The sequence below is a fragment of the Hyperoodon ampullatus genome, assembly GCF_949752795.1.
Source record: "Hyperoodon ampullatus genome assembly, chromosome: 7".
Lineage (NCBI taxonomy): Eukaryota > Metazoa > Chordata > Mammalia > Artiodactyla > Ziphiidae > Hyperoodon > Hyperoodon ampullatus.
Genome location: NC_136920.1, coordinates 73,580,729 through 74,578,422, shown reverse-complemented (window position 1 = coordinate 74,578,422; position 997,694 = coordinate 73,580,729). Strand labels below are relative to the sequence as shown.

At 46.1% G+C, this 997,694-nt stretch overlaps 4 protein-coding genes and 1 pseudogene across 7 annotated transcripts; 3 read left to right on the top strand and 2 right to left on the bottom strand.

Moving 5' to 3' along the window:
- Positions 1–22,821: 22,821 nt before the first annotated feature.
- Positions 22,822–791,457, bottom strand: NAV2 (neuron navigator 2; the record flags this gene model as incomplete). 3 transcript variants are annotated; one of them, XM_079709583.1, is made up of 39 exons in its annotated part: positions 22,822–23,565; positions 25,231–25,434; positions 32,037–32,155; positions 33,055–33,251; positions 34,898–34,969; positions 35,170–35,324; positions 37,603–37,838; positions 41,705–41,873; positions 43,553–43,648; positions 46,019–46,119; positions 46,861–47,023; positions 48,030–48,183; positions 55,329–55,501; positions 58,474–58,619; positions 60,147–60,258; positions 60,650–60,733; positions 65,323–65,397; positions 65,565–65,588; positions 70,662–70,714; positions 77,270–77,458; positions 79,561–79,721; positions 82,179–82,223; positions 83,552–83,617; positions 84,287–84,754; positions 87,491–88,193; positions 88,939–89,230; positions 97,007–97,145; positions 147,016–147,138; positions 180,094–180,483; positions 182,734–182,842; positions 188,749–188,861; positions 194,031–195,126; positions 237,509–237,675; positions 245,687–245,755; positions 250,335–250,590; positions 261,991–262,063; positions 289,238–289,290; positions 298,825–298,942; positions 427,026–427,283. In XM_079709583.1, 39 exons carry the CDS (start codon positions 427,281–427,283, stop codon positions 23,440–23,442), a joined length of 7,347 nt encoding a protein of 2,448 aa, XP_079565709.1. In that variant the 3' UTR covers positions 22,822–23,439. The 3 variants fall into 3 exon arrangements, with proteins under 3 accessions (XP_079565709.1, XP_079565711.1, XP_079565710.1); XM_079709585.1 differs by lacking the exons at positions 245,687–245,755; positions 427,026–427,283 and adding an exon at positions 791,383–791,457; XM_079709584.1 differs by lacking the exon at positions 245,687–245,755.
- LOC307056720 (26S proteasome non-ATPase regulatory subunit 9-like) lies at positions 257,080–257,751 on the top strand (annotated as a pseudogene). Its single transcript has one exon. The product of its transcript is annotated as a 26S proteasome non-ATPase regulatory subunit 9-like (transcript).
- Positions 791,458–884,277: 92,820 nt separating the features above from the next.
- E2F8 (E2F transcription factor 8) lies at positions 884,278–899,523 on the top strand (the record flags this gene model as incomplete). Its single annotated transcript, XM_079709522.1, has 12 exons — positions 884,278–884,399; positions 886,573–886,851; positions 887,198–887,354; positions 889,074–889,388; positions 889,608–889,769; positions 891,430–891,567; positions 893,081–893,284; positions 893,589–893,676; positions 894,164–894,695; positions 898,328–898,460; positions 898,578–898,972; positions 899,341–899,523. The coding sequence occupies exons 1-12, from the start codon at positions 884,385–884,387 to the stop codon at positions 899,521–899,523; spliced, it is 2,601 nt and encodes an 866-aa protein (XP_079565648.1). The 5' UTR covers positions 884,278–884,384.
- Positions 899,524–925,959: 26,436 nt separating this feature from the next.
- CSRP3 (cysteine and glycine rich protein 3) lies at positions 925,960–939,880 on the top strand (the record flags this gene model as incomplete). The annotated part of the gene is made up of 7 exons (XM_079709520.1): positions 925,960–926,000; positions 927,126–927,185; positions 929,364–929,503; positions 933,989–934,157; positions 935,879–936,011; positions 938,128–938,221; positions 939,804–939,880. Exons 3-7 carry the CDS (start codon positions 929,392–929,394, stop codon positions 939,878–939,880), a joined length of 585 nt encoding a protein of 194 aa, XP_079565646.1. The 5' UTR covers positions 925,960–926,000; positions 927,126–927,185; positions 929,364–929,391.
- A 9,152-nt stretch (positions 939,881–949,032) lies between these two features.
- ZDHHC13 (zDHHC palmitoyltransferase 13) lies at positions 949,033–976,145 on the bottom strand (the record flags this gene model as incomplete). Its single annotated transcript, XM_079707884.1, has 13 exons — positions 949,033–949,645; positions 951,951–952,048; positions 954,324–954,481; positions 958,267–958,350; positions 959,992–960,085; positions 960,787–960,849; positions 961,554–961,672; positions 966,668–966,780; positions 969,888–970,021; positions 972,610–972,735; positions 972,981–973,143; positions 974,545–974,609; positions 976,017–976,145. The coding sequence occupies 13 exons, from the start codon at positions 976,143–976,145 to the stop codon at positions 949,507–949,509; spliced, it is 1,485 nt and encodes a 494-aa protein (XP_079564010.1). The 3' UTR covers positions 949,033–949,506.
- Positions 976,146–997,694: the final 21,549 nt, after the last annotated feature.

Here is a 997,694-nt window from a genome sequence, read left to right as displayed (position 1 = left end):
GAGTGGCATTGCTTTACATTTCTGCAAAACTCTTTAATGATTGGCTTCATAGGAGATAGCTGAATTCTCTTATCTGCAGAAAACTCGGCTTCATAAAATATGCAAATGGAAATGAGCAGTATTTGATTAACCTTAGATGACTGTGGCTCTTTGGTTCAACAGCAAAACTTGATGAGTGGTAGTTTTTTAAAGGTGAGTAGCAATTTGAAATCTAAATTCTTATCAATGAACTTTTCAACTATGTTACATTAAAGTCCATTGGTCTCTCTTGCAGTTTGAATGGGTATTTTACCCATATTTGATTTTGTAATATCATGCATTGGTCATTTGGAAAACATTGGTTCACTGGGTAATGTCAATATTCTAAACATTGACACTTTCCATATATTATCAAACATCACATTTGTTAATATCACACATCTCATCATAGAAGTTTTAAGAGTTGAGGAGCTGTCAAGCTCATGGTGACAGATACAAGTTTTCCAAAATTTAAGTTTTTATTTGAAAACTCTAGTTTTATTATGGGGACAAATGTTATAATTTTTTCTTCAAGTGAATGGCTCACTTCATTCATTTTTGAGAAAATGTCTGCAAGATACCCAAGTCTGAAACCATAGTTTTTCTATCCATCATCCTTTCAAGTAAAAATGGAGTTCCATGAAAAATGTGGCTAGTTGAATCGCAAAGTGCTTTTCCTTGAAATAACCATCACATTTCACGATGCAGAAGCGCTTTATGCACACTTCTCATGTCATCATACATAGTATTAAAAGGATTACATATTATATACTTAAGCACTGAAATTTGATAACATTAATAATTTTTCCTGCCCCACCAACCACATTCTTAAGTGAAACTGGCTGTCTGTGGGTAGGAGGCAGCAGAGAATGCAATGACCACTGGTGTAGTTTAGCACCCCTGCCTTGATTTGTGCCAAGGTGCCAGTAGTTGTACCAACAACCGATTTTGCACTAAAAATGCCCTAAAAATGTCAACACAGTAGTTAAATAAAACATAAGATTCAAAAAGGTATTCAATACTTTATAAATACTTCAGCAACACTTGTGTTTGCTCTCAAGCATTTACAGATCTTCTTTGATGATTAGCTGTTGTGAATACTAAACAAATACAAACAGAATAGAATGTCCGGGCACTTTTGCAGATTTGTCCATTTCCAAAGCAAAATTACAGTTTTGCAGACGATTTATTAACTCTGTTTTTGATTAGTTACTCTATTATTGGAAAGTGGCACCATCATGACTTCTTTTACTGACTGTTCATCCAGCAGGTGTTCAGCATTGTCAGCTGTTTTAATTAGTCTCTCAGCTGCTGAGTGTACTTCCTTAGCTAATGCAAGATGCTAACTTACTCTGTGAGATGCTTTAGCGGACTTTCCATCTCTAGTCTGAAAATCTGTAACAATTTTTAATTTTTAAAGAGTGCCTCACACCTTTGTTTTAAAATTGCAATTCAGTTCCTTTCTTTAAACTCTGAATGATTGGTCTCAGAATGATAGTACAATTTAATTGGAACCATAATACTATCCCCGAATGGTCTGTTGTGTAAGAAAATAAAGGTAAATTATTACATCAATTAACTTTTAACATATTTTCCTTCTTTTTTTGCAGTTTCATCCAGCTTTTGTTTTTGTTTATTGGGGGGGAGAGGGGCAGTATATTTCCTGCCTTCCATGAACTCTGATATGTCACTTTTATCTGTTTTAGCATCTTTAGAAATAGACAGTGCAGCTATGTGTTGAGAAAGTGACTCTTCTAGTCTCCCTTTCAAAAGCCAACAATTCACCCTTAATATAAGAAAAACGTATGGCACATTTTCTTTTATTTTTAAATAAAATATAAAATTCTAAAATAATAGAAGTTTTTGGCAAAATCTTACAGTGTAGAACATTTTCAAAAAATTTAAAAATATTATGCTAAACAAGACAAACGTGCATTTCTTGTGTTTCTGCACAGGTGCAAGGAAAATTTGGGAATTTCAAAATAGCAATTTACTGGGTGATAATGAGGTTACAGATGTCATAGCAGGTATAAGTGAAGAGAGCTCTAAAAGCACAGCAGAAGTACTGAGAAAAAAAAAACTAAGTTAATCACTAAAATGAACATAAATCTAAATTCACCACCTTAGAAAATTCTAAGAAACACAAGACTATACAAGTACATATTCCATTAGCCGTCAGAGGGAGACACCATTGCACATGCAACCCCTACTGTACAGAAAACACCACTGTACAGTTATGGAAGGGTCTTGGGGACTTCCAGGGTCCCCAGATCACACTTTGAGAGCTCATCATTTAAACATACGAAGTGCCTAACTAGGGGAGAGATGGGAGGAAACTATTTGGCCAAGTTAGTACCACTCCACTTAAAAATTTAGCTGCAACCACACCTGTGCCTTCCACAGGTCCTCAGTTCCCTCCCTCCTCTGTCAACTCTTCCCTTCCCTCCAGGAATCCCTTCTCTATCCATCTTCAGCCCACCTTTCTCAGTAGTACCTCAGTAGCACCCACCTTTCTCAGTAGCACCTCAGTAGTATCAGTATTGACACACGATCAACTTTATCCCTTCCTCCAAACGTACCCTAGAAAATCTCCTCTTCTGTTCCCTCTAGCTACTGCCGGACGTCTTTCAGCCCCTCGAGCTGGCAAAGGCTCATTCTTTGGCTCATTACCCGTAACTCAGATGTTTCTCTTTATCCTTAGCCCCTGCTGCTGCTTTCTCCACGAGCTACCCTGGTGATCTCCTCTCTGACTCCAGCTAACATCTGTTTGATGGTGAACCCCAACCTGGTACTTGAACATCTCTTTCTTCAGCTCTAGACCCAGATAAGCAGCAGTCCTTGGATATCTGCCCTTGGATGTCCCAAGAACTTGTTAAATTCCACATGCCCAGGACCAAGGGCAAGTCTTCTAGTTGCAACACTCCATTCAAACAAAGCAGAAACAAAAACAAAAACACCCCAAAAAACAACAATAACCACCCCCCACCCAAGTCTTCCCCTAACTCCATGAATGCCTTCATCTCTCTTGCTCAAAAATTAGAGACAAGTGCCATTCCTGACCTCTCCCTCTCTCATCCGTTCCATACAAGGGATCACCCTCTAAGGCCTGTCCTGGTATGTAAGTCCTTAGTAGATTTTCTGCTTTTCTTTCCATTCTCACTGCCACTATCTCAAAGAAAAGCTATTATTAATTATTATTATTTCAGACCATACTACATGCTAGATGTTGGGATTAGCATTTTATATACATTACTTCCTTTAATCACCATGACAAATGATCTTCCTGGTTATCCCCTTTTCCCAGCATTTAGTGGGTTTTGTGGAGAAATTTGCCCCAAGTCTTGAAGGGTGGTATTATATTTATGGGGTAGGAAGAGGAAACCATATACTGTTTTGTTTCCAGAAAGACATACCACGAAGAGCAGAGGGAGCAACGTTTCTGAGTGTGCTTGTGGACAGTGATGTTATAGGATGTTTTTATTCAGTGGCAATAAATTGAAACAAGCAGCCACTAAGTAAACATTTCCAAAATGCCTCGTTCCCTTTCTTTAAACATAAAAGAATAACAGTAATGCCTACGGAGTCCTAGTGTGCTGGGCATATTGCTAAAGCTTCCATTTAGTTTGCATCTAACCTTTACTACAGCTCTCCGTGGAAACATCAATACCTGCATGTGACAGAATGGGAAACTGAGGCTGAGTAACTTTCACCTAATTACCCAGATGGCAGAGACTCCAGCACATTCTTTTTCCACTAAGGGCAAAGGCACCATAGAAGCCAAGTCTCCTCCCCTTCTCCCCAGCCCACTACCAACTGCAGCTTCTACATGGGGTCCTTTGGGTAGATATTCATGCTTTCCTATAAAGAGTGTCTTTAGCTGGAGTCCCACAATCTGAATTTGGAAAGACAATATTAAATAATTATAGAAATGGTTTTCCTGGGAAAGACCTGTAAGTCTGCAACTTTACACTCTCCAAAAAGAAGAAGGTTTCCTTGATTTTAAGTTTATGGTTTTACTTTAAAATTTTTAAAAATGACTTTTGATGCTGATGCAAAAACAATCCCAATCAGGGGGTAGGTAGGGGGAAGGGATAAATTGGGAGTTTGGGATTGACATGTACCCACTGCTATATTTAAAATAGATAACCAACAAGGACCTACTGTATAGCACAGGGAACTCAATATTGTCTAATAACCTAAGTGGGAAAAGAATTTGAAAAAGGATAGATATATGTTTATGTATAACTAAATCGCTTAGCTATACACCTGAAACTAACACAACATTGTAAATCAACCATACTCCAATATAAAATAAAAATTTTAGAAAAATTCAAACAAATCAAAACGAACAAAAAAACAATCCCAATCAAATGAGATCCTGGGGCAGAAAAAGGACATTAGGTAAAAACTAAGGCAATCTGAATAGAGCACTGACTTTAGTTGATTACAATCATGTACCAATATTGGTTTTTTTTGTTTTTTTTTTTGCGGTACGCAGGCCTCTGACCGTTGCGGCCTCTCCCGTCGCAGAGCACAGGCTCCGGACTCGCAGGCTCAGCAGCCATGGCTCACGGGCCCAGCCGCTCCGCGGCATGCGGGATCCTTCCGGACCGGGGCACGAACCTGTGTCCCCTGCATCGGCAGGCGGACTCTCAACCACTGCGCCACCAGGGAAGCCCCCAATATTGGTTTTTTAACAGTGACAAATGTACTGTGGTAAGGTAAGGTGTTAACACTAGGGAAGATAAGTGATTATACGGGAACTCTCTGTACTATCCTTGCAGCTTTTGTAGAAATCTAAAATGATTCCCAAATAAAAGATTGTTTTAAAAATCCAATGTGTTTGTATAGATGTGTTGCAAGGGAGAAAACAGGACCACATTCTTTATAGTTTAAATGGCAAAAGTACTATTAGAGTAAGGTGATTATTAAAAGGAAGAGTGAAGTTTCAATTCATTCTTTGGTAATCCACACAACAAAAGTGTGCACCCCACCCCCTGCCCAAGCCCAGTGGGGCTGATGATTCTATTATTTAAGCCACTCATCCCTACTCCCCCCTCCAAACCCCCCACCATCAGGGTAATGCCTCCTGGAATTCTTTTTGGCACAAACATCTTGTTTTAGGACCATGTTTAGACTGTGATTAAAAGAGGATTATTTACACCACGTAGGCATCCAATGCGAAAGGACAGGCCACCTCCTGCACTTTTCTAAACTTTTCTGTAAATACCACACCCCAGCAATCACCAACAAACTAAGCAAAGCAGATCAAGGGGCGAGAGAGCTGAGGTTTTATTGTTCTTAGCAAAAAACTGTCAACTAGCAGCTGCCACTAAACTCCTCATTCTTAATTCAAAAGGACTCATTTACTGGGATTGATGGCGTAAGTAGTGCTAAAGTTTGTATTCCAAGAAAACCTTCCTTTTCAAGCTGTATAATGGGAGGAAATGACCAGGAATGTACAGTTATTAATTATTAACAAGGCCTCGGACAGACTGGTTTGCAGAGGCCTATTTTACATACAGGTATTTGAGAAAGTAGGTCCTCATTCTAAGTTCTCACATAAGTTTTCCTCACCTCAACATCAAATCAACCCCTCACATTTGTTCAGAGTTTAAAATTTTTACCTTACCTCATCCCATTTGATTTTCACATCAACCCCATGAGATAATCAGGGCAGGCTTCATTTTCCCCATGTTCCACATAGGCTCTGAAAGTTGACTGATTTCCCCAAGGTGGCACGGCCTGTAAGCAGTAAAGATGGTACTTGAACCAAGGTTTCTTAACTCTAAGTCAGGGTTCTTTCATTTAACAAGTATTTACTGAGTGCCTTCTATGTGTCTGGATCTCTGGTTGTTCCTGAGGATGGAGTGATACTTGAAACAAACAGGGTCCTTGGTCTTGGAAGCTTACAGTCCAGCAGGAGAGGCAGAGACAAGTCAATGAACAGATGCACATAAAATTACAAATTGTGATGAGGGCTATAAGGGAAATAGAGTGCAAAGCTAGCCAGGGAAAGCCTCTTTAAGGAGGTGACATTTTAGCAGGCATCAGGCACCAGTGGGGCACATATTGTGGAAAGGATGCTCCAGATGACTTAGGAGTCTGCAAAGGGCATAACAATGGAGAAAGGAACCAAGAGACACGATGTGGTTAAAAAGAAATGGGAGTCAGAGGATGGGCAGAGCGAATCTCTCCCAGCTTCGTAGCCCTGTTAAAGGGCTTCAATTTCATTCTACATGGGACAGGAAGTACAGAAGGGTGTTTAATATGGCTTGACATGACTTGACTTGTGTTTTTTAGAAAATCATCCTGAACACAAGGTGAAGAATGGATTGAAGAATAAACTGGTTTTACCTATGGGCAAGAGTGGAAGCAGAATGATCAGTTAGCAACAGTTAGAAATTATGGTGGGGGAATTCCCTGGCAGTCCAGTGGTGAGGACTCGGTGCTTTCACTGCCACTGTTGAGGGCGCAGGTTCGATCCTGGGTCGGGGAACGAAGATCTCGCAAGCCTCTCAGCCAACAACAACAACAAAGACCCAGCCCTGTTAAAAAAAAAAGGAACGGAAGAAATTATGGTGGCTTGGACTAGGGGAGTGGTAGTGAGGGCACAGAGGGGGCGAGGGATAAAAGGATCCACAGGTTGTAGGAATGAATTAAATGTGGGAGGTGAGGAGGATGGAGGAGCGTACTGTATTGTTCAGTAAAAGAGCCAGCCACAGGGCTTCCCTTCCTAAGATCCCACATGCCGCGGAGCGGCTGGGCCCGTGAGCCATGGCCGCTGAGCCTGCGCGTCCGGAGCCTGTGCTCCGCAACGAAAAAAAAAAAAAAAAAAGCCAGCCACAGACCCATACATGAATTCATTCATGGAAAAGAAAAGATATATTTATTAATAAAGATCCTAAAGGATATTTAGCTTGAGCTAGGTCAACTTTGGGTGTGAGAGAAAATCCCAAATAACAAAGGTTTACAACAATACTCACATTCCTCTCCTGTATACAAGGATGGGTTTGGAACAGCATCTCTGGGTCTTCCTGTCTCCCTCAATAGGCAGCTCCCACTTTGGGGTCTGTGATATTGTCATTTATAATAAGAAATATGTATTTGGTCTTTGTCCCCCTTTCTGGCACAGAGCTCCTAAAACCCTCAGAATTTCCTAAGTGATAAGACAGGTAAAGGTGTCTTGTTATCCATAACAAACATCTTTCAACAACACCTGAGTTTATGTTAATGAGGTGACTTCCAGAAAGCACTTAAGAATGGGGGCCAGGGACTTCCCTGGTGGTGTGGTGGTTAAGACTCCGCCTGCCAATGCAGGGGACACAGATTTGATCCCTGGTCCTGGAAGATCCCACATGCCGCGGAGCAACTAAGCCTGTGTGCCACAACTGCTGAGCCTACACGCCACAACTACTGAAGCCCACGCACCTAGAGCCCATGCTCCATAACAAGCTACCACAATTAGAAGCCCGTGCACCGCAACGAAGAGTAGCCCCCACTCGCCGCAACTAGAGAAACCTGGCGCGCAGCAATGAAGACCCAATGCAGCCAAAAAAAAAAAAAAATGGGGGCTGGGGGCAAGTGGAACCTACCACATGATTAAACAGTTGGAGCTTTCAGTTCCATCCACACCTTTGGGGAGGGGAAAGGGGCTAGAGATTGAATTCAATCACCAATGGCCAATGATTTAATCAGCCATACCTACGTAATGAAGCCTTCCTAAAAGCCCAGGAGGACGGGGTTTAGAAGGCTTCTGGGTTGGTAAACCCATGGAGATGCTGGGAGAGTGACTGAGAGCCTGGGAGATCCGTGCCGCTTCCTACATAACTTGTTCTGTGCAACTCTTCCATCTGGTTGTTCCTGAGTTCCATTCTTTCATGATAAATCGATAATCTAGTTAAGTAAACTGGTTTCCTGAGTTCTGTGAGCCGCTCTAGCAAATTAATGGAAACTGACGAGGGTGTTGTAGGAACCTCCGATTCACAGCCTCTTGGTCAGAAGCACAGGTGAGAAGCTGCACTTGGAATTGGCATCTAAAGTCTGGTGGGGCTGAGCCTTGACTCCTGGCAGCTGACTCCATCTCCACGCCAATAGTGTCAGCACTGAGTTGAATTGAAGAACTCCCAGCTGGTGATGCAAAGTTGCTTGGTGTGGGAAAAAAAATCCCACGTATTGGAGGGTCCCAGGGGGCTGCTCTGGCTCTGGCAACCAAACAGTAGAAAGGAGCAAAGATGAGGAGAAGGGCATGTCTTTTTCTCTGAGGGAACATCCCTGCAGTTGCACACACAAATTGAACTTCTCCACCGTGAGCCAGAACTCAGTCACAGAGCTGCACACAGCTGTGTGGGAGGGAAACCTTGTTACCCAGCAAGGGCTTGCTGCCCAGCATGCATTGAAGCCAATACCATGGCACTGGCTTGTGATAAAAGAAAGCTTGATTGCAAGGTCAACTGGCAAGGGGACAGGAAGCAGGGCTCAAAGCTATCTCCCCTATCCAGAGTCGAGGGTGAAATTTAACCGGTTAGGGGAATTTCAAACTTGGAAGCTGATTGGCTAGTCTAGAATCAGTCCATCTATGGTAATCAAGTTACTCGTGCTGCTGGAAGCTGACTTTTCTTTATTGAAGGACTTCTTGCTTCGTAAAGGGCTCCGGTGGCAACATTTCTATTCTTTGAGTTCCGTAGACTAAAGATTCTTGGTTCCAGGCTCATCCTGGAGATGTGGGTTCCCATCTTGCACATGCAGTGCTGTCTCTAAAATAACTCCAGGTCTGATTAATCAACAACCCTACTTAAAGGAAGCAAAACCAGTTTAAACTGGGCAATGCTTTACATTTCAGTGTAATCTGACTTCTGGGTGGTTCGATTACAGAAGATAAAGGGGAGAGTGGGTAGTGGGCAGCTCACATCCTCAGCCCCCCCACACCCAACAGTCCACATGCCTCTGTGGGGACGCAGGTGATGAGTTATAAAAAAGGGATATTTTATGTTCCTCTTATGGATCTGCCTTGCTTCATTTCTCTACTTTGGAAACAACGTATTTGTGTATCATTTGTGTACTTTTTTTTAAGCCAAAGAAGGGTTGGAGAAGGAGGAGGAGCTTGTGCTGGGACTGGATAGAGTAGAAGGCACCTGTGAAGGAGATGGAAAGGAAGCAGCACTCATGGTAGGAGGAAAGCCAGCAGAAGTAGGTTGTCATAGAGGCCAAGAAGTAGAGGGATGCCAGTTCTCCCGAAACTTTAAAAAGGCAGTCAAGGGGCTTCCTTGGTGGCAAAGTGGTTGGGAATCCGCCTGCCAATGCAGGGGACACGGGTTCAAGCCCTGGTCCGGGAAGATCCCACATGCCGCGGAACAACTAAGCCCGTGTGCCACGACTACTGAGCCTGTGCTCTGGAGCCCGCGAGCCACAACTACTGAGGCCCATGTGCCCAGAGCCTGTGCTCCACAAGAAGAGAAGCCACCGCAATGAGAAACCCACACACCACAACTAAGAGTGGCACCCATTGCCACAACTAGAGAAGGCCTGCGCGCAGCAATGAAGACACAACACAGCCAAAAATAAAAAAAAATTAAAAAATAAATAACGTAAAAAAAAAAAAGGCAGTCAAGATGAGAATACAAACTATCTGGCTAGATAGAAATCATCAGGGACCCTGAGAAGACCAGTTTTATTTGAGACATGGGTGTAGGCCAAATGGAAGGGAATTAAAGAATAAATGCCCCAGAAACAAAACCAATACACAAAACCTTGCTGTTTGCTCATTCAGTGGAGAGAAAGCATGCACTTCGATAAAGAATGTTGGGACAACTGTCTCTCCAAAATTATGTATACTTCTGATCCTGAGTTCACATCATGTGCAAAAATTCACATGAATTAAAAACCCAAAACAAATGTGAAATACAAAATTTTCAAATACTTAGAAAAATACATCTTGTTGTAGATGCACATAGATTTAGTAGGAGTTTAAGAACACAGACAAGATAAAAACCCAATTCCTGCCTCCAAAGAGGAAGAAAGGGAAATGGGAGGTGGGACTGTAGGGGACATGTTTTAAAATCTGATGGACATATGACAGTGTTAACATTTGTAAATTCTAAGTGGTAACAACAAAGTTTATTAAACTGTCCTTTGAACTTTAATATATTTAAACATTTCTCAATGTCAAAAAGTTAATAGGAGAAAGGAAGTGGAGCAACAGTTTAGGCCAGTGTCTTAGTCTGTTCAGGCTGTTACAAGAAAAATGCCATTAACTGGGTGGCTTATAAACAACAGAAATTTATTTCTCACAGTTCTGGAGGCTGGACTTCTGAGATCAAGGTGCTGGCAGAGTCAGTGTCTGGTGAGGGGCCACCTCCTGGTATACAGTTGTCTTCTAAAATGGAGAAGATGCCTTCCACACCCCGAGGAAGAAGTGAGGGAGCTCTCTCAAGCTTCTGCTATGAAGACACTAATCCCATTCCCGAGAGCTCCACCCTCATGACCTAATCACCTCCCAAAGTCCCCACCTCCAAATATCATCACATTGGGGATTAGGTCTCAACATAGGAATTTGGTGGCAGCACGTAGTGTGGGGGGACACATTCAGTCTATAGAAGCCAGTTTTTTGTTTTTTTTTTAATGAAATGGCATAACATAGCATTGAATGGAATAGAAAATCTCAGTGTATGTTCCATGAGTAATGTTTTCTGAAATGTTTGTTTCTATTTCATATGTGTGTTTATGTGTGACTGTGTGTATGCCAGTGCATGTGTGTGAGTGTGGGTGCTTGTGTGAGAGTGTGTGTGCTTACACACTGAGTGTGTGTGCCCTGGGCTGCTTCGTAAAATGCATTTCTTACTGTGGGTCATGGTCAAAAAGTCTGAGAGTCACCGGAGACAAGAATAGTCAAGTTTTTCAATCAGGTTGGCTATAGACAAAAGCAGAGCAATGGAACAGGAGTAGGAAAGGGATGTGTTGTTAAGGGAGGTTCTTGGTTTGCTTTTCCTTTTTTTTTTTTTTTTTAAAGTCTGCTGATTCTGGAGCATGTCTGTGGGCTGATGAAAGATACATCCAGAGAGAAGGAGGGACTTCCCTGGTGGTCCAGTGGTTAGGACTCCACGCTTCCACTGCAGGGGGCCCGGCTTCGATCCCTGGTCAGGGAACTAAGATTCTGCAAGCCATGCAGCACAGCCAAAAAAAAAAAAAAAAAAAGAAAGAGAGAGACAGAGAAGGAGAGTTTGGTGATTAGGACTAGAGTGGGAGTGGAATAACTTAGGCAATAAATGTATTATTTGTAGACTAGTACCACCCCTCTAGGTGGTCACAAAGCTCCAAGCTGATCTCCCTGTGCTATGCGGCTGCTTCCCACTAGCTATCTGTTTTACATTTGGTAGTATATATATGTCCATGCCACTCTCTCACTTTGTCCCAGCTTACCCTTCCCCCTCCCTGTATCCTCAAGTCCCTTCTCTAGTAGGTCTGTGTCTTTATTCCCGTCTTACCCCTAGGTTCTTCATGACATTTTTTTTTCTTAGATTCCATGTATATGTGTTAGCATATGGTATTTGTCTTTCTCTTTCTGACTTACTTCACTCTGTAGGACAGACTCTAGGTCCATCCAGCTCACTACAAATAACTCAATTTTGTTTCTTTTTATGGCTGAGTAATATTCCATTGTATATATGCGCCACATCTTCTTTATCTATTCATCCGATGATGGACACTTAGGTTGCTTCCATGTCCTGGCTATTGTAAATAGAGCTGCAATGAATATTTTGGTACATGACTCTTTTTGAATTATGGTTTTCTCAGGGTATATGCCCAGTAGTGGGATTGCTGGGTCATACGGTAGTTCTATTTGTAGTTTTTAAAGGAACCTCCATATGTTCTCCATAGTGGCTGTACCAATTCACATTCCCACCAGCAGTGCAAGAGTGTTCCCTTTTCTCCACACTCTCTCCAGCATTTATTGTTTCTAGATTTTTTGATGATGGCCATTCTGACCGGTGTGAGATGATATCTCATTGTAGTTTTGATGTGCATTTCTCTAATGATTAATGATGTTGAGCATCCTTTCATGTGTTTGTTGGCAGTCTGTATATCTTCTTTGGAGAAATGTCTATTTAAGTCTTCTGCCCATTTTTGGATTGGGTTGTTTGTTTTTTTGTTATTGAGCTGCATGAGCTGCTTGTAAATTTTGGAGATTAATCCTTTGTCAGTTGCTTCATTTGCAAATATTTTCTCCCATCCTGAGGGTTGTCTTTTGGTCTTGTTTACGGTTTCCTTTGCTGTGCAAAAGCTTTGAAGTTTCATTAGGTCCCATTTGTTTATTTTTGTTTTTACTTCCATTTCTCTAGGAGGTGGGTCCAAAAGGATCTTGCTGTGATTTATGTCATAGAGTGTTCTGCCTATGTTTTCCTCTAAGAGTTTGATAGTTTCTGGCCTAAGAAAGAGAAATTTGATGGCCCAAATTCTTTAGTGAAGTCCACGAAGAGTCCCTGCAAATCGTCTTCACAAGTGGGAGTTTACCTCTTCATTCTCTCAATTGTCCTGTTAGTAAATGTTGAATCAAATACTCTCCCTCACACACACACACACACACACACATATACACACACACACACATACACACACACGTCCCTGACTCTTAATGCAGACACTAATTCTCAGAGGTGCAGTTTTAACTAGTGGTCATAAATGCAGATGCTTTAAGGGATCAGGCAGGTGACACATACTGAAGGGGGCCAGGACTGTCAGGGACTCTGGAGCCCCCCCAAAAGACTGCTGCTCCCTCCAGCTGTTTGTTACCACGTGGGAAGTGGTCAGATTGCCTGGGGGAAGCGGGAAATCTGGAATTTAAGTGCAATTTCCCATTTAAAAAAAATGTTTCATGCCTCCTCTCTCACCATGAAGTCTCTACTTCATAATATTATGTATGCAGAACTGTTCCTCGCCTTTGTCTCCCCAGCTTCTTTCAAACTACCCCTTTATGCCTGCTTGACAAAAGAGGGAGGCCTGAGGCTGAGCGGTACACCTCTGAGTGGCACCCTTAACCTTTTGTTATCCCCATAGACCCACGGATGTTTGGTTTATTCAATTATGTTATGATGCATCACCACCATTATTCTTTTGGATGCTCAGTGATCTCAGACTCAGCTAATGGGAGTCCCTCAGATATGTCTCCAGTAGCTCTTAAGCGCCTCCATGCTTTCTGGGACAACCAGAGTTTCCAGGCTCACCTTGTAATTTTTCTGCCCCATTCGTGGAATCAGCCACTTCTCTAAGAAGCTCAGGTTTATTTTTTAATGGGGAATGGTATTTAGATATCAAGATCTGGTGGCTAAGTGTGTTGATTTGTACTGTAATATCATTGCTTCCATGCCCTTAGAGGAGAGAGAGACAGAAAGAGACAGAGAGACAGAGAGATCATGCTGATCATCTACAGCAGCACAGGGTTCTTCTTTTTTTCCCCATTCCATATTTTCATCTCCCTTCTCTCACATTATGTGAGAATTATTGTTACCCCATACAATATATTTGCTTTAACCTACATACATCACTCACAAAACAGTACTGGAATGACTACACCAGCACCACCATCAGCATGCCTACAAGTAAATATAAGATTATATTCCTTGGGGGCTTCCCTGGTGGCGCAGTTGTTGAGAGTCCGCCTGCCGACGCAGGGGACACGGGTTCGTGCCCCGGTCCGGGAAGATCCCACATTGCCGCGGAGCGGCTGGGCCCGTGAGCCATGGACGCTGAGCCTGCGCGTCCGGAGCCTGTGCTCCGCAACGGGAGAGGCCACAACAGTGAGAGGCCCGCGTACCGCAAAAAAAAAAAAAAAGATTATATTCCACTAAATTGTACAAAGTTCTGTCATCAATCTGATGCACAGTTAGGTCTGTTCGTTTCCGCTGGTCTTCATTTGTAAGCATTTTTCCATCCTTGCTGATGTAACTTTATTTCATGTGCACACCTAGGGTGTTTACCTTCTGAACTTCCTCGAACTTGGCTTCCTTCTACCTCACTTTCTCCCCATCGAGTCCTTTCTTTTTTTTGGCCACACCATGCGGCTTGTGGGATTTCAGTTCCTAACCACTGGACTGCCAGGGAATTCCCATGTTGAGCCCTTTAAATGTCTGCATTTCCTTCTGTCTTTCTTTATTCTCTGTCCTTATCACCTTTACTGATAGGAGCCAAGTTCTGTGCCAGGTGCTAGAACCCCACGGTGGAATCAGCATGCCTCCAGCTCACCACGTGTGGAGGAGACACAGGTAACAGCCCGTTGCAGCGGAGCGATGGGGACCATGAAGGGGAGGCACAGGGCTGCCGGGAACACGGGCTTGGGGGCACTTCTCAATGCACTGTGCCCATCGAGAGAGCGTGGGTGGCACTCCTTAGCTGGTTGTCCCATTACAGGTGGAAGAGACGATGTCTCTTATTAACATTAAGTTAATAATACTTACTATTGACTTAATAATTATTAACTTAATACTTATTATTAGCAATAGGTTAATAATACTCACGGCATAGGGTCACTGTGAGGATGAAACGAGATAGTGCATATAACATGCTTAGCACAGTGCCTGGCACGGGAAAGGGTTGAGTCAGTGGCTGGATGACAGGATCCAGTTCCATCTCTGCTCTCCTCCTCGCTGCTTCATCCTCAGGCTGGTCTCGAGATGATGGCACCAGGTTGGAGGTCACCTTTCAGACATGATGATAGTCAGAGGAAGAGGAAGCGTTTCTCCCCTGAGGATCTCTCTTAAGAGATAAACTCTCCCAGAAGTCACCCCTTCCCCAAAGACTTTCCCACAAACCTCATCATAGGTCTATTCCTGACCCATCCCCTAGGAAATAGACTGGGTTTTACATCAGACCATTGACTCCACCCTGGACCTGGGGATGGGGGTCAGCCTCCTTGAATCACACGACCTTGTGGGGAGGGGGTAGATGCCTGCACACCATCAGGGTTTAGTGAGGAAGAGAGGATGATGGATGCTGAGAAGGACACAGCATCTACTACAGGTGGGTATTTCATGTTCATTTTACAGATGAGCAAACTGAGGCTCAGGGAGTAACAGCTTTCTCAGGGTCACAGCATATGCATGGGGGAGCTGGGATTTAAACCCATTCTGTAGGACTCCAGAGCCTGTGTGCCTAGCTGCTTCCCTAGTTGCCCAGGAAAGGAAGCCAGGACACCTGGGTTCTTGTTCTTGTGGCACTATTAGCTCAGGTGTGTTTGGGGACAATTTCCTTCCCCTCTCTGATCTGCATCCTCCTGTGAATGCAACTATGCCTTCTTGGGCCTAACCTGCAGGGCCAAGGTGGACCATCAATAAGGTTATGGATGTAAGCATTTCAGCAACTGCAGGTGGAGGGCACCATGTGGTATAGGAGAGACTCCAGGCTTTGGAATCTGACTGGGCCCTGGGTTCAGATCCTTACTCTATCCCTAATTAGTGAGACCTTGTACAAGTCCCTTAACAGTCTATAGAGTGGGGATGATGATACCCACTCACACAATTGTTATGCAGGTCACGTGAATCCATGAAGGCAAATTCCTTGGCTTAACAAGATGCCTGACACACGTCAATTCCTTTCCATATTCCATTTATTAGAGACTGCAGCTTCATCCTCCAAGCATGGGGTAGAAGGGAAAATACTACACTCAGTGGTCTGAGGATCATATCCAATTCTTTTTTGGTAATATGGTGGTGGGGGGGAGGGGAGCGGGGAGGAAGGCGGGGGGGAGAGAGAGAGGAAATTTTGCCAAGAAAGGCACGTCCATCCCAATGGAGGATTGGCATTGCTTGGGCTTTCCTGCCCCCTCGTGGCCACTGTGAGTAGAAAGGGCTGCCCGTAATTGCACCCTGGAATGGAAGGAGCTGGGAGAAGCCTGCAGTCCCCAGCTCCTTCTGATTCTCCGGGGCTAAAGGGAGGCCGTAGTCTGTTTCTAACGTGCTTCCTGGGCTCGGGGTGGTCAGCCACATTAGGGAACCACTGAGTTAGTCCAATCCTTTCATTAAACAGATGGGAAAACTATGGCCTTGAGAGTATGGGGGGACTTGTCTGAAGGAGGCAGCCAGGATAGGAGCCAGTAACTCAGGTCTCTAGACCCCAGGGCTCTTTCCATTATGCCCTGTCTGAAGCGATCCTGCCAGGCAAGCAGAGCTCCAAAGACCACTGGAACTCACCTGCCAACCGGGGCTGGGATCCCTCTGCTGCTGCTGTCAGGTGGTCCTCCATTCTGTGCTTGGACTCCCATGGTGACAGGGAGCTTACTAGCAGCCTATTCCCTACTTGTGAACTTCAGGACATTTCTCCTTGTCTGGGGTCCAGACTCACCTCTCCGCATCCTCCCCTATGGGACCCAATTCCCCCATCTGAGGCTGAGCAGCTCTGTCCTCTGACACACTGGAAAGACTGCACAGCCAGAGGAGCCAGAGCTGGGAGGATGAGGGAGATGGAGTGAGTGCTTCACGGCATCAGGAACCCTCTGGACGCATCGCCTCCCTGAATCCTGCAAGACACAGGTGGTTTAGCCTCATTTTACTTCAGAGGGGGTTGAGGCATAGGGAACTGGCATTAACCCATCCAAGCTCACGCATCAGTTAGTGTCGAGGTGGATGCAAACGGTGTCCTTGGTTTATGGACTTGGGAAGCTCAGTCTGCTCTCAGGCAGGAGCGTTCTCGGCTGCCCTGCAGCACTCATTGGGTGTGGTGGCCAGGTGGGCAGCCTGGGGTAGCATCTACTTTGTAAAAACCTTATTTTGAAGTATAACACGCACAGACAAAAGTGCACAAAGATATACAGCTTAGTGATCTACGACAAAGCAGCTGCTCATGAAATCACCACCCAAGTCACAAAATAGGACACCACCAGCAACCCAGAGCCTCTTACCCTTCCTGACCACTGCCCCTGTCCTGCTTGCTTTTCCTTTTAGTTTTATGACCCACACACGTGCCCACACCTAACGGCAGTGTGAACTTTATGTAAATGGAATCACACATTTGGCATCAGTCTGGGTCTGGCTGCTTTCACTCAGCATTCACTCAACATCCACCCACAAATATTTTCACTGCTGGAGGACACTGACATCACAGTTTTGTCAGTGGACCTGTGGACTGTTTCCAGGTTTTGTTATACTGAACGTGATAACTGCTGTGAACATTTGTGTACATATTTCTTGGTGCATACATGTATACATTCGGTATGTAACTGTATGCGTTTCCTAGAGCTGCCATAACTCAGTGTCATAAACTGGCAGGTTTAAAACTGCAGAAAGTTATTCTCTCACAGTTCTGGAGGCTAGATATCTGAAACTAAGGTGTCAGCAGGGCAGTGCTCTCTCTGAGACTCTGGGTAGAATCCTCTCTTGCCTCTCCCCAGCTTCTGGTGGAAGCAAGGAGCATCCATCCTTGGGGTGTTTGCAGCTGCACAGCTCCCATCTCCGCCTCCACCTTCGCGTGGCCCTCTTCCCTTATATCCTTAGGTTATCTTCCTATAAGGACACTAGGCATAGTGCGTAAAGAGTCACCCTACTCCAATAGAACTTCTTCTCCATTAATTACATCTGCAAAGACCCTATTTCGTTTTTTTTAATACTCTTTAAAAATTTTTATTTTATTTATTTATTATTTTTGGCTACGTTGGGTCTTCGTTGCTGTGCACAGACTTTCTCTAGTTGCGGCGAGTGGGGGCTACTCTTCGTTGTGGTGCATAGGCTACTCATTGCAGTGGCTTCCCTTGTTGCGGAGCTCAGGCTCTAGGCGCGCGGGCTTCAGGAATTGTGGCTCGCAGGCTCTAGAGTGCAGGCTCAGTAGTTGGCTATACGTCACCTTTTGCGTTTCACTATACATTGTAAAACCATCTTGTCAATTCCATAAAAATTATGTCAGCCTTTTGAGTGGGCTTGCATCAACTCTCTAGACCGTTTTGGAGGAACTGACATCTTCACATTGAGTCATCTAATCCATACACATCACATATTCCTTCATATCTTGGGGTCTTTCACTTCTCCCCATGGTTTATAGATTTCTACGTAGAGGTCTTGCCCATCTTTTTTTTTTTTGGCCGTGCCGCATGGCTTACAGGATCTTAGTTCCCTGACCAGGGATCAAACCTGTGCCCCCTGCAGTGGAAGCATGGAGTCCTAACCACTGGACCGCCAGGGAATTCCGAGGTCTTGCCCCTCTTACATTGAATTTATTCTTAGGTATTTGATATTTTTGATGCTCTGAAATTGGTATTTTTAAATTTAAAAAAATTTAGGTGCATATAGATGTTCAATAGATTTACATGTACTTTGTATCCAGCAAAAATTTTCAACTTATTATTTCTAATCATTTATCTGTGAATTCTTTTGGATGACCTAAGTACATAATGCTATCTGTAAGAAAAGACAGTCCAATTTCTTCCTTTCCAATCTTCAGGATTTACTTCTCTTGCTTCTCTGTGCTGACTGGGGTTCTCTACTATGATGTTACCTGATGAAAGGAGGCATCTTTATCTGTCTCCTAATCTGAAAGGGAACACATTCAACATTTTACCATTAAATACATTACATATGATGCTTTCTATAGTTCTTGCATTTTTATGTTTTTTTTTTACATAAATTCTTTTTATGGTCAAGGGAGAGAATGTCTTAAGAAAATGGATTGAGAAGAAGAATATTCTTTTGTTTTTTAACATCTTTATTGGAGTATAATTGCTTTACATTGCTGTGTTTGTGCTGTACAGCAAAGTGAATCAGCTATACGTATACATGTACCCCCTCTTTCTTAGATTTCCTTCCCATTTGGTCACCACAGAGCACTGAGTAGAGTTCCCTGTGCTATACAGCAGGTTCTCGTTAGTTATCTATTTTATACATAGTAGTGTATATATGTCAATCCCAACCTCCCAATTCACCCCACCCCCCTTCCCCCTTTGGTATCTATAAGTTTGTTCTCTACATCTGTGTCTCTATTTCTGCTTTTCAGATAAGTTCATCTGCACCATTCTTCTAGATTCCACATATAAGAAATATTATATGATATTTGCTTTTCTCTTACTTCACTCTGTATGACAGTTTCTAGGTCTATCCATGTCTCTGCAAATGGCACTACTTTGCTCCTTTTTATGGCCGAGTAATATTTCACTGTATAAATGTAGGGGTGGAATATTTGATGTGGGAAACCTTGGAAATTCAGGATATCTAGTTGCCACACCATTGTACCAGCTCCCTTTCATTTTTTCTTGACAGGCATTAAAAACTGCCTATTCTCAACGTCTGGATTCTTTACCTGCCCCCTGGCTGGGCCACTGCTGTGTGCTACATTGAGTTGGACATTTCACATCACCAGCAGTTGAGCCAGCTGGGTCGGATCAATTTCACAGTGACCCCACAGGCCTCACTTCAAACCAAGCCTTTACAGTTTTTGTCGTTCTGGTAAAAGTGAAGGTTAAGATGGGATGTCATCTCCCGCTGCCTCTGCTCTGCAGTGGATATCAGCTGCAGTGCGGAACGGGGCCCCTGAGATGAGAGGCAGGATTTGGGGTTGGAATATGGGGCTGAAACTCCAATTCTCTCACCTCTTAGCTTGCAGGATCCTTGGCAAGTTTTCTCTGAGCCTGATTTTCGGTCTTTGTTTTTCCTCTCACTTGTAAAACGGGAGTAAGAATATTTACCTCCTCTGGGTCATTTTGTAGATTATATTGGAGCACTTGGGAAAGCATCTGGCAATTAGTAGGTACTCAATACATAAAAAAAAAAAATCTTTCCTGTGCCAAGGGGTCGACTGGGGGGTGAGGGGTGGCTGGATACTGATAGATAGAGCTTGCCTCGAAGTATGGTCTAGGACCTAGAGCGTTGGCCTCACCCAGGAGCTTCTTAGAAATTGAGAATCGCAGGTCCCACCCTGGACCTGCTGAATCAGAATCTGCAATTTCACAAGATCCCCAGTGACTCAAAGTTTGGGAGGAGCACAAAGTCCACACAGGCAATAACTGAGGCAAGGAACTGGGAAGAGGTAGGATGTCGATGACGCAGCAGCAAAGATGGGTTTGCAGATTTTGGGGGGCTCTCGCTGTGTTTCCTGTGTCCAAATAAGAATGACTTCCTCCTGGCATGAAACTGAACTCTGATTAGTACGTTCTCTAGTACAGAAAAGCCAAACCACCCATCTGAATAAATAAGCATCAATTTTATTGAACCATGAATAATTTAAGACTGGTACAATCATCAGCTTTATTCTCTATGATGTGGGGCATGATCTCCGGCAGATCATTGGCAAATCCAAAAACCTCATGACGAGTGAAAATTAAATAGGGAGGGACGGCGGACGGGGAGGGAGGACGGAAACATACCGTACACAAAATACTCAATTCCTAGTTTTCTCTTTAAAAATGGCTAGAAAAAATTCATCAAAATGCAGCACTTTAATCAATTATTTACAATTTCTATGTTACAGTGAAAAAATGTACATCTTATAGAACATATTTCATAAACTGCTCCACTGGAAATAACTAGATCAAAACAGCAAACCTTCCACTTTGTATCCACAAAGTTGGATTATTTTTTCCTTTTGAAGTAGATTCGGCATTATCAAATTTGAATACACAGAAGTTTGAAATTTAAGCGTCCACAATAAAATATGTCCCCAAGATACAACAAAGGTCTGGGCAAGTCTCGTTCCATGTCCCCCCACTGCCCACCCACCACCTTAAACTAAAGGGAATTCCCACCTCACTTATGGCCTGTAAAGTTCTTGGCAGTTTGGAAAGAAAACTTTTGGCTTCCATTGGTAACTCAACACAAATGTTGCATAGAATTTCATACATTTTCAAAATTAGCCTAACTGTAGAAAAAGGCAAAATGGAAGCATTTCGGACAGAACCCTAAATGAGCACAAAGTCACTTTGTCAAAGGTGAGTGACACAAAAGCAAAACAGGACCAAAGGAAGAAATGTGCATATCAGACAACCCTGCTTCCGGAAACTGTAGGAAAGACCCCGAGTTGTGACTCGTACAAGGCTACACTCCTTGAAACCACCGTTCACTTGTCAGGCAGCACCAGGGACAGAGGTCTCAGCGCTGAGCCTGGACCCGGTGGGAGGGAAGTCTGTGGGACGGGGGAGAAAAGAAAGAGAAAAGAGGGTGCTATAAAAAAAAAAAAGAAGTGTCAAAGCATATTGGCAGGTGTCTACTCACAAGGTCACCGGGAAAACTGCCCATGAGGAGAAGTCCATTGCACCTCCTCCCAAATTCACAGTATGAGTGTGTAAGGTCATCGCTGGGAGATAAATTGAGAAGGACCGTTCTTCAGGTTTACCAGAAGGCTCAGGGTGTGACTGACCCCTGAGGTCACAGGCTAAATACATGCTTTAAACATTTTATGAAAAACAAAACAGAACAAGACACACTCACACACCCAGATGACTAAGGAAGGCTTAGCAGAATAGAGTCTGAGTTTACTGAGATTAAAGAAAAGAGCACGCTGAGAGGTTTCCCATTCACCTGTTAGAGGGACACATTCCCCTTTTCCTTTCAAAGAGGAAGCAAATGGTGTCATCCAATGTAATGTGACTGGTTTCAGGTCAAGCTCTTGTGGTAAGAAAATAAAGGATGTTGAGAGAGGGACCTTTGGAAATAGAAATGTAAAAAAAATGGAGTAAAAACCCTGATCATTAACAGAGACTCCCCCTATGGGGGTCCGATAAAAATAAAACAGAAACAAATGACTCAAAGATTGACCACACTCTGTAGAGAAAATACCGGTATGTTGAAGACACATACGAGCAGAGCATGGCTCAACAATGTCATGTAACATGGTAGGAACTTTTGCCTTTTCCTGAACAAGACAGATCATTGTCTAGTCAGGGCGTTAGCTGGAGACTGATAAGAATCTAAAAAAAAAAAAAAAAAAAAGATTTTTTTTTTTCTCCTTTTTCTTTTCCCCACAGTCACACATCCACACGAATGAGTCTTTTGGATGAGAAAAGTCACATTAGCTTGAGTTCTTCTAGTGAGCAGATGACTTGTTAGCCCTGTTTGCTCTGATGGGGAAAACAGAAAAACAGACCCCAGGCAGGCACGACACTCATCAATGAACACGGTGAGTACAAAACCAGTTAAGGCATCGCTTTGGGAAGGTCAGCACCGAAGAGGTCAGGCAAGGCTCGTCCGCTGGAGGCCAGAGCTTCTGGAAGCGAGCAGCTGCCTCCACCTGTTGACTTGTGTGACGTCACGTTGGTTCCGGGGAAAGTGCAAGTGTTTTGCGAGGTGACCTCACACCCCACCTGAGGTCGGGGCTGGCATGCTGGAGGTGTCGACGTGTGTCCTGCAGCCTCGAGGACGAGGAGGAAAGGCAAGGTCCCGCTCACCCACACGCTGAGGACGGGGTCCTGGTCCACTGTCAAGGGCACAGCGACCCCGGCCCCAGCAGGAGGCAGCGAGTGTGCAGAACTGAGAATGGACAACTGAAAACCAAAACTCAGCAGGACCAAACCAAAAGCCAACTCCTGCGGTTCTCACGTTCACCAAAGGATGGATTCTGATCATGAGGGGAAGGAGAGGGGAAAGAAGTCTTCAAAATCAAAAGAGTCAGAAAGGGAGAAACTCAACCTCATTCTCAAAGGGGTGATCGGTTCGCCAAGGTAGACCAATTCCCACTGTACACAGTGTTAGCAGGAATAAGACCTGATTCATTTCTGTACGAGAAGGAGACAGACACATGCAGCTCTGCGTTGACAGCCACATCCGCTCGGCCTCGCTCTCACTTATGGAAGAAGCAGAGGCTGATGGGTCTGAAAGGCGGTGGAGGAACTGGAACAGGCAAAATACCTCTCGGGTAAGGAGAGCACCATTTAAAAAACAAACCAAAGAGAAAGCACGATTTGTTTTTCCTAAGTTTTTCCTGCGATGCGGCTCTGCAGTTTGTTGAGTGTGACCAAAGCAAGGGCCCCGGCTGGCATCGGATCTCTGTGTGGCCGGTGTGGTGGAAAGGCGGCGGCGGGGTTGGAGCTGCAGGGTCTGTGCGCGGAGGAAGCCCTGCGGTCTCCGCTTTCAGCTCTGCTCTAATCTCTTCTGTCTCTGGGCCGCTGAGGGCAGGATGCTGTTTGGTTTCAGAGCTTCAAGTGGGTTGGCTTTTTTTTTTTTTTAAACCCTTTCCATTTCAGCGGTGATGGTCCTTTCCCGAGAAGTATCTTTCAGTGTCTTAGGAAGGTCACAGCAACAAGGCAAGACAATAATTGACACAGAAGATGGTGCAGTTCTCCCTGTGAAGGAAGCGGTCCCGAGGCGGCTGGCCCGGGGTGCCTGCACCCAGGTCAAGGCTGGAGGACGAGGAGGGTCCGGGTCTTCGCGCGGCACTCACGCCGAGGCCGGGGGCTGGCTCAGGGTGGTGCAGAGGAGGGGGGTGGAGGGCAGGAGGGCAGGCTCCGTGGCCCGGCCGTCACAGAGTAGACTCCAGGGACGAGTCCAGGATATCGTCGTGATGGCTGTTGCTGTTGGAATCGCTGTCATAGCTCTGGGGGCTGGAGTAGTTGGCTGCTTCCTGCAGCCTCATCAGCATGTTCATCTGGGGAAAGAGCGGAGACTGCGACATGGCTTCCGGTCCGGTCAGCCGGCCACGCCTGGCCTCTCCAAAGCTCACGCCACCTCCTCTAGACTCACCCTGGGGACTGTGGTCCGCAGTGGACGAGAGCATGGGCCCTCGGCCAGGCTTCCAGGGTTCAAGTCTCGGCTCCACCACTTACTAGCTGCATGACCTTGGGCCAGTGACTTAACTGCTACACCTCAGTTTCTTCACTGGTCACATGTGAATAATTATACCTGCCCTATAACGTTACGGTGTGGATTAATACACGCAGATCACTGAAAATACAAAATCCTCTAAAAGATAATGTGTATATATTTTTTACTTGGGAGGGGCACCTTACTCAAATATAGCCCTCAGCCTGGGTGAGATGCCAGCCAAGCGCCCCAGCGCCGCTGACCTTGAGGCACAGGGTTCCCCCTTCGATGAGCATCGAGCCCATCTGTAGTCCTGGCTCTAGCCAGAGGGCAGCCTGGAGTCACCTGGGCTCCAGCTCCTGTCAAGGCCTCCACGGGGAGGCAGAGGACAGCATCAGTAAAGCAGAGCCTCGGAGCACAGGGAGGCCTGGATTCCAATTCAGAAACTTTTGGGCAATTATTATTTTTTTATTTTTTTATGGTACGAGGGCCTCTCACTGTTGTGGCCTCTCCCGTTGCGCAGAACAGGCTCCAGACGCGCAGGCTCAGCGGTCATGGCTCACGGGCCCAGCCGCTCCGCGGCATGTGGGATCTTCCCGGACCGGGGCACGAACCCGTGTCCCCTGCATCGGCAGGTGGACTCTCAACCACTGCGCCACGAGGGAAGCCCAATATTATTATTTTTTATCTAGCAAATCAGTTAGTCACTAGGGATAGAACAGCAAGTCAACTGTCTTTTAATCCTGCCGCATCTCTTATGAATGTGTTCTTTCATTAGGTAATGCAAGCAATATTCTTTGCAGTGTTTTTCCTTTTGCCTGAGTTGCCAAGAGAGCTCAGTGTTAAATTTATAGCATGATAATGGTCATTTAACCGTGGGAGGTTCCGGTATATGTGTTTCAACCTTCTTTTAACAGGGCTTTTGATTTATTAGGTCTAATTTCGCAGTATGCCTACGTATGGGTCTTACATTGGCAGAGAGTTCTAGAATTGTAGTGGTATGATCTCTGACCCAGGTTTTTCTTAAAGGGCCTTTATTGCTTTAGCATCAGTGCAGTAAAGGTGCTCAGGCAGCGTTAAAGGCTTAACTCACGTCACTGGCCAGGGGACCCGCATTCAGGCCCGCTTGCCCTCTCCTCCATGAGTCCCTCCCGCCCTCAAACCTCTCCCTGCCTAAGCTCCTGACCATTTGGCTTGGGCTACTGGGCAAGACATGATAAAGCTGGCACTCAAACCAGAGGGTGAAGAGTGGTGTAGGGACATTTAGGGAGAAAAGTCAAATTCTTGAACTTTTATCTGAAAAATTTCAGAGGGGTTAAAGACACGAATGAAAAACTAAAAACAAGGAAGAAAATATTGGCAAAAATGTCCCGAATCTTGGGATAGGTCTAGCCTTCCAAAGCAAGGCTGGGGCTCAGTCACTTCCAAATTTCCGGTGTGCCTGGCATGAGGCCCAATACACTGTAAGTGCTCAGTGAATGCGGAGCTGCTCTGGAAGCCAAGAACTCACCAGCGGGTCTCCGTCAGCGTCGCTGGGGGGCATCTGCTTGCTGGTTGACCCCTCCCGAGGCATGGAGTAGCCGTCGAAGCCGACATCCTCGGGCCGGAGCTGCAGGAGCGGAGGCCACTCGTGCTGCTGAGGGCTGGCTGCCCAAGGATAGGTGTCCATCACCCACTTGGCGGGGTCCTCCCAGGGGGCCCGCCTTCCATACAGCTGGAAACAGACAAAGAAGGAACAGTTAGGAAGTGGGCCGAGACCTCTTCTGCAGGCCTTGTTTTGCAACTTTCTGAAAAACTCTCCAAGCCCAGCATTATGCTTCCCTTGATGGAGTAATTCCACTTCCAGAGGAAATCCTAAGGAAATCATCCAAGGCACGGACACCTTGACGTGCTAAGACCAAAGGCAGCATGACCTAGGGAGTAAAAGCACTGGCTTTGGAGTCAGCCTGACCTGGGTTCACACCTCAGCTCTGCCACTGACTCACTGTGTCGCCCTAAACTCTAAGCCTCGCTGATCTAACTTGAAAAACAACTCTCTGATTTGAAGTGCTTGCCAATTTCCATGATATGAATACTCCCACCGTGGCCAATCAATTACCAACATGATGTCACTGAATGTGGAGCTGGAAAGAGGGGCTGTCATCCCACTGAGTAGCCCCCCCTCCACGCCACACAGATGGGGTGCTGGGTATCAGCAGCCCAGGAAGAGGTCACCAATGGCTCTGGCTCGATAAAACCCCATTTCTTAAAGTGAGTCTGACTCTCAAAGAGCCCCCGTGTAGAGGCAAATTGTTAAAGGGGTTCCATGTGGGAACTGGAATTGTAACTGCTTCTCCTCCCTCACGTATTTCTCAAAATTGCCCAGAACAACTAATTTGCTCTTAAAGCGGAATTATCACATACCATGCCTCCAAGCTCCTTTCCTTAAGCCTGAAATACCAAATAATACGATGATTTTAGTGACTTCTTCTGGCAATTTCAAGAAATACATACACTCTTCAAAGAGCAAAAACCTAGGCTGCACCACTTCCCCAGGCGAGGCTCTGCATCTCACGTGGCTGGGTGCCTTCTCTGTATCTTTCCCCTTTAACACCACCCCTGCCGCCACACCTTACAGCTCCCTGCGTGCCAGGGATTACGAGAAGCACTTGACAAATATCTTGTTTAACCACCATGCGATTCCAAGAGGAAGCATCACTACCCAAGTTTCCCAGACAAGGAGCCAGGCCCAGGGACGAGAGAAGGCAGAACTGGAATCCAAGTCTGCCCGGGTCCGTGGACCACGGGACCTGGCCCAGGTCCGTGGACCACTTAAGTCTGAGCAGATGTGGCAGGACTGGCTCACAGCCAGGACAAGATGTGCCCACCCAGGAGAGTGCCACCTGTGGCTCTGGAAGGGCACCCCCTCTGTAGGGCACCACAGGGGTACAAAGACCAAAGCCCCCTGAACCACAATGGCTGCAGAGGGGGGACTCTAGAGTGGAATTACGTCTGGACCGCAGCCTGTCTGTCCGTCTGCCTGTTCCCTCTGTCCTCCCAGAACTCTTACAGTTGAGAGGGGAGGGAGGGGGATGTGGGGAGAGAAGGCTGACAGTACGGGAGAGCTGAGCTCTGACTGATAAAATCACGTCTTTCCCAGGTCACAGGCTGCCTCAGCTGGAAGGAACTGGGGTCCCAGCGGCCTCATCTACCGGATGGAGAACTTACAGCTTAAAGAGAAGAGCCAGTTGTGAAAGGTTTCGGAGCAGCGCTGGATTCGAACCCAGGACCCTGGCATCCTTGTCTGGGCCTTTCCCTTCTCCACCCCTGCTGACAGACTCCACTCTGAACCACTCGGTATCGGCAAGAGCCACATGACTCAGCCAAAAGCGGAGCAGGGAGATGCAGGCCAGGCTGTCCACCCGACGAGGACACGTCACCTGGGCTGGGCTTGCTGTCCCTCCGCTGTCTCACGATTGCCTAAGCCCCCTTCGACTGTCTCAGGGAAGTGCCTGCCCTGCCCACACTGCAGACAGGCCCGCCACCTCCCTTCATCCATGGCCTCCTCCTCCACTTAAGATACATAGCCTTCTACGAACTCAGCACTTTCAGACACCAGCGCCCTTCCTGTCTAGTGCTGCAGCCCTGTGTACTGCGAAACCTTCCTTAACCTGGGGCAGCAGTGACTCCTAGGCCTGAGAGCTCAGTCTGGCATTGGAAAGGCGACTCACAGTCCGAGCAGCAAGGGATCGTGTGAAGGTTCATGTTCGCATGGGTACGAGTCAGGGAGGAAGGGAACACAAAGCGCTTAGGGTTAGTTAGAACTGAAAAAGCCTGTTGCACGTGAGAAACATTCTTGCAACTTGTAGAAGCTTCTTCCTCCAAGGGCTTTCCCTACAGCACTCAGCTGACTTTCCCAAGCCAGATTTCACATGTGTGAGCTGAACCAAACGTCGTTTCTGGCAGCTACTGCTTCTGTCTCCATCCTCCAGCCTGGAAGAGAAGATGCTCAGGGCTGCAGAACAACAGAGTCTAGAATTCCGAGCTCATCAAGTTCCTAGAGGGTCTGGCCCCGTGGCTTTTAAATTTCTGCTCTGTTCCCCTGACCCTACTATGAGTGGTCTGAGGAACTTCGGGGCTCCACAGAGCCAGCCTGAAAAAACTCTTCTAGTCCACACTTTTCAGATTACAGATGGGAAACCCGAGGCTTAGCAGTGGGAGGTTTGCCCAGAGTCTCAGAGCAGGTTGGTTCATGTGATCAGTGGCTCCCCACTCTCCCCTTTCCACCAGGGGGACAGGGGTCTTTTGAGTGACTCTGCAGGCTTTAGACACTTTGGCAAGTGTTTACAATGAAAACTCCAAAGGGGAACAGGGCTGAGGACTAAGTCGTACGACAACTGCACACCTGGGCACACCTAACGTCGTCTGCAAGAACAGAGAATATTTTTACAAGCCTCCCCACTTGCCGCTGGACATGTCTAAGTCCAGGTGATGAATGGCTGGGTAAGTACCGTGGCAAGCAAAGGATGTGTCGTAATGCTCCTTGGTCCCCCTGCAGAGCCCTAAGGCAGCTCTGGGAAACAGCAGACAGTTGTACAGACAGGACATTCACTTTCCCCAAGGCAGGAAGAGGGAGCCAAGACACTGGAAACTGAAAACTTCGCCACTGGGCACCGTCTCACTCTGTGGGATGCACATGTTTATCACACATGAAGGCATCAAGGTACACATTCTGGAAGAGCCTACAAGCAGTTGTGCGTGCGCGCGCACACACACACTCTCTACTGGGAAAAGACTCAGGAGCCAAAACTTGCAATGATACCTGGTATCCACTAGGGGGCGATGCCACATCTCCTCCAGGCAAGGCTGTGCCTGTTGGAGGGGCTGACTGGAAGCCCCTGGTGAGACCTGACAGCAGCAGGGTCTCTGTGCTGCCAACCACCACCGGCAGCCCTGCCAGAGCCCAATCTGGGGCTCCACCTCTTCTTAGCTTATGACCTTGGCCAAGGGCTTACCTGCTTTGAACCACAGTGCGCTCACCTCATGGCCACACCACTCCTCGCAGGGTTAGGGCGGAGTAAATGGCCTGCACAGCGCCCAGCGCCCAGTGAGCACGGGACTCAAGGTAACACGAAGGAGAGTGAGGAATTTTAAACTTTTTTTTTAATAGAAGAGTCTTTTTGTCAAATGAAATCTTATGTAGAAAGTCACGCTATGAAACACAATACTTGGTTCCCTGAGCCACCTGAGGGGTCTGGGTGGAGTAACAGGGGTCTCAGGACAGCCTGAAAAATCACGGAAGTAACCGAGGAGTCAGCTATGGGCTACGACGCTGGCTCAATCCACACCCCACCTAGTGAACTGGGGAAGGGTCAAAACCTGTGAGCCTTGGTCTCCTCGTCTATAAGGTGCATATTGGGCGCTGAGAACTAGACGGAATCATGCCTGTCAGGCCCCTGGCACAGTGCCTGGCAGGTAGCAGCCTCTCAATAAATGTCATCAAACTTTCCTTCAAAACTAGAGACATGAAGAACACTCCAGGGTACCTCATGAATCTGCAGATTCCATGGGGTCTCCCAGGCTGCAGAATGGGATGAAGTCACAGGTTTGGGGCAGGAGGGCTCACTTTTGAGCAACTTGGTACAATGCTAACTCTGGCTGCCTCCCCTGGTTGTTTCCATGTTCTTTTTTTTTTTTTTTTTTTTTAAATTATTATTCACTTTATTATTTATTTTTGGCTGTGTTGGGTCTTCATTTCTGTGCGAGGGCTTTCTCTAGTTGCGGCGAGCGGGGGCCACTCTTCATTGCGGTGCGCGGGCCTCTCACTGTCGCGGCCTCTCTTGTTGTGGAGCACAGGCTTCAGACGCGCAGGCTCAGTAGTTGTGGCTCACGGGCCCAAGTTTCTTCGCGGCACGTGGGATCTTCCCAGACCAGGGCTCGAACCCGTGTCCCCTGCATTGGCAGGCAGATTCTCAACCACTGCGCCACCAGGGAAGCCCCTTCCATGTTCTTGAAAGACTGTCCTTCAAAAGACCCCACAGCACAGGGAAGGGATGACTGTTCTCGCCTCACAGTGAACTGGTGAGTCTCCTGAGACGGTGACATGTGTTCCTTGTCCTAAATGGGCTGTTCCACAGCCACCCCCAAGTCCTTTCACCTATAGCCTCCTTGCTCTTGGTGGGAAAGAGGCCCTTGAAGATCAAGTCCATCAGCAACCTCTCCAGGACTTTCATAGCCATGCCCACAAGGTCTTCTTTCAAGCTGAGGTCCAAGGAGCAGGGCCTTAGCACTGTCCATCCTTAGCGAGGACCAATGAGGGGCCTCTGATGTGTAGCTGGAGGCTGGAGCAAAGTCTACCCCTCCTGGTTGGTGCCTCCTTGGGCACCCACGTGCTTTATTCAACAGCACCCACGACTTTTTCCAAGCACACTCTAGGTCACTCCTGTCCTGCACCAGGAGACATATTTGGGCAAAGGAGCAAAGGGGAGAAGTGAGAGGCGAGGCAGAAATAGAAGGAAACAGTGCCCCTTTCACCCCTGCAATTCCTGTGGCTTCTATCGAGCAGCGCGGGTTTCTACTGCAGGCCCCGGAAGCCCCTGATGGGAAGAGAGAGAGGCTTCTGGAACGAAACAGACTCCAAGAACCCAGTAGGCGGGGCATCCCAAGAAAACAGGAGTGACTGGGTGGCTAACGGTCTGAACAAATCCACTTGAGTAAAGACTAAATTATGGCTACTTTACCCAGCGAATTTTTCTACCTAAAGAGAGTCCACTGACAGATCTGAAATCTTTCATATTTTCTTTCAAAAGCCACATTTGACAAAACAGAAATGCTGCCATACATGGGAGAAATAGCTGAAGGGCATTAAGAGGTACAAACTTCCAGCTGTGAAATAAATAAGTCATGGGGATGTAATGTACAGCATAGGGAATATAGTCAATAATATAGTAATAACTCTGTATGGTGACAGATGGTAACTAGACTTACCAGAGTGTAATTTCATAATGTACAAAAATATCAGATCACTATGTTGTATGCCTGAAACTAATATACTGTATGTCAATTATAATTTTTTTAAAATGCTGCCATCAATTAATGATCTTCAGACACTGGAAACTAAGGCCGGTCAAGGGATTGCCGAATTTCTTGCTACTCTCTGTCTTCACAATCACTTATATTTGAACACGGTGGCTTGAATACGCAGCCTACATGCTCCAGTTCAATGAAATACCAGTGACCAGAGGCGCAGCACCTTCCTTTTCAAGCCCTGGTTGTCCTGAATGTCTCCGAAGACCCTCAGTGCTGCTGCATGTTACAGATACAAAGCAGCTGAACATTCGCCAGGCTCAGCTAAACGTACACAAATGACAAACCCTGATGGAAGCCATTAAGGTGTGCCGTCACACATGTGTATGTGGGTGTGCACACACCCCCGCCCCGGGTCCTCCACCGGCATGGTGTGTCTCCCACTGTCCGGTACTGAGGAAACACAGCCCTCAGAAACCCGGGTGTTAAGCTGGCTCCTGGACTATTCGGCTGTGCGTGATGCCTGCTAATTACTCAGAGTGGTCCTGAAAGCTGACAACCTTCTCAGGCCACCTCCAGACTCAACAATAAAACTGTTACAATCTCCAACTTACTGCTAAGCTCCTAGCATTAGCCCCTGGGTTGAGTGAGAAGTGAAGGAAGGATCTGGGCTTTCCAGCTGCAGCAGGGCAGGAGGGATGGGCGGCCACGTGGGCCCAGGGTCACCTGTGAGGGGTCCTGGCGTCAGGCAGCCATGGGGCTTAGGGCCAAGAACCTGAGGCCTGGATGCAAATCCCAGATTCTTCAAGTTTCACTTCCTCACCTTGGACAAGTCACTTATTCACTCTGAGCCATAATTTTCTCTTAAAAAATGGGGATAAAACCAAAAAATTTCTGCCTAACCCCAGGACAAATGCACAGCTTGAACCAAACAGCAGATGCTTTGCAAACTGTGAAGTGCCATATTCCAGTCCTTGTGCACTCACTATGCTGAGCACTCGATGGCCATGATGTCACTGAACCCTGGCAATAACTCTTTGTGGCACGGTACTATCGTTCTCTCTTCCATCGATGAGGGCACTATGGCAGAGAGAGGCTGGATGACTTGCTTAGGGTCACACAGCTAACAGTGGCAGAGCCAGGATTCGCAGCCCAGTGTCTCTTACACTGCGCTGGATGGATGGCTTCACAGGTGAGGGGTTGTCACCCCACGTCAGTCAGATTTCTGAAGAGGGAGATAAAGACAACCCTTCTCGTCACTAGAACAGTCCCTCGAACTTTGAGGAGGTCAGTGGGCAGTGTGCTTCTTACCTGGAGTCCTTCTCTGACGGCTTCCAGGAGATAGGGGATGATTGAGTAGTTCCACAGGTCGGTGAACCACACCCTGGAACCATCCACGTCGATGGGGCACGACAGGAAGAGCCGGGGGCCTGGGGACCACAGGGAACATCAGTCAGACTGAAACGGGGGGGCAGGAGAAGCCAGCCCGGGCCCCCCTCAAAGGAGGGACCCTGCATTTTCTGAGTGAGAGCAGAAATACCAACTGCCACGTGGTGGGCACAGAGCAGGACGCTTGGGCTCCCTAACCCCACCCTGGGACCGTGCTCCTCTCGGGAATCACCCCAAAGGGAGGCAAGGCTTTATGCAGAAAGATGTTCGTTGAGATGTTATTAGTCCTAACCTTTGCAAATGGAAGCACAGTCGATGTCCGAGAGAACAGAAACAGTTAAGGAAGTGACGGTGCACCCACATTTGATTATTTTGCAGAGTAATTATTTTGCAGAGCAATACAGAATGCTCATGAGACAATGTGAAGTGAAAATAAAGAGAACATACTGTATGTACACTATGACTGCAACTACATAAAACATGTATGGACAAGGACAGAAAAAATAAGCTCGAATTACAATGATTACATCAGGATGGTGGGATGACCAGTGATCTTTTTTTTTTCTCTGAAGCTTAAGCTTTAGGAATGTCGATAGCATTACTTTATTTATAAAGCAAAGCCAATCCCACAGGGTGGTTTCCACCTGGGGGAGCCTCGGGGTGGGGGCCCCTCTCTGAGCCCGTAGTTTCTGCACCAGCCTGGGGCTGGACACTTCTCTCTGCTGCTCATCAGCCCCAGAGCTCTGGGCAGGAGAGAAGGGCACAGACAGCCCCGGGGTCTGTCCAGGCTGTGCCTGTCCTTCTGTCCCCTTCTCTATCCATGTGGCCAGTGCAGCATCCAGCCCAGGGACAGCCACCTGAGGAGGCCAGGGCCCCGGGAGCAGCACTTCCCTCCCCTGCCAGCCCACCTGTCAGCACCCACCCGGCCTCCCCTCCCCACCTATGGTGACGTCCGAGGAGCTGTGAGCCTCCAGGAAGCGGTTGAGGTGATGCCAGACCTTGGGAATCCAGTCGATGACTTTCACCAGCTCCACGTTCCGTACCCGCCCACCGATCTCCGTCTCCATGAGCTTCCGCCTCAGGAACCGGCCCAGGAAACCCTTCACGGGCTCCGTGTGGTTGGCACACAGCACCCACCTGGAAGAAGTCAGGAACACTTTTCCATGACAAGGACTATGGCCAACCTCACGAATCAAAGCTCACTAGAGCTGGAAGGTGCATATGTTAATACTCGAACCGGACTCTTCTGGACACTGAACATATATCAATTCACAACACCTCACAGCAACCCTGTGTCATGGATATGATTGCCACCCATTTTACAGGTAGAAATTCTGAGGCACAGACAGGTTATGCAACTCGTTCAAGATCAAACAGCTAGTCAACAGAAGAGCTAAGAATAGAACCAAGACAGTCCAACTCCAGAGGCTGAGCTCTGACCACTGAGCTAACTGCCCCCTGTGCTTGTGACGGGTTCCGTGCTGGGCTGTGGGGCTGTAACAATGACTCAGACACAGTCCCTGTTCCCCAGGAGCTCACAGTCTAGTGGAGGAGGCAGATAAGAGGAACGAGAGATGATGAAACCTGGGGAATCAAGGAAGGCTCCTCAGAAGAGGGGACATCTGAGCTGAGACCAAAGGAGATGAATGGAGCAGCCACACGAGGCAAGGCAGGAGCAGGGGTTGGGGCGGCGGTGGGGTGCAGAGCATGCTGCAGCATCTGCAAAGGCATGAGCAGCAGTGTGGGGTGTTCGGGGAAACTGCCAGAGATTCAGTGTAACCAGAGTTTGGACTTGACCTGCCAACCTAAGGGGCCTGGATTTCATTCTGGAGGCAATGGGGAGTCATCGAAGGACTCCTTGCATGAGGATTTACAGTCAGATTTGAATTCTAGAATGTTCACTCCGGTTGCCACTGGCACAGAGGATGGCCTGCAGGGGGGCCAAGGGGCAGGCAGGCATACTGGTTAGAAAATGACTGCAACAGTGTGCTGGGAGATGATGTGGCGGTGACGAGGGAAGCAGGCGCAGAAAGGTCTTGAGGGACATTCAAGAGAAAGTGTGCATAAGACTGGGACAGCCTGGATGCAGAGGTGACCCATGATCTCAGTGACCTGGCGGGGCTGGCATTTCTCTGATAACTGCAATTCTACTTTCAACAGGGATGCCAGCAGAATGGCCATGAAAATGAGCCCGGCGGGGGGTGGGGGGTGGTCTCACCCCAGGAGACGGCTGTTCATCCTTACCTAAGGCCCCAGGCAGGGGAGCAGTATATGGAGTGAGCTGAGTGTCAGCACTGGGCAAAGGGCATTTTGCAACGGCAAGGCGAGAGGTCACACAACCTAGCATGGCAGAAGTCCCACAGCCCAGCAGTGGGGTAGCTCGGTACGGGGCTGGGGCACAGGGTTCACAGCAGCTGGAGCTCGAAGGCCACAGACTCTGCTCCATGAAGATATTCATAAGCAGGGGCTTTCACTGCTCACGCCCACTTGGGACAGACAGACGTGCCATTGGTGACATGCAGGGCTGCATGGACAGTCCCTGCCCAGGGCTGCCCCCGGGGCACTGCTGTCCCAGGACTTAGCATCAAAGAGATCTGGGTGCAAGTCAGCCCTGCCATCGACTGGCTGTGTGACCTCACACAAACCACTTAATTCTCCCCATTTGTAAACTGCGAATGATAAATTTAACGACTTGAGGCTTTTGTGAGAATCAAATGAGTGAAGCTGGGAAAAATGCTCACAGTTCCCGGCATACAGCAGGTACTCAAAAAGTGACTCCTTACCTGAAGTTATGATGAAGCTGCAGGTTGGGTGTAGAAGAGGTAGCCTGGTTCATTGTGCCAATTATATAAGGGCTGCGGGGGAAATGAAGGGTAAGAGAGCTGGAGAAGGTGTCGCAGCGTCCCGGGGCATCTAAGGGCCTAGGTAGATGGCTGCTGGCTGCTGTCCCTCCCCCCATGCGGCCCCAGCCCCTCCCTGCCACGTGCGTGCAGCGCTCCTACCCCCTGTAGCACACATCTCTCCCAGGGGCCACGAGGTCCAGAGCTGCCTTTACCATTTGTGGTCCTTGCAGTTGAGCAGCCCGTTGAAGATCTCGCCCAGGGAGCTGACGTGATGCAGGTTGTCCAGGATGATGACCAGAGGCATGTCCACAGCGTTGTTCTCGCTGGCGCACTGGTCGGCGAGGTTGGACAGGTACTGGCGCAATTCCTGCGGAGGCCAGGCAGGAATGAGTGGGTGAATGCCCCCAGGAAGACGCACGTACTCAAGGCCTTCCCCTGCCCCGGGCCGGCACCGGCAGAGGGGCCCTTCCTGAGGCCTCACGGTAACCGCTGCTGAGTGCCTGTCCGCTACAGGGCGTCTGCCTGGGCGCAGGGGGTGCAGGCGGGGGAGTGGTGAGGAAGGCCTGGGCCCCGGCTTCTGGAATTCACTAGGCAACAGAAAACCTGGGCAAGAGCAGGCACCATGGGGGTGCCCAGGCGTGGTGCTGTACCTGCTCCAGCACCCTCTAGAAGCGCTACTATTTCTTACTCTGCCAACCTCCCAGGAAGCTCCTGAGGGCAAGTGCCTCACACATCTCTCTAACCCACAGCACTGCCCGAGGGCCATCTACACAGAAGCCCTTGATGCGTCAGCACAGCAAAGGACGCCCTTGTCCCCAAACGCACATATGTCCTGCTGATTAGTGCTGGGGCCGACAGACAGTGAATGGTGCGGGCGGGGGTGGTCTCCACGCATGGGGGCCTTGGAAGGTCTGGGTGAAAGGGGAACCTCTGGCCTTAACTGTGAGGAATGGGCAGGGCACTGTTTGGAGCTGGCACTAGAACACAGCTCAGCACGGCTGGGGCAAGGGGCGCGTCAGAAAAGGAAGAGAAAGAAGAATGTGCGATGGAGGAGGGGCCAAAACGGTGAGCTAAGGGCCAGCGAACCCAGAACAACTTCCTGAGGATGGAGTGAGCTTGCGGCAGGCACGGCTCTGGGACCTCACACGTATGAACTCCTGTGCCCCTCTGGGGTGGGCGCTATGACTCTCCATGTTACAGATGAGGAAGCTGAGGCATCCCTCAGTCAGGTGAGCAGCCTGGGATGGCACAGAGGGTCGGCAGCAGGGCTGGATCTGGACTCGGCGTGGGCGCCTCCCCAGGCCACTGTCCTGCACGCTGGCTTGGATGCTCGGGGGGGTCATCTCTCCTCTGCTTCCTACACACACACACACGCCTCCCTTTTAAGTCAAAATGTGGCTTTTAGTGATAGAAGCAGCCCAATGTTTAAAGTTACTAGTTATCTTCCCTTTTAGTTCCTCTCCACTATGGGTTCTTGGCCTCTGGCACCTGACAAGGCCACGGATCCTGAGGCTCGGAGCCCTCTCTTCCTCATGCAGGCTTGCAGGGTATAGTTGGGGAGCTGTGCTCTGTACAAGGGTGCCTGGCCAAGGGGAGTGAGTGGGGGCTGAATTCAAGCCTGGCTCGACCTCCAGCCACGTGCCTAGGATCCTTCTCTCGCTGGTCCCGGGAGAGGGCGCCTTCCCTGAGCTTATTCACAGAGGATCTTGGTACAGGGGCTCTGACCACTTCCCGTAGTCCTGCCCCTGTGTCCACGTCACCTGGAGAACTTGTGGTGCAAATTCCCAGCCCCACACAATCTCCTGAAACAGATCATCTAGGAATGAGGTCGGGGAGCTGCATCTTCAAGGATGCCAGGTGATTCTTAAGGTGAAAGAATCACTTCCAATTCACCTTTGACTTCCCGGCCCCTTTGGCCAGTCAGAGTGAATCAACCATCAACAACCACTGCATGGATAATGAACAAGTTTGAGAAAACACCTCCTAACCCTAGGCTGGGACTAGGTCAGGCTGTCCGAACGTTTCCACTGCTCCCTGTGAGGCAGGATCAAGCCTATTTGCTGGCTTTGGGGTCTAAGACACTGACTTGAGCTCCAGTCTACTGCTCAGTACTATCTGAGTGGCTTTAGGTACATGGTCATCTGCCTCGAGCCTCAGTTTCCTCATCTATAAAATGGGATTGTGACAACTACTTCCTTAAAGGTCCTGCTGTGGGGCGTTCAGTTTGCTGCTCCCAGGGTAAGCAGTCTGCAAATGCAAGCTGTTGTTGTTCTTATTATTGTTGTTCCACAAAAGAAGGTTTTGTTCTGGAAAAACAAGAGAACCTAGTAGGCACGTGATGAATTTTTGGTAAACTGAAGTGGAAGCATCTGGGTTGACCTTAAAGAACTACCAGCACTGAGCATCGTGCCCAACTCACAGCGGGGAAGTAAGAAATGAACTACATTGACTTACACATGGAACTTCTTGCTGGGAAGTTTTGGATCTAAGTCTTCCTTTCTGCTAGTTCCATTCTGACCTCTTTCCCCAGGCTTTTATAACCATCAAAGGTGAGCATTGTAGGAAATGCTGCTTTGCCATCACGGGGGTGGTGGCATCACTAGTTCTCAAAGGGCTAAGCAGCAGCCTCTGAACGACCTCCTCACCTTGCTGGACTTGTGGTCCACATTGAAGGTGGCAATGACCCCATCTGTCAGCTCCCGTCCCTCCCGGAGCACCAGGTACTCTGACAGCCGGTTGGCCAGGTAGGTCTTCCCAGTGCCGCTGGGCCCAGAGAGGATGATCCGCCGGTGCTCCACCAGCAGGGAGACATAGCGCTGCAGGATGGGCTTGGGGATCAGGGACTCGAACACCAGCGAGTCCAGGCTGTTTTCCGCGAGCCCTGTGTTTGAGAGAGGAAGTGTTCGCAGCCCTGCAGAGAGGGTGGCTCTCTGTGCCTGCCCACCTGGAACTGCCAAAACGCAAGGCTATCCCTTTCCTGGGCAGCCCCGCCCACCCAGGGACACCACAGGCTCCCTTCACCAGCACGATGTGCTCCGGCTCCTGGCTTGGCTGACTGCCCCCCACACAGATTCACCTTTAACATGTGGCCCCTCAGTCCTCATCCATCCTCTGCAGAATTCATGAGACTTTGAGCCCTACTTGTCTTTCTGAATTTACCATTACCGGTGGTGTTGGCTCAAACCAAACGTGAATCCCCCGTGTCCACCCAGACCCTGGGGCTGCCTCTTCACCCTGTTTTTTTTTTTTTTTTTTTTTTTTTTGCGGTACACAGGCCTCTCACTGTTGTGGCCTCTCCCGTTGCGGAGCACAGGGTCCGGATGCGCAGGCTCAGCGGCCACGGCTCAGGGGCCTAGCCACTCCGCGGCATGTGGGATCTTCCTGGACCGGGGCACGAACCTGTGTCCCCTGCATCGGCAGGCGGACTCTCAACCACTGCACCACCAGGGAAGGCTTTCACCCTGTTTTTTCCTGCACGCCAGGTGCCGCTGCTTTCCACACTCAGATACACCATGAAGGTATCAACACTTTATAGTTAAAATGAGGAAAAACGCAAGGTGGGACCATTTGATTTGGGGATGTGAATACTGGCAGACCTAGGCTAAGCCTCTCCAACAACAAGAGGAAACATCTTTCCCCCTCCCCGCCTGGGACAACTTCATTACTCAGGGCTGTTGGCTTTACAAGAACTGTTTTCTTCATATCATTCCCAAGAGAGGATCCAGCCAAGGTTACTTATCCAGAACCTAAGGCAATTCTATTAAAAAAGCACCTCAAGAAACCACTCTATGTAGGAAAAAATAAACTGAAAAGCACTTATTCTGTTTTATAGTAGCATCTTCCATCCACATAATTAATTCACTGCAAACAGACCCCCCTAACGCATCTATACATTTGTTTCCAATCTTCCCCAACCAAAGATAGCACAGTGACTGTTCTAGAATCATCCTGATGAAGGATCCCAAATGAGATCTTCTGGGTACGGGCCTAAGACTTTCCTAGAACTGGTCTCAATAGAGCCTACATGGGCTCAAAGTTTGGTGCAAAATATGGAGGATAGGGTCTCCTGTCTAAACTTAATAACAAACACGGGGCAGTGATTAAAACACACTGAAACCCCTCTCTTTGCATCTACGTTGCTGTCTCAGTCTCTTGTTAAAAACCCCCTGGCAGTGACTACTTTTCAGATGAACTCACTTCAGAGCACACAAAGCCACAGCCCCTGCCCCCGGTACCACTGAAGTGAATCATCTGCAGCTCACGGATCTCTTTTAGCTCAAATCCTTGAGTGGTTTTCAGTGCCTTGAAGGCATAAGTGTCAAGCACCACAGGAAAACAGAAGAGTCAGGTATCGCTTAAAAGTACACCCGAGCTGGGCTTCCCTGGTGGCGCAGTGGTTGAGAATCCGCCTGCCGATGCAAGGGACACGGGTTCGTGCCCTGGTCTGGGAAGATCCCACATGCCGCGGAGCGGCTGGGCCCGTGAGCCATGGCCGCTGAGCCTGCGCATCCGGAGCCTGTGCTCCACAACGGGAGAGGCCACAACAGTGAGAGGCCCGCGTACCGCAAAAAAAAAAAAAAAAAAAAAAAGTACACCCGAGCTGATCTCTAGAGATGCTAAAACAACTTGATGTGCTGAGAGCAGCAACAGCTTAGGCTCCGTGGTGAGGTGGCCTGTTCGGGAAGCAGATAATCCTGTCGCTGTTTCTACAGAGGTTTGGTCTGGTCTCAGCAACGGGTCACTCCTTTTACCCTTCAGGGCTTGCAGTGCTCACCTGCTCGCCAGCGTGGCTGAAACGCAGTTTAAAGTCATGGTGTATCAGGCTTTCCCTAAAGGGTTCTTGGAGTGGACAGTTGTTGTTAAAGTGTGCCTGGCAGCCCTCCCTCCTTCCCCTTGTAGTGGGACTCTTCTTTCTTTCTTTCTTTTTTTTTTTTTTTGCGGTACGCGGGCCTCTCACTGTTGTGGCCTCTCCCGTTGCGGAGCACAGGCTCCTGACGCACAGGCTCAGCGGCCACGGCTCACGGGCCCAGCCGCTCCATGGCATGTGGGATCCTCCCGGACCAGGGCACGAACCCGCACCCCCTGCATCGGCAGGCGGACTCTCAACCACTGCGCCACCAGGGAAGCCCGGGACTCTTCTTTCTTGCAAGTAGTTCATTCCAGCTGGTCCAAGAAGGGCTGACCCAGCACCTTCACCCACCAAAGGGGTGGGCTTGTGACCAGGCTGGGCCAAAACCTCTCCCCGGTCGCAACGACTGATTTGGTGATAAGCATTTGACCCATAGTGGGCCAGAATCACCCTTAAGAATTTCCTGTCACACTTGTCCAGAAAGACATTCTCTTTCTTCTAGGTTCCTAAGCTAGAAGGATAAATCTGTGCCATTCACCGGCTATGTGCAGAAAGCTCAAAAAATAAGCAAAGCCGAGGTAGGCCTGATCCTGATGGCATTGCTGGAGCACCTGGATCCAGCTGCATCTGAAGCCTATACCTGGATCTTCCAGGTACCTGAGTCTGTATGTTTCCTTCCGGCTAAGGCTAGTTTTGAGTAGGTTTCTGCCACTTGCAGCCCAAGGCCACAATTATGGAATGCCGACAAGATAAGGCTATGTGTGAGACCCAAACAGGAACATGTTACTGGTCACCAGGGGAGCAAGACCTTCATTCCTGCTGATGAGGAATGTTGGGGTGCTCTTAGAAAACCTCCCAGTTAGGAAACAAAGCTTGCATCAAACAACCCCAAAACTACAGTCAAGGTTAATGCCTTACAGGGAAGAAATAAGATACCATGAAGGCTGAGCTTAGGACAGTGTTTAGCAATCTCTTCTTTAAGTGGTTCATAAAATATAGGAAAAAGGGGTTTCGCAGTCAAATGCATTTGTGTCAGACTGGATCACACAGTTTTTTTGTGTGTGTGTGTGGTACGCGGGCCTCTCACTGCTGTGGCCTCTCCCGTTGTGGAGCATAGGGTCCGGACGCACAGACTCAGCAGCCATGGCTCACGGGCCCAGTCGCTCTGTGGCATGTGGGATCTTCCCGGACCGGGGCACGAACCCGTGTCCCCTGCATCGGCAGGCGGACTCTCAACCACTGCGCCACCAGGGAAGCCCCACACAGCTTTTTTAATGGCAAGAGTCAGGACATTAAAGGACAGAGGCTTTAGAGAACCTGTATGGGAATAACGATGCTGGACTTATTTGGCCATGAAACTTTTTTGTTCCCCGAAAAATACTTTGTGAGTCTAAAGTTCCACAGAACTTTAGCCTCGGGCGTAGCCTCTCTACGTGATGAGGCAGTTGGGAGCTCGAACAGCATCGTGCGTGGGCAGGAGCTTCATTGCTTCCGCAGGGTGCTCTGAGCAACTCCTCTCTGGCCCACAGAGCATCGTGGTTTCCCATCTGTAGAATGGGACTGCATCCAAGGCTCACAGGCAAGAGTAAACTCACTGGTATCAGTGGAGCCCCGTTTCAACAGGGTTATTAAGATTCCCTTATCTCAGAGTCATAAGGCTAATGGCACCTTTTGTTATGTAATTTCAGCAATAAACTAAAATTATTTGTTTCCCACGGTCGCTGAAAAAGCTGAAGACTGTTCAACTTGCTTAGGTAAGAGTAACTCTGGTGGAGGGGGAAAAAATACAACCCACATATACACGCACAAACAAAATCATGGCCACAGGTTCCCGTGCCAAGTCACAGAACAAAACCTACCATTCTGGAAGCTCCCACCCCTGCAATGGGCTGGATTACCTTTGACGGCCACAGAGATGGTTGTGTTCTCTCCAACCAGGTAGCCACAGGGAAGAAGCTCAGGGGTCTCGGAGGTGTTGCTGCGCTTGATGTCCCCAATGCTGTAGCCGAGGACACTATCAGAGTTCAGCCCCAGCTGACTCACGGGGTCGACGTGAATGATGTACTCCTGGAAAAAATAAAATAAAGACCCCATCAAAGATGTGGTGAAAAATCTGCCCAAGACTCACGTCTTCACTGGGTGATTTACGATCTTCTCCTCCTTCCCAGCTGATGCCTGAGTTGAAATCGAGCTGTGGAATGAGAGGCAGAAGAGCTGACTTTCTCTGGGGAGGAAGCCCTCATATCACAGGCCCCTTAAGGTACAGATTTATTCAGTTAGTGATGGGAGGGTGGGAAACCCTAACAAGATGGTGAACATTTAGTCTGGATGAACCAAGCATTGAAAAGTTAAGCTGCTTTTCCTATAAGTTCAGCTGAAGTCTTAAAGACATTGGGACCTGTGAATGGTGCTGGAAAATGCATGGAAAAGTAATTCGGACAAGAAATCTCTCCACCAGCCCTTTCTTTTGGTTCAAGTCAAAGGCCATATAATGACAAAGGGAACAAAACCCCGGGCTGCTAGAAAAAAGCAGCATAGAGTTTTAAACAAACAAACGTGTGTTTAATTTGGAAAGTGTTCCATCTCAGATGAGTGACCAGAAGGTTTTAGGTCAGTGAACTTGGAACGAAGTCCATGGGCTCTGTGGTAGCCACACGACTGAGGTGGAATCCTGATAACAAGTCTCTACCTTTAATGGTCTCACTTCCTCACGTGTGATGCCTCACAGGCTCTTTTCAGCCCCAACTGTGGTCTTTCTAATCCAGGGATGTCCCAACTGCCCATCAGCAGAAATAAGGTTTCGGCTGGGGCGGCAGGCTTGGTCTGCTCTAAGCCATTCCTGTCTCTCACCCCGTCTCATTTCTACAGACTGGCCTGTCAAGATGGGAAGTGAGCTTGGGTCAAAGAACAGAATTTTCTCTCTGTGAAGCCACCTGAGTCTAGATGCCAGGAGACTAGAGTATACTAGTTAAAAGTCAGGTTTTGATATCAGATGAACTCAACTAGACCAATGTGGTCTCTGGCACAAAAAATGTGGGCTATTATTAATACTCAGAGGATGTGATTAAAGAACACTTCTGGTTATTGACCTACTTCAGGTCAATAGAAAAAAAATGTACCAAAAGCTTCTTTCAAATCACCCAGTACGTCAGGGTTCACCTAGATGCTCATTAGTAATTTCTCCTGTGGCAAACACCCACTCCAGTGATGTGATTAGAATGAAGAGAAAAATAACTGTGCCAACAGCCTTGACACCAGCCATGGATCAGAAGTCAATGTCACGCACAGCACAAATCACAGAGTCTGAAGTGTTGGCATGGGACGCAGGGTAAGTTGGATCAAATCCCCCTACCAAAATGAGGGGTGGAAACATGATGTCGTTTCCCCAGAACACATGCTGCAAAACATACTCAACAGGACACAATTCTAAGGTGAAGAGAATGTAGACATTAGCAGTTCACTGTGAGAGGCTCATATAATCGCTCGAGACCAGGGAAATGCCTCTCCCTGGCTGGCCAACCACTGTCAAGGGCAGATGAGAATAGTTGGTCCTGTTACCAGCCCATACTTACCATCCTCCTTCTGTTCCCTTGAGGGCCAGGGGACAAGTCCCAGCAACATAAGGATGTGGGAGAGGGGACAGGCCTGATGAATGACCAGGTTCGGGCCACAAACCGCCCTTTCCCTCCCGAGGCCCAGGCCCCCGCTCGGGCACACTGCCGTAGCTGTCTTCACGAAGCACTCACTTTGAACAGCCGTCTAACTACCCCGTCGAGCACGTCCCACTTCGTCTTGCCACTAACTCCAATGCAGCCGATGAGAAAGAGGTGTGGTCTGGAATCCTAAGGGCAAGGAAATGTCCGCAGGTGAAAAACAGGTGGCTCCTTTCTGACTCAGGTTAGCAGAAAACTCAGATTGTCTTAGAACTCCGCCAATGGTTTGAGAGGGGAATAAAAGTCCTATTTGTTTTAACACCAGATGTAACTTGGACTGAATGTAATGGTCTTAAACACTTTCCTCCCCTATTGCTAAAACAGCAACCCGTGGGTTAGGAAGAGAGGATCTCCTCTCTGGAATCTAGAACCTTCTACCGACTGTGCACCTCATATGGTGTGTAGATCACACATCCTTTGCAGGGAATGCTCTCCCCTCTCCTTTCTGCCATCTCTCCCTTTCCAAACCTTGCTTACCAACTCACCTCTTCCAGGAAGCCTTCAAAGATCAACCCACCAGGCTCAGAGCTCACACTGCTTCAACAGTTCTGTACACAACTTATATGATGATATATTCTGCACTTTTTATTTTTAGGTATTTGTCTTATTTGTCTATCAAGTTTGCCTCCTTGCTTGATCTTAAATTCCTTCAGGATGTTTTTATTTTTTCTTTTCTTCTTTTCTGTTTTTTAATAGTACTGATTTCTTTTCTTCTAATTAAAAGTTAAAACATGTCCAATTCAGAAAACTAGTAAAACTCCAGGAAATTCACAAAAAATAATCTCTGTTCTCCTTTTTTTGCCTCTCTGCCCACAGGGCTCTGCATAGTGGGGGCTAACTGATCACACTGATTAAAGGAAACTAATAGAACATTCCATTTTGTTTGGTTTTAAAATATCTGACATGCTGATAAGAATATAGAATTAAGAGAGTGGAGGGAGGTGGGGAGAGGAGGGGGTGTGGTTGGCGGTTAAGCAAAATCAGCAGAGAAAAGAGCAAGTCTTGAAGTGAGATGATCTGGCCCCGTCACTTGCCTTACAGCCTTAGGTAAGTGATGCCTGGGTCCTGGGCTTCTCAACTGTAAAATGGAGATGATAAAATCTGGGCAGCCAACCTCATCTGGATGCTGTGGTGATCCAGAACAAGATAAGTTTGGAAAGTGACGGACTTCCGTAAAGTGTAAGATCTATCTGTTTGTGTTGATGATCATTAGAATAAAATGCCTTCACAGATACCACTTGCGTTTATTAACAGAATGTTACAAGAATGGACTTCCCCCTTGACAGTCTATCACTCTACCAGCTAAGCTCTGAAAATGGAACTATTTTTTGGATCTTTCTCAACTAGATCACGCTCAGACCCCTGGCAGCTCAAAATCCTGGGGCTACCCTCGTCAGTGAGACTAGACAGCCAGCCACAAAGTAGAATCCCCTGGCAGAGAAGTCTGGCTGCAGACGCTTTGTTTTGATGGGCACTGCAGGCGCCCAAGCTTTCAGAGCCTATGATAGCGTGTTGGCTAAAATACTCAGAACTAACAAGCATACAAAAAAACCTCAAGGGACTTACATGAGGGGCTCAGGAAGTCTTTTCCCACTTATCTGAGAGATGGTCATTCTCAGCATCCTTTATTTTATTTTATTTTTTTTTTGTGGTACGCGGGCCTCCCACCGCTATGGCCTCTCCCGCTGCGGAGCACAGGCTCCAGACGCGCAGGCCCAGCGGCCATGGCCCATGGGCCCAGCCGCTCCGCGGCACGTGGGATCCTCCCGGACCGGGGCACGAACCCGTGTCCCCTGCATCGGCAGGCGGACCCCCAACCACTGCGCCACCAGGGAAGCCCCGTCAGCATCCTTTAGATTTAATTGACAACTAAAAATCAACTTTGACTGTCAACCCTTGCCCTCAGTCTCTGACGTATGGGCATATGACCTCTAGACGCCGGAAGAGAACAGAAACTACTCAGAAAACTCAGATTCCCCAGCCTCGGTGAGTCAGGGTGCCCCACCATCTTCACTGCTAGCCACCTGCGTGCTCCTGGGCTTGACCACCTCTACCTCCCAGTTTCTACTTGGTCAGCAGCCTCTGACGACTGGATTAAAACAGGTGCTCTTGGTCGGATGAATTTGGGTGGCTTACTTCTGAACCTTCTGTGCTAAATGTGCTTAGCTGCCTTTGAAGTGCCTTGGGAATATACTAAATTCAAAAAAGCCATTTCTGACTGATGTTAGTGTTTAGTTAGATACTTGAAAGTGGTGCAGTGTAGACCATTTTTAGAACTCTTTACACGCTTTTCAAACACGAGAGACAGGGAGGGGCCGTTGGCTCACTTTCACGGTGTCAAAATGCTGCTGGGGAGTAGGGTTAGTTAGGGAAAGCGTTAGAACTATTTCCAGATCACCTCAGGCTCAGGAGGGGATGGGGCGTGATGATGGAATCACTATGCTAGGTAGTTCTACCTGGGGAAGGGACAGGCCAAGCGGGGTAAGGGATCCAACTAACCTCCTTCCACTTCATTTCCTCCTGAAAGCTGACAACTATCTTAACATGCCTGCCTCCTTCCTTCCGAGCCGGGCATTCACCAGTGTCATCCAGCAACATGTCTGCGAATGGAAAACATCAACAGCCTTAGGCACATGGGGACAGCAAAGCCGGCTTCCTGACACCCCCGCTGCTTGTCGGCACAGCAGCGGGACAAACCAGGTGTCGTGGTGCAGGGGAAGTGGGATGGGGGTTGGCGGGGGGAGAGGGCAGAATGCAGAACGCAACCACAGAAACCGACAGTGGACCAACCAAGGAGCCAGCGGGCTGACGATGTACCTTTGCCAAATGGAAGTGCGAGGGAGACTCAACCAAAACGACAGCAGGAGCAGCGCCACGGATAATCAATCAAAGCATCAGCCTCGAAATGCTTACACACAGATCTGTGTGATCTGCCTAGATCACATTCGCTACTTATCGAGCCAGCCTGAATCCAGCCCCAAGGCAGGAAGGTCATAAACCAAGCCAGCGTCCCAATTGGCTACCAAGGGCAGGTGGGGCAGGGGGTGGGTGGTATGCAGCATACAGCTTGCGGGTCAGCCTCTTAAAATGGACCAAACAGAACTCAGCACGGTAGGCGAGAGGATCCAGGCTCATGGCTTGGAGAAGTTGGGGCGCTGGAGCAAAGCATGACAGCGGTCTAATGGCTGGGCTCATGTCGGTAGCAGACGCACACCCACACGCACGTACACCCGAAGCACACACACGCCTGCTGCCTCTCCATGGGATCTGCTCATCTGCTCATCTTGGGGCTCTTGCTTCGAGACCAGAGTGCCAGCTGCAGGCCCTGTGACGCCACTCACCCAGGCTGCTGGACTCAGCGAGGTTCAGGCTGTGCTGGGAGAGCCCCATGGACTGCCTTGGGGAGGTGGAGAGGGACGCCTGGGAGGGCGCCCGGTTGCAGCCACTGCCTTGAGACTCCGACTTCAGCCGGTCGTTCTCAGCTTTCAGCTTCTCTATTTCACTCTGCGAAGGGTAAGGGAGAAGTTCACTTACTAGGCAGCTACAATGCGAACAAGCCTTTCCTGGAGGAGGGAACTGAAAGTTGCCTGCAGGGATCAAGTGCATATCCCAGCCATGGAGGCAGAATAAGTTAGACCATCAGAGAGATTCAACAGTGGTCACTGCCTTTGCTGCATACACAAGACCTCTTTCTTTTGGGTTTTTTTTTTGGCTCTGAGGCATGTGGGATCTTAGCGCCCCCGACCAGGGATCGAACCCGCACTGCCTGCATTGGAAGGTGAAGTCTTAACCACTGGACCACCAGGGAAGTCCCCCCACAAGACCTCTCTGGCACAGGAGGGTCCGAGAGCTGGCCTTTGACAAGACCTCAGAAATGTTTCCCAGAATCTGGGTAGTAAGTGGAAAAAGTCTTATCTAAGAAGTTTGAAAACTCTGGGCTTCTCAACCCAGACCTTTACTGCAGGACTTCTCAGAGCCTTTAATAAGTCAGTATGCAATGTGAATCTGAGAGGGGCACATAGTGTGCAACATTTCCCAAACATTTTTGATCAAAGAGCCTTCTTTTCACAGAGTTTCTTATGGAATGAGCGTTTCACGGAAACTCCTCTGGGAAACGCTGCTCTCCAGTGAAAGCCGATTTAATAGAATCCAGAGTGGTCTTTCATTCCATGAATACTTATAAAGAACCTACTATGTGTTAATAAGCACTGGTCCTACATCCAGAGAAAAGGATGCAAAACAGAACAGCTCAGAGACTCAAATGCCTTCAATCCGTGTCAAAAGGCGAGAGGGGCCTTAGGAACAAATCTATAGGGATTCAGATGACGGCACTACACTAATTCTTCCAGCTGCAGGACTTGGAAAGGCTTGGCAGAGGAAGAAGCATCAGGCTGAGCCTTGAGGGAAGCTTCCAATCTAGATGTGCAGAAAGCTATCCCAGCAGAGGGAGCGTGGCAGGAGCAGCTCCTCCCCGGGCAGCCTGGGGCTCAGCCACACTCCTGGATCTCACCTGCATCCTGTTCATGGCCTCCCGCAGCTGGTCCAGCTGGTGTGCAGAGCTGAGGGCTTCCAGGCGGATGTCAGTCAGCTTCATCTCCTTGTCTCTCAGCTCATTTCGGAGCTGCATGACCGTCTCGGCTTCACTATCCATGCACTCCGAGATGCTAGGGAAAGACGAGTGCTACTGACCAAGGCGGCTCTGAGTTCAGCTCCTTTTAGCCCTCCACTGACCACCACTTCATCATCAGGTTTGCTAAAGAGTAACTCCGTATAACCAGCTGCCCGGTGCTTCCCGGAAGTGACAATATCAAAAGCACCTGAAATTCACAGACTTTATTACTTCTCTACACTGTTTCTTTGCAGAGCTCCGGCAATCTGGATGGCTCCGGTATGCCTTTCAGCCAAATTCCAGTGATCTAGGGATAAACAGGAGCCAGCAAAAGGGAATGGTAACCTTGGGGGTTTGAAACCCTCCGTGATGTGTACACAGCTGGGCCCCTATAAAGATACAACATGGCTCTTGATAGCTAAACCCACTCAGAGAAATGAGGTCAACTGTCTGTTGTAAAGGCAGACAGGGTCAGACAGCTGAGGGTGATTTTTATTTGCCAAAAAGGGGAAGAAACCAAAAGATACGGGTGGAAGATGCTAGTCTGTTTCTGGTCACATTCTAAAGCCCACTCCCCTAAAGGTGTCTAGAGAGAGAAACATTCTTTCATTCCCCCACCCCCCATACTGCTTAATAAGCACATGGCAAGGAAGAGAAACATCTCAGGTAGTTAGCAGAGAGTGATGCGACATGAAAGCCAAAATTTTATCTGAAAACATGCAATAGTGTGGTGAGCTGTCCTCCTTCCGCAGCTGGACACCAGATCAGGAGACTGTGGGACCCTGAGAGTCCCTCTGTTTTAAGAGGTGGACCTTCCAGGCTGGGTTCCTTATTCGATTACTTAGGTTTGCCCTTCAGATACTGGCAAGTCAGCACAAACTGGAAGATCATAAAAGTCATGATGAATTGCAATGTTAGGAAAGATAGCTGCTATTAAAAAAAAAAAAAAAGTTCGGTTGATTTCAAAGATTATAGGAGCTGAGGTGTGGGGTGATCCAGAAGAGAAAGCTTTGACATTTCTTGGAACTAAAACAGAAAAAAGAAAGGAAAAAAAGCCCAAGTTCATGAAGTTACAAAGCTGAAGCTGATTATCTCTGAACGACATGGTGAGCACGTGGTCTCTGCAGAAATAATCACTCGAGCCCTCTCTCCAGGACCCAAGTACTGGATTTGAGGCCAAACCAAACCTGACCTGTGAAACTGGGAGAGGGAGTGGAAATGTTAATTGCCAAAGGAGAACCATGATAATTGTTAAAAGAGATGTATTTCAGGGGCAGAAAGGACTAGAAGAAAAATTTAACGCCTGAACAGCCAAATCTTGTTGTGGCTATTTTCTTGACCTGCACCCTGAACTGTTTTGAGAGATACAAAATCATCTCCTATTTTAAAAAGTTGTCAGTATCCAAGAAAACTTCTCCACTTCATAATCTGAAACCTCCAACAGACCCTTGAAAAATCTTGTAATTATTCCCATTTCATACCTATGGGAAACTAAGGCCAACAGATTTGGGACTAAAAGGGCTACAGAGACAGTAATGTCTTTAGAAATCAGATCATCCTCTGTCCCGGCCAACCCCCCAGCTCTCTGTGCTTTGGATAGCCTGTGGTTTGTAGGGTTTAACTATACAGTCATACTTTCTTTGGTTTGGGAGGTTTTCGAGGGGAGCTTGCAAAAACTGGTTCTTTCTTGGGAAAGGACTATGGTTTCTGGGTTTAAATGGAGTGTAAAGTCTGAACAAAATTCCACTGTGACATTCTGGTCTTAGCCAAACCATGTCCTGCATAGATCTCGAAAATTCCAGTTCACTGCAGAGAACAATCAGCTTTAGTCCACCCTGTCTGTCTGTCTGTCTGTCACACGGCAAGGCGCTTTGCTCCAGTCTCCTTCAGGTGGCCTGTGCTTTTCCCCCAGAAAGCTTTCTCAGCAAGAGAGACAACATCTCCTCCGCACCCACTTCGTGGAATTTATCACATGGGTTACTTTGTGAAGCTTGGCCAAACAATGACTTTACAAAGGGAAGCAAACTAAAAGGAAGAAAGTCTGCCAGGAGTCCAAGGCCCTCCCGTGTTCCCCACAGATCGGCCAGTTCTCAGAAGCACAGCCCAGCGAGGCTGCACAGGAGGGGTGTCCTACAACAGAGGTGATGTTGAAAACAAGCCCCAGTTAAGAGTTAGTCCCCCTGTGCCTACTGCCCAGGACAGAGCCTTCTCCCCTGGTCCTGCCGAGTCGCTGATAATCACTCCCTGCATGGCCCCTGGCTCCCGTAGGACCAGGGTTCTACTCTGCCTCATTTGTAGTATCTGATCACACTGATTGGCCCATAATGTTTACTGAATACATAGACCACTGTCAGGCATCTGCAGCGTATGATTCAATGCACTACGTACACTACTAACTTTCGGGAAGAGACACTACAATTATCTCCATTTTAAAAATGGGGAGGCTGAGACAGAAAGAAATTGACATGCCCACTAAAAATGTGAGAATCAGAAACAAGTCTGATGGGTCTGCTTAACTCCAGGGCGCAAGCTCCTGAACTGCATCCAGTAGGCATGGATGAACACACACTGGTCCCCTCTATGGACCACTTACTGAAGCAACCTGATGTTATTTTTTCCTACTCAGCCCCTAACACTTAATTCCAGCATATTCGTGCCGTCATGCCCAGGAGGCAGGGCTGGGGGCATACCTAACTTCACACACCCTAGTGCGGGAAACAGTGCCTTCCCACACGGCCATTCCTTCCGCCCACGGGGTAGGAACTTTTCTGAGCCCCGACTCCTCTGCCTTTGGTTTCTTCTTTGAACGCCCTCTCGCGTCTAGATCTGCACATTCTTACAAACCCTTCAAGGCTGGAAAGAAGCATTTGCTCTCTGCCCACGCTTTGGAAAACCAGACCCAAAGCAAACATCTCCAGCGTGCATGGATGCTGTGGAATGTCAGGAAAGGGCTGCCGAGCCAAAGGGTGGGCCCGCCTGCCCCCCCAGTCCCTATGGGGAAAGTGGTTTGGGGGAGTGCTCCTGCTACAGGCTCCAGGAGCCCCATAGGCTGAATGCATCGCTGCTTGGCCGTCCGGCAGCTTCTGGCCCAGTGACCACTCTCGCCTCCAAACAGTTTCTTCTCTCTGCTTCTGGGTTTCCACCCACCTCGCTGGCTGCTCTACCTCCTCGTCCTAAACCTCAGATACGAGAGAGCCCCAGAGCCCAGTCCTTGCCCCTGTGCCTCTTTGCCATCTCCATTCAACCCCCTGGAGAATCCCTCCAGCTTCCCAGATTTCGAAACCACCACTGAGGCCACGTCTCCTGAACCTCCACCTCCAGGAACTCCAGGCTGGCTGGCATCTCCACAGGGATGTCTCCTGGGCATCTCAGACTTCGCACGGTCAAACCAGAGCCGCTGCTCCCTACCTGGCCCCGTGTGTGTCTCTCACTCATGCCAGAAACAACGCCGCCACACACCCAAGTCCTCAAGTGGCAAGTCTAGGAATATTCAAGGACTCTTCTCCTTCCCTCACAATCCACATCACCACGTGCCCTCAACTTTCCTTCCGGAATATATCCTAAGTCCATCCGGGACTCATCATTAGCATCAATCCCTCATTCCACCTAACATCTGAATGCCCGTGAAACAGACCACCTACCTCCCTGGAGCTTCAGCTGTAGACTCGGGGGCGGGGGCAAAGAAAAAATAACCAAGGAAAAGCTCCACGGCAGGTGGCGATATTTGCAGTGGTGAAAAATAAAACGGGAAGGGGGCTGCTGGGAGTGCTGGCTGGTGGTGGGGTGTTTTAGGCAAGGTGCCTCGGCCAGGCCTTACTGATAGGGTAGTAACACTGAGCAGAGGGCCGGAGGAAGTGAATCTCTGGGGAGGAGTACACCAGGCAGAGGGCACAGAAAGGGCAAAAGGCCCGGGGAGGTGGGGGTGTGAGTGGCCAGTTCAAAGACCAGGAAACGGGCCAGAGCAGCTGGTGGGGAGAGTGGCCGTCAGCCTCTTCCATGGTCTCCCTCCTCCACTCCTGCCCCACTATGTCCCTGACCCCCTGAACGGAGACTCCCACCTTTGTGAAGCTAATTCAGATGATCTCACGCTCCTGCTGAAAACTCTCCAAGGCCTACTTATCACACAGGAAATCAGCTGCAAATTCACCTTGGCTTCAAAGCCTCACAGGTCCTGGGCCCCGCCTCTGCATGGCCGGCCTTCCTTCCCACCACTTTCTCACATGCCCACGACGCAGCAGCCAGGCTGGCTAGCCCCCCCTTTCTCAGACACACCGGCCTGCTTCTGGGTTCTGTCGGGAGGGCTGCCCTGCTTGCTGGCTGGCAGAGTCGGCCACGGGTTTACGACGGCCCACCTCCTTCCCCTCCCGGGCACACTCATGTCACGTCTTCCCATCAAGGTCTGAAGCCCTGCTCAGTGGACGGTGGGAAGAGGCCTGGTCCACGACACACGCCTGCAGGGCCTCCATACTCTCTCCCCTCCCCGCCTGCTGGCTGGACACTCAGCAGAGGACACGGGCCCGCGGGACAGAGGGAGCCTCGGTGCCGGCATCACCACACGGCAGGCCGCCTGCCGATGAGGGGTATCTGTGTTGGGTCTGGAAGGAAACAGAGATCAACAGTCGCAGGTAAAGGCGCTGACCTTTGCGACTCAGTTTGTCACAGCAGCTAGTGTTACCGACGAGAACTAACCAGGGGTTCTTCCTGGCACACAGATCTCGGCTGAAACGTCATCTCCTCAGAGGGGCCTTTCTGGACTACCCCGGCTGCAGTTGCTGCCAAGGTACTCTGTATCCCAACACACTGTTTCAGTTCCCAGCATGAACCCTTGGCACTATCTGATTCTTCTAGTTTATCCAGGTTTATGTGCTTAAGGCCCATCTCTCCCCTGACATATAGGGTCCACACCGGAGTTGGGACTTGATCGTCTCGTACACTGTTGTCACCGGAGCCAAGAACAGCACCTGGCACGGAGCAGACGCCAGGAGTGCAATCAGCTCTACCGTGTCACGTCCCCGTAGTCCCTAATCCCCAGGGGTGGTTAATATTCTCTTTGGTCTCTCCAGAACCATCTTGGGTAGTGTCCTGCTCACACAGGCTGGCATATGAGAAGTTTATACCAACACATAAAGAACAGATGAGGAGTTCCTTTTTCTCTTGGCCAGGAAACAAACAACTGGATTGAGATGCTCTGGGATGATGGCAGGTGAGTCACGGGCAGCTTGTCCTGTATTTACCTCTTGGGCACTCTTCAGGTCAAACGGGACTCACACTCCTGAGCACTGGTCTAACCCTCACGCCAGCACACAGGGCCTCAGGCGGGCACTGCACTCCAGCGCTCAGCACTCCTCTCCACCCCCCTGCTCGGGGTTTCACCCTCGCCCAGAATGGAAGTGCCCATCCGCACGGCCTCCCTCTTACCAAGGTGCTCCCCGAGAGAAGAGGAGTTGCTGACCTAAGTAAAGCAGGCACCCTGGCAAGGCCATGCTTCATAAAAAAGTCAGGGCTCTACGCTCTGTCTCCTTGCTTCCACTGCCTGTCTCGTGTGCAGTCCGGGCAGGCGACGTGCTACAAAGGCCTGGCCCACTCTCTCACCCGCGTTCCCTGCACCCATCTGGTGAGCTGGCTTTGGGGACGCTGGTGCAGGCCACTGTCTTCTGTGGGCGAGCGGGCTGGCTGAATGGACCTGGGGATGGCACCAGACCTGACCTCCGGAGATCGGAAGGAGGTCGCCCTGCATGCACGGGATCTGACCCGGCCCTCACGAGAACCCAGTGATGCAGATCCCATTTTCACCAGTGAAGAAACTGAGGTGTCTACCACTACCCCACCCACCCCCCGTCCAACCCTAGCTCGCTGGCTGTTCTGACCCCAGCCACAGCGGTCCTCTTCCCCCAGGCACTGTCTTATCTCGCGCAAACTGCCTTTGCAGACCACTTGAGCTCTGGTTCCTCTTTCACTTCTCGCCTGGTTATGCCAAGGGTTCTGATGGAACTCAGCCCTAGCTCTGATTGTCCTATTGCAGGGGCAATCCTTTTCACCGCTGCAGGGAGTCAGCTGTGCCACGTTCTGAGCAGACACCTGGGTCCCCGCCTGTCTGTCCCAAGCCATTCCTGACCTCTTCTTGCCTCTAGATTCTCAGCCTCATGTTTTGAGATGGGGCACAGGACAGTCTCCCCGCGCCCTGATGGAACAATGCTCAATGGGTGCTCGGTGGAAAGCACGGGAGGTTGGCTGGGCAAGAGGAGATGACTCTTCCCTTCTATGTACCTCTCTGCCAAGGGCAACAGCACCTAAGCCAAGGCCAAGGGAGCAATTGCCTGTCTCACTCAACCAGCTGTGCTCCCAAAGGGCTCTGTACAAACTGACTCATTTACAATTGACTGGGAGAGTTCATGGTGATGAATCACTCGACGAAATATAGAGCCCTTTGGTATAGAGAATCATCACTGAATCGCTCTGTTTTTTTAAACGTCGTATTTCTGAGTGCTGACCTCAGAGAAAGAGTCAACACTAAATGTTGATCAAAGAAGAAAAGTATAATCTCTCTAAGCCCTGTCACCCAAGTGAACCAGAATTTCAGCCCAAACTGCCAACACTTATACCATCATCTCCCTGTCAGAGCACAACTGGCTGTTGTGCTCTTCACATCCACTTATCTTGTTCAATCCTTAGGATAGGATAAGGAAGACAACCATTATCCCAATTTGACAAAGAAATGGAAACAGGGCTTCCCTGATGGCGCAGTGGTTGAACGTCCGCCTGCCGATGCAGGGGACACGGGTTCGTGCCCCGGTCCGGGAAGATCCCACATGCCGCGGAGCGGCTTGGCCCGTGAGTCATGGCCGCTGGGCTTGCGCGGCCGGAGCCTGTGTTCCGCAACGGGAGAGGCCCCAACAGTGAGAGGCCCGCATACCGCAAAAAAAAAAAAAAAAAAGAAATGGAAACAAAGAGAGGTTAAGTCGTTTGCCCAAGATCAGCCAGCTAATTATGCACACCGATGCCAGCAGCACAGAAACTCGTTTCCTTTCTCTTTAAACGCTCTGGTCCTAAAACACTGAAAGAATATATGCACGGTCTTATGAATGCAAGACACAAAGGACCCCAAGGAACATAGCAGGACTCCTAGCCATTCCTATTGGAGAGGGTTCCCAGGGGCCAAAGATGCCGTCTGACCCGAGTAACCCCGGCAGACAGACTTACAGAGAATTGGAGTGAGAGTTCCTCAGCAGGGAAGTGGAGCCCATGGAACCGTTGTGTGGTAACTTTGGTGAGGAAGGCAGAGAAGAATCCGTCATCTCCTCAATGTCTGAATGAGAGGATGCCGACTTGGGGGACTTCTTCTTCCCGAAGGCTTGCTTGAAGGAGCTGCGTAACTGAATACACAAGACCGTCAGCCTGACAGGAGCTGAGACCACCCCTTAGACCTCGGCAAAACGGAGACATGCAGAGTGAACAGCAAATTACTTCTCCCACGCTTTCCCCCCAGCAATGAAAAAGGTTCCCGACAGCTCTCTCAAATCAGTGCATTAAGGGAAGAAGAGTTATCTGGTGTTGACAGCTCAGGGGACTGGACCTGTGGATAACATTCCATGCCTACTCTTGGCTCAAGACTAGATGCCAACAGCAAGACAGAGCCTGGCTCAGCAGATGGATGTCGAGAGGAGGAGGTGACACAGCAACAAAGCGGGGTGCTCAGACACGGTGATGGATGCGGATGAGGTTAGTCATATCAATGGATGGGTTAGCTTGGTATCTGATATTCACGTTGGTCTTGCTTACCTCATTGACCTGCCAGAGAAAACGCAAGCAAAAATGGGGAAGGGGAAGGAAAAAAGACAATTTTTAACAGAGAAAGCCAGTGACAGGGAAAGCTTCGGACTTTTCAGACATGACATGGCTAATAATAAACACCATACAGAGAGGAGGTTTCCGGTAGGGTCAAGAATCTTTCAAAGCATTGAGGGCATCTTCCTCTATTATGGAAGGAGAGGAAGAGCGAGTCTGGAGGCCCCTACAATCCGAGCTCTGCAAGCTTCTCCGTCTGGTTGAAATGACTGTCCCACCTTCCTATACTCCTCACTCTTTTCTGGCCTTTTATCAGTCATCTCTAAGCCTTATTATTATTTTTTGGCATGTCTTCTTTTCTTAGCAAGGGTAGCTTCTTTGCTGCACTGGTCCCAACATGGCTGCATAGCTCTCTGATATATATACTTAGGAGCTGCTGCTGTCCTTCTATACATGTAATATAATAAAAGCAGAAAATTAGCTGTCTCCTTCTTGCTCAAAAAAATGATATTTTAAAGAAATGTATTAACCATATTGGGAAAAAGGAACTGGTATATCACAGATGCCCCAAACCATGAGATGGATCTGAAAATTCTAGTGCGAACATGAAGAATTTAAAGTGCGAGGTCTGCTCTGAAAGCTATGATGAGCATGTATTTTTCTAGGCCAAAAAATAAAGTTTCATCTTGAAAAATGTCTTTTAAAAAGTAATTTCCTTTTTCTAAAGTCTTTTTTTTCCTACTGAAAACGTATTCTGGGCATTTTCTTAGCCATTGTGAAATTCATAAAATGGGCCATCCTGAAATAATGGGAATTGTCTCTCATCAAAGTTTCACCCATAACAAACTGCATGTCCAGCTTGTGGGCGAGTCTGGATCCCATTTCTCTCCCATTTCCTACTTATGGCCCTATTTCCAGAGAGTAGTCATAGAAAGAGAAGGATTTGGTATACATCAACCTAAATCCTGGCCTCAGCCTCTGGTAAAATGCCAGGCAGTAGAGCAGATGATAAAGATTAGACAAAATTAAGCTTTGGGATTCTCTGAGGATGCCAATTATCCATCCTCCCCAATTGCACTGGTAACCAAGAGTTGTCTTAAAATAAACAAGTTTTATTTCCTGAATTAAAGAAAATGGATAATCACGATTTTTCATAGAAAATAATTCTCATCACTTTGATAATTAAATCAGACCGTATTTATCAACAGCACATTAGAAACAGAAACATGAGTTAATTCTGTTTGTTTAAGTCATAGCAAATGAGTTGACTAAAAGCCATTAGTAACATAAGGAAAATTTTAATCGGAACAACGAGAGGACCACACTGAACTGGCCTTTCGGCTTGCCTCCGATGCGAGTCATCAATAAGCAAAATGACTAAATCCTTGACTCCTCCATCACGAGACCTCGCCACCCATCCAAGATAACACAGAATGAGGGGGAAGTGTATGGAATGAATGAGGACAATGAAGCTACTGTGAAAACACGATGCTGTCGGCATTGACAAACGGGGCCCTGTGCGTCCTGGCCAACTTCAGATAACCTGGGGTGTCCCTGCACTGAAGTCGGGGAGCAGCCAACGTCTGTCAGAATTGACTGTCACAGCCCTGACAGCACAACTAAAAATTGGGTGGGGAGAGGTGAGTGGCATTTCCCAAGAAGAATGGGAAAAACTGTTCAAGAGGTCACTGTACAGAAGGCCAAGTAGCTCGATGGGATTATGGAAACACGGAGAAACACTGCACTGGACACTGGTTCTATTATATTTGCTATTTTTTTTTTTTTTTTTTTTTTTGTGGTATGCGGGCCTCTCACTGCTGTGGCCTCTCCCGTTGCGGAGCACAGGCTCCGGATGCGCAGGCTCAGCAGCCATGGCTCACGGGCCCAGCCGCTCCGCGGCATATGGGATCCTCCCAGACCGGGGCACGAACCCGTATCCCCTGCATCGGCAGGCGGACTCTCAACCACTGCGCCACCAGGGAGGCCCTATATTTGCTATTTTGAGGTATGATCCCCGCCCCCCACCCCAATTTAGAACCACTCACTAACTGCTAACAGCTATATTATGAAGCTTTTAGTTACAGCAAATGGTCAAAAAATGTTCAAAGACAAGGGTGGGTGACTTAATGCTATCACAGGCAATTATGTAAATAAATAGATAAGGACCACGGTTAACGATGGGATAACTAGTGATACATATTCCCAAAAATACTTTGGAACTAAGGAAAAAACCACTTAAGAGTAACTTTGCTCTAATACCTGGAACTCTGTGGCCAGCATATGATGAGGAAGAAATGACACATATGAAATGAAAGATGAGTGCTTCACGTAGTCTCATGAAACAGAAAAACTACAAAGAGGTAGTTATTTCATAAATCCTAGGGTTTGACTGAGCACCACACTGATTTTAGTAGAAACCTGTCCACAAGCCGCTTCTCTGCATTGACTCCCAAAGGTCTATGTTGTGAAGTTAAGAGCTAGCCTGGGCTTTCTCTGGGGCACACCGTTTCCGAGCCTGACTCTGCTAGTGGCCCACGACAGTCTCTGGATGCACACTCACCCAATTCTTTCTCTTCTTCTTCTTTGAATCACTCTCTATGTTGCTGCCCACGCTGGAGTGACTGGTGGCACTGTTGATGCTGGAGACGCTGTCGGAGGAGTGCTGTCTGCGGATACGGAGGTCTGCGGACTGGGAGGTACCATTTCCTGGAGACCCAAGGCAGGACATCAGGAGCTGCTGACTTGAGCCCCTTCCTTTGCCCCAGGATTTACACCTAAATCCACACACCCAAGGACTAGGAGCTATTTCCCATTAGACATCACCTTCTGTTCCGCGATGCTGTTTTTTTTTTTTTTTTTGCGGTACGCGGGCCTCTCACTGTTGTGGCCTCTCCCATTGCAGAGCACAGGCTCTGGACGCACAGGCTCAGTGGCCATGGCTCACGGGCCCAGCCGCTCTGCGGCATGTGGGATCCTCCTGGACCAGAGTACGAACCCATATCCCCTGCATCGGCAGGCAGACTCTCAACCACTGCGCCACCAGGGAAGCCCCCCGCAATGCTGGTTGTAAGGTCCCTGGGTAGGTGAATGCTACATCCCCTTTGGTCAATTAAAGGAGGGCTCTCTCCACTTTACAAAACAGAAGTCAGGGGAGGCTTAGAGATCCCCCCACACTCACTCTTTTGAGCTAAAATGCGTCTGTGAGTTGTGGCAATAGTCATCTGTGTCGTGAGTGCCCCTCCTTTGCTCTCCCTGCTCCTCCCGCACCAGCCTCCTTTCATGCCCTCGGACGTGCCAAGCCCATGTCCTCTCACCACCTTACAGGTGCCATTCTCTCTTCCTGGGATGCTCTTCTCCCTCTGCTCTGCCTGGCCAGCTCTTGCCAATCCTTCCCACGTCACCTCTAGCCTCGCTTTCCCAGGAGGTCTGATGTTTGAGATAACAGTGGTACCAGAAATAACACTGCCCAGAACGGTAGTGAGACCAAAATAAAGTTTGCAGACAGTGTTCCTCACAATCACAGAACGACCCTGACAGCCCAGTCTTTAAGAGCACTGGTTTCACGGGCAGACTTGGGCTCTCGTCCTATTTCTGTTTCTCACACTCTGTGGCCTCAGGATGAGACTCTCGCCTCTAAAATTCAGTATTCCCCTCAGTACAATGCGGAGGACCAGCACTGCACTCGTAAGCATGTTGTGGAGAGAAAATGGAATAATGAAATAATGTAAACACTGAGCATAGTGCTTAGAACACAGTGAATGTTCCATAAATGTTAACTCTCACTATTACTTTTCTATCGGTTCTCTTAATATCATTTTCTGGACGTAACTCCTTTTCATGCCCATATCTCCCCCCACCACCCAAGTAAGATACACAAGGACAAAGCAATCCTTCCAGAATATTTTCTGGGACAAATGAGAGATGAACCCATTTCAGGCTGTCCCAGGTCAATATGTAAATATCAAAGCATTAGTGAAGTTAAGGCTATGAAATACTTTGACATTTTGCCAACAGAGGTATATTTTCTTCCATTTTGAGATACATCAGAGAAGACGATGAGCTGGAATAGCTGTTTTCCTAGAGGCTGGAAGTAACTGGATTAAGTGCCTTCTAGGACCTGTCCAACTGACATGGACACCCACCCTCTGGCAGAGAGGCTGCATCATATATTGTCAAGGGAGGGTTCCTAAGGGCAGGCAGGTCACTGGTCTGAGGCTGTTTCTCTCCCTTTACCTTTGCAGTTGAGCTCTGGGGTGTTAATTACCCCATTAATGGCCGCCTGGGCAGCTGCGTTCTGTTTCTTCAGCAGCTCAATGGTTTTTCTTAACTCATTCAGTTCTGAATCCTGAGGAATAGAAAAAAACAGTGGTCATCCCCAAATCATTTTGTACCGAGTTCAGCTGAAGTACAACTTAGCGTCAGCTTAGAGGAGGGTAGAGAATGAAGGAGTTACAGGAAACCTTTATCTCAAACATTAGGTCGAATCAGTTTTTAATAGGCATATGTGAGTACATCAACGCAGACGGAATAGGACTAAGAGCTGTTGCCGATGTAGTTAACTGCCACTCCATCTAGGTCGTATTTTCACTCAGCAGACCTATGCTTTCAGATTCAATTCCAACAGTCTTAACAAGCACACTAAAATCTATACAACTCTCTGGAATAAAAGAGAATAATGTTTTTAGGTTTGTTGTTAATTCCAAGCAAGGAGGGAAGAAGCATTCTTTCTGCTTTACCTTCTGCTCAGCCGTCATGGTTAAGCTCTGGAGCCTGATTGTCATGTTTCCAAGACTCTGTTCAAAGGCCGCCACAAGGTGAGCCTGGAGGGGAAAGACACATTTCCCTTCAGTTACATTATCTTGCAAGGTAGGAGTGCCTAAAGGGTGCCAGGTCTCAAAGACGGAAATCCAAATAGAGCCACGTGGGTTAGCCCGTCGACTTCTTCAGCCTCTTGAGCTCCACCCCTCACCACTCTCTGGGATCCAGTTACTCTAGACTTTCACGTCCTTCACGCCCCATGCTTCTTCTCACCTTAGGGCCTTTTTGCACGCTTTCCCCGCTGCCTGGAATGCTCTTCTCCCAACTGCCTCCCTAACTGATTTTTACCTATCCTTCTCAACAGACCTCAGCGCATGCCTTCAAGACACCCCCAGATTGGGTTGGTTCCCTCTTATTCACTCTCACAAGCACACTGGACTGCTGATGTATGCATTGTGGTATCACAGTCAAAAACACACACACTCTTGTGATTGCTGATTTACGCCAGTCTCCACTACACTGCAGGATGACCTTTCGTTCCCCAAGCACCAAGCTCATAGTAGAGCCTCACGCTGAGCGTGTTTGTAGGATAAATGAACAAAGTGGTTGGCAGATGTTGCTTGTTATAATCCTGGTTAATAAAAAGCCACCGAAAGGCCCATCTGCTACCTCCTTAGAGAACCTGCCCACTGTTTTCCCTGGAGTTATGACTTTTCCTGGGGCTCCCCTGCACTTTTGTGTCCCTGTTAGAAGACAGCATCAGACACACCATTATTTTACATTTTACAAAGACAATTTTAAAAATGACGCCAATTATAGTTGAAATATGCATCCAATTTTCAGAGATGTGAAAAACATGAAAAAAATATATATCATAGAATTGAGAAATGTGATGCTTCCCTATCTGCCCCTTTCTCTGAAACCCTCTTCAAGGGCAAGATGCAACTCTGTGTCCCAACACTAAGCCTTTTTCCTTCTTCCACAGAGCAGTAGGTGAAATATTAGTTAGTTGACCTAGGATCCTGATAATATTGTTAAAACCAAGAATAAAGAATGGACAACTCATCTAATCCTACTGGCCTCAGTTTCTTCATCTATAAAATGGAAGCAATATCTATGTTCCTCCCAGGGTGATTGTGAGCACTGAATGAAACAATATAGTTGAAAATGACCTATAAACTGTCAAGGAATTGCAAAACACAGGAATGACTAGAGACTGCAGGGAAAGGAAGGGGTTTGGGACTGAGAAAGTGACAAAAGATACTATGGGAACACAGGTGTGGAGACATCAAGAAAGGGTTCTAGGAGCGGGGTGGGTAGATTCACAAAAGGTCACAGGAGGAATCAGAAGGACCAGCAAGATACTTGAGTCTTGGGAGAAGTGAGATCTGATGGTTCTGGAAACTTCTAGAGGAAAAGGTGACTGACGCACAGAGTGAAGAAGACAAGGGTGGGAGAGGAGCCGTCACTCTGTGCTGTGAGGAGGGTCAGGGTCAGTGGACATTTCAGTTTGAGGAGGAGAGACTTGACGGGTGAGTGAGAGGCCTCGGTTACTGGACTTCATCAAACAGGATAAGGATAAGACATCTCTAGGATCAACTGCTGAGTCTCTTTTCCATTGGCCGTAGGAACTGGCAGGGAGCAAGGGCACTTGAGATAGAAATGTTAAGTGGACTGGCCAGCTTCTTTCTGATTGCACGCTCTCTCTTTATTAAAAATTGAGAAAATGCCTTTGCATTTTAAAATAAAGAGATATGCTTTAGTTTGCCAGGGACAATGTGGCAGAACAAAAGCCAACCAATTCAAGACATTCACAAAGTGAATGAAGCCAGGATGTGGATGTGAAAAAGAATGACTGCTACCCTTGCATTTCAAAGGAATGACAAGGTCAAATTTAAATGACAGAATTTCCATTTATTTCAATTCTCGTTTGATTGCCCCAAGATTCTATTTGTGGGCATTCAAAATTTCTCTTCAGTTAAAAACAAAAGCAAAAACCTGACCCCATGAAGACTGCTATCAAGAGAGTGTTTTTGCAACTCAAGAAGGAACCACGTTTGCTCTGAAGAACCAGAGGATCGCATTTTGCTGGTGAGCAAAAGGACTGACTTTGTGTCATGATCTCGATTATGAAAATATGGGCCAGGAGGCTGGTTTAGAGCTGCACAACAGCCTTCTCAGCAAGCAGCAATCTCGTATCCCCAGGAAAACAAACACAAGTGGTATAAAAACACTCAGAGAAGGTGGCTTTGAGTAGTTTGTCCTAGAAAAACAAACACAGCTTGGTCTGCGAGAAATATGGCAGACAGTAAAACACGTTAGCACTGCTGGCGGTGTGTGGCAAGACTAAATATTTACTTTAAAACAATACTTGGACTTCCCTGGTGGCTCAGTGGTTAAGAATCCACCTGCCAATGCAGGGGACACAGGTTCGAGCCGTGGTCCGGGAAGATCCCACATGCCACGGAGCAACTAAGCCCGTGTGCCACAACTACTGAGCCTGTGAGCCACAACTACTGAGCCCACGTGCCACAACTACTGAAGCCCATGCGCCTAGAGCCCGTGCTCTGCAACAAGAGAAGCCACAGCAATGAGAAGCCTGCGCACCACAACAAAGAGTAGCCCCCGCTCACTGCAACTAGAGAAAGCCTGTGTGCAGCAACGAAGATGCAACACAGCCAAAAATAAATTAATTAATTTAAAAAAGGAAAAGAATACTGGACTCAATGGCTTTTGTGAAGAGCAAAACGTACTTTTGAAATAATAATAATATGTGAGAGATCTCACTCTTCTCGATCAGAGAGGACAGTTCCAAATGGCCCAATGTAAGGTCCCTTGGGGAAGCATGAGGTCACTGGAGGAATTAATCCAAGTTCATTGATAAGTAAATTACTTACTATTTTTTCATTAGTAAGGGGCAGCCATTGGCAGCTGTAATTCTTTACTAGGGGAGTAGCTCCAAATCACTTGCTGTCAAACCTCACATGTTTCGAGGAGACCCCTGGCTCACCGGGTCTGGGGTAGGTGCTGGATTCGAATGCACGCATCTGGTTACTGAGATGAAGACTACCCACAAAAGAATACCTCTGCCATCTTAACTAGGCTCTAAGCCTCAAATTTCAGATCTAACATCAATTGCTGATCTTCCTTGGACAGAGTTACTGATGGAGGAAGAAGTCAAGAAAATAAAGGATTATAAAACACACAGTAGCCTAGTATATTAGGGTTTTGAAAAAACCCCAAAGATTTCCAGAAATGTAAGAGAGCTCGGGAGAATGAATAGTTATGGGTAGTTATCAATTATTGAGCCTATAATCAAGGTCAAGCACTGTGTTAGGTACTTCATATGCAGACTTTAAAGTGAAATGGAAAGTTTCCTTGAGTAGACTCAGGCTCAAGCCAGGAATTATGTGGGCAAAAGCTGCAGATAAATATTAATTACCTTCCCGGTCCAAAGAAGACAAGCTTTTGAAGTTGCTTTTCATTTTAACAGCATGCTGGGAGTCACGCAAGTGGCTTTCTGACAGGCTCACACACACGGATATGTGATCTCAAGCTGGGTTGTGCGCTCCCAAGCAGGAAGCCCTGCCTCTGAGGCATCTCAGCACCTTCCAAAACCTCAGGCTCTGTCTTCTGAGCCTCAGCCCTCGCCAACTCACGGCTCTGCGGTAGGGCTCCTTTATAGACTGATCTAATGGGGTAGGAGATCTCTGCCTCTACTCTGACCCCTCACATCCTATAACCACACCACAGTTAGAAAGCTGACTTAACCACCTAATAGCTGAGAGCCTCCATGATGTGGCCTGACCCTTGCCTTTCTTTGATGCCTCCCTCCTTTCCACTTCCTTCTCCCCTCCACCCCAGCCTCTTTCCCACATCCAAGCCATAGATTCTAATTACACTGAGCTATTTATAGTTTCCAAATGCACCGTGGGCTTTTGCACGAATTACTCTTTGGTTAGAATGCTGCCCTTCCCATGCATCCTCCCCTATACAGCATTCATCAGATGTCACCTCCTCCAGGAAGCCTTTCCTGACTTCTTCCAGCCCCACCAAGACTGATCTAGGTGCTCCTCCTATATATTCCTGCAACCTTCATCCTTTATTGCTATCACAACAGCTGTCATGTTATAGCAAAACTGTTTTGTCTCTCTGCTGTACCAGAGAAAGAACACTAAGATGACAGTGATTGTGCCTGCTTTGCTGTTGAACCCACAGTACCCGGGGCATAGTTGGCACTCAAACAGTTGCTGAATTGAATGCCAGTTGGCAGTGCCTCCTGAACACGTACTTGTGTATATTATAATTACAGAGCAGTCAGCTATTTACTGTGGAGCCTTAGATTTTTTTTTTTTTTCTCTTAAGATGAAAATTTTCAGAAAGAGAAAGGGAAATGAACATTTCTGAGCACTTAATCTGTTTCAGGTACTGATCATGTGACACCCCCGAGAGCTAAACATTATTATTCCCCAACACACAGATGAGCAAAGGCAGGCTCAGAAGTTAAAGAATTGCCCAAAGCACAATGCCGGTAAGTGTCAGAGCTGACACTCACACCCACGATGCTAAAGCCTATGTCCTTTTTATTATACCACACTGCTTCTATAATGCTCAGAGGTAGCAATGGCTACCGCCCTGGGTCTGTACTCACATTTGCCGTCAGCTGGGTGGTCAAAGCGGAAACCTTCTCCTGGGAGGCATCCAGCTCCCGCCGTAGTTTTCGAATCTAAAGATAACAAGGGACAGAGTTACCTGCTTTGGAAGTCTACTTACAGGATGAGCTGGGAGAAATAACTGATAATAGCGAAAGACGAAATCCAACTAGCCAACTCTTCCTTACCTCTTTTTTTTTTTTAATTTTTAAAAATTTTTAATTTATTTTTACTTCCTTACCTCTGACTGGCATTTTTCTTCTGGCTGTAAAGAAAAACATAGAAGAAATTAGACCAGTTGGGGAACTAAGAACAGTATAACCCTGCCTACAGGGAGGACCATATCTGGACACTTAACAGCAGTCTTAAAGATTTATCAGTTTCTTTCCTGATGGACTTTTCTGGATAAAGTGGTTCAATTAATATGACCAATCAGAAAGGCCAAATAGGAACAGCACATTATTTTAAGAAACGAGAAAGAATTAGGAAATACGCTCCTGTTTTGGTTGTGAGGAGCCCCCTGTCCCCACGTGGAGGTGATGACAGGGAGAAGCTATGATGAGAAGGGGATAAGCTAGGGCAGAGTTGCCAGATTCAGCAAATAAAAAAACAGAACACCCAGTTAAGTTTGAATTTTTTTTAGTTTAAGTATGCCCCATGCAATACTGGGGACATACTTATACTAAAACATTATACGTTGTTTACCTGAATTTCACATTTAACTGGGCATTCTGTATGTAATCTGGCAATCCTACCTGGGAGGCAGGGAGGACGGCTCATAGATTAATTCTGCCCCGTTTTCTCCCTCCCTCCCATCTCCCTAGGGCACTGAAGCAGCAGGTCAGGAAGATTCCCGAAGTGAGGGGGGCTGGGAACCCCTGTCAGCCAGCCTGGTGACTCCCCAGGTTGTAAGGACGAAGGTGGCCTGTCCCTTCCTGCTGCTCCATCTCTAGTCCCCCAGTTACCTGTGACCCTGGGGAGTAAAGACGAAGCCTGTGGGCCCTCTCACTGGCAAAGCCTTCCATACTGAGCCCTGGGTCTGTGGTGACACCGCAGTCGGCCAGCCAGAGACTACGAGCTACTTACCTCTTGCCATAGGGGGAGCCCACATGGGTTGGGGGGACCTGCAGCAGGGGGAACTATTCCTTCTCTCTTCTGGGGTTCCCGGGGCAGGGGTGTCCATAAATGAAGAAACCCCTAACCCTCCCCAACTGCCCCTGCAAACACACCCTTTCTTGGAAATACTGGAAGTGTTCCTGCCTTTCCCTCCACACCCCACCATTTGCACTTCACTGGGGTGGAACAGTGACTTGGGAGCCAGGTAGGTGAGTGAAAATCAGGAAGGACCCTATTTTGTCCTTGAGTCCTCTATGTGTGTCCTAATCCAATTTCACTAGTGATAAACCCATTCTTTTAAAAAGTCAGCATCTGGTTTCTGGTTTCTACTTCTCTATTAGTTCAGGATGCAGAGGGGTATGATTCATTAGGCCCCGTAGTCCCTATACCTAACAGCTGGGACAGGTGGGTAGCCTACCTAACAGCCGGGACAGGTGGGTGGCCCTTTCCTGTCTGACCACCCTTCACATCCTGCTCCCACTGCCCTCACCCCTGATCCTGCCCCAGAAGGCCCTCCCTCCAGGCTGGCTTCTAACAACAGTAACTAATTGTTAGGTACACTGGGGCCAAATCAGTTAATCCTTGCAGTAACTCCACAAAGTCGGTTTATATTCCATCTGAGGATCAGAGAGGTTAGATATCTTGCCTAAAGTCACACAGCTGGACAATCTCCTCATCTAAGAAACACTTTCAGGAGAAGGTTTGGAGAAGTCCTCACGGCTTACTCTTCCCTCTCTGATGATATTCAGCCATCTCTCTTTGTCTGTCCATCTGCCTGTCCATCAATTCATCCCCACCACCATCAGATATTTATTGATTTCTAACTATGTGTCAAGCACTGTTTTAAGAACCTGGGATACAGCTGTGAACATGACCAAGTCCCTCACATCTTATGTTGCTTACGTTCTGGCAATAATAAGTAGCATTTTATTGAACACTTACTATATGCCAGAGACGGTTCCAAGCACTTGACATTCATTATTCATTTAATCCTCATAACAACCCTTTCAGAAGGTACTGATATAATTTGCTCATGGCGACAGCTGATAAGTGATAGAACTGGGATTGGATCCAAGGTAGTCTGGCTCCAGAGCCTATGATCTTAACCAGCACTTTCTCCTGCTCTGACTGTAGCGACATTCTCCTGGAGGCCTTCCAGAAATAAGGCCCTGGCTTCTGAGTCTGATCCAAAGCAGAAAAGTTAATGGTGATAACGTCACAGCTATCTAACATTTGGGAGGCGAATGGAGGTCTCTTAGCAGGCTGAACCATCCACGGAGGACCAGCCCTACTTCTAAACACTTCTATCAACAGCCTTCCTTGGGCGGCTGCCACTGTCTGTCTCGGTGCCCACCTGTCTCTGGGGTTGGAATGCTGTTCTCAACAGCAGCCTGGAGAAATCATGTGTTTTGTATCTTGCCCCAGCTGCTGCTGCTCTTCTGTACATCTGGGAACTCCGAGAGAAGCTCCGGGCCTCTCTCCACTAGGCAGTTCCCCTGGAAACTCAACTGTTGCTTCCTACCAGCCAAGAAAGCAAATGTGATGCCAGATGTGGCCTCTTCAATTTTTTTCTACTCCAAGGGCCGGCCATGACCTCTTCATGGCATTTGTTTAGCATCAGGCTGTCTTTTTTTCCTTTGTAATTAAAATTACAGGCAAATTTCAGACAGAATGAACATTCTTGAATATCTAAGAATTACAGGGATTTCAGGGGGGAGAAAACCTATTATCATCCAATAAGAGCCTTTAAAACACTCTGGTCTTTTTTTTTTTTGTGATATGCGGGCCTCTCACTGTTGTGGCCTCTCCCGTTGCGGAGCACAGGCTCCAGACGCGCAGGCTCAGCGGCCATGGCTCACGGGCCCAGCCGCTCCGCAGCATGTGGGATCCTCTCGGACCGGGGCAAGAACCCGTGTCCCCTGCATCGGCAGGCGGACTCTCAACCCCTGCGCCACCAGGGAAGCCCAACACTCTGGTTTTAAACAGACTCTTTGGTCTGGGTTGGTGGCAACTTAAGAGACTCCAAAGATCTCTTTTTAGACAACAAATACGAACTTATTTACCTTTTCATTTACAAAGGCGCCTGGGCATTTGTTTCTGAATTTCATCATCACCAAGGAGCTGATAATAGATAAGGGACCACACACCACTGCTTGGTGGTAGCAGAGCCTAGCCAGACTTGCAGTTTTCCTTGGAATTAGCATACCACTCCATCATGAAAATATTCAAAGGTTAGAGTATTTTGTAAAAAGTCTGCAAAAGCAACTTACATTCTCAGAGAAGGCACATATAAAGAACAGTACATGGGAACCTTTGACTCACTGACTAGTGGAATGTCAGAGGCTGTAGGGACCTAGGAGACCAATTGGCCTAGCTCCCTGAGGCCAAGGGCAAAACGGAGACCCCCAGAATAAGGAGGTAATTTGTCCAAAGTCATACAGTAAGGGAAGAACTATGAATAGGCCTCGGGTCTCCTGCTACCCAGATAAACATGGAATTAAAAATTATTATTATTAGGTCTTTGGTAATTTGTGAATTTATATCAACTCAGAAAGGACAATTTCAAATTTCATGAAAACACGAACTTCAGGTCCACACACCTAGAACAAGAGCTACTGAAAGAGAGGCCTGTAGCTGTAAGAACTCCCGGTGGTTGGTGTGAAGGGAAAGCAGCCAGGAACTGCAAGTGATGGTTTCCTGCATCTGAATTCTCACAGGTGGAGGAGCTCGTGCTCTTTCCCTCCCAGGCTGGCTGACGCAGGCCAGCCCCCATTTTTCACTTTTCTGAATGAAAAGTGTGTTGACAGGAAAGCCTGGGAACTCCCTGGGAAAACATGGGGTTTGGGCACTGAAATGTCTGGTATGGCTGCACTGCACCAACCCTGTGAAACTAGAGTTCCACACCCCCCGCCCCCCACCGTGCCCTCTGTGCCTCTGGCTTCCTCTTTCGGAAGCAGGCCCCTCTCTCCACCTAAACCACGCCCTTAGGGCTCAGCCCAGAGCCTGGCATATATCAATACTTGGTGCCAGTAAATACTGTGGAAGAAGTCAATCTAGGCTGAAAAGTACCACCTCTGGTCCGGTACCCAGGTCACAGAGTTTCATTCTAGACGGAAGGACCCAGTAGATGCAATAGCTGATAGTTAGAAGGCCATCCCTATGCTTTCTTGGATAACGGCTTAACTAACCCCTTCCCAAGGTTACCATATATAAAGTCTTTAAAATGAAAGTCAGGACTTTGATAAAACTTCAGACAAGTTGACTAGCAGAGGAAAGAGGTACTGTGGAATTGGAGGGGCAAGGCGGGTAGGAGCAGAAGAGAACGTTTCTAGATCCTTCAAATCAGACTGTGTCAGCAACCACTGAAGTCTGTTTGCTCACTATAGGGCTAAGAAAGAACAGTCAGGCCCTGGGCTCTTTGACTTGATTCTGGGATGGTCTTTAACTTACAGAGGGCTATCTACAGTCTGTCCCACTATAGAGCCGAGATACCTGGCATTACCAAAAACTGAATTATTAAAACATCTGTCCTCCATGGAATTAAGGGCTAAAGAATTCCCAATTCCTAATTAATCAAATGGTTTTTTTCCTACAGGAATTCCCGAGTTAAAGTTTTTAAGATAGTTATGCACAGAGCTATAAAAAGTAAGCATACTGAATAAATCCAGTACTATATTTGATTGTTTGGCTTTTGTTCAGTAGACCTCTCACTGATGACAGCTATCATTTACGAGAGCTTCCTCTGTGCTGCATACACTCTATTCATTGCTTTACGTGCATTTTCTTATTTCATGCAAACCTATTTTTTGAACACCTACTATATGCTAGGCCCGGTTCTATGCACTAGGAATAAAACCAGAAAAAAATCCTTGTCCTCAAGGAATTTATATTGCAGTGAACAGTAATATTCATAACTTTAATTCTCATTACAACGCCACAAGGTAGGGGCTGCTGTTCTTTCTACTTTACAGACAAAGAAACTGAGGCAGACACAAAGTTGAAAAAGGCATCTCATACATTCTAACTAGTTACCACTCGAAGCACAATGCCACCTCAACAAAAGTCAGCTCCTGATTTATTGGTTGGTACATCAGTAACTGTTTGTGAATTTCAAACCTTGTTCCCTAATTAATTGATTGCCTTATAATGGAAATACTCTCTCTAGGAGACATGTTATTTTATTTTTGACACACATAGCCACACAGCATTGATTTATACTCACTGTAGAATAAATTGATGACGTGCTGGAAACCAAGGAGAGTGAGGATCCATGAACTGTTTAAAAAAAAGAAAAGAAAGGAGAGGTGAATTGCACAGTTGGCCACTATTGAGCCAAAAAGGGGAAGGGAAGGAGAAACTCAGCATTAGAGGACACTACCAGGCTTGGAGCAATTTAACCTCATCTTGACCCAACCTTTCCTGGTTTGGTGACAGGTCAGTTTTAAGTAAGGAATAATTTCCTATGGGAGTCATTTCTCTATCACCACATTTTTTTTCTTACACCATTCTATATACTACCCCTGCTCCAACTATCAACATAACACATAATTACTAAGTTAAATGTTTCAAGTACAGAGAAATGTTAAGAAGCATTTTCACTGCCATAACCTGTGTGATTCATAATTCTATTACCCAGAGGCAACTTTTACCTGCTCTGTTCCAGCATACTTTATTCCTTTCTTTTTTCTAATGTATTCCCTTAGGGTTAAGATTGGGTTGCATATATATTTTATATCCTGCTAGCATCTGCCATTTGTATAAGCAAAAAGATGAGCTGATTATTTTGAGCATAGGAGGCTGGCTGTTGGCCATGGTAAATTCATTCTAGATGACCATGTGGTAGAACATTGTATAGAAAACATATCCACAGAAACATAGATTCTTCATTTGATTTCTATCATATCTACAAAGTGGCCGCTTTTCTGTTTGTGACTGGTATTTTGGGTACCATCCTTGTACCCTCCTCACCCTCTCCTGCCCCCAGCCAATGGAGACATTTTATTTTCTGTTTTCATGTAATTTAAACCATGGTCTTTTCCAGGACTAGGTATTCTGGCTGACTTTTCTTGGAAACCAGATTCTTTTTTATTTTTTTATTTTTTTTTGCGGTACGCGGGCCTCTCACTGTTATGGCCTCTCCCGTTGCGGAGCACAGGCTCCGGACGTGCAGGCTCAGCGGCCATGGCTCACGGGCCCAGCCGCTCCACGGCATGTGGGATCTTCCCGGACCGGGGCACGAACCCGAGTCCCCTGCATCAGCAGGCGGATTCTCAACCACTGCGCCACCAGGGAAGCCCGGAAACCAGATTCTTTAATGACATTTTCTTAGTAATCTCCCAACAACTGTTTGAAAGACAGAAATATGCCTGTTGAGACATCACAGACCTTCTAATGGGGCATAGCTTCCCTGACCAGGAGTGGAATGCCTCTACCCCACACTGTGCTCTCACCTGTGGTCTGAGAGTGGGAGGCTGGGGAGGAACTTTCCATGTGTACTAGACGGCTTTCACCTACCACCCAAGGAGTGAACTCAACTTGGATCAGCGGTTGGCAGAAGCTACCTGCCCACAGATATCCCAGCAACGGCTCAGCCGACCACTCTGGTGCCTCCACACCGTCTCCCCAATAAAGCTTCCAACCTCCCATCCTTCACTTAGGTGCTCCTATCGCACTCTGAATCCTGCATGGCTCTCTCAAGCATGGCCTGCGTGGTATTTTGCCGTCTCAGTCTCTGCCCATTCAGTTCCTTTGGTTTAGGAAGTTTCCCATTCCTGCCCATCCAAATCACCAGGATCAGCTCCAACAGCATCTTCTCCTGGAGCCCTGTCTCATTTCCCCGACAGCCACCATGATGGGCTTCCTCCCTCCTCTAACCCACACAGCTCTTGGCTTGCGCTTCTGGTCCTCTTCTCTCTTAGACGGTGCCAGTTGCTCTGAGGCTATCCCTGCACCGTCACTCAGATCCACCCTCTTCAGCAGTGCCCGAGGTTCTAGATCTTTTCCTCCTTTCTTTCTCCATCCATGACTCAACTGGCCCATGCCCCTAAAAAATCAGTTTAAGGTGTTAACGGCCAATAATGAATTTCAGTGTTAATATGTCCACACATTAACAGAGGCCTCTCATGCCCCAACCTATTGGCCTAACGGTCCAAAGGGGTAAGTTACTTTAGCCCCATGACACAGACTAGGGGGGAAATAATGCTGGAGGCCAAGCTGAGGGAAGAGAGGTGACTAGCGTGGAGCCATCCTTCAATCACACTGTCCTGCCAGACGCCCATTCCGGAGGCCTGCACAGGGCTGCTGCATGGACTTGGGCTGCTGAAAAATGGAGGTTTGTCTCTTATATTTCTCTACCTCATACACATGGATTCACTGATACTGCCTTCAGCAATACCTCAAGACAAGCTTGGGGCCGCAGGCAGAGAGGAGCACATCTGTCAGGCTTTGGGTAGAGGTAATTTTTTTTTTTTTTTTTTGTGGTATGCAGGCCTCTCACTGCTGTGGCCTCTCCCGTTACGGAGCACAGGCTCTGGACGCGCAGGCTCAGCAGCCATGGCTCACGGGCCCAGCCGCTCCGCGGCATGTGGGATCCTCCCGCACCGGGGCACGAACCCGTGTCCCCTGCATCCGCAGGCAGACTCTCAACCACTGCGCCACCAGGGAAGCCCGGAGGTAATTATTTTTCTCCGTAATTAATTCCTCTCACTTGTAAACAGCAACAGCAAGGCTGTGGTCCAAAGGAAGAGTCCTTGCTTTCCAGATCAACCCAAAGCTGAATATGGCTGCCTGAACCACTGCAGTTGGCCTTCCTTCAAGAAACCTGAGCCAAGGCAGAGCCTGGGTTATGTGGCTGGGATACTTTTGGACAACAGAATGCTTATGAGACTTACAAAGCCAGAGCAGCAAAAGCATGCTCTGCGGCTTCCTCCCTACACCTGTACCTCCAAAAATGTGAAGATACAAGGAACCACAGAGAATATCTAGGCCTTCTCTGCCACTGACTAATCTGAAACCCAGAGAGGTTAAACAACCTGCCTAAGGTCCTACAGCATTCAGGAACAGGATCTGCAGACCAGAAATCTGGAGATGGCTTTGCCCCTGAGTGACCTTGTTTACTGGTATCTGAGGTTTTTTTGTTTTTGGTAAAGCTTTTTGGTATATTTAGAATGGTTTCCTAAACCCCTCATTCAATCTACACAGGCACAATCTGGGACCAAACAAGCAAAAAGTGCATGTTTGAGAAGAACTAGAAGGCACAGGTAGGGGTGAAATCACAGGATGGAATGAGACAACTGGGCATATTCCAGCCAATAAAGCAAACAAATGCCTCTGCTGTCACACTTGGGCACCATATATATATCTACATCTATAGATATAGACGTAGATATATGTATATATTCAGCTTCATACTAATCAAGCACTTCCTCATACTACTGTTTGAAGTGATCCTCATCATCATAGAGAATTTGTAGGTAATATTCCCAGACAGGGCAGGAATTTCTATCCCTAATGAACACAGGAGTAAATTTAGGTCCAGAGAGGCTAAGCCATGTGGTCAAGCACACACAGCTGGCCAGGAGCAGAGAGAGAAAGTGAGTCTGGGTATTGCACTCTAGTCCTCGCTCCGCCACTGGGGGCTGTGGAAGGAAGGAGTCGGTGAGAATGAGATGCAGTTCTGATGGCTAATGGGCTGCCCTCTCAACCAGCGAAAGAAGCATAACTGAAAACGGCGACCACACTGATGAAGGTTCAGGGTTTGCTTCAGACACGTAAGAAAGCCCAGCTGTGGCCCAGGAAGAGACAAGTGTAAGGCAGGATTGAGTAGAAACACAGAGGGCTGAGAATCAGGAGTTTAGGACATAGTTTTGGCTGCAAAAAGTCCCCAAGTCACTTCCTCTCTTCAACTCTGCCATAAACAAAATGGGGTTGAAATGGCCCATGGGGAGAAGGATAAAACAAAACATGACAACTATAACAATAGCTACCATTGACTGAGTACTTACTATAAACCTCTTTCAAAGTCATTCTGCTAAATGCCTTGCAGGATTTATCTCACCTAATCTTCACTTCAATCCTCTGAAGTAGGTACAGTTATACTTATTTTCCATATTCTAGTGAACAGGAAATAGGCTGAACAGGGTCAAGTCCCTTACTCAAAGTCACCTTGCTAACAGTGGAGGTGCCAGGACTTGAATCCAAGTGTAACTCGGGGGCTAGAAAACACAGGAGAGCTGCAACACAAGATTTATTTACTAATAAGCTGCTCCATTTCTTTGGGTTCCATATGAACGGATTTAGACTGCACCAGTTCTTAGAGATGACTGGTAAAGCCCCTGGATTTTTTTTTCTCCAAAGACATTCATTTGAAAAGTGCCTCAAGCATCTCCCTAAAGTGCACTATTAAAGTTGACTTGAAGATTGCATAATGCATCTGATGGAAATTAATTTACCTGAAATAACCTTGAAAGGTTGCACCTGGGCCATGCCTGTACCTCATCTACATATTTATGACTTCCATTTCCTTCAAAATGGAAAGTGCTAATTAAATCCCACAAAAACCTCACTCAAGTACTTGTGCTAATTCTTCCTAAATTTTCTTTCTGCCTTCTGGCATATGATATATCTAACTGCCTCTTATCAATATAAGGAGGTTCTATTCGGTCCAAACATGAGATGTGAATTTTTTCCCAACTGTTTCTGCAGTACCAGGAGTTTATACATTCAAGAGGGGGGAAAAAAAAAGTCATCCCCCAATGGAACTAAAAACACCTAATTGCACAAGCCCTATTTTGTTTTTGTAATGTAATAACCTTGGAAGAAATAAAATCAATCTGATGCCAAATTTCCCAAAAGATGAAGATGTTACATGTTTCTTAGTATATCGACAGCAGTCTCTACCCCTTCTCCCCAAATTTGATTTTACCTCTGTGCTTCCGTTCCACATCACCGTGAATCATCAGGGCTTACAAAAGTCTAGACACTGCTTGTGGGCAAGCTCTTTTTATCAATGTCACTTTGACATCCCAGATATTCCACAGTTGTGCTGCCTGACGGCTTGATTCCAGATGGAATTAAAAAACCCATCTGATGATGATACTGTAATGGACCTTTATGAGGTCAAGTGTGCTTGTTTGGACAAGTTGCAGCACTGAACATGGTTCACTCAGGTACACACGGGACAGAGCAGATGAGTAGGGCACAGGGCACTCTCCACTCACGAGTCATTATCAGGAGGGCTGGGAAATGCTTTGTGGCCATGCTTGGTTCGCCCACTGATCAGAAAAATGTTAAAGACAAACTGCCTACTCCTTCGCCTTACGGTCAACGTGCCCTCCACGATTACTACTGATTTCTAGCTCTTAACTCCAGAAAAACGCTCTCAGTAACTCAGGCTCTGCCCCTCCTTAATCCTCCGTCCCAGTGGGTTCCCACAGATGGATTTACAGACTGAGTCTCTGCTCACTGGACTCAAATGATACATAAATCAGAGTGGACAGAATTAAGGAAGATTAACCAGGGGGCAACTGCTCTGTAACTAAACTCTTTACAACTTTCGTTAAAAAGAACACTGGGCAGGGCAGAAGCTGACGTCTTGCATCTCTCTCCCTCTTGACTTGTTTAGGGGTTTCCTCGACAGTCACAAGTTTATTTGTTCTTTCCTACCAGGAGGACACTGGCCATATTTCCCCATTCTCACAGGGACCTGGGAGCAGAGGGAAGTGCCTGTGACTCCCCTCCCCACCCCCATTCTGTTCTGTCACTGGCAGAAAAGGCACAACTAGGGCTATGGCCCTCAGCCTCGGCTCCATTTGCTCCAAGAGTCCCCCCTCCTCTTGCTGGGACTTCCAGCTGCCAGGACATCAATGCTGAAGCTCAGTTTTTAGGCTGTAACAGGTACTAACATTACTGGATGAACATTTATATATATTATCTCATTTAATTCTCATGATTCCATGAGCCTGGTACTCCTACTTCATCAGTGAAAATACAAAGGCACAGAGAGGTGAAGTTAACTTGCCCAAGATCATATACCTAAGAAGTAGTGGAGCTGGAATTCAAACCCTGGTATTATTATCCCATATTCTTAACCATTCGTCACGGGTACTGACACCAATGTCTTATCATCCCCATCTGTGGGAAGCTTTTGGGAGTGTGGGTGATGTGCCTTTCCAACATTTTGACTGCTTGCTCCCCTAACTCACACTTTGACTGAAGTAGGAAAGAGAAATGAACTGAGTTAGGAAGATGGCTGATGAAGATACCCACTGTAGTTTCCTCCCCAAATTCTGATTCAAATGAACAAAACAGAAAAATCCAACACCAGATATTCCCAGTTAGCAAGCAAAGAAGGGAAAGGGCAAAACTGAAAGCAACAAACTTAAAAAAACTGGTGCTTGAGAAAAGAAATAGAAAATTCTGGAGCAAAGGGGAGAGGCGTGGCTGCCGACAGCCCCCCAAAGCCATACGGGCGTGTTGGCACAGGGAAACGAACCCTCCAGTGACTGGCATTGCCAAGATGTTGTGCCAGCGGCTGAGTCTCACAGTGGAGGTGCATGCCAAGTAGCTAGGGTCCAAGTCCAAGGGAGAGAAGCCTGGAGCGGAACTCGGTCAACCCCAGGGTTCACCCGTGTTTTGTCTTCCCTACAGTCCTGCGAGCTTAATTAAGAGTCAGACCCTACTATTCAGAGTTCCCCAGCCCCGCGCCCCAGAGTAAGTGGCGAGTTGGAAACTGGTACAGGTGGATTCTTAGGTCAATGAAGTGAACTCAGTATAGAGGACTGTTAACCGCTCTGCACAACGTGAGAGAGGGTCAACCTCCTTGCTTCTTACCTTCTTCAAACCCATCCCGGAATGAGCCTGAGCGGCTCATGGTTCTGCTCTTCTCGTCCAGGGACATGGAGCTGTTCCGGAAGCGGCTGTCCGTGTACGGGTCGTACTGCCCGTCGGCATTGGAGAGGCTGTGGGTCCTCAGCATGGTCGGGTTGGACAAGCTCATCTGGGTGACAGTGGTGGGACTCGCTGGAAGGAAAGGAGTCAGTCAAAGCGTTGGAGATTCATGTCCTGGTTCAAATCCCGAAGGGGGACGAAGAGGAGGCTGCTTATGATCAGCCATCCCCGTCCCTGTCAACTTCTCTCCCTTGTCTATTTTCTCAAAGGTGGTCACACCAGCATCTGAGTAACACACTTACAGCTAAAAATAAGGGAAGAAAGGTGGGTCAGTTCCAAAGCGAGGCTCTGGGCCTCAGCTTTCCAACTTGGCACATTCAGACAAGCTAGTGTCACCTTCCAGGCATGAGCTAATTACTTTCTGGGCTCATCTGGAACAATTCTCCCTAAAGCCAAAAGCCCAAAATAGTCCAGCCGGGCTTTTGATCAGATGGGAAGCATTTGTGCACGACAAGAAACTCCTGCCTCAAAGAGTTACAGCCAGGAAAGAACAATATGAACACAGGTCTCACTGTCTCAGATGGGGAAGATTTCATAATGGTGCCTGCAGAGCTTCAGTGCAAAGGGGGTGCATTTACCTTAGCTGAAACTGGCTTTCTTATTAAAATCCTGTCCATTTCAGTAACGTAAAATAGTTCAGAAGTATGCATTCGGTTCATTAACAATGAAGAGTTAACCCTTACTTGATTAGAAGCCCTTAAAGACTGAGTTTATTGTTCACAATAATCAGAAAAGGCTGCCTCTCTAAAGAACGAGATGAGACTGGAAAAAATATTTCCCTCTCTTTCCATCTTGGAAGGCTCAGCTCTCACCCTGCCACCTTCCTGTAACCTTTCCCAGTCATTTCAGCCAGGACTGTTCTTTCCTTTTTCTAACTGTGTATACTTGCTATCAGATCATATGCAGTTTTTACATGGATTCATATAAAGCTTTGGACTGTTCTCTTTTACCTATCTATGAGTCTGTGTGGGTGTTTGTCTTTCTAAAAAAAGCATCCAGGGCTTCCCTGGTGGCGCAGTGGTTGAGAGTCCGCCTGCCGATGCAGGGGACACGGGTTCGTGCCCCCGTCCGGGAAGATCCCACATGCCGTGGAGCGGCTGGGCCCGTGAGCCATGGCTGCTGAGCCTGCACGTCCAGAGCCTGTGCTCCGCAACGGGAGAGGCCACAGCAGTGAGAGGCCCGTGTACCGCAAAAAAAAAAAAAATTTGTTTTTGCTTGAATTTTTTATTGCCTGAAGAATATAGCATATGAAAATCACAAGAATGTCAAAATGAAAAGTCACTAGGATTCAAACGTATAATACATTATCAGATGCAGTAAAATATTAATTAACCTGAACTCTGCATCAAAAAAAAAAGTATGGAAAAATATCTAAGTTGTTTACATAAGAAACATATACTTAAAATAGAAAGTATAAGGATGTTACAGTACAAGTTAGAAAAGCCAACACTTATTAACTTATTATTTCTTAAACTAGACTACCTTTGGTACTTAAACTTTTAAAAAAACAATCCCTTCTATTTTGTCCAAATGCACTTCATGGATTCAATACCAACTTCAACTCAAAACATTAAGCAAGATTCACTTAGTTGTGGCATGGAAGATGTGTATTTAATAAATGTATGACAATATTTCACTTTTTCTAAAACTGCAAAATATGATCATGATATGATTAAGATCACCATATGATTAAGAAATCTAATACTTGTAAACTTTATATCCGTTGACATGTCAGCAGGGACTGTGTTACATATTCTTTTCCTTTCCTCACTGTGACAGTCAAAGCATGATGTCACCGGTAGGCATTTCCAAGAATATCTGCTCAGTCAAAACCTGATCTTTATTTCTGGTTTAATAAAGCAATGAGGATGACCAAACATGGGATACGCTATAAAACCTACATCTTCAGAGGTCTTAGAATACATTCTTCTCATTCCATGGATGGTTTGCTCTTTGCTATAACCCCACCTATATCAACCATGTAGAGAAAATGACTGATAGAGAACCAAAACACATTTTTCTTTTCTTTTGCTATCAATTGCCTATAATCAAACTACACTGCTGAGGGCTGATCAGATACTGAGAGTGATGTGACCACTTGTCTCTTTCAAAATGCAAGATAACCTCTGCCCTAAGGCGCTGATCAACACAGTTAATGCCAAGTAGCTACTCACCAAGCTGAGAAAAGTTGAATCTTGTTCCAGAGGGAGAAGTTACACTGGAGCCAGAGGAGAAAGGAGAGTTGGCGGCAGTGTCCTGCAGGCCTCCTGCAGAGTGGGACCGTAACCATTCTTTTGCGTCTTCTTGTGTGCGAAGCTGGGAGGTGGGGGTGTACCTGGACAGGCAGAGATCAGGCTGGGATTAACTACGAACAGCGCTTATGAAAATGAGCTCTCTGGAGCTGACGATAAACATGTAAAAAGAAAATATACATCCAAAGATGACGTTTGAAAAATCAGATCGCTACACATCCCGAAACTCACAAAGTTTCTCAAAACCTTTTTTGCCACTTGGCTGTCTTTGGGGGAAAACTGCAATTCCTTTCAGTTTTGAGGGAACTACATAAAGGGAACAAGATGGGTAAATGCTCAAAAGAGCCGTCCCTGGGCGTATCTGTAACATGTTGATTCATGACGGTGTCATTTCAAAGCCTCCACCTTGACAGGACTGAAGCAACAAAACAAGCTGCTGTCAGAGCTCTGAGGAAGTTTTAATTGGATAGCTCATGGCATCTGCATTCTGGAGCGCAAGTAAGTGGCCATGAATCACAGAGTATCAGAAACCAGACACGTAAAGGAAGGTATGAGGAGACCAACGCTGACAGTAGTTACTAGAATCTGGCAGAAACCAGTCTTCACAAAAGGAACCCCAAATCATTGGGTCTCACACAGGGGAGGGTCTTCAGAAGTCACGTGGTCCACCTCATCATTAATTCTGAAACGTATTTGGTAATGATTTATTGAATGTCTCCAACGTGCCAGGTGCCTTCACAGACGTTATCTTACTGAAGCCTCGGATTCTCCCAGCAACACAGATGCTATTATTCCTGTTTTACATTCAGGGAAGGTGATGGCCTGCCTTGAATCACGTGCCGAGATTTCAATCCATATTTGTCTGATTCCCAAATCCATTATGGATGCTGCCCGTGGGCTCTTCTCATTATGCCCACAGGCAGCATCTTGAATGTCTAAAGTGCCCCAGTGGCCAGAGTACTTTGGACTTATAAATAGATTACCGTGGGGTTACTACTGATTACGTAAATAGAGTGGTCCTCTTGACTTAGGACAAGGTGTTGTCAGCGTGTTTGTATTGGATGTGTGTGTGTACGGAGTGGGTGAGCTAGAAAGGGAGTCACAGTGAGAGGGAACATAAACACGATTCTTCCTTAATGTTTTTACTATAGTTGGACTTTCTAGGTCCCATCAATTGCCTGAGGATACCCTGTCACTTACCTCTATTCTGAATTCTTTTAAAATCTGATTTTTTAAAAGCCAGAGCTACATAATTTTCACAGAATAGATCTGCTCCAGAAATATACACATTAGCATTACGAAATGCTGATATTCAAAGATGTGAGCTTCCTCTGGGAGCGACGCTGGGGCATCAAGGTCAAACTCACGTGAAGAGTGGATATGATTTAAGCATTAGCCTGAGTGCCGACAAGCATGACGAAAACTGTTAAGTACTAAAGGCCTTGCCAACTCCCCCCTCGAAGGCCACCGTGCTGAACTTCCTCCGTCCGGAGGTCAGCTGGGGGCTTTTTCAATACTTTTATTCTTAGATTTTTAGATTTGGCTTTACTCGGAACTCCTGTTGAAAGGAAGCATTGATACCTACCTCCCATTACTGGTCAAAACGCTCTCAGCCTTAAGAACTGCTGGTTATTAACTACAGACATACATGACAGCAACGAAACATTTCATTCCAAGTTCCATGTTTTGCGAAAGCACTTACTGCTTGGTGCAGGGTGAAGCCGATGCTACAAAGAACGAGGTGTTTAGAGAGCGGGAGAAATGACAGCTGTAACCATGTGACATTAAGATCACGGGGCAGGCGTTAGGACTGAAGTTCCTCTGGGTGGCAAAGTGAGGTGGATGGCGTGAGCAGTGGTGACTTATAGCATCTTGTTTCACCAGGACCAGCGCCACAAACGAGCCATCACTTACAGTGAATGAAAGGACATTCGCTCTTGGAAAGGAAGTACTTACTTTCTTTACATCAAAAAAATGAACACACCCATGTCTTGCTGGGCGTTGAAAATTGACCCGATTTTCGATTAGAATATTCAGACAAGTGCAAAGCACCTGTCCTTAGCAACTGTCTATGGGCCAGAAAGTTAAAAATCTTCAAATTGGCAGGGGGGTGGGGGTGGGGATATTTCTCTCCTTTGCTCTGTGTCCTGGCTGACCAATCAACATGCTACAAGTCATATCCTTTCTCTTGGAAGACAGCCCGTGAATGGAATGGTCATGGCGAAATGATCAGCGATTAAACCCACTGGCCCCAGAAGAAGCGGTAACCGCTCTCCGGGCTTGCTCAGGGATAGCTGTCATGAGATGGTTTGACCACAGTAAGCCTGAAAGAGCACAGCCTCTGCTCAAGCAAAGAAGCCGACACATGGAGAGATGAGAACGAGAGGGTTGCGAGGGGAGCCGTCATCCAAAGGGTCCTGCTGCGGTGGCCAAAGCGGGGACCCCAGCCCAGCCCGAGCCCCACCAGCCATGAGAGAGCCACACAGCCAAGCCCCAGAGCCACACCAGATGGCATGGATGCAAGGAGAAAACACAGATACCTGAGTCCTTTTTTAGGCAAAGTGTTCCTATCAAGGTGCGGGTCACTGTAGGAAAGTTAAAACAAACATAAGAACCTCAGAGAAGCACAGGGAAAGCAGGCCATGTGAGGGGGGAAAGGCTAAGGACAAGCCAAGAGATCTGGAGGAAGAGACTCACTTCACCAGGGAGTGGTCCTCTGCATGCAACACATCCACAGCCACGGGAACAAAGGAAACCCAGGCCTGCGCTCACACCCAGGCATCCTCCACCCCCGTCCCCAGGAGGCCTGAGCCACTCAGCCCCAACTGCTCCTTCGTTTCCACGGGTTCAATGCCAAACTCAGGAGCTGCCCCCATCTGGAAGCAGAGCCCGTGCCTTCCGCGGCAGAGAGAGACGCCAGGCTCCCCGCACCCCTAACCACTCTGGCCCACCACCAAATGCCACTGGCGATGACTTCAAGTGAGAGAAGGGACTTGCTGGAGAGTTTCAAGAGGCCAGCAGTCTGCATATTTGGAATTCATCTGTAAAAAGTGAATTCCAGGTCCCTCTCAGTTTTCGAGGCTCTCATTGGGCGTAGCTAGGAGCTGAGCCCTGGGCAGAGTTGGGGCATGTTACGACCTGCTGGCTGATAAAGTCACAGCATTTGGATTTCCAAAGAGCTAGGTTTAAAGGCTTGGTCTATGAGTCTGACAAAAGCAAAGTTTTCGCTGTTAATGGGGTGAAGAGGGTTTTCATTATTTTTTTTCCTCCTAGCATGAAACAACATCTGCTCATTATGTTTGGCCAAGCCATGGCTTCCCCACAAACTCAAGGTCAAGATCCATGTCTGGGGCCCACCCTCAGGGCATCTGGGGGCCAACAACACTCCACATATTCTTCTTACAGAAAACGGGCACACAGAACACAACAGCCTGCGAGACACAGAGCCAAACTGCAGCAAAGGCCTTTGAGAGGGCAAAGGGCCAGCTGCGTGGGGAGCAGGGGTGTGGGAGACAAAGGTGAGGGCCGCAGAGCCGCGTGGTGCGCGGTAGGTCACTTCTGGGCTTGGAGGGGGAGGGGGGAGAGGAGAAAGGGCAGGAAGCTGGGAAGCAGGAGCATGCCACGGGGAGGCTGAGATGCCAGTGAGAGCTTCTGCCGCCCCTCGCCAGGTGGCAGGTTTGAGGTTCCTTCCCAAGCTGGGAGAGGAGGGGCCAGCCCCGCTCCACCTCTTTCTGAGCTTTGCGGGCAGCGGAACAGACCCTCACAGGCATGTCTGGGGGTCACAGAGCACACCGGGGCCACGAACACAAGCGGAAGCCGCAGGCCAACAGCCTCATACAAGACATCTGGCTTGACACAGGGGGGCAGAGGAAGCTAGAGGCTCGGTGGCGTCCCCGGCCTACGACGTCATTACCTGTCCTGTTTCCTGGGCAGAGTACTTCTGCAGAACTTAGGGCTAGCGGCAGGGGAAGAGAGAGGGCTAGAAGGCCAGGCAGGTGGAAAACAAGAGAAGGAGCATTAGATTGGAAGGAGGGGGTGGGGTTGTTATACACAACGACTAGCACATTTTGCTCATTTCCAGTGCTGATACTGGCTTTCTTCCCCATGTGGAGAAAATGGACACGGATCACTACTGCAGTGAGATTCAGAGCTTTGAGGACAATTCTCGTTTCTTGATTTCCTATCGCTCTGGCCCGCAGCCCTTCAGTAGGAGGGTGTCTGCCCCGAGGACCAGCATGTGGACTCAGCTGCTTAAGGAACATCCTACCACACGCTCCGCGGCTGCAGCCGCCACCTGCTTGGACAACACAATTACAAGGGGCAGGGAGAGAGGCAGTTGATGAACGAAATATAAAATGGAAGGAGTTCGAAAGCGGAATGCCCTTTCAAAAGGCAGCATGGAATCTGCCCCCGAGAGACTTCCAGCAGCTCCATGCACTGAGAAAAACCACAGTGAAAAAGATAACAGGAAGCAGAGCCAGGCTTAATTCATCCCAAACTGGCTTCCCTCTGGAAAGACGGCAGTGATCAGAAAGAGAGACATCTCCCAGCAAAGGTGACCTAACACTTGGGCTTCCTGACATAATCTTTGGACTCTTGGAAGGGCGTCTTTCGGGGAGATAAAGGCAGCCAAATGCACAGCACCAACCTTTCCGACAGTGTGGTCTTCACACTGTTGGTTCTGACAAAGGGGGTCAGGGCGTCATCCTTAGAGGCGGCAATGAGGCCGGTGGAGGAGTTGTGACTCAGCGCCCCTCCGCTGCCCAGGGAGATGTCAATGGACTCGCAACTGGTGTGGAGGCTGCTGACCGACTGGAAGCCCAGGCCGTCCTTGCTAACGGCTGAGGAGCTGCTGGCGTTGGTGCCCCACGTGAGGCTGTTGGAGGGGCCCGAGTGGGCGGAGCTGGGGCTGGAGGCCAGGGGGGACTGGGTGCTGTCTGCGTTCTTACTGTAGAGAGGGCTGCTGCTGCCGCTGCTCAGGACACCGCTGCCCGAGGGGGACTCTAAGTTACCTTGCTGGCTCAGGGTGGCATGAGGGTTGGAGATGACCACCGAGTTTTTCATGTTTTCGGCTGTGGCGATGGGCACTTGCTTGGTAGGCTTCCCACCAAAGAGTCTGCGAAGAGACAAAGGGTTGCACGGGTTGAACACCCAAAGCCCAGGGATGCCGGCCGTCAGAGGAGGGCGGGGCGCAGGAGCTAGTGAGAGTCCCTGGGGAGGGAGGCGCGGTCCTTTCTAGGCTCAAGGCGCTCCCCCGGGAAAGGCTGCCACACAGCGGGCCAGGGCACTGGTGGAGCAAAGGCTCCACCTTCAAGTTCTAGGCTGCTGCTGGGACCCTGGATCTACCTGAGTCAAAGGGAGACGGGGAGTAGTTTTCTACAGGCCTATCCCTCACTGGTCCAACATCTTGCTTTCCTTTCTTTCCATAAACAGAGTAACTAGAAAACTGCCCTTGCCCAGGAAACATCTCAAGAGAAAAGAGCTGTCTTGATCACCTTTGTATCCATGACCCCAGCGCAAAGCAGGCACTCCGTTTATGACACTTCAGCTCCAAAGGATTTGGTTTCTTTGATCTCTAAGCAAACATGTAGAATCAAGAATAGGAGGCTAGATCTGGAGGCGGCCTGGGCAATGTATACTCTCAGATGTATTCTCACATGAAAGCCCAGCCTGAAAGATGTGTCTTTTAGGGCCAGAGAGCTAGTACTGTCCAGTGATACACTCAAACCTTGTGGGGTTCACAAGATGTCCGAACAGACATGCTGGGTGTGAACTGTGTCTCTGTGATAGACACACAGAAATGCCATTGCATGTCATCTCCCCCACTGCTCGTGACCACAAATGTGCTGTCAGAACACAGGGAATGGCACAGACACTTCCCTCTTCCATTGGCAGAGGGTTCTCTGGTAGGATGGAGAAACTGTCTTAAAATCAAAGGACAGTACATACTCTAGAAATGTAACGGCTTTATTCTATCCACTAAAACTGTCATGGAACAGGTATCTCCGTAAAGAGACGATACTACTACATACTATGATAGGCAGGTTGCCTTTCACCCAGCTAGTCAAAGTGGTGTGAGTTTGACCTCCGACCTCTCCAAACAGTTGTTACAAATCCCAATTGTTGTAAAAATAAATAAACACATAATCAACCCTCATTACAATGTCTGGTGACAGAAGAGGAACACTTTTTGCCTGGTGACAGAGAAAGAACTATCCTGTTGCAGAACCTTGGCTTTAGAGTGCTTACATACCGCCAGTGTCAGGGACCTCACTACTTTATACTCCAAAGGCTAACTGGCTCCATTGCCAAGCATTTCTAATTGTTACAAAACCAAAATCGAACCCACCTTCTTCCAACTTTTATGTCTTGCTTCTAATCCTGCTATGTGTAACTACACAGAAAAAGCCCAATCTTTTGTCTGTTAGTCCTTCAAACCATTTGAAGAGAGCTATCACACTTCACCTAAGATTCCTCTTCTTCATACTAATGCACAACGAGAGAATTCAGAACACCTTAACAATTGAGGAAAAATGTAATTGCTAGGAATGGGCTGAAAGGTGCTCAATTCACAGCCTAAGAAGCTGCATGCATTTTCAAGTATTCTATTACACTAGCCTAAGGGTCTAGTAAAATGCCTTTGTAGTTACTAAAGGAAATCTATAATACCAAAGAGCGAATATTACATATAATACTTGAGGCAAGAAGCAGAGAAAATTTTCATTTACAAGGCAACCTGTTAAAACAACAAAGAGCAGCCCAATAGGACTTTCCCCTGAAAAAATAATCATTACTGAAATTCTAATAATCAAGTCTAGACAAAGAATGGTGAACTGCTCCATTATACCTTTCATGTGGAATGCTTCTTCTGAAGGCTTTGCAAACATTCCCATTCATCCCCAAATATGTACATGTGCACATAATTTTTATTTTTTCACTGCTAAATTTTCTATCCTTGGACTTACTCTTTCTTATGACAAGAAATTTCCTGAAAAGGTAGGATGAACTCTGCTCTATGCAGCTGCAGTTTTCAAGTGGTCCAGTGGATATTATAATGAGATGCTATGGAGAGGCAAAAGTTGTAGAAACTGAAAGGAAACTGTTTTCAAAAAGCTAATAATCAATTTTAATGTACAAATTTCCACCCGTTGTGGAAATGCAGGAAAATGCCTTTTTCAGGCCATAGGAAATCAAATTCTCTTTTTCGAAAACGCTTCTGCTTTGAGTTGTTTCTTCTTTCTTTTTTTTTAAAGGAAGCTAAAATTTCAGGCACTAATTTGGAGTTATGCATGCAGTATAAAAAAGTATGTGGGGGCTATTGGACTATTTGGGGAAAAGATCTGGCCATTATGCCACTGTCTGGCATAATGATGAGGAATCTGAGCCACAGATTAAAAACAAAACTGTTTCCCTTGAGCTCTCCATCCAGATCTAAGGGAGTATTAGGATCTCATCTTCGATGGTAGCTAACTTTTATTGAGTACTTACTATGGGCCAGGTGTAGCTACATAGATTAATGGACACAAGAACCTGTAGGTAGGTATCATCATCCCCATTTTACAGATGAGGAAACGGAAGCAGAAGTATTAAGAGAGGTTACATGGTGGTTAATTAGGGTGGACCTAGGATTCAAACCCAGGATGATTGATTCCAGAGGCTTATGTTTTTCATGCCAACACGGGAAAATAATCAGCTGACTGCAGAACTGCTGGCAGCATCCGACCAAACAGCTTTACCCAAGGACTGAAGTGGAGAAAACCAGAGGTGGCTTCAGCTAAGAAAACAGGAAGTTATTAATCCAGGATGCCACTCCACGTATTCCAGTTCCGCTCGGTGCCATTTACCCACTTACCTGCGGAGAGTGGGAGAGGCCACATCAGGGTACTTGGCCCCTGGCTGGAGAGTGGCCTGAGCCGCACTAGACACAGGCTGGGCTGCCGGGTTCACCTTCACTGAGTTACAGGAAGCCACGCTCTCGTTGTCGGATGAGATGCCTTTCTCCTTATCGGTCTGGTTGACCAGACCTGGCAGAGAGCTGCCCAGGGCTGTCTTGGAAGGCTCCCTCAGCTTGGGCACCGGCAGGCCTGCTGACTTGCTACTGATGTTGGAATCTATGCTGCTGGTACTAGACCTGTTCCCAGCCCCATTCCGGCTGGTGGATTTACTGGGCCTTGGCAGACTCCGGTACTGTAAATTTGTCCGGGAGCTGAGAGACAGATACCCATCATCCTGATTCTGAGCCCCATCCATGCTTGTCTTCCGACCGGTGGACCGACCGACAAGTGCGGACGACTTTGGGATTTTGCCCAGTGTGGCTGACCTGCTGGTGACAGTGGCCCCACTGGCTGTGATCATGGCCAAACCAGCGACAGAGCCACTCTGCTTCTTGAACCCAAAGCTGTTGGCATTGGCAGTAGGCGTCCTGGAGCTGCCGGGGAGGGGTTTCTTGGATTCATCACCACTGCTGCGGCCAGCATCTGACGGGGAGCGCTTCACCTGGGAGGCTTTGGGAGACAACCTTCCTTTCTCAGACACCTTTGCATCATCTGTTTTTCCTGAGAGAGAGATCAGAAAGGTTAGCCTGCAAACCAAGAAGTCAGCTCCGCCAGCTGACTGTTTAAAATTCTCCCCTCCTCCAAAGAACTAGCTCGCTTTCTCCTGGGGGAAAGCAGTCCCCTTGGGAGACAGAGGAAAGAGCTTTTTATAAAGATAATCGCATCTACAACTGTCACCATGAGCCTTTTAGGAGATGTCAATGGTTTTCCTCATTCGCAAAGCAGTCTAAATTTACCCAGAAGAAAGCAAAGCCAGCCAATCACTGATATGTCTGGGAAAGAGATCTTGGGTTTTATTGGCCATTCTCCCTCTGTCCATTGAAAAGCTGTCCCTATCATTTTCAAGGGGTACCCCACCTTCCTGCAAAAACCCTGCCCTCGTTTACATACATCCTTAAATCATGGACAACATCAATTCAACACACCAACAGCTCCTAACCACGTGCTCTTGAATAGCCTTCACTGGGTATGTTAGCTCTGACACAGCACATACTTAAACCAATTCAACATGGCTCGGCAGTTGAACCATCTTCAGAATTTAAGAGGCTCTCATGCTTACATACTTCCACTTGGAGAAAGGTAAGGACGTGAACCTTTCTGAAAGCTGGCTATGAGCAGAGTCTAAACCCTAAGAAGAAATACCTGTGCATTTTATAGGGATTTAAAAATATCATCAAGCCCTCGCTAGAGTGACTGCGGTTCAGGTTTTGAAAATGACAAGTGCCCATGCACGCCTTTGACTCACCAGTTCCTGGGGTCTTGAGCATGCCTGCCGGGGCAGCCGGCTTCGTCCTTGGCATGGTGATGCCCACCTGAGCTGTCATGCCTCGCCGCCACGAGCCTGTCTGAGAGATGACAGGGTTCTTCTTGCCCGACGTGCTTTTGTCGGACTCGTCAGACACATCAGAAGGATTCCGCCTCCACTTCGACCCCGGCTCCATCTTTATGCCACTGTCTGACCCTCCGTCTGACTTCTTGACATCATCGCCGGACCACAGGGAATTCCTCTCCACCTGTGAGTGCTTCTCAGCGTCGGTCTGCGAAGGAGACCCTCTGAATTAGTCTTTCTCAAACCCCAGGCTAGAGAGCCCCTCACCCCAGAGCAAAAATGCCCATGCACTGCACAAGTTAAGGGAAAAACAACAGATGACTACTTTAAAATGCCTGGGCCTTTGCACTCTGGTTATCTTGTTAGGAAGCCTGATCTGTTGGGTCCAAGGAAAGGAAAGAATATGAATATGTCCTAAAAGGGAATGAGGGAGGAGAGTAAAAAGAGCCAGAGGAAAAAGAGGGACAAGAGCCCCATGGAGGAGAACCAGTGGACGGAGCTGTGACAAAAATTCAGCCGCCAGCTCTGCCACTTGGCGACCAGCCTCCTCTAGCTCCGGCAGCCTGAGCTCTATCCAGCTCACGGCCTCCCAGCCCATTTCCCTTTGATCACTCCACCGGCAGCCAGATCTCTGGATCTAGCACAGCGCCGCAGTCTAACGCACCGAGAGTGAGCGAGAGAGGGCGGCTGCTAGCTCCCCTCGAATCAGGGAGAGGGAGGGGCTGAGAGGAAGCAAAGCCTCAAAAGCCACTTCCTCCCCACGACACCATGTGCTCCCACCCAGCTCCATTCATATGCCGCTGCCTGCTCCTCTTGTGGGATTTTGTGCAGACGAGGGATATAATTAGCCAGCTTTCTTTGGAAGAGGCCTGACCTGCTGGCCACGGAGCCCAGGAGGGGAAGTGTGATGGTTAATCATTTGCTGCAGTTAAAAGCCATAACTCGCTAACCAGAAAGCTCTGGGGGCCTCCCTAGGGGTTGGGGCCAGTCTGAGCAGATTTCAGCAGGGAGGAGCAGTGCAGTGAATGGGGAAGCAACACTTTAGGACGGCTCCCCTGCGATACAGGTCCCATATTTGCTGTACTTAACTACCAAGCGTGGGCAACATCAGCAAGGTAGCAAATCAAAATGACCCGCTGGCAAGAATCTGGCCTGATGCTTGTCACTCGAGATTAGTACCGATGGCTTCCTGCATGGAATACGCTGGCTGAGCGGGAGCAAAGATATGAACGGACAAGCAGCCCAAGTTCAATCGTCTCTCTATCGCCACCACAGCCTCCCCCCCTCCCTCAGCCACCTCATGGGTGCCTTCAGTTGTTTGGTCATTCCTCAAACATTTCCACGAGGTACTAGGGATAGAGAGAGGAGGAGAACAGAAACACTCCTGGGCTGCGAGAAGCTCATCGTTCAGCGGCGGCAAAGGACAGAGACAGAGGCGTCCCCACAGCAGGCACGCAATCAGGCTTGGTGAGGAAATGAGAAAATCGGTCGGCGAACACATGCTTCTCGAGCTACAGCACACTTGACCAAAACAACCTCATCCGATTCCGACCGCTATCTGGTCAAGGAGGGTAAGCAGGTAAGTAGAACTGTCTTCCTCTCAGTTTTACAGATAAGTGGAAACTCATGGTACTTGCTCCATGTCCCAACTACACCAGCCCGTGTACCTTCCTCTAAACATTCCAGTGTATTCATTCAACCAGAATTTCCTCCATGCCCGTGGTTTGCCGGGCACTAGGGTGGGTATGAGGATCTGTGAGTGAGATTGGTTCCCATCCCTTCTGAAGTTTATGATCCAGTGAAAGAAGCAGGGATTGGAAATATAAGACAAATAAATGGAAAACGACAAGGAGTCTGAGAGAGAATTACAGGCAGTGATGTAATTTAGATTATGATGATGGGGGTAAGGTACAGTGGTCTGGTAGGGCCTTTTTGAAGAAGTGTCCTAAAGAATGAGCAGAAACTGACCAAGAGAAGAGTTTAGGGAAGAGCATGCCAGGTAGAGGGAAGAGTATGTGCAAAGGCCCTGAGGCAGAAAATATCTTGGCTTTGGAAACATTCACTCAACAAATATTTACCGGTACCGCTGTGTGCCAAGAAAGCTTTTGGGTACTGGGGATACTACAATGAATGAGAACAAAGTATCAATACAAATCATTAACCTCCTGGAGCTTATGTTCAAGTACATTCTAACACATTCTTTTACACTCTAAGAGGTACTGAAAACTTAGGAGATACCACACCCTGGGGTACTGCATTAATTATTCCTTTAATGCTCCTATACCTTATTTTCCCTGATCAAATTATAGTGATGCTAATAGTAGGAGCAGTAACAATTAAAATTTACTAAGCATTTACTATGTGCTAGGCACTGGGCTAAAGTGCTTTACATGTACCATTTAATTTAATCTTCACCAGGAACCTATGAGGAAGTTATAGTTCGTAGTCTCAATTTTACATGAGAACACTGAGGCACAGAGTGGAAATGAAAATTACCCAGGATCACACAGTACAAGTGTTCCAGGGAGCCTAAGTGCAGAGCCCATATTTTAGCCATCATGCTGTGCTGCCTTCCTGGAGGACAAGTCCAAGGACTTGAGGATGTTGCATGTCCAGGGGCACCTAACATAGCACCTACACCCAGTAGATTCTCCTTCCACCCTGGCTGGCCGGTGGTTCCCCAGCTCCAATTCTGGAGCAGTTCCAGCCTAGCCTCTGGGTGGGACCTCCAGAACTGATTCCACCCCAGTGGCAGAGAGAGTGCACACATCCCTGGTCTGGGAATACAGTTGAATCCCCCTCTGGAAAGAACAATCATCCAACCCTCACAGCCCCACAATGTATGTGGTCCAGGGTGGTAGGCTTCCCAGCTGCTCTCAGCACGGTGGCCTCTGCCCTGGGACATTATACAGGCTGTGAGTTCACATCTCCTTAGCAAACCCCTGCTGAGCTGTGTGCCAGATCATGTGGTGGCACCAGGAGGGATTAAAAGATGAAGAAGGGCCAGCCTCTCTGCTCCCAGAGCTTACGACAGGAGGGCCAGCAGGATGGCCACATGGGAGGTACAAAGAGCTGCACCCTCCCCTTTGCCAGCTGTTCCCATCTCAAGTGGTACCTCCTTTCTGTAGATTTTCCTACTGCCCCTACCTGTAAGCCCACCTATTCATTCAGCATCCAAGAGGGAAGGCAGGGAAATAGCCACACTCAAGGAGGAAGAGGGCCTGGAAGATGGGAGAATTCTCCCCTGAGGGCCCAGGTTCCCCAGAGACTGAAGAGGGGAGGCCAGTCTTCTGAGAGTGAGAGGATGGAACCAAGGCGCTGAGGAACGAGGTGCAGCCGTGGGGTGGGAGGTGGAGGGAAGAGCATGGGCTTGGGGTCGGACAGACTTGAGGTCAAGTACTAGGTGCTGCATCTCCCTCCTGTGCTGTGTGTGACCCTGAAGGAAGCGGCTGAGCTTCTTTGAGATTGTTACCTTGTGCGTGAAACAGGGGTGGTAACAGAGAGCTGACGGTGGGCACAATGAGCTCAACGTGCAGGGACTCAATTTTAACAGTGGCTCTTTTGCAACCAACTGTCCCCGCTCTGAAAATCTCCGGCACTTTAGCATTTAATCTATTTCTGCCTTGCATTAAGGTGAACGGGGTACTTGTCTTTTGTGCTCTTAGGCCACAAGCCTCTAAGAAGCCAGAGACACTGCCCTCTTCAAGCCCACACCATCCCCTGCAGATTGAGATGCTACACTGGCTAAAGTTTGAGTCCCAGTAATAACAGAAATTAGGATCAGCGTCAGCATCATCACCGGCTGCCTTTCTTACTGGGCACTGGGTGCCTCTGCACACATTATTAGCTCATCTAATCCTCTAAACTTGCACTTTTATCTGTATTTGACAGACAAGGAAAGCACAGGTGTGAAGAGGAAAGGTAACTTGCCTCAAGTCAGGAGCAGCAGGACCCAGCAGGTGGCACAAGGGGTGCCCCACCCACACCCCAGCCAAACCCTATCCTTACGTCCAGACCATCATCCAGAGAGCTCCAGGATTACTCAAGGTCACACAGGACAGGAATCCTTGCCACAGAATTCAGAATTTTGTTTCCTTCAATAGCAAAAAGTAAACTCACATGGAATTCCCATTTTTTCCCCTTGTATATTTTATTAAAATTTCAAAGGCAGTGAAAATGAGAGGAATCTTGACATATGCCTTTTTTGTACCTAGGCACCTGGAATGGAACCTTCCACAGACTGAGAAAATGCCGAGTCACAAGGACAGGAAGAGATAGATGAAAGGGATGTGGGGAAGTGATGTTCACGTGTGAAAAGTCTTCTGCCACCAACACACTGTCTTAAAAACAAAATGCTGCAAAACATAAGACGAAGTGCTCTGACACTACAAAGAAAGGCCATGAGTAACAGTCAACTTTTGGTTCCTGACATGAATGGAGGAGAGAAGCAGAGGGATAGGTAATATGGAAGGAAGGAAGGAAAGGGAAAAAGGAAAAGGAAAAGGAAATGGAAAGGAAAGGAAAGAAACGAAATGAACCGTCTGAGCAACTATTGAGAATTAGGCTCTGAGGGAATTCCCTGGATGTCCAGTGGTTAGGACTCAGCGCTTTCAACTGCAGAGGGCCGGGGTTCAACCCCTGGTCGGGGAACTAAGATCCCGTAAGCAGAGTGGCACAGCCAGGAAAAAAAAAAAAAAGAAAAAAGAAAAAATGAATTAGGCTCATTTATCTGAAAGCATGTTCAGATAAAGAATGTCCATATCGCTCTCACACTCACCCTTCAAGATAAGCCTAGTTACCGTGATTTTATGTAATCACGGGGAGGCAGACGCTTGGAGACGTTGAGCTTATCCAAGGATGCCACAGAGCTAGGAGCTCAACCCTGACTTCAAAGGCCATACCTTTTCCCTGACACTGCAGCCAGACTCACCAGCTCTCCTGGAGAAAGTTGGTCAAGAGGCTGTCAGTCCCCAGGCAGGGAGATGCTTTGCCCAGCACAGAGAAGCAGTGAGCAGAGGCCGATGCTGGGTATCTGGGCACGGGTGTCCCATCGAAGACCCTCCCCGTGCTCCTCGACATCGTTGAGGAGACAGTCACTCACAGACAAAGGGGACTTCCATCCCCCAAGGACCGCTCCTCTGTTACTGGCTGCCGCCTCTCAATCAGCTAACTGAGTCTGTTCCTTAGGCTTCCAGACGATAGCTCCCCTGTTCCTTAGATGTACTTCCTTCTGGCTGGTCTTCAGAGGCTTTTCAAATATGAAAACTCAGGCAGGCAACCTGTCCTCAACCTGCTTTCCCAGTGGACACACTGGGCTACTTCTTCCTGCCTTTCCATGCCTCGCCTGGGATGCTTTGTGCTGCCCATTTGTCCAGGGAAACCCATATGTGATGGGAACCTGAATGAGCCCTGGGGAGGATGCTAGTGCACACCTTCCCGCTGCCTGACGCTGCTCCGAGAGGAGGGATGGCCCTTAGCCTTCCTCAGAGTGGTACAGGGGAGGAAGGGAGAAGGCTGCAATTTATGTGGATTCAGATATTTGGAGATGCTCCCTGGACAGGAACAAAGGGATGCCAAAGAAACCATCTCAGCAGGAATCTTTGTAACTATGGGTGCAAGTCTACATTTATTTTATTCCAAGACCTACCTGCTTAAGTTTTATTTAAATATTTTAAACTCGGGTAGTTGTAGAGCAAAAAACAACCCAGTAAATAGTAAACTCTTTACAACCCTTGACGTTATCTTTCTGATCTTGGTCAAAAGACATGCACTTGTGTAATATTCTTGAAGCTTTTCTGATGTGACATTTGCTAGATGAAAGCCAAGAGCTGGTCAAGGAGGAGGGGGGCCTTGACATTAACCAAATTCAAATGTATCATTTGTAAATCCCAGATGTTTACTCTGTATCAATGTGGAAAACAGATTCTAACTCCAGGTTTGTGGGAAGGGAACAAAGACAAGGAGACTGTTCCAACAGTGTTTTGCTGGCTCAGTGAGCATTTCAGGAGCAAGCTTCTTCCTACCTTGCAAGTAAACAAGAGAGAAACCTACTGATTTACAGATCTCTCTCTCCTCTCTGTCTCTGTCTCTCCTTCTCTCTTAGTTCCCCAGCTCCGTATCTAAGAACTGTCTAGAAGCTTGGTTATTGTTACCTTGAAATTAAAATGAGTCTCGGAAAAAAAAAAAAATTAGTGTCCACAAGGAAAGGAAAACGGTGGATATCTTTTCTTTTTGGCTGTGCCCCACGACATGTAGGATCTTAGTTCCCCGACCAGGGAATGAACCTGGGCCACGGCAGTGAAAGCACCGAGTCCTAACCACTGGACTGCCAGGGATGTCCCGGAAACTGTGGATATTATAACATTTGGCAAGTGGTAGGGACACAGTCTGGCTGGGTGTTTCTAACTTGTGTCTAATAACTAATTAAACAGTGATCAGTTGGTGGTGTGGCTTAGGTATTTTTAATTAACTTTTTAAAAATTGAGGTATAACATTCATATACTGAATGTACAATCTTAAGTATATAATTGGAAGAAATTTTCTGAAATTAACGTACATAACTACCCCTCAGATCAAGATATGGCACATTATCAGTACCCCCCAAATCTCTGGGCTCCCTTCATTTGGGTAGTTTTTTTCCCTTAACCGCCACAACCCACCCTTGTTTGCCAATGATAATTAGAAATTCAGGCTAAAAATGAAAACTCAAGAAGTCATAGGCAATCCCAGAGGCAACACCTAGTAGATTTCATCAGGCAGTCTGTGTTTACATTTCTGTGGTACAGAATTAATCCCACACTCTGACACATCCTTCATTTAGCCCTGTCCTCAAAGAGAAAGATACCTTTGAAAGCAAAGAGATTCCCAAAGCAGCTCCTATCCCCAGAGTGAGAAAGAGCGGAGAAAGGAAGCGGATGTGAAAGGAAGGGAGTGAAAGAAGGGGCTGTGTCAGCTCTGCCCTCAAAAGGTCCCTCTGGGAGACTCCGTCCCCATCAGACCTTCACATGGGTTCACCCGAGGCAGCGGGCCCCACGGGTGGGATGGACTCATCACGAAAAGGATTCCAGTCCATATATGCCAGTGCCACTGTGGGGACTGGTGGTGAGGATGGCACCTCGCTTGTCCACTAGTAAAATGGGCTTATTAGAACCAAACCCTCTGACCACTAAGGGATGCTATGAGGGGAAGCAAACACACCTGCACAAAACTGCTTTGGAAGCACTGCATCTGAAACACTAAATCAGAGAGTTTAAAGCAGGGGTTGGAAACTCAAGTGCCTCAGGACAGGCAGGTATTTGAAGGGTGTAGCTGGTTGGCACACAGCGGCATGGGCGCCCTGTCCAAAGGCGGAGACACCTGGACATCTGCTGGTTGTGGAGAATATAGACTCAGGAAGGCAGTATCTTCTGATTTTTCAAGAGAAACCAGAAGCTCACTATCATGTGAAGTGATGAACTTTAAAAAACTTGACATGCCACCTCATTTAAAAGAAGAGTGATACTGTGGGCCAAATACAATACACTGGCAGGAGGATATGACCCACAGATCTGCTGGGACGTACTGGTCTTCCAGCCCAGGCTTCTTAACTTTGTTCCCACCCCAGCGCTCTTGAGGAATCAGACGAATGCCATGGACACGCACTCCAGACTAAGAACGGCCAGTTGAGTCCAACATCCTTTTTCTTTCTTTCTTTTTTTTTCCAAATAGAAGATGAAACTGAGGTCCAGGAAGGAAACAGGATTTGCCAAGGCCACCACAGTGAGAGCGGTGAGTCTCCCCACTCCTGTTTAGCGTACCCCGATACTGGACCCCCCTCTCCCTGCAGGTAGAGGACAGAGTCAAGACATAAGAGCACAGGCATCAGGCAGGAGGTCGGGCCTCATCTCACGGACCTGGAGGTTCTGCACACCCCAAACAGCCCCCTTGGCCCACAAGCCCAGGGCTCTCTGCTGGCAGGGGCCTTGGGAGGGACCCTGTTCCTTACCTGGACATCCAGGCTCTTACGCGAGGAGGCAGGCGTGTTGGCATAGGAGCCGATGGAGGAGCTGGTGTTGATGTCATCCGTGCTGAGGTTGTCTATGGTGTCGCTGATCCCGCTGCTGACGGAGCTGCTGTCATCCCAGCTGCCAAGACAAACACAGCCTGAGCACCGAGACCTCACACTGCGTCAGCTCAGCAGCGTCTGATGATACAGACAAGTGTGTACCATCCCCGAAGGCTCCGGTGTCACAAAGCCCCAGACAGAGTTCCTTTGCCTCTGATGTGACTCATCTTCAAGGGTGCCATCCATCCGTTTCGTCTGGCAGCTGGGTGAAGTGGCTGATGTGTACCTTCCCTTGAAGGGTGGGCACCTCCCTGAGCAGACGTGGCTAGACACCTACACCCTGCCTACCCCATCCTCAGCTTCATCTCGGGAACTTCAGAAAGGCCAGGGGCTACCTGCCAGGCCTAGAGCCAGCGGAGGAGCAGTGGGTTTGGGGGTTGGAGCTGACAGCGGGGCAGAGAAAGAGACAGCAGTGGCACCCTCCCTGGGGCTCAGAGCAGGAGAAAGAACTGCTATGTGAATTCTCTGGACTCCACTCCTGGAGCAAAAAAGCCAAGGGAGGGCTTCCCTGGTGGCGCAGTGGTTGAGAGTCCACTTGCCGATGCAGGGGACGCGGGTTCGTGCCCCGGTCCGGGAGGGTCCCACATGCCGCGGAGCGGTTGGTCCCGTGAGTCATGGCCGCTGAGCCTGTGCATCCGGAGCCTGTGCTCCGCAACGGGAGAGGCCACAACAGTGAGAGGCCCGCGTACCGCAAAAAAAAAAAAAAAAAAAAAGCCAAGGGAAGGAAATTGCAAAAGTCAGCAAAACCCACCCACTCCATTGGCAGTTCTAACTCTAATAATATCCCCGGATGCATCGAAAAGAGAGTCCATTTCTCAACCCTCAACTCCATCGAGACCATCGTCCCCCACCATTCAAGTCAAATCTCCAAGCAATAATTCTTCTGTTTTCTTCTGCCTTGTCTCCTGCTTCCCAACACCAAGACATTCAGTCCACCCCCAGGTCCGCCCGCCTCTGCTTGCAGAATCTCTCCCAGTGTGCACGGCCCTCCCCGCCCCTGCGCCCTGCGGTTCCAGCTGCTTAGCTCTGCCTAGGTGACTGCCAACAGGCGGGCTGCGCTCCGTGCTCCTCGTCTGCTCCCAGACCATCTATTCTCCCCACAGCAGCCAGAAAGATCTTTGTGAAACACAAATCAGATCTATTGCTCCACTGCTTCAAACCCTCCAGTGGCTTCTCAGGGACCCAAGCTCTGTACTCTGGCCCTCAAGACCCTGTGATCCAGCCTCCCCGTCCAGTCCTGTCTTGGGCCGCCCTCCATCGCTCACTGGTTCTGGGTTTTCGTGTTCAAGGCTTTGCATTTACTGTACCTCTTCTTGGTCACCTGTCCCTTCTTCCTTCTCACTTGAAGAGTCACCTCCCCAGAAAGGCCTTCCCTGGTCCCTCTATCTGCAGTGCCACCTCTACCCCCCACCCGGCCAGCATCAAGCCGGTTGCATTTTTTCATTTGTTTGGTTGCAGGGTGGCAGATACACAGCAGGTGCTCAATAAATACTTGCTGATTTAGACACATGGGAGTGGGAAGTTGAGAAGGCTATAAAGTAAGCTTCCAGCACCAATGTAACACTGCTCTACTTGATCGAGTGACAAAAGGTATTATTGTTTTTCTGTTGTACAGGTGGAGAAACTGAGGCTTAGAAAGGTAAGGCGCCTTGCACAAGGTCAGACTGTAAGAGGTGGAGCAGGACCTGGATCCAGCTGCCCCAGCTTCAGAGCCACCCTCTTTTTTTTTTTTTTTAATATATTTATTTATTTATTTTTGGCTGCTTTGGGTCTTCGTTGATGCATGCGGGCTTTCTCTAAATGGGTGAGCGGGGGCTGCTCTTCACTGCCGTGTGCGGGCTTCTCATCACGGTGGCTTCTCTTGTTGCAGAGCATGGGCTCTAGGCGTGTGGGCTTCAGTAGTTGTGGCACGTGGGCTCTAGAGCACAGGCTCAGTAGTTGTGGCTCATGGGCTCTAGAGTGCAGGCTCTGTAGTAGTGGTGCACGGGCTTAGGTGCTCCGTGGCATGTGGGATCTTCCTGGACCAGGGATCATACCCGTGTCCCCTGCATTGGCAGGTAAATTCTTAACCACTGCGCCACCAGGGAAGTCCCAGAGCCACCCTCTTTACTGTGATGCCAGATGGCTCTCTATTACATCAATTTTCAGTGCACATGGGCATACGACACGGCCCACTTCCCCAGGAGGAAGCCCAGGTTCGGGAGGCTAGCATATCCCAGAGCAGGAGTGGCAGGGTCAGTATCTACACCCGGGGCTGTGTGATGATGATGCACTGACCTAACCACATTACTCCACCACTCAGCCCTGCACAGTGAGCTGTGCCTCACTGAAAGGCCTGCACAGCGGCAGCCTGATGCCTCAGAAACGCCAGTGTCAGAACAATTCCACTCCTGGGTATACATCCGAAAAAACAAAAACACTAATTCGAAAAGATACATGCATCCCAATGTCCACAGCAGCATTATTTATAATTGTCAAGATAAGGAAGCAACCTAAGTGTCCATCAGCAGATGAATGGATAAAGATGTGGTATGTACATACAATGGAATATTACTCAGTCATAAAAAAGAATGAAATTTTGCAATTTGCAACAACATGGATGGACTTAGAGGGCATTATGCTTAGTAAAATAAGTCAGACAGAAAAAGAGATATACTATATGATAGCTCCTACATGTAGAATCTAAAAAAATACAACAACAACAACAACAAAAAACTAGGGAATATAACAGAACAGGAACAGACTCACAGAACAAATGAGTGGTCACCAGGGTAGGGGGATTAGAAGGTACAAACTACTATGTACAAAATATATAAGCTGCAAGGATATATTGTGTAGCACAGGGAGTACAGCCAATATTTTATAATAACTATAAATGGAGTATAACCTTTAAAAATTGTGAATCACAGGCTTCCCTGGTGGCACAGTGGTTGAGAATCTGCCTGCCAATGCAGGGGACACGGGTTCGAGCCTTGGTCTGGGAAGATCCCACATGCTGCGGAGCAACTAGGCCCGCGAGCCACAACTACTGAGCCTGCGCGTCTGGAGCTTGTGCTCCACAACAAGAGAGGCCGCGACAGTGAGAGGCCCGCGCACCACGATGAAGAGTGGCCCCCGCTCGCCGCAACTAGAGAAAGCCCTCGCACAGAAACGAAGACCCAACACAACCAAAAATAAAAAAATAAAAACAAATTGTGAATCACTATGCTGCACATCTGAAACAAATAATATTGTACATCAACGATATCTCAAAAAAACAAACCAAAGAAACCAAACAACAAAAAAGAAATGCCAATATCTGAGATTTAGAAAGCCAGGAGCTCCCCATACTCCCCCAAGTAATCAAGAGGAAGTTTCAGTTTGTTCCACCAGCTTGTAGGATGCCTGTCTGAGCTCTGCTGATCAGGCAGGAAGACGAGGCTTAGTGGAAACCTGTTTTCATCACCTTTCCCTTCAGCCCACCAATTTGGCTTCCTAAAGCCCACCTGGAGGGTCCCACACAAGTGCAGGGGAAACATGCGAAGGCGGTTCTCAAGTAGGGAGGATAAAGGCAGGAAGTGTGAGGGCTCTCAGCAGGGGACTTAGGATGAATTCACAGGCACTGCAGCAGCCCGCAGCTCCGGGTCTTAGCCGGCTTCCCTCCTGTGATGCCACTGCTTTGGCCTGGGCTCCATCCGGTTCCGAATCCTCCTTTAAGGACCTCTCCAAATACTGTGGCCCACCCTCACAACCCCCTCCTCTGAATTCCCCCAGTCTTCCGCATTTGGGTTCATCCTATGCGCTCCTGCAGTTTTCTGGTTGTTCTCCGTATGACGGTCTGTCCTACTTTCCAAGTATATGCAGGGGTCTGCTTAGTGATAGCAACAAATGCATCCAAGGTGTCAGGCATCATGCCAGGTGCTTCCGATACATCACTTATTTCTCCACTCTTCCTATCACACCTGTAAGGGACCTATTATCCTCCCCAGTTGACAAATGAAGAGATCAAGGCTGAAAGAACAAGTATTTTGCCCAGTGCCGTTCAGTCCACTTTGGAATTGGGCTTGAGACGCTGAATCGTCTAATTGCAGAACATGTGCTCCCTCTGGCCCGCATCATCCGATTTTTCACAACAGCCGTTGGCTGAGCACTTGCCAACATGCCAACTCTTCAATATCTGCACGTATTCTCAGCAACGTTCCTACTCCCTCACAGGTGGCCTTGCTTCCTAATGAGGAAACTGAGGCTGTGAGAGCTGCCGTCCAGGGCTCTCTGCAGATGCATGGCAGAGCTGGCAGTGAAGCCCTCCCTGACCCTGAAGCCCACCTCCAGAGCAGTGCTGCCACAGCAATGCCAGCCTCACATCAACTCCATCTCCAGGCACACAGTATGTGTTTATTAAACACCTCCTGACTGAACTCACGTACAGGAGAGACAGGCAGGGCAAGTTCTGACGCAAACGCAGCCCCAGCAGTGGATTCTGAGCCCGGCTCCCTCCCACTTCAGCCTCTGACAAGTCACAGCTTCCTTGCCTCAGTTGCCTTATGGGTGACACATGGACGACACGACCTAGGCTGGCCACTGTGGAAGGCTCTGCTGGGAAAAGGGTGACATAACAGATGGGAAAGGACTCTAATCCACTCTCACGATGAAAAGAAAATCCCATGAGTCTTTAAATTGCATCTGCTCTCTGGGGTTAGCAATTTAACGTATCTAAAATTTCCTATAATCCAACGAAGAAGAAAGAGGACGGCCAGGAGACAAGTGGGGCTGGAGGGGAGGAAGCAGGGAACTTAGTAACAGATGCCCATGAATCCAAGCCCCAGATTTTTTTGCTTTGAAATTGTACCCGCTCTTCCTTTGTGGCCTTTCAACACTGAGATGCTGTTGCAGAGGGGCATGTGGCACTTATCACACACACGATTATTCCCACGTCGGTGCCCAGAGCATCATGCGGCTATGATGAGATTACAGGAAGTGCTTGAAACTGAGCTGGCCCAGAAGGGGCGAACCAGTGATCTACCCCGCAGAAGAGTGGAGAGGGGAAATTAAGGAGGAGGATGAAGGAGCAGTGACACAAGGGAAGTCCATGCTGAACAAGAGCGGCCTTGGTGTCCCCCCCCGCCCCAGGGCTGTCTGTGTGCCAGAAACCAGAGCTGTCCCCACACTCGGAAAACCAGCCATGTCTCCCTCACTTCTGGATCTTTGGGGACATTGACGGATCTACCTAGATATAAAATCACTTAGCTCCAACTTGTCCTTTCCCTAAAATTCCGGGTATTATAAATGGTCATGGGGCTTCCCTGGTGGCGCAGTGGTCGAGAGTCCGCCTGCCGATGCAGGGGACACGGGTTCGTGCCCCGGTCCGGGAAGATCCCACATGCCGCGTAGCGGCTGGGCCCGTGAGCCATGGCCGCTGAGCCTGCGCGTCCGGAGCCTGTGCTCCGCAACGGGAGAGGCCACAACAGTGAGAGACCCGCGTACCGCAAAAAAATAAAATAAAATAAAAAATGGTCATGAGCCACCAAGATCAAGGTCAGTGAGTTCCAAGAAGCATCCTAAGGAAAAGTAGGTCCATAAGATGCTCTGTGATAACAATGTGGTCCCAGCAAGAGGATGTGAAGTATGCTAGCCCCCTCTTAGAGATTCACGTTGTCTGTGAACTTCTTCACAGTTACAAAGCGCTGGCACAAGCTCTTTAACTTTGCCTAAAATAGCACTCCCCCCACAGGAGATGCTGAGAATGACACACAGCTCTGGAAGACATGCAAAGGAAACCTAGAGCTGCCTCTGACCCACTGGCCCCTTCATCCTTACCTGCCTTAGAAGGCAGTTAGCACAGAGGCAGGGAAGCAGAGGCAAGAGGAATGACATCACATGAGCCCCTGCAACCAGTCAGGCCAGAAGCCACTTCTGGGAGACCAAACAGTGAGAACTAATAAAATTCTTTTCTTTTGCTTAAAACTAGTTTGCTTAGGTTTTTGTCCCTCGGTATACTTGTGCTAACTAATGGGGAATTGCAATTTGTTTCTAAAACGACTCCAGACATGTGGTTGAGAGTCAGACAGGAAAAATGTGGAAAGCATGCAGAATTCATTCAGGCAGTAAGAACATTAGTTGAATCCAATCAAGTGGCAAAGGAAATTAGGTACAACCTGGGATGGGGTACAAGTCTACTGACCCAAGTCAGGCGATAAATGTTGAAAGAGGTTACAAAACATGATTATGACTCAAACTTGAAAGAAACCCAGAGGATTTGTGTTTGCAGTGCGGTGAAACAAAATTCCAGGCAAGAGGCTTGAGGGACCCAGATGACACGGCAGAAAGAACTACAGTGTACTCAGCCACAGCTCCAGAACAATCATTCTGGAATATGATTTGACCATTCCTACATCCTGCTCTGGAATCTGATTGAGAAAAACCACACGATGGTTCTGAGCCCACCTGAGAGGATCAACTTCCTCCCCTCGGTTGGGAGTAAGTGACTTTAAACCCTGGGAAAGTTTCAAAAAGATGAAGGGAGATAATGAAATAAATCCTAATATTAATACTTAAGTTTAGGGTGAAAGCTTTGTGATCACTGGGGTAATCTGTCTATATTTATAATATTTTAAAAAATATATGGCATATTAGAGAATCTAAAAAGAATAGTCTTGTGATTCGAACCTAAATGAGTACTGATTTTTGATTTGAGATTTTTAAGATGAAAGATTTAAGAATTGGATTCAGACTGTAAAAAGAATTGAAGTGTTTTGGACAAACTGAAGTTATAAATGTCATAAATTATTTGATTTGCAAGGGTTGTTTAAGTGCTTAGAAAGATTTTGCTTGTTAGGCTGCTAAAGTCTACCCTATCCAACATTTCGAGAGCATGAGGAAACCAGGTATGTTAAGTTTACGAATGCAATCTGAAATATTTAAGGAGGGAAATCCCTGGTGGTCCAGTAGGTAGGACCTGGCGTTCTCACTGCTGGGGACCTGGGTTCAATCCCTGGTCGGGGAACTAAGATCCCACAAACCTCGTGGTGCAGCAAAAAATAAATAAAATAAAATATTTAAGGAAACGTAATTATCCAAGTTTGCAAAGAGTACTAATTAAATTCAAGTCTGAATTAATAAAGTACTAATCAAATAACAAGTGGAAACGTTCTTAATGTATACAAAAATACTTGACTTACAGATAAGATTTGTAAGAAAACATAGGTTTCGAAATTAAAGATTCAACAGTTGAATAGTAAAACCTAATTAATTCTAAGACATTCTTTTTGGGTACAAAAGCGTTCCTCAGACATTTAGAAAAATATTAAAGCAGAGTTCATTTTGTGAGTGAATGAATGATTTTTATATGAACGACCAGAAGAATAAATGAACACAAGACAGCATCTACTCTCTTCACCAGTTCTTCCCGTTCCACTTCACCTTCACTCTATATTGTAAGACTGCCAAGACTACTCCAAAAGTCTTAGTGGAAACAGCATTGTGTTCAATAGCTTTGGGAAACAAGCAGAAGAACTCTGGGGGCCTCCTCCTGCCCCGGGTTCTATCATAGGAAACTAAAAGGGAAGTGGGGTCCACAGCTTGGCTGGTCCCCGTCTTTTTTTTTTTTTTTTTTAAATTTCAAAACAGCATATGATGTTTATGCCCTATAAATTCTTTGGCTGGGACATCTAGAGAAATGGCAAGAAGATGCTTCCATTGACTCCTCAGAACCATCAACACAAAAAGATCATTTCCCCTCCAGATCACAGCCATGTCCCTTTTTTTCTCCTCAATGAAAACTCCTCCACTGGTGGTCATATCAGAGCACAACTGCAGTTACAAGTGATCAGATTGGAAGATGACCTTCACCTATTTTTGCCAGTGGGTGGGCGGAAAGAATTCCACCAAACATTTGCTGTTTTTCTTCAAGACTCCTAAACTCAATGTTTTTGAGTCCCGAGCCAGGGGGACTTGAATTCATTTTGTTCATCTCACCCCATCAGCCAGCACCCTCTATGTGCCAGGCACCACGTGAGGTTCTGGGGGGTACAGTGATGACTCAGTTGTCCCCACCCTTGACCACAAAGCCAGTAGATGTGACAGACAAGAACACATAGCTCAGACACAAAGGAAAATGTAAAATGGGAAGGTCAGTAAAGGAAACTGCACTGGTTTCAGACATTTCTACAGCCTTCAATAGCCCCTCAAACCACCAGCCAAGTGCCAGCACAAGGCAATAGATGGCAGCATGCCCAAGCCCAGGCCCACCGACGCTCTTTGCTATGCTGCTCTCTCCTTCAAGGCTTGGAAGTGGCAAAGCCAAGGAGCCAGGAGAGCCAGGCCCTGGCCCCAGCCCTCCCCAGACCTGCTTCCTATTAGAGTTAGGACATGTCACTTACTCTGAGTTCCCAGTCTCTCATGAGGGAGGTGGATGCAGCCATCCCAGAGGTGCTTTCTAACTGCCATCCTGGGAGTTTAAGCTCAGAAAAAAGCTAATAGAGGCAAAGGGGCACTGAAGGTCCCCACTGGTCAGAGCATCTCCTCTCATTCAGTAAAAGCTGCCAAAGAAGTAACTGCACTTCCTAGTTTCTGGGCTTCTTCGTTGCTGATTTCACCCCTTAAATGATTATCTTTAAAGCCCACACTGAGTCTTTTAAATATTTGGAATAGGTGCCAATATCTTATACATAGGAGATGATTACTTAGCCCTGAGTTGTAACTGCTCTCTTTAGACAGACATGTGCTTTCCCATTTGATTCAACCCCGCATCTGAGCCTTTGCACTCACATATGCTACCTGACTGACCCGGCAATCTGAGTTTGAGACCCTCCTATAGAGGCATTACAACCCAATCCACAAGAGGTTCTCTATGAGACCACCGTTTATCCGCAAAGGAATAAGATGCAATCTTACCTAATACTTAGAGCCACCATTGGCGGTGTTTACCAAATGCCAGGCACTGTACTAGGCATGGTACATGGATTATTTCACCTCCCATTTTCCACTGGATGAACCGAGGCTCAGAGCCCAGAGCTCATCAGGATAGGACTCAACCAGGGTCTTAATGCCTCTCGTCAGAAAGAGAGTACATGTAGGTCAGCTTCAAAGTCTCTGTCTGCTAACCAGCAGAATCTCAAAAGAACCTCGACTGGCTGACAGCAACCAAATGTAATATCAATGAGACCCCATGTTGGCCAAGACACAGCATTTTAACCAGAGCCAAGGCTCTCCAAAGTGACCGGAAAATCCATTAAAAAATGGAAAGGCCCATAAGACAAGGAGATCCAGTTTCAGAGTCTTACAAGAGATTCTGACATCACTGTGTCAGGAATTCAAATGCCACTCAGAGGGCTTAAAGCACAATTTTAACTGCCCAAACACAAGCTATCTGCTATGAAAAACGCAGGTGAAAGAATCATAAATTATTCCAGCCTCTCACACTCCCTGTTTTCCTCACTGCTGTAGGGAGTTAGCATTCCATACAACCAGGGAAGAGTAACCTGCTTTCACCAGACCCTCCCGAGAAATCACCTCTAATTTGGACAAATTTTTAATATTGAGCTCTTCTGGGGAGTATCTTGATATATCAGCAATCTGTAATGGTTCTGAATCAATGTGATACTATATTACAACCTCATCTTCCATGAAATAAAAAGGCAAAACCGAATCCCAAGGTTAGAGGGATGATTAAACAGATTTTTCCACTAGGATTTACACGCCCAGGCATGAGGAATCCTGGCTTTCAGCAAAAGACTCTGAGAAGTTACTGAAGGCTCTGGAGGGTCATTACACTTTCCAAATGGACTCCCTGTGAGATAATGTTGTTTATGCAAGGGAAAGACATGCCTAAATGATGTTGTGAAAAAAATCAGATTGCAGATAAATATTAGTTCTCTGCTCACTAATAAACCACAGCAGGTTAGCAGAGATGAAGTACTGTAACTCTGGTTCTCAAAAGCAGCCTTCACAAAGCAATGGATCCTAATCCCTCTCCCCCAAAACCCCAAAGGCTGGGTCTACTTCCAGAAGGCCCTCACCATTCTCAGAAACAGTCTGGACGGCCCCTGCCCCCGTCTCTGCCCCTCTCCTGGTGACTAAGCCCGCACTGTAGAGCCACCCAGGGCTGTGTCCCGGCCTTACCTGCTCACTTTTCCAGTTCTGCTCCAGAATCACAGCAGAGCTCATTTCCAGGGCCCTGTGGCCCCCACCAGACAGCTGTATTCACTTGCAAAAGCCCAGACTGGTGGAACTTGTTTTCTGGCTATTGTTCAAGGCAATTGTTCCTGTGAAACCCCAGGGCCCAGCGGAATGAGATCCTTTGGTGTGGATGAGTGAGCAAGCCCAACCAGGGCTTAGCAGCAACCCCTGGGGAAGGGAAAAGGTTTGGCTACCTCCATTTCCCACCAGACAGGTATGTTAACTATTTCCTCCCCAGGAGATTTTCTCAGGAGCATCACCTCCTCCGAGCACTGCCCCGCCGGAGCCTATTAAGAAAATCGACCTTCAAAGAATGCAGCAGGATTCCTGCAGAAACCTACCTTTCGCTGCCTATCTGAGAATGATAAGGGCCAACTTTAATTGAAGTTTAAAGCCGTGCCAGACTCCATGCTAATTATATTACTTGCATTCTTTCATTTAATCCGCCCAACTCTTTGATAAAAATAATAACTATTATTGACAGCTTACTTAGATTTTCTCCTGGGTACTGTGAGATAGAGACTAATTCTATACCCATTCTAGAGATGAGACAACTAACTCTTGGAAAGAAAGGCCCAAAGGTCATACAACTAGGAACTGTTGAAGCTGGGATTCACACACAGATGCAAGAGCGTTCAACCACCTCATTTATTTATTCATTTGACACATTTTCATGAACACCTACATGTGTATTAAAAGGACTTTAAAGTTTTCCACATGAAAAAAAAAGATAGCTACTTGAAAACAGTGATGAGCAAGCAAGCCACCCTTCCTGCTTTCACCCCTGGGATCAGCCTACAGGGTTTTGCTGTTGCAAAATGACCCAGAACCTGAGCTCAAATTAAAGAAAGGGCAGAGTTAGATACTAATCCCAGTAAATTTAGTCTCATCTAGCAGTGGGCTAGGGTACCATAAACCCCCAAGGCTCTGCATGGAGGCAGCATATGCTCTGGAGGAAAAAGCAAAACAGATCTAGGTTTGAACCCTGGCCCTGCCATTTGCTTTGTCAGAGCATCTTCACCTCCAGGAGACCCAGGTTTCCTTCTGTGTGATCTGGTGCTAATTAACACCCAGTCCTCATAAGCCTTTTGTGGGACCACATCAGACCTCCAGGCACAGAGGAGACAACCAGCTGCTGTCAGCTGCAGCCCTGGATCCAGGGACTTTGCAAGGACCGCAGGAAGGAGACACAGGCCCACAATATGAAATAGATGACAAAGTTCTAGCGCAAGAGCTTGCTGCCACAAACGGGCAGTGTCCCAGGGGAGAAGCAGCTTCTACAGACAGTGCCAGGTGCAAGGCCAATCATTTGAGGTGGAGAGAGGGAAACAGGAACCCCATAAAGAAGGCTCCAAGGGGATTTAGTAGCACTCAGAATGCCTGGGGTTGAGTTTCACCCCACGGCACCTTTGTCCCATTTTGGTAACTCATTCCTTCAACAAGTAGGTGGTCCCCTGAGTAAGCGTGAAATTCCTCCTTTGGCTCCAGGGGCTGGTTGGGCTACAAACCCCAGAGCTCTGGTCCAGATGCCTTATACCCTCATTGTTAGAATAGGCACCAGCGTGTCTGCTGGCCTCAGCTACACAAAGGCCTCTCTCCTCCAAGGCTCCACCAGAGAAGGCTGCTGACACTTGGTCCACAGCCGCCTGGCTTTTGCCAAAGATCTCAACAAACTCGTCCTGTTGTTCTGTTTACCGGAAGACATGAGTACCCTATACATCAACAGAATTCAGCAATAGCTAATGAAAGCAGCAGCAAACACTCACGCAAGCTGAAAAGTTTTAATAGTGGGCTCCAGGCACTTTGCTAAAGCACTTTGCATATGTTATCCCACACACTCCTATTACACTATAAGGCACAAACTATTAACGGTCCCTTTTTACAGATGTGGAAACTGAGACTTACAGGGGCTATGGTGACCTGCCTACGGTGCCAGAGCTAATAAATGGAGCTGGATTTGAACCTAGATCTGCTTGGTTCTAAAACTCAAGCTCTTCTTAACCACATTCATTCAACCTAAGAGCAGAGGCAAAGAGGCTTTTAAGCAGATCACAGTCATATAAGAACTCTGAACCCTCACTTGTTCTCCAAAAACCCCAGGACACCTTTTAAGGCAGTCAACTTATTTCAAAAGCATCTCCAAGTAGTTAAAGAGAAGCTGGGGCGGGGATCCCAGACAGGGCACTGACTGGCTGCCTTAGGTCTAGAGTAGGTGGGGGGATGTGAGGGTCCCAACATTTCCATTAACACGGCCCACCCACACATACTCACACTCACTTCCCCATACATCTTAGGAGTCCGGGAACCTGTATGCCTAAAACAGAACTACAATTGCCTCCGGGCTGCCGGTCAGGGGTCTGCCCTTAAGCTACGTCTTCTGGGGCAATGGGATGGGGAGGGAAGGGAACTCAGGTCAAGAAACAGACACTCAAAATCAGCTCTGGGACCCAAGAGCAGCTCAGCCCTAGCTAATTAGCCACCCCCGTCACACATGTGAACGGCTAGTGCCAAGCCTGGGTCAGCATTAACATTCTGGGTGTACAACCTCTCCCTCCGGGACTCCATAAATCCAACTTCTTGGGAGGCCGCCGGAGAGTTCCAGGGCACAGTTCCAGCAGCCCAAGGCCAACTCCAAGGCCACTGACCTTCCCAGATTTGACTTTCACTTGGGCTTCTGCCCCCCTGAACCAGGTACAAAGCCAACCAGCACAAATCCAGTCACAGATTCATCCATGAGTCCGAAAGCCTCAAAGAGATGAGCAAACTCCCAGGTAGGTCCTGCTGCCAAAGCAGTTACTTTTTAATACCACCCCGCTCCAGAAACAAGCCGAATCTGAGAGGCCCAGGCAGGCCGTGCTTGCAAGTTATCCTGTGCACTTGGGTGAGTCCTCCACAATAAAAACTGCCCTCATCCAGCTGAATCCACATTTAAACTTACAGATAAAACCATCCTGAGCCATCTGCCAAGCCCAACAAGGAAGGCAGAGTGGTGGCCAGTCCCAGCTTTGCCCAGTATCTGTGTGACCTTAAGCATGTTCCTTAACCTCTCCTGGCTCCCACTGCCTCACCTCAAAATTTAAAATAATATTGCTGGCTTTGCAAGAAAAGTTAAATGAGACAATGTCTGTTAGGTGCTTGGCAAGTAGTAGGTGGCAATGAACATTGTTTTCTCTTCCCCTTGTTTGGCTTAAAAATAAAAATGCTCCTCTTTGGGAAGCTTTAGAGCAGCCATAACAAACAAGAAAAGTACTCCTACTTAAATCTATGCCATCTCTCCCAGAGCCTAGTTTCCACAAAAAAACCCACCTGGTAATTTGCAGCATTAGTAAACACAACCACAAGTTCCCCCGGCTTCTTAGACTCCAAACAAAACCTCCAACTGCAAGTCATTTCAATCAGGGCCCTCTGAACCACCAGCAGCCTTCGCTCTCGTGCGGGGCCCATGTTGCCTCTCTCTAGTTCCCCCAATCCCCCAGGCTCAAAAGTCTCCTCCAAAAAGCCTGAAATAAGGACCTAACATAGCTAGTGATCAACACCCAGTTTTTTGGTCTCAGCAGCCTAATTTGATAAGATGGTCTGGAAAATATTGACATTACCCAAATGTCCAGGTGGACCAAGGACATTTGGGTAGTGCTCTGTCAGGCTGCCTTTAAGACTATCAAGGTTAAAATGAAAAGGGCTAGGGGTGGGAAGGAAAAGGATGCTGAATTTCCTGACCAGTGACTCCCCCGCTACTTAGCTCACTGGGATTTTGGCAGCTGCACCACTGGCTTCTCTGCCTGGCTTTCCGATACCATCCAAGGTAGTACAGGCACCACACCCTGCCCCAGGCCCTAGAAATTTTAGAATATCGTCCTACCTTGTAAGGTTCCTAGGCCAGAGCATTTCACTACATTGTGGTCCTTAGAGAAAGCAGACAAAGAAGCTGAATGAATCTCACGAAGGCAATTCCGTCAGCCAGCCAGCCAGCCCACGCGGGGCCTGGGAATTCCAGGCACCCAGCAACTCTGCTACTGAAGTACCAGCTAGAAGGGGATCTCCATTCCCCTGCCCACGAAAGAAACCGGATCCACCAACAAAATTAACCCCTAAAGTGCTGAAGGAGCGAGAGGTCAGGCCTGAGTGCTAGTACCAAGTCAGCTGTGAAAAGTTTCAGCAAAGCAAAAGCTAACACTAAACTCGGAAACTGTTACCGTAAAGCACCTAGTGGAAGGGCCCTCTTATGGTCCCAAGGGAGTCGTAACAGTTGGTCAAGCTGACTAAAATCTAGACTTGAAAGAACATTCTAAAAACCCATGGACTGTGCTAAAGTGTTGGAAAAAGTCGCTCAGCTAAAACTGCTACTATTAATAATGACACAGAAATCACTGATGGTAACATTACTTAACTAATTCCATCAACAATTGAATGCAAAGAATTTAACTGAAATGATTAGGCTACAGAGATAACTTCTGAACCTGAGAGGGAAAAGATACCTATTTGCATAGCTAACAATGACGTACTTTATTTCCGGTGATGTCAATTTTGATGCAGTGCCAACAAAAATATGCATTAATTCCTCATGGTTTTTGTTTTTGTTTTTTTTTTAAAGACGCTCGGTCTATGCATGGCTACTTTAAACATTACAGTACAGAGGCTGGGAGGGGAGGTGGGATGGGAGAGAGTCCCAGTTCTGGGATGGGAAGGGGTTGCACCATCTAATCCCTATTAAAACTTGTAATCAAGGAATTCAGAAGGAGCTATGTAAACAGATGCTGTGAACAATGAACAACTGTTTTATTAGTGAGAATTCAAAGGCAAAATAATGTCATAGCCACAAGCTTTTATTTTAAAAGGAAGGAGGATTAAGATGCTCTCCAAAACCCTTATGCCCTTTCCAAAAATCCTACCAGCTGGCTCCCAGCAGCTTTCAAAGACTTTCCTTGAGAAAGGCTCTCTCCCTGGCCTGGGCTGCCTCTCCAATCAGTTGGGGGAATAGGGGGTTATGTGTGTGTGTGTTTGGAAAGGGGGGAGGGTAGGCGAGGAAGCAATAACTGGCCCCAAGCAAGGTCTTGGTGTGGTCAATGTTTGCTCAGCAAACAGAAGCCTTTCAAAGGGGGAATGAAGAGCCATTCCTCCTCGACCCAAAAGGGGGGGGAATAAAAGGTCAGCTCAGAGAGGAAGCGAGGGTCTAGTGGGCTTCCCAGGTGAACGAAAAAGCAAATGTGTCCAGGAGCAGAGATTGTAATCTTGAAGGAGTCTCAACCAAAGTTAATCATTCACATCTCATCCCTTAGGGCCCTCCCCCAGGTGAAAAATTGAGGCCAGCCTCTGCAGTGGGAAGTGGAAGGCAGAGGCTGGGTGAGGGAGGGTGAGTTCAGGGGAGGCCAGAGTAGCCCAGATTTACTGAGACAAAGTCAGGATGGACCCAAACTCTGTCTGACAAAGATGCTTTAAACCATTCCTCTTACCTTCTATACTGTCTCTGGAACTGAATTATCTTTACAACATGACTTGTTTGAGAATCTCGCTGACTTCTGGGTTAATTTAGGTGGAACGACTATGTATATGGAGACATACATACATAAACACACACACACACACATATATGCATATATACAAACACACACATAAAAAATTTCCACTGTTTCCTGCAGTTGTTCCTTGTTCTAAGCAAATATGATATGTAAAAATGCAAATTAACTGCCAAGATAACTAAGGGATCCATTCAATCATTTATTTATTCATTCAACTAACCAATATTTACTGAGCACCTGCTATACAAGAGTCAACAACATAGACAAAAAATTCCTTACTCTAATGGGAACTTACTGTTTAGTGACAGAACTATACAATAAATGAGACAAAATGTAAATGATAGAGTATGTTATAGTGATACGTGCAGAGGAGAAAAAGTAATGTAGGGAAGAGGCTGTGATTTGTCAAGGAGGGGTGTCTGAAATTTTACATAGGGTGGCTAGGGAAGGCCTGCTGAAGGGATGATTACGACAGATCTGAAAGAAGTGGGGGAGTTGGTTAGGTGAATATTCTGGAGGTAAGAGCCTTCTAATAGAGGGAAAGGTCAGTGCAAAGGTCCTGAGACAGGATACAACTTGCACATTCATTCCAAAGACCCGGATCCCAGTGTGGCTGGAGCAGAGTGGGCAGTGAGGCAAAGGGAGCCGAGGAGGTCAGGTCAGAGGGGTGAAGGGAGGGTCCCTGAGGAAAGCCTGGCAAGTCACTGTAAGCATCTCGGCTTTCATGCTGGGAGAGACACGCTGGAGGGTGAATAATGGAGTTTTCTCCTTATATAAAAGTTCGTGTAAATCTTCAACACTAAATATACAATTGTGCACAATAGTTTTCAAGGGCAACTTTATTACACAAGACAGTATAGTTTAAAAGGGTCTCAGTCCTCTCCCTGTGGTTAAAAGTAAAGATCACATCTTTAATATGAAACGCTCTGAATTCTTTGCAGCGATGGGTTCAGATTTAGCTAGGGCTTTTCCACGCTCTGCAAGGCAACACTCAATATGGCTAAGAGACCCAGCAATCAGAGGAGATAAGAAAAGGAAGGGAGGTCAATCAACTCTATGAAAGCAGATGCCCTTTGGCTCTTCGCAAAGAGCCAACCTTACCCTGACATTTCTGACCCTGGTTTCCAAATAGGCCAAATTCCAAAGACCTTCTAGAACTCACAACATTTTTCTCCACAGCAACAATGTTATCAGTGATGTCAAGGTTCTCAGGTTAACTCACAGAGCCATTTTTTAAACCAAAAAGCAGCTGATCAACTCTACCCAGGTATCAAAGAGTAGAATAAAACTTTATTCTTAGAATACAGTAGGTAATTAGAGAAAACAGAAAACCACTGAAATGAATCTAAAAAGATGTTCACTTATTTCTAATGAATACTTTTATTAAAATAATACTAATGATACTATTTTATTAAAATAATACTAATACTTCACTCCTTCTCCAACATCATCGGTTTCTCTCTTTTTACTGGCTCTTTCCCACTGGCCAAGAAATATATCACCTATTTCATTAAATAAAACAAACTTTTCTTTAACCCCACGTCCACATCCTCCTCCAAGACCACGTTACAGCAGAACACCTCAAAGGAGCTGCCTATACTCCGGCTCCTATGGCCCATTGTCTCTTCAACCCACCAGGGAGACTTGCGTCCCCCTCGCTCCACTGAAACTGTTCTGTTTCTCCCAAGAACGTCAATGGCTTAATTCTTGCCAAAGCCAATGGCCCTTCTGCTACCCACGTGGCAGCATGTAGCTAGGTTGGCAGCTTCCTGCTTCCCGAATGGGTCTCTGCCAAGGTTTCCATGCCATCATCTGCACCTGGTTTCATCCTCTCTCACTGGCTGTGTCTCTCTGTCCCTTAGCTCAACCTCCTCCTCTCCACACCTCTAGGGTTCGGTCTCTTGTCCCCTACTCTTTTCTACCTAGTCTTTTCCTAGGTGATCTCATCTGGGGTTTCAAATACTAGACGTAGACAACTCTGAAGTTTCCTTCTCTGGCCTGGCCCCCTTTGTGTACTCAACACATCTCAAATCTAATTCACCTTAGACAAAACTATTGTTTCCAACTTCCAATTTGTGTGCATCCCACTCCCAAAGTCGTCCCCTTCCCAGTCAATGTACCACTATCCACCAGTCATCTATCGGGCTCTTTCCTTCATGCCTCCTCTACAATCCACTAACAACTCCTTTTGGCTATAACTCTCCAGAGCACTTTGAACCTGATCACTATTCAGCATCTACAGTAAGATCACCTTGGCCCAAGCCACCATCATCTCTCTCCTCCGTCATACACCTCCCTGATCGCCCAGCCTTCCTTCTTGCCCTGCTAGGGTCCATCAGCCACCCTGCAGTGACAGTGACCTTTCAAGTATATATCAGATCAAGTTGCCTTTCTGCCTAAAACCCTCCAAGAGCTTCCCAGGGAACTTAGGATAAAATCCAAATTCATTAGAATAAAATCCAAATTCGTTCCCTTGGCCTAAAAGAGATCTGACTCCTGCCCACTCCCTCTGCCATTCTGCCTCTCTCCTTCACTATGTTCAAGTGCAGGCCCCACTTGGGCCCTGGAACATCCTAGGTCTCTTCCCATTTCATAGGCCCTGTGCTGAGTTCCATTTGCCTGGAATGTTCTCCCCCCACATCTCCCCATGGCTGCCTCCTTCTCATGGTTCACGTCTTGGTTGGAATGTCACCTCCTCAGGGATTCCCTCTAGACTCTGGCCCAGTTACTTTCCAATCCATAATACTTCATGGTACTTACCAGGCAGCACATTATTCGTTTATTTTGTGTGTGTGTGTGTGTGTGTGTGTGTGTGTGTGTGTCTGGGGGAGGGGGTGTTATTGTCTGTATTTTCCCCCAAAAAATCACCAGTAAGCTCCTTGAGGACAGGAGTGCTGTCTGCTTTTGTTTTGGGAGATCTCCTCCCAGTGCATAGGGCACCGATGATGTGGTCCTGGACCAACTGGGTACAGGAGGACAAAACAGTGAACTGAACTCTCTGTGCAGTCTTCTGGCAACTTCTGGTACTGCCAAGGACTTTGATAGAAACCCAGGTCTGTTTCTCTGTAAACAAAAATGTATGCTGACATTTTGTGCACCATTTCAGGGATGCGCTGATCGCCTGAAGCCTGTCCATAAGCCCCAGGTTAAGGGCAGCTGCTTCTGAGGTGTATGGCAGTGGCTTTACACAAGGTCTAGTTTCACATTCATTCTATCACCTTTTGTTTCCTCAATTCAGGAGCCAGCCTGATGCTCATTTGGGTTGCTTTCTTCTGGTTTGCTAGTAACAGAACAAAAAGAGAAAAGAAGGAAGGAAGGCTCTCCTGGATGGATGAACAAGAGTGGGAAGATATGGGGCTAAAAGAACACCTGTGAAAATGAGAAGCATCGCATTGCTCACCACTGAATTTTACTGACTGCGATCTGCAGTAGACAGTGGGAAGGGGAGAAATACTCCAGAGGTCTTCAGCAAAGCCTTCCCAGTATAGGAGTTAACATTAGGGAATTTGTGATTTTTCTTTTCTTTTCTTTTTTTTTTTTTTGCGGTACGCGGGCCTGTCGTGGCCTCTCCCATTGCGGAGCACAGGCTCCGGACGTGCAAGCTCAGCAGCCATGGCTCACGGGCCCAGCCGCTCCGCGGTATGTGGGATCCTCCCAGACCGGGGCACAAACCCGTGTCCCCTGCATCGGCAGGCGGACTCTCAACCACTGCGCCACCAGGGAAGCCCGGAATTTGTGATTTTTAACAGAAATTATAAGACACGAGGTAGCTCTGGGGTAGAAAATGAACAACATTCAACCAACAGCCATTTAGTGCCTAACCTGACTCCAGACTGGACACTGGGGATTTAAGGGCGAGTGGAAGAAAATACCCCAGCCCTGATGGAGCCATTTACTCAGAGGAGACAAACAAGGAAAGTCATTCTGGATGTCATGGGAAACGCGAAGAAGGAAAACAAACAGGGTGCATGGGAAGAGAGTCACAGGAGGCACTTCCTTTAAGTACAGTGGTCAGGAAAGGCATCTCTGGAAGTGATATTTAAGCTAAGATGCGAAAGATGAGAGGGAGTCAGCCATCAAAAGGAGGGAAGCCTGGCCTTCCAGGCAGAGGGCACGTCTTGTGCAAAGGCCAGAGGGAGGGAAGAGCTGTGTGTCTGGGGAGCTGAAGTGGGGCTACCATGCTTCTAGGTGGTGGGGGTGGTGGCAGGTGGTACTAGAAAAGAAAGTCCACCCTCTGGAGAACTCCAGACCCATCAGTAACAGATGATCCTGGTGGGGTACCAAAGAAAGAGCTTTGGAGATACTGTCCGTGTGCCTCTGTACCTCCATTTCCCCAGTTCTTTCCTGGGTCTCAGGACCTATTGGATAAATGAGAAATCCCCCTTTCCTGTTGAGGTGCTCATGCAGAATCCCTGCTTCCACTTGGTCCTCGCCTGGCTTATTCTTTGCATTTACAGATTGTGGGTCCTGCCCTCCTTTTCCAGTGAGGAGGTGATACCGTCCTCCAATTTTACTATAAAGACAGAAGAGTCACATTTCAGTGTCAGATGTTTTATCTTGAGGGGTTGCAGTTTCTGTTACCTTCAACTGATTAATTCCTGGGATTGTCTGGAGACCACGCTTGTGGGTCCTCACACGTAAAAGTGCACGCATACTCCTCTGTCTCTAAACAAAAGACTTCATTTCATCAGGAAGAGTATCCACTCTGTTATTCGTGTTTACTCTCCTCCCGTTCCGAATCTGAAACCAGAGGCTTGTTGACAAAGCCTTGGATAGAGGAGGCTGGAGAACAGGACCCTGGGTGTCGGCATCTTTAGCCTAAGATCACACAACCAGACCTTCTGTCCTCAATCCAACATCAGAGATGCCTTTTCTTTCTTTTTTATTTTTTATTTTTTTTATTTTTTATTTTTTGCGTTACGCGGGCCTCTCACTGTTGTGGCCTCTCCCCCTGCGGAGCGCAGGCTCCGGACGCGCAGGCTCAGCGGCCATGGCTCACGGGCCCAGTGGCTCCGCGGCATGTGGGATCCTCCCGGACCGGGGCACGAACCCGTGTCCCCTGCATCGGCAGGCGGACTCTCAACCACTGCGCCACCAGGGAAGCCCTCTTTCTTTTTTAAAAAAATTTATTTATTTTGGGACTTCCCTGGTGGCGCAGTGGTTAAGAATCCACCTGTCAAGGCAGGCGACACAGGTTTGAGCCCTGGTCCGGGAAGATCCCACATGCCGCGGAGCAACTAAGCCCATGTGCCACAACTACTGAGCCTGCACTCTAGAGCCAGCGAGCCACAACTACTGAGCCCGTGTGCCACAACTACTGAAGCCCACGCACCTAGAGACCGTGCTCTGCAACAAGAGAAGCCACTGCAATGAGAAGCACATGCACCGCAATGAAGAGTAGCCCCTGCTTGCCACAACTAGAGAAAGCCCACACGCAGCAGCGAAGACCCAACGCAGCCAAATATAAATAAGTAAATAAATTTATAAAAAACAAACAAAAAATATAGATTATTAAAAAAAATTATTTTATTTATTTTTTTGGCTGCGTTGGGTCTTTGTTGCTACATGCAAGCTTTCTCTAGTTGCGGTGAGCGGGGGCTACTCTTAGTTGCGGTGCGCGGGCTTCTCATTGTGGTGGCTTCTCTTGTTGCAGAGCACAGGCTCTAGGCACGCGGGCTTCAGTAGCTGTGGCACTTGGGCTCAGTAGTTGTGACTCGCGGGCTCTAGAGCGCAGGCCCAGTAGTTGTGGTGCACGGGCTTAGTTGTTCCACGGCATGTGGGATCTTCCCGGACCAGGGCTCGAACCCATGTCCCCCGCAATGGCAGGTGGATTCTTAACCACTGCGCCACCAGGGAAGTGCCAGAGATGCCTCTTCTAACAGGGTGCCAACTAACTACAAACCAACTCCCAAAAGGCAGCATTTTCAACAAAGGATACGTGAGGCCAAAGTTATTTTCAATGACAACGATAATTCAGATTTACATACTTTACTGCCTATAAATCTCATTTAATTCTCCCAACTGTGCCAACAAGTATTATTATCCTTACGTTACAGAAAAACAAACTGGAACTCAGATAACCTAGACGACTTGCTCATAGTCATACAAGTACTAAGGGACAGATTGAAGCCCGTGCCTTCAGATGGCAAATCCTGTTCAGTTTCCATAACTCCACGTGCTCAGAGTAGCAAACATTTCCAGGTCACTGTGCCAACAGATGTCACTAACAGGTTATCCTTTAGCTGCTTCTAATACTTTGGACTTGGTCCTATTTAGATCTACCCTTCCACCAAATTCTATGATATCATGTCTTCTACTATATTCCCAGTGACTGTTCTCTTTAAAATATTGGCTGGGTGCTGACTTTTATGTGCCAGGCATTGTGCTGGGTAAACAGTGGTATGCAAAAGAGCAAAGGTCTCACTCTCCCCCTCATGGAGCTTATAGTGTGGTGTTTGTGGGGATGTCAGGCAATCAAATAGAAAACAAATACATTTAATTGCAAACCATGATACATGCCATGAAAGTAAGCTGTGGGAGCACATCAGAGGGGAGGAGAGGAGACTACTGCTTATAAAGTCAGAAAAACCTGTGCCTAGGCTGCCTGTACAGGAATGCTGTGCAATGCTAAAAGTTGACAGTTTGGTGAAAAATTTTAATTTTGTGCCTATTTATATATAGCTTTCCACATAATAAAATGAGATTATCCCATAAACCCCATCCCAAACACCCTTGGCTAATATACAACGGCCACAAAGATTCCTGTCATTGTCCCCACGGCCAATAAGGAGTAACAGCAGATAAGAAAGTTAGTTCATCTGGTGTTTAGGGATCAATTTAGAGTTAGGGCTTCCTGCAACTCTGGTCATGGTAATAAACCTGGTTATTTGGAAGAAAATATTTAAAACAAAAACAAAAAACCAAAGAAGCAAATCCACATGGCAATTTGGTCTTTCGAAAAACAAACAAACAAAAAAAAATAAAGGAAATTTAAAACAATACCATTGGCCATAAAGGGTTGTATTTTGATGATGCTGTTATGGGTGCATAGGGAGAATCCCAAGAGTTCAAATATTTATTTTTGCAGCTGGACTATTATCTATCTCTATGAAGATGGATGGGTAATGAATAAAATATTTCAAAGCCACTCTTTGGCTTTTTTTCACGTGGCTCCAGCTGCAAGGACATCCTTGAGTGTGTCCAGTGCAGGGTGGTGAGATAATGAGCGGCGGTGGGGGCGGCGGGGGGTGGGGGAGAGGCTGGAATAGGTGCTAATCAGGGACAGCCGTGAGCTGGCTGGGATCGAAGCCAGCGGTCGGCAGACTCTAGTCTCACGTTACTCACTCGTTACTCCATGCACCCAAGGTGCTCCCTCTGGCCCTGGGTCACTCAGCTCTCACGCTGGAAGTGCCCTGCAAAGCAGTGGAGAAAACACTGACCAGGGCCGGGTTCAGCCAAATCACTGCCTGACGATGGCTCAGATTGCTTGCCTGTTCGGCGAGCCGACTGCCACCCCAGAGGTTCTCGAAGACCCTTCCAAGCATGAACGTTTTTATAAGGCTACACCCTTAGATCTCCCGCTGAAATCCCGTTTCGAAAGAAAATTCATTTGTCTGGCGAATTTGACTCATGCTCCCTCTGAGTCCTCAGCCCCTGAATTTCCTGCAGACTTTCTAGGTGTCAGGTGTTGTCTCTAATGCTGTAAATACCTCATCCCATGCAACCCTTCCTACAACCCTGAGTCCCTTATAAGAAAAGCTGTCCTGGGACTTCCCTGGTGGTGCAGTGGTTAAGAATCCGCCTGCCAATGCAGGGGACATGGGTTCAACCTCTGGTCCGGGAAGATCCCACATGCCACGGAGCAACTAAGCCCGTGAGCCAGAAAGCCCCCTGAGTCACAACTACTGAAGCCTACACGCCTAGAGCCCGTGCTCCGTAACAAGAGAAGCCACCGCAATGAGAAGCCCGCGCACCACAACGAAGAGTAGCTCCCACTCGCCGCAACTAGAGAAAGCCCGCGCGCAGCAATGGGGACCCAACACAAGAAAAATAAAATAAATTAATGAATTTATTAAACAAACAAAAAAAGCTGTCCTGTCCCTTAGCTTGGTATTTCATTGTTTCCCTCCTGAGTTTATAGGGACTATAAAATAGATTCACAATCTCTAAACCACAATCTTGTCTGAGTCAAAGGGAAAAAAAAAGTTTGGCAAAGAGCCCAACTTATTCTAGGTATTTGCCTAGTGGGGTGACTAGCTGAAAAGTTACAGATTGGTTAAGAATTAAACTCCTTCCATCTGACCATCAGTCTCTAAGAGAAAAACTGTTTTGAATGAGGGAAGAGAAATAAAACAGAGTGATTAGCACATAGTAAGTGCTTACAAATTTTGCTATGGGTACTGAAAACCAGCTGTGTGCCAGGGATGTACACTTTTGATATCAAAACTCAAAATACTCTAGTAAGATAGATTTTATTGTCCCCGACTCACACATGATCTATACCTCTGAAAGGTGAGCTACGTTGCTGAAGGACAGATAGCTAATAAGTGCTAAAGAACAAGTCTGCCTGACTCATAAGTCAGGGTTCTTTCGAGGATTTTTTTTTTAAGCTCTCATTTTTATTGAAGTCTTATCATGGCAGTTATTGCGCTAAATTCTCTGGTCTTATTTTATCCTTCTGACATTCCCTATATAGTAGGTATAAGCCCCTATGTACTAGGGATTGTTATCCCTAATATATATGAGGATGTTGAGAAGCAGTGGGTTAAGTAACTTACCCAAGGCCACACTGCTGGTAAAGGCCCTACTAAGCAGAGCTCCAGTTGAAACCACCCTCATCACCTCTGAATTTTGGCCTTGAGCCTGGTACTTGGCCCGTTGGGGACAATTTTCTTCACCTCACCAATAGCCACTTCACTGCTCGAGTATTAAGTACACTGACAACAACCTATACCCACGGGCCCTTTATTTTCTTCCCTTCTTCTCTCCCTTTCTACAGGAGTAGTTGACTCCAAGGGTGGGTGACATCATGGTAGATCCCACTTCTGTATTTTCATTTGAGTTCAGAGAGAAAGATGAACACTCTCATTCAATTCAGAGCACAGTGCACACTGACACTAAATTTGTAGGTTCAGCTGCAGGCAGCTGGCTGGGCCCAGACAGAAACTCCATTCTTCAGCCAACCTTCTCCCAGACATGGTACCAGAAACAATGGAGTGTGGAGACAAAAAGTGTGTGAATGGTTCAGGGTAGCCCCATCCCCAGTAGCCGGAACATACTCAAGACTACGTTCTTCTAACAGGGCCCCAAGGGCATCATCTGCACGCACAAATGTCAGAATTATAAGGAAAATATAGAATACAGTCTTTATTTGCAGCTCACACTAGCACGCATACATTTAGCTCCAAGAATGGTCTTTGCATTGTTGCTTGTAATGACAAAAGGAGTGGGACACCCTGAAAAACCTTTAGTGGGGAAAGAGTTCATCGAACTGTGGCTCCACTATAGAATGGAAAACTGTGTGGCCATCAAAAGTGATGCTGATGGATCCTGATCTAAAAAAAAGATGCTCATGCAGTAGTGTCAAACTACAAAAGTAGACGATAAAACCCTTTCCATTTTTAGAGGTTATAGAGCATAGCAGTTAAAATTAAAGACTACAGAGTCACAAGTGGCCTGTTTCTGCCACTTCCAGCTGCCTGACTTTGGACATGTTGCTTAAGCAACATATGATGGGTCCCCACTCTAGAGTTACTGTAAAAATTACATGAGTCAATATATGTAAAGAGCATAGAACAATGTCTGGCTCGTAGCAAGTGCTCAAGAAATTTTTGATTTTTTTCAAACATGAAATGTGTAAGTGGTTACATGCATAGAAAAAAGTCTGGGAGTCACCAGGGTGCTAAGAGTGAATCTCACTGGGTCATATGTTATGATGACATTTTGCTTTTTTCCCTACTGTTTGCTTATCTGTATTTTCTGTTTTTCCAAAATAAAATGTTTGGTTTTTTCTTTAATAAGGAAGGAAGAAAATCACCTTTAATTTTCTATTTAAATCCTAAGCTTTAATGAGAAACGGAAACCTCACCCAAACTTGTTTTTTAAAAAATGCTGTGGGTCAGGCCAGGTAATTACAAAACCTGGAGTCTGGAAAAATGGCATGGTGTTTCCTGGTCTTTTCTAGTTCAGTGCCTTAATAACAAGAAAGAATTTGCACCCCAGTGCCTCAGTTCTGAAGATGCACAAGCAGAGCTGGGGAGAGGAAGAGAGACGGGAAAGTCTGGTTTCATTCTTAGCAATCCACTTGGTTTAAAAAGTCAGGAAGTTTAGTAGATTAAAGGTATTACAGCCACTATTCATAAAGGTGTTTTGTTAGAACTTCCAAATAGCAATCTGGTGAAATAAGCCTTGCACAGCCTTAAAGGAAAGCCTCTGTTACAGTACTTAAAGATTCCTAGAGAAGGAAAAAGACACCAGGTATTAATTTACCTAAAGAGCAGCTGCCTGGAAGATACCGTAATGTATCCTATGTAGCCAATGCTATAAAACAGGTTACCAGTCACGGAACGAAGTTTGAGTCCACATCACCCAGTGTAGAACTGCTATTAGCAGTAATGAGAGGCATGTCTGTGTTCTGATAAGAGCCACGGCTGGACACAAATTACAGACTTGGGTCCCTTTCTTCAAAGTCCAAGGACATTTAAAGCTTTTGGAATCCAAGAGGCAGAAGGCATGTTTGAATTTCTAAACTCACACACACACTCATACACACACACACACACACACACACACACACACACACACACACACAACCAACCAAAAAAATGCCTGATGTACTTATCTCACAAATGAGTCTGGGACGGGAAGATTGTGGCAAACTCTGGGGGGGAAGCAACCTCACTGTTATTGAGCCCCCATGAGCACAGCAGGCCCTGCGCTGTTTAAGTCAATTGACAGAAGTTTTCTCATGTCTGGTCTTATACACGGGGCAGAGTCTTGTGAGGCTCTAAATCAATGTCTGAGACACAAATGCCATCTTTCCCCACTATTTGTTTCTTATGAGATCATAGAAGATGTCTCGAGAGAGGAGGATTGTCATAGTTAGGGGAAGATGGGGTCAAGGTGAGAAGTCTTAGAGTGGAAAAGAGGTAGGATTTGGAGACAGGTAGCCTTGGGAGTGAATTCCGGCTCCAAGTACAAGCTGAGCTGTGTGAGCTGGAGCTCATCTACCTGTCTGGGCAGTCTCTCATTTGGCCTGGGAAATGAGGATACGATGGTGGTAAGACAGGCCCTTGTCCTCAAGATGCTTTGTGCATAAATGAGGTGACAGGAGAGTAGCTGACATTTATAATATTATGTGTTTGGTGCTCTGATAAGGAACAGTTCTAGGATACTATGGAAGCAAATAGGAAGGTCAGCTAATCTGGTCTTGGGAGTTGGTGTGGTCAGGGAAGGCTTCCTGGAGGAGGTGACACTTAATGTGAGCCTTTAAGGATAAGAACCAAGCTGTGGGTGGGACGGAGGGGAGCGTTGTAGGTCAAGAGTACAGGCTCTGCAAAGGCTATGAAACAAGAGAGAGGATAGTTTTGGGGGAACGGTTTGGATATCAGTGTGGATGCAGAGAGGGGAAGAAGGGTCAGCAAATAATGGGGCCAGAGCTCACAGTAAGCCTAGTAACAGAGTGTGAACTTTATCCTGAGACACATTCATTGCTTCTGGAAAAGCTATGGGAAGCAGGGATGCAGATATAACAAAGGGAAGTTACCCAGCTATATTTCACAGTTTAGAAATCTCCCGCCGTTGCTTGCATCTTGTGTGATTTCTTTGACAAACCCAGCATTTTAAAAATTATTATGTCTAGTCCATGGAAGCTCCAAGTCACACCATGATCTCACAGCTCATCTGTTGCAAGTTCTGGAGATGCTGTTCAGACTTCACTGAGTTCAACGAGCAGCTACCTCCATGCAATTCATTTGCAATTACCTAACCCCGAATCTTATACAGGGTTGTCTTATCTGATGAACTGAGGTCACCCTAGAAGTTTGGATCTGAAAAGAAACTTAGGTGCTATGTGGCTGAATTCCCTTATTTTATGGGTGAGCTCAGGCGGAGAGGAAGTAACTTGCATGAGAACACAGAGTTTAGGGACAGATCCAAGGTGGGACCTCAGATCTCCAGCCCCCAACCCATGTTTTGCTTTACTACCCCCCACCCCCTGTCTCTCTTCTTACAGACAAAGGGTTCCAAATTCCCATCCCACAGTTAGGGAGGTCTCACAGACACCTGTGCAGCCATGCAGGGCCATGAAATCTCATTTGCCAGCAAATGCTGCAGGAAGGAACAGAAAAGATGGTTGAACAGGATGGAAGTGATAAGAAGGGAAGCTAGTTAGAGTGCTCTTATCCATTTAAAAAAAAAGCAGTAACATCACAGCAGTCGAGGAAAAGAATCAATTCTATTTACGCAAAGCACTTTAAGGTAATGTAAAGTGCTTCCAGCATTACCCTATTTCAAAACATTTATCGGATGCCAGGGAAATTAAGCATGTGCAGGCACACATACTGTTCTGTGCAAATGGTTTATCTAGAAAATAACCAGGGGAAAAAAGATCTGAGGAACTTCAATTTTCAACTGCCAAGTAGATCAAAGACACAAGCAGCAGAAAAAGAAATACACAAGTCTAAATTTAGTCCTCTCCCACACTGGCGAACTTCTCTTCCAGAGTGTGTTGGCTGCCACGTGGACACGGCGTGGTGTGAATGATTTTCTTCTCTGCCTCTATCTTTGCCTGAGCAGAGTCCTAAGGGTAGTGCTGAAGGTGCTGATTTGTAAGCATGCTCTGCTTGTGTCCCTGAAATCTTTGTTGGCTGTCAGGGGGCAGGGAAAGCTCTGGAAGGTTGTGAACCTCAGGAAGTAGCTGAGGAAAGGACAATAAAGGTGAGAGAGAAAAGACACAGATACAAATGAAGACAGACACACCCACTTTAGTGAAAATGAAAATTCACTATGAGAGAAAATTGAACATTTCAATACACATTTAAATAAGGAGGCCTACCTAGTAATGGCAAAGCAGACTAACTGATTTAAGCTTAAAATACACAGACTGAGATTTCTGGAACATCCGGGCTCTGCTTCCTCGCCGCCACAAAACAGCCCCCCCCAACTGACTCATCTCCTAAGACTAGCGCAAGAAGTAAAGCATAATGATGATGTTTGCTCATTTTGTGGACATAAAACACTTTGACAAATTCTCACCAGCACCATAAAGCAAATGATCCAAAGCGTGCGGGTGGGCATAGTAGGCGGTTACTCTAATGCTGGCTGATCTGGGCAGACGACCACAGCAGAAGCCCTGGCGAGGAGGCGGCTGTACCTCCTGGTTCCCACCCCTCGTTGCTCCTGCTGCAGCCCCTGATCCACGGCTCACACAGCAGGCTCAGTGGAGATAAATACTGAATCTGACTTACCTTCCAAGGGAGAACTGATTTCTTCAAGGACTGGCTTCTGTCCTCCAGCCAACCTGTCAAACCTATCTTTTCCTGGTGACCATGAATACGTTCTGCTGGCTAAATTTAGACTCTCACAGCCTTTTCCAACCTGTCATTTCACTCTGGAGAAGGGCAGACCAGTTTCTTCAGTGACAAGAATACTGCCAACCCTGTCAGGATTGGAGAGATGTGGCTAGGTCCCAGGGGGGCTCACGGGTTCCCACACCCTTGCCCTACACCTCCAGGAAAATTCCTTTCCCACACCCTGGGCATATGGACAGTGAGTCTCATTTTAAAGACCTCTAGGAAAGGAAGGGCCACCATTTTACTTAATAATCTAATTCTTCTGTATTCTACGAAATCCTTCCTAACGCTTTCTGGGAGACAAAAAAAAAATGGTCTGTGGAGACCAGGGTTCCAGTCTCAGCTCCACCTCCAACTATGTGCAGGTTATTTAACCTCTTTGTACCTCAGTCTCCTCATCTGTAAAATGAGCATAACTCACTGGATTCCCATGAGGATTAAGTGAGTAAATTTCAGTAAAGTGCCTGGCTCATAGTAAGTACTACATAAATGTTAGCTGCTGCTGCTACTACTACTATTACTGCTGCTGCTACTACTATTACTGCTACTATTACTTCTACTACTATTACTGCTGCTGCTGCTACTATTACTGCTGCTGTTACTTCTACTATTACTGCTGCTACTACTACTATTACTGCTGCTGCTGCTACTATTACCGCTGCTATTACTTCTACTACTATTACTGTGGTTACTACTACTATTACTGCTACTACTACTATTACTGCTGCTATTACTTCTACTACTATTACTGCTGCTATTACTTCTACTACTATTACTGCTGTTACTACTACTATTACTGCTACTGCTGCTACTACTACTATTACTGCTGCTACTATTATTAACCCAGCTTCTCCAGCTGTCTGACCTCAGGTAAGTTCACCTCTCTGCACCTCATTTTAGTTTCCTGACACAAAAAATAAAGCTCACACTGACTTTGCAGGAAGGAGTTTGGCAGGATGAAACGAGGTGAGATACTGGAGCCCTCAGCCCACTGCCAGGCACACAGAAGTGCTCAGAAATGTCAGTTCCCTTTGCTGTGTTCCTCTCTGAATTGAACAGCTCTCAACCCACACGGGGCTCATTTCCCCTTGTTCTGCTTTTAAAGAATGATTAAAAATAACCAGAACCACTTGGCATTGAAAATTTTCACAAAAATTTATGGGGCTTCTAGCACAGGGGCTTCCAGGCCCCGGCTGTTAAAGTGTTAAGACGGACAGAGAGGGTATCCACTGGCAGAGGCTCACCGTCCAGCAGGGATGCATCAGAAGACACTTTCGTTTCTGCCCTACCTTGGAGCCAAATCTTCCTTCTGAATAAATGCTCTCGTTTACTGGGATTCTCACTGGTGGGTCTCATGTCGACAACACCAAGAAGGGCCTCTAATTATCTGCATTAAGTTACTCTAAGTCATTTGGGTAGTAAGTGGCTGAGCTGGGATTTGGGCTATCCCAGCCAAATTATTTGGGTGACAGGCTATTCCTCGGCTCTTAACCACTGCATTTTGCCTCAGGTTTGAGGTCTTGAATCCAAAGAAGCATGAAAAGGAAAAGAAAGGCAGATGAGAAACGCTGACTTCTCAAAGCCCATTTGGTGGCATCTGGAACAAGAGAGAGGCCAGTGCAGGCCGGCCTGGGGGCTAAAGCTTGTAGCCTGGAGAGCAACCCAGTGGATTTAGATGCTATCTTCTTTCAGAACCACCTTAAGTTACAAGGAGGCCCTGGGGCAGGGAAAGGGAATTTCTGAGACTAGTATGTGTGCCTCCCAGGGAAGGAGGTTCTGAAAGAATTAACTGTAACCTGATCAGAGCATCAAAACTGCCCTTGGAGCACATCATTTTATGTTCCATTAGCACCGGGTGGTCATTTCCTCATTGGGAGCAGGGAGAACGTGGGCTGCTGAGGCCAGAGCCACACCTGTCCTAGGGGTGCAGCGAGCTGCACGGGAGAGGAGAAACCAGGACTTCACACGCCCATTTCACAGAAGGGAAACCAGAGCGCAAAGAAGGTGTGGATTACCCTAGAAACGTGTGTCCCCGAAACTCAAGGTTCCTCTGAAGGACATTTAAGCCTGCCAGGCAAGAGGGCTTCATTCTCCTCCCTGGCTCTCAAGAGGCTTCACGCCCATAGCCGTGGTCTGCCCCTTCTAAAGCACTAGGAAGAGTGTGTGCAGGCAGTTGGGGGTGAACCCCTTACCTTTCCCACCAATAGGGCCCAGTGGCCTCCTTCCTGGAGAAGCAATAGGCAGAAGCAGGTGTGATTCTTTTACCTGTTGGACTCAAGTGGAGCTAACTCAGAGATTGTGGTGAGTGGGTACCGATAGGAGAGGCAATGTCCCACACCTGGCCCTTTGAGTCCCTTGACCCTTGGGAGTGGCTGGGGGCAGTGTGTGGTCATGTGAGATAATGGAGAGGGCTTGTGCACCCAGGTCAGATGACCTGGGTTCTAGTCCTGCTTGCTGTGTGACTCCAGACAAATGACCTAGCCTCTCTGAGTCAGTTGCATCATCTAACTTGAAGGTGGTGGTGATAGTTTTCCCTTCATAGATGGGTATGCAGATGAAATGGAACATCATGTGAATCTAGCCCCATCAGTTACTAGCTCTATTTCCCCATCTGTAACACCGAACTCACCAGCCAGGCTGTGATGCACACTAATGCACAGCTTAATGCACCTAGCACAAGAGAGGGGAGGGAGGTGCTTGTTATCTTCCACTCTCAGTGACCTCCGAACCCCACCGCTCCCCTCCCCCACCTCCTTCCCTGTTGCAGTGAAGTTCTGGGTCTGTTCTCTGGGTGCATGTCAGAGGGCTCGTTGCTTAGGGCAGAAAGCATTTCTCCAGCCTCCTTCCCTCCAGTTGGTGGGACAGCTGCTGCATCCCCTGGTTTACAACCCATTTATGGCAGGACGCCCCGGTCACTGGGTGTTTGTGTAGTGTTTAATTATTAGGAGGTGGCCAGTTCTAATACGGTAAGCCCCAGGGCATCTACAGATAAGTCAGCTATTGCGTCTATCAGGGTCTGTTTTCCGGAAGGCTCCTCTCGAAGGGCACAGGGATGACCTCTGACACAGCCTGGAGATGGGGGAGGTGACTTCTGAAGGTCACAGTGGGACATGGCTACTAGAGATGAAGCTTTAGGTATCCAAGTAAAGCACCAGCCAGCCTGGAAAACACAGCCTGCAGAGATGGAACTTCCTTTCCCTCCATCCCATTTCCCTCCCTGCCCAACCTGGACTGTCCTTTATCCTCCTCACCACTCAGATATCCCACTTGTTTTCCAAGATCCACCTAAAAGTTCCCTCTCCTCCAGGAATCCTGCTCTAGCGCTCTCGTTCTGACCTCTGAATCAGAAAGCATCGACAGTCCCCTGCCCTTTCCCTCAGTTGCTCATGACCTGGTCTTTGCGATAACGGAGAAGCCTTTGGTTTTTTTTAAAGAAGGCGCCACTCCAGACCCCTGTGTACCCACAGGGTCAGCTCAGCACACTACACGTGCTAAGTCCTGGTGAGCGCTCCACTGGATGGAAGGGACAGTCACACTACAGTCATTTCAGTCAAGCTGGCACCTGATCCTTCACTGAAGACCTACTCTGTGCCACCCACCCAGCTAAGGGCTGAACCAGTGCTGGGAGCGAGAAAAACAACCATGTTCACAGTGAAAAGGCAAAGCCTCAAGCTGGGGAAACATAACTCATCTGGCTAAAACAGGAGTTCAGTTTAACAAGCGCTGACTGAGCACCTACTGTGTGCCAAACACTGTATTATCAGGTCCTGGAAACCCAGTGATAACTAAGATAATCCTTGTCTTCAGGCTTAATACAGAGATAATAGAAAAAAATAACAGTTAAGATTTTGTTAGAAGTTAAAGGATTGCATGGGGCCCTTTGGGAGCTCCCAGGAAAGAAACTTACTTTGTCTGCGATGCCTAGTAAGGAAACATTGGAACCGAAGGCTGAAAGAAGTGTATGTGTCAGTTAGCCTCGCAAAGCAGGGACAGGAGAGGGCATTCTGAGCAGAGGGCCTTCCGTGGGCAAAGGCACAGAGATGTAGAACATCGTGGAGTGTGCTAGAAACTGTGAAAGGTTTGGTGCTGCAGATTATGAAGTGGGAAGTGAGGCTGGTGTGGCAGTCGGGGCCGAGGTTGGGTGGACAACTCTAGATGCTTCTAAGCAGGTGAGTGATGCACTGATACGTGCGGTCAGATCGGCACTTGGGGAGGGTCACTGCGGCTACGCGCGGGCTAACGTGTGGAGTAACAGGACAGTGGCCATGAGAGCAGGGGGACTGTGCCAGGAAACACAGCACATGAGAACACGCCATGAAGCGGTCGGAAGAGCGATGCTGAGAAGGAGGCCCAGCTCTCTGGCCCCAGTGGAGCTCAGATCAGAAGTCTGGGAGCTGACCTTGGTGGCACCAGCACTGGCATGGTGGCTGGGTCATTAGCATGACAAGTGCTGCTTATGGACAGAGGCCCTCCGCTCCAGACTTCCTGCAGGGCCATTCAAGGCCAGAGCCTGCATTAGCTCTACCAGCTTGCTGGCTTTGCCCTCTAGCCCTTTATCCCAGATCATTAAGAGCACAGCCCTCTGGGAGGCTACCTCGGGGCCCTTGTTTAAAGTGAGAAGCAAGGACATTTAATTGCCTCAGCTAGACACCCTGCTTTACTCCCCGTTCCCCTCCCCTCCATACCCCCTGCCGGGTTAGCACCCCAGGCCCTCCCATAGCACAGCCCACAGCTTGTGTCTTGAAACATAATCGGTGTGTGCTCTAAGGCCCTCCTCAAATTATGGCTCTGATCTTTACTTCCAAACGAAGAGCTGGAATTATAGCCTGGCTCCGAGAGACATTTAAATCCACAGGGTCATAAACCCTTTCAAGTTCTGTTTCAAGACCTTTGTTGGGGATTTTAACAGGTTTGCACCTCTGATGTTGTTATGCTGTGGTCAGCCTGCTGGTTTCAAGAGTGGGGCCTCTTGCCAGGATGTGGAGTGTGCTGACTACTACAGCTTTTGGCAATGACTCATGGGGGGCTCTGGCCTTAAATGATACCTTCTGCTTTTTCTTCAGCCAGAGTTCCCCAAGGATAGGAGAAGCAGGGGCACAGGAGCCGAGTGAGACTGTCCCCCAGAGCAGAATCACGAAGAGAAGGGTATGCTGTGGCACAGAGGTGATGCAGGCAAGTGGCCACAGTGCTGGACCTGGGGTTGGCAGGACCTATACTTCCATCCTGGACCCCCAACTTAGGCACTTCAACCTTCCTGTGTCTCTCTTTCCTCATCTGTGCAACTGGTATTCTAATCCTTTACAAAACAAAACTGACTGCTGTTTATGGAGGGTGTTTAACTGGGCTCTGCCTCTGTGCTGACATTACCCCTGCACTACTCTAATTTACTCTGCACAGCAACTCTAGGAAGTGGAAGTGGGCTATCTATCTATCTATCTATCTATTTATTTATTTATTTATGTTTTTGCGCTACGTGGGCCTCTCACTGTTGTGGCCTCTCCCGTTGCGGAGCACAGGCTCCGGACATGCAGGCTCAGCGGCCATGGCTCACGGGCCCAGCCGCTCCGCGGCATGTGGGATCTTGCCAGACCGGGGCACGAACCTGCATCCCCTGCCATCGGCAGGCGGATTCCCAACCACTGCGCCACCAGGGAAGCCCTATTATTTATTTTATCGACAAGGACATGGGGGCTCAGGATGGTTAAGTTAACTGATCTCTGTCATGTAGCTGGGAGGCAGCAAAGCTGGAGTCTAAACATGTCAGGGGGTTGCAGGTTTGAAATCCTTTTTCCGGGAAAGATAGTGGGTTGGGTCGAACCATTCAGTCTCACACAGGAGAAGCTCCTAGATACCAACAAACCCATTTTTTGAATGCAGGTTGGGGCCATGGTTAACTTAACTTGAGGACTGGATGAGGACGGAGTGGGATGGATCACTATAAGCCCCAGCACCAGAATTGATTTGTGTTGGCAGTAAGGGTTGTTTACCACCACTGATGCCTCATTCTGATTGGTCAGTGCCTGTTCTGGTTGGCCAGTGCCCTATTCTGATTGGTCAGTGCCTGTTCTGGTTTGCCACTGCCTTGTTGCCCTTGTTCTGACTGGTGAGTGCCCTGTTCTGGTTGGTTGGTGCCTGCACCTCACTGGCTTTAAGTATTTTGCATATGGTCCCTGCATCACAGAGCCAGACAGTCATTCAAGAACATGTGTAATGAGCACTCTTCTGAGCCAGGCACTGTGCTAGGAAGGAGAGTCACCTGAAAACAGAACTGACCTAGTTTATGTTTCACTGATACTTACAGTCTAGTGGAAAGACATAACAGACAAATAAATAAAAATGAACGCAAATGCAAATAGGGATGTGAAAAAATCAGACTGGATGCTCCAGAAGACACTAACAGCTGAGACCGTTACAGAGAGTGGTCAGGGACCTTCCCTGAGAAATGGGTGAGATGTTTGAGTAGATTCCTGAAGGATGAGAATGAGTCAGCCTTATAAAAAGAAAGGGGGAAGTGGGAGAAGCACATTCCAGGCACAAGGAATAGCACATGCAAAGGCTCTGAAGGGAGACATTTGGCAAGTTCAAGGGCCTAGAGGAAGGCATGAGTTGGGGAGGGGAAAGTGGAATGAGGTGAGGCCAGAGAGACAGGCAGGGACTAGAACATGCCCTACCCTGGAGACCATGGTAAGAAGTGTGGATTCTATTCTCTGTGCAGTGGAAATCCACTGAGGTAAAGTTATAGGCAGGGGGCAGAGGAGATCTGATGTGTGTGTTAAGAAGATCACAACGGCTGCTGGGTGGAGAATGCACCACACGAAGGCCATGGAGGAAACAGTGAGCCCAGTCAGGAGGCCACAGTGGGAGCTCAATGAGAGGTGATGGCAGCCTGGACCCCTGTGATGGCAGATGAGAGACAGTGAGAAGCAGAGAGATCTGAGAGATCACTTGCAGGGACTATGCCCAAGATTTGCCAATAGACTGGATGGAAAAGGAGAGGAAACCTAAATATTCAGCAAGTCTTATTAATCATTCATAGGATACTGTAAATTAATTATACAGCAAACATCTACTACTGTATATGCCAGGCCCGTGCAGAGTCCAGGAATGCTGAGTAGAGTAAGATACCATTCCGGTTCCTCCCTTTAGTTTAGCGGGGGAGACCACACCTGGAAGCAGGCAATTCCAAAGTCATGTTACATGCTACCAGGGAGCAAAACATGGGTTACCAGGAGACCCTGGATGGATGAGAGGCCCGCGGGGTACCCTGTCTGGGGTTAGGGGAGGAGAGGAGAGGGCAAAGAGGCTTCCTAGGAAAGGCAGGGCTGGAGCCAGTCCTGGAGCATGAGTGCGGGTTACAGAGGTAAGGGAAGCCAGGAGGTTATTCCTGATTATTCCAGGAGAGAGCTGGATCCATGGACTACTCATCACTGGCACACCCTCCTCTTTGAGAGACGGGCAGCACAGTACCCCAGGGAGAACATGTTTTTGGAGTCCGACAGACCAGGTTGGAATCTGAGCTCTGCTGCTCACTGCCCACGTGCCCCTGGGCAAGTCCCTTAGACCCGCTGACCCAGGACTTCTCAACTGTGAAACGGGGATAACTCCTCACTGGGTCCCCCGGGAGGTTAGAGCAAATATGCAAAGCATTTAGGACAATACCTAGAAGAGTAGCTGTTGCTGACAATGAGGCTCAGAGGCCGGGACCACAGATTGCAAACTGCCGAGAGTCCTATGGAGGAGTTTAGACGGCCTCCCAAGGGACCTCCATCCCTGGTGTACCCAGAGCTCTCACAGGCTGCTCCCACACTGACAATGGAAAAATGATACCTTCTCCCTGCAAGAGCTCCTACAGAACCAGGCAGAGGGTACCTGGAGATCTACCCGCATCTGCCTGCATGGTACTCGGCTTCTGGCTGATGGTAGGACACCCAGTGTGGCCCCTGCACTCACCCTCTGCAGCCACCTGTGTACCCTGTACAAGACAACACAGGAGAGTCCTGCCCAGCCAAGATGCCCTGCGATTCTGCTGCACGTCTCCTCTAGGGTTTCAACTACTGCACCCTCGTGGGTTACCCACGGGTCCATGTCCCGGAAGCCCAAAGAGGCAGCCAGGGAGGCTTGTTTTTTTTTTTAAGCCTCATTTTGCCACCAGAGGGGTTGTGAGTGCCTCTCCCCAAATCTCAGGGTAAGTAAGCTAAGGAGAGAGGAGACGACAGAAATCCTTGAGTCAGGGGCTTCGAGCCCACCGAGGCATGCAGCCACCTCATTTCCTTCAGTCCCCATTTAATCTCCTCCACACAATCCAGCAACATCCCTCAAAATGTCCGAGTCGCTCCTCAGATCTCATTTCAGGCAATTTTACAGAACTCAGCACCACGGATTAATGAGGGGGATAAATCAAAGTGTGCAGCAGACAAGGGAAAACAACAGGGCTGCAGCTGGAGCGCACGAAGCTGGCCTCCTTTTCCTTAAGTCCCAAGACACAAAAGCCATAGGGGTCTATGGCAGAGGCCACTCCTGGAGAAGACAGACCCTGAAGGTCACCAGGTGGGACCAGTAGGACAAAGGCAACTCTGAAGCCTCTGCTGGAGGTTCTGGCACTGGAGAAGTTAAATGTTCCTACAGAGGAAAATATGACTCCCACAGCTTGAAGCATCCCCAAATTCTTCTTAAGGAACAGCTAGAGTTGCCTCCGCAGCAGCAGAGCCTGGCCCGAGCCGCAGTCTCTGGCATTCCCATGACCCAGCCTCCAGATGGGAAAAACGAGAGCTGGGAAGAGGACTGTCTCAAAGGTCAGCGGTCCCCAGGCTGTCACCTTTGCAAGCACCTCAGCTGGTGCAAAGCACTAAGGAGATGCTCGCCTATCACTCATGTAGCTCCCAGTGAGGGTCACCTTCTGGAAGGATGTCACTGAGCCTCTGAACAAAGAGGAAGCGAGCACGATGATGGAAAGCAAAGGTTTTGTGCCCAGAGAGACCTGAATTCAAATCCTAACTTTGCCCCTTACGGCACCGTGGCTTTGGGAAGGAATGTCACCTTTCAGAGTCTGCTCCCTTATCCGTAAAGCTCATGGTCTTGTGTAAACCCATTCCCAGTTTTGCCCTCTCGGACTCTGGTGTACCACACAAAGCCTGCCAACTGCATGAAAAATCACAGTGCAGGGAAGTCCCTCCAAGCCCCCAACACTGCTCATTCCCAAAGCCGCCCGCTCCCCTTTGGACAGGCAGAGGCCGCTACTAGTGGTGATTTAGGGAACAATGTCCTCCCAAGTCTAATTAAATCCTGAGTCAAAACACCCACCAAAATAAATACAATTCACTGCTTATCAGTCACTTGGAATTTTATCTCAGTGAAAATAAGACTACAATCCCATGAGCTTCAACTTCTAATATAACTTTGGTGAGGCTCCAAGTTAGAGCAAAATCCATTATCACGTGTAATAGATTTTCTCCAAAGCGTCAGCAAGGTACATACCCCCACCACTCCCGGTCACAGCTCTGTCTGCCCTGCCTTCCCCTTTTACAAGATTTCATTCTCTCCTTCAGCCCTGGGCATTCATCTGTGCCTGCCGTCCGCGACACTGCTACCTGCCTCTATCTCCCTAAGTGCCTTGTGGCTTAGCTTTGAAGCGCAGTAAGGATGGACTTGGAGGCTTTCTCTCCTCTGGAAGAAGAGGGGCCCCTCAGCCTGCTGGGTCTGCACACACCAGGGGCCCTGGACGAGCACTGCGCTCCTAATAGAAATGCCATCGCACGACGACACCTGTCATCGAGATCATCAGAGCCGAAAGGTTCGTGGGGTCCCTGCCCTGTGTGGATGAGTCACAGTCCCGAGTCATTCTGTAACTCTGTCCTTCAAATGACAAACAAGAACACCGAGTCCCAGGAACTCAAGGACCTTAAATGTCGGCAGATCTGACTGCACGGATGAAGGAACGAGGGGTTCAGGGAGGGAAAGCCTCTTGCCCAAGATGTTTAACGGTGGCAGAACCAGGTCTAGGACAAGGACTCTTGATTCCTAGGGTGCTCCCTCCCTTACTGCATGGACTGCATTCATCCTTACCAAAGAGATAATGTGCGCTTTCATCAGTTACTCAAGAGTTCATACTCTCCAAACTCACGCCGAGATGACTTTGCTCCCCAAAGCCTGGAGGACGGAGCAGTCACTGGACCACACACCATCTCCCCAGACCTGGATTTCCTCACTGGCAAAGTGAGAGAGGGCTGCAGCTGGGGACTGTGAAGGGCGCTCTCTCACCCAGCCTTGCATGGTAAGCTTCTCTTTGGAGAGGCAGCCTTGGGAAAATACATTTACATGCAAGGTAACCTTGAACAGAAACTCGGCTGGCACAGCTGTCCAGCATGACCAGCCTAAAGGCTACACTTAACCAGGAATACTTCTCCACAGCCAGTGTAAGGGCTCCTTCTACACCAGGCTTATTTCATCAGCTCCTGCATTTCAGTCACAGAAATCACAGCTAGGCTGCTCTTCAAACAGGACAAAGGATATTAAAGGAAACAAAAGGAAAATCCCAAGCGGATAATGAAACAGGCAGGCCTATTTTGACACCTGGGTAATATTTTTAAAGGATCTCTCAAATCATCACTGACAGGAAAAGAAACTTCCTGCATTTCGTTACAGTAACGACAAGTTCCCAATGTAGGATGACATTTAGCCCTCAGGGATACCCCTGGTCCTTCCAGTTCCCACAAATCTCTTTGGCACTTGGCACACGGTCTTATGAGTGCTTATTAAGGCTCCACTCCCCTCAATTTGACTGCAAGCTTCCTGAGGGCAGGGGGCAGGGACGATGTCCTGACTCACCTTTGGATCCCCAGGGCCTGGTGCATGGGAGATGCTCTGTCAATATTAAATAGTCATCAGCATTTTCTATAAGCTGTCACATATCAAGATACAGGCCAAATACTTTGTTGAAATGCAACTGACCCATAGCATTGTCTAAAATTCCTCAGCCAGTTCAGTCAGTGGGTTCCTCATCTATGGGCTCACCCTCCCCGACTGAGGCCATCAGTCAGACTAGGTGCCATGGTGCCCAGCATCTGATAGGTATGTAGTGAATATGTGATGAAATGCATGATTCAGAGTTGGTTACATAATGTGATGGGGTGGGGGCAGTATTAGGCTCAGGCTGCCAGTTGTATGTAATAAAGCAATGATAGTCACTAAGGAGTTCTCCACATGTTTTGTTCTCACAGGCACCTGGCAAAAATGTACTTCTCTTCACCTTTGAATTTAAGTGGACCCCTGACTTCCTTCGGCCAATGACAAACGAGTGGAAGTTACAGGGGCCATTCCTGGACAGAAGCTTTAAGAGGCAGTGTGTCTTCTCTTTGCCATGGACATTGTCAATGCTCTAAATAGTCGCCTCTCTGGCACCCTGGGTCCTAGGGTGAGAATGATGTACAACGTAGCTTCCCACTGATCTGCAATGGCCAGATACTGAGGGTGGGTTTTGGGAGGTGTTTGTTATGCAGCACAACCTAGCCTATCGTAACTGATGCAAAGACTGGCCCAGGTACTCGGATTAAAACACATGATGTTATTTTCTGTTGCAGGGCACAGGCGTAGTCAGATTCTGAGTTTGGGATGGGGGCCTATGCTTCAAGTTTCTGGGGGAGGAAGCACAGAAAAAGGTGCCTCATTTGGTCTTTTTCTTTTTTTTTTTTTTTGGCCACGCCACATGGCATATGGGATCTTAGCTCCCCGACCAGGGATCGAACCCATGCCCTCTGCAGTGGAAGCGTGGAGTCTTAACCACTGGACCGCCAGGGAAGTACCTGGTTGTTTCTCTTTGACCTGTCACTCTTGCTTTTGTATTGCTAGATGTCTTCTCATCCATATTTTGGATAACTATCAAGTCTCCAAATTACCTTTAAGCAACTATTGAAAAGTCACCACTTCTGGAAAATGTGCTTTGGGGGAGTGATTGTCCCCCCTGTCCCCTAACACACACACACTCTGCTGTGCTTCTCCTATGGCATACCCTGGAACAAAGCTATGAAGTCGGGCAACATAAGCGAGTGGAGGGTTCTCGTGCAGCCACTATTCTGCCTTTTTTTGTTTGTTTTTTAAGTGAAAACACTGCATGGATGAGAAATGATACTCCACAGACCATTCTTTCTCTTCTTGTTACAACCCCCTGGGAGAATTCCTTTGTGGCTTAAGGTGCAGATGGTTTGCTTCCTGTCAGCACTGCTCCCCATTCAGCACAGGTGGCCTCTGCCCACCCATTCCACAAGCAGCCGCTCTTACTTAAAGAGGAAGCCAGTGGTACCAGCAGAAAAGAGGCCCTTGGGAAAGGCCAATGCAGTAATTATTGTCCTGTTACCACGGAAATAGAGGTTTGCCTCTAAGGCTCCTTTGATGAGCTTTAAAATGAAAGTGACTTTCACTCTCTCCTACTTTGTGTTCTCTTGCTACACCCCGGCAGGAGAAGAAAGGGGGGAAGGGATGGAAAAGAAACACAATGAAGATCATTGATGCTGGGCACTGTGCTAGAGGCATCTTCTTATCTGAAGAAAATGAGTATAACCCTGGAATGCAGGACTAGGAAAATGCTTGGGGGCACTAGTGGGTATAATAGGCAGTTATGAGGCAGTGAGAAAGAGGCCAGGAGTATGAGAGAGGAAGAGAGGGGAGGGCTGGGGGTGACAGAGGGATGGGGGGGAGGGGAGAGAGAGGGAGGGAGAGAGAGAGAGAGGGAGAGAGAGAGAGAGAGAGAGAGAGAGAGAGAGAGAGAGAGAGAGAGAGAGAGATCAACGGGTTGAGCCAAGCAAGTCAAGATGAAGACAAAATATTACCGGAACGGTCAGGAAGGCAAAGTTCACTTTCACTTAGTCCAGTAGGAATCTCAATGCCGAAATACCATGCAAATACGCAACCATGTAGGACCTTATCTGTATTCTCAATTTTCTCCCTTTTCTACACGTCGTATTCTAACTTACATTTCCTTCTGTCCTAATGTTTCATTCTTTTAATTTACAATTGTTCTTTTACTATACATAGTTACTCTAAGCTGTAACGGCTTAACTATTAGTTAATTAAATATAAAGGTAAGAGAGCTGCAGAGGGCTAGAGGCCGGATTGCCCTGAACGGCTTGCAGGCTGAAGAATAATCAGTGTATTTATCTCTGTCCCGTACTTTATAAAGCCCTTTCCCTACCGTCACCTTGGGCCCTCCTCACGACAGTCCTGTGAGGCACGTGTGAATACTGTCCTCATTTTAGAGACAAAACCCTGAAACTCAGGAGTTTTGACTAGACCTAGGGTCCCTCTACAGCAAACCCCGTGTCTCCTCTTTACTCCACAGCTGCCTTTTGAAATAGAAATGAGCTGGTCTATATCAGCGCTGCCCAAAAGAACTCGCTGCAGTGATGAAATGTTCTCTATCTACTGAAGAGTGTCCGCATTCTCCAATAGGGTGGCCCCAAACCACGTGGGACCTGGAAGCACTTGAATGTGGCTCACGTGACTAAAAAGCCAACTTTTAATTTGGTTTCTTTTACACTGCCATGGCCACATCCCACCGGGGGTCCTTACACTGGCGGTACAGATCTTTAGTCCCCCACGTCCACCACATGAATGCAGGGGAAACAGGGCTCAAATACTGGCAGCCAGAGATGGCATGAAGTGCGATTAGTGATAAAAGAAGGGCAAACCCCGCCCCCTTGGCTTCCTCAGTGATGGCGGGAATGTCAGGAAATGACAGTGCTCAAAAGACACAGAGAGGAGACAGCGAGGGGGAGGGAGGGAACATTTTAGGGGAGCCCTCCTTTGACCATGGCTCAGCCAAGTAGGCCTGCAGACCCCCAAACTCTGGGTAGAGAAACTCCAGCAATGCTTTGGGGACTAGAGTGGTAAGCCGGCAGCAGGGGGAATTCTTCAAATGACTGCAGAATCTCAGCAGATTCTGTGGGCCCTGGATTTCTGGGATCATTAAAAGTAAGGATCAGCCCTGGCCTGGGATCTTAAAATCATGGACCCCTCCTCCAGCAAGCCACCCAAGTTGGCAGCAGGTCAGAATCCACAAACAGGCATCCCTCCTCCAAACCTGCAAGGAGGCTAAGGGGTAAACTGGCCCAGCACTGTGTAAGAAAGACCCTTCTTTTGAGGCCAGAAATCACAATGGGATAAGGGATGAGGGTCAGCCCGTCTGCAGTGTCCCTGTGAGAAAAGTGTGGGATGGAGGGAGAGGAATCAAGAAATATTCCCTCTTCCCTCTTAATGCAAACTGTTTTGCATTGTCCCTTAAGGATGGAGTTCGCCTTTCCAGGCATCTGGGCATTGTTTACCTTTTCAGTGAGTAGGGTCTCATTTAACGAGATGACACCAAGATAAGGGCTGGAACTAGGGAAGAATCCCTGCACAGAGGGCTCCCTGAGCGGGCAGTATGGCAGGTGGTTAGAGCCTCTGGGGGGTCTGGTGGGCCTGGGTTTCAATTCCAGCTTGGACACTATAGACAGTTAGCTGTGTATGCAACCTAACCCTCTCACAGCCTATGAAACTAGGATAATACCTCCTCTCAAAGGGTCAGGGTTAGGAATTAATGACACAAAGTTTGTAAGGTGCTTGGCACAGTTCCTGGCATATAGCGATCCATCAGGAAATAGCGACTACGATTGTTTTTGTTATTTTCTTTTTTTAAAATTAATTTTTACTGGAGTATGGTTGCTTTACAATGTTGTGTTAGCCTCCACTGCACAACAAAATGAATCAGCCATACACATACAGATATCCCCTCCCTTTTGGACTTCCCTCCCATTAGGTTACCACAGTGCATTAGGTAGAGTTCCCTGTGCTATACAGTATGTTCCCATCCGTTGTGTATTTTATACATAGTATCAATAACATATATGTGTCGATCCCAGTCTTCCAATCCCTCCCACCCCACCCCTTTCCTCCTTGTCTTTTATTATTTTCTGGTAAAGATGTGTATTAGTTTTCTATTGCTGCTGTAACAAATTATAATAAACTTGGTGGGTGAAAACAATAAGTAGGTACTGTCTTACAGTTCTTCGAGGCAGAAGTCTGAATTGGGTCTCATGGACTGAAATCACAGTGTCGGCAGGGCTACATTCATTTATGGAGGCTGTAGGGGAGCAGAATCTGTTGTTCCTTTGCCCTTTCCTTTTTTCTTTTTTTTTTTGCGGTACGCGGGCCTCTCACTGTTGTGGCCTCTCCCGTTGAGGAGCACAGGCTCCGGACGCGCAGGCTCAGCAGCCATGGCTCACGGGTCCAGCCGCTCCACGGCATGTGGGATCCTCCCGGACCGGGGCACGAACCCGCGTCCCCTGCATCGGCAGGCGGACTCTCAACCACTGCGCCACCAGGGAAGCCCTGCCCTTTCCTTTTTACACAGGCCACCCACATGCCTTGGCTGTGGCTCCTTCCTCCATCCTCAAAGCCAGCCAGAGCGGGTGGTGCCTCTCACACCTCATCACTCTGCCCCCCTCTCCTGCCTCTTCCACTTTTAAGGACCTTGTGATTACATTGGGCCCACCTGGGTAATCCAAGGCACTCTATCTAAACGTCAGCTGATAAACAACCTTAATTCCCCTGGCCATGTAGCATAACATATTCACAGGTGCTGGGGCTATGGTCGGGGACATCTTTGTGGGGCCATTGTTCTCCTTACCCCAGGCTTGGAAGGGAGGACGAGGGGAGAAGTCATTCCCATCTGTGCTCCCTCTAGCCTGCATATCCCAGCAGGGGCGATGCCTAAGAAACAGCTGGGCTGGGGACCTACCACATGGTGAGGGCTCCTACCAATTGCATCTGCTGGCTGGGGTGCTCTGGCCTGGATTCAACTCCTTCCTCCAGGTCGGGCCTGCGTCTGTGAATGCACTGCTTGGTGCCAGGAGGCCGTGTTGTTCCACACAAATCACAAAGCCAAGCAGTGCCCTGGGCTCGTGGAGATCTTGTGACACTCTCACCGAAGAAGGAGGGCCTGGCTTGGCAGGCTGGTCAAATACCAGGTTGCATAGTTACATCCTCACACTGTGGGACTCCCTGTTCAAGCTGAAGCTGGGACGGCTCCGAGCACCAAGGCCTGGGCCCCAAATGCAGATAGTCCAGTTTATACAATGACTGAAGCCCAAATGAAATGCCATCTCAATACCTAAAATGTGCAGAATTTGCAGGGCAATGAAAATCTTGTAACAAGGGAAAAACAAAACAAAACAAAATAGTTTCTCCTTCCTGTTTGGTGATGTCAGAGGGCAATTTTCATTTTGTTCAAGTCTCAGGCTGACGTTTTAATACGCGGCATTAGTTTTCCCGCTATTTTTATTACTACCTAAATGAATAAAAGCAACTGGTGTTCAATAAGCGTTTTAATGGTTGAGAAGAAAGTTACCAAGTAATGCAAAGTCCTCCTCAGCAGCTATGTGCACAGAAGCCTGGCTTCTGTCCTCCACGTGCTCTCAATGACACGTACATGACCATCGGGGGAGCATCTAACTGTCTTAGTCCACTGCTCTCTAAAGCAGGATGCCAGAAAGGGCCACAGCGATGCTTTGGGGGGACACAGAAAGGGACCTGAGAGTGGAAACTTTCCCACAGCTGACCTTTATGCTTTTTTTTTTTTTTTCTGTACAAATCAAGCATTTTATTGATATAGCAAGGAAGCACTTATTTATTCTCCATTTAAATACCATACGTGAGATTTTAAATCACATTTGGCAGTGTACTTCAGGATGCTAAGTAAGACTTCAGCCATATTGCTTTGGATTTCTTGACTTCTTGTTGTTTTCCATCACCCATTGGAACAATTAGCTCAGCTTCCACCTGGATCAAACTGGCGGGTTATCAGGATGCGGTTGGCCTTTAAGCTTTGAAAACACTCAACTCACTGGAGCTCAAGAACTTCTGATGGGTTCCGAGGAGACAGCAGTGCGTGCAACCAGCTGGAGATCCACAAACCATGCGACTGTGGGCCCAGCCCCTGGGCCCTCCTTGTTGTTTTCCTTCCTTCTCCCAGGCTGCCAGTCCACAGACCTCCATGCCAAAGCTCTCTTTAGTTATCTGTTATCTGGGGCCAACAGCTTGTAATAAGCCACCTCTGTTTGTCCCTTTTGATCCTCCCTTCTCAGACAGCTGGCTCTAGTTTGCTGAAAGTTCCTCCTGATGACTATCAGGTAAAAACTAGAGCCCACGGGTGGCAACCCTAAAGAGTGACAGGAGATCAAGGACAGACTTGGCATCTTGAATTTACGATCGTCATTTATTATTTCTCAGAAGCTGGCTGGTGACATAATGAGACTCACAAACAGATATGGTCTCTGTTTCCCAGACTCTGAAGGTACACATTCCTATCAGTTACTTTTAATAACCCTGAAGATACCCCAGCTACATCCCGTCGCCGACAGCCACGGCCTGCCTGGTGGGTCGGCGTCCTTTAGGGCCTTCCCCCCGGAGAGCTGTCCTTCGGGGCTGCACTGCCAAGGTCAATGATGTTCCTGTTTGCTCTGTGAGGTGATCCGCCCTTCTTGTGCTTGCCTTCCCTTTGCTGAGGGCTCATCAGAAATCATCTCTCAGTACTTTTCCTATTTCCTTGTAGAACTCATGTAGTTTACTGCTTGTGTGTGAATGCTTAAGGACTGGGCTGTCTTTTTATAAAAAAACTTCACGGAAATACCTTAGCTCTTTTTTTTCAGGTTAAAAGGGAAGAATTCTGGAAAGGTGCTGGGTTCTCTGCATATTTTTTTCACTTGTCTAAATTATTTAAACAACATATTTCCAATTCAAGGATAAGAACAGGATTACCTAGCCAGCAGCCATTTGCATACTACTTTTTATTTTTTGATATATCTGCACACCATCTGTGATATTCTTCCTTGATATTTCACGTTAAATCATCCCAAGCTTACACTATCCTTACCCTAAGCAATATTTGTAAAATCATGGGTTTGAGATGCTAGTTGTAAGGTTTTTATTTTTTTTTTAATTACAATTAAAATGTAATTGTTAAAAAGAAGTATTTCCCTGTCTACCATCTAAAATTATTTCCTGTACTATTAATGTTAGCCTCTCACTTTGGGACACCCTCATCTAGAATATAGTTTTGGGAAGAGATTTACATGAGGAACTTGAAAGAAACAAATCTACTGCTATTTCAACTTAGCCAAAGATAAAGAATTCTTATGGTCTGTTTACACTAACTTTGGAGAGTAAAGAAATTTAACATATTCAAGAATAATGCAGAATATCTCACTGCCTACAGGTCAAAACTTTTATATAAAATAGAAAATTTGTAAGCATTATTAAATCCTTTTTTTAAAGCCACCTGAATTATTTCTTTACAAGTTGGTCAGGGGACTCCCCTGGTGGCCCAGTGGTTAAGAATCCGCCTGCCAACGTGGGGGACACGGGTTCGAGCCCTGGTCTGGGAAGATCCCACATGCCACGGAGCAACTAAGCCTGTGCGCCCCAACTACTGAGCCTGCACTCTAGAGTCTGCGAGCCACAACTACTGAGCCCTCCGTGCCACAGCTACTGAAGCCCACGCGCCTAGAGCCCGTGCTCCACAACAAGAGAAGCCACCGCAATGAGAAGCCCGCGCACCGCAATGAAGAGTAGCCCCTGCTGGACACAACTAGAGAAAGCCCGTGTGCAGCAACGAAGACCCAATGCAGCCGAAAATAAATAAATAAATAAATTCATTAAAAAAAAAAAAAAGTTGGTCAGTTATCCATTCAGTCTTAAATGATCACATCTGAGCAATTCCAGCTTGGAGAGAACCAGGAGACACTGTTGTCTACTTGGTCCCACCATAGGGGCTGAGCTGGAACAACAGAACAAATGCCTCCCATCTTTCCAGTCCCCACCCAAATCCTCCACCTCCAAAAGCAGGAACAAGCTCAGCTGTGATCTATGATCATTCCATTAACCTTGCAATGAAGCATTAAATTAAATTGCCTACTGCAGACTCTGCTTTCGCTACAAGGGGAAAAAGGCCTTCACTTTATGCTAATAGATTTACTAAGCAACTCCGTGTTTACAAGAGAATGCAAATAAGCAAAATAATTTAGCAAATTGTGAAATCTCCAGTGGGGGTGTTACAACAACTGATTTTTCTTTTGCTGATATTCACTCTAAAGATTTTAGTTATAGAGAGTTTTAGCCTTAGAAAGAGCAGTTCTCAAATGGTTCATCTTTCTATAGGATTTTCAAACCAATACTTTAAATAAAATTACAGGAAAAAAGCTGACTTGAGCTGGACAAGTCTTTTGTCCTCTCTGGTATCAATCACCACCTTGGATGCTGGGGAGACTCAGAGAAGGACATAGTCGAGTTGGTGGCAGAGCCTGGGCCTTGGGCAGATGCCAACTTCCCGACAACGAATTCAGCACTCTCCATACCAGCCCAAGCTTCCAAGTCTTCCCCAGAGAAGGTGAGGATTCCTCTTCAGCAAATTCCATTCCTGGTGGTAACTTCAAAATAATGCTGCCCTATTTCTCTGAAGCCAGAGTACTACAGAAGTCATATCACTCTCTGTAAAAAAGTATGTCCTGCTAAAAGAATAGTAAGAAGCTGGGCTTGTGATACAAATATTTGGCACAGTGATTTCAAACCACTCATATCAAAATTCCATGTTATGGGGACTTCCCTGGTGGCGCAGCAGTTAAGAATCTGCCTGCCAATGCAGGGGACACAGGTTCGAGCCCTGGCCCGGGAGGATCCCACATGCCGCAGAGCAACTAAGCCCCTGTGCCACAACTGCTGAGCAGCCCCCGCTCGCCACAACTAGAGAAAGCCCGCACACAGCAACGAAGACCCAATGCAGCCAAAAATAAATAAATAAAAATAAATTTAAAATTCCATGTTATGTCTCATGAACCCAGATGTGGAAAGAGGTCAAATATGCCAGAAAAATCCTTCAACAGTCAGATCATGAAAGGGTATTGAAATCTAGAAATATAGCACATCAGAGCTGGAAGGGATCTTGGAAATCATACAGTCCAAGCCCCTTCTTTAATAAATTGCTCATGGTCATAGAATTGGTTTGTGTCAGAGTAAAGACTAGAAACTTGGAGGCCAAATATTCTTCTTTATTATACTGTTTTCTGAAGCTCTTTTTGTCTCTGAAGCAATGAAGACTGGTCAAGTCCTATCATGTCAACTACTCAGCATGCAGTGTATAAAGCTACATGGTTAAGCCTTGCCTCCTATCACCAGGCAACCGGAGAATTATGGGGAAGCCTGCTCAGCCATGGCCAGGAGAGCTCCCTTCTACACACAGACCTTCTGTGCATCACCAGGGACTCTGTTCCTTCCAAGGTGCAATACCTAGAAAGCTGGCTAACAGAGGAAGAAAAGCAGATCCCCAGGGCCTGCTGAACTGATAAAGATGCAGTAGCAACAGTCAAAACAACAACAAAAACTGCCCAGCCTGAGTCGCTGGGTTCATGCTGTCAGAAGCACCATCCTACCCAGAAGCAGGATGCAAGAGCTGGTCAGCAGCCCTCTCCCTCCTGCTGTGCCAGCTCCTAATCAGAGGCCCAGCTTCAAGGCCTCCCAACCTCTGGTGGGTTAAAGTAGCACCCATCCGCTCTATCACTGCCCTCATTTCTCAGGCCCCTCTGGAATGACCTCCACACCTGGGCAACCCCAAGTGGAGCAGGCTTACCTGTCAGCATCTCCGAGGCCCAGGGAGGTGTTTCTTTGCAGGGTCTCCCGCACCACAGCCATCCCATCAGGGAGCCGGTTCAGGCGGCGGGTGTAGAGGCCAAGTCCACCATCGGTCATGTACCTTTGAAAGGAGAAGAGGATGACGCAAATGTATGGTTAAGAGCAAGTCCTGTGCCGTCCTGCGGTTCATATCCAGAAGCCCTGCATGGCCATCCCGTGCTCTAAGGGGGAAGGAAGTGAGGCTTTCCCAAGGTTCTGTCACTGATCACAGCCCAGGGATAACTCAGCTGACTCAACCCAAAGGATCGCCAGCTTGCTAGCAAAAATAAGTTGGCTTAATTAACCCAAACTCACAGGAATCTATGAAGCAGAAGGGAACTAGTAAATAAAATGAACTGTCAGATGCATTCATGACATTCTTTTTAATGTCAGCAATTATACAAGCAGGTGTTTTACCTAAGTACTGTGAATGGAACTGATAAGTCATCGGCAAATCATAGGGAAAAATGTTACAGAACAGTGCAGTGGAAAAAGTAGGCCAGCTTTTTAGAGGAAAAGAAAGAAAAGACGGAGGATACAAGAGCCAGCTTTGCCGTCGTGGGCAAGTCACTTCTCTGAGTCCTGTGTTTTTCATCTAAACTGTGTGAATATCACAGCCTTCCTGCATCACAAGGTGGACATGAGAATTAGTGAGATAAGGAATATCACAGCGCTCTATAATTTGTATACGATCGTATAAACAGAAGACGTTATTAGGATAGTCATCATATTGAAGTAGCTACAAGGGTAAATTTCACCTCTGATACTGATGTCTTAAGGGGGGTGTCCCAAACTCTCTGAATAGCAGTAATGCTCCTTTACTTTTCTAGATCTCTCGGTGATGCCACAAAGCTATCTTCTGATGAAATCAGTGTTGTCAGGGGGAAGGGGAGACCCCTGAAACTTTCTGTATAGATGGCTGACTATCTACCAATCAGACCAGTTCCTGAAAGATTAGCTACCAGGAGGAGGTAGTTCAGGTCCAAAGCAGCTTTACTTCATGTACCTTGGCTCCTCCACAACACCCCACAAAGGATACTGCTTGTGCCATCACCCCCATCTCCAGAGGAGAACAAGAATTCAAAGCAAAATTTGAGCAGAGTCAGTATCCAAACTCAGATCCCTTAAATTCCCACATGGGCCCTATCAGATAGACCTGCAATGCATCTGAAACTGCAAGTGATTTGCATTTCAAGTCTAATAATAGGAAGTAAGAAGACCAATGAACAAGTGGTTGTTTTGCTGCAACAGTCAGCTGAGCTACATCATGGAATGTTTCACTGCATTTGGTATCTTGGCTTTAGAATATATGGCGTAGATCCTGAGGGTTCTCAATCCTTGAGATTCTTCCACCTCTAGTTTAGGAACTTCTTAGGATATATGCTTAGAAAAATGGACTTACAGGATGCTGTGGAGGTTTCCCAGAACCAGTAGGGTCAAGTTAGGGTCAGAGAAGAAAGTTCTCACAGAAGCCATCTTGGGTGAGAAGGAGCTTCTGTTTTGGGTCAAAAGAACTCTCCCTTAGGGCAGCTTCCAGGATACCATGTCTGAATCGACTTCTCTGATGGCCCCATTCACCCCCCATTTATGACATTAATGATCACAATGCCAGCATAATGGAAAATCTGCTGAAGTCAGTCAAACCGATTGTTTGTGCACCAGCAAAACAACACAACAGACTGGTTTTTTTCACTCAACTGTACGATAAAAACCACCCTGTGAATATACTAAAACCCAACAAACTGTACACTTTAAAATGGTGAATTTTATGGTATTTGACTTATTCCTCAAGCAAAAGGAAAAAAGAAAAACCAAAAACCCCAGCGACTGCAGCTATAGTTAAATAATTATTTGTGTAATGACTTTTGGATGCTTGGTTCCCACACTGGATAGTGAACTCCTTGATCGCAGGGGCGATTTTATTTTGTTCAAATCTATATCCCATGTGCCTAACACATACTAAGTGCTTAATAAATATTGCTTTTGTTGAATGAAGCCCAAAGATACAGGCATAGGGTGAAGTTTAGCAAAAAACATTTTGGGAGGAAACCAATTACAGGTTCTTCTTCCTCTTAAATGTCAGCAAATTTGACATCTAAGACATATGGCAATTAAACTGTCTACCTGTCAGTCAACCCATCTGCCCATCCATCCACCCATCTACCCACCCACCCATTCAGCCAACAGATGTAGTGACCCTGGGTCCAGTGGTGGACTCCATGTGTGCATCCTACAATTAACATAAGGAGAAAAAAAAAAAAAAAACACCTACAGAAAAATGCAGTAACTCTGCCAGAGGCTAGACTTTCTAGAGTAAATGCCGTTTCAAGGAGATTTCATTGGAAGCTCTTCAAAACACAATCTGCTGCACCATTAAACAAGGCAGTTAATTTCGATTTTAGCAAAGTCTGCTCAGCCATATAGATAAACAAAAATTTTTCAACTGGGGAGATCTTGTCAAAGGACAAACTAATTTTAGCATTCATTTCCCTGCTGGATTTTTATTGCTGGTGAAACAACACATACGGTTGGGCAATTACACTTACCCGGGCATGTAGACAGAGGCCCACACATACACAGCCCTGGCTTTCTGTGAAGGCCAAGAGCAGAGGCTGGTGAGCATTCCAGAGACTGAATGCTGAGATGTGCTGCAGCCGCCAGCCCACTAACACTGGGTGCAAGATGGTGGTGTCAAAAACTGACCACCGGGGCTTCCCTGGTGGCGCAGTGGTTGAGAGTCCGCCTGCTGATGCAGGGGACACGGGTTTGTGTCCCGGTCCGGGAAGATCCCACATGCCGCGGAGCGGCTGGGCCCGTAAGCCATGGCCGCTGAGCCTGCGCGTCCGGAGCCTGTGCTCCGCAACGGGAGAGGCCACAACAGTGAGAGGCCCGCGTACCGCAAAAAAAAAAAAAAAAAAACTGACCACCGATGAAGGTGGGGGGCCTTGGAGAGATGGGACTGGATGTGCTAACTTAGCTTATCAACTGCTGCTGGGAACTCTGATTTTGTTTAGGCAGAGAGGAGGGGAAAGTCAAGGATAAATCAGGATCCTCTGCCTTCTCAAATGCGCCAAAGACTGAAAGCCAGAATCAAATGTAACCAATGTGACAACGATCCAGTTTCTTTACAAATCTATTTCATTCATTTTGTGTGTGTGTCTGTGTGTGTGTGTGTGTGTGAGAGAGAGAGAGAGAGAGAGAGAGACAGAGAGAGACAGAGACAGAGACAGAGACAGAGGGAGAGAGAGAGAGAAAGAAAGAGAGGGAAGGAGGGAGGGAGGAGTCAGAAGTGGTTAAGGAAAAGAGGGAATTTACCTCTTCTCCCAGAGATTTGTAAAAACGTATTCAACCATATTTTTTTAAATATTCAAAATAAATTCTATGTCCTCTCACTGCAAGACAGCACAGCACTGGAGATAGCTGTCACTTGAACCAGCCTCACACTCAAGAACTTAAAGTATTTATTTCTAAAATTATCCACCAAATACAGTAGTCTGATTTATAAAAAGCTCTGTATATATTTTTAATAACTCTTCTGGTCTCAATGAAAAATATACATTTTTTGGTTCAACTCAAATTTCTACAGGAATTGGCTACTGAATGCATTAATATAGACTGCTGTCAGTTCATCCCTTTAGGAAGCATAATTTTAGAGATGAAGCCGTCACTGGTGTGCTGATCTAAAAGACCAGCCCTCGCCCTGGAAGGTGTAAAGGTTTATGTTCCTGACGGCTCAGGAGGCTGGGAGGGATGGCTGCATCCCATCTCTGGGATGCAGCTTTATCAGAGACTCCCATTGGGTGGAGATGCAGTGACTTGCCTGAGGTCAGAAGGAAAGGAACCAGCTGATCTAGGGACTGAACCCCTGAGCACCAGGGCCACACTTTCCTTCTCCGTGGAGAAATAAATAATTAGTGCTGGAGGCTAATGAGGTGCTGGTAATATCCTAATGCTGGCTTGCTGGGGTCCTAAGCCACCAGGCAACTGAACAATTTCCACACTGTCCTCCCGAGTTCCGCAGTGATGGGTGGAGGTTCCGCTGCTTCCCCAGAGGCTCCTGGATGGAGAGTGGGAGCCTCTGCTAAAGAGACACGGTGTCCGTGGGGTGTTTTTCTTGCTTCTCAAGGCTGGGGCACCCTGGGGTGGCCCACGAGCATCAGAGTTAGGAGCATGGCTCTAACTTGCCAGCGAGTCCTGGGTTTAAAGTCTCCGCTGCCCCTTGCTAGCTGAGGGCCCTTGTGTGCATCATTGTTAGCAAATACTAACGGTTACTGATGCTTGCTGGGTGCTGTGCTAAGTGCCTCACATAAGTCATGACATCTTCAAAAGAGTCTTATCAAGTGTTATTTTTATCTAGATTTTTTAGATGAAGACAATGAAACTGAGGTCAAGATCAAGTACAGGTAGGTGGGTTCTAATCCCAGCTTTGTCACTTTTGGAGGGTAATTTCTCCAAGTTTCGGTTTCCTCATCTGCAAGATGAGTGAAACTACAGATTAACCTCACAGGGCCATGGTGGGTAGACTGAGACAGTGTGTATAATGCCCAGAGCCTGCTACATCAGGAGCCCTTAAAATGGATTAGCTGCTGTTACTATCAGCAGCAGCAATGGCTCGTATCTCTGAGTAGTGACTCTGCAGTCCCTCCTCCCCTTTCAATTCCACAAATATTACATGCTCTGTGCCAGGCTGGGGTTACAGAGACAGAGAGGTCTCATTCCTGTCCTGCTTAGTGAAGCTCAAAGTCAACAAGGGTCTCAGATATGTAAATCGGTAACTCTCCTACTGCAGGACGAGCCGTATTCCAGATGGATGTATGACAGGCTCTGTGCATAAAGGGGAAGGAGTCACAGCTGGCCTTTGAAGGGTGCATAGGAGTTTGCCAGACAAAGGAGGAGGATCCATCTAGGCACATAGATAACATGTACAAAAGCAGAGAGGAGGGTAAGAGGATGGGAAGTAGTTCACTGTTGCCAGAGCAGCAGGAACAAAGACAGGAGCTGGGCTGCAAGGGGACTGGGGCACAGTCAGGAAGGGCTGGGAGGCCAGGCAGGGCTGAGACCTTTGCCCGGAAGCCAGGGAAGCTATGAAGGTAATAAGCTAGTGAGTAACAGGTTTTCGAAACCTCCACCATTCAACACTCCATTTTTGGCAAGCACTGTCTCACTGATATCTCCTGTAGATTTTTCAGAACACGCCACTTGTCTGGATCCTGTCTGAGTCACCCCAGACCTTCGGGGAATGACCAGACTTGCAGGGTAGACCTCACCATCCCTCCAGCTAAAAGAGACCTGTGAAGGCAACAAGCCTATGACAAGGAACTTTCTCAACAAAATAGGTGCATCCTGCGTAACGGATAGGAGCTATGAAAAAGCTTTGGAATCTCATAGGACCTGTCAGAACAAATACGCTAAATTCTGAGTCCAGCGTCGTCAACAGATCTCTCCTTCTTTCAATGTACATAGTGAGGCAACAATGTAGAACGAGTGAAACTGGCTCTGTGAGTCACCTTCAGAAGGAGGGACAGAGGACCCCTCCTTCCCAAAGTTCCCAACCTGGCACATAAGGAACACAAACCGGCTCGCGCGCTAATCGCAAAGGAAATCACCTTCTGTCAAGAACTGGGAGAGGTGAGAGGGGATGGGAAGGGAGAAAAATATGTACACTGATGTGCTTCAGTGTATTCCTAATAGAGCACAGCATAAAAAAATTTAAAACTCTCAGAGGCAAGAAATGAAAGCAATACCGACAGAAAAAAAAAACCGAGCCTCAGTGATTACTTTTCTTCAAAGAAATGTCAGCTTGTCTGTATTTCTGGGACACACATTTGGTTTAAATGTGAACATAGCAAAGAAAAATGGAATAAAAGAACTGCATATTTAAAAACTATTCCTTGCCAACATGAATATAAATATATGAACATATACATCAACACATACTTCGTTGTATAAGGTTAAAGAAAATGACGTGGGCGGACGAAAAGACCTTGCATTCAGTTTCACCAACACCCAAGTCCCCAAACAACCAATGCTTTCACAGTGCTTTTCTACTCCATTACAATAGGCCTGACATTTATATTCTAAGTTTATTAGGATGTAAATTGAGTTTCTGGACCAACCTGTAAAAGGATCCCTTTAGTTTACGGCCTCTTAGAAGTCAGAGGAATAAATTTCACTCTGGGTCATGGAAGGACAAACTGACAAGCAAGTCTAACAAAGCTGCCTGAATCCTTTTGAAGAAAGTTGATCTTAGTGACAAAAAAGAATCTGCTACAGTTGACTTAAGGGGAGAAGATGCATTTGAAATGCAAAAACATGGTCGGAAAAAACCAGATTTTTAAACTTTTCAGTGCTCTTTTCGGGCGGATGTGAGAGTTCAGTTTTCCTCTCCAGCAAAAATAATAATCATAATAGTAAGACCGCAACACGAAAATTTAGGTGAACACTTAACATTTTACTAACGAAGCACCTGGAAACTGCTTTGCCCTCAGGTTTTAGGCACAAAATCTGAGGCAACTATGGCATATTTCATTTACCAATCCACCCCCCTGCTGCCCTCACCTCCAATGACAAGTACGGAAACGTATCACAGAGCGATTCTAAGACCCTACCCACTGCATAGCCTTAATATCTAAAAATCAAATAAAGGTGAGTCCTAATCCAAGAACAGGTTGCTGCTGCTTCTCTATCATGGACCACCCCAAACTGACACACAATGAAATGAAACTTACAGCAGCCTTCAGAGAGAAAGTCTAAAGTTTGAATGTCTTTCTTCATTAGGTTTCCCTGCAATAATAGGACTTCAGGTATAAATAATCCAGACTAGACAACACAAATAATCAAGAAACATTTCTTTGGCGTTCATGTCTTTTAGGGAACTCCTCCAATAACTCTGCTGGCAGAGGGAGAGGCGGATGTGCCCCTACAGGACCAGTTTCCTACCTTCCTGCTCGGAGCAGGGTTGGGGCAGCGATCAGCACCGCTTCCCACTGTGCTCTAGGACAGCTGGCTCTTCAGGACATCCCCGAGCTGGTATCTTGCTCTTTTTAGGAGGATATGAGAGTTCAATTTTCCTTTCCAGCAAAATCTGCCCTTATTTCGCTGAATCCTGGAGCAGCCACCCGAGGCCAGAGCACAGAACAGGGCTATGGCAAACAGATGTCACTTTCACTGCAGGGAAGTTCCTTCAGTGGCCAGGAAGCCACCAACCGGGAGCATCCACAGCTCAAGGGGCACCAGCTCCGTCCGTGGCTCATCTGCATCTCACTTCAGTCTCATCGAGTCAGTCCTGGCTGTGAAGTGAGTCAGACGATTGGGGAAACCGTGGCTCAATTCTCTGAGCCTCGTGTAGCAGGAAGGCAAGCCTGCAGAAGTGAGCCAGGCTCAGCAGGTCTGGAGCCTACTCTGGCTACCTAGTCACCGGAGCACGCCTCTCTGGGGAGCACTGTAAAGACGTTGCTAAGTGAGTCAGGCAAGAGCTCAGCTCCAGCAGGCCACGGAGACAGAGGTAACAGCAGGAAAAAGCAGGCCTGAGTAAAGGAGGAGTCAAAAGGTCCCAGGGGGCCCCATTAAGCCTCACTGGGTGAAAGTGGTGCCACAGACTTTATTTCTGAAAGCTAGGTGCTGCAAAGCTGCTTGAAGAGAACAGAAGGCACACTGCAGGGGTCCTGCCACAAAACTCAACACCTGCCTCATCTACCTGCCGCTGAACCAGCAGCTTCAGCATCAGCTGGCAACTTATTGGAACTGCGGCATCCCAGACCTCCTGAATCAGACCCTGCAGTTCAACAAAGTCCCCACATCGTTCTAATGTGCATTAAAGAATGGAAAGCAGTGACCTCAGGCAGTGGTCTCCGTAGTGGAGAGCATAAGATGACCCACAGGGGTAAAAACTAAAATGCTTCTGTTTATATTTATTTCTTATCACATCCCTTGTAAATCCTGTGTGTATGCAGGTATTATAGTATGCACAGTGTTTCAGTCACAAAGCATATGTATGTTTAAAAAACAAATACAGTGTCTAATGGAGGAACAAGCTCTTTCTGACGCAACCAAAAGCAGTTTAGAGACCACCATCTAAAGCAGAAATTCCTAAATCTTCTTAAGTTGTGGACCCGTCAGAGAAACCCCTGAAAGCCATGGAGCCTGTCTCTCGTATGAATAAAACATGTATCCAGTTCAAGTCAGGTCACAGACCCCCCCCAACCCAGGCCCCACGTTAGTGGCCCCTCTGCGGAGTTAGGGCAGAAGTGGATCCTGGCTGAGTGGGTCCCTTCAACATATACAGTTTCCACAGAGCAAGGTGTTTGCTTGTCTTTGCTGTAAACGGACTTCGCACTGGCACATGGCATCGCTGTAACTCACAAGTCACCCTGGCTTCTAGCACACAGACTCAATCTCACCACTGCTGTGGGTTTGGGTTTGCCTCCACCAAACTCCTAGCAGAGGAGAGACTGATCTAGCAGGAAAATTCCTGCATGGTGATGAAACATGCTGCTACGGTTCTTGCATCTTTTGAAAATTGTAATGGGGGTTTTTACAAGTCTAACAAAATTCCATCTAGCATTGATTACCAGAGCATTTCGGTTTAGCTTGCCTACGGATCTATACATATATCAATGCTATACATATATTTTTAAAAATCCGTAACTGTACTGATAAAATACACAGTCACACAGAGAGCCAGGGATTATAACAATTTATCCCTATTTATGACCCCTATTTAAATAAATACACACATATAAATTTTTCATTACAACCCATAACTATGCTTGTTTAAAATGGGTGTTGGCAGGGTACCCTCCTGAAGAAAGGCTGCACGCTTTGGAAATTTGACAGTCCCCATGTCTGGAATTTGGTCTGGCCTGAATTCTCTTTATTGTGGTTCAACTGTCAGTGTGGGATTGCAGCAAGTATTTCTAGCACGAGCAGGAAGCTTTTTGTCCACCTACTGAAAGATGAAACACATTCTAGCACACAGGAGACGGTTCTCTAGACAAAGCCTCTTTAAGCTCTTTCTTGGAATGAAACAGATGGTGAAAGGAGACTGACTGATGTCCAGGAATTCTCAAACCTCAGAATATACCCGAATCATCTGGGGAACCCGAGAAAAATGCAGACTCCAAGGCCCCAGCTTCACAGATGCAGAATGCCATTAGTGGGGCCCAAACCTGCATTTTTAAATAGACCTTTTTTTAAAAAAGCATTTTGAGGTTTACAGAGAAACTGCATGGAGGAAAGTAGAGTTCCATTAAACTCCTTTTCCCCTTCCACCAGTTTCCCCAATTAACATCTTGCATCAGTGTGATACGTTTGTTAAAACTGATAAACTAATATTGATACATTATTATTTGATACTAATAATTATTTGATACTAATAACTAACATTATTATCAAGAATATTGATACACTATTAACCAAAGTCCATAGCTTACGTTACAGTTCACTGTGCTGTATAGCTCTATGGGTTTTGACAAATGCATAATGATATGTATCCACTGTCACAGTATCACACAGCTAACGTTTTATTGCCCTAAAAACATCCTGTCCTCCCCTGTTCATCCCTTCCCTCAAATCTATATTTTTAACAGACATGTAATTTTCTTTTTCTTTCTTTCCTTTTTTTTTTGGTTAAATAATTTTCTTGCAGTCAGGATCAAGCTGTCAGAAATGCTGGTTTAAGTCTTGAGAGCTGGATGGAGGAACTGTGAGCTAGACTGACCTCAGTTTCCCTAAGAGTTAGTTAAAAAGTCACCATAATGTGACTATAGTGTAACAGTAACTTAACTTTCAAATCTTTATAATAACTAGTCTTGGCCCTGTATATTAAGGAGGCAACATGCATGTTAAGAATACCCGATCCCTGATTCCTAATGGCCCCTCCATCTCAGATCACAGCCTGATTAGAGTTGTTAGAACTCTAAGTTTCTTCTAAAATATCAGTTAACTCCTGCGCGTGGACTTTCAGGCCCACAGGCCCCAGAACAGCCCAACTGTGGAAGCCCAAACTGGGAAGGGACATAAGTGAGCAGTGCGAGGTATGCTGAATACATACAGAGTACTGGGGGTCATCTGTGGGGGGTTCAGCGGGGGTGTCATAATTAGATGCCCTTACCCTGAAATAACCTTGTTTCAAAAGAATCCGTCCTCCCAGGCACTTCTCATGCACTGGGACACGTTTGCCAATCTTCTGGTTGCTGCTACACCTTATCATTCCCATGATTTCTGACATGACTCCCCGACCCCTAAAGTTCTCTACAACACAAGTTCACTTTTCACCTTGAGTCGGTGGAATTTGTCCTGGTGTTCAGGATTGTGTGTTTCCTTTCCAAGATGACTAGAGCTCCCAGCAGTGGGAATCAGACACCCAGAGTCTCTTTCCCTTTTGGTTCCATGTAGATACCCCTAGGTAATAACCAGAGTCACTTCCAAACTGGGGAGAAGCCAGCTGGCACTTGAGTTTAGGTTTATGTAAGTTTCACTTTGTCTTATCTACACTGTGGCTCAAAGAAATGCCCAGGGGTACTGAGAACAGGTGGAGGACGAAGGTGACTAACGTAACTGGGGGGCAACCCCTTCTGAGACATAAAGCAGGCCTTGGGACATCACCCAACCTCAGCAAAGATTTCTGGAAGCAGCTGGGAGGCTACAGGAAGCACCGCGCTACAGCCCTATGCAGGCTGCTGCCCTAGAGATGGTCTCCATTTTGAGGTGGTGTCATTTGTTCAGTAAATATTTATGCAGCCCCTGCTGTCAGGCAGGCACTGGCCTGGGTGCTGGGGATACAAGAATCAGATCTAGTCCTTGACCTTGAGGGGCTTAGTGTCTAGGTGAGGGGAACAGACATGTCAGTGTTTGCCTGGGGCTCAGCAAGGGCCAGAGCAGGGAGAAGGGCCAGAAAAGGCTTCTTAGAGGAAGAAACCCTCAAGCGGCATCTTGAAGGATGAGAAGGTGTTTGCCAGGCAGCCTTGGGTTGGGGCAAGGAAATTAGACAGTTCACACAGACACACGTGTACCAATACAAAGGATCTAAAATGTACAGTGGATTCACTGTGTGGTCTTAGATGCTAAATTTCTACTAGGTAACATTTTCATTAAGAAAATCATTATTCTGGGCACTCATTCTAAATGGAATTCGATAAATGTTATTTCCAACACAAAGAAATACGTATATAGGCCTCTGGCTTTCAAGCACAGGGATTAAGCCAAAATTGGGTGACCCCAAGGATACTCGAATTACCTGCCACTAAATCCAGCAAGCCCAGTAGACACAACAGCTGACAACATAGGATGCCTGACCCCGTGTGCTTTTCCATTTGTCCATGAGCACTGGGTCACCTTCAGAAACAGCACCCAAGCAGCCAGAACACCAGTTCTCCATGGCAGTGGGCCCATCGCTGGGGTGGGGCAGGAGTTTGGAAAAGCATATTTGATGTTATAAATTTACCACTTTAAACAAACAACTAAAAAGGCCCAATGTTTTTTATAAGGTATTCTATAAAGTTTGACAGAATTTTGGTTTGCGTGGAACTACTAAAGAGATGGTAATTCTCTAAAGACACACTTATTCTTACTCTCACATTCCCCCTCCCCGCAATTCAGAGTGTGATGTCTTCACATTAAGGGATATGAGAGTTTTCTTTTTTTTTTTTAAGTCTGAAAAACACTGAGTTAAAGTTCTGTGAGAATGGGAACCAGCCATTTTCCTCCTGGAGAGCTCAGATTTTGAACTACGTAAGCACCAGGCCTCCATATTAAGTGAGGCCATCTAAACATGTGTCGTACAGTCACAGAAGTGTCTCAGGATATATTCACATGGAAGGAACAAGACTGTGGCTGAGAGTGGGGACGGGGCCCCTCCCTGCCCTGAGCCACGACAGGCAGATCTCACAGCTGCCTCTTTGGGGTCTCACCCCTTCCCCCAAAAAAGCTGCACTGCATAATCCTGGTAAAATAGGGCATGCTGAAATTCTTAAAATCTTAAAAACAAAACAAAATTCTAAATTGAAAAGGCTTCCTGCACAAACCAAGGGCCACCGGAAAAAAGAAAAATCAGCCTAGCCTCCATCTTGGCATTCCCCAGATAATGCCTGGGTCCCTCCCATGTGAGCCACAGAAAAATGACCTTTTGTACTAAGGCTGGTAAACGTCTGTCCTACTCCAAGAAGTGCCTGTGGGGTCCAACATGGTACAAACTCCAAAAAACAAATGATGTGCTCCTCAATGATTAAAACACCGTGCTTGAGTTGCCATAGGGTCCAGCAATCCCACTCCTGGGCATCTATCTGGAGAAAACCATAATTCGAAAAGATACATGCACCCCTATGTTCACAGCAGCACTGTTTACCATAGCCAAGACATGGAAGCATCCTAAATGTCCATTGACAGATGAATGGGTGAAGAAGATGTGGTACATATATACAATGGAATACTACTCAGCCATAAAAAGAAACGAAATAATGCCACTTGCAGCAACACAGATGGACCTAGAGATTATCATACTGAGTGAAGTAAGTTGGAAAGAGAAAGACAAATACCATATGATATCATCTGTGGGTGGAATCTAAAATATGACACAAATAAAGTTATCTACAAAACAGAAACAGATTCACAGGCATAGAGAACAGACTTGTGGTTGCCAAGGAGAAGCGGGGGTGGGGGAGGAATGGCTTGGTAGTTTGGGCTTAGCAGATGCAAACTATTATATATAGGATGGATAAACAACAGGGTCCTACTGTATAGCACAGGGAACTATATTCAATATCCTGTGATAAACCATCATGGAAAAGAATTTAAAAAACCCCACCTTGCTCATCTGCACACTGACGTGCGGTGGCCTCACTCACCATACTCTGCCTCCTCTAGCATCTTAGTGCTGAGATACTGGATGTCTTTTAAGATCATCTCCCCTATCTCCCACTGAGGACACCAGCCTGAAAAGGTTGTGCCTCTAAAACCTCACCTTAAATGCAACCAGGCATTAAGAAAAACACCAACAGGGACTTCCCTGGTGGCGCAGTGGTTAAGAATCCGCCTGCCAATTCAGGGGACACGGGTTCGAGCCCCGGTCTGGGAAGATCCCACATGCCGTGGAGCAACTAAGCCTGTGCGCCACAACTACTGAGCCTGTGCTCTAGAGCCCGTGAGCCACAACTACTGAGCCCGCGAGCCAGAACTACTGAGCCTACGAGCCACAACTACTGAGCCTGTGAGCCACAACTACTGAAGCCTGTGCTCCCAGAGCCCATGCTCCGCAACAAGAGAAGCCACGGCAATGAGAAGCCCACGCACCGCAATGAAGAGTAGCCCCCGATCGCCACAACTAGAGAAAGCCCGCGCACAGCAACGAAGACCCAACACAGCCAAAACTAAAATAAATAAATAAATAAATTTATTTTTAAAAAAAAGTTAACCCTTTAAGAAAAACACCAATAATACACAGTCTTACGGAACTACAGAATATTAGATCAGGGGGTTGGGGGAGGTTCCGAAGATTACTTGGTCTGATGATTTCTCAGATGCAGAACTGACACTCAGAGAATTTAAGTGATTTACCCAAGGAAACTAGAAAGTAGCCACTGATGTGTTTTCATTTTAATATATTTTACGATAAAATTAAAGTTTAGTTCCTTTTTTTCCATTTTATTTTAACTGTTTACCTATTTATCTCCTTGTCTTCCAGCCTCTCACCCAACGACTTCAACAAATGTATGACCAGTGTTATTATAATTATGATTATTATAATTATTATATAATTATAATTATTATAATTATTATTTTCGAGCTTGTATTTTTGCTTCATTACCCCTAGTCCCTAGATTCTGCCTAGAATTCTTGAGATAGGTACCTAACAAATGTTCTTGGTAGACCAAATGAAAGAATAATAACCTAGAATTAAGTTGCTTTAATGTATGATATATGTGTTAAACATTGGGGAATACAAAGAAGTGAGGCATCCTTGCATCTACTTAGAGAAAAGTCAAATACTTTAATAGAGGCTATGTTAGCTAAAGGATTCAAGGAAGACTTCTAGGAAGATGGGGGTCCCCCAGGCAGGGGTAGCTAGTGAGAAAAGGCTTAGAGGGAGGGGTCATAGGTCCCATTCAAGGGACAGCATGGCATGAGCAGAGTACTCAGTGTAGGGAACAAGGTCAATACCACCCTCAGTGGCTCATGAACCTGAGCTGAAGGCAGGCATGTTGCCGCCTGGCTGAATTCCCCATTGTCCGTGATGTTCTAAAAAGGAGTAAAAAGTGAAACCAGTAGAGCAGGGAGTTCAGTTGGAAAGGCAAAAACTGTTTCCCTGTAGAATTTCAACAGGTATGGGCCTGGACAGTGCCACAGGCATGTTTGCAGGAAGGACAGGTGTGTCTCCCCACAGCAAGGCGGCTGCTGGAGCTCGTTAGGTAACTTGGGCAGGAGACACCCAGCAGCCAAGAATCCAGGCAAACCAGCCAGCCTGGGGACAGACAGAGCGGCCCGGGCAGTGAACGTCGGGAGGGCACCCCCGCGGCAGCTGGAGCACTGGCGGGAGGGGCAGGCTGGGAGGGAGCCTCCCAGGCTGGGAGGGCGGTGACCTCCAGAGCAGGAATCAAGCAAAAGCTGGTTGTCTACAGGATACTCAAGTTACCTGCTATCAGGGCAGGAGGAGCTGCAGTCACAACAGGTGGCTGGTGCTGTACAAAGGAACAGGGTCCCTGAATTTCTCATGCTTCCACTGGTTCAAACGTTTCCACTCTCACAAGAATGGGAGACACATCAGCTGAAGAAGTCATTCAAACAGGGCAGGGGCAAAGCCACATCCCCTCGACCCTGCGTAGTGAGAGTGAGCTCATTCAATGTTGTAACATTTTACACTCAAAAAAATCCAAAAATCCCATTCCTGGGCATATATCCAGAGAAAACTCTAATTTGAAAAGACACATGCACCCCAGTGTTCATAGCAGGACTATTTACAATAGCCAAGACATGGAAATAACCTGAATGTCCATCAACAGATGAATGGATAAAGAAGATGTGGCACATATATACAATAGAATATTACTCAGTCATAAAAAAGAACGAAATAATGCCATTTGCAGTGCCATGGATGGACCTAGAGATTATCATAATAAGTGAAATAAGCCATACAGAGAAGGACAAATGTTATATGATGATATTGCTTATATATAGAATCTAAAAAAAAAAAAGATACAAATGAACTTATTTACAAAACAGAAATAGACCCACAGATATAGGAAGCAAATTTACAGTCACCAAAAGGGAAGGGGGGGATAAATTAGGTGTTTGGGATTTATACTACTGTATATAAAATAGATATATTCAGTTATACATATAACCAAATCACTGTGCTGTATACCTGAAACTAACACAACATTGTAAATCAACTATCTTTCAATTTTTTTTTTTTTTTTTTTTTTTTTTTTTTGCAGTACACGGGCCTCTCACTGCTGTGGCCTCTCCCGTTGCGGAGCACAGGCTCCAGACGCGCAGGCTCAGCGGCCATGGCTTACGGGCCCAGCTGCTCCGCGGCACGTGGGATCCTCCTGGACCAGGGCACGAACCCGTGTCCCCTGCATCGGCAGGCGGATTCTCAACCACTGCGCCACCAGGGAAGCCCTCAATTTTAAAAAATCTATCATTTTCACTATACAACCTAACAAGTGTAACTTTCAGTAACATCTCGGCAGGTGTGCAGCCCCTGAGCTGACAGTGATTCTCAACAGATACTCTGACGTCTGCCAGACCAGAACCTGCAGCAAGGGAAAGAAGTGGGTCTGATTTTTGTGTTTATCTCAAGGGGGCATGGGTGAGAACATTTTTCGAAGGAACAGCTTTGGTGTCCTGCTACCACCCGCAGGCTGGCATGACCTGTGGAAACCAGTCTTGTCAAAGAGACCTTCTCCTGAACACGACGCCCAGCTCTGCTTCATCCTTATCAGGATCTCAGTCATTCCTATGGGAACTGGACCCCCTGAATCTTACACTTTTACTGGTCCTCTCTCTCAGCTTCTCACCTCATACAGGAATCCCTTCTACAACATGTGGACACAGGTTTCTAGATTCTGCTTGATTACTCCCAGGAATAGGAGGCTTATGCCCTTAAAAAAGAGCCCAGCCCCCTTTGACTAGGTCTGATTTTTAGCCTGTTTTCCATTACACTGATTAACAGTAACCTTGGTGTTTAGGAAATGAAAAATGAAAGTCTAACTGCCACCCACGATTTGAGTTTGGTCCTCTGGAACCTACTGCTTTTCTAAGTATTATCCATGCCAAGCAGATCTAGTTTCTACAAATATTTCTATTACATTTTGAACCCTTTTTCCTTCCTCGTCACACTTCCCTAAACAAACCTTTGCCTAATTCTGAACCTCTTCAAACCTGGCACCAAGAACAGAACAGACGTTGTCTAACCAGCAGATACTCTTTCACCTCCCACATTATTATCCTCCTCATCATTATAGAGCTCTCTAAAACCAAGAAACACCTTTGGGTCTCAGAACCTACAACCCAGCAGGTGGCAGCACCAAACGGGAAGATGCTTGGATCTCAATTGCTGAGTCCTCAAGCTTCCTGAAACTGGCTGCACCCCTTAGTAGCTGGATGACCTTGGACAAGTGGCCTCTTTTATCCCGTTTCCACATCTATAAAATGGGGATAATAACAGTGTTATAGGCCTCCTAGGATTTCCCTAAGAATTCAATGATACAATACTTGAAAAGTGCCTGCCACGTTAAAAGTACTCCACAATCACTGGCTGCCGTTATTACCAGCAACAGCAGTAGCATCAGCGGCAGTGGTACCACTATTATGATTACCTCTTTCCCTCTCCCTTCATTCCAAACACGTCACTAAACCCATACAGCAGGTCTGGTAGAAGATGTTAGACATGCAGGCATAAAAAGACACAATCCCTCTGCTCAAGGATATCCTAGTCTAGGGGATAGACAGTTATACAAACAGACAAAGCAAAAGGAACTGAGATGAGCCATCTGGGAGGTATTACCAGGTGTTTGGGACACAAAGGAGGAAGGTGACGTCTGCTGGCATTGCCAGGGAAGGCTTCCCAGCTTCAGCCGATTCTTAAAGGACTGTGGCAGGTGGATGGGAATGGAGGGGGGAGGGATTTAGGGACAGAGAGAGTGGCCACGTGCAAAAGGCACAGAGGTCTAAGAGTGTGGTATGTACATCAAGGAAAATGTCAGTGGTCCAGAGTGGCGGGACCAGGGTGCGTGGGGGAGGGCTCGGCAGTGAGGGGATGGTGGAGATGACAAGAAACGAGGCTGGGCAAGCAGGTCACTCATTAGCTCCCCAATGAAAAGCAGGGCCTCTTCTGTGCCATGCACTGTGGGGCACAGGAGATTCATGGTCAGTAAGGAAGACGCACTGTGTCTCCATGAAACTTACTCTCCAATGTGGGACCATGGAGGGCCTTGTGTGTCATCATGCTGGACAATGCAGGGCATAGGATGTGGCAGACTGTAACTTTCCGAAGATGACTCAGCAACGTCTCCATCCCACGTGGTCTTCTTCAAGGTGACCTGCCCACTGAGAGGTGGGATCTATGCTCCCTCTTTGAATCTGCTTTGGCCAATGTGGTCCAGGGAAAGTGACACTCTGTGACTTCCAAGGTAGATGAGAAAAGGAAAATTTTGCTTTGCTCACTGTATCCCTTGCCCTTGGGGCTCTGAGACCTCCATGTCGTGAGGAAGCCAAGCCACATGGAGAGGTGTGGGCATCCTAACCTTCAAGTCATCCCAGGCCAAGTGTTAGACGTGTGAGTGAACAAGCTGTGGAGTGATGTGTACCCCTGCTATCAAACCAGCTCCAGCCCTGGGGGCCTCCCTGCTGAGGCTCCAGACTTGGTAGAGCAGAGACAGCCATCTCCACTGTACCTTGTCCCAATTCCTGAGGCAGAGACCTGTGAGCAACACCAAATGCTGGTTTCAAGCAGCCAGATTTTCAAGTCTTTTGTTATACAGCCACAGAAACTCAAACACAGAGTTTACCCAGCAGGCAAGGTGGAGCCACTGAGGAATTATAAGCAAGTGATAATGTAATCAGATGTATACTCTAGAAAGAGTTTTCTCACCCAAGTGGAGGATAGATTTGTTGGATGGATGAGATCAGAGGCAAAGAAAGCAAGCAAGGGACGAATGCAAATCATCTGGAGGAGAAACATGAGCAGTAACACTAGAGGGAACCATGGCAGGAGAAAGTGAAGAGACGGAATCCATCAGCCTTGGCGACTGGCCTTCCAGGAACAAGGGCACAGAAGAGTCTGAGATTCTTTCTGGGCTGTGGATGAGAAATGGTTGTGGAAATACAGGAGAAGAAATAGATTTGAAGGCGAGAAGAGGAGTTAGATTTTTAACATGTTTACACAACTTACAGGGTTTTCAGTAAAAACCCAACACAGTGGTTGCACTTCTGCTTTGCAGTCAGGTATCTGCATTTGAGTCCCGGCTCCCTAACTCACGAGGCTCTGCGACCTCGGGCAAGATACTGATGCCCTCCAAGCCCCCGCATCCTTGTCAGGAGAATGAGCAGACGACCACACAGATTACAGCAAGGCTGACAAGAAATAAGGTATATAAAGTGCTGCACACAGTGCCAGGCATTTAATATTGCTCAGTAAACAATAACGGGTAGTTGTTATTATTACCACCATGATCCTTATTATTAACTGTTATGCATACTTGGTCAGAGGCTGGCAGGTTCTTTGTATGCAGGAGGCCTGGCTGCAGGGCATTGAATGAAAGCTGTTCCCAGGAAACCTTGCACACACCTCTGGAGCATGGTTTATTCAAGCATAAAGTCTGTGTCCACATCTACAATAGCTACGCCAGCCTGCAAAGGCGGAAGGGAAACCAGTGTGTTAGCTGTCCTCAATTTCTGTCTCCCTCCCTCTCTCCCAACTTAATGGGTGAGTGGTTTTAATTAACAACTCCCCCAGCATAAGGCAAAAGTCACTCGCTTAATAAAGCTCTAACTTGCCAAGCGTGGTTCTGGGGTCTCTAGGTGGCGCTGAGCTTGTAATTGTGTGTTTTGTTTGGGTTTGCAGTGGGTGGGAGGCGACACGACTAGAATTTCCTTGGAGAAATTCAGTATCACATCCACAAAGGCTGGAAACCGCCGGTGATGGAAATGTCCACTTTCATGAGACTTTACAACAAGAAGCTAGGCTGCGGTGAGGTGCTTCAAGAAATCACCTTGCAAGGGGGGCTCCAGCTCTGAACCTTCCTGACTCTGACCATCTCACTGGTTTTTGTTTCCAAGACACACAGAATCAGTTTTGCCTCGGCTCACTTCTTGCGCACCAGCACGTGGAGAATGTTGATGCAAGTGTTTCTAAAGCTACAGCCAAGACCTGTGATATTTAATTGAAATGAAACATGAAATAATGCTTTTGAGGCAAATAAAAGTATCTGCTTTTGCCCCCTCCCCAGCCAGCCTCCTTGGTCCTCGCACAAGCATTGGCCAAGTATTTCTCAAAGTTCCTATGCAACTCAGCCCTCCAAGCATTACCCTTCGAACACCGCCCTCCATCTCTCTTTATAGTCCTAATGCTGCCTAATATGGCATAGGGGAGACCCAGGGTTTCCAATATCCACAGATGCCCACTCCTCCCTTTTGGTCGTGCCTTCCATATAATCAGAGCTAAAGGGAGAAGCCATACTACAGAGTTCTTGGAGCACAGGCTCTGATTCCAGCCCAATTAAACACTTGGTTCCAGCTGTTACTGTAAGAGGGAAGAACAAATCAGACTCCATATTGGATCTGTTTCTTTTACTTTGTGTTCTACTGTTTTTGCTACAAGTTAAGAATGTTGCCAATTGCCTGAAGTATACAGGAGAGTTCTCAAGGCTCTGACCTTTAAAGGTATAACACTTTTCCATTCAGATAGAGATAAGAAGTTGCAGAACAGAGCATAACATTTGTCTTATTGGAGGTTTACAGGAACATCGTGATCTGACCTACATGGGCAGCTGCAAGAACAAAGGATTCTGACACCAAGAAGTTTGCAAGGACCAACCACACTCCCTCCCTTTTAGTATAAACGAAGTCTGAATTCTAATCTGGGTGCAATGGTTCTTTGGGACACTAGTCCGCCGTCTTTTCCATCTGCTGGCTTTCCAAACAGAGTCACTATTCCTTGCCCCAACAACTTGTCTCTCAATTTATTGGCCTGTCATGTCATGAACAGTACAAGCCTGGACTCGGTAACATTACCACCTGTGTGACCCATTCAAGTAACTTAACCTCTCTGAGCTTGGTCTCCTCAATCATAAAAAAAGGACGAAAAGCAGCCTTTATCTCAAAGAACTGATGTAAACACTCAGTGAGACAATGCATGTCATGAGCTCAACAGAGTGCCCGGCACATGACAGAGACCCCAAAGCAACTTAGCTGTTGTGAATTACAGCACCGCTACTGCAGGACAGGCAAAAAGACACGCGCTAGCAGGCACCATTGGTCGACTTCTCTGTGGTCTTTTCCCATCTCAGCAGAGCCAAGACCACATTTATTCTGTCCCATGTTTCTAACAACTTGAGCTGACTTCACCCTTTAAACTTCACTGCTCAAGTATGTGAGATTTCTCATTTCAAAACAGATGACCGGGTGATTACAAGCACAAAGCTCTGGGAACTGGGACATGGACTCCAACGATGCAGCAGAGAGAACCACAGACCCCCATCTCCCTCTTGTCCCAAGATCAAGAGGTGAATGTGGGCTTGATTTATAGCTGGAAGATCCTGGAGGCAGTCATGGGCCTCTCCTTAGACTCTGACTCTTATTTCACTTTGGGGTCTCAAAAATCATCAGCACTCCAGAGGTATCCATGTCAGGGTATCTGTTTAACTCTGTAGTTATTTCAAGATTAAGAGGAAAGGTTAAAACCTCCATTTCTCGGGAGATTTCTTATTAGGACCTGGGGATTCTGGAAGGGATGTGATGATTTTCCAAGGCATGCACAGACTCATGATTTGTTGTCATATCAGGGGTGGTTGCGCTAGCCTTGAGCCCTCACAGATGTTTCTACAAGCTGTGTTGTTCTTTGTCTCTAGACCACAGGTAAGCTGCCTCCTGGCCCAGATGACTCATTTCTACTGATCATACAACAAGGTCTGCTGGCAGACTAATGGTTAATTAATTAATTTATTTATTTATTTATTTTTGCGGTATGCGGGACTCTCACTGTTGTGGCCTCTCCTGTTGCGGAGCACAGGCTCTGGACGCGCAGCCTCAGCGGCCGTGGCTCACGCGCCTAGCCGCTCCGCGGCATGTGGGATCTTCCCGGTCCGGGGCACGAACCCGTGTCCCCTGCATCGGCAGGCGGACTCTCAACCACTGTGCCACCAGGGAAGCCCCCTAATGGTTAATTTTATGTGTCAACTTGGCTAGGCTGTGAGACCTAGACACTTGGGCAAACACTAGCCTAGATACTGCTGTGAAGGTACTTTTTAGAGGTGACTGACATTTAAATCAGTAAACTTTGAGTAAAGCAGATTACTCCCCAGAATATGGGTGGGCCGCATCTAATCAGTTGAAGGCCAAAAGAGAAAAAAGATAGATGTTCCCAGGGAAGAGGAAATTCTGCCTCCAGGCTGTATTTGGACTTGAGATGCAACATGAAATCTTCCTCTGGAGAACCCTAATACACAGATGGACTCTGACCCAGTTAGCAGATATCCAGCTATTGTGCTCAAGAATAAGAAACAGCATTACATCATCATAATAATGTTCTAAGTAGGATAAAAGAGTACGAAGGCAAATAGATGCATAATTCCAAAAAGCCCAAAAGGAACAACCATTCTGTATGTGCCAAACACTTTAGAAGCACTATCTCCTTTCTTTCTCACTAAACACCTAAGAGGCAGGCTACCACTGAACAGGTGGGAAACAAGCTCAGAAAAGGAAGCAAATTTGCCAAAGTCACACAGCTGGCAAGCAAGGAATATGAAGTCAGGTCTTCTGACCACGAGTCTAAAGTTTCCTCCATCATACCACATCTCCAGAGCAGCATAACGAGAGGATCATGAGTTGCCAAAAAAACTTAAATTTCTTATCTTGATCTGAGTACAGGCACATATGGTCTATTACTTTTATTATTATTATTATTATTTTGAGTCTTTCAACATGGGCTTACTGTCTCAGGGCCAAAATACTCCCAACCTCATCCAAATGTTTCTTTTCATCTTCACCCCAACTCGAACTTGGTATCCTCCAACCTCGCTATCATAAATCTGTTGAGCCACTCTGTAGCTGCTGGCCCTTGAAAAAGAGCTGGAAAGGGTGTTTTCAGTGATCTATATGCTTAAGATAAAGATAAATATGACTGGGTTTTCTAGCTGAGAGCTATGCAAAGGCTTAATAGGAAAAATAGAGGACCTTCAGGTCTACCTGTGACATAGTTCTCTCCATTCAAGGTACATTTGCAAAGCACTGAGTAGTGAAAAAGGAGCCTGCAGACTCTATGAGAGAGGGTGTCCGGAGGGAAGCAGAAAATACCCAGCTAGAGCAAAGCAACAAAGGCACCAAGATCACACTGAAATTCCTACACACAAAGGGAAAGACATAGCAGAACAGCAGCCATCTTTTTTCTCTCCTCCATGGGCTTAAAAAACAATGAAGTAAACAATTACCCTCTTGGGTCTTCATTTTTCTTATCAGTAAAATGAAAATATCCTATAAAGTTTAAGGGCTCTGTAAGGTACCTGGCACACAGAAGGTGTGTGATACATGTTAGCCCCTATTCCCTGTCATCCATCGAGAGCCACAGAGTTGGAATATGTCTTTCCTGGATATGTAGGCACCCTTTGGTAAATGTGAGCTCACGGTCCCTCCTGATGAGGACCTATAATGATCAAAAGTGAGATCCCAAAAGAAGGGGTACCACATGGTCAGCCTGAGAACAAATCTTGTCAGTCAGATACGCCAGAGCAAAGCCTGGGATGGAGAAGACACTTGTTAAATATTTGTTGATTTTCAGTAATTAAAATGCAGAGTCTCTCTGCAGCGTGGATTAATGGACCCAAGGCAGAATTTCCCTTGGTTGAACACCTGGGGCTGACCTGAGGAAGGCCAAAGTGGCTGTGTGTTCTGTTGATGATGCTTAGCAATGAAGAGCCCTGTGAAGGGCAGGAAGTCTGTTCCAACAAGACAGCAGATGGTCCAGATGGTGCGGAGCAGAGGAAGGAGAGCCTTGCTAAACATGATTCATTGCGGCAGGTTTCTCTACCCCAGCGCAGTGGATGCAGGTTGCAGCGTTTAGGGGGGACTCTTATTTCCCACATGAATGTCAGTTACAGCCTCATTTCAAAGCCCACTCACTATAAGGAGATGTCTCACTAGGGTTCGGCAGGTTTCTCTACCCCAGCGCAGTGGATGCAGGCTGCAGCGTTTAGGGGGACTCTTATTTCCCACATGAATGTCAGTTACAGCCTCATTTCAAAGCCCACTCACTATAAGGAGATGTCTCACTAGGGTTCGGCAGGTTTCTCTACCCCAGCGCAGTGGATGCAGGTTGCAGCGTTTAGGGGGACTCTTATTTCCCACATGAATGTCAGTTACAGCCTCATTTCAAAGCCCACTCACTGTAAGGAGATGTCTCACTAGGGTTTGGGAACGAGCAAGGGTAGAAGGGAATGACATATAGTGAGAACTTTTACCCGGCACCAGGCTCTGAACTAGGCATTATATGTACATCATATCCCATTTAATCCTGGCAGCAGCAGCATTATTATGAGGAGTGTTTGGAAGGGTCCAGCAGCACTGTGCATGTCACCTCATTCAATCAGTCACTGCAACTCCAGGCTTTATTATTCTCATTTGCAGATGAGGGAAGCCTGCTTCCCAGAAGAAGAAAGTGAGAACAGAAAAAGCTCCCTCAGGGGTCTGCGTTATGGTCAGACCGACACCCCCAGCCCACATTTTGCCTCTCAATGGGAACGTTTATCACCACCTGCCTTGCGTTAGAATTAGGTATTGAGCACAGGGCAGCCTCCCCTACTGGGCCCGGTGCTTCTCCAGGGCAAGAATCGGGAGGCTGTGGGACTGGGGTTTTCCTAAAGCCCTGGGGATTACACTCCAGAGGTTGCCACGTACTCGGCTGGAATAGCCAGCCAGCCCTGGTCCGGGCGTGGCCCGGAGGCCTGAGACAATCTAAGGGCAGTGGGTGGTGCCAAGAGGGTGCTGAGGACAGACGTCAACTATTCCCAGCCAGTATTGGCTCAGGCCGGAGCCTGGGAGTCGGCCTTGACTCTCCGGTGCCTCCATGCCCCTTGTCCAATGGGCCTCAGGTCAGGTGGAGTTTAATGTAAAGAGTCTCTCTAACTCCGTGTGCCCATTCCCAGGGCCTCGGCTTCACCCGGAGCTGTGTCACCCCTCCCTGGACTCTGAAAGCTTCTGGCCTGAGCTCCCCCCGTCCCATCTTGAATCTCCATCCAAGCCAGCCCAGGCACCATTCTTATAAAACTATATGCCGCACACCCATATGTCTTCATGCCCTTGCTCTTGACCTAGGCCTCTTGTTTATCCTTCAAGGCCCAGCTCACAGGTCCTGAAGATGCTGTAGCTGCTGCTGGTGGTGGATGCTATGGTAGTGCTGAGGGCTCTGTCCATGCAGCCAGGCTCTGGGCCAAGTTCACAGGCGTGAGCTCACGGAAGCCACACAGCAGCTCTGAGATGGGCACAGGGAACGTGCTCCAGGATACACAGACCAGAGCAGGGCAGCCAGATTGGACTTCCCATGCCCCCACCTCACAGTAGGCCCTTTATCTCCCCCTCATCGTCCCCACAGAAGGCACTGCTTCCTACTGTCTCTGGAGCTCCCTGCTCTTACGCTGACCTATTACCTCCCCGTTCTGTGAGCGTCCTCGTGCTGTCAGGACCTCGAGCTCTTGGGGCCTGTTAATTTCCTTTGGTCTTACTGTCTTGAGCACAGTCTCCAGTACACAACAAACTCAGTAAACACTTTTTTTTTTTTTTTGCTGTACGTGGGCCTCTCACTGCTGTGGCCTCTCCCGTTGCGGAGCACAGGCTCCGGATGCGCAGGCTCAGTGGCCATGGCTCACGGGCCCAGCCGCTCCGCGGCATGTGGGATCTTCCCGGACCGGGGCATGAACTCGTGTCCCCTGCATCGGCAGGCGGATTCTCAACCACTGCGCCACCAGGGAAGCCCAGTAAACACTTTTTAAATGGAATTTTACTGCCTTTTGCCTGGAGCCTCCTGAGAAGGCAGGCCAAAGGCAGGGTTTCCAGTCTTCCGCTCCAGGAGAGCCTGTGTGTTGGAGGATGTCACTGAGGATGGGCGAGCAGGCAGTGAGCAGCCCCTTCAGGGCCACTTCAGAAGGGCCTGAGGTATGGTCTTCTTCTCCCAAAGCACTCACTTTAGTTCCCTTCTGCCCTTCTTTCCCTGAAGGTGCTGTGGGTGGGGTGGAGTTGGAAGAGATTCAAATCTCGAAGCAAGCTCGGAAAACTCCCAAGAAGTCAGGGCCTAAGCCCCGTTTCCTGAGAAGACAAGACGCCCCCTTTTTTTCTCTCTTCCCCACAAATTACTAAGCCAACATTTGCTATTACGAGTAACGGTCTGGGCTGCCCATGTCAAAGCTGGACCACACTTCATTTCTCCGTGGGGCTGTTCTCCAGGAAACCTTTTCGGAATCCTGCTCTCTGCCTGCTCAGGCTAACTCACCAACAGTGAGTGGCGCGAGCAGGCTGGGGAAGGCTGGAGAGTTTCTCTGCTTTCAGCATGCCGTTAGCTCAACTGTTCTTTCTCCTCTGATAAAACCGCCTGCCCAGCTGCCGATAAGGGCTGAGCGATTTCCCACACTCAGTAAATCAAGGGAGTCTGCGATGCGGGGAAGAAGATGGGAAGAAGACATGTACAAGTGATGCTGTCCCAGCCACTGGGGACAACTGATACTGGTAATCAGAGCCATCAATCAGCTGGACTGCCCGTGTCAGATGACATCACAGCCGTGTGGGGGGAAGCTGGCACTTGTTCAGCGACGCTTGGGGAAATGGATCCTGCCCCCTGCCCGACCCCCTGTGCTCGCTCACTCCACCCAGAGAGCTGCTGAGGGAAACGGAGGTCATGGGGTTTGCCTGCGATATTTAACACCAAGGAAAATATGAGACAGGGTGAAGTATTTCTAGTTTCTGTGAATTCATACCCCGTTAAGATATGTATGAATCACCAGGGGAAGCGAGGAAACAACAAGGGAAGCAGAGAGGAATGGAAAGGCTGATAAACTGGAACCTGGTCCAGCCCCACCACAAAACTACTGGGTTACCCTGGACCTGTGGCTTCATGCTGGAGCACCACTGTATTTTTTAAAGTGTGTGTGTGTGTGTGTGTGTGTGTGTGTGTGTGTGTGTGTGTGTGTAAGAGGAACGCAGTGCATTAGGGGCAAGTGGTTTGCCCAAGGCCCTAAAGATCTGTCTGCCTAGAGAGCTGAGTCTCTACCTTTCCATGATGGTTCCACCTTCCAAACATCACTGAGACCTGCCCAGTGGCTGACGGGAAACCGGGAATTCCCAAGCCTTCCAAGAGCCTCACAAGCCAAGATCATTTCAGGGGGATCAACCTGGAGAAACAAGCGCCCATCTTTTTCAAATCCCAGAGGTGCCCGCCACACCCGGCTGAACCCTGCCATGACTCTGTGCCTTTCAGGACAGCCTTGCCTAAAATCATTTACCTTGGCTCCGGCCTGCATTTTGGCCAAAAGGAGTATTTTGGCTTCCTCTCCTATCAGTTTGCCAGGAACAACAGCCTGTCAAGGTTATTTCAGGTCTGGCCTGGAAAGACCATGAGAAACATTCACCAGATAAGAAAGAGCCTTTCGTGCTATCACTACCGCCTTGTGGACTCACGGTGCTGCCTGCGGTGTTCTGCGCTGACTTGAGAAACGCTTCCCTCATTTGTCCCATGATGGTCACTGGAGGAGAGAAGGGAGAAACAGGGCACCTCTACCTCCACCCACCACTCCCACGGCGTGTGGCCCTGGTCCTCTGTCTCTTTTACATGCACTGTCAATGTCCAGCTCACTGGGCTAGAGGGAGTCACAGGTCTGGAATAATTGGTGTACAGGACAGGGCTGAGGAAAGGAAGATCACATAGGCGGGGCATCAAGCTCAAGGGGCCTCAGTTAGAGGCGCATCTTCATTCAGAGGCACGTGACTGGTCTTGCTTCGCTGAAAGTCAGCTTCAGCATTCAGTCAACGAATATTTATTGGCCACTTACTATGGAACAGGCACTGTGCTAGCCGATGAAGATAGGGGAGCATCTAAGACAGACTGGACTTTGACCTTTAAGAGCTGGTAACAGGTATGGGCTCTCTCCCCTCATAAATAATGCACTGAAACAATCTATAAAAACACTGTGTATGGACGCTTTGTTTGCTTTTATACACACATATATATTTGTAATAACTCCGATGCAGTGCTATCGGTGCTATTACAAATACATCAAGTACCATGAGAGCCCAGAAGAAAGACTCACTGCCTCTGTTTGGATAGGATCAGGGAAGGCTTACTCAAGGAGGTGACCTGGCAGGCAATGATGGGAAAGGCAACACAGGGTGCTGTACATGCAAATGATACACGGAAGCCTGAAACACTCTGTTATGGTTAAATGTTTGTGCTTCTCTCACCCCTGCCAATTCCTATGGTGAAACCCCCAGCCACCGATGTGATGGTATTAGGAGGTGGGGCCTCTGGGAGGTAACTGGGTTTGATGAGTCACAGGGTGGGGCCCCATAATGGGATTAGTTCCCTTAGAAGAAGAGGAAGACACTCCAGACCTGCTTCTCTCTGCATTGGGAGGACACAGCAAGCCAGCAAGGGGGCTCTCACCAGAACCCAACCATGCTGGTACCTTGATCATGGACTTTCTGCCTCCAAAACCATGAGAAATAAATGTCTGTTGCTTAAGCCACCCAGTCTGTGGTATTTTGTTATAGCAGCCTGAGCTAAGACATGCCATGACATACTTATGGAGCTACAAGTAATTCAGCAGGGATGGGTTCCTCAACTTCTGAGGGATGAAGTCTCCCAGCAGGCACATGTGGTACCTGTTGAATAATCCCTGACACCTAACAGGGAAGGATTTAGCCATCAAAAAGCCAACTCTGAAGACCAGCTGGCTCACAACCCCACGTTCTCTCTTGAACTAGACTTCTGGTCAGGCCACATTTGAAAGATGATCCAACTGCTACAATCTCCATTCTCTCAGCCTTCAATAATACCAGCCCTGAGTCTTAAACTAATATAAGACTTTGACTCTGAGTCAGAAGCAATCAAAACCACAGCATCACAACCCATATTTGCCACTAGAAGGAGCTATGCATCACACCAAAAAAAAGACCAGAGGCTAAATTGATTTTCTCCAAGTGTTCTGTAAATAGAATCACTGACTTTCACAGCTGGTGGCAGCAAGTTATACAAGCCCAGGGTCCTGTGAGGGTTGGCATGAAGGATAGGCCATTCACAAAATATTTATTAAATTCCTACTTGTGCTAGTCTCAGTTTAGACAAATAATGGGCACTATCTGCCTTCTGGGAGCTCCGTGTTTGGTGGAGGAAAGGCACACACACACACACACACGCACACGCACACGCACACATTGTGCATGATGTTTCTTGTGCATCCCAGACTCTGCTGGGTGTTTTTCAAGTTCTATCTCTAATTCCCAAATGTTAAAAACTTGCTCCGGTTCATCTGGCAGAGCCGAGATTAAATATCAAATCCGCTTGCCTCTTAAGACCGTATTCTTTCCTCAGTACCGTCCAGCTCCCTCTCAAACACTTCCCATGCAAAGCGAAAGGTTCACATATAAGGTTGGGTGTGAACCAAGACCACCAGAAACACACCAGACAGAGCTAACTGACTGGGGGTGTCCAGGAAGGCATCACAGAGGTGTTTTTTTGTTTGCTTGTTTGGTTTTTTTTTTTTGAATCAGTCAGATAAGCTTGAGGGGAAAGAAATTCCAGGGAGAAAGAGGCAGGTCCTGTGGCACAAAGCTTTGCAAATGCAGGAAACAGCCTTTGGTAGCAAATGGCATGTAGCCTAGGGCACTGGGGAGCTGGGGTGTGTGAGGAGGGATGTGGACAGGGTGGAGGCGGGAGGGCAGCTGAGGGAAAGACCATAAACAGCCTCCCTTGTTCAGTTAAGAAGTTGAGATCTATTCCCACAGGCAATGGGAAGCCATCAAAGGCTCTCGGAGAAACTTCTAATGTTAAATTTGAACGGTCATTTTTTTTTTCCAGGAAGGGAGGTATATTCATACTTTGGAACATTATACAACTTAGTGACTCCTTTGAAAAGAAAAAAAAAAAATCTTTCCGAACATATGGACACTAAGTCTGTCCCTTTAATTTCACTCTATACCATATGGCACGCTGAATTTTTAGATGAGTAGATGGATTGGCTTCACAGATCAAAACTTGGTAAGAGACATCTTCGTCTGTTTCTTTAATTCCTTTTCCACTAACCACAGCCGAAGCCAATTTATCAATCTAATAAAATGAAGTGGTGAGGTCAGACGATTTCTTGCACAGTAAGTAGACATGCCTGGCACATACTAAGTGCAATAGAAGGGTTTAATAAATACACACACACACACAGACCAAAGGCGTGTGTCATTAGTTCCTTAGCTAAACTCCAAGGAAATCAAGTAACTTAAGCCCTACCTCAGGAAGAACTGAATGATACACACAGGTGCACGTGCAATCATATCCAAAGTAGACAATGAGCTGGAGACATAAAAAAAACAGCTGTTCTACCAAGCTGAGGTCCGGAGTCATTTTAAAAACAAAGGCCATACGTTTTCAGAAACTAGAATTTACTTCCACCTCAGTCTTGCTAACTAAACTTGCTGTAAACTTTTACGAGAACTTTCCTCAAAGAGCCTCAGTACTGATTTATATATTACTCATACATCGAGGCTGTTTCCACTAAGCCAAACAAACATCTGGATAAAAACTGTAATCATTTCATTGTTTCCAAGTGCCGGGACCTTTGAGGTTGATAAGACATCTAAACCCTGTCTGAAAACTGTGTGTCTTTATCAGATACTTGCCATTAATTAGATACAACCTCAAAGAGAAATCTAATTGTAGAAGGTTAAAAACCAAATTAACTGTAGTGCTTTGAGGCTTTGGGAAGTTAGATGACGAGCTTAAAGTTAGAGTTTGCGAGTGGCAGAGCGGGATTCAAGCTTGTCTGGTATCTGTCTGTTTTCTTTCCACTACACCAACTGCCTCAGCAATATGACTTATTGGGCAGATTCTGAAGTACAGACTAAATGACCAGTCATTCAATATCTACAACGTTGTCATGTTTATAAAAGGGAAAAGAATTGAGTACAAAGGACATTAAATGGCGTGCCCTGAACTCTGCACATACAGGCAAACCTATAACTTGGCCTCAAAGCAGAAACTCGCGTGCATTTCCAGTGTGGAGTCATGCTTAACTAGCACTCTAGAATGTCACAACTAGAAGGAGTGCTCAATGCCATCTGGGCTGCCTCTCCTCATTGTGTAGGTAAATTTCTACATTAAAAGGAATTGGTGGGCTGAGGGGGGGTTGGAAACAGACCAGGGTTCTCCAATTTCAGTAATTGGGTGTTTGCTTACATTTCCGCACTTTTATCTACACTTGCTCTAAGCACTATCTCACTTGCTAAAAATGTAAGCTTCCCAAAGCAGGAAGTGAAATGTAAACATCTGTGCCTTTTAGCAGGGGTAAAGGCTTTGGTTTGAATAGCTAAAGAAACTAGGAATGTCTCACTGTAACATCACTAAGGTTCAGTTTACGGTGTTTCAATGTCTCCACCTTGTGGAAACTGTCAGTAGTACATAAAAATAAATACATCTTCATTTATTAAAAGACTGACCTGACAAGAGAATAAACTTTCTTAAAAAATATGAAGATCTCAAAATAATCCCGAAGTATTTTGGTAGTATATCACAGTGGGAAGTGATAATGATAACCTTGAGGCCATGCTGAATATCAACGGTCTTCTAAAGAATAATAAAAGGGCTTCCCTGGTGGCGCAGTGGTTGAGAGTCCGCCTGCCGATGCAGGGGACACGGGTTCGTGCCCCGGTCTGGGAAGATCCCACATGCCGTGGAGCGGCTGGGCCCGTGAGCCATGGTCACTGAGCCTGCGCATCCAGAGCCTGTGCTCCGCAACGGGAGAGGCCACAACAGTGAGAGGCCTGCGTACCGCAAAAAAAAAAAAAAAAAAAAAAAAAGAATAATAAAAGATTAAATTACATGTAACTTTAGTAACAGGTATATGTTACTGTTTTCATGTTCATGTAAAACTAGAGACACAAAATGATGCTCTAAGCTAACTGGATCATTTGATTTATCAGGCCATTAACTTTCCCAGCCATTTGGATAATAGCAGAAACGTGTTACATACACCATAAGGGTTTGGTGGCTCCTGTCTTTGAAGATTTCACTATGGGGTGGTTCTAAAAGTAACAGGCAAAAAGCCAAAGCAGCTCTATCTCTAAGCTTCTAATTAAATGAAAGAACACTTCTAGTAAGACAGGTAGAACTAAGCAAAAGTAAATCAATTTTGAAATAAACTCAAGTAGCTGTGCTATTTCAACACAGCAATAAAATGCTGGCCAAGATGGGGCAGTATAGTGGTTAAGGAACTAGCCCTGGGCTCTGCTTCTTAACTACTTGGGCAAGTTATTTAACCTTCCTGAGCCTCAGTTTACTCCTCCAGAAGATGGGGATTATGATATCACCTATCTCAGAGGACTGCTGTGAGGATAGAAGAAGATAACATATATATAAAGCACCTAGCACAGTGCTTGGCACATAGTAGGATAATGAGCTATTGTTAAAATTATGAAAACACTGACTCACCCATGGGGTTCTTGATCATTACATTCAGGAAAATGAGTGGCATGATCATCATACCTAATTTTTATTATCTGTAATTTTATCTATTAGAATGTTAGAGGGGGAGAAGGTCCTGAAGGACTTCTGGGCAAGCCGGGTTAAGAGATGAAGAACTCACAGAAAGTGGAGCAAACGGATGCTCGTTCAGCTTCCACAGTGATCTGGAAGTGTGGCAAAAACAAGAAGCCAAGGCTTGGGCCACACATGGTCACGGCCCGGCTCAGACATCATCTCATCACTCGCCTCAACTTCGCATGTTACAGGGAGGCTGGATCTGCTCCTTCATCCATCGAGCCGCGTGCTCACCAATTCAGCAACGTTTATAAGCTCCTACATGTACAGGGCATTGGGGATTCAGTGGTGAGCAAGCCAGACAAGTCCCTGCATGATGGCGCTTGTTGTTGTAAGCAGGAACGGGCGGGGAAATGATAAAATATAAACCCATCCTCAGGATAATTTTAAACAGAGATAAGCTTCCAAATGAGCATAAGACACGGTGACTGTGATGGAAACTAGGCCTGGGGCAGGTCACATAAAGGACTTCAAGTTGAAGGGTCAATGAGGGCCCCTCCAAAGAGATGCCAGCTGAGCAGCCAGAAGGAACCAGGGGAATTGATCTGGGCAATAGAACCAAGGCAGAGAAACAGTGCAAAGGCCCTGAGGCAGGAAAGAGCTTGATGAGACTGAGAGATAGAATTACCAGCTGCAGCAGCAGAAGCAAGGGGGAGTACAGGACAATGAGTTCTAAGAGGCAGGTAAGGGTCAGATCCTGTAGGCCAGGTAGGCCAGGCTCAGGAGCCTGGATTCTATCCTAAGCGTAAGGTTTGGTTTAAAGGACTGACACAATATGGTTTGTTGTCAAGTGTCACTCTGGCTGCCGGTGGAGCCTGGCTGGAATTGCCCAGCGAGTTACTGTCAAGCCCGGACTGCGGCCCAAGTCTTGCGTCTCTTGGCCCAGAAGGCTCCCCTCCAGGGCACACAGCCTTCAAAATGAACAGGACGTGAGGAAGGCAGTGTGCTCTCCCCCAGAGAACTTCAATAAGCCCCGCAGAAGAGAAGGCAGGGGCCACGCCTCCCTTGCTCCGTGAAAAGAGACGCGGCCCAGGTACTCACCCGCTCGTGATGTCGTCCGCCCGCACGTTCTTGCTCAGAACGTCCCCGTCGCTCATGTAGCCGGGGGCGTCCATGCTGATGCTCTCCAAGTCCATCTCATCTCCTGCCTTGTCCGAGACGTCCCCGTGGCAGACGGTGCTGCCCCTGGAGGCCAGCTGCCTCCGCAGGGGGGCAGAGTACATGTAGCGGCCCGACTCGGTGTTGATGAAGCGGCTGGCGTTGGCTCGGGGCGGGTACCCGTTGCCCATCGAGGGGGCGTCTCCTGCCTGCAGCCGAGGGCTGGACTGGCCGAGCCTCCAGGACAGGGGAGTGGGCCTGCCCGTCAAGCTGAGGATACTGCGCCCGCTGATCTCCGTGGTGACATTGGTGTCAAACGTGGTTTCCAATGTGCTAAAAACATAAAACCGGCCTTGGGTTAGACCCCAATATGCCTAGTAGTCTTTGCAGTTTACATTCTCTTTCATTTTTTTTTAGAATTATGAAATATTCCCCATATACAAAAGAGGATCAAAAAATAAGGTACTGGGCTTCCCTGGCGGCGCAGTGGTTAAGAATCCATCTGCCAATGCAGGGGACAGGCGTTCAAGCCCTGGTCCGGGAAGATCCCACATGCCGCGGAGCAACTAAGCCCGTGCGCCACAACTACTGAGCCTGCGCTCTAGAGCCCGCGAGCCACAACTCCTGAAGCCCACGCGCTTAGAGCCCGTGCTCTGCAACAAGAGAAGCCACCGCAATGAGAAGCCCGTGCACCGCAACAAAGAGTAGCCCCCGCTCACTGCAACTAGAGAAGGCCCGCGCACAGCAACAAAGACCCAATGCAGCCAAAAAAGAAAATAAATAAGTTAAAAAAAAAAAAAGGTACCAACATACCACCCAGTGTAGCTCTGTTGTTAAAAATGAAGATGAAGCTGCACATCTACGTGACATTCTGAAAAGCCCAGCACAGATTTTTCCCCTAAAACATGGTACAAGATACCCCCTAACAATTACTTTAAATAAACAATCTTAACTTCTGGAATCTTCTTTCCAACCCAGGAAAGGAAGTAGAAAACTCTAGACTGATAACAATGGGGCATAAATGTAGCTGTGTGCCTATTCACCCTAGGATGTTGCATCTCAGCTCACTTTTCCTAAAGGCAGGATGCACCCATCCACTCCCAAGGTCCTAAGATCCCATTTTCACATCCTCAGCTCTCTCCAGACTGAGCAGGTGGGGAGGGCCCTGATTTTCTAACTTTGTAATATCTATCCCCCCCTGCCCCCGCTACACACACGCACTTTTGCTTCTCCCACCTTTTGTCCAAAATGACAAACTTTGGGGGCAAAAGGCCAGAAAAGAGTGGTAAATGCCTGGGCTTGAGACCCATGAAACTAGCTGAGTCTGAAACTGCCAGGGGATGGAGCTCGTCCCTGGCCCTCCGAAGACTCTTTTGCAGTCAGTCCACTGTCTTTCTGGCCCTGCAGGTCTCGCCACACCATCAAGATGCAGAGACACGCTGGGGTCTCTTTACTAAGCAGAGAGAGTGAGTCTTTCCTGCAGAAGAAAGCATGGAAGATTTCCCTCCTGTCATGATCACCATCCTAGCCCAAGCCAAGAAATCCACGAAACTGCTGTAACCTACATTAAATCAGTTTCAAATGGTGGAAAGAGGGATGTTTCTTAGCTAATCAAGAGTCGCAGGGTCCAGCACCTGGCTCCATGCCATCACCAGCCACCCCCAGTGGACTCTTCTCTGGGAGAATCAATTTGGTGCCTCATCTGTTTTCGTGTCCCTCTGATCCTGGAAGCAGCCTGCCTGACTTTCCTTATACTGGGAACTCCTAAGGTTTGGGCCCTGGTCTTCTTTAAGAAACCACAGTGCTTAACCCCCATCTGCCGAAGCTGCTGGCTGTGGTGGAGCCCAGCAGTCTCCTTGCCGTATTCATTTATCAAAGAGACTGAAATTGGAGAAGCAGGGGAGACCCCCCAGACCCAGGAGCTCACAGGGGTAACCGGGACTTTACCTTGATCATCAAGGCCAAACACAAACCATAAAAGTTGGTTCTGCCCAAATCACAAAGGATGTCCCAGGGCTGCACCCTTTTCCCCTTCTTGCTCAACAATGAAAAGAAACTGATAAATGTTTCCAGTGTAATCCTAGAGTTCATCTAACGAAATTATGGTTTAAACATGATCCTACATTTTTATAAATATTTCTGTACGTGTTTTATACACGTGCATGACTAACAACGTTACAGAGTGCTTGGGGATCAGAAGACCGGGTAGGAATTCGAGTTATTCGCTTTATCACACAGGTCAAATACAGTTCACCTGCTCGTTTCAACAGCATAATATCATATCGTTTTGGAAAATGCAAGCAAAGGGAAATTTAAATACAGCTGGTCTGCCACATCCTCTGTGGAATGGATTCGGCAACCTTCTGCTTTGGGGAGGAATCTGTCTCCACGGATTTTTGTCCCTGACACTTCCGCATGCCGTATGGCATTCTCGGTGAATTCCAGCACATTTGGCGATCAAGGTTATTTATTCCGTAATTAACCAGATCACTTGGCTAGTGGCGGAAACACACGGTGGCAGAAGCAGCCATGTGAAAATCAAGTTACTAGCTGGTTCAGGAAAGTGATTCACGCTCCAGATACCTGTGTGTAACCTGAGTTCCCCGTAAACTGGACATGGTCTCCTCCAAATTCTGCCGCAGATCAGCGATGTTCTTCACCGTCCGCAGTCGCCGAGCCTCGGGATCTTCCCCTGGAGAGACAAAGGTTAAAGCTATTTTAGTTCTCAGATAGATGGGGAGATTCTTGGGAACAGCAACTGTGCCTGTGACCAAAACCACGTTTCCTGCTCAGGGCCTGGTTCACCACGGGTGCTCGAGAAGGATTGGAGAATGAATGCATGAATGAATAAATGCACAGGTGCCCAAAGGAAGGTGCTAAATCTAAAGAGAGAGAGAGAGGTCTTTCTTCTCCCTGCAGGTCCCTCCAGCAACAGGTGAAGTCTAGCCCGTGGGAAAAGCGAAGTGCCGAGTCTGAGACAAACACATTTTCACACTGTCTCCAATAAAGCCTCGAACACATGAGGTCTGACCCCTGCCCAGGAAGGACCTTTGGTTTTCTCACCCATGGGTGATAGGTGCTGCTGTCTATTGGCCCGACATTACAGATGGTTAATTTGTAGTGGCTAAAAGATCTGCACTTATTAATCATGAATATTCCTCCAGAGAGGTTTGCCTTTTTCATTGTTCGACTTGTTATGTCATCTCGAATGCTGGCTCCTTTAACTCCCTGTCTGAGTGGTCACGGGGTAAGTGCTGACCCTCTCTCTCCATCCTTCAGATTCCACGGTCCTAGACGAAGACGGTGACAGTGCTGACCTCAAAGGACTGTTATAGGGACTAAATGGAGATCCCTGAGCGCAGCACCCACCAAAAGCACTCGACTCGCGCCAGCTGGTGCTGCAGAGCGGGCAGCATTCGGGAAGATTCAGACTTCTCTCTGGGGGATAAGGGACTTCCATTCCCTGGGCAACATTTCCCACTAAATACCTGGCCCGGAGAGGTCAAGTTGGCACAAACATCCCAGGAGAAACAGGCTACACCCAAGCTAGGAAGCCACGTCCCCTCTCAGAGAAGCCTCGCTTTGGGTTGTCTGGTTATTCTGTTTAGTTTGGGCTGCTTATGGGGGGAGAGGAAAAGCCAAATAACTAAAATAGTGATTAAAGGAATCACATATCATTCCCTCAGAGTAATTTCAGGAGGGCTGAGAAGACCACAATCAAGGGCCTTTAAAAGCTGATGACTATTTCAAGTGCTCAGCAATATTTCTAAAGAAATCTCTATACAGAACATAGTACACGTGGGCAGCAGCAAGTGGGATATAGAGCAGACACCAAGTAGAACTTCCAGCAATTGTCATTAATAGTGCAACAGGCATTTCTTATAGACATTTCTATAAGAAATGTCATAGAATTAACTTTCCTTCTGAGACACATGATCTTAGATTATTCTCAGCATGGTGGTGCCTGGAGGGTGGGGAATGGATTAAATGATTGATTATATGGAGATAATCTGCTATGGCAAACTCTCTACCCTTGAAAATGCCAGTGTTTTCAATTTCCTTCCCACCTCTAACCAAGAGAAATTTGGAAGGCATTTTTCTCTTATCTAAAAAGTGGTCAAACCTGCATTTCCCATCCAATTCTTTAAAATACATATATATATATATATATATATATATATATATATATATATATATATGTATGTGTTTTTAAACAAAAGCAGTGATGAATATCTATTTTACCTTCCCCTAATGGCTGTGGAGGAATGTAATTGCATCTATCTCCTGGGCCATCAATTAAATATCTTTTACTGCCAGTTTGACCATATCTTATCTGTGTAAAGGCTGCCAAAAAGGTACTGATCCTTTGGATAGCTCCAGGCCCTGCAGGGAACATTTATTATGAAGCTAAGTCTAGGCACCAGTTTTCAAATTACCTTCATTAATTAACTTAATCACACACAACAGTATAATAACTATATTTATAGGCATACCTTGTTTTATCGTGCTTCGCGGGCATTGAAGGTTTGTGGCAACCCTGCGTCAAGCAAGCCTATCAGTGCCATTTTTCCAACAGCATTTGCTCAGTTTGTGTCTCTGTGTCACATTTTGGTAATCCTCCCAATATTTCAAACCCTCCACCAGCAAAAAAATTATGACTCACTGAAGGCTCAGATGATGGTTAGCATTTTTTAGCAATAAAGTATTTTTCAATTAAGGTATGCATATTGTTGTCTTTTTTCTTTTCTCTTTTTAATTAATTTATTTGTGGCTGCGTTGGGTCTTCGTTGCTGCACGCGGGCTTTCTCTAGTTGTGGCGAGCGGGGCTACTCTTTGTTGCCGTGCATGGGCTTCTCAGTGCAGTGGCTTCTCTTGTTATGGAGCACAGGCTCTAGAAGCGTGGGGTTCAGTAGTTGTGGCTCACAGGCTCTAGAGCGCAGGCTCAGTAGTTGTGGTGCACGGGCTTAGTTGCTCCACGGCATGTGGGATCTTCCCGGACCAGGGCTCGAACCCATGTCCCCTGCATTGGCAGGCAGATTCTTAACCACTGCGCCACCAGGGAAGTCCTGTACATTGTTTTCTTTAGACATAATGCTACTGCACACTTAACAGGCTGCAGTGTAGTGTAAACAGAGCTTTTATATGCACTGGGAAGCCAGAAACTCTGTGTGTCTTGCATTACTGCAATATTTGCTTTACTGCAGTGGTCTGGAACCAAACCTGCAATATCTCCAAGGTATACCTGTATTTATCCATGTCTCTATGAATGACACATTTGCCTGTTAACTCTCCTTTAGAAATTCAAAGATCTTTGATATGGAGTGGTATCTCACCTTTATTTTTGATAACCCCACACTAATCTATAGATGCTCAAGAAATATTTATTGTCCACAAGATGTTTGGTCAACGTAGGGCTGAAGAAAAAGGATAGCTTTTGCATTCCAACAGGTAAAGGTTTACTGCCACTTACTAGCCACTTGACCTCAGGCAAGTCACTTATTCTCTCTAAATGTCATATGTCAAATGGGGATAAAACCCCTTCCCTCAAGGTTAGGAGGATCAGATGAGATGACACATGATATGCCTGGCATAAAATGAGGGCTCGTTGAATCTGAGTGTCCTTTGTCCCTCTGAGGGGTCCCACTAGGAAATATCTGCTCCTCTCAGAGCTCTACATACACAGATTCCAAGAGCAACGTAGAAACACAAACCAGTAATCCACCTGCCTTGCTCAGGTGATCACATTCTGAACTGCCAATTCTACCTGCTTGGAAGATGGCCTTAATGTAAGATCTCCCTACCAACCCATAGCCTGAACAAAATAAACACACAGCTGTGCCCTGGTGGAAATGGCTGGGCCCTTAAAGCCCGTATACACAGAAGTTAAAAACTGAATGAACTATTCCATGTCGACCTGTGGCTCTCCTGCATCTACCAAGGGCAGTCCTCCCTCAAGCCACTGGCCATGATGGAGAGAACATCATATTCTGACCAAATAGAGCAGAGGTGAGGAGGTCAGGGTGTTACATGAGGAACACGGATGGAACCGGGGATTTTTACTTGGAAGAGGGAGGCTAAGGGACATGCTGCTACATGGAAAAGGATGGAAATTGTCTGTGAGGCTGGATTATATCTAGTGATTTAGAAAGGTAAGGATAAAAGACTCTATCACTACTTAACGCCAATAAAATATGGAAGGGCTGCCTCATGAAGGAATAGACTTTCCATCACAAGAAGTATTCCACGGCTTCCCTGGTGGCGCAGTGGTTGAGAGTCCACCTGCCGATGCAGGGGACACGGGTTTGTGCCCTGGTCTGGGAGGATCCCACATGCCGCGGAGCGGCTGGGCCCGTGAGCCATGGCCGCTGAGCCTGCACGTCCGGAGCCTGTGCTCCACAATGGGAGAGGCCACAACAGTGAGAGGCCCGCGTACCACAAAAAAAAAAAAAAAAAAAAAAAGAAGTATTCCAGCAGAGACTGAAACACTATTCATCAGTGAATGATCGGAGGGATTCATGGACTGGATAATAAGCGGATGTTATTCCTTCTAACGTTACAATCTGAGATGCAGGACTCACGTGTAACGCTATGGAAATGACAGAGCACCATGGGAAAATCCACCTACTTGCATAAGTAAGGGGGAGGAACTTAGCAATTGATCAAAGAGTCTCATAAATGTCCATTCCTAAATACACCCGTTTGTTGTCATTTCAAGGGATCGGCTGTACATAAGCTGAATTCAACCTCATACATACAAGCTACTATGTAGTGTCTCCATAAAATTATTAACTGTACAGCCGCATGTGTTACAGCCGCCCAGGTGAGTTCCACTACTTGAATGTAAAGACAAGTCACCCTAATTCAGATATTTTCCTTAGCAACTAACATCGTTTGACTTTACACCAAAGGGTGCTTGATCAGGCATGACTGGCTGCACAGTCCTGGTCCCCAAACCGACAGCATCTCAGGCTTTCTGAGCTCTCACTTGGTTTACTGTCCTGATGCACAGGAGACATGGGGAGAAAAAGATAAAGGAGTGAAAAGATCACAGGCTGCCATCTGTCCCTGTGAAATTTAACTGTTATGTGGAATGTTTTCCGGCTGCCGCTTTTGCTTTTCAGATGTGAATTTCACTGAGCCCCAATGTCTGCCACGACTCCACACTCCTCCACGAGTCACACATCTGATCCATGCCTGCCTCTGAATCACCGGCCTGGCTCTTTTGATGCGTGCACATACGAACACAATCTGGAATGTGTGTGGAGACCTGAGTAGTAATTAAACTCTACACCCTTCTCCTGAACTATCCATGTCCTCATATGCAGGGGAGCTAAAACCTGGGAGAGAAGGAAACATAAAATCAATCCCAAACCACTAAATGGGGCCCTAAACCACTGTAAGATGGATCACTTACAAATGGCCTGAAACCTCTCTGCCCCAACACTGTGCCCAGGCAGCAGAACCAGAAGAAAAGAGAGAAATCACTCAGATCCTCTGAAATTAATACTCAGAGCTAATGGTCAAACGGGTATAAGAGTCGATCACGTGGGCTGCAGACCAACTCCACAGCTGTAATGTGGCTATTAATATGGTGGGGTCATGGATATTTAGTCTAATAAATGGATTTTAAACATGGATTCAATTTTTAACCCAACTCTGGAAGTGGTAAGATATGTGAAGAATAACTCAGCCACTGCTAAATATGTGGTTTACCACTCCCTTCCCTGGTTAGAAGTTGCTGGAACCCAGGGCACAGAGCTGGGAACGGGGGACAAGGGACAGAGAAGGTGGTAGCTCGGAATACACTGCAGTAGGAACTCTAATTCTGATACTACCTTTTTTTCTTTAAATTAAGAATGTGACAGTATAACACTAATCAATATTTGTGGAATTAACTATATGACAATTGCAGATTTTATGTTTTTATGTGATATAATATCCCTTTAATCATCCTTGTCTGGGTTATATTTAAATAAAATTTAGATTTGTTTTTGTTTCTGGTAAAAGAAGCATGCTGAAATCTTCTTTCCAACTGTTCTGAGGGTGCTCAGAACAATTTTCAATCGGTGCTTCTTAAAGGAAATTTGAAAAAGTCAATACATTTTAGAGTTCCAAGTCTTTTTTTTTTTTTTGCGGTACGCGGGTCTCTCACTGTTGTGGCCTCTCCTGTTGCGGAGCACAGGCTCCGGATGCGCAGGCTCAGCAGCCATGGCTCACGGACCCACCAGGGAAGCCCTCCAAGTCTTTTTGTAAGGCAACTCTATCTGAAGAGTGAACAAGGAGATTCAAAGTGAAGTATCCGAGCAGCCCGGAGCCCCTACGTGACTGAAGAGGAGCATACCTTAAAACAGAATGGCCAACAGGTGAAAGACTTATTTACAATTCTGGGGAGGAGGGAGTAGATCATGAGAGAAGGAGAAGAAAGAGAAGGAAGAAAGAGAAGGAAGGTAGTAAGACAGACAATCAGTTCGTTTGGCTCATCAATCAAGGCAACAGTGAAGCGACTTCACATCAAGCTGGGCTCGGGACCTTCCAGCAGATGGTTGCACGGGAGGCCTCACCACCAAGAGACACGGAATTTCCAGGCGCCAAACTCACCAGTGAGTTCCTCCAGGACAGGCTGTCCACTCTTGGTGTAGTGGCTCGGCTCCACGGTCACACCCCCTGAGCTGGACTCGGCAGTAACATTCCCTTCGGTGTCTGTCTGGGACCTTCACACACAAACCAGAGCAGACACACTTGTCACAAGGGGTAACTAGCACATCCGGACCACTGTGCCCCGACCACAGCCCCGACTATCCCCTCCTTCGGCAAGAAGCTTTAGAACAGGGCAGACCAGCAGACGGACGCTAAATAATTCACTGGTGCACGTGGAGCAAGGTCCTAGAAACAGAGAGAGCCACCGAACTGTAAAGGATGAAACATTCATCACCCAAATGGAGGGTCTGCAATCCTTCACGGGAGAACGCTTCTCTGCATCCCCTTCGGGGAGCTAGGTCTAGCCAGAAAAATGCTGGCGAGTACTGGATGGTTTGGATCGTTTAACATGTGCTGAAGAGCCACTTCTAAGTAACCAGCGATGCCAGCAAGCCAGGCATGAAGATGACTCCATGACTCCACTGACAGCCCCTGGCCCCCCCTCCAGATCCTCCTGACACGGCCGTCTCTGGAAAGATGACCGTACAACCAGGCAGGTGTGTTTGTCCTCTAGGTCTGATTCAGAGCTCAGAGCTTCTGAGATGAAAGGTCTCATTGATGAGTATTTCAACACCTGACTGAAATCTGTACTTCCCCAAACCTTCTCCATGTCCTTTTTTGTCAAGCAAATCGAGGCAACTGCTTCATGCCATGTGCTCTTGCCACAATTACCTCTGCTTATTTTGGTGTGCCATGCAAACATATAATTATACTCAGACACATAACCATGGGAGTAACATTACTAATTCATTAGCATCCTGAGCTGATTCAACCAGATTTCACTCCCTGTGAAGAAAGTGGTGCCAGCAATGTGAACTGTCTAAAACAGACTGTGGTGGATGTGTACTGATAACCCCACGTCATCCATCCATGCTCCCCGCTTTGCCCTCCTACCGATGCCATCGGTTCCCCATTCCTGCCATCTCGACCTTTAAAGGATTTTCATGCTCTCGGTGTTCCTCTACTTCCCTTGACCAGAATCCAAGCTCTCGCCATCTCTGCCCAGGCCCTAGAAGCACTTTGTGAACAGGTACGCTGTCTCCGGACTAGAGGTTGCCAGCGACAGCCATGTACAGAAAGCAGCCCACAGACAGATTCTTATTGGTCTCCACAGTATTTTTTTTTTTTGCGGTACGCAGGCCTCTCCCTGCTGTGGCCTCTCCCACTGCAGAGCACAGGCTCCGGACGCGCAGGCTCAGCGGCCATGGCTCACGGGCCCAGCCGCTCCGTGGCATGTGGGATCTTCCCGGACCGAGGCACGAACCCGTGTCCCCTGCATCAGCAGGCAAGCTCTCAACCACTGAGCCACCAGGGAAGCCCCACAGTATTTTTTTTTAAAGCTTCTGAATTAATTTCCACATTTGAAAGTCGGAAGATTTCACAAAAATTCTGGATTTCTGCCTTCTCCCAGTAAAAACAAGTCTGGAAGGACTGAGCTCACGTTCTTGCAGGGCGCCGCCTGCTGGTGACAAGTGGTGGCGGCCCCCTCTAGAGAGGCGTGGGGTTCCCTCTACCAGAGTCCCACTCAGCCTGAACCACTCATTTGTATTTCCTTTGTGGAGTCAAGCAGGCACGTGAACCGTGACTTCTGTTCTAGACTGTTCCTAGGTCTGGTCCACTCCCCATTCTGTCCTGCACTGATCTCGGTGATGCCGATGTGATCCTGTCACCTTCTGATTAAAGGGCTCCGATGGTTTCCCGCTGCCCACAGAATAAGGTCTAAAGTCCTAATTGTGATAGAAGGTGCCCTACAGCATGGGATTCTTCCTTCCTTCCTTTCCAGCCCTGTCTCCTGCCACTCCTGCCCTTTACACACAGCCCTGCCCTGTGCTCCACCCACACGTGGCTTCTCTCCATTCCCAGATCATACCCTGTCCTTAAGTTTTGTCTTTGTAGTCATTGTGCCCTCTGCCTAAAGGCTCTTTTCCTCTTTCTTCCTTAGTTTGCTCCTAATCTACCTTTCAGGCACAGTCCCCATGCCATCTTGGCCCGGAAGCCTTCCCCAGTCCTTGGCCAGCAGATGGCTCCACCTCCTGTGCGTCTCTATTCTCCTGATGCCTACTTATTACAATATGATCTAATGGATAAATCTTTCCTACACTAGATTAAGAGCTCTCTGAAGGCTAAGACTGGCTCTTTTGATGCGTGCACATGAGAACACGATCTGTTCCAACTCACATGCCAAGCAGGCACTCAGGCAGGGTATGCTGAGCGGATAAATGAGAAGTTTTTAAGTCTAGAACGATGCCAGGTGCTAGAAGGAACAATAGACTTGGAGTCTGAACACTGAGCTGGCTGCAGTGTGGAGTCTGTAACTTGATAGCCATGCACATCTCAGTAAGTCACTGCACCTCCCTGAGCGTCTGGCCCTCAAGCGGGGATTATGACAGTGACCTCCCCTGGCTGCTACAAAAATCACAGGTGAGACAACATAAAAGCAGTAAAGTGTAAAGCAATAGAGGTGTCCAGTGTGCCTTCTGAATCGGTAACCATGATTCATTCAGAGTTATTTTTCAAAAGTGATTTATCTTCCTTTTCTTCCCTTGGTACCATCACTAACGTGGAGAGGTTCTGGGGGAAGCGCTGTAAGGCATCTACAGTGAGCTATAAACTTGAGAGAGAGCATCTCAGAGCACAAAGGGAGCCTAAACCATTTCCTAAAATCCTCTAATCTAGCCCCATCTCCTCACTTTACAGATGAGGCTCAAAGCGAGGCAGTGATTTAGAGTCACAACGGTTTCGTGGTTAAGCACTTGGCCCCTCTTAAAGGGACAGACTTGGCTTTAGACGCTAGCTTTCTGGCTCTCAGCTCTTTGACCTAGAGCAACTTACTTAAATCCTCTAGGCCTCAGTTTGCTCACCTTCAGAACAGGGATAAAAAGGGTAGCCAGCTCATGGAGTTGTGAGAATGATTAAATGAGCTGGGTCTCTGCACTCGCATGGTGCATACTCAACAGCTATGCCTGCAGCCAGGTCCCAAGGCCACCCAGGGACTCGCGAGCGAATAAAAGGCAGAGTCCAGGCATCCTGACTCCTATCCCAGTGCTCTTCTTTCCCTCCTCCTGCTTGGCTCACCTAGAGGAAAGGCACCTCAGAGGAGCCAGAAGGATATCACACAGGGTGAGCGTAAACACTAAAACGCAGCTTGACAGACACGTGATGTTCTCTCCTTCCTCCTATATGTCAGACATTTGCTCTTTATCATTAAGAGTTTTTCCTCTCATTGAAAAATCTTGAAATATTTTTTGAAAAGGTTAAACGTTTTAGAATCGTTCAAATAATTACAGCCAAAAAAAAAAGGAGCAGGGGTGAGATTGATGGTGATCAGACAGTCACGTATTTTAATTCTGAAAATGCAGATCAAGAATCGGGGAACAGTCGCTTGAATATGCATCACCTCAAGACTATTCATGTGAGTGCCATGATAAAAATTTCACGGCAAGCAATTCAGTTGCCTCCATGGTTCAGAGAACAGTTGTATAAAAAGCTGAGCATGGAGGCAAGTGCTGAGTCATTATCTAAGCCTTGGCACCCTTCTCAGGACTGTTAGCTGAGCTGATGACTTGATTGAATACGAAGATGACCGCCTCCCATTAAAAAGGTCTGGCATGTCCCTCACTGAAAGGGTGGGTAAGCAACGAAAAGAAAAGAGTTTCTCCTCAGAAGCCTGACATTCCCTCACAGGCGGGGTGCTGTGGGCTTAACTCTGAAATCAATCACTTGAACCAGACTTTCTATCAGCTCTTGGCAGGAATGGTGACAGAACCCACTAGAACTCACCTCAGGTAGAAATAGAGGAAATATCTAATTCTTTGGGGAACCATGTAAACAGAGGAAGCTGAAAGCATGGGCCTGAGTCTGTGCATATGAACAGGTATGTAAATACACGTGTGAATACGTGTATTTACATTTTATGTATGAATGTGTACTTGTGTCCTTACTTACGTGTGACTGTCCCTGATGTGCATCCACACTATAGGTGGATGAGTGTGTGTGTACAGGTGTGATTGTGTATATACTTAGGGTAGAAACTGTAAAGTAAGTGCCCAGACTGTGGCATTCAACCATAGGTCCCCTTGTGCTGTGGAGAGGTATTAGTTATCACTCAGCTGTGCAGTGTAGCCCACTGCCCTGCACATCTCGAGCACAGGATCAAGTCGAGCACTGTGAACAAGGTTCTGGGAACCCCCAAGAGCAGGGCTGAGAGGCTCGCATCTGCCCGGAGAGGACTCATCCCATGCATCCAGCATCACCCACATCCAGTGTCCTCCATCCTGTACAGGTGTGTGGTGCAACCAGAGGCTCTCGTAGGCCAGAACCACCCAGAGCAACAGCACCTGGCTCCACGTGGTCTCCCGTGGTGCTATGGATGTGTCATCAGAGACAGACAGACCGAGGGACCGATAACGGACAGATGCAAACACCCAGGCTTGTCTCCCCAAATACAACCCGGGTTCCTTTGGTTCCTCTACAACCAATCCCTCCTTACGGCTACGCTTCTTCCTCATGCTGTTCTCCCCTCGAGAAATCCCAGCACACAGCAGGGACCGAAAAAATATTGAAGGAATTCCCTAGTGGCCTAGTGGTTAGGATTCTGGGCTTTCACTGCCATGGCCCAGGTTCAATCCCTGGCTGGGAACCTGCAAGCCACACCGCACAGCCAAAAAAATATTATTTTTTATTTTAAATAAAAAAGAAAAGAAAAAATATTTAATACATGTGATGGCGTAAGAAGCCATGAGGATCTGGAATTTTAAGATAAGCACCTCTGTGAGAAGTCTCCGTTACTCAGCAAGGTGGTTTTGTGGTTTTCATTGTTTAAAGTACGTTCAGGATGCTTTAGGACTGGTGTTGGAGCCTGTTGAGTGATAGCAAACCACCCTCCTAGCTTCTGATCATGCTGCTGCCGCCTCTGCAAAGCCCCTGGGTCCCCATGTGCCTGGGCCACTCCTCCTCATCCCAGGATCAGCTCACATTTTACTTCCCCTCTTTAGCTTCCTGGCCTCCCCCCAGCGCTGCTGAATTAACCGTCCCTCAAGCACACTGATCACGCGGCACCTGAGCTGTCTGCCTCAATGTTCCCGGGTAACAGTCCCGACCCCCTACCCTCAGAGACCCAGAATCCACCAGCAAGGCTCCTTTGCCCACGGGCCCTGGCAGGGCAGGGGGGCAGCCGCTCCTACCTGTACAGGAAAGGCGCCACTGTGGCAGTGTTGGGGTGGCTGTATTGCTGGGGCTGAGGTAGCTGGACGCTGACAGTATTGCTTCCCGTGGTCTGGGCGGTCCCAACGGACCCACTGACAGTCTGGCTGCTGATGCTGTGATTCAGGGTGGTCCCTCCTGGGGCTTTGCCTTCCGAGGACGCCAGGCTGGAGGAGGAACTGGAGTGTCTGCCGTCCAGCTGGGGCTTCTGCTGGGGGAGCCCCGAGCTCGGCTTCCCACCCCGGCTCCGCTCCCCATCCTTGGAAGGCACGGGGGCACTTGGGGACTTCCCGGGCATGCTCTTCATTCCTGGTTTTGGTATCCCACTGTGGGAAGGGGCCGGAGCCTCCTTCTTGGCACTGTTGAGCTTCCCCCCTTTGGGGATTAAGCTGGCGATCTTGGAGGACTTTTTTGGCATCTCGGTCACCGCCACCCCGCTGAGGTCTTCTCTTGGCCCCTCCTTGAGGTCCGGCCTCTCTGTCACCGAGGCTCTCTTGGAGAGGTCCTTGCTTTTCTCCTTCTCCTTCTCCCGCTGCTGTTTCTCCTTTTCCTTCTCGCTGCCTTTCGGGGAACTCTTCTTGTTGGTCAGCGCCCGGCTGAAAGTTCTCTGGGCAATGCCCTTGAGCGCGATCTTGGGGCTGTTGGAGGTGGGGCCCGCCGCGGACGGCGGGCGACCACCGGCCTCCATCTCTTCGCTCTCTTCGAAGCTGGGCAGGATCTCCAGCCGCTCGCAGCTTGTGTCCCGTGACCCCGGGCCCTCACCCACCTTGGAAGCCCCCTTGCTGTTGAAAAGTTTCAGTTTTTCCAGCATGGACCTCTGATTGTTGGGGGCTGGCTTCAGGGCTTCGGGGGTGGGCCTGGGGGCCTCGGGTGCAGGAGGCTTGACCGTGAGCGTGGCAGCCGTGGCGCTGTGCTTCACACTGACCGACTTGCTGCGCCAGGGCTTGGAGGCCGTGCCGGGCTGGGGGATGGCAGAGGAGGCGCCGCAATTAGCAGGGGTGCAGCCGCCACCCTCCAAAGCAGCAGGTGCATCTTCGCTCATTCCGGGGTGGGAGGGGGCCGGACTCGCCAAAGGCTCTGCAGAGACAGGGAAGAGAAGGAGACCTGAATCACACCCATGGATCTGCACTGATCATGAGGGGGCATCGGCCACGGCTACACGGCCAGTCGCTCTAACCCAGATGCCGCGCAGCTCCATTACCTGCTTCATGCGTTACCTATGGTTGAATTTAAACTCTACCTTGACTTTCTCCTATTCACACGCTATTCACATGCCCCCCTTGTCACCTTTTGGTGTCTGCTGTGCGAACGCATGCTGATCTTAACGTCAACACGCACAAGGCAATATTAAGCACATATGTTTACGGGAAAACAAAAATCCGCATCACCACTATGATGGTGTAGGAACGATGTAGGAAACATCTCCTGTTTTGAATGACTCGACCCACAACCCCGTTTCCTAGTTAAGCCAAACAATTGAGAATTATCCAACTTTAAGAAAACAATGTAGCAGAGACATTCAAACGGAACAGACCAAAAAAAAAAAAAAAAAAATCCAGAAAAAGAGAAAGCAAGTATAATCTTTACAGAAGAAGAATTACCCACAAAAGTTGCTAAATCCCATCAAAGCAAAGTTGTGTTACGAACACAACGCAAGTTAGAGTTAAAATAAAAAAGGCTTTTGAGCTTAAGAGTATGAACTGGGCACAAGCCTTCCCCGTAAGCAGGAAAACACGCAGGTTATCTGAAAGTCAAGGTTTCCCCCTTGGCAGTCAGGGAGTAGTTCCCCGGCCAGACTCTTTTCTCAGAAAAGCTTCAAAATATTTCCAAACTAGAACTGGAATTATTCTGAGAAGGGCGGGTTCCAAACTGGTGCTCCGCTAGGCACCGAGGTGGCCCAGACTGCAGACATGAACCCTGCAGCACCCTTCCTCAGGCAGCACTCGGAGCCACGCAGCTCCGTCCCCGACGTCAGGGCAGCTGTCAGAGGGAAGGTGGCAGGGACATGGCCGAGCCCAGCACCCGCACCCACCCACAGCCACACCCGCCCAGTGCAGACAGGATGCAGTGCCTCGGCCCCCAAAGAGCATGTCTGTGCCTGCAGAGTCACGATGACACGACTTACCCAGCGGCAGCCACTTTCTTCCGCAACGATTCCCTAGGAAAACTTCTCCAACCCGAAAGGCTGTCCTTCCAATTGTCACAAGTGTTTTCGGTTAAACTGCTCATGTTTCTAATTAACTTTTGTCATCCGCAACTGCTCCAGTGCCCAGAAGCCTGGCGGGATTAACGGCTGCTTCTTCTGCTCTTTTTTTTTTTTTTTTTTCTCCCTTTTTAAATACCTATGTTCTGCCGCCTTCTAGCAACAGAGTAAACTGTATACAGAGCGGCTTTTTATGATTTAAAAGTCAACGGCCGCCAAAGCTGAGTGAAGGCAGCCCCTTGTGGGACACGAGCCGGGAGAGCTCCCGGCAGAGGAACTGCTTCGCTTCAGTCTCAGCTGCTCCGGGAAGCCACGGCTCCAGGGTGATCCAACGCAGACCTCCCAATGTTTTAAAACACATACATCTTCCTGACTTACTGGGGATTTGGGTTTGGAGCAGGGGCTGCTGCATGATCCTCCCTAACAAACCTCAAGGGGCGTTGCTGGATCTTTTCCTGGGGAGAGCCGGGGACTGCCTGGGAAACAGGCTCACAGAACCCACCCACACTACTGGCCCCTCAGAGGGTCTCCTCGGGTGCGACGCTGCTCATGGAGGGCTTCCTGGGTGTCACAGGGTGCAGTGCTAGGCACGTTGTGAAGGGGGCTACCGCCCCTGTTTGACAAGACTAAGGCTCAGAGAGGGCAAATGACTACTCCTCAGTCACCTCGCTGGAAATGGACAAATCTGGGCTTTGGACCCAGGTCTCCTGACACAGTGTTCTTTGGGACTGCCTCACAGCTACCTCCTGTGATAAAGAATACATCTAAACAACAGCCACTTAAATGACTAGAGTACTTTTGGGGCATGCCTTTTCTATTGCTTGGGTATATTCACGATATCCACTGTGGGGGACAAACCAGCCCAGCCACTGGAAAGGAGGCAGCCTATGCCACAGAGGCCAGCGCCCTGGAGGAAATACTGGTGACCCTCCAGTCCCGAGTTCCACTCTCTCAGGACAACTGTCCTTCCCTTTACTTGGGCTCGGATCTGGGACAGAAGTAGTCATTCATTCGTTCATTCAATATACTCATTCATATCAATATTCAGTGAGTGCCTGGTATATGCCACACATTCTCTAGGCACTTGGGATGCCTCAGTGACAGTTGTCACAGATGCCCCAAGACCCCTGCCTTCACGGAGGTTACGCTCTGGCAGCGAGGAACAGATTATAACTAATGTAATTAATAAATACATCTTATCATTTGGTAGCAAAGAAGCCCTAAAGAAAAAGGGGCTTTGGGGGCAATGTGCTTACAGGAGCTGCAACAAATCACGACCAGAGGTACGGCCCTCGTTCCTAAAGAAGTTTCAGGCACACTCCCTACTGAGCAGACATACATGGATCAGTGTCACTTCTCTGCTCCCACACATTCCTTGGAACTCTTATAAAGCTCGCCTGAAATCGTCTGGACAAGAAATGCCCCTGCTTAGCGTTTCTGTGTGTTTTTAAACCTTAACACACACAGCTAGAAATCAGTTGTTACTAACTAGCTAAGGGCAGATCCAGAGCTAAACAGATGGCTGGCTCGTCTAAGAGAAATGGGCAGACCAACCAAAGATGTGTGTCTCCTTTAGGGAAGGTGCCAGGTGCAGGGAAGGGGCCCACGCAGTGTAGCCATGGCGGACACACAGGCGCTCCTCAGGCCATTCCCCAAACAGCTCCCAGAAACTCCTCCCTGTCTTGCAAACCCCAGCTCAAATGCCTTCCTCCTCTGTCAAGCTACCTGAGACCCTCGAGCTGAATGATGCAAACCCTCTGGTTTGCATCACACCACCTGGTATTTCTCCCTACTCTGTTTTCCCAGGACACTGTCCATACCTCCCTTTTTATAAAAGCATTGGGAGGGCCACCTACTTACACCAGGCACTGGGAATATGGAGTTGAGTAAGATAGGACCCCTGCCCTCTAGGAACTCACTGCCCAAAGGGGCAGCGGACCTCAAAACAGAGCACAGAAACAATGTCAAGGCTTTAGAGGGCTGTACATGGTCCCAGGAGACCCAAGCATTGGGATCTCTTAATTCTCCCCAGGGAGTCTGGGAAAGCTTCATTGTTATTCCACTGGTTTATAAATTCCTCCAGGGCAGAGATGACCCCCACCCCCATTCACCCTTGTGTCCCAAAGCCTGCCAGAGCATAGAAAATAGTAAATGGTTTCTGAATTGTTGTTGGTAGTTTTGACCTTTGCAAGTCACATTTAAGGTAAGAGAGACTCAAAATTTGTGATTAGTCATTAGGGTTTTATTAAAACTTTTCAGTCCAAACTCAGGATCAGGACTCAGAGCTTCAGAATTTCTACTTGGCATTTTGCCTGGGCTCCCCTGGTTACAGGATCATGGGGACACTTCAAGGCTACTCATTACAGCTGTAAGGGTAGTCCTGGTGGATGATTCTGAATTTGGTTTCTAGAACAGAAGTTCCCTGAGTAGGGCTACAGGGCACCTGAGAATCAGATCATCAGTACTTTGACATTATGTCATAGCCAGAAACCCCCTTAACAGTGAAGGGGCTCCAGGTCATGAGTGGTCTTGTCCAGGTGAACTTGACATGTTTCTCTCATCCCTAGGGTATCACATCAGTGATCTCAGACGTTGGTTGAAGTGGAAGGCAGCCATTTCTAATACAAGGCTTCTGTGATTCCCAGCATGAGACTTTCCTTACCAGGCTTCTGAGAGAGTGAGATAAATGCAGGAGGGATGTGGGGAGGCAGGCCAAGCCTCATGTTTTACACCAGCTGAAGGTGTGACCCCAGGTATACCACTTTGCCCCTCTGGGCCTCCATCGCCCCATTTGTTAGAAAGAGGATAAGCTTTTTCTCTAGAATCCTTTCAGCTCTGTTTCCATTCAAATCTCAGCGAGTCTCCAAGAGACCCTATGAGGCTGGGCCCCAAGAACGCAACTAGGTTCACTCGCTAAACAAGTGAGTTTCCCTGCGCTGTGACATACAGGTGTTTCTTTAATGTCAATCATTCCCCCTCCATGGTTCTCTTAAGATTCTTACCAATAAATGCAGAAAACTGGCTGGGTCAAGGAATACTCAACCTTGAACGAGCTGCTAGTGAATTCAAAAATGCTAGTATTCTATGAAAGTAAATGTGTGGGAGGGAGGGTAGGGGGAGTTCTTTAAAATTAAGAACACTTCTCTCTCTAATAACTAACAGCTCTAGTTTCTTTTCTCAGGTATAGGAACCTTTGTTGGAACAAAGGAATCTGAGAGAGCAAAAGGAGGAAAGCACAAAAGAAATGTTCTGGGCTTCCCTGGTGGCGCAGTGGTTGAGAGTCTGCCTGCCGATGCAGGGGACACGGGTTCATGCCCTGGTCTGGGAAGATCCCACATGCCGCGGAGCGGCTGGGCCCGTGAGCCATGGCCGCTGAGCCTGCGTGTCCGGAGCCTGTGCTCCGCAACGGGAGAGGCCACAACAGTGAGAGGCCCGCGTATCGCTTAAAAAAAAAAAAAAAAAAAAAAAGTTCCGACTACCAGTGTTCTCCCAATAATGGTATGTGGGGTAAAGAGGTGAGATGAACATTTTTAATGGCACGTGGATAAACATTTTTATATTTTAAAAGTTACGTATTTATTTTATTGCATATCAGAAAAGTAGCCCATATATAAATCAACAGTTTCACAGATAGTAGATGTAGATTTAATTTGAGTTGATTTAAGGAAAATATGAAACAAATAAAAACACAAGCAGTTCACCGATGTGGCAAAAATCACGCCGAAAGTTTGTGAAAGACTAAAGTCGGGGAAACACTGTTCCATTAAATCAGAAATACTTATTTTATATGTAAAATACATAAGTATTTTAATAATACTTGTTTTATACTCAATTTATTCTTTTGGAAAATGCAATCAATCAAAGAGAAATTAAATCAGAAGGCCCAGGGGCTTCCCTGGTGGCGCAGTGGTTGGGGGTCTGCCTGCTGATGCAGGGGACATGGGTTCGTGCCCCAGTCTGGGAAGATCCCACATGCTGTGGAGCGGCTGGGCCCGTGAGCCATGGCCGCTGAGCCTGCACGTCCGGAGCCTGTGCTCCGCAACGGGAGAGGCCACAACAGTGAGAGGCCCGCGTACCGCAGAAAAAAAAGAAAAAGAAAAAAGAAAAAAAAATCAGAAGGCCCAAATAAGGACTAGGTTCAAAAACTAATCTGAAATGGCTACTTTTATAGCTTTATTTATTTATATGTATTTGTTTAGCACGACATTTTGCTGAGAATTGGCCAGATCTGGGAACATGACCAGGCCTTTGTTTAGCCAAAGGTAATTTTAAGAATAACAGTCTTAAGTTTCGGACTACTAAACACAGTAAGAATAACACGTTACATCATGCCCAATAAACATCCCAAATATCCATATGTAAAATTAAAAATATCAAGACTTACTGTATGTAATAGACACTGGTATATTTTGTCTTAGTCCATTTTTTAAAATGTTGATCACAGGGGCCCTGAACAGATTTTACGACCCACCAGTGGGCCACACCCTGCAGCCTGAACATCTCAGCTTTAAAAGGCCAGCTCGCCAGGTTCACCCACCACCAACTGACAAACCATTGCAAAAAGGAAAAGTCTCATTTGAAATACTGCAGAAACAGGAGGCCTTTGAAGAAGAGAAAAGGCTTTTTTTTTTTTTTTTTTTTTTTAAAGAGTTTAGGGAGAGCATTAATCCTCCTGTGGGGAGGGGAAAAGTTTGGTTTTTCTGGCAACCAGCCTCAACCTTCCCTGACAGTAACCAAAATACCTTCTAAATGGAAATACTGTCCAAGGCAGATAAATAAGCATTTCTTCCTCTCTACTTTCCAACACTGGTCCCCAGCCCCTTCTGTCCCCAGCTTCCTACTTAGGGAGACATTGGTGGTCTGGTCCGGATGGCAGCAGGCACCCAGGCAGTGAGGCCAGCTGATCTCAGCTCCAGTCACCCTACTGTGATTTTAGACCTGCCCTGGGGATGGTTCTTGCCTAAATCCTCTCCATCACCTTCAGGAAAAGGCCTGATAATTGGGCCTAGGAAAATGTTCACCATTTCCTATAATTTGTCAAGGTATCAATCTTGAGCATTCCAATTTGTTCGGACAATTGAAACCAGTTTTTTGGGTTTTTTTGTAAGTGCATGGACTCTAGCCATACGGGCTGGAGATTGTTTCCAGAGTTACTCAGGTCAGTTTCTTTACAACCATGTTAGCCACCGGACCACAGAGGGGCACATAAATGAACCTCGCTCAATCCACTTAGTGGTTCTTTAGGATTCCTGGAGCCTGGCCTGAGGCGTCTTCTCAACACTGCTGTGATCAATGTCTAAAATTAAGGGCATGGGCTTAAACATAGTTTCTCTCCAACTCCTTCTTTGAGAGGATCCTTGGAGGTACAGAAAGATGGAGAGGCGGGGGTCAGGAGAAGTACCAAGAAAAGTGTACAGAAAGGGAAAGGGCATGGTGTAGAGGGAGCTGGGCTTTGGGTTCATATTCTCTAAGGATCATTTTGTGTCTACAACTCCATAGGCTCCTAAAACATCCAAGTCAGAATAAGAATGATGATTTATATAAACAAATATTTTCTTTAAAGTTGTTCTGTTAAGTCAGTCCCTATCAAAATCCCAATGATGTTTTTGTTGAAATAGAAAAATCCATATAAAAATTTAGATGGAATCTCAAGGGACTCTGAATAGCCAAAACAATCTTGAAAAAGAACAAGTTTGGAGGTCTCATACTTCCTGATTCAAAACTTACTACAAAGCTACGGTAATCAAATCATTGTGATGCTGGCAAAGACAGTCATATATATCAATGAACGAGAGAGGCCAGATATAAACCTTTGCATATATGGTCAAATAATTTTCAAGAATATTCAGTGGGGGAAAGACAGTCTTTTCAACAAATGTGCTGAGAAAACTGGATATCCATGTGCAAAAAAATGAAGTTGGATTCTTACATTATACCATATAATAATTAACCTAAGATGGATCAAAGACCTAAATGTAAGAGTTAAAACTATAAAACTCTTACAAGAAAACACAGGGCAAAAACTTCATGACACTGGGTTTGGAAATGATATCTTGGATATGACACAAAAAGCATGAGCAAAAAAAAAAAAAAAAAAAGGTAAGCTGGACTTCATCAAAGTTAAAAACTTGTACATCAAAGGACATAATCAACAGAATGAAAAAACAACCTATGGAAGATAATACTTGCAAATCATACATCTGATAAGGACTTGATATCCAGAACGTATAAAGAACTCATATAACTCAACAACAACCTGATTGAAAAATGGGTAAAGGATTTGAATAGACATTTCTCCAAAGAAGATATACAAATGACCAATACACACAGAGAAAGACGTTCAACGTCTCTACTCACCAGGGAACGCAAATCAAAAACCACAATGAGATACCACTTCATACAAATTAGGACGGATATTATTAAAAACAAAACAAAACAGAAAATAACAAGTGTGTGTGAGGATGTGGAGAAACTGGAACCTTTGTGTACTACTGTGGAAATAGAAGATTGTGCAGCCATTGTGGAAAACAGAATGGCAATTCCTCAAAAAATTAAACATAGAATATGATCTATCAATTCCACTCCTGGGTATATACCCGAAAGAAGTGAAAGCAGGGACCTGAACAGATATTTGTACACCCACGTTCATAGCAACATTATTCACAATAGCCAAAAGGTGGAAGCAACCCAAGTGTCCATCAATGGTTAAACAATAGATATTGTTCAGATAAATGAATGAATAAGCCAAGTGTGGTGTATATGTATGAACACACACACACAAACACATACACACGCATGCACACACACACAATGGAGTATTAATTCCGCCTTCAAAAGAAAGGAAATTCTGACACTTGCTACAATATGGATGAGCCTTGAAGACATTATGTTAACTGAAACAAGCCAGTCATGAAAAGCAAATATTGTTTGATTCCACTCATAAGAGGTCCCTTGAGTAATTAAATTCATAGAGACAGAAGGTAGAAGGGTGGTTGCCATGGGCTGGGGGAAGGGAGGAATGTTCACAATGAAAAAAAAAAAAAGAAAAAGACTGTATTTGGCTGCAAGTAACCGAATTCTGACCACCACAGCCTAAACGGGTGAGGGGTTTACTACTTTATTTCCAGTGCTTAGCACAGGGTCTGGCATACAATAAGGGCTCAATAAATGTTTGTTAAATTAAGTTTATCTTTGATGTTAATGAATCACATGAAATTGCATAGTTTCGAATATTAATTTATTAGTATTATTTTATTCTAGCTTGAAAAAAATGTCTGCTTCAAAGGAATAGTGATCCTTTTTAAGAAACTCAAGCAGGGAAGCAAATTACACCAGTAGACTTTTTCTTCCTTAAATTGGCCATCACTGACTCTATGGTCAAGCTGTTTCTTCCGACTGGATGCTTCCTTGCCCCGCTCGTTGCCTCACATCCCTACCTGACTTTCACCCCCCCAGCCTGCGTTTCATGCTGTTTCTTCTAGGAAACCTCCCGAACCCCCAAACCAGAGCCATTTCTTTTCATCTAAGGAGACAGAAGCTTCTGCCAGGCCTTCTCTGGGGTCCTGATATTTGCTGCCCTGCGTTGTAGTTAGTGGTCACACTTAGCTTACTCACAAGAATGGCTGATGCACTAGGTCCCAGAAATGCTTGTTGGAAATCCGTGCCTTTGTCCTTTCAAGACTGGCTCATCTCCCTTAGTGAAAGTGATGCACTGACAGGTGCCCAGAAATCAATAAACAAATAACAACTATTACCTACACTGGATCCCTCCATATGGCTCAAAATTAAAATCAGGTATGCCTGGCTTATCCCTCTTGGCTAATCGAGCCAGTTGTTCTCTTTACAACTAAGTGAACTCAGAAGACTAGAATCCTTGGCGATGCTTTTAATGCGTTTCCTGCTATGAATGGTGAGAATTTTGCTATACTGGGTCATCAGAAAGATTATGTATAAACACACCAGTACCTTATGAGGGCGTGACCAAAAATGAATGTGCGGAATGTAACTTCAAGGTAATTCTTTCTCTTCTGTGGCTTATTTTGGATAAAACCAAGTGAAACTATGGGTAATGAGGTCACTTGTTGCTCTAAATGGAGCTAAAAGGCAGTAAAAGAAGAGAGTACCATTTTCCTACATAGTTGTCACTACATTTTCTCCAGCTTTACAAGGTACGTTTTCCAATCCTACTTAATGCCATAAAGAACTGGGGAAACTAAACAAAGGTAAACTTGCCTGAAATATTAGTATACAGCTGGGCTTATGGTTGACCTGGTAATAACACCTTAGAAAGAGAATTCTTAAAGTCTTTCCCTCCCTCCCTCCCATACACCCTTTACATCAAAAAGTGTCCTATACATATTGGTAAATGCTCCCACTCTGTTGGGTAAGGAGACAAATCATTTGACTGCTGACACCTGAAGGAAGATACCTTTAACAACAAAAAGCGGTCCCATTCTTCATCTTTCATTTCTTGAAGGCTTATCACCGTCAAAACAACTCTTTCCTCTCTCTTGAACTCACTTGTTCAAAATCCCAAGCAATACGTTTGAAGAGAAAGCTTTTGTTTTAACTGGTCAAGCCATTTCTCTATCTTGTACCATATATGGCTATAAGTACAAAACTGGCTGTAGAAAACTTTCTCCCTTGCTTCAAGGGTGTATGAAATTTCACAGAGGTGATAAACACTTTAAAGGGGGGCAAATCTCATTCTCGCAGGAGGTCACTGTCCACAGCTAACAGCTCTTTGGCACAGTGCAATGGTTGTACACTATTATAAATACATCCCCCTAAGATGGAGCTGGTTAAGGAATGCTATAGACTCTCTTCGCCTAAGATACCAGCCCAGTCTTCTTGTTTTCTCTTTGGGCAAGGGATAGGCACTCCAAAATAGGAGCTTCCAAATGAGTGTTAAAAAAGAATGCCTTCTACTAGACAATACAAACAGGCAGTAACAGAGAGAAGGGGTTCCAGGCTCAGGTAAGTTTAGAAAACAGAGGGCTAAAGAGTAGTCAGTTTTCTTGCCTGCAGGACTTCTCAGAGCCTTTAACATGCTCACTTGCACTGGGAATATCCAAAATGATAATGGGATAGTATGAATCCCAAACCTATTTTTTGCCATAGAATTGATTTTATGGGATAACTTAAGGAAACAGCCTATCATACGATGCATACTGGTAAACTGTCCTAATGGAGGGGGGCAGAAAATGGGAATGAAACCCAAAGCAGATAAGACTGCTGTCTAACAGGTAATAGTCACTAATCAGGAGAGCTACACAAAGGAGAAGGAACAAGATGCACCTTTTTTTCCCCTGGGAAGTTGTAGGTTGTGGAATGCTTTCATGATATGCATTTTGAACACTAAATATCCTTAATATGTACCTGTTCCCTTTCATTTCAGAAGGATTAGGATAAGGCTCTGTACCAAAGCCAAAAAGCTATATGAAAACAGGAAGCAGCAGTCATGGCTGTGCAGGGGGATGTCTATAAAAAGATTTCTATCAACAGGCTCACTGTGACTCAGTCTTGACACATGGCAGCCATGAAAACTGATGTGATCTTGGACTGTATGAACACAGGAATGACATTTAGAAGAAGGGAGGTAAGGATCTTGCCCTGTTGCACACAGCTCAGACCAGAGCTAGAATGGTGAAATCTTTAGAATTTTGGACCTGGAAAGGTTTCTTAGAGATCTTCTACTTTAAGTCACTCATTTGCTCAAAAGGGAACAGATCCTTGGGCAGGTAATGACTTCTCCAAGGTCTCCCAATCAGTAAACGGCACAGTTGTTACTGAACTTAGGACACTGGGGCTTGTTAAATAAAGTAGCTTTGCTGGCCCTACCCCCAAACCTCCCAGTTCAGAATCTCTGGGGATGGAGCCAGGCAGCTGGAGGTCTGACTAGCTCCCCAGGTGACTGTCATCCAGGTATTAAAGAATTCATGTCTTACTACAACACGCTGAGAACATCTCACGCTGAGAACATCTATCTATCTATCTATCTATCTATCTACCTACCTACCTATCTACCTATCTATTTACTTATTTATTTATGGCTGCGTTGGGTCTTCACTGCTGCAAGCCGGCTTTCTCTAGTTGTGGCGAGCAGGGGTTACTCTTCATTGCGGTGCGCAGGCTTATTGCGATGGCTTCTCTTGTTGCGGAGCACGGGCTCTAGGCACGCGGGCTTCAGTAGTTGTGGCACGTGGGCTCAGTAGTTGTGGCTCGCCGGCTCTAGAGCACAGGCTCAGTAGCTGTGGCACATGGGCTTAGTTGCTCCGCGGCATGTGGGATCTTCCCGGACCAGGGCTCGAACCCGTGTCCCCTGCATTGGCAGGTGAATTATTAACCACTGCGCTACCAGGGAAGTCCTGCTGAGAAATCTTTAACTTGCCCAGGATAAGGACTAGAATCTCAGGATGACCGTAAACTATTCTCAGCAAGGAGTGGCTGAAATGAAGGAGACATTCAGCTTGGAGAAGAGAGGATCTGGGAAAAGGTGAAAGTGGAAGAAACCTTCTTACTGAGGTGTCTGCCTTTCCCTTTGATTTTTTTCAACCACTGACAGTGAACCATTAAAAAGGATTAAAGCAACACCTGTCAGGGCTGGCCCATGACTCAGATCTGCTCTGTGGACAGTGAGAGGTCAAGGGCCCACGACAGCACTGGAAGGTGGGAGCTCCCCGGGCTCCACCTCCACGGCCAAGGAGGCGGGTTGAGGTGGGAAAGGGAGTGTTCGCAGCAATTGTGGAAAAGGGGAGTTGACCCAACCTGCTTTTATATGTTCTCTGCTCCACTTCTACCAGAGCAGCTCTCTTTACAAGTAAGATTTTATTTGACAAAAGGTTTCCATGGAAAAAAAAAACCCTGTAACAACGTTAATAATCCTATATTAATAAGAATAACAGCCAACACTGACAGAGCCTGCACTTTGTGCAGACACTGTGCTAGAAAGCACTTTCATTGTATTGACTTTTTTCTTTTGCATTAAAAATCCAATGAGATAGGTATGAGGAAACTGAGGCATGAGGCTTTAGGTGCCTCAAGATCAAACAGGTTAGTGCCAGGCAACTTTATTTCAAAGTCTACACATTTCAGCTACACTCCCAGTCTACCCGCCTGAAGACGAGACCCTAAACTGGACTCTCAAAGTACATGCTCCTCTTTTGGTACAAGATAGCGGTATTTTCATCAAGTCTTCCATCAACAGCTTTCAGAGATGCTACAGTGAAATTCTCTGACCTTTAACTCCTTCCAGGAGGAAAAAGAGAATTTTTCTCTCCAGGAGACTCTTCTTAAAAAAATGGGGATGTCAAACAGCCGGGCAATAACTTAAGTATGGTTTTTGCTCTTCAGAATTTAGGATGCTGGCAAAATGCAATCTTTCTGCTGTTATTTTTTCTACCAATCAAAATCAGCAGCCAACCAAAGAACTAACTTATTGTATTTCTCCAGGGGAATCAATGCAGAAACTGAGAGCTGAATTGGACTATTATTCACTATCTATGATTGTATTATGCCAAAAGTGCAGGAACAGGAGGGAAAAAAAGCAGTCATTTATCCTGATTCTGCCAAGTATGCAGACACGTGGTAACAGATAGATCAAATAGTTCTGGGGCTTCGTGACCGTCACTGATCTACACCCAGCTCTACCAGACTTCTGAGCCTTTTCACCTGACAGTTGTCTCCTTAATGGAAAAACAGAATTTTTCTTCTGGAAAAAAAAAAAAAAAGACATACGCCGAGGTAGAAAATGTCCCTGAAGGCTGCTCATCAGCTTTATTCATCCAAATCGGGAAGCAATTTCCTTCAGGTGTCTGTTTTGTTTTATACAACAGGCCTGGCTGTGACAAGTTGGGGGTACACTGAGTTTTTGTAAACGAAGCACTCATTTAGAGGAATCTAGTAACTCTGCTGTAACGCTAAGACATCTTTTAAAAACCAGAGAATCATGATGAGGTGGAGAGAACGGCAAGGTAATTGTTTTACTCTGCTCTGTGCAACTCACACCAACCTAAGAATCATGCAAACACAGGACTCTGTGGATGGGGGCAAGTCCAACTTAATAGCCTGGTAACCTTGACCTAGTCATTTAGTTTAGTTGAACTCCAGTGTATTCATAAGTAAAACTAAAACTAACATCCCTAACTACCATTTACTGAGTGCTAACCAAGTGCCAGGTACTGTGCAAAGTGCACTAAATAATTTCATTTACGGAATTCATTTAATTAATGATTTTATTAATTCACACATAAGCATCTCATGAAGTGGGTTTACTGCAGCTCAGAGATGTTAGCAACTTGCCCAAGGTCATGGCTAGGAAGCAACAGAGCAAGAATCTGAACACTGAAGTCCATGATCTTAACCAATGCACTTCACTAAACAGAGATGGTGACCGAAGCTCCCTTCCTTCGCTATGAGGAGCAAAGGAGCAATGATGGCGGAGCATTTTGCAAAAAGTATCTGCATACAGATTCACTTTCATTCCCCCACTAATATTGGGCTTTCTTAAAGCAAGGGATAGCTGTACCCAGTCCTGGTGGAATTGTCCCATAAGCAGAATGGGGCCAGGGGGTACCCTAAACGCTCTCCCTGACCCGATTTTATAGAGGGAGAAAAAGCTGCGCTTCTTGGGGCCCTGTGCGTTCCAAAGTACCCACGGATTGTAAGACGCTTCCCACGGCCCCATCCAGGCTGACTGCAGATCGCTGGCAAGCTCCCTCTGCTCCTCTGTGAACCAGGGCCCCGTGCAAGGCAGGCTTTGGCCTGTGTGCCTTGTCCACCTCACCAGGCTCACTGGAGGCAGCCCAGATAATACACAGCTCTCACTGTCGGCCGTGATGACTCAGACACTCCTGGCAACATCTGCTCTGTTTCTGTAAGACTCAAAGGGCTCTTTACATGAATGACGGTGAAAAGCAGTCAAGAAGCTTCTCACCCGTGTGCAGGGCTATGAGATATAATGTGGAAACCAGGCATGCTCACGAACCAGCTTGGAGGTTTTAGCACACACTTACACATGCCAAAGCTTATTAAATGTTGTTCCAGGGGATCTTTGTCATCTTGAATAATGAATTCTGGAGGTACAGTAACCAGGAATATGATTGAGGCTCAAAGTTATTTGGTGATGTTTCTCCTTGGAATCCTAAAACCACCACAACATGTAGTGTCTGTTCCTCTATCCATCAGATCCCATCCCATCCCTCCAACGTTTCTGACTCTTCTGAGTCCTTTCCCAGGTGCTGGAGATACAGTAATAGATATGAAATCTATGCCTTTAAGGGGTCCTAAGTCTTATGGGTGAGACAGACCATAGAGCAGAAGTAACAACAAAGTGTGAAAACACTGTGATAGGAGAATGCTTATGGAACTCTGGATGGCAAAGTGGGTTACATCACTCAGTCGGAGCAAGAGGCAGTCCCAGAAGTCATTCAAGCCATGTTTTGTCACCCTTGCATAGAACTTTTAGAACTTAATTCTTTATAAAGGATTAAAAGGAAATAAAGTGTCCAGGCACCCAAACCACATGATTAAAATAAAAATATATAGATTCTCCACTTGATCAGGGTAAAATCTGGTCAGCCAAACGCACTCATGATACTAATCACGACCAGGAGTTCCGAGGGCACAGCCATTGCCTCCAGGCATAATGAAAAATGGGACACATAACTCAATCAGAATGTTATTCTTCCCTGCTCACCCAGCATGCATATACTCCCTTCATTCAGCGCACGTACTGAATTTATTTCCGCAATGAAGGATCCTTCAAGTCACCTCCCAGTCCGGGCTGGCAAAAACAGACATGCAGACACCACACTCATTCTTTCCCAAATTTGGCTGATAAGCCAAAACAAAGTGGATGGTCTCGACTGTTATCAAACCAACTACCGTTCAAGTCCCTCCCAGCTATCAATCCAGAAGCCACAAGTTCAAGGCAAATGGCTAAACTTCCTCTATCAAGAGACACGTAGCACAATAACAAAGATATAAATGAGTGAAAGAAACCCAGATGCAAGTTTATACACCCAATTTGGGACTTAAAGGAGGAAATGAAGGCAGGAAAAGACAACTAGCATTAGCCCCAAAATAACTAGGACGGAGCTTGGCAAGCAGGTTCTTTTCCTGAATTTTCACAACCACCCAACGAGGAGAGCGGTGTCAAGTCTATTTCACAGAACAATAAATCAGGCTCAGGGAGACTGAGTCACTGGCCTGAAAACACATAGCAGGTGAATGCAAAGGTGAGATTCAAGCCAAGGTCTGTCCAACATGGAGGCTACAGAGGGCTGCCCCACCCTCACTTCCCTTTGAGAAAGTAACAGAGCCGGGACCAAAGCTATGCAGTTGGGGGTGGGAGGTGGTTTGTGGGCTGAGCAGTGAGTAGTAGCATATTTTGGGGAAGCCACCACCTGTTAGGGTAATGGGAACACCAGGATTTCTGTTACGATGGGAGAGTTGTTTCTGGTGGGAGAATTCCTTAATAAGCTACTTGGGCCAGAGACTGAAGTCCTAGGAGAACCTGTATGTCTTGCAGAAGATAAAGGAAATAATTGCTTGGTCCCATCAAAAAGAGAAAAAGAGGGAAAAGAAGTGGGCAGGACAAGCAAGGTAGGGGACACGTAATGTGCAACACATGCCTCCCGGTGACATCACCATAAACTGCCACAAAAGCTACTAAAAAATTGGAAATGCTTGCTGTGAGTGGGTTTCTCTTGGAAGCCATCAAGGAAATAGGTTTCCGTGTTCAGGGGGAGGGTGGAATGGAGACAACCTACCAAGAGAGCAGTTGGGGGAAGCAGTCCATAGGAACTGGCAGAAATTTTGAGGTGGGATCCAGGCTGTTCAATCAGATCTCCCAAGAGCGGAAGGTCTTTGCCAGTATGTGGGCTGTTTAGTGCAGGTCTGGGACAACTGATCCCTAGTTATACCAGCCATCGCCTGCTTCGGCATCAAGCCATGCCTCTCTTCCTCCTGGCCTTGATTTGCCCTCCTTTACCTCACCCAGCACAGCACTCCCACCTCCCTAACCCATTTCTCCTGTGAGGGTCACAGCCCATCTCATCCTCTTCTCATCTCCCCATCCTCTGTCCTTCACAGGCCTTAGCCCTTGGTGCTCACCCTGCCTGGTCCAGACTTAGCTCAATCTAAGTACCTATGTCCTCTAGGACAGAGGTCAGCAAACCAGGGCCTGACGGCCAAATCTTTTTTTTTTTTAATTGAAGTATAGTTAATTTACAATGTTGTATTAGTTTCAGGTGTATAGCAAAGTGATTCATATATATATATATATATATATATTCTTTTTCAGATTCTTTTCCATTTTAGGTTATTATAAGATATTGAATACAATTCCCTGTGCTATAACAGTAGGTCCTTGTTGTTTATGCCTGCAACCTTGTAAATAAAGCTTTATTGGAACACAGCCATGCTCATCCTTTTGCATATTGTCTATAGCTGCTTTCTTACTACAATGACAGAACTGAGTACTTGCAACAGAGATCCTATGCCCCGTAAAGCCCTAAGTATTTACTATCTGGACACTTAAGAGAACATTTGCTGACCTTGCTCCAGAATATTAATTCCTCGAGGCCAGGGGCTCTGTTTCACTCATCTTTTTTTCTCCAGTACCTGATACAGGGTAAATGTTTGATTAAGTGGTTGAATGCATGCACGAGGATTAGATAAACATCATTAGGTCAGTTACTGCAAAGACACAAATTAGAAATGCTTTTAATAACTGAAAAGAGATGATTCTAGCTAACTGTATTTTCTAGTTAAGCCAGTTAGCAGCAACAACAGAGACTTTATGTTTCAATACATATTGATTTGGTTTTTTCTCAAAAGCATGTTATCCCATTTCTCTTCCTTAGTACTTGTGTCTAACTGAAAGCACCACGTGATGCTTCAAGCTGCATATCTCAACATCAGTATTCATTACTGAAGAATCACAGACATAGCTTTCGATGTTATTTGGAAAGAGGATCATTTGCCTTCAGTTAAATGGTCAAAATTATTGCTTTTTGGTACATATACCAAAAATACCAGTTTATGTCCCTATCATTTACTCTTCATGATTTTGACAATTAAAAACAGCTCAATAACTTATTGAGCATATATTGTATAAAAGGCACTATTCTGAGCAATTTACTTGCATTGCCTAATTTACCCCTCACAATAACCCTAAGTAGTAGATCCTGCTACATCCTCATTTTACAGATGAGAAAACGGAGGCTTGGAAAGATTATGTAGCTTGTCCAATGTCAAATGCCAGGTACACATCTACTGGCTCCAGTGTCTGAGCTGTAAATCATGATTCTACAGCTCATTCATTCATTTACTCCACCAACAAATATTTACCTAAAGTCTCTAGATACCAAGTTCTGTGATGGCAATGGACAGAAAAGAGAAGAAGGCTCAGTCCCCACCTGCAAATGAAGGATGGACAAGATAACCACAGAGCGTGATGAGGACAACCAGAGAATAAGGGCAGGGTGCTGTGGGAACACAGAGGAGGGTTTCAAACTGAGCCCAGGAAAAGCTTTCTAGAGGAAACAAACTCTGAGCTGAAACCTAAAAGGTGAAGTAGAAACTTGGTGGGAAAAAAGAGTGAGGAACGAGGAGGGCAGAAAGCATTTCAGAGACAGACCAGCACCGACAAAGGCAGCACACTTGAGAGAATAAAGGCCCCTGCATGAAACTACTAACTATTCCATAAGGCAGAAGCTTCAAGTGAGACAGCAGACCAGCTCCCTCTAAACGGTCAAACGCAGAGTAGAAATGGTAATTCAGTATTCCAAGGTTCACTTGACAAGTTCCCCCTTCTCAACAAAAGTCATTTTCTTCTTTATGAAAATCAGATAACTTCTGGGCTTCCAAGGTGGCGCTGTGGGTAAGAATCCGCTTGCCAATGCTGGGTACACGGGTTCGAGCCCTGGTCCCGGAAGATCCCACATGCGGTGAAGTAAGTAAGCCCGTGCACCAAAACTACTGAGCCTGCACTCTAGAGCTCACGAGCCACAACTACGGAGCCCGTGTGCCACAACTACTGAAGCCCGCAAGCCTAGAGCCCGTGCTCCGCAACAAGAGAAGCCACCGCAATGAGAAGACTGCATAATAAAAAAAAAAAAAAGGAAATCAGATAACTTCTGATTGCAGACTCCCTCCCACCAAAAACTAAGGCCCTGATGGACTCAGTGAAACCATAAAGGCTGGTAGAAAGTCAACACTCAATAAATACGCACCAAATGAATGCACTGAATTGGCACAGTAAAGCTGTGCACCAGCTTTGAATTAAAATGAATTATTTTTATTTTTTTTTAAAGGTAAGAAGTGGAGTTATTTAGAAAGATACACATTCCACAGACAGAGTGTAGGCCATCTCAGAAGGTGAGAGGCCAAAATGAATTGTTAACTGGAGATAGTCAGTTACCAAGTTTTGGAGACGGAGGATTCTGAAAAAACAGTATGATTTTAATAGCTGGTACCAGAGCTCCTCTTAGAAGCTTTGTTTAAGAAATACCTTGGATATGGGCCATCATATCCAAGGAGGTGTGTAAGATGAGGCTCTGGGGCATGGTCTGCAAGGAGACAAGAAAACAGAGAACAACTGCTTGGCATACGAAAGGGAGAGGGAGAAGAGAACTGAACACAGTAGGAAGCTGGAGTCTTAAAAACAAAACAACGTGTGGTCACTGAGAAATTCTCAGTGGCAGGGAAGCTGAAGGACTTTTAAGAACAGGAATATCCAATATTCAATTTGAAGGTGCTCGTACTGCAACACTGTAACCCCTTTATGGCCTTAAACTTTCAGGAAAAATCTACGCTCAAAGCCTTATGTCACTCTTTTGAGGACAGAAGGAGGTGGGGCAGTTCCAGTGCCAAGAGAGGGATACTGCACATAGGATGGGAAGCTCCGTGATCTACAGGCTCAAGTATTTCAACAAAACAGGAACTGGGAACAAATACTACTGACCAACAGTCATGTAACCCCACCTTCACCCCAACAAAACAAAATTAGTAAAACATAACACTTCCAGAAAGACTCTGGGTCTTCTTCCACCTGTGAGTTGGCAGATCAATTTCATGTGAATCTCTGTGGTAGGCTAGTGAATATCGAACAACCCTGAAGAAGACTAAAAAAGTTCTGATTTACAGTGTGTGCCGATTTCTGTGGTGTAAATACTCCCGCCATGGCAGCTATCAAGCTATTGACGTGACATCAACAGTCTTCTGAGAGTCCTAAAAATTTTTAAGTTGGCTCTCATGAACTGGTACAAGCTGGCTCATCATGTCCACAGCTGGCCTCTAGGTTAATGGCAGTTCCCATGGATGCAGTCCTTGTTTGGGCTTTGATGAGAGAAAGTGCTATCCAGAGCATTATTATTAGCTTCTGGAGACCAGGCAATACCTATAGGAGGGTAAGGAAGGCCAAGGGACAAGAAAGGCACAGAGGCAGGCACCATGAGTCAGGGAGCCATCATGTGATCAACGTACATTAGAGCTGAGAAAAGGACTCATTTAGCTGGTATGATGCCCCTTTTTAAAGAGGAGGAACCCAGGGCCCAGAGAGCATGATTAACTGCTCAAGGTCACTCTTTGAATTAGTAGCCAACCTGGAACTGGAGCTGGGGCTGCCTACCTCCCTCTCCTCTGTGCCTCAAAGTCCTCCTTTCAGGGAAAGGAAGGTCTGAACTTGGCTTGCAGCTGGGCAGGGGCACACACGGGCAGCTCTGGCTAAGTTTTTACATTTTACTAGCTTACCATTTGGAGAACTTCTGACTCTCTCTGTATGAAGAGGAGGAGCTCTGTCAGGGATTTGGGTGAGCTTAAGAAAGCCCGCCAGAGATCCAGCTGACAAGAAGGAAAGACCCAACTGGGGTGGCCAGCAGCAAAAGAATGAGCAGACAGTTCTCTCCAAGAATGTCCAAGGATGTGGGTGGAAGCAGAGGGCGGATGGGATCTTCCCAACTGTAAAAGGATCCCCCATTCCCATGCTGATCAGCAGGAAATAGGAGAGGCAGAAGAGGAGGTCCTTTTATGTTCTTAATACATCTCCAAACACAAAAACCTACAATGTACCAGGCGATGTCACCCTCTCATTGAAAAGAAGATCAAATTAGGCATCGTAAATGTTTTTCAAATGATTTCTGGCAGGTTATGTTACAGAAAACAGGGCAGGGTGATTCAAACCTGCTGTCAATACAGAGTGAAGGAGAGAAAAATGCCAGCTATTCCGCAGCTGTCCGGCTGGAATCCTGGAGGAGCTGCTTTCATGACAACTCTGATGCACAACTTCCAGAGCAGGAGTTAAACCAAATAAACCTGAAGGATATCAATTTAGGAGGAGAGTCTTAAAATAGCAGCCAGGAATGCATGGGTTCCCTTCCACAACTCAGATTACATGCCCTGTCCCTGTCTTAAATAAAACTATGCACTCAAAGTGTCTGTTTCATCTAGTTTCCCTCTGAGATGCCAATGAATTTTCAGCTCATGGAAGCCAGTCTGGAGGCAAACATGCTGGGTGAGCAAATGTACAAAGTGATACTCCTTGGAAAAGCAGGCAGGGTATGGAGAAAAGTAAGACACAGTCTGGGTCCCTAGGAAACTATCCTAGGATTAGGGAGAGACACACCCACAGGGTCATGTTCCCAAGGGTGAAGATTTCCAGCTAAACTAATGGGATGGTCTTCATGAAGATGGGCATTTAAAATGGACTCTCCAGAAAGGGAACCCTCCTACCTACACTGTTCATGGGAATGTAAACTGATGCAGCCACTATGGAAAACAGTATGGAGGTTCCTTAGAAAACTAAAAATAGAGCTACGATATGATGCAGCAATCCCACTCCTGGCCATATATCTGGGAAAAATGAAAATTCTAATTCCAAAAGATACATGCACCCCAATATTCATAGCAGCACTATTTACAATAACCAAGACATGGATGCAAAGTGTCCATTGACAGATGAATGGATAAAGAAGATGTGGCGTGTGTGTGTGTGTATGTGTGTGTATATATACACACACATACACACACATACATACAATGGAATATTACTCAGTCATAAAACAGAATGAAATATTGCCATTGGCAGCAACATAGATAGACCTAGAGAATACCACACTAAGTGAAGTAAGTCATATAGTGAAAAACAAATATTATATGATGTCACTTATATGTGGAATCTAAACACTAATACAAATAAATTTATTTACAAAGCAGAAACCAACTCACGGACATAGAAAACCAACTTCTGGTTACCAAGGGGGAAGGGGGGGACGAACTAGGAGTGTGGGATTCACAGATACACTTCACTGTACAGAACAGAAACAACAAGGCCCTACTGTGTAGCGCAGGGAACTACAGTCAGTATCTTGTAATAACCGATACCGGAAAAGAATCTGAAAAAAATATACATATTTATACATCTGAATCACTTTGTCATACACCTGAAAAGCAACACAATATTGTAAATCAACTATACGTCAATAAAAAAAGATAAATAACTGCAGGAGGCAGTAATTTCTTTAATAAATATCTCTTCTGTGCTAGGTCAAAGGAACACACAGATCAACAGTGACCAATTTCATGGGGTGGATAAGGAGTCGGGCATACCAAAACTACTACATTTTGTTGTTGTTGTGGCGGTACGCGGGCCTCTCACTGCTGTGGCCTCTCCCGTTGTGGAGCACAGGCTCCGGACGCACAGGCTCAGCAGCCACGGCTCACGGGCCCAGCCGCTCCGCGGCATGTGGGATCTTCCCGAACCGGGGCACGAACCCGTGTCCCCTGCATCGGCAGGCGGACTCTCAACCACTGCGCCACCAGGGAAGCCCAAAACTACTACATTTAAACATATTTTTTCTGCTTCACTTAACATCTTGGTAGCCAGCAGTATAGACATTAAAGTCCAGTTGTGTTTAAATAGAATGTAAACATCTGTCCCATGCTGTGGGTGTTTGAAAGCACAACAGCCTTTTTCAAGAGATACAGAAATGCACGAGAATCACTTTTTTGCAAAGAGGCCAAAATGTCCTCGAGTCCAAAAATAAATTCTGCTCCTACTTTCTCTATCTCAAAAACATTGGCCTTAGCTCATCTTGCCTTTGACAGTTCCCTAATCTTTATTTAATGAGATAAAGTTAAAGAACTACTACCAAACAGACATTTTGCTTAGAAATTAGAATGTAAGCACCAAAAGAAGTTACTCGGCTGAGATCTAACTGAGCAGAAATTCACTGATGAAATCCCTGCAACCCATCATCGCACCCATCAGGATCGCCACAGCGGCTGCACAAGTCATCACGTGTGTTCACAGACACTGAAACTCGCTGGGATTTGGCCGGCCCAGGACTTCATCACCACCCAGCTCCATCAGGTCCCTGTGTCCACAAATAAAACTATCACTGGACCACGATGTGCCTTCTTTTTTACTGAAAACCCATCAGGTTAGCGAAGCTCCTTGGGCAGCTCTGCCCCCAGGCTGGGATTGCTCAAGCCACGATGTTCCAATAATTGATTTCTGCCCTGACCGGCCCATGGAGGTACAGTAGGTCATTAAAAGGATTCTAGTACTAATTCCAGTGTGTGTGCATGCGTGCGTGTGTGTGTGTGTGTGTGTGTGTGTGTGTGTGTGTGTGTGTGTGTGTGTGTGTTGGGGGGATTCCCCACACCTCCCAGCAATTCTGACACCAGCTGGGTGTCCTCCAATCCAACTTAATTCTAACACTATTTACCTGGAGTTAGTGTTAGGTTCCACAGGTTAAGGGTTTAATCCCACAAGACTGCTTCCCACCCCCAACCCTCTACCAACGCTCAAACATCAGTCACAAGCCTGCACTTCCGATTGACCAGATAGATTGAAGGTACCCACAACGTCCTCCTTGGATTCGACTAACTTGCTACAGCAGCTCACAGAACTCTTAAGAGAAATATCTTACCAGATCACTGGTTTATTATAAAAGGACGTAACTCAGGAACAGCCAGATGGAAGAGATGCCTAGGACAAGGTACCAGGAAAGGACCAGGAGCTCCCATGACCTCCATCCTCCCCACATCCCCATATGGTTACCAACACGGAAGCTCTCCAAACCCTGTCCTGTTGGGTTTTTATGGAGGCTTCATTACAGAGCATGGCTGATTAAATCCTTGGCCATTGGTGCTTGACATCAATCTCTGCCCCTCTCCTCTCCCCGGAGGTCAAGGAGTGGGACTGAAAGTTACAACCCTCTAATCACATGGTTGGCTCCACTGGCCACCAGCCCCCATGCTTCGGTGTGGTCCAAAGTCACCTCACTAACAGAATAAAAGACACCTTTACCACTCCCATAGCTTAGAAACTTCCAAGAATTTTAGGAGCTCTGTGCCAAAAATGGGGATGAAAACCAAATAAATATTTCTTATCACAAATTACAATATCACAGTCGCCCCCTGTCCAAGGCCAATTTGGAATTGTCCAAGAGATCTCAGAGGAAGAAGATTGCCCAGAACACTAACCAGATTCAGGAAACCTGGGTTCTGATCCTGTTTCGGCCACCCTCTGTTCTTTCAACAAAGATTTATCGAACATGAGGCATGTTCCCTGCCTACATAGAACTTAAGAGTCTAGCACTGATTTGCTGGGTAGACTTGAGAAGGTCACTTTGCCTGCTTCAGACAGACACGTGCAAGAAAGCTCTCAACTTCTGTTCCCTTGATCCTGCCATGCTCTCCCTCACCGTCCCGCCCCCCCCCCCGCTTCTTCCACAAGCTGTTCCCTCAGGTTAGAATACTCTCTCCTTCTATGTAGTTAATTCATCACTCATCCGGCATTTGCTGGTTTTGGTCATAGCTGCATCTCCAGTAATTTGCATAGAACCTGACACAAAAAAAGGGGCTTAATGATTGGTGAGTTTAGTCAAAGTGAGCTTGTATGACAGCATGATGGTGAAAAGCAAAACACCAGCTTTGAAATCATGCAGATCCTAGTTCAAATCTCCACTCTGGCCCTTGCTGGCGGTGTGATGTAGGCAACTTATTTCACCACTCTGAGCCTCAGTGTCTGTATCTGTGAAATGGATCAGATACTACTGACATTCCCTGGTAGTGGTGTGAGGGACTGAACAAGGCTATGCATGCAAAGTACCTAAAACACCTCTAGGCAGGTAAGAAAACCTGAATAACTAGCAGCTCACCATGACCGTTATCTTCATTACTATTGTTACGAGGTCCTTTTCTGTTCACAGTCCACCACCTCATCTACACTAAAAGCAGGCCCTGAAGTTACTTATAAGGCAGGCTTTTGTAACAGCTGCTTGCTGGCACACATGTAAGGCTTTCTGACAGCAATGAAGAGGAGGAGGAGGAGGATGACCATTACTTCCTCTCATGTCACTGATTTTGGACCCTTTGACAGGTTTGTTTTACAAAAGCCCACATGAGAAGTGGGAGAATAAAAAGACCAGCTCAAGCCTGCTCCTGAAGAAATGGACTTCCCAGAAACTCCTCAGGATCCCCTAACCACAAACCACGGAAAGCTGCACAACATTTTACAACCAGGAATCTCTCCTTTGCCTGCCAGGAATCTATGCTCGCCAAGGGTATGGAAACCTGTTTCTGTGCATTAGATCAAATGACAACTCAAAGTTACAATCTGCTTTTATCTGGATCAAAGGCAAAAAGATAAATATCTCAGCCATTACTTAAAATTCCTAGTCCAGCACCAAAGGCTTTCTACACTGTGGTTCCAGAGAGAATGGACAGTGCAGGGCACTCTGTTACCTGCCTCAAAGCTCTGCTTACTGCCTGGGACTCTCCTGGAACTGGGGGAGCTTCTGGAATTGGGTCGCTAGAAAAAGGGGGCTCATTCTCTATCCCAGGGATCAGCCCATCTGAACTGGATTAAAGTTAAATAGATACAGGGGAAGGAGGACTGGGAATTCTTTTCTGCATTACCCTTGTGGCAAAGGCAATGCCCTTATTTTATTGAGGGTAAACTGAGGCCCAGGAAGGGGGAGGCACGTAACCACAAGCACCACTGAGCAGGGGCAAAACTGCGGTCAGAACATCTACTCAAATACAGCAGGAAAGGAAGCCATTTTTTTAAAACCACTTCATAGAGATATAATTCATGATCATAATATTCACCCATTCAAAGTGTATAATTCACTGGTTTTTAGTATACTTATGAAGTTGTGCAACTATCGTCACAACCTAATTAAAACATTTTATTACAGCAAAAAAACCTCCGAAGCTATTAGCAGTCACTCTCCATGCCCCTCTGTATGCCTTCACCCTGACCCTTAGCCCTGGCAGCCACAAATCTACTTTGTGTTGCTATAGATTTGCCTACTCTGGACATTTCATATAAATGGAATCATACAATGGTCTTCTGTGACCAGGAAGCCATTTTTTCATGATGGACTTTAGCAGCAGACCCTCTGGTTGCTCCCTGAACTACTATCCAGAGATGTGCTGTCCCATACTATAGCCACTCACCACATGTGGCCATTTAAATTATTAACATTGAATATACTAAAACTTCAGTTCCTCATTGCCATCAGCCACATTTCAAGTGCTTGACAGCCCCATGTAGCTAGTGGTTATCACATTAGACAGCACAGATGTGAAATACCACCATCACTGCAGAAAGTTCTATTGGACAGCACTGACCCGGAGGATACAGAGGCATTTGCTCCTTAACTACAAACCCACTCTCTCTAAAATGGCTGCTCTTCCTGGTGTTGAAAAGTTACCTTTGCAGATGAAGAGTGAAGGTGAGAAAGAGCTAAGGGGGGGAGGGGGAGGGGAGGGGGGAAGAGGAGGAGGAGGAAGACGAGGGGGAGAGGGAGGGGGAGGTGGAGAGGGAGGAGGAGAGGGAAGGAGGAGGGGGAGGGGAGGAGGAGGGGGAGGAGGGGGAGGAGAGGGAGGAGAGGGAGGAGGAGAGGGAAGGGGAGGGGGAGGGGAGGAGGAGGGGGAGGAGAGGGAGGAGGAGAGGGAAGGGGAGGGGGAGGGGAGGAGGAGGGGGAGGAGAGGGAGGAGGAGAGGGAAGGGGAGGGGGAGGGAGGGGGAGGGAGGGGGAGGAGGGGGAGGGAGAGGGGAAGTGGAGGGAGGGGTGAGCCAGGAAGAGCCAATCTCCTCCTCCCACCCTTCCCGCCCCCAGCTCAGTGTTATGCTGGGTGCCCAGGGAGCTCCCCTGGCCAGGACCCAGACCTGAAAAGCTCTCTAGTGAAGTTCATCCAAAAGGCAGATATGCCAAAGCCTTTGGAAGCACTTCAAGGAATCCGGCCTCTACGTCAGCCGTTTGATGATTTCTGAAGCGTTTCAGGCCAAAAGGTGATCTGAGGGACTCCTTAATGCAAGTGAACAGTCCTGATAAGTTTCCGGCCAGCAGTGGCTACTTTGGTTGCCAAGACATGACCACTGAGGCTGATGGACACCCCAAGGCCAGAGCCATGGCATCTTGGCGTGCCCGGACAGAAGGGAGCCCAGGCTCTGCATTCCACCCCTTTCCTTGGGCTGTTCACTAGTTCAGCTACAATGTCTTTCTTCTTATTGTCGAAAGATGCTTCAGTCACTGGCTCCCAGGAGCGGGGCAGCAGGTTATTTCAAATTGCGGTTTTGGATGCATTAAGATGATCAGAGAGCCCAGACTGAAGGATGATGGACAAACAAAAGGAAATACAGAATCACATTTAGAAAAAAATCCTATACTAATCCAAGGGTGCTTTGTTCCCAAACACTGCAAAAATCACCCATCATGACCTTTTTATTTTTATTTTTATTTTTTTTGTGGTACGCGGGCCTCTCACTGTTGTGGCCTCTCCCGTTGCGGAGCACAGGCTCCGGATGCGCAGGCTCAGCGGCCATGGCTCACGGGCCCAGCCGCTCCGCGGCATGTGGGATCTTCCCAGACCGGGGCACGAACCCGTGTCCCCTGCATCGGCAGGCGGACTCTCAACCACTGCACCACCAGGGAAGCCCCATCATGACCTTTTAAAGTTGTTTTAGAGGAGCATTGTTAAGTTGGCTAATGTCCTCTGTTTAAAACTCTGCTGGAAGATATATCTTCTTTCTTCTTCTTTAGCAGCCAACTTATTAAAGAAAAAAAAAAAAAGACAACCTAATGAACGCTTCATTCAGTGTGCCTGCTTGTCTAAATCAATACTTTTGTCTTGAATTTCCCCTCCCTCAATGAGTGGCAGTGGAGGCATTTCAAGAATCAATAGGTTACATTTCTAAGACACCAGGAGCAAAAGAGAACCAGGTGGATATTCACCAAGCTATGACAAGAGTTCATTTGCTAATAAGTTGTTCTTTCAGGGAAGGGCACCCTGTGTTTCTTGGTCCCTTGGTTTTCAAAAACATCCTGCACCATGGAGATGTAGCTAAGCAGGAAGAGGCAGTTCCACGGGTGCTTTAGACTTTTGATCCTAAGCAACAGACCAGGCGCAGAGAACTAGCTCTCTGGGGTTCTGTGTCCTGCTGCTGTGGTTATTCTGCCCCTTGCAGTCATTTCTGACTTCGTACATTCATGAATTCACACATTCAATAAACTTCACATCCATAATTCAGGGTATTTTTTCCCCTATGTTTCATCTCATGTAATCCTCCCAATAACTTGCGGTTGGAGCCATTCTCAATTCCATTTTAGAGTTGAGGAACTGGAAGTTAGAGTTGTTAAAGAAGTCATCAAAGTCACACAGCCATCAGGTGGAGTTGCTAGGTCAGACTCCTGATGTCCTGCAATCACAGGCTGGCATTCAGGCCATCTTCATTACATGACAACTTGTGCCAGTTGGTATGGAAAAGAGAAAGCAGTGGAGCAAGGGGATCGGAAGACCAAGGATCCCAGAGGCCCAAGAACAGGCTTAGGCAGAGCCAGACCTGTTTTGCAGGCTGCTGTTTTCATGGGTAGTTCCTACCTTGGCCAAAGGGGGTCTCATAAAGCAAGCGGGGCTTGTGCCCTGCAATGAATGGCTTGTGTCTGCTGGTCAGAGAGAACTTCTGTGGGACTGAATAACCAAGGATGCTTCAGCCACTCTCTCCACTGAGAGTTCTCAGAGCTACACGCCCCCAGCTCACCTTTAATGAACTCAGAGGATTCTCATTTTCATGTGATTGCAGTGCAAATACACTATTACCTCAACAAGTGAAATCAATCCATATATATAATATATATATATATGTACATATATACTGGATCTAACTTACACTGTGTGGAGATGGATTGCAAAAACAGTCTTAGGTCTCCACCCCCCTCTGGATCCTGCAGGCTTTGCAGTGTGACTTCACAACACCTCCCTCCTTCATGCATCTGGGCAGGCCGTGTGACTTGCTTTGGCCAACACAATGAGGCAGAAGAGAACTGATGTCACTTTTCAGAGCTTAGGTGTTAAAGGGCCTTGCACACGTCAACCCTGTCTCGAACTTGTCCATCACCATAAGAACAGCATGGACTAGCCTGCTGGAGGACGAAAGACCAGGTTGAAAAAGCTGGTTTGGCTCAGCCAAGGCCAGTGTAGACCAGCCGGCATCCTACACACCACCCAGACGGCCTCAGATGTGTGAGCCAGCCCCACCGGGATTACTGGAGCCTGGCACGCCTCAGCAGAGCTGTCCTGTCCACCTGTAGGCTTGTGAGAAATAATAAATGGCTATTATCTGAAACCAGAACTTTTAGGGCCTGAGGAGACAGGAGTCTCCTTCGGTCAGAACCTGCTTCACCAAACTTATCAAGGCTGAAGTCCAGAAAAAGTCTTGCTCCCACAAGTTCTACTATTATTTACTATTACCTAAGCAGTAGGTAACAGGTTTGAAGATGCTCCGGGAGAAATCATCACTATGTCTGATGGAGGGTTTGAGACCAAAATGGCTCAGAACTTGGCTCAAAGAGTGGTGAAAGCTTGGAGTCAGGTGATCTGCGTTAGCCTCCTCGCCCTAGCACATGAGTCCTGTTGTGGAAAAGTCACTCTGCCCCCCACAGGTACTCACTGGTATTAACTGGACACCAGGTGAATTTAATATCAGGCAAAGTAATCCTGGCTCGCTAAGGAGGTTTATTACCGAAAGACCAGAGCCTCATTCCTACATGAACAATAGGACAGACTGAGTCTCAGGTGTGCAGAAACCTTTATGGACAGGGCCCAGAGATTCTTTCCTAGAAGGCAGACTCCCTCTCCCTGGTTTTCCCTAATGAATGCTGCCCCCTACAGCACATATGTGAAATAGACTTAAAAACATAATTCTGTATGGACACCTGCCTGAAGATACTCGTATCTGGCTCTTCTCAGGAGAGGGGAAGAAAATGAGTCCAATGTTAAAATGGTTGAAAGCAAGCACGAGTAACTTCTCACTCAGTGGCCATGGCTATGTCCGTGCGACAGGAGTCCTCGCCTGTGGCCTCTCTGATGGCCTCAGAGCATGAGTTTGGCAAGTTCCAGACGACTTATCTGAAGTTAAGGGAGAAATCTTCCCCGAGTATGTGAATGGAGTAAAGGAAGTCATTGCAAACTGCACACAGGCCATTTTCTGCATGAAATGCAACTTTCGTTCAGTAATGAACCCTAGAGGGTAAGCAGCATGAAAAATAAAGCACATTGTTGGAATGAAGACCTTCAAAGGAACCAATCCAAAGGTGGGGCTTTGGGAACTGCCACAAACTGCGGGGAAGCATGTGTCATGACCAGGCCTTTCCAGGACCTACTAAAATCACACCAACTTTACCCTTTGCCTGGGATAATCAAATCCTATATTTGCAAGGGATCTTACAGAATTTCTGTTCCAATCTACCTACCGATGCAAGAAAACTCCCCTCTAGTAACCTCAGTGAGTGATGATCTAGCCTTTGTATCTGTTCCTCTGGAGTCAGGTAACTCCCTACACCCAAGACAGCCTATTCAACTGTGAGAAGACAAACGTGAAAGAGTTCTTTTTCCTTTTTTTAAATGAAGCCAAAGTTTGCATCCTTTTAATTTTTTAGTTCTGCCCTCTACGGCTAGAGGGAGAAAAAAAGCTGGCCCAGGATACAGACTTTCATTTCTAAAAGGAAACTGGTCTCTCTCCATAAAACTGTTTCCTAAAACATCTTTTGTGTCTAACCATTGCATGGGAGAATGGATGTTCTGAGCAAAGCAGACCTCTGCAAACTTCTCTCTGGGTCTCACACCCTGAGGAGCTTCTACCTAATCCAGAGAATTCGGTTCATCCCTCCTTTATTCTCATTCACAGCACCTAATCTTCTCAAGAGCAGGTATCACACAATGTAATGAGATTACTTGTGTTGTGTGTAATAGCTGTCTCTTCCACTAGACTGTAAGTTCTCTGAGGGCAGGGATCATTACCTGCTTTTTCACTTTTGAATTTTCAGTGACTACCATGATGCCTGAGACGGACGAGTCTCCCGATGGTGTGTGAATAGATGAAAGATTGAGTTCCAAGTATGTGAATATGCAGCCGAATGAGAAGAGAGAGACCTACCTACTCCACACTGTACAGTCTGGTTAGAATTACCTGCCTTTTAAAAATGGAGTCAAATCTAGCATAACTTTTCTTGCGGCAAAAATCCACTAGTGCCTTCAGAGATCCTTATGCTTAGGGCTAATCCTGATTCTTGAATCTACCAGCTAGTGGCCTGCTGAAGGGAGAGAGTGGACAGCCTTGTGAAGACCGATTTCAGCTCAGGCCTGCTGTCAATTCCTCGCCACTGGAGAGTGCGCTTCTCCACCTCCCCACATGAACAGGGTCACACCGACAGTGTGGGTTTTATTCAGTCCTCATACATTCTCCTAAGTTGTGGAAACAAATGTGGGAAAGCTCTGTCTGGAAGAAAACGCTGGGACAGTCTGGAGTCATTATCCTCCCAGTGTGCCCTGAGGATGCCAGCCTGCAAACCAAGGCTCTACTCGGATACGATAGATACAAAACCTGGGCAGTAGGGGGAAGCAGAGACTCACCGTCCTGGACTGTTCCAAGCCAAAGCACGTTTTTTTTTTTTTTTTTTCTTTCTATCTTTGCTTTACCCAAGGTGAGTTATTACAGGTCACTGATTCCCTACTCCTTTCCACGTTTCATAAAAATGCTCTGATTCTCCCATCTTGAAACAGGCAGAGGGAGCATCAGGTGTGGAGAGGCCTTCTTTACCTTTGCTCTTATGAAGGAAGTAGTCCAGGCCGCTGATTTCCGTCAGCAGCTAATAACTGTCCAATCTCCACAAAGTTTGGGGAACCTTGCCAATCACATGAATCAACACAACGGTCACTAAGAAATCATGGCAGGAGCTCCCAGGACACTAAGAATGTAAATTGTGCCCACAATGCCTTGGCATAAACCACTGTGCACCATGACCATTTATCTTCATGGTGTGACACCTACCAAAGGCCCATGCGGCAGTCTCACCACAATGAAGATGGATTATGACCATTATCTTGGACACAAATATTCTCAATGTGACCCCTCATCTGACACCCTCAACAGAAGATGGCTCCCCGACACATGGGATATGTGTTGGTTATCCTAATGAAATGCACAGACTCAGAAGCTTGCAGAAGGCAAGCTGTAGCTGAGAAACAGGCATTTTATGTGTTAGGTTCATTTATGGCCAAGGATGCCATGTCCTTAGCACAGAGGCAGCCACACACATGTTCACAAGAAACTCCTCATCGAGTTGGTGAGCTACACGGAGCTCTCAAGTTTTATTGTTCGGGAACTCTCCCTGTTCTGACCAGCATTCTCTTCTTGTACTTTTCATTGTGAATAGGGGCCACATGTGCTCATAGAAATCTCATTTATCCCACACATACTGTATTTATCTTCTCATGCTAATACACACTGTCAAATACCTAACTTGGAGAAGGAGAATATTTTTTTTTCAAAAAAGAACATCTAAATGAACAACTAAACTAAGACCTGACTGCAGATGACACCTGGATAAAAATGACTAGGGGAGCCCCCAGAAACATAAATACTTTCCCCTACCAATGATCCTTGAAATTAAATTGAATTTGTGTACGTGTGACGCTTTGCACATAGAAGATGGAAGCAAAAGAAACGCTGAGATTTATCACCTGAAAATCAGATGAACATCAACTGGTCATTTTCGGTTCCTGACACAGACTAATGATCAAACAGATATTTCATCTTCCTAAATGATTTCTTTTCATTCTTTTTCTTGACTCTTTCACCCTTTTACAAAAAGCCAAGTTGAGTGTATTTTCGAGAAAGGATATACAGCAGAACCATGAGGTCACGCATGGCTTTGAAACACATCCCTCTTTAGAGAAAAGCAAACATGGTTATATCTCTCTTACTCTTCTCCCTGAAAAAGGGCAGCTTTAGCCTTAAAGGTTGTTAGTTTCACACATTACAGGGAGTGATGCGTCTCCTCCTCTGAAGGCTCTTCTGAATTACACAGTAGATCAAAAAAATGGCTCCCAAAGGTAGCCAGAGAGAGCTCTTTCACCTTCACATTTGACTTTAGTTTAATGCTAGAGGTTAAGGACAAAGGCTACGCCAGAGCATGGGAAGGAAGGATCATCACACAGGCTCCTCTCTAGGTAGCTCTGCTAGGGCTCACCCTTCCTCGGAACAGGAGATGGCTCTTACACTCATAAAGTAACACCAAGCTCTCCAAGTGCAGGTAGAGAAAGAGCCAGAAGATGATTCTTCAAACAGGGAAAGGGCAAGCTGCCTTCCCCCTCAGACCACCTCCTTGCAATGTATTCCCTCTGCTACCCTATCTAGATCCCACAGGGACAACTCTCTTTTTTATATTTCCAACCTAAGTGTGGGATCCAAATCCATTTCCTTATCTTCTATTAGCTCAACTGAAACAAGGCAGCATTGAGTCATTTTTTTAAAATTAAGAACGTCACTAGAGATTAATGAGGCAATAGCAAGAAACCAAAAGATACAAAGACCTATGCAAGCAGCTATGTCTACCCAGTATAAGTTGCTGACTCTGAGAATAAGTGTAAATATGTGTACAACAAAATGCGTGTAACATGCCAGTGTAAACGGTTTCCCATGCGTTGAGCTCCTGCTATATGCCAGGCATTAGTTTGGGCATCTTGACATGTTTATCTCCATTCCCCATAACAACAGGCTACAAAGTAGTTGCTGAGAGTTGAAGGGCAATTAGAAGGGAGCATGCCCTTTCAAAGGGGAGCAAGAAGTACTCCTAGGAGAGGGGTTCTCAAACTTCAGTGTTGTAAGAACAGTAAGGGTGTAGAATGTAGACTTTCAGGCTCTAACTCAGAAATCTGAATTAGGAGGACGTTTGTAAAGCTTCGGGATTTCTGTTTTTAGCAATTACCTCAAAGGATGCTGGTGTAGGTGGCCCATTCATCATACCTTGAGAAACGACAGTCTAGAGTCTTGAATTCACCGTGCCACCAGACCACGGGACGTGAGCTGTGTGCTTCACAGCTAACAGAGAGCTACCATGTGGGACCTGTTCTCTCTTCCAACACACAGGGGCAATTTACAGATGCTATGTCGGAGTGGAAAAATGTTACTGCGGAGGCACTATTTTGGAGAGAGATGCCATGTGTTTTTAGGACTTTTCATCTCTTCAATTAGACATCAGTAATTTGTTTACAACAAGAGGGAACCAGGGTGTAAAATGCAAACGAGAAAAATGAAACCTGCCTTTACTGCAGCAGCCACAACCCCCAGCCCCCAACCTGTAAAAGGGCACCACTAACAGACAGCAAACAACCGACTACACAAGATTTAGAAAGGTCAGAAGTAGCAACTGTTTGAAGCTGTGCAAATGACACCCACGTTGTCAATCAACGGTCAGCTACTACGAAACAAGTCATACCCTTCACAGAAATGTCTTCAACCAACAGAGGTGACAACGGCCAGAAAATCTGAATTGAGCTCTACAAAAAATGAGAAAAAACACTTCACATCTGACTTTCTCCCATCACTAGGGCTAGAGCGGCCTGTTGCTGCTTCATAGATAACTGAATCTCTGAGAGGTGAGGCGACTGGCTGTTGGAAAAGGATTAACAAAACCTTTTCCCCTTCTGCATGAGAATCTGACCTTGGGTTAACCTTCTATCTCTGTTCCCCTGGAAACTTGATAAAGATAGAATGTCAGCTATGTTATCAAGCAACACTGCTCATGATAACATTGACCCTGGATAGTTATACCACATCTGGAGGGACAAGAGCTATAAATGAGGGTCTGTTGAGGGCCACCATCATTTTGGGCTCATTTGAGTGCTGTGACGCTTACCGATCGGGCCCAAGACGATAGGTGGGAACCATAGAAGTTTTGCATGCGGAGCTGGTACAAGAGATACTGGCTCTTGTGGGTCACGTGGCTTTTAAGCTAGAGAGACTCCTACACCTGCCCCCTGTGGGTCTTGTTCCCTCACACCTGAGCTGTCACCTGAGGTGGCAGAGGGGAGTGATAGCCCCTGGATGCTGCGTGGACTGCTGTCTATACTGCTGTGAGGACCCCTCCTACGGAACAGAAACGTCCGCACTGCCCTGCCAACAACCTGTGATTCCCCTCTGTCCCCTGAGGAGTGGAATGGTGCCAGGTGTGGCGTGAGATGGTCTGAGTGTGATTCTGAACACATGCTGCAGTGAGCAGTGCACTTGCCCAAAGCCACACTCTTGGGAGGTGGCAGGGCCAGAATTCAAACTCAGTTGGCTGTCTTCAAGGTAAACATTTTCTTTTTAATTGCAGGGCCCAAACCTTTTCTCCTGAGACAACTGTATTCTGGCCCAAGAGACTGGTGCAACTGGTGGAAACACTTGCCAGACATTCTTTTCGCCTTCAGTGCCACATGAGGTCCCTAGGTTTGGAAGCATCTATTTCATCCTGCCTGCCCACCTCAACAGCGGGGTCAGCTGAGTCATTTCTAGATGATTCTCCCAGTGTAGGCAGCTCTTTGCAGGAAACTGCCCTCAGCAGGAAGCCCTTTTTTTCTTGTCACTTTAGCAAAGCTACATTGTAACTAACTTTTAAACCAGGCACCCCCCCCCCCCATGCTCTACTCATCTCCAGCCCAAACACACCTTTCAAATCTTTTGATTACACAATACCTTGCCTAACTTGTCAGTTCTTTCCCTAGATCAAAGAAGTAGAAATGAAGAATAAGTAATTAACAGACGATGAGATCTCTTCAGTAGCTTCCCCTTCAGTAATCTCCAGAACAAACTGTGTGACCAAACTGTGTGAACAAGATAACATCTAGAGGAAGATCCCGAGGAGTTGACAAGGCTGCCCACAAGCCTGCACACGGGGGGATGGCAACGACCTGACCCCCTATCTCAATGATTAACTGAGGTTACTTCCCTGTTTCCCTTTAAAAGTTTTCATGGCCGAGCAGAATCTTTAGAGGTAGTTTTGGGGGACACTGAGTCCACCACCTCCCCAGATTGCCAGCATTCTGGTTAAAGGCACCTTTCCGTTCCATCAACATCTGTGAGAATTGATTTTGTAAGCAGCAAGCAGTGGGACCTATTCATTTCATTTGATAACACCAGAGACTTCTCTAAATGCAATGGTACCCTGGTTCAAATCTCTAGATGACTTTTTTTTTTTTGCGTTACGCGGGCCTCTCACTGTTGTGGCCTCTCCCGTTGCGGAGCACAGGCTCCGGACGCGCAGGCTTAGAGGCCATGGCTCACGGGCCCAGCCGCTCCGCGGCATGTGGGATCTTCCCGGACCAGGGCACGAACCCGTGTCCCCTGCATCGGCAGGCAGACTCTCAACCACTGCGCCACCAGGGAAGCCCCCTCTAGATGACTTTTTAAGCCCTCAGACAATCATGGCTTCAGGCTGGAGGGTCATGGTGATGTCACACCTGATTCCCAAACCAAGGTGACTGTCACCCATGAGCACAGACGGGTACCCAAGCTCTCCCCTTGCCTGGGGTGACAGCTCTGGAATGGCAGAGGTCCCCTGATGACCAAGGGAGGTCCTATGCTACCACTGAAATGATCTTACGGAAGTTTCCCTCTACAGACCCTCCACGGGACGTGAGGTTATTAATACAGTGAACACGACACAGGTCCTCCCAGATTAACACCTGACCAGAAGAGTGGATGCATCATTCCTTCCCAGCCTCCCCTTCCTCTGCTCTCAGCAAAAATCTTCAGATGGAAATCAGGGCAAATGATATAACCTCTCTGAGGTCCTCCCCAGCCTTCTGGCTAAGTGGATCTTCTTCCTCACCACTTTGAGCATAGCCCTATCACAGGACAAGTGAGCACCGCCCCTCCCCCAAGGCTATCCAGCTCCCAGTTCTCACTGTCTCTACAAACAGCCCGAAGCTGGGCACAAATGGTGACAAAACGAATAAAGGCAAGAAACAACATGAAACAGGTGCACGCACCCCAACCATATTCTCTTCTGTGTGACCTGGACCACTGAATCAATTCCATCCAGTCTAAACTGTAATTTTAGGTCAGCATCTTGATTAACGGCAGAACATGGGCAACTTCTTCATGCTTCCCTCTCCCGACCACTAAGTCTGATAAAGAACTTGCTTTGGGCTTCCCTGGTGGCGCAGTGGTTGAGAGTCCGCCTGCCGATGCAGGGCACACGGGTTCGTGCCCCGGTCCGGGAAGATCCCACATGCCGTGGAGCGGCTGGGCCCGTGAGCCATGGCCACTGAGCCTGCGCGTCCGGAGCCTGTGCTCTGCAACGGGAGAGGCCACAGCAGTGACAGGCCCGCATACCGCAAAAAAAAAAAAAAAAAAAGAACTTGCTTTGCCAACCACTAAGTGACAAGTTTATAGAGATTCTAAATCAATGTTACTCAGACGTGACATCGTGCTGAAAGCTGTAAAACCCCGTCTCCAGTCATGTCTGGCTCTCCTCTTCTGCCACGACAGGTAGGAGTGAACAAAGAGGAAGAAAGTGACCCAGAGAATGAACACCCGAGGAAGGAACCCACCAGAAAGCGCTGACGGGGCTCACATTAGGCAAGGCCAAACAGCCAGTGAAAACTTCGCAGTGGCTTAGTGCCAGAGAACTTTAGACTCACTTTACAGAAGGGGAAACTGAGGCTTGGAGAAGTGTCTTGAAGGAGGTCATGCCAGGTGGTAGTGAGCTTGATCTCAAACCGAAGTGCTTTTGTACTATGCCACACTCACTAGTTGTGACTCTTGGCAAAGTGTCAATAAAAACAGTCAGTTTTTAGCAAATGATCTTGTTATTTCAGCTTCTTAAAATAATTTGCTTCATTTCTAAGACAAGGTATTTTTTGCCCAAGAGAATGAAAATAAAAGTGTCAAGTGTGCAGAGAAACTAGCCTTCTCACACATTGTTGCTGGGAATTATAAACAGGGATAAACTTTGGGGAGCAAAATTTGGCACTGTTAAAACAACTGTAAAATGTGCATAATTCTTCAATGCAGTAATTCCACTGAAATGGTTGTATACATGCAAAAAAGACCTACCAGGATGTTAATCTCAGTACTATTTATAATATCAAAAAATTAGAAGCAACCTAAATGAAAGTGATTAAAAATATTAAGGTAAATTCATACTATGAAGTACTATGCAACTATTTTATGAAGAGAGAATGACCTATAAAAAGGGCTGTCCACGATTTGTTGATTTTATTTATAAGACTTAAAATGTCATATACGTGTGTGTGAGACTGTGTATATGTAGAAGGCTCCTGTAAAAATTAAATATTACTAATAAAGCACTTCAAATAGTTCCTGCCAAACAGTAAACATTAGGAAAAAGTTATCAAAATGTTATAGTATATAAATCAACTATACTTTGATTTAAAAAAAGGAAATATTAAAAGCACTTTAAAAAAACAAACAAAAAATGTGACAGTATATGCATGAAAATAATATAAAAGAATATAAACTAAGTGGCTAACAGTGGCTGTGTCTGAGAGGTGGGATTCTATAGGGTTCTTTTTCTTTTAATAAATTTGTGTCGTTCAAATACTTTCATATAATTCTTTTTGTATTGAAAATATAGTAAAGATATGCTTTCTACAAAACGAAGAAAACCTTATTATTCAGAAAAGAACATCCTCCACATGCACAGAATTCAGTCTAGGAATACTAAACATTCCAAATTTGTATGATGGACTAAATACTTTAGACCTGTATTAGATTTCTGGCAGTGTTAACCTGTTCAGAGGATGTAAGTGAGGGAATGGAAGGAAGAGAAAACAGATCATGTCACAAATGTTGAAAAAGAACAGCTATTTCCTCTCCCCTGAAAATCTGTGATTCTGGCCTGGAGCCCTAGAGCCACTCGGAGCCAACAGAGGAAGTGGAGGGCCGCCGCGCGTCCTGGCCATTCCTTAACAGATGTTTCGCAGCCGATCCTGCTGACACATCCTGCAGGCCAGGCAGGGCCCTGCACGGTTGTTGCCTGCAGGATTGCGAATCCAAATGCAGACCTAAACCATGGCAGCGATAATAATACAACAAACAACTAGCAGGTTTTCCTAAAGGCTAAGGCTCTGCAGACTTTCCTCCAAACCTACAAAGTCTGAAATCTGAATTTCTAGGAAAACTAACGGGTCATGTTGCTGTACAGAACATTTCTTTCTGGGTTTTGTGTATCACCTATGTACTTGGTCACTTTATGGAACAACGTAATGAATTGTGTGAGTCCTGAGGTTTTTTTCTAGCTCTGAAGTACTACCTGTTAGTTTTCTTCTGCTTTACATCTCAGTTGATTGCCCAGTATAATCAGAACTAAATTCAGTGATGATGACAAAAGGGGACTTGTTTCTTTGGGTGTGATTTTAAGAGGAATGCTTTAGTGTTTCCCCACAAAGTATAAAGTGCTTTGGGGTTTTTGAAAAGTTGCCTCTTACAATCTCCTTTTATTCCTCTTAATCCTTTTAAAAAATTGGGCCTACGTGTTGAAATATTTTTGTCATTTATTGACAGAATAATGAATTTCTCATTGAACTTACTGATGTGATTAGATCAATTCCTAGGACTGGAATTCTAGGGTCAATGGATCACATAGAAAAGCCTATGAATTGGTTCACCTGAGAATGAAATGCCAGAGCACAATGCAGTCTGAGTCTGACTGACTCACAAGAAAGCTTCGGGGGAGGACAGGTAATGAGATTCTATCACGGACTTGACCTCATGGGAAAGCAGTCCACACCTCAACTATAGCACCAACCACACTGAATTGCAATTCATCTGCTCAAAGAGTTTCTCTCTCCAAGACTTCTCCAGGTAAAGGATGATATCTTATGCACCCAAGTACCTGTTGTGTCTTTTACATGGCCAGGTGGCTGAGTTATTTCTGTTCCGTCCCCATAAACTATATTTTGCATGCAAGCTGCCTACCTCAGTCTGCAATCGAGGTCAGATTCAAGGGAGAACACAGGGAACATGAAGAAAGGAGGAGGAAATAACCAGTCTCTGAAGGGAAAATCACATGACCCCGTTACTTCAGGATGGTGGAAAAGTATTAGTAAAAAATACCAGAGGCCTGGGAATTCCCTGGCGGTCCCGTGGTTAGGAGCCAGCGCTTTCACTGCCAGGGCCCGGGTTCCATCCCTGATCGGGCAACTAAGATCCCACAAGCCACGTGGCTCTGCCAAAATAAATAAATAAATAAAATCTAGGTCTGCCCCAACCTTGCTTTACCTCAGCTCCCCAGGATAGGAGAGGGATAATAAACGCACCTCCCATGCACCTGAACCTCCATCAGTAATTTTTATCACTGTAAATCCTTGCAGGATTTTGAGCGCATCATAGCTCACACAACATTCTTATACATATCCCCTCACTTGACACTCCTCACAGACATCCCAGGGGACAGGACAGAACCAGAGTTCAAAGCTGGGAGTCGGGGCTTCCCTGGTGGCGCAGTGGTTGAGAGTCCGCCTGCCGATGCAGGGGACACGGGTTCGTGCCCCGGTCTGGGAAGATCCCACATGCCGCGGAGCGGCTGGGCCCGTGAGCCGTGGCCGCTGGGCCTGCACGTCCGGAGCCTGTGCTCCGCAACGGGAGAGGCCACAACAGTGAGAGGCCCGTGTACCGCAAAAAAAAAAAAAAAGCTGGGAGTCGGACCTGGATATGAATTCTAGCACTCAACTAACAGGGAGGGCAAGTTACTAAATCTCATTTAGCCTCATCTTCTTTACCTGTAAAACTGGGGTAATATTGACCTCATGGAATGCTTCTGAAGATCAAGTATAACATAGTGAAAATCAAAGTCCCTAGCAGATGTTACATGCTCAACAAGTAAGTATGATTTCCTTTCCTTCTGACACTGGAGTTTTTCCCTGGGACAATGCCTCTATTAGCATTCACAGCCACCGTCCTTCAGGAGGCCTCCCGGCTGTCTGCTTGAGGCACAAGGGGCAACCCCTGCCCAGGATAGAGGCAGATTGGTGGCTGCCCCAGTGCCAGTGGGGAGCCCCTGGCTGGGCTGCCTGAGTGGCCCTATGTCTGTGTGGGCTCTGGGACACAGGTCCAGCCACCAACCCTGCACCCTCCCACATATGTTCCCTCCACGGGGAACCTTTTATTTTCTCAATTTTTTAGGCATTGACCTCATACCCGTCCTTCAGACTGTTTTACGTCTATTCTCCCCAAAGGACTATGGGACAAGGGCAGGCTTCTCAAACACCTTCTCCTCTCTCCCTGCTCCCTCAACCTGCACATCTCTAACCAGCTCTCAGTGGCAGGGTTTCAAGCATTTCTTTTCCACTTCCAGGAAAAGCACAGTATTAATTGTGGTTCTGGAACCAAAGTGCCTCGGTTCAGTTCCAACTCCATTTCTCACTGTTTCTGGTGTGACCTCGGCAACTACTTAACCTCTCTTAACCTTTGTTTCATCCTTTATAAATGGGGGTAACAACACACTTTGGGCGAATTCAATGAGGCACACAGTAGGTACTCAACAAAATTTAGCTCTTTTCTATATCATGTATATATCCATAAACGTATCTGGAAGGATATGCATAGAATGGTTTATAGTGGTATGCTTCAGGGAGCATATAGAGGAGAACTTTTATTTGACAGAAACTTACACCATTTTACAAGCATTCATTATTTTTGTAATTTAAACACACCTTTTTAACAAGAATACACGGGTACGGTAAAGAAAAGGAAAGGAGGAGAGAGGAGGGAGGTGGAAAAAGAAAAGAAGAAGAAAAATGGTCTGCTTGAGGCAGACGCCAAAGGCTGGATCAGAGTCATGACCGGTTGAGACATTCTGGTTATAGCTGTAGTGCTAGGTGCAGAGTTCCCCATGCCTTGTCAGAGAAAACTTCTGCCATATATATGTCAGCCTTACACAGATTTCCTTCATATTTCCTCCAGTGTTCCAGGTGGGAGTGGGTGTGGGGGAAGCCCAGCTCCATTGGATTAAGTTATCCTGGGATGGAGGGGTGCGGGCAGGGAGGTTCTGATCTCGCTCACGGTGGGAGAGCTGCCCAGTCCCCTGGAGCACTTGGCGGGGGGTGGGCGGGGGTGTCTCCTGGGTCCCAGGGGAGGAGGGGGCACTTCCAGGACAAGCCCTAGGAAGCTTCCACACTACCAGGCAGGAAATGCTTCCAAGGGACCTGGGCATGCTCCTCTAAGAAGTCTAGACCACTTTGCCTGGGAGGAATAAGGGAGGGCTCTGTCTATTATTGAAGAATCTTCTGAGCGGTTTCAACTTCCCTATTTCTCCATTGTCTCATGAGATACAGACTGCAGCAAGCAAAGGTTTGTTTTACTACCTTCTGTGCAAGAGTCCCCACAGGGCTACTTACATTTCCCCCCCAACCTAAAAGCTCAGTACTATGCATAGTAAAAAATCATATCCTTTTTTGGTAAGAGCTACATTATCAGAACACCAAGAGGAATGCTGCCTACTCTTTATGTGTAGCCAAGATATTCATTTAGCCAACCCACAATTCGGACATTTTCAAAGGGTGAAAACCCTCCTTGTTTCTAACTTCCCTCACATCACTTCTGATGGGTAAAAACCTTATCGGCTCACAAAATGCATGCCCCAAACAGCTTGCATTTCTAGAAAACCACCTCCTATATAGAGAATGTTCTATGAACGTTTTCAAATTGCAAATGCTATATTGCTTCTATGTGTCTTCTGGGCTCCACCCAGACAAACACAGCTATTCCTGCTGGCAACTGTGAATATGTAATATTTTCCCCACCTTATTAATACCTCTTCTAACAAAGTTCCTGCCAGCCAAGCACATCCTTGTGACCCGTTCCCATCACTGTTTGCCACCCCACACTCACCCAATAGAACTGGATCTGCTATAAAGGAAGATGCCAGAAAGGACCCCCAAGAAGGTGGCTTACCTTTCTCATGGCTGCTTGCTGGTGGGGGTGGGAGTGGGGAGGTGACCGGTTTGGACTTGTCATAGTTGTTAAAGCTCTGGCTCCGTCGGTTGTTAGCAGTGGCTGACCCTCCGCGTGTTTTGGCCTCGCTGCCTGCAGCGGATACCCTCGCGGTAGGACCTGGAAGTCTAAAATGCAAAAGCAACAGAGTAATGGCTTCAGTCTCAGGAGAACAGCAGTGCCTCAGAAGGTACTGCAGTCATGCAGGAGGTAAAAGAAACCATTCAAGACATCAGGTCGGTGGCAGTTTGCCAGTCCAAGGACTTACTGGAACCACCACAAACATCTAGGCTAGTAATGACCCCAGTAAAGTCCAAAAGCCAAGTGTGAGTAGTTTTCCTTTGAACACAGAGAGAAATATATGAATATGTCTGCTGATTAGAAATACAAAGCTGGGGAGTTCCCTGGTGTAATAGTGGTTAGGATCCTGGGCTTTCACCGCTGTGGCCCAGGTTCAATCCCTAGTCAGAGAACTGAGATCCCACAAGCCACACAGCATGGCCAAAAAAATTACAAAGCTCATCTTACTTTTTCTCTTGGATGAGTAATTTTACTTTTCAATAGGGCCAAACCATGTCATCTCTAATTCTATCTAGGGTAGAACATAAAGGCCTGTTAAGACTCTAAACTGTTAAACTTGTGTGTGCATCTCTTTTGACAGATACTGAAAATGGTTTTTGCCATAATCTAGGGATGTAAGTATCAAGAAAAAGATATAATTTATGATGGTCAGAAAGGAAACTGCTACCTCAGAACCCAACTCATCTGCAATGAAAAATTATGGACTGGATGGAAACATTTGTTCAGACATACATTTTCCTTCAACATCTGACAACCTGTCTCCATAGACATTACTCTGAGTCTGAAGCTCAGCTTCTCTGCACAGTAGATGGATAAAATCGTACATTCTTTCTGTAAAATGAGCAGGAATCTGTTAGCCTAAAGACAAACACACACTTTCCCTTTAAATAAAACACTTCATTTTTGGGTGGTTTGGGAAATAAAGTCAGCAGACTAATCTTTGGTAATGTGTCTAAAGATATTGTGGCCCACTCCCCAAAGAGTTAAGGCTATGACTCCGCAAATCCGAATTTTGGTTCAGGGACTACTAAGCAGACTCTTTCCAATCATTAAAGTTGAAAGATGAATAAATGATGAAATATTTAGTTATATCTTTCAGCTAAAACCCACTTAGCAGTGTTGAAAAGCCACTGGAACCTCAGCTGACCAGCATTAGATCTAGCGATAAGTCTGAATTTTCAACTCATAAAGCTTTCAGCCTTCTCTTCCCACACAAATCTCTAAGCACCAAAGAAGTCTGCAGTCTGGAAGCATTTTAGATAGAAGCAGGCATATGCTTCAAACTTTTTCTTGTTGGCTGAGCAAGAAAAAAATGGCGGTAGAGTATACAGAGAACATGAGCTGGTGTGAGAGGACTGTAAGATTTATAGAGTTAAGAAGAAGCTGGCCCAGTTCCTTAACTGGGAGCTAGAAGAGAAGGAAGGGGGTGAGTTCTTCCTCCCAAAAGTGGCAGAGGGAAGGCCTCACTTCCCACTGCATTAGGAGGATTTGCCCCTCTGTTAATGTACCCCATCTTGTTTAGTGAAGATATTCACCCCATGAAGACAGGCACAGAGTGGGGTGCAAAACCAGCAGTGCCAGTGCCTGTGTTTGCGGACCAGAGGTGGCCAGGTCAACTGATCAAGGAGGTCCAGCAATGGGATCTTGGTACCTCCCAGTTCTGCTTCCAATGCAAACAGCACCCTGAAAGCCCTCCAAGATGGACAGTGTTATCCGAGGGCTCCCGGCCAATGGCAGAGCTGCTGCAAGTGCAGGCGTGGGGCTCCTCAGGGCTGGACTCTGCAGGAGTCTGTATGCCCGCAGATAGGCCTGCAAAAGGATTATGGACATGTTCCAAGATGATGTCACAGCAACAGTTTTAAGTGGTGCAGGGTAACACAGGTGACAGTATTCTACTCCCGTGGCAAAGAACAGGGAAGCAAAAAGCAACGAGGGAAAAGATGCTTGGGAGGCCCCACTGCCCTCACCTGGGACTGGACCACAGATTTTTCAGAGCAGCACAGGGCCTTTATAGAGGCAAGAAATCAAAGTATTGGATGGAATGGCCACAACCTTGAATGAGGTAGGCAATTTGGTCCTCTGTGAGGCAGTGTGGTACAATGGGTAAAATATGAGCTTTTTCCATACAAATATGGACATGACATTGGGCCAGTCTTATGATCTGAGATTCACATTCCGTATGTGTCACTTTGGAATAACAGTAAAGTACCCAATGGGATAGCTGTAAACTTGGAATGGGACTTAAGGTCCAGCCTGTTGTAAGTACTCAATGCATGCTCGTTCCCCTTATCATTCTCTCTGCTGAGCACAGATTCATAAAGGAATTGGACATTGTCATATAGAAAACATGCTATGGTAGAAAAAAGAACCAGACAAATAAGGAAGGAATCAGGCAGATCTAGGTTAAAGCAGCAATAGAGAGCTGGACAAAAATCAACACACAAGAGCTGGAGATCAACATTTCCAAAGAGGCAAGACAGGTTTTGGCAGACAGGATTCATCATCTCCCTAAGGAACATTCGAGGAGAGAAACTGCTTCATCTAAACATCTGTGACGAAGAAACTGCTTCATCCAAGCATCTGTGATGAAGACCTTACACTTGGGGTACCTCTGAGCCATCTGTGGGGCCCAGACTGAAACATCCCCAGTCTTGGATTAACTGAGATGGCTCTGGTTTCCCAGGGGTGGTCACCATCAGATCCTCTTCCTTGAGTCAGAACCTAGAGGTGCCACTTTGATGGGAGTGACCCATCCTTCAAATGGCTACAGGTTGTACCAAGTTTTCTGAGACATGGAAGAGGTCTCGAAGGCCTTGAGGGCAGCTGACATGACAATAAGGGATGGTTGGCACATGCCGAGCCATCAAAAGCCACCATAAAGCTCAAGCCAACTCATGTCACCCTCTACCTCATCACCATTACACCCTAGTGAGGACAGCTCCCTTAACTTGACCAAATGGGAAAACTGGACGGAGACCAAGTAACTTCTTCCACGTGTCAGAAGGAATCTATGTGAATACTGTGCTTTAAAACTTGGGTTCTGTGGTAGATGGGGTTGGACAGTTGCTTGCTCCAAAGCAAGCTTCCTCCATCCCTCTGAAATTTTCAGCAGTCTGCCTCACAAACAAAGGCCATGAATGAATGTGTGATGGATGGGAAGTAAGGTAAAAAAGCTTCGTTTGGATCCACCCAGGAGGGAACCAGAACATCCCTTGGGATGATGAGTCAATCCACAAACTGAATTAATTCAGACTGAATTGTGAATACAGGATTTCAAAGCCAAAGGTGACCACAAGATCCTAAGATACCTGAGCAATCCAGCTGAGGGCACTGGACTTCACAAACTGAAGCAGGGATGTGCTATGTCTGTGTTTCTGAGTCCTTCCTTACCCCAATTCATATGTTGAGATTGTAATGCCCAATGTGATGTTATTAGGAGGTGGGGCCTTTGAGAGGTGATTAGGTCATTAGATAGAGCCCTCATGAGTGAGATTAGTGCCCTTATAAACGAGGATCCAGAAGGCAAGCTTGCCTCTTCCACCACGTGAGGACACAGCGAGAAGTCAGCAGTCCACAACCTGGAAGAGGGCCCTCACCAGAATCCGACCAGGCTGGCACCTTGATCTTGGACTTCCAGCCTCCAGAACTGTGAGCAATAAATTTCTGTTGCTTGTAAGTCACCCAGCCTGTGGTGTTTTATCATGGTGGCCCAAAAAGATTATCACAGGGTTCTAGTTCAATCTTATCTAGACCTTAAGGGGCTGACTGACCCTAGCTGACATCTCAATTACATACGCATTGATACAAGAATATGAAAGGTCAGAAGTAATTCAAAGAAGAGAAATAATGACCTCGGAAGTTGTTGGAGTGGTCAGGGAAGGTTCCAAACAAAAGCAACCCCAGAGCAAGATGTGGCATGTGGAATGAGAATATGAGTGGAGGGCAAGAAGGTAGGGGGCAGAGGTGTCATGCAGAGGGAAGTCGTAAAAAAAAAAAAAAAAAAAGCACTGAAGAAAGAAAGGGCCAGTGTGTGCTGGGGCTTGGGGACAGCGTGGGAGGAAATGAGGCTGGAAAACCAGGCGGGGGCAGCCCTCAGTGTCACACTATGAACCTTGGACTTGGTCCTGTCCTCCAGCAAGGAGGCATTCATTAGGGAAGCTGAGAACAGAGCTAGAGTTGAAAAGCAGAGTAGCTTCCAGTTCACAGTCACACAGGCCCCTGGCTAACATTCTGAAGTTCATTATTATTAACATCCTTGGGCATCAGGAGAACTTCTCTCAAGCCCCAGCCTGCAAGTAGCTGCTGTCTGTCCATCAGCTTCATTCTGCTGCAGAGCTGGGTCGTGCTCATATGGAACAGCTGCAGATACCACAACAGCTGCTGCCCAGCGATGCCTGCCTCATCAAGAAAAAGCAGGGAGAGGAGAGGGCAGCAAGTCAACCTCGAATCACCTACACCCTGCATCATCCAGAGCGCCAGAAGGTTTCAATGGCCCCTTTGCAAGAGGGACTCTACTTCCCAGGATCATCCCATGTCCAAACAACAGTTACAAAATGAGAGGACACAGATGTGTTCTCCGAAACACACACACGTTGCTTTCCTAACAAATGAAGTTTAAGGGAAGAGGTGTAACAAAGAGGCAGAAGGAAAATCCTGCTGCTACGGGAGCTATGGTCAATTTCCCTAACATGTGCACAGCCGAGCAGGCAGGATGGTAAGACTGTCGTTCCTGGCACATAACCTGTGCGTGCATCCCGGCTCCACGCGTTGTACGTGCTGATGGGAAGAAAGCCGTTCTTCTCCCCCAAACCACTTCAAAGGCTGGGAGCAGAAGATGGCCCTCCCAGGAAAGATGGCAGCTTGTGTGCACATGCTCAGGACCTTGGGGGTGGGGGGCTGGAGGTCATAATTGGAGATGCTTTTGCTAGACAAGATGATTAAATGCTAAACCTCTCATCTCCACGGCATCTGCTTTTCAGCAGCTGGGCAGAGACGGCTGAACTACTAGCCACGCTGATTCTTCTCCACGAGATGGTTGCATAGAGATCGACTCTGTGAGACTCGCTAGAGCTGGCGCAGATCAACCCAAACCACCAACATCGCCCTATCAGCTAGTTATGGTGCACTGATTACATGCCAGGTTGCAAAGGACTGGAAATGACTTTATTGAGTCCACATAGCACTGTGAGTGAGGCAGGACTACCCCATTTTACCAATAAGGAAACACAGGCTCATGGAGATTAAATAATTGGCCCAGGTAACATAGTAAGTGGTGAAAATGGGCTTTGTTAGGTTTGACTGCAAAGCTGCACTCTTTGTCACCATGCTTCAATGCCTCCCACAGGTAGAATAAGCTTAAATACCTGAGGCTCACCAGGGATGCCAAGAGGCAATACAGTGGTCAAAGGTGGAAATTCATGGAAATCCTTCAGCCCTGTACCAGTTCCCTCCATAAGCCCCTTCCCCGTAGATTCAAGATGAGGCTTCCCACCCTGCTCAACACCCTTGGTGCCTATCTAGGTGTTTGGCTCTGGCCGGTGTTCGATCAATGTTTGCACCTGAACAAGAGACCTATTTCCAAAGCTCTGGGAGAGGTATCCTACTCAGCCAGAGGGGCAGGAAGCGCTGTTTCTTTTGGCAACCAGACTTTACTACTTACCCCTGGTGGTGCCTGATCAGCTAAAATGTGTATCAAGATTGTGCTCAAGTCTAGGGGCGGGGAAGTGGGGGGAGCAGAAGGCAAGGCGTGTTAGACGAATAATAAAATGAAGACCATCCTTTGTCAGGCTCGTCAGAAACAAAATGCATCCAAAAGAAACTCTAGGTGAGGGATAGGACCCTGATGGAAAGCCAGACCTTGGCTTCGGTCAACTTGGAAGCCCTGTGCCCAGCACCAGACACGCCCTCATTCTTCAGTTCTTCCTCTCTTCCTCCCCCACAACCCCACTCCACCTCCTTCCATCATTTGGGACTGATAATAATAGATCATTCACGGGATGGGCATGTGCTTCCAATTAGATTCTTTCCCAGCTAGTTCCTGTTTTCTCTCTCTTCCAGAAGTAAGCACATCGGGGGAACAAACACTAGATTTCAGGTTTCCTCCAAGCTCCCCACCCGCTTCCTTTCCTGTGTATGGACTTTGCATGACACTCAAAAAAAAAAAAAAAAAAAAAAAAAATGGGATCCCAGGTTACCAGTGCAGTGGTAGGGGGAGGCTGTCTATCTGACTTGGGCCTCGTGCTGTTGGGGAAGCAGTCACTCTCTAGCAGGGTGCTATGGACTCATGTTTGTGTCCCCTGCTCCCCCAATACATATGTTGTCATCCCAGTGTGATGGTATCTGGAGATGGGGTCTCTGGGAGGTAATGAGGTCATGAAAGTGGAGCCCTTGTGATGGGGTTAGTGCCTTGGAAGAAGAGACAGAGACGGGAGAGCTTGCTTTCTCTCTGCTCTCTACCATGTGAGGACACAGGAAGAACACAGCCATGTGGAAAATGGGAAGAGGGCTCTCACCAGAACACGACCATGTTGGCACCCTGACCTTGGACTTCCCAGCCTCCAGAACTGTGAGAAATAAATCTCCATTAAGTCACTCAGTCTATGGTGATGTGTAGTAGCAGCCTGAGCAGACTAAGACACATGCCTATGAGATGCAGTGATGAATGTAGGTGCCCCAGAACCAAGTGTGGGTAACATGCTGACTTGTTCTACAGAAAAGCAGCTGCCCTGTGGCTTCTCCCTGCAGCCAGACGGATCCTGAGTTGGGCCTCCCCATGCGTAAGCTTTTCAGAAAAGTTAACTGATTAGAAAAGGCACCCACCTGGAGCCTAAGAGCGCTGGGCAGCAAGCAGACGTTCTGTACCTATTTGTTGCATGAATACAGAGAGAAATGCAGTCTGGGCAGCCCTTTACCTTTCCATGAGAATTCAATGAAAAAGAAATACCAGCCATAATGAGGAGGAGACTCTGTTTCGCTCAGGATGCTACAAGGGCAACATGAGGCAGAGGCCAGGAGGAACGGCTGAAACGTAAGATTTTAAAAAGCAGCCTCAACAACCACATAAGTACCAGAATTCAAGGAGGAGGAGGGGGGTGGGGAGAGATGTAACATAGTGGTTAAAGTGAGGGTTCTGGGGTTAGATTACCTGGGCTCAAATCCTGGTCTTTCCACTTTCTGTGTGACTTTGATAACTTACCGAGAACTTCCTAAATTTTAGTTTCCTCATCTGTAAAATGGAGATAATAACATGACCTACCGCAAGAATACTGACGTGAAGATTAAAAAAGATAATGTATTCAAATTGGCACATAATAAGCATTCAATAAAAGTTAGCTCTTGATACCTTTAAAACAGAGTAGATACAGGGATATAACTGGCGTTTGCCATACCCTGAAACAGGTCCTGACAGGATGCGGTAGATGCCAAACTGAGTCAAGAGAGTTAGTTAGTGAGCAGCCCTAATTTTTATTTTCAGGGAACTGAGGTGATCTGTCCATGGTACACATGGTACACAAGAGCACCCAGAAACAAAAATGACACATTGCCTTATTGCCTTGTCTCCTCTGAACAACTGGATTCATGCTTCAGGTCTTTAAAACTCAAGAGAAAACCAATCCCACATTAGTAATTTTAATGACAGCACCAATCACGAAAAGCATAACACACATAAATGAGATGCAGGTGAGGTGGGATCAGGACAGAGCAGGGAGCCAAACTCATCATAAAACTACTATGGAAAACCACCTACAAACTCACCTCTCTAAATCAGAATGGACTTTGATGTCCAAGCAATCAAAGATGAAAAAAAATCCATGAAATGCAGAAACAATACGTACAACTCAACCTCACTTACAGATCACACACACACACACCCCCCCTTCAGCAACCCCATGGCCACTCTCAACTCTCCAACACTGGGTCATCAGCCAAAGCATGTTTGGTTTTTCCCAAACTGCAAACATGACATGGGGAGGGGGACCAAAAGGAAACGCAGCCACAACAAAAGGAACGAGAGGCTGGGTTGAAACCATGCTTTGCGGGACGTGGAGAAAGTCTAACCTAGAGATCTTTTTCTGACCCAGAGTGAAGCGGATGATTTTGCTTTGTGATGAGTCCTTGGAAGATGCACTGCATGATAGGAAAGAAAAAAGTGGAAGAGATGAGTGAGGGGAGAGAAGATGCATTAGACACACAAATACATAACAGGAGTCCTGTGATAATGCGAATGCCCCTGGGTTTCCCTCTGTCTGCTTTTTCTACAATATGCAGCCTTCTTTCTAGGTCTGATTTGATAAATTTCCAACATGAAGAAATCGCTATCGAGATTATCTAAGAACTTTTGTGGTTTTCTTTTTATTTTTCTTAACTCCAAATCTCTTTTCTGGTATCAGTCACTATAAGGCCTTCTTCCACAATGACACTGAAGCCAGGGGTCTCGGACAAGTAAACTTTGTAACTTTCTAAAGTATTCAGTTGTTTCTATTTCACATGCTTGTTCTACCAGGGTGGTTTTTCGATGAGTGTCCTCAATAGCCCATAAAGTTGACCCTAAACAAGGGTGGATGTGGAGATGTTTTCAAATTTTGCTAGTCTTGGGAATTTTTGCTCTCCATGGTATAAGCAATGATCATTTCAAGTCTTCCGAACTTGCTACATTCTGGGCTTTGAACCATAAATTTATGAATATGAAGAATCATGGTTGGACTTAATAAAAGGTTAAACTTATTTACTGCCTTATGAAAGACAGAAATATTTATCTTTCTTGCATCCATACATCTTATGCCACATTCATAAAAGGATATGAGGTGAGAAATACAATGTTAGTGTCATTAAACTTAGGAAGTGAAGGAAGAGACAGAAGTGAATGAATTAAAAAAAGTAATTGTTTGGATTTTTTCTAGAAAGCTAAATATTGATAATATGTAAGATAGACACAGATGGAGAGGAATTTCATGAGGTAAAATGTGGATCAAGTTCTCAGCCATCTCGTAAATTAATGAGAAGAGCTGCAGGGTAAAAGTGAGTCTCCATTCGGCGGCCATCACAGAGGAGTTGCTCTGATTCCTTCATGCCAATATCTCAAATTTCCTTGCTCAGCTTCCACAACTCTCTTATTAACAAACGCTACGGAAAAGCTGTCAAGTTTTAGTATTTGCTATCCTGAGAGGTACTGTATTTAGGCATGTTTGTATCTGGCAGAGTTCTAATGAAGGATCAACACAAACCTGGTATTTGGGGGTTGCATCAACATCTGACGTTAATGATCAAGGGTCTGAACCATTATCCTTGGGACTTTGGTTATCGAAGTCAGAATTTGGGGATAGAAATACAATGAAACAAAGCCAGGGAAGTGATTTTACTACTCTAAGTTTACAGCCAGAGCATGAGCACGGGGTATCACATCTCTAGACCTTGAGAACAAGATTATCCTCTGGAAGTAAAATTAGAAACTATCAGTATATAATGGATAAAACAAATCATCTGCGAAAGTAACCCAATATGGGCCAAATAAGGGATGAATGAGGACATACAGCAACTCCAGAGCCCAGTTTGTGTCACCACATTGCAGGGTCAGGGGGCCATGATGGCAGGAACTACTCTGGAAAAAAATGGATATAAAAACCTGGCTTAAGTGAGTTTGGCTCGTCTTTAGGTAAAGCATTTATTTTTTATTTTTAAAAATTTCTGGCTCCCTCGCATGGCATGCAGGGTCCTAGCTTCCCATCCAGGATGGAACCCCTGCCCCCTGCAGTAGAAGAGCAGAGTCAGTCTCAACCACTGGACTGCCAGGGAAGTCCCCCTAGGTGAAGCGTTTATTAATAGTAGGATGTTTTTTCTTACTTGGAGATGGGTGTCCTGACTGGAACATCTGGTTCTTTTGAGAAGACAAAGGCTTACTATGGAAATGGATGCCTCAAGCTAGCATAGCTCAGTGACAAAAGCCCAGTGTTTCTCAACACGTGTTCCTTGGAACCCTATGCAATGAGATGCTCTATAAAATAAGAAGAGTTCTGGGCTTCCCTGGTGGCACAGTGGTTGAGAGTCTGCCTGCCGATGCAGGGGATACGGGTTCGTGCCCTGGTCCGGGAAGATCCCACATGCCGCGGAGCGGCTGGGCCCGTGAGCCATGGCCGCTGAGCCTGCGCATCCGGAGCCTGTCCTCCACAACAGGAGAGGGCACAACAGTGAGAGGCCCGCGTACCGCAAAAAAAAAAAAAAAAGAAGAAGAGTTCTCTGGCTCAGTTTGAGAATGCTTTCTATGCCGCCTTCTGAAGATTCCCAGTACACATGTGTTCCTCCCCCCACCCCAACCCCCCAGCTTCCTTATCGCAAGAAATGCCACCATTTTCCTAACCACTCAAGCCAGAAATCTAGGCTTCATCTGTGATTCCTCTCTCCCTCACTCTAGTTAGTCAATCTACCTGTAGTTCTGTTGGCTCATCCTCCAAAATATCCTGAACTGGTTCATCTCCATATTTGCTCTACCACCTTGATAGAAGCCGCTGTCATCTAGAGGACCACGGAAGCCTCTTAGCTAGGGTCTTTCCTTCTATTCTTGACCCTCCCACAGTCTTATTCTCCAGAGAGGAACAAAAGTGACTAAAAAAACAAACAGAAAAACTGTAAATCAAATCAAGTCTCTCTCCTGCTCAAGACTCTCCAATGGCTTGATACCTTTAGAATGAAATATCAACTCTTTAGCCTGTAGAGCCATCACTGTGACCTCACTTCAAGGGCCATGGGACTACAGAACTCTAGGGGCCACCGGTCAGCCCTCTTTGCTTATAGGCTGCCTTTCACCTCACACCCCCTTCACCCACTGAACTCCAGCCACACCAGCCTTCTTTCTGCTCCTCCAAGCTGCCAAGCTTACCCCTACCACAGGGCCTTTGCACCGGCTGCTCCCACTACCTGATCTATTCTACACCCACATCGACAGCTCCCTGGCATTCATATTTCCATTTTGGTGTCATGTCCTCAGAGAAAGCCTCCCATCAACCGAACCTAAATTATCAACCCGGTCCCTCTGATCCCATTATCTTACTGTACTACCGCCATCGGATATTTCTCTTCCCCTTTTGTTTGCCTGCCCTCCTCCAGTAGAAAGTAGAGAGCAGGCACCTTGGCTATCTCATTCACCCTTGATCCCCCAGTGCCTAGGACAGTGCCGGGCACATAGAAGGCATTCAAACACTAACTGGATAAATGAATGCATATTGGCTGATTCAAGGATCTGAGTAGACCCTGCAGTAACAGCTATACAACTTAACCTAGAGGATTTCCCAATTTTTCCCCCATAGAACCCTTCCCCTGCATGTTACCATCCAGGGAATAAGCACTCTGCAAAATGCAGTGTGGGAAATGATGTCCTGATCATTTAATCATCCAGGTCCATCGGGGATCTCCGATCAGAGAATGGTCCCACCCAGGTGGTTCTTCAAGGCAAAGGTGCAGAGGCTGGCTGCCTGGCTGTCTATTCCTCATTGCCAGTCCAGGCATTCCTACTAGTCCACAAACTTCCATAATGGGAACTGGATATAATTAGATAATCAACTAGGGGCTCTGAGTTACATCACATCTCTCAGTGCTGTTTTTAACACCATCACAATTGGGAAAAAGCGCTTCTCCTGGGGAAAAAAAGCTGTAACCATCTAGAAGGCAGCTGCTTTGTTTGAACCACTTCGTGCTTTGCCTAACTACAATGGCCTACTAAGGGTATGACGGTGTGTGAGAAAACCTACGATTATTAATGCTGGTGCTTCGGGGAACTGGAAAGAAAAAGCCATTACTCTTTAGCATATGTTCAATGAAATCAAGCAATCAATTCGATCAGTGGCATTTAGGTTTGATAGCTCAAGGTTTATGGCTTAAAAAAAAAAAAAAAACAATTACGGTGGACTTTTCTCCAGAACTTTACTATGAGTCAAAAACTTTCTAGTTCCTAATCCCCTCCTTCTTTTGTCATTAAAACAAATGTTTTACGAGGTGATCTTCTGCAGAGTTGTTTAGGAATGCATCTATACACTGTAACAGAGTAGATGGTAACTGCCCCGGCGTTCTGCTAGCGTTATCATTCTATGGCGAGTCCCTCTGGAAACAACAAACAAATCTAGGTCCTAATCCAAAAAGCAGAGGGCCACAGCTGACACTGCTACCCGGTCTCTAAGGTCAACAAACGTCAGTCACATTTAAAGGTAACTGCTCCCCATCAGGGGATGCTGGCCCTCTCAGGGAAGGGGGAATGCCTCTCTCCCTGCTAAAAACCACTGGCCGTCTTTCTTCTGTGTTCTCAGTATTTCTCTAATGGCAAAGCAGAGGCATCTGCTGGAGAACTTTTGCCTCCACTAAGGGAAATTACTTGCACATATAACACTGAACACCCAGCTTGTAGGCAGACACGCAAAAGAAATTTGAAGTCTATTTTAGGGGCTGTTGATTGCCTACGAACGTGTGTGTGTGACAGGCCAGAGTTCAGGCAGGAGCAGCTAATTAGCTCTGGCTGCTGGCGATACTGATCTATAAAAGTCCACATCTCCGCCAGGCACATCCATTTCAAGGTCACGCTAATTCTCCACTAACTACCGGCAGTTCTCAGCACCGAAGAAGCGCAAATGACACACACACTCCGGCACAGGCTAGAATGTGGTCAGTGGGGCAGAAGACCCCTGAGAAAAAGCAGAAGTATCACTTGGCGAGGAGAGCCCACCTGGACTGCATCTCGGCTTGTGCTTTTGATGGCTGGTGTGGCGCTGGCTGGTGAGGCTGGCACGGGGCTTGGGGAGCGGCGGGCACCTGTTGCTGAGGAGCGCCAGCCTGGCACTGGGAGGGGGCCCCGGCCGCCAGGGACACGGCAGGTAGCAGTGGCGAGGCGAGGTGCGGCTTCTGGGGCTGCTGCTGCTGCTTGTACCGGGAGAGGCTGAAGAAGAGGCCTAGAATGGCCTTGAGGTTTCCATTCCTGATTTCTGCAAGACAGTGAAGAGGTTCTGGTTAGAGGAGGAAGCCTTTCTGGGGAGCCCCGTCTCGCACCCTTTCAAGAGGCCGCTTCAGCCCTCGCAGGAGTTTTTTTTTTTTTTTTTTTTTTTTTAATATACATTATTTATTTATTTATTTATTTATGGCTGTGTTGGGTCTTCGTTTCTGTGTGTGGGCTTTCTCTAGTTGTGGCAAGCGGGGGGCACTCTTCATCGCGGTGCGCGGGCCTCTCACTATCACAGCCTCTCTTGTTGAGGAGCACAGGCTCCAGATGCGCAGGCTCAGTAATTGTGGCTCACGGGCCCAGTTGCTCCGTGGCATGTGGGATCTTCCCAGACCAGGGCTCGAACCCGTGTCCCCTGCATTAGCAGGCAGATTCTCAACCACTGTGCCACCAGGGAAGCCCACGCAGGAGTTTTAATTCCTCTAGGATATGACAGATTTCCTGAACACTTAATTGGTGTCCCAGTCAATTAAAATCAGGCCTAAACCACAAAGAAATTAGTTGATTCTCTCCACTGGGATTAGAGTGGATACCCGAGGCAAGCAGCAACTGGGATGTCTGGTGAGTGCCAGGGGGAAATTCTCAGGAAGGACACAACCGAAAAAGACCGAGTCCCGAGCAAGACTGTGCTTGTTCAGGACACAGAGCAAGCCGTCCAGGGACAGAAGCGCCGAGGGAAACTCACCGGTCTCCACGCGGCCCTGCCCAATCCGTGCTCTGCGCTTCAAGCCACCCGGAGTGAGCCAGTGGCTGCCGACCCACTACAAAATCCTCACCCTGCTTCGCCCAATCATCCTGCCCTCAGATGGCTCTGTGTCTCTCTTGCCCGTTGAATAAAGAACTTGAACTTGGGGTGGGCGTGGGAATAGGAGATAGGGGTTGTTTCCATAAAGAACGCACACAAAAATTCTCCTATAGTAGAAGAAGTTTGTGCAGAGTGGGGCTAAGAAAATTTTTTATTCCAGACATAATTTTTCCGATGTTAAAAAACGCATTTGCAGTGGTTGAGAGTCCGCCTGCCGATGCAGGGGACACGGGTTCGTGCCCCGGTCCGGGAAGACCCCACATGCCGCGGAGCGGCTGGGCCCGTGAGCCATGGCCGCTGAGCCTGCGCGTCCGGAGCCTGTGCTCCGCAACGGGAGAGGCCACAGCAGTGAGAGGCCCGCGTGGAGGCGGGGGCACGCATTTGCCTCGAGGCATGCATTAAGTGCTGCAGAGACGGAATAAAATATTTATTCACAGGCAGAGACTGTGGATGCAAGGGTGTTTCCCCTTGGGCAATCCCTCCTTTTCTGCAGTTCTTTTAACACCAGATGCTGATGGCCAGGGTCTAAACTGACCCTGAGGGTAAAGTAATAGGGCCACCCAGCATGGGGGACTGAGAAGAAGGAACCTAGGGGCTCCCTCTGCTTTGCTTCCACCCTTAGGCAGAATTTCTTTTTCTGAACTGGCAAGGGGGTTCGAGGGAGTGGGGTTGGAGGAAGGGAAGCCCCCCTCCCCTGTGTGGGTAACACACACCTCCAGGTTAGCCCCAGGCTGGGCAAGAGGATGCTGACAAAGGAACCAGAGTTTCCTCCAAGGACCCGTTGAGGGGCAGAAGGCATGAATGGGGTTCTTTCAGAAACAAGCCCCATTAATCTGCAAGCCTGTCAGTGCCCTGGGGTGTGATCCTGCTGATTAGGTCAGGCTGAATTACTTCCTGTTGGAGAGTTCCTCTTTCCAGCCTCTGAAGAAACTGACAATACAAACTACTAAAATCCAACTTTCACCCTCTGCTTTGGGAGCTAGCATGTGCTGATTGTGGGACAAAAGTGTCAGGAGCCCAGCTTTCAGAAAACCAAAGCCATGAGTTGCAGTCTGTACTCTACCACTTACTAGCTGTGCAACCCTGGACAAGTCACTTAATCTCTCTGGGCCTCAAATGACAATATTGACACAGCTTGCCCCATCACACAGGGTTGTTTTGCAGATCAAACCAGAGCAGAGCTGTGAAAGCACAACTGTAAACAGTCACGTCCTTCACTGGTCTTGGTTACTGTATGACCACAGCAGCCTCAGAATCCTGTAGGAGATTCCCATGCAGCTCCGGTTTCATGCCTTAAAAGTTATGGTTTTTACCATGTGACCTTATAATTTATCACGAAAATTACATCATTTTTGAGAGTGGGAGGGAGAAGTTCTTGATTATATTAGGAAAACAGGTGTAAGCCTGGGCTGACTTGGACAAGTCAAGATGCTCGTAAACCACTGTGTACAATGCAGGGAGCACAGAAAGTTTCCCCAGATGTGGGAAAGTCCCCCAGTTTCTTTGGGTAGCTCAGCTTTAACCCTTCAGCTCTGCTTCCTTCTCCATCCTAAGGAAACCAAAGGAGAACACACTTGTGGCCTGTTCCGCTTCTGCTTCTAAATGTTCTGACAAGGACACCAGTGTCACAGAGTGTGAGGCTTGGCTGGGATGATTCAGTTTATAGATTGAGTTTTTGTAAGATTCAACCTCTGAGTCTCAGTGTTCTTCTTTAAAATGGGCATTTTCCTCATGGGCAGATGGAGGGTAAAGGGACACACCCCTGGGCCCTTAGCTGGACAGTGACAGGAGGCAGGACAGAATCAAGAGCTGGCGTGCAGGTGACGACCTGTTAAGGAACTCGGGAAAACAATTTCCCCTCAAAATTGAATTCCCTGAAGGATGAAAACAGAGCTATCATCATGACAGATGAAATCTATGTAAGATTTTAGTGCCTTTTATAGAGCTATTACTAATTAGTATATATCAAGAGAGGCTTTTTACATACATGATCCCGTTTAATCCCTACAACCTGGAAAATGAGGCCTATTATCTCCCTTTTACTTAAGGGGAAACAGGCTCAGAAAGGTTTGAAACCTCTCCAAGGTAATAAATCCTGGAGCTGGGATCTGAATGGAGGTTTTCCAGCTCAAAGCCCAGGCTCCCAACATGGTGTAACCAGGCTTACTTACATACCCATCATGGGTCGTGTATTGAAAAGCACACCAGATAATGTTTTATTTAAGTTAGTTCATGGCCATATAAATATTCTTTATTCTCCTTCTAGAAGTATTGTTGTATTATGGGATGTGTCAAATATCCCATAATACATTTTTTTAAAACCATGCAAGAAAAACAAAGAAGGGAAGAACTAGCAATTCAGCATATCCAAGGGCTCAGGGGTTGCCCCCTGCAAAAAGCAGGCATATCCACATCGGGACCCCCTTAATCTACCTGCCCAGCCCAGGGCAGATGAATAGAGCTGGCTCTGTCATATTCTCTTCCTGCAGTGGATGTTCAGTCATTTATTGTTCATAACTGTTCTATTATTCCTGAAAGCATCTTTTTATTTGTGACGGAGCGCAGTGCTCTCATAAATACACTTTTTCTTAGGAGGAAGCATTTTTATTATAAAGATCACTGATTGTTAGAGCCACAAAGCCTTGGGTTTGAATCTCTCTAGTCCAGCATTTATGGACTTCAAAGCTTTTCCACGAGTCAACCTCTCTGAGCCGCAGTTTTCTTCTTTAAAATTGGCATATGTGTGCCACACCTTCCCCACAGGGATGCTATGAGAATTAACAGAGGATTAATGAGAAAATAAGGGCAACTCACCTAGGACATGGCCTGACTCTGTATTTCCCTTTTGGGTTCAGAAAATACCGTCATTGTACCTGCAGCCCCCTCAGAACTCAGCACAGAGCTCTTCAACTACGAGAAGACTAAGAAGCCCTTCTTCCTGCACGTCCCCTCCAGGCCACAGTCACAGGCGTCAAAAAGAAAATCAACCATGATAATCTCATTTTACAGAAAACTCAATGGTCATCTTTTTAAAACAAACAAACACACAAACCAGCTCTACTGAGATATAGTTTATATCCATAAAGTCAAGTGTGTGATGATTTTTAGTAAGTTTAGTAAATTCTAGTTTTAGAATATTTCCATCACCCTAAAAAGTGCTCATCTGCAGTCAATTCCCAAACCCATTCCCCCAGGCAACCTCTGATCTGTTGTTTCTATTGATTTGCCTATTCTGGGCATTTCCCCATAAATGACAATCATGTGATGTGCAGTCTTTTGCATCTGGCTTCTTCCACGGAGCATAATGTTTTTAAGGTTCATCCAGGTGAGAGTGTTATCACTAGTTTGTTTCTTTATATTGCTGGGGTATTATCCCATTATATGGATAGACCACATTTTATCCATTCACTAGTTGGCGGACGTTTGGACTGTTGTAATTTTCAGAACACAGGACTCAAGCGTGGTGAATGCTCTGTTTGGGAACGAGACACACAGTTTATGCCATGGGTGGTCCAAAATAGCTAGAATTGTGTTCTCTTCCTATTTCCAAATGGCATTTCTCTGTGTGCCACGAGGCCTGGTAAGCTGGCTCCACAGGCTGTCTAAAAACAAAATCCACCAGCCCACAAAAATGTTCCCCTCATGACATTTCCCGAGGCTTTGGAAAAAGAACATCATTCTGTTTCTGATCAACTATCCTCACCCTCCTGATCTGTAGAGAAGGAAATAACTGTAGACCTAGAGAGATATGACTTGTTTAAGGAGACATGAGCTAGGCTGGTATCTAAACCAGCGTGGGAACCCTGTTCTTCTTTCTCTCCTATGGCTGCACCCACGTAAACTGAAGAATAAACTACACAGGCCATAGTCCAATTTCCACTAGAATTCAGTATGGCGTTGATTCTGAACTTCCTTGGGTTCTGACTGATCTCCATACCCACTGGCTGGCGCTAATCTGCATGGATGCTTTAGGGGAATGTTGGGCAAGAAGGGAGGATAATAGAGTTATTCTCTTTCCATATTGTTTAAAAGAAACCTCAGGCCTGCTTTAATAAGGCATAATCATTGGAATAATCTAATACAAAGAAACCTGCTTTGTAGGAAAGGGATTGGGAGCCAAAGGGAGGGCTGCCTCAGACCGCAGTCTCAGAATTCCTGTTCAATCCCCTTAAGCCATGGTGTAAGGTCACCCGGCTGATTCGGGAGTGTGGATTCTGTGGCGTTACTCCTCCAGCTGGGCCGTCTACATCACCCCCATTCAGCATGTAACTTTCCACCCCACTCTGGCAGCCCTTCTGTGTACTGCTCAGCAAAGCCCCTCAGTGACTCTGCCAACAGGGGAAGTGGATGAAGGGGTGGGAACAGAGCCTACAGGGCCCCCTGCCGGTGAAGGACAGAAATGGCCCCGCTCACCGCCAAACTCAGGTGACATGGGTAGGGAGAGATGGAGACAATCTACGTGCTGCTTATACCCTAACGGTCCAGAAAAACCTCCTGCTTTCTGGCTCAGGATGAAAGGAGGAGAAAGCTCAGCATCAGGTTTCTGGCTATCAGGGCAACAAACCCAGGTCTGAACTAATCAAGTCAGCAACCGATTTCACTCCTAAAGCATATACGCCCTGTTAGAGTCACCTGGAAGCATCTTCCTGCCTTGTTTCTCCAACCTGGAAGACGGATAAAAAGCTAGTCCTTTGTTCCCATCATATTACCTATGCCCCAACGTCTATCTAAATTTCCCTTCACCTTCCTTTTCCAATTGGTGAAAGCCTATTCAACTAGTAAAACCCAGGAGAAACATCACCATCTCTGAGAAGCCCCTGCCTGCCCCAGGCAGAGCTGATCGTAGCCTTCTTTGGGCACCACTGGATCCTGTACATACCACCAGCACAGCTCTCTCATTAATTGGAATTTAAAGCTAGTTTTGTATGACTGACGTGACTCTCCGTGTACCCCGGTGCCTAGCACTGTGCCTGGCATATAGGATGTGCCCGGCAAATGCGTGCTTAACTAAATAGGATATGTCTTCACCTCCAGACCTCCGCTTCCCCATTACAGGAGGATGGGCTCAAGGCCAGGTAGCGCAGACCCCAGGTGTTCTCAAAACTCCCAGGGATAAAGGCCATTCCTCCTCACAGGAACAGGTTTACAGATGGTTGTGACAGGTGGAGTGAGGGGTTGAAGTGATCTAGAAAATCACCCCGGGCAGGCTGAGGCCCAAGCTCACAGGACTCTGGCAAGTCTCCAGCAGCAAGCGGATGGGTCCGATCTTGAGGAACACGCAGGAAAAGCCCCGAACCAGCAGAATCTCCACGGGGCTCACCTGGGCCTGCAGCCCCTGCTCGCAGGCATCAGCTGTCTGTGCCCTGGAACAAAGGCTCCCTGTGGCTCTCTCGCAGGCAGGCCAGGACAGGGCCTGAGCTGCTGAGATGCTTCAAGGACAGTTGCACACACCCTCCCGGGTTCCAAACCTGGCTTTACTCACTGGGAAAGGGTGGGGATGTGCCTATGAGGCTTTCCAACTGCTGATTTTTTTTTTTTAAATCAGAGGAGGAGCCTCAGGGCAATCAATCATCTTCAAAAGGAAAACAAAGAGCATTAAAATTACATGATTTCTCTCGGGCGTCCGTGGTCGGGAAACCGGCCGTCCGGGCTCCCAGGCCGAGGTTCACGATGTCGGAGAAGGAAACGAGGCAGAGCGGAGGCTCCCTGGAGGCCAGCGGGGTGACTGTCAGGGACATACAGGAACTTATACGGCGCGAGGAGGAGATCGAGGCGCAAATCAAAGCCAATTATGACGTGCTGGAGAGCCAAAAAGGCATCGGGATGAACGAGCCACTGGTGGACTGCGAGGGCTACCCCCGGGCAGACGTGGACCTGTACCAAGTCCGAACCACAAGGCACAACATCGTCTGCTTGCAGAACGATCACAAGGCAGTGATGAAGCAGGTGGAGGAGGCCCTGCACCAGCTGCATGCTCGCGACAAGGAGAAGCAGGCCCGGGACCTGGCCGAGGCCCGCAGGGAGGCCATGAGCCATGGCCTGGGCCAGAGCCAGGACCTCAGCCCTGCTCAGGCCTTCGCCATAGTGAACAGCATCAGCCCTGGCTCCCCTGCCAGCATCGCAGGTCTGCAAGGTGGATGACGAGATAGTGGAGTTTGACCCTGTGAACACCCAAAACTTCCAGTCGCTGCAGAACATTGGCAGTGTGGTCCAGCACAGTGAGGGGAAGCCCTGAATGTGACAGTGAACCGCAGAGGGGAGAAATACCAGCTTAGACTCGTGCCAACACGCTGGGCGGGAAAAGGACTGCTGGGCTGCAACATTATGCCTTTGCAAAGATGATTGTCCCTGGGGAACAGAAACAGGAAAGCATATTCCCTTGCCCCAGACTTGGGTCTAGTGGGCATTTCCTCCTTCTCTTCTCTTCCTGAAGCTCAAGGTTCTGGAAGAGGCTGGGAGCCTGAACTTCTAGGTGGTGGAAATGCTGTGGTCTCCCAGTGTGATCTCTTGGGATTAACGCATTGTTAAAAACTTGATTTGTGTTTAGCATCTTTTGCAAATTAGGCCATGGCCCTAAATGGGAATCCTCTGGATTGTGAGCAAGTGGGCAGGAATTATTCTGGTAGGTGCTGATGTGACTTTATTCTTCTAGAAATTTTGTTTTTTCCCCCCAAATAAACAGTTTTACAGTGTTAAAAAAATTACATGATTTCTTTAAACACTATAATGATTTTCTAGTAGTTATGGGAGTGGTTAGAAGCATAGATAGTGGTGAGTAGTATAAAATACCAGGACTTGAATCAGCAGATGTGAGTAGCTTGACCACTGCTGACTCTGTGGGCCTCCCTTTTGCCACATGGAACAATGTCTTTGGGCCGTAGTCTCCTCATCTGTAAGATGGGGTAATACGAATAGTGATCTCGGAAGGTTGCTGTGCGGGATTAAATAGGATATAAACTAAAATGTGTACAACACTTAGCCCAGTGACTGTACATGGTGGGTCCTCAATACATGATTTCCACTCCTATAACTTAACAGTATGTCAAATGGAGGTACTTCCTGTAGCCCTGAAATTGTGAATAAGGCCCGTTTGAGGAAAACAGGCTCCAAGCACCCTTGCTTTGTAAGTTCAAGGCCCTGACAGAAGTTGGGACCAGTCACCCTCCCACAAGACTGCACTAGTCCAGAATCAGTCTTACAACCAAAGTCCATCATCACCAGCCTCTACCCACCGCGCCCAAAATCAATATAAGAAGATCCAGATGAGAGAATGTCATTGAGGGTGGCCGTGGGTGGTCATGATTGATGATCACAGAGACAGGATATCTCCTCCCCTCACCAAGGAGCAAGACAGTGGGGTCCTTGCACTCCTGGGAGTCAAGGGAGTAGAGGCTTCAAGAGAATCACTCCAGGTGGTGGTGCTGGTGTCCTAGTGCCCAGCTGGGACACCTGCTTAGCAGGGACCTGGCAGATCTGCCTGTTTGCCACCTAAGCTGGGGGAAAGAGCTGGAGAGAGACTGTATGGCGGGGACTTCCAGATGACAGGAGGCCTGTTCCATCACTACAAGTGGAAGACAGAGCCCACACATCCCTGCTGCTCTATGGTGGGTAACGCAGGGACTGTGAGACTGAGGCCTACGGCCTTACCAGGACCCCCTTAGTGTGGGGACGAAGAGGGGCCTGAATCAGGGGGATGGAATGTGACTGCTACCAGCTGGGGGTGAGCTAGAAGAGTGGTCAAATCTCACAAGAGAATACCGAGGCCCTGGGAGCAGCATGGGAGTGAGTGCCGGTCAGCAGGGCATGCAGAGACCCCCAGTGGGGACAGTGGCAATGATGGCCCACCAAGAGGAGGGCAGCAACTTCACCACCAGCAGAACTCTGCTGCCTCTGCTGCCGCCCCAATCCTGGAGGCTCAGGCACAGGAACGAGGGAAGGGAAAGGAAGTCAAGTCATCACCCCCCCCGGCCCCCCTCAACCTTCCAAAGCCACCTGCACTGGGGGGCACTGGGGAAAAGAGCTTTGAGTCTGAGACTGAAGCTTAAAAATGAATAAGACTGGGTTTCCCTGGTAGCACAGTGATTGAGAGTCCGCCTGCCGATGCAGGGGACACGGGTTCGTGCCCCGGTCCAGGAAGATCCCACATGCCGCGGAGCGGCTGGGCCCGTGAGCCATGGCCGCTGAGCCTGCGCGTCTGGAGCCTGTGTTCCGCAATGGGAGAGGCCACGACAGTGAGAGGCCCGCATACACAAAAAAGAAAAAAAGAAAAGAAAGAAAAGAACAAGACTGAGTCTTAAGTACTGACATAAATCTGTTCTAATAACTGCACAAGACCGAAGAGAATGGGTTCTGGCCCAGGTATCATTAAATGAGTCTCAACCAAGCAGGAAAGATGGGGGTCAACATAGCACAGGTGGGGGCAGTTACTGAAAAACTTACTTCATGGTTATGCCCCAGTGACTGATTCCTCAACACACTGGTTCCAGTCTGCTCTTCTCTGCTCAGACTCACAAGGGCCACATCCCACCACCGACCAGGGGGGCTGGGGCTGAGTTTGTCTGCACGATATGCCTTCATGGGCTGCCCAGCATCTTCCGAGACAGTGTTCCAGCCAACAAAGGTTCTAGATCTTTTTTGATTTCTTTCACCCGTACATAGCACGCCCACATTTTATCCATCTGCCTTCCCCAAAGACACCATGAACAGGAGCTCCGAAATCACAGACCTGGGTTCCAATCCTGGCCCTGCCACTCACTCACTGCGGGCTGCATAACTTCTTTCAGGAAAAATTTCCTCATCTGTAAACTCAGCAAATTATAAATTCCAACGTCAGTTGAGAGAGCTGGAGCTGATGCAGATAAAAGCCTTAAAAGCACAGTTGGTACTTATTCATTCAACAAATATTTGTTGAGTAGATTCTCTATGCCTTAAGGTATAGAGAAGATGGGGCGGGGGGAGACAGGACAGGCAGAATGCAGGACAATGGGTAGACAGATGGCGGGGTGGCCAGGGTCACCTCCAGGCCACATGAGATGAAGCTGGCCTACAGAGTCTGCATCCCCTGGAGCCCTTTCTGCTACGTGTGACTTGTAGAAGAGAAGCCCCTGCTGATGCTCTGCTGCGGGTGGGGTGCACAGGCCCGGGATCCAATCATGCCCAGGACCTAGGAGGAATGTGTGCCTGCCACCTCCACCAGCACGAGAACTCTCTACCAGGAGGAAGCAATGTGTTCCTTGGAATAGAAATTTGCATCTCCCTTCCTCTCCATGGAAACACCAACACCAACCCCTCATGCCCCAGCGATGGGCACGCCACATGCCATTCAGCCTAGATCTCATCCCCCGAGGAGGAGGGCCCATAGCCCAGAGCAAAGGAATCCTCCATGGACCCTTCTCTCAGAGCTGAGATTAAGGCTGACCACCGAAAGCTGCCTCCGAGACCTCTGGAAGCAGTGTGACCGTGTCTGACCCGGGGCAGCCCCAGCCTGTTAGAGGTCCCACTTGGGGAATTCCGTGCAGAGACACGAGACACCAATAGCAGCCACCCACCCGCAACACTGGAAGAGACTACAGTCCAGAAACACAGCCAGGAAAACCAAGCTTTCACCACACAGCAGAGCAAAGGCAAGGAACAGGCCCCAAAAGGATCATGCTTGCAAACTTACGCTCCACTGGGCTGTGTCCTTCCGCACCGCTCCCCGCCTCCCCACCCCTAACTACCAGGGTCAATGCTAACCAGCAACTCTGCAAAACGCGACCAGGATAGGGAAAGGTGGTGTCATCTGAGGCCCACGCTGCTCTACCTGTTCTGGGAAAACTGGAGGAGGTGGAGCCTAATGAGTTTGGGAGGATGCTGGGGCCTATGGCGCTCTGGAGCTAGCAGCTGCTTGTATTTACAAACAGGAGAGAGACACAGCAAGTTTCCAGAGTGAGCTGTTGCCCGAGGAGGCTGAGAATTCAGACCTGCCATCTCCAGACCAACACCTAATGAACAGCGAACCACCAGCCAATGCTAACGTGCTAATTAGCCACCAAATTGGAGTTAATGAAAAACTAATCACAATGTCAAAATGGAGCACCTCATTAATAAATCACATGCTTTTCTGGAGCGGGGGGAGCTAGGAAAAGTGCTGCTTCTTCTAATAAAATTAAGAGATAAGGATTAGGCATTTTTCCCTGGGAACTTGCACAGTTTAAATATGCTCTGTGGTTAAGTGTTCTCTCTCCCACAGATAAGGCTTGGCTTGATAATTAACTAAATTGCCGGTCGCGTGAATCAGATCGGTGTTGTTTGATGAAGCCCTTCTCAAAGAGAAGCAGCTCCGTCTGTACTGCTCCCTCCGTGTCTTGCCGACAAGGCTGGCACAGTTGGATTGGCGCTCTCAGAGAGATTCTTTAGGATGTCAAAAAGTTGGCATCCTCAAGTGTAGACAAGCACTGAGTGGCCTCAAAACCCGAAAGAGACAAAAGCGGAAAAGCCCACCAGCACCCCTTGGCTTAACTCTAAAAATGTCATCAATAAGTAACAGGTGGGCATTTGGAAGGATGAAAGGGCAGCTTTAGGACAAGTGCTCAGACTCACCTTCTGCGGACAGCCCCTGGATGTTTATTCCCTTAGCTGCCAGGAAATTCAAGCAGGCATCTATGTTTTCAATCTAGGGGGAAAAAAAAAACAATATACACTCAATAAATGTTCAGTCTTCTCCAGAGCCATCTCTTATTAGGAACAAAAGTCTGTGTCAGAGAGAGGGTTCATTGTGCATTTGCTAAGGTTCTCGAAGAGGAAGAAATGACATGAAAACGCCGGATGGATAGATGGACGCAGGTCAGTACTCTCCTTTGTCTGTACTTGCACAGGAAAAGGCTACCTAATATCCCAACTACACACAGCGCCAAAAGTCAAGGCCTTGGATTGCTCACGGCTGCCAAAAATAACCAGGGTGGAATTGGAGTTCTCGTGTAGGTCACTGTCACCAGTGCTATCCTGAACACTTGAGCAGCTGCCAGAAACACAGAGTGGGGACAAGGTTAGGAGACCCTTCCACCTACCAGCAGCTGGGAGAGACTTCCCAGCCCCTGAGGAGGTGGGCAGTGAAACATCAAAAGAGTGAATGGGCGTCTCAGCAGGAATCTGGGTAGTGTTTACTCACAAAATTCTCAGGATGGCAGGCATCGCAGAGGACGGGAGAGCTGCAGACTCACCCAACCTCTCTGTCCTCCGGGTTTCTGTGGCAGAAGGGACCAGACCCCACCAGGGTCTGGGAGGCCTCCCAGGCTTTCCAGGGCTGATGCCACGGCCAAGGGCAAGCTCACGTCCAGCCCTCAGGAAAGAGCAGTTAGATCATTCCCAAAGGTCTGATTTGCCTTCAGTTGTCAGGGCTAATTATTTTTTGGTCTACAGGAAACTGTTCGGGCTCGATTCATGTCAGCGGTGACCAAAAATAAGAGAAACTGCCTTGCACTTGGCACAGGGAACTTTGGATTTCACACGGTTTGCATTTCACAGCGGAGATCTTCCTCACCTCCGCAACCCCTTAGCGCCCCCCACCCCGACTTCCCAGGCTCCAGCCACACGCTTATGAACTCCAACCAGTATTTGACCCACGGGGTTTGTTGTGACCTCATGAATGACTCTCTTTCACAGCGTACATGTGACCCTTCTCCCTCCCCTCCCCCAAGCAACATCCTGAGGGTTCCTTCAGAGCCACAGAGTGAAGCGTCTCCATTTTACGAGCTCCCATTTGAGTACAGTCTGGCTCCAAGGCAGTCTTCCTGAAGTTCATGTCCACCCTCCCCTGATGTCTGGCATTCTCCTGCTCTGCTCCCAGTCTTCACAGCTTCCAAACACGTTAAATTAAGCTCAGGGACACCTGAATAAAACTGCATCCATTCTAAAAGAATCCGCTCAACCCTGAGCTTGAGGTCACTCCATCCTCACAGTTTTTAGCTCAGGTTCCCAATCTCTTTCCCAGCTTACAGCTCACCTTCCAGGGTCTTCATCTGGGAGACATTTTTTCATCTCTAAGAAAAGGGGTAGAATGCAATTTCCTGCCAACGAAATAAATGCTGATGCTACACGTTATGCCTGCCACCATCGCAGAAAATCGTTTCTTACAAAGAGGGAGGAAAAATGAGATGGCTTTAAACTCTCCTTCCTTCTTTCCAGCGCAGGATGACTGACAGTGACAACCAAGTGCTACCACCTTGGAGGGGAGGGGGGCGAGGGTGAGGACGAAGAAGGAAGAGAATGGCTGGGAGGACCCTGTGCAAGGTGTTTTGGCGCCATCGGCTTCCATGCAGAAGTGTAATAAAAATCATCTCTCTGGGGCTTCCCTGGTGGCGCAGTGGTTGAGAGTCCGCCTGCTGATGCAGGAGACACGGGTTCGTGCCCCGGTCCGGGAAGATCCCACATGCCGTGGAGCGGCTGGGCCCGTGAGCCATGGCCGCTTAGCCTGCGCGTCCGGAGCCTGTGCTCCGCAACGGGAGAGGCCACAACAGTGAGAGGCTGCCCGCGTACCGCAAAAAAAAAAAAAAAAAAAATCATCTCTCTAAATGTTATTGCACTCTATTACAAAACCCTGCTTTTGAGAAAATACCAATCCTTATTTCATGATATTGTATACAGTGGTAATAGACCAAAACCATTCAAAAGGATCTGTGGCCTCTACACAAAGGCACTGGTATGTAAATCACAGTAAACTTATAAAATTCCTCTTCTACTGTTTGTCTCTTCCTATAATCCTATCCTACTTTTTTTTTTGGTGTGTATGTGTTTTTATTGTTTATCTATTTTTAATTTTTTTAGATTTTATTGAAGTATAATTGATTTACAATATTGTGTTAACTTCTCTGTACAGCAAAGTGATTCAATTATATATACATTCTTTTCCATTATGGTTTATCACAGGATACTGAATACAGTACCCTGTGCTATACAGGACCCTACCCTACTTCTTCTAATATAATATCTTACACATGGCTCTGAAGGGAGGCGTTGGCAATTATGACCCCATAGCAAATGAGAAGAGAAATCTGACCACCCCTGAATCTGTTAATGCAAAATCAAAAATAGTGCACTTGGTATTGATATTGATCCTGGGAAGTGTCATGTAGGTGGGCTGACATGGGTAGGTTTAGTTTTTCAGCAACAGTGTGGCAATGTGACACTAAATACAAAAAAAAAGGGACACCTGCCAACATATGCAAGAAAAGTACTGCTCTACTACAACACTGCAGTTCTATAGAATTTTCCCTACAAGGAGCATGAAGTACGTTTCCTTGTTACATCTATGGAGCATTTGATGTATGTAGCACCATTTAAAGTCCATGGTAGGACTTTCTGGTGGTGCAGTGGTTAAGAATCCGCCTGCCAATGCAGGGGACACGGGTTCGATCCCTGGTCTGGGAAGATCCCACGTGCCGCAAAGCAACTAAGCCTGTGCGCCACAACTACTGAGCCTGCGCTCTAGAGCCCATGCGTCACAACTACTGAGCCCGTGTGCCACAACTACTGAGCCTGCACTCTAGAGAGCCCATGCGCCACAACTACTGAGCCCGTGCGCCACAACTACTGAGCCTGTGCTCTAGAGCCCATGAACCACAACTACTGAGCCTGTGAGCCACAACTACTGAAGCCTGCGCGCCTAGAGCCCATGCTCCACAACAAAAGAAGCCACTGCAATGAGAAGCTCGCGCACTGCAACGAAGAGTAGCCCTAGCTTGACGCAACTAGAGAAAGCCCGCGGGCAGCAATGAAGACCCAACGCAGCCAAAAATAAATAAATAAATAAAAAATAATAAATTAAAAAAAATAAAGTCCATGGCAATTTCTTCTTGCAAGGCTACCCTTGGTACATTTCAATTCACCCATGGGGCTTTCTTTTTAAATGCTAAATTCTGTTAAGGGGAGAAATAATTATAAACAGGTTACCTAGAATATTTCCTCTCTTGTTCATTTTTGTTACAGTCCTATCATTCTGTCAACCAATTTCATAATTTTGATCAATAGTTCTTTGCTGAGTAAGGGAGACTGGGAAAGGAAGAAGATCTTGCCCCCCAGGGGGCATCTGGCCACATTTTGGGTTGTCACAACACTGAGGGAAACTGACATCTAGTGAGCAGAGGCCAATGATGCTGCTAAACACCCTACAAGGCACACAACAGTTCCCTCCCAGCAAGGAATTATCCAACCCCCAAATGTCAGCAGTGCCAAGGGTGAGAAACCTGAGGGATATGATTCTTTCAATCACTCAATCAACATCACTGTGTGGATGTCTGCTCTGTGCCAGGCATTGTGCTCGATTCTTTTGACAGTGCTGGTCCAGAATCTTCCCCCCAGTCCAGGAGCCCACATTTACATAATCCTTCTCTTTAGGGTCCACAGAGCCACTCGACATACACTCCCTGACTCCCATCCATTTCCAGGAGAATCAGAGCATATAAACAAGGGAAGCACTAGGATCTCCCTACATTAGGTGAAGGAGGAGACCTAAGGGCACTAGGAATGCTTTCTCCTAAAGAGGAGATGAAACGGGGAACATTATCCAGATGGCCAGATTGCAGTCCCAGAAAATGTAAAACCTGAAAATAAGAACTTGGGTCATCATTTAAAAGACAATTCATAAGCCCATCAAGCGCCTTGAATTTTTTCCTCTCTACCATGAATTCTCTGCTCACAGAGGAGTTCAAAAAACATTCCTCAAGTTTCAAATCCACTGTTTAATAATGTTCCATTAAGGCTAAAAATCACTCCCGACAAGGGGGCCGAGACCCACGCTCTTTTCATCTGCACCCCAGGAAGGGCACGGGGCTGGGAAGCAGCATAGGGTCAGATGTGGATTCCAACCTCCCGCTTCACTTGGAATGAGATCAGAAGAGGAGAATGTTTCTTTGATCCACGCTCTCTTGTGATTCAAATTCACCTTAAGGTTTTCTTATAAATACTGTTCAGGTAAACAATCCATCCTCCAGTACCACTGAGGTTGCAAACTCCCACCATATCCCTGGAGGGGACAGGATGGTGGCAGGACCCTGGGGCACTCAGCACAGCACAGTGAGGTCCTAGTGCCCATCTTTAACAAGGCTCACGGCTCCATATGGGATCCAGACATGCAGTGCAAGATGAGGATCCTGTTAAAGTTGAGAGGCAGAGTGAAGGAAGAGACTCTTCACCAGCAAAGTATGTAAATACAACGCAAGTTGTTCATTAACACATAGCGGCCAATATAAACTACTTTCCAAAATTAGCTGAAAAAAAATCTGTGCGAAGTCTGACATTCCAGTGTTGCTGATGGGTGGGGAGGGGCACTGGGTGAGAAGGCTGTTGTAGTTGTTGCCATAGAAATGGGTCCAAGAGCTCTGGAATCAAGCTCCTGGAGTTTGCAGTGCTAGCTAGGGTAGAGGCAGGAAGCTGAGAAGGGGGACCACAACACCAGAGACCCTGGGAGCAGAGAGGAGCTGGATGGAGGAGTGGGCAAAGTAAGGGGACAAACCAAGACCAAGATGTACTTCCCAGAGTTTCCCTTTGTTTGGGGCCATATGTGGCCTCAACCCTGTGTGGTCCATGAACATCCAAGAGACAAAGGCTGCAATTAAGCCTTTCTCCCACTCTCAGCCAGACTCTCCATTCCAAAGTTGAATAGCTTCTCAACAGTCTCTGAACTTTAGACCTGCAGGGCAACTTCCATGGACCATGTATGTTGTAGCCCATGGCTCCCACATCCAGAAATACATCCCCAAACAGGCCAGGCGCAGAGCAAGGAAAATCAAAACAAATGGCAAACAACTGGAAAGAGAAGGGAGGGGGGGATCGGAGGCAAATGGAAAACTTCACACTTAATCATGATTAAGGCTGGACTGGGTCTCATGATAACATAAAATATGCAAACCTCAGAAGCACTGCTGTATATCTCCTCGGTAGCTTAGAGACTGATCAAATACCATCTGTTATGGCAGTTGTCATGGTAGCATTTTTCTCTGAATACCAGTGTAGCTGAGTGCAAAGCTCATGAAAATGATTAATGTAGACGAAGACCATCTCTACCGGCACTATCGCAGCCCAGGGAAAGATGGGACTCCGGGCATAATGAGTAAATGGTGTGCTAGTTTTTATGAGTTCAGAGTTTGTCACCGCACCCCTTGAAGGTCTCCTTCCTGAGAAGATGAAATTGGAAGGGAGGCAAACAGATGCTGCATTAAAGTCAGGCATGGTCACAGCCATTTTAAAAAAATCATGAAACGCCTAGAGCTTAAGTAGTGGGAGACCTAGACCCCAGACAAGGCTGAGCGAGAACTTGCAAGTTCTAGGGACAGTAAAAGCACAGTGTAGCTTCTTCTTGAGCCTCTTATCAACACAAACAACTTCCTCCCAGAAGTGTGTGTGGTCTTCACACCCGATATTGCTACTTGTCAACAAAAACAATTACCATTCATTCATTCATTTATCCATTTCTTCATCCATATTTACTGAGCACCTTCTGGGTGTTAGGAAATGTGTTGGTACTGGGTATACAGTGGTGAATAAAAGAGACATAATCCCTGACCTCTAGAACCTACAGTCTAATGTAGGGGAGCTGGCACTAGATAAACAGTACACCAATAGCATCTGTCATGTACTAAAGGACAGGATCTAGCCTGGGGGGATGGGGAGTCAGGTAAGAATTTAAGGAAGAGATAGCAAGTTGGTCCACAGAGACAGGGCTTTTTGTCTGTTCTGTTCACTGATGTAGCTCCAAGCACCTAGAAGAGCATGGGGAGCATGGTAGGTACTCGAGAATGTTTGTTGACTGAAGGGAAATTTGAGCTGAGATGTAAGAGTGAGCTGGGCACCGAGAGTGGGGAAGAGAAGAACATCCCCATCACAGGGGACCTAAGGCTGGAAAGCTTTCATGCAGGATGCAGCCCAGCATATTCTGGGAACCAAAAGAGCTGGAATGACTGGAGGCCAGTGAGCAAAGGAGAAAAGCAATGAGAGAGGACACAGAGCAAAAGCAGAGTGCTGGGCCATATTCAGGAGCTGATGTGGAAAAGGAGAGAAGGGAGGGATCCTTCCTGTTCTTAGGGAAGCCTTGACACTCCATTACCATGGCAACAGCAGCCAGGCCAAGCCCTCTGGTCTGAAAGCTGCAGGATGGGCTATGTTGTGTTAGGGATGGATCAAGCAGTGCCTTCAAGGTGGGGCTCCAGTGACATCCAGGCTGGGCACCGAGACACGGAGGGATGGGAAGGGCAGGGCAGCATCTGTGGTCCCATGTACTAGGAAGTCTGTTTCCTATCTGACAAGCCTCCATGCTCTCCTGACACTCCTTCCCCTGACACTTTCCAAAAATAAAAATAGAATAGAGGAAAAAAATAAAAACAAGAAATCTAACCATGAAACCAAACCAAAATGTACTTTGGGGAACTGCCCTCCGAAATGCCTGTCTCACCAGTGTTGCCTTTTTGCTCTGCATTCCTAGGGACCACAATCTGATGCATGATTTTCCAGCTTCACTTTTTTCTCTACCTACGTCAGTGTTGGGGTCCAGCAGCATCATATGGTCACTTACATGGTCATGGGTCACAGTATGGTCCTGGAGATGCGCATCACCACAGGACAGAGCAGGCAGGGCCCAGACACTGTAGTTTTAATTTTAGAAGGGGACCCCAGAAAAAGGGAAATGTATGCTGGTGCTTCAAATCCACCCAGGTGGGGAAGCGTTCGGGAACATCTTTCCTTGTAAGCCCCACATGTTGCTGCTTACTTGACAGACACAGAAAGCCATCTTTGGCCGGTAGTACAAGGGGCTCCTTATACCTTCAGTCCAAGCTCTGGCCATTCAAGCATCAAAGATTTCAGAAAGTCATCTCTAGCTCTCTTGGTGGCTTTGAAACACAAAGCTTATGAACGTGGGACTCAGGGGCTGGATGGAGCTTGAGTCTCTCTGTCAGACTGTTTCCCGTGCTGCTTTAATGCCTTGCCCGACTCCTTCCTTTAATTTGGCAATGTTATCCTCCTTATCTTTTATGATATTTATAACTTAGGCTTTCCAAGATGTTGTCAAGAATTCCTTTTTAAAAAAATTTTATAGGAGTCTCTCTGCTGTTACAGCAAATGGGTAAGTCCATATGGATACAAAAAAAGTCTCTCTAGAGGAAGAAAAAAAATTGAAAGCAAGAATCTCAAATTCCTCCAGTGACTATCTTTTCCCACTTTGCTTCCTACTGCCTAGAATGTTTCATTTCCCTATTATTTTCTGACTTCTCGATTTTTCCCTTGAAACAAAGAGAGAGAACTGGAAGGGGAGCTGTGGCTAACTTCTCAAAGCCAGTCCTCACTCTGGAGGCTCCCAGAATAGAGGCCTACAGTTGAACTCTTCAGAGTACCTGCTTTTGGATATAGCAGTCGTTCTGAGGGTGAAAACTCCACAGGGGAAGAGCATCATCAGAAAGGCCCAAAGGATGCCTTTGTGCATGTTCGTTCAGCACAGCATCCTGCACGTCATTCCTCCTCCTACAGTTTCACAGTAATGATCCCAAACGTCCTAGCACTCCCAAAAGGGATTATTCCAAGTGGAGGCCTCCATTAGGAGCTGACACAGATGCTAAAAGGGGAGTGATCAGGGCTAAACAGTGATATTTATGGGATAACAAAGGCTTTGGGGTCAGACGGATCTGGGTTCAAATCCTGATTCTGCCATTTACTGAATTTTGATCATCAGCAATTTAACCTGATTAGTGACCTGATCTGTAAAATGGGCATTCTAACACCTACCACTCAGGGTGGTGGTGGTTATCGTATGAGAGGATATGTGTATGGTACTTAGTAGGTGCCCAATAACTGGCAGTTTTTGTTAATGTGTTGTCAATTCTGATATGACTGTCCCTGGTCTATAGTGCTCAGGCCATGACATGCTCAAAGCTGTGTCTGGGGTCGGCCTCTGGCAAAACAGAAAATTAAACAAGCTTATCTGGTCTGCCTTCCATTCCTCCTCCTGGGTTTTCCTTTCCATCACCTGATGTGCAAGCCCTCTCTTGAAAAGATACTGATAAACCAATTCACACCAAGACAGAAGGGCTTGCTACTAGCCTCCCAACATGTCACCTCTCCCGGAGGTACTTGTATTCCATCACAATTATTAAGGAACGGTATATATTGATACAGATATTGAACTCCACACTAGATTCTGGTTCCCTTAGAAACTACCCACAAAACCCTAAGAAAATTATTAACTGCTTCAAGCCTCAAATTCACCATCTGTAATATAGGAATGCTGATAACTATCTCATAGCATTACTGAAGAGTACATGAGTTGACATATGTCAAGAGTCTGGTGGTACCTCACATGGACCTTTAAAAAGGCTCTTCACAGCTAACACCTGTCCTTCTCAAACTCTTCCAAAATACAGCAGAGGGAGGAACACTCCCAAATTCATTCTACAAGGCCACCATCACCCTGATACCAAAACCAGACAAAAATGGCACAAAAAAAGAAAACCAATATCTCTGATGAACATAGATGCAAAAATCCTCAACAAAAAACTAGCAAACAGAGTCCAACAGCACATTAAAAGGATCATACACCATGATCAAGTGGGGTTTATCCCAGGAATGCAAGGATTCTTCAATATATGCAAATCAATCAATGTGATACACCATATTAACAAACTGAAGGAGAAAAACCACATGATCATCTCAATAGACGCAGAAAAAGCTTTTGACAAAATTCAACACCCATTTATGATAAAAACTCTCCAGAAAGTAGGCATAGAGGGAACCCACCTCAACATAATAAAGGCCATATATGACAAACACACAGCCAACGTCATTCTCAATGGTGAGAAACTGAAACCACTTCTTCTAAGATCAGGAACAAGACAAGGTTGCCCACTCTCACTACTATTATTCAGCATAGTTTTGGAAGTTTTAGCTACAGCAATCAGAGAAGAAAAAGAAATAAAAGGAATCCAAGTCAGAAAAGAAGAAGTAGGGGCTTCCCTGGTGGCGCAGTGGTTGAGAGTCCGCCTGCCGATGCAGGGGACACGGGTTCGTGCCCCGGTCCGGGAAGATCCCACATGCCGCGGAGCGGCTGGGCCCGTGAGCCACGGCCGCTGGGCCTGCGCGTCCGGAGCCTGTGCTCCGCAGCAGAGAGGCCACAGCAGTGAGAGGCCCACGTACCGCAAAAAAAAAAAAAAAAGAAAGAAGAAGAAGTAAAACTGTCACTTTGCAGATGACATGATACTATACATAGAGAATCCTAAAGATGCTACCAGAAAAGACCTAGAGCTAATCAATGAATTTGGTAGAGTAGCAGGATACAAAATTAATGCACAGAAATCTCTTGCATTCCTATACACTAATGATGAAAAATCTGAAAGAGAAATTAAGGAAACACCCCCATTTACCACTGCAACAAAAAGAATAAAATAACTAGGAATAAACCTACCTAGGGAGACAAAAGACCTGTATGCAGAAAAGTATAGGACACTGATGAAAGAAATTAAAGATGATACAAACAGATGGAGAGATATACCACATTCCTGGATTGGAAGAATCAATACTGTGAAAATGACTATACTACCCAAAGCAATCTACAGATTCAATGCAATCCTTATCAAACTACCAATGGCAATTTTTACAGAACTAGAATAGAAAATCTTAAAATTTGTATGGAGACACAAAGACCCCGAATAGCCAAAGCAGTCCTGAGGGAAAAAAATGGAGCTGGAGGAATCAGACTCCCTGACTTCAGACTATACTACAAAGCTACAGTAATCAAGACAATATGGCACTGGCACAAAAACAGAAATATATATCAATGGAACTGGATAGAAAGCCCAGAGATAAACCCACACACCTACGGTCAACTAATCTATGACACAGGAGGCAAGGATATACAGTGGAGAAAGGACAGTCTCTTCAATAAGTGGTGTTGGGAAAACTGGACAGCTACATGTAAAAGAATGAAATTAGAACACTTCCTAACACATAAACAAAAATAAACTCAAAATGGATTAAAGACCTAAATGTAAGGCCAGACACTATAAAACTCTTAGTGGAAAACAGAGGCAGAACACTCTATGACATAACTCACAGCAAGATCCTTTGTGACCCACCTCTTAGAGGAATGGAAATATAAACAAAAGTAAACAAATGGGACCTAATGAAACCTAAAAGCTTTTGCACAGCAAAGGAAACCATAAACAAGACAAAAGACAACCCTCTGAATGGGAGAAAATATTTGCAAACGAAACAACTGACAAAGGATTAATCTCCAAAATATACAAGCAGCTCATGCAGCTCAATATCCAAAAAACAAACAACCCAATCCAAAAATGAGCAGAAGACCTAAATAGACATTTCTCCAAAGAAGATATACATATTGCCAACAAACACATGAAAAGATGCTCAACATCACTAATCATTAGGGAAATACAAATCAGAACTACAATGAGGTATCACTTCACAACAGTCAGAATGGCCATCATCAGAAAATCTACAAAGAATAAATGCTGGAGAGGGTGTGGAGAAAAGGGAACCCTCTTGCACTGTTGGTGGGAATGTAAATTGATACAGCCACTATGGAGAACAGTATGGAGGTTCCTTAAAAAATTAAAAATAGAACTACCATATGACCCAGCAATCCCACTCCTGGGCATATACCCTGAGAAAACCATAATTCAAAAAGAGTCATGTACCATAATGTTCACTGCAGCACTATTTACAATAGCCAGGACATGGAAGCAACCTATGTGTCCATTGACCTATGAATGGATAAGTAAGATGTGGCACATATATACAATGGAATATTACTCAGCTATAAAAAGAAACGAAATTGAGTTATTTGTAATGAGGTGGATGGACCTAGAGTCTGTCATACAGAGTGAAGTAAGTCAGAAAGAGAAAAACAAATACCGTATGGTAACACATATATATGGAATCTAAAAAAACAAATGGTTCTGATGAACCTAGGGGCAGGAAAGGAATAAAGACACAGACGTACAGAATGGACTTGAGGACACAGGGAGGGGGAAGGGTAAGATGGGACGAAGTGAGTGAGTAACATTGACATACATACACTACCAAATGTAAAATAAATAGCTAGTGGGAAGCAGCCACATAGCACAGGGAGATCAGCTTGAGCTTTGTGACCACCTAGAGGGGTGGGATAAGGAGGGTGGGAGGGAGCCACAAGAGGGAGGGGGTATGGGGATAAACATATGCATATAGTTGATTCACTTTGTTAGACAGCAAAAACTAACACAACATTGTAAAGCAATTATACTCCAATAAAGATGTTAAAAAGAAAAAAAAAAGCTCTTCACACAATCCCATAATGGCAGAGTACTAGACACCCATGACATCTTCTGAAAGTGAAGATCATTTGGAGTTGTGAGACATTCTGAGATCCACTAAATTATGACACTAGTACAGCCTCCCTATGAATGGGCTCCTTGAAGCTTGAATTCACTTTGACCCTGTTGGAATCAGTATTTTCTATCTAAAAAGCTCTCAGGTCAAAGTCTCCTGTGCTAAGTTCCACAGGAAACCCTAAGCCTTAGACAAGTAGTTTTGTTAAGAAGAATCAAACATTTTTTTTGCAGAAAACTTCTGGCTTCACCTACAGAGAAGGATACAAACTCAGATTCCAACTTGTAGACCCCAAACACACAGCTCCCTCTTGAACGAATGGGGAAGAGCAGTGCTTGTCGGAGAATTTCGCCCAGGGACGAACTGGGACTTGGCAGCCTCATTCATTCCTGGAAAAGTGATGATTGAGTATTTACTCTCTCCCAGGCCCTGCTCTAAGGGAAGGGGAAACAGTGGTGATGAGATAGTGTGGTCCTTCCCTTGTAGAAAAGACAGCCTCCTGAGCAACAGCAGACTTTAAGCAAATATCACCCCACTAAACAAAGGTGATACAGGCTAACTTAGACCTATCAGCTCCCCTACTTGAAAGCCTGACACTGACTCACTGGGATCTTTTTAGAAGGTCTGGGTGCTTTTTGTATTTTTGCCATATTTCCATGCTTTTTAACCCATAAGCCACCACACAGTCCTCAAGAGGCAGCAGAACGTAAATGCAAAATAAAGCAAAACAGCAGATCCCTGATACACCCCAAGAGTGCAGTAAATCCTCAGTTTTGGAGATACCACTAGAATCTACCATTTCACCCACAAAACCAACACATATAAAAGAACAGGGTAATGGGATAATTAATCTGTAGATGAAGGCCAAGAGTTACACTTGGCTCACCAGCTTGGTGACCAGTTCCCTCACATCAGCCTGTAAAACTCAGTTTTGTGGCTCAGCCAACTTGCCAATGTCTGCAGCTTATGGTTCTTCCGGGTTGCTCATGAGTAGCTGATCCGTGGATTCCTACCCCGCAATTCCAAGGATAGCATGATGTCCCTAAGTGCAAGATGCATCCTGGCAGCATCGATAACCAGGGAAGCAAAGCCAAGCAGGTAAGTTTAAATGCTTTAATACTCAATTCAGGATCCTATAAGACTTTGCTCTCTCACTGTGATGATGGCCGGAAGGAAGCCAACTGTTCTATTATCCTCTCCTTGTTTGTATCACCTGTAGTGTTAATTTCTGCAGGAGATTTAATTCAAAAATCGCCATTAAAAAAATAAAAAAGAAATGGCGTATTTTGGAATTCCCTGGTAATCCAGTGGTTAGGACTCCACGTTTTCACCACGAGGGCCTGGGTTCAATCCCTGGTTGGGGAACTAAGATCCCACAAGCCATTCAGTGTGGGCAAAAAAAAAAAAAAAATCACCATTGTTTACACTCTAATCCCAGATGTTGCTAACAATTACCATATGCCAGGCATAATACTAGGACCTTTCACATACATTACACTTCAATCCATTTTTTAATTTCAAAAGCTGTTTGTAGGTATAGTTAAAGAGTTGAGCCTGAATTACAGCCTCCTAGTGGACAGTAATATAGAATGCGGGAGATTTTCCAAGTAGTACACAAAATACACTAAGAAACTAGATTTGGCCAATAGTTTCAAATTCCAAAATCTGTGATCAAGGCAAAGAGCTACTTGCCAACCAAAAATTATATGAGATTAAAAGTAAGTAAGAATATCATCAAGAATTAAAGTAACTCTCAACTCTACTTACTGCCACAGCCAGAATGTCAGAGGTGTGGTCAAAGTCACTGAAAGAGGAGAACAAACAAGACAAGGAAGGTCTTTATTATAGGATATCCTTGAGATTCCCAAGGCTACAAGATCGTTAACGCACCTGTGAAGAAATAGTGACAATTCTTGTAAAAAATGGGAACCTATTACTCATCCCATCCTTGTCAGGTATTCAGTTGAACCAGATAAAACTGCCATTTCTGTAGGTAAAAATGGTTACACACTGGCCATTTCATATGGTTCTACCTATTATCAATATATTAGGAAGATGCTTCCCTCCAAAAGCTAAAATTATACTGCCAGGTGATCATAAAAATAGCACTCTATAGCCACTGATAAACAAAGCATATGTAAATTCTGAAACTCAGGATCAAATCTCTGCAAGTGTCTCTCACAGGAGTTTCAAAAGACGGATGATGATACACTTTGATATATATATATAAAGTCAGAAGAAACACCCCATTCACAAGCTAAGCCCTCAAAGGCCCTATGCTTCAGTTCTAAGAATTTCTTCTGCACCATCCCCTTATAGAAGCAAAGTGGGGCAGGGCAAGACTTTCATTCCAAGCTGATTCATCTCAAAACTTCCCATAAAAGGCAAGCACTAGTCCTCCTTCACAATAGTGAAGGGTAGCCCAGGTCACCTACCCTTCTCCTCTTGCCTATGCAACTCTACATGACTGTTACCACATTCGCACCAATGTGGGAATCTACTCCATAGGAAAAGCCAACTCATGCCACAGGGTCGTCATCGGCATTGTGAGGGCACCATCACAAAGAGGAAATTTTAAAAGGGGAGATGGAAATAAAGGATTTCCCAGGACCAGAGGTGAAGTCTGGGGAACCATAGGTTTCTCAGAGCTTCTTGGCTCTCTTTGAGCAAGGTACTTAATTTCCCCAAGCCTCAGTTTTCCTTTCAGTAAGATGGGGATAATCATCATTTTCTTATCCCTCCCAAGAAACTAATATTTACACTCTTAGAAAACACAAAACACTGGGCTAGATTCTTTTCTGTACATTATTATTTCAGTTATTTTTCACCTTTCAGTTAGATAAGGTAGGTTTTTTTTTTTTTTAACATTTATTTTTGGCTGCGTTGGGTCTTCGTTGCTGCACGCAGGCTTTCTCTAGTTGCGGCGCGTGGGGGCTACTTTGTTGTGGTATGCAGGCTTCTCTTGTTGCCAAGTACAGGCTCTAGGCGCACAGGCTTCAGTAGTTGTGGCACGCGTGCTCTAGAGCACAGGCTCCGTAGTTGTGGCACACAGGCTTAGTTGCTCCGCAGCATGTGGGATCCACCCGGAACAGGGCTTGAACCGGTGTCCCCTGCGTTGGCAGGCGATTCTTAACTACTATGCCACCAGGGAAGCCCCGATTAGGTAGGTATTATCATCACTCTCCCGATGGGGAAATGGAGGCATAGAGTGTTAAAGTGTCTTCCTAAAATCACGGTTTTAAATGGCACAGTTGCAATTCGAACACTTACTAGAAAGTGTTTTGTAAGCTCTGAAGTCTACACAAACATGGGGCATTAACAACCGAGCAGCAACAGCTTCACTATTGCTGAGGCGAAGAAAAATGACCACCCCGTTTTGTCATTTCCCTGGCCCTGCAGTAGTAAGACAAGGCAAGTAATCAATCCATCTAAACTAAACCCAATCATTACATCAGAAAGACAAAGGGCACTTTGCAGAGGAAGGAGTGACTTCTCCCACATCCTTCTGGACATGTTTTGTGGAAGATATTTATGTTCTTTTATAGTGTCTGAAATCTTCTAGGGCAGGAATTATTTAAACCAATATAAACACCACAGGCATTATTTTGATGTCGAAATGCTCCCATAACAGGGATTTTTCAAACTACCATATTCCAGTGTTTAGAACACCTGAGAAAGTTCATGATACTTATAAGAATACAATGGTTTGGGGGTCAAAAACCTCAAATGTGTGCAGGGGGTAGGCAGGCAAAAACTAAGTAAAAGAGGCTGGGTATAAGACAATAGGGAATGGTGAGAGTATGACTAACGCAGTCTACACCTACCTAAAGAGGACAGCTGCTATCCAGTTTTAGCCAATTGTTGCCTGTGGAGTGCCAATCCAGTACTGCCATTTTTTTTTCCTAAAAAAAGCTGGAAGATCATTGTTTGTGAAGTATATTGATTTTCATTGGATGGTTGGCAGCTGTTTAGTTTTTGTTTTAAAAGGTCTTTTGGGACCTGAACTCAGCTTTTTGGCCACTGTTCTCTTCCCTTTGCTTAAGTGAGCACACTGGCGTTCACCTACTGACCAGTTCCCAACACGCAGACACCACAGGCTAAATATGCCTTACCAAAGTGCCAACAGGAATTCCTTACTAAGTTCTAGTTCATGGGAAAAAATAAAAAATAAAAAACAAAGATGCATACCAAAACACCCCTTTGATGCTAGGCTGAAACATAAGAACCCCATGAAGACATATGCAGGGAGATGGATCCAAGCATGAAGCCAGATGGCTTTTATATAAACCACAATCTACATGGTTATAAATCACCATCCAATTTCTCTTTCAGCTCAAGATCTGAAGCTATTCTCTCCCCACCCATCCACATACTTGCTAAGCTCTTTAACCTTACAGGGCACCACATGTTGCCACTCAAAATGCCTCAGTTTCAAAGTAGGTGTAATGGGGATTTCTTCCGTTAATACTCACTGAGCATACACCAGATGTGAGGTGGTATGAGCAGATGGAGAGATGAGACCCCGCCCTCAAAGAAGTCTGGTGGGATGCAGGTAGTTAAGGACAATGTGCTAAAGGATTATCACCTGGGTTTTCAATGGAGGAAACCAAGGGTCACAGAGCTTAAGTGAACTGGAAGAGGTAGAGAAGACACTTGCAAACTCCAAGACCACAGCTGCAGACACAATTCAGATCCTATCAACTTAGAACTTACCACAGTTCTCAGACAAGAGGCTGTCTAAGGCGTCCTTATCCTTCCAAAAAGTAAACTGATTGGTTCATTCAAAATATTTAGTTAAACCTTATTGTGGCGATCACTTCACAACAGATACAAATGTCGAATCATTATGTTGATACACCTGATATGAATGTGATGGTATATGTCAATTATATCTCAATCAAAAATACATAGCGTTCCTAAAAAATTAGTTAAAATTAAATAAACCTTTAGAGAGATTATTTTTTAAAAATTTAAAGAACTTTGCAGACTTAGATGTTTAAATGCATATTTGCACAGCCATATCCCAAAAGAAGTTTTTTTATTCAGCTCTAAGATAAGGTTGGCAAAGTAAGGTCACCAAACCAGGAGCATCAGCATCACCCAAGAGCTTGTTACAAATGCAAATTCTCCAGCTCCTTCCCAGACCTACTGCATCAGAAACTCTGGGGGTGGGGCCCAGTACTGTTTGAACAAGCCCTCCAGGTGATTCTCCTACTCACTAAAGCTGGAGCCCAGTGGCTAGAGCAGGTTTTGCCAAACCTCCAAACACTCCTTCCCTTATTAATGAAAATCATCTGTTATCATGGTATCACTTCCACACACTTTTATAAAAGATTGGATTTGGGAATTTCTTGGTTTAGCATTACTTAAGTTTCTTGATAGCATTTTAAAGTGCCTAGTATTTCACATATGAAACCTTGAGGGGTACCATCGTCCCACTCTCTGGGAAGCTCCCAGATGGCTGGACCATTTACTGTTTGGCTCATTCATCTGAGAAAGATTAGCTGAGCATTCCTAACGTACCTAGCACTAGGCCAGGTGCTGGAAATATGGAGCTTTTCATTGAACTAAAAGATAAAAAAAACACTCTATATGTACTACAAAGCTTTGACGGGATTACCTAGCATATGAAATATAAGTCTCTCATAAAGTGTGCTTAAATGTCGTATTAATTACAAGACAAACACACATTCGTTAGGGAGCATAGTACTTACTCCTGAGTTTACATTCACATCAGGAACACCACGTGTCCACTTCTAAATAATAGACGAAATGGCACTTGCCACTCCCAGTATCTGAGCTCAGTATCTGAGGCAGCCCATGATATGGTCACAGTGCTGGAAACTAAATGGGGGCCTCTGTCTTCACACACTTCTTTGCAATGACCTGCAGTAAACGTACAGATGTGCAAAACTCCATTCCAAAGTGTTCTATCAAGGGAGGCAACTTCCAGTCAACTCAGAAACTTAACAGGCACACAGTGGCAAAATGAGCCTCTGCTATAAACCCGAACAGCTTCCTAATACAGTTAGAGTTACTTTGCTTGAATCCCAAAGTGTATTAGTTTCCTACTGCTGCTGTAACAAATGACCACAAACTTAGTAGCTTAACACAACATAAATTTATTATCTTAAAATTGTGGGAGGAAAAAAAAATAAGGACTTTCCTGGCTGTCCAGTGGTTAAGACTCCATGCTTCCACTGCAGGCGGCACAGGTTCAATCCCCAGTTGGGGATCGAAAGAAAAAAAAAAAAATTCTGGGAGGTCAGAAGTCCAAAATCACACACCACTGTATATAAAATAGATATCTAATAAGGACCTACTGTGTAGCACAGGGAACTCTACTCAATACTCTGTAACGGCCTGTATGGGAAAAGAATCTAAAAAAGAGTGGATATATGTATATGTATAACTGAGTGGATCAACTATGCTCCAATAAAAATTAAACAAAAAAAAAAGAAGTCCAAAATCAGTTTCAGTGGGCTAAATCAAGGAGTCCGCAGGGCTGCATCTACTCCGGAAGCTCTAGGGGAAAATCTGTCCCCTTGTCTTTTTTATTAGCTCTGGAGGCCACCTGCATTCCTTGGCTTATGGCCCATTCTTCCATCTTCAAAGCCAGCCAAGTAGCATCTTCCAACCTCATTCTCTCTCATTCATTCTCTCCCTCTCCCCTTTCCCCACGCTCCCCATGTTCCCTCCCTCTCCTCCTCTCTCTCCTCTGATCTGCTTCCATGTTCCACGGTCACATCTCTCTCACACCTTCCTGCCTCCCTCTTAGAAGGATCCTTGTGGTCACATTGGGCCTGCCCAGATAATCCAGGATAATCTTCCTGTCTCAAAATCCCTAACTTAATCACCTCTGCAAAGTCCTCTTTGTCATTTAAGAGAACATATTTACAGGTTCCGAGGATTAGAATGTCGACGTCTTTGGGGGTCCATTGTTCAGCCTACCACACTGGTACCTACTTTTTGAATACGAAAAGCCTTTTTAATGCACAATAGTTAGGAAATATGTGACTTGTCAACAGAGAAGGGAATGACAGTCTAATGTGCTCTCTTCATGAGCCAGGTGCTTTTAATACCGTCTCTCATTCATCCCTGGCAACCCTGGGGGCAACTTCCATAATTATCTCCCTTTTACAGAGAAGGAAAAAGACTCAGATTTTCAGTAACTTGCCCAGCACACCTGCCCAGTATGTGAGACCCAGGTCTGCCTGATTCCAGAGCCCATGCTTATTCTTTTTCATCCCAAATCTCCTTGCCATGATGGAATGCCTCACCCCAAAGCTCTGCCCTTACCTACACGAGGAGACAGTATTACAAATATAATTTTTGCACTTCCACGTCAGTCATTTTCTCCTCTTCCATCTATTTCCTTATATGTAGGCTAGCATAACAGTTAAGGGAATGGACTCTCGAGCCAGGCTTCCAGGGTTCAAACCCCAGGCTTGTCACTTACTAGCTGTGCGACCTGGGGAAACTTACTAAACCTGTCTCTGCCTCAGTTTCCTCACCTGTGAAGTGGAAATAATAAAGATACCTGCTCTCATAGGGTTTTATGAAGATAAAACCAGTTATAATGCAGATAAAATGTCTAAAACATTGCCCCAATGTACTGTATATGTATTTGCTATTAATATTATATAAAAACCCGGACAGAATCAGGGACAAAGGCAATAACCCTAGGCTCTACAGTATGAGGGGGAAAGAATGCGATGTTCCTCAACGTGCCTCACATTTGGACCCTGGCAGAGCACAGCAAATAGCATCAGGGTCCAAGATCTCCATACCCTTTAATGGAATGAACAAAATATATTTCTTACTCCATAGGGTTGTCATGAGAATAAAGTGAGTTAAAACATGTAAATCACTCAGAGCAGTAATTATCTTCCTTTTTATTATCAATGTTATCATCTCTGGTAATTGTAAAGATGTCTAAAAATGCTTACCTCAAGCAACATAAAAGAACTCAGTAAACGAAAAATTAGCTGCCATGTTCTATTTGGATCCTCTGGATAAACCAAGGGAGAAAAGAATTAAGAGAAGGAAAGACACTTCTAGAATAGTGCTAAATATCCATTTCTTAAATCCCATAAAGAACTTCCAAGTAAACACCCAGCGCTCAAATCACTGCTCAACAGTAGATAATGATATGAGAATAACAGTATGTTATGTGCCCCATGGACACATCCAGGCCAGCTCCCTCTTTGGTCTTTCCATCTGTCCGTCCATCCACCCAACATTTATTAACCACCTACTATATGCTAGTCATCTAAGTGATAGGTGCTTAGATCCTCAGGTGAAAGATACAGCATCTCCTTCAAGAAGACAACTGAACAGACAACCACAAAGAGCAGGTTATGAGACATGCTTTCACACCTGGGGACACAAGGAACAAAAGCCACCTAATTATCTCAGTTACTTGAGTTAACAGTTAACCTGAATATTCAAGGTTACACTGCCCAGGTGGGACAATCATCAGGTCTTCCTGGCAGACTGGACAGCTTGCATCAAAGTACAAGGCATGAAAGTACAAGGCATGAAAGTACAGGGCCTCCTCGGGGCACCCCAAGTTCCAGTATGGCTGGGGTATAGAGTTTGAGTGGCCAAGTGGCAGGAGGTGGTGGTAACTAGATTGTGAAGCCCCTTCTATTGTGTGCTCAGAGTATGGAGAGGTAAATGGGGAGCCAATGATGGTTTTGAACAGAGAGGTGACCAAAGCGGTAAGAGACAGACATGGAGATGGCCGCCATCTTTGAAAGAGAATGTCAGCCACAACACATGCAGTGATGCTGGATGTACCCCCTGAATGGGAAGCAGTGGATGCTTCCTGCCCATGTTGGCCCTGGACTCTCCACTTTGTTTTAAATTCTAAGGGGCCCATGGACAGTTCCTTCATTCTTTCTTGGTTTTGTAACGTGTGTGCCCTTAGGGCCATGTAAAAATAGGTCCAAGGGCCCAGGGAAGAGGCAACTCAGCTGCCCAAGGATCTCAGACACTCCCCAGGCATGTGGCCGGCTTTCTGGCAGCTGTTGGGAGGGCTCAAGGTCACTGGGGCTGGAAACCTGATCTTGTTACAGACAGCCTTCTCCTGGCCCAGGAAGCTCTGTGCAGAACGCAGTCGGAGGTACCTGGCGCCAGGGCTCTTCCTGGGCTTCTCAAGAGGCTGCCTTTCACTGGGGGCCACTTGCCCCTTTTTCAGCTCTTGAGTTCCCATCGACAGGTCAACTCAGGCAATCTCCAGAAATACTCACTCTCCTCCCTTCTCACTAACTCTCAGCTAAACCCAGCTGGCTCTACTGTGCTCACGAGCGAGAAATAAGGGACTGGTGAGGTGGAGACTATTATGCCCTTTCTCTGTTGCAGAAGGGACCACCACAGGCTCTCCAAATAGACAAACTTGGGTTCAAGCTCCAGGTCTGCCTCCTAGGCAAGTAGTCTGAGGCAAAAAAAAAAAAAAAAAACTTTTAAAGCTCAGTCTCCACGTGCAAAATACAAACAATAATTGCACCTATTCATAGGGCTGTTACTTCCCACATTTCCCGGGGGAGGAAGTACAGTGCCAGGAGGCCAAGTGGGTTAGCCAGGGCCACGGTGGTAATCCTCTCACCCAAAGGTAGGCTGGCCAGTCTTGAAACATCTATTTCTTTAAAAATACGGAGGTATCTTGAAAAACCCCATCCTGTTAAGAGCTAATATCAACTGTGTACTTCCTCTGTGCTCAGCAGCCTGCGGGCATGTCATACAGATGGTCTCATGCACACCTGAAAACCACCCTGGGAGGCAGGTGTTGTTACTAACCCCGTTACAGAGACTGGTCCCCTAAGAGCCTAAGGAACATGCCCTGGGTCACAAGCAGCTGACCTTCAGGGCCCATGCTCTTAGCCCTGATGCCTTGTAACCTCCAGAGGTTAGAGGTGAAGATGACCTAGTTGATGGTCTCTTTTCCTACAGGAGACTTAGGAGGACCAGAGAATGGGCTGGATCTATCCAGAGCTGGAACCTGATGCCCGGGTAGGGGGTCCCTAGGCTTCACCGCACTGTGTATTTTCAGGGGCTGGCCTTCTGAAAGGGGCCTTCAGGGGCAAATATGACAGTGGGGAGGGGGAGGGAAGAGGCAGGTGAAAGGGAGATGCTACGATGGCCCTCCCTGGGCTGCCTAATCCTATGTAAAGCACTAATGCAGTTTTTGTCACTTTCACATGTGGGGTGTCACATACAATTTTATTTGGGAAAAAAGGGGGGGGTTCTGCTCATGGAACAGAAGTTTGAAAACCAGTGTCCTGTCCTTCTGTGTCTAAGAGCAAATTCCTCTTGTTTTGGGAACCTAGCTGCTGGCTATTTCCACAGGGGCCTCTGAAAGGACACAGTGACGAGCAGACCAGCGCCCTAAGCAGCAGGGGCATCGAATGTGCGGGTTTGTGGATCCCCAGAGGCCTCTGGGATCCGTGAGCTGCTCAGGCCGTATGCAAAATTCCAGGGTATGTGTGATCCGGGGAGCAGAGGGCCGGGAGCTCTTCTCAGATTTCCCAAAAGGGTTCCATGTCCCCCAGTACCTGAATGGCTACTAAAACAAACCATCATCATTGGGGAAACCACCGCTGACTGAGGGCTGACCATGTGCTATGGAGAAGGGGGGTGATGAGGTCACCTACCGCAAAGGGCTGTTGGGAGGATGAACTAAGAGGATATTTGTGAAGCACTTAGGACGGCACCTGGCACACGGCAAACACTGTTTGGCTTTATGGTTTATTTTCATCATCATTACTGTCATCCGTCGTTATCACTTTGACTGCCTCATTAGTCCTCACAAAAACTTGATGAGGTCCATATTATTATCAATCCCACTTTATAGAACAGGAAATAGAGGCTTCAAGAGGTTAAATAATTAGCTCAAGGCCACAGAAGAGCAGAGAAGGAACTCGAAGGTGGCCTGTCTGGTTCCTAAGCCCAGGCAGGCCCTCGGTCTAGAAGGGCTGAGGGAAGAAGGCAGGACTCCCTGAGGGCCCAGGAGGAGGTGGGCAGGCAGGTGGGGAGCACTGCGAGGTCCCAGATGACCCCGGGCCAGAGCAGAAAACAGGCCAGGGCTTTCCATTGAAAGTACCTGAAAGGACAGGCAGCCTTCCTAACTTTGCACCTCTTCTAATCAACGACGCAAAGCCAAACCACTTAAAATAGTAAGGATGAGGGGCTTCCCTGGTGGCGCAGTGGTTGAGAATCTGCCTGCCGATGCAGGGGACACGGGTTCGTGCCCCGGTCTGGGAAGATCCCACATGCCGCGGAGCGGCTGGGCCCGTGAGCCATGGCCACTGAGCCTGTGCGTCCGGAGCCTGTGCTCCGCAACGGGAGAGGCCACAACAGTGAGAGGCCCGCGTACCGCAAAAACAAAAAAAAAATAGTAAGGATGAAAAAAGAAAACCACCCCCTGCTGCTCCTTTCCTAGGCTCCAAAGTGAGCCAGCGTCTTGGAGCACAGTGGGTTCAAGGCGCAAGGCAGTGGCAGCCCCAGCGTCCACTGGCTGTGCTCCAATCAATGTTTCTCCTTCCAAACACACACGTAACCCTGCTGAACACGCCACTTGAAAGCCAAAAAGATGCCCCATGGGTTGCCGTGGCAATGCTAAACAGACGAAACATTTTAACCAGCTCTGACGCACATACGCAAACCTATTTAAGGGCCAAATGGATGGGCTGGGGGGGTGAGGAGGTGGGGGGAATGTTGTTTCTACAGCTCCGTCTCCGAGGATCTGGCCCCCAAAGCATCTATGTCAGAGTGAAACAGAGCAACACAAGCCGAGGCCAGGCTTGCTCAGGAAAGGGAAGCCACTGCCACGCTTCTGCATTTCGGCTGCAGGCACAGTCCTGTTTTACGAGGGCCACGAGAGGGTGACAGGAGATGCCAAAGGTCCTGGCTCTGCCTCTCCCTGGGGACAGCCCTCCAGCTGCCGGCACCAGTGTCTCTTAATACGCTGGCCTACGGCAGCGGCGGGAGGGTCAAGTGTGCCCAGGAGAGTGAAAGGCCTTAAAGCACCGCGTGGATGCCTGTGAGGGCTGATATTAACAATATTAAGCACCATTTCTCACATCCCATGGTTCAACTTTCATCCACAGGAGTTGATCGCCATGGGTATTTTCCTTTAGAAAACTTCACTCCAGGGTCCAGTGGGGCTGTTCCCTGAGGCGCTGCCACCTGGGGAGTGACGATGAATACAGAAGACCTGGCCCAAGTCTGAAAAGACCACCATGCTTCTGGGGTCTGTCGCACTCTGGTCTCTTCCATGGCCTATTCCTCACCTCGGATACGACAGGACAAAGGGTTGACACTGAGGAGAGGCCAGAAGAGTCTCACCAGACACAGCTGATGGCACACGGTAGGAGCCATGAACAAATGTTGCCAAACCTTCCTCTGCAGGGTCCAGGATATCCTCAGGTGAACAGAATCTCCAGAAATGGGAATCGTCTTCCACTCATCACTCCCTGTGGTGAACCCTCTTGCCTTTCAAGACTCAAGCCCTAAAAGTTATTCCTAAGCCTCCCCTTGTCCTGGAGTGGAATGGCCCCCACTGTGCCATGCACAGATGTCTATGGGAGCAGTTGCACTATTCCAGTGTTCTAATTGTTCTCTGGTCTCCTGCCCACTCATCACTGAGCTCCCTGAGGGCAGGGACCCCATCTTGTTCACCCTGGTCTAGTCCAGTGCCTGGCATTAGTCGGCACTCTGTGACCGTGTGCTGACTGACAGGCTAAAAGTATACAGTGCCATGCCCATAATGTTTGTGCCTCAAGGCCTCTGGAATTCTCTAGTCCGTATGCCACAAGGGTCTGCTTTCACTTCCACATCCTCTGGGAAGACAGCAGAACTTGAAGCAGAGCCTGGAGCTCAGGAGTTGGAGAAGAGAGCTCCGGGCAGCCTGGTAGGCCAGGAGGAGGGGGATACGAGAGGAGGAAGAGGCACCCCACCTGTAAAACTAAAGCTCTCGTGCTTACCCACCGATTAGCTAATGAAATAATTTGCCCCTTGAAAACTGAAATAGCACCCATCCCCCCTGCTCTGAAGCAAAAATTGTTTTTCTTTGTCTCCGTTATTTAAGGCCTCTGAAGATGCTCTGTGTTCTGTGAGCACAATAACCCTATGCTGATGATTTTCAGTGGAGTCATAGCTACCCTCCCAGCAGGTACACTCTCCAATTCTCTCGTTGTGCATCATCTTCCTTTTGCCAACATGATGCTCTCCGTATATGTTCCCTTCTGGTCTCCTCCAAACAGGCAACATTTAGCAAACAACAACAGATCTTTATCATTGGCTGCCCTAAATATAGACTAATTGGGAGTTTAACCTTCTAGGAATCTAGAAATGGTGGCTCATCTGCTACGCCATCTTCCCAAATGATACTTCCCATGAGTAGAGATGCTTTAACTCTGTATGTGCTCACACACGCATACACACAGGTGTCCTATGAGCCAGAACACCACCCGTGCTTGTGTGTAAGCAGCACTTCCTGTGTGCCCTAGGTGAGTTCTGCGTCATGGATTTGTCATTGCTTTGTGATGTAGGTGAAAGGACAATGGCCCCGAGTTCCTTATCATCGCCTTTCTCATTTCCTACAGAATGGAATGACTGTGGTGGAGGTTCTGACATTTTCCTGGACTCACATCCTGTCTGCTGAATTATTCTCTGCCACTTTTACCACCAGACCTTGTCTGCCCCCCCGCCCCTGAGCTGGAACTAATTACCACAGACAATTTTAGGATTTTATATTCCTGTGTTCTTAAAAAAAAAGAAAGAAAAAAAAACACAGTCCATGAAGAAAAACCCAATACTTTCATAGCTGAAAGAGTTACAGAGAAACCACAAAATTGCGTTGGTGCTATGTAGCATTATACATAACATATTTACATAAACTAAATTGGCACAGAAGAATCCGAGGTGACGGTATTATCTTGTAAGCTTGAAAGTGGACTTTAACAGCAAACATCTCCAACAGAAGGTACAGAAAATACAAATGCACCAAACAGAATAAAAGGTTCACTACTTTAAACTGTCAGTTGTACATATGCATTATAATGGGCTGGGACAAACACATCCGTCTCTATCCCAGGCGGAAATACTACATCTCTTTCATGAGAAGCTATGACTGCATGTGTAAAATGCTTGCACTAAAATTAAGTCTTCTATCTTCCAAATTTTCTCAATTATTAATACACCAGACAGCTGTAGTAGCTCTGGCAAAAATAGCAGCCAAGCTTTTCCAAAAGTCAAAGCAGCCATGAGATGTCTGCATGGGGACTTTCCTATGTGAGGACTGGCTGCTCTCTGGATGAAACAAAAAGAAACAAAATCTCCAGTGGAACAACAAAAAAAGAGAAACTTGTTTCAGAATTTAACGTGAAAAATGACATCCTCTGCCCCCGCCAGGCACACTCACTCCTCTTTATAATAAGAAACTTTTTGTATCTAGATAAAAAGTTGACGAAAAGGCTATCTTGTCCACTCACTGGGATAACAAACAATTCAGAAAATTAAACAGTAAACCCAAGGAAGGCCAATCACTTCAGTGTATTCTGGAATGAGACTATCCAATTGTGTCTACTCAAAGGGAGGAGGGTGAGGTTAGAAAACAAATTATGCCTTTTTTTTAGATTTCTGGAAGCAAATTAACGTCCAGGAGAAAAGGTCGTCCTTCAGTTGCCATCTTCATATTTTAAACAGGTATTAGCATCATCTTAACAGAGTCTGATAATATACAATCTTTGTGGAAATACTCATATTTGAAAAGCATTTCTAAGGGAAAAACTAAGCACTCAGATTGTGTCACAATTCAATGCTCCCTGAACTCAACAGTGATCATGAATTTTCATTCAAAGATTATGTGCACGACATGCAACAAGAACAGAATAGATTTTTAAAGATTTTTTAAAGTTATAATATCAGAGCTTAAGCATATCACGCCAGAGAGAATGTCACTTGTCAAGGTTACGTTGTGAATGGTCTGGATGTGACTGGACATTTCACATTTCCTGTCACAGTCCTGATTTCACATCATTCTAACCTTTAAAGGCAATCAGACCACACGCCCCAATCTCTGATGGTTGTTATGATACCATCACTCCATTTGTGCCCCAGCACAAATATACACAAACAGAAATTGATGTGGGTCTTTGAGGAAAAAGCAAGAGTCATATCAGCCCAAGTTCTAAACAAGGGTATGTTTGCAGCAGTTCTGCATAACTTGCTTCTAAGAGCAAGGACCATATTTCATTTTCGCTGTCTCATGACCTACGTAAAAATCACAGCCATCTTCCAGTAAATGCCAACAAATGTCAGAGAAGCAAACCATGGCTATTTGGAAATGGCTGTTAGTTTATTAATATAATCCCCCAGAGTAAAGCTTGTGGTGTGAATGTTTTCAAGATGGTCAATATCATTTAGAGGCAGGGCTTACTAACATAACATAAACACTCACTGCCCCTGTACCACTTACCATTTGCGATCTGTTCTTTGGACAGCCATTGATGTCTTCAATCTTCTCATTTGCTGAAAAAAGAAACACAAGTCAGAAAAATAAATAATCATCACAGACACTTTGAGCAGTGATGTTCAGAACCCTTGAGGCCAAGAAACTCCTAAGGCCCATACTGGGGTTTGTCCAACCAACGCAGGCATGTGAAATACTGAGACGCATCTAGCAAGCTTCAGGACTTACTCATCGAGCTGCCGCCCTCCAGGGACAGCTGGGGCAAGGTCGCTGTCATCTAAGGCAGAGACAACTGCATTGATGACAGTCTTGGAGTGATGGGGCATGGTGGAAATGTCTGGAGACTGGGAAACGGCCTGAGCTGTGACTGTGCTTTAGGCTCTTAAAAAGGCAACTGCAACTTGCCTACAAAAGATAGGGTGCTTCAGAGTGGATCCATCCAGCCACAACACAGCTCCTGGGGACAAAAGCCATAGACGACAGCATCTCACCCCATCTTTAGCCAGAAATGCTAAGATTGCTTTTGTTTCTCCTGATTCTATTCCCGAAGTGGAGGCCAATGGAAGAACAAGAGATTGAGACTTTAAAAATGGCACATCCATGGTCATACAGGAAGTCCAGATTAGATCTGGAACACACACTACTGAAGTCAAAAGAGTACCTACCTACCTACTTAAGGAAGTGATAGAAAGAAGCTGTACTGAATAAGCTGGAAATCAAATAAATAACAGGGAAGAAAGGCCCAGCTTCCCATGGTGAATGTATTTCACCCTAAGTATGGAGGAATCCTTGCAAGACACAGCCCAAGACATTTTTTTTTTTTTTTTTTTTTTTTTTTTTTTTTGGTACGATACGCGAGCCTCTCACCGCTGCGGCCTCTCCCGCTGCGGAGCACAGGCTCCAGAAGCGCAGGCTCAGCGGCCATAGCTCACAGACCCAGCCGCTCCGCGGCATGTGGGATCTTCCCAGGCCGGGGCACGAACCCGCGTCCCCTGCATCGGCAGGAGGACTCCCAACCACTGCGCCACCAGGGAAGCCCAGCCCAAGACATTTGAGTTTGCAAATACAGTGCTACAAGAAAGGCAGTACGTGTAGTAGCTTGGAGGCGAAGATACCCCAGTTTGAAGCTCAGCTTTATAGCTTCTCAGCTGTGTGATCTCAGCCATGTAACACAACCTCTCTGGGCCACAGTTTCCTCATCTATAAAATGGAGCTAATACTACCTACTTCACAGGAGAAGCTGTGAGAAGATTATATGATGCCAGTAAACTGCTTAGTGCAGTGCCTAGCACACAGTGAGCGTTCTATGTATGGCAGAGATCATTAATCCAATAATACATATTCTTATCATCTATGTAAAAATATATAAAATAAAATTTCCCTTTTTTGATGTCTCCATCTGAGTTAAGCCCAGAAACTCAGCTAGGAGTTCACAGTGAAGAATTATGGACTTGGGCTTCCCTGATGGCGCAGTGGTTGAGAGTCCGCCTGCCGATGCAGGGGACACGGGTTCGTGCCCCGGAGAGGCTGGGCCTGTGAGCCATGGCCGCTGGGCCTGTGCGTCCGGAGCCTGTGCTCCGCAATGGGAGAGGCCACAACAGTGAGAGGCCCGCGTAACAGGGGAGGAAAAAAAAAAAAAAAAAAAGAATTACGGACTTGCCTCCTCTGTGAAGCCTTTATGAGATTCCTCCCCAATCCCATGTCCCTTTACTGCATGACCCCTCCCCTAGAAGGGTAAGTCCCACTAGTTCTCTTTGCTCTCCCAGCACCCTGGACTTGCCTCTACTTTGCTTTTAATCACCTAATGTGTAACTCCTTTTCTTGTCTCCCCCAGCTACGCAGACATGTAGATTTTGTTTTTCACACTTGTATCCTTAGGGCTCGACAAGTGTTTGCAAAATTGCATTAAAAAATTATATATATATATATATATATATCACATCAAATTTTAATGACTATGACACGTAAAACTTCCATGAAGAGAAAAGACATTGAAAAGTGTCTGAAAAGGATAACAGACTCAAAGTGTCCCAGGACACTAAGGTTTTAGAACACCTGAACCTAAATATAGCTCACCGTTACCTCAATTGGATTTTTTTCCTCTAGTGTTTCTATCTTAAGAAGTAAAAAATAAGAAAGCAAGATAGTGGCAGGAAATTATTTAAAAATCTAATTACCAGAGACAGACTGGTTAGTATACACTCAGCCTGATCTACACCGTTTTTAGAACTGGCCCAAAGTAATAGATATTCAGGCTTATGACCCACCTGGGAAGACCTCGGTCTTCAGAGAGCCAGTTGAGTTTTCTCAGCTCTTAAGAACACCGGGATAGGCATTTTAGGAAGCTTCCTCAACCTGCTTTTCCCTACTCCCAAAAGAGGTGCCATAAAGCCTTTAAAAAGCATGTAAAGGATGCCCAATGAATGGGGTAACTCATGGATGTTTGTTCTTCAGTTCACCAGAAAATACGATTAGCCAGAATGTGTCACTAGCATGTAAACTCCTCAAAAACAAGGATTTTCATCTGCTTTGTTTTCTACTATAACCCTAGAGCTTAGCACAGTGCCTGACACACAGTAGCCACTCAATATGTATTTGTTGAGGGGAACTAAGGAGTATTCTGAACATTCCAATGAATCAAAGTTTTACTGTCTATTTTGGGGCAGCTGCTCTTTCACTTGTATATATAAATGTATGTACTGAAGGTGGAAAAAAAGAAAGATCCTTGACAAATGGCACTCCTTCATACATGGGAAATTATGGCAGGCTTACACTCTGACCTTGGATTTTGATAAACAACACTGATACGGCTTTTGAGAATCAAGGTCACTCAAGGTATCTTCCAGCTGGATACTCATGATGGCCAAAGTCATACGGCACTGGATTCTGATCAACACCCAGTTCATTAGTGCTCATTAAAGTGAAGGATGGATAACTATGATCCTGAGAAGTCATTTTAAAGATTATTTATATACCTTCTGGATAAACAAAACCAAGGGATTTGGTTTGGTCTAATTAGCCCTCTAATTCCTTTTCATGGTCTGTCACCTAAACCACAGTCAGGTGCTCCTTGAATGCATTAGGCTCCTATAAGCCTAATGCTGCCATTTTACAACATTCAAAATAAACCAATGGGGTGAAGCCTATTCATGACCCTCTAAAGAAAACATGGGAAGAGATCAAATGACTCAGCCCAAACTCAAAATAAATGTTTAATAAAAATGCAAAGAAGTCTGGACCTCCTAGTTTCCAATTTCATGTAATTTAAATACTTCTCCTTCAACTTAAATTCTCAAGAATTTCTGTGGTTGTCATAAATACTTAGAGCAATAATAGCAGCTCTGATTCTTTGGTTAGAAGGAAGAAGAGCTTGGTCCTCAGAGCTGAATTTATTAACTCGGGGTAGGGGGTCTTTGGCTACAGCCCCAGAGAAGATAACCAGAGAAGCAAAGGCATTTGTCCCCCAAAGTCTTCAACTGTGATTAAAACTGGCATCCTGAAGTGCCGATGGTAATTTATTCATTCCAGCAATCTCTAATGTGGTGACCTGTCTGCACACAAGGTGACAAGTTAGTAACTGGAAAGCATCAGTGCACTTTGAGAAGAATGGAATCAAGCTCATCACTTCTCAAAAGACCTCCTCGGAAGGGTTCCAAGCCATTTCAACAGCCCAAGCATCTATGCGTGGCATCTATGCATGTGCAGGGCAGCTGGCAGCCCTGCCAATGTCTAGCAAAATTGGCTGCCCTCACTGAAGGGCAGATGACTTACCCAAGGCCACGCCATGGTAGCAGGTCATCAACAGAAAGAAGGTAGAGTCCTGCGTGTTGCCTGAATTTCCTGGTTGTGCTCAGAGGCAGCGCAAATGGTGGTTGGTGGAAAGTGAGCTGCTCTCATCCCCTCTCTGTCTTGGCTTCCTCCTTCTCTCCAAGCCTCCTTTGTTTATCCTGTTTCCCTCCCTCTCTCTCTCCTCTTTCCTCCCTTTCTCCCGCCCCTTCTCTCCTTCGCTCACTCCAACCCCTTCTGGCATCCTCCCTGAGTGACAGCAATGTAGGCAGGAGGAGGGAGGCCTGTCTCTCTCTCTTGATTCATGCTGTTTATCCTGGCCTCGTAAACCTTTCTAATAACTCACGGACATGGCACCGTGATGGGCTGGCAGGCAACTGCCGGCTTCGGGCAGCTCATGACTCAAGAAGATAATCATACTAATAAGAGGCTGAACACAGACACCCAACCCTCAGTCACTAAAGCAAGGGCACTAAGAGGCAGCAGCAAAAGGTCTATTTTCTGCCTAATGGGCAGAAGGCAATGACAGAAAAGTGTGGGCCCCAAGATATGCCACTATCTGGTAAGACCAGCCCTAGGATGGATGGACGAAGAGATGGCTAGATCCTAGGGCCCATCTGGGCTAGATGGAGACTTAGGTAGGAGCAATGTCTGTGAAAAGCATCTAAGGTTTTCCTTTATGTTACACATCTTAGCTTTTAAAGGATTCCAACTCTCCATCATTAGAAATAGTAGAGGAGGTAGTAAGATCCCCAAGCTGAAAACCGACTCTTCAATCACTGGCCTTTGTTCTTTAGGTTAAAGCCCAGAATTCACTGCCCTGTACCTGGTAGCCTGGTCTTATTTTGCCTTGTTGAGCCTCTGCGTCTCTATCCTCCAGCCTTTCTGTGCATTATTTCCTCCACCAGGAAAGCCCTCCCTGACCACTTTACCCAGCTAACTCCAAATTTGGGGTCTTGGCTTATAGATACATTCCTTGAGGAAACGTTCCCTGATTCCTACCCTCCTAACCCAGCCCACCAGCTTCCCAGTCATGGGTCAGGCCTCAGAGCACACAGATCCTTAATCATTATGCACAACATTCCTCCCTCCCAGGCCTAGGAACAGGTTGTCCCTTAAAAGGACAATCTCCCTGACTGCAAGTTTTGATGGACCTTCATTTAGATGTGTTCTTTTTAACTATTTCGAAGTAACTTCAAACCTACAGAAAAGTTACAGGAACAGTGCAGAGAATTCCCGTATAGTATCATCCATTCTCATTTTCTCCCTCTCTCGCTCCCTCCCTCTTTCTCTCTATAGGTACACTTGTTTAAAAATTCTGAATCAGGGCTTCCCTGGTGGTGCAGTGGTTGAGAGTCCGCCTGCCGATGCAGGGGACACGGGTTCGTGTCCCGGTCCGGGAAGATCCCACATGCCGCGGAGCGGCTGGGCCCGTGAGCCATGGCCGCTGGGCCTGCGCGTCCGGAGCCTGTGCTCCGCAACGGGAGAGGCCACAACAGTGAGAGGTCCGCGTACCGCAAAAAAAAAAAAAAAAAATCTGAATCAATATAGTGTAGGCTACATAGATCATGTCCCTCACTCTTAGTGTGTATTTCCAAAGGACAAGGATATTATTTCATGGTACAATTTTAAAATTCTGAAAATTTAACATTACTATAATTCCAATATTTCAATTTTGTCAATTGACTCAAAATTGTCCTCTGTAGCATTTTATGCCCCTGTATGGGATCCAGTCCAGGATCATGCGGTACATTTAGTTGTCAGGTCTCTTTAATCTCTTTTCTTCTGGAACAATTTCTAAGCCTTTTATATCTTTCACAGCACTGACATTTTGGAACAAGTCAGGCCAGTTTCTTTTAACAGGATGTTCCACAATTTGGGTTTGTCTGAGATTCCTCAGGATGGGTTTCAGGTTTTCCATCCCTGATTGCAATACAGCACTAAGTGATGTTGCACTCTTTTCGAGGTACCACGTCAGGAAGCACGTGACATCCGGCTGCCCCTCACCAGTGATGTACTTTTTTTTTTTTTTTTTTTTGCAGTATGCGGGCCTCTCACTGTTGTGGTCTCTTCCGTTGTGGAGCACAGGCTCCAGACGCGCAGGCCGAGCGGCCATGGCTCACGGGCCCAGCCGCTCTGCGGCACGTGGGATCTTCCCGGACCGGGGCGCAGACCCGTGTCCCCTGCATCGGCAGGCGGACTCTCAACCACTGCGCCACCAGGGAAGCCCAGTGATGTACTTTTGATCCCCTGGTCATGACGCCTCATTCTCCCACGTGGTTACTACAGCTCCCTTTGCAAGTAATAAGCCATCAGTGGAGAGCCACTTTGAGACCATGTAAATAGCTGCTCTCCATCAAACTTTCTCCTCTAGATTTCAGCATCCATTGATGATTCTTGCCTTAACTAACCTTTACCATGCAACTCTTCTACATTTATCAGTCATTCACCTGAACAGTTGAGTTCTCTCTTCTCCTCCATTGATAGATCATCTATTTATGTATCTATCTATCAATACAGATTTGTAGATTCCTATTTTATTCCACAGTTATAATCCACAATGGTCCTCAATTATATTGATGCTCTAGTTGTCCCAGATGAGCTTTGCTCTTTCTGCCCCTGGAGGGCAGAACTAGTGCATGTAGGGAGACACGACCAAGGAGGGGCAGATTTTGACTTAATGAAACAAGAGTTTTTAAAAAATTCTAACGCTCCATCGTTAGAACTAGTTGAGGAGGTAGTAAGTTGCCCATCTGCTGACTACTTTTCATGTAAGCAATTCACACATCAGGTTGAGGCTTTTAAAAGGTCCCTTCCAGGGGCTTCCCTGGTGGCGCAGTGGTTGAGAGTCCGCCTGCCGATGCAGGGGACATGGGTTCGTGCCCCGGTCCAGGAAGATCCCACATGCCGCGGAGCGGCTGGGCCCATGAGCCATGGCTGCTGAGCCTGCGCGTCCGGAGCCTGTGCTCCGCAACGGGAGAGGCCACAGCCGTGAGAGGCCCGTGTACTGCAAAAAAAAAAAAAAAAAAAAAAAGGTCCCTTCCAAACCTTAGAGTTGCACCAGAATCCTGGAAAGGAGGAGGGTGTGACATACAGTTTAGAGGAGTGCTCAGAAGAATACTAAATACTGGTAAGGGAAAACATCCAGGCCACCTTTTGGAAACCATCCGAGCCAGGCTTAAGGAAGCAAGGGTTGCAGTGAATAAAATTCTCTTCCCTAATCTCCTCAACTCTTCTTGAACAACACTGCATGCCAGGTACCATGTTAAATGCTGTGAACCTAGAAAGAAAGATGACTCAGACCCAGGCCTGGAGAGACCCAGGCCCAATACAGCAGTCAGTAGGATGACAGAGGAGGGTCCCTCCAGCTCTGCCTGGGGGAGCTAGGAAGTATCAGGGAGAAACTGACCTTTCTAGAATGAGTAGGAGCTCTCCAGCCAAAGAGCAACTGCAACCACTAGAATTCTGTCCGATACAAGATGGAGTCACTAGGACTCCAATTCTGGGAAAATCTTAGGGGGAATAGAGAGAGATACACCCACCCCCAACACACATATGTGTGTGTGTATATATATACACACACACATATGTGTATATTAAAAACATGTACACATACAAATATATATTTTTACATTTTCCTTTTATAGGCACATGTGGGGGGGAAGCATGGAGTATAGCGATTAATAGTTTAGCATCCTGGTCAGAGTGCTGTCCCCTCCCGCCATCCCCCCCAACCAGGAGATCTGTGTCCACAAGACACTCTGAGATGAAATGTTCTGAACTGGCTGATGGACAGTCTAGGGAAGAAGTCACATAGGAGATGCCTATGTTTAGCTGCCTTCTCATCTCCTCGTATCCTGGGCCTCTGTTCTCCACACCCAGAGCAGAGGGTGTGAGCCTGGCACAGTCAGGGGTAGAGTTCCATGTGTTGATATCTGGCCTTACTTAGTAGGGAGTCCCTGGGCAGAGGGAGCCTCTCCTGGAGGGCTGGGGGGAAGCAACTTGGTGGCCTGAGCAGCAGCCTGCATCAGTAGTACTAGCTTGAACCTCTGAAATCACAGTCTAGTAGTTCAGGCCCAGAAAGGTCACTGTCTAGGGAGGTTCATCTCATCTGAATAGATTCAGGGAAGCATCCTCCTGAGCAATGATTAAAAACTGTGCTAGCTTACATTTCCCTAGCACTATGCTTAGTAAATTTGCAATACACGTTACCATTCACCTTTGCTGGGCCCTGGCAGATACAACTAATCTATCGTGACACTCTGACATCGATTCAGAGGCCTCTTCATCTTTCTACACATATCTTTCTAGGCAGTGGTTACCAAGTCCTATCCAGAAACACCTTCCAGTATCCAAGCATACTTCATATCTGATACCTACCTTATGCATTTCCCAAGACTGCCACAAGATCAGACAAAGCAGGCATGGCTGTGTCCATTTTAAAGACAGGGAAACAGAGGTGGCAGAGGCCATGTTCAGAGACCCATGTGGCAAGGAGCTGAGAGGGTCTTCTAGGAGCTGAGGGTGGCCTCCAACCAACAGTCAGGGAGAAATCAGGGCTCACACTCCTATAACTGCAAGTAAATGAATTCTGCCAACAGTCTGAGTAAGCTTGACCCCTTTCCCCAGTCAAGCTCCAGACGAGAACTCAAGCCTGACCAACACCTTGACTGCAGCCTTGCAGAGGCACCCAGCTAAGCCATGCTTGCACTTCTGATGCACAGAAATAGTTAATGTATGTTGTGAGACAGTTAATATATGTTGTTTTAAGCCATTAAGTTTGTGACACTTTGTTATACAGCAACAGCAAACTAATACAGGGAAGGAAGGAAAAAGGAGAGAAGAGAAGGAGGACCAATGGAAGCTGGTCTTCAATCAATCTTAGGAGAGCAGGGAAGCATCTTTCTCTTTGAAAGTCCAAAATCTTCGCCTAAGGGCAACGTACCTATATTCTTAGGTACAGTCTCCACAGATGTGAGCAGAGCTAGAACTATACAAGGCTTCTTCTCACTTGAAGGAGAAGCAACTTTTCCATAAGAACTCACGCCTGAGAGGCTGGGGCTTCTGTCCTTTTTTTCTGCCTTCTATTTTGGCATGAGTTGGCTGCTAAAGCTGCCAGCGACAACAATCAGCCTAATGCCATCTAATTGACCTCCCGCCTCCACGGTCTGCTCTGAGTTCTCAGGCAGGACCACTGGGGTACTTCCCTTAAGACCCAAGGCAAAGCTGTGCCCAGCCTCCACCCACGTTCCTGCCCAGGGTGACTCCTCTCCTCCCGCACACAGCCAAGGCATTAAAAGCCCTACGGCTCCACTTCCCTTCCCCTAGTATGAAAAACAGAACCAGCCCTCTGCGGAGTTTGATCCTTTGATTTCTCAGACCCGATTAGAGTTCACAGGAATAAACCAGCCCCATATTGCCGTTTTTTTTTTTTTTTTGAAATATTGCCAGAGTATTCCACAAAAAAGCACCATCGCGGGGGGGAAATGAGAGAGCCAGAAAGATGGTAGGAGGTAAGAAAGGGGACAGAGAGCCCCTCCCCAAACCACCAGCATTTCCCCCCAGCCATGGCTAGTCTTTCTTCTCAGAGAATCAAGATGAGATTGCCACGCGGGTGATCTTATCAGGAAAAGCAAGCTGGTACCCCTCACTCCCCCGGCACGAGACAGTCAAAAGAAGTGTCATACATGTGACAGAAACACTGCATTTTTAGATGTCAGGGTTCCAGTCCCTCTTGCCAGACTCGACCCCGTCTGGACTGGTCTCCACGGTAACTCATCCACCCCTGACGTAAAATCTGCTCTTACCCACAACCTGGATAATCTGGGCCAGGAGGACGCCGTCCGTCACATCTTGCTGGAGATCCTTGATGAGACGTTTGTGGCCTGATTTGGCTAGATAGTGATTGGCCCAGTCTGTGTAGATCTGCAAAAAAGCAAACGGGCAACTTTAGGAACCCCGTCAGATTCCATCTGAGGCAGCTGCTGGGCCGGTATAGGAGCCACTGTCCCACAGGCGAGCTGTCTGGGGCGAGCCAGCGCCATTAACATGCAGTGCATTGTGCCCATGGGGTATTCAGCTGGCCAGAGCCAGGCTTTCACCTATTGAGAGATCTGCCATCAAGGCTCAGGAGAAAGCTAAAGAAAGCTTCAAAACATGCAGTGGCCTGAATGGGACAGGGGACACGGAACTAAACAGTCTGTGCCAGACGGCTTTGAGAGGCTGCGGCTCTAAATGCAGGCGAGGTCTCCCCCGCCCCACTGCCCTACCCCGCCCCTTCCCATCTTTTTCTCTTTATTGAGAAAACGTATGGGGAGGTTACCACCCAACAGGCATCTTTTCACGGGCCATTTCAGGGAAAGGAGGGCTATTGAGTTAGCCGAGTTCTCAGGAGCCTGGGTCCCTTGTAAAGGAGCCAAGTACCAAAACACAGAGCGCTTCAATTACTCTTGTGTGAGCAGGGTTATTAATGGCCTCACAATCATCTCAAATTTAATCAGTTTAACTTAAAAGCCTGGCATCATTTTCACAGTTGGGATTCTCTGAACAAAAACCCCCCAGCAAATTCCAACATATTTAAACACAGCATTGGTGTGCACAGCACCCGAAAGGCAGAGGCTGGGTCATCATGGGATCAGGAAAGCAGACCCCCTTGGGGGACGGAGAGACCTGCCCCTCCCAGTCACAGAATCATCGGCGCAAAGAATATTTGCTTCCAATGAGCCAACAAACACAAGAAAACCCTCGCCTAAAAACTTTCTCCCTAAGTGACATAAGCCAAAAACAAAACTGAAAACCTCCTCGTCAATTCTGAGTGCTAAGTTTCATGCGTGGACTTGTGAGTTTGTGGGGGACATGCAGGTCCTGTTTATCAGCACCTTTTTTTTCCCCCAGGAGGGATACAAACCCACGCTTGCTCAGAAAGAGAAGTATCCCACCTCAGCTGGGCCGTGTGTGCAGGTGCAGTTCGCGTACTAATCCATGTGATGTCTCCACCAAAATGATGAAGGTGGTCACTGTATCTCCACTAGCAGGCCTGCTCCGAGATCTCGCGTGACTCACAGAGCAGTGGAAGCCCTGTCCTTGCCCCAGCTCTCACTCTTCCCAACACTGGGCTCAGGGGAATCTCACGCAGTGGAGTGCTGTCCTTCAAGGCCCCTGGAATGGGGACTGAGGGCCAGGGCCTGGACTTGCAAAGCAGGCCCTTCGAGGGAGGTGGCACCTCTGGCTACTCCCCCTGGGACCGTGAAGGCCTCATCCCAAGAGGGGTCAAGGCAGACGTGCACTTTCCACTTCATCAAGCGCTGAGAACAGACGACGCCTATCCACCCCCCAGCCCCCAACTCGAAGCTTCCACCGCAGAGACCCACACCACAGTATGGTTCTATTTCACACCTCGGACCATGGCATCTAATCCTTAAATCCATGTCCCTTTCCTTCCTCATGACTCCCAAATTGTCAGATAGAAGCTCTAGTTCAGCAAGATCATTTTCAATTTCACAAGCACTGAGAAGGCTAAGGAAGCCGAGCGCCATCTTGGTCATTACAATGGCCAATCTGAGAGATCATGCGATGAAACTGTTAAGAGGGAGAGAGAGAAAGGGAAAAACATTCAAAGGAAAAGAGAAAGACCTGGGTTCGAGTCCCAGCCCTGGAGGCTCCCCAGGGTGGGGATTTGGGTCTGTTTTGTTCAATTTCTCAACATGTATCTCTGGAGGAACGGGTGTATGACCTCAGGTGAGCTATTTAACTCTCTGAGCCTAGGCTTTCTTATCTGTAAAATGGAATAAATACCATGTACTTGTCAGCTCTTAGGAGGACTGAGTGATATAACATATTCGGAAAAAAGTGCCTTATGCAGTGTAGGAGCTTAATAACAACTAACACATACAGAGGCTAATACATGCCAGACACTGGTACAGACACTTTACATGCATTAACTCATTTCATCCTTATTCTCTGTGGTAGATGCTATTATTGTGTCTATTTTTCAGAGGAGAAAACTAAAGTGTAGAGAGGAAAAGTAACTTATCTAAGATCACAGGGGAGTGGCAGAGCCAGGATATGAACCCAGGCTGACTAACTCTAGAATCCCTTAGACACTCTCCAACACTGCTTCTCTGAATACAATATCAATTCTTCAATTCACTCACCCCCTCCATGACACCGTCCTACTGACTCGGCTCATTCTCTGTTATGTTCACACTGAAAGAATTGTTTAAAAATAAATAAACCCCCCAGACCTATCCATTGCTGTCTGAATGCCCTTTGGCAAGTCACTTGCCTTTTCTGGGCTTCAGTTTATCCAGCTGTAAAATGGGCACAGTAAGGTCTACTTCAGAAGGTGGTTGTGAAGACTCAGTGAAGCACCACCTGGAAGCCCCTGACCTGACCCACGTGGGGCTCAGGAAGCAGAGGCAGCAGGTGGTCAAGAGGAGGGCACTGGAGTCAGCAGACTGCTCTAAATCTTAGCTGTCACGCTGCCTATTACGTCTGTGTCCTTTGGCCTGGGTGTCCTCATTTACAAGAGGGGATAATAATGCCAACATCATTGGGCCATTATGAAGGCAATACAAGTTCATACACATAAAGGACACAGAATCTGACACATGCTAAGTGTTCAGTAGATAAAAAGAATAATTAGAAATTTGACTACCAGCATTATAAAATGGGCCAGAACAAAACCAGCCACAGCCTCTACCCTGAACCTCCAGGACACAGATGACTTGAAGACTCACTCCCCTTCTCTTTCACAAGGTACAATTCCGAGAGTCTGGAGCACTCCCATCTGGAATCACAAACCACAGTAGACTGTGAAAGAAAAGCAGGCCAGGCTGGTACAGAGAGTGATACCTGGCTGGTATCTTCCCTCAACAGGAGATACACCGCAGTGATGTCTCAAGCCCTGGAGGGATCCTACCATCTGAGGGTCTGAGGGACCACGAGAACATCCCAAAGCTTCAAGCCACCTGCCCCACAACCATCAGCTGAGGTGAGAACAGGCCACGGACAAGGACACCGCTGAGTGGGAGGGGATACAGGTACCTCTGCTCATTCCCTTCCTAGGTGATTAAGGGTATTTTAAAATAGACGTATCCTCCCTAAAGCCAGCCCTCTCTTGTGTCTATACAATCCAGCAGGAAACCAAGGTTAAATAAGCTTCTTTCAACAAGTACAGGGGTAACCCTCTCCCACTCAGCCATCGGCACACACAGTGTGGAGCCCTGGTGAGGCCACACAGGTATCTAGCATACCAGGGAGAACTTTCAAAGTCCTACAGGGGTCAGAACTGGCTCTGCCAAAGAAGTGAACCTCTCTACTCCACGCTGTTTAAGACAGAGCTCTTGTTCTCCTAACTCGAATCTACCTACATACCACAACCAACTTAATCTTCCAAGAGCACAGCTCTAGTCCTATCACCTGCTCACAAAATCATCAACGGCTCCCCACTGAATGGAAGGCAGACTTTTCATACTGCAGTTCAAGGCAGGCTTCTCATCCATCCACTCTTCCCCAGCCAGTGTCGACCTTGCAGGGGAGGCAGTGCGTGGGTAAGTGAAAAGCTTGGGCTTGGGAACTGACCAAGTCAAGGTGGCCCTTGGCATGTGAATTTCTTTTCACCTCTCTGTACCTCAGTTTTACCCTCCATAAAATGGGGATTATACCAAATATATGATAAGGCAGGGAGGGACTGGCCAACTGTGACCCAGGCCAAACCCAAGGGACCACCTGTTTCTGTAAACAAAGTTCGATGGGAGCCCAGCCACACCCATTTGTTATCTGTAGCTGCTTTCAGACCACAATGGCACAGCTGTGTAGTTGTGATAGAGGCTTCTGGCCCGCACAGCCTCAAATATTTACTGTCCAGCTCTTTACAGAAGAAAGTGGCCAGTCTGTGTCATAGGGACTGAATGACATAATATGCCTACACATAGCAAGGGCTCAGTAATAATTACAATTACCCTCAGGAAAACTGGACCTCACACTTCCCCATCTCTGAACTCCTGCCATGCCACCCACCTGAGTGCCTCCACCTGGGGCCACCCCAAAAAACTCCATTCCTACGCTGGTTCCTCCAGGAAGTCACCCTTGATTTCCTCATTGCATCCTGAGCTGCATACAAAGCAGAGAACCTGTTCGCTGGCACCACCTCCTCACCCCACCCCCAGATTGTGGCAGAGATGGTGTCTCTCAAGGTGGGGGCACAGCAGGTGGTCAGTAAGTGGCTGCCCGACATTGAGCTGAATGGAGAGAAAAAGGGCAAACCCTTGGGAAACTGATTGCATTGGAGACTTAAGTGAGCTCTCAGTGAATCCTCAAACCAGGATCTCAAGTCTCTTTACTGACTGAAAAGAGGAAGGAATAGAGAAAATAAATCAGTCCAGAGTGCAAGCTCGTTAATCAGGACCCATCAAACAAGAATCATTGATTATCTGGAGTTTCCTCTCCCCAGCTCTCGACTTTCTGAAGAAGTGAGTCACAAGAAAATGCCTAGATTTATTTTAAGAAACACAGTTTTCATGGGCCCTGCTACGCACTGACACACTCCAGCCCCATCCCTCTCACTTGCTGTTTCAGTAGCTCAGGCAATGACTACCATTCTTCCAAGGAGCACCTTTGGAAAATAAACTCACAATATCCTTAGTCATCGAAGACTACTTTGGGTTCAGGAACTCAACAAAAATGGAACAGTGTGTGTTTGAAAGATTTTAAGCAAGGGCTAAGGCACGCAGGGCTTCCTCTGTAAGCCTCAGGCATTCAGAATCAACTTCTCCAGAGCCTCTCCTCCCTCAGAGTTCTAAAGACTTAGGGCTTCTGTTGCTTTTACGCTGAAGCCCACTCATCCTTGATCGGTGGACTTTCAGTAGAAATGGGCAAGACAAAGAACCACACAGTTCTAGGAAAGAATAAAACAACCATCCCCACCCCCAACTCCAAATCATCACATCATTCCAGAGAAAAGATTCCAGAGGAAAAGGCTCTAGGATCGTTTCACACCAGTATCTGAAGGAGTCTTTCCCGCTCTGGCTCTGACCCATCTCGCTGAGTTTACCTCCTTTCCCACCCCCTCTAACGGGAGACCCAGTGCTCCAGAAGCGCCCGGTGAGGGAAAGGAGCTGCTGTCAGAGGCTTGAAAAGAAAAAAGGGGAAGGAAGACAATGACAGCTGAAGAGCGAATTCACTTTGATTCACTTGATTAGCCCTGACAGAATTTCAAGCAGTGTGTCATTTGTTTGCTTATAACTCCACATCATTCCATATCAAACAGGCTGAAATCAAAGAGGGAAAATCTTGACAGATCAAGCGAAGTAAAGAACCCGATTATTAGTTGTAACAAGAAAACTGATAAAAATTGCACGGTTGTTAAACCAACGGGGAAGGTGCCAAGTTTATACTGCAATTAGCTCTCAAATGAAGGGGGATGGGCAGCTCTAAGGAAGAAACCTCCCAAAATTCCATAAAATAACTGCACCCAAAGTCATTGCCCTAACAACTGTAAATGCAGACCAACATGCTGGGCACGCAGCTTGATGGACCCTGAAGGCAGCAGATAGCTTTAGCACAGCCAGTTCCAGGAGGAAAAGAGTACAATGTATCTCTTAGCAGGAAATGCCAGGGTGGAGATTTAAGATACAAGTACACTAGCCATTTAGCCTCTGAGGTGGTTTCCAGTCCATCCATTGTAAAGAGAACTCAACTGTTTGGCCTCCATTCAATGTCCCGCTTTAGACTTTGGGAACATCATCAACATCCCATCATCTCCATGACTGCGCAGTGTGTGGTTAAATGGTTTAGTTCTGATTGTCCTGAAGCACAAAAAATGATATTGCAACAATAGTATAGAGTGTCCACCCAGCACCTGAATACCACAAAGAATGATTATTCAATTAGTCACAGTTTTAAGACAATCAAAACGCACCATTTGTTATTAAGGGCAAAGCTGGTTAACACATTCACTTCAGTATCCCCGGCATCTCGAAAGGAGCCCGGTACCTACCCCACAGGTGTGGCCACATGTCCACAGATCATTTTAACTGCCTGGGGTGAAGTAAGGGGCCTGAAGTTAGCTGGTGGCTTTTTCCCTCTTGCCGTCTCTCCCCATCAGAGTCTAATATATCCTTTCTTAAGGTAGACCCTGCCTTGATTAAAACCACTGCCTTGAAACAAACATTCAAATGGGGGAATGGTGTCCCCGGCCCTCTACATTGGAAAAAGAGGGGGAGCACAGAGAAGCCAATCCAGGCCACACAGCCCAGCAGGGGCTGAGCCTGAACGCTGGCACTGCTCCCTGTTTTCTCAAAGGAAGAGTCCAGTTCTGCCCAGCGTCCGTGGTTCTCACTACATGCCCACCCTAGAGGTCAATGACCCTCTTCCACCCCCATGTTTGCCATCTCCCGATGCATTACTCAGGTCATTTGTGGTTTTTCATCAACCACGGTAATTATACAAGGGCAGTGTGTCTGCAATCTCAGGAGCTGGTGTGGACCAGGGTTCAGATCTGGCTCTGCCCCTTACCAGCCAGGTGGCCCACAACGAGTCAGGGCCAGCTGAGCGTGGGGGGCCCTCACGTACATGGTGGGGATATGCAGGTCTGCTTTACAGACGAAATGAAAACATGTATGTCAACGGTTAACACAGTGTCTGGAGCACAGTATTGAATAAATGGTGGTTATTCATATTCAAATGAATATAAGTTTTGGGGGAATAAGTCATTCTAAATTGCTGAGAGCTTCCACTTCTGAAAGGCAGTTTTTAACTATGCCATAGGGACTCTTTCCCAAATAGATGATCACGATCCCTGCTTTTTAAATTAACCCAATTCCATGTTTTCTTGATGATCTGTGGACGTCACTATGAATAGCATTTGATGCATACAAGGATGCCCTTAAGGCTGCAGAGTTGCTGGACTGTCTTTAAAAGACCCCAGAGTCCTTTAAAATTAGGTGTAAAGTAAAAGAAGTACCATTCAAGCAAGAGCCTTGATAGGACTTTTCCATTGATGAAAACACCTAAGTGGAAGGCTTTTGCGGCACCCCTCTGAGCTGCTCGGAGGGTCGGTAGGGAAGGCTTCTTGGCTCTCAGCTGGTCTGTAGCCAGGTAAGGCTGCTAGAAAGCTGGGCTCCAGGAGCACCTAGATGTGACTGGGGTCTGTATCTCCCACGCGAGCACGTGCAGAATGGGACTGCCAGCCCCTGTGCTCAATATACATTTTGGAACATGGTTCACAGGATCTTGTTTACACCAGGGAGTATACATCCCTGTCTGGACCCAGAAGATAGCAGCAGGGGAAGGAAGGAGCCCACTGCTGGTTTTCTCCCTTTTTAACGGGCTGTAACCTACATACTTGTGTGCACAACCAGCAAAGAGCCACCCTGACACCTGCCCATATGTATGCTTCTGTCCCTAAGGGATATGCACACGTGTACACACACACACAGCAGGTGACTAGAGGGGGGGCAGGGCCTATCGCTAATCCGAATTTCCATCCACTCCCCTCACCACCCTTCCTCCTACTTTACTTCTGAATGATATCAAGTCAAGATAAGGTGCTCAGAGCTGCATGTACGCCCTGGTGCCTTGAGCAAACCCTGCCTGAGCAGCCGCCTCTGCAGGGTCCCACTCTTGCTGCATCCTTGTGTAGGATGCTAACTACCATCTGCCAAATTCTATGGTGAACTGATAAAGAGAGCACCTTCTAGAGTCAGACTGCTTAGGTGCCAGACATGCCTCAACCACTTCCCGGCAGAGTTATCCCAGGCAAGTTCCTTAAACTATGTCTGAGCCTCCGTTTCCTCATCTGTAAAATGGGTCGACTCCCTATTCAGGTTCTTGTGAGATTGAAAAGAGGTCATGTAAATGGGAAGGAAATGTAAACAAGAGGGGATATATGTTTACGTATAACCGATTCACTTTGCTGTACAGCAGAAACACAATACTGTAAAGCAACAATATTCCAATAAAAATTAATTTAAAAAAGATGATAAGAAGGAAAAAAGAAAAGAAAAGAGGTCATCTAACAATGCCCAGTGCACAGTAAGGGCACACAGTATGTTAGTGCCAATTACCATTACCATGAAGATGATGCCATGCACTGTGAACACTTGGCAGACAATGGATTCCTTTAGTTCCCAACTCACCTGTGAGGAAGGTATTATTTCCCCCATTTTACAGATGAGGAAATGGAGGCTCTGAGAGGGGAAATGACTTTCCCAATGTCACACACTAGTGTGCAGCCTTTGATAGCAGAGACTCTGGTTCCTAATGATGCTACACTGCTCCTCAGAGGCCCACGCACGAACCGCGAGCCACAGAAGGGTGAGCGTCACGGCCGCGTGGGAAAAGCAGCCAGAGAGTGAGGCTCGTTGCACAACAGGCACCTCAGTGTCACCCGCGCCTGCCCCTGGGAACACAGTTGGCTGCTTGTCACTCACGCCTAACAGATCCAAGAGGGGAGCTGACACTTTCCCATGTCACCAAAGCACAAGCCCAACATCATTTCACAACAGTGTCACTTTCGCAAAAATAAAAATGCCAGTACAACAGGAGTTACCACTGCAGGGTTGTATCCAGATGGGAAATGCTCAAGAGTAAAGTCCCCCAGTTCCTCCAGCCTGAAGTGGACCAGGCCGGCCTGGGAAGGGCCCCTCAGCCACACAATGGTGGCATTGTCTTATGGGAACACCAACCAGCCGCAGGTGGGCGTGCACAGCAACTCCGGAGGTTTTGAAACTGTGCCTCTAGAAAAAGACACCAGGCTGGTGAACGTGCAGGGAGGCACTGGTGAGACCTTAAGGATGAGCACGTAGGCGCCTGCTTACCCCACACCTTGGGCTGACCCACCTTCGACGCCTAGGATGCCCCTTGCTTGCTTGCTCAGTCCTCCTGGGATAGGCTGTGCTCTGCCCTGCACTTGACAGGATATATAGTCCTTTCCCATTTGTTTCCTCACTATGGCCACCACCTGTGCATAAGGGGAGGATGTGCTTCTGTTGAGAGCCTACTGTGTGCCAGGCATTTTCTACCTGTGATCTCATCTACAATCTCTCCCTGCTGGAGTGACAGCTGCAGGAGAACAAAAATTCTCATCTGCTTTGCTCACTGAATTTTCCCAAACATCCAGTATGGGGCCTGGCACACAGTAGGTGCTCACTAAATATCTGTCGACTAAATGAGTCATCCCCATTTTACATACTGGAAAACAGAGGCTCTAAAAGGTTAAGAAATGTACATAGGGTCCCACAGCTAACAGATGGTGATGCTCCATTTGAGCCAGGCAGCCTGGTCCTGCGGCTACCAGCTCTGACAAAAAATGTGCAGCCAGGTCTCCCGAGGGCCTCCCTGGAAAGTCAAATAAGGCCAAGTAAGGATGAAGACTATCACTGGTGCCTTCAGAATAAAACTGGGTTCCCCCTGCAGCACTTCCTCTCACCTACTCCAACCAAAGACGCAAGATCTGAATAACTTTTACCATAATGTCCAGCATCTCCAAGAAAGCCAAATGTCAGAGCCCACTTGGACTTTCTCAAGTATTTTCTCTCCCTTCCTGTGTTCATTAGTCATTAGAGATATTCTCTTCCCAAGAGCTTCCTCTATGGCTGTGATGGGAACCAGGCCCCCCCCACCCCCGAGGCAGGCCTGGAGGGAGGGAAGGAGGAGATGGGGTGGAGGGTAGGGGGAGATGCTGAGCACACTCTTTGACAGCAAACAGCCCCAAACCCAACAAGAGCTTGTGAGAGCTGCCTGGCAGGGTGGCCACACCTGAGGGGCTGGTGACAACTTGGCAACAATACAGACCCCCTCCCGTCTGGTCATGAACTGACCTTTTATTTTTTTTTTTTTATTTTTTTTGCTGTATGCAGGCCTCTCACTGTTGTGGCCTCTCCTGTTGTGGAGCACAGGCTCCGGTCGTGCAGGCTCAGCGGCCATGGCTCACGGGCCCAGCCGCTCCGCAGCATGTGGGATCTTCCCGGACCGGGGCATGAACCTGTATCCCCTGCATCGGCAGGCGGACTCTCAACCACTGCGCCACCAGAGAGGCCCGAACTGACCTTTTAAATATTAGCCTCCCTCCGGTCCTCCAAGCCTCCACAGTTCCCCTCATCTGCAGACTGCAGGTAAGGGGATTCCGGCCATTGCGTTCCTCGGTCGCTCCTGTCCAGCCCAAATGCCTCAGCTTAGCTTGCTAGGCACAGGCTCCCCAGGATTTTGGCCCTACCAGGTCCAGTCAAGACCTTGGAGTCCTGGGTAGCCTCTGGTAGGTTGCTTAACCTCTCTGAGTCTGTCTCCTCTTCACAGGATTGTTAAATGCATAAAGGGAAACATTAGACCTAAGGGACCTCACACATTTGGACACGGAGTTTGCCAAGGCGTTGAGCAAGCCACTTTCTGAGCCTCAGCTTCCACATTTGTAAAATGGGATAATAATTTATTATCTACTGTGAGGACTACATGAGAATGTTTGTGAAGTCCTTAGCACAGTGCCTGGCACTTAGGTGGAACCTTTAAATTTTTTTAAACTTATTTTAATTTTTGGCCACACCATGCAGAATGCAGGATCTTAGTTCCCCAACCAGGGATCGAACCCGTGCCCCCTGCAGTGGGAGCACAGAGTCTTAACCATTGGACCGCCAGGGAAGTCCCAGGAACCTTTAAATGTTAGTTTCCTTTCCTGCCTCGTCTCCATGTCCCCAACCCACAAGCTCCTCTGGTCCACCACTCACACCACAGGCTCTGTGCCACGTTAACCTTCGGTCCCTCCTGGTGGGTTTTCTGGTCTGGCGTGTCCTCCCGCATCCCCTCCGTTTGGCAGGATGTTCTTTTCTAGAAACCAGCCCCAACTGCCAGGCTTCTCTCCCTTCTTTGAAATCCTAGTGCACCTACAATTAAATACACCTGCGTGCCTAGCTACCCAGCCCCTGTACCTTTGCCCATGCCATCCTCTCTGCCAGCAGTGCCATCTCTACCCCACCACTTGGCAAATGCCTATTCGGTGTCTTAAAAGCCAAGTCAAGTCTCAATCCCTGTAAAGCCATTGCCAACTCACTGTCTCACTCCCAACAGGAAATTCTTTGTTCCTTCTTGGCTCCAAAAGCACTTTGCACATGGCTTCATCATGGTTATTATAACCATCCACATCTCAACTGGGGGCTTCTCCAGAGTAGAGAACAAATTTTCTACATCTTTGAAACATTAGCACAATGCCTGACTCCCTACAGGAGCTCAATAAACAAGCACTTACTGACTTACTGGAGGGTCAATAGGTGGACTGATGGACAAGAAATGGAGGGGTAGACCAGTGAACGTTCAGATGGATGGACAGACAGATGGATGAATAGATGGGATGGACGAATGTATCTGTTCCCCTTCACTGCCTAGAACATAAAGTCCCCATGAAATCAAGACGATGATTCATGTATCTTTTAGACCAGTCGTAGTACAAGACACAGAACAGGCACTGGTAGGTAACACTTCGCTATGAGAATTTCCAGCAACACGGTAGTGACCCACCTGACTGTGGACATTAAAGTGTTCTTTAAAATGATACACACACAGAAACACACACATGCTACAGCAGGCTTGTACTGGCTCTGGAGAGTTGACTGTTAAACTTTTAGGAAATCTGTGAGTTAGCTGTTAACCAGCCATTAATTATAAAGGAATATCAGAAAGTGAAATTTAAGAAAACAATCCCATTTACAATTGCATCGAAAATAAGTTACTGAAGACTGAGTTCTCACCTTTCAGCAGTTGTTTTCTAGTCGTTCAACTCTGAATTACCAGATTGGCCTAAAATTATTCAAAATATTCTCTGAAAGGGACTTCCCTGGTGGCATAGTGGTTAAGAATCCGCCTGCCAATGCAGGGGCCATGGGTTCGAGCCCTGGTCTGGGAAGATCCCACGTGCTGTGGTGCCACAACTACTGAGCCTGCATTCTAGAGCCCGTGAGCCACAACTACTAAGCCCGTGCGCCTAGAGCCCGTGCTCCGCAACAAGAGAAGCCACCGCGATGAGAAGCCCGCATACCACAAAGAAGAGTAGCCCCCGCTCACCGCAACTAGAGAAAGCCCACGCACAGCAACGAAGACTCAACGCATCCAGAAATAAATAAAAAATTCAAAAAAAAATTCTCTGAAAGGATTAATAGAAAATGATTAGACATTCTGATCTCCAGGAATGTCTGTCTCCAGTAGACAGATATTGGGACAGATAGACTGGAACTATCTCCAGTGGATAGTCCCAATCTCTACAGTGTTGTCGTATGAGGTGATCCTGAATCCCAAGAGACCAATTCATCCATAATTACAATTACAGAATTTCAGTGACTGAAGAACCTCTGGTGATCTGATACAACCCTAAATTTATAGTTGAAGAAAGTGAGGCCAATTTAAGTTACTTTTATGTTATCCCCAAACTTAAATATATGGCCCTATATGGACCTAAAAATAAATATATAGGCCAATCATCCATGAGGTCACAACAAAACATACATGAAGCAAATAAAAACGCATTCTTCTGTAAGATAAAACGGAATTTAGAAAACTGAACATTCTGAAAGAATAATTTAATCTAAAATTGTTCAATTTAAAATTCCTTTTCCAATTGTATTGAGATTTAATTTACATGTAATGTACTGCATATATTTCAAATGTAAAATTTGATGAGTTCTGATCTACGTACACCCACGAAATCATCCCTACAATCAAGATAACAAATGTTGGAATCTAAAAAAAAAAAATGGTTCTGATGAACCTGAGGGGCAGGACAGGAATAAAGACACAGACGCAGACGTTAAGACCTAGACGTAGAGAATGGACTTGAGGACACGGGGAGGGGGAAGGGTAAACTGGGACGAAGTGAGAGAGGAGCACTGACATATATACACTAGCAAATGTAAAATAGCTAGCTAGCGGGAAGCAGCCACATAGCACAGGGAGATCAGCTCGGTGCTTTGTGACCACCTAGAGGGGTGGGATAGGGAAGGTGGGAGGGAGGCTCGAGAGGGAGGGGATATGGGGATATATGTATACACATAGCCGATTCACTGTGTTATACAGCAGAAAGTAACACAACATTGTAAAGCAATTATACTCCAATAAAGATATTTTTTAAAAAGATAACAAATATTTCTACCAACCCCAAGAACTTCCTTGCAACACTTTTTTTTTTTTTTTTTTTTTTTGCGGTACGTGGGCCTCTCACTGTTGTGGCCTCTCCCGTTGCGAGGCACAGGCTCCGGACGCGCAGGCTCAGCGGCCATGGCTCACGGGCCCAGCTGCTCCGCGGCATGTGGGATCTTCCCGGACCGGGGCACGAACCCGTGTCCCCTGCATCGGCAGGCGGACTCTCAACAACTGCGCCACCAGGGAAGCCCCCTTGCAACCCTTTATAAACCGTCCCTCACTCTACCACTGCTGCAAGGCTAACACAGACCTGCTTTATGTCATTACAGATTCACTTGGGCTTTCTGAACTGTATACACATAGAATTATGTATACTTTAAAATTACATTATATAAACTTACAATAAAATTTTTAAAGGTAGTCGTACTCAAAACTCATCACTTCCTTTAAAATTATCTTTCTACATTTTACCATTGTTTATGCTCGAGGTGATTTACATCTATTTCCTCCATAGGAGGGAAACAGTATGTAATGGTATAGTCTTGCACATCGCTTGCCAGTTCAGAGATGTCACACTTGGTAGACTGAAATCAGCCTTGGTAGGAGGATTTACCTTGGAAATCAGCAAGTGCTACCTATCCATTGTGAGCCCACTGTTAACCGCCACTAGGCGTGCACAGGTGAGTGGTGGGGGTGGGATGTTCCTTTCTTCCCCCCTCCCCCACCCCAAACCAAGGAGGAGCTTTTTTTGTTACGTAAAATAATGTGTATGAGTGTGCAAATTTAGAGGAGTGCAGACTGAGCTAAAATGCTTTGCATCAGAAAGACAGAGTTCAGGCAGAGAAGGAAGAGGTCGGAGCTGGACCGACCGGGAAGCAGGAAGGCTGTGTGGGTGGCGAGGAAGGAAGAAGCCCTGGAGACAAGATCAAGGGGCATTTAATGAACCTGTACATGGTCCAAACACAGCCCTTTCAAATCTTCAATAAAATCTATACTCTTACCGGTGCTTTCTAGGGCTAGTGGAATCCTTCTTAGGAAGGCCTAAGGTGCCAAGTCCTGCTTCCCAGTGGGTGAAGGGGCAGGAGAGAGTGAGCCAGAGCCAGTTAGGTTACCCCCATTCCAGAGTGATGAGCTTTATCCACAGGGCCGAGGGGTAGATGGCGAGCTCGTGGTACCCCTATGTAGCACCGAGCTGGGTGTGTGTGTCCTAAGGCACTCACTCAAGGAATGCTGGCAGACAGGCCCTCTTGGTGGCCTCCTCCCTCCTCCCGCACAAGCCTCCTGGATTCCAGCATCGGTCTCCCAAATATTTACGGTCCACAAGCTGCCTCGCCCCTTCCTGCCCCCTACACTGACTCCGCCACCCACCGAGGTGTCCCAACTGGCCCTGCCCCCCATGCTGCCCATTCCCGGGCACTGGGCCTGGCCCCGTCTCAGCCTGACCCTGGTGATCAAAACTCACCTGACATGTTCCATTCCATTCCATCGGGGCTTCCTAGGTCCCAGGTATGCAGCTCTTCCAGGGATTGCCTGGTGAGTCACTGTTCCCAGCTAACATTTACGTTCCCAACGGAGTCATCAATGCTTTACTTCCAGGAGAATGGCTAGGGGGAAAGGCAACCACACTGGCAAGCTTGGGGGAGAGTTTTTTGTCTTTTTTAAATGGTAAAAGGGTCTTTTGGGGCCAATCAGATCACTGCAGGTGAGTGGCTATATAAACAGTACATTGCTCACTAAAATTCACGACCCACGGGACAAACTGTGTGCACTCTTGGTAACTGTTTGAGAATGCTCCCTTACCCAGGAAACCTGAGTAATGGATGACAGTTTAAGGATTTCCCCTGGGTCAGGTTTCTCGAGAAGATTAAGCAGCCAAAGCAGGCTGATTCACAGGAAGAAGCAGATTCAGAGAAGACCCCAAGCATGGGGGCCGGGGGCAGTCCCCTTTTCTGCATGAGGGGCTGTGAGGCAGGGGCAAAGCAAGATGGTGGGTGGGGCTCCACCCAGAGAAAGAGGGAGGGGCACAGCTGAGGGGCCCTGGGAAATAAACGGGGTACCATGTGTCCTTATTCTCCCCCACTTCCAAGCAGGTTTATGGGTGGCACAGAAAAGGTAACAGCCATGAACTCTGTGAATTTTATGTTAGTGACAAGGAGAAAATGGTGTGCAGTGGTTCAGAGGGTGAGGTCAGATCTGGGATCAAATCCCGGCTTCACCTCTGAACGTACCCAAATCCAGGCAAGTCACTTAAATGCAAGCTCAGTTTCTTCATCAGTAAAATGGAGATAATAATGGTACCTAGTGCATAAACTTATATTAAGGATTGATGAGAAAAAATGTGCAGCACCTGTGAGCCCACGCACACAGGTACCCAATGAAGGGTAATGACGCTTATTAAGGAAGGTCCAGGTGCTCCAAGGGGAAACTTAGAAGGTCTGGCAGCCTCAAAAATGGTCAGAGAGCTTCATCCCATAGGGCAGAGAGGCACTAGGCCTGCCAGAGACAGTGCTGTGTCATTTGTGGGAAAGTTGTGTGACAAAGGCTTTAAAAATCTCTGGAGATAGGCGGTTCCCAGCAGTGGCTGGCATTGCCCTGGCCCAGGAAACACTGCCCTGTTCGGTTTCCATTTAGGAGCCTCCTTCCTTTCTGAGCAACTCCATGGCCAAGAGACTTGGCCACGGTGGAAGTGGCCGTTGTGCCCCGAGCCCCTCTCCAGACCAGATGTCAGAGCTCTCAGGCCTGGGGAAATCTCGGGGGTTCTGTGTTTTGTATTTTTATAATGGGCTTTTACTAGGAAGACTACCAGATACCAAGCTGGCACCCAAGAAAGAAGGGGCCAACCTGGCCCGGAGCACAAAAAGAACCATTTGCACAAAGATACTGTTTATTCTACAAAGTTCTGGAAGTAAGCCCCGACTGATTCATCTCAAGAAGAATACATAAAGTCCTAACTACAACTCAGCCATTACCTCCCATCTGCGGTGCTTATAACTTATAAAGCCGTTCTGTAGATACAATCTAATCTGAGCCACACCACAACCCTGGGAAAAGGGGGGAGGCGGTCGCATTGCATTCCCCCCACTTCATAGATGAGGAAAGGGAGAGCTCAGCTGGTCAATGATTAGCATCAGCACTGTGGCCCAGGTATTCTCACTCAGTCCAGCCATCTAGGTGTCACTCGGCAGGTACAACACCAGGCCAGGTCATTGACGTGCCGTGATGGGGAGGGAGTTCTAGGACAGAACTGGAGGGAGTTTTCTCTTCCTAAGAAAATCAGGATTCAAGTTCCGTGTCTGTCCAGCCAAGCTCAGCAGGAGATGGAAATCCCCATGCAGAACATGAGATGTGTTCATCTCAGAATCTCAGAAGCTGAGAATCACATACCACAGCTTCCTCCTACTGAAATGTCTATTTTTAACATCCTACCTCAGAAGATATCTCTTCCATGGGGCAGTGAGCCTAGATCCTGAAGCTAAAATGTCAAAGTAATGACCCAAAGACACCCCCATCAATCACACTTGGCCTGGGTATTGTTAGACCTCCAAAGCAAAAGACACGCCGGTGTCCAATATCCCAGTAGCCCTCTACCTCTAATGAGCCAACACACCCAGAGGACGGAGGCCACAGAAGGATATAAAATATTTGGAGGGCTCCATAGAGAGGCTCATATGGAAAATGGCCTCAAAGCTGCATCAGAAGATAGCTCCATGCAGGGAGTTTTTTTCTACATGGTTCACACCAACTCCATTTATACCCTTGCACGTAAAGGGCAAGACTACCTCCCTCACCTAAGCAAACGTTTCGTGGCTTAAACATTTTACAATCAAGCATTCCAAGGTCAGTTATACACAGTAATCGTTAAACAAGAGAAATTCGCTCTTCCCCAGAAAACGCGTCCTTTCTACACCTTATAACAATGTTGCCTAGAAAGTTGAGTTGGGGGGAGGGGCAGGGATACATTCTGGGAGGGGAGGATAAACTACACCGTTGTTTGCGAGCAAAACGAAAACATAGCAAAGTGGTCTGATTATCAAACCCTCTGCCACAAGCATCAAGACTGCCATTGGCCCCAGGGTCGCATTAACTGTCTGAAGGTGAAGGAGACATAAAGGAAAAGAAATACATCTTGCCTTTTTGCTCTGTGTTGCAAGATCCCAAACGGATTCCCCACGATAAATGGAAAGCCACAGGGGCAGCTGCTGTCCGGCTTGAAAGATCCTGTCCAAGTTGTCCGACCAGCCGTGGGGGAGGTCAGCAGTGCCCTGCCTGGGCCATTCCTGGTCTCACAGGACGGGAAATCACTTCGAGTTACCTCCCAAATAGATCCTTTCTGCAGTGAAGCCCCCTGGAGGACTCCCTTACACCTCTTCAGACCTTTACAGAGGTCAGTCTTGTTTCCCGTTTGCACCTGCTGAGGCCCACAATTGAGAAAACACCCAAACCTGCCACACCTGTTGGCGTCTGCGGCCCTCCAGATTGTTGCCTTTGGTTTATGCGACTGTATTTTTTCAGGCCGTCAACAGCTTCTAGACAGATTCTTCCCTACCTGCTCTAAAAATACACAACTGGGTCCTCACCCTGTGAAGACACAGGAAACAAAAAGCGACAACGAGGTGGCAGTTAGTTCAGCCAAGCGTTCTGCAGATGAAAAGCCAGCTCAGAGCGCTGTGGTCCCAACAGGTGTAGAAAATAAACTAGAACTGCCTCTAAACACAAGCCCCAATTCAAACAAACTTCATCACCTCTCCCCAGGGACCCCACCAGTGGCCCTCAGGTGGCTTACCAGTTTATAATGGTTGCAGGAATCCCGACTCTCTCCCCGGGCAGGAACCCACAAGCTGATGCTTACAGGCATGGCTCGACCCACAGCCCATGCTCGGTCCCTGCAGTCCATGGCCTACGCCCTCCCGGGGTGTCTAGTTCAAAGCACTGCGGAGGCGTGTGAAGCCTCCAAGGTTAATTTTAGCTGAAGTCATGCTCCCACTGTGGTCAGATTTTCTTACACAGGCCACCTCCTGAACAGCGGCAGCTTATGTTACCACAACCCGCTGGGCAGCCCTCTGGCCCTCAGCCGCAGTTCTACACTGCTGCCATTCTCCCCCCTCATCTCCCCCACCCCATTCTCTTCGCCCTCCAAAATAATCGAACTGTGTTTATATTTTCATGACACACTCGAGGGAAAGAAATCACAGTTCCTTTTGCTGCCCCAGGCAAACGAACCTGGGGAATGGCTCCCCCCTCCCATGCTTGGCAAAGGCTGGGCAAAGGCTGAGGGATTGTACAAACTTCACTTGAACCGGGCAGCACAAGGGCAGGAGCCGGATGCTTCAGCCTCTGCAGAGAGGTTTTGCAAACCTTTGTCTAAGCCATTAGCTGCGTGGGACCCTCACGTGTCTTGTCTTCTGCCTGACATTCTTTTTGTCAAAGGGAGGCACAAGCGTGCCTGCCCTTCCGTTTCTCTAAACATGCTGATGGAGAGGAATCTGCATGTTTCTACCCAGAGGTCTCGCTCCTGCAAAGGAAGAGAGTGTGAGCCTTCATTCAACTTTGCAGAGGTTTTGAAAAGGCTGTCTGTGCAGGGCCCTCGGATTCCAGATTGCAGCAAGTGGAGACTTCAGGAGGAAGGTCCCTAGAAGCAGTCTATTTCAGGCAGGCCTCGCTTCCTGCTAAGCTCAGCGACTGGGACCTGGGAGCTTACCAAACCGGTCTGTGCCGGGGTTGCCTGCTTGATGGAATTCTGATCTGCTCTTCAGATGGCCTTTTTTCAGTGTGGACAGGACCATGGAAAGGCTATGGAAAAATTAAACAAATCTGGAGTGGCCAACTGCAATCTCCCACCAGACCCCACAGCCTGCAACCCTGCAGGCAAAACGCTGTGTTTTTTGCTTGAAATTGTGTGCAGTGCTTGAAATTGACACTAAGGCCACACCCAGAAACTGCTCCCTGTAGGATGCAATGCAATGCCTTTCCCCCCACCTGAGGGCTACCTGTTAACACTCCCATGTTGTCCTAGGCCCCTCTTTTCTTTTTTTTTTTTTTTTGCGGTACGCAGGCCTCTCATTGCTGTGGTCTCTCCCGCTGCGGAGCACAGGCTCTGGACGCGCAGGCCCAGTGGCCATGGCTCACGGGCTCAGCCGCTCCGCAGCATGCGGGATCCTCCCGGACCGGGGCACGAACCCGTGTCCCCTGCATCGGCAGGCGGACTCCCAACCACTGCGCCACCAGGGAAGCCCAGGCCCCTCTTTTCTAAGACTCATTATGCTTGTAATTACTTCATTCATTCAAGACCTTACTGAGCACGTACTCTGGGGCAGGCACTCTTCTAGGCTGGGATGAGGCAGCAGTGAGTAAGAGAGCCCTATGGGGCTTTATTCTATGGAGGATGAGAAGTGGGAGGGACAAAATGGCAGAGAGTGATACATACTATAAAGCAAATGCAGTAGATGGGAATTCCCGGTCCGTCTCGTGGTTAGGACTCCACGCTTCCACTGCTAGGGGCCCGGGTTCGCTCCCTGGACGGGGAACTAAGATCCTGCAAGTGGCGTGGTGCGGCCAAAAAAAAAAAAATGCAATAGAGAATGAATGGTGAGGGGAGGAGGGATCCTATGTCAGGGAACTCAAGAATGGCCTCTCTAAGGAGTTGACACTGAAATAAAGACCTAACTGAAAAAATGGCGGCAATCATGCAAAGACTCAGGGCAATGGTTGTCCCAGACCAGCAGTATCAGAATCACCTGGGAACCTGTTAGAAATGCAGGTTCTCAGGGCCCACTTCAGGCCTCCTGAATCGGAGACTCTGAGGTTGGGTCCCAGCTGTCTGGGCTTGAACAAGCTCTCCGGGTTTTTCTCATGCACACTACAGTTTGGAACCCACTGAAATAGGGGACGAGCGTTCCAGGTGGAGAACTCTATAAACAACAGAAATCTGTGGTTCTGCTCCCGACTAGAATCCTCAGCCACCAGCCCAGCATCTAGCACAGAGTAGGAATCCAGTATTTTTTGACTTCTTGCCAAGCTTTAAGCCCTAGCACCCTGGACCCCAAATAAAAATCACAAAGATATAATCACAAAAGTGTTAAATTCATAAAACTTCAGCGAAAGCACCCAAAAAAGCAACAGGAGGAACTCATTTAGAATTCCAGGTGGCCAGTGGGAAGCTTTCCGTCATGTCTGAAGCTGCCAGCCGCTAAGATTGACTCTTCCCAATTTAATAAAACTTGGCATCACGAAGTTGGCAATTAGATTTCCTGTAAAAGGCTAAATGCGGTGGCCTTCTGCTTCCTGGATTCTGAAATTCAGTAAGAAGGGCATTAGTGTGTGGCAGCTGGGATAATCATTTAATTGATCTTTTCTACCCAAAGAACCCTCCCTTCCCGGCTTCAACCCACTGAATTGTAAATCAATGTCACCTTCATTGTGAGCATGAAAAGGCAGGAAAAAACACCCCCTCCCCAAATCAAATAGGAGTCAATTTCCTAATGGGGACTAGGTGAGGCTCTAAATGGGTGCTGCTATTTCTCCCCCTCTGGCCTCCTCCTGGGCCACCCACACAGCTCTGTGCAGGCCAGTGGGAGCTCCAGTGATGTGCAAAGCAGGAGACAAGGCAAGTGGTAGGAATTCCTTGACAGAAATGGCATGATTCTGATGTCAGTCAGACCCAGTTCAGATCCCTGAACTAGACTATATTTTGAAAGTATCTGCAAAAGCATTTGGCATGTAGGAAGGGTTCAATAAATCATTTCCTTTTCTCCTCCCTCCTCATTCACACTGTATGTAATTTTACTCATTCATTCAACAAATATTTATTGAAGACCCACTATATATATATACCCACTTACTAGGGATGGAATGATGATCAAAAAGGACATGGAGCTTCTTATCTTGAGGGAGGGTCAGGTATTAATCAAATAAGGATGTCAAGTAAAAATAAAGAAAAAGTTGTCAGAGGGCACTTGTGGCAAACACTACAAAGATGAGTGCATGGCACCATGAGCCTGTAATGGAAAAATTCAACCTGTCTAGAGATTATTAAAATACAGATGCCCAGGTCCCAGGTAGGCATCTAATTCAACCTCAGGACATGGGGTCCTGGCACAGGGGTGTTTAATAAGTTTCACAGGGGATTTTACTGCTGGAGTGGGAGGTTACAGACCAGCAAGGGAGGAAGGCTAGAATGATCAATGTGCTAACTGGTTCGAGTTGGAAGCTCTATATACATTATAACCTATTTTTAGTTTATAAACTAAATAATAGTTTATAGTTTCAGTATAACTATATACTGACCTATATAGTATATCGGTATAAACTAATGTTTAGCTTAACCTAGATACAATATTTATAGATACATGTGTTAGTTAGTTAGTATTTCCTTGTTCTGTCAACTGAAAGGATCTCAAAACAATGATATCCCAGTGGCAACAAGCACACCCAGTGCCCACATCTTGGTTTCTAATACTGTTTACCGATATAAGGAACCAGGGCTCCTTGGAGAAACAGCTGATTCTTGGGCTGCGACGGGAAATATTCAGATGTGCCTGGAGCACTTTATAGTGCCAGAAAGGCAGGATACATCCCCACACCAAAACACATGGATGGGGTTTTGTCACAGCAACACAGGAGCTAAATGAAAGAGCTTCCAATGGCCAACGGCGGAACAACTGACCAACAAGAGCAATAAAGAATTAACAGTATTGGATTAAAACCCAACGTATGAAACAAATATCCATGAATCCATACTGAGAAATAAAAGGTTGAATAAATAAATAAATGAATGGGGAGAAGAGAAAAATCTCCCATGCAAAGAGAATTCCAAATAATTTCTGTCAATATTCTGTTCTCAAGGAGGTACAACGTGAATTGCCACTCCTTTAAGTGTGGGCTGCACAAAGAGAACAGTACGGAAGCGATGGGGAAGAATAACTTCACAGAGAAACCTGATAAAGACCAACCCACCCGGATGATCAAGGTCCACATCCACATCCATAAGTTGTGTTGACAGTAGGTACCCCTGATGCGAGGTGATGAAAGTGGCACTTGACCTCTCCGGTCTTCCTCCCCAAAACCCCCAATCTTAGTCTCATCATGAGAAAAGCATCCGACTGATCTCAACTGGGAGGGGCCATTCTACAAAATATCCAACCAGTACCCCTCAAAACTGTCAGGGTCATCCAAAAACAAGGAACGTTTGAGAAAGTGTCACAGCCAAGAAAAGCCTAAGGAGACATGACAACTAAATGTAATGAGGTGTCCTGGATGGGGCCCTGGTACAGATAAAGGACATTAGATAAAAAAAACTAAGGAAATCTGAATAAAGTACAGACTTTAGTTAATGATGTTTTAATACTGGTTCATTAACTGTGGCAAACATACCATACAAGTTGTTAACAATAGGGGGAAACTGGGTGTGGGGTATATGACAACTCTCTACTATCTTCACAGCTTTTAGAGTAGAGTTAACTTTTCAGAAAAGTTTACTTAAAAAAGATAACACACAAAGCTCCACAATCGACGATAGTGTGCAGCCAGGTTTGAAAACCGAACTCTTAACCACCCATGGATAGACTGTTGATTTAGCCATTTCAAGGGCAGAATGCCTTCCCTGAAGTTAGATTTGAGATCACAGAATTTCAGAAACATCATTCACTTATACACACACGCACACACACACCCCATACATGGATGTAATGTATATAAAGTCTATACCCTAGTTATTATGTACCAGAAACTCTTTCTGCATGGGTGAGTCTCCTTGAATGCTCATTAGTAACTGTTAAGGATAAAAGGACCTAACAGAAAAAAAAGGCCATTCAAAACTCCAGGTTTTGCTTTGATCCTTTCAAAAGGGCTACGAAAGAACTATTTGTGCCCAAAGAATAAGTGTTGGGAATCTCCCAGTTAACAACCCTGGGCCCCAATTCAAAAGAGCCCATTTGTTCTTAAAGATTCTGCATTTGATTCTACCTTTAAAAGAAGGAATCAAAACACTTGAGGGTCCCTCAAGTTAACCAGATCGAAATGTGACATGAGACACTGTAATCAATAATGTAAATTAGAACACACCAGATCCTAAGATCTTCAGTATGTAAAAAACCTCTCCAAAAGTGAATTTAATACCCAATGGCCGCATGGTCTGAGATTTTGAAGGGGAAAAAAAATTCCTCCCTATGACTGGAAACACAAGCCCAGCTTTCACCAGCAATAGGTGGCAGCATTTCTGTTCTCTGGGCCACATTCTATATACAGAATTGTTACCAACTAGTAATAGACAATTAGAAGACAAGGGGTTTTCAAGGTCCTACTGCATCCCTTGTTTTCCATTAAAGGATACACTTTTTCTACAAATCACTTTGGCCAGAGATAACAAAATCACGTCTCTTTCTTAAAAAACAAAAGAAAAAATTAAAGTGACAAATTAATTTCCCCAAACATAATAAAACTAATTCAATCATCTTGCACTGGCCATCTGCTTCACAGATGCAAATCTAACTGCATTTTCTACTGCCTGATAACTTGCTTAATTCTGTTAGCTCTTGTGACCCTGCTTTTGTAAGCAGTTCTCAATGGGACCTTCCCCGGTGGCTTCTAGACAAGGAATTGGCTGAGCCAGAGAAGTGTTTCTCCAAGGAGCAGCAGTGACGCAGCCCCTCTCCAGCTGGCTGCCCATCAGCAAATGAAGTTTTAAACAGGGCAGCTAAGATGGCTAGACTTTCAGCTGAACGCAACTGGATAATGGGTACTGCACAGCACTTCCTACATGTCAGGCACTAAGCCCCTTACACGCATACATCACATTTAATCCTCACAAATTGAGTTCGTTCCTATGACTTTCACTCACGAGGAATCTGAGGTCCAGAGATGTTAAAACACTTACTCAAGGTTTGAAAACAAAGCCTTTCGGACCTGACAGCCCATGCCACTGGCCACTATGCAGGTCACTCAGCATGACAAAGTGGACTGCCTTGAAGTCTGAGCTTAAACAGAGACACCAAAGCAAGCCTGGGACAAATGTGTAAAATGTAGGATTTCAAAAGAATACTGGGGTTTCCTTGGTGGCTCAGTGGTTAAGAATCCGCCTGCCAACGCAGGGGACACGGGTTTGAGCCCTGGTCTGGGAAGATCCCACATGCCGCGGAGCAACTAAGCCCGTGTGCCACAACTGCTGAGCCTGTGCTCTAGAGCCCGTGCTCCGCAACAAGAGAAGCCACTGCAATGAGTAGCTCGTGCACTACAACGAAGAGTAGCCCCCGCTCAACACAACTAGAGAAAACCCGTGCAGCAAAGAAGACCCCACGCAGCCATAATTAATTAATTAATTAACTAACTAACTTCCTTAAGAAAATAAATAAAATAACAAAGGAATACTGGAGAGCCAGTTTCAAGATTTTTCCTGCTCCATCAGATGGAAGATATTAAAGAGATGAAAAAGTGTGGAGAAAGAGGATTTGGGGAGAAGGGTATCACTGGAGACCACTGTGCTATGAGCACATGCTCTACTCATTCACTCAAACCTGGGTCAGGGGTGCTTCAGTGGGGTCCCTGGGAAGCCTGAGATGAATGTTCCTGCAGTTAGAGATGCTGTGGTCTAAGATCTGACTCCTGCCCTGAGAATCGGGAGGGATGAGGGAGTGTAGGACTGACGGTTTCAGTGATGGAGTCAGGAGACTGTCACAGGCTGGGATTAGCCTGCAGCCCACACTGTTGAGGCAAGAGATTTGGTGTTTTCTTGGAGGGAGGGCACACCAGGGCTCATCTGGGGTTCCTATGAAGTGGCCCTTGAAGTGCTCCACAAAAGAAAGACTCAGCTTTCAACAGAGCAGGAAATGAGCTCAGGGAGGCACCATCGAGTAAGCCCCTTTCTCCTCTGCGTAGTTCCCTGGGGGCTGGGGAGGGCGGACTGCTTTCACTCTTCCTCTGCAGGGGCCTGACAATTCAAGTTTGAGCTTTGATTAAGTATTATAGAGGGGGGGATACTCTAGTTTCTCACTTGAGGCTATCTTTGCAAGTTATTGTGACCATGGGACTGTCTATATGAATGAGCAGAATGGCCATGGGCTATGAGAGCCTTCCTCCCGTGGCAGGAAAAAAAAACTCGTGGGCTTTGTCCACAATCCACACGTTACACTTACCCAATATGCCAGTTACATGAGCAGGGCAGAGTGCCCTGGGGAACTTTTAAAAAACACAGATGTCCAGGTCCCACCTTCAAAGAGTGATGCAGTAGGTTTGAATGACCCAAACAACTGCCTTTCTTTTCAAAGTTCTCTAGAGAATTCTGATGCCTTGGCAGGACTGAGAACTATCAGATCATGCTGTATATACAGATATAGGAATAATTATCTCTGAAAGGAAGATAGAAGATCATCTTATCAACACCCAGGTTACTTCTTAATATTTAGAAAATCTTCATTATTTGGTGAATGAGGCAGCATGGTTATTAAGTATGTCCCACAAAAGAAGGTTTCCAGCGTTGCTTTTTCTCATCTCTCAAAATATTAGCAAATGGTGGCATACAAAAACGATATGAAAATATTACGATCAATTCTCCACCCCCTCCCCAGAAATGAATCTTCACTTTAAAGATAAGAGAACTGAGATTTAGAGATGTTATTTGCTTAAGGTCCAGCAGTTAACAAGAAGCAAGGCTGACAGTCGACCCGGGTCTTCTGCTTTCAAAGACCAGGTTCTTAACCACTGTACCTTCTTCCTTCTAAGAATCACCATTAATGTAGAAATCAAGACATTCTTTTCCCCTGGCCCCAGGCCTGATCCTGTTCCAAAGTTTAAGTTGAAGAAGGGCAGGTACTTGAGATGAAAGGGATCCGATGACAGCAGAGGTGACTGATGCAGGATCATTTCCTACACAGAACTTCAATGTCAAGGCCGCTAAGAAAGAGTTATCACAAACCATGTAATATTCCTTTGATGGAGAAAAAGAATTCAGGAAAGGAATATTTTCCAATGAGAAGTTCACTGGAGAATTCAGCCATCTACAAAATACATTAGATTATAAAGCCAGAAGGAATCTCGCCTGACATTCTAGGACCTTGTTTATTTTCATCTAAGGGTGTGGGAAAGAAACTCCATAGAGATGGAACGCTGTGGCTACCCAGGCAAATTCAGCATGAACGAGCTTTTAAAAATCACATGTTCAATCAACTACTTAACTACAAGTGACTGAACTATCAGGGGACAAAATAAATAAATAAAACCCTCTGGAGTGACATTCCAGGTTCAGAAATCAGACACGCATGGTTTCATGGAAATTATCCAGGCTTTGACGCCAGGCAGAATTTTGGCTGGTTTGAATTCTGGCTCTGTCACTTACCGACTGACCTGGTGACTCTGGGCAAGTAGTTTACCTTTTGACACTCAGTGTCCTCTTCTGTGAAATGGAGGTGTGAACACCCCAGTTTAAAGGGCTGCTGGCGGAATGAGAGGTCCGCTAGGGAAAACCCCAGCCGCCAGAACGCAGAATTCCCTCAACATTCCGTAGCTCATCTTTTTGAAGAACCTAGATAAACATGGCTAGATATTTCAAATAAATGGAAAGAGACAACCAGATAAGGAAAAGGGGCTCACGGCACATGAAATTTTAATGTCAGCGACAGTTCAGGTTTGGGCCTAGTCAATAGGAACCATAAATAGCTGTCACCTAATGGCCATGTCCTCTTGAAAATGGGTTATTCGTCTGAGTCCATCTCCCAGAGGACAGCTGCAAATACCATCAATACTGGCACTAAGCAACAGCCTTATTTATAGCTAAGGGACAGATTCCAAACATAGAAGAGGTCATGGAGGCTGAAACCCCTTCTCCAAACTCCCAAATTCCTAGAGGGCTGAGAGGTGAGGCTAAAGAGCAGGTCTTACAGGAATGCCTGAACACAGTGGGAAAACTGTCAATAAAAGTGAGAAAAACTGAAAAGTAAGGAGAGGTTTGAAAAGAAAGAAGCAGCCATGGAAGGAGGAATTGTAGACAGTGCTACGTACGCCTGGCGCTGCTGAATCGGCCACCACCTGTCATGAGACTGCCCCCCATCTCTCGGCTAACACCTACTTGTTAAAAACTGGAAGACCTCTCAGAATCTATCAGCATGTTCAAGGAGGGCCAGAAAGTCTGCCCTTGGCCACACCTACCAGGAAAGCAATCTCTAGTACCTACAGAATCAAGTCTCAAAGGCTTAACTTGACTTTTAAGAACTGTTACTTAAGCCGGTAACAGTTATATCCCACTCCTCCCCTGATATTCCACTTCTCCCCTTCACTTTAGCCAAGTGCAACTACTGGCAAGTCCTCATAGAGAACCACCTCTTTCCAGGCTCTGGGCCCTTAGTCCTGGAGCAGGAATGCACAGGCTTCACAAATTGGAATCCTGTGTATTTCTCAAAGAGAAGCCGTTTCAAATACCACTCTTCCCCCCAAAAATTGTCCTCAGGCTTTTCATCCAGGTTCTTAGGGGTCTTGACTCCTATTTCACATCTTAAGGTCTTAAGGGCAGGAGCTATGATCTTTATCTCCATATTCCCTTGCAAGTTTAGTGCCAATTCAAGTGCCAATAAGTGTTTGCTGGATGGACGGATGGATGAAAGAAGAGAAGGAAGAATGGACGGGCTTGATGGATTAAGAAGAAACCAGCAGGGAACACATTATCCATGGTGTCATTTGTCATCCAGTACAGCCAAGAAATGGAATGTCCTGGTTATCACGATATTCTGATCAATAAAGTGCTCCACCCCCACCCAACACCATTCACAGATTTGACCACGAGCAACTGACTACCTCAAGATGGGCATAAAATCTACCTGGCATTTCAAATGGAATAAACAAGACTGTAATTTGTTGATGATTCAGAAAGCACTTGGACATCCTGCAAGACTCAAGGTTAGGAATCTCAATGGCCACTGCACTGGTGTGTGAGAAGGACGGGTTGCAGAACACTGATTAAAAAAGGAATCCTAGGTAACTAGACATATGTTTGCTGAAAATATAACTGAAAATAAGTAGTTTTTCTACAGTCCCTTCTTCAGTGGAGTCTTACAAAGCTAGGATGAACGTTATAAACTTTCAACCAGATGACCCTACAAAGCAGCAGAGACATGAAAAAACACAGAAACACACACACACCACCCCGAAGTGCATGAGGTCTGGCTCTTTCCCCTCAGACCCAACCGGCAGACTTGAACTCAAAAAATCAGTGGCAAAAGTCATTAAGCACCCTGGCCACAGACCACATTAAAACATCTCACCCTTGTCTCGCACTTAATCCTGGCCCTCCCCTCCTCCAAGTTCTCCTTAGCCTCGCCAGATGTTCCTAGACAAGGCCCATGCTTGTTTGACCAGTTCCCAAGTCCACCAGCCACAGATGGGCTGAGGCAGAGGAAACACACACCAAACAAGTCGGGCTGCTATTATTATTATTTTTTTTTTTTTACATCTTTATTGGAGTATAATTGCTTTACAATGGTGTGTTAGTTTCTGCTTTATAACAAAGTGAATCAGTTATACATATACATATGTTCCCATATCTCTTCCCTCTTGCGTCTCTCTCCCTCCCACCCTATTATTTTTAACTTGGCTCCTTGGTGCTGGCAGGTAGAAGAACCGGTTCTGTTGTAAACAGTTACTCCGCTGCCAAAGCAGAGAGTAGCACTCGGGGTTTCCTGGGCCTGTGGTCCTCTGCCACTAGAGCGTTCCCAAGTAGTCATGAGACAGCTCCCGCTCGCAGGTGCTTTCCTGAGCCAGGGCATTCTGCCTCCTCTCAATTAACTATACGCAGCATCTCAATGAATCCTCACAACATCTTCTGAGGCAGGGATTACTACCCGTTGCACAGATCAGGAAACAGATACTCTGGAGAGATAAGTGACTCATCTAAGCTGCACAGGATTTGAATCCACCTCTGTCCTCATCGTGAAGTTATGCCCACACCATTTCAGGGCATCACTTGGAAGGATAGAGCATTCCTCACTGCCAAGTGCTCTCCTGTCCTCTGTCCCGGTCCCAAACTGAGTAGCTGTGGCAGCCTCTGCAACTAGAGAGAGGCATGAAAGGGTGAGCCGATACTCACCAGAGGACACAGCCCCCTGCTTGGTTCTCAAGGCAAAACTAAGGTACTCTGTGCAATCAGAGGCTCCGTCTGAGTTCAACAGATGTGCCGGCGATTCCACTGCATAGTTTTGATATACTGCATATAACTAATAAAGTGTATGCCCACCTGGGAGTTTGCTGGTGCCAAGAATGAACAGAAGGGAATGTATTGCAGAAATATTAACCTTGGCAGTCTCCTGCCACAGTAAACCGCTGGCTGAGCTTTAATGAAATCTTGCACAAGAGCAGAAACATCTGTATCGCTGGTAAAAATAAACCCCAGTCTGGAACGCACAACTGTCTTTGCACAAGGACACGATAAACTGGAGAGAAACGGAAAGGAAGCCTTTCTCTGCGATCAAAATGACTGTTTATAACAAACAGAAGATGGGCCTGCTCACCTCTGTCTGTGTTCTATAGTCAGGCTCACTAGCTTCTCGTGAATGAAGATGTATGCTAAATTTGCACAACTCAGGCTTTCCCAGCAGGCTTATGAGTGTGGGCAAGCAAAGGTCCTGCAAGCTGCCCATCCCCACCGACTCTTCCTGTCCCCACAAAACCATTCTCCAGGATGAATGAACACTACGCCAGCACAAGAAGGCCTAATTGCTTTGTTAAGTATCCCGAATTAATTACTCATCCAAGCCAAAATTAAAGCACGGACATAGCCTGATTTAAAAGATATAGTAAGAAGCCAGTCTACAGACCACAAGTGGTCAGGGGAGGCCTCAGCAATCACATCAAGTCGCTGTATCAGTAGGGAATATGGTATCTTCTGTGCTAGGTGGCCTTTCCCAGAAAACAAACAGCACAGGAACCGAAATCAGACAGTCCTAGGGTTGGAAGCCCTCTCGCCTAATCTCCCTCCTCCCTGACACACAAATCCCCTCATCAAACCCTGTGCCAAGTTTTCCCAAACTCCCAGGGATGGAGACCTCCCCAACCCCTAAGGAAGCCATCTGACACTACCTTAGAAAGCTCTTCCTTCTGCTAAATTAAAGTTTTGTTTTGTTTGATGGGGAGGAGCCCAGAGATGAATCCTACCAGCCCTTGGGAGATAGAAGGTGGCATAATATCTCTTCCATGAGTCTTTATATAATGAAAGTGTTTCAACTTCCTCTAAATATTCTGTAGAACAAGGTTTCAGTTCTCTCACACCCTGGCTGTTCTCCTCCAGATAGAGGGTGATGATGGATAATGATGACAATGATGATTATTAAAATAAAAGCAATTGTCTTAGCTCTTATTTAGTAAGCCCCTACTATGTGACATACACTATACTATGCACTTTCCAGGCACTTCTACTGGAATCCTCACAACAGCAATAGTTTGGGACTATTATTCTGTCCATTTTACATTTTGAAGAAATTGAAGCTCACCAGGTGATGTGACTTGCCCAAGGCCATAGAGATAGTAAGTGATGGGGTTGGGATTCAAACTCAGACAGACCCGCTGCCCTCTTTGTCCTCTTCCCTAAAGAGGGCACCAGTTCAGCTACATCCTTCTAATGGTCCACGAGGTGGGCTACGGACATCATACTTCCATGGGTGGAACCTGAAACTGACATTCTCTACCGGGAAAGACTCAGACCCTGAGCAGCAATGGCGACAGTCTGCCTGGGAGAAGTTAAGTCTTCAATGGGGAACAGGAAAAGGAAAGTGGGAGGCAGTGAAAACAAACTGTTTATCATTTAACAATCTGGAGGAATGTTGGGCTTGGAGGAGACACAGCACAGGGAGAGGGGCCAGAGAGTGGCAGCAGGAACCTCATCCCCACAGCAGTAGATGGCTGGCAAGAAAGCTGCTTTCTGGGAGACCCAGTGGGTGCAGGGAGTAAAGGGCCAGTGTGCTGGCTACAGTCAGGGGGCAGGCCGCCTTTGTGCCCACCATTCTCCACTCCCCACGCTGGGTGGGACCCTGTTGTTGCCAAACTGGTTGGACTAAGTCACAGACAATAAAGATGACCTGTCTGGCTGCCATATCCCTGATCAAAACTGACCCATTTCAAAGGTGAACTGTCAGCAACTTGGGAGGCTGCAATCGGACAAGAAAAAATAAACTGTGAGGTTACTTCAGGGGTTAAAAAACAAAACCTGGGCTTCCCTGGTGGCGCAGTGGTTGAGAGTCCGCCTGCCGATGCAGGGGACACGGGTTCGTGCCCCGGTCCGGGAAGATCCCACATGCCGCAGAGTGGCTGGGCCCGTGAGCCATGGCCGCTGAGCCTGCGCGTCCGGAGCCTGTGCTCCGCAACGGGAAAGGCCACAACAGTGAGAGGCCCGCGTACCGCAAACAAACAAACAACCAACCAAAGAAACAAACAGAACCTCCCCAGAAAAATGAAGTTCTCTTTTGTGCTTCTGAAATTCCCAGACCTAAGAACGTATGGGACACTAATTAAATACTTAGGGTCCTGAAGTAAGACCCTAATGTTCATTTGGCCTCAAGCTTTGTCCGGGATGGGGAGATTTTCTGCAGCTGTGAGCTTACAGAAATGACCCAAGTCTAGAGTTCCGGCTGGGATCCCAGGTGTTTGGAGATCCCAACTTTACTTCCACACACCCTCACGTTTTCATCACAGTACAATGAAAGCACAAAGAGGTTCCAAAGAAAATACATACACACGTACACACAAATACACCTATTTACACATGCACCCACACAGACACAAACATCTATTTTCCTTCTCTCTCCCCCTCCCCCCCCTCTCTCTCTCTCCAAGGAATCCCCGAGCTACCGAGTTAGACTCACACTAAGCTTACACCCACACTAAGCTTACACCTTACACGAAGCTTAAGATCGGTTCAGGGCCTGGATTTTCAGAGTAAAACCATTTGGTCAGAAGAGGCGTTTACTAAGCCGGTCACAGGTTATCTACCTAGAAATGAGAAGAAGAACTGATTTACATTTGATATGCTGGGGGAAATGGGAATTTTCCTTGCTTCTCCAACCCTGGGGATTTAAGAACCTTGAAGATACCTACAGATGTGTCTACAAGGGAGCAGCCAGCTGGAGCCCTCTTTCTTTTGTAAGGCTGTGGGCCAACCCCTAAGTGCTGGAACATCCAGAGGACCCCACAAAACCCCACTGGGCTTGTCAGAAGTGGGCCCAGTGCCACTGTCTGAACAGAACTGCCAGCAAGTACAATACACTCAGTTCTGCCAGAGGGGAACTTGGGTCTAGCTGTGAGGAGGACGGAGATGCAGCAGGATAATGGGGAGGATGCTGGGGTCAGGGACACTGTAAAACCATCACCAGTGTCACACCTGCATCATCCAAAGTGTGTCAATTTAGTACAAGACGTGGGGCTCCCCTTGGCTCTGAGAAACTGCCAAGATATGCTCTTCTATCCAAGTTTGAGGCCCTGAGCTGAAACCCAGGGGCGGGCAGTTAAAACAATTTCTCCATCAAATTCCTCTCCAGAAAAGGCACGTGTTCCGGCCTCCTCTTGACTGCTGAGGCCACACAAAGTCTCTCAGGGCTGTGATGCCCTCATCACTATATGTGGGACAAGGCAAGGGGGAGACAAAGAAAGGGTCTGAACAGCACCCACACACCTGCTCTCTTCCTGCTACTGGGACTGTTGCGTCTAGGACTGTATTTCCTTGACAGTTTGCAGGTGCTCTGCAGCAGAAAAAAGCAAATGCTGGCTGTCCTGGCAGAGGCAGGAGACAGACCTGCTGAAGCTCAAGGGGATGCCCCAGCCTCCCCTCTCCCCCCACCAGTACAGAAGTCCAGGTGAGCTACAGCCCAGCACCTAGCTTGGCCAGTCTTGGGAGATGACACGTTCCTTGTACAAGGCAACTGATGCCAAATCGCACACTCCTGGCCACACTGGGACCCACTGGGTTTTTTGTTCTACTCACCTGGGGTCATAGCGTCTTGGAAGAGTTTTGGTGACGGGGACACAACATTGAGAATTTATAGAATGGACTTAGTAAAGATCTGTAATTTGGAATGCCCTCTTTACGCTCCCTCACCTCTAAATCCTACAAAAATGTTTTCCACTGGTAGTTCCCCACCTGGGGGCCTAGGAGCCTTGCGGTCCTTGAAGGTATAACAGTACCTACGAGTTCACATGGGCATAAGAATGCTTCCAATCAACCAACAGGAAAAGAACAAGGACTGTCACATCTGCCACAGGGTGGGACTTTAGTAGCTGCTAAAGTTGATCCATGCTACTTCCTGCCAAAACTTTCCATCTCATCCCATGACCCTGAACATGAAGTCCCAACTCTCGAGACCTTGGCAAAGTCTTTCAGAGCCCAGCCTGTGCTCACCTCTCCTGCCTTAACCCCGGGAGGAGGTGAGTGCTAGAGGGGTTAAAAGAACACCAGTGAGGGTAGTCCCAGTACTTCAGAACTATGGATTTGGAGATTTTGCTTCCAGGAACCCATAGATGAATGGGAGGCAGCCAGGTGTACTGGAAAAGCTACAGGCTTTGAAATCAGTTAAACCTAGACTCAAAAACCCTCTCCACCATCCACTTGGTAACCTCAGGCAAGTTACTTAATATATCTGAACCTCAGTTTTTCCTCTATATGTACAATGGGTATCATGTAAAAGGAGCTTCAGGATGACCTATGTAAAGCACCCATCGTAGTGCTTGGACAGAGTGAATTCTGGACCCCAAAGCCCCTTGCAAAAAGCCCCTTGCACTTTCTAATTATCCCCACACATGCATGGACCACCCTCTCCCCACATCTTTTTAAAACCATTTTCCCACAGCAGAGGAGACTGGCAGTGAGATTTCAAACCAGATTTATGAAAACCCGTAACTAGAAGATTAAAATTCCAAATGTCATCTGGATAAGATGGGCCAGATGCTTGGAGAATTACAAAAAGCCTCAAGCTCTTTGCACTGGCAGAGAAGTGGGAGCTGTCAAGGAGCTCGTGTCAGAGGGTCTCACTGATTGAGAAGGAGTGCACTCTACCTATGATGGCAAAGGAGAGACACATCTTCAGGACTCGGTGGGTGCACTGCACTGGCTAGATAAACTCAAACACCATCACGTGGTGTTTGGTGAGGGCTTTTATTCACTGGGAGGCAACCATGATTCAGGGTTGGCTCACTGGCCCTTCTCCCAGGTAGCTCTGGAATGCGTCTCTGTCTACCCTGAGGCTGCTGGGGGCCAGAGGGAGGGGATCAGACCAGGGCCACTAGGAGAGAAAACCCTAGAGGCTAAGTCCTTAGGACCACGTACACACCAATTGACTTCAGCTGGTCAGCACCACCTCACACTGCTAGCAAAAAGCAGAAATGGGAAAGTGAGCAATATTTCCAGAACTCCTACCACATGCACACGAACCATGATGAATGCTTCACACACATGACTTCACTGAGCCCTTCTGACCATCTGATGAGGGTCTGTGCATCATTATCCCTACTCTGTAGAGGAGACTGGTGCTCAAGGAAGCTGAAGGTACCCATAGTCCTATAATTCCCAAACACAAAGAAGCAGAGTAGGGATTTGAACCAGGTATTTCTGATTCGAAAATGCATCCATTGTCCTAGAACTTGCTCCTTTCAGCTAGAACCATCACATCTCATGGTCCATTTCCACAGAGGGTGGCCCACTCCCACTGACTACCATGGACAAAGCAGCTCAGGTAGGAAGTTAAATCAAATCATCAATGTCATTATCAAAGCATTAAAAAAAAAAGTACAAGTAAAAGGGAACAAACATTCACAGAAAGATAGACAAGATGAAAAAGGCAGAGGGCTATGTACCAGATGAAGGAACAAGATAAAACCCCAGAAAGACAACTAAATGAAATGGAGATAGGCAATATTCGAGAAAAAGAATTCAGAATAATGATAGTGAAGATGATCTAGGACCTCAGAAAAAGAATGGAGGCAAAGATCAAGAATATGCAAGAAATGTACAAAGACCTAGAAGAATTAAAGAACAAACAGAGATGAACAATACAATAACTGAAATGAAAACTACACTAGAAGGAATCAATAGCAGAATAACTGAGGCAGAAGAACAGATAAGTGACCTGGAAGACAGAATGGTGGAATTCACTGCTGCGGAACAGAATAAAGAAAAAAGAATGAAAAGAAATGAAGACAGCCTAAGAGACAACATTAGGCTGGCATAACATTAAATGCAACAACATTCGCATTATAGGGGTCCCAGAAGGAGAAGAGACAGAGAAAGGACCAGAGAAAATATTTGAAGAGATTATAGTCAAAAACTTCCCTAACATGGGAAAGGAAATAGCCACCCAAGTCCAGGAAGGGCAAAGAGTCCCATACAGGATAAACCCAAGGAGAAACACGCCAAGACATGTAGTAATCAAACTGGCAAAAATTAAAGACAAAGAAAAATTATTGAAAGCAGCGAGGGAAAAACAACAAATAACATACAAGGGAACTCCCATAAGGTTAACAGCTGCTTTCTCAGCAGAAACTCTACAAGCCAGAAGAGAGTGGCATGATATACTTAAAGTGATGAAAGGGAAGAAACTACAACCAAGATTACTCTACCTGGCAAGGATCTCATTCAGATTCAATGGAGAAATCAAAAGCTTTATACACAAGCAAAAGCTAAGAGAATTCAGCACCACCAAACCAGCTCTACAACAAATGCTAAAGGAACTTCTCTAAGTGGGAAAGACAAGAGAAGAAAAGGACCTACAAAAACAAACCCAAAACAATTAAGAAAATGGTCATAGGAACATACATATCGATAATTACTTTAAACGTGAATGGATTAAATGCTCCAACCAAAAGACACAGGCTTGCTGAATGGATACAAAAACAAGACCCATATTTATGCTGTCTACAAGAGACCCACTTCAGACCTAGGGACACATACAGACTGAAAGTGAGGGGATGGAAAAAGATATTCCATGCAAATGCAAATCAAAAGAAAGCTGGAGTAGCAATACTCATATCAGATAAAATTTACTTTAAAATAAAGAATGTTACAAGAGACAAGGAAGGACAATACATAATGATCAGGGGATCAATCCAAGAAGAAGATATAGCAATTATAAATAGATATGCACCCAACATAGGAGCACCTCAATACATAAGGCAACTGCTAACAGCTATAAAAGAGGAAATCGACAGTAACACAATAATAGTGGGGGACTTTAACACATCACTTACACCAATGGACAGAACATCCAAACAGAAAATTAATAAGGAAACACAAGCTTTAAATGACACAACAGACCAGATAGATTTAATTGATATTTATAGGACATTCCATCCCAAAACAGCAGATTACACTTTCTTCTCAAGTGCGCACGGAACATTCTCCAGGATACATCACATCTTGGGTCACAATCAAGCCTCAGTAAATTTAAGAAAACTGAAATCATATCAAGCATCTTTTCTGACCACAAAGGTATGAGATTAGAAATCAATTACAGGGAAAAAAATGTAAAAAACAGAAACACATGGAGGTTAAACAATACGTTACTAAATAACCAAGAGATCACTGAAAAAATCAAGGAGGAAATCAAAAAAATACCTAGAGACAAATGACAATGAAAACACGACAATCCAAAACCTATGGGATGCAGCAAAAGCAGTTCTAAGAGGGAAGTTTATAGCTTCACAAGCCTATCTCAAGAAACAAGAAAATCTCAAATAAACAATCTAATGTTACACCTAAAGGAACTAGAGAAAGAAGAACAAACAAAACCCAAAGTTAGCAGAAGGAAAGAAATCATAAAGATCAGAGCAGAAATACATGAAATAGAAACAAAGAAAACAATAGCAAAGGTCAATAAAACTAAAAGCTGTTTCTTTGAGAAGACAAACAAAATTGATAAACCATTAGCCAGACTCATCAAGAAAAAGAGGGAGAGGACTCAAATCAACAAAATTAGAAATGAAAAAGGAGAAGTTACAACAGACACTGCAGAAATACAAAGCATCCTAAGAGACTACAACAAGCAACTCTATGCCAACAAAATGGACAACCTGGAAGAAAGGGACAAATTCTTAGAAAGGTATAACCTTCCAAGACTGAACCAGGAAGAAATAGAAAATATGAACAGACCAATTACAAGTAATGAAATTGAAACTGTGATTAAAAATCTTACAACAAACAAGAGTCCAGGACCAGATGGCTTCACAGGGGTTTTCTATCAAACATTTAGCAAATAGCTAACACCTATCCTTCTCAAACTCTTCCAAAAAATTGCAGAGGAAGGAACACTCCCAAACTCATTCTATGAGGCCACCATCACCCTGATACCAAAATCAGACAAAGATACTACAAAAAAAGAAAATTACAGACGAATATCACTGATGAATATAGATGCAAAAATCCTCAACAAAATACTAGCAAACAGAATCCAACAACACATTCAAAGGATCATACACCATGATCAAGTGGGATTTATCCCAAAGATGCAAGAATTCTTCAATATACACAAATCAATCAATGTGATACACCACATTAACAAATTGAAGGAGAAAAACCATATGATCATCTCAATAGATGCAGAAAAAGCTTTCAACAAAATTCAACACCCATTTATGATAAAAACTCTCCAGAAAGTGGGCATAGAGGGAACCTACCTCCACATAATAAAGACCACATATGACAAACCCACAACAAACATCATTCTCAATGGTGAAAAACTGAAAGCATTTCCTCTAAGGTCAGGAAGAAGACAAGGATGTCCACTCTCACCACTATTATTCAAAATAGTTTTGGAAGTCCTAGCCACGGCAATCAGAGAAGAAAATGAAATAAAAGGAATCCAAATCAGAAAAGAAGAAGTAAAACTGTCACTGTTTGCAGATGACATGATACTATACACAGAGAATCCTAAAGATGCCACCAGAAAACTACTAGAGCTAATCAATGAATTTGGTAAAGTTGCAGGATACAAAATTAAAGCACAGAAATCTCTTGCATTCCTATACACTAATGATGAAAAATCTGAAAGAGAAATTAAGGAAACACTCCCATTTACCATTGCAACAAAAAGAATAAATTACCTAGGAATAAACCTACCTAGGGAAACAAAAGACCTGTATGCACAAAACTATAAGACAATGATGAAAGAAATTCAAGATGATACCAACAGATGCAGAGATATACCATGTTCTTGGATTGGAAGAATCAGTATTGTGAAAATGATTATACCACCCAAAGCAATCTACAGATTCAATGCAATCCCTATCAAATTACGAACGGCATTTTTTCCGGAACTAGAACAGAAAATCTTAAAATTTGTATGGAGACACACAAGACCCCGAATAGCCAAAGCAGTCTTGAGGGAAAAAAACGGAGCTGGAGGAATCAGACTCCCTGACCTCAGGCTATACTACAAAGCTACAGTAATCAAGACAATATGGTACTGGCACAAAAACAGAAATATATATCAATGGAACAGGATAGAAAGCCCAGAGATAAACCCACGCACCTACGGTCAACTAATCTATGACAAAGGAGGCAAGGATATACAATGGAGAAAAGACAGTCTCTTCAATAAGTGGTGCTGGGAAAACTGGACAGCTACATGTAAAAGAATGAAATTAGAACACTCCCTAACACCATACACAAAAATAAACTCAAAATGGATTAGAGACCTAAATGTAAGACTGGGCAGTATGAAACTCTTAGAGGAAAACATAGGAAGAACACCCTTTCACATAAATCACAGCAAGATATTTTTTGATCCATCTCCTAGAGTAATGGAAATGAGAACAAAAATAAACAAATGGGACCTAATGAAACTTAAAAGCTTTTGCACAGCAAAGGAAACTATAAACAAGACCAAAAGACAACCCTCAGAATGGGAGAAAATATTTGCAAATACAACATTGGATAAAGGATTAATCTCTAAAATATATAAACAGCTCATGCAGCTCAATATTAAAAAAACAAACAACCGAATCCAAAAATGGGCAGAAGACCTAAGCAGACATTTCTCCAAAGAAGACATACAGATGGCCAAGAAGCACATGAAAAGCTGTTCAACATCACTATTAGAGAAATGCAAATCAAAACTACAATGAGGTATCACCTCACACCAGTTAGAATAGGCATCAGCAGAAAACCTACAAACAACAAATGCTGGAGAGGGTGTGGAGAAAAGGGAACCCTCTTGCACTGTTGGTGGGAATGTAAATTGATACAGCCACGATGGAGAACAGCATGGAGGTTCCTTAAAGAACTAAAAATAGAATTACCATATGACCCAGCAATCCCACTCCTGGGCATATACCCAGAGAAAACCAGAATTCAAAAAGACACATGCATCCCAGTGTTAACTGCAGTGCTCTTTACAATAGCCAGGTCATGGAAGAACCTAAATGCACATTAACAGATGAATGGATAAAGAAGATGTGGTACATATATACAATGGAATATTACTCAGCCATAAAAAGGAACGAAATTGGGTCATTTGTAGAGGCGTGGATGCATCTAGAGACTGTCATACAGAGTGAAGTAAGTCAGAAAGAGGAAAACAAGTATCGTATATTAACACACATATATGTGGAACCTAGAAAATGGTACAGATGAACCGGTTTGCTGAGCAGAAATTGAGACACAGAAGTAGAGAAAAAATGTATGGACACCAAGGGGGGAAAGCGGCAGGGGGTGGGGGTGTGTGTGATGAATTGGGGGATTGGGATTGACATGTATACACTGATATGTATAAAATGGATGACTAATGAGGAAAATAAATAAATAAATAATAAACATTAAAAAAAAAGAAAATAGGACTATTCGAGATTTAATTTCTTCTTGTTTTAGTTTTGGAAAGTTATATTAGAAATTTCCATTACTTCAACATTTTCAAATTGGCAAAAAGTTGTCCATATTACCCTATTGTAAACTTTTCCAGGTCTACGTCATCTATGTCTATGTCCCCTTTTTCTTGCTGATAATGATTTTTTCATGCTTTTTTTCTTTTTCTCATTAGTATCAATATGAGGTTTACAAAATTTTACTAATGTCCTAAAAGAAACAATATCTGAATTTTATTGATCTTCTCTATTATTTATTTTCTATATAATTTATGCTAAATTTATTTCTTCCTTCCCTCTACTTTCTTTGGATTTTATATCAAAAAAAATAAGAAAAAGAGAGAACGACTTGTGTTGGAAGGTTGATCCTGTGCCATAGTCTAAGATCAAAACTATCAGTGAGTGAAGGGAAAATGCTCTTCAGAAGGAATCTGCTTCACTGACCAAAATGAAAACCTAAAATCACCTGGGATTCAGGATCTGTTAAGCAGAGAGTTCACTCTGTTTGAAATGAAGAAGGGAAAAACCAGGTGGAGCAAAAGCTCATCTCTGGCTGTCTCTAGCCTTTTTCATGTGGGTTGAGCCCACATCCTCCTGCTACATTCACCTCTGCACCTCCACCACGTCACACTCCTACTCTCACACCACCTGTTAGCTAGAGACACTTCTTATCATCTGAGATCAAGTTCAGAATCCTTAGCTTGGCATTCATGGCTCATGATAACCTGGCCTCAGTCTCCCCTCCAGAGAGAGGCAGTGTGGCTTAGCAACTGGGCACATTGGCTTCAGTGTCAGCCTAACCTGGGTTTAGCAACAGGGCTCAGCTGCCTAATAGCTGTGTGACCTGAGGTGGGTTATTAAGTCTCTCTGAAGCTAAAATGAGAAGAAATAACATTCAGAGGAAGAATGGAAACACTGCATGTAAAACGTACTCAGTATAATGCATGGAACCTAGGGCCCATTCAAGAAAAAAGAGACTGGAGATTTTTAAGCCTTCATGCCAGGAGAGAGGTTGATACCATTGCACTGTTCCACCTTTTGATTTTCCTGACCTAGACCTCTCTACCACATCCCCCTACACACCCTGACCAGAATTCTGCAAGGTCCAGATCACACCAATACTGTTCTTTCTTTCCTGTGACCTTGCTGGTACTGCTTGTTACCATTTAACTGGGATTTGCACACTTATCCTGGTTAATTATCTGCCTTATCTCCCCATGGTTATATTGTCTATTGGCATTCGGCATCCATTTCTGTCCCCTGCTATGTTCTCTTCCACTTCCATACTGCAGCGTGGAAGCATATCCCAGACTCCCTTGCAGCGGGGGTTCTGAGTGTGATTTAGGTTCTGCCAACAACTTGCACTTGCATGAGGTCTAGAAGGCAGGCATGAGGCAGAGGGGGCTGGCAAGCAAATTACAACAGATTGAAGTGATTGTGGAAGCCAGACTCCAGGTTTCAGAATCTGGTCATCAGCTTCGTGGGAGTCAGAGGCAGGTGGGTGGGGGCAGCAGGGGAGTATAACAACTCTAGCATAACAGGCCCTCTAGATCTCAACTGTGGTGGTTTGGCCTTAAGATGAAGAGTCCAACTGCACCCTCCTAACTTCTGTCCTTCTTAGCAATTTTGTATGTTACCAATTCCCTGTATTAAATCCCTTCCTGCTTGAGTTACCTAGAATGGTTCCTAGTTCCTGGACTGATGCCAAATTATTAAGACCCCCACCCCCCACCCACCCCCAATTTGCTCTTCAGCTTCTCAAGCTCAGTAATTATCACATTATCTGTATATAGTTTAGTGCTTAGCTCTGGTTGTAGGGGCTGCTCACTGAATCGTGAGTCCATCAGGGATCCAGATTTATTTTCATCTTTGTAGCCAACTCAGCCTAAGCAGCCACCTTCCCACAGCACCTCTCAAAGCCACAGCCTATGAAATTGATAGACGAGAGTGTATATTATCCAACAGTGTCCATGGCCAAGGAGGGCTCCAAGAATCTACAAAATCACATGCTGGGAAAAAGAAATAACTGCCAACATTTGTCCCAAAGCAAACCTGGATGACAAAATCAGATCTGTCACTGGGACAAATTTTCACCACACTTATGAGGTGGCAAGCTCAGCACTAAGACTTAGACTAAAACTTTCTGACCATTCTGTGAGCTTTGATAGTTCCTCCTTCTTTTCCTGGTCTTTCTTTCTCTCTGGTCAGTAAGAGTCAGGCTTGCTTTGTAAGTCTGTGTTTCACAAGTGCGGTAGATGAACCCCTGGTGGTATGCTTTGTAAAATTTTAGACTCCACACTGGTGAACATCTTATTGTAATGGTTATGTATTTATTTTTGTGATTACTTTCTACTATGCCCAATGATACTGCTTTTGCATTTGTAGTTGGAGTATATAGTTTCCTCTTTAAATAAATTGCTTCAAATTAAGTAGTTACTAAGAAGAAAACTAGTAAATAAATAAGCAGTACAAGTGGTAGACAAATATGGCAAAACTATGAATATGGCATAAGAATGACTAAGTTTGGGTGACACTGACTTAAATCAAAATCAAAATAAATATATTTTCTGGGGAATTTCAAATGATCTTATCAGGACAGTATGAGATGGCTCTGAGAACATTCATAATTCATTCTACATAACTTTCCGTCCCACTTCTCTTCTCAGGGTCTTGGGAATAATCTGGTCTTCCAGGAAGACTGTCCAACGGCATCAGGAATCTCAATAGCCTTTTGCAGACTGTGGTCCTAAGCAGGTTATTCAACCTTGTTTGGCTCACTCCTGTGCCTGGGAAAGGAAACCTTCAGGTGCCCACTTACTCCATAGGGTGCTGAGGAGGACAGAAAGATGGAGCTATGCCTTCTAAATGAAACCATTAATTTCAATGATTGTCTTTAGTTGAACTGATTTATCTAAATACAGTTTTTGATACATATAATCCCAGGGGTGGGGGAGAAGAAAGGTTTGCAATAAATTATTCCAATAAATGAATCTTAATGGGGGGAAATGTTAGTATCCGGATATACCCTTTTAAAACATACTTGTTTATTTTGGGTCCTTGTGAATATTCATGAACAGAAATGATACTGAAACTAGAATGAACAGCCTACCTCCCCTCCATTCCTGCCAGCGTAGAGAGGGGGATAAGAGTTCCTAAGCAATTCTCAGGGTCATAGGCTTCTTCTCTTCCAACTGGATGGCCCCCCCTCCCTGAAACTGAAGCAGGTGTAGCCACAAGGGGTCAAGCACCTATACTCCAGGCACCCTCAGTGGGATACAAACACACCAGTTTTCTTCTGAGAAGCTGGCTTCCAAAGAAGTCAAGAAACAATGTGTTGGCATACAGTTGGTGCCAAATAAAAATAGCACTAGGCTGTGGCTGATTCCCTCAGCCATAGATATATGGCTGCAGAGCTAAGGTAACCCCAGGATGTAGATCCACAATCATGAGAGGAAAAGGAGGTGGGTGATTTTCTCTCTAGCCATCCCACAAAAATACTACTGGCACTTAGGGTCCCCCAAAACCCAGTGTAAGAGGGCAAAAGAGAAAAGGGCGACAATAAGGCCAAGGAAGTAACTCACCATGAATTTGTGCAGGATGAGGCTAAATTCCCTGTGGACCTACTATGGTCATTTTTAGCAGAGATGTCACAAAGCACATCCTAGAATATGTTTGATAAGGGAAAAAGTCTTCTGGGGAAATGGTTGTGATATTCATTGTAAATACCACATTGGTCCACAACCGTTTGGGACAGGGTTGGGGTTGGGGGGAGGGGAGGTCAAATCTACTGCGTAAGGCAGCCAAGTTGAGTTCTTTGGCAGCTGCAGCTTGTCCACAAGACTAGGACCTCAGAGAGGATGAGAGAAATGCAATGTAAGAAAGGCTCCACACACAATGTAACAACAGTATAATTGGCGTGGGATCCTAACAATAGCTGGGGGGAGGAGGAACGTGGCTGACTCAGGTGAGGTGAAGAGGAAGCCTCCTTAGAACCTCCAAGTACAGATGTCCCTTCTCAGAAGACCCCGCCAAGTACCTTGCCCATGAGTCTGGTCATTCGTTCATTTGACAAATATTTATTGGCCCCTACCTTTGAGCCAGATACTGTGCTAGGTGTCAGGGATTCAGTAAAAAACCAGACAGACATGTCCCTGAAGCCATGAAACTGACCTGTAAGTTGGGTGAGATGGATGATACAGAATTTAATATATTAATAAACAAGACTACGTCATCAGTGCATGTGGTGTGTTATGAGGGAAGGAAAGAGAGGGACAGAGCTAGTGACTGAAGGGGTCACTGCTATGGTGAGGGCGGGTGGAAAGTGAGGCTTCTCTGAGGATAAAAGGAGAAGGAAGACTCGAAGGGCCAGGTAAGAAGATTCTGGGCAAGAGAACAGCCAAGACCAAGGCCCAGAAGTGGAAAAGAGCCGGAAATTGTGAGAAGAACAGAAAGGCACCCCGTCCCCAGTGCCTGCCCCCAAAGAGAAAAGAGTAATGTGGGGTGATGTTGGACGGCAGGCAGGGACCGGATGACGCACGACGCCCGCAAACCACGATGGTGCGGGGGAGGGGATTTTATTTGACATGCAACGGGCAGCCATGGGAAGGTTTAAACAGGGAGCAAAATGATCTAAGCTTTCAAAAGGTCACTCTGGCCCCTGTGGGAAGAATGGACAGAGGGGTGGGGTCAGGACTGGAAGCAGGGAGCCTAGTTACCTGGCTGCTGCAGTAGTCCAGGCGTGAGAGGCTTGGGCCAGGGGATGGTAGTGGAGACTGAAGGAAGTGAGGAAAAGCAATTGAAAAAGACTAGGCACACGTAGGCACTGAATCAAAGCTTCCTGAATGAATACTTACAACTTGGCTGGAATTTTACCTGATTTGATTGGCTTTTCGAAATTCAACCATCATAAAAAGTGAAACTGATCATACACCCAGCCGCCTGTTCTAACTCCGAGATGGGCAACAAACATCTCTGAACTGAACAACAATCAACTGCTGTTATATAAAGTAGGCATTACGATAAGCTCAGGGCAGCATCTCCATCCATAGTAAAGAAAAATGGCTCACTCAAAACTGTGCTGTCAAGAGCTTCCAGTCTGTCTTCCACTGCCTCCTACCTGCCCCCATAACCCGAGCCCATTCTTACTTCGCAGTTTCAAAGTTGAGAGCCTGAAACCTCCCCAGAACGAACTGTAACTTCCAAGGAAGAATGTGGTCTGGCATCATGCTTCAGTAAACCCAGAAGGCATGCTGAGATAAGAGTATTAAGGGTACCTATTAATGAAGACAGACGTCCCGAATAAAGCAGAGATGTCCCAAAGGGAGACATATAAACCAGAGCGTGCATCCAGGCAGAGGCTGAGTTCCATAATTGCTGGCAAGTCTGCAGAGAAGGCTTTTGCTTCCCAGCTTCCTCAAAGAGCAGCAGAGGGGTGGCGGCACGGAGGAACAGAGGTTTTTCTCCATTCCTCTGGAAGCCTGATGCGCACGCCAGACAGTTAGAACGTGGGTCATCAGTGGTCCTGGAAAATGGTTTTGGTTTCCAAGGCGTGCTCTCCCTTGCAGCAGACCACCGTGTTGGGCCTGACACCATTAGGGGGCCATGCTTTCTACTGCTTAGAACCAAATCCCCCTGGTAGTGAGGGCTTTGACTCCCAGAAAAACTTATGGGGGAAGGTGGGGAGGGGCTAAGGAACCCATGAATGTCTCTGGCACAGGAGTTCCTAAAGCCTGTGACCTGGATCTAAACATGTAATTGTTAGGGAAACAGGCATAAAGGAAGGTTCTCCTTTCAGTTTCTGAATTTAATCACCTCTCACTACCACCTAGGTATATAAATTAGCCATGCATGTGAAGAACAGGCACCCTGGCATACCCAGGGCAGTTCTGCCCCCCTGGGGGCCCAGCAGTGGGGCTGCACAGACTTGGCAGGAGAAGGGGAACATTCGCAAAGCATCTCTTAGGGGCCCGGCACCTTCACACATATGTCTACTATATAACCCTGCTAGAAATCCTCTCAGGTGGGAAGGAAAGACCATCTCTGTACTAGAGGGGAGTAAATGAGGTCCAGAGTCAGGTAACCAGTGCATAGCAAAGCTGTAGCCTGAATGAGTCAATTATAAGTCCCATGTGCTTTCCACACCTACCAGCCGCTGCCCTCAGCCCAGCCACACTCTCCCCTAGGGGGATGAGTGCCTGCCCTCTGGATGGCTACAGCCCGGGGTTCCAACCCAACCACTCAGCTTGCCCCAAGCTCTTACCTAGCTTAAGAAAGGTGACCAGGCACAGATGTTCTCACTTGTGAGCTCTCTTTGAGGAAAGAACTCTATAGTGCCCTAACTGTGCTACTGTGGGTATTCACCAGCAGCCATGTACTCTCTCCTCTGCAGGGTCTCTCTCCTCTGCAGATTAAGATGTGCCTTTGAACAGCTCTCAGGCTCAGCTTCTTCCTGCCCAGCTCCGGGCCTGCAGACCCGCTCCCCGTGGGCTCCGCACCTGGGCGGGAAGGGAACTTGGCAGGCTCGGTGAGCTCCCAGGCTGCAGCAGGTTGGTGTATGCGGTGAGCGGTGAGCGGGGCTGGGCGGGAGGGCAAGGTGAGGAGTCGAGGACGTGGCTCCTTTGGCAGCTGGGGAGGTGGTAATGGTTAACCCGGCAGGGTGCTCCGCGTCCTCCTCTGGTGCCCTTGGTGTGAGTGATGTCACACACACACACACCCCATCGCAGGACTCATCTGCAACCAGGGCCTGCCACAGTTCCTAGCAGTCACTGGTCAAGGGTGTAAACTTTTCAAGCCAGATTGATCCGTGTTCAATAGTGTGGCTCCCCCTTCTCACCAACTATGTGACTCGGGATAAGTTATTAGCTTCTTGAGGCTTAGTTTCCTTATATATAAAATGGAGATAATCACAGTACTTATGTCATAGGGCTACTGTGCAGATTAAATGAGATAATGCATGTAAAGGCACAGAACAGTGCTTGCCACCTAGCAAGTACTCAATAAATGTTTAAAAAAATACAAGTAACATTCTTTTAAAGTCAGTCAGTCATTGGAATTGCAGTTCTTCCCTGGAGGCGGTAGCAGTTCCAGTCCTAAGAGTCCCCCCTTCTGGAAACAGAAAGAGAAAGGAACAACTTAAGCACCAACCTGGTGGCAGATGCTGTGTCCGGCTGGCTCCCAAACACAACATTCTCACCCCTTCGGAGGCAATAAAAAATCTGGCCATTCGTTCAGCACCTACTTATAGGCAGGTGCCTCGTATGCATGTCCTCTGATCTATTCAACAATCCTGTAAGGCCAGAATTATTCCCACAGAGGAGGAATCCAAGGCTCAGAGATGTCAAATAACTTGCCCAGAGTCACACAGCCAGGAAGGAGCAGTTGGAATCACACAATAATAATGAGAGCAACATTTACATAGTCCTTACGTTGTGCCAGGTATTATTCTGAGATCTTTACACATATTAACCCACGTAATCTTCAACACACCCCGGATGAGGAGGTACTATGATTATCCCACTTCACAGATGAGAATAACTGAGGCCCAGACAGGTCAAGCAAGGTCATACAGTGGACAGCTGGGCTGGAATAAGAACCGAGGTAGGTTGGCTCCAGAGGCGTTGCTTTAACCATCGCCCTAACTACCTCTCAAAAAAAAAAAAAAAAAAAAGTCCTTGCTCTGCTCACAGCACTATCCTGCCTCTAAAAAAATGAAACCTCATGGGTGCTGAGGATGCTTTTCTAATCAGAGACAACTGTGTCAGAATTAAAAATACAATGGGCTGGCAGTTGGAGATACTGGGTTGTGACCTTAAGCAAATCACTTTCCCTCTCTGGATGTCAGCTGGTCCAAGTAGAAAAAGATTGGTTTGGACTAGGACTTTGCACTGCAATCTCACAGCTCTTAACAGTATATGGTTCTCTGAAATGGGCCTTCCTCCTTCCTGAGGAAGACCATCAAGTCCATGGAACTGTGAGCTGAGCTTGCTGACAGGCCCTTCTCAGGGCAGCCAAAGCACATCTAATGGAAGGAGATGGCATGTGGCCGGGAGAATGAGAGCCGCCCACAAGTGAGCATCTGAGCCTGGGAGATCCTGGGCAATTTACCAGGACTTGGTTTTTCCCCTTTGGCAAAGACAGGGAAATAACTTGCCTCAGAAGGTTGCTTTGAGGTCATAAAAATGGTCATAAAGCATTTTCCCAGATTCAGAGTCCGGGTTTGCAAAATGCTCTTGAACTCAGCCATGAGAAGAGTAATCAGAGAAGAAGTCGGGACTTTGCAGGATTCCCAGAAAGCAGTCTGAGAATGTCAAGAATCTTCATTACTTCTCCATGCTTCTTACAGCTGAGTCTGGTCCAGAAAGAGGGAAAAAAACCCCAATGCTAAATCAAAGCAACTCAGAAGATATTCAAAACAATACTATGCTGTTTAGTATAATTATATGCTATCCAGTTCTCCAAAGTCTTCATCTCTCCCATCGGACAGTAAATTCTTAAAGGCTATTAAATTTGTCTCTCTCTAATCATAACCTGTAGATTTGCTGATTCATTCCAAGATGAGACCCAAATTCGCTTCCCTGTACATTAACCTACCTAATTCTCCTCTCTTTTTTTTTTTTTTTGCGGTACGCGGGCCTCTCACTGTTGTGGCCTCTCCCGTTGCAGAGCACAGGCTCCGGACGCGCAGGCTCAGCGGCCATGGCTCACGGGCCCAGCCGCTCCGCGGCATGTGGGATCTTCCCAGACTGGGGCACAAACCCGTGTTCCCTGCATCAGCAGGCGGACTCTCAACCACTGCGCCACCAGGGAAGCCCTCCTCTCTTTTTCTTAAGTGACTTGATTCAACTCAAGTCAACAAACATGTACTGAACACCATGGGCCAGGCAGTATGCCATTTGTACATCCCAGCTACTTTTTAAAACTACATAACAATAATGGCTGAAAATAGCATCAATGTCTTAAGCTTGGAGCTGGGGGGTGGGAGGCGGGTAATCAAACCTTCCCTATAAAGATCTGAGAAGGTCAAAGAATGGTTTTGGAATTTCAACTACTTGCTTAAAGTCTGCTTATTTTAATCATTATGCATTCATATAATATGTATTATACAAATTCTTACTACATAAGATTGAGTCATTCATCCATTCAACAATTATTCCTTGAGCAGCGGCTCTTTGTTAGGCAGTGTGCTAACAGTCCTGAGAGATTCAAAGAAGAAAACTGGTATATTACTTATTTTATTGGAAGTCTAATTCCAGAGGTCCACGGCTACCAATTTTAAACTAGAGTAATGGCATCTCTCTTCCTCAAGGATGATAAGATTAATTCATTCATTTAGTCAACTCATACTGGGCATCTATCTTATGCCTGGTAGTAGAGATATGTTGAAAAGCAGTCAAGCATGATTCTTGCCTTCATGGAGGCCAGCCATCTAATTAAGGAGGCAGCCAATTACTAACTGCAATAGGTGTGATGAAGGAAAAAAACAAGGGACTGAGATTTTGAAGGGGGTACCTACATAAGATAGATAGGGCAGGGAAGGTCTCTATGAAGGATCTCCATTTAGGTTGAGTCCTGAAGGATGAGAAAGAGCTAGTCATGTAAAAAGTGGGGAGAAGAGGGCTTCCCTGGTGGCGCAGTGATTGAGAGTCCGCCTGCCAATGCAGGGGACACAGGTTCGTGCCCCGGTCTGGGAAGATCCCACATGCCGCGGAGCGGCTAGGCCCGCTGTGCGTCCGGAGCCTGTGCTCCGCAACGGGAGAGGCCACAACATTGAGAGGCCCGCGTACCGCAAAAAAAAAAAAAAAAAAAAAAGTGGGGAGAAGAGCATTCCAGGTCAAGAGAACTGTAGGCGAACTCCCTTAGGTGGGAAAGACATGGTTAGTTCAAGGCAGGATGGTGCGGGAGCCTGGTGAGCAGCCGAAGGAGGTAGAGATGACAGATGGGGAGGTAGGGAGAGCACTTGGTGCAGGGGCTTCTAAGCCAAGGCGGTAAGTTTGGATTATATTCTTTGTACAAAGGGAAGCCACTGAAATGTACGTGAAGCAAGAGAGTGAAGTGGCGCCATTTTTCATTTGGCACTGCTCTGGTGCCGTATGGAGAATGGGCTGCACGCAGGCAACAGCGACACTATGGAGACTAGTTAGGAGACTAGTTAGGAGGCCATTGCAGTTCTCTGAGTGAAAGATGATGGTGCCACATGAGAAAATGAGAAGTGGTCAGATTCTAGATCTGTTGGCAAGGTTCAAGCAGAAGTGCTTGCTATTGGGATGAAGGAGGGCAGGAAAGAAGGACTCCAGGATGATTGCTCAGTGGCTAGAGCCTCTGCTAAACAGAGGACCATTTACTGCAGTGGTTCTCAACCAGCAGTGATTTTGCGCCCTAGGGCACATCTGGAAATTTATGGAGACATTTTTGACTGTTACGACTGGGGGGGTCCCTACTAAATATTCTACCATAGGTAGAAGCCAGGGATGCTGCTATAAATTAAAATTAAATAATTATCTGGCCCCAAATGTCATTAGTGCCAAGGTTGAGGAAGGCCGACTTTCAGAAGTAGGAAGAGTGAGGATGGGAGACAGTCTGAGGGGTTACTTAGTGCCACATCTGGGACATATTAAATTGGAAATATTCATGTTAAATTGTCCTTGGAACCACACTGCTCAGAACGAAGAAAGTAAAAAGTGGGACTGGCAACAGGCTCCTTGGAGGAGGAGAGAGTGTCAGTCCTTTCTCTCTGGGCTCAAAAAACCCAGTGGTCCTACTCATGATCCTCTCTGCTGCTAAATTATAAAAGAAATTTCATAAAATCAAAAAATGGGAGTCTCGGAGGGCTAGATTGGGAGTTTGGGATTGACATGTACACGCTGCTATACTTAAAATAGATAACCAACAAGGACCTACTGTGTAACACAGGGAACTCTGCTCAATATTCTGTAATAACCTAACTGGGAAAAGAATTTGAAAAAGAATTTTAAAAAAACGGGAGTCTCTTTAGACTTGCCACTCACCCTGTTTGGAACCCTTCCTTTCTTCTGTCCCCAGTTCTGCCTATTTTGCAAGCCCAGTGCCAAGACGTAGATTTTCAAGGTTTCCCTATGGTACCCATCCTTGCTGCATCTAAGTTCAGAGGAGTCTGACTTTTCTGGCACCTGCTGTGTACTGGCAAATCTCTAGGTATGCCATCCTGCTACGACATACGTATCTCCTTTAGATTTCTGACATCCCTCAGAGGAAAGGATTCCACCAATCTTCCAGATAGAGAAACTGAGGCTCAGACAAGTAACTTGTGGGCCAAGTTGATGGTGATGTAGACCGAGTTCTATTTCCAAAATCAACGCACCATACAGGCTGCCTCCCTCTCATCTCCTACAGCACTCAATCTACAGCCTCTGGATGATGATCAGGCCCTGCTTTAGACCACAGCTCTCAGGTACACTGGTTTCCTGTGCCTACCAGTGGCTGACACACAGCTCGTGTGTTTGATCATTTGTAGAAGCGTGTTCCCCCGGTGTTAGCCTGGCCCTTCCAGCTGGTCTGTTAAGAGCTTGAAGGCAGGGAAGCATGTTGGGGAAGCGCAGAAACACTCAGCTTTTCCTTCATTCCCAAGATCCCATTGGATTCCCCAAAGAAGGAAGCACCAGTAGTATTTCTGGCCGCATCTGCACACCTACAGGAGATGCTGGGTCTAATCTGACCTGGCAGAGACTAGTACTCTTTGGGGTCTCAGGTTACTGGTGGGTGGGATGACTGTGTTTAAAGGCAAGAGTCAGGTTCCATGCAGTCTCTTTCACTTCTGGGGTGCAGGCGACTCTGGCCTTTTTGCTCTCACTGTTCAGAGTCTCCACCTGGAAGTCCAATTAGGTCAACCCTGTGGCCAATTCACGGGAGATAAGGCAGGAAGCTTTCCTTTGGACTCAGGCCTACGTCATGTTCTTCACAATTTATCAGAAGTCTTGGATTTGGGGAGTTAAAAGGGGTGTACCAAAAAGGTGCTTACCCAGGTTAGTAAAGGCCACCTGTCTTTGTCCAGGTTAATAAAGGCCACCTGTCTTTGTCCCTAGGGAGGGAGGAGGGCACAGCCTTGATTTATGTTGCATTCACACCCCCCTTGCATAATTTGGGTCACAGTTTAAATAAGAATTCAGTAAAACTTGGAAAATGATATAAATAACTCCAACATGGCACTACCAAGCCTATCCGCCATGTCCCATTCCCCTCCCTCTCTGACCCACTCCTCCTCCTGAGGTCCTGCTTTCGGTCAGTGACAGTGTGAAATCCCAGCTCTCCCAGGAATAAAAGCCTCAGAAATCTTTAAACTCCCCTTTTTCTGACAACCAGAACAATCTCACCGCCCCCCCCCCAACAACACTCCTACCCAAAGAATGCCTTTCCCAGGCCACTACCTGAGCTTTTGCTCACTCTATGGAGAGAAGCCCGCCAAAACATAAACCCTGGGAGGAAAGTCGTGATGTCGTCATCATCTTTGCCTTCCCCAGAACACAGCACCTGGCGTACACAGAATGTTGCCAACCTGGGGCAAGTATAAGACCACCATTCCAGCTGACAGTCTTGGGCCAGGGAAATTCAGAGGGACAGGCAGCGCGGCCTGCAGCTTCTTTTCTTGCAAAGGTGACACCAAATATCAGAATCAAAAGGTCTTCATCAGATCCCCACGTCCCTCTGCTCCCAGAGCACAGCTACACCCCACATATAGTACAAGGTGAATGAACTCCGCCTGCAAAGAGCTGAGCCCCAGAGCCATCAACTTCCAGCTGGGACACACAGTAAAACCCTGAGATAACTGGGCCTCATGATAACTTGATTTCCCATTTAAATGGCCTGGTGATTTGCTCCAGGCTTCAGCCCAGAACCCCGTTCTCCAACAAGAGTAGGTAAACGTCTTATCTTTATGCATGTGTGTGAGAAGGAGGGGGGAGGGGAGGGAAGGGGAGATGGGGAAAGGACAGCCTCTTGGGGAGGCGCAAGGCAGAGCTCCACAGCCACACCCCTCATACTCCCCAGGCCCAGCATGCCTGGGGAGCCACCTGGGAGCCACGGTATGAGAAAACTCTTGGAATAACGGCCACTCTCTTGGTCCTCCTAAGCAGCTGCAGAACCCCAAAACATTCAACCCACACTGAACCTGGAGTGGACCTCTACTGGGAGGGAACCAAACTGCAGCCTGGACCCAGACTGATCGGGAACCCCAAGAGAGAACCCAGGAACCCCTGTCAGCTACTGCTCAGATTCACTCCAGCTATTTCATTAACGTTACAGTACGCAACGCTACATTTTATGGGATTCAACACTGCATGATGGGGGGAGGGAAGGATTGGGAGTTTGGGATGAGCAGATGCAAACTAGTATATATAGGATGGATAAACAACAGGGTCCTACTGTATAGCACAGGGAACTGTATTGGACATCCTGTGATAAACCATCATGAAAAAGAATCTGAAAGAGAATATATATATGTGTAACTGAATCACTGTGCTATACAGCAGAAATTAACACAACATTATAAATCCACTATACTTCAAAAAAAATTTTTTAAACAGAATTTTAAAACTAAAAAAAAAAACCACCGCATTATGATGAAAAATCAAAATGGTGACTTTACAGTTGCTTCATTCATTGAACATGTATGTGTGCCAGGTGCTATGTTGGTTCCAGGGAAGGCAAAGATGATGGAGATTCAACTGCAGGCGTCTAGCAGGCATCTGCAGAGGGTCCAGGCAAGCCGAAAGCAAGGTGAGGGATTCTTTACCCACAATGGCTACTCTGGAGACATAACCAACAGGGCTTAGCAACTGAAACATCTTGAAACTGCACCATATACAGCCTTGAAACCCCCACTGTCTCCTTGAAGAAGTCTACAGCCATATATCAATCTCCACATTCTTACAATATAGAACGCTTCCAGGAACTAAGTTCAAGGATAATGCACCAAACTCCAGATTCCTAGCGTTATCTGATTATCTACATGCTTTTTCTTTTCTGACTAATTTTCTGTCCGAAAACTTTTCTCCTCTTTCCCTGGTGTAAGGTAGATGTGCAGCTCCCTTTCACTGAGTGAGAAGCAACTTAAGAGGGAGAGAGGGCAGAGGGCATGCAGCATGGATTCAGAAAATACAAAGTAACACAAACCTAGCTGTCCCCACGTCTTCCTGGGTCAGAAACCTATGTATTCAAATGGGGGCCCCTTTAAACCAAAATATAATTCAATCTGGAATAGTACCTAACCAGAGAGGCAGTGAGACAACTTCTGAGGACTGAACACTACCGTGTCTATAGCTCCCCGCTCCTCCCCATACGGCAGCCAGACATTACTGTGGAGAGAACATTTACTACTGTGGTTAGCGCTTGGAAAAAGAAAAAGCCAACCGACACAATAAACTCAGTTCATTTAATTTCAAAACATGAACTCATTGCTATCTCAGGAAATATCACCTTACTCTTTAGATTAAATGTTAGCCCAAGTCTAGGAGGCATTCAACAGTGAGAAAGTAATATACTTTAGTTGGCTTTTCCAGGCTCAAGTTTCACCAAAACAAGTTTCGTACAAAGATTAGCCAAGTACCGGGTAACGGGATATGGAAGGGTTACGTCATCTGCAGCCCATTTCCAAAGAAACATGGCTTTTCCAGGTGGAATTCTAAGTGCTCTCTCTTCTCTTTATAATCTTTGTTACACCAGTTTGCTGGATGGGTAATGGCAGGTGTATTAAAACTGCTTGCAAGCCATGAGGCCTTGGGCAGGTCATTTCATCTCTGAGTCTCTGCTTCCGCCGTTGTGAAGTGGATTGTTAGGGGCCACTAGTCATGGGGCTCCTTCCTGAATGAACATCCCAAGATTGTTAGTCCTAGACTCCACTGTCCAACTCTTCTTGTGGCTGCCTGGGCACAAAGTCTCCCAACGGGCATTTGAGTCCAGCACCCAAACGCTGTGTGACTCACACATTCTGTGAGTAGGGATGGAAGCAACTACCTTGCAGACTGAGCCAGCTCATCTCCCAAGTCCACTGCTCAGCCAAATTTCCACCCACCTTGCATATCCTCAACCACTTCCCTGGCACAGTGAGAGACAGGAAAAAAAAAAAATCTGGTGATGCCCTTGATCTGGCGAGGATAATGGTAATGAAATTTTATTAACTGCTTATGAGGTGTCAGGTCCTGCACCGAATACTTTACTTGAATCATCTCATTTAATTCTCACAAAATCCCTCTTAGGTATACATAACATAGGAGGGAACTGAGATGCAAGGAGATTAAATGATTTGGCCAAAATCTCACAGCCAGGAGGTGGCAGAACCAAGGATTTAGACCAGGCCTTTCTGACGTGATACAACATTTTAGCCAATCTAGATGCTTGGAGTAACCAAGTATAAATATGAAAGCATCTCACTTTGCCCAGGACAGGACTGATTTACACCTGTATCCCTGTACAGTTCTTCACAGTATCCCCTTTCACTCTCAGAAGTGTCCCGGCTTGGATGATAAATTATACAGTCTGCCTACTTATAATGCCTCCCTGAGGGGGGATAATAATGATAATAATTATTATTAAACAACCATGTCACATTTGCAGTAAAGCCCTACTTAACCACTCTACATTAAAGAGAGACCTCTCCCACCCTCCCTATCCTTCTTCTTACTTTGCTGTATTTTTCTCCATAGCATTCATCAACATAAAAATACAGATTTTGCTTATCATCTCCACTAAAATATAAGTTCCATGCAGGCAAAAATGGCTTCTTGTTTACTCGTGTATCCCCGTTTGTAGTAGATGTTTCATAAATATTTGTCGAATGAATGAATGCATCATCGTCATTGGAACAACAGAGAACATTTATTGAGCATTTACCATGTGCTAGGTGCTGCTCAAAATACATATATTTTATCAAACGACCCCAAGTTTGGAAGAGTTATCCTCATCATTTTATAGATGAAGAAATGAAGCCTCAGAGAGATGAAGCGATACTCTCCAAGGGCACACAGACTGTTGGTGGCAGAGCTGGGAGGGAAGTGAAGCTGACCATCTACACCACCAACCACCACTCTTAAGTCTGACAGCAGAGACACAGCACACACACAAGCAGCACAAGGATTCAGGGCAGTATGGGGTCAAAGGCGGGTTAGCGCTACTGTCTGTCAGAGATCCCCAGAGAGTGTGTGGTCAGGCAGGGCTTCTTAGGAAAAAGGGGACTTGATCTGAGCTTTGGAGGATGGGATAGAACATGGACAGACGCAAGAAGTATTTAGTCCCAGGGAGCAGTGAAAGCGGAAAATCACAGGGCTGACCATGCTGATTAGAGCAAACAGCTTCTATCTGGAGGCCCTGCAGAGCAAGATTTAAAACACTGCTGTCAGGACTCTCCTGGTGGGCCAGTGGTTAAGATGCCATGCTTCCACCACAGGGGGTGCAGGTTCGATTCCTAGTCGGGGAACTAAGATCCCACATGCTGAACGGTGTGGCCAAAAAATAAAAATAAATTAATTAATTTAATTAAAACAAAAACAGAAACACTGCTGTCACCTAGAGAGCCTTGAATGCCATGGAGGAGTTGAGCTTCATCCACTAGTAAGCAGGATCCCACAAGAGGTTTCCTACCAGGAATGACAGAGTGAGCAGTCTACATTCCTGAAACTTCACATTGGTAACAAGGCCAGAGGAGTTGGCAGGAGCTACAGCTGTGGACCAAGACTCCCCCTGGAGCCTCTGCAGATACACATCCTCTTAAAAGCCCAGGGCACAGACTCGAGCTGGTAAATCCCTGTTTAAAGCACACTCCTTCCCACAGATTTGTGTTTTGGGTCTTATCATGTTCCTTTGAGCATGTTGCCCTTCTCTACTATGACAAAGATGATGCAGGCGCTAACCCTTGTCCCCCACCACAGTGTTCTGAATGGATGTAATTAGTATCTGTGGTGGCAAGGACCATCCTCTCCTATCCTCCGGCCATCCCAAACATCTCCATCATACCTTCTTATTACCCTGTTTAAACACTATCTGTCAACCTATTCTATCCTCTCCCCTCTTTTCACGGCCTCTCCACCTCCTTGGCTGCTATTCCTATAACATGAGAGCCAGCACATCTGCAACATCTGAGTCAAAACGAACAACCCTTGGGAACAGCCCCTGTGTCACCCAGCCAGGAACCCTAGGCTCGCAGCTAGATGGATGACGGCAGTCTGGTCCACATATCCTGGAGAGCCTAGACACCTTGAAGAAAAGCTTAGCCACATGCCTTCTGGGTGACTGGCATTTTATGACAGAAACCAGAAACAAAACCAAAAAATATACATATTTCGCCAGCTCCACACAAAAACAATGGCAAAAGTAATGCGAGCACTACTGGGTCACCAGAGGGACCAAATATAAATCTCTACATCCATATCAACACCAAAATGAAGGAAAATGTGTTACCTTAAAATGTCATCCTAAGGAAGTCACTAATTTCAGCGGTTTTCTTTTCTCCCCTCCCGATATCCATTTCTTTATTTTCTCAGTAATTAACCAGAGTCAAAACCTTTCTTACATGCTTTGGTTTCAATTCTGAAAAGTCTATCAAGGCTATGATGGCTCATTACCTATAGCAGAAATGCATACTGAAACGTTCCTGTATATTTCAACCTGGTTTCTCCAGGAAAGGATGGAATTTCTTGCTCTGGAGATTTTTGGAATGAACAGAAAAGACATGATGACTTCAGTACCTGGAATATGGTAAAAATCTATGCCAGTTACAATAAGTGAAAAGCAGGAGAAAGTTCTAGAAGTTTCTGAGAGTTGAAATTGCTGATATTTTCCAGCAGAAGAAGGGAATACCTTCAGGTGAGTGGTCAACGAGCTTTATCCGGAAAAAAGGCAAAAGGTGTCACTTTTCTATGCACAGAAAGACAAATAAGAGCTGAAGGACCACTGCATTTTAAACACAGAACCTGGTCGTACATGGGCTCTGCAGTGTCCATGGCATCCTTGCCTTTGGGAGGGAGCAGTGTAACTGCAGAAAGGCAGACAGGGCCCTTTAACCCACTGACCTCTTTTAATCTGCTTGTTAGCTTGGCTGTGGGCAGGACCAAGGGGCCAGTGATCAATGCCTCTCTGGGGAAAGGTCAAAGGTCAGAGGCGCATTCCCTCATCATCATTATTCTCAATTATTCTTCGTTCAGAGCTACTTTCTCCCCCATTTTGAGGAAGGGCCCCATAAGTGTTTTCCAGGACACTGAAGGGCAATGAGCCAACCTAGCCCCTCTCGCTGTGTTTCCTTTCCTCTTCACCTCGCTCACTGCATCTCCCTGGCCAAAGAGGATAATAGTGGGTAGCAACTCACAGAGAGGCCCCTCACAGGGAGAAAGCCCGGAGGTAAGCACAGGCCTGTACACAGCACATTCACACATACCTAGCTCAGCAGAAGGCCCCACTGGTCCCCAGGATGCACCCACAGTTTTATGACAGAGCAATTCAAGGCACAGACTTTGCCATCAGACAAGGCAGAGGTTCTACAAGTTACTAACCCTGGAATGTTAGGCAAGTCACTTACCTCTCCGAGCTTTAATTTCCTCATCTGAGCAATGGGGATAACAGTAGTTTCTCCTTCACAGGGTTATGGCGGGAATGAAATGGAATGAAGCTCAAAGTAAAGGATCAATGCATGTTAGCTATTAATATGATGCACATTCATTATATGATTATTTTAGCAGTACTACTATTTCTATATTTCCTTGATGATAAATGTAAAGTATGGTCATTGCACAGAATCTGAAATATAAGCAAAAGTATAGACCAAAAACAATCCTTGATAATCTCCCCCCAGAACTGAGCACTGTTAACAGTGGGAATATTTCTGCTGAGTGTTTCCTCTGTGCACACAGACATGCACCCACTACTGGACCACCTTGTAATCACAGGAGCAACCGTCCGCTGCTTGTCGACTCATCGCTGGGCCCTGAGTTCAAAGCCTGCGGCACACTTCTTTCTAATTCTCACGATAACCCTGTGAGGCACTGTGGTACCCATTTACAGATGAGCAAAGCAAGGCTGAAGAGGTTATGCAGCCAGGTCACACGGCTAGCTGTTCCTGAACAGAGCTGTGACTGTGGGCCTCTCTAGCTGGAGTGCCTGCCTCTCTGCCTGAGGACAGGCTACAAGGGTGGCCGCCCCACCCGGCTTTTCCTCTCCCCATTCGATGGCTCTGCCACTTCTCAGAGGACACTAGATGCTCCAGAAGTGGCCTCATTTTCTTTTCCTTGCCCTGCCCAAGTTGAAAGAATCTAAAAGAAGGGAAGTGAGAAGGGGGGTGATAAGGATGTCAGAACCATCTACATCATGCTCTAGGCCTGTGCTTACCCCCTCCCAGTGGGTGCTTCAGGCTTGAGCAGTCACCTCCTCTCGCTTTTATCAAAGGCTCTGTGACCCTGTCAGATGGGATTTGAACAGAGAAGGATTTATCAGCTACTGCCTTCTACCCTAGGTGGGCAGGTGCCTTTCTGACATCCCCCTGCAGAGATAATACAGAAAGATGCAAGTTCTGCCTCTTAATTACTCTTAGCCTTGTTTTGATCCAATTAACCTTAAAATAGAACACGAAGCAAAACCTTTGGTTCCACTATTCAATCAGAACGGTGAATTTGCAAGCTGTGGGTTAACTGACTTCATGTTTATTGAACTGCATCAGTGATAAAAGTTCAGGCACCCACCTCTGGCCCCAGGCCCCATTCTGGGATGGTTATTCATACACAATTGACTTCCAAGATGTTCCCAGAGAGCTCCTTCCTACAGAGGGCCACTAATGACTCAAAGGTAAAAAAGGTTTGTTTTCCTCAAGCTCATTAGGAGAAAAAACCATTCACCCAGGAGCACAATAGAGAGCAGGACATTTACCTTTGAAGAAAATAACAATAATAACAACAACTGTTGTTCCCATTTTTAGGTACCCATATATCAGACTCGGTCCTGGATCCTGTTTCTATATTCTCATTTCATCTTTTCACAACCTGGGAAAGAGGGCTATAAAACCGTCTTTTACAGAAGAGGAAAACTGATTCGGAGACTAGCAAGTGACAAGGCTGGAATTCAAACTGAGAATCACCTGAGAGCGAAATCTTTCGCAAGGAGCACGGCCTCCCACCACGAAAGGGCTCTGCACAGAGGAAACACACAACATAACGGGTAAATCAAACAGCAAATGATGAAACCAAAGACAAACTAATGAGGTGTCAACTAATGGTGTGTCCGTGGTTTCTAGGATTCTGCGGAAAAGCTGAGGCCCATCCTTGAGGGTAGCAGAGGCTCTCTGAATGTCAAGACGCAGTCATCAGCTTTTCCCGCCTGGGACAGTAGCTGCTACCTCCCCCAGTGCTCCCAGGTTGTTTGAGTGCCTCCAGCCCCTCCCCCACCTGGCACAGGGGTACTTTGGTCAGACCACAACTACCTTGGGTGGTCCTCACAGTTCATTCGATAAGTGAGACTCATATTGGGGAATGCTCCCTCCATAGGCTAAAAGGGAGGCTGTATTGGAGCAGTGAGGACATCCCAGCCCTTACCACAGCCACCTGCCACCAAGCTCTAGAAAACCATCTCCTGGGATACTCCACGTTTTCCCTGCCTGGGAAATAACTCTTTTTCTTCTTTTTTTCTTGAGAGCATTTAGGTCTGGCAGCCTGACACTACCCAGTCAAGACCAGGACCCAACCTTCCTGGGCTGTACCTTAAAGTAGCATCTCAGGTGTAGCTTGGAGAGAAAATGTGTGAAACTCTGGGCTCTCCCACAACAGTCTGGTTGGAGAAAGATTTCAGGAAAGGATTAGGGAACTGGAGTCCTGGCATAGTGCAGCAAAGGTGCATAACATCTGCTAATGTTACAGCACATTAAACGAAGTTGTAAAATAGTAGCTTAAAGTTAGACAGGCCAAACATAACACAAAAAGTATGAAAAGCAAGGTGCCATTTTTCCAACAAATAAGTTCATTATATGAAGAACCAGCTTAGGTTGATTTAGCATCTTGGTATCCACTGCAGCTGCTATGACTTTTTTTTTTTTCTTTTTGGTAGCAACTTTAAAGAGTTCACCCCATAAGTATCAATTCCAGTTTATTAATAATACCTATTCCTTACTGAGTCCTTATCTTGGGTCAGAAACCTACAAATATAATTCCTTATCCTTGCAGCCGCTCTACAAGGTGAAAACTTGCCCAGTTTACTGAGGAGGAAACTGATATCCAAGGGGGTAACTCACTTGGCCTCAGCGCTGACTGACTTCAATGGGGAATTAAGGTCCCCGCCAGCTGAAACCATCAGATAAAAAACAAATCACAAAAGCAAAACCCAAAGAAGAGCCTTCCGATCACATTTTCTCCTTGTGATGGAGAAACAATTCAGGCTCCCTGGGGCAGAGGAAAACGCCGCTCTCCTCTGCCGTCCCAGGAGTGATGGGCGGTTATTTTTGAAATCGGAGGAGAGAAAAAGTACCTGCAGCCTAGACGGTTCTTACAAGCTTGAAAGAAAACTAAGGCATTGTGAGAGGCGGGAGAAGAGGTCGCAGTGCATATTCAAGCTGGGCTCGCGTTTGTTTGCCCAAACAAGCCAAACCGCAATAGAGATCAACACTCGCGCGCATCCCCAAACTATCAAAACACAATGGGGGCGGGGTGGGGAGAGGGGGGCAGGCCATGCTGACCCGGGACCCGCATTGAGAGCTCCGACCTATGCGCAGGAGACAATCCCCAGCGTATGCAACCCTAGAAAGCCCCAGGAATTCCTAGGTGGAAGGGTCTGGGAGATAATGCAGCCCATCCCACTCGCCTTCAATCGCTCACACACACATACGCACATCGACTTTCCTGATTTAAAAACAAAACAAAACAAAAAAAAAGCCTGAACTCTATTTTCAAAACAATAAGGGAAATACCAAGAACTGGATGCACTTCAGGGGCTTTCCATCACGGGAGACAGTTCCTAATGGGGCTGGGGGGTGGGGTGAGGAATAAAAAGTAGAGCAGTGCCCCGGGAGTGAGGGCTGCAATCCACCCTTACCAGCTTCATGGTGGTGTTATTCTGGTCCCAGCGCCACAGCATCACGCTCATCTTACTTCAAGGAGAGGAGGGAAGGGAAAGAGGAAAAGGAAGAAAAGGGGGGAGGGGGCCGAAGCACCTGCCCGCGCGCCCGGCAGGTTGGGCCGCCCCGTGCGGAGTCGTCCTCTCCGACCCCGGCCCCTCCGGGCATCCCCGGCGCCTGCGGCCGCCTCGCCCCCGCCCGGGGCCGCTGCCACGCGCGGGGACCCTCCCCAGGAGCCCGGCGCCCGCGCTGCCCGGCTCTAGTGCCTCCCTCGCTCGCTCCCAGCCGGCCTCCCCGCCTCCGCCAAATCAAACAACTCCCCCTGCGTCCGAGCGCCCGCGCCTCGCAGCGCGGGGGCCGCTGGGGCCGCGGCGGAGGGGGGTCGGGGCCGGCGGGCTCTCCGCCTCCTCGCCGGCCCGCGGGCTGCCCCGCGTGGCCCCCGGCGCTTCAACTGGCCGGCTCCCCACGGCGGGGGCGGGGGCCGGGGGGAGGGGAGGGGAAGGGGCAGAGGTGGTCGGAGGGGGGAGGTACTTAACTCTTTCGGGGAGGGCGTGGGTAGGCGGAGCAGACTAGGCAGAAATAGGGAAGGTCTGGTGGGCCGGGGGCTGCGGGAGCGCAGTCAGTGGCTCCTCGGTCCTCGCGGCTCCTGAGCCCAGACACAGCCCGCGCCCCTAACCGAGTGTGCTCAGCTCCGTCTGCATTTTGTTTCTGCACCGAACTCATCCAAGTTGTCTGACAGTGGCGGCTCTGGGGCCGCCGCCCCGGGAGCAGCTGGAGGTGAATGCACCATCGCCACCCCCCTCCGCCCCCTGCACCGCTCCCCCCGCAAAGTACACACCCGCGCCAGCCCACACGCCGCTTCCCCAGCAGCATTTATTTCCTGCTACGTGAAGGACGGGGCTCGAGTGTTTTCAAACACACCTGGCTGCTGCTGCCAACGAAAGGACGTCCGTGGAGGGGAGGAGGAGGGGGCAGGCGACGACAGGCGGACAGAGGAAGAGGCTGTGTGGCCTTTGTTTCCTCTTCTGCCTTTCCCACCTGCCACGGGCTCTTTCTAGGGACCTGTCCCCTCCACCCTGTGCCCTCCTCTGAGACTTTGGGGGCTGGGCACCTCCACACCTTCCTTCCCAACCCTTGGCCTGGGTCTAGCATCCCCTAATCTGGCAGTGATCCTCCAGGGCTCCCCAGCAATTTTCAGTACCCTGAAAAGGCTCAGGAATCCTTCAGCTCCCCAAGGCAAGATGACACTAGTCACCCAGACCTCAGGGCTGTATCTGATTGGGGCTGCTCGGACATTTTGGGATGGAAATCCTGACTCTCCCCTGCTGATAGAGAGCTATGAGGAGAACTCATGCAATTGCCTTATTACACATTCATTTCAGTAGTCAAAACTGTACAAAATGACAGGAGGTGATAACATGGGTCCTTATCTTTTCAAAGTGATCTTTAAAACATGCCAGTTAGATCGAAATGTTGCCCTACCTAACTAAAGCTTTCAGGATTTGGTTTCCCTTCATAGTTGAAAAAATCCCAACTCTTCTTCTATGGCCTACAACTCCATCTCCCAGCCTCTCCCTCTGACTTCTGTGGTCCAGCAACAGTGGCATTCTTTCTTTTTCTCAAACACACGGAGGGGGAATTCCTTGGCAGTCCAGTGGTTAGGACTCAGCTTCCAATGCCAGGAGCCCAGGTTTGTTCCCTGGTGGGGAAGCTAAGATCCTGCAAGCTGCACTGAGAAAAAAACACATGGAAATCCTTCCCACCTCAGGACCTTTGTACCCGACAGCCTCGCTCCCTAGATCACAGTTTCCCCTAGACCTGACCATGGTCTCATTTTCATGTCACCTCCTCAGAGGGACTTCTGACTTTTCCTGTAGTGACCTTCTCCTTCCCACACTCTTCTATCTCATTACAGTCATCTTTCCTTCCTTGTTCTGCTCACTTTGTAAACTTAGCTAACTTGTATTCTTGTTTATTTTCTGCATCATCCCATTGGGCTAGAAACTCCATGGTGTCCCCAAGTGCCTGGAACAGTGTATGGCTCAGAGTGGGAGCTCAGTAAATGTTTCCCAACTGAAAACTGTTGACAACTGTCCTACTTTAAGTTCATGCAGCTTCCTCTACAATGAGGACTGAGCCAGACCCAGGCAGCACATCCCACATCCTGCCAGAGGCCCTGACCTAGACTGAATGTCTGCAAGAGACCCTTTTATGTACATCTCCACACATATTTCTAGAGAATGTAATAAAGGCAGTCACCTTTGCTCCTCCAGGGAAGGGGCACATCCTAGGGAAACAGAAAGGGGAAAGCAGGTGTCATTTAAAAAAGTATATTCCATATTAAAATATACTTATGTATTTGGAAAACAAGATTCTAAATAACTTTTTTTTTCTTAAAATAAATCTTGACAAAATCGTATTGGCCAAAAAAGCAAAACACAAGCTCTCTATTGCAGCTGTTTTAAGCCAGGGGTTCTTGGAGTCCAGAAGCCTTCTGGTTATGAGAAAACGCTGTGACTGGACGTTTGTGCGTTTTCTGGGGAAACACGTATAGGTTTATCACATTCTCTAGGATACCCAGAACATTAAAAAACTACAGGTCTCCCGGAAGTCACTGAATGAGCATTTGGTTCCCAATCAAAATCTTTGCGGGTCAAAGATGGAAAACACCAGTCACGGTGCAAGGAGGAATTTGAGGGGTGGGGATTTTGAGAGGGCACCTGTCCCAGCTTTAATTAAAGAGAATAAATCCTGTGGCCTTGCCTTTCAGATCTCACACCCTTCAGACCACAGGTATGTTACCTTGTTTAGCAAATTCTCCTTGATCATCTACCATGATGCACTTACCTGGCTCTGTGCTGGGTATTGAGAATCAGAGGAGTTCCTCTCTGATGTGTGTGTGTGTGTGTGTGTGTGTGTGTGTGTGTGTACTCCTACCGTGCACACACACAGTCTACTGGAAGATGGACACATACACCACCAGTTGCAATGCAATGTGACAGGCGCTTCAGAAGAGGGCTATACGGTGTACAGCTGGGCCAGAAAGAAAAAAACCTATGAACAAGACTGGGAGGCATGGAAGAACTTCAGAGTGGTGACGCTGGCCTGCATCTGGAAGGATGAAGGCAGGCTGGACAAGAAGAGGCATGCATCCCAGGAAGGTAGAATAGCATGTTCAAGGATGCAGAGAAGTGAAAAAGCATGGCAAGTTCTGTGTGGTCAGAATGTGGAGATGGAGTGGCAGGAAGTGGGGCAATTTGTTAGGCTGGAGCAGGCTGGGTCCCTATAAAGGGGATTCTACCCTTAATTCTTATAAATCAGGAGAGTGATTTGACCAAGTTCCCATTTTAGGAGGCCCTCTCTATTAAAGCAAGAGGATGGCTTTGACAAGCTGTAGGCTGGAGGGATGGAGACCAGTTGGAAGGCTGTTGAAATCACACAGGGGAGCCAGAATAAGGACCTGAGTGAGGAGATGTGTATAGAAAAGGAGACTGATGTCACCAGCAAGCCACAGATGCCATGAGTGGCTCCAAGGGGTAATGGCTGTGCATTCACCCAAGTAGGTGTCAGGACCCTGCAGATTTTCAGGGACAGACGTGGCTCCTTAAACCTCCTACTACACCTTGGAGAGCTGTTTCTCATTCACCAGGCTGCCTCTTCCAGCACCTTTCTTCTCCTTCTCACTTCTGTAATCTCCCATCAAGGCCTTCGATATGGGTTCAGAGAAAGAGATCAGCCTCTCTATGTGTGGGCCACATAGGACAGAGCCGGTGGGAACAAGGCTTGTGAAGATCTGCCCTGAAGTGCGGTCTGGTTCCTCCCAGCTGTCAGCCTCTTTTTTCAGCTCATGGCCTCTGACCCATCCCCTGGGCCTGACCATTCAGTGCTGACCCTTGCAGGTAGTAACACCCGCAGCCTGGCCCAGCTCCCTGAGCGTGAACTCTCTTATACTCTCATGGTAGCCACAAGGCAGGACTTCAGGTCCTAGTACTGGGCAACCCCTGGTGGTGCTGACCACCACCACTCCCAGAGGCTGCATCTGCCCTTTGCTGACAGTGTCCTATGTTCCAGACCTTTCCATCCCCAGCATACAAGAGATCCATCCCACATCATCCAGCATTCGCTTATTCCCAAGTCTATCTTCCCTCCTGTCTGCTTCTCTGAATTTTAGCCCAGCTTCAGTAGACATGTGATAAATATCTCCTAAATAAAAGTGGGAGCGTCCATCTTGCTCTTCAAGGCAGAATAAGGAGGGGAGGAGAGCCAGGCCAGAAAGCAGGGTTTGAGGCTTAGACTCCCAAAGCCCTGCTCTCCTGTGAACTTTCTTTCCCTTGCCTATAAACTGATGATCTGTGAAGCTCCTTTTCACTCTGAAATCCTGCAAGTCCAGCCCCTGTCTGATAAACTAATTTGTGTCCGGCTGTTAATGGCTTAATGCGTTTCCCAGATAACGGATTTCAGTTTAACAGGGGTCTTCCACTCTCCCAGCCAAAGCAGTGACTAATAGGGGAAAGTTCAGATGCAGTGGGGGCCGGCCCCGGGAACAGCAAACAACATGGGCTCTTTAGACGGGCCTGAATGTGGGCTGGTGCCTTTCCACCCACACGTGAGGCAGACTGTGGAGAGATGTCAGCTTTTACGTGGTACAAGGCTAACAAAGTTAAGACCAGAAGCGGTGTGCCACTCCAGAGAAAGGGATAAGCTAGTTAGCTTGACGTGGGGAGTCTACTATTTTTCCCCCAAATAACTGGGCTTGAACAGAAGAATGCCACAGAAGAGCTTAGCATCACCTGTCAAATGAAAAACCTAGCCATATTAGCAGCTATGTATTAAGCATGGCACAGGGCAACTTTCACTTACTCATCACAGCCCTGCTAAGAAAGGTCATTTTGCGGATAAAGGCTCAGAGAGGGAAAGTGATTGGCTCTGTTCAACCGTCTCAGAAGCCGCCAAACAGGTCAGCCTTCCTCACCCACTATCTCTGCAGTGTCTGTGTTATTGTCAAACTTCCTGCAGGAAATGAAAGTACAGAAATGCCATCCCTGGGATAATGAAGAGGACCTGTGAGCAGATATTTTTGCAAGGGGCTTTCAGACTTATTTTAAGTCTCCTTCCCACTCTGGAAGGGCCCTGCAATCTTGGATATGGAAAAAGAAGATGTATAAATATTAAAATAAAAGGCTTGAAAAAGTACACAGCTGGCAGGCTTTTCAGGACTTGAGCATCAAATTTAAGAAAAGCCCTAAGCCTTCCTGGAGAAGAAAAAACTCTTGTTGAAAGCCAGGGACAAGGAGAGTCTGAGCACAGGAGGGGCCATCTCCCCTCTGCCAACCTCTGGGAAAGTGAGCCCCCTACCTAAAGGTCAGCCTGGGAATGCTGGGGTGTGCAGGGGGTCCAAGGCGACCGGGGGGGTTTGAAAGTAAGATGTATGGCTTTCAAGAGGGCAGACACAGCATCACACTGACAAGTCCACAAATGAATGAATATGCCCCTAGAAAGGGCTGGGCTGGCTGGGCTAGCAAAGGATTTCTGTCCCCCCACACCTCCTTTCCTTTTCTCTTAAGATAAAGAATTATGTAAAGGCATCTCCCAGCGCACATACTAAATATCACTGGCTTTCTTGTATTCCTCCAAACAGGGTTTAATTGGTCGCTTCCTGGCTCCCCACACAATTTACTTTCTTCCTTCCAGTGACAGGGGTCAGGTGGTGGTAGAGAATTTCTGGGTGGAACAGGGTCTCCCATCACCCCTCCCAATGTACCTGTGAGCTGCTCACTCCCCAGGACTAGACCACTCACGGTCACACTGCCACGCCCTCGCCTAGGCTGTTCCCTCAGCTTAGAAGTGCTTTTCCTTCCATTCTCTGCTGGACGATATCACGTTGTTCTTTCAGGACCCAGAGCAAAACTAACTTAGCTGGTGAATTGCTCTTCAATCTCTCCCCCATCAGAACTATTTACACCCTCCTCTGTGGTCCCCAGTATTTTGTTTCTATCTTCTTGACGGCCTTTATCATAGTCCATCTTCTCTTGGAGTCTGAGGTTGGTATGTTTTATTTGCTGTTATGGGTATTAGTATTGATATGAATTTTATCACCACTAGATTATACGTTGCTTAGAAACAGGTGCTCTACCGTGTATTCATCTTTGTCCATGCAGAATAGTGCTTGGCTTATCATTGGTATAATTAAACACAATTAACAAATTCAGAACGTCAGGGCTCTAGGGGGCTGAAAGATCATCCAGTCCCCCACCCCACCCGCAATTTCCAGAAGAATCCCCGTATATAGCTCCTTCCACTGTAACATAAAAAATGTATGAAAAATAAACCCAACTGAATTGGGAGGCTGGAAGCACTGGGCATGATGGCATCTCGGGCAGGCCCTCAGGAAGAAACCAGAAATCCATGGTGACTCAGACTAAAGATTCACTTGTTTGCTGGGAATCTGGATATTTGATATTTCCTTTTAAATATTAGTAGAAGAAGAGCGTTTTGAGAGTGAGGATTCTATCTTATTTCTCTCTATAGCCTCTCAAACACTGTCAAACATAGAGGGGGTAGTAGGGTAAAAAACAAGTTTCAGGGTGAATGAATAAGGAATTAAAGACTAAATTCAAAGCTCCAAGCCAAGAGGTTTTGATTTATACAAGGCAGCCGAACTGGTCCCAAGCAATGGAGGACACACCTCCAAAGAGCGAGCTTGTTTATCCCTCATATCGGAGGGTTGCCAGGTGCCCCCGGTATTTATTTGCTCTGCTCAACACCCCAGGCCTGGGGGCTCCTCCTCCAGCCCCTTCCCCTCCCACCACCTCAGTGAGGCAGATAAGGGTTGAAATTGCACAATCTTTGGGTGACCTCTGACCCCCCTTTGAAGGGCCTCCACCTGGCCAGTCCTCCCTCCAATTCCCCCACTCTGAGGACCGCCACCTCCAGCTCTGACCCCAGGGAGGTGTTGGGGCATGGGGACCCACAGACATTTTGGGAAGTGGCTTAAAGACTTGTTTCAGGCTTATCTAGCCCACTTAGGGGGGCTAGGGGTTCACATAAGGTGAAATAAAACCATTTAAGGAAAAGAAAAAAAAATTTAGAAAAACTTCTGCCACAAAACTGCGGCCGCAGAAATATGGATAGTTATTGTGGAAGCACTTAAGAAAGTTAAATGGTTTCTAATTTTTATCCTCTGTTCTGGTTTTGCATCTGAGTGATTCAGAGAAACGGTTTGGAACAGAGCTGCCCTCAAACTCTCACTGGGGTGTGTTAGGGTGTTGGGTTTTGCTTTGTTTGGTTTTCGGTGGCTGTGGTTTGATGGGGGAGAGGGTGGTGTGGTTTCGTTTATTTTCTTTTCCCTGTGGGATCAGCCTTTTCATTCTGGGCCAATTCTGGTCCCTGGGGATTAAGGTTAGCAACTTAAGAGGCTGCGCCTTTCCCAGGGGGCCATGGTCTACACCTCTTGGGAACTGTTGAGGAACTGAAAGCCTCCCTAATAACTTTGCTCTTGGGACTGTAGTTGCTTTCAACAGAAAAGTTACATGATTGAACGATTAAAGGGACACGAATACCCTAGACGTGGGCTAAAAATTATTCCCCAATGGGGGCTTTTTTCCCCCTTGGAACAAAAGCAGCAGGTAAGTTGATTCCACTTTTGTTAGGCCTCCTGATCTCACAGGAGATGGCTACACACACACACACACACACACACACACACACCCCCCTCCAGCAGTGTACACAATCCACACTGAGCGTTCCTTCTCCCCACCAGCCCAGGAGAGGGTGACTGTGATGAGTGCCCCTGGGGAGAGGATCAGGGCTGGCTCTCTGGATCCAGTACACAGGGCCTGAGCTGAGGATAAACAGGAGGAAACAGATGTCTGAGATGCACCAGCCGAGAGAGTATGTGTACACAATCACCCTCTATTCCAAGTCAACAGAGGACAGCAGGGAAATCCCAGAATGAGGGCGCCATTGTTGAGCAAAGGAAAACTCCCAGCACCACTAATGACTTGCTTTTGGCTTCCGTACAGGCCCATGAAATTACACTGGTCATAATTACTGCGGCTGTTGATCAAACGGCCTCGGCAGTTCAGGGCATTTCTCAGCTCCTAGAGTAAGCCTAGTAGAGAGGTTCTCCCAAGCCAACCCCTTTACACAACTTCCTCTCTGGTCATGCTCCAGTCAAATGTGGACATCGAGAACTCAAGGTGACCTGGTGTTATATTTATCAAAGCACTTTCTCATCAGTTACCCAGGTAACTCTTCTTAGAACTATTCTGTGAACTAAGCTGAATGGCTGGCATGATTTTCCAAGAGAACACTGAGGCACAGAGAGGGTAAGTGAGCTGTCTAAAGTTGCACAGCTGTTTAATGAGACCGCCAAACTAGGTCTTAGACCTTATTGGCTGCTATCCAAATCCACTCTCAAGGGTTCTCAAGACAAATGGACTTTACATAATAATAGTACTATTAACAAAAGCAATAGCAGCAACATAATTAATACCTTCATTGAATTTCTATGTGCCAGGTACCATTCTGAGAAGTCTGCATGTAAAATCTCATTGAATCATCAAAGTAACCTTATGATATAGGTTTGAAAATTACATGGTACAGAGGGAAAATTAGGACAGAAAAGTTAAATAACTCACCTAGAGTCACATCGCTTGGACTTAAACTCTGTTTAGCTGCAGAATCTACATTCTTACCCTGTGCTGTTCTATCTCTCTGTGTGGTGACATCATAATTATAACATGAGCCTAAGATCAATAAATAATATAAATGTACTCCACTGAAAGGGTTTTTGACAAATAATAGGTACCATTCCCATTTAGTCGGGGGAGGATTGTTTTTGTTTTTTGCTTGTTTTTTGTTTTTGTTTAGTTTTAATGATTGTTGTTACTACAAATAAAATTCCACCAAATGTACCAAATTCTTTCTCAGGTCATGCAATTGTAGAGTTTTTTTTAAATAGCTCTGTGACCTGGAGCAAATTATAAACCTCTCTGCCTCCTCTTCCATAAAATGGGTATGATCACACTTACCTTTCAGGGTTGTTTTGAAAATCAGGTAAGATACTACATATGAAGGCACCTGGAAAACTGTAGATTCCTAGAACTAGTTTCCCAAAATTAATTGATGGTAAACAAAGTTTACTTCATTCAACAAACTTACATATGTGTCTCAACTGCAGGACTCCTGGGAAGCTTAAATACGCTAGTGAGCATCTTGGAGCTCTTAGTAGGAAACCAGAAATGGAGTACTTCCCAAATTTGACTACAGAACCCTTTGGGTGAAGCATTTCTCCAGCTACTATTCCAAGTAACACACTTCAAGATATGTCTCCCACAAAGTGGAAACTGGTATGTATTTTCCCAGAGGGTCCTCCTCTTCAGCAACATTCAGAGCAGCTCCAGGCCATCTGAAGTCAGCCCTAGATTTTTCCACTTAACTTTGAGACTTTGCAGCAAAAGACTTAAGCCTGCATTTCTATTATTATAAGTATCAGTTATATCCTCATAACAGGATATGAGTTACGAGAGAGAGGGGCTCTGGGACTCCAACAGAAACGTGACAAGAGACCTAAGATGACCCAACTCTAATTCTTGTGTCCTACAAGCTGCAGAGTCACACCGGGAGCTAGTCACCCAGAATGTGTGGCTGGCCACCGACACAAAACCCAGATTTGAAGGATGGCCCTACTAATGATGAATCCCCATCCTTCCAGCACCCACAGAGCAGATGCATAAAGAATAACATGGGGGCTTCCCTGTTGGCGCAGTGGTTGAGAGTCCGCCTGCCGATGGGTTTGTGCCCCGGTCCGGGAGGATCCCACATGCCGCGGAGCAGCTGGGCCCGTGAGCCTGCGCGTCTGGAGCCTGTGCTCCGCAACGGGAGAGGCCACGGCAGTGAGAGGCCCGCGTACCGCAAAAAAAAAAAAAAAAAAAAAAAGAATTACATGGGATTGGCCCAACACATGAAGCACAACTGGAGGAGAATGCATGCCTTTCTCTGCTCGGACACTGCTATCCTATGGAGGTGGACGTGGGATGTCTAAAATCCCCACTGTTTTATTCTGATAATAAAAGTTGCTAACATTTATTGAGTACTTGCCTACTTAGCATGTCCCCAGCACTGTCTAAGCTAATCACCATCTTCAATCCTCACAATAACTCTGTGAAAGTATTACCATCAACATTTTTACAGAGCCGGTATTGGGAGCACAGAGCTGTTGGGTAAACTGCCAGTCATCACACAGCTCATAAATGGTGTAGCTGGGATTCCACCATAGGTTTGTCTGAATCCATAGCCTTGGGCCTAGGGTCATAGGCCTTATAGGTCATCTAGAGCAGTGGTTCTCAAAGGGTGGTCCTCGGACCAGCAGCATCAGCAATACCCGGAAACTTATTAGATATGCAAATTCCTGGGCACCCTGCCAGACCTACTGAATGAAAATCTCTGGTGGGATCCAGCAGTCTGTGTTTTGTACAACCTCTGCAGCTCATTCGAAGGCCCACTAATGATTGAGAACCACTGCTTCTGGGACAAGGGCTTTGTACCCAGGGGATGGCATCATATTACCTGAGGAAAGTAACACAGCCCCAGAATGAGTCCTCTGGTCCCTTATCCAGTAGTGTCACCCAGCAACAAGCAGGGCACATTAGGGCAGGGGTGGGGGACTAGTAGTTATTTTGGGAAGGAAAAGTAATAGTGAGGTTGGGGGTCCCAGGGCACTAGGGCCAAGACAGATTGGAGAGGGAGAGCCGCGGTCCGGTGTAGGGGCAGGGAAAGGCCAGGGCAGCCCAGGCCTGCAGTGAATATGCCACCACTTCCATCCCAGTCTATCCCATTCCATCCCATTTCCCACCCTCCCTCTTCCCACAACCATAGGCTCTCAGGGCTGTGAAGTCCTCAGGACCCCTGAGTTCTCTTCCTACCGGGCACACGTCCCCGCCTTAGCAAAGCCTCTGCCAAGGAGGCCCCCTTCCACTGGTTGAACCCCTGCAGTGATGGAGACCTCACTGCCCCCAGGGCGGTTCTTTTCCCTTCTGGAAGCATCTGCCCGTTATGCTGCGTTTTCCTTCCGTGAGATTTCTGCATGTTTCCTTACACTATTCCCTGACTTTCCTTCCTCCACTCCATGGAGGCCACTCCAAACTCACCTGCCCAGGGCAGCCCCTCAGATATGGACAGAGCCCAGGCTTCCTGGGTCTTCTCTTGTCCAGGACAAAGGCCACAGTTCTTTCAATAACTCCTCTTCTACCTGTTTTCATGTCCTTTCCCCACCCCCATCCATCTGAAAAGGCTCCTGAGGAATTTCCAGAGAGGGGCATCCAGAATCCCTTATCTACCACTTTCTGTTGGCCGAACTCACCAAACTCCACTACACGGAAAAGTATCAGGCTTGCTGAGCAAAGAGGCCTGGGCTGCCACCACACGCTGTGCTGTTGTGAAGGAGCGCTGGATAGCCCCCTTCCTGAAGGAGGGGCTGCGGGGAGGGAGCACTGACTGCTTTTCCTTCTCTTCTTCCTGATGAGAACATGGAAAACAACAGCCTGCCCTTCAGAGATTGCCTCCCTGCCTCTGCGTTCTCATGGAAATGTTCTTCCAAGACCCACTCAACATGCAGGGAGGGAGGCTCATCCTGAATGAGAAAGTTCCACCCCACGTGCCTGCCCCCCATAACCTGGAGGAGCACCTGCTTCCTGCGTCTCTCCTGTGTCCCAGGACTGGTGGGGATTTGCCAGCCCATTGGAACCCTTGGTTCTTAGAGTTGGTAAACATCAAACTGTGTCAAAGCCCCACAGCCTCTCTGCAGTTGGCAGGGATTGAACCCATCTGCAGGGAAGAGATAGTGATGGGTCGGTTTTCTCTGGACAGACTGTGGTTATCTTCTCCGAGGAAGCCAAGTAGGGTGGGCTGGCAGCCTGGAGATCTGGGCTACAGGCCCTCGAGGTCCCAGTGCATCCTCCGGAACAAACTTCTTGAATTTAGATTCTGGTCCACCCTGGCTAGCTGTGTGACCTGGGGCAAGTTATTTAACTTCTTGTGAGGTCTATGACCTCATCTGTTCATGGGGACATCTATCTATCTATCTATCTATCTATATATATATGGTGCCCTCTCTCAAGGTTGCTGTGAGGACCGCATGTGACATGCATATGAACACTGGGCATGGTGCCTGGCACACGGTCAGTGCTCACTGGATGTTTCTTATTTCTATTGGTATTACTGTTTCACACAACTTGATTAGGGACCAAGTTATACATGACTAGAGCCTTTTTAACTTTGCAAAGACTTTCTTTTTTTTTTTTTTGGCTGTGTTGGTTCTTCATTTCTGTGTGAGGGCTTTCTCTAGTTGTGGCAAGCGGGGGCCACTCTTCATCACGGTGCGAGGGCCTCTCACTATCGCGGCCTCTCTTGTTGCGGAGCACAGGCTCCAGATGCACAGGCTCAGTAGTTGTGGCTCACGGGCCTAGCTGCTCCGCAGCATGTGGGATCTTCCCAGACCAGGGCTCTAACCCGTGTCCCCTGCATTAGCAGGCAGATTCTCAACCATTGCGCCACCAGGGAAGCCCTGCAAAGGCTTTCTTAATTCTCTGGTAATCCTAGTAACTCAACGAGATCACAATGTCAAGACTTACCATTACCATTGTACAAGTGAAAACGCTAAAGGCCAGAAAGGTCAAGTGACTGGTCCAAAACCACACAGCAGACCCGTCATCAGATCCCAAACCATCTGACCTCCTGCCTTCAGCTCCCGAGGCATGGCTGTGATGGACAGTTTGATTTGTACTATCATTGCATTTTCCCCCATATTCCACAGCTGTCTTATTTTCTAAAATCAAGAGCTAGACTCATGATCTCAGACATAAAATTCCTCAGTCTGGACAGTGTATGGGCTCCCCTGTCCTACACCCCCCAGTTTCTATCCTAAGGGGCATCCAAGGAAGAGATTCCTATATCTTTTCACTCCTTAACCTGGCTCCTGGGCCAGGGCTGGCCCAGTCCTTGCCTGGTGTATGAGTCAGTTTATAGCCAAGCTCACTGCCTAATACAAGGCTCATTGTCTGACCCTGAGCTAGAATTTGAGGGTGTGTGGCACCAAGTCCTCCACAGGACCATCCTGTGCAGCACCCCATCCAGCCCCTGAGTAGCCTCCTACAATGGCCCCAGAAGGGGCCCAGCCTCTCTTTTGCAATGATCCAGATCCAAGCCTATTTCTTCTGAAGCTTCTGGACTAGAACAAGGCAGGGTGGGAGTGTAGGGTGGGAGAAGGCTATACCTGCCTGCTCCAGATGCACCCCTCTCGCTTGCCAATCCAAAGGGGCCCCTAGGAGGAGACTCTGGGGTATTTGTGCCTGGGGCTGGGAGTCACCATGTTCTATTCAATGGCTCCAGAAATACCAGATCTTTCCACCATGTCCCATCTAGGCCTGATAAGCACCATCTCTTCCATGTCTGTACTAACTGGATCGCAGGCTGGCTTAGCTGTATATTCCAGGGGAGGACAGCTGATCTCAGCGCTTTCCTCTGGCTCCAAGAGATGCTTCTCTCCCTCCTCGAGAGACATCAGGAATTGGCTCCACTGAGCACTTATCCAGGGATGCTCCAATGACATCAGCTTCCTGGGAGCTGGACAGTTCCCCTCACTTCAAAGCCCTGCTCCGCTCCCCTCCTCTCCCTGCTTCTCCCCACTCCCATGTTCACACTCGGATTCACCCTTCAGACCCCGATCATACATGGAACTAGGTTCCCACAGTCCTCGCTATCATCCAGAGCACAGCTTGGCGTCTTCACCTGATCTCTCTTTATTAGACCGAGCCAACAGGGCCGAGTGTTTAAAAGAGGGTCGCCTTGCTGCAAATGAGTGGTATTACAGGAGAAGGAAACAGAGATGGAGAAAGAAACGAGACACAAATATGAAGGCAAAGAAGAAGAAGATGATGGCAACGTGATAGACTCCTATGTGGCCCACAAAACCTAAAACATTTTCCATCTGGCCCTTTACAGAAGAAGTTTGCTTATCCCCTACTATTGAGATCTGAAGGACGGTCAGCCATTTTTTGAGTTTCATGTCCAATATTATAGGAAGTTGCTGGGATGGGGGCAGGAGGTTCTGAGCAAGTGAATGGCACAACCTGGCACAGCACTTCCTCTGGCTCCACCACAGGGAAATGGCCGTAGGGGTCCAGGGTGGCATAGGGAGGGGGGCTGGCGCTGTTATACTCACCCAGGAGGGAGAGGATGGTGGCTCTGTTTGTGATGGCGGCAGGGGCGGTGGTGAGAAGGGCTCAGGTTTGAGACACATCACATATGGGAGGTGAGGGAAAGAGAGGTGTGAAGGACAACTTGGGTTTTCAGCTTGAACAACTAGGCAGATGTTGGTGCCATTTACTGAGAGCAGAAGACTAAGGGAGAAGCGGTTGGCGAGACGGGTGTGAGAGATCCGAAGTTCTGGTGTGGCCATGATCAGTTTGAGATGATGATTAGTCATCAAAGTGGAGACGTACATACACACATGCACAAAATACATACACTGTAAATTTTGTATACCAAGGTAATAAATGCTGTGTATAACTTCTTTAGATGTACATAGTGCTCCAGCATATTAATACCCTGTGAGCTTCAGAAAACCGAAGACGTTTACGGTAGTATTGCTGGTCACCAAAATGAAGGGGAAGGAGACTTCACAGTTGTGAGAATGCGCAGATGCTCTCATTAAGGCAATACTGACTCAGATGACCATGTAGTATCTGTCACCTCAAATGCCTCAACTCTGGAATGCCTATTGTGACAAACATGTCACATATAACGTAAAGAATGATAATGTTACGGATGTACTTGGAAAAAAGAAAAAAGAGTGCATTGAAGACTTAGTGTGAAGTAAGATGTTCATGCTCATAACAATCTATAAGGAAAATGTTCTCCATTTGTCCCTCCCCTTTCACGGATGAGAAAACTGAGGCTTAAAGAGGTTGAACAGTTTCCCCAGCATTACATACAGAGTTCAGCGGAGGTAGAGCTGGGAGACAAAGCCACGAGTCCAAGTTCTTAATCCTACATCCACTAAACTGAACACTACCGTGTCTGCTCAGGAAGGCACCCTTCCTTTTTTTTTTTTTTTTTTTTTTTTTTTTTTTTTTTTTTTTTTGTGGTATGTGGGCCTCTCACTGTTGTGGCCTCTCCCATTGCGGAGCACAGGCTCCGGACGCACAGGCCCAGCGGCCATGGCTCACGGGCCCAGCCGCTCCGCGGCATGTGGGATCTTCCCAGACCGGGGCACGAACCCGTTTCCCCTGCATCGGCAGGCGGACTCTCAACCACTGCGCCACCAGGGAAGCCCGGCACCCTTCCTTTTTTGGTGTTTGTGTTTGGGCATTTTTATTTGGGCAACATAATGGACCAACTGAGTTCTCAAATTGATTCTCTAGCCCAGATACAATAAAGTATTCTTGTTTTCTACCTCTGAATTTAGTAAAATTGAAAATACACATTTTTCATTATAATACTGTTTCTTACACAATACTTTTTTAACTGATGAAAGTAATACATGCTTATTAATTAAAATTGAAAATACAGAAAAATAGAAAAGGGTGAAAATTAGTCATGTTCCCAATCCTTAAATATAGCCATGATTGAATATTCTGGGACTTTTTAAAGGCTGCATACACTTTATCTGCTTTAGATAACAATTAGTTTCTGAGATTCAGAAACGTGGGCTCAGCAAGTAAAGAGGTCCCCAAAGGAGCCAATGAAGTATATGGCAGAGGAGCCAGGTAATAAATAATAAAATGGCTGACATTTATTACAACAACACAAAGATGTGTGTCAAGAATTGTGCTAAGTGCTTAAGCTGCATACCTTATCTAATTCTCACACCCATTTTATAGTTTTTATTTTATTTTATTTTATTTTATTCTCACACCCATTTTACAGCAGCAGAGCTGAGACTTTAACCCAGAGCAGGAGCCCTTTAATCTCATGTTATTCTATTCTAGAGAACAACAATGGTCCACCAGAAGGCTAGGAGGTGCTTAGTAAACAGTTCTTGAACAAATAAATCAAAACTAAGGAATCTGATTAATTCAGAACAAAACTAAGGAGAGGAAGATAGAGTGAACAGGGACAACCCAGGATAATTAATTGATTCATTCATTCAATAAATATTTACTGAGCATCTACTAAGTGCCAGGCACTGAGCTAGACACCAGGGACCAGCAGTGAAGATGATAGACTAAAATCCTGGCCTCATGGGGCTCACATTTTAGTGGATGGACCACCATGGGTGGTTAAATCTGGGAGATGCTCAGCGTGGCTTGCCGGCAGGTCCTAAAGGTCTACCTCATTTCACTCTGATGCACATATTCACCCTTCGTCAACCAACTTCTAAAAAGTAAAGGACTTCAGGAATGGAAAAATCTAATTATGGAGCATTTCTATTCTATTCTTCAGACCAAACATTGTCTAAGTTGTGTTTCACTGTCATCTCTTATTAGCTATATTTCTGCTCAATTTCCAATCAGACCCTCTAACTGAAATTTTTAACCTGAGGCCCTCCAGGGTCCCCATGGATGGGAGGATGTTATATAAATATACGTTCTGCAGAGGGGGAAGGGGCATGAAGGGGAGGTCCACTGCTTTTGTCAGAAGTTTGAAAGGGTGTGTAACCTCAAAAAAGTAGAAATCCATGGCTCTAATCTTTTTCCACTTCAGTGATACTTCCTATCGTCTGTGAATGTTAACTCTCCTTTCCTATAACAGTCTCTCATAGACCTGAGACTGAGTGGCATGTGGGCTTTGCTTTCAGGAACCCGGTAAGTACAGCACTGGTATTTTTCCAGGCGAGGCAAAAAACGGAGCTTAATTCATTCACTTCCACATTGACACAAGGGAGAATGTTTCAATTCCTCAGCCGCTGAGAAAGGCAATGTCCCCTACCAGGCTTCACACAACCGTCTTTCACTTGATTATTATTGGAGTCTCACCCCTGGCCCTGACTCCACACCGTGGGTCTATACCGTTTCCCTGAATACACACAGTCTTAGATTCCTTTGAGCCAAAGAAAATAACACTGTTCTGATAGTTGAAGGCAAGAACAGACTTCCTAAGCAGGTTGTGCATCTGCCAGAATTCCTGCTCGCTATGCTTATTCTTGAACTCCAGATATCAATCACCATCTCTATAGGGTAGGAAAATGGAACAGAAAATACAGACGGTCTCCTGTTATTTCATTTTGTTGAAAGCAAGTAGCACATTCAAGTGGAACATTTCAGATTCAAAGTCTTTGTAAGCATTCATTCCTTCAACAACTACATCTTAAGTGTCTACTGTACTCCAGAAACTTTCTAAGTGCTGAGGACACAGCAACAAACAAGACAGGCATGGTTCCTGCCCTCGTGGAGCTTGTGGACTAGTGCAAAAAAGAGACATCACAAGTAAATACAAGTGTTTTGAGAGTTATGAAAAAAATATGAAGTGCTGGTGGGCACATGAAACCGAAAGACCCTATGTAATATCATAGTGTCAAAGAACGAGGAAGCCATCCCTGCTGAAGGAACAGCTATGCTGTGAGACCTGAGGAGAAGTTGCTGAGGCCAAGATGCATGGAAGGAGAACAGGTTAGGAGCCATTGAGGCTTGTGCAAAGGCCCGAGGCCAGAACGAGTACAGCAAATTGGAGGAACTGGATGAAAGACTGTGTAGCCAGAGCATGGAAAGTGAAGCCACAAATGGCTAGAAATAAGGTTAGGGAAGAAACAGGGGAGCTGCATAGACAGGGCTTTGGATGTCATTGTGGGGTTATGCTGAGAGCAAGAGGAGTCATGGAAAAGTACCAAGGAGGGGAGTGTGTGTGTGTGTGTGTGTGCACGTTTGTGACATGACCAGATTTGAGGTTTTTTGGATTTTGTTTTTGTTTGTTTGCTTGTTTGTTTGTTTGTTTTATTTTTTAGCCATGCTGTGTGACATGCAGAATCGTAGTTGCCTGACCAGGGATTGAACCTATGCTCCCTGAAGTGGAAGCACGGAGTCCTAACCACTGGACCACCAGGGAATCCCCCCCAGATTTGAAGTTTTAAAAGATCATTCTGAACACAGTGTGGAGAGTGGACTGGAACTGGGCAAGACTGCATGTGAGGAATCTGGTTTAGAGGCGGAGAAGTGGAGAAGAAGGAGAAGTGGACTCACCTAAGAAAACACAGGGAGCATGACCCAACAGATCTTGCTGGTAGGTTAGATGTGGAGGTGAGAGAAGGATTAGTTCTCTGAGTAGTCATTTCTGCTTGCCTCCAAAGCAGTTCTAGACACTCCTGGATACTCCAGTTGGGGTTATAATATACCAGGTATAAAGCTGAAACAAGCCACGAATGCAGGACGGTCCAGGGACACTGGCCATTGATAAGTTCATTGAATGAGCCAAGCCTGTCCCTACCTGGAGCCTTTGTGTTGGGGATTCCCCTGCCTGGACCAGGCTCTCCCTTCTTCATGTGCTTGGGGTTTCAGTTCTAATACTGCCTCCCCAGACTGGTCTTCACTGAGCCACTCTGGAACACATCACCCTGCTCTACTTTCTTCACAGCACTTGTCACTCTCTTATTAATAAATGTTTTAATGCATTTGTTTACTTGTGGTTTGTCTGTATCTCCCCACAAGAAGGTAAATTCCACGAGGACAGAAACCTCGCTATTCTTGTTTCACTAGAACAGTGCCTGGGGCATAGTAGGTGCTCAATAAAAAGAAGAATGAATAAATGACACCCCAAAGACCAAAACCACCCCCCACTGCCCTCTCCTTGGGCAATCTGATCATTTACATTGGCCTTGGCTCTGAGCCTTGGCCCAGATGAGCAGCCCCTGTGCTCAGATTCCACACGAGCTCCTTCAGACTCCCTCTGGCCTCCTGAACACAGGGCTCAGGTAAGCAGCAGGTTTTCAAGAAACAGCACTCCCACAGGGATTTCCTTTTATTTCTTCCCCAAAGCAGAAGAACCGCCAGCATTGGTACCTTTCCAAACTCCACACCTCGAGGTACAAACCAAACTCGATAGGATCCTGGGACAGAGTTACTTACTCACACCCACGACTGGAACAGCTCACAGCAAATATTGCTTGTGCTGCTGATTCGTTGCTCTTTTTTCCCCCCAGTTTTCCCCATAGATCTCAGGGCCAAAGTCAACTGCATTTGTACTTCATAGCTGATTCTTTTTAACTCAAGATATTGGACACGATTTGGTCCTCTCAGCTAAATTCTATCTTGCAAAGGGCTCTTGATTCTTCCTACTCTTTGAATTTTATTTTGAAAAGATGCTGTTTTCATAACAGGAAGGTGGAGACTGCATTCTGCAGAGGGGAAAGAAACAGGGAGTGGCAAGGCCCAGCCTGGCCCCTGCAGAGCCCACCGAAGGGAGGAGTTGATGCTGAGTCACCAGTGGATGGTCAGTTGTCAGAGCTTGTGAGTTAGTGGCTGCTGTGGATGGGTCTTCTAATCTCTTCCTCATGCCTGCAGTCTCCCCGAAGCCAGGAGGGAAATGACTAAGAACAGACATCCCTGCCCAGTGATAATTTCAACGGAAACCATAGTGGAACTGATGAGATAAGAGAAACTGTCCCCTTAAAATACAATACACCTGGGCTTCCCTGGTGGCACAGTGGTTGAGAGTCCGCCTGCCGATGCAGGAGACACGGGTTCGTGCCCCAGTCCGGGAGGATCCCACATGCCGTGGAGCGGCAGGGCCCGTGAGCCATGGCCGCTGAGCCTGCGCGTCCGGAGCCTGTGCTCCGCAACGAGAGAGGCCACAACAGTGAGGGGCCCACGTACTGCAAAAAAAAAAAAAAATAATAATAATAATAATAATAATACACCTTACTGTATTACCCCACGGTTGAGCTGGGATGGGACAAAGGATAGGCTCTAGAACAGCTGGGTTAGGCTGGACACCTCTTTCTCCAGCCTGTCTCTCTGAGGAGCCATCTCAAGGCTCACACACTGGCAGATGTGCTGGGGCTGCTCTTGAAATGAAAAACACTAATCTCTGTTCCAAACCGCTAATTCGTATGCCGGAACTCTAGCTTCACGGGGACTATTTTTGTCTTAGAAATAGCCTTTCAGGAAGTAGAGGCAAATGATCACATAACAAACTTTTGGAAGGGAATTAATAAAAATCAGTTCTTAGGGATGCTATGGAGGGCTGAGCTCAAGACAATAACATTTGTAGACCATCTTGCCGTCACTGAGCGTTTTCCTGTGCTCTGCATCACTGGTCATCTGCATTTTCTGCGCCCGCCCCTTCAAATGGTAACAGCAGCAGCCATGTATTGAACCCTCACTATGCGAGGAGCACTTTATATGGTATTTTATTCAGTTTATATGGTATTTTATTCAGTTTACATGAGCTGAGCGTCCACTATTACCTACATTTTACAAATTGAGACATTAAATAACTTTGCCCCAGAACATATAGCTAGTAAGCACCAATGTGGGAACCAATCCGATACCTGACACCAGCAGCCCCGCTCCGCTCTGCTGCCAGCCTCTCTTCAATCAAACAGTCTATTTACTCTGTTTACTAAATCAGAAAAGGTATATTTGTTTGGTCTTTGATTTTCCCCAGAAAGACTTTTACCAACTATTTTTCATGACACTAAATTAAAATAACACCTGAGCCTTAGTCTCTTCTTCTAAGTGAGAGTGTTGGACAAGATTGTCTCTAAAGTATCTTCTAGGACTTCCCTGGTGGCACACTGGTTAAGAATCTGCCTGCCAATGCAGGGGACATGGGTATGAGCCCTGGTCCGGGAAGATCCCACATGCCGCGGAGCAACTAAGCCCGTGCGTCACAACTACTGAGCCTGCGCTCTAGAGCCCGTGAGCCGCAACTACTGAAGCCCGCCCACCTAGAGCTGGTGCTCCACAACATGAGAAGCCACTGCAATGAGAAGCCCGCGCACTGCAACGAAGAGTAGCCCCTGCTTGCCACAACTAGAGAAAGCCCATGCGCAGCAATGAAGACCCAATGCAGCCAAAAATAAATAAATGTTTACTTAATAAAAAAAAATAAAATATCTTCCAGGTCCAAAGGGCTGCAATTTCATGCTGATCAACTGCACAAAGCATCTTCCTCCTCTCAAGAGGGGAAAAAATTCTCATTAGGCTCTTTAAAACATCTGCTGCAATTCTCTGTAGATGGTGGGGTTCCTACAAAATCTGTAATAAATGAAGATCCACGGTCTCCAGGGGCATGTGTAAAAGTGGGCAGAGGAAACTGCTCTGCCTTGCTGGGGAGGTCTTGGCTCCCACTTTGGCAGCAGCCTGGGTCTAAGTCACAGGTGATTACCAGCTGTGCCTATCCCTAGATGCATCAGAGTGTGACGACCAGCCCGTGTGGGTATGGAGGGAACCCCTGAGCCCCCAGGCCTGCTGACTGTTTACCCTGCAGCAAAATGAGAAAGGGATCCACAGGCTCCAAGCCCGAGCCCACCCACCCACTAACCAAGCAGGCTGCCCACCAGCCCACCCTGTCCTGCCCAGGTCTGGCCATCATCCCTCACTGGACACATGGCCAATGACATGGCAGCACAACTGCCCCCAGAATCAGCTTCTGCAGAAATGAGTCCACGCTGACTCTTACAAAAGTCACCTTGCTTTCCACCATGGCCACTGCCTCCTGTTCCCCTGACCCCCAGCACCCTTGCTCTCCCCTCCCCAGCCTCTTCCAGCCCCCTCTCTGTTCCTCACAGACCTCTGCTCTTCCTCACCCCATGCAGATCACACCACTGCCTCTTTCTTATCATTCAAGTCTCAGCTCCAAACAGCCCCTCCTCAGAGAGGCCTTCCTGGACCTCCTGTTCACTCTGCCACATCACTACATTTATTTTCTTCATCGCCATCACCATGATTCGAAATTATTTTGTTTATGTATTTCATCACCTGTCCCCCGGCACAAAAATATAAGTTCTATGAAGGCAGAAGCCCCCCATTTTGTTCACTGTTGTGTCTCCAGTGTTTTAAACAGAATAGTAGGTGCTCAATAAATGAGGTGAACAGAATCTTTCATCTCAAATTTCCTCATCTCTAAAGGGGAGGTGATAATATTTGTATCACAGGGCTGCTGTGAGGATTACAGGCAATGTATTTTCAGGGTTTGTCCGAGACCAGGTCCCAATAACAGGCAGTTTTAAGATGATTATGATTGCACTGAGAGAAGTAGCATACACTGGGGGTTAAGCCTACAGGCTCCAGAGCCTGAATCTGGCCATCACAACTAATTAGCTGTTTGACCTTCAGCAAATTATGTAACTTCTCTGAGTCACAGTTTCCTCATCTGTAAAATAGAGATAATAATGGCATTAATGCAATTATACTCCAATAAAGATGTTAAAAAAAACAAAAAAGAAAATAACGGCATTAACTCCTAGGGCCATTGTGCATATTAAATACGACAATCCATGAAAAGTACTCAGAACATTGTCTAGCAGGAACCATACCCTCAGTAAATGTAAGCTATTATTGTGTACAGATATAGGGCTATACATTTTCCATTATGCCCTCTCCTTATACACTATACAGCCTTTAGCACTTTGACATAAAGTCTCTCAGCTCTTGCTTCTGAAACCCCATGAGGACTAGGAATTATCCACTCTATTTCATAGCTGAAAAAACGGACACTCAGAGAGGTCAAGCAGTTTGCCTGAGATCACACAGCCAGCCAGAAGCAGTGGAGGCAAAGCCTCTGAATCAGAAATTCAAACTCTCTTTTGGTCACCACACTATGCTTGTGTCCTCATCCAAGCTACAGTCCAGAATCTGAAGACAGCACGCCGGGCCCAACATGGAGAAACCCTGCCGTGCTGCTTGAGTATTCCTGTTCAAAATAAACAGAAGCCCTAGGCCTCTGCACACTCACTGAGGCCAAGTGCGTCTCTCCCAAGCCCGTTCCCTCATAGGCCAGTTGAGAGCTTGGCAAAGCCACAAAGACGGATGGAGCCTGTGGCTTCGGCCACTAGAGGAGGCCCAAAGTTCTAGCGCTCTCCCAGCCTCAAAGCAACATCAAAATAGCTCAGCACTGGCTGGGGGTGGTTCAGACCGGGGCACTGAAGCAGTCACCCAGGGCTTTGTCATCCGCTTCCAGCTGGCAGGTGAGTTCACTAGGCACCAGGGTCTTGCCCGCGGATCAGCCAGGCCTAGTGGCCCCTCCCAGGTTGACCCTCTGCCCTGCCTCGGTACCTGGCCCCTGTCCTCGGAAAGGTTATCAGAGGTGGCCTGACCAGGCTTTGGCAGATTTTCCTGCACCAGGGACAATTCAGGAAAGGGGCTCTGGGCACAAAGTCCAAGGAATCCAAGGGGCTGGGGGCAAATGATGGGAAGGAGAGCCAAACTGCATTCACCAAAAAGAACCCGGTGCCCCATTCAGTCTTTTTTTTTTTTTTTTTTTTTTCCGGTACGCGGGCCTCTCACTGTTGTGGCCTCTCCCGCTGCGGAGCACAGGCTCCGGACGCGCAGGCTCAGCGGCCATGGCTCACGGGCCCAGCCGCTCCGCAGCATGTGGGATCTTCCCGGACCGGGGCACGAACCCGTGTCCCTTGCATCGGCAGGCGAGCTCTCAACCACTGCATCACCAGGGAAGCCCCATTCAGTCTTTTTAATGTCCAGTAGCAGCAGATTTGTTGTGACTAATGCTTTAGGTTTTGACTAGTTTCACATGCAAAATTTCCAAAAGGAAGTAGAGATTGCCAGTCTCGGAAACACCCACCTGCTGAGGGAAACCCACCCAGTTTAATTCCTTAAAAAAGCAACAAGGAGCTGTGGCCAGAAAGAAATCACTCAGAACCAGTTAGATCTGAAGCAGGCGGGGGCTGGTGGTGGTGTTAATGGGTGGAAATTTGATTGGATTCTGTCATCCTCCTCAAAAACCCCTCATGCTTGTTCCTTGCTCACAGTCTAAACTTCCTGGCTCTACCTTCTAGGAGCTTCATGAACTGGCCCTGTACTGGGTTGAACGCTGTCTGACCAAAACTTCATGTCCTCCTGGAACCTCAGAACGTGACCTTATTTGGAAATAGGGTCTTTGCAGATGTAGTTAGTACTGGATTAGTGTGGGCCTTAAATCTAGTGATTGATGGCCTTAGAACAAGGTCATGAAGGCACCGAGACACACAGAGAGAAGAACGCCATGTGAAAACGAAGACAAAGATTGGAGTGATGCGTCTGCAAGCCAAGGAATGCCAAGAATTGCCAGCAACCACCGGAAGCTGCAAGAGAGGCATAAAGCAGATTCTCCCTCAGACCTACCAGAAGGAACCAACCCTGCTGACATCTTGATTTCAGACTTCTACCTTCCAGAACTGGGAAAGAATAAATTTCTGTTGTCTCAAGCCACCCTGCTATGGTATTTTTTTAACGGCAATCCCAGGAAACTAATACTGGTCCCCATGTACATGCCTAGCCCTTCTCCCATCAAAGTCACCCTCCTCACACGCCACGTATAGGAGATGGTTATTATACATTTTTTTTTAAGTACCAGAATTCAGGTCTCACCTCTGCCATTTTGGCTGCTGTGTGACTTTGAGCGAACCAATTCACTTCTCTTATTTTCAGTTGTCTAATCTATAAAATGAAGGTAACAGAAGGGCTTTGTGGGGGCGGTGAATGAGAAAATATACATGTAACAAGAGGGAAACTATTGATATGTAGCCACTAGGATTTCTCTTGGGGAGGTATCACATTTGTTTGGAAAATAGGGCTTAATAGGCCACTTGCAGGAGGGTGGATCTCAAAGGCTCAGATCAAGAACCTGGAGGTGGAGGTGGAGAGGGCTGTTGATTACCATGATGGATTTGTAGTGTGTAAGTTGGGTGGTAAGAATCGGCTGATAAAGAGAGAGGAATGTAAAGGGAGAGAAAGAATCCAAGAGATAAAAAGGGCCAGCAGAGTGGGGGAAGGAGGGAGCACCCCGGCCCCCCCCAATACCATGGTGTGGCTAAGGAGGGCTTCTGGAGAAAACAAATGTCTACTGGATACTTTCAGTTGTTTGCGACAAGGTATACAAGATAAGGTCTTTTCCCCACCTCCCCTCAAAATGTCCAGTAAAGACTAAATTGGATACCAGTGTTTTTATGCTCATGGAGTTTTTTTCTGTTTGAACTTGGAGAGGTACCAAGTTGGAAGGCTCAGTTGTCACGGGTGTAAAAAGGAGAGACGCTCACACAGACACATGAGCTGGAGACCCAGGGACCTGGTGGCGGGGAACCAGGGACATTTGGTGGCAGGCATGTTGCAGGTACATAATAAACATTACACATAAATGTTTGCTTCGGCCACAGTCTTCACCTTCTTGACCACGCCTGACTCCTGCCCGAGGCTCGAGTGACTTCTGCTCTTCCTCTACCACTTCCTCACCCATCCGAATCCTACCCATCCTTCAAGAATCAGCTGCCTCCCCATGAAGCCTTCCCCCACCTTCCCAGCTGGAAAGGGACGCTCTCTCTTCTCCCAATTTTGTGCAGCCTGGATTCCCATGTAACAGGTACGCACCGTAGTCTTTCTGGAGTTAGAGTTAATCAATAAAAAACAAGATGAAAAGTCATGCAGAGGCAGATAAGGGAAGATGAACTCAGGACAAAGAGAAAGACCCAGAAGGGAGTGGGGGAGGGGGAGAAGGTGGGAGGAAGGGGTCCTGGGAAGCTCAAGTGACCAACTTCATTCACGGTCATTGTATCTGGGTTGGGTGAGAGGGACAGAAGGGAAAGGTGACATCACAAGCGGGGCCTTTTGTAAAGCTGAAATTCAAGCATGTCCCCTGACGCTTGAGTGTCATTCTGAAGCACAGTGAGAACAATTGCTCTGCTGGTAATGTGGTTTCTTGGAAGCTTTCTATAGCCACGTGGAAATTAGCAAAACCTCCGCCTGCCAAGTTTTCTCCCTGCCCTTGCTCAAAGCAAATACATACATCCACAATGGCCTGAACTGGGCATTAACCTCAAAGGTAGGGCAGGTGGAGTGCTCTGACCCACCCCCAAAGGGCTCTGTACAGGAGCTCTGGATGGGCCTGGAACAAGGAAATACTTCCATTTACCTATTCAGCCGGGAGCACAGGGGACAAACCACTCCCTTCCCCCGAGACCTCAGCACCCTTCCTGGAGCCCAGGCTACTGAACTATTGGAAGGCGGAGCCATGGGAACGTAAGATACGTTTTTGCTGTTCTCAGGGAGGTCCTCGTGTAGGGAAAAGAAACCAGCAGGCGAGTGCAGTGCAGTGTGAGTAGTGCAGTGATGGCCCAAGGGGTTATGACAACCTAAACCCAGAGCATTACTGCCCCGCTGAGCCTTGAGGGACAAAGAGGAATGATGATATTTCTCAAAGCCCACGACTCGCTCCCACCACAAATACACACACTGGCTGTTACAGTCATTGTCATTTCAGAAATATTAAAACATAAGGAAACGTCTGACTTGGAGGAGAAAAAAAGAACCTATGATAATCAAATAAAAAGGCTGAGGGAGGGACTTCCCTGATGGCTCAGCGGTTAAGAATCCGCCTGCCAATGCAGGGGACACGGGTTCAAGCCCTGGTCCGGGAAGATTCCCACATGCCGTGGAGCAACTAAGCCCGTGCACCACAACTACTAAGCCTGCGCTCTAGAGCCCATGAGCCACAATTACTGAGCCCTTGTGCCACAACTACTGAAGCCCGCCTGCCTAGAGCCCGTGCTCCAAAACAAGAGAAGCCACTGCAATGAGATGCCTGCACACCACAACGAAGAGTAGCCCCCGCTCGACACAACTAGAGAAAGCCCGCACACAGCAACGAAGACCCAACACAGCCAAAAATTTAAAAAAAAAAAAAAGTTTGAGGGAGAAGTGGAAAGGGCTACCCAAGCAGAGGGAACAGAATATGCAAAGGCTCAGAGGTAAAATCATGGTTGCCATATAGGTGCCATTCTAGTGAGGAAGAAGGTCTCAGTGAGGTGGCTGTGACAACAGACCACCATAGACTGGGTGACTTAAACAACAGACATGTATTTTTCACAGTTCTGGAGGCTGGGTGTCAGCATGGTGGGGCTCATGCTGAGAGCACTCCTGGTTCACAGAGAGTTGCCTTCTCACTGTATTCTCACATGCGGGGGAAGGGGGGAGAGAGAGAGTGCGCGCTCTCTGGTCCCTTCATCTCCTTATAAGGACACTAATGCTATCAAAGGGGCTTTACCCTTGTGACCTCGTCTAAACGCAAATATCTCCCAAAGGCCCCCCACTCCTAGTCACACCGGGGATTAGGGCATCAACACATGAATTTGGAAGGGTCGGGGGGACACAAACATTCAGTCCACAGCATTGAGTTGTAGTAACTGAAGTTAAGGACTATGAGATTAATCCCTGTTGGTCTAAGACATACCAGTGAGAAATTCCATCACAGCATCATCTGTAATAATCTAGAGCTGGAAACAACGGAACTGTCCAAACGTTATTACTAAATCATGGTACCTACATACACTAAATACTCTCCAGCTAATAAAAGTGACTGTGTATAAGCATATTTAATCACATGGAAAGATGTCCATGATGTATTAAGCTTCTTAAAATATAGGTCAGAAAATACATAGGGCTTCCCTAGTGGCGCAGTGGTTGCGAGTCCGCCTGCCGATGCAGGGGACGTGGGTTCGTGCCCCGGTCTGGGAAGATCCCACATGCCGCGGAGCGGCTGGGCCCGTGAGCCATGGCCGCTGAGCCTGCGCGTCCGGAGCCTGTGCTCCGCAACGGGAGAGGCCACAGCAGTGAGAAGCCCGCGTACCGCAAAAAAAAAAAAAAAAAAAAGGTATATGGGCTTCCCTGGTGGCGCAGTGGTTGAGAGTCCGCCTGCCGATGCAGGGGACACGGGTTCGTGCCCCGGTCTGGGAGGATCCCACATGCCGCGGAGCGGTTGGGCCCGTGGGCCATGGCCGTTGAGCCTGCGCGTCCGGAGCCTGTGCTCCGCAATGGGAGAGGCCACAACAGTGAGAGGCCCACGTACAGCAAAAAAAAAAAAAAAAAAAAAAAAAAAAAAAAAAAAGAAAATACATAGATGGTAATTGGTAGAAAAAAAGACTAAAAGAAAACTGACCAAAATATTCACAGTTGTTATCTCAGGGGGGAGATCACAAGTAATTTTTAAACTATTTTTTACCCTTTCCATGTATTCTAAATTTTCTACAATGGACTTGTAAAATGTTTGAAATCAGAAAGGAAGGTGTGTGTGTGTGCATGCGTGTGTGTGCGTGTGTGTATGCACATGAGTGATTATGTAGTTACTGCCAGGCATGACCCAGGAAATGTGGGAGAGCGCATTGGTGTGACCCTCGAGGTCAGAATGAGTGAACAGGCACCCGGCCCGGGATCCCTGCAGCCACTCCATTTGCTGACTGTTACCTGAATCCCCTCGTATTTGCTTCCCTAAAGGTCACACTCAATCAGTCCCAATCATCCGCTTAAAGAGTTAGTTTAAAGGACACAGCTACACTCACCTTCTAAGATGGGAATGTAATTAGTTCTTGGGGTCAAAGGTTCCTTTGTAAAATGTTTGATTAATTATTTGTTAGCAAATCAGCATTGACAGATGGAACTGTTGGCCTATTTGAGGCGGGAAGGTGGGAACGTGAAAGAAACAGCTCCAGGGTGGAGAGAAGATGGCTGTAGACTTTGAAGATCCCATGAGATCAGAGAGCCAAGGAGAAGCCCTTTACCTTTACAAATGAATACGAGCTAGTAGCTGACTACCTAAGGCAAGTCTAAGAAAGGCAGCAGTGGTGTAGGATAACGGCTGAGATTCCTTAAGTTACCTATCCGATCCCTCCCTGGTCTGCACTCCGAAGCTATGATGGTGAACTACACACAGGTCCAACCTTCACGGACCTGGTTGAGAAAGACAAAAAGCAAATGCGTATGTGCTATGAAGACAGGCCATGATAAGTACTATGAAAATCAACTAAAGCAAGTGAATAGAGACTGCTGAGGTGATGTTTTTGATGGGTTGGTCAGGGAAGAGCACAGACTAGAAGAAGTGAGGGAACAGGCTTTGTGTTGATCTGTGGAAGAGCATTTAAGGCAGTGGGAACAGCAATGACGGAGGCCCTGAGTTAGGAGTATGCTTGGAAAGCCCCCAAATAGCAAGGTAGCCAATGCCGCTGGAGCGAGGGAACATGAGAAATGCTCCTAGGGCTGCCAGATCCAGCCAACCAGGTGTGGTCCCTCTGCATACGGGTACCTCATACCCTGCCACAATCCTATGGATCAGCTTTCTCCTACCACCACCTCCAGCCCAAGAGGATCGAGTCTGACAACTTGGCCCTGTTAACTATACAGGGTAATGGTTGAGAGCTCAGGCTTTGAAGTCGCACACCCCTGGGTAAAGGTCCCAGCACTGTCACATCCCCACTGTGCGTCCTTGGGCAAACTGCTTAGCTTAGGGGTATGCTGGTAAACTAGATCTCCTGGAAGAGAGGGGGGCAGGGGATGGAGAAAAGCCCTGATTTGTAGCATTCGCCCATTCCTGTGGTGTAAATACTCCCACTGTGGCTGATTTCAGTTGGCAGCATGAAATCACTGCACATGGAATTGGGAAGAGACACATGTTTGGCTCTTGAGAGCCAGTACTAGCCAGCTCCAGCATACCATTGCCTCAGTTCCTCCATCTGTAAAATGGATTTCACCTCAGAGTACCTGCTGAGAATTAGATGAGGTATATGTTAAAAGCACTTAGCTAATAGTCCATAAATGAGGTAAAATTTGTATTCAGTAAGGATGTTGAATTCCAGTCTGGCTTTTGTATGTAGAAATGATTCTTGAAGGTAAAAAGGGCTAAGAAGAAGACTGGGGCCCTAGTGTGACTCTGTCTCTGCCTCCTGTGTGACTTTGAGCAAGTGGCTTTCCCTCTCTGGGCTTCAATTACTCTGTCTGAAGTGAGGGATAGAGCTATTGATAAAGTCCCTTCCAGACTGGACATTCTGCAACTTCCTACTTTGGGGACTGGTCTGGAAATTGCATTGAAAGAACAAGTGGCTGAAGGCTACCAAGGCAGTGTGAGGGAGGGATAGAGTTTGCTAGATTCTCATCAGTATGAAAAGCTACCAGGACAGAGGTGGCAAATGTGTGCAGAGCCTGGGATAGCAAGCTCTTTCCTGGCAAAGGCTAAAGAATTGTTCAAAGGGTCAAGAAAGTGAGAGAAAAATACATTAAAAAAAAAAAAATGAGACCTATGGCCGTGGTGAGAGAAAAGGAACACTTGCTTAAGTGAGTAAGGTCAGGATTGATAGGCTTTCAGAAAATGTCTTTAATAAACATGTTAGAAAGGAAGGCTGTTTCTGCCAAACCTTGCATGTAAAGAATTCAGAAAGGAGCTGTTGAGGAAATGCTGGGCGAGATGAGCACATCAGAGGCAAAGAGGGAAAAAGGAAGGTGAGAATGCTAAGGTCCTTTAAGACCATCCCCACCACGCACAAGCAAGGCAGAAAGAGCAAGAGGTTAGCTAGAGACATCAAGTAGCACCAAACTTCAGGGACTTGAAAACTGAATCTGCAAAGCTGAGTTCTTTGTGCCTCCAATGTCCTCATTAGAATCCCTTTGAAGTACATCAGACTATAATTTTCAAGAGTCAAGAACAAAGCTTCATCTAGCCTTTGGCTCATATGGCCCATCAGAAGGAACAAAGTATCTGCCACGGCTCCCCCAAAGCCACAGACATGAGGCAGGCCTCCCCACAGATGACAAGCTGCCCTGAAAGATTTTGTGGACTTTGCACTTTTCTTTGTCAAAGTCTCTGGACTTGCCTGAATTTCTTCTCTGGGGGACAAATGAATATCAAATCTGAATGCTGTGATCCCAGAAATTGCTTCCACTGGCTATTATGGTTTGGAACTCAATTTTCCTCACAAACGAATAGTTTTCTCAAGCAGCCTGAGAACTCACAGCTCTTCTAAGTCATGACAAGTAGGTAACTTAACTGAATTTCCAGCTCGGTAACTCCTGTTCTAACATTTTTGGGTCAGGTATTGTTCCCATAAGGAACTTAATTCAGATGCCCTGACATCCAGGGAAATGAAAGGGGGAAACTGCAGAATGTACTTCATTCTGACTTAAGCCAAACTCTGACAGGTGAGCTGAATTACTAGCTAGCTCTTCATCAACCAGCTTAGGACAGAGAGAATAAAGTTATAATAAAATGGAATGACAGTTTAGTCAAACTGGGACCTCAGTGGTGGCAGCCGGTGACTGGAGTGGTGAAGTAGATGTTTAAAGAGCTGAGGACAAACCTGCAACAGGGACGTCCCCAGCTCTTCCCACCTTTTGGTTTCATCATTTTAATGAAGACACAATGAGCTCTGGGCCTGTGGAGTCAGGAACTATAAATGCTGCATTAACTATGTCTATAAACGATTAGCAATTGTAGCCTTTAAGCTTATTAAAAATAAACTGAGAAATGAATCAATCATTGTCAAACGCTCAGTGTGATGTTGCTGCTAAAAATGAGTCCATTTGAAATTCTAAGAGCATCTTACAGTGGATGCCTAAACAATCTGTCAGTGAAGCTTAAAAGAGTGGTTCAGAAATGACACTCTGAGGGTTAGAATCTCTGGGTTCCAATCCGGTCTTTTGCCAGTTGCCAGTCTTGTCGTTTGGTCAGTCCTCCCCCATCTCTGCCTGTCAGTATCCTCGATCATGTTCATGCACATCTTTGTCTTTTAAGCATCTGATCTTCCTTGGGAGCCCGGCTGAGATGCCCTTGTTCTCCTCTGAGCCTACTTCTCCTTGGCCTGCTGCTCTCTATAGAAGCGGTGCTCAGCCCTCCAGGGAGTTTTAAAGCCCCCATCCATGGGTGCTTCCCATGAATCCCTAAAGAAGTATTTTGCTCATATCGTCACCTTGTATATTCGCAACAATGTTCATTCAATGAACAGGTGTTTATCCAGCACCTACTCTGTACCGGGCACCATGCTAGGTGCTTGGGATAAGATGGACAACAAGGCAGGCACAGCTCTTGTCTCCAAGGAGCTCGTGGTACAAGTGTTATTATACCCAATTTACAGGCGAGGAGACTGAGACTTAGCAAAGGCTAAACAGTGGGAAGTAGCAGAGGTGGGATTCAACCCCAGCCTAAGTTGTTTCACTCCCAGCTGTCCAGGGACATTTCTTTATCCCTCTCCCACATTCTTTGAAGGTGGGCTCCAGGTCTCCTGTGCCTGCCTGTCTTTCTCTCAGATGCTCAATAACCAAGGCTGGCTTAGCTGAACTCCACAACCCTTGGTTACCTAATCTGTAAAATGAAGGTAAACAGGTCTGCCTCACTGTATCATGGGATGGATGTGAAGACCCCAGGGCACACATGGGCATCTGGAAGGGCCTGTGAACAAGTTGGAAACAAATGCGACTTGGAGGCGATTTCCTCTGCAGGAAATTCAATCTCCCTGGCTCCACCACTCCACTGGTCAGCCCTGTCCCAGGCCTCAGTGCACATCAGAGCCTTCCCACAAAGCCTCCAGAAGGTCTCATTACATGCCCAGCACATCCCGCAAATGTCACGCTCAATTGCCCGTGTGCTCAGGTTTCCTGGGCTGTGCACAATCTCCCTGCCACCCTGTCAGTGGGGCCCTGGGGGCAGTGGGCAGGGGCCCTGGCAGCACGGCCGAGTCTTCTAGGCCCGCCCAGGTCTCCACCTAGGCAGAGTTCTCGATTTCCAGATGGGATCACTGTCAAGAGGGAAAGTGACACTGGCTATTTCCTGGAAGGGAAATAACTGCTGAGGCAAAGTATTAAGTGAGTAGCTTACCCCAACTCAACTTGAGTTTTAGTTTCAAAAAACCAAACATCTTGAAACCAGATCAATATCACTGCCTGGAGACAGTCAGGGAGAAGCAAAGGAGGCCAGGAATGGGACAAAAGTAGATTTGCCTCCTCCCAAGGGCAGCTTGGACACTGGGTGATCTGAGCATGGATGTTCAGCTCTTGTCCCAGGTCCTGTCCACTCCTGGCTATCTAGTGAGCTTGCTTGATTCAGTCCTTTCTGTCATCCTGTCTGAGAATAGCACAGTGTGATGGAAGGTGATTAATTTGAGTCCTCCATCTGTGCTGTGTGACCTCAAATTACTGACTCAACCTCTCTGAGCCTCAAGTTTCACATCTATAAACTGGATATAATTATTCCTACCCCAAAGTATTATTGGCAAGTAAAATAATATGAGTGATGACATAATAAGTATTCAATAAAAGGTAGACAATAATGATAATAACCATCGCGGCTTTTTAAAGAGGGACATGATGAGAGCCTAGCTTTATAAAGCTTAGTCTTGAGGCTCCTCTCAGTCGGGATTGGAGGGAGCATTCTAGAAGGTGGATATGACTGACTGACACTGTGGATATGGCAACAAGAGGGGAGTGAGAGCAGGATTCTTAAAGAGAAATGGAGGGGGCACTTGGCAAAGGGGTTAGATGAATGAAAAGGTTGTGGAAATCAGATAAAATATAAATAAAAAGGAAAGAAATCCATTGCTAATTTTGCCATCCACAACTCCTTATTAAATCTGCCTTCTTCTGATTAATCCTCCTTCCATGCTTTTTCAGCATTCTCCTAGTTAATGACAGTAAACACACTCCATAAATAAAAAGTGTAGTAGAGAGGTAATTAATGCTGAGCCAACTAATTCCGAATTTCTAATCATGCTCTACTTACATTAAAATGAGATTCCAGACGCGTGACAATCAATTTTACTCTAGTTTAAAAAAACACACACTTACAAACTGAAGTCAGTTATTTAGGGGGAGATTTGGGAAGCACTTGGCTTCCATATGTCACCCAAATATGTGGAGCTCCACTTATGCGCCTGTCGGGATGTGGCACTGTCATTGCCTTGTCTTCTGTAAAGTTGCACTCTTGACTATGTTCAGAGAACAAAGTTGTATCATGACATCTAAGTTGAGTCAGGGCAGCAGAACTGGTCTTGCAGGAGGGTGTGAAGGGGGCTGAGGCTCCAGCTGACTTTACAATACTATTTCTTACTAGCCATATGTTTTGGACAAGTCACTTCTCTTTTCTCTGTGTCAGTGTCTCTATTTCTTCATCTGTAAAATGGGTATAATGCTTTAGGATAACCATGTTGGTGAAAACACTTTGAAAACTACAAGTTTCTGAGTGATCACCCAAACATTGCCCAGTGTTTTATGTGATGGTCAACTATACCCAAATGGCCTGAATTCCGTACCTTCCTAGCGTCAAAAGCCAGAGTCAGGGAGGATGACAACAGGGAGGGAAGCAGGTGTGTGGAGGGCTCATCTGGGGGCCACGTCCAGGGCCAATTTACCCATTAGGCACAGTGTTTAGGGCCCGTGAAAATATTTTAAATTTTTTGTAATCAGAAGAAAAAAAAATATAATCCAGCCTGGATTATATTTGTGCAAGACCAATATATTATATAATGGTCTTATATCAATGCAGTTATAAAATTTACTTTTTTAAAAAATCTGTTTTTGATGGAGGAAGGGGTCCACAAAGGCAAAAGTGAGGGCCCATCGAAGTCCTAATGTAGCCCTGACCAAGTCCACTGCTAATGAATGCAAATGGGCTTCCCTTGTTACCCTTCCCAGAGCCCAGATTTGTTCCTCTGAGACTGATGTCTGTTCCTAGACATCGGAATCTTCTGGAGGCAATGTCCAGGTCAAGGAATGAGTAGGAATTCCCGACACCATGGCTGGATGGAAAGGGAGATTCCTGAGGGGGGAGGGGGAGCGGTTTCTGGATGCCTCTGGAATCATACCTTCTAAGCTGCTGTCCAACCTGACCACTGGACTCATTTTCCAGGTGGAGATACTCTCTACTCTCACTGTTTGTGGGAGTATAACCTGGTACAAACTTTCTGGAGAGCCATTAGGCAGTATTTAGTAAAATCTAAATAGTATGTACTCTGACCCAACAATCCTGCTTTCAGGAATCCATCTTACAGTCCTTCCTGTGCAACTGTGCACAGATAAAGGTATAATGAGCACGTTGTTCATGACGGTAAAAAACTGGAACAAGCCGAAATGTCCATCAGGAGGGCAATAGCCAATACACTGTGTAGCACCAACAGCCATGCAATGGACAGCAATAAAGCAGTTAAAGAGAGGGCATTTGATCTCTGTGTCAAGAGACGGTGAGGAGGGAAAGACCTCTGTAGAAGGGTGTGTATGGGGAGATTCCAACTGGGGAGGAATTTCTGGAAGGATGAACAATAAACTGTTCATAGAGGTGATCGTTAGGTGAGTGGGAATGAAGTTGGCTGGAGAGTAAGGCCTTGACAGGGCGAGGCTGACAGAGGAGCATTTCACTGGGTCTCTGGCAAAGTGTGTCATTGGGATCCTCCCTCTCTGCTCAGAGAAGCCTGGGAATCTAGGGTGGGCCTTCATTCCAGGTCTTTTTCTGGGAGGTCTTGCACTCTTAGACTCTATACATACAAGGAGGCAGAAAGTTCGGGCTTAAAACTAAGTTCCCACTTCACTAGCTGAGTGGCACCCTCTGGAAGACTCAGTTTCTTCATCTGTAATATGGGAACAACTACCCCACCCTTAAAAGTCTTCTTTGAGGAGGAAATGAGACAAGCTCTGTGAAGACATTCAGCACCATGTCTAGCACATATTAGGTACTCAAGAAACATCAAATGTATCTGAACTCAGGGGAGGGGAAAGCGATGCTATGGGCAGGGGAGCACATCACAGCCTGAAGAGGACCCTTATGGCCTGAGGATGGGGATGGCCCCAGCCTGACCCAAACCTTCCACTGCTGGTGGGGCAAACAGACACCCCAGGCTCCTTGAGCTGGACCAGCCCAGCAGCTGCTGCAGCAGGACAATGAGAAGCCGCTGAGATGACTGCCTGACACAGCACACTGGCCTTTTGTCTATCAGCAGAAAGGGATGAGCTAATGCTTTGTGTCCAGGTCCAGATACCATCACATTCCTGGGGCAAGAGAAGCAGCTTGGGGCTGAGTCCAGCCCTTCTATGTGGCCTTATCTTGGAGTGCTGTGTCTTGTCCCTCATTCAGACCCAGAGTTTTGTCCTTGGGGGAAACCCAGTCAAAAGCTCCTATGCCCAGAACTGAGAATTACAAGCACTAGGCATTTTCCACTTTGGGTAAGGAGATCACAGACAAGGCTCAGGAGGAAGAAGGGCCTGGAACACACAGCCAGGACTGGAGACCCCTGTGCTTCACCCACCCTAAGATATCCTGGGCCAGCAAAGATGGAGGAGCCACAGCCAGTCCTGCTCCTATCTCCAAGCTGGGCTTGGGTGGTTGGTGGCCCCTCCCAATAAGGTCAGGGGAGCTGAAAGGCCAGTCTCCTGACTCACAAGTTCAGAAGCACTGACCTCTCTTTGCTGCTGCAACCCCGTAACCATCACCTCCCCCACTTACAGAATCCTTTGCCGTTTATAAAGCCCTTCAGGGGAGCCTCACAATGGCTTTGTGAGTAGATGTGGAGGATTTTCATTACATTTTAGATAAGACACAGACTCATCGAAGTTCAGTCGTATGTCTGAAATCCCAACTACGGGAGTGGAATTTGAACCTAGGTCACATGACGCCTCTCACTGTGCTCTTCCTCCTAAACTTCACTTGTTTTCCCTCTCTGGATCTCAGTTTTGCCCTCTGTACTGTCAGCACGTTGAATTGGACCTTCACTTCCCAGGATGCTACAAGCTTATAATGATATTGCCGAAGTCTCCACGCATGCATTGCTGCAAAACACCACCAGATGGCAATAGCGGCCACAGCTTCCCAGGCAGCAGTGGGGAACTTGGGCTTGTCGGCTGCCCACATGTGAATTTGTCTGGACCAGGGCAGAGGTGGTTTCTTTTTTTTTTTTTCTTTTTTTTTTTTGGTGCGCGGGCCTCTCACTGTTGTGGCCTCTCCCGTTGCGGAGCACAGGCTCCGGACGCGCAGGCCCAGCGGCCATGGCTCACGGGCCCAGCCGCTCTGCGGCACGTGGGATCTTCCCGGACCGGGGCACGAACCCGTGTCCCCTGCATCGGCAGGCGGACTCTCAACCACTGCGCCACCAGGGAAGCCCCAGAGGTGGTTTCTTGATTACCTGCCTGTCTGGGCACCAGGATCGAAGTATCGCTACTCCCACTATCTAGAGACAGGCAGGGCTGACACCAGCCCAGGTCCCAGTGGACGGCAACCAGCTCCTGTAACCTTCCTGGCAGCAGCGCCCTAGCTGTCGGTACAGGCACTGGGAAGAGCAAGGATGCATCAAACGTTGGCTGCCAGGTCCTACCCGGAGCATCTCACGTGGAGGGCAGCATGAGTCCATGAGCCAACGCTGCAAATCACACCCACACCTTTACCAATCCTGGACCTAGGCGATGACCACGTGTGAAATTAATTCTGTGCTCAAAGCAGCTGTTTACAGGGCACTAACTATGTGCCAGATCCCATGTTAAATGCACTTATCTCCTTCGACTCTCACAACAAGCCTATGAGGGCAGGAGCTATTATCACCCATGTTTTACAGATGAGGAAAATGAGGCTAGAAAATAAGTAATTTGTCCAAAGTCACCAGAGGTAGTTAGCAGTAATCCAGAATTTGACCTAAGCCCACGTAACTCCCCAGTTCATGCTCTTCCAAAAGAGTTTGGCTAGACTGGAGTATAAGGGCCTTGGGAGGGGTAAGTGGGAGAAGACAAACTGTTAGGGGAGGCAGAGGCCATCCAGGAAAGGGTCCTGAGTCCAGACTTTGAAAACGGTGCCATGACAGGGTCTAACTCACTCTCTTCACCTCTTACCACAGTCTCACAGCCATCATGCTGGGGCTGCTGGCTGCTACTGGAAGCAGCACAGGGCAGAGGTTAGGGTGTGGGCTCTGGGGCCAGACGCTCGGGTTTACTAGCTAGGTGACATTGAACATGACCCTGAGCTCTTTGCGTCAGGTTCCTACTCTGCAAACTTGATGATAATGATAAGAAACAGTATCTCTCTCACAGGCTTATTGTGAGGATCAGAGATGATATATGGAGTGTGCTTTTAACATGCCCTGGATATACAGTAAGTGCTCAATAAATGCTACTATTAGTGACTGGGCTACCAAAGCGAGGATTGCTGTGGTTTGGTTCTCCTGACTGATCTTCCTTCTGCATCTTCCCAAATATCAGTACGTCTCCTTCCCTGATTATGTCTCCCATGTTTTCCGACTTCCATGCCTTTGCCCGTGATGTTCCCTCAACCTGGGTTGCCAAGTACCCTACTTCTGTTGAAAAAACCCCTCCAAACTTCAAGGCCCACCGCAAATTAGTATAGTATGCCTTTAATTAGTTCTTTGTGAATAAGTTTTATTGTCCCTCAATGCTTGCAGGCAGTCATCCCGCCCAGCACGTCACACAGTACTTTACTTTGTTCATAGCAGGTGCCCCCAAAAGTGCACAGTGCAAATGATTCCTCACTGTGGGCCAAATGGCCACCCTCCGAGGTGTGCCTGCTTGGAGCACTGATAAGTATGGGAGAACTTTCCTTTTCCTCTGCAAGGACAGAATAAAGCATTTCCCTCCCCATAGTCCTCTTCAGATACGCTGTGAAACTTGAATTCACAAAAGCTGAATTCCAAGCATAAGAGCAAAACCCAAGGGCCTGAGAAATTCTTCAACCTAGCTTGGCCAAGTCTGGAACTGCCAGGTCTTCTTTCCTCCTAAGAGGGAAAAAGGGTATTTTCCCCCTAGGACACTGTCAATCCCTCTAACTCAACCACTGACTCAAGCAAAAAAAAGATTTAGCCAAGAATAGTAAGCTCACATTCCTAGAGGGGCCAAGCAGCTGGCCAGGTGTAAGACAGCTGGGAGTGGTGGGGACTGTGGTAAACAGAGAACACTACTTAAAGTCATTCCCACAAGTTCTTGCCAAACAAATGTATCCACAGACCTAATGCAGCCTGAGGGCCATCTGCTTGCCAACTTTACCTTAAAAATTTGCCACTGACCCTCAAAACAGAGGGATTCAGGGGCCTCAGTATGACCTCTGAAGTAATACTTAAGGGGGACAAACCTGAATTTGAATTCCTACTCTATCATTTCCTAGCTGTGTGATCTTGAACACTTTACCCTCTCTTTACCCATTTTCTCATCATTAACATGGGAATAGAATGAGAATCTGTCTAGTGGGGTTGCTATGATGATTAAATGAGAAAACATACATGAACTGACTGACACAGAATCTGATATATGTTAAGTGATTTTAAATGTTACTGACCAAACAGGAGGCTTATAAGAGGAGAGGGTAGGATTTGTATATGTTTCTAATTACATTGTTCCTTCTGGTATAAGCTGTGTGTTCTCTGCAGCTACTGCCTCTTCTCCAACAGGTACAACGTGCGACCCAGGGGACAGAACCTAACTTGTTGTGCTCCAAGGGTGACTCTGGGCTCCAGCATATAGCTCTGCATTCCTATAGGCAGCCAAACAGCATAGCAGCAGAAGTTTCCCATTTGCAGTAGTTAAGACACCTTCAGAGAACTGTCACAGAGCCCATGCACCAAAAGCTGTGTGACCTCCTCTACGGGGACAGACCCAGAGGTGCCCTCACAGTGGCCACTGTCCTCCCTGTCCTCCCTGGTCTCCCTAATGAACAAACCCTATCTGCGAACTGCAGCCGCCATGCCAGGCGTCAGGATATCCAGTTTAGGTGTCTACGTTGGCTATAAACACCACCTCTGCCTTGAGATCTCACCCGCAAGTTCCTCACTAGGAAAAGCCACCACCCACTGATTGTAGTCTCCCTACTTTCTCCAGAACCAAGCAGATGGAGCTGTCTCTTCATCTCCTGGATATGCGTCTCCCACATCTGTCACCCCCATTTAAGATCTACATCTCCAAAACTGGAAATCCAGCCTGAGCAAGGCTGACAGGCTCCAGATGGATCCTCAGAACACATACATCTAGGGGCTCCTGCTCTGCCTGGGCCACACAACGTGGAAAACATAACCAGCATCCAAACTGTTATTTCAGCCCTTTTTATCCCCCCAAAAGCCCTATATTATGCACCCTCACCTCAAAAATCAGAATACATTAAACAGAAGTTTACCTCTTCCTCGTGGCTCAAGAAGCATCACAACCATCATTAATCGCCCTCAGGGCTGAGAAAACAATGGATTTTTCAGTCCCCTCTTCCTTTGTGGTTTCACTGCCAGCTGTTGACTGGGCTCTCAGAGTGCCTACTTACCCTGGCCCTCCTAGTCAGTTGCTTTGGATCTACTTAAGCCTGAGAAATCAGATAATTAGCAACAGCCACCATTCATTGGGCACTATGTGCATCAGACTTCCAGCTGAGGGCTTTCTTTCCGTGCACGATTTCACTGAACCCTCTCAAGCACCCTGGGAGGTAGGAACTCTTTTCCCCATTTTTCAGATGAGCAAACTAAGCTCAGAGTTTAAGTGTATTGCACAGAGGCGTAGAGCTAGGAAGGAGCAAGGACGGCTCTTTTTTCTTTTTTTTAAACATCTTTATTGGAGTATAATTGGTTTACAATGGTGTGTTAGTTTCTGATGTATAACACAGTGAGTCGGCTAGATGCATACATATATCCCCATATCTCCTCCCTCTTGCGTCTCCCTCCCATCCTCCCTATCCCACCCCTCTAGGTGGTCACAAAGCACCGAGCTGATCTCCCTGTGCTATGTGGCTGCTTCCCACTAGCTAGCTATTTTACATTTGGTAGTGTCTATAAGTCAAGGACGGTTCTTGAATCCAGTCTCTTTGACCCAAAAGTCTGTGATCATGGTATACCACCTTCCACCATGTTACTCTGCTTTGGAATTATCTACTAGATAGGTGGGCCCCTTGCCTCCCAAGCTCATTCTATCCCTTCCTCCTTGTAATGATGTAATTCATGCCTGTTTCCCCCACCAGGCTGTACGATCCAGGAAAGCACGGATTCTGTCTTCCTTGTTCACCTTATCCTGGCCTCTCCCTCTCCACCCTGCTGAACACTGTACCTGGCATATGGAAGATGTTTAATAAAAAGACAGACTCACTCCCTTCTTCTCTTTCTTTCCCTCATATTTTCTTGTCTCTGTGCTCACTATTTCCTTTAAATCAGGCTTTTGAGTGCCTTCCTAGAAATTTTCAGTCTCCCTCCACAGCCTGGGACCAGCCAGTACGCCCCAATTAACAACTGGAATCGTGGGGCTCCCTGTCCTCAGTTCTCCCTTCAGGGACCCCTCTGAACTTCTACCCTCTCATGGTGTTGACCAGATGCCCCAAGGAGTTCCAGAAATTACCCCAATGGTGTCTTGGGCTCCATGACTGGGCCTCAATTCTAGGAGAGCAAGAGTGTGGATCCTCTTGGCTGGGACTGAATGAAGTTCTTTCATGAGATCGTATGAGGTTGCCCTATCCAAATGGTGCTGGCACATTGACTTTTGGCCACAAACTTCTTTTACATAGATAAGAACCCCTCAAAAATATTTGTCAGGGGCCCTATATAGCCTAGGGGAGGCTTTGCCTACGCAATCCCTAAAGGAAGACTCCACCAATGTTTATATTGATGAAATCTGATTAAAATGAACACAAAGGGTAGCCATGATCAACACCTGGAACAGCAGAGTTGGGGCAGAAGATGTCATGTGAGTTTGGGCTTTGGAGGTGGCAGATGTGAGTCTGAATCCCAGCTCTGCCAGTCTGCTGGCTGAGTGACATGGGGCGAGTTCCCTCCCTCCTTCCTGTGGAGTGGAGTGTAAGCATTTTGGTTTAGGAGCCTCGTGAATTTATTTAGAGGTCCCCAAATCTTTCCAAATTACAGTTGACCCTTGAACAATGCAGGAATTAGGAGCACTGACTCTCCATGCAGTGGGAAATTCTAGTATAACTTGTAGTCTGCCCTCTGTATACCAGTTCCTCCGTATCTGTGGCTCTGCAATTGGGAATTCAACTACCCACGAATCATGTAGTACTGCAGTATTTACTACTGAAAAAAATCTGCATATAAGTGTACCCGTGCAGTTCAAGGGTCAAAACTGTACTTGCATTTTGTTGCCCAAATCCAGATGGCTGGGGAAGGCAGGCTGGCAAAGTGATTATGAGTGTAGACACCTGGTCCAAATTCCAACTCTGCCACCAATTAGATCTCTGATTGTTAGCAAGTCAAATATACAGAGTAACCCTCAGGTATCCCTCCTGTGAAATGGATATAACTGTAATTTCCTTATAAGCTTATTATGAGCAAGATATGAGAAATCTTATATATAAAAAAATCTTAGCCCATGGTAGGCATTCAACAAATGATGGTTATTGACTTTGATCTCCAAATCAGTCAGTATGTTTGCTTAGCACAAACCTAGCACAGATGCTAGGTGCCCCAGGATATTCCCTGAGAAGGACTAGAATATTCCCTGAGTGTTTAATGCTGATAAGAGTTCTCACTGAAGCTCAGCAGATCATGTTCTATTAAACATCCTGGTAAAGACTTTGCCCTTTTCTCTTTATCTTCTGCTTCAGCAAAGCTCCAGGGCCTGGGACAGCCATGGAGGTCCTCATGGAAGCTGCCCTGTGTCCAGCCCAGCAGCCCTGGAACCCAACAAGAGGTGGCCTAGAAGACAGACTGACAGTGAGTAGCTCCAGTTTTCCTAAGAGGAAGCTATTTTTAATCCTAGCAGCAGTGGAAACTGCATACATTAACATAATCTCAACTTCACCAACTTCTAGTTTTTCATTTTTAAAAAACATGTTTCATGATCAAAAGCCATGCCCAGTTTGTGTCTGGGGCTGGTTGATACCAGCTCCACACAGGGGGAGATACATGGTCACTGCTGCATACTATGAAGGGACAATTTGTTTTGAACTGTCACCACCCCCCATGGACCTCTCTCTGGCCCTTGAGCTGCCTTGAGCCAAAAACTCTTTGGAAAGATCCTGTGTTTCTGATGGCTGATGCTGGCGACCGGACAGGTGCTGGCAGGTCAGGCTGATGTAGGTCCCAAATTGGGCAGATGGCAGCAGATGGCACCCAGGTGGGCAGCCCCTGAAACTCAAGCACCTTCCTCTCCACAATGTCAGCCTCCCAACTTCAGCTTTTTCTTCCCATCCCTGCAGCTTATTTTTACCATGGGAGAAAAAAAAGTGATGCTATTTCTCTGCATTTTACCCTGAAACAAGTCACACCAGCTCCCTCAAAAAAGCACCCAACAGATGGCTCTGGTCCCTTGCGCTCAGAGAAACAGCAAACCTCCTGGGCTATCGGGAAGTTATTAAAATCTCACGCATCGTGCAGAGGGAAAGGCTTCAAACTCCTTTCTTCAGAACAGCATAGAAGTGAGGAGTCTGAGTCCTGCTTCTGATTTCGGCTGTACGATTCCAAGCGCAAGCAAGTGACCTAACCTTGCTGTGCCTCCATCTACTCCCATATAAAATGTGGGAAACAACAGTGTTTCTTTCCTGAATAGTTGTGAGGACTAAATTAATCAGCCCAGTGCCTGGCACACAGTAGGTGGTCTGTAAGGATTGTCTGTAAGGATTGTCTGATGGAAACCTCTGCAGGGCTGGAAAGGAATGCTACAAGACCCTGTCTAGGATGCCAGGGGAAAGGGCTGCTCCCAGGGCAACACTAACCCCAATACCACCCATGTATCTGGCTGAGAGAGCCAGGGAGAGTGGGCAGGCACCACTGCCACCAGTGGCACCAAGCTGCCAGGTACCAGGCTTAGTCACAACACCCATGGAGAAGTCTTAGGTCTCCTGGAGAGGTTCAGAGTGGGGCTGGGGCAACAACTACAGCTCACATTTAGTAAGCACTTACTACATGCTGGGTCCTGGGCTAAGCACGTTACAGGCCTTCTCTGATTTAGTCCCCTCAACGCTATGCGGAAGGTATTATTACTATCCACAAATAGTTACAAATGAGAAAACTAAGGTCACAGAGAAGAAAGCATGAGGCCAGGACCCAACTCTGGCCTGGCCGACCGGAGGTTCTGTGCTTATAATGACTACATGCCACCGAGGTGGGGCTGGAGGGCTGAAGGGTTTCCCCCACCGCCAGCCTGAGAGGAGGCTTGTGGGCCTGGCCCAGCCCTCCATGGCAGACCTGGCCTAGAGAGTGTGCGGTTCGTGACTTTAGTGGGGACCCAGGTCCAAGGCCTCTGATTCCAGGCCCAGGCGGAGACTCCAGCCTTCTCACTGTACCTTTTTCTGGGGGGGGATGTGTGAGCCTCTCCTGTCCCTGCCCAGCCCACAGGGATTACTCACTTCCCCACCTCCATTAGTGAAACTCCCGAAGGTCTGTTAAAATGCGACCGTGTGACCTGGAAAGACAGATACCTAACCCAGCTGGTCAGGAATGCTTGAGCATGAATTGTTTTCCATCAGACTGAGTGTGAGTAGCAAGGAAGGGCAAAGAGCTCAAGAGAAAGGGACCCAGGGCAGTGAGGTTTTGAGGCAGCACGTGGAAGGAAGGAAATGGCTGGCACGAGCCTTCTTGAAACTGACCCGTCCAGGTCCCCTTCTCTTAAGCCATCCTCGCCGTCCTGAAGCTGATGACTTCGCTCATGCTGAGGTGTCTGTGTCTGGCACTGGTCTATTATATTCTGCCTTTCAAATCTTACATTTACGTTTTCTCACAGGCATTGAGGAAATTGCTACCTTGCCCCTGCTGGCTGCGTGGTCACTTCACCCATAACTACCCACCGGGAAATTGGCTGCTATCAAAAAGCAACAGCTTCCCTTGGAGTCATTACACAGCCTCCCCTCCTTCATCTCTTCCTCAACATGGGGCGCCAAGTCCTCTGCTTGTTCTTCCTCCAATGACTCTTAGGTCTACTTGCTCCTCTCCAGCCTCAATGCCCATCTTTATTCCAAGCCCTTATTGCCTCTCTGTGCCAGTTTCCTCATCTGTAAAATGGGGCTAATAATATTACCTTCTTTGTAAGACTGCTGCAATCTTTTTTTTTTTTTTTTTTTTTTTTTTTGCGGTATGGACCCAGCTGCTCTGCGGCATGTGGGATCTTCCTGGACCGGGGCACGAACCCATGTCCCCTGCACTGGCAGGCGGACTCTCAACCACTGCGCCACCAGGGAAGGCCCTGCTGCAATCTTTTAACAAGTTAATACATGTAAAAGTCTTAGAATAGTATCTAGCACATAGTAAACATTGGCCATTGTCACCATCACCATCACCATCATCAATATTAGTACTACGATTGCCAACAATCCCTGGTCAGGCCTCTAGTCTCCAGCCTTTTCATCGCAGTGTTCTGAGATGATCTCCTTAGATACTGTTTTCAGCCTGCCCTCGCCTACTCGGAATCCCATCATGGCTTCTCACCCTCTGGGACTGAAACCAAATGTCCCTGACTGGTCTCCAAGGCCCTCTGTCTCCAGCCTCCAGCCTGCCTTGAACATCACCTTCCTATATATACATTCGATCAAAGCACGTCTCTTCAATGTCACCCCTCACTGCATGATGGCCATGATCATTACTGCCTCTAGGCCTTGCACAGGCTCTTCTGGTCCTCGGAAAACCCTCCTTTCTCCCTCCACGTATCCAAATCCTTTATCCTCTTTAAGGAAAGACGGGAGATCAGAAACCAGCTCTTGTCCCATTTTCCTCAGAAGCCTAGGTCCTCTGTCCAGAGGTTGGGCACTTTATGGCACCAAGTGGCTTAATGCCCACTGTCTGGTAGGCGGAGCACGCTATGTCCTTGAAGATGCTGCACGCAGACCCAGGTGTGTGGGTGACACACAGCCAGTCATGGGCTCTGGAGCCAAACGCCCTTGAGCGCAAAAGCTGGTGCTACCATTTACTGGCCACTTGACCTAGATCAAATCAGCCAGCCTCTTCAGCGCATTTTGCTCATCTGCAAAATGGGTCTAAGGCCTGACCCTAGAGGGTAGTCAGGGGACCTAACCCGATGTTGGGAAAGAAACCCCACTACAGTGTTGTGCATACAGCAGGTGCTCAGTAAAGGTGAGCTCCCTTCCCCTCCCCTCAACAATCGTGGGTTGTTGATCATTACTCTATTGGAAACCAGAGTATCACCTAAAGTAGCAATTTAATCCACCTGCTCCCACAGGAGGGTGAAGCAGTCGGTGGAAAGGCCTCTCCTGTGAGAAGCCCACCCCACCCACTCCTCAGAAATGCCCCCTCTTTTCAAAGCTGCTTTTCTGTTCAAGACAATAAAACTAGCATCCATGCCAACAGCATAATTGTGCAGGCATCGGCTGACAAAAAGGTTTAAGAGGGTAATAAAAATGCCCACATCTCAGACTTCAAGCCCGGCAAAGGAAGAATGGATGGTGTGACGCGCATAAATCCTCAGATTCCTAAAGGATGTTCCTTCTCTCTGCCTCCCAGGGGGCTGGGCAGGGCAAGGCCTAGCACAGGCAGGCATGTCAAGATGTTCGGAAGACACCCTGGCATCTGGACCAGACCATGACTGGGCTAGGAGGGCCTGAAACCGGCTACTCCTCAGAGAGGCATCCAGATGAAAGCTAGAAGAGAGTTCCCTGAAGCCCAGGTGGCCAAAGGCCTCCAGAGAAGCCAGGGGTGTAGTCTCCACTGCCATCCCTCTGACTATACCTCTTTAGGCTGGTTACCTAAGCTCCCTGACCTTCACTTCTCCACCTAATAATTACTCCCTCACAAGGGTGTTAAGATACTCAAATAAGACCCTGGTAATAGCTGCCCATTTCTTGGGCACTTGCTCTGTGCCAGGCTCCACACTAAGTGCTTTATGTGACTGGTCTCTTTCCATCCTCTCAACCACACCTGTGAGGCCCTATTTTACAGAGGCGAAAACGAAGCACAGAGATGTTAAGTACTTCCCTGAGGTCACAGAGCGGAGACAAGGCTCGAACCCAGGCCTGTTTGAATCCCCAGCCCATGCTCTTCATCATGACACTTTGCAAAAAGTAAAATACCATATAAACATCTGGTATCACTGTTATTTATCTGAGACAGAAGGAGAATGATATAAAAAGCTGACAATAACAATGCCAGGCAGAGAACCAGTGTACTGAGAGGCTTAGGACGGAGGGGCATGGAGAAGGCCTGGGGTCTAACCATTCCTGGTCCCCCTGTATTTCCCCTCTCCTTCCACTCCTACCCTCCATGCCCCAACACACACACACACACACACTCACTCATTCACTCCATCTAGAACCCTGCATTGGCAGTACATGTTCACATTCACTATTTTACTTGGAATCTCACACCAGTCCCACAGGCAAGGTATATTGTTCCCACTTGACAGATGAGGAAAACTGAGTCTCGGAGAGGTTCAATGACTTACCCAGGGCCGCACAGCTAGTCAGCCACGCGATACGGCCCAGGATTTCAACTTGGATCCTCTAACTCCAAGACCCCTATTCTTTATGTTAGTATGGTTGTACAGGTGTGGGTGAGATGTCCTCCTGGGATTTCAGAGAGAGCCTGTCTGTGACTTGCTCCACCCCACCCTCAGTGTTCATGGTTTGCTGAATCGTCATTGCTCTTTTGTTCACTGCATGTCTCCCCTACTAGCCTGTAAGCTCCTTTGAGGGCAGAGACCACATGTGGCTCATTCACCAGTAAGCCGCCAGGGTTCAGCCCAGTGTGACAGGCAGGTGCTCAGTAAATAGTCACCAACTGGAAGTGTACCTCAAAGCTTCCCTTCCCACTGTGGGATCTGGGGGAGAAAGATGCAGCTCATGGAAGCGGGGGTATGGAAGAGCCACGGGGCAGTGGCTGTCTTTCAGTAAAGCACCTACTAAGTGTAGCAGCCAGCACCCCAGGTACGGGAAGCAGGAGGCAGAGAGTGTGTGCAGGAGAGGACTCCTCCACGTGCCCCACCTTGGCGGCATGGACGAAAATTTAGCCGAGTCCTAGAGCCTCCACGCGTGTGCCCATCATGGCTTCCTTAGCTAGGATTGTCAGATTTAACAACGGAAAATAGAGGGTACCCTGTTAAATGTGAATTTCACATAAACAACCAATAATTTTTAGTTTAAGTGTGTCCGTGACACACCAAATGGAGCCACATCTTGGTTCAGGCCTTATCGATTATTTATATTTGTTACATACCTAAACATAATTTTAAAATTATTCACTATTTATTGGAAATTCTCATTTAACTGGGTGCCTGCGTTTTACCTAGCCACTCCACCTGTGGGTGCCCTAAGTTACTGGGGTGGGTGTTATTTCTCCAAATGGGCTGAGAATGGTGCCCCTGAGGATCGAGGGGACCCTCCCTGGAAAGAGCCGACCACAGTCCCCCCGTTTCCGCGGATCAGGGCCAGGCCCGGGCACAGGAGGAGGCTGAGAGCCGGCCTGTGGCTGGGAGCCGGGTTCGCAGTCTTCCCGGCACGGGAAGGAGTGTGGAGTCTGTGCTGGCTGCTCCCCATTAAGCGGGGCTGGCATTTCAGAGCGCGTCAGAGGCGCTGGCTCCCTGCCCTGGAAGTCACATCTGGCCTCTGAGCCAGCGCTGCCTGCCGGGCCCCAGCCCTCTCAGCTCAGCGGACCCAGACCGAGGGCCCCAACGGGCCATTGTCATCCTGCCTGCGCCTCAATGGGGCCATTCAGGGGCTTTGCAGAGGCCCCTCTGGAGGGCACCTCCCCCCTCCTGGGTGCCCTTGGCCGCAGCCTTCGCCTGTGTGGGTGGGGTCTCTGGCTGTGGCAAAAGCAGCCGGCAGCCAGGGCAGCATTACTGAAGACTGGATTGTTGACGGAGGGCACCGAAATGCCCCACACGTCACGGGACTCCAGGGTGCTCTGCCTAAACCGCGCCCCTGCCCCGGCCAGGGTGCCCCGGCTTCCGAGGGGCCTGCACCTGAGGGCTGAGCAGCAGGGCCTCCCCTACATTCACTGAGGATCTGAGGGCGATTCGCCGCAGCCAGACAGAGCGAGTTCCAGCCCAGGCTTTGCCAAGTCCTAGCTGTGTGGGATTAGGCGAGTTGCTTCACCTCTCTGAGCCTCTCTTTCTCCACCTGTAAAACGAGACTCCTGATACCCCCCTCCTAAGGTGGACACTGAATGAGGTAAAACATGTAGGCATGTAGCATGGAGCCTGGCACACAGTAGGTGCTGAATAAATGTTCCCTTCCCCTCTATCCCTTCTTATAGCTCTTTCTGATCCACCGAAGACCCCAGGAAATGTGCTCTCCTGTGACCAGCAGATCCAAAGGCCACTGCTAGGGGGATATCTTGGTTCAGGCCTTCACAAGTAGACACTGGGCCCCTCGTAGGCCTGGCACTCTGATTCAGGCCCCTCTCAGCTCACACAGCCCGTGATAAGGAGCACTGACACACAACACACAACCCCTCCTCTCATCTCTGGCGCTCTTTCTGCCACCCCACTCTGGGGTCCTGAGTATCTCCTACTGACTTTACCCTTCCAGGTCTCCCCACCCCCAGGTTGTTCCTGGGCTCTGATTTCCAAATGAGCAAACAGAGAGACAGATGCTGAACTCTATGGGCACTGCCAGGCAACTTACAGGCAGCCAGCTTGGGCCTTAAGCAGAGGACAGAGGGGCACCTACCCTGGGTTCACAGCCCTTAGCCAGGAGTCCCAGTGAACCCTTTCCAGTGGCTGACATCCTGGTATGACGCCCACCCTCCATGGCAACCCTGGCCCCTGGCAGCAGGGAGAGGAGTCAGGGCTCCCTGTCCACCAGAGCCCTCCACCCTCTGCTCAGCACACGAAATCCTAATATGCTGCTCTGTTCTCTCTGCATCTCGCGTGCATGCATTCCAACCTAGCTCCTCTCACCTGGTCTGGGCTCCCATTCTTGCCTGCCCCCACTCACCCAGCTCCCTCCTTCTCTTAATCATCTAAGTTGATCTTTCCCCCTGGACCAGCCTCTGTCAGAGAGTGAGGGCTGCAGACCCTCTTCTGCACATTCACTTGCCAAAGATAGACATTCTTGGGCCTCACCCAGACCTACAAAATCGGCATCTCTGAGGCTGGGGCCCAGGATTCTGCATATTTAACTAGTGCCCAGGTCATACGGATGCACAGTGGAGTTTCAGAACCACTGTCGTGGAGGAAGAGAGGCACGCTTGGCATCGCTCTCTGGCCCCGCAGGACCTTTCTTTGCACGCTCCCTTTCCTGTTAATAACTGTCTGAAAGAATGAATTAATTGGTTTCCTTATTGCCAAATTACACTAATATAATTGAGCTCTGCCAATTGCATTCTCCTTGGACTTACTTGAGAGGTTTCTATCCATATATTAGAGTACAGCAGAAAACACAAACACACACACCTGAGACCTAACATTTACAGAGAACTCATCACATGCCAGGTATGTGCCACATGCTTCATACACTTTAAGGCTCACAGCAGCCCCGTGAGGTCATGACTCTCATGCCTCTAGAGCAGATGAGGAAGAAAGGACAAGTTTATCAGCAATGCACCTTACACGGGCAGCGCCAGAATCTAAACCCTGGTCCATGTGGCCGTGACCGCTTGCTCTTACCCACTTCATTATCCTGACTTCTCTGAAACAGCTGGTTTCAACTCCAGTAGCTCTCACCCCAGACTGTGCATCAGAATGCCCTGCAGAGCCCTGAGAAATACGGATGCCGAAGCCTCACCCCAGGCCTATATCTGGAAGGGAGATGTCTGGACGTGTGTTCTGTTTTGACAGCTCCACGTGGTCCCGGCAAAGAATGACTGGCCACGTGCCCAGGTCATGCGGTTTGCTCAAGTAGGTCTAGAGAGAAAACTCAAGTTTCTCGACTCCCACAGCAGTGCTCTGTCAGCCTCTCTACACTGCTCACATGCTAGGGTGCTGCCAGCGGTCGAAATGGATTTGCTCTAGCCCCTCAAGGAGCATCTGGACGCACACACACGCACGCAAGCCTGTGTACTCACGTGCATATATGCACACTCCCACAAACAGCTTAGCATCAGACTCATCATCTCTCGGTCATGGGACAGCTTCCCTGTTCCCATCAGGACCCAGTCTGGACTTGAGGGGGGCTGGGGATGTCCCTCCTCCAGGTGACTTGGATGGGGTTAAATGAGACAAGTCTGGGGAGCTGGGGAAGGAACAGAAAGCCCCCCTTGACTCTCTCCACCACCCTCCTCCCTCCTGTGGACTCCAGAGCAAGGTGACCAAGTCCTCTTCCTCCACCTGCAGTGGCCCATGCCTGACTGGGCCAGGCATGTGCTCAGGGATGGGCGGTTTCTATGGCGACCGTGTAAGCAGCTTTTCAGTAGCCGTGATTTACACAGAACAAGACAAAAAAACTCCCACCTCTAAAAGCATTAGACAATAATTTCACCAAACAGCCTGATCCAGGGGCTCAATTAATCTGCTCCGCTCCTATCAATGGGCTTTCCGCAAGTCAGTACCCAGCGCAGCATGACTGAAAGAAACGCCTCAGCAGGGAGACAGATTACATTTGCATGGCACCTGCCCATTCACAGGGCTTCCCTAGATGGGGATGGAGACCCCAGCATGGCCACTGGAGCGAGCGGCTCCCCTTGGTTCTCTGGGGCGCACTCCTTCACGGAGCTATGCTAGAATCATGCAATGCAATTTCCTATTGCAATTCCAGGAGAACTGGAAGGAGACTTCCAAACTGCAAAGGATCCTGGGAGTTGGGCTCTATTCAGATGGGGGGAAGGGCTGTCCTCCCTTTGCTGAAGGGGCTGGAGAGGATTTCACCGCTGGCTGTGAGAAGGGCTGGGATGGAACTGCCTCCAGGTCCTGAAAGATGCCATCTCGGTCAGCCTAGAGCACACCAGCGGAGAGGAGAGCTGAGGTCCATTGATCCTGAATTCCCAGGCCAAAGACAAGATCTCCCTTCCTTCTGCAGTTACCAGGCAGATTACAGCCTCCCATCACGCTGACCAAGCATTAGCCACAAAGCCCAGTGCACAGGTGAGTGAGACAGAGCAATGTAAGAAATGAAGCGGCCACAGATTCTAGAAGTCTCTTTTATGGTACCCTCTTCTAGGGTTGCCCTGTCCATCCCTCCCATCCCTAATCAGAGGGTAGGATTATTAGAGGCAATGGGGCCTGTGCCTCCAGACAGAAGATGCAACTGAGTATTTATAGGAAGGTTTCTCTTGAGTACTTCTGAAGGGGTGAAGACATAATTGTTCTTCTGCTTCTTAAACTTTACTTTGCCTATGAAATATCTTGAGGTCTGGTTAAAATGCAAATTCTGATTCAGAAGGTCTGGGGCTAGGCTGGAGGTTCTGCATTTCTACCAAGCCTCCAGGGGATGCTATTACCGCTGGTCCATAGACCATACTTTTATTAACGAGGGTTAAAGCACAAAAAGTAGCCAGAACAAAGAAAGGAAAGAATGAGGGAGGGAGAGAGGAAGGGGGGAAGGGGGAAGGAGGGGTAGGGGAGGGGAGAAAAGAAAGAAGGAAAACTGAAGACAAAAAGGAACCAGTGTACTCTGGCAAATCCAATTCTCACCTGTCTCTTCTACTGCGGATCCAGCTCTCAACTTGGACCAAGTAAGAGTCTACTCATAGGGTAAGAATTCCCCAACCTGATCACAAGTATTACCATTTCCCAGACAACCTAACTCATCTACATCTTTGCGTTAAGACGCTGATCTTTGCACTAAGACACTCATCTACCCTTTGCAGTAAGAGCCCCTACAAAAGACACAAAACTGTCAAAGGGAGGACATTTGGACCCATTAGCGTCTTAAGGGACACATTGTAGATTTCTTAGTAGCATCTGGAGAAATAGTGTAAGTAAGTAAGAGTCCTTGACTTCGAGTCAGACCTAGATGCTAATCCCAGATGTGCCTGGAATCCTGTACAAGTCCCTACTGTTTATTCCCTAAATATTTAGTAAGCACCTACTATGTGCTAGACACTGTTCTAGGTGCAGGGGATACAGCTGTGAACAAGAGAGGCAAAGCCCTGGTTCTCATGGAGCTGAAAGTCTAATAGAGGAAGACACAAGATAATAAATACACAACATGTCTAGAGTAGACCGCTCTGGTTCTGGAGAAAAATAAAGCAGAGCAAGGAGATATAAAAGGATGGATTGCTATTTTATATAGGGTTGTCAGAAAAAGCGCCTTTGATAAAGGGACATCTGAGCAGAGACTGAGGGTAAGAGAATGAGCAGCGTCAATATCTGGGGAAAAAAAAAAAAAGAAAAAAAAGGAAAAAAAAAGAAAAAAAAAAAGAAAAAAGAAAAAAAAAGGAGAAAAAAAAGAAAGAAAAAAAAATATATATCTGGGGAAGACATTCCAGGCAGAAAGAACAAGTGCAAAGGCCCTGAGGCTCGGCTTCATCACCTCCAAAATAAAGAGGTAAGGAAATAGGATCTTTGTGATACAGCTCTAAGGTTCCAGAGTCTGCCAGTCAGGAGCAGGAGAGGCTTTGGAGGTTGGAGGAAATGACCTGTGCTGTGTGAAAAGGCCAGGGTGGTGAAACCTACAGGCCACCTTGACAGCCCCCTCCTTTTTTACAGTCTTATACATCTCCCATTCCAACTCTGTTTCGAGGAGCAAATCACCCAGTTGTTTTTAAGAAACAAAAATAATCTGTCCTCTTAAGGGAGAGATATTTTAAAACCACTGAATGGATTTTTCCTTCCCAGCTTTTTTTTTTTTATTGATACATCTCTTCTCCTTCCAGTTCTAAAATAAGCACCCTGTCTGCCCATACACTAATCCAAAGGCAACACAGTGCAGATGGCGTGGGCCTGGGGAGAGCCAGACGGAGGTTGCTTGGAAGGCACCAGACCCGGAGAAAAGACACCAAGACAGCCTGACCAGCCTGGCCTCGCCCATGGCCTGCTTCCTCCGAATCTAGGTGACCAGACGTTCTTAAAAACAGCAGTGGAATGTGGTGAGAGTTGGCATTTGCAAATGACAAATTTCTGACCGAATTCCAGTTCTTTGGAATGGAAAACCAGCAGTTTCCTGTTACAAAATGTACCAACAGTTCATGCCTAATACATGGGTGTGGGCAATGCATATACTTCACATCTAAATTTGGCTAAAAATATATCAAAGCCGGCATATTTTTAGCCAGGTAAACATTTCTAGGGACTAGGTCAAATTTATATTGGTTCTGCTCTGCAATCCAGAGAAGAAATGATTCCAAATGAGTGAGAAGCAGGGACCCAAGGGGAAAACCACACAGTTCCCCCAGGCAAATTGGGAGTCACTGATTCTTAGTGACCATCTCCCGTTTGGGAGTGCTTCCCAGGACTAAATAGTTTGTCCTTTCCCACTAGAGAGGCAGCACCTTTTAAAGAACAGAGCCCCAGGCTACTTGAGGAAGGCAAGTCTTAGTTGGGTTTTACTACCTCTCACGCTAAAGAACCTTCAACAAGTTGTTTTCCATCTCTGTGCCCTCCTCTTTCTTCCCCACCCTCAACTAGATTTGGGTGTAGTTAGGAGCAGCACAGAGGGAGGACCACAGGGTGGGTAAGGATGCGTGCTCTGCCAGCACTAATGAGTTTCAGGCCTGGTTCCTCCATTTATAAGTGGGTGGCCTTGGGCAAGTTGCTCATGGTCTACCTGCCTTGGTTCACCTGTAAAATGGAGAGAATAACAAAAGTGCTTACCTCAGAGGTTACTGCTTTTATGATGATTAAATGGGTAAATCCATATAAAATGCTTAGAAGAACACCCAGCACATAGTAAGTGCTCAGTAAATAAGTGATCTTATCTACCCCATGCCAGGCATTTTTATATACACTATTGCTTTGATCTGCATGACCCACTGAAATGCTACACTTTCCCTCAAGCAGCGGAGGTTTGCTAGGACTGACTTGTCCAAGCTGCAGTTCAACAACTATTTATTGAGGGCCTACAGTGTCCCCGGCCCTACACCAGCACTGGGGAAGTTAGATGTCCAGTAAATAAATGGGGAGCTAGGATCTTAACCTAGGTCTCTCTGACTTCCGGCCTGGGGGTGGGGCTCTAAGGTGTTTGGTAGAAAAAGCACAGATGTGAAATTAGAGAGTTCCAATACTGACTCTGTGTGACCTCGGTCAAGTTACTGACCTCCTTTGCACCTCATACATGAAACTGATGAAATGCCACCAGTCTTATCACATTGTGGTAAAGCTTAAATGAGATGATGTATGGAGAGTGGCCCATGGGAGGTGTGGAATGGTGGTCTGTTGCCACAATTATACGATCCACAAAGAGGGCCTGGTTTTCTGATCCACTGAGCCCAATGCAAAAGCTTTCAAATATGAAAGAATTAGGAGAACAGACTTGTGGTTGCCAAGCGGGACAGGGTTCGGGGATGGATGGATTGGGAGTTTGGGATTAGCAGATGTAAACTATTATGTATAGAATGGATAAACAACAAGGTCCTACTGTATGGCACAAGGAACTATAGTCAATATCCTGTGATAAACTATAATGGAAAAGCATATGAAAAAGAATGTATATATATGTATAACTGAATCACTTTGCTCCACAGCAGAAATTAACACAACATTGTAAATCAACTATACTTCAATAAATTTTTTTAAAAAACAATACTTAACTACTTAGTAGATGGAGGGTAAAAGAACATAGCTTAGAGCTGGTTCTAATTCTTTAAAACATCAGGCACTTCAGAGCAGGACATCTGATTGCCATGAGTGAGGTGGAAAGAACACTGGGCCAGGAGTCAGGGGGCCTGGATCCCAGTTTTTGCTCTACCCTCAAAGCTGGGTGACCATGGGCAAGTCACAACCCCCTCTGGGCTATGTTTCCCCATCTGCACAATGGAGCTTTGAGAATAGATGGCCTCCAAGGTCTACACTGTCTCAGACATCCCAAATTATCTAGTCCATAGAGGCACAGATCACTAAGCAGACATCCAAGTAAGCCTGATTCTTCTAAATCTGTTTTTGTCACCCAAATGGTACTTTTCCCTCCAGGGCTTGCCTTCCTCTGTCCAGAGACAGTTAACAAGCAAAGTTCACACACTGGAAAGTCTGACAGCTCCAGGATGCTCGTGGCCCAAATTTTTTGACGTCAACATGCGTCACTCTCAGGTCTGAAAAGAATCAAAGCAAACCAGTATGAAATGGGGACCGTCTGCAGAGCTGCAGCAGGAGGACAGGAAAGAGGTCCTGCCAGCTGTCAGGCACATGGCCATGCCCAGCTCACCAGCACTGACCTGGGGAACAGCAGCCACAGCAGCGAGAGGAGACCATGCCCAGATTGCAGCAAGATGTGAGCAAAAGCCAACGGGGCTCCTCATTCTGTAAATGCAGAGCCTCTGGCAAGAGGATGGGACAGGCACAGGAGGCCCTGACAAGAAGGAGACAGTGAGGGGGCCAAGGCCAGGGAAATGGGGAGCAGGCTCCAAGGAGAAGAGGGTTTGGAGGTGTGGTTTTCTAAGGCAGCACCCCAGTATGGGATTCAGGCCTCTTCCAACTCCTGGCAGAAGAAGGCAGCAGTTAAGAGCACAGATTTTGGACTCAGAAACACACAGGTTCTGCCACTGTTCACACCTGTGTGACCTGTAAAAGTTCCATGACCCTTCTCAGGCCTCTGCCCACTGACTTCTCACTTTTCTCCTTACTGATAAGACAAGATGAATAACATGGGCTCAGAAAGTTAGTGTGAGGATTAAGTGAGATTTTGTATGGAAATGGCACATAAGTGGTTGCTGAAATCATTACTCCTGGAAGGCTTGTCCTATCCTCTTTTCTTAACCTACTAAAATCCTTCAGAATCCTTCTCAGGTCCCCCTTTCAAAGTTATTGGTGGGGGTGGGGATGGAATCTGCCAAAGCCCTCCGAAGCGCACCCAACCCTTCCCGTCTACTGTACCGCCATGATCACAGCTGGACAGACCTTCTTCCAGTGGAGGAGCCAGCCAGTCTGGATGCTGTAAACAGCCTTGTGTAAAGAATCTGCCTTCTCCTGCTACCCAGCCAGGTGAGTTTTCCCAAGACCTGGCGGTGGAAAGCTTTGACACTGGCCTTGCTTGGCCACCCACCATCATGGGATCATCTCAGCTCACATGCCAAGAGGGAGATCTGCAGAAGCCATATGGCTTAGCCACAGCTTCAGGAACACAGCTGGTGCTCAATATCCACTCAATCCTGTTTTTCAACTCTTTCTTTTATCTTCGTCCTCCCATCCTTCTTTTCTTCTGCAAATAGGAACTAAGAACCTACTATGTGTTGATGCTGTACCAGCAGAGATCATGAGAGACACATCCCTGAACTCACAGAAGCCATGGTCCAGCTAAATAAGCAACCATAGTCCAAGCGATGGGGGCTCAGAGCAGGCTATGGGAGAACACAGGACAGATACTGTATCCAGACTGTGGTGGTGGCACAGGGCTTCCTGGACGAGGTGGCACTAAGCCTGAACTTGACTGGGTGAAGGATGGGACGGGTTTAGCCAGGCAAAGGAGTTCTAAGTAGTGAGGAGAGAAAGAGGTTAAAGCAGACAAAGGAGCTTGCTTCCACTCATACTCCTTGCCTGCTTCATGCCTAGATGAGTAAAATTCAACCAGGTATTTTCATATTTTAAAAAATTTCCTCATTAAAAAAAATCTCTTTTATACTTTCAACCTTGGAAACATCTTAGATTTTTATAAGAGATTATCAAATCAACCTGGATCTTATGATTTCCATAAAATTTCAGCAACCCTTCTCATAAAAGAAGAGGAATTAAGCCAAGGTTCTCACACTACACCAGAGATAGGAGATAAGGAGTCCAGATCCTAAACCCAGTGAAACAAACTTGGCCAGGCTATTTACTGTGAGTACACACACACACACACACACACACACACACACACACACACACACACACTCCTACTCGACACACACTCCAACCTCATATATGTTCTCATAGATACACCACAGATGTCAAGGGGATTGCTAATGTATACTCTTTAGCCAAGGCTTTGTTTTGCTTCCCAACATTTTATTTTGAAAAAGTTCAAAAGCAGAAAAGTTGAAAGACTTGCACATATATCTTCACCTAGATTCACCAGTTGTTAACATTTTACAACCTTTGCTTTCTCCTTCTATCTACAGATATACTCACCTTTTTTTTTTTCCCTAAACCATTTGGGAGTCAGTTGCTGACATCAAGATACTTCACCTCTAAATATATCAGCATGTATCTCCCAAGAAAATGGACATTTTCTTACATTATCCCCAAACCATTAACATTAATGGAGTAATACTATCTAACATACAATCTGTATTCAAATATCTCCCATTGTCTCCAAAATGACCTTTCTAGCATTTATGGTTTTGCTTGTCAAGGATCTCTCATTGGATTTGGTTGTCATAGCTCTTTAGTCTCCTTTTCTAGAATAGTTCTCCATCTACCTTTAAAATTTTTTTGTTTCTCATGACATTATCAGTTTTGAAGATCCCAGGCCTGTTGTCTTAAAGATGACCCATAATCTGAATTTATCTGATTGCTTCTGCGTGCCAACAAATGATCAAATTCCCCATTTTTCCCTTCCTCTGTCCAGAACCAGCCCTGCCAGTTACATAGTGATAACACCTTAGTGGACCTTGTGGCATCAGAACACTTAGAATTTTACAAACCCTAGAGAGTTTAACTGATACGATAAAGCAGCTAATGTTTATTTAGTATTGACTGAATATATTCAATATTTCTAAACTCTGGGGCGGAGGGGAGGAGCCAGATGTCATATATACCACACCAAAGGAAATTTTACAGCAATTTACTTTGATTCCGTATTAACAATGCCTTTTTAGATATTTTTCAAAAAGTGCTTTCACACTTGCTATTTAAGAACCTTGACTTTGAGGTCAAACAGATAAGGGTTCAAATCCTGAGTCTGCCACTTAACCAGCTGTGCTCGTTGGAAAAGTAGCTTAACCTCTCTGACCCTTGGTTTCCTTAAAGGGTATTTATGGTGTAAGATGTTTAAACCAGAGTCTCATTCATAATAATTACCTCTATTAAGCTTTACAACAACTCTTCAAAAAAAGTAGAGCAAGTATCATCCTACTCATTTTAGAGATTAGGCAACTGAAGCTCAAAAGACAATGTAACTTATTGAAGGTCATGCAGTAAAGCATCTAAAGAGACGAAATTAGAACCAAAGTTGCTGATTTCCAGAGCTGTCATTTCTATTCTCTTCAGGAAGTAGCTTCTACGTAACGGGATGTTGGGAGGATTAAATGAAATGATGCATGCCTGGTGCTATGCATTATGCTGGTAAGAGGCTATGCTCTGTCAGTGTCAGTGCCCATTATTATAATTATTTTTCCTGTGTCACACTCTCGTAACTGATTTTGTTCAAAGGCTCCAAAAGAACTTTATCATTATCTTGACCAAGCCCCCTTTCCTACCCTATCTTCTCTTCCACCAAGACAGGGGAGGTTGGAACACACCAAAATTCACTAAAGGTATTAAGGTTTCACTTAGAGGGAGAGAGAAAATATCCTGAGGCTGTGGGGCTACTGTTTGCGAAACACAAAAGAGGGTCTGTTTTCCTTGGGAAATGGAGCACTAAGTCATGAGTCATTCTTTAGGTTCTGCGTGGGCGCCTTGGGGTTCCTGCGAAAACTTCTGTATCACTCACTAGTGTCTTGTGTGGACTGAAGCACAAAAGCCTGACCCAGTTTTGTTCCCCAAATCACATGAACCATTCTGCCCAAGACATTCTAGGAACACATTGTCCATCTCTTCGAACAACGTGACCAAGAGACAGAGTCACCATTGAAAGTGGCCCCGTGGCTATCAGTAAAACACCACTGGGCAGCTGGCCATGCCTTGGGGCACCTTAATGGCCAAGCCAATCACAAGGTTCAGCTCCCACCACAATCACGCCAGCAGTAAGGGGAGAGGGCTTTCCTTCTGCCTTCAGAACAATAAGAAACCATTCAGAAGCCCAATCAATGGGGCTGTTCCATTCTTGGTCCTGGGCAGTGCTGTCAGATTGGCCAGCGCCACTCAATCACCTTGACAGTGCCTTGACTGTGAATCTTCACAGACAACCTATAAGCATCATCGTTTCTGCTTTACAGATGAAGACACATTTAGAGATGTTAAATAACTTGCCCAAAGCCTGGGTGTACAAAGGAGGTTCCCATTAAGTTTGGTTTGCAGCGGATCTCTCAGCTTGGTTAGTGCTATAGAGATGGCATGTTTGGTACCAAAATGTGGAGGCTTCATTTCACAACTCTGGATATGACTCCATTAGTTTACTCTTGACCCTGACCCTCATTCATCTAACCAAAGCCCCGCTATGCTCTCTGCTTTCACAGTGCAAGCCACCTGTCCTCCATGTAATCAACCATGCACTTGAGAGGCAGAGAGGTAGGGTAGAAAGAACACAGGCTTGGAATGAGGCAGATCTGGTTTCCAAACTTGGCTCTGACCTTGGGTAATAAAAATAGGCAATATCACATATTCCTTGCTTATTGCATGCCAGGCTCTGTGCTCAGCAACTTACCTGTATGATCTCACTGAATCTTCACAGACAACCTATAAGCGTCCTCGTTTCTGCTTTATCGATGAAGACACATTTAGAGATGTTAAATAACTCACCCAAAGCCTGGATTTGAACCCAGGTCTGTCTCTCAGTTAAGTGTAATCTACCATTTAAAACTGTCTCCAAGTGATAACTTCCCCTGGTCTCAGCTTCCTCATATGAAATGCATGGGCCACTTTACATTTTACCCAGTTTCTTGTGCTTCACATTAAATTTCATATACATATAAAATTTATATATACATAAAATCATTTATATATATATATTATATATATATATATATGTGAAATCACTGCAGTCTACTACTACCTGGCACATAGCAGATGCCCCATAACTACTCCCTTCCCTGCTGATGAGACTGATTCTAAGAAATAAGAGTCTCTGACCTTAAGCCAAAATCTCACTGGGTGGTTTGGCTTTTTCAGGCTGGCTTCAGGAGCTTCACTAAGGCCTAATTAAAGCACCTCTCTCAAGGCCACATCTCTTATGTCTTATACGTAAATAAAATGGAACACCAAGACTTGGTGCTTCAATCTTGGTCACAGAGGAAGGGAGTATGAGAAGTGGGAAGCAAATCTAGCTATTCTGAAAGCTGGAAATTGGGCTGTAATTCCCCCAGCCTGGCCTTTGATGTGTGTGTGCTTACATGTGCTCATTACTTTAAGCTGTTCCATGTGTATATATTTGTATATGTGTGTGTATATATGTATATATACACATATCCAGAAGTAGATGTATTTATACACACATATATACACACGTAATGATACCCTAAATTAGCCACCAGTCCCACCCTTCAAGTGTCTTCAGAAAATTAACCCATGGAATAAGCAATAATACGTAAACTATAAACATTCTTGCATGTTGGCAGATAACCATGCTACACATTCCCCCTCCAAGAGCCGAGGAAGAGAAGAAAGGGAATAACACAATAGCAGAAAAATGCACTAATCAAATCCATAATCAACTTTGATGATGGAGCAAGGATTCTAATCAAAACACAATGGGGCAAAGTTGCAACAGGTTGCAAGCTTGGAGCTGCGCTCTCTTCCCAGGGGCCTCGCCTGCGCTTTCTTTTTAAACATCTAAAACACCCACAGAGGATTTCAATCACTTCTAATTACTTTTTTAAAGAAATGAGTTGCAAGTTGAACCCCAGGCTCCTAAAAACAGGAAATATCAAAATATTATATATATAATTTTTTTCCCCTGCAACTGCTTCTTAAAAATAGGCTAACCTCTCCTCAAATAGCTCACAAGCATTCCTTATCTGAAGGTCAGCCGGACAGAGTTTCTGAACTAACACAGAGCAGATCTCTAAAACAATTCTTTGCACATGGTCATAATTTATACGCCATGTTAACAGAGCAGATGCTATAAATGTTCATTCTTGGGGGAAGGCCCAGGTATCCCAACACCAGGAGGGGAATTCGGGAGGGATGTGTGGCTGCAGAGCAGTTCCTCTCTCTGGGGGTCCAGCCCCAGCTGTAGGTTTGTGGGAGAGATTCAAGGTGAGGGGTTTGGCAAGTCGACAGTGGGGCTGCACCTAAAAGCTAGCTGCTGGCTGCGTCAGGTCTTTTCACACTTGATGGCGATGGACAGCAGGCTTGGGGGAGAACAGGCTGTCACTGGCTAAAGAGCGTCGCTGCCTAATAAAAGCCACGAGACCCACGTCCTTTCGCGCATCACTACCATGTTGGATATTCTGAACCCTAAGCTAATAATAATAATCACTGTCATTTCCCAAGGGGCTGTTATGAAACAGGTCTTTTGTGGACACCATCCTTCCACCTTCTCATAACTACCCTGCATGCTCAGGATTACTACGGACCATGAAGGCAGCGCGCAAATCCAACCCCTCAACTGCAAGAAGGCTTTGTTCTTTGCTCATGATTACCTTTCAAAAGGAAGACACCAGATACGAAGCAATCACCTGTCAGGCCAAGGTGCGCCTTCCCGGTGGCGACACCCATTCCTGCTCTGCACCACTGCGTGGCCCTGCTTCTCCTCCTTCCCTGGCGTGCTCATCTCACCCCCTCTCCTCCCCAGCCAGCCATTCCTGCCCATCTCTGGAGCCCGCCATCTCCTGCCTCCTCCGTGAGGCCCTCAGGACTTCTCCAGCCATGGTGGCCTTTTCCTTCCTTTCAGCCCCAAGCATACTTCTCAGCTCTCTTCGTGTTGTGCCTGATGCCCTTGGTACAACAGTCATGCCTCCCAACTAGACTATAAGATCTCCAAGGCCCAGGCCGTGTCTTATCACTGTGTACCTCCGCCAGAGCATCCAGGAGGAAGGCAGCTGTGAAGAGGGGAAGACCCCCCGGCCTGGAAGCCAGACCGACATGAGCTGGGCCCCCCACTCGCCACCCTGGAGCAGGATGACCTAGAGCAAGTTATTCTACCTTTTGCTAAGTCCTGCTTACTCTTCCAGCTCAATGGTTAGAGGAGTGGTCTTAGAAATCAGGGCCTGCGAGGAACTGGAAAGTCCCTATGACCCTCCCTCTATAGCATATGCTGGTTTAGGACACGGAGTCCAGAGCCAGATTGTCCGAGTCCCAATTCTATTTCTGCTACTCAAGGGGTTACCAACCCGGTCCTTGCCTCAGTTTCCTCATGTGTAAAATGAGAATAATAACACTTGTCTCACTGGATTGTTGTAAGAATCAAATGAGGTCTTTTAGAACAATTCCTGGCACATAGGAAGTGCTATGTGATGACTTGCCATTATCATATCATTGTCGTTAAAGAAGATGTTACAGGAAATTACTGTCATAGAAAATGTTATATATGCTTTAAGTGGTACTGTGGGAATGAAATGAGATTGTATGTAAAGAGCCTGGCACATCAGGCACTTCCCTCATCTTCCCACCATGGCTGGTACTGTATTAGGCATGTGACAGATGCTCTGTAAATCCTTGCAAACTCAATGATACCTTCTCAAGGGCTTGACAGAATAAGCTATGACTTTTCTCACTGAGAGGCTATTAGACCTACGTTCAACAATGCCCCATCTCTTGGTTTAGCAATACGAATAGTTCATTTTATTGAGTGTTTCCTATTTGCCTGACACTGGGCTTTACACATGTTACTTATATATGTCTATACATATGTCTATATGATGTATGTATGTGTGTATATATAAACATATGTATATATGACACTTTACATATGTTCTTTTTCTTAATCGTCATAATTTGTGTGGTTGTTTAACGCCCATTTTTACAGATGGGAACAGTGAGGCCCACAGAGGTTAATGGACTAGGTCACCAGCTAGTACATGGTGGAGACAGGATACCAGGGATATCCACCTGACTTTAAAGCCTGTGCTACTGACCACTGCACAACCCAGCCTTCTCCCCAAAGCCCCCTGAATAAAAGGGGAGTCAGATGCCCCAAGATACCATTTGCCATTTAACTCATCATCTCCTGAGTATCTTCTAGTGATAAATACCAGTTTTGAGTCCAGGACTACCAGATGTGTCAAGTCTGACACAGTCCTCGAGCCGTATGGAGAAGCTTTCCTGGATGGTGAATGGACACCGTGTCAGGCAAAGAGAGAGGAAGCCTTGTCCAAAGACGGGAAAACCCCTTTTGCCAATGTCACTTGGATGCCAGGGTGAGGCAGTGAGACAAGGGATCTGTACCTGCCACAGAGAAGAGCCTCCAGGAAGCTCGGCCATGAATAAAGACAGGGCAGGCTGGTAAAAACCAGGAGAGCCCACTGGGAAATGGCCAATTTCCTCAGCAATCCATCCAAACCATCCACATGATCAGTACACAAGGTCCCACTGAGGGCAAGGCAGGTGGCGTGGGGGCAGCCAGGGGACTGTGGGCCAAGGGCGAGGGAGAGAAAAAAAGCCTCGAGGGAACTGGACCACACCAGCTCCTCCGGCAGCAGCTGGAGATCATTTTTTCAGGAAAAAGAGGGATGAATCACCTTTCCAGAGCCTGCCCATGGCAAGTCCACCGACAGTGTTTGTTAAATGAAGGGTCAAATGGGCAACGGTAGAACAGCTGCCTGGGTAGCAACGATCCCAGTGTCCACTTTCCCCCTCATTCCTTGGGTCCTCCTCATCAGGCTGGAGGCTGTGTGTCACATCCCGGAGTCACTGCTCCAGCCTCCCGCATACCACCCACCACACCTCATCAGCCCCGTCTCCAAGGATGGAGGGGAAACCCTCACGAGGGTGCACCCCCAAGCTCATTCCCATTTCAGAGCCCACGTACAAACCTGTGCCGAAGGCAGAAAAAGAGCGCAGAGCACAAAACCCTGGCAGAGACAGGCCCTGGGAGCACTGGGGGAAATCTTTCTCCCACACACCATCACTCAAACCTGTCAGCTTCCAAACATGTTTAGCAAGGGCAGCAGCAAGGGGCATGCTTATCAGCCTGGCGTGGGAGCTTAATCTGCTTTGAGGGCCTTCTCCAACCCAGAGCTCCAAAAGTCTGCTTACAATTAGCTTCCAGCTCCAGTTCCTCCATCAGAAAGGCTAGGAATGTGTTGAGTTCTAGCCTCTGATCAGAGAAATCTCCAGGAGAAGGTGGAGACAGTGTCAGCAGAGAATAAGTGTCAAAAAGGTCAGCTGGTCTGTTGCCACTTCCCTGACACCAGCCCCAAACTACCTCCCCCACTGGCTTCCCGCCTCTCCTGACCGGGACAGTCACATCCGTCAGGTCTGCCTGTCCCCAAAAGTCCCTGCTGACTAACTGCCAAGAAAATACAGCACGCCCCTGCTCCCTCCTACCAGAAGAGGAAAAAAGAAAAAAAAAAAAGCAGCAGTGAGGGCAGGAGGCCAGGAGAACCTGATTGGCCCTTGCTGATTTCCTTAAAAGAGATTGCATGGCTAGGGCCCGTCACCCAGCCGAATTGGGTGATGCGGGCTCTGTCTGGAAAGGTAGAAGTCATCAATTCTTTTCAAGTCATCCCCCCACCCCAGCCCCAGTTACCCGGGCTACCGGCACCAGGATCTGCTACCCAGGAAGGAGGGGCTTAGCTTCGGGCCGCCATTCTGAGGCAGGCACCCCCGCCCACCGCAACAGCCAGCCGAGACGCTAGGAGTCCCCAGCTGCCTGCCTCCGCTGGTGCACCGAGCACTTCTATTGCAGTCCCAGCACCGTGCCTGGAATCCTGTCAACCCAAAGGATGGGGCAGGGGCAGGCATCTTCACGACGAGGCGAGCAGGTACACTGCCCACCTCCAGACCCCTTTCCCTGGATCTTTCAGCCAGGCCAGAGGGCGTGGAGCCCAACGAGGCCTCGGACCATTCCTTGGCAGGGACAGAATCTCTGCAGAACCGACACACAGACAGACAGACGCTGCAGCAGTCACTGCCTTCTTGGGGCCAAGCTCTCAACATGCAGAACCTGACATTTCCAGTGCGGCACAGTTTTGAGAACACCCTGACCGTGCCCGCCAGAAGGAAGCCGCAGACGTGCCCGCACCCCGGCCTCACAGAGCTCCTTAAAGCAAACCTCGGTCACCCGGCCACACCCACTGGCCAGCCCACTCTCCGCGCGCATCCCCCAATCTGCCGGCCTAAAGTGGGACGGTTCCCTTCTCAGCCCACAGGGTAGCCCTGTCCCCTATCCAGCCATGCCAACAGCGCCACCCCCAAGCATTCACCTTTCTCCCAGAACAGTGCCCCGGCACACAGCACCTCTCACCTGGGTATCGAACCCGTTTTCCACAGAGCCGCTCATCCGCAGCGGGAGCCCCTCCCCCGTCGGCTCCTGCAGCCCCTGCGATTTCAGGGGGATCTGGCTAGGGTAGGCGGTCTTGCTCACCTCCACCTTGCTTCCTAACTTGAGGTAGCAGGGCTGGGGGCCCGCTCGGGCTGGGGGCACGTGCAGGATGGGCGCGGCGCTGTGCACGGGTTTGGGCAGTCCCGACTTCATTTTGGAGGCGACCAGGATGGCCGGCATCTTCTCCCGGGGCTTCGGCTTTCCCAGCACGTCCCTGGCAGCGGCGGCGGAGGCGACCGCTAAAGGCAGCGCGGGCAGCAGAGCAGGCGCCGGGCTTCGGCCCGAGAGGCGCCCACCACCAGCCAAGGGAAAGAAAAAAAATATCCCCGGGTCGGGGATCTCGGAGCAATCCGGCGAGCTCGCCTTGGTCGCGGCGCTCAGCTGATCCCACCTGGACGGATGCTGCAGCCGCGTTTCACGCCCCTCCTGGGCGGCCTGTTCAAGGGCTCCGGGTGCTCAGGAGCTGCTGCCTCTTGCGATTCTCCTCCTGGGAACTCGAGGCTTGGACGCCCATATTAACTTGTCACTGCATCTCCGAAGTGAGGAGGCCCCTTTGGAAGAGAAGCGGCGGGGACCCACGCCTCCCGCTCCAGGAGGCTGCGGGTGTGAGCGGGCGAGCTAAGGAGCGAGCAGCTGGGGAAGGGAAAGAACGATAGGGGGGAGAGGGAGGGCGCACGGAGCCCAAGACGTCTTCACCGAGAGGCAGCTGCCGCCCCGCAGTGTCACCCGCTACGCAGAGGCGCGGCGAGAGCCCCCGAAAGGTCTCTCTACGAGTGACAGTCACCACTGCCCAGAAGCCCGCCGGACAGATAGCACCTCGGCGCCTGCGGGTCTGCACATGCTCCGTGCTCTATAGCGCAGCAAGGCTGTGGCTGTGGGGCGCGGGCACCGGGACGCGCGGCTGGCGGGCTGGTCAGGGCAGCGCAGCGCTCGCGAGCGGCCGCCGCGCTTCCCGTGAAGGCTGCGCTGGCTGCGGGGCTCCGCGCAGGGTAGGACAGGCTGCTACCCGCGCGGCTGCGGCGCGCGCTGACAGCCCGGGCCGCCCCGGCGCGCCGATTGGCCCGTGGCGGGCCAATCTGCAGCCGTGGCTCTCACTGCAAAGGGGGGCGTGGCCTCAACTCCCGGGCCGCCGCCGAAAGTCTGGGGCCGCGCTTGGCCGCAAGTACAAAGCCAGCTGGTGGCCGCTCTGCAGCGCTGCTCTGGCTTCGCGCTCCCCCGCGGGCTGACACCCCCGCGTCCCTGAAACCTTTTGAAAAATGCCCTTTCGAACGCAAGCGCCCGCCTAGGGGCCCCGCGGGGAAGGCTCCGGGGAAGTTTGTTTCCTTTTTCAAATTGTTCTGGTCACCTTAACGGTCTGAGGCTTCCGGAGTCGCGCCTGCAGCCCCGCGGCCCCCCATCTGGTCTGGGCAGGGCCGTTCCTCGTCTCCCGCGTTAAGGACGCGCCAGCCATTTCTTCTCTTTTCTGCCAGCTCTTCCAGGCGGGCCGGGGGGCCTCCGAATAGCTTCCTCTCCAGCTTTCAAAGGCTGCACATTTCACTTAACTATTTGAAGTATTTATAGGCACATACAATACCCCGCGAAGCCTCCCGCCCCAAGACGGTTCCTCCTTGCAACCTACCACAGACTGGCCAGAGAAAGCCAGGAGAAGCTCCATGACCCCGGCGGGCTCGGGCTAAATTCTGCTGCGCTTCATGTAGGAGCCCCTCCCTGTCCGCGCCTCGGACTCACTGGCCCTACAGGTTCCTCGACTTTAATTCGCCTGAGGACTTCTCTCCTGTCCCAGGTGCTCTATGGGTTCCTCGCTGAGAGTTGGAAGAGATGACACAGGCAGGCCAGACCCCTCATAGATGAGAAGCCCCCCACACACACACACCGTAGAACTACCTGGATTTAAATCGGGCAAGTTCTCTGACTTTACATACATCCTTACAAAGCTTCGGTTCTCACTGGGAGTAAGGAAGGGGTTTGACTACATATATATATAATATACTGTTGTTTGGTTAAATGAGATCGTTCATTACAGTCATTTAGCACAGGTACTTAGCTATGTGAGAGACCAGTAAGTTGGGTATTATTATTCTCCCTATTATTAAATGACTGCTTCTGCAACCCTCCCCCCCCCCAGTCATCTCTGTTTATAAGCTGTTTCTCTTCTCTGGCTCTGAGATACAGGTTTTCACAGTATGCCCACCCTATAGCCTGATTTTCAATGCCGATAGCATTGATTTGTCATTATCCAAATCGTAGGAAATAAAGTTTTAAAACAATCTCCCAAAGCAGCATTAAGAAATAAGAAGGGCTCTTACCGTGGCCTGCTCCCTCTCCTATCTTATCTCCACCCATTCTATGCAGCAACTTTCTATTCTAGCGAGACTGAAATGCACACAGTCTTGTACACAATTTCAGGTATTCCTCCCTCTGAAATTAAAGCACACGTGGTCCGTGCCACTTACTTAGCACTCAGCCCTTTACCATCTGATGCCACCTTGTTATTTATCATTTCATGTTTATTTTCTTCTTAAAGAGAAGGCCTTTTGAAGTTAGGAACTGCATTTTTAACCTTCATTAGATTCTCTCAGCATTGAGTATAATGCTGTGGACAGAATAGCTACCCAGATTGTCATCAGATGGATGAGTAGATGGTGCCAGCAGCAATTAACCAGGGGGAGAGCCTTTTTAGATCCAGGTACATAAGGTCATAAGAGATGCTATGCTGTACTAAACCTTGGGACTCTCCTACTCAGAATTCTGGTTCTGCCAGATGTAGCAAGAGTTATGGAAATACACTGCAGTCTTTGACTTTAAAGGTCATGGAGATATTCCAAAGTATTTCCATGGCCTTAATGCAGTTTTTCTCAAAGTGTGGTCCCCAGACCACCACCAGCAGCATCAATACCTGGAAGCTTGTTTGATAAGCCCCACCCTAGATCTTCTAAACCAAAAGTTCCGGAGCTGGGGCCCAACAATCTAGGTTTACCAATTGTTTAACCCAGTGATTCTGATGCACTCTGAAGTTTCAGAACTTCCACCATAAAGAATATATCATGCATTCAGTGCTCCTCCAGGGCCACTTAAACCTTAATATACATAAGAATTATGTATCTTGCTAAAATACAGATTCTGATTCAGTAGGTCTAGAATGGGGCTGAGATTCTGGTTTCAGAATAAGCTCCCACAGGACACCCATGCTGGTGGTCTGGAGCTCACACTTTGAGTAGTAAGGCTAATCCATAGGTAGCAAAATGGGTTCATCTCAAGAGTCATCTCTAGCTAACCGACTTTCTGTCACACTGTGCTGAAAAGAATTCCAAGGGTGCATGTATCTAGTTAAGTTGGAAACAGCAGCCTGATCAATTAATAATGTCTGTCATGGGTACAGAAAGAGACCTAGTGACATACATGCTATGTAGTTGCCATCTTGGATCTCCCATTTAAATCATTTTTGTACCAAGGTCATTTTTTTGGATTCTGAGACCCTCAAATATGTACTAATATGAAAAATAATGCATTCTTTTTTGAAAAGTACCTCTTCCTAATACTCTAGGATTTGGTAAACACATGACTGTTCACCTTAACCTTATGTGATTTATTTAAAGTCTGATAACTTCTCATCTTTCTTGATGGAAAAGGAGTGAATCTTTTAGTCTACTTCCAAATTTCTTTCCTGGCCTCTGCATCCCTTTAATAATTTTATTTGCTCTTTCCTGGAACATTTTTCATCTCCCTTTATATATTTCCTGTCTTTCCCTCATTTTCCTTCTTTAAAGCAAAATAATTTGTCATTATAACCAGACAAAGGGGAAAAAAAGCTATATTTTCCCTGAGGCAAAAGAGATAATTGCAAGATTCCTCCTTAAATAAGATCGTCTCAAATTATAAAAATGTCCTATAAAGTTACTCCTTCCACACAGATGCTGTGTTAACATGAATGAAGTCATTTTAAATCAGTAAGTCTGGCAAGCATTGGCAGAGTATGGTTCAGAGTATGGCAAACTGCTTTGGAAAGAATACACTATCCAGGTTTTTTTTTAACGTTATTTTTTTAAAAATGATATGCACTGTGGATAGCCCACTATTTTATTTTATTTTTATTTTTTTAATTAATTAATTTATTTATTATTTTTGGCTGCTTTGGGTCTTCGTTGCCACACGTGGGCTTTGCGGTGAGCGGGGGCTACTCTTCATTGCAGTGCGCGGGCTTCTCAATGTGGTGGCTTCTGTTGTTGCGGAGCATGGGCACTAGGCACACAGGCTTCAGTAGTTGTGGTACGTGGGCTCAGTAGTTGTGGCTCGCTGGCTCCAGAGCGCAGGCTCAGTAGTTGTGGCACACGGGCTTAGTTGCTCCACGGCATGTGGGATCTTACCGGACCAGGGCTCGAACCCATGTCCCCTGCACTGGCAGGTGGATTCTTAACTACTGCGCCACCAGGGAAGTCCCAGCCCACTATTTTAAATCCCAACTTTGACAACCCTTCTCTCTTTTTCTCTTTTGAACTCTAAACTTTCAAAATCTCCCAATTTGAAACATATTACGAGAGCTCCCAGGACCACTAATCATCATCCAAAGAGTTTGGCAGCTCTCTGGCTGTAAGAACCATCCTCAGGTCAGGATGTGCCAGCTGTACTGCTTTCTGATCCTATACATCAGCCACTGGTGATTAGCTGAGTGTAAATTGGGCTTTGGAGCTGACCTGCAAGTGACCAGCCCCATCAACCCACCCTTTATCTGACTTAAAGACCCCTGGCTGCACCTGACCTCCCAAGAAGACAGTCTTAAGAGAGCCTGAAACATCTAAACCCCAGCCTACCACAAAAAATAAAAGCAGGAATCTGGGGAAAGAATCAACAGACTCTTGGAGACCCCTACTATAAATGAGGAAGGGACATGTTGCAAGTCTCTAGAATAAGATAAAAAGCAAACATTCTTGAATTTATTTGAGAGTAAAAGAAAATCAGACTAGCTTATTTTCAAAAATGCACTTTTCCTTAATTTTTTATGGCATGGGTTAGCAACTTATGACACCTATCTCAGCACTGGCACAAATGCTCTCCTTTTGGTAGTGGCTGAAATGAGAGCCCACCCATCTCAGACTGCAGAGAAGCTGGGGTAAGAACCTTAGAACAGGGCCTTCCCTGGTGGTGCAGTGGTTGAGAATCTGCCTGCCAATGCAGAGGACACGGGTTCGAGCCCTGGTCTGGGAGGATCCCACATGCCGCGGAGCAACTAGCCCTGTGAGCCACAACTACTGAGCCTGCACGTCTGGAGCGTGTGCTCCGCAACAAGAGAGGCCACGATACTGAGAGGCCCGCGCACTGCGATGAAGAGTGGCCCCCGCTTGCCGCAACTAGAGAAAGCCCTCGCACAGAAACGAAGACCCAATACAGCCAAAAATAAATTAAAAAAAAAAACAAAAACTTTAGAACGGCTATTTAGAAAGTCTGCTCACCCCCCCACCCCGTCCACTTGCTTCTAATCTACCTTTTTCCAGATGGGTGTGTGAAGATCAGTATGCCCAGTGGTAATCTCTGGGTTGTTTTCTGAGAGCTGAAGACAGTGGCTTCTTCTACCTGCAGGGCTGAAGTGTAAGGAGTATGTGTGAATGTGTGCGCGCGTGTGTGTGTTTACAGGTGTTTGAGGCAATAGCCCTGACTAAATGTCAAACAAATATATGGTAAACCACTGGTTTGGCTCAATCATTAACTCAATGAATAAACTGAGATCCAACTATGTGCCAGGCTCTGGGCATAATGACGGGGAGCAAACAAGAATAAGTGCTCATTCCCTGCTCTCAAGGTTCAAAGAATGATGCAACTGCTGTTTCTAGCCTGAGGGTTACCCTTTTCTGCAACTGAAAAACTGAGAGAACAGGGCAAGCAAACAGGGAAATAAATGACAAATAGTAGAACTAACACTCTAATAGAAGCCTAAGAATAACTGGGGGTTAAAGGAGCAAAACCCTAACAGCACACCATCAACAGACCTAGAATTCTGAATCTGCGTGTCTGCATTTTAAACAAGTGCTCATGGACTCTGAATCAGTTCTCACACTTGGCTTCACAGCCTGGGCTGTCCATTAGAGTCACCTGCGGAATTGAAAACACAGGGTTGCCCGGGCCCCACCCTGGACCAATTAAATCAGACTCTGGGGATGGGGTCCAAGCATTTGTCTGTTAATAAAGCTCCCAGGTGCAGGCAAACTGAAAAGTGCCGCTTTAAGAAATGCTACAAAGACTTTGCTCCCTCAACACTTTAGAGTGGGGGATGACGAGGCAAGTACCTGGACAATTTTAATCAATGTGAATGGACAATCTGGAAAAACCCAGGCCTTCTATTACTTTCTGTGCAAGATCTTCTTTTTGAGAGACACACTCAGCCAGTCGAGCTGCCTGTGCAGCCCAAAGGCAGCTGGGTAATTGCCCAAATGCTGCCTGGGAGTCAGCCATGCAGACGGCATCAAGCAGCCTGACCTCTGGTCAGTGCGGGCCCCCAGGCAAGGAACCAGGATGCTCCAAGCTCCCTCCACCCATTTCCTCTTTGGGTTACTGCTTTCCTCCTGTGAGCCTTCCTGCCTACCCTCTGACTCTGCCCCAGGCACAGGGCCTGGTGAGCATCTGCTAGCAGAGGAGCTCCTGGCCCTGGGAGAGGTGCATGGTGCCCAGGGTTCAGGGCTCTCTGAGGAGAGCCTGGAGCAGTTAACTCATGAAGGTCTGTGCTCAGAAAAGGTGTGCTGGCATGAAAAATCTCAATAATGGATAACAAAAATAATCATGTAGAACTTTGGTATGTACTTTGTGGTTCTTTTTCCTTTATTTGAAATGTAGTTGTTGGGACTTCCCTGGTGGAGCAGTGGTTAAGAATCCACCTGCCAACGCAGGGGACATGGGTTCGAGCCCTGGTCCAGTAAGATCCCACATGCCGCGGAGCAACTAAGCCTGTGTACCACAACTACTGAGACCACGTGCCACAACTACTGAAGCCTGTGTGCCTAGAGCCTGTGCTCCACAACGAGAAGCCACCGCAATGAGAAGCCCGCGCACCGCAACGAAGAGTAGCCCCCTGCTTGCTGCAAGTAGAGAAAGCCCATGCACAACAACGAAGACCCAATGCAGCCAAAAATAAATAAATTTATCTTTTAAAAAAGTATTTGTCATGGGGTATTTATGTTATTATTTACTTACATGTTTGGCTACTGTTAAAACTTGCTAATATGTTTATGTGTGTTTACATATATATAAATAAATATGTTTATAAAGGGAAGGAGAAGGAAGGAATCACATCACACTACTAATAGCGGTTATTTCAGAGGAGCAAGTTAGGGGACTGGTCATTCTTTCTTCTTTTTCTTTTTTTTTTTCTTTTTTTTTTTGCAGTACGCGGGCCTCTCACTGTTGTGGCCTCTCCCGTGCGGAGTACAGGCTCCGGACGCGCAGGCTCAGCGGCCAGGGCTCACGGGCCCAGCCACTCCGTGGCATGTGGGATCTTCTTGGACCAGGGCGCAAGCCCATGTCCCCTGCATCGACAGGCGGACTCTCAACCACTGAGCCACCAGGGAAGCCCTCCTTCTTATTTTTCTATCATTGTTTTAAAGGGTTGGGATTATGGTTGATTTCAACTTACTTTTCCATGCAATTTTTCTGCATTTTTCAAATAAGTATCTTTACTTGTTTTAAACTTTTATTTATTCAAGGAACACTCATTACGCCCCATAATGAACAAAGCCCTGTGCCAAATGCTGGTGATATAGAAGTTAGCTAGCTTATATCCATCTCTGCCCTCCACCTTTCAGGCAGGAGGGATGAGTCCTCTCCCAAACAAACAGACAAAAGCTTTGTTAGCTGTAGAAGATTAAAATCCAGTTTTAGTTAAACTAAAATCCAGTTCAGTTAAATCCAGTTTAGTTATATATATACATATATAAGATCTATATACAGTTAGCCATCTGTATCCGTGGGTTCCAGGTCCACAGATACAACCAACAGCAGATGGAAAAAAAAAAAAAATCTAGAAAGTTCCAAAAAGCAGAATTTGAATTTGCCATGCCCTAGCAACTATTTACATAGTATTTACATTGTATTAGGTACTATAAGTAACCAAGAGATGACTTAAAGTGTACGGAAGGAGGGTGTATGTAGGTTATATGCAAATACTACGCCATTTTATATAACGGCCTTGATCATCCCACAGATTTTCGTATCCGAGGGGGTCCTGGAACCAATCCCTCACATTTACTGAGGGATGACTGTAGATAAGAAAGTCACTAACAATCAGGGTTCCCTCCTTCTATGACAGCCAGGAACAGTTACTCCAGAGACCCTTCCTGTTTTTCCTTCCTTCCAGGGAAGCAGCTCCTAATAGAATCCTCCTCTGCAGAAGTGCCAAGACCACCCCTGAGCAGAGGGACTAGGAAATCCAATCTTTTCTGACTGACCTACTAAGCTGTCTCTATTAGCCACGACGCTAGCCTGAAGACAGAGTCCTCATCTTGCAGAAAGAGAGAAGATGGAGAAGAAAGTAGGCCCCTGTATGCCTGAAACGAACCCTGCTGGGCACATGTAAAAAGGAATTCTAGTTCACACTACCCCTTGGCTGAGTGAAAGCTGGTCTAAAAACTGTCAACAATGCAGAGACACCCATGAGGATCTTTTGCGCCCTGAGATCATTCGAAGCCACTAAACATAAACAGCTGTGTTGATTTTCACTCGCTCTCCAAACCCAAGGCAAATAAAACCTAAGAGCTTGAAGGGTGGAAAAGAACAAAATATACAAGGATTTTCTTTTATTTTTTGGCTTAGAAAGATGGTTTTACAAAGAGTGGGGCAAGATACCATTCCGTCTTTTTTTTTTTTAAAAAAAATGGCATCTTTCTTGAAGCTCCACATTGTGCAAGAATTTTAGACATTCACTGATACATTTTTCAAAATTTTTTTCCTCAAGGCAGTCTGGACATACATCAAATGTGAATCTAACACAGTCAGTCTCCCTAAGGCTGCAAAGAAGACTGTCAAGCATGTCACTCTGGCTTCCTCGTTTCCACAAAGACTGTCTTTTTGAATTTTGGGATGGTGAATGAATCCTTATTCACAATCATTTGCTTCTTAGGGTTTTATCCTTTCCAAGCGGGTAGAGGGGACCCTGAAGAGTTGACTGTGGAGATAGAGAATCCAGTCTTCCCAGGCATCTGGCCTGCAAGACTAACTTCCTGTTGAATTATCAAAGACAGGTTGCTAGAATCTCCTCCCATGACCATTTTAGCTCTTTCCTTGCCTTTGATCCTTTATTCTTGACTTTCAGTCCTGTCCGGTATCAACAACCCCATTTTCTTCTCCTTTCCCTAGAGGAGGAGCTTGAGCAGAGCCCCTTATCACGCCTTTTTTTTTTTTTTTTTTTTGCTTGTACTGCATGGCTTGTGGGATCTTAGTTCCCCAACCAGGGATTGAACCTGCGCCTTCAGCAGTAAAAGTCCTAACCACTGGACCACCAGGAAATTCCACACTTATCCCTGCTTTTTTGTTTCCAGTTTCTTCTCTGAGTGATGTGAAGCAGAGAGAGAAGACTGGGGTGGCGTCAGGCAAACTTGGGTGTGAATCCTGATCTCACCTCCCATTGACTGAGCAAGGGTCACTTCATTTCATCTCTGGCCCTCAGTTTGTTCATCAGGAAAATGGGAATGATGGTAACTAGCTCACTGTGTTGTTGCCAGGATTGGGGATAATGGAGGCAGAGGGCCAAGTGTGCATCTAGAACCTCGTAGGTGTTCTACTCGTTCATTCATTCACTTACATCATCGTTCAGTGGTACAGAATGCCAGACAGCATGCTAATTGCTGGTGATAGAATGTTAGTAAGAGCCAAAGTTCTTTTCTCATGGAGCTTACAATATAATCAGGAAAATGGACAATAATTACACCATCACATCTGTGGATGTATAATTACTAAGCAAGGCAAGTGTTATGTTAGCAGATAAAGAACCTAGACTGTCGAGGCAGCCAAGGCTCCTAGAGAAGTGATGCTGGGGTGAGGCTGGGATGAGGTCTGAAAGGCAAAGAGGCAGGGATGGGGCTTTCACGGCTGCCTGCCAGCGTGCTTGAGACGGAAGGCTGGGCAGTGCGCAAAGACCGGGGCGCCCCTTCTGTATACTCCTCCCTGTTACCCATGGGGTAAGAGGTGATGTCAAGGTTTCAGTTGCTCTCCTGGAAGCCCTTCAGTGAAGTGGAAAGAGTCCCACAGATGTGCATGGACACTTAATTGGTTGTGTGACCTTGGCCTAGTCACTGAACCTCTCTGAACCTCAGTTGCCTCACCTATGCCATGAGTAACACCCACCTCCTGGGACTTTGGAGCAAGATTAAATAAGAGAAGCAGTAGAGGTGGGTACAGTGGTTGAAAAGAGGATGACTTTGGAACTGGACTGCATGAGTTTGATCACATGCCTTTGAGCTCTTTTACTTACCAGCCGTGTGACCTTTGACAAGTTATTTAACCTCTTCATGCCTCAGCTTTCTCATCTGTAGAATGGGGTTTCTAACAGTACCTCCCTCACAGGGTTGCTGGAAGGATTAAATGAACTAATATGTGTAAAGCACTAAATCAGAGATTGATACATGGTCACTGCTACCACCATTACGATGGTCGTTTTTCCTGGCACACAGTAAGTTCAAGCCACCGTTCCTCTCTCCCACCTACCCTGGAGTCACTACATGACCCCTTGTGGTGGGTGTATCTGAGTGTGTGGAAATTTCCATTGCTAAGACACTGAGTGAAAGCCCAGAACCTGAGGCTAGGAGCCCAATGGGGACCTCTGCCTCTCTGAGAGGGGTTCATGGACACCATCCCTTGTCCTGGGAGAGGGATCTGTATCCCCAGAACTGGGGCACCCAGAATGGGCCAGGCAGGGAAAAGAAGCTAAGAGAGAGGGTCATGGAACCTCTCCACAAACACTTCCCTTGCAGTTCTGCAGGCCGAGAGAGGTGCAGAGAGGTCCAGCCTCTCTCATTGTAGCCCCAGCTCATATCTGCCCTCTCCTCACCTGGCCTCCTGCCAAACCCAGTTAGTAGAGAGGTACACAGTCAAGCTATGGGCATATCTGTCATATCCAAGACACCCACTCAGGGTACTGCACCATACTTCTGCCACGGGATGTCAAACGTAGGTGTCGCCCCCAACAATGGCTGCTTTTATCCCAAACGCCTGAGGTACCGAGGCCATCCTCTCCAAGGAAGATGCCTCTTTGGGGGAGGCAGGCTTTGCTTTCAGCAGCCACCTCTTCATACTGGTGTCTCTCTGACTCTTCCAAATCCACAGTTAAAGTCAACACATACTATCAGCCCAAGGCACGGTGGTAATCCGGGTGCAGAAAGCCACTGGGATGGGGGCAGGGTTTGGGGTGGGAACGAAACAGTCATGTGCCAGAGTAGTCCTCTCATTTAATGTCTCCAAATAATGCAAATTTTCTCCCTTCTACGGATGAAGAAACTGAGGCTCAGAAGTAATTTTTTCAAGGTCACACAGCTAGGAAGCAGTAGAACTGGGATTCAAATCTTGAACTGTCTGATTCTAAATTCCATGCTTTTTCCATTCCACACCCTCTCTGACACCAGCCCCCTGGGACTGAGTCCCTGTCTCTGTTGACTGAAGGTTGGGCAAATCACTGCCTCTCAGCAAAATGGCTCATGCTTTCCTCCAACAGGTGGCTGAAAGTAGGTTGCAGAGGACCTGGGAAGAAAGAGAGCACTTCTGTTTGAGTAACAGGGCAGGGGGCTAAGCCACAGTGTACTGGGGTTCAGGTATGGAAACAGGCTCTGGAAAATCTGGAATTTTCTGTGTCCTCTTTTTCTTCCTCGTCCTTTTCCTTATCCCCTACACACACACGTGCACACACACACAGACAAACACACACATGCACACTGTCCTTATGCAGCTTGCATCTGGCAGGAAGGCATGCCAACGGAGGTGTTGAAATCCATGGAGAGTCATGATTTGGCACCTGTGGAGTACTTTTCAGCACTTTGGAATGACAGCTTATTCGTACACACAACCCTTCCAGAAAGGCTGTATCCGTGCCATCATGGAGAGAGGAAATCTGAGCAAAGGCTGTGAGTGACCATGGCCAAGCCTGAGTTGAACTTCTCACCCCTGCTCAGTGAGGCTGCTCACAGGTACCTCTTGCTCCCTTCTGCTGTTCAGATTCCAGGTGACCCTGGGAAAGCCACGGATCCCTTTTAGGCCCCAGTTTTCTCAGCTGCAAAACAAAGGGTGCTCAGCCTGGGCTCTCAAGACCCACAGGGGCTTAGGATACGGTAATGGCAGTTAACTGGGCATAATAAGAGCTGCCATTTACTGAGAACCATAGACACGTTTACCAGGTGCCTTATGAATGATATCTACAATTCTTAAAGCAAACCTGAGAGGGCTTCCCTGGTGGTGCAGTGGTTAAGAATCCACCTGCCAATGCAGGGGACACGGGTTCGTGCCCTGGTCCGGGAGGATCCCACATGCCGCGGAGCAACTAAGTCCGTGCGCCACAACTATGGAGCCTGCGCTCTAGAGCCGCGAGCCACAACTACTGAGCCATGTACTGCAACTACTGAAGCCCCCAGCACCTAGAGCCGTTGCTCAGCAATAAGAGAAGCCAACGCAATGAGAAGCCCACGCACCACAAGGAAGAGTAGCCCCCGCTTGCCGCAAATAGAGAAAAGCCCGCACACAGCAACAAAGACCCAACATAGCTAAAAATAAAATAAATTAAAAGAAAAAAGAAAAGAAAAAAAAAAGCAAACCTGAGAGGTAGGAATGGCCACCCCATTTTACAGATGAGAAAACTGATCTCCACAGTGGTCAACGGACTTGCCCCAAATCTCATAGTTAAATAAATGCTGGAGCTGGGATTCAAACCCAGGCTCATGTGTAACTATTACCACCTACTGCTTCTGAGGGGATAGGTAGCCTCTCTGCTGGCTTAGATCATGGGCAGGACATGGGTTTCTGGTTCATCCGTGGCTGCCCCCTCAGCACTCAGCCCTGTGCTCCGATGAGCCGGCTGCTGTGTAGGAAGGTTCTGGTGGGCACAGGCGCTGGGTAGGTCATGCAGCTTACAGGGGGGGAAGGCACAGAGCCAGCTGCTCCAGGGCTGACCCCTGAGGTCCAGATAACATGTCGAGGCAAGAGTTCAGTGGACGGGGAAGGAGAAGGAGGCCCTTCTCACATTCCTCCCCACTCAGCACGGAGCTGCTGTCAGAGTTGACTGTCGTTGCAGAGCGCCTGCGCCTCCGCGCTCTCTTCCAAAACACTGACCTACTTTCTGCTGTGTAGAAATGTATCCTGAGCCCCCCAGCTAATGCCTTCTTACTCTCATTGGTACAGGTGGCAGCTCTTCTGACTGTGCACTGGATAAAACCCGGTCTTCTAGTCTGGGTTACCCAGGCCCTTCCTGCCCTGCCCTCACCCACCTCTCCAGCTTCCTCTCCCTAGGTTCTCTTTTGTCACATGCCCCAGCCATCTCCAGACATGCCAGCCCCTCTCATGCTTCCACACATGAAGAGGCAGGACAGTTCAGCGGTTAGCACAGCTCTCAGGAAGCAGAGCGCCTGGGGTCCTATTCTATTTCTGTGATGCTAAATATCCTTGGGCAAGTGACTCACCCAACTGTGCCTCAGTTTCCACATCTTCAAGATGACTGCAATAGCAGTATCTATTTTGTAGGATTATTGTGAGGATTAAAGAAGAAAATACACGTAAAAAGTACTTTTGAAAAGCTCCCGGATGATTCCACCATGCAGCCAGGGTTAGGGAATCTCTGGTATCAGACTGTAATCTCCAATAGAGTAGAGAAGGCATCTTATTGTGTGTACTTCACGGCCTCGGCGCTTATGTAGCACAGTGCCTGGCAAAAAGCTGGCATTCTGGAAATAGATTTTGAATGAGTGGATGATTCTATTTATTTGGAAGATTAAAGGATAAATGATCCTTTCCCCAAAGCCAGACATCCAGTCACTCCAAAAACCCAGTTGCAGCCTGAAACCAGTAAACCCATGATCCTGTTCATCGAGAAGTCCTGCTGGTTGAGAATTCAACTATGAGATGCTGAGCTCAACTGAGCCATATCTCAGTAAATTAAGTCAGTATTTAAAACTGACTCCTGGACAAACTAGGAAGAACAGACTCAATGAGACCCAAACAACACACAAAAGGGAAAAAGACTCAACAGGAGACAGGTTTTCAGGTATTTAAGTGTTTGGATGTTTACTCTAGGTTTCTTGGTTTTTTTGTCAGACTTCAAGTTTCAGGGCCCATGCCAGCTTGCAGACTCAAAATGGACAAATGCACTTTTTGAATCCTCACACCTAATTCCAGATGGAAACACTAGGAAGTGACTGACCAGCTCTACTGCTGGGAGAGAAGTTATTCTTAGCACAATGGTGTGGGTGGCAAGCCAGGTTTTTTTTTTCCTTAAGTGATTGATGTTCAATTAGGCTGCTGAAAACTAGGACAGTATTTCTATGTATGGGGGAGAAGGCTGGAGCAGGGCAGGACCCATCATCTCAGTGTCTTGTAGCGTTTTGCTTTTTCTCTTGTGGTGTGTTGTCCAAGAGAGCTTCATCTGAGGAGCTGTTAGCATATGGAGTATAATGGAATTCAATGAAGAGGGCCAGGTGCTAGCTCTGCATTAGTCAAGATCAATGGGGGAAAAAAAAAGCAGGCCCTTTGTGTCCTTGGACAGAACTCAGATGGAAACCCAGAAGGGACAAAACCTTTCAAAACACATGAAAATAAAGGACACATTTCTCTGGCTTGCACCCTGCACCCAAGCAAGCCCAGGGCAGCTAGGTTGAATTAAAATGCACAGAATGACCCAAAGTTAAGACAGGTAATGGGACAGGAAGCAGTGCCAGCAAAGCCAAGGCAAAAATGTTGGGACCAAACAGTTCTCAGATCCCCACTCTGTGCTAGGCACTGACAGATAACATCTCATTTATTCTTTGCGCGGGGTGGGTAGAGTATTGTTATTTCCTGTTTATAGATGACAGAATGGAGGTACAAAGAAGTTAAATAACCACTTCAGTTATTAAGTGGATGAATGGGGGTCGTGAACTCCCATCCAGCCTCCAGAGTCTGTATCTTTCCCACTATGGCAGGTCCTGGGCTGGAGAGCTCTGACTCAGCTCCCTTGGGAAGGCCGCCTTGGGCTGCCAAATAAGGGCAAGTGACTGCACCTGGCGGGGTGCGGGGGAAGGGTGGAGGAAGCAGCTGGAGGGGATCCCCCTCGCCAGACGTTCTGGTGCCCAGGTGCCCCTTGGCCGGGCTCAGCTGGGGGTGAGCTCTTGATCACAGCAGCAATAGCCTTCTCAGGCAGTGACACCGGATAGCACTTTGCCATCGGCCATGGCCTTGGAGAGCAGCAGGTCACTCTTGCCTGTGTCAAGGCACCCCTGAGTGGGACGACAGGCTCCAGGGACTATGGAGGGACATGTGAGCATATCCCACAATGCTGGGTGCCGGAAAGGCCCCTTTTCCAACCTAGAGAGGCACAGGGGAGAGCTAATGTGATGAAAGGTCCAGCTTCCTGCTAAATGGACTTTGACAGGCTATGGCTCCCGGTCACTTGGGCGACACCCGCTCCGCACACCCCCTGCCACCCAAATCCATCTGCATGAGGCAAGTAGGCTCTGAAATCTCATTCTAAGGGAAGGAGGAGCCGGGCACCACCAGCTTGATCCTGGTGACCAAGGACATTGGAACTGACATTGAGAGGATGACAGTGGCCAATTCAGGACAGCAGAGTTCTGGTCCTACCTCTTTGTAGCAGGAGCTGAGTTACTTTTATCCTTCTGAATCTCAGTTGCTTCATGAGTGAAATGGAGATGAAACTAATACCCACCTCCAGTAGACTCCAAAGATGTTCTGCCTGGAGGCCCAGGGCCCCCTCACCATTTCTGTGGCCCTCCCCTCCCTCGGACTCCATGTGCTTTGCCTCTATTGGCCAGCACCTGTGACCTTGCTCAGAGGCTGCATGTGGGCTACTGGAGCCCCTTCACCCAGGTATGCAGACAGCTGCGTGAGTCTGAGCATGGACTCCTGAGGGCACCCATGACCAGAGATGGCCCGCAGGCACACAAAAGCCCAGCTCACTTATCTTGAGGTGGGACAAACCCTGAGGAGTAACTGAAGCTCCAGAGCTCGACGCAGGATGAGGCTGAGACTTTGCCCAAAACACATATCCTCACTTGGCTTCGTCCCTGGCCCTGTCCTGGTTTTGTCCTGGGAGCACTGCTTTAATAAATCACAAATACTCATCTTAGAGTCCACACCTGGGGAACCCAACTTCAGACACCACTCTGTTGGGTCACTGTAAAGATTAATTGACATAATTGCTATCAAGTGCTTAGCTCAATTCCTGGCACACAAGCAGGAATCAATAACTGGTAGCTATTGTTCATTTTCAGATGGAACCAGATGACATTGCCAATAACGACTATTTTTGCCTCAAAAATGATAATTTCATATGGATCGACCTAATGATATTTAATGATAGGTCCAGTCTCCTAACATTCTCTCACCAGCTACAATGAAAACCTTTTTCTAATGAAGACCACAGCCTGTTCTGGTGGGTTCCCAAATCAGTGTCTCTTCTCTGTTCTGTCCCCTTCCTGGCCTCAAACGTCCCCTCAGTTGCTGGCATTTGGGCTCTACTGGGCTGGGGCTGGGTGCAGATACACTTGTTATTTCACCAGAAGACCATGTGTACTGGGGCCCCACCTAAAACAGGAGGAAGGGCAGGGCTGTGGGTGGAGGAGAGCGAGCAATATTTGTCAAGTGGAAAAGGACCAGATGATAAATAGGAAAAATGTTTTCGACTTCCCCCAAGGGCAATGTTTTGTAAATATATTTTTGTTTTATTTTCCTGAAATAAAAAAAAAAAGAGGCCACTTCGGTGACCTCTTAAAGCAGGCTGCTGTGAATCGACTCTTTGAAGGGCCATGGTATATATATATATTTTTTTTTTTTTTTTTTTTTTTTTTTTTTGCGGTACGCGGGCCTCTCACCGTTGTGGCCTCTCCCGCTGCGGAGCACAGGCTCCAGACGCGCAGGCTGAGCGGCCATGGCTCACGGGCCCAGCGGCTCCACGGCACGTGGGATCTTCCCAGACCGGCGGGGCACGAACCCATGTCCCCTGAATCGGCAGGCGGACTCTCGACCACTGCGCCACCAGGGAAGCCCGGGCATGGTATATCTTATGGCACATTTCAGCATCAAACACTGAACAAATGAATCCTGTGTTCATGTCGGCGTGGCACTCCTGGCTGACAGAGACATAAAAAGTGTATGGGAAACTGTTGTTTATATTTCCTCTAGCTATCACTGCTCCAACCTCATGACAATGGGGAAAGTTTACGGTGCAAACAATCCATCTGCTATCTCACCCCAAACACATCATCCCCTCCCCTCCCATCACGAGGGGACCCTGTGGAGGGTGAGCGTCACGGGCAGTCATGGCTTCAATCACAGAGGAAACTGAGGGCCCAGGTAGAGGTGGGATGGTGGCAGATAAGTGACAGAAAATGAATCTGAAAATATTGGAGCAGGCGGGTGCCAAATGATCTGCTTAATTGGCAAATCTCAGCCATAGGTAACCAGGGAGCTGTTGAGCTTGGACAGAAGGTATTGGTCAGGTTCTCAGGCAGCAGGGACTCTGGGCAGGGAACAAAATCTGTCCTGGGTGGGGGACAGCCCACTGTTGGCCTTGGCTGTTCTGTGACTCAGTTTGGGCCCCATCAAATGTGCAATAGCACATAGAATACTTCCCACCAGGTAGACTTTATCTGTCATTTGCTTGCTTATTTTTCATCCCTGTCTTTCCCCTCACCTCAACACAAACGCACACACTTGGATACAGGTTTCATAAGAGCAGAGGTTTCTTTCTGATGTATCCCCAGAGCCTAGAACAATGACAGGTACTCAGTACATATTTGTCAATTGAATGAATGAAATATAATGGCCTATACTGTCAAGATGCAAAAATGCCTGTGGAGGCAATAATGATACCCAAACATTAGATAAAATTGGATTTTGCTCGCTACCCTCCACTTACTGAGGCAGGGAATAAGTCAATCCAAGTTTAGAAGGATTTGCAACCATAAGGAATGAAACAAGGAACAGTTTCTGCTTTACTGGAAAACTCCATTAATCAGACCATCCCTGTGTAGATGTTTTGTCTATAGAGCACAACATATTTAGATGTTTCCAGATATTCATATGTTTAGCATTAGGTAGCACCAAGCTATGAGCTTTCTCAGACAAAAGCAAGCAAAAGCAAACATTTGATTGAGAAGCCAAATGTCCCAGCTTCTCAGACATGGGTTTCCAGGGGGTACATGTGAACAGAAGTGCCTGTTGAGTCACCTGCAAGTCACAGATTGGGGGAGAAGCTTATAGCTTTCCTTCTGGCTCAGACAAGACCCGAAACCTCCACAGTGAGGCCCTGAGCCGGGGCGGGGATTTCTCCCAGCGAGTCTGTGAGCACGGCCAGAGCTGTCAGATGATCCATTGATGTCTCTTTGGCAGGAGAAGAACTGCGCCCGAAGTCACAGAGGGCCCACAGATGTCACGCTGGCGATCTGCCACGGAATCACGGCCTGTGTCCCTCACCGTCATGGCTGACCCCACAGAAAACCCTTCCAACGACCAGGCCAGACAGTGGCAGGGCCTGAGCCGTATGGAAAGTATTCTCAGCCCCGCTCTTCTAATTGAGAACAGAGTACACAAGCTTTCAAGCATTTAATTGTATATTCCGACACCACCGTGCCAGTCGCACTGAGGTCTTTTGGACCAGATGAATCCAGGGTTACCCAGAAATGAAGGAGGGAAGGTGGGGTTTGGCCTTTCTTACTTTGACCCTATGTAGGCTGTCATATTCACAGGAAGCTGGACGGTGGGGGCCTGGGCTGCTATTCTTCAAGGCTTAGTGCCATCCTCACCCATGAAAAAGGTACAAGAGTGGGCTAGGTGGGCCTGCCAATGTGGGAAAGCCAGAGGAAGACCCAAGATGATGGTCACTGTCAGCTGGTGTGAAAGGGGGTACGGGGCTGGGACCCACTCAGTGATTGCCTCTAACTGCCCTGTAACCAACAGCTACACACGGCGACTTCATACTTAAAATATGGCAAGTCTGAACAGGGATGTGCTCTAAGTGTAAAACACACACTGAATTTTGAAGATTTTGTATGAAAAAAATGCAAAATATCTCATTAATAATGTTTATACTGATTATTATGTTGAAATGAGAATATTTTGGATATACTGGGTGAAATAAATATATGAAAATGAGTGACATCTGTTTCTTTTTTTGATGTTGCTACTAGAGACTTTAAAATTACATATGCAGCTCATATGAGATTTCTATTGGACAGCGCTGGCCTAGAGCCCTGTTAGGCCAAGTCTGGTCCGTATTGGCAGTATCACTTGTCAGAAATGCAGATTCTTAGGCCTATCCAGCCCTACTAAAACAGAACCTGCATTTTGAACAAGATCCCCAAGAGATGCATTTGCATATAAAAGTTTGAGAAGCCCTGGCCTAGGCCATTCCCTAGGATTCCTGGCTTCACCGTGGTTTAAGGCCAGTTTTGAGGGCTATGGCAGAAGAGACCCCAAGAAAGAAAACTCTGGTCTGTGCAGTATCATGGCAGGAGCCCTAGTTTGAAAATCATGGGATCTGGCTTCTATGCCTGATGTGGCCTTGAAATTGCTGTGACCTTAGTTAAGTCACTGGCCCTCTGTGGGGCCAATTCCTCATCCTGCAGATGAAGAACCTGGACTAGAAGACCTTTAAAGCTCCTGCAGGAGCTTTCCCTCATGCCAGCTGGTGTGACTGGAATCTGCTCCTTTTACAAAGGTTCCCAGACAAATCCCCTGGAAGGTTTTGTTTTCACTTTGGCCTTTGCGTCCATCCCACTCAAAACAGTCATATACAGTGCGGAACTGATACATATGTTTTAGTATGTTCTAGCATGTTCTCCTTTGGGTCCTGAGAACTTTATTTTAATTAATTAACGTTTTTGTTTTTGAGCAATTACTACATGCTGGGACTGATTCTAAATATTTTACATGTGTTGTCTCATCTAACTCTTACAATGACCCCAAGAGGTAGGGCTCATCATAACTTTAGATAGATAGATAGATATAGATTTATCAATTAAAGCACAGAAAGGTTAATTACGTTGCCCAAGATCATACAGCTGGTAAGTGCTCAAGTCTGGATTTTGTTCCAGGTAAACCCAACTTTTCATTCTTAACCAAAACCGTGAACTCCTTCTGGGGCTGTTCTGAAACTCCTTACACATGTGTTCAGCCCCCGATCTGCCAGGGATGCTTATTCTCAACTTGCCACATTAGCTTTTGGTTTCCAGGCTCCAGAGTTTTCCCCTGACACTGCTGACATCAAAACCCCAGAGGACCACACCCTTGTTAGTTGTTCCCTTGGCCTCCCAGCCCATAACTGTGGATAAGGGGTACCAGACACAGCAGCCATGGTGCCATATTCTTGCTCCATGCTGGGAACAAGCATTCAAAACAGATGTGTTGACCCTGACTCAGGGTCCTCCAGACTTTGGCCATGAAGTCATGACTGGCCAGGAGGGGAAAGGCCCAGAGAGGCAGCCTAAGACTGTTAGATGGCAACAATAGGGAGGAAAAAGGAAAGTATTATAATCGATATAAGTGAATCGAGTCAACACACAAGGCCAAACTAGGTTCTTCTGCAGCATTTGCCTGATCCCCATATGATGGTCCATGTCACGCATTTGGCAGCCATGATAATCTCTCTCTTTGAACTCAGCACCCACATGAGAGAAGTCTCCTGGGAAAGACATTCTGTCCAGTTGCTACAATGACATAAATACCCAGTTACACACACACTCTGACAAGCCTGGTTACAACGGATGGGGCAGGCTGATTAATTTGTCCCCAAGGAAATAATCTGAAAAAGGTTAATGCTAAAATAAGCCCTTTTCTTTTTAAAGATCCCTCTCTTCTCTCATGAATAAATTTTGCTGTAAAAATAACTACTCGTAAGATAATCATAGCAATGTCATCAAAAGGCAGTTTAGTTGGCCAATTGTGAATGCAGTCTGGGGAGGGCTTGTCCTGCCTGACCAACGCCTCCAACCTACCCAGGCTACATCCCTTCTTGTGCCAGCCTTCAGCCACTGTGTTGTCACAGCCTTTGCCCTGAGCCCTGTTCCCAACCCTTGCTTCTACCTTGCACACCTCTTCCCAAACTTTTCCTCCCATTCCTGGTTCCGGGCTTCTTGCCTCATTTCCTGATGATGTCTTTGTACACTCATCCCTTGGAACTGACACATCACTTTGACTTTGGCATGCCGACCTCTCAGACTAGAATTTGCCTTGTTCCCGTAGACGATTCCTCTCTGGCTGCTCCAGAAACTGGCCGAGGCTGGCTCAGCCTGCCCTCCTCGACTCTGTCCTGGCATTGTCACATGACCTTTGTCCAGAGCAAGTGTGCCTTGACCTGGGGAGGGGGGACCAAGAATGGACCACTGAGAAAGGCCACATCAGGATTCTCCCTCCTAACAGATTCCCAAAGTCTCTGGGAGCTCCTTGTGGGAACATACAAGACTTTCCCTCTGTTGAGTTACTCCCAGCCAGGGACTGAGCTTCCAGGCCTCCTCCCCTAATCTTGCTGGGTTTTCATACCTAGAATGACCATATGATTTTTCATCCAAATTGGGCTCCTTTGGCAGTGGAAGTAGATGCTATTAATAATCATGCCTGGACAACAGGCATAAACTGGGATTGTCCCAGGCTAACTGGGGGACTTAATGAAGTACCCTTACTCAGATCCCAACTTTCTTCTCAGTGATACAGCCTGATAATAACTTTATCCCTATGTTGTATACACTATACCGATTCCTTCTTTGATCACTATCACTGAGACTTGTCCACAAAAGTACCCCTAAAGACTGAGGTGTACACCTCCCGGGTGACTGATGCACTCTGCAATGGGACCACCTAAAGCCTCTTGACAGCGGCTCTTTTCTTTGAAGTCTTAGAGGGTATATACATTTTGTCATTCTATTTAACAATATATCCTCATTTTGCCTTTTAAAAAACCACCTTTATATTCTTTTCTCAAAATTTAAAGTGAAATTGATGCCGAGGAAGATGCTAGCTGTAGGTTTACTCTGTGGTTTTGGGTACCCCCTGATTCTACAATGTCATCTGAGAAGCATGACATTATAATAGCCTCACACCCAGTGTGGGTGGCAGGGTGGACAGAAAACCACACACACTCACCATGTCCAAGATGTCTGTTGGGATGAATGAGAATTCCACAGATCAAGGTCTAGATCAGGGTCTGGGCTTGCCTAAGCATTTGACTTTCTTCTCTACTGAGTTTCCTGTTCCTCTACGTATGACAAATATAAGGCCAATAACCCTCATGCAAGAGTCTTGGGGGCTTCATGATCATGCAACTCAAAGTCCTAGATGGGATACTTTGCCCCTTACGTAGAGATGCTTGAGCTTGACAACAGGCCACCTCTGTGGGAGACCCTCCCCAAATGCGAGGTGTTTGTGTGGGTCCCCCACCTTTCATCCCATTCCATGGTTTCTTAAGAAACCAGAAGGCAGTTCCCTCAGCAGTCATACCTGGAGTGCTGAGTCCACAGCAATCTCATCTGGATGGAGGCTGGGGGTCAGCCTGAGGCACAGAGGCTCTAGGTCAAATCTCCTAGACTCAGCTGACTGTGACTTCCTCATTGAGGCCTGATTCTAACCCTGCAGATAGGGCAAGGCTCTCATCGTTTGTGATGAGTCTCCCCGTGCATCCCTCCCACCTAGCAACGTCCTACACCACTCACTCACTCACACACACACACACACAGAATCTGGTCCAAGAACATCAAGTCACTCTTCCTTTTTCTCTGGAACCTGCAGCATTTGCCATGTCTGAAGATTTAGTACATCTTGTGTTGAATTCCTTCCTCCCCTCCTCCACCTCCTTCCTGCAGACTTACAATTTCCCTAGAGATGAAAGGATAATTTGAAAATTAACTTCTTTTCCCAGTCTTTTTCCATAGCTCCAGGAAATATCCTCAGATCAAAACACACAGGGCCTGGAAGGTAACGATTAGGAGGGGGCTTGATGGGGACTCTGGTAGCCAGTAATGTTCTATGTCTTGACCAGGGTAGTGATTCCATGGGTGTGTTCATTTTGAGATGATTCATTCGCCTCTATGAGTATAATGTGTGCTCTCCTCTGAATGCATGTGCTACTTCAGTGAAAGTTTAAATTTGAAAACTAGCACAGGGTGAGAGGGAAGGCTCTAATTGGAGACTTGCTATCTGGACAAGAAATCTTTCTAGCTCTTTTTCTGGTTCTCACCTATTAATACAGCTAAGAGCTGCTATTGGGCTGCTGGAGCTGCCACTGTTTCAAAGATGCGAGGCTGAAGGCCTGCACTGTCTCCCTGCTTGCAGGGAGAAACCTGTATTGAGAACATGTTAGTCTGTGATCTCATGCTGCTCCTTCTAAGGCTCTGGGCAGACTAACCCTCCTGGAATACAGTCAGGAGGTCCTTAGACAAGAGGCAAAGTGGTTGAGAGCCGAATGTTCGGAGGCGGACAGATAAACCTGTGCTCAAACCCTGATTCTGTTACTTGGTAGCCATGTGGCCTTGGGAAAATGATATAAGCTGTCTACTCTTCAGTTTCTGCATCTATAAAATGGGGCTAATGACAGAGCTGGCCCCATATGATTGCTGTAGGAATTACCTGTACTGCTTATAAAGGGTTTCGCCCAGGGCCTGGCAAAATTATCAGCACCCATTAAAGACTAAATGTTATAATCCAGTCCAGCCCCCTCACTTTATGCGAGAAAAGTAAGACCCAGAGAAGGGAGTACCTTGTTGAAGGCACAGAGCCAGTAGGTGACAATGACAAGGACCAGCACCCAGATCTTCTGATGTCTTCATCAGGGCACAGGGGACATGGCTGGGGACAACACAGGAAACAAAGAGGGTCCTGCCTTCCTGGAGCTCACAATCTGGGAGATGGTGGGTGGAGAGACACCAAACTATGCAGATGACAAGCAAGGGATGGGTTATTCAAAAAAGAAGTAAGGGAAACGTATCACAGGGGCCTAAGAGAAATGAAGAGGCAGGGAAGAGCCTGTGGGAAGGTGCTGGGGTGGGGTGGGCATGGGCACGGGGAATAGGACAATAAAGGGACCGGTGCTGGTGGAATGCAGGGAGCCAGGGGGAGTGTGCAAGACCTCCTAAGCCACAGCGGGAATTGTGGACTTTATCCTATTGGATGTGAGAAGCCGCCTCAGGGTTTTAAATTGGGAAGTGACATAATGAGATTTGCTCTTTAGAAAAGAGCCCTGAGAGTGAGACCAGGTCCAAAGGCACCAGGTGGTACAGAGTGGGAGGGCTCCTGCAGCCTCATTCAATTCCCACGGCCAGAGCAGCAGGGTCCCTTAGGGGCTGGTGCATCTTCACCAGACAGTTGGGGAAACTGAGGACCAGAGAGGGAGAGTGACTTGCCCAGGGTCACACGGCAACCCAGAGGCACAGCTAGGTCTGCTACCCAGGTCTCCAGGCACAGTCCCTGCTGCACCCACAGCCACCTCTGCCTAGCACTGTGGTTTTTTTAACCCCAGATGGACCAATGGGCTCTTAATGGGCAGGGACAAGTCTTATGTCTAGAGGCACCAAATAGATCTTTGCAGAATGTAGGAATTTAAGTGCATGGCCTTTTATGGGGACCCTGGGTCTGCTCCCCTTTCCCTCCATTCTTCCTTCACAGCATCTTGGGGCCTGCAGAGCTTGACCTCAGCCTGGCTGCACCTGAAGACCTGCTCAAGTAGAGACTGGGAATGAACCATGAACCCAGCCATGAACCCGATTCCAGCAGGGCTGCTGGAAGCCTGCTTCCCCCCGACCCCTATTGCTGGGTCTGGAAATTCCCAAGGATTCTTCCTCAACTCGTCCCCTTGGATGGATAATATGGGCCTTTGAAATAAGAGGAAAACTCCTGCTAGGCTGGAAATTAAGGTGATTTAAAGCCAGATGGCAGAGCTCTGAACAGAGAGGACAGGACAAGTCATCCAAACACACCAAGCTGAGAGGTCAGCTTGGCCTTTGGGCATGGAGGTTTTAGGGTTGTTGTGGACACAGCGCCCGGGGTGGGCTTCATGGATGTGCCTCCTCTGAGGGTCCAGACTGGGGTCAGACCCTCACTCCTTGCCTTGCTCCCTTCTCACCCCAACCCCACATTAACCACAGGAAGAATCTTCGGCTTTCCCTGAGAAATGGATTTCCAGGTCCTGGCCCTGCCTGAACCTGGGCTTATGGAGTGAAGGACTTAGGATGGGAAATTAACACTCAGTGAACAACTGCCACATGCCAGGCACTGTGATGGGGGACCATGGGTTATAATGACCCAACCTGCAGCAATGTACAACCAGTGGCTCTTTAGGCCACAGGGATAAGACCAGCCTGGGAGCATAGGGAGGATTCTTCCCTTGAAGGGAATGGGTGTTCCCATAGCCGATTGTCCTGGAGCTTCAGGAAATGCAATGAGGCTCTGGACTGGATGAGTGATGAAGGAGATGTGTTTTTCACCCTGGTGCCCAAGGGAGTTGCACCAGACCTGGTGTCTGGAGAGGCCGTGAACCATCTAGGGGTCAGTGAGCTGCCCTTGGCTACATGGATACTATCCAGGAGCCGGGCAGCACCTTGCCACCACTGTTTACCATGGTGGAAGCAGCAGCAGCTGCAAGGAGCAGCAAGTTTTGGTGATAATCAACATTTAGGCAGTGATCAAGGGGGCGTGACTTAGTGCCTGCCCCTCTTCAGAGAAGTGAGAGCAACCCAGGCTGACCCTTGGATTGAGGCAAGCACTTCCCCTTCGCCCCTGGGCTCTCAGAGAGAGCCAGCGGTGATGACAGCTGAGCCAGCCAACTGGTGACCTCACACGGGGAATTAACCCAGATTGTGGTGTGGGCACAAAAGGGGTACCATGGACCAGAAGAACCCCCGGGATTCTCTCTGGAGCACATGTAAACCAATGCCCTGGGAAACCCCTCAGAAATGATGGGGGGACATGATCACAAGGGCTAATGTCCAGTAAGGAAACTCAGACCGTAATAGTTGACACAAAAGGAAGTATAATTCTATTTTAAACTGAGTTCAGGGACATGCAGATTATATGTTACTTCACTTTTCCAACACAATAACCCTTCAAGGGAAATAGAACTAATTATTATCCCTACTTTATAAATGAAGAGATGGATATTCTGAGAAGCTACGCCAGTGATCTCCAGTTTTTACAGTTCACAAATGAGCAAGTTAAAAAGCACTGGGTTAACATACATGGGTTGCTAACTTTTATTTAATATTCCTAAATAAGGAAATTTAACCCCCCCAAATTGCTACATCTACATTCACTATTGCTTTTTGGTAAAAGAAAGGATATTTTAATGTCAAAAATAGAGCAGACAAGCTAATCAGTGTAAAGTCTGGTCTTTTAAACTTAATAAAGTTATATCATTGAAGATTCAATTGAATATCCTTATTTGTCTCACCTCCCAGGAGACCTGTGAGATGTGGTCCTGTACTTGTGCTGGTTTGTGAAGTTGGGATTCCAGGGGCTGAGTGACTCAACCTAGCCAAAAAGAGGCAGAACCAGCTGTGCTCCACTGTGGTCGGGGCAGGGGAGACCCACAGATGCTCTCCAGTGTGCTCCAGGGAGCATCGCTGCCCTTGTCTGACTGTCCTGCCCACAGGCCTCTTGGACGGGCTCGCTGGGCTGAGAAATCAACCAGTAACACCAGCACAGAGGACCTGGCTAAGCTCAGCACTGCATGTTTTCCTCTGCACCAAGTTATGGCCCATTAACGATCCAGACCTTGCTGGGACACAGCAGCGAAAGAGAAAGGCAACCCAACTCTCCTGTATGGTCACGCCACCCAAGATGGCTGTTCTCTTGCTCTCTGTACATCCCCCGCTCAACTAGTGCTTGCTTCACCTACATCCTACTGACCTTCCCTCGTATTCACAGAGCCTAATCAGTAAAGGCCTACAAACTTGCCCCCGACCCCAGCTAGTGATTGTTCTAATCTTTAGATCAGAACAACTCCAGTTTGATAGCTTATCAAAAGGGCAGTGAGGGGCGTGCTCCTCTACTGGTTTCCCTGGTAACTGACAGCCAACCTGAGGTCAATTCCTCCTATAACTGGTAATCCCTCCACCCACCCTCCCCCAGAAGTAAAGACAACCGCCTCAGACGTCCTGCCTGCCATCTGCCACACACAGTGGGGTGTCGCTCCAGGACCTTGCTTCAGACGTGTAAGATCACCGTCCATTAAACTACTGATGTCTCTGTCACCGACTCCAGGCTCTTTCTTCAGTCCGGACGCTGGGCAAGTACAGGGCTTGCAGGACTGTGGGGTGAAGTCCAAGATCTCCCTTTTCTCTTTTAGGAAAACACATCATTGAACCTTCATCCCCAAGCTGCTGCCATGAAGCTTTCTGCTCCCTGAATACCCTGCTTGAAGGAAAGACAAAAAAAACCATTCCCTCTCCTTGCCTGTCCCCATTTAACAGGCTTAGAAGGGTCCCAGAACGAGGCTGCTGATAGTTCCCCCAAATCCAGGGCATTCTTGCCTCCTCAGAGAATCACAAAATATTAGCACTGCAAGGAACTTAAAGGATAATTTAGTCCAATACCCCCATTTTATGTATAAAAGGCAAAGAAAGCAGCCACTAAAACCCAGGTCTTCTAACTTCTAGCCAGAGCCAGCGTGTTGACAAGCCACAGACGAACTTAGGTTGGAGTCTAGTCCTCCCTCATCCTAGCTGTGCTACCATGGGCGAACCTTCACTTCTCCTAACCTCAATGTTTTCAACTGAAAAATGGGCAAAATACATACCAGCCTCCAGGGTTCCCTCAGGGATTAACCAGGCCATTTCACATCCAGCTGTCAGGTTGTCTTTACAGTGCCCAGTCCATAGCTCCTTCTGGGCAGCCTACTAACTTCTCTAAGCCTCAATGGTTCCATCTGTTAAGTGGGGATAATAATTGGATGACAGGAGCTAATGCAGGTATGTAAAAGGTTTAGCCCAGTGCTTAGCACATAGCAAGCAGCATGTGGAAGCAATTATTATTAGCACATTATCATTATCAGCCCCTTCTCTCTGTCTTCCTCTCCTCCCTCTCGAAGTCTCCCACTCCTCAATCCAGATAAATGAAAAGGGCAATGTGTAGGGTGAATACTTTGTTAGTGGGCCCTTGCCCTGCCTGTGGCTCTGGTGGCGCTCAGCAGCCCTGGAGCCCCGAGGGGTAAAGTCCACTCCATGGCTAGCCCCTCCCTGAGGAGTTTGATCAGGGTCCCGTGGCCAACACAGCTTTCCCAATGATCTGGAAATCTATCTAATTCCCTCCTTAATTTATTCCATCAGGTGGTGTCCTAAATCGTGTGTGAATGCACCATGCAGCCTCCTGAGGCTATCTGCCACCTGGCCCATTCCATCCCCGCAGGAATCCCACTCGGATGTGCAGATTCCCCAGGTGGCTTCCTGATCATCTGGCAGCAGGAAATGCTCACCCGACACTGGTGTGAGGCTCTGGACACTGTAGACAGGTGCTGTGTGAAGGGAATTCCTGGACCTCAAACCCTGACTTGCCAGGGGCTGCCCAGGGCCTCTCAGAGCCATAGACCATCAGTGCAAAGGATGGTCTTCCCAAGATCGGGGGGAAATCCATCGCTAGCTCCTATCAGGCTGGTCTCCTATTCTGGAGGATTTAGGCAGACCAGGGGGCCATTACTCCCAAATAATCAGGTCAAGGAACTTCAAAAAGACAAAGTCAGTTTGCTGACAACCCAGCCAGCCATTTCACATGGAGTGGTAGAACCACCTCCAACTTTGAGAAAGAGAGACCTGAGTTGAAATGCCTGAGTTGAACAGACCTGAGTTGAAACTTTATCGGTAATCAGCAACATCAATCAAAACCTCAATTTCCGCATCTGGAAAATGAGGACCATCAACCCTATCTTTAATAAATGCTGTGAAAATTAAATAGAAAGTTGATAACTGCTTAGTTCAGTGCGTGGCACGCTGTCATTGTTTAATGATGACCCAGTTAGGGCAAAGGACAGTCAGGCCAGGGACATCCCTGAGAGACTCCCGCTGCTGTGTATGACATGGTCCCCTGAAAGCAGATCATTTATATTCAAATCCTGGCTCTGCCTCTTTCTCTACCACGCCAGTTAACCTTTCCGTGCCTCAGTTGCTCTATCTGTAAATGGGGCTAAGGATAGTACCTACCTCAAATGAGCTTATGATGGTTAAATTTTTAATGTAAAGTACTGAGAACAGTGCCTGGCACATAGGAAGTGTTCAGTAAATGGTGGCTAATAATAATAGAACTAAACGATTTCTTATAGCCTAAAGTGAGCGTCTCAAGTGTGAATTTTGGGAAGCTCATTATCGTCCTGCCTTTCTGAAATGACAGATGGGCAGAAGGCATGAGACCCACACCTTTCTCCTCCATCAGTTCATTCCCAAGCAAAGGAGCTCTGCTTTATGATAATAATTGCCACTCCTAGAGTGCCTGCCATGTGCCAGGTGCTTTACAGATTTTATCCCTGGTCCTCATGATAACCCTCTAAAATAGGCATTATTATCCCCATTTTACAGATAAGGAAGCTGAGGTTTGGAGAGGTGAAGTGACTCGCTCAAGAGAGCACAGCAGTGGGCAGGGATAGAAGCAGGGTTCCAACACCAGTCTGTCTGGCTCCACAGCCACAGCCGCTTTGCTTCCCTCAACAGAATGGGGCTCTGGATCCCTTTTGTGGGTGTGGGTATGTCAACCAGTTCCTCAGCACTCATTCAGCTCCGCTGGGCTGGCTGAGGCAGTTGATATTTAAAAACTGGAGGGTAGTGGGGAAAAATCCTCTAAAAACAATAAACGGTGATTCAGACCAAGTCTTAACTCAGGCGGTTACGGGAAACTGGCGGGAAGCGACAGCCTTAGTCACTGAGGAATGGCCGAGCCCCTGACTCATGGGCAGCAGATCACGTTGCTCAGGACAGAAGCCAGCACTGCTTTCAGTGCCAAAAAGGCAGGAAAAAGCTTCGGTGCGGGGGGGTGGGGAGAGCAGGAGATGAAAGACATGATGAACTGGAGTGAGAGATACTTTGTAAGGGAGGGACCAGGCTTGCCCTGGTCCCTGGAACCGACATCTAAACTCCCAAGTCTGACATTGCTGCCCCGTCAATACCCACCCCCAGCTTTTTCCACCCAATTTCTCTCTATTTTCATTCAAACACCCCACATTCCAGCCAAATGGGATGACCCACCATGCCCAGGATGCCCTCTTGTTCCCTTCAGTGCCTGGAATGTCCTTGCCTTTTGCTCCTGGTGCCCCAGTCTCCCAGCCCTTGGGTCCACTGTGTTTGACTCTCCTTCATGGGGCCTTCCCTCCTGCCTTCAGCTCTAAATTCAGGCCCTGGTTCCTCAAATATTTGTGGAGCATATACTACGTGTTAAGTTCTATGGTAGCTACTGGAAATACAAAGATGAATTATACATGGTCCCCACCCTCTGGAAGCTCACATCTTGTGTCCCTTTCAGTGAGGAACCAGGTGTATACAGGGAACCGGAGAGTAATCTCCACAAAAGAAGAGCTCTGATATGGGGAGGGTGGTGTGGAGGGAGGGCACACCCACTCTAGGAACCAGGGGAGGCTTCCTGGAGGAGGTGATGTTTGAGTTGAATCTTGAAATGTAGAAATTAGAAGATGGTGGATTGGGAAGAATATAGAATCATCACTTCTTCCAAACTCTCAAAAACAGAAATTTAGGCAAGTAATATAAGTTTATTGTACAAAAAAGAGAAAAAAATGAAGAAAAAAACAGAGAAGAAAAGTAACAGCATCCATAAATCCTGTTAAAATTTTGGAGTGATTCCAGCCTTTCCTCTGTGTATTTCTATGTGTGTAGACATACACATTAAAAAAAAATGTTAATCTGTTTTGTAATCTGCTTTTTACATTGAATAATGTAATATGGAATCTTTCCATGTCAGTACACACTAGTCAAAGTAATACAGAGGTCATGACTTATCTACCCTGAGAGAGGTTTTTTTTGGCTCATGTTCAAATTCTGCATTTGCACACCTAGCATGAGGGCTATATGAGCTATCTCTCCCCAAGGCCACCTTTCCTTGTCTTAAACACGAGCAAGGTCCGCTCCTCTGTTTACATCCCCTGCCTGGCTGGTCCAGGCACTGGCATCTGAGCCCCTAATCCTGAACACTTGAATGGCTATGTAGTATTCCAGAACAGGAGGCACCATGAATTCCCTGGCATCTTACTTGGGCGTCTCTTTTGACATCGCCAATTTCTACTAAAGATAGCCACTAATCACGTAGCTGCCTTGTCCCCTCATCGGTGGGCTTCTCAGATACAGGCTCCATGCCTGACATTTTTCTCTCTCCTTCTGACTCACAATACCCAGCACAGCTCCACGATGACTCTTGCTCAAAAAGTGGTTCCTGGGCTTCCCTGGTGGCACAGTGGTTGAGAGTCCGCCTGCCGATGCAGGGGACACGGGTTCGTGCCCCAGTCCAGGAGGATCCCACATGCCGCGGAGCGGCTGGGCCCGGGAGCCATGGCCGCTGAGCCTGCGCATCCGGAGCCTGTGCTCCGCAATGGGAGAGGCCACAACAGTAAGAGGCCCGTGTACTGCAAAAAAAAAAAAAAAAAAAAAGTGGTTCCTAAATGTTTGACAAAGGGATGAAGAAGAAAAGTACAGAGTCATGGCTTGACCTCTCCTAATTCAAGTGAGATGCACCCACACACACCCAATCCAGATCATGCAGCAGATGAAGGACAAGGACTCCAGAGTAAGCCTTCCTGGGTTCACACCTGGTTCCACCACTTAGCGGGTCTGGCAAGTTCCTAAATCTCTCCATACTTCAACTTCTCTTGTGCACAATGATAATACTAACTGTACCTATCTCACCAAGTTGCCATTGAACCATTGAGGGTTCAATCCTACAGGAAAAGACCTTCTCACAGAACATGACACACTGTTACAACTGTTAGCTATTGTTTTCGCTCTTATCCTGATTATCTTACACGCTCAACTCCCCTCTGAAGGAGGCATTCCTATTTGTCAGCCCCCCTCCCTCTGTTCCTGGGACACAGTCTCACCCTGTAGAGAGGGGTCTTGGGCTGGCACCCGGCCTGACAGTGGGGGTGGATTCTCTTCTCAAAGGAGGAAGATATTGGAAGCATGGTCAGCAGTATCCAGGCCTTTGGAAAACTTCGGTGAATTAGACCAAGGGTGGGTAAACCTTTTCTGTAAAGAGCCAGATGGGAGATATTTTAGGCTTTGCCGGCCATATGGTCTCTGCTGCAACTACTCAACCCACAGCTGCACAGAAGCAGCTATGGACAACGTATGAATGAAAGGTCATGGCTATGTTCCAATAAAACTTTATTTAGGGCTTCCCTGGTGGCGCAGTGGTTGGGAGTCCGCCTGCCGATGCAGGGGACACGGGTTCGTGCCCCAGTCCGGGAGGATCCCACATGCCGCGGAGCGGCAGGGCCCATGCGCCATGGTTGCTGGGCCTGCGCGTCCGGAGCCTGTGCTCCGCAACGGGAGAGGCCACAGCAGTGAGAGGCCTGCGTACTGCAAAACAAAACAAAAAAAAAACAAAAAAAAAACTTTATTTACAAAAACAGGTGGCAGGCCAGACTTAGCCCAAGGGCTGACCCCTGGGTAGACCAGTCATACACTCACAGAGTCAGGGCCTGTGGGTCTTCTCTGCTCTGTGCTCCTGAGAAGCTCCTTTCTTGCCCGGAAGTTCAGAGTCCTCATCTATCAATTGAGGTGATCGGGACAGATCATTTTTAAGAGGCATTTTGTCTCTAAAGTACAATAATTCTGTGCTTGGTAAGCTGTGTGTCCCTGGGCAAGCTCTGTTCTCTCTGGGACAGTCTCCTCCTCTGTAAAATGAAGGGGCTGCATCGGCCGTTGAGCCCTGACCATGTGCCCAGGGGAAGCCTTTGGGCTGGGGAGGCCCTGAGTTTGCTAAAGAGTGAGCCACAGGCACTCAGGCACCCCGACCATCCCAAGGTGCTGCCCTTTCCCACCTCACTGCCCTCCTCCCCATTGCCTGGGACCCCTGTAATCCGTCACTGTGGGCTGGGCCGATGTTCAGCCCCACACTGTGACACAGCCAGGTTGCTCTTGCCCGAATGGCTTGCTGGGAAATCCCTCCCCAGCCAGACTGTCTCATTTCATGTTTGAGTGTGCCAAGCACCCAGGGCAACTCCTCTGCAGAGTGCAAGGTAACATGGCAAACCAGGTGTGGTGTCATCGTGGACTGGACCAGACCACAGCGTGACTCGGAGGCCAATAGGAACGCAGAGTTCCCTGCTCTACAAGGCCAACCTTAGAGGCTGTTTGGGGCTGGCAGCCTTTATTCTGTCCTTTAGAGGCACTGCCTTCACTTCTGGAAATCTTCATATGCACACACACACACACACACATGCACGATCACAGGGTACCACGTGGCCTTTACGTCCTAGGAAATGTCTTAGAGATCTAAGGAGAGTCAGGAAGCTCTCCAGACCCAACCAAATGCTGCTTTTATCCCCATAAAAAAAGAAAAGCAGCTGTTCCAGCCTGACCCACAACGAGGCAGGCCTTAGAAGATGAAGAGCGCCTCCAGTGGGGAACCATGGCATCCTTGTGACCTGACCACTGGGGGACAGGACTGGGCCAGCCTCATTTCACCGGGAGCTGAGGTGTCAATGGCAGTGACACCGCCATCAGCCTAGGCAATTCTCCCCAGCAGATGCCTCCACCCCACAGAGCGCGTGACTCCCAATCTTCCCTGGGGTATTGGGATAACAAAGGCTGTGTCCCAGCACCATTGTACAGCTGGGGAAGGCCGGAAACCAAGCTGCAGGAAACTGGTTGCTATGGTTTCCTTGAGCATACTGCCATAGAAATCGCTTTCTAAAAAAAAATTTAAGGTTTCTGTTGTTTTTTTTTCAAGGAGAAGTAAGGAGTGAAACATTTATTTCAATATTTACTGTAAGCCAGGCATTGAACTAGGTTCTAAATCCTCATAGCAAACCACTAGGTTTGGTGGTAATATCTCCATTTTGCAAGTGAAAATATGGAAGCACAGAGAGGCTAAGACACCTGTCCACACACACACAGAGATGCAAGGTGGCAGAGCCAGTTTTGAACCCAAGATTGTCATACTCCAGTGCTTGCTTCCTTTCCAATATATACGCTGGGATTCAGGAGATTCTGCAACCCAGATGATTCTTATCATCCAGGCCCTGGAGCAGGGGGTGGGACAGAGGATCAAGGGGACAGGGAAGGAGCTAAATCAGAAATTAGAGAGCTGAGGGGACTTCCCTGGCAGTCCAGTGGTTAAGATTCCATGCTTCCATTGCAGGGGGTGCAGGTTTGATCACTGGTCAGAGAACTAAGATTCCGTGTGCTGTGCAAGTGCATGAGGCCAAACGTTAAAAAAAAAAAAAAAAAAAAGAAAAAGAAGAAAGAAAGAAAAAGAAATTAGAGAGCTGAGGAATGAGGACCCTGGTACCTTCTGATGCACAAGCACTAGGCTCTTCAGGCTCTCCAGGTAGGTGGAGGGATCACAGGATTTGGCATCAAAGGGCCTGAGGATAAGGTCCACTTTCCCACTCTCAGTTTGAGCCTCAGTTCCCACATCTGTAAAAATGGGTGTAAAAGTCCTATCTGCCTCATAGGGTTGCTGTAAGGATTAAGCAAAATAACCCATGTCAAATGCATGGCACAGAGCAAGCACTCAATAAATGTCAGCATTCTGGCTATTGTTACCATTATTAATTATGCTATTTGTGAAAACAAACCTGAAAATTATGAATTGCTGTGTGAATATCAACTGATTTAGGGGGTACTTTGGGCTAACTTAGTGGAGGGACCCTGGGAATGGCCGTGCAGGTGGCACACCCCACAAGCCACATGACTGTACACAGCAGCCCTGATTTACTGGCGGATGGGAAGAGACTTCCTACCTTGCAACCCTCGGTGAGGACAGTGATGCGTGTGTTAGTCCCAAGGGTATTTACTGAACACCGAGTATGTGCCGTGTCTTGTGCCAAAAGGAATACGACATGGTCCCTGCTCTCCAGGACCTCACGGGTTGTGAAGGAGACAGAAGGGGCACACACACTGGCTGTTCACTCACAGAGTGATGCCTCCTCTAGGAGGGTGTGTGCAGTGGGTGTGCAGGGGGGGGCATCCCTACAGGGAGTGTGTGTGTGTGTGTGTGTGTGTGTGTGTGTGTGTGTGTGTGAGATGGTGGGCAGGGAAGACTTCTCCATGAAGGGGGCATTTAAATTAAGCCTTAAAATGTACATAGGAGTTTGTCAAGGGAGAAGCAGGAGAGAGCAGACTGGGAGGAAGAAACAACACCTAAAAAGATCTCAGGGCATTTGGGGAACATGTGATTAGAGTGTCAAGTGCATATGTGTGGTGTGGAGTTGGGGGAGGCTGGAGGAGTGGGTAGGCTGAGAGATGAAATGGAAGTTGTGTTGGGTCTTCTACACTACCCTAAGGATCCTGGAGGCTTCCTGTGGTTGAGACAAGAAAAGGAAGCCGTTGTGTGTGTGAAGGATGTGACTGGAGGTCTATGGAGGCCCTGGGAGAGATGGTTTAGAAGCCACAAGGCTAGGGGGAGAGCCACCCTATATCTTCCACTCTTACTCTCTGCGAGGCCCCCTGCTGAGCCCTTCGCATGAATCCCCTTTTTTAATCCTCCTCCAAACTTCACAGGGTGGTCCAACTATTGCCCCATTTTGCAGATGTGGAAACTGAGATTTGGCAAAGTTCTACACCAGATTCGAACCCAGGTAGGCTGGCTCTTTCCCCTCCCATCCTACCATGGACAGGTGGCACGTTTCAAAGAGTCCAGGAGAGAAGTTGTGACGTCTGAAGGAGGGCAGTGGGCCTAAGGGTGGAGGCTGAGGGTGCAAAGCCTGACATTCCAGGCAGAGAAGTGAAGAAATACCCAGGAAGCCCAAGGCTCGGGAAAACCTGCTCTCTGGGTGACCTCACTCACTGAAACTTCCAACTGTCAACACGTGTCCATTGAGATTCCTTTCTGGGCCTGTCCCCACCTTTTTCTTGGAGAACATGAGCCTGGCCCAGGACAACAATCCTGAGAACAAACTCCCCCCTCCAAAACTGGGAGAAGGGAGCAGAGAAGTTCAACCCTCAGGGCTGGTTGCTTATAACCTTCCATTGAGAAAAACTGCTGGCTGGGAACTGCCGCCATTCCTGTGTGTCAAGGGCAGCATCCAGAAGGCTTGTCTTCCCAGAAAGGAAGATGGACACATGTGCTCCTTCCAAGAGCTTGTCCTCACATCCCTCTTGTGCAAAAATCACTCCAGAGTGGAAATGAAAATAAGACCTGGGACATGGTGATCCTTAGGCCGGTCTCTGAAGGTTCCTAACTAGCTCGGGGAAGAAGTGGCTGCAAGTGTCTGTGATCAGAGGGAACAGAGAAGGTGAGTCGGGACCAGCTGGAGAGAGAAAGAGCTTGATGCTCAGCCAAGAGCTCCTTTCACATCCCGGGCCAGAGGCACTTGGCGGCTTGGCCCAGGCCTGACGATGACCAGAGCTGCTCTCCAAGTGCCCCCGAGTTGCTCTTACTTAATTAGCTCCATGGCCATAAAAGGCTGGCTCAGTTCAGAGGAGGCGTCCGGCCCCAAGAAGCAGCAAACTGAGTGTCATGAAAACACAGGCCCAAGAAGGGGAAAGGAAAGGGCAGGGTGGGAAATTCAGATCATCCTGGATGTGCTGTTTCTGACAGCCGCTGCCCACCCTGGCCTGGAAGGAGGCTGGGTCCTGGCCCCCAAGCCCTGCTGTGCCTAGCCTTAGTCCATCACGGAAGGAAGCTAACAGGTCCTGGGAGGAGAAAGAGCTTTGCTGCATGTGTTGTTTAATCAAACCAAAAGGTAATGCACAAAAACTTTCAACCCTCCATCTAAAACCAATTCTGGGATTTCTTTAAAACTGACTGTTTATGTTACTCACTGTCTCCTTCTTCCTCCAATTAAGACTCCATATGAGAAATTTCTTATAGAATTTAGTGTGAAGGAACCTGTTCTCAGAGGAGTTGGGTTAAGAGGGTGGTGAGAGACGAGGTTTAGAATCAAACTCCTCTGGGTTTAAATACTAGCTCTGTGGTCTCGAGGAAATCATTTCACCTCTCTGATTTTTGTTGGTTAAATGAGGATAATGATAATACCCACTTCTGAGAATTGTTAGAAGGATTAAAATTCTGTGTATAAGGCATCCGGCACAGTGCCTGCCATGTGGTAGGTGCTCAATAAGCACAGGCGTGCATGAATACATTTGTAAAACACAATGCAGCCTCTCTAACTTCTTGGTCCTGTAAATGGAAATAATAATGTTTATCATCATAGGGCTGCCACATGAGAATACCTTCCATGATAATGGTGCTCACTACAGACTCAATATTCGTCTTTCTCTTTCTCTCCCAGGCCTCTGCTTATGCCTCAGCTGCTCAGAGGTTCAGAGCCAAATTCAATGTCTAATCCAGCTCTTGGGCCAAGGTTGTTTCTGACTTCTCTTTCTAGCAACCCTCGTGTAAGCATGTAGTTTGTTGCAATCTGCCTCAAATTTCCTTTGGAGAAAGACTAGGAGCCAATAAGTAAACATAAAACACTCATAAGTCTACGTTCTGTGCCACAGGAACTTTGCCCTGTCCCTCTGCCTGACTCTCTTAAGACCTGAATCCTCTTTGTTTGGAAGGTGCCATAGGCTGCCGGCAGGGAGTTGCATGGTCCCCAGCCCCTGACTGACTCGGAGATGGAGGGCACTCTGCTTGCCCACGGACCCGTCCCAAGCCTGAGCTGGTCGACGCAGGACATGTCCACTCTCAGCTTCTGTCAGGCTCCTTCCTCACGCCCTCTCTCTGCCGCTCCATCTGTGCCGATCACCCTTCGTGCATCCCTCCCACCCTCCATGTCCTGGGCCCAGCAGCTAGGAAAGAACTCCTGCTGGTCACCTTCACGGGGCATTTGCCAAGGGCTCACTGACTCCCGAAGTCCCCTCCAAGAGGCAGGTCCCACCATTCTGCCCACTTTACAGCGAGAAAGTTAACACTTGGAGAAGTCGAATAACTTGCTCAGTCAAGGTCACTGACAGAGGCAGGAATACAACTCATGTCAAGGAAAGATGTGCCAACAGTCACCCTGACCAGCACTCATTCCCGAGTGGAACTGCCTCACTCCTAAGGTTGGTTGGATGTAGATTCAGGCTCTGTGCCCTTATGAAAATAAAAAATTAAAGAAGAAATTAAAGAACCGCACAAATCTCAAACATTTCTTGAGTGCTGACTCAGGATCTGGCATTGGCCTGGGGACCATGATGGAAGCTGCTCAAGGCACTGCACTTGTATTGAGCACTTACTCTCTACCAGGTACTGTGCTAAGTACCTCCACTTGGAGTTCCTAGGACAGGCAGTGCTGGTTCACTCCTGTATGCCCTTGCCCTGCTGTTCCCTCTGCCTTGATCTCTTCTTCCTCTCTTCTATCTCATTCCTAGGTGTTCAGGTTCAGCTCCGAGGTCGTTCCCAGGAAGTCTACATCCCCAGTTCCCTCGTGGCCCCGACCACTTTACTGTAATGGCCTATTTATGAACGTCTCTCCCACCATTCAGGGCATTCCCTGTGGACATGGATGTGCTGTACATCTTTGTCTTTCCCACACCTAGAATCACACTAAGCATGCAGCAGGAGTGCTTAAAGATTTGTTTACCTAAATCAAGAGTTGGCGAACTAAGACCAAATCCAGCCTTTGGCCTATTTTTGAATGGTCCCTGAGCTAGAATGATTTTTACATTTTTAAAGGGTTGTAAACAAAACAAGAGCAGAAACATGCAACAGAGACCATATGTGGTTCTGCAAAGCCTAAAATATTTACTGTCTGGCCCTTTACAGAAAAAGTGTGCCAACCCTTGTTCTAAGTGTTGAAACTAAGTCTTGAGGGGCAGGTGGGATGGGGGAGCTACTGGGACGAGCGGGGCTCAGTCTGACCCCAAGGAGCCAATCTGGCTGCAGGAGACGGGAGCCACAGGAACAGGGAGAGAGTGAATAATGCCAGATGCGGTCAGAGCAGGGGATGCTCAAGACAGATTTCATGGAGGCAGCTGAGTTCAAAGGGTGAGTAGGATTTCCGTAGTCACTATAAATAGAAGGCATTCCCAGCTGAAGGACAGGACATAAAAGCTCAATGAAATAAGAGGCCCCGTATAAAGAAGACAATACCGGAGAAATCACACTATCCACTGTGGAGAAGTACAGGTGTGAATGTGAGCACATGCACGTGTGTGCCAGAGCTTGTTCATTACCTGTCATGATTTTTTAAAAGCACACATAGGTTGTTGGTGAGACGAGAACCAGGGCAAACAGTCCAAGTGAGGCAAAGAGCAAGAACTAGATCAGAGAAACATAGCAAACAGCACTAATTGATCACCACCCTCTTTCCCGAGCGGCTTGGAGGTAGCTTCCAATGCCTCTCCACCCAAGCTCTGGCCCTCTCTGCCCATTTGGCGTGGAAGCAGATGTAACCTACTTGCCATCTTAGACTAGATGGAGTCCCCAGACTCTTGGCATCACAGGGGCTTTGAGGAGAGGGGCCAGGAGGGCTGGCCTAGCCAGGTGGGCTGCACTGGGGAGAGGGTGGGGCTGGAAGGACACGCCAGGCTCCTCCATTAGCTGCCTTGACATTCCAAGGGGGCTGGATGAACCACACTGTGGCTGGAAAGCGCTTAGGCCAGGCTGCCGGGGAAGACAGGGTGTCATTATTTATTTATACAAAGTGCTCCACGGTGGTGATTTCTTTATTAATAATTTCCTGTGGGCTCAGAGGTGCCCACAGCCACGGCACCACCTCTTTGGGCTCTCCCGCCTCCTCCGTGGCCCAGCTGCAGCTTCAAAGCCTGGGCTTTGCTTTGGGGGCGGGGGGACCCAGCAATTAACGCCTGCCTCCTCCCTCCTCTGCCCAGCGAGTCACAGACATGGCTTGGTCAGCAGCCCCTTCCGGCTGGCTGGGTGCCTGTGGACTCCAGGCCCCCACCCCGGTGCAAGGCTGCGGGCAGCCTTGGGTGAAGAGCTGCGGAGAGGCTGTGCCTTCTCCTTGGAACGCGACAGGAGGGAGCACAGGTCCTCCCTCAGCAGAGCTCCCGGAGCAGAGGCAGGCACGGCGTCACCCCGGCAGTGAGGGAGCTCGCGCCGCGTAGGGACCCCTCGGAGACACCGGGGGCAAAGCGCTGTAGAGGAGAGGCCTGTGCCCTTCCTCCTGGATCTCACAGGGAATCCAGCGAGGGAAGGCTGAGACCACCCGGGGAGTTCAAGGTTAGGCGAAGAGGCAGCACGCCCAGACCTTGCGGGTTGAGAAGGGCTAGGGGAACTGGGGCCTAAGCAGAGATGCCGTGGGTCAGGGGGAGCCACTGGCGGTGAGTACGGAGGTGTGGGTGGAGAGCATTCCAGGCAGAGTGACAGGGGAGGCCAGAGTGTGCGAGTACGTTTGAGGGACTGAGGCTCAGAAAGGCTGGGTCACAGAGCGCAAGGAGGGATGATGAGGAAGAACTGCAGTCTTGGATATTTGTGGGCAGCAGCCAGATCACGTGGGACTTTACGGCAAGTGGAAAGCAGTAGGACTTTTCCGGAGAGCATCGGTGGTCATAATATGCAGGGGAGAGGTGTGATTAGATTCGCCTTTTAGAGAAACTTGAAATCTGGATGCCAAGCGGGAGAACATGTCTGACCTACTGGGCGTCCCCCAGGACTAGGGAGGAAGGAGTCTCACCTACTGCCATCACGGGCAAGCTGGGTCCACTTGTGTGAACCTGGACTTAAAAGGGTGTTGAGGGACTTCCGTGGCAGTCCCTCTGCCCTTCCATTGCAGGGGGCGCGGGTCCAGTCCCTGGTCAGGGAACTAAGATCCCACATGCCGCTCGGCACAGCCAAAAAAAAAAAAAAAGGGTGTTGAATGACCTGGGATTTACTAAGAGAAAAGGGAACGGGACAGGGTAGGACCCTCTGACCAAGCTCAAACCACTCAGCCAGGTGCTTCTGGCTCAAAACCCCCTTGCTCACAAGTACTGAGTTACATCACAGGCAGCTGTCACCAGTGGAGGAAGGAGAGAAAGGCTGTGAGCGGCATGGCACCCCATCTGGCACTTAGTAGGTGATCTATATAGTTAGCACCTGTATAGAGCATACTGTGCACCACGCACTGTGCTTTACATACATTAACTCATTTTGTCATGCTGAGGCTCTATGAGAGAGGTGCTGTTGTATTCCACATTTTACAGATGCTCACATTGAGGCCCAGAGAGGGTAAGTAACTTGTCCGAGGCTGTGTAGCAAGTAAGTGGTAGAGCCATTTAAAATGAATGGGTGGGGGGAGGAAGACCAGAACAAGAAAGGTCATCTGGGGCTTAGGGAGAAGCAAGTGAGATGAAATGGAGCTGAAGAGACCAAGGCGATGGCAGTGAATATCGGCGTCTTGCAGATCTCTCGTGCAATTAAATGACCTTTTATACAGAAAGGCCCAGTACGGCTTCTGACACCAAGGAGTAGCTCAATAAACCTTAGCCACCGGCTGCACCCTCTCTGCAGCTGGTGCATCAGCCAGAGCTCTCCACCTCTCTTATCGCCAAGCGGGTGGTCACTTGTCCATCCCTCCATTCCTCCATCCATCCGTTTATCCTTCACCTTACTGGTACCCCAAGAGGATGGACAATACATGAAGACCCAAGCTCTCCTAATTGTCTCCCATAGGCCTGCAGTGTAGAGGGAATCACTTTTAACAATGAAACGGGACATTCTTCTCAACTACTAGTGTTCTGTCTCAGAAACCTATTTAATACCGCCAGGGAGCCAGCACTCTCACCTCTGGGCGCAGATGGGTTGATGGGAAAGCACCTGAGCTCTGGGCAGCCACAGCTTGCGCACCAGGGCAAGGTGGCCCAGTGCCCACCTCCTCAACCCTGCCTGGAAACAGGGGTACATGAAGGGCCTGAACGAGGAGGGACAGAGAGGGGGATCCCACCCTGGACTGAGATGATTCAAGATCAACATTAAGCTGTAAACACACTTTAAGCCACTAGGCTGTAGAACCAAGGTTACTTTTTTGTTTTTTTAATAAATTTATTTATTTATTTTTGGCTGCGTTGGGTCTTCGTTGCGGTGTGCAGGCTTCTCACTGCGGTGGCTTCTCTTGTTGTGGAGCACGGGCTCTAGGCTCGCCGGCTTCAGTAGTTGCAGCACACAGGCTCAGTAATTGTGGCGCACGAGCTTAGTTGCTCCGCAGCATGTGGGATCTTCGGAGCAGCTAAGCCCGTGCGCCACAATTACTGAGCCTGCGTGCTGCAACTACTGAAGCCGGTGAGCCTAGAGCCCGTGGGCTTCAGTAGTTGCAGCACACAGGCTCAGTAATTGTGGCGCACGGGCTTAGTTGCTCCGCAGCATGTGGGATCTTCCCGAGCCAGGGCTCGAACCCCTGTCTGGTGCATTGGCAGGCAGATTCTTAACCACTGCGCCACCAGGGAAGTCCCCCAAGATTACTTTTTAAGGCAATTGATGGAAATAGCATTTCATATGGGAAGTGCAGATCTTACTTATATGTGATTTTTTAAAATATAGTCTTTTATACATTCCCAAACAGTTCCCTTCCTGCTCTGCCTGCTCAGATTCCCTCCCTCCTCTGCCCTTCCTCCTCCCTGGAGGTGTCCTCTTGGACCTGGGAGGACAGGCAGAGGGGAGACATTCAGTGGGCATGGGGGATCCAGGATGGGTCCTCCCCCAACCCCCCGGACCCAGACCTGGGCCCTACAACCCACCAACTGAGATGTCTCCTCATCTTCACTCTCTTTCCCCACCCCCTGGTGCCCCTAAAGCACACCTGTAGGGGGATTTGGGAGGCTTTGGCTAAGACAGGCTCCAAGGGAACTGCGAGCTATAAGGGCGGTGGATGGGAGTGTGGAAAAAAACAGGCAAGCAAACACCTTGAGATGTGTGACTGTGGATTTTGAGTCCCTTTCATGGTGTTTGAGAAATACAAATAAAGGACTTGAGCTATGTTGAAATTCCTTTTGGCTTCTGAACTGTGTTCTTTTAACCATGACACCGCTCTGGCATAGAAACCTATAAAACACACACTGATCCTCACCCAGGGAGTTCTCCAGTTCCTCAGAGACTAGGCATTGATTTGCTTCATTCAATCATTTATTCATCGATTCGCTCAACAACCTCTTAACAAGCACCTAGCATATTCTAGGACTGGTGCTGGGCACAGGGGACCCAGGATGGTTCCTCCCCCAGTCCCCCAGCCCTGAGCCCTACAACCCACCAATCAAGCAGTCTGCTCATTTTCACTCTTTTCTCCCACCTCCTGGCGCCTCCAAAGCTCACCCGTGGGTGCTGGCCATCCCGACTGGTGATCTCAGGCCTGAAGAAGTTGCCAACCTTCCACCTGTGCCCCTAGTCAGATGCCACACTGAAATTATTTGTTCACGCACCCGTCTTCCCTGCCTATGAGCATTGCAAGGTCAAGGGCCACGTCTTACTGAACTTTAAATCCCCAGAGCCCAGCACAAGGTCTGGCACAGAGCAGGCATCAGTGAGTAATTGCGGAATTTTGAAATATCTGTTTGGTCTATTCCATCAGCCAGAAAAGCAGAGCAGGCACATCCTATGTGCAAGGCACTGGCTCTGAGGCCCGGCCAGTGAACATGGCAGACATGGTCACTGTGCCCAAGAGTCAGCAGCTTCTTGGGACACTGACAACGGGAACAGACAGCAGAGGCGCTGAGCCCAGTCTAGGGGTGGGAGAATTGGGGTGGGGTGAGAGGTGGGCTGGGGAAGGCTTTCTGGAGGAAGTGACATTTAAATCAAGTAGGAACTAGCTAGAATCAGCAGTTTTCAGTGCTGGTTGCATATAAAAATAACCTGGAGAACGATATAAAAATACTTGTGAAAAGGCCTCACTCCCAGAAATTGTGATGCATTTGGCTTGGGGTGAGGCCTGAACATCATCTTTTTTTTTTTTTAACATCCTCAAATGATCCTAATGTGAGAGGACAGGGTGAAGTCTCATTAAGCTGGATGAAGGCAGAGGTGGAGGTCGAGGGGTGGAGTAAGCAAGAATATTCCAGGCCAGCATGTGTAAAGGTCCTGAACTGGAAAAGAGCATGGCGTAGCCTAGGAACTAGAAGAAGTACAATAAGGTGGAGGTGAAGACGGGGAGAGAGGGCATCATAACAGACCCAGCCATCAGTGCCCACCGAGTCCACAAGCTCTACAGGCTGCCTGGGAGCCTACTCGGCTACAGGGGAAAAGCAAATATTCAGGGCTCAGGCCACCCATGTGTGAGGTCATTACCCCAAATCCCCCTTGACAATAGCAATACTGAGTGGTGGTTATTCTCTGCTGCAGACAGGCTGCTGGAAGAGGTGCCATGAAAACATCTAGCCAGTTGGGACTATGATGGCACCAGGAGCTCCCACTGGTTTCTGCAAAGGCTTAATGTGGACTTCTACACCATTCCAGATACTGATTCAGGGAATCTGGCTTCCATTATACATGTTGGGCCCCACCCCAGACCAACTCAATCAGAATCCCTGGCTAGTGAAGCCAGTGGAAAACCCATGGTGAGATATTGGAAGCTGGCTGCTATAGCGGAAAGAGCATGTGAGTTTAACATCAGAGAAAACTAGGTTCAAATTCTGGCCCTGAGACTTTGCTACGTGAACTCACACAGGTATTGAACCTTTTGGAAGCTCAGCTGTATTTTATTTGCAGAAGGAGATTTATAATACCTCCCTCGTAGGCATGTGGGAGTGGCGGGGGTCCAATCGCCTGCGATGGAAGGGTGTGATGATGACGATGGGGGTAATGATGGTGATTATGATGCTATTTCATTCTTTGAAGTTATGTTGTGATTCATAATCCTAGAATGAAATAATCTTCAAGTATGGTTGTAATTGATCACACGTATCATATTCGTATTTTAGACTTTGGTTGATCTAAAAAGTTCTTTATAAGAAGATTGCTGGGCTTCTCTGGTGGCGCAGTGGTTGGGAGTCTGCCTGCCGGTGCGGGTGACACGGGTTCGAACCCTGGTCCGGGAAGATCCCACGTGCCGGGAAGATTCCGCGTGCCGCGGAGCAGCTGGGCCCGTGCACCACAACTACTGAGCCTGTGCTCTAGAGCCCGTGTTCCGCAACGAGAGAGGCCACCACAGTGAGAAGCCCGCGCACCACAATGAAGAGTAGCCCCTGCTCGTTCCAACTAGAGAAAGCCTGCGCACAGCAACGAAGACCCAACACAGCCAAAAATAAATAAATAAATAAAAATAAACTTATTTAAAAAAAAAAAAGAAGATTGCTGAGAACACTCGCCTAATGTCTCATTATTAAATTGATTCTATCAGGCTTTTCTGCTCTTCCAAGAAAAGGTGATAAACATTTTGGAGGGTGAGAAGTTTGAGATATGTTTGTCCTCAAATCTATATCTTATGAATCAGAAATGAACGGATCACAAGAGCAATGGTGACTGTGTGTTTAAAACCTCTTAAGGCTTTCACATATATTGATTTTGATTTGAGCAACAACCTTGCCAGGTAACTATTCATATCTCTGTTTTGCAGAAGAGCCAGTTCCTTAGAAAAAACAAGCCACAAGGCTCTTCCTTGAGCTTCCTGAACAGAGCTGTCATGGGATAAGGAGAGCCTCATAAGCTGTAGAAAGCCATGTACGGGGGTGTCAGGCAAGCACGCCACTCCCTGCCCCCAACCATGCCCCATCTGCTTCTCAGAAATAGCATCCTCTCCAGAGGCCTGAAAGGAGTGCCGGGTAACAGTGAGCTGGGGAGGAAAAGAGGACTCTGGCTGGTCATCAGCAGCCCAGAGAGTCCAGGGGCCACACGGTAGAAGCTGCTGTCCCTGCAGCGGGCTCAGCACGCCTCTTGACTTCTCAGTTTTGTTAAGTGGTCATTTTTGTTCCCTTAACGTCTCCCCCAAGCCCCCACCCCCAGGAAATACAGCACAAGTGATAAGCTCCTTGGCTTTCAAGTTTCACAGTACCCAGGTCTGAATTCCAGCTCTGCTACTCACTAGCTGTGTGACTCGAGCAAATTATTTAATTTCTCTGAATTCTAGGTATCTCTTCTGTGAGGTAGAGACAATCTACCTCTCATACAGCTGCTCTGAGCACTGAACATGAGGACGCTTATAAATATGTCTTGTACGTTGCAAGAGCACGATAGGTGTTCAATAAATGTTCATCTGTTCCCTCTCCTTCCTTGGGCAGGTGGAGCTCAACATTCTCCTCCATGGCAAGGGCCTCTAAGCATCTTGAAGCCCTCAGGGTTCAGATTCAAACAGGCTGAGGCTTGAGATTGGGGTGATATCTAGCTCTCCGTTTTCTACTGAAATTCAGAGCTCTATCACCCACCCCTTCTCAAAGCTTGCCAGAATCCCTAAGGATGGCAGCCTCCTTTCTCCTGTCCTGGGAGACTTGTTTCTCTGGTCAACCTTGTAACTGTCCTATGGGCTTGAGGGAGGAAGTGCTTCTCTAAGCGGTTCTAAATTAATCTTGGACTCATGACCTCTCCATTAATAGACAGCAGACCAGTCATGGTCTAGGACACGCAACAAGATGACTGAAGGCTCAGGGACAGCAACGAAGAAACACAGGCATTGCCAAGAAACTGACAAATCTGGTTTGTCTTCAGTTTGGGGTCCCCAAGAGCTGCCCCCATGCCCGGCTGTGGGACTGGCATCCATGTGACAAAGGGTCAGCTTTCTCCTCTCACTCAAAAGAGCCTTCAACCAAAGAGTCTAGGCTAAAAGAACGAGGCCCAGAGAAGGAATCCAGGGCCATTGGAAGGCCCACCTTTCAAGTCTGATCTCCTCCAGAGACTGGGATCAGGCTTCACCTTCCCCCTTGAAGGATGGTCTGGTCCCTTTCCTGTGCAGTCATGGCCTTATTTACCCTGTTGGCGGGGGGTGACGGCAGAGAAGGTTCCATTTTACGCAACAGACTGGCTTAGTTGGCAGTGGCTTTCTGGAGCCCTGTGCTGTGTCTGGGCTCCACAAGGAGGAGTGCTGTCATTAATCAGTGATGTGTGCCATGGGGATGGGAGTGGGAGGGGCAGCCACATGCCACACACTTGCCTCGTGTCCTAGAGCAGAGAACCTGCACCGTGTGAGTCCATACGCCCACCATCAAAGGTGTGTGGATGCTATTATATGAAAGGCATTTTGCTCTGCTGAGAACTCTGATGGAATCTGAGAGGAGGTTAGGAGCAAAGGGCTGGGGAAACTTGAATTGGTCTGAATAATAGAGGCAGAAGATATTAGAGTTTCCCCGCTCATCTGGAAGGAAGGAGGGGAGGATAAGAAATGAGAGTAGGAAGAAAAGAGAATATGTTTCCAGGATGGTGTGGGGCTGGAGGAAGCAGACAAACCATTCGGTGTGGGAGGCAGGGGACCACAGGAGTGGTCTGTGACGGCTCTGGAGTCAGACTGGCTGAGTTCGGTTCTTTAGCTCTGCTACTTCCCGGCTGTGTAACCTCGAACACATCTCTTATCCTCTCGAAGCCTCAGCTTAATCTATACACTGGATACATCAATAGTGTCTAATTCCTACTGTCGCGGGGACAATCAAATCAGGTCATACAAATGAAGGGCTTAGCACAATGCCTATCATGTAATAAGCACCCCATAAACATCAGCTTTGGTTATTTTTATTTCTTGCCCCCATACAGTATCTAATATTCAATACAAAGTTACATGCCTTTCTGAAATACATACCTCCTCTGTCTCACCAGCAAATCTTTCGTATACTCTACACGCATACACATCGCCTTGTGTGAAAGAGATTGGGTTTCCAGCCCAGACGATGGGATGCAGAGTCAACATGGGCAGAGTGGGGAAATGACCATTAAACTAAGAGGCAAGAGTGCGGGACTTGAGGGAACTGTGCAAATGGCTCTCTTATCATGACCCCAGCTAGGAACTGATTGAAACTGGGGAGAGCCTTGGACCTCCACAGGGCATGGAGTGTGGTGCTCAAGCTAAGTGTAAGTGGTCCCCTGAATCGGGTGGGCCCTAGCTGGCATCAGGTCACACATACATGATATCAGGCAGTCGTGTGGCAAGGGGGAAGGTACACCAGGCCGGGGAAGGTAGCCAAAAGATACAGTCCACTTGTCACTGGACCTGGGGTCTGAGTGTCTCAGGCATGGGTGAGACAGGTGGGGCTGCTGTAGGAAGTTCTGTGCTTCCACAGGAATCCCTGAGCCCATGGGCACAGCTTCATCGTAGGGAAGTGGCTGAATGGAAAGAAGGCTCCAGGGCAGGCCTGTCTGGTGCCACTGGGGTGCCGGCTCTGCAGGGCCACACAACCGTCCCTCCAGCTGCCTGGCATGTGGTGGTTGGCAGGGATGCGAGGACAGTCAGGGCCATGAGACCCACTTGGAGTCTGAAAGGTTGAAAGGCAGGTAGAAGTAACAATTGCCATTCTCATATTTGCTTCCCAATCCTCCCTCACCTGAATTTCAGGAGACCTGGGTTCCAATCTGACCTTGGCCATTAATTCATTAAATGCTTTAGTCTCCTAATCCATTATATGAGACAAATATTTCATGTCCTACCTAACCACAGATTGTCATTTGAATCAGATGGAAACAATGAAGTAACACAAGCAATGAAATCCATTGAGTATTAAAAGTCAGACTCTGCTCAACATTTTCACACTTGTTCTCTTATTTAGAATAATAGTAACTGTCCACACTGGGCATAATGTCCTGACTTCTTCTCACATGAGGACACTGAGACATAGTACATTTAAGAAACTTATTCCAAGTCACACAACTAGTAAGGAGACAAAGCCAGGATTAAAATCCAGGCCTGACTGGCCATCAGACTCCTATTCTTACCTTCACACTTTAATTTCAAAAGCCCTCTGATAAGTTAAAAACACCATACAAACAGAAGATAACCATGCATCTTGTTATATGCACTTTTTGACTTTGAATCATTTCAACACACCCAGTATCAATAGCGACACTGTAATAATAGCCAAAAAATGGAAGCAACCCAAGTGTTCATCGGATGAATGGATAAACAAAACGTGGTATATCCATACAAGGGGATATTATTCAAGCTTAAAAAGCAATGAAATTCTGACACATGCTATGACATGGATGAACCTTGAACACATTGTGATAAGTGAAATAAGCCAGACACAAAGGGAAAAATACTGTATGATTCCATTTATATTAAGTACATAGAGCAGTCAAAATCATAGAGACAGAAAGTAGAATGGTGTTTGCCAGAGGGTAAGGGTAGACATTTTGTTGTTTAATGGGTACAGAGTGTCAGTTTGGGAAGATGAAAAGGTCCTGGAGGTGGATGGTGATAATGGTTGCACAACAGTGTGAATATTAATGCCACTGAACTGTACACTTAAAAGTGGAGGGCTTCCCTGGTGGCGCAGTGGTTGAGAGTCCGCCTGCTGATGCAGGGGACACGGGTTTGTGCCCCTGTCCAGGAAGGTCCCACATGCCACGGAGCGGCTGGGTCCGTGAGCCATGGCCGCTGAGTCTGCGCGTCCGGAGCATGTGCTCCGCAACGGGAGAGGCCACAACAGTGAGAAGCCCGCGTACCGCAAAAAAAAAAAAAAAAGTGGATAAAATGGTAAATTTCAGGTTATGTGTATTTCACCACAATTTAAAAAAGAGGGACACTGCCCAAAAGCTCCATATCCCCTCAATTGTTAGTGTTTTCACAGGTAAAGGCTATTATTATCACTACTGCTACTGCTATAATTAGAAGGGCAATTCTCCATTCTCTAATGGGGCTACACCAGCCTCACATCAGAATCTCAGAGTGGCAGACGGAACGTGGTTTAGAAATTGTATCCAATATTGTAGTCTTATATTGAGAAAGCAAGCAGATTTACCTATTGCTTTTGTAATACACCTTGTGTAAATCTTCCAGGCTGGGCTGACATGGAGTCAGAAGGGTTGAGGCACCCTGAGTCAAAGTATCCGAAGCTGGGGGTGGTTGGTCACCTCTGGCTTCTGTTCGGATCTGCGGGCCCCTCCACGTGTGTTCGCCATCCCCTCCTCCCCAGGGCCCTGTACACCTCCAATTATGCCCGACCTAACCTAGTACTACCATCTCCCTTGTTTTCTTCTGGACCCCACCTCTTGTTGCCGCCTGGATGTCAATTTCAGGAGCCTGTGAATCATCATGTCCAGACCAGGAAGCAGTGAGTGATAGTGGTGACTCATCCAAAGCCGCACCAGAAAAGGGACCAGACAGCACAGGTGACGGACTCCCCGATGGAGGCCCCACATGCCAGGGAGGTCCAGCCTGCTGGGGCAGCCCCCGGGAGGCAGTGGCCTGGTGAGGTCAGCATAAAGCCAGCCTGCTTCCTCCTGTCCAGCAGTGCTGTTTGTCTGGCCTTTGCTGTGTTGTCTAACCTGATATTATCTAGGGCACTGGACCTGTGTTTACTTTGAACAGCTTCGCCTGCCAAATTCATGCTGGGGAAGGGAACACAAACACAGAGAAAGAGGGGACGCCTGCGGTACTCCTCCCAGAACATTTTCTTTCCAAACAAGAGCTGTTTGCCTTGAAAGCCTCAATTTCTTAATGGCAGGCAGAGAAATGATCAATAGACTAATCATAAGAGTAATAATTCCGTTTTGGGCACGGCTCACTAAATTCAGGTATTATACAGGCACTTCACACAGAAGAACTCACTGAGACCTCACAAGGACTGCGTGGAGTAAGAGTTCCATTTTATTGATGGGGAAACTGAGGCCCCTCTCAGGGACCGAGTCACTTGCAAAGGGCTACATTGCTAGCTAGTGATAGGGTCAGGATTTGAACTCAGAAAGTCTGCTTTGGGCCCCTTGTCTTTAATGTCTCAAGGAAACTGAGGTCCAGATGAGGGAACCGTCCTTGATTCCATCCTCTCTCTTGCTTTGCAACCCATATCAATCCATCAGCTTGTCCTTTCGGTTCTGCCTCCTAAATACATCTCAAATGTGTCCCAGTATAGTCCAGACCACCATCAGCTCTTGCCTGAATTCCTGCAATTTCCCCATAAAAGATCTCCCTGCTTCTACTCTGACCACACTCCTCCCAGCCCACTGTCCACATGCGAGCCAAAGTCATCTTTCACTGTTAGAAATCAGAGCAGGTCACCCCTCCCACCCCATGCTGCCCCCACCATCTGGCCATATCTTATGCTTCCCTTGCCCACCACCCACTCCAACTGACCTGGCCTCCAACATGTGCCAAGCTCTTCCCAGTACTTGGCCTTCACACACACTCCTCCCTCTACCTGGGTCTTGCTGGCTCCTTTTCATCCCAGAGGTCTCTGGTGTAAATGTCAACTCTTTACAGCCACATTACTTGACTCCTTGTACAACCAGATTCTCCTCTGTTTCCTTCACAGTATCACAACTTGAAAATGTATACTTGCACCTCTTTATTTTTACCCATCTTCCCCATTGGACTCTAAGTGTCACAAGATCAAGGACATGTCTCTTGAAGTCACTGATGTATTTCCAGGGCCTGATGTTATGACAACAGAGTACACTTGAACTGCTAAGTATCCGTTCCTGGAATGTTTTTGCTGGTTTCCGTCTCCCCCAGGACCAGGGCAGAGATATACCTGGTTTCCTGACTCCACAACCTTCCTCTGGCCCCAGTGGGGCACACTTGATTCTAAATGTCAGCTCAAGTCTAATCAGTGGTGCACTGGTACCTTGGCTGTCCAGGAAAAGATAATTCCCGATTTGTAGACCTTGCTGATTTCCATGGTGTGAAGACTCCCACTGTAGCTGATTTCAAGCAACAAATGTAATGTCAGTGAAAGCAGAGTCGGGAAGAAATGCATGCATTAGCTTTTGTGAGCCAGGAAGAGCCTGTTCCAGCACACCGCTGGGCACATCCAGGCCCAGAGTCCCTTTTATCGTCAATAAGGGGATTTGAGGAGTTTGACTTCCACACTCAAAGGGCGTGCCAAGAAGTCCCCTCTTTGCCTGCCCTGCCTTTGATTAGGTGGCATGGATCGGGTGCTATGGCTGGTGGTTCAAAGTTCAGACATTAGTGTCTATAATGTGTCTATAAAGGCTGCCTTGCCTTTCAGCTATGTGTCTCTTAATAAATCGCATGGCTTTCTAAGACTCACTTTCTTCACCTGTAAAGTGGAGATAATACTGGTACCTATATGGTTGTCATGACAATTACATGAGTTTCTATGTGTAAAGTGCTCACTATAGAATAGTGGTTAAAAGCCTGAACTCTGGAGTCAGACAGCTTGGGTTCAAGTCTCAGTTCTGCTACTTATTAGATGTGTGACCTTAGGCAAGTTACCTAACCTCTCTGTGCTTCAGTTTCTTAAGATATAAAATGGAATAATAAGAGTACCTGCCTCACAGAGTTGAGAAAAGTAATTAGATAGTAAACATAGAATGCGTAGCATAGAATAAAAGCTATTATTATTGGGGATTAAATGGCAATAGTAGATATAAAAGTCCTTAGCACAGTATCTGGTACTCAGTAAGTGCTTGATAAATAACAACTTTCATTATTAATAATACCTGACCCTAGGCTGTGTTCCCCAGTCCAAGTCTCTACCTTGCCCCAGGTCTAACACTTTGGTCTCTATCACCCCATGCCTCTGCCCCTGATGTGATGATGTGTCCAGAAAGCTGTTCCCATCCGTCACTACAGGCTCCTCTTCCTGGTGAGGTCTCATGGCTCAGACTTGTTGTTTATCTCATCTCTCAGGATACCCAGCTCTTCTTCATGCCCTCCTGCCCTGTTTCCTGCCTGTGAGGGGCTCTGGAGCCCCAGGGAAGCCAATGTGCCTTGCTTGGGGGCTGAAGGACATTAGCACAGGCTTCCAGTCAAGGCCTCCCTGTCTGGTCTATCCTGCCTGCTGTCGCTGACCCACGTGTTCCTGGCCCTCTCAGGATATAGGGCTGGCGTGGTTTCAGGCAGCCTAAGAAAGTGGGCAGCATAAGGATGATGGGAAATGGGCAGAAACTCAGATATAGGCACATTTCCCTAATATTCAGAACCCACTTGAAGATCAGCCCTGGGCGTGGCATAATCAAAAGAACATGGATATGGAAAGCTGATTGGAATTCAAATCCTCAGCTACATACCTGCCATCTCTGAACCAGATGTATGTATGTATGTATGTATATTAGATGTGTTAAATAAGTTCTACCTGCTTAGCTGCATTGAGAAATACAAACAAACAAACAAACAAAAACCATACATAGGTACCTGCCACAAATTGGATGCTCAAAAAGGAATGAGCAGGATGGTAGCCTTTTTAGGCTACCCTAGACTCTCCTGCTTTTTCCAAATTGAAATATTGGAGGGCCAGTTTGGGGCCTTGGTCTTATTCTTCTCTAGTCATACTCAGTCACAGTTCCCATGAATTTAAATGTCCAGATGTATATCCCCAACCCAGATAGCTCCCCTCAACTCTGAATCTGTAGAGCTGACTTCCTGCTCAACAGTAGCACCTGGATGTCTAGAAGGCACCTCACTACATCATAGCCAAGACAGAACTCCCCCTCAGGCCTTCCCCTCCCCAGAATTTTTCATCTGAGTAAACGGCTTCTCCATGGACCCAGTTGTTCAGGCTGAAAGTTCAGGTGAGAGCCTGGATGCTTTGTCTCTCACACAACACAACCAAAGCCTTAGCAAACACTGTCAGCTCTACCCTTAAAATATATCCTGAATCTGCTCACTTCTTAACTTCTCCACTGTCACTACTTTAGTCAGGTGACCATCATTGCTGTCTCTAGAGCACTGCTATTCCTAAGCAATCACTTGAGTCTGCAGATTCTGAGTACATGGGGGCAAGGCCTGGGGGTCTGCATTTCTAGCATGTTCCCAGGTGATGTGGGTGTTGCCAGTTCCCTGGGCCACATGGAGAAGCGTCCATCTTCTAACGAGTCTCCCTGCTTCCACTCTTGCCCACTTTCTCCTCAGTAGCTAGAGGGATCCTACAAAACATAAAACAGATCAAGTCACTCCCTTACTCAAAACCCTCCAATATCTTCCCTTCAAACAGGGAGTGAAATCCAAAATGTCAAGCTGACCCACAAGTCTCAGCATGATCTGGCTCAGGGCTCCCTCCCCAACCTCAGTCCGAGCATCTCTCCTGCACTCACTGAATTTCACCAGGATGGCCTTCTCTCTGTCCCTCAAACATACCACACACACCAAGCTGCCTCCTCTCTCAGGGGCTTTGCATGGGCTATTCCCTCTGCCTGATGAATGCTGAGCTGGAGAGTCCAATACAGCATGAAGCTCCGTGAAAACAAATGAGATGGATTCCCTTGTGAGATAGGGGATGGGCCTTTGCCACTGAGGATTGACCCTGGGGTTCCTCCCACAGCCAGTCTCCCTGGAAATGGAGGTCCCTATGCACTGTCACTCAGCGCTCTGCATTTTGTCATTTCCATTTGCTGTTTAGAGAGAAACTCAGCTTGAAGCTGCGATGTGAGATAACCATAATGCCGCAAGGCCACTGGACAAAGCCCCTGCACAGAAAGATCTTCTTGAGGCAAATGCCCTGCAAATGATCCCCCTGCCTCCATCGGACATCTGTCCCCCTGGAAACCAAGAGAACAGCTGGACAATCTTCCTTCTCCAATCAAGGGCCCAGAGGTATGTTTGACCTCTGCAGTCACCCCTAAAGCTCTAGCCTGTCAGGTCATCCAGGTGAGAGGAGGAAAGCAGAGGTTCAAGTCCCAGCCCTGCCAGCCAGGATTGTGTTACCAAGGGCAAGTTATGTCAGCTCTCTAAGCCTTGGGTTCCTTGTCTGTAAAATGGGTATAGCAGTGGTTCGCTACCTCACATGATTATAAACGTATTCATATGCATGATGCACTTAGAAGGGGCCTGGCACACAGCAAGCGCCCCATAAGTGTTAGTTATTATTGTCATGCCTCATTATCTCTGGTATCTTCCAGTAACATGACAACCAGTGCGGCCGAGCTGGATGGCAAAAGCATGACGTTTTGATGCCAGGCACGTCTGGGTTTGAATCCCAGCTCTGCCTGGCTGCATGTCTTTGAATAAGTGGCTTCACCTCAGTTTTCTCATCTGCAAAATGAGGATATTAATAGCAACCTCCTGGGTACGTTAGGAGGATTCATAAGGACACAAATGTAAACTGCCTGGCACTTAGTTGGGGCCTAATAAATGTTAGTTCCCTCCCTCTTGTCCTCCTTTACCTCCCTCTGGAGCTTGCTCTGCATTCACAGTCTTTTTTTTCCTCTTTACTGTCACACTGAATAAATGAATACATTAAGTTAGTTCGAGCAGATACTTTAAGAATCCAGGCTGGTACATTTCCCAGGTTTCGCGGCCATCCATCATGAAACATTAACAAGAGCACTTAAAGAAACACAGCGCAACAGAGATAGAGCGGAGCTTCTCCATGGCTCCGTGGTTCTTGTGCAAATGTCACCTGTTATTAAGGCCAAGGGCAGGAGAGGCTGAGACGTGGGGGAGCCCTAAGCGGAGCCCAGAAAAAGGATGGGGATTGAGAAGCTGGCTGTGCACAGCTAGGGTTCAATGCTGGGCAACTTTCTGCCTTCCCCGGAGGTTTGTAAAGAAAAACCAATGCTTCGTAGTCTCAGTAAAGGTGGAAAATACCTAAATAATCTTCAACGGGGAGCTAAAGAAATTATAGTCTATGAATACTTTGCATCCATTAGAAGGAAAGAAGTGAATTTATATGCACTGCCATGGAAAGCTGCCAAGTGAAAAAGCGAGGAGGAGAATGCTATGTATGGGATGGTTCCATTTATGCGAAAAAAGCTCTGTAGTCGTATATGGACATAGATGCATGTAAATGTGTGAGCTGTTCACAGTGGTTACCTCCAGGCAAGGGGAGGGCATTCAAGGCAGGCATGGTGGTTGAAGCCACGCTTTCATAGAAGTACCACATATACTTCTATGTTATTGATTGTTTCACACGTATATTACTTGGCAAGTTAAGGAAGTAAAAGGAAAAGAAAAGAAAGGAGGCGAAAACTAATATTTCTCTGTCCACAAACCCAAGCCCATCTAATCAAGGATGCTTAGGGTCTGGAGGAGCCTTGCTTTCTCACTGCATATCACCCCAGATTCAGAGATTTGTCCAGACATATATCCCTCAATGCCGATCACGGGCCTGCTGCTTTGCATGTCTGCAGAAGGGTTGGGATTGGGGCTGCTTTGACCTAGGGCCCTGCCAGTACTCATCCTGTGGCTCAGCTGTGCCTCCTTCAGACCAGAGGAGCCCTGGGAGGAAGCTGGTCCCAAGGGTGCTGGTGGTAAGCCAAGATCCCTCCGAGCTCCCTCTCCCAGAGCCCACAAAGCATCCAAGTGGAGACCCTGGCTGAAGGTTCTTATTAGCTGGAATCATAGGAGCACAAATGGCATTTTTTCCAGTAGGCTCTATTTAATTGGTTAACATCCTAGGTTCATCTTTGTCAGGTCACTCCTTGCTCCAGGATGTTCTGTGGGCCACCGTTCCAATACACTACATAGGATACAATACTAACTCCTTACTCTGGCACTCAGGGTCCTAAAGGATCTGTCCTAACTAGATACTCATCCTTCTAGATCAGAAGGAAAGCATATCCTATTACGGTTTGTGACTCATCTTGCCAGAAATGGTTTTTAGAAACAGATGCCATCTGTCAAGGCTGCCATCTGCCCTGCCTTTGCTAAGACGGCCGAAGTGGATGACCAGCTGGTCTACCCACCTCATTTTTTTACTTGGATCATCTGCAGGCTCTTCAGTGAAACGGGGTTGGTGATAATAATTCAAATGATAAAGCAAGTTCCCATGGATTGAGCTTTTACCTCATGCCACACGGTGCTAAGGGCTTCAGATATATTATCTCACTTATCTCTCACAATGAAATTTCAAAGTATCATGTGCTCCCTTTACAGATGAGGAAACTGAGGCCCGGCAAGCATAAGGGGAAAGGGGCTTCTTGACCTCTAGGCAGTCCTGCCTCCCCAAGCTCACAGATGTGTGGGCCCCTCTGCAGCCACAGTGGCCTGTTGGGTGTGCAGTGAGAACATTTTGTGGAGTGTGTCCCTTGTGCTTCCACGTTATGTGGCCCACTGCACATCACAGGCCCCAGAGACCCCCGTTCCTCTGTCTCACAGGGAAGTGCACTGGGCCTCTCTGCCCCGCGATGGGGCCTGGCGGGTTGAAATGCTTTAGTCAAGCTCTTACTTAATCTCTGTGCTCTTATAGGACCCTTGAGAAAAGACATCCTCCCTGGAGACGAGCTGTGAAGAATGCCTTCCAGGGAAGGGCTCTTCAAGAGTGTCAAGAGGGTCTGTACAGCAAACCTAATGGCTTTGTACAGCAAATCTGGTGGGATGTTTTTTTTTTCTCCCAAGAGCTCTCTTGAACTAAGACTCAGATGAGGGATTCAGGTTTTGTCTTGGCCGTCAGAACTGCGTGACCCTGTCCTCTTCAGGCCAAGTTTATTGAGAAATAATTTACCTAGAATAAAATGCACCTACTTAAAGTGTTCAGTTCAATGAGTTTTTATAAATGTGACACTCCTGTAACCATCACCACAGTCAACATACAGTAGTCCCCCCTTCTCCATGGGGGACACATTCCAAAATCCTCAGTGGATGCCTGAAACTGCAGACAGTACCGAATCCTATATTCACTATGTTTTTTCTTATACATACATACCTCTGATAATGTTTAATTTATAAATCAGGCACTGCAAGAGATTAATAACAATAACTGATAATAAAATATAACAATTATAACAATATACTGTAATAAAAGTCATGTGACTGCAGTCTCTCTCTCTCTCTCAAAATACCTTATTGTACTGTAGTCACCCTTCTTATTCTTGTGATGATGGGAGATGATAAAATACCTACGTGATGAGATGAAGCAAGGTGAATGACGTAGGCACTGTGACGTAGCGTTAGGCTACTATTGACCCTCTGATGGTGTGTCAGAAGAAGGATCATGTGCTTAGTGTGATCCTGGATCCTTGAGCCATGACGATGTTGATGGTTGGACGTCAGAAGCAGAAGATGTCAGTGGTTATGGATCCCGGGCAGAATGGAGCGAGATGGCGTGCAACTTCATCACGCTACTCAGAATGGCGCACAATTTAAAACTTACAAATTGTTTATTTCTGGAATCTTCCATTTAATATTTTCAGATCGTATGTAACTGAAACTGTGGAAAGTGAAACCGTGAATGAGGGGGGACTACTGTAATAGACGTTTCCATCACTCCAAAAGCTCCACTTCCTGCTTTCAATCACTGAAGATTAAATCTGTTTTTTTCTAATGTTTCATACACCTGGAATCATTCTGTATGTGGTCTCTCTCCCTTGGCATGTTTTTGAGATTCATTCATGTTGGTGCACGGACAAGTAGTAACTCATCCCTTTTAATTGTTGGGTAGTATTTATCGTATGAATCTAATACAGTTTGCATATCCATTACTTGTTGAGTATTTGGATTGTTTCCAGTTTGGGGCTGTTATGAATAAACCTGCTGTGATCATAAGTAAACGAGTCTTTTGTGTAACTCCATGTTTTCGTTTCTCTTGGTTAAATACCTAGGCATGGAAGTTCTAGGACCATGTGGGTGTATTTGTTTCCTAGGGCTGCCATACAAAGTGCCACAAACTGGGTGGTTCAAAACAACAGAAACTTACTGTCTCTCAGTGCTGTAGGTTGGAAGTCTGAAATCAAGGTGTTGGCAGGGCCGTGCTCCCTCTGAAGCCTCTAGGGGATGATTCTTTCTTGCTTCATCCAGCTTCTGGCAGCTCCAGCCCTGGTCCTTGGCTTATGGCAGCCTAACTCCAATCTCTGCCTCTGTTTTCACATGGCGATCTTCCCTCTGTGTCTGTGTCTTCACATAGTATTTTCTTTTGCGTGTCTGTGTTTAGATTTCCCTCCCCTTACAAGGACATCAGTCATATTGGATTAGGGCCCACCCTAAAGACCTCATCTTAACTCAACTACATCTGCAAAGACCCTATTTCCAAATAAGGTCACGTTCACCGGTACCAGGGGATAAGACTTCAACATACCTTTTTTTTTTTTGGGGGTACACGGGCCTCTCACTGTTGTGGCCTCCCCCGTTGCGGAGCACAGGCTCCGGATGCGCAGGCTCAGCAGCCGTAGGTCACGGGCCTAGCCGCTCCACGGCACGTGGGATCTTCCCAGACTGGGGCACGAACCCGCGTCCCCTGCATCGGCAGGCGGACTCTCAACCACTGCGCCACCAGGGAAGCCCCAACATACCTTTTTGAGGGGGATACAATTCAACCCATAACATATGGTAAGTAGCTGTTCAATTTTATAAGAACTGCTAAACTATTTTCTAAAGTAGTGGCATCACTTCACATTCTCATCAGCAATACAGGAAAGTTCCAAGTTGCTTCACATCCTTGACCACTTGGTAGTTGTCACACTCTTGTGTTTTTGCATGCTAATGGGTGTGTAGAGGTACCTCATTATGTTTTTTTTAAATATTTATTTTATTTTATTTATTTGTGTTTTTGGCTGTGTTGCATCTTAGTTGCGGCACGTGGGCTCTTTGTTGCGGCGTGCAGGCTTCTCTGTAGTTTGCGGCACACGTGCATAGCTGCCCTGCTGCACCTGGGACCTTAGTTCCCCTACCAGGGATTGAATCGGAGACCCCTGCATTAGAAGGCAGAGTCTTAACCATTGGACCACCAGGGAAGTCCCTACCTCATTACGGTTTTATTTTGCATTTCCCTGATTGTCAGTGATGCTGAGTGTCTTTTCATGTGCATATTTGCCACCCACAGTCTTCTTTGGTCAAGTGTCTGTTCAAATATTTTGTCCAATTTATAAATGAATTGTTTACTTCTTCTTATTGAGTTATAAGTGTCCTTTATAATATATTCTCTCCAGACCATGTTAAAACTAGGAGTGACAGTCTCATTTCTAAAGTCCCTTAAACCTCTTTGGTTTAATCTCAAATTAGATGGTCAAACTGATGGGAATGTTTAACCCACTGACCAGATGCAAATACTGAATTGTATTATGTCTTTTAACATAGCAATCTTACTCTAGAGAATTTATCCTGAGGAGATATACGAGGATTTCGTGACAAGAATATTCCTCCTAGCACAGTTTATATTCGAGAAAAACTGGAATTAATCTAAATGCCCTAAAACAGGAGATATCCTGTCTAAGTGATATAATAATATACATCTACTGAAACAGATGCCATAAAAATTAACATGGAGGGCTTCCCTGGTGGCGCAGTGGTTGAGAGTCCGCCTGCCGATGCAGGGGACACGGGTTCGTGCCCCGGTCCGGGAAGATCCCACCTGCCGCGGAGTAGCTGGGCCCGTGAGCCATGGCCACTGAGCCTGCGTGTCCGGAGCCTGTGCTCCGCAATGGGAGAGGCCACAGCAGTGAGAGGCCCGCGTACTGCAAAAAAAAAAAAAAAAATTAACATGGAAAGATGCTTATAATATAATGTTGATGAAAAAGCCAGTTTTATATAAAACCATGCGTAATATTATCCTTTAACAAGTGTTCACAAAGATCATGGAAAGCTATCAAGTAGGAAATATACCAAAATGTTAACAGTAATTGTTTCTAGGTGGTGGAAATTGGGGTAATTTTAATTTCCTCTTAACTTATCTGTATACTCTGGTTTCTCTATACTTAGTTAATAATTGTACAAGGGTTGAACTGTGTTACTGCCAGGGCATGATTTTCCAAAGCCAAACATTCGATGTTAGCTTTGTTATCCTGAAGGCTGGCTACAGCGGAGTGGAAAGAAAACACCCTTGTGAGCTCTTCGGAGGCTCCGCATCACCAAACACTCTCCAGGACTGGTCCTGCCTAGCACACCTTAGCTCCATTAGCATTGTTCGATGGTGGGACCAAAGTAATACTCGGCCAAGTGGAGAGCCCTCAGTGGGGACTGGGCTACTCAGAGCCAGGACCCTGACCCCCTCCTCTGGACTACCGGGCGCATCCTGAAACATGATACAGTTGAGGCCTATCAGGCAGTAGTATGTGGGTAAATGTTTAACAGCTGGGTCTCCAGGAGAACTAAAACCAGCCCTGATTTGACATATTTGCTGAATTCTGTGGTGTAAATACTACCTTCATGGCTGATTTCAGGCTACCAATGTGACATCATTGAATGTAGCATTGGGAAGAGCTGAGCACAGCAAAACATTATACAGTGTTTTAAATAGTATTTCCATCACACTGAAGAGACCTAAATAACTTTAAGAGCACAGGGAGAAGTAAAGGAATTAAGAAGTGATGACTTTTAGTATTTATTACCTTCAATTTTAATACAATGCATTTAATTGTCAGGTTATATAATTTAATTTTTAATAATGACTATTTTTAACAAGGAGCTCACAAAATTGCTGAAAAATTAATACCTGGCTCTCGTACACAGACACTAGGCAGCTCCAACATATCACCGCAAATTAGGCTGCCCAGGCTCATGGAGAGGCCCTGCCCCAGGCACGCACAAGGAGGCTATTAAACTGAGCCTCTCAGTGTTCTCATTTTGGTATGTCTAATACTACCTAATTCACAAGAGTGGGGAGGAGTGATGTAAAAGTCCTGGCACTGTGTCTGGCACACAATGGGTGCCGAGTGGTCAATAGTTCCCAAACCTTCCCTGAGGCCGGTACAGTCAAGAGAACAAGCCAGGGGCTTCCCTGGTGGCGCAGTGGTTGAGAGTCCACCTGCCGATGCAGGGGACACGGGTTTGTGCCCCGGTCCGGGAAGATCCCACATGCCGCGGAGCGGCTGGGCCCGTGAGCCATGGCCACTGAGCCTGCGCGTCCGGAGCCTGTGCTCTGCAACGGGAGAGGCCACAACAGTGAGAGGCCCGCGTACTGCAAAAAAAAAAAAAAAAAAAAAAGAGAACAAGCCAGAGCCCCCCCACCCACCCACCCAGTACCCACCTCCTCTCTCCCACTTCAGTCCCGGGAAAGGGTGGGTCAGAAGGTCTGACTCTCGGCATCCATTCCACGTCCATCAGTGACCAGGGCTCACCACCTAAGCATGCCCAGCCACAGGGATGGCAAAGGGCGGGTGGAGGTCTAGGTTCAAGAGCTGGGACATCTGGATGCAAATGCTGGCGCTGCCACTTGCTTGCTGCAGAAGTTTCATGAGTCATTTAATTTTCCTGAGCCTCGGTTTCCTCAGCGGTAGAAGGGGGCCGTGCTACCTGCCCCACAGTCATAATGATGAAGGGAGGTGGTGCTGGTGCTGCTGGTGGTGGAAGCAGACACCGATCGCTGGGTTTGTACTGCAATTAGGTTTATGAATTTCTGGGCTTAGGGAACATTTCAAGGGGCAAAGCGCAGCTTTAACCCTAGGTCTGACCTGAGGCCTGCTCTGTACTCTTCCATGGTGGCATCAACTGCTGTACAGTGCCAGCCTCTCCATGCCTACTGGGAGCCCATCAGCCTGCGAGACCTGCAACACACATGCGCAAGCCTGTGTGTGCTCAGCCTCATCCCCACCAGGGCTGTGGTCTGCTGCGTGCTGGGGGCTGCTCTCCAAGGGAAACATACCTGGCCAATCCTGACCACAGGCCCAAAGGCGGCAAGCTAGAGCGGCTCAAGCCAGAGACCCAGAGGGAAAGTAGCATCTCTTACCCTACCTCTGCTTGGCACAGGAGGGCCTGGCATTTTGTGGCACACCTGCCCCCGGCCTGCAGCAGATTCTTCAGGAATTCTGGAGGCTAACTGTTGGGGGCCAGGGCAGTGTCCTCTTGCAGTGCCTGAAGAGACATGGGCTGTAGAGTAAGTCAAACCTGAGTTCAGGTCCTGGTCCTGCCACATTCAAGCTGTGTGATTTTGTGTAAGTTACTTAACCTCTCTGGGCCACATCATCCATACCTATAAATTAGGGACATCAATAATACCTACCTCAGGGGGCTTCCCTGGTGGCACAGTGGTTGAGAATCTGCCTGCCAATGCAGGGGACACGGGTTCGAGCCCTGGTCTGGGAAGATCCCACATGCCGCGGAGCAACTAGGCCTGTGAGCCACAACTACTGAGCCTGCGCGTCTGGAGCCTGTGCTCCGCAACAAGAGAGGCCGCGACAGTGAGAGGCCCGCGCACCGCGATGAAGGGTGGCCCCCGCTCGCCGCAACTAGAGAAAGCCCTCGCACAGAAACGAAGACCCAACACAACAAAAATAAATAAATAAATGTATATATTTTTAAAAATAATAATACCTACCTCATAATGTTGTTGGATAGGATTAAGGATTTTATAATTAAAGCACTTAGCATAGTACCTGGAGCATAGCCGCTATTTGAAAACTGTCATCTGATTCCCTCTAAATAAGCATCCCTCAGCAGCTGTCTCTGGCCAGTACCCTCACCCTAAAATACATTCCAACACAACCCCACCCTGGGAAGCTCCACAGGCCCTACACCCTAACACTGCGGAGCCCGCCCTCCCTTCTGCCCTCTGACCTCCAGCAGTTTGTGGCACGTGGCACCACGGGGCCTCAGCTCAGACATGGTCATAAATCCACATCATTGCCTGGCACGTACAGCTGCCCAATGCTTGTCTGCCCAAAAGACAACAAGCAGGAGGAAGCCAGGCTGCCAGCCTCCTCTGCCCCATTTCAAACAATCCTGATCACCTCCATTTTTTTCCTAGCTGGCTTCACTCTGCAGCCCCTCGACGTCAGGAGTGAAAGACAATCGGAACGCAAACCACGTTCGCATAAAGTCACACTCAGAGATGCTGGCTGTGCATTTTCTGACATTTGCTAGGGAGGCCATTAGCATTTCTGCTGATGGGGCTGAAGCCCTCAGCCCTGGCCTCTCACTCAACCCCACTTGCAAAGCTGGGGGATAATCTGCAAGGTGGGCACGGCTCCAGAGAAAAGCTCTGTGTCAGGCGCTGTCATCAATCCCGGGCGGCACCACTGCTCCTGGCAGCCAATTCGACTTTAAAGGACATCACAGCCATGTCAGAAGCTGCCCCTGTTCTCTGCTTCAGCCATGGTGTAGCTTTGGACTTGGTTTTAGATTTTTAACCTTGTCACTTACCAGCTGGGGGACTTTGGATGAGTCCCATAGCCTCTCTGGGCTTCATTTTTCTCCACTGTAGAATACCAGTCACCTTTTCACCCAATCAAAGAGTTGTGCTGATAATGAAATGAGACATGCCTTTGAACTATATAGCAAGTGCCTGGCACATAGTAAAGGCTCAATACATTTTAGTTCCCTTTTCTTTTCATCCCTCCCCAGTCCGTTGACATCCCTTATCTAACTCTACATGTCGTTAACTACCAGACTAGGGATGGTCAGCATCCAGCATTCTTATCACCCCAAATTCCCACCAGTGCCATGGCAGACGTTGCTACTAATCTATCCCTACTACAGTAGGCAGAATTACACCCCCCAGAGATGTCCACATCCTCCTCAGCTCTGAAATCTGTGACTATGTGACGTGCTATGGCCAAAGGGACTTTGCAGATGTGATTATTAAAGATCTTGAGCTGGGGAGATGATGCTGGGTGATCTGGTGGATGCAATGGAATCACAAGTCCTTATAAGTCTAAGAGGGAGGCAGGAGAGTCAGGCTCAGAGAGATGCAGTATGAGGGAGACTCAACTGGCCATTGCCAACTTTGAGGACAGAGGAGGGGGTCACACACCAAGGAATGTGGCTGCCGCTAGAATCTAAAAAGACTGAGGCAATGGATTCTCTCCTAGAACCTCCAGAAGGAATGCAGCCCTCCTGACCTCTGGATTTTATCCCAGGGAGGCCTGTGTTTGACTTCTGACCTCCAGAATTGTAAGAGAATAAATTTGTGTCATTTTAAGCCACCAAATTTTATAACTTGTTACAGCAACAACAGGAAACTAATACACCCATCATCTTTCTCCAGAAGAATATACTTGGCCTGAGAATTCTTTTCAATATAGTGCTCCAGGCAGCCACCACTGAGAAACACCAGATGTGACCTTCAGTCAAGGCCCCCCTGGGCCACACAGAATGCAAAAAACTGTTCATCACGCAGCACTCTGATTATAGCCCGCCTTGACCTGATGGCCATCTGTCCTGATGGCCATCTGTCCTGATCTGGGACCTTCTCAGGTCCCAGCTCTGCTACCTACTTTCCCCTTTGCTTGAAACCCAACAAGCTAAGGGCCACACTCCAGCCAGCTCTGGACTTAATGGCCCTACAAAACAGACTCCTTCTTCCCAAGGCTTTATTCTCCCAGTTCTGGCAAGGGCCTGGCTTCCACGGCTGCCCCGTGACCCACAGCTGGTGGATTCTCAGAGCAAAGGGGCTCACATGAATGGCTGGATCAGAAGGAATGAGAGACCACAGTCTGTCTCCCGGCTCCCACGTCCCTCAGCCTCAGTACAAAGGCTCTCACCACAAGGGGTTATATGAGATGCATACATTCATATCCACCGGCCTGTGGCCACCAGAGGAACAAAGGCTTCTTGCAGCAACACCTAGCACCAAGGACGGCTTCCTTGGAGGGACAAAGGGTCCCAAATAGAGCTGTTTTTCCTCCACTTGTGATTGCAGAGGAGCTATAGACAAGGACAAGCTCCCAGGGGATGGGCACCAAAGGGGAGAAAATAATGACTCACTGTTCAAAATGCCCTGACATCAAACACTTTCTCCCCAGCATCCATTTCTGGAGTTCACCCCATGCAAATGTAACCACACAAACAGCCTTCTGCTGTGGGGACATACCACTCCCATCCAGGACAACCCAACCCACAGGAAGCCACCTGCACACGTGTGTGTCAGTCCCTGGATGTATGTGCACACACACGCACCCGAACGTCAGGAAGCTGCTCTTCCCTGTGATGGGAAGGCTCACTTTGGGGGCATCACAGTGCACAGACACAGGGTACTACTTACCAACCCAAGACACGTAGACCTGTATGTGTTTAATTACATGGAGGCAGTGAAATACCAACTTTACGGTAAACACGTGCACAAACATAACACACGTACTTGGAAGCACTGCCACCTCCACCCTGTGGCATACATATAATTGCATCTAGGATCAACACCTCAAAACCGTGGTGATTCCCCCTCCACACACCCCACCCCCCAACGCCCACATCAGAAGGACAGCCATGCAGAATGCAATCTGGCACACGCTCTCCGAATGCCTTAGTGAAAACAAGCAAAAGCCACGTAAACAGAAGCAAAGGCCTTTGATGTTTTTGTTTCTGCAACAGGACTGCCACCTGACTCAGGGGCTGACTGCTACAAGCTGCCTACACTCGCAGCATGTGGCCACTGTGAACACAGGGCTGGTACACACTGAGAGCACGGTAATCATTTCCCAGGGGCCTTGGGTGCTCACACACACGCACACACATACCCCTGACTGTTTGCAGCTGCCTTTTCTTTTTAAATCTCTCCTATAATACACTTTGCAATCCAGCCCCCCTCCTGCTCGGCTGGGCTCAACTATTTCGGGAATTGGCACAGATGCTGAGAGCAAAGATATTATTCTGAGATGCTCAACAGAGATCAAAGCTGCTTAATCAAAGCCGTCGGCTCTGCGCACAGCGCCTTAGCGCATCCAGAACCCAGGTGGAGAGGAAGAAGTCAAAGCAGATAATTGAGGAGACTGGGGGAACCCAGTAGTGGAACTCCAGGTCTGACAAGAACGAAGCCATCAGGATCAGGGAGGGACCCCTAAAGTCCTCCAAGTCCCAAGCTGGTCTCACTCTCCATCTCCAGACGGAAATCGCTCAAAGCAGCCCCAGAAAGAAAAAAATCAACCTGCTTAAAAAGCACTCCAGGGAGTTGTGAATTATGGCTTAGTACTGTGAAGATTATATGGATGTTTACTAAGTTTAGTACGCGAATATATCCTAAGTTGCATGTCTTATTTATTTAGAGGTGAGGAAATTATTTAAATTCTGTAAAATTTCTTAGACTTTCATATATGTAAAAATCAACTGACACAGCAATTTATTGTCAACTGAGACACTGATTTAGTTATATATTTGGGGTAATATATCAAACATACATCTCTTGGTGTACCACTGGTGTAAAGCTTTTTAAACTGAATGTTAATAAAATTTTCCACACGTTCAAAAAATAAAATAAATACATAAAATTTAAAAAAAAACCCTCCAGGGAGGAAGATTTCATAACACTGTATCAAACGATTCTCACGCTTAGGAAAGGGCTTTGTCTCCAGGCACAGGTCTGATGAAACGCTCTAGAACTTACAGGGACTGTGGCCCCCTCCCTGGAGTGTTACTGGGTGGTGCTGAGCCGTGCAGGATAGGGGCAGGGGGGTAAGTCCCGGAGGGTACAGACCCTGCGGGAATGTGGAGATGGAGACCCAGTGGGATTCCCCGAGGCTTGCATTCTTCACCTAGGGAATTTAGTCAGGAGAACACCTGTCCCTGCCACCCCTTCCATCCCCCAACAAATAGAAAGTGGTCACTAATTAATTCATTAATTCAACCAACACTTGTTTGTACCTACAATTCGCCGGGCACTGTTCCAGCTGGGAATATGCGTGTCCAAAACCAGGTCTCTGCCCCCAAGGAGCTTGCATTTGAGATGAAAATGGGAAGAATGGATGGGGGAGACAGGTCAGAAAAGGAGAGACAAGAAATAAAAATTAAATTTCAGATTGTCAGAATTGCTAGGAAGGAAACAAAGTGCTATGAAAGACAGAGAGGTGAGTAGAAGCCGTGAGGATGGAAGGCTGTGTTTATCTAAGGTGACCACAGAAGCCTCTTTGAGGAGGTGACATTTGAGCCCAAACCTGGAGGATGAGAAGGAGGCAGCCAGGTGAAGAGCAGAGGGCATTTCAGACAGAGAGAACGGCAAGTGCCAAGGCCGGAAGGCGAGAGCCAGCCGCGCTCGAGGGAAGCCAGTGTGGCTGCAGCCTGGTAGGTGAAAGGGAGAGTGGGGGGAGGTAAGACTAGGGAAGGGCCCTGTGGGACACGGTGAGGAGGTAGCCCTGCTTCCCAGAGTCTTTTGTTTGTTTTTAACACCTTTATTGGAGTATAATTGCTTTACAATGGTGTGTTAGTTTCTGCTGTATCACAAAGTGAATCAGCTCTACATATACATATATCCCCATATCTCCTCCCAAGAGTCTTAACTCACTGACTGCTGTGGAAACGGGTTAAAAGTGGACAAGAGTAGAAGCAAAGAGACCAGCTAAGTGGCTACTGCAGTGGTCCAGGCAGAAGGTGATGGTTACGTAGACTAGGGGAGTGGTGGTACAGGCGAAGAGGAGTGGATGGATTGGAGATTCTTTGGTAGGTGGAAGGGATGGGCTTGCTGATGGATTGAATGTAGATGGTACGGGGACTGGAGAATGCTGTCATCTGTCAATATTATAAAGTCAAACTTCCTAGAGTCAAAAATCTCAGGGATGGGAGAAACCTTCGAAATCACTTCTCATCCAGAGTTTAAATATTTGCTTCCTGGGCTTCCCTGGTGGCACAGTGGTTGAGAGTCCGCCTGCTGATGCAGGGGACGTGGGTTCGTGCCCCGGTCCGGGAAGATCCCACAGGCCCTGGAGCGGCTGGGCCCGTGAGCCATGGCCGCTGAGCCTGCGCATCCGGAGCCTGTGCTCCGCAATGGGAGAGGCCACAACGGTGAGAGGCCCGTGTACCGCAAAAAAAAAAAAAAAAAAAAATTTGCTTCCTGCCCCCACCAGGAGGTCATCAGTCCCTGCTTCCAGACGATGGTACCCACTAGCTCCAGGGGCCAGCCGACCCATGGCCTGACAGAGAGCAGCAATCCCTGGACAGCTCTCCTTTGGGTGGCACTGAACTCTGCCTCTCCAAAGCGCCCATCCCTGGTCCTGGTTATGTTCCTTCTTTGGGGTCACAAGGCAATGGCAAGCCCCCTTCCCTAGGGGGGACTTTGGAGAACTGTGGGCAGTGCTAAAGGTGTCCTGGGTCATCTTTTCTCCAGGCCAAACATCCCTAGTGTCTACAGTCGCTCAGGGCCACCCCAGCTTGACATCAGTGTCACAGTGTCCCTTCATGAGGTCAGCACCTGGGTGTGGGTCTTGGACTTTAACACATTCAGGTTCGGAGAATCGCCAATGGACTAAAAGTCAAGATGTCATCTTTCTTGAGCCCTACATTTGCAACCCTTAGCTCACAACTCAGCCACTTGGCCCAGAAAACTGGGCTGGCCAAACCCTGTCCCTTTAGTCTTACCTTTCCCCTCACAGAGCTATCTTTTTGTCCTAAGATGTTCTCTTAGGCCTAGGGAATGGGTGACACTATCCAGAGCTGTGTCTCCCAAGTAGGCTCTGAAATGATAGTCCCATGATACAGCATGGGAAGAGGAATCTTCAGGTGAGTAAGTGTGGGCAATGCTGTGTATAATAACGTAAAGTATTATGTGTGTGTGTATATGTATATATTAGAAACATATATAACATATACGTATACACTGTAATAAAATACTATAATATAATCTTCTCTTGGAGTTTCATGATACGCATGAGCAGGCTCTGAGAATCCTGCAGTAAAGATATCCATTCAGTTTGGTTGACGAGCACATTACCTAAACTTATTGACCAAAGCAACCTTTTTTCCCGAACACCTATTATTAATAGCTCCGCTTTAGGAAATGCCGTTCCAGATGACTGAGTTACGAGATGGAATTTGTTATCTCTCTAACGTAAGCCCCCAAGTCCCACTTTGCCCTGAACCATTTAGATGTTTTAAAGCCCAAATGGTGTTTTTGAATTCAATTCCCCGCTTAATGGATTCTGTCTTTCTTTACTGGCACTTATAGACCTGGCTTCGTTTACATACACACACTGGTTTGGGCAAGTGAGCAGGAGGCTGTTAGTCACCTTCCCTTCGTCCCCGCAGCCCTCCTGAATTCAAACAAGCCATTCCTTTGCTGCCAGATGGGTCTGAATGAAACTGGATGTTTACACCCTGTTCCGGTTCCTAGGAGGAGATCCCACTGGTTGAGCCCTTTCTCCACATTTTCCCCCATCCCACTGCTGATCCTGATCACATACAAGACCCGTCAGTGGGGAGTCCCTTGGCTCCACGGGCACAGGTGGAGGAAGGCAGCCCTGGGCCTCCTGTGAGACACCCAGGGAATCGCTTTCCTCTGAACCTCCACTTCCCACACTGTAGAAGGGAGGAGGAGACCACTAAGGCCTCTGTCTACCAGTGGTGGGTTTGTTTGTGGCACCTCCCCGTCATCAGGCCTGTGGCAGTCAGTTTCCCAGAGAATTCACCTAAAAATACAGCAACGGAAAACGTCCTCCCCACCCACAACCTTATAAAAAACTGGAAAACCTCTTGAAATAAATACTTCCTTTGTTGATTAAATATCTAGAAATATTTTGCCTATTCTGCATAGGCTGCCAGTCCTAAAGTGCAATTGTTGGAGGGTTAAAAATAGTAACGGGGGCTTCCCTGGTGGCACAGTGGTTAAGAATCTGCCTGCCAATGCAGGGGACATGGGTTCGAGCCCTGGTCCGGGAATATCCCACGTGCCATGGAGCAACTAAGCCCGTGCAGCACAACTACTGAGCCTGCACTCTAGAGCCTGTGAGCCACAACTACTGAGCCCATGTGCCACAACTACTGAAGCCCGCGCGCCTAGAGCCCATGCTGGGCAACAAGAGAAGCCACCACAATGAGAAGCCTGCTCAAGGAAGAGTAGCCCCCGCTTGCCGCAGCTAGAGAAAGCCCGCACACAACAACAAAGACCCAACGCAGCCAAAAAGAAATAAATAAAATAAATAAATTTAAATTAAAAAAAAATAGTAACGGTCGTGGTGGTGGAAGGGCTCTGGGGGCCCCCTGCGGGGCTGTGCAGGCTGTGCCCTCCATGTGGGGCTGCTCACAGAGGGCTGAACCATTTCATAGGTGCTCCTGGTGACCAAACCCTCTTCAAAGTAGTGAATCTACTTCATCCTCTGCTTCATACAACAAACCTGAAGTAGAGCTGTGTCAGTGGGCCTCAAGCAAAAGCCATATTTTTTGCACAAACGTTTTAGGCGTAGTGCGCCATCCGTATCGGGAAATTGTGAGAACCCTCTGGAAATCCAGCAGACAAGGGCCAACCTTGTGAATAGAACTTTCCAAGGATTGTAGTCTCAGCCTGCTATATTAACACTTTTCTACACAAGGGCCGGTACTCTCTTTACTTCCAGATGAATAAATTAAGGCTCAAGAGATGCGCCCAACCACCTGTGTACATTTGGGCACATTGTAAACTACACTGGGCCTCAGTGTCCTCATGGGAAAAAAGTAGGGATAATAATATAAACTACCTTACATTGTTGTGAGGACAAATAAGCCTGCATGTAAAGCATTTGGAACAGTGTCTGGTGCATAGTAAGGACTCAACAATATTAGATAATATTAGCATTAGTATTATTGGTCTAACTACATGGTTAGTAATTGGCAAAGTGAGACTTCAACTTCTGGTCGGCCTTTCTCCACTGTATCTGTCTTACTATACCACATTACTGCTTCCACCAATTTCTGCTTTCTCAAGCTCAAAGCTTGCTTTTTTGGTTCACATGGTGGAAAGCATGGCAATGAAGGTCCCTGTGTTTTGCTTATTACTGTTCAGACGCTGAGAGAGAAACGGATCTCCTTCTTTCAGTGCCAGTAACAAACTTCCCAGGGAAGGGACTGATTGTCCCAACATTTTTTTTTGTTCTTCTCCCAATTCATCCCACCTCCCCCTCCCACCCCTGCTTCCCCCCCTTGGTGTCCATACGTTTGCTCTCTACATCTGTGTCTCTATTTCTGCCTGTGTTCCCATTTTGTTTGTTTTGTTTTGCGGTACGCGGGCCTCTCACTGCTGTGGCCTCTCCCATTGCGGAGCACAGGCTCTGGACGCGCAGGCTCAGCGGCCATGGCTCACGGGCCCAGCCGCTCTGCAGCATGTGGGATCTTCCCAGACCGGGGCACGAACCCATGTCCCCTGCATCAGCAGGCGGACTCCCAACCACTGCGTCACCAGGGAAGCCCTGTGCCCCAATTTTTAACAAGTGCTCACCCTGGGATCAATCACATGGGCCTAAGAGGGAACGGTCACATCGAAATCTAGTAACTCCTACTGAAATCATATGAATTTGTGGAAGGGATTCCTAGGAAAAGAGATTTGAGGCAGACAATCCTGTAAGTGTCCATTACAAGCAGGGTAACAATAGGTACCTCCCAGGGTTATTCTGAGGATTTAATAAGACAACATACATAGAATGTTTAGCACATAGTAAGTGTTCAATAAATTATCACAGTAATGACTTAGTCAGAAACCTGTATCTGAAATAAAAGCCAATTTACTAGTCTAACCTAAGAAGGCACCTGGAAACTAAAAGGACAAAACCCCCACTAGCTATGAAGGATCTCAAAACACCTTGTATGTGTCAGCACTGGCAGGATGGGTTGGGAGGGGGAAACGTGTCCAGTATTCGTGAGCACAGAGGTAAACTGAGGCTGAAGGGAGGTGTGCAGAGACTGAAGGTAGAGGCAAGGCCAGCAGCCAGGGAACACAGAGACTAGAGGTCAGGCCAGGAAGAAGTTCATGGCCCTTCATGTGGCCAGGAGGCCACACCCCCAACTCTTGAATGGAGCAGAAAAAGAAGACCCAGAGGTACTTTTACCAGCTCCTTCATGGAAGCCTTAACTTGGAACTGATGTGCTACACTGGGACGCCATCTGTCCCCATTGAATATTTTCAACTTCCAGCACCAAAGCTCCCTTCTTTTAAGAGGAAACTCATTGTCACATTTCACGAGATGTGGGTCTATATACCAAGTGGATCTGGACCAACCAGACTGTGAAAATTAACCTGGAAGGTGTGAGGCGGCCTGAAGTTCCAGCGTCCTTCAGAGTAAGTGAAAGAAAAGTTAAAGGTCGCAGAACTCACTACCTAAGATTCCAAGTAAAGAACTCCCTGCACAAACTTGAATCTCTTCTCTCTCTCAGTATGAGGCAAGCCAGCAGCTCCCTGGGCTCAAGACCTTGTGGCCACAGGGTCCTTTCCTGGGTGATGTGCCCTGAATTACAGGTGGGGCCATTGGAAAGATGGTAAGCAAAGAGACCAACAAACCCAGGGCCCCTTTCCAAGGGTAAGGAAATCTCCATCTTCCTACTGATGCTCAGGGGCAATCCTTGCTTCTCTAGGAGAGACAAATGTGTGGAGAAACAGACATGGAGAACAGAATGCAAAACAGAAAGAAAGACACAGATGTTCAGAGAGCACTACAAACATCTCTGATTTCTTGGAAAACTAGCAATTGCACTGACCAAATCTATTGACCAGGGCCCTAATGGATGAGAGTCAGGCTTGTGGAAACACAGAGCTCAAATAAGCTGCTCTGTATTGACTGTAATTTCATGAGCATGAGGTTCAATTAGCCATTGCACTAGACATGAACCCAAAAGCTATTTAGCTCTGCTGCAATGCAGACTCCAATCCATGGCCCAGACTGCCTCTCAGGACAGCAGTCAATGCCGCCTCTCCCTCCCCATCGCCACTGCTCACCCATCCTTAGGTAAGATGGCCTGGGTTATGAGAGTACTTTTCTCACTGGTTCCACTGCCTCCAGCCTCTCTCCCTCCAATCCACCCTCCACCCTGCAGCTGGAGTCGTGGATCTAAAAAAGCAAATCTGATGATGGCAGTTCCCTGCTTAAAAATTTCTGATGATGCTGCACAACTTTTAGCATAAAATTCAAACTCCTGAGCTTGCCTATAGCACCCACACGCTCTGGTCTTGCCTATAGTACAACCACGTCTCACCATTCCCAGTTGCATAGCTTCTGTTCCAACTTTCTTTAACCCCTAGAAATTCTTCACACAGGTTGCTGGAGGTACTACGACGTTCCCACCAAAAACCATGTCATTTTCCTTCTGCGGACATGGCTACAAGTAGCTGATTCTGAGGCTATAAAGGATGGAAGAGTCACAAAGTGATGGTGCCTGGGTCCCTGAATCACTGCAAGAAAGAGAGCCATCTAGAAGCATCTGACCAGGAACACCAGTGTTGGACCATTGCATGAGCAAGAAACACCCTTTTATTATATGGAATTACGGAAATTTTGAGCACATTCGTGACAGCAGTTAGTGAACACTAACTAACATATGGGCACGTTCTCTTAGCCAATAGGCCTGTGCGTGCGTGCTCTCTCACCCTGCAACCCATTTCCCTTTATTTTCTGCCTAGAAAATACCTAATTATCCTTCAATACTCTGGCATCACCTCTTCTGGGAAGCCTACCTTAGTTCTCCAAGCTGAGTTAGGAGCCTCATCTCTGAAGTGTCTCAGAATTTTGCGCTTTTCTTCTGCCAGTGTACCTAGCCCATGGCATTTAATTCTCTCTTCACTTGTCCAACTCCTCCAGTTAATACTCTGGGCAGGGACTGTGTTTTGTTCATCTCCGTATTCCTGGGGTGCAGGATAGGGCTTTTCCCTGAGGAGAAGTTGAGTAGAAGCTTTTTTGAATAAATGAATAAATGGATGAATAAATGGAGTTAAGACATAGATTTGTGAATGGGCGGTTCCTTGATGATAACCTATATATGTATATAACGCTGCCTCCCTCCTGTGTGCGCTGAGGACAATGTAGGGCAATTGGTCCAGCAGCCCAGGCTGTAGGAAAACGTACATGGCAAGCTTTCTGGACAGTGGTCGATATAGGAGCCAGAGCTCTGGGTTCTCTGTGTGCTGTGGACACAGGTGAGGGGCAAGAGAAAGTTAGGAAACCTTGGCCTGGCGAGGAAGGAAAAAGGAATGTACTTTTATGAAGCATCTACTATGTGCCAGGCCATTTAAATATATTCTTTCAGTGAGTCTATCCTGACAACCACTCTGTAAGTTTGCTGCTATTATCCACATTTGGCTCAGAGAAGTTAAGTGACTTTGCTAAGGTCACACAGCTGGTAAACAGCAGCAGGGCTGGAATCCAAACCAGGCTCGTCGGAATTCTGAGCAGGGGCTCCTCCCAATGCACCTCAGGGGACAAAGGCTGAAGCCAGATATGCCTGGTTTCTCCATGATGCCCCGGGCCTGGACCCTACACAGATGTGAGGCCCGCACATCAGTCCTGGCCCGAGCAGAGCGCTCCGAATGCTTCCCCTGGCAGCATCCCGTTGAACATGGACTTCGGAGGAGAGGGCAGGAACAGACTGCTTTTCCCCGGACCCGGCTCTGTCAGGCAGGCCTGATTTGCACAGCTGCCCCAGATACGGCGGAAACAAACACCGGGCTGTTGCGTCAGCTTCCCCTGATTTCTCAGGTGAGGGAGGCAGACTGGAGCCAGCACATTTCTCAGCCCCCAGGCAACGGTGGCCAGGCCTCCCGGGCTCTGTCTCTGCTGGCAGCTGTGAGCTGTGCAGACTCTTGGCGGGCTGAGCAGCCCCTGGCCCTGCTGACAGGTAAGGGCCCAGGGTCCTGAATGCCAGGGACCTGCCCCTCTGGCTGGGGAGATGGGTCCAGGCGTGCAGCCAGGAGCCCCAGTCCCCGGTCAAAGCCTTTGCTTGCTTCAACAACCTGGCAGCTGAGCAGAGGCCCCTGAACTGCTGTCAGGGAGACCAGGAAGGCAAAAGTCCTTCTGGGATGGGACTAGGAGGGGAGGTTAGTGGGGAGAGGCTGGAAGGAGTTTGGGGCCCAGAATGAGCCATCTCAGTGAGGCCTCTGCCAGGCACTGTGATGAGCAGATATAGCTTCTGCCCCCAAGGAGCTCAGAGTCTGGAGCAGGAAGTACACACAAGGCAGACAATCTGAGTGCAGTGTCAAACGGAGGCAGATTCTTCAGGCTGTACCACTTACTAGCTGCGTGGCCTTAGACAAGTGACAAATTCTCTGGACCTCAGTTTTCTCATCTACAAAATGGGACTAATAATATCCACTTAAAGAGTTTGGATGAGAAGCATACAGGTTAACGTACTTAGCCTTGCTCATAAAAATGGTGCTTGCTAAACACTGCGTGGATCTTTGCCCTCCTGTTGAGGTGGAGTGTGTGGAAGTCAGGGACCTTGCCTTATATTTCTTTATAGCACCCACGGTTTTTAGCCCAGCGCTGAGAGTTTCGTTTCCTAAGTATTTAAGAAAGAGGTCAAATGCATATCCTAATGGGATAGAAACAACTGCTATCAATAATAGCTTCAGGATGTGAGTCTCTCCCTACTGGGCTCCCTGCAAGGAATCAGCCTCTCTGACTGACCAGGATGAAAACTGCAAAACAGGCAACAGCAGGTGGGAAGAGGTTGGCTAGTCTAATCATCTCATAATAATGAGTCTGGATAATCTAAACCTGACAAAAAGCTCCTCAAATAATCAAGACAGACTGCACTGATGAGAATAACTCCTATCTAGACAGCACTTTCAGTTTGCAAAGCTCTACCACAAACATTACTTCATCCAGGGGAACCCAATAAATATGTGTTGAAGGATAGAAGCTTGCAATAGCCTCATGATGCAAGGTATAAGGGTCCTCATTTAACCGATAAGGAAGCCGAGGCTCAGAGAGGTGAATTAAATGGCTAGAAAATTATGGATCCTGTTTGATGTCAAACCTAGTGTCTTTCACGCCACACCGCGTCACTCCTATAAACAGATGGTAGAAGCGGGTATGCCATCACAGACACCTGCCCCACCCGGAGCCATACAGGAAATCCAACCAATACAGCTATTCTCAGTGTGCTGGTCTTGGAGATGGGTCTTTGAAGCAACATGCAAAAGCTATTCCCTGCACCCCTACCCTGCCCCCCAGCAGGCATGTTCCCTGGTGGGTGGGAACCGTGGAAAGATGAGAAGGGGGTAATTGACACAGCTGGAAGGCAAACAAACAATGAAGCCGGTGAAAGGTTGGCCTGGGTCTCTCTTGCTGATGGAGGGTGTATAAAATATGGAAATAAAAATTACACAACTGAGCTGTCTCCTGGGAAGGTGATGGCTAATTAGATGTCTCACAGCACACTGACCCCTCACCACAGAGCAATCTGCACCCTCGGCTTGCAGACCCCAGCCACGAGCCAGGAGGGATGCCCAGAGCAGCAGCTGTCTCCTGGGACGCTGACGGTCACCAAAGCCACCGCTCGGAGGTCACTTTCCAGGTACCATCGCCTGTGCTGGGCCTTTGCATTCACTACTCGTTGAATACAAATCTCTCCTTAAAACCCTGAGAGTGAAGTGCTGTGAGTGTCCTCATTTGCTATGTGTGGAAGTAGAGGTAACAGGGCTTATGTGAGCACCCTAGTCTTGGAGGGGAGGTGAAAGGTGGGCAGTGACTCTAGAAACAAAAGGAAAGATGGCCTTAAAACCAGAGAGAAAGAATTGGTTTTGCTTTCTCCTTACGTGGGCACTTTTGGGGGTGAAATAGATGACAAATCCTGGCTTGTCAAAGCTGGAAAGGCCCTCAGAGAGCATCGAGGCCAGTGTTTAACAAACTTTTCTTTTTCAAGCAATAGGACCCTTTGTTCAAATGCACTCTTGAGTGGAATCACAGTAGATAAAACAGAGCGAGGAGGAGCTGCCCTCTTAGCAGTAGGGGTTGCTGCCCTCAACCACTGCCTTCTTCCCTTCTCGCCTTGCTCTCACCATCACGTCTTCCTGGAACCCTAGGGTTCCCTGGAATCCAGTTTGAAAACCACTGTTCCTGTTCAACTCCTTCATCTTGCACATGACAAAAGAGAGATCTGGAGAAGCTAACTGATCTGCCAATGTCAAAAAGCCAGTGAGTGGTAGAGGCAGAAGCAGAAATCAGGCTTTCTGTTGTTCAGGCCAAGGATTTTTGGCTGGGCCAGGCAGCCTTTACTGCTCTAAACTACTGTGCAGATAGATGCCGATGATCTAGATATTAATGATATATAGATACTGAGAGATAAAGATATGTAATTTTTTTTTTTTTTTTTTTTTTTTTTTGCGGTACGCGGGCCTCTCACTGTTGTGGCCTCTCCCGTTGCGGAGCACAGGCTCCGGACACGCAGGCTCAGCGGCCATGGCTCACGGGCCCAGCCGCTCCACGCCATGTGGGATCTTCCCGGACCGGGGCACGAACCCGCGTCCCCTGCATCGGCAGGCGGACTCTCAACCACTGCGCCACCAGGGAAGCCCAAGATATGTAATTTATTGAGCATTCTTTGCACTAGGCTGTATGGGTATACTGGGGACCCAAAGTTGGGGAAACATGGGCCCTATTTCTCAGCAGCTCCCAAAAGAGTTGGGGAAACAGACAGTGGCCTCCGGGGTCGCCCCACAAATCGGAGAGTGGAGAGGATTTTATCAAAAGCCCGTGACAGCTCATGAGGAGTACAGAATGGGAAAGAGTCGCTCTGGACTGACAGGGGCCAAGGCTCTTGGGCGGGGAGGACTTGGACCAGCTCTTGGGCCAGCAGAGTTGGGAGGGTTGATGGGCCCATAACCCAAGAGGCCCTGAGAGCAAAAGCAGAGAGGCAGGGACGTGCAGGGCGTGATTTAGTGAACACGCGGGGTCTTCCAAAGCTGAGATCAGTCCAGTCTCTTCCCGGCCCCCTTTCCTAACAGGATTTGCGCTTCCCACCCTCCCCTCCCCATCCCCCCAGGCCCACCATTCTGGGATCTCTTTGGGGGCTCAGCCTCTTCTTTTCCAGCAACTGTCCTGAAGATGGGAGGGGGACGTAGGGGGAGAGCATGAAAAAGGAAATTAATTCCTCAAGGCTGTGTGTGAGTGTGTGTGGGTGTGAGTGTGAGTGTATACGTAAGAAAAAAATACCATCAACGTCAAACACGGAAGCTACTCTGCCTTTTAGGAGAGAGGCACAATTAACCTGAGAGGAACTTTTCTGACACAGCTTTTTTTTTTTTTTTTTTCCGGTACGAGGGCCTCTCACTGTTGTGGCCTCTCCCGCTGCGGAGCACAGGCTCCGGACGCGCAGGCCCAGCGGCCATGGCTCACGGGCCCAGCCGCTCCGCGGCATGTGGGATCTTCCCGGACCGGGGCACGAACCCGCGTCCCCTGCATCGGCAGGCGGACTCTCAACCACTGAGCCACCAGGGAAGCCCTGACACAGCTTTATTACTAACACTGCTGTTATCGTTATTATTATTATTAGTAGTAGTTGTAGTCTAGGAAAATGTCTTAATGGGCCTCTTTGGTTCCTGGCCTGGGAGGGGAAGGAGAAATAAGAGAGGACTAAATTGCTCTGCCCAGTATGACATTTGGGCTTTGCTCCCTGGGAGCTGCAGAGGCTTGATGAATGACAGCTCAGAGGGGTGGGAAAGAGAGGTGTACCAAGGAAATGCAGATGGAACTCCAAAATAGGCAGGGAGTGCACTCTGTGGAGACAGAGAATTGCCACCTGGTTTCTGGGAAGAAAAAGAGCTGTTTTCTGCCCACTCCTTTATCTTCCGCAAAAGCCTGGTGTCCACGAGATCCCATGTTGGTGGCATTTGGGAATGAAGATGGGCGCAGGAGAGAGGGCTGAGGTCTCAGGTGCTTGGAGCAAGGCCAGGAAGACGATACACCTTGGAGGGAGGAGCTGAACGCCTTGGGGGCCCTGGGGAGAGGGTGTTTGTCAGAGTAGCAGGGACAGGGTTTGGGCTGTTTTGTTTGGAGAGTATAGTGGTGGATGCTGCCAGAAGGCTAAACGGCTAGGGGACTTTGGTGTATATGGTTATGCGTGTGGAATTACATGCACGTGCATGTTTATGGTATGTACATTCATATATGTGTTCATGGGTGTCAACACTGTTTGACTGTGCAGGTAACCGGGTGCGCATTGGTGAGTATGGGTAAGTGATGGGGGTGATTAAATATCCTGTGTGTATGTGAGTGTGTGCAGACAGGTCTGGGACTTCAGGACCTGTGGGATACATGTGGACAAATGAACACAGATGAGTACATGGCCATGTGGGTGTGGACGTCTGGATGCATATCTGAGCACGTCTGTGTGTCTGTGCGTGGGGGCAGGGCTGTGGGGCTATTTGTGAACGTGTGACACTGTACACTCTACAAGGGTGTGCACAGATGTGCCAGGGGCCCCGTGCAGGCCTGGTCGCCTCTGCAACGTGTCTTCCTCCCCACAGGGCCCAGCACGGGCTGGTGAGACTCCAGGCACTGGTGAAGGGGGAGCGGATGTTCCCGGCATGCTTGCCCCAGAGCCCTGTCCCTTGCCCTGGAACATTCCCGCTTTCCCATTCCTGGGAAGGAACATAATGTCCACTGGCACCTCTCCCGCCTGACGAGTCCAACTCCCCGGCTGCCTCGGGCGGTGAGGCACTTCCTGACCAGGACGGAGAGCATCCAGGGAGCCAAAGCCCACGGGCAGAGTGGGAGGGAGACACACCGGCTCCAAGGGTGTCAGCAGGAGGAGACTCTCCCCAGGCGTGATGAAAGTATCCATCGTTTATTGGGTGTTTACCCTGTGCCGCCCCGTGCAGAACATTTCACAGGCATAAACTCACTTCAGCTTCTCCACGGCCTCAGTGGCCACAGGTTACCATTATCTCATTTTGGCAGATGAGGAAACAGAGGCTAAGGTTAAGGAATTTGTCTAAGATGACACAGGCAGTGCTGGGATTGGAACCTGGGTTCCCTGGCTCCAGAGCCCAAGCTCTCACCCTGCACGCAGGACTAGCACCTCCCATCTGGCTGTCACCCTCGGGGCACAGACAGGGAGGCTGGGGCCCAGGAGGAGACCCTCTCACACCAGGCTTCCTTCTGTGCAAGGCTACCCCCTTGGAAGCCCTGGAGACAGGTGGGCTGTCACTGCGGCAAGGGACCTTGGAGACAACTATGGTCCACCCTCCACTTGGGAAGAAGCCTCGCATAAAAGTCCAGAGTACATTGTCCTCTGCACAAGTTGCTTCCTTTTGCTGGTACTGATAAGATCAGAATTGCAGCTCCTGTGGCCTGTGACCAGAGAACCTCACCATGGAAAACCTTCCATTCCCATGGCCAGCATGGCCCCCAAGCCAACAGAGCCCTGGCCCAGCACACACATGAGTCTCTTGGTCCCCAACTGATCCTACACACCTCAGCCAGCCTCACGTTCTTCAAACACCCCTTTTGCATGTGAGGACCTACTATGTGCCGGGCCACGTGCTGAGTCCTTTCACATCCCATATGACATGTATTCTACTTTCTAGTTATTGTCTCATTTCATCTCCATAACTATATTATAAGGTTGACGTTATTCCCATTTTACAATTAGGGAAACTGAGGATCAGAAAGGTTAAGTCACTTTCCCAAGGACACACAGGTCATAAAAATTGGAACCAGAATTTGAACTTGGACCTGACTCCAAAGCCTATGCTTTTAATAATTAAATTATCACATTTCAGTCCCACAATACTCCTGTGAGGTAGGAAATATTAAGCCTTGGATCAGAGAAAGGGCACAGATCTGTTAAGTAACTTGCCCAAGAATACACACAGAGTAAGGAGCAGAGGTGAATATGAACTCAGGTTTGTGAGAACATCAATGTGCTTCTATAGATGGATACCTGGGACCACATTATAAGAATGTGTGTGTGTGTGTGTGTGTGTGTGTGTGTGTGTGTGTGTGTGTGTGTGTGTTGGTAGTGGTGGATCTTTCCGTCCTTTTCCTGCCAGCCCAACCCCTTAGCTTTAGCCAAGATGGGTCTCTATCCTTCTGGTCCCAGAGAGGCCATCCTCTTCCTCACGCCACTCTTTTCGGTCCCTCTCCCACCTCTAACTCTCCCCTTCTCAGATTTTTCATGATCCTCAGAGGGCACCCGTGTACCTCCCCTCAGAACCTTGTTCTCCCCAACTTGACTCTGGACTTTTCAGCTAATTTTTCTTTGGCCCCATCTCCCTGTCAAATCTGGGGCTCCCCATCACCACAGCTTAGCGCAGGGCCAGGCCCATGGTAGAGACTCAGACTGTACCCATTGCTTCTTCCAGTGATGAGGATGAGTCTTGAGTCCCCAGGGTCCCATCCATGCATCTAGAAAATATTTATTAAACACCTGTTATGTTCCAGGCACCATTCTAGGTACTTGTTTACATCAAAAAATAAAACCAGACAAAAATACCTGCCCTTATGGGTCTTATCATCCAGGAGGGAGAGAAAGACAAAAAACAACAAATAAGTAAATTATGAGTATGTTAGAGAGAAAATAGCCTAGGGTAAAGGAGAATCCAGAGCCCACTGAGAAGTTGACCTTTAAGCAAGACTTGAAGGAAGGAGTGAGACAGCCATGCGGATATCTATGGGAAGAGTGCTCTGGGTGGAACAAACAGCAAGTGCAAATGCCCTGAGATGTATGTGTGCCAGTGTGGCTGGAGTGCAGTGACCAGGGGAGAGTAATGGAGGAGCAAGTCAGATCGTACAGGGACTTGATGGCCACGGTAAGGACTTGGATTTGTCCTCAGAAGAGGAGGAGGACTTCGGAAGCTCCTCCCACCCCTGCCTCCCGTCCCAGATCTTTGTTTTGCTGTCTTTTTATCCTTCAGGTCTGGACCAAAGCTGTCTCCTCAGGGAGGCCTTTCCTAGGGCCATCTTTATGTAAGTGGCACCCCACATCTCACCATTCACTCTTTATCACAACTCCCATATTTAACCTTTTTCACGTTCTGAAAATTAGCTGATATGGATTTCCTTGGCTCCACCCACGAGACTGGAAGTTCCTGGAGGGCAGGGCCTGTGTCTGTCTTGTTTAGTGTGGAAACCTCACTGCCTAGAACAGTGCCTGACAGTGTCCAAGCATTGTACAGCGAGCAAAGTAGCAAGCAGCCTGTTATCCCCATTACCAGCCTGCTAATAGCTGAGGCACCCCCGGGGGCTGGACACCGGCTCATGAACCTGCTCCTGCTGGGAAGGCAGGTGCGTGCTTTCTGCAGAAAGTTCATCCTGACCCTCCTCCAGCTGCCACCATCCACCTTAAATGCCCTCTAACACTCACTAAAATGAAATATAAAGGTTTAAATTAAAGTTACAACAAGCTAAAAGAAAACATTTGCAAAGCTAAGCCCTCCTCTCTGCCCCTCAACTAGGTCATCAAAAATAAAAAGCTCTGGGCTTCCCTGGTGGTGCAGTGGCTGAGAGTCCGCCTGCCGATGCAGGGGACACGGGTTCGTGCCCCGGTCCGGGAAGATCCCACATGCCGCGGAGCGGCTGGGCCCGTGAGCCATGGCCGCTGAGCCTGAGCGTCCGGAGCCTGTGCTCCGCAACGGGAGAGGCCACAACAGTGAGATGCCCGCGTATCGCAAAAAAATAAAAAATAAAAAAATAAAAAGCTCTTTTCCTAGAAATTCATGGCATTGCCTTGCTGGTCCAGTCATAAAGCTGTTACCCAGAAAATTCCACAGAGACAAAGGGAATGAAAAGTGATGGAGAACCTGCAAGGTTGTCTCCATTGATTTTATCAGTTAGGCTCCTGAACAAGGCTGCAACGTAATGTTATTACACCTATTTCACAGATGAGGAGACTGAGGTTCTGAAGTTTAGTAACTGTCCCCATCTCAATATTATATGATTAGCATATGACAGAGCCAGGACACCAGATCTTCATGCTCTCTCCATATGCCTGTGCTAACACAGCCTCTCAATTCAGCATAAAAATCTATGCTTCTGAGGACTGAAAGGAAGCAAGAAAAGGAAAACAAGAAAAATAAGGAACCTGCCTCAACAGGGCTGGGGTTGGCTGAAAGCCAGCTCAGCACTCAGGCCAGAGGAGCCAACCTGAGCCCAGCACTGCCCAAGCAGGAACACCCAGCACCTTGGACCCAGACGTGGCATTGGGACAGCTCTGTCCCCCCCATCATCCAGGGCACTGGAAGCGGCCCTGGGGTCCGGCTCGCCGCCTGGGTGCTCCACAGGGAGTCTCCACTGCCAGCCTGCCTGCCTTCCAGACTAAACACTTCCTCTCCCAAGTCTCCCTGCTCTGCCAGCCAAAGTATCCTAGGAGGGTCTCAACAACACAAGTGAAGGATAGTTTACACGTGTCTCCGGACACCCTTGGGAGAGATGCAGGCATGAACCCAGGCTCACAAACACACACGCACAGGGGCAAGTGAGACTTTGGATGCTGCTTGGGGGAGGTAGACCAGCCCAGAGAGCCACAAACACCACACACACACACACACACACACACACACACAAAGGCAGAAATGGTTATCTTTGCATACTGATCAACAGAAGTGGGCTCACACTAAAATACACACACATAAGTATCCAGACACCACGTGCCCTGAGCTTCTGGACACCAACAGGGACACATATGCCTAAATGTGGACACATACACAGGGTGCAGGGCTGTATTTTGGAAAATAAGGAGGAAAAAAACCCCGCCAATGTTTCCACTGTGTGCTGCTTGTAAAAATTTTGTAGCCTGGAGAGACGCCCACAAGCCGTGTAGCTGTGTGCGGGCTGTCAAATAAAGTGGGGAGCACAAAAGCAAACAGCTCAGAGAACATGGGGGTGGAGAGGCCAGCACTCTGCTGACAGGGCTGGGGTAGGGGCTGCACAGAGGGTGGGGTCCCCCGACGGCTGATACAGAGGCAGCTGGAGCTGCCAGCTGATGGGCCTATGGCTTTAGTTCCCTGAAAGAAAAAAAACCTAAGCCTACCCTAATGGTGGCTTTGCTAAGATTCAAGAAGATGATATTTAAAGCACAGTGCCCAGTACATCCCCGGCACTCAGTACATGAAAGCTGTTGTGATTAAGCTCACAGGTAATAAATATGTGAATCATTCCATTGCCACCTTTGATGCTGCCCCTTTTAGAGCTGATTCATTACAGCACTGTTTGTCTCAAAAAATTTTTATATAATATAATATAGTACATATACATATATTATGCATTTGTAGTAACAGTAAGTGTAAAAACAAAAACTATCATTTGTTGAATACCCACTCAGTGCCAGGCATTGTCCTGAGCACTTTACATGTGTTATCTTATTTGACTTTCATAAGAGCCATATGAGGAGGTACTATGATTATACCCATTTTACAGATGAGGAAATAGAGGCACAGAGGACTTAAAGCAAGTTTACCCAAGTGGGAGTTTGAATATAAATGCAAATCCATTTAAGTTCTGAAAAACTCAGTGTGTGTGTGTGTGTGTGTGTGTGTGTGTGTCTACATGTTGTACATATTTACTGTGGAGGGAAGTCAGCCAGAACAGTCAAGTGGGCACTAGCAGCCCCAGCATCTCAGGCAATGACTACGAGTTGCCCATTCTGAGCTTTGCTTGGTGGAGGGCACATAGCCATCTGGTGCCTCCACCATAGTCTCTCCTCTGGGCAGTATTCTGAGGATGAAGGAATGGTACAGGAGGTGGCCCAAAAGTCACAAAGGAGAGGACCATGTTTGATATTAAAAATGAAAATTTTATGGTGGGTGGAGGGGTCTTTAGGGAAAAGTTCCAGAAAACAGAGGGCCCATAGGGATCGGGGTAAGTCCTGATCATAATCGTTATTGTGGTCTGGAGGGCTTAACTATTCCTTGCATAGAAGGTGCTGGGGGAAATTCCAGACAGAGGCTCTGAGGAGAACAGGAAAGCCACGGCTCCAGAGCAGGCACCTCCTCTCAGCATGACCTCGCTGCCTGGCCATGGAGCTGGGCGCCCCTGGACCCCAGCATCCAGACACGTACCTGCCATGCCGACAGGGTGTGTGTTTAAAAGAGACTGGGGTGCCAGGAGTAAACCCTAACGTAAACTATAGACTTTCGGTGATCACGTTACATCAGTGCAGGTTCCTTGATTGCAACAAAGGTACCACCTGTGCAGGATGCTGATAGGGAAGGCTGTGGGGCTGGGAGAGTTGGGCTTATATGGGAGCTTTGCACTTTGCCTTTATTTTGCTGTGAACATAAAAGTACTCTAAAAAATAGTATATTAATTAGAGAGAGAGAGAGAGAGAGAGAGAGAGAGAGAATGTGTGGAGCCAAGAGAAAGGCACAAGCCACTCCAAGTCGGAGGGTTTCATCTGTGTTCTGAGCAGCCAAGGGGTTTCTGGAAAGTGCCTTATGGGCCACTAGGGGCTGGGGCTGGAGCAGAGAGGAAAAGAGCCAGCAGGATCCAGCACCCTGCTACATCCCCCAGGCATCTTGCCAGAGCTACCCTGCTTTTATTGCTTTATCAATTTGGGTTCCGCATAAACTTCAACTGAAGAAGGCTGCGCGGCTGGTCCTGTTTTAAAAACGTCTATTTCAGGGGCTCAAACATAGGTGAGCCCACGACCCTCCCTCTTATCTGTACAACCCCACAGTTTGCAAAGTCCTTTCACAAAAGGGCTCCCGAAGGCAGGTAGCTCACCTTTAGGCCCAACTTCCAGGTGGGGGATGTAGAAATTGCCCAATAATTTAGTGCACAAATGACTCATTTGACTGTTAGAGCAAACCTAAGAGGGGAGCAAGGCAATTGTGGTTTTACCTGTCTTACACGACTTTTATTGAGTTGCTTCCAATGGGCCAGGCACCGTGTTAATTGCTGCAAATGAATTAACTCATTTCATCCTCATTACAAACCTCTGAGGTAAGTGATATTATTACTGATGAAAATTGGGGCACAGGGAAGTTCACTGACTTGATGAAGGTCACATGGCTAGTCAACAGAAGAGGTTCCAGCTCTGGTTGTTTGGCTCTTATTCACCATGAAAAGTTGTTTCAGACTCAGAGAAACCTGGGCTGGGAGAGTTGTAGCAATTCCTGCAAGTCCTGGGAAGGCTCAGATCCCAAGAACAGCTCAGATGCCCTCCCACCTCATCAAAGCTTTGTTACTGGGCAGGCTTCTGGACAGGGCATAGGATGGCTGGTTCCCCATCACCTAACAAACAATAGGACACTCCCAGCCTAGAGGCCAAGGGCAGCACTTCCTGGGAGATCCACCCATACCCAAGGCCTGTCTGATGTGGAGGAAACAGGAAGTCACATTCAGAATAATAATTTAAAAAGCAAGATGAGGGCTTCCCTGGTGGCGCAGTGGTTGAGAGTCCGCCTGCCGATGCAGGGGACACGGGTTCGTGCCCCGGTCCGGGAAGATCCCACATGCCGCGGAGCGGCTGGGCCCATGAGCCATGGCTGCTGAGCCTGTGTGTCCGGAGCCTGTGCTCTGCAACGGGAGAGGCCACAACAGTGAGAGGTCCGCATACCGCAAAAAAAAAAAAAAAAAGCAAGATGAAAAATACGATCTCTTTTCCTAAAACCTCGCATTCCATCCATATCCTCAGCTCAGACCCTGGGAGGAACCCAGACAGTCATAGAACTTTTCCAGCTGGGTCCCTCTGATCCAGGAAGGGGCTGGCCTGATTCTGGAGGGAGACAAGATGGTGCTCGATGTCCAGGCATGTAGGCAGGCAGGTTCAGGCTCTTACCACTGCATTCATCCATCCATCCATCCACTTATCCATACAACATCCATCATCCAACCATCATTCATCCATCCACCCATCCATATTCTGGAACTACAAAGAATAAGTGCTCACATTCTGTTCTTCTTAAGCTAATTGACCTCTGGGCTTCCTCCCTAATATTGAAGGCCACTGTGTGAGAACTGGATGTGGGCAGGCTGTGATGAAAAAGCTCTCCAAGCAATAAGGCATTTTACCAGTGAGATATTTATGTTAAGTACATATTATAAAGCAATAAGAGATTTCTGAAACTTTGAAGGGAGTTCTTTTTTTTTTTTTTTGTGGTACATGGGCCTCTCACTGTTGTGGCCTCTCCCATTGTGGAGCACAGGCTCCGGATGTGCAGGCTCAGCGGCCATGGCTCACGGGCCCAGCCGCTCCACGGCATGTGGGATCCTCCCAGACCGGGGCACGAACCCATGTCCCCTGCATCGGCAGGCAGACTCTCAACCACTGCGCCACCAGGGAAGCCCTGAAGGGGGTTCATTTTTTAGAAAGCTTGGAGTCACAATGGTAGCCCACGTCCAGGTAGCAGGTGTGAGCCCATTGGCCTCACTGCTCTGGATATAACCTGATTTTCCCTCTCTCTATTTTCCACTGTACTCTGACTTCCTTGACTACATATAGGTTACCATCTTGTATTAGCTTATATATTTTAAGCTTCCTCAAATCCTTTTTGGAATAAAGTTGGATCGTGAAGGGAAAAAAATGACTGGATTGAACTAATGCAGATGGAACAAAGAGGGGGTTTATTTCAGGAACTGAGATGAGCACCATGCCCCATCCAAACCCCCAAACGGAGAGTCCAACATTCTCTGTTATCCTCACCCATATCCCTGCGGATGTGACTGCTGTCAGTTGAAGGGTTGCCTCTTGTTGGCCAAGGGATGCGGCCCTTCAAGAAGAAACTCTCAGACCTGATTTGGGGCATCTGAAGGGGAGACCCCAGCTTCAGTGTTCTCACTGTAAAGTAGGGGTACATCAGTTCCTGGCCTGCAGGACTGCTGGGAGGATGTGTGGTGAGAGCTCAGTAAGGGTCATCTGCTATTGCTGATGGGTTTAAATTATCCATGATGTACACCGAGTTTAAATCTTTGCGCCAGAGCCCATGTGGACAGCCTGAGCTGTGCCCTCTCCCTTCCTCTCAGGCTCTGAGGGTAGCGGAAATAGGATCTTTGAGGACACAGAGGATCACATGGCCAAGAATCAACTGTTCAACTGATCCTGGACATTGAATGGTAACAGTCACCCTAGTTAAGGCTGGGTGAGACTTGCAGAGCTCAGGGCCTCTGCTAAGCCCTCAGGGGTGCCCAGAAGGGAAGACACACTCCCTGCTCTCAAAGAGCTCAGTGTCGGGCTTCCCTGGTGGCGCAGTGGTTGAGAGTCTGCCTGCCGATGCAGGGGACACGGGTTCGTGCCCCGGTCCAGGAAGATCCCACATGCCGCAGAGCGGCTGGGCCCGTGAGCCATGGCCACTGAGCCTGCGCGTCCGGAGCCTGTGCTCCGCAACGGGAGAGGCCACAACAGTGAGAGGCCCACGTACCGCCAAAAAAAAAAAAAAAAAAAAGAGCTCAGTGTCTACCAGAGGAGACCCACCTGCAAACCACCAACAGCAGCAGGAGGAATGAGGTGTTTGTGGCTCCATCTTGCCTTTAGGCCTTTGTCCATGCTGTTCCCTCCACCTGTAACACCTTTCCTTCCCTCCACCCTGCCTTTAAATACCTCTCCTCTCTCTCCCTCTCTCCCCTTCCCCTTCTCCTTTTCCTACCCCCTTCTCTGTAAGTCTTCCTGAAGACACAAGTCTTCCTTGTCTTTCTACACACCTGGTCTTCATGTATTTTGCATTTTCTTTTTCTCCCTTCCCTCTTTTCCTTTGTGTCAGCTTTCACCTTCAAATTTCTATATTTGGAATTTCTTGCTATCCTTTTGTAGTAATGTAAATGACTAAAACTATGTCTGCGGTTATTAATAAATCTCATGTGTTATCTGCTTTTACAAAGGCTAGTGTGGTAGGCAGACTCGTGGCCCTCTAGAAGTCGCTGAATCTGTGAATGTGTTCTTTTATACGACAAAAGTAATTCTGCAGATGTGATTAAAATAAGGATCTTAAAATAGGGAGGTTAGTCCAGATTGCCCAGGTGGACTCAATGTAATCACAGGGCCCTTAAAGATGGAAGAGAGGCCGAAGAGGGAGAGAAGGAAATGTGGCAATGAAAACAGAGGTCGCAGTGATGGGATGGATGGCCAGCTGGGGACCATGAGACACGGAATGCAGGAAGCCTCCAGAAACTGGAAAAAGATAAGGAAACAGTCTCCTCTACAGCCTCCAGAAGCCCTGCTGACACCTCAATTTTAGACCTTGACCTCCAGAAGATAATAAATTTGTGTTGTTTTAAAGCCACAAAGTTAGTGGTAATTTGTTAAACTAGCAATAGGAAACTAACACAGCTGGCTTCCGAAGAGAGACATGGAAACTCTGTTTCTCACAGGAGAATTCATATTGCCTAGTGTCAGGACAGCCAGATTTTGTGTGTGTGTGTGTGTGTGAGAGAGAGAGAGAGAGAGAGAGAGTGTGTGTGTGTGTGTGTGTGAGAGAGTGAGAGAATGTGTGTGTGTGAGAGAGAATGTGTGTGTGTGTGTGTGAGAGAATGTGTGTGTGTGTGTGTGAGAGAGAGAGAGTGTGTGTGTGTGTGTGTGTGTGTAATGGGACTTGCCCATACAGCATATGGATATCTTTTCTCCCCCAGATCATGGCTGACACAGGACAGGTCTCCTCAGAATAAATGGATGCTCTCATCTCAGTTGGGGCTTTGTGCGGAGACTAGTTCACATGCCTAATGGACTTGGCCTGAACACCCCTCCCTCTGAAAAACATCAAGGGCGTCATTGTGTTCATGCACTAATAAGCAAGGCAAGGCAGTTGGCTTTGCTTTTCTCGTGCTCTTTTCACAGTGACATCTGCTGGTCTTCAGCTGGCATCCTGGGCACTGTGCACAAGGGGCCATGAGGGCGGTGGAAGTGGGAGCAGAGACCCAAGGAGAGGCAGCGTCCCCAGGGCATTTTACCGTTTAGATACACCTACATTTTTACAATTAAAACACGAGTTCTACAAGAAGGACCCATGTCTTTGATAAATGGAGCTCCACAAAGTCCTACAGCAGCCCGTTTGCTCTGTTGGAATGTAGTAGAACATGGTGATGCAGAAAGGTGCAGAATGCTAGATTGGGATACTGGCTCCTACTGGCTGTGGTCCCTGGGTTTGGTACTGTTCTTTTCCTCATCTGTAAAATGGGAGAATAAGGTGATTCTGGGTACACAAGGGGATAATGCATTTATGGGCAGAGCACAATCCCTGAGAGAGGTAGCTCTCAGGGCACATGTGGACGCTCTGGCACTTAGCCTCCTGATCGAGCATGTAAATTTAAATGAAGGATCATAAAGGAATAAAACTAGGGTTCTGTGGTCAGTTATCTTGTCAGAGGAATCTCTGTTGAAAGGTTTCCAAAGGCACAAACTATTTTTCTCCTTGGTTCCCTTTAGGCATGAAGCTTCCCTTCCGTGCTGTGATTAAGAAGCCTGTAATCTGAGCTCCCATCTTGCATCCTGCTCAGTGGACCTGTTTTCTTTCTCATCCCCTAATCGTGCTCTCAGCCCAGCCACACCCATTCATTAGGGGCTCCGAGGCTGATAAGGAAAAGAGCTGAGCTGTGAGTGGAGAGGTACCTGTTTACTCCCACCTTTGGGGCCAGGGATACAGTCAACTGATGGGGCAAGAAGTCTGCCGTATAGGGTCAAGTACAGCCAGACACATTGACATGCAGAGCTGGTCATCCTCCAGCTGCAACCTCTCATGACAGCTGCCCTCACGCTGCTTAGAAAGGCAGAGCCGCCTCCGCTCACCAGGTGGGGCTGCCTTGCCCAGCGCTCAAGATGGCAAAGTGAGCAGAGCTGGTCCCCATGCCTACAGATCCTCTCATCTCTGCTGTGGGCCGAGAGGGCTCTCAGCGCCCAGGGCAGACAAGGGGGAGATCTGGGAAAGAAGTCAGGATTGGGGGGGATCACACCCACACCCGGGGGGGCCTATCTGAGCAGAAGCTGAAGGGCCAACTGTGCAGCTGGGGTCACCTACCGATAGTGGGAGTCCTTCTCCACTGTGCCCTCACCAGATCCAAGGGACACAGACCAAGACAGGGCCTTAGCAGCGGGGAGGCAGAGCAGTGCCCAGCTGTGGCGAACCCCTGCGCCCTGCCCTGGCCTGGGACCTGGCCATGGGCGCGAACGCAGTGCCGCCAGCTGGAGCAGCGTACCTCCGACGCGGTTACGTGTGCTCCGAATCGCTTGGGGTCTCGTTAAAATGCACATTCTGATTCAGTGGATCTGGAGTGGGGCTGAGATTCTGCATTCCTATCAAGACCTCAGGTAAGGCTGTGCTACCTGCCTACTTCGGGATTGCAGTTAGCCTGAGAAAGCATAAAAAGAAACGATAATTCAGAGACAAGAATAGGGACTTGCCGGAGACCTTTCTCTCAACTTTCATGATGTCCTGGGTGCCTCTTCTCTCGGCAGAGGTGATTTAGTGTGCCCTCGCCTCCTAGTGGCCTTTGGGGTTCCGGCTATGTGCTTTTCTGGAGAATGAAGAGGGGCCCAGGGCAGGGCTTGGGGATTTGGATTTGACTAACATCAAGTGCCCGATTGGAGCAGCCCCAGGAGCACAGACGCAGCATCGGGACGGAGCAGAGCTTGGCTGAGGCAGCTGGAATGGTGGTGGTGGGAGGGCAGACGAGGCAGAGAAAGGGGGAAACCAGAGGTGCACAGGTGGGGTCCCAGAGGAGCACTGGACACGGAGCCCTCGTTGGCTGTGACACTGGCGGCAAGGTGACCTCTCTGAGCCTCAGTTTCCTCATCTATGGATAAGTATTATAACATTTTGGCTTCAGGATTGGGGTGAGGATTAAAGCAATGAATGGGAAAGCATCCGGCAGATTACCTGACCCATAATAGCATCCAGTATCCAAGACATTTTGAAACACAAAGCAAATAAGCAGGCTTAGCTCATGCAGGATCTTGACAGCCAAACAAAGTGGCTTGGCTGTGCTGTCAAGAAGCCAGTCACAAATTATTCCCAACTCTTTAATCGAACAAGGCCTGCCCTACAGATCTCTGCTGAACTGCCTCTGAGGACTTAAATGGAACTCAAACAGATAAAAATTATAGAATTTAAACTTAGTCCTGAATGCCGGCCTCTCACTCGTTCCCGTTAACCTTATGCTTCAGTGTGAACGGGTGTGATGCCACGGGCCGCCACATTTCCTGGAATCATCGGCCAGCTCTCTCTCCGAACAGATTCCAAGATGAGCAGCAGGGCTGCAGAGAGCTGCACGGGAACAGGGCATCCCGGGGAGGCTGCACAGCCTGGACCCCGGGCCTTGAATCCCAAAGGCCTTCCAAATCTGAAATCTGATGAAGCTAAGAAAAGAGGTGACCCATTTTGTAGGGTCCTTGCTAGAGGCCCTTAGAAAAAGGCAGCCTCCGTCATGAATCCTTTCCAGGCAAACAAATGAAGCAAAGGAGGCAGCCCTGCAGCTGCTACCAGGGAGGGGATGCGAGGCCAGCCGCCTGCGCTCCTCCCCCTCCCCCTCCCCACCCACCCATCCTCCCTCACCCCGTTGGACAGGCCTTCTCAGCTATGCAGCGCTTAGGTCACTTTTCATTATTTTTTTTCTTTTTTAAAAATAATATTTAGAAATGGTTTGGGGCCCAGAAACTTAAACATTTCCACCGAATCATTTTTTTCCTGCAGTGTATTTTTTGAAGTAGATAGCAACAAAGCCAGCATGTCACAAACAGAACACGAGGAAATGGTAAATACACTTAAGATCAGCGTAGGGGAGTGCCCCTTTACCCTCCTGGCAAGAGGATCTTAGAGGGGGCTGGGCTGGGGGGTTAAGAGTTTCTCCCAAAGGCCAAAAGATCTAGACGGGTGTGGTGGACGAGGGGAGGCTGGGTGGAGGCAAGTCAGAATCTCCTCTGGGTGCTTTTTTCCTAAATAAATATCCCTTCCCCTGCCGCCTCCCCTCAACCTCTCAAAGAGCAGGTGGCAGTCCTTTGTAATTGTCAGGAACATGTCTGGGCTCAATCCCAGCTCAGCAGCTCACTACCTGGGGACCCTGGGTGAGTTGATTAACTTCTCAGTACCTTAGTTTCTTCGCCTGTAAGTGGGGTGACTATGGTTCCCATCTCATGGGGCAGCTATGAGTTCCAATGGAGTTAATACCCGTGAGGGGTTTGGAACAGTGCTTGGCACAAAGCAAGGTTCAGTAGCTTAACTTTCCCCAAACCACCAATAACTGGCACGTCCCCAACCTCTCGACCCATCCCGGTTGTTTCATTGCCCCCCTCTCTGGGTAAATGACAGCCCCATCCTGCCAGTTGCTCGAGCCTAAACTTTGGAGTCAGTTTTTCGACTCTTTCTCTCTCCTACTCCATAGGCGATCCATCTGCAAATTGTATCAACTCTACATTTAAAATAGATTCAGGGGCTTCCCTGGTGGCGCACTGGTTGAGAGTCCGCCTGCCGATGCAGGGGACACGGGTTCGTGCCCCGGTCCGGGAAGATCCCACATGCCACGGAGCAGCTGGGCCCGTGAGCTATGGCCGCTGAGCCTGCGCGTCCGGAGCCTGTGCTCCGCAACGGTAGAGGCCACAATAGTGAGAGGCCCGCGTATTGCAAAAAAAATAAATAAATAAATAAAAGATTCAGAATCTGGTCGCTTTTCACCATCTCACCAATCACACCCCGCTTCAAGCTAGTATCACCCTTCGTCCTTACTATCACAGTACCCTCCTAGTGCACTCTCCTCCTGGCCCTAATCTCTCCTCCAGAGCAACCCTTTTAAAACATTTAAGTCCAATGATGTTTCTTGGCCTAAAATGCTCCCCAATCTCTCCATCTCACTCAGAGTAAAAGCCAGGTTTTTACCAGGGCCTCCAACCCACTTCCTCTCTGATGCTCTCACCTACTGCTTCCTCCTTCTTAGTCTCCTCCAGTCACACTCTCTTCCTTGCTGTTCCTTGAACCTGCCAAGAATGTTCCTGCCTCAGGACATTTGCACTCTCCATTCCCTCTGCCTGGGACACTGATCCCTCAGAAACCTTACGGCTCCCTCCCTCATTTCCTTCAGGCTTCGCTCAGACCTCACCTCATCCGAGAGATCCTCCTTGAACCTCCTGTACAGAAACCTTCCATCGCTCGCTGTACCCATTTCTCTGCCTGATTTTCCTTTTCCGCTTTTATTGCTAGTTAATATGATAAATCTTTGTTCCTTTGCTTTTTTTTTTCTTTCCTTCCTTTAGTTTTAAGACCTAATACAGCAGCCGCAGCTTAACTCCTTTTCTCCATTGCTATACTCCAAATCTCTCGAAACATGCCTGACACACAGTAGGTGCTTTATCACTATTTATTGAATGACAATCTCCCTCCCTCCATTCTTGTCTGCCTCTAATACAACTCCAGGCTGTAGCCAGGATGATCTGCCTACAACACATTTTATGATGCTCGTTCACTGCTCATGAACAACCAGTGGCCCACTTGCTGCCGACAGGGCAAAGCGACTATGACACACAGACACACAGACCTTTTGTGGTCTGGTCCCACCTCACCGCAGGCCCCTCTGTTGCCATCAGCAAACCCTGCAGCAGTAATGTCATTGTTCCTTGAGCAACGATCATTAGCTTGTGCTGTTCTTTCAGCTGGATACACCCTCCTTTCCCTTCTCCATCTGTCAGACTCTCACTGTGGGGGGTTGAATGGTGGCCCCCAAGTGATATGTCCATTCAGAACCTGTGAACGTAACCTTTATTTCGAAAAAGGGTCTTTGCAGATGTAATTAAGCTAAGGATCTCAAGATGAGATCCTCTTGGATTAGGGTGGGCCCTAAATCCAATGACAAGTCTCCTCACAAGGGAAGAACAGGGGAAAAGATACAGAGGAGACAGCAACATGAAGACGGAGGCAGAGACTGGAACGATGCTGCCACAAGCCAAGGGATGCCTGGAGCCACCGGAAGCTGGAAGGGGCAAGAATCAGAGGCCTTTCCAGAGCCTTTGGAGGGGGCACAACCCTGCCAACACTTTGACTTTGGACTTCCGGCCTCCAGAATAGTGAGGGAATAAATTTCTGTGGTTTCTAGCCATTAAGTTTATGGTAGTTTGTAATGGCAGCCACAGGACATTAACACACTCCCCTTCAAAACCGCCATAGAGATGCAGCCTTTGCTTCCCAGCACTGAGGGGGGCTGAGGTAGCCTTTTTGTACTAGATGCCCCTGCTTCCCTGGCCAAAGCTGATTGAAGCCGGATGGACACTTTGCCCGGGCTGGGCTGGTAAGTGTCACAGGTACCGGGAACTATATGGTGAGGCCATGGGGCATGGGTAGGGGCGGTCATCTAGGCTCAGAGTTGGGCCGTGTGGGGTCATGTGGGGAAAGGAAGCTGTGTGGAGAGGCGCAGGGCAGGCCCTGACAGCAGAGAAGACCAGGGGTCCTGACGACTCCTCGCTCCCATGGGGAAGGTCCTGCTCTTTGTTTCCAAAAGGTTCCTTGTATTCCTCTAAAATCCAGCCCCCCTCCCCGTTTCCTCCACCTGGCTTTTCCTAGAGGAGGCTGCTTTTCCTTGCAACCCAATCAACCCTAAGCTAAGAGTTCAGGTCTAGTGTCACCTCCATAAGAGCCTCCCTGACTGCACCACATGGAGAGAGATGACCCTAGTCTCTGGACACTCTCAGCTCTGTGTCCCCACCAAGATTCAACGTCATCGTTAGGGATGTTTGCATGCCCTTCTCCCCTCAGACTGAGCTCCTCCAGCCATGGACCAAGCTCGTTCTGTGTGTCCGGATTTCCCAATTAATCACCCAATGGGGTACAGTGTCTGGTACCACAATGGATAAATAGATGAATAAAGGACAGGTGCCACTCGGCTCTGCCCACAAGGAGCTTTCAGACAGGTGGGGAGGCAGGAGCACACGATGAGGCAGGCATCGGGGTCGGGGTGGGAGCAAGCAGAGGGCAGCTCAGGGAGGGCTGGTGGGCGTGGCAACCCGAAGGAGAAATTGTAGAGGTTGTGCTTGGGGGACAGTGATGGCTCGAGCAGGCCGAATGCCGGCGGAGCAGGGAGCACTTCCGAGGGGGGCCTGTGGGCATTGGGAGAGGCAGCATTTGGGGCGTGTGATGGAGATAAGGCCAGACTTAAGCGGAAGTTCCAAGGTGGGAACTCTGATGGGAAGTGTCAGTGGGGCCCATCCTGGGGCCTTTGGTCATTCACCCACTTAGCTGACGTCCAACCAGGCACTGTGCCCGCTGCCAGCTCTACAGCAATGACAGATAGCAGAATTCAAAGGCTAGACTGGAGCTCTTAAGAGAACACCACTGTATCTGCTGTTACAAGGACCAGGAAATAGTCAGCTCATAACCAAAGTATTTGTAGAGCGTTTTACAGTATATAAAGTGCTTTCTCACATGTTAATGATTACAAAGTCCTGTGGTATAGTAGGAAAAGAGTGACTGTGGCTACAGAAAGCCTGAGTTAAGGTCTTGCATCCTCTGTGCAGCTCATGATAACCCCCGAGCTTTGATGTCCTCATCTGTAGAATGATGACCATGGCTAGTGTTGACTGAACACCCACTGCAGGCCAGCTACTGTTGTAGTGCTTTTATATGTATATGTATATGTATATTTTATATGTATCATATTAACTATTTTAAACTTCAAAACAACCCTATCAAATAGGTACTACTGTTACCCCCATTTTGCAGATGTGGAAACTGAGGCTCAAAGAAGCTAAGTAATTGGCCTGAGTCACACAGCTGCTCAGCAGAAGAGATGAGATTTGAACACAGCTATTCCGGCTCCAGAGTCCATGTCCTCAGCGGCAAGGCTATACTGCAGATCCCGACAGCAGGCCTACCTCCAAGGTTTCGGCAAACTGATAAGATTCATAGACATGTAACTGGTTAGAGGTTAGAGGTCAATATTGACCATTGTTATTCTTCTGTCTGACACTCATGGCGCTTCAGCATTTGGTTGCTTTAGCAGATGCTGTTGACACTCTGGCATCACTGTTGGCCGAGCCTAGAGATCACCCAGACAGTGGCAGTGGCCCTCTGCATGGGGCCATTCTCTCTCTGAGAGATGCTTGGCCACCAAACACGGCAGGCCAGAGGTTCTGGGGTGCTCACACCCAGGAGCACCCCGCAATCAATGAGGCCTGTGAGTTGGTGGATAAATACGTCAGTGGGCCAATTCCGAGGTATGCCCCACACAGTCCCTCTGAGGACCCCTAACAGGACTGAGCCCCAGCTTCCCACAACAGCTACCCACCCACGAGGGCCTTTTTATGGACCTCCTCCTCTCTTTGCCTCACTCCCCACCCTCATAATGCTGCCTGGAATCATTTCCCAAATAAACTACGTGCATCGCAATCCTTCCCTCATGGTCAGTTTGGGAGGACCCAAACTAAGACAGGGGTGCAAGCTGGTTTGGAAAGAGAAGAAAAGAAGAGCTATTACCCATTGAGGCTTGAGGTTTTTCTGGACACATGTGACTAGGGGAAGAGCTGGGGAGGGAGGGGCACACACAAGCCCTCCCACAGAAGGGGAAAAGTCCCAGGAGGTGGGGAAATAGACCAGGTACCCCTCATGCTGGCTGTCAAACAGGACAGCCTCCCCCGAGCCCACATTTCACCTGACGCTCCAAAAAAGATTGGCCATCAAAGGATCTTTGGCAAGAGCCCCCGTGCCTCTGGAGTAGATTAAAGGGGCATTCCTTGAAACTCTGGGATGTGAGCACAGAATAAACACAAATAAGCTCCCCTTGTCTAAATAAACTGAGGTACAGTTTTATGAAGCCGTTTTCTTTTTCTTCTCACCCTCCCACACTCCTCTCCTCAAAGGCCACGCTTGTTTGCTTACTTTCTTAATCCCAAACCCTTTGCACCTTCAAAGGGCCCCTTTGTGTCTGGGATGATATGGAGCGTTTCTGCCTCGTAGACCCGATTTTCCAAATGAACTTCCAAACACAGAAGAGCCCAGATGACTGACAATGAGACGGCATCGTGGTTTTGGGCCAACGGACGAAATGAACAGAAGGCAAGAAGGAAAACACGAGAAAGGATGAATTTTCAGCGGGTTCCTCCAGCCAAATAGTTTGTAATTTCATTGGAAAGGATCCTCATGAGGAAAGAGACCAAAAAACATGGCGGAAAAACAGCAAATTACTGGCCCAGCAGTGTGGCTTCTTTCTTCGACAAGTTGGTCATAAAGGAAGATGGACAGGACACATGGGAAAGGGCTGAGAGCTGGCCCGCATGGTGGGAAAGAGGGCTTGGTCACCTTAAAATGAGGGTGGCCCTTGGGCCAGGTCCAAAAGATTCTCCACCCACTTCATTCATCACTGAAGCTGCAGAAGCACTGAGAACAGAAGGCATCTGGCCGGAGCCACCGTGGAGGGTCCACATGGGGAGAAGCTTTCAGAGAACACAGTTAGAATGAAAAGCCAACCCAAGAATTTTTTAAAAAGAAAGCTGGCCGTGAAAGAACATATTATTCAGAGCCAATCAAAGAAAAATCAGTGGGGATATTTGCATTGTGAGGTACCCAGTTCCCTAAAGGTTCAAGTTCTTCCAATAAGAAGCAGGATTACCTAGTGGTCAAAAGCCTGGTTGTGGAGCCAAACTGCTTGGGAGGGAATCCCCAGCTACACCATTGATGGGCTGGGTGACCTTGGCAAATTACATACACTTTCTGAGCCTCAGTTTCCCCAACTGCAAATCAGGGCTGATGATAACAATTGTACTTACTTCAGGGAGTTGTTGGTGAGGATTAAATGAGAACATACACCTAAAGCACCTAGAAAAGTGTCTGGCAGATAATAAGTTACCGATATATGTTAGCTCTAATTACTACACGGCTTCCAAAGACAAGAGCTCCTCGGCACTACAATATTCTCACAGGTGCAACAGAATAAAAGTTAAAAAGGCAAAGCAGCATGAAAGCAGGTTCAGAGCAAAGAAGAATGCCCTGAAGCTAGGAGACTGGAACAAAGCCGTGGATGACCTTACCTGAGCGTATCCCCCAAGGAGCACAGAAGCCGGTCGCTGTGCCTGCCTCCCGTGCTGGGGAACCCTGAGGTCCCCCGCATGCCCAAGTTCTCCTCAGTGCGGTAGGAAGGCCCCCTTAGACTGTGGATCAGAGGCGTGGCCGAGACCGGGGCTCTGTCCTCGCAGGGGAAATGGAACATCCCCTCCTCACCCTGGAAAGCAGCTCTGCCACCCGGCTGTGCCTGTCGCTGCCATGGTTAGCAGCTGGGACTGGTCCCTGGGGCAGCGGAGGGGCATGTCGCAGGCACGGTTCACAGTGTGGTCTGTCTGTGCAGAGGGTGGCACTTCTCAGGCCCACCTGCCTTGAGAGCAGAGCCCCATCTCCATCATCCGCTCGGGGTCAAGGTCCCAGCTTTCCTCCGCGGAGGTGTCTTCATGGGGGAGAACCGGCCACGGGCACGCCTCCACTCATCTCAGACAGACGCATGCACCCTGGCGAAACCCAACATTCGGTGCAAACATTCCATATGCACCCCAGAACCCCAACTTTTCCATTTAGACCCCTGCAGCTTGGGAATGAAGCTGGAATTACAGCAAAGACAAAGGGGCCACTATCAGTAATTATTTCTGAAGCAACAAGCAACTAATTGGGACTTACTGTTGTTATAAACCTATACTGCAGGCAGTAATTCAGCTGCAGCTAATGAGAATTCCAGCACTAGCCTCTGCCCCCGCTACACGACGACTGCCCTCGTCCCGGGCGGAGGGGTCTGCTGCTGGAAGAAATAAATGGTTTCTTCGCAGCCCTCCGAGAGACAGTAGTCATGCTGGAGGCTTCTGCCCGGGGGACGTCAGTTTGGCCGAGCAGTGGGGTGAGACAAGGCACAAGTGAGAAGCCCAGGAGCACAGGAAGGCTTCTAGATCGGCTGCCATGCCCCCTCAGGATGGTGACATCATGCCTGTGGGAAATGGCTGCGGGATGCTGTCAAGTCAGTGGAAAAAGAGCTGAATCGTCTCTTTTATAAATAGATTTATTGAGAACCTTCTAACGCACCAGGAGCTCTCAGAGATTCATTTATACACATTATTTCCTTGACTCTTCCTAACAGCCTTAGGAAGGAAAGGAGGTGCCATTAGGAATGGAAGAGGGCAACTTGGCTCACAGAGGGGAAGTCACCTGTGGGAACTCACCTGGCCACTGCACACAGCGAAGCCAGGGTTGGAAACCAGGAGGAAGGGGGAACTTTGGGTGACATTCCTGCAGGCAGCCTGGCGATGTGGGAAGCAGGTGTGGAATCTGGGGACAGCTGTGTGTGGCCACTTACTAACTGCCTGGTGAGCTTGTCAAGTTACCAAAACATTCCATGCCTCAGTCTCTGCGTCTGTGGACTGGGGATGATCATGCCTATCTAGTGGGTCTGCTGTAAAGACCACATGCTGTAACACGCTGCATATAAAGCATTCGACATAGTGCTTAGTGCATGGTAAATGCCCAGTAAATGCCAGTTATTATTAAAGATGTTGTTGAGATGTTCTCGAAGAAGCACTGAGGGTTGGAAGAAACTCATCGTCTGAGCACGGCAGAATTTTTGTGATAGTGGAAGCCGTGGAAGTTTCAGCAGTGTCTGTCTGTCTCTGTCCCTGGGGAAGGGGGCAAACCAACCCAGCGGGCTGGCTCTGCTCTGAGGCCGCTGCCCTGGTGTCCAGGGCAGCGGGAAGCTGGCCAAGCTCCCAGACAGCCTGTCTCGGGCCTGGAGCACAGAGCCGTTGCCTCACCAGCTTGTAATGAGCTGCGTCTCCATCCTGATTAGGGGAACAATCCTCACTCAGAGAGACTCAGGGGAAGGAAGTGACAGCGTCGTGGGGACAGGGCATAACCTCGTCTCCCAATGAGGGGCTGGCTTCTGGGGAGCTGGTGACTTGGAGGTCACAGCCCAAGATGGTGCCCATCCCCCTGGAGGAGGCTGAGCAGACCCCACTGGGGCAGGTCTGGGTCAGAGCAGGAGACGAGCTGAGCCAGCTCAGCCCTCCGTCTGCAAGCCTGGGAGGCAGCTGCTCACAGGCTCTGGTTTGCCAAGAGGGGCAAGCAAGGAAACCAACATTCTCTGGGCACATTCTGGGCACCAGGCTGGATGCCAGCCCTATGACATCATCACTGTCATCAACATTGTCCTATTAAATCAACTGTTAGAGCACCATCTTTTCCAAAACTGTAGATTGCAGCCCGTTACTGGGTTATGAAAACAGTTTAGTGGGTGACAAATAGCATTTTCTAAATAACGTGATAAAAAATACAGAAAATTTCAGAGTGCCTTGCGCAGAGCAAGGATTAGTATCGTACTGTGGAACTTTCATTTCTTGAACGTGTCTGCAAGTGTTTGGGAGCTGGATTGTAATGGGGATGGAAATCGTGCTCTTTCTTAAAGCTGTTGTAGGGATTGAATGAGTTAATGTTTTAAGTGCTTAGTGCAATGTAGCAGAGGCTGCCAGAACCCACCCAAGTCCCCTTGGAGATAGTTCAGGCCCCCTGTACGTGCCTTCCTGGATGTCTCTGTCTCTGTCTCTCTCTCTGGTCGTGGAAACATGCTTAGTTCAAGTTCAGGGCAGGTAAAAGCATGGCAGAATTAATGTCCCAGGATCAACCCTCAGCCTAGGAGGACTGGGAGATGGTGGATAAACACCGCATCTTCCTCACCTTCCCCCCCGACCAGTGCAACAATTCTGAGGCATGTCCCCCACGATCTCTCTGAGCCCCAGATGCCCACAGAACAACTCCCTTCCCCGTCTCCCTTCCTCTCTCTCTCTCCGCTTCCTGGGATCCCCTCCCAAGTAAACTTCTTGCACCTATATCCTTGTCTTGGTGCCTCATCTTATTTTGCATGAACTCAACCTAAGATAAGCAGATTCTGGCAAAAAGTAAGTGCTTCATCATGTTCATCTAGAGATAGGATCTGTTCAAACGCTTCACATGTATCATCTTACTTAATCTTCACCCCAGCCCTATAAGGTAGGAACTGTGATAGTCCCCATTTTCCAGATAAGGAAACTGAGGCTTAGAAGAGTTAAGAACATTGTTCAAGGTCACATACATAGAAAGGAGAGAGCTCCATTCTGAATCCATGTGTGTTACTAAAGCCCCGTTCTCACCCTCTGCTCTCCGTTTAATCCACACAACCACCCTGCCAGTTAGCTACTGTCGTTACTCCCATTTTACAGATGTGGAGATGGAAAGTTCAGGGAGGTAAAGCATTCAATTCCCACACTATTCACTGCCAGGCTGGGACCCCTGGCCCTGTGCTTCCCATGACATCAGGCTGCCTCCCAGTGCCCTGGAAAGGGTAAGCATGGAGAAAAAAAAAAATCCCCGCAGTGGAAACTGGCAGCTCTTCACCAAACCTGTGGTACAGGAGAGAGGTAAGATGTGGATAAAAAGAAGGGACAATTCCAGCAGGCTTACTGGGATTTCCAGATGGAAGTGTGTTCCAATGCTTGTGCCTCAACTTCTCAGCCTGTTAACGGGGCTGATGAGCTGACATTAAATCCCTCTACTCACTGCTGGCTTCAACTTTTATCTTCCCATCCTTATCTCCAGCAGCCCCACCATTTCCACCAAAATCCCGTGAGTTGTATGTGCCTAAGATCTGAGCTCCATCTGCGCGGCTCACGGTGATTACTCACTGCCCATCTGCTGCATGCCAGGCAGCGTGCTGACCACAGTGCCTCAGCTTCCTCATCTGGTATATTGGGATCATCTTAGTCTCTTCTTCATGGGTTGTTATGAGGATTAACTGAGCTACTTGTGCAAAGCACATATCTGACCAAGGACTCTCAACTCCACGTTAAAAAACCAAACAATCCAATTAGAAAATGAACAAGTGATGTGAAGAGCCATTTTACCAAAGAGGATATTCAGTTGGCAAATAGGCATGTGAAAAGATGCTCAACATCACTCACTCCTGGGGAAATGCAAGTAAGACCATGGTGAGATGTCACACCATACCTATCAGAAGAGCTAAGATTTAAAAAAAAATAGCGACAACACCAAATGCTGGCAAAGATGTGGAGAAATGGAATCACCCATGCATTACTGATGGGAATGTAAAATGGTACAAGCCGCTCTGCAAAACAATTGACTCTTCCTTAAAAAATCAAACATATACTTACCATACGACCCAACAATTACACTCCTGGGCATTTATCTCAGAGAAATGAATTCCTAGATTCACATAAAAACCTATACATGAATGCTTGTAGCAGTTTTATTTGTAATAGCCCCAAACTAGAAACAACCCAGATGTCCTTCGATGGCTAGACCATGGTACATCCACACCATGGAATATTACTCAGCAACAACAAAGGAATGAACTACTGATGCATAAAACAACTTGGATGGATTATGCTGAGTGAAAAAAGTCAATCTTACAAGGTCACATACTGTGTCATTCCATTCAGATAACATTGTTGAAATGATAAAAGTATGCAGATTGAAAGCACAATAATGGTTGCCAGGAGTTAAGCATGGCAGACTAGAGAAGGGTGGCTGGCAAAAAGTAAGCCACCCTTACTGGCTTACTGGTAGGAGGGAGAAGGGTGGCTCTATAAAGAACTAGCATAAGGGAGATTTTTGTGGAGATAGAATAGATCTGTGTCTTGATTGTGGTGGTGGTTACACAAATCTACAGAAGTGGACACAGAACTGTACTCACACACCATTATGCCATTGTCAGTTTCCTGTTTTGATACTGTACTATAATCGTGTAAGATTTAACCACTGGAGAAAACTGGGTGCCCTCACAAAGGATCTCTCCACACTATTTTGCAATATCCTGCAAATCTATAATTATTTCTAAAATTAAAAAAAATGTTTTAAATGAGCTTGTAAAGAGTTTAGATCAGTGCCTAAGTGAACACTTAATATTAGCTCTCATTATTATTATTTCATTTTTGTTATTACTTCATCTTACTTAATGTTCACAATAAGCTTATGAAAAAAGGGTTTTTTACCTCCATTCTACAGACTGGAATACTAAGACTCAGACACATTAGGTAACTTGTCTAAATTTACATATCCATAAAGACCTAGGAATTGAAGTTAAAATCCATGGACTTCTCACATATATGCGAATACCCAGTAAAATAAAAATCTTTGCCCCCACTGAGTTTATAACATAGTAACGGAAGTAAGAGATATAACTTAAACCCAAGCAGAATACCATACATGCTGTATAAGTTCTATGGAAGGATGGGAGAAGGAAAAGCTAAAAATTCTAACTGGGGAGATTTAGGAAGGCTTCCTAGAAGAGGTGGCATTTGGGATTGTTTTGAAGAATGAGTAGGAGCTCAGTAGGTATAAAAGGGGGTAGTGGTGCAGGAAAGGACATTCCAGGTAGAGAGAACCTGATGGCTAAGGGGTGGGAGAGCTTGGAGAACAGTGACAAGCTCAAGGTGGCTGAAGCAGCTGGCATGGGACCAGAGGCAGAGGCAGAAGGAAGGAAAAGCAAAGGGCAGTCGGTGAGAATAGGGTGGGCATTGGGCTTGTTCTCCCAGCTTTTGCTCCCTGTGGCCTGCAAATTGGAGTCTGCCATGGAAGCCTAAAAGCCAATGTCTAGAGTGCACGTGCTGTGAAAACAGTGCACGACATGGCACCAGGCTTCTATATATGCTGAAAAAGCCGGGTAGAGCTCTGCAGTGGGTTCTGGGGTCCCAGGAAACAAGGAGACCTTCTGTTTCAGGACCTCAAGGTGACATTTTCCAGGGTCCTCCCAAGACCAGCCCTAGTGGATCCTAAAGGCAAACCCCTGCCCCTTGTGGGCTTTGGAATTTTATCTTTCAATAATAAGTCATGAGCCCTATCACACCTGTACTTAGTAATCTTCCCACCCCATCAATGACCTCTGTGCAGTCAGGATCCAGGTCTTTCTGGGTCATTGTTGAATGCAGCTTGGAGTTGACCACGTAGAGGTTCCATATTCAATTCCATTCGATCAATCCAATATCTATTTATTGGGTGCCAGCTAAAAAAAGACCCTGTGCTAGGATCGGAGGTGAAAGAACAAGATGCAGTCCCATAGTGAAGAGACAACCATAGGGCACCTCACACAGGGCAATGGCAGTGCTGACCATCTAGAGGCAAAGGGATGAGAAACTACCCTGGACTGTGATTGGTGGAGATGGTCACATCTGAATGAATTATCTTTAAAAAATATGTTCCTAAAGCCATTGTGGAAAACAATATGAAGGTTCCTCAAAAAATGGAAACTACCATGTGATCCAGCAATCCCACTCCTGGGTATATATCCAAAGAAAACAAAAACACTAATTCAGAAAGATACATGAACCTCAATGTTCATAGCAGCTTTATTTACAATAGCGAAGATATGGAAGAAAACTAAGTGTCCATCAACAGATAAATGGATAAAGAAGATGTGGTATATACATACAATGGAATACTACTCAGCCATGAAAAAGCATGAAATTTTGCCATTTGCAACAAATGGATGGACTTGGAAGGTATTATGCTAAGTGAAATAAGTCAGACAGAGGAAAACAAATACTGTATGATATCACTTATCTAAAAAATACAACAAACTAGTGACTATAACAAAAAAGAAACAGACTCACAGATGTAGAGAACAGTGATTACCAGTGGGGAGAGGGAAGGGAGAAGGGGAAAGATAGGGGTAGGAGATAAGAGGTACAAATACTATGTATAAAATAAATAAGCTACAAGGAAATATTGTACAACACAAGGAATATAGCTGATATTTTATAATGACTATAAATGGAGTATAACCTTCCAAAATTATGAAGTACTATGTTGTACACCTGAATCTTATATAATATTGTAAATCAACTATACCTCAATAAAAAAAATGTGGAGGTAAAGCCGCATTCTTAACAAGAAGGGCACTGTTGGTCATATTGTCCAGAAATTGTTAATGGGACTAAACTGAGACACAAGTTCTGCTTACATCACAGTAAATTTACTGAAATGGTGATAATGAGACTGTTAACCTTTTTGCTAAGGTCATGAGTGAAAACTGGATGTACCACAACTGCAATAGGAGAAAGGTGTTAAGGAATAATGCATTTTAGATCATTAGCCAAAATGGCAATGTACTTCTTGCAGTTCAACTGCTAGAGCCCCAGAGTGAATTATTTGAAAAACGAGATCCCAAAGGTTCTATGTGGGATACTTTTTGAAGTACGTCATCAGTACGTCCTTATTCAAGTGGAGATAAAAGAAACCCAACAAAGAAAATTGCGACCAGGCTGACTGACAGAACAACTGTGGATGAAGTATGGGATCTTTAAAAATGCCTTATCTTGGGCTTCCCTGGTGGCGCAGTGGTTGAGAGTCCGCCTGCCGATGCAGGGGACACGGGTTCGTGCCCCGGTCCGGGAAGATCCCACATGCCGCGGAACGGCTGGGTCCGTGAGCCATGGCCGCTGAGCCTGCGCGTCCGGAGCCTGTGCTCCGCAACGGGAGAGGCCACAAGAGTGAGAGGCCCGCATACTGGAAAAAAAAAAAAAAAGCCTATCTTGAAGATAAGTTTGACTCAAGTTTTGGAGGAACTAAGGTAACTTTGATAGGCAGTGGAATGAATCACAGTGTGTGAAATTCCTTAACTAAAAATTTATTGGCTTAAAAAAAATGCGGAGGTGGTACTTGATTGTCTGTGGGTCTTTGCAGTCAGGATTTTTGTTCAAATAACTTCCTCACCTCTCCGTGTCCATTTTGGTTTGCCTTTCCCAGACTGTCCCTGAGGCCTGGCGCAGCTGATGATTTTGGAAAATGGATTTTGAGCTGTAAAGGATAGCTATTCCAGATGTATACTCAGGTTTCAGAAAGAAGAATTAGATTAAAAAGAGCAGCTGAGGAAAGAAATTAACACAAGATTGTAAATCAACTCTACTTCAATAAAATTAAAAAAAAAAAAAAAGAGCAGCGGAGAGACCTCAGCAATCTTCTGGGACAATTGCTTTCAACCTGGTGTTTTTGGAGCCTAAGAGTTCTTCAGAGGTGCCCTGGGGGGAGGGGGTGCTGGGAGACAGCCCTGTGGAAAGGGGATGCTGAGGGCCTGGTCTCGGGGTCTCCACCTGCTTCAACCAGAAGAGGTCAACATAACCTTTCTTACACATTGCAGTTCCAAATACGTTGGAAAAAAACACCGTGTAGAGGTTTAAAACCTCCAAAGCTAGTCCATCACGATCATCTCATCATATTTTACAACAGCTGATTTTGAGTGTTTTGCGTGTGTCAGACACTGTTAAAGGGGCTTTATGTGCATTATCTCATTTAATCCTCATAGCACCTTTAAGAGGTAGGTACCATTATTAGCCCCTTAACATAGGAGAAAACTTAGGCCCAGAGCTTAAGTAATTTGACCAAAGCACAGATACCGTAAGAGATGGAGCCTGGCTTTGAACCCATGCAGCTGCCTCTTGAGCCTGCACACTTTTCCACCACGAGGTGTTGGAAGCTGAGGCCCAGGGAGAGGCAGGGACTTGCCCCAGACCTCACAGTGGGCTCAGGGCAGACCATTCCCCCTCAGGGCCTTCTTCCTCCTTCCCTCCCTCCCTCTCCATCCTGCAGTATACTTCCTAGAACCGACTCACAAGTGGCTTTAAATAGACCATCCCTTGGTTACCAAGCATCTGTGCTCTCACGAGGGGAGCCTCTGAAGGAGATGGAGCTGTGATAACAGATCTGCTTTGGGGGCCCCTGTTCTGAGTGGGCCTGGGGCGCTCTCCTGGCCTGTGGCCTCATTTCCCACCCTCTGCTCTAGATGCAGTTGAGGACCTTGGGCACAGCATCCCAGGCCCTTCACAGTCTGCACTCTGTCTGTCTGTCCTGTCTCACCTCTGTTTGCTCCTCTACATACATCTTTGCTACTGCAGCTATGTCTACACCTTATTCTTTTGTCCATGCTGTTCCCTCTGCTGGGAATACCCTTCCTGCCTCGTTGGCCTGGCATTTTCCTCCTCACATGTGTCCTCTAGGGTCCTGACCTCCCCCACAAGGCAGAATCACTCACTCTCTCCCAGCACCCTCCCTGTCACAGCACACACCCCTGTGCTAGAACCATTGATTTCACTTCCCTGATTCAAAGACATGCAGGTGGCCCCATTTCCCCTTGACTAAAATCAGGGTAGTTCTTACAATCCATGCTTCTGAGTCAGAGTCCTTCTTGCCTCCTGGAACCCTGTTATTGAGTGGATACTGTTTTGTAATTGATGTCATCTTAGGATCCAGGAAATACAGGACTTATGGCTCCCTCTGGGCTGAGCTCACCTGGGTTGGAGGCCATGACCCAGGAGTCTCAGGACTGCCAGCAGCCAACACAGGGAGGCGCAGAGGAGGGGCTGGGTGGTGGCGGTCATGGTGTTCATGGACTGGAAGGCCCCCTTTGTGCCCAGGTCATCATAGGAGGCCTGCGGGGCTGTAGGTTCCAGGGCACCCTGGAGGCCCAGGAGAGCCTCCTGCCGTTTTTACCCACTATCCAAGTTCACGTAGCTACCTCGTGGCCTATGCCCCGGAGAGAAACACGGGCGAGAACAGCAGACTTCATTTCCCCCTCTGTTAGTTTTCTGCCATAACAAACTACTACCACTCACTGGGTGGCTTAAGCAACAGAAATTAATTTCCTCACAATTCTAGAAGCTAGAAGTCCAAGATCAAGGTGTCAGTAGGGTTCGTTTATTCTGAGGCCTCTCTCCTCAGCTTGCAGATGACCATCTTCTCCCTGTGTCTTCACATGCTCTTTCCTCTCTGTGTGTATCTGTGACCTAATTTCCTCTTTTTATAAGGACGCCAGAGTCATATTAGATTAGGACCCTTTCACCAGCTTTACTGAGCACCTACTATATGCTTGGCACTGCTCTAAGAGCTAGGGATTCAGACAAAGATAGTGATATTGTCAGCCAGATGCCAGATCCAAGGGCACCCTAGCTGTATTTAATTCTTTATGGACTCCATTTTAGTATATTTCCCTTTCTGTAGCAAATATTGCTAACTGTCCCTAAAATTCATGCTTTTCCTTCTATGGTATATTCCTTCCATGTGGAGGAATTTCCCAGAAAGCAACAACAGCTCCCAGCTCCATTTATATCTAGGTGTGGTCATGTGACCTCATTGATGAAATGTAAGAGGTGATGAGAGCCATTTCCAGGCTGAGGCTTTTATGAAGATGGTGAGCCTTCTCCACAATCTTTTGTACCTTCCTTTGACTAGATGCAGGATGGTGAAGCCATAGGATGGAAGGAGCCTGGGTTCCTGAATAACTGGATGGAGGAGAGCCACCCACTGACCAGAAATGTCAACCTCAGACTATTATGTGACAAGAAGTACATTTCTATTGTGTTGAGCCTTTATACATTTGGGGGTCTTTTTGTTATAGAAGATTACATTACCCTAACTAACACACTTTTTATGTGAAGTCAGTCTCATTGCTGCACTGGTCCAGACACGTCTTTGTAGATCTGTTGCCTACTGTCAAGAGAGTCTTGGATGTAGGGACCCAAAGGAAATGCTTATCAGCCAGGAATCAGCCTTTCCTCTAAGCCAGATGCCCTTTAACTCAGATTGTGAGAGTTTTCTATGAGAAGAACTTAAAAACCCTGGTAAAACAAGCTTTCAAAATTTGAGAGGAAACTGTAAAGCTTCCCTTAGAAATTCCCAAGCACCATATTCCTTTACCTGGGAAGTCGATCTGGGTACAGGACAATTTGTTAAGCAGCCAGAAACCCTTTGCCTGGGTTCTAGTCACTGGGGCTGTGGCTCAGTGAGGGAGCCAGCAGAATAAGGACCACCTGGTAAAGAGAAATTAGCAAGTAATAGAAGCCCAGCCCCCTGGTTGGGTTAACAGCATGAGTCAGAGTGCTACAGAAATAGAGAAATCCCATTCATAAATTTTTCCTCACCCCAGCTTAAGAGCTTTCAAAGTCATAAAGTCGACATAAAGCCAGAAGACCTACAATTGTCCAATTAGAGGTTTTATCCAGGAAAACACACATTTTCAAAGTCACTGGTTGGTCCCCGTGCCAGGAGTGTAGCTGAGCTGATTTGGCGTGCTGCGCCTCTGGGCTTTATGGAACTTTCCACTTCAGTGAGACAGGACAGAAGACTTCTCTGAGCCTTTTACCCCCAGGGTGTGGTCCACGAGGGGCCTAGAGACACCCAAAGCTACTCCTTCCCGTGACAGCTCAGGAGAAACGAGAATCTAGCTAAGCCAGCTCATCTGGGAAGGGGTGGCAACTAAGCGCTTACTATCTCCTATTCTTGAGGCTTCTAAATACATAGCGCACATGATTACATTCAATCTTTATTACTCCCCTGCAAGGAAGGCTCTATTTTCCTCCATATTCCAGATGAGGAAAGTGAGGCCGATATCTGAATGCAGGTCCAGTGATTCTAAAATACTTCATCCTCTACATTCTGTTACCACTCATGATCCCAGGGCCCTTACTCTGTCTCTTTCAGGTGAAAAGCATGACCAGTGAGGGGAACCAGCCCTGGACAGAGCTCCCAACATTTGCCAGGCATTGTGCTGGCGTTTTGCTTAGATTATCATGATAAATCCTCATAACAGTCCTGCAAAATAAGGATTGTTATACCCATTTTACAGCTGAGGCAACTGAGGCTCAGAGATGTGTGGTACATACCTGCCCGAGGCCATGCAGTTAGAAAATGGTGGTGAGTCTGCCTGAGCGAAGTCCCTGCTCAGAAGCCTTATCCCAGACCCTGACCTCACACCCCTATGCATCATAAGACTTTTATTCTGGGGAGGGATTTCTTTTTTGTCAAATTCCACCTCTACTTGTGCACATTTAATTGGTAACTTCTCTGACAGTCTTGGATGTTGAGCCTTCCACAGCCACATCTACTTTTAGGCCACTTACTAGCTGAGTAACCTTGAGGATGTCCCTAAACCTCTCAAAGGGGACACAGTTTCTGCTCTCATGGGACTTACCATCTAGACCAGGTGTTGATGAACTTTTCCAGTAAAGAGCCAGAGCTTAAATACGTTAGGCTTTGGGGTCCATCTACTCCCTGCATGGCAACTGCTCAGTTCCGCCACTGCAGTGTGAAAGCAGCTGAAGATATAAACGGATGCATATGACCAGATCTGGCCCATGGGCCTAAGTGTGCAGACCCCCTGATCGAGATGGTCAAACGATTCCACAAGTGTTAGATTCTCATTGGGTAAGTGCTACAAAGGAGATGGACCACCCTTCCCTGAGAGTTTATTCCCCCAGGAACTGGTCCCATGGGGGTTGGCAGCTTGGACAAGGCCACTCCGTGAGTCAGAGCCAGGCTAGGACCAGGGTCCAGGTCTCCTATTCTCCCCTCGGGGCTCCCCCCAGCACATGCTGCCTCCCTGCCCATCAGGAAACCTCCTCCAGGAACTGAGGCTGGTCCTGCAGCCCTGTTAGAGGCGCAGGGACAGCAGGCAGCCCTCAGAGAGCAGCCCGGGGCTTCTGCAAGCGCCTGGCTTAAACTCTGCCAGGGGCCAAGAGGCTTCCCCTAGCAAATCACTGGCTCATTTCTCTCCAGCAGAGCCTGGCTCTCGCAACACCTTCTGGAAAGCCGTTACGGCAGCTGCAGCAGCACGCGTGGCGTTAATTTATTAAAATCCCAGCTTGTAAAAGCCGAGCTTGCAGGCAGAACTGGAGGAAGCAGAGGCACGCGGCACCGGACACGGCGTGAGCTGCTATTTTCTTCTCCCACAGCCACAAAAGGAAATGTTGGCGAGGTCCTGGGAGAAGGGGTGGTTGGTGGGGAGAGGACGCTGCTGGATTTGATAGCGCGAATACGAGTCATTTGTCTTATTGTAAAAGAGATGTGTGTTTGGACGCCGAAAATACTCTGGATCCTTTCCTTCCTCCCCTCGCAGGCATGAAAAGCTGGGAGCAAAACAAAATGCTGCTGATTTTGAGGCTATTTTGGGTGCCTGCCGCTGATTGTCTGCTTCCGAGCCCCTCAGCACACGCCGCCTTCTCAGAGAATGGTTTGATCAAATTGAAATGGGGACTGAATGAGCATCTTGCTGCTGCCGCCGCCTGCCATCAGAGCAGAAAGCACTCCCCAAAGGCCGGGCCTGGCCCACGTCCCTGAATTCTTCTCTCTCTCCCCGATGCCCACCCACTGCACACCTCCTGCCCGCGCCGTGCTCGCTGGCGCCTGAACTCGGCTGCCCACCCCGTGCCAGGAAGCTATTTACCGAAGGAAATAACTCCGATAAAGGGCTAAAATTAGCCAGCAATGATGGAAAACATTTTGTCGAGCGATCTGTTGACAAGAGGGGAAATAGAGCTGTGAAAAAGATAGGGGGTGAAGGACACGGAGGGACAAGGGGGCTGATTGTGACAGGTGGGGGAACCCAGAATTATCTGGGACAGAGCCAGAGGCCAGGATGGCCGCATGGACGGTGAGGCCCAAGTGGCCAACCTTCCCTCTCACTCAGGGGCCCCCATCCTGCGCTATGGCACCTGGCCTCAAGGCAATGAAGGAGGCAGAGCCAGCAAGTTTCTTCCCAGAGGATGGATATCTGAGGTTGGGTATCAGAAGCACAGCCCCATGAAGGAAGCAAGCAGAGGGCAGGGTGGAGGCTAACCAGAACCTGGCTTTTGGAGTTCAAGTCTCAGCTCTGCCAGTTACTAACCGTGACCTTGGACAAGCCACTTAACATCTCTGAGCCTCACGTGATATCCTCACGTGATAAATAAGTATAATGTTAGACCCACATCACAGGGTTGTGGTGATAATACACGCATACTATTTACCAAAGCAGCATTATTCAGGGCATTCAGCCTTCTGCAAACATGGATGGAGGGCATTCTGTGCGCCAGGTGCTGTCCTGGGAACTGGGGAATGCCTTGATGAGTTAGACAAAGCCCTGCTCTAAAATACTTTAATTCCACAGAGAACACCGCAGGGAAGGAAGAGCTCTTCTTAGAAAAATAGAACCAGCACTGTTCGTCCTGAAGCAACTGAATTGAAAGGCCCCAGAATGCCTTTGCTGGGCCACAGAGACATTTATCCCACCCGACTGCATGTCTACTGCTGGCTACATACTGGAGAGGGAGGGCTTTGAGCTCAGTCTGCCTTTTGGAAATACACAGCCTGGTGGGGAAAACAAGTAGGTAAACAGGTATCTGCCATTCAGCACGAAAAGGACCATAACAGAGTTAGGTTTAAGAGGGAACCGTGAATGCTCCCTGGAGAGAGAGGGAACAACCTCATGAAGGAAGTGACAGAGGCGGGTCTTAAAGGATGTGTAGGAGCTGACCAGGCAGACAGGGAGGAGAGGAAGGCATTCCCACAAGAAAGAACGAACAACATGATGTTTGTGAGAAAAATGTCCATAGTTGGGAATGGCTGGTATGCAAGGTGCAGGGACTGGTGATACTCAACCTATTTAATAATTGGTATGGCAGGGACCAAACAGTTAACACGTGCTGGCCATGGCGCTGGAGAACAGGGTTCCAGATCCCCTCTGTGAGCCGGGCCCTTCCTGTTAGTTGCTGGACTATTGGAAGGCCAGGGGGGTGTGGCAGGGGCTGGACGGTTGGAGGATGTTAGGCGGGGGACACAGAGAGGGTTCGGGGCAGTGGATAGTCACCAACTGGTTTAGAGGTATGGTTATAGCAGCGTGTGTGGCTAAATGGTGGAAGGAGTGGAGGGAGAGGAACCCTGAGGATGGGGCAGGGTCTCCAGAGCCCCCAGGGAAGTTGTGGGGCATCCCAAAAGGCAGAGATCTGGGACCCCGACCATGATGTTTGCCAAAACACTTCCACTTTTATTCTGTTTGCACGTGGCTCTCCTATCCAAGGCTTCGTCTGGGAGAAGTCTTTTGATGTTAAAACAATGACTCAGGCAGCATAGGCTCTGTTCTTTGATGAGCAGACATCTGAATTTTGCCCTCTTCAGCTTTTGCATTTGCCACCACACTGTGGAAGGATATATCTGAAAAGTTTCTGAAAGCCATCCTTTTCTCTTCATTCCCATGGCTGATATTCTGAAGCCCTTTCCCTCCCCTGTGGTCTTGCAGAGACCTGGAAAGCATTCTGAAAACAGGGATACGTCTTCTCCTTGTGAGTAGTCCCAGCAGCTCACGCAGGGCCGGGCCTATCAGAAGGCTTGATAAGGATATGATGTTAGCACCCAGTGGACGGCCATTGGCCATCTCTGCTTGGTCATCTCCAAGGGCAACATGAATGCTTCTCTCTGAGGCCTCAGATAAGGCCACTGAAACCACATGATGAGGTGGAAGGAACATGCGCTTGGAGAGCAGGACAGACCAGGAGTTTAATCCCAAGGCCACCCACTGCATCCTAGCTCTGTGCCGTTGGTTACGCGTTTTACTGGCCTTGCCTCCTTTTTTTAAAATCTGAAAAACGGAAATGAGAACAATAACCATCTGATGGGGTCATCATCAAGATAAATGAGATAACGTTTGTTTTATCACGTAAGTTTGGTTCTTGCATTATCAATACGAAGAGTGTTTAATTACAGCCAGGCACATAGTAGGTTCTCAATAAAAGCGAGTCCTTTCCCTCTCCTCTCTTCCTTTGAGGTTTCCAAGCACTAGAGTTTGCAAGTCTTTACAACAAGCTAAATATATACAAGTTAATCATATTCGTGTATTTGCATAAATTAATAAGCAGTAATTATATATTACAGCAATTTCTGAAAAATATCCCAAAATAACTATCTCTAAATTAATAAGCAGTAATTATATATTATAGCAATTTCTGAAAAGTATCCCAAAATAACTATCTCAATACACCAAAATGTTAACAATGTTTTTTTTCTGGGTAGTGGAATTGGGTGATTTGTATTTTCTCCCCAGATCTGCTACAATTAGTATGCATTATTTTCTAAATAGGTGGGAAAAAAAGCAACAGTGAGTAAGAAGAAAGCTGTCCTCCCATACCCTGTGTGGGGAAGTCTGTTCACTGGCCTCAGATTCTGCTGACAGTCTCTGTGACTCCACGGACCTGGTGAGTCATCAAAAGGTTGAAGTAGCTTGAAAATAGAAGATGTTGCAGCAGAATGCGTCAAGGCTGCCCAGGCTCTGGCTAAGTGGGTCTGATCCTTTTCTTCCTTACTCTGGGAGGCCAGATCAGAAAGGAGTGTGCTAACCTGGGGGGAGGAGAGACAGAGGGGAACCCACTCCACAAATGACTGTGCTTACAGGGCCCTGATGGAGGCCTAGATCTGAGGGCGCACTGTGCCATGTGCCAGATGCAAGACCTTGGGCCAGCTTTTTACTCCCCTGAGCCTCAGCGTTCTCAGTACATATGTTTTAGTTGTCACTTCCTCCGAGAAACCTTCCTGAACCACCCCAGCCTCCACGGGGCACCCCTCATTAGAGTCTGCACCCCAATCTGCTCAGCCCTCTGTGTTACATTGATCTCTTCATGGCCCGTCCCCTGTACAAGGCTTAGAGCAAGGAACACAGCTGCCCACAGCTGTTTCCCTTGGCCTCTCATGAAGCCTGGTACAGAGTGGACCCTTCATAAACATCTGCTGAATGAATGAATGAATGAATGAATGAATGAATTACGAATGACAGGCAAGCCCGTGCCAGGCCCTGGAGCTGCGGAGATGTAGCTGCCTGGGCCCCCTGCCCTCAAGCAGCTCACACTGTGGTTGGAACTCAGACTCCCGAACAGAATGTACACTATCAACAAGGCCTTAAAAGGCTTAAGAGAAACTAGGAGAATAAGGAAAGAGAGGAGAATTCCCCCAGGGCCTTGTATAAGAGACGGAATTTGCACAGAGCCTGGAAGAATGAGTGAAACGTCCCCCATGGGGCCAGGAGGTAAGGCAGCTGAAGGCAGGAGTTAGGCAGGAGAGTGCTCAGAAGGGGAGAGATGAGTGCAAGGCGGGGACCAAGTGTGGAGCACCTCCCACGGGAGACAAGCAGGTCTGGGTGGCATTCTGGCTGCAGCAGGGAGCCCAGACAGGTTGAGGAGGAGAGCTGATGGGATCTGACTTGCCTCTCTCTAGACTGGCAGGACCAGGCATCTCGCACCTCTACTAGATGCCAGCCTAGCCTAGCATTCTTTCACCTGCCCATCAGGAGGGCTCAGAAATAGGACCAGTTTGAAATTTGCCCAATCTAGTCTTCAGCAAACAAGCCCTCTAATTTAAACCAGCATCTGTGAAAAGGGCAGGCTTTGGCATGGGTCCTGAGGACCAGGGACGTGATCAACCTCTGCCAGCTGCAGCAAATTAATTGCAGAAGGGATATCCTGGGAGCACCCAGGATCTTAAGGGTAGCCAACTGTTGAAGACAAAGCCTGCTTGCCTCGTCTGGTCTGGAGGAGAAGAGCTGTGGCTTCATTTTGGGGGCCCAGTGTTCCCACTAAAAAGTGTGGGGGCACTAGTTAAGTTCAATCTCACCCCAGGGCTTTGCATGTGCTGTTCCTGCAGCCTGAAACCCCTTCTCCCAATGTTGAACATGGTTGGCCTATCCTGATACTTCAAGTCTTGGTTCAAATACTGCTTCCTTAATGATACTTTTCCTGGCTCCCCATTTTTTTTTTTTTTGCGGTACGCGTGCCTCTCACTGTTGTGGCCTCTCCCGTTGCGGAGCACAGGCTCCGGACTCACAGGCTCAGCAGCCATGGCTCACGCGCCCAGCCGCTCCACGGCATGTGGGATCTTCCCGGACCGGGGCACGAACCCGTGTCCCCTGCATCGGCAGGCAGATTCTCAACCACTGTGCCACCAGGGAAGCCCCTGGCTCCCCATTTAACATAGCATTACTACTCCCCTCCATCACCTCCCATTATATGATTATATTTTCTGCTTTCATAGGGCTTCTTTTCTTTTCTTTGATACGTATTTATTTTCTTTCTCCCCACCTGACTCCAACCAGACTTAAGTTCCATGATAGCAGCAATCTTGTCTTGCTCACAGCTCTGGTCACTGTGCCTAGAGCATAGTACCTGACACATAGTAGGTACTCAATAAAAATGAATTGGATAAAACAAAGGAAGGGAGGGAGGAATGGTGCCTCTAACATAATAGCTCCAAAATGAAACCCAGCCCCCAGCCCTTCTGCTCTGGGAAGCTGGCTCATTAACCACGAGCCTTTGGAAAACATCCAGGGCAGGGCCTGGGGTGTTGCATCCCCAGGGACAGCAGAGGCCTGGTACTTGAGGCTTTAGGAAGGGGAGGGGAAGAGGGAGGGGACTAACCTTTATTCAGCCTCTACTGTGTGCCAGGCCATGTCTACTGAAGGAAACCTCTCATTTTACAGATGAGGAGACTGTAGCCCACAATGAAAAAACATAAAGTAACATTTATTTTGTAGCCGGGCTCAGCACGTCACATATATTGTCTCATCCATCATCCCCCCGCAAAGGTTGGGAGGCAGGCATTGATTACTGCTGAGATTTTATAAGCAGGGGGATTCAGGGGTGTTCAAGAAACTTACTCAATTTCACACAATTCAGTGGCAGAGCCAGGATTAAGAACCCAGGTCTTTCTAACTCTTGTCTGATATCTCCCTTTGACAGAAAACACCCTTCACAGGCATGATGGCTGTCTTGGCCTTGCCCCGCGCCCCACCCTCCTGGGGACAGAGTGGAGGGAGCCCCGTTCCAGGCCACGGCTCTGAGCAAACTTTTCAGACAATCCCTAGTGCATCCACCGGCAGCTCTGGACCCCTTAATTAGCCTGCCACCTCTGAGCGCCGAAAGCTGCTTGGGCCGCCTGACTCAGGGAACATGCCAAGAGCTGCCGGCGCACGCGGGCAGGTGAGGAAGGGTGGCCTCGGGCCCTCCGGAGCAGCCAGCTCAGAAAGCACCCAGGGAGGCCCGCTCCGCAGGCTGGGATGCAGGGCAGGGCGAAGGCTACGCTCGCTGTCCAGGACGGGAGGGCTCGGTCCTTAGGCTCTGTCACACCCATCAACTGTGTGACCCGTGAGTTTCTTCCTTCCTCTGAACCCTAACTTTCCTATCCATAAGGCTGTCGTGCAGAAGAAATGAAATGACATACGCCAAGCACTGCCCAAGGCTGTCCCGGAGGGAGAGCTCAGTAAAGATTGGTTTTCTCTACTGAGCACGACTGTCCTGGATGAATTCTAAATTCAGAACCAGCCTGCAAATTCTCCTTCCCACTTGCACACTCACATGTGCGACAAACACTCGTGGGGTCCGTGCTCCGTGCATGCCCCGGACACTGGAGAAAAGACAATGAACAAAATGGTCCAAACCCCCGACCTCAAAGCCCTTACTTTCTAGTTATGGGGCTGGGGAAGGAGAGGGGATGATCAACAAAATAAAGAAATAAATGTCAGATAATGTGCTAAGAAGGAAAAAGTAAAGCTGAGAATGCAGAAAGGAAGTGTAGGGAGACAGGGTCACTGGAATTCTGGAGAGGGTGCCCGGAGGCGGGCTCACTGAACAGCTGACTTCTGAGAAGAGAGTGAAGGAAGTGGTAAAGGCTGCCCTGTGGATACCTAGTCTGGGGGACAGCTTTCCAGGCAGAGCAAACAGGTCTCAAATGCCTCCTAAGCTAAAACGCCAAGGCAGAGTCCTCACTAGATTTCAAAGACAAAACTTTTCCCAAACAAGAAGTCAATGAGAAAATTAGATTTTGTAAAAATGCAATTTGTGGCCAGTTTTTCAAAAGGAATGGTGTGATCCACTGTTAGTTTGATGGTTTGCTCTTTCTGGGAACTTATCTTTGGCAAGCCTCAGCATGTTAATATAGGTTTCCCTAGGTGATGATACTAATTAATATCAGCAATAAGAATTATAATCACTGTCATTTCTTAAGCCCTTACCAGGCACCAGACAGAGCTCTGGAAGCTCTGACGTGCACTGTTACTATTCCCATTTTGCAGATGAGGAAACTGAGGCACAGAGAGTTTAAACCTTTAACCAAACTCACACAGCTTTTAAGTAGACCAGCTGGGGTTCAAGTGCACGCAGCCTGGCTCTGGCATCTATGCTCTGACCACCATGCTAACTACCTCAAAACCTGCAAGTGGTTGTTGCTATTAGCATGAAGGGATTGCCCTGGGCCATCCAAGCTTTCCCTCTCTTTCCTGTGAGCCATGCTGCTTCCCCCAAATGAACACTGCAGAGCAGCCCGTTTAATCTTTTGATACGGCTCATTTCTTTTGTCAAAGATGAAAAATCTTAAAGAAAAAACATGTTGCAGATGGACTACTATAGCAAAGGGATGACTCAAAACTCCAGTCTCCATTGCAGAGTGGAGCGGCTGAGCAAGGAGTGAGGCAAGCTGGCGCCACATCCTCAAGCCTCAGTTTCTCTGTCTGCAAAATAAGAAGGGATGGAAGGGGCTTCCCTGGTGGCGCAGTGGTTGAGAGTCCGCCTGCCGATGCAGGGGACACGGGTTCGTGCCCCGGTCCGGGAAGATCCCACATGCTGTGGAGCGGCTGGGCCCGTGAGCCATGGCCGCCGAGCCTGCGCGTCCGGAGCCTGTGCTCCGCAACAGGAGAGGCCACAACAGTGAGAGGCCCGCGTACCACACACACACACAAAAAAAACCTATCTTAGAAATGAGGAAAACTGTGGGTCAGGATGTGTAAGTCACCAGCCCAAAGACACACAGCCAGGGCAGAGCAGAGGCAAGGTTTGAACCTGTGTCTTCAACCCTGGAGCCCAAGATCCATGTCATTCAGCGTCTGCACGTCTACTCTCCTGCTGTCCTTATTCCACTGTCTTCAACAATATAGCTATTTCACAAACGAAATGCTGAAAGGGAAGGAACAAAGGGATGCAGATTTCCCCCTGATTTCTGAAGGCCCAGGTAAAAGCAGCCACCGGGTTGAATCCAAGGACTAAGTCATCTTTATATCTCAAAGTTTAGCTTTGAATAGATTTTGTGGCCATGTTTCCGAACTTTCCTTTCTTATAAAGCAGCAAATAGTGGGACAACCTCTTTGAGCCATTGCATCTCATAACTCCATCTCCCAGGGTGGTTAGGGGCCCTTCTCTCCACCCAGCTCATTCTCCAGAAAAGAGGGGAGAGGTAGCCCTGTGCATCTTTGGGTAAAGTGAGCCTGACTTGCCTTCAAGTTCACAGCAAACACCCACTTACTGAGGCCTAAGGTGAGCCAAGCTCTGTGCTGTGGGGTCACAGAAAGAAGCGTTTCACTGGCTCACAGGCCTGTGGAGGAGGAAGACGGAAACAGCTGCCTCGGGGTGACATACATGGGACCACGGGAGAGATGGGCATGGATATTTGGAATCAGATATGAGACACCCATTTATTCACGAAAAAAATTCTTATGGATTTTTCCTATGTGCCCATCGTTCCTTTGGATCCTGAGGATAAAGCAGTGTTGCCTCACAGAGCTTCCATTCTAGTGGGCAAGACAGACACTAGCCAAGGAATCAAAGAAGAGGTTTCTTGGGCTTGGGAAGGGATCAGCATTTGCAGAGCTGGGCCTCGCGAAGATGTGAACGCGTCAGGTGGGGCAGGGGTGTCCAGTGTTTTTTCCAACACCACCAAGCAGTTCTCCAGTTCTCAGCAGCCACTGCCTGTCTTACAACTTTAACTCAATCCTGACACTATCTACCTGGAGACAGCGTCAGATCCCAGAGGTTAAGGGCTCAGTCCCACAACACTGCACCCGCTTCAGACGTCCATCGCAAGTCCAGGTTGTCACCTGTGCCTCGGACCGACTGGCTATAAATCGGAGGCCCCATGACTCCCTCCTCAGTTTCGATTAATTTACCAGAGCGGCTCACAGAACTCAGAGAAACATTTACTTATGTTTGCCATTTTATCGTAAAGGACACAAATGAGCAGCTAGATGAAGAGATATTTAGGGCAGGGTCCAGAAGCATCCCAAGCATTGGAACTTCTGTCTCCGTGGAATGGGGGTGCACTCCCCCCAACCCCGCAGGTGAATTCATTACCATCCTAGAAGCTCATCCAGTGTCTTGTGGCTCAAGAGTTTTTTTTTTCTTTTTTTGCGGTATGCGGGCCTCTCACTGCTGTGGCCTCTCCCGCTGCGGAGCACAGGCTCCGGACGCGCAGGCTCAGCGGCCATGGCTCACAGGCCCAGCCGCTCCACGGCATGTGGGATCTTCCCGGACTGGGGCACGAACCTGTGTCCCCTGCATCGGCAGGCGGACTCTCAACCACTGCGCCACCAGGGAAGCCTAAGAGGTATTTTTTTTAGAGCTTAATCTGCAGCCCCCTACTTCCCTTCCTCCGAGGTTGGTGGGGCACTGAAAGTCCCAACCCTTTAGGTCTTTCTGGTGACCAGCCCCATCCTGAGGCTGTCTCCATTCCCCACTCATCAGCATAAACTCAGGTGTGGTCCAAAGGATCTCCTTATGAGTAATAAAAGACACTTCAATCACTCAGAAAATTCCAAGGATTCTAGGAGCACTGGGCCAGGAACCAGGGACCAAGACCCAATATATTTCTTACACCACAGAAGGGAGAGCATTCCAGGCTAAGAGAAATGCACAAGCAAGGGCAGGGAGCTTTGCAGGTATTCGCTTGTTTATTTGTTATTATTTAAAATGTTTTTCTTTGATTATAGCTTTTAAAAGTGCAGAAAAAGAAGAAAAACCACCCATAATTCCATCACCGAGGGATAACCATTAACGTCGTGACCACAGAAAACCAGAAGCCATTTGACTTCTCTGAACTGCAGAGCCCACAGATGCCTGGCTCAGCATCCAAAAGGCCTGTGTTACGTGGACCGGAGCCTTGCTTTCCCCCGAGCTGCCTGTCAAATAGAAGGCACACGGGGACCCAAGGCAGCACAGCTGAAATGAAAGTTAATGACTTTGGCTCAACTCCCTTCTGCTAATCAGATCCACTGAGATTGGAATTAAAGCCAGAGCTCCCCTTTGCATTCTGGGGTATGGCTGGAGTGGGGAGGCCACCTCGGGAAGACACCACATGCCACAGCACAGACTTGAGGCCCGAGACCTGGCTCTGCCCGCTGCACCCCTGACCTGGGGCAAGTGCTCACCCTCTCCGCTCATCGGGTGATGCAGGAACAGGGACCAGGCCTACCTGGGAGGTGTTTTCATAAGAAGTAAACAAGACCGAGTATGTGAAGTGCTTGGCAGGATTTAACCTGTAGTTGGGTTCAATAAAAGATGCTACCATGCTCCGGAATCCTGGGTCAAGTTGCCACTTTAAAGACCCATCCCTGCAATTCAAACACCCAGGATTCACAAACACCATCGAGAACTGGGGCCAGGATGCACGCACTCTATCCAGCTCTGCCTGCTCTGGATTCTCCTGAGTGCCCTGCCCGCCTCCACCCAACCCTGCACCTTCCCATCCATTCCACGCCCCATCTGGCCCCTGTCTGGAGCCTCTCTCCAGGGTCCTGGCACTGGAGAACATTTCTGTGGACGCTCCCCTTAGAGGGTGTCTTGGGCTGAGCTGAGACCCCTGAGCCCAAGAGACAGAGCTGGTGGCCTTCTGGGCTACAGAGAAGTGGTGCGCCAAGGAAGGCAGTAGCTGTGACAAGAGCTGGGGTGTGAGGAGGGCGTGCAGGCCAAGGGAGCTGAGATGGCCTCATTCACACTTTCACCCACTTCACGTTTATCAAGCACCTACTATGAGTCAGGTGCTGCCTCGGTGGCTGGCGTGGCAGCTGTGAAGAGGTCCCTGCACTCAGAGAGCTCATAGTCGGGGGGACAGAAAATGAAGTCAGAAGTTACACCACAGCATGGTCAGTGTTAGACGGGGGGTGCCAGGAGCCCCCAACCAGGCACGAGGCAGAGGGCAGGTCATGTGCACAGGTGAGCGGGGTCACCAGTGACGGGAGACCCCTCGCAAGAGGGGAACTTTCAGCTGAGCGTGACTGTCAGTAGGGTCCCTGAGGACATTTTTTTTTTTTTTTGAGAGGATAAATAAAGTGAAAAAAGAGTCCCAGGCAGCAGAAACAGCCACGCAAATCTCTAAAGACAAAGAAGAATGTGTACATTGGAGGGACTGAGATAGATGGTCACAGTGAGATGCCTGAGACATGGGCCCAGCGACGCAGGCAGGCCAGTGAGCCCATGACCGGGGAGGCAGGGGCCAGAACTTACTAGTGCCTGACCTTGGGCAGGTTATACAAGCTCTCTGAGAGGTGCTGGTGGGAAGAGAGAGAAGGGAAGGGATGTGAGAACACAATAGAAATAAATCTACACGATGACTTTGGAAAACTGTATACCTTGGTCCAAAACCACACGGAAAGCCCCAGGGTCGCTTTCTGGTGGGTGAGTCTTCCTTCCCCCAGGATCACCACATGGGACCCAGCCTGCCACCTCCCTCCACAGCCTCAGCTCCAGTCCTCCCCTGGCGGGTCACTGGCCCACCTTTCTTCCTTTGACTGGGAGATGTACACAGTCAAAAGTGAAAAGAACCAGTTGTGCCTGGCCATCCTGTCCCCAGTCATGGCTGAATGTTCAAGAGAGGAGAAAAAGAAGTATCTATGAAGCTATCAACGGGGACATCCTGGACTACGACGAAGACAGAAATATTTACTTTGCAGGGATAAATATTACAGAAACAACCTTCCATTGTCCAGTCTCTGGTCTGATGTAGATTTCCCTTGCCAGGACAGTGTTCTCGCTGCCTAGACAAATGACTGCAGCAGAAAGTGTGGACCCCCAATAAAACAAATAAAGGCACCTCTGTGATACTTGGAAAATTTGCTCTCAGAGGTGAGTGTGAAAATGCTACCGAATGTAAAATGGTTGGCTGGTGGGTAGCAGCAGCAGAGCACAGGGAGATCAGCTCGGTTCTTTGCGATGACCTAGAGGGGTGGGATAGGGAGGGTGGGAGGGAGGCTCAAGAGGGAGGGGATATGGGGACATGTGTATGCATACGGCTGATTCGCTTTGTTGTGCAACAGAAACTAACACAGTATTGTGAAGCAATTATACTCCAATAAAGATCTATTTTTAAAAAATGCATGGATTTGAATTGGACCTACCTGGATTTGCTCCCAGAACCTTTCTGTGATACTTGGGTGACCACGGACCAGTTACCATGCCTCTCTGGGCCTTGGTTTCCTTGGATTCTAGACCTAGATGGAGCTTATATCTTCACGATGTGACTGTACAGATGGAATGAGCCCAGGATATCGTCTGGGTTCTCAGCGAGTGTAGATTCTCTTTCTCCTGCTCTTCTTCCTGTCTGCCACATGAACTTCCTACGAGGCCAGCAGCTCTGAAATACCTGAGTCCTGAGGCAGTACCAAGACTAGGTCACTTGCGGCAAGCTGTCTGGGCTCCCTGTCTCCCAGGCCCAAGGGTGGCATCCCCAGTGACAGAAAGCATCTCATGTTTGAGCCAAATGGTCTTCACAGAATCAAGTTTACAGATACACTTGAGGCTTATGGTGCAATTCAGCCATGGTCCCCTCTGGATTCAGAGAGATCTATCAGGACCAGAGTCCTTTTTTCCTTCCTGTAACAACTGTAAATGAAAATGACTGCCTTGGTGAGCCCTTAGATGGGGATACAGCTTGGTGCCCTGCAGTATTTCTGGAAGTAGCATCCATGGACCACCAACATCAGAATTCCCTGCGAGTTCAGCAAGCCCAGTGCTCCGGGAGAAAAAACATGAAGCCACAAGTTCTTTTCCTCCAGCTGCCATTAGACATCCGGCCACAGCTGGCATTTCATTGGTGGATGGAGAGACAGCCGGGAGGAAAACTAAAATGTCTTCACATTTGTATCGTGTATATTGCACTATAGCACCTCTGAAAGGCACAACTCATCAAGTCCACACAAAGGCATAAGTGTTTGCACACAGACATGGTTTATTTTAATGGTGGGTTCAAATCAGTGAGTGGACTCAGGCAGTCATTTTACTGGCATTAATTTCTGTGATAAAAAGGAGGGCTGTCAATTTCTCACCGTAGTGAAAATAAATGCAATGTGAGCCCTTGCCAGATAGCTGCAAAAGGGGTGTGCAGGGGAGTGGGTTTCTCCAGCAAAGAGATGTTCTGACTTGTGTGCTTCTAGGAGCAGAGTTTAGCAGGGAATTGGTACTTTCAAGGCTAGGAATTTCAAGCAGATCTAAAATTGGGAATATGATTGAGTCACTATTGTAGTTCTTACCAAAGTACTCTTGGATTAAGAGGGAAGAGGGGACTTTTAATTGTGGGATAAATGGGAACTTTAATAATTTGTAAGATTGGGGAAATAGAAGGGTAGTCCATAGGGTTTTGAGGCAGTGTGGAGCGGAGGGAAAAGCATGGGCTTTAGGGTCAGACACTGGGGTTTACAGATATGGTTGATGTAGGACCGAGCATATGTGATATGACTGCCATTACGCCCGGCAATGTCCTAGGCTCTCAGTTGGTGGCCCATGGCACTGTTATCTTTGCTCACCAGCTGTGTGGCTCTGGGAAAGTCACCTTACCTCTCTGAGCTCCAGATTCACCTCTGTAGAATGCTCACGAGCTACAGAAGAGCATAGAGCAGGTGCTCAAGCAATGGTGGTCGGCTTCCTCAGCCCTCGACTCACAGGGGATGGCAGCAAGGGCACTAACTCTTAGCTCCGGATCAGAGGGCAGGTCTACCCGCCACCCACCACCCTGACTCCAAGGGTAAGAAAGCTGGCTAAGTAGGGCTAGCCTCCTTGCACAGTTCTTGCTCCTTCAGATGGAAAAAGCGCACGAGGCCCAGATCCTGGCCCTGCCAAGAGTCTCCTTAGAAAGGCACCGCAGGCAGCGCCCTGCTGAGGGCCTGCCGAGGCCAGACTGGGTGGCGAAAATAAAATCAACAGCTAAGGAGGCACTTTCTGAGGCCTCAGGGGAGAGACTCAGCATCAAGCCAGCTCAGGCTCTCGCTTTTCGAGCAACGAGAGGAAAAGCAGTACCCTGTCTTGTGACCATCCCCAGACATTCCTCTCCACAGTGGGAGGAAGATTTGAGAACAAATGCTGATCCCAGCCTCAACCCATTCCTGGCAGAGACAGCCCCCATCCTCAAGGGTCCCAGCAGGCTGTGCTCTGAAATGTGTGCATGTCGCCCCCTGCAGGTGGCCACTGTCCCTGCATCCACCAAGACCCCAGCCACAGTGGGTGGGCCAGACTTCTTACACCAGCACATCCCGGCTGGGAGGAGTGGGGCAGGGAAGAGTCGGGACCTGCTCCCAGGACCCCTAGGGCCCCAAATGGCCTCCATGTGGACAGCTGAAAACAGAGACTGCCTCTAAAGAATGATATCAGAGTAGCTGCTAATATTTATTAAGCACTTGCCAGCTGCCAAGTACTTTACCTGCTTTACCTCCCTAAACTCTCTCGATAACCCTGTGAGGGAATTATTATTACTGGTCTCCCCATGTTACGGAGGAGGAACCCAAAGCTCAGGCGTGCTGAGGTCATACGTTTGGTAACCGGCAGAGCTGGGGTTCAAATCCAGGGAAGCCTGACTCCAGGGCCGGTGTTCCACGGCAGTGGTGGTTCTCCAGTGTCAGGGTGCATGCAAATCACCCAGAGTGAATGTCAAAATGCGGGTTCTAGGGCCTTGTTTCCATAGGTCTGGATTCAGTGGGCCTTGCGTAAAGCCCAGGAATTTGCATTTTAACAAGCAAATTGGTGAATTCTGAGAAGGATGCTAGGCTGCATCCCCATCTAAGGGCTCAAATACCAACCAAGGAGGTCATTTTAATTTATGGTTGTTACAGGCAGAAAAATTGTCTGTAAAGGTTGCTCTGTGTCAAGAGGGGACTGTGACGAAATTCTACCTTTGGCTTCTGGTTATCTGTAGAATCTACCCAGAATCCTGGCCCCCAGCTCAGCGCTCCACCAGGAGAGCTGCCTGTGAGGGGAGAGCCTGGGGAAGTGATAGAGAGCTGGGTGGGCCCTGCCCTGTCATTTGGGAGTTCTTGGAAAAGTCCCTTCTCCTGATCTTGGTTTATCCATCTAAGCAATGAAAAGATTTGAGATCTTCTCTAAGTTTTGAAGATTCTATGTGCTCATACTCCAAACCTTTTTATGTCTTTTGGCTTCCTGCCAGTTCTCAAAGCAGTCAAACTTAACTGTCCAATGTCTCCGATGGATCCAGAAGTTACATTAATTAGGATTTTGCTGTTAACGCTGTTAATACCTTCCCCAGGTAGGTAAGACATAGCAGATTCTACTCCAAGTTTTAAGGGTGATGCTATTTCAGGACCCAGGGCAAACTCATAGGATCAGATAGATGGCCAGAGAATAGACGGAAGGTCAGTGATTCCTTGACATCCCACCATCCCACCGTATGGTTGGCTCTGAGTCACAACTTGATTACGAAGCAGCTCTGTCTTGCTGGCTCTGAGTAAAGAAGATCAATAGATCAAGAGACGAACAGCCTGAGCTCCAACCCCAGAACCATTGCTATGATGCTGGCTGAATCCCTACCAGCTCTGGGCCTCCTCTCCCCTCTTTGTAAATGAGGTATTGGACTTTGCTTTACCCAGTCCCCTCCTTCCTAGACTCTGACTTATTAGATCAGCCAGCTCTGGGCAGACCTAATCCCTAGCCAAATATCTTAGAATTCTATCCTGTTGCTGATATAGTGCCCAAACCCCACCCAAGCTCCAGGGCCACCAAAACTTGAAACTGAAAAAGAAAAAATAATTCAGTAAGGGTCAAAGAGGTTAAGTGAAGACCCAGCCCATGTCTCAAAGAGGGTGGCTATTATAAAGGTTTTGTCTTGCTTTAGAAGATACCTTGGCCCCAGAGATGTCCCAAAAGCTTGTGGGGAGGCCCCAGGGATCACTTTGATTATCAACAGGCCTTGCCACCTTCCAAGAGGGGATCTGACCCCAAAGGGCTGGGTGCTGGGCATAACTTGGTCACAGTCATGATAAGTCTCCCCACTAGAAGGCGCTGTATTTCCTATAAAGGCATGTGAAAATAAAGACAATATAGATAATGCTTGGCACACAGTGTGAGCTCCATAAATATCAGTTGTTGTGGTGGTTTTTGTTATTTTTACTAGTTAACCTCTATAAGGATATCTGTAAAATGGGTATATTACCACTGTCCGGGAAATGGTTGGAAGATTAAATGAAATGAAGTATGAAGGCATGAAGCTACCTCTTTTGGAGGCTTGATGCCTGCATCTCTGGATTGGGTGGCCCCCAGACCCAGGGTGAGGGCAGGAGAGAAGGGAAGACTGGAATGGAGACATGTCCCAGATCTCAGCCCTCATCTGCAGGATCTTCATCCTCCCCCCAGAGACGGCAGCCTAGGGCAGGGGACAAGGCTCTTGAGTTAGGCAGGGCTCAGTGCCAAGCCTGACTGAGCCAGACTTGCAGGCTGTGAGATCTTGACCGTGTCACTTACCCTCTCTAAGACACAAGGGAGTTCACAGAAGCTGAAGGGTAGAGGTCCCACTTAAGGAACTTAGCGCCCAAGAGGGATAAGAAGTAGAAACCTTACGAAGGGCTTTAGCTATCCACAGACTATGGGATTTGGGGTTCACAGCAATTTAACTGAGATCTCAGAGACTCCCCTAACATATATTTCAATTAAACAGGCTGATGAAGATGATTAAGTAACTTACAGATGCCCGGTAATAGGAGGTGCTCACAAAATGTTCCTGATGTTAACTTTTCCCTCCACTGAAGGGGAGAAGCTCATTCAAGGCATTAGAGCTCATAAAGGCAAAGGCCAGCCTCAAATGGCCTTTGCTGCCGGCCTTGGACTTCAGAACCTCACATATGTTATATGCCAAATTCTAGGTCAGGACAATTTTCTGGTTTTCCCTAAATAACAGATGGGCCCCAGCACTGTCCTCCCTCCCTGGCCTCCCACCCGACTCCTCCATCACTGATTGTCTCTAAGGAAAGTTCAGCTTGGGTAGGACCAGTGACACCCAGACGTGTGTCTCACTGACAGCTGATGACACCGAGTCGTCATAGGAATAGAATTAGTTGTAATCTTGGTGAAAATCAACACTTAAAGGGAAAAAACCACACATTCTGTATTTTATCATCTCAGAAATTCCTCTTTCTAACTGTAGAGACCCAAGCAGAATGGAAGGCTAAATTTCAGAATCGGAAGGAATGGTTGAGATCACCAACCCGATAATTTACCAGGTGCATTCAGTAGCACACCAGTCTTTGTGGAAAACAGGGGTCTGTGGTCAGAGAAGTTTGGAAATACTACCCACATATGCTCTCCTTCCCTTAGAAATTCACTGTGCAGGTGGCATTTAAAAGGCACTGAGCAGTCCTGCAGAAAGAGACTCAATTTTGTTTAAGCCAGTTCCCCAAATTTGTTTACTTTGGACCCTTCCTCGGAATGCACATTTTTGAAAACCATAGTACCTATTAACATAACATTTCTTCTATCCAGTCTACTTTACTCTTTTCCAGTACTCTTTTCTGGCTCCTGAAGGCATCTGAGTTTACAACCCATTCTTTAGTCCAGATATCCAGAAAGATAAAGTGACTTGTCCAAGGCCATACAGTAAACTATTCTTGATAATCATAAAAACCAATATTTGCATAGCACTTCAGAGATTTCTATACGCTGACATTCTTTCAAAGTATCTCATTTTATCCTCAGAATATAATAACAGCTGATGATGTTGTTGAGGGCATATTGATGACCTCTGTGGAGCTTCGCAGCAAGACCTCTGTACTGTGTACTTATCCTTCTCATTGTGACACTGAAGATGCTGCTGAGGCTCAGAGAACCCGATTCATATGCCTGAGATTACACAGCTGGCAAATAGCAGGGCCAAGGTTTGAACCCAGAAAGTTTGACTCTAAAGCCCACACTCCCAGTCTCTCCCAGCCAAGGAGAGGTTGTTTTCCAGCAGCAGGAAGCAGATGTCTGCATCGCTGATAATCTGGGAATCTCAGGGTTTTCTAAATCTTGTGATTAGATATCCGATGTCTCAGGAAGCACATCCTTCTTCTTTTGGGGGAGGGCGGAGGAGGTGGTGGAGAATAACCAAAGGAGGCCGAACCATCAAAAAATGGGGGCTATTTTACCACTGATTCTGAGCAAAGCAATAAAAAACAGCTTCAACAAAGAGCTAATCAGGAAGTCATAACTTGGAAAACCACCAAATGCAATCTTGATGAGGATGAAATTTAATAAAACCACAGCTTCTGGTCCCTGCAGCTAGAGCTGATCAGACACGTGAGGGGAATGGCTAACGGAGAGGTAATTGAAGAACTGGAGACTCCAAGTAGAACAGGCAGGGTTGGAGGGCTCTCTGTCCGTCTGCCCTCCAAAGGGCTGACGGACTCCCGGCACAGGGTGGTCTACTGAGAGGGGGCTCTGGAGACTCACCAGAGAGGACAGCACAACCCCCAGACTGGCCCTGGGAAAGGGAGAGGGCCAGAGCCTTCAAAAGAAAGCAGCCTCCTGCCTCCAGAGTCATCTTTCATAGAAACAGGTTCTTGGGAGTTTCCTTAGTGATCAGACAAGAGTGGCTTAACATTCACGTCAATGGCTGCTTCCCAAAGACCTGGAAATTGCTACTGCTTGTGGGTTACACACTATATAACCCCTCCTGTCAGCCACCCTTAGCCACCCTAGTTTACCACTAGTGTCAAAGGAGGTAAACATGAATCTGGATTCTACCAGCAGGAGACAAATTCTGAAAGAATGATATTCAAATTAATATCTCAAAATAATTCATGCTCCTATATTCTTCATACATTATAAGATGCTTTCTGGGGCATTTCCTTATTTAGTCTGCAAAATAATTCTATGTGGTAGTTGTCTTTATTATATCCATCGGAAATCACGTGAGGAAAGAAAGGCTCAGAGAGGGTAAGTGACTTGGCCAAGGACACACAGCTTATAATGATGATGTGATAAATGAATGTGCTTTGGATTCAGAAAGGCTTGGGTTTAAATACCAGCTCTAACCTTACCAGCTGTGGGATCTTGGGACAATCTCTGTAGTGTCTCAGCTTCAGTCTGGTCAGCTGTGATAGTAGTTACCATTTACAGAGGGTTTCCTCTGTTCTACCTGTGATGGATTGTTTGCAAAGATGGCCACCAATAATTCCTCCCATCACTGAAGTGCATCATTACTCCCATCAAGAAGTAGAGCTTCTTTCTCTTCTCCTTGAGGCTGGTCTGGCCTTGTAACTTGCTTTGACTCATAGAATGTGGTGGAAGTAACGCTGAGCCAGCTCCTAGTCTAGGCCTTAAGAGGCTGGTAGCTTTTATACTTATTCTCTTATAGTCCTGAGTCACCGTGTAAAAACATCCTGACTATGTGCTGGAGAGGGAGGCCCAGCCAGGCCCCAGCTGAGCTGCCATACATTTGAAGAAGACTTCTTGGTCATCCAGCCTCATCTGAACTGCGCCAGACAACATCCCATGGAGAAGAAAATTGTTCCCCATAGGGCCCTGCCTTGACTGCAGAATCATGGGCACATACATAATTGCTGTTTGGGGTGGTTTGTTTTGCAGCAATAGATAATTGAAACAGTACCTAATTTGTATTAATTCATTCAGTCTTTTTATCAACCCCATAGAGAAACTGAGGCAAAGAAAGCTTAAATAACTCGCCCAAAGTCACACACCCAATAAATGGCAGAGCTGGATTTAAACACAAGCAAGCTGGCTCCAGAGTCCACATTTGTAGGCACCACCTTATGCTATCCCTTTGTAAAAGGACATGCCTTTCAGAGTCATTAAAGGGACTGTCCCTCCCCAGTGTGGTCCCACAGGAGCACCCACTCCTCCAAGAAGAAACTCCCAGTGGGTTATTTGTAATGAGGTGGATGGACCTAGAGTCTTTCATACAGAGTGAAGTAGGTCAGAAAGAGAAAAACAAATACCGTCTGCTAACACATATATATGGAATCTAAAAAAAAAAAAAAAAAAGTGGTTCTCACGAACCTAGGGGCAGGATAGGAATAAAGACTCAGACATAGATAATGGACTTGAGGACACAGGGAGGGGGAAAGGGAAGCTGGGACGACGTGAGAGAGTGGCATGGACATATATACACTACACAATGGAAAATAGATAGCTAGTGGGAAGCAGCTGCATAGCACAGGGGGATCAGCTCGGTGCTTTGTGACCACCTAGAGGGGTGGGATAGGGAGGGTGGGAGGGAGACGCAAGAGGGAGGGGATATGGGGATGTATGTATGCATATAGCTGACTCACTGTGTTATACAGCAGAAACTAACACAACATTGTAAAGCAATTATACTCCAATAAAGATGTTAAAAAAATTAAATCAATAAATCTGAAAAAAAAAAAAAAAAAGAAGAAACTCCCAGCGGGCTCATCAATTAACCAGACCCAGAGCCCCTCTGTAATCCTGATTCGATGCTGCCCTCCAGTGGCCACTGGTTATCCACACCTTCTCCTATTTGCTGGTGACACCCCCCCAGGCTGCAGACACCACCCCACGCTTCCCAACTGGAACTGAAGCCCCTTCTGTTCTGTTTGAGTCCCAGTATAACCAGGCCTTTCCATGGTCACTGCTCAGAGGAAAGCATCCCACCTGAAGCTCAAGTTGAGGTGCTTCCAGACCCCCAGAGGAGAACTGATAGAGCATCTGGGGAAAGAGGATGTCCCTCCTCAAGCCATCAGCAGACATGAAACTTCCAGTTTTCTCTTTCTGAGCCCAGGGTACCATCAATTTCCCAAGAACTGCACAGATAGCATTTAATCAGAGGCAGCTGTACTTCAGCAAGAGAAATGTACACATTGAGATTACTTCACAACAGCTACAATAAATAGAACATACAAACACAACATTCAACTCACTCATCATTAGACAGGAACAAGTAGAGGCTGGGCTCTTGGAAAGACAGACCTAGGTTTGAATTCTGGCTCCATCATTTACTGGTTGTGTGACCTTGCACAAGTCTCCTAACCTCTCTCAGCTTCAATGTCTTCATTTGCAAAATGGCTACAATAACAGCACCTCTCTCACAGAATTAACCTGAGGATTAAATGATATGATATTTAAGAGTACAAGTAATCAAAAAAGTCTGAATCATATTTACTTTCTCTATTTGCTTATTTAATTTTAAAGTTCCCTGATTATTGTATACATTGTAGAAGTAATGCATGTCTATTATATAAAATTTGGAAAGGAAGGAAGGGAGGGAGGGAGGGAAGAAGGAAGGAAGGAAGGAAGAGAAAGAGAGAAAGAAAGAAAGGAAGGAAGACTCTGATGCCGGCATTTAAAATCAGGGTCCATGAAACCCCTAGAGGACCTGTAAGAAGTTCATAGCATGCCTGAACTTGAATAGGAAAAATGACAAACTGATTTCATCAGCTTTTAACTAAAATGCAGCACTTCCATCCATTATGAATACAGGCATCAAATCACAGAAATCTTAGCTGTAGTACAAGCAACTTTGTCACCAAAAGGAATCTCAGACGTTGCTATATCACATTTTAGTTTTTGCAGGTATCTTGAAATACTGTTTGCATTCATCACCCCTCCATAGGTATAGTAGTTATTTGACCTCCTGCTAGGTAATCCTTGTTATTTAAAGGTATTTAACAAAAAGCATATACACTACTACATTGCAAATTTGTTTTAAATTTTGATACCTGTATTTCAATATCATTGGTTTCCTTTGAAGTTCTATATTTTATATTTCATGCATTAATAACATGCTGAGAAGGGGCTCACCAAACAGACAAGAGGGATTTTTGTTGTACAAAAAGGGTTAAGATCTGCCCGCTGTGGTGTCTCCACCCAAGCCCATGACTAGTTCAAATCCTATCCCCCCACCCCTGTCGTTAACTGTTTATGTATTTCCTATTGCTGTGATCAGGTTGCATAATATAATTTTGTAGTCTGCGTCGTTAACTAACCATAAACATGTTTTCGTGCTACTTCTTGCACACATAATTTTTAATGGTGGCATAACAGTCCATTTTGCTGACACACCACAATTCACTATTCCCCTATGGTTAGAAATGGTTTGAATCTGTCACTTTTATAAACGACATGGGGATGAGCACCTTCCTGCGTAAAGGATCTTCCATGTTTCAGATTATTTCCTTAGGCGAGATTCCCAGCAGTGGCAGAGTGAATGTTTTCAAAGCTCTAACACCCTCCCTGGTTCCTGGGGAGCTGAATGCACTGACATTCAGGATGGAGGAAGAGAGAAGGCTTTGAAAGGGAGGCTGAGACAGAAAGACAAATGGGAGGACAGGGCCGCCATGGACAGGTGTGCAGGCTGAGTCCTGCTCACGGATACCCAACCCAGGTGATAAGTGGGGGCTGGATTCTAGTCCGTTTCTGCTACCAAGCAATGCATTCTTGCTGGGGCCGGCGGCCCACAGGAAGGCACGTTCTCCCAAAGGCACCACGGGGACAGAAGCCGGCCTGCTGAGCAACCCACCACTGCCCCCTGGTGGCAGCATCTCCTCGGGATTTCTAGGATATAAAAACCACACCGTCGGAGAATGCTAGAAAGGAGGGACCACATTTTCAGCCTGGAGTTCCTAGATCTCTAGGATCTGGGAAGGCAAAAATGTAGGATCATAAGCAAGTTTTACTTCCAAAACATATAAAAATTAACATGTGCCCTCAATAAGGCCTTAAATGTACAACTTCTACAGGTTGAAGGTCATTGCTGTCATTTGCTCCTTTAGAGTACAGAGTTACTGTGGTAGCTGCTGTGGTGCGCCCCCCAGGACAGACGTCCTCCCTGCCCGGCTCTGGGAGCGTCAGCTGCTGTTCATGGCTCAGTCCTTCCTCGGGAACCACCCTGACCTTAGGGAACTACCTCGTCCAGGTCGTGGCCCCTGACTGATGGATGTTGGGGTGCTCAGGCCTGGCCCCTCATCCCGTGGAGACAACTCTGCAGCTCATCCCAGCTCCAGCGCTGCCCACAGATGGGCTGAGGCCTTTGCTGTGAATGCACAGAGGTCGGACGTCGCCATCTGCCCGCTCTAGCTTCCTTCCTTCCCTCCCTCCCACCCTCCCACCCTCCCAGAAGGCTTGCCAGGACACTGCCAACTTCCCACACATCCATCTTACCTCAGAATCCATTTCTCAGGGAACCCAATCTGAGACAGTTACCTATCTTTATTTCATAGAAAATGTGAGAAGAAATAAATTATTACAACATACATTGGTGGATTAAAATTTTTTCAAAACATGGTGTCCATGAGGTAGGAAACCATTTTTAAAAAGATCTTTGCGGGGTTTCCCTGGTGGCGCAGTGGTTGAGAGTCCGCCTGCCGATGCAGGGGACACGGGTTCATGCCCCGGTCCGGGAAGACCCCACATGCCGCGGAGCGGCTGGGCCCGTGAGCCGTGGCCGCTGAGCCTGCGCATCCGGAGCCTGTGCTCCGCAACGGGAGAGGCCACAACAGTGAGAGGCCCACATACCGCAAAAAAAAAATAGCCTTAAAAAGATCTTTGCGGCATCTAATCCTGATCTTCACCTACCCCCCTCGTTTTATGGATCGAAAAACAACCCCAGAGGACAAGTGACTTGAAAGTCACACCGCCTGTAAACATCAGAGCTAGAATTCAAAGCCATCCTAGTAGCGTTTCCAACCCTCAAGGCTGCCTCTCACTAGCTTTGGGTTCAAGGTAAACTCATTATCTAGATAAAAGTTCATTCCATTAGTGGGGAGAAGCAGGGCCCTGAAGCCTAGTGTCTCCCCAGGAGGTTAGTCATCTTCCCTGCCCTCACTCTCACATCCAGAGAGAAATCCTAACCCATAAGGTGGTCCTAGTGTGGGTACTGGCATCACACAGTCAATCCGGGCTCTGCTGCTTGCTAGCTGTGTGTCTTTAGGACAGTTAATTTACTTCTCTGAGCTACACTTTCTTCATCTGTAAACTTAAAATTCTAATAATTTCTCAGAGTTGTTTTCTGACAAAGAGAAAAACCTCTATGTAGATTTTTTAGCCCTTCCAGGCCCTTAGAAGGCTCTAACCCAGCCTTAGTTCCCCCAGGCCAACTTTATCTGGCATTACCTCCTGGGCTTAGAGCATAGTATTTCCAAAAAGATAGAACTCTCACTTATTTTCAGGGTGAAATTAAATCAAATGCCCTGTCCCCTTCTGTCATTGCCAGGGGGATAGAAGTCAGCCTCACTCTCAGCCTCACCTTACTGGGTGCAAGGCCCTTGGAGCCTGCAGCCTGAGAACCTGTGCGGCCCAGGCGGTGACTTAGCCCTGATCTGCCAGCAGAGGGCAGCACCACTCTGCCAAAAGCCCAGGAGGATTTGCCATCCAAGCGGCCTCCTCCGTCTTATTGCTTCACTGGCTCCTGCAGAGAGCCTGGTCCTGCCTCTGAACCTCTTTCCCCGGAGCCCAGCGGCTGTGGCATGTCTCCCCAGAAATGGAATGGCCAGACCTTCAGGTCTGCAGCAACCAGGGCTGGATTCAATTTGCAATTCCAAAGCATATTTGAATGGGCTCTTCTGTTAAATGCGTCCATTTGTTACAAACAATACAGCCTGGAGGTGGAGATTCAAACCAGACCAAGGAAACCAGCAGCCTCAGCTCACTGTTTCCAGGCCTTTGACAATCTGGTGGCCAATGCCTTCACTCAGTCACCCTGAGGGTGGGGGGGGTGCGGGGAGGAGAGACAGACAGAAATACAGACTACGTGCGTGTGCGCAGGCTTTGTCTGCACTTTTGTGTCCTGATGCTCCGAGGGCCCTGAGCCCCGGGTGGAGGCCCCAGGAGGGAGGATGGATGAAGCAGGGGTGGGACCCCACACGCTCTTCCTCCTCCCGCAAGGAATTCGGATAAAGCCTGGACCAGAGCCCTCACGTTCCCCTGGGAGCCGAGAGTCCTCCTCAAGACAGTGGCATTAACAAAGTTGGTGGGGGGGGCAGTATGTTGGTTTCCTGTATCTCAGATTCTGGAGACAGAGCAAAGGTTTTTGGGACTTTCTAGCTGAGAGGCCTCCTGGGTTGGAGGCAGGACGATGCACTGAAAGAGGGTGCCCCTGTCAAGGGTATGTCCAAGCAGGGCTCTCCCAAGGGACAGGGACAGCCCTCCCCCCTCACCAAGCAACATTTTCCTGTACAGATGTGTCCACAGAGAACACATCACACAGCCATGCTGAGGGCAGAGACAGGGCTGCCAGGATCTGCCTTCTTTTTCACTCCATTGATGCAATGGACAAGAAGAAGGATTTCTGCTTACGCATTAATTTCCCTGTGTTGAGTGGATCGCTCTCTCTCTCTCTCTCTCTCTCTCTCTCTCTCTCTCTCTCACACACACACACACACACACACACACACACAATGCAATGTCAATGCTAACGAGTAAGCAAATTTTTCCACAGAGAGAACTGCTGCCCAGGAAACAGCTCCTCAGAGAAAGCTACTTTAAGGCAGAAAATCCTCCCAGCGCGCTGGCCAGTGAAAGTGATTCGGCTCTTTCAGACTGCAGCGCTGAAATAATCTTTTTTTCCCCCACTTTCTCTCCAAAATGCCTATCGTATCCACAAGACCGAATAATTTACGGTTCTGCTTGTCCTTCAAGCCACCAAGTGGTTCCACTTCATGTTGTTCCACAGCCTTGGGACACACAGAGCCTCGTCTTGTCTTCTTTGACCCAAATGGGATCTGGCTGGGGAGATTCCGCCCTACTGGGAGGGGAATGGGAGGGAGCTGGTGTGGGGTTGGAGCCCAGGGCCCAACAAGACCCCCCAGCCGTGACGATGCTGCTCTGGGGCTTCTGGGAACTGACCCAGAGAAGCACAAGAGGGGCAAAGTGAGGGGGCTGAACACCCAGGGACTGTAAACTGCAAATTCCCCGCAGACACATCACACACACGGCTCCCTTCTCCTGGCTCCATCTGTCCACGGATTCCCAGTTACCCCAGCTCTCGCCCCTCCCAGCCCCAGGCCTGGCAAAGAGGCAAAGGATGGGTGAGAAGTGCTTCCTCCCCACCCTCCCCCCACTGCAACCTGCCCCCCACGCGGGCTCCCAAACTGACAGTCTCGCTGCCCCCTCCAGGGGCCCGGGCGCCTCATCAATAATTCACAGCCTCCCCTCTGCTCCTCAGACAAAGGGAAGGGGAGAGGGCAGGTCTCCGAAACCCCAGGAACCCAGGGCTGCTAAAGTCCTCACCAAAGGCGCAGCAAGGAGGGTGAGGTGGGGAGAGAGGAAGGGGAGGGAGGAGAGGAGAGCGAGGGGCAGGCGGGGAGCAGGGAGAAGAAGAAGGTGGGCTGAGAAAAGGAAGCAGAATGAATCTGATCTGGAATAACCATTCTAGGAGCCACGCACGCTTCACGCATGAAATGCACTCTTCCGACAGAACGAAGGAACTTTTTTTTTTTTTTTCCACTGCTATTTTACCCCAGAAATGAGAGGAAGCAGGACGCGGCTGGGTTTCACAGACTATTTCTTCACAGTTTCTTATTCTGTTTTGACAAGACATCTGCTTAAGCTACTATTCTGAACCTCGCGGTGTGAAGCCTCCGTCAGCTTTGCCAAGTCCAATGTTCTGCAACATAACAGGGGAAGCTGACAGCACATGCACCTGGCAGGCGGGGAGGGGGAGGGGGATGGAGGGGCGTGCAGGGGGCCAAGGGAGAGGAGCGCTTGGCGGGGTCACCGCTCAGCCTGGAGCACACGCTGGGCCCCTCGGGTAAGTCGCTTGACCTCTCTGAGGCTCAGCCTGGCCTCTGACCCCCTCCTCAAGGAACAGAACACATGACCCTTATCCTTGGGGTACCTACAGTCTGGAACTTGATCCCAATGACACATCAGTCTGCTAACCTGCACACATTCTTGTATAAGTTGCAGAAAGAAAGTGACAGGAATAGGCTGGTATCAGTCCCCGAGAGAAGCCATAGGGCCATGTGGAAAGGGATGGGCTGGATCATCACTTATTAGGTAAATATTTACCGAGCGCCTGTTCTGTGCCAGGCCCTGAAGCCATAGCAGGGACCACACAGACCCAGTCCCTGCCCTTGTGAAGCTCATGGTCTGCTGAGTTCCAGTCTCCACTCCAGTTCATGTGCACCTGCGCTCGGGCAAGTCACCTGACCCCTATGGGTCTCGGTTTCCTCATCTGTAAATAGAAATTATTAATCCAAACTCATGGGATTATTGGGAGGATTTACGGATGCTTTAGGTACGAGGGTTCTAGCACAGTGCCTGCATTCAGTAAGGGCTTAATAAATGTGCATCCCCTTTCCTCATTAGCAGATAGGGGCATTGAGGGGCTCTGGAAGGAAACTCGGAGTTTCTCAGCCAGTGATTTTCTTTATCAAATGAGCATCAGGAATAGCTTTACTCTTTTTTTTTTTTTTTTTTTTTTTTTTTTTGCGGTACGCGGGCCTCTCGCTGTTGTAGCCTCTCCCGCTGCGGAGCACCGGCTCCGGACGCGAAGGCTCAGCGGCCATGGCTCACAGGCCCAGCTGCTCCATGGCATGTGGGATCTTCCCGGACTGGGGCACGAACCCGTGTCCCCTGCATCGGCAGGCGGACTCTCAACCACTGCGCCACCAGGGAAGCCCAGCTTTACTCTTATCTTTCTTCAGATACTGTCCTGTCAAATTTCCCTTCCACACCCCTAGGTAATATCTCAAGCAGGTCCCAGGCTTTTCTGGTTGCCTTCGGGTTTTGGAACAATCTCATTTTCAGGTAATCACTCTCCCGGTGCAATCTAAATCAAAACTTGGCTCTCTTTTCCAACTCCACACGTGTCCTCTCTCCCTGGCTGCAGTGTGAGCGCTGGGGCCACAGAGCAGCAGAAGGGGGAGGCGGAGGGCTACTATTTTGCTTTCCTTGCTCCGTCCCCCTCCACTCGCTCTCCTGTTTCTGGCCCCTCTGGAGCTGGGGGAGGAGGATGGGAGGCTACGGGGAAAGGGCAGACTCTGACACGACTAACGCTACTGTCATCTGGCTATGATGCCCTTGGTGGGCAGATGACCTAATGCTCATGGGGGCAGTTTGGGTTCTTGGGAGATGCCCCCTGGGGCCTCCACAGTGTATCATTCATGGCTCGGAGGCGGGACCCTGTGGGGGGACCTCTCCCTCCTCCTCAGAGCCTGCCCTCTGGCACAGCACTCCCGTGTAATCTGTTGCTGGGGTCCCCTCTTCCTGGCAGGCAGCCCTCCCGGGTGGGGTCCTTTTAAAATGGCTCAGCCTGGTTACCCTTTGCTGTCACCTGCCATGCTACTGGCAGAAAGGTCACACTCTCTCACAGTACCTGCCCTCCTTGCTCTGCAGTCAGGGGCCTCTCTTCCAGCCAGAGCCTCTGTTCATCAGGTCAACCCCCATGCTCTTGGGGACACTTGTGCTTCAACCCCAAGAGACAGCACGGGGTGGAGAAGGGGGTGCCCCTCTCCTGTGAGTTTCCGAAAGGACTAGCAAGCACCCAGCTGGGAATAAGATCCCAGTCTCCCTTCTCGAAGGCAGCCTCCATCTCTCTGAGTGGTTCAGAAGGATCTGCTTTCCTACCCACCCCCAGACTTCCTTTATTCACTCTGGAAGTAGGAGCCCTGGGACTGGTCTTGGTCACATCTTAGCCAGTTCAATAAGGATGACCCAGCCCCTTACCTTGAGAGAGTGTGGACACCCAGCCTCACCTTGGGAGCCTCGGCCAAACCCCAAGACAATAAGAAATGTCCCTTTTAATATCCCATCACATTCAGAAAGAGGAGAATGACTTTTGGTCCCAAAGCCTGAGACATTCACTTGCTTAGGGGCCCAGATGACCTCCGAGGTCCTTCTTGCTCAGGGAAGCAGTCATTTGAAAGAGATGTAGTCTCATCTTTCTTGTCTGTAACCCTGGCTCAGACAAAAAGGAGGGTGTGCAGGAAGTCAGTGACCTCTGCTTAATACAAATTACCTCATCTTTGAGCAGCTCATATATTTATAAACACTCACCTTTAGAATGTTTTGAAATTTTCTATTGCTTGTGGTTGGCAAGATATTGGTGAAGGGCACGCTCTTTGGTTATGAAGGCAAACTGTAGACCTAGACAATATAGGCTCATGAACCCCGACTCTTCCGCTATCACTGTGCTCCTGGGTAAATGACATTTCTCTGCCTCAGTTACTCCATCTGTAAAATGGAGCCAAGAACAGGTCCTCCCTCCGAGAGCACAGGAGGCCATGTCACTAGAATCAGCCCCGGTACAGAGTACGTGCTGCAGGATGTGCGCGGTTGGGAGTGAACGGTGATAACTGAACCCCGCCCCCATCATCTGATTCCCTTTGATCACTTACGTCTTTGCTGTTTCAGGATTTCACTTTATTATCATGCCCTTTCCTTAAGTTTCTTCCCTTTCTGTTCACGTGTGAACTGCTCTTTGGAGATACCCATTACCGACAGCCAGGAAATTGTCAGTAAGAGATGCCACGACTAACCTCACCTGTGAACAGTGATACCCAAGGAGGAACAATGGTGACCATGGAGTCAGGCCCCCTGAGTCTGATTCCAACCCCATTCCTCACTAGCTGGGTGATTTGCAGCCAGTGATTCAACCTCTCAACCTGGACCTCCCCATTTCTAAATCAGGGACGCTGCTCACATTTACTTCACCTTAACCCACTCTTCCAACATTTCTTGTGGGCCACCAACCTGCAGACATTGAAATGTTACTATCCAGACTGCAGTTGCTTTGTTTTAATTAGCAGGGAACTGGAGCCCAGAAACATCTCCGGAAGCCAGCCCATTCCCTGTAGTGAAAGCGAGTTCTCAGATCTTTTATTATTATCACTATTATCATTATTATTATTTTATCATCACACAATTATCATTAGCCTTATTGTGACTACTCAAAGCAAGGATGGGCAAGTCTTAAAGCAAAAGAGAGTGTGGGGTTGCATCCTCCATCTCCTCCAGCTCTCAGCTCCTACTTGTTCTTTACTAAATGGCCCCCAGGAACGGGGAGATGAAAGGCAAACTTGAGAGGCCAAAAGAAGAGGTAGAGAAGATGACAACTGCAGCTGGATGCCAGCAGCCTCCCCTCAACGCCTGATAATCCCGTGTGCAGCACAAGAACACACTTCATGGACCTGTGACCAAGGAAGGACTGGAAAAAGTAGTGGTGGGAGAATAAAATAATCAGCTTCCAGGGTCTGCAGTTAGAAAAACCAGAAAGAGGCTGCTTTAGTGTCAGCAGTTTTGTGTTTCATGGTAAAGTACTGGTTTGATTTGGCGTTACATTTGGGGGTGGGGGGAGAGGAACTCAAGTATTTCCAGCATCTTTCAACTCTCCATCTGCTAGGGCTGCTTCTGGCCCTCGCTCAGCTCTGCAGATGGCCTCCAGCCCCGGCGACCTTAATTAACGACTGCTGTCCAGCTTGGAGAGCTGGCCTCCAAAGTTACTATAGGATCATTAACCTCTGGGCAGCCGTGGGGCCTGTGTGCGGGGCTGGGGAGGCTCCAGTTGGAAATGGGTGTGCAAGGACACCCCCCATGTCAGTGTCAGGGGCCCTCTTGGTCTCATGTGCACCCAACCCCGATTCTTCACCTGTCATTCAGAAGGGAGGTACACAGGCTACGGGTGAGCTCCCAGAATCCAGGTGTTGACTATGGCCTAAACTTCAACTGATCTTCTCCCAGATCTGATCTAAAAATGAATCACGGGTTATATGGATGGGGAGGTGTCTGCACCTGGGAGTTAGAAAGTGCTACATCTTAGGGATGTAGCTTCCCGTCTCAAGGAGAGAAATAGAGAGAGAGAAAAAAAAAAGAGTCTAAAATGTTTACATTTACTTTAGCGGAACTTTAAAAAGAGAGAGAACTAGCTCAAAACCCTGGAAATAAAATCTTTTCGACAGTCACTAAGGCAATTTAAACGAGAAAAAACACCTCCAAAAGGGCCGCTGGAGTTTGGACCACAGAGGGTGGTTACCATGGTAACCAGCCCCTCCTTCTGTACACAACCCCTCCCCCCGTTCTCCAGGAACTCACCCCACCCTGCAGGTGGCTTTGGAGAGGCTGGGATTCTGAGAAGAGGCAGTCCAGCCGGCTCCACTGCCCAGCTTCCAGGCTGTTTTCCTACCTGCCCCCAGCGGCTTAGTCTTTGCCATACAGGCCGCAAGCCCAGGGCCCCCAGCATGGCCACCACGGGGCTTCCTTTAGTCACGGCAGCCAGACCCCCAGCGGTCAATTGCGCCCTCAACATGGCCTTAGTTACAAAACAGCCAGGCTTGAGGGAGGAGGACGTCTCCGAGCTGGGGGTTCAGCTTCCCCTGTCATCTGCTCTTCAGAGACCAGTCAGGCCTTGCGAGAGACTCCCAATCAAGACCAAACAGGGATGAGATTTCTCTTTAGGAAAACATCTATTTGTTTTCGCTGACTGCTTGAACACAGTTTGGTGTGGTTTCCTGGAGAATGAGTTTCCTTGGTTCTAAAACAGAGCCCCATGGAATTCTAAGGTTCCCTGGAAGCACCCAGTGGAAACTTCCTGGAGGGGAGGGGGAAGGGAGATCCCAACCCACTTGGAGCCACTCTGCCTTCCGTTATAGCACAGGTTTCTATACTATGATTGCTTGACATTTTATTTGAAGACAAACAACAGAAGAGTTCCTCTACTTAAAAAAGGTGGAAATGATTAGATTATTTCCCCAAATGTTTAGTACCCTCAGGAAAAATAAAAAAGAGAGAGAGAGAGACACCACTGCTTATTTCTCTGACCTATTCATGCCAAGCTAAATTGTCTGTCGAGGAACCAACTCCCAGCAGCTCGATGCCAGCCTCTCAGGGAGGCTCCAGGTGGGAGCTCCACTTCAAAGGGGGCACCCCCAGCCAGGACCGTCTTCCTTTGACCATCTGCATGCTGGTGTTGCAGCTGTCCCCCAGGAAGGAACTCTGTCCCTGGAGGCCACATCCAGCACCAACATCAGTCTTTAAACCAAAGAGGCTCCAAGGGAGACAGGTGGAGGTGAGCACGCATGTAGTGGATAATTCAGCTGGCTGCCACGTCCAAACCGGCTCCCTGGAGGCAGGGTTGAGACACACATCTGCCCGCCCATGAAATCTCACAGAGCCAGTCGGGTCTGGGTAGCGGCTTGGCCCTCCGGGAGCTCCCAATAATAAATGCCCACCTTGGCGAGGAGGGCTCTGGCCGGCAGTAGGAACACAAGAAATGAGTGAGTAGGTGGATGAGGACCACGGGGCCCAGAGCAGCTTCACGGGGGGAAAGGGTCTCTAAACACGGCAATTGCTCCGAATGGGCTTTACTGCCTCCTGGGCTGAAAGCAGGGTAGAGAAGGGGAGCACCTCACATTTGTTACCATCTAACCACGTGCCTGCCGGGAGCTCTGCACACGAGCACCCAAGTCATCCTTACATTTCGATGAGGTGGGTGTTAGGATTCCCATTCTCATGCCTTTGTTTGAACTCGCTTGCAAGGATTGGGCTGAGGGAGAGTTGGAAGATTTGCCTGTGGTCTTACAGCTACCAGGTAGCAGAAGCAGGCTCACTCTAGCTCCGCCTGGCTCCCAAGCCAGGGCTCATTCTGTTGCTCCCGAATCCCTCCCTCTGACTTTCTTCTCGCTGGCCCCAGGAGGATAAGATGGCCAGGTAAGCAGCCAGGGGGATGACAAACTGGGAGGAGGCTGCACAGTAAACCCCATTTTCCCCCCGAAGTGGATTTTCTCCCCAACTCCAAGCCACCAAAGTAGACCAGTGTCCCAGAGTGAAACCCAGCCCACCCAGGCCCTGCCTGGCTTCAATTTCTCAGGTGTGGAATGTGGACTCCAGGGAGACAGAACCCAGCTCAGGCCTTGATGGCTGCTCAGAACACTGGGTTTCAGACTCCGCCTGACCAGAGCCCGGGAACCAGTGAGCCAGGGGGATGAGAGATTTGAACTTGGCCTTTACAGTGACCTCCTTCTACTTGTCATCCCTGAAACCTGTGGCTGGCTCATAGCATGGATCTCAATCTGCTCACATTGGAGACTCACGGCAGAAAGAACTCAGGAGTTAGAACAGAGGGTCTGGGTCCAAGTCCATCTCCTCCTCACGCCGCTTAAATCACTTGGTTTAGACGGCATCCAGCTCTGCCCATGTCAAGGCTTCCCTGAAGAAGTACTAATCCATGCAGTCATTCATTCATTCAGTAGTCAAACATTTATTGAACACTTACTATGTGCCAGCCCTACACACCTATAAGATGCTCAAGAAATATTATTTAAATGGATGCATACAGTGCAAATCATATTGCTGTACTAAGGACATTCACAAGCTTTGGTCTAGAGGACAAAAGAAGGCAGTTTACATTGGAACAATACTTTTTCTAAAGCTAAAAAGTACACTTGTGACCATTATAACACTTGGTAGATCATCCACCATGAGCCTGGAGATACAAGAGGAAGACGGAGGTGACGAGTAGCATTTGGTATCACTGAGAGGTCGGACTCAGAGTTGGCTAAGTGAGAGAGGAGGGGGCAGGGAATAGAAAGAGAAATAATGTTTGAAAACCTGCTATGAGTATGTCTGTAACCTGAACCGCTCTAGAGTGGGGATTACTGCCTTTTTATAGACAAGGAAAGCCAGGCTCAGCTCAGTTAACCGACTTGTCAAAATCACACAGTCAAAAATGGCAAGACGCCTGACCCCAGAGTCCCTGGATTTTAACTCCTACACCAGGCTGAACGTTTCTCGAGGGGGAGTACAAGCTGGAGAGACTGTATCAGTGGGATTAGGCGGGGTTTGCTGCGAGGATAAAAGCAAAGCACCATATGTAGGGGTGTGCAAGTAAACGTGACAATAAATGACATTTCATTGACGGCAGCGATGACTGCTGTTAGGTTGGCTGGCAACATGCGTCATCAACAGCTCAAGCCACAGTTCCTGGAACTTCAGAGATACGTTTCGCTACTTCCAGGAGGAAGCTCCCACTTCCAAAAGAAACAGATTGATGACCATACAAGGTAGCCATTCTTATCTCTGGTCATAGACAAGGAATCTGAGCCTCGGGGAGTTTATTCAATTTGCTTTAAATCACTCAAAGAGGAAATGGCAGAGCAGGGATTTGAGCCCAGGTCTTTTTGACTTTGAAATTTACATTGTTTTCCATGACCCTATTCTGAAGCTGACCAAGGATGAATGAAGGCTTTCTCTAATCATTGGTTCTCAAACTTAAGTGATTAGACCAGCTACCCGGAAAGCTTATTAAAGCTGCTGGGGAGGACAGAGAGATGGGATCACCCATCATGAGAGGGGCTGGTCCTCTAGGACCCAGGGGCAGGATTAGAGGTAAGCAGGGGACCAAGGAAGAGCTGGGGGTTTGAGTCAGGCTGACCTCCTGACTCTACTACTTCTAGCTCGAGAGCTTGGACAAACTCCTGAATTTTCTGAGCCTCGGTTTCCTCACCTGTAGAATGGCAGCACTATGGCTTTTGATGGACAGTGTGCTTTGGGGCAAAAAGACCTTGATTAGAGTCACAGCTCTGCTGGTGGCCTTGGCTGAATCCCTTGGGTCCTTATCTCTAAAATGGGCATACTAAGAACCACTTCACAGCCTGTGACAATGAAATGAGATGGTATCTATGGCCATGAACAACAGCTACTCTTATTCAAGGCAGAGAGCAAAGGGCTTAAGAGCTTGGGCTCTGGAGTGACCCTTCCAGAATTTACCAGCTCCATCACTCACTGCCTGTGGGACCCTGAACAAGTTCCTTAATCCTCTGTGACTTGTTTCACTCACTCTGCAAAATAGGGGTAATAAGATATTACCTTAGAGGGTTAGGATGAAGATTAAATAAGACAGGCATGTAAAATGCCTAGCCTAGAGTCTGGCAGGTGGTCATGGTCCTTTAAAGAGTACCCATTGTTGCCTCCCTATGGGGTCAAACTCACTGAGAGTTGGCCAACAGCAGATAGGTCTACACAGGGAGGGAGGGAGCTCCCTTGTCTGTGGCAGTGCTGAGCCAGAGGCTAAAGGACCATCTGTCCAGGGTAGGTGGAAGGGATTCCCATATGAGGTCAGTGGTGGGCCCTGCTGACCTCTAAGACCCCGCCTGTCACTCCCATGCTGTGACTCACTCTGTTTGAGTTAATAAAGAAGACACTGACCCATCAGACCAACAAATCAGAAGTGGAGAGATCACTTCCTGGCTTAGTTTTAAAAAAACAAAGCCCATTTCCAGCCAAAGGCAATTACAGATTGATCCATAGTAAGGCAGAAGCATATTTCAATTGAAAAATGGCATCTTCCTAGCTGTTGCCATATGGAGCCAGGACACCAGGTGGCTCAGGGCTGAGACCAATCACAGGGTCCAATTGGAACTAAATAAAATGACCCCCTGGAGGAAATGGCTCCAGCGAGGCCCACAAATCCTCATGACATGTCATTCTGGCAGGTCCCACCTCAGCCTGGGCCTCGTGCTCTGCCTGACGCCTGAGGCTCTGGCCCTTCCCTCCAGTGGGACAAAGAGATGAGGGGCCTCAGCTGTGAGTACATCCCAGTGTAGAGGAGGAGCCCCTGGCACAGACGAGGAGTCCTGGCCTCAGCCCGCTGCTGTAGAGAGCCCTAGGGACAACCAGATTCACAGGGGACTCTGCCAGGGGCGGCCAGTCCCCAGAGATGGACCCAAAGCTTTCATCTATAGTAAAACTCTTCCCCTACTGTATTTCGGCTCCATCCCAGGGCAGTATAGTCTCAATACTGCTACTGCATCTTTCCTTCCCTGAATTCTGGAGCAATTTGTCTTTTTCCCCTGCTGTGGGAAAGCAGGTCACATTTTTGGTATAAAAGGTGGGAGAGTAGACGCTGGACGATGGATCTCTGTGGTGCTGCCACGGCCCTATAACAAGTAACAACAAGGACCTACTGTACAGCACAGGGAACTCGACTCTGTACTCTGTAATGGCCTATATGGGAAAAGAATCTAAAAAAGAGTGGATATATGTATAACTGATTCACTTTGCTGTACACCTGAAACTAACACAACATTGTAAATCAACTGTACTCCAACAAAAATTTTTTAAAAAGCAAAGAGAGAACTTGGCTATGATTCCCTTGTCAGGCAGTGAAATCCAAGGCGGCAGTCAACAGCTCTGCCTCCACCGCTGGCTTAAGGGGCTGAGGGCAAGAGCCTGTCACGTTTCTAACTTCCTCTAGAAGCTTCTTCCTCTAGTCACATTTCCTCTTCCCCCATCATCATAATACAGTTTAGCATTTAGCAAAGTGTGATCTGTGTTGTGCAAAAAATGATAACTACTTGGGAAATACTGAGTTAAACAAGTAAAGTTTGTTTCCTGCAGGACTTTCCAGAACTTTTAATAAACTAAATTGCATTGGGAATCTCCAAGAAAGGGACTGGGGTGTGGTGAGCAGGGACACTGTAGAGCATTTCCCAAGCTCTGTCTCAGAGGATCTTGAAGGAAACATACTTTGGGAAACACTGGCATCACTTGGAGCATGGGATTTGGAGCCTGACAGAGCTCAGGTCGGGGACTGAATCCAGGTTACGCAATTTACTAGATGTGTGACTTCCTTGAGGCTCTTTTTGCTTTATTTAATGGGAATGATTGTATTTACCCTGCAGAGTTGTGAAGAGGATCTGTAGCTAAATGTACAAATGTGCATAAAATGCTTAGAGTCGGGGAAATAATAAGTGCTCAATAAATGGTTACAATTCTTATTTTTGATAGTTACTATTTCATTGCGAAGAGTGAAATAGACAAGGGTCCTTGGGCTTGTCTTTAGAAGGAAGGAGAAACAGGCAGGAGAGAAGCTGGGAAGGCCTCCAGCAACCAGTGTGGGTGGGGACCTTGGGAGATGCCCCAGGAACAGGTTGCCTCTGAAGTTGGGGGATGGCAGCCACTGAGGGAGGAGAGACAGGCTGAGTCCCCTGTCTCTGCAGCCTAACAAAGAAGGGGCTTTGGGAGCCCAGCCGGGCCCTTCCTGGATAGTGGCTGGGAACAGCCAATCGTGTTTACCCCCTCAGTTGCTAGGAACAATTGTCCCTCTCAGACAGCCTATTGTCTCTAGTACAGCAGGCACATAACTCCCTTTGGCGCTGATGGGATTATGGGTTCCTATCGGGAGAGAAACAGAGCCCAGGCTTGGATAAGGGATGGGGGAGCAGTGGGTCCCCCTTGGCGACCTATCTCAAGGCAGCCATTCGTTTGATTATCAGCTGGACACAGTGAGGCTTCTTTCAAGAGAACTATTCAACCCTGAGCATTTGTAGCCTGGCTGCTTCTTGATAACTTTTCAGGGAGTAGACGGAGTGCATCAAATTTGGGATGCAATCAAAAGGCTTTAAAATGCCCATGACATTAGATCTTGCATCAAAATGGCAGCTGATAATGGCTTTCCAAATGGCTGTGTTGTCTCAGTTGTCTTCAGTCTTTTTACTCCCATCCTCCAAAAAAGAAGGTTGAAAAAACACTGGCTTCTTGTTAAACTGATCATCTAGAAGTTGCCATCATGAGTGCACATATTTACTCTGTATTAATGAGAAGAAAATAGCATACATTTTATAAGATTAAATAAAATTAGGATTAGGTATAATCAGAATAAATATCTCATGATGTGACTAAAAATAATGAATGGGATAAAGCACATCAAATCAGAAAGAGATCACATATAAATTTTACACATGGGTTTCACCAATATAACTTGAGAAAAATGGTAGCTCTGAAAAACATTCTTAGCACTTTGAGAAGATTAGCAACATCAATCTATGCTGTTTTGTTTGTTCCTGATTCAGAGCCTCCCAACACAAGCCCAAAGACCCTATTTCCAGCGCCAACCTTAGCCTGTAACAGGAAGATGCACAATTTGGGAAAAGATAGGACACCCTGTGTGTTTAAGGTACCTTAGTTAATCATTAGAGATGGCTTACTTCAAACTAATATTTCAATTTATCCCTTTGTTTGACATTCAGATGGTTTGAAATCCCAGGGCAAATCATCCTAGTAAGATTTGAGATAAGGGAGAGGTCTCCTTCTTGTCAAATGGGAGAAGAGCCTCTCTAAACTTTTATTGGGTAGATCTTCTTGGTCAGATCAATACTGGAAAACTGTTGAAAAACAAGTTGAGTATCTGGAAATTGATTTCTTTCAAAGTATTCATGCATACACACCCCTGGGGAAATCTTCAGGTACTCCCAGTTTGAAGATCATTGCTCTTACTGATTTAATGAGATTCAGTTCACAGAATTTGGAGAAACCTGTGACTTTGCAGAGTAAAACTACCTGGGCATCACAGAGCCATTTAAAGATTGCAGGGAGAGGAAGGGATAGAAAATGATACAGGGCTCTTGCCCTACAATTTTGATTCACACACTTAGCAAACAGTAATTAGGCAGCTACTACACGCTAGGCACTGTTCTAGATGTTGGGAATTCTGTGTCAAATGAGACAAAGTCCCTGATTTTGTGCCCCTTAATTTCTAGTGAAAAGAAAAACATTTTAAAGATAATGTCAATATCTTGGTTGTTATATTGCCCTGGAGTTTTGAAAGATATTACCACTGGGGGAAACTGGATGAAGGGTACACAGGATCCCCCCATATTATTTCTTACAGCAGCATGTGAATCTACAATTATTCTAAAATAAAAAGGTTAATTTCAAAAAGATACATAAATAAATGAAACACAAACTTACAGAGACCATGACATGAAAGCACAAAAAAATGAGTTATAATTTGAAAATAAAACAGAGGAATGTATAAGCATATGAACAGAGAACTTCCAGATTTGATTGGTCAGGGAAGGCCTCTCAGAAGAGATCGTGGTTCAGCTGAATGATAATGAGAGCCTTCGGGGCCAGGCTGCTCCAGAGACGTCACAGCTTGGCCAGGTTATTGGACCTCACCGATGTCAATGATATTTAAAGACATGGGAACAAAAAAGCAAACTGAGAGACCTGAGTTGCTTTCTGTGTAGCATTTTCTCACCAAACCTAAAGCACAGGTGTTGCAAAAGGTGCAGTGAGGTAAGGGACCCAAGGCTGGGTTCTGGCCCCTCCTTCCCTCAGCAGCCTTATAACCATGGCAAGTTGCTCCTTCCTCTAGAACTCAGGTGCCTTCCCTGCCAAACATGATCTCCAGACCAACTGCTCCACATATACTTACTTTGTCAATCCTCACAACACCCTATGAGGCAGGTTCATCTTATGGATATAGAAACTGAAGCTTAGAAAGATTAAATAACTCTGAGGTCACACAGAAAGTGGCAGAGGCAGGACATGAACCCAGGTCTGTTTGACTTAAAAAAAAAAAGCACGTGGACTAGATCTGATATACCCGTGAGCTTGTGTCCAGAACTAGGGAAAGTCACTCAGGAAATGGATAGTAAAGGTGACGATATCCAGAATGCACTGGGACTTCCCTGGTGGTCTAGTGGTTAAGACCTGCGCTTCCACTGCAGGGGGTAAGGGTTCAATCCCTGGTCAGAATGCATTAAGGAGAGGAGGTAAAGACAAAGTCTACTTGCTGGCTGTTGACCAAAGGCCAATTCTAAAGCCCCATCGCTAAAATAGTAAAGAAAAACCAGCTGTCAGCCACAATGGTATAACAAATAGAATGTAATAAGCCAGAGGGGTACTGTGCTATGAAAAGAAAGGGGACTTGGGAGACTTGGCTTTGATGGCTGGATCATATGGTAATTCTATTTTTAATTTCTTGAGGAACCTCCATGCTGTTCTCCATAGTGGCTATATCAGTTTACATTCTCACCAACAGCGTACAAGTCTCCCAATTTCTCCACATCCTCGCCAGCACTTGTTATCCCTTGTCTTTTTGATGATAGCCATTCTAACAGGTGTGAGGTGATATCTCATTGTGGTTTCCATTTGCATTTCCCTGATGATTAGTGATGTTGATCCTCTGTATTTCTTCTTCAACACATATTAGAAGTTACTAGACTCACAGCGACCCCTTTTATAATCTCCTTCCCACTATGGACCTCACAATTTGAAAGCCATTGTCTCCTAAACAAGTCAAGTTTTTGAAAGGTAATTAATTAATATCTCTTTTTTATTAATCAAAGTGATATATGATTGCCTATCTAAACCCCTGCTCTCCAGGAAATAACTAGTTTCCATGCTGGCCAATGATAATTCTTGCCAAAAGCAAAGATGTTTGTGTCCAAGTTCACATCCCTATGGTCTGACTAGGATGAAGTAGAAGATACACGTTGGACTTCTGGGAATGCTAATAATGGCTCCCAATCTCCATTATAATCATCCTGAAGCCCAAGAACTGAGAATATGGGACCTTAGCTCCTAGAACTCCAGGTCAGGGGCAGGGCTAGGGACTACATCTGGATTCTGCCACTAATTGAATGTGAGATTTGGGCCAAGTCATCACTTAACGTCTCTGTACCTGTTTATTAGGAATAACATTGATATTGGAAGGCTCATGAGGATTAGTAGAAGATGCTGAACAACTATCAAATATCCATTTTGTTTCCCAAGCTTTAATGGGTATTGTACATCCCGGGAATCTTATAAAAATGCAGATTCTGATTCTTATGTGTGAGTTGGGGCCTGAGATTCTGCATTTATAACCTGAACCCAAGTGAGCTGATGTCACAGGTCCGTGGACCACACTTTGAGTAGCAAGGGTCTAACACACCCTCCAGATAGGGTGCCAAAAAAAAGGGCAGTGGGGTTCAAACTGGGAGACTTTGGTTGTAAGCCAGGATAGTGCAGTCAACAGAGAGAGGTCTTTGAAGTTGGACAGACCTTGACTTAATACCAACTGCATCTCTTGCTAGCGGGTAGATTTATGGAAGATGGCTAATTTCACTGACTTGCTTTTCTCTTCCAGAGATGGGAGACAAAACTGCCTATACCTCATTAGATGGTCTGCAATATTAACAGCCACCAGGCACATAAAGCACCTCACATAGGACTTAGCACATAAGAGCTGCCCAATAAATGTTAGTCCTTATTGATTCCCTAACCTTTAATGACCTGAATTTGTGACTGTAATCAAGTTACTTAATCTTTCTGAGCCTGGGGTTGAAGCCTGTGGGCTAGCCCATCAGCTTTTCCGCTTCTGTTCTCCTAGTTATGGTACTGGGTCCTAATATATGCGTGGCCGCCTCTCAGGTTTATCTGCCTAATTCTAGGGGCTTCCTCAAAAGGCCTGCCCCTAAGGGGTCCCATAATCTTGACCTCAGGAGGCACATATGTTGTGTGCTTGCCTGGGGCTCAGTTGGACAGCAAGAAGATGGACCCCTATGTTACTGGGAGTTAATTGAGAATTCTAATTCTCAACCCCCCAAATCAGGCCTGGTTGGCTCCACTACACCCAAAATGTCAATAGAGAGTGGAGTTTGGCTCAGGAATGATGACCCTCTGTGATCAAAGGAGGCGGATAAAACTGTTGATATGTAATTTATTAATAAAGGATAAAGAGAATGTTAATTAGGGCAGAGCCTGCAAGACGGCAAATTCCCAAAGTAAAACTTTAGAGAATGCTCAAATGATGACTATTTTAATTAAAAGTGTATCACCCGATACTAATGGCAAGCCACCCTTCTCACCGCAAGGGCTGTCTGAAATGCAGAGCTGGCTGCCTCTTCCAGGGGCGCCGTGAGCTGCTGAGTGAACCCAGGTCAGGCTGAGCTGTAGTCCCCGCCTGGTCCACATCGAGGTCTCGATCACTGTCAGGCTTGGGGGCTCTTCCTCCAGCCCCTGCACCCTTACTTTGAGGAGCAAAGTATGGCCACGTTTCCTACCACAGCAGATGCTCTAGATTCTAGGAACCACGCCCCCTCCTCTGCCTCCCTTTTCATTCTAGCAGCCTCCAAACTGTCCTCCCTGATTCCTGTCTCATCTGCTTTCCCCAGGGCCACTGCCAAGCCACCCTCTACACTACTGCCTGAGTGATCTTGCTAAAATGCTAATCTATCACATCCCTTGTTTGTCTCAGAAACCTCCAATGGCTCCTGGTTAACCACAGCAACAGGAATGGTGATGATTTATTGAGTACATACTATGTGCCAGGCATTGGGCTGAGCATGCAATCACATTCCCAACAACCCAAAGGGAAAATGTTAACCTCATTTCAAAAATGAGAAAACCGAGGTTAAGAGACATGAAATTGCTGGGCCAAACCATTGAGAAGTATCAGAGGAAGGGTTTGAACAAAGATCTGAGACTAACTTCTAAGCCTACGGTCTTAACCATTAGCCCACACTGCTTCCATGACTCTTTTTTGCTAGAGGATAAGGCTGAAGTTTCCTCACATGGGATTCAAGGCCTCTCAGAGTTGGCCTCATTTATTCCACCACCATCATCTCCAGCTGCTTCAGATACCGCCCTGGTATTCCTGCAGCGCCAAGCTTTGTGCCATGCTCCTTCCCTGTTCTCTGGGCTCATCCATGATCCCCTAGATCTCCACGCCTCTAGAGATGCTGTGCACCCTCCCTTTCCTCTAACCACCTCTCTGGAGATCTTTCCTCACCTGCTCCCTTTCTGTGCTCCCATACTTCCCTGGGCTCACCTCCTCCATTGGTCTCCCTCTACAAGGCAGCAAGTTCCCAGGAGACAGGGACTGTGCTATTCACCTTGGCATCTGCAGCCCCAGCACAGCACCTGGCACAGAGTAGGTGTCCACCAAAGTCATTCAACCAACCATTAGCCATGCACTGCAGTCGGCACTGTGGCTACAGCAGGGAACAGGCTAGAACAGTTCTCTGCCCTCAGGGAGCTTACAGTCTAATGGGGAAGGAAAGCAAGAAACAAATAGGCAAATAAATGAACAAGATGATTCCAGAGGGTGGAAAATGCTCTGCAGGAACTGAAGCAGAGAGATGCAAGAAGGAGTGACTGGAATGGTCATCAAGATGGTGCCATGTGAATAGTGATCTGAATGTTGAGAAGGAGACACAGGCAGGGGAACAGCACATGTAAATGTCCCAGGGTGGGAACATATTTGGGTGTGTCTGAGGATACGTAGAAGGTGCCCAGCACAATAGAGAGTAGTGAGAGAAAGAGCGTGTCCCAGAGAAGGTTTCAGTATGACATGGTTCCAGGGGGACAATTAGTGAAAGGTAGGGGGAACCTGGTTACAATGGGGTCCAGCTTTCACCCAGCCCTGCAGTCAGATGCCATGGGGAGAAGAATTTTCAGGAAGGCCCCAGGGCATTCATGGAAGTGGTCAGCTGATGACCTTCTTGGGAGGATAAGGGAATTATTTACACCAATGGTTCTGAACCCTGGGGAAGGGGGTGGGTACAGTTTCGCTCCTCAAGAAACATTTGCAACGTCTGGAGATATTTTTAGTTGTCTATTTGGGGGGATGATACTAGCCTTAATGGGTAGCAGACAGGGATGCTGATGTACATCCTACAATGCAAAGGACAGTCCCCCATCACAAAGATTCATTGGACCCAAAATGCCAATATTGCTGAGGTTATGAAACCCTTGTCTACACTATAATCCTGTTGAAATGCTGACGGCAACTGACTCTGGTCAGCTCCACTGTTAGGCCTTGGCCAAGAGCCAGCTTTGTCCCATCACTCAAACCCACCCAAATCCACCTCTTCCCTCCCACCTCATGCTCAGGAAACTTTCTCATGATACCAGAGAAGACAGAACGGCCTTCACCAGCCCCTCCCCAGCCACAGGAAACCCATTCAGCACCATTCTGTGTGGCACCACCCTTGACTTATAAAAATGTGGCCTAAGAGAGCACTGGACCCTGAGTCCCCAGGGTTGGGTGTGAGTTACTCTCTACACACATCAGTTGCCTCCCTTTCTAGTGGCCTTTCCAGGAGCCACTCCGTTTCCATGAGAGCACTGGAGCTGCTGAGACACATTACATTTCCCGTTTATGTGGGGCAACACTTGGAACGTCCCTTGTCATATTATGGGAAGGGGTTGCCCTCGGGCTCTGGCGATGATGCTACTAAGTTTCATTCAAGAACCACACGTCAATCCCAGCAGGGAGGCAGGGGGCTTGGTGGACTCCAAAGCCCTTGGCCTTAAACACCCTGCTTTTCAGCCTGGCTCCACCACTATGAGTGGCCTGCCCCCTGAGGTCTCAGTTGCCTCATCTACAAAATGGGAATAATAACACGTACCCCGAATGGTTGTTTATATTGATTAATGATTACATAAATCTCCTAGTAGATGCTCAAAGTACTGCAGCCAGTATTATTGTCATCATAATGCCTGAGCCAGAAGAGGGCTTCAAGATCATCCTGTCCAACCTCTTCATTTTATAGATGCAGAAACGGAGGCCCAGAAAAAGAAGAGATTGACCTGTTTTCTGGGTCTGGAAGGGAGTAGAGAAGACATTATATGCCCGTATTACCGATGAGGAAACTGAGTTCAGGTTTGAACCCAGGTGAGCCCAAACGTCCGGCCCTTGTGGATGCCATGTAGCCAGTGCCAGGTGATGTGGCTGCAATGCCAGCTGGCCACCCCTGAACTCTGCATCCTCAGACTGAAGCCCCACAGGGAGGCACCATCATGGCATCTGCCTCTGAAGAAGAACTTTAGCTGTCTAACACTGCATTTGGCTGGAACTGGGCCGTGAGCGTCTTAGCTTTGCTGTCTGAGAGCACAGTCCTTGTATCTCTTTTTTTTCTCTCTCTCTCCTCTATCACTCCCATGGTGATTTCAACTCTCACCACCTTTAATATCACCTATATACCGGCAACTTCCAAACTGACTATATCCCATTGATTTTAAGACACACATTTTAATACCTCTAAAAGTTGGGTTGTGTCCTAGTTTAATTGGCAGTGTTCTCTCTTAAAATAACAGTGGTCTTACAGTCAATGACATCTTACATTTGATGAAATATGGTACATTTTTAGCACAGAATACCCTTAGAGTTCCAGCCTCATAAATCACAATGGCTTTTCAACATCTCTCCTCGGATGGGGAATAAACATCTCAAACGCAAATAATAAAATTGAAATTCTGACCTTCCCATCTTCCCCATCTCAGCAACTGGCAATTCCATCCCTCCAGCTGTTCAGGCAGAAGTCTTGGAATCACCCTTGACTCCTTGATTTCTTTCCCAATCTACATCCATGCTATCAACAAATCTTACTGATTCACTTCAAAGTGAATCCAACCACCTCCTACCGATCCACTACCTACCACCATCCTGATCCAAGCCATCCTTGTCTCTTACCCGGATTTTTGCCATCACCTCTTAACTGGTCCCCTGCTGCTCTGCCCACCTACAGTCTCCGCTCAGTGCGGCAGCCAGAAGGAGCGTGGGGTTCACACAGACCCTCCTGTCTTTAATAACTTATAGCCAAAATGACGCATATTTCTTTCTTCCTACATTTGTTGTCTGTTTCTCCCACCTGAATGGGAGCCCCATGAAGGCAAGGGCTTTGTCTCTCCATTTAGTGCTAATCCCTACCTTCTAGAACAGTGCCTGGCATAGAACAGGTGCTCCTAAATACTTCTTGAATGAATTGTGTCCCACAGGACAATGCTTTCGAGGGAGCACTGAAGTCAGGCAAAGCTGGGTTCAAATTCTGAATCTACCGCTTCATGCACATGGGCCTTGGGAGGTTCATTTAAACTCTCTAGTCTGTTTCTCATCTGCTTAATGGCAATAATAATACCCACCTTTCAGGGTTGTTGCGAGGGTTAAAAGAGTTAATGTGCAGAAAGCTCCTGCACGGCGCCTGACACATAGCAGGAGCTGGGTTGTTGTCACTTATTACTATTGTCATTCCAACCTCAGGATTTTGCCACGGAGCTCTGGGGCTTGTCACCAAACCATGGCACATTTTAGTGAATGGGAGGTAGGCTCAGGGCAGAGGCACAGAGGTGTGTGTGCATTGCGGGTGGGGCAGATTTGGATGTCAGTCCTGGCGATGTCGTGTGTCAGCAGTGTGACCTCGGGCAAGCCACCTAACCCCTCTGAGCTCCAGTATTCTCATGCATGAAGAAGAGATAATGATAACATCTATTTCACATGATTCTTAAGAGCATTTCTAGTGCACGCACACAGCACACGGTAAATTCTAAGCAAATATTAACTCAGGTTATTATCATCGGACCCAGCTCCTCTCCCAAACTCGGAGCTCAATCCCGGCTCCTGACATCTGGGGAGCTGCGCTGAGCTTCACGTCAGCCTGCCTTCCTGTAGCTACACACAGCGGAAGGAGCCTGCAATTGCTTTCCTGAAGCTGCTGTGACCTCCTGATAAGCAATTACACGGCGCCCAGCCACACACAGAGGCAGTCCCACCCCTGCCGCCTTGCTGGGGACTGGGATGTTAATGTCAGGCTCTGGTCCTGCCTGGGACCTCCCCTGTCATTTCCAGTGGTGACCTGGCGAGGGGATTTGGGACCCTCCTGCTGCCACCAGCGTGCTTCACGCGGACTGCTGATTTCCACTGGGGAAGGGTGACGGGGAGCCTCTGAGTTTTCAGTTCTAAATATTCCCCATGACCTTCCAGCAACCTCCACGCCCTCAGCAAAGAAGGAAAGTGGTACAAAGCAGATTTCTTTTTTCCTCCTCTAAAGAAACACTGCTGTTCCACTTTAATTTATCTTCCTAACTGGAACTCCGTTAATTCAGAAGTCAGAGCACTCATTCACAGCAAGATGCCTCCAATCACCTCACCTGATCACTGAGAGATTTGAAGTGTGAGAGGCCCAGGACAATGGGGGCTGTGTCCCACACACACCCCCCAACCCAGGATCCCACCCCACTACCCTGGGGAACCCCCTGTACCTCTGTATGGGAGCTCTGGTGGTAAGTAAGGCAGAGAAGTTCCTGCACCCTTGGGGCTTACGTTCTAGAAGGGTGAGATGGGCCACAGAGGAGGACGCAAAGATAGAAGCCAAGTAACTTCCATTAAGGGAAGAGTACAGAAGAAAAAGAAAAAGGTGACATGTTAGAGAATTATCGGGGGTGGGTGGGTCTTTGCTGCCACTTTAGATGGGGTGATCTGGAGGGCCTCTTCGAGGAGGTGACATTTCCATGTCCTTCACTCAAGTACACACTCCCTTGTGGTCAGGGAGCAGTGTGTACCCCACACAAACCTAGCGCCCAGCAAGAACTCGGTAATCATGCATGTGTGTTAAATGTTGACGTCAGTAAACACAGTGACATGTAGCTGTTTGCATATGTGATCGCTTCTTTACCTTGTGACTGATTCAGCAACTTGAGCTCCCGGTCTGGGAAGATCCCACATGCCGTGGAGCAACTAGGCCCGTGAGCCACAACTACTGAGCCTGCGCGTCTGGAGCTTGTGCTCCGCAACAAGAGAGGCTGCGATAGGGAGACGCCCGCGCACCGCGATGAAGAGTGGCCCCCGCTCGCCGCAACTAGAGAAAGCCCTCGCACAGAAACGAAGACCCAACACAGCCATAAATAAATAAATAAATAAATAAATTAATTAATTAATTAAAAAGAAAAAAGAAAGAAAAGTAAGGACAATATTGGGAGTTTTCATATAAAAATCTAAGTGTATTTTGTTCAAAGGGCTGCCATTTATTCCAAGATCAGTTTCCTTCTTAATTAGTATGTGTGTGTGTGCTAAAATGTCCTTTCTTTTATGAAATGGTGGTCTAGGAGATGTTCTTTTTTTTTTTTTTTTGGCAGTACGCGGGCCTCTCACTGTTGTGGCCTCTCCCGTTGCAGAGCACAGGCTCTGGAGGCGCAGGCTCAGCAGCCATGCCTCACGGGCCCAGCCACTCCATGGCATGTGGGATCTTCCCGGACCGGGGCACGAACCCGTGTCCCCTGCACCGGCAGGCGGACTCTCAACCACTGCGCCACCAGGGAAGCCCCGAGATGTTCATTTTTTAGGTTTCTTTTTTCTTCAATATCCTTACTTGGCAAATAAGTTTCTTGTCATTCTTAAAACATATTATTGGTCTGTAAACTCCAAAGACCAGGGAACCACTGTTTTCACAGCCTTTCTCTTTGGCAGCCTAAAGGTTCAAGGGAATAGGCTTCCTTGTGGAAGGGAGATGGCAAATTCCTCCCAAGTGCCCCTTTACACTGGCCAGATTCATCCCTGGTTTGGGGGTGGGATGATGGGGTTTCAGGTGCCTGGAAGTCAGACTGTGCACGTGAGAAATACAGTCATCCGCAGTCTCAGAAGAGGATAAAAAAAAAAGATGTGACCCTGTGCACTGCCCACTCAGCAGTGCCCCTCAAACTGCAAAACACTCATTACTGTTGCAAAATGCCAGAGAGGGGGGATGCAGGGACCAGGAGGTCATGAGAAGAGGCCACCAAGGCTGATGCAAAAGGTCTTCCTGAAACCACCTCCTTTATTGGTCATGGTTGTTTTCTTGTCCCCCTTTACGTCCCCCATGGCCTTCCCCAGGATTAGAAAGGTGCAGTCGGGGTGGGGGAGAGGCGCTGAGTGTATAATGTTTCCCTGATGCAAAGTTATTCCTCTCCGTGCCTGCCACCATATCACAGAGCAGTGAAGGTGGTTTGTCCTAACAGGGCTCCTGGGGAACTGCACCCTGACCCTCAAGCCCCTACCATTTGTTAAGAGAAACAACTGCAGCCTGATTCCCAGGACTGGGGGAGGGAGGAGGGAGTTCTCTCCCTGTGACTTGGCTGCTCTGCATCCTCAACCCCTCTGAGGGGACTCAGGAAGCCTGTGGGATTCCCATTGTAGGAGTTCCGGTGGGAGACAGGCTCCACCAATCAGGAGGGACCACCCCAGACTGCGAATCAGGAGCCTGGGAAAGAGTACATTTCAACCACGACCTCAGACAGACAAAGAGATATTAGATACTCTGCACAATGCAGGGAGAGACCAAGATGCGGACGTTCACGGTCGGTGTCTGATACATTCCAGAGACTGAGCTTGAATTTGGAGAGAGCTGCTGCGGGGAGGGAGGGCACCCACCCTAGAGGGTCTAGAGAAAGTGGTCAGTGCGCTGGAGAGCTTGACCTATGTGCACTGGAGGCTCACCAGGCTACTGCCTGATATGGACCCGAGAAAGTTCAAGCCAAGGGAGTGTGGCTGTCAGCAGAGGGGCGGGGAGAGACAAAGAGAGAGAGAGAGAGGCAGTTGCATGGAGAAAACACCCACCTCTCCCTCCCCAGCAGTGGCTAAGGGGGCATGAACCTCAGGGACTTCTATAGGAATGTTAGCCATAGGGGACAAGTTGGAACAAACAAGAGTTTCTGCTGCCTTATTCCTAGCGTTTGCGGGCTCAGAAATGACATTTTTCAGTTGTGGACCTCCTCTGAAGAGAGAGCTGGTGCAGGGGAGTGATGGGACTTTAGCAGAAGGAAAACTTCAGGCTTCCTAGGGGGCCACCAAGCCAGTGGTGAGCTCAGGCTTGGTTGCAGTCAGCAGGTGAGCCAGACCCCGCCTCCCTGCCCTGCCACAACTAAGTCTCTGAGCAAGTGTGAAAGAGGTCTGCTGCCTAATCGGCTTTCAGCGTCTGCCCCCAAGTCCAGCGCCGGCCGTGACAGCTGTGACTGGCACACCAGTTTAGTAAAAACTTTCCTTTTCTACTGTGCCCCCTCCTTGTCCTTTGCCCAACCCTGGAGCTGCAGTCAGTAAACTGAGGGCAAAGGAAGAACAGAGAAAGAGAGAAAAGCACAGTCCTACCCACTCTCCAAGACAAGGCTGGCCCTGAAGCTGGCCCTGGAAGGGGACATGGAGAAGATTGACCTCTAAATCAAAGGCAGAGTTGGACCTAACACACAGGACTGGGTATTCTCATTATAGGACCAAGACTGTGCTTTGTGACTTCAAGTGACAGAAAATATTACTAATAGTGAGCACAAGAGTCATCGGACCTCTTTGAGTTTTCATTTGGGGACAGGAGAAAAACTTCAGCGAGAGACAAAAATGAAGTTACTCTGCTCCTCCCAAGACTCGTGCTTGACGAACGTATGCAGGGAAGCAGGAAGCAGGAGGAGCGTTCCGCTGGTGCAGCAGAGGCAGCACAGGCCACGGGCCGGGCCCAGGGGTGCCTGTGGCCAGGCTGTCGGGGGGAGGCAGAGGTCCAAGCTGATGCAGTGGCGGCGACCATGGCATCCTCAGCAGCCTGGCTTTGAGGCTCAGCTTTGTCGGGTACCAGTGGGTCCTGGCCACCCCCTGGCTTCCATCTTGCCTGCCTGTTCCTAAGCCTTGGCCTCCAGCCTTCTTAGCAAGTCTGCAGACTACCTCAAATCCTCTCAAGGAGTTCATTTCCTTAATGCAACGGAAAGCGCTTTCTGTTTCTTGTAATCAGAAACACTGACTAATATGTCCTCTTTTGCCCAGTCTTTTAAAGTAGTCAGCAAATCCTGTCTCAAGTTTTCCCTAGCATCCCAGGCATCTTCCTTGCTTGTTTCCAGCTAGAGACTCAGAATCTCATCTTTATCCAGACTGGAACATTTGGCCAGATGACTCTGCCCTGGATCCCATCTCTGGCCCTTCCAGTCTTGGTTACACAATGATTATGAGAAAGAGCGTCTGAAGTCACACCTGTCTCTATCACATGTTGTCTAAGAGACCTTGGGAGAACAACTTTTCCTCATCTGTAAAATGGGTACAATAATCCTTTTAAGGATAATGTCAGAATTAGAAGGGATTATCACATTTGAAGTACAGAGCATATTACTGGGTACACAGTAATACTCAATGCATGTCAGCTAGTACCAGTACTAGTAGTGGTGGTAATACTCAGAGCAGTACAGAAATAGTAATAATAGTACTAGTAGTAGTTGTAGAGGTTGGACTCTCTGGACTGTCAGGTGAAAGAGGAATAAATTTTTGTTTTGTTTAAACCACTGGCTTTAGGGTCTCTTTGTTACACAAAGTAACAAAGGCTTATTTTGAGTCTTAATGGAACATATTAAATGAATATTTTGAATTTTAAAAACATAAAAAAGTTCCTTTTATACTAAGGTAAGAATTATGTCCAAAATATATGCCTGTGCAAAGTCTGGAAGGAAAAATGATTATGATAAGGTGATGGACTTATACGAGAAACATTTTTCCCGTTGAAATTTCCTCTTGTTATCTGTATGTTTCAATAAAAAACTATCTTGCCAGAGGAAAAGAAGAAAACACCACTGAGATTGAATATATTTTGATCATGTTTCTATATCATAAGAGGGGACTGTATCTCTGAACCCTCCTTCAGCTGTAGGTCCTGGAGAGAATTAAAAAATAAAAGAGACAGGGCTTCCCTGGTGGCGCAGTGGTTGAGAGTCCACCTGCCGATGCAGGGGACACGGGTTCGTGCCCCGGTCCGGGAAGATCCCACATGCCGCAGAGCGGCTGGGCCCGTGAGCCATGGCCGCTGAGCCTGCGCGTCGGGAGCCTGTGGTCCTCAACGGGAGAGGCCATAACAGTGAGAGGCCCGCGTACCGCAAATAAATAAATAAATAAATAAATAAATAAATAAATAAATAAAAGAGACAAAGACAGAAAGGACAGGTCTGCCTCAGTGAGAGTGTGGGAGCAGTGGGCACTCTTAGCACAGCGCTGAGAGAAGGGACGCTTCTTCCAGGCAGCATTTCACAACGCCCACCTGAACCTCGGCGCCCCCAACAGGGAGGTGGGGAACATTCTCAGGTGGGGCCAGTCCATGGGGCACCGAGACCTGGGCCTTCACTCTAAGGCATTTGGCCCAGGGTATCCTATCTCCTGTCTCCCCTGGTGACCAGCTGCCCTGTAGCCTAAAGACTGGTTCGCTGGACCAAGGCTCCTCCTCACAGCAACCTTAGCAGTCATCAGACAAACACCTGGCATTTCACGCCAATGAGATCTAAAACATGGAGGGCAGGAAGGTTGTCTCCAGAGGCTTTGTCCACAAGGTAAGGAAAGGTAGGATGGGGGCAGGCTATTACACGATGCGTGTGTCTCCTACCAGTATTAGTGGGAACTAGGCTACGCCCCCAGTTCCACCCCCCCATCCAACCCCATCCAAGAGAAAGGCCCACCTTGCAAGGTCTCCCACCACGGGGACTTCTCAACCTCAGCTGACATTCTTCTCCAGTGTGGCTCATTGTCAGCACCTCTCAAAACAAGATGTGTGGTTTCCACATGGCTAGTAACAGATCACAGGCCTCGCTTGCTCAGCCTGCGCCCTCTCTTCTATTTCACTCGGCCTGATTGTTGACAGGCCGTGAAGGAAGCGTATCCCATTCCACTTAAAGAATTTCTGCTAGAGTGGTTTGGGGTTGGCACTCGGCAGAGCCTGAACATTTCTAATGATCTGAGACGTGCCGTAGGGAAGAGATTCCAGCTGGGAGACAAGCTCGCTGTGCGTCCTCAGACGAATCAGTGCACCTCTCTGGGCGTCAGTTTCACTCTGTCAATGATGGGGGTTGGACAAGAAGATTCTTTCTAGCTCTGATACACTCTAGTTCTGGAAAGCCACTCTGGTTTAGGATGCTGCACTCTGGCTTGAATTTATGACCCAGATAGCCATTTGAATGCCAATTTGATGTTTCTTTTTTGGAGAAATGACTATCATTCCCAGGGCAATAACCAATGAGCCAATTCAAACCAAGGATAACAGGAAGAGAAAGAAAATGTCTCTCCAAACTTGCTTAAATATAATTTACACAATACTGGTCTAACACAAGGCTAAACACTGAACTCCGTGTGTCTGTTAGCAGAGGCCAAGGGGCCTGGACACTGCAATTTTAAATAATAATTGTAGAAAGCCTAGACACTTCTAAGGCATTCATGGGAAGGGACACTATCTCCTGGAGAAGTCGCTAGAGTTTAAGTGGCTTAAGAAAATTTGAGGGTGGTGTGCTGGGGCACCCCATTAGGAAATTCAGATCTTAAAATGAACAATTCCAGGATTAGAGTGGAGGCAGGACATCTTTCCTGACCTTTCCAAGGGCTGGTTCTAAGGCGTGGCCCTTTTAGGCCTAACCCTCACCACGTCGGCACTGACATCAGCTCAGTGGCTCCACAGCAGGCAGCCCTGGGAGCTCTGACTTGCTAGATCAATGAAAACATCAACCTTGCCAGATGTGTCTGCCCCACTCCAAGCCCGCTGTGGAGAAAGGGGTTCAGGCTCGCTGCCGGACCACCTGCCATTAGGCACTGCTGTTAACTGCTGTGCTAATGAACAAGGTTTGGATTGGAGGCACAAAATGCACATGCAGATTTACACACAGTTCCCAGATACTGGGTCTTGCCTCCTAACAGCCTGGCACAGTCTCCAGGACGCAAAGGTAAAGGTGGCCGAGTCACATCATGGGCACAGACACTGCATAACCCAGTGGGCAGATACTCCAAAGAGCAAGTGCTGGGAATTTTTCAAGCAGGCGCTCATTCGTCCATTCATCCATCTATCCACTCAACAACCACTGGCTTTATGGTGGACACTGTGTCAAATGCCAGGGCTTTAGGGATGACAGTGACTCAGTCCCTGCTGCCAGGGGATGACAGCCTAGCAGGGGAGATAGACAGCTGGACAAATACGGGAGATAGACAGCTGGACAAATACAGCAAATGCATCATGGCAAGAGCTGGGAGGGAGGTCACGCTAGGGGCTGGGGGAACACAGAGGAGGGGTATCTAACCAGCCTGGAGGATCAGGGAAGACTTCCCTGAAGGAGAGAATGCCTGAGCCAAATGTTAAAGGAGGAGCAGAAATAACCCAGGGAAAGAATGGAGGAGGGCCTTGCAGACAGAGGGACTAGGAGGTAAAAGAGAACGGAGTTGTCTGAGGCAGCGCAGGGAGCTGGGTAGAGCACAGGTGTGTAATGGGGGAAGGGGAAGGCACTGGGGGGGATAGAGTGAGGATGCTGGAGAGGGAGATGCTGGAGAAGATGAAGAGCCCTGGAGTGCAATTACTCTGCAAACCTTGACTAGGCTCCTGCACTGTTACAAGGGATAGGACTAGGTCAATGTGAAGCCCTGCCCTCAAGGGACATGAGCAAGGAACATAGGTGGTGGCTCAGAGTGGTTTGGAAGAAGAAGAAATGGTAACTGACCGAGTCAGAGAAGGTCTCGCTGTTGAGGAAGTCAGAGCTGGGCCTCCAGTTTCAAGAACTTGGTCAGCTAAGCCAGCGTTAGGAGCCAGATACTTTGCAATGCTGACTCATCAAATCAGTGAGGCTGCGCTGTCCTCCCATTTTCCAGGTGAGGAGACTGAGGCCCGGGGAGCTTAAATAGTTTGGGGGCTGGGAAGTGGGATGGCCAGGATTCCGATCCCTGGTGTGCCTGACTCTGAAGACTGTGCCCTATCCATGCCACTTCCCAACGTCTTCCTGGAAGAAGGAACAGCACAAGCGAGGACAGGAGAAGATAAATGGAAGGCACATGGAGGACCATCAGGAGAAGAGAGTTTGCGTGAAGGAGGAGACTGGGGCCCTGGGTATATGGATGGACTCGCAGAGCAACCCAGGCTTGAGCTTTGGAGTCCAACGACTCACCCTCTCTTGGCCTCAGTTTCCTAACTGGAAAACGGGGACCTCACATCTACGTCCTGTGGCTGTCATCGGAATTCAGTGAGATAATGCGAGTGCTCAGGACACAGCCTCCAGCCTCGTGTGTCCTCAAACATGGATGGTTGATTATTTTAATCAACGGTCATCATTGTTCCCAATAATCATAATAACTGTTAGTAAGACCCCTGAAGTAGGTTGGGGCCAGTATGTGGGGAACTTTGAGCACCAGCTCGGAAAGCGGTTTTGATCTTGTCAATATTGAGGAATCGCAGAGAAAGGTTTTAAGCGCAGATGAAATGATGGCTTAGAGCCTTTTCTCCTCTTCTAGAGAATAACACAGCAGCTCCATTCTTCAGAAGTTTCATGATTTTTCTTCTACACAGGAAAATTGCATCACAGTGAAGAAAGACCCTTTCAACACCTGCAAATGCTGGCCTTGAGGTGCCAGCAGGGGTCCGAGTGACTGTCTGAAGCCTGGGCACACGCCACAAGGAGCCTGAGAAGGGGCTTGTGGGTGCCTGCTGGGGCCCGGGGGGCTCAGACACCCCCGGCTGGTGAGGAAGGGAAGGAGGGAGGAGTCACCACTGCTGGCCCCTTACTGCTGACTCTGTGAGCCTCTTGAAGGTGTGAGGCAGCATCCCCTCAGCCATTTATCACCAAATCAGAAGCCTCTGGAGGCCATGCTCCTGTAGCCCTAGAAACAGGCCTTCTCTGGACCACTCCTCTCTTTATTAAAAAGGATGAGTTGGTGGGTTCCCCCATCTTCAGTGATGGGAGTGGAGATGGCTGAGGGAGGCGAGGCCTTTGTGAGGGGCCCGCTGCGGCTTCACTGCCAGCCTGCCCCCCTGCCCTCTTGCTGTTCTGTAGAAGGAGGCTCTGTGGAGACTTCCGAGCTGTGCAGCCACCCCCAAGGAAGGGGAGAAAGATCCGGCATCTCCCCAGGCACCCACACATCTTTGAGTGATTCTACTCCCTCGTGACCTGTCTGTGAAGCAGACCTTATCTTCACTTTACAAATAGAGACATGTGGCCCAAAGAGGGCAAATGACATGTCCAAGCCATGCAGTTAGTAGGTGGCCAGGCTGGATCCAAACCCCCCATCTGTCTGATCTGCAAAACCCCAGTTTTAACCCCTACTGAATTCTGCCTCTCAGAGCAGAGGGTGAGAGAGATAAGAGTTGGCTAGAGCTCTTCGGAAAAGGGATGAAATGATAGTGGCCAAAGGAAAAGGAAGGATCCAGCTGACCCCTGGCTCTAAGCCAGGCAGAGAGACAGTCCTGGGTAGCATCTCCCCGACTGACCTTGGGTAAGTTTCTTAGCTTCCCTGATTCCTGCATCCTCAACTAGAGAATGGCTCAGGGCAGGAGGGACCTACTTGCAGGATGATTGTAAAGATCAGAGATGTGATATTTAAGCCCAAGGCCTTCCATAAATGCTCACTGACGGCAGTTCTGATTCATACAGATAGGATGGGGGCTCCTCAAGTATCCCCACTAACATGTAAGATAAGCCAAGAACAGAACTGTGAGCTGGACAGGCATGAGAATCTTCCTTCTCCCTGACAACTGCTCTTGGAAGCGATCCTTTATTGCTAAGCACTTAGGTACACTAGCTAATTTCACCTTCCTCACAACCTGGAGAGGTATTACCCTCCCGTGTTACAGGTGAGGACGCTGAGACTCCACGACGTATTGCCAGGTCAGCCGGCTCCTGCCTGTTAGGACCCAGAGCCCTGCTCCCTGCTGCTCTGGCTCCCTGTCCCTCCCCACAGCAGCCCAGGACCTGAGCACTGGCCTCTGGATCCACGGTCTCCAGAAGGTTCCAGAAGGAAGTCTTGTCCCTAGCCTCAGCCCTCACATCCTCCTCTCAGGAGGTCAGCAGCTGCACATGACCCAGCCACTTCTTTTAGCCGAGTGGCTACCACTGATCACCCAATGCGAATGATCCAAGCTGAGGACTTCACTAGGACACGGGGAGACGCAGGGTTCAGCTTGGAGTTGTAGGTCCCAGGCCCACCAACCCTCCCTGCCTCATCACCAACTGGGTGTAGGACCCAGACTCAGGTTTTTTTTTTTTTTTTTTGCGGCACGCGGGCCTCTCACTGCCGTGGCCTCTCCCGTTGCGGAGCACAGGCTCCGGACGCGCAGGCTCAGCGGCCATGACGGGCCCAGCCGCTCCGCGGCATGTGGGATCCTCCCGGACCGGGGCACGAACCCGTGTCCCCTGCATCGGCAGGTGGACCCTCAACCACTGCGCCACCAGGGAAGCCCCAGACTCAGTTTTGCAGGGTCCAAATGAACCAGTGGGCGGTCACATGGACCCCTTGAAGGGATTTCTAGGCTGGCCTTCCATTCCCCTCCATCAAAGCACTGCTGCAGCTCACAATGAGGGCCGGGGGAGCTGTAAAATCCCCATTTGCCACAGTTAGCAGATGAGTAATGAAGTGGCAGTGGCAGCCGGCAGCAGCCTCTGCTCTCCCAAGGCCACCCCCTTTGCACCTGTGAGTGCCACACAGGGGCAGAGCCCGGCAGAGCACCTGGTACCCAGAGATACCTGGAGACACACCACTGGCTTCTCCCGCTCTTCCTCCCTGAAACCCAGACTGTCTTTGATGTTACTGAGCAGCTCGTGTTCTCTGCAAAAGGCCTGCGCTTAGAATCTCCAAAAGCAGGGTGAAGCAAGGCAGGGGGACCCCAAAGGAGCAGAAAGGAGGAAGGAGAGACGAGGAAAAAACAACATCTGCAAGGACCCCGGGACAGGAAGGAACTATGATGGGAAAGGGAAGCAGGCTGAGCAGCTACAGAATGAGGTGCGTGGATTGAGAAAGGGCTGGATGGGGCGGGCAGAGACAATCAGGTGCAGGTCCCCACAAGCCATGGGGGAGATTTTGCCATAGGGCTGGCATCTCAGGGCTTCTACCCTTCTGGACTGTCAAGTCCTTTGATGCTTCCCTAGATTTCAGTAGCAATTTTGCTTCATCTGCAGATGGTTGTACTTGCCTGAGAATGGGCTGGTGCCAGCTTCCGGGCCATAGTCTGGTAAAACGCCCATGCATGTTTGTTTCTGGGTGCATCACATGGAAGAGGATTAGAGGCAGCCATATCCTTTCTGTGGTCCCTGAGGTCAGGGGCTGCCTGAGCATGAAGGAGACCCCAACTCCTGGCACCCTTCCAGAAATCCTCTTCTTCTTCTGGTCCAGCCAAGAAAGGACTTCAAGGCCCTCAGACCAAAGAGGAGAGTTGAAAAAAGTCTCAGCCAGACAGAAAGCGCTATTCCCTCAAAATGCTTCTGTCCTGCTCAGTTCATCAAACCTGCTTTATGTAGCACAAAATGAACACAACCCTCATTAGCACGTTTGTGCTGCAGCTGAATTATCAAAGCACATGCTGCTTCCAGCCTCTGCATCCCCAGAGGAGGCACAGCGTCTCCCTGAGAGGCCCGGCCAGTGCATGTGGAATCATCACTTGACTTGTGCTCATGCAGTTTGCCTCATTTCCTCCAAGGAGCTATTTGCTGAAGGACATTCTCTTCCAGGTCTGATCCTCAGTGAACTCCCATGACCTGGCTGGGTCTGGTGAATTGAGATGGGAGGGATAATACGGTGTGTGGATGTGCTGGGCTGCCTCACAAGCTAAGACAGGTGCAGCCAGGGAAAGCCTTACTGAACACCAGACCAGGAAGGGGGTCCTTCTCGCATTTCTTCATTCATTCAGCAGTTACTCATGGAGTGCCCATTGTCTGTGAACTGGTGGGAGACAGCAGGGTACTGTGCATATTGGTGGGGATTCTAGAGCTACATGGTCAAGGTTCAAATGCTGGTTCTATCACCCAGTAATAATAAAATTACTTTTACCCACTGATCCTAATTGGTTTTGTCACCTGTGAAGGGTGCTGGGCTACCAGGGTGGGGGCCATAGAACCATGGTTGAGAGCCACTCTTTTAGTTGCCTCTCAAGCTGTTTGGTATGTCATCTGAATAAGTTTGGTCAAGAGCCTCATCCACCTCTGTGGGCTTGACCTGGAATTCTGGAACGATCCCCAGTCCTTTGGTGCTCAATCACCTCCTCTTTGCAGGGTTAAAGGTAACCCAGCCACTTATTGGCAGGCAAGACAGAGGTGAGTTTGGAGTGCATGATACTGAACTAACTGCCAGGCACTGATGGGCAATTTGTGGGCACTGTTTTACTTCGTGCTCTCAAAAATTCTGCAAGCAGGTATCATTATTCTCATTTAAAAGATGAAGACACTAAGACTTGAAGAGATTTGATGATTTGCCCAAGGACATGTGAGTGCTCAGGACCAGAACCAGAAAGCCTTGAATCAGAGCAGAGATTCCACAGAAAAGCCCCCCGGGCCAGGGCATGCTCACAAGCGCTAGCTAGGGTGGCTGTGAGATGGAGCTCTGCGATGACCACATAACATCCATGGGCAGCAGGGAAAGTGGACTGTGGCGGCCAAAGGAAGGGAATTAGCTGTGAATCCTTCTGTCATTTTCTCACCAATCCACTCATTCTCTTCTGCAAAAACCCACTTGAAATTTCACCTTTTTAAACAGTGCTGATAATGTCACCTATCACCGCATCTCTCTTCTTTGTTCACTGAGATTCCCAGCATTTACCCACTAAACCCCACTGTTGACCTGGGGCATTGTGCAGATGACCTGGGTCTGTTGCCCACCCTCTCTGAGCCTCACATCCTCACCTGGGCGAAAACGCCAGGCCAGCGGGGAGCCGTTTGGCTTTTCCTCAGTCCCCATTTCTCCTGCCCTCTCCTTTCAGAGGTCACTGACCAACAGCCAGAGGGACCAAAATGGAGCCAGCCAAGACTACAAGTGGACTCCACCATCATCTCATCTCCCCTCTGCCCCCATGACATCAGCCAAAGGAAAAAAAACAGTGATCGTAGACGAGCTCATTTTGCTTTCCACATGGGGGTGAGCTGTGGTGGAGAAGGATTAACCCAGGTGTGCAAATTAGCACAAGGCTATATAGGCTGCAAAGAAATCAGCCGCAAAAGAGTTCCCAGCCGGGCCTCTTGTATCCACAACTGAGGACAGCTGGTGTGGTTTTCTGCCCAAGGTGTTACTGGTAAGGGTAGCTATTCTGGACTCTGGGGAGTTGTTAGTGAAGGCAGAAGTTTGTTTGATATTGTGGGGCTCAAACTGTGACACTACATCATTGGCTAAGGAGAAAGAGGGGAATGTGTCGCCTTTTCCCGGCAACAAAAAGAAGAAAGGTCCCCAGTGTGGTGGCAGCTATTCTGAGTTCTGCAGCTCCCTTAGAAACCTCATGTGGTCTCAGTTCTTTAAATCTATGGATCACACATGGATAACATCCTACTTTATATCTCCAGCCAGGACATCTTCCCTGAATTCCATACTCATATATCCAACGGCCTATTTGACAGCTCCACTTGGATGTCTAATAGAAACCTCCAACTTCATGTTTTAAAAACAAACTCCTGACCTTCTTCTCCAAACTCGCTCCATGGGAAGCCTCCCCGTCTCAGTCAAGGGCAAATCCATGCTTCTAGTTGCTCAGGCTGAAACCCTTGGAGCCATCCTTGCTGCCTTTCTTTTCCCCACATGCCTCATCCGCTCAATCAGCGAATCCTGCTGGCTCTACCTTCAAAACATATCCCAGTCTGACCAGTCCTGGCCACTCCCTTGCCTCCAGTATCACTCCCTGAATTATTGCAATAGTCCCTTAACACACAGTGTATTTGTACCAAGGGGAAACTAGAAATTAATGTCCAACAATATAAGCTTTATAGAATAATTTTTAAGATTTCCATACTCTGGACCATCAAATGGCTATTTAAGGCCATGCTGAAGAACAATCAAGAAATTGCCTGGGAAAACCGTACTTGAAATTATAAGGTTAAAAAAAAAAAAAGATACATGTAAACTGGAAAGTTATATTCAAAAATGTTCTCTGGGTTCTAAAATTATAGGAATTTTAAGTTTCTTTTTCTATGTTTATACTTTCTAAAATTTTTTTAAAGAATGAAGTTTCATTATTAAGAAAAATTGCTACTTAAAAAAATAAAATGATGGGAAAAGAAGACAGAAAGAAGACAGAAGCAGAGACAATGTGTGGTTGTTGAAGAGGAGGGAGAGGCTGCTGTTTCCCTGTCTGCAGAGAATGTGTGAGCTCTTTGTCCTGTGAGTCCCCATTTCCCAGATAAAGAAATAGAGGCCCAGAGATGCATGGTGACTTGCTAGAATAATAATGCCTGCTTTCATTTATTCCCAGGTGCCAGACACTGTGCAATGTGCTTCATAAAATGAATATTATTCACACTACCTGTCTCAGGTTAGCCATCCCCCCTGACCTGCTCCACCCCATTCTACAGCTGAGGAAACTGAGGCTTACAGGAGTTAGAGAACTTGTCAGAAAGACATGACTGGTCACCTTCAAAGCTGGTGTTCAAATCCCAAAGTCCATACTAGTAACTACTATTGTGTGTGTGTTTTTAACTTTACAAAGTCATAGGTTAACTCAGGGGTGGAGAACCGAGGTTTCCCAGCCTCCTCAGTCCCCTTGCCCCATTTGAAAATGGAAGGTGACAGCAGAATGAAACAGCTCAGAGGCCCCTTATACTTCTCAGCCCAGGGCGCAGCCTGGGCCTGCCTGGGCCAGGGTTACCTCCTCTGGTTGGACTCATGAGTCCAAATTTCCCCTCATAAAAAAAGCAGCTGCTGCGGGCAGGCTTTCAGAGAGCCTGGGGCGGCCGCCAGGGGAAGGCCAGCCAGCCTGGGAGGTGGGAGTTCCCCCCAGGGCAGCCTGACCTCCTACCCAGAATCCTCTCCTGTGTGATTCCCTCCCAGGCAATAAAGCCATAGACGTCTAGGGAGCATCTCCTAGGGTTAAATGTCAAACACACACGGATAAAAAGGCTGGTGAACTGATCTCTCTGAGATGAGGAGAAGGGGGACTCGGGTCCTATCAGCAGCTTCTGGGCCGTGGGGGAGGGAGTCATGGACCTGAGCGACTCCTGTGGCCTGACAGGTAGGCCTGGGCTGCGGAAGTGACAAATAGTTTCACCTACAATGTCTGTAAAAATAAGATCAGAAGGACAGCAATGTTACAGCGTTGTTGAAAGGATCTGATGAGAGTCTAAGTTAAACCCTGGGAGAATTGAATTGTTCTAGTTCTGAGGACAACAGTACCAACCCCCGGCTTGCAACTGGGCAAATGAAGATTTTCCTGTGATATGCACCCTACACGCCAAACACAATACGGACTGGAGCAGAGTGATGCAAAGGCATCTTGAGGAGACAGAATGGCCCTCAGGCCTTTGGCCCTGGATGTTAACCTTGGCGCAGGTACTAGCATTTTTAAAGGAAAAACATAGGTTTTAAAGGAAAAATATAGGAAAGCAAAGTTCTCACGTCTTTCAAGTCAATCTAAGAATTAACTTTCTCCTTCTCTTTTTTTTTTTTTTTTTTTTTTTTGCAGTACGCGGGCCTCTCACTGTTGTGGCCTCTCCCGTTGCGGAGCACAGGCTCCGGACGTGCAGGCTCAGCGGCCATGGCTCACGGGCCCAGCCGCTCTGCGGCATGTGGGATCTTCCCGGACCGGGGCACGAACCTGCGTCCCCTGCATCGGCAGGCGGACCCCCAACCACTGTGCCACCAGGAAAGCCCACTTTCTCCTTCTTATCCACAGCAGGTTATATTCCCCTTTTTGTGGCATCACCCAAACCAGCGTAAACAGTCCATGTACTCTGGTATTGAAAAAATGAGCTTCACTTGTTGATCTGATCCCAATCTGGTGCACCCTGTGAAAGGATGCGTGTGGGACATGGGGATTGAGGCACGCTGTTGGGAAAGCATCTCCAGGCCTGATGAGAAGGGGACCAAGGTATTTCCAATCTTTTTTCCTACAAGGCTTAAAACAGAAAAGTGGTTCTGCCTAACTCTGAGTTATCTAGAAAGGCAAACTAGCCACTTGGCCCCTTTCTAACGAATCACGCTTTCACTCTAAGAGCCTAAAATACAATGTGAATGCACGACAGTTCCCTTGTGAGTTTTAGCCTCCCTCGGGGGATAGGACTCCCTCTTTTTCCTCCTTTCCCCTTCCCTGTATGCAGCCACTTGCCAGTTGGCACCTCCGTACCACTTCCCACAGTCTCCTACCTTCTGCAGACCTGTCTCCCAGAGAACCCGTCCCAGCCTCGATCTCTAAAGTCCCAGCCTCTGTGCTCCGTGGCCTCTCCAGAAAGGAAGCTGCCAGCTCTGGGTTTCATTTACAGCTAATGAAAGAGGCTGTTTTCCCCGGAGACAAAGTCAGAGGAGTCTTCAAACTGCCATGCACCCCTCTCCCTGTGGCCCGCAGCTCTCAGCGTTGTCCAGACACCCCACCACCATTCCACCCCTCAGGAAGGGCACCTAAGGGTCCCAACAGAACCTACTGAAGGGAGAGCTCACCAGCGAACAGGGCAGTTTCCTGATGGGAAGGGAAACGGAGTCTGTCTATTTCCCTTGGAGTTTTTCCAGGCAGAGCAATGTCAAAGACTGGGCTGGGGTACAAAAGGCTTTAGGCAGGAACCCCAGAGGACAGTGTGCAGAATTCTGGCCATCAGACAGCAGAATGTGTTGTTACTGGCTACATCCATTCCTATTTGGCAAATGTAGTTTTTGGAGAGGACGATGTTTTTCAGTCTGGGCTCAATGTGCCAAGTGTCCTGGGTCAGAGGGAAAGGCTGGTGTCCACGCCAGATGGCAGGGCCTGAGGCTGGGGGAGACTGCAGAGCTCGCCAGGGCCCCAGCAGTGGCCCAAGCCCAGCAGAGTCATCACCGGGGCACCGAGGCCTGGGTGACGAGGGCGGTGTTCTCCTATTCTGGCCCTTCCCTCCAGCCTCACCTCCCAGGCCTGAACAGAGGGCAATGGAGACAGGCAGAGAGACAGCAATTGTTGTCTGGCCCAGAAAGGCTGCATGAAAAAACTCCCACTTTCCAGCCTGGCGTTTCTCATGCACCCACCCGCCTCCCAGCTCCATGCCTCCAGATGTCTTCCCCACTTTTTTTTTTCAAAATAATAGCAGCTCTACTGATGGATTATTCTCATACAATTCATCTATTTAGAGTATACAACCTGATGGTTTTTAGTCTATTCACAGAGTTGTGCAACCGTCACCACAATCAATGTTCACCCTACTCCCCCCAGATAACCCATACCCACTTCTGTGAGGATGCAGTGCCTATACCCTCTTCTGGTCACATCACCCTCAGCTTACCCATTGCTTTTTCAGTTCTCCTAGTAGCTCTGGGAGCACTTGTGCACTTCAGAAGAGACCATGAACTTAAAAAAGGAGAAATAGTACAGCATCATCAAGAAATCTGACCTGCGATACAGAAAATGATCAAGGAGAATCTAATGAAGAGTGAGACTTCGGTCAATGAAGCTTAGGAGGAACAGGAATAGTTAACCTCTCTACAAACTGACTGACCTGATTTAAAAAAAAAAAAGAGCTGAAACATCTCAAGAAGAACTGTTTACCCATAAAAAATGCATCTATTAGCAATCACTGCCCTTTCTTTTCATTTTTCCCCAAACCTAGGCAACCACGAATCTACTTTCTCTCTCTGTATTTGCCTATTCTGGACATTTCATATAAATGGGATCATACCATACTTACCTCTTAAGCCCCGCTGCAGCCCAGTTTAAGCCTCCTGGGGCTTGTGTGTCTACTGGGGACCATGGCACAAGGCTGGGCTACCTGTGCTGATGGATGAAGCGGCGGGTCCAAAATGTTCATGCATGCCTGCCTTTTCTCTGTGAGTCCCCAAGTCTACTGGCTGTGCTCTATGATGACAACCATGGACTGACAAGACCCGCAGACATGGAGTCAGGAAATATGGGTGCAAAGACAGGCTTTGCCATTTGCCGGCTCCAGCACTGACACGTCACTTAAACCTCCTGGACCCATTTCTCAGCCGCAAACCAAGATTAATACATAAGTCTACCTCCCAGCCTTGCAGTGAGGGTCACACAAGAGGCGTGTGAATGCACACAGCATACATCATAAAGCCATATGCAAATAAATACGGTGTCATCCCAGCTCTTCCTTGAGTTTATAAACTAAAGTGAAGAGCTGGTCTTCTTACTGTGAAAACTCTATGCCCTCCCCTCCCCACCTTTATTCCTCTGTGTTCTATTCTCTCTGTGCCTATGACACAGATGCCAAGGATAACTCAAGGGATGCTGCCCCTAGAAGCCAGTAAAAGAAGAGTTGACCACTTCCCAGGGCTCTTTGGTGAGCAAACAAAATGATCAGTCCTTGCTGGGCAGGCTGCAACACACAGAGTGCATGGGCATGGACCAAACACCCGGACTTTGGATTGGGACGGTCCTAGCCTTCAGGGCTGGCTTGGTCATCTCACCTCTGGCAGCCCAATTAACCTCCTCTCCTGTTTCCTCACCTGTACAACTTGAGATAAAAATAGTTACAATCTCATGAGTTGTGTGCTAGGATTACCTGAGATAAGGGCTTAGCACAGAGCCGGACTAGTGGTCAAGATAAATTGCAGCCACTGCTATTAGTATTATCTTGGTTGTAATTATTACTGCTGTTATCAGAGAAGGGGTAGCGAGTTGGTGAGAGCACTGGTTCCCACCTGGGTTTAAGTATATTCACAGAGTTGTGCAACTGTCACCACAATCCATGTTCACCCTATTCCCCCCCACAAATAACCCACATCCACTTCTGTGAGGACACACTGCCTGGACCTCCTCCTGGTCACATCGCCCTCAGCTTAACCATTGCTTTATCAGTTGTTCTAGTAGCTCTGAGAACATCTGAACATACTTCAGAAGAGAAGACAAATTAAAAAGAGAAGAAATAGTACAGCATCATCAGTCAGTTTGGTGGTTTGAGGCCAGGCTCCACCCCCTCTCTGTGCCGCAACTGAACATAGATACAAAAATAATACCCAGCTCATAGTATATATAACTGTGAAGGTCAATGAGTTCATATACATAGTATGTTTAAAACAGTGCCTGGCACAGAGAGCTATGGAAGGATTTGTTACTATCACATCCTGAGATGGTTTTCCTCATTCCCTCACATATCAACAATGGCTCCGGGGTATCTTCCCCTCACTTCCTCCCTGTATACCCTGAGTCTCTGTTTTCTATCTTAAAAGTCCTTCTGATATTTTCTCAAATTGTAAAATAGCCTCTGGTTTTCTAATCCTATCTAACAATCTGTTTACACCTGCAAAAGTCCAAGAACTAAAAGCATTAGATAGTTCCTCCTGGAAAATGTTAATGCCCAGAGGAAGAACACCCCCAGGAATGAGGAAAAGCCCCCAGACTTTGGAGGTGGGTCTCTGCCTGAAAGATCTAGCTCAGACATTTCTTTCTAGCTGGCTGTTCGAGGCAAGATTAAAGCAATTCCAGCAAATGTCAGGAGCTCAACCGCCCAGCCCCCAGAATAAAAGTCCATTTCTTCCTTAGTGTTCTAGGAACAGTAAATCTGTGGCTTGAGGGGATAGACACTGATGAAATCTAAAGAACCAGCAAAGAGAAGGTGGGGCAACCGATTATCTTCCCAACTTGCCTCTGCTGATTACATTATCATTTATTGCAGCTCAGCAGGAAAAAGCTGGGAAAAGCAGCCTACGATCATGGGTTGAATAACTATCCCAACTATCAGGGCTGGGAATACAAGCTCGATGCAGCCAAATCTTAAATGCATTTGCATCTAGTCCCCTTCTAATCCTTCCTATGGAATAATGTAAAAGCTGAACAAGATCATCCAGCCTTCCCAGGGTGCACAGGACACAGACACTCCTGTCCAAACTCTGAAATATAATTAGCCAAAGCGGGGTTCCCCTCTGAGAGCTTGAAGCCCGGTACTCATGCTAATGACAATGTCCCTGTCCCAGATGATTTTGTGCATTTGCACACACGTCCACACACACGGCTGAACAACAGGGGACTAAACCTCAGGCAGAGGAGGACCAAGTTGAAAGGGGTCTTAAGAGTTGTCCAGTTACTTGGCCCACTCTCATTCTACAGAACAGGGCACTGGGATCCACAGCAAGGACTAATTTGCCCTAATTATCGCCCTGTCCTTTCTCTTTTTTGTTTCCTCATTTGTCAAGTGCAAATCATTTCGCCTACACTGCAGGGGTTTTGAGGACTAAACGAGAGACATAGGCCCTGAAACGCAGTAGAAGCTTGGTAAATTTACTTTCTTCCCTTCCTTCTCATGCTGCCCTGATATGTAATGATGGTGTTTTGTTTGCTTTTTCCTGAACATTTAGTGCGACCACAGTCAACTACCAAATATCAGGGAAGCTGGGAAAGCCATGAAGTTCTCACCTTGCAAGACACAAGCTTTCCCCCCAGTATAGGTGGTGGGTCTTTGGAAGTTTTATTCATTCATCCATTTATTCAACAAATTCAGAGTCAGCCATTGTTCCAAGGATACAGGAGTGAGTAAAATAGTTATTGCAAGAGACAGATCTTAAACAAATCACTACACTCCTAATTATTTAATGAAAATTCTGATAAGTGATACAAAAGACAGACAGGTGGCTGTAGGATTGTATAACAAGGGGACTTAACAGCGCCTGGGGTGGGGGGTAGTCATCCCAGAAGACTTCCCCGAAGACCCAAAGGAAGGCTTCCTTGAGGAACAATATGCTCACAAATGATGGATGATTAGAAATTTGTCCAGCAATGAGTGGGGCTGGGAATGAGGGCTGGGAAAAGCAGCCCTGGAAGAGAGAGCATGTGCAAAGGCCCTGGGAAAGAAACTGCCTGCCATATTTGAGGAACCACATAGGATTAGAGAGAAGTCTAAGGGCTGCTTTTGTGCTTATATGATGATTTGTTTTTGTTTAGTTTTGGGGAGGACCAAGGTCATCAATCTCAGAGCCCTGGGGAGGAAGGACCACTGGAGGGGGAGTCAGTGAGTCAGTCTGTTAATCCTGACCCTGATCCTGACCCTTGGATCAAACCAGGGTAGGAGTTGCTGCAACTCCAGAGGAATCAGTGAGACAGTCCTAGGAAAAGACATTTGAAGTTCTGGGGCTGAGCAAGGCTGGTCCACAGAACAGCCCTCACCAGCAGATACTTATTAAAACACCCCCTCCCCAACTCTCACCCGCACTGCCTTTGCTGTAGAAGGAAGGCTACTCCTTACTTCATGGAGGACCCATCTTCTAAAACCAACTCAAAATCTAGGAGACTGCATGTCTCTCAGCATTTATTCAGTCTTCATGTCATCATTAATCCAGGGGCGCTGTGCATAACAGTTAAGAGGTTGGGCTCTGGACTGCCTGGGTTTGAATCCTGATATTGTCATTTACTAGCTGTGTGACCTCAGGCACGTCTCTTAACCTCTCTGTGTCCTCATCGCTAATCTCTAAAATGAAGATAACAGTTTATTCATTTCATAAGGTTGTTATAAAGGTTAAATGAGATGATGCATATAAACAGTGGGACGCTCAGGTGGACGTCCTTAATAAATGACAGCTTTATATTATTATTATTTCAGTAATATCACCATAGCAACCCTGTGGTGCATGTCTACAACGTTCCAGATACTGGAACTGATACTGAGCTGAGTATTCCATATACTTTATTTTGAATGCTCCCATAAGTTTAGTATAATGATCCCCATTTCCTAAATGAGGAAACTCAGGCTCAGAGGAATTAAGTGACATAGCTATTAAGTGACAGAGAGAAGATTCAAACCCAGGTTCCAAAAGCAGTCTCCTCTCTGCATTTCTATCCCAAATTAGCCACTTCTCATCAAAGTGCTGTAAAATCCCGTTAATTATGACTAGTGAGAATGAGGTCCTATCCACTACCTGTTCATTGATTTGCAGATTTTTAATATCATTCTTTGTCCCAGGAGAACTCTCCAGGGGACCATCATTACCATACAATTCTTTGGGGGAAATGAAACAACAGCTGGCCCTGCCAATCACCATGGCAACACTCCTGTAAGTACATGGAATCATGTTAACAAAAAAAATTTATATATATATAAATTTATATATATATGTTCTATATTTGCCCTTAATCTCTATGTTACCCATTGACTTGCTGATGACACCATCGGGGCTCAGGTAGAGGTGTTTTCAATCAGCTTCAAGATACCTTCCCCTACTCTGATGTTTCCAAGACCCCATCAAGCTGGGCATAAGCAGGAAGAGAGGTTGCTAGGGAAAAGGGAACATTGCCAAGCTCTGGCCCACAGCAGCACTTGCTTCACTCTGGCAGTGTGCAAGTGTGGGACAGGGCTGGTGTCATGGGCATGTGACTGGTACAGTGGCAAAGGGCCCTGCACTCAGAAATGGCCCGTGCTTGGTTTAATAATCTTGCTGATGCCATCCTGAAATGCTCAATAATCTTTGAACAAGGCATCTCCCATGTCCATTGGGCAGCAGTCCCACAAATTACGCAGCAGGTCTTGTGTGAGAAACAAGTGATGAACAGGCATTTTGTGCATTTCCTTCCTGGATGGCATTTTCTCCTTCTTTATGCCTCCTTCTCAGATCTGCCAATCCATTCAGCACTCTAGCTCAAGAGTTTTTATCAAAACTCAATAGTCTTCCTCCAGAGAATGCAGCCATGCCAACGTCACCAGAACGGAGTCACTCATAACCCTACAAATAATAGTTGCTATGTGTGTATTGCCTGCTAGATGCCAAGTACCACACTCAACCGGGGCTAATATTATTCCTGATCTGGAAGGTGGGTAGGTATTGTCAGCCCCATTTCACAGTTGAGGACACTAAAGCTCAGAGAGATTCAGTGACATTCCCGAGGTCACACAGTACTGGAGACACAAATCTTGTGACTCTTCCCAAAGGTCCTTCTCAAAGGCTGCTGCTGTGCCTGACTTGGGCCCAGGTGGTTCTCCATTTGTGGCAGATCACTTACAAGTCCCAGGAGTGCGGGCCCCTCCCAGCCACATGCTAAGAGCTTCTGGCTCTTCTGACATTTTCCAGACTTGGAAGAGACACTTTCCAGTGCGGTGTGGGTGCTGACATTGTGGGAGGCTGCTGACGGGATGTGGGGTTACAATTCTGAAGTGAAGAAGACTTAGCTCCCCACTGGGCACACTGACCAGTGGGAAATAGGGGTTGAGAGGGAGCTGGGCACAGACATTCCCCTTCCTCCTCTCTCCATGGACTACTTCTGTCATTTGCAACCAAGGGAAGCCCAGCTAGCACCGTATATTCCCACTGAAGGGAACTAGAATGCAGAGGTGGGAAGAGGGTGAGGTTTGGAGTCTGACAGACCTGAGTTTGAATCTGGAACTCCATCACTTTCCAGCTCTGGATCATGAGGGGTAATTGAACCTCTCTGTGCCTCAGTTTCCTCATGTAAGAAATCAGAGGAATAATACCATATTTCAAGGAAACTGTGAGTATCTAATGAGGTCATATATATAAGATGCTGAGCACCATCCCCCTGCCCCCAGTATCTGCTCAAAACGCTGATTCGCTTTCCCTGTCTTCCATGTTGGTGGCAGGGACTATCTGTAGAGGCAGGTTTTGCTTCAGCCCAAAACCCCATGGGATTGGTCAGAAAGCACTATTAGTCACTCCAAACTGTCCTCGTTCTCTGCACCTTGGACTGAGAAGACAAGACCTAGAGGCCTTCCCTAGAAATCAAAGATTCACAAAGTCTCATCCCTGAAGCATGCCTCAGACACAACATAGCTCCAGCTTTCACATAGACTGCTTTGAAAATCTTTTTTTTTTCAGCTTTTAAAATATACATATATATATTTTTAACATCTTTATTGGAGTATAATTGCTATACATGGTTGTCTTAGTTGCTGCTGTATAACAAAGTGAATCAGCTATACATATACATATATCCCCATATCCCCTCCCTCTTGCGTCTCCCTCCCACCCTCCCTATCCCACCCCTCTAGTCACAAAGCACCGAGCTGATCTCCCTGTGCTATGTGGCTGCTTCCCACTAGCTATCTATTTTACATTTGGTAGTGTATATATGTCCATGCCACTCTCTCACTTCGTCCCAGCTAACCCTTCCTCCTCCCCGTATCCTCAAGTCCATTCTCTATGTATGCGTCTTTATTCATGTCCTGCCCCTAGGTTCTTCAGAACGTTTTCTTTTTTTTTTAGATTCCGTATATATGTGTTAGCATATGGTATTTCTTTTTCCTCTTTCTGACTTACTTCACTCTATATGACAGTCTCTAGGTCCATCCACCTCACTACAAATAACTCAATTTCATTTCTTTTTATGTCTGAGTAATATTCCATTGCATATATGTGCCACATCTTCTTCATGCATTCGTCTGCTGATGGACACTTCCATGTCCTGGCTATTGTAAATAGAGCTGCAATGAACATTGTGGTACAGGGCTCTTTCTGAATTATGGTTTTCTCAAGGTATAGGCCCAGTAATGGGATCGATGGGTCATATGCTAGTTCTATTTTTAGTTTTTTAAGGAACCTCCACACTGTTCTCCATAGTGGCTGTATTAATTTACTTGCCACCAACAGTGCAAGAGGGTTCCCTTTTCTCCACACCCTCTCCAGCATTTACTGTTTGTAGATTTTTTGATGATGGCCATTCTGACCGGTGTGAGGAGATATCTCAATGTGGTTTTGATTTGCATTTCTCTAATGATTAGTGATGTTGGCAACCTTTCATGTGATTGTTGGCAATCTGTATATCTTCTTTGGAGAAATGTCTATTTAGGTATTCTGCCCAGTTTTGGATTGGGTTGTTTGTTTTTTTGATATGGAGCTGCATGAGCTGCTTGTAAATTTTGGAGATTAATCCTTTGTCAGCTGTTTCGTTTGCAAATATTTTCTCCCATTCTGAGGGTTGTCTTTTCGTCTTGTTTATGGTTTCCTTTGCTGTGCAAAAGCTTTTAAGTTTCCTTAGGTCCCATTTGTTTATTTTTGTTTTTATTTCCATTTCTCTAGGAGGTGGGTCAAAAAGGATCTTGCTGTGATTTATGTCATAGAGAGTTCTGCCTATGTTTTCCTCTAACAGTTTTATAGTGTCTGGCCTTATATTGAGGTCTTTAATCCATTTTGAGTTTATTTTGGTGTATGGTGTCAGGGAGTATTCTAATTTCATTCTTCTATATGTAGCTGTCCAGTTTTCCCAGTACCACTTATTGAAGAGGCTGTCTTTTCTCCATTGTATATTCTTGACTCCTTTAACAAAGATAAGGTGATCATACGTGTGTGGGTTTATCTCCGGGCTTTCTATCCTTTCTTTCCATTGATCTATATTTCTGTTTTTGTGGCAGTACCATACTGTCTTGATTACTGTAGCTTTGTAGTATAGTCTGAAGTCAGGGAGCCTGATTCCTCCAGCTCCATCTTTCTTTCTCAAGATTACTTTGGCTATTCGGGGTCTTTTCTGTTTCCATACAAGCTGTGAAATTTTTTGTTCTAGTTCTGTGAAAAATGCCATTGGTAGTTTGATAGGGATTGCACTGAATCTGTAGATTGCTTTGGGTAGTATACTCATTTTCACAATGTTTATTCTTCCAATCCAAGAACATGGTATATCTCTCCATCTGTTTGTATCATCTCTAATTTCTTTCATCAGTGTCTTATAGTTTTCTGCATACAGGTCTTTTGTCTCCTTAGGTAGTTTATTCCTAGGTATTTTACTTTTTTGTTGCAATGGTAAATGGGAGTGTTTCCTTAATTTCTCTTTCAGATTTTTCATCATTAGTGTATAGGAATGCAAGAGATTTCTGTGCATTCATTTTGTATCCTGATACTTTACTAAATTCATTGATTAGCGCTAGTAGTTTTCTGGTAGCATCTTTAGGATTCTCTATGTATAATATCATGTCATCTGCACACAGTGACAGTTTTACTTCTTCTTTTCCAGTTTGCATTCTTTTTATTTATTTTTCTTCCCTGATTGCTGTGGCTAAAACTTCCAAAACTATTTTGAATAATAGTGGTGAGAGCGCACAACCTTGTCTTGTTCCTGATCTTAATGAAAATGGTTTCAGTTTTTCAGCATTGAGGATGACGTTGGCTGTAGGTCTGTCATATATGGCCTTTATTATGTTGAGGAAAGTTCCCTCTATGCCTACTTTCTGGAGGGTTTTTATCATAAATGGGTGTTGAATTTTGTCAAAAGCTTTTCCTGCATCAATTGAGATGATCATATGGTTTTTCTCCTTCAATTTGTTAATATGGTGTATCACATTGATTGATTTGCATATATTGAAGAATCCTTGCATTCCTAGGATAAACCCCACTGGATCATGGTGTATGATCCTTTTAATGTGCTGTTGGATTGTTTGCTAGTATTTTGTTGAGGAGTTTTGCATCTGTGTTCATCAGTGATATTGGCCTGTAATTTTCTGTTTTTGTGAAATCTTTCTCTGGTTTTGGTATCAGGGTGATGGTGGCCTCATAGAATGAGTTTGGGAGTGTTCCTCTCTCTGCTATATTTTGGAAGAGTTTGAGAAGGATAAGTGTTAGCTCTTCTCTAAATGTTTGATAGAATTTGACTGTGAAGCTATCTGGTCATGGCCTTTTGTTTGTTGGAAGATTTTTAATCACAGTGTCAACTTCAGTGCTTGTGATTAGTCTGTTTATATTTTCTATTTCTTCCTGGTTCAGTCTTGGAAGGTTTTGCTTTTCTGAGAATTTGTCCATTTCTTCCAGGTTGTCCATTTTATTGACATATAGTTGCTTGTAGTAATCTCTTATGATCCTTTGTATTTCTGCAGTGTCACTTGTTACTTCTTCTTTTTCATTTCTAATTCTGTTGATTTGAGTCTTCTCCCTTTTTTTCTAGATGAGTCTGGCTAATGGTTTATCAATTTTGTTTATCTTCTCAAAGAACCAGCTTTTAGTTTTACTGACCTTTGCTAACGTTTCCTTCATTTCTTTTTCATTTATTTCTGATCTGAATTTTATGATTTCTTTCCTTCTGCTAACCTTGAGGTTTTTTTGTTCTTCTTTCTCTAACTGCTTTAGGTGTAAGGTTAGGTTGCTTATTTGAGATGTTTCTTGTTACCTGAGGTAGGATTGTATTGCTATAAACTTCCCTCTTAGAACTGCTTTTGCTGCATCTCATAAGTTTTGGGTCATCATGTTTTCATTGTCATTTGTTTCTAGGTATTTTTTGATTTCCTCTTTCGTTTCTTCAGTGATCTCATGGTTATTTAGTAGCGTATTGTTTAGCCTCCACGTGTTTGTATTTTTTACAGATTTTTTCCTGTAATTGATATCTAGTCTCACAGTGTTGTGGTCAGAAAAGATACTTGGTATGATTTCAATTTCCTTAAATTTATCAAGGCTTGATTTGTGACCCACGATATGATCTATCCTGCAGAATGTTCCATGAGCACTTGAGAAGAAAGTGTGTTCTGTTGTTATTTTTGATGGAATGTCCTATAAATATCAATTAGGTCCATCTTGTTTAATATGTCATTTAAAGCTTGCTTCCTTATTTATTTGCATTTTGGATGATCTGTCCATTGGTGAAACTGGGGTGTTAAAGGCCCCTAGTATGCTTGTGTTGCTGTCAATTTCCCCTTTAATGGCTGTTAGCATTTGCCTTATGTATTGATGTGCTCCTATGTTGGGTGCATAAATATTTACAATTGTTATATCTTCTTCTTGAATTGATCCCTTGATCATTATTTGGTGTCCTTCTTTGTCTCTTGTAACATTCTTTATTTTAAATTCTATTGTATCTGATATGAGAATTGCTACTCCAGCTTTCTTTTGATTTCCATTTGCATAGAATATCTTTTTCCATCCCCTCACTTTCAGTCTGTATGTGTCCCTAGGTCTGAAGTGGGTCTCTTGTAGACAGCATATATACAGGTTTTGTTTTTTTATCCATTTAGCCACTCTGTGTCTTTTGGTTGGAGCATTTAATCCATTTACATTTAAGGTAATTATTGATATGTACGTTACTATTACCATTTTCTTAATTATTTTGGGTTTGTTACTGTAGGTCTTTTCCTTCTCTTGTGTTTCCTGCCTAGAGAAGTTCCTTTAGCATTTGTTGTAAAGCTGATTTGGTGGTGCTGAATTCTCTTAGCTTTTGTTTGTCTGTAAAGGTTTTAATTTTTCCATCGAATCTGAATGAGATCCTTGCTGGGTAGAGTAATCTTGGTTGTATGTTTTTCCCATTTCATCACTTTAAATATGTCCTGCCACTCCCTTCTGGCTTGCATAGTTTCTGCTGAAAGATCAGTTGTTAATCTTATGGGGATTCCCTTGTATGTTGTTTGTTTTTTTTCCCTTGTTGCTTTTAATAATTTTTCTTTCTATTTAATTCATGATAGTTTGATTAATATGTGTCTTGGCATGTTTCTCCTTGGACTTATCCTGTATGGAACTCTCTGCACTGCCTGGACTTGACTGACTGTTTCCTTTCCCATATTAGGGAAGTCTTCAACTATAATCTCTTCAAATATTTTCTCAGTCCCTTTCTTTTTCTCTTCTTCTTCTGGGACCCCTATGATTCCAATGTTGGTGCATTTAATGTTGTCCCAGAGGTCTCTGAGACTGTCCTCAATTCTTTCAATTCTTTTTTCTTTAGTCTGCTCTGTGGTAGTTATTTCCACTATTTTATCTTCAGGTCACTTATCCATTCTTCTGCATCAGTTATTCTGCTATTGATTCCTTCTAGAGAATTTTTAATTTCATTTATTTTGTTGTTCATCATTGTTTGTTTGCTCTTTAGTTCTTCTAGGTCCTTGTTAAACATTTCTTGTATTTTCTCCATTCTATTGTCAAGATTTTGGATCGTCTTTACTCTCATTACTCTGAATTCTTTTTCAGGTAGACTGCCTATTTCCTCTTCATTTGTTTGGTCTGGTGGGTTTTTAATTTGCTCCTTCATCTGCTGTGTATTTCTCTGTCTTGTCACTTTGCTTAACTTACTGTGTTTGGGGTCTCCTTTTCACAGGCTGCAGGTTCATAGCTCCCATTGTTTTTGGTGTCTGCCCCCAGTGGGTAAGGTTGGTTCAGTGTGTTGTGTAGGCTTCCTGGTGGAGGGGTCTGGTGCCTGTGATCTGGTGTATGCGGCTGGATTTTGTCTTTCTGGTGGGCAGTATCACGGCCGGTGGTGTGTTTTGGGGTGCCTGTGAACTTATTATGATTTTAGCAGCCTCTCTGCTAATGGGTGGAGTTGTGTTCCTGTCTTGCTAGTTATTTGGCATGGGGTGTCCAGCACTGGAGCTTGCTGGCCGTTGAGTGGAACTGGGTCTTAGCATTGAGAAAGAGATCTCTGGGAGAGCTCTCTCCAATTGTTATTATATGCAGCCAGGAGGTCTCTGGTGGTCCAATGTACTGAACTCAGCTCTGCCACCTCAGAGGCTCAGGCCTCACACCCGGCTGGAACACCAAGACCGTGCCAGTCACACGGCTGGTTGATTCTGCTGTTCTCAGAAGGATCCAAGTGGGGTGATTTGATTAGGCAGCTGAAGAATAGTGGAGGGTACTTCTTTTCGGAGCAGTCCCTCAGAGCTTTAATGGGAGCCTGTCTTCTGGGCTTAAGTCCTCAGAAAATTTGCCAAATAAAACATAATTCTCAACTTTCAAGTTCTATATATTTTTTTTTCAGTCAACAGTTGAATGACTTGTTGAAGAAATATTAGAAATATAAGCATTACTCATAAAACTAAAAGTTACTTTGATTAAAATAACAGGTAGTTATATATATTTAGTCTAGATATTTTGCAAGGTATTAATAAAAATTAAAAAACAAAGAGTCGGTTTGTGGCTGTGGACTTGGAGGCCTGAGTCCTAGAGGGGGGTCACTGGGTGCTCCACTGCCCTCACGATGGCCCCTCTAGCCCAGCAGCCCAACACGGAGACTCCTCCCTCAGCCTGCCAGGAACTCGGCCTCCTGCTCTGAAAATCTTTAAGGAGTGGTTATTCAGTTTGGACTTGAATACCTCTCGTGACAGGGAATTCACTCTCTCACAAAGGCAACACGTTTCATTTTTACACAGCTCTGACATGAACAAAATATTTAGTTTGCTTCTTCCATTAGGCCTGGAATCTTTGACAGGTGGGGAGCCCCAGATTTCTATTACATAGTAGGGTTAAAGCCTTGATAGCTCCTGCATGTATGTCACCATCATATGCCTAGAAGAGCTCTTTGAAAAAGATAATATATAGCTCACCTTAACAAGTACCGTGTTTACCCAGTACTTTGTATCCACACATCATGGTCATAAGAATAGGATCATGGAAGAGATTAAAGATTGCAAACCCTGTGGCATTCCTCCCATCCAGGGGTGAAGTCTATGTCCCAACCCCTTGAATCTGTGTAGGCTCTATGTCTACTCTGATCAATAGAATATGGTGGAAGTGACACTGTGCCACTTTGTAAAGTGAGGCTTTATGAAGCTGGCAGCTCCCATTCCCTATGATCTGGAACACTATCTCTGGGAACTTTGGATGTCAAACCCTGAAGCCACCATGTTGATGCGGCCACATGTAGATGCTCCAGTTGACAGTCCCAGCTGAGCCCAGGCTTCAGGTCATTCCTCAGCCAAAGCACCATACATGTGAACGAAACCCACCCAATCAGCTCATCACTGGTTGAATTCCATGATTGGTCTTAGTTAAAGCCACGTGGAGCAGAAGAATTGCTCGGCAGATCCCTGTCTGAATCCTTGACCCACAAGATTGTAAATTATTAAAAGATGGTTGCTATTTTAAGCTACTAAATTTTGAGGTGATTTGTTATGCAATAAGATATGACTGGAACAATCATTACCTCACCCAAGAGATGAAGAAACAGTGGCAGAACAAGGTAAATGAATTGCCTAGACAGTGGGGCACCAACATGTGGGGCTGGAACCCAAGACTTCCTGTTTTTAGTCTTATTTTTCTACTTCATCTTGATGACACTATGAACACCTATAATCATCAGCAGCAAAGAGCACTCATCGTTCATTTTAATTTTATCTAAAGTAACATTATCTGGCACTTCCAAATCCTGGTGTCAGTGAAATTCTTTCTAAGTGCTTTAACACACAACAACCCTATGAGGTAAGAGCTATTATAATCTCTAATTTGTAGATAGGGAAACTGAGGCACAGAATGATTAGGTAACTTGCCAAAAGTCATGTAGCTAGCGAGGAGGAGAGCAGGGACTTGAACCCAGATGTTTTGGCTCCTGAGACTATGCACTTAACCACTAAGGCACTAAGGCATATTGTCATTCAAAAAAGCCAGGGCATCTTAAGTCTCTTCAACTCTGAGATGATCTGAACTCATGGCCGTTATGTGTGGCTCAGTGCCATATTTGCTCCCACCATGAGTTCTTAAGTTTTGAAAGCCTCTCCAGAAGCTTCTGGGAGACTTGAGACCCACCCATGGTTCACTTACAACACAGAGCAAAGCTATAAAGGACATAAATACTTGATATCCAATTGGGTGAAGGGAAGCATCTTTGTGTCTGCCTGAAACCCTGTCAGAGAAGCCAGGCCACCCAACCAATGCCACACTTAATTTCCCAGCACACACCATCGCCTGTGGGGAAAGGAGGTGCTGGCTCATTTCCTATTCATGAAGTCACACTGCCAGGCTTCATTTGCATGAAGTAATTTCTGCTGGTGCTACCCTACCATCAAATAAATCCATTTCTACTACAAGTCTGGTCCCTTTACACTAAGAGAGATGAGTAAGCAATATATGCAGAAGGAACATACCCTTTGGACTATTTTAATCAGAAACATGTCTGTAGCTAACACTAAGTGATTTTATAGGAATATAAAATATCTTGGACTCCAAGTACTCAAAGACAACTCTGTCTCAAGATCTGTTTTGGGGAGTGCTTACCGTTTTTTCTTCCACTTGGCCAAACGCCAGGATTTTACAACAACTGGAGTTGTGGAACTATAGCTACTGCACCGTTGTCCAGAAAATAAAATGAAGAAAGGGGGGTGGGCAGTAGCCTTCCAAATCCTGATGAAATGAGTTACTGGAAATGTAGATGACCCTTTGCATGGCAGGCAAAATAGTGGTCCTGCAAAGATGTCCACATCCTAGTTGCTGGAGCCTGTGAATATGCTACTTTACATGCAAAAGGGACTTTGCAAATGTGATAGAGGTGAAGGACCTTGACATGGGAGAGTATCCAGGATTTCCAGGTGAGCCCAATTTAATTGTGTGAATCCTTAAAAGTGGAGGAACTTTCCTGACTGTAGTCAGTCAGAGAGATACGACTACAAATCAATGATCAGAGAGATGCAATGTTGCTGGCTTAGAAGAGAGAGGAACCAAGGAACATGGGCAGCATCTAGAAGCTGGAAACAACTAGGAAACAGATTTGCCTCTATACCCTCCAGAAAAAAATGCACCCCTCCTTGACACCTTGATTTTGAGACTGTCAGACTTCTAACCTATAGAACTGTAACACCATACATCTGTGTGGTTTTAAGCTACTAAGTTTGTATTAATTTGTTACAGCAGCCACAGAAAATGAATACACCTTCTATCAAGAGTTCTTTCTATGATTTGCTAGCTGTGTGACCCTGCCTGAGTCACCTTACCTATCAGGAATAGTGTTCCTGAGAAAATCAGAGTAATTTAGAGAAAGCATCTGTAAGTTTTCTAAGTATTAAAGTGATGTGGGGGTAAGATTTTACTATTATTAACATTATTATTCCAGCTGACTGCACTCTATCTAAGAGAGACAACCCAATAGAGATGGCTGAGACTTTCCAATTCATAGTGCTTCAAATCATTTAAGCAATGATCATTTAATGCCAGCTTCCCCTGATCAAATATTTTCCCAGAGGTGATAAAAAGAAAAAAAATGACAAGAAGTATTTCATTATTTCTCCTGGCCCCTTTTTAAGATCTATCCAAGATATTAATCAAAGAGGGGTGTATCAGGTATTTATTGCCAGAATGATGCTGTGTAACAAAGTACCCCAAATGTTTGTTGCTGAAAACAATAAGCATTTATTTCTCTCATGAGTCTGTGGGTCTTTGATTTAGGCTGGGCTTGGCTGGGCAGTGCTGGCAGTAGCCCAGCTCACTCTCATGATGGATAGATGATTGTCAGATGACTCAACTCTTCTCTACATGCCTCTCACCCTCCACCAGGCTAGCCTGAGCATCTTCTCATGGCAATGGAATAGGAGCAAGAGCAAGAGTGGAGTTATCTTTTCAAGCCTCTGCATGTGTCACATCTAATATCCCATTGGCCAAAACATGGCACAGGTCCAGCCTTAGAAGCAAGTAAGTGATTCTTTAGTGAAAGAAAATACAGGGCTTCCCTGGTGGTGCAGTGGTTGAGAGTCCGCCTGCCGATGCAGGGGACATGGGTTCGTGCCCCGGTCCGGGAAGATCCCACATGCCGCGAAGCGGCTGGGCCCATGAGCCATGGCCGCTGAGCCTGTGCGTCCGGAGCCTGTGCTCTGCAATGGGAGAGGCCACCGCAGTGAGAGGCCCGCGTATCGCAAAAAAAAAAAAAAAAAAAAGAAAATACAAAGACACATGGCAAAGGGCATGGACATTCTGTGTGTGTGTGTGTGTGTGTGTGTGTGTGTGTGTGTGTGTGAAGAGTTGGGCCCATTGATACAGTTAATCTACCACAGAGAAGAAAAGCAAGGCAAACTGTGTCATCTTTATTTGAGATTTAAGCACCTACTGTAAGCCAGAAACTCATCTAGGGGACAGGGAAATAAACAGAACCTATCTTATGCAGTGAACTTACATTCCAATAGAATGTCTAAGATGAGTGTTTACAGGGCAAAAGAACAGCATAGGATATGTTCCAAAACGTTTCAGGCCCAGGCCAATAACTGGGGATAAAACGTAAACAGTATGTTATCTCATTTAGTCCACACAACAGCCCCGAAAGGTGGGCACTATACTCATCCCTACTTAATAGATGTAGAAATCAAGGCTGAGCAAGGTTAAGCTGTGTATATGCCCAGTTTCAAGATACCGAGCTACATCTCATTCCAAACTCCAGATTCATTCTGCTCCGCTCTGGAAAGCATTCCTTCATTGACTCAACAGCTATTTCAGTGCCAGGCACTGTTCACAGCTCCTTAGAAATGACTCATGACTCTTCTCCCACCCCAAATCTATCAGACCTCACCAATTGCAAACAGAATCCCTACCATCTCCCACCTTTACCCCCATGTGGGGTCATCATGGTTGAGAGATGCTAACTAGCTCCTTTTAAAAAACCCAATAACAACAAAAACCCTCTAGGAGAAACAATTCATCATTATTACTGTAACCTCTGGTTCACTTCAGTCTCAGGTTCCCAGCCTTTTATTTATGGTGCTTTCAAAGTGGTTCCACTTCATTAACTGCTCACTGTTGAGGCCAGTTAGATGAGGTTAAAGCACTTCTGGAGAAATCACCCAACCCAGGTGGTAAAGGCAGCTTTGTCTGCCTAGGGTGCTGGCTCTGCCCTCTAAGACATGTAACAACCCAGAGGTGGTCGGAGCATGTTGGCTGGGCTGTATGGCTCACATAAAATGGATGGACTATAGACAGATGTTAATTGTGGATTTATTTCAACAGAACAGATCTGAACATGATGAGAGGTTAAACTAATGGTTTAACCATAGTAGCTTGCTACTAAATGAGGAAAAACCTTAGGGAAAACCTTCTTTAATAACAGAGCTGTCAACCTAGTGAATTAAACCTGGCTGAGCAAAGCTTTGTACATCTGAATGTGATGTGACACTCAACAGCATAGGCTGAACCTGGATTATGAGCTACTTGAGAGCAAGGACCCCAGCTTTCCATCTTTGGAACACAGCAGACAGTAGTAGCTCAATCAATATTTGAGTGAATCAATGTGTGGATGAGCGAACAGATGGATAGGAGGATGAATGGACAGGCAGATGGATAGATGAATGAATGTAACAAGATAAAATGGGGGTGAACAGGTAGGAGTAAATGTCTGTGAAATAAATAAATGGATTTGAGATTTATTTATTTTTACTTTATTTATTTTTGGCTGCATTGGGTCTTCGTTGTGCGCGGGCTTTCTCTAGTTGCAGTGAGGGGGGCTACTCTTCGTTGCGGTACGTGGGCTTCTCATTGTGGTGGTCTCTCTTGTTGTGGGGCACAGGCTCTAGGCACATGGGCTTCAGTAGTTGTGGTTCATGGGCTCAGTGGTTGTGGCTTGTGGGCTCTAGAGTGCAGGCTCAGTAGTTGTGGTGCACAGGCTTAGTTGTCCACAGCATGCGGGATCTTCTTGGACCAGGGCTCGAGCCCGTGTCCCCTGCATTGGCAGGCGGATTCTTAACCACTGTGCTGCCAGGGAAGTCCCGTGATTTTTTTTTAATTAAGTAAAGTTTCACACTACTTATGGGAGCTGGTAGGAACAGGGAGAAACGTTTATTGAGTACTTCCTGTATTTCAACACAATACATATGTTTTCTCATTTACTATTTTTTTAACAATGGATCTGATTTAATATGTTTTTTATCAGAATTATAACTTTTAAAGTTTTTTTTAATGGGTTTCCCTTGTGGCACAGTGGTTAAGAATACACCTGCCAATGCAGGGGACACGGGTTCAAGCCCTGGTCCCGGAAGATCCCACATGTCACGGAGCAATTAAGCCTGTGCACCACACCTACAGAGCCTGAGCTCTAGAGCCCACGAGCCACAACTACTGAAGCCCACGTGCCTAGAGCCCGTGCTCTGCAACAAGAGAAGCCCCTGCAATGAGTGGCCAGCACACCGCAATGAAGAGGAACCCCTGCTCTCCGCAACTAGAGAAAAGCCCAAGTGCAGCAATGAAGACCCAACACAGCCAAAAATAAAATAAATAATAAAATAAATAAATTTTTTTAAAAGGTTTTTTTATTTATTGAAGTATAGTTGATTTACATCGTGTTAGTTTCAGCTGTACAGCAAAGTGATTCAGTTATACATACATACATACATATATATATATACATTCTTTTTCAGATTATTTTCCCTTATAGGTTATTACAAACTATTACGTAGAGTTCCCAGTGCTATACAGTGGGTCCTTGTTGGTTCTGTAGTTTACAGAGAGTGGTGGACATGTGTTAACCTTAAACTTCCTAAGTTATCCCTCTTTCCCCTTTTCTCACTTAACTGTAACCACACCTCTCCAGAGTTGGCTTAATCATCCCGTTTATAGAAAGGGACGCTGAGGCTCAGAGAGGTTATGTAAGGGAACTGGCCAAAGAAGCCAGGGTTCAAATCTGAGTCTGCCTACTTCCTAAAGTCTGTGCCCTCCCCACTGGGAGTTGGGAGAACTTTCAGGGACCTGGTTTTGTAGATAAGGAAACTGAGGCAGGGAGAAGCACATGATGTGACCATAGCCATCAGCAGACCGTGTGTGAAAAAGAACTGGGGAGCTGCCTAGATCTGCTGTCCTCGTATCCAGAGGAGCCACATGGGGAACAGGGCTGGCCTGGAGAGACTGGAGCCACCAGGGTGGCATATAGAGTGCTCGGGGCCTGGGCTCTGGAGCCAGGTTGCATGTGTTTAGATCCTGGCTCCATCACTTCCCAAGTGTGTGTTCTTGTGCAAGTTACTTAACTTCTTGGTGCCTCCGATTCCCTACCTGTAAAATTAGGATGATGACAAAATGACCTCAGGATGATTGTGAGCACTAAACGAGCTCTGACAGGATCTGGCTCAGAATAAGCCAGCCGTGGACGTTAGCGACCGTTCTCAGAGTTGGTTCCTCCAAGCCCCTTTTTGCTGCTCGCTGCTCCAAACCCGGCAACCGCCAACTCAACATGGTACTTGAGCAGAAGGGGCCTCGTGGAGGCCTTTCTGCCGATTGACGTTTGGGAACAAGAGATGGGCTAACGGAGACATTCTAAAAGGGAATGGTATTTTCTTTCTGTGGCTTTCAGGTCACAAGTTCAGGTGGCGGGCTCACCTTTTGGTTAGCAAAATTCATTCATTCCCATCCGATGATGAATGACTCATAAACGCTCAGAGCCTCGGGGACCCTGGGGCCAGGGGCTACAGCTGTTCATCTAACCGTGGAAAAGTAAAGACAAATTTAAAAATAGGAAGGGAGCCTGGGTAAATCTGAGGCTGTGAAAAGCCAAGGAATAGCAAACATATTAGACATCCAGGGAGGCTCCCACCCCACATTCTAAAGGGATCTACTCACCAGGGTATTTTTTTCCATTATGTTCTGATAACCTTCAGTCTTTGTTATGGGACACAAGCCTGGACAGAGTGGAGACAGCTACCCATTATTAAATACCTACTATATACCTAGACTATGTTTTATTTCACAAATAGCAACACAGCACTTAGAATGTGCCAGACACAGTGCTAAGCACTTTATAAGAATTAACTCATTCAATCTTCATCACAATCTTGTGAGGCAGAGAATATTATTGTTGCCACTTTACAGAAGCAGAGAGCCACAGAGAGGTGAAGAAACTTGCCCACAGTTAAGTGGCCAATAACTGGTAACACCAGGATTCAACCTCTTCACTGCTACGTTTTGGAGTGTCTACCAGCTGGTATGGGGACTGTTCACCTTTACCCCTAAGAACACCCAGGAAGGTGGCTATTACTACTCTCCACGTTACAGTGAGGAATCGGAGGCACAGGAAGATTAAGTGATGTGTCAAAGCACAACCAGTGAAATTCTGAGTTAATTAACCCCAGGTCTGGAATGAACGCAAAGCCTGGGCCCCACCCCGTCCTTTGATATTAGGAGCCGACATGACCTTAAACAAAAAATAGTTCAGTAGACTGTTTTTTTTTAGTGATCATATCTCAAATTTTCTGAAATAATGCTAATTTTATGTCATTTTAGAAATAGATTTTCATTAGTTGCCTACTATGGTAGCCAGTCTCCAAGATGGCCCTGGTGATCTGTGCCTGCTAGTAATGGAGTCCTTGTGTAGCCCTCTCTCACCCTACACAGGACTGACCTGTGTAACAGATAGGATGCTGCAGACCTGACGTTGTGTGGCTTCTGAGGCTAGACCACAAAACACATTGGGGCTTCTGCTTGCTCTTCCTTGAGTTACTTGCTTTGGAGGAAGTACCTACCATGTTGTGAGGACACTCAGGCAGCCCTTTAGAGAGGTGCACGTGACAAGGAACTGAGGCCCCTCTAACCATCAGCACTAACTTGTCAGGGTGAGCAAATCATCTTAGAAGTGGCTCCTCCAGCCCCTGTTCAGCCTTCAGATGAACACAGCCTGCCTGACATCTAGACAGCAGCCTCCTGAGAGGCCCTAGGCCAGAACCACCAGCCACGCCGCTCACGATCACTGACACTCAGAAACTGGGGGACCGTAAATGTTACTTTTGAGCCACTAAATTTGGGGGTAGTTTATTATACAACAGAAAACTAATTGCATATAAACATGAATTTTTTTAACCTCTTTATTGGAGTACAATTGCTTTACACTGGTGTGTTAGTTTCTGCTGTATAACAAAGTGAATCAGCTATACATACACATACATCCCCATATCTCCTCCCTATCCCACCCCTCTAGGTGGTCACAGAGCACTGAGTTGATCTCCCTGTGTTATGCGGCTACTTCCCACTAGCTAGCTATTTTACGTTTGGTAGTGTATATATGTCCATGCCACTCTCTCACTTTGTCACAGCTTACCCTTCCCCCTCCCTGTGTCATAAAGTCCATTCTCTATGGCTGCATCTTTATTCCTGTCCTGCCCCTAGGTTCTTCAAAGCCATTTTTTTTCTGTTTTAGATTCCATATATATGTGTTAGCATAAGGTATTTGTTTTTCTCTTTCTGACTTACTTCACTCTGTATGACAGTCTCTAGGACCACCCACCTCACTACAAATAACTCAATTTTGTTTCTTTTTATGGTTGAGTAATATTCCATTGTATATATGTGCCACATCTTCTTTAACCATTCATCTGTTGATGGACACTTAAGTTGCTTCCATGTCCTGGCTATTGTAAATAGAGCTGCAATGAACATTGTGGTACATGACTCTTACTGAATTATGGATTTCTCAAGGTATATGCCCAGTAGTGGGATTGCTGTGTCATATGGTAGTTCTATTTTTAGTTTTCTGAGGAACCTCTATACTGTTCTCCACAGTGGCTGTATCAATTTACGTTCCCACCAACAGTGCAAGAGGGTTCCCTTTACTCCACACCCTCTCCAGCATCTATTGTTTGTAGATTTTCTGATGATGGCCCTTTCTTTTCTGATTTTGATTCCTGTTATTTCTTTTTCTTCACTGATTGTTGTGGCTAAAACTTCCAAAACTATGTTGAATAATAGTGGTGAGAGTGGGCAACCTTGTCTTGTTCCTGATCTTAGTGGAAATGGTTTCAGTTTATCACCAATGCAGAATGATGTTGGCTGTGGGTTTTTCATATATGGCCTCTATTATGCTGAGGTAAGTTCCCTCTATGCCTACTTTCTGGAGGGTTTTTATCATAAATGGGAGTTGAATTTTGTCGAAAGCTTTTTCTGCATTTATTGAGATGATCATATGGTTTTTCTCCTTCAATTTGTTAATATGGTGTATCACATTGATTGATTTGTGTATATTGAAGAATCCTTGCATTCCTGGGACAAACCCCACTGGATCATGGTGTATGATCCTTTTAATGTGTTGTTGGATTCTGTTTGCTAGTATTTTGTTGAGGATTTTTGCATCTATGTTCATCAGTAATATTGGCCTGTAGTTTTCTTTTTTTGTGAAATCTTTCTCTGGTTTTGGTATCAGGGTGATATGGTGGCCTCATAGAATGAGTTTGGGAGTGTTCCTCCCTCTTCTATATTTTGGAAGAGTTTGAGAAGGATAGGTGTTACCTCTTCTCTAAACGTTTCATAGACTTCACCTGTGAAGCCATCTGGTCCTGGGCTTTTGTTTGTTGAAAGATTTTTTTTTTTTTTTTTTTTTTTGCTGTACACGGGCCTCTCACTGTTGTGGCCTCTCCCGTTGTGGAGCACAGGCTCCAGATGCGCAGGTTCAGTGGCCATGGCTCATGGACCTAGCCGCTCCGCAGCATGTGGGATCTTCCCGGACCGGGGCACGAACCCATGTCCCCTGCATCGGCAGGCAGACTCTCAACCACTGTGCCACCAGGGAAGCCCTGTTGGAAGATTTTTAATCACAGTTTCAATTTCAGTGCTTGTGATTGGTCTGTTTATATTTTCTATTTCTTCCTGGTTCAGTCTTGGAAGGCTGTGCTTTTCTAAGAATTTGTCCATTTCTTCCAGGTTGTCCATTTTATTGACATATAGTTGCTTGTAGTAATCTCTTATGATCCTTTGTATTTCTGCAGTGTTAGTTGTTACTTCTCCTTTTTCATTTCTAATTCTGTTGAGTCTTCTCCCTTTTTTTCTAGATGAGTCTGGCTAATGATTTATCAATTTTGTTTATCTTATCAAAGAACCAGCTTTTAGTTTTATTGATCTTTGCTATTGTTTCCTTCATTTCTTTTTCATTTATTTCTGATCTGATCTCTATGATTTCTTTCCTTCTGCTAACTTTGGGGTTTTTTTTTGTTCTTCTTTCTCTAATTGCTTTAGGTGTAATGTTAGGTTGTTTATTTGAGATGTTTCTTGTTTCCTGAGGTAGGATAGTATTGCTGTAAACTTCCCTCTTAGAACTGCTTTTGCTGCATCCCATAGGTTTTGAGTCATCGTGTTTTCATTGTCATTTGTTTCTAGGTATTTTTTGATTTCCTCTTTCATTTCTTCAGTGATCTCATGGTTATTTAGTAGCGTATTGTTTAGCCTCCATGTGTTTGTGTTTTTTGCAGATTTTTTTCCTGTTATTGATATCTAGTCTCACAGTGTTGTGGTCAGAAAAGATACTTGGTATGATTTCAATTTTCTTAAATTTATCAAGGCTTGATTTGTGACCCAAGATACGATCTATCCTGCAGAATGTTCCATGAGCACTTGAGAATAAAGTGTATTCTGTTGTTTTTGGATGGAATGTGCTATACATATCAATTAAGTCCATCTTGTTTAATGTGTCAGTTAAAGCTTGTTTCCTTATTTATTTTCATCTTGGATGATCTGTCCATTGGTGAAAGTGGGGTGTTAAAGTCCCATACTATTATTGTGTTACTGTCTATTTCCCCTTTTATGGATGTTAGCATTTGCCCTATGTATTGAGGTGCCCCTATGCTGGGTGCATAAATATTTACAATTGTTATATCTTCTTCTTGGATTGATCCCTTGATCATTATGTGGTGTCCTTCTTTGTCTCTTGTAACATTCTTTATTTTAAAGTCAATTATGTCTGATATGAGAATTGCTACTCTAGCTTTCTTTTGATTTCCATTTGCATAGAATATTTTTTTCCATGCCCTCACTTTCAGTCTGTATGTGTCCCTAGGTCTGAAGTGGGTCTCTTGTAGAAAGCATATATACAGGTTTTGTTTTTGTATCCATTTAGCCACTCTATGTCTTTTGGTTGGAGCATTTAATCCATTTACATTTAAGGTAATTATTGATCTGTATGTTACTATTACCATTTTCTTAATTATTTTGGGTTTGTTACTGTAGGTCTTTTCCTTCTTTTGTGTTTCCTGCCTAGAGAAGTTTCTTTAGCATTTGTTGTAAAGCTGGTTTGGTGGTGCTGAATTCTCTTAGCTTTTGTTTGTCTGTAAAGGTTTTAATTTTTCCATCGAATCTGAATGAGATCCTTGCTGGGTAGAGTAATCTTGGTTGTAGGTTTTTCCCTTTTATCACTTTAAATATATCCTGCCACTCCCTTCTGTCTTGCAGAGTTTCTGCTGAAAGATCAGCTGTTAACCTTATGGGGATTCCCTTGTATGTAATTTGTTGCTTTTCCCTTGCTGTTTTTATTTTTTTTATTATTATTTTTTTTTTGGCGGTATGCGGGCCTCTCACTGCTGTGGCCTCTCCCGTTGAGGAGCACAGGCCCCGGACGCGCAGGCTCAGCAGCCATGGCCCACGGGCCCAGTCGCTCCGCGGCACGTGGGATCCTCCCGGACCGGGGCACGAACCCGCGTCCCCTGCATCGGAAGGCAGACTCTCAACCACTGCGCCACCAGGGAAGCCCTCCCTTGCTGTTTTTAATATTTTTTCTTTGTATTTAATTTTTGATACTTTGATTAATATGTGTCATGGTGTGTTTCTCCTTGGATTTATCCTGTATGGGACTCTCTGTGCTTCCTGGACTTGACTGTTTCCTTTCCCATATTATGGAAGTCTTCAACTATAATCTCTTCAAATATTTTCTCAGTCACTTTCTTTTTCTCTTCTTCTTCTGGGACCCCTATAATTCACACGTTGGTGCATTTAATGTTGTCCCAGAGGTCTCTGAGACTTCCTCAATTCTTTTCATTCTTTTTTCTTTATTCTGCTCTGCAGTAGTTATTTCCACTCTTTTATCTTCCAGGTCACTTATCCATTCTTCTGCATCAGTTATTCTTCTATTGATTCCTTCTAGAGGATTTTTAATTTCATTTATTGTGTTGTTCATCATTGTTTGTTTGCTCTTTAATTCTTCTGTGTCCTTGTTAAACGTTTCTTGTATTTTCTGTATCTTATTTCCAAAATTTGGGATCATCTTTACTATCATTACTGTGATTTTTTTTTTCAGGTAGACTGCCTATTTCCTCTTCATTTGTTTGGTCTGGTGGGTTTTTAATTTGCTCCTTCATCTGCTGCATATATCTCTGTCTTGTCACTTTGCTTTACTTACTGTGTTTGGGGTCTCCTTTTTGCAGGCTGTAGGTTCATAGTTCTCATTGTTTTTGGTGTCTGCCCCCAGTGGGTAAGGTTGTTTCAGTGGGTTGTGTAGGCTTCCTGGTAGAGGGGACTGGTGCCTGTGTTCTGGTGGATGAGGCTGGATCTTGTCTTTCTGGTGGGCAGGACCGTGTCTGGTGATGTGTTTTGGGGTGTCTGTGAACTTATTATGATTTTAGGCAGCCTCTCTGCTAACGCGTGGGGTTGTGTCCCTGTCTTGCCAGTTGTTTGGCATGGGGTGTCCGGCACTATCGCTTGCTGGTTGTTGAGTGGAGCTGGGTCTTAGCATTGGTATGGAGATCTCTGGGAGAGTTCTTGCCAATTGATATTACATGGGGCTGGAGGTTTCTGGTGGTCCAATGTCCTGAACTCGTCTCTGCCACCTCAGAGGCTCAGGCCTGACACCCTGCTGGAGCACCAAGACCTGTCAGCCACACGGCCAGGTACGTGGGGAGTTTATTGCCTATTGGGAAGTCTGAGGTCTTCTGCCAGCATTCAGTAGATGTTCTGTAGGAGTTGTTCCACATGTAGATGTAGTTTTGATGTATTTGTGGGGAGGAAGGGGATCTCCACATCTTACTCCTCCGCCATCTTGAAGGTCCTCTCCACTGTTCTATTCTGTAACCATCTTACATCTAACCTCTCCTCTACTGGTGGAAATGTAGGTTATATCCATTTTCTTTGCAATAATAAAAAAAATTATATGGAGTATCTTTGTTCACATGACTTTAAGAATTATATGATTATACTCTTTGAATAAATTCCTGGAAGACAAGGTTTTTAACTATTTGGAAGGGAAAGCCTTTCTATTTGTATCCATTGAGATGAGGTTTTGCTAAATATAACAGAAAAAATAAAAAGAGCTGTGGTTTAAATGAGACAGAGGTTTATTCTTATAAAAAGAAGTCTGGAGGTAGACAGACCTTATATGGAGACACATGAGGCGGTTAGGCTCGTTCCAGTTTACCCTCTTTCTCCCCTGGGGTATGGTTTTTATCCTTGTAGTCCAAGATGTCTGCGAGAGCTACAGCCCTCATATCAAAATTCCAGGCAGCTGGATGGAGGAAGTAACAAAGAAGGGTGTGGCTCCTCCCTTTATGTGTCTGCTGATATGTAACTTAGTAAACTTAGTAAAATGTCCACATTTAGCTACAAGGGGAGCTGGGAAGTATAGTATTTAGCAGCACCCATATGTGCCCAGCTTAATATTGGAGTTCTGGGACTATGGGAGAAAAAAAATGTATGTTCCAGCCCACCTGTGGATCTAGTGTCCCTTTCATGAGGTAGTGGGAAAGTCTTGGAAGTCAGGCATGACTTGAGGGGAGGAAAGCTATCTTCATAAAAACATTATGATCACAATAGTTAACATTTATCTAGTACATAGTATGCCCCAACACTGTGAGCTAGTTCTAGTATGTCATCTCTGATCTCACAGGAAAGAGCTGAGAATCAAGCCCAGATGATTCTCTATCACGTACTGAGCACCTACTCTGTGCATCTCATTTTAACTCCTGACGTACAGGCCACCGCTTTGCCTCACAAGATGACCTTCTGAAAGGCAGGGACTGTGACCCTTATTTCACAGATGAAAACTGAACGTAGCAAAGTGATATAAGTTGCTCATATCAGCCTGTGAATGGTGAAGCTAGAATTAAGCACTACTCCATCTGAAACCAAAATCTCTACCTTTTCCATGTCATAATGCGGAGGGCCCCTTTCCTTTCAAAGAAAGATATTATTAGAAGTGACAGCAGAGAGAAAAAAGGTACCACAATTTCAGACTAGAGAATACCCTCCTTCATCCCTGCCTACACCTGTAGGGGCTTAAGATACCACTGTGGAGTCCAGGGTTGAAGATGTGCACATGGGGCTTCAATGAAGGTGTGGTCTCTGGGGAAGGGATGGAGGCCCTGGGCCTTCACAGTCCCAGGGAACCCCTTCACCACTTCTCCTGACTGGGCAGGGGAGCCTCCTAGACACTCCCCACCCTGCCCAGGGTAAAGCAGACCCTTGGAGAACAGAAAAGATGCTGGGCCCAGGACAGTACTGACTGTATGACAGACTCCTGAGAGCAGACACCTCAGTGTCCTCTATAGGGTGGCCTATCCAAGTGACTCAGAGTATCCAGGGGACAAAACTGCCTGCTTTACCTCAAAGAGATGAGGCAGACAGGGTCACCCTGCAGACTGTAAGTTCTATCGATTGGCATCTGAAACACTGAACCAAGAGTTTGGCTCCGTGCCTTGCACATAGTAAACACTCAATAAATGTCAGCTTGGTACATTAATATGTCAGTAATGAAGCAGTGATAAATACTTGTTTATTAGAGTTAGGTGCCACTACTGAGAACTAACTAGCGGCTAAGTACAGTATATTCTGTTCATTATCAAATTCATTATCAAATTTAATTCAACACTGTGGGGTAAGTTTTATGATCCCCAATCACCACTTCAGAGGTGAAGAAACTGAGGACTTATGAGAGAAAGCCCTGAAGGGCACACAGCTGGGAAGGGGCAGACCTGGGGTGTGAACCCAAGGCCGTCTGACTCCAGCATCCCTGCCCTAACTTTACTTCACCATCTGTACATCAGCAAGATCCAAAATGGCCTGTCTTAGTTGTTCTCAATGAGAACACCCTCTATCCACAGCCATCCCCTGCTTGCTTACACCTACAGATTAAATCAGTAAAAGGGCTGACAAATTCTCAAATGTACGGAAATGTTATTGGTCTAATAAAGTTGGTTACAGCATCACCGTATTTAGAGTAGCTATTTGTCATTTTTGTATCTTTCAGTCAATAGATACAGAAAGCAAAATTACTAAAGTGGAGGAAGACAGTGGTCCCTGAAACCTTGAAGTTGTGATTCACCAACACCATTGTGCTAACCCAAGCCCCTTATAAAGAAACTGAGACGGGGGGGTGGACAGTGACATGTCTGAGATCACTTAGTGACACCATAGGTTGTTCCACCTGCCTCTCTGATATTGATGGAGGCACCTCCTAATTTTTAGGATATCTTTGGTTTTAGGACTTCCGTCCATGGCTCTCCAAAACCCTAGGAGCATGTATTAGCTATCTCTTGCTGTGCAACAAATTATCCCAAATCTCAGAGGCTTAAAACAACAATTTCTATGGGTCAGTGATCCAGACAGTTTCACTCAGTCCTCTACTTCAGAGTCTCTTACAGGCTTCCATCAAGATGCTGGGCAGACTGTGGTCATGTCAAGGCTCAACTCGGGGAGGATACACTTCCAAGTTCACTCACATGGTTGGTGGCATAATGATGCCACGATGTCAGTTCCTCGAAGGCTGTAGGACTAAGGACCTTAGTTTCTCACTGGCTCTTGGCCAGAGGCTGCCCTCAGCTCTTGCCACATAGATCTCCCCAACATGACAGTTTGCTTCATCAACACAAGCAAGCCAAGAAGACAATGGAGAAAGAGTCCAGTAAGATGGAATTCACAGTCTTCTATATCCTAATACGGAAGTGACACCCCATCACCACAGCCATATTCTATTTTCTGGAAGCAAGCCACTAGGGGAGGGAATCACCCAAGGAGGGAATCCCAGGAGGCAGGGCTCACTGGGAACGTGTCAGAAGCTGCCAACCACAGAGCACCAGCTCCATTTCCCATTTTGTGAAGTTGTTTCTTCTCCTCAGGAGGAAGATTTTAAATAGGAATGCTTTTCAGCACTGAATGAACAGCACCACTTCCGGTGACCTTGCAAGTGACAAGTCTTTGCATTCTGAAACCACTGAGTCAGCCTCTCTCTGCTTCAGGAAGCAGGCTTGGGGGTGGCGGGAGGGAGCGCAGTATAGCTGGATGGGTCTCAATGTCCTTCAGTCATTTTCCAGATAAAGAGGCCCAGAGAGGGAAAGCCACTTGCCCAGGCAGTGTGCCTGAGCCCTCTCCTTTGGTCTTTACACCCAGAGCCTCTCTGGGTAGGGTGCATCCACCCCAATCCTGATCAGTGTCTCAAGTCCAGGAGGCAACACGTAATCGGTTGCAACTTTCCCTGGGCATCTTTTGGGCCTCCAGGAGCTCTTTTGAGCTAAAGGGTGCTGACTCACGGATTATAGAAGGTGCTTGGATAGATTGAGGATAGTTCTAGGTCTGAGGGACTATGCATATTCATTCCTTTATCCACTCCCTCATAGGAGGCTTCGGAGAGATGATGCCTGAGCTAAGTCTTGCAGGATAAAAGGTGGGGGGCAACAGAGACAGAAGAACCAGAAAGACCAAAGCCCTGACAATTGAGAGTGATGGGGAAGGCTATTAGCCAGTGGCTTCTGAGGCGAAGGGTCCCAGGGGGAGATTGTAAGTGGATGCATCTAAACCCTCCCTGTTCCCTGGCAGCTACACTCAGTTCCACCTTCAGCTACTCTGACGCCACCCACTTTTGCCTAGTTGGCTTTGCACTCCAGAAGCTACGATGGGCAAACATCAGAGGATGGGCACTTTGTGTCTCTTGGACAGGGCTACTGTGGGGAGATGCTTTTGCCATACTCCACTCCTGAAGGGCTGCAAAGCTCACCTCACTCAGAGGTGGGCCATAAGGGCAGTGCCAAGCTTCCCCAGCTTGGTCAGGTTGAGGGCTCATGGTGGACAGGGGACTTGCCATCACTTCAGCTCAGCCTCCTTTCCCCAACCCTGCAGCTGGCTCCAGCTTGCCCTGTTCAATGCAACACGACAGAGCCTGTCATTGGCACAATCAGGAAACAGGTTCTATTTGTGCACAGGCATCTCTACGTCATAGACCCTGGACACTCTGTGCCCTAACATTTGGAGCCATCCCAGGCCTGCCTACATTATTTCTTCCTCTCTTTTAAAAAAAAAATCCTTAACAGATTCTATCTATGTGCTCCTTCAAGGATCTGCTCCATGGGAAGCAAATTCAATCTAATGGGAGTTAAAGGATAAGAACGAGTTTATTCAACTCACTTCCCAGATGCCAAATTTAAATATTCACAGGTGACTTCTGGAGACCATGTGTCCCCAGAGGAGTGACTGCAGTTATTGAATTAACGGGGGCAGAGAGGATATTTGGGGGGTGGATGGGCCTTTCAACATCTCCCAAATCAAGCCCTGTATGCTGGTAACTTCCTGGTAGTCTTGGTCCTAGGCTAGAAAGGGAGGGTAGAGACGGAAGAAGTGACCCTTCCTTTCTTCTTCTCCACTCTCTTGCCTCCCACTTAGACTTGAAATTCAGAGGAAATCTCAAGTCAGAGGGTTCTGAGAAAAGAAAAGTCAGGGATAGAAAGAGGCTTGGATACCACTGGCCTCAAGATCCTTCAGAAACCCACACACGCCCTTTGTGGGTGGGAAGATCAGTACTCAAGTAGGGGAAGTGACTTGCCTAAGGTCACAGAGCAAGTTTATAGCAAAGTGAGGAGCCTGGGCCTCTGAACGCCTAGGCCTGTGCTTTGTCCTTTGCACCTTGTTGATTTCCAGAGGGCAGGTCCAAGGGAGTTGCTTGTGATAAGTTTCAGGGCAGGGCCAAGGTGCTATGGAGTCTGCAGTCTGAGCCTCTAGTGCACAGGAAGGACTAGTCATCCCAAGAAACAGAGATTTCTCCTGGCCTTGGGGGTAAAGCTGTTCCGTCACCCCATATGGAAGTCCTCCCCAGCTCTGTCTGGATGAGTGCCTGCTGAGGCAGGGGTGAGGGCAGGAGGGCAGGCAGATGAAGGCCAGGCCCAGTGCCAGCTGCCAGAGGCTCAACACTGGGAGTTTCTCTTGCACCTGATGTCTGATCCATCAGCCCTTTCCCTGCCTGACTCCAGCAGCCAGCGGCTGTGGGGCTGCAGAGAATGTGGGCTGGAAGGCTGGCAGCTCAGCGGTTGGCAGGCTGATGAGGGAAGGGCTGGGGTCAGAGTGGACAAAGCCTTGTGCCACCTCCCTCTAGGAAAGAAAAACCAGAAGCTGGAACTTTCCCAGGAGGGGTCCAGCCCTGGGAACAGGGAATAATCACAGCCCAAGGTCTAGGAGAACAGACCTCAGGGTCCAGGCAAAGGCCTCTCAGGGTCAAGAGCTGAAGGGTCCCTTCCTCTAGACATAAACAACAACAACAACAAAGCCCCCATACTAGTTGGCTGAGCTGCTCTTCTGGGGCAGGATTTGCCAGGGCACTTGTATGGTTCCCGAGGAAGAGATGCTTTCTAACGGCCAGGGCTTTGCAATACTGCAACCAGCAGCGACCCCCCCACCCCATCATCAGAAGGGCTGTAAGAAGTGGTTGAAGCAGTCTGAGGATGCTGCAGAGGTGACTGACCCCGAAGCACCTCCAACCTCCCAAAGCAGGGGGCAGAACAGTGCAAAAGAGAGAGCCAGGCTTCAATTAACATATTCATTCTCTGAGGGCCTGGAGAGACGTGTGTGTGTGTGTGTGTGTGTGTGTGTGTGTGTGTGTGTGAGTGTGTGTGTGTGTGTGTGTGAAAAGACCAGTCACAAATCCAAGGGCACAGAGGAAAGAGAGACCTGCATTGCCAGACTCAAAAGGCAGAAGACACAGTACTTTTTTAGCAACAAGGTGCTTGAAGCCCACCTCACCACAGTCTGTGATACCCCAGGGGCGTAGGGCGCTGAGGATCAGCCCTGCTGAGTAAAACGTTTGGGCTTTAGAATCAAGAGACTTTGGTTTGAATTCTGGCTCTGCTACTTCCCAGGCAAATTACTTTGCCTCTCTGTGCTTCCTGTCTTTCCTTCTGAAAACCAAGTAGGATCAGAGTATTACTCACTTACCTATAACAGGGGGTTGTAGGATCTGAATAAAGTAGAGGGCAGGCCAGAGGGCTTGCACAATGCCTGGTACCCAGGAAGCTGGGCTCAGGAAGTGGAAGGTGGCATTTGTGTGAGCACAGGAGTGTGGGGCTGGGCAATGGCACGCGGGAACAAGAGGCATGGAGGGAGGACGCATTAGCCGCTGTCCCTGCCCCAGCCCTTCCCAAGAACAGCGCCCCCCCCACACATATATGTGTATATGTGACTGCAGAGTCTCTGTAACTCCCTAGCACAACGGCACTTACAGAAAGGCTGAATGTTTTCCCACCTGCCTTGAAGAGCGTCCCATTTACCCCTGTGATGAGCTGCAGTGAGCTATGCTGGGCATTGCTAAGGTGGTCCTGACACGGATTCTCCTCCATGTCACTGCCCACCTGGCCAGCTCCGGCTGACTTCTTAGCCTCTCGGGACCTTGCTGGACCCATGCCAACTGCCCTGACTTGCAAACGCTGCTGGGGAGAGCAGTGCTGAGCAGTCAGAGTGGCTCCCACCAACTTCACTGAGGCCAGACCGTCCCAGTCATCAACATCAACAGGCCACCTCCATTCACAGTCAGTTTACACTTATCCTCAAGCACCACTTGGGCCGTGGCCTGACTCATGGAAAACTGCCTTCTTCTCATTTGACAGACAGTAACCCTGGGGTCCTGAGGAACATTCATTTTGGTCCGGGAAAGTTGAGTTTAGATGGAGAGAGCTCAGGTAACAGAGGACAAATTCAGCAGCACATTCTCATTACTGGTGGCACAATACAAGATTTGGAGGCTGCACAGAAGCAGCAGAGAGCCCGTGGAGGAAATTCATCTTAGAGTTGATTCTGGAGCTGATGTCTTCCTCTCTCCAGTGACTACATAGATGCCCTTTAGTTTCACCAACTGTAAAATGGGAATAATAATGGTACCACCTTTTGGGGTTGTTGTGAAATGTAATTAGATTACAATAAAGATAAAGTTCTGAGCATAGTGCTTGCACATAGCAGGCTCTCAATATATGGATAATAAATTTAAAATTACAAATGTATAAATCAACTATACTTCAACAAAAAAATAAATTTAAAAAAGTAAAATAGGGCTTCCCTGGTGGCGCGGTGGTTGAGAGTCCGCCTGCCGATGCAGGGGACACGGGTTCGTGCCCTGGTCCGGGAGGATCCCACATGCCGTGGAGCGGCTGGGCCCGTGAGCCATGGCCGCTGAGCCTGCGCGTCTGGAGCCTGTGCTCCGCAACGGGAGAGGCCACGACAGTGAGAGGCCCGCGTACCGCAAAAAAAAAAAAAAAAGTAAAATAAAATAAAATTACAAATGTAATTCGTACTTTTTTCTTTTTTCTTATTTTTCTTTATGGAAAGCATTAAGAATGTCCCACCTGAGCCAGACCTCCGATTTATTTGCCCGGATGCTGTCTTTGACAGTTAACACTAAGGGCATGTTGTGAGTGATATTATGAAAACCATCTATCATTGACCATTTACTATTAAAAGTGCCTGGTGGTCAGTAAGTGTTCAGTAATGGATGGATTCCTTCTTGCCCTTCCCCACCTTTGTGTGCCACCCCTGAGATATACTGTAGATATTCAATGGCCTTTTAAAGCACCTTGGTCTACATACCGCATCAATACACTGTGCCACAAGGTATGTCTCAAGACACAGTATCTGAGGATGGGAATTTAACAATAAGAAGAGTAGCCTCTATGTATTGACCATTTACTACATGCTGGGCCTGCTCTAGATGCTTCGCATGGATTATTTCATTCAATCTTCCAAACAACCTCATGGGAATTCCTATTACTATTGCCCCTATTTTATAGATGGTAAAGCAGAGGTTTTGAAGGCTCAAGTCATTTGCCCAAGGTCACACAATTAATAAGTGGAAGAGCCAGGATTTGATCCTAGGTCTTTCTGCCTCCAGAACCCCATCCCTTAACCACTGCTCAGCTAGGTAGCAGGAAATAGTTAAAAGATGAACGTGAGGCTTAAGAGCTTTACAGAGCAGGGGTAGAGACGTCCATAGTTGGCGTCTCACTGAATGTCACAGCCTATGTGTCAGAGACAGCTCTCCCAAAAACATGCTCCTTCCCACAGAGCCCTTGGACTAGTCTTCAAGCCACAGTTCGTAGGCCCGGCTCTTGGCTCTTGTACCAGGCAGAGGCTACCTCTGTCCTTATCCATCCAGTACAGATGCCAGAAGCTGGAGATTCTCCAGGGCCCCCTTGGGGAGTATTTGAGGGTGTGGCACTCTTGAGGATACTGGTGATTTGATTCAGTAGTGGACCAAGATTTGCAAGTGGCCCTAAGATCCATCCCTACAAACTATCCAGCAGTCACAGATCCCCACGGCTGAGGCCTCCAGACTTCCTCCAAGGGCTGCCTGCTCAGCCCCCCAAGCCATCATCCCTCTCTCCCTCTTGTCCAGGTTCCATCTGCAGAGGGCATGATGGTCCAGTGAGCAGCCCCAAAGAGGGAATCTAGAGAAGGGAAGCATGATCTGGAAAAGACAGATAGACAAAGCTCCCAGCAGCAGCTGGTCAGGGAGGCTGGATTCTCACCTCTAATCTGCTTCTGCAGATTATGCGTCATGCAGTCATTGGGGGAGAAATACCATGATTTACATGACAAGGGCCAAAGGAGAGAATTACGGCAAATCAATTCTGCATGAGGAGATAAAGCCCCATATTTAATATATGCAATGAAAGGTAGAAATTCAATTCTCATAATGGCAGATAATGCTGATTAAAACTGACATTCTTTATTAGTATGATGATTTTTCCCTCTCTTCTTGGACTTGAACAAACAGGCCCCATAAAGACGGGGTTGTAGAACACCATCGTGAATGAGCAACTGAATGAAGAATGGGCGGCTCTGGCCACCGCAACAGACCACCCCTAAGGAGAAGGCGCTCCTGGAACAGCACCACTCTCACTGAGGCTGGCAAAGGGCAGATGGTATAGCACTGCCTTGGGAAGCTCCTGGAATCTGCATCAAGTCCTGGCTGAGCCATACTCAAGCTGCATGGCCAGTAGCCTGTCACTTTTCCCACTCTAAGCCTGTCTCCTTGACCAAGTGAGTGGGGTCAGACTCCAGTAGTACTCCCCAAAGCTCACCTCAAGGATGCCTCGAGGATGAAAGGGGGTCCTTTAGCCAAATATGTGAGGCTGCGCTGCAGACCAGATCCTTCTCTGGGCCCTTCACAATGCACGTTAGCTGAGTGAAGGCTCTGAAAAGTCTTGCAGCAAAGAAACCTGTTTAATTTTGTTTCATCCTTGGTGTCCTTAGATCAGGGTTAGCAAATTTTTTCTGTACAGGGTCAGATAGTAAATATTTTAGGCTTGGCAGCCCATACAGTTACAATCACTCAACTCTACAGTTGTAGCGTGAGAGCAGCCCTAGACAATAGTAAACAAAAAGGTGTGACTGTGCTCCAATAAAACTTTATTGAAAAACACAGCTTGTGAGCCATGGTTGGCCAGTCTTTGCCCTAGACCATGAACCACTGCAGCCCCAACCTTCTTTTCTATGCGAGACTTATTAACAGGTCAAAGAGCAGAGCGGGTAGGAGGTCAGGTCTAAATCCCCGCTCTGCTGGGTAGTAATTCTGAATCCTCGGGTAAATGACTTAAGCTCTGTTACAGCTCCTGGCACAGAGAGAGGTGCGAGATGGAGTCAGTGAGACAGTTTCTTGTTAGAATATACATAAAGCACTTCCATAGCAACTGTCACATAAATGCTCAATAACTATGTTGATGACAGTATTATTATTATTATTATTATTATTATTATTATTATTATTATTGATGTCCAGAAGTAGAGCGTTCTCTGAAATGCCCAGAAGAAACAATCTCCAAAAAGGCCCCTTGGGTGCTTGCATTCTGTTAGGTGAGCAGGGAGGAGATCAGCTACCAGTGTGCCACCAGAGCCATGGTGGCAAAGACCTCTTGTGGAGTTTCCAGACTCTCATCATTAATTTCCCATCAGAGTTCATCCTCCCTGACCTCCCTGTCAAAGAAGTTTCTTTAACTTCCTTTCAGCTCAATTAATTTTACCCGACACAGTGACCAGGCCACCAAAGGAACTACGGCTCAACTCACAGCCACCCTCCAGACTCAGCCCCATGCAGCTGGCTCGGGCAGCCGGGTGAAAACGGCCACCCCACCTCTGTAGGCCCCATCCAGATGCCCAACGTCAGGGGAGGCCTCTGGAAGCTGGGAGCTATACTAAAAGTATGTGCCCGTCTCTGTAATGAAAAACAGCGCCTCAGATGCCTGGCAAAGCCTCCTTTTTAACTATCTCATTATGGGGGAGACTTTGTTTCTAAAGTAGGCATTACATTTGCATCAGAACTTTTGACCTGACAAGCAAACGTGCCTTGCCTTGGGACAGAGGAGGAGAGATGTCTGGTAACGGTTATGGAAGCCAGCAGGAACAGGGGATGGGGATGAGAACCACGTGTGTGCGTGTTTGCATATGCATGTGCATGCATGAGTGTGCACACATGCGTGTGTGCACACATGTGCATGTGTGTGCACAGCATAGGGGCTAAGGCGGCAGGTAAGACCTCGGTTTTTGTCATGGTTGGTCAAGGCTTCGGTTGTGTCCTATCTTCTTGTATTATCTTGTACTTGCAGAAGCAAGTACCAACCCTGACACACAGTAGGTACTCAATATATTTTCACTGACTGATTGAAGTATTTGACAAATTTATGAATGAGTTACTATCCCCCCTCCTTTTTCTTCTGCTTTGGTCTGCTAGGCCCTTAGTGTTTTGCTCCTCAGTGAACTCCAAGCTGGCCCACTCTGCCCATTGCTTTGACATTGCCTCTTGGAAACCCCTACCCTTCCTCTCCCATCCCTACACTGGAAGCCCTCCATCAGTGATTCTTTTTTTTTTTTTTTTTGCGGTACGCGGGCCTCTTACTGTTGTGGCCTCTCCCGTTGCGGAACACAGGCTCAGTGGCCATGGCTCACGGGCCCAGCCGCTCCGCGGCATGTGGGATCTTCCCGGACCGGGGCCCGTACCCGTGTCCCCTGCATCGGCAGGTGGACTCTCAACCACTGCACCACCAGGGAAGCTCCATCAGTGATTCTTGTAGGCCCCTGGCTCTGGACCTGCCTGTCCAGTCACGCCCAATGACCTGGATTCCCCTTTGCTGTGCTGACATGGAGCTTTGTGGTCTCCTCTGTCCTTCGCTCCTGCTGTCCCTCTGTGAGTCCCACCTCCAACACCCCTTCCAGAGGGAGCTCTTGCTCTGCGTCCTATCTCTCTCCCCTGATACCCACACACTTTCTCTAATCGATCTTGACCATTTTCTACCGGATAAAGCTCTTTTTTTTTTTTTTTTTTTTTTTTTTTTTTGCGGTACGCGGGCCTCTCACTGTTGTGGCCTCTCCCGTTGCGGAGCACAGGCTCTGGATGCGCAGGCTCAGCGGCCATGGCTCACGGGCCCAGCCGCTCCGCGGCATATGGGATCCTCCCAGACCGGGGCACGAACCCGTATCCCCTGCATCAGCAGGCGGACTCTCAACCACTGCGCCACCAGGGAGGCCCGGATAAAGCTCTTTTTAACAGACAACACTTATTGTCCTCCTGAGGGCTCTTTGAGGGCTCTAGGACATCTTTCCAGGAAAGGTTGTTGCTTGTAGCAATAAATGCTGAATTTGTCATGATAGCAACACATTACCCTTTGTACTGAATGGTGTTTGCAGCTGGCAAAGCACCGTCACATGGGATCTGGGGCTGTGCTGGAGGCCACCCAGGGTGTAGAATCCAAGGCCCAAACTTTAAATCCTGGTTCCCCTCCTCTTGTCTGAGAAACCTCAGGCGGGGTCCTCAACCTCTCTGAGCCTCTGTTTCCTCATTTGTAAAACACAGATGGTCTCGATCCTGGCCTTACCTAACTCAGGGAGAGGCCATGGGGATGAAGTGAGGTGATGGACACAAAAGGAAGCCCCTAGTAAACCTTCACACATCACAATACCAGTAATTTACTGCAGCCTGCTCTGTGCCAAGCTCTCCTGGGAATCCTCATGAAGGCTGTGAGTTTCCCAGTTCCATCTGACTGTGGAATCTGCAACTTTCCACTCTGCCACACGGTGGGCATTTGATTATTTATGACTCTAAGGGAGGAACCTGTATCTCAGGAGGCAGCAGCCCCACTCAATAAATCCTTCTTGATTAACCGTTTGAATGCATACAATATAATAAATAATGCAAATAAAATTGATGCAGCTCACTGCCCTCTAGGAGTTTTTGGTGTAATGCAAGGAGAAAACATTGCAGGAGACAGAGAACAGCAGTCTGACATAAAAGGGTCATAAACTCGACAGCTTTTAGAGGGTTTGCAATTTTTTCTTAGCAATGCCCTCATCAGCGTTCCTCTGCCAACTCTGATGGAGGGCTGAGTGCCCCGTTCACCTTGACAAGTGTTTTCGTATCCTTATCCCAAAAGATCATTTTCCCTGACCCAGACTGTCTATATTTCCCGCCCTGTGACCCAGTCTGGGGGCAAAGGACCCCCTGGGAACATGATATGATTGGGGGATGGGAGTGATCACTCCTCACCTTCAAACTTCCCTTGATGCCCAAAGCTTGGAGAGGAGAGGCAAACTAGGGGGAGAACAGAAGGAAGGTACACAGCAAGGTGGTCACAAATGGGCCTGCTGGTACTGGGCAAGACACCCTGACCCACGCTGAGGACTGGGTGGGCTAAACGCCAGCACTGAGCCTTCATCCTGGACAGAAACTTGGGTGTCATCCTTCATTTCCCCAAATCCAAGCCAGACAACACCAGTGTCCCAAGACGCTCCGTGAAAATTGGCTTCCCTGGTAAATTCATTTGAGAAGCAGATGCACGTCAGATGCTCTGGAAAGACCTGCGTGTGGGAATTGAGTTAATTTTGTCTGACAGTGCTTTCCAGTGAACTCTATTCATGTCCCACAGAGCTAATGTTACATGGAACACAGTTTGAGAGATGATGTCCTTTCTTTTCACGTGAGGACACTGGGACCCAAAGTGGGGGTAGATGGGATGGCTGCCTAAGATCAGTTGGTGAAGAACTGAGACCAATATCCAAGCCTAGAAGTTTCAGCAATAGCCCAGTGATTGGAAACACAAGTACCCATAGGAGGAAAGCAGCTTGGCTGTAAGAAAAAAAAAAAAGCCTCTGGATGATTTAGCTCACATCTTTTTACATTTTAATATGTCATGAGTTTGGATAAATTTTTTTGACTATAACATAAACAACAGCACAAGAGTGATATGCTCTTAATGGCAACTGACATTCAGCCTCAGGGTCAGGGAGCAGAAGGGAGCGGTGGGGACTGGGGCTAATGGAGTGCTCTGGTTACAGGGCCAGCCACTCCATGACTCCTGTGATTACTGCCATGTGAATGTGCAGGTCTCCTGTGATTACTGCCATGTGAATGTGCAGGTCACACATTGTTGGTTCTTTTGATTTCTCAAGAGAAGCAGGATGGATGGATTTGTACAGTACCTCTTCTAAAAAATATATTCTTTGCAGGCTGAATTTCGTCAATGGGTCCCTGGTTTGTCTGTGCTAGATCCTTCTCCTTCCAACCCAGCCTGTTCCTCTCCACAGACAGCCAAACACTAGCACCCTCCAGCAATCAAGGGCAGTACCAGGAAGGTCAGCGGGAGGCAGAGGTTTCCCTTGTCCAGTTTGCTCTGCTCTGAGGAATTCCCCGCAGAGATGAAATGGGACAACAGTGCCCTGCAAACAGCAGTTTTCAACATAAATATTGCCAGGTTTGAGCTAATGTGATATCAGCCCGGCCTGTAACCCAAACAAAATAGACCATTGTCCCGTGATTATTTTTCCTTTGGACAAAAGCCTCTGAACACTTGGTTTCCCATTTTTTAACCTCTGTATTTATGGGCCATGTTAATTTAACTCAGCAGCTCCGCCTTCAATACAGTTCAAAAGAGGCCAGGATTTGCATTTCATGATTTCAAAGCCTTTCTGATCTGCTGGGCTGCCCTGAAAGGGAGGCTTTGTCCTCTTCATTCTGAGAAAGAAGAGGACAGAAAAACCACCCAAACCCTTTGACATAATACAAAACCTCCTCGGCAGCTACACACACGGCTGCTCATAGCCCAGAAACAGAGAGCTGATCCCAGAACACCTGGAACGTTCTGGAACAGTCTGTCTTGGCCCTCACAGCTGCAGGCTGTGACCAGGGAGTGGGGTTGCTGACCCAGGCCCAGTTGAAGGTCATCAGAAGTGCCGGCTGCTAGCTGGTGAGGCTGGGCCAGGCACTTGTTCATGGGACCAGCTTACCCCCTGTCCAGGGCTGCCAGGCTGTCTTCTCTAGAAGCAGGGGAGCCTTCCCTGAAGTCCACCCACCACTTTTTCACAACATGCCCAGCACTGGGCTAACAGCTTCATAAACTGTACCGCAGTTTAACCTCGCAACATATGAAATGGGGTCTGTGACTGTCATTTCACAGATGGGGAAACTGAGGCTTACAGAGGCAGAGTGATTTGCCCGAGGGCTCAAGGTCTCTTGAAATGAAAATAAAGGATTCTCTTTGGAAAGCAAAGCTGGCTTTTTTTATCTGTCCTCAGAAGATGACTTTGATTTCAATTCCTATGACTGAGAATGGATTTCCATTTTTCTCTTTTAATATAAACTTCTAATGGAACAAATCATCCATGAATGTATTCCAATACATTCTTTTTACAAAACGTTACAGGTAAGGCTTAAAGCTTCTTAGACCACTCTACTTCACGCCTTACCCCATCCCAACACTGACATCCCAAGTCTCTCTTCCTCTCCCCAAAGGGAGCCACTGTGATCAGCTTCCACGGCAACCTTCCACTGGTTTTCCGAGTGCTTATATACTATTCTGATGGCTGTGCGTGTATGTAATGTTTGCCACTTTTTAATAAATTGGTAATCATATTGTATATATCTTTCTGCAATTTCTTTTTTACATTCAATAAGCTCTTGGAGAATACGGAATACAGCAAATCTAGAACTTTCTCAGTCTTCTTACCATGTGGCCGAACCATGTTTTCACTCTCGCAGACACTGCAGGGACAAGGCAGCCCAAGGCTGCTTCCTGGGGGCATACCTGCAAGTATCTTTTCAGAGCTGATGTGAAAAATGGGATGGCAGCAGGTGACAGGGACTGTTTGTTCCCAACACCCTCTCACCTCTTCCATGATACAGAGCCCAGATTTCTCAGTTTGGGTTCCCTGAACCTGTCTCTGGAATAGCGTGTATGGGCAGAGGTTTATTGGGGACACATCTTGAGAGGGCCACCTATAAGGAAGTGAGGAATGCACGGCTGGGCCGGCAATTCTCTTCCAACCAGGCTCCAGGGGGCCCAGCAGGACCTCCAGAGCTGGAATGACCCTTCAGAGCTGTCCCAAATTGAGGCAAGGAGGCCAGGAATTCTTCGGCCTGCATAAGCCAAGGATGGGCAAAAATGGCCTCCTTCTGGAAGGGGGTATAATCTTGGGTGAGATGGTTCCCAAGTGACCATCTTGGCTCTGGGCAGGGACCAGAGAGAGACACAACTATGTACTATCAGTCACCGATATTCCCAGCAACTGGGGATGGGGATGTCAGCCCTGAAGAGGGGACCTAGGCGATGTAGCACATATCCGCTGCAGCCACTTCCAAAAGCATGACTCCATTTTCCAGGCTCCCTCCCAGCTAAGTGCATGTGATGAGCCTTCTGACCAATGGGACCAGGCACTAACATGAGTAACTTCCAGGTTCAGCCACAGAGAGATCATCTCTGACTTTTGCAGGAGAGCACAGTTAACTTGAGTGCTATTTAGATCAATTTTATGTGAACTTTCTTTGAAAAACAGCTGAACATATATACTGACTAATGCACCATGGGCATGCATACTAAATAAACTGAACAGCTATAGTACTACTGGGCCTCTCCCTCTCATCCATGTCTGTGCCAATTCATACCCCCACCTGCAGAGTATGCACATGTCCATTTCATGGAAATGACTTGGTACTGAGCCATTTGTATCCTCTAACCTGGGCCCATTTCTGCCCTATTTGTAAGGACTCTAGCAGTGGCTAAGGATTCTGTCAGATGCATGGAACAAAGCAAGCCTAACTTGGCAGAAAACAGACCCAAATAGGCACCCCCTAAGCCATATTAGCTTCTAGCTTCAGTTGGCTCGCACCTCAAAAAACAAGCTGGGGGAATCAGGACCAACAAAGCTGTATGGGTCCAAACCAGAACTCTAAACTCTGAAACCTTGGCTCCAATCCCAGCTTGGCTGCTCTCTTGGGAACCCTGGGAAGATTCCTATGGGTCCTCTGTCTTCTCAACCGGAAAACCTGCTGACCTATAGCACAAAGAGTGGCTCTTCACCCAGACCTGGAAAAGCCTCCAGTTAATCATGGTGCTTCTGTGGGTCACACAGTTGAGCTGCTGGGGGACCCCACATAGGGGGGCAGGCAGCACCAGGCTTGGCTACTGTCGCTGACTAAATGATGGTTTTACCATCGAAACTTCAGGCAAAGTATCATCTTCCCAGCAGGCACTATTGAATTCATTTACATAGAGCACTGCCTAAATCAACCAGGAAACAAGGGCCCTGGAGAAACAGCTCGAGGGAAGAAGGCAGCAGCACTTCCTGAGGGACTATTATGAGCCAGGCACCTACAAATATTCAGTATTATCCTATTCAATCTTCCTGACAACCTGAGAGACCGAAGTCTAGCTACCGATGAGGAAATCGGGACCCAAAGCGATGAATGCATTTGCTTGGGCTGACAGAGTGAGGCTTCAAACCAGCCCTATGTGGCTCCAGGATCAATAATAATAGCATTGCTCCTAATAATATTCATAGCTCTTGGGCTTCCCTGGTGGCGCAGTAGTTGGGAGTCCGCCTGCCAATGCAGGGGACACGGGTTCGTGCCCCGGTCCGGGAAGATCCCACATGCCGCAGAGCGGCTGGGCCCGTGAGCCGTGGCCGCTGTGCCTGTGCGTCCGGAGCCTGTGCTCAGCAACGGGAGAGGCCGCGGCGGTGAGAGGCCCGCATACCGCAAAATAAATAAATAAATAAATAAAAAATAATAATATTAATAGCTCTCATGTACATGTCACATCTATGTTTAGGTATTGTTCTTAGCGCTTTATACATGTCAACTACTGAATTCTCAGGACAACTCTGTAAGGTAAATACTCTAATTATCCCCACCTTACCCATGAGGAAACTAAGACACAGAGTGGTTAAATGATTGGCCAAGGTCACACAGCAAGTAAAAGTTGGAGCTAGGATCTGAACCAACAGCCTGGCTTTGGAATCCATGTGCTTATCCACATGCCCCCTGGGCTCACTGCCCTGTATTTGTCTCTACACTCTCAGCTTGCTATAGAATAATGGAGCTAAAAGGGATTACAGCAAACATAGTTTAATCTCCCTATTCTACAGATGGACCAACTGAGACCCAGAGATGACAAGAGATTTCCCCAATAACACACGGATGGGAGCAACAATGCTCGGAGCAGAACCAAGATTGAGAGAGTAAGGAGAAATTCATAACTAAGTTTAAAAGCAAGGCACTCTTCACCCTTAGCCTCTGTTTTTTACTTCAACAGATCTGGAGTTCTCAGGAAGCTAGCCGGTCTAACTTTGGTGTTCAGTGTTTGGTGTTCCAGCAGGAGTGGGAATCTTAAGGCAGCATCTGTGGGAAGAGGATCAGAGTGAAGCTGGCAGTGGCAGAGAAGGCTCTAGCAGCTCTGGAAGCCAGATGGGTGCCCAGGCAGCCCCAGCCAGGCACCGCAGGGGCTGCAATTCTACCATATTGATTGGGCTAAGCAGTGCCCTCTTCATGCTTACACTTTACTAGTTGGAAATCAAAAGTGAATACTGAGTGAGGATGACGATGGTGATATAACCAGTGCTGAGAAGTAGTAGAGGGTAGTGGTTATAATAATGAGTCCTGGGTCTACTCCATCATTGGCTCTCAGTGTGACTATGGATAGCTGCTTAATCTCTCTGCCCCTCAGATCCTGCACTGGTAAAACCATGATGGGGAGAGTGCCTCGTCTACCGGGGAGAACTAAATCCACAGACAGTCCTAAAGTGAATACCATACATCTGGCACAGAGTAAGCGTTCAAGAAACAGTTGTTGCTGTTGCTTATTATTGCTACTGCTACTTGTTGGGCATTGACCCTGTCCCCTGGCTCAGGGTGTTATAACCATTTTTCTCATCTTATCCATCTGCTGTGGTGGGTATTACTTTCTCTAATTTACAGATGAGTAAATGGAGACTCAGAAGGATTAAGTGATTTGCACAAGGGAAGCAACTGACTTCTTGGTGTGAGTGTTTTACATGGAGCCCTATCTCTCCCTCTGTGTAGTGTTCAAAATGGTACTGATAACATGAGGATGTAGCCATGGGTACTGGGAAAGTCACCAGAAAAAGGAGATGGGGGAGAGACACAGAAGGCAAATTTCAATGCAAATGCAAATAATCTTCATTAAAATCAGAGAGTTTGGAGGTGGCTGATTTTCTCCTTTTGCCCCACCATTCTCCAGACTTCTCCACCCTGCTCTGGCTCAGGAGGTGATTCTACAGACTGCATTACCCAGACTCCCATGCCCTCTAGGCCAATGAGAGGCCCTGCCTGACAAGAGAAAGGAGAAAGGAGAGCCAGGGTTGGGGGCGGGTGGTATTTCCCCAGCTCCCTCCCCGCCAAATTGTCTCATTCTTCTCCTTAAAGCCAAAGCTGCTGTGGGGAACCCCTAGTCCAAGGCTACAGCTTTCTCCCCTCAGCTTTCAAGCCTGGGGCTTGGAACAGCTCTACTTTTGCTACTTCCTGCTGGCTCCCTCAACACTGCCCATGCCTTTGTAAATAGTCCCTTGATTAAACCCTCTCCAACCAGTCCTTCCCAGTGTGCCACCTGCTCCCTACCGGAACCCTCATCTGGGTTATAGGGTTCCAGGGAGTTTATGGCACAGGAACATCACTTGAGTTATTCCAACTCTCCTGGAGGCTGTCTAGGGAATGATCCAGACACTTCTAGTAAGTTCTCAGGGTAGCCAACAGCTCCCTGAAGCCCTGTAGCTCAGCCAGCACTGACTCACTGACTCTTCAGGGTTTTCCACCTTCCCTCAGCCCCAGGGAGACAAGGAGTCTTTGCAGAAACAAATTTCCAGGAGCCAGTGTAAGGGCTGCCTGGCACAGTCTAGGTTGACCCTCTGGCCAAGGGCAAGCTCAGGGTCAGCGATCTCCAGGTCATCTAGCAACCCTCCACTCTTAATGTTAATAAAGAGGCAGAGGTGACAGACAAGGCACAGGGGCTGCCTTACTTTGCATTCTTGCCTCCTTTTAAGAAGACAGAGAATCAATGTTAGAGCTTCTCATGGGGCTTTAGTACAGCTGGTCTGAGTTGCCTGGCTAGAAAAATTCAATACAGCAATGAAAAAAAAAAAAAAAGAAGTCCAATAAGAAAATATAGAACAGGTAGAAAATGCAGGACAGCCAGGAACAAAGGTAGCCAGATCAGGAACATAACTTTTGGATTTCAATGGTTTTCTTCCTTTCCAACCTCTGCCCTTTCCAACTCCTGCCAGATTTGCCAAGGAAAAGCCTGCCAGGATCCTGCAAGCAGGTGAGAGTGCACCTGGTGAGATGAGGCTGGAGGCCATAATGGAATGCTAGAGATGAGAGAAGGCAGGAACTAACACCACTGACCATGTGGGGAAATGGCTCTGGTCGACCAAATGGCTTAATTAGCAGCGTTCGTAGAGCTGGGCTTTAGGAAAGGTAGGTCTTTTCTGCCCAGTTTAGCAGGGAAGGCAGAGAATACACAATCCTCTGGACACCAGAGGGCAATCTTTTAAGCCCTTAGCTATCCTCTGCCTCATCCCACAGAGTTGATGGCAAAGGCCGCAGATCATAGCCTAAAGAGATGGCGTTTCCACCACTTCTGCCTCATCCTGGGGCCCTGCCTCAGCTTATTCTTGACTCATATTCACACATGGGCATTCTTGGGGCCAGATCTTGGGGCCAGAACTGAGCCAGGGGAGCAGCCACCAATCTTTGGGAGGCAGTGGTTCCCTGGAAAGGGTGGGGACTTGGATGTCACACTGTGTGGGGTTTGCTTCCAGCTCTGCCACTTGGCAAAATGACTACAAGTTTTTGAGTACTTTCCATACACCAGGTACGATGCTAGGAGCATTACGTGAAATTCTCTCATTTAATCCTCATGAGAACTCATGAAAGACTCACGAGTTAAGTTTGGTTATCCCTATATACAGGTCCAAGGTCCCAGACACAGTACGCAAGAACTCAAACATCAGCTCTTTGTCTTCAAAATCTCTGCACTCAACCGTTATGTCATCTGTCTTTCACAAACCTCTTGGCACTTCAATTTCCTCTTCCAAAAAATGGGGGACAAATAAATACCTTGGAATGAAACAACAGAAGAAAAGGACCTAGCCACATAGCAATAGTAACAGCAGTAATAATAGCTTCCAGTTTTTGAGATTTACCACAGCCTAGCCCTGGACTATGACTTTTACTTCAATTTAATCCTCCAGACCAACCTGTTAGGGGTTGAATTGGGTCCCCTAAAAAGATATGTTGAAGTCCTAGTCCCCAGTATCTCAGAATATGACCTTATTTGGAAATAGGGTCATTGTAGATGTCATCAGCTAAGATGAGGTCATATTAGATGAGGATGGGCCCTTAATGGATGGTGTCCTTATGAGACAGGAGAGAGATGCAGAGAGGAGAATGCCATGTGAAGACACAGAGACACAGGGAGAAGATGGAGGCAGAAATTGGAGTTACACTGTCATGGCCAAGGAAGGCTGGGGACTACCAGAAAATCCCCAGAGGATTTGGAGGGAGCAAGGCCCTACCAACACCTTGAATTTGGACTTCTAGTCTCCAGAACGGTGAGACCATACATTTCTGTTGTTTTAAGTCACCCACTTTATGGTACTTTGCTACAGCAGCCCTAGGAAACTAATATACAACACTAGGCATTTTTTTTTCTGTTTTTACAGATGAGAAAACTGAGGCTCGGAGAGGAACCAAGATGGCGGAGTAGGAGGACATGCTCTCACTCCCTCTTGCAAGAACACCAGAATCAAAACTAGCTGCTGGACAATCATCGACAGGAAGACTCTGGAACTCACCAAAAAAGATATCCCACATCCAAAGACAAAGGAGAAGCCACAATGAGACGGTAGGAGGGGCGCAATCACAGTAAAATCAAATCCCATAACTGCTGGGTGGGTGACTCACAGACTGGAGAACACTTATACCACAGAAGTCCACCCACTGGAGGGAAGGTTCTGAGCCCCATGTCAGGCTTCCCAACCTGGGGGCCCAGCAATGGGAGGAGGAACTCCTAGAGAATCAGACTTTGAAGCCTAGTCGGAATTGATTGCAAGACTTGGATAGGACTGGGGGAAACAGAGATGCCACTCTTGGAGGGCACACACAGAGTAGTGTGTGCATTGGGACCCAGGGGAAGGACCAGTGACACCAGGGGAGACTGAACCAGACCTACCTGCTAGAGTTGGAGGGCCTCCTGCAGACGTGGGGGGGTGGCTGTGGCTCACGGTGGGGACAAGGACACTGACAGCAGAAGTTCTGGGAAGTACTCCTTGGCATGAGCCCTCCCAGAGTCTGTCATTAGCCCCACCAAAGAGCCCAAGTAGGCTCCAGTGGTGAGTTGCCTCAGGCCAAAAAACCAACAGGGAGGGAACCCAGCCCCACCCACGAACAGTCAAGTGGATTAAAGTTTTACTGAGCTCTGCCCACCAGAGCAACAGTCAGCTCTACCCACCACCAGTCCCTCCAATCAAGTCTCTTAGATAGCCTCATCCACCAGAGGGCAGAGAGCAGAAGCAAGAAGAACTACAATCCTGCAGCCTGTGGAACAAAAACCACTTTCACAGAAAGACAGACAAGATGAAAAGGCAGAGAGTTATGTACCAGATGAAGAAACAAGATAAAACCCCAGAAAAACAACTAAATGAAGTGGAGACAGGCAATCTTCCAGAAAAAGAATTCAGAACAGTGATAGTGAAGATGATCCAGGACCTCGGAAAAAGAATGGAGGCAAAGATTGAGAAGATGCAAGAAATGTTTAACAAAGACCTAGAAGGATTACAGAACAAACAAACAGAGATGAACAATACAATAACTGAAATGAAAACTACACTAGAAGGAATCAATAGCAGAATAACTGAGGCAGAAGAACAGATAAGTGACCTGGAAGACAGAATGGTGGAATTCACTGCTGTGGAACAGAATTAAAAAAAAAAAAGAATGAAAAGGAATGAAGACAGCCTAAGAGACCTCTGGGACAACATTAAACACAACAACATTCGCATTATAGGGGTCCCAGAAGGAGAAGAGAGAGAGAAAGGACCTGAGAAAATATTTAAAGAGATTATAGTTGAAAACTTCCCTAACATGGGAAAGGAAAGAGCCACCCAAGTCCAGGAAGCACAGAGAGTCCCATACAGGATAAACCCAAGGAGAAACAGGCTGAGACACATAGTAATCAAATTGGCAAAAATTAAAGACAAAGAAAAAATATTGAAAGCAGCAAGGGAAAAATGACAAATAATATACAAGGGAACTCCCATAAGGTTAACAGCTGCTTTCTCAGCAGAAACTCTACGAGACAGAGGGGAGTGGCATGATATACTTAAAGTGATGAAAGGGAAGAAACTACAACCAAGATTACTCTACCCGGCAAGGATCTCATTCAGATTCCATGGAGAAATCAAAAGCTTTACAGACAAGCAAAAGCTAAGAGAATTCAGCACTACCAAACCAGCTCTACAACAAATGCTAAAGGAACTTCTCTAAGTGGGAAACACAAGAGAAGAAAAGCACCTACAAAAACAAACCCAAAACAATTAAGAAAATTGTCATAGGAATATACATATCGATAATTACTTTAAATGTGAATGGATTAAATGCTCCAACCAAAAGACACAGGCTTGCTGAATGGATACAAAAACAAGACCCATATATATGCTGTCTACAAGAGACCCACTTCAGACCTAGGGACACATACAGACTGAAAGTGATGGGATGGAAAAACATAATCCATGCAAATGGAAATCAAAAGAAAGCTGGAGTAGCTATACTCATATCAGATAAAATAGACCTTAAAATAAAGAATGTTACAAGAGACAAGGAAGGACACTACATAATGATCAAGGGATCAATCCAAGAAGGAGATGTAACAATTATAAACATATATGCACCCAACATAGGAGCACCTCAATATATAAGGCAACTGCTAACAGCTATAAAAGAGGAAATCGACAGTAACACAATAATAGTGGGAGACTTTAACACCTCATTACACCAATGGACAAATCATCCAAAATGAAAATAAATAAGGAAACAGAAGCTTTAGATGACACAATAGACCAGATAGATTTAATTGATATTTATAGGACATTCCATCCAAAAACAGCAGATTACACTTTCTTCTCAAGTGCGCACGGAACATTCTCCAGGATAGATCACATCTTGGGTCACAAATCAAGCCTCAGTAAATTTAAGAAAATTGAAATCATATCAAGCATCTTTTCTGACCATGACGTTATGAGATTAGAAATCAATTACTGGGAAAAAAACATAAAAACACAAACACATGGAGGCTAAATAATATGTTACTAAATAACCAAGTGATCACTGAAGAAATCAAAAAGGAAATCAAAAAATACCTAGAGACAAATGACAATGAAAACACGATGATCCAAAACCTATGGGATGCAACAAAAGCAGTTCTAAGAGGGAAGTTTATAGCTATACAAGTCTACCTCAAGAAACAAGAAAAATCTCAAGTAAACAATCTAACCTTACACCTGAAGGAACTAGAGAAAGAAGAACAAACAAAACCCAAAGTTAGCAGAAGGAAAGAAATCATAAAGATCAGAGCAGAAATAAATGAAATAGAAACAAAGTAAACAATAGCAGAGATCAATAAAATTAAAGCTGGTTCTTTGAGAATATAAACAAAATTGATAAACCATCAGCCAGACTCATCAAGAAAAAAGAGGGAGAGGACTCAAATCAATAAAATTAGAAATGAAAAAGGAGAAGTTACAACAGACACTGCAGAAAAACAGAGCATCCTAAGAGACTACTACAAGCAACTCTATGCCAATAAAATGGACAACCTGGAAGAAATGGACAAATTCTTAGAAAGGTATAACCTTCCAAGACTGAATCAGGAAGAAACAGAAAATATGAACAGACCAATCAGAAGTAATGAAATTGAAACAGTGATTAAAAATCTTCCAACAAACAAAAGTCCAGGACCAGATGGCTTCGCAGGTGAATTCTATCAAACATTTAGAGAAGAGCTAACACCCATCCTTCTCAAACTCTTCCAAAAAATTGCAGAGGAAGGAACACTCCCAAACTCATTCTATGAGACCACCATCATCCTGATACCAAAACCAGACAAAGATACTACAAAAAAAGAAAATTACAGACCAATATCACTGATGAATATAGATGCAAAAATCCTCAACAAAATACTAGCAAACAGAATCCAACAACACATTAAAAGGATCATATACCATGATCAAGTGGGATTTATCCCAAGGATGCAAGGATTCTTCAGTATACGCAAATCAATCAATGTGATACACCATATTAACAAATTGAAGAAGAAAAACCATACGATCATCTCAATAGATGTAGAAAAAGCTTTTGACAAAATTCAACACCCACTGATGATAAAAACTCTCCAGAAAGCGGGCATAGAGGGAACCTACCACAACATAATAAAGGCCATATATGACAAACCCACAGCTAACATCATTCTCAATGGTGAAAAACTGAAAGTATTTCCTCTACGATCAGCAATGAGACAAGGATGTCCACTCTCACCACTATTATTCAACATAGTTTTGGAAGTCCTAGCCATGGCAATCAGAGAAGAAAAAGAAATAAAAGGAATACAAATTGGAAAAGAAGTAAAACTGTCACTGTTTGCAGATGACATGATACTATACACAAGAGAATCCTAAAAATGCTACCAGAAAACTACTAGAGCTCATCAATGAATTTAGTAAAGTTGCAAGACACAAAATTAATGCACAGAAATCTCTTGCGTTCCTATACACTAATGATGAAAAATTTGAAGGAGAAATTATGGAAACACTCCCATTTACCATTGCAACAAAAAGAATAAAATACTTAGGAATAAACCTACCTAGGGAAACAAAAGACCTGTATGCAGAAAACTATAAGACACTGATGAAAGAAATTAAAGATGATACCAACAGATGGAGATATATACCATGTTCTTGGATTGGAAGAATCAATATTGTGAAAATGACTATACTACCCAAAGTAATCTACAGATTCAATGCAATCCCTATCAAATTATGAATGGCATTTTTTACGGAACTAGAACAGAAAATCTTAAAATTTATATGGAGACACACAAGACCCCGAATAGCCAAAGCAGTCTTGAGGGAAAAAAATGGAGCTGGAGGACTCAGACTCCCTGACTTCAGACTATACTACAAAGCTACAGTAATCAAGACAATATGGTACTGGCACAAAAAGAGAAATATAGATCAATGGAACAAGATAGAAAGCCCAGAGATAAACCCACACACCTATGGTCAACTAATCTATGACAAAGGAGGCAAAGATATACAATGGAGAAAAGACAGTCTCTTCAATAAGTGGTGCTGGGAAAACTGGACAGCTACATGTAAAAGAATGAAATTAGAACACTCCCTAACACCACACACAAAAATAAACTCAAAATGGATTCGAGACCTAAATGTAAGACCAGACACTATAAAACTCTTAGAGGAAAACATAGAAAGAACACTCTTTGACATAAATCACAGCAAGATCTTTTTTGATCCACCTCCTAGAGTAATGGAAATAAAAACAAAAATAAACAAATGGGATCTAATAAAACTTCAAAGCTTTTGCACAGCAAAGGAAACCATAAACAAGACGAAAAGACAACCCTCAGAATGGGAGAAAGTATTTGCAAATGAATCAATGGACAAAGGATTAATCTCCAAAATATATAAACAGCTCATGCAGCTCAGGATTAAAGAAACAAACAACCCAATCCAAAACTGGGCAGAAGACCTAAATAGACATTTCTCCAAAGAAGACATACAGATGGCCAAGAAGCACATGAAAAGCTGCTAAACATCAGTAATTATTAGAGAAATGCAAATCAAAACTACAATGAGGTATCACCTCACACCAGTTAGAATGGGCATCGTCAGAAAATCTACAAACAACAAATGCTGGAGAGGGTGTGGAGGAAAGGAAATCCTCTTGCACTGTTGGTGGGAATGTAAATTGATACAGCCACGATGGAGAACAGTATGGAAGTTCCTTAAAAAACTAAAAATAGAATTAGCATATGATCCAGCAATCCCACTACTGGGCATATACCCAGAGAAAACCATAATTCAAAAAGACACAAGCATCCCAATGTTCATTGCAGCACTTTCTACAAAAGCCAGGTCATGGAAGCAACCTAAATGCCCATCGACAGATGAATGGATAAAGAAGATGTGGTACATATATACAATGGAATATTACTGAGCCATAAAAAAGAACAAAATTGAGTCATTTGTTGAGATGTGGATGGATCTAGAGACTGTCATACAGAGTGAAGTAAGTCAGAAAGAGAAAAACAAATATCGTATATTAATGTATGTATGTGGAACCTAGAAAAATGGTACAGATGAACCAGTTTGCAGGGCAGAAGTTGAGACACAGATGTAGAGAACGATCATATGGACACCAAGGGGGGAAAACCGCGGTGGGGTGGGGATGGTGGTGTGCTGAACTGGGCAATTGGGATTGACACGTATACACTGATGTGCATAAAATTGATGACTAATAAGAACCTGTCTGCAGTAAAAACAAACAAAAAAACAAAAAAACAACTAATACTAAACTTTCTTTGGGTTATTTGTATGGAAATATGTTAATATAAATATTTCAGACATTACATGAAATTTCTAAAAATCTTCTATGTTCTGGTATAATGTTATAAGTCATAATTCTAGTTATTACTTTAAAATGTATATCTCAGAAATAACTAAATTTCCTTGTCAATTGCATTATTATGAACTTTCATCAAATCTTTAACCGTGGTCATTTTTAAGTCTTTTGTCATTTTGCCAAGTTCTGGGTGTACTCTGATGCTTTTGCAAAAATGTTCCTATAAAAGGGTTTCATCTTCAGGGAATTCATGGAAAAGACTCTGAGAAGTACAGGTTTCTGGTAACTGACTATACTGCTGAACTGAATGAATAAGCATTTTCAGAACTCTAATGGAAAACTGATGAATTCATAAAAGTGCTAACAAAAGATCAAGATGAAAAGAAAAATTAATTACATGGGACTGAGTGAACTGATGAGGATGATTATAATTTTTGTGACTTTCTGTTTGAATAAAAAAAAAATCCCACAAGGACTCAGAGGCAAAAAATATACAAATCAATTTTCACTGCAAAGTAAAGGAGCTGTTACAGTGGAGGATTACTGGACTGAATGTCAATATTATGACATAGTATGAGTGTGTTTCATGTTTGGTAATTGCAGTCATTGTTGCTTTTGTTGTGGTCATCCATTTACAATGCTTGGTGTCAGTTTATTTATCTCTTGTAAAAATAAAATACAATGTGTGTGTGTGAAAAAAAAAAGAATTAGTTAATGAATAATGTTATACCCATAAAATGGAATGTTATCAGTCAAAACCAGCAGAATATGTATGGTATAATCTCATTTTTGTTTTAAAAGAAACACATTTGTATACATTTGGTTATCTGACAAGTGGTTCTAGAAGGCTATATACCAAACTGTTAATAATGATTAGGGTGAATGGAGATGTCATGTACTTAACATTTTTTTTTGCCATGAGCATATATAGCTTTTTTTTACCATGAGCATATATAGCTTTTATAACAAAAATATTTTTTGAGTTACAAACATATACAAAAGCTGAGGGAATTTAGAAATAAAACCCATATACTTATTCCTCAGTTTTAATTGTTTTGAACATATTGCCACACTTGCTTCAACAGGTTTTTTGCTTTTTGTTTAAGAAAAGAAAAATTGTGTTCATTTGTATCATATCTACTAGTTTGTAACTTCTTAAGGTCAGGACTCAATACATGAATACATTTTCAATGTAAAATATTTTAAAATACAGATAAATAAAAGTGAAAAAAAAAAACCAAAAAACAACAAACTGAGGCTCAGCAGAGCCTCAGATCAAGATCACGCAGAGAGTGTGCAGTGAAGCTGAGAATGGAATGTGAGTCTGTCTGACCCCAGAACCTCGAGGCTCGACCACCAAGCCTACAGCCTGTCTGTGGGAGGGGCTCAGCACACACTAAGCCCCTCCCATGCCCATTCCCCTCTCGGCTCCTTCTGCCCACCCCTTCACGGCCCACTTTCTCTCAGGAAGCTTCCCTGTTGACTTACCCACGTGACCTCTCCCTTCTCTGAGTTCCCACACTTCCACAACAGAGCACAGCCACGTGGCACCTTTCTTCACGCCCTCTTCCATGGCCCCTCTTCAGTTCAAGTGAGGCTCGCCTCCATCATAAGACTGAAAGTTCTTTGAGGCCAGGAACTGGTCAGGTCTTCTGCTGCGCTGTCCAGAGCTAAGGCAGAATCACCCAGTACTTACCCATTTGCCCTCAGACTGCCCCATCCAGGGACAAGACGCTGATCCCAGCGATAAGAGGCCCATCTGATTCACCCGCAGATCTGAGAATCCACAGATCCGCATGAGAAGCAAGATATTTCCTGGATGCTTTTGACAACATTGGATGTCAGGTCTCTCCTTTTAACTTACTCTCAATTCTATGCTGTTTCTCAAGGAAAATCTTTTCATCCAGGGTGTAAGGGAGCAAGCTCTTTGACACCAAAGGCAATGTAAATTGCTACAAAAATTCCTGGAAAGCAAGTCAGCCATGAATGTCACAAGTAGTTTTTTTGTTTTAAGTTCATAGTTTTTATCCACTTCTAGAAATCTTTCCTAAGGAAATGATCAGAAATTCCAACTAAGATTTATGTTCAAAGCTGCTTTATTAAAATAGTATTTATTATTTTGAAAAAACTGAAAACAGCCTAAATGTCTAACAATAGGTGATGGGTTAGTTAAATTATGATGCGCTCACAGAGTGTTATGCCTTATTGGTTAGATAAGTTATGGTTCTTCTAAAAAATTATCCCTGGACAATTAAAAATGTTAATTCTGAAGAAAATGTCTTATCATGGGAGCATGTGGATACTACTAAAAAATCAAGTTACCAAATTGTACATACAATATGATCCCAATTTGGACTGTAGATAGAAGGGGGGAGAGAGAGAGAAAGAGAGAGAGAGAGTGAGAGAGAGAGAAGGAGAGGGGAGGGGAGGGGAGGGGAGGGGAGGAGAGGGGAGGGGAGGGAAGAGAGGGGAGGGGAGGAGAGGGAAGGAGAGGGGAGGAGAGGGGAGGGGAGGGGAGGAGAGGGGAGGGGAGGAGAGGGGAGGGGAGGAGAGGGGAGGGGAGGAGAGGGGAGGGGAGGGAGGAGAGGGGAGGGGAGGGAGGAGAGGGGAGGGGAGGGGAGGGGAGGGAGGGGAGGGAGGGGAGGGGAGGGGAGGGAGGGGAGGGGAGGGGAGGGGAGGGAGGGGAGGGGAGGGGAGGGGAGGGAGGAGAGGGGAGGGGAGGAGAGGGGAGGGGAGGGAGGAGAGGGGAGGGGAGGGGAGGGGAGGGAGGGGAGGGAGGAGAAGGGAGGGGAGGGGAGGGGAGGGAGGAGAGGGGAGGGGAGGGGAGGAGAGGGGAGGGGAGGGAGGAGAGGGGAGGGGAGGGGAGGGGAGGGAGGGGAGGGAGGAGAAGGGAGGGGAGGGGAGGGGAGGGAGGAGAGGGGAGGGGAGGGGAGGGGAGGGAGAAGGAAGGAAGGAAGGAAGGAGGGAGGGAGGGAGGAAGGGAGGGGGGAGGGAGGGAGGGAGGGAAGGAAGGGAGAGTGAAAGGAAGAATGGATCATGGGGGATAGGAAGGGTGAGACAGAGATTCTCAGATCTATAGGAGATACATTAAAAATATCCTTTCCTTTTGAGTAGCAAGACGAGAAATAAATTTCTCTTTTTCCTTGTAATTTTTTGTGTTTTCCAAGTTCTCTACAGTGATTACCAGTAAGGGTTTTATAACTGGAGGGGCAGCAGGGGGTGGGGGCTGTCTCTGCCCAGCGAAATGTCCCCACCGCCTCCTTTTCCCCTCCCTGCCTAAACTGACGGCCTCCACTAGGCTCCACCCATGGCTCATTCAGAACCTTCCTGTGTGGCTCACTCCTGAGCCACGTGGAGCTGAGACTAAGCAAGTGCCAGTGCATTCAAGAGTCAAAGAGTGAGCACAGTGAATGGACAATTTTCCATTGCATCTCTCTGCACCACACAAGCAATTCATCGTCTGGGACTATTTCCAAGAACAGCTCATCTGCTCTGAGCAGCAGCTGGCTCTGGCACCTGCACACCTCTTACCTTGTTCCCAGACCTTCAGACACAAAAGCTAGGAGGAACTGCGGGCAAGCCCATTCAGCCCAAACTGGAAACGATCCCTCTTCCCAAGCGTGTTGCCGCCAGCCACATCTCAGGGACAGGGCCAACAGGGGCATTTGGTGGAAGAAACAAGGGGCTGTGGGCAGGTCCAAATGGATTTTCCACAGTGAGGTCACAGGAGGAGAAATCCCAACAATACAAACAAAACGATAAGTCTGACCTATTACTTTGGCCTATCACCCAGTGCAGCCACAAGGCTTTTACAAATGCTGCCTGTCTTCCCATCTGGCATGGCGCTATAAAAATTTAAATAAAATACCAAACACACACAGCACCAAATTATCATCTTCATCACTTTCTCATGGAAACAAGAAATTCAACTAGCTGAACTCTCGCGCGCGAACTGCATTTTAATGAAGCTCACATTCATGTGCATTTCTGGACTCCTGTCTCTCCCCAGAAAGCATCATACATTATAGGGACCAGTTGGTGCTCTCCCATCTAGACCTTTACCTGTTTAATTTCCTCTCTACTGATTACATTCTGGGTTCATCCCTTAGGACAAAGACCATTTCTAATCCTAAAGTGTTAGAAAAAGGAATTGGACACCTGGGTTCTGATTGCAGCTCCCCCACTAGTGAGCTGAACCTCAATTTCCCCAACTGTAAAATGTCTACCATATTTTTGAGGATCAACTGAGATGTAAAGTGTAAAGTGCGGTGAATCCACAAGTGAATATGGTTAATGTTATATCATCTTCCATTCTTAGGGTTTAACTATAAACTTAGTTTGGTCACTTTCCCAAAAGCCCTAATCAGGGGACCTTCTCTCCAGTTCCCCATTCTACAACTTGACAACACACAAAAAGCCCACAGTTTCGTTCTAAATCTTTCATCATGAATCTGAAATTATAAAGGCTTTTTTTAGCTAGTTAATTAAGTTTGATTTAATAGTTATTAAAATAATTAAAATCTTTTGGAGAAATAATGGTCATTTAATACCAAAAAAAAAGCACCTTTATAAAAAAAAAATGAAGACTTTTGATTCCACTCTACCTGTAAATACAGACTAATCCTGAAATAGAAATACTGACTTTCTTGCAGCTACCACGACAGGGCAGTCCTCCCTCCAGCAGGGGGCTCCCTTTTCTTTGGACAATCAGGAGCATGCAAACCTTGCCACCCATGGTTGATGCAACTGCAGGAGAAAATACACACCCCCAGTGTCCTCTTACCCTAAGGCAACTGGAAAATGCTGTTCTATGGATAGTTTCCCAGGCTCACCAAGTTTCATTCCAAGTTAAATAGTTTCATTCCAAGTTAACCTGTCAAAATCAACACTATTTCAAACTAAAGCAAAACGACTATTCCATGGGAGCCCCATCATAACAGTTCTGTTCCAGGCTAGTTCATGAAAGAGCCCAACTCCAGGATACTCTATAAAAACAGTACTATTATCAGCCTAGTCCCATAAAACTAAAATTACTTTAGTTCCATTAAGGGCCAAACAGGGTTTTTGTGGGTTGGCCGACAAAGTTACCTCCAAGTTAAATATTCCCTGGAAAGTGCATTCTGAGTTTGACGCAAGAAACTTAAAAGCCAACTGTAAGGACACAGCGCATGTCTAAGCGGGGATCTGCCAGCAATGTCTAACTTTTTTGCACTAAATGGTTTGCTTCTGATCACAGCAGCAAATCTGGATAAAGCACGTTAGCAGTGTGTATCCCTCTGATAGATGAGAACAGACAAAGCCTGGCAATTTGCTGATCAAACTTCTTATAAAACAAATCTCCCAGGCAATTGCTGTCTAAATAAGGAATATTATAGATGGAAGGACATTTAGATAGTATGATTCAGCTTCTCCATTTTGCCGGTAAGAAAACTGAGGCCCAGAGAGGGGAACGGTCTGGCTCAAGGTGACCCAGGCACGAGCCGAGTCTGAATGCCAGACCCTGTCTTAGAGGGTGCCGTCTTTGCATCATTCTGCTCCGACCAGCGGACTACTTCCCTATATCCACTTTCACTTCCTCTCTACTCCTGCAACTCTAAAGCTGACTAACCGGAAAGTTCTGGAGCCAAAATTCAAAGCCCATCACCCCCAAGAGTAGGGCTTTAAATATTTTTGCCGGGCCCCCATCCCCTCACAACAGCAACAGAGCTCGGGCTCAGTGAGAAGGACATTCTTTTAAAGCAGGGGTGGCTTTTTTTTAAAACAAACAATCCCATTAGAGTGTAGCCTGCAGTCAGCTCGTGCTGGAAAAGGGCGCTCAGGACGGCTTTGGCCCAGCACTAATCAGGTTCTGTGCTTGATCCTGAGGGACCTGGATTACTACCGTATGAAATAGAGAAATGCCTCCATTATCCCTTAAATCTTTTCACTGGATTCAGGGGTTTTCACACAGAGGAGGATCATTCCTTGCCTGTCAGCTTCTTTTCTCCAGGTTAATCCGCATCAGTTCAGCTTTCTCTCCGGGTGCAGCACAGCAGCAGCCACTCAGCTCCCTCACAGGGAGCTGGGGACTCTCACCTGCCTGCTCCCAGGGGCACAGTGATGGTCCCCTGACTTCAGCATGGCCAGAAAGGCCTCTCTTTACTGTTGCAGCCTCAACACACCCTTTCACCATACCCTCCTGTCCTCCTTACAGTTCCCCAAATGCCTGCTTGCTCCCTCTTGCCTCCAGAACACACAGATGGAGATGGAGAGAAAGATGGAGATGGGGATGGGGATGGGGATGGGGATGGAGATGGAGAGAGAGATGGAGATGGAGAGAAAGATGGAGATGGGGGTGGAGATGGAGAGAAAGATGGAGATGGGGATGGGGATGGGGATGGGGATGGAGATGGAGAGAGAGATGGAGATGGAGAGAAAGATGGAGATGGAGGTGGAGATGGAGAGAAAGATGGAGATGGGGATGGGGATGGGGATGGGGATGGGGATGGGGATGGAGATGGAGAGAGAGATGGAGATGGAGAGAAAGATGGAGATGGGGGTGGAGATGGGGATGGGGATGGAGATGGAGAGAGAGATGGAGATGGAGAGAGAGATGGAGATGGAGAGAAAGATGGAGATGGAGAGAAAGATGGAGATGGGGGTGGAGATGGGGATGGGGATGGAGATGGAGAGAGAGATGGAGATGGAGAGAAAGATGGAGATGGGGGTGGAGATGGAGAGAAAGATGGAGATGGAGATGGGGATGGGGATGGGGTTGGGGATGGGGATGGGGATGGGGATGGAGATGAATTGAGAGATGGAGATGTGGATGGGAATGGAGATGGAGAGAGAGAGATGGAGATGGAGAGAAAGATGGAGATGGAGATGCGGATGGGGATGGGGATGGGGATGGAGAGAGAGACAGAGAGTCCTGCCTAATTGCTTGTCTGTCTGTCTTGTATGTATGTATACATGCTGTTCCCCCTTCTCCCTGATCACCACCCCTCCTTTAAATCTAATCAACTCCTTATTTGTCCTTCCAGACTCAGCTCTTTCTGCAAGGCTTACACAACATGCTCTCACCAGGGAATTAAGCAACCCTCACACAGGGTATGAGGACCTCTATTTTCTCCTATAATGGCATTTACCACACACCACTGTAATTGTCCATTTCTAAGTCTCACCCACTAAACCAGGGAAAGCAAAGAAATTAATGGTTTATGGCCACTCCATCTGCTGGGCAGCACTGCCTGAATTGCCATGTGGAGAAGGATGCTAAAGTTGCATATTGAGCTCAGTGTGAAATGATACCATGATCAATTAGCCATGTTTGCCTCGGGCATGGGATTAGAGCGTGGAGGCAGGTGGGTCAGTTTAGCACTAGATTGAGAGATGCCTAAAGGCAGGGGCAGGGCCATATTCAACTTTCTAGCTTTGGTATACATAGCATAGTGCCTAAAACAAAGTTAGGTGCTCAATTAATATTTGCACATGAATGAGTAAGGACTATACTATCTACTATTTACTGAGGGTTCATTCAGTACCAGGTGCCATGACACGTGTTTTATATATATTATTTAATCTTCAGAAAGTGCCTATGAGGTTATAGGTATTTTTAGTCCTGTATAAAAGATAACAAATCAAGACCTGGAGAAAGTTAGGTAGAAGGCTCAGGATCACATAGTAATGGACCCAGGATTTGACCCATATCTCTCTAATCCCATAGCTACTGCTCTTTCAGCTACAAGTAGAAGAAGTATCCTTTGAGTACTATACTCTAAGTCCCAGCCTAGGAAGTGCCAAATGTTGGCCTCCATTTGGGCTCTTCTGGAATCATATTTGATATAGAGAACATTCCTGGGCAAAGGGGCTTTTCCTGGGCTTGGGATCTTCATGAGACCAAGCCATGCACATGTCAAGATTCCAACTAAGACCCAGGTATGGAGTTGTTGACAGGAGGTGAGGCAGGCTTGCAAAGACGGATGAAGGCTAAGGATCCCATCCAGCTTCTCCTCAAGCCTGTGCTCTTCTTCCCTTCTGGGGATTAGGTACCCATCTAAATAATAAGGGGGGTCGGCTTGCCAGTGCCAATGTTTCTTCTATCTCAGGCAATTTATATGGGACTTGGAGAAAAGATATAGAAACAAGCACACAATATACAGAGAGATGCCAGATCCACTTGTTGAAGACAGATTATTTCCAAAACTAAATCGAGCATAACATGGTTTATAGTTTCGGGGTCAAACCGACTGAGTCTGTATCCTAGCTCTTAATCGTACCAGTTGTGGACCATGGGCACGTTACTTTCTCTCTCTGAATCTCAGCTTCTTCACCTATGAAATGCGGTCATTAGGCCAATGGTCTTCAAATGTGGTTTGGGATGAGCAGCATCAGCGCACCTGGAAGCTTGCGAGCGAAGTTTTAGGCCTGACTCAGACTTACTGAACCAGAAACTCTCAGGATAGGGGTTGGCATGCTGTGCTATAACATGCCCTCCAGGTGACTCTGATGCACACTAAAGCTTGGGAACCACTGAGCTAGGCCAGTGAATTTCTAGCTTTTTTTCTCCACCACCCACAGTAAGAAATTTATTTTTCATCACAGCTTAGTACTCACACACATTATGCTCATAACTGAGATACAAGTTTCATGCAACATTCTTTCTCTGGCTTCTTTCAACGCTCTCTGATATTTAATATGCCATTCCATTCCATTCCACTCCACTCCATTCCACTCCTTTCCATCCCACTCCACTCCACTCCATTCCATTTCACCCCATTCCACTCCCCTCCACCCCACTCCATTCCATTCCATCCCACTCAAATTCCATCCTATTCCACTTCCGTCCACTCCATTCTACTCCACTCCACTTTCTACTCCACTGCACTCCACATTCCACTCCCCTCCACCCCACTCCATTCCATTCCATCCCACTCAAATTCCATCCCATCCCACTCTAGTCCACTCCATTCCACTCCACTTCACTCCATTCCATTCCATCCCATTCCATTCCATTCCATCCCATTCCATTCCACTCCACTCCACTCCATTCCATTCCACTCCATTCCATTCCACTCCATTCCATTCCCTATCAATCTATTTCATTTTTTAAATGCTGGTTTCAACCCATCAAATTGATTTCATGACCCATTAATGGATCACAAACTATGGTTTTGAAAGAAACAGTGACCAAAGTAGTCCCTTCCAGATTGGGCTGATCAGAAGAGATGTTTATAAAATACCTAGCACACTTCCTGATGCATAGTGGGTTCTCAAATTAACGGTAGCCTTCATCATCATCAACACATTATGCAGCTGGCAGAAACTTATTAAGTATTTTAGAGAAATGAAACTCATGTTAATGTCTTAAACCACATAAAATGTACACGTCCCAAACCTCTTCTTTTGAATGTGCTTATGCATGAATCCAAGTTCATCTTTTCCTAGGAAATCCCTCTGAAAGTTATAATTATTCTGATTCTTGGCAATAAAATTATCATAGTGCTAGAAAATCCCCATGGAGGAGTGTTGGCAATGGACTAGTGAGAGGGGAGGCAGGGTCAGAGGTGGGGGCTGAGAAGGGACTCTCCATGGTGCACTGAGCTCTGATGGGTAAATTTCAACTTTCCCGTGGCATTTACTCAGTACTGTAGTTGCCAACAAAACAGATCTCCGCTAAGGAGACCAGATGGCCGCAAAGGAGCCAAATGGGAAGGTGCTGGTTACAAATTATAACCACAGCACCTGAACTCTACGGACAGAAGCTGCTGCAGTGCTAATCATCCCCTCCTGGAAAATCAGACCTGCGTTTAATTCTGAGGACCTGAAATGATGAATCCCATCAGAAGTATACTGTAAGTCTCAACTCCCTTTATTGCATGTGGAAGGAAATGAGGAGTATAAAACTCCACCCACCAAGCGAGGGGGAACCTCTCTCCCAGGATTGCCTGGTGAGATTCACCTATCTAGAAAGTTCATCTTTGATTCTCAACTCCCCCAACCAGGATTTTTTTCATGATGATTTCTTTCTTTTTTTTTTTTTAACTGTAATTATTTTTTTTAACATCTTTATTGGAGTTTAACTGCTTTACAATGGTGTGTTAGTTTCTGCTGTACAACAGAGTGAATCAGCTATATGTTTACATATATCCCCATATCCCCTCCCTCTTGAGCCTCCCCCCTAACTTCCCTATCCCACCCCTCTAGGTCATCACAAAGCATCGACTGATCTCCCTGTGCTACGCAGCAGCTTCCCACTAGCCATCCATTTTACACTTGGTAGTGCATATTTGTCAATGCTACTCTCTCACTTCGTCCCAGCTTCTCCTTCTCCCACTGTGTCCTCAAGTCCGTTCTCTAGGTCTGCGTCTTTATTCCTGCCCTGCCACTATGTTAATCAGTACCGTTTTTTTAGATTCCATATATATGCGTTAGTATTCATGATGATTTCTAATACCTATGTGCCACTGCACATACCTATGTGCCATCTGGCTGGCACTATGTGCCAGCCAGGTGACAGGCTGAGCTTTATCTGTAGGCAAAGTAGGATTGTAAATGAAATTTTTCAGATGAGGAAAGAGGCTCAGAGAGGTTGTCCAAGGTCACAGAGTTGTTAAACAGGGAAGTTAGATTTGATCCAGGTCTCTGGCTTCCAAGCCCAAGCCCACATTCTTTACTGGTCAGAACCTACTTCTTCAAACTCAGCTGAACTGGGTCACTGGATCACAGGAAGAGGAAGGAAAAGGAAGAGAAACCAAGATTTGTTGCATACTGATGATGTGCAGTATACCATGCTAGGTGCATTATAGAAATTTTCTAAATCATGATCTTCCTTTCAGATCAAGATTGTTCTCCCCCTTTCCGGATGAGAAAACAGAAGTAAAGAAAGTTCAGTATCTTGCCCAGGGTCACACCATTTAAAAGTGGAAGAGTCAGACTTTAACCCCACTCTCCGAGTCTAAACCTCTTGCTTCTCCACTACACCGTGCTGACTAGACTCTTGAAAGGGATTCTCCTCCACACTTCAATCCACCCTCTAGGTTAATGCGGCATTAGTCATCCTAAAACGCAACTCAGGCTAGAGCCCTCTCTTGCTCTAAAACATTCTATGGCTCCCAAGTACCTAGAGAATAAAGCCTAAATCCCTCAGCCTGGCTTCAGGCTCTCCTCAGTCTGGATCCAAATAGTCTTTCCAGTGTTTATACTCAATACTGTTTTTCAAGCACAAGTAGACACCCCACATCTCCCTAGTCCAGTCCAATGTCACCACCAATGCATTCTTCCTAAATGGTGCTTAATTACACCAGCCCTTTGCTTGAACATGGCTCTAAGGAGACATCTGTTACATTCACTGCCATCATTTGCCCTTCCTCTGGGAACAGAGGTGACTGTCCTCTACTCAGTCCTCCTTGGGGTAAGCCTGTAACCAGGCCTGACCAATCAGAGCACCACACCCCTCAGACCACAGAGATTGCTTCAGGTATGGGCAAGTAACCTAGGCCAGGACAATCCAATCCACTCAGAGCTAATCCCAGGACTTGGGCTCAGGCAAGAGCACTCTCTGTTTGGGGGTATTTTAAGTGCAGGGCCATAGGCAGTCACCATGCCACCAGGGGGGAGATTGTATCTGAGAATGCAGCTCATAGAGAGGAGAGATGCAAAAAGACAAGCTCTTAATGACACGGTATATCACCCCTGGATCAAGTCTGGCCTGAAATTTCTTTATCCCTAGACAACCCAGTGACATAGCCAATACATTTCTTTTATGCTTAAGCAAGTTTGGGTTGGGCTTTCTTACAACTTGAACCTGGCAGTCTCCTTATGACTGGAAGCTCCAACTGATATAGCTCTCCCCTGCCTTTGGCATGAGATTCAGTCTCCTGAGGGACTTTGAAGACCTGAGCAGTCAGGACCCCAGTCTTCCTTTCCAGGCTCATCTCCTACCACTTCCCCTCTTCCACCCCGACCTGTGTCATCACGTGTACTCACATACTCAAGCCGCCCTGCCATGGTCCACATTGCTCTCTGCCTGAGTTACTCAGCCCCAGTCCCAAAGTTAGTTGATGCTAGATCGGGATTTGAATCCCCACTTACCCATCTCAGAGTTTAAATGCATAACCACTGTGGAAGATGGCCTCTCAGAGGAGGGAGGTGTGCCTGGAAGGTGGGATGATGGACCAAGGAGCACCATGTGCCAGGAGAGGACTCTGGACTCTATTCTTTATTTACTGTGCGTAGAGAACTGGCTAAACACAGGGCCCAGGAGCCAGACTCCTTGGGTTCAAATCCCGACTCCACCTCTTACTAGCTGCAGGACTTGGACCCCTTGACCTCCCTATGTTTTGGTTTCCTGATCTATACCATGGTGGTGATAACTCATCCTACCTTGAAGGATCAAATAAGTTAACAAAGGATTAAATAAACTAACAAAGATAAAGCACTCAGAACAGTGCTTGATCCATGGTTGGTCAATCAAAGGCTTAGCTACTATCACTGTTAATCTGCAGGAGACAGGGAGCCATGGAATGTTCCTGGGCAGGTTTCAGGGACATGAGCAGGGCCTTTATTGTATTTCACACAAATGTGTGACTTAGCTACAGGAAGACTTTGGTGACTTCCGTGCACACGCGGAGGGTCCCCTCACCAAGTGCTTCCTCTCTACTCAGACCAGACACCTGTGGGAAGGGGCTCTGGGAGCAGCCACAGCTGGCTGGTCACTCCTGCAACCCCCTTGCCTCCCAGCACAAGCACCACCTGCTCCCAGCTGCAGTGTGGCTGTCACTGGGCTGACCTCTTGTCCACATGCTACCAGCGTGGGGCATGAGCCACTCCTTGGATGGCAGCTATGGGCGCCAGGCCCAAGAGCCACCATGGGGCCTCCTCCGCCCATCAAGCTGCCGCCTCCCAGAAGTTCTCAGCTGGCTGGGCTTGCAGACCGGGCGAGAGCAGGATGCCTGGCACGTGGGGGCCAAGGCTGCCGCCAAACTACCCATAAGACAAGGGACCAGATGGAGGCTGCGGGGCCAGAAAAGAGGCAGAGCGCAGGCCAGCGGGACTGGAAGGGAGGCCCCCTGCCTTCTTTCCATCTCTAACTCCTTGCTGTGCACCGCAGACCATTCCGTGCTCCCACTACCCACTCCTGTGGTGCATTCTCTTCGATGCTCTATAATTATTTCTTGAGGGTCAAATAGGAGTTTGTTAAGAGTGGCCTGTAAGATCCTTCAGGACAGCAGCTCGTCACACGCATCCCTGTTCTCCCCTCTGACCAGCACAGACCTGCCCCCAAACTTGTTATAAAATCTGCCAGCTTTTCTCCACTCCTCCGCCTGTTACACCCCAGGCCAGCAGCTCCTGCGGGGGAAGACCGGCCTTCCTGCTCCCTGTCTCTCCCACCCCCTGCCATTCGTCCTTCACGTGGCAGCCCAAGTGACCTTTTAAAAATGCAAATCAGGGCTTCCCTGGTGGCGCAGTGGTTGAGAGTCCGCCTGCCGATGCAGGGGGACACGGGTTCGTGCCCTGGCCCGGGAAGATCCCAAATGCCGCGAAGCGGCTGGGCCCGTGAGCCATGGCCCCTGAGACTGTGCGTCCGGAGCCTGTGCTCTGCAACGGGAGAGGCCACAGCAGTGAGAGGCCCGCGTACCGAAAACAAAAAAAAAAAAAAAAAAAAAAAAAATGCAAATCAGAGGGTGTCACTCCCTGCTTAAATCTCTCAAACGGCCTCCCATCCGAAGCCTAAACTCCTTACCGTAGCCAACAAGGCCCTCCCTGCGCTGGCTCCGCCCCCTCCCCCTCCCTCTTCCCAGTGACGCGGACCAGCGTTTTCTGCCTCCTACTCACCAAGCAGGTCCTGCCTCAGAGCCTCTTCCCTCTGCCTGGCACACTGGTCCCTAGGTCTTCACACCACTGGCTCCTTCGTGCCTCCAAGTCACTTTCCCAGAGACTTGTTTCCGGACCACCCAATCTGAATTAGCCTGCTCACGCCACCCTCCCTTTTCTACAGCATCACTTTATTTTGGTTTCTTCACAGCATTTACCGGTACTCCCTAAAAGGCACTGGTGATGGTACTGTTTTCTTTCTCCTCCATCTGGTTTAAATTTTGTTTATACTTTTTCGTCCCTGGGATGGGGCAGGGAGTGTGAGCTCTGAAGTCAGACAGACCTGGGTTCAAGTCCCATCTCTGACACTTCTACTTGGGAGCTTGTGCAGGCTGTTTCTTTTTTCTCCAGACCTCAGTTATTTCACCTGTATAACAGCAACTTTACAGGGCTGTTCCACACAATAGATGTTACTTATCAATAATCATTACTAGTATCTCACAAAGGTGTTTGAGGATTCAGTGAAATAGTATCTGTTGATCTATCATGGCACCTGGCACATCATAGGTGGTCGTAACTGGCAATGACTTTCGGGTCACATTAGGGAATATCCCAGGAGCACCAGGGATATCACAGCTATCCTTTAAATGCACATTTCTTTTACTTTCTTTTTTCTACCTATAAATGCAGAGGCTTCGGGCTTCCCTGGTGGCACAGTGGTTGAGAATCTGCCTGCTAATGCAGGGGACGCGGGTTCGAGCCCTGGTCTGGGAAGATCCCACATGCTGCGGAGCAACTAGCACCGTGAGCCACAACTACTGAGCCTGCGTGTCTGGAGCCTGTGCTACGCAACAAGAGAGGCCGTGACACTGAGAAGCCCGCGCACTGCGATAAACAGTGGCCCCTGCTCGCCGCAACTAGAGAAAGCCCTCGCACAGAAACGAAGACCCAACACAGCCAAAAATAAGTAAATAAATAAACAAATGTGGGGTTTAAAAAAACTCCAAAATTATTAAAAAAAAAAAAAAAAAAAGCAGGGCTTCCCTGGTGGTGCAGTGGTTGAGAGTCCGCCTGCTGATGCAGGGGACATGGGTTCGTGCCCCGGTCTGGGAAGATCCCACATGCCGCGGAGTGGCTAGGCCCGTGAGCCATGGCCGCTGAGCCTGCATGTCCGGAGCCTGTGCTCCGCAACGGGAGAGGCCACAACAGTGAGAGGCCCGCGTACCGCCCCCCACCAAAAAAAAAAAGCAGAGGCTTCTGATTATGCTTTACAGAGCTGGGTCCTCACCTGGTTGGGAGGAGCTGATGGGAGCAATCCGGGTCACTTGGATGACACCACTGCACCTCCAAGGTGCTCAAACCCTGAACAGCAGGAGCAGCCTGTGCTGCCTACTTGGCCTCCTCCCTTCCCCCTCTGCAGGGCTGGCCCCACCATGAATATGTACACTCAGGCCTCAGCCACAGCAGAGGATGCCTCTGCCTACTATAGGTCAAACACCATGGCAACCGGGCAGGCCCCAAAATATCAGGCCTTTTGATACCTCGGGTTCTCGTGCATCGCTCACGGCTGGCAACCATGCTCAGGGGACTGTTTCACCAGCACAGACATGACCCTGGAATTCTACTGGTGATTTTTCTTAAATAGCAAAAAGGTAAAAGGACAGAAGGAGGGGCTGGCATCGTCCCGAAGAGCTTGGGTTCTGATTCTAGCCCCAATCCTTCCTAGGAAGACAACTTAACCTCTTGTAATGTTTCATCTCCTGTAAAGTGGGAAAAATAATAGTTCCCATTCACAGAGACGCTATGATTACATTGAATTATTCATTCCACAAATATTCCTTGAGGCCCTACATGGCAGGCATTGTGCCTGGCACCAGTTCTTGCCTTATAGAAATCACAGCAGAGTGGAAGAGACGTACTAACGATTATGCACGATTCACTGCATTTCATATGTGGCAAATGCTGTGGATGAAGTCTACGGGATGCTTTGAGAACAGATAACAGTCTAAAATGTGATCATTCTTTCAATAAATATTTACTGAACATCTACTATGCACCTCTTGTGATTCTAGGCCCTAGAGATATGGAAAACAGCCTCCCAACTGGCCTTCCCTCTTCCACTGTCAACCCGCCCCACCCCATCCATCACTTCTCCACATAGCAGCCAGGAATATTTTAAAATGAAAACTCAGATCATCCCACCCAAGTGGGAAAAATCCTTCAATTGCGCTTAAAATCTAAACTGGCTATTGCACCTTCCCTGGCCCTACCGAGCTCTACAGCTCATCTCAGGCAACCCCGCCCCTTGCACACTATGCTCAAGCCCAGTGGTTCTCTGTCTCTAACATGCATCAGAGCCATCTGGAAGTCTTGCTGGGCCCCCCACCCCAAGGTCTGTGATTCAGTAGATCTGGGGTGGGCCTGAGAATTTGCATTTCTAACTTGTTCTCAGGTGATGTCGAGATCCACTAGAGATCCACTCTGAGAATGCTTTAGCCAATTGGCCTTCATTTTGTTACTTGAAGACACTAAGATTTGTCCCACCTCAGGACCTTTGCACACGCCATTCCCTCTGTCTGGAATGCCCCAACTCTCCCCCTGCTTGGCTCCATCTCATATTCATCGTCACTTGCTCAGAAATGTTATCCTCGGCCATCTGCCTCCTTTGTGGTTTTCAGTTACAATGGCCTATTAATTCATGACAACAGTCCTGGTCTGTTCCCTTCATTATCCCACCCATTCTCCTGTAGGCTTCATGAGCAAAGGGCTGGCCATTTTGCCTACCAGCTCAGCACTGTGTTAGCAAATGATAAGCTGTCAGTAAGCACACTGGGATGAATAAAGGACAGGCACCCTGCCTCAGGGATGTCCGTCTAGAAAAGACCTTGCAAAGCTCTAAGCACAAGGCCTAGCACATAGTAAATGACAGTTATCATTGACAACCTCCTGCCCTCAGGGTGATGCGCCTGAAGGAGCCGTCCATCCTCCTTAAATATGAGTCACAGAGAGGCTGTGTCCTCAAAGCTCCCTGAGACCTACTTTCTTGGCCAGCATCGAGGCAGCTGTTTGCAGCTGGCGCTGGCCCCCACCCTAGGAGGTCAGGTGGGCTGTGTTCCCTCTGCAGACACCCGCGCACCCCAGTGTCCTTGAGTCAACCCCCCACGCAGTTGATGCTTAGTCTTTTGGAGACACAGCCCTTCCTCCAGCTTCTCTAGTCCCCCTCTCTCCTTGGCCCGGCAGTCTGATCCCAGCCCTCAGCCCTCTCTGGGCTCTGAGTCGCATCACCTCCAAGGCAAGGAGTGTTGACTTTAAGCACCCTTGTTTCACTGAAACCAGCATCTCTGTGAGAAAAGCCTGTGTCCAAGGCAGCCACATAGAATGGTGTCCAAAATTGTCCATGAAGGCTATGCAGAGGCACAAACAGGCAATTAACAATGAAAAATAATTGTAATGGCCTCTCCCCGCATAAAGGGGTTCACTTAAGGCACAATAGTGACAGGAAGGCGGATGGATGGCTCCGGATGGGCTCTGTCCTCCCTTTTCTAAAGGGCTGACTCTGGCCTTGAGCAGGAGACAAAACCTTAAAGGAGTCATTTAAAAGGATAAAGGTTTATCCGTGAAGGGTTTAGATTCATGGCTGGAAGGATTTCAAGAGGAGGAGAAAGCCACAGGGGCCCTGAGGATTGGGCAAAGAGGTCTGCCCTCTGCTCCCAGGCCAGGTCAGATGCTTCCTCAGCCCTGGTGGTACCGGAGCAGCAGAGCTAGGACAGGCTGATGGCCCCATGGGGTCTCAGCCAACGACATGCCAGTCACTCTGGGAGCCCCTCAAGGCAATCTGAGGAGAGTTAAGAGAGGTCTCAAATGCCTGCTGGGTGTTTTCAGAGCAAGTCAGCATGGCAGGAGGAGGAGGAACCCTACAGAGTTCTTCAGAGGAGACCGGACTGTGGCCAGTTGCAGGAAGCTGGAGCCCCCGCGGTGCTCTGGGCGGGGTGGTGAGGGCAGCTGCCTGGGGTCAGATTGAAGAGGGAGGCGCCCTCTGGACTGAGCCTCAGTGGTCAGCAGACAGGCTGGCCACGGTGATGGGCCTGGCTGGTGGGATCAGCGTGACCGGGCTCCCAGGCCACTCGGACAGGACATTGGTTTTCTCAGAGGTGACATTATTACAGGCTGACCCACGCAGCCCATGGGAGTCTCCAGAGGATGTCTCTCTGGGGGAGATACCCACATACCAAAAAGTGTTAGCATGGTCAGGGATCTTCCAAACACATTTCTAATATCCAGCTTAAGAATAAAGATCAGTTTCCCTCTACTGATCTAAATCTCACTGAATTTTGTTAGGGTCTGGATCGTAGCCCTCCTGAAGGACATGCACTCTTTCTCAGGGGCCTTCCATCCAAGAGGCTTGCTCCACACTCAGGCTTCACATCTGTTGTCCCAAATTTTCCTTTGCCTTTATCTCCAATCAGCCAGTCTCCACGTGTTTATTTTGAACACCTGTGATGTGTCAGGCACAGTGTTAAGCACTGGGGATTCAGAGGGAACAAAATAGCCATAGTGTCTGCTGTTAAAATCTAGAGGGGAATTCATAACAATGAACAGTTAAATATGGGCAATAAACTGTCACAATCAGGACCCCAGTCTCTGGAGTCACACTGCCTGCCTGGGATCACACCCCAGCTCTGGCACTTACCAGCCCTGTGACTTTGAATGTATGTGATATTGATCAAATTACTTAACTTCTCTGTGCCTCAGTTTCAACATCTGTAAAATGGAGACAATAAGTGCCTTTATCATAGGGTAGTTATGAGGATTAACACATGTAAAAAGATTTTACATATAGCAGCCACTATTTATCTAATCGTGTTCTCATTGTTTGCGATCTTATTGTCATGATGAAAGTGGAAATACAGGAGTCTGGAAGACAGAGGAGCATTTCTCACCCAGACAGTGGGGTGTGGGAGAATGGGGCCGAGGAAGGAACCTGCCCAAGGGGGAGGGGATGGCATTTTGGGAAGACAGGGAGGGCGTGGGCCTTTCATGATGGTCATTCTCCAGCCTGGGAGCTCTTTCTTCCTATCTCAGTGTCCAGCATGGCACCTGTAGCATGGCAGGCACTCGATAACTATTTAGAGATTATTTATGAATTTTCAAAAAGGATTTCCCTAAATTTGCCTTTAGTTTAGGGCTGAGTTTTTTTTTTTGCAGTACACGGGCCTCTCACTGTTGTGGCCTCTCCCGTTGCGGAGCACAGGCTCCGGATGCGCAGGCTCAGCGGCCATGGCTCACGAGCCCAGCCGCTCTGCAGCACGTGGGATCTTCCCGGACCGGGACACGAACCCATGTCCCCTGCATCGGCAGGCGGACCCTCAACCACTGCGCCACCAGGGAAGCCCTAGGACTGATTTTTAAAGGGTTATCCACTTACGTGAAAATAATAGAAAGGAAATGAAGAGAAGAGAATCTTTGGTGCGCGCGCTCTCTCTCTCTCTCTCTCTCTCTCTCTCTCACACACACACACACACACACACACACACACACAAACACACAGACTCTTACACTTAATAGAACTGACCACATCACAGGGTGATGTGCACCGTGTAGTGAGAATGGGACAGCAGATACCACAGCTCTGGGGACACCTTATGGAAGATACTTCCTTGCTCAGCCCTCTTCACCAGCCCCTTCTCTTTTGGATCCAGGCTCCACCCTCCACCTGACCTTCAGGGTCCTGCTGCTCTGGTCCTGGCCAGCCTCAGCAGCTACTGCCCCTCTTCACCTGCAGGCTCCAGCCAGCCTCTTCCACCTCCAAGTCCCTGACTCTACCCCACTCCTTCTTGTCTCAGGGACTTGGAACCAGCTGAGAGGCGGTTCCCTCCTCCAGGACTCTCCCATTCCCCTTCCTTCCTTCTAGGAAACACCAGCCTATCCTTCAGTCTCAGCTGAAACATCCTCAGAGCAGGCAAGCCTTTTGGATCCCCATCCCAGCCTCACTGTACCTTGCTCTCCTAACGTCCTGCGCGCACCTTTGCAGCCCCCCAGTCACCTGTGAGTAGTTCAGTATTTGCACAAGTGGCTGTTTTCTCTCTCCACCCCCAGACGGGGAGCTCCACTGCTGTACACTTAGAGCCCAGCCCAGAACTGACTAATAGTAGATCCTCAGTAAATACCTTTTGGAAGGAAGGAAGCGATGAAGGGGGGGGGAGGGGAAAAGAGAGAATGCGTACCATTTGGGGAGAGGTGTAGGTGGACACTGGGTCCATCAGAGGGGATATGCTTCCCTTTCTGTGGTGTCATCGGTCCTGTGCTGCTTGGGGGAGAAGAGTAGATCTCTAGAAATATCTGTGAGTCACAAAAGAAGAGACTGGGGGAGGGGCAAGGAACTGAGAGGAGGCAGAACAATACACGGCAGCCTGGGGACTCAGTCTCAGAACAAGAGGGAGAGAGCGCTGCAGACATGAATAAGGGGCAGACAGAATACATCCCTTTGTCCTAGCAACTTCGTCCATGCTCCAGGGCAGAGTTCATCTGGGGCAAGCTAAACTCTCTATCCCTGTATATGTATTCTAGGAGGGCAGTTGGAGAAGTCCCTACTACGTGGTCATTTACTAAGTGGCCACTGTTATCAAAAGCCTTCAAGTTGTCCTATCGTTTCAGACCACAAGTCCATACCTTATTCAGAAATTGCTACAGACCTCCGCCCACCCAGCAGGCCCAAACCATCGCCCACCAGCTGGCACCTGCTGTGCTCAGGTGGCCTCGACTGGGAAGCATCAGATACACTAAGCTCAGGCCCATCACACACTTGACCCTGGAAAAGCATCGATGCCACTTGGTGGCAACCATACACATCGTGTCCCTGCCTCAAACCAAACTGATTAAGCCAGGCCAGCCACATGATTTGTTGTGAATTACGAAGTTGCATAGGTTAGGAAGGGAAACCTCATTAATTCAAACCTCAGGAAACCAGGCATTAATTCAAAAGTCAAAACAAGACTACACATGTGCCAGTTGCTTATATTTTTATTAATAGGGCTTTTTTTTTTTTTTTGTCAGCTGGGAGATAGCAAAGGTTCTGAATTACTACGTGCTACTTTGAATAAGCCATTAACGGATGAGGAAGGTTTTCTGCCATTTATGCTACAGGATGTAACAAATGACCTCAGGGGCTTAGAACCAGTGATTTGCTTGGGCCAGCTCTGCCGAGAATGAGGGACCAAGTCATTTTCTTGCCACCAAATGGTTTTCTTCCAGTGCCCCATGACTCAGAGGAACTGGTCTTTAGACACTGATAAAGGGGGCAATGAAAGGGAAGGAAATTAGGTGACACTGCAGCTCTGAATGCTGCTGATTACAAGTGACCCTCCAGCATCAAGGAGTCAAATCATCGTAGGCTGTGCAGGGAAATTAGCTCAATGTGCCTCAGAAGGGGACTTTAAAAAAAATCCATATATACCACACTACCCTTCACCCCTGCAGCTCCACTGTAGTAAATGGACTTCTAAATTCCCCGACCAGACCTCACTGTCGTCACAGAAGTTCTTCTCCCCCATTTCCAAACACTTAGGCAGTTACTTTTTTTAATGAGAGTCCACTGATGAATTGAAGATGATAGAATTTGCAGGTCACCATCTCTCCTGTCATGCCTTTCCCTGGAAAAGCAAACAAGGCCCCTCGTTGTCCTCTGCTCTGGATGTCTGCTTAGTTCTCACCACAACAGAATGACGCCACAAATCTTGAGGGCTGAGGGCAGGCCATGAGAGAAGACTGCAGAAGGAAGAGGGGTCACTGGAACCCACGACTGTTTTCTTAGCTCAGCCACAGACTTGCTCTGGGCCAGACCCTGGTCCAGGCACTGGGGACAGAGAAAGCACTGCCGTGGCCCAGCCCTGCCCTCCAAGGTCACACAGGCTGGCAGGGGAGGGAGACAGGGAAACAGACTGTAACAATAAGCGATCTACAAAAGCACCCACTCCATGCCCCCGCCCCCGGCCACCCATCCCCACACACGGTCTGCCTCAATTATGCCTTTGCCCTCCGTCAAGAGCAAGGAAGATCAGCCCTGGAAGGCGGTGGTCCCTGCCCAGGAAGGTGGAAGCAGAGGCAGTGTTTGCCCAGAGCTCACAGCCCTCCCTGTGGGGCTACTGCCAATACATTCTGCCCGAGGCTGTCACTTCTCCACGCCCACATTTCAAATCAGGCTTCCACATTCCTCAGAACCTCTTCTGGGCATTGCTTCCAGAGCCCCCTCCTCTGCTTACACCACCACAGACAAAGCACTGTGTGTGTGTGGTGGGGGGTGGTGGTGTCTTTCCTCAGCATAGAGCCCACCTAGATGGTCCAGCTCCCCATACTGGAGGCAAAGTCCGGATGCCCTAGCAGACCCAGGAGGTAGGGGTGGGGAGAAGTAAAAATAATGGCTCAATTCCAGGCTTGCTTGAGGCTAAGTGAATTTAATAATCCATAGATCATGTTATACAAACTGCATTTCACAGTTTGAAAAAAATAATCCCACACTGTGTACAATCCTGGGTGGTTTATTTTACAAATAAATAACCGCTCTCTAAACAGCTCTATTTCCTTAGCCATCACGCTTAGAGAGCAGATTGGCTCCCTGGCTCCCCTCTCTCCCTCCTTCACAGACTGTAATTTCATTGCCAAAAAGGCTTTATTTATACAACTAGTCACTATGTGAACAAAACAGAAAACAGATGGTATCTATATGCTAGGTAATATGCAGCATGCAAATTATAATATTAACAGCATTATTAAACAATAACATACATTATTGCATTTAACGCTTATAGTGTGAAGTAAGGACTGTTGTGTCATTTTGCAGATGAAGAAACAGGATCAGAGAGGTTAGGCAACTTATTCAAGTTCACGTAACTAATACTCATAGCTCAGAACAAAGTGTCCACAAAACCAAATGTCCAACTAAATAATGAATGGCCTCCCCAAGGAGAACCATGTACCTGGATCCCAGTATAAAACAGACTTGGGATTGGGGAGGGATTCAGAACTCCCAGGGTGTCCTGGCCCTGGGTGTCCTTGCCATCAACCTCCCCGGGGAGGAGGGAGATGGCTGTCACCTCTGAGGATCTTGCTTATTTCCAATCCATGCAATGAGACAGCCAGGCCTGCTGGGGGCGCTGAAGTAGCACCCAGGCCATACTGACTGCCTTTAAGTGTTTTTACCCCTGTGACCAGCAACAGTTCAGGCTAAACCAGGGTGCCAGGACATTTGGTCACAGGAGAGCGAAAGAAGTTGGGATCATGCTGATTCACATGTTCTGATGGTATCTCATATCTTACATCTCACTTCAAGAATCCAGCAGAAGGACCAGCTCATGGAACATCAAGGATAAGGAAGCACTCTTCCTGGGACATTGTTACAAATCAAATTCCTAGTTGGTCCGGAAAACTTGTTACAAATCAAATTCCTAGTTGCTCCAGAAAACTAAGATCTTCTGTGACTTAGTCTAATAAGTGAAAGGAGATATGGTCTCTGGCCATGAGGGAAGCTTATATTCTAAGTCAGGGAGGCTTAATATTTCATCTAATAATTCACAGATTATTACCTCATAGTCTTGTAAGAATTATTAATAATTATAATAATAACAACAGCTAACTACATGCTAGACCCTGACATAGCGCTGTAAATGCATCCTCTAGTCTCGTTTCCCCAAAACCTGTGAGGTAGGAATTGCTATCTCCACTTTACAGCTCAGGAAGCAGGGGTGAAGCACCTTTGTCCTGGCATCTTTTTTTTTTTTTTTTGCGGTACGCGGGCCTCTCACTGCTGTGGCCTCTCCCGTTGCGGAGCACAGGCTCTGGACACGCAGGCTCAGCAGCCATGGCTCACGGGCCCAGCCGCTCCGCGGCATGTGGGATCTTCCCGGACCGAGGCACGAACCCGTGTCCCCTGCATTGGCAGGCGGACTCCCAACCACTGCGCCACCAGGGAAGACCCTGTCCTGGCATCTTAGCCGGGAGGTGGGAGAGCTGGGCTTTGAACCCACTCTATCAAACTGCAGAGCCCAGACTCTGAACCTCCTCCCAACACAACCTGCTCAAATTCAGGTGAGTGGCAGCGCTTTGAAACCCATGAAGCAAAGCACAAATGTCAATGGTTATTCGAGTCTACATGACAGTCTGATGGAGAATCTATCAGTTAAATCCTGAAAAGAACCATCCCGCTCAATTTCAGGGAAGCCACAAGTAAGCTAGAAAGAGACTGCCGGTGTTTTATTTCCAACTAATTAGGAAAAGGTTTTTAGGTTAGAGGTACAAGAGAGACAGCCCTCTTTTACCACAGGCCTGCTGGGCAACAGTGTGTCTCAGTATCCCAAAGGGCATAATGAGTGGGTACCAAACCTTCTAGGCTCTGGGGAGGGAACACACGGGACCCCCTTCAGGTCCAATTGGCAGCACCATAACCTCACTGGCTCATGCCAGGTTCTTTACCTATTGATTCCCTCTCCTTGGAGAGAACGTGAATCACGCGCACCTGAAGGACTCTTACAGCACTTGAGGGCCCAGGCTGACGCTGGCTCTCTCTCCATCAGGCCCAGGATATGTCAACATCTGTTCCACACAGCTGTCCACACAGACCCAGGCCTGGAAGTCTCGGGCCCTCCAGTGTGTAGACGTGGATGGACATATTCCAAGGGGCACGGCCCCTGCGATGGGTTCTCTCCTGGCTCCCACACACAGGAGAGCCCGGAGCCCTTCAGCAGCTCAGCTGTTGGCATTAACGATGACGCGGACGGGCAGGCAGGCGGCACTCTGTCTGAGACGCAGTCCTCGCTCTTGTTATCAAATCCCCTGAAGCAGTCGCTAACCCCCTGCTATCACCTGGCAGGCTGCGAGCAGCTCATTAAAAGGGAGAAAACTCCCTCCACGTGGCCCAAAACTCCATTCCCTGGAGAGCTGCCAGGTGAAGCAGATAAACCCCGAGTTGTGTCAACTTTCATTTAAGCCCAAACAACCCCCGGCCCTGCTCTCTGTGCCAGTTGGGCCTTGGTTAATGACACAGAACACACAGTAGAAGAAGTGGGAGGAAAGGAAGAAAGGATGCAAAATTAGCATTTATAATGCCCCTCCCCATCTCTGAAAAAATAGAGGAAGCTAGGAGCCCACAGCTCTGATGCGGGGAGGGTGGAAGGGGAGAAGAGGAAGAAAGGGGATCTAACCCAGAAGAACCCAGATCCTGATCTATGTTTCCAATGCGCCTGCTTGGCTGCATCTCCATTGCCTTAGGCTGGGAAGAGAGGGTAGATGACACAGAGCTGGATATTCAAGTTGCCATTTTCCTTGCGTTGCTTCCCAAAGAAACTTTACAGAAATGAGATTGAGTAAATTAAGAGCTGGAAGAAGTCTTGAAGATATCGACTGTGTTGAGGCACAGTGACTTGGGACTTTATGCCACAAAAACATTGCTGACACACATAGCCAGGAGATGTGTGTGCCACAGAGATCTGGGACAAGTGATGGAATCTCTCTCTCTGCCTCAGTTTTCCGTAACATCACCTACCTCGTATATTGTTGGAAAGATTATATGAGTTAGTTGTTCTGTTGAAAGACTCCAGTATGGTACCTGGCATATGTGGCTTACCTCCATCCCCCTTTCTCTCTTGTTAAAAAAAAAAAGCATCAGAGACAATAAAGCGGCGTGTCAAACATCATAAAGTCAGCTAATGGTAAAGGTAGGGCAAGCCCCTGTCTACTGACATTGCTTGCCTTTTCCCAGCTGCGACCTCAAATTCTGCTGAACTAGCCTTGGTGAATGAAAGTGGCTCCAGAGACAACAGGGTCTCTACCCAGTGAAGATTCAAGCGTCTGCTCTACAACTGACTGTGTGATTCTGGGGGAGTTCCATCGAGTCCTGTGTATCAGCTTCCTCATCTATAAAATGAAAGACGTAGCAACTTCATGGGTTTGTGGTGAAGGTTCAGCAGGTTAGCAGGGATCCGGGGCTTAGCTTCCTGTCTAGTGCGTCCCAGGTGCTCAGCATCCTCTCCCACTCCCTTCCCCTTCTTACTGCATCTCCCACAGTGCCCAGGGCAGTGCTCTGTCCACAGGAGGCTCTCAGAAGATGCTTGTTGGCCAGTAGGACTGAAGCCATCTTCCAGAGCAATGTAGGTGCCCTGCTACATCAGTTGTGAAATGGGCCAAGTCTGTCTTCAGCACTGCATCACCTCAACTTCCCACTGCTCAGCTGCCTTTCTCAAACCTGCACACCCGTGCCCTGAGTATTTTCTATGCCCCCCTTCAACCCCAGAGCCAGACCACAGTTCCACCTCCCATTCAGTCAGCGCCCAACTCTCCACTGACATAACGGTGATCGTGATGATGATGAAGATGATGGCGGGGTCATAGTTAACTTTCCTTGAACTCATTCTGCGCCAGACACTGTCCTATTCTTTACACAGTTTTCTTGACCCAATTCTCATAATTGACCCACTTTATAGTTCAAGTCATTTGGCACAGAAGTCACACAGCTAGTAAAGTGATGGAGTTGGAATTCACATCCAAGCCTTCTAACTCCAGAGTCCACATGCTGAACCCCTTGAAAAGCCTCAACAGGGCCTCCCAGAAAAGGTCTTACTCTGAATAATAAGAAGTTACAGACGCAATAGCAATAACAATGTAATGATTAAGGTAATACCAGCTGCAATAACAGAAAAAATCTGAAATCTTGGTGGTTCAACACAAAAAGAATTGATCTCATATTTATATAACGTTCACTGGTGGTGTGACGGGATGGGCTGGTGAACGGGGAGCCTCTGCCCTGTAGCCATCCAGGACTCTGGGCTGCTGGATACTCTGCTGTCTTCAGCACATGGTTAAACTGCGGTGAGAACATTTTATGAGCCAGGCCGGGGTAAGGCATTTACATCACTTCTCCCCACGTTCCACTGGCCAGAACTCAGTCATATGGCTTTCCCTAGTTGCCAGGAAGGCTGAGGATGGAAATCCATGGTGGGACAGGGCTTCTGAGCAGCAACTCTTTACTGTGGAAGGGTTGCACTCAACTTTGGTGACAGCCAACCATTCCTATTATAAATAATAACAGCAGCAATAATAAAGATAATGATTGAGCACTCGCTATGCTTATGCACCAGGCTCTGTGCTAAATACTTGATACTCATTACATCTACTTTTCACACTCTGAAAGCTGAATATTATCATCCCTATTTTACAGAGAAGAAAATTGGCATTTTACGAGGGAAGAAGTTGCACGACTCACACCGCTGGCAAACTATAGATCCATGTGCCAAACCAGATGTCTCAGTCTGGGTCCTCCAGGAAGCAAAGCTTCAGCGGGAATTCAACTACAGATACTCTTAGGTAAGTGCAATCCCATGGCAGCAAGAAGGAGAAAAAGAGGAAAATGAGACCAGGAAAGGGGCTAAAGGATGCAAAGCGATGCCTCACTGGGGGCCACTGCTTCACCACAAGCTGCTACGTGACAGCAGGTGATTGGCAGGTTTGTCTGCTTAGCATGTGGAACTTTCTCCAAAAGATCTGCAAGGACAAACTGTGCCTTGGAGTGGTCCATGGCAGGGAGGAAGAAGCGGGGAATTGGCCCATCTCTCCCAGGCTTCTTCCTTCCCATTGGTCCAAGTCTACGGAGGGTTGGCTCCCTATACTTCAACGTGGTATCATTCAGTCCCTGGTAGGCACTAGGGAGGCCAGAGACAATATCCTGCCTCCCACCCATGTCTCACAGTGACGGACGACGCAGCAAGGATAAGGGCCAGCACATAGGGCATGGAGGCCACGCTGGCCCAGTGCTTCAGCTTTGATTGTCCAGCTGTGGGTGGCAGCAGGACCAGGAGGTGGCAGTGCCTTCAGCAAGAAGGAGGCGCTCTGAGTAACCTGGAAAATGCCCAGGGCTCATGTCTCACCACCAAAGCCCATGCTCTTTCCACTACATTACCCAGCCTCCCTCTCAAATTAGATGCAAACCGTGGGAATTTCAGGCCCTTTGATGCGGAGATAGGGAGACCTCTTTGGGCAGGAGTGCATTTCAAATCTTACCCCATAAGGGACCACCTTTCTCCCCACACTGGAAGAAGCGGCTGAAATCAAAACACTAGGAACCCAGGGCAGTCCACCTATGTAGCTCTTTTGATCAAGGAAACTGAGCCACACACCTGACGATGGTGGCTGAGAGGGAGAGGATGATACCTCTGACGTAGCCCACTGTCACACCCATTTTAGAAACTGGGACCCATTTTTAGAAATTTCACAGTACTGAAAGGGTGTTTCCTCTAAGTTCACGCAGCCAATTGGTGGCTGGGTGGGACCAGAGCTCTGGGCTTTTTCTATGATGCCACCACCTCCCAATATCTCTGCAGGCTTCTGCAGACCACCCCTAATCCTAATTCTGGCCAGCCCTCCAATGCCTGGACTCCCCCAGCAAGAGCAGAGAATGGTCCTCTCCCCACATTTGAGAAATGCACCTCTTTTCTAGCCACGCCTACCAGGGGCACAAAGTCATTTCTTTGGGGAAATCCCTCCTTTAGAATGAATCATTTCACCTTTGGTTTTGAGGGATTGCAAAGCCACAGACATAATTATCCTTGTTTATCAGCTGGCCTGATCCCAGGAAGTCAGCAGCTTGCCCACGCTGCCCACAAAAGCCAGAGCGGGGGGGTCTGCTTGAATGTTCAGAGTGGAGGCCCTGCCGCCCACGCCAGCCGCCTTTCCTCAACCCATTAGCATTCCGGAGAGGGCCTCTGGGGAGATGGGGAGGAGGGAGCACACAGATGGGAATGTCTGCGCTCTCCCCTCCCCAGGGCCCTCACCCTCAGAGCCCCATCAGTTTCAGCCATGACGGTCCCTGACTCTGAAACTGGAGATTCCTTGAAAGGTATAGAGCCAGGCCCAAACCAGTAGTTCTGAGCCACCCTGCTCCCCCTGTCAAGCCATTAGGAGGGGGATTAAGATGACGGGGCACCAGGGTGGCTACAATTAAGCCGGCACATCGCTATCTCCACAAATGGCATGAGCAAAGTAATTTAACAGCTCATTATTAATGGGAAAAATGAGATAAGGACCAGGTTCCGTGTCCAAGGGGAGTTCCTGTATCAAATTGAATATGTGCTAACGCTCGCTTTCAAGCCAACCCCTGACAGAAGGGTGAATTCCACTCCTGCCCAACTTCAGCACCCCCAACCCCTGGCCCTCCCCTTGAAACCAAGGGAGAAAATGGGCTCTGATAAAAGCACGTTATCTGCTGTGACCCACATCCTCTCCCTGAGAAGAACAACAGTAAGGGAAGTGTCGTGTCTGTTGTTTCATAAAATTGGTAAAAAAATAAATAACAAGTAATGTCAGCTTTAATGCAGAATGAAGGGGTGGGCCATATCAGAAAGACTAGGAAGAAATAATGTGAAGACAATCAAACCTCAGTTTCGTGTTCCCTACGGCTTTCTGTATACAGGGCATTGTCAGCCTGTTTGGAGACTCTGTGTGTGTGTGTGTGTGTGTGTGTGTGTGTGTGCGCGCGCGCACGTGCATCTCAGTGTCCCTTCTTACTCCCCTCCAATCCATTCATGTCTCAGCAGCTTGTGTGACTGATATATCTCTCCCCAGTTTAAAATCTTTCAATGGCTCCCAGTACTCTTAGACCAACAATCAAAATCTCTAACGTGGCTGCAAGCCCTCCAGTGAGGAGCCCCTGTCTGTGCTCCAGCCCACCTCCGGACACCCTCCCAGTTAATCCCTGGGGTTCAGCCACACTGGTCTTCCGTCATGTCCTTGAACACACTCTGCTCCTCCCTGTCTTGGGGCCTTTGCATCTGCTACTCCCTCTGCCTGAGACACTCTTCCCACCTCCTTTTGCCCCTTCAGAACCTAGTGCAAGCAGCCATTTCTTTTTTTCTAAATTACTTTTTGTTTTTATTTGACATTTGCCATGAATTCTTCTTTCTTTTTGTAAAGATTGAGTGGTTGCTCAAGTGCTTTAATAATTCCTCCTCAACTGATTTATTTAATGGAATATTTGCTATCAGTTCATTGGCTCACCTATATAAAAATATAAAGAAGGTCATGATTTTGCACCTAACCAATAATAAAACGAGTATTTTTTCAGATGGCCAACAGGCACATGAAAAGATGCTCAACATCACTAATTATTAGAGAAATGCAAATCAAACTACAATGAGGTACCACCTCACACTGGTCAGAATGGCCATCATTAAAAAGTCTACAAATAACAAATGCTGGAGAGGGTGTGGAGAAAAGGGATCCCTCCTACACTGTTGGTGGGAATGTAAGTACACTATAGAAAACAGTATGGAGGTTCCTCAAAAAACTAAAAATAGAGTTGCCATATGATCCAGCAATCCCACTTCTAGGCATATATCCAGACAAAACTATAATTCAAAAAGATACATGCACCCCTATGTTCATTGCAGCACTACTCACAATAGCCAAAACATGGAAACAACCTAAATGTCCATCAACAGATGAATGGATAAAGAAGATGTTTTGTATATATACAATGGAATACTACTCAGCCATAAAAAAGAATGAAATAATGCCATTTTCAGCAACATGAGATTATCATAGGAACTGAAGTAAATCAGAAAGACAAATACCATATGATATCACTTATATGTGGAATCTAAAATATGGCACAAATGAGCTTATCTATGAAACAGAAACAGAGTCACAGACATAGAGAACAGACTTGTGGTTGCCAAGGGGGAGGGATGGACTGGGAGTTTGGGGTTAGCAGATGCAAACTATTATATATAGAATGGATAAACAGCAAGGTCCTACTGTATACAACAGGGAACTATATTCAATATCCTGTGATAAACCATAATGGAAAAGAATATGGGAAAGAATGTATATATATATATATATATATATATATATGTATAACTGAATCACTTTGCAGTACAGCAGAAATTAACACAACATTGTAAACCAACTGTACTTCAATTAAAAACACCTAGTATTTTTTCCCAAAGCAATATACTTTGACCTAGAGATTTAATTTTTTTTCTTTTCCCTTTCAATTTAAGAAGTTTCTCTGTTGTGAAATTTTTGACTATGACTTCCCTCAAATTATTCCAGTTTCTTCTCTGAAAATACCGGTAACTCTGAGCTGAGCTCTGTTTTCTATCCTCCATATCCAGTGTGTTCTTTTGAATCACTTCAATCTTTATCCTTTTCCACTTCAGGTTTCTCCCCATTGGATTACCAGTTCACCTTCTCCTTCAGAGTAACCATCTTTTATTCCTGTTTTGCCCCTTCTTTACATGTCTCAAATGTACTTATGAATGTACTTATGTGCCTTTCTTAATTGAATTAATTCTAGATTAATCAGAACACAGATTCCAAAGTGTTTTCTTTCTTTTTTTTTTTTTTTTGCAGTACGCAGGCCTCTCACTGTTGTGGCCTCTCCCATCGCGGAGCACAGGCTCCGGACACGCAGACTCAGAGTCCGTGGCTCACGGGCCCAGCCGCTCCGCGGCATGTGGGATCTTCCCGGACCGGGGCACGAACCCGTGTCCCCTGCATCGGCAGGCGGACTCTCAACCACTGCGCCACCAGGGAAGCCCCAAAGTGTTTTCTATTAAAGGGATAGATTTGTGCAAAAACAAAACCAAACAAAACCAAAAAGACCACAAGGCACTAAAACATAATAAAAGTTTAGGATAAGTAGACACCTTTGTTTCATCTTAAGCCTCACTAAAACTGGAGAAAAGCAGCCATTTCTAAGAAAGCTTTCCTGGCCTCGTTACGTGCCCTTACATCCCCCCTGTATATCTTCTTTGTATTGTGTGTCAACATTTTAATTACATAATTATTTGTGTGGTTAGTTATTTAATGCCTGTCTTCCTCATTCCATTGCAAGCTCCATGACAACAAGGTCAAATTGCACTTTTTTTCTGTACTGATTTCCAGAACACTATGTAGAAGGACTGGCCTGCGTTACAATGGAATAGAGGTGTTTCCAGATGTGTATGCAGCACAGATTAAAGAAAATAAAAGCTGTTGAGTAGGAAGGGTTAAACCATTTCTTCATTCATTCATTTGTTCAGTCAACTGCCAAATTCCCACTGAATGCCTGTCTGATGCCAGGAGATGCGTGGGCTGGGGACACAGGTCCGACAGTTAATAAGATAGGCGTGGACCGTGCACAAGGCACAGTTCATGTGTCCTGTCCTCTATGGAGTCACTCTTGAGCCTTTCACCTCCCAAGAGGTTTACTGCTTCATTCTTTGTGATCAGTACCCGTCTCTCACCCCCTCCCATGCTTGACTGTGTCGAGTGTCTTCCCCACTGACTGTGTGCACCCTGAGGTCCAGGCTATCACCTGCTGACTGTGCTACCCAGGGCCTACACAATGCCTCCAGCACTCGTGGTACCTAATAGATGAACAATGAAAGAACGCAAGATGAATACTGGAGCCACATAAGCCTCCCTTAGATAATGAATTAAGAGCATGACCTGGCCCCTTCCCCTCCCGCCTCTCCAATCCCCCTGGGACCCTTACTCTCTGTTCCAACCGCACTGACCCCAGCACCTTGGACAACACTGGGGGTGCACTTGCATAGGCTGCATCTCTTACATAGAAAACCTTTCCCTTTATCCGACTCCAGCTCAACCTGCAGCTCTTGGCTTAAGCATTGTTTCCCCCAGAATGCCTTCCCTGTCTGACCATCACCACCTTCACCCTCTCCAGGCACCAAACCCAGACTTGGTAGGAATGCCTGACATGGCTTCTCATAGCTCCCAGGACTTCCCCCACCAATTGTCTGCCTTCCCCCTAGACAGTAGCTTCATCTATCTTGTATACTAGCCCCTTGCCTGGCACACAGTAGGCTCTGAATGAATTTTTTAAAGGAAATGATTGTAAAAATACTTGAGTAGAAATTGCATATGAAGCCAGAATGCTTCCAATATCTTGCCTTCAATTATGTAACTTCAACTATATGGGCATTTAGCTGAAACTCTGAGCAAAAAGGTAAATTGCTTTTTTTAAAGTTCGCATTTGGAATTAATTTTTAAACCTATTTGCATGTTATTTTCAATATTCTACATCATTCTTGGCTATACCTGCAGGCCTGGGTAATGAGGAATGATGGTCAAAATGAATCAAAGATTAAATCATGGTCACCGCATGTAAGAAAAATGGATTCTGACATTTTCTAAGGATTTTTAACAAGGGTTGGAACAAAAGAGAATTTGAAATTAATCCTCAGTTACCTAGGAAATTACATCCATCACAGCATTCATTCACAAAAACATGCTCTTGATCATGTACTGTGTGAATGATTAAGGGCCAAAGATGTGAATGAGTACATCTCAGGGGGCAGGAAGTAAACATGGTGGCCTGTTGGGCCCATTATATAGATCATCCCACCTAAACCTCACAACCTCTCTGTGAGGTCAGTATTATCACTGTCACTTTTATATCTGGGAAAAGAGACTCAGAAAAAAATGCATAATTTCTCTAGGATCACACAATTGATAAGGGCTGGAGACAGGGTTTGAGTTCAGGTCTTCCTGAATCCAGACCTGTGCTTCCTCTAGCCCCCTGATTTCTACACTTCATGGCTGAGATGACCATGGGGAGAGTGATAATAATAATATCAACAACACTAACACAGCACAGAGGGCACAAGCAAGCAGACAAATATGAGGTTCAGACCCTGACCCACCACATACTGTATCTCAGACAAATTACTTAACCTTAGAAAGCCTCAGTTTCTTCATTTGTAAACTGGGGTGATAATAATACCTATCTCATAGGGTTGTTATAAGGATCAATGAGATAATCCATGTACGGGGGCTTGCTGCACATTAAAGCACAACGATGCTGCAGAGAAGGACTCTTTTAGCCCCAAGGAGCAATGGTTATAAGATAAGTGATGGAGAAGTGGTTAGTCAGAAGTCAAGTGAAGCAGGAGTCTGAAGTAGGCTCACTTTATATAACTGCAAGCCTGCTGAGGGCCTAGCACCAATGGTTTTCATTCTTTTAAGAATTCATTTCAGAATTACTAAATCACCAGTGCTTACACTGGCATTAACAGAAAATGGTATTATGTGGGAAAATGCCCATATCAATGACTCAAATATTGATTCAGAAATCTCAAGCTCTAATTAGAGACATTTTAGCAATACCTTACTCGATTTATTTTGCTTGTCTTTTTTATGCATGTACCAGTGATATGGTAGAAAGCCATGCCTAATTAAGTAGAAGAGAACTCTTTTGATAAGTAGAAAAATTCTAAGTGATGAGAATGCGTTGTGTCATAGTTTAATTGGTAGTGATTTTTTTTCCTGAGTGGTACATAAAATCACAGTGAATTTTATAACCAATGGCATTTGAGATTTAATGAAACAACATAACTCACAAACAGACATTTGGTATATGACCCATTTGTGAGTTTTAACTGACTAAAGAAGGAATTCACTCTAAAGTATAAAGGACTGTTCTCCTTTATGTCTCCAATATTTATGTCTCCAATATTTCCCAGAGTTAATTTTGCTGGAAAATGAGAGCGCACAGGGGAGAGAGGGAAGGGATGGAAAAGAGAGACAAGAGGCAGAGTGTAGGGTGAGGTTAAAGCAAATTTTGTATAATTAGCATTTTGTACACAGGGCCAACCCTGATAAGAATAAATATTTAGAAGGATGAATAAAGATACTGTGAAATCCTCAGCCATTAGGCAAAGATTCTATTATATTTACCACATATGTTTGGAAAAGAAAGTAGATTTTGAGTTACTGACAAGTTTGCAAGGATTGGAAACATAAGATTTTTCTGGTTAGTTAGCCTCAAGTAACCAGAACTTATGAACCTTGGACATCCCATTTAAATGAGAGTTGGTGATGGTAGGAGCTTCATCTCATGAGTGGTCACTGTCTTCTTTGTGACAGATCACATGATCTAGAATACCCTTGCTGCTCCTTCTGTATACCTACCTCATTCCACCACCAACAGATTGGTGCTGTCAAGATTTAGGAGAGCTGGGGACCAATATAATGACTCAAGACAGATTTGGGAAACATGAAGAAGCTTTTCAACTTTTCTGAGGAGAACCTTGGCAAAAGTCCCCCATAGCCTCTTGCTTCTTTCCCGTGTTTCTTTTGACTATACAAGTATGAGAGATTCAAATGGTGACTGATACATCCATGTCAATGAACGTATTTTGATATTTGAAGGCTCATCTATAACAAAGCCAAAGTGCTGGCTCCCACCACCCAGTCTAGAGTAATTTGATTGCCCAAGGTAGGAAAATACCTCAAGACCTGCTCAAACAGTATTGGCCTTCTAAAGGAGCTAAAGAAGAAATATGTTCCAAACCTGGGGGTAAACTACTGTGCATCCATCCATGGGAACTTTACGCAGAGTCTGGGAAGGTAGACACTCACTCAGTTCTGGATTCCATGCTTCTGATGGGAACTCAGCTTCCTTCTTCCCGAGGCTATACTGTGAAACTCCTCACTTCCCTTCTTTCTCTCCAGGTTCTTAATTCCTTCTTTTTGTAATTATCAAAAACAAAACATTGGCCACTCTGACATATTAATTCTTCTCTGAAAAATGCTTCATTTCTCCACCACCGAGCTGCACAGAGATGACCCCCAACATACTTCTTCCCTTCAGGAACCAAGATGCCTTACCCTCTTTGATGTCCATATCACCAAGAGCCACTGGTCACTTTCTATGCATAAAATCAGATGCCTGGCTCCAACGTCACTGACAAATTTGTAGCACCCATCTCTTTAGACATGGAAAGTCGTCTCTTCTGTTTCTCATGTGAGAGACTGCTATTGACTAATATCCATGCCATCCTCTCTCCTTTGGCATATTTCTTAGTTCCCTATCATCCAAGGGAGGCCACGTGATTAGTGTAGTTTGCCCAACGGAGTGTGGGCAAAGTGACCCACACCATTTCCAGGCCTGGCACCTAAACTTCCTGCATAACACTTCATGCTTTCTCTTCTCTTGCCTATTGGCCAGATGCTAAAGTTCTCCTGGATTGCCACAGGGAGAATGGTCCATAATGTCAACAGTAGTTACAGGGCATAGAGGTCCCTGCTGATGCATGTGATGGGAGAGCCCAGAGCTGAAAGAAGCCTGGGTCCTTGAATGTTTATGTAGAGCAGAGCCCCGTGCTGATCCAACTGAAACCATGGCAAGCGTGAGAAACATCCCTTCATTGTATTAAGCCCTTGAAATTTTCAGCTTTACTTGTTACAGCAGCTAGCATTACTTACTTCAACATCTTAATGTATTTTTGACAACTCTTTTCTAATGCAGATTTTATTTGTGCACGTGATAGCTTAAACGTCTCAACTGGATTTGAGACTTTTTGAAAAGCAGTGATCTACCTTCCAGTCAAGGGGAAATACAACTTGTCAGTGGTGGTCACAACGGCAAGGAGTTAATATAAAGATCCCGATTAGATTCAGGGACCTAACTGGTCAGTCCTGGTGGAGCTAAGACCCTTCAATAAGCAAGTGTGTTGCCAGCTCACAAAACACTTGGTCCATACCACCGCCTTTCAGTTGAGCAGATGGGGGCTTTGATATAAATTGTGCTGGCATTTGCCGCTCTGAAAATAGATTTGGTTTTGCTTGCTTCCAAAATCAGTTTTAAAAAGCAACAGTCAACCAGTTCCAGTCCCTCCCTTTAGGCAGGTCAGCAGGACCAGACCTCAGTTTCCTATTAAAAAGTGCAGAAATAAAGAATCCAAGCATCGCGGGCTTATGAGGGCTCTTAGGCATTCCCTTGTTGTTGCCCTATCAAATGCAGAAATCTTCTGGATTACTTGTAACTTCTAATTTTTCTAGAAGCATATATTGATTTGGTAATAAGAAAATTATTTTTATAATATAAAATAAGAACTAAAACAGGTGCAGAATACTTAGGTCAACGTTTCCAAAATAAACTCTCAAAGTATAGAAGTTGCATCAGTTCTTAGAACCTCAAATAGTGATTTCTGGAGCATTCCAGATGGAGCAGCCAACCTGTGTTTGCTTGCCCTCTTTGATGGGGAGCTCACCACTTGATGAAGTAGCACCATCTAGTGTTGAAGAGCATTGGAATTAGAGAGCTGAAATGGCCTCCGCAAAAATTCCATTCTTCAGTCCCATATCTGCCCTTTAGAGGCAACCTCCACCCCCATAAATACAATCCCATCTCTACATGTGGACCCTTCAGGCATCTGAAGACAGAACTGAAGGCTGAACATGTATCTTTTTCTTATCTCTGTCCCAAAGTCCTCTCTTCACCAAACAGCATCATTTCTAGGACCCTTCCTCAGGACATACTCCAGCTCACCAATATCCTATGAAAACTCAAGTACCAGGAGCCAGACACAAGTCTGACAAATATGGAGAGGAATGGGGTAAACATTCAGTGTGTTCAGGACGTTAGTGGTACAGGGTGAATTGGGCTCTTTTGGTTGAGTACAAGTTGCCTCAGAGGACAGCAGGGCTCTCCTCAGCTCCAATAAGGTTTACTGGGAAGATAAACATGGAGATAAGGAAGCAAGAACTTGGGTCTCACGGAAACCTTGAAATGGATTAGCACCTGAACATGCTTTGAAACCACAGGGTAATTCAGGATCCAGTGCAGCTCTAACAGCAGGGATACCTCAGCAGCTCCTCAGGGGCCCTGGTTCCTGCCTGTCTCCACCTCTGCTGCTCCAGATCCAGCCCACCAGGTGCCTTGCCCTCCATCCCTCACGTCTTTCTAGCATCTGCATACTCCTGGCTAATACCGCCTCATGTTCATCATGCCTCTGGCTTCTCCTGCCTGCCTCCCCTGTGAGTGTGTGGTTTGTGGTCTTTTCCCAAAATATTCTCTATGACTTAAATTCAAACCTTCCACAGGGAGACAACTTGATATTTCCACTTAATCACCACCCACCCAGTCATGCCAAGCTTTAGCAGCAGGTCGCCCTATCAGCTGCTGGCCAGCCTACAGATTAGTTCAAATACCCTCCTCTGATCCATCAACAAAAATGAGAGGGTGGCCCACAGGATATGAGAGTGGCAATTTCTACAGAAGAAACTCTGTAAGGGTCTTTAGCAAGATGGGCCTATGCTGGCTTGCCCTGTCTTAAACCACGTTCACGAATCCAGGCTTGTCAACGCTTTTGACAGTCACATTACACTCTAAGCCTCGCACTTATTGAAAAATCCCAAAGTTGGGCTTTTACCAGCTGCTGCTAAGCCTCCCCTCTCCACCAGGTACCTGTATGTACAAATCTTCACCTCTCACATTCATCTTGGTAGATTCTACTTAAGGTCGAAGCCTGTAAGTTCTCTCTTCATCCAAATTCATTCTTTTGACACCTGGCTTTTTAATCTCTGCTCTTAAGCCCCATCAGAACCATAAAGAGAAGAAGCAGAACGAGGGGGTTAGAGTCAGCACCCAGCCCCAGCTCCACTTTGGCCAGAAAAATTGTTTTTAACACAATAAAGTTCCAGGTAGGAGTTTGTTGGAACAATGGTTTCTGAAACAAAAATAAAATTTGAAAAGCATGGAGGCCAGGCCTCTCCCGGGCTTCTGTACTCAGTGGATGGTCTCATTGTTCAGTACATCAAGATGCAGGGCTTGCACAATCCTCCAGGCTCCTCCTGGGGCAAGTAGAAGCCAACGGGTACACTCCATCTCCCCGCTGCTGCTCCTGCAGTCATTAAATACGGCAAAGAGCTGGGACCGTGACTGCTGACTTCCTAGCTCCAGGGAGCAGCAGCCCGCCACGTGGCTTCCCGCTTCGGGCTTTAGCCAGCATTAATTCAGCACAGCTAGAAGTGACAAGCTGTTTATCCCCAGCACTGTGAGACCACCATGGGCAGAGAGACAGCGGGTGAAACTGTTAGCAGCTTCCAGGCGGGAGATGAGATGCCCCTCCATGGGCACTTCTATGTTGCCTTTAATAAAGCTAAAATAAGGCAGATGTACACTGTAAAGGTTTAAGAGGCTATGGAAGGGGCTTTTTTGTTGCACCCAAATCTTGGCTGAAGCCTTAAATGAAAGCTAATGGGTGACAAATAGCCCACGTTCTGGAGGGTGGCTTGACACATCCCAGCAACACTTACTGGAAGACGACAAAGCTAGCTCTGGTTGTGGCAGAGGAGGCTGGGGCTTCTCTGAGGGGCAGACCCTCCTAAGGACATCTGTGGAAGAACAGGAGGGGACGGAGAAAGGCGGTGCTTTCCACAGGAAGCTCCTCATTCCTTAACTGTGCTGAGCTCCAGAAACTTAGAAAAACCACTCCCTGTTATAAACGGAGTAGACAGAAGTGAGAAAGTTCTTGGGAACTCAACGTGCCTCCAGGAGTTTGAAAGTATATGTGAAATGAACAGGGCTGCCCGTGGGCTGGAGCTGCCATGATGGCAGGGCAAAGGGATGGGGCTCAGCAGTGGGGTTAGCTGCTCATCGACCTTTCAGCTGGGCAAGGATGCACTGTATCCATGGGACAGAGAACCCTGGTGAACTGGGCTTGAACTGTCTTGAAAGGACCCAGCTGAAGAAGGCTGTGAGAGAAGGGACAGGAAGAAGGGAACAGACACCAAGGAGGCCAGCTGGGGTGAGGGGCACAGTCCACGTTAAGGGTGGGGCAGCGCAGAGGCGCTCAGAGCACACGCCAGGGGCTCCACGGCAGAGCTGACTTTGGGAAAATGCTCTGACACAGGTGCCTGGACAGCTAAGCAAGCAGGGCAAGAGCATCAGCTGCACGAGAAAGCCTCTGCCCCGTCCTTCCCCGACCCTAAGCGGCCTGAAAGGGGGAAGTCAAGGGCGGGGGCGGGGGAGAGCAGCTGAGAAGTGGAACGAGGAGAATGAAGGGCAGAGGGTGGTCCTCCTCCCACCGCTGCTCACTGAGGGCCAGACCAGGTGGAGCTGATGGGAGGGATAAAGTTTTAACCTGAATGTCAAATTACAGTTTTCAAGTTAAATTGGATTCAATGTTCAAATAACTCAAGATGAGACCTCTTCCTTCCTCCTCCTCTCCCTTTCCCCCTTCCCCTTATCCTCTTCCTCCTTCTTCATGGCTGTAAAGGACTGGAAACTATGAGCGTCACCAAGTGCCAGAGAAGTGAGACCAAAGGCACCGGCAGGAGAAAAACAATGTGGTTTCCTGAAGGGACCCTACTGAGTCCAGGCTACTGGAGAACCGGTTGTGTAGTCTTAGAACTTAATTTTCCTAAGCCTCCGATTGCTCATCTGTAAAATGGAGACAATAAGATGCACCTCCTAGACATGTCTTGAAAACTGAAATGAAAGCATTTATGTCAATGCATAAAGCATCTGGCACTTGGGGGAGCCCAGCCAATGTCTGCCAGCGCTGACAGGTGTCCCTCTCTATAACCTCTGAACCAACAGACTCCTAGAACAGCAGAGCTGAAGAGTCTGTGGACAGCTGTGGTCCAATATCCTCACATTACACACGACTAAACTGAGGTTCAGAGAAGCTGGGGTCAAGCTGCCTGAGGTCACCCAGTGGGTTCAGGGCAGAGTCAAGATTCAGACCCAGATCTCCTGACCCCAAAGCTAGACTTCTTTCTCCCAAGTCCCTGGGCATTTCCATAATAGCTCAGCGAAGGTCTGCAGATTGGTTGATTGACAAGCCTGTTGATTGGCCTGGTGCCCTAGGCAGTGCCAGGAACTGCCAGATAAATGGATGCATCAGCACAAGGTTTCATTCACCCAGCAAACTTTCCCCAAGCACCCAACCTGTCCCAGGAATTGTGAGTGGAGCTGGATATGGATCTGGAAACCACCATCTCTGTACTTATTGAGTCCCCAAACCAACGAGGGAGGCAGAAGACTGTGAGTATACCTTGGAGATTCTAGAAAGGCTGCACAGAGGGGTTCATGAGCTTGTGCAATGGACAGAAAACGATGGAGGTCCACTCAGGATTTTCCCCTGTCCCCGTCTCCCCAGGCCACCTATCTTTTAGGGCTCAATTTTGAGTTCCACGGCTCTGTAGTCGGGCTGGGAGAAAAGTCCTCTCTCATTTTGCTTTTGCCTCCAAGTACCTACTACACTGCACAGGAGTCAAGGTTCTTAGGCAAGAGTTTTCTTGACGCAGATGAAGAAAGGATCACTTGGGAAAGCGTTTGCCAACAATTAGTTTGCACATCTCTGCTTGTTTCACAATTTAACAGTCTGGCCAACCAACCCTTGTCGTCCCACCCTGATTCTCTGCTTATAAGTGTTTACAACAGGAAGGTGACTCTGAGTGGCCATGAGGAAAGCACAGACTGTAAGGCACAGGGCTTCCCTGAAGAGAGCAAAGCAAACAGAGCTCAAGGTTTAGTTCCTGGCCAGGGTATTAAACTTCAGATTTAGGTAGCACCATTCACCCAGTGATTTCAAAGCACTTAGGAGGAAAGGCATGAACTGCGTTTTTTAAATATCAGGTAATCCAAATTTGAATTCACTGCCCATGTAAGTAACACCAGGGATAAAGCTCTTAACCTCTTTGGGTGCAAAACCAATTAAGTATAGCCAAAGACAGTACAGTGGCTTGACTGTGTCAAGGAGACACATAATTCCCAGTGATGGCTAATCAGATCAGCCCCAACCTGCAGCTGGCAAAACTTTCAGGGGCTCTCAAAGCTCAGTACTGAAGGACTGGCCAGGAGACAGCCCTTTGCAAGCCAAAGGCACTGGTAGACAGAGAGCAAAGGCTTCAGGACAAACTGGGGAATGATGGGAAAGAAACTGTAAGAATGAAGATGTGATTTAGAAACAACACACCTCTAGCTGCCCAATTATGTAATGTTTTCACACAGGATGACAGTCAGGTCTTAAACCAGAGGTTGCAAATCAGGGGTCGATAGATCAAATCTAGCCCAGGTGTGTGTTTTGTTAGGCCAATATAATGTGCATGCGTGTTATATGAATTAGTTGCCAATATTAATAATTTGAATGTTTAACAAAAAAACCCTGACTTCTGGGTTTTATTAAAACTTGGAAGATCTGAAAGATTTAAATACAAAGAAGGAAACTGCTATAATAGAAGAAGAAATCATTGGAGAATTCTCTTTATAACCTCAGGATAAAGAACACTTTTCTACTTTAGACCCAGGATCCAGAAGTTATAAAGGAAATGATACATTTGACTATATAAAAATCAAAAACACCATAAACAAAGTCAAAAAGACAAACAAACTGGGGGTGGAAATTGCAACTCATATTACACAGGTATAATTGCTCTCATATATAGAGACTTCAAGAAATCAATAAGTGAAAGATCAACCACCCAACAAGAAACAAGCAAATGACATAAACCAACAGTTCACAGATAGTGAAATACAAGCAGCTTTTAAATATAGAAAAGATGTTCAGCTCTACTCATAATTAAAAAAAACACAACCAAGCTAAATTATACTGAGATGCCATTTTTCACATGCTGGAATGGCAAATATCCAAAACCTTGATAATATCCACTGTTGGCAGGGCTGTGGGAGATTGCAATTCCTCTTCCAGGAAATTAAACAACAACTATTTGCACTACAGTACAGAAACCATCTGACTTTTCATCACTGTGTCCCAGTGACGAGATTCCCCTGGGAGTTTCGTACCTGGATTCTGAAGATGGAAACAAGAACTTTGTCTGGATCCCATTCAGCATTTAACTTGAACATGCTGCTCTCCTGTAATTAGGCAAAGGTTCTGGTTAAAAATAAAAGGGTTTCCTCAGTAATCCTAGCTGCATGTGCTCTTCCATTTCTTATTAAGAGAGAGAAAGAAGGGGAGAAACAGCAGGAGGGAAGGAGAAAGTCTAGTACCATTGCAAGCTCATTATGCACCAGCACCCACCCCGAGCTTCATAGGCATCAATCACCTCATTTCTTCCCCACAACAAGCCCAAGCGCGCTGCCATCCTCTTTTTGTAGAAAAGGAAACAGACTCAGAGCAGCCATGGGACTTGACCTTCTCTGACAGATGTGTGCAGGGAGGGTCTGAACAAAGGAGCCACAGCTTGGTCCATGTGGAGGAGAAGCTTATTTTGACATGGGTTGTTTTGGTTGAATGAGTGAAAGGAACCCTGGAAGCTAACGGTGCCCTGGTCAGCTGTGGAGCCAGCTCAGACATACTGTAGCAGGGTACCATGCCAGGGATTTCATCTGTGCTTTTCCTTAATCCTCTTCTTCAGTAAGAGAGGGGCCAAGACCAGTCTTAAATGGCTGCTCTGTATAAAGGAAATAGCAGTGGTGAACCCCTCAAATGCCATTGCTTCCTCTGATTAGGGGAGAAAGCATGACTGACCTTTGCACTGCATAAATCACCAGGTTCCGGGACAATGTGGTGGAGGTGGAGGAGTCAGACAGGACCTCAAGGGGGATACGAATTTCCTGCTGGTAGAGCAGTTGGCGGAGGAGTCCATCAATTCATTAGAAAACAATCACAAACAATGATAAGACTTTGCGCGCTGAGACAGTGGAGAGCTTCTCACTGGTTACAACCTACAGTACTTGGTTTCCCTCTCCCTGTACCCTGAATCATATTCCTCTCTTGGTAAGTTCACCATGAGAGACACTAGGATTCTTGCTGACCTGTCTCTCCCCATTAATGGAACTACTTGTGGGTAGATGTTGTTATCCTTGGCAAAGGGATATATTTGGAAACCAGGAATTAGAGTGAAAAGGCCAATATTTTTTCTGTAACCAAGGAGCATCTCTGATTTATTTCTTCACAGAGTCCTTCATGGAGTATCAGGTTGTGATTGGAAAAAATTCCCAGAGAAGAGTGATGGGGAAGAAAGCCATTCAATGGCCTGGGAAAGCTGAGTTCCTCTGGAGCCTGCCAGCAGTACCTCTCCATCCCAGAAACCTCCGTTGGGACCCATCTGAGCCCTTCTTTGGGGAAGACACAAATCTATATATCTAGAATTGTGATGCAAACGGATTTCGTGGGATTCTCTGAACACTGATTAAAACCACTGAGAAAAGGAGAGGGTGGGCAGGAAGCTGTCAAATTTTGCAGAAAACCACACTCCCAGAGTCTTTCCAAACCATTCCCAGAGTCTCACTAAACACAAACTCGTGTTTCCTTTCACCATTACTCAGAATCACTGAGCTGGAGTTGTCAAAATACTGCATTTCTCTGAAATAGTGCAACTTCAGTTAATCAAACCTTGCTGAATCACAGCCCCAGTAACTCTAAAGCTATCTAGTTCCCTCTTTCCCTCTGTCATTAAAACAAGAAGGCAGGGAGCAGGAGCATGAGTGGGAGTCGGAGTGCCAGGCCCAGTGGCTAGAGGCCAGACTCACCACACACACCGCCCTCTTTTGAAAGGGTAAAAAAGAAGAGGAAGAGAGAGAAACTACAGGAATCTACATCAGGACCAGAAAGCAGAACAAACATAGAGTATGGGAATATTAGCCAGACAAAAGCAAAGAAGAGTGGAATGAAAGACAAAGCTTTGCTTCTGTCATTTGTCCTAGGGTTCTGGGTTCTGTCTGTCCACTTTTTTTTTTTTTTGGATAGTTTTTAGTGCTTGTTATCATTGGTGGATTTGTTTTTTGGTTTCGTTGCTCTCTTCTTTCTTTCTAAAAAAATTTTTTTAAATCACTTTTTAATTTTTTTATTTTTAATATTTTTTATTTTAATAACATTATTTATTTTATTTTGTTTTATTTTATTTCTTTTTTTTTCTCGCTTTTATTCTGAGCTGTGTAGCTGACAGGGTCTTGGTGATCCGGCTAGGTGTCAGGCCTGAGCCTCTGAGGTGGGAAAGCTGAGTTCAGGACACTGGTCCACCAGAGACCTCCCGGCCCCATGTAATATCAAATGGCAAAAGCTCTCCCAGAGATTTCCATCTCAAAGCTAAGACCCAGCTCCACTCAACGACTAGCAAGCTACAGTGCTGGACGCCCTATGCCAAAAACCTAGCAAGACAGGAATACAACCCCACCCCTTAGTAGAGAGGCTGCCTAAAGTCAAATAAGGTCAAAGACACCCCAAAACACACCACCGGACACGGGCCTGCCCAGCAGAAATACAAGACACAGCCTCATCCACCAGAAAACAGGCACCAGTCCCCTCCACCAGGAAGCCTACACAACCCACTGAACCAACATTACCCACTGGGAGCAGACAACAAAAACAATGGGACTACAAACCAGCACCCTGCGAAAAGGAGACCCCAACACAGTAAGGTAACCAAAATGAGAAGACAGAAATATACAGCAGATGACAGAGCAAGGTAAACACCCAACAGACCAAACAAATGAAGAGGAAACAGGCAGTCTACCTGAAAAAGAATTCAGAGTAATGATAATAAAGATGATCCAAAATCTTGGAAAAAGAATGTAGAAAATACAAGAAACGTTTAACAAAGACCTAGAAGAACTAAAGATCAAACAAACAATGATGAGCAACACAATAAGTGAAATTAAAAATTCTCTAGAAGGAATGAAGAGTAGAATAATTGAGGAAGAACAGATAAGTGACCTGGAAGATAAAATAGTGAAAATAACTGCCGTAGAGCAGAATAAAGGAAAAAAAATGAAAAGAATTGAGGACAGTCTCAGAGACCTCTGGGACAACATTAAATGCACCAACATTCGAATTACAGGGGTCCCAGAAGAAGAAGAGAAAAAAAAGGACTGAGAAAATATTTCAGGACATTATAGTTGAAAATTTCCCTAATATGGGAAAGGAAATAATCAAGTCCAGGAAGCACAGAGAGTCCCATACAGGATAAATCCAAGGAGAAACACGCAAAAACACATATTAATCAAACTATCAAAAATTAAATACAAAGGAAAAATATTAAAAGCAGCAAGGGAAAAGCAACAAATAACATACGAGGGAATCCCCATACGGTAAACAGCTGATCTTTCAGCAGAAACTGTGCAAGCTAGAAGGGACTGGCAGGACATATTTAAAGTGATGAAAGAGAAAAACCTACAATCAAGATTACTCTACCCAGCAAGGATCTAATTCACATTCGATGGAGAAATTAAAACCTTTACAGGCAAGCAAAAGTTAAGAGAATTCAGCACCACCAAACCAGCTTTACAACATATGCAAAAGGAACTTCTCTAGGCAGGAAGCACAAGAGAAGGAAAAGACTTACAATAACAAACCCAAAACAATTAAGAAAATGGTAATAGGAATATACATATCAATAGTTACCTTAAATGTAAACGGATTAAATGCTCTAACTAAAAGACATAGGCTGGCTGGATGGTTACAAAAATAAGACCCATATATATGCTGTCTACACAAGACCCACTTCAGACACAGGGACACATACAGACTGAAAGTGAGGGGATGGAAAAAGATAATCAACGCAAATGGAAATCAAAGGAAAGCTGGAGTAGCAATTCTCATATCAGACAAAAAAAACATTAAAATAAAGACTATTACAAGAGACAAAGAAGGACACTACATAATGCTGAAGGGATCAAACCAAGAAGAAGATATACCAATTGTAAACATTTAGGCACCCAACATAGGAGCACCTCAATACATAAGGCAAATGCTAACAGCCATAAAAGGGGAAATTGACAGTAACATTAATAGTAGGGGACTTTTAACACCCCACTTTCACCAATGGACAGATCATCCAAAATGAAAATAAGTAAGGAAACACAAGCTTTAAACAAGATGGACTTAACTGATATTTATAGGACATTCCATCCAAAAACAACAGAATACGCTTTTTTCTCAAGTGCTCAGGGAACATTCTCCAGGATAGATCATATCTTGGGTCACAAATCAAGCCTTGGTAAATTTAAGAAAACTGAAATCATATCAAGTATCTTTTCCAACCACAGAGCTATGAGACTAGATATCAATTACAGGGGGAAAATCTGTGAAAAATACAAACACATGGAGGCTAAACAATACAGTACTAAATAACCAAGAGATCACTGAAGAAACCAAGGAGGAAATAAAAAAATACCTAGAAACAAATGGCAATGAAAACATGACAACCCAAAACCTATGGGATACAGCAAAAGCAGTTCTAAGAGGGAAGTTTATAGCAATACAATCCTACCTCAAGAAACAAGAAAAAAATCTCAAATAAACAACCTAACCTTACACCTAAAGCAATTAGAGAAAGAACAACAACAACAACAAAAAAAAAACCCTAAGTTAGCAGAAGGAAAGAAATCATAAAGATCAGATTAGAAATAAATGAAAAAGAAATGAAGGAAACAATAGCAAAGATCAATAAAACTAAAAGCTGGTACTATGAGAAGATAAACAAAATTGATAAAGCATTAGCCAGACACATCCAGAAAAAAAGGGAGAAGACTCAAATCAATAGAATTAGAAATGAAAAAGGAAAAGTAACAACTGACACTGCAGAAATACAAAGAATCATGAGAGGTTACTACAAGCAACTCTATGCCAATAAAATGGACAACATGGAAGAAATGGACAAATTCTTAGGAAAGCACAACCTTCTGACACTGAACCAGGAAGAAATAGAAAACATGAACAGACCAATCACAAGCACTGAAATTGAAACTGTGATTTAAAATCTTCCAACAAACAAAAGCCCAGGACCAGATGGCTTCACAGGCAAATTCTATCGAACATTTAGAGAAGAGCTAACACCTATCCTTCTCAAACTCTTCCAAAATATAGCAGAGGGAGGAATACTCCCAAACTCCTTCTACGAGGCCACCATCACCCTCATGCCAAAACCAGACAAAGATGTCACAAAAAAAGAAAACTACTGGTCAATATCACTGATGAACATAGATGCAAAAATCCTTAATAAAATACTAGCAGACAGAATCCAGCAGCACATTAAAAGCATCATACACCATGATCAAGTGGGGTTTATCCCAGAAATGCAAGGATTCTTCAATATACACAAATCAATCAGTGTGATAAACCATATTAACAAATTGAAGGAGAAAAACCATATGATCATCTCAATAGATGCAGAAAAAGCTTTTGACAAAATTCAACACCCATTTATGATAAAAACCCTCCAGAAAGTAGGCATAGAGGGAACTTACCTCAGCATAATAAAGGCCATATATGACAAACCCACAGCAAGCATCATTCTCAATGGTGAAAAACTGAAACCATTTCCACTAAGATCAGGAACAAGACAAGGTTGCCCACTCTCACCACTATTATTCAACATAGTTTTAGAAGTTTTAGCCACAGCAATCAGAGAAGAAAAAGAAATTTAAAAAATCCAAATCGGAAAAGAAGAAATAAAACTGTCACTGTTTGCAGATGACATGATACTATACATACAGAATCCTAAAGATGCTACCAGAAAACTACTAGAGCTAATCAATGAATTTGGTAAAGTAGCAGGATATGAAATTAATGCACAGAAATCTCTTGCATTCCTATACATTAATGATGAAAATCTGAAAGAGAAATTAAGGAAACACTCCCATTTACCATTGCAACAAAAAGAATACAATACCTAGGAATAAACCTACCTAAGCAGACAAAAGACCTGTATGCAGAAAACTATAAGACACTGATGAAAGAAGTTAAAGATGATACCAACAGATGGAGAGATATACCATGTTCTTGGATTGGAAGAATCAACACTGTGAAAATGACTGTACTACCCAAAGCAATCTACAGATTCATTGCAATCCCTATCAAACTACCAATGACATTTTTCACAGAACTAGAACAAAAAAATTCACAATTTGTATGGAAACACAAAAGACCCCGAATAGCCAAAGCAGTGTTGAGAAAGAAAAAAGGAGCTGGAGGAATCAGGCTCCCTGGCTTCAGACTATACTAGGAAGCTACAGTAATCAAGACAGTATGGTACTGGCACAAAAACAGAAAGATAGATCAATGGAACAGCATAGAAAGCCCAGAGATAAACCCATGCACATATGGTCACCTTATCTTTGATAAAGGAGGCAAGAATATACAATGGAGAAAAGACAGCCTCTTCAATAAGTGGTGCTGGGAAAACTGGACAGCCACATGTAAAAGAATGAAATTAGAACACTCCCTGACACCATACACAAAAATAAACTCAAAATGGATTAAAGACCTTTATGTAAGGCCAGAGACCATAAAAGTCTTAGAGAAAATCATAGGCAGAACACTCTATGACGTAAATCACAGCAAGATCCTTTTTGACCCACCTCCTAGAGCAATGGAGATAAAAACAAAAATAAACAAATGGGACCTAAGGAAACTTAAAAGCTTTTGCACAGCAAAGGAAACCAGAAACAAGATGAAAAGACAACCCTCAGAATGGGAGAAAATATTTGCAAATGAAGCAGCTGACAAAGGATTAATTTCCAAAATTTACAAGCAGCTCATGCAGCTCAATATCAAAAAACAAACAACCCAATCCAAAAATGGGCAGAAGACCTAAACAGACATTTATCCACAGAAGGCATTCAGATTGCCAACAAACACATGAAAGGATGCTCAACATCACTAATCATTAGAGAAATGCAAATCAAAACTACAATGAGGTATCACCTCACACCAGTCAGAATAGCCATCATCAATAAATCTATAAACCATAAATGCTGGAGAGGGCATGGAGAAAAGGGAACCCCCTTGCACTCTTGGTGGGAATGTAAATTGATACAGACACTATGGACATCAGCATGGAGGTTCCTTTAAAAAGTAAAATAGAGCTACCATATGACCCAGCAATACCACTACTGGGCACATACCCTGAGAAAACCATAATTCAAAAAGAGTCATGTACCACAATGTTCATTGCAGCTCTATTTACAATAGCCAGGAAATGGGAGCAACCTAAGTGTCCATCGACAGATGAATGGATAAAGAAGATGTGACACATATATACAATGGAATATTACTCAGCCATAAGAAGAAACGAAATTGAGTTATTTGTAGTGAGGTGAATGGACCTAGAGACTGTCATACAGAGTGAAGTAAGTCAGAAAGTGAAAGACAAATACCGTATGCTAACACATATATATGGAGTCTAAAAAAAAAAAATGGTTCTGAAGAACCTAGGGGCAGGACAGGAATAAAGACGCAGACATAGAGAATGGACTTGAGGACACGGGGAGGGGGAAGGGTAAGCTGAGACGAAGTGAGAGAGTGGCATGGACATATATACACTACCAAATGTAAAATAGATAGCTAGTGGGAAGCAGCCGCATAGCACAAGGAGATCAGCTCGGTGCTTTGTGACCACCTAGAGAGGTGAGATAGGGAGGGTGGGAGGGAGATGCAAGAAGGAGGAGATATGGGGATATATGTATATGTATAGCTAATTCACTTTGTTATAAAGCAGAAAGTAACACACCATTGTAAAGCAATTATACTCCAATAAAGATGTTAAAAAAGAAAATACAAGAAGGCAAAAGAGAAGAAAACAATCTCACCTCAGGGCTTTGGACAATAACTTTTAGTAGATATCTTGGGCTTGAGATCAACAATGAAGAGTCATAAGAATTGATGTCCAGAATGACAGACTTGGGGTCTTTAATATCCTCAGTCATCAAAAAAGGATTTGATATGAATCTTATACTCTGTCTACTAGAGTATGTAAGAGAATTCAGAACTAACAAGGGTTGAACCAAAAGGATTTTCTGGATAAGCCTCCACTGTCCAAAATCACCCCTGTCCCTAAGTTTAGCAGTTAATGGAAGTGGCACTATAACTTCCCATTGTGGGAGGCATGTTTCTTGACTTTATTCTGAGACATAATGGATCAGAACTACAAAAAATGCACAGAAGATTAACCCACAGGAGATCCAGTCCAAGTCAAGACTGTAACCAGCTGGGGACATGTCCTTCTAATTATCTGACTCTTAACTTTCTTACCTGAAAGACAAGGCAGTTAAATTAGCACAGGCTGACCTTAATGGGAGGAAGGAGAGACCAGTGGGGCACAGAGGACCTACCCAGTTGGAAGAAGGAAAAGGTACTCTTGAAGAAGGGAAGAGCATGATTAAAGGCATGTCAGTGGTAGAGAATGTTGTTCTTTTCCTTGGATCTGGTGACCCTATCCCCGCTCTTCTTGGATATGGATTGGCTGTTCCCTTCTCCAAAAATGGTTTTTCCTTTCTTCTGCATGTGTCTAAATTCTACGCAACCTTAAAAGTCCCGTTCAAAAGTCATCTCCATAATCTTTCTTTCACAAATAACCTCTTCACTGAACTATTCCAGCACTAATTTGCACCTCTATGACGATAGTTATCACTTTGCCTTATACTAAAATAGTGCATGCCAATAGTGTCCTAGACACAAGGCTGAATTACATATTTGTATACCTGACAATGCCTAGCAGAATGCTTTGTGCAGAGTACGTGTTCAGATTACTGTAGGATGACTGACTGAATGAATGAATGAATGAATGAATGGAATCCCATAATATCTGGACAAAATTACTGCTGTTAACCGAAATACTTTAAATATTTTATTTTGAAATTTTTGCTTAGATCCTATTAAAAAACTGTAATAATCCTATTCCAAATTCTATGGTTTATTTAGTTATGGATTGATCCCACACTGAACACTTCTTACAGTGCAAAAGAACCTTTAATTTCCGACAGTCAAATCTTCGATGAGCACCACACCTAGAGCTCTTCTCATCGCTCTCAAATACATGTCTGTGACAACATTTCAGCCCAAGCCTGCTGGGAAAATTTAATTCCTCTCTTATAGCCTCACCTCCCAAGAACCAGAAAATAATACTTAGAGAACTAATAATCTTTGTTCAACACAAATAAAGGGGAAAACAATACCCATGGCTTCTTAAGGCTGTATATTAGCCGCACTGCAGAGGGTATCTCACTGATATTAATGTGCTTACAGCTTATTACACAAAAATTAATTAAAAATTGAATAAGGCCAGAGCTCAAAATTCTGCATGTCTAATTTCCCTGTCAAAGCAGTTCATACAATGAATAGCTAAAATTTTAAGAGCATTAGTTTATCACAGTGCAGCATACAACTCCATGTCAGATCACTCTTTTCACAGGAAATGGGGGGTCCTTGGCTTTCTGGGTCTACCATTTACATGTCAACTTTGGGGACAGGAGTCAGATCTTGGACTTGATGCTGGTTTACAATTCTCAGCTCGAGCTTCAGCCCCCAGGGAAGTGCCCAGTTATTTCAGAACCGCCAATGGCCCATCCATGGAGAAACCTATCAGAAGTCTCCCCAGCCCCAAGTATCTCTGCAGACTCAGGAGTAACTCACAGGGAGGAAACCATGGCAGGTCAGGTCAAGCTGACTTCTACCTCTCAGGTCCCAGTCACTTCTCCTCCCCTAACTCTGCTCCCTGGGGATAGCTGTGTACAGTAGAAAGATAATGAACGCTGGAGTCAGACATTAGCAAGCAACTTCCATCTCTGAGCCACAGTTCCTCACATCATACCTACCTTATAGCATTGTGTCAAGAGCTACACGAGATAATGTGTATGTTGCACATGACACTGGGCAGATGCTCAATGAATACTCCCCCCACTGAAGACAAAACCCAAAGTTTCAGTCCAGCAGTTTCCAGCTCCATTTATTTCCCTACAACATAAAATGTCCACAAGCCTCTTGCCTGTTGAGTCTATTGAACAGTAAATTCTTGAAGGAAAGAGACATCTCTCTTTCATCTCTATGTTCCCAGCACCTTGCACAGAGCCTGGCACACAGCTCTTAGTTGGAAATGCCTGTAGAACAAATGAATGAAAGAATGGAAAAAAAAAACTGCCACTAGTTGTTTGGTGCTTGCCTTTAGCACTTTACAAACATTAGCTCATTTAATCCGTACAACAACCCTCCAAGGTGGATACTGTCTCTGTTTTACAGTTAAGGATACAAATGCTCCAAGAGATTCAGTATGGCAACTTCACGAAGGCTACACAAATAATAGGTAAACCATATGAAATTATCGTTAAAAAAAATACAAATGAGTATTTACTACGTGTCAGGCACCGATCTAAACAGCCTACATGCATTGTAATTTCAGCGTTACAACCTTGTGAAATGAATGAAATTACAGATGTGGAAAGTGAGGCTCAGAAGGGTTAAGTATCTTACCCACAGTTCTGGACCATTTTAGACTGACCGCAATGGCCATTTCAAACGGACCAATCTGGTCTTAAAAGGGAAAGCCAGGGCTCAAACTCAGGCCTCTCTGCCTCCAAGTCCCTGATGTGCTGCTGTGCTTCATGAATAAATGAATCAGTGCATGACAGGAGGGGAGAGGGAAGGAGAAAAAGAGCAGACAGAAGACAAGAGGGAGAGGGAGAGAGGGAAGGAATGAGGAGGGAAGATATGTGCAAACACTGTAACCATCTGGGTAATTCCTACAAGGCCAGATCTTTCCTATTATTTTTTTAACATCTTTATTGGAGTATAATTGCTGTACATTGTTGTGTTAGTTTCTGCTTTATAACAAAGTTAATCAGCTATACATATACTTATGTCCCCATATCCCCTCCCTCTTGTGTCTCCCTCCCACCCTCCCTATCCCACCCCTCTAGGTGGTCACAAAGCACCGAGCTGATCTCCCTGTGCTATGTGGCTGCTTCCCACTAGCTATCTATTTTCCATTGTGTAGTGTATATATGTCCATGCCACTCTCTCACTTCATCCCAGCTTACCCTTCCCCCTCCCCGCGTCCTCAAGTCCATTCTCTAGGTCTGCGTCTTTATTCCTGTCCTGATCCTAGGTTAAGATCTTTCCTACTTAACCTTCTGCATAATTGCTGCCGTGGGGACCAGGCTGGTCTCCAAACCTGCAGCTCCCCGTGGCCAGTGTATAAAACGTCAAGGGGCCAGCCTCTCCTTTGCACTTAGCCCCAGAAGGGCCGTGTGGATGGTTTCCTGTTGTATGGGAATGGGGCTCTCCAGCGCAGGTGCATCCCAGAACGCCACGTGGGTGGCTACCCTCTGCTGGGGCTGGCATCCCAGGGGCACTGCTTCCCAATGCAGTGGCCCCTCATTGCTCTCCAGGGCAGTGGGGGCCTCCCTCTTTGGCTGGCAGCCCATTCGGCTGCTCAGACGCAGCTCACTGGTCCCCAGGCTCACTCATGAAGGCCTCTTCAAATCACTGGTGCTCTCGCCATGGGAAGTCAGGCTAACCCAGCAGAGATCCGGGTAAACTATGCCACACTCTTCTCTAGCTGACCCTGGGCCACTGGAGCAAGGACTTGCAGAACCGGGATGAGGAGGGATGGCGCCTTAGAAGAAAGAGAACAGCACTGGGAGCAACGAGCCCTTGGTTCCAGGTGTGGATCTGCCTCTAGACGCTGCCTTATATGAGTCCCCTCCTCTCTCTAGGGACAGAGACCAACCAACTTGAGCTGGGGTTTGATCATCTCTTTTAAACCTTGTAACAACCCTGTGATATAGGTATAAAGTTTTTCATTACAGCGAAGGTATCCTCAGCGCAGAGAGGTTAAATTACATGTACAGTGTCGCACAGCAAGAAAAATGGGGGGTTGGGATGTGACTCCAGCTTGATCTGACTTTGAAGCCTATGTTCTCACTGTTGCCCTGTCAGGGACCGTGCTCCTTCATTCTTGGTAATGGGTGATGGTCATTATCTCAACCTCCCATGCTGGGGCAAATCTATCTCTTAAGAAAGCCTCTCTCTGAAGGCACTTAACGGGCTCTCCAGTGCTGTGTCAACGTTAGGAGTCAGAATCGTCACGTTGTTCCTTCCCCCACATCAAGCCTCAGTTTCCACATTGTGACCTGAGGGATCCAGATTAGTGTTTCCCAAACTTCCACTTCTATGATTTTTGCCATATCCTTAGATCACATATACTAATACTTAATGTTTGTCTTTAAACCAACTAGTTTTTAAATTCAGTATCATTCTAAGCAATAATATCCATGAAATCAAGGATTTAATGCACTTATATTTATTTCCTAATACACAACAAAGTAAGTTGATCATTAAGTTACAAATTGTTCATCTTGGTGACACCTATAGGAGCATCCCATCACAGGCAAGACAGCGTTGTTTGGGGGACTCAATGATCTCCAAGCTTCCATTCAGCTCTTGCTCTGTGAGTCCTTGCCCCATCCCCCTGCATGGGTGTGTGTGTGTGTGTGTGTGTGTGATTGGACCTGTGTCATCTGCAGCCGTGTGGTCTGGTCCTCCATGATGGATGCCGGGCTGCCACGGAGGCAGCTGCGTGATGGGAACTAGACTGCAGCACGTAGGCAAAGGAGGCAGAAGTTGATTTCTGGGAACCTGAGCATGGTTTCCATGTGGAGTGCCTGGGGCAAGAGTCTGGTGAGCCTGAAGAGGTGGAGAGCAGGAAAGGGGCAGGATCCTGCCAGGTAGGGACCCCTTCCACCAGCTGCCACACATCAAACCCAAGCCCTGCTTCTCAAGGTGTGAGGCTGGGGAGAGCAGCTGGGCAATGCTTTTTGGGGCAGTGGCATCCTATGGTGGAGGAAGGCAGGGGCAAGCACCCTGCCACATACAGTGGAGATCACCCTTAAGTTTGTTTCGCTTTGCTTGTTAGCTTAGCTTTTCACTGAAGCACAACATAATAAGAAAATACACAAATCACAAGTTCAGAGCTCAGCAAATTTTTAATAACTGAACACACCTATGTAATCAGAACCCAGATAAATAAATACAACATCGGCCTCATTCTAGAAGCCCTCTCATGCCCCCTTCTAGTTAGTACCTTGTCCCAGTGGTGAACACTGTCCTAGCTGCTAATATCAGAGATTGGTTTTGCCTATTGTGAACGTTATATAAATGGAATCATACCTATGTAGTCTTGTGTCTGGCCTCTTTGGTTCAACATTATGTGTACAAGATGCATCCATATTATTATATATAGCTTTAGTTTGTTCATTCTCATTGGTGTAGAATAGTCCATTGTATAAATAAACTATAATTTATTCATTCTACTCTTAATGGGTATTTGGGTAGGGCTCAGTTTGGGGCTGTTATGAATAATGTTGCTATGAATATTCCAGCACATGACTTTTGTCTTCATTTCTCTTGGGTATATACCTAGGAATGAAAGAGCTCAGTCATAGTAAATGTACATGTTCGGGTTGAGTGGATAATGACAGTTTTCCAAAGCGGTTACACCAATTTGCACTCCCACCAGCAGTGTGTGAGAGTTTTAGTTGCTCCCCATCCTTGCCAACCACTGATATTTTTTTTAATCTTTTCGATTTCAGCCATTCTGGTGGGTTTATCAATCACCCATATTTTGGTTTTGTCCAAACTGCACAAGTCCACGGGTTGATGTCATTTCTAGAAAGCAATGTGACGTAGCAGACATTGTTCAGACCCTGACTCAGAAGACCTAGCCCTAATGTTGGCTCTCCAGCTACTAACTTGATGCCATTAGGAAAGAATTGCTGCTGGTCTTTACCAAGCCCTCGCTCATTCGTCTGATCCTCACGACAAACAGATGAAGGCAGGCAGGAAGGAATTTTTCTCCGGAGCTTACATAATTTGCCACGTGAGGGCCAGGGACAAAATTCAGGCTTGTCTTCTCTTCTTCTGACTCCAGTCCAGCATTCTTTCACAGAGTGTATGCTGGCTCTTAAGTCATTTACTCCCCATTTCTAAGAAGAAGGTGTTGAACTACATGATCTCTGATGTTTCATCCAGTTTAAATATGGCGGAAGGATTTTTGTCTGAGCATACAAGTGGTTAACTCACGAAGTTTAAACAAGTGAAAGAGACTTGCTCAGTCCTAAGAGGAAACTGAGCCAAGCTCAGCTGGTGACTCAAATGCCAAATGAAGCAGAATCTTTGTGAATACTCAGCTGTTGGAGATGACAGAGACTCAGCAAGACTAAGAGTGAACAGAGGTTACAGCTTGGTCATTGAAATGACAAAATGTGCTCTACAGACACATTTTATTATTCAGGATTTCCTGCAACCAAAGGGCATCCAACTATCCATTCATCCATGCATCCAACCAATAAGCCATTTATCTATCTATCCTATCCATTCAACCATCCTCCCATCCTTTTATTCACCAAGCATTTATTGAACACCTACTCTGTCAGTACCCAGACCAGCTTCTGGGGTTACAGAAATGAATCAGTAACAGCCCCTGCTCTGAAGAAACTCTCCATCTAGGCAAGTATCTCATCCTACACACACCTCCCTATACTCTCAGTTACCAGAAAGCAAGGGCCTTATCTCACTTCTGTCATTCCTAGATCATCTATTGCTAAGCCTGGTATAAAGTATTGCTAAGATATATTTGATGAATGAACTGTTAATCCCTGAGAATTCTCGAAGAGAATTTGGAGTGTTCATTTCTATCATTCCCCATTTCTTCTCATTGGACTAAGAACCAGGTCGTGGAGCTCTGCCTGCCATGGTCCCTTCCACATACCAACCAAAGTGCAAATGAAAAGAGCAAGCGATTGTTGCACCAGCTTCCTTTCTCAGCCATGCTGATGGAGGCAAACAGCTGGGAAACAAGTTCTGCCCACGTTCCCCAGAGAATCTTATTCATGAGATCCTTCCGTATCAGACATGTTTCCCAAGTTTTCTAATTGACTCATGATAGAATGCTACAGAGTGTTTTTGATGAGGCTCACCTACAGTGCTTTTTCTCTAAAGATAGTAGGAAAGCTACATGTTTTATAAAAAGCAAATAATTGTCAGTCAGCATTTCAACAACGACGAGCAGAATACAGTTTAGAGAAGGTGGGCCGCTTGCAGGTAGGAGGCAAGAAAGAAGCGGAAGGCACTTCCAACTCCAACAAGTGCCAGTACTCCCCACCCCCAGTAATACTGACTCCCAAACCTCCAGGGCTCAGATCCCAGCACTCAAGGCATGTGTCTGCCATCAGATGCACTCAGGTCCATAAACACTCTCTGAGCTCCTATTATGTGCACTCAGAGGCCGGGTGTTACCCTTACCTCCTCCCCCACCCTTACCTACCAAACACCATTAAGCACCAACTGGTCCAACCCTCTATCTCTGGAACCCAACCCTTGCTCTCACTCCTTACTGCCACCACTTGAGGCCAGCCCATTGTCACCCTCCTACCTGGACTCCCACTGTCTCCTAACTGGTCTCCCTGCCTCTACTCAGACCCTCCAGCCATATAATAGATGCAGATCTGATTACACCACCCCACCGCCACCAACCCTCCAACAGCTTTCAATGGCACTTAGAGAAATGCTCCAAGCCCTTCTGATGACCTGCAAGACCATCTGTGATCTGGCTGCCACCCCTCTTTCCAGCCTCGTCTCAGTCCCTTCTTCATTTGACTTATTTTGCTCCACATGCACAGATCTTTCCCTAAATATGCTCCTCCTCTTTCCTACAAGCAGACCTTTATACATGCTGGTCTCTTCTTGGAATATGCCTTTTTCTAGTCCCTCATCTCCGAAACCATCACCATTCATCCTTGAATAAGAGTTTCAGCTTGGGCCTTTTCAGCGAACACTTATCTGAGACCACAGTGAGGGGTAATCCCTGTGCTGTAAGCCTCACAGCACCTGTGCATTTCCTCTGGGGATGCTCATCCCATTGACAATTCTTCTCTCCATGTCCAGCTTCCTCCTAGACTGTGGGCTCTCTTAAAGCAGGCAAATATAGACTTTCTCTACTGCTGAACCGCCACTCCTAACACACAGCCTCCCAGATAAGAGGCTCTTGATAAACACTGGTGGATTGAGAGGCTGATTGAGAGGTAGACTGACTGACTCACTGCAAGCACTGAACTCAGTGTCAGAAAGTCAGAAGAAGGTTTTAAAACAGACTCCTGGGATTCTTTCCAAACTCTAGTCTATAGCTACAAGCTATGTGTCCTTGGGCAGGTGATTTCACCTCTCTGAACCTCAATGTCTTCATCTTTACATTCATGATAGTAATACTTGCCCTTCTTGTCTCATAGATGCCGAACCAACAAATGAAACACCCATTGTGAAGATGCTTCGCAAAATGAAGATGTGCCAAGCAGGGCAGCTGTAACAGCACAGCTGTGCTCTGAAGGAAGTCCCGTCTCTGGTCCTCTTCTCGTCCGGATGGAAAGGAATAGTCTCCACATACTTTCTCCCCGTTCCTTATCCCTTAGTAAGTTCTCAGGGCTCCTTGGGATTGAGCTAAGACCCTCTTAATAAATAATAAACAGGACACAATGAGAAGGAGGAAAGCCAGAAGATATTTATAGGAGATGGAAGAAAAACACTCTAGCCACACACACACACACACACACACACACACACACACACACACACACACACAAAATAGCTCCTGGTCCTACTTGTCTCTGGGGTCTTGTAATGAAGGAGAAAAGCCTTAAATACTTATGGGAAAGGGAAGGAAATGGTATTGATGGCATGTGGGTAGAAAATGCATTCTGGTTAGTAGAAGGTCCTCTAGGTATCCCATAACCCAGTGGCTTTCAATTGTTTTGAGGGTTCAAGTTAGTTGACAGTATGGTCCCCAAAAGAGTACTTTTTGCTGCTAATGCAGTGGTTTTCAAAGTATAGATCCCAAAGCAATGGCAGCAGCATCACCTGGGAACTTATGAAAATTCAGATTCTCAGGTCTCACTCAGCCTTAATGAATCAGAAATTCTGTGGGTAGGGCCAGAGAAAGCCCTCCAGGTGATTCTGCTGACACCCAGGTTGAGACCAACTGTGCTACTTAGGCAGAGGAAATGAAAGAGAATGGGGGATAGGCTGGCAACTTTGGTAGGTATGGGAATGTCCCCTCTGGCACCAACAACACGGGCTCCCCTGTTGGGGAGCCGAAGGAGGATTTGATGTCAAGTTGCTCTGTGCACACGTCCTTGAGTCCCTTCACCACCAAAAAAAAGTTGATCCTGGAACTCAAGCAGAGCCTTGAGAACAGGGGCTCAAAAGCAAACAAATATTTATGCCTGCCTACCCGTCTTCCTCCCCCGTTACCTCTGGAAACAGTGGCTACAGGGATGAATCTCTCAGACCCTATCCAATATAGAGTCTCACAGTCAAGAGGAGGGAAGATTATGAGTGATGGGATAAAAATGTGTTGACTTGTAAGTGTTTCAGGGTTTATATTTGTCTCCACCTACTAAGGAGAATCCTGCATTGGCCTCTTGGTTTTCCCTTCCCACTCTTAAAGAGAAAAGATTCATACTTGCTAGGAAAGGGACTAAGTCCATAGAACTATGAAAGGAATAGAGAAGACATGGAAGGAAGAAAGAGACAGAAAACGCTTGCACATTATGTGTAGTGAGATTTGGGGTGTGGGGCACAGAGAAGGATTGAGAGGAACTGTCGGATACAAGGCAATTGGAGAGCAGAGAAAAGGGAGTTTTGCCAAGGATTGTGGTAGACTAGGATGAGCCTCTTTGGTGTCTCCAGGACATGGATTTTAGTTACTTTTTCATTTGAATATAATTACTTTAAATTTTTAATTTGGATTGTTAGTCCTTGGATATACTAATGCTCCCAAACTGAATCATGTGGTTTCCTAGTCTTATTAGGGTACTTATACTCTGACAATCACAGCACTACAGCATGGGGGCAGTGTACTGTGCATGACTCACTCTGCTCAAGCCAGGCAGGGAAGGCTTCTCCATAGAGGAGACATCGACCCTGGGTCTAGGGGAATAAATAGAGGTCAGTCAGGTCATAAAGAGTAACTGGTCAAATGACAGAGGACCTGTATTTCTAAAGAGCAATTTGGTGCAAAAGACCAATAGCTCTCAGAAATAAGTAAGCTAGCACTCTGAATATTGTGGATGACAAGGAACACAGCCAGGTCCCCTTTGGATGGGTGGCATTCACTTCAGCAATGTAGGCGGAGTTTATGACTAGCCAACAGGACATTTCTGGCTACCTGGGACAACTATTAAATGGAGCTGGCCAGTGCTAAAGTATCTCTTCTCACCCTTTGCCACGTCCCTTAAGAGTACTAGCTCTTACCTAGAAATCTGGCCTTCCACCCTCTCCATCTGGGTCTTTGGAAAATCATAATGTTCCATCAGTGTTCATCTCTATTGGGCGTAGCAGCGGCAGCATCTCAGCTCTCGTTTACTGAGCGTTGGGCCAAGTTTAAAAGAACTGAGAACGACATAATAATATAATGTCATTCCCACTTCACAGATGAGGAAACTGAGGCTCAGTTGGCATGTGGTGTAGCCAGACTGAACCCAGGTAAGAAGGGCACCAAATCCTGTTCTCTTATCCAGAAGCTCTGCTGACTCTCCACCCCAAGCCTCACCACACACCGTGCTGTTCCCTCTCCCCTGAACACTCTGTTATGACATTCCTAAGTAAAGGGGTTTCTTCATGTTCGTCCTCATCTCCCTCAGCACGGTGCCCAGCACATACTAGGTGCTCAGGAAACGTCTGTTTAATGATTATTTAAAGGAAAGAGCCCTTCTTGTGTCAAGGAATCCTGGCCCTAAGTAAGGTCTGGTCTCCCCATCCCGTTTGAACTATGATGTGAGGAATGGCACCCAGAGCCCTGCCCGCTCCCCACCCCCAAACATCAGCCCTACTGCATGGCGGTCCATCCACTACACCTTCATTTTTATGCCTGCAAGTGTTCTTTTTATTTTTTCCTTTGAAATGAAAATATCCCATCAGGGAGTTATCAGAAATATCAGCACAAGGTAGTGGTCAGGAGTACAGATGCTGGAGTCAAATCCTCTGGGTTTAAATCCCAGCTTGGCCACATCTTAACTGTGTGGCCTTGGGTAAGTTAGTTAACCTCTCCCTGCCTTGGTTTCCTTATTAGTAAAACAGGGATAATAAGATCTACTTAGTAGAGGTGTTATGGAGATTAAACGAATCATTGTGTATAAAGTGCTTAGAACAGTGCCCGGAACACTTAAGTGTGTGTTGAAAACATAAATCAGGCAGGGATTAGATGGAAACCAGCAGAGAGTCAGAATGAGGCTCCATATGAGCGGATAAAAGGAAGGAAAGGGCCCAGATGAGGGGGGAGGAGTTGTCTGAAACAAAAAGTGTGCCACCTTCATAATCTAGCCAAGGCTGCCCCTGACTGCTGGGTGGCTCTTGGGAAGGTCCCAGCCCTCAGAAAGGTCCCCCTTCTGTCTGTGCCCCCTGAAGTTGGACCGGAGCTGGGTGGGGAGGTAGGGGAGCGGCCCCACAGAGGATGCTGACGCACAGAGGTCTGTGGACATCCTGGGCTCTCCCTGTGGGGTCCAGTCTCCTGGGCCCAGAGGCCCTGGAGAGCCTCCCAGAGAAGCTCCCAGCCCCCAGTCTGGCCCCAGGACTACCCCCCCTCCCCACTGAATCCTGAGCCCTGGCCCAGCCTAGAACACTCAGTCACTTCCCTCCAACTGGAGTCGAAGAAGATCCCAAACTTTGGAGTCAACTAAACTTGGGTTCAAATACCAGCTCTGCAACAGTATGTTTTTGACTTTGAGTAAGTAACTACCCTCTCTGAGTCTCAGTTTCTTCATCTTTAGAATAGGGGTGCAGTAATAAAGTCCACCTCCATGGGTTTTTGAGAAAATGAAATTAAATAGCAAAGGTAAATCTTGGAGCATGAGCCTGGGGCATCACAGAAGCTCTGTGAAGATTTGCTGAATGAATGAATGAATGATCACACAGAACAGTCTTGGATTCATACGGCTCATGGCTTCCACCATTCCATTTAGAGAGGAGACCATAGCACCAGATCACTTCCCCTTTCAACCTTGCCAAGGCCGCTCCAGGCAGTCCGGGGCTATTTACCTAAGGGATGGGAAGACTGGGGAGAGCTCCAAGATCCCACCCACCCACCCAAGAACAAGGCTGAGAGCTCAGCGGGTGACTGGGAGAGATTTGAAGTTTCAAAGAAAATCAAGATCTGTCGATGAAAGATCAGGAAAAGCAAAAGCCTAAATTAGTCCCCATGCTTTGTTAAATCTGGAAGTCACATTTAGTAAAATGCAAGTGATTAAAGAGGGGATCCTTTTTTACTTTCTCTTTTTTAAACCCTCAAGCATCATTCAGCTTTTGCACTTGCAGAATAAACCCACCGTCCTTCTAGCTTCCCGGAGGCCCCAGATGACACGGGGTAGGCCAATGATTTGCTCGCCAAGGGAAGCTGATGTTCCCAAAGGGGGAGAAAAAGGCGTGTGATTTACATGGCTTAATATACTCATTAAAGGTTTAATTGGAGTCACTTTGCCACTGATCCTCCAACAGCCCCCTTTTCTCCCCATTTAATTAGCAGAGTAACCTTTAGCTTCACAACTCATAAAGAAAGCCAAGTATAAAAGAGGGGTCTCTATCCACTTCTCCATCCTGATCCTACCAGGCAGCTTAAAACCCCAGTGGGACTCACGGGCTCTGGGGGAGGTGCCTGTCTTCAGTTTAAAGTATTCATATCCTCAGAAAAAAGGGGCTGCAGAGTCTGAGTCAGCCAGGCCCAGATTCAAATCCTAGTTGTGTCATTCACTAGCTGTGACCTTGGGCAAGACCATCTCTTTAGCCTCAGTTCCCTTACCTGTAAAATAGGGATAATAATTAAACAGATAATTCACGGGGTTGAGTTTCAAATGATTGCAACATTTGTATGGAACTTAAGCACAGTGCCTGGCACGTGGTACGCGGTAAGCGCCCAGTAAAAGTTTGCAGTTTGCTCTTATCACTAAAGTCACAGCTATGGAGTGTAATGAGTTTTGGGGTAGCAAGAACCGGACTGCCAAGGGACTTCCCAAACACTGATAAATTGTCATTTTGCCTGAAGGAGTCAGCAAACAGTTTCTGGGAAACCACATACAATATTTCTAGCAAAATTTATTTGGAGTGACTACACACAATCACCCCTACTTAATCAGGGTTCAGAATATTTTAGCCGCTTGCCATGATCTCAACTGGTCGGCTGTCCCTCTCCCAACCTCCCCCCTTTCTGCCCTTTTCCTGCTGGCTTGCAACATGAAATATAAATAATTAATGCTATCCAATTACCTAAGCCAAAAATAAACAAAGCTTCAAGGGTGTATTGGATTTCCACACAAATCCACCATCAGGAAGACTACATTCCACGTGCAGGTGTCTGCATCCCAAAAGCCATTTGTGATGGGACCACTCAGTAGGTACTAGGGTTAGTTAAAGCTCGCTTCATTATGGTGAGGTCGGGGCAGATGGTAACTGACGGCACTGGGTTGTTTTCATAGGGAAATGTGCACAGAGCCCCAGGTCAGCGCCGTGATAAATGGGCTTGCCGACAATTTGCTGGGAGCATGCATCTTGGGGGACTCCTGAGGTCATGAAATGTCTGCTGTTAAGCTACACAATTTTCTTTACTTATCAGTCCCAACCACATCGCAGACACATATTTGCACAATGAAACAAAGGAGGACACGCATTATCAGGCCCCAGCCGCGAATGGGAGAGGCACTCAGCCAGCCAGTGCTGATTGGACAAAGCCCGGGACATGCTGAACGCCAAGTGCAGAAAGGAAGGGAGGCTGGAGATTTCATTTTCAAGTGGCAAGTTGGAAGGGGGAGCGGGTGGGGGCTGTGGGTGGGTGGGGTGTTCTCTAAAGAGCACAAGTCCCAAGGGCTGAAGTCGTCTATCACCACCACAGCCTTAGCGGCTGGCTCCGTCCTCCACATGGCAGCACAGGGATCTCCCCAGAATGCAGATCTGATGTTTGCAACCATCCCATGACTCCCTGTCGTCCACAGGACAAAGCCCAAACTCCTCAGCATGCCTGCAAACCCTTCCATGCTCTGGACCCTGCTTACACCTCTCCTCCAACTCCTCCACCCTACTCCACATTCTTGTCATCCTTCATTCATTCAGATGCCTGCAGGCCTTTGTACGTGCCATTTTCTATCTGGCAGTACTCTCTTCTCCACTCCTTTAACTGGCTAACTCCTAGTTGCCTTTTACGTCTCAGATGAGATTGGCTTCCTCCAGGAAGGTTTCCCTGACCACCATCAAATTGGAATTTTGTGCTCCTCGTCAGCCTCTCACAGCACAGCCCTGTTCAGCTGTACTGTTAATGTCTCATTACTTGTCTCTAGACTATCAGCTCCACTGGGGCAGGGGCTGCTGTGTGTGTGGTATTTCCAGTACCCTGCACCATGCTCGGCACAGAGTAGACACCCGAGACTGTCTATAAAATGAATGAGTAAGCATGCAGAGAAAGAGCCTGCACACCGGCGGGAGCCAGTAGTCCTAAGGGAGCCACACGTCCCGTCAAGGTAAGGTCAGGACCTCCAACTCCTCCACCGCCCCCACCGCCCAGAGCCTCCACCTGGCAGTGGGAGACAGAGATCAAAGGAGTTAACAAAGCTGAAAACCAGACAGGACATCAGAAACCAAATCCCTAGGAAGGAGCTTAGCAGTACTCCCAAATGGGGGAGCAGAGGAAGATATGGAATTTGGTGTGTGAAGCCAGAGAGATGAGAGAGGGGGCCCGAGAACCAGGAGCAGATTGGGAAAGAGGTGATTTCAAGGAATTTCCTAAAACAGTCATGAGCACATGCTTCTCCATTTATGGGTACGTTGTAAAGGCCGGGAACAAATCAGACCCTCTTGGCTATAGGGTGATTGGGCAAGTGAGGCCCAGATCCTCTACAGGGCAGTGGCGACAAGTAGAGATTTCAAGAGAAAAATAGGCTTGGTTAATTGCAAAAAAAAAAAAAAAAAAGGAGGAGGAGGGGGAGGAGGGGAGGAAGAAGAAGAAGAGGAAGAGGAAGAAGAAGGAGAAGGAGAAGAAGAAGCAGCAGCAGCAGCAGCTGCCTGGGTGAAGGGAAATAGGAGACTCCCAGTGACATGAGCCCATCCTGAGGGAATGGCTAGTTCCAGGGGCCACCTGTAAAAGTATCAGGTAGCATCTGAGCAGGCCAGCCTGGAGAAGACAGACCTGTAGCCTCGGTTCTGTCTGCTCTGTGACTTAAGACGAGTGGTCTGCTGTCTCTGTCTTCCCTTTTCCTCTCTGGCAAAATGATGCTTTCCCCCATTTTTACCATTGAATCTTCCCACACCCTGTTAGACTCTCCCCTCATTTAGCAGATGAGGAAACTGAGGATCAGAAGAATAGAGTCACCTGTCCTAGCACACCTAGCTAGTGGGTGACCATGCTCAGATTCAAATCTGATGAGTCCAAATTGTGCCCTCCCCCAAGCCCCGCAGGCTGCCAGGTGGCCCCAGCTTCCCCCAGCTGCAAAGCAAGAACACAGAAGCCGAGCTAGCTTGGGTTGACCGCCAGAAGTTTGCAAAATGTGTTCCACCTCTGCCTACCCCACCAAGCACCTGAGAGCTCTTTCCTGGGATTTCTTTGCACCCATTACCAAATTGCATATCCCACCCCATCCCCCAATGCCGTGCTTCTCCTACTCTGTTCCAGTGGCCCCACCTTGTTTATCTAGTAAGCAATCCCTACCTGGGTAATTATGGCATCCCTCTGAGATAACCCTTTTGCATTTTTAAAAGGTTTTTTTGGAGACCCAATGCCTTCACCCAAAGGTCTAATACAAATAGAGAAAATGTCACTGTTCCCTGATTCCCCTACTCTCCGCTGGGCACGGGCACAGATATTACAAAGCAAGTACTGCCAATCGCATTTTATGGATGAGGGGACTGAGGCCTGGAAGGGTTTAATAACACATTCAATGCCACAGGGAGGAAGTGGCAAAGTAAAGCTTCTAGCCTAGGCCTGTCTGTGTCTCATACACAGCTTCTTCCACTGGATCAAGGTGTTTTCAAGCACCTGTGGGTATGCAGTGGCAGGGGCGATGTGGCGTGGTTTGCTGGTGGTGTGCAGAGGGAAGGGTTTTCAGGACAAACAAACCTTTTGAGAGCCTTCACATCACTCCTTCACATAGTGGGAAATACAGCCCTGAGTGCAGAAAGATCTCAGTGGAGAGCAGAAGCAGCCACTACAAAAGGGAAGGGATCATTTATCACAGAGAGGGGGCCGGAGACCCAGGTGGGAAGGAAGAAGGGGAGGGGGTCAGTCCAACGTCAGAATTCGGGTGAAAAACTATTAATATCCTGGCAGGCACCTCCCAAACATCTGCTTCCCTATTTATTTGGGGGGACCCAGTGGTCTCAAACCAGCAGTCTTCAGCATACATGTCAATGAGTATTTTTCTCCTTATTCATAAACATTCAGAGGCATCAGGATTCTGGACTCTTCTAGGACAGTAAATACCTACTCCTATCTTCCAGGACAAGAGACAAAAATATCTAGGATGGAAAAGTCAGCTGCCTTTTGTCTCTGTCCTTGGTCCACGCTCCTTGTCCACTGCCCTGGATAACCGGAGCTCCAGGTGGACGGTGCAGAGAGGGGAGGGAAGGCTCAACGACGGGTTTTTGAAGACCCAACAGACAGCATTTCCAAGTTGAAACTTTAAAAAGGAAAGAAAAAAGTCGTTTCACCCTCTATTCTCTGATTCCCTGCTGAATAGGAGTGTGGGTTTAAAATTTAATCATGAATTCATTGGAAGGAAATAAATCATAGAGTAAATGTTTAAAGTGCAAAATTGCTGAGTTCTTGGGTTGTGATCACTTGATTTAGCATAAAAACTAAGAGGTAGCGTTTTCCAAGAGCGGAGACAAAGACGCATTTAAAATTCTTTTAAATGACAGATGCCATTAATTAAAAAAAATATAATCTGATTTGCGATGCAGTGTACAACATTAAAAATGTCTCACTGTTCTAGACCTTCAAGCTGCAGAAATTGCACCTGTAATAGCACCCACAGAAAGCTGGAAGTTTCTTTCTCACTATTGGCCTTAGGGGCTCAGGTGACTGAATTCTGGTCTTTCCCGCCCACAATTCAATTCAGGAGGTAATGCTGATTCCAGTAAGGCACTGGTGAGACCCATGGAAAGAGGGGGACTTGCAGGCAGTGAAGGAGACAGACGTGGGTGCAATCAGCTCTGCCCCCTGTTGCAAGTTCAGGCCTCCCTCCTTTTTCAGTGGAGTCACCCCCTGAACTCCTCACTTGACGCCCCTCCCCTCCAGTAAACTCTCAAGCTAGAGTTATCTTTGTCGGACGCAATGAGACGACATCACTCTTGATTAAAACCCTTCCATGGTTCCCTGGCTCTCATGAAGAAAGCTCAATCACTTGGCAGAGCTTATGCCTTGGCCCTGGGCAGTCGGGCCCCCCAACCACCCTGTCTTCCTTCCGACTCGTGCTCCAAGTCTCCACTTGTCTTCACAAGGCCCCGTGGCAACTGGCCAGCCCTTTGCCCAGTCTCCTCCCACTCTCCCCTTGCTCACTCCTCAAACTGGCCTCTTTGCTCTATCTCCAACAGGTCCAGCCTGCTCCTAACTCAGGGCCTTTGCACATGACTATTTCTCTACCTGGACCAATCAATGTCTCCTTAGAGAGTCCCATGTTTCCTCCTTCACTTCCTTCAGGCTCTGTACAAATGTCACTTATCAGAGAGGCCTTCCCTGACCACCCCATCTCAAATAACACTCCTTCTCCTAACCACAAACCCTATATTCCTTACTTTGCGTTGTTTTTCCCCATAGTGTTCCTGGCCACCTGACACATGACATCCACATCTGTTTATTGTTTGTCTTCCCATGCTAGAATAGAAGCCTCGTGTCCAATTTGTTCTCTGCACTATCCTTAGTGCACAGAACAGCGCCTAGCATAAGTATTGTTCTTGCTCAATGGATACTAATAAAATGAATTAAATGGATGAATGGCATCCTGATGTTTGCTGCCCTCCAAACGTAGAGCTGCTGCTGCCGCCTCTCTATCTTTGAACATGTTGTTCCATTCATGTGGAATGCCCTTCCTCCCATTTCTACTACGAGGCTAACCCCAGCTTTTCTTTTAACGTCCCTTCTCTGGGAACTTCCTTGTCCCTGCACCTTGGGCCCCGGCCTGGAGAGGGTGCCAGCTCTATACCCCACGGCAGTTCCTTCTACCACACCAGCGTGGGATTGTTAATGCACTTCTCTACCTCCCCTAGGAGATGCTGAGCTCCCCGTGGAAGAGGTGTGTTGCTTTTTCTTAAGCACCAACTATATCTTAAGTACCCAGCAAGGGCCTGGCAGATAGTAAATACTCTGTAAATGTTTGCTGAAATTAGCAAGTAAATGATCATTATAGCTGGTGTCTATTGAGCATTTACTATTTGCCTGTCACTGTTCTAAGCACTTTGCAGAGATTAACTCATCATCTTTTCATCAACCCTATAAGGTAGGTGCTAATATAACTCCATATTTCAGGTAAACAGAGGCACAGAGAGGTTAGCTAAGTTGTCCCAAATTCACACAATGTAAGTGGCTGAAGTGGGGTTTGAAGCCAGCTCTGGAGTCTGGGCTCTTAACCACCAACCCCTGTTGCCTTAGTAATGAATAAATGGGGGAGTGGCATGAATGTTGGACCTGAAATAATATCCTTTTTCTCTCCTTTTCTTTCTTTTCTCTATGCTCCCTCTGTTATTCTTAGTCTCTCCTGTTTCCTTATAAACATCCACATGTTCAATTAACATATACTTATTGAGAAATTACAATGTGCCAAGGCACAGCACTGAGGGATGGAGGTAACTACAGTAAGTGATGCTCTCGTGGAGCTTTTGTCCAGGAGGGAGACAGATACTACACACAACACACGAGCACACAGAGACAAATGATAATAAGGGCTATTCATTCATTCATTCAGTTATCCAATAAATGTCTATGATGGCTTACTATGTGTCAGGACCCATTCTAGGTACTGAGGAAGAAGCAGTATCTATTTGCACCCAAACAGACCAAAGATAAATAAGCAAACAAATAAACAGTCAAGATAGTTTCAAAGTCCTATAAATTATATTATAGGCACAATGAAGGAGGAAAACAAACACCCGAAGAAAACATACAGAAAGCTATGAAAGCATATTGCAGGGGACTTTGATCTCGACACACAGCGATGGAAACCAATACTTATAAAGTGCTTACTGTGTTTCAAGCCCCAAGCTCTAAGTAGATCAGTCTGTTGAATATTCACAACAAGTCTGTGTTATCTTCACTTTAAACATGAGGACATTTTAGGCATAGAAAGAGAAATAACTTGCTCAAGGTGAAACCAATAATAAGTAGCAAAACTAGGCTATGAACCAAGGCACCCTGGCTCTAGAGTCTACACTCCTCCATGCCTAAGTTCACACCCTCTACCACCTGGAGAGGTGGTATTGGGTTGAGGTATCAGGAGCTGTGTGACCCTAGGCGGGCTACCACCTCCTTGGGCTTCAGCGTTCTGGAGTGAAAAACAAGACTACTGGACTAGATCAGAGCCTGACAGTCTTATATCCGGGGTGAAGGACCCTCAGAAATCATGTGAAGAATTTTGTGTGCATGTGAATATGACCATGTTTCTTAAGTGTGGCACCATAGGTTAAAATTTTCAGAGTGATCTGTGGCCCCCTAAAAGTGCATTAAATCATTCCTTCTAGAACGTAGTGTTCCATGAAATATACCAAGAAACATACCTTGTGTACTTCTGTATAGTGTATACATGCCCACTCTCAGAAGAACCCAAACGTCTACAATACTTTCTGTCCAGAAGATGAATTCTGAGTCAATCTTAAACAGTTTTCCCTGCATCTTCCCGGCTGCCCTTGCTTCCTTTGAATTGTGATCACTCCTCCTTCACCTGCATCCTTCTGTACATTGAAAACCCAGACGCAACCCTCCCCGGCCCTAATGTTATTAAGGACAAATAAAGCTGAGCTGCACAATTGTGATTTCATAAATGTGCCCTGTAAATCTGAGAGTGAGACATTTTATTAGGTGGGAAATGCCATACATAAGTTATTTATTTGCCCATAAAAACGTGAATAAAAAAACTTCATTGTATGAGGATACAGTTTGATTCCATGGCTGTCAACTCATGGCTACCAGCATGGTCAGTGGGATTTGGTTTTGTCTTTTTATTTTATATTTATATCTGAAAGAAAAATAAATTCAGCCATTCAATGCTCAGACCTTAAGTCACTTAACATTATAAACACCCTTCAATAATGCATTAACATATAAAATATATTCTTAAAGACAAACAGAAAGAATTAATATTTTATGAGCTACAACCCACAAATGTCTTTAGAAGCATTGATTGCTTCCTAAATCCATTAGGTTCTATTTTGATCTCCAGTGGCTGGAGACAGTCTGCTCTGTGGTAGGAATTATTTTGGCAGCACAATAATTTAGAGATGGCCAATGTTTTGATGACCTTCAGCTTCTGACACCGAGTGCTAAAGTAGGTCTAATAAGAACGCACAGCTCTGTGTATTGTCACGATTATATGTTAGGTGGTCAAAGGAGAATTGCTCTTTTGTGATGAAATCTGATTAACCAGGCATCAGGCTGATCCAACTAACCCACCAAAAGGTCAGGTTGGAGCTCTTTTCCATCAAGGTGATAATAATGATTATAATAGTAGCGGCTATCGTTTATGCAATGGATGATGTGTATCCTACATACCCTAGGGGGCACCATTCACACCATAGGCTGGAAGATGACAGTAGAATGTCTGGAAGAAGGGGTACATTCTCCTAATTCTAACTCTCACAAAACCACTATATAAGCTAGTGACAGCCTCATCCTCCAATGACCTGTGAGTTAGGGGTCATATCCCCCTTCTACATATGAGGAGATGGACTTAGGCAGGTTACTGACTTACTTATAGCCACACAGGTAGCCAGGGTTGATGCTGAGATTCAAACCCAGCTCACCTGGCTTCAAATCCTGCCCTACCCTGGACAACATACAAGTTGGCTGGTAAGAGGGACCAATATGACCCCAGGAGACTGAAGGAAGATAGCAGCTGGAACAGATGGGAAAGCCAGGGCATTCCTTCCTTGTCACCCAGATGGAAGCTTTGGAGCAAACACAGCCCCTCAGCAGAAGCTCCATCTGGAACATGACGAGGAGATCTCCATGACTTTGATGAAAATAACTCACCTCCTTCTTCCTTGTGATTTCTTAAGACTCACGGTCCACCAGATTCTCCAAAGCTCTTACTGAATTAAACCCTAGCTCATAATGTTTGTCTCTTCTACAACAGGTCTCGTGTAGAGAGCTCACCACTCTATATCGTGAATGTCTATTACATCTCCAACACCCCGCAGGACTGGGAGTGCTTGGAGACAAGAACTTCTTCTGTACTTTCTCTAAGCATAGTTGATGGATGATTTTAATGAGTTCGAAATTAACTGGATTTTCATTCAACTCTCTCACCTCTGGACAAGTCAGAACTAAACACAAAGGTGCCACCCCTCTCCAGGTCACCCATCCACACTCTGTCCATCTGGGTTCAGCCCAGCTCAAGGATCACCTTGAAGCCTTCCCTCTCCCCTCAGACTGTCTCACACCACAGGGTTCTTAAACATGTTCTCAGATAAGCAGCTTTGTATTTCCAAATGGATTAAAGAGTTCCTCTTGGGAGAGGTCTATTCTTGGAGAGTTGGAGGCGCATACACATGCCCATGATATGTGCTGTTTAACCTCCCTAAGAAGTCCCATCTCTTCCTCACTAGAGGAAAGCAAATAAAACCAACCAGCCCTAACTAACCCCTATAATGAACAAGGTACTGGTGCATATTAAATCCTTACAAAGTCTCTGCAAGTAGGGAGAAATTATGCCCATGTTACAGATGAAAAAAACTGATACCCAGAATTCTTCAGTAACTGGCCTACAGTTGAACAATTAACCAGGGGCAGATCTGGAACTTGAATCAAGTTCAGGTCTCTTTTTCCTTCCAAGACACCAGGCTGAATCCTGATCTAAAGCAAAATAATGGTCTCTTCCTTCAGACATTTTCTTTTGAAGCCACAGCAATTCCATTTCTAATAGCCAACGGCTGCTGAAGAAATGGTCCCAAAATTACTCCCCAGAAACATCACCAGGTTTGTCTATTTATGCCAAGATCAGACCTCCAATTCAGACTTAAAACTGAAAGATGTCCAGGTGTTCTTGCTTTGCAGTTCAACGTTTTAAAAATCTCAGTCCTGCCTTCCATTCATAAGAAAACCCCGTCCATCTTAACCACGGGACTTCTCTAAGGCTGCTTGCCAACTGAAATGTAGTCCTAATTCCTCCTGGCCAAAGACCAATTAATTCTCCTAGAAACCTACTCGGAACATATGATGGAACCAAGACTCTGCATCGCTGAGTCTGATGAAACGTGGTCTTAAGGTGCTGCTACCTCTGCAGGCGAAGCTCAAAGTCAGAGGCCTGAAAAGGATGGAAGAAGCAGAGACTGGGAAGGAACCGTATTTTTCTAATGTCAGTCACACTGGGACACCTCTCTTTTTCTCTTCTTACCACACCGGCTGTTCCTTCTGTCTCCCTCACCAATGTTCTTCATCTTCCTGACATCTTAATGTTGGAGTGAGCACCCCAGAGATCAGTCCTCAGATCTTTTTTCCATCCACACTTCTTCCCAGTGTCATGACTTTAAACACCATCTATTCTCTGATGATTTCCAAATGTATATATCAGGACTGGACTTCTCCTGTGAACCTCAGATTCATATCCAACCGCCCACTCAATGCCTCCACTTGTGGATCTCATAAGCATCTCACTGTTAATGTGTCCAACACCCAGTCTCCACATTTTCTTCTCCCCACACCTGCTTCTTCCACTGCCTTCCCCAATTCATTAAATAGCAACTCCATTATCCCACTGGCTCAGGCCAAAAACTTTAGTCTTCCTTAACTCTTCACTTTCTCTCATAATCCAGAACTAATCCATCAGCAAAAATTGTTTGTTGTATATTCAGTGTATCCAGAATCGATACACTTCTCTCCACCTCCATGGCTACAGGCACGGTGCCAGTCACCCTCATTACCCACAGGCATCATCGCCATCACCTTCTATCTGCTCATCCCCTCTTGCCCTCCCTCCCCTTCCAGCCATCGGCCACACAGAAGCCCCGAGCAAGGGGATCCTTTAACATGTAAGCCTGGTGTTATCTTTCCTCTGCTCAAAACCCCCTACTGGGTTTTCATTTCCCTCAGTGTAAAAACAAAAGTCCTGGGCTTCCCTGGTGGCGCAGTGGTTGAGAGTCCGCCTGCCGATGCAGGGGACACGGGTTCGTGCCCCGGTCCGGGAAGATCCCACATGCCGCGGAGCGGCTGGGCCCGTGAGCCATGGCCGCTGAGCCTGCGCGTCCGGAGCCTGTGCTCCGCAACGGGAGAGGCCACAGCAGTGAGAGGCCCGCGTACCACCAAAAAAAAAAAAAAAAAAAAAAAAAGTCCTTATGGTCACCTGCGAGGCTCAAGCATCACTTCCCTCCCCTGACTCTTAGTCTACTTCAGCCGCATCACTCCCGGTTCATCCTTAGAAACACCAGACACATTCTCCTTGCAAAGCCTTTGTACTTGCTGTTTTCTCATGTCCGGATACCATGTTGCCTCGCTCCCTTACCTCAGGACTCTGCTGAAATGTGAATGTATCAGTGAGGTCCTCCCTGACCAGCCTGTGCAACATGCCATCAACACCCTGTCCCATATTTCTATTCTCTGTACTCGACTTTATTTTTATTCACTACACTTATAACCATCTGACATGTTCCATGTTTTATTCATTTGATGTTCATTATTTTGATTATCTCCTCTCCTCAGCAGAGTGTCAGCTCCAGCAGGACAGGACTTGTCTGTTTTTGTCCACCAGGGCATCGCCAGTGCCTAGGACAGTGCCTGGTGCACAGGAGAGATGCAACAAGTCATTTTCCAATGAATGAATGGGAGAGAGGAAAATGCTCAGAGGCCCAGGAAACTAGCCAAGGATACCTCCCAGTCCTAAGTAGCCCTATGAGCTTTAGAAATGCCCAACATGCCATACTCACGGCCCCATCCATCCTGTGCCTTCTTCTAGTGATGAGCGGGAAGGATCTGGCACTTTCCCTGGAGGTTGTCTTTAAACAGTTGGGTATTTACCCTGAGGAATCTCCAGTTTTGTTACAGAGCCCTCATCCATAGAGTTTTCTTTGCAAAGAGGTGAAATGCTGCAATGGTGGTTCTTTGGAGCACGTGTGCCCCATGAGAGACATCCCTGGAGGCCTGAAGATTTAGTCAGTGGCTTCTGGGGGGAGAAATGACTTCTTCTCCCCATTGCTGTGCCATTCCACCAGTGGAAAAGCCCAGCCACACCAGCGCAACGAGGAGCAAGTCAGCCTCGGGGGCCCTGGCTCTACGTGGCCAGCGTCTGTGTTTACTACAGGGATGAATAGGAAGTAAAACAAAGAAGAGTGAGGCTAGGGTAGGGATATGGGAGGAGGCGGCCCTTTGGGATACCTCCCCATCCTCCTGAACGCTAACTTTACCTGAATTCACAGCTGTCACTGTGGACTCCCCCCAGCACCTACCCTGATCTTCTCCGAACACACCCTTTGGATAACAGGCACAGCACCTTCCTGCCCCAACCTCAGAATGCTGCCTCACTGCAGACTGATCTTCCACATCTGGACACAGGAATCTGTCATCTGAGAGCATTAACCTGCTACTGAGAACTATTCATGAGATGTCGTATTAAAATGGAAATGGCATCCAAGGGGGCTGGCTGCACAAACAAAAGATGCTTCTCTATATTCTGGCCACTGGGCCTGGGGCTCTTCTGGGTGCTGGGAAGGGCAATACCATATATGGGGTAAAGGGCTAGCTGACTTTGGAGTCAGTCAGACCCGGTCCCAAGCTCAGCTCCATCACTGGCCCTGGGCATTTTAACCTCTCTAAGCCTCAGTTTCCTTACCGTAAATGGCTTCGGTCATAATACTTGCAGGTTAGGGTCGATGAAAGAAAGGGTCTGCCGTCTTATCCCAGCGGCACCCCGACCGCATCAGTCCATCCCCTCCTCACCCCCCAGCCCCACCGACACCAGAGGCAGATAGGCTCCAAGGACAGGAGCCTTGTCACATCTCTCTGTGTTCCCTGCCCGTGTACGCTACACCTGGCACAGAACAAGCCCGTTAACAAGGATTTCCTGAACTGCATGGAACTGAAAAATATCTGGGCTGAGGGGTAAAGCCAACCTCAGGGACTTGCAGGAGAGAAGGCAGCCTTCTGTGTTACTACCCAGAGAAATTACCATTCTGGTAATGTCAGGGTTGAAATAAAGAGCTGCTGACTGTCTCTCCAAGTTGGAATCTGACTTCTGAAAGTGGCAGGGAGTGCAGCGTGGGGAGACGGAGTTCTGATTTTTTCCTTGCAAAATTCATCACAGACACTCAGCCTAAGACACAGGGGAAAACAGACCTGTGTTTTGACTTCTAATTTATCTTCTTAATATCCACTTCCTCACGCCCTGGACCAGGGCCAATGAGTCTCAAAGATCACATTTCACCAGTGACCTTGAAAGTATGATTCAACATCTCTTTTTGCAGTAATGAGATCTTTTAACCGAAAGTGACCATTTTATGAGGCTGATACATTACGAAAGAGCCAATAGGCAAACTGAAGCTCGGGGTTATTAAAGCCCTGGGAGAAATCAATATGCTCTGAAGCCAGCCTCCAGCTGTGACTTAAGCAACAGTGACCTGGGGTTCAGGAAAGGTGTTTGCCAGAGGCTGACGCTGTGTCCAAAAGCGCTGTTCATTCACCCACCAACTATGATCCTGTCTGTGAGTGAAGGAGAGGGTCCAAATCCTCCTTCCCTGGTGGGAGCAGGGGTGTCAGAGGGGGCCGAGGCAGGCTCCTGCACAGGATAGGGAGCTGAGACTAGTAGGGTACCTCTTAATCCCCAAACTGTGGATCTAGCCAGAATTAAGGGGCAGGGTAAAACTGAGCGTCAAAAGGGAAATGGGGTTTCAGTAAGCTAGGGAAGGACTCCCAGAAGGTTGGAGAATGGAGGCAGGGGTTGGAATTTCAGGGAAAGGAAAGCAGAGGGGTGAGTGGAGCACGGAGGGGGCTCGGAGGAAGGACAAGCCAGCACAAAAGCGAGGCTAGCTTCACAGAGTCACCATGGTGGCAGAAGCATGGTGCATGGGAAAGCCAGCTGTGTTTAAAAGGACAGAGACTGGCCTACAGAAGGGGAAGCCAGCAGTGCCATCCCCCAGGCTTGCTTCTTCAAAAGCCAACCCTCTAGGCATCACGGAGCTTCTGGGACACAAGTGATGCAGTCGGCACCTCCTACACATCTCCCAGATGGAGGATGCCAAGGAGAGTCAGGAAATAGAGCAGTATTGACAAAGTGGATGCAGCCCGAAGACACAGGTCCCTCTCTCACCACTAGCCCTATTCCCATCATGTAGAGGCACAGATATTGTCCTTTCTCTTTCTCTCCCTCCCCCATTCCCACGGCAGTCCAGCCTGTGTATCAGAGCTATATGGGCCCATGCATAGCGTATATAGTCCAGTCCTCCCATTTTACAGATGGGCAAACTGAGTCCCAGAATGAAAATGTACCTTGCCCAGTCATATAGAGAGGGAGCAGCCAGGCTAAGGCTAGACCTCAGGTCTCCTGACTTGTAGTAGCCCACTGATCTTTCTTTAGTGACATATAATTCAGAGGCAATTTTGATTCAAGGTGCAATTTTAATCTCTTTTTTATCATATAATCAATGCTTGCTTGTTGTAACAAATTTAAATTAAATATGCATGCAGAAATAATAGTAAAACGTAGAAATGATGAGCTCCCCCACCCACCCACAAACACACACCAGAGGTAACCATTCCAGATGTGAGGCCAGGAGTTTACAGCCCCCTTTCAGAAGGCAGACACAAGGGCAGGAACCCCAATACACACACACACACACACACACACACCCCTCAGAGAATCCAATCTTGTCCACAACAGCCCTGCCAAGTAGTCAATAAGTCTTGACTTATATACCTCCAAGACCAAGAGAGATCGTTACCTCTGGAAGCATCCTGTCCACTTTTCCATAGCTCTAGTGGTCAGAAATTTCCTCTTTTAATTGAGCAGAAACTTGTCTACCCATAGCCCTAGCTTAACTCTTTTGACAACCCCAAACATATCTGCTTCCTCTTTTTAGGGGGCCCTCAAGTATTTAAGAACAGGGCCCACAGCCCTCTGAGTCTTCTCATCACCATGCCAACCATCACTGGTTCTGTCAGTGGTATCTGAAGGACATAGTCAAGATCACCTGCCCCCGAGAAGGGACACACTGGCATAGAGTGGGGCTTGAGAACTGACACACAATGGTGCCTCCCACCAGGTGAGGTGCAGGAAAGGAGGAGCACAAGCTTCCTTCTGGAGACCCTATGACTAGGTGGATCTCACAATGTGGGCACAGGTAAGCCCTGGACACAAGCAGAATGACAGGGATAGAGCCTTCTGAATAACACGGTATCTCGTCACAGAAAATGCACTAAGCAACACCCTCATAGGCTGTAGATTAGCGGTAATACATTACACATCAACCTAACACACACACCATTGGGGCCATGTCCTGGTCTCATACAGGCAACATGCCCATGTTAGGCCTCCATGCTTCCTTGCTGTGAGATCTTGGGTAATAACAGTGGCTGTTCTGTCCAGAGCCCAGCACGTGTAGAGCCCAGCACGTGTAATGTGCTCAAATGTTAGCTAGCAGTATTAGTGGGTGCTTAACAAACACCAGTTGTAGGGGAAAGGCACTCTCTCTCCCCTGCACCCTCTAAGCTGCTGAGATTGGTTATTCATAATTACCAATATCACTTATTAGGAATTTATTAGGGGCATGCCAGGCAGAGCTGTGGGCACTTGACATGCATCATCCCAGCTAACCCTCACAAAACTCCAGGAGGTACTTTTACCCATTGTGCAGTTGAGGACACTCTCCACTCCTGCCTGAGATCAACTCAAAATTCTCCCAACTTAAAACTTTGTGGGGGGGGCTTCTCTGGTGGCGCAGTGGTTCAGAGTCTGCCTGCCGAGGCAGAGGACACGGGTTCGTGCCCCGGTCTGGGAAGATCCCACGTGCCGCGGAGCGGCTGGGCCCGTGAGCCATGGCTGCTGAGCCTGCGCGTCCGGAGCCTGTGTTCCGCAACGGGAGAGGCCACAACAGTGAGAGGCCTGCGTACCGCAAAAAACAAAACAAAACAAAAAACAACAACAACAAAAAAAACTTTGTGGGGAACTGCAAAGCTGGGATCTGGTGCCAGGGCTGGGACAGGTAGGAAATGAGACAGTTCTGTTACAGGAGCATTCAGGGGTGAAGGAGCAGAGAATGGGGCAGAAACAGGGTGGGACCAAAAGGGAGAGGCAGCAAGAGGGACAGTGTCAAGAACAGAGGCTGAAACAAAAACCAGAGCCGTCGGTGTGCTGGTTTTGCCTGCAAACAACATCCGGAAACCCACAGCAGGCTCAATCCCCACCCCGCTGAGGGCTCCCTCCTGCCCTGAGCACAGGCTGGTCTGCCAGCTGGACCTTGGGGGCTCAGCTGTCTGCCCAGTGAGTCACAGGCTCATTGCTGCTCCTGCAGCAATGGTGCCTCCTGGACCAGGAACCTGGGCAGACATACCTGCCTCTGAGGACAAAGGAGCTGCAGGCAGCTGCCCACCCATCTAGAGCGATGGCCTGAACCCTGTCTGGACCCTCTCCACACACCAGACTCAGCCTAGGGTGGTCTTGTCAGAAGCAAGAATCCTCTCTCTGCCCCAGGTACCTGGCACAGGGGAGGTCCTCCCAGAATGAATGTGTGCTGAATGAATGAAGCGCAGCAAAGCAGGTGCTGTCCATGGTAGCAGAGGCTGGGCCTCTCCGGGGGCGGGGGGGCCTCTTCTTTCCTCCCAGGAATGTGTCCCCTCGGGATTCACCTACACACAGGCAAACCCACGGGCACATGCTCACAGCCTCACTCTTCTTCCCTGATCTCAAAGAGCAGCACTGGAAGATTTCAAGATACCACTTGAACCCAAAGACACAGCAGCTGCCCACACCCCCAGAAGGTCATTGCAACCAGTCTACCTTGCCATTTCAAAGATGAGAAAGGCCTGCCTCACACAAGCTGGGCTTCCTGCATTTTGCCTTTACGGAGTTACGTACAGCTCATCCACACACCACAGGTTGCATCAAACCCTTTGCTCTTACTCTCAGATAAAGGTGGCCTTCCTGAACACGGTCAACTGCCCTGGGTGGAGCATCCCTGCTGAATCCCCTACTTCCTAGCTCGAGGGCTCCATCCCCGCCACAATGAGTCTTTTTCAGGACCTCATGCCTCCACATCCTCTTGATAATGGGCTTTTGTCCATGCTGTTCCCTCTGCCTGGGCACTCCTCCCTCCTTCTTGACTCACCAACTTCTACTCTGCCTGCAGATTTCAGCTCAGGGAAGTCTCATCCCACCTTCTGCCTGGGGTGAATCTCCCCTTCCTGCCCTCCAATGGCACCACGTCCCTGTCTGAATGTTCCATTTCAATGAGCCCCTATGTTTACTGTTCCCACTCCCATAGACTCTGAACTCGGTGAGGACAGGAGCCATGGCTACTTATGTTTATCTTTATGTCCTGAGAGTCCAGCACAGGGCCTGGAACATAGTAGGTGCTATGAAAATACTGGCTAATGGAATAAATGAATGAGCACCCTGGAAAGAGTCCCTCTAAACAATCATTCTTTGGGGGTTGTGGTTTTGTTTTTAAAACAAAGGTTTTATTTCCCATTATAAAAGCAATATCGACATCTTAAAGAAAAACAGAAAGAAAGTGAAAAATACCCTCCTTCCCAGCATCCAAAGTTATACTCAAACAGTAAAATCATGAGGTCCACTGCACAAAGCACCCAGAATGTTAGGAGATGCAGCTCCCTTCCTGGCTGTGATATGGCCAAGGGGAGGGGAACCGTGCTGGATAATTTAGAGTCACCTTCCAGAAGAGACCCAGGATGTATCCTTTGACCTCCCACCACCCACCCCAGAGTAAAGCAGGTCTTCAGTTTCACTGCCTCCAAAAATGCTCAGGGTTCACAGTCCAAATGGAAAGAGAAGTTCCTAATACAACAGTCTCCATGAGTTTCACACTTTCGTAAGTGAGATTTTACTTAAAAACAAACAAAAAAACTTAGGTTATAAATTCTTTTTAAAACAGAAGTAATAATATAGAGCAAAATGGCTCTCTATGCAGTACATTTTAAGTTTAAAACAAGCAAATTTCTACTGGGAAGAAAAATTACCAGGCATATAGGGGAGAGAAAAAGGAAAAAAAAAAATCCAAATTAAAAAGCCTGGAGATAGCAGTCCAATTTCATTGCCTTCTTCCTCAGGTTTTTGTCTACAAAAGGTACTTTTCATTTCAAGGAGGATTACATTTTAATTTGACAGGTGATGGGATTTCCACTGCAAAATTAAAACACATTTTGTCAGGTGTTTTTTAAAAAATTGTATTTTATTGACACACATATAATTTCAGGCTACAGATATAGCTCATATTTTATAATCCCTGTAAACAAAGGATCCACACCTTCCCCTCTAAATCAATGGAGCATAACAAATGGAGTGGTATGGAAGTGTTTTAAAGCTACAGACCAGCCCAATGTAGTTAACAACAGAAGTGGAGAACAGAAGCTTCCAGGTCAAGCCAGCAGACGTTAGACACCTCCCAAAGTCCAAAGGGGACTGGACACAGTGACTTAAGGCCTGTCTGGTACCTTTATCCAAGGCCTTCTGGATGACAACCTGAGAAAGAAGAAACTGATGGTCTCAGTGCCATTCCCACAGCAGGGTGCACAGGGCAAAGCAAAATATTCCAGTGCCCACCTAATCAAGCCCCAAGTCCCTTTTCAAAGAGGGAAGAGGGACAGACAATCTGGGAAAGAAGGAAGGATGACCTCAGGCTGTAGAGATTAGATCATCCAATTCATAGATCCGTTTCCTCTAACAACTGGCACCACATGTAAATGATGCTGAGTGACGTCAGTGCCTTTTGCTAGCCTCTGAAGGAGCCACACAGAGTCCTGCTAGCAAGAGTTCAAATCCCTGCTCTGGCAGTCACTGGGAATCTGAGCAAGTCATTTCACCTCTCAGAGCCTCAGTGCTTCAGCTGCAAACTGGAAATGTGACACACTTCATAAGGTTGTTGTGGTTGTACACTTGTGCCAGGCACTGTGCCTTGCTTTACTGCAAGATCACATTCAATCCTCACTACAGCCCTGATGTAGGAACTATGTGGTGGTTTTAAGCAGGGCTACAGATTGTTTTCCACTCCTCCCATCAAAAGGTAGAGTCTAGGGGCTTCCCTGGTGGCGCAGTGGTTGAGAGTCCGCCTGCCGATGCAGGGGACACGGGTTCGTGCCTTGGTCCGGGAAGATCCCACATGCCGCGGAGCAGCTGGGCCCGTGAGCCATGGCCGCTGAGCCTGCGTGTCCGGAGCCTGTGCTCCGCAATGGGAGAGGCCACAACAGTGAGAAAGGTAGAGTCTAATTTCCCTCCCTTTTATATGGGCCAGCTGTCTAGACTCATGCCTAATGGATAGAATGTAGTAGAAGTGATGCAGAGTGAATTCTGAGGGTAGGTCATTAAATGAAATACATCTTATGCCTGGTTCTCCCCCTCTCCTCCCCTCCCCTCCCCCTCCCTCTCCCTCTCCCTCTCCCTCTCCCCCTACCTCTGGATGCTTGCCCTTGCATCCAGCTACCATGTGGTAAGGAAGCCCAGGTCCCATGGAGAGGCTGCATGTAGCCCAACTAGACCCCTAGCTGACTACCAGCATCAACTACCACATACGTGAGTGAGTGAGTGAAACTTCAGGTGATTCCAGCTTCAAGCCACACTAGTTGATACTGAATGGAGCAAAGAAAACTACCCCCACTGAACCCTGCCCGAAGAATAGATTTGTGGGACTTCCCTGGTGGTTCAGTGGTTAAGACTCCACGCTCCCAATGCAGGGGGCCCAGGTTCCATCCCCAGTCAGGTAACCAGATCTTGCATGCCGCAACTAAGTGCCCGCATGCTGCAACAAAGATCCCGTGTACCACAACTGAGACCTGGCGCAGCCAAATAAATAAATATTTTTTAAAAAAACCAAATAATAGATTTGTGAGCAAGATAAATGTGGTCATTGCTTTAAATTATTGTGTTGGGATGATTTGCTATGTAGTAATAGATTCCTGGAACAAATTCTTATTATATCCATTTAACAGATGAAAAATTGAGGCTTGGAGAGATGAAGTCACATGCCTCACACAGTGAGCAATTGGCTGTCAGGGCTTGAACCCAGCTGGCAAGGCTTATACCCATAACCACTATTCCTCCATCATCAACTCAAACGCTTAGACAGAGAGAGTCTGATTAATCCTCAACTACCAGAAAACACGAATCCAGACTCTCTATTCCCTGAGCATTCTGGTCAAGAGTATAATGTATTCCATCCCTTACTATGATTTATAATCACGATTTTTTTGCTTCATTTAAGTATCATTTTCTTGGAGATGGAGATGGGGACATGGTGAGGGAACCAACATTTTATTAGCATCCCCTATGTGCAAAGCACTGTGCTAAGTATTGTCATTCATTATTCTAGACAAATAGAATAGATAAGAAAGAAAAGTTATAGTTAGATTGAACTCCAGCGCCTGTTACAACACACAGTATAAAATCCCCCTCCCTCCCCAGTTCTTGTTCCTCCCCCACTGCCCCAAACCCCACTGATAGGCGTGAAAACCTCTATCACTTTCTTACTGTGAGTCCATTAGCAACACCTAAATTTAAAATAATCCCCCACTGTTTCTGCTATTTAAAGGCACAGAACTCTCTTCAGGACACACAGTAACAGTGAATGTCTTGTTCACTGTAAGGTCTTCCTCAAATTCAAGGGGTCATTATTATTATTTTTTTTTGAAGTATAGTTGATTTACAACATCGTGTTAGTCTCAGGTGTACTGCACAGTGATTCAGATAGATATAGATATACATATAGATTCTTTTTCAGATTCTTTTCCCTTGTAGGTTACTACAGAATATTGAGTACAGTTCAGTAGGTCCTTGTTAGTTATCAATTTTCTACATAGTACTGTGTATATGTTAATCCCATCCCCCTAGAGATAGATTTAATCTAAGGAATTGGCTCATGAGATTATGGAGGCTGGAAAGTCAAGGGGTCATTCTTAATGTCGCTAGTAAGGTTTTAAGATACCTGATAGCCTTTGAAATTCAGAGCATCAGAATTTACTGAAGGACACTTAGGTTGCTTCCATGTCCTGGCTATTGTAAATAGAGCTGCAGTGAACATTTTGGTACATGACTCTTTTTGAATTATGGTTTTCTCAGGGTATATGCCCAGTAGTGGGATTGCTGGGTCGTATGGTAGTTCTATTTTTAGTTTTTTAAGGAACCTCTATACTGTTTTCTGTAGTGGCTGTATCAATTTACATTCCCACCAACAGTGCAAGAGGGTTCCCTTTTCTCCACACCCTCTCCAGCATTTACTGTTTGTAGATTTTTTGATGATGGCCATTCTGACCAGGGTGAGATGATATCTCATTGTAGTTTTGATTTGCATTTCTCTAATGATTAATGATGTTGAGCATTCTTTCATGTGTTTGTTGGCAATCTGTATATGAATGGATAAAGAAGATGTGGCACATATATGCAATGGAATATTACTCAGCCATAAAAAGAAACGAAATTGAATTATTTGTAGTGAGGTGGATAGACACAGAGTCTGTCATACAGAGTGAAGTTAAGTCAGAAAGAGAAAAACAAATACCGTATGCTAACACATATATGTGGAATCTAAAAAAAAAAAACAAAAAGGGTCATGAAGAACCTAGGGGCAAGAAAGGAATAAAGATGCAGACCTACTAGAGAATTGACTTGAGGATACGGGGAGAGGGAAGGGTAAGCTGGGACAAAGTGAGAGAGTGGCATGGACATATATACACTACCAAATGTAAAATAGATAGCTAGTGGGAAGCAGCCACATAGCACAGGGAGATCAGCTCCGTGCTTTGTGACCACCTAGAGGGGTGGGATAGGGAAGGTGGGAGGGAGGGAGACACAAGAGGGAAGAGATATGGGGATATATGTATATGTACAACTGATACACCTTGTTATAAAGCAGAAACTAACACACCATTGTAAAGCTATTATACTCCAATAAAGGTGTTAAAAAAATTTTGCTGAAGGTTTAATGTGAAGATGGTGAGTAAGTTCTAGATGAGGACATTTCTTCTGCCCGAAGTGTGCAGACGGAACAGGTAGGAACCAGGTTCAGGGCTTCTGGGAACAGGTGAAATGGCAGCTGGGAAGGGACAGAGGTGAAATGTTGAGAAAAAGCTGACTAGGTGCTGAGTGCAAGGCAGGGGGACGAGCCAGAGACAACTTGGAAGGGACTCTCATAGGTGAGGTATGGAAGGGGTGCCTCTTTGGAAATGAGCTGTAATGAAGGCAAGAGGTGGGGTTTAATCAGAATGCAAGTGGGGCTGAAAGGAGGCAGTGTGTGCAGTGAGTCCTACCGAACAAAGGCCTGGGATACTGCGAAGCTGGTGAAATGCCAGCCCCACCACTTACTTGGTCTGGGATGCTCGTGGACAAATTACTTAGCCTCTCCACCTCTCAGAGCCTTCATCCTCCAGAATGAGACTGGAGTAGCTGCTACATCTTAAGTAACGGAAGGGACAAGATTACCACTCTTTTCATAGGATCAGTTAAGATATGGCATGTAAGGATGACGCCTGGCACCTGGCATGGAGTTCACCACACAATAAACACTGACCGCTCCTCAAACACCCCACTCGCTCCCACTTCAGGGCCTCTTGGACAGTTTCCTCCTTTTCCCTAGATCTTCCAGCTCCTTTCTCAGCTTGTAGGGTCTGCTCGGAAGTGCTCTCCCTAGAGAAGCCTTCCCTCACCATTTCCCGTCCCTCCCTACCCACCCCTCACCCTGCTTGACTTTCCTCATGGCAGGCAAGCCAGAACTGTTGCTCATGTGTTCTCAACGATGACACAATCCATCAGCCCAATCTCTCCACTCCCTGGATATTTGGTTTAATGCTTCGTTCCCCTCCTAACTGAAACTTTATGATTTATTTCTTTGTTTTACTTGGGTCTTGCTTCTGTCCAGGGCTTTAACCAACTTGTTCGCCCGGCATCCCCAGGGTTAGCACACAGTAGGAGCTCAATAAATGTTTGCAGAAGGATGAAATTCATATTGATTATGATCTTGCAGGCACGAAGCAGGATTAGGCATTTGGGGCAGATCCGGGAGCTACCCACCAAGGGCCAAAAGCTGAGGCAGGGGGATGATGATCTCTTGCTTGGGGAGACTTGAGAGACAGAAAATTATGGGTCGAGCACCGTCCATCATGAAAGGCCACAGAAAGGGGTTGGGGGAAAGAGTCAAGAGGGCCAAAGCAGGATCATCATAGCCTCAGGCCACCGGCACCTGCAGAGCTAAGCTCAGGAGAAAGGGGTGGCCATAGGGAGGACCCTGAGTGGGCTCTGAGCATCGGAAGGTTATCATTTAATGAGGCTCCATATGTAAATTGTCCCACAAATCTATGAGCCTGTGTACAAATAATTGTTTCCTGGAATGTTTGTACAAATGGTGCAGATTATGAAACTCTGACCAAAGGATAAAAATATCACATACGCCCAAGGTCACAGAGCAGCCTGGGTCGTTGAATAGAGGGCAGGGATTCTACCTCTGACCCTAGGCCACAGTTTTTCTTGTCTGACCAGCTCGCAGTTGAGAGGTGATGTGAGAACATCTCTGCTCAGAGCTTAGGCCTGTGGGCTGGGGCAGGAGGCTTTCAAGGAAGTTCAAGTGGCCCAGGCCAAACTGTTTATGCCCCAGAAGCACAGATGAGATGTTTGGAAAGAACAAGCTTTGAAAACAATAAAGCACTAAAGACTCAGAGTTCCATAAACATCTTTAAAGAAATACTGTGTGCCAGGCATTGCACTGGCCAGTTCCCATATATCTGGGCATTTAACCCTTTGCAACAGCTCTATGAGACAGCTGTCCTGGATCTTCATGGTCCAGATGAGGAAACTGAGACTCAGAGAGGAAAAAGGATCTGCTTAGCATCACAAATCTGGTGGTGGGAGAACAAGAGTCAAATCCAGACATTTTGAGTGCATATTCTGTGTCCTTTCTGATAGGTTGCAGCAGCCTCTGAAATGCAAGACACTGTAAAAGCACACTGTGCTGCCAATGTGCAACTTATCACGTGCAGGTGAGAGGGGAATGTGTTTATTTCACAGCTCCATCAGACAAAAGGCCCTGTCTTCATACTTTTAAGATCTCTGGAGTCTAGAGCCCTGCCTTGTGCATAGTAGCTATTTATCCAGTGTTGGTGGAGTTGACTAGCTGGTGGATTGATTGAGACCAAGCAGCAGGCCATGTCACTGCTCGCCCTCTTCTTGTTCATGGATGATGAACAAGTCTATGAGATTTGCTTCCATCAGTTGAGGAAGGAGGCTGGTGGGTTCCTGGGCAGCAAACCGGAATGGCCGGGTGAAAAATGAGTCTGGCTCACAGTGGACAACTGAGGGCAGAGCAGAAAGAACATAGCTCTGGGGTTCAAAGGACCTGGGTTCAAATCCCAGTCGCATGGGCCAGTGCTGTGGCCTTGAATAAGGTATTTTTCCTTTCTGAACCTCGGCTTCCTCATCTATCAATGTGGATAATGCCACCTGCCTATGGAGTTTTTGTAGGAATATATATAATAGATGTAAAGTCTGGGGCACATAGTAAGTTTTCAGTAAACTATGGCCATTTTGCATGTGAGGGCAATGACAGAATCATAAGAATTCATAGATCTTCTTTTGCCCTGTGTGTCCTACTACTAACATCTATTTCATCATAAGTCACAAGGAAAGCAGCTGTTCGCCAAATCCACCCACATCCACCCCACCACCTACTCCTCAACTTCCCCCCAGCAGCAAACCCCCAGCCATCTATAGTTCAATCTTTCTGTGCAGATTACATTACAGGAGGTTTAGAAAAACAGATTCTCAGATGGAATATATATTACATGGGTGTTTTTAATACCTAGCAATTAAAATCTTCACAATGAGACAGAGAATCAACAGGCAAACTTTCAACATCTCCAATGAGGCTCAACCTCAAGGAAGCCAGACTCAGGACTTGAGCTGTAAAGCTGATTTTTCTAGGATTGGGAACAGCTGGAGAAAGGCAGCCTCTTGCAAGGTCTGGCAGAGATAAGCAATGTACTTGCGAGGAGAGTCACACACGTCCCATTACCCTGAAAACTCCAATATGCAATTTATTTTTATTTTTTTATTTTTTATTTTTTTATTTTTTTATTTTTTTTTTTTGCGGTACACGGGCCTCTCACTGTTGTGGCCTCTCCCGTTGCGGAGCACAGGCTCCGGACACGCAGGCTCAGCGGCCATGGCTCACGGGCCCAGCTGCTCCACGGCATGTGGGATCTTCCCAGACCGGGGCACGAACCCGTGTCCCCTGCATTGGCAGGCAGATTCCCAACCACTGCGCCACCAGGGAAGCCCCGCAATATGCCATTTATAATCCAATGTTTTATAAAGTATTCTAAAACATATAAAGATTTACACTTTACTGTATTTCTAAATTCCATAATCCCTTTTCCTTCCCTTCCGAAGTTGGAAATTTCTGGCTTGGAGTTTTCAAGGTTTCACCTCCCAGGAAGCTGGTGATGCTTTCCATCATTGTCATTTATTTATTTCTTACATGCCTATCATGTGCATTAGAGTCACGTGAGGTTCTTGTGGAAATGCAGGTTCTAATTCAGTAGGTATGGGAAGGGGCCTGGGATTCTGCATTTCTAACAAGCTCCCAGCTACTGCCATAGGTGCCGGTCACACACTTGGTGTGGAGAGGCACAAGGACACTGGTGGGTGCCTACTGCCTGCCCAGGGTCCATCAAAGGGAGCCAAATGTTAGCAAGTTTTTCCTCTCCACTGAGCTTTTTCCCTAAGAATGGAGCTCTTAAATGAGGCTTGAATATTAAAGAAGTCTATTTAAATCAAATTACAGCCAAGAACAAGATTTAAAGCAAATGAACGACTTCTCAACAGTTACTCTGAAACAGTTTCACCCATCCTCACTGGCATTAGAAAGCCTGCTGTCCTCTATTCACAGTCTCCGGGACTCTCTGGGGCAAGTCCCCTAGCGTCCACCCCTTCCCTGGACAGGAGCCCCAGTGCTTTTCATGACCTCACAGCCTCACTCAACACCCACCGACTACCCAACCCCTCCCTGTCACTTCACGAGGGAAAGAAAATACTGTTCTGTTCCACGTGGTTGGCAAAAGTGGGAAGAGAAAGAAAATGTGCCCTGGAGGGAAAGCTCTGTGGGGCTCGGAAGCTTCTCTTCACATCGCAGCTCCCAGTCTACGCTCCCATCTCGGCCATGGGCAGTTCCTAAAACACGACATGCTGCTCAGTCCCTAGGCCTTTCTCCTTGCAATGCCTCCCACCCTGGACACCTCCCTTTCTTCTTCATGAGGTCTGGTGCTCTAGCTCACCCTCAAATCTCAGCTCCGGAGAGCTCTGGGACACTGAGCCAGCGCCTTCCCGACGTGGGCCCCTCCTCCTTCAGCCACCACGTCCCAGAGCACCTAGCTGACCTGGATCGCAAATGCTTAAAGAACATCCAACAGGATAAGGAAGATTTTTAACTAGAAACACAGTTTAGAAACATGAACGGATGAACCAGCCTTTTGTTCTCCAGAAAGGGCTTGCCTGTGTGTGTGTGTGTGTGTGTGTGTGTGTTCGCGTGTGCACGTGTGTGTGTTCGCGTGTGCGCATGCCCAGTAAGTGAGAAACTGAGAAAGTGATATCATTGAAACAATTTGCAATGGGACAAAAAAGGATATTTGGGGGATGAAGTGTGAGTGTCTGGTCCTGAATCAGGCAGTGACCACCTGTGTGGCCTTGGGAACCCACTCCCATTACCTCTCACACACCTTTGCCTACATTTCACCCCAAAGAAGGGCCTGCTGTCCTCCTACTGAGTGGGCAGCCTCCACTCACCTTCCCTTCTCTATATTTCTTTCCTATTTTTACTCCCAGTCCTTCTCATATCTGATTCTTTTCCAGGAAATTATTTCTGAGCACTATGCCCCTGCCCATCACTTTTTTTATCCTTTACCTGTTGCCCTTTTGGGTCATGGAGATAACATCTCTAAGCCCCAAACTATAAAACTAACACGTTTCAGTCTTGCCAAGTCACATTTTCTCTCTACCAAACCAAGGTCAAAGTTACAGACAAATTTCCCTGGTGTTCTACTATGGCTCACTGAACACTGCTGAAAAATGCTGGAGGTTATTCTAAGAGCTGTGCCATCTCAATCTCAAATTTGACAGTACATGCTCCCCACTGCCTCATGTTGTCTTTGAGAATCTCCTCAAGCACATCTTGTGACTCCACTGAGATTGATTCAGATTCGACAGGCATTCACTGAACACCTATCACATGCCAAGCTTTTTTTTTTTTAATTTACTTATTTTATTTTATTTATTTAATTATTTTGGCTGCGTTGGGTCTTCATTGCTGCGTGCAGTCTCTCTCTAGTTGCAGTGAGCGGGGGCTACTCCTCGTTGCAGTGCTCAGGCTTCTCATTGCGGTAGTTCCTCTTGCTGTGGAGCGCGGGCTCCAGGCACACAGGCTTCAGTAGTTTTGGCTTGCAGTTTCTACAGCGCAGGCTCAGTAGCTCTGGCACATGGGCCTAGTTACTCCGCGGCATGTGGGATCTTCCCTGACCAGGGCTCAGACCCATGTCCCCCGCATTGGCAGGAGGATTCTTAACCACTGCGCCACCAGGGAAGCCCACCAAGATTTTTTTTACATGATCCATTAAATCAATAATATGAGATAGGTATGATTATACCCATTCCACCCAGGAGAAAACAGAGGGTCAGAAAATTAAAGTCTGGGGACACTCCCAAGATCACATAGCTAAGACATCACAGGGCCATAATCCAACCCAGTCCCCTAACTTCAAACCCAGAGCTCTTTTCATTATAAAATGATATCAGTTTCTCACATCAGAACTGCTCCTTCTGTGTCACTGCACAGTGCCTGGTTCAATGCTAGGCACAAAAAATATTTGTTGAATGGATTTAACTTTTGCCTTTGGGCAAGTAAATAAAGCCACGCCAACTTATGGCTTAAGACTGTATTAATTTAACATAATTTTCTTATATTGAGAGATCAAAATGCAGCTATATTTAAAAAGAGATTGAGGGAAAAAGTTTTAGCAAATGGAACAAGATCATTATTAATACCATCCATTCCCATGCATTTCTTCTCAAAGAACTGGAATGCAGAGGCAAAAGGTAAGAGAATAAAAATTATCTCTTTCCTGTCAAAGCCAGGGCCAAGTGTGAAAAAAATGACATGCAAACAGAGGCACCTCAAAACTCTTATTTTTAGTGCAAAAACACATTTTTTTTCAGTTGTCAGATTTATTTTGAAATTGGATGTAAGATAACACGGGTCTGAGAATCAAGAAAATATAGTAAATAACACTAGCTATATGGTGACTGACTTAACAAAGCTTCATTTCAAAAACTGTCTACATGCTCCTTGAAGGCATAAACTTTGCTTTACCCATCACAATGTAATTACATAATTGCTGGATAAGTGCATGAATGAAGAAACATATTTATCCAGAAACTATTTTATCACATAAATCAAATCATTTTGAACAGAATTTAAACTGATGCCATAATAGCAATGAACTGAGAATCCAGTTATCCCATATCCTTACCAACTTTTGGAGTCATCAGACTTCTGTTTATTTTAGCCATTCTATTGGGTATGAAATGGTGTTTAATTTTGGCTTTAAATTGCATGTTCCTTATGACTAATGATGTGGAACTCCTTTTTATGGGCTTATTAGCCATTCCTAGATCTTCTTTTGTGAAATTCTTCTTCAAATCTTTTGCCCACTTTTTACTGAGCTTTTTATTGTCAATTTTTAGAAAATCTTCATATATTCTGGATGGGAGTCCTTTGTCAGCCATATGCATTGTGAATACTTTCTCCCAGTGGCTCACTTATTCTTGCATAAGAATAAATGGTTCAGGGACTTTCCTGGTGGCGCAGTGGTTAAGAATCTCCTGCCAATGCAGGGGACCTGGGTTCGAGCCCTGGTCCAGGAATATCCCACATGCGGCAGAGCAGCTAAGCCCATGCGCCACACCCACTGAGCCCCCGCTCTAGAGTCCACGAGCCACAACTACTGAGCCCACGTGCTACAACTACTGAAGCCAGCGTGCCTAGAGCCTGTGCTCTGCAACAAGAGAAGCCACCGCAATGAGAAGCCCGCGCACCACAACGAAGAGCAGCCCCTGCTCGACGCAGCTAGAGAAAGCCTGTGCACAGCAATGAAGACCCAAGGCAGCCAAAAATAAATAAATAAAACAAATTTTTTTAAAAAAAAGAATAAATGGTTCACTTATTCTTGCATAAGAATAAGTGGTTCACTTATTCTTGCAAAAGCATGTTTTTTACAAACCTGAAACAAACTCATTCATACTCATTAAGTCCCTGGCTCCAGGGGTAAGAAAGCTCGTGGTGAGTGTACCAGCCCAGAGAAGGCTACTCCAGCAAGTGCTGCCATGCTGGATGCCTTGTTATATTAAGGCTGGGAGTTGTCAGCTTTCATCTTGTGGTCCTCAGTCTGTCCAGAGATGCTCTTATGCTCTGGGCACCTGGAGAGTGTCACAGGACACCTGGTCCTGTCAAGGACAGGATACACGTTAGCAGCAGAACTTTTACAGGGAAGGGCGGAGGGGAGATGTCCATGTGCTCGTGTGTCCATATAGATAATACCCATAATATTAAACATCCAACAACCAGCACCCACCTAAACCACAAATGACAGCAACACAACCCTATACTCGATAGTTCCCTGGGTCAACTCAAATTTCTCTTCATCTCTCACACTGTCCAAGTCAACATCCACACACAGTGATCAGAGATGTTCAATGTCATGGCTAATGCAGGCAAAGCCAAAAAAAAAAAGAGTTTATATAACTTATTTTTTCTCTTTGCCTAAATAATTCCTTTTTAAGACTGAAAATCTAGAAAACACAAAGCATAAGCAAAGGAAAAAAGAAACTCACAGACCTCACTCTCCAGAGATAAACATTTTAATATTTCAGGGTATATCCTTTTACTCTTTTTCTTCTGTATACATATGCTTTTATTTTTATTTTTAAAAATAGGTTCATGGAATACATGCTATTTTACAATCTGCTTTCTCTACTTTTTTGCTGTGCATACTTTTTCCTGTCACTGCATGGCCTTCTATTATGTATGTTTAATGGCTGGATGGCTGGATGGTTCTCAGTTGAATAGATGCACAACCGTTTATTTAACCAATTTCCTATTGTTGAAAATTTAGCTTGTTTCCAATTTTTCACTCAAATGCAATACTAGGGTAAACATTTTAATAGCTAAATTTTTGAGCATCCAAGATTATTTTCTTAGAATAATTTCCTAGAAGTGGAATTGCTGGGTTAAGAGCCGTGCAAACATTTAAGGTTTTGACACATAGTGGACAACTGCTCTCTCACTAAAAGGAAAAATCTTTAACATTTATCGAGCAAGTATGCAGCAGGAGCTGTGCTAGGGGCTTTAGCTGTATTACCTCTAACTCCTCGCAACAACCCAGCATGGGTGGTATTTCCCGGATTGCCCAGAAGAGGCCTCTGCAGCTTAGTAAGGTTGAGGTACAAGGCTACCAAGTGGTGAGCTGGGACAGGAACTCAGTTGGGTCTGACCCTAAAGCCTGTGTTGTTTCCAAACTTCACTCTCTTGGCCTCTGTTTACTGTGGCAGAGAAGTGGACTCAGGCACTTTTCAAGGGCTTTTTTTTAAGGCTCTATATTACTGGTGGTGGAGAGAGCTGACGGCTATAATAATATCAATATCTGAGTGACTTAACCCAATAAATATGGCCTCTTGCTTGCATTAAAGTCCCGTCTGGGGGCGAGGGGTTGGGGGCTTTGCTCCGTGTACTCATTCAAATACCTAGGCTCCTTCCATCTGTGACCCTCCTTTAGGTCCTCTGGGGTCACAGATGGATGGTTTTGAGGGTGGGACAAGCCTGTAAGGGGCGTACATCCCTTCTGTTCATATTCCACTTGCTAGAATTCATTGACATGGCCACACTTCACTGCAAAGGAAGCAGGGACATGTAGTGAGGCTGTGAGCCCAGGAAGAAGGCAGCACAGATACCGGTGACTCTAGTAGGGTCTGTCACTGGGTTGAAGGCAACTGGGTTTTCCTCCTAACCCTCAGTTAACTAGAAAAATCCAGAGATCCCTCACTCAGCCTAGTATAGAAGCTCAGTGCAGGTATCTTAGAGTCAGACATCCTGTGTTCAATCCAGCTCTGCCCTCACAAGCTGTGTGCCTTTGGGAGTAATGAGAGTCACAGCAGCTAACAGGTCTGAGTGCTCTCTGTATATGAGGTGGTATTGTAAATGGTTAAACACTTAAACTTCGGAATCAGACTACCTAGGTTCAAGTTTTGGCTCTGTCGAGAAAGACAAATATCATGATATCCCTTATATGTGGAATCTTAAAAAAATGATACAAATGAACTTATTTACAAAACAGAAATAGAATCACAGACATAGAAAACAAACTTATGGTTACCAAAGGGGAAACGGGGGAAGGGATCAGTTAGGAGTTTGGGATTAACATACACACACTGCTATGTATAAAATAGATAACCAATAAGGACCTACTATAGAGCACAGGGAACTCTACTCAATATCTTATAATAATCTATAGTGAAAAAAATCTAAAGAAGAATATACATATATACATATATATGTATGTGTGTATGTATATATATATATATATATATATCTGAATCACTGTGCTGTACACCTGAAACTAACATGACATTGTAAATCAACTATATTTCAATAAAATTTTTTTTAAGTTTTGGCTCTGTCACTTACGAGCTGTGTGATCTTGGGCATGCTCTTAACCTTGCTGTGCTCCAGTTTCCTCATCTGTAAAATGAGGCTAATAATGGAACCTGTATCCTATATCCTATATCCTATACAGTTGTAAGGATTAAATGTGTTGTACCTATCAAAGGACTTAGCATGATGCCTGGCACAGAGCAAATCTAACCTAAATTTTAGCTACTATTGTTGGGATGGTGTGCCAGGCATTGTGCTAAGTGCTTTGAAGTTATTGGACTCCTTTGGGCCACAGTTTCCTCCCCTGTAAAGTGGAGAGAAAATCACTTGCCACAGGGCTGTTGCTGCAATGAGATGAAGCTAGTTATGGAAAGCAGAGCCAGCATCTGGCCGGAGTGAGCAGCTCCATAGACAGCAGGCTCTCATTCATCAAGGTCGGCACAATTGCCACCCCCTGTGCTGCTGTCAAAGGTCACGGGCGACAATTCCAGGCTCTCATTCAGGATGGGCCAAGAGGGAAAGAATTCTATAACCAGAGCCGTCTCCCGCACTCACCTCCTGTCCCATTGTACACAGGGAACATGGTGTCCCAAGCACATTATTCCACTCCTGAGGATGCCGTGCCCTTCCCCCTCAGGCTCTATTCAGCTTAGATTAAAAAGGCACTGCCTTTCCCAGCTGCCTTTCTGAAATATTCATCCTGCAGACAGAAATTCCAGTACACAAGGCAGCCCCCTTGGCAGCTCAGGGGACTTGCTGGCAGCGTGCTCACCAGGGGTCCCAGGGAGTGATGGGTCTGCCGAGCAGCCTGTGGACTAGTCCTGGCCACCACCCAGCAGGCTGGCCTAGGACACACTACCCATACCAACCTTGCCTCCACCAGGTCCCACCTAGGGCCTGCGCAGCTCCCCTCTGCCCTCAGAAGCCCAGCAGGGACTCTCTAAAAGAAACCTCCTAAGTTCTGTGTCCTGGCCACCTTCCCGGATGTCCCACTTCTCTCTTCTTGGCCCACACCCCCTTTTGGGTAAGCATCTGGGTCAAGAATATCTCTTTGGAGATCAGATTTTTGGTTACCAGAGGCAGGGGGTAGGGGGGCAGATTGGAGGAAAGTGGTCAAAAGGTACCAACTTCCAGTTACAAGGTAAATAAGTACGAGGGATGTAATGTACATGATGATTCTAGTCAACACCACTGTATGCATATACAAAAGTTGTTAGAGAGTAAATCCTAAGAGTTCTCATCATAAGAAAAAAATTGTTTTCTTTTTTTGCTTTTTGTTGTATCTATATGAGACAGCGGATGCTAACTAAACTTATCGTGGTCATCATTTCATTATGTATGTAAGTCAAACCATGTGGCCGTACACCTTAAGCTTATACAAGAATGTATGTCAATAAAACTAGAGGAAAAAAAAAGAAAATAGAAAAAGCTCAGCCCTCTTCACCATAAAACCTAAAAAAAAAAAAAAAAAAGAAAGACTATCTATTTGGCACCCAAGAGCCAAATGACCAACAAGCCGACATTTGCCCTGATGTTGCATTTGGTTCACTTCTCCCCAGGTTGTCCTGTCCCTCCCCCATCCCAGCTCCCAGGACACCAGTTTGCTCTATCACCACCCTCATCCCACAGCCCCTTCTCGCTTCCGGCCCCCTTTTCCCTGGGCAGGAAGTTTGGTGACCCTGAGCTATCACACTCCCCACTTCCATCCCCAGGAAGAGTTGGGGTCTCCCCATCTTTCATGAACTGCTCCAAGTATTTGTCAACAGAACACAGGCACACAGTTTTGAAAGGTCACCAACACCTGAGCTATATCTTATCGTCTACCTTTAATTCATTCAGTCACTTAAATATTTAAATCAGTAAATAAATCTATAAATAAAATATTTCACAAACGCCTATGTCTAGTCACTGTACTAGGTGTGGGAGATATAAAGTCTAACAGGTAATATTCCTGTCTTCACAAAGCTCCCAGCCCAGTGGGGAAGACAGACAAGCAGATAGATACTGAAGAGACACAGTGATGGCTATGACATGGGATAAAGCACAGAGGAGAGAACCCCCCCAACCTGGGGGGTCACAAAGGCTTCCCAGATGAGGTGAAGACTCGCCGAGTGTTCAACTGTGAGGAGAACCAGTTAGGCAAAGACAGGGGAGCCAGGGTGGCCTTCCAGGCAGCCAAGAGAGCAGGAGTGTAGGCAAAGAGGGAAGAAACAGCAGGGAAATGGAGTGTAAGCTATAAAAATATTGAATCGCTGTGTGGTACACCTGAAACTAATACAATATTGTAAATCAACTTTACTTCATTTTTTAAAAAAGAAACAGCAGGGAACCGTTATAACCCATTTAGAACCACTAGAGCTTATTGCTCAAGATAGGGGTAGCAGCTGGGGCTGCAGAGGAATAGGTGGCCCTAGGTCATGGTTATAGGGTGGTCAGCTCAGCCCAGTTTGCCCTGACTTTCCAGTTTTAGCACTGAAAGTCCCACATCCCAGGAACCCCACTCAATCCTGGGCGAAGCAGGGCGGTTGGTCACCCTAGTCAAGGAACTCTTTGTCGGGCTAAGGAGCTTAAACATTGTGTAAAGGTGACAAGGAGTCCATGGAGGATCATCAACATGCAAGTGACATGATCGGATTTGTATTTATAATTTATTCAGAAAACCCACTCCAATCACTTCTACCATCCGGACAGTGGGTACACTCTCCTCCATGAGCACCTCCATAGCACACCAGTCATTCATAGTGCTTAGACTGCACTGACCACCAATGCTTTGCCATGACATTGAAGGCTCTGACACTTCCTATTAGCCTGCTGTCATGGAGGATGTCATGGCAGATCCCTGGAGAAGGAAGCCCCTTCTTCCTACCCTCCCACATGCCTCATGGTAAACTACTCAGAAGCACTCCACTTCCTAAGCAGCTCGTTAGAACAAGGAAATTCCAGAGACCGTTCAAGGATGCCAGGATTTTCCCAGACTGGTACAATTTCTAGCTAGTGCATTCCAGGCTTTCAGAGCCACAGGGATGATATATCTAATGCAAATGAACAGCAGTAGCCTAAGGAAATCCAATATGGAGAGAATCCCACTGTAACAAGCTTGACGGATATCAACGTCACCACGTTGTGTTCAAATCTCATTAAGGTCGACTAGATTGTTGCCAGAGCGGTGGGAAGATGTACTCTATTATTTATTAGTTTGTTTGCATAAAAAGATCCCACTTACATGTTAATTGCAAGTAATACAACACACAGGGAGTGAGGAGGATTAGACAAATGGGATGTTTTGTGGGAGAGCCTGGAAGGTAAAAACCATCATGGCAGTATTTATCCCATCTGCAACTGTATGTGGTACAAGATATTAATTATATAACTTTATTATATATGCCTATAATTACAGGCACTATAGCTATCCAAGATATTAATAAAATCTGTTTTCCAAAATGGTCTGTTGGTGACTTGGAGGAACTTGTTAAATTCTTGGTGCTGCTGGAAGCAGGAAGTCCTTCTTTGGGGAGGCACCATGGACAGGTGAGCAGAGAGCTGCTGTGACCGGATTCTGCATGCAGACAGCAAAGCAGTAAGAAGGAGGATGTGGGGTTCTCGAAGGAGTACTGGGCAAAGCAGGCAGTTTGAAGTGACATAGGGGAAAAAACCTCTGAGAAGCATACATGCGGCTCTGGTCAGCTCCCTAGAGACATGGCAGCACTGGAGTGATGCTGAAAGAGCAGAGTCAGGGCAGGGGAGGTGGCCATGCCCAGCAGGTGTCAGGGTCCCAAGGCTGTCGCCACCCTCTCTTGTCCTCCCCTCTCTGCCTTTTCCTCTACAGCAGCCATTTGGGAGTCCTCTTCAGAACATAACAGGGAAATGAAGTGAAGACGAACATTTTCCAGTGAATCAAGTGTGAGGTATGGGCATGACTTTCTTCCAACTCTCGCTTGGAGTTTTCCCTACTGCTGTCATGGCTTCATAGCATCCCGTCCCAACTACTACCCCGCCTTCCTCCCAGGTAACAGGCCCTGTTGCTCTCACCATCTAAACAGGTCTCTCTCCGACCCCCTTGGCTTCTCCACCCACTAGGACTTCAGTGTCCTTTTCCCCCACTCCTGCTCTAACTAGCCTGTCTGACCTTGAACCACACTGCAAGTTCCCAGACATTCTCACCACAAGGTCCCTTGAGCAGACCTCTCTTGCCCACCAAGAGTCCTCCAAACAGCCCTGCCCCCTCCTCCTTTAAGACTCAGCCTCGGAAGCAGCATCTCCAGGAAACGCCTCTGCCCCGACCCCTGTGACACACTGAGGAAGGAGTTCAAGAAAGGCTGAGAAATGTGCCCACGATCACACAGCTAACAAGGGGTGAAGTCAGAGCCTCCACAGGCACACTGAGCCTGGCACTGAGCCTGGGGTTGGGGACCCAGAAAAATACAACAAAGGCCCTGCCCTCAAGGAGCTCAGAGGCTGGTCAGGATGCCTGTGCTCCTTAGCAGCATCTGGGATGTGTGTGTTGATCATCCATTCCTTCAGAGCATAAAACACAAAGGTGGCATCAAACCTATCCTGGAGGCTTTGGCAGAGATGAAGTTGGCTTTTATAAAAGAGAGCATCTCCTCCTCGGTAAGTGACTCCCTGCCCTACCCCCACCCAGCTCTCCATCTGCCGTTTCAAAAGCCAATCAGAAAGAGATGCTAAAAAAAAAAAAAAAAAAAAGAGAGATGCTTTTAGCACCACCAGCCCTATCATAGCAAATAGTGAGGCGGTGCTCTTTATTAAAGGTGTGCGCTGATTCCGAGTGGCATCTATCAGCGATTCAGTGCGTGCACACGGCATCACCACCCTGCGCCTGCCAGGGAACTGATAAGGTGCCTCTCATTGGGTTTTGACAAGCAGCAGCATGGGAAGATGCATCAGAGCCCCCTAGCCAGAGGCATGTTGCCAAGGAATAAACTCAGGGGGGAGGCACAAAGAAGACAGAAACAATATCCCAAAGTGATGATGGTTAGATGTGTAAAAGAAGCAGGCACCCCCCAAAAGCCCAGCCTCGATTTTCAGATGGCCCGAAAGGGTCCACTGCAACTTGGAAGTTGAAAGATAAATGACATGTGCAGAGGGGCCGGAGCTGTGACAGCCCAAGCAGAGGGGGGAATGTGTTTGCCGTACGCACCACTTCACTGCACATGGAGCTTGTCTCACGCACACGCTCTCCGAAATCCTTCTCCACTCTCCCCAGAGATAAGCTGTTTGTTCAGGGCCCGCACAGCTCCACCTTGTCAAATGCTGTCTCCTCTGATCTTCTTCCACCTGCCTCCTCCAAGCCTCACCGTCTTAATCTATTCAAAAGCTGTTACCCAAATGAACCTTCACACATTTCAAATCACTCTTCTCCTTAAGCTGTTATACCCCGAATCCTGTGTCCCTTAACTTACACCAGTGAATATGCCTCTCTGTTTTTCCAAAGGACAGAAATGGAACTGAAATCCTGGGAGGCTTGGGGGAATTGTAGAACCATTGTCCTGGGAAGTGGAAGACCTGGCTTGTCCTTCCCAGTAAGTCTTTTAACCTCCCAGGGCCTTAAGAGTCTTGTCTGTAGAATGGGCATGAAAGTACTTTATTCTGAATACCCAAGTCATTTTTGGAAGACCTATCATCCAACTCAAAGACCTGTGATCAAACCAAGTCTGCAATCTTCCATCCTTCTTCGACATATGTGTCATGCCAGGCACAGGGCTATGTTCTGGGACCATGGAGATAAAAGGTCACAGTCCCTCCCTCAAGGAATGCATGGCCAGCGGAGAGTCAGACATGCAAACATCCGAACACAAGGACTGAGACAGTTATAGCCCAGGGCTCTGTGGTTGCTAAGTAGGGTCCTGAACATCTCTCTGGGAACAGGAAGAAGAGACAAGAGAGGAGCTAGAAGTTAACGGATGGACAAAATGGGCAAAACCTTTTTAGAGAGAAGGCAGAGCTAGTGCAAAGGCACGCAGCTATGAGAGGTGCGAGAAGGGCCCTTCCACACTCCCTGACAACATCCCTATTTGCCCTGTTCTTGTTGCTTGCTTGAGACAGTGCAGTCAGCACTTTTAAGCTTTTTTAAGATGTAATCCCTTTGTATCACCGATGAGAAAGCAAGGCCTGGAAAAAAGACAGAGTTTGCCCAGGTCCCAAACCAGGTCTTCTGATTCTTGTCTGGGGCACTTTCTCCATCCCATATGTTCACAGCCTTTTCCAGCCCACCTTATCACTCAAAGTCCCCTCACCGGGAATGCTCTTCCTTCTTGAACTAGCTCCACCCGCTGCTTTCTTGACAACTGAGCCCAACTAAGAGTGATGTAAGGGGTGGGCAGAATCGTGGTGCGTCGGGAGCTGGTACCACTCAGGGAAATAAATACTTGTTAATACACACGCACATCAAAATTCAGCTTTAGCATCACTTCTTCCAGGAAGCTTTCCCTGACCACTGCCCCAGGCCAGGTGTTCCTCCTTTGTTTTTCCAGAGCCCCGGTCCTAATGCCTGAGCACTTTTCACACTATTATAATTAAACATTTACTTACTGTCTTCCCTACCAAACTGGGAGTTCCAGACAGTATCTGGTATATAATAGGTTCTCAATGAATAGTTTTGGATGGATATAGGTGGATGGATGGGTGGATATATAGATAGATGAATGGATGGATGGATGGATGCATGCATGCATGCATAGATGGAGAGATAGATAATTGAATGAATGAACAAAACTGTTTCTTTGAGAGGCAGTGTGAGATTGTAGAAGGAACTTGAAACAGAAATAGAAAGACTTGGGCTCGAGTCCAGCTCCACCACTCATTAGCAATATGACACTGGATGAGCCTCTCATTCCCACAGAGCCTCAGTTTTCTCTTCTGTAGTAGGGGACCCTAAGTGTACCCAGGTCAAGGTTGTCAGGAGATTTAAATGTGACAATCAACCTGAAGCTGCCTTGTAAACTACCAAGTGTTGTACGCATGCTACTTCTATTTACAATTAGGATGCTTTGACGGCAAGTAAAAGAAAATCCATTTTAACTTAGCTTAAATGACAAGGGAATGTATTGGCCCACCAGAAATGCACAAATAAGAAATTTTTGAGCAGAAAATAACTACAGAAGTAGAGAACGTGATTTTTCTAAACACAAGATTTTTCTTCAAGTAATCTCTACAAACTTGCTCTTCCACCTGTGACATGTCTTTAAACCAGCAAGCTCTTAGCTGTCACATCCTATCTGAAGAAAAACTGATAGACTACCTGTAAGAAAAAAGTCCATGGTTATATTGTAGTCATTCATTTAAGCAACAGGTTAAACCTACAGACATTCAATCCTTTTGCCCTGTTTTTCCCGAAATCCCTTTCAACCTTCCTACCAAGATATTTCTAGTGATATTTGTGTTCTTAATAAAAATGAATCTTGTGAGGAAAAGCTAATAAAATGATCATAAACACACACACTCCCAACATCACCACCGGAAGATAAAACATAAAGAGCTATAGCAATGCCAAGGGATAATAACGTGGGATTCTTTGGTTGAGATCTTCCAGGGGAGGTAGAGGTAGGTTTTATGAGGTAGAGTGACACAGGACCTGAGCACCTGCACAGGTGAATGCACAAGGCTTGCATGTAATTCTGTAGATAAATCCAGGTCCATCCAAGCCACAGCATTCAGCCATTCACGCAAAGAAATGGCAAACTCTATCCCTGAACAGCACTGACGGATGGGTATGTCTAATATCTAATTTAATAGGAAGGAGAGGCTGGGAGAACAGTAAACTCAGACAGATGTAGAGCAAGAGCTGAGCTTGGCAAGGAGGAGGTAGATATTGAAATTCAAGCACTAGGAAACAAACAAGCCCAGGAAGAATTTTGCTGGAATAGGGGGGCAGGGGGGAAGGGAGCACCAATGTCTTGCCCTGCTTTCTCCATGAGCAGTCTCCCGTTGCCTGATCTGTGCCCGGCCGTCCCCTGAGATGAATTCATACACATCGGATTTTGAGTGACTGCAGTGGAGAAACAGGGCTCCTGCAGAGGTGTCCTGCCATAAGTGCATAGAAGAAAGAGACTACTCAGATGTGTGGAATAATGACTCCTCATGTCTGAGGGGATCGTGTAGAGAACAACTGGCTGCCACAAACCAAGAAGTTGGACAAACGAGTCTTTTTTGAGTGGCTGTACGTGGGCACCCTTGGGTGAGAATTGGAAGGAACCTAGAAGTATAGCAAACTGTCATTGTCCAGGAGGAGCTTTAACATGGCTAGAGAGGAGAACGTCAGGGTCTGAGTCCTGACCTGGTGGCTGGGCGAGCCAGGCGGCATCCAACCGAAAGGGACAGATACAGTCAAAGTCGCTCTTTGTATGCCTGAAGGACCCCCATTCAAGGGGGTTGGGACTTGGTTCTGATAAAGAGAGAGGGACAGGCATCAAATCCAAAGAGAAGAAAAAACCTTGCAGGGGAATTGTATGGTATGATGGGCACCAAACTTCCAGGTGGGCCACACAGTCAGGGAACAAGGTGAGGGGATGGTTATGTATCCTGAATGTCCAGATTCTGAATTGTGCTGGATTCACGATATTCCCAGAGTTAAAGTTTCTTAAAATCAAAAGGGGAAAGGATCTAAAAAAAAAAAAAAAGAGAGCTGATCTAGCTCAACAGCTTCTGGTTGGATTCTCTTGGTGTTTCTTCCTATTTTGCAGATTAAGAAATGGATATGTAAAATACACTGCATAACTACAACATAAAGGTTCAAAACAACTGGCTTCTGCCAAAGTGCAAGAATGACAGGATCTCCCAAGTGAGTCCCTGGAGAATGCACCATGGTGCCCTGTGACCAGCCAGTCAACTGCAGCTCACCCATCACCCCACACCAGACACCACGAAGTGTCCTTCAGTGAAGACACTGGTGAGGGGTTCTTTAAACAGACAATTATTTTTTAAATCTTTTAAGAAAAATTCTCCTTGGATGCACTGGGTATTTTGATTCGCCCATAAACAGTCATCTACTGGACCTGACAAAGAGTCATGGGTGCCAAGTTACTGTCACATAGTAAATAACAAGACAATAAGGTTAGGTGTGAAGTCAGGAAAGCATGTGTTTTGGGGGAGAAAAGCAGACCAGTCATACATGTGGTAAATTATGGTCACAATACATGTTCAGAATTGCTGTGAAATGCACATATGAAACGCACATACTGAGTTTTGTTATCTGGACAAAAACTAAGAAAACTCTATCCTTGTTATAAGTTTTATCATTTTATATCAAAATGAATAGAAATTGCTTTCCTGTAAGTGATCTTGATTAAAACTATCACACCTTTTCTGAGGGGAAAAAAAATCTGTGGTATGGTGCACATTACATCTTTCAGCCTCCACTTCCTCACCTAAAAAATTGGAGAAACGATACCTACCTCTCAAATTATTCTTTCATTCAACATCTAACAACCATTCCCTGGGCTCCAGCCACTTGCAGTCACGTTCTAGGTGCTGGTGCTACATCAGTGAACATGAAAACATGTGTACCTTTGTGAATTTTATAATTCAGGGGGAGGGACAAACAATAAACAAGAAAGTAAATAAGGATGCCATGTCATACCAGGTAGGATAAGTGCTATGATCAAAAACAGCAGGATAAGGGCATTGAGAGTGGGAGGTGGGGTCCTGTCTGAGGGGCTGGTTTAGATGATGTGGTCAGAGGAGGTGCCCTGATGAACAGTGAGGCAGCCAGGCAAATATCAGGGGAACCATTTTCCAGGCAGAGGGAACAGTAGGTGCAAAGACTTTGAGGTGGGAATATGTTGACAGGTTCAGGGAACAGCATGAAGGTCAGAGGCTAAAGGGGAGATTAAAAGCGGGGGCCGGAGAGGCAGGCAGAGGCCAGCTCTCCTGGGAGACTTCCAAGAGGGGTGTATGAGTCTGGAGCCCAGGTGCACGGTTGGATCTGGAGACATAAACTTGGGAGTTATCGGCATAGAGGTGGAAGGTAAACCACAGGGCTGGATAAGACCCCCTACATAGTCCTAGAGAAGAGAAAAAAGGATGAAGGACTGAGCCCCAGGCACTTGACATTCAGATGAAGAGCCGGCAGATTAAAAAGACGAAACCATTAATATGGGAGAAAAAGCAAGAGAGTGTGAGCACTGCAAGGAGAACATGATCTGTTTTGTGGGAATGATATGGTATAATGTGTGTAAAAGTCTCAGCATAAAGTCCATCAAAGAGTCCGCTCTCAAAACTGTTTGCCTCCCCTTGGTTTCAGAGAGAATTAAGTACTGCAGGATTTAAAATAAGTAAGAAATCAGTGTAGATGGGAGAATGGAACACTGTTCCCCATCCCAATAAAAAAGAACACAATAAGACTGGTTATGGTTAAAACAAAGTTTTCCTAGAAATCCCAACAGCCCAAATGGCCAAAGGCTGTGAAATGATAGAGTGCACAGCTGATGGGGCCAGGAGGTCCTGAAATCTGGTTTCCGCAACCATTTCTCAGCATCACTTATCACCCAAACATCTCAAGCCTGATCTCCTCTGCTGTCTCACGGAAGTGGGGCTTGGATGTTGAAGCAGGGCTCGGCCTGCTTCCACTTGGAACCAATATTTTCTATGTACTTCAAGCACAATGGAATGGGGACTCTGTCTTGGAGGCCCCACGGCTCCCCTCTGCAGGCGTCCCCAGACATCTGGAGGGAGTACTGCCAGCTCGGCTCTGTTGTCCCCCTGAGCCAGCTAGAAAAGAGGTCTTGCTGGCAGCCATTTAATACCCAGGCCACGCTCCATCCGAATCAAATACAAACCCAGCTGTCATCCAACTCACAACAAATGTGGACACTCCAGTGGCGAACCGAAGGGATGAAGCAACAGAGAAAGCTTCCAGAGCTCAAAAGATAAAGGGACTTAATGGAAAGAACCAGAATAATCCCCTGTTCAGCACTTTTCCACTGAAGTACATGCACATTTACTGTGTCACAAGCTCCTGTGGCATAAATGAGGATGCTGGTCCTCTTTTACCAATAAGAAAACTGAGGCACACAGAGGGAGAAGTGACTGGCCAGAGAGCACGTGGCACATTTGGTAGCAGAGCTAGAACTATATCCAGGTTTCTCAAGTCTTACCTAAGGGGTTACTAGGAGGATGAAATGAGGTATGGAAATGGGTGTGGATAGGATTCAGAGACTCCAGGCCTCACAAAGTAGAACTAGGAAAGTCGAATTTTGGAGCTTCTGCTTAAATCCTATCAATCACTGGATAAGTTATTCTTAACCTCCCTGGCCTTCGGTTACCTCACCTAACGGTACCAACCTTCTAGGATTGTGGTAAAAATTAAATAAGAGGGTGTAAAGCATACAGCACAATCTCTGGTACACAGCAAGTGCTCAATAAATGGTATCTACTTTCAGTGGCAATAACTATATTTTCCACTAACTATTTGGGTGGCCTTGGGCAAGTTGTTTCCCTATTTTGAGTTCCGGGTGTTGTCACCTGTAAAATGAGGAGAAATTAAACTAGACTCAGTCGGAAGGTGGAAGGATACGGCGGTTCGGATTGCACACTGGTGTCAGACGGTGAGGATTTGAGTGCTGGCTCCTCCGAAAGTTACTTCTCTCAACACTGCATTGCCCCGTCGGTCAGAGAGAGATAATAAACAGTACCTACCTGCCTGCCAGGATTTTTCTGAAGACTAAATGAAACGCATGCAGAATTTTCAGTATGGAATAATACAGACTAGCACATAATAAATGCTCAATAAAACATGGTGGGCTTCCCTGGTGGTGCAGTGGTTGAGAGTCCGCCTGCTGATGCAGGGGACACGGGTTTGAGCTCCGGTCTGGGAAGATCCCACATGCCCCGGAGCAACTAGGCCCGTGAGGCACAACTGCTGAGCCTGCGCGTCTGGAGCCTGTGCTCCGCAACAAGAGAGGCCACGAAAGTGAGAGGCCCGCGCACCGCGATGAAGAGTGGCCCCCACTTGCCGCAACTGGAGAAAGCCCTCGCGCAGAAACGAAGACCCAACGCAGCCAAACATAAATAAATAAATTAAAAAAAAAAACATGGTTAATGCAGTTGCTTCCACCATTCTGCAATTCTTTCCCATTGGTGGCAAGCATTATAGAGGTCACTTTTCTATCTGACATGCCCAGCTTTCCCATCTGTTAAATGGGAGCTTGAAATAGTGGTCTCAAGGAACCTCCACCTCTGATGTTCTATGAGGTTACTGGCATCTCAAGGAAATGCCTCTTCCCAGGGAGTCATGGAATCCTCCCAAAACTCAAAGTTGGACAGCCCAGCTGTCTGCTGTCACATAGCTTTGGAAGCTGCATCTCCTGGAGCAGGTCCCCCTAACATTAACTGTCAGCAAACCTGGCCTTTGAAGCAACTGCAAATGCTGTGTCTGTGCGTGGCGGGGAGCCAGCAAGCGTGGGTGCCATGCTCTCCTCTGCAGCTACCCAACTCCATCTTCTGACTGAGCACATGCCAGGCCATTTCAGGACACAAAGAAAGTTGCAGAAAGACAGGACGAGTCTCCTCCCTCCCTCCTTCCTAAATAAATATTCTACTCCATGTTGTAATTACTCTCCTCTCAGTCCAAAATATTTAGCAGAAACATTTGTGAGGTGGGCAAACACCTGCCACAAAGCTGTGTCATATGAGGCCTTTTACTGCTCAGAGCCCCCCGATATCAGATGACACACCCTCCCCTGCATAAGAGCTGCTGAATCTGGGTAATTAGAATCAGACTCTGCTGCAGAGTTTGAGAAAAACTTGCTGAGCAAAATGTGACAGTGCAGCTTGCTCTCTTCCCCCCATCTCCTAACACCAGCTCAATGAAAAGGCTTGTCCAATAAGAAGACTTAACTGTCTCCTCATTAGCCATTCCTTCACCCATTCAGGCCAAATTGGTATTTGATGCAACAGGGAAACGTGTCGAGTACATTATTGATCAGGCTCAGCAAAGGAAAGGTCATGGGGGTGACTGGCCCAATGACGGGATGTGGGCAACAGGCCAACGAGAGCGTGCTGGGGAAGAGGGGAAATCGATGGCTATGAAATGACGGAGGGTTATGAATAGTTGGAGGCAACTGAAAGGCTGATATTCTGCCCAAACCAGACACGTGCAAGGCTTCCATCTTCAACTGTCTTCAACTGTTTATTATGAGGAGGAAAATTTCTTGGCCCGGAGGAAGCCAGTACAGAGAAGTGAACCCAGAAGCCTGCAACCGGGTCTTAGGAACAAGAATCACTCGATGCAGAAGTTTTGATTGGAAATTTATCAGACAGGTTAGAGCTCCAGCAAAAAAAAGAGATGTCAAGGTGCCCACCAAAGGAAACTAGGCTTGTTATCTTTCGATTTCCTGATGTAGCTGCTCGATATTCTCAACAGCCTCAGGAGGACATGGGTTTCCAAGAGACTTTTCCAGATAAAGTATGCTGGGGTATGGAAATGGCCCCCAAACTGCCTTAACTGGGGCACTGATTGGTTAGAATCAATGTGCACTTAATTCTACAATAAATTGGTGGTGAACCATCCAGAAGGTCTCCCTAGGGCGCACAGCTCAAAGAAAATCTCTAAGGAAGTCACAAAAGTTTGCCAAGGATGATGCACCAGAAACAAGCACACAGCATAAAAATCCTCAATCCCTGTGAACAGGTGTGGCTAAGCATTTCTTTTTAAAGGAATCCCATTAAGCTCTAACTACAGAGAGGACTATCCATCTAGTTTATCAAACACAGAGTAGACCAGGCAGAGATGAAGTTGTGGTCATTTTATAAAGGTTTTTAGATTATTAATCTGAAGCACCAATGAGAGCGCTCATTAAATTGCACCCTAGGAATTGATTTGCAATGGGTCGTTCCCATGTGCTACGCAAACTTGTTGTAGAAAATCAGTCATCCTAGACTCCCTAAAGAGTACAGACATGACATCCGGGCATCTGTTAAGTTTGCTCAAAAACATATGCGAGCCTTTTTTTAAAGAACCGTAATTACATCCTGCTGAAACCTCCAAGGACCCTGCTAACTGCCTTTGTATTACAACATCCATTTCCCACTTAGGCAGGCTCAGCTCTGCTATTTAGATGTGCGTTACAATCTGCCTGATCCTCCGGCATGCTCTCTCAGCTAGAGTCTGCAAACGGTCAAGTCCTTCCACATTCAAAGAAGGCCAAACTTAGATGAAGGAAGTGTTGTCGGGTAGTGGGTGTCTGTGTCCTTTATTAAAATACAACCGGAGGGCTTCCCTGGTGGCGCAGTGGTTGAGAGTCTGCCTGCCAATGCAGGGGACACGGGTTCGTGCCCCGGTCCGGGAAGATCCCACATGCCGCAGAGCGGCTGGGCCTGTGAGCCATGGCCGCTGAGCCTGCGCGTCCAGAGCCTGTGCTCCGCAACAGGAGAGGCCACAACAGTGAGAGGCCCGCGTACCGCAAAAAAAATAATAATAATAAATAAAATAAAATACAACCGGGAATTTGGAGCTGAAAGGGACATTAGCATTAATCCACACCAAGTCCCTCATTTTCAGATGGTACCATTGAAGACCAGAGAGGGAAGTCACTTGTCCAACGTGACACAGCTCAAATCTGAAACAGTATATGGTGTGGCGATGAAAAGCTTAGACTCTGGGGTCAGACAGATGACAAATACCAGGCTCTATCACTTATTTACTGTGTGACTTTGAGCAAAGTGCTTAACTTCCCTGAGCCTCAGGTCCTTTATTTATAAAATGGAGAATATAACAGTGCCTGGGACGTACCCAAGGAACATTAGCTGTTAGTGCCTTTTCATTTTCACAAACATGACCTCATTTAATCCTCACAACAACCTTACAAGGGAGAAAGGGCTGGGATTACTAGCCTCCTCATACAGTGACAAAATGGAGGCTCACAGTAGTGAAATGACTCTTCCAAGGTCATACACACACATTGTCCAGTTTCTGACAATCCTGCTGAAGTACATGGGGGGGTTTGGTCCCATTCAATGTCCCACCATTTTTCTTGACTTCACCCAGAGATGAACAGGGAGGCCAGGAAGAAGCTTGCTTGTTTGTGTCTACATGGGAGCAAAAGCAGTGTGGCCATCATTCTTAGGACTTCAAATCCTGCAGGGACTCTGGGTCTAGCTGGTTGTTCCCTGCCCTGGGGAAGGGAAGAGAGGAGATATATCTCCAAACCTGCTACTGGATGATGTTGGGGGCATATGTATAAGTGAGGGAGGGGGAATATTACCTCAGGATTCTACTGCATATTTTAAAGCTGACATCAGAGTACTTGTCAATGCTCCATCAGCCTGCCCTCCTGACCCCCAAATCTGGCCTTTGGGAAAAATCTAATTGCCTGCTCTGAGTGACCTCGGAGCCGGGTGAGTGATAAAGTCATATACAGTCACTTTGTGATTATGTGCCCTAATGGAAGGAGGAAGGCACTGAATGAATGCATGAGAGAATGAATGAATAAATGCACCCCAGGGTTGTTTACACGAAGCTCTGGAGGGCAATATAGTGATGTCTCCATTAAGACATCTTCTGGGAACTCAGCCCCTGTAAGGATGGCAGCCAAGGACAGAGCCATAAAATAGATGCAGGGGCTGTCGGAAACAAAGACTTTAAATAGCAGCTTCTCTGGGCCTCACTTTGGGAGTTTCTGGTCCTTGGGACCCGCACGGATGGACATACAGCTCAGGTAATGGGTGGCTGCACTCTGGGTCACTGGGAGGGACACCATCCCAGAGAAGTCTCTATGAGCAGAAGGGATGGAGGTCTGCCATCTTGTTTAAAAGAGCCAGTGGGAACCTTTCTGGAAAAGCTACTGCCATGAGCATCACCCTATCTCCTTGCTATCTGTTCATTCACTCATTCTTACATTGCATGAAGAGGTCTTGGAGCACCTACAATGTGCCAGGCATGACAGCAGAAATACAGAAATGAATAAGACTTGGCCTAAATCCTTGAAAAGCTCATTGTCGAGTAGGGGAGACAGGCAGGGAAACAGCTATCCACAATGCGGTATGAGAAGTCCACCACAGAGGTCAGCTCCACTGGCTCTGAAAGCACAGAGGAGGGGTCCCCATACCAGCTAGGAGGTGGTGACTGGGGAAGGCTTCTTAGAGGAGGTGACTCTTGATCTGAATCTTCAAGGAGGACAAACAGTTCAGCACCGTCAGTGCAGTGGTTGTACTTGGCAGAGGGAACAGCACATGCAAATGCTCAGAGGCTGTAAGAAGATCCTGAGGGATCAGGAAATTACAGATGCTGCTGTACAGCCTAGATTGCGGACCTGGGCCTGGTTCTACCACTCTGGGTGTGATAATTCTGGGCTTCAGTTTCCTTGTCTGCACAATGACGACTCTGGATTTAAAGACGCAGGTATCAAAGGGAGAATCTACCCAAACCTAAGAAACCTGCTCTAGATGCAGCCCCATCTGCACAAAAAGTGAAGAGCTAACCCAAGTCATTGTTGGAATGGTCTAGCAGCTACTAAACTCGGCTGTTAGAGTCTAGCTAGTTGTCTAATATTCAAGAGTGGTGACATAGGGGAGGGGGGTAGCAAAGAGCTGCCATGCATTAAGTTCTCACTATGCACCAGTCTCAACACTCTCTTCTCCAAAGGAGGGGAAACATCCCTGAAGAGTATTATTCTCCCCGCTTTACAGATGAAGAGCTGATGATTAGAAAAGAGAAAGGATTTGCATATGGTCCCATCATAAGGGCTGGATCCAGGATTTCATCCGGGGGCTGATTCCAAATCCAGCTCTTTCCAGGACAGCCCTCTGCTTCCCATCCACTACTGGCAGCTCTGGCAGGACCATCCTAGGGACCTGAAACTTTCCATCAACTCAAACACCTGTATTCTTGCCCACCTAGGGGCTCCTGATTCCCTTCCTCTGCAAACTGACCTCGCAGGGAAAGCTGCAGAAAGGCGACCCTGCCAGGAGGACTGAGCAGAAAGAGCAGCCCTGGCTGCCCTCCAAGTGATGGGGGCCGTCTACAGCCCTCCCGCCCTCCCTCCATCCACACGGAGCTTCAGACTTAGAGGGGCTCCACGGAGGGTGCGTTGGGCACAGCTGCTGCCTCTCCACGAGGCCAGCACGGGCTCTTAGGAGCCACACTGACGTCATGCCCACTGGTAACCTGACTCTTGATGACTGCCCCCTCCTGCCCCTTCCTGGCTCATCCTGCCAGCACAGGGGAGAGGTCACCCCCCAGGGGAAGGGGCCAGGTGGGGCTCTTTTTAGAGGCTGCTGAAATGAGAGATAATTTTGGTTATCGACATCTCCCACAGGACTTCCTATTCTCAGAGCTCTGCTTAATGCTTCCTCTCTGGCTGCTTCTAGAATCAGACCTGCTTTCACTTCACACCAAAAGAGCAAGGGTGGCTCTCCCTTTGGGCTTACTCTCTGTGCCGTTATGAATTGGCCAAGAGCAGGAGTCTTAAAAGCACACGGTTTGGCTGGGGTGTTTTCACTCCAGGAAAATAAACACTTATGAATAAACCCTATATTTAATTGCTGACACATGCATTCTAATAAAATGGGTCTAAGGACAAGCCAAACACTAATTTTACTTAAATGTAATTCTAATAAAGCAGACAGAGGAGAAAGCATGAAATTTGAAAACTCCTTAAATCCCCCAGGTATTTATAGAGCACTTCTATGACTTTAGCACCATGATCAACTCTGGAGGATAAAAAACAAACATGAGACTTGGTCTCCGTCTTCTAGCATCTTACACTCTAGCCAGGAACACAGCACCACTGTCACCACTATCACTGCCCCCAGTCGGTATTTACAGAACAGTTACCATCTACTGGGTACCTGCTAAGTACTTGTATTGTCTATTTTGATCCTCCATAAGATGACCAGGATAGAGCAGCTATTGTTTTCTCCTTTGAACAAAGAAGGGAGCTGAGGCACAGAGAGAGGAAGGGGCTTTCTGAAAGTCACAGAGCTGAGAGCTTCATCCTTTGACTCCACAACTCATGCTCTTAACTCATATGTGATTCAATGAAATACTGTATCAGGTAGGAAACAAAGAAAGAAAGTTAAAAAGAATCAGAGAAGAAGGAACAAGAGAGAAGAGATAGGGACGGTTTCAAGTGAATAGAAATGGGAGAATCAATCTTGAAGAGTGGCTAGGGCTGGCTGGCTGGAGGAAAGGGGAGAATACGGTGAAGATGGACAGACGCTGCCAGTTTCCATAAGGACAGCCAGTCCTGCTTGAAATGGCCCAGATGCAAGTGACTGTCTCCACATACTCTCATCTGTATCCATGCAACTTGGGCTCTAAACACACCTGAAAAAATACAGCAGAGGGGATCATTGTTTCTCGTTCATCCTTTCCCAAAGAGGGAGAGAGGCTCTCAAAAGGAAGCTCAGTTGCCCTTAATGATAAAATTTGGCCCAGAGATCTTCCTATGAAAGGTAGAAAACAACAACAGTCAGAATATTGTGTGAGTAAACCTACCTTTGCATAGTGAACATAATCACGAAAAGTAACAAGCAATCACAATTTTCTAAAGTTCTCTAAGGAAAAGAACTCCATGAAGACATCTGTAAATCAAACCACTATTATGTTATATGATGGGAAACAGATCCTTAACTGCTGCACCTTGCAAAACAAGATGCCTGTGTACGAATTCTGTTGCTGGTGCTGCTATGGTGGCATCTGTCTGTTCCAGGTCACTGTGCCCCGCTGCAGTCCCACATTCTAATATGTGTTGACTGCCCACTGTGTACAGGATCTCTGGGCCTCTGGATGGACACTGTGGGGGATACAAAGATGCCACAACAGGCTAATGGGAGCTGAAGACTCATCCCACATCACTAGAATCAAAGTTGGAACATGGACAGACAGGGCGACACTGGCTGCTTTCCGAAAACTGGGCAAGGAGGTTCAGTTGGCCCGAGAGGATAAAGTCTGACCACATGTCTGAGAGATAAATGGGTACGCATCCCTCTGTCAGGAAGCGGGGTTTCCTTTCATGCAGAGGCAGTAACGGCAGAGTAGCTAAGGGAACCAGCTATGGCTTCTATGATATTGTGATAGATGAAGAAATACGTATTTAGCCTTCATCCCCAGGTCCTCGCACAGAGCTTCTAAAATCCTTGGAATTTCCTGAGTTATAGGGCTGAGAGGAGAGCCTGGTCTTTTGTTTTTCCTGAGTTTATGCTAATGAGATGAGTTCTGATGGGGGCTTCAGGATGGGGGCTGGTTGCCAGAGGAACCAACCGTAATTAGAGGATTGGAACTTTCAGCCCCAGTGCCCTCACTCCCTGACCTCCAGGGAGGGGAGAGGGGCTGGAAATTGAGTTAATCACCAATGGTCAATGATTTAATCAATCTTGCCTACGTAATGAATCTTCCGTTTAAAAACCTAAATTAAGGGGTTCAAGGAGATTCAGAGTTTGTGGACACAGTGAGGTACCGGGAGGGTGGCATGCCCAGAGAGGGCGTGAAGCTCCATGCCCCTTTCCACACACCTTGCCATATGTATCTCTTCCATTTGGTTGTTGTATCCTTTATAGTAAACTGGTAATAGTAAGTAAACACTTCTTCTAAGTTCTGTGAGCCACTCTAGCAAACCCCGAGGAGCGGGGAGTGGGAACCTATGATTTATAGATGGTGAGTCAGAAGTACAGGAGGTCTGGCCCTCAACCAAGACGGCGGAGTAGAAGGACACGCTCTCGCTCCCTCTTGCGAGAACACCAGAATCACAACTAGCTGCTGGACAATCATCGACAGAAAGACACTGGAACTCACCAAAAAGATACCCACATCCAAAGACAAAGGAGAAGCCACAATGAGATGGTAGGAGGGGTGCAATCACAGTAAAATCAAATCCCATAACTGCTGGGTGGGTGACTCACAGACTGGAGAACACTTATACCACAGAAGTCCACCCACTGGAGGAAAGGTTCTGAGCCCCACGTCAGGCTTCCCAACCTGGGGGTCCAGCAACAGGAGGAGGAATTCCTAGAGAATCAGACTTTGAAGGCTAGTGGGATTTGATTGCAGGACTTCGACAGGACTGGGGGAAACAGAGACTCCACTCTTGGAGGGCACACACAAAGTAGTGTGCACGTCAGGACCCTAGGGAAGGAGCAGTGACCCCAGGGGAGACTGAACCAGACCTACCTGCTAGTGTTGGAGGGTCTCCTGCAGAGGCCGGGGGTGGCTGTGGCTCACCGTAGGGACAAGGACACTGACAGCAGAAGTTCCGGGAGGTACTCCTTGGCGTGAGCCCTCCCAGAGTCCACCATTAGCCCCACCAAAGAGCCCAAGTAGGCTCCAGTGTTGGGTTGCCTCAGGCCAAACAACCAACAGGAAGGGAACCCAGCCCCACCCATGAGCAGTCAAGCAGATTAAAGTGTTTTGGGGGGTTTTATTAATTAAAAAAAAATTTTTTTTGGCTGCATTAGGTCTTTGTTGCTGCACACGGGCTTTCTTTAGTTGTGTCGAGCAGGGACTATTCTTCGTTGCGGCACATGGGCTTCTCATTGTGCTGGCTTTCCTTGTTGAGGAGTTCGGGCTCCAGGCACGTGGGCTTCAGTAGTTGTGGCACATGGGCTCCAGAGCACAGGCTCAGCAGTTGTGGCGCATGGGCCCAGCTGCTCCGTGGCAGGTGGGATCCTCCTGGACCAGGGCTCGAACCCATGTCCCCTGCACTGGCAGGCAGATTCCTAACCACTGTACCACCAGGGAAGCTCCACGGATTAAAGTTTTACTGAGCTCTGCACACTAGAGAAACACCCAGCACCACCCACCACCAGTCCCTCCCATCAGGAAACTTGCACAAGCCTCTTAGATAGCCACATCCACCAGAGGGCAGAGAGCAGAAGCAAGAACTACAATCCTGCAGCCTGTGGAAAAAAAACACATTCACAGAAAGATAGACAAGATGAAAAGGCAGAGGTCTATGTACCAGATGAAGGAACAAGATAAAACCCCAGAAAAACAATTAAATGAAGTGGAGACAGGCAACATTCCAGAAAAAGAATTCAGAATAATGATAGTGAAGATGATCCAGGACCTCGGAAAAAGAATGGAGGCAAAGATCGAGAAGATGCAAGAAATGTTTAAAAAAGACCTAGAAGAATTAAAGAACAAACAAACAGAGATGAACAATACAATAACTGAAATGAAAACTACAGTAGAAGGAATCAATAGCAGAATAACAGAGGCAGAAGAACAGATAAGTGACCTGGAAGACAGAATGGTGGAATTCACTGCTGTGGAACAGAATAAAGAAAAATAATGAACAGAAATGAAGACAGGGTTTCCCTGGTGGTGCAGTGGTTGAGAGTCTGCCTGCTGATGCAGGGGACACGGGTTCGTGCCCCGGTCCAGGAAGATCCCACATGCCGCAGAGCGGCTGGGCCCATGAGCCATGGCCGCTGAGCCTGCGCGTCCGGAGCCTTGCTCTGCAACGGGAGAGACCACAACAATGAGAGGCACACATACTGCAAAAAAAAAAAAAAAAAAAAAAAAAAAAGAAACAGAAATAAAGACAGCCTAAGAGACCTCTGGGACAACATTAAATGCAACAACATTCGCATTATAGGGGTCCCAGAAGGAGAAGAGAGAGAGAGAAAGGACCAGAGAAAATATTTGAAGAGATTATAGTAGAAAACTTCCCTAACATAAGAAAGGAAATAGCCACCCAAGTCCAGGAAGCGCAGCAAGTCCCATACAGGATAAAACCAAGGAGAAACATGCTGAGACACATAGTAATTAAATTGGCAAAAATTAAAGATAAAGAAAAATTATTGAAAGTAGCAAGGGAAAAACAACAAATAACATACAAGGGAACTACCATAAGGTTAACAGATGATTTCTCAGCAGAAACTCTACAAGCCAAAAGGGAGTGGTGGGCTTCCCTGGTGGCGCAGTGGTTGAGAGTCCGCCTGCCAATGCAGGGGACACGGGTTCGTGCCCCAGTCCGGGAAGATCCCACATGCCGCAGAGCGGCTGGGCCCATGAGCCATGGCCACTGAGCCTGCGCGTCCGGAGCCTGTGCTCCGCAATGGGAAAGGCCACAACAGTGAGAGGCCCGCGTACTGCAAAAAAAAAAAAAAAAAAAAAAGGGAGTGGCATGGTATACTTAAAGTGATGAAAGGGAAGAACCTACAACCAAGATTACTCTACCCAGCAAGGGACTCACTCAGTTTTGATGGAGAAATCAAAAGCTTTACAGACAAGCAAAAGCTAAGAGAATTCAGCACCACCAAGCCAGCTCTACAACAAATGCTAAAGGAACTTCTCTAAGTGGGGAACACAAGAGAAGAAAAGGACCTACAAAAACAAACCCAAAACAATTAAGAAAATGATCATAGGAACATACATATCGATAATTACCTTAAACATGAATGGATTAAATGCTCCAACCAAAAGACACAGGCTTGCTGAATGGATACAAAAACAAACCCCATATATATGCTGTCTACAAGAGACCCACTTCAGACCTAGGGAAGCATACAGACTGAAAGTGATGGGATGGAAAAAGATATTCCATGCAAATGCAAATCAAAGAAAGCTGGAGTAGCAATACTCATATCAGATAAAATAGACTTTAAAATAAAGAATGTTACAAGAGACAAGGAAGGACACTACATAATGATCAAGGGATCAATCCAAGAAGAAGATACAACAATTATAAATATATATGCACCCGACATAGGAGCACCTCAATACATAAGGCAACTGCTAACAGCTATAAAAGAGGAAATCGACAGTAACGCAATAATAGTGGGGGACGTTAACACATCACTTACACCAATGGACAGATCATCCAAAATGAAAATAAATAAGGAAACAGAAACTTTAAATGACACAATAGACCAGATAGATTTAATTGATATTTATAGGACATTCCATCTGAAAACAGCAGATTACACTTTCTTCTCAAGTGTGCATGGAACATTCTCCAGGATAGATCACATCTTGGATCACAAACCAAGCCTCAGTAAATTTAAGAAAATTGAAATCATATCAAGCATCTTTTCTGACCACAACACTATGAGATTAGAAATGAATTACAGGGGAAAAAATGTAAAAAACACACACACATGGAGGCTAAACAATATGTTACTAAATAACCAAGAGATCACTGAAGAAATCAAAGAGGAAATCAAAAAATACCTAGAGACAAATGACAATGAAAACACGACAATCCAAAACCTATGGGATGCAGCAAAATCATTTCTAAGAGTGAAGTTTATAGCTATACAAGCCTACCTCAAGAAACAAGAAAAATCTCAAATAAAAAATCTAACCTTACACCTGAAGGAACTAGAGAAAGAAGAACAAACAAAACCCAAAGTTAGCAGAAGGAAAGAAATCATAAAGATCAGAGCAGAAATAAATGAAATAGAAACAAAGAAAACAATAGCAAAGATCAATAAAACTAAAAGCTGGTTCTTTGAGAAGATAAACAAAATTGATAAACCATTAGCCAGACTCATCAAGAAAAAGGAGAGGACTCAAATCAATAAAATTAGAAATGAAAAAGGAGAAGTTACAACAGACACTGCAGAAATACAAAGCATCCTAAGAGACTACTACAAGCAACTCTATGCCAATAAAATGGACAACATGGAAGAAATGCACAAATTCTTAGAAAGGTATAACCTTCCAAGACTGAACCAGGAAGAAATAGAAAATATGAACAGACCAATCACAAGTAACGAAATTGAAACGGTGATTAAAAATCTTCCAACAAACAAAACTCCAAGACCAGATGGCTTCACAGGTGAATTCTATCAAACATTTGGAGAAGAGCTAACACCCATCCTTCTCAAACTCTTCCAAAATATTGAGGAGGAAGGAACACCCCCAAACTCATTCTATGAGTCCACCATCACCCTGATACCAAAACCAGACAAAAATACTACAAAAAAAGAAAATTACAGACCAATATCACTGATGAATATAGATGCAAAACTCCTTAGCAAAATACTAGCAAACAGAATCTAACAACACATTAAAAGGATCATACACCATGATCTGCGAGATTTATCCCAAGGATGCAAGGATTCTTCAATATATGCAAATCAATCAATGTGATACACCATATTAACAAAGTGAAGAATAAAAACCATATGATCATCTCAATAGATGCAGAAAAAGCTTTGACAAAATTCAACACCCATTGATGATAAAAACTCTCCAGAAAGTGGGCATAGAGGGTACCTACCTCCACATAATAAAGGCCATATATGACAAACCCACAGCAAACATCATTCTCAATGGTGAAAAACTGAACGCATTTCCTCTAAGGTTAGGAACAAGATAAGGATGTCCACTCTCACCACTATTATTCAAAATAGTTTTGGAAGTCCTAGCCATGGCAATCAGAGAAGAAAAAGAAATAAAAGGAATACAAATTGGAAAAGAAGAAGTAAAACTGTCACTGTTTGCAGATGACATGATACTATACACAGAGAATCCTAAAGATGCCACCAGAAAACTACTAGAGCTAATCAATGAATCTGATAAAGTTGCAGGATACGAAATTAATGCACAAAAATCTTTTGCATTCCCATACACTAGTCATGAAAAATCTGAAAGAGAAATTAAGGAAACAGTCCCATTTACCATTGCAACAAAAAGAATAAAACACCTTGAAATAAACCTACCTAGGGAGACAAAAGACCTGAATGCAGAAAACTATAAGACACTGATGAAAGAAATTAAAGATGATACCAACAGATGGAGAGATATACCATGTTCTTGGATTGGCAGAATCAATATTGTGAAAATGACTATACTACCCAAAGCAAACTACACATTCAATGCAATCCCTATCAAATTACCAATTGCATTTTTTACGGAACTAGAACAAAAAATCTTAAAATTTGTATGGAGACACAAAAGACCCTGAATAGCCAAAGCAGTCTTGAGGGAAAAAAACGGAGCCAGAGGAATCAGACTCCCTGACTTCAGACTATACTACAAAGCTACAGTAATCAAGACAATATGGTACTGGCACAAAAACAGAAACAGATAAATGGAACAAGATAGAAAGCCCAGAGATAAACCCACGCACGTATGGTCAACTAATCTAAGACAAAGGAGGCAAGGATATACAATGGAGAAAAGACAGTCTCTTCCATAAGTGGTGCTGGGAAAACTGGACAGCTACATGTAAAAGAATGAAATTAGAACACTCCCTAACACCACACACAAAAATAAACTCAAAATGGATTCGAATCCTAAATATAAGACCAGACACTATAATACTCATAGAGGAAAACACAGGAAGAACAATCTTTGACATAAATCACAGCAAGATCTTTTTTGATCCACCTCCTAGAGTAATGGAAATAAAAACAAAAATAAACAAATGGGACCTAATGAAACTTCAAAGCTTTTGCACAGCAAAGGAAACCATAAACAAGATGAAAAGACAACGCTCAGAATGGGAGAAAATATTTGCAAAAGAATCAACGGACAAAGGATTAATCTCCAAAATATATAAACAGCTCATGCAGCTCAATATTAAAAAAAACAAACAACCCAATCCAAAAATGGGCTGAACACCTAAATAGACATTTCTCCAACGAAGACATACAGATGGCCAAGAAGCACATGAAAAGCTGCTCAACATCACTAATTATTAGAGAAATGCAAATCAAAACTACAATGAAGTACCACCTCACACCAGTTAGAATGGGTGTCATCAGAAAATCTACAAACAACAGATGCTGGAGAAGGTGTGGAGAAAAGGGAACCCTCTTGCACTGTTGTTGGGAATGTAAATTGATACAGCCACTATGGAAAACAGTATGGAGGTTTCCTTAAAAAACTAAAAATAAAATTACCATACGATCCAGCAATCCCACTACTGGGCATATACCCAGAGAAAACCATAATTCAAAAAGACACATGCACCCCAATGTTCACTGCAGCACTACTTACAATAGCCAGGTCATGGAAGCAATCTAAATGACCATCAACAGATGAATGGATAAAGAAGATGTGGCACATATATACAATGGAATATTACTCAGCCATAAAAAGGAATGAAATTGGGTCATTTTTTGAGACATGGATGGATCTAGAGACTGTCATACAGAGTGAAGTAAGTCAGAAAGAGAAAAACAAATCTTGTATGTTAACGCATATATGTGGAACCTAGAAAAATGGTACAGATGAACCAGTTTGCAGGGCAGAAATTGAGACACAGATGTAGAGAACAAATGTATGGATACCAAGGGGGGAAAGCAGTGGGGGGGTGGGATGGTGGTGTGCTGAATTGGGTGATTGGGATTGACATGTATACACTGATGTGTATAAAATTGATGACTAATAAGAATCTGCTGTATAAAAAAATAAATAAAATAAAATTCAAAAGTTTTGAAAATAAATTTAAAAATTAAAAAAAAAAAGAAGTACAGGAGGTCTGGACTTACAATTAGCATCTGAACCAGGGGCAGGCTTGTGGGACTGAGCCCTTAACTTTAGGGATCTGACACTCACTCCAGGTAGATAGCATCAGAAATGAATTGAATTGAGTTGTAGGACACCCAGCTCATGTCAAAGAATTGGTCTTTGTGGAAAAACACATACCACACACACACATTTTGTATCAGAAGTGTTCTGTAAAAATCAAAGCAGTAGAGCTCCAGACATACCTGGATTTGAATTTCAATTTCATCGTGTTTTAGGCTAGGGAACCTTGGGGGAAGCTGCTCAACCTAAGTCCTCTCATGTGTAAAATGTGGATAATATCCACAATCAGATTTTTGTGAAGATTATAGAATGATGTCTGGTATACAGAACATGCTCAAACATTAATAATTGTCAAATGAATGAATGAATCAATAATAGCTAATACTTAACATAGCACTTAATATGTGCAAGGCACTTTTCTGAGTATTATTTTAACTTGTTTAATGTTCAAAACAACTCTAGAAGAGAGAGATTATTATTATCCCCATTTATAGATGAGGGAACTGAGGCACAGAGAAGATAACTAATCGGCTGAAGGTCAAACATCAAAGGAAGTGGCAGATTTCAATTTTAAACCCAGGTCTGACTACTGATCCCATGTTCTACCCACTGTGATGCTTTGTACAGAACTTGGCACATGGTGAGTGTTCAGTAATCAGTCGATATTATTATTGTTGCTATCATATTGCTAATGATGTACAGGGAGTGTTTCTAAACTGAGGTCTGTGTACCCCTAGTGGTATATGTTATTTTAAGTAGTACATCAATAAACTTTAAAAACTTCATACCCATGATTTCATTTTAGTGAGTATTAGAAAGAAAAATAAGTAGCACATCAAACCTGGGATTTCACTGATACTATGCTTTGATAAGGCTAATTTTGTTTAAGTGAGTCAATTTAATAACAGATATGGAGTATATTAATAATATGGCAGAAGTCAGGGCAGTGGTATATTAATGTCTATAATGGCATCTGATGAAAAAGGGCATAGGGTTTGGAGTCATGCAGAGTTGGCTTCAAGACCCAGGGCTACTGCTTCCAGCTGTTGGAACCATGGGAAAGTTATGAACTTCTCTGAGCCTGAAGTGGGGACAACAGCGTTACCTAAGATGACAAAGTACTAAAATCCCTGCACCACTGGACCTCAGCAATCACCAGTCCATCTCCACCCTCCAGGCAACCCCCACCCTAGGCATCTGCATTGCCCTCACTCATGTCTTTCCCCATCACCTCTACCTCATCCTCCTTAATCTAGCTGAGATCTAGGATCTCTGGGCACCATTCTGGGGGCCCAGGGATTCTCCTCACAACTTCACTCCAGCAGTGAACTTCACTCCCTCTGCCTCCTCAGTTGTGTTGATAATAAAATTTGGAGACTCCACAGGAATCCAAGTAGGAAGATGCTCCAGGGACACTGGCAGAAATTAGATTTTTTTCAATTACCATAGGCAAAGGGCTTCATGTTGTTCTAGTAATGCAAACTGCTTATTTGCTGTTTGCTTCTTCAGTCCTAGCCGGGGCCCTGCCAGTGATTGATGGCCATAAGAGAAGAGAGCGCACGCATCCAGGGCTCCTGTTTCCAAGTACCCTTGATTTCAATCGGCAGAGCGAGTTGGCTCCCTGGGCTTGATGCAGTGGCCTCTAGATGATGGAAGGCAGCCAGGGACGAAGATGCTTTACAGCTGGGAACTTTGCCCGGCCTTCCAACCAGAAGATCCCCTCCTAAAGCTACCCACATGCCAAATACTAGCAAAAGGCCAGACTAAGGAGTCAAAGAACTTCATACAAGTCCAGCAGGAGCTGAGGCCCAAGGAAAGACAGGACTTGCCCAGTCGTAGCTGTCATGCCAGGTGATGAACTGGGATTGTAACTCAAGTCCTCTTGATAGTGTGACATTTCCTCACTCTTCTATAGACAAGAGATGTTAGTCCCAAAGTAAACCCACTAACACCTCAATAACAAAGTGCAGTTTCTCATGGCCTAATATGAGCTCAGAGACTGGTAAAGGAAAGTTCAGTTTTGATCAGTACCAATGCAATATACCAGGTGCTGTGCTAAGTACTTTACATACATTATTTCTTTTAATATAACCCTACAAGGTAGAAACTATTAGTATCCACATTTTATAGATGAGGAAGTGAAACTCAGACACATTAAAAAACTTCTTCCAAGATCAAAAGACCCAATACAGAGCTTCCCTGGTGGCACAGTGGTTGAGAGTCCGCCTGCCGATGCAGGGGACACGGGTTCGTGCCCCGGTCCGAGAAGATCCCACATGCCGCGGAGCAGCTGGGCCCGTGAGCCATGGCCGCTGAGCCTGCGCGTCCGGAGCCTGTGCTCCGCAACGGAAGAGGCCACAACAGTGAGAGGCCCGCGTACCGCAAAAAAAACACCAAAAACCCAATACATTCCGAGGCACAGATTGAAACCCAAATTGTTCAGATTGCTGAAGTTCTTCCCACCTTACCATTTGGCTTCCTGCTTTCCATTGTTTTGTTTTTAACAAATTTTTATTTATTTATTTATTTATTTATTTATTTATTTATGGCTACGTTGGGTCTTCGTTGCTGCATGCGAGCTTTCTCTAGCTGCGGCAAGCGGGGGCTACTCTTCGTTGTGGTACACAGGCTTCTCATTGTGGTGGCTTCTCTTGTTGTGGAGCACAGGCTCTAGGTGCACAGGCTTCAGTAGTTGTGGCACGTGGGCTCAGCAGTTGTGGCTCGCGGGCTCTAGAGCGCAGGCTCAGAAGTTGTGGTGCACGGGCTCAGCTGCTCCAGCATGTGGGATCCTCCTGGACCAGGGATCGAACCTGTGTCCCCAGCATTGGCAGGTGGGTTCCCATCCACTACACCACTGGGGAAGCCCCTGTTTTCCATTGGTGAAAGCCCCATCTTCCCTGGTATATTTCATTTATCAATCAGTGGAACCTAAGTGGATATTTGTTTCAATATTCATTTAATACCTGGTTGCTCCATTGGACTGTGAGCTTTACAAAGGCAGGGACAATCCAGTGACAAAGACAGACATTCAACAGATGATTCCATCACTCCCCTGACCATCCAACCCAACGAGTGCCTCCTCCTCTCTAGTCTCCTCTTTCCATCAAATTCTATCTAAGAACATAGAGATGTCAGTCATTGCCTGCCTACACATGCCTCCTCCTGGGATAATCTACTCTCAAAGGCTTCCATGTACCATGTGACCCACCCCCACTGGAGCCATAGCTGACAGGCCCAGGAACAGACCCACAACTCATGAGTGGTCAATCTAGTGGCTGATCTAACTCTCTGGACTTGCTTCTAAGCTGGACAAGATGAGATGAGCCAATCGGAGCATCGCACGACTTTGAACTAAGCAACACAAAGGGAAGTTCTCAGTGGACAGTAATATTGAAAGAGCTAAGTTGTGATGGCAGGTGGAGGTGATGAGGGTCAGCCTTGAAGTTAAAAGGGAAGAGAAAGAAACTATGAATAGCAGCAGAGGACGAGTGCTGGGAAGAAGAGAAAGGAAGAGATGCACTGAGAGAAGCAGAGAAGGGACACAATAGCCAAGGAGGAACAAATGGCTGGGACCTGGAGTTGCCTTATTTCCTGCCCTTCCTGAAGCCTGGTTCTTGACATTTCTCTGGGTTCCTAAGCACATGTGTCCTTTCCATTAACAAACAACAAACTTCATTTTTTCCTAAGGGAACTTAAGTGAAACTCTTTGCAATTAAAAAAAAAAAATTTCCTCCAACCCATTCCTGCAAAGCCCTGATTTTGGTGCTGATGGAGGTGGTCACAGGTTTTAATCCATCATGAAAGTAATTCTCAAACCTCAGTGTAGGTTAGAATCACTGGAAGGCACATTTAAAATGCATCTTGCTAGTTGTAATCAAGATGTTGACTCCTGTCCTTCAAGTCCCACTGTGACCCCCCCAGAGGTTCAAGGGAGCGCGGATACAGGAAATGGACAAGGCTGTGAGTACCCTTGTCTGTACTTACTCAGCTTAGCCAAGGGAGAAATCCCCACATACACCCAAGTGTATTTCTCAACCTTCCTCTCTGACACACACAATTACACAGCTCTGGCTCATTCCCCAAATGACCTCCAGTTCCCACATCAGACACCACCCTGATCTGGCTCCATTAGCCACCGTCCCAATCCCAACCCTCGCCTCTGCTTCCTAAAGTGAACTGGGAATGCAGATGCAAGACTTCAGATGCTCCCTCTTCCTAGAAGAGGCTGCATTATAAAAACATCCACTCCTGCTCTGCCAACCGCATCTCCTTGCATTTCTCTCCCCAACCCCCGCCCCGTCCCTCTCTTTCTAATTATCCCAAAGAGAAGGAAGATTAAAAATTAATGCCCTGAGGATAGGAGTCAGAGATGTCATTATTTTGATTCAAACCGCAGGCATGGAGGAATCTGATTTAAGCTTTAGGAGCAAAGTAACCTAGGACAAGATTTGGAAAACCTTGATTAATTGGAACTTAGCTCTAGGTAACCAGATTTTTTTCTCCCAGTGCTGCGGTTTTAGGGGATGCCACAGAGTGTAATAAATGAAATTCAGAAAACATATTCACGCAAAAAATGCAACTTGTGGTGGGGGAGTGTTGGAATCACACAAAAGGTTTAGCCTCATCTGTACATACCGGACTCCTGTAAGTTGTCAATTAATGTGCAGAACGATGAGGTCAAGGAAGTTCCTACAGGATTGCTAAACAAAGGAAGACTTGGTTGTTTTCATTGACTCTACTTCTGAAGCAGAAAAGCGGACTTTCTTTGAGGGAGACATGCAGTAACAAAAGTTTAAACTAGAAGTAATTTTATATGACCTCAGTTAACCAGAAATGGAAACTCAAATGAGCAGCAGGCACCCATCTCCCTCTCCACCTCCCTCCTCCCCATTTTATTCCCAAAATATGCCACTTAGAGAATTTTGCCAACCAAGGAAAGGGAAACATATAAGAATTATAATAGATATCATTTAATACTTAATTGTGAGCTAACTACTGCATTAAATACTTCAAGTGCATTATATCCCATAATCCTCACCAAAGGTTTTATTATTATCATCCTAATTTTTAAGATGAAGCAACAGAGGCTAGAAAGGATAAATTATCCAATGTAATAAGGTCCCAAAGTTATGTTCTTAACAAATACCAAACAGCCTAGGTGACATTGCCACTCTCTCCCTCCAGTTTAAGACCACACTTTACATAGTTTAAGGAAGGAATTAATGATGAAACAATACAGACCAACGGAAAAAATTAAAGTCTAAAGAGATCAGGTAAGTAAAAGGCTTTAACAAATATGCCAGCCCTACATAGGAAGCCAGCTGGAAGGTTGGCACTGCTTACTACTTCTTATTAAACCTCAGCCCTCCTTTGTGCTGAGGACACAGTAATTTGGTTCCTGGAAGCCAGCTGGGACAGAGCTGGAACTTATTGCAAAGCTATCCTCATATAATTTATGTGTATCTTTCAAATAAATGGGAAGAGGCCACCTCTGAGGTGCCTGAATTACTGTTCAACTTCTAGCACCTTTAGGGCCAAAAATAATTAACTTTTCCAGTATCTTTAAAGTAGGGTCCCAAAAATGTTATCTTCTTCCCCATTGAAAATTAAGCTAAAATAACACAACATCAGCATTTATTTCTGCTGATTGAGGAAGGCAGTTTTATTCCCTGGAAAGTGACCCTAAACTAGAGGATAAAGACTAGGGATCTTCACCTCCATCTAGTTATGAACAAGTTGTGTGATGTTGGGCCGGTCACTTGGCTTCTCCATGCCTCACTTACCTCATCCACCAAATGGAGACAGAGTCAAGTACTCTGTTATGACCAGTGCAAGAGATTACGGTGCATCCGGGGTACATTAGTCTTGATCCAAAGTGCCACTGGACTATCAGACACCATTCTAGCAGGTATGGGAAGGGGAAGCTCTGAACCTTGGAGACCCCTGGGATTCTTGCCGCCTGGAATAGGAGTCAACCATATTCAGTTGCTGGCCAGTTTCTGTTCCTCAGATTCTATTCCTTGTATCTGTGCTCATTTCTGCCTTCCCTTTGTCTTAGCCCTGGAATGGAAACTTATCATGAATGCCTATGTGGCTACTGTGGCCTTCTAACTGGTCTCTTTGATTCCAGGCTCTGTCACCTGCACAGCTACCCTCACCCCTTCCTATCCACCCTGGTTTATTCCAGAAATCTTCCCAAGCACCACTTTCAGGGCATTCCCTAATTCTGACACCCCCAGTGGTTTCTCAATGCCTACAGGACAAAATCCCAACGTTCATATGGCTTGTCCAGTTTCTCCATGCTTTGTCCTCATCTTTTTCATTCATGGATTTTCTCACTCAACAAATATTTCCTAAAGACCTACCAGACATCAGGCAGTGTGTTGGATGCTGGGGAAGTGACCTAGTGTCTGCCCTCAGGGAGCTTACAGTCTGGGTTGTTGTAGGTAAAATGCCTTAAGCCAACTCCCTCTCTCCCCGTGTGCCAGTGTATCAGTCTGCTAGGGCCACCATAGCAAAATACCGTGGACTAGGTGGCTTAAACAACAGAAAATTATTTTCTCACAGTTCTGGAGGCTTGAAGTCCAAAATCCAGGTGTCAGCAGGTATGATTTCTCCCGAGGCTTCTCTTTGTGGCTTGCAGATGGCGGCCTTCTCACTATGTCCTCACATGGCCTTTCCTCTGTGCACACATTCCTTCCTCTTCTCAGAAGGACACCAGTCATAGCAGATTAGGGCCCCACCCTTTTGTCCTCATTTAACCTGAATTATCTCCTTGAAGGGCCTATCTCCAAACACAGTCCCATTCTGAGGTATACTTCAGCATATGAATTTAGGGCAGGGGGACTGCGAGCTGTTTATTTAGTGCTCCCTCCAGTGTGCTCCTCACTCAGCCTCTTATAGGCAGAGCTCAAGTTCCTCCTCCTCCAGGGAAGCACTCTCTGCCCACCCTCCCACCCCTGCCAACCTCTCCAAGCCAGACACACACTTATTTAATGTCACTGTCACTGCTGGTTAAACTGACTCCTCCAAGGCAATGGAAGTGCCAAGAGACCGGGGACAGTATCTAAGCTCATCATTATGACCCCAGAGCCTCATGCTGTGGCTGGCTGGCATACAGTAGGGACTCAATAAATAAATGTGGGATGAATGAATGCATAAATGAGACTGATCTTGAGCTGTCTCACATTCTCCGCACTGGAATGAAAGCAGGGCATTGCCCTGGCCCCTTTGCTAGCCGAGATCTCTCCCCCTATACCTGAATGGAAGCTCAAAACTTAACTGAATTGAGTTGCATCCAGCTACAGTCTTTTTCCAGCCTTCAGTGACATGTGAAATGTGCTGTGGTAGGCCCTCAGTGCACACCCCCTGAGAGTTTGGTTAACACCCCCTCCATGCAGGCCAGGCAGACAGGCAGGCCATCCAGGCAGGGAGGTGTCTGGAGGCTGATCAACTTGTAACTGCTGCGACCTCCGGCTACAAAGGGGCAACAGCAGCACATGGGCCCAGGCCGAAGAGCAAGCATCTCAGCTCATCTGGAAAGAGCTCAGGGAGCTGGGACTGGAGGTGCATTTTTACCTGACATGTGAACATCCATTCGTCCAGAGCCCTGACCACACTGGCAGCATCTCAGAGCTCAGACCACTAGGAGGAGAATCCCTCTACAGCAGCTCAGCCTCACCATGGCTGGAGACTGACCCTGGGGAGGGTGGTGGCATGGAGCTCTGATTTCAGGAATAATATGGACATAGTTCCCAGATGAACAAACACCTGTAAGATGTCACACAGGCAAACCCTGCTATGGAGTATGTATGCACGCACGTGTGTGTATGTGTATGTCCATGTATATACAAGTACACAACTAAAAGGAAGTTAGAAGAAACTATTTTTAAAGTAAATTCCAGTTTAAAACTTTTAGAGATATAATCCTAATGGTAGGTGAAATTACAGTGAGGTGCTGGAGCCTGGCAGACAAAATACATTATGGAAACTTGGAGAAATCCTTTCCTTTGCATCTGTAAAATGGGTTGGTAATACCTACATCAAGGGCTTGGGGGAGATCTAAATGAGATAAAATGAGTGCCTAGTACACTCTCTGCCACATAGCAGTTGTACAATATGTTAGTTACTTTCCCTATCCTTAGCCTATTTCTTAATCCTTTCTGAAAGATTCACTAAATCTAAGTCATGTGTGCTTGGGAAAAGTACCTTAAAATACACCTTGTTTTCCTTCTTTGCCTGAAAAGAAATAACTGCTCTGCTTCCACTGGTGCAAACCAAGCAAAAGAGCACTTCTGCTGTGAGAAGCATTAGAAGGTGTCATTACTTCAAGTCGCTCCATTCAAAGGGCTGCAAGTCCCCTCCAGCCACCGATGTACCAAAGCTTGGCAACATCTTAGATTCATCCCTCTCTGTCAGTCTAGGGACTAGTCTAGTCGCTAACCCAAATTCTTCTGCTCCTTCTTTCAAAATATCGCTTCAATAGGCTCCTTCTTTCTATTCCACTCACCAGACCCAATCTAGTCTCCCGAATCAAATGTATTCAATCACTGCAGGGAACTCCTAACCATCTCCTTGAATCCTATTTCTCCCTCTTCTCTCTCTAAGGGTGGACAACATATTAAACCAGTCCTTTTGGAAGATCAGATTCAGCTTCAGGACCACAGGGAAAAAGAAATCTCAAAGCAACAAGTAACGTTCATTCATTCAACCAATATTTACTGGTGCCTACTGTGTGCCAGGGGATGAAGAGATGGGCAAGACCAGTTCCTTCTTCAATGAGCCAACAAACTAGTACAGGGTGTGACATGTAGAAAAACATCTGGGCCATGAGGAGAATGCCATGAACTGCTACACCGGCCACATGTGAACAAGGTATTAGAAACAGGAGGAGGATGCATTCTTCAAGGAGGACGGATGAGGGGTCTCAAGGTGGACAGGTGGGCATGTGCAAAAGCAAAGGCTCAGAGGTGGGGGAAACATGAGGGTTGTTCATGAAACAGAAATGAGAGTTTGGCAAGAGAATATTTGGATAAAAGAGAATGGGAGACTATAATCAACACAGCAATTCCCACTCACTGATTATTTACCATGTTCCAGGAACAGGGCTAAGCATCTTACAAGCTATGAATAAATACCACTGAGAAAACAGCTCAGGGAGGTTACAGAACTCTTCCAGGGGTGAAGCTGAGGTCTAGAGACTCCAGTGAGATTTGAGCTTCTACATATTACACCCTAGAAGTTGGGCACAGCATAAAGTGCCAGAGGCTGGTGAGGGTAAGGTCATAGCAGGAAATCACTGAATAGGATGACAACACTCCAGGAAGACTCCAAGAAGAGTAATCTGGCCAGGAGTGGAGGATGGTCTAAAGGAGAAATGGAAACAAGAGAGCCAGCCAGGAGGCTATGCCACCATCCAAGCAAGAATTCCTGGACCTGAAATGAAGGTGGTGGCAGTAAGACCAGAAAGAAGAGACAGCTGCAGATACAATGTAGCACAGGAGCAAGTGGGACTGATGATAGGATGAAAAGGTAGAGGACTTAGCGGGTGGTGGAGAAGGTAAAATTATTCTGAGCTTCAACCACGTGATGGGGAAGTCAGGGATGCCAGTGATAAAAATGAAGGGGAGAGGATGACAGGGCAAGTATGATGATATCTTCCACTTTGTACGGCAGCATTTGGCAACCCAGAGCCGTTCGGCCAACCCGGGAAATTTTAATTATACAAAGCCCAAATTCACTCTCTCCAAAGTCATTTTAAAAAAACTGTCCCCAGGAAGTCTTTCATGCTGAGAAGATGACAGCCCGGAGAATATTCACACTAAGCCATCTTTGTCACCACTCAGTCATCAAGTATCTTAAAAACCCCTGAACAATTCTTATTTTATGTTCATCCTCTGTGGGAAAGCTCCGTCTGTGAAGGACAAACTTCTAAGGAGGAGTAGAGAAAAAAATCAATCAAAAAGTCATTCCCTTGACTGATCAATAGGTGTCTGTCAGGGAAACTTTACTCCTCCCATCTGTGCTAGTTAAGTGGGTTCTTACAGCACTAAACAATACTTACCTCACTGAATTTCTCTCCGTGGCAATTTGCAGCCCCATGCCTCTCTGGATTTTTCCTGATGTCAGCACAGAATTTGAATTTCCAAGTGCTAGGGATGCATGGGGAGCTACTGTCCATAAGTGGCACCAAGATAAGTCCCCCAAGGGGGAGTTCTGAATGGCAGCCCTCCCTGCTGCGGGGTGAGTGTGGGCACGTGCACATCTGAAGTCCGTCATCTGATCTTCCCATGACCAGCTGTTGCTCATCACTGTGGTCTCCACTCAAGAGGCACTTCCCTAGGGGGGCATCCCTTATACCCAGCTACAACACACCCTCTTGGGGTCAAGAAATGGTCTATATCTTGATCTCTGTGGTGGCTGCACAGGTGTGATAGAGACAAAAGAAAATTTATCAAGCTGTAAACTTAAGAAGCATGGACTTTACTGAATGTAAGTCACACCTCAATTAAAAGAAAATTAAAAAATAATTATAAGAATGAAGTTCACCCTTGCCACACCCATGACACTACCCAGACCTAGTTATTTTCTTTAGCACGTAGGCCATTGTCTGCAAATAGATGATGTAGCTGTCGAGAGAGGCACTGTCCAACACTGTAGCCAACTAGTCTATTTAAGCTTAAATTAATTTAAACTAAATGAGAACAAACTTTTTTCTTTGGCCACACCGTGCAGCATTCGGGGTCTTAGTTCTCCGACCAGGGATTGAACCCATGCCTGCTGTAGTGGAAGTGCAGAGTCCTAACCACTGGACCGCCAGGGAATTCCCAATTTAAACTAAATGAGGTCCTCAGTCATATTAGCCACATGTCAAGTGCTCCATGGCCAGATATGACTAGTGGCTACTGACGTGCAAGGTTCATGAATGGAACATTTTCATCATTGCAGAAAGTTGGGTGGAAAGCGCTGGTCTAGAACATAAGCTTCAGAAAGAAAGCGATCATGTCTGTCTAGGTGATACCCAGCTCCAAGAATAGGACTTGGCACATGGAAGGTACTTCATAAATACTTGCTGGATAGATGAACAAAGGAATTTTGTAATACCAAAAAAAAAAAAAAAGCACAGAGCAAAAACCAAAACCTGGAAACATCCTAACTGTACATACAAGGGATTAGTTAAATAAATTTTGGCACATTCTATAATGGAAATCTCTCTAGTCATTAAAAGGCATGAGGTAGGTGTGTATGTAATGACCCAGATATTCACACTATATTAAGTGGAAAAACAAGGTTCTTAAAAATATGTTCAATATGATTTCCTTTTATTAAGAAACACAAACCAAGAGTAGTCAGGAATGCTATCTATCAAACTGTTAATAGCAGTCACTGCTGGATAAAACTAGAGAAAAGAGGAATTTACACTCTGAATTCTTCTGTAATGCTTGAATGTGTAATGAGTGTGTATTCCTTGAGTATTTTTTTAAAGATTTAAAACAAAATCACATGTAGCCCTCTAAGAACAAAAGGAAAATAAGAAATACTACGTTGCAAATTGTCCCAAGAATATACAGAACATTTCTTAAATAATTACCAATCACCAAAGTCCTTACCAGCTTTACTTCAGTTAATCTTAACAGTATCCCTATAATTAAATACTATTGTCCTCTTGGAAAATGTAGAATCTAATAGTCAGAGAGTTTAAGTAGCTTTCTCAGAGTCACACAGCACAATTGGAATTTGAACCCAGCTCTCTGGTTCCACAGCTCATGGCACTCTTCACTGCAGAAAGCACAGGCAAATACCCTCAAAGAGCCAGATCCTAGAGGAGCCCTCAACAAGGCACTCTATCTGTATGAAAACCAAAAAAAGGGCCAAGTTACAGTAAGGTGCATGAAACCTACCAAACCTTAAAGAAAATGGCTTTGCTGCTCTGGACAGCAAGAAATATAGCAAAATGAAGCTGGCCACTCTCTCTCTGCCTTGTCTCCGCAGCTACCCACAATTGTCCTTCCTTGGATAACACACACACACACACACACACACACACACACACACACGCTCACTGACAGCAATGCCACAAGGATCTGGTGCCAGTGAACGCGTGGTAACTTAAGCATGCTGACGGAGATTTCCCAGCTCCCCAATGGATGCCTTGATTGTGCCTTTGTTGGATTTTCAGCCAATCCCCCCTGAAGAGGGGTTTTCAGCTCACCCGAGATATCTGAGCCAAAACACTGGAGAGTCGCCTTTCAGCTCCGGGGACAAGACATTCCAGGCTGTGTGCCGGGAGGCTTGTTCAGCTTCACACTTGACACAAATGGGGTGTGTGTTTACCCACAAACACACACATGCACACACCAACAGAAGCTGCTGCCGCCAACAGAAGCTGTTGCAGTGGCGGTATTTCTACAAGAGTACCCAAAACTGTACTCGAGCAATATGGAACTATAATCACAATGCCTATCAGAAAAAGCAATCTAATTCCTCCTCAGCAAAGTTTCAACCACTGCCTGGAAAATTCAGTAGGAGATGAAATGTAATACTCTATTAAGCCTTATTTTGCCAGCACAAGTGAGAGCTCGCTCAAGCATGGAGAGTCATTAAAACGGATCTTACATATATCATTATAAATTTAATAATCGCCATGACAGCTAGAGTTCAAGTTAAAATGAATGTCAGCTGAGCATGACCAATTGATGTTAACCCAGCTGCCGCGGAGCCTCACTTGGGGTTATATTCTACTTCCAGAGGCTCCATAGTACATGTGGACCCAACACAGCCAGAGCCAAGAACAGATGGGAAATGCAGATATCCATACCTAACCAAGGAGAGGCTGTCATAATTGCATATTATCTCGGTGTACCAGCCCAATTAAAATATTCTACAGTGTCAGAGGTCCCAAATGTTCCTCCACTAAAGTGTCTGGATATCAAACTTGGCTTACACTTAGTAAAACACAGTCAATCCTAGGATCTGTTCACAACAATTACCGGTTTTCCTCCCATCTCTCAGAAAGCTCCTGTAGAAATAGGAGCAGACAGGTCTAGCAGGTTATACACTGGATAAATTAAAGACCACAAAACAAATTTCACTTAGATAGTGGGCATTCTTCCCACATTATGGTGAGTGCAGCTTAATGAGTGGAAACTTTAGAAATAGAGTAATTAACTGTTTTTAAAATACGGCTTGTTTCCATTTATGTTTATTTTTTTGAAGGTCAGAGCAAAGCCCCATACTAAATCCTTTACACACACACACACACACACACAGCCGTTGAAAACTACAGGGAAGAGGTGTAAGTCTAGTTTTCACCTCCACAGGTATTTCACACCAGGAAGAGATGATCTTTGAGACTCATGAAGAGAAGGGATACTCCACTCCATATGGAGAGAATACCAGAAGTTTTTCAACCATCCACAACATTTCAAAGGAAACATAGAAATTATTTTCAGATTAACATAGACCCTGACTCTGCTTGAGCTGTATTTAACCCTGGCCACCTCTGGTCCTAGAAATTCCCCTGGGAATGAGGAAACACAGGAAAACCAGCCACTCAATGCTACACTCGACTGCATTTGGCTTTTGAAGACAAGTTGAACTTTAACTGCAAGACACAAGTCCTGGGTGACTGCAGCTTTCAGACCAATGACAGCAAATGACCTACACTCAACGGGCCTTTTTAAATGGCTTTGACATTCTCACAGATGCGGCCAGAGTGGAGTAGAATATGGTTTTGATCCATAAACACAAGAGCCAGCAGACCACATGGTGAATAACTCAAATGAAACCACCGCTGTCAAGAGTACCATTTCCAAAAGGTGCTAACAGTGTATAAATCCCAAAGGGGGGCTTCAGTACAAATAAGCTCATATTTGACTGATAGAACACCAACACTTTTTGTCAACTCCCTGAGCTAAGGCTTATAAATCTTTGCCTTTCTGATTTTTTTCCCCTTCTTTCTCTCTCTCCTTGCCCAACAAGTCAAGGCTTCAAGTCCAGCACTAGGACCTGGCAAATCAAGAGCCACCATCCCACCTCCTTAACCAGAGAAAGACAAACCAGCATAATCAATGACAACAACAACAATGCAGACGACCACCTGGGTGCTCTGAATCATGCTTAGCAATTCTGGCGCCATAAGCCAAGCAACAAAGTTCTCACTTACCCTCTTTTGATCTTCCAGTCCGTGGGTTACCAGTTTTCTCTTCTGCTGTTGGCTGGACTCAGAAGCCGATTCCATTTCCCAGGAATAAGATCCCCTCTCTCCTTCAGCGATGCTTCCAAATCCACAGAGGAATAAAAGAACCCAGGCAAAAGTGATGCATGCACGTGGCCTGACACGGCTCCTGCCAGCTGAGGAAATCCACACTACCTTTTCAAAGGTCTTCCCGACTTCTTAAAATCCACTCGGGAACCTCTTTCGCCATGGCTGCTTTAGCAATGAAGGCAGCTGCTGCCGGCATCATGAGAGCTGGGACTTGGGGTTTTATTTCAGTTCCAATGCTGGCTTCCTGAGAGCCCAGAGGACAGATTTGGGCAAAGACGAGTCCATATCCTGGGGCATGTGCCACATCACTGCCCCAGAAATCTTTCCCCTCACAGTCTCCTTGGCACTGATAATTTATATGTCAATAACAATGGAAATGGGCATTTAATCCACCGAGCTGATAGCATCCACATCCCTCTCCAGCAGCCCCTGACTCCCATAAATCACCACAAAGCTGCTCGCCAAGCCGCCCCTCACAGTTCCTGCGAGTGTTCATCACCGAGGTTGCTCCCTTCCTGGGCTGTCATCTTCCTCCTTGGAGGAAGACTCATACCTGAGGGGAAAATGTTCAATGGTCAGAATTGCCTTGTGTGGAGGAGGACAGGCTTGAGCTTCCTTGCCCACCATCTGGAGCCCAAACCCAGCAGCAGCCATTGATCTTCCTCCAAGCCTCGCCATGTTTGGAGCGCATTCCTGGACAAGCACCCGGGGGCCGCACAGGTTCCCCACTCCCACTGGGAAGAGACACACAGGGGACCCTGTTCTTCAAATATGCACACCGGAGACAGAAATGAATTCTCTCTCGAACCCACGTGGGGTGCATTGTCATCAAAGAATAAGGCACCCAGGTATGGTAAGACAGGGAAGCAATGGTCTCTGAAGCAAAAAGCCATCAACATTTTTCCCCCAAATACAGCTGCGAAAGCAGCATGTGGCAGGTGAGACAACAGGGTCCACTGGGGAAGTGAAAAGAGCAGCCTAGATCATCTGAGGGCTGGAAGGCGACTGTGCAATAGAGCTGCATTCCCTGCATTCCCTGCCTCAGAACCTGCAGGCAGAGAAGGCACCCAGTCACCTCCGGGCTGACGTCACAGAAGCTCAGAGGGACAGGGAGGGAGGGAGGAGAGAGGAGGGACCTCTGCACCAAGGAAAACATTTCGCACGAGATGCACCTTCCATGAATGATCCGAGGGGTGGGAACATATGGGAGAATCCCCAAGAAGATGCACCAATAAACAATTATGAAAGCCTTTTCCCATAGCACCAGCACCACCAGAAAAGAAAGAAAAAAGGGGGAAAAGCTCTTTACTAAAAGGCACTAGTCTCTTGCCAGCGTTTCTAATCAACGCACTAGCCATTCTACAATTCAGGCCGCGCCAGCCTCCGGGAGAGCTGTGGCCAGATCCGGCCACAGCGGGCATCAGACAGAAGCCCTCAGACCCTCCCTTGCAGCTGTCCTGACTGGTGGCTACTTTGGAATGAGGCCGAAGCCACCCCCTGTCACAAAAGGCTTCCGCACGGCTCAGTGCCAAAGCAGGTTAAAAGGCGGATGAGAGACTCAGCCACGAAGGGTTTGTGAGGAGGAAGAGAACAGCTTCTCCTGGGAGAGAAGCTACAGAAAGGTTGAAGGCTTGTCCCACACCACATGAAACACTCGGCCAGACAAGATTTCACCAAGTAAATGCCCAAATCACAAATCTGACTTTCTGAATTTGGCAAGAATCCATGAGAGCAGAATATCCAGAAGACAGGCATCTCGTACACCCATGGGTGACAGATCTAAGACACTGCATCAGTGAAGCCCTCTGCTGACCCAGGAAATAGCTGAGCTTCCAGAGAAAGCCCTCTGGTTGCCCACCACCATCTCCACAGCCCCTTCAGGGGATCCCTGGCAGAGGTGAAAACTCTCAGATCCATTCTTTTTAGCTCCAGATTGCAATGCAAATAAACTCTGGCAAACTGGCTCCAAGTATTACCCTTTGCTGAATCTGAACTGAGACCTCAAACTAGAGGACTCAGACAGATCTAGGTTTGAATCTCAACTCTGAAACTTAACTCACTGTGTGACCTTGAGCAAGGAACTTAACCTCTCTGAGCCTCAGTGTTCTCATCTATAAAGTGGGGATAATGATAGCACATAGGAGTGGAAAGATCAACATCACCTATTGACAGCAGGTGATCAAAAGATAACAGTTGCTAACATGTACTGAATGCTCGCTCTATGCCAGGCACTGTTTACTGCCTTACATATTCATTCATTCAACCAGTCTCTATCAGGGGCTTGCTATGTGTCAGTTATCTTGCTCCAATTAGGGATTCTTAACCTTGGGTTAGAGATGAGACAACTGATGAGGAGGAAGGTCAAGTAACTTGCCTAACGTCACACAGCTAAGTTGTGGGGCTGGGATTTCAACCCACGTCTGACTGCAAAGTCCTTGCTCATAGCCATGCCTCTCTGGCAGGATCACTGTTATTTGGCTTTTCACAAGCAGCCTGAGTCCGGAGTCCACACTTTTTACAGCTCCTGGCTCTCCTCATGAATAATAATAAAAGAAAAAAAGCCACTGCCAAAAGGGTCTCCTACTTGGACAGGCCTTCTCCAGAGCAGCCGCTTCGTTCCCTGCTCTGAGATCTCTCATTTCTGAGAACAGCTCTGCACTCCACACCAGACCCTAGCTCTCTCCCGGGTGAGACCCTGTCACATCCCATCATGCCAGCTGGTGCACACACCCCAAGTGCACATGGAGGCAGACGTTCTCGCCACAGAAATACCTCCCCATCAGTGGGGAGTGGGAGGATGTTCAACACCTCCTGCGAGCCTTTTGTTTTTTTCTGGGAGTCAGTCTCCACCAGTTCTGGGGCTGTCGCTGTCCCTGTGCTAGAGCCAGGGTAGGGAGGGGGTACCCAAGAAAGGGGAGAAGCAAGGATGCTGTTCTCAGCTCACTGCCATATCCAATCAGTTTCCTGATTGGGGAGGGCAGACTTCATGAGAGGAAATCCTGATGTAAAAGTTCTGATTTCTTACTGCCCAGAGAAATCTCAGCAAGTTTTTAAACACACTTGAATAAAAAAAAAAAAGAGTTGAACAGCAGGACTAACAGGATAGTTTACTGGATGGTTGAGAAGTCAATGTTTGCTGGATTGACCCCTAAATGCAGCAACATAGCAGCAGCTTCTCCTCTCCATGCCCTAAGTCAGCCAGGAGCAGTGCAAAGGAAAGGGGAGAAAGAAGACTGGACCAGAGTGGACCATAAAGACTGGTTTGGAGGCACAGCCCAGGACACAGGGAGCCAGGCAAGGGTCTAGTCTCAGATATAGAGGCATCCTTTCCAGAGGCCCAGTGAGGTTCCTTCCTGCAATAAAACTCCATTTCCCAGTAAATGACAATTTGGGATGCCAGGTGCCAGACAAGCCACAGGCCAGTCCCTCCCAGGTACAATGCACCCCTTCCTTCTGCCCAGGTATTGGAATTGTGAACCCATTTCATATGTTTTGGTAAAACAGCCTTCTTATTCTCCAAAGTTTTCAAAATTGGACAAAGTCCCTTTGGCCTTCTTACTTTTCTCCCTCTCCCCAGATGCCCCTGCCCCCAGCTGGCTCCAAGACTGGGGAAACCTGGATTAAAGGTTATCGGGGTGAGAACAGGCAGCCTGCCCTGCTTCATCTTTTAACTGGAGTTAAGCTTCTGAAACAGAGGTGCATCCGTCTTTGGAATGGGCTAATTAACACTCATCACCAACACAGCGTTTTTAATTAGTCTTCGGTGCCAATAGGGTAAACGGAGGAGCTTCTTGGCAATCAAGCCTTTCATTAATCAATCAATCAATAAGTTACATAAGATGTAAGAAAGAGAGCCAAGGAGGCATGGTGGTTTCCGGGCTGTTTTTTTTTTTTTTCTTTTGTGGGGGGGTCTTTTTTTCCTCCCAAAGGGAGCCCGCCAAGTCGGCCACTTCTGCTAAGCTGCCCTTGGCCACTTCTGCTAAGCTGCCGGGGAGGGCTGACCCAGCCGCCAACCCCGGCGCCTTTATTTGCGCACGACTAGGGAGCGGAGCGTGCTCCCGCCTCTTCCCTGAAGAAAAGAAAGGATCACACACAAAAATAAGTCACTAGGGCCCCAGCTGGGCGGCGCGGGCTGCTGCTGCTGCCTCCGCCGCTGGGGTCCCTTTGCCGGCAAGAAAGGAGCCGGCTCAGCGGAGCGCACACCCGCGAGGCACCGTGGCTCTCCCTCCCAGCCCGCCGCCCTCGCCCTGCCGCCCGCGGCTCCCCGGAGCGTGGGAGAGAGCGACAGGGAAACTGGAGGCCCGGCCTAGCTGCCCTCGGCTCGGATCCACCTACACACACACACACACACACACACACACACACACACACACACGGATATGGACACAGTGAAGAGACTCGGACACAGACTGACACAGGCATAGTAGACACTCGCAGAGGTCCAGACATAAACACACACGCAGACTTACACACACATACCTACAGAAGCTTAGATCACACACGAGGATGCACACCCACCCAGAGAGGGACACGCGCAGACAGGTACCAGACCTACCTATAAAACAGAGGCACAGACAGAAAACACACACATACTCTTAGATACACAGACAGGCACACAGAGAAAAGAGACACACACAAACACCGAAAATACATGGAGACGCCAACAGAAGGATCCACAAACAGCGATACTCAGACACAAGCACCCGGAGAGGGCGTTCACAGACACCCACGCCAACAGCAAACACAGAAGGGCCCAGACGTGAGGATACACCCAGAAATCCAATCACACAGAGGGAGAATCACGCACAGAGACACACAAACAGAAGACATCAAAAACACAAGAACACGCACAAGAAGATACACCCAGCCTCAGGCACGCACACCCAGAGAGACACACACCCACTCTGCATGGGGGCGTGTGCAGCGTAGCCCGAGGCCGGGGAAAGTGCGCCCCGGAGCTCGCAGAACCACCTCGGAGCACCACGCCGCGCGCCCCAGCCCACATCTGCCGGGGAAGACTTTGCCGCCGCATCTCTGAACAAGGGCCCGCCAGCCGTCGGCGTGCGTCGGTCGCTGCGCGTCCGCCCGCTGGGTCTCTGTGCTGCGGCCACACGTCCGAGGAGGCCCCGGCCCTCCAGCAGGGTCCCGGGGTGGAGGTGTGGCCCCCGCGCCGCTCCGTGCGGGGCCAGCCCTCTCCCCGCCCGCAGTCCCCGCCCTGCCCGGCCCCCAGAGCCCAGCACAGAGCATCCGCAAGTCCTCTCCTCCCTGCTCGTCCCGTTGGGCGGCAAACTTTCCCCCAGTTGGTCCAGGTGCCGGGCAGCCCGGCCCAGCCCGACCCCGGGGGGACGGCGCTGGGAGCTCCTACCTGCGCCCACGCGGCTGTGCGGAGCCGCCGCCTCCAGCAGGTCTCGCACCGCGCTCCGGACCGCGCTCCTCAGCCGCGGCCGCCGCCGCTGCAGCCGCTCCTTGCCCTCCCGTTACCCGGGAAACCGCCTCCTCCTCCCTCCCGCCAACCAACCAGCACCATTCACATGGCGCCTCACAGCCAATGGGCGACCTCGCCATTCCGGTCCCCTTCCAGGGTCCCGAGCCCCTTCCCAGGCTAAGGGACCAGACGGGGAGGCAGGGGGTTTCTCTGGAGCTTCTGCTACTAGAAGATGGGGTCCCGGGAGCCAGAGAGAGTCATCTGGTTTCTCCGCTGGTACCATTCTTCTGCGGGACAGATTTACCTGGCACTTTAATGTAGACCCGCATGACTGGAGAACCTGAGTCGGAAAATGCCCTAGGGCACCTACTTCAGCCTTTCACTAAAACCCGGAATCCTCTGGACAAGGAGCTGTCCAGCTTTCAACACCTCTCTCCATGGAGCGCTCGCAGTCTCCCAAGGCGATGCTTAGTGCCTTCTGCCTTTTAGAGCTCTGACTGGGAGCAGGTTCTTCCAACCCGGAACTGATCCTGCCTCCTGACCAAGCCCCATTTCTGCCCTCTTGGGCGCGCAGAACAAGACTGCCAGGCTACCTAACAGGCCTTCAGAAATTAGAAGGCCACACATCCTATCCCCCAGGTGACCCTTCTTCAGGAGGCTCTCCGTTCATCTTTCGTCTTTCCCCGGGACCATTTTGAAATCGGAGAGGCTTGTGCTCAGCTGTGTCCCTCTACCCCTCTTTCAGGTGCCAGGTGGGAGGAATCTCGGGAGCCTAGCACTATTTGCAAATAAGACCTGAAATGGTGAAAACAAACGTTTTCTCATCTCTTAAACTGAGGTCAGTTCCGCAAACATGGATTAAAAGGGGAGTCAAGCAGGTCTGGAGAAGCACTAGAGTGGTCACTTCCATCTCTGAAGACCTCTTATTTCCCTCCTATTTCATCCTCCAATCAAAACTTGCTCCATCACATGGGGCATCCAAGGTGAGAAGAAAGGAGTCCCATTGGTCCTGGCAGGAGGATGGTCTGGCCTTTCCAAAGCCTACAGATGCCACCAGACTGCAGGGCCTGTCCACACCACCACCTGGGGAGGACCATATGGGCCCAGCATTCTCAGGGTGCTGTGCACCCAGGAGCTCCGGACACAGGCCAAAGCAGGAGGCCAATCCTGCTGCTGGGCCTCTGGTTAAGGGGTGGGAGGAGATTCAGGCCCAGAAAGGGAGGTGCACTCCCCAGGTCTGGTGGTAGGAAGAGGGCAGGAGCCTCCTCTTATTGAGAGCAGAGGGCCGAGCTGTGAGATGGCAGGGCTGAGGCAGTTGCAGCTGGGATGGAAGGGCACCTATGCTCGTGCTCACTCCAACAGAGACACATGTGTTACACTCCTGGGTCCTGCCCCAGAGGGGTCCATTGAGACTGGTCACAAGACAGAACTGAAAAATGAAAACCATGCTGCTTTCTTAGCCAATTCCTGCAAGTCCCTCTGAGGTCATGTAAGCAATATGACCAGCAGGGAATGACAGGAGAGTAACATCATGCACCCAGTTGTAGGGAGTGTGATAGAGTTAGAACACACAGATCTGAGCCAGACAGCCTGGGCTGGAATCCCCTCTCTGCTATTTATCAGCTATACAATCTATTCGCTGGACCTCCATTTTCTCAACTATAAAATAGAGAAGTTAATATTCCTCCCAACAGAGATGCTCTGAGGATCAGATGTGATCATAGGTGAGTACAAGTTTTGTAAGCAAGAATGTATCTTGCAGAGAAGGGCTTTTATAATAAATCCAGTTTGCCCCTGTGATGGTTAATTTTATGTGTCAACTTGGCTAGGCTATGGTACCCAGTTTTTGTTCAAATACCAGTCTAGATGTTGCTATGAAACTATTTTTTTAGAGGTTATTAACATTTAAATCAGAGGACTTTGAATAAAACTGATCACCTTCCATAATGTGGATGGACCTCATCCACATCCATTTAGTTAAAGGCCTTAAGAGAAAAGACTGAGGTCCCCCTAAGAAAGAAGGAATTCTGCCTCCAGGCTGCCTTTGGACGCACAACTGCAACATCAGCTCTTCTCGGGGTCTCCAGCCTGCCATCCTGCCCTCCAGATTTTGGATTTGACAGACCCCACAAGCACATGAGCCAATTCCTTCAAATAAATCCCTATCTATCTATCTATCTATACATCAGAGAGGGGAAGAGAAAGAGCTATATAGATGTAGATAGAAAAATAAAAATATAAATACATACCCTGTTGGTTATGTTTCTCTGGAGAACTGTGACTAATACAGGCCATTCCCAGAATGATGAGGATTCGCTAGGCAAATGCAAAGAGAGGAAACAACCAGGTGGCTGGATTTGTAGCCTGATCACGAGCCTACAGCTTGTTGGTATATGTGTGTGTGTGTGTTTCCCCAAGTCTGGGCCAAGTGGGCATTGACTTATTTTCACAGGTGGTTTTGATCCACCACTCTACACAACAACCTTTCCCTACTAGAGGTGGATATCTGGGGGAACATTTTTCTAAAATAGCTCCCTTTCTCTCCTGCCACTATGACTCCTGCCCAGTCCCCACCTGTACACTAAGATCCAAGAGGATAGAGTTAGTTCTAGGGAGATTCTGTCTGATCTCTCTCTCTCCCCCTCTCTCTCTCTCTCTCTCTCTCTCTCTCTCTCTCCCTCCCTCCCTCCCTCCCTCTCCCTCTCTCACTCACACACACACACATGCTGGAATCCCAAATGAGAGTTGTAGCAGTAAAGGCCTTAACACCTACTACCATGTGCAAGACCATTTTTGCCTTTATTAAGGATGCACAAATTTAAAAAAATCATATCCAATCACCCATTTAGGGTCTTAACCCCAAATCCGTCCCTGTCACCTGAAGAAAGGGTTATTTCTATTTCATTGATGTAGAAAACCAGGAACCACAGTATAACCAGGTCTCCCAGGGACTAGAACTGCAAGCCTAGGGACTCAACTGCTCCCTCCATGCCTTCAGGAGGGGGCTGCACCTTCTCTTGTCTCCCTTTCCAATCACTCACCTTCCTCGTAGCCTAACATGGCTGCCTGTCTCAGTGTCTCTATCGGGATCTTTCAGTGCAGATACCAATTACCCTCTGGAACTTAGTTGAAATTCTCATGGAAGAATCTGACCTTTGGGTCAGATCAGGGGGTCAATCAGCAGTAGCAAATATGAAAGAGACCTTTCAATGGTTGGACAATGTCAGACATTTGTAGCACACAGTGAAAGGGAGACATGCAAAGGTACTTATTTAACTCAGCTTCTGACTCCTAATACTAACCCCCTGCACCGCCATTTTCTTGTCTTCAAGAGTGGCCATGTTGCCCTCTTTCAGAGCTACGGAATCCCTGAACAAGTGAATTGGGAGGCACTTTAGGAAACTAAAGCATGTTCTGTTTTTCTATAAATTAAGGAGCATCTTTCATCCGATCTCAAGAAGACTTGAGGGGAAAAGTCTCTGGTTTAGGCCTCTGGAAAGCAGGCAGGTCTGGTAGATTCAGCACAGATACTGTCTTAACATGTGTGGGACATCAGGGAGGTGGCATCTTAAGTGCAAAAATGTTCTTCTCGGGCTTCCCTGGTGGCACAGTGGTTAAGAATATGTCTGCCAACACAGGGGACACGGGTTTGAGCCCTGGTCCAGGAAGCTCCCACATGCCGCGGAGCAACTAAGCCCGTGAGCCGCAACTACTGAGCCTGCGCTCTAGAGCCCGTGAGCCACAACTACTGAGCCTGTGTGCCACAACTACTGAAGCCCACGCACCTAGAGCCTGTGCTCTGCAACATGAGAAGCCCAAGCACTGCAACAAAGAGTAGCCCCTGCTCACCACAACTAGAGAAAGCCCGCATGCAGCAACAAAGACCTAACACAGACAAAAATAAAGACATAAAATAAATTTATTTTAAAAAATGTTCTTCTCTCATGTCTTTAGTTGTCTGTGAATTGAACACAGGGCCACTTGGCCAGCAGGCGGGAAAGAAGATGGAAAATGTCCCTTTCCACCTTATCGTTCTGGATTGGTGAACTTTCACTATCTTTGGGGATCCAACTCTTAAGAATTTTCCCCAAAATCCTCGTCAGAATTGGTTGTTCTCTTCTCAGGCATCCCATAGCATTTTGTACTCTTTTCTAGCACCTGCCACACCACACCATAATCATCCCTTTTCATGTTTCTCTCCCTGACTAGTCATTCATTCACATTCATCATTCACTCAACCCTGCAATAAATTTTATTACCAATAAAGATTCTGAGATACAGCAGTGAACAAAGTAGGAAAGGTCTCTGCTCTCATGGTGAGAGTGGAGGAAGATGGAAGAGAAACAAGTATTCAGTCAAGATTACTTGCGAAAATAATTAGGGCTCTGCAAGGAATAAAAATAGGACGGTGTGATAGAGAATGACTAGGTGGGTAGCAGTAGGTGACTTCTCTGAGAATAAATTTAAACTGAGATCTGAATGATAAGGATACAGCCACACAAGAATCAAGAGGAAGAACATTCCAGTCAGAGACAGCTCCTAGTGCAAAGGCCACAAGGGAAACGGCAAAACAGCAAGCTTGGCGTGCTCATGGAGCAAAAAGAAGGTCAGTGTGGCTAGAGCATAGTGCTCACATCCGTCTGGGGAAAAAACAAGCCTAGGGAGGTAGCAGGGACAGGGGAGCGTCCATCCCTCTTTTCTGTACCCCTGCGTGATACCAGCTTTACCCTCACCCACCATATTTCCTTTCTTCTAAGACAGCTCAATTTGTCTCTGCCAACATAGCAAACTAATCTCACTCTACACTCCCTCACCTCATCCTTTCCCTCCAAGCACACCCCTTAAGTTTATGGTATATTATATCTGTATGATTTTGTTTTCTTGCTCCTTCATTCATTTAGTTGATAAATTTTATTGAGTGTCCACATATGCCAAGAACTTACATGCCTGAGCAGTATGATCTCATTGATGAGAACGCACGAAGAGTCAGGAGATCTCTGAGAAGTCAAAAGAGATGACGCAAAGGTTTGATAAACGAGACAGCCTCTCCAGTCCTCGTTCAAAGCCTCTCTGCTCTTGGTTTATGCACACTTTTAATGGGGCTGGTTATCTCGTTCTCAAGCCCACAGCAAATCAGAGGAAGGCACTGATCCCTAGAGGTGGCAAACTGACAACTCTAAGAAGTAAGAGAGGACAATCTGTCAGCAAGAGAAGAGACCAATAAACCTATGAAAACCAAAAGGTCCAGGCAATCTGGGACCATTTAGTGAATGGACAATCAATCTTACACATCTCATCCATTCATTTAACTGCATGGATCCCTCGTAACACTGACTCTGAATCCAACAGAGGTCTTAAAAGGCATGGAAGATTTTAGTATCCAAGGAAGCTTTTCATACAAATTGGCTAAGTGGAATTTAATGGACAAACCCAGGTCTTCTAAGAAAGTTCAGTTGTCAAAAATGACTGAATTCTGGACAGCCAATATTTGACACTGATTGAACTATTAATTACAATTTATTGAGCAACTCTTAAGATGTGCCAGTTGCTTTAAATACTTGACTTCAATCAAGCTCCACAACAAATCTACAAAGTCAGTACTGCTTTTTCCCTGTTTTCTGAAGGGGGAAAGAAGAGAAAACAGGCTCAGAGGGGTTGAGCAACTTGCCTTCAGTCACAAAGCTGGTTAGTGGCAGATCTTTTACAACCAAATAGAAAGATGAAAGAGAGAATAAACAATATTTACTTCTTTTTTATTCCTCTTAACACCTAACATAAATCTGGGGATAGAGTAAGTTCTCAAAGCAGGGGCTCAGGGCTCATTCATACAAGAAATTTGTCCCAGGAATTGCGCCAGCATCCAGAGATACAGGGAAGAACTGGCCAGACGCAGACCCTGTCCTCAGGGCAGTGCAGCATGAAGAACTGATGAGTCTATCCCACAGTTTTGAAAACAATCAATTTGCTGTGATTCTATTAAATATGACTCTCATTCTGGATCTTTTGGAAGCAGCTGAAGTTTCACTCTTGAAAAAAATATGTGCCAGATTATAGTAAAGTCAGAGGTTTATGTTTGAGGAAAATTCATGACCCCACCTCTACTGTTCCCATTTCCTGGCAGCCTACAGTCCTCATTTTGTGTTTTCCCTTCTACAACTTCACTGAAGAGTCACTTAATGGTAGTCACTTCAGCCTCCTCATCTGAAGAATGGTCGTGGCAGGGGTGATGGGGAAGGGAGAGACAGATGGGCTGTGACATTCTGGTTCTCTCTCCCTCCCGCCCCTGGCAGGTTCTCCTCAAACTCTTCCCTCATCATCCTTCACTCAGCACCACCATGGCTGAGCAGCTAGAGTAGACAGAAAGAGTCTGTTTACCGGACTGATAGTGGGCAGAGACAATGCTGCATTGTCTGAAATAGACAGCAGCGGGGAGGGAGTTTACTGTCAGCTGGCAAGGGGTGGAAGCTGGGGGTGGGCGGGCTCTGGTTCCCCAGCCCTGAGTGGCTGGCACTTCTGCAAGCATGGGAGGATGCTATAAAAACAGGCTTGCTGAGGAACACCCAGACAGGCAGCATGAGCATGTCAGTTGGGCTGTGGAGGAGTCAAATGTAGAGAAAGGGGCTTGGGGTGGAACATTCTAGGGAGGCTAGAATGGGTAACAAGATCCAAGCTATAAGTTGATTTTAGTAGTTTTGGTTTTCAAGATATCTTAAAGAGGGGGCACGTATGGACTAGAAATGGAGTTGAAACTAAAATTTAAAACAAATCCAGTGAATATTTATTGAGTATCTGTGTCCCATGCATGCAAGAATGAGGTTCTTTGGAAGCCAAGAGCAAGAACAAATTAGAGGAAGAAGAGGTCTGGGGGTCTACGAAGGAAAACTCTGTGTCCTGGAGACATAAGATGAGCGACGAGCCAGTGGTGTGGAAGTGGCAGTCTCAGGCACCATGCTTCCTCCCAAAAACCAAAGGGAGCCACTATGGAAGGATTTTAAGCAGGAGAAGCGGGAGTGATGTAGTCAGATGAGCTGTTTAGAGAAATGTCTCTGGTGACGAGTGTGAAGAATGGACTAGAGCAGGGAAGACTGCAGACACGAAGACAGGAGGCAGCTGCAACAAAGCAAGCAAGAGAGGGTGAGGACAGGGACTGAGGCCATGGCAGAAATATTTAGCCGTGTCACAAAGAGAATGTGGGGACTCCTGGATCCCACCACATTCAAACCAGAGCAACTCTACCATCTAAAAGAGAATGGGCGTGTCCTCTTATATTTTGAGTAAAAGTTTCAGTCACCCCATATCTGAATAGTGTTTGCTTCCTGGATGTGTGACTCTCCGTTGACATTTTATTTCTCTAAATTCTTCAAAGGGAAGATTCTTGGCTTTGACGATGAGGCCACCCACCCTAGCTTCCTGTGTGTGGATCAAGACCTTTCCTGGGAAGGCAGGTGTGAGGCCCCTGGCTTGGCTACTTTGCATAGCACATTGGGAGTATTTGCATTTCCAAAGTCTTGTTTCTCCATTGAAAGGAGCCCCATTAGATTTTTTGTTGTTGTTTTTGTCCTGTGGCATCAGATGAAAGTGGCCTGGAAATCAATGCAAATTCCTTTCATCTCACAATGTGTCCAGTGGTCTAACTACTCAAAGCCCAACAGGCTGAGCAAGGATATACAGAAGAAAAGCTCCACTGCGATTCTTTTGGATGGGTTCCTGGCTGCCTCCTAACTAGTGCTCACACACACATGCACGCATGCACACACGCATGCACAATAAGCCCCCAGGGTCCACCCGCTCACACAAATCCTTCTTCAAGACACCTTTGAAGTCCGGTGATGTCACCACACTATGCCGTTGTCTTCTCCCCTGGGGCTGAGTGATGGCAGCCTACATATTCCAAATCCTCAAAGAAAATAAAAAACTCTCTTCTTTCTGGGTGAGTAGGTTAGCTTTGTGTTAAAAAAAAAAAAAACCCAAAAAACCAAAAAACAAAGATGAATCCTTCATGGAGAAATATATGAGTGCTGCTGACGTGAATCTCTTTGCCTTCCTTTACCTGCAGAAATCCCCCCTGGAGATGGGATGTTTGGCTCTACGTGAGTCGTAAGCAGGTTCAGGTAATAGCACCCTGAGCTTCAGAGTCTAAATCCAGAGATTACAGCTCTATAAGACCTTATTTCTGATTAGCTTTTGTTCTGAGAATAGTTTTTAAATATTTAGGTCCAACTCCAGCAGACTTAGTAAATATTTGGGGATAGAGGGTAGGATGAGTTTATGATTTTTTTTTTTTTTTTTTTGAGGTACGCGGGCCTCTCACTGTAGAGGCCTCTCCCGTTGCGGAACACAGGCTCCGGACGCGCAGGCTCAGCGGCCATGGCTCACGGGCCCAGCCGCTACGCGGCATGTGGGATCTTCCCGGACCAGGGCACGAACCCGTGTCCCCTGCATCGGCAGGCGGACTCTCAACCACTGCGCCACCAGGGAAGCCCTGATTTTTAAATATGGGAACTGTTGTGTTTGCCATCAGACTGAAAAAAAAAAAAAAAAACTTGTTAAAGTAATAGTAAATGCTATTGATGAGGACACGGGGAAACAAATTCAACAAATGTTTATTAAGAACATAATCTGTGCTAGGCATTACTCTAGGCTAGAGTCCTTGTGGTATAATAAATGGGCAAAATCCTTGCTACATGGAATGTGCATTCTAATGTAATTCATTGTGCTGAAAATGTGCATGCCTCTTAGAAGGCAGAATGCATCAAAAGCCTTAAAAATATGTGTACATGCCCTTTGGGACAATCGTGCACCCATATACATATAAGACTGTAAAGTTGTTTGGAAGAGTAAAAAATTTAGGGAAAAAAAAACCTAAACATATTACATTAAGTAACTAGTTAAGTTAATTATAGTCCACTTTTACAACTGAATACCACATTTGTTGATTCGGGAAAATGTTAATGATGTACTGCTATGCAAAAAAAAAAAAAAAAAGTTACAGAACAGTAGGTAGAGCATGATTCCATTTGTATAAAATAGACGGAAAAAATTAAGTGAAAGGTTATCACTTAATTTAGCATATTTACTGAGCACTTACTATGTGCCTGGGCCTTGGAGTTACAGAAATGAACAAGATTAGACAAGTCCTTTCCCTTGTAGAATTTGTGGTGGTTATCTTTGAGTGGCAGACTTCAGGGTAACTTTAATTTTTTCCATTTGTTTTTGTGTCTTCCATGTCTTCTACTGATCAGATATTCCTTTTTAAAATTACTTTAAAATTAAACATAATTAAAAAAATAAACTTTGGAGAGGTCATTTGTAGCTTGGGGTTGGAACATGGGCCTTAGGAATTAAAGCCCACCTCTTATGTCCTTCCTCCCTCTGCGGGAGTAACCCATGATGGTCAAGAGTGGTACAGCAAGAGGGCAAGAATCAAAGAGATAGTGTGAGACAAGGACCAGCATTGAAAAGAAGATGCCACATCTCTAGCCAGGATCTAGGGTGAGGCAGACACAAAGCCAAGACCACAGGTAGGGAGAGGAAGCACAAAATGGAAGCCAAGGAGCAGAAGGTCCACCTTTTGCCATGAATAGGGCTGAAGACCATCAAACCACTCTTCCTTCTGGCTCTAAGGTACATTAGGGTGTCAGAAGGGGATAAAGGCACAGGGTCAGGTGGGCATCTTCTGCCACCTTCTTAAAATACATCCACCATTGAATCAGTAGTAAAACATTGAAAGCCATCCAAATACCCAATAAGGGAATGGTTAAGTAAGTTAAGGTTCTTTTAATACTTACCCATACAAATGTGGCCAAATAACATTTTGAGATGTTAGCTAAAGTTTTATTTCTTCTTTACAATGCCTTAGAGATTTGGAAGTGCAATAAGAATGTTAGGTATTAGTGCATACTCTGGGAAGTGCCATGGCCTTACCTACACCATCCCTCCCCTCCTTTCTGTCCCCTGTTTGGCCTCTCAGTCCTTCCATAACTGATGTATCCAATTTCCTGTATGACATTTGATTTCTGTTTTCCTAACTGGACTTTGACTAATCTGGAGCAGAAGCCTCCCTCACCCTCAACTGAGGTCTTGATACCATGTGAGACCCCTGGGAATTTATCACAATTCCAGGGGGAAGGAAGGAGGTTGAACATCCTAAATTAACTGAATTTACCCAAAAGAGGCTTAGGAAAACTTTGGATGATTAAGTTTTTGTAGAACTGATTAAATTAGGTAGGATTTTTGTTTGTCTGTTTCTTCATTTTAGCCATCAGCTATAAACGGAGCTCAAAATAGAATTTAAGTTGTAAAAAAATAAAATGATCATCTTTGCATATTTGAATACGTAACTTGTGAAATTCCTACTCACTACATTAAATATAAACATGAAATGAATGCATGCCATCACCATGACTAAGTAAAATTTATATACATGTAGATAAAGACAAGGAAAGAAATAGGAAAAATGAATTCCTTATGATGGGGTAGAAAGATAACATATGACTTTTTAAAAATCTATGTTATCCATTTTAAAAAGACATGTTTTCAAAGAAAACCCTTAGGGGTCACCTGGGAGCCTTAATAAACCAGATAGCTCCTCCATCCCAGGGTCAACGTCTGTGAAAAATGGTAAAGATTCTTCCTCTGGAGCAGCACCAAGTGAACGGGGGCATTTTCACTATATGGATAGCTGACAGAATGCAAGGTGTAAAGCTAAAAATATAGGCAAGCAGCAACGAATAGCAGAGGTACTAAGGTACAAGCATCAGAAGCAAGTGTTAGAACCTTCCTGAAGCTACATCATAATTAAACTAGGTCAGGTGGAAGGCTCTGATTACACCAGGCTGAGTAGGTGCAGAGCTAAGGCATCCAGAGAATATGAGGGCAGTTTGTCCAATTTGGGGGTCATTTCCCCGCTGAGGTTAGAGACATAGCCCTGCTCTCCTACAAACCAGTCCTTGGTATCCCCTTGAAAGATATAATCCTGGGCTAGAGGAGCTGACCCATACTCCATGTCTTCATACCCACAGGGATGGAAGAATAATCTCTGCAAAAAATGTTGAAACAGAGACACTTAAAAAGTAATATGGCCCAGCAGGGACAGGTCAGCATAGCGGTCCCAACCATGGACTTGGAGCTTGGCAGGCCCAGGTTTGATGCCAGCTAACCACACACTAGATATGTGACCCCAAGATAGCCCTTAACCTCTCTGAGCCTCAGTCTCTCTGTCTATATGTGAGGATGATAATAATAGGACTTACCCTGAGGATCTGGGGAGGTAGGAGCTGAGATAAGGCCGATAAAATGCTTAGTACATAAGTGCTTGATCAATGTTAGCTGCCGTAATTATTTTTGAAATCAGAATCCCTAAGTTTAATTTTTTAGAATAAACTAAAGGTATCAAATGAGCTGCAGACTGTGTACTAGTCACAATGGAAGAATGTGAAATGAACATACTCCTGTTAAATGTTTCTGATGGTGACTGTTGGCTGGCATGGTGCGGGGGTGGGGATGGGGAAGGAAAGAACCATAAAACCCAATCAGTAGAACTGAAGACCCAATGGAGGATGATTTACTGAAGCGCCATGGCAAACACACAAGCTTCAGGTTACAAAGCATTTTGAATGAGAGGTAACTGAGTGTTTACTCAGAAGCCCTCATCTATTTATAAACAACTCTTTCCTCTAGAGTTGAGACAAAAAGGACTTTCAGGTCACTCAGAGCAAATAGTCTGTGTCCTTGCCATGCCACTCAGAGAGGGACAAACTCAGGTAAACATCCCTCCCAATTCAACATGGCCCTGTGTCTGTCTCACCCGGGGTACCTCCTGGACCTGGGCAGATAAGATTTGGATGGGCAGGGAGGAAGGGCCACTAGGTAACTGGATTATTTTTCTTTTAATTGAAGTATAGTTGATTTACAATATTTTGTTAGTTTCAGGTATACACCAAATTGATTCAGTTATATATGTAATTTTTTCAGATTCTTTTCCATTATAGGTTATTACAAGATATTGAATATAGTTCCCTGTGTTATACAGTAAATCCTTATTGCTTATCTGTTTCATGTAGAGTAGTCTGTATCTGTTAATCTGGGTAACTGGTTTCTTTAGGCCACACAGCCAATCTCAGGAAATTTAATACCAGAACTAAGCCTAATGCTCCCCAAACCTATGATTCTTGACATTTTGGAGTGTCAGTACTCCTGAAAGTTCAGTAAAAACTTTGGACCCTTCCCCAGATAAAATGCACACTATTTTACATATTATTTCAGCGTATTTATGAAGCCACATGAACCTCCTAATGTTTGGAGATAAACAGACCTACAGTTCATGGCAAGACTTTTCAATCCTTGAACAGAAAAATTCAAATGACATCTACTTAGGATAAATGATCATGTAAACACACACACACACACACACACAAAATGCATTCTTTCTATAGCAAAGACCAGCTGCTCCCCTTACCAGAGTTTTTGCATGACCCTTACAGATTTCAGGGACTCATGTGGTAAAGCCCGATTTCCACTCACATTCCAAAATCCAATCACTCCCTCATGTCATGGACTTCTTTCCAAATGTTTACTATTCTGTGACAGCCCCAAGGCACACCCCAGTTGTCCCTCCTAACCAGCTGGGCAGTCAAAGCAAGCCTCATTGCAAAGCTGTCAAGGCAAAGGCAAGAGGTTACATAATTCCAATTAGCAGAAGCTCCGCCGACTCTAAACAGCTCCTTACCACTTCATCATCTTTCCCCTCCAAGGAAATAATCACAATTGCCACCAACATCCTGGAAACAAAAGCCGACAGAATAAACATGGTGCTCACCCAGCAGACCCCAGGATTAAAATGTAATCTCAAAATAAAGTCTAATAACTTTCCCCCTTTTGAACACACTTGGAATAAAATTAGCATATAAATCAAAGCTTAATTAGGACATTATAACAATGAACAGCACCGGCTGGTATTAAGGGTTTCAGACCCAATATGATGCTTCGAATAAACACCGTAATTAGAGAACAAAATAAGGGTGGTTTCCTGGTAATCAATCACCCGGCTAGGTTCAAGCCTTTCAACTTGAGGGTCACCTCTGTTTTCTGTCTTGTGAATCTTGCCTTCCAGCCCGTCTCTCTCAGGAGACTTCATGCATCTTCCAGGCTGGTCCCTGGCACATCTCTGCAGCTCTTGGTCCTCAAAGAGGAGTCCTGGCACAAAGCAAGGATGGAAGAGACTTGCAGGTTGGCCAGAACATTGTGGGGTTCCAGAATGAAGCACTGATTCGTTATTTGAGCTGTACTAGGTCCTTTACATGCTGGTTTTATCCAATCCAGAAAACTAACTGCCTAATGCAAAAAGCCAGAAATCCTCAAGACATGTCTCTTCTATTTTCACTATGCTTCAGCCACACTGGCTCCCTTGCTGTTCCACACATACATACACCAAGCAAATGCCTGCCCCAGGGCCTTTGCACAAGTTGCTTATTCTCCCTGGAACGCTCTTCTCCCACATGGTTTTCTCTCTCACTTCATCAGAGAGGTCCTCCTTACCTCTCTTATCTAAAATAGCACCTCCTACCACTCTTTAACTCTCTTTGCAGGAAGTTTGAAGAGCCATTTAAAAGCACCCTTCTGCTCCATGTTTGTTCTAATTCAATTGCAATATAAGAAAGAAAAAAGAAGGCAAGGCAGATGGGAGAACAAAATGTTACCTTTATTTCCAATAGAACTGACATTAGAAAATGAGACTTATACCTGTGGGCAAGTGGGCTTCTGGGTACCAACCTACAGACGAGGCACATAGAACCACCCGGCCTGGCTTTGCAGGACCAGACAGCAGGGGACCCTAAGAGGTAAGGCTGGAGGAGCAGAGTGGGCTGGTGCTTGCAGAGAGCAGGTTCACACCCAGCAGAAAGGAAGGGAGGACGAGCAGGGCCTCACATGCCCCACTATTCATCCCCAAATCACCAACAGTGAACCAGCCCTTCCTCCCTAGAGGAGTGTTCCACAAGGGTGGGTCCTCCCCCTACATGGGAGGGACAGGAGAAAGGAAGATGTGGCTCCTACCCCCCACCCACCTTCGTTTTCTTCATAGCTCTCATCACCACCTGACGAATTACATCAGTAGTTATTTATTTGCTGTCTTCCCACACTGAATGTAAACTTCAGGAGGACAGCTCTTTGCTTTTTTTGCTGCTGCATCCTGAATCCCTAGGGCCTAGAACCGTGCCTGGTACGCAGCAACATTCACTGAATAGTTGTGGAATAAATGAATGGGCAGAAGGAGTCTTTACTCGCCTCTTCAAAGAAACACTGTATTCTTAGGCTGCACTGTGCCTGGGCCGTGGTCATCTCTAATCATATAGACTCACGGACTCTGGAAAGTCCTGGTATAATTACCTATGGTCTCCTTGAACACTGAACTGATTTCTTACCTGGTATAGCTTTCCTGACCTCTAATTCCATCTAGATTAAGCACCATGAACGCAGGACACTGTCTGTCCTGCTCACTGCTGTGTCCCCTGCACCAAGCACAGTATCTGGGACAATAAATGGTGGCAGAAGGAAAGGAGGGAGGAAGGGAGGATGGAAAGATGACTCTTCTTTCTAAGCCCCCTTCCCCAGGGCTGCTCTTCTCATCAACAGAGAAGATGTGGTCCAGCCTTCAGCATTCAAAGAGAGAAGACATTATCATCTTCACCTAACAGATGAGGCCAGAGGCCCAGAGAGGTTAAGCAATCTGCCCAAGGTCACACAAGCAGGGTCACAGGGAGTGGTGGTGGAAGGGACTAGGACCCAAACCTTCTGACTCCAAGGACAGTGCTTATTGTGTGATGCCTGTTCTCTTAGGACCATGGGTCATTAGCACCCCGGTCATGGCCCTGTTGGTCTGGAGAAGCTCTGACGAGGGCATCATGGCAAGGCCTCTTCTCTTCAGTGTCCAGTGAGAGCGGGGTCCACATGGCCTGAAGCTGGGCTTGGGCCTCCAGCCACCCAGGGCTGGGCCATCTGTTTAGATCATGCTAGGCCACAGGCAGAGGCCACTTGCAGCTCATCTGCCTCCACAGTCCTGCTCCTTTTCCAAGTGTCTGCTGCCTCCCAGACCCCCTGAGCCTTTCATGGAAACAGAGATCCTTTCCCAAGTCACATGTCCTGAGCATATGGGCTCCATCCAGGCTCCGGCCTTGCTAGGGGTGGGAGGACTCAGATGAAATGTCACAGACTGTGCCCAAAGGGTCCCAGCCTGGAGTGGGAGGCAGATACATAAACAACTACAGTGTGGCTCCAGACCTGCCTCTTCTACATTAAACTCACCTACTGATGGTAGCTTCCACTACTGGGTATCCACCATGGGCCAAACATGAAGCCAAGGTCTTCATATCCATCAGCTCATTTCATTTCACAATAACTCTACGAGGCAGCTACGATTATCAGCAGTCCCATTTCACAGGTGAATAAACTGAAGCTGAGAAAGGTAAATTACCTGTTGAAAGTCCTACAGGTGGTATGTGGTCAAGATTCAAGTCCAAGTCTATCTAACTCCAAAACTGGAGAGCTTAAGCTCTTCTGGCCTATCCTGTCCTCTCCTGGGTTTGTCTTCTCCACAGGCTGCCTCTCCCCATGCTGACCAAGAACAAAGGATGAATAAGCAGGAGTCCTGCTATGCAGCAGCCTCCACACTGCCCCCAAGCCCTTTCCACGGAGGATCGCTTGCCAACATGCACTGTCATCTCTCCACACCTTTGCTCATGCCATTCTCTCTGCGTGGAACCCCATTCCCCATCCTGCAAACTCCTACTCATTCTTCGAGGGCCTGTACAAATATCACAGCCTCTGTGACCACTCTCCCAGAGTCAAATTTCATCACCCTGTCTCCCCTGCCATGTAGAGAACATGCCCTGATTTCAGTGGTTCTCAAAATGTAGACCCGAGACCAGCAGGGTCAGCTGCACTTAGGACTTCTTAGAAAAGCCAGTTCTTTTTTTTTTTCGGTCTTTTAAAAAAATTATTTATTTTTAAAAATTGTGATAAAATATACATAACACAAAATTTACCATTTTAACCTTTTAAAGTGTATGGTTTAGTGGCATTAAGTACATTCACACTGTGCAGCCATCACTACCATCCATCTCCAGAATTTTTTCATCATCTGAAACTGAAACTTTGTCCCATTAAACAGTAACTTCCTCGGGAACTCCCTGGCGATCCAGTGGTTAGAACTCAGTGCTTTTACGGCCGAGGGCCCAGATTCGATCCCTGGTCAGGGAACTAGGATCCTGCAAGCTGCGTGGTGTGGCAAAAAACAAAACAAACAAACAAAAAAACCCAATAACTTTCTGTGCAGTTAACATTTTGATGTATTGTCTTTGAGGCTATTTTTGATACGTGAATGAGAATGTAATATTTTTCTTTTACAAAGATGTTGTTGAGAGCATTTCCCTAAGAAATGCCAGTTCTTGGGCTTCCCTGGTGGCGCAGTGGTCGCGAGTCCACCTGCCGATGCAGGGGACACGGGTTCGTGCCCCAGTCCGGGAAGATCCCACATGCCGCGGAGCGGCTGGGCCCGTGAGCCATGGCCGCTGAGCCTGCACGTCCAGAGCCTGTGCTCCGCAACAGGAGAGGCCACAACAGTGAGAGGCCCACGTACGGCAAAAAAAAAAAAGAAAAAGAAAAAACAAAAAAAAGAAATGCCAGTTCTTGAACCCTAACCCAGAACTACTAGAGCAGAAACTCTGGGGCTGGGGCCAGCATCTGTGTCAACAAATCCTGCCACTCAGTCTGACACATATACTGAAGTTTGAAAACCACTGCCCTATTTTAACACATCTTATTAGAGGCATTTGTATGTGTTTAAGAAAATCACTCAGCTGGGAGGACCAGCGGGGCCAGGACTGGATGGTGTTCAGAGTCTGTCCCACGGTAGGTGCTCTGTTGACTTTGAAAGGGCTTCCTTTCCTGACAACCTTGTGGCTTAGCGATGTCAGCAACAAGGAGGGAGGGAGGGAGGAAGGACAGAGGGAAGACTGGGTCTCCCTTCTTTCTGAGCTACCTTCCCCAGGGCCGGTAAGAAGACTTTATCATCTTCATCTAACAGATGAGGCCAGATCGAAGGTGGAAGTATTTTAGTTGAGTGGGCCTTCCTGTGTGCTAAGCAGCAGGCCTCCTCCAGCATCGCACCTGCTCCGTGGAGAAAAGCTCCACGCATTTTCATTCATTCCTTTCATGAAATGTATCAGAGGCCAGACGCCGATAAGCCTGGAGGACACATGGCGAGTAAAGTACTGACTCAACCCCTAGCCTCATGGAGCTTACAGTCTAATGGGGGAGACACACAGTTGTCAAATAACTACAGCTAATTTTAGTGCCATGTACGTTTATTGGGTTGTTTAATTCTCACAACTACCCTAAAAGTGGGTACTACTCTGATCATCCTCTTTCTATGGATGAGGAAGTAGATAAAGAAAGGTAAAAACACTTTGCCCAGATTCCTACAGCTTGCAGATGGCAGAGCTGATATTTGAGCCCAGCAAAAATTCATCCCTGCTCTTAATCACAGCACAATCTTAAAATAATTACAAAATAATATGATAACTCACAGACATTGAAAACAAACTTACAGTTACCAAAGGGGAAATGGCGGGGAAGGAGGCATAAATTAGGAGTTTGGGATTAGCAGATACAAACTACTATATATAAAATAAACAACAAGGAACTACTGTATAGCACAGGGAACTGTATTCAGTATCTTGTAATAACCTATAATGGGAAAGAATCTGAAAAAGAATATATATATATAACTGAATTACTTTGCTGTGTACCTGAAACTAGTACATCATAAATCAACTATACTTCAATAAAAATAAATTAATTACTTAATTAATACTATAAACTTTGATAATTACTCTGAAAAACAGCACACAAGAGTACATGACAGGGAAAACTGATATAGTAGTTGGGAGAGAGAGGCCAGTCAGAGAAACTTCCTGGAAGAAGTGACATCTGACTGGGGTCTGAAGGATAAGTAGGAGTTTAAGAGTCTGATCAGTGAGGCGAGGGTGGGGTACAGGTGGGGCCTTTGCATGCAGAGGAACAGCTCTTGCACAGGCCACCAGTGGCCATGGCACTGGGGTTGGGAAGTGGAAGAGGGTGCAGCTAGAGGATGGAGATGAGGTTGGAGGCGTGGGCGGCACCAGCTCAGCCGGGCACCTGGTGCCATGTCACCAGCCCTTATCCATGGTCCAGTCCTGGGACTTACACTTTTCCGAAGAAATGTTGTTAAACCAAGAGTCCCACATAAAAGGATGATCTATTATATGTGAAAATGTGGTTAAAGTCCAAAAAAAATCTCATCATTCACCCATTCAGTCATTCGTAGATATTGACTGAATGCCTATTATGGGCCCAACATGTTATAGGTCTCGGGATACAGCTCCATCCATCTCATTCCAAATCATGCCCAGGGAGAGGGGACATGCTGAGAACTGATGCTTGCTTTCCTCCATCAGCACTGAGCATGGGCTGTTGGCCAGGCACTGTGTTAGGAGCTCTGTCGAATGGCCTGGTTTGCATTTTAATGACAAATCAAAGGCACGTTCCCTAATCACAACTAGATCTCCTAGTCACCAAAATGGACATCTCTTACAATTTCAACAGTCACTTAAAATTCACAGGATTTGAAACATTTCTTAAGAAGCTAGTATAAGATAAATCGTTTTGGCTGCTCATAAAACGAACTTTGCTAATAGAAGCTAGGGTAATGAAATGAATGTCTACAGACCTGTAATTCATTCTGCATAACATTTACACACTGCACTCCACTGAAATCTTGTTAAATGACTTTAGTCAGCAAAGCTCAGCCTAGAAAGGAGGTGAAGAATGAACACAGATTGGTTCAAAAAGGTCTTCAGAGAGCATTTTCCAAATCTGTTAGATTTTTCCAAAGAAGATATATGAATAGCCAGCAGGTACATGAAAAGGTGCTAAACATCACAAATTGTTAGGGAAATGCATATCAAAACCACAGTGAGATATCACCCATGCCTGTTAGAATGGCTATTATCAAAAAGACAAGAAATAACAAATGCTTCTGGGAATATGGAGAAAAGGGAACACTTGTGCACTGCTGGTGGGAATATAAATTTGTGTAGCCATTATGGAAAACAGTATGGCGGTTCCTCAAAAAATTAGAAATAGGGCTTCCTCGGTGGTGCAGTGGTTAAGAATCCGCCTGCCAATGCAGGGGACACGGGTTCAAGCCCTGGTCCGGGAAGATCCCACATTCCACAAAGCAACTAAGCCCGTACGCCACAACTACTGAGCCTGCGCTCTAGAGCCCACAAGCCACAACTACTGAGCCCGTGTGCCACAACTACTGAAGCCCGCACGCCTAGAGACCGTTTTCCACAATGAGAAGCCATCGCAGAAGCCCATGCACCTCAACGAAGAGTAGCCCCCGTTCGCCACAACTAGAGAAAGCCCGCACACAGCAACAGAGACCCAACAGAGCCAAAAATAAAGAAATAAAATTAATTAATTAAAGAAGTTATCAAGAGATCCATTGCTAAAAAAAAAAATTAAAAAGAGAACTACCATATGATCCAGCAATCCCACTTCCAGGTATTTATCTGAAGGAAATGAAAACATTATGCCAAAGAGAACCCTCATGTTCATAGCAGCACTACTCACAGTAGCCAAGACGTGGAAGCAACCTAAATGTCCATCAATAGATGAATGGATAAAGATGTATTGTGTGTGCATTGTGTGTACATACATATGTAAATATACATGCACACACACTTAAACAATGGAATATTATGCAGTCATTGAAAAGAAGGAAACCATGCCATTTGTGACAACGTGGATGAACTTGCAGGACATTATGCTAAGTGCAATAAGTTAGAGAAAGACAAATACTGTACAAATACTTATTTGTGGAATCTAAAAAAAACTCAGAAAAAGAGATCAGACTAGGCACAGGGTGGGAGATGGGGGAACTGAATGAAGATGGTCATAAGGTAAAAACTTCCAATTATAAGACAAATAAGTACTGGGGATGTAACGTATAACATGATGACTCTAGTTAACACTGCTGTGTGGTATATTTGAAAGTTAAGAGAGTAAATACCAGGAGTTCTCATCACAAGGAAAAAAACCTTTTTTTCTTTTTTTTTTTTGGTACTTATCTGAGATGATGGGTGTTAACTTACTGTGGTAATCATTTCACAATATATGTAAATCAAATTATTATGCTGTACATCTTACACTTATACATGCTGTATGTCAATAACATCTCAATAGAACTAGGAAAAAATCTGTTTGCATTGCCTCTTTTTTTCCTATAGAATGAAGGAAGTGGTATCACTGTGCAGATTCCACTGAAACTGACATCTTGATTTCTCATCACATACAGGACAAAAACCATACTCCTTTACTTTGTCTGTAATGCAGGGGACACGGGTTTGTGCCCCAGTCCTGCAAGATCCCACATGCCGCGGAGCAGCTGGGCCCGTGAGCCATGGCCTCTGAGCCTGCGCGTCCAGAGCCTGTGCTCCGCAACGGGAGAGGCCACAGCAGTGAGAGGCCCACGTACCGCAAAAAAAAAAAAAAAGATGGTAGGATTTTCCTCTTGGTTAGAACTCCAAAATTTCAGATGAATATAGGTTTGTGCCCTGATGAAACTGACACTTTTTAATCTGGATTCATGTATTTCTTCTATTAGGAGAACTTTTTTTTGTTTCCTTGATTATTGTTTCTTCTTTATTCACTCTGTTCTGTACTTCAGTATTCTCGTTTTGTGAAACTTGGACCTGATAGCTCTATTTTATATAGATTTTTTATCATCCTCATAATTTCCATCTCTTGTCTTTGTGCTCTGCATTCTTGAAAACTTCTCCAACTTGTCTTCTAAATCACTAATCCTACTCTCAGCTATAGCCCCTTCTACTAGTCACTGTTGATTTTTTTTCTTATTTCTTTTATTACTTTTTTTCCTTAGAACTCTTTTCTAAGAGTTGTCTGATTCCCTCTATTTTTTGGTCAGCCTTCTCTTAACTTATTGATTCAGTATCTTTTAAATAACTCTAAAAATACCAAAATCATCTTTTTTTTTTTTTTTTTTTTTTTTTTGTGGTACGCGGGCCTCTCACTGTTGTGGCCTCTCCCGTTGTGGAGCACAGGATCCGGACGTGCAGGCTCAGCAGCCATGGCTCACGGGCCCAGCCGCTCTGCGGCATGTGGGATCTTCCCGGACCGGGGCACAAACCCGTGTCCCCTGCATCAGCAGGCGGACTCTCAACCACTGCGCCACCAGGGAAGCCCCCAAAATCATCTTTAAAAAATCTAAAAATACCTCCAAGACATTAATTAGACATGTAAATTTTTTCTTTTGTTTCCTACATTAATTCTGTTTCAGTCAGAAATTCTTGCTCTGAATCCTCAGCCTCATCCCCCTCCTTGAACTGCTGATTCTCCTTGTCATTCTGATGCACTCTTTGGTTTTTTTTGGCCTCAGATTCACCTGTGCCCTAAGGACATTTCCCTAGAGACCTGGCTCACAGCTGCCAAGTCTAGGAACAAGCTGGTGGGAAGAACTGGCAGGGGGTTGGGTTTGGCTCAGAGAGGAGTGAGAAGGACAACCCAAGCAAGGAGCAGAGAATGATGGAGGCTGGGGAGCGGGGCTCGGGGGACGCCCTGAGTTCACAGGTGGGGTGGTATGCATGTAGAGTCCTCCTAGGGCTGTCTGCCTAAGAGAGGTGGGCAAGGGAGATGGGACTCCAGAGAGCCTTTTTTCGGAGTCTTGAATACACAGCTAGAGGGTCTGGTCCTGGTGCAAGGGAGGAGTTGTGCCACCGGCCACAGGTCCACCTTTGTGCTCTATGGAGGAGGGGACTTTCCAGGTCTTGGCCTCAAAGTCAGAAGTCAACAGATATGGAAGATTCCATCCTGGCCTGAGTTTATGCCACATAACCCAACGTCTGTTCAAAGGCTCCATCGTGGAGCCCTGCCTGGGATGGTGTATGAATCCATGAGCCAATGAGCTGGCTAAATATGGTAGAGCATCCACGGCCACCAGGAGAGAGGAAGCTGTACTAAGAAGGCCCTTTGCCTTCTCTTGGGACCATAGAACTCCCCCAGGGCATCCTAATGCCTGGTATACTTTCCTGCCTCCTTCCTGGAAGGGCATCATAACATGGAGGCCTGGGCAGACAAGAGTCCAAATTTTAGCTCAGCCCTTCCTTAGTCACATGATCCTAGGCAACTTCCTTAACCCCTCTGGGCCCCTGTTTTCTCATCTGTAAGGAGGGGTTTGCCTACCTCAGGTAGTCTTTGATAGAATGAAAGGAGTGAGCATTCACAGGAGGCCTGGCACTCTACAGGGACTGGGTAAATAGTAACTATGGCTCTTATTCTTTCTCATTCTTTTTCCCCTTTCCTATTCTCAGAGCAGCTTGGCATCCAACCAAGGGTTTTCTCCACCTGAACCCAGAAAATCTCCCGCCCTCTGGCCTTTCTTGCTCTGCTCCTGGACCACACCATTTGTGTGGACAACTTGTTTTAACAGTAGGATTCGCTTACCAGGGGAATAGAAGATTGGAAGAGTTTTCCTGGGTCTGGGGCTGCTCCAGCCAGACTGGCTCTTCTCTGCTCTTTGCTGCCCCCTATTGGTTCAGAGCCTAAAGAGCCACTTGCCCACTTTGCCCACAGGGCTACACCACCTACGGAGATGATAGAAAGGCATCTCCAAGCAAGTAAAAAACAGAACAGAATTAACAAACAATAAAGCTCTGGAGGGAACTCCCTGGTGGTCCAGTGGTTAAGACTCCATGCTCTCACTGCCGAGGGCCCAGGTTCAATCCCTGGTTGGGGAACTAAGATCCCACAAGCTGCACAGTGAGGGAAGGAGGGAGGGAAGGAGGGAGGGAGGGAGGGAGGGAAAGAAAGAAAGGGAGATTGAGGGAGGGAGGGAATGAAGGAAGAAAGAAAGAAAGGAAGGAAGAGAGAGAAAAAAAGAAAGGAAGAAAGAGAGAAAGGAAGGAAGGAAGAAAAGAAAGTTCTGGGAAAAAAGTTCCAGAGCTAGTCCTGCCCTGCCATGTTTGGCTGCTTTGGGGTGCTAACATCTCAGGAGCCCCTGTAACCTGAGGCTTTGAAATAAAGGGGAAACCATGCTGTGCTCTACCCACTTGGGGAGGTCTTCACTACATTTTCCAGAGAGGCTGAATTTGACACAGTTCTGTAAGAGCCTGGCAGGAGCGTTGCCCTTCACTCCATTCTCAGGCCTATGTCAGGCATTATCAACTGATCACTTCATTTCTTCCCTTCTGAGAACAGACTCAGCCTCAGCATCCTTCTTAACACAGCTGCATACCAAGCAGCCAGTCCTAGTCATGGATTGGATTTGGTGCACAAGATGAAACCTGTTTTACATCTTGGGGTCTGGAGTTCAAGAGCTGGGCCCTGCCGCCAGGAAGAAGATGTGGACCGAAGCTTCCTGCTATGTGCCTGCCCCACATCAGCTTTCTCCAAGTGGTCTGGGTACATCATAGTTGCAATAGAGCAGCTCTGGGCTTCTGTTCTTGAAATATCATAGCTATTTAGGAAATTTACTAAAGATAGACCACCAGTAAGTTGAGACTTAAAAGCATTACTAAGACTGAGAATGGCAAATAAGTGGACATATAGGTGATATTAACTGATGTGTCTCCCCTAGTACTTCTGGTTACTTCCTTGGAGCAGCTAAACTGAACCACAAGCCCCCTGATGCCTCCTGGTTGGGTGATGACAGCAAACTGGAGAACAGTATAGCCAGATCCAAGTGTTCAAGGTTTCAAAAGACTTCAAGGTTCTTAAGTTACAAGACCTAGGCTTTTGAGTGTCAGATGCCTAAGTCCTACAAAACTCAGGTGTAAAGTTAATGTTGTTAATGACAGATCTGGAAGAAAATGTGACCAGTCCGAGCCTCTCCTTACCACTCCCCAGACTAGATCATTCCACACGCTGTTGTGAGAAGAGGAGAGAGAGGGAAAGCAGAGAGCTCAGATATGGGGACACCTCTGAAAAGGGGGTCTGTGCCCTGTCTAGCCCCATCCCATGACCCAGGCCAGACCCCGGGGCAGGATACATCAGGCATCTGAGAGCAGAGACCCTGGGGCTTACTTCTGGGTAAAACTGGGTTTTCCCCTCCCAGACCCTGCAGGGAAGGGAAGATTAAGTAGAAATGGTTACAAGAAATATAACCTGTGTTCTTCTATACCAGAGTGGCAGAAATCTAATGTCAGGGAAATTTTATTCCATCTGGGGGTTCTCTTCTCCTTTATGTTCTTCATTTGTTCATTTTACTTTGTTTTGTTTGGGGGTACCAAGACATGGGGGAAAGAAGAGTCTGGTCTCAATCATCACCAGTCCCACTGTCACCCACTGGGATGTCCCTGGGCCCATCTGGTCTCTGGCCGTCTGTTCACATGAATGTCTACTCCAGGGGCCTTGGCCCAAGGCCTGCCGGGTCTCCATGCCTGGTCCACAGGCCCACATTCCATTGCTCTCCATGCTCTGTGTGAGCTTGTGAGACCCCCAGGAGGCTGTCTCTGACCACTTCCACTTAAAACCTACTCACAGGCACTGTAAATTTAGGCAAATTACATACATTATATAACCTCTCCACACCTCAGTTTCCCCATCTGTAAAACAGGGGGAACAATAGCATGTACCCCATGGGGTTGCTGTGACTAATTAATACATGTTAAATGTCTAGAACACTATAAGTGTGTTTGTTCATACTATTTGCTACTACTAGTAAAGGGGTGAATGGTAGAGGTCTCCATATATAAATACCAAATATGTAATATTTGTCACAGGCATTCTGATGTGCCTTCCTGGGTGGGAGAGAAAGGGTGAGGTTACAGCTAGGGCTTTCAGAACAGCACATCACATAACACTGGAAAGTGCCGATATTTCAAATCAGACCTAAAAGAACGGTCCTGGAGGCACCTATGTGCCAGGCGTGCTCCCTTCAGCTGTGGGATGGTAAAGAGAACCTGAAGGTCCAGGGGTGAAAGGGTAGGTGGCCAAGGCAGTAGGTGGGGGAGGAGAAGTGGGGAGGGACCTCCAGGGCTGCAGGACACTGGCTCTTTAACCAATCAATGTTAAAACATTTCACTCTTTTCACAACCAGTATGGCCTTCCCAATGAGCTGGGCTTACCACTTGTGACCAACCGTCTCAGTTGACCTAGAACTGTTCCAGTTTGAGCACTGAAAGTTCCACAACCCACAAAAAACAGGAAAATCAGAACAGCTGGTCACCCTACCAACAAGAGATATGTAAGCCCTATCTGCCCTCCTGGGCCCAGGGCTGATCCTGCAGCTTAATAACCAGGAGCAAACACTCCTCTTTAGAAAGAGAATGTGGGAGAGACCTTCAAGATGGTGGAGGAGTAAGACGTGGAGATCACCTTCCTCCCCACAGATACATCACAAATACATCTACACATGGAACAACTCCTACGGAACACCTACTGAACGCTGGCAGAAGACCTAAGACTTCCCAAAAGGCAAGAAACTCCCCACGTACCTGGGTAGGGCAAAAGAAAAAAGAAAAAAAACAGAGACAAAAGAATAGGGATGAGACCTGCACCAGTGGGAGGGAACTGTGAAGGAGGAAAGGTTTCCACACACTAGAAGCCCCTTCGCGGGCGATGACTGCGGGTGGCAGAGGGGGAAGCTTCGGGGCCATGGAGGAGAGTGCAGTAACAGGGGTGCAGAGGGCAAAGCGGAGAGATTCCCGCACAGAGGATCAGTGCCGACCAGAACTCACCAGCCCGAGAGGCTTGTCTGCTCGCCCGCTGGGATGGGTCGGGGCTGATAGCTGAGGCTCGGGCTTCAGAGGTCAGATCCCAGGGAGAGGACTGGGGTTGGCTGCGTGAACACAGCCTGAAGAGGGCTAGTGCACCACAGCTGGCCGGGAGGGAGTCCAGGAAAAAGTCTAGACCTGCCTAAGAGGCAAGAGACCACTGTTTCGGGGTGCATGAGAGGGGATTCAGAGCACCACTTAAACGAGCTCCAGAGACAGGCGTCAGCTGCAGCTATCAGTGCGGACCCCAGAGACGGCCATGAAATGCTAAGGCTGCTGCTGCAGCCACCAAGAAGCCTGTGTGCAAGCACAGGTCACTATCCACACCTCCCCTCCCAGGACCCTGTGCAGCCCGCCACTGCCAGGGTCCCGTGATCCAGGGACAACATCCCCGGGAGAACACACGGCATGCCTCAGGCTGGTGCAATGTCACTCCGGCCTCTGGTGCTGCAAGCTTGCCCTGCACTCCATACCCCTCCCTCCCCCGGGCCTGAGTGAGCCAGAGCCCCTGAATCAGCTGCTACTCTAACCCTGTCCGGTCTGGGCGAAGAACAGACGCCCTCAGGCGACCTACACGCAGAGGTGGGGCCAAATCCACAGCCGAACCCTGGGAGCTGTGAGAACAAAGAAGGGAAAGGGAAATCTCTCCCAGCAGCCTCAGGAGCAGCGGATTAAATCGCCACAATCAACTTGATGTACCTGCATCTGTGGAATACCTGAATAGACAACGAATCATCCCAAATTGAGGAGGTGGACTTTGGGAGCAACTGCACACTTCGGGTTTGTTTTTTGCATCTAATTTGTTTCTGGTTTTATGTTTATCTTAGTTTAGTATTTACAGTTTATTATCATTGGCAGATTTGTTTATTGATTTGGTTGCTCTCTTCCTTTTATATATATATATATATATATATATATATATATATTTTCCTTTTTCTTTTTGTGAGTGTGTATGTGTATGCTTCTTTGGGTGATTTTGTCTGTATAGCATTGCTTTTACCATTTGTCCTAGGGTTCTGTCTGTCCATTTTTTGTTTGTTTTTTGTTTTGTATAGTTTTTAGCACTTGTTACCATTGGTGGATTTGTTTTTTGGTTTGGTTGCTCTCTTCTTTCTTTTCTTTTTCTTTTTTTTAATTACTTTTAATTTTTTTTCTTTTTAATAACTTTTTTATTTTTTATTTTAATAACTTTATTTTATTTTATTCTTTCTTTCTTTCTTTTCTTCTCCCTTTTCTTCTGAGGCATGTGGCTGACAGGGTCCTGGTGCTCCAGCCGGGAGTTACACCTGTGCCTCTGAGGTGGGCCAGCTGAGTTCAGGACATTGGTCCACCAGAGATCTCCCAGCTCCACGTAATATCAAACAGCGAAAGCTCTCCCAGAGATCTCTATCTCAATGCTAAGACCCAGCTCCACTCAACGACCAGCAAGCTACAGTGCTGGACACCCTATGCCAAACAACCAGCAAGACAGCAACACAATACCACGCATTAGCAGAGAGGCTGCCTAAAATCATAATAAGGTCACAGACACCACAAAACACACCACCAGATTGGTCCTGCCCACCAGAAAGACGAGATCCAGCCTCATCCACCAGAACACAGGCACCAATCCCCTCCACCAGGAAGCCTACACAACCCACTGAACCAACCTTAGCCACTGGGGGCAGACACCAAAAACAATGGGAGCTATGAACCTGCAGCCTGCGAAAAGGAGACCCCAAACACAGTTAAGTTAAGCAAAATGAGAAGACAGAGAAATATACAGCAGATGAAGGAGGAAGGTAAAAACCCACAGAACAAACAAATGAATAGGAAATAGGCAGTCTACCTGAAAAAGGATTCAGAGTAATGATAGTAAAGATGATCCAAAATCTTGGAAATAGAATGGAGAAAATACAAGAAATGTTTAACAAGGACCTAGAAGAACTAAAGAGCAAACAAACAATGATGAACAACACAATAAGTAAAATTAAAAAGTCTCTAGAAGGAATCAATAGCAGAATAACTGAGGCAGAAGAACAAATAAGTGACCTGGAAGATAAAATACTGGAAATAACTACTGCAGAGCAGAATAAAGAAAAAAGAATGAAAAGAATTGAGGACAGTCTCCGAGACCTCTGGGACAACATTAAATGCACCAACATTCGAATTATAGGGGTTCCAGAAGAAGAAGAGAAAAAGAAAGGGACTGAGAAAATATTTGAAGAGATTATAGTTGAAAACTTCCCTAATATGAGAAAGGAAATAGTCAATCAAGTCTAGGAAGCGCAGATAGTTCCATACGGATAAATCCAAGGAGAGACACGCAAAGACACATGTTAATCAAACTATCAAAAATTAAATACAAACAAAAAATATTAAAAGCAGCAAGGGAAAAACAACAAATAACATACACGGGAACCCCCATAAGGTTAACAGCTGATCTTTCAGCAGACACTATGCAAGCCAGAAGGGAGTGGCAGGACATATTTAAAGTGATGAAAGGGAAAAGCCTACAACCAAGATTACTCTACCCAGCAAGGATCTCATTCAGATTGGATGGAGAAATTAAAACCTTTACAGACAAGCAAAAGCTAAGAGAATTCAGCACCACCAAATCAGCTTTACAACAAATGCTAAAGGAACTTCTAGAGGCAGGAAACACAAGAGAAGGAAATGACCTACAATAACAAACCCAAAACAGTTAACAAAATGGTAATAGGAACATACATATCAATAACTACCTTAAATGTAAATGGATTAAAGGCTCCAACCAAAAGACACAGACTGGCTGAATGGATACAAAAACAAACCCATATATATGCTGTCTACAAGAGACCCACTTCAGACCTAGGGACACATACAGACTGAAAGTGAGGGGATGGAAAAAGACATTCCATGCAAATGGAAATCAAAAGAAAGCTGGAGTAGCAATTCTCATATAAGACAAAATAGACTTAAAATAAAGACTATTACAAGAGACAAAGAAGGACACTACATAATGATCAAGGGATTGATCCAAGAAGAAGATATAACAATAGTAAATATTTATGCACCCACCATAGGAGCACATCAATACATAAGGCAAATGCTAACAGCCATAAAAGGGGAAATAGACAGTAACACAAACATAGTAGGGGACTTTCACACCCCACTTTCACCAATGGACAGATCATCCAAAATGAAAATAAATAAGGAAACACAAGCTTTAAATGATACATTAAACAAGATGGATTTAATTGATATTCATAGGACATTCTATCCCAAAACAGCATAGTATACTTTCTTCTCAAGTGTTCATGGAACATTCTAGAGGATAGATCATATCTTTGGTCACAAGTCAAGCCTTGGTAAATTTAAGAATATTGAAATTGTATCAAGTATCTTTTCCGACCACAAAGCTATGAGACTAGATAACAATTACAGGAAAAAATCTGTAAAAAATACAAACACATGGAGGCTAAACAATACACTACTAAATAACCAAGAGATCACTGAAGAAATCAAAGAGGAAATTTAAAAAATACCTAGAAACAAATGACAATGAAAACACGATGACCCCAAACCTATAGGATGCAGCAAAAGCACTTCTAAGAGGGAAGTTTATAGCAATACAATCCTACCTCAGGAAACAACAAACATCTCAAATAAACAACCTAACCTTACACCTAACGCAATTAGAGAAAGAAGAACAAAAACCCCCCAAAATTAGCAGAAGGAAAGAAATCAAAAAGATCAGATCAGAAATAAATTGAAAAGAACTGAAGGAAAAAGCAGCAAAGATCAATAAAACTAAAAGCTGGGTCTTTGAGAAGATAAACAAAACTTAGCCAGACCCACCAAGAAAAAAAACAGAGAAGACTCAAATCAATAGAATTTGAAATGAAAAAGGAGAAATAACAACTGACACTGCAGAAATAGAAGGGTTCATGAGAGATTACTACAAACAACTATATGCCGATAAAATGGACAACCTAGAAGAAATGGACAAATTCTTAGAAAGGCACAACCTTCTGAGACCGAACCAGGAAGAAATAGAAAATATAAACAGACCAATCACAAGTACTGAAATTGAGACTGTGATTAAAAATCTTCCAACAAACAAAAGTCCAGGACCAGAAGGTTTCACAGGCGAATTTTATCAAACATTTAGAGAAGAGCTAACACTTATCCTTCTCAAACTCTTCCAGAATATAGAAAAGGGAGGAACACTACCAAACTCATTCTATGAGGCCGCCATCACCCCGATACCGAAATGAGACAAAGATGTCACAAAGAAAGAAAACTCCAGGCCAATATCACTGATGAACATAGACGCAAAAATCCTCAACAAAACACTAGCAAACAGAATCCAACAGCACATTAAAAGGATCATATACCATGATCAAGTGGGGTTTATCCCAGGAATGCAAGGATTCTTCAATACACGCAAATCAATCAGTGTGACACACCACATTAACAAATTGAAGGAGAAAAACCATACGATCATCTCAATAGATGCAGAAAAACCTTTCGACAAAATTCAACACCCATTTATGATAAAAACTATCCAGAAAGTAAGCATAGAGGGAACTTACCTCAACATAATAAAGGTCATATATGACAAACCCACAGCCAACATCATTCTCAAGAGTGAAAAAATGAAACCATTTCCACTAAGATCAGGAACAAGACAAGGTTGTCCACTCTCACCATTATTATTCAACATAGTTTTAGAAGTTTTAGCAACAGCAATCAGAGAAGAAAAAGAAATAAAAGGAATCCAAATTGGAAAAGAAGAAATAAAATTGTCACTGTTTGCAAATGACATGATACTATACATAGAGAATCCTAAAGATACTACCAGAAAACTACTAGAGCTAATCAATGAATTTGGTAAAGCAGCAGGTTACAAAATTAATGCACAGAAATGTCTTGCATTCCTATACACTAATGATGAAAACTCTGAAAGAGAAAGTAAGGAAATTAAGAAACTTTAAGAAATTCTTACCCTTAAGAAATTAAGGAGTAAACTCCCATTTACCATTACAACAGAAAGCATAGAATACCTAGGAAAAAACCTACCCAAGGAGACAAAAGACCTGTATGCAGAAAACTATAAGACACTGATGAAAGAAATTAAAGATGATACCAACAGATGGAGAGATATACCATGTTCTTGGATTGGAAGAATCAACATTGTGAAAATGACTCTACTACCCAAAGCAATCTACAGGTTCAATGCAATCCCTATCAAACTACCAATGGCATTTTTCACAGAACTAGAACAAAAAATTTCACAATTTGTATGGAAACATAAAAGACTCCGAATAGCCAAAGCAATCTTGACAAAGAAAAATGGAGCTGGAGGAATCAGGCTCCTGGACTTCAGACTATACTACAAAGCTACAGTAATCAAGACAGTATGGTACTGGCACAAAAACAGAAATATAGATCAATGGAACAGGATACAAAGCCCAGAGATAAACCCCCACACATATGGTCACCTTATCTTTGACAAAGGAGGCAAGAATATACAATGGAGAAAAGACAGCCTCTTCAATAAGTGGTGCTGGGAAAACTGGACAGCTACATGTAAAAGAATGAAATTAGAACACTCCCTGACACCATACACAGAAATAAACTCAAAATGGATTAAACACTTAATGTAAGGCCAGAGACTATAAAAGTCTTAGAGAAAATCATAGGCAGAACACTCTATGACATAAATCACAGCAAGATCCTTTTTGACCCACCTCCTAGAGAAATGGAAATAAAAACAAAAATAAACACATGGGACCTAATGAAACTTAAAAGCTTTTGCACAGCAAAGGAAACCATAAACAAGATGTAAAGACAACACTCAAAATGGGAAAAAAAATATTTGCAAATGAAGCCACTGACAAAGGATTAATCTCCAAAGTTTACAAGCAGCTCATGCAGCTCAATATCAAAAAAACAAACAACCCAATCTAAAAATGGGCAGAAGACCTAAATAGACATTTCTCCAAAGAAGACATACATATTTCCAACAAACACATGAAAGGATGCTCAACATCATTAATCATTACAGAAATGCAAATCAAAACTACAATGAGGTATCACCTCACACCAGTTAGAATGGCCATTATCAAAAAATCTACAAACAATAAGTGCTGGAGAGGGTGTGGAGAAAAGGGAACCCTTTTGCACTGTTGGTGGGAGTGTAAATTCATACAGCCACTATGGAGAACAGTATGGAGCTTCCCTAAAAAACTAAAAATAGAACTGTCATACGACCCAGTAATCCCACTACTGGGCATATACCCTGAGAAATCCATAATTCACAAAGAGTCATGTACCACAATGTTCATTGCAACTATTTACAATAGCCAGGACATGGAAGCAACCTAAGTGTCCATCGACAGATGAATGGATAAAGAAGATGTGGCACATATATACAATGGAATATTACTTAGCCATAAAAAGAAACGAAATTGAGGTATTTGTAGTGAGGTGGATGGACCTACAGACTGTCATACAGAGTGAAGTAAGTCAGAAAGAGATAAACAAATACTGTATGCTAACGCATATATATGGAATCTAAAACAAAAAAGTGGTTCTGAAGAACCTAGGGGCAGGACTTCCCTGGTGGCACAGTGGTTAAGAATCCGCCTGCCAATGCAGGGGACACAGGTTCGAGCCCTGGTTTGGGAAGACCCCCACATGCCGCGGAGCAACTAAGCCCATGCGCCACAACTACTGAGCCTGCGCTCTAGAGCCTGCGAACCACAACTACTGAGCCCTCATGCCACAACTACTGAAGCCCACGCACCTAGAGCCCGTGCTCTGCAACAAGAGAAGCTACCACAATGAGAAGCCCGTGCACCGCAACGAAGAGTAGCTCCCGCTCGCCGCAACTAGAGTAAAGCTGGCACGCAGCAACGAAGACCCCATGCAGCCAAAAATTAATTAATTAATTAATTAATTAAAAAAGAGCTTATGGGCAGGACAGGAATAAAGACGCAGAGGTAGAGAATGGTCTTGAGGACACGGGGAGGGGGAAGGGTAAGCTGGGATGTAGTGAGAGAGTAGCATTGACATATATACACTACCAAATGTAAAATAGGTGGCTAGTGGGAAGCATCCTCATAGCACGGGGGGATCAGGTCAGTGCTTTGTGACCACCTAGAGGGGTGGGATAGGGAGGGTGGGAGGGAGATGCAAGAGGGAGGGGATATTGGGATATATGTATGCATATAGCTGATTCACTTTGTTATAAAGCAGAAACTAACACACCACTGTAAAGCAATTATACTCCACTAAATAAATAAATGATAATGAAAGCAAAAGGAAAAGAAAGAGAATGTGCCAGATCCCCTGAAGAATCTGACTGTGAGCACATTTGGTGGCTCTTAGGTGAAATGTTTACCCAAGATCCTAAGGACCTTCAATTCCCCTGACACTTTCTTGTTGATGAAGATGTAGTATGGAAGATCTTGGAGAGTATCCATCTGGAGTGTGTTTCATGGCTCTTACCTTCGCCAGGAGATAAGATCTGTGAGACAGTGTCCACACAGTGCTTCTGCTAGTGAGTGGTTCGTCACAGGGAAAGCACAGGTCAAACACCAAATGCCCTGGCCACAGGCTGGGCAAGCATCTCTCTTACAGAGGGAAGACACTCGTGGATTCAGACCAGTTTCACTCATCCACTCCCCCTTTCTCTAACCCTGCAGATCAAAACAAGACCACCCCCTAAGTTCTCAACTACTCTCACCCAATAAGCCAGGTGCAACAACAAGAATGCTTTTCAGCTGCTCAAAAGACCTCTATCTGCGGTACCCAGGAAAGAAAAAAAATATTCCTTCTTGCTTGTCTCTAAAAATTTACTTTTCAAAGCCGAAAAAAGGAGGAAAAGGAGAGAAAGCAGGGCATAGAGTAAAATCATTTGCATTGGTCCAACATGCAAAACTAGCCATCCAAAGGAAAGGAGGAAGTTGAAAATTAACTTCGGCTCTCCAGTTTGTGTCCTTTCTGCCTGCAACTTGCTAAGAAGAATCTCCACTTGCACTGGGCTATGTCTGCTTATGGTGACATCTGTCAACCTAGGAGTTTAATTGTTGGTAATAGCATTTCCCTGTTATTCAGGCATCGCACAAATAGCATAAATATGATCTAACCACCCTTGCCAGAAATCACAAATTTGCGTCGTGCATGCTGAACGCTAAGGCTGATTAGCATAAAATTTAATTTTCGTTAATATCAGCCCAAGACAAGTAGAGCATGAAATGAACCTGATGTGTTAATATTGTGCTTCACAGTTCCAAATGTATGCTGTAGATGCTCTCATTCGAGACAGGTGCCGCTCTGCACGGGGAAGAAGTCTAGCCATCAGCACTGTCTGGGAGGCAGAATGAGCTGGCCCAGGAGGCGGGGTTCCCTGCAGCTGCAGGAGTTCAGGAAGGCACTGGATGATAGCTCAGGGAGGCATTGATGGCAATTGGATATTATGGTGGGAATTAAGGCCTATTCGCCTCTGTGGTCCTCTCCAATCCTGGGGTTCTGGGATTTTAAATCTTAAGAAAACTTCCACAGGTTGCATGCTATTATCTAAGACAGGGGTTGGCAACTACAGCCTTCAGGCTAAATCCAGCCCATTGCCTTTTTTGCACAGCCCATGAGCTAAGAATAGTTTTTACATCTTTAAATAAAATAATATGTCATGATGAGAAAATTATATGAAATTCAAAGTGTCCATAAAGTTTGATAGGCACCCAACTGTGCCTTTCGTTTTCGTATTGTTTATAGCTGCTTTGGGGCTATAACAGCAGAGCTGAGTAGATGCAACTGAGACTGTATGAACTGGAAAGCCCTAAATATTTACAATCTGGCTCATTACTGGCAATGTTTGCCACCCCCTGATCTGAGACAATAATAATTTTCAAATGGGCTCTTTGGAGAAGGGACAAAGGACATCAAGAAGAAGTGGGACTCCAGGCTTTAGCTCTTTAACAGTTATACACAACATGCTTTTGTTTGAAGAAAGGGATTATAGCTAAAAACAGTTCAAGACAGGGCTTCCCTGGTGGCGCAGTGGTTGAGAGTCTGCCTACCAATGCAGGGGACACGGGTTCGTACCCCGGTCCAGGAAGATCCCACATGCCGCGGAGCAGCTGGGCCCGTGAGCCATGGCCGCTGAGCCTGCGCATCCGGAGCCTGTGCTCCGCAATGGGAAAGGCCACAACAGTGAGAGGCCCGCATACCGCAAAAAAAAAAAAAAAAAAAAAGTTCAGGACACATAAGATAGTTCAAAATGTTTTCCCTTTGGAGAGGCACATCGTGATCTGTGAATGGCGGGCTGCAGGTGGCTTCAGGATCTCCAAAGATCCCAGATGAGGGCAACATGCAGCTGAAATGAAAGTTGTTTGTGTGTACACAGATACATGTGCATGAATCATGTGCTCCTCCAACCAAGGGGTTTGGGGTCAAGGGCAAGTATACAGTGAAATATGTTATAATCCTCATGGAGCACATGAGGGATTCTTCTACATACACGGCCTTGCCTTCTCCCTGTGCCTGGCAAACACCTACTTACTTATTTTTAATAAACTGGTATATATTATTCATTCAATTAAACCATTTATGGTAGGCCAATGTCTACATCAAATCCTTGGAAACTGTGAATGTTGCCTTATTTGGAAAATGGATTTTTACAGATGTGATTAAATTACAGATCTTGAGATGAGGACATAATCCTGGATTACCTGGGTGGGCCCTAAACGCCATCACAAGTATCCTTGTAAAAGAGACACACAGAGGACAATGGGACAACGGAGGCAAAGGTCACAATGATGTGGCCACAAGCCCAGGAATGCCAAGGCAGCCACTGGAAGCTGATAGAGGTAAGGAACAGATTTTTCTCAAAGCCTGCCTCCAAAATTATTAGAGATTAAATTCCTGTTGCATTAAGCCACCAAGTTTGCGTCAATTTGTTACAGCAGCCTCTGGAAACTAATACACCATTACAAAAGGGTTTTTTTTATAAATAGTCCCACAATCCTGACATAATTATTTTCATTACTTTGTGTTGAATACCTACATATCACTCAAAAGCCCATTCAAAGCTTTCCTGTCTTATAGATTGTGGTACGGGAAGAGCATGCAGGACTAAATGAGGTAGCTTAATTAAAGCACTTGGCAGGGCTTCCCTGGTGGCGCAGTGGTTGAGAGTCTGCCTACCAATGTAGGGGACGTGGGTTCCTGCTCCGGTCCGGGAAGATCCCACATGCCATGGAGCGGCTGGGCCCATGAGCCATGGCCACTGAGCCTGTGCATCCGGAGCCTGTGCTCCGCAAAAGGAAGAGGCCACAGCAGTGAGAGGCCCGCGTACCGCAAAAAAAAAAAATAAAATAAAATCACCTGGCATATACTCGATACTTCCTGCATGTGAATTCCTTTCTTTCTTTTCCCCCAGCAGAATCAGTTGCCCCTTCCTTTGAGATCCCACGGCACCTCATACATATTTTAACTAGCACTTACCTTTCTCAGATATATACTCCTGTGTTGTTTTTTTATAGGTAAGTTGTACTCACTCTTTTTATTTTTTTTTTACTCCTGTGTTTTTGATGTCAGTCACTCTCTCCTCCCTACTAGTGGGCTCTAAATTTCTTGGGGGGCAATGATCATACTTCATTCTTTTTTTTTCCTTTTTATTGACTTTTTATTGAAGTTTAACTTACATACAGTCAAGTGTCCATATCTTAAGTGTATAGTTCAAAGAATGTTTACAGATGTTTACAACTGGGGAGCCACTACCCAAATCAAGAGAGAAAACATATCACCCAAGAAGTCTCTCACATGCTGCTTCCCAGTCGATACCTTCCCAGTTACTATTCTGACTTCTACCATAGAATGGTTTTGCCTGTTCTTGAATATGATATAGTATATACTCTTTTGAATAAGGCCTCTCTAACACAGCATAATGTTTTTGAGATTTATTCATGAGGTTGTGTGTAGCAATAACACAATTTCTGTTTATGAAATTACTACAACTTAGGTATCTACTTTACTGTGAATGGACCCTAGGGAGTTTCCAGTTTGGAACTATTACAGCTAGTGTCACAAGGAAGATTCTTATACATGTTCTACCATGGAAAAAATCATTCATTTCTGTTGGGTATTTACAGGAGTAGAATTTCTGGATCACAACTTCCAGGTCACAAGGTTGTGCCTATAACAAGCTTTAGTAGATACTGCTGAACCATTTTCTAAGTAGATGTACACGCTGTCACTTACTCCAGCAATGCATAAAATTTGGAGCAATGCACCAAATCCTCACCAAACTTTGTCAATCTTTTTTATTTTAGTCATTCTGGTAGTAGCTAATTCATCTTTTTTTTCTAGCTTTACTGAGGTAAAATTGACATATAAAATGGTAAGATATTCAAAGTACACATCATGGTGATCTGATATACACATATACACTGTGAAAGGATTCCCTTCATGGAGTTAATTAACACATCCATCACCTCACATATTTTTTTTCCTTTGGTGAGAACTATTCCACTCTCTTAGCAAATTTCAATTATACATACAGTGTTATCAACTATAATCACCATATTATACATTAGATCCTCAGATCTTATTCATCTTATAGCTGAAAGTTTGTACCCTTTTACCAACCTCTCCCTATTTCCCCCACCCCCTAGCCCATGGCAACCACTTTTCTATTCTCTGTTTCTATGAGTTTGACTCTTTTTTAAAAAAAAAAAAATCCACATCTAAGTGACGTCATGCAGTATTTGTCTTTCTTTGGCTTATTTCACTTTAGCTAATTCATCTTCTTTTTTTTTTTTTTTTTTTTTTTTTTTTTTTTTTTTTGCGGTAGGCGGGCCTCTCACTGTTGTGGCCTCTCCCCTTGCGGAGCACAGGCTCCGGAGCACAGGCTCAGTGGCCATGGCTCACGGGCCCAGCCGCTCCGCGGCATGTGGGATCTTCCCAGACCGGGGCACGAACCCGTGTCCCCTGCATCGGCAGGCGGACTCTCAACCACTGCGCCACCAGGGAAGCCCCTAATTCATCTTCTTACCCCTCATGCACTAGGCCAAAATGTGTACTATGTGACCCCACCTTCCTTCCTGGCCAATGGTGGCCAGATACAACCATTTGACCAAAAGCCAGTAAACCATAGGCCAGCTATCAACTAATACCACTTTTCATGAAAAAATGAGCTATACCAATTAGATCCCCTCACTCAGAAATTAAAGCAACAAAACAAAGAGAATAACATAGTCTTCAATGGGAGCAAATAATAGAAAGTGGGAATGGGAATGGTAAATCAATACAAGCCAAAGACATGAGAAATTATAAGAAGCAGAAGCAATAACAGAGAGACATTATAGGGTGGAGTGGGGGGAGGGGGGAGCAGCTGAGACCAGGACAGAAAGAAGCAGGTATTATGCGAATAGCAAGGAACCAGGGCATAACGCCCAAGGCCACGCTCTGGGGTCCACAGAGTAGCCTTGGATCCAGAACCACCCTCTAAGCCCCCAGCTCCGTAAGGCCCTGGAGTAGGGCCTATTCTTGAGTCTCCATGATATTCTATCTCCCTTTTCTCACAATAAATACCGTTAGCATAAACCCTTCTTCACTTTAGTTGAACTAACCTGAGTGAGCCCCTGCTTCTTGCAACGAAAACCATGCAACTGTCATGCCTGGTAAGCAGTATCAGTGGTGGGCTGGTAAATGCTTAACAGTCAACTCTCTGGGAATAGTAAGCCCTGATTTGAAGTGCTTGCCAATACATGTGGTGTAAATATTCCTACCATGGTCACTTTCAAGCTACCAACATGACATCACTGAACACAGATGGGAAGAGATGAGAAATAGCGCACCATTATATAGTATTTTCACCACACAGATGCAACCAATGTAAATAACCTCAAGAGCATAGATAGTAGTAAAATAATTGGTTGACTATTCTCAATGTGAGTACAACTATTTATTACCTTTGTTTTTAACATAATTTATTTAGTTGTAAGTCTATATAATTTACATTTTTATAATGGTTGCATTTAATAACTACCTTGTAAAATTCCTGAAAATTGACCAAACAAGACAGCTCTAGCACACCACTGAAGTAGATGCTCACTAAATGTTTGAATCCTTTCCTGCCTTCTGTGCAAACTGCATTATGACAGGCTCCTCACTGTGTGGGGTTTAGCTGCCCAGCTCCTAAGCCAGGGGCATACCCAAATATGAGCAAAACGAATCATGTGATGAAAGTCTTGTACTCAATTTTCCACTGTAGATGTCCACTGGTGATATTCTAAACCATGGAAATAGACAGGCCTTGGCTATATTTACCAAGACAAAATTGTCACAGCTTTTTGGTTTGGGAGTCTGGTTTGTTTTGGTTTTGTTTGGCCTAACAACAGAACTAAACAAGCATGTAGTATGTTAAGTGGTCACGGGAACTTTTTACTCACCAAAGGGGTCACTGGGTCAAAAATCCAGCAAATATCCGAACCCCTTCCCTGTGCCTACCACTGTGCTGGGCACCCTGGTCATATGAGTGCAGGAAGAGCTGTACTTGCTACCCTTCAAGGGCTCTCAGCAATAACGAGGCTGATGATGAGAGGTGACATTTATTAAGTGCTCTTTGTATAAAAAAATCCTTTTCCAAGTGCTTTTTGTAGATAAACCCAGCTAATTCTCACAACAACCCTATGTGGTGGGTACTATTATCTTCCCAATCTTACAAATAAGAAAGATGAGGCATAGAGAGCTTAAGTGGAGCCTAAGGTTAAAATGTGAACCCAGGTATCCAACCCCAAAGACCATGCTGCCAACCACTGGGCCACCTTACCTTAGGACAGTAAGATACAAACGTTGTTGTACAAGTAGATAAGCAAGACATCGAGAGGCTGTATATAAGTACATTAGGATCAGAGAAGGAAAGAAAAGATTACAAGGGAGCATGAGGACACTTTTAGGGTGATGGTTCTGTGCCCTATCTTGATTGTGGTGATGACACCACCACTGTGTGTGTGTGTGTGTGTGTGTGTGTATGTCAAAACGTATCAAATTGTATACTTTAAGTATATACAGTATAGTATATGTCAATTATACCTCAATAGTGCTGCTTTTTAAACTGAAAAAAAAACTATATACCATATGATTCGATTTATATGGCATTCTGGAAAAGGCAAAATAGAGGCAAAGAAAAAAAGATCAACAGTTGCCAGGGGTTGGGATAGGGGAAAGGGTTAAGGACAAAGGAGCATAAGGGAATGTGGAGGAGGAAGGGTTGACAGATGTGATGAGAAGGACACTTCACCTTGGTGGTCTTCCTCCCCAAAACCCATAACCCCAGTCTCATCATTAGAAAAACATCAGACAAACCCAAATTGAGGAACATTCTATTAAATGCCAGTACTCTTCAAAACTGTCAAGGTCATTAAAGAAAAGGTGGGGGGGAAGACTGAGAAACTGTCACAGACCAAAGGGGACTAGAGAGACACAATGACTAAATACAATATGACGTCCTGAATGGGATTCTGCAACAGAAGAAGAACATTAGTGGAAAAACTAGTGAAATCTGGGTAAAGACTGAAGTTTAGTTAACAACAGTGATGCACCAATGCTGGTGCCTTAGTTTCGATGAAAGTACCATGGTGACGTAAGATGTTAACAACAGGGAAAACTAGGAGAGGAGGAGATGAGAACTCTTTGTACTAACTTTGCAACTTTTCTGTAACACCAGAATCATTTCAAATTTATTTTAAAAAAATCTTAGTGGAGGCCCTAGATGCTTTTGTTCCTCTTGTTAAATCTTCTCCTAAGAAGTAAAGAGTATACTTCATTTTTTAGCCAAGAATTAATTTCCAAGCCAAGGGCAGGAACTTCTCCACTTTGACTCACAACACCCTACACAGGGCAGCCTGGAGGGGAGAGTCTTCGGACTCCGCCCCCCAGAGCTCCTCTGCCTTTTCCCCCATCAGCAGCACCAGCGGCAATTTGAACTCAGTAAAGGCATCCTGACCACGTATGGATCCGGACAGCCAAGGGTCTGAGGGCAGTGGCAGACTCTTCCACTGTTCTCTTGAAGCCCCACTGGTCAGATGGGCTCTGGGGAGGACCACTGCTGAGTGGGGGGGGATGGGGAGGGGTGTCCCCTCTGAGGCCAGGGGGTTTCCAGGGCTCCCTGTGAACAAAGTGTGTGTGTGTGTGTGTGTGTGTGAGAGAGAGAGAGAGAGAGAGAACGAGAGACAGACAGACAGGGAGACGGACTGAACTGAGCACTGAGGAGGGGGTTAGGGTGAGTGACCTGAAACAGGCTCCAAGAAAGAATCTCTCAGCAGGGGAGCAGAGAGCCCTTTTGGAAACCAATGAAACCGGAAAGTGGTGTTGACCAATGAATTGTACAGGCCATTTTCACTATGTGTAAATAAGTGAAAGCCTGACCCATCCGTCCTCCGGGACTAATAGTCTGCGTGTTTCTCTGCTCTCCCCATCCCCAGCCTCTGTCAGCCCTGGCCTTCCGCCCTCAGCACCTCCTCCACCTCTTTCTTTACCCCACTCTCCTTTCATTGTCCTTCTCCTCTCGGCCTGTCTTCAAGTATTATTCTACTTCCCAAATGCAGCCGCTCACACTGAAGCCTTAGCACCCTTACCCTGCCCCCAGGAAGGTCAGCCCTGCCCACAAGGTACAGTCAGGGCCCAGGTGGCCTTCCCACCCAGGTGCTTCTGCAGAGTCCACCCAGGGCATCTGGGTAAAGACCAGAATCCCAGCATCCTTCAACCAGAGAGATGCTGATACCTTCACTTGTAAAATGAAGGTGTCCTTCTCAACTGCCTTCTTTAGGGAAAGTGGAGTTCTGTGTGGTATTGGACAGGGTCTGGTCAGAAAGCAGAACCCACATCAGGAATTTTAACAGAGACAATGTAGTATAAAGAATTGTTCACAACATACTGTGGTAATCAACTCACAATATATACTTATATCAAATCATTACATTGTAAACCTTAGATTTATACAATATTATATGTTCTGTGCACCAGGAATTAGAGAACTACAAAGCAAAGAGGGAAAACTGAGGTTCCTGCAAGCAGGAAGCAGCTATTGCCACCACGGCTGGAGGAATGAACAAAGGAAAGAGTCTGGGGCTGCTAGAACCTAGAAGCACAGAGGAGGTCCCCCCAGAGATGGAACCCAGGCCTCTGAGGAAGGCATGCCAACGGGCCAGCGCTAGGATCTCCAAGGAGGGACAATGAGGTTGGTTTTGAGACTGTGAGAAAAAAATGAAAACCAGAGTCAGCTGCCATATTGAAATCTACCACTGCCGCGGTAAGTCGGGTGATGCTGGCAGGAACTGGAGGCGAACAGCACGAAGCACATCTCCTTTCCCTCCTCCTGCCTTCCAGTCTCCACCTAGCACCCCCTACTGGCAGAACCTGAACTCCACCCAGATGGCAAAGGAGACAGGGGTTTGCAGAGTCCCAGCGCCAGCAACACAAAACAAGTATACAAAGTAGGTGTGAATTTGAGACCCAGCAGCATAATAATAGAAGCAGAAGGAAGAAGAAATGTAAATTTATAATTTACCGAATGACTATTCCATAGATAAACTGTGTGATTTTCAGACACGTGTGAGTGTATGGGTATAATAAGTAGCTCTGAATATGATATATTATGTTTGATGGTGGCTTCCCATTTCTAATAATAATATCTAATATTCACTAAGAGGTTGCCAGGTACAAGGCAAGTGCTAAACTCTCCACATCACTAATCTAATTCACAAAAACACAAGGAGGTAGATAACAAAAAATTTTTAATTTTGAAGATATGCAAATTAAGGTTTAGAGAAGTTAAGTAGCTTATGATGCTCAGAAAGTAGTAGATCTAAGACCAGACACTATAAAGCTCATGTATAGTCTCCGCATCACCTCTTATCTACTGGGTACCAAGACTACAAAGTCTTCCACCTTCTCCTCTCCTTCCACTAACATTGTCAGGAGGTCCTCCAACAAAAGGGCTAACAGATTCTCAGTGTTCTCTACTCAGATGCACTGTACAACTCCAACTCGGTGGAATATAAAAATATAGTATTAGGACTTCCCTGGCGGTCCAGTGGTTAAGACTCCACGCTCCCAACGCAGGGGGCGAGGGTCCAATCCCCGGTCGGAGAACCAAGATCCCACATGCTGTGCGGCACAGGCAAAACAAACAAACATGCACAGCAGTGAAGCACAACCATAAAACCAAAGGAAAAGGGCTTCCCTGGTGGCGCAGTGGTTGAGTGTCTGCCTGCCCATGCAGGGGACACGGGTTCCAGCCCTGGTCTGGGAAGATCCCACATGCCGCGGAGCAGCTGGCCCCGTGAGCCACAATTACTGAGCCTGTGCGTCTGGAGCCTGTGCTCCACAACAAGAGAGGATTCGATAGTGAGAGGCCCGCGCACCGCGATGAGGAGTGGCCCCCACTTGCCGCAACTAGAGAAAACCCTCGCACAGAAATGAAGACCCAACACAGCCATAAGTAAATAAATAAAATTTAAAAAAAAAAAAAAAGGAAAAGCAGAAAAGCGTACCTGCATTCCAGTACGCAGACAATAAAGTTATGTTGTAGAAATACATGTACTGACATGGAAAGATAACAATATCTAACATTCAATGAGAGGTTCCCATGTGCGGAGCACTGTATTATGGGCTTTTTTTGTATTAACATATTTACTCCTCACGAAAACTCCATGTAGTAAATTCCATCATTATTCTGTCCATTTTACAGATGAGGAAACTGAGGCACCAGAGAGGTTATATAACTTGCCCAAGGTCATATTACTAGCTTGTCCAAGTTAGTCATTGACCAAGTCGGTATTTGTAACAAGGCAGTCAGGCTGCAGAGCACATGGTGTTGACACCACACTACTCTGACTCCAGCAGAATGTAAAAATCTTCATGACATACCATTCTTTAAAAAGAAAGCAGGTTACAGACTAGTGTGTATAGTATTTTGCCCTATGTGTATGTGTGTGTGTGTGTATATATATATATATGTTTTAGTCCATAAGGGAAAGTCTGGAAGGGTTTATAATAAAATATTAACACTGGTTATCTCAGAGTGGTAGTTGGATTTTTTGCTTTCTTATTTTTAAATAGCTGTATGTTCTGGGTTTTTTACAATAAATATGTTCATTTGTAAAAAGTATTTTAAGATTTTTTTTAAAGAAATGTGTGTCATTTTAGGGGAAATGATCTGACAATTTGAAAAGCTTTCTAATATTTTGGGTAGTTAAGAAAAAGAAACTTGTGTTTTAAATAGACAGGTACAACAGAAAAGGGAATCATAAGCATCTGCTCCATCCTGGCAAGGTAATAAAACGCTCCCTGACAATCATCCCAGGAGCCAAGTCCCATGCACTGTTTTAAGCGTGTTCCCTTCTCCATTGCACTATAAGGAGGGTTTGCAAATTTATGGAACATAGCGTGATTATTCCACTTTGAAACTCATGCTGCCCAGATCCTAATCAAGATGACTTGGTTCCTCTGAACACCCGACATTTGCGCACTGGGTAGTATTGTTGTGGTAGCTGTGATGTTATCCCTTTGCATCTAGAGTATTCTCTCCAGTTTCCCCAAGCCATGTGTTGCCTTGGAAACATCATGATTCTTATAGAGATCTAAGCAAAGGGAAATAATAAAAATAATAAAATCTTACAGTCGAAGTCTATCTTTCATGCCACCAAGGCGCGTCGCTAAACCTTTCCTCTAGATAAAAAGACAGACAGGCAGAGTGGCTCATACCATGTGTCACCCTGATAATTAACAATTAGAGAAAACACACTGATCTCTGTTCTCCAGATAATTCAAGTCAAAGTAGTTTTCCACCTGAATTAAGCAGATTGCCAAGGCCAACAATTTCATGAACAGAAAGATTTAGTCCCATATCTAAAGACACAGGCATGAAAGAGGCCTCTGAGCTGAGAAGCAACAAAGCCTCTTGCCATTGTGGCATCAATTCATATGAAAGAAAGGTCTGACGTAATCCAGGGAGCCTTCCCTTTGGAGTAGCAGTTAGTGATCTTTTCTGTAAAGGGCGGATAGTAAAACTGGTTCAGCTTTGCAGGCCATATGGTCTTGGTCTCAACTACTCAATTCTCCTGTTGTAAGGTGAAAGCAGACAAGATAATAAGGAAAGGAATGTGCATGACCATGTTCCAATAAAACTTTATTCATAAAAACAGGTGGTAAGCTAGGTTTGACCCATGGGCCATAGTTTGCAGACTTTTGCTCTAAAGTGTAGACTGAAGATCCTCAGGTGTTTCTGCAATAGTCAAGGATTCCACTCAGGAGAACTACAAAGTTGGCAACGTTGTTTTCAAATTCATTTATTCAATAAACATGTATTGCATTCCTTCAGTGAGCCAGGCTCTGGCTGAAGCCTTGTGAATCAGAAGTAGAAAAGCAAATAAAGTCCCTAGAATTTCCATTTGACAGAGGATATCCTAAGCAAGTAAACAAATAAATAAACAAGAAACTTTCTGGTAATGGTGAGTGACATAAAGATGACAAATAAAGGTAATGCTTTCCTTGGTGGGGGAGGGGATGAGGAAGTCAGGGAAGGCCCCTGAGGAAGGTGCTTTTGAGCCCACATCAGAATGAAGAGAAGCAGCTGTAAATGCATAGACCTGTGTGAAGAGTGGGCCACCAGGTGGAGAGACGGCAAACACAAAGAGCCCGGTGGCAGGAACAGGCTTTGTGGGTCTGAGGAACAGAAAGGCCTAATTGGCGCATAATGAACAGGGAGAGTATGGTTTGAGATGAGGCTGAAGAGGTGGCCAAGGATTGAGGCAGGCGGGGCCTTCCAAGCCACGGGGCCTTGTCTTGACCTCACGTTGCCACTGTCCAGCAGCCTTGGCTCTCGCTGTAACTTCACCTGGGCACTCTCAGGCCATGGGCCGTCCTCGGTTCCCCTGCATCCATCGGGCGTGGCTAGTCCTGGAGGTGCTCTACAGATGCTAGACGGGACAGGCTCCCCACCAAGGAAAACACACCTATTTTCACTGGAGCCAACAGAAGACAGATTAAAGTACATTCAGGCAGCAGTGAGATTTTAGGCACCTGATCAGGCTTCTTAGCATCCCTCTTTCTTAAAATCAATGCTCAGGCCAAGAAGAATAAGGCAGCAACTGGCTGGGTACTTCAGGGCTATGTTCAAAAGAAAAAACGACTTAACTCCTTAAGGTCTATCAAGGACAACAATCTTCAAGCCAGAAAACATAGAATATACATGTTTAGAAAGATACTGAAATACAAGGCAGAGAGAACTAGCAAGACGGTCTTAAGCTATTTTAAATGAGAGGGAAGGGCCAGGCCCACACCAATAAACCCAGGATGGGGAGGCATCTCTAGGACCAGTGTGATAATGAACTGGGATCTGTGAGACCAAGAGAGGAGCCAGAAAAGGCAATGCTCTTCTTTTCAGAAAAGGTAAAGAAGCATATTCCAAAAGCCACAACTCATGATTTGAATATCAGTCCCTAGAAAAATCCTGTAAGGGATAATTAAACAATAACATTTCATGAGCGAGAGGGAAATGGTGAGCATGACAACCAGCGTGGGTTGCTAGGAACAAATCTCACAGGATCACCCTCATTTCTTTCTTTGATAGGATGGTTACATTCAACAAATGTTTATTACACAACAACTACGTTCTCACGCCAGGGCTATGGCGGTGAATAAGGCAGACACAGTGTCTAAGTCTGTGGAGGTCTTTAGGAATATGCCATTGGGCTCTCTCCTTGATCCTATCCTGTTCAGCCTCACCGAGTAGGATGAAGATAGGAAAGGCATGACTATCAGCCTATGCATCACACAATGGAGTCTAAAATGGGCTGAAAGAAATGAATGGGCTGAGAAGAAATTGAATATGAATATTTAATCTGGCACAACTCTAAAACTACAGGATGTAGACTTCTAGTTAAAAGTTGTCAGTGGATCAGACATGTATCTCCTTTCCCTCCCAAGCAAAGAGAATGGGAATGGAGCCATCAGTGAATGAGAGATTTCAGCAAATCTTAGGAAGGGGAAAAGCGTTTAGAAGAGTGATGAATGAGGTAGCAGGGCAGAGAAAGGCACAAATTAAAATGGTTGCAGAGGAGGCCAAAGCAAAAAGATTGCCGGTTTGCCTCATGGAAACTTGGGGAAGCTCAAGACTTGACCCAAACTGCCATGGAGAAGGCAGGGGCAGTGCAGGGCTGCAGGCCATCTGTATCTGAACATTGGAATCCCTAATCCTTCTTCCGCCCCCAGATATGCAGAACACCAGCAGCTATATATGCACGCCACCCTCACCCATCACCACGCTTCCCCAGGGAGGAGATCAGGAAATTCTTCCCTGGAGAATCTGAACAGCCCCAAAGAAAAGACTGCCACATTCCTGATATTTGGGTTTCCCCCAAGTGCCAGCCTCCCACCCCATCCCCCAAGAGTGAAATCTGCCAATAGAGAAACCCCCATATCCATACTAATACACAGAGCTACCCGTCGGCTTTTTAATCTTATTATTAGATAGGAATGGATAACCCAACCAGGATCTTTGACAAGAGTCATCAATGTGAAGAGAGGCTAAACTCAAACAGTAGAAAAAAGGAAACAGGAAAACAGATATAATGCAGGAAGCAAAGACTAGAAAAAAAGTACATCTGGTCAGTTTCCTCCAAAATACTGATATTGCATACAAAAAAACAAGAAGAGATTACAAAAGAGAGGTAATTAAATAAGATTTTGAAATTAAAAATATGATAGTATATATAAATAATAAATGATAGTCTACATAAACAAATGAGTTGGAAGATAAAATTGAAGAATCTTATAAGAAGTAAAACAAAAAGGGACTGAAAGTATAGGGACAAAATATAAGATTCAACACAGGAAGCAGGAGGCCCAATATTCAACCACTAAGTATTCTGGAAAAAGAGAAAAGAGGAAAAAGAGAGGGATGAAACTAGTATGAATGAATGAATGAGTCCTCAGATTGAAGGACCCATTGTGGGTCCAGCACAATGAGTGACAAAAGGCCCTCATTAAGTCTTCTCATAGTGAAATTCTGAACCCTAAGGATAAAGAGAAAACCCGAAAAATGGGCTACTTTGAAAAATACCAACATCAGACTGACAAAGGACTTCTCAAGAATATAGTATACTAAAACAGTGCTTCTCAAAATATGTGGTGAAGGACTTTGCCTTCAACCTGTCACTGACTGTTACTTTTATAAAACAGAGTAGAAAAAGGACTTCCCTGGTGGTCCAGTGATTAAGATTCTGCACTTCCACTGCAGGGGACATGGGTTCAATCCCTGGTTGGGGAACTAAGATCCCGCACGCCGTGCTGCATGGTCAAAAAAAAAAAAAAAATAGAGACTAGAAAAGAATTAGTAGAAAAAATAAAATTTGAAAAAGACATACAAATTAAAAGCCATCAACATATTATCAGCTTCAATAAACATGTAATGACACAAATTCGTATAAAAGTTTTGAAATGCTTACTCTCAATTTCTGCACTGATTTCATCCCAGATGAATGACAAATAGTTTGCAGACTGACACTGGTCCATGGACCCCACTTTAAGTAGCAATGTGGTAGACGAAATGCATTCAAGATTTGAGTTCTCAGCCCAGAATTCTATCCTCAAACTATCAGTCGTAATGAGAGCAGAATAATGGAATGTTGAGATTTGCAAAAGTGAAGACAATTAATATTCTTGACTCCTTTCCCAGGAGGTGCTAAGAGATGTTCAAGCAAAATGAAGGAGTAAATCAAGAAAGTACAAGACAAGTGCAGTAGAGGGGAATGAACAATGGAGTCCTCCAGCCTCTCTATTCCAACCTGGACCGCTGATGGGAGAACGGCCCCCTTGCGGAGCCACTCTCTTCCCTTTGAACAGGTGTCTCCCAAGTTTAAACCCACAGGTGTGTTCCTACAATGGGGCTGATATATGTGTGCACTCATCAGAGAAACTACAACAACCAGGCAAGGAAAGTGGCAGAAAAAGGATACTTGGCTTCTCGGTGCCTTTGCTGGGCCTTTCTTATCTGCATGAGTCTACCCAGGGATTCCAGCGGGCCCCAGCCCTCCTGCTATAATCCAGGCTTCTGTTTGAGATTGTCAGGGGGGACAGGCACAGAAAGTGACTGAGGTTCCCAGCTTGGTATCTGCTCTCCCCCAGTGTCTGCTGAGGCTTATTTCACTCTTTTCTTTCCACTCTGGCGGTCTTGGAGAACAGTAAAAAAAAAAAAAAAAAAAAAAAACCTAAAATATTTGCATTCCGTTCTAGTTAACACCGCATTTTCTGTAATTATCCCCGCTGTTGAAATCATTTTCTTGTGTGCTTTTTGAGCAAGAAGGGAGGGGTAGGGGGACCAAATTAATTCTTTGGCAACAAAAATCTAATTAATCAGAAACTGTTCCTAGTCATTCAGAGCCTTTTCAGCCCATGGAAACAGCAGCCAAAAGGGAGCAGGAACACTAAGCTTGGTAGTCAAAAAAAATCAGGTACTTCTCAAGACAGCAGTTTTTATAAATGTGCCAGTGGCTGGTGGGATAGCATAAGAACATAAGCAGGAGATTTGGGGTCAGTATGAGCTGTGCTCAAATCCCAGCTCTGCTATTTCTCACTGAATAACCTTGAGCAAGTTACTTTGTCCCTTTGGTCCTCAGTTTTCCCATCTGTAAAATGGGGGTAATAATACTCTCATAAGGTCAGTGGAACGGTTGATTGAGGTGATGTCCGTAAAACCTTTATGTGTTTGTCCCATGGAGAATACTAAGTGTGGATGATGGTTTATTAGCACCAAGCACAGCTGCTATTTTATGAGTCATAAATTTTCAGGAAAGTTTTTTCAGCTCTTTCAAAAGCTGTTCTTAAGTAGTTTCAACTAAATATATTATATTATATTAGGAACACATACTAAAGACTTAACAAGAGCTGGATGAAGACATTTATCTGTGGGAATGTTCATCATGCTGTTGGTTCTAATAGAAAAAAGGAAACTATTTAAATTCCTAAAATTTAAATTGGTAAAATAAATCATGGTACACCCATAAAATGACTAATCACCCTTCAAAGTGGATGTCAAAGGAGAATGTTTATCGATGGAAATATGGGGGTGGGGGGTGGCAAGGTACAGGAAGCCAGTTACCAGTTTGTAAAGTATAAGCCATGTCTATTTTGTTCAAAATATTTTCTACCTGTGTGTGTACATATATATATATATATATGCACATATACAAATATTTCTGGAAGTATGATCAGAAATTTTTGAGTATTGGTTTTCTTCTTTTGACCATCTGTATTTTAAATTTTCTTTATAATGAGCATACTCTTTGTGATTTAAAAATTTTGAAATTTTGTTTTACTTTGTATAACAGGAACCATACATGTCCTAACTCTGCTCAACCTCATAGCTCTCTGGATGTGACCCTTGAACGATCTAAAGCCAGTCTGGAAGCTCTGTCAACACAGAAAATGCACAGTTTTCTAGGCCCTCGTTGTCAGCCTGGTTTCCCAATGATTTCTACAAAAGCTGCCATTGCTCTGCCTCCCCTGGTTAACAGGCAATAGCTCCTGTGAAAGAAATAATTCCACACTGATGTTAACTGGGGTCACCAGTGATGGAGCTGGGGTCTGTTTGCTGAGCATACCTGCTGGTTTTCGTCTTCTCTGGGGAGGCACAGGGGTCCTATGTGCTGCCTGTTGCCTTCCTTGCCCCCTCTGGGAAGGCGTCAGCTCCCCGGGAGCTGGAAGGCGGGACGGAGCTGCCAGCCTGCCCGCCCCCCTTGCCCCAGCCCTCAGCTGCCACCTGCCCGCACAAACCCAATGCTGCTGCAGGGCTGCAGCCCCCTCTCCCCTCCAGTCCTCCTCAGCCCATGCCCTATGCTCTGAGCAGGAACCAGCATGCCTTTTCCTGCCCCCTTCTCACCCCCCACCGCAAAAAAAAACCCACTCCCTCCTGGCAGGGAAAGACAGACCTGATGTCTATCAATTATAGCCACTACTGCAGTCTCAGCTATAGCAATCGGAGAGTCACAGGGCTATATTTCACCAGCCCATGGGACTTCCCAGGCTTTTAGCTCAGAGATGGCAAACTGGTGGCCCGTGGGCTGAAGTCAGATGCTCAAGTATTTTGTTTGGTCCTAGCACTATTTTTTGAAAATTTGGATGTGTTGCCAAGAAACAAATGTCAAGAGATTTTGCATTTAAAATAAAAGGTGAAATCTGGCTTCTTTTGGGAAAAAAACAAAATCCCACCAGTTTGTCTTCCAGTGTGACAACACATGGCTGTTGCTGAGAGGGGCTGCACGCTTTGGAAAGGGGCAGGCACCTGAGTTCCCTAGTCCCTACCAAACCTGCTTCACCCATGTATGGTACCTGTCTGGGCCCTGAAATACTTGAGTTTTCAACCTCCACCTTCGGAATGCTGCAAGCCAGCAAAAAGGACTTGGTCAGAAGGGAGCCTGCAGAACCCCCAAATATTCCATAAGCAACTACCTTCTCTACTTGTGCTGGAATCTGGTCCTGATGCTAGTATCTGCATCAGCAAAGAATGCTACCTCACGGATGGAGGGAACTTCTTCTCTTACAGACACTTAATTATCCTAGTTCTGAAAGGTCCAGTGGTCAATGAAGACACTGTAGCAAGGTTAAGGTTTGAGCCATGAATTTTCTCCTCCCTCCACCTCAATGGGTAGATAGAACCTCTGACTCAAAGGAGTAACCACAGACTTTTATACAGCCCTGTGTGCAGTTTGCAAAACCCTCTTCTACCCGTGGTCTCCTTCAATCTTCACAACAGCCCTTGGTGTGGAAAAAGGTAGTGTTATCTCCCCATTTTACAGATGAGGAAAGTGAAGTGAGGCTGAGGTCTCTTTTTTAACCCAGGTCTTTTTTTTAAAATTAATTAATTAATTATTTTATACAGCAGGTTCTTATTATTTATCTATTTTATACATATTGGTGTATATATGTCAATCCCAATCTCCCAATTCGTCCCACCAGCACCACCACCACCCCGCCTTGGTGTCTATAAGTTTGTTCTCTACATCTGTCTCTCTATTAACCCAGGTCTCTTGATACTCGATGCCAGGCCCTTCCCACTGAGCTAGGCTGCCAGTCCAGAGTTCCTTCTGCAGCAACTCTCATTAGCAGCACACTGTACAATAAGATAAAAACAGAAGTGTGAATTTTCACAGAATTTGGGATCAATTTGGGAAGTACTGAGCTACAAACAAAACCAGACTTGCATTGTAGCAAAGATAGGAAGGAAGGAGGAAGGGAGGAAGGAAAAGAAGAAAGACAGGCAAGCAAGCAAAAAGCACACACAGGCAAAGATTACACCCAGATCTTACCCACACTATCCCTATATGATTCAAGCCTAAACTAGTCCCATGACAAGCCTCAAGGCTATGGTTTCAGGTTCCCCTGTCACCTCCATGCACAGTCCATGGAAAGCCCAAGGGAAAAAAAAAACCCCAGGCTTTGAGCATGGCCAGGCAAAGCAGACGAGTGATACTGTCCTAAGAGCTGAAGGTTCTGATGGAAGTTTGCCTTTTGGGCTTTCAAGAGCTTTCCTCCAGAGACCCCTACAAGCCATGAGCAGGTGCTCGTAATGAAATGGCATCCTGTTGAATCTCTGAGTGAAGAAACAAACCTTGAAGCAAAACAACTATGAAATTAAACATTTCAGCTGTAGAAGTAAAAGAGAAAGCAGTAAATGGGAAATGAGAATAATAATAATAAAACCCCCCAAAACGGCTTGACTTGCATGTTCTGTATTTATTCATTTAACTCAACAAACACTCTTTGTGTCTTCATGGGCTGGGTCTACAAGAATTACAGAGATGGGGACAAGGTCAGCCCTGGTGAGGTCATCATCGCATGGATATGTTCCTTCAGGTTTCTTCATGTGGTTAAGTATATTTTCATACATTTCCTTACCAGACCTTGCCAGTTCTCCATTAAAAGTGGAGTCTAGGGGCTTCCCTGGTGGCGCAGTGGTTGAGAGTCCGCCTGCCGATGCAGGGGACACGGGTTCATGCCCTGGTCCAGGAGGATCCCATATGCTGCGGAGCGGCTGGGCCCGTGAGCCATGGCCGCTGAGCCTGCGCGTCCGGAGCCTGTGCTCCGCAACGGGAGAGACCACAGCAGTGAGAGGCCCACGTACCGCAAAAAAAAAAAAAAAAAGTGGAGTCTACTTCCCCACCCTTAGTGTCCGGATGGGCCTTTGAGACAGCCTTGACAAGCAGGATACCGCAGAACTGATAATGCCCATCTCTGGTGGTGGGTGGGGGGTAGGCCATAAAAGCAGATATGACTTCATCCTGGTTCTCTCTGGCTCTTGGACCCTCACTCATGGGTTGGGGGAGGTGATGCCACCATGCTGTGAGGAAGCCCAAACTAGTCCACGCAGAGAGACTTCACGGAGAGGACCATGTGGAGGGGAACTGAGGCCCCTGGCCTCAAGCCAGGGCAACTGCCTAGGGCTTCCCCACATCTCTGACCTCCCACTTGCTCCTGCCCTGAGCTTTGTCCCACTTTCATTCTGTACCTGCTCTTTGCATTTGTAAAAGGATCTTGGCTTCCCCAGCTTAAACTTAAACACTCTCTGAGGACCCTGGTTCCTTCCCCTTTTCTGGTTCTTTCTGCTTAACCCCCACCTCAACACCAGCCCAACCATACTAATAAAAAGTAGCTACCATTTATGGACCTTTCATGCCACGCACTTCCTCACATTATCACATGTAAACCTCTAACAATTCTCTAAGGTTGGTACCAATGGTCCCATTTAAGATGAAATACATGCCACTTGGAGAAATCAAGTCACTAGCCCAAGGACACAAGCCCACCGTACCAACAAGCTAGTGGTAAACACTCTGGGGCCCCTAAAATCTGCACATTCTTCACCCTGACACCATGTTACCTTCCTTGGCCTGCGGGAATGCACACACCCGCCCCACAGCCTGCAGCTGCACCAGGTCATTCCCCACTGCCTCCCTCCTCCTTCTGGCCTGGAGTCCTTCCCTGAGACCCTGCAGGCAGCTGTCTGGACACAGATCTGCCTGCTCCCCACTCAGCAGCCAGGACACCCTTCTCCCCAGTGGCCAGGCTACGCAGGTCCTTAAAGTGGACCAGCTACAGGTGATGGAAAGAAAATGGGCTGGGATAAGGGAACTCAATGTATCCGCAGGATGTAGAGGCAGCCCCTGAGGGCAGCTTTCCCAGCCCTGGCCTTTCCTGGGATGTCACTATGGGGCTTCTGGTAGTCAGGCAGACCCAGGGGTAAGGCTCCAGCCCAGAAACTCTCAGAACCATGTTTCTTGGGGTGTAGAATGACAGTGTGCCTGACTCTCCAGACAGTCCTTCTCATTTACTGCCACCAACTATCAAAGCAATTGTCAAGCTGTTTATTGGAAACTGCCCCCCTCATACAACTAAGCTGAAAGGAAGTTACCTCCAACTATCAACAATCTGGGTCAGCTTGACAAAGTCAACATGGTAGGGACTTCCCTGGTGGCGCAGTGGTTAAGAATCTGCCTGCCAATGCAGGGGACATGGGTTCGAGCCCTGGTCCGGAAAGATCCCACATGCCACGAAGCAACTAAGCCCCTGCGCCACAACTATGGAGCCTGTGCTCTAGAGCCCACCAGCCACAACTACTGAAACCCACGGAACTAGAGCCTGTGCTCCGCAACAAGAGAAGCCACAGCAACGAGAAGCCCACACGCCGCAACTAGAGAAAGCCAGCGCGCAGCAACGAAGACCCAATGCAGGTTAAGAAATTGCAAAAATATTTCCCTAACTGGTTGTATCACATAAACTCCTATCAGAAATGTTTAAGGTTCTCAATTACTACACATATTCACCAACACTTGATATAGTCAGTCTTTCTTATGTTAACCATTCTGAAGGATGCCTAGTGGGCATGTCATTGTAGATTTTATGTGCATCTTCCTGATGACTAATACTGAGCATCTTTTCATGTGTTTTTTTAAGCAATTAATATGTCATATCTAGTGAAGTTTCTGTTCAAATCATTTATAAATTTTTACTTAACTGTCTTATTCTGACTTTGTTACTTTTTATGGATTACTTAGAATTATGTTATGTATGAATAAAGATAATTTTTCTGCTTCTTTTCAAAAAAAAAAAAAAAAAGACCCAATGCAGGGACTTCCCTGGTGGCACAGTGGTTAAGAATCCACCTGCCAATGCAGGGGACATGGGTTCAAGCCCTGGACCGGGAAGATCCCACATGCTGCAGAGCAACTAAGCCCGTGCACCACAACTACTGAAGCCTGCGTGCCTAGAGCCCATGCTCTACAACAAAAGAAGCCACCGTGATCAGAAGCCTGTGCACCGCAATGAAGAGTAGCCCCCGCTCGCTGCAACTAGAGAAAGCCTGCGTGAAGCAATAAAGAACCAATGCAGCCAAAAATAAATAAATGAATAAAATTTTTTTAAGTCAACGTGGTAGGTGCTCAAAAAAATATTTGAATGGTTGAGTGGATGAACACACTAGACTCTAAGTTCCATGAGGATGGACTCCAGTTCTGCTTTGCTGATCACTGCACTCCCAGGGCCCAGCACTGTCCCTTGTAATGCATTCTTTGGCGGTCAGTGGTTATTATAGTCCAGGAGTGAGGACCTAGGTCTCAGGGGTGGCTGAAGGAAGGGGCAGACGAAAGAGACCCTGGGAAGGAAAAATGGGCAGATTACATGACAGATTTGGTATCGAAGGTGGAGGAAAGAGAAAGAGGCCAGGCTGTCCTGGGCTTGGGCTGCCAGAAGGTGCAGGAGGCCCTGGCCCATCAGGTAGCAGAGGAGAGGGGATGCTGCCCGGAAGGGGCAAGAGCCCAGCATGAGAGATCAGAGGATAGTTACTGTAGGAGGACAGGGAAGGCATGCTCAAGAGACTGCAAGGATGGTCACAGGAAATTGTCCAGCAGGTAGCTGGCTGGACAGAAGTCATCCTCCAGTGAGTCATCTGCAGAAGTGATCACTGAGGCTAGGGGAGGCAGGAGAGGGGGAGGCAGGAGAGGGGGAGGCAGGAGAGGGGGAGGCAGGAAGTCACGGGGAGGGGGAGGGGGTGGAGCGCCAAGGAGTCGGGCTCGTCTGGCCAGAAGACGAGCCACTTTCGGCTAAAGGAAGGACCTGCCCTGTGAGTGCGCCGTCTGGCCTGACGCATCTGAAGGCAGTCAACCCACCCCAGGGGTGCAGGATTTCCTACTAAAGCTACAGGGACACCAAGACCACAGGAGCGAGACCAGGGAGTAGAGGAAGGGGAGTTGGAGAGGCCGTCAAATCATAATAGCCAAAAGCAGTATCAAAACAGATGAAGCCAGGAGCCTGGGAAGGGAAGGAGTGAGAGCCAGCTCGAGGAATGAGAGGGCAACGAGGGAAGGGCTGGATGATCATCTAGGAGAGAGGGGCTCGCAACACAAGAGCAGAAACGTGGCCTCAAAAGGTAGAACCAGGACCAGGGAGATAAACCAGAAGGATGCAGATTTCAGCGCAGCAGCTCATATTTTTCACATCCAAAAATGGTACAGAGTAACTAGAAAGGCGTAGATTTCCCTTCACTGAGGCTTATTTGACCCAAGGCTGGATGCCTCTTGGAAGGGACTTGCAGAGCACACAGAAGCTTCACCTGGGGCACTGGACCAAAGGACCTTTAGGGTCCATTCCTCCCTGAGACACCAATTCTTACCAGCTGCCCTGCCACTCCTCAGCATGTCACCCTTCACTAATACTCAGCACTGCCTTATCACCAGCCGATACTTTTCCTCCTTCATTTATTAGTTTATAACTTCTTCTTCATACTATCATCATTTACTGTATAACAAATTGTCCCCAAACTCAGAGGCTTAAGAACAACATTTACTATCTCAGTTCCTGTGGGTCAGGAATCTAGGGGCATTGGGGTCCTCCAGCTGTGAGTTTCACTGGCGGCAATCAAGGTGCTGGCCAGGGCTGCAGAGCCCTCAGACTCAACAGGGAGGGTCCGCTTCCTGGTTCCATCGTGTAGCTGCTGGCAGGACTTGGTTCCTCACGGCAAGGAGCTGAGGCCTCGGTTTCTCAGGAGCTGCGGGATAGAGGTCACCCTTATTCCCTGCAGTGTAGGTCTCTCCATAGAGCATCTCATGGCGTGGCAGCTCGCTTCACCGGAGTGAGCGAGAGGGAGAGAGAGATAGAGACAGAGAAAGAGACAGAGAGAGCTAGCAAGATGGAAGTCACAGTCTTTTCTGACCTAATCAGAAGTGACATCCCACCACCTGGGCTCTGTTCTCTTTCTCAGAAGCAAGTCACTAGGCCAGCCACACTCAAGAAGAGTTGGGAATCACACAGGGCTGGGACCACCAGGAGTCACAGCTGTCACGTTCCTTCATGCCCCCATCCCAAAGCTAAGCTCCACGACAGCAAGTACCTTAGCTGCCTTGTTCACCTCCCTGCCCCAGGGACTGACACATAGTAGATGCTCGACATATATTTTTAAATGAATGAATGAGGTTAAGCTCTAAGCTCTGTGTGTTCCCAGCGCTGCACTGCAGAATGCATGCTTGTTAAATGAATGGGTGAATGAATGATCTGAATGTCCCGTGGTGAACACTTGACACTGTCACTATTAAAAATAAATTTAACAGACTGAGTGGCTTAGTGGGTACCATAAACAATTAAGATTTTTTCAGTCCTAATTGCCCATAAATCCTGTTTCCCAACTATGTGTCCATGAGGCCATTTAGAAGATGCTTCAAGAACTGAGGAATCCCTCTGGAAGACACGTGGCAAGAGGGCCCGCTGCCCCTGGAGAAAAGGACAGAAGGCAGACCTTTACCCGCTTGCCAGGCCGTGGAGGGGGCTCGGGAGAGTTTAAATTTGCGTAAGTGTTTCCCCTTCGTTGGCTCCCCTCACTGCTAGGGCTGATGTCCTGGAGATGCCTTTCCCAGTGACGAGTATATTGTCAACCCAGATCAGATCTGTGTGCCAGGCTGACTGGCAAGCCTCTTAAACCACAAAGAACGCCCCAGGTGAGCAACTTGGGGGACCTGGTGGAGGAGACTGCTAAGAACATGTTCTCCCCGCCCCCGCCCCGGCTGTTAATTGCGAAGGAGAGCGTCAATAAATTATATTGAAAACAGATGATCAACTCGAGCTGCGTTTATTAAAGAAATAACAAACGGCACGATGCCAGCATGGATGAGTCTCACTGTAGTCAGTGTATTTATTTCACCCAGAAGAAGCCTGTCTGGGCTTCTTTTAAGCCTGACAAACTCATTATGCTAAATTTCAGCCCCCATAGCACTGAGGCCTTTCTATATGTTAATTCATTTTAGTAAATTATTTTGTTTGGCTGAAGGAATGCATGTCTCTATCATTTGATAACTGGGAGGGTTACTCCATGTGATTAATGGGAATCATAAACGAATACTGAGAGTATAATAAAGAGGGTCGTGGGGAGGTGGGAAAGATCCTCCCCCCCGCCCCGCCCCCTTTTCCTTTCAGAGTTAGGAACTCCGAACTTGGAATAGGAGAGACTGCCTGTCTTCTCCCCTCGCCAAGATCCAATTCTGACACACAGCTTGCTTCTCTTTGGAGCTCTGAAATGTGCCTCTGTGTGTCTGTAGGTAAGAGGAGAGAAAGGGAGAAGTCGAGAGAGGAGCTGGAGAGACACATAAAGACAGAGGCAAGAATTTGAAGGTTCTTCCAGGCCAGAGGCTCCCAAATGCCCATCTGAATCCCAACCTATCTCTTCCAAGTTGACCAGTGAAGTTTTCACTAGTCCTCAGTGAAATGAGAACTATAAAAACAATGTAGTAGCTTTCCCACCAAGCCAAAATGCACCACAATTTTTAAAAATTCTGGGATCATCCTTCACATAACTGGAGTGTTAAAAACATCCTTTTGTGACATGAGTGTTGGTCATACTGTTCTCCCTTTCCTTACTTAGAAAACAAAAAATTCGCCAACTTTTTTTTTTTTTTTTGGCACTTTTCATTTAGAAATTGACCAGTCTGTGAAACACCAAGGTCCTAGAACCTCTGCTTTTAGACCAGAGCCTTTCAGCCTCAAGACTTCCAAATCTGATTTTTCTGGGCTATTTCCTTGTTTATTAAGAGGTGAAACTGATTAACCTAGGTATTAATCCAGCAATTCAAAAATATCACTTAAGCACTACTCTGTGCTATTCTTAGCACTGATGATAAAGTTGATGGTGTGCTTTAACAAATAACTAATCAATTTCGCTGAAGGAGTGTTAACCCTATAAATATGGAGGTTTGCTGTGCGTGACTAAGGCGAGACCACAGTGCCTGGTTCTTCGTAAGGGATCAGTTAAGTGTTTGTTGACTGAAGGAAGGAACGTATCAATACCACACGTAGTTGTGAGATAATAAAGGTTCTTGACATATTCCAATGTTGTTGCTGTCGTTGCTTCTCCCAGGAAATGGACCTTTAGGCCCCACCAGGGCCAGCTAGGAAGCCCTACGTCATCAGTGCCCCCAAGGAGCCTCGTCAGCTGGCACCCCACTATCATTCCAGACATGCCGGCCACCAGGGGCACCTTGGCTCTTCCCCTCCCTGCCCCCCCCAAACCCCAGACCTGCTCCCTGACGCCACCCAGCCTTCTCACTTCTGACCTTTCCCAGCCCTGCCCACCCTCACCTGCTCTGGCCTCGGGGTCCACCATCCAGCCTCAGGGTTTCCTCCCCCACCCCCCAATGCCCTCACCTACTGGAATCTTCTTCCGGGACCGGGGCACGTGGTTTGGGCAAAGGATGTCGGGGCTCTGGCTGCCTCCTGTCATACATGCCTCCTCTCCCCTAGGAAGCCAGTGAATCTAACGAAGTACAAGTCCCGAGCCCTGGCAGGCGCCAGCAAGCTAGGCCGGGATCGTTGTTCCTCCTAGAAGCTAGAGGTTGCATACCCAGAAGCTGCAGAGCAGTAAAAGCTTCCAAACGCATTCATTCACTCAGCAAATAAATTCAATTTGTTCCTGATAGACACCAGTCACTGTGCGAGGCACTGGGCATACAGCAATGAACAAATGAGCAAAACCCCTGCCCCCATGATGCTTGATTTCTAGCAGACAGATACAAACACATATACGATATATGCCAGGGAGTGAACAGTGTCATGAAAACGAAGCAGGACAAGGGGGTAAGGTAGCAGAGAGGGCCTCTCTGGGGAGGTGACATTTGAGACAGAAAGGCATTCCAGGCAGAGGAGAGGGAACAGCAGGTGCAAAGGCCCTGAGGCCCAAGCATGCTGGAATGTTTTAGGAATGGCCAATGTAGTAAGCCCTAGATGGGCTGCAGAGTGGAAAGAGCAAGGATAATGGGCCGTCAGTTCATGTGGCTCTGGTGGACAATTGTGAGGGCTGTGGATTTATTCTGGGTGTTTAGGGAACCAATAAGAATTTTTCTGATCAATCAAAAGCAAGGGGAGGCTGGAGCTGAGGCCTGGCCTGACCAGCCACATATAAAAGAGGCAGCCTGTCTTCAGAGAATTCCTTCCAGCCTCTTCCTCCTCCTGTACCCTCCAGCCTCACCTGACACCCTTCTCACCCACCCCCATAAAGTCTCTTGTTGTCTCTCATTCCCACTTCTCACTTGGTCACTGACCCATCAGCAAACAGTGCTGGAGGTGGGGGGTGGCAATCATATGCCAGGCACTGCACCATATCTGAGGTTGGTCATTCAGATAAACACAGCCAGAAGAAAACCCGGTTTAGCAGAGACAGTACCAGATGCAGGACCGCAGGAGCTGGTTCTAGTCCAGCTTTGCCATTTAATAGCTGTGTGACCTCGCACAAGTTACTTAATCTCTCTGGGCTGTCTTTGTCTTTAAATGGCAACTGTAACCACTGCTCTGCTAACCGCATGTGGTAGTCAGGAGACGGTGTGACAGTGCTTCAGGTAAACTATGGGGTGATGTACCCTTGTCAGCTGCTTACCATGGGGATAATGGAGGATCATTTGTTTTTCTCAGTCAGTCAGTCATCAAATAGTGGTTTAGAGACTTCTCTGATGTGGGCCAGGCTCTGAGCTAGGCCCTGGGGCTCCATCAGTGAACTAGACAGGCCTGGCCCTGGCCTATAGGGCGCTTACTCAAATAGTATTTGCTTTACAGCTGTGGTCAGTTTATCAGCGCTCAGGGAGCTCTGGGGGACCGTATCCATCCAAGGGGTCAAGCTTGGCTAGGGCTCCTCTGAGGAAATGTCTGTGTCACCTCTCTTGAAGACCACATTTGCCATTTTGCAGAGTGGCCCGTGGAACAAATCACCTTTCTCCATAGAAGCGCCCATCCCTGCAGCCCAGCAGTAGACAGCAAGCCAGGCGACCAGGGATTCTGTCCTGGTTCCACCATGCCAGGTCAGTTTGTAACTTTGGACACATCCCTTCTGCCCTCTGGGTCTCCAGGTTCCCAGTCAGTCACAGGAAAGGCAGCAGAAGCCAAGTTTTCTTAAACCTTCAGTTGTCCTGGAACCATCCTCATGAGCTTGGCCCCATATACCCCTTCCACCTTCAATTCACTTAATTTTATTTAACAGTTACTTATACAGTGTTTAGTATGAGCTGGTAAATGTTCTAAGCGCTTTATAAGTATTAACTCATGTAACCATCCAAACACCCTTATGAAATGGCTCCTATTTTACAGATAAGGAAGCTGTCGCAGAGTGAAGTCTCCGCCCATCGCTCCACAGCCAATAAGGGTGGAACCGAGAATCCCACCCAGGAAATCTAGCTTCAGAGTTCACGCTCTTAACTATTATAGTATGCTGCTTCTCTAAATAGTTTTTTAAACCAATTCATCTTTATGTCAACCTTCTTTTTTAAAAACTTTGTATCGTGGCCATCAATTGAAAAGCTATATGACTTGCCATAAATAGAAGAGACACATTAAACTGCATGGCTAGGGCTTCTCTGGTGGCGCAGTGGTTGAGAGTCCGCCTGCCGATGCAGGGGACACGGGTTCGTGCCCCAGTCCGGGAAGATCCCACATGCCACGAAGCGGCTAGGCCCGTGAGCCATGGCCGCTGAGCCTGCGCGTCCGGAGCCTGTGCTCTGCAACGGGAGAGGCCACAACAGTGAGAAGCCCGCGTACCGCAAAAAAAAAAAAAAAAAAAAAAAGCATGACTATTACATTTAAAACTCAGTATTTCCCCCAATGAGGTATCACCTCACAGCAGTCAGAATGCCCATCATTAAAAAGTCTACAAATAATAAATGCTGGAGAGGGTGTGGAGAAAACGGAACCCTCTTGCACTGTTGGTGGGAATGTAAATTGATACAGCCACTTTACAGACAGTATGGAGGTTCCTTAAAAAACTAAAAATAGAGCTACCATATGATCCTGCAATCCCACTGCTGGGCATATATCCAGAGAAAACTCTAACTCAAAACGACACATGCACCCCAATGTTCATTGCAGCACTATTTATAATAGCCAAGACATGGAAGCGACCTAAACGTCCACTGACAGATGAATGGATAAAGAAGAATGTGGTATATAAATCTATATATATGTACATACAATGGAATGTTGCTCAACCATAAAAAAGAATGAAATAATGCCATGTGTAGCGACATGGATGGACCTAGAAATTATCATTCTAAGTGAAGTAAGTCAAACAGAGAAAGACAAATATCATATGATATCACTTATATATGGAATCTAAAATACGATACAAATGAACTTATTTACAAAACAGAAACAAACTCACAGACATAGAAAACCAACTTATGGTTACCAAGGGGGAAAGTGGGAGGTGTGATAGGAGGGATAAATTAGGAGTTCGGGATTGGCAGACACAGTATACAAGCTGCTGTGTATAAAATAAACAACAAGGGCCTACTGTGTAGAACAGGGAACTATATTCAATATCTTGTAATAAACTATAATGGAAAAGAATATGAAAAATAATATACATACATGTATATATATGTGTATAACTGAATCACTTTGCTGTACACCAGAAACTAACACAACATTGTAAATTAACTCTATTTAATTTTAAAGCTCAATATTTCTCCATGTGACTCCTAAGATCATCTCACAGACCACCAGAGGACACCCAGGGACACCTAGGGGGGATGTGCTAACGGCCTCTCCAGCGCCATTACACGGTGATCTTCTGTCACTTCCAGGCACCGGCAGGCTTCCTGGGGAGAAGCTTAGGGGCAGACGGCCCTTCCTCTCTGGCGCCCCTCTCCCGCCCACAGGATGCCACTCAGCCACGCACACTCTGAGGACTTCCAGGGGATTCGAGGCTTTGATGACTCACCTGCCTCCTCCCCCGCGCGTGAAGCACCCACTCAGGGGCTGGTGATGCCCCAGCCCGAGGCTCCCTTTGCACGCTGCTTTCTCAAAAGACAACCCACTGGAGGTGTGTCCAACCTCCTGCCAGAGTAATGGACAATTCGCCATTGTCCACGTTCCACGGAGACTCTTCAGGAAATGCCAGCCCCAAGTGCAGGTGCAGGGGTAGGCGAGGGTGGGTCCTGCCATTGCTACCTGGGCCCCTGCCAGAGAGGAATTCTCAGGATAATGGGCGTTAACCACACTTCTGCAGCTGCACCAATTTGCAGACCGGCGTTTGTCCCACCACTCATCCCCCTGCCCTGTGCCAGGCTCTTTATTATAAAACAAGGATGTCTTGTATTGACAGTGGAAGGGAAGAAAAGTGGGGAATGGATGGCATGGGACGAAACTGTCCCCCATTGAACAGTTTTCTTTAACTTGGAGTACAGATTCATGCGGGGAAGATATAAAGGTTTGGGGAACCAAATTCTGTGAATGCCAGTGAGCCGGGGGCTAGCAGCTTGTGGTGCCCCACTGCTCCTCGATCACAGGATGTGGCTGAATCACAGAGGTGAGAGAAGCTGACCTGAAGCCCCCAAAATTAAGTGAGTGTGTGAACTTGGGCAAGGCATTTATTCTCTTTTGGCCTCCGTTTCTTAATCTTCAAAACAGGGATCGTATCTCGGGCCTGCCCAGCTCAAGGGGCCATTGTTGGGACTGAATGAAATGGTGGCTCAGCACGTGTCCCGGGAGAAACAACGCTCCGTGTGGATGTGGGAGGCTGAAAGGACGAGGCGCTAACCACCAGCACCAGCTGACATCTGGTGTCAGGGGCAAAGATGGTCGGTTTCAGGTTCACCCTCTGAATATGAAGGCATGGTCCTGCCCACCTCAGTCTGTAATAATTTGTCAAATGGGGCATCGTTTGACCTCTAAGATAACCAGACTTCTCAGGAGGGCAGGATGCCAACGAAATGAAGTCTTGACTTAAGCAGAGTTGAAAATAGTTTCCAACTCCTTGTTTTGTTCTGGAATGAAAGAGAGGTTTGATTCCCATTATAACTAGTTTATCAAGTGAGATTTGACTTGTCAGGGAAGATGGGGGCATGGAGACAACTTTAAATCAGTTCAAATTCCAATAGATGGCAGACACTTGGGTTAAGTTAAGCTTCCATGCAGGAGGATTGTTTGCCCTGGTTTAGGTTTAGGGTGTGTTACATTTGGGGTTCCCTGGCCTTTTGTAATGGGGTTTGGCTGAGCAAGTGACATTTGTCACACTGTGCTTTTCCAGTATGTTTGCAAGTCAGTATCCATTTGGTAGATGACATTCAGATTTGGCTATGACTACTAAGGGAATAAGCTACAGAACTACTTACCCAGACACACAGAGGGAGCACCCACCCACTGCTTCATTCATTCACTCACCCATTCATTCATTCACAAACATTTATTAAGCTCCCACTGTGCCAGCATTCTCCTTAATGCTAGGAAAATGAAAATACGACTTAGTATCTGATCTCAAGAATCTCATGGTCAGGTGAGAAACAAGCCTGTAGAGAAATATGTTGCAATGTAGCATGTCAAGAGTGATGGTCAGAGACTTCCCTGGTGGCCCAGTGGTAAAGAATCCACCTTGCAGGGCTTCCCTGGTGGCGCAGTGGTTGGGAGTCCGCCTGCCGATGCAGGGGACGCGGGTTCATGCCCCGGTCTGGGAGGATCCCACATGCCGCGGAGCGGCTGGGCCCGTGAGCCATGGCCGCTGAGCCTGCGTGTCCGGAGCCTGTGCTCTGCAGCAGGAGGGACCACGGCGGTGAGGGGCCCACGTACCGCAAAAAAAAAAAAAAAAAAGTTAAAAAAAAGAATCCGCCTTGCAATGCAGAGGACACGGGTTCGATCCCTGGCCAGGGAACTAAGATCCCACATGCCGTGGGGCAACTAAACCCACGTGCCACAACTACTGAGCTTGCGTGCCTCAACGAGAGAGCCCACATGCCGCAAACTGCAGAGCCCACACGCTCTGGAACCCACACGCCACAACTACACAGCCCACGCGCCCTGGAGCCTGTGCGCCACAACTAGAGAGAAGCCGGCGCACCACAACAAAGAGTCCGCACGACACAATGAAAGCTCCCACATGCTTCAGCAAAGATCCCACATGCTGCAACTAAGACCCAATGCAGCCAAAAATAAAATAAATAAATAAATAAATAAATAAATCTTAAAAAAAAAAAAAGAGTGATGGTCTAGGCCTATGCACGGAGCAGGACAAAGAATCTTAGCAGCGGTGCAGTCCAGAAAGTCTTCATGGAGGAGGTGGCCTCTCGTCTGTACTTTGAAAGATGAGTAGAGGTTCACCAGCTAAAGACACTTACTGCATTCTGATTCTTACATATTTACCAGTGGAAGTGTTTATTTCTACACAAGCATGTGTGTGCGAGTAAGCACACATGCAGCACTAGAATATCCACACAATGAAGTGGGACTTGGTCCGTTCACTGCTACATCCCCAGAACCTAGAATGATGAATGGCAGGTATTTGTCAAATGAATGATAGAAGGACATATTCCAGTCAAAGAGCACAGCATGTTCAAAGTGCGGAATCAAGTTAAAAAGGACAAAGAAGACGGTTTCCACTGATGGTGGAAGAGAAATCCTGTAGGCTGGCTCAGGAATGGGTAGCTGCTCAAACCAGCGGGCAGAGGGTTTACAAAGGAGGAAGTTACCTGACAAGGAATGTAGGGGACGTAGCTGAGGCTTTCAAAGGGCCATATTTTTAAGAAGGGTTCAGATACCCCACCCCACCCTACCCCCACGCATACTCGATTTTTGCACTAAATTTGCCTGGAAATTGGCAGGCAGAGAAGGCGGGCACCAGCCATAGGGCAAGTGCATTAACCAGACAGTGAGAAAAACAAAGCAGAAAAAGGACTGTTGACACCACACATAATCCTTCCCCCCGACAAGCCAAGGCCCACGGACGGACTAAGGTGACAGCTACAGAGCCTAGAAGGCCATTCTCACAGAGCTGCCACTTGGAAGGCAGCGATATGAGCAAATAACGTTCATTTCAGATTCTAGGGACTTAAGATGGGGAGTCTTGAGACAGCCAAACAGCCATGACTTGAAAGTAAGACGTCTACACCTTAATACCACATTTATCTATTATTCCTGAGCCAGAGGGGTAATCAGGGCATTTGGTCTGCAAGTATCAAACAGCAAAGTAATGTCTGACCTTGCCAAAGGGTACGGACTATGTCATGAGAATGTGTTAGCCGTGGTGAGCCTGGCTTGCAAAGGATCAGAGTGGGAGCCAAGGAGGGAACTTAGTTCTCCAAGGGAAGAGAGGCTAGTGCAGGCAGCATGCTCAGCAGTCAGTCGCCCATGTGGCTGCAAATAAAAAGATGGGACTTGCCTAAGTGTTCAAAGTATAGAACAACTCCTGAGGAAGACGCATTTATCACAGCTTCAGGAAAGACGCCAGAAAGAGGAGCAGACAGAAGAGGGAAGCTCACTGATTCTGCTCACAAAGTCAGGCTGAAGAGCCTCCAACTGGAGAACAATCTTGTGCAGAGATAGTGGTTGCAAGTCACTTACTGGGTGGAAACAAAGAGAGAGGTGACATTTAGAAGAGGTAAAGCATTAAGCGACAGCATCATCAAGATGAATTTGTAGATTTAACAGATGGTGAAGATGCACCTATTAAGTAAAGTAGGTCCCCTAACCCACACCTCTTCCTTTTAAATGGTCACCGACTTCTAGCTGGCAGGGGCTGGACAGCACTCCAAACAAAACCCAACCCCCATCTTCCACAAGAAACACGGTGATGTGGCAGGATGAGCGCTGGGCTGGGAGTCACAAGTTCTTCCTCTCACTAACTACTAGTCCCCTCAGCCTCTAAGCTGCAATTTCCTCATCAGTGATATGGGAACAGTGAGGCTGATGTCACGTGACTGTCGCAAAGATTCAATCAGAGACGTGAAACTGCATTGGAAAGGTTAGGCGTTTGCCTATTTTTTTTAACAGGTGAGGTCACTGAGGTTCTGATAAGTGAAGTGATTTAAGCCCAAGAAATCAGCAAAAGGGAAACAGAATCGGAATTCCCGACCCCTCCCTCAGTGCTGTCTCAGTGCCCACAAACATGTAAAGAGCTTGGATTTTTCCCTGGGCGCACATCTTATCTCTTCAGCAAGTTTCTCTGGGACAAGGATTACGTGCTCTCCACTGTTCTGAATATTTAACAACAAAGCCAACATGTGTGGAGCTGTTACAGGGCACTGGGTTTTGTCCTAAGTGATTTTCCTGCACTGACTCATTTGTCCACCTGTGAAATCTATGAGGTAAAGTGTTATTATTATCATCTCCATTACTACCGATGAGGCAGCTGAGGCACAAGTTAAGAAACCGGCCCAAGGTCACCCAGCCAATAGGTTGGTGGTATTTCTTTACTGAGGCATCTGAATGGAAATCTCTGTTCTAGCCACCTGAGCAGAAGTGCTGTGTCACATACAGCTGGCTGTGCTACCCCAGGGAAGTTCGGCACAAGGTTTGTTCATGCCAGGGACACAATCGATTGTGGTTTCCCTTGACCTGAAGAAAATCCTGTGATAAAAAAAATTCACCATGAAATAATGCCATTTGCAGCAACATGGAGGGACCTAGAGATTGTCATCCTGAGTGAAGTCAGACAAAGACAAATATATGATATCGCTTATATGTGGAATCTAAAAAAAGGGAACAAATGAACTTCTTTACAAAACAGAAATAGAGTCACAGATGTAGAAAACAAACTTATGGTTACCAGGGGGTAAGGGAGGGGGAGGGATAAATTGGGAGATTGGGATTGACATATACACGCTACTATATATAAAATAGATAACTAATAAGGACCTACTGTATAGCATAGGGAACTCTGCCCAATACCCTGTAATGGCCTATATGGGAAAAGAATCCAAAAAAGAGTGGATATATGTATATGTATAACTGATTCACTTTGCTGTACACCCAAAATTAACACAACATTGTAAATCAACTATACTCCAATAAAAATTAAAAACAAAAAAATAAATTTTAAAAAATTAAAAAATAATTTTCTTTTCTCTGCCAAAGGAAATATGAGGAAAAAGAAAATTCACCACCTGAAGCCCTGGTCTGGCTTCCTGCTCTTGGGAAGCACTTCCATCCTTCCCTCCTCTCACAAAAGACTCAAGGAAATGTGTCCTAAAATGTGATGAACAGTCACAAAGGGACGTTAACAAACTAGGAGAAATTTTCACCCTTGCCGGGAGTTGAAAAGCACAAATTAGAATTAGATAGTCTTTTCACCTGTCAAATTAGAAAAGATTTTTTTTAAATGATAATATCTAATGCTGGCAGGTATGGAGTAAAACAGGCATTTTTACATCCTGCTGGTAACAGTGCACATTGATTGTACTTCTCTGGAAAACAGTTTGGCCATATCCAGTCAATTCTTGCTATTCCCTGCAGTTACGTTTTATAAAGTCACCACGAACACAGAATTACAGTGAATACTGAACCATAGTTTCTAGGGGGAATACAGGGTTAGGTTACTGGGAGCCTCTGGTCACAACACTTTTGTCAACCAATCAATACGTACCTTGTTTTACATGTGTCTCTATTTAAAGACACCACTTCAATATACTATACATTGTTGATTCGTTATTATTGAACTCACAGCCAACAGCACCATAAGCCAGGCCTGAATGAGGCTCACCAAACACACGTATTCTCTGTGTAAAGCACATCACAGCCTTCCTGTGCTTACAAACACTAGACAGCACTCTAGCACAACACGTGGGGGACATTTTAAACAGCAAAATCACCAACAGAAAGCACAGAAAATGCAAAGAGCATGGCCCTGAGTAGACCACGTGAAGGACACTATAGTGTAAGGGAAATGAGGGGGCAGAACGTCTCAGCTGGAAACGTGCATGACGGAGACTCAACTTTTTCCACTCTGCGCATGTCAGCAAATGACTGTAAAAGCCCAGCGAGCATTGATTTCGGAGTTACAAATCAATCTTAGCAAGTAGGTGAATTTGCAAATCCGTGAAAAATAAGTATCCACAGTATCTATTAAGAACCTAAAAAGCTCAGCTACCTTGAAAGGGACAGGTGACACAAATACAGACTTGATTTCACAAGTGCCTTCTGACCTGATCCTATTTCAGCTGAAAAAGATCCCCCTGAAACAGAGTCGGGGCCTGACTGGTAAGAACTACTGTGCATTTCAGGCTGAGAACTGCAGTAAGGAGAATTAAAGGCCCCCCACTTGGATTTGGGGATGGGGAGCATCACAAAGCCAGGCATAGGCTCCTCTGCCTCCTCACAGACTCTAGGCTCTGTCCTCAGGGAAAAGTTCCCACTAAGGACCAAGCCCTTCTCAAGTCTGTGCCAAACCCATGGTCCTTGTAATGGCCTGGAGGTCAAGGCCCCTTCTCCCATTCTGACTTATCTCCTGCCCCCTCTCGCTTTGACTTGTTTCTGTCCCACTGGTCTCCTTGCTGTTCACTTGAACGCACCAGGCAGGGTATGGTCCCACCTCAGGGCCTTTGCACTTGCTGTCTGCCCCACCTAGAACTCTTCCTCCCGAGAGTCAATTGGGTCTTTCTCTCACTTCTTTCCTCTCTGCTCAGTGGGGCTTTCTCTGCCTGCCCCCACCCATCTCTCCACTCTCTCTCCCCTGTTTTATTTGTCTTCATAGCTGTTATCATCTGACTTATTCATTTCACTTGTTCATTTATTGTTATCTCTCCCCACAAAAGCTGAGAAAAGGGGGTTTTATCTTTATTTTTAACCCCATATTCCTAAAAGAAGGCCTAGCACATACTAGGCACTCAATAAATATTTGTTGATCAAATGAATGAAATGAATGTCAGATACTAGTAGTATAGTAATAAGAATTAACATTTTTGCACCACTCACTGTACTTGGGTGCTTTATACATGTTTCTTCATTGGTGTCTCAAAGCTTTAACAGGTGAGCACTCTTTTGCCCATTTTATAAGTGGAAGCACCAAGGCACAGGGAGATAATACACTTTAATTAAGATCAACCAGTTATTGAGATTGGGCTGCAATAAAGGCCAGATTTTTCTAATTCTACACCAATGTTTTTCAAACTATCTGTGGTGAAGGACCAGTTGGGTGTTTTTTTTCCTCAGCCCATCCCAGACTGATAATAGAAAAATAAAGTGGAAAAAAGTATGATACCCTCTGCACTTGGATGTCACAGCAATATTAAAGTTTTAAACACTTGCAGTGTTTGTACTTATCTCACCACAGACTGGTAGAAACAGTTCCACCCAGATGGTACTGAGCAGCTCTGCACGTACACCTAAAGAACCAAATAGTCCTGAGTTTCCAGGTGGCCTGGGGACTGGGGCTGAGACTCCATGAGAAAAGTTCGTAATCCCTTTCCCATGTAGGGAACCTGAAAATTTCACAAATCAACCTTCCTTCATTTGACCCCTGCAGTTCTGTGAGGTGGGAAGTAGCTTTTCTCATCCTCAAGATTCAGGTAAGAAAATCTGCTTTTCTCTCTGCCCAGAAGGCCCCTTCCCTCATCAGCCTTGGGGTCTCGGCTCAGCATCACTTCCTTAGAGCGCTCCCTGCCCAGCCACCCCCCCCCCAAAACCACCTCTGACCCGCTCTGTTAACACACCCTATTTATTTCCAGTACGGCACTCATCACTACCAGAAATTGTCTTTCTTTTTCCTACGTGTTTACTTGTCTACTTTCCCTCTTCCCTCTTCATGAAACAAACTCCAGGAGGGCAGAAACCTCCTCGGTTCATCAGTCTCTCCCTAGCACCTGGCACAGAGTCAGGCTCCCTGAAACATGTGTTGAAGGAACGCAGTAAAAAAAAAAAAAAAAAAAAAAAAAAAAAGAGTGGTTAACTAGCTTACCTAAGGTCAAAATCAAGCAAGTGCAGGAGCTGGAAAGCAAATCCATTCAGTCGTTCAACAGATAACGTTTAAGTGTCTCCTCCTGAGTCAGCCATCGGGCTGGGCGCTGGGGTCGCGGTGGTGGGCAAGAGACGCAAGGTCTCTGTCCTACGGGGGCTCACAGGGCTCAATTACCAAACGCGGTGCTCCTCCTCCCCGCCTTTCTGGCCCTCTCTAGTTTCTTTCACCTGTACGTGCTTTTCTGCCTGCAAACACTTCATCACAAACAATTGTATTATCGTGTAAGCTGGGAACTTTTTACACCTGTTTTTGCCAGAAAAAAATACATTTGAATTGGAAATAAACAGTGAGTAATTCTTTAGGATAGTATGCCCCATGCAAGACAGGCATACTTATTAAGAAATTATTCATTGTTTATCTGATATTCAAATGTAACTGGATGTTCTGGGGTTTTCCTTCTTTTCTTCCTCTAAATCTGGTAACATGACACATTTTACAGATGAGGAAACTGAGGCTCAGTGAGAACAACTGACGTAAGTGGCCACAAGGGCACACAGCCAGTGGGAGAACCAGAACTCGCCTTATCTGCTGTCCAACAATTAGCTACGTCCTCATCCTCTCTCAGAGACCCTGTGCTTCTGCGCCCAAGCCAATCCCTGCATAGCTGTCTAAACCCACACACTGTGAAGGTGATCTTGCAGTTGAGATGTCTCCTTGGCCTCCAGCAAGTTTCTATGTCTATATGTAATCATTTTTAGTAAATCTTTTTCTGATTATAAAAATACAGACGGGCAACATATTCACACAATACTGCACACCAATGAAAAACAACTGACTTCTGCTACACAAAACAACAGAACAGATTGGTGAGTTTTTATGTATTTATACACATCAGCTTAAAGAAATAATATTGAACAAGAATCCAGACACAGAAGAAGACATCCTGTATGATTCCATATATATATAAAGTAAAAAATCAGGCAAAACTAATCCATGCTGATAGAAGAGTCGTTCCTAGCAGGAGAGGGGTTACTGGGAAGGGACCCAAAGGAATGTGGGGGGCTTGGGTAATGTATATCTTGATCTGGGTGGAGATTACTTATGTATATAAATAGGTAAATCCAAGCTGTTTGCTTAAAATTTACATATTTTCCCTTTGTAGGTTATACTTCAATGAAAAACTAAAAACAAACAAGAAAGTTAAAAGATGCCCATTGTAAAAAATGAATAAAGTACAAACAAGTATGAAAAAAACAAAACAAAACCATCTGTATTCCCACCACTGGGAGAGATCACCACTAACATCTTAGAGCGTATCCTACCAGATCTTTTCCCAGTAGCATTTCCTAAGAAAGGAATTTGGGACCTAAAACCAATCACTGGAGGTGCTAATTTATTTAGGAGTCTGAATTTCCTGGACATGTCTTTCACTTACCCAGAAAGCCGTGAAACGAGTAGATCTAATTTGACCATTTTAGAAGAGCATGGAACAATTAACAGCAAATAAATGGAATTCAAATTGAATACAGCCTTTCAATGATATGACTTAGAATCTGATTTTAAGTACAGTAATGAATATAAAATGAAAGCTCAGCGTGTGGAAGGCTAAAGGGCTCTTGAGCGTCCTGTGACCCAGAATGTCACCTACTGGTCACAGTCTGTAATAACATCCCGCCACCCCATTATCTAAATGTATGGCCTTCCTACTGAGAAGCCTCAAAATAATACCTCTTTTTTTTTTGTATGAGTTTATATATCTCTCCCAAGAGCTTCCCAGACACCTTTGCTTCCATAGTGAATTGCACAGTTCCTAGCACATAACAGTTTGTGGAATGAATGAATGAAAGGATGGATAGACGGTTGGATGGATGGATGGATAAACAAACAGATGGACATTATTGTGTGTTGTGAAATGAGGAAATAATCTCTGCCCTACCCAGCTCACAGGATTTTTTTGGTTTATTTTGTTTTTAATAAAAATGATGATTTGATACACATAGTGAAACGATTACCATAGTCAAGCTAATTAACATATCATCTCCTCACAGTTACCTGTTTGTGATGAGAACACCTGAATTCTATTCTCAGCATATTTCCAGTATTCAACACAGCACTGTTAGACTAGCCATTGTGGTCTCTAGATTTATTCATCCCACGTAACTGCAACCTTGTACCCTTTGACCAGTGTCTCCCGATTCCCCCCACCTCCACACCCCCCAGTAACCACCGTTCTACTCTCTCTGTGTTCAACTATTTTAGATTCCACATATAAGTAAGAGAATGCAATTTGTTTCTTTCCTCAGAGGCTTTTTTGGGAGAGTGAATAAGACAGCCCTTGGGGGAGGCCAGATGAATGTGAGGGATTTTTATGACAACCCAACGCCAGGGGGTGGAGGAGTCCAGTGGTGACCAGAGTGAGCAGTGAGGCTGCAGAGATAGGTACTGCGTGAAAAACAGGAAGCTCAAAGAAATGTCTCGAACCAGATACTCCATAGGCACCTGACAGCTGTTAGCTATTTTCCCTTTCCTCCTCCTCCTTGCAGCCCAGTTCACAAATCCCTGCACAGGACCTGAGGAGCTAAGAGAAGAGATTTGCTCTTTTTTGGGCTCACTCAGAGGGTAGGTAATGTTCAATGTTTGTCTGCTGTCAGTTTTTGAAACAGACCAGGGTCACTGTGCTTGCGGGTGTGAGCTGGCCCGTCAAAGCCCTCCCTGAGTTAAGAAAAGTGGTATCTGAGCCATCACTGTCAGGCTGCCTGATGGCAAGGTGCCCATCTGAGCGTGTCCCCTGTGACAGCACTTGACAAGCATCACGCCGGCCTTGCTTTTAGATGCCGCCCAGCAGGGGCTCTGGTCTGCAGATAGGCAGCCTGATGCAATTGAAAGAGTACGGACAAGAGGTCAGAAGACCGGGCTCAGCCACCTACTAGCTAGGTGACCTTGAGCAACTCTGCTTGCCCTTGCCGGTATATAAAAAGTCTCATTAGGACAGTGTAACAAGATAATGCCTGGGAAAACACTGTAATCTAAAGCACTGGACCCAGGTTAAGGTGTGGCTATTAATAAAACCCTAGATGAACACCATGCCTGAGTGACCTGCATGAGCTCAAACTACAGGGAGTGTCAGCTGCATTGATCTGGGCCTGGCTGCTTCTTATGGAATCCAATCCTGTTTCAGCGGCTACATCACAATTATGGCCCACTAACACCTACCCCCTACTGGCTTTTTTTATATGGGCTGCGCCCCTTGGAGCACCATCCACTCCTTATATGGGTGATTTTTTGAAACTAAGTGTAAACTTTGTGTTACACATACACTAGGTAAATTTAATCTTATTGCTCTGGTCTATCTATATAAGCTATTAAAATATTTTTAATACTGCTTTGGCTATCTATCTCCCTGCTGACTTGGTGAGAGCCATTCATTTCAACAGTGTACAATCCATGCATTTGTTCATTCAATATACATTTACTGAGCACCTGCTATTCTCTAGACACTGTGTTAGGAACCAGGAGATTCAGAGGGTATATCTGATGGAGGGTAGCAAATGCCATAGTAGAGGCTAAGAGAGTAGGGCATTCCTATTGCTGTCAGCAGCATGGGAAGTTTTCTCAGTTCAGGAGATGTGGCGGAGGCCGCTAGCCACTCGCCTCTTCTTTCTGAGCAAACCCTGGACTATATTTTCCAGCCCTGACAATTTGTGGTGCTTCTGCATTAATGACCATATCTTCCTAGGCAGATGAAGAGATGAAGTCCACTGTGACAGGCTTCTAATGGTTTCTTAGAAACTGCAGGTGGCAACAGCTAGCCTGCTTTTATCTGTCTAACCTCTTCACCCCATCCTCATCCCCTCGTCACACACACATTCATTCCACAAATATCGGTAGAGTTCCTACAATGGGCCAGCACTGTGTTGGGCGCTGCTGCATTCTCTTAAATCCTCTCTGAGTTCAAAAATCTCCACTTTGGGGAGCAGGTGCCTTCTCCATGTGGGTGGATCCCCTTCCTTAGCCCTTTCATCCCAGCCAAAATCAAGGTCTGAGCCTCTGCATCCTCACAGCCCCAGCTTGGTACGGCCAGGCTCTGTGTAAATGTGCCAAGAAAGGAAGGAAGGGAGGGAGGGAGGGAGGGAGGGGAGTCAAGGCACATCTTGTCTTCTTGGTCTCTTCATTAGCAGAGCACTGTAGTGAGTAAAACTTGGATGCAGATACAGATCCAGACTTGAGTCCCAGATCTGCGACCAACAAACTTTGTGACTTTAGCAATGGCCTGTAAAACAAGCTGAATAACCCAGAAGACCTTTGAGTTCCCACTCAACTCTAATATTCTGATTCTTTCTATGCTAATCCCGAATTCCTGGATGAACGCTCCTCTCTCTTCTAATCTAGCTTTACAGAGGAATAAAAAAATTTCCCCAAAGAGGCAGAAGGGAGGGAAGAGTTTCGCCAACTTTCCTTATAATGAAACATCTGCTGGCAATAAGCAGTCCGAAGCTAAAAAACAAATGCTAAGTATTATAACTTCAGAATATCCTAAAATTCTTCCTTGCCCGTAACCTGATTTCTTTTAGGCTCAGCCTAATTTTGTCCAGACTCAGGCTCCATGTTAATTGTCAAGACCGGCTTGAATTATTCATGGAATTTCTACACTGGAATGGTTTGGGAGATGTTCTTTGCAGATGTGTTCATCCTTTCACGGCTGCAGGAACTCAATAATGAGCTGTTTGGATTGGGGAGTCCCTTCACTCTCTTGGGCCTCTGTTTCTTCACCTGTAAACTAGGGAGGCAGTTCCCCCCAGCTCGAGAATGTCTTTGGTTCTGTGGTTGCAGGTGCCTCAGCCAGAGATTCCACATGCAGCTCACAAGCAGCAGTAAACCACGGAGACAGGAAAAAAAAAAAAAAGAAGGTTGCCATCTGACGATTAAATGCAAAAGGATTATGCAATTAGCAAAGGACATTGATCACACAACATGGGAGTCTAATTGCAGCACATGCAAATGTTTGCTAAGTTAGATAAATATGGGTTTGCAGTCACTCTGGTGCAGATTGAGTGGTAAAGTTAAGGAAAATATAAAAGTTAATTATGAGATGGGAGTGATAAACATAGTGTATGTGCACTAGGCCGATTAGGATTATTAACCAAGTAATCATCGCACACCAAAAGTGTTATAGGAGGGCTTCCCTGGTGGTGCAGTGGTTGAGAGTCCGCCTGCCGATGCAGGGGACACGGGTTGGTGCCCCGGTCCGGGAAGATCCCATATGCCACGGAGCGGCTGGGCCCGTGAGCCATGGCCCCTGAGCCTGCGTGTCCGGAGCCTGTGCTCTGCAACGGGAGAGGCCACAACAGCGAGAGGCCCGCGTACCGCAAAAAAAAAAAAAAAAATGTTATAGGAGTCCCAGGCCCATAGTTGGACTACCGTGTACTGGTTACCACGTGTCACAGGACATGGAAAACACACTTCATTTTTACATAGCACCTGTCACCTAGGGAACCCCAGCACTCAGGGCTCGTTCCATTGGCTCATCAATATGCCCAATGCACATTGCCAAGGTGGGCCAGGCTTCGTGTGCTGGCTCAAAGAAAAGCTGCATCCTAATGGTTCTCAGACTCTCCTGAACCTGCTGCCAAGTCATAAATCCATAAGCCCATGAAGTAGCTCTCACAAGATGTGTCTATCAGCCTGCTGGGACCTTTCAGGGATGGGTAAAGAGTCCTGAAGAGGCAGCCGCAGTGAGAGCCCAGGTTCTAGAGGCAGACAGCTTGGCTTTGAATCCTGGGTCCCTCACTAATTCTTCAACAAGCTGGCTCAGTTCGCTGTGTCCTGGTTTCCTCACGTCTGTCATGGGGACAATAATATCACCTACCTCTTGGGGTAGCTGCAAGGATTAGAGGAGTTATGACCGATAACAGAACACTGTCTGGCACATAATAGACACTCAATAAGTGCCTTGTTTCTTACCCTCTGGTTTCCCCTACTCATTAGATCATTCATTCAACCAAGTAAGGGCCCCGTGGGTGAGGCAGTATGCTAATGATAATGACCATGGGGGTGGAGGTGGGGTGGGGGACATACACACACGGGCTCCACCCTCACATCGGGATTAGGGAAGAAATGTTGGCACACAGATAACTGCAATGAAGCCACACGTGAGGTGCACTGCTGAAGTGTTATGAAATGCTCGAGGGTGCATCATTCCTGCAAGGCAGCTGGAGAAAGCTTCACTGAAGACAGGCCACTTTGAGGTAGGCTGTGATGAGATTTTAACAGCTGGTAGGCTGGGTGGAAAAATGTGTAACATTCTAGGCAGAGGATACGTCATGGGCAAAGATGCCGAAGTCAGGAAGCTCAAGGCAACATCAAGTCATTGCAGGAAGTGATGGGTAAGGCTGCGAAGGAGCTCTGAGGTCAATCGTGGCGGGGTGGGGTGGGGTGGGGAGGTCTTGATATCAAGCCCTGAGTATCAACTTCATCCTGTGAGCCATAAAGAGTCCTTGGGATATTTTAAATAAAACATTTTAGGACAAAGCAGTGTTAAAGGAAGATGAACCTGGCAGGGGGAGCAGAAAGGATGGAAAAGGGAAAGGTTGGTGACAATGGGAGCTGGGAGGCTACTGCAATAGTCCAAGTGCACAGTAATGATGATACGTATGAAAAGAAATGCAAGGGAAGGACAAATTGACAGGACTCAGTGACCAAGAGGATGTGCAAAGCACAGATAGAAAGGAGGAGATAAGGGAAGGTTTTGAACTTGGGGAGCATGGACAGAAAAGGAGGCTTGCTAGTCAAGCCAGGATTCTGATTCCTAGTTCCCCAGCATATTATCCCAGTGAAGCTCTACCAGTGGGAAGCAGCATAGAGTAGAAGTTCTGAACATGGTCTTGAGAGCCCACATCCCTGCCCTGCTGCTTGCTAGCTGTGTTACCCTCAGCCAACCTTAACCTCCCAGAGCTTTCCTCATTTGCAAAATAGGGATAAGAGCAACCTACCTCTCAGGTACATGGTGAAGATTAAATGAGATAATGTGCCGATAACATGAAGCACCTAGAAAGTGTCTGCCCCCCTGGGGACCTCTCAGTAAATGCTGAAAAAAACAAAACCAAGGCCTCAAAGTAGAGACTATCCAAAACAAAAAAAAAAGCCCTAAGTAACTCTGCACTAAAATTCCCCTGAACATGGTTTGTTCACGCTTTGAGGATTCAGAAGCTCTTTACAGATCTTGCAGAAACATCAGTACACTATCACTGTGCTATAGTCCCACAGAAGCACTGGTTGGTACCTATTCGGGTCAGAATAAAGATAAACCTAGCTCACTGTACTGATTTGGAGGCCGAAAGAGAGAAAGCAGTGAGCAACAATCCCAGGTCCTGCTGATGGAATCAGACCATGAATTTGGGTAACTTTCTCCCGTTTTCACCAAGGACCTCACCATTTCCTTCTCTTGCCTCTCAGGCAATGCCAGCTTTGACCGCTGTTCCTGATGCCCTGTGACAAAGGTTATGTAGATGATCCCAGGGGCTGCTGACCAGTCAGTGGGTATGTGTGGACTTCCAAAGCCTGCTGAGACACAGCTGCAGGCACACCCCTGGGTGGGGGGCCAGTGGTGGGAGGAAGCCCTGTCTGAAATGCTTGGTCACACCTGGAGAGCCGCAGAACCAAAGGCAAGGGCACCAGTAAACCATCCCAGCTCTTGGGGCACTGGTATTCATTCAACAAAAATTCAACATGCAAAAGCAAACTGGTTCTACCAAATGGGCCGCTGGAGTTTGGAAATTCTAGACCTGAATCTTGGCCTGATCCGTTTCATCACAGAGCTGTGAGCTCTGCTCACAGCTAACGCCTTCCTGCAAGCAAAACGGCTCTTCAGCCAAACTGCGGTTCGTTTTCCAAAATACCTGGAACCCTCTGAGACAACCTTTCAGGGTCCAGAAAGACAAAAAGACAGCAAGCTGTGAAGTGGGGGATTGACCCCAGTCTGTCAGACTTCATAGCCTGTGCTTTTTCCAATTTCCAAGGGAAGCCTAACACCAGCATAAAATTATACAACGTTGGGAGATTTAAGTAATTAAGTCTGCTCTCCCTGTATCACAGGGGAGATAACTACAGTTCAGAGGAGTTGAGTGACTTATTGAAGATCACACAGCACATAGCAGTTCCTACTGTGGAAATCAATAAGCTAGCAAGAGATCTGATCATATTAATAAGACTATTTCCTTATAATCAAATCACAATTCATGTTTTCAAACATTATTATTTTTACTTATTTTGCTTTGGTTGGTCTCACACAATCAGTGAAATATTTATGCTACAAACATTACCAACCCCTTTCAGAGAAGGAAACTGAGGCTTGAAGAGGTAAGTGGTCTACGCTAGGGCACAGAGGTAGAAGGCACCCCAGCCAGGGCTAGAGCCGAGTCCTTGTATTCTAAGCCAGTTGGCAAATTCTATGCCCAGGCCTAGGATTAGAGCCTTTAAAGATGTCTGTGTGCTGGGAGCAGAGAGAAAGGAGAACAAAGAGCAGGAGAGGCAATATGTACTAATAGAGCCCATAAACTAGACAGGAAACCTTCAATTATGAGGTACTTACTAATTCTAATAAGAGATAAGAGTATGTTACGTTCGAGCATTTTTTTCCTCTTCAAAGTATCTTTCTCAAGCATTTCTGTAAATTATGTCCTCAAAAAAGGCCTCAAGTTGTTATGCTTGCAGGACACTGGACATGTCCCCCTGCAGTTGTGCACTGAGCCAGCTGCACCTCCTGCAGGGGGCGGCAGGAGGAAGGGGAAGGTGGGAAGATGCAGACGCTGTTGGTCAAGAGGAATTTCCTGGCCAAACCACCTGGTTACCGGGAATCTTTTTCCCCAGAGTGATTAAACCCCACAAAAAAACAAAAACAAAAATGAATATGGCTTTGTCTGGATTCGTGTGGGTTACAATAACATGTAATAATAACTGTTATCGAGTACTTACTGTAACGTGCTAAACACTGTGCTAAGCAGGTTACAGTAAGTACTCGGTAACAGCTATTACCTCATCTAATCCTCACAACAACCCTTCAAGGTGGGTATTTTGATCCCCATTTTAGTGAGGAGGGGAAAGTGAGGCTCAGAGAGGTTAAGTAATGTGCCTAAGGTTACACAGCTGTAATGATGAGGTAGGCTTTGAACCAAGCTCTATTTCACTCCAAAGTCCTAACTTGTATCCATATCCTATCCTCTCAAGGAAGACGACTGACTAGAAGATGCCTCTCCATTCTCCAGACCCTGAGTTTCTCTAAGAGGCAGCCACAGATGCTATGACACAGATAGGACATTATTATCACAATGATACCAAGATAACCAGTATCTAAAAATTTTGGTTAGCAAATACCTTTCCCTTTTTTAATAAAAAAGTAATGTTTCATATTATTCAAACTAACCTTAAAACGATTATACATTTTTATTCCAAAGACTGAATTTGTAATAAAGCTTAGCTCTATATTTATTTATTTATTTGTTTGTTTGTTTGTTTATTTATTTATTTACTGAAAGAGTTAAACTTTAAAGCTTAGCTCTATTTTAAACGCATATGTAGAACTAACTATCCGTTTTGTGGGCAGATTCATATGCAATTACTCCAACCAATTTCCATACTGAAAAATACTGTGAGCTTTTATTGAGCATTTGCAATTAAAACTGAGAGGACAGTTATGCACTTCTTTCAGAAGACCCTAAGTATTTTGTCAACAAAATTAACTATGTATGTCCTATCCAATCTCTGTACTATATGATGAGGCAGTGTAGTAAGCCGTTAAACTCTACCATAATATATCTGGGTATCATGGGTATATTAGATCAAGTCAGATCCTGAAAACCATGACTTGAAGGAGAATTCACATGAGCCAGTGAGTTAGAAGAAACGTGTAAGGGGAAGAAGTGGGTTCTTAGAGCGCTTGGTGACTGCCTGTAACCCAGTGGGGGAGATGCCCCCAGCCCAACTTGGCTGATTAAGAGCCTGTTCTGTCTTCCTGGCTCCTGTCTCCAAGACTTGGCAACTGAGAGCTGGCAGAGGTTTAACTAACCCACTTAATCTGACTTCAATGATCATTCCAGGAGAAACCGGGTTGCCTCCAGGGACTCTGAAGCAGCAGTCTGAAAGCCTCAGAGAAGCAGACAACCTGTCCAAATGAAGTCCATGTCCCTGGAAAAGAAAAAGAGAGAGAGAGAGAGAGAGAGAGAGGGAGAGAGAGAGAGAAAGAAAGAAGGGTGGTGAGTAAGTGAAAGGTTGGTTTTGTCACTGTGATGCGAGGGCAGCCGCCAGGTCCTATAGAGGTGACCAGCACAGTCCCTAGGCTCAGAGCAAGTGACCCATACATATGAGCTGAAAGAAGGAAAGACCAGAACTTGGGTTCCTAAGGAAGAAAAATACCTACAGAAAACTTAAAAAAAAAAAAAGTACTATAGAGGTAGGACATAGAAAAAAAGACATTTGCTAAACTGAGGGGTGGCAGAGAAGTCTCACATTTACAGGAAAAAAATAAGATGACGATAGTAATAATAATAGCAGTTAACACTTTGTGCCAGACACTGTTCTACTCCTTGACTGTAAATTCCAGTAGCACAAGGTCTTTTCCTCTTTCACTCACCTGTACACACGAAGCACCTAATTCAGGGCTTGGGGCCATAGTAGGCATTCAGGATACTATGTTTTAGTGAATGAATAGATAAAACAGAAGTCATGGATCGGGGAGGGGGGTGGAAATAGTATTTAGCTAAGTTAAAAAAAAAATTTAAAGGATGGTAATTATGAGCTCATTTTTTCTAACATTATTGAGCACCAAGTATGTGCAAGGCATTGAACTTGGCCCTGAAGATAGAGATTAAACGACAAGGTATATTCTGGGCTTGGTGAGATGTCAATTATTTAATCAACCAATACTTATCAAGCCCCTGCTCTGGGCCAGGCATCCAGTTGAGCACTGCAGGGAGAGAGATATAAGGGAGTTCCTTTCCCTGCCATCCAGGAGCTCACAGTGGTGTGGGTGGGGTGTGTATAACAAGAGATGCATACACAGGATTATGATCAGGACAGGGTGTGAGGAACCTGCCTGAAGGGGCCAGCACTGTTACCCTTCCCTACCAGACTTCAAGCAAAGGGTAGCCATCGCTGATCAGGGAGGTTATGGGATTCCTGCATTGACTGGGACTTTCTCAGGTACTAAATTCCTGCCCCCACTCCCAGGAATCTGTATATATTTTCAGTACTCTAGAACCTGGAAAATGGGCTCTTCCAATCCAAGATAAGCGCTAAGCCTACATGATCCTCAGCTCTATGACAATTCTAAGATCAGGTGATGCGGTAACGCAATGAGGACAGAACTCAGACTCCAATTCTATAAAAAGGGTCCTCAGTATTTTGTGTTCTGTTATCCCCAAAGCATTTTAAAAACTTAGATGCAATAATTGCTCAATAAATGGCAGCAACTGTTGCCGCGGCAGCTGAGTTCAGGGCTGCAAATATCCGCTCAGGGCTCGGAGTCGAGTGGCGTTCCCCACAGGAAGTCACAGGAGAGTTGGAGCAAACCTCACACACAGCCCAGCAGGCTCTGACCAATTCTGGCTCCACCGTCAGCACAAGCCACCTCCAGGCTCTCCTACCCTCCTGCACCCCTTGCCGTATCTACCCTCTTTAAACCTTGTCCAAAGTGGACTCAGCATGCTTCATTTTCAGGAAGAGTAACCAACTAGTTAAAAAGCCCAGGGAGGGCTGAGATCTGGTTGGGAGCAGCTGCAACCTAACCCAGCACATGGGGATTTGTGCAACTGAAAGCTGTAGACGACTCTTTTGTAGTGGTCGTGCCAATGTGTGCTGCAGAAGAAGCACAAGCCAGCACTGCCCCCACTGGGTCAGGAAGTAGAGCGGGTGATAGAAGCACGTGGTGGGTGGAGGCAGTGAGAGAGCAAGAGGGAAAGGTCTAGGAACCCACTGGCTAGAGCAACTTTTTTCTTAGTTCCTTGACCTGCCCTGGTCAGCAGGGAAGAGCCTGCTTTTTTCACACCCCTGTGTGTGAGGCTCTGGTGATAATGAAAAGGGCCGTGATTCCAAAATCCTGAATGTTACCTTTGAATCTAGATACCTCAGGTGACTCTCATCTTTCCCCATTACCTCTGATATCTTTTTACATTGTTTAATGCTGAACTTGTTACCCAACATCTCACCCTCCAAGTTGTGCTAGCATAAGGGTATCAGCAGAGAGTCGAAAGACTGGCCTACTTCAATGAGACACAGATTATACAACATGGTGAACAAAGGACCAGCAACAAATGCACGAATATTCCCTTGGATTATATAACTGGAAAACATGTCTGATAGCAGTACAAGAAAAAAAGATTTCAAATCTGCTCCTTCATCCTTCCTTCTTGGTTGTGCAGTAAACATAAAAGTTTTCAGTAGTCTTGTGTCATTCCTTTCCACTCATGCTGAATTTCAAATCAGACACACCATACAGTGTTGAGTAGAATTGTTTTAGCTTGCTTTCTTTTGTCATTTCCTTTACATGAAAGGGTTGTTAAGACTTTAAAACTATATCATTTCCCTCTTAATAGGGCCACTTTTCATCCCAGTCAGTAAGCTGGATTATAATTTGCATGTTTCAATAAGACATGACGATTGTCATTAAAACAAGAATTACAGATCCCACTTTTTCTATATTTTGTTATGTTGGGGGAGGGGTTAGGTAGTTCAGAGTGGTCTGATGTGTCACCAACATTGCTTTTACAGGGACTTTCAGAAGCAGTGGAATGGGATCTATGAACTGGGAGCAGGTAGACCTGGATTATAATCCTGACTCTATAGCTAACTTGGCTATCACTTAAACCTTTTTGTGACTCAGTTTTCTTCTCTATAAAATGGGGCACAACTATCCTGTGAAGGAAGTACGGACTGGCCCAAGCACAGTGGAGAACATGGCTTTCAGTGGCAAGCCCTCAGGAGTAAAGAGACTTGGCTTCAAATCCCAGACCAGCCACTTACCCCGAGACCTGGGGTTTGTTAATTAAAAATGTTCTACTTCACTTTCTGGATGGTAACTCACAGTTAACACCTGTGCTGAGTACTGAATGAGATGACATCTGTGCAGCCTCACCAGAGGCGGCTGCTCCTTGCATTATTTGCCTTACAGGTACTTGGCACTCAGACCCCTGGGGCATGAATGCCCCCGTAGACCACAGATGTGAATGCATCATCACCGGTTCTGAATACAGTGGCATCAGACCTTCCCTTTAAAGAGGATTCCCGGGTTGTAAAAACTTAAGGTAGATTGAGCAGAGCTGGACAGGCACACTCCTATAAATGCTGGTGGGAGAGGGGAACAATCCGTGAAACAGTGGATAAAGCAGAAGCACCAACTGCCCACCTTTCGTTGATGTATATATAAACACACCTTTCTCCGGAAAAGGTGTACCGGGGCTCAGTAAGAACGAGCTGCTCAGTGCTGTCGGGGGTGGGGCCCTGCCCAGTGACCTCACTTTATTTTAAATCTGAGAGCTCTAGGTGGCCGCTGCCTTCTGCACAGCACCGCGCCCAAGGTCGGCTTTCAGGTGGAAGCGAGTTCTTGAGCGACACTTATCTGAAGCCGGGTAGGACCCGCTCCCCGGGTAGCGGAGAGGGAAGGACTGAGACACCACGGCGCTAACCGTTCGGGGCAGCCACCCTGCGCGCCCGGAGGTCGCGTTCAGCGGCAGAAAGAGCCACCGCTCGCCACCGGGACCCCTGGTCCTTCGGCCTGTCGCTACAGCACGGCGACCTTAGCCTCAGTATCACTGTATCCCCGCCCTTATATCGCGTCCGGGAATATAAGAATATCCCGCGCTGCAAGTCTGCACTGGGTGATTCGTTGACAAATATAAATAAGTTACACGCTAGGGGATTGTGGCCTCGAGCTTTGCTGGAGCTTAAGAGATGAGAAATTACAAAAGAGGAGGAAGAGCTCAAACCAGTCGATAGATGGGCGCCCTGATCTAGGCGCTGTTGGGCAATAAATGCGGTCCCGCAACTCCAGCACAGGGGTCCCCAGAACAGGGAAACGCTTTAAAGCAGAGAACAGCGGAGCAAGACAACGCGGGCGCAAACAATCGAGGCACAGGCAAAGGCAGCGCTGCCGCCCCGGGCCTCGGTTTCCCCGTCTGCAAAACAGGGCGCTCGACTAGAGTGTCTCCCAAACCTCCTATTAATCTAGAACTCTACAATATTACATGCTGAAGCTGCCCGAGGCTCGGAAACCGGAAAAAGAGGGAAAAGCGAGGGAAGACGACAGGGAGGGGAAAGGGAGGAGCCGGGAGGAGACCTGGAGAGGGAAGACAGGGGACGCCTGGAACAGGCTTGGCGGGTTTTCAACCTTATTCCTCCTCCTCCCACACCTGCGTTCTCAAGTCTGGGCCGAGACCCCGCGCCCATCAAATCCGATCACCGGTTGACAAGCTTCTCCCTCCACACCCCAGTTTCTAGAGGCCATGAGCAGATGGTGGGCAACACAATAATGCATGCCATGGGTGGAAGGGGTAATGGTCCAGGCTGGGATCCCCAGGGCAGGTGAGCGGATCTGGGGCTGGGCAGCGGGTGGGATGGACCCAGGCTGGGGATTGCAGAGCGCCCGCGTCCCAACCCGCGTGCCCCGGGCGGACTAAACTTCATTCCCCAACTTTGAGCTAGGGGAGGGGGTGTTTGCCAAAAAAAAAAAAAAGTTGCTTAACTTTTCCCCCAACTCTGTCGTGGAGGCAGGACCGGAGGGCGGTGCCTGCACCCTGATTCGCCGCCGGCTCCAGTCTGGAGGCTCGGATTGGCGCGCGAGGTCCGGGGCCGGGAAGAGCGGGCGTGGGGGAGGGGAGCGGCCCTCCCTGCCCGCGGGATCGGCTCGCGCCGGGAGCGGGTTAATTTCAAATCGGGGGCTTGACTGCTCCTGGACGGTCACGTCCCCTCTGCCCGCCCGCCGGCCCGCCAGTCCCGGTCCCGGCGTTTCCCTCCGGCACCCACCTCAGCGCAGCGTAAGGACCGACTGACTGCCCGACACGCGGGCTCCCGGGCCTGAGCGGGGAAGGGGTGCCGAGGAGTCCCCGCTCAGCCCCCGTCGGCTCCAACCGTGAGGTGAACTGACAGGTCAGCGGGGCGCAGAGGGACGCGGCGCTCGGCCAGCCTGGCACCGGGAGAGGGCTCGGGAAGGCAGCGGCGGCCGTTTCCCGCCTCTCGCTCCTCCCGGGGCCGTGGAGGGAGGAGCTGAGCTCCCGCGCAGAGGGGAGGGGGCGAACGAGGGGGAGGGGCGGGGATGCTGTGGTTCCGGGCGCGGGTTTGCCCGCGCTCAAGCCCCGCGCTGATAAGGGGCGGCGCCGACCACGGTCCGGCTTTCCGCGCCAAATTTTTAAATCGAAGGCGGAAGGTCCGGACCCGCCCCTGGCGCCGCCAACCAATCGCAGGCCCGTGACCAGCACTCTGATTGGTCGGGAATCGTTGCCCTAGAAACCGCGAGGATGCTGTCCAGGAACTGCCTGGCGGGCGGCGCGCGGACTGGGACCGCGTGGGGGAGGGGCAGTTGGCCTGGCGCTAGGGGAAGTGCGCGGGGCGCGGGAGCTGGTGGCGGCAGGGGGACTGTACCTGGTTGCCTTGCTGAGCAAATGCAGCCTTCCATGGTAGGGTCCAACATTGTGGCGTGAACTAGCCGCCTGAATAGCAAGTACATAGCGCTTTAAGGAAGCCGCATCTGTAAGGAAGTCTCTTTTTAAAAAAGTCTTAATCATAAGGCGCTCTTTAAATGCCCAGAATACGTTTGGAGCTTAAGGACTGAATTTGTAAGTTACCTATCAAGCTATTTCCCAAGACTTTACTGCTGAGCCTATGCACGTATGTGTCAAGGGAGAAATTCAGACATCTAGATGCAGGCTTTTATCCAGATACTTAGGGTTGTGGCTGCTTAGCCGGAACCTGGGCTCATGCTCTGAGTCCCGAGCTCTGATCTGTGAACAGGTGGGTGCTTGTGCTTGCTACAGTCCATTCGGTGGGGTCTGGAGAATGGTTTGCCTTCTCTAAAGGTGGGAGAGGGCTGTCACTGGAAATTCTGTGGGTTGCTTGAAGTCTCATGACAGCAGATCGGTTAGCTGAAGAAATTTACAGGCGTTTAATGGAGTTCTCTGCCCCGTGGGGCTGTCTGTGGTCGGGAATAAAATGTAAATGTAGTTTGTCAGTTTTCTTTAGCCTTTGTTTCAGTAGCCTGTGGCGTCCATGAAGTTATTTTCAACAGATCTACGGCTTTTATTTTTCTTTAACTTTTTCTATTTCCTTTTTTCTTTAAGGATATTAAAATTTTTAATTGGACTACCTGGACTACTTGAACCATCAGGATATTGGGAGGAAATCCAGATTTTTCATTTTTAAAGAAACTCTAAATGTATGAGAAATTTACAGAATGGAGAACGAAAAGGTACCTTTTTAGCTTCAATACTCATCCTTGCAGTTTTAAATGCAACATCATCCTGATTTAGCTCCATGATTTTTCAATATCCAATATCTTACTAATGCCGCATCCTTTTTTGGTTATCCTTTTTTGGTTAGCCCCTATAAAAACCCAGAAGGAAGGGAAATTTAATTTTTGAAGAGGGGAAAATTACCTAGGATTACTCTTTCTAGTTTTTTATGATTTGGTGGAAATTTCAAAGAGATAAGTAGAGAGAAAAGGTATTTTTAAGAATAATAAAATTTGTTAGTTGCTTTATGATATTTCTGAGAATTCTTGAACAATAGGAATTCAGAAAGGGCATTTGACATGATTTGAGATTGGATTTCCTGTTAAGATCATTTTCTAGGGCTTCCCTGGTGGCGCAGTGGTTGAGAGTCCGCCTGCCGATGCAGGCGACACAGGTTCGTGCCCCGGTCTGGGAAGATCCCACATGCCGCGGAGCGGCTGGGCCCGTGAGCCATGGCCGCTGAGCCTGGGCGTCCGGAGCCTGTGCTCCGCAACGGGAGAGGCCACAACAGTGAGAAGCCCGCGTATCGCAAAAAAAAAAAAAAAAAAAAAAATCATTTTCTACCAAACCACCTGTTTCTTTTAACTATAGGGGACACTGTCAGTGGGGGTATCTTGATTGATGTCCAAATACTGATAGGTTAAAAAAACCGAAATATGCAAATTTCCTAAAAGTTTTAGATAGTAGTCAAATAAGAGAATTGCTATTGCTTCTGATGGTCAGAGGCAAAGGACAGCAGCCCTGAGAAAAATCCCCTTCTTGGATCAGCACCTCTCAAGTGCACCATCAGGGGAGGGTCCCCCCCTTGGGTCCATCACACTGACTTCCATGTAAGGTCACCATAGTTGGATGGAGGAGATTCAGATTCAAGTCCTGTGTGACCTCGCTCAGCCTGGGTGTCCTCTTCTGTAGAAGAGGACTACAGGATTGGATGAAAACACAAATGGAAAAGCACTTGATAAATCCTAAAGAGTTACAGACATATAAAATAGTCCCATTAATCTCTGTTCCTAAAGTCACTGAAGAATTAGTGAGTCTCTATTTTTTCGCTTATTGCCATCCTAAGCATTTTCTTATAGATATAGAGGTATTCTCAGTGTTTCCATTAAAACAGAACAGTTCATGCATAGCAATGCAAGAGCGGGATTGACTGCTCATTGTACATTGTAAATTGTAGACAAACATCTTTTGTTGTTGTTAATAAAAACATGATAATAAACATCCTAATCAAATTTTTTAAAAATAAAAATAAAATAGATACAGGTGGTAGGAATATGTGAAGTCACCAGTGGCCAAAAGTAGAAGAAACATAGTCTCCATCAGTCTTAAGTATGAACTGCTATTAATGTACCCCCTTGTTTCTCAGTGGCAGTCCAGCCTCTGCCGGGAACCAGCTTTGTGGTCTTAGGTAACTAATTTTACTTCTCTGGGTTCCATTTTCTCCATCTGTAAAGTGAAAAGGTTAAATATTCAAAGAGCAGACTTTTCTGGTCGGAAATGCTGCTCGTAGGCACTCTGGATTTGCTCCCCAGTGGATTTTGCCAACAAGTCTGACCATATGCCAGCCCTCACCCTTGTTTCCTTGGCTCTCTGACTTTTCTGCATCAGTGGTATTTTATTGAGTAGCCACTGCATGCAGTCATTGTGCTAGATACACAGATGAATGGGACATGGTTTCTGCCGTGGAGATGTTTACTTATTACAGTGTCATAAGTCAAAGTCACTCCGAGGAGTTTGGGATCACTTAAGATAATCAGTCCTATTAAGGGAAGCTAAGTGAAAGGCATATGGGATGCTCAATCTTTGCAACTCTTCTCTAAATCTAAAGTTATTTCAAAATCAAATTTTTTAAAATTATAAGTCTTAAAGTTCTCTTTTTAAATTCTTGGAACATAAGATGAAAAGTTTAAGTCCATGCTTTGTTGAAAAGTTAAAAATGAGAAATTTAGCTATTAGAATGGACAAGTGTCAAAGGGATCATTGGAATATAGTCACTAATTTAATCAACTCGACAACCTCACTAGGCATTTTTTCCTTAGCACTATTCTATTTATACAGATTCTAGAGTCAAAAGCTATCTGATAAATCCTTTTTTACAATGGATTTAATAATTTACTTGTTTTGAACCAGGAAAATCTCTTTTTCGAGCCACATAAAAGGGGACTGGTGAAAACACCTCTGAAAGAATCCACCGCAGCAAATATAGTGTTGGCGGAGATCCAACCTGACTTTGGCCCTTTAACCACACCCACCAAGCTCAAGGAGATCTCCCAGGGAGAACCGTGGACACCAACAGCCAACCTAAAAATGCTAATCAGTGCCGTGAGCCCAGAGATCCGCTACAGAGATCAGAAAAGGGGTTTGTTTGACAACGGAAATGGATTACCTGAGGCCAGAGATTGTTTACATGTAGGTTTTCAGAGGCCTGGGTGGAGACTGGGGGATTTGGGGAGCGGGGGTCGGGGGAGCAGTGTGAAGCTGTTGCAGAAGCACTAGCAGTGTAAAGCATCACCCCCCTCAGAGCCCTGGAGGGGTTTGGACCCCATCAAATACAGCCCTGGGAATTCTGAACCTGTGACTTACTTATGAACTTCTTCCCTTTCAGATCTGTCAAGCAATTTATCCTGGCTCCACACCTTTTCTTTCCAATTTTGTAGCTATTGAAGCAAACCATGTGTATAAGTGTTAGTCACTGAGCGCAGATGCCCCCAATAAATCTTTACGAATAAGACATTATTTACATCTTTCTTTGTAGGAACACTTATCTGGAGACGAATATGAGAAATCCCAACCCAGTCGAAAAGAGAAAAGTTTAGGACTGTTGTGTCATAAATTCTTAGCTCGATATCCCAACTATCCCAACCCTGCTGTGAATAACGACATCTGTCTTGATGAAGTAGCCGAGGAACTTAGTAAGTATGCAAAGAGCTCACCGAAATGGTTAATCATTAAAGGGACTTCATAGACTTACTCCTTCAGACCCACGCTCATCTAGCCAGTGTTTGTAATGACACAAGGCCACACAGAAGTTATCGATCTGTAAAGCCCTATTAATTTAAGAATAACCGCATACAGTTTCCAGTCTCAGTTAAGTCTTAAAACAGAAGCAGAAAATCACAATGGAGATTGCTCTGACTGCATTTCGAAAGCTCTGCAGCTTTAAAGGGAGGCACCATTGTTCTATGACTTGTTTCATAAGCAGCTACAACTCTGAACTTGGGTCTTGTTTCTCACTGTGGAGCCAGGCTGTGGAACGGTTTCTTCACAGTTTACAATGAGGATCGGCCTCTGGGCATGGGAGCAGGGCTTTAGCCCTCCCTGCCATTCAGCACTACTCTGAGAACCAGTGCATTTTCTGAATGTTTTGTGTTTGCCAAAAGTTACTGTGTTCCCCTGCCCCCCTTTCGCTCCTCTCTTCATGGACTCAGATCTAGTTACAGCTAAAAAGGAGTCTGTGGCAAACTTGGTATACCTTTGGAGTCATGAAAATACTATAATCTGGATCTGTGAAGAGATATACAGGATATTTTAATATATAGCTATCACCCCGGGAAGAAAGTTTTGTCCTTCTCATACATGTTTATACATATCAACTTTATTTCATATTTTAAGAATATGCCATTTAGATTCATCTCTTCACATACACTTCATTGTAGCTATGGAGGATGTACCCTTTAATTCAGCAGGTATCTACTGATCACCTATTATGTGCCAGGCAATGTTGTAGCAGCTGGGATGACATTGGTGAACAGAAAGACAAAATCCCTGCTCCTGTGGAACCTGCTTTCTAGTGGGGGCAATAGATAATATGCAAAGGACAGAATAAGTAAGTAATTATGATATATGTTAGAAGGTAATATGTGCTGTGGAAAAAAAAGAAAATGTAGACCAAGGTAGAGGGGGATCGGAGCACTAGGGGTGTGCTTTGCAATTTGAAATTTAATTTTAAATGAAGTGGTCGGGTCAGTCCTTGTTAAGAGGGTGACATCTGAGCAAGGACTCAAAAGAATCAAGGTGGGGAGCTATGAGGACATCTAGGAGAGGGATTCCAGCCAGAAGGAGCAGCCCAGCACAAAGGCCTCAGGCAAGGGCATATCTGGCAAGTTCTAGGAACAGCAAGGAATCTCAGCACCTTGTACCTATCATATGACAGCCGTGTGTGTGTGTGTGTGCGTGTGCATGTTTGTGTGTGTGTGTGTGTGTGTGTGTGTTGGGGACTAATATAAGAAATAGAGTGTACAGTGTGGGATTTAGAGCACTGAAGACTTGATTTTGCCACTTACTGGCTCTGAGCCTTGAGGTGAACAGCTTAGCCAGCCTGAGCCTCTATCTTCTCATCATTAAAGTGTGGATAATAATGCCTACCTCACAAGTTTAGGGTAAAAATGTCCTAAACCTGTATGGCGCAGCGGAAGCCCTCAATAAATGTCACCTTTCTAATTCATATTAACTATTTGTGCCCTTGGAGAGCAGGGACGTGCCTTTCTCATCTTCACACTCTTTGTTGAGCATAAATAAAGTTATATAATCCAGAACCTACTGACTAGTAATCCCTGGAAGGAAAAGGTATTCAATTCTATCCACATTACAAAATCTGATCCTAGTAAGGTACAACTGCTCGTTCTTTGCAGATGTCGAGCGCCGACGCATTTACGATATCGTCAACGTCCTAGAGAGTCTGCACATGGTGAGCCGGCTTGCCAAAAACAGGTACACTTGGCACGGCCGACACAACCTCAACCAAACCCTTGGGACTCTGAAGAGCGTCGGGGAAGAGAACAAGTACGCCGAGCAGATTATGATGATCAAAAAGAAAGAATATGAACAAGAGTTTGACTTTAGTAAGAGTTACCGTATAGAGGATCCGATCCTCAAATCAAACACTGGCCAGAACGGACACCCAGACATGTGTTTTGTCGAACTTCCTGGAGTGGAATTTCGGGCAGGTGAGAGCTGCTGTTGAAAAGCTCAGGCGGCAGAGCACCTCTGGGAGGTCTAAAGAAGAGGTTTCTTAGGGAACCACGCTCAAAGCTACTGCTGCTTTTAATGTGAAAATGCTGCACATCAACCGTGGGATCAGGTTGTGGTATTTTTAGCCTGGTTACTTTAGAAAGCACTTGTCCCTTCATAAATTTTAATTCTCTAATCCTCTTCCTTCTCCAAAGCCTCTGTAAACAGCCGCAAAGACAAGTCTTTAAGAGTGATGAGCCAGAAATTTGTGATGCTATTTTTGGTGTCAACGCCTCAGATAGTAAGCCTGGAAATTGCTGCCAAGATTTTAATTGGGGAGGACCATGTGGAAGATTTGGATAAAAGCAAGTTTAAAAGTAAGTGGCACGACTGCCATGGACTTTTGGACCTACTCTTAAATAATAAAATCTCGGTTATTAACTGATTTCCAAATACATTTGTTATATAAACAGATCATATCTAGTTAGGCTTTTGTATCTTCACTTCTCCCCAGAAGCCATGATGATACTGCTTTAGCTGACTTGTAGGATTCAAAGATAACGTATATAATTACTCTCATCTGACACTTTGGCTTATACAGTTCCTTGAATGTTACCTCCTTTGTTACTGTAACGTTGTCTCCATTTTACACATGTAGAATCTGTACTGCCTGAAATCTAAATGAGCAGTAAATTGTAAAGTGGGACTGGAACCCAGGTCTCTGCTCTTTCCACTGACTCATATTTGAGGGTGAAAGTAACTTCTAACACTGTCCCCAGAAGTGACCTGCAGCACAGTTGGTTCGCCATTTTGAAACTGGTTTGAGCCAGAATATCTGCTCTAAGTTGTAAAGAGACCGTAGATTGGGTCCCTAACACAGCTCTACCCTTGCCTCTAGAACAGACTTTGCAGGAACCCCCTCAAAAAGGAGTAGAGAGAGAGTGTGGAAAGGAGTGCTCAGCAGACACCCGAGGGCATTAGCAACCTCCAAGTAGGGCATGAGGCTGGCCTGGACATGGGTCATTCGGGGGACCCAGCTGACTGGTGAGGAAGAGCTGCCCCCAGCCACAGCAGAGGCTGGGGGAATGCCTGCGAGCTACCACGCAGATCCCTTCCCATCCCTGTGAAGCTGTACTGGTGAAGTATATTAAAAGTATATGAAAGTATATTCAGACATCTCCAGTGTCTCTATAAAGACAAAATGAATAGAGATTAAGGCAGTAATGCTGGCAATGGGCTTGGGAGATCTGTCGTCTCAAAAAACACATCCTGATACTACCGATGAGCTGCCCGCTTTCTCTGAGCCACCAGATAGTTTTCAGCTCTCCATTTCACTGGTTAGTCACAGCCCTGGAAACTATTCCAGGAACTACAGATGTGTAATTTCCTGAATCCCCAGGGAATTCAGAGCCTTCTGGCATGGCTATGAAGAAGGGGCTCAATTTGTCACTTTGTACTGTCAAGCTGAAGCAAAGGCAGACTTTTTGCAGCAAAACTTTTCAAGATATGTAAGATTTATAGAATTAACAAATCTCTGCTTTTCATGTTACATATGGACAGTATGCCAATTTATAAATTTTGATGGGCTATAGAATATTCCATGCTTATGTTATTAAATAAATCTTTTTATAAACTATCACAAGCAGGAAAGCAATACACTTATCATTGATACTGCATTTCTATTTGTTCGTAATCCTGAATCCTCACTAGGAGATGCCCAGCAGTGGTACATTTTTATTAGAAAATATGTAACATGATTCCCAATAAGATGATCTCATTGAGTCACTTTTCCTTTTCCAACATGTACTTTTGTCATTTCAAAATTCAGTATCATCAGTAACTGCGTCTTTCCAATATTTAAAACTATTTTTTGTTGTTTTAATTAAAGCAGTGTCACTAGCATAACTTAAGAGTCACATTTTTCTCTGACACTGATGGTTAGGATAGCTCTTTGAATGTACATGAAGTCCTTATGAAGCAAAGTCCTTTGATCTTTCATTATTCCATTAAGGGATGTATACACTTTTTTCCCCCCAGCAAAAATTAGGAGGTTGTATGATATAGCTAATGTTCTGAGTAGCCTGGATCTTATCAAGAAAGTTCACGTTACAGAGGAAAGAGGCCGAAAACCAGCTTTTAAATGGACAGGCCCGGAAATCAGTCCAAATCCCAGTGGTATGTATTTGTTTTCTTTCATTCATTGCTTCATTATTTTGAATTAATGCACATTTGGAGATATTCTCCCTTTCCCTTCCTACCCACACTCCCACATGTAAAGAACATATATAAGTGACTGAAATGACAATTAAAGGTGAGTACCGATATGGAAAATTTAACTCTTGGCTCCATCAGCAGTCCAAGGTCCATAACAACTGCACACCCTGTGCAGGAGGTAGAATCTGTATGTGAAAGGATTTGAGAAAGTTGAAAGCATCACGAAGCATAAGATACTACTGCTGTCATTATGCTGCTCAGTGACCATAACAGTCTGTGCACATGGAGAATATGAAGCGAATTCATTCCAGTATCAATATTCTAGTCTCCTTCTCAACTCTGGGATTCTGACATTTTGTGTTCCACCAAGATCCCCACACAGAAGTGCTGGAAAGTGGGAAGCACATGGGCTGTGGAAGCAGAGGGAGGCTTAGGTTCCAGTCCCAGATCTGATACTTATCAGCCTTGTGGCCTTGGGCAGGTTACTTCTCCAAGACTGTTTCCTCACCCACAAGTGGGAAGAACAGTGGCACCTTCGCGAGGTTATTGTGATTTTGGATATAACTACAGAGAGAGGTCCTTTGGTACAGGGATTCAGAGTGTAGGCTCTGGGCTAGGCTGATCAGGTTCATATCCCAGGCCCACATTCTACAAGCTAAGAGACTGTGAGTCAGTTAGTTAATGTATGAAATGTCTCTGAAATGGGGATGCATTTCCTGAGAACTACCTACCCAAGTTGTAGAGAGTGTCTTAGGCTGTTCAGGCTGCCATAGCAGAGTACCATCAACTGGGTGGCTTATAAACAACAGATATTTACTTCTCACAGTTCTAGAGGCTAGGAAGTCCAAAATCAAGGCACCAGCAGATCCAGTGTTTGGTGAGGACCTGCTTTCTAGACAGCCATCTTTTCATTGTAACCTCACATGGTGGAAGGGACTAGGGAGCTCTGTGAGGTCTCTTTTATAAAAGCACTAATCCTATGCAAGAAGGCTCCGCCCTCATGAGCATCTCGCAAAGGCCCCACCTCCCAATACCATCATATTGGGCATTAGGTTTCAGCATGTGAATTTGGTGGGTCGGGGAGTGGGGAGGGACACAAACATTCACTCCATAGCAGTGAGGGTCACCATATTTCATCAGATTAAGTCTCCACTGAGTCTGAGATGCACAATGTTTTATATATCAATAAGAAAGAAAAATCAGTAACAGTCACACTATAGCACACCACTGGTTATAAGATACAACGGCTTTCAGAGATGTTAAAGTGTGAAATATTATCTCAGAATTTATTTAATAAGATAAACAAGGTTTTGTAGGTGAAGCCCTTAAAACGGTATCTGGCACAGAGTAGGTGCTCTATTTAAACTGTGACCAGTCTAATTCCTAAAATCATTTTAGAATCACACTCTGACCTCATACCCCAGAAGGAGGCCGAACCAACCGTGTATTAACACACTGCCCTTTCCTGTTTCAGGTCTTGGCCCAGTGCTTCCTTTCGCTCCCTCTGATTTGGAAGGGAGGCGGTCTTCTAAAGAAAACTGTGCCAAAAACCTCTTTTCCACACGTGGGAAACCAAACTTCACTCGACACCCATCTCTCATCAAACTGGTAAAGAGCATAGAAAGTGATCGGAGAAAGATAAATTCTGCTCCCACTAGCCCTATCAAAACCAACAAAGGTATGTTTACAATCATGTCAGGGCTCTGCTCGGAAGAATTCCTTTTTATCTGACTTTTTAGCTTACTTGATCCCGCCGGACTTGCTAGAGAATTGTTTCAACTTCCATAGTCCCAAACCCACTTGAAGCCTAACTGTATATGAATTAAAGGATAAAAAGTGATTTGTGGGGCTTATTGTTTAATTGCTGGGTGATTTTGGGGGGCGGTGCATGTTCCTTTGACCTCAGTGATGTTTCATCTGTGTGAACGTGTATTCTTTTGCTTTGACCAATCCTCTCCCCTACCTTCTTTTTATTTTACCAGCTGAGAGTTCTCAGAATTCTGTGCCTTTCCCAAGTAAAATGGCTCAGCTCGCAGCTATTTGCAAAATGCAGTTAGAAGAGCAATCAAGGTAGGCAACGCTCTTTAGTAACAGGATGCACTACTTTACTTGCATCGTTAGGATTACTTATTTTATGTAAGAATAGGCAGTAGGGCTTCCCTGGTGGCTCAGTGGTTAAGAGTCCACCTGCCGATGCAGGGGACACGGGTTCGTGCCCTGGTCTGGGAAGATCCCACATGCCGCAGAGCGGCTGGGCCCGTGAGCCATGGCCGCTGAGCCTGCGCGTCTGGAGCCTGTGCTCCGCAACGGGAGAGGCCACAACAGTGAGAGGCCCGCGTACTGCAAAATAAATAAATAAATAAATTAATTTAAAAAAAAAAAAAGGAATAGGCAGTAGCCTTGGCAACTGGTGAGAGAATCTTTTCTATACAGAATCATTACAGAAACTATCTGCTAGTTTCATAAAAGCATAGCTTCAATCTGGGGCAATCTGAAGTGGTAGAACATTTTAGAGAACATGTTTCCATTGTATCATGTTTTAAATCTTGTCTTTTAGTGAACCCAGAAAGAAAGTGAAAGTACAACTGGCAAGATCTGGGCACTGCAAACCAGTGGCCCCTCTGGACACTCCAGCAAATGCTGAGCTAGAGATGACAGCACCGTCCCTCATCCAGCCCCTGGGGGTGGTCCCCCTCATCCCCAGCCCACTGCCATCAGCAGTGCCCGTGATCCTACCTCAGGCCCCTTCGGGCCCATCATATGCCATCTACCTGCAGCCTGCCCAGGCCCAAACAATGACGCCGCCCCAAGGCCTGAGCCCCACGGTCTGCCCCACCCCCTCTTCTAACGCTACGAGATCCAAAGGTTCCACCGATACCACCACAGAGAATGCAGCCAATGATGCACCAAAGTCCAGTGCCTCCGCCAGGCCTGGAAGCTTGCTGCCAGGGCTAGAGCGACAAGGTACAAAGAACCGAGACAGGGAGCCTGCTGGAGAAAGAGGCTCGAAGAGGGCAAGCATGCTCGAGGACAGTGGTTCCAAAAAGAAATTTAAAGAAGACCTACAAGGGCTTGAAAATGTCTCCACAGTAAGTACATCCTTGAACTGTGCAAAGCTTTAGGAGCTCCCCAGTTGATTAGGAGAGAATCTGGTGGCTTGTGAAATTTACCAGAGCAAAGAGCAGTCTCTCAGAAAACAGGGAACTGTTCCTTAGCATCCCATAATCCAAACAGGCCTCAGACAGCTAATCCCCTTACTGGGATGATGGCAGGGACATTTTTAACCTTTGGAGGAAGGGATTATTTGCTCTCTTTTTAAAGCACTGCGGGTGGTTGTCCTTAAGTCCATTTCTCCGGCACACACTGGAATGCAAACACCTGCCATGAAAGTCTTAAATAATTTACAAGCAGCCGTGACCCCAAATGAATGGATGGACACATAGGGTCCCTTTAACTCCTGCTTTCTGAGTCATTACTTGATGTTTGTTTGATGTCATGTAACTGGCATCTGTTGCCTAGAAGAGAAATTGTTCCCCGTTTTTACTTTCTACCTAAAATTTAAACCAAAATTTCTATTTTGTGCAAATAGAAAAATCAAACTTAGCTTGGCTAATTTTAGGTATATTTGATGTATTGGTTTCTAGGGATTTTGATGTTCTAGACAATTTTTTTCCTAGATGGAGTTTTATACAGGAAGGAAGGAACATTTATTGGATGCCTACCCACATACCATACAGCAGAAGTATTAGGCACTTTTACATACATTATCCCGTTTTCCTCCCTTAGGACAATTATATATGAAAGACAGCATCACCAAATAAACAAACACCACTAAACGTGGAAGCAGAAGTTAATCTCTCATTTTGTCCCTGCTGTTAATTCAAGTTATTTTACTTCCCTTCATCTTGTTTTTTACATCTATAAAGAATTTGTTCTGCCAGTTTTTCCTGATCGTCTATTGGGTGTAAAGAGAATGTGCTTTGGATCAAACCTGTGCTGTGGATCAAACCAAACCCAGCACCTGCCTTTGGGGGTGGTTGCTTTTGCGCACTTGCCCCAGGGCCATATTACAGTTTTTGTGAGGTTAAGTGCATTTATTACATGATGTTTTACATAAAGGGGTTTGTGGTCCTTTTAAGGCACCGTAGAAGCTGAAGGCTATTATCTGTAACTGTTGTTATTAAGAAGGCTTTAGAGTTTGTCAAATCTTCCCTGAGGATGGCCTCATGGTAACCATTCAAAACATCCATTATCTTAGCATAGTATCATTTTGCATCTAATGTCCATGCTGGGGGGAAAATCACAAGGCTTCGGCTTGATTCGATTTTCTGGGAGGTCCATAATCTCTTTGAGCCAATGGGTATGATTTAATAATGGTCTCCTGTTGCTCACTTAGTTATTCAGGATTAGGGTTTTCACTGGATAGATTTTTCACGTCCCCTGCTTCTTTTCTCATCTCTGACTTCATTTTGACCATTTCTTTTTAGCACGGACTGAGCAGAACAAAGAAAGTGAGAGATTCGTGTGTTAATTCATTCAACAAACAATTTACTGAGAATCTACACTTCTAGGGGTGGAGAGAAGACAGTATACAAGTAAACACAAACATATCAGGTGGTGAACGATAAGAAATATGGTGAAAATAAAACAGGATAGTGTCATAGAAGGAGGGGTAAGAGTGGTAATGTAGGCTCAATGAGAAGATGTGCAAGTTGAAATATGTCAAATTCTTTCATCCTGCTATTTTAATAGTTCTAATTTTTTTTAAAAAAAGGAATTGGCATTATAGGTGAAAAAATTTTGCGATGAATATAGTTTGTAGGAAATGGAAAGATAATTATTATTAGAGTATTATAGGTCTTGCTGGAAATTTGAAAAGAGTTAAACCGGCAACCAGAAAACCTTGTACCATGAGAGAGTACGATTAAAGGTAGCAAAGAGCAGCTATTTGTAAAACACCTAAATCTACCCCTTAAAAATTCTTTTTTGCTGCAGTCTTTAAGGAACCTACTAGTAAAGATATTGAACAGAACTAAGCATCCAAGAAACAAAATTGAAAGTCTGTGGTACCCTTTAGCACTGTGGATTCTGACCAGACCTATTAACAGCTAGATCAAAGTATAGACTGTTGTTTTGACAATGGTGAGAAGAAAGATCCGGAGGAAGATAAAAGGAGGGCCCCTAGTTTACAAGACCTGCTTTTTTGCTTTTACCAGTCCTGCTCCTGGTTAAGACTGAGCAGACTTTTCAGGCGGCTCAGCCACCCATGTAGGCTCTCTCTGTTTGGAAAAGTACAATGATCAGCAGGCGTGGTGCAGACACACACAACCCAACGCTCTGGCCATTTAGGTTTGGAATGTAACTTTATTTCCTAAAGCTTTTGCTGCATGACAATTGGGCATCTAATATGAATTAATTAGTTCTCTTTTTTATCTGTAATTTTTGAACCCTGATGCCCTGCCCTTTCATTTGTATATTATAAGGTGTTTGTTTGGTATCATTTGAACCTAAAGTACTAGGGAAGAAAATCTATAGTTGTATAATTCCTTTGTTCTAAATCAGGAGTCAGCAAACTTTTTCTGTAAAGGACCAGATAGTAAATGTTTTTGGCTTCGTGCGCCACATGGTCTCTGTTGCATCTATTCACTTTGCCATTGTTAAAAAAAAAAAAAAAAAAAGGAATGCATCTGTAGACAATACATAAATGAATGGGCATGGCTATGTTCCAATACAATTTTATTTACAAAAACAGCCAGGAGGCTGTATTTTTGGCCTATGGTTTGGCGTTCCCTTTCTGTAAATCAACATTTCTTAAAATGTTTTCCTTAAATACCAATACTACCGAAAATTTAGTTGCTGAATAACCTAGGAAATGTTACATGATGCCCCCTTGGAGAACAATGCATGCCATCATAAAAGTCCCTTAGAAATTCTGTCATAAAGACCGTTTTCCTTTGTTTAATTCAGAATTTCCCAAACATATCTGACTATGATTCGCAAAGTGCCTGCTTGCATCCCATAGGACTAGAGCCCCTCAGAATATTCTTGGGAAATACCATCCCACACAATTCAAGGACAATCAGATAATAACACAGCAGTGCCTTTACGGTGTCCAGCTGCATTAAACTTGCTGACAGTACCACATCATACCATGAAGTCTGGTAGCAGGACTTAGGGCGTCAGTGGTGGGGGTCAGGGGGGGGATGTGCTGGGTAAATCCTGCCCTTAAGCAGGTCCAGTGCTAGCTTTATGACACTTCCTAAGACCACAGATGGCATTTAAGAAACACATGGTTTGGGGCTTCCCTGGTGGCGCAGTGGTGGAGAGTCCGCCTGCCGACACAGGGGACACGGGTTCGTGCCCTTGGGAGGATCCCACATGCCGCGGAGCGGCTGGGCCCGTGAGCCATGGCCGCTGAGCCTGCGCGTCCGGAGCCTGTGTTCCACAACGGGAGAGGCCACGACAGTGAGAGGCCCGCGTACTGCAAAAAAAAAAAAAAAAAAAGAAACACATGGTTTGTATTATTCAGGACAAGCGTTGGAATGGGAAGGAGGGCTACTGTCTTCAAGGAGCCATTATAGCTGGCCTGCCCGTGGCCCATACCATTGGAGGCTTTAGTCTGATGAGAGAACCACCAAGGGATACTAGTCCCAGAAGAGGCGCTTGGCCATTTTTCTTCCGTATTTGTGTGTAAAATAAACGCTTCCTCCTTGTTTTCTAGACCTTGTTCCCATCAGGATACCTAATCCCTCTCACCCAGTGCTCAACCCTGGGGGCAGAGTCCATTTTGTCTAGTAAAGAAAGCTCAGGTACACTTTCCCCAAACCACAGGATCTACAGCTCCCCGATTGCAGGTGAGTGTACGTAAAACACCGTTCAAATGTGGGTCATTCTCAAGTTCACTCAAGCCTTGTATGCTCCTCGGACAAATGCCTGTGCTTTTAAGATATTCTCCCCCCTTTTCTTTCCAGGTGTTATTCCAGTGACATCATCTGAACTCACTGCTGTTAATTTTCCCTCTTTTCATGTAACACCTTTGAAGCTAATGGTCTCACCAACTTCCGTGGCAGCCGTCCCTGTCGGGAACAGCTCGGCTCTCACTTCGAGCCACCCCGTTCCCGTCCAGAACCCGAGCTCAGCCGTTGTAAACTTCACTCTGCAGCACTTGGGCCTCATCTCCCCTGGTATGCAGGTGTCCGCCAGCCCCGGGCCCGGAACCATTCCTGTGTCTCCAAGAATAGAGGCTGTTAGTGTCACACCAGAAAATGCAGGCACTCATCAAGGAAGGGCCACCAAGTACGACGTATCAGTCCTGGGTCAGAACCAAACAAATGGACAATCAGTTGCAGTGACCGGGGCACAACAGGTATTTCCATTTATTTTTTTTCCTTAGGTTATTAAGTCCCCAAAATCAACATCATGGGAGACTCACATTTGCTTTTCTCCTTTGGGAAAAGGAAAGGATGGGAGAGCGAGGAGATTAAAGGCCTGCCTTCCTTCCAAACCCAGGAAGAGTGCCCAAGGAGTCCATTTTATGGGGTTATCATGAGCTTTTTGTCTCACCTTAGCAAAAATAATTGAGAACACGAAACTCATTCAGGCTCAGCTGGCAGATCTTCAGGGCATGCGAGGTTCCCATCATGTGACGTGTCCCTCCAGTCCAGTTTTCTAAGGTTGCCAGGTGTACCTGTCTGCGTGGGTTTGACTTTCCTCCATTCTTCTCTTTCCAATCAGCCTGTTCCTGTGACACCCAAAGGGTCCCAATTAGTGGCTGAAAGCTTCTTCCGTACCCCAGGTGGACCAACGAAGCCGACAGGCTCCTCCTGCGTGGATTTCGACGGTGCTAATAACACCTCCATAGGAACTCTCTTTGTCCCACAGCGAAAACTGGAAGTCTCAACGGAGGATGTCCATTAATTGACAGATTTGGCCTCGTTTAATCTTCTAGAGTTGTTTAACAGAGATGATGTCCTCAGACTGATATGGAGAACACGTTCTCTGAAAATGCTGTAAATACGTTGGGAGTTTACTTAATTTCAAATCAGACACTTGTTTTCATACTTATATATATCCATACACATATAAATATATATTTGTATTAAGCTAAGTTCAGCCATCAGTCCTACAAAATAAAAGAACTGAGGTATATTAACTTCTAGGGGGAAAGAGTTCGTTGTTCCAGCTGTGCCTATTACTATTATGCCTAGTAACTGTGTTAAAGTTTACTTCCCTTTGAGTGAATCTGTGACAGGCCTAATGCAGTGCTCTCTTCAACTTTGCACAAAGAAAATGCTGTGATGTACAATGTTGTATTTTTAAACAGGAGGGCTGTAGCTATATTTTTTGTAATTTCTTTCAGCTGTTGTTGCAGTATGTCTTTTTGTAAAGTTCGCAACAATCCTTAATCAAATCTATGGAAAAATTATTTATAAAATGTATTTTTAATCATAAGTTGTTCAAATTAAAACCTTTCTAAAATGTATTTAACTTTTCATTTGGCCTGTTGGAAGAAAAGGAAAATTTCTCGAACCTCTGAGGCAAATTCTTAGTACGGAGAATACATCCTGGGTTTCCTTAGATATGCCAAGTTTATTGCCTACGTTCTTCCAACCTCTTTTGATCTCCCATATGGCTCCACTTTTACAGAGTGAAAATGGCTTCAGAGAAGCTGTTGCTTGGCCAAGGACGGCCAGCTTAGTCCCCTGGGCTTTCCACCACGCCCTGGGAGGTTGGAAATGAGAGGTGTGAGTTGGGGTGCACCTGCCCTGGCATGGCATGGCATGGCCAGCATCCACCCTCTTCTGTCCCGCTGTTGACAGAAGAGGGGCTGCAGCTACAGTCCTCTTTCCACACTTTCCAAATGGCCCAGCTGCAGGGGTGGGCAAGTAGCAGTAAGGATTCTAATTTCGTCCACACTCAAGGAACTACCACATCAAACCCTCCATGAGCTCCAAGAGAAGGAACGAGCTATAATGTGTTAAGTGTGCATCTCCCTGATCCCCTGGTTATGCAACAAATTGTACCTTAAGAATTAACACATGCCTTCCCTTGTCAGAGTCTTAAAGGATCATTGTAATATCTATTTCCTGCTTGTTTCCTATGTGCCAGGCACTGTGTTACACATTTTAAAGGCATTATCTCTACAAGCTAGGGCAATGAGGTCACAGGCTCCCAGAAATTCAAGCAGCAAGTCCAGGGTCACACTGCCAGTGTATGCAAGGACTTAACACATGTCTTTATCTCTTTATCTGTTCATTACCCATCTGCCTCCAGATGCATGCCCAGCAGCTCTAGCAGGAACCAAGCATATTGTTTCAGGGTAATCTGAGCATTTACAAGCTCAAAGCTTTCAAATATACATGTTTTGTTTGCACAACCAAGTATAGCTAAGAGGCAGATTTTCACGCTGACCTAGAGATCCCTCTTCCTCCACACCACTAGAGAGCCAATATGAACTATTTCCCCCAAAGTTCCTCTGCCTTGTCTTTTATAAACCTACTTGGAGGGCATGTGGATGGTTCCTGATTTAAGAAATGGCTCCTGCCTTTGCTTATAGTATCATTGAGGAAGACAGTATGTACACACAAATAAATGAAAGAAAGCAAGTCCACTCAATACAGAGAAGGTAAGTTGCCAGTAGTAGATATAGTCATAGACTAAAGATACAGTTCAGGGCTTCCCTGGTGGCGCAGTGGTTGAGAGTCCACCTACCGATGCAGGGGACACAGGTTCGTGCCCCGGTCCAGGAAGATCCCACATGCCGCGGAGTGGCTAGGCCCGTGAGCCATGGCCGCTGAGCCTGCGTGTCCGGAGCCTGTGCTCTGCAATGGGAGAGGCCACAACAGTGAGAGGCCTGCGTACCGCAAAAAAAAAAAAGATACAGTTCAGCGGAGGCTACTACATAATTGCACAGAGAACTGAGAGAAACACCAACCCAGACAGACAGTCACTGTAGCTCCAAGGAGGTGAATCTCCTGACATCTGCTCCCCGATAGCCGAGCTAGAGAGACTGCAGGCCAGGTTTTGTTCTGCCCCCCTTCTCAGGTCTACACATGGAGAAGTACCTCCCTAGGACGGAGGTTTGGGGAAATAAGATGCACAGAAAGAAAGGAGATGTGTCAGGTTTTGAGACAGCTCTGGGGTTGTCCCACCCAGCTCTGCCACTGGCAGATTCGTAAAGTTGCCCCATAACCCCCACCTCCTGGTGTTCACACCCTTGTGGATTCCCTTCCCTTGAGTGTGGGTGGGACCTGTGACTTTCTTCTAACCAACAGGACACAGTGAAGGTGATGGGGTGTGTGTGAGTGTGTGTGTACATGATTAAGAGCCTGCCTTTCCTGCTTGGAGGAGTCAGAGTGACCATGTTTGGGGAGCCCAACAAAGGACGTGTGAGCAGCTGTTGCAGCTGAGGGTGGCCTGGCACCAACAGCCAGCAAGAAACTGAAACACTGAATATGGTGCCAACAGTCTGAGTGAGCTTGCAAGCAGATCTTTCCCCACTTGGACCTCAGATGAGACCGCAGCCATGACACCTTGACTGTAGCCTTATGAGATCCTAAGCAGAAAACCCAACTAAGCCACTCCCAGACTCCTGACCCACAGAAACTGTGACATAATAAATTTGAGTTGTTTGAAGATGCTAAGTTTGTAGTGATATTGCCATGCGGCAGTAGGTAACTAATACAGCTACATAACCCACTAGTGTTCATAAACGTCTTCTTCCAGTTTGTCTTATTATAGGCATTCATAGAAACAAGCATCACTGGCACATGGTAACCCCAAAGGCTTTCATGGGAGAGTGTCCATTTTTAAAGCTGGAAACAACTTTAAAGATGCCAGGTTGTAGCACAGTAGTGGACAAAGTTATCTGCCCGGCACGAAATTTCTTTCCTCAAACTGCCTCCTGAATTTCCTCTTAAGGAATTACTGGGTGGAGCCCAGTGGACTATAACTGGAGGTCCCAACACATATCTATCAAGAGTGGGGTTGACATCCAGTCTAAGCCAACCTCCCTGGAATTTGATGTTCATTTCATCCTCGCAGTGGCCTTCTTACCATTCTGTCCCCACTGCAAGACTGTTGCTGGCGGTCCTGCTTCCCAGCCTCTGGAAAAGCTATGGTACCTGCCCAAGTTCAAGCCTGATTTTCAGTCACCTGATTCTGTGCACCTCTGCTATCCTTCCAAGAAATTTCCTTTGCTTCAAGTTGCCAATCATACCTGTGGCTGGTAACCAAAGGACTCTTTTTTTGTGTTTGTTTTGTTTTGGTTTTGTTTTTTGTTTTTGTTTTTGTTTTTGCCAAAGGACTCTTAACAAATCACAGAGTGAAACTCAGAGCCAAGGCTTCCCAGTTCCCAGACCAGTTAATTCCCTGTTCCCTGGACCTGGTGAAATCCAGCCAATGACTGAATAGAAGAGGCCTTAAGAAATGCTTTTCTCACCAGAAAATGCAAGCAACTCACATATGTTCAAGTGAATGCAACATGCCATTTAAAATACCTAAAAGAGTTATAGCATGGAGAAGAGATGCAAGTAACCCACGGAACTAGAGCAATAGAATTTGCTGCAGGAAAAAAAAAATTTGTTTAAACCCAGCTTTAAAACAAGTTTCCTCAGCCTTTTCCTCTTCAAGCGATTAGTGTTTCTGCAGATAAAGAGATTTTCAGAATTTAAGCAGATAAGCTGTCTGAGCAATCCTATTAATTATATAGAAGAGTGTGGGTTGACTGCTGATTCTTTACTATATTTACCACCAACTGGTAGTTTTCAAATCTTGAGAGTCTAAAATAAGAGGTAAGCTGGAAAGAAAAGTGTCATTATTCTAGGTTGAAAAAAAAAGTATCAACCTTTTAATCAACTTTACAGAAGTGATTTTATATCTCAATGTTCTATTGAGGGCATTCAGGTCAATTACTTGCTCAGTTGGATCAGTAACTATTTGGACTTGTTGCGATTGTCAACAATTTGTAGAAAAATAGGTAGGGAATATATTATCGATGTCCTTCAACAGTCAAGTAATTAACTACATTTCTGAAAGTTTGCAAGAGAATCTTCCATATTCCATGAGTTAAGCTCAGAGTCTGATTTTCCCTTTATATATTGAATTCTTTTTAAAAAGTATTTATTCTGTAAAATATCTAGGAATAAACCTACCTAAGGAGACAAAAGACCTGTATGCAGAAAATTATAAGACACTGATGAAAGAAATTAAAGATGATACCAACAGATGGAGAGATATACCATGTTCTTGGATTGGAAGAATCAACATTGTGAAAATGACTATACTCCCCAAAGCAATCTACAGATTCAATGCAATCCCTATCAAACTACCAATGGCATTTTTCACAGAACTAGAACAAAAAATTTCACAATTTGTATGGAAACACAAAAGACCCCGAATAGCCAAAGCAATCTTGAGGAAAAAAACGGAGCTGGAGGAATCAAGCTCCCAGACTTCAGACTATACTACAAAGCTACAGTAATCGAGACAGTATGGTACTGGCACAAAAACAGAAATATAGATCAATGGAACAGGATAGAAAGCCCAGAGATAAACCCACGCACATATGGTCACCTTATCTTTGATAAAGGAGGCAGGAATGTACAGTGGAGAAAGGACAGCCTCTTCAATAAGTGGTGTTGGGAAAACGGGACAGCTACATGTAAAAGTATGAGATTAGATCATTCCCTAACACCATACACAAAAATAAGCTCAAAATGGATTAAAGACCTAAATGTAAGGCCAGACACTATCAAACTCTTAGAGGAAAACATAGGTAGAACACTCTATGACATAAATCACAGCAAGATCCTTTTGGACCCACCTCCTAGAGAAATGGAACTAAAAACAAAGATAAACAAATGGGACCTAATGAAACTTCAAAGCTTTTGCACAGCAAAGGAAACCATAAACAAGACCAAAAGACAACCCTCAGAATGGGAGAAAATATTTGCAAATGAAGCAACTGACAAAGGATTAATCTCCAAAATTTATAAACAGCTCATGCAGCTCAATAGCAAAAAAACAAACAACCCAATCCAAAAATGGGCAGAAGACTTAAATAGGCATTTCTCCAAAGAAGATATACAGACTGCCAACAAACACATGAAAGAATGCTCAACATCATTAATCATTAGAGAAATGCAAATCAAAACTACAATGAGATATCATCTCACACCAGTCAGAATGGCCATCATCAAGAAATCTAGAAACAATAAATGCTGGAGAGGGTGTGGAGAAAAGGGAACACTCTTGCACTGCTGGTGGGAATGTGAATTGGTACAGCCACTATGGAGAACAGTATGGAGGTTCCTTAAAAAACTAAAAATAGAACTACCATATGACCCAGCAATCCCACTACTAGGCATATACCCTGAGAAAACCATAATTCAAAAAGAGACATGTACCAAAATGTTCATTGCAGCTCTATTCACAATAGCCCGGAGCTGGAAACAACCTAAGTGTCCATCATCGGATGAATGGATAAAGAAGATGTGGCACATATATACAATGGAATATTACTCAGCCATAAAAAGAAACGAAACTGAGCTATTTGTAATGAGGTGGATAGACCTAGAGTCTGTCATACAGAGTGAAGTAAGTCAGAAAGAGAAAGACAAATACCGTATGCTAACACATATATATGGAATTAAAAAAAAAAAAAATGTCATGAAGAACCTAGGGGTAAAACGGGAATAAAGACACAGACCTACTTGAGAATGGACTTGAGGATATGGGGAAGGGGAAGGGTAAGCTGTGACAAAGGGAAAGAGAGGCATGGACATATATACACTACCAAACGTAAGGTAGATAGATAGTGGGAAGCAGCCGCAGAGCACAGGGAGATCAGCTCGGTGCTTTGTGACCGCCTGGAGGGGTGGGATGGGGAGGGTGGGAGGGAGGGAGATGCATGAGGGAGGGGATGTGGGAACAGATGTATATGTATGACTGATTCACTTTGTTATAAAGCAGAAACTAATAAAAAAAATAAAAAAAATAAAAAAAATAAAAAACATGTGAGGGAAGTGGCTAGGCACCTCACTTAACAAGCAGCTTTCTGAATGGGATATTCTGAATAATATAGAGCCTGAGGATCTCAGGGTTGGAAAGGACCTTGGAGATCATCTCATCCAGGGCTTCTCACACTTCCAGCTTGGACCCTATCTCCGGGCCCCCCCAAAACTGGTGCCAGGTTGGCTATATCAGAAACTCAGAAACATCTTCTACGGATTCTTGGGTTCCCATCCTCAGAAATCAGTCTAGGGTAGGGTCCTGGAATTTATGTTTTTTTAAGTTTCCCAGTTCATTCAAATTTGTTGCTAGGTTTGAGAATAATGATCTGCAAGAGTGGTCATCCAGTATTTAAACTGTCATTACAAAACTTCTGGTGCTAATCAAGACAGAGTGAACCCATGATAGCCTATCTCTCCCATCGATTATAACTAAAACCTCCAGAGAGAATACAAAAGCTACTAGCTGAGGACTCTGAAAAGTAAACGGTAGCAAATAGACTCAGAAGGGAAGTCAAAACCTGAAGCACAACTGGTATGGCAGTGAGATTACTCGGTTTTTCTTACCTTTATCTCTTGGCTTTGATCCGAGGGTGGGCTGAGTCCTGGAACTGTGCTACAGGTAGAGACAGCAAAAAATCTGAAAGAAACCCCCTTTTCTAGCCAGAGGATTGGGAAAGGGGGCCCTTAAAGCTGAAGAGTATGGGGAGAATCCCTTTAATTTTTCTTTCTTTTTTTTTTTTCCTCCCAGGCCTCAATGCCAGTCCTAGTCCTAAAGCTTCACTGTCACAATGGCAGCAGCAGTGGTGTGCGTACCTAAAACTCAAACAACCATCTCTCGGTTTGCACAAATCGGGAAAAAGAGTCCCAATGGCCTGAAGAGAATGGGAGGGATTCCTATTATTTTTCTCTCTTCTTTCTCTTCATGTTGCCTAGAAGGCACCCCATGTTCTAAGAAAGTGCATGGGTTAAAATTCTGGGAGAAACAATAGCTTTCTAGCCAGAAGACTGCGAAAAAGGACCCCTGGGAGCCACAGAGAGTCAGGGCAAGTCTAAGGATGAGAAAGCTGGAGAAGCAAATCCCTTATTTCTTTTTATTTTCCTTTTTTTTTTGGAAATCCCTTTATTCTGACTATGAACAAGCACCAATCTCACTCACTCCTGAGTTATGCATGTACAACACAGACCCAAAGAAGAAGAGAAAAAGTTTTGAGAACTAAACTATGATATAAATCAGATAAACAACTGAATGGCGTATGTGTTGGGCAGATACACAGAGCACGGCAAAAGCTTTGAACTGACATTGCACCCACCACTCTCAGAAGGTAAGACACAACTTGGAATATGAACATAACCAGGCACATTGCCTGCTAAAATAAGTAAGCAAATAAAAATTAATGCTCTCCAGAAGATTTTAATAAGGCCCAGAGCCTCACAGCATAATATTCAAAATTCCAGAATACAATTCAAAATTATTTGACTTACAAAAAAGCAGAAAACACAGAAAAGATAAAATCTGCCCAATTGTCAAAGGAAAAGAGCACCAACAGATGCCAAACCCAAGACGATCCACATGGTGGAATTAGAGAGTGGCATGGACATATATACCTACCAAATGTAAAATAGATAGCTAGTGGGAAGCAGCCACATAGCACAGGGAGATCAGCTCGGTGCTCTGCGACCACCTAGAGGGGTGGGATAGGGACAGTGGGAGGGAGATGCAAGAGGGAGGAGATATGGGGATATATGTATATGTATAGCTGATTCACTTTGTTATAAAGCAGAAACTAACACACCATTGTAAAGCAATTATACTCCAATAAAGATGTTTAAAAAAAAAAGTGACTATTATAACCATGATCCATGAAGTAAAGGTGGACACTCTTGAAATGAATGGAAATATAGATGTTCTCACCAGAAAAATAGAAACTATAAAGAACAAAGTGGAAATTTTAGACCCGAAAAATACAGTTTCTGAAATAAAGAAAATTCACTGGACTGGCTTAATAGCACAAACAAAAATTAACATTCTCCAGAGATTTTAGTAGTGCCCAGAATCAAGAGAGAGACCAGAAATAGACCCATGTAAATATGGTCAATTGATCTGATACAATTTTTTGACAAACGTGCAGAAGAACTTTAATGGAGAAAGAATAGTCATTTCAGCAAGTAGTGACAGAACAGTTAGACAACCATATACACAAAAGAGTGAAACTCAACATACACCTTATGGCTTATACAAAAATAAACTCAATGTGGATAATATGCCTAAATATAAAACGTAAACCTATCAAACATTTATTTTAAAGGAACCATAGGAGAAAATCTTTGTTACTTTGGGTTAGGAAAAGTTCTTAAATACAACCCCAAAAGCTTGCATAATCCATGGAAGACGTAATTATTAACTTGGACTCCATCAAAATGAAAATCGTGGAGTCATAAAAGGCTTGAAAAATGTTTAAAAAATGAAAAAAACATCAAAGACTGGGCAAAAATATTTGAAAAATCACATAACTGATAAAGAACTTGTATCCAGAATATATAAAGAACTCTCAAAACTCAACAATAAGAAAACAATCTAATTTTTAATAGGCAAAAGATTTGAACAGTCAGTTTACTAAAGAAGATATATTGATGGCACATGAAAAGATTCTCAACATCATTATTCACTGAGGAAATGCAAATTTAAAACACTTATTAGAACTAATTAAAATACCATTATTAGAATGACTAAAATTTTTAAATCAAGAGATTGACTATACCAAATGCTGGTAGATATAGAATCTGGAATTCTCATTTACTGCTGATGAGAATGCAAAATGGTACAGATACTTTGGAAAACAATTTGGCAGTTTCTTAAAAAATTAAACATGAACTTACTTTATGACCCAGAAATTCTCCTCTGGTGTATTTACTTCAAAAAATGAAGAGTTATGTTCACACAAAAACCTGTGTGCTACTGTTTGTAGAATTAGTAGTTTATTCCTATTCACTCCAAACTGGAAACAACCCAAATATTCTTGGAATTTATCCTTCTTGGTGTTCTCTAAGATTCCTAGATCTGTGGTTTGCTGTCTGACATTAATTTTGGGAAGTTCTCAGTCATTATTGCTTCAAAAAATTTTTTTGTTGCTCCTTTCTCTCTTCTGGTATGTTACACCTTTCATAGTTGTCACACAGTTCTTGGATATTCTGTTCCATTTTTTAAGTCTGTTTTCTCTTTGCTTTAGTTTTGGAAATTTCTGTTAATATGCCCTCATGCTCACTGATTCTTTCCTCAGTTGTGTCCAGTCTACTAATGATACCATCAAAGGCATTCTTCATTTCTATTTTGGTATCTTTGATTCCTAGCATTTCTTCTTGATTTTTTCTTGGGATTTCCATCTCTCTGCTTACATCACCTGTCTGTTCTTCCATGTTGTTTACTTTTTTCATTAAAACTCTTAGCATATTAACCATAGTTGTTTTAAATTCCTGGACTGACAATTCCAACATTCTTGCCATATCTAAATCTGGCTCTGTCTCTTCAAACTCTGTTTTTTGCCTATTAATATGCCTTGTAATTTTTTGTTGAAAGCTAGATATGAGGTACTGAGTAAAAGAAACCCAGTAATTGTTCCCTTGAAGGTCTCTACTTGTGGGTTTCTGCTCCAGTAAATTGTGATTCTCTGTATCCACCTATCTGTCTCTCCAATTTGGGGGGCAGTAGTTTTTCCTGTGACCTCAATTCTCTGATGGGTATAAGAAGAGTTGTTAATTTTCAGTTTGTTCAGCTTTTAACTTGTTGTTAGAATGGAGTCATGACTTCCAACTCCTAACATGCCATACTGGAAACCAGAAGTCACTTATATATTCTTCCACTGGTTGACGGATGGACATTGTGGTAGATCTATACAATGGAATACTACTCAGCAATAAAAAGAAACAAACCTTGGATGAGTCAACAATATGGATGAATTTCAAATACACTATGCTGAGTGAAACAAACATGATTCAAAAGGCTGGATACTGTATGATTTCATTTATCTGACATTCTGGAAAAGGCAAAACTTTAGGGGTGGAGAACAGGTCAGCAATTACCAGTGGTTAGGGATGGTGGTGGATTTGACTACAAAGGGGAAGTACAAAATAATTTTGGAGGATGGTAATTATTGTGTATCTTGATTGTTGTGGTAGTTATGTGAGACTACGTATTTGTCAGAATTCATAAAACTATACAATAAAAAGTTCATAAATTTTAAAGAATTTTTAAAAATTGCCATTACAGCACCTCATCTGGGTTGTTTCCAAACTCTGCTTGAAAATTCCCTATGATGGGGAATTTATTCTTTTCAGAGACCACTGATCCTATTATTACAGAGCTTCCCTATCACTGTGCTGTGAATGGATTACAGGTTGTCAAGATATTAAACATCTCAGCCCTCAGGCAGATGGGAGTCATTGGACTACTCTTTTCCACAGTGGGCTGTAAAAATTCTTTCATTTTCTATAATTATCATAAAGTGAAAAAGGATGCACTGTGTTATTAGATGGATTAAAGTTTTTTAATACATTGAAACAATATCAGCCTATCTACAATGTCTATTCTTATTGGTCCTTGTTTTTTCTTGAAACACATTTATTCCCTCCTTATATATATGGCAGTTCATCAGGTATTTGAAGATTTGTTATATGTTTTCCTACTCCCACCATCACCAGTTCTTCTCTGAGTAAATGTGTCTGGTTCCTTGGGCTGTTCCTCACATGGCATATTTTTAAGATTCTTTACTGCTCCCTGGAACATGGTCTTTATTTGCAGTATTTCTTCCCAATCTCCAGAACATGATATTCAATTTTCAGGTAGCATAGGATCTACAAGGAAAACATTTTTATTGAAGCTGGTCTATGATATCTGCCTTCACACATCCAGCAGAGAATGAATAATACAATCTTTTTTTGCAGACTGAAACTATTACAGGGTCTCATGATCTTCAAGTTTTGTCATCTAACCGTACTGGCTCTAAAGCCTCTAAGAGTTCGTGGAGCACTTTCAAATTCTAGCATTTGGAGACAACTCACTAGAAGGAATTTACAGAATCAAAATATCACCAAGCAAGTCAACAATAACTATAACACAACCACCAGCACCATATCTCAGCATCTATAAAAGGCTCCACATCTATAAAAAAGATCCACAGTTGTCACCCCATATACTTGGCCTCCCTCCAGTACTATGTCATTCTGTAACTAGAGATCCTTATTGCCCTGACCCTCTTCTTTCAAATACTCATAAGGCAAAATCTTCCTATCTTCCAGGAAATGGGAGACCTTTCTTAGGTTCCAGCTAATCTCAGGAAATTGTTCCTCACTCACAAAAGATCTCACCATCTACTTAGCCCACATTCCAGCTGACAGACACTGCCATAACAATATGTATACTCAGAGAGAAATAAATTTTATCTCCTGTGGGTTTATGGAAACTTAGTTGAAATCCCTTGGTCTATGACTTCAGATATAGAAAAGTGGATTTAAGAAATTGGGTTGAAATCTCCCAACCCCAAGATATCCCCTCAATGGATATTTGAAACACACATTGCAAGTTATAACACAAATTTGATGACAGATGATTTTTCTAACTTCTGTTTATAACTCCTAAATCAAGGAAATACAAATAAAACAAAGCCTATTTCTATAGGCTAGAAAGAAATTTCTGGATAAGTGAGATTTCTGCTAAACAATTTAAAAGTAGAATTTTGCTTGAATGTATCTATTAAAAAATGAGAACAGCTCTGCAGAAGATGCTGAAAAGAGAATAAGGATACAAGCCGCATTTGCAAAAGACATATCTGATAAAGGACTGTTATCCAAAATATACAAAGAACTCTTAAAACTCAACAATAAGAAAATGAACAACCCAAGTAAAAGATGGGCAAAAGACCTCAACAGACACCTCACCACCAAAGATACAAAGATGGCAAATAAACATATGAAAAGATGCTCAACATCTTATGTCGTTAGGGAACTGAAAATCAGAACAATAAGATATCACTATACACCTTTTAGAATGGCCAAAATCCAGAAGACTGACAACACCAAATGCTGACAAGGATGTGGAGCAACAAGAACTCTCATTCATTGCTGGTGGGACTATAATACAGCCAATTTGGAAGATGGTTTGGCAGTTTCTTATAAAATTAAACATATTCTTACCATATGCTCCAGCAACTGCACTCCTTAGTATCTACCCAAGGGAACTGATAACTTTTAAAACCTGCACATGGATGTTTACAGCAGTTTTATTCATAATTGATAAAACTTGGAAGCAACTGAGATGTCCTTCAGTAGATGAATGGCTAAATAAACTGTGGTCCATCCATATTCAGCACTAAAAAGAAATGAGCTATCAAGCCATGAAAAAATATGGAGGAAGCTTAAATGCATATTACAAAGTGAAAGAAGCCAATCAGAAAAAGCTATGTGCTATGTGATTCCAACCATATGACATTCCAGGAAAGGCAAAACTATGGAGGAAATAAAAAGTTTCAGAGGTTAGCGGGGAAAGAGGTTAGCACAGAGGATTTATAGGGCACTGAAACTACTCTGTATGATAATATGATGATGGGCACATGTCATTATACATTTGTCAAAACTCATAGAATGTAAAACACCTAGAGTGAACCCTAATGTAAACTATGGAATTTGGATGATAATGATGTTTAGTGTAGGTTCATCGATTCCAAAAACTGTACCACTCTGCAGGACACTGACATTGGAAGAGGCTGTGCGTGTATATGGAAATTCTCTGTACCTTCCGCTCAACTCTACTGTGAACCTAAAATTGCTCTAAAAAATAAAACCTAGTTTTTTTAAAATATGGGTAGAATAGCATTTCAGAATATTGGAGGGCTTTCAAGTTTCCTGTTACACAAAAGGAAATTGTCACAGCATCTAACAGGTGCCAGGGATACAGCTGCACTCACAACATTGAGAATTTCCGATTCCCTTTGTACCTGTGACATATTGTAGAATGCCTTCCCTAAAGACCTGAATTTAAAACTCCACCTCCAAGCATCTTCTCCTTCCTCTCCAAACCATCTTCATGTATGACCTGACCACTTTATTCTCTCCTCCATCTTTGTGAACCCATCAGATCAACTAATCTTTCTGAGGTCTTTTTCTTAGCTTTATGCATGGCCTTTCAACTTTAAAGGGCCAGACGCCTGATGTTTTGGCAGTAAGGAATTTTTTGTTAGTTGTTTTGCTTTTGTTTTTGTTTTTTACTCTGTATCAGGAACTCTCACTTCATAAAATATTTAGTGCTTTCTCTAATACCTAAATTTTTTTTTTTTTTTTTTTTTGTGGTACGCGGGCCTCTCACTGTTGTGGCCTCTCCCATTGCGGAGCACAGGCTCCGGACACGCAGGCTCAGTGGCCATGGCTCACGGGCCTAGCCGCTCCGCGGCATGTGGGATCTTCCCGGACCGGGGCACGAACCCATGTCCCCTGCATCGGCAGGTGGACTCTGAACCGCTGCGCCACCAGGGAAGCCCTCTAATACCTAAATTTTATGTAATGGGGCCACAGTAGGAGAAAGTGTTTTTATGACAATGTGGAATGTCTGCTCTTGTTACTAAGGGACCATCACACTCAAAGGGAAATAAAGACTTAGTCTTCCTAACTAGAAAATAAGAACCTTCAAATTTTAGAGTTAGAAGGCACCTTTAAAGTCATTTTGTCAAGCATTTTTTTAAAGAAAAAAATCAAAAAGGGGGACCGACTTGCCAAAGGGCACACAGCTCAGTCCATTGCAGAGGAAGGACGAGAAACCCAATCTGTTTGTTCCAACCTGTTGCTATTTCCATTTTAGGCATGGCACGAACTTTTTGGTAAAGCCAGTAAAAGGCTTCCAACTATTCAAAAAGTACACCCAATCCTTATTTTAACATTTTAGATGGAGTATGCTTAAATAAGTAATTTCTTCATGCTGATATTGTGCTTTCTCTTTTGCTCCTTATCTCAGATCTGGTAGGAATTTAGCCCTTTCAAGACCTCTCAAAACCACTCAGTTAGGGACTTCCCTGGTGGTCCAGTGGGTGAGACTCCAGGCTCCCAGTGCAGGGGGCCCCGGTTCCATACCTGGTTGGGGAACTAGATCCTGCATGCATGCCACAACTAAGAAGCCTGCATGCCGCAACAAAGATCCTGTGTGCCGCAACTAAGACCCGATGCAGCCAAATAAATAAATATGATTATTAAAAAGACCCCACTCAGTTAGGTGAATAAATTCAACCAAAAAATTTCAAATGCCTATAGGTACCATCACAGAGGACACAAAGATGAAAAAGATGCTCTCTGTTCCCCTAAGGAGTTCACCATCTCATGAGCCAAAATGACATGTGAAAAACCAGCCAAAATTCCTTAAAATGAGGAGTGTGAAAGGAGTGTTTGGGGGCCGGGCAGAGAGTGGTGAGTCCCACCTGGAAAAGGGTGGGTGAGGAGGCCTGCACTGAAGAGGCAGCATCTGAGCAGCTAATGGAAGGCCGAGGAAGATTCCATCGAGGGGGTAGGTTAAGGAGGGGGAGGACATTCCAGGCAGAGGATGGAGCATGAGCAAAGCAGAGAGGCATGAGAGGGCTGGCTATTTTTAGAGAACAGTGATTATTAGACTGGAGAGACTGGAAGATAGAATAAAGGAAAGTGGGGCGGTGGGAGGAAAAGTTGGAAAGTTAATTTGGGGTAAGAAGAAGAAACTTGAATGCCATGTCAAAAGTTTTTAGTAAGATCACATAGTAAGGGGGCGCTAATGGGGGTCTTTAAGCTGGAAGCTGCCATCATAAGATCTGTGTTTCGAAAGACGGCTCTGGTAGCAGTGTGAGAGATGGAAGACAGGTGGGGAAAACTCAGTGGGAAGCTTCTGAAAAAGTCTAGGCAAGACATCTGAGCCAGGGCAATCAGAGGAGCAGGGATAAAAAGGACTGATTCAAAAGAATTTCTGTTGTTGACACAGGTGAACAGTGATAGATGCTAGTCAACCCATGGAAACAGCTCCTAAGATGATCGCATTGATCCACTTTAGAACCTCCGTGAGTGGATTTGCATTTGTCAATTTGCTGGCCCTGTGATACCCACTTAAGGGGTTTGCACTGCTTCAGGCTCCTCCTAGAGGCTTTGTCTTGGCTGAATAGCGAATGTAGAAACAGCCTCTACTGAACCCAAGGGACCATTGATGTAAATAAAGCCCTGCTAATCTCTCAGGGCAAGATGAAGTTGAGTTGGTACTTTGGCTGCAGAGGCACTCTGACCTGTAGTGATTCTCAGACCTAGTGTCCTCTCTCCCAACTACATAATGCCGAGCAGATCAGTTGAAACCTCCCTCAGGGCATTGGCTCTGGAGCAAAGAACCTGGTTCAAGTTCTGACTTCACCATTTACTGGCTGTGTGACCTCAACTCTCAAGCCAGGTTCTTCATCTGTAAAAAGGGAATAACACCTATATCCCCCCACTGCTTGAGAGAAACAGAGAGAAAGGGACAGAGAGAGGAGAGAGATCACATCTGAGAGAGAATCAAACACTTGGTAATGCTTTTAAGCTGAAAGCATTATGTAAGGATTGCTGTCATCACTGTAATCAGCAAGTGATGTACAGCCATAAGAACAAAGAGGCCAATACAAAAATCTGAATGACGCAAGTACATCAATTTGTTTCTCCAAGTCTCACTCCATTTCAGTGAGGACAAATACATATATATATATATATTTTTTTTTTTTTTTTAATCTCTTGGGGAAAAGGAACCATCTTGGTTCACCTAAGTGTTGCTTTGCTCATTTCTCTGCCTTTCATGGATGGGCCGCATGGCCAGGAGCAACCTTTGAATGGTAGTCTTAAATTAATTCTCTCTTTGAAATAACAGCCAATGACAAATGTCAGACTACTGGTGCATAGAAATAGTGAAAAGCCCTAGTTACTCCAAGAATGTGGCTGACGTTGAATACATTATAGTCCAATTATGTTTCTTTTCAGAGGGGTTTGGATGAGCAGATGAAAGCTGAGATTCCCAGGCCTGTAAATTCTTCTACAGCATATACCCTCTTAGTATGGCATGGTTTAGAGCAGTGGTTTCCAAAGTGGAAGGGGGGACCAGCATCCTAGAGAGCATGTGAAATAATACGAGAGCATGAGAAAAAGAATTAGAACTTTTATTACATTTATTTTTATCTTTTTAGTGCGTAGCATGGAGTGTGTTTTATAGTGTATATTACAGTAATATGTTTATAATTTACATATATATGTACATACATATGTGTGCTCTGTGTGTATGTGTAAACAAAAATGTTTACTGAGGGGACAGTGATCAAATGAATTTGGGAATCAATGTTGTAGAAGGGATTTGAAGTTCAATCTGGGTTTGAATTTCCCTGTCTCCTTAGTGATCTGTGTTTCCCAATGACTCTCCAGTTTTTAGTTATCCTAGGAGAACGGAGCGGGTGAAGCAGCGTATTCTAGTCCTGACATTGCCACCGACTCACTGTTGACTTAAGTATGTGGCCTTGGGGTAATTACTTAGCTTTCAAGAGCTGTATTTATTTCAGTCCTCACTCATACAATGGGTATAATAGTATCTTCTTTACAAAGTCTTTGAGAGAATTAAATAGAATAAAGTTTATTCTGATTTGGGTATAAAGACAGTGTTTTAAGGCATGTGTTTAAGATCATCGTCCCTTCTTACTCTCTTGCCTGATCTTCTTTGTGTCCTATGTTTCACAACAGCTGACCCATTTATGGCTATTCTTGGGGAACAATGGGGCAGAAACAGTGGGTTCTAGTCCTAATATTACCATTCACTCACTGTCGAGTGAATACTCAACTAGTATTGAACACCCTGCCATGTGTCCAACACATGCTTAATATTACCTATTCCTCATAGAATCCAAAAGGCATGTGCATCATTTTTCAGATGAAGCCACTCTATAGCAGTGCTAGTCAACAGAACTTCTGCAATGATGGAAACACGCTATAGCTACGCTGTTCAAGGTGGATGCATGAGCCACAGTGGGTGGTAAGCACTTGGAATATGGCTGCTGTGACTGAGGAACCGAATTTTTCATTTCATTTAATTTCAAATAATTTCATTTTAAATAGCCATATGTGACTATTGGCTACTGTATTGGACAGTACAACTGTAGAGATTGCTGAGCTAGCATTCATGTGTAAGGCAAAATTGAGACTGTTATGGGCTGAATTGTCTTCCCCAAATCATATGTCGAAGTCCTAACCCCTGGTACCTCAGAATGAGACTGTATTTGAAAATAGGGCCTTTAAAAGTAAAATGAGGTCATATGACTGGGCCCTAATCCAATATGACTGGTATCCTTATAAAAAGAGGAGATTAGAACACAGACACACAAGGCAGAAGACCATCTGAAAACATGTGAAGAAGATGGCCATCTACAAGCCAAGGAGAGAGGCCTCAGAAGATACCAACCCTGCTGACACCTTGATCTTAGACTGCTAGCTCCAGAATTGTGAGAAAATAAATGTCTGTTGTTTAAGCCACCCAGTGTATGGTATTTGTTACGGCAGTTCTAGCAAACTAATACAAAGACCTTTTCACTTCTAGTTCACTTACAACAGACTTTCTCAATAAATTCATCAAGAATACATTCTATCTCTCACACAAACAACACAACACACAGAGTTAAAAAAGTAAGATACAGGGCCTCCCTGGTGGCGCAGTGGTTGAGAGTCCGCCTGCCGATGCAGGGGATACGGGTTCGTGCCCCGGTCTGGGAGGATCCCATATGCCGCGGAGCGGCTGGGCCTGTGAGCCATGGCTGCTGAGCCTGCACATCCGGAGCCTGTGCTCCACAACGGGAGAGGCCACAACAGTGAGAGGCCTGCGTACCACAAAAAAAAAAAAAAAAGTAAGATACAAAAAATATATAAGTAACAGTAGTTGAATGAAGAAAGCAGTAAATTTATAATTACCTTTTTTTTGTTATTTTTTAATAGATCTTTATTGGAGTATAATTGTTTCACAATACTGTGTTAGTTTCTGTTGTACACCAAAGTGAATCAGCCATATGCATACACATGTCCCCATATCCCCTCCCTCTTTTTTTTTTTTTTTTTTTTTGCGGTACGCGGGCCTCTCACTGTTGTGGCCTCTCCCATTGCGGAGCACAGGCTCCGGACGCGCAGGCCCAACGGCCATGGCTCACGGGCCCAGCCGCTCCGCGGCATGTGGGATCTTCCCGGACCGGGGCATGAACCCTTGTCCCCTGCATCAGCAGGCGGACTCTCAACCACTGCGCCACCAGGGAAGCCCCTCCCCTCCCTCTTGATCCTCCCTCCCACCCTCCCTATCCCACCCCTCTAGGTCACCACAAAGCACCGAGCTGATCTCCCTGTGCTATGCTGGCTGCTTCCCACTAGCTATTTTACATTTGCTAGTGTATATATGTTGATGCTACTCTCATTTAGTCCCAACTTCCCCCTCCCACCCCATGTCCTCAAGTCCATTCTCTACGTCTACATCTTTATTCCCGTCCTGCAACTAGGTTCATCAGTACCTTTTTCTTTTTTTTAGGTTCCATAAATATACGTTAGCATATGGTATTTGTTTTTCTCTTTCTGACTTACTTCACTCTGTATGACAAACTCTAGGTCCATCCACCTCACTAAATATAACTCAATTTCATTTTTTTTTAAAGCACTTCTTTATTTACTTATTTATTTGGCTTAGCTGCTCTGCAGCATGTGGGATCTTCCCAGACCAGGGCTCAAACCCATGTCCCCTGCATTGGCAGGTGGATTCTTAACCACTGCTCCACCAGGGAAGTCCCTTGTTTCTTTTTATGCCTGAGTAATATTCCATTGTATATATGTGCCACTTAGTTTCTCACCTCATAGAAGAAATAAAATATGGCTACCAGTTAAATCTATATCTATCTATCTATCTGTGCATAGCTTTTAAATTAGAGGAAGAGGATCATTTCTAAGTCATAAAAGAAAACATGAAAAGGAAAACTATTAAACCTAATAAAAGTCCAGAAAAGAAAAAAGAAACATTATTTTAAAAAAAATAAGAAGAAAGGAATAACCCATATATATCAAAAATCACAATAAATGTGACTAAAGTATCCTTTTAAAAGGGATGACTCAAGTTACGTAAAACCCAAAACATTGTCATGTGTTAACTCTGGGAAAGAAAGTAAGATTGTGGGAGGGCACTTTTACAATTTACTGTAAATACATCTTTATCATTTAGTCTTTCACGATAAAAATGCATTCCTGTATTACTTGTATAATCAGAAAACATTTTTTTATAGGTCAGAAACACTACAGTCAAACCCAGATTTTCTGGCTCCAGAAACAATTCTATTATACACATTGCATTTCCCCTTAAGGGAACTAAACCCCTTCTAAACCCCTTAACATCTGTACTATAAAATGAAAGTTGTGGGCTACATTTGTGACTTTCAAATTTTGTCTCAAAAAAGTATTTTAGAAGCCACTTTGGGGGTTCCGAGAAAGGCTATGTGAGTAGACCACCTATTCATTATACTAGACCACCTATTTATTTCAAGCGGTGAATTTCCTCTTTTATTTGCTTTATACATCGATGTTCCATTTAAGACTATTTATAGAAAATAGTATTATCATTCTAAAAAAAAGCACACGAAAGTTTGAAAGATGCTATCCTGGAAGACTTCTAAAGTACCTTCTAACTTTAACATTCCAGAGTACTCGCCATTTCCCCATTTCTACAACAAATACACTTCTGCATGAAAACATAGACTAGGAAAATCTCATATTAGGTTTTTGCTGTGTTCATATTCGTGAAATTAGCACAACCTTCTTTACAGTTATTTCCATCACTCAACCAACTGCTTTGTGGTTATGTAATGAACAGGCTAATATGGCTGATTTGAAGGGCTGGATTTCATATCCCTCTCGGTTGGGTATTACCTACACCTAACCTCAACAGCTAGGTCAATACTAGTGGAAAGTGCCTTCCCCTAAGAGACAGATAACCTGGATTTTCATCTGGGACCTACCAAGACTCATTGTTTGGCCTTTAGCAAGTTATGTACCTCAGTTTCCTCAGCCATAACATGAAGAATTGGTCTATTAAATCTCTGAACTTCTTGCCAGCTATCAAATTTTATAATTTATATGAGTCCTTGATGCTTGATCAAAATATATGTGCATTTCAGGCAAAGAGAAATGAGTCCTCCAAAAAAGATGTGGGTTCAGAGAGACTTATCAAGACTTGTAAATAGGATGCACAGTCATGTTAAATTCTTAAGTAGAAAAAGATGACAAAGTAACTCAAACCTTTGGAAAGAAAGCTTTTCTTCATAGGATAGCGGGCCACGAAGTGACAGGACCCTAATGATTAGCTGACCTTTTTTTCCCAAGCTACTTTGAAGAGATTATCTAACTATCATTTCAGACAACCATGACTCTTATTTTTAGCTCTGAGTTTTCTTCATGAGCACAGTGACCTGCATCTCAGAGTTACAAAGGGCTCCCAGATATGGTTCATGATTCATATGCAGGTACCTTGCATTGACTTCCAGGAAGGTCAGGGGGGTAGGAGCCCGGAAAAATGATTTTAGGTGTAAAATCTTTCTTTGCTCTTGTTCCTGTTCCCACCACTTGATCAGAAATGCACACTCCAAAAATTGATCCCTTGGCGCCACAGGCGATTGGCAATTAAAACAGAACCCAAGAGATACTGTTCTCCAAGGGCCTCGCAGCTGGTGTGGGCGGGACGACACTCAGGGCTTTGGTCACCGGCTATTTCCAGCCTCTGATAGCAGTTGTGTTACTCATGTCTCATTCACCCTCTCCCCTCGGCCTCCCTCCCCTCCCCTCCGCAGGCCAAGGCTGGTGACAGCCCCCGTATATTTAAAGAGGACGTGAGCCCCCTCAGGCAGTTGAGCCGACAGAGACCGCACAGGCCGGTGAGTGGGGCGAAGGGCCTCAGGGCTGGGGGTGGGCTGGCCTGGTGGCCCGCTGGGACTAGGGAGGGTCCCGTAGAGCAAGGATGTGGTTCATGTCCCAAGTACCAGCATCCACTCAGGTTCTGTGTGAGGAGGCTCAAATTATGCTTGATTCTGGGGGGACCTAGTTGTCTAGAACATTCCTAAAAGGGTGATTAGCATTTGGGGGCTCAAGGAAAATCCACAGAGAATGAGTAAGGGATTATTTTTGGTCCAAAACTATTTCCATTATTCATGGAATAATGTTTCTTATCGTCTTAGTCAAAAGACCTGCATTCTAGTCCTAGGACCACGTAAATGAAAGGATGTGTGACTCTGAGAAAGTTCCTGCCCTCAGGGTCTTGGTCTCCTCTGCAATGATGGATGTGGACGTGGTGACAGCTTTCTAAACTGTAAAGCACTGCACAGTTACAAAGTGGTTGCAATAGATACGATACAGCAGAAGCCAGCTTTCCAATGCGCAAAATACAAGGATTTGTTCTTTTCAAAAGGTGTGGGTGAATGACTCAGATACCTATATTTCACCTTACCCTGTCTCTCACATAGGTAATACTCAATGGAGTTGTTGATTTAAAATTGATTTTATATCCCAAGGATGTTCAGCAACTGGCTTGCTTTTAATAATTTGAAACTAATCAAAGCAAGACCCAAAATAGACATTGCTGTATTGGAAACCCATTAAAAGCTCTGTTTACTGGGAAGATAATTCCCAGCTGGGGCTGAGGGGTGATTCCCAGTGTTTCCTCTAGGTTTCAGTAAAGGACTTTTTTTTTTACATCCCAGTGAATGACAGGCACGAGTGTGACTGAGAATAAGAAGTGGTTTTAAACAATAGTCTGAGCGGAGCTGCTGCCTTCAGATCAAAGCCACTGCCTCTAATTTCTGTTCCCTTCACTGAGCTGGGGAACAGCTCAAGAACGAGGGGTTGGGGAACAGGTCTGAGGAACCTTGTCTCTCTGCAGTACAACTCAATGCAATTCAATGAGCTTGTACTGACCATCTCATATGTCGGAACTGGTGTGAAGTAGAGGCATCACTAATGCAGGGAAGGTTGGGCATCGACATGGACAGGACAAGAAAATAGGGAAGAGCCTGTGTTCTCAGTTGACTTTGGGGACTGAATCTCAGTGCTGGGTACATCCAATTCATCACAATTTATGTAAAACTGCTTTCTGACCCAGAAAATGTCCGGGATTCTTGTGGCTTGGCTTTGGTTCCATTCTGAACAACTCAGTCATTAAAATGAGCCCGGGGGACTTCCCTGTGAGTCCAGTGGTTAAGATGCTGCGCTTCCACTGCAGGGGGCGTGGGTTCAATCCCTGGTCGGGGAACTAAGATCCCTCATGCCAAATGGCACAGTCAAAAAACATAAAAAAATAAAAAATAAAATGAGCCCTGGCTGTTGGCAGAGCGTACAGCCGACCCTCAGGCTCGGCGCCCTCTCAGCGGGCAGACAGGTGCTCTGCAGCCATCCACTGGAGATGGAGGGGGCAGGCCAGGGGGCAGGGGGAGAGAGAAGGAAAGAGCGAACAGGATCCTTCAACAGGAAAATTGCCACAGACTTCTTGGAAGAAGTGGAGACAGACTCTCAGTAGAATACAAATTCAGAAATGCTGGGAACTTGAAGAAGGAAACAGAAGAAAACAAAGAGCATCAGTCATAGAGGCAGTTCAAATTCTAGCTCTGAACATCACTTCTCTGAGTTTCCATTTCTGAACAGTAAAATTAAAGTAAGGCCACCTATCCCAAAGGGATTTGTTAGAATCAAATGGGATAAAGTATAAGAAAGTACTTTGTAAGTCTAATAAAACTGTACAAATATTCAAGGCCTTGGAGAAAAGGCACAGGGCCAAACCTGATGGGCTGCAGGAGGATTTCCTGCTAAGTACAAATGTGATGATAAAAGTCCAGAGGTCAGAGCAAATAACAAGCTGACCAGGAGTTAGAAGATGATTAATTTGTTTTACAAGAGGAAGGACACAGACAAGGAATATAACACACAGGGAATATAACTCCTGAGGCAGGCAAACCTCCAATCATAAGCGTGCCACTCAGATGTCTGGGAATACTATATCCAGAGTTGGCCTTCATGGCCAAAGAGAAATGTGATGCCTTCAAATGTGAAAAACTGCAGTTATTCATCACAATGAAGGAATTCAGGAGAAGAGACAATAATTGTCTTATTACTGGGACCAAGGAAGATGGAAGCTTTTCGGAGCCTCATCACGGACCTCATCATGGGAAAGCGTAGATCGTGATTTGTTGGTCGTTTACTGCCCTGTGCAGGCGCAGAACAAAATTAGCCTATTTAACTGTCACCAAAAGTCCTGCAAGAAGTCATTCTTCAGAGGAAGTAACGAAAGTTCAAAGAAGCAAAGTAATTACTCAGGATCACACGGCTAGGAAGTGGCAGAGCCAGGATGTAAACCAGGGCGCAACGTGGTCTTAAAAACAATTTATAAAGGCCAGGAGAGGACAAAGTGAGTTTCTGAGAGTAAAAGTCAGCCACACCTCAGAGACAATTTCAGGAAAGATATAATACGACCTGTGCATTACAGCCTTAGTTTAAGGGGCAGGTGTGTCTACTCTGAATTTTAAAGGGATGAGAGCTGGGTTTATTTCTGTGCTGGGATTAAGCAACCTATCTCCCCAGGCTTTGTGAAAGGGCCTCTGAAAGGGGGACTTCATATATCTGTTCAGAAGCTTAGGAGGAAGCTGCTGACCTTGAATGTCCTACACCGGGGAGCTGAAGGCCATGGTCTCCCTGGGCCACAGTGACTCTGTCTGGGTTCACTGCTTCCCTTCAAAGTCCAGAGCACCAGAGAGGTCAGCTGGTGGTAGGCACCAGAGCTGCCAAAGTGAGGAAGCGGGTGTCCCGGGGCACAGGCTCAGGACCCTGCCTGATGGGCCGTCCCTGGTGCCAGGTACCCTGATCCCCCCAAGGAGGCTGACTCTCTCCCTGGCCTGGCTGCATCTGTTCTTGGGTACAGCACACTCTCAAGGCTGAGAAACAGAGTTGGTTCACAGTCTGAAGAGAAGGGCCATGGAGAAGGAGTTGGAAAGATTTACTTGTTTTAAGAAAATGGATTTAAAAACCATTTTGGAGATAAAATAATAACAGTAATAATGAAAGCAACTAAAATTATTAAACACCTGCTATGTATAAGCATTGATATATAACATCTTAGCTATTATTATTATTATCTTATTTAACTGAAAACAACCTTCTAAGACAAGTCTTCTCATTCTCTCTTTATGTGCATGACGACACTGGGCTCAAAGATTTTGAGTAATTTGCCCAAGGTTGAACAGATAGTGTTTTTTGAAACCTCGCTTGGTTCTTTCCAAAGCCCATGCTTCCCCACACCATCTGTTTTACCTGGATTAAGAGACTAGAGAAGAGGCAGTGTTTGAGAGGAGACACTACTGGGCAGCTTTTCTGCAAGGTGAGGCTCCAGTCACCGATCAAATCCCTAAACCTGTCTCAGGGCTTGAAGGACCCTTGAAGGGGGCTTCACTACTTTACAGCCACTTGGACACCCATCCCCTGCCAAGCTAATTCAATAGTGAGAAAGAACTCTCCAGCCCCAAAGGAGCCCTTTCCATGTGTGAAGAGCACTGACTCTTAGAAAGTCTTTTATTTTACTGAACTGAATTCCATCTCCCTCTTTTACTCCCACCTATGAGTATTCTCTCTGTCCCATGGAGAGACAATGGGTCAATCCAATCCCAATTCCCATAAGCTGGGAAGGTTGGTTAATGGAGGTGCTGACCCTTGTCCCCTCTCGAGTGTGTTGTAAGCAGGAACATGGGACACAGAACCAGCTTAAACTGGGGTTTGAATTGTGGTTCTGCCCCTTACTGGTGGTGGGACCTCAGACAAGTCACTTAAGCCCTCTGAGCCTCATTTTTCTCATCTGCAAAATGGGGATCACAAAATTTGCTACGCAGGGCTGTTGTATTTAAGGATAGTATATGTATAGCAACTGTCACATAGTAAACAATAGATAGAAGCTAATGTTAACATAAGGACACAGCTTTGGAGTCAGAGCAACCTAAATTCCAACCTAGCCATGTGACACATACTAGCCATGTGACCTTGGGCAATGTAATTTCCCTGAGATTTCATGTCTCCATCTCTAAAGTGAATGTTGTAAAAGCACCTACCTTGAAGGGTTGCTGTGAAGCTTAAATGAGATTTACCGTAGGGCCTGGCCCAAAGGCTGGGCATCAGACGCTATGGTTTTAATAACAATATTATTATATTAGTAATAATTGTGATTATCACTTAGATTCCAGATATGTGTTTCTATGATCCAAAATCTTTGCCTCAGTCAGTGTAGACAATTTAACTCACTATGTGGAATCAGGCACCTAATAGGACAACCAAATAAACCAACACTGAGATGAAAACAGCATTGTCGCTGGAGGTCTCTGCTCAAAGCCATAGCCTAAGGTTCCCTCCCTGGTTCTTTAATGGACCCCTAACAAAGAAAGAACAGAACCACTGAGAACCCATTTTATCTACACCATCCACTTTTGCCCTAAGGTATCACCTTTCAGCTCCACAGTTGGTAGTTTAAAAAAAGAAAAACAGAGTGTTGGATTAGGAAGAATGTGCCCAAGTTACACAGTACAGTTATACTTTTAAAAATTCAGACTGATACGTGACAACTTAGAGTTGTGGCAGAACTCATTAGCTCTTACATTTTATAACACTCTGCAGTTTACAAAGTGATTTTACTTACTCGAACAGCTACCATCCTCCCAGCAATAGTGAAATAGATGGGACTATTATGCCTGTTTTATAGAGAGGATATTGAAGTTCAGAGAGCCTGCATGGTTTTCTCAGATCACACAGCTTTGAAGAGGCAAGACAGAACTGGAATTCTGGCCTCCTGCATCTGGTTTACAGCCTCCTCCAGCCCCTACTATAGCACATTCCCAGTATAATCTCTTCCACAGCATTATTCGTTACGAAATCCACCCAGGTAAGTCTCTCACTGGGATCTGGTATCTAAAAGTCTGGAGTCCACCCTCTCCCTAGTTGACATCACAGGGTCCTGCACTCTGTTTCATCCTCCTAAATTCGACTGTCCCCCATTTCAGTCCTGACACACGACTTTCTGACAACACAGCCATCTCTGGGACTGGCCCAGGGAGTAGTGCCAGGTGATGTGATGGAGACTGTGATCCAGATGACAAATGGGGCTGAGTGACGGGCAAGCCTATATTTGGTGTCCCACCTTCAATGACCCTTGCCTGTGCCAGGCAACGCTGATAAACAAATGGCCCACCCCTTGGTATCTTGCCAGCAGTAAACTCGCATTCCAGGCCTGGCTAGGGGAGTGTTGAGACACAGGAATTCCAAAGCAATGCAGGAGGCTGAGAAGGTTAGATATGTAAGCCAGGACTTACATGAGCTTTCAAATCATATAGTGACTTAATTAGCAGATCGGCACTATTTGAGTAAACTGAAATAAAGTGAATAACAATGACTTACCTTTGAACAGCTTCTCAGTGCTGCTTTAAATTCCATCATCTTTCCATGACCTTCACAGTGATCCTGTGAGGAAAGTGCAGGACATAATATTATCGTCATTTCTGACCCACATTAAGGCCCCAAGGTCAAGATTAGAACCTGTGTCTTCCAATTCAGGATGCTTTACAACACACGCTGCCTTTTGGCCTTTGAGCATCCGAAGAAGAAATCAGAGACGTCGTCTGTGTTAGGCCCCCATAGCTACATTACCAACTTTAGAAGTGGAACTGAGCACCTGTTTAATTGAATGCTTATGGATTTCTATTTTGAGTTTCAAGTCCTGATAAATGTATGTCAGATATTTATGATCACTTAATAACAACCTGTGCCAGCCTCCATTACCTTGTGAAAAAGCTATTATCTGTAATCTTATACGCACTTTGGAAAGTATCATGTGTGGACGATTGCTGAATACACACACACACACACACACACACACACACACACACACACACTCCCCTAAGAAGCATATCTCTTTCCATTAACTTGCAGGACATGCCAATGAAATCTCCATTGAAGATTTGAAATGAGAAATTTGACCTGGGGTTGTTTTCATTGAAAATTTTCACATCATTAATTTCACAAGTGTCACTGTCACATTCCTGGATATATATTGCATTTCTCCTTTATTTTATATTATGTTGAAACTCAGGACCAAAATGAACACAAAGAAAATTATGATTCTACCCTTTTCCAAAAAAACATACCATCTTTAGTCAGAGAAGGGTGGATCTTTGAAAAAGAAGTTGGGTAAAAAATTACCCCCAAATGTCTACTTTTTATGCCTCATCTTGTTTGTACATGAGATGGAAATCTTGAAAATCTATTCTGTCCCTGAAAGTAAAAAATAAACAATTTGGGCTCTTTTAGGGCATATTAAGTTCTCCGTGCCTTTCTGTGTGCTCTTTTCTCTGCCTGAAATGTCCTTTTCCCTTTTCTCTATCTGGTGAACTCTTATTCACCCTTCAAAACCCCATTTAGATGTGATGTTTTCTGTGATCCTCCAACAACTCACTGCTTTCCTCCCTAATCTAAATGTCGGTAGCCATGCCCTCCTTTGAGTTTTCATAGCACTTCTCATAAGCCTCTTTTCTGGTACAGAGTATTCTGGTTCCTGCCTATTTTTCTCACTAGAATGTAGGCTTCTCAAGGTTAGGCGACAGGACACAAATTACCCATTTTTATAAGCTTTCCCCTCCTTCATTCCTCACCGAGTAATTAGTGCAGTGTCTGACACATGACAGGTAGGTAGTAAATGCATGGTGATTAAATGAATAAATGAATGAATGAATGCAGACTTGATCCCAAGCCTTTCAATTCAAAATCCATTACTCTTCCTATTAAACTAAACAATCTGAACTATAGAAATAGTAGCACTAAATGTTTCCTTTTAAAAAACGTATTTTCTAAGATTTTACTGAATGAAAAGAAGAATCTGCTTCTCTGAGAAGGGTAGGATGTTCCTGGCTAACCTAACCTGCTTTTGGAAGCAGGAAAATCTCCTTGCAGGACATTTAGGTGGAGAGTTTCCCTTTGGTCCTAGTATCGGTTTCTATGGTCTGTTTGCTATTTACCTTCTGTTTCTTAGCAAAACCTGTCTTTCTGACGAGGCTGGGAGACACAATCCAGACCAGGTGACCCAGGAGGCTTAGTGTTAATTGCCAACTATTATAAGAAGGTGACTAGCTTCCCAGAAGGGAAAGAGAAGGTCAGAGGCAGCCACTTGGGATTGTCTGATAGTGTTTGGTGTCAATGACAAGATGACACACCAGGCTTCTTAGAAACCAAAGGATCCCAGAGAAAATTCAGCCCCCCTGGGACTGGCAGGATTTCAGATTTCACTGAGTACTGATGGCTTATTTTAGTTCCACTCTGGGGAAACTGAAAACTGGATTCATACTTACAGACAGACACAGAAGGAAAGAGAAAAAAGTTTCTTGATATCCCTCCTTGCCTAGTATCTCTCAAACATAATTCTCTAGTCGGGAGACAAGGATGGCCTGGGGCTGGCTAGCAGCAGCTTCTGACAGCAGAGGGTGCTTGAAGGGTGTGGAAGGGCCTGCAGGGGCATCACCTGGCTCCTGTGATCACACCTGTCCCTGTGAGCTCTGACGAGTACCTTCCTGCACATCCTCTAAACACCACTGTGAAGCAACAAGGAAAAGAATGACCCTCTTCATATCATAGGTGGGAAAACAGAGGTAAACAGAAGCTATGAAGTTCATCTCGATGCACATGGCAAGTTGCTGGTAGCCCTGAAAGCAGGAGGAGGTTTCTAAACCACTGATCTAGAGCAGTGCCAACATAGCTCATTGCCTGGGCAATGATATTTCTTAAAAAGGAATTAATGGATAGATGAAATACATCTGAATAGAGTTTTTATATATTATGTATTTTTATCAGCAAGATTAGCCAAGGCTTTGCTAACCGAAGGGTGGTGCCCTCCTAGCAGCATCAGCCCTGCCTGGAGTCTTAGAAGTGCAGAATTTCCTGCCTCTCCCCAGATCTACCAAACCAGAATTTGCATCTTAACAAGATCCAAGGTGACTCACAAAGCACTGAGCTAGATAAGAATACCATTTTCATGGGTTATTCCCACTTCTGATGGAATAATTTTTAAAACCCTAGGTGGAAGAAAATAACAATACTCAATATTTGCATACAATTTCAGATACACAGAACTAGCTTATCCATTCCTTCTAAGGACCCTGTGAGGTACATAGGAGCAGGGGCTATTGAAATTTAACAAAAGAGGAAACTGAGTCCCACAGTGGTAAAGTGACTTGCTCAGAGCTTGCTCTGAGTGTCTGAGCTTATCCAATGACTTACACACAATAACCATTTGCTGAAGGAATGAATGAACCACCAACAAACTGGGGCTGGATCCTGGTCTTCAGACCAGAGCACTACTAGGGATTGGTTCACTCTTTTTATTTATTTATTTATTTTTAATTTTTATTGGAGTAGAGTTGACTTACAGTGTTGTGTTAGTTTCAGGTGTACAGCAAAGTGAATCAGTTATACATATACATATATCCACTCTTCTTTAGATTCTTTTCCCATATAGGCCATTACAGCGTACTGAGTACAGTTCCCTGTGCTATACAGTAGGTCCTTATTAGTTACCTATTTTATACATATTAGTGTGTATATGTCGATTGGGATTGGCTCACTGTGGAGGTTGCCAAAATTTAGGGTATTTGCTTTATGTCCTGTTAGACTTGACCTTGACCAGAGAGTCTTCAAGATGCCAAACTGGGGCGGAGGAGCGAAATGCGGAGCCTGCGAAAAGACCGTCTACCATGCGGAAGAAATCCAGTGCAATGGAAGGAGTTTCCACAAGACCTGTTTCCACTGCAGTGAGTTGGGTGAACGCCATGACGGCCCCTCAGCACTTCGAAGTTCACACTTAGTCACAGATACTGTGTATCAGTAGTTCTCAGAGTATGGTCTGGGGACCAGCAGCATCAGCATCCCCTGGGAACTTGTTAGGAATATCACTTTGGGGCCCCACCTAAAGAAGGGATGGTGCTCTCCTGAGCACCCCCTCTCCAACCACTTGTCCAGCTCAGAGGCCGTTTCCCTGAAGCTCAAAGTCAGAACAAGCTCCCAGTGGTGAAAACTTGACCCAGTGGCGACATTTACAAAGTGTGACCTGGCAGAGAAAGAAAGCCATCACTTATCTGCAGCCAGGATGGACTTGGCTTGATGTGCTGTCCCCACAGGCCAACGGTCACCGAAGCCAGCTGCAACTGGTCTTTCCTAAGAAAGAACCTGTGTCAGGCTGGGGGGGCAACAGATGACAATTCTGGAAGCGTTGGAAAGGGAAGCATTTGGGGCACCGTCAACCTGACAAGGGGAATCTTTACCGTCCCCTGCTGGACATAGTTTCACAAATGTCAAAACTAGGGGGACATTTAAAACCCCATGGTCCACCTGGGAGTCAGGCTCTACCCAACTCATGTGACTTTGGACAAGTCATTTCTCATCTCTACGCCTGGGTCACTGGCATCTGCAACAGAGCCAGGAGCAGAGTCTGTACCTTCAGATTCCCAGTCCAGTCTCTTCAACACGACTGCATTCTAGAGTTTCCTAGCAGCTTAATCCTATTTTAGGAGAGCAGTTCTGCCTTGGCCACTTGCCTTCTTTGCTCCCCTCCAGTAGGTCTGGCTTAAGGGTTAGCTTTACTGGACATTTCGCAGACGCGCGCTCCCCAACCCTTCGTGACCCATCCGCCCCCATGTCTCAGCCCAGCAGCCGCAAGGCATCACGTTGCCTCAAGCTGTTTCAAACAGAACTTCAAGGGTTGAGCTCCATCTGTTAGGGCATGGAGACACTTCATCCTCCAGAAATAGTAGCGCTTTCTCTGCTGCAGGAGTTTCCACTATCTCTTACCTCCCACAACAAACATAATTCTCACCAAGGAATAGGGGGAAACTGCTGTGAGTGATTGGGTGTGTGGATTTACTAATGTTTTAGGTTTTAATGATGCGTAATTCTTTTTAAGCCATCATACACATTCATCAGATGCACCATTATCATCACAATGATCCAGAAGTCATTGCTCGAGAGAGTTCGTTCCATAACCCTCTGGATTTTGTCCAAATACAGCTAGTGTTCTTTAAAAAGAGTGGGGGAAAGGAATATTGGAAAGAACACTGGAGTTGGAGTGAAAATGACTAGGGTTTGAGTATGGGCTCTACCATGCACTTTAACTGTGTGACCTTGGGTAAGTCACCATTGTGAGCCTCAATTTCCCCATTTATAAAACAGAGATGGTTATACCTGCCACACAAGTTGTTGTAAGAAGAAAGCTGGGTTTCTTCATCTGAGATCCAGTTTTCTAGGCCTTTATTCTCCTTTCATCAACTTGGATGTCTGAGTGGGAACAGGCAACGGTGGGGATGCTTTCCATGGTGAGGGGTGTCTTGTTTTCCCAGGCAGCAGGAGGATGCCCTGTTTATCGGAGCCATGGAAGAACGATGTGAGCATTTGCTGGTGCATCCCTTTCAACCTCTGGATATTCTCCTTAGAGCCTGTGGGTGGGATGGGGGTCTGAGCAGTACAGGTTTCTGCAGTGGTGGACAGAAGGATCCTGGAGTGGAGTGTGATTTTCTGTGGCATTGTCACAACAGTGGTCTGTCCACAGGTCAACCTGTAGTTGCTGGAAATAGAGTTCAGAGAGGCAGAGTCTACCTTAGTTTGTCTCCTGGCCAGTGTTCTCCAAACTTCTAGACAAATCTTAAGCCCCCTACCAGTGCTGTCCAGAAGATATATAATGCAAGTCACATATGGAAACGTAAATTTTCTAGTAAACTTATTTTTAAAAAGGTGAAAAGGAACAGGTGAAATTAATTTTAAAACATTTAACCCAATATATCAAAAAATTATAATTTCAACATGTCACCAATATACACATTATAACATCATGGGGTGGATGAGTGGCTACGGTATTACACAGCACAGCTCTGCTGTGCCTGTGTGTGTGAAAGCTAGTCAGAAGCCAGGGAGTGGCTATAGCATTGGCCAGGACAAGACAAGGTATAGGCAGTCCTGGAATGATGGGAATGAGCACTGGAGTAGGAGTCAAAGGACCTGAGGCCAGTCATGGCTCTGCAATTTACCACTGTATAATCGTGGACAAGTCACTGATCTTCATTCACACATGCATGCATGCGTTCATTCATTCATTCATTCACTCAACAAATGTTTATGGAGGACTTACTGGGCTAGGCTCTGTGCTACCTTCTGGGGATATTAAAACTGTTTTGCCCTCAAAGAACTCAGAGTATAGAACATAAATGAATAGTCAACAAGTTGCTCTGAAAAAAGAACAAAAAAACAACAAAAAAAAAGTTGTTCTGGAGATTAGTAACTGACAGCTACAGGAAGGGCAGAGACAGGTATATACCTTACACGCTCAAATATAAGGCAAATTCCCCCCAAAATTATTCCTCATAAAAAGGGTTTGCCTTGGCTTCAGAGTCTTATAAAGTCTCTCATGCTACAGGACAGTCTCTCAATTACTCCATTTATTTAAACTGTTTTTTAATAGAAATTCTTACAAACAATATATATATATATATATATATATATATATATGTATATATATATATATTTTTTTTTTGCAGTACGCGGGCCTCTCACTGTTGTGGCCTCTCCCGTTGCGGAGCACAGGCTCCGGATGCGCAGGCTCAGCGGCCATGGCTCATGGGCCCAGCCGCTCCGCGGCATGTGGGATCTTCCCAGACCGGGGCACGAACCCGTGTCCCCTGCATTGGCAGGCGGACTCTCAACCACTGCGCCACCAGGGAAGCCCCTTACAAACAACATTGATATAATTATTTAGTGAACTCCCATACGCCTATTTCCCCAGCCACATAACCACCAACCTCTGGCCAATCCTACAACCTTATCTTCTTCTCCCACTCTTGTATTCAATAACACTTTTTTAAAAAAAAATAAACTTGAGAAAGGCATATTAGCCTGAAACAACCTCATTCAAAGCTGGATTCCTTATAGGGGTCACTTGATGGAACTGTTTTTTTAAAAAGGAGGCAAATAAATGGAATGCCCATATATTATTATTCCTGGGGATATGACCTCACTATTACAAGCACTAAGTATCACCCTAAACAATCTTTAAGGATCATCATTACAAAGCGATATAGCAAGGTATTAGGCTGTGGAGATCCTACATACTTTTTAATGCTGCCCTAATATTATTGCTAATAGGTACTTCTTGCTGAGATACAATTTCCAGGTGACAGCCTCCTTCTCAGGTAAACAGGGCTGCCTCTAAAAGACACAGACGGAAGTGGGGATGAGCTGCTCTGGAGAGCTGGGTCAGCTGCCTCAGAAAGACACTGTTGAGAAGGGAGATGCTGATGTTGAAGATGCAGAGGAATAATTTGGATACAATTGTTTCCTGAATTTGTGTCAGATTAGAAAAAAGTAACATCTCCAAATCCATATATTGTTGATTTATATTATTAAATTAAATGTTACAAGCAGGTATTTGACACTTTCATTTACATCCTTAAACGTTTATTTATTCAAGTTGGCAAAAAATTTTTCTATTAATAGAAAAATCTAATTAATAGAAGATTTTCTATTAATCTTCTCTTTGGAAAAATAGGGGATTGTCTTACATACTATGTATAACGTATATACACAACACGTGTATAATAACTATACTAGGGTAAAGTATGGGGGATACTTTACATTAGGTGATATACAGTAACCAAGGGGCTTGAGCCAATATAAGCCTAACAGCAGGTCTTCATTGCCTCCTCTGCTTCCAGAAGTGGATCAAAAGAAGTCTCAGCCGTAATTATCTCCTTATATATCAAAGTGCTTTTCAAAATCCATTTTAAGTAGAGAAACTGCTCAATGCTGATTCTGATATGATTAAGAAAAAAATAAGTTCCTCCCCTGCCTCAGCCCCTCACCCCCTACTCACCCACACACATATACACTCACACTTCCTGATGTCATTTGTGGTGAGACACTCAGGAGTGCAGGTTGTCCCCATTCAGGAACAATATTCCTAGCTGGTCCAAACCCACACACCAGGTTCCAGTCCTGGTCTCCACCTCTTTCTAGCTGGGTACCACTGAAAACATTACTTCCCTTCCCTGTGCTCCAATTTCCACATCTGTGAAACAGGACTGCCTTGGAATCTACGACTCAGGACAGATGCTCTGGTCAGGAATCAAAGTGTTCTTGGCTAGGGGGCGGGGGGTCCTTGTGCTGAGTCCCTTGGCCCCAGTCAGGGTATTGGGGGTGCAGGGAAGGGGGGAGGAATCTCAACGTTAACCCCCTGACCATCCTTTCCTCAACAGTGGCCTGCAGGAAGGCTCTGGACAGCACCACAGTGGCAGCTCACGAGTCAGAGATCTACTGTAAGGTCTGCTACGGGCGCAGGTACGGCCCCAAGGGGATCGGGTATGGACAAGGCGCCGGCTGCCTCAGCACGGACACGGGTGAACACCTGGGCCTCCAGTTCCAACAGTGAGTTACTGCCCCGCTTCTCCCAGCCCGTAGAGCCCCAGCTATCAGGACAGTTCATTCTGTTCCCATGGCAACGTTTTCTAGAAGTGGGAGAATGGACTCTATTGCTGACTTGCCAACAATAGGAATACTCAGTCTGACCAAGTTCTAACAATGTGTCATCTCTCCGAAGACTCTCTTTAAATTATCTGCCTTTCAAAAGGGCAATTACTTTTACACCATGGCTCTTGGTTTGCATGTCAAGAGAAAACCCAGGATGTACAGATGTTCTATTGTTTGACCTTTGCAAAACTGCATGGAGTCTCTTTTCTTCCTCACTGAGCATTTTTGTGTAAATCACATAAATATGGCAGGGACGCAATGGCCATCCTCTGTGCGCTTGTCACTGAAAGATTTCTTCCCTTGGGTTGTAAGATGACTAACGTCTGCATCGCAGTGGGGAGTGACTCTGTGGGGATGGGCTGTGCCTCAGGAGTAGCAATTATAACTTTCTGTAGGTCTCCCTTGCTGCCTGTTGCCAATACAATGTTGAGGTTTCCCCAACATTATCCTAGGGAAGCCAGGATTTCACACTGTACCACCTCCATCTACCAGTCTGCTCTACTTGATGATCATGCTGACCTCCAGCCCAAAACAGAGTATATAGACTGACAGTCACTGGCCTGCAGCTGCTGTCTGGCCAGCTGGTACCCGGGCTCAGCTCTGTGGCGGGACTGGCAGAAAGGCCCAGCCCAACTGAGGCAGTGTCCCCCAGAGAATAGTGAGAGCATCTGAAGAGTCATCTGGTCCCTTCCAAAGAGAGTAGCCCATGGTAGAGCCTGGAAAACTGCAGGGATGTGTGATTAGTCATATAAATTTTTCTCACGACTCAATCCCAACCAGAGATGCTATTTTAAAAAGAAAGATGATACCAGCTGCATTCTCTGTCTCACATTACCCAAAGCTCACTCTTCTACGTTAGGGCTTTCCTGTGGTGCTGCACAGCCAGGAAGAGTCTGGAGACCTGGGTTTCATCCCAGCTCCACCAGTTATGAGCTGCTAACCTTGGGCACTTACCCCTCTGGCCCATGCTCTCCTCCAGCTAGCCCTGCCTACTCTAGAGGGTTATGGTGAGGCTCAAACGATAAACGTACAAGGAAACGCCAAAAGATATGGAATCACAGGGTTATTATTGTGCCTCTTTCTTAGACTTTGCTCTCAAGAGGACAGGGGACCTTTGGATGCAGGGTGACAATTTGAATTGTGATAAGTATCAGCTCACTGGACTATGGTTTGTTTAGTATCAACTGTCAAGATCCCATCTTGCCCTGTAATATTTTTACTCATTTTGGAAAGCAGACCCGTGGGTTTCAAGATGGTATAGAAAACCCTAAACGAACAATCACAGCAATATAACAACGAGACAAGGGTAATTATACAAGCTAACATACGTGGAACACTTGTGAAGTGCTTTACAACAGAAAGGAAAGAGGTAAGTAAATTCTGGCTAACATTCCTTAGCCCTTACAACAGGCCAGGCAGGCACTGTTCTAAGTGCTTTACTCATGTGGCCTCATTTAACCTTCTCAACAACCCTGTGAGGAAGGTACTATGACTATCCCCACTTTCCAGATGAGGCGTCTGAGGCACAGAGAAGTTAAGTAACTTGCTCAAAGTCATACAGCTAGTACTGTTTGCCAAGGGAAGTCTATAGGTTTCATTCATTCGTCAATTTCCACCAGGTCCCCAAAGCCGGCACGCTCTGCCACCACCAGCAACCCTTCCAAGTTCACTTCGAAGTTCGGAGAGTCGGAGAAGTGCCCTCGATGCAGAAAGTCAGTCTATGCTGCTGAGAAGGTGATGGGAGGTGGCAAGGTAAGGACTCCTATATGAGTCAGATGGGATGCTGGGAGGAATGAGAGAAGAAAGTAGGAACTGAGGGCGGGTGGAGGCCAGACCCTCCTTAGCTCCCAGGAACCACTTAGGAGCCACCTATCCTTACCCACTTTCCCGGGCTGTGACTGTCACCCTGCAGTGCCCTAGGAAACTGGAACTGGTGGATGGAATTTGATGCAATAAGCGTTAACCCACTAGGGGAGGCACCCAGCTAGGAGCTCTGGAGAAACAAAGGCACACAGGCTCCCCTATCCTGTGTCCACAATCTTTCCAGAAAAGTGTCAGCCCTGGGAGCTGTCACCACTGCATAACTCAGCCTGCTATTGGCATCACACTGATGCACAGAGCAAACACTCCACAGCAGTGAGAAGCATCCTCGCTCACAAATGTCCTGGCAATCGGGAAAGTCATCTGATGTCTGAGACAGTAACACACACTTGTCTACAAGCTCCAGTTTCAGGCCTGAAGCCAGGGTGTTCACCAAAGGATCTGATCCTGAAGAAAGACAAAAATCCTGTTTATACTAAGTAGGGGGAGGAAGGCCACGGAGAGTGTCTGACTCCAAATATAGGAGCAGTCTCCACCCCAGGACTGGCCATTTAAATACAGGTGAGGACCCTGGGCTGTGCCTAGAAGACATGCAGATATGAAGAAGGCAGACAGTCTTCTGGATGATCCAAGCCACGCAACTCTCTTCCATCAGAAATACAGGGAGAGTATCAAAAAGGCTACAAATAATAAACGCTGGAGAGGGTGCGGAGAAAAGGGATCCCTCCTACACTGTTGGTAGGAATGTAAACTGGTGCAGCCACTATGGAGAACAGTACGGAGGTTCCTTAAAAAACTAAAAATAGAGTTACCAAATGATCCAGCAATCCCATTCCTGAGTATGTATCTGGAAAAGATGAAAATTCTAAGTCGAAAAGATACATGCACCCCAATGTTCATAGCAGCACTATTTACAAAAGCCAAGACATGGAAGCAACCTAAATGTTCATCAACAGAGAAATGGATAAAGAATGTGGTGTATAGGGACTTCCCTGGTAGTCCGGTGGTTAAGACTCCATGCTTTCACTGCAGGGGGTGCAGGTTCGAGCCCTGGTCAGGGAACTAAGATCCCACATGCCACACAGTGTGGCCAAAAAAAATTAAAAAAAAGAATGTGGTGTATATATATGTGTGTGTGCTATATATATGTGTGTGATATATATACCACACACACACACACACACACACACACACACACACACACACAATGGAATATTACTCAGCCATAAAAAAGAATGAAATAATGCCATTTAAAGCAACATGGATGAACCTAGAGATGATCATACTAAGTGAAGTAAGTCAGACAAAGACAAATATCACATGATATCACTTATAGTGGAATCTAAAAAAATGATACAAATGAAATTATTTACAAAACAGAAATAGAGTCACAGATATAGAAAACAAACTTATGGTTACCAAAGGGGAAGTGGGGGGTGGATAAATTAGGAGTTGGGGGTTAATGTATACACACTATTATATATAAAGTAGATAAACATCAAGGACCTACCTACTATATATCACAGGGAACTATATTCAGTATCTTGTAATAACCTATAATGAAAAAGTATATATATATATATATCACTTTGCTGTACACCCAAAACTACTACATTGTAAATCAACTATACTTCAATTAAAAAAAATACACAAAGAGTTAAAATGAAGTTGAATTCCCTGGATGATTGCCCATTTCTTCACCTTTTTTCTTTTTTCATTTTATATTCAATATGTTACCTACTGCCTCAAGTCCAAGTTCCCCTCTCTTCAGTATTTTGGATCTTCTAGAAATGGGAAGCCCTATTCTATTTAGTCTGTTCTGAAGGAATACATATGGAAATCACCTTGATCTACTCATTTTTAGGGGTCCTAAGAATCGCTGGCCAAGCCCATAGCCAGAATAATTATTCCGGGGGCCAATTAGGTGGGTGAACGGTTAAGACAAGGGCACGCCTTTACATGTTGCTGGTCAGGGGACTTAACACGGAAATAAATGCCCTGCCTGCCCTACTAAATATCCACCTGCCTGTTCTCCTGTGCCCTGCAGCCTTGGCACAAGACCTGTTTTCGCTGTGCTATCTGTGGGAAGAGTCTAGAGTCCACGAACGTTACTGACAAAGATGGGGAACTTTATTGCAAAGGTGAGTGGTTCCAGAGACTCTCTTGAGATGTTTTCCCAGGGAGGTTTCTTGGCAGGGGAAGTTGTGTTCCTGCCGAGAGGCTTGTGTCTGCCCGGAGGCATGGCTTCTCAGCCTGAGCCAGGTTTGAGCTCGCAGGATGGGGAGCAAAGCCACCTAAGGGAAAGTAACCTCCTGCCTGACCCAGCTCTGGTCCTCTCCATAGGGACATCTGGGAGGACCTGATACTTATAGATGCCCAGTGGTTCCTGAGCACCTGGGGGGAGAGAGGACAAGGAGGAAGCAGTGTCCTGACTGGCCTTGGAAGAGGCCTTAGGTCTGGACAAAAACATCACATTCCCTTTCAAAGACCTTAACACTGTTCACTTGACTGGCAGATAAGGGTGACAGCGTTGCGGGGTGTGCGGATGAACTGTGTGCTGCCTCTCCTGAATTTATCAAGACACATCTATCTCCTTCCTCCCTCCCTCCCTTCCTTCTTTCCCAGCCCCCTTCCCTCCCTCCCTTGCTCTCTCCCTCCTTCCTTTCTGACATTTCTGTTTCTGATGTTGCATGTCACTTCGTGATCACAGAAAGTGAACTGACAAGCTGGTTTCCCTTCTGGTCCTCACAGCTCTGCCCCTAACTGCCTCCATCATCCCTCTGTCTTGCAGAGAGGCAATAGAGGCTTAGCTCCTTCCTGATGCTATGAAGAAGAAGGGATGCTTTAGGGCCAGGGCAATGTGTCCTCACCCTCAGAGCCTCTCCTAGGCCTCTTCTGTTTCTCAGCGGGGCCCTCCCGCCCTTTCACTCAATGATGGTGTCTCAGGATCTCCAAATGTGTGTGTTAAGAGTTGGGGAGAGGCAAGGGGGAGGATGCTACTAGTTAAGACTGTAGGTGGCCCAGCTTCTCCCAGGATGAGACAGGATGGAAACTGATGCACTACCGGACAGGGGCTGCCTTCTTCTGGCAGTAGAGGGTACAGAGGGTTCTCAGCATTCACAGGCCATAAAATTCTACAATGTTGCCACAGCCAGTAGGGAGATCAAATATAGAGAAGTAATTGCATTCCCAAGTGCTACAAGCTCTAGTAGAGGATGCTACACAATGCAGGGTGCAAAAAGGGGCAAGTGATTGCCTGGGGGTGTCGGGAAAGCTTCTTAGAAGAGAAGCTTCCTCTGGGCCTTGAAGGGTGAACGTGGGTTTGGGAGGGGGCGTTCCAGGAACGAGGAGCAGTGCAAAGGCACCAAGGCCAGGTCATCATGGCTCGTTCCAGGAACTGCAAGCAGTTGTGTGTATCTGAAGGGCAGGCAGGGAGGCGGAAGCGGGAGGGGATGAGGCTGGGCAGGCAGCCGGCAGCCAGATTATGTCGACTCCAATGAGAAAATGTCTCTGAACACACCTAGGGAAGTGCAAAGAAGTATGAACAGTTTTATTAGCAGATCTAAAATAAATACAGTTCGATGTGTTTAAAAGTTAACTTACAAACACATTTATCAAAAGGATGCCTCTCCCAGGTAAAAGACTGAGCTCAGACAGAGGGAACTGAAATGATGGTGCTGACCAACCCCTTCTCTCCCCTGTCCTCTTCTCTCTCGTTCACAGTTTGCTATGCCAAAAATTTTGGCCCTACAGGTATTGGGTTTGGGGGCCTTACACATCAAGTGGAAAAGAAAGAGTGAAAAGTGCACCTTTTCTCAGCTCTCATCGGCCTAAAGCACTTGCCAAGTATCCTACCCAGATGGAAACCCCTCCCCAAACATCCTTTTGTTGGTAGTTGAACAGTATTTCTCTTCAGAAGTAATCACAGTCTTTACCTGAAGTTAGAAGAGATCTTTGGAAGAAAATTATTAGAAGTCTAACCCATAACAAATGTTTTATTATTTACGATACTTGTGGTGGGAGAGGCCATAAATAAAAGTTTAAGTGGTAACTTGTACGTCTCTGGATCTTTTCTTTCAAATAGAGGGAAATTTTCAAAAAAAACAGAGAGATAGTTTAAAAAAAATTGTGCAGAGGATGTAACGAATTTTGGTGTCAGCTGTGGAAAGAGTGAGGAGGAGGAGGAAGCAACGGGCAAAGGGAAGGAGTCTTCTAGAATCTGTTGGCTAAGCTTCTTTCTAGTTAGCACTAATGGAGAAGAAAACAGGGGGTCCCGGAGGAAACAGACAACATGGTAGCAAATTCTAAAAGGAAAATCAAACTAATAAAACTGTTGAAGAGCTGATCCTTCTGTCCTTATCATGGGCTTTGCAATATTACACATTTCGTGAAAACTCAGAAATGGCAACAAAATGTGGACTTTGCTTCTGTGTTATAAACAACGTGAGGATGATCTTCTTTTATTCTGGGACAATTCCCTAAGGTTTAGCAATTGTCTTAAAACTTCTCCTCCATCAGATTGCCAGGCTCACGAATGAAACGCAACCAATTAAAAATGTCTTCCTCTGCCTCCTCGGCGAGATCTCAACGGCTCAAGCGTGTGTATTTTCTCGCTTCTGCTTTTAACAACCACGGCATTTCTCCCACCACCATGCACTTCTCAATTATTTGCAGAAAATGAGAGCAAATGAAAATCTATTGACAAAAATTATGAAACACTCGACTAAACCGTGGGTTTCTCTATGCTCCAAGTCCCAAAAAGGTGTTCTTTAAAATGAGCGTTTATTCAGGGTTGCTTACTTGCTGTCATGGACAAGGCCTTGCACTGACTTCATTATTTATCTATCTATTTTTTGATGCTCAAAATGCAATTACATTTAATCATTTTCTCTCTCTGATTGGCATTAATAGAATGGTTCAGAAAAAAAAACAACAACAGAAAAACAGCTGGCAGAGGTTGTGTCCCATCCCACTTTCAAAGAGATAATATACAAATATGCTTTACTTGCCTAGAGACTCGTGCTGGGGTAATTCAGCCACTGAGTTCCACTCAAACGGTCTGAGGATGGAAATATTGTACATTCCACATTCTCTGGGAAAGGAAGCCTAGGACAATGTACTTTTAATTCGTAAACCTTTTCCCAGAGCTATATAAGAGATCCTATCTTTGTCGATCGAACAATTAATAATACCAGGGATGAAATGAATTAACTAAACCAAATCCCCTTTAACCTGCACTGACGCTAAAAGCAATATGCTACCTTGGCCCTTCACTAGGAAGTCCCCCACGCTAGGCACTTCCAGCTTGCTGAGGGGTAAGATACATGTGAAATGACTACCAGACAATGCAACCTATTCCTCCACTGCAGTTCAGTTACCAGCCCCGCTAACCACACACCCGGGAGACAAGCAAAAAACCTCAGTCATCCTTAGCTCTGCCCTCTCCCACATCCCTCCTTGCCTCATTCCCCAAGCCTCCCTGATTCTGCCTCCAAAATGTCCCTAGAATACATCCCCTCCATGCCCACTCTTTGGTATGTGTATCAGTCGGCTAGGGCTGCCATAACAGAGTACCATGGAATAGGTGGCTTAAACGACAGAAATTGTTTTTTCACAGTTCCAGAGCCTAGAAGTCTGAGATTAAGGTGTCAGCAGGGTTGCTGTCTTCTGAAGTCTCTCCTTGGCTGGTAGATGGCTGCCTTCTCCCTGTGTCTTCACATGGTCTTCCCTTTGTGTATGTGTGTGTGTTGTAATTACCTCTTCTTATAAGGACACAAGTCACCCTGGATTAGGGACCACCTGAATCACCTCGTTTTAACTTAATTATCTCTGTAATACCCTATCTCCAATTACAGTCACATTCTGAGATACCGGGGGTTAGGACTTCGACATAGGAGTTTGGGGGTGTAGGGGGGCACAGTTCTGCCCATAACAGTATGTCATATAAGGACTTTCACAAATTGGTCTTGGACTTAACCCATTCAACTTAGCTTTAGACAATCTCTTCTGTACGCTCGAGCCCCAGCTACACTCAAAGACCTGAAGCTTTCCAAACACAAGTACCCTCACCCCATCATGCTTTTTTTTTTTTTTTTTTTTTTTGCTGTACACGGGCCTCTCACTGTTGTGGCCTCTCCCATTGCAGAGCACAGGCTCCGGACGCGGAGGCTCAGCGGCCATGGCTCACGGGCCCAGCCGCTCCGCGGCATGTGGGATCTTCCCGGACCGGGGCACGAACCCGTGTCCCCTGCATCGGCAGGCGGACTCTCAACCACTGTGCCACCAGGGAAGCCCCCATCATGCTATTGTGAATGCTATTTTTTTGCCTGGAATGTCAGGAAGATGGAACCTCCTCCCAACTCCTTAGCCTGGTGAACCCCTAGTAATCAAGTCACAGGTCAAATGCCATCTCCTCTGCAAAATCTATTCCTGAACTACCTGAGCAGAATTTATCTACCTCTGTATTCTCATAGCCAGTACATAATTAACACAGCACTTGTCTCATTGCATTGAATTTTTAAACTCCCATCTGCCTCCTTGTTAGAATGTGACACACTTGTATTCACAGTGCTCGAAAAATAGTAGGCACTTAATAAACATTTGTAGAGTGAGTGAAGTGGGAGAGACTGCAGGCTGGACTAAAAGCAAATTCTACTAGAATATAAAAGAAAAGATTATTATACACCGGAGTGGAGGGGCTTGGAAATGAAAAAACAAAACAAAGAACCTTATTGTGGTTCAGCAGTGTCTGTGTTTCTCCTCTGCTTCCTGGGCACACTCTTCTACTGCATTTCTCAGGCTCCCTACCAGTGACCAGGACACATGCTGAGTTGGCCAATGGAGGCCCGGCCCCCAAGACCCCCAGAAAAGTCTCCACTCTCTTTTTGCTCATCTGTGGATACAGAAGGTCCAGTGGACACTGAGGCCCTAGGAAATGGTGGAGCCATTAATTGGGAAGTAGCGTGGGTCCCTGCATGGAAGAACACCTGCTAATTCTAAATGGACTGTGACAAGAAGAAGAAATAAGTCTGATGTTGTGTTAGGTCACCGAGATTTGGGGAATGTTTTTTTTTTTTTTTTTTTGTGGTACGTGGGCCTCTCACTGTTGTGGCCTCTCCCGCTGCGGAGCACAGGCTCCGGACGCGCAGGCTCAGCGGCCATGGCTCACAGGCCCAGCCGCTCCGCGGCATGTGGGATCCTCCCGGACCGGGGCACGAACCCGTGTCCCCTGCATTGGCAGGCGGACTCTCAACCACTGTGCCACCAGGGAAGCCCGGGAATGTTTACTATCGTGTTAACTTCCTTGACTAACATGCACCTGAAATAGTGGATGTGCTGCATCCAAGATAGTTGCTATCAGTGTCCATCCCGTTGATTTAAGTCGCAGGGAACATCATCAGGATTTTGCCTACTATTTGTGAAATAAATTCAAATGTGTCCTCTCCAATGTGACTATACAGGCATTTGGGAAAAGGAATGAAGTTATGGCATGGTGGTATGAGTCACAGGATTGGGCTTGCTTTGACTTTAAAACAAAACAGAAACAAAGCCCTGCTATTACTTCCAAGCTACTGCCTTCTCCCCTCTCCTTTCAGAGCCAAACTTTAAGACTAGGTCCCATTTATTCCCTAGCATCTCGGCATCTGGCTTCCGATCCCCCCATGCCGCCACACCGCCGCACCTCCTGAGCACAAACTCTTGGGTCTCTGCTCAGTTGCTCTTCTCAGCCCTGCCTTCACTCCTGACCACTGCTTTCTCTCTGAAATTAGTTACTCTCCTTGAATTCTATGACTCCGTCTCCCGACTGCCCTCATACCCGACCTCCTCCCAGCCCCCTCCCCTTCCTCTCCAGCTCCCTAGATCCATGTTCCGTAAGGTCACATTCCTGCCCTTCTCCCCTCTCATTTTTTTTTTGTTTGTATTGGTTTTCACCTTTGGTCTGTTTTTAGAATTGATTTTCCCATTTTGGGAGGGCAACTCCCTTTTCATTTTCATTTCATTTTTCTACGTCTCTCCTGTGACAATCTCATCCATCTGTGCAGGTGACTCCCATCCATGCCCTGGCCTCTTTCCAGCTGTCTTAACTGTTCCACTGGATAGCTTTAAGTATCTCAAACAGGCCCCAACTACCAAACTCACCACCCAGTCTCTCCACACTGTTTCCTTTACTTCTCAAAACAGCACCACCGCCCCCTCATTCACTGGGTTCAACACTGCAAAGCCGTCTTTGACTCCTCTGCCTCAGTCAGTAACGGGGCCTGCCCATCTCTCCTGTGCCTTCACTACTGGTTGCCTAGACCACAACTAAAAGTTTACCTCTAACATATTTTATCTGTCAGGGTCCAGTCAGAAAAACAGAAATCACACTAGTTTTGTTTTTTAAGAGAGAAAATAATAGAAGGAGTTGGCTAAACAGGTGCTAAAATTTTTGAAAAAGTAACAAGGGACACACTGACTTAACACAGAGATACAAACTGCAGCAAGTAGCTACACCACCCCTGGGGCTGGGGAAACAAAGAGAAGAGATGGGGGTATCTTCATTTACATGCCTCAAGGAGAGCTCTCCGGGGGGGCTAGGAGTCAGACCTCTGAGGAGAGCGCCCTGCCTGCTAACTGCTGGTGCTTCTAAGGGGCACCATGGAGCTGATCCAGGGAAATAGTTGGACACTGATTCCAACTGTCATTGTCGGGGTGAAGGGCCATTGTTTGAAGAGCACTGAGGGGAACAGCTGGCAAGTAGGATGGAGTAAGTCCCTTCTCCCCTCCTGCTTCCAGTCTACTGGCGGAACTTAACAGAAAGTTGGCTGCCAAGGAGACTGTAATTTTCAGAATCCTAGCCCAGACACACAACACAGAGTAGAAGGGGAAGATGGGGCACATTTCCCTACTGCTAGCTTCTCTCTCTCTAGTCAATTTTCCAAAGATTTCTGAATAGCCAGCATTTATTGAGCCCTTACTATGTGCCAATTACAATTCTAAGCACTTTAAATGTATGAACTCATCTAATCCTCTTAACAGCACTTGGAAGTGTATACTATTATTACCCACAATACAAATAAGGAAACTGAGGCACTAGAAAGCTAACTCATGTGCCCAAAGAGATGAAAGTAGCTTATAATTGACATATCCAGGATGCATACCCAGGGTGCCTAGTATAAAACAGATTCCCAAACTTTTTTGTAATTTTCACACCTACATATACCCGAGGGAGAAGCCAAAATACAATAATGGGAGTGCAATTCCCAAAGTAAATGATTCTCAAACTGTAGCATGTACATGTAAGAGCCATCTGGGGAACCTGACAAAAATTCAGACTCCAGGACTCTCTTCTCAGAGACTGATTTAAAAGGTCTGAGATGAGAAATTTGAATTTCAAACACGTTATCCCTGGACACCACCCTCCGCGCCCACCCCCCAGCCCCTGATTCTGAGGTGAACGGTCTGTGGACCACCATTTGAGAACACTAACTTGGCAGGGGTTGGTGAGAAAATAAGAGAGGATATAACTTGAGAAAGTCCACTTGCCCCCAGATTGAGAATCAGCCTTCAACACAACTCTGATCACATCATGTTCTGCTTAAAATCCCTCAATTCCACTCAACAGACTTATTCAGCAGATTCATGCAAATATTTATTGAACACATACTATGTGCTAGACAGTATTTTAGGTGCTTGGGATACATCAGTGAACAGAACAAAGGTCCCTCATGGACCTTATAATCTGACAGGATGGAGAGGGAGACAGTATGCAGTAGACACAATAAATAAATCACACAGTATGTTAGAAGGTGGTAAGTGCTATGGGGGAAAAGGTAGCGTAGGGTAAAGAGGAGGAAAAGGGCAAGAAAAGGATGTTACGGGCTTCCCTGGTGGCGCAGTGGTTGAGAGTCCGCCTGCTGATGCAGGGGACACGGGTTCGTGCCCCGGTCCGGGAGGATCCCACATGCCGCGGAGCGGCTGAGCCCGTGAGCCATGGCCGCTGAGCCTGCGCGTCCGGAGCCTGTGCTCCGCAACGGAAGAGGCCACAGCAGTGAGAGGCCCGCGTACCGCAAAAAAAAAAAGAAAAGAAAAAGAAAAAGAAAACGATGTTACAACTTTCAAAATGTGGATGAGGGTAGGCCTCATTGAGAAACCGACATTTCAAAGAAAGCTGTGAGGAAAGGCACTATGGATTTCTGGGGTTACAGTGGTCTAGGGAGAGAGAACAGGCAGGGAAAGGTCTGAGGCAGAAGCGTGCCTGGGAGGTATGTGGGATCAGCAAGGCGAAAAGCAGGAGAAGCGGTCAGATCCTATAGGGCCCTGAAGGCTACTGTCAGGGCTTCGGCTCTTCCTCTGGTGAAATGAAGAGCCACTGGAGGGTTCCTGAGCCCAGGAATGATATGATTCAATCTGCTTTGTATGAGGATCACCCCACTGCTTGTAACAGGGTGAGGGTAGAAGCCAGGAGACCAAATAAGAGGGCTGTAGTAATCCAGGCAAGAAGTGATGGTAACTCAGGACTACAGCAGCAACAGTGGCCAAAAGGATTCAATTCTGGATACATTTTGAAGATAGAGCCAGTAGGATTTCTCAAAGAAATGAATCTGTGGTATTATGAGAAAAAGTGAGTTATCAAGGAAAGATTCTAAGGTTTTGGCCTGAGTAATGGAAAGGATGGAGTTTCTGATCAACTGATATGGGGAACACTGAGGGTAGGGAACAGGGTTGTTTACTTTTTATTCATTTACTTTAAAATGTATTGTATGTTTTATTTTTAATCGATTTTTAAAATCTACGTTTTATTTGTGCACATGGGGCTAGGGTAGAAATCAGAAGTTCAGTTTCAATTTGGACAAGTTAAACTTAATATGTCTATAGATGTTTAAGTGGATATGTCAAGTACACAGTCTGGAGTTTGAGAAGGAAGTCTGAACTGGAGTTAACAACCTGGGGCGCTTGGGCACATAGATGGTATACGTCACTACGCAATCCGATGAGATTATAAAGGAAGAGGAAGTGAGTTTAGATAAAGAGCAAGAAGACCAAGGAGTCGCCTCTGGGACATTCCAACATTAAAAGGTAGGGGCATAAAAACAGCAACGGAGATGTTAGGCTCTCAAGAGCAACCGACAAGAGGGGGAGGAAACTCAGGGGTGCTCTCCTGGAGGCCAGGTGAGGAAAGTGTGTTAAGGAAGCAGGAGTGACCGCCTGTCAGATGCTGCTGGTAGGTTCTGTACGATGGACTTGGAGCTGACACGCAATTTAGCAACACGGAGGACACCGGTGTGCTTGACAAGAACAGTTTCCATGAGGTGCTGGAGGTAAAAGCCTGACTGCAGACGGGTTAGAAGGAGGATGGGAGAGAGGACTTGGAGATACTGACAAGGTTTTCAAGAACTTTTACTTACAAGAGTAAAGAAATAGTTCCTTATTGCTGACTTTAATCTTACAGCTCCTTTGCTTAACGTTCAATGCCCCTGGTGATCTAGCCCCCGTCCACCTTTCCAACTTATTAACCAAGCTCCCCACTTCCAACATCCTAGAGACCCAGGCTGTCATTGTTCTGACTGTACTTTAGACTTTCCCATTGTCTTTACTCATAGAGTTCTCTCCATCTGAATGCCTTTCACTTCCAACTCCCTGTTTCCAAACTCAGTATCACTGAAAACCCTTTCTAATGCCCTATCATCCATAAACACTTCCTTGATTACGCCCACTGAGGCTCTCCCCAACCTCTAAACTCTAACCATATTTAATTTGCACCCATCTTATAGCTTTTAGTATTTTCTACATTATACTATAGTTTCATGTATCTTAGCTTCCCCTCTAGACTGTAAATGCCATGATTAGTATGCCCAATTAAATGTTTTATGGCCTGCAACACCTAGCAGGATGCTCCATAAATATTTGTGGAATAATTTAAAAATGAATGAAATGTGCTTTCCATGTTACATATCAATTAGGTGTGCTGGAATACAGTGGCTCTGGGAATTTGAATTTTAAACAAGTGAGCCCCAGGCCCCTGCCCTGTCCCTGTGATTCTGATCTAACTGGTCTATGGACCACAGTTTGAGAATATTTACTTGGCGGGTGTTGGTGGGAAAGGAAGGGAGAGAGAAAAAGTCCTTCTGTCGCTTAAATGAGAATCAGTCTTCAAGCCACAATTCTGATCACATCATGTCCTGCTTTAAAACCCTGCATTCATTCAACAAATTCATTCAAATATTTATTGAACACATACGTGTCAGGTGGTATTCTAGGAGGCTGGGACCTCAGAGTGGGTAGCCCACTTGGTATCCATTTGACCTTGAAGAAAATACAAACTTCTTTAGGCTTTAGTTTCCTTATCTCAAAGCCTCTGTAGAAAAAAGGAGAACAGGTCTTTGAGGAACTGTAAGGTCTATGCCATTAGAGTACAAACTGTGGTCCAAAGCAAGATGGTAAACAAAATAAGGCTCTATCATTCAGGGCCAGTTGGACATGATAAGAATTTTAGCTTTTACCCCAAGAGCAATGGGAACCTAAGGAAGGGTTTTCAGCGGGAAGGTGCCATGCATGTCCAGGGGCATGCATACACACACACACACACACACACACACACACACACACACAAACACACACACACCAGGCCCTGTCCTAGGTGCTCACACACTCACTCACACACACACACACACACACACACACTACCAAGAGTTCAAGTTGAATTAGCATTTCTTCCAGAACAAAGAAAATGAGCAATTACAATCACACCAGTCTAATATTTTAAGGGTACTAAGTAAAAATTGTAATTAATCTTTAAGATTTTCCGTTCAATTTTCTAAGCAAAACGGAAAACAAAATTAAATCTTGCTATTGCTATTAACAGTGATCTCAACTCATTCCTGGAATTTGGGAATTTTTCTTCACATCCTATATATACCTTTTCTCAATTTAAGATTCAAGAAGTGTCAAGTGTCAGAAACTAAGTCTCAACTACAAAAAAAAATTTTTATTAAGTGAGAAAGCAAAACAGGTACATCTATTTAAATATTTTTTACATATTTATAGATAAAACAAAGACAAATAATTTATCAAAAATTACAAGTTTAAAGAATAATACTATTTTGAAACAGCCAATAAAAGTATCTGAAAATACCACATTTTCTCCATAATTGGTGAATATTATCTCCAAAAAAAAAAAAAAAGAAGGAACTTGCATTTTCTTGTGAAAAATATAGAAGTTTTTTTTTTTAGATGTCTGCCAAGATTGTTCAGTAACAGTCCATCTTACTAAGTCTGAAAACATGTCAGCCTTTCTCAAGAACTTCTGTTTTTACCAAATGCTTTAAAAACCACCTGTGTTTTCCTTTGGGCTTAGGTGAACTCTAAATCTTCACTTCACTTGCAGACCACAAGGCATCAACATAAATACAAACAAATCAGAGTGAGAGTTGTGGGTTGCTTTTCTTCACACTGAGCGAAGAACTTTCTCCTTAGCTGGGTGAAAGACCATGGTGTACTGTGACGTCCAGTCTACTGCACAGGGCTTGACCAAGCCAAAGCAGCCACACTGAAAGAAATCTGCGAGGTTCTGTGTGAACCCAAGGCTGCCAAGAAAGAAAGAGAACACGTCTTACTACATTTCCTGTTAGCATTTGACAAACATTCATTCAAACCATAAACATTCACTGAGAATTTACAGTATACATCCTTCTAAGATCCTGCAGGAATCCAGAGGTGAATCAGACAGTTCTTGAATTTATGGCCCTTAAAACTGAAGCCCAGTTCCATTTCTGGACCTGAATTCCTATTTTGAGATTCCCTGGCTGTGCCTAGCAACTCAAGTTCATTTTGGGTCCCCACTCACTGGAACAGTAACTGCCACCATTAAGTTTCTTTCTTTCCATTCCCACTGCTCTAATTCAGACTTGGACTATCTCAAAGGCCAGACAGGCCAGAAAAACTATGATCAACAAGGTGGGATTCTTCGAATTCTAAGAAACTCTAAATGGTGTCTCTGTCTCAATTCCTTCTGATTCATCCTACATACTGGAGACTGGTCCTTCAAACACGTGATATATTCATAGCCCCTAACCTCCCAGTCAAAACCCTTTAACGACATTCCTCTGCCCAGAGGCTCAAAGCCAAATCCCTCATCTTTGTACTCACAGCCCTATACAATAAAGCCCAGGACTCCTCGGGTATTGATGCTCCAAACTCATCTTTTGTTAAAGCTACTCTGGCTTTATTTTTCCCATGATCACAACTGCATGGGCCATTCTTCTACCCTGGAACCCACACTCCCCTACTCTTTCATCAGGTAACACCCTTATCCTTTTAAGCCCTACCAGTTCTCAAGGCCTAGGTCAAGGCCCACTTCCCCTTTGGAGCCTTCCTGACTACGTATCTTCAGCATCATTTTTTCCTCCATTAAATTCCTGAATGCTACTGTCTGTTCCAGTTATCACGAATATTCATTTTTAGGCATACGCCCCATCTTTCAAGTGCCTAACCCAACGTCTTAAACACATCGGAACACATCTGTGTGTGAGGATGCGTGTGCCACTGCTGCTGGTTACTGAGAGTGGTCAAGAAATTTCCAAGGCTGCCAAGAAGGCAGCTTCCCAGGCAGGGGGCTGCCCACACGGAAATGATGGGGTGGAAGCAGGGAGGCATGCTGGGGACCGACAGGGCCCAGTTCAAGAGCTGGCTAGTGAGTAAAAGTAACTTAGGGGAAGACAATAAGACAAATCTTTGGAAGCTAGATTCAAAGTGGCTCCAAGGCTTTACCTTTAGTTCCTCCAGGAATGCTGCCATGTCTTAGCAATTCCCCAAAACGCCCCAACTCTCTCACCTCTGGCCCTTTATTCAGACGCTTCTCCAGGGCTCGGGACACCCTTCCTTCCTGCTCCCCACCCCACACCTCTCAAGGCTCAGCTTAAAATTCCACCTCTATCACAAAGAGGTCCATACTTCGGTGGAGTAAATATTCCTCTGGTTAAGTCACTGAGAAAGGGATTTTATTATCACTGCCAGTCTGAAACAATCATCACGAGCTTAACACGACTCTCTACACTCCATCACTTTGGCCGTCTCTTCCCAATTAAGTCAATTTCTCTCCTCTAAACACACATCATAGTCATATCCCAGGCTCTGATTTCCTTGTCTAACAGCCTAACAGTTTCATCTTGTACCACGAGTGTGCTTTAAAATAGACTGCTCCTGAGATATGCAGTGAGCGGGCAAATCCCTAGAGGGCCCTGGGTCACCTCTGCAGTGCTCCCAGCCTCCAAGATCCTGACATATCTGACAGGAAGATAAGCTTCAAACCCTGATCTCTCATCTCATAAGATGACGGCCATCCTACAGACACTCTCATTTTCAGCTGAGGACAGGTTTTACACAACCAGTGCTCTGGGGAAAACATACCCCAAACCTGAAAAAGTAACTTTTCCTTGACACAGGTGGACACTTTAAACATCAGGCTACAAGAATTACTGGTGATAGAAAGCCAGGTTGAAAATCCTGGCAAAGCTCGCAATCTAACGCTTTCTACAGAGAGCCTTGTGGCTGGCTTTCTCAGCCACATGCTTAGTTATCTCACGCTGACTTCATGCCAGCAATATGCAACCTTGTGACCATGTGGCTTGACTGAAGAGATCTCCCATCTTGGCAAGACTTCAAAGTCACTTACTGTTTGTGCTGAGTCCAGTAGACTAAATCTTACCACCTTGGGGCTCATGACCTTACCACTCATCTCCTGTCACTGAGGCTTCCAAGAAAGAAGAGGTTCAACTCTGTCAGCCAGTTAGAGGATGGCAGCAGGGCTGTGGGTGGTGACACTAGGTCGGGAAACCAATGGCGAGGCCAGCACCTTCCACCGGCTCAGTGGGCAGAATAGGTCTCACTTACTTGTATGGGGTCCTCCTGAGGGACAACGTCTGTTTCATGTGCCTGCTCTGCTTCAGCAGGCTGGTTCTCTCATGAGAGGTCAGGCCCAGAAAAGCAATCTGAAAATGAAGGTGGGAAGGTACATGAAAAACACCACCACATCGAGCCTCACCACTCTTGGCAACGCACCACAGGACACTGGCAAACATTCAGTTCTCCCCCAAAGACAACATCACCTGGACTGCTAACCAATGATCACAGTGAGGGCAAGGACAGGGCAGCTCAAAACAAGACTCCCATGTAAATCTAGTAGCTGGGCATTGTATTTTTTTGATTGACTTTTATTAACCTTCAAGAAAGCAGAGTGCATTGACTCAAGAGTCGTGAAATGATTGCTTTAGTAATCCAAGCTGTGGCTTACGGCCATGTTTAGAGTCTCAACACATTCAGCATTCAACTTCCAGGTGAATCAAACAACATAAGGTCAGTATTAATGCAATTATCTCAACCTCTATATGCTTCTTAGTTTCTCTTTGAAAAGGGCCAAATAAAAAAGTTAATCTGAAGTGAAGAACATTTAAATCCATAAAGTTGGGGGAGGGTAAGAATTAAGGTAACTTTAAAAACTCTCAAATCATTAAAACCAATATTATTCACTAAGATATCTCACCTAATCCTCAAAATAATTCAAACAACAAGTTCCTTATCTGTAAGACAGAGATTATCACAGCATCCTCATCGGGTTCTCTAAGGATTGGCGATAAGAAATTTAACATGATCCAGTGCAGAGGCTGATAGAGATGAAGTAACTGGTCCAAGGCCACACGGCTTAGAGAGTGGCAGAACTGGGGCAGACACCTCAGTCAGTGTGAGAATAAAGCCCACGGTCCTTGCCAGCCGTCTATATGCTCAGTTTGACTCCCTACGGTCAAAACCATGACTCACCTGAGCACTCAGGAAACGAAAGGCTTTAAATAACTGGATTGTTTTGTTTATTAAGAAAACAACTTTACTCTGAATTCCTGTTTTTTGAAAACTATCCAAAACTTTGAGTCCACTTTCCTGCCTTAGAGAGTATAAACAAACTTTCTTTTAAAAAGTAAAGATATTATAGCCTCAAATGTACTTATTCTAAGAGTCCAGGAAAGAAGAAAGAGAATTAGCACTGATGTCCCAAATCTTAGGTTCTGCTTCAAACTCCACCTCCTCTGACTGAGCCCTATGGCCATAAGCAAGGCGCTCAACACCTCTTAGGTTTAGTTTTCTCATCCATAAAATGGAAACACGACTTTGGCACAGACTCCATCTCAAATGTCTGTGAGGCCATTGACGGGAAAGTGCTTTGGAATACGTAAAGCATATATAAATATTAGGTATTATAAATGATTATAATATTAATAATCATTGATGCTAATATCCATACTTAATATCCTTACATCTTACAGATGTCAGATAGGAGATTAGGATGGGTATTCAGAAACCTCAGTTCAGTCAGTATTATTAGCTTAGTTCCTTTCCTTAGCATTTTTCCCCCTTTTTCTTACTTTATTTTTTATTATTATTGCAGAACTGGTTATTCCCCCATAAAAATGGAATACATCTTGCTTTTGTTGAGCAATGCTCTAATTATCTGAGGTCTGGCAATAATTGGCTGAGACTGCTCATGGCTGTCCATTCCACGGGGGCAGGCCCTAGCAACAGTGAGAATTAGGTTATGCTCATAAAGGAAGGCAGGCAGCAGGGAGGGGACAGAAGCTTCACAGAAAGCTGAAGGTGGTGGCTACCGCCCTGGAGCATGAGCATTCTAACGGTCATGACCTACTCTGCAAGTGTAATTACCATGTTGGTTAGTGATGCATCTTTCATTTCTTCCCCACTTCCATCCACTTAAGTACTGCATAATAATAACAAACAGGGCTGGGAAAAGTGAGGGAACATAATCATCTCACATTTGCACAATGCTTTACAGTTTATACCATGCTTTCATACGCCACGTAATTTAATTATATGATGGAAAAACCCCTTGAAACGAACTGTCAGAAGACCTAAGTTTCCAGTTCTGATTTTTGCCACTCACTGGGTGACGCTGAGCAATTCAATTCACCTCTGTACCTCTATCTGTAAAAGAGGTCAGATTAGATAAATCCTAGGGCTACACTAACACCTTATTACTCTAACCTTTAAACCATCCTGTGAGAGTAGACAGGCATTATTATCCCCATTTTACAGACAAGGAAACTGAAATTCGGGAGTCAAATGACATGCCCAGACCCACAGAGTTAAGTGACAGAAGTGGAACTCAAATCTAAGTCTTCTGATTTGAAATTCAAGTCTTTCTATCTCACTATGGGGTATTGGAAATTTTACTCAAAGGCATTATAAGAAGATAAATACCTGAAAGAGCTGATTTAGTAATAAAAATGTTGACCATGAGAAATGGAAACCTGCTAACGTGAAGATATATACGACCCAAGGGGAACAGGCCACAATCTGATTGAGGTAGGTCCACAGTCCATCTGCTTTGAATGTTGTGACACAATGATTTGACCAATCTGTGAATTCACAAAAAAGGAACCCATTATTTAAAAAGGCAACAAACTAGTGATCATTCTTCAAGAAGATAAAAATCACTGCAGTTCTGTTTAGGGAGAAGAGAAAGTAAGACATGATGGCACAGATCAGAACTCAACTTTAAGATTTTATCTTCCAAATAAATGCCAGCTCAACAAAGATTAAAAAAAAAAAAAGATACCTCACTGTTAAGGCTATGATAATACTGCATGGGTAGTTGGCAGTGAGGGAATAAAAGCAAAAAAGGTCTATAAAATCATGACTAAAATTAGCATATTCAGCATAAAATACACTGGCCAGAAGTTAATTGTTCAAGGACTTGATAACTGAGAATGATTATATATTTAATAAATATTTGTCCTAGAAAATTCTCTATCTTATCCATGTTACAGCAAGATAAGCGTCTATTACAGAACAGAATATAAACTCTTATTAAGGGTTCAGATCAACAGGCCATTCCTGTGGGCACAAGAAATCCTATAAGCACCTAGATACCACTGGACCACAGCCTACAGCTTGCAGTTACTGGGTGTACTTCTGCACTGGGACCATAATTAATCCTGCAGGGGGAGAAAAGCCAGGTGAGAGATCTCATGAGCCAGACACCCCTAGGAAAAGAACAGAGAACAAGATTCATATGGTCGCAGCTCAGTTTTTCCCCAGGAACATCTATTTACGTGCCAATCAAAAGTGAGGCCTTCACTATGGTCTTCATGATATTGACCCCCTAACCCACACAGCCAAGAGCAGCAGTGAGAACACAGGTAGGAAGCAGCAGAAACAAGGGAACAGATCTTCAAGGTTATGTAAAACCAATGACTTTAAACAGGCATCATGAGCATTCATAAACGACAAGGAAATAAGAATTGTGTAGATTTGCACCTTGAGGTTTCATAAATGCCTCTGACAATTTGATAAGTAGTTTCAGACATTTTCCCAAAGCAGCACTTAAGAGCTCCTGGGACAGGAAGAAAATGAGTCCATGACTTAACTATCAACTGTCTGTCCATTTTTTCTTTTTGAGTCTCATTTGATTTCCAACCATCTTTCATGAATATATGCCAGAAGAATTCTAAGGGCAATCATCATAGAGTAACAATCAAGGTAAAAAACTTAAGGTAAATTACACTTTCTTTAGAGCTTCTCATTAGGACTGCAAAGAAAGATGCATTCCATGTACCTGATATAACAAAAAAAAGAATATAATTTCCAACAGCAGGCAGAGGAAACAGCTGCTGAGTGGGAAAGAGTATCTACTTTCTTTCAGCTTATGGATTTCTACTGCTCCCTTCTGGGAATTTTTTGATAACACAGCATGACTTTGAATGGAAATCTTCATAGGACTGATCTCAGATTTATCAAAGATATGGCTGCAAATGGCCACATACATTATGTTATGCAATATAACACTTTAATATGTACTAATAATACATTCTTATCAGGTGGTTACTGGCTAATGATAGGGAACGCATATCGCTCCAGGTCAATCATTTTCATCTTCAAACAACTCCGACAGTTACTATGTCCTTTCTAACAATGATCTAAAATCTTTCTCCCTGTAACTTGCGGGATGCTGACACTTTGAGTGACTTACTGTCCATCCTGAAAACAGACCTCACAAAAGGGGAAATGCATGGAGGCTGCACAGAGTCAGAGTAGCTGGAACCAGATCCCATGAGGAGGATGAGGGTGCACAGCAGCGTTCTGGCACCAGGAGCGTTAATGATAAACAAAGAAGGTGGGATGACAATGAGGCCTCATTAGAAAAATGGACCAAAAGTTCGTTTTTGCTGTCTGTGAAATAACGATAAATGACAGGAAGCGTGCACTCGGTGTAAAGAAATACTGTCAGAATATAAATGGGATAAAAGTAACAAAATACGTTCAGCTAGTCTATATAGCTGTTAGTAAATGTAAGGTGGGACTGTTCCTAAGAAACAAAAAACATGATACAAAAATTGGTTCAGAGCCAGAGAATAAAGACAAAGAGGAGGGAAGAACCAAACGCATGTAATAAGGAAGCAACTTGGAAAGAATGAACGTGATGGAAAATTACTTCTGTCCTTATCAATACAGTTGTATGCTGGACATAGCCACCACACAAAGATGACTATTTTTAGTGAAGAGGGAGAATGGGGAGAGACAAGAATGGTGTAAAATCTGGCTCCTCTCCCCGAGGATCAAGTCCAAGGGACAAGTTGGTCCATGGGCCAGCTTAAAAAGGTTTTCCAGGAACATGCTTTATTGTCAGGCCTTAAAAAGGCAGCTCTTTTGACAGAAGGAAGCACTGTCAAAAAAATCTTTTATTTCTTACACCACAGGACATAATCTAAGAGGTTTTAAATTTTCAATGCTTAGGATTTCTGATGGCCTTTGACAAGAACTGAGATCAGGGATCACAACCTTCTGACTTAGGTCCATTTGAGATGGTGGCAGTTACACTGAGCTACAAAAGCATTCCCTAGTGATCAGAGACACCGAAGGTGTCTGGTAGGGAGAAGGGCTGACGAGGTAACTGAGGCCCCCTCCATGCCTAAGGCAAGGCTAAAAATAGATCATTTCATAGATTTTAATTAACAATCTCTAAAAATGAAACCCTAAACAAAACAAAACTTGTAATACTGGATGTTTCTGGAGAAGAGATCTGGGAGGCTGGGGACAGCACAGGAGGAACTGTCTTTCAAAAACTAAACAAAATTTAAACTAGAGAAAGCCAGTGGGTGAGTGGGGTGGGGAGTGTAAGGTGTGGTGGGACTTGGGATGCTAAGGGGAAAAGAAAAAATGTAGGAAAAAACTTTCCACGTCTTCCTGAATCATTTCAGATTTTAGCTCAAGCAACAAACTAGTACTCTACTGGCAAAATCTACGACTAAAGCATGAATATAACAGGAGGGTGGATGGAAACAGATCAGTAGCGAAGCCTCTGCCTCTAGATCCAAATTCTCCTAAAACCTTCAGAATAAATGAATAATAAACAGTTAAACAAATAAAGTCAAAATAAACTACAAGCACAGTACATGTTTCTGGTTAGGTAACCTATTCCAAGGTCTGAAAAGCATAGTCATGCAATTCTTAAGAGCTAACCAAAATCCTCCCTGCTTCAATTTAAACCCTGTTCTTAGTCGCTCACCTTGGAACAGCTCAACGTCACTCCCTACATGAGACCCCCTCAACGCCCTTCTGCACTGCTGTTGAAAAGTTATTTGCCTTTCTCAGGGATGCAGAGTAAGTGACCTAATGTTTTCTTCCAAGTTATTATTTCCGACCTTCCGATCACTGTTACTGTTTTCCCATCAGTTCTAAGTTGTGACTTGACATCTGTCAAATGGCATGAGCTTTCAGTTTTGTTCCTTAATTACTGTGACCACCTCCACCTCCCTTCCACAACCTCTCTAGCACCAATCTTTTTTTTTTTCTAGTTTATTTACTTATCACTTCCCTTGCTTTGAACTTGAACACCTGATTTTTACTCATTTCACTGGGGGATAAATCTGCACTTACCTTAAGTGAATCTCTATTTCTGACCACTTCTCAAATTTATCAAGGTCACTTTAGAGCAGAATCTCTTCCAAACTACTGACAACTAACCTCTTCTAGCACTTCTTGCAGCTTCCCAATGCTGAGAGAGTCTTAGAGACATTTGTTTCATTTTTATTAAGGTATGGCTTATAGTCATCCAGCCGGAATGTGACATACAAGAGTTTACAAGAAAAAGTATATGTGAGTGAGGGTGCATAAGTTTGCTATAAGAAAAATTTATACTTACAGATGAAAGATTCATATATAATCCAGTCACACACAATGGAAAGGAAAAATAAGAAGAATATGTAATAATGATGGTTGCCAAAACCTACATCAAAAAGAAAAACATGTTTAATACTTTCTTCCAATGATTTTCCAGATGAAGACCTTATTAAACCACTTCCCTGTCAAAAGCCTTCACCAAAGTAAAAAAGAAATAAGCCACTGTTTTGCTTTTAAATACCATTAAACCCAAACCAAACAGCTCTGATATGTCATGTTCAACTGTCCATGTTAACTAAACTAATATTTATTCTACTTACCTAAAAGAGGACACTTCTTTTTTGGATAGAACAAATACAGCTCTGGGATGGCCTATACAGCATTGGAGGGAGGGGAGGAGGCAGCATTTGGGGCAAGTCATACCCTGTCTCTTCCTTCCTTCCGGGTAATAAATTTATATAAGTACAACTTCTGGACATCAAGTACTGACTTAATCAGGGGGACAGAGAAAACAAACCTGAAGGGCAATAGATATATTGCAGGAGACTGACATAGCTAAAGAGGGGCAACCTGCGGCCTGAGAAAGGCCTACAGAAGCACAGAAGGGGTGAGGGGCCAGGCAGCCAAGCCCCACTGTTGCATGTGCTGCCCCCTTGATGCTGGAGACGGCAGCATGTTGATGCTAATGACACACAAAAGCTCCTTAGCCACCATCACATTCCCACCTCCTCCTGAGGTACCAAAGCCCAGCAGAAGGAGCAACACCCACTGGAATCAGGAGACCCAGATTCACGAATGACAAGCTGTGTGACTATAGGTACATCATTTAACTTCTCTGATTCAGTGTTCTTACTTTTAATATGGGGGAAATATCTCTTCTGTCTACTTCACAGGCCGGTGGCAACCAAACAGGATGATATATATGAAAACACTATGCAAACGCAGTGTGGTAAAAATATGTGGGCTCACACTATTGTTTTCCCACTGCCATTCAAAGCTGCCTGTTATAATGCCAATCATCTCATCTCTGTGGTGGGATGGGGTACACAAAGCCTGGAAGCCCAGGAATTCTCTCTTCACTTGTTCTCTAGGAATAGTGGAGAACATCAAAATGCACCGAGGAAAGCTGCCTGAGCTGAGGCAGCCTTTTTTGTTCGTCAAGGTTATACATGCAGAGCCTCCCCTGAAGACCCATGACCATAGTTCCTCTGAAGTTCCTCATAATAAAGCCCTGGCTTTTACTGTGACGGCTCGGAGGAAACCCAGGGCTTCAGATCAGAACACTCCCTGGGTGGAAGGCAATCCCCAGACCCCTGCCGTCTCTGGTTCTAGCACCTACCTGAGCCTCAGAGGCAAGTAGAGAAGGTGAATAAAAGGGACAAGACACAAAATATGGAAAAGACATGGTATCTGGAGTGGAAGACTGACACTACTCAAGTGATCTCAAGCAAATAATTTGACCTTTAATATTTTTTCAACTCTAAAATGGAGGTAATAATACCAACCTCTGATGTTCAAATAGGATACTATATATGAAGGTACTTTATACATGTTAAAATATTATACAAAGGACATTAATTATTATTATTAACATCAAGAGTCAGTGTTCCAAAAGTGTTAGACCACAAAGCTGATTCTCTGACAAGCAAGAATGGACCCCTTACATGCTTTTCACTTTTTCTGAGTCACACACATAACTAAAGAGAGCTGAACTTCAAAATGGTAAATGGAAACTTGACCCTCTCACCGATGCACCGTCCAGTCCACAGGCAATGTTGATCATACCGAGCCACACAGGAGTTGCACACATGGCAATGGAGTGACCTTAATGGCTTCCTTATCTAAGTGGACAATTAAGAGAGATCTAAGCAAAAATCAGAATCTCAAAGGGGTAACAAATCAAAAGCAAAATCTTATTCCTAAATTATAAAGACATTGGCACAAATAATCCTAAATCGATCATCAATTCACTTAGAGGCTCTGGAATGCCTTATTACTATTTACTTCCACATGTCTAATTAGGCCATCACTAAAAGGGATTTGAATTCCAGAGCTTACTGACACTGACTAAGGGGAAAAGAGGCAGCACCACACAGCAGAATGAGCCCTGGACTAAGAAAAAGGGAACCGAGTTACACTTCCGGTTCTGCCAATAATTTAGGGAAAGTTACTTCCTCCCTTTAGGCTATGAATCTTCAGTTGCTAAATCAAATGTTTCACTAAGTGGTTTCTAGGGTCATCATGAGCCTCTGACTCCAAGTTAGTTCTAACATATGCTTCATGGCAGGAAAAAGCAAAGAAAACACACAAAGAGATTTAACCACAGGCAACTTCAAGAGATTACAAACATCATTCTCCCACACGTTCAAGGCAGAAGACTGTTCTGACAGTAATGCAAAATTTAAAAAAACAAATTTTACACCTGGTAGAAAAAAAGGTGTATAAATATACCATGAAGATTTGAAAAATGCTTACATGAGCAATGTAACCAAGAATTTGCTTTTACGATGGGAAAAAAATTATAAAGAAAAGACTCACTCACAAGACACGATGTACAAAATGTTCTGAAATCCAGACAGCCGGTCTCTGCAAGGGTGATGATATTCTGAAAGACATCAAGTTTGACCTTACGTTTGCGTTTTGTTGGGGAATGGATGATGCATGGTTATATACCATTCTCACAGCTCTCTCTTCAAACTGAGGTAGCTAGAAAAGCAACTTAGAAGACTTGCCACCATATCATTCTGTGCTTGAAATATGTGACTTTTCAAGGCTGCATTTTCAAACGTAGCCAATAAATTAGAATGCACAAAAATCACACCCCCCCCTTTTCTCCATGAATGGCAATGATTTCTCAGTTATAACATGCTACAGAAAAATAAATACACACATTATACACTCATAAAAAAGGAACAAAAACACCTACACATCAGAACTGATGGTTATAAGCACCAAAGGCAGTCTTTCAGGAACACTGGCTTTAGGTAACAAAGAAGACAACAGCCTCCCCAACTTCTAAACATTACTATAAAGAAGTAGGCCCTCATATCTACTGACAGAAATTATACCTGAAAAAGTCCCGGTGGGATATTACTGTAATAAAAAATAAAAATATTTTTTAAACTTTCATATAAATAAATGACAGTGGAGAAACCTGTTTGTTGATTTTAATCATCCCACATTTACACTGCATCTATTAGGTCCCAGGCACTAGAGACGTAGGCACGACAAAAACCAACATGGTCGTCACCCTCTATAGTTTCCATACCCTCCTATAAAAAAATCAGTAACATTACAGAGAAAGCTCACCATCTTCCTTTCTTCTTCAGAAGCCTTAGTGAAGCCTGGATCAGTCACCCAAGTCTTGTAGAAAAAGTAGAGGAAGGCTACTATGCTGAGAATGAAAACGAAAAAGAAAGTGGTGCCTGCTAAATGTTAAAGCAAAGTTAAGGAACATATCAGACTTCCAGTAAGAACAGCCTAATTATGATGAAAGAAAATTTCATCACTGGTGCCTAGGAGTCTCTTTTCTCTGCATTCTAGCCTCACCTTCCCTTACATACACATATCCCTACCCTCAAACCTGGCCCCATTCTGTGCTCTAATCCTGTAGGAATTTGCTCATAGTTGGCTAATAATTAATCTCTTCTCACTAGTTGAAACTCATATAAAATATTGATAGGAATAGTTATAATATATGAAGAACCTCCTAAAAATTGAAAAACCTTCCAGATCCAAATAAATTAATATCTAAACAGTGTAACTGTGGCTCTCCTGTGCACATCTAAAACAGTATTTTCTGATCATTTTAACAAAATTAGTCAAAGAAACAAACCACTGAATTCAGAGAGGCCAACTAAAAATATTTCCCTATATATTAAATTAATGTTAGCAAAGATTTCCTACTGGAAAGTTTTCATAACTTAATCCTTGTAACTGTATTAGGCTGAGTTAATTCAGAAACAAACTGCTCTCCTTGCAAAGTGATTACAAATCAGATACTATTTGGAAAGGCAGATATTATGGATAAATTAAGATAAAGTGTTTCAAGGATAAACATTACCCACTTTGAAGTGTTTTTGAAATGGTACAAATTCTTTGTATAAAAAAGTAAAATTCTGCCCCAGGGAAAGACAAATAAATGTGCAATAATAAACCAATAAGCCAGTAGTAAACCAGTTCTCCTTGCCCAATTAAAATCACTATATTGACATAGTAACAGTATCTGCCTTCCAAGGTGTTGCCAAGATGTTCTTGTGCTAAACTTCAGAGTGGAAAAGGTGGCCATAGAATAAAATTCTGAACGCTTGCTATTCAAAGTGTGGTCCATGGGTCCCACAGTAATGGCTTTACCTGGAAGCTTGCTATAAGGGCAGAATTCCAGACCTCACCCCAGACCTGCAGAAGCAGACTCTGGATTTTACCAAGATCCCTAGAGGATGCACATGCACATTATAGTTTTAGAAGCACTGCTCTAGCCCACAAAAACCAACACAACCACATCTGGTTCAGGTAGGCAGGAACGAATCTCGTTGGTTTGGTTTATCTGTTTATCTGCAGATGGGCCTGGCTTTAAGAAAGAGGATCCAAAAAAGTTGTGTGAAACTGAAATTTAATTCCCATAAAATCCTGATCAACACACGTGGCACAGTCTCAAAAACACATTCAGTTTAATCACATGATAATCTCATGTGTATTGACTGGACCAAATTTTGGGCTCTTATTCTGAATAACTTTCAAAACCAATCCCAGGAGAATCAATGGATTTTTCTCCTTCCAAGTAACCTGAATCGCACTACATTCCCTCACATAAAAGCCAAACATTCCTTGCTTCCATGTCCTTGCTTTGTGTGGTTCATTGCCCTCAAGTGCTCCCCACTTCACCCCATCTACTTCTAAAACCACATTTTTGGGACGTCCAAGTCCTAACTGCCTTCAAGACCTAACTTAAAATCCTCCTTCCCCCTTTAGGTCTTTCCTGATTCCCTATGGGAAAGGATCCTCTCCCTTCCCTGAACCTAAGAATGCTTATTCTACAGCACTTAGCCCTTAGGTCATAGTTGTTTGTAGACATCGCAGCCTCCCCAGTTAGCTTGTGACCCTTTTGCAGTTAAAAAGTTTCTCAACGTGGCTCTAAAATCTGCCTTTTTATAACTTGGACTAACTGGTTTTCATTCTTTAGCTCCTTTATTTCTACACTGTAGATCTACACTATAGGTGTCCTATAGATAGACCCTACAGAAGCTGCTTCCCCATTTGCTCAATAATTATTGAGTGCTCATTCTATACAGAGCACTGGCTTCCAAATGACAGACTTCCCAACACCTGAAATTGGAAGGCAGAGCTCACACCTCCAGGATAAGCAGCAACAGCATTCCTCCTACAACACACTCTCCTGGGTATGTTCCTGCTTTGTTCCTGCTCTCCTTTAAAAGAACACATCTCAGGTGTGTCCTGACCAGGGCAGAAGACAGTGAGATTCCTCATGTCTTTTCCTTGGACACTCACATCGTCCTTATATACTGGCTTCCTTGAAAGCTGCATCACTACCCCATGCTGGGTTTTTAGTCAAAGCTCCTGGTTCTTTTTCACGTGACCGGAACCTATGTCATTCCCACAATCATACGCACTTGTACATGCTGATCCTCTGAAACCCAGTATTAGGGCTTCACATATTTATCCTTCTTAAACTTAACTCAGCTAGAGACGGAATCACAAATGTAACGTTCAGTGGTCCGCCATCTCTTTCCTGAATCTTCATCTTACTTCCAAACTCACCAGTTAGGTCCTCTCTCCTCTCAAACCTGCCTCGTAAAAGATAAACACATTATTTGCTGAACATATAAAAGGCACCAGAAGAAACTGTTCATCTGAGGAGCTAACCTAGAGCTGCTCTTAAAATTAATCCCAACATGTAGCCTTCCACACAGATTTTATTCAGAAGAGCAATTAATAATAATAATAAAATAATAGGTATTCTTTTTTTTTTTTTTTTTTTTTTTTTTGCGGTACGTGGGCCTCTCACTGTTGTGGCCTCTCCCGTTGCGGAGCACAGGCTCCGGACGCGCAGGCTCAGCGGCCATGGCTCACGGGCCCAGTTGCTCTGCGGCATGTGGGATCTTCCTGGACCGGGGCAGTCCCCTGCATCGGCAGGCGGACTCTCAACCACTGCGCCACCAGGGAAGCCCATAATAGGTATTCTTTACAGAATGGGGACTATGGTCAGCACTTTACAGACATCCTAGCATAGCAGTCCTTGCAGCTGCCCCATGAACTTGGTACTGTTATCCCCAATTTACAGAAAAACTGAGACTCAGTGAAATTATTTGCCTAATGGTACATAACTAGTAAGAAAAAAAAAAAGCCTAAACTCCAATTCATTCTGATTCCAAAGACCGTACTCTTTCCACAGTTTCCCAGACCCTCTTCCCACGATGGGCAAGGTGGCTGTGGGAGTGGAAGCCCCATGCAATCCACACTTGGCAACACGGCTAGTCTACACTCTCAGGCTGGGTCTTTCCAGGGCAGCACCTCAGTGCACACCCAAGACAGTTCAAACAGCATTTAGCATTCAGCCTGAAAAATACTGATCTGATGGCGCCACCTACTGACCGACCTGCCCTCACCAGCAGTGGCCTCACATGGGTGCTTAGATCAAAGGGCTTCATGCTGTACGTGCGAGTAAAATACCTTCCTGTCAACTCTAACATCTTAAGATTCTGTCCAGCTATGGAAATCAAAACAGTTCTTCTGATATAATGACATCTTCACAAATACTGAACAGCAGTAAACTCAGCTGAATACTAAGCTGAATACTAACTAAATACCTCTGTAATTGAGGTTTTCAAACTACAGTGGAGTAACATGTTTGTTAATACTAATGCTGCAAATTTGAAATAATTCAATGTAAAAACTACCACATTTTAGGTGCAAAATTTGAAATAGTGTGAGTTTCTCACATTTTAAAAATTCATCAAGAAACACAATTTTTAAACTGTGTTTACTCCACTGCATGTGAGTTGGTAAATAAAAGTATCATCCAGCTCTTTCAGTACCATGTCAACTACCATAGGATTTACCAGCCTTGGGACTTCTACAAGTGATAAAGTATTTTTGTATCACATTATGATATCATCCAAGCCTTTATTAAGTGGTGGTAGTAAGGCTAGTGCTTAAAAAGCTGCCCTCAAATCAATAATTATGAGACAAAGGTTAGATGTAATAAAATCTTTTGAAAAAAGTCAAATGCCCTCCATAGTACACTGTGCCATTCATTTAGATTAAAGGAATCTGAAAAATATTAGAGATAATGCTCAGAAATAAAAAGCATCCTTAAAGTAAAAACATGCTATACAGTGAAGGGAGATGTATGCACTCTGAGAACTCATATGCCTCTCTCACTTTACATTTATTCCTATGAAAAAATATTCTTGAACTGGGTGTATGCATCTCTCTCATAAACAGTATTCTTTCTTTTCAAGTGTGTCATTACCAGAAATAAAAATAATATAGAGCTAAAGGAATACACTTAAAGGTACATGTCTATCTACCATACCCCTTCTTCTCTTACCCTGTAAGGAAAGCAAGATTTTAATGTCTTCCAAGGGTCCTTGAAGGGGAGAAAGGAGCCTGGAAAGAGGTGGGAACATCAAAAATTGGAGAAAATGCCTCCTTCTCAATGGGAGCTATAAGTAACTATAAACCAAGAAGTAACCCCTATCCCCACTTCTAGGTGACTAGACTTGGCCTGGGCCCTGCTCCTCGAGTGATACAGATGAGTTTTTTTTTAAGCTACAGGCTGCCATCCATTAGTAGGTCATGAAAGAAATAAATGGGCTATGACCCATTTATTAAAAAGGAAATAGAATAGGATAAAACAACAAAATATCAGAGTAAAGCACATATTCGGATTATTGTTTTCTGAAACTTTTTTTCACATATGTTTTGGGTGGCAATGCAATTTATTTTTACTGTGTACTGAAAATCACTGCCTTGGATAATAACACTGCACTGACCATTGCTGAGGAGGACACATTTCCTCCAGTATTCTTCCCATGCAGGAGACCTTGGTACCCAGAAGAATTATTCATCACCTATAACTGCTGACCAAGTTAAAAGAACCATCGGACCTTGAAGAGAATCTCAAGGCAATACAACCAATTCTTATGGATCTAAACAAAACAGTAATTCATTATATTGTTTCCTTCCTATGAGTAATCAATACTAGACACCTGCTGTTTCCATAGTGTACTCTGAGATCATTTCCAGGATTCAGTAATTTCCAACATTAAACATCTTCAACCAGGACCATTAAATGAATATAAATTTGACTTACTTTCCCTGGATCTCTTCTAGTAGCTAAATTTCTAACAATGGCATTAGTAATTTTTAAAAGCAAAATGAGGTATGCATTTAAATGTAACCTGGAAGGATATCAGGAACAAATAAGATGAACCAAGTCACAAATATCCAAAAAACGGAACTCAGCAGAAAGACTGTTGGTAAGTACATAAGGCTCTTATACCCGACCAAGAACCTAAAAGAAAAAAAGGATAAACATAAGGTATTAGTGAAAATAAGCTCGAATCATATTAATTTTAGCTCTAAATCCCCTTAAGTAATAATAGTAATAATAATGATGCCTTCACACAACAACAGCTTTCACTGAGTGCTATGCGCCACTTTCCATGTGGTAACAGAGTTACACACCATCACCGCCCCATTTTACATGTGAGAAAACTGAAGCACCGCGACCTCATAAGGTGAATGTTCTAGTTCCCATAATTAACTTATACATTATTCCATTCCCAATAACTTTATACTTTCAAATCTTTTTTACTTCTATTGCAATACATATTTGTATTTCTTTCTTTTTTGGCATATCATATTTTCAAATACTCCAAAATGCAAAAACATAAATCCTTGGAGATTCACCTTCTCATTTAACAAGCTTTCTTCTAGAGTGTATTTTTGAAACATACAGATGCACACAACCTTGAGCACTTTCATCCTACAAACAGATTGCAGAGCAGACCCTCGATGTAAAAAGACACATAAAGGCTAACAGTGACACTAGTCATCAAACACCAACCATCTCGCTTGGGTCAAAAGCAACTTGGAAGTCCACATATAACTTACTCAAACGTTTAACATTGTTGTTTCAAATGAAAAAATCTGTCTTTTACAATAAATACTCAATATAGTAAATCGGTGCATGAATAGAGTTTACCTGGATCTACTTTAAAATTTATACCAGAAAAAAAAAGGGTGATGATCGATATTAAAGGGTTTTTAAGAAGCTATCAAGATCATAAACACAATTATGATAAAATAATATTTGACAACAACTAAGGATCCCAAACCTCAGGTCCCCAATATGCTGCCAGAATAGGCCAAATAGAGCCCATGTAATCTCCATGGCATGGCTTGTCTGAGATTTTGCAGCAGAATATGTTTGACCTAATTAAGTGGTGCAGTGAACTACCTAGTTTGTAACAGCCTGCCACTACGACCTGTCTACTTCTAACAGGTATCTCATAGCAGCCTGGATCAATAAGCAACCTCCCGTGGAGCCTAATAATAGTGGAAGTTTACAGCTGCTTACCTCCATGAAATTGGGACTCTATAGAGCGGGAGAAATAAAAGCAGTTGCCATATGAATTTGTCTCCTATTTGAATAGCGTACATATGCTAAGCCTAGCATATGAAGCCCTCAACTCGCAAAGAAAAGTTTCCATATAAATTTTTTGTAATGTGAGTTTCTATTAAAACAAAAAAAATCTCAAATGCCCCTATCCTAGGTGAGTAGATATTGCCAGCCTTTGCTTTCTCTCTGGAAAAAAGAAAAAAGTGATGATTGTAATTTGGCTTAAAATTTATCTGAAGACCAAGTCAACCCAATTAGTGGAAAATAAATGAATATCTCTAACTTATAAGTCTTCTGAATAGCAGACAATTTTAGGCATTTTGCTATTTTTCAGAAATTTGAACTTTTATTTAACATTTAAATTCATTTCCAGCCTACTGTCTGCTCTTGAGTGATTAAGAGGTAAAATTCCTCTAATGCTTTGTTTTTTGTTATAGCAAAAGCAACTCACGCTTATTCTACAAAATGCTGGTAATCAAAAGAAGGACACAGAAATACTCATAATCACACCCTGAAGAGAGCAACACAGCACTTCCTTTCAGATTCTCTTTTATGGATCATCATCGTTACATTTTCCTTTCAGTGACTGAAAATGTTCAACGGGAGAGACAAGTGTCCTGCTTGTATGAGCCTTACATTCCAGGAAACAGTGATTAAGTGCCATGAAGAAAATACAATGGGGTGATGCAGTACAGTCAGTCAGGCATGGCCTCGCTGAGGAGGGGACGCTGGAACTGAGGCCTGACTGACATCTCCCGCTATGCAACAATATGGTATCAGAACCCTTCAGTCAGAGACACAAGCAAGAGCCAAGGCCCGAGGTGGGAATGAGCTTGACGTGTTTTAGAAACAGAAAGAAGGATGGAGGGCAGTGAAGGGAAGAGATGACGTCAGAGGGGAGGGAATGAATTACATAATACCTCACAGGCAAGGAGTTTGGATGTCATTCTGAGAACAAGGAAAAGCCACTTGAGGGCTCTACACAAGGAGAAAAGACAGAAACTGGTTTGCCTTTTTAAAAGACCACCCTGATTGCCACGTGAGGAGGAACTACAGGGGGGTAAGAGATGGAATCAGGAGACCAGCTGGGAGGCTTGGTCCAGGGTGCCGGCTGAGGAGAGAGAGAGCAGACCAGCTGGGGCAGAGCAGGAAGGACTTGGTAATGTGCTGAGTGGGGGAAGTGAGGAGAAAGGAAGAACAGAGGAGGACAGTAATCCAAGGATGTTACCCCTTATTCATGGGAGGAACTGGGTGCCACTCTACTGGGAAAGGGAGGTGAGAAGAAGAGACTGGGGTGTGACATGATTATTGAGTACTGTGTGTCAGCCACTGTTCTAACCATTGTATTTGTATTAACGATGAGGCAGGCATTGTCACAATTTTCATCCTCGTTTTGTAGATGAAGAAATCGAGGCACAGAGAGGTAAACCAACTGGCTCAAGGTCAGACTGTTATGTGGTAAAGCTTGACTTGAACCCAGGCAATCTTTATATATATCATGTATGAATATTCTCCTAAAAGTAGAACCATACCATAGTTACTATTTATAACTTCCTGTGATTTAATTAGGTTGTTTCAACTAAAAAACATTAAGAGCAAAAATAACTAGTTGACTAGTTTAGATTTAGATTTAGAATCTAGATTTAGAATTTAGAATAGGAAAAAACAAAATTTCTGAAAAATGGGCAAAAATGCTTCAAGATGCAAAACAGTTACAAAAATCTCCCCATTATTCACTGAGATTAACAATTCAAAAAGTGAGCTAGGATATTTATTTTCCACCAATTGTCAATGCAGTTTAATTACTGGATTGACCAATTTGCTTTCAGTCAAATCATATGCCATCAAAGCTCTTCCCTCCCACCCTGAGGATGCTTCTACATGATAAGTAACATTCATAGTTCAATAAAAATCTGCAACTCCAGCTAATCAGCAATAGAAATAAGCACTCAAATTGGAAATGCTATAACCAGCCTTGCAAAGATTAATATACACACCTTGGAAACAAAGATGTCAGAAGAAACAATACTATTAGAAGAAATCCTTTTAAAAGCCAAGAATCTGAACTGAAGTCCAATATGTATCCAACAGCCCACATGGTAATCACAGAAAGCATCAGCAGCAGGGAGAGCTATTAAGAGATTCAGAATTTTAGTACTTTATGGATTTTACCTCCTAAGTATCTAATAATAATTAGTTCAATAGAAAAACTACTTCCTAAATATACAGTAACAATTAATACAACAGCAGAACACAGAATTTTTCTTCAAAATTGCAGATAGATAAATCTGAAGTTTGAGAAATTACAAATCTTGGAAACAATCTTTGAAAAGCCTTATATTAATAAAATGTTGCTTAAACATGTTTTGTTTTGCTTTCTTCCACTCCAAGAAATGGTGATCTTTTAAGAAAAGTGTTAATGATAGCTGACATTTAAAAAAATAATTTCTTTCAAACTGTATTATATGTCAGAAAGCATAAAACAAGACAAAAAGACCACACAAAAATCAACACACCCAAGATTCAACGAAGAGAGTATAAGAGTTCCAACCTGGGCACCAATGGTGCCATCCCCTAATAAAGAAGGTTAGAAGGAACAAGTTTGAATTTTGTTTAGAGCACATGGAATTGTAGATGCCTATGGACGTCTAGGAGGTAGCCAGGAGTCAGTCAGAAAAGCAGGCCTACCACACAGGAGAAAACCTGGTGTTCATCAGTATATAGGTGGGAAAGCCAGGAATGAAGAGCATCCTGAGGACTGTGTGCAGGTAGAAAGGGGCAGAATCTTGGCCATCGGAAACACTCAAGGGTAAAAAAGGTAAGTCCCCAAAGGTAAGTAAGTAAGAGTGATCAGTATGACCAGAAAGGAAGGATGAGAACCAGAAGAAAGGTTCCAGTAAAGCCAGGGGAGAGAGCTTCAAGAAGGGAGTAATTCTCAGTGTCAAATGTCACATGGAGGCCAAAGACTTAAACATATCCTCAGGATGCTAATAATTCGGGTTTATTCTGCAAAGTTAAAAGAATGAAGCATCTACAAACCAACAGTGTGGCTATCTGCATTGAAGCCAGGCACCACATCTGTACAATGCAATCCCTTAAGTGCAATATACATGACCTTGGAAGTAAGCAGGGCTCGTGCAACAGCAAAGGGAGAAAATACATACTGCCCTATTTTCTTCAATCTTTACTTCCCTGAGCCACGTTCTGAGAATGGATAATTTCAAATGATATGAAATCTTTAATATACTTCCAATTCTAACTTGCATGATAACACAAAATGAGCAAGTCTAGATTTTTTTTTAAAAAAAGGTAAACTTGGAATCTACAAGCAACATAATCTCAGAACAGAAATAACAATTAAATGTGGATCTCAAAATTTTAATCCCAGATACAGCACTCACAGATGAGCCACACTATTTCCTCACTGAACAAATATCCCAGTGTGTACCATATGCTAGGCACTGTTCCAGGCACTTAGAGGCACATCGATGAATTTAAGGTCTTTCTCTCACGGGGCCTAAATTCTAGCAGGGGAAGACAGACAAATGTACTAACTGAATTTTATAGCATATAAAAAGCTGGATGGAAACCATTGTAAGGACTTTGGCTTTTATTCTGGGAGAAAGTGGGAGACCATAGGATTCTGAGCAGATGAATGACAGTATCTGACATACATTTTAAGATTCACCTGGCTGCTCTGTTGAGAAGAGACTAGAGGTGAGTAGAGGCAGGGAGATGTCAGACAGCTGCAGAAATCCACATGAAAGATAACGGTGGCTGGACCAAAATGCCATGGTAAAATGGTGAGAAGGGTCAGATTCTGGATATATACTGAGGGCAGAACTAGCCAATATGTTTTCCTGACGGACTGGATACGTGATATGACAGAGAAAAGGCAAAGATAACTGGAGAGTGGGAGTTGCCACCTACTGAGATGGGGAAAGCTGTAGATGGAACAGTTAGGGACAGTGGGGAGGAGAGATCAGGAGCTCAGTTTTGGATGTTATGTTGATGATGCCTATTGGACGGTGAACTGGACAAATCAAGGTAGCTGGATATACAAGTATGGAAAGGTCTGAACTAGAGATAACTTTGGGAGTTGTCAACATAGAGATGGCATTTAAAGCCATGGAAGTGCATGATATCACCAAGGGAATGACTAGACAGAAACGAGTTCCAAGGACAAAACCCTGGGGCACGCTACCAATAAAGGGGGGGAGAGAGTAGAGGAGATGGCAAAGGAGACTGAGGAGTAACCGTTACTTCTTTTTCTCTCCCTCCACATACCTAAATGCAAAATTGGTGTAGTATTCATGATGACCCTCTGCATAGAAATCCCATGCCTATTAATCTAGAATCATCCTGAAGGTATAATTATTAATTATTATTTGATAAGACGATGCTATCATATATGAAAACGTTAAATAGTGAAATCAATTCAATACCCCATTTTAATAATTTAAATTATACTCTCTATTACAACTTAGATTTTGCTGGCCATTCGTGGAGCTTTAGAGCCATCTAGATAAGGACCAACAACAAATTGCCAATAAAAGTGCCAAATTTCCAACTGTGGGTTATGGGATGTGTGGGAAAGATATAATCAGCAGATATAATGCAGCACTAGGCCAACTCCCTGGTTTCCCCTGATGCCTTAAAAAACAAAAACAAATGAAAACAGTTCTTATAGCCCACAGAATAGGCCCCGAATGAAAGTACCTCGCATTTCTGCAGCCACCTCCAAAGTCTGAAATTTTTGTTGGCTCGCATTTTGGCCTCTGCTTTTAGCATATGAATAACGAGCCGATTTTTGTTTTGCAGAGCCATATCAAGAGGGGTTTCTCCCTTAAAAAAAAAAAAAGAAAAAGTTCAATTATATTTTTGAGATATCAATACCATAGATGCTAAACATTTTTAAAAACTCACCAGAATCACAGATTCACTGTATTTATTCCAAGGGTAGCCAACTATTATTGTTTATACTCATCTCGTGGTAAATGAAAACATATGTATAGCTTATCTTTATGTTAATTTACCAGTCTTCTAACTCAAGATACAATAAATTAAGGGAGATAAACACCTGGTCATACCTTAACATTTCGGATATCCAGGCTAGCACCAGCTTCCAAGAGTTTATCAACGGCATTAACATTTCCTGCTGCAACTGCCCAGTGAAGTGGAGTGTTTTGGTGTATTTTATCAACTACATTGAGAGAGGGATTAAACTTTAAGAGAAATCCAGTTGGTTCTGGCCTGTCTCAAAACAATAAAATACCAAGAGATATTAGATAGTTGAATGATTTGAAGGGTAAATGTAAACAATGAAACTGTTTGCTAACGTATCAATGAACCAATCAGTAAGTATTCTGAAAACTGAGGAACTTCTCTGTGCAGAGTTCCATTCTAGGTGCTAGTACTGGAGAGTTCCCACCCCAAGAGACATCTATTAAGTGATAGTCTGCTATATAATGTAATTTTAACATCAGTACTGTGGAATAACTGCTTTTGTTTTTCAAATTTTTACTTTCATGTGGCTGTTCTATTGGTTAACATTTTTTTTTAAACTTAACTTCGGCCAACATTAAATACTATGTTATTCATCCAATTAAAAAATTAAATGTACAACATTATATTTGAGGAGATAAACCAAAAGCTAACTTCACATTCTCCCTCCGACCAATTACTGCATAAAGCGGTATAAATAATGTCCTAAAATATTTGTTTGCCATAGAAAGTTATGGACTTGAAAGCAGAATTCAATAAAATATTTTTACTTCATCGTCAACACCTTCCTTTCTTTTATGACTACTCAAAAGATTCCTTTAATAAAACAATATTCTACTTTACTTATTCTATCAAGATTTTTAAACATTACACCTGACTTTACAGTTACCAGCAATGACAAAATGCTTTCTGACAAAATTCTACCCCAGCCCCACCTCTACATGAGCTAAAAGGAAATGGCATCAGAACTAACTCAGTTCCTAGGGGAGACATCTTAAGTAAAAGCAGAATCAGAAATTAAGTACAACGTTGGAAACAAAACTGACACAGGGCAAACTGTAGCATGTATTTGAATAGAAGAATAACAGAAGTTGGACGATATGGTGATCAATAATCACAAGCGATGATCAATAATCACAATATGGTGATCAATAATCACAAAAACTTAGATATGTAAATAACTGATATGAACATATACACATACTATTTTCATAGATCAGTTATAATGAATATTTTCAGAGCAGTCAACAATGTCAGAGAACCTCAAAATTTATTGTTTTCTGGAAAGTATATTTCTCATCTACATTTCAAATTATGAGAGCATTTAAACCTGTAGCCATTCTTGAAAAATGTAAACTAAGAAATGTACGTCATGTTAATAAGTATATGCTGTGGAATCTCTACCTGTTCTGTAAGGAAATTTTTTTTCTTATTAGTAGCTTTCAAACTTTTCCCCAAAGCTACCAGAAAACAGAAAATTTACTTCAGTGGTGCTTTTCTAACTACAACTACATTAAAAGTCCATATCACAGTCACAAGATGTAAAATCTTACTTTCTTCCTCAGAATGTTGTGTCATCTCACAAAGACTAAGATACTTAAATTGCTGGATCAAGAGTCAGAATAAGGCAATTCAATTAAACTCACTTACCCAAGTACTTTGTGAGCTGATATCATGAGAGGTGTCTGCCCATTTACATCTGTCATATTCACACTCTGTTCAAAAAGAAGAGTCAATCAGCCTAATTGTAAACACAGTCAAGATTCTGTCTCCTCTCTTAGAAGTATCTCTTTAATACATTCAACACCACTAGTGTGTCTATAAGAAGGATTCAAATATCATTTGAATAAAAGAATGTTCTGCTTCACACCCATAGGGTTAAAATCCATTGATTCCTACAAAACATTTTTAAAGGGAAAATCTGAATATATGATTTTAAATGTTGTATGCTGTGAGTGGAAGAGAGCTAAGGGAAAGAGAAAAATGTTGATAAACACCATCAAATATGAGACAGTAGAGACCTTAGAAGTCACTTAGTTCAGACTTTAACAGACACATTAATTCATACTACCCCCTCTTACACAAAGTCATCCAGTCTCTACTTAAACACTTCCAGTAATAGTGAACTCTTGATCTTCTGAGGCAGCTTTCAATTTTGAACTTATGTTTCGAAGAGTAAAATATGAAAAGTTCTTTTTTATTTTCTAGAATATAGAAAAAAAGGGAAATCATACCTCCAAGAGGATATGCTTCTTTTAATAAAATGGACCCAGATTTGAGGTATATGATACCTCAACCAAGCCAAAAAAAAAAAAAAGAGTCAATTACTGAATATTTTTATGGGCCTTGGAGGAATAAGCCCAAAGAGAAGCAGAAAAGATGACTCGTCATACAGCTTTCCAAAATGAGACCCAGGAAGTTATAATTATTCTACTTGAGTTGACTAAGTCTAAGAGAAAGTGCTTATTTAAAGAGAACACAATCATCCCAACAGCATTTGTGCAAACATGTTTCCACACCTGTTACAGACGAGACTACTGATATATAAACTACTTGCTACCAGAAAGCATATCTCAGGCAAGTAGAGCTGACAGTGAAACTCCCACCGCCAGCAACCTATAATTTAACCAGTGCCATAAATGGATGCCTCTTAAGGCAAGTCATTTTTCATGGAATTACTTTAGGGAACAATAAGAAACATACATTCAAATTGGTCTCCACTTGGACTTAAATAATGCAAGCAAATGATGGGTTAATTTAGTGATCTGACTACCATTTCCACATTCAATCAGAAGAAAAATACAGGCTTTGAAGTCATGTTTATGAAAAACTCTGCAAATTACTGGGATCATAAGGAAAACTATTATAGGCTTACAAGCTTCAGAAACATCTATTATATGTTACTGAGCTAAATGACCTATCCTTTTTGCTCCAATGAAGCTGGAAAAGCAGTATTCAATAGCTAGACTTACTGAGGCTAGTATTTGAATATCTGGATATCTGTAACTTCTAATTTAAAAATGAGGGCAGAAAAAAAAAATGAGGACAGACTACTAGTAATCATCCTCTGAATCCCTTCAGATTTACAATAGCTGGAGTACAAGAAACGTTTCAAAACATACCTGTCCTTTTGAGATGAGATATGCTATAATGGGCATGTGTTGAAATAACACTGCCAGGTGGATGCTGCTGAATCCCTCTCCATCGATAAGAGTGGGGTCTGCACCATACTGCAGTAATAATATGACCATAGGTAAATGCCCTTGTCTGGAAAGAAAGGACAAAAATTATACCGTATTCTGTCGTGCAAAAAAGAGAAAAATTCAGGGAGAAACCAATGTTCCTAAGACACGAAGGATTTTGGTTAGATTTAAAGAGTACTGCCTAACAATACACAGATTTTTAAAACACTGGAGATTCTCTAAATGTCTTTTACATAGATGCTCCAAGCTTCGAACTATCTGGATGGTCCTTCTTGAGTGCAGGTAATAAACTTAATAACTTCCCAATCTACCTTAAATCTTATGTGTAAGATTACTACCATGTGTAAATAATTTTACATAACTAATGATAAAAATGGAAATTAAAAACCACTTAGACTTTATTGCTGCTATTTTAAAAACAAAAAATAATCATGAAGCAGATATGCCACAGCGTAACATTCACAGACTGCAGGTATACTGTGATCATCTTTTTCTTAGGAACTACATATTTTTCTGTGAATATGGCTCATTTCTCTGTAAAGCACTGTACCTCAGTAGCTTAACAGGGGGATGAGCTAACCCCAGCTTCCTCAAAATTCTTGGCTATGGAGAAAAGATTCAATTCCTTGCCTTAAATGAACAATTATTCACTTCACTTTCAGGTTCATATCAATCCCGCCAACCACAGAGAGATGGAGTTAAAATGAAAGATGAAGAAGCTGTTAAGTATCCACACAGACACTTACTAACTTCAGCTTCAGACGCCAACACATACAAGAGAAAAGAACTGATTGAGTTTACACTCACTGAACTACCACTTTTATCCATGTGATCAAATATTAAACATATTTATTTTGATAATAAAATATAATACACATATTTGAAGTTGAGCATCATAGTGGAGCCTCAAATTAAAATAAAAACATCATCTCTGGAAACTCTTTAAAACAGTTAGTTGTTTGTTTGTTTGTTTGTTTGTTTATTTATGAAGGGGTAAAAAGGAAAGAAAGCCTTGCAAATGGTCTGTAACTGCAATTTCCAATATGGAATACTAGTCATATACAGCTATTTAAATTCTAATTCGTTAAAATTAATTAAAATTAAAAATTCCATTCCTTAATTGCATTAGCCACATTTTGCATTTCATGTATGGCTAGTGGCTACCTTACTGGACAGCACAGAATAGAACATTTCCATCATCACAGAAAATTCTACTGGAAAGTGCTGGTCTGTAATATTCAGAAAATGAGTAAGTCACTTTTGATTTTGAACAGCAATTTCAGTATTTAAAGAAACCTTTACCTGATGGCCCAGTGAAGAGGAGTTGAATTTAAATCTCCGCCCAACTGATCTACCACAGCACCTTTCGAAATATAAAACCTGTTAAAAGCAGACATAAATGAAAATAAGATTTAAAACTTAAAATTCATACTAAGAAAGAAAACATCAATTTTTCTTAGTAATAAATGTATTAGAAAACAGAAATTATAATAATACCCCTCCCTAAAAACACTCAGATCTACAGAGGTCTGAAAGATTCACACAACTGCATCAAACAGATCCCTGGTGAAATATTCTCATCATGTTAAGTAATTACTCCTGCTGTCATGAGCATTCCATGACAACTATACACCAAACACATAGTAACTACTCTCTGCATATTCTAACCACCACAACACTCTTGAAATGGTTTATATTCAAAAGGTTTCTATTACAGATATTCTACTTAACTGGCAAGAAGAGAGGTGAAACTATGTCACTGCTAACAGTTTAAAATTAGAATTACTATGTGGGAATGAATTCTAAAAGTAGGTAGCAAAAAATTAATTCAAAATCCTTTTGGAGAAGTTAGACATTTTGAGCATTTCACTCTCTATTTTGGGGGCACAGATGGGATACACTGTATAAAGTGAAACTACAAGGTAAAGAGACTTATTTTCTTCAGCAGTTTACAGGAATTAGTCTCGTTATTTCAAAGTTGTGCTTCATATATCATATTATCTAAACAATACACCCGTTTATTTCCACAGAAAAGGAGTTTGCTTGTGAGTATATCTGTTTATTCTAAACTTTAGTATATTTCTACTTTTTTTAAACCTCAAGGATTTTAAGTACATATAATACAAAACATATATACATTCACATACATACACACTTTACATGCTAAGGTATAAAACAAAGAAAAAACAAAAACAATGGGTAGGCAGTAGGGCTTTGTGAAGGAGAACTATTTTATACAATCCCACACAGGCCTACTTTAAAATGTATTCCAGGGCTTCCCTGGTGGCGCAGTGGTTGAGAGTCTGCCTGCCGATGCAGGGAACACGGGTTCGTGCCCCGGTCCGGGAAGATCCCACATGCCGCAGAGCGGCTGGGCCCGTGAGCCATGGCCACTGAGCCTGCGTGTCCGGAGCCTGTGCTCCGCAACAGGAGAGGCCACAACAGTGAGAGGCCCGCGTACCGCTAAAAAAAAAAAAAAAAAGTGTTCCATATTTAATTTTCTTTTTAAAGTTAAATTATTCCCCTACCTAACCATTCCTCCTGACGTTATTTCAACATAAAATATTTCAGTGATTCTTCTAAACTAGATGAAACTATCTGTTCTATCCTGGAAAATGTGTTATGCTTTCCCTTTTCAAAAAACGTTCAATTTCACTGCCTGAACTCTATCTTTATGATGGGTCTCTGTGGCGCTCTCTCTCTCTCTCTGTCTGGCTGCATTGGGTCTTCGTTGCTGCGCGTGGGCTTTCTCTAGTTGTGGCGAGCAGGGGCTACTCTTTGTTGCGGTGCGTGGGCTTCTCATTGCAGTGGCTTCTCTTGTTGTGGAGCAAGGGCTCTAGGCACACGGGATTCAGTAGCTGTGGCGCGTGGGCTCAGTAGTTATGGCTCGCGGGCTCTAGAGCACAGGCTCAGTAGTTGTGGCTCACGGGCTTAGCTGCTCCGCAGCATGTGGGATCTTCCCAGACCAGGACTCAAACCCGTGTCCCCTGCATTGGCAGGCGGATTCTTAACCACTGCGCCACCAGGGAAGTCCCCTGTGGCTTTATTTTTAATTTTCCTTTTTGGGCCAGTGAGAGTCCTGCTCCAGACGATCTCTGAGGTCCTTTTCAATACTATGATAACCAATGTGCATGGCACAAAGTTTCAAGTATTCATTTACAGTAAAGGATTAGAGATGGTTCAACATATATACTTGCACTTGAAGGAAAAAGACAAATGAAGGAAAGATCTAAAATTATAAATACACTCTTAATTAACACACATATATCCCATCTTACTTTACAAGGTCCAGCCTGTTGTTAATAGCAGCCCAATGAAGAAGCGACACATTTTCTTTGTCTGGTTGCCTGACATCATATCCTGCTTCCACCAACTCTTTACATCGTTCAAAAATCCCGTATCTGAAATAAGAAAATGCATAATTGATACCATTAAAATAATTTCAAATATCAAAATTTCTTCCTTTTACCATGTCTTTATCCCATCTGTCTTTCAGCCAACATAGAAATACAATAATTAACAAAAATATTCACAAAGAGGACAGATTATAAAGCCAAACAACAGAAGGCTATTGAATGATCAGATAAATCCATTTGGAGCTGAACTTGATTTTCTTAAATAAACTTTAACATTCACATTTGCCCTCTTTCAATAAATTTCATTTGATTTTCCACCAGGAATACATGGTGTTGATTCTGTATGACAATCTTATCCCTGAATCAAACAAAGCCCAAGCAATGACCTCACAATAAGGGAGAGAGACTAAAAGCAAACTTGGAATGGGATAAATTCAACAATAAAATATGCACACAGTATAGGTATAGAAAAGGAAGGAATGATTAGCCCTTCCTGAAGGAGATGGAACCTGATATACAAGCTATGTTTTATAGGTTGAAGGGAAGACATTTTAGGCAGAAGGAATAGCATGTACGAAAACCAGAGATATAAAACTGCGTGGATGTTTGGAGAAATATAAGCAATTTAGCACCACAGAAGCATTAGCATAAGAAAGGCAATGGCAAGAGATGAGGCTAGGAGAGGTAGGCAAAGACTGCATGAACCTTCTCTGCCATGCTTTGAAATTCAGACTTTATAGTGCAAGGGGAAGCCACTGAAGGTTTTAAAGAGGAAAGCACTCAGACTTTGGGCTGTAAGAAAGATCACATTAGTGGCAGTATGGAAGCTAATTCAAGGCCAAGACAGAGAGACCAGTTTAGAGGATCTTACAACAGAGACAGGAGAGCAGCAACGGGAGCCTAAAGAAAAAGAGGCAACAGGAATGTATAAGGAGGGACAGACTGAAGGGATATTTAAGAGAGTTATTTAACTGACTCACTCTCAGAATGAAAAACAGGAGAGAAATACCTCTTTTTAATGCTAAAATAATTTTAAAAATCATTCATTAGCACTATTTCTTTTCAACAGAAACTATTAAGACCCACCAGACCATTTAGCACTTTCTCTGAAACTTATTTCTATTTAGAGGGACCTGAAAGTTTCGATATGTCTTCAAGGGTCAAAATCAAACAAAATGGCAGAATTGTCTCTATTTCCTACACTGTTAAATAACCTCTGCCTCACCAAAATGTGTGTGTGTGCCTGTCTGTCTGTCTTTATGGCATTTTTTAAAAGATGGAGGTACCCATTTGACAATGCTAAGTGAAAATATTAGTAAGAGAATGAATTGTTGATAACGATACATATGTATTGGGGTGGCCAAAAAGTTTGTAAGATGTTACAGAAAAACCCGAATGAACTTTTTGACCCAATATTTATATTCTCCATCTTTTAAATATCAACCTTAACATTTTAATGTTACAGAAAAACCCGAATGGACTTTTTAACCCAATATTTATATTCTCCATCTTTTAAATATCAACTTTAACATTTTACTGGAAAAGAAATACTCCCTTTACATGAGAAATATAAAGAGTACACAATAATTAGGGTTTTGGTGGTTTAGAAAATACAAAAACACCTATCCTAGCTAGCTCTCTTTCACCCTTCCCAAATACTACCTAAATATATTCTCACAACCACTTAAAGTCCAAGACCTGAAGAAAATTTGGGGAAATATACATAATGTGAGTTTTTATTGATATTCCCTGTGAATATAGCCTAATTTCTCACACTTATCATTACAGAGCTTTATTAGTAGCAGAGAAACATTTAAATGTTTCCATTCTAATTAAAGCAAATATCTATTTACCTTAAGACCACTCTCATATTCATATAAATATAATACAAACAATATCAAACAATATTCACCTAAAATAGTGGTTCCCAAAGCCTCCAGAGTTCATATAAATTAGTAATTAGAATATTCAAATAATTGTCAATAACTTTTTAACTAACATAAACAATACATGAGTCTACATTAAAGCCAAACAGGTTAACTAGTCACCAAACATCTTTGCTTTTGACAGAAATTATATCAAGTTACTACAGTAACATTAGTTTCTTTCATGCAGATTAGAAGCTCTGATGGGCAGGCTTATATTTGATTACTAGGAAAATGGATTACTAATTAATATAATCTGACAGATAAAATATTTCAAAATATATTCAATGGCAAGGGGTGGGGTAGATGTTAACAATCAATGAGATCCACAAGGGTGAAAATGTTGGAAATGGTTTAATGCAAAAACCCACAAATGGAGATCTTAAAGGGAAACTTTCAAAACATATTTCATTTTCAGTGCAAGCAAAATAACCGACTATAGTTTCAAGTGGTCAGAAAACCTACTTCTACTTTACTGACTTTTTTCTAGTGCACCCAGAACAATAGGTACATAGAGAGTACTCAATAAATAAATGTTTAAACTACACACCAATGTGTGAGTTGATATTTTTCTATCCCATCTTCATATTTAGGTTGTAGTACATTTTAAAAGATTCAGATTTGTGTTTCAAACTCACAGTCTAGTTTTAGTGTCATTTAAAACCATCCATTCACTCAACAAACATTTACTGGGCACTTAATACAAGACAGAAACTGTGTAAAAGTACTGGGGTTACAAAGATGAAAAAGACATGCTTTTGCTCAGAAGTTGCTCACAATCTAATGGGAGAGACTAATAATAAACAGCTAAGGTGTATTAAATGCTCTGATGTTGGTATGACAAACATACTATCACTGGAGAATGAAGGGAGGAAGGTGTACACTGGAGTGCCATGAACCACACATGCGTTATCATAATAATTCAACAGAACCTAAGGATAAAACAAAGCATTGGGAAGACTTACTGAGTAGCTTTTACAATGTCACAGTTACTAGAATCCTCTATAAGAGGAAGAGCTTCTCTCGCCTTGGCAAGTTCTTTGTTTTCATGTGCACAGACTTCGTGTCGACCAAATCCTGGAGGGTGGGGGCTGTGGCTGTGATTCTTGCACTGAAGAGTAAGAATAATTTGACAAGGCTCAGTAAGAGAATTAATGTCACATTCAATTACATCATGAAGCACTTGGTACTATCAACAATATCTATTAATTAAATGATTATTTTTTCAGTCTTAGAGGTATATCTTACAGAAGATTTTCATTTTAATTCTATCCACTAGGATTAGATGCTTAATATCAGAAAATTCCAAATTATATATTTTGTCATAAAACAAAGGTCATCTGCAAAGGCACCAAAGGACTTTGCTACTTGTAGTAGGTGGCGGGTCATGGGTATTGACAGTAGGCCTCTGCTTCAGGGAGTCGTGGTAGACACACCCTAAGGATACCTCCCAATGAATCAAGTTCTTGAATATGTATAACTGGAGTTCCAGAAGAGTAGGAGGAAATAGTTTTAAATATTTGACTAAACAACAGACAAAAATCTTCCAAATTTGGTGAAAATTATAAACACACAGCTCCTACAAGCTCAACAAACCCAAGCAGAACCAACCTCATAATATTACACCAAGGCATATAATAATCAAATCACTTGAAACCAATGATAGAAAGAGCAGCCGAAGGAAAAAGACATATTATGTTCAAAAAAACAAAGATAAGAATGAATTCAGACTTCTTATCAGTAAGTACCAGCTAGAAGACAAAAGCAAAACAGTTTAAAAAAGCTGAAAGAAAAAACTAAACCTGGAAACACCAACAAAAATATTCTCGAAAAACAGGGGTGAAATATACACTTTTTTCAAACAAACAAAAGCTAAGAAAACTGTCAACAGACCTAATGCTACAAGAAATGATACAGGATGTTCTTCAGGCTAAAGGAAAATAATACCAGATGGAAATCTGAACCAATACAAAGGAATAAAGAGTGATAGAACTACATGGGTAAATATGTATAATTATGTGGGTAAACGTAACACACTTTTTTACATTTTTTAATTCCTTGATGATAATAGAGAAACAGAAATATACTGTTATGAGATGTTATAATAGTATTTGCAGATAGTGATAAGTTAACGTGTATAATGTTAACCCAAGAGCAATCTCTAAACAAATAAAACAAAGTCATATAATAAGCCAACAGCAGAGATAAAATAAAACACTTAAAAGACACTCAATTAATATTTTTTTAAATGCAGGAAAAGTAGGGAAAAAATGAACAAAAAACAGAGAAGGAAAAAACATACAAGATAATATATTTATACTTAACTATATTGATAATCACATTAAATACAAATGGTCTAAAGAAAACCAAATGAAAGACAGAGTTTGTTAGATTGGATTTTTTTAAAAAAACAACAAAAAACTACATATTGTCTACAAGAAACCTACTTTAAATATAAAAACATACATAAGTTAAAAGTAAAAGGACAGGGCTTCCCTGGTGGTGCAGTGGTTGAGAGTCCACCTGCCGATGCAGGGAACACGGGTTCGTGCCCCGGTGCGGGAAGATCCCACATGCCGCAGAGCAGCTAGGCCTGTGAGCCATGGCCGCTGGGCCTGCGTGTCCGGAGCCTGTGCTCCGCAACGGGAGAGGCCACAGCAGTGAGAGGCCCGCGTACCGCAAAAAAAAAAAAAAAAGAAAAGGACAGAAAAATATATACCATGCATAAAGGAATACTAAGCATAAGGAATGTAGTGGTTATTTTAGTATAAGACAAAGTAGACATCCGCACAAGAAATATTACCAGAGATGAGGAGGGATACTGCAAAATATTAAAGAAGCCAATTTATTAAGAAGCATAACAGGGACTTCCTGGTGGTCCAGTGGCAAAGAATCTGCCTTCCAATTAAGGGGACATGGGTTCGATCCCTGGTCAGGAAACTAAAATCCAACATGCCGCAGGGCAACTAAGCCCACGTGCCACAACTACTGAGCTCGTGCATCTCAAAGAGAGAGCCCACATGCCACGAACTACAGAGCCCACGTGCTCTGGAGCCACAACTAAAGAGAAAACCTGCACGCCACAACTAGAGAGAAGCCCACATGCCGCAATGAAGATCCCTCCCACATGCCACAACTAAGACCCGATGCAGCCAGAAAAATAAAGAAAATAAATAAATAAACAAATTTTTAAGTGACTTAAGGAAAAAAAGACATAACAATCTTAAATACATATGCACCCAAAAGGAACTTTAAAATTCATGAAGCAAAAAAGAAAAACAGAAAGATTCACAATTAAAGTTGAATATTTTAATACTTCTTTCAGCAACTGATGGAATGAGTAAACAGAAAAACATACTGTATAGAGAAGAGGAGAGAAATCAGAAAAGGATAGAGAACACTTAACACTATCCACCAACTGGATCCAGCTGACATTTTCATAAAATTACATCCAACAACAGAAAAGATATTTGTTTCAAGTACACATTTAACACTCAGCAAGACAGATAATACACTGGGCCATAAAACAACTCTCAACAAACTTAAATGGGTTGAATTCATACAGAGTATGTTCTCTGACCACAATTGGAATTAAATTAAAAATCAAGAGATTACTACAAGCAACTCTATGCCAATAAAATGGACCACCTGGAAGAAATGGACAAATTCTTAGAAAAGTAAAACCCTCCAAGACTGAACCAGGAAAAACATAGAAAATATGAACAGACCAATCACAAGCACTGAAATTGAAACTGTGAATAGATATCTTCCAACAAACAAAAGCCCAGGACCAGATGGCTTCACAGGTGAATTCTATCAAAGAGCAGAGCTAACACCTACCCTTCTCAAACTCTTCCAAAATGTAGCAGAGGGAGGAACACTCCCAAACTCATTCTACAAGGCCACCATCACCCTGAGACCAAAACCAGACAAATATGTCACAAAAAAAGAAAACTACAGGCCAATATTACTGATGAACATAGATGTAAATATCCTCAACAAAATACTAGCAAACAGAATCCAACAGCACATTAAAAGGATCATACACCATGATCAAGTGGGGTTTAACCCAGCAATGCAAGGATTCTTCAATATACACAAATCAATCAATGTGATACACCATATTAACAAACTGGAGGAGAAAAACCATATGATCATCTCAATATATGCAGAAAAAGCTTTTGACAAAATTAACACCCATTTATGATAAAAACTCTCCAGAAAGTAGGCGTAGAGGGAACCTACATCAACCTAATAAAGGCCACATATGACAAACCCACAGCCAACATCATTCTCAGTGGTGAAAAACTGAAACCATTTCCTCTAAGATCAGGAACAAGTCAAGGTTGCCCACTCTCACCACTAGTATTCAAAATAGTTTTTGGAAGTTTTAGCAATGGCAATCAGAGAAGAAAAAGAAATAAAAGTAAACCAAATTGGAAAAGAAGTAAAACTGTCACTCTTTGCAGATGACGTGATACTATACATAGAGAATCCTAAAGATGCTATCAGAAAACTACTAGAGCTATTCAATGAACCTGGTAAAGTAGCAGGATACAAAAGTAATGCACAGAAATCTCTTGCATTCCTATACACTAAGGACAAAAAATCTGAAAGAGAAATTAAAGAAACACTCCCATTTACCATTGCAACAAAAAGAATAAAATAGCTAGGAATAAACCTACCTAGGGAGACAAAAGACCTGTCTGCAGGAAACTATGAGACACTGATGAAAGAAATTAAAGATGATACCAACAGATGGAGAGATATACCATGTTCTTGGATTGGAAGAATCAACATTGTGAAAATGACTATAGTCCCCAAAGCAATCTACAGATTCAATGCAATCCCTATCAAACTACCAATGGCATTTTTCACAGAACTAGAAGAAAAAATTTCACAATTTGTATGGAATCACAAAGGACCCCAAATAGCCAAAGCAGTCTTGAGAAAGAAAAACGGAGCTGGAGGAATCAGGCTCCTGGACTTCAGACTATACTACAAAGCTACAGTAACCAAGACAGTATGGTACTGGCACAAAAATAGAAATATAGATCAATGGAACAGGATAGAAAGCCCAGAGATAAACCCACACACATATGGTCACCTTATCTTTGATAAAGGAGGCAAGAATATAAAATGGAGAAAAGACAGCCTCTTCAATAAGTGGTGCTGGGAAAACTGGACAGCTACATGTAAAAGAATGAAATTAGAACACTTCCTGACACCATACACAAAAATAAACTCCAAATGGATTAAAGACCTAAATGTAAGGCCAGAGACTATCAAACTCTTAGAGGAAAACATAGGCAGAACACTCTATGACATAAATCACAGCAAGATCTTTTTTGACCCACCCCCTAGAGAAATGGAAATAAAAACAAAAATTAAAAAATGGGACCTAATGAAACATAAAAGCTTTTGCATAGCAAAGGAGACCATAAACAAGATGAAAAGACAACCCTCAGAATGGGAGAAAACATCTGCAAACAAAGCAACTGACAAAGGATTAATCTCCAAAATATACAAGCAGCTCATGCAGCTCAGTATCAAAAAAACAAAAAACCCAATCCAAAAATGGGCAGATCTAGGGACTTCCCTGGTGGCGCAGTGGTGGAGAGTCCGCCTGCCGATGCAGGGGACACGGGTTCGGGCCCCAGTCTGGGAAGATCCCACATGCCGTGGAGCGGCTGGGCCCGTGAGCCATGGCCGCTGAGCCTGCGCATCCGGAGCCTGTGCTCCACAACGGGAGAGGCCACAACAGTGAGAGGCCCCCGTACCGCAAAAAAAAAAAAAAAAAAAAAAAAAAACAAAAATGGGCAGATCTAAATAGACATTTCGCCAAAGAAGACATACAGATTGCCAACAAACACGTGAAAGGATGCTCAACATTACAAATCATTAGAGAAATGCAAATCAAAACCACAATGAGGTATCACCTCACACTGGTCAGAATGGCCATCATCAAAAAATCTACAAACAATAAATGCTGAAGAGGGTGTGGAGCAAAGGGAACCCTCTTGCACTGTTGGTGGGAATGTAAATTGTCCTCCCTATGAGAACAATATGGAGGTTCCTTAAAAAACTAAAAATAGAACTACCATACGACACAGCAATCCCACTACTGGGCATATACCCTGAGAAAACCATAATTCAAAAAGAGTCACGTACCACAATGTTCACTGCAGCTCTATTTACAATAGCCAGGACATGGATGCAACCTAAGTGTCCATCGACAGATGAATGGATAAAGAAGATGTGGCACATATATACAATGGAATATTACTCAGCCATAAAAAGAAATGAAATTGAGTTATTTGTAGTGAGGCAGATGGACCTAGCGTCTCTCATACAGAGTGAAGTAAGTCAGAAAGAGAAAAATAAATACTGTATGCTAACGTATATATATGGAATCTAAAAAAAAAAAAAAAAGGTTCTGATGAACCTAGGGGCAGGACAGGAATAAAGACGCAGACGTAGAGAATGGACTTGAGGACACGGGGAGGGGGAAGGGAAAGCTAGGACGAAGTGAAAGAGTAGCATTGGCATATATACACTGCCAAATGTAAAATAGCTAGCTAGTGGGAAGCAGCTGCATCGAACAGGGAGATCAGCTCGGTGCTTTGTGACCACCTAGAGGGGTGGGATAGGGAGGGTGGGAGGGTGGTGCAAGAGCAAAGGGATATGGGGATAAATGTATAAATATAGCTGATTCACTTTGTTATACAGCAGAAACTAACACAACATTGTAAAGCAATTATACTCCAATAAAGATGTTTTTAAAAAAATCAATAACCAAAGGATATGTGGAATGTTCTCAAATATTTGGAAACAAAACAACATTTTTCTAAATAGAGTGAATTTTTAGCTTTAAATGCTTATAATAGGAAAAAAGAAGAAACTAAAATAAATGATCCAAGCTTTCATCTTAAGGATCTAGAGGAAAAAAAATTAAATCCCAAGTAGACAGAATGAAGGAAACAATAAAGATAGGGAAATCCATGAAATATAAAAAAGAAAAAAATGCAGAAAATCACTGAAACCAAAAGCTGGTTCTTTGGAAAGAATAAATCAATAAAACTGATAAAGCTCTAGTCAGACTGATCAAGAAAAAAGATGTCAGTGACAAATAGCAAGTTTAAAAAAGGGGACCTCATTATAAGATTCTGCAAACATTAAAAGGGTAATAAGGGGCTTCTGTGAACATCTTTATGCCACTAAATTCAACAACCTAGGTAAAATGCATAAAATATCTCGAAAGACACAAGTTATCAAAATGGACTTAAAAAGAAATGAGTAGCGCTCTATCTATTAAAGAAATTGAGTTCATAATTTTAAAACTTCCCATTATACAAAACAAAACAACTCCAGGCCCACATGACTTTTAACTGGCAAAGTCTATGAAAATACTCAAGGAAGAAATGATACCAACTCCTTCAGAATACAGAGGGACTGCTTCCCAGCTCATTTTAGGAGGCAGCATTATCCTGATACTAAAACCAACAGACATAAGCAGTAAAGAAAACTATAGACTCAGTATCCTTTATGAACACAGATGAAAAGATCCTAAATGAAATATTAGCAAAACTGTATTCAGTAATACATAAAAAGGATAATATACATTACAACCAAGCTTAAACATTTCAAAAGAAATCAGTGCAATTCACCATATTAACAAAATAAATATACTCATTTCAGTAGAATAAGCATTTGACAGAATTCAACACCCATGCGTGATAAAAACTCTTAGCACACTAGGGAAATAAGGGAACTTCCTCAACCTAACAGGAGCATTTTTAAAAAATCTACAGCTACCATACAGTCAGTGGTAAAAGACTGAATGCTTTAACTCTAAAGACTGAAACAAAGCAAGGATGCCCACTATCACCACTTCTAATCAACAATGTACTGAAGTCCTAGACACAATAATAGAGTAAGGGAAAGAAAAATGCATACAGATTAGAAAAGAAGCAAATCCACCTTTATTTGCAGACAGCATGATCCTATACACAGAAAATCCTCAGGAATCTTTTTTAAAATTTACAATAGCATCAAAAATATAAAACACTTAAGATTTTATACTGTATCCAGCATTTTTAGTTGCATTTAAGGTGGAGGTTCACATCAAATATCTAGCAAATCATTCCTAGAGATCAAAACTGGCTTACTACTTTATAATCCCATCTTGTTCTTTACCATAAAGTTGTTACCTGGCTTTTATCCACCTTATTCACCACAACTGTCTCTCTGACCAACTTTTCATTGTTTAAAAAAAAATTCTCAAAGGATGAATACACATTAAGAATAGAAAATTGAAGATACCTGAAATGATGTGCCTATATCAATTCTCCAGGAATTCCAAAAAAGATTTAACAAATAATAGTTTTACTGAAGTAAGTCCATAACCCCTCAACAGGTTACTCTGAAGGAGCAAATCCCTTTGTTCTAAGTTACCTTACAGTTAAATTGACTTTTTGGTATATAGTTCTGTGAATTGTAACCACTACCAAAATCAGGATCCAGAACAGTTCCAACACCTCAAAAAACTCCCTCAGGGTATTCCTTATTAGCCACACCCTCCCCCTACCTCAACTCCCGGCAACCACAGACATGTCCTTCATCACTAGTTTTATCTTTCCCAGAATGTCATACAATGGAATTAGACAGAATATAATCTAAGACTGGCCTCTTTCACTCAGCATAATGCTGTATGTTATTAATAGTTCCTTCCTTGCTATAAAGTATTCCACTATATGAATGTATCACCGTTTATCCATTCAAACAACTCACGTGGGTTGTTTCCAGCTTTTGGCAATTATAAATGGAGCTGTATAAACATTCATTTTGTGTGAACATATGTTCTTGCTTCTCTAAGAGTGAGATTGCTTGGCCCTCTGGTAAGGAGATGTTAAGTTTATAAGAAATTGCCAAACTGTTTTCCAGAGTAGCTGTACCACTTTGCATTTCCATTAGCAACGTACGAGAGTTCCAATTGCTCTGCATCCTCTCTGGTACTTCATACTGTCAGTATAACAGATGTGTAGTAGTGTCTCATCATGGTCTCAATTTGCATATCCCTAATGGCTAATGGGGCTGAGTGTCATTTCATGTGCTGTTTGCTATCTGTATATCTTCTTTGGTGAATTGTCTAAGTATTTTTACCCATTTTTAATTGGGCTATTTATTTTCTTACTGCTAAGTTTTGAGAGTTCCTTATATTACACATGCTAGACATAAGTCCTTTGTCAGATATGTGATTTGTAAATATGTTCTCCCAGTCTGTAGCTTATCTTCCCATTTCTTACGTCTCTTTCATAGAACAAAAATTTTTAATTTTGATGAAGTATAATGTACCGATTTTTTTCTTTTATGGATCATGCTTCAGGTGTCACTTCTAAGAACAACTGTCTTGGGACTACAACTCCTCTGTTCAGAGAGGAAGTCCTCCTGCCTCAGAGTTTCAGTGCCTGTGCTGCCAGGAGACCGCTTTCCTGCTCCTTGAACCTGAACTAGAGGGCTTCTCCAGAAGTACTCTCCCTCTGCAGGGATGCTCACTTCCAGGGTTCAAGTCCAGGGAGACGGCGGTGGAAGAGAGGAGGGGACCCAGATGGGAAAAAGGTAAATTAGTTCCTGGTTCAGTGGTTTTTTGAATTCTGGTCTTTTCCCCCACCCTACCTGCTAAAATTTTCTTTTGGGAATCCTTAAATAGCTTTCTATCTAGTGCACTCAGTGGGACAGACAGGGTGGAGTGTGCTTTACTCCATCTTACCCAGAGCTAGAACCACAATGCTTTTTTGAATACATAAGTTCCGATTTATCTGGCAAATTCAACCTCACTGCGTGACACTCTTATTTTACACACACACACACACTCAAACAGCTAAATAATAAACATATAGGTAGATTAAAACATAAATAAGAACATTACTTTTCACCATATCACAGTAATTATAATTACATCTAACTGGAAGAAGACAAGGGGTCAAGGAAAGAGCTGAATATACTATACTCAGAATTTCTGCAGCGTCAATAAACAGCAGATATAGCTAAAATTGACAGAGAAATCAGTCTGCTTTTCATATAAAACTTGGACTTTTTAAATTATAAAATTTTAAAACTTTCAGTGTAAAACACCAGCAATACCAAAGTGAATAAAGAGTTGATAATCTGGACTCTTTCCCTTCCAGTCTTGTACCAGCAGAGATACTATTATTAACAGTTTGGTGTATCCTTCCTCACTATGTGTATATACTTTAACATATATAATATTATACAGGATACATAGGTTTTTATCATTTTCTTCTTATATTTAACAAAATTTATTTCCAAACATGGGATCCAATTATATAATTATTCATCAACTTGCCTGTCTCACCTAACAATATATCATGTACAGCGCTGCAGGTAACAAGTAATAGTTGAATATTATTCCACTGTATAGATCTAGCATAATTTATTCAACCATTTCCCTATTGTTAGACATGCAGGTTGATTTCAGCATTCACTCTCTAAACAACCCTATAATTAACATCCTGTACATTCTATAACACTGATTCCCCAACATAGGACTGCTGGGTTAAAAAATATGTGTATTTTAAACATAAACAGATACGGACCTTCCCTAATTCACACTCCCAACAGGCAAGTATGTAAGTGTTCTTTTTCCCTACAAACCTCCTAACTGAATATTATCAATATTTTTACAATCTTGCCTTTTGCATTTGCATGCCCCTAGTTGCTAATGAATCTGAGTTTGATTGTTTGTTCTTTATTGGCTCTCATACTTTCTCTTTTGTGGGTTGCCTTTTCACAGTCTACTGTTTTTCTAGTGGATTGTGTATCAGTTTCCATTTATATATTAGGAAGATCAAGACTGTTTATATACAGATTTTTCATCACAAATAAATGTCACATATTATACAGATACAAATTTATTGCTTCTCATTATGCCTTAAGGCATTAAGCACATCAGCTTCACTTTTCATGCAGAAAGTTGAGGTGGATTACACACTTCAATGTAAAGAGCATTTATTTATTAAAAGCATTTATTTATTCAGCAATTAATTACTGTGTATTTATGATGTGCAAAGCATTATGCTAGGAACACAGAAGATGTGGGTACGTATCCTCCAGGAGTTTTAAGTCTAATTGGGCAGCTAAGTCAGAGACAAAGAGAGTAAAGTGATAATGGAAGCAATATGCGATTAAATGGCAAAAATGGGTGACAAAGACTAGAGAACAAGAGGTACCTTCTGTTCACGTCATCATTTTTTGTCCAAATCCAGATCAGAGTAAAACCTAAAAATGATTATATAAACTCAAAGCCTGTTTTCAAAGACAATGGTATCCAAAGTGAGGCAAGTGCACTCAAGGCCAAACACTCAGTGACTCATTAGGTAACGGAAGAAAATGTTAAAGCTGTTATAATGACTTTTTCTTTTTTTAAAAAAAAAAAAAGAGGAGGGGAATCCACAAAAATTTATACATTTGGCTTCTTTAAGATTTATGAATTCTGGGGGCTTCCCTGGTAGCGCAGTGGTTAAGAATCCGCCTGCCAACGCAGGGGACACAGGTTAGAGTCCTGCTCCGGGAAGATCCCACATGCCGCAGAGCAACTAAGCCCATGCGCCACAACTACTGGGCCTGCACTCTAGAGCCCGCGAGCCACAACTACTGAGCCCCCGTGCCACAACTACTGAAGCCCACGCACCTAGAGCCCGAGCTCCGCAACAAGAGAAGCCACCGCAATGAGAAGCCCATGCACCGCAACGAAGAGTAGCCCCTGCTCGCCGCAACTAGAGAAAAGACCACGCAGCAACAAAGATCCAACACAGCCAAAAATAAATAAATTAAATAAATGAATTTATTTAAAAAAAAAAGATTTATGAATTCTTAGCCCTGGCAGCCTCACTTAATCTGTGTATCAAGTAGGTCACTCCTCATGGTCTGTTTACAAGGTAACTTGGGGACAGAGTAAAAGTCCACACCCTGAGGGGTTATAGTGGGACCTTCAACATTTTTCAGTATACATCAGGCTAAGTAATTTTCAAGGTATATTATCTCATTTTAACTACTTACTAATTTTAAAGTTACCCCTCCCAAAATGAGCAAGTGGCTTAAACTGATTACTACTACAAAGAAGCCACAAACTGAAATAATAACGATAGTAAAAGTACAAGAAAACAAGAAAATGGCAGAGCTGACACTTCTCATAGCAGGTGCTCTTTACTGGCCACATAAAGTAGGAACAAAGACAATCTAAGCTGATCTAACAAAAAGCCAGCCTCCCTCCAAAAAAAATTCCAAATTATCAAAAAGGCTGATTTGAAGCAGACTTATATTTACTATCTTTAATTCAAAACCTTACCATGAGTATATACTGAGTTATTCACTCATGAATACAATTTAGAAACACATTGTTAAATCCTACAATAACATGCCCCATGACAATATGAATTTAGAGACTGGCTCCTTTCCCCAGCCCCCAGGTACATCAAACAGAGGGGAGCTGAACTTTTTAAGTCACAGCCAACCACATGACATGGAGTCATCCCCATTAACACATAAGTTAGAGTGATCAATGGCCAACCATGGACGACAAACTGCAGTCAGTGGTACCTGGATGATCTGGACTGCGCAGCTGGAGGCCTGAGCTCCCGGCCAGCTTGCAGTGCACGTGCCACTCATCATTCCCTTAATCTCACAATACATGACATTTTACAAAAATGAACATTTTAAATCCTACTTGTTACACTGAGGTTCTACTCTAGGGGTGCAAGCTCAAAACTGCTTTACTAATAGGAGTACATGATCAAAAAAGCTTAGCGGCCACAGCTCTAAGCTATGTGCTTTGCTCTAGATATCACTCCCTCCCAGAATTCTGCCATAAGAGCTACAGATGAGAAAGGAGATGACCTGCTTTGGGGGAGGTTAACTTCAGAGACAATCGCATAAAAATGTTTAAGGAAAACAACCATACATTCCCATCACAAAGATTAAAGCAAAGTTTGTCATGATACTATATCCTTCTTAGAAATTACTCTCTGGTTATCAAGAAAATGTTTTTCTAAGTACTCTCTAGTTGTTTCATTTTATCATGGTGAAAGGTAAACTCCTTGAGAACAAGGCCCAAGTCTCAGATTTCAGGCAGCTGTATGATGGTGGCTAATCATCTACCCGATTTTTGGCTTCAGTTTCTACAATGGTAAAATGAAAGGAGCAGGTCAATATAGCTATAAAGTTCTTTCCAAATCCATGTTGTATGGTTCTAAGAGGAGCTGTTACAGTAGTCATTATTGACATGTGTACTGGTAAAGGCATCACCGCATAAACAAACACCCTTTGTGGCAGTGGAAGCATAACTGATGTATGGCTGCCTACAATGTTAAGGTAACAGAATAGACCAAGCAAATTCTTAAGACACTAGCAAACTCATAAAGAGTTTTATTAGCGCTTGCTTCACTAATAAAATACCACAGAAGTGATGCTCTGCCAGTTTGCAGGTTCAGGCCTCAGAAACTGGCAGCTTCCTCTTTCTGTCTCTTGAAATGCTCACTCTTGGAACCCAGCTACCATGCTGTCCAGAGGCCCAGGCCACATGTAGGTGTCCCTGCTCAAAGTCAGCATCAACCACCAGACATATGAGTGAGGGAACCATCAGATGATACCAGCCCCAGCTAGCAAGTCATCCCAGGTGACAAGTCTTTCCAGCAGAGGCTCCGGACATGGTGGAGCAGAAACAAACCATCCCTGCTTTGCCCTGGCCAAAGTCCTGATGCGCAGTCCATGAGCATGACAATGGCTGGTTTACACCACTATGATTTGGGATGGTTTGTTACACAGCAATAGATGACTGGAACATACTTAAGATATAAGAGATACTTCTCACGTGGAGATATCTTAAATCCAATTATATTTTCTAAATAGTAAATAAGTACTGTTAAAGTTAATTAATTTAAGAGAAAACCAAGATCTAGAAAACCATATTTAAACTCTGATGAGGGTCAAAATCCTGACAGATTATCAAATAAAACAAAGAGAGAGGGCTTCCCTGGTGGTGCAATGGTTGAGAGTCCGCCTGCCGATGCAGGGGATACAGGTTCATGCCCCGCTCCGGGAGGATCCCACATGCCGCGGGGCGGCTGGGCCCGTGAGCCATGGCCGCTGAGCCTGCGCGTCCGGAGCCTGTGCTCCGCAACGGGAGAGGCCATAGCAGTGAGAGGCCCGCGTACCACAAAAAACAAACAAACAAACAAAAACCAACAACAACAAAGAGAGAAACAGAGATCTGACAGATAGCCATTAAAATTTCTCATGGCACTAACAGAAGCATTCTGTATTAACAGAGTTAAGTATCCAAGTTCATTCTCTGGACAATTATTTACAGAGTATGTTAATGGTATTAAATGCCGAGAAGAAATATAAAGGAAGGAAGGAGGTTAAGGAATGTTGCTGGTAGTGGTGATGATGGGGAGGGCCTACCACATTGAGGTGACGATTGTGTCAAGACCTTAGAAAGGTTGCGGGGGGGAAGCCATGTGGTTATATGAAGAAAGAGTTCTCCAGATAGAGCGAATACTAAGTGCAAAGGCCTTGGGGCCAGCATAGCTGTGGTTGATTGAGCAAGCAAGTAGTAAAAAATGAGGTCAGAGAGGAAACTGGGGGCCAGAGAGTACAGGCAAATTTTGGCAAAAACCTATCAGCTGGAATCAGGGGAACCAAATTCAACCAGAGCAGGAATGTTTTTATCTGTTTTGTTCACTGATTTATCTCCAGCACCTATAACAGTGCTTAACACCTGGTAGAACGAATGAAGTCTTGGCTCTCTCAGCAGCTATTTGACTTTTAACAACTGACTCCAATTTTTTTTTTTTTTTTTTTAATGGCCACATCACACGGCTTGCAGGATCTTAGTTCCCCGACCAGGGATTGAACCCGGGCCATAGCAGTGAAAGCACTGAGTCCTAACCACTGGACCACCAGGGAACTCCATGACTCCAATTTTTTGAACCTCAATTCTAATCTCTAAAACTGGAATAACAATCCCTCCCCACCTCACAGGGTCACAGTGAGGAATAACAATGGGGAAGTATTTTGCAAACTGTAGAGCATCTTATATAGGTAAAATCTTTTGCTATTATTGAAAAAGTTAATACCAATAATTATTAACAAAAACAATGATCTCTCTACCTTGGCCCATTTAATTTCAACCCCTGAATCATTCTCTTCCTCCATCTGGCAGGGAATTCGGGCAGGGCAATCTGCCCTGCAGAACAAGGTAATGAACTTTAAGCACTTGAAGGCTTTTGTAAATGAGTGGCAGTAATTAAGGTATGATCATTACTGCTATCAACTATTCCCTGAAACTCTGAGGGGAAAAAAACAAACAACAAATGAGACAGAGTTTCCATGTGAAGATTCTACACCCTTCTGTAATATATGGTCTGCTTGCAAACCTTTTTTATTCTATCAAAATGCAAGAACACCTGACAGCTTCCCCACCTGTCTTGTTCCTCACTTAAACCTACATCAGATTGCTGAAAGCAGGAAGGGAAAGGGAGACCATGAGGAACACTCTCAAGATGCGAAAGACTTTTTTTTAGAGGCCAACTAACCCAATCATCTCAAACTGCTTGAATTCCACTAGGGACAGAAAATCTACTACCTAATTCACTCCAGCTGCTGGAGAGAGCTTCAGTTTTCTCATCTGTAAATGGGGATTATATCACCTTCTTAAGGATGCTTCAATTCTGGAATTAAATAATGCATATAAAAGCACTTGCCATATGCTAAGAACTCACTAAACATTGGCTGAATCTGAATATTTTTCATGTATTCAACAAAAATTAAGTAAACAGCTATAATATGCCAGTCAGGACCATAAGCAAAAAGGACAAAAATCTAGTTTTCTTGGAGCTAACATATATCTCCTGTAACTTTCCCCATTGGCCCCTTCTGTTTTCTGAAACTACATCTGGCTTCTAGTACGACCTCCTCCACAGAACAGAGTCCTTTGGGATTTTGCAGATAGCTATCACGTACCTCCCTTTCCAGCCCCCCCACCCCCACACCCCGCCTTTCTCCAGCCTAAACAAACAGCCTCAAATCTTTCAAAGAGTAAGCAAGGATGTGGGAACGAGAGCTAAAACATGGCTGGGAGGAGCGAAGGCGGGTTCCCAGACGCCCCGGCCGAAAAAGAAATGAATAGAACCTCACAGACTCCAGACCAATGTCAAAACGGGCTGGTCCAACTCAGGTGTGTCACCTGACACCTCTCCCAGGAACGCCACCCTCCCCTCCCAGGGCCCGCAGCGGTC